At 42.3% G+C, this 1,153,433-nt stretch overlaps 1 long non-coding RNA gene and 1 pseudogene across 1 annotated transcript; one reads left to right on the top strand and one right to left on the bottom strand.

Moving 5' to 3' along the window:
* Positions 1-270,831: 270,831 nt before the first annotated feature.
* On the top strand, positions 270,832-877,062 carry LOC117345848. The gene is made up of 4 exons (XR_004536518.1): positions 270,832-271,007; positions 452,089-452,151; positions 777,019-777,066; positions 875,902-877,062. It is a non-coding gene; the product is annotated as an uncharacterized LOC117345848 (long non-coding RNA).
* On the bottom strand, positions 416,907-417,935 carry LOC117345847 (annotated as a pseudogene).
* Positions 877,063-1,153,433: the final 276,371 nt, after the last annotated feature.

The raw sequence follows: 1,153,433 nt of genomic DNA, 5'->3' as shown, positions 1-1,153,433 counted from the left end.
ACAATAACTTTGTTCAGATTTGCTCACCATTTACTTAGATGATCCCCCTCTAACACCATAAACACTTTCCCCTTTAAAAGCACTAAATCCACTATGGCTTCTTCCCATATGGGCTCTTTACCTACTACTAAAACAGTTATCCTTGTAGAAAAATTCAAAAGCTCCCTATGTCTAAAATGCCATGGGTCACCTCAGCAGGCTCCTGCACCCGGCCTGAGGTGTGTTTTTTTAAGGTGCCATATAGCCTGTCTAATTTCCCCAGTACAAACAAATCAAACCCTCAACTTTATTACAACTCCCATATACACAGACAGATACCAACAAATGTATTTTCCCTTAACACACACACCGCACACCCAGAAAACGCCATGAGAACACAATATGAATGCAATGAAACATCAAGAGCAGGTCCTCTCCAGCTAAGCCAATGAATCAGGACAGCTGAATCGTTACAGAAAAACACCAGGCATGGGAAGACCTAAGAGGCCCAGGAAGGCCACAGCACAAAAGGAGAATTATGATGATGGCCCCAATGAACACTCCAAACAAAATTTAAAGCCTTGATGCTGTGAAAATGATGAAGCCATGCAGCCGCTGAGCACACAGCTGTTGCAAAGACAGCCGACAGTGCTCCTCAGCTCCCAGCCACAGGAACACCAAATCCGCGAAGGCTAAGAAACCACAACTCTGTCCGGCTGTAAAAACAAACACCCAAATGCAGCGTCGGCACCTCCCAACTCCCTCCTTACCTCCGACACCAGAATGCAGCGTTGAGGTCTCCAAACTTTCCAGAAGTACCCAACCGTGCAGCAGATGGACCAGCCAGCCCCCAGCCCCACAAACTAAGGACCAACCACCTGACTTCTACCCCCAAACCAGCCTACTAAGAAACAACACAGCAAAATCATATCTCAACAGAAAGACCTCCCCGAGCCACACAACCCCAACCCCAATAGGTAAGTCCCTCTCTCACACACTGTACATTATCAAGCAAACACCTTTCACACACCATCTCCCTCACAGCCAACCCACTCTCTACCCATGGTCATGCAGACAACTCACCCAATGTCAGTCCAACACTAACTGCTGCTCCACACAGGAGACTGTTGTGCTGCCAGGCCACCAAACTTCCACAGAACAGCCCAAACTGCTGCTCTCCATTGCAGCTTCTACTCCCCCAGGCAACAAAATCTAGCAACCTGCCAAACAAAATAGCCTGCCCTGACTAACAACACAGACACAGAGAAGGTTAACAAGGTAAAAAAATCCCTTACTCAAAACAAACCAAACCTCCAAACATTTAAGTCCCAATGAAGAATAATAGTATGTTTAGGAAGAATTAATATACCCTGAAGAGAATATTTTTTTCCTGAAGAGAATAATCTACTCTTCCCCTTTCCTCACAGAATTCCCTCCAACCTGCCACAAACATCCAACCAGTCCTGTGACTGCTCCACCCCATCACCTCAAAAACCTCCCCAATCCTTTTGCTTTCTTACAAGCCCTGTCTATTAACTCTTTCTTTCCTCCTCTTGTAAACTTGTCAATCCTTATTCTACAGACCCTTGACATCACCTCATATATTCCCCTCACCCTCTGCCCACCCCCATTTCACCACACCACCATCCAATATTACCAGCAGGTGACCTCAGCTCAGCAAATGTTATATCACACCAGATGAATCTGATATTCTTTCTTAAGGACTGAGTGCACAAAAGTAAAGAAACCTACAATACAAAAATATAATGTGTGTCAATATGCAGTGTGGGCCTGATTCTATATAAGGCGCCTAAAAATTAGGCACCAACTAGTGTGGCACTAAGGGCTCCTTTTACTAAGCTGCGATAGCGTTTTTAGCGCACGCAGAATTTTAGCATGCGCTAAACCCACGCTATGCGGCTAGAACTAACGCTAGCTCAATGCTGGCGTTAGCGTCTAGTGCGCGGCAATTAGAAACATAGAAGATGACGGCAGATAAGGGCCATAGCCCATCAGGTCTGCCCACTCTACTGATCCACCCCCAAGTCTACTATCCAATTCTGCGCGCGCTAAGCACACGCTAAAACCGCTATCGCAGCTTAGTCAAAGGAGCCCTAAATGTGAACATAAGAACATAAGCAGTGCCTCCGCCGGGTCAGACCATAGGTCCATCCTGCCCAGCAGTCCGCTCTCGCGGCGGCCCAAACAGGTCACGACCTGTCTGAATAACCAGAAGGGGCCCCCTTGCCACCTTGGTTTCCCATTGAAGTCCTATCTTCCCATCGAAGTACTAATCCTCCGGTCTTGCACATTCACGACTTGGTTGGGTTTCCATACTTATTACCTGGTTAGTTTTCTATACTTGTATTACATCCCAGCACCTCTCTCAGTATCCCACGATCCCTTTATCCCTCAGGAATCCGTCCAATCCCTGTTTGAATCCCTGTACTGTACTCTGCCTGATCACTTCCTCCGGTAGCGCATTCCAAGTGTCCACGACCCTTTGGGTGAAAAAAAACTTCCTTGCATTTGTTTTGAACCTATCTCCCTTCAGTTTCTCCGAATGCCCCCTCGTACCTGTTGTCCCCTTCAGTCTGAAGAATCTGTCCCTATCCACCCTCTCTATGCCCCTCATGATCTTGAAGGTCTCTATCATATCTCCCCTGAGCCTCCTCTTTTCCAGAGAGAAGAGCCCCAGCCTATCCAACCTCTCGGCGTATGGGCAGTGTTCCAGCCCTCTTACCAGTTTTGTTGCTCTCCTTTGGACTCTCTCAAGTACCGCCATGTCCTTCTTGAGGTGTGGCGACCAATACTGAACGCAGTATTCCAGATGTGGACGCACCATCGCTCGATACAATGGCATGATGACTTCCCGCGTCCTGGTTGTTATGCCCCTCTTTATGATGCCCAGCATCCTGTTGGCTTTTTTCGAGGCTGCTGCGCACTGTGCAGATGGCTTCAGTGATGCATCCACCAGCACACCCAAGTCTGTGCTGGTGGATGCATCACTGAATGGATGCATCACTGAATGCTTCTATAAATGTTAGGCAAACTTTAAAGAATCATGCTTAGTGGGTTAGACATCCTAACTTTTAGGCATACCGTATTTATGCCAGGTTTTTCTTGGCCTAAAATCCCGCATCTATGTTGGGTGCTAACTGGTGCCTAAGTCAAAAATAGGTGCCTAAGTGCAAAACATGCCCACGATCTGCCTCCTAACCACATCTACTTTGTGGTAGATGTCATGGACTAGGTGTCTATCTCGAAGTGGGAGACACCTACCAAGTCAAAAATAGGTGCCTAAGTGCAAAACATGCCCACGATCTGCCTCCTAACCACATCTACTTTGTGGTAGATGTCATGGACTAGGTGTCTATCTCGAAGTGGGAGACACCTACCAAGTTAGGTATATAACATCCAATTGAATCCATTTATGTTAATTACGAGGTACTAATTGTCGACTATCGGTGCCAATTAAGTCTGTTAAACAAGCTAGGCACCTATATTGGTTAGGCATACAGATGTAGGCACCTAACCTTAGGTGGACTATATAGAATTGGCCTGTGTATGTGTGTGTGTGTGTGTCTGTCTAGTGGTTTAATATTTCAGTGGTAGTTCAATTCATAGCTGTGTGGGTAGTCTGTTTCCAACATTTTATACAGTTTTTTGTTGTTGTTGTTTAATATTTGGTCACTGAGCTTTGGGCATAGAGAGAATACAGTGCTTATATCCCCCTCATAGAAGGATGTTTTAATATAGTTCAAGGTACTTCACTGTGCCTAAGGACAAGATACTTTGAAAAAACCTTGACTTTGTGGTGTGTTTGAAACAAAATTGTTTTAAGAATATCAATCCTTGCCCCCTAAGAGTAAATCTCATGCTGATACATGAACACTTGGGGAGGTAATTAGTGATGCACATTAAGGCAATAATGTATGCTATATTGTTGCAACACAAGTTAATGTAAGTTATCATGGGAAACATAACAATGAGATGTAAAGCATGCAAAACACCTCATTATTATTTACAATGAATAACACAGTTTATGGCGAATATCTCAAGCTGTGCTGCCACAGTAAATATAGCATCAGCTCGAAGCTGGCATTATTTTTCCAGCCTTGAATTATTGGGCTGCCAGGGTGCCTTCCTAAAGGGGTTAGAATAACAGAATATTGGTGGATAGCTGGCCAAAAGGGACTTAGCTGACTGGGAACAGCTCTCAGTAGGCTAAATCCTTCTGAATATCAGGGGGATTATCCACACTTTCCCAACAGTGTGTGCATGAGTGATGGTTTGCACATTCGTACATAAATAGGAGTATGAATTGTGTCCCTGATTCTATAAATTGTACCTAAAGTTAGGCACCTACATCAACATGCCTAGCTGATGTAGGCTCTTAACTTAATTGATTAATAGGCTAAATGAGTGCCAATAATTGGCACATAACACCTCATAGTTAGTTAGGTGCCTTCGACTCATACTTGATGAATTACAGATCTAAAAAGAGATTGGTTTTGAACTAGTCCAGTAAGGTCCTCCAGTGTCATCCACATGGTTGTTTTCAACATGTCTAGCCATCTGATTGCAGGTCACCCTCTTCAGCTGATTCCTTCGATCTTCCCAAACATGATGTCCTTCGCCAATGATCTTTCTCTTCTTTCTTTTTTTTTGTAACTCTTAATATTAGCATTCGCACATCATCACCATCATTGATTACATTAAACATAACTCAACAACACCACTTAAACCAAATTTGTGGCATAATATTTGGCTACAGCTTTATTCAAATCAAAATTAACATGGAACAATAACATATTACAAACTCAATAATTCCAACACATAATGCGGCTATTCCTCCAATAACCCCTTTTGCTGAGCTATTCGGTAACGAAAGTAGCTCTTCCTTCTTCGCAACCCCATGCCCCTTTTTCCCATCGCATGACCCACGGTATCGTCAGGTCATACTCCTCCCAAACTCATGGCGGTATCGCCCATGAGTGATTCATTTCCATTTCCCCTTTTCATGTACATTAACTCTCCCCTCAGCCACATATCACAATAATTTTTCCATACTTCGTCCATCACCACCCCTCAAAACTGCGACCGCCCCACCCCTCCTTTCCCAACAGTCCTCACAGAAATCCCCACCCTATACACTTATCCTACTAGGGAGGGCGGGAGGGAATCACATTCACACACCCTCTTTCTAACCTACCACCCGCTTCCCTCACAACCTGATACACTATCCTCTCGCCAAGATCACCACACACTTTCCTCCAATCCTCGCTCTCCACATCCGACCAATCAACTCACTCCTCTCTATTCTCCGCACTAATCTCCTAACTACAAATTTTGACCCTATACTCCCCTGATCCCTCCTAATACTACCACAAAACCTACCTCTCTCTCTCCTCCTCCACCTCCCACCCCATCAATCCCTCTAACTCCCACTACCTGGTGACTGGCTCAGCTAATATTATGATCCCACCAGTCATAACCAGTGGGATCCTCTTATTCATTTTCAAAACTTACACAAAGTGCAAAGAAATTATACAATCAGAAAAAACATATAACAGCACTTATCTTTGAACAAATAATAAACAAAATATTTATCTCCCCTCCTCCCCTCTCACCCTCTCTGGATGTGCGTAAAGAGCATCCACAAGTTATACTGATTTATTAAGTTGACCAATCAGGGAATCCTTTCTGAATGGCCTGTTTCAACTGCAACCATTTATAGCCTTGAGACTTTGATATGCCAAATGATTGTTGCAATTGTAGTAAATTTACCATTTTCCCATTTGAAATCACATTATCTAAAGTAAGTATACTTGCCTGCAACCAATGTTTCCAGAGGATTTTAGACTCGCTGATTTGTATCTTGGAGTTTAACCATAGGGATTGGCACGTAGATTGCTGTATTGGAGTAGGAGTTAAGGTACTTATGTATTTTAATGTCTTCCAGAAGAATAATATTGTCCTTGTATATTCGAGGAAGCTTGATACTCAAAATATGGTTAAGATGTAATGGGTCCAAGAGATGACTTTCCAGTATCAACCAATCTGGTAGATTCTCCATGAGTTCAGGAAGGATCCAATACATACCCTGATGCAAAATAAAGGCTTTATGATACCTGTAAAAATTAGGAAAATTTACCCCTCCCGCCGACTGTGATTTTTGCAAAGATACTAAGGCTATTCTAGCAGTTTTACCCAGCCAAAGAAATTTTGTAAGAATCCCATTTAATTTCTTATAAAAGGAACTTTGAAAATAAACCGGTAACAAACCACAGGCAAAATCATCATTTTGATGGTTTGGACTGTGCTCCACCAAGAAAGATGTAATGGATTCCAATGCTCACACATTTCTTTGACTTTCAATAATAAGGATTTTTCATTTACTGTCATTGTGTCTTCCAGTGTTTTTTGAATCATTATACCCAAATATTTTATTCCCTCTTCCTTCCAAAGGAATGGGAATGGATCAAATAAACCTTTTACACTGTGTACATTCAATGGAAGAACCTCTGATTTACTCCAATTTATCTTATATCCAGAAAATTTTCCAAAATGATCGATCAATTCCAGTAAATGAAGGATGGTTGATTCAGGATTTTTCAAATGAAGCAAAATATCATCTGTATAAGCTGAAATTTTATAATCTCAACCTACATATGGATTTCCCTGTATCTCATTTGCCTGTTGTATAGCCAACAACAAAGGTTCCAAAATAATATGAAAAAGCAAAGGAGATAGGGGACATCCTTGTCTAACTCCGCTTCTCAGACAAAAACGCTCCGAGAATGCATTATTGATATATAATCTGGCACAAAGGGAACTATACAAAGTTTCAATCATCTGAATAAATCCGGACCCTATTCCAAACCAATCCATTGCTTGATACATAAATGTCTACTCTACACGATCAAAGGTCTTCTCTGCATCCAAAGAGACAGAGAAGGTCGGATCATCCATTGTTTTTGCTAAATTTAGCATATGAAGTGCCAATCAGGTATTATTTGTAGAATGTCTTTGAGCAACAAAACCCATTTGGTGCATTCCAATCATATAAGGGAGAGCCTTAGCTAACCTCAGAGCCAATAATTTAGCCAGAATTTTTCTATCCATATTAATTAAAGAAATAGGCCTGTAGTTTGAAACCAACATGAGATCTCTATTTGGCTTTGACAAAACTATTGTTAAAGCTTCTGCCATTGTACTGATATCTGTCCCTTCATCAGTTGTGATTGGTATAATTTATAAAGATGAGGTAACAATATAGTTTGAAAAGATTTGAAAAATAATCTTTCTCTTTTGACACAGTGTGACCAAAATAAGACAGTCATAACTTCATCATTTGGGCTTCGAGTGACATAGCCGGTTTGATCTCTTCCAGAATCTGTTTGTTAGTTCTTCTAGCGGTCCACGGAATAAAATCCTTCTCCAGCGCCAAAGCTCAAATGAGTCAATCTTCTTTCTGTCTTATTTTTGTAGTGTCCAGCTTTCGTATCCATAATTGACCACTGAGAAAATAAGCTCATGGAGAAATCTGATCTTCATTTGGAGTGCTATTTCCTTGCCTTTGAATACTTTTTCAAGAGCCCTCATTGAAGAGTGACCCAGTGCTATTCTGCAGAGTATTTCTTCCCTGTTAGTTGCTTCTTTGTTTTTGAAAGAGCCCAAAAGATTGAAATCCTTTACAACTTCTATTCTATTGCCTTCAAGCTAAAAATTTTCATCATTTTCTGTGTTCATGTTTTTCATCTTGTTTATGTTCAGTTGTAATCCCATGTTATGACTTTTGTCTTTGACATTTCTCAGTAGATACAGCATGTCTTCTTTGCTGCTGGTGATGAGTGTTGCATCATCTGCATAGTGCAGGTTGTTTATATTTCGGCCACCAACTTTGAAACCAACATTTTCTTTTTCCAAATTTTATTTTCTGAATATAGCTTTGCCATAAAGGTTGAACAGGTAAGGTGACCATATGCATCCTTACCTAAGGCCACGTTTTATTGGAAACCAATCATTGAAAGTTAGGCACCTAATTTCGTAGACACCTACCAGTTTAAGGTAGACGCCTAGTCCAAGGTGCCTATCACAAAGTAGGCATGGTTAATGGGCAGATGCCTGTTTTTGACTTAGGTACTGGTTGGCACCTAACTTAGGTGCAGGTATTTAGGCCAAGAGGACCCTGGCATAAATAGGATGTGCCTAAAGTTAGGATGTCTAGCAACACCTAAGCACACTTGCCTCCTCTTTTCTAACAGGTAGTGCGGGTTTTAGCGCCGGCAGCGGTGGTAACTGCTCTGACGCTCTTAGGAATTCTATGAGCGTCGGAGCAATTACCACCTCAGCTGGCGCTAAAATCCATGCTACACATTAGTAAAAGAGGGGGTTTAGTCAGCAATAAGCGTGAATCTATAAAGTACATCTAACTTATATAGAATCTGTCTTAGCAACGAACTAGTTGATGCCTAATTTGTAAGTACTATATATACATAGAACCGGGCCCTATGGGGGTAATTCTCAAAGGGTCACCTAAAGTCAGGCACTAGGATCGTTTTGAAAACTTTTGCAGTATCACTAATTAATCACCGTCAAATCTCCATCTCCTCTTTGTTATATATTCAGTTCCTCAGGTCTCATCATATTATGTTTAACTAGTCTTTAAGCCCGTTACATTAACGGGTGCTAGAATAGATGTGTCTGTCTGTCTGTGTTTCTTTATCTCTCTCTCCTTGGCCGCTGTCTGTATCGTTCTGTCTCCCCCTCCCCCCCGAGCAAAGCTGTCTGTTCCCAGCACACCTCCCCCCAAAGCAGCCCCCTTTCCCTATCTCTCCATGACCCCTTCTGTCTCCCCCCCAGCACACCCCTCCCCCCAAAGCAGCTCCCTTTTCCTCTCCCTGTCTCTCCATGGCCCCTTCTGTCTTTCCCCCCCCCCCCCCAGAGCAAAGCTTTTTGCCTCAAGCACACCCCTCCCCCCAAAGCAGCCCCCCCTTTTCCTCTCCCGCTGACTCTCTCTCTGGCCCCCTTTCTCTGTCTGTCTTTCTGGCCCTCTCCCTGCCCCTGTCTTTCTTTCTTTCTTTCTGTCTCCCTCCCTCCCTCCCACTCTGTCTGTCTGTCATTTTTCCCCATTTCCCTGTGCAGCAGCATTTCCATCCCACTTCCCTATGCAGCAGCAACAGCATTTCCCTCCTATCTCCCCCCCTTTCCTGTGCAGAAACAGTAGCAGCATTTTCCCCCATCCCCCTTTCCCTTCTCTTCCCTGCTCCATTCGGCCCCTCCCCCTTCTTTTACTGCCTTGTCCTGCTCGATCTGGCCTGCTCCTGACCCTCCCACCGCCGACAAACCTCGAGGCTCCAGCCGCGTAGGTAGCACTTTAAACACGCTGCTCTTCGGCCTTCTACCGCCGATTTCCTCTGCCGTGTCTGTCTCCGATGATGTCATCAGAGACGACGGCAGAGGAAATTGGCAGTAGAAGGGCGAAGCAGCGTGTTTATAATGCTGCCTACACCGCTGGAGCCGGGAGATTTGTGGAGGGCCGCTGGAGCCAGGTTTGGAGAGCACAGTCCGCGCCTTCAGCCCCCGCATGCGCCCTGAGGTTTAGAATGTTGCCATAGAAGCACACCTCAGGGCGCCACACCGCACGAATTTTTAAGAGCGCATGCGCCTCTAGCTTTTTATTATTATTGATTATGTTTGTTTACCTCAAATGTAAAAAACTGTACTTTTCTGTATGGATAATATAATTACTTTTTCAACAAAACATTACTTGCAGCTCTTATTATGTATAGATTATTAGAATAGTAGTGTAATGCATTTTAGCTCTCTGACATGGACTTTCATTATTTTGATTTTTCCTTTTATAGTTTCAGAAGTTTATCTTTTGAAGTGATATGTACCGAGTGTTATAAATACCACTGTGCCTCCTCTTACAAACTGAAATATATTTAACTTCTCCGGTTGGAGTTTTTTTTTAAATTAATTGAAGCTTGCAAAAGATTACACCTCCTGAATATTGCTAAACTAAGCTGTATAATTTATCTGCTGTATTTGTGCACTGTAATGAATGATATCATTAGAACAATATTTTAAATCTGTTAATTAGCAAATACTAATTGTTGAAGGTGTCTGCGTCACATTTCCTAATGAAAGTAAATGGATTCTAACGTTCTTTTTTAATATAAGATGATATAGTAGGAATTCATAATCTTGCACTTCATGCCTAAAAGTTAGGCTTTGTTGTACAGGTACTGCAATAATGACTACAACTACATTAACCTTTTCCTATCGTAATAAATTTTACGTTACGCTGGTTCCAATCGTAATTATCGCTACTGCCCGCTACATTTTCTGCATCAAAGTCCGAATCATTATCCAACTCAGACTCCGAACTACTTGGTAATAAATAGATGGGACAAATGATAGGCAGAAGGTGTACTGTAGGTCCCATGCCATGGGACATACGATGGCAACATTTTTGGAATGTCCCGTCATCCGGGACACACAATAGGAAAAGGTTAATTCCACAAAATATCCAGCCCATGATGGTAAAGCAGCATCTGAGTCACTCACAGTCGCTGATTCAGCTGAAACCAGATATGCAGTACTGGGGCATGTGCAGCTCCTGGCATTGAATAGCTGGATATCAGAAGTCACCCGGAAGTTAACTGGGTGCCAGTCAATATTCATACTGGTGCCCTGTTATCTTTGCTTGAAATAGACTCGACACGATGGTGTTTCAGCCCACAAGGGCCTGCCTCAGGAGTCTTGTTGTGAAATCGTGACAGTTAAGACGTGCAAATTCACAAAATCTTTCCAATCATCTTATAAAACACCACTCCTTTTGTAAACCGGTTTTTCGAGCAGCAGTTTCGGTTTAATTTCTACAGCCGCAGCACATTCCGGTTTACAAAGGAGTGGTGTTTCATAAAATGATTGGAATGATTTTGTGATTTTGCACATCTTAACTGTCATGATTTCACAACAAAACTCCTGAGGCAGGCCCTTGTGGGCCGAAACACCATCGTGTCGAGTCAATTACAATTAAAGAGACTGAGCACCTATTGGTCACCTTGGTTGTGTTGTTTGCTGTTCACTGGTGTGAAGGTAGTTTCTTCTGTTGGTTCTCAAGCAGCCCTGTTATCTTTAACACATAAGCTAGAACAACCTTTCAGCTGCCTTACTTTGCGTGGCCACTTAGATATTTATTTATTTTAAGCATTTATATATCACTTATAACCTAAATGGTTTACATTCAGGTACTCAAGCATATTTCACTATCTGTCCTGGTGGGCTCACTCTCTATTGAATGCACCTGGGGCAATGTGGGATTTAGAGACTTGCCCTGGGTCACAAGGAGCAGTGTGGCCTCAAGGTGCTGAGGCTGTAGCTCTAACCACTGCACCACACACTCTAAGTTTCGCATAATTTTTTATTTTTTTTGTGCTTGCACCCATGGCCATTTCATGCATCTACCACAGTTTCCAAAGAGGACTAGTTCCTTATAACTGTTTCAAGTCTTGTGTCTTGATTTTACTTCAAGAACTTCTTTTCTGCTGAAATATCTTTGCCTTTTGTCTCAAAATAACTTAAAAAATATCTGTAGACTATCAACATCAGATATTTTACTTGGAACTGCAAAGACTTTGTAGTTCCAAAACTTTTGTCTTTTTTTTTTTTTTTTTTTTCAGCACATTCAAACCAGCTGGGGAATGTGGAATAATGCTATTTCTTACTAAAAGTAAATTTGTCATTGTCATAGACATAGGAATAAACACAATAGAGCTTCTCTTCCAAATTTTCAGACATGAATAACAATTTTAGGATTTTTTTTTTTTTAATCTTTATGCAGTATCCTTTAAAAATGCTGACTTCTATTTACTGAATACTTTACTCTTTCTTGCTATTAAATATGGCTTAGCCTCGTGGAAAGGCCGTAGGGCCCCTTTTATCAAGCTGCACTAGAAGTTTTTAGCGTGAGCCGGTGCAGAAAATTCTCCGACGCTCATAGAATTCCTATGAGCACCAAAGCACTTACCTTGCCGCCTGTGCTAAAAACATTTGGCATTCTATTTCTATTTTTTTTAACTTATTTTTATTTTAAACCACCTTGAATTGTGCTGCAACTAAGGTGGCATACTAAGTTTAATAAATGATAAACGATAAGGAGAAAATTCGACAAAGGGCTCTAAGGTATGGATTCTGTAAATGGCGCCATTAAAAGGATCACAAAAAACGTCAATTCAACACGTATTGTAAATGTTGGTAGGTAGAAGGGATTCATTCATACCAAAACGGACAGAAAAAGACTGTAGACAAAATCATAAAACATAACGGAGAAAAATAAACCTCAATTGAGAGCAGCCGGGACTACACAAGTACCCTAAGCCGCTCTCATCATCACGGGTTTATAAAAAAACTCCATACAATTATAGATAACTTTCATACGTCAAAGTATTAGATTTTTTTCAAATTTTTTCAGTCTTTTATCGTTTTCTTCAAAATTCTTAATATAATTCAAGATATCACTTATTAAATCTGTCCAAAACACAAAGGAGAATTCATTCCCAAACACCTACAATGTGGCAATCAGCTCAGCTATAAGCATGTAAACTTTGTGAAGCTGCGTGACTTTTGAAAAACCGAAAAATCAAATATCACTTATCTGGCAATGTGAAACTTCATAGTCCCGACAGAAAAGGCTTTCTGTTTCGCCCGAAAACGGCTACTTCAGGGGATCCATATAATTCGGAATACTCCACGCTTCTTAACAAGACAAAATTACAGCTGGCTCCTCACAAAATGGACGAAGGACTGCGAGACGCGCCCGGCTCGTTCAAAAAGACGAAGGAGCCGGGCGTCATGATGTCATCACGGCAACGTGATGTCGGATAGGCTAAACACCAGAATGTCCAAAATGATAGGTCAATAGGCCAGAATAAGCATACATTCCAAAAGAACTTCATTTTCACAAAAAAGGCTGCCATTCATGTACTGTGTTCAAACCATAAGGTTCAATGGTATGTAACCGGTTTATCCACTGTTGTTCTTTTTGCCATAGCAAATTCCTTGTATCACCTCTTCGCAAAGAAGGAACCAGTTTTTCAATAACCCAACACTTCAAATGTTCAAATTTGAACATTTGAACATTTGAGAAATAATTACTTTATTTTCAATGGTGAGTTCTTTAAGCAACTTTCAGGCATTGCTATGGGTGCGTCATTTGCGCCTACCATAGCTAATTTATACATGGCTTGGTTCGAAGAATCATTTATTTACAAATTATCAGGATTTCAACATATATTGAAATGGTGGCGTTTTAGCACATGCGGCATTGTAGTGCACGCTAAGCGTGCGCTAAAATCGCTAGTGCACCTTAGAAAAAGGAGCCCTTAGATGCCTGCGACGTAGGCCAGCATTTTATTAGCCTATGTTGCCAGCGTCTAAGTTCTTTAGTGAATTGTGTCTAACAGCACCTACATCCTGCTCCATCCCTAACCATCCCCACTTAGATGTAAGGTACCATTAGGCATCCTCTTGTAGATGTGTTACCGGCACCTACACTGTAGATGCCTTCTGACACCTACTTTTTAAACAAAATTTTAATCAGTTTTAAACAACGCGGTCAATTTCCGCTCTCTGTAAAAGCTAATTAAAACAATTAAGTTAGGCACTCAACGTATGCACTCTTTATAGACAATGGACCTAAGTGTGTTCTAACTGCTATGGGCATCTTTACCAGTTAGCATGTGCTAACACATTTGCCTGTGCTAACGCACTGAGCATCCTTTGTTGAATTTCCTCCTAAATGGTGGAATTCTGTCTGCCTATCCTATAAATTTGAAATGTGTTTTAGCCATAGAGTTGAAAATTTCCTATACGACTTCCGTCAAATAGTGTGCCTTGAAGTCCTTTATTCTAAATGCTGATAATCCAATCTAAGTACTATTTTCTATCTTAGATTGTATGTGTGTATGGACCAATCTTTTCATAGTTAACTTGTTCTGTTTCTCAGCATGTTTCTCTTTTTGTATGCGTAACTTTAAATAAATTTTCAATAAAACAAAAAAAATCAAAGAAAAAAATGCTTCAGTTGCTTAACAAGATCACGTCTTTCAAGTGGGATCTGAACCAGGAGTATTGGCAGTCTAGTTTCATAGATGGCTCATCTCACTGCAGTCAGCATCTTTTGGCTCTCTAAACAGAACACAGACTGGCAATATTATTCTCGTAGCCCCAGTTTCCTGTGGCAGCTCAAGGACAAATTTGTCAGGCAGTTGGGAAATTCAGCAGAAGTTTATGAAATTCTCAGCAATTATGTGATGTGTGTAAAATGTTTGAAAATTGTGACATATTACATTGTTTACTTTTTAAAAAAGTAATTTCTAACATTTTTTTCCCATATCTTTATTCATTTTTAAAACCAACATCAAGTGCAACATATTATCAAACAATGTACAAAATAAACAGCACTTAATTCCATCAAATGATATAATAAATGCCTATCCCTTCCCCCCCACCACACCCTTTCATACAGTATAAAGACAATCAAGATCAAGACAAACAAAATTGCAATCAAATAATAAATTAAAGGCATATCCCTCCCCCCCCACCCATCCTGGACGTGTATAATCAAAGGGATAAAACTAATAATCAATCTTTATAAAATTTTGTCAATTAGGGAACCCCTTCTGAATGACCTGCTTCAACTGCAACCAATTTCTGACATTTCTGAATCAAGTTAAATTTTTGGCTATCTGTTGAGGGTAAAAAAGATTTAGGGGGCTCCTTTTACTAAGGTATGCTAGTGTTTTTAGCGCGTGCTGCAGATTAGTGCGCGCTGCCCCCCACACTATACGTAAAAACTAACACCAGCTCAATGGTGGCATTAGCGTCTAGTGCTCACGGCAATGCAGCACGCACTAAGCCCGCTAGTGCAGCTTAGTAAAAGGAGCCCTTAGGGGCCCTTTTACTAAGCTGTGGTAAGTTCTAGCATGTGCTTACCGTTACTTAAAAAGGTTTGCTGTGGTTGTACTAAGATGTTCTGTGGTAAAATCCCAATGTGAGCACGCAAACCATGCATTGAGATCCGCTGCTCTTAATCTACTCACTGTTCTATCTCTCAAAGATCTTTTCTATGCTCGAAACTTCATCTTCTCCATCACAGCCCCCCACCCTCTGGAACACAATCCCATCTTAACCTTCGATCGGAAAACTTACTCGACAAATTCAAAACCAAACTAAAACCCTTTTTATTTCAAGATGCATACCAAAATTCTGGATAATATCCTTTTTTCCAATTTGTAACTGTTAAAAACAACCGCTTTCAAAAAGCAACTCCCCCCTCCTCTCCTTTTCATTCTCTCCATTCCCCTTCCTGCCTACCTTTTATTTTTATTTTGACTTCGATGTAATTTTGAACCTTCCCCTCCCCCAGTGCCTACTGTACCAACTTTGTCCATATCTTTGCCTTTGTCTGGTTTTTATGTTCCCCTATTTTTTTTTTTCATTACCTAATTTTAAAACTCTAATTTTAACAATTGTAAACTGTCCAGATATCTGTTTGATGGTTGGTATATCAAACTGTAAATAAACTTGGAAAACTTGCGCTAAAAAATTCCTATATTTTTCTCAGAGGGGGGCTGTCTGGGGACATGTGAGCCCTAAGCACCTATAAAATGAGTGGCAGTAAGTACTCACACGTTAATATTTGTTAATAGCCATGCTTTAATGGCAACCTTAGGGTGTTAAGTCTGTTGACCAGCTAAGTCTGGCAACCAGATAGACCTGCCTAAAATGCATGTCTGTTTTTGGCTGTTATCCTTTAGCTGGTCAGAGGATAAATATCAGGTTTTCTGATGACCTCACGAGGTAGCCATGTTTTGTGTAGATGTAATTACAATGCTCACTCTAGTAGGCACCTTCTAGCACCAATTTTTTAAAATGAGTTTTTAATTTGTTTTTAATGATGCAGACAATTATCACACCAATTAAATCAAATTAAAATAATTAAGTTAGGTGATGATAGGGTGCCCACTGCTGCCTAACTTACGTATGTTGCCATTTACAGAATCTGCAATTATAGTCCACATCATGACTATAATGATTCAGACTATATATGAGGGGCATTCCAGAATTTATCTACCTGAGTAAGAAAGAAATTAGAAAGCATGTTAAAACAAGTCTATGCATGTTGTGACATGTCTAAAGGTTACTCATGCACAGTTGTGGCTCAGTGCGAGTCTAACATTCCAAGCGACAGGATGTCAGGAGAATCCTTCATGCAAAGCAAGTATGAAACTCCTAGATTTGGAACACCGTTCAGTGATAAAATTTCTCAGAAAAAAAGGGAAAAAGCCAAAGGAGATCCATGACTGCAGTTTATGGTGAATCTGCCCCATCATCCTACAAAGTAAAATTTTGGAGCAAGAAGTTTAAGTGGCTTAGAGAGTCCATTGAAGATGACTCTCACACTGGACGGCCTGTGAAAGCAACTTCCACAGAAATGTGCAAGAAAGTCGAGGATTTCATTTTGTCAGATAGGCAAATTAAGGTTTCCTGAATAGCTGAAGTAAATTAAATCTCAGCTGGCACAGTTTGGAAAATAATTCATGAAAAGTTAGGCATGTTCAAGGTTAATGCAAGATGGGTTCCAAGAACGCTGATGCCTTGTCAGAAGGCCACAAGGCTCCAGTGTTGTCAGGAGAACTTGGGGATGCTCCGTAAAGACCAAGTAAAGTTTTTTCGTTTGGTGACTGGAGATGAGACTTGGGTCTATCACAGAGATTCTGAGTCCAAAATGGAGTCAATGCAGTGGAAGCACAAGTCAACCCCCTCCTCCTAAAAGTTCAAGACAGAAAAAAATATACAAAGTTATAGCAACTGTCTTCTGGGATGATGAAGGACTTTTGATTCTGAAGTTCATGCCACTCAAGATAACCATAACCGGGGAGAGTTAAGCCAACATAATGATTGCTTTGTGGGAGTCAATCAAGGAGAAAAGAAGAGGAAAACTCACAACAGTCGTGCTGCTTCTTCACGACAATGCACCGATGCACATGTCATGACAATCACAGACTGCCATCTAAGAATGTGGGTTTCAGCAGCTGAACCATCGACCCTACAGTCCTGAACTGGCTCCCTCAGATTATTTCCTTTACCAAATTTTGAAGAAATCTTTTTGTGGACAGCGGTTTTCATGTGATGGAAGATGTCAAAGAAACTGTGACGTTCTGATCTGAAGGTCAAACAGAACAATTCTTTTGAAAGGGTTTAAAGTTGTTGCAGGAAAAGTGAATGAAGTATATGGAGCTATCAGGGGACTATATTGAAAAATAAAACAAAAACTTTTTGAAAACTCTTTTCTTTCCTACTGAAGTAAATAAATTATTAAACACCCCTTGTATGAAACCTATATTCACACAGAATTGAAGGATAAAATTCAGCAAAGTCTGAACTTTTAATTAACCATACAGTACAGCATAGTTAGCGTGTGATTCATGGACATTTAAATCCTAAGAGGAGCTCTTGTATGATGAAAATAACAAAATTTTAAAAATATATATTTCAGTTTATTTTAGTCTGTACTATCCTCTAGTTGTAGATAATCAGATTTTATTCTGGACAGCAATATAGGTACAGGTAGAAAAACCATACATATACACACACACACACACAAACATATGTACTCATACAATAGATACTGTCAGCAGAGAGGATGCCTAAAAACTGATGCCTAAAAACCAAAGCTGACACCTGCCATATGCACAAAAAAGCTGATTGACTGACTAACAGAGGCATTGATTTGTTGAGCTGTTTATCAGAACCGACAGAGTGATGACGGAGTGGTGAAAGAAAGCTGAGTCAGCATTGTCAATTTTTATTAGAAAATCCACTCACATTCGGAGCTGCGCTGCCATATTTCTGATTTTATTCTACAAGAACATTGAGTTTGAAAAGATCCTCCAAGCAGACAAATGCAGATTTTTTTTCATTGCAGGAAGGCAGAGATGTTGAAATGTTACTCTAGCATTCACTATCAATGCCATGAATTTTTTTTTTTTAAAGTGTCACAAAAGCCTTTGGCTCAACTATGTAGTATGTTGCTCCTAAAGCATTTTTATAATTTATCAGCTCATTAAAAAAAAAAAAAATCACTGTGGGGGCCACTAATAGCTGAATCTATTGCTACAATAGCATGTTAAAAATAAATAAAACAGAAACAAAAGAATATGGGCCCTTTTTCTAAGCAGCGCTAAAAAGTGGCTTGCCCTAACTCCAGTGCAGATCTTTCCCATGCATTAAGGCCACTTTTAATGCTTCCAGTAAGTGGCTGATTTTCCTATTACTGAAATAATGGTCATGCACTCATTTTCCCATTAATGCAATTACCTTGTGAATACTGACACCTACTCTAGTGGCCAAAATTGTGGAAACACCTGGCATTGTAGGCATTACGCTTAAAAAGAAATGGCAATAACATCATAATTGTATTTAATGCATACATTTTCAACTAATAGCAGAAACTCTATAATCACTTAACAAGTCCAGCAAACTATTTGGCACATTTCACAAAAATAATTCTGTTCATAAGCTACCCAAGCATATAATATCTATTTGTCCAGTTATCCGATGACTTCATCAGTCTCACTAGTAGCGTGTTTGATATCCCTAAACCTTGATTACAACCTCACATCTTCTTGGAATGCTGTCCACAAGTTTTTGGAGATCAATAGGTGTTATTATGTGGAACCAGGAGTTGATTATTGCTGCTATCATTTTTGTTGGACAGTCGCTTTGCCACTACTGCTCTCTTTAATCTGGCCCAGAGGCTCTCAATGGGGTTGAGATCTGGGCTGTTTCCTGGCCAGTCCAGCAACTCAACGTTATTCCATTTGAATCAGGTGAAGCATTTCTTGGCTGTGTGGCATGGGGTGTCATCCTGTTGATAAATGAATGGTGATGGCTGGCGGCAGAACCTTGGGCTGAAGGACCTCCTTTAAGTATCTGTAAGCATTTATCACTCCATCAAGCACCTGCAGTCAATCCTCATCTCTAGACATGCAGCCCCTCACCATCACACTCAGAGGATGTTTCATGGTGACAATGGTACACTCTGGCAAGCAGACCTAATATATTGGGGTCTAACATTATGATGCTTCTGGTTCCTAACTCAGTTTAAGCGCTGCTAGGCGGGAAGCCACTACTTGCCCTGTATTGGCAGCATGGAATATTGCTATACCTTGGGTATTGACCAGGTATTAGTGGCCTGGATTGGCCACCATGAGAATGGGCTACTGGGCTTGATGGACCATTTGTCTGACCCAGTAAGGCTATTCTTATGTTCTTATTCTACAAACTATATATATCTTGGCCCCTTGTCATACAGTATTAATCCAGCCAAAAGATCACATTCACAAGCCCAGTATATACTGGAATGTCCGGATTAAATAGTCTTGAATTATCTTAGATGTTTGAAAAGGACGCCTCAGCCCCACCACTCCACCGCAAAATAACAGCTCATATCGCGGGAAGCATAGTGTGGTGCCTCATCATTGGCTGTCACTTCCCATTTATTCGTCATTCAATATTATAAATCTATTTTTCTTTTAATTGGTTTTGTACTGGTTATATCAAAAATATTTATTAAATTATTATTTATCTTATCTGCATTATTAGCAAACTGGTTTAGTACTTATCTCAGTTAAGTTTAACTCAGCCAACCCTGGGGAGTCAGACCCGACATGTTTCGCACAAGAGTTGTGCTTTTTCAAGGGTCTCCCTAGAAAAGATACATAAAAAAGACGGAATGTAAGCGTACAATTGCCCATTACTTTCCATCCAACCATTCATGCTAACCTTACAATTAATATTTTTTGTCAAACACTCACCTAGGCCGCCGTCGTCATCCGACTCCAAAAAGTTTAAAGAGCATAAGATGGCGCCGGCGTCCTCAGAAACAGTTTAAATACTTCCCTCCTCCAAAGTTCACGCCCCCCAGCAGCCTATTGGTCGAACCATTAAGGAGTTCATGATGCTGAACCCCATTCGATCATGCTATTTAACCCTCTGGGCTCCACAGTATCCACCTTAAAGATGTATCTCTGCTCTTGTTCATTCAATTGTCAATTCAATTGAATGAACAAGAGCAGAGATACATCTTTAAGGTGGATACTGTGGAGCCCAGAGGGTTAAATAGCATGATCGAATGGGGTTCAGCATCATGAACTCCTTAATGGTTCGACCAATAGGCTGCTGGGGGGCGTGAACTTTGGAGGAGGGAAGTATTTAAACTGTTTCTGAGGACGCCGGCGCCATCTTATGCTCTTTAAACTTTTTGGAGTCGGATGACGACGGCGGCCTAGGTGAGTGTTTGACAAAAAATATTAATTGTAAGGTTAGCATGAATGGTTGGATGGAAAGTAATGGGCAATTGTACGCTTACATTCCGTCTTTTTTATGTATCTTTTCTAGGGAGACCCTTGAAAAAGCACAACTCTTGTGCGAAACATGTCGGGTCTGACTCCCCAGGGTTGGCTGAGTTAAACTTAACTGAGATAAGTACTAAACCAGTTTGCTAATAATGCAGATAAGATAAATAATAATTTAATAAATATTTTTGATATAACCAGTACAAAACCAATTAAAAGAAATATAGATTTATAATATTGAATGACGAATAAATGGGAAGTGACAGCCAATGATGAGGCACCACACTATGCTTCCCGCGATATGAGCTGTTATTTTGCGGTGGAGTGGTGGGGCTGAGGCGTCCTTTTCAAACATCTAAGATAATTCAAGACTATTTAATCCGGACATTCCAGTATATACTGGGCTTATTCTACAAACAGCACCTAACTTTGAATGACATGTGGTAGGTGCCATTTTCCTAGGCACCTACCAGGTTAAGCACCATTTATAGAATCAGGCCTTATGTATATTATTCTGTGCCAGAAATACAAATTCTAATAGAAATGTTCAGACCAGAAGTTAATTATTGATACCCATAGACAAGGGATAGTAGTGGAGGCTCTTTCCAGAAGAAAGGTATCCTTGCCAGATGGTCTCTGACAAGACCCTCCTCAGCCCTCAAACCCTTCATCTCTGCTGCTTTCCTGGCCTCAAAGCATAGTGCCTGTCAGTCCTCACACTCTGACAAGCCCTGCTATGCCCTTTTTTCCCAGTGGGCTTCCTACCAGTATAGGAGGGTAGGGCCTATGAGAAGATGTATTTTATTTATTTAAAATATTTATTATCTGCCTAAAGCCTAGGCAGTTTACAATCAATCATTCATAATCAATTGAACAAAATATTGGAGGACTTGGCCATGAGAAGAAAGGGGCACTGCTGGATTGACACTTGAGAGGACCGACAGACCCCCCACTCTAAATTTTATGTCTAGAGCTGCCAAAGCTACAGGCCTGGAGCCATTCAGCCAGTGCTCTGACTACAGGCTTGGATGTAGGCACGTCGGTTTTGGCAATTTCACATTCCACATTTCAATTTTATTTAATAAACTCCACATAACAAAATGTCTAAGCCGTTAACAAAGAAATAAAAGTAAATGTAAGAATAAAAGAGGAAACACACAAAAGTAGGCCTAGGTAATAATTGTATTTTATAATAAACAAGCAGGGAAAGGATAATTATTTACTTCTAAGACACAATAGGAGGGGCTGGAATGAAAAACTAGCAAGATTATGTGAGCATGCTGCACAAGGATGACATCAAGTCTGAGTGAATGGAATTAGTGAGTGAATGGAAACTGAATCAGTTGAGGGTTCCTTTTACTAAGATGGTCCAACAAATAGACTCAGTGCATTTTAAGATGGTACTTTCCCATGCACCCCGTTGTAGGGTTAACAGATGTTCACATTTCCCTGGACATGTCCTATGAGTGTCTAAACTGTTACCGCCGCGGCCAGCACTAAAAACGCTAGCGTGGCTTTATAAAGGAGGGGGGAAATTAGGGTATAAGTCCATTTCTACAAAATCCTTAAAATAGGCTTTTCTCTTTTTCACTTTTGCAGGTCCCATGCAATTTTATTTTTTTTTTTTACATTTGTGCCCCAAACCTGCAAAAAATTTAACTTGGGAGCACTTACCTCCTTATATTTAGGAGGTATTAAGTGCTCTTCTTTGATCCTTTTCTAATTCCACTATATCTTTTTTTGAGATATGGCGACTAGAACTGAATGTAATACTCAAGGTTAGGTTGCGCCATGGAATTATATAGAGGCATTATAATATTCTTGGTCTTTTCTGATAATTCCTAGCATCTTGTTTGCTTTTCTGGCCACCACCACACACTGGGCAGAAGATTTCAGCATAGTGTCTACAATGACATCTAGACCTTTTTCATGGGTGCTGACTCCTAAGGTAGATGCTAACATAAGGTGACTATTATTTGGATTATTATTCCCAATGTGCATCACTATGCATTTGTCTGCATTAAATTTCACCTGCCATCTGGATGCCTGGTCTTCCAATTTCCGAAGGTCTTCATGCAATTTTTCTCAGTGCGAATGTGCTTTTACAACTTTGAATACTTTTGTGTTATCTGCAAATTTAATTACCTCACTTGTCATTCCAATTTCCAGATCACTTATAAATATGATAAATAGCATCAGTCCCAGTACTGAGCCCTGTGGCACTCTGCTATTCACCCTTCTCCCTTGACAGAAATGACCTTAACCTTACCCTGTTTTCTGTCCAATAACCAATCCCTAATCCACAACAGAACATTGCCTGGGGTATTTACCATCCAGGCCAGGTGATTTATAACTGTTTAAGTTGTCAATTTTGCTCAGTACATCTTCCAAATTCACAGAGATTTATTTCAGTTCGTCCACATCATCAGTCCTGAAACCCATTTTTTGCATCTTCTCCCATAAAGACTAAACCAAAGAATTTGTTCAGTCTCACCACTATGGCCTTATCCTTCCAGAGTGTCTTTCTCGCTTCTTGAAGATCTCATGCCTTTCTGCTTCTTTAACTGTTGAAATTTGATCTGATATGCCTATATACTCGTATGATGATTTGGTGAATTGATATCTTTCATGAGAAGATGTTAATGTAGTTGTCCGGTTATGTCTGTGTTATATGTATGGAGATCATAGGGAACACAAGATATTATGTATGTAATATGCAAACCGCATAGTTGTATGTGGTATATAAATTTTTTTAATAAAAGAAAATAAAAATAGTGGGGCTACAGCAATAAAATATGAGATTCTAGGATGATGAAGGTAGGCAGGGTAACTCAAAGATATTGGTGGGCAGAATGAAGAAAATGGTCAGAGTTACATGAGATAACTAAGCTCTGCAGAAAAGAGAGCAAGCCAGCATGAAGGATCCAGTGGCTTAAAATGAGAAGCTCTAGTGCTGTCAATATTTGTCACTCAAGGGCAGATGCGCTAAGTTGACTGTACTTAAATGTAATCCTGGAAATGTGTGCCTCAACCATGAGTAGTCCAGAGATAACGGTCCTGATTAATCAGGCATGATGTGATCAGAAAACAACTTTAATTGCATCTTTTTGGGGTTGGCACTGGAGTTATTTGTCTTGGTTGAAATTTCTTCTTCCCTCGTCTTTGTTCTTTTCAACTGATTAATTACATTCGGTACTTAAAAATAATTCGCTGGTGTCTGCTTAAATGATCATGTTCAAAGGCATCTAGCTGTATGAATGATTAATGCTGTTGCATTGGCTTATTTGAAAATTGCCCCCTCACCAGTGAGGCTTATTTTGGGCTGCACTGAAATGAGGTACTGGAGCCCAGGGGCCAGGTTTAGAGCTGGCAAATGAACGCACAAACAGGAGTTTCATTCTGAGATTCTCGCGTATGCTTTCCCATATTTACATTGCATGTGTGGCTGATCTGCATTTTCAAAAGGAAAATGCATAGACTTTAATTTTTTTAAATAACCGTACAGGCATAACCTTCAATTCCACCCCTTCCCCCCCCCATACATTTAACTCTCCTGGATTCAGCTTAATTAATATTATTTGCCCCTGTACAACGCTATGAACAACCATAATGCGATACGTTATACTCTGGAGAGTGTGGCACAGTGGTTAAAGCTACAGCCTTAACATCCTGAGGTTTGGGTTTAAATTAGGGGTGGGCAAACTTTTTGACTCGTGGGCCACAATGGGTTTTTTAATTTGACAGAGGGGCCGGACCAAGAGCCACTTCCCGGGTGTCACTTCCTCTTCCAGCCGGTGGCCCGACACGTGCCTGCGTGTGTGCATCTTGCAGAGCTGCGGCCAGCCATGGGGGAGTTCCAAGTGCACTGGGTGCGCTCCTGCTTCGTGCCCTCAGGGGTCCACTGTCTGCATTATTTATTAAATTTCAAAATTATTTCCAAGCATAACGTTATTTCTTATCTGTATGCTGTGCCTATGACCCCACTATGATTTTCTTTCCGCCGCTGCTGCATCTATGGCTGCGACTGGTGTCCTTTGGGGCGGGAGGGAGGGAAACGCCGCTGTAAATACTTGGGCAGGCTTCTATGTATGTATGCTGCTGCAACGGTCCCATTCTGCCGCCGCTCGAGACGCCAATTGTGAATACCACACAATCAGGCCTCCAAGCGTACATCCACAGACCTCCCCCTCTGGCTGTCTACCCAGAACTGCCCTATGCTCCCTTCACTATGAACGCCAGTCTCACCCGGAGCACCACACACCGCAACAGAGCTGTCCTCACCACGCCATATAAGCCGGAACAGCCGTTTCGGACCAACCTCAGGTGAGCATATTGGGCAGTCAGGGTAACCAGGGCGCAAGTGGAAGAGCGCGGAAAAATAAGAAATGCCACAACGCTCCCATGGCGAAGACCGAACTGCAGCTTCTGCCTCAGCTCAGGTCGCCTCACCCTCACTCGTCCCGCCCCTTGTGCCTGCGTCCCTGTCCCTAATTGGCCCCTGAGCCAATTATATGGGATATAAGTGCTTTAAATAAATAAATGTACTTGATACTCTGCAGTTTATTTATTTATTCAATTTTCTATACCGTTCTCCCAGGTGAGCTCAGAACGGTTTACATGCACTTATTCAGGTACTCAAGCAGTTTTCCCTGTCTGTCGTGGCGGGCTCAAAATCTATCTAATGTACCTGGGGCAATTGAGGGGGATTGAGTGACTTTCGCAGAGTCACAAGGAGCAGCGTGGGCTTGAACCCACAACCTCAGGGTTGGGGCTGTTGCTTCACTCATTGCACCACACTCTCCCGAATCTGGGCAAAACTTTATAGAAATGACCCCTATCTGTATAGGGTCATGGTAGTTACAGTGCTTTTATGTGGCACATTACATTACATTATGTGGCATATTACAAATTATACAGAATACAGCAATAAAATTAATAAATAATTCCAAAAAATTTGATCATGTAACACCACTTCTCAAAGAGGCTCATTGGCTTCCTGTTAATTACAGAATCACTTATAAGTTATGTATAATTATCTTTAAAACTTTGATTAACAAAACCCCTGCTTTTTTATATAGATCGCTTATTCCATATTCTGCAAAGAGAATTTTACGATCTAGCGAACAAAATCTGCTAACGATCCCATCATTAAAAATTATTAATACAAGGAGACAATTTATTTTTTCTTGTACGGCACCGCAAACATGGAACGCCCTCCCTATTACTTTACGGGAGGAGAAAGACCTTGGAAAATTTAAAACTGAGTTAAAAACTTTCCTTTTTAAAGATGCCTTTTCTACATAATTTTATACTTCATGAATTATATTTATCTGATTAAACCTGTTTTAACTATATCCCTTTTGTCTTTTCCCTCAATGTTTCTTCTTTACTTTAAAATTGTATTTCATCCCTCCTTTCCTCTTGTTTAACAATGTTCAAATTTAGAGTATTTTAGTCATTATTTAAATTGTATGTATTGTAATGTATTGCATTGTTATTGTTCTTCGTTTTTACATTGTAAATTTTAAATGTACATCGCTTAGAATATCCGATTAAGCGATTTATCAAGTCCCATAATAAACTTGAAACTTGATAGACCATCTGATAGGGACTTCTACATGTAGCAGCTGTTGCCAGATGGATAAGACCCTTTAAATACCGACCTGTCATCTTTCATCTCTCCTTAGTTATCTCATAATTATCCAAGCAGAGTTGTACCTTTCCTAGAATTGTTCAAAACCTCACATAATCGCATTTTCTTGTACAGATTTTGTGTGAGACATAATTTAAGTTGCCACAGATAAATGTAGTGCTCCTAGTGTCCTACAATAGACAGGATTATTGTACGTCTCCGAGCAGACAAACTTATAATATTAGACCATAGATGTTCAACTTTACTGATGATATTTTTACAGGTTGGAAAAATGTTATTGCTTGTAAGATGGTTTTCTCTTTACTCAGCCACTTTGAATTATTGGGTCATCATAAACTCATGAAAATAAATGGCAGCTCTCTACTCATGATCATTGTTTATCCACTCTGGTTTTTATAAAGATAAATGTTGAGAATAGGCAGTGCACAACCTTTTGCAGATATGAGATTTATTATGCAGGTTCTCACCAAGAGCGCTGGAACAAAGTAAATGCATGATAGGAAAGCAATCAGCTCAAAATAAAGATTAATAAATGCAAGAAAGGTCACAAATTATTAGCATCATATTTCACATGCTTAGGATTGACTGGGCTTGTAAAAAGGCTATTTGTTGTTTTTTTTTTTTTTTTTAAACGCATTTCTATACCATGAAGCAAATGTAGAAAGGGAAGAAAAAAAATAAAAGCAAACATGGACGTGGCCTCATATTCAGTGCCACAAAGGAGGCACGCTTAGGGCTGGATTCTATAAATGGCGCTCAAAATTAGTCCCTGGGGAAAAAATGGCGCTAATTAATATTGTACAATTACTGTAATGGGGGGTGCATGTAAGTTGAACACGTGGGGGTAGGCACTTCTCCCCATGCATGCTCGGTTTCCGCGTATGTGTGGGGGCAAGAGCATTTCAGAGAATCAGGGTGGCAGTGGTGTAGTAAGGTGGGTGGGGCGAGGGGGGCGGTCCACGCATAGCATTAGTGACATCGACACGCTTACATTGATTACGTTCGTTTATGAGCCAGTACTCATTTACTGGTTTTAGTCCCCTGAAGAAGGCATTCCAGATAGCCGAAACTGAAACCCTAGTTGGGTCTTACATTCTGTGGTTCCATCAAGTCTACGTGCTAGGACTTTTTATGTTAATAAATGCACCCTTTGGTTGTTTTATGGCATCTCGTTTGCCTTTTTTGCAATCTCTTCTTGGCACCAAATCACGACCCTGCGCCTCCCGGTCAAAATATATTGATCCCCATGCAGCCCTCAAACCAACATACCAACCCCACCGCAACGCTGATCAGAACAAACCAATGCCCTGTACATTCAATCAAAACATTGAGTCCCTGCGTTCAAGAACCCAGCACACAAATGCCACCCTTCCTGTAAAACCCCACTCTATATAAGAATAGCCATACTGGGTCAGTCCAATGGTCCATCTAGCCCAGTATTCTGTTTCTAACAGAAGCCAATTAAGGTCACAAGTAACTGGTAAAAAAAAAAACCCTCAAATAGTAGCAACATTTCATACTACCGATCTCAGGGCAAGCAGTGGCTTTCCTCATGCCTATCTTAATAACAGACTATAGACTTTCCCTCCATAAACTGTTTATTGAATCGACAAAATACAAACAAACAAAGCAGATGATATAGCATTTGCAATATACAGAGCACGAAACAACGAACCACCAGAACAGGTGGGGACCTGCAGAGTCCAGGTTGGGTTCTTATACCCGGACTCGGCCACACCCCACCCTATAGAAAAAGCCCCCCACCCCCCCACCCCACCTCCACCCCTCCCCCACCCACCTGTCCCACCCCTAACCCACTTGCAACACGGGTACCACTGGCTTCCATAATCGGTTGAGTACTTGGCTTTTAATCAGAGGAGGTAAAGTATCCAAATAAGACGCCCAAACGGACAAGAAGATCTTATTACGATGTCAAGAAAACTGAGCTGACAGGAATTCCCAGACCACAAGAAGATGGAATTTATTGTGCCAATACCAAATGGTGGGTGGGGAGTTCTGAAGCCAATGATTTAGAATACATTTCTTACCCACTATATAGCCCTTGCATATAAGTTAAGAATCACCTGCAGAGAGCCCACCCAGATAACCCTTAGCCAAAAAGAGGATCCCCTCAACCTGTGAAGGAAGAGTATAGCCCACCAGGGTCTGCAAATAACAATGGACTTTCAGCCAAAAGGCAGCAATAACTGCACAAGACCAAACACCATGCGCTAGAGAATTATCAACCCGGTGGCATTTCAAACACGTAGAGGTAGAGGCACGCCCAAAGTGAAAGGCCTGCTTCTGGGAAATATAACCTTGATGAAGGACCTGCTACACCAACCAATGTTACCACATCCTCTGGCAATAAGTTCCAGAGCTTATCTGTTCATTGAGTGGAAAAAAAACAGTACCTCCTGTTTGTTTTAAAAGTATTTCCATGTACTATAACTTCATTGAGTCACCCCCCTAGCCTTTGTACTTTTTGAACGCATAAAAAATCAATTCACTTTTACTCATTCTACACTACTCAGGGTTTTGTAAACCTCAACTATGTCCCTCCTCCACCATTTCTTTTCCAAGCTGAAAAAACCTAACCTTGTCACAGTGGGGTACTTGAGTTCAGCTGGTGGTAAAATAGACTAGAGCAGGGGTGTCAAAGTCTCTTCTTGAGGGCTGCAATCCAGTCGGGTTTTCAGGATTTCCCTAATGAATTTGCATGAGATCTATTAGCATACGATGAAAGCATTGCATGCAAATAGATCTCTTGCATATTCATTGGAGAAATCCTGAAAACCTGATTGGATTGCGGCCCTTAAGGAGGGACATTGACACCCCTGGATTAGAGGACTCGCATTTCTCAAGGCTCAGACTAGAGTTATAGCCTTGGTATGGCAGTGAATGGATGTACTGCTGCTAATTACTTATCATTTCTATAGCACTGCTAGATGTACACAGTGCTGTACATTAAAACATTCAAGAGACAGTCCCTGCTCAATAGAGATTACAATCTAGCCAACAGACCAACAGGACAAGTAGGGGGTTAGGGAATTTCTCAGGCAGGCATTGGTGCTTTACAAGCGAGTGGGGCTAGGAATTAAAACCAACCTCAAAGAAAGTGGGCTTTCAGCCTGGATTTGAATACTGACAGGGATGGAACTTGACGTAATGACTCAGGCAGTTTGTTCCAGGCATGGTGCGGCAAGAGAGAAGGAACTTAGACTGGTGTTTGCAGTAGAGGATAAGGGTACATGAAGAAGGACACAGTGCTACTCAAAAGGGTCCAGAGAATAGGCGACCAAAATGGTTAAGAGGCTGGAGGAGTTACCGTACAGTAAGAGGTTAGAGAAACTGGGCCTCTTCTCCCTTGAAAGGAGGAGACCGAGAGGAGACATGATCGAAACGTTCAAGATAATGAAGGGAATAGACTTAGTAGATAAAGACAGGTTGTTCACCCTCTCCAAGTTAGAGAGAACGAGAGGGCACTCTCTAAAGTTAAAAGGGGATAGATTCCGTACAAACATAAGAAAGTTCTTCTTCAGCCAGAGAGTGGTGGAAAACTAGAACGCTCTTCCAGAGTATGTCATAGGGGAAAACACTCTCCAGGGATTCAAGACAAAGTTAGACAAGTTCCTGCTGAACCAGAACGTACGAGGCTAGTCTCAGTTAGGGCACTGGTCTTTGACCTAAGGGCCGCCACGTGAGTGGACTGCTGGGCTTGCTGGACCACTGGTCTGACCCAGCAGCGACAATTCTTATGTTCTTATAAAAGGGGCTTGCCCAATGAATGGAATTCATATGGGGGAGTGTAGGGAGAAATAAGAGAGGAGAGATACTGAGGAGTTGAGTCAATGAAGTGGCTTGAGGAGTGGGGTGATGTGAGCATAGCGACTCTGGACGTAGCAAAAAAAGGAGCCAGCATCCTATTGTGTACAGTGCGTTGTCCAGTGTAGATAACTGAGAATGTACCAAAAAAAAAAAAAAAAAAAGGCAGATATCAGAATCAATGGGCATGTGAAACCCAATGCCACCTTCCCTAGGGGGAGAGGCAGGAATTAACTTGAGTGCACACATGAAACTTCCTTTCAAGAATCAATAAAGACTGCAACCATATGTTATGTTATGGGAAAATGTTTATTTCCTTGGTAGAGCTAGCATTAATATTTTAGTGGGAGGGGTAGCAGAGCTGTCGAAGAACACACACCTTGATTGAACTCATGTTAATAGAAAAAACACTCATTCCCCCATGGACACCCCTTTGGAAATTAAACCCATACCACTTCTTATCTCATACAGATCAGTACAGAATGTATAGAGGTATACACCTGTATCATGTACTGGCGCATTTCTCTTCTCATCTGTGGCTCTCATATAAGGAGGAGGAGACGGAGGAGGAGTAACTGCAACTTGCTGGAGTCAATCGTGTTCGCTGTAAGAGAAAACTTGCTTCTTCATCACTCTAAGACTATAGTAGTTAGAGTGGTGACAAGCTGGCAGATTGGGGATGCGGAAGGAGCATTTATTTTGAGTTCGGTTTGTTTGGATGTCTTAAAAATGTTACTATTTGCAAAATCAATGTAATGCACATTACATGTACAAAGCATGCCTGTGAAAGCCTTTGGCAGTTAAAATGGGAAGCACTGACTATGTTTCTTCTACGCCAGGGTATCGCAATCTGGAGGCCGGCAAGGGGACTCTCCTCCACGCCGGTGCCTCTAATCCCCCCCCCCTCAGCGGCAAAGGTACAGGTTCAGGGTCTGGCCGGAGGGCTTCCTTGCATGCGCAGGCGGCAATGTGATGCGAGCAACATCATCGCATCGACGTCCGTGCACTTCCGGGGGCCTTCCGGCCACGGCACCGGGTTTAGTGTGCCCCGGTGCCAAAAAGTTTGCAGGACACTGCTCTAAGCTGTGTGAAACCCCTCCAACTGTATTCCTGTTAGTGGGATATGGTGCTTCAGTATTATGTTTTCAGTCATTAGAGGCAAGCAGCCCTTTGCTATTGAAAAATGTGATACTGAAACAGAAGTGCCCTTGGCAGGAATGTAGGTGGAGGCTTCTTGCATAGCTTAGAGTGAACATGAGCAACCATGGGGAAGGGGGTTGTAGAATGGGTCACCACAAGGACACCTTGGTATTTAATTATGAAATCTCTGCATATTTTTCCCCCTAACTTCAATCCATATATTTTGGAACAACGAAATATATTAGATACAGAAATAACTGGAACACCAGCTGCCAGTCAGATTTTAAAAGAGAAAGTCCACTTGTAGGCCAGAGCATATAAAGTATCCACAGGCAGTGTGGGGTGCGGGGGGGGGGAGCGGTCTGCCCCGGGTGCAGTCTTCCTAAGGACGTGGCACCCTTCCCCCACCCCCCCATCGCACCCCTTGCCTTCCCCTGTACCTTTTTTTACTTCCCCGGCCTGCCTGCGTTGGCATTGGCGCTCTCTGTAACGTCACTTCCAGGACCTGCGCCTAGGAACCGATGTCAAAGGGCGAGCTGACACCGATGTGGGCATGCTGTGCACGCCGGAGAAGTTATCAAGGTACGAGGAAAGGGAAGGGGGCGCACATGTGGCTGGAGGGTGGGGGAAAGAGGGTGGGGGGAGGGGTGCCACCCTCCAGGGCGCCACGCACCCTTCCTACGCCACTGTCCACAGGTCTACAGGCATTGTTGGGAAGCTTAACACTGGCCCTTTTGAGAGCAGTTTTCCTAATGACCACATTGAAGAAATTCTATGGGTATTCCCCCCCCCCCTAAACTTTATGCCAGTTTTAAAAGAAAATGCAAGCAAGCACTTTCACTTTGAAAATTGCCTAAGGAAAGATACCACACCTCCTTTTTTTCGGCGGCTTCCTTTATGCTACATTTGCTAAATGTACTACAGTTTGTGTGAAATAATCTTGCTAATAAACATTATTGGTGGTCCCTTTACCAAGCTGCGGTAAGCGCTAACACTGGTTTCGAGTTTCAAGTTTAATAAAGTTTTGATTTCAGCGCAAAATCTTAATTCAATGTGATTTACAAGTACTACTAAAACTGGGGTAAAAAAAGAAAAAAAAAACCCCACATTTTTCTGCAGCTTAAAAGGGCTTTCCATGGGGTGCGCTGAGATGTCCTGCAATAAAATGTCAATGTGTGCATGCTACTTTTGGGGTGTCAGGTCAAAAGCGCGCCAGGACAAAGGCGCGCAGACAATGAGTGCAGCACGGAGGCGCGCACCGAAGAAAATTACAGTTTTTAGGGGCTCTGACGGGGGGTTTTGTTGGGGATCCCCCCCACTTTACTTAATACAGATTGCGCCGCATTGTGGGGGCGTTGTGGAGGGTTTGGGGGGTTGTAACTCCCCACATTTTACTGAAAACTTCACTTTTTCCCTGTTTTAGGGAAAAAGTTAAGTTTCCAGTAAAATGTGGGGGATTACAACCCCCAAACCCCCCACAATGCCGCCGTGATCTGTATTAAGTAAAGTCGGGGGGCTACCCAACAAAAACCCCCGTCGGAGCCCCTAAAAACAGTAATTTTCTTCAGCGCGCGCCTCTGTCTTGCACTCAGTTGTCGGCGCGCGCCTTTGTGTTCCGTGATTATGTCTATGAACCACTTTTAGCCAAGGGGGTGTGTCTGGGGGGGGGGTGAGGAGAATGGGCATGCCACACAGTAACTCATTCAAAACTAACAGGAGGAAAATAATTTCAAAAGACAAACAGCGTGAAAAAATTCAAGAAAATAAACAAAAAACACGCTAGTGTTAAAAATCCTCTTAGAACTCCATATTCCTTATTCTTTAATCAGTGGGTAGATTGTGCTCAGAGACATGGAGGAAAAAGGGGACAGAAAGTCCCCCAAAAACCTCACCACCCAATCATTGCAAAACTTCCACCTTAACACACTTTTATATGTGCATGACTTGAAAGATTATATTATCAGCAGATATCGGAAGTTAAATGAAAGCTGAAGTACAAGCCAGACCAGAGACTGACACCCATTTTGGAAGACTTAAGAGTCTTTTGCTGTTACCATTTGGCTTCCTGAAGAAATTCAGAAACGTGGCACCTCGAGGCCAAAGAACTATACGCATAAGATAAGTGCTTCTTCGATAATATAATCTTTCAAGTCATGCACATATAAAAGTGTGTTAAGGTGGAAGTTTTGCAATGATTGGGTGGTGAGGTTTTTCGGGGACTCTCTGTCCCTTTTTTCCTCCATGTCTCTGAGCACAATCTATCCACTGATTAAAGTATATGGAATATGGAGTTCTAAGAGGATATTTAAGAAGTTACAGCAATTACACTAGCGTGTTTTACACAGTAACTCATTGTCATGTGAGCCTTTTCTTAGGTACTTTCTACGAACAACCTGGTAAACAATTCAAATTGAATCCGAGACCTCAAACACCCGAGGCATTACTAGCATAATTTATTGTGCCCTTGCTGGGGGGAGATGTTCAACATCGGTCTTGTCTTGAATATATTATTCAAGACAGGCAAAATTTATTTTTTTAGTCAATCTTAAGTGGTGAGCTGCTTAATTTAAGAGGAGCACTTATTTTTCAGCCTGACGGCGGCCCAGCCGTTTCACTGCTTTCGTCAGGGGCTATTACTCTTCAAAATGCCACCTCTGCCCTGCGATGGAAACATGAAGTGCATGAATAAATAATTAATTAAGGGCTCCGTTTACAAAGGCGTGCTAGCGGTTTTAGCGTGCGCTTAAATGCCCCGCGCGCTAGCCGCTACCGCCTCCTTTTAAGCAGGCGGTAATTTTTCAACTTGTGCATGCGCTAAAAACGCTAGCGCGCGCCTTAGTAAAAGGAGCCCTAAGTGAAAATCCCAAAATTTGTCCCATTACCAAGTGTTCCATGTGAGTGTTTTATATTTCAGTATTTTAGATTTTAATACTTGTGCTTTTAAGCTGTCAGTTAAAAGTCCCTATGGCTTAAATAGGACCTGTGGTAAATAAGGGTACGCAAAAAAGCAGGGACTGCTCTTTTGCATACCCTTGCAATTTGGGCACTGATTGACTTTCCTCTTTATTTGGTGGTAAATAACATATTGTAATGCAGTAGACCTTTTAGTAAATCCGGGCTATAATTTTGAAAATCCATAACAATGTGTTTTTGCAATCCCACTATAATTCTTTTCCAAAGAACATCTTTATTAAAATGCCCAAATTCTCCATATGGCGCCTTACATCAGTGTGTACAGTCGATTTGCATATATAGATTGTTTAACAAGCCTAATTGGTGCTGATAATTGGCAAAATTGTCACTAATTAAAACTTCCATGCATAGGCAGTGGAATGCTGTTTGGTTTGGGGTTGGGGTGGGGCTCAGAGGCTCCACCCTAGCCCCAGCGGAGCCCTACAGCGCAGCCTCTCCCCAACTCCTGACTCCTCCCCCCCCACCCACCCACTCAACTGCTCCCGGTGTTATATTTTTTAAATCTTCAGGTAGCTGCTGCACAGGATCAGTGAACTGGCCTGTCCCGGAAGTAGAATGAAGGGCTGTGGGGCAGGCCTGCTCATTGACGCTGTGCGGCAGCTGCCCAAACATAGAAACATACAGTAGAAACATAGAAACATGACGGTAGATAAAGTCCAAACGGCCCATCTAGACTGCCCATCTGCAACATCCACTATCTCCTACTCTCCCTGTTGGTTAAGGCTCTTTACACATGCATTGTGATGTCATAGAACTTTATAGTCATAGAAACATTGTAACATGATGGCAGATAAAGGCCAAATGCTGCCCATCCACAGTAATCATTATCTCTTTCTCTCTCCGAGAGATCCCACGTGCCTATCCCAGGCCCTCTTGAATTCAGACACAGTTTTTGTCTCCCCCACCTCTTCCAGGAGACTGTTCTATGCATCTACCTCCCTTTCCATTAAAAAAAAGTATTTCCTCAGATTACACCGGACCCTGATTGTTGGCGGTATATAAGAATAAAGTTATTATTATTATTATTATTATTAACTTCATCCTAACTCATTGCAGAGTTTCCTTTCAAATGAAAGAGACTCGACTCATGCGCATTTACATTACATAGGTATTCAAATGTCTCTATCATATCTCCCCTCTCCCGCCTTTCCTCCAAAAAGATCTTTAAGTCTGTTTCCATATGCCTTATCACGAAGATCACACACCAATTTAGCAGCCTTCCTCTGGACCAACTCCATCCTTATTATATCTTTTTGAAGGTACAGCCTCCAGAATTGTATACAATATTCTAAATGAGGTCTCACCAGAGTCTTATACTGAGACATCAATACCTGAAAGGCCCTGAATGCTCCGTGCTGCTCCCGACGCTCATAGAGTTCCTATGAGCGTCGGGAGCAGAGCAGAGAATTTAGCGTGGCTCCCTGCACTAATAACCGCTATCGCGGTTTAGTAAAACGGGGAAGGGGGGGGAGTTAATTATGTATAGGTTGAAGAATTTTCAAGTTGCCCATTTTTGAAGGTAAAACAAGGTTTTGTTTTTGTTTTTTGTAGAAATTACTTTGGCAATAGCCCTGGATATATGCCATGGTTGCTGAACAGTAGATCAACTACTGAGAAGAACACACTGACAACAATATAATGTTCAGTTTGGAAGAAAAAAAAAACAAAAAACAAAACTATTTATATTGTACCAGCAGATGTCAGTGTAATGTTTATGGTTAAACATTGCAAAATATATTGATTAATATGGAAAACAATATGCTTCAAAAGTTTATGTGCAAAAACATTTTTAAGATTCTTGCAGGAAACTATGTACATAGGAATTATTCATTGTCACAAGATGCAGTGGCTAAAAATAGCCACTGAACTGTTTCTTTTTTTTTTTTGGAAAATAGAGCGGTACAACATGTATAGCTGAAGTTCAGAAAAAAAAGTAAATCTGGTCTTAGAGTTGTAAATGTTTGTTTCTATGTTGACCTAAGGAAAGGGATTTTAAATTTTGAAGGCATGTCACAAAAAAAGGTAGCTTTAAAAACCATTTTTACACAGAAAGCTCTAATTTGGGCATGTAAATAGCAACTTAAAAATTAAAGTCATGCCTAAAAGTATATATGGTACAAGCCACTAGGCTCAGAGTTTGGGTGGAGTTCACTTATGTGTGATTTCTGTAGAATATGTGCTAGCAGTTTATAAAGATGCATAGACATAAAGGATTCAATTATATAAACAGCACTGAAAAATTGGCAGTGCCAAAAAATATGCTCCTAAGCACTATTATATAAATGGTGCTTAAAGTTAGATGCAGTTTATAGAACATCCTTCCCTCCCTCCTTTTTCTGGCATCTATCCCTCCTGCCTTCCTCTAATATCTTTTGTTCCCTGCCTCCTTCCCTTCTCTTGCATCCTTCTTTCCCTCTCTCCCTCCTCTGGCATCCCTCCTTCCCTTCCTCCTCTAGCATCCATCTATCTATCCTTCCCTCCCTCTCCCCTGCTCTGACATCCATCTTGCTCTAGCATTCATCCAATCCTCCCTCCCTCCCTTTTCTAGCATCTATCCCTCCTGCCTTCCTCTAATATCTTTTCTTCCCTGCCTCCCTCCCTTCTCTCGCATCCTTCCTTCCCTCTCTCCCTCCTCTGGCATCCCTCCTTCCCTTCCTCCTCTAGCATCCATCTATCTATCCCTTCCTCCCTCTCCCCTGCTCTGACATCCATCCTTCTTCAAGCATTCATCCATTCCGCCCTCCCTCCCGTTTCTAGCATCTATCCCTCCTGCCTTCCTCTAATATCTTTTCTTCCCTGCCTCCCTCCCTTCTCTCGCATCCTTCCTTCCCTCTCTCCCTCCTCTGGCATCCCTCCTTCCCTTCCTCCTCTAGCATCCATCTATCTATCCCTTCCTCCCTCCCTATCCCCTGCTCTGACATCCATCCTGCTCTAGCATTCATCCACTCCTCCCTCCCTCCATGCTCTGGCATCCATCCATCCTAGGGTTACCAGATGTCCGGATTTCCCCGGACAGGTCCTCCCATTGATAGCTTTTCAAAACCCAGCACTTTGTTCGGGTTTTGAAAAGCTTGGAACAATCAGGCAGGAGTGCATCCACGCATTTGCAGATGCCCTCCTGCCCGACAAGAGCAGGCAGCGGGGGGCGGGGCTAGTGCGGGACTGGACCTCATTCCGTTCACCCAACCAACATCTCTCTCTGTTCCTCCATGAGTCCAACTTTTTTTCCTCTCTTCTCCACCCCTATTGCTACATGTCTCCCTTTATCTCACTGTCCATCTGTCTTTCTCACATTCCCTCTCTTGCAGCAAAGGGAATGGGGAGAGAGAGAGAGAGAGAGAGAGATCCAGGTGCATCTCTCCCACTCCCTCTGCTGCCACATCCAACATTTCTCCCTCTCTCATCCCCTGGATCATGTGCAGAATTTTTCACCACTGCCCACCAGCCCCATGCCCATTTCTCCTTCTATCACCCCTCTCCAGCACCATGCCACATCTCTCTCTCCATAACTATGTCCAACATTCCTCCTTCTTGCATCCCCTTCAATCTGTCCCTCTGCTCCCTCTCCACCACCATATTCAACATTTCTCCCTCTCATCCTTCTATTCCCTGTGCATCTCTGCCTCACTGTCTCTATCTCTCTCTACCCAATTATCTTTTCTTCTTTTCCCCATGTGCACCATTTATTTCCCTCTCACTCACACACTCATGCCCAGCAATTCTCCCTTTCTATTCCCTCCCTCCTGTGTCCCAAGTTAGTGCCCCTTCCCTTCCTTCTGTGCCCCATGTTCATGCTCCCCCTCCCTTGTTTTCCAAAATTGTGCACCTCCCATGTCCCAATGTGCTCCTCCCCCCCCTTCCTCCCTTTGTCCCAGATCATGTCTCCTATTTCCCTTACTTGCTGGAGCTGCACTTGCTTCCTTCAGGGCCGGCTTTATATTCAATTAAATTGTACCATTTATAGAATTAGGCTGATATAGTAGTCATTGATAGGAAACACAAAAAAAATAGACATTCTGTTAAAAAATTGCCTTCAAAACGTGGTTCTTATTCAATAAAAAGGACACTTTTTTCTGTTTTATTTTTATTTATTAACCTTTATTTCTCGGGTTCTTAAAAAGTGATCTTGCCTGGAGAATATAAATCATCTAAAGGGAATATTGCAATTTCTATTAAAAGCACAAGGTTAGCCATTTCAGCCAAGTAGAAACAGCAGGGTTGTCCAGAAATTAAAATATGGCTAGCAAGGTGCTGCTGGTATAGCAATGGAGAACCTTATATGAGAATTATAAGATAACACTAATAATAATAATAATAATAGCTTTATTTATATCCCGCCATATCTTATAGTTCAGCGCGGTTTACATCAAGATAAACTGCATAATGTGCGGCGAGAATACATCAAAATACGTGGCGTGAAAATACATCGGCATACACAGAAATAGTCAAACCAGTAAAAATTTAAACAAATTTGTCAAATATATGAGTCTTCAGTGTGTGGTGCAGTGGTTAAAGCTACAGCCTCAGCACCCTGATGTTGTGGGTTCAAATCCCACACTGCTGCTTGTGACCCTGGGCAAGTCACTTAATCCCCCCCATTGCCCCAGGTACATTAGATAGATTGTGAGCTCACCAGGACAGACAGGGAAAATTCTTGAGTACCTGAATAAATTCATGTAAACCGTTCTGAGCTCCCTTGGGAGAAAGGTATAGAAAATTGAATATATAAATAAATAAATGTTTGGTATGGAATGAATTCTGAAGTAAGTCATTTAAGGCTTCGTTCCAGACACCTGCCTGAAAAGATAATGTTTTATCAAGATATCTTTTAAACTGGCATCCTTTAAAAAGTGGGATGTGAAAACAAATAATAATAATAATAACAGCTTATATACCGCAATACCGTGAAGTTCTATGCGGTTTACAGAAGATTAAGCAAAGGTAACAAATTGAATTGACTTTAAGAGGGGAGAAAGAAAGAGAATTACGGTAATAGGACAGGAAATTCATTGTTGAGGAGAGAGTGATCAAAAGGACAAGTTAATCGCTATAGAGGGGAGAGAGAAGAGAGGATCAGTTGTCTAGATGCTTTAGGAACAAGTGTGTTTTTAGACGTTTCCTAAATTCCCCATAAGTAGTGGGCGAAAGCAATTGTTCTAGGTCTTTACCCCATGATGCTGCTTGGTGTGAGAGAAGGTGTTCATGGTGTTTTTTCAGTTTACAACCTCTCACTGGGGGGGGGGGAAACGAAATTGGAATGTGAGCTTCTCTTGTGTCTGTTGGCTGAGAAGACAAAAAGGTCAGTTATGTATTTAGGGGCAAGTCCGTGTAGTGCTTTGAAGCAGAAGCAGGCAAATTTAAACTTTACGCGCGCCGCCATTGGCAGCCAATGCAGCTGCCGGTAGTAGGGTGTCATGTGGTCAAACTTCCTCAGCCCAAAGATCAGTCTGACTGCTGCATTTTGCATCAATTGTAAACGTTGGATATTCTTTTGGGAAATTGCTAAATAAGCGATGTTACAGTAGTCAAGTAGACTTAGTACGAGGGATTGGGCTAGGGTTCTGAATGCCGATGTATCGAAATAAGCTTTAATGGATCTGAGTTTCCAGAGAGTAAAGAATCCCTTTCTGATTAAGGAGTCTACGTGGTCTTTCATGGTTAGGCATTGATCCAAAGTTACACCTAGTATCTTAATGGTGGGATGGATAGGGTAACTAAGTTTATTGATACATAGTGGTGATTTGGTGTCAAGCGGATGTGTCGAAGCAACGAAGAAAGTTGCTTTTTCTGAATTAAGTTTGAGCCTAAAGTTTGTCATCCAGTTCTATGTGTAAAGCGAGTTTTGTCTAAAAGAACAAAATGTTTCATAAGGTCTTTATCTGCCGTCATCTACTATGTTATGTTACTATGTAAACAGGTGCAATAGCAAAAAGTGTTTTATAACACAAGCAACCAAATTTGAATACTATTCAGGCTTCAACTTGTAACCAATGTAATTTCTTATACTACAATGTAATATGTTCAAATTTCTTCAGCCCATAAATTAAACGTATGGCTATGTTTTGAATAATTCTCAATCTTTTAAATGCTAACATATACAAGGAAGGGTGAGCAACGTTTCTGGGCTTTTTGACAAATGGCTATCATGATAATCAGAGACCTGCCTTCCCATCCAGATGAAAAGTTGGGCATGTCCAAGGTTAGTGCAAAATAGATGTGAATCGCTTGTTCACTCTTTTCAAAAATACTAGGGCTAGAAGACATGTGATGAAGCTACTAAGTAGTAGATTTAATACAAACCAGAGAAAATATTTCTTCGCACAATGTGTCCTTAAACTCTGGAATTCATTGCCAGAGAATGTGGTGAAACAGTTAGCTTAGCGGGGTTTAAAAAAGGTTTATCTAATTTCCTAAATGAGAAGTCCAAAGGCCACCATTAAGATGGTTTGGGGAAAGCCACCACTTATTCATAGGAAAAGCTGCACAAAATCTGTTTTACTACTTGGGATGTAGCTACAGTAGGTACTTGGTACCTGTTTTGGCCACTGTTGGAAACAATACTGGGCTTGATGGACCTTTGGAAATTCTTATGTTCTTAAGTTAGTGGACAACTTTAACCCCTTTCAAAAGAATTGTTCTGTTTGACCTTCAAACCAGGACGTCACAGTTTCCTTGACATCATCATCACTTGAAAACTGCTGTCCACAAAAAGATTTCTTCAAAACTTGGTAAAGGAAATAATCCGAGGGAGCCAGTTCAGGACTGTAGGGTCGATGGTTCAGCTGCTGAAACCCACATTCTCAGATGGAAGCCTGTGATTGTCATGACATGTGCACCGGTGCATTGTCGTGAAGAAGCAGCACGACTGTGTGAGTTTTCCTCATCTTTTCTCCTTGATTGACTCCCACAAAGCAATCATTATGTTGGCTTAAAACTCCCTGGTTATGGTTGTCTTGAGTGGCATGAACTTCAAAAGCAAAAGTCCTTCATCATCCCAGAAGACAGTTGCCATAACTTTGCATATTTCTTCTGTCTTGAACTTTGGGGAGGGGGGGTTGACTTGTGCTTCCAATGCATTGACTCCATTTTGGACTCAGGATCTCTGTGATAGATCCAAGTCTCATCTCCAGTCACTAAACGATGAAAAAAAAAAATTATTTTGGTTTTCACAAAACATCTCCAAGTTCTCTTGACAGTATATGGTTTAGCTCCTAAATACATAACTGAGCTTTTCTCTTTTGCAACCAACAAACATAAGAGAAGCTCACACCTGAATTTTGTTTTTCCGCCGGTTAGAGGATGTATACTTAAAAATCATCATCAATATCTTTTTTCATATCAGGCAGCATTATGGGGCAAAGATCTAGAACAATTGTTTCTGTTTACTGATACTTATGGGGAATTTAGGAGACTTCTAAAAACATATCTGTTTTTGAAGTACTTAGCTGATTTGTAGAATTGTATCATGCAATAATCAGATCTTTTTAGGGTTTTTTAGTTATTTGCTTTTATCATTTTAGTTTTATTCAATTTGTTTTTTTAACTATTGTAAACCGTATAGAACTTTACAGCCTTGCGGTATATAAACTGTTATTATTATTATTAGTATTGGAGCCCATGGCTTCTGACATGGCGTCAGCTTCTTGGTCAATGATGATGATGTCAAGGAAACTGTGACGTCCTGGTTTGAAGGTCAAACAGAACAATTCTTTTGAAAGGGGTTAAAGTTGTCCACTAACTTAAGAACATAAGAATTTCCAAAGGTCCATCAAGCCCAGTATTGTTTCCAACAGTGGCCAAAACAGGTACCAAGTACCTACTGTAGCTACATCCCAAGTAGTAAAACAGATTTTGTGCAGCTTTTCCTATGAATAAGTGGTGGCTTTCCCCAAACCATCTTAATGGTGGCCTTTGGACTTCTCATTTAGGAAATTAGATAAACCTTTTTTAAACCCCGCTAAGCTAACTGTTTCACCACATTCTCTGGCAATGAATTCCAGAGTTTAAGGACACATTGTGCGAAGAAATATTTTCTCTGGTTTGTATTAAATCTACTACTTAGTAGCTTCATCACATGTCTTCTAGCCCTAGTATTTTTGAAAAGAGTGAACAAGTGATTCACATCTACCCTTTCCACTCCACACAATATTTTATAGACCTCTATCATATCACCTCTGAGCCGTCTCTTCTCCAAGCTGAAGAGACCTAGCCACTTTAGCCTTTCCTCATAGGGAAGTCATCCCATCCTTTTTTAGCATTTTTGTTGCCCTTCTCTGTAGCATTTCTAATTTTACTATATCTTTTTTGAGATATAGTGACAAGAACTACACACAGTATTTGAGGTGCAGCCATACCATAGAGCGATACAAGAGCATTATAACATTTTCATCTTTGTTATCTATTTCTTTCCTGATAATTCCTAATATTCCATTTGGTGTCTTAGCAGTCATCGCACATTGAGCTGAGGGTTTCAACATATTCTCAACAGTGACACCTAGGTCTTTTTCCTGGGCAGTGACTCCTAACACAGAACCCAGCATCATATAGCTATAGTTCGGGCTCCTCTTTCCCACATGCATCACTTTGCAGTTACTCACATTAAATGTCATCTTCCATTTTGATGCTCAGTCTTCCAGTCTCTTGCAATTTTTCAAACTCTTTTTGCGATTTAACAACTTTGTATCATCAGCATACTTAATTATCTCACAGAGTATTCACATCTCTAGATCATTGATAAATATGTTAAAAAGCAGCGGTCCCAGCACAGACCCCTGGGGAACCCCACTATTTATGACAAAATAAGCTGGAAAAATAAATGCTAGAATCAAATAGGCAGCACATAAATAGTTGTTCAAGGATTACAAGCCTCAGAACCTTATTTCCCCTCAGAACACCACTATTTCTCACAGAACCCTCTTTTTCCCCTGAGAACACCACTATTTCTCACAGAACCCCCTATTTCCCCTCAGAACACCACTATTTACTCTTCTCCATTGAAAATATTGGCCATTTAAACCCATAGTAACATAGTAACATAGTAGATGACGGCAGATAAAGACCCGAATGGCCCATCCTGTCTGCCCAACCTGATTCAATTTAAATTTTTTTTTTTTCTTCTTAGCTATTTCTGGGCAAGAATCCAAAGCTTTACCCGGTACTGTGCTTGGGTTCCAACTGCCGAAATCTCTGTTAAGACTTACTCCAGCCCATCTACACCCTCCCAGCCATTGAAGCCCTCCCCTGCCCATCCTCCACCAATCGGCCATACACAGACACAGACCGTGCAAGTCTGCCCAGTAACTGGCCTAGTTCAATATTTAATATTATTCATTCTGTTTTCTATCTTTCAATCAATTCTCAATCTATAAAAGGACATTACTTCCTATCCCATGACTTTCTAATTTCCTCAGAAGTCTTTGAAGAGGTACTTTGCCAAATGCCTTTTGAAAATCCAAACACATAATATCAACCGGTTCACCTTTTACCACATGTTCATCACCCCTTCAAAGAAATGCAGTAGATTGGTAAGACAAGATTTCCCTTGACTAAAATCATGCTGGATTTTTCTCATTAATCCATGGATTTTCTCATTAATCCATGCTTCATAATAGTCTACCATTTTTCCCGGCACCAATGTCAGACTTACTGGTCTATAATTTCCCGGATCACCTCTGGAACCTTTGTTAAAAATCAGCATCATGTTGGCCAACCTCCAGTCTTCTGGTACTATGCTGATTTTTTTTTTTTTAATTACAGATTACTAACAATAATTCTGCAAGTTCATTTTTCAATTCTATTAGCACTCTGGGATGTATACCATCCAGTCCAGTTGATTTGCTACTGTTCAATTTGTCAAATTGACCCATTACATCATCCAGTGTTACAGAGATTTATATGAGTTTCTCTGATTCATCAGAATTGATTACCATTTCTGGCACCGATAGCTCCCCCTCATCTTCCTCGGTGAAGACCAAGGCAAAGTTCATAATTTATTAAAACTTGATTAAGCGCTAATCATAAAATTTGAAGTGTTGTACTTTAAAATAACACATAAAATGGAGTACTAACACCAAATAACAAACAAGACCTAAAAAATACCAAACAAACTTCATTTAATCTCTCTGCTATGGCCTTGTCTTCCCTGTGAGCCGCTTTTATTCCTCTTTATCTCTTCCTGACTTCTTGCTTTTAATATACCTACAAAAGTTTTTACGGTGTGTTTTGCTTCCAGTGCAACCTTCTTTTCAAGATCTCTCCTCACATTCCTTATTAGGGGCTTGCATTTGATTTGACATTCCTTGTGTTGTTTACAATTATTTTCAGTCATATCTTTCTTCCACTTTCTGAAGGATTATCTTTTACTAAATAACATTAGGCACTATAACATAATTTATAAAGACTTACTGTAGGATGCACTCAAACCTCCTGGGGTAAGTCTGACATTTGCATGTGTAAACTACACACACAATAATTTTTTTTATTTTCTTTGGAAGAACATATTGGGGATAGAGAGTGGGTGTTTTTGCACTAACCAGGTAGCACAACTACATTACCAGGCCAGACTAACATAAAAGTGGGGAGAAATATAATAATTGAAAGGTTAGAGAGATATTAAGAGGGTGGAGGCATGTAAGGCATCGGGCGGGAGGGGGGACAGAGTACAGAACTTGGCAGGATAGGGAAGGAGGGAGGGAGGCTGGATGCAGAGCCTGGCAGAGCAGGGAGGGAGGGGAACAGGGTACAGGGCCTGGCAAGCTAGAATAGGACAAGGCAAGGCACTTAAATAGTAAAACCTACCCCCCCCCCCCACACACAGTTTATATTTGAGTCAACTTTTTTTCCTCCATGTCGGGAGAAAAATTACCGTGGTTTATTTATCTTCTAATTAATGCACATTGGTTACCCATATCTCATCAGCCGACTTATAAAAGTCTATTTCTAACATTCAAGTCTAGAATGACACAATCACCTGGATTTATTTATACCTCACACCATATACACTTACATGATCACTACGTTCAAACAATCAAAATCTATTAGCAAATCCATTACCATATCCTATAATATATGATACGACCCAATTTTCTCTGTTACTGCTCCATCATTATGGAACAGTATGACTATGTACCTTTGGGAAGATTCTTCTCTTACTAAATTTAAATCAAATTTTAAAACATTTTTATTTAAAGAGGCATTTGATCATTAATACCATCTATATGTTTCTATTATCTTATTAGATTTGAATATCCTTCCTACTGTTTCCCTCTTAATGTCTCCCTTTCATTTCAATTATTATATTTCTCTCTCATCCCCCCCCCCCGCCGACTCCTTCACACTTTTGTGTTAGTGTGGCCTTGTTATTATGATTACTTTTTAAATTATTATTATTTTATTTTAGCTTTGTAATTATGTACACTGCTTGGATATTCGATAAGCAGTATATTAAACTGCTTAGGTATTTGATAAGCGGTATATCAAATTTTTAATAAACTTGAAATTTGATGTTCAGGTTATAATATAAAATGTTTACAACTGTACGCCAAGTGCTACAATATATCATCCCATTCCAACTTATTTTAAGAAGGTTGTGACCATATACCATCCTGGGCAACCATTAAGATCAGAAAATGTTTCACTCTTGAAAAGTAATGTTCAACTAAGGTATACAGAAATTAGAACAGCTGCTTTTTATTATACAGGGGTTAAACTATGGCATGTCCTTTTGGGTCAGTTGAGGATGTGTGCTGATAGGGTAGGGTTTAATAGATCGTTAAAGACTCGATTTTTTGTAGCAGCATTTTTATGAGGTTTAAGAAGATCAGGAGGCAGAAGGCAATGTAGATACAGTTCAAAGAAAAGTGACCAAGATGGTAAAGAGGATGGAACTCCTCTCGTACGAGGAAAGATTAAAATGGTTAGGGCTCTTCAGCTTGGAAAAGAGATGGCTGAGGGGAGATATGATTGAAATCTACAAAATCCTGAGTGGAGGAGAATGGGTACAAGTGGATCAATTTTTCACTCCGTCAACAATTACAAAGACTAGGGGGACACTTGATGAAGTTAGAGGGAAATACTTTTAAAACCAATAGGAGGAAATTTTTTTTCAGTCAGAGAATAGTCAGGCTCTGAAAAGCATTGCCAGAGGATGTGGTAAAAGCGGATAGCGGTTTTAAGAAAGGTTTGGACAAGTTCCTGGAGGAAAAGTCCATATTCTGTTATTGAGAAAGACATGGGGGAAGCCACTGCTTGCCCTGTTTTGGTAGCATGGAATATTGCTACACCTTAGGTTTTGGCCAGGTACTAGTGACCTGGGTTGGCCACCGTGGGAACGGGCTACTGGGCTTGATGGACCATTGGTCTGACCCAGTAAGGCTATTCTTATGTTCTTGTTGCATTGTCTTATTTTATTATGTATGCTTTGATGGAAGCCACCTAGGTGCAAAAGGTGTATAAATCAATAAAGGAGTGATGAGGATTGGTAGCAAAGCAAAGCACTGAAGAAAGGATGGATGAGACAGGAAAAACGTAGTAAAGATTTTACAAAACCGTAGTGCGGTTTTTAGCGTCGGCCGCAGCGGTAATAGCTCGACGCTCGTAGAAATTCTCTGAGCATAAAAGCTGTTACCGCTGTAGCCGGTGCTAAAAAACGCGCTATGGTTTTGTAAAAGTGGGGAGGGGAGTAAGTTCTGGAGGGGTACTTGAATGGAACACAAAATGTAAAGCATAGGTTTGGAAATTTTTTGCATCCATGAGGTAAACTGTTAAAGTCTTCATATGAAATGAATTGCATGTGTACTATATACTATGAAATTTTGCAAACTCTTAAATCCTATCATTTATGATGTATATTCTTCTAGTAAGATAAATAATAGTTTCCAGGGTAACCCATCTGCCACCAACATATGAGGAAACAAGAAAAAAACCTCTAAATTAAAAATGCCTATTTTATTTGTTACATATTTAGGTCCCCCTTTACAAAGCTGCAGTAAAGTTTTCTACTGCGGGCCAGCGAGGTAAATGTTCCAACACTCATAGGAATTCTTTGAGCATCGGAGCATTTACCTCACCAGCTTATGGTAGAAACCCCTACCACAGCTTTGTAAAAATCAACAAGCATTAATTTCTTCTATTTTAGGACAATCATGCCACACTGGTTCAATAATTTACAAACAGGCTTATAGTACAGTGCTCATTTCACTTGCATTTTTCAATATTCTGTATTTAAAGCTAATATCAAATCAGTGTTGAATGTATTTCACTATAGAGGGTCATGGATTTGCTATACAGTGGTGCCTCACACAACGAACTTAATTCGTTCCAGGAGCAAGTTTGTTATGCGAAAAGTTCGTTATGTGAAACGCGTTTTCCCATAACAATACATGTTAAAAAAAATAATTCGTTCTGTAGCATAAAATATGCTAAGATGACATAAAAAAAGATAAATTTTTTGTTATTATTTTTATTTAGATACATCTAAAAACATAATTGTTTTTTAAAACAACACACATTTTTTAAATTTAAAGACAGACTAAGTAGAGTCTAATTTTACAGTGAGAGAGGGCAGAGTCTCAGCGGCAAAAACTGGGACTTAACTGTTCATTTTTTAAATGCCTGCATGGTTGAAAATGTTGTCCATTTCCTTGGGCAGATCATTCTGTCTATAATACTAGTTTATACTTATTACAAAATGGTCTTAATGGATAAGCTTTTTTTTTCCCTGTTTCTTTCAATATGTAAACAGAATGCCAATGGTGAGAGAGAACAAAGCTGTTATTTTTCTAGCATCGGGGAAGCGGCGAGAGTAGCTCCGCCCCCCCCAACGCATCAGCAGTAGGCGCCGGGCCCCTGCGAGCCGACGGTCCGCCACTGCACAGGGAGCCAGGCGGAGAGAGGGCAGTTAAGCGCAGTGCCTGCGCGGAAGGATGCAGCTCGGGCGACTTCGTTGTGTGAAACGAAGTTCGTTGTAGGAAGCAAGACATGAAGTTCGTTGTGCGCAGCGTTCGCTGTGCGAGGCACCACTGTACTAGTTTTCAAAACCAAAGCTGTTTTAATGTATTTTATGCAGGTACTTGTTCTGTCCCCAATAGACTCACAATTTAAGGTTTTCAACTTGGGGGCAATGGAAGGTTAAGGGCCCTGTAGCAGCAGAAGTGGGGTTTGGGTTTTGGGACCTGTTTTTTTTTACTGACTCAAAACAAAAACTCCCCGAGTCCTGTTACTTCACAGGATCGGGCATTCAGGAAAACAGTTTCTTGGGTTGATAAACAAAAGTCCCGAGATGGGCCTGGAGTTAGTACTTAAATGTAAATCAACACTTTCAATTGGTGACTACTATATTTGTAGGACAAAATAGTAATGAAGTTTTGCAGAAAAATATATATGTGAGACTAGTATCAACTCTAAATATGCTCAAAAAGAAGGAGAAAAGCCTCAGAAAGAGGTCCTCCCACCGCCACAAAGGTGGATATCAAGGTGGTTAGACGGTAACCTCACAGGCAAAACCTTCATTGATGTGAGTAATTTGAGCAAAAAACTTGTGCTTCACATATATAAGTTAATAGATAGAGGAAAAACCACTTATCTTAAACTGATCGGCACACCTGGTTTTTCCTCTATCTATTAACTTATATATGTGAAGCACAAGTTTTTTGCTCAAATTACTCACATCAATGAAGGTTTTGCCTGTGAGGTTACCGTCTAACCACCTTGATATCCACCTTTGTGGCGGTGGGAGGACCTCTTTCTGAGGCTTTTCTCCTTCTTTTTGAGCATATTTAGAGTTGATACTAGTCTCACATATATATTTTTCTGCAAAACTTCATTACTATTTTGTCCTACAAATATAGTAGTCACCAATTGAAAGTGTTGATTTACATACATTGGTTTTCAATATATCTGTGTTTTTATAGCTATTACCTGGAGTTAGTACTGCCACTCCCAAACACAGACTGCACAAGGTTTTCCTCAAAGCAGGTAGCGAGGTCTGGTCCTAGCCAGACCTCAGAACAGAGCTCACCCGTAGTTAGCACAAGAAATTTGCTTACCTCAATCAAGCAGAATGTCTGGAAATTGTAGTCAAGGAGAATGCTGAATGTGACCATACGCCCCGTTTTGAACGGGACTGTCCCGTTTTTAGATCTCCCCCGTCCTGTTGTTCCCACGCACAGCTTCGGGATGCCAAAATGTCCCTTTTTCAGAAAGAGCGTCCCGAAGCTGTGCATGGGGACAATGGGAGAGGCATTCGTGGAGCCTGTGCGCTCTCTCCCTGCTTCTCCAACGCTGACGCAGCAGCAGGGCGAGGCGAGAGTAGCGACTGCACAATGGGCGGCCCAGAAGCCTTCTCCCCAACATCAATTCTGACGTCGATGAGGAAGTTCCAGGCCAGCTAGGTAGTGATTGGCTGGCCCAGAACTTCCTCTCCAATATCAGAATTGACGTCGGGCGAAGGCTTCCGAGCCAGCCGTTGTGCAGTCGCTGCATTCGCCTCACCTGGCCCTGTTGTTGCGGCGGCAGCAGGGAAGTAGGGAGACATTGTCAGCTGTGGCGGTGGCATGGGGGAGGTAGGGAGAGAGAAAGGAAGAAAGAAAAAGTTATGGGAGTTTGGAAGCGGTGGCTCCGGGGGGTGGGGGCAGGGAGAGAGAAAGAAAGAAAGGATGCACAGTTAGAAGGAAGGGCAACCAGAAACTCACCAGACAACAAAGGTAGGAAATATGATTTTATTTTCAATTTAGTGATCAAAATGTGTCAGTTTTGAGAATTTATATCTGCTGTCTATATTTTGCACTATATTTGTCTATTTTTCGAAAGTTGCTACTGAGGTGATATTGCATATGTTAAAGTCATCTGTCTTGACCACTTTGAAAAAAAAAAAAAAACCTGAATATAAATGATAATTAACATTTTTTCTGCATACAGTGTGCTTTGTGTTTTTTTTTTTTAATTTTATGGTTACCATTATGAATTAATAAGATATTGACTTTCTGGTAGCTACTTCCCTGACTCCTCCTGCCTTTGTCACTTCCCCTTAAGGAGGAGCTACCTATGTTAAGGCGATTTTGACATTGTGAGGAAGTATCCAGCAGGGGGAGTGGTAGTGTTCTAAAGACTCCCTCACAGGTCCCTTGTACAAAGCCATGGAAGTGAGTCCCGTGCTGAAAATGTGAGACAGTTCATTCAATTCCTAAGGGTTTTGTCACATTTGCACGACGAGAAAGAACAAGCTCCGAGCCACACAGGGAGGAGCGATGACAAATCGGCCGAAGCCTTGGGGCCAATCGGCTGGGTGTAGGGGGGGAGGGGTAGGATAGATTAGGGGTGAGCAGAGGGGAGGTCGCCCCTCTCGATCCGGCATCACAAGAGGCGGACGTGGCTTCCCTCCCGCCCACCCTCTACTACTGTCGCAGCCAGACTGGAGAGGAGGGTAAGCACAGCATATGAGTCAACGACATACACCTTTACATTGCTTATGAAATGGGGCATGTCGCCTTGCTTGGACGGCAGGGAGGCCAGACCATGATCTTCACAGCAACGTACTTCTGATGAGAGGACACATCCTTGAACGGGATAGGTCCAGTGAGCAGGGGAAGCTGTTACGGCACCCCACATTCGGAGAGGATGGAGAGGCATATGCTGTGCACCTGATCATGTGGTGGTTATACCTGATTGGTTATTCTGCTCAGTTGATGACAGTAGGAAACAGAGGGTAGGGGTGAAGGGACACTACTCAGACTGGAGGAAAGTCACGAGTGGTGTCCCGCAGGGCTCAGTGCTCGGGCCACTGCTATTTAATATATTCATAAATGATCTAGAAACAGGAACAAAGAGTGAGATAATAAAATTTGCGGATGACACCAAACTATTTAGTGGAGCTCGGACAAAGGAAGACTGTGAAAAATTGCAAAGGGACTTGGACAAATTGGGAGAATGGGCAGAGAGATGGCAGATGAAGTTCAATGTAGAGAAATGTAAAGTATTGCATGTGGGAATCAGAAACCCGAGGCACAGCTATACAATGGGAGGGATGTTATTGAATGAGAGTACCCAAGAAAGGGACTTGGGGGTAATGGTGGACATGACAATGAAGCCGACGGCACAGTGCGCAGCGGCCGCCAAGAGAGCGAATAAAATGCTGGGGATAATCAAGAAGGGTATTACAACAAGAACGAAAGAAGTTATCCTGCCGCTGTTCCGGGCAATGGTGCGTCCGCATCTTGAGTACTGCGTCCAGTATTGGTCACCATACCTTAAGAAGGATATGGCATTACTCGAGAGAGTTCAGAGGAGAGCGACACGACTGATTAAGGGGATGGAAAGCCTTTCATACGCTGAGAGATTGGAGAAACTGGGTCTCTTTTCCCTGGAGAAGAGAAGACTTAGAGGGGATATGATAGAGACTTACAAGATCATGAAGGGCATAGAGAGAGTAGAGAGGGACAGATTCTTCAAACTTTCAGAACATAAAAAAACAAGAGGGCATTCGGAAAAGTTGAAAGGGGACAGATTCAAAACAAATGCTAGGAAGTTCTTCTTTACCCAACGTGTGGTGGACACCTGGAATGCGCTTCCAGAGGACGTTATAGGGCAGCGAACGGTACTGGGGTTTAAGAAAGGATTGGACAATTTCCTGCTGGAAAAGGGGATAGAGGGGTATAGATAAAAGATTACTGCACAGGTCCTGGACCTGATGGGCCGCCGCGTGAGCGGACTGCTGGGCGCGATGGACCTTAGGTCTGACCCAGCGGAGGCATTTCTTATGTTCTTATGTTCTTATGTGATGTAATAGTGCTGTTATGGCTGCGGCCTAATAAAATTCCACACTAGTTGAAAACGCTTGTGTATCGTCTTTGTTTTCAGGACAGAGGGATAGAGCACCAAGTGCTGAGTGCACGATTTGTCACTAACCCAGCTTTCTAAAATGGGTCCTAAGTGACTTGCCCAGAGTCAGAAGGAGCTGCAGTGGGAAATCAACCCAGTTCTTCTGATTCTCAGTTCAGCGCACTAACCATTAGGTTCTTCTTCACATCCCATCATGAATAAAGTAGTGTTGCTTCTGTGTTAAATTACCATAGGCTTGTTTACTAACACATGCTCACTTCAGGTTAAAAAAGCACTGCAGCGAGGCATGCTCAAGCGTCTCACAGTAGTTTTGGGGTTGGCACACGTTGGGTACAAGAGAATCTGAAAGGATATGTTATATGGACTGATACTTATTTACATATGTGTTGTATTGAGTAAATGATTTGAAACTCAACACTGTCATAGGTTGACGTGTATAGCTCCCTCCCCACTTTCTTTCATTTGTTGGTTTTTACCGTGAGATTGTTGGTTCTGCTTTTTGTGCCTAGGTTTATCCTAAGTGAAGAAATATTTTATTTTTCCTGTTTGTTTATTCTATCCTCTGACCATAAAGGATCTTCTGGGGTTGATATTCAAAAGGTTTTTGCTGAGCAGGAGAGGCCCCTTCTGGTCAGCCACTGATATTCAGTGGCTCTTAACCGGGTAGTATTGCTGAGTATGTATGATAACCATCAATTCCCTTATTAGCTAGATTAGGAGATAGCAGCTTGATGGAGCCAGTAATTAGTCAGTTAATGACAATATTTAGTCTAACTGACAAAGCAAGTGCATAACCCCCTTTTTTTTTTTTACAAAACTGAAGCACATTTGTTAGCATGGTTATGTAAAAAAGGGGGGGAAGAGTTAGTTCAGAAAAAAAAAAAAAGGCTGTCCAAACTTTATCTACTGAACTTCAGCTGGTGGCCAGTCAACTTCTGGATATTCACTGTCTGGAGACCTGCATGACTTGGCATTAGATATATGGGGTTAGTTCAGCGTGTTAGTGGTAGCAACTTCCAAGGGGGAGCTGAAAAGTTTCTCAGCCCAACCAACGAACTTAAATTCTGAGCATTATTTTACCACTGTAGCTGAAGTGCCAGTTTTCAATAACAAAATTCTATGTGTTGACATTGTTTCAGATCATTGATTGAACCATATCCACGTCATTCTCTTCTTGGTTGGGCTGAGAACTTTTCAGCACCCCCTCACAGCAATATTCCAGAGTTGAGATTGTGATGCCATAATGCCTCATTCCACCAATGCCTAAGAGCCAACCTCATCAGTGATGTCACAATGGCTTGATTGTTTTCATCTTGGCTCACATAAGAACATAAGAATAGCCATACTGGGTCAGACGAATGGTCCATCTAGCCCAGTCTCCTGTCTCCAACCGTGTGACCAATCCAGGTTACAAGTACCTGGCAGAATCCCAAAGAGTATAAGGGGGTTCTGAAAAGTTCTCAGCCCAACCAATCAACTTACAAAATTCTGAGTGTTATCTTGTCACTGTAGCTGAAAAGAATGTCATCTTATTTTGTTAGGTGCCAGTTTGCAGAAACAAAATTCTATGTTTTGACATTGTTTCAGATCATTGATTGAATCATATCCACGGCATTCTCTTCGTGGTTGGGCTGAGAACTTTTCAGCACCACCTTGTACAAGTCATTTACTGCTGCAAGCTCAATATTGCCTCTTTTTGATTATCCCATGCTTGTTTCAAGTTTTTTTTGTATTTTGATTACCTCACATAGTCCAAATCCAATGTGAATTACACAAGTTCCAAAATGATAAAAAAAAATAAAAAAAAACACATTATAAAACTAACAGACATAATATTCATTACCAATACAGTATTATATATAAGGGGGGAAGGGGTAAAAACAATAAACGTAAATACAATTTTTTAAAAAAATTAAAATTTAAAATAAAACCAGGGAAGGGTTAAGACACAAAAGGGAAGGGAACAAATACCCGCTTTATTCTATTAAATCGTCTACCTGAATCAATTGTAGAGTATGACCAACCTATTGGAAAGCGTCTTTGAATAGCTCTTTAGAAGACTTTTGAACTTACTAAGAGATTTTTCTTCTCTTATATTAAGTGGAAGTGAATTCCAGGTTTGTGGAGCTGCAACAGAGAAAATCATCTCTCTTTTAGAGTAGAATTCTGTCCCTGGTTTTACTCCAATCATCTCCCACAGAAGAGCATTCAAGGCATCTACTACCCTTTTTGTGAAAATGCATTTCCTGATGTTGCTTTTAAGTTGCCCGCTTTGTTGTGACAGTCTGATCTTTGTAGTTAGTTTGTACTTATTTATTTGTTGTTTTTAAGCCCATCCTTCCAAAAAAGCTCAGAATGGGTTAGAAAAACAGGTACTCAAACATTTCCCCTATCTGCTCACAGTCTGTCTAATCTACCTGGGGTAGTGGAGGATTAAGTGAGGCACCTATTTCGGAGGCGCCCGACTAGATAGGCGCCTATCTAAATTGAAGAACAAGCTCGATTAAGCTTTTTAATCAGCGCTGATTGAAACCTAGGCGCCTATCAAGAAAGCGCAATTCTGTAACAAGGCGCCTCTAAAAATTTAGGTGGCCTTCAAAAAAATAGGCACTATGCATGCTAGGTGTGGGCGTGGCTACGTGTTAGGCGCCTTCTTACAGAATCACTGCTCTTAAGCGTGCTTAAGTGCTCGCATGGGCGCCTAACTTATAGCTGTGCCTAGAGCTGGCCTATTTTCTGGGCGCCTCCAAAATAGGTGCCGTCCAGTATGATTCATTAAACAGCACCCAATTGTGCTTGAATCGCGCTGAACAGTGCCTAATTAGGAGCCTAACTTTTGGGCACTCCTTATAGAATTTGCCCTTAAGTGACTTGCCCAGGGTCACAAGGAACAGCACAGCATTTGAACCCAGAAACTCAGGGTGCTGAGGCTGTAGCTCTACCCCACCACAACACACTCTCCAGCCTAATGGGACTTTAGAACTTCTGAATATCTTATTGCCAATGTTGAACTTTCAGAAACAGTCATGTAATTTACTTGGGAATTACTATAGATTGACCATGAAGTGAAATAAAATTAAAAACTGCACCATTGTCTGACTTTTAATGAGCATTTTATAAAAGTTTGGTGAAGTGTAATGGAATGCAACCAAGAAAACCAAACATAAGAATAGTTTATGGAGTACATTAGAATGTCAGGTGCCAACTTAATTGTCTTTTGTAGACTATTTCTCTGCCCCTCAAGGCTCATTAGTTAGCTTTCTAATCATTTTGTGTAATAATGTGTCCTCTGTGTTTCCTTCTTGCTTCTAAGAATACATCTTCTTCAGTATTTACAACAGTAAATGTCCTTCAGCTGCAACCTTTAACTGTTTTTGAATGGATGCCAGGTTTGCTGTCTTCTGTATAAGATAGATTTCTTGGTATTAGACTAAAAAAAATTTGGACAAGGGCATATGATATGGCCTGTGATCCCATTGATTGATGTATGATTCATACCCTGTTTCTTTCTGTTTCAATTTGAATTTTGTATTCTAACATATATATATATATATATATATATATATATATATATATATATATATACAGTGGTACCTTGGATTACGAGCATAATCCGTTCCAGGAGCATGCTCGTAATCCAAAATGCTCGTATATCAAAGCAAGTTTCCCCATAGGAAGTAAGGGAAACTTGCTTTGATATGTTCCCACCCCCCACTTCCCCCCCCCCCGAGGCCAGCAGCGCTGCTCCCCCCCCCATGAGAACCGGCATTGCTCCCCCCCAAAGGCCCCCCCCCGCGAACCGACACCCTCCCCCCCGCGATCCTGCACCCCCCCTCCGCCATCGGGCACCCCTCCCCGCCCCCCGCCGCCACCGGCACCCCCCGCCACGACCTGAGATCCCCCAACCCACCCGAACCCTCTTCTTACTTCCAGTGTAGCCTCCGCATCGGCATCGGCACTGGCACCAGCATGTCCTGTGCGTTGGTGCCGGTGCCCGAAAATCTGCTTCCTGTGCCGGGCCTTGAGCATGCGCGCATGCTCAAGGCCTGAGAGTTCACGTTGAACGTGGGTGACCAGAGACTGGAATTTGGAGAAAGCTCTAGACTTCAGCAAGGCCTTAGACATCATTCTGAAAAAGTGAAATACAGACTTTCAAAGTAAACTCAAGAACCTGAAACACTACTCAGGACTCATGACATTCATTGTCTTAAGCTTTATGTGCCGCCTCCTCACTGGTTCAATCAAAATTTGCTACAATATAAACTTGCAACAATATTCAAAAATTGTGACAATGTAACTTCTAAAGCTGTTAGTAAGAAAAAAAAACAAAAACCAGCACTTAGCTTTGCTTTGTGGTCTTGAAAGCCGGGGAGAAAGCCAACATGTTTCGCTCCTCGCTTTTTCAAGGCTCATCTCCTGTAAGCATACAATAATTCAACAATTTAGATTCACATTTAACCATCAACATTAATCACAAACTTCAGTTGCTAGCTTCCAAATTACTAACCTTTTACTCGCCGGCATCCATCCTGACCACATTCTCATTCAAGGCGTTCTAAGTACTTCGATTTAAAAGCAGACGCAGAAGTCACTAGCCCCGTCATATTCAATAGAGACAGCAAACACCAGAGTCAAACTTCATTCTTAAAGCTGTAGCAAGGTTTATTTATGGTGTTAGACAGTTTGACCACATAACACCTTGGTTGAGGAAACTCCACTGGCTACCTGTATGCTCATGGATTATTTTCAAGACACTTGTACTTGTGTTCAAAGTCATTTATCATGGGATTCCCTATTATCTGTCACAGGTTATGGCAATCTACCCACCCTCTTAGAACTTTGAGATCTGAGGGTGCAATGCCACTGTCGGTGATGGTCTTCTCAAAAATGCAAGCAAGAGCAAAGTGGAAATGTCCAATCAGAATGGTGCACAAAAAAGTGTCTTTCAACTCATCTGATAAATCCAATGGTCTTTATTCATCCAAAACTATTCATACATCCAAAGCAACTCAATGCTCGACATGATCATGTTTCGGCCATCCGGCCTGCATCAGGAGTCTTAGGAGTCTTTGAGTAACAAATAGTCTAAAGTAAAACGATCATACCGTTGCTCCAAAATCTGTAACGCTGCAAAACAACTCAGCCTTTTTCTTTCACTGCATTCAGAATCTTGGAGAAAGTGAGACCAGAAGGCCTTGAGCATGCGCAAATGCTCAAGGCCCAGTCCAGCCCAGCACAGGCAAGAGGGAGGATCTCCGATGCACCGCCCAGCCCAGCCCAGAAGAGAATGACAAGGGGACACATTTTTCTCCGTCCCTACGGGAACTCATTGGCCCGTCCTATCCCGGCAAGTTCTTTTCCTATCCCTGCCCCATTCATGAAAACTCTGTCCTCACCTGCACAAGCCTCAAATACTTTAAAATCATAAGTGTTCTAGGCTTGTGCAGATAAGACAGAGCTTACAGGAATGGGGTAAAGATAGGGACCGCAGCAAAACTCATGGGGACAGGATGGAGAAATTGAGTTCCTGTGGGGACGGGGAAAACATTTGTCCCCGTGTCATTCTCTATACTGCGCCATTCTAGAAACCAAAATGTAGGAAAAGTGAGCCAAGTATAAAGATTTTAATAAACATAAACATATTTATTCAGTTTTCTATACTGTTCTCCCAAGTAGAGAATGACACGGGGACAAATTTTTCCCCATCCCCATGGGAACTCATTTTCCTGTCCCTTTCCTGTGAGTTCTTTTCCTGTCCCTGCCCCATTCCTGCAAGCTCCATCCTCAACTGCACAAGCCTCAAACACTTTAAAATCATAAGTAACAACATTCTAGAGCTCAGACTGTGATGTCATAATGCCTCATTCCACCAATGCCTAAACTCTGTCCTCTTCTGCACAAGCCTCAAACCCTTTAAAATCATAAGTAGCAACATTCTAGAACTCAGATTGTGATGTCATAATGCCTCATTCCACCAATGCCTAAGTTCTGTCCTCATCTGTACAAGCCTCAAACACTTTAAAATCATAAGTAACAGCATTCTAGAGCTCAGACTGTGATGTCATAATGCCTCATTCCACCAATGCCTAAGCTCCGTCCTCAACTGCACAAGCCTCAAACACTTTAAAATTATAAGTGTTCGAGGCTTGTGTGGTTAAGGCAGAGCTTACAGGAATGGGGCAGGGACAGGGACAGCAACAGTGACAAAATTTGTGGGGCCAGGACAGGGAAACTGAGTTCTTGTGGGGATGGGGGAAAAATTTGTCCCTATGTCATTCTCTAGTCCACATCTACATTTAGAAGGACTGAATGACCGTCTTCAGATAGGCCAGTTTACCTCGCTAAGTCTTCATTTTCCCAGGTAAATTGCTTTGAGAATTCTCTATAAAATGAGAAAAACTCTTGAATACCAGAACATCTGGTCTTTAGTTGGTCATGCTACCTTATAGAAATATGATGGCAGATAAAGGCCAAATGGCCCATCTAGTCTGCCCATCCACAGTAACCATTATCTCTTTCTCTCTCTCAGAGATTCCACGCTGTGTTTTGTTATAATTATTAATAAACTGAATTAGCTGAAAGCATAATCTGAAAACAGGAAGTAGCATGTGTAAGGATGATTCCAAGTTTGTCACCACTCTGTGTCTTAATATCATGAGCTGATTTTTTTTTCTCAGATTATTGATTTTTCTCATATATATTTGAGCAAAGGATGTACTTTTTAACTGATAACTAAGGAACTGTAAGTAAATACTTAAGCAAATAGTCAATAGCAGGAGGTTTACTGAAATAAAAAGTCCGAGAGCCTGTCTCGATGGACGGCTCTAACGCGGAGCTGGAAGGCCCGCGGGGCCGTCCGTCGGGCAGGCTTTAGGAAAAAGGGGGGGGGGTTAGGTAAAGAAGAAGGGTATGGGTAGAGGCTGTCCCGACGGGGGAAATTGGGATTGGTTGTTGTCGCGGCCGTCGGTGGGGGCGGGGGGTGGAGGGTTGTTTAAGAGGGTCTCGGAGGACCTTAACGGTTTCCGGTCCTCCGAGACAACTTTTGCACGGTGCATCGCGGCTTCTCGGGCTGCCACGTGGCGGCGGTTCGTGTCGGTCCCTCGGGGTACGCGGTCGTGGTTTCGGATCGGCGGCGCGTGGCGGGGGTAGCTACACCTCTAATACAAAAAAAAAAAAACAAAAAAAATATTAAACGAACTTCCGATGGCGCGTGTGCCCACCTCAGTTGCGGCGGATCCGGCTGAGTTGTCCCTGGTCGCCGGCGACTCATTTGATGAGGATGAGCGGGACCCGGTGAGTGCCTCTGCAGGGGAGTGTCGATCCTTGCCTCCCAGACGCTCGCGTTCGGCTGCCCGAACTGCGATAGCGCTGGAGGTCAGAGGAGAGACATTGATTAGGCGAGGTGGCGCGGGGTCGGCCCGCAGGGGCCGTGGGAGGCTGCAGGGAGGAAGGGGGAGGAGCCGCAGTGCTCTGCAGGCTGCTGATGGGCTGTCTGGGCTCTTCTCTGGTGCTGCTGCTAGGACAGTGAGGGAGTCGGCAGCGGGGGGCCTTTTAGTTGGTTTGCCTCAGGCGGGGGTGGCGAATGTGGGTGAGGGGTCGGGGTGTGGTAGCCGGGACAACGTGGCTCCTGCCTTGGAAGGGGGTGGAGTCCTAGAGGGCGGTCCATCGGGGGCCGGTGCCTTGCCCCCTACGTCGGGATTGGGTCACGGGATGCCGGGAAGCACGGCGAGCTGGTGGTCGTCGTGGCCACCTGGTCCTTGGGGGTCTCCCTGGGGTCCTAATCCCTGGGCCATGGTTCCTCCTCCTTACCACGGGGCTGTCCCGCCTCCTCCTTGGAGCTTGGGTCTTCCCGCTGGGAGTACCCCTCCCGGGGGTGACGGGTTGAGGGATCAGCGGGTGGGGGTCTGGCCCTCTGGGCTAACTTCTTCTTCTGCTGTGCAGGTTGCTGGCCCCTGTCTTGATTTTTTCCCCCAGGCTTCTGCTGCTGATCGGGAGTGCGTCGCTGGGACTTCTGCGTCAGGAGTGCCTGCCGAAGAATCGGATGCTGCACGACGACCTGGTATCGTGGAGCCAGATCGGGCGACACGTCGGAGTCCTGCTATGGTGGTAGCTGCGGAGGGCGCCACTCCTGGAGCGGCAGGTGGTGAAGGAAGACCGGCTGGAGAACAGAACACGGGTAACATGGCCTTAGCGGCTGGGGTTCTTGGTAAGGGTAGGCGAAAGAAGGGCAAGGGCAAGGGTAGGAAAGGTCGTAAGGGTAAGGATTCTTCTTCTTCATCTTCGTCTACTGTATCATCCTCTTCTTCTTCGACGTCCTCTTCCTCGTCTGATTCACCTCGGAGGGGGACGGGTGCGAGCTCAGTACGGGAGGGTGCTGATCGGGGGGCCCCGGCCCTTGTGGCGTTGTCGGAGCTGTGGGAGAAGGTTCCGCGGTCTCTTCGCCGCAAGATTAAGAAGCGTTCGTGTGTGGACGTTTTCCGGCTTTTGGAAGGCCGGGTACGAGGTCGGAAGAAAAAGAGTAAGAAGGAGGGGGGGAAGCCTAAAGGGAGTGTTGTGTCCCGTAATATTGTGAATTGGTCGCGCGCGTTTCTTCGGTTAGCCAGCGTTTGGGGCCGCGAGCGTCCTCAGGACTACGGCCTGTTGTTAGCTTACGCGGATTCCATTCTTGATGGTTATCAGAGGTTCGGGGGTTGGGCCTGGCTAAATTATGATGAAGCATTCCGCGACAAGATGGAAGAAAACAAACACATGTCCTGGGGTACTCAGGACATTAATCTTTGGCTCACCCATATGGCTAAACCTGGTGGGCCTGGCTTGAGTGCCGCGGGCAAGGCGGGGTTTCCGGTAGCTGGGGGTGGTCGTTCCTTTCGTCCCACGGGAGGCCCGGGGGCCGGGGGGGGTCCGGGTCTCTGCTGGCAGTTCAACAAATCCTCCTGTTCCTTTACGGACTGTCGCTTCCGGCATGCCTGCTCCGTATGTGGCCAGGGACACTCGGCTCTTAAGTGCCCCAAAAAAGGAGCTGGGCCCCCCCTTGCTCCACCCAAGTGAGGTCAGGGTGCAGGGGCTGCCCACTCCGGTCCGGGTGGGAGCCATGAGACCTTGGTTGGACCTTTACGGGGATAAACAGGCGGCTGAGGTGTTGGCGGGGGGATTTAGCGACGGTTTCGTTATTCCCTGTTCTCTTCCCTTGTCTAACGTGCAGGCTTCCAATGCTTTGTCGATTTCTATGTTGCGGGGGGAGGTTCAGCGTAAGTTGTGTGAGGAACTTGCTCTTGCGCGGGTTGCGGGTCCCTTTCAGGTCCGTCCATTCCCTGTGATGGTGTTGTCCCCTTTGGCAATTATTCCTAAGAAAGAACCTGGGAAATTTCGCCTGATACACAACTTGTCCAGGCCCGTGGGCCGTTCGGTGAATGACGGTATTCCTCGTGATCGCTGTTCGGTTCGCTACGCATCCTTCGACAGTGCTTTGCGTTTGGTGAGCATCGCGGGCAGCGGAGCTTTGCTGGCGAAGGTGGACATTGAGTCGGCCTTTCGGTTATTGCCAGTTCATCCATCCTCCTATCCGTTGCTGGGCTTTAGGTTTGAGGGTGCCTTTTATTTTGACCGCTGCCTGCCGATGGGTTGTTCCATCTCCTGCGCGTTTTTTGAGTTGTTCAGCTCCTTTCTACACTGGGTTACAGTTCGACGCGCGGGGAGAGACTCGGTGGTTCATTATCTAGATGATTTTCTGTTCGTTGGGGAAGCGAGCTCAGGTGATTGCGGTCTTTTGAAATTAACCTTCGAGTCGATGGCCGCCGAATTCGGAGTGCCGTTGTCTGCCGAAAAGTCGGAAGGGCCCACTACTTGCCTTACCTTCTTGGGGATCGAGATTGATACGGTTGCAATGGTGACTAGGCTGCCCCACGGTAAGGTGCAACAGTTGTTAACCTTGATTTCTTTGGTGCGGGGTACCCAAAAATCTACTCTGCGAGTCGTGCAGTCTTTGTTGGGGTCCCTTAACTTTGCCTGTCGGGTACTGCCTATGGGTAGGGCTTTTTCCCGTCGTTTAGCGGCGGCGACGTCAGGTGTTCGGGATCGTAGACACTTTGTTAGGATTTCAGCGGGGATTCGGGCGGATCTGCATATGTGGTCTCTCTTCTTGGCTCGTTTTAATGGATCGCTTCCCATTCAGTTCCCGGATATCTCCAGCGTGGATCTGGAGCTGCAGTCGGATGCGGCGGGGGGTGTAGGCTTCGGACTCTACTGTCAGGGGGACTGGTGCGCGGCTGCTTGGCCTGATAGTTGGCGGAAGGCTGGTTTAACTCGTAATGTGACCCTGTTAGAGCTGTTCCCCTTGTTAGTCGCCTGTGAGTTGTGGCCGGAGAAGTTGCGGAATCGGAGAGTGGTGTTCTGGTGTGACAACATGGGGGTGGTCGAAGTAGTGAATAGGCAGGCTGCAAAATGCTTACAGGTGAATAGAGTAATGCGGGAGCTGGTCTTGCGTTGTTTGCGCCTTAATCTATTTGTCCGGGCTCGCCATGTGCCCGGGGTTCAGAACAGACTTGCTGATACACTTTCTCGCTTTCAATTTTTGCAGTTTCGCCAGTTGGCGCCTTCAGCGAAGGAGGAGGGGTCGCCGATGCCGGAGCATTTATGGGGCTTGTTGGTGAATGGATCTGGAGCTTGTTGCAGCGATCGGTAGCGCCAGCCACTTGGATTCGATACAACCGGGGTTTTGTGACTGTTTGTCGATTTCTACGTACGCGGGGTTGGGTCCCTGGTCCTGTTTCGGAGGTCCTGCTAGCGGACTTCTTAGCGGGATCTCAACGGGAAGGTTGCTCCCGGAGTGCGGCAGCGGGTCACCTGGCGGGCTTTGCATACTTTTGCAGGGCCTTTGGGTGGTCCTGCCCATCTGCCGGGTTTTTGCCCCGTAGGATGTTGGCGGCCTGGGATCGCGTGGCTCCGCGGATGCCGGATACCCGGCTACCCATCACACACGCCTTATTGTCCCGTATCATAGCAGTATTGCCGGTGGTAGCAAGTTCTAGTTTTGAGGCTTGTCTGTTTCGGGTGGCCTTCTCCTTGGCTTTCTTTGGGGCGCTGCGGGTGGGCGAGTTGCTGGTACACCCGGCGGACGTCCTTGGATTGCGAGGTCTCTTGTTTAGTCAGGTTCGCTTGTCTGGAGATGCAGTGAGTTTGTTTATTGCCCGGTCTAAGTCGGATCAGCTGGGCAGGGGGCGCACTCTGGTCCTGCGCCGAGTGGTGGGCTGTGCTTCATGCCCGGTCCAGTCGCTAGAAGCCTACATGGCGATTCGACCTAGCTCCAACTTGGCTTTGTTACTGCACGCGGACGGTGCCCGTCTCACTCGATACCAGTTTCTGACGGTCTTGCGTCGGGTACTGGGACGGTGTGGTGTTGAACCGGCGCGCTTCGGCACCCACTCTTTTCGAATCGGAGCTGCCACTAGTGCTTTTGAGGCAGGTGTTCCCGATGGGGCCATTCAACGATTGGGCAGATGGGCTTCAGGGGCTTATCGTGGATACATCCGCCCGATTGCTGCCCCGCAAGTGAATGTTCAGTCCGATAGTTCAGGTTAACGGGCTCTCCTGGGCTTGGTTGGTTGGCAGGGGGTTTAGTTCTTGGGCGGGGGATAGAGTTCTAGGTATAGATGTTTGCTTCGTGATGTGTGGGCGGGTGCTCTGCTTGACTTCTTGTTACTGACCTTTTAAGTCTTAGGACGTGGACTTGACTGTTGAGTTTTGCTTTTCAGGTGCGGCGCGACGTGTCCTATCGGTGTGGATCGTTGGGCACTCCTTTGTCTATTGGGCCGGGGAGCGCACCGTGATTCGGCCCGGCGGGCAGCACCTGGGGCTCCATCATCGTGGAGTCTACGTCTCCTGGTGGGGTCAGCGCGGGATGCGTTGGCACCAGCTGCTCCCCCTACTGGAGGATCTGCGGCATCGTGCTCGGTGTCCCGATCTGTTGCTTTTCCATCTCGGAGGCAACGATGTGGACGCGCTTAGTGGGAAGCATTTGATAGATATGGTAATAGGTGATCTGGGGGTGGTTCAGGGTTGGTTCCCGAGTGCACGGCTTGTCTGGTCAGACATTATTCCGCGGCCGAAGCGGTTGGTGTCTAGACGGTGGACTCGGGGACTTACTAAAGTGAACAGGCAAATTGGTCGTTGGGTGGAAGCTCGGGGCGGGGTTCAGATTAGACACTCCTGGGTGGATGTTAGTTGTTCAGGTTTGTTCTTCCGGGATCAGGTACATCTTTCGGATATTGGGTGGGACCTCTTACTCGATGACTTTGCTACCTGCTGTGAGCGTGTGTTGGACTCTTGATTGCAGCTCTGTTTATTGGGGGAGCCTGTAACGGGTTACAGGCTTGTGGCGGTATCCCGAGCTACTGGCGGCTGGTCTCATCATGGAGATGAGCGGTGGGCCGGTTGGGAGCCGTGCCTGGTTGGTCTGATGATCTTGGACAATGGGGCATGTGGGGACATGCCACCCCTCGGACCCTTGCTTAGATGGCAGGGTCGGGGGCCATTTACATCTGTGCAGTAGCTCGGGATCTGGGTCGCAATGGTGATACCATTGTGAAGGTTAATAAAAAATGGTTATTTAAAGTTGTTTTGTAATGTTATTTATATTTAAATGTTATTTAAATATGTTAATTTACAATAAACAGGGCTGCGGCCAGGTTTTCTCCACGCAAGTTTACGTGTCTTCTTTGGGGATGTGTTTAAGGGTTTGATGGGTAGAATGATGTTAACAAGAAAGCGGGCCTTTCCAGCTTCCGCTGTTATAAAAAGTCCGAGAGCCTGTCTCGATGGACGGCTCTAACGCGGAGCTGGAAGGCCCGCGGGGCCGTCCGTCGGGCAGGCTTTAGGAAAAAGGGGGGGGGGGGTTAGGTAAAGAAGAAGGGTATGGGTAGAGGCTGTCCCGACGGGGGAAATTGGGATTGGTTGTTGTCGCGGCCGTCGGTGGGGGCGGGGGGTGGAGGGTTGTTTAAGAGGGTCTCGGAGGACCTTAACGGTTTCCGGTCCTCCGAGACAACTTTCCCGCCCTCCCGCCCGTTAGTTTCTGGGGTGGGAGTTTACTTTGGTTAGCGGTATCCCGAGCTACTGGCGGCTGGTCTCATCATGGAGATGAGCGGTGGGCCGGTTGGGAGCCGTGCCTGGTTGGTCTGATGATCTTGGACAATGGGGCATGTGGGGACATGCCACCCCTCGGACCCTTGCTTAGATGGCAGGGTCGGGGGCCATTTACATCTGTGCAGTAGCTCGGGATCTGGGTCGCAATGGTGATACCATTGTGAAGGTTAATAAAAAATGGTTATTTAAAGTTGTTTTGTAATGTTATTTATATTTAAATGTTATTTAAATATGTTAATTTACAATAAACAGGGCTGCGGCCAGGTTTTCTCCACGCAAGTTTACGTGTCTTCTTTGGGGATGTGTTTAAGGGTTTGATGGGTAGAATGATGTTAACAAGAAAGCGGGCCTTTCCAGCTTCCGCTGTTAATAGAAAGTTCTGCTTTGTAAATTAGTAAATAAGATTTAATTGGTAAATGGAGTAAAAACAATACAGAAGAAATGTATGTTATGAGCTTTAAGCGTCAGTGAATTAAGCTTACACAGCAGAAAGAGCTTTTTTTCATATATCTTCATCCCACACTACTAATAAGTTGCAAATTGGAAAACAAGAATTTTAACTTTATTAATGTTAACAGAATTTATCACAGAACCCTTTTAGCAAACAACAGCATGAAACCTCCCACACCCAATCTCTGAAACAGCCTATCTTCCGCAATTTAATGTGACAGCCAAGGCAGCATTTCAGGCAACAACAGATAGAGTGAGTGAAAATAAAAAAAAGCAGTAAAACCTCACGAGTAATGCACCCAAAAAGAGGAACGGGTGAGGTGTAATGAGGTCAGGAAAAGCCAGATGTTTTGAAAATACTCTTTATTGATGCACCCTGACATGGCATGAGCATACCGGTTTCCAAGCATCTGAATAGAAAAATCTATGGATTGACACATCAAATCCGGATGCGGGTGTCGGTGCCGAAACATGGCCATGTCGAGTTGCTTCAAGACTCTGGCTTTGCCTGTCCTCATTATACATCAGTTCTTTCTCTCTTTAATAACAGGTGAAGTTCCACCTTTACTCAGGTCCTAACCTTTTTTTTTTTTTCCAGCCAGTCCTAAAATATTCCCCTTCCCCTTTGCCAACCTGGTTTTCAGGATATCTACAATGAAAATGAATGAAAGAGATCTCTATGCACTCTGTCTTCGATTGTCTTGAGAAACACTGATAGGGTAAATTCAAAGTTACCGTGTTTCCCCCAAAATAAGACAGTGCCTTATATTAATTTGGGGTTCAAAAAATGCGTTAGGGCTTATTTGGGGGGATGTCTTATTTTTTTCATGCATAACAATCTCTCTTCCTCTCCTATACCCCAATTCTTCCATTTTCCTTTCTTTCCTCCCCCCCCCCCATGTGCAGTATCATTCCTCCCCTCTCACTCATCCCCTTGTGCAGCAGAACCCTACAAACCCTTCCACTATGAGACTGACATACCTTTGCTCTGAGGCCTCCTAAAGCAGCAGGGGTGGGGGTTGCTGAATCGACGAGTCCAATTTTTTCAGCAAATCAGGCAGCACTAGTGTCAGGGATGGAGTTAGGGAGTGTCAGGGACATTCGGTGGTGATGGTGATGGTGGTGGTGGTGGTGGTGGGGGGGTTCAGGATTCGATCTTAACTAGGGCTTATTTTCAGGATAGGTCTTATTTTCAGGGAAACAGGGTAGTCTACATTAAATTCTGCCTTCAACTTTTAACTTGTTTGGGGGTTTGTTTGTTTTTTACCTATGATGTTTAAATCTGATGATAAAACTATAAAATTATCTCTTTTCAAACAAATCAACTTGATTGGACATTATGCAAATGTGCCATTTTTCTTGCTGTTGGTATGTAAGAGAATCAGATCATCAAAGCATAACATGCTATAAGATTGAGAAAGGAATAGAGTAAATAATAGTACTGAAATATTACTTTTTGAAAAAGCGGCAAAGCTGAAATCCCATGTCTATTAAATCAGTAAGTTGGAGATAGTGAAACAGGCTAGTCAGCCAGCCTTTGTCTCCATTAAATGACAGACTACCTCCCTTCCTCAGTCATGGATGTAATGATTAGTCTCCATGTCTACCAAGTGTCTACTGACCCTATGCAATAGTTTGGGGTGAAAGATTGAGCTGCCATTCTGATGAGCTGAGAGAAGAAATCTGGGTTATTTGGCATTGTGTATGGCAGGGGTGTCCAATGTCGGTCCTCGAGGGCCGCAATCCAGTCGGGTTTTCAGGATTTCCCCAATGAATATGCATGAGATCTGTGTGCATGCACTGCTTTCAATGCATATTCATTGGGGAAATCCTGAAAACCCGACTGGATTGCGGCCCTCGAGGACCGACATTGGACACCCCTGGTGTATGGTATATAAATCCTAAATTGTGTGCCAAAAGGATGACTCTGACTAAATATTATTTTGAAAAGGAGCGTGTTGAGAAGAAGGTAAAGAATAAGTGACTATTTTTAGATAATCAGAAGGATTCTTCTAACTTTCACTGCTACAGAGGAGAGTGTGGTGCAGTGGTTAAAGCTACAGCCTCAGCACCCCGAGGTTGTGGGTTCAAACCCACGCTGCTCCTTGTGGCCCTGGGCAAGTCACTTAATCCCTCCATTGCCTCAAGTACATTAGATAGATTGTGAGCCTGCCAGGACAGACAGGGAAAAATGCTTGGGAACCTGAATAAATACATGTAAACTGTTCTGAACTTCCCTGGGAAAACGGTATAGAAAATTGAAATAAATAAAAACAGAAGAATTCTCTCCGCCAGAGAAAGTAAGGCTTATAACGTTGACACTTGCACTTCTTCCATTGCCCTCTTAACATTAATTCAACCACTCCATAATAACAAATCAGCAATTTAATTGTGGATATAACTATTTGACGACAGCTTTATTAAACAAATATATAATCTTACAACCATTTGAAATTACAATGCTACTTTGTACCTTCTTCCAGTGCAGTCTTTTGAGCCCCATACCCTGACAGATAGTTGATAATGACCTAGCTGTCTGCCCCAAATCCGTACTGTGCTTCACTGTCAAAATTAATCCAATCCTGCCCCCCCCCCCCCGTGAGACCTGTGGTGTCATCCATCCTCACCAATACTTGTGGCTGTATCGCACATAAGTATCTCACAGCCATAAAGTATTATATTAATACCACAAACATATTATTGGCCGCCTGGAAGAACCCCTTTTCTGCTCATAGCTACAACCCCCCCCAAAAAACCTTAAAAAAACCCCTTAGACCCCCCCTACAAAACACTGTTGTGGATCAGCACGCCACTCCAATCTCTCCCCCAAACCGCCATAAAAATCCAACCCCAAACAATGGGCGAGACTGGGCAGGCAAGCTTCCTTATCTTTTGCTTAAAATCTTTTTTATACCTTTCCCCTCCACACAAACCCCTGCCACCTAACCACCCTCTCCACCTCCCACCATCTGCATCTCCACACAGCCCGTAACTCCTGCCCTGCATTCACCCAATCACAAAACTTCTTCCATCAACCAATCCCCTTCTAACCTTTCCCAGCAACATCCACACACACTATCCCAACTATTCCAAGTCTCTAACTTAGCTACATCAATCAAAGCAACATTCCGTATCCCCTACCCAATCCCCAACTTGCCTCGATGAACCCCCCACCCCCACCATCTGATTGCTTGGAAGCAACTCAACCGATGTTATTGGCCCACTTCGTAGCCCGTGGGCCTCTATAAAACCTTAATGCTGCCTTCTCTTTAGCTGCCTTCTCTTATCTCTTATCTAATGCTGCCTTCTCTTATCTCAAGAAACATTATATGGATTGGGATGGTACGGATAAGTTTGAAAAGGGGGGACTTTTCTTGAAACAGCCGGAGGGCGAAACATGTCGAATTGACAGGTCCCTTCCCGATGATATTATGAGAAAAGACTAAATTAAGATAAGTCAATTAAGATAAGACAAGCTTTAAAACATATATAAGGATTAAGTTATTGAATTCAGCACGGAGCACTTTAAAAGGTTAAAAATCAAATAAAAAACATGAAAAAAGAATATAATGGGGCTAGTGAGGAAGCCATGGCCGCAGGTTTAATCAGTGACTATGGAAATGCCTGGTAACCAATGGCATATCTGAAGCCCTAAAAATAGTTTTAATAAGAAGTAAAAGGATAAAAAGGACATTGAAAGTTATAGTGGGGCCTTCTCTTTAGCTCTCATATATCACAGTCACATGACAGTACAAGAAAAAAAAAATGTAGATCTGGTGTAAGACTGACAACTGTAATATCTTTGGAACTGTCTTGCTAACTAGCTCTATGCTCTTGGGTACAAGGCAGTTGAAACAAATAACGCTCCGGCATCACTCTGAAATACAACATGGAATACAATGAAGAGTTCAACAAACTGACACATGAATATTCAATTAATCTTCAGCCTAGCAATAAAATCCTTAAGCTCCTCTGTGACATTTCTAGTCAGAAATCCATGAAAGGTATCTGTGTAGCTATTTAAAATAAATTTGTGTAACATAAGTCAAAAATATGTAAAATAGTCAATGGAAGATTTTTGTCAAATATGTTAAAACCAAAAGGGTGTATTTACTAAACCACATTACGTAATTAGAGCGGATGCTGGTGTGCGCCTTTAACACTGATCCAGGCTCATTGCTATCACACTCTAAAACCAACCAACACAGTTAAAATCCTATACTTTTTAGTGTAGGTTGGAGTTGAATTCATAGGTTAGGTGGATCCTGGGTGTTCATACATGGGGTTTGTCTTGGCCTATCCTGAAAGCACAAACCAAAGATAGTGGAACCACCACACACAACATATGTACTGTTGGGGAGAGTGTGGTACAGTGGTTAAGGCTACAACCTCAGCACCCTGAGGTTGTGGGTTCAAACACACACTGCTCCTTGTGACCCTGGGCAAGTCACATAATCCCCTCCTTGCCCCAGGTACATTAGATAGATCGTGAGCCTGCCAGGATAGAGAGAGAAAAATGCTTGAGTATTTGCATAAATTCATGTAAACCGTTCGGAGATCCCCTGGGAGAACAACATAGAAAATTAAATAAATGTAAATATTTTGTATTCTTTACTTCGATTTTATTTTCAAACCTTTTTTTTTTAATCAGATTATTATAAATTGTTACAAACAAGTAACAGAGATGTAAGGAAAAAGAAGGGGGGGTGGAACACCCCAAAATAATATACTAGCCCATGTTAACCCCCTTTTCTACAAATCCGCGCGGTAACGGCCCCAAAGCCCATAGAGATTTAAAGGGCTTCGGGGCTGTTGCCGTGTGGCAGCCGCCAGCACGGCTTCGTAGAAGAGGGGTTAAGGGTAACAATCAAGGAAGACAAAAATACAAGCAGAGCAGGCAAATTTTCTTTTCTATCCCTGTTTAAAACCTGATCTTTTCAAGAAGACATATTTAAACCTTTATTTCCGATAAAAGTTTCTAGGTGCACTGGATCTAAAAAAAACCCTTATGAATCTGTACCCCATGTCACCAGACATTTACATGGGATCTTAAGGAAAAAAAAGATCCACCTCCAGCCAAAACTTTGGAGGAGTCTTTGAAGTTGGAGAAGGCACCGTTTTGGACACTCAGGAACTGGTGACATCAGAGAGGGGTCCTGGTCTCTCTTTTTCTGAGCGCCTGTTCCATGGAGTTGGTGTAACACTGGAGGAGTCTTTGAAGTTGGAGCAAGACTAGCATTTTGTAAACATCTCAAACACTAGATCCTTGGCTCCATATCTATCATAGGTCAAAAAAAGTCCCAACATTACACATGACCACAAAGTACAAAGGCGTGCTTAAAATACAAAAACAGCAGTATTTTGATAGTGGATTTTTTCATCCCTTTTATTTATATTGTTTTTTGATGGTGGTTTCTATCCTGTGATCAAACACATAGAGGGGCATAAATGATAGTGTTGCCTGAGTCTGAGATTGGATGTGTTGTGCAAGACGTCCAGAAACTCAGTAGGAAAAATGTCAATTTTCAAAGCTGCCAAATGTCTATCTTTTATTATTGAAAATGAGCTAGGTATAAGTTTTGATCCTTAGGACATCTACCTTTTTTGTCCATTTTCAAAAATAAAAATGTCCACGTGAAAAACGCACCAAAGCAAGTTTTGTAGACTTCCCCCACCCAACTACCTTGTCTGATTATGGCAGAGGAATCCCCATCAACTGAGCTGGTTTCAGGGATTCCTTGTGGCTCAGCTAATGGGGATTCCCCCTGCCAGGATCACCTGAGCTGAGGAGCCCTACACCCCTTCCCCTGACATCCACAATATCCCGCTGACATCCCAGACCTCCCTGACATCACATGACATTTGCCACCCCCCTCCATATTCCCTCAATATTCTGGGACCACCCTCTCACATCCCTGGAAACCACCCCCCCTACCTTCAGATGAGAAAACAACAGGAGGGAAGTCTACTTCCTCTTGCCTACAGAGCCACGTGCTGCAAATGATGGTGCTTCTCTCTCCCATTGCATCTTGGGATGCAGTGGGAGGGGCCGAAGGTCCTGATTAAAATTTTGATTATGAGCCCCATAGCATGTTACCACACACTAACTTCCAGAGCTGCCAGTACCACAGTTGCACTTAAGGTCACCTTGAGAGGTGGTATTAAGTAAAACTAGAGTAATAGTAGCAGTTACTGGGGCCCCATAGGTAAAATGATAACATATCTGACCCTTATATAACAATGACTACAGATCCCCATCTCCTCCCATCCTTCAATCATATCATAAAGATCACCCATAATTCAGATGACTCTTCCTTCCCACCTCTTTCCCAAAGATTCCCAATACCTTGGGGTTTCCCTGGTATCTAGGGTACTAAAGGCAAGAACAATCCTCAATTGTTCTTGCTCTCTTGGTGCTGGACTCAAAATGATAACTGTGACCCCCCTAGCAATTGACACCCAGTGGTAGCACTGTGAAACTACTACTAGAGGTCATAGCTGCCATTTTTGAACCTGTCACCAGAGAGGGGAAGAATAACTGGGGATAGCTCCTGCCTTGGATCCAAGAGACTAGAGCAGGGGGGTCTCCAAAGTCCCTCCTCGAGGGCCGAATCCAGTCAGGTTTTCGGGATTTCCCCAATGAATATGCATTGAAAGCAATACATGCACACAGATCTCATGCATATTCATTGGGGAAATCCCAAAACCTGACTGGATTCGGCCCTCGAGGAGGGACTTTGGAGTCCCCTGGAATAGAGTGTCAGAGGTCAGTTTCCTTGTGGGAGGATCTTGATAATGTGGCGTGGGAAGGCTTAAGTGTTCTTTAGGGGTTTGGGGGAGAGTGGTGATGTTTTGCAAGGAGGTTCGGGTTTGGGGGAGTGTGGTGATTTTTTGCAAGGAGGATCAGGTAAGTTATCATTATGGGGCTGTGATACTGTATGTTTGGGCAGGTAGTGCCAATTTGCCCGTACTATCTGCTTACTACATGGTAAATGTCTGTGCTGGGTGGCATATTCTTTCCACACTCCCAGCATTTTTACCATACAGACTTCACACTTACCACACCTTAAGTTCTGCATAATAATACAATGGTTTGAAAAATATGATTTTGTTATTTGTAATACTAAGATTGCTGCTGTTTATAAGAGACGAATGTTATTAGCACAAAGATTCCGTGACAAAAGTTTTTCATTAAAAGAAAGGCACTGAAGATGCAATTCAGTATTTGGATCTGCAAATTACTGGAGATTAATAGATCTTCAGCAACCGCCACCGTTTATATGCCATTAGTATTCTCAGTGCCTCCATTCCTTCTCTCCCATAAGCAATAACAACATACAGCGGCAGTAGCAGCGAGTGACTTGATATAAGAAAGACAATGACTCATTTTCGATAGCTATCCTCCCAGAGGGAAACAGTGCCCTAAAAATATCACTTCCTTGCATGATAAATTTAGGAAAATCATTAGATGCTGCTCATTTTGATTCACCTAGAAACGTTGCAGGGCATTCTCCCAATGTCTTCAGATGCTTAAATGCACTGAAGCCACTGCACCAAGTCATATATCAGTTGTAACTGGATTTCTAATACAACACATACGCTGTCACACACTGAAAAAAAAAAAGTGTGGGTAAGGAGGATTGCCTTTGAAGAATTTTCTAGGATTCCCAAGAGACCTTCCAAGAGGCCACAGAAATAGTTCTTACTGACCTTCATCTAATACATAATGGGATATAGTTGAACGTTCACAGTGTTAATAATATGAAAAAGAGCTTTCTACCCATCATCCCATGTGGTAGATGACAAAACAATTGCTTATTTTATTTTGATCATTATGGTGTACTTTTTCAAAGACTTACACAATTGAGAAAGGTGTTCTCCTTATATGGAAAGATGTTCCTCTATTGATAATACTGCAAGTCTACCACAAGGGATTATTTGGGGATTTTGCTGTATGGCGCTAGATGTGGCAAGAGTGAAGGGAGACCACTTATTAGACTATCTGCCTGTGCAACACATAACTTTTAGTTACACCCATTCGGACCAGCTAAAACCAGGTCTAAATACCCACTCCTAAGTTGTACATGGATCGGGCATATTTTATAACAGTGCACATAACTTTTAGGAATGTCCATGATCTGCTGCTTGCTACACCCTCTTTTCAAATCTGCGCACTGCAACTGGCGTATATTTTTTATAGAACTGTGCATTCCGAGTTGTGTATGTAACTTTTAATTAGTGCCAATTAGCTTCAATTATAAGGTGTTAGTTGGAAATTATCAGCACCATTGAGGCCAATTAATCAATTAAGTTGGGCAAGCACATTGGCTATAGGCACGACTTTAGACACCATACTGTATACAGAATTTGAGGTTAAGTGAAAACATATTTTCTCCAGTTTGTTTTAAATTTTCTAGTTAATAGCTTCATTGTGTGCCCCCCCCCCCTAATGCTAGTAATTTTGGAAAGAATATATCTCACTCTATCAGATCTCTCCTGACCTATTTATTCTCCAAGCTGAAGAGCCTAAGCCAGTTTAGCCTTTCCTTTATCATTTCTGTCACCTTTCTCTGTAACTTTTATAATTCCGCTATGTTGGGTTTTTTTTGGATTCGGTGACCATAATTTCACACAGTATTTGAGGTGCAATCGCTTTCCTAATAATTCCTAACATTCTATTTGCTTTCTTAGCTGCTGATGCAGCACATTGAGCAGCTCCAATTGGCTCCACCCCTTGCATTCTATAACCAGCGCCTAAACTTAGGCTTTGATAGGCACCTTGCCTATACCTAAGTTAATTGAAAAATGCTGTCAGAAAGGGCAAAAAATGGCAGTGTTGAAGTGCCTACCTATGCCTAGATAAAAGGCGACTGGAATTGTGGCTAGGTAGCCGCTTTAGGCCGGGGATCGTCAAAGTAGGCATGGCCAACACCGGAAGTGGTGTTAGATGTGTGGGAAACGTTTTTTGCGTCCCATTTGAAAGAAGTCTGATCGGTCGGGATACACCTTGGGGCAGCAGACTTATGAAACGCTGGCCACCGTTGGTGTAACGATCAGCTGACGATAAGTGGAAAAGTTTTTCTTCTATCTTTTGTTTTTCAATAGTAAAGCACAGCACAAAGCTTTTATTTCATTGAAGGTTTTTTGGCAATGAGGTGACCACTCAACCACCTTTAGTAAACCACTTCGGTGGAGGTGGGAGGGCCCTTGTCTGAGGCTTTTTCCTTCATTTTCAGTTATTTAATAGCCTATGCTGTCCTTATATCATACTACAGGACATTACAGCATCAATTATTATTGAAAGTGTTTATTATTTTATTTATTTATTTTTTTCAGTTACAGAATAGCCCCATTTGTATGCCAAAATGCCTGGAGTTGAATGCTGACATTTATATTAACTTTCAGGTGGAATAAATACTGGCACCCAACTTCTGGAATGGAAATGGACTCTAATAGGCAAATTCTATATAGTGCACCTAAAGTTAGGCACCTATATTGATTCACCTAGCCAAAGTAGAAACCTAACTTAATTGTTTAATAGGCAATCAATGCTGATAATTGACAATTAGCACCTCATAATTAACATAAATTGCCCTTAATTGTATGTTAGGAGCCTAATTTGGTAGGCACCTACCACTTTGAGTTAGGCGACTAGCCCAAGGTACCTACCACAAAGTAGGCATGGTTATGGGACACCGTTTATAGAGTAGTGCTCTGTACCAATTTTTTCTGGCACTAAAATCCCAGCGCCATTTATAGAATGCCCTCCTTAGGGCAAAGTTGCATATACAAATTATAGACTAGTAATAATTATGCACATGCTAATATAATAATTAGCTGCACGACATGACACCGGGCTACATAATGGCCAAGCTTCCTCAGTACGTGCCAAACAGGAGGACCCTCCATTCTTAGGATGAAATACACCTCAAAATGCCCCCTGGCCATGCCCTTCAACTGCAAACCACCAAACGATGTTCCTAATCCCACTTCATACTGAGTCACTGGAATCGACTGCCCCCACAGATCAGATCCCTTGAAGGACTCCTCATCTTTAGGAAAACAGTAAAAACATACCTGTAAACCTAACGCCCCTGCCACAATTGTTGGATTACAAAGACATGTACATTGGTTTTAGATCTTCGGTATGTGTCAAGTTAGGATAAAAACTTGTATTGAAAAACCTTGCACTGTAACTATGGCAAATTGTACCTGTATACTGTATATTATGTATGTTAACTTGCAACCTGTTCCGAGCTCTTTGGGGAAAATGGGATAGAAAACTAGCATGTGACCATGCAACTGTGAGGGGGTTTGGGCCTTGGAGAGGCATAGGCGGGTCACGGGCATGCCTATCATTTATAAGCACATCTTGTAGACTACTAGCAGTAATGCACCTAATTACCTACAATCAAGTGCAATCATTTACATCAGCCATTGAGACAGTGCAAATACACACACCTAAAGTTAGGTGCATAACTATGGATACCCTTGTCTATTGTAGCAGCCTGATAGGAGAACATCAGTTCCGCATATTTCAATCTGTTATTACCCCTCACTGTCCAATTTTTTCAATGAATACATCAGATGTAATCCTGCATTATCAAATAAAGTAGACATCCCATATAAGTAACATTGCAATAGTACATTAGTATTATAGAATGGCAATTGTGCACATAGTTGCCAATATTGAATTAGTGCTTAGGGAGTGAAGCATCCCAGTGCCTAAATTTAGGTAGTCTACAGAGAATCATCCCCATGTGAAAAAAATAAAAAAAATGTCAAGGTATTTAAAAAGCAGCAATAATAGACATGTGAACTTTTCATTCTGCATTTTATCCTTTAAACCTGCACCTAGCAATGGCAAGCATTTGTGTATATTTATGCCATCCCCGAAGATTATGCATGCAAATATGATATGTGCAAATCCAAAACTCCATCTAACTCAGGTGTGTCAAAGTCCCTCCTCGAGGGCTGCAATCCTGTCGGGTTTTCAGATTTCCCCAATGAATATGCATGAGATCTATTTGCATGCACTGCTTTCATTGTATGCTAATAGACCTCATGCATATTCATTGGGGAAATCCTGAAAACCTGACTGGATTGCAGCCCTCGAGGAGGGATTTTGAGACCCCTGAACTCCTTCCTTAGTAATGCCTACTTTATTTCTCCCTATTATCCTATTGTTTTCATGTAAGTTATGTCTTATTACTAATAAGTATGTTAATTGTTCCCCATTTTAATTTTTAAAAAATTGTCAAATGCGTTAGAATTTATGATTAGCGTTTCATCAAATTTTAATAAACTTGAAACTCGAGTTTGTCACAACAAATTTTGAAGAATTCACTTTCTATTAAGCTGTACATTTTGAAAACCTTTCTAAAATTGCTCTCTAACCCCCCTCCCCCCACTTTTTTACAAAACCGTAGCATGTTTTTATAGCTCCAGCTGCAGGAGTAACACCTCCAATGCTCATAAGAATTCAGAGAGTGATGGAGCTCTTAATGCGCTAAAAACCATGCTACAGTTTTGTAAAAACAAGGGGTGGGGTAAATTTGTTTTCATACCATTGTAAATTATCTTTACTATAATAGACATAAGAGTGTCCGTAACAGATTAACAATTTGCTAGTTGTTGGCTTTTGAGAAATGAGAGGATTCAAATCATGGTTATGAGCTGATTGTAGGAAACTACAACTGTCTTTTGTATAGTATAGTTCAGGAACACTGCTAAGGGATGGAGAAGTAGTTTTGTCTATGCCAATGGTGCAATATAAATTGAAGTTTTAAGTTTCCTAGGGTTCTAGTGAGCAAGTCTTTATTTTGCTCAAAAGATATATTAGTGTGAGTATGATTGAATTTTTCCTACAATGTAGAAACAATAATAAATCAAGGTTTTATGATCCCTACAGGAAAAGGCATACTTCAGTTATGATGGATTATGTTAGAAAGTAAATTATATTGCACAAAAAAGATATTAGAGGATATGTTCTGGCATCAATGTATTGTTTTGGGGTTTGCTTGAGTGCAATATTGTATAGTGTTGTCGTAAAAATGCAATTCTATATTCTTAGCTCCATTATTCCCTTTTTTAAAAAATTTTAATTTCCTTTCGGCGAAGGAATAGAGATGGCATTTATTAATATGTTCAAATCTTCCAAAATTCAAGGCCACACTGAAATCCAACTAAAAGTCTAACACCCCCTTTTACAAAGCTATAGCAGTAGCTGCCACTGTGGTAACTGCCCGGAAATCCACAGGAATTTAAAGGGCTTTGGGGCTTTTGCATGGCATTGTAAAAAGGAGGGGGGAATAATTTTTCTATAATGCTGCTGATGTTCCATGTTAAAGTATTGGTATCCTGAAGGTAAATTGAAATGCCCCTGCAGTTTCTATATGTTGCAACTTTTGAAATGAACTTCAAAGGCTGTTGTATACCATTTTGGGGTGTTTAGAATCCAAATATTGTTGCATTAAAACTATGTATTAATGCATCAGGTATCCATGATGAACAATACAATATCCTGATAAAGCTAATCTAATCTAATCTTTGGTTTATATACCGGGTCATCTCCCAGTGGAACTCGACTCGGTGCACATATAATTAAGACTAGAGTACATAGCAGAAAACATAAGAGAAGGAAGAACTAATTAAAAACTAAAGTACATAAGAAAAGCATAAGAAAAATAACTATAATATTATAATTTCATTGAGGCTGTAGTTAGACCATTTAAAAATTGCGAGAACAACAAAGTTTTCAGGAATTTACAAAATAATTGCAGTTGGCCTAAAAGCCTAATGGAGTCAGGAAGTTCATTCCAGATCTCTACAAACTTGAAAACAAAAGATCAACTGATAAAAATATGGAGCTTTAACACGACAGAAGAATATGGCAGCATCATGGAAGTGAATACATTGGAGTCACTATGGTAAAGAAAAAACCTCAATTTCCAAACAGATTTTGAGTGAACAAGCTGACTGGCAAATAGGAACAGAGAAACATATAGCAGATAAAGGCCATTCACATTATCCATTATCTCTTCCTCTCCCCAAAGATCTCACATGTCTGTCTCACGTTTTCTTGAATTCAGACACAGCCTTTGTCTCACCGTCTCTACCAGGAGACGATTCTACACATCTACCACCTTTTCTATATATTTTTTAAAAAGTATTTCTTTAGATTACTCTTGAGCCTATCACCTCTTAACTTCATCACATGCTCTCTCTCATTCTGGAGCGTCCTTTCAACTGAAAGAACCTCACCTCATGTGCATTTATGCCACATAGGTATTTAAATGTTTCTATCATATCTCCAATCCCCCATCTTTCCTCCAAAAGTATACATATTGAGATCGTTAAGTTTGTCCCCATACTCCTTATATTGTAAACCACCGACCATTTTAGTGGCCTTCCGCTGAACCAACTCCATCGTGTATATATCTTTTTGAAGGTGAGATTTTTTCAATAAAAATGTACCTAAATCTAGATCTCTGCAGTACATCTTTCAATTCTATGAGATAAGAAAAACTGGTTGCAAACCAGGAATTACAAAATGTTTAAAAAAAACTCAGATACATAAAAGTGAAATTACAATTGCATTTTCCAATGCCTACATTTTATCCCACCAAAATTTTCCTAAATAAACAGGTCTTAAACTGATGTCTAAAATTTTTATAGTCCTCAATCTTTAATAATATGGGTAGGGTTATCATATGGCTCCAGAAAAAGGAAGACAGATTGAGACATCCAAGTTTTACTTCCATTGAAATATACTTCTCCTATATACTCCTATATTCTCCTCAATATACTTCTGCTAGTACTCTTCGCTATGACCAATCTGGTCTCTAGAATAAGCTCTGTTATTGTCTACTGTAACCTATTTGTTATCATGACTAGTCTGTTTTCAAACAATTGTGAATGTCTACTTGTAACCTGTTCTGAGCTTCTGGGAGAACGGGATAGAAATCGAAATAAATAAATAAATAAAGTAGGATGGATTATGGCATCTGGGTTTTACTTCCATTGCTTTCAATGGAAGTAAAGCCCAGATGTCTCAATCCATCCTCCTTTTTCTGGAGCCATATGGTAACCTTACGGGTTACCATATGGCTCCAGTTAGTATTATATAAGAACATAAGAACATTCTTATGTTCTTATATAATACTAACTGGATATCAGCTTATGGAATTGCTCCTTGAAAAGACATGCCTAACTGATCTCAGATAAACTCATCAACTAGACCATAGCGCTAAGTTCCTCATCAAAGCATGTATAGTAAATTAGATGATCTCGGTTGTTTATGTCTACTATAGTTGATTAGTGTAGCTCAGATGTTTATCTCTCCTATAGTTCATTAATATACCTTGACTGTTACTGTCTGATTCAGATAAACCATTCAGAAAATTGAAAAGGAAATAATTACATCAAAACAACTTCAAGAGACTTTAATTAAAGACAATGCCAACTTGAGAAGGAAAGTTGAAATGCTTGAGAATAATTCTCGTAGTAATAACTTAAGGCTAATTAACTTTCCAAAATTTGAAATGGTAAATCCAAGAGAAATGCTTAAGAGATATTTGATGGAAACTTTGGAAGTATCAGAAGAAATGTTACCACCATTCTCACGTGTTTATTATTTGCCTCTGAAAGTTTCTGTAAATCAACAAAAAGAATTGGGCCAACAAACTTTAAATGTTTCAGAATTATTGGAGACATCTGATAAAGACTTGGTATCACCAGCAACTTTGATTCTAACTGTGGCGCTTCTGTTAGATAAAACATGATTATTAAGACTTTACTTTAAAAATAGACAAAAAATTTTTCATGGTTGTAAAGTACAGATGTTCCCTGACCTTACAAGGGAGACACAGAAGCGTCGACGTGAATTTCTTTTTTTGAAACCTGGGGTTACTTCTCTGGGGGCAACTTTTTATTTGAGACATCCATGTAAATGTATATTGTGTTACCGTTCTGTTAAATATGTATTCTTTGAACCATCTCAATTGACAACTTTTGTAGCCATGTCTCGTCTGGATGGAGGATTATCTTGAACCCTAATATAATTAAGAACCCTCATTTTTCAGTGCTTCTGCTTTGAACATCTTGCAAAATAATTTCTGTAATTTTAATTTTTCGCTAATTTAAAATCTTGGATCCTTTAGGAGGACTTGAGCTTCAATAGTTAAATAATGTTTTCTTATTGGATGTTAAATTACCTTATGATTACTTGTTATTATGACTATTGCTTTCTGTACAAGTGCAAGGAGAATATTGTCCCCATAGAAAAGGAAAGAGACCTCTGTGGATTGAATAGCAGTGGCAAGTGAACTGATAAGATGATTGAAAAGGAGCAGAGACAAGAACAAGATAGATACCTGTGAGACTCCGTAAGGCAATAGATGCAACAAGGAAGATGAATGACTCATTAAGACTTGATGTATACGATCTGACAGAAAGGAAGCAAACCAAGAAAACACAGTGTCAGTTGGCCCAAGAGAGGAAAGACAGGAAATCATAAGTATGTGATCGACTAAGTTGAAGGCAGCAGACAAATCTAACTATGCAGTAAGATGCTTATCCAAGTATGTGTGAATCTCGCTGAGCAGGACTTCTAGAATAGTTTGAATACTATAATGTGCACAGAAACCAGATTGTCTAAGCTGTTTGGTAAACAGGCCATTTAGACAAAAATCTGAAGCTGAAACAGAGCAATTTAGAGAAAGAAATATAAGAACCCTGTAAAGCATAACCAAGAAGCAGATTAACGGAAGAGTAACATGAAGTAACAACAAAAGAATTGAAAATTATGTTTAAAAGAACCCCAAAACTGGAAGATTCCTGGCCCTGAGGGTGTGCCCAGCATTTGTCTCAAACAGTTAGCATCTCCTAGCAAACTGCAAAAATCAAGTTGATCAGACAGTCAGACTTAACACCAAGCTATTCTTTGTTATAGATGTCTATAGACTATACAATCATGTTGCTATCAATAACATTGTGGTAATGGAAAAGAAGGACGATGAGGGGAACATATTGAGTGCATTAAGTTTGCCATGAAAGTATAGCAAACCATAGTTCATCTGAAAGTATAAAGGTGGACAGGGCATCCAATGCATCAAGATTCAGTGAAGAATATTTCAGGGAGATTCCTTGTCATAAGAACATAAGAACAGCCTTACTGGGTCAGACCAATGGTCCATCAAGTCCAGTAGCCCATTCTCAAGGTGGCCAATCCAGGTCACTAGTACCTGGCCAAAACCCAAGGAATAGCAATGTTCCATGCTACCGATCAAGGGCAAGCAGTGGCTTCCCCCATGTCTTTCCCAATAACAGACTATGGACTTTTCCTCCAGGAATTTGTTTAAACCTTTCTTAAAACCAGCTATGCTATCCGCACTTACCACAACCTCTGGCAAATAATACACAGAGTACTATTAATTCTTTGGGCTTTGGATTTAGCCTTGATTCTAAAAATGCTAATAATCTACAGATAACATCACACTTAGGGCCTCTTCTATCAAAATGCGCTAGCGCGATGAGCCATACTGAATGGCCCATGCTGCTCCCGACACTCACAGAGTTACTATGCATGTCAGAAGCAGCTGTCTGCACTAAAAACTGCTAGCGCAGTTTGATAGAAGAGGCCCTTAGGGTCCCTTTTATTAAAGTGTGTTAAATTTTGGGTTTAACACTCTATAATGCAGGATTTTGCCCCAAATTTGCATGGCATTAAGAGCCAATTACAAGTGTCAATCATTGTGTGCTAACAATTTCTGGCTTTAATTGGCAACCATGCACATCTGGATAAGCACTGTTCTATAAAGATGCATGTGCAAATCTTTCATTGGAGGAACATGGGTGTCTCAAGGGAGTTCACTAAAGTTACATGCAGTATTACAGAATTTGGAGATTTGAGTCTAATTTATGTGTGAAGATTTACACCAGGTTTCAGTAGGTATAAATCCTATGTTATAATCATTTTGTATTTTAATTCCCTTTTTTTTCTTACTTGTAACTCGCTTAGAAGTCCTGATACACGATTGAATAAAATTTTAAATCAAACTTGAAACTTATGTGCTATTCTTTATAAAGCATCCAACTCAGAGTGCCATATATAGAATAGTGCTCAATACATATTTTTTGGAGCCCAAATTTGGGTGCATTTATTGAATCCTGTCCTAAATGCTTAAAGCCCTTTAAGAAGAGCACCAGATTCATCTGGTGTGATATAACATTGGCTGAGCTGAGGTCATCTGTTGGTAATAATAATTGGATGGGTGAGTCGGTTAAAGGGAGAAGTATATGGTGTGAGGGGAATATATTAGGTGATGACAAGGGTCCGTAGAATAAGGACTGACAAGTGTAGAATAGGAGGCAAAAAAGGGTTAATGGCTAGAGCTTGTAAAAAAGGGATTGGGGAGATTGTGAGGAGATGAGGGTGGAGCAGTGGCAGAACTGATTGGATGTTTTTGTTGGATTGGAGGGAGTTCTGTCAGGAAAGGGGAAGAGCAAGGTGGTCTCTTCAGGGAAAAATATCCCTCCCTCCAGTGGGTGGTGGTGTCTGTTTTTTGTCTGTGTTGGGGGTGGAGGTTGTTTTATGGTTTTATGTGGATTTGGAAGGGTATGGTTGAGCTTTTGAGTTGGGGAAGGCAGTTGCAGCTTTTGGAGGGACATGCAACAGGGTATTGACCTGGTTGAAGCTAGGAAATCAGCAGTTAATAAATAAATAAATGTATTGTTCATAGGTAACACCACGCCAAGGGGAAGCATGGCCTGTCATTTCCGTGGGTCATCTGTGGAGGATGTTATAGAGTTAAAGACTTAAGGGGAACTAGTTTCAACACCGAATAGCTCCCTGGGGGGGAGAGGGGGCGGGGATGAAATATGCATTGGGGGTTTGTTGGTTTTGGACACAGATTGTATTGTAAGTGGATATAATATGAAGATAGTTTCAGATTTATCAGGTTTCAGGTTTATTTAAAATTTGATAACATTGCCTATAAAACTTCTAAGCGATGTACATGATAAAATATAGTCATTATATTACAACTTAAAAACTAGACAGAGTTGGACGAGGACTAAATTGATACAAAAGGGACTGGGTAGAACTACATTAATTATAGGAAAGCAACATATATGAGACAGTACAATTAGGATTATAGGGGGAAATAGCCATAGCCTCATTTGACTTCAAATCTTAAGGTACTTATCTTTTAGAAAAAGTAGAGCATAGATCTTAAATCTTAAATTTAGACTTCAAAAGACTTTATACACTAAAGATTTCAGGAAACTCTTGAATTTATCCAGAGATGGCACACTTCTAAGGTGAGAAGGCATGGAATTCCATAGTTGTGGTTCATATACTGAGAATATCTCATTTCATCTTGTGCTAATAATTTTTAGAGAGGGTATTGTAAGTAAGTTTTGATCCACAGACCGTAAGGTTTTAAAAGGAAAGTACAGAATTAATAATTTATCGAGAAAATCTGGAAGGTTTGCCTGTTGAATTTTAAAACAAAGGAGTAGAATTTTATATGTTACGCAATATTGAATTGGCAGCCAGTGGGCATTTCATTGGAGCAACGTTACGTGGTCAAATTTTTTTGAATTTGTGATAATTTTAATAAAGGTATTCTGGATTAACTGCAATCATCTTACTTGTTTCTAAGTGATGTTTTTATATAATGAATTGCAGTAGTCCAATTTGGATATGATGAGAGAATGAATAAGGGTATTGAGTGCGGCCAGTTCTAAGACCTTTGCAATTGACCTGATCATTCGAAGTTTGTAAAAACAGTTTCTTACTACTGAACTGATTTGTTCATTATACGAAATTTTTTTTTATCTAAAATCATGCCGAGAATTTTAATGCTCGAGACCATTTGGAGAGGAGTATCATTAATTTGGACTGAAGATGATAAAGATATATCTTCCTTCCAGGGAAAGAAGATGATTTTACATTTTTCTATGTTTGAAGCCAGCATATTTTCCGTCAGCACATTGGTTGATTTTTTTCAATTTCTCATTTAGCTTGTGAATTTGATTAGGGTTGTATAGATCTACTTGATGTAATAGCTGGCTATCATCTGCGTATGCATAGGGTGCAAAGCCTATGGACTGACTTAAAGTGATTAATGGAGATAAAAAGATATTAAAATGCAGTGGTGATAATATTGATCTCTGGGGTATACTGAAACTAGCGGTGAACAGATTGGAAGCTGAATTATTGAAATTTACTATTGATGTTATCTAAACGTTATCTAAAACCCATAATTTCACCTTATTCTTATCTCCTAAAGACCTTCACTTCCCTTTGGTAACTCTTTACCCAATATATATTACCTTAAAAATTCTATGTCATTGCTTATTCTATTCCTTCAAATTTTGAATGTAATTTTGTTTTAGTTTGGATGTAATCCGCCTTGAACCACAAGGGAATGGCGGAATAGAAATCACTAATGTAATGTAATGTTCTTTCTGAAAAGTAGGATTGGAACCAGTTTAGGACCTGATCAGCTATTCCAATTGAGAATAATCTATTTAACAGTAGGTTATAATCAATCATATCAAAAGCTGCTGATAAGTTGAGGGAAATTAAAATCACTGACTTATGGTCTAAGTGATACAAGATTGTTGTAATAAGGCCTAAGAGAGAATGTTCTGTTGAGTGATGGGTTCTAAACCCTGTTTGGTTTGAATGAAGTGTATGAGCTTTTACTACAAAGTCTGAAATTTGATTGCATACTAATTTTTCAATAAATTTTGCTAAGAATGGTAAGTTGGTGATTGGTTGGTAGTTTGTTACATTATCTGGTGAGTTTTTATATTCCTTTATACTTGGTTTTATTGTTGTTAATAAAGCTGCAGTCAAATATTTATTCCAATAAAATTGTGTGGTGTGATTATTGGTTGTTAGGTGAAGTTTTCAGTAGCAGAAGACGGAGTGTGAATGCTAATGTTAATAAAAAAGGGCACCTTGGTTCGTAGATAATAAGAAGCTCTACAGCTTATATGACCAACAGTTAGCAAAACAATTCCATGTAGTCAAAAGTTTTTCAGATGATGTCTGGATGACTTTTGATCCAAAAGAATGTGCTAAAACAACCTTCCTTAGGAAAAGGAAAAAAAAAAACAAAAAACAAATAAGAAATATTATCTCTAACTGATTAGTTTAATATAAAGAGGCTTAAGCAGCAATCCAACATAAATTACTAAAGAAAAGATCAACAATAAATATTACAGGAGGTTAAAACTGATATTAAAAAGTGCTTTAACAGCAAGGAATAAGATACAAGCTCTCAATCAGCTTGAAATTCCTGTGCTCTTTGGAACTGTAGACTAACCACAAAAAAGTCTTGAAAAATTGGATGTATGAATAAATGAATAAGAAAGCTCCTCCATTATTACTAGGTAGTCTATAGGAATTAGAGTATGCTGAGATTGTTCATTTCAAGACCCAAAGAAGGAATAGGTCTTACAGAAATAAATTATACATACAGTAGCTACAATTCTAGACCTCCTTTCAGAGGCATACATGAGACCTACAAGAGACCTAAATATACAAAAAAAGTGATAAAGCATGAATTTAAAGTTCCAGAATTAGTCTCTTGTCCTTAACTTAGAAAAGCATTTTAGTAGAGAAAGGAAAAACAGAATTTGCAAAACAAGAGAATTTTTCTATATACGTATATATTTAGATCAATAAACAAACAAAAAAATACAAATATCCAATCTGCCCATTCACAGCATCCACTATCTCTTCCTCTCCCCAAGAGATCTCATATGTCTGTTCCATGTTTTTCTGAGCTCAAACACAGCCTTTGTCTCACCACCACTACCAGGAGACTATTCCATGCATCTACTACCTTTTCTATTTAAAAAAAAAAGTTCTTCTTTAGATTACTCTTGAACCTATCACCTCTTAACTTCATCCCATGCTTTCTCATTCTGGAGCCTCCTTTCAACTGAAAGATCCTCGCCTCATGTGCATTTTTGAGCAATTGACAGGAAGGGACTGGAGGAGTTGCCGTACAATGAGAGGCTAGAGAAACTGGGCCTCTTCTCCCTTGAAAAGAGGAGACTATGGCCCAGATTCTGTTGGCATCTTAAAAGTGGCCAGCCATCACGGGTCAATCATGTGATAGCTCTGGGTATAGAACTGTGCTCCTGGCAAAGGCCAGGCGTTTCCTGTCCTATATTTCTGGCACCTACCTATGATGTGAATTGTGCCTCCGTAGGTGCTTTAGGCCACCAAATGCTACTTCTATGCATTGACCACGCCTACAGTGGTGTTAGGTGGTCTAAAGCGCCTACAGAGGCACAATTTTGGTGCCACCTTTTTAGTCGCCAGTAGGCACCTTGAAACTCAGTTAAAAACGTTGTTTCAAAGACATTTTTGTACTGAGTTTGGGCACCTAGTGCCATTAATTTTTTTCTTTCCCCATAGCAAGGGTTTGATTGTGCCAAGTTCTGGTGGACTGTGCGTTCAGGACTAAGGGTTTCCTGTTGCTCCGAAAGGACGTAATTCCTCTTGTGTCTCATTGCACCAGCACTTTAATCCCCGCTCCTGATGAAGAAATCAAAATGGAGCTCTGTTGAGTGGTGATACATACTGTTGAGTGGTGACATGAACTTTTAACGGGACTCATTTAAGTACATTTTATTGATGGATACCGTTTTTCAATGAATTTTTTCATGTGAGCACATTGCATTTTCATGTTTTCAATGTAGATTTTGAAATATCATTTTTGGGAGTTTATAATGTCTTTACTCTCCCCCTTTTTCACTTGGCTTGAATGTTTGCATTGGACAACATGATGTATGTATGGAGCAGTTCTTTTTCAGACTTACAGTCTGGTGCTTGTCGTCTATGAGATACTGCCTGGGCCCAAATTTCACTCTTATACAGTGAGTTGTGCCAATACTGATGTCCATTATATTGATTTTTTTTTCTAGTATATAATGGAGTTCAAATGTTCTCACTAAAGGAAAAAGGGTGTTAGCCAATTACGTTTTGGACATTGTAAAAAAAAATGGTACCATTTAGAGAATCTGGGCCTATGTGACATGCGCTAAACACAGGGCAAATTGATTTTTTCTGTGTTATCTGTATTAGCAGATGATGGGACACCCAGTTAACCCAGTGACTTCACAGTTACCATTTTGACACAATGACATTTGTATCACTTTTTTAAAATTTTTTTAGAAGAGTCCCAGAGGGTTACTACAGGAACAATAAGTTAATCAAAACCCAATATAGGAACTTATTAAAGGAGTTGTGGGGGTAGGATGAATATTTATGCATGCATTTTATAGGCAATGACATTCAAGGATTTAAGACCATTATTTTGAAATTAGCTATTGGATAAAGCAGCCATAAATGTCTTCTCCAGTACGTTAATTAGGTTGTTTCTTAGTGTTCACTTTGGGAGATTGTTGTAATATTCATCCTGGTTGAATGTTGGAAGACTAACAGAGCCATCTGTTTGTGTATTTCAGCCAAGCTCACTGTCCAGGGAGATTCAGTAGCTTGAGATTACTTAAAAATCACTACATACTACTTCAAGATCATTGAATCCCTGTTTTAAGACAATTAAAGTACATCGGAATGTCTTGCTAGGTTGAACAAAAAAGATTTTATAGAGACCAAGGGGGGAAGTTATTATCATAGGCTACTATATGACATATTGTATTATTAAGTTAATAGTAGCCAGGTCTCATTGTATAAAAAAGAACCTAGGCTAAAATACAAAGCATGACATGACTTAATGCTAAATCACATGGATAACTCCACCCCCTCCTCCATTTTGTAAGGGACTTCCATGAATAAAAGGTGAAGCTCACTGGTAGAGCTGCTGCTTTTGCACCCATAGGTTGTGAGATCAAATCCAATTCTGCTCCTTGTGAGTCTGGGCAAGTCACTTAATATATATACTACTTATAGCCTAAGTGGCTTACACTCAAGTACTCAAGCATTTTTCCCTATCTGTCCCAATGGGCTCACATTCTACATAATGTACCTGGGGCATTGGGAGATTAAGTGACTTGCCCAGGGTCACAAGGAGCAGCAAGGGATTTGAACCCACTGTGCCACACACTCCCCCATATCCTGGTTGCCAAAGTGCACCTGGGAAGTGACGCCAGAGGAAGAGCAACAGGTTGGAGTTTCTGCTCGTGCTAGGAACAGTAAAGAGGTGCGAGGGAAGGGGTATGCGTGTGTGGCAGTAGGGGATGGGGAAGGAGCAGACGGGTGGGGGTGGGGGCCAGAGGAGGGCAGGGAAGGGTGCCACTGCCCCAGGCACCTCTCACCCTCGCTACACCACTGATGGCACCTAATGTTTCCTGCATGCAATTCAAAAGGGGGTGTGATTATTGAAGGGGGCCTGAGAGGGTCATGGGCATTCCCAAAAAGTTAGGTGCAGAAAAATGCAAAAGCTAATTTTAGGTGCTAGACATGCATAAATCCAGCAGTCAAAGTTAGGCCCAACCTGCATGCTATACTACTGTTTTATAAAGGTTAGGTAAATCTTCCTGATGTCTAATAGAGAATGACACAGTGACAAAATTCATCACCGTTCCCGTCCCCGCGGATAACCGCGGGAAATAATCCCATGTCATTTTCTAGTGTCTATTTCAACCTCGGTCCTTCTACACCAGCATTCTTCAAAGCAAAGCTTGCGGATCAGTGGTTGTGGCCATTCATACTCTGATTCTTATGTGAGCCAAGGATAATGAAGCCATTGTGACATCACTGATGTGATTGGCTCTTAGGCACTGGTGGAATGAGGCATTATGACATCACGATATCTGCTCTGGATACCAGAGACTGTCATTCTGTAGTGTCTATCTCAACCTCAGTCCTTCTACACCAGCATTCTTCAAAGCAAAGCTTATGGGTCAGTGGTTGTGGCCATTCATACTCTGATTCTTTCCTCTCTCCTTAAAGAATGACATGAAGATGGTTTCCTGTGGTTATCCGCGGGGACGGGAACGGTGATGAATTTTGTCACCGTGTCATTCTCTAATGTCTAACATTTGGTGCCATACTAGAATCCTGCCCACTTTGTTATATGACCTAAATATTATACCCTTTTTACAAAATCTTGCCTGATTTAGCTATAATGTTACAGCTCTTTTAGTCTCCTTAATGGTCGACTGGTTCATTGCACCAAATCAGTTTTTGATTTTGTTTGCTTGTTAAATACTGAAGGCATCTGTCAGGGGAGTAACCTCAAGGTTTTTTCATGTTAATGTATGACATTTTTCCTACTCATTTTTAGCAACCTTTATTCTGGTCTTCATGCCCAATATAGAAATATGGTGACACATAAAGCAATATGACTGCAATCTTAGTTATTTTCACAACAATAGGTTAGGAAACGTCTTAAAGTTAGGTTATTCCAGGGTTTAAGACCTTGAAAGGATGGTGACAAAAAAGATTTAAAATGAATAGAAATAATTGCATGAATGGTGGATTTTTTTTTTTTTTTGCTCTTCTGTAACAGAATAGTTAATAAAATAAGGTCAGTTTAGAAGGCGTGTAAGGCTTGTACAATATAAATGGTGATATTTAGGGACAAATTCTATATATGTTGTCTAAAAACTTGGATCGGAGGGAAAGAAAGGGGACAGATGCTGATTAAAGAGGGGTGGATGGAGAGAGAAAGGGCAGGCATTAGATGGTAGTGTGGCGGGTAGAGGGGGAGCCTATGCTGGATGGAAGTGCAGATGGGAGAGGTAAGGGAGCAAATGCAGGAAGGAAATGGGAGGAGAGAAAGAGGGGAGCAGACGATGGAAGTGGACAGAGAGAGGAGAAGGTACTAGATGGAAGGGGTAGAGAAAGAGGGCACATGATGGAAGGAGGGGATAAATAAAAGGAGGGCACATGATGGGGGAAAAGGATTGAGTTAGGGAAGTACTGGAGGGGGTGAGGGAAAGAGGTGGCGAGCTGTAGGAAGACAGTAAAAAAGGAAATTGATGAGAGGGTAGTAAGAACATAATCTAGATGGATGCAGAAAATAAATTGAAAAGGAAAATGAGGGAAGAAAGGGATTGCAGAAGAGAGGTGTGGGAGAGGGAAGGAGAGGAGAGAGATGCCAGACCAATGGGGTGAAAGGAGAGATGGAAGGGGGAGGCATAAAGTTTCTGGAAGGGGCATAGAAGGAGAGAAGATGCCATATAGGGGCAGAGAGATGGCAGACAGTGGATGGAAAGAAGAGAGTAACAAGAAAATGAGAAAAGCAGAAACCAGAGAAGACAAAGGTAGAACAAAAATTTTCTATTTATTTATTGCTTTAGGAGACATGTGTCACTGTTTCTGTGGTGTTGCATTGTATGCAGAGTCTAGCTTCTTGCTGGTTCAATTTAACCTTTGTCTATGTATTTCTATTTTATCCCCCCTTTTACAAAACTGTGGAGTGTTTTTTTGCGCCAGCCATGGTGGTAGCAGCTCTGATGCTCAGAATTCTATGAGCGTCAGAGCTGTTACCACCATGGCTAAAATCCACACTACAGTTTTGTAAAAGGGAGAGGGGTTAGTTTGTGATGACATATTCCATACTAGGCGAAGGTGTTTTCTGTGTTCTGTGTGTTCGAAAGATATGGTTTTCTGTTAGGATTGACGGTGTAGGATTGATCTGTGCTAGTGTGGCTTGTTTAGTTTTACAATGGGTGTATTGATGTTGTACTGCTCACTGCATATGTAAGATGCTGCCTTTTCCTAGGTACTCATGTGTGACGTGTGGCTTGTTACTAAAAATCATGTTTTTCATACAGATGGGGTAGTGGGGTGTCACAAAATGATGGGCCCCAGGTGCCATATATGCTAGGTATGCTACTGCCTCCACAGACAGTAATGGAACTTCGACTACGGAGGTGCCTACCTGCGCCTAAGGGTAAAATAGGTGTGGTTATCGCCTGAAAGGTGCCTCCGTAGCAGCAATTCTCATCACAGATAGGCTCCGGAAATGTAGGCCTCGAAAACCCTGGCCTACATTTCCGGCTGCAATTCTATAAATGCCACTGTCGTGTGACTGAAACGCCATCGGCACCACTTTTGTGGGCAGCTGTCAATCGCAGCGTCGTTTATAGAAACCGGGCCTTACTGCACAATATAGCCAATATCACTGTGGTTGAAAAGAAGTAGATATGGATTAAAGATGCTGCAATACTACTGCAGGAGGGGATATAATTGAAACATTCAAGATATTGAAGAGAATTGACTTAGTAGAGACAGAGAGATTGTTCACCCTCTCCAAGGTGAAGAGAACAAGAGAGCATTCGCTAAAGTTAGAAGGGAAAACATTCTGTACAAACGTAAGGAAGTTCTTTACCCAGAGAGTGGTGGAGGTCTGGAACGCTGTGGTATGTTATAAGGGAAAGCACCCTTCAGGGATTCAAGACAAGGTTGGATAAGTTCCTACTGGAACAGAACATACGCAAGTAAGGCTCAACTCAAATAGGGCACTGGTCTTTGAGCCAATCAGGAAACAGGGACTATAATTACCAGAAATACAATACACAGCTAGGCATAAACTGGCTATAGCAGACTCTCATGAGCCATAATACCTTTTCTGGATAGCAGCTACCTTACAAGTTGAAGGTCATAGCTTCAAGACTGTCTGGTACTTGATACCTATTAACACAGGAAAAATGCTGAAATTTAAGGACACTACAAGGAAACCAATTATTTCAAGGTGTATAATAAATTGTGGAAAATAAGGATCTGTACGGTCCATTCAAGTTTGCTCAACCAGATGGTCAAAGTTGTACCTGCCACTTAGTACATGTTACAATCCTCTATGCCCTATTTAAAGTCATTTCTGACTGATATGCAATGCTATTTGGCTAGGCAGGAATGGCTCCTGGCTGACCAAATAGTACATAGCTGACGTTCAGTGGAAGATAGCTGACTACTATCTTCTCCACTGAATATCCTGGTCTCCAGATTGGCTGGTGATTGGCTATGTCACATGATAATGTTGGTGACCAGGTACAGCCCCAGAATGGAATAACCGGGATTGCCACCTACTGTGGGTGGTAGATGGGTTGCCTACCACAGTTTCAATATCAAGCCCATTTAAATTTTTCTTCAATTCCATCCTCTTTATAAGGATCCTCTGGGTTTATCCCTTGCATTTTTGAATTCTTTCACTGCTTTTGTTCCCGCCACCCCCACTGAGATGGTATTCCAGGCATCCACCATCCTCTTCTTGAAAAAGTTTTTCCTGATGTTACTCCTAAGTCTAACATTCTACAACCTCCATTCATATCCTCTAGTTATACTGCTTCACGTTTCAAATTTACAGATATATCAGCAAATTGAGAACTACCTTAGGTTCCCTGTCTGTAAAAAAAAAAAGATTTGCATGTATGTTAATACCTTTAAAGTATTTAACCATCTCTACCATATCTTCTGTATCCTTCCTTTCAGGTCTTTTAAGTTTCTTGGTGCAAACTCCATACCATCCTTTTTTCTTTTTCTTTTTTACTTTCTCTGAACTGCTTCTCAATTTTTACGTACTTAGCCCCCCCCCCCTTTTTACAAAACCGTAATGTGGTTTCTAATGCCGTGGGATGGGTGGGAGGATGGAAGGATATGGCTAATAGGGTAAGGTTATTGAGGAAATCTATCTTTCTGTGTTTTATTAAATTATCATTAAGTGGGTGGGGAGGGGGAGGGGGAGAAATTGGTTGGTTATGGATAGTTGAAAGTTAAATGTGCTTATATTGATTTATTGTATATGATATATTTATGTATTGCACTATTGAAGATTGTAAAATCAATAATTTTTTTTTTTTTAAGAGCTGTTATCGCCATGGCTGGTGCTAAAAATCACGCTACGGTTTGTAAAAGGGGGGGGGTTAGCGAGATACAACATTGATAACTGAACATTAACCCCAGATGCTATTCATAGCACCCATAATTGGTATCAATATTTGGGCATTGAATCACGATGTGCTCCCATATTAGCTAATTAGACCCAAATTCTATAAACAGTGCTGCTAGTTAGGTGCCCTAACAGCGACGGTTTTAATCGGTTTAATTGCCTTTAATCGATGCAATAATTGATTGTGTCATTAAAAGCAATTAAAAAGTCATAAAAATAAGGCATCAGAACTGCAAATACGGAGGAATCTAATGATGCCTAAGGGTAAAATAGGCTTGGTTAACGTTGGACGTACCCTTAGGCATTGAAGGCGCCTCTGTAGTCATGATTCTCATCACAGGTAGGCACTGGAAAGGTAGGTCTTGAAAACCCTGGCTTACATTTCTGGCGCTTATCCGTGACATAGCGCCTTTGCGTGACTGACAGGTGATCGGTGCTGCTTATTGGGGCAGCTGCCAATCAGGGCACCATTTATAGAATCTGGGCCTTCATGCCAATAATTGGGAGCTAACTGGCATTAATCACCACCAATTTGGATTTGCACACACATCTTGCTACATGTTATTATATAAGTTTCTAAGTTTAATAAATGTTTGATATCCCACTTATTCAAAGTCAAAGAGGCTTACATATAAATCTAAAAATCTAAAATTCATGGGGGAGTTACAGACTGACAGACAAAATCAGAACAAAGTTTGACATGAGGTATAGAGGGGAGAAATACAATGGTTAATGAGAAAGATATGCTACCCAAAATTTGGGTGATAGTTTTTGAGTTAATGAGAAAGATAGTCAGATAGTCAAAAATGGGAGAGTACAATAGGGAAAGGATGCGATCTTCATTCTGCGAGGTAAAGTATCTAAATGTTTATAGATTGAAGGCGTCTCTGAACAGGAATCTTTTTAGATTGGCTTTAAAAGAACATACATAATGTTTACAAAGAACATACATAATGATAAAATAATACCTTAAAACAAAACACATTAACCTTGTCTGTTACTAAGGTGCGCTAACCGATTATTGCGTGCTAATCGAATTAGTGCGCACTAAACGCTAACACGTCCATAGACTACCATGCACGTGTTAGCATTTAGCGCACACTAAATCAATTAGCGCACCGTAGTAAGAGGGCCTAAATGTCACTGTGAAACCTCACAATTTAAATATAATTCTAATTTAACTAGTTTGGTGGCAAAAAGGCAGTTGCCAAAATATCAGAGTTTTGAGCATTCTTTTAAAAGACCATTCATTGGCACATAACTGCAAAAGGCCAGGTAAGCCATTTCACAACCACACTCCTGGCACAGCAATTGTAGAGGCCCTCATTTAGTCATAACGCGCCTTCGCCATCCGTTCCTGGGATATCAACATCGTATGCTCGGATATCAAAGTCCTGCCTGGAGAATAAATTTTCAAGGATTGCTTAAAATAACACAGTGCAGGAGCATGCAACGTTTGGCGGACTACACTTCTCCCTCCATATTCGCTGTGATAGGGGTTTAACAGAACCGCAAATACAGAAAAACTGTGAATAACTTTTTCATATGTTATTCGCTGTTTTCTATTAAAAAACATCGTGAATATAGTGAAACCGCAAACAGGGCCCCCATCAGGGCAGTACCACCAGTCCTGCATTCAGGGGCCCGGAGCTGACAAGGGGCCCGGGCTCCCCCAGGATCCTAGGCCACAGTCTAGAGGGAGGGGCGGACCGCCCCACGTGGACAGGAGAGAGCTGGACGGGGGACCCGCGGAATTCAATACATCTCAAGCCGCGAGGCTCGTCTTCTGTTCCTGCCTGCCCTGCCGCTCACATATAGCCGATCGCAAGTGTTCCCCGATGTCAGCGCTGACGTCGGAGGGAGGGCTTAAGCAAAGCCTGCCCTCCGACGTCAGCGCTGATGTCGGAGAATACTTCCGGTCGGCTATTTGTGCGCGGCAGGGCAGGCAGGAAACAAGACAAGCCTCGCGGCTTGAGCTTCGTTTTGCTGAGAAAGTTGCAAAGATGGGCTGGAAGGCAAACGCGGAACACAAAAGGGGGGAGGGAGTGCGTTTTGGACACAAGGCATGAACTTGGGAGAGAGGAAGGGAGGGAAAGAGACGCTGAGGTGGGGGATAGAATGGGTTTTTGGACACAGAAGGCATGGACTTGGGAGAGAAGGAGGGAGGGAAAGAGATGCTGAGGTGGGGGAGAGAATGGGTTTTTGGACACAGAAGGCATGGACTTGGGAGAGAGGAAGGGAGGGAAAGAGATGCTGAGGTGGGGGATAGAATGGGTTTTTGGACACAGAAGGCATGGACTTGGGAGAGAAGAAGGGAGGGAAAGAGATGCTGAGGTGGGGGAGAGAATGGGTTTTTGGACACAGAAGGCATGGACTTGGGAGAGAGGAAGGGAGGGAAAGAGATGCTGAGGTGGGGGAGGGAATGGGTTTTTGGACACAGAAGGCATGGACTTGGGAGAGAAGAAGGGAGGGAAAGAGATGCTGAGGTGGGGGAGGGAATGCATTTTTGGACACAGAAGGCATGAACTTGGGAGAGAGGAAGGGAGGGAAAGAGATGCTGAGGTGGGGGAGGGAATGCATTTTTGGACACAGAAGGCATGAACTTGGGAGAGAGGAAGGGAGGGAAAGAGATGGTTGTGTACACAGGGGAATAGAAGAAATGAGAATTTTTGGTCATAGGAAGGGAGTGAGGTACAGATAGTGGCATACTAGGGGGGGGGCGGTCCACCCCGCCCCTGGTTTACGTCCCAAGGGGGTGCACAGCTGGCCACCCTCCAGTGTTCTCCCTAGGCCACTTGAGTGCCACCGCCGCCATCGGGAACAGGCCGGCGCCAAGTTCTCCCTGCTTTTCCCTGTGGGGCCGGCCAACTCTCGCCACTCGCGTCAATTCTGACATCGGAGAGGATGTTCTGGGCCAGCCAATCGCTGCCTGGCTGGCCTAGAACGTCCTCTCCGACATTAGAATTGACGTCGGGTGGCGAGAGTTGGTCGGCCCCGCGGGGAAGAGAAGCAGGGCGAACTCGGCGCTGGCCTGTTCCCGATGGCGGCAGTGGCAGCCTATTCCCCAGTGGCGGTGGCAGCATTTTCCCAATGGTGGTGGCATAGGGGAGGGCAGGGAGAAAGAAAGAAAGGGGGGACAGGAAGCCAGAAAGAAAGAAAGGGGGCAGGGTGAAACAAAGAAAAATGGGGCACGGAAAGAGAGAGAGAGAAAGACAGACATACAGAACGAAAGAGGTGTGGAGAGAGAAAGAAGGGGGCAGGGTGAGAGAGAGAAAAACAGAGATACAGAAAGAAAGGGGGTATGGAGAGAGAGAAAAAGAAAGAAGGGGCAGGGTGAAACAAAAGAAAAAGTTTGGGGAGGGAATGAGGTCTGGAGGAGTGGAAGCATACAGGAGGCTGAAAGAAGGGAAGAAATATTGGATGCACAGTCAGAAGAATAAAGTGCAACCAGAGACTGATGAAATTACCAAAGGTAGGAAAAATGGTTTTATTTTCAATTTAGTGATCAAAATGTGTCTGCTTTGAGAATTTATATATGCTGTCTATATTTTGCACTATGGCTCCCTTTTACTAAACCGCAATAGCGTTTTTTAGTGCAGGGAGCCTATGAGCGTTGAGAGCAGCATGGGGCATTCAGCGCAGCTCCCTGCGCTAAAAACCGCTATCACATTTTAGTAAAAAGGGAGGGGAATATTTGTCTATTTTTGTATAGTTGTTACTGAGGTGACATTGCATAAAGTCATCTGCCTTGACCTCTTTGAAAACCCGTAGAATATAAATGATAATTAACATTTTCTCTGCGTACAGCGTGCTTTGTGTTTTTAAAATTTTATTGTTGGTAGATCATTTTGACTTGGCCACAAAGGTAAAGGGGAGGGAGGGAGGGGAACTGCTGAAAGACATCTAGTAATCCTTGAAGGCTTGACTGTGCAGGGAATTATTTTTGTAAAATCATATTTTGTTATGTGACTGGCATTATTTAGACTTTAATTTCTATGAATGAATAGAATGAAAATGATATAAATTACTTGCTTGTTTTTATGTGCGTGTGCTGAAGGAAAGTGGAGAGAGAGTGGGCTGAGGACACTGAAGGGAAATGGGGAAGAGAGAATGGGGAGAAGACGCTGATTTATAAATTGACAATTGTACAGAATATTGTTTCTTTTTTATATTCATCAATAGCTGCATGTTAATGATGGGCTCATATGCACTAATTTATCATCATAACATATACATCATCATTAACATGCAGCTGTGGATGTGTAAGGACAGGCTGAGGAGGATGGATGGGAAGGAAGGAAGGTGCACATATCAACATATCGTACATTTTTAACATGCATGATGCAGCTATAGGCAAGCAGAGGAGGATGGGATCATACAGATGTGTATGTTCAGATATGCGCTCAGATGTGTAGTTTTTTCTGATATATTTATTAAGCTTACAGTATTTATAAAAACACATTTAATACTTGTTACAAAAAATATTGTGCAATTGTGATCTACTTCTGGCCTACAAAGGTCAAAAGAAATCCTTAACTGAGATTTTACATTCAAAAGTGAATTATAGCTACTAGCACTATTATTTATTAGTTATTTATTATGCAGATGTTTGTTAGTTTGTTATTAGTTCAGTATTAGGCATATGTTAGTTTAGAATAGATAGGTATAGATTAGTTTAGGTTAGGTTAGGGCCCTGCTGAAAGAGTCTACCTTGACGTGGTTGCAGGCTTAAAAATCTTTTGGTCAAAGAGTGCGGCGACAGAGAAAAGTATGTGTGTATTCGGCCCATGGAAGAAGGGGGAGTCAGAGGGGGGGGAAGGGGTGCGTGGGGGGCCCAATAGGATTGCTCAGTAAGGGGCCCAGAAATTTCTGATGGCGGCCCTGACCGCGAATAACATGGTGGGAGACCTGGCCTGTTCCTGAAGGAGAGGCAAAACACGGTGAAGAAAGTGCTGGGAATCAGTGATTTTCTCTGTAAACGCTTGGAATCAGCGATTTCTCTATGCAAGCTGATGTAATTTGGGAGGAGGAGCCAGCAAGCTAAAAACCGTGAATAATCGAAACCACAAATGCTGAAACTGCGAATATGGAGGGAGAAGTGTATAGACAAAAGTTGGATCCTATACATTACTAGCAACCAATGCAGTTGTCATATTACTGGAGTTATATGTGTTTGGTCTCAGCACCCCGTCACCAATCAGCAGCAGGGTTTTGTGCCAACTGCAGCACCCTCACCCTCTGTCATTAACCCATGAAAGTGTACATGCTCAGTGGCATAGTAAAGGGCTGGGGTACATTCAGCCCTGGGCACCATGTTAGTGGGGGCACCAACACACGTCGTCCTCTCCGCCCCCGCCTCTTCCCACCCCTCCCCTCACCACGCGTGTGCCCCCCCCTTCCGCGCATAGGAAGTGATATCATTGGGAGAGCTGACGGGTTACAAGGAGCACGCTGAAGTTCTTGTTGCTCACAGCGGTGAACAACTAGAGGTATGGGGGAAGGGAAGGGGGTGTGCACATGGCAGGGGGAGTGGGGGCAATGAGGGTGGGGGAGGGGTGCCACCACCCCAGGCGCCTCTCACCCTTGCTACGCCACTGTACATGTTCCTGCAAAAGTGCTGGTATTCTATAAATGTATGTGTACAAGTGAACATAAGAACATAAGAGTTGCCATACTGGGACAGACCGAAGGTCCATTAAGCCCAGTATCCTATCCAACAGTGGCCAATGCAGGTCACTAGTACCTGATAAGTGATACAGGGGAGTGTGTGGTGCAGTGCTTAAAGCTACAACCTCAGCACCCTAAGGTTGTGGGTTCAAACCCACGCTGCTCTTTGTGGCTGTTATAAGGGAAATCACCCTTCAGAGATTCAAGACAAGGTTGGATAAGTTCCTATTGGAACAGAACATACACAAGTAAGGCTAGACTATAATAGGGCATTGGTCTTTGACCTAAGGGCCGCCGCATGAGTGGTCTGCTGGGCACGATGGACACTGGTCTTACCCAGCAGCGACAAATCTTATGTTCTTAAGTGACTTAATCCCCCCATTGCCCCAGGTACATTAGATGGATTGTGAGCCCACTGGGTCAAACAGGGGAAATGCTTGAGTACCTGTAAAGCGTTCTGGGCTCCCGGGGAGAACAGTATAGAAAATTGAATAAATAAATGCAGCAGATGTCCAGTTATAAAACTTTTCTTTTTGCATGTTCTTAACACAATGGTGAGCAGCTTCAAGTACGGCAATATGGACCATGAGAGAGTGTTGTGCGGCCTGCTGATATCTTGGTTCCCCCCCCCACACACACACATTCACACACATTCACACAGAGCAGTATCATTTATTGAGAACCTTTGATCTTATGAATGCCTCTATTGGCTGAATAACAAAATTATGCTTCATAGTAACATCATAAATGGAGGAAGATAAGTAGTGTTATATTCCATCTATCCACTAGGGGCAAAGTTGTAACTGTCATACAGCCAGGTTACACTCCTCAAAGTCCTGATAAAGTGTGAAGGCCATTTATGGTTTGCTTTGATTCTAAAGATGACAAAAGAGGCAACCTGTGATGCTCAATCTGTAAGACCCGACAAATCGACATGTACATGTTTTGACCGTAAGGCCTGCCTCAGGGGTCTTGTTTCCAATGACTTTCACGTTCACTTTGGGCGGCTGCGTGAGATAGTTGCCAGTATAGGGGTCCTTTTACTAAGGCGCGCTAGCCACTTTAGTGTGCGCAAAACGCTAATGCGTCCATTATACTCTATGGATGCGTTAGTGTGTAGCACGCACTAAAATGGCTAGCACGCCTTAGTAAAAGGACCCCATAGTGATCAGGCTTCTAACGGTGTCTTAATTACCATCTTTTTAGATAAGAGACATATGCGATAAATTGTACTCCATTGGAATCAAGACCCCTGAGGCAGGCCTTATGGCCAAAACACATACACGTCGGGTCTTAACAATGAACAAACAGATTGAGCATCAAAGGTCGCCTCTTTTGTCTTCTTTTGTTCTACCTTGAGGAGGTAGAATCTCCTGTATTCGTGTATTGCTTTGATTCTATCCTCTTTACTATACGTATAGGGATTCACTGTGTTTATTCCACACATTTTTTTAATTCTTTCACTGTTTTTGTATTCACTATCTCCACTGCGAGTATATTCCATTCAACCCCACACTCTCAATGGCACTGCATACAGTGTTCCCCCGCAAATTTGCGGTTCGTGGACTCATTCATTTGCGGTCTGCTCCGACCGCCTCTTCCTGTAGTAAAGTCAGGCTACACCAATCAGGAGCTGCATGTCAAAGCAGCTCCTGATTGGTGGAGCCCAACTTTACTAAAGGAAGAGGAGGTCGGAGCAGACTGCAAGTAATTTTCTTCACCAGCCGGCACACCATCTGCCCTCTCCTGCCTCTCCAGCTGCCCTCTCTTGCCTCCCCTGTCTTTTGACAGGCAAGAAAACACATTTGCAGTTTTTCAAAATTCGCGGGGGTTCCTGGAACAGAACCCCCATGAATTTTGGGGGAGTACTGTACCTTGATGTTACCCCCTAACTCTACCATCCTGCAACCTCAATTCATGTCCTCTACTTCTAACACTTCCCCTTCTCTTTAGAGTGCACATATTCAGGTCTTTGAGTCTCTTCTTATCTCATTGCATATCTTTTATCTCTCAAATGGCTCCATAAAAATATTATGACTTCAGATTTGCTTATCACTAATCTATCCTGAACAACTTCAAATCAGGGATAAGGCATATGATCAGAAGCAAACTGGCATTATATCAATGACATTATGCCAGAATCTGCACCTGTTATATTCATGCTCTCACAATATAATATTAGCAGGAATCTAGCAGAACAATTCCTACATAATGAATGCAAGGACTGGGATATCAGAACACAAAGCTTTGCTGTTTTACAGGTGTGTTCTTATTGTGACTGATCTGAAAGCAATTTAATTTTTACATTACTACAAAACTGTATTTCACTCAGCTGTTAAATTAAGCACTCAAAAGAGGAAAAACTGCCAAAAAAAATTATAAACAAGTGCATTACATCTGTTAAAAAAGCATTTCATGTAGCTTGCAGACCCTTTCTACATGGAGAGGCTCAAATGTCTTTTTATGTTAATCTGGCACTGAGAAACTACAGATGGGGGTTTGTCTTATGTACAGGTCGAATGGTACTTCCATGTCACGAGAACAATGTGTCAAATGCTCTATCCTAACGCATTTCATTGACCACAGACATCAAGTTTGCTGAGACAGCTTTGGTGTCAAGCTCCATGCAACTCTACTTGAGGCCGGGTTCATTAAGGACCCCTGATATCAAGCTGCAGTAGAGCGTTATAGCACAGGCTGGTGAGATAAATGTTCCGACGCTCATAGGAATTGAATGAGCGTCAGAGCATTTACCTCAGAAGCCCACGCTAAAATGTTCTACCGTAGCTTGATAAAAAGTGTGTGTGGGGGGGGGTTAAATTGCAATGGAAAGATGTGTATGAAACTAGTATGCAATAAATGATGCTCCTTGCTGAGGGTTTTTCATAGCATTATTAGCATGGATTTTGGGGCCTAAATTTAGGTGCCAGCATTTATGCATGCTGAAACCTGGTGTAATTATTGGTGCCTAAGTTTCAGGAGCCGGGTGCACAAATAATGCTCACCTTCTTTTGCGAATGCATAGCGCGGGTTTTAGCGCCGACAGCGGCGGCAACTGCTCTGACGCTCATTTTTGCGAATGCATAGCGCGGGTTTTAGCACCGACAGCGGCGGCAACTGCTCCGACGCTCATAGAAACACTATGAGCGTCGGAGCAGTTACCGCCGGTGGCGGCACTAAAACCCGCGCTCTGCGTTCGTAAAAGAGGGGGGGACCGTTCTAAAATGTTGTGCCGAATGTCTAGAAATGACCCTGACCCACCAGCACCCCTCCCGTGGCCTCACCCCTTTTAACCTGCATGCTGGAAAATTTAGGCTGCACACCATGATTCTATAAATGACGCCAAAAGTTAGGCGCCCAGATTAGCGCACCTAGCCATTCTAGGCACTACCCCTCTTTTACTAAGATGTGGTAGAGGCTTCTACTTTGGCTCAGTAGTGCTAAATGTTCCAACACTGCTCCAATACTCATAGAATTCCTATGAGCATCAGAGCAGCATCGAAGCATTGAGCGCCCCGTGCCACGCTAGAAACCTTTAAAATAAAAATAAAAACTCTGTGGAGATGGTGATGTTCAAGATGGAGCCTTTTTTAAAAAACATACAGTTTGATAATCCACATAAAATATATCTGGGACCCAGACCATTGGGAGCTTGTGGACCCAACACGGTCCATGTTTTGACAATGCTGTCTTCCTCAGGGGTCCCTAAAAGTCCTGATATAAAAGCACGTGGAAAACAATGCTGAGTCGTAACTCTGCACGGATAAAGATTCCTAAAAAGCAGCTTAGTAAAAGAGGAGGTTAATTATTTAAAAGGTTTAATCAGTGCCACTAAGTAAAAATTATTGACATACATTGCACTTAATTGGATGATAGGCATCTGATTTAGTAGGCACCTAACACTTTCGGCCTCTTTTACAAAGCCACGCTAGCGGCTGCCGCACGGCAACAGCCCCAAAACCCTTTAAATCTCTATGGACTTCAAGGCCGTTAGCGCAGCACAGTCGCTAGCGCAGCTTTGTAAAATAGGCCGTTTGTCCAAGGCACCTACCGGAAACCTAATCTAATCTAATCTTGGGTTTATATACCGGGTCATCTCCAAGTGGAGCTCGACTCGGTTCACATATAATTAAAACTAGAGTACATACCAGAAAACATAGGAGAAGGAAGAACTAATTAAAAACTAAAGTACATAAGAAAAGCATAAGAAAAATAACTATAAGAACATAAGAACATAAGAAGTTGCCTCCACTGGGTCAGACCGAGGTCCATCTCGCCCAGCAGTCCGCTCCCGCAGCGGCCCATCAGGTCTGCGACCTGTGAAGTGGTTTCTGACCACTACTATAACTTACCTCAAGTTCTATCTGTATCCCTCTATCCCCTTATCCTCCAGGAACCTATCCAAACCCTCCTTGAACCCCTGTACAGAGTTCTGGCCAATCACATTTTTCGGAAGCGCGTTCCATGTGTCCACCACCCTCTGGGTAAAAAAGAACTTCCTAGCATTTGTTCTAAACCTGTCCCCTTTCAATTTCTCCGAGTGACCCCTAGTGCTTGTGGCTCCCCACAGTTTGAAGAATCTGTCCTTATTCACTTTCTCTATGCCCTTAAGGATTTTGAAGGTTTCTATCATGTCCCCTCTAAGTCTTCTCTTCTCCAGGGAGAACAGTCCCAGCATTTTTAACCTGTCAGCGTATGAAAAATTTTCCATACCTTTTATCAATTTAGTCGCCCTCCTCTGCACTCCCTCGAGTATCGCCATGTCCTTCTTGAGGTACGGCGACCAGTATTGAACACAGTACTCTAGGTGCGGGCGCACCATTGCGCGATACAGCGGCATGATGACTTCCTTCGTCCGGGTTGTGATACCCTTTTTGATGATGCCCAGCATTCTGTTTGCTTTCTTTGAGGCTGTCGCACATTGCGCCGATGGTTTCAGTGATGTGTCGACCATCACCCCCAGGTCCCTTTCCAGGTCCCTTTCCAGGTTACTCATCCCTAGCAGTGTTCCCCCCATTTTGTAGCTGAACATCGGGTTCTTTTTCCCTACATGCATGACCTTGCATTTCTCTACGTTAAAACTCATTTGCCACTTTTTTGCCCAGTCTTCCAGTCTCGTTAGGTCCCTTTGCAGGTCTTCACAGTCTTCCGTGTTTCTAACTCTGCTGCAGAGTTTGGTGTCATCAGCAAATTTGATAACCTCACATTTTGTCCCTGCCTCCAGATCGTTAATAAATATGTTGAACAAGAGGTCCCAGCACCGACCCCTGTGGAACTCCGCTCGTGACCCATTGCCAGTCTGAGTATTGGCCTTTTACTCCAACCCTCTGTTTCCTGCCTGCCAACCAGTGTTTGATCCATCGGTAGATATCCCCTTGCACTCCGTGGTTCCACAGCTTTTTAAGTAGCCGTTCGTGAGGTACCTTGTTGAAGGCTTTTTGGAAGTCAAGGTAAATGATGTCTATGGATTCCCCTTTATCCATCTGGCTGTTTATTCCCTCAAAGAAGTACAGCAAGTTCGTGAGGCACGATCTTCCCTTGCAGAAGCCATGCTGGCTTGCCTTCAGTTGTCCATTGTTTTCTATGTGTTCGCAGATTGTGTCCTTAACCATCGCTTCCATCATCTTCCCTGGAACCATCTTCAAGCTCACAGGCCTGTAGTTTCCCGGGTCTCTCCTTGATCCCTTCTTAAAGATGGGCGTGACATTTGCTATTTTCCAGTCCTCTGGGATCTCCCCTGTTTTTAGGGAGAGGTTACATATTTGGCAAAGTGACTCTGCTATTTCGTTTCTCAGTTCTTTTAGTACCCTTGGGTGGATGCCGTCTGGGCCTGGTGATTTGTCGCTCTTTAGTCTGTCTATCTGTCTGAGGACATCCTCTTTGCTTACCTCTAGTTGTACCAGACTTTCATTGTGTTCTCCGTTTATAATCACCTCGGGTTCCGGAATATTGGATGTGTCCTCTCTGGTGAAGACTGACGAGAAGAATTTGTTTAACCTGTCAGCTATCTCTTTTTCCTCCTTTATCGCTCCCTTCCTGTCTCCGTCGTCCAGTGGTCCCACTTCCTCTCTGGCTGGTTGTTTCCCTTTCACATACCTGAAGAAGGGTTTGAACTTTCTTGCTTCTCCTGCCAGTCTTTCCTCATATTCTCTCTTTGCTTTCCTAACCTCTCGATGACATTCTTTCTGGTGTCTTTTGTGCTCTTCCTGGTTTTCCTTTGTTGGTTCCTTTTTCCATTTCTTGAAGGATGATTTCTTGTCGCTTATCGCCTTTTTAACTGCAGTTGTTATCCATGCTGGGTTTTTAGTTCGATTATTTTTGCACCCTTTCCTAAACCTTGGGACGCACAGGTCTTGTGCCTCGAGCACTGTGCCTTTAAGCAGTTTCCAGGCTTCCTTTATGGTCTTCACCTTCCCTGAGCTGTTGCTGAGCTTTTTTCCCACCATTTTCTTCATGTCCTTGTAGTTTCCTTTTCTGAAGTTGAGTGTTGTGGTTCTTTTCACCTTTGATGTTCCCATGTTTAATTTGTACTGGATCATGTTGTGATCGCTGTTCCCTAATGGTGCTAGCACCACCACTTCCTTTGCGGGTCCCTCTAGCCCGTTGAGGATTATGTCTAGAGTGGCATCCCCTCGCGTTGGTTCCGTGACCAGCTGCTCCATGAAACAGTCCCTTATCGCCTCTAGGAATTTCGTTTCTCTCATGCAATTTGAGTGTCCAATGTCCCAGTCTATTCCCGGGTAGTTGAAATCCCCCATAACCACCACCCTTCCACTTTTGCACATCTGCCTCAATTCAGCCTCCAGGTCCAGGTCGTTTGCTTCTGGCTGTCCTGGTGGGCGATAGTACAGACCCAATTTGATGTCAGCTCCTTCCCCTCCTGTCAGTTTAACCCATAGCGACTCCAGACTGTCTGCCCTTATTGTTGTTTCTGTTCTGGATGAAGGAATGGAGTCTTTTATATACAGTGCTATTCCTCCCCCCTTTTTGTGTGCCCTGTCCCTCCTGTAGAGTTTGTACCCTGGTAGGGCCACATCCCATTTGTTGTCCTCCGACCACCATGTCTCTGTGATTCCTATTATGTCTATGTCCTTATTTCCGGCTATAACTTCTAGCTCCCCCATTTTAGTCCTTAGGCTCCTAGCATTTGTATATAGGCAATTTAAGTCCCAGTTTGTTACCTTTTCTTTTGGATCTACTCTTGATTTGTTGCTCCTGCTGGCCTCCTCACGTGCTGCCTCCTGTGGTGTGTCTATCCCGTCCTGTGCCCGCTTCTTTGTTCTTTGATAGCCCTCTGGTTCCGGCTGTTTCCTCCTTGTCTTGCTCTTTAGCTCTAATTGCTCCTCGGGTCCCTGTGCTGCATCTTTGGGTTTTTGTCCATAAAGTGTCCATTCTGTCTCTAGTCCACTATTGCCAGTTCCTGTCTCAGTATCCTTGCTCGATACTGTGGTCCGATGTGTCGAGGTCAGATCGACTGTCGGCTTTCCCCTTGTTATCAGTTTAAAGTCATGTCTATGCAGGTCTGGAAGTTTCGTGCCAGCATCCTCGTCCCAGCCGTGCTCAAATGCAGTCCGTCTCTCCTGTAGAGCTTGTTTTTCCCCAGGAAGGTTGACCAGTTCCGTACAAAGAGGAAACCCTCCTCATCACACCATCGCCTCAGCCATCCATTTGTTGCTTGCAGCTCGGTCTGCCTCCTCGCGTCTGCCCTTGGTACTGGCAGGATCTCTGAAAAGGCTATCTTCCCTGTCCTCAGCTTCAGCTTCCTCCCCAGGATCTTAAACTGCTCAGTCAGTGTTGTCATGTTGAAATTTCTTCAGCTGACATCATTGGTTCCGATGTGGATTATCACTGCTGTTTCCTCTGTCTCAGCTCCCTCCATGATTCTCTCGATTCTGTCGGAGATGTCCTTTGTCCTCGCCCCTGGGAGACATGTCACTAGGCGGTCTGCTCTGCCTCCTGCTATGTGACTGTCCACCTCTCTTAGGATTGAGTCTCCCACCACGATAGCAGATTTTTCTCTCCTCAGCTTCCTTCTGGGTCTCAGGTCTGTGTCGATGATTGGGCCCTCCAATCCTTCCTTCTCCTGGTTGGTTCCTCCGCAAGGTTCCTCTCCCTCGGCTCCTGGTGGGTCCTGGGGGGTCCTGGTAGCTCCTGGCGGGTCCTGTCCTCCATCCGTTTGTTCCCTTCTGAAGAGCGGGTGATCCTGTGTCTCTACCATCCTGCAGGCCTCCTCGATGAATCTTTCGAGCTCTCTGACCTGTTCGTTGATGTGGTTTTCTCTGGTGGTGTCCTCGGTTGGTTCAAATTCCCTTGGTTCCTCTATGGAGCGGAGTCCCTCTAGCTCCTGTACTTTGATCTGCAGTCTCCCGACCTCCTTCTTTAGGCTAGCCAGTTCCTGACATCGACTGCATATGTAGGCCTGCCTCCCGGAAGGAAGGTAGTCATACATGTGACAATCAATGCAGTATACTGGAAAGCTTCGCTGGCCTTCTGCTGCCTCCATTATTCCTTCCTTGTGACTAAAGTTGGTGCACTGGAGTGGGTCCGACGTGTATCTGAAGTCCCTTTGGTGTGTAGGAGTGGTACTCGGCGTGCAGCTAGCTGAAAGAATAGATAGAGAAGAGAAGAATGAGAACAGAAGAAAAGTAATTTTTTTTTTTTTGAGTTAGAGTTAGAGTTAGAGTTTGCTGCTGGGCTGCCTGTGCTCCTGTCTCCTTCTCTAGGCTCCTTCGCAAAGGCGCTCTCGCTAAGGCGAGCGCCTTTGCCGTTCGCCTTCACTGCGTGCCGAACGGCCGCGAGCCGTTGGCTCCCTTGCTTTTAAGGGGTAGCCCGGGCTCCGAGACGACCTCCGAGGGAGGGACCAGGAGGGGGTGTGGGTGGGCGGAGCTTCCTCTCGCCGCTACCCAATCAGGTTTCTGCCCCTCCTCTCAGGCTTCCGCCCCTCCGCCTTACTGTCTCTCCGACTCTCCATTGTGAGGTTCAGTCAGGGGAGAAATCAGCCATGCAATCCAGAAATTAGGCATGGTTAGGGGAAGGGGGGGGGGAATCATGGGCGTGTTTTACATGTAGCCAACTGTTTTGGCATTAGACTCTAGTAGGTGCCTAACTTCGGAGCACTCATTTAGGCCAAGGAAACCCTGGCATTAATATGAAGCATCTAAGGTTAGGATGCCTATTGATGCCTAAGCCCGCTTTCATGCATTTTAAATCAATGATATATTATTGCATTTAAATATTATGATGCAGCTTGATTATTTATAGAGGGCAATTGTACAACGTATTGCTCAGTAGGTAAGATTAATTTGGAAAGATTTTGGGTTTTCAGTTAGTTTCATACATGTATTTTAATATGAGATTTTTATTGCACACTAAATTGATTTAATGCACACTAGCAGATTAAGGTGTGTTAATTCAGTTTGGGATCCTTTTACTAAAATGCGGTAGAAAGCGGATTTAGTATTCCCTTAGGTGTTTTTTGTTTTTTTTTTCAGTATGCAATGGTCATTTTTACTGCAGAAATTTCCCTGAAATGGAAATATGACCCCTTAGCAGTAGTCTTGTGAGACATCCACTGTTTGCATCGCTCCAGGCCACCCCTTAGACCCCACTGGATACCCCTTGGACCCCACCGGACACCCCCTAGATCACTATGGTTATTTCATGTAGCCACCGGGGGGGGGGAGTTGGGGGGCAGAGCTGGGGTGCATGAGGGGGTGGGCAGTTCATTGTGGGGTTCAGTCAGGGGGAAAATCAGCCATGCAATCCAGAAGCAGCAGGCTGCAGTTTTACGCAGCCCAGTTCTCCCAACTTAGGATGCCATATACACTCAAAGGATCAAACAGACAGAATAGAGTTTGGTAAATAAATTAAAAAGCTGGATGTATCATGAGTGACCACTATCAATGGTTATCAACTAATAGGCAGTACAGCCAGCTGTGTAATAGCTCCCATTAAGCCTTCTAGAGTCACTGCTAATTTTATATCTGTTTGAAATCAACAACAGAATTGCTCTGTTGAAATCCTACTTATCATCTACCTTGCAGTTCTGGTGCACTAAATTAATAACGAGAAAACCAGCAAAGGCGACCTGTGGTGCAGTTTTTCTTGTCTTTCTACCTTGGAAAGGTGGTATCTCCTCTTTTGTTGTGGCACTAAAATAATGTTCAGATTACTGGACCTGACTTTGGAACATGTAAAGCACATTGCAAGATAGGGATCATCTTGCCTACGACAATTTGCACAATTCAGTAGGGAGGCAATCATCACTCACGGCTTCACCGCTTTGTTGATCTCAGCTAGCATGCATAATTTAAAATTTTCTTTCCTCTCTTTCTGACTTCCCTCATTCCTCTTCTGTCATACTAGAGAGATTTAAATCCTTGAAATATGTTTGTTGGAAGTGAGTGTTCATAAGTCATTCTTGTAAAACCATAATACTATTTGAAGACTAACAGAAATTGGCTTTGGGTTGCCGCAGGTAAAAACCATCTGGCATCCTAATATTCAGTGTTAACAGTCTTTGAGGGTTTCCTTGCAACTGCCAGGCTTAAATCTCATCAGTAATTACTTTTTTTTTTTTTTTTTCATAACAACTGTGTTTAGAATTCAGGATCTCCTGTTTTTCACTCTCTTCATTTTCCTGAGGTTTAAAACGATCTATAAAAATATTACAATTGTCTCAGTACTTGCAGTCCCTCTTAAAGATACAAGATGTTTAATTTACTTCCTGAAATTTTTCTTAAATCCATAGGTTTACTGTGCTGAGAGAGACAAAAGCAATTAATTATTCCTGTAAGAGAGCTTTACATATAACATGCAGTGTCATAGAAAAAAATTAATTCAAAACTTTATTTGCAGAGCTGGTAAAAGGCATTGATTGGTAATCTAATGCAGAATCAACTGTCTATATGGGAAATTGACTAATACAGCATATTATATTTATATTTTAAGAAAAATCCATTTTACATCATGCAAAAACATATTTGATATAGGTAAAAAGAAATCTCTGCTATTCCACTTATTTTCAATAGCATTAGTGATGATATGTGGAAGTACACAAAGAGAGAATCAAATCTTGGTAAAAGCTATGGCCTACTCAGTGGAGTACCAAGAGGGGGGGGCGCGGTCCGCCCCGGGTACACACTCCAAGGGGGTGCACAGCCGGCCGGGTCCAAAACCTCCCGCACTGCTCTAAACGGCACCTCGGTGCGGTTGCCGTACTTACTCCAGAGCAGAGTCGGCAGCCGCACTGAAGTGCAGGAAGGTCCCGCGATGACTGCGTCTACTACCTCTGCTCTGGAAGAGGTAAGTGACGTCAGAGGGGGGGGGGGGGGGTTGGACCGGCAGCCGCAGTAATCATGGGACCTTGCCGCAACTCCCTGCATATGCCAGCCTACCCCCTCCGACGTCACTTACCTCTTCCAGAGCAAAGGCAGCAGAAGTAGTCATCGCAGGACATTGCTGATTTGGATGGAGAGAGAAAGGAGCATAGCAGGGTGGTTGAAGGAGAAAATGGGGTCAGGGTGGTATGGAAGGGTGGTGAAGGGAGAGAAAGGGGGTCAGGGTGGTATGGAAGGGTGTGGAGGGTAAGAAAGGAGATCAGGTTGGTATGGAAGCATGGTGGAGGGAGAGAAAGGGGGCAGATGCTGATGGAATTGGAAAGGGAAAGGGGAAAGAGACATAAGGGGAAAGGATACTGCATGGAATTGGGTTGAAGGGAAAGAAAGGGGGCAGATGCTGATGGAAGTGGGGGGAAGAGAGAGGAGAGAGTGAAATGCCAGACCATGGGGGTGTGGGAGAGGGAAGGAGAGGAGAGAGAAGCCAGATCATTGGAGGAGGGAAGGGAGACCAATGGGGATGAAGGGAGAGATGGAAGGGGAGGCATAAAGTTTCTGAAAGGGGAATAGAAGGAGAGAAGATGCCATATAGAAGGGGCAGAGAGAGGGTAGACAGTGGATGAAAGGAAGAGAGTGACAAGAAGATGAGGAAAGCAGAAACCAGAGAAGACAAGGTAGAAAAAAATTCTATTTTTTTATTTTTTTTACTTTAGGGGAGATGCATCACTGTTTCTGTGGTGTTGCATTGTATGCAGAGTCCAGCTTCTTGGTGCTTCAGTTTAACCTTTGTCTACGTATTTTTATTCTCCCCATTTACAAAACTGTAGAGCGTTTTTAAGCGTTGGCATCTGAGCTGTTACTACCGTGGCTAAAAACCACACTACAGTTTTGTTAAAGGGGGAGGGGTTAGTTTGTGATTACATACTAAGCGAAGGTGTTTTCTGTGTGTTCAAAAAGATATGGTTTTCTGTTAGGATTGACCGTGTAGGATTGATCTGTACTAGTCTGGATTGTTTTACAATGGGTGTTTTGATGTACTGCTTACTTCAGTATGTAAGATGCTGCCTTTTCCTAGGTACACTCTTGTGTGATGTGTGGATTGTTATTAAAAATCATGTTTTTCATACAGATGGGGGGGTGTCAAAATGATGGGCCCCGAGTGTCATATATGCTAGGTACACCACTGGGCCTACTTAAAACAAACATACAGCATAAATGAGTGTGACAGAGCGATGGGTTTTCCCTTTGCAGGGATTGTTTGGCACTGAGCAGCAGAGGGCGCTGAGCCATTAGAGAGAGGAAAAACAAACAAACCCCTACATGTCCCATTTTGCCCTGTGCTCAGTGCTGAGTCACAGGGGCAGGACTTGGAGAGGCCCAGGCTGGATTCACTTAGGGAGAGGTCCCAAAGGAAGAAGAGGTCAGGAACAGACAGCTGGTGTATAGATGCTTGGCTGAGATACACCAGAGTATTTGTCTATTTAGTGTGAGGCAAACTGTGAAGAAACAAAAAGTGTTTTGTTTCTGTTCCACTGTGAGGATTTGTGTATGTGTGTGTGTGTGCTGACCTCTCCCAGAAATCTAAGACAGCCTGCCACACCAGGTTGTCTGTTACAATGAGACTTGAAGAATCCCCCCCCACCCCACACATATATACCCAGGGTTACCGTATTTTTCTTCAGGAAACCCTAGACACATGACTCCGCCCTGATCTGCCTCCAGCCCAGCCCCATTCCGCGGTAAGCCCCATCCCCCACAATGCCTCCTTTCTTCTTCTGGACGAGCTTCAGCCGCGTCTGGAGAGCTTGGTGCCTGCGCGGATGTGTGTGACGTCAGCCACACATGCGGCTGGAGCTTGTCGGGGCTTTCTTAAACCCAGACAAATGTCATGTTTTGGAAAGTCCATCCGGGAGCCTGAACAGCCCTCTAAAAAGGTTTCCCCGGATGTCTGGTAACCCTCCCCCTCCCCCCTTTACTAAGCCATGGTAGAGGTTTCTGCTGTGGCCTGGAGCACTAAATGCTCTGACACTCATAGAATTCCTAGCAGCATCAGAGCAGCGTCGGAGCATTTAGTGCCCTGGTCTATGGTAGAAATCTCTACAGCAGCTTAGTAAAAGGGGAGAGGGGGGCAATTGGTTCAGAAAAAGGTTTAAATTGACTGTCTGCCTGAACAGCTGTCTAAAGCTTGGTGATTCCAGCTAGTTTCTTCCCATATATACAGGTAACACACTATGGGCTAGATTCACTAAGCCCACCGATTGTGGTACCGACCCGATTTCCCTCTGACCCGATTCACTAACCTTGGTGCCGATCAACCTCCGATTCGATCCGATCCGCGCATGCAAATGAGGGAAATTATATGCAAATGTAGGAAGGCAGCGATTCACTGAACATTTTCAGGCACACCGACTGGGCTGGCCGATCCAAAAACAAGCAACTGCTGAGGACCAGTTGCTTGTGCAAAAACCCTGCTCTCTGCTGACTCTCCTGCTCTTGCCGCCTCGCTCTCTGCCTCGACTCTCCTGCTTGTCGCCCTGCTGAAAAAAGCCTCTCGAAAATGCTGTCATTTGTGCTTATGCTGATTTTCTCACGTGATTTTGCTGGGGGGTTTTTTGACGGCCCGACTCTCCTGCTTTCAAGCCCCGACTCTCCTGCTCTGCCGCCCTTCCCTGCAGCGCAAGCCTATGGTTTTAACCCACGGGTTAAAACCACAGGCTGTCGAGTAAAAAAGTAAAAAAAATATCCCTCAGAAGAGCTTTATCGTCCAGCACAATGTCTACCAAGTTTTAAAGTACCCTTGCCAGCGAAAGTAAAAAAATAAAAAAGCAAACATGGACAGCAAACGCATGAGCAGACCATCTACAGGCAAAGAAGATGGTCTGCGCATGCGTCGGGATCGCTCTCCAGCAATCCGTGCAGTCTGTGGGGGAGGGGCCTCCGATCGCCCTCATTTGCATCGCCCCCATTTGTGAATCAGTCGGCCTGCCTCAGATTGCCCATGGATCGGGCAGGTTAGTGAATCTAGGCCTATGGGCCTAATTCTCAAAGTCATAAGTTAGGTGGTGGTAGGCACCCAACCGCTGCCTAACTTAATTGGTTTAATAGGGATAAATGGTGTAGTAATTGACTGCATCATTTAAAACCAATTTAAAAAGTATTTAAAAAAAAAAAATGTAGACACCTAGGGGTGACTACAAAGAATGCCGTCTAAGTCCCATCCGTAGAGACGTCTACCAGAACCTATGTCAAAAGTAAGCGTGGATTGCACTGCAAGTGGACGTAGGTGTCGGGTGCCTCTGTAGTTGTGATTTTTGTCACAGGTAGGCGTTGTAAATGTAGGCATGTAAAACCCTGGCCTTCATTTCCGATGCCTACTTTCGACGTGACTGCAATTCTGCAAATGGCACCATAGCATGATTGACACACAAACAGCACCGGTTTTGTAGGCTGCTACCAATAACGGCTCCATTTGCAGAATCCGGCCCTTTGTCTCTTCTTTGCAAAGTCTCAGGGGGAGCAATGGGAAGAAGGCTCATTAAGTAAATTTTTTTCTCACTATACCAATTACATATAACAAATTGTCATTCTGGTATAAGACACCTAGAGTCTATCAGGTTGATCAGCATCTAGCAGATCTGGCAGCCTCATAGTCTAAGGAATTGATCATATCAGCAACCATACAAGATCATTTTGACTAATTCCAACCTTTATATGAAATGATAAAAGATGCAAGCTGTATCTTTGGACAGATGATACATACCTCAGATGCCAATCTACCAAAGGCACGCTTTTGCAATTGTTTTGAAATGCCCTGTGTTGGGAATATGGAATAAGGTCTTTGTCATTTTGGAAAAGTCTTTACTAGTCCACCTTGAATGGGATTACTACTGAGGATGGAAAGAGTATTCCATGATCAAGGTTTCTCTAAGGTTAAGATTAAATTTATTTACACAGCAGTCATACTGGTTAAGACTTCCCAGGAGGATCTACCAATAATTGGCTGGATTCTATTCATGTTAACCTGCATAAATATTGTAATCTTGTTGAATTGATAGAAGCCTGTTCTTTTGCCCAAATAATAGATGAAGCCTTTGAAGGCAGGCATGACAGCTGAACGTAGGCAGGAGCCATCCATCCAGCCAACAAAACCAGGTTTGAGGGGGGTACAGGTGGAGTCTTGTTGGGTGTGAGGTTAGGGGGGACCTGGTGGGGGTGGAGGTTAACTTTCAGGGGGTAGGGGGTGTCAGCAGAAGGGACTGGGCATCTCTCCTGCTGGGGTACATTGGCAGGGGGTTTGCGGGGTGTCAGCAGGAGGAATTGAGCATCCCTCCTGCTGGGGAACATTGTGGGAGTGTTTAGGGGATCACAACAGGAGAGATTGGGTATCTCTCCTGCCAGCGATCATTTGGGGTGTCGTGGTGGCTTTGGGCAGGAGGGTACTGGGCATCCCTCCTGTCGTGATTGTTGCGGGGGTGGGGACAGTTCCACAGTTCTCTAACCGGCGCTTATGACAGATGCCGGTTAGAGAATCGTGTTTTTAGGCAAAGGACTGGGTCCCTCTCATGCCTAAAAGGTCTTGTTTTGGGCATTTGGGACTTGAGCAATTTTTTTTTGTTTTTTCAAGAACAGGGCTTGAAGGTAGATGTAGTGGCAGTCTTGGCAATTAAACTCCTGAACGTACAGGTAGGCCATTCTCAAAACCCCCATTTTGGATGTCTTTTTGAGAATGGACATTTCCCTGCTGCCTACTTTGTGCATGAGATCTATTAGTATACAATGAAAGCAGTGCATGCAAATAGATCTCATGCATATTCATTGGGGAAATCCTGAAAACCTGACTGGATTGCGGCCCTCCAAGAGGGACTTTGACACCCTTGGCCTAGGGCCTTAGGCCAAAAGGGTACTTAGACATTGTTTTTTTTATACCCTCCACTTATGCATTTAAAAAACACCTAAGATAAATATATTGCTAGAAAAGCATCAAACAATCAAGCCAGTAATTGTGCAAATAATTTGCTGCTATAGAATTATCAAGTCACCCTTGATTATACATTATAAATTCTCTGAGACAGATGGGTTTTCAACTTTCATCAAAGCGGCAGTTTGGTTTCGTAATTCAGAAGGTAAATTATTCCATATCAATGCAGCTTGATAAGCAAAGGATAACACAAACATATATTTTAAACCTTTTGCATTATAAAAGTGTAAAGTTAATTGATTTTTTGTTTGCACTATCTTAGAGGAAGGGGGGGAATAAAATCAAATGACACAAATATCATGGTGTCTGGCCATATGTAGGTCAATATTCAAAGTGATGTAACTGGCAGGAAACAACTCTTGGCTGGTTAAATCACCTGTTGAAGGCTAACTGCTCATTTTCAGTGGCACTTAACCGCTGAAAATAACCAGTTACACCAAACTGCAAACTAGTTATTTTAGGGGCTTTCCGGGGGCAAAGTCAGCACTTGGCTGGTTAAGTACTAATATTCAACATCAAACTAGACAGGTTAACTGTGTAAATAGAACTTCAGAAAAGAAGCAGGCCATGGCAATTTGTGAGGCCTGCCACAGAAGAGGGGGGAGGGCCCTCCAGATCAAGGGGAAGGGAAGAACAGAAAGTTAGTCAGTTGTGAAGAAAAGGGGTGAGGAGAAAGGAGAGTAGTGGGCCATTTAAAAAAAAAAAAAGTGGCCTCACCCGCTTCAGAATACCTCCCTCCCACCCTACTATGTACTGATCAATAACTCTCCATTTAATCCCATAGATTTCATGCTTCTTATCCATCCAGTATTGGAATAAATGGGCTTGAAGGTTTTGAGTATGTATAAGTGATTTATGTTCATTCAGTCTGAGTTTCACTGGTCTACTGGACCTCCCTATGTACAGCAAATTAAAGCGACATTGTATGATATATATATAACGTTGGAGCTAGAGCAGGTAGTCATTACAGAAGCATTATATTTTTTTCTTTGTAACTGGGTCACCCCATGTGGGACCTGTCATGGAATGTTGACACCATTGACAATGGCCACATACGTCATGTGATCCATTCCCATCCCTACTCTCATTCCTTTCAAATCTAAAAACAGACAAACATTCCCCTAATGTCCTACCCCTACGGTAAGACACTATTGGTAAATTGGTTAATACCGAGCATAATTACAATACATTCTAACGTTGCTTAATGATTTCAAAAAAAATCTACTGCCCAATGGGGAGAATGCGAGTATGCAAATCAATAACTCTTCCTGATCTCTTGAATGCTTTTCCTGAATCAGCAGGTCCCGCAGGGCAAACCTCATTCTCAAAAAAACAACTTTACTGCAATGCCATTAATTCAGAAACTGGAAAAAAAAAAAAATCTACCATTTTCTGGATGTGGTAGCAATGGCCTTAGCATGTGGGAAAGACCTGCTGAAGAGTACGCTAAGGCCACTTTCTACTACAGCTCTGTAAAAGGACACCATAACTTTTACAACAATCTACCTATAGAATATTACCAGGATCAAACAGGGATGGAACATAGGCCTGTGCAAACTTGTAATCACCTCAGTTAGCATAATCTCCAAAATATTCAGGGAGGATTTAGGAAACTAGAAAGGAGGGGAAGGAGGGCAATTAGAAAGGCTTGAGGAGGAAGGGAAGGGTGTTCTTTCAAAAATACATAGTTATGTGGGTGCTGACCCGATAATCAATGCCAGCACCCGCATAGCTAAGTGACTTAATTTGGGACAACTTTTGAGTGGCCCTAAATTAGGCTGCGCGGCTATGCGGGTGCCCGCTATGAATAGTGCTGGCACCTGCATAACCCTGGGCTCCTCCCCAGTGCCACCCCTTGTGCTGCCCCTATTCTGCTCACTTTTTATTTGGGTGATCTGTGAGGATATTCAGTGGCAGTCTCCGGTTAAGCTCTGCTAAATACCTCCTTTTAGGCACTGGGAAGTGATATAAGAGTGCAAGAGAGTTTCCTGCCCCCTTAACTTGCTTTGAATATCAGACCCTCTGTATCTGTCAATGGATATTAATTTGTGTCTGCGCATAGATGAGTTGTAAGGGTTTGGGGCATCAGTTTGTGTTTTGGACCCACTCTTTCTGAATCGGGGTGACCTAGCAATGGGTAACATCCCTTTCCAATACGTAGGAGACAACTCTGTGGAGCTTTCAGTGAATCTACCTACCCCATTGCTATTGAAGATACAATATTAATGTTTCACACCCAACAGTAAATGGGAGGGCTTTTGCACTGGTTAGAGCAGGGATCGGCAACCGGCAGCTTGCTCTTTCACTACGTGACCGCAGCTCTTCTTTTGCTTCAATGGGTTAATGGTAGCAATTCCTACAGCTCTAACCCGGAAGCCTCTCCTCTGCCGCATCACACCCTCTGTTAGAACTTCTTGTTTCTGCTCAGTTAGGACATGATAGAGGAGAGACTTCTGGTTTAGCGGCAGGTAGCTGTAGGAATCGCCACTGATTTGTTGAAGCTAGAAAGAGCATATTTGTGAGTGGGGTTGGGGGAGGGTAGAAGGAAATATGTTGCAGGAGAGATGAGAGTGGTGAGAGAGGGAGATATGGATATAACGGTGGAGGAAGAGATGGTGCATGGGGAGAGAGGTAGTAATTGACATGAAACAACCCTGTGCAGAAATACAGGGCTCCTTTTACGAAGCCGCAGTAGCGGCTTTAATGTGCGCGACTTTTAATCACGCGCTACCCCCGTGCTAGCTGAAAAACTACCGCCTGCTCAAGAGGAGGCGGTAGCGGCTAGTGCGGCCGGCGGTTTAGCGCACGCTATTACGCGCATTAAACCGCTACCTTGGCTTCGTAAAAGGATCCCACAGTGTCAAAAGCCTTATTAAATTGTTTTAATTTATTTTCTGTAAGTGCTTGAAGTTTTATTTTCATGTTAAATGCATATTGCATTAAAAATCGTAAATTTCAATAAAGATGATCGAACTTTAAAAAAAATAAAAAATCGTATCTTAAACCCCCCCCCCCTCCTTCTCTACCCATTGCAGCTCTTTGTAAATCTCGGGTCAAACATTTAGGATAAAAATGGCTCTGTGCTTTAAAAAAGGTTGCTGACCCCTGGCTTAGAGGGAAAGTTGCCGAAAGGTGAGATAGTTCAGGCTGTCCATGTTATAACTTCGTATCAATACAGTGACAGTTGTCAAGATTACCTAGTCATTTATCTCACAGTTCTGGCAGCAACCCTTTCTTAGGAATTACGAGATGCCATAAAACCTAGCGGGTTTTTTGTTGCAAAGTTTTGGCATTTTTACTTAGTCCACTTCAATAAACAATTGCTTGGCTGGATCGGTTCCATACATAGCAGGACGTTTTACTGTATGACCCCCTAGCTACACAGTATTTGCAGGGAAATTAAACCATTAAAAAAAAAATGTGATAGCATGAGGAATACAAAACATTAAAAAAAAAATCAATTTGTGTTGAAAATGACTAATGAATAGCAAGTAGTAGACATTATCATTTCTATAAAACAAAAGAACCAGGTAAGAGCAAGCAGATGAAATACAGTTAAGGCCAAAGTGTAGTTAGTAGCACAGCAGAAAGACCTTCGGAACTACTTTTTTTTTTAAACCCCACTGGAGAATTAGGAAGAGATGCTTACATAATGGAAACATTGTTATTTTACTATGCCTTTTCATGGTTTCCAAGGCAACATATCATGAATTGTTCATAGCAAGTGACTTTGTCATTGGTTTTATATACTCTAGGAATTGTTGTGCAGAGGTTATTTATAGAATTAGAGGGGGTGATTGTAAGTCTCCGTAGACATGCATTTTTCTATTTGGCTTAATTGTTCTGTAGGATAAAAGGTTAATATTCACATGAGAAAATGTCAATGTTGATATTCAGTCCTGGAGCACAGAGAGAAAAATGCTGATTGCATTCAACAAGAGAGGCAGCTGGTTGGTAATTTGTCACCGAAACAATTTTATTTCTGTTATATTTTATATACAGTAGATTTAAATTTCCTATGCAGAGCATGGCGATAGATAATTTGTCATTCTACAGTACTTCTTAGTAAATTTGCACATTTGGTGCATATTCCTGAATTTAATTTTTGTGACATATGGCATGCAGTTTTGTTTTGTTTTTTTTCATTTTCACCAAATCTCTCTTAAGTTTCAAATCTGTGTCCATGGTGTCTAGTAGAAACACATATTATAATCCACAGTAGTATACTACATAATAAATTAACCCCCTCTTTTATCGCGTGTTAAATATTAGCGCACACTAATCATGCACTAAACGCTAAAGCGTGCATGTTATCCTATGGACGTGTTAATGGTTAGCGCACACGTTGATTTAGCATATGCTAAATGTGCGCTAAAACGCTTAGCGCATCTAAGTAAAAGAGGCCTAAGTCAAGTATATATATGACTTAATTGTTATGTATACTATATAAGAAAAAAAAAAAAATATATATATATGTATATGATTTAATTCTTATGTAGTATACTATATATTTATGTTTACTGAGACATAATGAAGTGCATACAATCCATACAGAACAATTTATTACATGAGTTGCTAATAAGCTTTTTCTGCTTTGATCTGAAATAATTAAAAGGCTCAGGAAAGGAGCCTTTAACTCCTCCAGTAACAGCAAGAAAGGTTTACTAACACTATGGACTTCTATGATTTTGGAAATTGGCAACATGGTTATTGATACCCAGAGAGTTTGAAAATCAGTCTAGAACAGTGGTCTCAAACTCAAACCCTTTGCAGGGCCACATTTTGGATTTGTAGGTACTTGGAGGGCCTCAGAAAAAAAATACTGTATTTTTCGCTCCATAAGACCATAAAACACACCCTAGATTTAGAATAGCAAAACAAGAAAAAAAAACATTCTGAACCAAATTGTGCACCCAACCCCCATACTCCCTGCCAGGCTCTGCACCCTGTCTCCCCTCCCCGCCAGGCTCTGTACCCTGTCCCATTGTCCTGCCCTGTACCCTCTCCCCATCTGCTCCTTGCACAGACCTATCTTCCTTGCAGTTGCACTAATCCTCTCTTTCATCCCATCTTCAATCTTGTTACATCCTCTACACAACAGACACATCCTATCTCCTTACTATACCATCTTCGCCCCATCATTGAACTGACCTACCCCAGTTTTTGTGCCCCCACCTTTCATCTTCGTGCTGAGCCTGCCCCCTCCAGCATAGTGGAGCAACCACGAGCAGGCCCACGCAGCTGACTTATCACCCATGCGCTCCATGCCGTATGCTCATCCGGGCTCCATTTCCAACAGCCGCGCTCTTCCAGAAAGGGTATCACAATAAAAGAAGCCCTTTAATTTCCCTGGTATATGCAGTGTATGGGCCGGCAGGAGCGAAGATGACCCCTCACCTCCCGGTACTCTTTAATAACACCGCCCGCCCCATGGCCCTTCCTTTAAACACCCCCTGCCCCGTAGTACCTTTTTAAACACCCCTGAAGCCTGGTGGTCCAGCAGTGTATGAGCTGGCAGGAGCGCACCGTCTGCGCTGCTGTCTGGGCCCGCCCCGCTTTCTGAATAGCTGTAGTCAGTTCTCGCGAGTCTTCAAAAAGTTATATGTTTGAACTTCTGTAACTTTGTTTTTCATATAAAAGGGTAGGGTTTGGACTGTTGCATTGCAAATTGTTTTCTCTAACAGAATTCCTTAAAATATCTTTTTTTTGTTTGTTTCTGGTTACTTCTTTCCCCAGAGATGGTTGCAAATATGTATGGTATGGTTGTTTTCTGATGCTTTTCCCTATTGAGTTTATATTAATTTTCGGGGGGAGGGGGGAGGTGTATGCATTTTATATTAAATCTGCCATGAGGTTGAGCCTTGAGTATGGATGTGAGGTGCGTTATTAAAAAAAAAAAAAAAAAAAAAAGCATGGAGGGCAGCAATTTCAATAGCAGGACCTTGATTATAAAATGATTTGAATGGGTCACTGAGGTTGTGTCAAGATTTGAAGAGTTTTAAAAATTATTTGAAATCTCATTTCTTTGTTAAGGCTTTTTTTCTAAACTAGTAGCCCTCTGATGATGGGTTGTTTTTTGGGTTTTTTTTTAAATCTTTATTAAATTTCCAAACTACCATTGTGCAAACAAACAATTTCAATATGCATAATATTACACGAAATGCACATTAAACTTATAGGCATTAATGCACAACTATTTCCCTCCTCCCCCCAAATAATCATAAAAAGTACATGCCTACAGGAAACCATCCATATATTACCCTAATGAAATTCCAATGCAAAACCCTCCCCCCTCCCACCCATCCTGGATGTGTATGCTTAAGGGTCAATAAAATAAATTAAATTGTGCAAATGATTATTCTGTTAATAAGTCTATGGTTCTGTCTTTTTTCTTTGGATGTAAATTGTAATCTGTTTAGGGTGTTAAGCAGAATAGACATTTTTAAAATAAATTAATAGTGGTTGCATGTTGTAGTCCACTGTGGAGAATGGTGTTTAAATAAAATTTTGAATAAATAAATCACAAAACCTTAACTCCCCCTCTTACAAAACTGCAAAAGTAGTTTTTAGTGCAGGCTGGCACCCTGAATGATCTGTGCTGCTCCCAACACTCACACTTTATTTGCTAAACACTTTGAAAATTAATTTCCCAAAATTTAGTCTTATTTTTATGGTTTTTACTTGTTAAATTAATTATTGTAAACCGAGTCGAGCTTTCTTAGAATGATGACTCGGTATATAAAGGCAAGCCTTAGATTAGATAGAGTTCTTATGAGTGTCGGGAGAAGCACGCTGGCCTGCGGTTTTGTAAAAGGGGGTTAAAACCACAATAAGAAAACAAATAGGAAAGACAAGAAACCAATGACCAAACTGTAGAAAGACTTCTAAAGCAAGAAATTAGACTGTTTCAATCAGATAAGTAATTAATGGGCAGACAGGCCTCAAGAGGCCAGTTGTTCTAGGCACAAAAGACAATACAAGAAAAAGTATAGTTACCGGTACATATCATCTGGTCTTTCTAAAGAAGGGATCTGAATATCAGACACAATCTGAAGTACAAGATGACATGGCAAGCAACCAGGAACCAGAGACATGGATTTCCTGTAACCACAGTCGACAACAAAACGAGCAGCTGTATTTTGACTTAACTGGAGACAGTGAATATATTTAGATGGTAACCCAATCAAATAGGGATTACAAAAAAAAAAAAAGTCTAGTAGTAATTAATGTGTGCATTGCCGTGATAAAATCCACTTTTGCCAAAGGGGACAGAGCAGTAACAAGTGTATGAAGCCAGACTTGTAGACTTGCATGATCTGTGAGAGCATAGCTGTATCTCTGGATCCCAGTGTTAAAAAAAAATCTGATTTTCCACTGGTATAATTATCTCATCACAAAAGGAAATACAAAGTTATAATTATAAGTTAAACGTCTTTAGGCCCAAGTACCCTAGTCAAGCAGTTGGAGGATTTCAATCAGTCACTAACAATGAACGTTTGGGGAAAATTCTATAAGAAGCGCCTAAAGATAGGCGCCTAAATAAATAGGCACATAAAGTTAGGTACATAACTTACCCCCGTTTTACTAAGCCGCGGTAGAGGTTTCTACCGCAGCCCGGAGCATTAAGGGCTCCCTTTACAAAGGTGCGCTAGCGTTTTTAGCGCACGCACTGGATTAGTGTGCGCTACCCGAAAAACTACCGCCTGCTCAAGAAGAGGCGATAGCGGCTAGCGTGCACGGCATTTTAGTGCGCGTTATTCCGTGCGTTAAAGCCCTAACGCACCTTTGTAAAAGGAGCCCCAAATGCTCCAACGCACATAGAATTCTTATGAGCGTTGGGGCAGCATCTGAGCATTTAGCATCCTGGGCTGTGGGAGAAACCTCTTCCTCATCTTAGTAAAAGAGGGCCTTAATTAGCACATTGGCTTCAATTATGAGCTTTAACATAATAATAATAATATTTAAAAAAAAATGAATTGGATGCTTTTCTAAAAAATCTGCTGCTAGGCGTGATTGGATATTTAGAGCCGGACCATGTCCAGTTTGTATGGCTGGCTAACTCTTGTCAATTTAAGGGCCCCTTTTATCAACCTGCAGTACAGCTTTTTACCATGGGCCAGTGAGGTAAAAGTTCCGATGTTCAATCAATTCCTCTGAGCATTGGAACATATGCCTTGCCATCCCGTCGTAAAATGCTCCGCCACGGTCAGGCATTCATATTATGAATTTCATAACTTAACTGCTCTAGTTAAACCAGACAAAGACAGGACTTTGTTTTCTGTGGTTCTATTTGTCCAGTTAATTTATGCAGTTCAGTGATACATATTGACATTTAACTATATAAGTGCTGACTACCCTTTTGGATCATCCTCAAAATTTGCCAGCATTGAGTTTTGTGGTTAGTGCTAATAATCAGTGCCACTATTCCATTAAGGGGGGAGTCATCAATGGGTGCTAACTGATTTAGGGCTAGATTTACTAACCTCGTTTCTGTGCCCAATCCATGTAAGCCCGACCAATTCCCAAAAGAAAAAATTAAAATGAGGGTGATTGGAGGAACGCTCCCCTCAGACCGCATGGATCACTAGTGTACGATCCCGACACTTGTGCAGACCATCTGTAGATGGTCTGCGCATGCATCTAAGAGCCGCAACTTTTTAAAAAACTTTTACTAGCCCAGCGAGCCCGTGGCTTTAACCAGCTTTTAACCCGCGGGTTAAAACCACGGACTCGCAGTGCGGGGAAGGGCAGGAGAGTCGGGGCGGCAGGAGAGATTTGGGCCGAGAGCAGGGCAGTGAGTCGGGGCGGCAGGCAGGAGAGATTCGGGGCAAGAGCAGGGCGGCCAGAGCAGCAGATTGGGGCAGATAGGAGCAGGAGATCGGGGAAGAGATCCAGAGTCGGGGCAGTCGAGAGCAGGGTAAGATGAGGCAGCAAGTTGAGAGCGGGGCAGAGAGATATATTTTTGGTGGGGCAGAGAGATAAATATTTTTGGCGGGGCAGCAGAGGGCACGGCGTGCAGAGAGCAGGGCAGCAATGGAGCTGGAGAGTCGGAAAACAGTTTTCGACTGGTCCCCAGCAGTCGCTTCTTGTGTTGATCGGCCAGCCCACTCGGTTTGCAAGATTTCTTTAGTGAATCACGACCCTGCCTGCTTTGCATGCCGTTCCCCTCATTTGCATGCACGGATCGGAATCGGATCTGCAGAGAGGTAAGTGAATCGAGCCGGAGTAAAATCGGGTCGCAAAGGGGTCGCAAACCGATCGGTACACGATCGGTTTGCTTGGTGAATCTAGCCCTTAATGATTAGCATGCACTAAATGCTAAGATGCCCATTATATGCCTATGGGCATCTTAGCATTTAGGCCCAAATTCTGTAACCAGCGCCTATCTAAATTGAATATCAAGCCCAATTAAGCTTTTTAATCAGCACCGATTGAAACATAGGCGCCTAGGAAGAAAAACGTGATTCAGTAACAAGGCGCCTCTAAAAATTTAGGCGGCCTTTAAAAAAATAGGCGCTATGCATGTTAGGCGTGGGCGTGGCTATGTGTTAGGCGCCTTCTTACAGAATCACTGCTCTTAAGCGCTCAGCTAGGCGCCTAACTTTTAAGTGTGCCTAGAGCTGGCCTATTTAATGGGTGCCTCCAAAATAGGTTCCGCTCAGCGTGGTTCACTAAACAGCACCCAATTTTACTTGAATCACGCTGAACAGTGCCTATATAGGCGCCTAACTTTTGGGCGCGTCTTATAGAATTTGCCCTTTAGTGCCCCTTGATAAATCCCCCCCCCTTAAGTGCTGTTAAAGATGAGTGGATATCCCCACACAAACAATTTACATCCCCCTTTTAGAAAATTGTAGCATGGATTTTAGTGTCAGCCGCAGCGGTAACAGCTCCCATGCTCATAGAATTCCTATGAGCGTAGGAGCTGTTACAGCCACAGCCGGCACTAAAAAACACGCTATGGTTTTATAAAAGGTGGGCGGTGTTAATGGGGTAGGAGGCTCTCCTGTTGGGTTAAATTACATGAGGAATAAAACGCAGGAGAGTCAAATCCAGAAACACAAGATCGCAAGCCAAGTGGTGGAAATGTCCAAGACAGACTGGTGGACTCAGACGTATTTCACAAAGATCCTTTATCTCATCAAAAAAAGTAGCTGAATGACTCAACATGTACATGTTTTGGCCAAGATGGCCTGCCTCAGGAATCTTACAAATCACGTACAAATAGATTGGTCCACATAAAGGCATCCACTTAAAGCATCGACTATGCTCAAGCATCCAGTACGGAGCTTTCAATCATCTATGGCTTTGTACCCACGTCAAGGGAGTCTCCACATTTCATTTTTTTTTTTTTTTTTTTCAAATTATAAAAACCCCTCTCTTATGTATTTACCTTCTATTGTACGAGTATGTGAGTTTGACCAGACTGTTGATCTGTTGTATATTGGTTTTATGTTAAAGCCCAATTTTTAAATTGTACACCACCTAGAAACTTTGGGCCTGTTTTACAAAGCCGCGCTTGCGGCTGCTGCGCGGCAACAGCCCCAAATCCCTTTAAATCTCTATGGGCTTCGGAGGCCGTTAACCGCGCTGCAGCTGCTAGTGCGGCTTTGTAAAACATACCCTTTGTTTAGGCGGTATAACAAAAGTTTAAATAAACTTGGTGATCTTCAGAAGCATATACAGTAAAACCTTGGTTTACGAGCATAATTTGTTCTGAAAACATGCTTGTAATCCAAAACATTCGTATATCAAAGCAAATTTCCCCATAAGAAATAATGGAAACTCAGACAATTCGTTCCACAACCCAAAAACTTTAATACAAAATACTATACGTACTTGTATTTCAAGACCTCGCTCATTTATAACGGTCACTACACTCCTGCAGCGTCAGAGAGAGAACCATCAGCTCAGATGTGATGATGTGACGTGTGTATACTGTATGTACATTTCTCCCTCCATATTCACAGTTTCAGCATTCGCGGTTTCGATTATTCACGGTTTTTAGCTTGCTGGCTCCTCCCCCCAAATTACATCAGCTTGCATAGAGAAATCGCTGATTCCAAGTGTTTACAGAGAAAATTACTGATTCCCAGCACTTTCTTCACCGTGTTTTGCCTCTCCTTTAGGAACAGGCCAGGTCTCCTGCCATCTTATTCGCGGTTTCACTATATTCACGATGGTTTTTAATAGAAAACAGCGAATAGCATATGAAAAAGTTATTCACGGTTTTTCTGTATTTGCAGTTCTGTTAATCTTCTATCACAGCAAATACGAAGGGGGAAGTGTACTCGTATTGCAAGACTTTGCTCGTTTAGAACAGTCACTACACCCTTGCAGTGTCAGAGAGAGAAGAACCATCGGCTCAGTTGTGATGTGTGTATACTGTATGCACTTGTATTGCAAGACATTGCTTGTATATCAAGATAAAAATTTAATAAAATGTTTTGCTTGTCTTGCAAACCAAGTTACTTGCAATCCAAGGTTTTCCTATATACAGCTGGCAGCACTTGTACTCATAATTTTTGGCTATATGTCTCTCTTTAAAATCAGGTTGGATGTGGGGTAGGTCAGGTGCTGCATTTAAATCTATCTGTGAAGCTATGATATTTGGCTGCTATACACATAACTTGCACATTCATCTGTAAATGTAGAAATGACAAGAATACATTTATATAGATAAATTATCCATATAAAGTTATGCTGACGCTTTCAGCATTCATAGTGGATGGCAGCATCTGGCTGGAAATTTGCATGAAGAAGATTTGTTATCCCTATAACTTAATGCAGTTGGCACCCAGTGTAATGCTGTCCCCATCATTTCTGCATTTCTTGTAATTGAATTATTAGTTTTCCTTTTTTATTAAAATCAATGGGGCTAAAACTTCACAATAGGAACTTAAAGTGCAATAAACTTACCACATGAATTAACATGTACTAACTAACCAACTATATATAACATAACCAACTATATATATAACATCTAAATATTAGGCCATATATGAAACCTAAATATTAGGTCTGACAGTTTACATACATGCTCCGTTTGTTTTATTTTTATCACATTTGATCAGTAGTGTTGTGCCTTTTACTTTTTTATCTTTCTTTTTTCCATTATGCTTTACTGGTTTTTAGGGCTCCTTTTACTAAGGTGTGTTAGGGCCTTAACACGCGGAATAGCGTGCGCTAAATTGCCACACATGCCAGACCTTAACGCCAGCATTGAGCTGACGTTATAAAAGAAGCATACCGCGCGGTAATTTCGTGCGTGCACTAAAAAACGCTAGCGCACCCTAGTAAAAGGAGCCCTTAGTGTTTGTGCCTTCAAAATGTGTTCATATTGTATTTTTTTTATACACGGTTTCACCCTCCGGGTACTGTTGGTCAGTAACGCACACTATTAACATGTTCTAGTCCTTTTCTTGATGCCTTAGTTTTCTTTGGTTGGTCCATTATTTATTAAAGGTTTTTTTTAATATACTTACATCCTAGTATAGTATTTACCGTACTTCTTGTCATTTCAAATGTTTTTATGTTTTTTCATTGCTTTTAGTTAGTATTTTTTTTATTATGTATGTTTTAGGACTTCTGATGTAGGCTCAATCTCCGAAACACATCCTATGTTTGTTTAGCCTATATTGGTTGCCAATAAAGTGTGGTTCATTTGACGATCAGGCCCTCTGTGCTTCTTCTTTTGGACTCCTTTAGATATGTGTAGAGTGAACTTTTCTCTGATATTTGGATCTAAAAATTAGATGCCAATTAGTGTGGCACTACGCGTTGAACAAAGGAGAAGCTCAAAAAAGCCCGCCTTCTAACTCACGTGATAGCTCTGTGGAAGGCATAGAGGGAGGAAAAAGGTGGGGGTGAAAATCCCTCATTTGCAGCCCGCTCTTTCAAACAAAGGAACAGCATAGAACGAGAGGACTTCTTGTAAGATACCATTAACTTTATTTTTCTTTTTCCAGAGACAAGAGAAAAAATTAATTCAGAGAGACAAAGAAACAGAGAGACAGAACTGGAGTTTAGAAAAGCAAAGCTACCAGTTAATTTTTCAAACAAAGAGACGGAACAGCGAGGGAAACTTTTTTCCAATCAAGTCAGAGTAAAACAGACAGTTTTCTTTTTCACAGAGAGAAAGAGTTAGTTCAGAGACAAAGCTTAGACACACAGCAGGAAAATATATATTTTTTCTCTTCAAACTCAGTAACCTCTATTTTCTCAGCATTTTTAGTATAATTCAAACAAGCAAAAACTTGCCGGCTTTCTCACTTGCAACCTTTCTGGATTCTTAGCCCTATTAATTTGAGCCAGTTCCACAACTATGTCATTTTTTTCTCAGTTTTTTCCTTTCTTTTGTTCCTCTTTAACCTCATAAATATCCATTCCTACTTTAAATTTGTGTGCAATCACCCTGTTCATATCTTTATGATCAGGATATAACATACGCAAACACTTCAAAACAAACCCCAGGAGGTATTTACAAAACACACTGTAACAGGACAGCTGTAAACCCCGAGAGAAAAAGAAACAGAGAGAAAGAAAGAAAAATCTGGCCAGAGAGAGACAGCAGAAATAAAGTCATAAAGCATAATGAAGATACAATTTTTCTCTATACCCCCAAATCTTAACAAACTAAACATATAATACAATATCCCCAAACACTATGCCTATATACAAAGCATTAATTCCTATAATATAACTTAGCTTCAAAACAAAAGGGCCCCCCAGTCTGTTAAGCAAAGAACAGACATACCTTATGTTGCACTTCCAAAAGAAACCCAAAGGTTCAAAAAATGAAACCTAGAAATGCAAAGTACGCTCCAGTCCCATCTGGGTCGCCATTTGAGCAGAATAATTGCACAATTATTCTGCTCAGCGTGATCCTAAAAAAGTTAGGCACACTTTATAGAAACACCTTCCAGGGATTCAAGACAAGGTTGGACAAGTTCCTGCTGAACCAGAATGAACGCAGGTAGGGCTAGTCTCAGTTAAGGCGCTGGTCTTTGACTAGAGGTCCGCCGCTGGGCACGATGGACCACTGGTCTGACTCAGCAGCGGCAATTCTTATGTTCTTATGTTCTTCCTGTGGAAGCCCGTATAATTTTTAAATTGGGTTGAATTTATTATAAGGTTGCCTTCGGTCATGCCCCACTTTACTTAGATAGATTTTAACTAGCTTCTCAAAAGAATAATAGAAGATCTCATTCCCTTTTCGTATTTCCTTCCGTCAAGGGTTGTAAAAGTAAGAAATATCATGACCACACTCTCTCATTTCAGGCAGTTTTCTATGATAAGGATTTTCAATTTTTATTATTTACATCCTATTTGTATGTACATTTTAGAAAACAACTGAAAACATCTTTTTTTCAAAATATTTGGTTGACTAGATCTTATGGTTTCCTTTCTTAGTTATTATTTAACTTTTTGTAAACCTCATTGAACTGCAAGGTTATGCGGTCTACAAATTTGATTTTATGTTATGTTATGTTAAGGTGCAAAACAGGTTGAAAAGGTGACGGAGAAAGCTAGAAGGATTTTAGGGTGGATAAGGAGAGGTATGGCCAGTAGGAAAAATGAGGTATTGATGCCTCTTTATAAGACTTTGGTGAGACCTCATTTAGAATATTGTGTACAATTCTGGAGGCCGCACCTTCAATAAGATATAAAAAGGATGGAGTTGGTCCAGAGGAAAGCTACTAAAATGGTGCATAGTCTTCGTCATAAGGTGTATAGGGACAGACTTAAAGATCTCAATCTGTATACTTTGAAGGAAAGGCGGGAGAGGAGAGATATGATAGAGACATTTAAATACCTGCATGGTATAAATCCACATGAGTTGAGTCTCTTTCATGTGAAAGGAAGCTCTGGAATGAGAGGGCATAGAATGAAGTTAATTGGTGATAGGTTAAGGAGTAATCTAAGGAAATACTTTTGTACAGAAAGGGTGATAGATGTGTGGAACAGTCTCCCGGTAGAGGTGGTAGAGACAGAGACTGTGTCTGAATTCAAGAAAGCCTGGGGTAGGCATCTGGGATCTCTTAGAGAGAGTAAGAGATAATGGTTACTGCGGATGGGCAGACTGGATGGGCTATTTGGCCTTTATCTGCCATCATGTTTCTATGTTCATAAGCAATTGTTACCATGCTGTCATGACAACTAGCATGTGCTAATTCATATACTAACTGCATAACATATTATGGGCCAGAAAAGGGTAGGTAATGAGTGGAGAATGGGTATGCACTCTGCATTTGAAGGTGGTAAGTGCATCTGAACTTACTGTGATTATTCCTCACCTAAATATGTCCCAGGATATAGCTATTTGTTTTACTGAGATAGATTGCTTGTGTTACAGTATACTCGTATATTCTCATATCTAGTTTTAGTTGGGCAGAAAATGGTTATTGCTCATTCAAGCCCTTAATGGAGACAATTTTCAAATAGCCTTACATAGTTGCATAGTACTGTACATGGGGATTTGTAATATTCCTATTTATTTCACATTTATAAAAAAGGAAACAGTCATGTTTCCTTATACAAAGGAGCAGGCGGAAGATGTTTATGCAAGTAGAATAGATGGATAGTGTGCTTTCTATTTGTGTAGATGGCTGGGTAGGAAAAAAAAATAGCTCAGTTCAAATTGTAATTGAATGCATTATTTTCTTCCTCCAGTCTAAATATGCCTTCCCTATCTCTTGACTCTTAAGTGTAAATTCTATATACTGCACCTGAAAAATTGGTGCTGAAAAAGCACTATTCTATAAACCATATTCTTGATAATTGAACAATGGATGATTGAATTTATATTGAAACTTAACTTGGAAAAAAACAAATTTTTTCTATACATCCCCCAACCCAAAATTGCATTGAGACATAACTGACCATAAATACGAAAACCTATCCAATCCAACAGCCCATTGAGATTTCAGGTGTAATTCTGGATTAGAATTTGACTATGAAGAGCCAAGTGGATGCTCTAGCAAGGAAAGGTTTTCATACATTATGGAAACTGCGTACCATCAGATCATATTTTGATGTTTCATCATTCAGACTGTTGGTGCAATCTTTGATTATGAGTTGACTGGACTATTGTATTACTGTTCATTTGGCAGGCACACAAAAAAATCTGTGTAGATTACGCATTATTCAGAACTCAACAGTCCGACTCATTTTCAATTTGAAAATGTTGTATCATATTACTCCCTTTTTTTTTGCAAATTTCATTGGTTGCTGATAGAGGCCCACGTGAAGTTTAAGTTTGGCTGCATTTGTTCTAAAGTATCATCTGGTCTTACACTTAATTACCTTGTGGACTCATTCACATTTGCCAACATTAAAAATTCAAGATGCTCACCTGTACTATTTACTTCTTCATCTGTCAAAGGGTGTAAATTTAAAAGATATCATTATCGTCTTCAGTCTTATCAATCAGCATCTTGGGACAAGGACTTAAATCTTTTAAACACGACTTCCAGTACCTATCAACTATTTAGGAGACATTTGAAAAACTGCACCTAACCATTTATACCAACAAAAGCATGGATCAAATGCCAGTGCCTAAAGTTAAGCGTGGATACCTGTGTTCTATATTAGCGCAACTTTAATACCCTGATCCATCCATGACCCACCCATTTCCACACCCCCTTTTTTGACGTGCATGTAAAATTTAGGCACAATTTATATGCTAAATTTATTTTCATTATTCATAATTATTTCTAATTAGTGCCAATTGCTTGTTAAAATGCTAATTATTGATGCTAATTATCTTGTTATTCAAATAAATTGCATGCATAAATTAGGTACACACCTAAATATGCATGAACAATTTTCAGCACTCTTTTTGTAGGATGATGGACAGACTCACCATAAACTGCAGTCGTGCATTCATGGATCTCCTTTGGTTTTTTCCTTTCTTTTGTGAGAAAGTTTATCACTGAGCGGTGCTCCTAATCTAGCAGTTTCTTGCCTGATTTGCATGAGGACTCTCCTGACATCCCATCTCTTGGAATGTTAGACTTACACTGAGCCGCAACTGTGCCTGAGTAACCTTGAGATATGTCACAGCATGCACAGGCTTGTTCCAAAAACGCTTGTTACTCTCTTTCATACTCAAATAGATAAATTATTATTTAATGCCCTTTATATTTCACCTTCATCCATGTATTCATTTCATTATATAAATCAATCTTTTTCTCATTCTTATTTGTCTTATTCTAAATTTAGATGCATCAGGCTGGGCAGATGACCTTTAATTTGATTCAGAACGCATAGATGTCTATTTACTAGCCACTCTCATTTTATACCTGCAGTTAGATTCTTTGGAAATTCAACCTCATAAATCATAGCTCTATTCTACTTAAAATACTAATTATTAGTTTTACAGCTCTGAAATATGCCATGGCTTTCATGAAGGAAATAAATGGCATATAGCCATCCTCTTAAGAAGCTAATATAATTAGGGCCATATTCTATAAAGGATATGTTTATTAGGCACTGCTAATCGCCCTAATTGCAGATGCCTAGTGACACCTAAGTTTGGGATCCACACCATTTTATTTTTAATTGGCCTGGGGTCCTTTTACTAAAGTGTGCTAGCCGTTTTAGCACATGCTAAATGCTAACACATCCATTATAGTCTATAGAAGTGTTAGCTTCCAAGTTTCCAAGTTTATTTATAATTTGATAGACCGGCTAAAATGGCTAGCATGCCTTAGTAAAAGAACCCCTTAATTTGGCGGGGTAATTGATCATTCTGTTTTTCTACCATTCAAAAAAAAAAGATTGATTAAGCAATTTAAGAGTTTGGTACCGAACTCTTTTGATGCCTAGGGATGCCTAAGTGGAGGCACCCTCCCACGCCTAAGGACACCTAATGACATCTATTTGAAAAAGTAGGCATGGTTACGAGCGGAGATTAGATGTGGTTGAGTTAGGTGTCCGATACTGGCGCCGTCAAACTAGGCGAGTGAGAAGCTGGCCTAATGGAGCAGTGCTTATGTCTAGGATGCCTAGTCTACTTAGGCACCATTAGGTGTGATTCTATAAATGGCGCCTAGCTGATTGATTGACAACCACACTGAGTGGTGCCTACAATGCAGGTGTTGCTAGGTACCATTTATAGAATCCGGTCCTTACTGTAACTGTGAACTTTGTAATGGCACATAGCTCTGTGAACTAGAAAAAGCACCAAGGGCCTTGTAGATTGGGATAGCAGAGTTCACTTTATTAAATGACCTGTCACTGGCCGTGTTTCGGCAAAAACTGCCTGCATCAGGGATCCATACAACTTTAGTCAGATGGTCAAATGAGACAGTTTGTATGAACTGTCTAAACAATCCTGAAAAGCCTGTGGAGAGGAAAACATTATGTGAACTGACTTGCACTTCTCCTAAACTCCTACAGCATCCTCAAACAGGCTCGTGAGGATTGTTTTGAGAATTCACACAATCTAATTTGGCCATTTTACCTCAGTGGTAAAATGGGCCTTAGGGTGGGAATGACCTACATAAGGATGTGGTAAGGCCACTTTTTACCTCAGTTTAGTAAAGATGTCTTTAAGGAAGTTATATTTTATTCTTTCATATTAAAATTTAGCAGATTACCTGTTAAGTTTCATTACATAAGAACATAAGCAGTGCCTCTGCTGGGTCAGACCAGAGGTCCATCAAGCCCAGAAGTCCGCTCACGCGGCGGCCCATCAGGTCCAGAACCTGTATAGTAATCCTCTATCTATAATACCCTTCTATCCCCTTTTCCTTCAGGAAATCATCTAATCCCTTCTTGAACCCCAATACCGTACTCTTTCCTATTATACCTTCTGGAAGCGCATTCAAGGTGTCCCCCACCCTTTGGGTGAAGAAGAACTTCCTAGCATTGATTCTGAATCTGTCCCCTCTTAATTTTTCCGAATGCCCTCTCATTCTTGTAGTTTTCAAAAGTTTGAAGAATCTGTCGCTCTCCACTTTCTCTATGCCCTTCATGATCTTGTAAGTCTCTATCATTTCCTCTCTAAGTCTCTGCTTTTCCAGGGAAAAGAGCCCCAGTTTCTCTAATCTTTCAGCATATGAAAGGTTTTCCATACCTTTTATCAATCATGTTGCTCTTTTCTGGACCCTCTTGAGTATCATCATATCCTTCTTAAGGTACGGCAACCAATACTGGACGCAGAACTCCAGATGCAGGCGCACCATCTCCCGATACAACAGCAGAATAACTTCTTTCGTTCTGGTTATAATATCTTTCTTGATAATATCTAGCATTCTATTCGCCTTCTTTGAGGCCACTGCACACTGTGCTGACGGCTTAATTGTCTTGTCCACTATTACCCCCAAGTCCTTTTCTAGGGTACTTTCACCCATTACCAGCCCTCCCATCGTATAGCTGTACTTCGGGTTTCTGTTTCCTACATGCAAGACTTTACATTTCTCTACATTAAACTTTATCTGCCATCTCATCACCCACTCTCCTAGTTTGTTCAGGTCCCTTTGTAAGTCTTCGCAGTCCTCTATATTCCTAACTCGACTAAATAGTTTAGTGTCATCTGTGAATTTTATTACTTCGCACTTCATCCCTGTTTCTAGATCATTTATAAATACATTGAACAGCAGCGGTCCGAGTACCAACTCCTGCGGAACATCACTCGTGACCCTCCTCCAGTCAGAGTAGTGGCCCTTTACTCCTACCCTTTGCTTCCTACCTGCCAACCAATTTTTGATCCATCTATGTACGTCTCCTTCCACCCCCATGGTTCTTCAGTTTCCATAGTAGGCGTTCATGGGGTACCTTGTCAAAGGCTTTTTGGAAATCCAAGTATACGATGTCTATGGGGTCCCCTTTGTCCATTCGTTTGTTAATTCCTTCGAAGAAGTGCAATAAGTTCATTAGGCATGATCTTCCCTTGCAGAAGCCATGTTGGCTTGTTTTCATCAGTTTATTCCTTTCTAGATGCTCGTCGATGCTGTCTTTTATCAGCGCTTCCGCCATCTTCCCCGGAACCGAAATCAAACTTACCGGTCTGTAGTTCCCCGGGTCACCTCTCGATCCTTTTTTAAAGATGGGCGTAACATTAGCTGTCTTCCAATCCTCCGGGATCACACCTGTTTTCAGGGATAGATTACAAACCTGCTGTAGTAGTTCCGCTATTTCCTTCTTTAGTTCTTTCAATATCCTAGGGTGCTATAACCTTTTTATTTCAGGTTTTAATTTATGGACTCCACACTGCATTTTTAATTGTAGCTTGTTACTCATATTTGCTAACATATTAGCACATGCTAACTGTTAATGTGTGCTTTTAGTACCTAGGAACCATTTTATAAAATCAGGCATCATAAACTAATACACATTAACAGTAATAGCACATGCTAAATCAGTAGCATGCTTTATTCCCTAACCCCCTCCTTTACATGCTAGCATTTTTAGCACCGACCACCATGGTAACAGCTCTGAAACTCATAGTATTACTATAAGCGTCCAAGCTGTTACTGCCGCGGCCAGCGTTAAAAATGCTAGCGTGGCTTTGTAAAGGAGGGGGTAACAGTAAGACAGTAATCTGAGATGTGCTAAATTTGGTTAGTGTTATAAATTGTACATACTGGTCTTTAAACAGCCTAATAATGATAGAACCTTTATTCTCACATAGCTTTTTTCTCTCCAACTCTTTATAAACACAATATATTATTACCTCAATTAAATATTCATTGCCTTTTCCTAAAAAGGATGAAACACTGAGTTCAGCATGCTGAGAGTTGAACCTGTGAACCACAAGTTTACACAGATGTTACAAGCAGATGTCTTTGACATCAGAGCTGTCGCTTAGCATTATAAGTGTGCCTTAACCACTGAAAAATGGATAAGCTCATTGTACAGTCAAATATATAATTTCAGTCTTCACATTTCATAGTTGGAATTAGGGCAGATGTCTGAATTATTTAAATCGCTCCATATGAAACAATTTGCGCATGAGTTGAGTCTCTTTCATTTGAAAGGAAACTCTGCAAAGAGAGGGCAAAGGATGAAGTTAAGAGGTGATAGGCTCCGGAAATCTAAGGAAATACTTTTTTTTACAAAAAGGGTGGTAGATGCATGGAACAGTCTCCCAGACGAGGTGGTGGAGACAGAGACTGTGTCTGAATTCAAGAGGGCCTGGGATAGGCATGTGAGATCTCTTGGAGAGAGAAAGACATAATGGTTACTGCGGATGGGCAGACTAGATGGGCCATTTGGCCTTTATCTGCCATTATGTTTCTATGTTTCTATCTTTTGTCTCAAATGTAAAAGTAGCCTGGACTTCCCAATAAAACTTGGGATTTGATTCGGTCAGATTATTCATCATTTATGTCTGTTTGCTTTAAATCATCCAGCTATTATGAGGAAATTAGGCGAAGGGGCAGAAGGTTGCAGAGACATACCACAATGAAACCTAAGGCATTCTAGTTGGTATAAGTAAACACAATTAGATTTAAACTAAGATCAGAGATCGGAAACCATAAAATGCAACAAAATGAGAGACTTTGTAGAAAGACTACCAGAAAAGTGCAATTTACAATATCACCCATAGGACGTAAAATTTAGGGCACTAGTTACTAAACTGCAATAAAATAGCACATTTTACTGCAGTTTAATTTACTGTGTGAGACACTAACATGTGGTGTCTCACTTATACAAATTAGTGACTCACACTCTATATCGGTGTGTCTCAAACTTTTTTTTTTTTTAGCTACAGCTAAATGGAGCTAGAGAATGACACGGTGGCAGAATTCATCACTGTTCCCGTCCCCGCGGATAACCACGGAAAACTATCCCATGTCATTCTTTATTGTCTGTCTCAACCTCAGTCCTTCTACACCAGCATTCTTCAATGCAAGGCTTGAGGGTCAGTGGTTGTGGCCATTCATACTCTGATTCTTATGTGAGACAAGTATAGGATAATGAAGCCACTGTGACATCACTGATGAGGTTGTCTCGTAGGCATTGGTGGAATGAGGCTTTATGACATCACAGTCTCGTCTCTGGAATGTTGCTACTCTTTGGGTTTCTGGCAGGTACTTATGACTTGAATTGGCCACTGTTGGAAACTGGGCTTGATGGACCTTCGGTCTGTCCCAGTATGGCAACACTTATGCTCTTATGTTCTAACCATCCAGTGTCATTCTTTAGTGTCTCTCTCAACCTCAGTCCTTCTATACCAGCATTCTTCAACGCAAGGCTTGAGGGTCAGTGGTTGTGCCCATTCATGCTCTGATTCTTCCCTCTCTCCTTAAAGAATGACGTGGAGATGGTTTCCCGAAGTTATCCATGGGGACAGGAACGGTAATGAATTTTGTCACCATGTCATCCTCTAGATGGAGAAAATGTTTTTTGCGTCACTTTATAATTGAAATTATAAAATTGTATGGGTAATTGTAAAGTAGCTAGAATAGAATTGCTAATCAATGTGATGGATGTGCTTGTTTTTTAGTGCAAATTAAGTCAAAACACAACGCGATAGTCAATAAAAAAAACCAAACACGCATTTTCATCATCCACCATCTGCAATTATTCTCTTTTTTCAATTTAATTTCTGTCAGAGCTGAAAATCCAAGTTTGCAAAGATAAGAAGATCCAAACGGTAACAAAGCCTTGATTGCTTTGTTATTCAAGTTAGGATAACTACTGCATAAAAAATAAACTTGCTGTTAGTTTTCAAGGACACATCATGTCAAAGATTGATGCTTGTCTGGGTGATTGTATCCTTACACAAACAGATGCTCATAACATTGACAGACGCTTACGTACCCGACATACATGTCATGTATTCTAGTGCAGTGGTTCCCAACCCTGTCCTGGAGGACCACCAGCCAGTCAAGTTTTCAGGATAGCCCTAATGAATATCCATGGAGTAGATTTGCATGCCTTTCACCTCCATTATATACAAATCTCTCTCATGCATATTCATTAGGGTTATCCCCAAAATCCGACTGGCTGGTAGTCCTCCAGGACAGGGTTGGGAAACACTGTTCTAGTGTATACTTATAAAGGGAATTTTAAAATTAAAGTAAAATCCTGGAATCTCTTGCAGCACACCCATAATCTCTTTGGGACACACCACTGTGCCATAGCACACATTTTGAGAGGTACTGTTCAATATGGATAACACAATTTGGGATCAGCCTGATGAGCTGCATTATTCTGCTTTCCTGTATCATCAAACCAGCGACACTTGAACTATTTTTCCTGGGAGCTTTCTTAAAGGGTCTGGAATCTAATAGTTGCCATACAGATCACTATCTACAGTACACAGTCAAGATTCACCCTACCTCACACCATGTAATAGTCCTCCCCCCAACTGAAGACCCTTGATTCCTAATTAAGAACCTTTGAAGCCCTAAATCTTCTTCAAGAAGACACCTCCTAAAAACCTTTGCTCTGCTCTGAAGATGCCTTCAAGCTTACAGAACCTACTAGGGGGTTCCTTGGTTTCTAGTCATTAGAGTAATAACCATTCCCAGTCGTTCTGTCCTATTGGGCTTCAAATTCAAAATAACTCTGGTTTTGGGAGAAGCAACTGCTTGCCCTGGACCAGTGGCTTGGAATGCTGCTACTATTTGGATTTTTTTTTTTTTTGAAAATATTTTTATTGAAGGAACCAGTCACGAGAGGTACAATCAGCAACCAAGCCAAAAAAGGAATAACAGCATAGATACAATAATCAGGTATACAATACAGCTAGGCCAGAGATCAGGCAGTCAAACATAACCTTCTCATGAAAGTTCACAATTTTCATGTTTGAAACAAAACAACAGGAAAACAAACCTCCCTCCCTCCGCCCCAAATCCCCCCACCCCCCTCCCCTTGCCTCCCAAGGAACCGACCCAACTTAGAACGAGTCCCAGCACGCCACATAGGCCACTGATTGCCAGCTAGTGGCATCCTTCTTGCGTTGCCTCTCCCAGACCGCCATCTGGGACATACTAGCTCTCCATTGTTGAAACGTAGGGCACACACTACCCACCCAGTGCTGCAGAATTAGCTTCTTAACAAGCCCTAGGGCCACCAGCACAAAACGTTGCAAAGGCGCAGAAATACCAGCCTCAGTTAGGGGATCCGTGACACCAAGCAGCAGAGTCTTGTACGACCAGTCCAGAGAGCACCCCAAAACATCCTCCACCTCTTGAAGTGCACGTACCCACAGCGGTCCCACCAAAGAGCATTCCAAAAAATGATGCACTAGCGTCCCCTTGAGAGCAGGACACCGGGTACAAAAGGCATCAGGCCACAGGCCCATATTGTATCCAACGCAGCGGGTTACATACGCCCTATGCACGATCTTAAGATGAATTTCATGTAAAGCAACGTTAGGAGTCGCCCCCGCACCATCCGCAAAGCATTGTGACAACTCATCAACCGTAACCTCTTCACCCAACTCAGAGCTCCAGCCATCTGCCATTCGGGACAGAAAAACTTCAGCAGGCCTCCAATCTCTCCCCAGTTTGTACCAAGCCGATAGCGAGTTAAATTCAAGGGAGAGGGAAAGGAAAGCCCTATCCAGCGGGGAAAAGGTGGGTAACTCTCCGGACGGCAGCCGAAGCGAAGAACAATAGCTACGTAGTTGTAGATAGAACAGAACGGACCCTGCATTCCACGCCCAGTACTCCTGACATGCAAGAAAATCCGGCAGTCGCCCCGAACCCAGCTCCACAAGCTGGCCAACAAATCGGCACCCGGATCGACTAGCCCGCACAAAGAAGACATGTGCACCCGCAGGGAAAGCAGGATTAGCCACGAACTCCAAGAAAGGGGAGGGGCCCGACGAGCCCCCCACTTCTCTGCGCCACCAACCCCAAGCGGTCCGCAAAGGTCGCAACAAGGAAGCACAAGTGCCAGTCCCGGGTCTCAAGAGATTGAACACTGATACCGGGTCCGCCAACATGGACCAAAATCCCCGCGGGGCAAACTTAGTCTCACCCGTATAGAGTTCGTGCACCCAACGAAGCAAAGCCGCCACGTTATAGAGACGAAGATCCGGGAGATTTACCCCTCCCTGAGACCGCTCTCTAATAAGCTTTGGGTAACCAATTCGCGCCCGTTTAGAGCGCCATATGAAAGATGAAACAATGCCTTTATATTTCCTAATATCTCTACATGTGACCCACAGAGGCACCATCTGCAAAGGATAGAGCAACTTTGGCAAGAGGACCATCTTAAAAAGAGCAACACGACCGAGAAAAGAAATCGGAAAGTCCATCCACCGCTTGCAAAGCGCTCCAACCGCATCTAGTTTGTCTAGCACATTTTTTCTATATACCACCCGAGGGTCCGCATGCAAAAACACTCCCAGGTATTTAAGCGTGCCCCCAGACCATTTTAATGGGAAAGAAGGGTCATGATGAGCCACACAGTGCGAGTGGACCTCCAAAGCTTCCGACTTTTCAAAATTAATACTCAGACCGGAAAACATGCCAAATTGTTGGATAATCTGAATTAGTGCAGGCACTCCCGTAACAACATCCCCCAAAAATATAAGCATATCATCAGCAAACAAATTGATTTTAAATTCTTGCGTCCCCAGAAGTATACCCCGCAGTTTTGTAGAGTGCCTGATCTTAATCGCTAGGGGTTCAAGGGCCAATACGAACAGCATAGGAGAGAGCGGACATCCCTGACGCGTGCCTCGAGCTAGGGAAAAGGAGGAGGTGAGCGCCCCATTCACCAAGATCTGTGCAGTCGGCTGCTCATATAGTGAACGAACCCCGGCCAGAAAGCTCCCCATGATACCCATCTGTGGTAAAATCCAGAATAGATAATCCCAGAGAACTTTATCAAATGCCTTTTCCGCATCCAGGCTGACAATAAGGGCATTCTCCTGACCCTGGTGTCTCCGTAGCAGCGCCGGGTTCTGAAGCACAGATAGGGCTCGCAAAACATTAGCAGACGAATACCGCCCTGGGACAAACCCGGCCTGGTCCGGGTGAACCAGACCGGGCAAGACCTTGCCAAGTCGTGCAGCCATAATGGCCGCGAAGAGCTTAATATCTTGATTTAACAGGGATATAGGCTGATAGGACCCCAGCTGGTCTTCCGCCCTTCCAGGTTTCGGTAATACAACAATATGAGCATGAGTAAGCCGATGTGGAGACAAACCCCCCTCACACATGGCCTGACATAAAGCCTGAAAGGGACCAATAATCCTCTCTCCCAGCAATTTGTAGTATTCGGGGCCCAGGCCATCCGGGCCAGGAGCTTTCGCAAGCTTTAGAGCCCGTATAGCTCTCTGGATCTCAATGCCCTGCACTGGAGCGTTAAGTGCATCTCTCTGGTCCTGGGACAGCTCAGGAAGGGGAAGGCCTCGAAAAAACTCTGCTCTCTGCTCGGTGTCACAGCTCCCCCGATCATATAGAGCCTGATAAAACTGTACAAAGCTCTGTTGAATAGCCTCGGGCGAAGTTGCCTCAGAGCCATCAGGAGCCCAGATTTTAGGAATATGTTGCCTGCGGGCCCTGTGGGCAACCAAGGAGGCCAACAACTTCCCCGCCTTGTTGCCCCACCTATGCAAACGGTATTTGTACATCTGAATATCCCTTAGGGCCCTCTGCGCCAGCAAATCATTAATTTGACGTCGCAGCTTCATGTATTGACTCTTAAGGGCTATGGAACTCTTTCTATGCAGCTCCCCCCGCACCTGGCCCAGCTGACGGGACAGATCCAGCAGTGCCTTATCCTGTACCTTCCGCTTATGGGAGGTGTAAGCTATAATTTTACCCCTTAGAACAGCTTTACTAGCCTCCCAGTATACCACCTCGGAAACATCAGAAGAGGAGTTATCGGCTAGATAAGAATCCCATTGGTTTACCAAAAAAGTGCGGAAATCTTTATCCTCATACAAAGTGGGATTCATTCTCCAGCCCGACAAGGCCCTCTGGGGCGCCTGGTGATCAAGAAGCTCCATCCAGACCATGTGATGATCGGAAAGTACTCCATCCTCAATCATCACTCTCCGGACTCCGGACAAAAAGGGTGGGGCAACTAGCAAATAATCCAATCTACTGTGTGCTTTATGCACTGAGGAGTAAAAAGTAAAATCGGATTCGTCTGGGTGGAGCGTGCGCCAAAGGTCCACAAGGCCCAACTGCGAAGTAACAAAATTGATCCCCTTGTGTTCCCCTTGAGGTAAACGAGGCCTGGGAGGCTTACAGTCAATTAGGGGGTCAGCAGTAATATTGAAATCTCCACCGAGCACCAGTTGGTACTCGGAAAAGGGGGCAAGGGCAGCAACTAAAACAGAGAAAAAACGGTGAGAATACACATTAGGGGCATATATAGAGCAAAAAACATATTTCGTTCCCTGAAACACCCCTGCCCAGATTACATACCGGCCCTCAGGGTCCGAGATCAACTTGTGCATAGTACAAGTATGTTTCTTGTGGAAAAGCACAGCTACACCCCTCTGTCTGTTATTAAAGGACGCAAAGACAAGCTCACCCACCCAATCCCTGCGGAGCTTAGCATGCTCAGGCGCGTTGAGATGTGTCTCTTGAAGAAGCAAGACATCCACCTGTAATTTCCTACAGTACTGAAGTACCTTACTACGCTTAACAGGAGAGTGCAACCCATCTACATTAAAGCTAGCAATCTTAACCCCCGGCATAAGAACCAGATATATCCAAAATACACAAAAAAGACCAAAGATCATACGGGACGGCAGCACCAGCCTCCCAGCCGAGCCGGCGCTCCGTCCACTCAGACAAGAATTCAGACTGAGCCAGATTCCTAGGATGCAATCCATACCCCAAACTACCCACCAACTCAACTTTCAACGTCCTCAAACAAACCCCCCCCCAACAGACAAAATAACCCACCCCCCTCCCCTCCAGCAAACCCACCACCTCATCCCCCATCCACACTGGCGACCACACCCCCATGCCACCAACACCCACCACACTCAAACACAGATGCTCACACTCCCCCCGCACCCTCCCCCAACCCCCCCCCCCCACGCAACTCCCGCCACAAGTACCGTTCGCAGCCATAACCAAACCAACATAAGATAAAACAGTGGAGAATAGAGGACAGGAAAACATCCCAGCCCCTGGACATAAAGACCAAACACAGAGGGTCACAAAATAGTAAAAGAGATCCAAGACAGCCAGCCCCGCACAACAAAACAAGGCAGCTAGCTCTCCTGAGCAGGTCAAAGAGGGATTCAGAATATAGTTATCAGAAGTCCAATCCTGCTCAAAAGCCGGCTGAAAGGGGCAGGAGCATCCCCTCCCCAAGTATCTTGCCAGCAAACCGCCAATGGCCCCGCAGTTCGTATCCGGTGGCAGCGCAACTATATCCAAGCCAAGCAGCTCCATCCAAAGGGCAGCAAAGTAGTCCAAACAGGCAAGAATAGTCCTCGACCTAGATGAGTCCCCAAAGCAAAAGTCTCCTAATCCTCTGGCAAGGATGCCCCCTGAAGAACAAGCTCATTACTGAGCAGGGAGACTCTCAATGAAGCGCTTCAGCTCCTCTGCCTTAGATACCGTAAAGGTGCGGTTCTCATGGGTCAAGCGCACCTTAGCCGGGTAGAGAAAGGCAAATCGAATTCCTCTGGAAACCAGTTGAGAGCAGTAAGGCGTGAAGGTTCGTCTCAGCTCCGCCACTTTAGTAGAGAAATCCTGAAATATCAGTAGCTTAGCGCCCTCGTATAGCAGATGTCGCGCCCTCTTAAACAGATCAAGTAAGCGGGCCTTAACAGCATAGTTGTGGAAGCGGGCCAGCACAGCTCGAGGTCTGTTACTACCATCCGAGTCACGCCGGTGCCCCACACGATGAACACGCTCCACTACCACAGGTCCCTCAGCGTCCGGGAAGCCGAGCTCCTTGGGCAGCCAATGTTCAATCAAGTGCTTTAGCTCAGAATCTTGTACAGTCTCTGGTATTCCAATAAATCTAAGATTCTTTCTGCGAGCCCGGTTCTCCTGATCTTCCACTTTCTCCTCCAGCTGGGAAACCCGGGCTTCCAGAGAAGCAAGCCTGCCATCAGCTACGCCAGCCCTGTCTTCTTGAGCCGAAAGTCGCTCCTCTACTTGTTGCAGTTGAGCAGCCTGCCCCACCAGGGTATCTTTAAGGTCATCCATAGAGGCATGCAGCTTGGCCAGTTTTTCATCAAGCAGCTGCGAAAGGTGCCTCATGGAGACCTGCATCACCTCGTCCGGGGAGTGGGCCGTCACGGCGTCTGTTTGGGTCTCCGCCATCTTGCTCGCCGGGCTCCCAGAGGTCTTATTCGGCCGCGAAACCTTTGGCGGCATACTCCGCCGCTGGAGAATGCAAGTCTTGGTGGTGCTCAGCCCCCAGCCGGTTCCCTGCACTCAGCAACCACTGCACCTTCAAAGGTCTTACAAGGGCCTATCAGTGTTGCCACAATGGGTTCAGTATCCTATACTTGGCTCACATAAGAATCAGAGTATGAAGGGAGTAAGTTGAATACATGCAAGGGAGGCAGAGTGAATCTCAATCCAAAAGCTAAGGGGGCCCTTTTACTAAGTTTTGGTAGCACTACCATATGCTTATTGTAGCTTAACATGGTGTGCCGTGGGTTACACTCAGTTACCCTATAGCAGGGGTTGGCAATTTCAGTCCTTGAGAGCTGGAGCCAGGTCATGTTTTCAGGATATCCACAATGAGCATGTATGAGATGGATTTGCATGTACTGCCTCCTTGAGATGCAAATCTATCTCAGGCATATTTATTGTGGATATTCTGAAAACTGACCTGGCTCCGGCTCTTGAGGACCGGAATTGCCTACCCCTGCCCTATAGTAACTGCTAAATGTGAATGTGCTAACCATAAAAACTGGCCTTAGTGTTTAGAAAAAAAAACAAATATACAAGGGCATGCTAAGGCAACTTTGTACTGCAGCTTAGTAAAAGGACCTGCAAGTGTTACAGTCTGTTCTCATTATTTGCGGTATTATGGCTCCAGAAAATATCTACAAAGTGCAAAATCATGAATAATGAAATGCTGAGTCTATGGGAAAACAGAGGTTAGGTTCCAGCAGTACACGTTGTGCCTCAAAACTGCTGAAAGTGAGCATTGGATCCTTAAGGGGGAAACAGGGTTGGGTTTCTGCATGGGACAGCACTTGGAGCACCAGTAGACTCATGTAATTCACTCTTTGGATGCTTGGGGCAGGGGTTGGGGCATATTTGGAAGCAAATGCCAGACCGCAAAGTGAAAGTGGCCCAAAACCATCCCCAACTCCAGACAAAGGTCCAGGCAAAAAATAAAACAAAACTAAATAATAATCCAAACATCAAAAATTGACCCAAAATAGTGCAAATGATCAAAAACAATCAAATAAATAAGGGACCCAGGCAAACTAGACTAAACAGTACTCATGAGTTGTAAGAGTTACTTCTTATAAGAGTTAATACTCAGAGACAAGGAGACCATGTAGGACAAACCCACAACTAAGGTCTCACTATCCAATCACTGCAATAAACTTTTAAAATATTGATGTAGACACTTATATAAAAAATGATAGTAGGGTCCCACCATGGACCATGATTCACGAGCTGCTTCAGGGAACCCTACACTGGATTTTAAAAAACTGAAAAGTCCACTAAACACAAATGGAATTGAAGCCGCTTATAAACAGTTGTCGGAAGCAGTAAAGACTCCACTAGTCTCTGTAAGTTTGAAAAAACTCTTTCTTGATGCTAAGCAGATCCAATTCAAGAAAAGCATCATTGAGATAGTTTTTTTTCAAACTTAGGGCTCCTTTTATTAAGCTGCAAAAGCGTTTTTAGCGCGTGCAGAATTGCCGTGTGCGCTAAACCCATGCTACACAGCTAGAACTAATGCCAGCTCAATGCTGGCATTAGCGTCTAGCGCACGTGGCAATTTAGCGCGCGCTAAAACCGCTTAGAGACTAGTGGAGTCTTTACTGCTTCCAACAACTGTTTATGAGCAGCTTCAATCCCCATTGTGTTTAATGGACCTTTCACAGGTTTTGAAATCCAGTGTTGGGTTCCCTGAAGCAGCCCATGAATCATGGTCCATGTCAGGACCCTACTGTCGTTTTTGAGATAAGGGGCTCATAATCAAAAAAAAAAAAAAAGAAAGTCTAAAAAGTGGCCTAAATAGGTACTTAGACGATCAAAAAGCCTGATCGTCCAAGTACCCATAATCAAAGCTGGTTTTAGACGTATCTAAAACCAGCTTAGGCCTTTCGCCTGCCTCTAAACGCACAGAGAGAAATGAGGCGTTTTTAGAGGAGGGGAAAAGGCGGGCGGTGGGAGGGAGGTGGGTTGACCTACACCTAGGCGTACAACACGTATAACCAAAGATTTTGACAGGTTGCCTAGTCGGCACTTATACGTTTTGACTTAGACCAAGTAAAACAGGTATAAGACCAAAATAGGGGCCGCTGAGCTGATGGCGGCTGGCGTGATCAGTCCAACGGCCCAGCAACCTACCCACCCCCCCCACCGCAACCATCGTGGCAGGAGAGATGCCTCATCTCCCCTACCGCGATGCGATCACCCCTCTACCCGAACTGCTGCGACCCGTGGTAGGAGAGATCCCCAATCTCTCCTGCCGCAGGTTGTGGCAGTTCAGGTAGAGGAGTGATTGCATCATGGCAGGGGAGATGGTAATCTCTCCTGCCCCGATACATCACCCCCCCACACACACACTATTGGGGCAAGAGGGAGCCCAAGCCCTCCTGCCCTGGCGAACCGCGACCCCTCACTGCTGACATTGTGGCAAGAGGGAGCCCAAGCCCTCCTGCCCCGCGGCACCCCTGAACTCCGTGACACAATCAGGGCAAGAGGGAGCCTAAGCCCTCCTGCCCTGGCGAACCACGACCAGCCCACTAACATCGGGGCAAGAGGGAGCCCAAGCCCTCTTGCCCCATGATCCCCAACCCTCCCCCCCGCCGAGTACGATGGGGTCAGGAGGGAGCCCAAGCTCTCCTGGCCCGGCGATCTCCAACCCCCCTTCTCCCCCACACGATCCGGCCAGGAGGGGGCCCAAGCCCTCCTGGCTCGGTGACACCCTCTAACCCCCACCCCCCACTAAAATACAAGCAGGAGGGATCCCAGGCCCTCCTGCCCTCGATACAACCCCCCCACGACCCCCCCAAACTCCCAATCTCCCCCCCCCCGCTGACCCCACAACACCCCATCCCCCTTCCCCGTACCTTAAAATTGTTGGTCGGACGGACGGGTGCCAAGCCCGTCCGTCCGACAGGCCAGTCATCTCGATTGGCCCAGGCGGCTCAAACCCCGCCCACAGGGGGGGCTTGAGGCACCTGGGCCAACCGGAATCGGCCCAGTTGTCTTAGGCCCCTCCTGTGGGCGGGGCCTTAGGCACATGGGCCGGTTGGGGAGGGATTCTGTAACCGATGTTGTTTTTGACAGACACAAGTTACAGAATCCAGCTTTTAGGCGAAGGACTGGCTCCTCTTTCACCTAAAAGCTCTTGTTTTGGACGTTTGGGGCTTTGGCTTTTTTTAGGTTGATTATATGGTGTAAATTTAGACGTAGTGGTGGTCTGGGCGTTTAAACAGCTGAACGTAGCGGCAGGCCATTATAAAAAAAAACCTCCTTTTGGACGTTTTGTTTTTATAATGGACATTTTCCCTGCTTCTACTTTCAACATTTAAGACCTTAGGCCAAAAGGGGACTTAGACATTTTTTTTTGATTATGCCCCTCTAAGTGTCTATATCAACACTAGTGAAAAAAAAATTTGATACAAAAAGGACTGATTGAAAATTAAATTAGATAAGCAACATATATGACATTTTAAATGTTTATTGCAGTGATTGGATGGTGAGACCTTTGTTGTGGGTTTATCCTACATGGTCTCCTTGTCTTTGAGCATTAACTTTTATAAGAAGTAACTGTTACAACTCCTGAGGACTGTTTAGTCTAGTTTGGGTTACTTATTTCTGTGGCAATTCATTTTCCCAAATCTCATTAACAAGTGAGTTTGAACCTTACCCCTTGGTTTCTTTTGACTGAAGTCAGCAAAAACAGTCAAAGACATTTATCTCCCCAACTCTAGCCGAGTTTCTTGTTCACTTCTTCAGGAGTAGTATATTATGAAAGTTCTTGACAAAGGACAATCTCAGCACTGCACCAAACTCATAGAACGTAAAATGTGTAAATAGCATTACTAACGTAAACAAATCTAAAAACAATAAATTATTATCATGTGGAGACCCACCAAAGTGAACTCCAAATTCCGCTGTGGTTGAATCATGGGGATTGTTTTGGGACACTTTGAATTAAACGCATATTAACACTGGGAGATTATGCAGCGATTTCATGGATCAATGGACTTTGATTTGCATTCAAGTTTATACATATAACTAAGACACACCCCACCACCAAGGAGTCCTTCAGCTCGCACAAAGATAAGTGGCATCTTTATATATTAGGGTTAATTATTATCCTATGAGTTGTGGTTTTGAAGGTATAATGAGGATACTGAGGGACATGGTGGTGCTATGAAGGTTCTTCTTGCAACTAGTCTGTTGTCCACATGACTTGGTTGCAGGACCACTAATATGGTTAAGTCAACAAAGTGAAGTATTTATATAGTTAGATGAAACATTTTTTCTTTCTGCATTAATAGTTTAGTAATTGATATGAGTGCAAATTTTTATTTTATGTTTTCCCGTAAAATATAGAATTTGACAATGATCTTAAAGAAGCCAGATAGAAAAGTCAACAGCAAAAGCTAGCAGAATGCTTGGGTGCTGAGGTCTGGTCACTTTAGTTGTACAGAACATAAGAACATACTGGGACATACCAAAGGTCCATCAAGTCCAGGATCTTGTTTCACACAGTAGCCAACCAGGTCCCAAGTACCTATGGACTTCTCTTTTAGGAAATATCCAAACCTTTTTTAAACCCTGCTAAGCTAACTGATTTCACCACATTCTCCAGCAATGAATTCCAGAGCTTAATTACACATTATGTGAAAAAATATTTTCTTTGGTTTGTTTTAAATCTACTAGTAGCTTTATCACATGACCTCTAGTCCTAGTATTTTTGGAAAGAGTGAACAAGCGATTCACATCTACCCTTTCTTTTCCTTTCCACTCCACTCATTATTTTATATTTTATAGACTCTATCATATCTCCCCTGACCCATCTATTCTCCAACCTGAAGAGCTCTAGCTGCTTTAGCCTTTCCTCACAGGGAAGTCGTCCCATCCCTTTTATCTTTTTTGTTGCCCTTCTCTACACCTTTTCTAATTCCACTATGTCTTTTTTGAGATATGGTGACCAGAACTGCACACAGTATTTGAAGTGCAGTCATACCATAAAGTGATACAAGGGCATTAAACATTTTCATCTTTGTTTTCCATTCCTTTCCTGATAATTCCTAACATTATATTTGATTTTTTCTATAATGCCCTTCAAGTATTTAAAAGTGTGCATTCTATCTCCTCTAATGTATACAAAAGAATACAGAAGCCTTCTCCACTTCATGTTTAACCCGCTATCCACTGATCCAAAAAGAACAGGAACGATCTACAGTTGTCCCTACCTTACCTGTGCTGTGTTCTAAAATGTCTACTATATTCTGCATAGTGTTACATAGAAAGTGTTACATAGATAGCTTCTAGGTGTTTTATGCAGCTTTTGCGTTTCACTAGACTTTTTCCACTCTTGATTCAAATTTCAGTGACTGACAATATATATATATATATATATACTAGTCTTTAAGCCCGTTAGATTAACGGGTGCTAGAACATATGTGTTATGTGTGTGTGTCTGTCTTTTTTTCTCTCTCTCGCCTTAGCCGCTTTCTTTCTTTCTGCCTTTCTTTTTCCTTGGCTGTCCATCACCACCCCTTGCCTGCTCCCCCTGTCCATTTTCCCTTCCTTTTACCTCCACTGTGTCCACCACCACCCCTTCACTGCTCTCCTTATGCAGCAGCAGCCCTTCTCCCTTTGTTTTACCTCCCCCCTGTCCAGCAGCACCTCTTTCCTTCTCCCCCTGTCCAACATTAGTCCTCCGTTATTTTTTCTTCACCTCCCCTGTCCATCAGCATCTCTTTCCTTCTCCCCCTGTCCAGCAGTAGGCATCCCTTCCTTTTTTATCCTCCCTCCTCCTTCTTATCCCTATGATACTCTTACCTTGCTCTGCCCCTGATCAGAGGTTCCCGACAGCTGCCCAGTTGCACCCATTGGAAAAGTTCCCACTGCCGCATCCCGCACCCCTCCTGATGCGGCTCCCGCTGTCCTTTCTGTCTGTCTCTGTCCCTGGCCCCCTTTGCCTGTCTGTCTTTCTGTGTATCTCCCTGACCCTGTGTCTTTCTTCTTTCCTTTCTGTCTCCCTTCCTCCCTCTGTCTGTCTGTCCAAAGCAGCATTCCATCCCCCTCCCCCCACACCAGTTCCCTGTGCACCTGCCCCTGTGTCTTTCTTATTTTCTTTGTGTTTCCCTTCCTCTCTCTGTCTGTCCAAAGCAGCATTCCATCCCCCTCCATTTCCCTCCCCCCACACCAGTTCCCTGAGCACCTGCCCCTGTGTATTTCTTATTTTCTTTGTGTTTCCCTTCCTCTCTCTGTCTGTCTGTCCGTCCAAAGCAGCATTCCCTTCCCCTCCATTTCCCTCCCCCCCCCACCAGTTCCCTGTGCAGCAGCATTAGCGTTTCCTCTACCCGCCCCTGTCCCTTCCCCTTCCCCTTCCCGCGGGCCGGACTACAAAGGTGGTGATTCCAATTTTTTTTTTTTTTTTAATTCTTTATTAATTTTGAAATAAATACAAAGTGCAATAGAATATACAAACAAATGATACAATAAAACAGCACTTTTATCTCACAAAAATGATATAAGAATATTCCCCTTCCCCCTTCTCCCCCTCCCGCCCTCCCGGGATGTGTGTGAACTTCATTTTAGAAATTAAAGGCTTATACTAGTGATCATATTTTACAAATGTCGCCAATGTCATTAAATTTTTTATAATGTCCCATCTGTTCTAAATTCATTCACTCAAATCTATAAAATTGGCACAGGGTTTCCCACCAGAAGTTAAAATTCAGCCTATCCCAGTTTTTCCAATTTCTTTTTTTTTAATTCTTCATTTATTTTAAAGCCATGATTAAGTGCAGGATATAATACAATCATATAACTCTATAAAACCACTTAAAAACATTTACAATTATAATTTATGACAAATAGATATATCACACACTCCCAATTATATTCAAAAAATACACTCAAATTGAGAAATTGAAAAATACATTCCAACCCGCTCTCCCACCCACCCACCCACCCGTGATGTGTTTGACCAAAGGGCATAATCACTAATCACTCTTTGTTAATAGCTCCCAAATCTTAAGAAACTTCTTATAATGTTCCTGATGTATAGCCATACTTCGTTCCATCTTAAAAATATGGCATATAGACTCCCACCAAAAGGTATAGTTCAGTATATCCCAGTTTTTCCATTTCCTTAAAATAAGCTGAATAGCAACCCCTGTCATAATAAATAGAAGCTTATTATTGTGAGATGATATTTGGCTTTTAGCTCTCATCATAGTGCCAAATAGCACTGTGTCATATGTAAGTGCCAGTGGATTTTCCATTACTTTGTTTATCTTATTCCAAATGGATCTCCAAAATTGAAGTATAAAGGGACAATAAAATAATAAATGATCTAATGTCCCAGGTTCAAGATGACAGTGCCAACACCTATTAGACTTGGAACTATCTAATTTCTGTAACCGAACTGGGGTCCAAATTGCTCTATGTAACAAAAAAAACCCAAGTTTGTCTCATAGATGCAGACACCGTACATCTCATCCAGATTTGTGGCCATTGAGACGCAGTAATCTGATGCTTTATCTCAATGCTCCAAATGTCACGAAGACCAGTTTTTGGTTTCTTATTCAAAAATTCAGATATTAATTTATACCACTGAGCGGCCTGGTGACCCAGGAAATCCTCCTGGAAGCACAGGAACAACAAACTATACTGATTTTTAAGTTTTTTCTGATCAGAGAACCCCTCCTGAATGGCATGCTTCAACTGCATTCACCTATAACTTTGACATTTAGCAATACCAAATTTTTGTTGCAGTCGTGAAAACTCAAACAGCTTTCCGTCTGATACTACATCATCTAAAGTACGTATGCCCACCTTCATCCAGTACTTCCAGATGACCTTAAACCTGCCAATTTGAATCTTGGGGTACAACCAAAGGAACTGACAAGTGGATTTATGAATTGGAATATCTATTAGATTAGTAATAAATTTTAATGTCTTCCAAGTGTCCATTAAAATTCTATTGTCCTTATATAACCTAGGCATCTTGATACTCAAAACATGACACAATCTCAATGGAGATAGGAGTTGCCATTCCAACCTTAACCAGTCTGAAAGATTTTCCATGAGCTCAGGGAGGATCCAATACATACTCTGATGCATTATATAGGCTTGATGATACCTATAAAAATTTGAAAAATTTAACCCACCCTCCACAATTGGCTTTTGTAAGGATACTAAAGCAATTCTTGCCTTTTTCCCCAGCCAAATAAATTTTGTAAGAATACTATTTAATTTTTTGTAAAAAGACCCCTAAAACAACACAGGTAACATTCCCATTTGGTAAGAAACCACAAGCAAAATCATCATTTTCACCGTATGAACTCTCCCCCACCAAGACAGATGTAATGGGTTCCATTGTTCACGCACTTCTGTAACCTTTACCAATAAGGATTTTTCATTTACTTTCATCGTTTCTTCCAGCATTTTGTAAATCCAAATTCCTAAATATTTTATACCCTCTTCCTTCCAAAGAAAGGGAATAAATCAAACAATCCTTTTTGATAATGTATGTTAAGCGGAAGAATCTCTGATTTATCCAATTTATTTTATATCCTAAAAATTATCCAAATCTTTCAATCAAATCTAGTAAATGTGGAATGGTTGTTTCAGGATTCCTTAAATGAAGCAATATGTCATCTGCATAAGCAGAGACCTTGTATTCCCGACCTGCCTAAGGAATACCCTGGATCTCCTTTGCCTGTTGAATAGCTAATAAGAAGGGTTTCAAAACAATATCAAACAGCAAAGGAGATAACGGACATCCTTGTCTAACTCCCCTCTCCAGAAAGAAATGCTCCAAAAAAGTATTATTTATATATAATCTGGCAGAAGGGGAACTATACAAGGTTTGAATCATTTGTATAAATCCTGAACCAATACCAAGCCAATCCATTGCTTGATACATAAAGGTCCATTCCATCCGATCAAAGGCCTTCTCCACATCCAGGGATACTGAGAAGGCTGGATCATCCATGTCTTATGTTAAATTTAACAAGTGAAAAGCCAGCCTGGTGTTATTTAAAGAATGGCTTTGAGCAACGAACCCCATTTGGTGCATACCAATAATATAAGGGAGAGCCTTGGCCAAGCGCAAAGCCAATAACTTAGCCAAAAGTTTACCATCTACATTTATCAAAGAAATAGGCCTGTAATTTGAATCCAACATAGGATCTTTATTTGGCTTCGGCAAAACAATAGTTAGGGATTCTGCCATAGTACCTGTAATGTAATCTTTAGTCAGTTGAACCTGATATAAATGTAATAGATGAGGTAATAGGGTACTTTGAAATGATTTGTAAAACTCTACAGTGAAACCATCACCACCAGGAGTGAATCCAACTCTGAGGGACTTCAACGCTGTTTTTAATTCTTTCAATGATATATCAACACAATCATCATATAGGTTCATCATATATGCTCAGGAATTTTTGATCCCTTCATTAATTTTAAAAATTCTAAACCCTCTAGTTCTTTATTTGAATAAGACTCAAAAGAATACAAAGCTTTATAATATTTCAAAAATTGTTTTAAGATAATTCCAATTTGAGATTGAGTCTCCCCATTCTCATCTATGATAGCCACAATTTTTACTTTCCTTTTTTTAGCTTTAAGGTAATTAGCTAATATTCTTCCCGCTTTATTCGAGTTTCCATAATGCAGAGCTTGCTGAGAGAACAGCTCTTTCCTAGCCATTTGAGAGGAAAGCTCATTGTATTTATTATTTATCTTTTAAGAGGGCCTGATTGTGCCTCCAAATATTTAATATTTTGTTCCAAATTAGAAAATTCTTTATTCAATTGTTTTCTAATGTGTGCTGAATATGAGATTATTTGTCCTCTCATAGTACCTTTAAAAGCATCCTATAAGGTTTCTAAAGAGATTTCATCTGAGGCATTTAGATGAAAGTATTCAGCAATTTTTGATTGAAATTCCTCAATAAAGTTGGAATCTGCAAGCAATGTATTATCGAATCTCCAGGCATTAATTTGTTAATATTGAAAAATATCCACTTGTTAAAGAAAAATGAAAAGAAAGTACATTTAAATCCTAATATATTCCATTAAAGAAATAATATTTCTCCTATTATAGACCACAATACTGTATAATGACAATCAAAGGAGAAGTCTTAATAGGACAAGGTAATCCAATATTAGCAATATTAATAAAGTAAGGCTATAACACCACCAGCAGAATTTTTTCTATTTACCAAAACCCTGCAATATCCTCAAACCTCAAGCTATTTTCTTAAGGTCTATAAAAGCTTTCAACTCTTCAGGAATAAAGAATCACATATTTTAAACCTCTCCAAAATACCAAACATTTACAAGGGTAAAGGAGCCTAAAAGTGACTTCTAAATCCAGTGTTTCTTGTCTATAAGCTAGAAAAGCTTTTTGACGATCCTGTGTTACTTTTGCAACATCTGGATAAATCCAAATTTTTGGACCAAGAAAAAGAGATTTAGAATTATGAAAATAAATGTTCATGAAGTCATTCAAATCCTGTTCAAATACAAAAGAGGCAACTAAGGTAGCCCGTTGTGTAGTTTCATTAACTGATTGCTCCAAAATAGCTGACAAGTTTTTAAAATCCATTTCTTGCTGTTGTAAAAGCGACACTGTTCTTATTGTACTGGAAAATTAGTAGTTTCTTGGCTAGTCAAGAAAGTGAAAGGAAAGGGGGGAGGGGAATAGAGTACAGATCTCCTATTAGAATATATTTTTTTTCTCTATGTGCTGAATTTTAATTTGAAATATATTAATGTTCAGCTATCCCCTTAATATTCTTTGAAGGAAAAATAACAGAATGTTCTTGTTTGATTTAAATTGTGCAAAATAATCTGACTTGTTTTAAAATATGAAATACAGCACATAGAGATTTTGTCTGGCAAAATGTCATCAGTCTAATTGATTAATCTTGCAAAATTTGTTACATTTGCTGTTTTGAACACTTAGAACTGGTATGCATCAGCAGCCCCATATGCCTTTTTACATAACATACTGCTGCTTTTTGAAGAATTTGCATGAATCCGTTTTTCTGGTTTTTCATCCCATTACGACTGTGTTTCCAAATGATAAGAAAATACCAATACCTTAAAAATAAGTGAGCCCCCCCAAATAGAAATTATAAATATGAACAATTATTTCACAGAAATAAATTTTAATATACCCTACCTTTTACTAGGTCACAGAGAGGTTTCTACCATGGCCCGGAGCGCTAAATGCTCTGACGCTGCTCTGTCGGAACGGCGTCTGATTATTTGGCATTCTGAACTACAGTAGAAACCTCTATTGCAGCTTAGTAAAAGAGGGTCATAAATTGTAAATCTTACAAATCCACAACGGCTTCTTTTACTATGCTGCGCTAAAAAAAAAAAATGGCCTGCACTATTTTTAGTACATGAATTACCCACACGCTAAGGCCACTTTTATAGTGTGGCACAATTTGGCTTTCCCTATTGATGGCCACAAATTAATTTTAAAATTAACATAAGACCATTAGGGCTCTCAAACTAGTCCTGTGCTAATTAGTCAGCACGCAAATGCCCACATGCTAACCGATTAGTGTAGGTCAGGGGTAGGGAACTCCGGTCCTCGAGAGCCGTATTCCAGTCGGGTTTTCATGATTTCCCCAATAAATATGCTTTGAAAGCAGTGCATGCAAATAGATCTCATGCATATTCATTGGGGAAATCCTGAAAACCCGACTGGAATACGGCTCTCGAGGACCGGAGTTCCCTACCTCTGGTATAGGTCATGCCTACTCTCTACTTCTAAACACGTCCCCCGCACTAAAGAATAAAATGTATTCTTTAATGTGTGGGTGGCACATGCTGAGACTGCAATTAGCACGGCCTGCTAGCACCATTTTTAGGAAATGGTAAGCTTGTCGTACCACTGGGACTTTCACGCGTCTTATAAGCTGAAAGCTATGCTGTCGGTAGTTTCCTTACCAGCAGGACCTCCCAAGGTGGGCAGGTTTCAGCAGAGATGTCAGACTAAAGATGGACAGCAGCAGATGTGCAATGTTGGAGATGGAGGATGTGACAATGGTGCCCTCTATTTAGACTGGCCGCAATGTGTTTTTAGGGCCCTGTAAGTTGCCCTAAACGCTACAGCACGCACTGTTGCACATGTGTCACGGTTTGAGCACATTACACCAATCTTGAAGGATTTGCATTGGTTGCCCTTGAACGCTCGCATTGAATTTAAGATTCTATGCTTAATTTTGAAGCTGCTGCGCAGTGATGGCCCAGTGGCATTGCGCTCATTGCTGCATTTTTACCGGCCATCACAGAACTTATGTTCAGTGGACAAACTATGCCATGATGTGCCCCTCTGAGTACAGTGAGATTGGTATAACTATCTCATACATATTCATTGTGGATTTTATGAAAACTTGAAAACAAGACTATCTGTGTGTACCTTGAGGACAGTACTGAGAATATGTATTCTAAAATATGCAGAATTTTACATTTAGAGGCTTTTAAAATAGCGGGGTCAATACTGAAAACAGCTTAACTGGACAGGAGAAGCAGTGCCGTAGTAAGAGCTTTCACTCTGTATTTTATGATACCTAAAAGCAACGCATTAAAGAAATCAAGTTTTGTAATCACCAAACTCTGCACTACTTATTTAAATAAGGGATAAAGAGGAAATCCTGTACTCCTTGACAACAAATATGATACAGAACTGTTAATTTAATGGGAAAATGTCTTCATGAAGAGCGCAGTCTTTGATTTTTAGGCCTTTTAATCAATTCTTATTCATTTTTGCCTCAATAGCTTATAATAAAATTTCTAAAATGATAAAAAGGTGGAAAAGATTATAAGTCTTTGCAGTTACTAACAGGTGTGTCTCAGTACTATTGACACTGATAACCTTTCTCTGCAAATAATGGCAGACATGGAAAGGTTACTATATCTACTTTACACCTGAGCATTGCTTTATCTGGTGCTTGTCTGACATACACTCATCTTGAAATATCATTTTCTCAGAAGAGAGAAAACACATCCAGAGCAATGTTTTAGGGCAGTATCTTGCAAACTTTGCGAAGCAGCGGCACACTAAACGTGGTGGCCGCGGCTCGAGGCATCCGGAAGTGCGTGGTCATCGATGCAATGATGTCACGTGCATATATAATGTCATCACATCAACATCCGTACGTGTGCGAAGGCCCTCCAAATGGGGCCCTGAACCGCAAGTGGGGGGGGGTTCTAGAAGGGAAAAGGTGCTTAAAGGATGTGCCTCAAGCCGCGAGAAGCACGTCCTGTAGGCAATCAGCCAGTGCTGGCGCCTCTCCTCCTCCCTGGTGTCTCATGGCACACCTGGAATCTCGGGCAGTATACTAGTGTGCCACTGCACACAGCGGGTAATTTGATTCAGACAAAAAATATATATTTTCATTGAAATCTGGAAGATTCCTAAATTGTGATTACATAGCCACGGTAGAGATTCCTACACGGCAAATGAGATGAAGCCTATAGGAACTGAACGTGCTACATCACATTTCACAGATATATGTGAATAGAACAGTCTAGTATTCCTAGATTGATATACTGTATATCAAGAAGAGGGAGGACCTCAAACACCCAAGCGTCTTGCTGGGGTCATGAATATGTTACTGCTGGTCCACCAACTCCTCCCTACACTCAAAGGTGAATTTTTTTGTTTTAATGTAAGTCTTCAATCTACACCCAAAAAAAGAGGGTGGTTGATACAATTGCAAAATATTCAGAAAAGAAACACTTAGGGTTTCTTTTACAAAGGTGCGTTAGGGCCTTAACACGCGGAATAGTGCACGCTAAACCTTAACGCCAGCATTGAGCTGGCGTTAGTTCTAGAAGTGTAGCATGGGTTTAACACGTGCTAAAATCCTGAGTGCGCTAAAAACGCTAGCGCACTTTAGTAAAAGGAGCCCTTAGCGTAATACTCCCGAGGGAGAATCATCCATTTCACGTATTACTTCATCAGGGGTTAGTGTTTCTTGAACCTGATAAACAGGTATTGGTGAATTCAGTATAGTTTTTCTTTATTTCAAAAAACTATCCAATTTGGACAGATTGTGAATAAAGACTGTGGGTGTATACCGATCCACTCCTTGCAGTTTTTGTTTGCGATATCCATGAAATGCATATCTCCTTCTTCTTTTTTTTTTTTGCTGTTTGGAAGCTCCTTCCTGCTCAAACCATGCTGAGTTTGCCAGCTGCCAATATTCAGTGGCACTTAACAGGGCCATGCAGGCTCTGACCATCACAGCATTTTCCTGGTAGTGGCGGTGCTGTCTAGCATTGCAGCATTGGCACAATATTTAGTACCAGTGCCCACATACCTAACTGAGAAAGTTGTATTGTAAAAAAAAAAAAAAAAAAAAGGCATGCCTAGCTTTGCCTGGCTAGGAATGCAGGATTAGCACTGAATATCTAATCTAATATTTGTACGTCACGAAAACTTAAACTGACTCAAGGCGACCTGTAGTGGGAAAAGGGTGTCAAGGGGTATAGAGGGAGGGAAGGGGAAGGGGGAGAGAAGAGAAGAAAAGGAGAGGAAGGACCTGATTGTACTAAACAGTTTCCCGTCCTTTTGTCCTTTTCCCTGAATGTTCCTTTTCTTTCTATCAATTGTAGTTCTAACCCTTCTTCCCTTTCATTCCCATACGTTAATGTCTATGAAAATTTGTAATTTCCCCTGATTTGTCCTTGTTTATATTGTAAATTATTAGGTGTAGGGTCTTGGCATTTTTTGTACATCACCGGTATAAGAAATTTTAATTAAACTTGAAACTTGATTATTGCAATATTATAGATAAATACCTTTAGCAATCCCAAATACCTCCCCCCCCCCACCCCCGGATGTGTAAGGAATCTGTAAAAAGGGAGATACCTGACATTCGTTGCAATTCAACATATGCAGTCAATGGGCTACACACCTTATTGAATGTCATACTAGACCCTAAACACTCCGCATTCATTCTCTCATATTTATACAGTCAAACTTCGGTTTGCGAGTAACCCGGTTTGCGAGTGTTTTGCAAGACGAGCAAAACATTCTCGCAAAATGTGTCTCGCAAACCGAGTGTTGACTCGATTTGCGAGAACCCCCCGATAACCGGCATCACTCCCTCCCGCTCGCAAAGGGCCCCCTCCCGCTCAAATCGGCATACCCCCTCGCGAGAACAGGAACCCCCCGCCCGACCAACTTTAACTCATCCCCCCTTTGGCACCGGTACGCAGCCCACAAGTGCCAGTGCCGCTTGAAGATCTTCTTCCCAGTCTTTGCTGGCTTTGAGCATGCATCTGCGCATGCTCAAGCCCTTCTAATTCTCCCTCTCGCCGAGAATCACGGCGAGAGGGAGAATTAGAAGGGCTTGAGCATGCGCAGATGCATGCTCAAAGCTGGCAGAGACTGGGAAGAAGAAGATCTTCAAGCCGGTGCCAAAGGGGGGGTGAGTTAAAGTTGGTCGGGCAGGGGGTTCCTGTTCTCACGGGGGGGGGGGTGCCGATTCGAGCGGGGGGGGGGCCTTTGCGAGCGGGGGGGAGCGGTTCTCGTGCCGGTGCCAGACGGGGGTGGTGAGTTAAAGTTGGTCGGGCGGGGGGTGCCTGTTCTCACAGGAGGTGCCGGATCACGCGGGGGGGGGGGGGATTTTGCGAGCGGGGGGGAGCAGCACCCTGGCCTCGGGGGGGGGGTTCCATTATTTCCTATGGGGAAACTCGCTTTGATAAACGAGCATTTGGATTACGAGCATGCTCCTGGAACGAATTATGCTCGTAATCCAAGGCACCACTGTACGTGGAACAAATATTTGCCCACCAAAATGTGTAATTCAGTCTCTCGTAACTCTTTCAGTTACGTGTAATCATCTGGATGGCTACTCCGGTCATAATCAAGAAGAGCCGGCTTTTATATCTATCTAAAGAAGGCTTAATATGCAATATTGTACCACAAGTTATGGATTTGTAGGTTAACAGGATTGATGACTCAAGAATAATATTTATTTGTCCCCAAATTGACTTTCAGAAATTAAGGGCTCCTTTAATCAAGGCGTGCTACGGGGGTTAGCGCGTCAGATATTTCATCATGCGCTAACCCCCGCGGCAGCCTAAAATCCTAATGCCTCATCAATGGAGGTGTTAGGTACTAGCGCAGCAGGCGGTTTAACGCATGGCATTCTGCGCGTTAAACCGCTACCATGCCTTTGTAAAAGGACCCCTAAATATCATTGGACAATAATACAACAGATGATCCTTTTACTAAGGCGTGCTAGCCGTTTTAGCACACGCTAAATATTAGCACGTGCTAAACGCTAACGCGTCCATAGGATAAAATGGACACGTTAGCATTTAGCGCGTGCTAAAATGGCTAACACACCTTACTAAAAGGACCCCTACATTTGGATGCCATTTGCTTAATCTGGCCCTAATTCCTGCCAAGTGAAGGCAGGGGTGACGGGACTAAATCGCGCGAGACAACGGCGCACCCACAACTGAGCGCAGACAACTGAGCGCAAGGTTGACGGCGTGCCAAAGAAAAGCACTATTTTAAAGGGCTCCGACGGGGTGTGTGTGGGGGGAACCCCCCCCCACTTTACTTAACAGACATTGCGCTACCGTTGTGGGGGGGTTGGGGGGTTGTAACCCCCCACATTATACTTAAAACTGAACTTTTTCCCTAAAAAACAGGCAAAAAGTTCAGTTTCAAGTATAATGAGGGGGGTTACAATCCTCCAAGCCCCCCACAACGCCAGCGCGATGTCTGTTAAGTAAAATAGGGGGGTTCCCCACCAACACCCTCCATCGGAACCCTTTAAAATAGTGCTTTTCTTCGGTGCACCGTCAACCTTGCGCTCAGTTGTCGGCGCGCCGTTGTCTCGCGTGATTTTGTCTATGAACCGAAGGCAGGAGGGTATTGGATACCTAAATCGCGCTCTCAGTTCTGCCTAGTAAGTTGTTTTGACTAAGCTGGGCTCTATCAGAAATGATTAATTAGAAGCAGTGCAGCTGAACCTTACACGCTGCATATAACCTAATGTTCAAATTTATAGAGAACAAAATCCCAAACATTTTGTAGAGGTTTCAGGAACAGGGGAAAAGAAGACACTACAGAATCATTTTCCTTCATCTGGTCATGTTTCCCTGTGGATCAGTTAAAATTTTCGAGTCATATGTTTTCCCATGCCCATACTTTAAAATATGTCTGCTGTTTGATTTGATACACAGCAGCCACCCTTGCACTGAAATTATATAGCTTAGATCCGGTGAAGTATTCACAAACAGATGGGTAAGTATTCCTCAGCTGCAGAGCAATATCCAGATGGACTGGTCCAGGTGCCTTCACATCCTGCGGAGAACTGTTCAGACTGAATTAATAATTTGCAAAAGAAAAAGAGCAGTGGTTGGAAACCATCTCTTGGCCTGTTCTTGAGACTGCAAGAATAGCTATAATTGCAGTAAGTATGTAAGTATATTTTTATAACATTATTTTTAATTCAGTTTTAAATTGACTCTGATGAAATTAATGACCAGTGCCTGGCTCAGCCCATGAGTGTTCTATACTGGAAATTATTGTTTGCAATTGGTGATTATGTTCACAAGGCACAATTATTTAAGCACCGTGAACGAGCATGGTAATAGATTCGCCATTGAAACAGCAGTGGCGGCAGAAGCAGCAGCAGCAGCAGCCATGAAATGTGAGTGAATTTGCTGTTAACCTCAAAATGAATCCTACTGATTTGCAGGCTTCGGTCAGAATTTAATGGGATCTTTATCCAAAGCCGGTTAAATGGGTAAGAGTGCCTTTGCCCAGTTAACTGGACTTGAGCAGGCCCCGACAGCATTATGAAGCACCACTTTCCTGGATTATAACACTGAATATCCTCTCGAACCGATAAAGCCCAAATTGTCTATTGTGTGGGCGATCTGAAGGAAGAGTCAGGGTAGAGTTGACACTTTAGAAGTACTGATATTCAAATTCAGTCCTTAACCAGTTAAGTTAGCTGGTCACATAGGACCACATAAATAGCTGTCCTGACTTTGGCCAGTTTAAGTACTAAAGCCCTGATTCTATTTTTTTTTTAAACCCCTACAATTAGGTGCCTAACCCCTCTCTTTCACTAAGGTGCGCTAACCAATTAGCTCGTGTTAATTGAATTAGGGCACGCTAAATGCTAACGCATCCATAGACAGTAGCATTTAGCGCACGCTAAATCAACTAGTGTGCGCTAATCGGTTAGCATACCTTAGTAAAAGAGGGCCTAAATAACCTAACATAAGTTTTTATTTATATATCACATAAGCCTTGTGGTTCTACGTGGTTTACAAAAGAGGAAAAGCTAGCCAAAGCCAGTGAGCTACAACGTATAGGCACCTGACTTACCCCCTCTTTTACGAATGCAATAGTGTGGGTTTTAGCGCCAGCAGCGGCGGTAACTGCTCCGATGCTCATAGAAATTTTATGAGCGTTGGAGCAATTCTGCCGGCGTTAAAACCCACACTATGCGTTTGTAAAAGAGGGGATTCGTTTTTTGTTTTTTTTTTTTAAATAGCTTAATCAGCGCTGACAATTGAAAATGCCAATAAAAATAATATAAAGTTTTATGAGGCTGCCTGGACAGAACTTATACATTGTGACTTACATGATGTAAAACCAGATTCTGTACAGCACACCCGGTCTCAGAACTGCCTAAGCGGCTTCTAAAATGCGGACACAGGCATCCTATATAGAATCGCCTAACACCACGATTCTCTAACCGGCATCTATGTCATAAGCGCTGGTTAAAGAATCGTGTTGCTGCTGAGCTGATCAAGGCAAGGGAATTTCCCTGCCGTGATCAGTTTAGCGACCGCGGCAGGGCGCCCGTCCCCACCGTGAAGAATACCGGCAGGAGGGATGCCCAGTCCCTCTTGCCGCCATCCCCCCAAGAAATCCACCAGAATGCCTAGTTCCTCCTGCCAGAATCCCAAAAACCACTCACCCCACCCCCGAATGTTCATGGTAGGAGGAGTAACCAATTCCTCCTGCAGCCACCTTGCCAAGACATCTACTGGCAGGAGGGATGCCCAGTCCTTCCTGCCAGAACTCCCCACCCCCCTAAGGACCTCTTACATGCCCAAGTAGGCTTTTCTGTATCCAATTGGCATCAGTAATAGGCTGTTTCATCCATGCCCTTCCCTCTCCTTAGCAAACCCTGTATTTATATGGGAGTTGAGGAGATTCTGGAATGTGTCCACCCAGCAACATACCTCTGACTTACCCAAGATTCCTTGTTCTGGGTTTTACTTTTCACTGGCTATTGAGACTCCCCTCCTTCAAAGGGATTCCAATCCAGAATTTCCTCCTGCCTTCCTAAAACTCCAGAAGAAACCATCATGGCCATATGCCTGATGGGAGATGTAATCTCACCATAAGTGAAAGCTAGCCTATTCTATTCAATCAGAGATCTAGAACTCCCCCTTATAGTCTCTCTGAAACATGAGAAGTCCTGTACCAACCCTCCAGAAACACATTGCTCCCCTTTGTGGCCTCTTGCAAACATGACAGGCCCTGTGCGGGCCCTACAGAGACTCAGAGCTCCCTCCTTTGGCTTTTGTAAATGTGACAGGCCCCTATGCCTGTCACAGCTAAGCATGAATTCTATAACAGCAGACAGGAGTAGTGCAATATAAGAAAATTGGTGCCCTGGGGACCCTCTCGCAGCATAAAAATGTGGAAAAAGTAGTAGTGCCATTTTCAGGGTGCCAACAACAATCCCACTTCCTCCCCAGCAACAGAGAAAGAGGGAGATTGTTGGTGCAACAGCAAAGAACTATGCAAGCAGAAGGAAAGATGACCACCCATCTTATTGGTGTTGGCAGCTTGGACTTTGAATTTGGCAAACAGTCTTGCAAAATAGAAATCCTTAAATGTCCTAAGTCTAACACAATTCCAATAATAGCTAGCAGTGAACCACAATTTATATTACAAAAATAAATAATTATTTAATAATATATCATGGAAAAAAATGGAAGGACCTTACTGACATGAATGCCAGGAATGTACATAGCAAACATGAAGGTTTATTAATTTGCTCTACTTTTAATAATATATATTAAAGGAGCTATATACTGTAATTATCTTCATATTACCCAATCGCTCACAATAAGCTACAGTACTCATCAATATTACACTGCAGGTTCTATTGTACTGCAGTACTGCAGGGTTGAATTCCAAAATACCTTTGACCTCTAACACATGCTGTGGTCTATTCTACAGCTGTTGTCTGTGCAGCACAGCAGTGATAATAGAAACAATGAGGCTATTTAAAACTGTGCCTGGCTTCATGAAAAACTCCTCTCAGTATGTGTCTTTGATATTAAGGGCTTCCACAAAGGTTATGGTAAGATCGCATTCAATTCCTATCCATTGCCATTGTCTAGCAAAACCAAAATGATGATTTGCATGTTTAATTTATTTGGATTTATGTATTTTTTTTTTTAATCTTTTAACCTACGCCATCTACTATTATGGGCGGCTTACAACTAGTACACAGTTATTCAAAGTCAGACCCCCTACACGAAAATAAAGGTGGAACTCCCTTCCCAGGCAATTAAAACTAGAAAAGGACACCACAAAGTTCAAGAAAGGAATAAAGACGATACTCTTCACAGAACACTTTAGCAAATAAAGAAACAATTAGGGAAATAGCAACATGGAAGAAACAGCAGGCTACTACCCACGTGGACCATGAAAGGATGAACTTACAAATAATACAGAGAAAGATGAATATAGGTGTTACAATACATGAGTTAAATATATGTATATCTTACCTATATACAAGTATACCATCTATGCATATATACTTGTGGTATACTTGTATGCATGTAATTAAACATGCAAATCATCATTTTGGTTTTGCTAGACAATGGCAATTGATAGGAATTGAATGCGATCTTACCATAACCTTTGTGGAAGCCCTTAACACAAGTATACCATCTATGCATATATAGTATATATATGCATAGATAGTATACTTGTATATAGGTAAGATATACATATATTTAACTCATGTATTGTAACACCTTTACCGAAGCTCATGTATTGTAACACCTTTACTGAAGCTCATGCAAACCACTCTGAATTGACTCCCCAGTCATTAGTAGCAGCATAGAAGCTTGCAATAAACATAAAGGGCATGATATAATCATTACAGGATAAAAGCATAACATAAACACTTAAAGGCCCAGATATATTTTTTAAATGGTACATTGTTTTAGAAATGGCACTCTGAGTGGGGTGCTATTTTTTTTATATATAAATCTTTATTAATTTTCAGTTCGAGAACAGTGCATTAAAATAAACATACAATTAAATTCATAGACAGCACTTACTATCAATCAAAAAAATGCTACAAAATATTTTTCCCCCTCCCTTCCACCCTAATTCATGAACAAAAAACAAGGTGCATTAAATTATACAATTAATATCCTAAACAGGACTTGTATTCAATCAATGAATATTACAAAATACAATACCCCCCTCCCTCCCTCCCACCCTTCCTGGATATGCAAATAAAAAAGGAAAAATAAAGGCATAATCCAACTAATCAGAGTTAACAAAATTTGTCAATGGACCCCATGTTAATTTAAATAGTTTATTATGACACAATATTTCTGAATTCATTTTTTCATATTTATAACATAAACATAAAGTTTCCCACCAAAAGGTGAAAAAGTGTTCCAATTTTTACATAATAGCACATAGAATTTCCCCCTACGAGGTGCCTAAAGTTTGCCCCTAACTTACCCCCTCCCCCTTTTATGAAGCCACGTTAGACTTTATCACTGGCCATGGCATTATTAGCTCCAACACTCCTAGGAATTCGATGAGCATCGGAGCTAATACCACTACAGCTGATGATAAAAAAGCCTAATGTGGCTTCGTAAAAGGGGGGAAGGAGTGTCAATTAGTATATTGGCTTCAAATTAAAACCCTGGTCTACATTAAAGGGACCTAAGTTTTACATTAAGCGTGATTTTGTAATAGGTGCCCTTTTAGATGTCGTTTACAGAATTTCCCCCATAGTGTCGGGATTCATAGCCATCTTTTGACTAGAGGATTTATACCAACTGAAACCTGGTTTAAATCTTCATGCATAAATTATTTATTTATTTAATTAGACATAACACACACACACATACAATTTTATATATATATTTTTTTTAAAAAAATTGTTAGGTTTTTATTTATTTTTTTTAGATTATATGGAGCAGCATTTTATTTTATTTATATTCTTTATTTATTTTCCAACTATCAACAGTGCAATAAATAAGTAGTTGTACATATAATAATTCAGGAAATGCACATTCATCTTGCAGAAATACATAAGCAATCATTTTTACCCCTCCCACCTACCCAAATGACTAATCAAGAAAAACACAAATACATAGATTCCTTCAATAACCTTTCCCAAGTTAAATTAATGGTATATCCTCATCCCCCTCCCACCCCCCCTGGACATGCATACTCAAAGAGCTAAAATTAAAATCAATAGTCACTCCTTACAGAATTTTGTCAATGGCTCCCAGACATCCTTAAATTTCCTATAATGTCCCTTTTGTAGTACATTCATACATTCCAGTTTAAAAGTGTGGCATAAAGATTCCCATCAGAAATTATAATTTAACATTTTCCAGTTCTTCAAAATAAGTTGTATGGCAACTCCTCTCTTGATAAAGAGAAGTTTGTTGTTATGGGAAGTTATTGGGCTTTTAGTCATCAATACTGTGCCAAATAGCACCGCATCATATGTCAATTTCAATGGACGTCCAGTATTCTATTAATTTGACCACAAATGGATCGCCAAAATCCAAGTATCAAGGGACAAAAGAAGAGCGGATGATCCGTTGTCCCTAGTTTCAAGTTTTATTATTTTTAATATACCGACCATCAGCAAGTATCTAGCCGGTTTACAATGCTAAGATAAAATAAAGAATTAAAATAATGCTTATAAAAGGGGGAAAAGTGAACATTGAAGACGTTTGACAAAAACATACATGAGAGTGGGGGTTGAAGAAGAAAGGTGGGGGTAAAGTTACATTGTTAAAGAGAGGAAAAAAAAAACCTAGGATTGAAAAGAAAAGAAAGGAAGAGGGATGAAACATTAGGGATTGGGTCGCTTCTTAAAAGCGGTTGGCAGACTATATCGAGATATGTTAGGTTTTTATATACCACCTATCAAAGTTATCTTAACGGTTTACAATCAGGTACTCAAGCATCTTTAGTGAACACCTCTGCCCCGCCCATGCTCCTCCCATGGTTTGGCACTTTTCAGTTGCACGCTAAAAGATTTGCTCATCCGTTGTTATAGAATGGCACTTAACAAGATATGTGTGTAAACCCAAATTGTTGCCAATTAACTCTAATAATTGATTGTTAGCATGCAATTACTAGCCCTACCTAAATTTGTGTATCCAATTTTGAGCATCATATATAAGAATCTAGGGGGAAATGACAATAAAATTGCTTTTTTTTTCCAGTATTAGATCAAGGTAAGATACATTTGGGTACACTAGGGGCTCCTTTTTTGACGGTACGCTAGAGTTTTTAGCGCATGAACCGCGCGCTAGCCGAAAATCTACCGCCTGCTCAAAAGGAGGCGGTAGCGGCTAGCGTGCGTGGCAATTTAGCACGTTAAGGCTCTAATGCACCTTCATAAAAAGGAGTCCTAGGTATTTCCCTCTCCTGAAAGGGCTTACATTCTAAGCTTGTATTATACAGTAATTTTATAATCTTGTGTGTCCATTTATGAGCTTAGGGTAAATTCTGTATATGGTCCTTAAACAAATTAGTGCAAAAAAAACAACAAAAAACACCCCTATGCTTAGCCCTATTCTATAAATCATCTCCATGCTTTATAAGAACATAAGAATAGCCTTACTGGGTCAGACCAATGGTCCATCAAGCCCAGTAGCCTGTTCTCATGGTGGCCAATCCGGGTCACTAGTACCTAGCCAAAACCCAAGGAGCAACAACATTCCAGAATCTCAAAGAGTAACAAGATTCCGGAATCCCAAAGAGTAACAAGATTCTAGAATCTCAAGGAGTAACAACATTCCATGCTACCGATCCTGGGCAAGCAGTGGCTTCTCCTATGTCTGTCTCCATAGCAGACTGTGGACTTTTCCTCCAGGAAATTGTCCAAACCTTTCTTAAAACCAGCTACGCTATCCGCTCTTACCACAACCTCTGGCAATGTGTTCCAGAGCTTAACTATTCTGAGTGAAAAAATATTTCCTCCTATTGGTTTTAAAATTATTTCCCTGCAGTTTCATCGAGTGTCCCCGAATCTTTGTAATTTTTGATGGCGTGAAAAATCGATCCACTTGTACCCGTTCTACTCCACTCGGGATTTTGTAGACTTCAATCATATTTCCCTCAGCTGTCTCTTTTCCAAGATGAAGAGCCCTAACTTTTTTAGTCTGTCCTCATACGAGAGGAGTTCCATCCTCTTTATCATCTTGGTCGCTCTTCTTTGAACCAGGTGTACTGCCTGTCAAAGTGACTAACATTTAGGTGCAGCCATTTATGCCAATGAAAATGAGGCCTAAATGTCCGTACCTAAGTTGTGTGCAGATCAGGTGTATTCTATAACAGTGCACCCATGTGATTTTAACATAGGGGTAAAGGTTACCCCTCCTGATGAAGCCTGTATTGGTGAAAAAAGCTCACTGGTTCCTAATATCCCTTAGAATAACGTACACAATTTTGCTCTTAACATTTAAAACACTCAACACTAACCTTCCAGAGTTCCTGAACAGCGTCTTAATCCCACACAGTCCTACTAGAACACTTAGATCACACAGCCAACACCTCCTAACCAAGCCATCGATCCGTCTACTCAGCACAAGCCAAGCAACAATCTTCTCTGTCACAGCCCCCACATTCTGGAATGCAATGCCCACAGAATTACGGGAATGTGTAAGTACTTCCCTCCTTTTAGCTTAACCATGTTTTTATTTCTTGTTTATTTTTATATTCGATTTTATTGTTAACCGTTTGGATGCCTATATGATAAATGGTATATCAAAAATGAAGAAACTTTGAACATGAAGAAACAGTATTAGAACGTTTCAAAGGGAAATGAAAACCATTTTTATTCATAGATGCCTTTGACCTTTTTTTCATCCTCAACTCACAGACGGGATCACCCGCCCAATGTACTACCTTAAATGGCTTTCTATTCTATTTGATATGTATTTCCTACCCCTTATCCCTCTTGTTACAGTACATCTGTTTGTTATAGTCTCTGTTACCCAAATTTATAGTTTTAAACATGTAGATCGCTTAGAAGCTCAATAAGTGGTATATCAGATTTTAATAAAACCTGTAAACCTGTGAAACTCAGATCTGCATTAAGGGAAGATGTAACTAGTAATTTATAAATTTTGGGCCACAAGGGTGAATGTTTAAAAAGGATAAAGAAAGTTTTGGCTGGCAAGTGAATGTGCAAACAAATGACCACCTACCAGATAAGTGACATTATTATGTTTCTAATATTGGTGATGGTGGCACAGGAGCAAAAGAGTTGCAGTGATGGTTCTTGAATCTTCTTGCTGTGCAATGTGAGAGTTTTAAGGTGCTGAGCAATTGGTGGAAGATATTATGTTGATATTTAAAAATAATTTAATGAAAATTTCAAGAGACCTGGCTTACCCCCTGTTTTAGTGTTTAGCGCGCATTAATTGATTAGCGCATCTTAGTAAAACAGGGTTAAAAGGTATTTAATTAGCAATATTTATTGTTTAACAGTTTTTTGCCTGAATTACCCCTATAGTAGCCCTTCCTAATGGGTGGGAAGGAGAGCATATTAAAGCTGTTTAATGGTATTGAAGAGCCGTGTCAGGTATCTTAAATCTTGCCGCCGCTGCCTTACTCCTCCCCCTTCACTTCCCTACCATTGGCCTGGCTCAGCCTGCCTGACTCAGATTTCACTGTCCATCCTACACTGCCTTTCTCCCTTCCCTTCCAACCATGCCATTCCCCCCTTTATTTCCTTTTCCCTTCCTGCTTCTGCCTTGAGCTGCCCAGCATTCCCACCTCTGTTTGTGTTGGTCCTTGCAGATCCATACGGGCCTTGCCTTTTCTGCTACCATGTTTCCCCAAAAATAAGCCCTAGCATGATTTTTAAAGATGGCCTAGTTAAGGCCTAGTTAAGATTGACTCCCGAAGCCCCCCCCCCCCCCGAATGTCCCTGCCAACTCCATCCCTGACACTAGTGCTGCCTGATTCACCAAAAAAATTGACTCATTGATTCAGTGACCCCCCCACCCTGGTGAGACCTCACATACCTCTGCTCTGAGGCCTCCTAAAGCAGCAGCGGTGGCAGTGCTCTGAATGACATCATCAGTGATGCAGAAGAAGGAAGGCCCTGGCGGGGAAGACAGGGAAGCAGCCCATTCAGAGTGCTGCTGCCGCTGTAGATTTTGGAGGCCTCGAGCAGAGGTATGTAAATCTCACGGTGGGAGGGTCAGTGGGGTTCCTCAAAAGAGGATGGGTGAGAGGGGAGGAAAGATGCTGCAGTTGGGGGGGGGGAAGAAAGAGGAAGAATTGGGATGGAGGAGAGGAAGGGAGAGATGATTGTTGTATATGAAAAAAAAAAAGACATCCCCCGAAAATAAGCCCTAATGCATTTTTTGGATTCAAAATTAATATGACACTGTCTTATTTTGGGGGGGGGGGGAAACACGGTAGCAGCAGAATCTCAGAACAGAGTTTCCCATTTTCTAAATGTACCTCCAAATCGGAAGGCTGGAAGTTTCTAGTAATTAAGAGGAAACATTATCAGCATAGGCTATCGTTAAGATATGCTATTTAACGGGTAGAAACTGCCAAAGCGGGGATGGAACTGTACACATCAACAAGAGATAAAACCAATGAATAAATATTTATTAAGAACCAATAAAAAAGTCTCTGTTATATATTGAAGTACACTGTGTTGTAGACCCGATACAGTCCAAGTTTCGGCACTGATGCCTGCCTCAAGGGTGCACAAACGTCCAGTAGATGGCAGTCTTATAACCTCGGTGATTGCTTGTCACAGAAAAATCTGGTACAATGCTAGAGAAATGCTGAAAAAAAATACCTCCAGGAGTACATACAGCATTGTACCAGGTTATAAGACTGCCATCTACTGGACATTTGTTTTCCGTGGGTTTAATTTCCTTATTCTCTGTTTTGTAGTGTTCTATTTAATGGTAGCCCATGTTGACATCTATGCCCCTAGGTTTGACTCACTACTAGATCTCCACGCAACAGAGAGATGTTGATGAGTGAGGACTAATAGAAATATACTGCACAGAAAGCACAAAATAATAAATGTCTCTTGAACTTAAGGGATATCTGCTCCAATACAGAGATATTTGACTAACTCATTGGTAAACGCGGTCTATCAGGAAACTGCTCAGTAAATTAAATGAATGGAATCAGGCTACGGGAAAGTGTCATCCTGACTCTTAAATTATCTTGTCAAATGTATCCTAGAATGTGTAAAAAAATGAATTTGACAAGTGAACTAGGTAGATATGAGCTTAAATTCATAGAGCGGCTATATTCTGTCAGCTTGAAGGTCTCATTTCCATGCTGACTCTAATCACCAAAGGAACATTAAAAACCATCATCTCATTGTATATTACTATAAGCACATAAATATATGTCTCTTTAGACCAAGAGGCAGAGCCTGACAATCTTTAGTCCTTTATGGGTTTTACAACATGGCCTTTCTCATTTTCAGTTTCCAAAGTTTTGCAGGTATAAGAAACTCTCTCATAAAATAAACGTTCCTTCCCCTGATTTATTAAGCAATGTCTAATCCAAAGGTTTTAAAATTACGTTTTCCTCTTGTGTTGCTGAATACACATTAGAATATGACATATCTACAAGAACACAACACATATCGAATGAATATTTGAAAAAAAAGAATAAAGGTGGGGCTCCCTACCATATCATCCATGAATCGTAGTTCATTATCTTTCTGGAGCGACTCATTTGCTTCGACGACTGCTGATTATTATAAAGTGAATTTCTACTAATGCTAACTCGATGGCATTTTTTTTAATGTTGTTTGTACCTGCATGAAAACATTGTCATTGGGATTTTAGCTCCTTTTCAGAAAAGACTGTAGTATGTTGTCTGGGACTGATTTGCCATGCCAATAATTGGGGTTGGGCTGTCATTTGCAACAACATGGGGAAAGTCAATGACATATTCCATGTCATTAGTCGTTAACGAAGGAAAATGAAAATAAAAAAACTCAATTTTTTTTTTTTTGTTCCCCAAATTTAGCACTCTTTCCTGATAATGCACCCATACAAACCATTGTATATGCTCAAACTATGGCAAATGCATAAACTACTATGTATTGTATGTGCAATTATCACCTCTGTTATAAACTTTGTGAATCTCACTACCCAATCACGTAATTGCGCTGTCGCACAAATCTTATGCACTAACATAGGTTGGTTTAGAGATTAACAGGGGTCTCAAGCAGTGCTCCCTCTAAGCGGGCGGGTGTTGTGAGCAAACTTTTTTCGCTGTGAGCTAAAAATATCGGGCGCCAGCAAGTTATGAGCCAACTCGCCCGATTCTCCTCTCGCCGCCCTGCCATCTGCCGTACGCCGTGCGCTGTGACGAGAAACTTGTGCGCTGCGATGTAATATTTTGTGCGCCAGCGCACGCCAGCGCAGCTTAGCGGGAACACTGGTCTCAAGTGCTCACACCAGAAGCCTGAGTCATTTATCAAAGCCGCTGGCTGATACCGTGAGCTATCATCGGTCCCGTATCTTATCTCTATGCCTATGATTTGTGCATTTTAGATATATTAATATTGATTTATTTTCTTTATAAATTAATCCTAAAATCTATATTATTTAATGCTTCACCATTTCAAATACTTCAGAATTACTTAGCGTGGGGCGAAACAGAGATCTTCCGTAGAATAACAGGATTGACATAACGAAAATAAGTTGAGAAATCCTGAATTGCATGGAATGGGAACATAACAGCGAGAAAATGATATATAAAAAAAGCTAAGTAATTCTGAAGTATTTGAAATGGTGAAGCATTAAATAATATAGATTTTAGGATTAATTTATAAAGAAAATAAATCAATATTAATATATCTAAAATGCACAAATCATAGGCATAGAGATAAGATACGGGACCGATGATAGCTCACGGTATCAGCCAGCGGCTTTGATAAATGACTCAGGCTTCTGGTGTGAGCACTTGAGACCCCTGTTAATCTCTAAACCAACCTATGTTAGTGCATAAGATTTGTGCGACAGCGCAATTACGTGATTGGGTTGTATGTGCAATTAACATAACATTATACTGATAAACCGTATAACTGTAAGTTCAACACGGTTAACAAAAGATTAATAATAAAATAACATAGGACATGATAGGAATCATTCAGCTTAATTCACCAGATATTTTGAAAATAGATAAGTTTTCAGTTGAGTTCTAAAGTGTTTATAAGAACAAGCAACTAAAAATAGTTATGCGGGTGCTGGCCTGATATTCAGCCGGGCCTGCATAACTCTTTTATATGTCCTCTGCTGAATATCACCAAGGTCCACATACACCCGCATTTAGCCCTCAAAGTCCCAGCATGGAATATTGGGGGCTAATTTTGCCATCAGCAGTAAGGGTGTACAAAATAGCTGACCAACGCTGACTGAATATCAGGGTTACTTGCATCTCAGAACTAGGGTTACCTGATGTCCGGAAATACCTGGATATATTCTCTTTTTTAAAGGACTATCCGGGTGCCTGGAGGAATTTTTAAAACTCGTCAGTTTGTCCAGGTTTTGGAAGGCCCCGGGCTCAAGGCCGCATCTGGAGGGCCTCTGCGCGCATACTCAGATGTCAATGTGATGACATCACACGCATGTATGCGATGTCTTTGCGTGAATGTCTGCACATGTGTGGATACCCTCCAGAGGTGGAGCTGGGGGCAGAACAGGGCGTGGCTTGAGGCAGAACAGGTCGGGGCCGGGTGTCTTCTTTTTTAAAGTGGAATCTTGTAACTCTACTCAAAACTATTTGTCCAGTCATCTCTATCCCCTCAAATATTCCGTCTGGCAGATAAAGGTCTCCAAATACAGAAAAGTATTTATTTTTCTATTGTCCCCATGCCATCTCTCCTTACAACCTTACCTCCCAGTCTTCACAATTTTTATTAGCAGGAAGAAGCCAGTTTCTTTTCTGCTACTCATGGCATCAAATCCAATTTAAAACTGCTCACATTCTGATTTGCATGCATCATGAAATAATCTCTCTCCTTTTCATGTAGATTTGAAGATGTATGGATCCTTTTACCAAGACGTGTTAGCCGTTTTAGCGCGCAATAAATATTAGCTTGCTATCCCATTATATCCTATGGACACCTTAGCGCGTCTTAGCATTTAGCACGCGCTAAATCGGCTACCGCACCTTAGTAAAAGGACTACTTAGGGTTCCTTTTACAAAGGTGCGCTTGCGTTTTTAGCACACGCACCGGATTAGTGTGCGCTACCCGAAAAACTGCCACGCGCTCAAGAGGAGGTGGTAGCGGCTAGCGCGCACGGCATTTTAGCGCATGCTAAACACACGCTAAAACCGCTGGCATGCCTTTGTAAAAGGAGCCCTTAGTTTTTCGAGGGCTGAGCGATGTTAAGTGGGCGTTAGTTGAACCTAGATGCTCTTTTGAGGAAAATGACAGGCGAGAACTGCAGAGGCCTATCTAGGTTCCTCACCATAGCCAACCCTTTCACACTGAGCCAGTTTGCACATGAATATCACACATGCTGAACAGGGAAGAATTTGCATAGTTATTCTGGGCCAGATTTTATAAAAGTTAGGAGCTACTTGGTACCCTACTTGGGGATACCTAGCTGAGTTCCATGCAGAACTCAAAATTGAATAACGAGTTTAATTGACATAGCAATTGACCATGCCATTAGAAAGGTCATAAAAAAAATAAAAAAATGAAGAGTTCCAAGTGGAACTCGGAGCAGCACCTATCAACACCTAAGTGGAGGCACCTGCCAGTGCCTAATGATACCTACCTCAAAAACGGGCATGGTTAGGGGCAGAGAATAGGCATGTTTTGACTTAGGCATCATTAAGCATCTGTGTTAGATGCCTGCATATTAGGCCAGAAAAACCCTGTCCTAATATACATTACCCATGCTTTACATTAGGATGCTTAGTGATGCCTAAGTCAAGTCACACACAATTCTGTAAAAGGTGCCTAGCAGTTGATTGACAACCATGCTGAGCGGCACCTAGGAATTAGGTGCCATTTATAGAATCAGGCCCTCTGTCGTTAATGTGTCCATGGTAGCAATGCCAGGTTCTACTTCTCGTGATTTTCATACACTAAGGGCCAGATTCAGTCAATGGCCCTACATTTAGGCACCGTTGGGATCCGCCTTAAGCTAGTATTCTGTAAAGGGTGATCTGCACAGCATGATACAGCTTGGCAAGCTTCTCAAGCGCAACTTTGGGTGTAAGCACTTGCCGAAAGCTGATTAAAATGTTGGTGCCCAGTGGATGGCAGTTAGTCACACAGATGCAGGTATTCTGTAATGCTGTGACTAATGTCTGGGAATGCCCCTGACCCAACCTTGCCCCTCCCTTTGCCACACCCCCTTTGTGCACTATGCAATATAGGTTTGTATGTTATAGAATGGGGTGTAGGGTAGATCTGCATGTAGCTCCTAATTATTGCCAAGTAATTGCTTGTAAATTCCAATAATTAATTATTAGTGCTTCATTAACTAATTAGTTTAGTTAACGAAGCACTAATAATTAATTATTGGAGATCTGGGATTCACACCTAAATTTGGGTGACCAATATAGAATCCGGGGGTAGGTGTCAAAGCCTAATATAGTTCTGGCAGGTATTGTGTGCTACTGTACTAGTTTTTTGCATTAGGATTTATTTGCCACCCTTTGGAAAAGATCCAAGTATCTGTAAAGCAGTTTAAAGATAGAAATAAGCATGGTAGCTTAAAATCATAATATAACATAAATATAGATAGTGGAAATTAATACAATAACTTAAACCTTAATATCAACATAGTACTCACAGTCTGAGCACCATACATATGTTAATACAACAGCCTACATATTAATCAAGCATGCTGCAGCCTACACATTAATATCCTAGTTAGCGCATATGCCTTTTTACTCAATGAATGATATGTGGCAGAGCACAGTGTGATACCCTGATAGAACGCCATAATATAATGCAGAATGCTATAGAAATGTAACTTACTCTGCAGGGAATAATAATAATAATCATATGCTGTATACGTGGATGCATTAAACTTTCTAAGGTAATTTTTAAAGGACCTGTTAAAAGGTGCCAATGCTGGTACCACAGCACAACCTGTTTTTGTGCAAGTACTGTAGACGGCGTGCTGAATATTTCCTTCATCAGTCACTAGGATCTCTTAAACTATCCACATCTCTTCCCTAGCTCATACTTCATGTCTGCAATATCCTGCATAGCGTATGATCTGGAGAAAAGAGGCTACCCTGATTGCGGGGGGAGGGGGTGGTTGGATTTTTTTTTTTTTTAAAGATAGTGGCAAACCTTCCATACAGATAGACTTCTGCATGTTTCCCTTATTACACCTCAGGATAAAGGACCTCTTTTACTAAGGTGCGCTAACTGATTAGCACGACCCGCGATAAGCGAGGTTTCGCTATCACGGGTAGTGGCAGGTAAGCTCAGCATATGGGTAGAAGGCATACATCTTTACAGTGGTTAAGACATGGGGCACGTCGCCTTGCTTGGACGGCAGGGAGGCCAGGTCATGATCTTCACATCAACGTACCGCTGACGAGGGGACACCTCCTTGAACGGGAAGAGTCCGGTGAGCCGGGGAAGCTTGTACGGCGCCTCACATTGTGCGGGGATAGAGAGGCATATGCTGTGCGCCTGAGCATCGGTTGGTTATATGTTGCCTGGTGATGTACATTGCGTGTTATGCCATTTTCAGAAGTGCGGTTACAGTGTACAGTTCATCATAGTAACATAGTAGATGACGGCAGATAAAGACCCGAATGGTCCATCCAGTCTGCCCAACCTGATTCAATTTAAATTTTTATTTTTTTTTTTTCTTCTTAGCTATTTCTGGGCAAGAATCCAAAGCTTTACCCGGTACTATGCTTGGGTTCCAACTGCCGAAATCTCTGTTAAGACTTACTCCAGCCCATCTACACCCTCCCAGCCATTGAAGCCCTCCCCTGCCCATCCTCCACCAAACGGCCATACACAGACACAGACCGTGCAAGTCTGCCCAGTAACTGGCCTTAGTTCAATATTTAATCTTATTTTCTGATTCTAGATCCTCTATGTTCATCCCACGCTTCTTTGAGCTCAGTCACAGTTTTACTCTCCACCACCTCTCTCGGGAGCGCATTCCAGGCATCCACTACCCTCTCCGTAAAGTAGAATTTCCTAACATTGCCCCTGAATCTACCACCCCTCAACCTCAAATTATGTCCTCTGGTTTTACCATTTTCCTTTCTCTGGAAAAGATTTTGTTCTACGTTAATACCCTTCAAGTATTTGAACGTCTGAATCATATCTCCCCTTTCCTCTAGGGTATACATATTCAGGGCTTCCAGTCTCTCCTCATACGTCTTCTGGCGCAAGCCTCCTATCATTTTCGTCGCCCTCCTCTGGACCGCCTCAAGTCTTCTTACGTCTTTCACCAGATACGGTCTCCAAAACTGAACACAATACTCCAAGTTCACCGTTCATGCTTGATTATTATGTTCAGTTGATAACAGTTTGATGTAATTGTGCTGTTATGGCTGCGGCCAAATAAATTCCACACTAGTTGATAAATGCCTGAGTGTCATCATTGTGCCACGCGAGACCATGAGGGGTAAGAGCAAAGTGCTGAGTGCACGATTTGAGGATAAAGGACCTCTTTTACTAAGGTGCGCTAACTGATTAGCACACACTAATCGATTTAGCACACGTTAAATGCTCACGTGTATATGTAAGTCTATGGACACTTTAGCGTTTAGCACGCGCTAATCGGTTAGCGCACCTTAGTAAAAGAGGGGGATTGTCTGCCAGCATCCCATTAACTGTGGAATATGTGAAAGATTTGCACGGAGGGTCGTGGTGAATTGCCTTTGATGCAGGGAAGCTTTACACCCCTGACGCAGCAAGAGCGAAACGGAGATTTCCCCGTCGGGTGGGCTGATTTTTCACGAGGCCCGGGGTAGTGGCGTTTGTGAGTAAGCCTGATTGGAGACAGCTGGGACTTCGTGGACAGCTAAGGGGTCCTTTTATCAAGCCGCGCTAGCGGGTTAGCGCCTCGGACATTTCATCACGCGCTAACCCCCGCGGCCGGCTAAAAAACTAACGCCTGCTCAATGCAGGCATTAGCAGCTAGTGCGGCAGGCGGTTTAATGCACGGTATTACACGCGTTAAACCCCTAACGCAGCTTGATAAAAGGACCCCTAAGTTTTTCTATTTCCCATGCTCAAGTTGCGATAGTTCTGACTGTGCCTCTGGACTGCAAACTTTTTCCACACAATGTTTGTATGTGTTTGGCGTGTGAGGTGTTTTGGGGGGGGGGGGCTGCTACTGTGCCTCATTTTCTCACCACTGTTTTTGATACAATGAAGACATAAGTGGAGGTTTTTTTTAGCCATATGAAGCTTAACTGAGGCTTTTTTTCCACTTTTTTTCTGTGTTTTTTCATACTGTGGATGTATGTGTGATGTATGGGTGGCCTTGCAGTGTCCCATAAGACCCTTGAGTGTTCTATTTAGGGCGCATTTTGAGATAAATGGTGATAGTTTGTGTCCCTATCCTTAGTTTAGTTTGGGATAGTCCTTTTCCAACCCCTACTGTTAATCCTTCATCAAACATCTATTTGCTGTTTGTAATATTAATGATTGAAGGCAGAGCATGGGAATTACAAGCAGGATAAATTGGCATCATTTGTTGGTAGTATTATGGGCTTTAATTGTAGTTTGATGCAAAATTGCTATGTGTTACCATAATGCAGTTCTGTGAGGCTCAGACGAGTGTCGTCTCTAAACCCATGTTTGTGATGCCACCTGGTGGGAAACTGTTGCAGAAAGCAAACCCACATGTTGTCATTCTAGTTTTATTCTGATTAGAAGGAAAGGTATACCTTAACCAGCATTGTCCTCGGAGTGCAGTTTCACGCTTCTTTACTTCCCTGTGAGTTTCTAAGTTTCTTTAGATTCTAGCAGTATTACATATGGATTGACAACAGACTACTTTCTTACTCAAAACATTTGCTCGATATTATTGTTGTTGCAAGAAGAGCATAAAATCAATGATTTTACACAGTTTTCATTGCTGGGACTTCTGTGCAGTTATTTACTAAGCTCCAGAAAGCACTAAAGTGTGCTTATTCCAGGATAAACTGCAGTATCATGGGGTGTACTCAGGCATCCTGCAGTAGTTTTGTGTTTGGTGGGTGCTACCCATGTGCTGAAAAATAGAAAAAAAAAATTTTAAGCGCTGGGGGAGGAGAATAAGCATGCCTTGCACTAATCAGTTAACGAAGCTACACCACTGTAGGCTAATCAATTAGCACATGGTTAGAGCAGGAGTCCTTACTGCCTACATAATGACTAGTGGTAAGGACTCATATGCTAATGGTCATGCACTAATGCGGAAATTAGCATGTGGTTATTAATAAAGAAAATGGAATTTGGAGGTCATTTAACTGCCTCAGTGTGTGGGAAAGCACTACTCTGATGATAGCACTGGCCACTTTTTAGCATGTCTGTGAAAAAGAGATCTTAAATTAGGGCTTGGTAGCCAGAAAAGTTTTGTTTTGTGTTGTTTCTCGTGTCATTTATGAGAAATTTCTCCTTTTTTTTTTTTTTATAATTTTTTTTATTGAATTTTCAATTTATACCAAGCAAAAAAACTTGTACAGAAAGGAAATATACATAAGTCACAATAGCAGGAAGTATTATATAAGAAACTATTAAGTATATATTGTTCTAGTCCACAATCAAAGATCTAAGATTACAATAAGTGGTATCAAAGACAGGAAATCAAATAACCTAACACCTGTGAAATGAGGAACACCTATTAATAGAGAACTAATTACTAAAATTCTCTAGAGATTACTCTATATGCTTTGTCACCAGGAATGCAGTAAGATGAGAAGGCTTAAAGAACACATATTTTAAAGACTGATATCTCACTATACATTTACACAGATATCTCAAGAATAAAGTTCCACCAATCTGGGCAACCCCAGGTTTCAAAAGTAAAAACTGTTGTCTGCTTCTCTGGGTATCTTGAAAAACATCTGGGAAAATTTGAATCTTACAACCCAGAAACAACTTATGTCTATTTTTAAAGAGCATTTTCAAAATCCATGGGCTCCTTTTATCGAGGCGCGCTACGGGGGTTAGTGCGTCAGACATTTCATCACGCGCAAACCCCCCCGCGGCAGCCTAAAATCCTAACGCCTCGTCAGTGGAGGCGTTAGGTACTAGCGCGGCTGGTAGTGTAACGGAACGGTATTCCGCGCATTAAACCGCTACCGCGCTTTTGTAAAAGGACCCCCCCATGTCTTATCAAGGTTTCAAGGTTTTATTAAAATTTGATCTGATCGCTTATCCAATTTCTAAGCGAGTTTAACAATATAAAAAATAAAAAACAGAGCATGAACATAATAAAAATGCCATTACCAATACCATTCCCTAAATAACTTCCATATAAAGATAAGTTCTGTATGAACCTTTCCGGCCTTCAGAAGTGCCACCAAGTGTTCAATAACTTTCATAACACTTGGCTTTATGCACCCAATCGGCAGTGATCCCTACAACACAAGTCTAAGATTAATGGCTTATAGTATACTATCTCAATAAAATTCTGATGTTATCAAATGCTTACCTCAATTCCACCATAATTTCACGACGCGGCCACCCCAAAATGTGATCTAAAGATGGCTGCGGCGTGTTATTCAATCGATTAAATACTAACCAGCTGTGAACGGTGTCACTGAGCGATCACGTGATCGCCACAGTAGCGACGTCAGAGCCGGAGATAAGAAATGTTTAAAACTCCCCTTTAAGATGAAGATAAAAATAGCAAGTAACGCTAATAGTAAATAAATCATAAAGCCAGTAAATAGACCTAAAGGTAAAGATCTTCCCAGTGAACCCTCATAATAGAGACTGCCACTCAAGTTCAAGGTTGAGTCCATGGGGAATGACCGTATTGAGGTGGTAGATCCACCTCTGTTCAAGATAGTTTAATTTGGCTTCTATATTTCCCTCCACTAACTGCACTGACACAGTGTCAATAATCCTCCACCTAATCTGATCTGTTGTGTGTTTTTTTGAAACTCAGTGCTGAAAAAGTTTCCGTGGCAATACGAGATTTGTGCTCATTTAATCTCACTTGAACTGCCCGTTTAGTGCGACCCACATAAACTAACGAACAGGGGCACATGATAATATAAACTACCCAGCTTGATTTGCATGTGATATGGTCTCTCGCTATGATGGTTCGCCCCGTCTGAGGATCTTGCCAGGTACTACCCTCAATGGTTTTATCACACCATTGGCAGTGGGTGCATTTGGTATGATCTCCTTTGATAGTATTAGGCGTCTCCCTGGTACTTAACATTTGGCCAATGGTCCTGCCTTTAGTATAGGCGATCATAGGGTAGTCCTCCAATCCTCTTAACGCTGTCAATAGGGGCCAATGTTGTCTAATATATCCTATCACATGTTTTGCAGCATCCGAGTAAGGGAGAACACAAATCATTTTGGCTTGCTCTATCCCCAAAGAATTTTCTGCTCGAGCTTCTTGCAATAACAAATCTCGGTGTGCATACCGTGCCCGCAAATAGGCATGGCGAATAGATTTTTCAGGATAGCCTCGAGAGCGAAATCTGTGCTTGATATCATCAGCAGCTTTTTGAAAATCCATCAGGTTTGTACAAGCCCTCCTGGCTCTTAAAAACTGACTCACTGGGAGAAAGAGGACACATCCTTTTCCCAGAAGGGTGTGTATGCATGTGCAAGTTTGAGCAATACACTTCCCCCTCCGTATTCGCGGTTTCAGCAATCGAGACTTCGATTATTCGCAATTTTTAGCGTGCTGGCTCCTCCCCCCCAAATTACAGTACAGTATGAATTTTTCAAACACAATCCGTCCTCTGGCAGCTTCAGACCATCAACGTTTATTGACTTACCCACCCCTCTTTTACTAAGACACGCTAGCTGATTTAGCGTGCGCTAAATATTAGGGCGTGCTAAACACTAACCCATCCATAATGGACGTGTTAGCATGTAGCACACACTAAGTCAGCTAGCGAACCTTAGTTAAAGGACCCCTTACTGAGGACCTCTCATGCCTCCCTACACTCCTCCCCATGAGGAAAAGCTAATGCAACTTGTGCTCTTCAACTGTACTGTATGCTTGAAATAGACTTCCTAAGCTCCATCTCTGGCTGTATTCAGGCTGAAAGCCCATCTTTTTGAGGCTGCTTTTAACTCTCAACTCTTATTCACCTGCCTGGGACCCACATCTGTTAGAATCATTCCCACAAAAAAAATAATTTCCTAATCCTTTACTTGTCCTCTGTTGGGCAGATACTGTCTCATATGTTTTGTTTACAGTGCTGCATACATCTAGTCATATTATCAAGACAATATTGTTTCACATGTTTTTAAACATTTTTTAACGTATATATATGTATCTTCAGGAGTTCAGAAATGTCACTATTAGCCAAGTGTTTTCAATGGCTAAAGTATTCCTTTTGCACTGGCCTCGTCATCAGACCCGTTTTAATATATTTTTTAGTTTTTGTTTAAACAATTATAAAGTGTTATGTGCTTTGTGCTCATTTTATTTGTTTGAGAGAAGTTACAAGTTTGGGATGGTGCAATAAGCAAAACGGGGGGGAGGACGGGGGACTCTTCTTGATACAGCCTATCGGCGAAACACGTTGAAACAACAGGTCCCTTCCCGATACGAGCAACTTTAAAGATAAGATAAGTTTAACTTATAAATATAAATTAAATGAGCACAAAGCACTTTATAATTGTTTTTTAAAAAACTAAAAAATGTATTCAAACGGGCCAGTGCAAAAGGAATACTTTAGCCATTGAAAACACTTGGCTAATACTGACATTTCTGAAGATTTGAAGATACGTATATATACGTTAAAAATATTTTTTTAAATGTGAAACAATATTGGCTTGATAATATGACTCATGTATTATAGACAATATTAGAGAGTTTTGCTATATAAAGATACTGTGGTGGTATACATCTAGTAGCATAAATGATAAGTAGTAGTAGAGGTTGATGTAATATTAGCTGTTATTATACCCAAGGAGCAGTGAAACCCATAGAAAAAGAAACTACTTCCTCATGTTGCAGCACAGTATAATTTTTCTGCCTGTTCCCCACTAATAAATACAGCATTTCATTCTTACAATTGGTGGCAAAGATTCAGCTGTAGTCAAAAGATTATCTTGAAGAAATTTCCTAAACATATCCAATGGAGGTATAAAAGGAGAGTTAGGAAAATTCAAAATTCTTAAATTATTATTTCGTACTTGACTTTGCAAACTGTCCACTTTAAGGTTCATAGCTTCTTTATTTTTCATTAATACTACTTCCAAACAATTAAACTCTCCCATCTGTTGTTCCAGAGTTCCAACTACTAGCCCTGAAAATTAAGTTGCTGCTCATGCACAATCTCCTTGTTGATTGCCTTGTAAACTTTTCAAATTCAAATGTCAAATGAGCAGTTACGGAGGAAGCTAGAGATTTGATGGCCTCCCATGGAGCTTCTAATGTAACAGTCAGTGGCTTCTTCAACTCACCAAAAATAGCTTGAATTCTACAAGAGTAGACTCCCTCTACAACTCCAAGAGCCAAGGGGAGATCCCTCTCTCTCTGTCATTCCACTTCAGCCTTTGCTTGGTGGAGATCCATCAGCCCTCCTTGTTTGGTCTGAGACTCAGCAACTGATGCCAAGACTTCCCCAGGCGAAACCCCAGTGATCTCTGTGCTTCTAGGTCTTGGTTTGCTACTTTGTCTTTGAGGCTTAGAGACCTAATCCTCACTGAGATCTACAAGAACTTCCACCAGGAGGAGTTGTTCTGTTCGGAGGTGCCAGAGGTGGTGGTCTGAATCGGCCCGGGAGTGCAGCGCTCGCCTGACAGCCTGAGTTGGAGCGTCGGGAGCAGATCTCTACAGGCACTTGCGGAGGCGGCTGCCCTGACGTCACGCGGGTCCTTTCATCGCCCGTGAAAGGGACGCCGCGACTGCACTTCTTTGGAGGAGTTGTTCTGTTCGGAGGTGCCAGAGGTGGTGGTCTGAATCGGCCCGGGAGTGCAGCGCTCGCCTGACAGCCTGAGTTGGAGCGTCGGGAGCAGATCTCTACAGGCACTTGCGGAGGCGGCTGCCCTGACGTCACGCGGGTCCTTTCATCGCCCGTGAAAGGGACGCCGCGACTGCACTTCTTTGGAGGAGTTGTTCTGTTCGGAGGTGCCAGAGGTGGTGGTCTGAATCGGCCCGGGAGTGCAGCGCTCGCCTGACAGCCTGAGTTGGAGCGTCGGGAGCAGATCTCTACAGGCACTTGCGGAGGCGGCTGCCCTGACGTCACGCGGGTCCTTTCATCGCCCGTGAAAGGGACGCCGCGACTGCACTTCTTTGGAGGAGTTGTTCTGTTCGGAGGTGCCAGAGGTGGTGGTCTGAATCGGCCCGGGAGTGCAGCGCTCGCCTGACAGCCTGAGTTGGAGCGTCGGGAGCAGATCTCTACAGGCACTTGCGGAGGCGGCTGCCCTGACGTCACGCGGGTCCTTTCATCGCCCGTGAAAGGGACGCCGCGACTGCACTTCTTTGGAGGAGTTGTTCTGTTCGGAGGTGCCAGAGGTGGTGGTCTGAATCGGCCCGGGAGTGCAGCGCTCGCCTGACAGCCTGAGTTGGAGCGTCGGGAGCAGATCTCTACAGGCACTTGCGGAGGCGGCTGCCCTGACGTCACGCGGGTCCTTTCATCGCCCGTGAAAGGGACGCCGCGACTGCGGCGCGCGGCCGCAGGGCGCGGCCGCAGGGCGTGGCCAAAGGGGCGTGCCCTAAGGGGCCAGCCCCTTGGGAGCCCCTTGGAGACTCTGGGAGACTCTGGGAGACAAGGGAAGCAGCGCTAACTGTATGTATTTGTGAATAACTATGGGGAAAAGAAAGGGGAAACCAAAAGTATCAACACCTAATTTGCCTGGTCCCATAGAGAGACACCTTGTATCAACCAGTGCCTTGGGCCAAAGTCAGGGAGCTGACTCGCTATCAGGGGCCTCTTTTAGTCCCCCAGGAAGAACTCCACCGCCTCCACCAAATGTTCCAGTAGGTTTGGACCCTAATCTAGGTTCCAATTCTCAACCTGTAGGAGTACCTGTGCAACAGGGGTTGTCCTCATTAATTTATGGGGCCATACCTAAAGCCTTATCATTTCAGGATGAGGCTTTACTTGCAAGAGACTCCCAGGTAGAGCCACAGGAAGTTTCGCTTAAAGATCTTTGGCAAATAAATACTAGAGTGGAGGGGTTATTAAAGTCCGTGGTGACTCAAGATGTAAGATTCTCGCAGGAGGTAATTGATAAGTTGGAAAATGTTGATTCTAATTTAAAAATGATGGAAAAATGTATTAGAACAACTGAGTCTCATGTGGTTACATTGCAAGCAGTGACCTCAACAACTGTTAAAGATTCTCATATTACTCATATAAAATTTGAGAAAATGGAAAATTTACAAAGAGCAAAAAACCTACGGTTAGTTAATTTCCCAAGAACTCAATTATTATCCCCAGAAATATTGATTCGGAAATACTTTAAGGAAATATTGGGATTAACTGACGCAGAAAATTTGCTCATAACTAATTTGTATTACATCCCTCAGAGAAAGAAAATTCCCGTAGAAATGGGTGTAGATCAGTTGGAACAAATTGATTTTGATTTAACTGGTTTTTTGGAGGACTCTCAAGATAGAATTCAAACTAGATCTACCCTATTGATAACATGTGCAAGAGAAATTGATAAATCTTTAATAATGAAAGCTTATTTTCGGAATAAGCAAGTTAAATTTTGTGGTGATAATGTATTGATTTTTCCAGACGTGGCCCAAGCCACGCAATTGAGGAGAAAAGCTTTTTTAGCTTTGAAATCAAGAGTGTTGGATTTGGGAGCCACTTTTTATTTAAAATTTCCTTGTAAATGCTTAATTACATTCAAAGATATTGAATATGTCTATTGGGACTCAATTCAGTTGGAACAATTTTTACAACTTAATGAAGTTAGGTAGACATCACGTGAATTAATATTTGGAGTTTAAAATATTGAAGCACCATTAATGTTGATCCTTGACTAAGGATTATATTTATATTGATTGATTTCCTTAGATTATTAGGACACTGTCTCCCATTAATGTGGACTTGAGGAATTAGTGAGATGTTTAATGTTAGTAATAGTTATGATTTATTTGTGATTTTCCTTTCTTTAATATTATCTGTAAATGATAATGATGAAAACTTGATAAATTAAAAAAAAAAAAAAAAGAACTTCCACCAAACAGCAGAGGTTCCTCTGCACTAGTGAGGGAGTAGGACCCCCACTTGGAGGATGAGCTCAGGATCAATCTACCCTTTTGCTTCCCATTGGAAAGCTAGACACTGAGAAGGGCAAATAATAAGAGATCTGCTTAACAATTGCTTTTGATGCCATCTTGGGCCTCAGGGTTATACATGTTTCACACAAAAATAGCACCTGTTGTTGAGGATGGGTCGGTCTGTCTGGTTTATGTATGTACACATAAATCTATTTTGGTGCGCATGTGTGGCAGTGACATGACCTGCTAGCACAAGAACAGAAACACCAATGAGGTTCTCTTCCTCACTGCCAGACAAATTAGAATGGAGCTCCAGAAGTGCTAGAAAGCATTTCTATTTCAGCTAATAGAAGAGGCTAAAATGGATCACTGAAATAAATGAATAGAGGTGTGGTGAAGTTCCCAACCCACTGGCACAAGAGGCTAAAGCATCCGTAGCAATGCAAAAATGGAGAAGCCAGTGAGGTTTCCATCCCTACTGTCAAAAGAGACTGCGATCATCTGGCAGGTTAAGAATGGAAAAAAAAAAAATGAGAGAGGTTGTTAGTACAAGAGACAGAAGGAGTCCTGAAGCTGTAGAGATTGTGGTGGGATTTGAGGGGGAAGAATGAAGAGGACAGAGAAAGAGGGAGGTTGGCAGCACAGAGGAACGAAAGACAAGGGGGTGAGAGGATAGCAGGTAGGAACGGAAATGGAGGGTCTGACTCAAACCCCTACACTCTACTTACTTTTAAACAATTTTTATTGATGAAACAGCAAAGCAAGAGCTTACAAATCCACCAAAACGCAGCCAGTGCTCACTCACATTCCATGTTAGTGCTCATTTAGCTTCACCCTGCTGTCTTAAAGCTTCAGCACTCATTGCCTCCTCGACTACCCACTAATTTTTCTCAGCCCTCCCCCCCCCCATTTGTCAACCCCTATCCCCTCATTCATTCACTACATACACCCCTCGGTCAGGCATTCCCCTCACCCTCTCATCTCAACCATGCACTGCCCCAGCAAAACATGCCTTTTGTACAATGCAGAGCACTCGTTTGTCAGCATGTTTATTTCTGCTGGAATTTCTCTGTTTGCAATTTTTATCCTGGGAGTTTCATACTATGTGTAAATTGTGCTCTAAGCTGCTTGGCCTCAAGAGAGCTGATTAGACAATTAAGGAGACTAATATCACCAGCTGTGAAGAAACAGATGTGATGATGTTAGGCTGTGGCTGCTTCTTCCCATGTTCTCCAATCATTTTTCACTCTTTCTTTTTGCATGCAGTGTTAGGCAGATTTGCAGAAAATAAACTGGAGATAAAGCATATGGGAAATATCTTAATATATTGAGGAACCAATGTAGTAGCTATTTATCATTTATTGTATGGTAAAGCCCATTGTATCGTGATAGATGTCTCACCCTCTATGAGAGCCATTTATCAGTCTCTTAAAATGCTATAAATAGTGGGGCCAATAATCATTCTGCGGAGATCAGCACCGATACATGGATAGAAGCAGGCTGGAGCTGCTAACTGAGACCTGCCACAAAGGGGTGAGGGGGAGGGGGGACTCCGGGTCTTACGAAAGGCAGGGGAGGACTTGAGGAGAGAGAGACAATTAGGGGCAGGGGATAGGAAGGAAGGTGAGTAGTGGGAATATTTTAAATAAGTAGCCTCACCCAGCACAGCCATCTTACATACGAACATAAGAATAGCCTTACTGGATCAGACCAATGGTCCATCAAGCCCAGTAGCCCGTTCTCACGGTGGTCAATCCAGGTCACTAGTACCTGGTCATAACCCAAGGAGTAGCACCATTCCATTCAGAATCCTAAACAATAGCAAGATTCTGGAATCCCAAAGAGTAACAAAAGATTCCGGAACCCCAAACAATAGCAAATTCCATGCTACCGATCCAGAGCAAGCAGTGGCTTCCCCCATGTCTTTCTCAATAATAGACTATGGACTTTTCCTCCGGGAACTTGTCCAAACCTTTCTTAAAACCAGCTACGCTATCCGCTCTTACCACATCCTCTTCTTCTGGGTTCAAGCCCTGACCTTCCCCTTCACTGCTCAGTAGAGGGAAAGAAAAGGGTTGCACTAGTCAAGCTGAATATACAGTGATTTGGGGTCTGTGAGATAAGACAATGCATGCAAGGTACCTTTCAAGGCAAGCTGCCCAACAAATGAGGAGTTACAGTTGTTCACGAATGCCTCAGGTGGCACAGGTTTTGGCATCTACTTTCAATGTACCTGCTGCGCAGAGCACTGGCCCGCCCACTGGCATAGCTCAGGCATCACTAGGGCCATTACCTTTTTAGAGCTGTTCCCCATCCTGGTTGCTTTGGACCTATGGGCCCCACAGCTGGCTCACCATTACATACTATTTAGAACAGATAATATGGCTGTAGTGGAAGTAATTAACCAACTGTCTGCTAGAACACAGGGAGTTGTATCTCTCATGAGACAGTTGGTACTGATGTGTATGAATTTTAACATAACTTTCAGGGCGGTGCATATCCCCAGGATGCACAATAATATAGCTGATACTCTTTCTCATTTTAAAATGGAGGAGTTATGGCTGTGCCCGCCAGCGGTGCACAAATGTGGAATGCTCTTACCCTCAGAGCTCTGGTGGTTTGCCCCCCCCCTTCCCACACACACATTTGGCAATTGATCTTTGCATCGGTATCTGAGGTGAAGAAATACTACACAGGAATCGCCTCTTTCATGCAATTCTGAACGGATAGCCAGCTGACGGCATCTTCCTGATTTCAACCCAGTATACTGGCACAGTATCCACTTCATTTAAGGAATTGGGGAGCGTCCATCTCCACCGTGTAATCCTGTCTGCTGGGGATTGGTTTTGTTGCTAAGTCAATAGATGTAGAGAACCCTACCAATCAATTTGCCATATGCTAGATAGTAAAACTTTGGGTGATGGAGCGCCCCAGAATCCCGTATTCTAGAAGACCTATCACATTTATCATTTTAGTATCGCTCTTGCAAAACTTGCTGGGTGTATGCCACACCCCGTTTGTAAAACTGTTATTTAAGGCTACATATACCTTGGCCTTTTTTGTTGCATTTAGGTTTGATGAGCTGGTCCCACCTAACACTCAGCAAAACACTGATTTATTGCTGGACAACATAGACCTAAGGGTAGATAGTTTGCAAATAACTCTGCGTAGGTCTAAGACAGCCCAGGCCTCCAAGGGGGCAGGTGGTCACTATGGGATCACACTGAGCCTGTCGATAATGTAGAGGACTAGAAGTCCACTGTGTATATTTATTTATTCAATTTTCCATACTGCTCTCCCAGGGGAGCTCAGAACGATTTGCAAGAATTTATTGAGGTCCTCAAGCATAATTCCCTGTCTGTCCCGGTGGGCTTATAGTCTATCTAATGTATCTGAGGCAATGGGGGAGCAGGTGATCCATCCAGGGACAGAAGGAGCAGCGTAGGCCTGCACGCACAACCTCAGGATACCCAGGCTACAGTTCCAAACATGGTGCTGCATTCTCAAACATAATATGGTAACAGATAACATGTTAAACTTAGACAAGATGTCAAAACATAGCGAACAGCATGGTAAAACATGAAACGATGAGGCATAACATGGTGAGTACAGTTTGGCATTGCATTGGGTTGTATTGTATTGTATGATGAATGTGATGATGCTTGTATTATCAGACCCAAACCTTTCATCTAGCACAACATTCAAATGAATGATTATTTATATCCAATTGTTAGCCAGTTACCCTCCTGTTTGCTAGGCCTGATTGACTCATGACCTATTTATGACAGTATCTTGCTGCAGTACATTAGAACTTGTGAAGTTAGAGTAATAGTGAACAAGTAGAAGATGTCAGATGGCATCACATGATGTTGCTACACAGTAGAAAATTTCACTGCAGGTATTTTAATACTCATTGAGAGCCCATACGGATTATATATTGCTGTGTTGTATTAGGATGTCTTCCAACAAATGTGAGAATAAGTCGTGGCACTTCCTACAGATTGCCTCAGCTACTGTGCAGCAGATTGCTGGAGTTGTTTCTTCAGAAAGACAAGGTAGTAATTTAGTGTTCTCATCAAAGGAAATTGCAAAGCGGCTACAGTGGCTTATTCCAACTCAATCTAATGACAAACATTGAGGTCTGATGTGTATGATTTGCTCTTAGAATAGAGTTGATGAACTTCATACAGGTTAGCATTGTGTATAAATATAGCTGTGTTTTTCAGGAAAGATTTATCTTTCATATGATGACAATAGGGAAAAAGTTCTTGATGAGTATGGAAATGATTTTATAAAGGTTTTTCTAAGTCTAAAGGGAATGGGACTTGTGTATTGCCTTTTTGTGGTTATACATCCAAAGTGGTTTACATATATAAGAACATAAGAATTTCCGCTGCTGGGTCAGACCAGTGGTCCATCCTGCCCAGCAGTCCACCCCTGCAGCGGCCCTTAGGTCGAAGACCAGTGCCCTGAATCTGGCCTTACCTGCGTACGTTCTGGCTCAGCAGGAACTTGTCTAACTTTGTCTTGAATCCCTGGAGGGTGTTTTCCCCTATAACAGCCTCCAGAAGAGTGTTCCAGTTTCTACCACTCTCTGGGTGAAGAAGAACTTCCTTAAGTTTGTACGCAATCTATCCCCTTTTAACTTTAGTGAGTGGCCTCTCGTTCTCCCTACCTTGGAGAGGGTGAACAACCTGTCTTTATCTACTAAGTCTATTCCCTTCATTATCTTGAATGTTTCGACATGTCCCCTCTCAGTCTCCTCTTTTCAAGGGAGAAGAGGCCCAGTTTCTCTAATCTCTCTCTGTATGGCAATTCCTCCAGTCTCTTACCTATTTTCATCATTCTTCTCTGGACCCTTTTGAGTAGTACTATGTACTTCTTCATGCATGGCGACCAGTGCTGGATGCAGTATTCCAGGTGGGGCGTACCATGGCCCGGTACAGCGGCATGATAACCTTTTCCAATCTGTTCATGATTCATTCCTAGCATTCTGTTCGCTTTTTTCGCCACCGCGGCACATTGCACAGACGGCTTCATTGACTTGTCGACCAGTACTCCCAAGTCTCTTTCCTGGGGGTCATTTGTGTATAAGATTTTTCTTACCGACATGCATCACCTCACACTTATCCATGTTAAACCTCATTTGCCATGTCGCGGCCCATTTCTCGAGCGTGTTTATGTCACATTGCAGGTCTTCGCAATCCTTCTGCGTCCTCACCACTCTAAATAACTTTGTATCGTCTGCAAATTTAATCACCTCACTCGTTGTAACAATTTCCAGGTCATTTATAAATATGTTGAAGAGCATGGGTCTAAGCACCGAACCCTGCGGCACTTATTTCGTACTGGGGCAATGGAGGCTTAAGTTTATTGTTTATTGCTGTTTATTGTATGCTTCTATACTACTAACGACTGGTGAGTCAATTCAGAGCAGTTTAAATGAGCTTCTGTAAAGATGTTACAATGCAGTTTTGGTGGACTCGGTATGAATGATGTTTGTTTTATATTTACTACTTAGTAGTTTCATCGTATGTCCCCTAGTCCTAGCATTTTTGGAAAGAGTGCACAAGCGATTCACATCTACCCTTTCTACTCCACTCATTATTTTATAGACCTTTATCATATCACCCCTGAGCCGTCTCTTCTCCAAGCTTAAGAGCCCTAGCCACTTTAGTCTTTCCACATAGGAAAGTCGTCCCATCCCTTTTATCATTTTTGTCACCCTTCTCTGTACCTCTTCTAATTCCGCTATATCTTTTTTGAAATATGGTGACCAGAACCGCACAAAGTATTCGAGGTGCGGCTGTGGCATAGAGCAATACAAGGGCATTATAACATTTTCATCTTTGTTTTCCTTTCCTTTCCTGATAATTCCAAACATTTTATTTACTTTCTTAGCAGCCTCCGTATATTGAGCTGAGGGTTTCAACGTATCCTCAACAATGGCACCTAGAGATCCTTTCCCTAGGCATTGACTCTTAATACAGAAACCAGCATCACACAGCTATAGTTTGGGTTCCTCTTTCCCACATGCATCACTTTGCACTTGCTCACATTAAATGTCATCTGCCACTTTGATGCCCAGTCCTCCAGTCTCACAAGGTCCTCTTGTAATTTTTCAGAATCTTCTTGTGATTTAACAACTTTGTGTCATCAGCAAATTTAATTATCTCATTAATTATTCCCATCTCTAGATCGTTGTCAAGAAAACCACAAAGGTGTATGTATGTGTCAAGGATTGGGGGGTGGGAAGGGGAATTACAAGCCAAATCTACTGGTTAAAACTTCAAGGGAAAGTATTTTTTACTGGAATTTGCAGTTATAAAAACTAGAGGAAGCCTTACAAAAAATAGAAGCCCAGATGTAAGATTCATTTTGCTGGGAAGCTGCAAGAGGAAAGCACTGTTTAATATTGCAAGTAAAAGGTACTGTTTGCTATGGCTTTGCAGCTGTGGCAATTAAAAACAGCCTTCAAGAAACAAAGGCCTTGAAATTTGGGTCTGCATTGTTTAAGCTATAAATGGAAAAGAACATGTGTTGAAATTGCTAAGGAATTACAAAGCTAGAATTCTAGAGAAACCCCCCCCCCAAAAAAAAACAAAAACCCAAAACATAACAAAACACTGGACCTACAGGAAAATTAAGTTTGCTTGAAAGGATCCTATCATTACCCAATAATCTTAAGGTCTATAGTCTTCTCATGAAGGAACCTGTAGAGAGGAACTGCCTAAAAGAGTGGATAAACTCCAAAAGAGATGTTTCTCATACTCAGCTTAGCTGTTTCATGTACTTGAAAAGAGATGCTCCAAGTGGAGTTACTTTTTAAAAAGTCATTCATTTGTGTTTATTTAAAGCCCACTGTATTCTATGGGGTCTGAATACTAATGTGTGCTAACTTATTCTATACCATTTGTTTAGTGGGGCTAGGGCAGAATTGGGGGCAGGACTGGGGCATAACAGAGCGGGGATGGGTGGAACTGGGTGGGCAGGTCTAGGGGTCTGGATTTTCCAAAATGAAAATCTGGTAACCCTACGTTAGGCACCTAAATCGACACGCACATTAATCATCTAAATGAGCTTTATTTGGCCGATAGGGGCCTTCCTGATTCTATAAAAGGTAGGTGCCTATCGAATGGGGCCTAACGGTGCCTAATGCCTAAATGGACTTGATGGGGGTGGAGACAGAGATAGGTGTGATTCTGAAAAGAACTTAGGTGTCTGCAATGTAGGCCAGTAAAACCCTGGCCTACATTACCGGCGCCTAAGTTTTGTGAGGCTCAAATCTGTAAAGGGCATCCAAGCATGATTGACCTATGGCCAGCACCTTTTTTTTCAAAGAATCTGGCCCTAAGCCACCCGTTATATTTCTGTGGGCATCTTAGCAGTTAGTGAGTGCTAAATTAATTAGCATCCCTTGATGAATTCCCCCTTAGGTAATTATGATATCCGTGCAAGTGACCCAATTCTATAATTGTACACCCAATAGTGAACTTAACATTGGGTGCCACTTATAGAATTTGGAAGTTGACGGTTTGCCATATGCTTATTGCAGAAATACCACAAAGTTCCTTAATGTGATTCAGCACTAGGAATTGCCATTTAGACTGTAAGCTCTACTGAGCAGGGACCGTCTCTTAAATATGTTGTTGCACATTGCTGCGTATGCCTATCAGTGCTATAGAAATGTTAAATAGTAGTAGTTATAGTAGTAATAGTAGGTGGTAAACAATGTATTAAGGGCATAACATGGCTTAGTAAAACTGCCCCTAAGTCCTTGAGGTTTACCTAAAAGTCTGGTTTTCATTATATTCACAATAAATATGCATGAGATTTATGCAACCAATTTGCATACACATTTTTTTATTATGCGCAGGTCTATCTCATACATATTCTGTATGAAAACCTAACTGACTGGATGGTCCTTTAGGACCTAGATGAAAATCACTACACTATGGTTACTTTGCAAATTGTGGTCATCTTGGAAAAAAAAAAAAAAGACCGGATGACAGCTTTCAAGACAGCCTTGCTCTAAGGTATAAAATTATTTAAATTTGGACAGAAGCAAGCATTTTTAAATTCCTGAAATGACATCTTCTACTCTCCCCTAGTGTTATTAATGACATGCACTAACAGGTGGTCTATAAACATGGGCTTGGCTGCAGGAGATCAATAGGGGACCTAAGGATTTCAACTGAACTGCTTATGAATACCCCAATTCCCAATACTTTTCAACTGACTGCATTTTGTTTAACGATAATCTTTTATTTCAGTCCAGAGAGTATGATAAGCACAGCGTGACTTATGTTCTTGGCTGTCTTTCCCCTGGTCAACTGAGCCGCCCTCGCCAGCCCTTTCGTGATTACCTGCAAAACTTTTATACAACTCAGTTGGGAACTTTCTTCACGCTTTTGCTTCACGCTTATGCCTCTTCATCCCTCTTTCTAGTTACTCTGAAGGATCATCCACTGGAATCTCTAATCAGTCTGCACTTGTTCTCTTTACAGTGATCTTGATTTTATAATGCTGGTAGATTAGCATAGCTGAAAGAAAAAAGCAGATTTTTTTTAATTTTTTTTTTACTTTTCAAGCAATAAAACCAACTCTCGACTGAAAGATATGACAAGTAGCCACATTAAGAGAAGTAAGAAATTGTTCTATTTTTCAGTATGTTTTAAGCATTTATCCACATTTTTCAACATGAAAAATGGTTGAAACAGCTAAGTAGAACTAGAAAACATACACATTCTACCTAGGCTGCAGTTTGGGATCAGCTCAACCTATTTATGATGCGTGGATGTCCTAATTTATTTTGTCTAATACTTGTTTCTGAGTGTTTCATTAAAAATTACTCCCAGAATTCTCAATTAGGTGTTGACAAAACTCAGATCTAACTTGTTTATTATTGCCTTAGCTGTCACTCTAATGTTAAATAATTCTTCAAAATATATATTGGTATTGGCATAAATGCTCATCCATAACTTAGGCACAGATCGGGCATATTCTATGATAGTACTGTGAAAGATTCAGGGATTTCCCCTTATTGAAGCTGCATTTATACCCCTGGGCAGCAGGGGGCATTAGACAAATCTGTGGGAACTACTTGTCCCAGAATGGGCTGAGCTTTGCAGCTCAGTGCTGAAATCCATGAACTAATACAGCCCTGCTGAGTGAGAGGGGCAGGACTCAGAAGAGAGAAAAATATAAGCCTAGCTTAGAGTTATTCAGGAGAAGTCCCGAAGAAGGAGATTCCCCTGAGCAGAGGAAGCTCAGAGAAAGAACTTTTCCCAAGCTAATGGCAGAAAGGAGCCCTGGGAAAGAATGGAGTGAGAGAGAGAGAGAGAGAGAGAGAGACTGTCAAAGTGAGACAATTGGTGAGTAAGTGGCTATGGTAAGCCACCTTATGCTGAAAAAACTGTATTGAGAGGTGTTTGGAGTGTGACAAAGTCTGAATCCCTTAATAGTTGGACTTGGTAAAGTACATGAGAATAAGAGTTTGTTTTGATCTCCTGAGCTTGGGATGTTTTGTTGCCCCTTTTAAAGTGGTTTGTGTGAATGTGCACAGGGTTCCTGGAAAACCCGGACTGGACTCTGCCACAAGTCCGCATAATTTGTCAGAACACCCATAACCTGCCCATTTCCCTCCCATGGCCACACCCCATTTGCGATCCGTGCTTTAAAATTTACTTGCACAAACTAGATGTTGCTGCTTACTTTAGCTTGGGGGAGGGATTGTTGACATTGTCTGAGGGCCACAAGAATCTGGACCCTCGGAAGGGTTATGCCTTTTAGGCTTTCTTAAGTACATATATCTCTCATCCCCATAATCTAAATTTCTGAGGGTATAGAGATAGCGTTAGGGTAAGAGCTGCAGGAGGAAGTGGTTTTGCTATGAACATGTTTGTTGGCTTTCTATTCTTGATGAGACCAGCTTGTTTAATATGTTCACTACTATTTTCTGAATGGGTTCAAGTGTTTGATTTATCCTGGTTAAATACCTCCAATCAGAAATGCCTTCCTTTCCTCATTGGTGGTAGTGGGGATTTAGTGGTAGGGGGAGGGTTCTAGGGCAAGAAAAAATAACATGTAAAATGTATTTGTTGAACCTTTGAGTGGATGAAATTTGCTATGTTCTGAGCTATTTCTTTGTTCAGCAATAAGATTTGAACACAAAATTTACTTGCACCACTTTAAAGAATAAACTTAAAAAGTTGTGCATGCAAATCCTAATTAATGCCAATAATTGCTTGTTAGTGGCTAACTATGGGTACTGATTTCTCATTAAACAATTTAAGCTGCGTGCACAATTTGGCTGCCAACTTTGGTTTGGGAAGTGTGTGGTGCAGTGGTTAGAGCTACAGCCTCAGCACCCTGAGGTTGTGGGTTCAAATCCCATGTTGCTCCTTGTGACCCTGGGCAAGTCACTTAATCCCCCATTGCCCCAGTTACATTAGACAGAATGTGAGCCCGCCAGGACAAGTAGGGAATAAGAACATAAGAAATGCCTTCACCGGATCAGACCCTAGGTCCATCTTGTCCGGCGACCCGCGGAGGCCAAGCTAGGTGTTCCCTAATGGACACCTTGTTCACCCGTATCCCTCAATGTGATTTACAAGAAGGCGTGCATCCAACTTGCCCTTGAATCCCAGAATGGTGGTCTCTGCCACAACCTCCTCCGGGAGAGCATTCCAAGCGTCCACCACTCGCTGTGTGAAGCAGAACTTCCTGATATTAGTCCTGAGTCTGCCGCCCCTCAGTTTTAGTCCATGTCCTCTTGTTTGAGTCACTTTTGATAATGTGAATAACAAAGTTTCTTGCTCTATTTTGTCGAAACCTTTCAGTATTTTAAAAGTCTCTATCATATCACCTCGCAGCCTTCTCTTCGGGAGGGTGAACAATCCCAATTTTTCGAGGCGTTCTTTGTAGCTCAAATTCTCCACACCTTTTATTAGTTTTGTGGCTCGTCTCTGCACCCTCTCCAGCAGGGTTATATCCTTCTTTAGGTAGGGAGACCAGTGTTGGACACAGTATTCCAAGTGTGGTCTGACCATTGCTCTATAAAGTGGCATTATGACGTCCGCCAATCTAATGCTTGAGTATCTATAAGTGGTATATAAATACTAAAAATAAGTACAGTAAATAGAATCCAGGGGTTACTGTACATGTTTATGAGGCTAGCAGCAACAACAATTTATTATATCTATAGCGCTACCAGGCACACGCATTGCTTTACAATATACATGCAAGAGAAAGTCCCTGCTCGGAAGAGCTTACAATCTAATTATGAAATACAGAGGGGGCTAAAGGTGGTAGGGGACTATTAAGGGATTTTAGCAATATTATAGAGAAAGGAACAAGTCTGTTGGATATGAGAGGAGGAAGAGTAACGAGTCAAAGACGACCCCGAGGTTGCAAGCCGACGGGACAGGGAGGATGAGAGTGTTATCCACCGTTATAGAAAACGGGGGAAGGGGAGAGGCAGGTTTAGGAGTGAAGATAAGATAGTGCTGAGACGTGAGCCTCAGCTCTTAGGTATTCATGGACAGCATGGTTATGATCTCCGAGCTTTTATGGAAAATAGTGTCATCCAGTGTAACATACAGTACTGTAATTCTGCATTGATTGAGATGGTGTTTCAATTTTAGGGGTTTATTAGGTTGCTTTGCTGCACTGTAATGTCCTGTTATTTTTATTTCTTTATTTCTAAACATTTCTATTCTGCACTATCCCATGTTCTAGATGGCTTGAAGATTAAACTACATAGGGCTCTGTTAGGGATGCAGCCATGGAAAATGCACCGAAGCCCTTAGGAATTGAACGGGCTTCAGTGCATTTTCCACGGCAGCATCCACTACTGTGACTTTGTGAAAGGGGCCAATATTTATAATATAAATTTATTTGAGGGGGGGGGGACTTTTCAAGGCATTTATAAGCATAAAACATTTGTGGGGCCAGTTCTATACAGCTTGCCCAAATTTACTCACCATAATGTAGAGAGCTGAGCCTGATTTGTAAAATGGCATCTGGGTGCCCAGATTCCATTATAGAATATAGTGTCCATGCTTAACGTTTAGATACTATCACCTACTGTACTGTATACCATGTAAAAAATAAGCATTAAAGTGAATATATAAATGATGCTTTTTAGCATGTAATTTACATTATTTTCTAAGTTACCCAAGTTACACAAGCTTTACCCTTGAAATTGCTCCTTTGCTTGTTACAAGCTAATAGGTATTGGCTGTGTCTTCTAATTGCCCATTCCCAATCTTACATTGAGTTAAGAAAATCGATAAAAAAAACTATTTGTTTGGTAAATTTATGTGATGATTTCACATTATATTACATTGTACTGCATCATATTGTATTTCACTGTATTGTATTCCACTGAATTCTACTGTATTTTGTGTTTTCGCTGATATGTCTCAGTTCTCTTGCTGTGAACCGCCCGGAACTTCTGGTTGGGCGGTATATAAGAAATTAAATTATTATTATTATTATTATTATTTACTAAGCAGTGGCAAAAAGTGGCTTTAATGTGCCCTTACAAAAAGGACTCTGCCGCACACTAAAGCCATTTTTACCAAAGATGTACAATGGCTGATTTTCTATTTTTTTTTTTTTTTTTTTAATTTATTAATGGTCATGCATTAATGTTGCCAGTGACAATTTTTCTTTTTTTAAAAAAATCTTTATTGATTTTTAATCTAAAACAGTGTCATACAAATCAAACATTAGGTATTAATTACATACATTACACTACCAAGAGACCTTTGCCCTGATCCAGCCAGGAATGTGAGCTCCTCCCTCTGCAGTCCATTGGAGAGATCAATCTACCTGCTTTTAAATTTCAGCAACAGTGGGAAATCAACTGCTTTTTACACCTCAGCAGCAGTGGAACTATCCGCAACTACCAAGAGCCCACAGATTCAATCCAGCCAAGAGTTTGAGCTCCACCTCCCCCTGCAGTACACTAGGAAGATCAACTGTTTTTTACACCTAAGCAGCAACAGGACCAGCCACCACTACCGAGAGCCCTTTGCCCTGATCCAGCCAGACAAGTAAGCTCTTCCCCAGCATTCCGTTGGAAAAATCAATATGCTTGCTTTTAAATATCATCAGAAGTAGGAGATCAACTGCTTTTACACCTAAGCAGCACCAAGACCAGCCGCCACTATCGAGAGCCTTTGTCCCAATCCAGCCAGACGTGTGTGCTCTTCACCATACAATTTGTTGGAGAGATCAATCTGCCTGCTTTTAAATATCAGCAGCATTGGGAAAACAACTGCTTTTACACCTAAGCAGCAGCGGGTACATCCGCAACCACCAAGAGCCCACAGACCCGATCCTGCCAGGAGCGTGAACTCCTCCCCCTGCAGTCCATTGGAGAGATCAATCTGCCTGCTTTTAAATATCAGCAGCAGTGGAGATCAACTGCTTTTACATCTAAGCAGCAATGAGACCAGCCACAACCACCGAGAGCACTCAGACCCGATCCTACCAAGAGTGTGAACTCTTCCCCCCCCTGCAATCCGCTAAGAAGATCGACTGTCGGTTCCGGGCGGCTTTCCCGCAGAGGAGAGAATCCTGCATTCACCGTGGACCTCATCTGGGGCAGCCTCCTTGGAGCGGCTGGGGCACGGGCAGTGTGTCTGGGAGGGAATGCATGGATGGGAGAACATCGCAGGGGAGGAGACATAGGCATCCTGGGACTGTCGGCCAGAAGAAGCCCTTTCTGGATACGTCAATCGCTCCTCCTAAACTTACTTGCTCCACTTCATCACTGACGCTGACCCATTCTGCTTCTATTCCTTTCTCTCCTCTCTTCTACCTTCCAAAGTATTTAGATCAATGCTGTCTTTTTAAAATGTTTATTTTATTTTTATTTTTCCTCTAACTCTACTTTTCACTTCACTATTACCCTCCAGGTACTTTAGTTAGATTGTGAGCCTTCGGGACAGTAAGGGAATTTTCCAAGTACCTTTCTTATTTCTAATCTTAATGTATATTTTCTGTAAACCGCTTAGAACCTAACGGATGTAGCGGTATATAAGAAATAAATTACATTACATTACATAATATCTGTACAGGTAACATATATATAATATCATTCAAGATTTTCAGTTATCCTATATATAATAACATAATATATAGTATAAATGAAGACTAAAGTTACCCAAATGTCCCCATCCATTTCGTAGGTAGTAAGGGTTCGCAAGGTATTCCTGCCCTAACCAGTTAGTGTCTGGTTTTGTAGATGTATTAACCGGCTAGAGCAGGAATTCCAACTCTCTACTCGTGACTTTTCCATCAACCATCATTTTTAACACTTGTTTAGCATGTGACTATTTTAGTTACCGCAGGACACTTAAGCATGTCCAATGGTACTCCATTTTTACCTGTTATGCATGCATTAGTGCTTAACACAGCTTAATAAAAAGGTCCCTAGTGTGTGAGTCTAATGTCCATGTGAATAAGTGTTAGTTCTGACCTCAGTTTCATATGAGCAGATTTCCAGTATGGAGGTCATGTAGATAGTGTGTTTCTTTAAGATAAGCTCCCAGAAGGCCCTGTTGTAGCCCAGTGGGCTGAGCACCCCCCCCCCCCTTTCTTGGCTGCTTATTTTTGATGTAGAGATCCATATGGCCATAGGAAAGCATTGTTTCCAATTAAGTTTTCGTCTTTGAATCTGTTAGCCTTGAGTTTAATAGCTTTGAGTTTGCTAGCCGTTAAGAAAATTAGTGTTGCTAAACTTTGAATCTGCTAAGTTTGGAGCACAAAGAATATGTGAAATATTCTCCCAGTATCCCCTATCTCTGGGATGCACTGGTAAGAGTGTAGATTCTGTATAAGCAAAAATTCTTTGATCAACTGAACTGTAAGTTTAAGTTTTATTAAAGATGTTTGCTTAAGGAACACAAAGTTCAACCTAGTAATGTTTTAAGCTACAAATTCAATAAGCTCATCTGTCTGAGATCCAGCTGGGAGAAGCCAGTTAATCTTGTATTCTTTAATCGTAGCATACAAATGTTGCATACATTTAGGCCTGGATTCTAGTAATGGCATCCTAAAGTTAGGTGGCGGCAGGTATCCTACTGCCGGCTATCTAACCGATCGGGACGCACATTTTAAAAAATAAATTGATGTGGCAAATAGCACCTAAATTGAAGGTGCCGTTCATGCACCTATGGGAAGCATCTAGGCTAAGGTTGCCTGAGGCTGGCGTGGTCATGGTTTATGCCAGAATTGGCCTTAGGCATCCTTAGGTGATTCTAGGCACTTCCTTAGGCGCAAAACAGGCATCTTACATGTAGGTTTTTAGACGGGTGCTGATACTGGCACCATTTATAGAATCCAGGCCTTAGGTTTTAAGGTTAGATAATGAGTGGAATTGTGGGTACTTATCAAGGGTTTGGTTTTATTTTTTTTTTAAGTATTGCCTTGCATAAAATTCCAACCAGTGTAAAGGCTTTTGACACAATTGCACATAATTTGCTGGTGAGCATGCACATAAGAACATCAAGTCCATCAAGTCCAGTAGCCCAGAGGCAGAGTTTAAGCATAGCATAGTAGAGCACATAAGTATGAATGCAGATTAGTATATTTTATTATCTTTTCATGTACTGGAAAAAAAAATAGGCATGAACATTTGTTGCAGAGTAAATGTAACAACCACTGTTACTTCTAAGCAGAGCTGTAATCCTCCACTTACAGTTCTGCCAGTGGGTGGTGCTGTTTCACTATTACATTTTCAATAATGAGGGACAAGCATGCCCCACAGATTTCCAGGGAACCTGCCTGTCCATAGCAGTTGAAAGCACAATATTCAAACACCACCTCTCCCCGGCAGCAGTGTAGTTGGAGGACTCCTGCTCGGCGCAGAGCACAGGTGTCAAAGTCCCTCCTCGAGGGCCGCAATCCAGTTGGGTTTTCAGGATTTCCCCAATGAATATACATGAGATCTATTTGCGTGCACTGCTTTCATTGTATGCTAATAGATCTCATGCATATTCATTGGGGAAATCCTGAAAACCTGACTGGATTGCGGCCCTCGAGGAGGGACTTTGACACCCCTGGCTTAGAGGAAACAGTGGTAACAACCACAATATAGATACCACATGCAGACAAAAGGTGCCTGAAAATGTGCTTACACTAGACACTTCCTTATAAAATTGCCCTCGATATAATGAAGAAATAGCCCCTCTAAAATTATCTAGAGATAATGGGATGAAAATTAAGCACAAATATCCTGCATGCACATATGGTTTTCCAAGCTAGTAAGACACATTTCCTAGGAAATTTTCTTGTGGGATAATTTTAAAAGGAGAAAGTATGCACATAGATGTAAATATATGCCACTCAAACCAGGAAGCCTGTCTATAAATAATCAATTTATTTCTACAAAACATTGATGGTATGATTTGAAAATCCCCATGCTAGTATCAGTCAAATCATGAAAAATAACAAAAGCTAAATTTATAACAAAAAGTTGTTCTTCCAGATTTGTAAAGCTGTTCCAACCAGAAGACAAAGGTGTTTCAGAATAGGTTTGTCTGGAATGCTGTAGCAAATTCTTTGTGCCTTACTTGTGCATATGAATGTCAGGCCATTCCCCTCAAGAACCTTTTAATAGGAAATAACCAAGTAAGTCTATTAAAAGCATAATGAAAATCTCATTCAGTTTCCTGTCTGTCTGCTGTGCTGTAAGTGGTTTCTAATTTGCACAAGATTGGAATAGCATTGAAGAATTACAGTAACTAAGTGAAACACTCATTGGATTTTCAATTTTCTGATAGCATCCCTTGTAATTTCTTGTAATACGTTTGTAGTGGAGAACAATAGCATATGTTCCAGTCCCATCATGCTATATTATTTATGCATCAGCACTACACAGAAACTTGTTATGCCATCTATTATATCAGGAAGGTTAACTGTTTGTTGATTAAACATCTTTTGTGGTGATCTCTAGACTCTAGAGCAATGTGTCTCAAACTTTTTTTTTAAGCTCTGGCACACTGAATGGAGCAAATGTTTTTCACGGCACATTATAATTGATATTACAAAATTGCAAAACCAACCAACAAAAAAAATTAAATTGAGTTATTTATTTAAAGTTCTTTAAGCTATCTATGGGTAATTGTAACAATGGTGAAACTAAAGTAGATAGAATTGCTAATCAGTGCGATGGATGTGCTTGTTTTTCAGTGCAAATTAACTCAAAACGCAGCTTAATAGTCGACAAACAAACACGTTTCATCGTCCGCCATCTGCAGTCATTCTTTTATCAATTTAATTTTTGTCGGAGCTGAAAATCCAAGACCACAAAGATAAAATCTAAACATTAACAAAGCCTTGATTGCTTTGTTTCTTAAGATAGAAAAGCAACTGCATTAAAAAAACAAACAAACTAAAATTACTTTCCATTAGTTTTCAAGGACCAATCACGTCAAAGAATGATGCTTATCTGGGCGTTTGTGTCCTTATGCACAGATGCTCGTAACATTGACAGACTCTTGCGTATGCAACATACATGTCATCTATTCTAGTATATACTTATGAAAGGAATTTTTAAAAATAAAGTAAAATTCTGGAATCCTTGTAGCACATCCACAATCTTCTCGGGGCACGCCACCAAGCCCTGGCACGCAGTTTGAGACAGACTGCTCTAGAGTCTGTAATCTATAGGATAAACCAGGCATGTGCAACAGGTAGATCGTGATCTACCTGTAGATTGTGGAGGGGTCAGAGATAGATCACCAGTCACACTTGGCTCCATCTCTCCAGCAGTTCGCCCCGTCGTTAGGAGAGAGCTTGTTCCGGCAGGTCCTCTACCGAGTGCTTGCCGTCACTGCTGATCCTTTGGCTGTCTTTTTTTTTTTTTTCCATGCCTGCGGGAATCTTGCCTGCGGGTGTATTGGGGCACTTGTTGTTTTCATGCCAATAGTTTGTGAGTACCCCAGGGGGCCGCCGCCTCCCGTGTCCCATGATGATACGCCACAGGCCTGGTCTCCTGCCTCTCAGAATCGACCATTCCTTCCCCTGCCCCAACACCCCTTAGAAGTGTGTTATATACCGGACCATATCCATTTGCCCAGGCATTACCTAAATACACTTACCGTATTAGTTGTGTCACGTGCTGATCGTTGGTCGATTTATAGTTCACTTTCATTAAATGTTTTCGGGCAGACAACAAAGTGTCAAGAATTTGGTGATTTTGGTGGGCTTTTCCAATTTTGTTCTAACTTGCCTTCAAATTAGTTCAAACCACTGTGACTTTTATTTGCCTCTGTAATTTTATTTTGCCTAGCTTTTGTGTTGATTTTACACTGTGTGCAGAATTTATTAAATTGTGTGTGGTGGTATTTGAACTTGTTTGGCAGTATTTGATTTTATCTGGTTTGCTGGATAGGTGTTTGAGTTTTTTTGATGATTGTTTGGTGGTATTTTGTTTAACAGCTGATCACATCCAAGTAAATGACAGAAGGTTTATTAAAAATGGTTTTGGGGGGGGGGGGGGGAATCCTCCAACCTTATTGGGTTAAAATTTAATTTGAAACTTAATTTCCATGGTGGTATAACACTGGCACTTTTGGCCATAAAAAGTAGATCACGACCTGTTCAAAGTTGGACATGCCTGGAATAAACAGATAAACCTGCTATTAAAACCAAGTATCAAATTGTCATTCTACTGTACCTGAAAAAAGTGGGCACTGACCTCTGCTTTTTATTTGTGCTCTAGTGTGTGGGGGTATATGCCATCACTAATAAGAAGGAAGGGAAAAAAATAAACCTGACAGAGTTGGCACTTTGTGAATTAAGGACATTAAGGGTATCAGTGCGTGCCAATGCATAAATGGTGTTCTATAGTCACTCTTACCCAGTAAGAATACATTAGTAAGCATGGAGTGGAATGAAACACAGGTCAAGGCATCAGCTCTGACTCATGATCTGCTAGGTCGGCAGACAAGTCTGCCAACAATGTTTTCACAGTGGCATTGAGTCCAAGGACAAAGCTTGAGCTTCTCTCAGATCACCTGAGTGGCACATTGCCAGGGACAAAAGGGAAGACTGGATCATTCTTCTACAATGTTTCTATACCATTTGGCCTTGTTCCATTGTCTGTAGGATCTTGAGTGGTTTAGATAGGAAAGAATATTTGAAATATACATATTGTCAGAAAACACTGAAGTGGCAGGAAGCTGTGACTCTGGCTTAGTGTCTCTTTCTAATCTTTTCTGAAATCACACTTTTTTTTTTTTTTTTTGCACAGAAATGTGTGCATATTAGAGAATGACACAGGGACAAATTTTTCCCTGTCCCTGCAGGAACTCATTTTCCCGTTCCATCCCTGCAAGTTCTTTTCCTGTCCCTGCCCCATTCCTGAAAGCTCTGTCCTCATTTGCACAAACCTCAAACTCATTAAAATCATAAGTGTTTGAGGCTTGTGCGGTTAAGGCAGAGCTTACAGGGATGGGACGGTGGGACATTGAGTTCCTGCGGGGACGGGGACAAATTTGTCCCCGTGTCATTCTCTACAGCATATACATTTCTAAGCATGCACTTTTGGAGGTATGGAGTGGAAAATGCATATTTTTTTATAAACATAGAAGATGACGGCAGATAAGGGCCATAGCCCATCAGGTTTGCCCACTCTACTGACCCACCCCCAAGTCTACTGTCCTAGGGATCCCACTCCTGCTGACAGGTTCCCTTGGCTTAACCCTCTAAGGGATCCCACATGGGCATCCCATTTGCTCTTAAATTCTTGCACGCTGTTTGCCTCGATCACCTGCACCGGGAGCTCGTTCCAAGGATCAACCACTCTCTCGGTGAAGAAATATTTCCTGGTGTCGCCATGAAATTTCCCGCCCCTGAGTTTGAGCGGATGCCCTCTTGTGGCTGAGGGTCCTTTGAGAAAGAGAATCTCTTCTTCCATCTCGATACGGCCGGTAATATACTTAAACGTCTCGATCATGTCTCCTCTCTCCCTACGTTCCCCACGTGCTGGGCTGTATAAAGAGAGGCATAGTCAGTAGAAGGAAGAAGGTGTTGATGCCCCTGTACAGGACATTGGTGAGGCCCCACTTGGAGTATTGTGTTCAGTTTTGGAGACCGTATCTGGCGAAAGACGTAAGAAGACTTGAGGCGGTCCAGAGGAGGGCGACAAAAATGATAGGAGGCTTGCGCCAGAAGACGTATGAGGAGAGACTGGAAGACCTGAATATGTATACCCTAGAGGAAAGGAGAGACAGGGGAGATATGATTCAGACGTTCAAATACTTGAAGGGTATTAACGTAGAACAAAATCTTTTCCAGAGAAAGGAAAATGGTAAAACCAGAGGACATAATTTGAGGTTGAGGGGTGGTAGATTCAGGGGCAATGTTAGGAAATTCTACTTTACGGAGAGGGTAGTGGATGCCTGGAATGCGCTCCCGAGAGAGGTGGTGGAGAGTAAAACTGTGACTGAGTTCAAAGAAGCGTGGGATGAACACAGAAGATTTAGAATCAGAAAATAATATTAAATATTGAACTAGGCCAGTTACTGGGCAGACTTGCACGGTCTGTGTCTGTGTATGGCCGTTTGGTGGAGGATGGGCAGGGGAGGGCTTCAATGGCTGGGAGGGTGTAGATGGGCTGGAGTAAGTCTTAACAGAGATTTCAGCAGTTGGAACCCAAGCACAGTACCGGGTTAAGCTTTGGATTCTTGCCCAGAAATAGCTAAGAAGAAAAAATTAAAAAATTTAAATTGAATCAGGTTGGGCAGACTGGATGGACCATTCGGGTCTTTATCTGTCGTCATCTACTATGTTACTATGTTACTATGTTCCTCGAGTGAGTACAGCGTGCTTTTCAAACAGATAATAAAATAAAGGCATACATTGTAGAACCCTTTTACCACTTATTCAACTTATATAAAATGATCTCTTCTGTGTTAAGTATGGGATCAGTAATCAAAAGACTAAGGACCTGATTCTATAAATGGTGCCCAATCCTAGGTGTCCGGCGCTGTTATCAATCATCCGCTAGGAGCTGTTTATAGAGTCGTGCCTAGTAGTGCCTAAGCATGCATAGGGACCAGCAATGAATGTTGAATGTTTAGGTGCGCTGTCATTTAGACAAAACAACAAAATCCAAATAGCATCAAAAGGTTCCACAAAGGAAATGAAGCAGCAAAACAACAGAAAAATTATGGGACAGAAGATCGGATGTACCAGTTTGTAGTTTAATAAGTGTCCAAATAACTTAAAAACAATCCACAAAGGGTGTCTACGGTCACAAGTGACCCACAGGATAGAAACCAAATAATATATAAAATAAAAATGACCCACCACGGGCCGTGTTTCGGCAAAATAAAAATGCCTTCCTCAGGGGTCTTATAGGGTCCTTGGCTGTTAAGTATAAAAACATAAAAGTCATTGTAGTCTTGTGAGCTGTACTGCTTGTTTGTAGCCTCTAAACTACTTGGATTTTTTTGGTGACTTATGTTTTTATATTTAAGACGGCCAAGGAACCTATACGACCCCCCGAAGGAGATAGATCTTGCCATAGGTCAAAATGGAGATTGGAAATTTGTCAGACAGGGACTGGAAGTGAGGAGAGGTCAGCTCTGAACCTCAAGCAAGTACCTGGAAGTTAGGCTTTTGCTAGCACATAGTCAGTGTTAGCACCTGCATAGGTAAGTGGGCATAATCAAGATAGCCATATATGCGGTTCTACATGAGTAGTTAGTTCTCTAGACCAGTGGTCCCCAACCCTATCCTGGAGGACCACCAGGCCAATCGGGTTTTCAGGATAGCCCTAATGAGTATGCATAAAGAGATTTGCATATAATGGAAGTGACAGGCATGCAAATCCGCTCCATGCATATTCATTAGGGCTATCCTGAAAACCCGATTGGCCTGGTGATCCTCCAGGACAGGGTTGGGGACCACTGCTCTAGACACCAGCACTGAATATTGTCAGCACCTGCATAACATCTGGCTTCTGAATGTTCCGTTACTTTCCATTTTCAAAATAGGCAGATTGTGCCAGATTCTATAAATGGTGCCTATATCAGTAGGCACTTAGTTAAACGAGGCCTACCACTTGTCATTCGGTTAGATATCATTTATAGAATTGTGTCTAGCTGCACCTAACTCAACTTAAGCACCAGTAAGCTTAGGTGCCAGTATATTAGGCCAGTGTTTTCTTGGCCTAAAACACTGGCGCCTAACACAATCCATACACAAGCTCTGCTCCTAACCATGTCTACTTTTCAGGTAGATAGTTGCCTTGGCGTAGATGCTCGCCAAATTGGGCGCTTACCTGAATTTTTATAAATTGTTTTTTTTTTTTTTAATTTAATGCCATTGTTCAATTAACTTTCTATGTTGGCACTTCACCTTCAACAAACCACTTGGGAGAGCCAATAACTTCAATCCCTCCTATGAAGGAACAGATTTTAGTCGATCCTTCTATGGCTCTACTCTATGAATATTTCTGCCACTGGCATGGTCCTCAGATACACTACCTCGGGCTCCTATTAATTCATAGTTTCAAGTTTATTAGTTTTTAATATCCCGATCATAAAACAAATATCTGACCGGTTAACAATAAAATTTAAAATAGGATAGAAAGAACTAGTTATTGGTGTATTAGAAAGATTAGAGAAAACATATAAAACATGTACTGACAAACCTGACCGTGAGGATGAGTAGGGAGGAAGGGGAAAGTTACATAATATTAGAAGAAATGAGATAGAGGCTTTATGTGTGGCCTCCTCATCGGACCCACCTAGTGGTATAATAATTTAATTAACTTATTTCAAATGGTTATAAATAGTTTAAATAGGTTAATAATATAGCTTATCTTAGACGTGGTCTTCAAAGCTGGGACTACTTAGCCGACATGTTTCATTAAGGCCATATATCCCTGTAAAGAATAAATAATTAGCCACTTATCTTTGTAAAGGCTAACAAAAACCCCAAACTATCTTTACCCATGGTCCCGGGCCCCAACCGCCTGATAGCACCCAGGACCCGTCTTATTACCTTTACAGCTCTGTGCTACTCCATTCGACCACAATGTGTTAATATGACCGCCGCGTTCTACAAATACCCATCAGTTGGATACGACGCTGACAGCGTCTCCACTTTGGCGTCGCAGTTGGAGCCACGGGGTGGAATTTCAATCCCTAACGCTAGGAGTCACTTCTTCATTGTTAAGCTCGTTGCCAGTTCACTAGGGGGGCACATTCTTTACAGGGATATACGGCCTTGATGGAACGAGGTGGTGTATCTTAGGACCATGCCAGTGGCAGAAACATTCATAGAGTAGAGCCATAGAAGGATGGACTAAAATCTGTTTCTTCATAGGAAGGGTTGTTCAATTAACAGCATAGATTAAACCAGGGGTAGGGAACTCCGGTCCTCGAGAGCCGTATTTCAGTCGGGTTTTCAGGATTTCCCCAATGAATATGCATGAGATCTATTTACATGCACTGCTTTCAATGCATATTGGGGAAATCCTGAAAACCCGACTGGAATACGACTCTCGAGGACCGGAGTTAACCTACCTCTGGATTAAACCAATTAATTAAATTAGGTGCCCAGATCGGATAGGCGTGCCGATCTAGGCACCTAACAGCAAGCTCTTTTTATAGAATCGGGGCCTTTGGGTTATTATTCATCGGCGCTGTCCAGTTAAGACTATTTGAATCACAATGGGTGGACCCCTGAGCAAACCTTCAGGTTCCGAAGAGCAGTAAAAAAATCTTCTTCTTCATCTGAACTACCTCCAGCAAGCTGCTCCCCTTTACTCTCCTCTTCCGATGAATACGGTTATAATATCAGCAGGAAATACCTCCTGTGACTGCTATGAACATCTCTCTGCATCCTGTCATGTCCTACGCTACCCTAGCTGTCCTATGCAATGTACCATGAATAACTATATAACTATTTAACTGTAATGTACCATGAATGTCTAATATAACTGACTGTTATGTGTCTACTGTAATCTACTGTGAATGCACTTTTGTAACCTGTTCTGAGCTCATGGGAGGAAGGGATAGAATTCTATATAAATAAATATGCTGTCTGCATGCCTAATCTTTTTTATTTTAAAAAAATATGAATTTCCTTAATCACAAAGAGGAGTAAAGATTCCACCCCAGAGCTGTCCAATTCTATCATGTGTCAGATTAAACATGTGAATGAAAAGATAGAATTGTATTGCATAAGTTGTGCTAACGAAACAAAGTAATCAATCGGATATTTGATATTAATTGAGAGAAAAGAGAAGGTGTGGGCAGATATTTTTTTTTTTAACGACTGCCGTTTTCCCTTCCACCAGAACCTATACAGGGAATTCTTCAGTGGCCACTGACAACACTCCAAGGCCTGTTTGCTTCAAGGTGAAATCGGGAATACTGCCATAATTCAGAAGGCAGCTTCTGGCATCAGATGAAATTCAGATCAGCTTAAATTCAGGTCAGGATTTAGAGGTCCCTCTGGAGTGTTTATAGTTGTATCAGTAGTCCAGATATGTTAGTGGAAGAAATTACTCCCTGTGGCAGGTCATGAATCTAATTACCTTAAAACATTACTACAAGAGCCTGATTGAAAATTACAAAATAATGCATGCCATTTGTGTCTTTTTCTTTCAAATCATGTTTAATATATGAACAGCAGAATCTATACGAGTCAAAATGCTCGTAATTCAAGAAGTCATTATGTACTTACCTAACATAAAAAGTAGACCCCAGTGAAATTTGAGCATATCTAGTCAAAGAAGATACTGTAGTAATATCAGTGAATAACACATGGCCTTCAAAACTACTTGAGCCATGCTATGTAATAGAAATAATCTCTTAAAGTAAAGATCATGGGTTAGATATTCAGTTGGCAACAATGACCTTTTTTTTTTTAGCACCATCGGTATTATCCCTGGATATTCAATGTCAGGCCTTGTGCAGGCATTGGTGTTTAATATCCAGGTTTATGCAATTGGCAACCTCTCAGGTGGTTAAATATAATATTCAGCACTTCACCGTGTAAGTGGCACTGCAAAAAGGTAAGACTGAGTTTTATGCAGACCAATTTTACTTCTTAACATCCCTACTCAGTGGCTTAGCGAGAGGCGCTTCGCCCCACCCCTACACGCTCCTTCCTTACTCCCCTACTGCCGCGCATGCATGCCGCTTCCCTTCCTTGTACCTCTGTAACATTCGTGGCATGAGTAGCATTCCCCAACCTGCTCTCGTGCCTGCATGGGATCTCCCTCTGCTGTGACTTCCTAGGTGCAGGTCCTTGAAGTGACGTCGGAAGAAGAGCTGACCCAAACGTTACAGAAATACGGAGTGGAGAATGACACGGTGACAAAATTCATCACCGTTCCCGTGGATAACCGCGGGAAATAAACCCATGTCATTTTCTAGTGTCTCTACACCAACTTTATTCAAAGCAAAGCTTGCGGGTCAGTGGTTGTGGCTATTCATACTCTCATTCTTATGTGAGCCAAGGATAATGAAGCCATTGTGACATCACTGATGTGATTGGCTCTTAGGCACTGGTGGAATGAGGCAATATGACATCACAATATCTGCTCTGGATACCAGAGACTGTTATTCTGTATTGTCTATCTCAACTTCAATCCTTCTACACCAGCATTCTTCAAAGCAAAGCTTGCGGGTCAGTGGTTATGGCCATTCATACTCTGATTCTTCCCTCTTTCCTTAAAGAATAACATGAAGATGGGGACGGGAACGGTAATGAATTTTTTCACCGTGTCATTCTCTAATACAGAGGAAGGGAAGCGGCACGCGGGTTTGGGGGTGGAGAGAAGGACAAGTGCCACACCCCTACCAAGACAGTGTCCAGGGTGGACCTCCCTCTGGGCCCCTTACTGTGCCATTGCAACCACTTTTATCGAGCCATGCTGTCGAACAGCATGAGCTAAATGCCAAGCCACCCATTCAAATCCTATGGGCAGCTCAGCATTTAGCTCTCGCTGCTCGGCAGCACAGATTGATAAAAGGGGAGGGAGCGGGGTTAGCCAGTTAAATGGTAAATTTTATTTATTTACTTTAGGGCTTCTTTTACAAAGCCATGGTAGAGATTTCTACTGCGGGCTAGTGCGGTAAGTGCTCCAATGCTCATAGAAATTCTATGAGCGTTGGAACATTTACCTCAACAGCCTGTGGTAGAAACTTCTACCATGGCTTTGTAACAGCCAGCATTGGTCCTTTAGTCCATCCTCCCTCAAAAGCTCAGGGTGGATTACAAAATTTACATACATAAGACATACATCATAAACACATAAAAATCCTCATTAATTACAAGATAACCAAAACTCATCTTATAAATTATATCACTTCATATTCCACAGGAGCCATAGCCTCCCCCAAAATTGGCGGTTGATGGTTGGTTCCCACCCTCCCACCTTATCCCGATGTACTTTATATCTTCACACCTTATCCCGATGTTGTACTTTAGATTGTCAGCGAGCAGGCCTGTTCCGGAACCCTTCATTCTACTTGCAGGTCAGTCCTGCTCGTTTACGCTGCATGGTGGCTGCCCCGAAGATTTAAAGTACAATGCTGGGAAGAGGTAAGGGGTGGAGTCAGGAGCTGGTGACTGGCCGTGCCGCAGGATTCCGCTGGGGCTAGGGTGGAGCTCCCGGACCCTCCCAACCAAACAGCATTCCACTGCCTATGACATCAATACACATACAACAAAAATCCAGAATTCCAATACAGTAGTTAATAAGAATGTACCTATACTCATCACTCTATATAACATTCATGTAACCAAAATCAGAACATATGTGTATTTAATGCCTTCCGGAACAGTAATAATCCATCTAATGCTCTAATAAGAGGGAATGTGGTTATGAGCAGATTCCAGATGCAATGATCTTCCAGAGGGTATATGTAGACAGCTCTTATTTTGTGATCGCAGTGAGTGACTCAAGACATAAACTGGAAGTTTCTCCAGCATATACTCCAGAGCTATGCTTGTAAAGCTATTAAAAGCTAAAACCAATACTTTAAAAATACAGTGTTTCCTCACCAGGAAGCCAATGAACTGAAATCAACGCTGGTAAAGTATCGCCTGAAATACTCAAATTCTTTAACAAATGGACATCAGCTTTTGAAAGAAAGCTGCTATCATGTTTCTATGGAATGTCCCGACATATCCCTGTCCGTGCACCTTTTTCAGAAGTGCACAATTGAAGTTAGGCGTCATACTTTTATAGAACAGTGGGCAGCAAGATGCAGGTATAATTTTTTAAAATTGCCAATTAATATTAATAAAATGTAGCACCTGATTATTGATGTTTCTGAGCTACTACGACTTATTCCATAACGCTGCTGAATGTACACAGCACTGTACATGAAAACATTCAAGAGACAGTCCTTACTCAGTAGAGCTTACGATCTAATCAAGCAGATAAGCTGGACATGTAGAGTTTCTCAGGCATGGATGCCTTACAAGCGAGTGGGGATTAGGCGTTAAAAGCAACCTCAAAAAAAGTGGGCTTTTAACCTGAATTTGAAACTGTGCTCACAACATTGGGCGCAGAAACGCCAAAGTGGAGGGGTGGAGTTTTCTATGACACTCCTCTTCAAAAAGGAGCTATTATTAGGATTAGCCTAGCAGGGGTTGATTGTCTTTGTTTGGGGGGGAGGCCCAAAAGCTCCACCCTAGCCCCAACAGGATCCTGTGGCACAATGACTCTCCACCTACCTTCCCCGGTCACTATAATTTTAAATCTTCGAGCAACCGCCATGCAGTGTCAATGAGCAGGCCTTCATTCTATAGCAACATTACGCAGTGGCTGCTCACAGATTTAAAATTACAGTAGCTGGGAGGGGTTGGGGAGTAGAGCCATAACTGGCTCTTCTGAAGGCCAATTTTTGAAGAGGCCATGGCCGCTGTGGCCTTCCCCGTTCCGACGCCTATGTTTGCAGTCAAGCTAGAAAGCTTTCCAGCATAATTTCAAGGTTCAGTGTAATAATTGTATCTGATCGGAGATGTTCAGTTACAAGAATAAATCCCTGACCCCGTATGATTAGCAGATATATATTAACATGACATACTGTATATCTGCTAATCATACTAGCTCTATTAACATCAATCTTCTCCCTGTTGTGCGTGAGTCAAAAAGTGATATTTTAAACTTATTTTGTAAATAAGAATCCTGTGACATTACTTTCAAAACAAGAATTCACTATCAAAGAACTTCATAAATTAAATGGTAAAAGGCATTTTTAAGTTAAGGTCACATATGTACCTGAAAATCTAAAGTAGTAAAGCCAGCTTATCTCAGTTGCTCAGCTTGGTCCAACAGAATGCCCAAATTTCATCATACCTTCCTCCTGGAATCTCTCATGGCACACTCAGAATCTCTTTGGACATACCACTGTGCCGTGGCACACAGTTTGAGAGACACTGGGCTACTCCCATCAAACTAGTTCTAGTTGATCTAACCAATGTTCTCTCTCTTTCTCTATCCAGTAATACTTAATGAATGTGAATAAGTCAAGGGAAAAAAGTCTACTTTCCTTGTGCATCTATACCAGGGGTCTCAAAGTCCCTCCTTGAGGGCTGCAATCCAGTCAGGTTTTCAGGATTTCCCCAATGAATATGCATGAGATTTTTGTGCATGCACTGCTTTCAATGCATATTCATTGGGGAAATCCTGAAGACCCGACTGGATTGCAGCCCTCAAGGAGGGACTTTGAGATCCCTACTCTATACAGTACTCCCCCGGTCATTCGTGGTCGGCGATTCGCAGTCCTTGTCATTCATAGTATTTTCTGACTGTGAATGACCAGGCAGGAGAGAGCAACCGGAGTGCCTGCAAGTGAAGGAAATCGCTCGCGGTATGCTCCGACCGCCTCTTCCTGCACTAAAGTCAGGCCTCACCAATCAGGAACTGCTTTGACACACAGCTCCTGATTGGTGAGGCCCGACTTTAGTGCAGGAAGAGGCGGTCGGAACATACCACGAGCGATTTTCTTCACTCGCAGGCGCTCCGGCTGCCCTCTCCTGTCTCCCCCGCTGAAAACCGTATTCGTGGTTTTTCAAGATTTGCAGGGGTTCCTGGAATGGAACCCCTGCAAATATCGGGGGAGTACTGTACTTAGAAATCATGTTTAGCAATTCTCTCATCAATACTGAAAAAGCAATAACCTTTAAAGGAAATGCAACACGATCCAGTTATTAGATTGCTATAAATATCCAAGCAGTTGTAACGGCATGATTTTCAATATCCAGATATGAAATCCATATTTCCAACACAAATGGTAAAGTATGGGTATGTTTGTATTCTGGAGATGCTGTAGAATTTTCCACACCTTGCCACGGATAATTGTCCTTAATCCGTGGCGGATAACTAAAACCATGTAGTATAGGTAACATCCATCTTTTGACCTTCAAAAAGCAATATAAATCACATTTACAGAATAAACTGTAATTTTCTGTTGTGATTTGAACATTTTATTTAATGCTTTTACAGTGCTTATATATATTGGAAGATGGAAAAAAAGTCTAAAAAAAGTAAGCATTTGATATAAACTCTGTATTCTGTGACTTGTTTTCCTATCTGAAGTATTTAGAAAAATGTATGAAAAATAATGCTGACAAGTTTCAGATTAAGCCAGGGTTCAAACTTTCTAACAAGCATAACATTTATTCATGGGCTACCAACAGAAATTCAATTTTCATTCTGTTGGGCATAGTCTGATAAATTTTCCATCTCTACAGTAATGCGGTTGAACTGCTTTACTCTCATCATACTGGAGGCTAACTATAAGCGTTGATAGCATGCAAGATTAACAGTTCAGTTGATCCACAGGCATTCTTTGATAAGGGTATTTCCTTATAAATTTGACATTGCAGTAGAACAAGGACACAAGATAGACATTATGTTTAAAAGAAAGGGGACTAGTGACTTGACATCAGGTGGTAATAAAAGAGAAAATTGTTTTGTGAAAGTGCCAGGAACATCACATTAAGCAGAAGATCAATAACCTCACAAGTTTTTGTTGCCATTTTCTAAATGTTAGCAAATTCTAATAACCACGAGGGCAGTGGTGGAGCATTTAATAATAGAATGTGATAAATCTCTTTGGATACGTTTTTTTTTTTCCCAGATGGTAGTTTGTCCTTGTGATTCACATCTTTTTGTGTCAAGTTGTTTACCATATGGTCTGTTCACATTTTAACAAACTCCTGAATAAAGAAGCATAGGCCTGTTCATTGGGCTGACTGTATGGAAATGAGGGTCTTGGTCTGATTCGGACAAACAAGGGGTCTTCCAAACCAAGACTAAGAGGTAGGGCAAGAAGCCTGCCCCAGCCATCTTTTCTTTATCTCCTGATCTGCTGCTGAAGGTTCAAACTCGCCACTGATGGCCTTGCCTTATGCCACTGACATGCCCCAGGTCAGACATTAGGCAGCAAAACAAAGGGGAGAAGGCACTGCAGGGATGCTCCCAAAGCAAAGGTCTAGAGTGATCACCTCAATGTTTCCTCCTCCCCACCCTACCTCAAACAAAAAAAATAATTGCTTAAAGAATCCTGGAGAAAATATTGCTGAAAACAGTATGAAGCAAACCCCACTTTATACATTATGATCTTGATGGTAGATTACAATACTTCAAAGGAATTGGGAAACGTGCAAGGATCTACTAATATTTTTACAAAGACCATTTTCCTCAACATAGATTTGTGATTCAGGGCAGTTTTCGGTCCCAAAAAGCTGAAGGAGCACCAACAAGTATCTTCCCATGCGGGGGAAGAGTTAGGGCTGCTATTGCCCCCTGCAGCTAGACACCACCCTCATCCCTGATTTGCCATCACAACAGGAGCACTGATGTGAGACCTTCCTCCACAGGCCTGCACTCTAGCTTTGCCATGCTTCTTACCCTCTGATTTCCTCTGAGAAGGGGTGGAACACATAATGTGAGTAGCATGAATAAAACCAGGTAAGTATGGTGCCCCCAAAAGCCATCAACCCCCCTGCCATGGTTACCTGGCTATCATGTTCCCATTGACCTCCATCTAAATAATCTGTGTCTCTTGCGCATGCTCAAAGCCTAGTCCAGCCCGGCGCAGAAAGAAGGAGGATCTCTCTCGCACCGCACCGCCCAGCCCAGCCCAGCCCAACCCAACGAGGGAGGATCTTCGGGCACTGGCACATCCTGTGCATTGGTGCCGGTGCCCAATCGGGTAAGAGTTGTCTTTGAGGTGCTGGGGGGGATGTAGGATCGCGGGGGAGGGGTGGGTGACGCGAGCGGGGGGGATCCCGGTTCGCAGGGGGAATGCCGGATTCGAATGAAAAAAAAAACATGTGTACAACACGCTCACGCGTATAACGCGCATGGTTATGCACGGTTTGTAAAAATCGTGTATAACGCGCGCGTTATATGCGTGAAAATGCGGTACTCCACTTAGAAGTCTGAATAAGTGGAATAACAAATTTAAATACACATTGTTCTACATTGACAAATCCAGGTTGCAAGCACCTGGCAAAAATCCAGATAGTAGCACCATTCTATGCTACTGATCCCAGGGCAAGTATTGACTTCCCCCATCTATCTCAATAGCAGACTATGGAATTTTCCTGCAGGAACTTGTCCAAATCTCTTTTAAAATCAGCTACGTTTGCCACTCTTATCACATCATCTGGCAACACATTCCAGAGCTTAACTAGTCTCCGAGTGAAAAAATATTTCCTCTTATTGGTTTTTAAATTCCCTTGTAAGTTCATTGAGTGTCCCCTAGTCTTTATAATTTTTGATGGAGTAAAAAATTGATTCATTTGTACTCATTTTATACCACTCAGGATTTTGTACACTTAAATCATATCTCCCCTCAGCCATCTCTTTTCCAAGCTGGATATACCTAACCAGAACTGAACACAGTATTCAAGGTAAGGTCGCACCATGGAGCAATACAGAGGCATTACAATATTCTTACCCTCTCTTCTACGAAACTGCGCTAGTGGTTTCTAGCGCAGAGAGCCTCACTGAATGGCTCGCTCTGCTCCCGATGCTCATAGGAACTCTATGAGTGTCGGGAGCAGCGCGAGCCATCCAGTGCAGTTCCCCACACTAGAAACTGCTAGCGCAGTTTCATAGAAGAGGGGGTTAGTCTTATTTACCATCCCTTTTCTAAGAATTCCTAGCATCTTGTAGTAGTAATCAGCCATCTTCTATATCTGTAAGCTGGGTGAAATCTCTTCTGCACTGATTTCAAAATGATAAGATTTTTAATCCTGACACTTCAGTTAATAACCTTATTTAGATCAACCCAGTTTACCTCTACATTGGATCCCACTTAATAGTATTGGCAGATACCCTTTACTCCTATAACTCCTGAGATGTTACAGTTCATTGTACTGCCACTCGGACTTCTTGGAGCTCCGGATATTTAATTATTTATCTATTCATTCATTCCATTTGATATACCACATAAACCTTAGTTAGGCATCTAAGCAGATATGGCAGAATACCTCCTACAACCCCAGGGAAGTTATACAGAGGCTTTCTTTACTGATATTACAGTCTACAGTACTAACATGGAGACCTATTTAAAACCAATGCAAGCTGATTTATCAATTTTATGAAAAACTGGCTTGACTGCAAATCTGAAGAAAAGCTCCTTAGGAAATGGACAAGTTCGTCTCTCAAGTGTAAGGCTGACACTATTATGCATGTGCTGGTTCCCCAATCAAAAGACCAGCAAACAAATCAAAAAGTCAAAATTTTCTTGGAACTTTTCAGTCTTACTGATGCTTCAACCCAGATTCCACATGGAAGGGGGAACCATTAACCCACATATTGTAGAAGAATGTGCTAAAATAGGGTCCTTGGTCAATGGCATTGAAAGAAACCTTCTAATCGCCATAGAAGGTTCTTTGTTCAGAACTGGTTCTGATGAGCGCAGATTTCACTTGGATATTAAGGACTGAATTCAATATATTATGCCTAAAACAAAATCTGCACCAAACAATGCCTAAGTGCTATGCTATAAATGGCACCTAAAATTAGGTGTGGTTCATAGGATATCACTTATGCCTGGAAGCCATGCCTAACTATAGGCACTGCCATTTTCACCAATTGAAATATGGTGCAAATCCTCATGCTATTGGCACGAAATCAACAAGTGCCCCCAATACACCCGCAGGCAGAGAAAAAAAGGCAGTCAAAGGATCAGTAGCGGCGGCAAGCCCTCAGCAGATACCTGCCAGCATGAGCTCTCTCCTAGCGACGGGGCGAGTTGCTGGAGAGATGGAGCAAGTGGCGCTGGCGATCTACTGGTAGATCGTGATCTACCTGTTGGACATGCCTGCATTAGGGCTTCTTTCAGTAACCTAAAATTATAGGTCCTAAGTCTTGCCATTAGGTTTTGCCATTGCACAATAATAGGGACTGACTCCCAATCAGGAGCTATAAATACTGTCTCTAACAGCCCCTTCTCTGACTCACCTGTGAAGTGTAAGACATGACCCTGGTATTCTGTGTGATACACAGGCACTGGGCCAGCCATGCATCTGGCTTTGATCTGCTGTAGTACAAGATTTCACACATTATTTTTGGACAGAATCACTCGGTTGAATGGCTGTAAGTTTGGAGAAGATGTCCAAGAGTCCGTGCTCAAAAATGAGTTAAATATAAACCCCTCTTTTACAAAAGATACACTAAGGGGCTCATAATCTAAAGAGAAAAACGTCCAAAAACCGGACTAAGTCGGCACTAGGATGAACATTTCTCAAAAACGTCCAAGCGCCGATAATAAAACCGGGTTTTGGACGTATTTCTAAACGACCTAGGCCTTCGTAGTTCCGCTCAACGTCCAAAGCTAAACAGGGCATTTCGGGAGGCGTGTCGAGGGCGGGAGTTGAGTGGGACGTGGGCCGGCTTAGACTTAGTCATACAGCATGTATAACCGAAAGTTTAACAACAGAGCCTAGACGGAACTTGGACATTGTGACTTAGACCATGTAAAACATGGTCTAAGTCACAAAAATTCACCAGAAAAGCATTGCAAACATATAACACAGATCCCCACACACTACCCAAGTGATCACCAACCCCCCCACCCCCATAACAATTTTATTCAGAACTTTAAATTTCAGCCTCCAGACCATCATCACCTGGCATAGGAAAGCCTAGTCGTCCAGCCCAGAGGCAGCTTAAGTCATCTTGGGGGTGGGTTAGGGACCCATAGAGAGGAGGACCCATGCCCATAAGCCCCTGTAATCACTGCATTGATACTGAAACATGTGCACTGCCCTATACACCCCACAACCCTTTTTTACTGGCATGAGTGGCTCCTGCAGCCATCCGGGCTATTGGGGTGGTAGATAAGTGGGTCTAGGGGATTCTGGAGGTGGTTTTGGGGGCTCACCGTCACCTATAAGGGAGCTGTAGTGAGGAGAATCCATGGCACCCTTTTTGTGAAGTTCACAAAGTTCACTATTTAGGTGGCATGTCTGGGTGTGCAGTGCATCACTTTGCAGATCCCTCCCACGTCCAACAGGGCTTGTTCTAGGCGTTTTGGACTTGGACGGAATGTTGGATGGAAATGTGGTATAACGATAGATGATTTAGTGGTTTGGACAATCAGATCAGCAGGATGTATAATTAGATGATTTTCAAAAGTAAAAAAAAGTTGGACGTATCTTTCGAAAATGTGTCTTAGGCTTTTTTTAACTTTGGGCGACTTGCGATATGGACGTAAACGGACTTAGATGTCCCTTTCGATTATGCCCCTCCATGCGTTTTAGCGCATGCTAACTGATTTAACGCGCACTAATCGATTTAGCGCGTGCTAAACGCTAATGTGCCCAATATAGTCTATGGACATTTTAGCATTTAACTCACAATTAATTTGCGTGCGCTAAATCGGCTACCGCACCTTAGTAAAAGGACCTGTAAATAATGAAAACCTCAAAGCTCTACAAGGTGCATGTTTCAATTTTCATACAGCCTTTAAGTGGAGACACATTAATTTTGGAGTCATTCATCAGGAAGTATTATGTTTAATGAAGAAGCTTGTACTTTGTAAAGCACTAAGAGAAAACAGCAAAGTTGTCTGTCAAATGAATAATAATAATCAATACAATTTTTTTAGGTGTCTAATTTAGTTGGTGCTCTATAATGTCATCTCTAATGAGCTCCACTCCTATTATCTGTCTAACCATAACAGCTACCTGGAAACACAAAAACATCATCAATGTCAGTATCTAATAAATATGATCAATTAATGTCCAAATAATCATAGCAGATTATTATAAAGCATTCAAAATATGAAATTGATTTCCATGCTCAAAATCAGGATCTAGAAAGCAGCTGGCATTTTTAAGAAGTGCTAATTATACTCTGACAGAAAGGCTTCTGTAGCAGAGTGGACACAGATTCATCTAGGTGTTAATAAGCACATATGTTCTAATACCAATGAATCTGGGTATATGTGTTATATATATAATTTCCTTCAACAAAAGTGGAATTCTTGCTAGTTTTTCTGGTCCACACCAACTCTGACACCCCCAGATATATAAGCCAAGTGAAGCAGCATCTTAGAACTTAGAATGTTGCTGTCCAAGTCAGAATTTCACAGATGGATGCCCATTTCACATGCATTTTAGAACTGGATACAGTCTGTTCTAAAATTCATGTGAGATAGTTGTCCATATATTGGAAACGTTTGGCATAAACATCCATATACAAACTTAAATGTCTAAATTATGAATGGGGTAAAACAAGGAACATGAATGTCTACAGTATATGACAGCACTGGAATGTCCATATTATAAAATGATATTATTCAAAATCCCTCATCTGATATCAATCCTATAATGGATTTCAGTGTCTAACCCAGGAGTGGGCAACTCCGGTCCTCAAGGGCCGGAATCCAGTTGGGTTTTCAGGATTTCCCTAATGAATAGGCGTGAGATCTATTTGCATGCACTGCTTTCAATGCATATTCAATGGGGAAATCCTGAAAACCAGACTGGATTCCAGCCAGGACCGGAGTTGCCCACCCCTGGTCTAACTTCAGGTAATGCAAAATAACTTTGAGAATTTAAATAGCCAATTTCTTTATCAGTCCAAAGTATTTCAATTCATCATTTTCATTTTTTCCATACTATATTTTAAATCTTTTACTTGTTGCTCATTACTCCTCTTATTACTGAAGATCTCAAACAGGAACTCCCAACATGATATCATAAGAACATAAGCCGTGCCTCTGTTGGGTCAGACCTGAGGTCCATCATGCCCAGCAGTCCGCTCACGCGGCGGCCCATCAGGTCCAGGACCTGTATACTAGCCCTCTATCTATACCCTTCTATCCCCTTTTCCTTCAGAAAATTGTCCAATCCCTTCTTGAACTCCATTCCCGACTCCAGGAAGTACTTCTTCACCGAAAGAGTGGTGGATCATTGGAACAGACTCCCACTCCAGGTGATAGAGGCTAGCAACGTGACGGAGTTTAAGAGAAAATGGGATACTCATGTGGGATCGTTAAGGGAGTAAACTCAGGGGGGAGGGATACTTGGAATGGGCAGACTTGGTGGGCTATAGCCCTTTTCTGCCGCTTTTTTCTATGTTTCTATGTTTCTATGTCCTATCACTCCCTCTGAAAGCGCGTTCCAGGTGTCCACCACCCATTGGGTGAAGAAGAACTTCCTAGCATTGGTTCTGAATCTGTCCCCTTTTAATTTTTCGGAATGCCCTCTCGTTCTTGTAGTTGTCGAAAGTTTGAAGAATCTGTCCCTCTCCACTTTCTCTATGCCCTTTGTGATCTTATAAGTCTTTATCATATCCCCTCTAAGTCTCCGCTTCTCCAGTGAAAAAATCCCCAGTCTCTAATCTTTCAGCGTATGAAAGGTTTTCCATACCTTTTATCAAATGTGTCGCCTTCTTCTGAACCCTCTCGAGTATCGCCATATCCTTCTTTAGGTACGGCGACCAATATTGGATGCAGTACTCCAGATGCGGGCGCACCATCGCCCAATACAACGGCAGGATAACTTCTTTTGTTCTGCTTGTAATACCCTTCTTGATTATTCCTAGCATTCTATTTGCTTTCTTAGCAGCCACTGCGCATTGTGCCGATGGCTTCATTGTCATGTCCACTATTACCCCCAAGTCCCTTTCTTGGGAACTCTCACTTAATAACAGCCCTCCCATTGTTTAGCTGTACCTTGGGTTTCTGTTTCCTACGTGTAAGACTTTGCATTTCTCTACATTGAACTTCATCTGCCATCTCGTCGCCCACTCTCCTAGTTTGTTTAGGTCCCTTTGTAAATCTTTGCAGTCCTCTTTAGTCCTAGCCCCATTAAATGGTGTCATCTGCAAATTTTATTACTTTGCTCTTCGTCCCCCATTTCTAGATCATTTATAAATACATTGAATAGCAGTGGTCCAAGCACCGACTCCTGCGGAACACCACTCATGACCTTCCTTCAGTCGGAGTAGTAGCCCTTCACTCCTACCTTCTGCTTTCTGCCCGCCAACCAATTCATGATCCATCTGTGTACGTCTCCTTCCACCCCATGGTTCTTTTGTTTCTGAAGTAGGTGTTCATGGGGTACCTTGTCAAAGGCTTTTTGGAAGTCTAAGTATACAATGTCTATGGGGTCTCCTTTGTCCATCCGTCTAATTCCTTCGAAGAAGTGCAATAAGTTTGTCAGGCACGATCTTCCCTTGCAGAAGCCATGTTGGCTTGTTTTCATAAGTTTATGCCTCTCTAGATGCTCCTTGATGCTATCTTTTCAGTGCTTCCACCATTTCCCCGGGTCACCTATTGATCCCTTTTTAAAGATGGCGTAACATTGGCTATCTTCCAATCCTCCGGGATCACGCCTGTTTTCAGGGATAGATACCTGCTGTAGTAGTTCCGCTATTTCCTCCTTTAGTTCTTTCAATACTCTAGGGTGGATTCCGTCAGGGCCCGGCGATTTGTCAGATTTTAATTTTTCTATCTGCCTGTGTACGTCCTCAAGGCTTACTTCCATGGATGTTAATTTCTCTGCTTGGTCTCCTTTGAAGATTTGTTCAGGTTCCGGTATGTTGGATGTGTCTTCTTTTGTAAATACTGACGAAAAGAACACATTTAGTTTCTCCGTCATTCAGCGGTCCCACCTCCTCCCTAGCCGGTTGTTTCCCTTTAACATATCTGAAGAACGGTTTGAAATTTTGTGCTTCCCTGGCTAGCCTCTCTTCATATTCTTTTTGCTTTTCTAACCACGAGGTGACATTCTTTTTGATACTTCCTGTGTTCATTCCAGTTCTCCTCGGTTTTGCTCTTTTTCCATTTCTTGAATGAATTCTTCTTATCCCCTATCGCTTCCTTAACTTCTTTAGTTATCCACGCCGGGTCTTTTGTTCGGCTCTTTTTGCACCCTTTTCTGAATCTGGGGATATACCGATTTTGCGCCTAACTTACCGTGTCCTTGAATAAAGACCAGGCTTGCTCCACAGTCTGCCATTTCTTTGTGTTGTTTCTGAGTTTCTTCCTTACCATTACCCTCATTGCTTCATAGTTTCCTTTCTTGAAGTTAAAAGTTGTCGCTGTGGCTCTTTCCCTTTGGTATTCCTACTTCAACTTTGAACTTGATCATGTTATGATCGCTGTTTCCCAACGGTCCCACTACTTCCATGCCCTTTGCAGGTCCTCTTAGCCCATTAAGGATTAGATCCAGAGTGGCATTTCCTCTCGTCGGTTCTCTTGACAAGCTGATCCATGAAGCAGTCCTGTATAGTTTCCAGGAATCTGGTCTCCCTAGCGCATTTTGAGTTTCCAAGACTCCAGTCTATTCCGGGATAGTAGAAGTCTCCCTTTAATGATCGTGTTACCATTTTTGCATTCCTGTTTCATCTCGGCTTCCATTTCTTCATCGGTGGTTTTGTTTTGCCCAGGTGGAAGATAGTACAGGCCCATCTTTATCTCTGGCCCTTTCCTTCCCGATATTTTAACCCTTAGCGATTCCAATTTGTTGGTCGTCGCTGCTGTGTCCACTCTGGTCTAGTGTTTGCTTTCTTTTATGTATAGAGCTATTCCTCCTCCTTTCTGCCCTGACCTGTCCTTGCGATAGAGTTTGTACCCCGGCAGTGCTATGTCTCACTTGTTTTCCTCATTCTACCATGTTTCAGAGACCCCAATGATGTCTAGGTTATCAGTTTTGGCCATGACTTCTAGTTCCCCCATTTTGTTCCTTAGGCTCCTTGCATTAGTACCGTATTTTCTCGCATATAACGCGCGCGTTATACGTGGTTTTTACGTACCGCGCATACCCTTGTACGTTATATGCGTGAGCGCGTTGTACAAAAATTTTTTTACATAGTTCCCCCCGATGTCCGATTCACCCCCCCGCTCGCACCCCCACCCCGAAGGACCGCTCGCACGCACTCCCACCCGTACCCCCACCCTGAAGGACCGCTCGCACCCCCACAGCCTCCCGACCCCCCCCATCATGTAGAAGCTCCTACCGGTGTCCTGCTGCTTCCTCTTGGCGGTCCAGACACCCGACACGATCGGGGCAAGAGGGAACTCAAGCCCTCTTGCCCCAGCCAACCGCGGCACCCCCGACACGATCGGGGCAAGAGGGAGCTCAAGCCCTCTTGCCCCCCCCCCCGACTCCCCGACACGATCGGGGCAAAAGGGAGCCCAAGCCCTCTTGCCCCCAGGAGGGACCTAAGGCTCCCGGGTCTATTCTGATTGGCCCAGGTGCCTTAGGCCCCACCAGTAGGCGGAGCTTTGGTGAGGTATTTGACTGGTTCCAAGGATTCCTTACGACCCGCACCTATCAAGTACGCTTCAACTGCAACCTCTCTAAAACATGGAGAAACCCATCAGGTGTTCCACAGGGGTCTCCATTATCCCCACTACTCTTTAACGTCTATATATCATCACTAGGCATGCAGCTGGCCCAACGGGGTATAAAAGTATTCAGTTATGCGGATGACTTTACAATCATTATCCCGTTTAACACGTCACCCTCCGAAATCACCCCCACGGCAACAGAAGCGCTAAACCTGATGGAACAATGGACCACAGAATTCAAACTGAAGCTTAATTCAGATAAAACTAAATTCTTCATAGCCTCGCCACACCCACATATCACCACAACACCACTACGCATTAACAATCTTAACTACCCTATTCAACCTACAATGAAGGTTCTGGGGGTAATACTGGATCAAGGTCTAACTATGAAAGACCATGTGGACTCCCTAGTCAGAAAGGGGTTTTTTACTCGCTGGAAACTTAGGTCCATTAGAGCATACTTCGACGCTTCAGCATTCAGAATTCTGGTACAATCCCTAATACTAAGTCACCTTGATTATTGCAACATTACCCATCTGGCAATCACCCGGAAGCAAATGCAGAGACTACAACTGATACAAAATGCAGCAGTCAGGTTGATCTTCAGACTGAAGAAGTCCGATCATATAACCCCTTCCTACCGACTCCTGCACTGGCTGCCAATGGAGGCACATACGAAGTTCAAACTGGGATGTCTCTGCTTCAAGGTATTATCCGGTCTAGCCCCTAAATATATAACAAACCTCTTCTCATTCCCAACCAACAGACATGAGATAAGAGCACACCAGAAATTCGTTTCCCCACCAGCCATAGGATGCAAATATAAGAGACACCATCAACAACTTCTATCATACCAAGCAGCCTTATGGGGCAAAGACTTGGAAAAACTAATTACACACACAAACAATTATGGTGAATTTAGGAAACACCTAAAAACATACCTGTTCTCGAAATACCTAGGTGACGAATCAGGACAATAGCCCCCATCGCAATCCCTCCCCAAATTAGATCTTGTAAACTGTAATCCTCTAATCTCTAACTATGAATGTTCCTTTCAATTTATGGAATTTTTCTAATTCATTGTAAACCGCATGGAACTCCACGGTCCTGCAGTATATAAACTGTTGTTATTATTTTCATTGTTGCTACTATCAGATATTCACTGCTACACTCTGTAATTCGATGTCTGCACAGTTTCTCTTCATTGTAAACCGCCTAGAAGTCGCAAGATTGTTGGCGGTATATAAGAATAAAGTTATTATTATTAAAGTTATTATTATTCTAGAATCTTTCCAATTTTGTCCAAAATATCCTTTGTTCTCGCCCCTGGGAGGCAGGTCACCGGTCGATCCTCTCTCCCACCTGCTATGTGGCTGTCCACTTGCCTGAGGATTGAGTCTCCCACTAGGATTGCGGACTTCCCCTTCTTCAGTTTTCGCTCCGGTCGCAGGTCTATGTCCCCAGAGTGCTTCGCTGCTGCTTCTTCTATGTCCTCGGTGTGCTTAGCTGCTTCTTTTTCTGGGCATCGACTAGACCATTTCTCCCCTTCCTGCGGGATTCCTCTGTGGGTATCTTCCTTGGAGTCGTCGTCCACTTGCTCTCCCTTTCATGTTGTCGTGTCTTCATCTTTCCTCTGATGTTCGTGTCCTTCCACCCTCCTCCTGTAGGCCTCCTCAATGAATTCCTCGAGTTCAACACCTAAGTTAAGTCTAAAATGCCTTTTAAAATGGTACTTAAAAAGAAATTCCAGGCCACCTACTGATAACTAAAACTGGCACAAGAATCGTGCCTCTGGAGGCACCTACTGGCACCTAACCCCACTGTAGGTGTGGCCAACGCCAGAACTGATGTGGTGATTCACACCAGCTGGTGCTCATCACAGGTAGGCACTGAAAACGTAGGCCTTGAAAAAACAGGTCAATGTTTCTGGCTTCTGCCTTTGCCGGAGGCGCAGTTCTCTAAACAGCGCCACCATGTGATGGACACATAATCGACAGCCGCCATTTAAGAATATAAGAATTGCCGTTGCTGGATCAGACCAGCAGTTTGCTCACGCAATGGCCCTTAGGTCAAAGACCAGCACCCTAACTGAGACTAGCCTTACCTGCTTACGTTCTGGTTCAGCAGGAACTTGTCCAACTTTGTCTTGAATCCCTGGAGGGTGTTTTCCCCTATAATATACTCCGGAAGAGCGTTCAAGTTTTCTACCACTCTCTGGATGAAGAAGAACTTCCTTATGTTCGTACGGAATCTATCCCCTTTCAATTTTAGAGATTGCCCTCTCATTCTCTCTACCTTGGAGAGGGTGAACAACCTGTCTTTATCTACTAAGGCTATCCCCTTCAGTACCTTAAATGTTTCGATCATGCCCCCTCTCAAAAATATTAGGAAAAAAAAAAATCAATAATAATAATTAACACCCACAAACAAGAAAATTAACGCAATACGCTTTAAAATTTCTGTGGTAATTTTTGGGTATACCTAACCACTCATTTTAAGGCCTTAATAGCCTCTAGTAAAGAGGGACCCTAAATATTTAGCATAAATATATTTTTCTCTGTAAAATGCCTTTTGGTGGTTTAAAGTGGAAATAAGATTTTGCCCTTGGAAAAGGGACCCTTTATTTCTTTGTTAGTATTTCCATGTATTTTTTTCTCCAAAGCACAAGTTCCGTTTTATGCAATAAGACCTAGTTTCTTATAATTGAGATTAACAGTGAAATAACACATCTGTACAGTAGCCCCCATTAATAACTTCCTTGCTGTCATGTTTGTTGTTTAAATGCAGTACTGACCATGGAGGCTGAGTACTTTTATTGACCCATGTGATCTTTGAATATAAAGGGTAAAGGGCCATGGACTTGATATATTTCTGTGGTACAACCAATGCAAATACTTTCTCTGCCCCTACTGGACTCACAATCTGTTTCTTTATCAATGGAGAAGTAAGTGACTTGTCCAGGGGTCATAAGAAGACATGGTGGCAATTGAACCCAGTTCCTCAATAGGGTTACCAAATTTTGTCCTAAAAAAAAAAAGACACATGGTCCTGTCCATAGCCCTGCCCCGTTCCACCTCCCAATCCCAGTCCCACACAAACGCCATTTGTTCGGGGTAGATGCCCTCCAAACGCAGCCCCAAGCTCAGTGGTTTTCATAACCCGGACAAACTGTTCGGTTTTGAAAACCCATCTGGACAGTCCTCCTAAAAAAACAAACAAACAAAAAAAAAAATGTCCAGGTAAATCTGGACATCTGTTAACCCTACCCCAGGTTTCCAGTCCATTGCACTAACCATTAGGTTGCTCCTTCATATATGTCTCATGTTGGTTTAGTTTTCAGGATATCAACAATAAAAATATGAGAATTATGCATATGACAGAGGCAATGAATTTAAATACATCTCATGTCTATGAAAAGTATTTGTTGAAACAGTTTTCTTGTGGCACCGAGAATCAGAGTTGATTACCCATGATACTCAAAAAGGCCTTTTCAGGTTTCATGAATTTTAGCACGCTACTCATTGTGATGATAATCCCACCTTCTTTGCATGTTTTAAGATTTTATTTGAACAATACATTCAATCAATTCAGAAAGTGTTGGGCTTGGAAGCAAAAATAATGGACCATATGACTGAGTTACCTCCTGGTTAAATAAAAATGCAAATGCTTCGTTTCAGTTTCATTAAGCAGAAAGGCTGCATTCATCATTTTTATCATTCTATGTTCCCAACCAATATGAAGTCTAATAACCATGCCAAAAAGTTACAGAGTAAAGAAAATCATTAAGTGCTATGAAGCCAATAAATGATTATGACTACAGATAATGTTTCCTTATTCCTGAAATAAACGAATGCTAAAATCATCTTACTTCCTTTTTTCATCTCTGCACATTGGGCAGCAACTGTTTCAGTCTTGTTTTGATTGGCCACAATGGCTTCTGTCTCCTCCCAAAAAGTGCCTCCATTGCCTAGATCCCTTTGTATACGATTCTCCAGGTCAGTTTTGGTCATCCTCTTTTCTTGATCTACCAATCGGTGTCCATTTTAATGCCACTGTGGGATGACAGTGGTTTTGCATAGATAAAATGTGTCCTATCAACTGGACCCTGCATTCAGTAACAAGATCGTATTATTTTCTGGAGCTGCTTTTTCTCAATAACTCATCATTTGTGGTATGATCTGGGGTAAGTCATACCTAAGATGTTCTCAAGCATCAGTGGTGAAATATACACACAGTTTCTTTCCTATCTTGATTGCTGTAGTATGTTACAGGTGTTGCTATCTTACAATGCAGTTGGTAAGACAGTGGAGTGATAAAGGTGCAATTTTGTTTTGATACTGATAGATTTTGCTGACCAAATTGAATGCAAATGAAAACATGCTGCTGCCACCTTTCCAATCCTTCAATTCACATTTGCCTCATTGTCACCATTGTTTGACAATATACTGCCAAGACAGGAAAACCTTTCTACTTCTTCAACTGAATTATGCCCAATAATTATTTGTCTGTAGTTACTAGTTCTAACCGTATAATCTCGTCTTCTTTTCCTTTTTTTTTTACTGTTATCAATTCTACTTTTCCTACAGTCTTTTCTAATCTAACTGTTAAGAACTATTGACTCCCCCAACAAGGCTATATCATCAGCAAACTACAGATCTGTAAGTGGACCCTGTCACTGGATAGCAGTGTTTAATATGTTTGTTGTTCCAAGAGAAACAGGGAAATCAAGAGGATACCGTCTTGTCATAGCCCCGTTATGACATCATAGAAGTCTGCATTGACATCCTCTGTTTTAAAGTAACACTGGGATTCCCCTCATATACCCCCCACCTTTGCAAAGCCGCAGAAATTCTATGAACGACTACTTTGAAAAATTGCGAGCCATGGAATCGAGGGTGATGTACTCACGCGGATTAAAAACTGGCTGGTGGATAGGAAACGGAGTGTGGGGGTAAATGGATAATACTCAGACTGGAAAAGCGTCACGAGTGGAGTGCCGCAGGGTTCGGTGCTTGGACTCGTGCTCTTCAACATATTTATAAACGACCTGGAAATTGGTACGATGAGAGATTAAATTTGCAGACGATACAAAGTTATTCAGAGTAGTGAAGATGCAGGAGAATTGCGAGGACCTGAAACGTGACATAAACACACTCGAGAAATGGGCCGCGACATGACAAATGAGGTTTAACATGGATAAGTGTAAGGTGATGCATGTTGGTAACAAAAACCTTATACACGAATACAGGATGTCCGGTGCGGTACTTGGAGACACCCCCCAGGAAAGAGACTTAGGAGTACTGGTCAACAAGTCGATGAAGCCATCTGCGCAATGCGCGGCGGTGGCAATAAAGGCAAACAGAATGCTAGGAATGATTAAGAAGGGGATCACGAACAGATCGGAGAGGGTTATCATGCTGCTGTATCAGGCCATGGTACGCCCTCACCTGGAATATTACATCCAGCACTGGTCGCCTTATGTGAAGAAGGACACGGTACTACTCGAAAGGGTCCAAAGAAGAATGACTAAAATGGTTAAGGGGCTGGAGGAGTTGCTCTTCAGTGAGAGATTAGAGAAACTGGGCCTCTTCTCCTTTGAAAAGAGGAGACTGAGAGGGGACATGATCGAAACATTCAAGGTAATGAAGGGAATAGACTTAGTAGATAAAGACAGGTTGTTCACCCTCTCCAAGGTAAAGAGAACGAGAGGGCACTCTCTAAAGTTAAAAGAGGATAGATTCCGTACAGATGTAAGGAAGTTCTTCTTCACCCAAAGAGTGGCAGAAAACTGGACGCCCTTCCGGAGGCTGTTATAGGGGAAAATACCCTCCAGGGATTCAAGACAAAGTTAGACAAGTTCCTGCTGAACCAGAACTTATGCAGGGCACTGGTCTTTTGACCTTAGGGCTGCCACATGAGTGGACTGCTGGTCTGACCCAGCAGTGGCAATTCTTATGTTCTTACCCTATGTATTAATTCCTTTGGATACATCTTAGGAATTGCAGAAATTAAGGCTGTTGATCACTGTATGGTTCACTTATTCATATATTTAACATTAGCACATAGCCATTAATACATAAAAGGAAAACTGGCCATTTTACTGCTGCAGTAAAAAATGGCTTTGGAACACAGAAAAACTTGTACAAGGCCATGCTAAAGCCATTTTATACCACAATTTAGTGAAGGGCCACCTTAGGTACTTATATTTACGCATGTTCTACTTTTCTTGGCCGGCTGCTTCCTCCTTCCAAGGCTTCCTAAACTCCCAAGTCTAGACCTTTCCCCACATGCCAGGCTCATTAAAGATGCTCTTCATAGAGCTGCAGCTAATGAAAACCTTATTCCAGACAGACACAGAAAGTTCTGTTTGATGCATAATCCCCAGTGAGACAAAAAGGTGTGAGTTGGGGGAGGTTGCAGATAATCTTTCCGAGTGGAAAAAGTAAGTTTATCACCTCTGACCATTGCTCTTCATTTTAAAAGAGACTGAACTTTTTTTTTTTTTTTAAAGTTTACAAAAGACTACAAAGGACTGAAACGTTTGATATTGTGCTTCGTTTTCTCTGCAGTGCAACAATGTCTGTCAATTTGCAGGCAAGTCATGTAAAATAAAATGTATATGTAGAGTATTGGAATTGACATTTCTGCTTTCTGAGTATTTAAAGTTGATGAGAAGCATCGGTGATGGCATTTTTTTGTTTTATTATTTTATGGTTAAAGGTTCTAAAATATAAAATAGTGGTGTGTTGCTTTTTTTTTCCCCACAACACGGTCAACACAATATTTGTGTGTGTTCATTCTTTCTCCAATAACCACTAGTTTCATTTATCTTCTTTATCATTATTGTATTTTAAAGGATAGCATGAAATCTGTGGTAGTAGCTGGGTTGAAATAAAGATTGATTCCTGAAGTAGGAGAGAATGATGAGCGTTCCGCCGCAGTATTTGCTCTGTTCAATAGTGTTGCTCTGGATCCTCAATTTTTGTTTTCAAACGGTCACGCACATTGCAATGAGGAATGGGCTGAACCAATTCCAGATAAATCTGTATCCAGTCGAAATTGGAAGGGTTGGTGGGAGGTAATCACAATGTAGTCGGAGAAAGATACATCCAAAATCATTTTGTTCAGACTATTTTTGGGACTTAGCCAGAGTGCTAGGTGTGCAGCCAGAAATTTGTTGTGTCGTCATTTCCCCTTTCATTTCTGGGTATGCTTGCGTTTTCAGGGATTTGTCTTTCAGTTTGCCTTTATGGAAGCAATGGCCCATCAGGGCTAAATTCTTCACATGGTGCCCAAAAAAGTGATTCTAAAAAAAGTGCTATACTATAAGCCAGGGATCTCAAAGTCCCTCCTTGAGGGCCGCAATCCAGTCGGGTTTTCAGGATTTCCCCAATGAATAGGCATTGAAAGCAGTGCATGCACATAGATCCCATGCATATTCATTGGGGAAATCCTGAAAACCCGACTGGATTGCGGCCCTCAAGGAGGGACTTTGAGACTCCTGCTATAAGCTGTGCTTACACCCGGGAACCACGACTAGATTTAGGCACAGTCGGTTGCATCAAGGAAAATGTGGTGCAAATGCTGGTGTCTAAATTTAAAAGACACGAAGGCCCTCTTTTTACAAGGGTACGCTAAGCATTTTAGCGTGGATTTAGCGTGCGCAAAACCAACGCGTGCGCTAACTGCCAACGTGTCCATAGGATAACATGCACACGTTAGCATTTAGAGTATGTTTAGCGTATGCTAATATTTAGCGTATGATTCATCGGGAGCAGGACTATAAGTTCTTGCATAGAGCTTTCATTTCACCAGTGCGAGCCTTTCGAGCGGGTTTCGCTGACAGGGATACTTGCCCTAAGTGTGCCTCTCCTGGAGCCACGTTGGGGCATATGTTTTGGACCTGCTCCTGTATACAGCGGTTTTGGTCTCGGGTTTGGTCTTATCTCCGTTCGTTCCTGCCGAATTTGCCAGCTTGTTCTCCTTTGATTGCTCTTTTTTATGTACTGGATGGGATGGGATCTCTGCCCGGAGGGCACCGTTTGTTTGTCCAGAAAGCTTTCTTACTGGCCAAAAGGGCGATTTTAGTGTGCTGGCGGGAGCAGGCTATCCCAACGGTGGTACAATGGCAACGTTCACTCTTTGAATTGGCCTTGCTGGAGCGCCGGGCTGTGTCTGGTAGGGTTCCCCGTAGTTGGGATCGTTTCCAGGAGATTTGGAAGGCTTATTGGACGGCTTTGCCGCACCGTTCTAGGAGTTTACTGCTTAACTCATAGGATATGGGGGACTGCACCTCTTTCTTTCTATTCTATTCTGCTCTCTGGCGCTTGTTGCTTGTTTCCTCACTCACTCATACATACCTGTGTTTTTTCTGACATCTTTCTTCTTGTTGTGCCATCCACATGGGAGGGGGGACTGGGTGGGTAGGTTGGGTATCTTTGGGGTGATATTTGTAAAATCTTTTCTGAGCACTTCATTCTTTATGGCACTGTGTGACTGTTGTATTCTTAGTTGATGCCTTGTACTTAGGGTTTGCCATGGTGTATTATTGTTCTTTTGGCACGGCTGCCTTTTGTTGTGTTCTGTGTTTTTTCTTAATTTGTTCAAATTATTTAAAAAAAAAAAAAAAATAAAATAAATATTTAGCGTGCGCTAAAAAGCTTAGTGCACCTTTATAAAAGAGGGATTAACAGGAGAAGCTATAGTCTATAGGTCAAAACAGAGAGCCAACAGTAACACACTTACTCATGTAACAATGAAACAACAAATTTAAATATTAATAGTGAATAAGATGTGAACCTCAGTGTGACGGAAGAAACAATGAGGAGTGCGCTAGTATAACCACTCCAGCGCTTAACCATCAGAGCTGAATAAGAAGGAGATACAACTCGCTTCCAGCCGCACACCATCATAGGGGCACGTCGGCGTGCATAAATCAATCCATCGGTGATAATAATAAATACTTCCAAATCAATATGTTAAGAAAAAAATAAGTGTGGTTACTTCATTGAAACAGTGTGGCACTCTGTAAAGACCATGCTGCCTCAGCGTACGAATGATGAAAATAGCACTTAGCTTTATGTCTTCACGCAGTTTAGCTTGACATGAAACGAGGCTACATTCATTCTAGTAGACCTCGATATAAGGTTCGACCAGGCTTGATTTCAGGGATGCGATGCGCCCCTTCAGGAACCTGTCGCTAAACAGATGAGCTGGTAAAGGACTATATTTGAGACTATGGCCCTCTTTTACAAAGGTGCGCTAAGCGTTTTAGCGTGGATTTAGTGCTAACCGCTAATGCGTCCATAGGATAACATGCACACGTTAGCATTTAGTGCGCACTAAAAAGCTTAGTGTACGTTTGTAAAAGAGGGGGTATATTTATGAATAAAAATCTTGGAATTACATGTATGAATAAAGATTTTCTCATTGGTTGAATGGACATCTACCTTGGCTTTCATTGGACTGCACACTAAGGCGAGGCGCTCTTCTTTTCGCCTGCTGGTAAAGGATGCCATGAAAGCTGGGAGGAGGAGTCTAAATTTAGGCACGAATGCCTGTATTCTATAATTACATGTGTAACTGAAAATAAAGCCTTCGATCCACCCATGACCTGCCTATTTCTGTACCCTCTTTTTTTCACTTGCATGTAAAAATTGGGCACAAGTTATGTTTGACGTCCTCTCTTTGGGGCAAAGTGCTTTTGTTGCAGAGGGGAAGCTCTGCCTTTTGGCTATTCGGGCTTCTCCTGCCAGCTCTGCACATGTGTGAGAGTTGCTCTCACTTCAGTCAATCGGAATGCAGAGTCGGAAATTATGAGGAACTGCGTGAATCATTTGCATGCAAACATTTTAGTGCATCAACAGCTCTTTCTGAATCGGCCAACAAATCGCATCGATGCAGACCCCACACGGTCTTACCGATCCTCTTCGTGCACCTGGCCCATGGTCCCTAAGGACAAGTTTGAAAACTCCTGGTCTAGAAGATAAATCTAGTATGTGATAAAGGAACTTTTAACCATGTCAAGTCAGCGTGCTGTTTCTGTTTGACTAACGACTGGGATAGAGAAAGACATTCTATTTCCTCTTTTAACAGAGCCTGTGATAAGATTAGTAATGTCTTTCACAGTTTTTGCTTTGTCCTTCAGCCTCTCGGTATCCCTAGCCAGTGCCAGTACTGTCATTAAAACAGGGCCATTAAACATCATGCCCATATGACTAAAGGTGGGAAAACTGCCTGAGAATAGAATCGATAGAGATGAGCTCTCGATGCTCCTTCTCAGCAGTTCTGGGCATTTTCAACCCTATTGCAGCAGAATTATGCAGTTGTTTTTTTGGAATGGGTGGGCAGTTAAGCAAGCAGCATCTTGTTCCTCACTCGTCAATGCTCAGTTTAGCTCCGGGAAGAAAATAACTATACTTTTCTCAAACGCAGCTCACATCTCACTGGTGAAATTTCAGGACAGAAAATCTCCATGACAAACAAAAGCAAATAAATGCCAGTTCTAGCTAAAAAGTGAACATGTAAAAAAACGATAGCAAAAGCAAAGAAGGTGGAAATGACTAAAATCTGATGACTTGAAAAAGCGACAGAACAAAAATCTGTGGGCCAAAGAGAAAAAATAAATAAATAAAGCTGCATTCCTAAAATCATGAATATATTATACTCCTAAATGTGTGCCCAGTCTGCAGCTGAACTTATGAGCATAAAAATTGGCAGAGGGTTGTACTGTTATTGAATTGTGTTTTGGTGTGTATGTTATGTGATGGTGTATAGATGAGTAGGTCCTTTTTCTGTTTTTACTGCATTTTATTGTTTGTAATTTCAATTGATTTTGTATGTGTGTATTATTCCCTGCCTAGATTTGTAGATAGGCGGGTTATAAATAATTTTAAATAAATAAAAGTTTACAGCTGAAAATTATTCTTAATTAAATAATTTAAAAATGATCCGATTGATGTTTGGCTACTAGCATTGAATAATCAGCTTCCCCAGACATGTGCTAGCCAAGAAAAGTTATGTGGGTTGAAGCCAATACCAGCCGGGACCTGCATCAGGTGATTCACTATTCCCCCCCCCCCCCAATGGATTCTGTTCCTCCTCCTGCTCCTCCTAATAGAAAGCTCCCTTAGTGCTCACCCCCTCCTGAAGGTAAATGGGCAGAAGCTTCTGCCTGCCTGTTTAATTTGTTTTGAATATCTGGCCATATGCATATAAATTTAGGTCTGCCATTCATTTACCTAGATCTAAGGGCCTAATTTATGAGCCTAATGCTGAAAATAAGTGCTAAGCTCTAAACTTTTTTACTGGCCCATAATCCTCTCCTGTTGCCACTCACTTTGTATGTTTCTAAATATAGGCGTTTAGTGAAATGTTGAGTTAAAGTTTTGCACTCGGGCCTTCTTGCTACACATCAATGCATTGGTTTAAAGGCAAATAAACCTTAGTTACAGGACTATTTCTGTCCCCTGGAACTTTCTGCATGAGCTTATGGTCTTCCCTATTGGTTCTATGAACAGTGGCAGGGCTAACCTATAAGTTTTAGTGCAGTTCTTCCCTGCCACAAAATTCAGTTCAAGATCAGAGTACTGTATATACTCAGTGTAAGTCGATTCAAATATAAGTTGAGACCCCTATTTTCCCCCCAAAAGGAGGAAAAATGGTTGACTCAAATATAAGTCAGGTGACTTAATATTCAAGTACCTTGCCAGGATATGCATCCAGCACCCCCTCCCTCCCCAGTCAAGCTCTGCACCCTGCCCCCTCTCTGCCAGGCACTTTACACAGCCCCCTTACCTCCCAGACTCTCTACCCTATCCCCTTTCCCTGCCCTGTCCATCGTACCTATTCTGCCGCTAGAATCCCTGGTGTAGGGCTGTATTCCAATTTCCATAGTCTGGACTTTGGACTAGTTGAAGACACGATAGCAACATTTTAGAGCAAAAAACTAGTTGCATTACAGTAGTCTAGTTAAAATAGGCTTAGGGATAGCACTAGGATTCGGAAAGTCTCTGTTTCAAAGTATTTTCTGATGGATCTTAGCTTTCTCATCACAAGGAAAGATTGTTTTATTATTGATTGTACCTGGCTCTTCATGGACAGGTGGTTATACATTTCTACTAAGATTCAGGATTGTAGTTCTAGTGGAAAGTATGTGCCATCTACTGTAATCCTTGTGTGTAGCATGGGTCGGTTGAGGTTCCAAGCCAAAGGAAGTTGATTTTGTTCTTATTTAGTTTGAGGCGGTGGGTTGAGGACAAGTTTTCTATGATGTGGACACATTTTTTGAGAATAGTGAGGGTGTTGGCTAATGCAGCTATTACAGGTAACATGATCATTAAGTCACCTGCATAGGTAAAATGTTTTGTGTGAAATTTAGGTTGGTTCCCAAGGATTGCATTAGAAGGTTGAACACTGATGGTGAAAGTGAGGATCCTTGGGGGACCCCGCTGGGAGGCTGCCAGCAATCGGAAAGTTCACCATCTGTATGTACAGCTTAGTGCAGTGATATACTGCCTCCCAAAAAATTGTAAAAAATGAATGACTGGAATGTGCTGATAGGCAATTTACTGCAAAATGCTTTTATGGGTTTTACAGTAAACCTATTTTTCCAAGTTAAGCCCAGTTTAACCCAATTTAGTAAAAGCGTCCCTAAATTATTAAGCCTACTTCTAACAGCCAGACTTGTGATAACTTCATAGCAGAAACATGTGACATCCCCATCATTATTTGAATAGTGGCATTAGGCAAGAGAAGTTTAAGGGAATGTTGAACTTGTTCTCTTTTCCCCTTTCCCTTATACTGGACTTTCCCACTAAATTTGTCCTTTTTCTATTTCCTGAATATATGGTTATGTGCTAATTTTAGCATTATCGTGTGTCCATATTTTTAAAAAAAAAATTGCGGGAGCACTTACCATATGTATTTTCTGTGAGTGTTTGTAGATCTAAGATCCACCATTTTCACATGTTTATTGAGTTTATTACACTTAGGGGCACATAAACAAAAAACATAAATATCCAAAAAAATCCTAATTTAGCACTTGGGCTTCCTAATCGCCAGGACGTCCAAGCGCCGATAATCAAAATTGTTTTTCTTTATGTCTAGCAAGGTGTTCCAGCCTCTGTATGTTCAGAGCACAAGATGGGTATGGTAGAGGTGTGTTATGGGCGAGCTTTGGGTAGTCTCAAGGGTGGGTTAGACTTGGACATTTTACAGCGATAATCAAACATTATGCAAGACATCCTGGACAGAATTTATATGTTTGGAACTAAACCTGTTTTAGAAGGGTCTAAGTGCCTCAAAGATACTCAAACTGAGCAGATGACCACTGCACACTGGGGGGGGGGGTGTGGGGCTGTCTTACTGCACACAGTAAGACTGCCCCACACTTCCCCAATGTTCAGTGACCTCCTTCCAGCACACAAAAATGAGAAAAAAGGTATATACCTCTCTCTAAAACAGCAGTACATAGTAGAGCAGTACATAGGTGTCTTAAGTATCCTAGTGGGTGGGCTAGTGAACCATAGAGAGAAGGACCCAAGCCCATAAGCCATTCTAACCACTACATTTATGGTAGAAAATGTGAGGCCCCCCACAAACCCTACTCTACTGCCATAAAGGTGCAACCTGCAGTCATAAGGGCTATCGGGGTTGTAGACAAGTGGGTATAGTGGGTTTGGGTTGTTGTTGTTTTTTTTTTGTGGGGGGGGCTCACCATAAACTATAAGGAAGTTCTGGCGAGATTTATCTGGCACCCTCTTTGTGACATTCACAGCAGTGCCCTCTAAGTTGCCCCACTGCTCTGTTGCCATGTCTGGTTATCTAGTCCATTACAGCATTTGCCCTTCCCATGTCCAAATTGTCTTGTTCCAGGTGTTTGGGACTTGGACAAAATTTTGTTTGAAAATGTAGTATAAAGATAGATGTCCTGATGGTCTCAGCATCCTCATGGCCTGGATGTCCAGAGGATTTTAAATATATATATATATATTTCAAACAAAATTTTGTCCAAGTCCCAAACACCTGGAACAAGACAATATATATATATATTGTATCGTATCGTGGCCATCCCTTAGGGCATAGCAGGGACTGGCACACAACCACAAAATAACCCCGGCATGCTTCCTCAAACAGGAGGAAGTCCCTGTGGTGGAGAACTTACTTTGTGGCTAATGGACCAAATGGCACCACACAGGTAAGTATCAAAAGAATGAACTTAAATTTATTTGTCATCCAGTCAGGGCCAAAAGAATACAAGAAAAGCAAAAGTGTAAAAATAACAGTCACAATAACTGGCAGCCCAATAATGCTGCACTCATCAGCCTGATCTGACTAATACTCAAAAGTGTTCACCTTTTGTCCCAGGAAAGTCTTACTTCGTTGTGACAGCAATAGAACAAAACTCAATTCAAGCTTCAGTAGTCTTCAATGTAAACAGAAAAAAAACTCATCACATTGCAATGTTATAGATCTTCCCTTCTCCTTACGAGTGCAAGAGCAGAAGGTTGGCAGATTTGTCAAAGCGGCTCCTTGTCAGGACAAAGAGCAAAATTAACCCTCAAATCCCACCTCATAGATGTTTGGCAGATCCTGCCCTAACCTTCAGGATTTTTCAACTCTTAAGAAGGACACTGCTAGCGTTGCTTCACTGCAGCCAAGCCTCAGCTTGCAGCAGCTATCGTGGCTTAAAAAACCCAAAACCAAACAAAACCTTCCAAACAAGCAGAATAAATTACTAGCATACTTCCTTCTTCTAGCATAGACAGAAAATTCACTTTTTCAGCAGTGACTTCCTTAAAAACATAACAGCAGTTAAATTATTGTCCCAGCAGCCAAACAACCAAAACCTAAAAAGTCTAGAAAAAGAAAATTTTTCAAAAACAAGCTCACAATCCAATTAGCTTACTTCCATTGCTTCAGGAAGCACAAACTCTGGCAAAGCACTCCAGTCCATCTCCTCACGTTCCTGTTTTATCTGGGCTGCTTCTTCTCACTCTGGGCTCAGCATTTCCACATCAGCTGGCTCTTGAAGAGGTGGAGGCTCTTTCAGCATGAGAGCTTCCTTATACTGTCCTATCCTCTGAAACAGCCAGCTCTCTAAATGCTCAAGAGCTGTTGTGCCACGTCCAGTACTACGCGGGGGAAGGGCTTTCTGCAGCTGAGGCTGCCTTCTAACCTGTTTGGTCAGCAGTTTCAAAGATGGAGGTTTTAAAGGGACCAAACCAGTTTTCTCAGGGCTATGTACTAAGTCCTGCCTGAACTCAGCCTGAGCTTTATCATCCTGTTCCTGTACTGTAGGGACATAATGATCGGCCCTAACCAGTTTCACAGGTTGGTTTCTAGGGTTCCTGACTGGCACAAGACTGGAACGGGAGTTGGGCTTGTGAAAATATATATATATATATTTCTTAGACGTATGGTGGTTTGTCTTTCAAAAATAGCCATTTTCTTATTGCCAACTTTGGATGTCTAGCACCATACGACCAAATCGGACTTAGACATATGTTTTGAAAAATGTCCCCTTAGTTATCAGCATTTGTTGAGTGTTAATTGATTGCAATATTAGTGCATGACCATTGATGAAATAAATAGAAAATTGGGGTGAGGGTTATAGCCAAGGTAAAAATGACCTTGGCATGTGGAAATGACCCAAATAAGAGTATGCTAAGGCCATTTGTTCTACAGCTTGATAGAAGGACCCTTAAATTTACAAATTAGTGAAATGTTCCACAATACATTTGTATGCAATACTGTTTTATGATTTTTTTGTGTGTGGATTTTTTTTCCCTTTCCAAAAGTTTCTTGAAACCAAATTCTTGGCTATAAGGTGCACCCTGTTGAAAATGCAGGAAACCCTACATGTGCCTGAAACTCAAATCTGACCATTAGATGCCAAACGGTAACTTTCTTTGTGTTCGTGAGTTGCAGAGTGTAATGGCTTCAGGTCATAGCAGATGACACTGAGCAGGCAGAAATAACAACCTGTATATATTAGCACTGCTATTTGTACTATTCTAGCATTGCCAGCAGTGTTCCCTCTAAGGTGAGCGCATGAGCGATTGCTCACTATTTTCAGTGGCGTCGCTCATGCGCTTTCTCCTGTCGCTCACTCGAGGGCGAGGTGAGAGGAAGCGGTGGCGGCCTGTATTTTAAGGTTGAAATATGCAGTGGCGGCTCCTCTAAAGATCCCCGACTGCATCGGACTTCCGACGCAGGTGGGGATTCATGAGAGGAGCCGCTGCCATGTCTTCAGTGTCATACCGGGGGGGGGGGGGGGGGGGGGGCGGCGTCCGCCCTGGCTGTGCACCCGCCCTAAGGCTGCAATCGGAGAGGAAGTTCGGGCCAGCCAATCGCTGCCTGGCTGGGCGGAACTTCCTCTCTGACGGCAGAATTGACGTCGGGGGAAGCAAAGAGAGCTTGGGGCAGCCGCGGCAGTGGCTTTGGGGCCTGTTTCCCCCGATGGTTGCAGCGGTGGCTTTGGGGCCTGTTTCTCCCGATGGTTGCGGTGGTGGCTTTGGGGCCTGTTTCCCCCAATGGTGGCAGCAGTAGCTTTGTGGAGGGTAGGGAGAAAGCAAAGGGCAGGCAGGGAGACAGAAGAGAAACAGAAAAAAAGAAGGGGGCATCAAGAGAGAGAAAAAAAAGAAAGGGCAGGGAGAGGGGGAGGGAATAAGGTCTGGAGGAAAGGAAGCATACAGGCTGAAAGAAGGGAAGAAAGATTGGATGCACAATCAGGAGATGAAAGTGCAACCAGAGACTCATGAAATCACCAGACAAGGTAGGAAAAATGATTTTATTTTAAATTTAGTGATCAAAATGTGTCTGAATTTATATATGCTGTCTATATTTTGCACTATGGCCCCCTTTTACTAAACCGCAATAGTGTTTTTTAGTGCAGGGAGCATATGAGCGTCGAGAGCAGTGCTGGGCATTTAGCGCAGTTCCCTACGCTAAAAACTGCTATTGCAGTTTAATAAAAAGGGAGGGGGGTATATTTGTCTATTTTTGTATGGTTTTTACTGAGATGACAATGCATAGAGTGATCTGCCTTGACCTCTTTGAAAAAAACTCAGAATAGGAATGATAATTAACATTTTCTCAGCGTATAGTGTGCTTTGTGTTTTTTAATTTTATTGTTGGTAGATCATTTTGACTTGGTCATTTTAAAGTAGCTCGCAAGCCCAAAACGTTTGGGCACCCCTGAGCTAGAGCGTTGAAGCTGTGTATTTCTATTTTATCCCCCCTTTTACAAAACTGTGGAGCGTTTTTTAGCGCCAGCCGTGGTGGTAGCAGTGCTGATGCTCAGAATTCTATGAGCATCAGAGCTGTTACCACCGTGGCTAAAATCCACACTACAGTTTTGTAAAAGGGGGAGGGGTTAGTTTGTGATGACATATTCCATACTAGGCGAAGGTGTTTTCTGTGTTCTGTGTTTTCGAAAGACATGGTTTTCTGTTAGGATTGACGTTGTAGGATTGATCTGTGCTGGTCTGGCTTGTTTAGTTTTACAATGGATGTATTGATGTACTGCTCACTGCAATATGTAAGATGCTGCCTTTTCCTAGCTACTTATGTGTGACGTGTGGCTTGTTACTAAAAATCATGTTTTTCGTACAGATGGGGGGGGGGGTGCCAAAAAATGATGGGCCCTGGGTGTTACATATGCTAGGTACGCTACTGTATGTAAAGATACCAGAAAGCTCACGGGCACTCGTTTCAAGTTTATTGAGATTTTGATTTAAACGCAATATCAAATATTTTCAATGCGTATAACAAAAATAAATTTGGGGAAATAAATAAAACCATTTGAGCAATAAACATACAAACATATCCATAGATGATTAAAAATACATAAGGAGTACAAGGATAAACTACATTTGTTTAAAAATGCGTCCTCCGCGCCTGCTCATAAATTTGTGGAGAATGTAACTTGTCGCTCATGCATATTTTTTTTTGCACACACCTCATCAATCCTTAGAGGGAACATTGATTGCCAGCCTGTCATTTGCACCATCTTTCTGCATAATAGAATTTATTCAGGCAATTCCTGTTTAATGTTTGGTATAAATAGATTTTGCAGTGCTTTTATATCATGCTAAAAATATTTGACTTATATTTTCTCTACAAATTGGATATATTGATTTTTTTTTTTTCTTCAAGATTCTCAGCATGGTTCAAAGTTTTAGTAAATAAATTACGTTGGTACAGTGCCTTTTCTAAGTTCTTTGGTCCTGATGAACTCTGTTTTTGCTAAGGAATCACAAAGCAATGAGCTTTTTTAATGGAACTCTTGTGATTTAAGAATAGATTGAATGATGCTTCACAAAAAACTATTTATTTATTATTTTATTTATTTATTCAGTTTTCTATACCGTTCTCCCAGGGAGCTCAGAACGATTTACATGAATTTATTATGGTACTCATTTCCCTGTCGGTCCTGGTGGGCTCATAATCTATCTAATTTACCTGGGGCAATGGGGGGATTAAGTGACTTGCCCAGGGTGACAAGGAGCTGCTAAGGCTGTAGCTTTAACCACTGTGCCACACTTCCTCCCTGATCTTTTTAAGGTTTCTGATTTTGATCCAAAAACATTTTTGCTTCAACATCTAGAATGTAGTAATGTAGCTGTACCGAAATGCCCACTCTTTGCCCCCCGAGATATCCCCTTTGCACTATATATACTGTATATATAGCTCCTCTCCCTCAGTATCTCTACCTGTTTAATTGGTCTTCCAGGTGTGGCTGACCACCTAATTGGCTGAGGCCTTCTAGTGCTGGGAGTCTTGGAAGAAATAGACTGCTGACCTAGTACACTGAGGCATTTTTCTTTTCTCCACCCCCTTTCTGAGGGCTTTCTAATGTTGTGAATGATCCCTGAGGCTTTCTCTGTGGACTAGTAGCTTCTTTATGAAAGGAGGAATAGGTTTGAAGGGAAGACATTAATTTCTTCCTTGGCTGCTCTGCCTTGCATTGTCCTGTTTCGAATACCCTAGGGCTTGCCACCATCTTGCTAACCCTGGATATTTCTCCTGTGACAGGAACTATCTCCCTTAGAGTCTGCTTCAAGTTAGGGCTTTCTCTGTTTTCAGGATGCCTGTGTTTGTTCCACAATAAGCCATTTTAAGTTACGGCAAATGCACACTTTCATTTACCACAGCATTGTAAAAGGACCCCTTAGATTCCTACTTGTGGTTTATTTTCCATGGTAGTACAGGTTAGCTCCATTTTATTTTACTTGACAATACTTGTATCCGGAGAAGCTTTGTTAGTCGGAAGCTCGATGTCCTAATGCCTTTGTACAGAACCATGGTGAGGCCTCATCTGGAGTACTGCGAACAATTCTGGAGGCCACATTACCGTAAAGATGTGCTGAGAGTCGAGTCGGTACAGCGAATGGCCACCAGGATGGTCTCGGGACTCAAAGATCTATCATACGAAGAAAGGCTGAACGAATTGCGGCTATACTCTCTCGAAGAACGTAGGGAGAGAGGAGACATGATTGAGACGTTTAAGTATGTCACTGGTCATATCAAGGTAGAAGATGATATTTTCCTTCTTAGAGGTCCCTCGGCCACAAGAGGACACCCGCTGAAAATAAAGGGCGGGAAGTTTCATGGCGACACCAGGAAATACTTCTTCACCGAAAGAGTGGTTGACAGCTGGAATAAGCTCCCAGTACAGGTGATCGAGGCCAGCAGCGTGCCAGATTTTAAGAACAGATGGGATGCTCATGTCGGATCTCTAAGAGGGAAAAGGTCATCAGAGAGCGATTAACTAGGGGGGTGGGTCAATGGAGTGGGCAGACTCGATGGGCTTCAGCCTTTTTCTGCCGTCATTTTCTATGTTTCTATGTTACTTTGTAAAAACGCCATTATTACCTGCCATATTCCTGAGTAGTCTATTCTCATCTATCGTAGCATCTTTGTGGCTTTATACAGCATTAATGCACAAATGCCTAAAAAATAATTCAACCTCAATAAGATTTGCATAAGGTGGATATCATTGACTTAATTAAAATTCCCTTTTATATTGCAAAGATTAAAGACCTCTTAGTTTGGTGTGCTACTTGAGCAATAAATCTGTGCTAGATCTTCCATTCTAATCACTCAGGATTAGATCTTTCAGGGAAGCAATCTATTTAAGTATTTTAAATCTATTGATTCATAATAGAAAGACACAATTCAAACTTAGAAGTCACTGAATGAACTTTCCATTAAGTTTTGGAGACTACGGTCACAGCTCATTTGATCTTTATGAGCTAGAAAATGTGATGTAGACCGCAGTAGCAATCTAGTAAGGGAAATGATGCATTTAACCATATAGCAAAATAATAGAAGCAATTATATGAACATCGTTAATTTACACCCAGTCAATCTTGCAAGCATACATTTTTTTTTAAATATTCAGACTAGTTTGTTTTAAGGAAGGTTTATTTTGAGAGGGATCCAAGGAGAGAGTTTGTAGTATAATAGTAAATTAAAAAGTAATGATTTATTTTCATCTTTTTTTTTTTTCTAGATGCTAAGTATTTCCAAATTGTGCTGCCTGCCTTTTCCCTAGGTTTTGGGGTATTCAGCTTCCCTCCCTAGCCTTCCCCTAATACTTTCTTTTCCCGAGTCCAATCTTTCTCACTTCTTTTCTCACCATTCCTTCTCAACAATGCTTCTATGCCATTCATGGAACCCCCAAATCAAACGGGGGACAACGATTGACACAATGCCACGAGAGCAAAATGCCAACCGGTATAAAAAAATGGCTCCACGCAGTGTTTCAAATATTACCTTACGCATGCAACAACGTAACTTCACAAAGCGCTCGACAAAATCAATGTCAATTGTGAGACCGTAAGACCAATTTTGGGCAAAAGCCCGCTAGTCAACGGCTCAAATTCTCAATCATTGTACTTCCATTAGCAATTTTCTTATAAATACAAGAAAAATAAGCTCATAAACTAAACGCTTATCTGGCAAAACTCGTCTTCATGACAAAATGTTCAATTTTCTGGGTTCTGACAAGTTTTGCAATAATTGATGCTTCAGAGAACCCATCATAGAAACATCTTAGCCTTCAATTTAAAAATTGGAACGATCCCTTCAAACATACAAACTATGTGTGGGAAAACCAAACAATATCTCATAAATATCAAGGCATAAACATTAAAATAAAAGAAGTTTAGAAAGGATATAAACAAATGGAGAGTATATACTTCACATAAATTAACGGTTCAAAAGACACCCATTCATAGCAGCCTCTTATCCTCAGCTTTGATGTTCACTGTTAAACAATTCAGGTTGTTTCTTTTTGAAAATTATTTACCAGGTAAGTAAACAAGCGAGCTTTGAATGAGATATTTGGGGTGCTTTTTGATGCTATTATATAGATGTAGATGGTCTGCACATGCTTACAGAGCAGCAAACTTTTATTTTCTACTGTTTAAAAACTTTTCTTTTTCTTCATGAGCCCGTGGTTTTAACCCACTTTAAACCTGCGGGTTAAAACCATGGGCTCGCAATGTGGGGAAGGGCAGGAGAGTCAGGGCGGCAAGAGGAGGAGATTTGGGGTAGCAGGAGAGATTCGGGGCAGAGAGCAGGGCGGCGAGAGAAGAGTCGGGGCAGGAGAGCAGGAGAATCGAGGCAGAGAGCAGGAGATACAGTCAGAAAGCAGTGAACGACTGGTCCTCAGCAGTCGCTTCTTTTGTTGATCGGCCAGCCCAGTCGGTGTTCCAGATTTGTTTAGTGAATCGCTGCCTGCCTACATTTTAATGCCGTTCCCCCTCATTTGCATGCTCCCATTTGATTTATCTGCGGCATTCGATGTAGTACATCGCAACATTTTACTTTCAGATATAGGTCTCCATCAGATCTTCTGGATTGGTTCTCTAAATTTCTTTTGTCTCACTCTTATTCAGTGAATATTGAAGGTGATATCTCCAATTCCTGGCGGCTTCCTTGTGGGGTTCCTCAGGGCTCTCCACTTTCTCCAATTTTATTTAATCTCTATATGACTACACTGAATACTTTTTTTAAGCTGTCAGCTTGGGAATCGCTGTTCACCTATGCGGATTTCTTTATACTGATTGAAATCGATTCGGATATTACCAATTTAGTTTCCAAAGTAAATCATTGCATTTACAAACTTCAAGCTTGGGCTATTTCTGTCTGGATAAAGCTTAATACAATTAAAACTAAACTTCTGTGGTTAGGTCCAAAATTGGATTGTCTTCCTCCTACTGTAGCTTTGGAATCGGGGCCTCTTTGCAGATTGAGTTCTCATCTAAGATATTGGGAGTCCATTTTGATTCCTCTCTTACCTTTAATGACCAAATAAATTCCCTGGTCAAGAAATGCTTTTTTAGTTTACGAATGTTGAGGAAGGTTAGACATCTTTTTCATCATCGACATTTCTCTGTCTTGGTCCAATCAATCATATTATCTTGACTAGATTACTGTAACGCTATCTATCTTGGCATCATAAAGATCTGTCTCCAAAGATTACAATTAATCTAGAATACTGCTGCGAAGCTGATCTTTGGAAAAAGTAAATTTGACCATGAGTCTTCATTGGCTACCAGTTTATCTTAGAATTCAATTCAAATGTGCCTGCATCTCTTTCAAAATTTTATATGGCATTTTTATTCCCCCTCATTCCCTTATTATGGAATGCTTACAGATTTTTCTTTGCAAGAGGTATCCAGCCATTCAAACTCTCCCTTCCATCTAGAAAAGGAATTAAAGGAGTTAAGATCTTCAGTCAATCTCTGCTTTTTAAACTTTCTCAACTATGGAATGAACTCCCCTTAATTCTGAGGAGCCCCAGTTCTTTCCAATCTTTCCGCAAACTTCTAAAAACTTTTCTTTTTGCCAAACATTTTGAAAACTAATCTCTTTGAAACTTTTGCTATTACTTTCTTTAGTTTTTATTTAATCATTGTAAACTTTCTTTAGTTTTTGTTTAAACTATTTAATCATCGTAAACTTTCTTTAGCTTTTATCTAATTGTTGTAAACCGAGTCGAGCTTCCTTAGGTTGACGACCCAGTATATAAGCTTTAGTTTAGTTTAGTTTAGTTAGTGAATTGGGTCGGAGGAAAATCAGGTCGCAAAGGGGTCGGGACTTGATTGGTGGATTTAGTGAATCTAGTCCAATGTGTTTAAAGTTGTAAGTGCCACTCAGTACTGGCTACTACCACTGCTACTGATAAATGATGATATATACACTGCAGGATGTATATATAGCTTTACATAGATAAGACAGTGGTTGTAGTGGTGTAATAAGGGGGGGGGGGGAAGGAGGGTGGACCACCCCAAGCACTGTCTTGGTGGGGTGCCAGCATATCTCCTGTCCACCCACCCACCTCTTCAAATCTTTGCTGGCAGTGAACATTATTATAATAATAATAACTTTATTTGTGGACCGCAATACCTTACAGTTCAATGCAGTTTACAACAAGAAGAAAACTGAATAACACAGTGATAATACATCATGTTGCATTATCAAGATCACAAGTAGAGTATAATTTGTGAATATAATAACATTTGCAACCCATTATAGAAATTTATCAGACAAGTTTTCAATAGTTTCCTAATCTTTGCTGGCAGTGAGTAGTATCTCTTACCTGCTGCTCATGCCAGCCTCAGCTCTCCCTCTGATGTTATTTTCTGGTCATGGGACCAGGAAGTGACATCAGAGGGAGAACTGATACCGGCAGGCACCTCCTTCCCTCAGTACACCATCGAGTGGTAGGGTTTGTAATGCCATCCCATGCAGGTTTCTAACCCCTATCCTCTGTCTTCTTGAAGTAAGAAAATAAGTCATTAGGGGGCAAGTTACATGAGAGGTTTAAAATATAGCCTATAATCCTTAACCCTACTCCTCTTCCCTCCAACCCAGCCAGCTGATTAACCACTCCTCTTAACTGTATCCATGACATCCTGTTTGTCTTGGCTGTTTAGATTGTAAGCTCTTTCAAGCAGGGACTGTTTCTTCTTCTTCGTGACTCTGTGCAGCACTGCGTGCAACTGGTAGCGCTATAGAAATAAATACCTGTCGCGCCATTTTTGTGTTTCCAGGCACCACTTGCACATGTAGTGCCTATCTGTTTGCCTTTCCCTCCTTGAAGGGCTGTGTCTACAAGAGATACCTTGATAGAACACTGTCATTCCAAGCTGGCAAATGGAATAAATGTCTAACCACCCTCATTTCAAGTGCATCCTCCTACCAATCCTTCAGGAAATCAATTAAAACCTATCTCTTTGATAAATTTCTCTGACTCCTTCCTACAGTTAAGAGGATATCACTGAAATACCTGCTGTATCTCTGACATATTTCCGGTTATACCCAAACTCTCTTGGCTCACTAATGGGTGTCAGGTCAAAAGCGCGCCGGGACAAAGGTGCGCCCAGACAATTGAGCGCAGCGCGGAGGCGCGCGCCGCTCAAAATTACTGTTTTTAGGGCTCCGACGGGGGGCCCCACTTTACTTAATAGACATTGTGCCGCGCTGTGGGGGCGTTGTAGGGGGTTTGGGGGGTTGTAACTCCCCACATTTTAATGAAAACTTCACTTTTTCCCTGTTTTTAGGGAAAAAGTTAAGTTTACAGTAAAATGTGGAGGGTTACAACCCCCCAAACCCCCCATAACGCCGGCGCGATGTCTATTTAGTAAAGTGGGGGGTTCCCCAACAAAACCCCCCATTGGAGCCCCTAAAAGCTATAATTTTCTTCGGCGCGTGCCTCCATCTTGCGCTCAGTTGTCGGCGCGCGCCTTTGTCTTTCGTGCTGTTGTCTATGAACCCACTAATGTAATTGAAATTTGTTACCAATGTACTTGACAATATTTTCTGTAACATCGCTGTATATGTACAGTCTCTTCCTCTGTAAACCGCTCTGAACTGCAGGTATTGTTGTTATTATTATTATTAATAATATTAGTAGTAGTAATAATTCTAAAATAGCTAATTTAATTATTGCATCCAAATAGTACCAAATTCACTTCATTGACTGACTTCCTCTCATTTATTAATGTCCTCACATACTATTGTATATACTGTATTTTCAGTAGTACTTAAAATAAAAACTAAATACACTACCTGCTTTGATTACGCCCCTCTCAAGACTGATTGCTCTCTGGAGAGGTCCACAGATAGAAGCTGTAATTATCTGTGTTTGATCATTTAATAATCAGAGTACTTTACTATACAATAACAATGGTTGGAAAATCATTAAATGTTTTATCTGGTTGTATTTCAGAGCAGGTAATACCAATTTGTAGCTTTTTAACCACTGGATCGGCCTTGGAGTGGGTAATAGACTAACTCAGCAGCTCTCAATAGAATTTTCCACTTGGAGATTTGAAAATGTGTGTAATTAGAAACAAAGAAAATAACAGGAAAAAAAAAATATATATATATACGGCCTATCCAGTCTGCCCATCCAAACTAACAATCCAATCTCTACATCCCTTTCTTCTTCAGAAATCCTCGGTGCTTGATTTCTGATACTGACTTTGTTTCCACCAACCTAATTGGAGGTGTGCTCTGTCCATCTATCACTCAATCTCTAAATATGTATTTCTTTACATTACTCCTGAATCTTGTCCCTTTCACCATCATCACATGAACTTTAATTCCAGAGCCTCATTTCTATTGAAGAAAAAAAAAAAAGGCCTGAAATATATTTTGATATCTTGGAGATATTGAAATCTATGTTCCCTCTAAGCTGAGCATATGAATAATTGTTTATATATTCTAGGAGTATCGCTCACAAAAATACTTTCAAATCTGGAAATTTATTTTGTTTTTTAGAACTTGTTGCTCACACATACACAAAAAAATTAGAATTTGTCGCTCACGTAAAAAAATTTGCATACACCCAGCCAATCCTTAGAGGGAGCATTAATTGGAATGTGCCTATCATATCACTCCCTTTCCGTCCCTCCATATGTGCCCCCATATTTACGAGGAAGAATGTTGACTATTTTACCATTTATCCTTTGGATCACCTCTGGATTGTCTAATAGTGAGGTCTACAAACCTGCACATAGTATTCCTATTCAGGTCTCAACTGAGACTTACACAGAGACACTATCACCTCCTTATTCCTGCTGGTCATTCCTCTCCTTATGCCCTCATCAAAAGGGACGGGAGACCAGAAGATTGTTTGTCATTTCCAGGAATGTTTGTTTCATTTTTATGTTTGGCCATTTTGTCATGGGAACAAAGTCGTTAGGGCCTGATTCTTGAAAATGTGCATCCCAATGGCAGGCGGTGGTAGGCGTCCTGCTGCCTGACAGCCAATCAGGATGCAAGTTAAAAAAAACCCAAACAACTCTCCGAGGCTGGATGCCCACATTGTAGGCCTTTGGAGTATAGCTACAGAGACGCGCAGTGCATCAACATAGATGCATAGCGATGCTTAAGCACATCCAGGGTATGGTGTGGGCATGGGCTTAAGCATCGCTATGTGTCTACTTAGATGCAAGACAGATTCTTTAAATGCAGGCTTGAAAAATGCTAACCTACATTTCATCATCGGTCCCAAAATTTATATCTTATAAACTATACATTTTTTTAGTTTTTAATAGAATAGAATATTCATCTTCATCTCCATGGGTGGGGGCAGGCACTCCGACATAGAACTATATTTCGCACACACAGGGCTTTATCAAGGAAATCCCCTTGCAAAAATATATAACAATCTAAGCATCCTTTTTTATTAACACTTTTAAAGTAGTTTAAACACTTTTGAAATATGTCATATGTAAATAAGGAAATACTTTATAAATAGGCTAATTTATAAATAAAGCACCTTAAGCCAAACAACTCATGCTCCCCGTGTTCGCTCGTTTTTTTCAACTAGAAAACATGGCCGCGGCGTTCACTGCATATATTCTAAAACTAATCACATGATGACTTCATTCTTAACGCTCATACGTCCCCTGTGCAGGCCAATCGGCTTTGGCCTCTTCTATTCAAATCAATGTCATCCATTCAATTTCGGTGTTCAGACCCAATGGTTTAACTGTGTTAAGAGTATAAATCCATTTTTGTTCTCTAAAAGTCAAATTCTCATGATAATTACCTCCCTCCCATCCAACATGAATCTGATCTATGATCCTCCACCTTATATCTGTTATTTTATGTTTCTTCTCTCACCATTGTTGAACAAGGGGGGCCTCTAGAGCCCCCGTATTAATCCGAGATTTATGTTCTGTAAGCTGAATATTTATTTTCCGGCTTCTCCTGCCTATATAGATTAACTTGCAGGGACATTCAATCATGTAGGAGTACTACAACAAGAAGGTGTTCGAAGTCACCTGATATACCTTATTAGTGCCTAGATGTTCCCAGGTAGGTCCCGTTATAGTTTGATCGCACTATTGGCATTGTCCACAGCTTAAATGTTCACATATCACATTGACCGGGGGATATTTAATTTCAAAAGGATGGGTAGATAGTAGTTCACCCATCCCTCCTATATGAAGCAATAGGGTATGTTTGAAATTGAGTACCAAGTTGTAATACCGGCCAATGGTGTTTGATCATAGCAAAAAATGCTGTGCTTATATTTGTAAACAGAAGAACACACACTAAATTTTCTTCTTAGTTATCTATTATTTTTTCTTTCAGCAGTAAAGTTCTTTGGGCATACTAAGCCCGAAGATATGCTTTACGAACTGCCTTCTTTGGGTATCCTCTCTCTCATAAAAGCGATTACTCATTATTACTGCTTGCTTTTCAAACTCCTCCATGGTAGAACATAACCTATGAATTCTTAAAAACTGGCTAATAGGAATATTAAATTTAAGAAAATAAGGATGATGGCTAGAAAAATGTAAAAAGTTGTTTCGATCGGTCATTTTTTGGGGCTTGAAAATAATTCTAATTGCTGTGTTATGGATTAGTTGTAGTTTGCAGGTCAGTGTTCTGTTGATGCCTGTGTAGAGGGAGTTGCAGTAGTCAAGGTGTAACAAAATTAGCATTTGTACTAGTATGGTGCAGTATAGTTCTTGAAAGTATGGTCTTATGATTCTCAGCTGTCTCATGAAGAAGAAGGAATATTTTTCCAGATGCTAGTGATTTGAGGTACAAGAGAGAGTGTGACGTCCAGTATAACACCCAATACTTTGGAGGTTTCTTTTCTATATATTTTAGCTCTGGATGGCAGGACAATGCCATTGGGAGCTATTTATAGATGAGTGTAGAACCAGAGGATTTTGTTTTTGGTTGCATTTAGTTTGAGTTTGTTAATTTTGGCCCATGATTTTATCTTGTCAATGTTATCAGCGATTTTCTTTTAGATGTATCTGGTCATCTGCAATGGGAATGGGGAGGAGAATGTTGTACATGTAGGATAACAGGCATTCATTGTTGATGAATGTAATGTTACCGAGAGAGCTCATGAATAGATTGAACAGTATTGGGGAAAAGGGAGAAGCCCGGGGTACTCCGCAGAATGCTTTCTAGCTGCTGGAGAAGACTCTAACTTTCCATACAAGGTATTCTCTCTTTTCTTGTAAGTTGTTAAATCAGCTAAAGTAAGTGTGATTTCAATTTCAGTAAGTTTCATTAGGAGAAATCAGGGAATTATAGAATTGAAGGCTGTGGAGATATCAAATTGAAGGAGAGCTGCTTGTTGACTTGTGCTTAGTATCTGTTTAATTTTTGTGTTAAGAGGTAGCAGAAAGAGTTCAGTGCTGTGCTATGGTCAGAATCCAAACTGATAGGGATGTATGCTGGAGTAATGTTCCATGTAGGATGTGAGTTGCTTATACTCATGTTTCTAGGAGCTTGGTGAGCATAGGGATACCTACTATGGGTCTATAGTTTGAGTGGAAGGATAGATCAGTATTTTGTGATTTTGGTATGTGTGAGAGAGCTATTTTACCCATTTCAGCTGGAAGTTTGTGCTTTAGGTATTTGGTGATCCAGGTGATTACTCTAGGTGCAGTAGCTAGTAGGTATGGGGGCAGTTGTTGAGGGAGCTGTTGCAGGTGGATAATTTCTTTAGAAAACTCGCTATTTCACATGTTAGTAGAGTGAGGGGTGTTAATATCTGGTCCACTGGCAGTGGTCATCAGAGTTTTGGGGAATGGTGTGTGAAGGTTTTGAGGTGGAGGTATATTTTTTCAACTTCTGTTTGTACTGTTCTGATCTTGTTGAGGAAGAAGTCTACAGGGTCTTGGTCTGTTGGTTGGAACTTATATTCATAAATGCCCTTTTTCAGTGGTGCTGTAAAATTGCATACAAGGCACAATAATTTCTTGTTGTCAATGCTTTTATTTTCTATCTCTTGGGCATAATAGCTTTTCTTGGCCTCAGCAGTATTAAATTTTTATTTATTGATCACTGCCCTTCATATTATTTTGTGGTCAGGCATCTTACTTTTCTGCCATCGTCTTTCCAGTCTTCAGCAGGTTTGCTTTTCTTTTCTTAGTGTTTCTGTGAACCATGGGGAGGATTTATTACATTTTACATTGCAGTGGTGTAAGGGGGCAAGAGAGTCTAGGGTGTTTGAGTGATTTGTTCCAAATTTGACAACATTGCATTGGCCGAGTTGGTTGTGATAATGAGGCAGCAACTTTGTTCCAGAAAAGTGCAGGGTTTATTCTGTCTCTTACCTGTTTATTAGACTAAGAGGAGAGGTGCTGGTTGTATTTGAGTGGAGACATAGGATGAATGAAAAGAGATAATGGTCTGACCAGGGAACCACTTACTATTGGTGATGAGATAGTGTTGTGTGGAGGATATGAAGTTTTTAATGTGTTAGACCAGATGTTTTGAGATCTGTTTGAGTCTTCAAGCAGCATTTTGAAGTAGTGGACAACATTATTATCAGAGGCTTCAAGGAGAAGATTATTTCTCCGAGTATAAACAGTCTGGTTTATTGGAAGGCTAGACTAAAGATAATTTCTTGTAAGTGTGTATTATTGCTTGATTGGGGCCAGGAAGGTAATACATCAATAGGAGGCAGATGTTGTTCTTGGTAATATTAGGTTTTTCTTTGTGTTTGCATGTTATATATGTTATATATGTGCTCTGAAGTACATACAGAGGAATTGGATGGAAGTTATTTCTCATTTTGATTGAATGGTATATATCTTAAGTTTACATGGTTTCTGAAAGGGGGTTGTCTTAGATGTTTTTTGTTGGTATCACACTTGAAATTGAGGATGGGGATGGAATATTGGTGATTAGGGTAGTTATCCCATGGTGTGGTGGTAGAGCTTTGGGGTTTAGGTCCTTGTTCAGTGGTACACCATGGAGATATGGGTCTGTTGGTGATGTTGGTGATGGCTGTGGACTGGACTTCTATTAGGTTTACCAGGTATAGGAGAGGTAAGTTTAGTATGATTGGGAGATTCATTGTGGGTTCAATGGGTTTATTTCTCTGATATTACCTTGTATGATACCTTCTGATGGTGGTGAGGCAGGCTTTGCTAAAGAACCAGGATTTAGGTGGTAATGAACTACACTAAGAATTGTGCCTTTGTTTCCAATAGTACTTAATCTAGGTCACAATTACCTGGCAAAATCTCCAAAGAGTAAAACAATTGTTATGCATCTTATCTCAGGAATAAGCAGTAGATATGCTCAAATCCATCTTAATAAGGGTTTATCGACTTTTCTTTCAGAATTTGTCTAAACTAACTGCTTTTATCACATTTTTTGGCAATGAATTTCACAGTGTAATTATACATTGAGGGCCATATTCTATACATTCTTTCAACAATAGCAACAGACATAAGTAGGATGATTGATTATGGCATAATCATGCCGGTATTAATAATTCTGTATTGTAACACCACCAAAGAGCTCTGTGTATTTCAGTATAGCGCCCATATATTGAGCCACCTTATAGAAGCTCTTTAACTCTGCATGGTAACACTTTTACAGAAGCTAATGTAAACCTTTCTGAATTGACTCCCTAGTCATTAGCAGTGGTATAGAAGCTCTCAACAAACAAACATATTACATATACTCAGAGTAATTCACTAGATGATATAATAATAAACTAAGGTAAGTAAAAAAAAAAAAAAAATCTAAGCATTTTTATGCTAAAGAGATTTAAGAGTCAAATTGATTTAAGGAAAATTGATTATAGTATGAAGATATGACAAAGCTTATCACTATGAAAAGTGAATTGAGCATTAAGTGATATTGCTGAGGTCTTGTAAGAATATTTAAAATATTATTACTTTGTTTATATGGACTCGGAGTTTATTGTCTCAAAGTTCATTATTGCATCATATTCTATACATGGCATCCAACAAATTGGCACCAGCTAGAATGGCTATATATCTTATAGAATTATTGTAAGTACCAGTGCATGTCATAACTTTTAGACACACCCACTTAGGCAAAGGAAAATCAAACATAAATGCCCTCATCTAAGTTGTGCGCGGATTGGGCTTATTGCATAACAGTGCATATGAATTTTAGGAAAGACCACCATCCGCCCATGCTACTCCCTGACTATGTCCCTTTTCAGATTTGCACATTAGAACTGGTGCGTACCACTTTATAGAATATGCCTACCAAATTGTGCATGTAACTTCTAATTAGTGCCAATTAGGCTTGTTAATTAAGTAGTATGTGTAAATCAGCAGTGTACACCAATTTGCACACACAATACAGAAAGGTGACTGAACCTTTTCTGATTTGCTTCAAATTTACTACTTAGTAGTTGCAATGAATGCCCCAGAGTCCCGCTGTTTTTGGTAAAAGTAAACAAGTGATTTACGTCTACCAGTTCCATTTCACTTGTTGCCCCTTTCCAAGGATTTGCTTAGGATAATAACTACAGAGGGCTTCTTACTTCATATTTCAACGGCCATCATTTTCAGAGGGAGCAGTACTGCAATGTTTGTTGTAAATGAGAGATTTCAGAAGGGAATGGATGGCAGTAAAAAAGAAAAAATGAATGACAACCACAGTGCAAAATAACATCCAATTACATTTCGACCCCATCAGATGTTGACCTTCAAAATTAACACTGTAGTAACACAATATTATTAGCAATAAAAAGAATTTGCTTTGGCCTTTTTAAATTACCATAAAGCAATTGACTGAGACAGGATGATGTTAATATTTAAGAAGTAGGACACTGGATTCTATTATCTCACAACCTCTTTCACTATGCTTGCTCTCTAGTCATGTTATCTAATTATTGTGCTCAGATTGCATTAGAGTGTCAGCAATTTGTCTACCATTGGAAAAGTAATTGACATTTGGGTTATAGCTTTCTATTTTTGTGACTTGTTGACTGGGTCCAAAAGTCCTCCTCTGCAAAACCAATTAGTTAACTTTCTGCTAGAAGAAAGGAAGATATTCAGTCCTAATTTTCTCTATCTACAGGTAATTTCAGATTTAAATTTTGAGACTTATTAGTGGTTTTGTTTTTGGACTGGATAGTTGCTATGTGTGAAAATTGACAAGGTCATTGCAATAATTATAATGCAAATCTTAGCTGGGTAGGACCGTCTTTGTGATATAGACTGACCCCACAGTGTCGTTCATTATTTGGAGGATCATGTTATATATACCAGTGTTCTTCAACCTTTTTACAACTATGGACCGGCAGAAATAAAATAATTATTTTGTGGACCGGCATCGGTCCGCAGACCGGCGGTTGAAGAACACTGGGCAAAGTCGTGGGCCAGACCCTGTCCATCTCTTCCCAATCTCCACCCCAAACCCTGCCCCCATAGTCCTAATTGTAATACTATTTTTTCCATTCATTTTTCATACATGCACACAATATAATCTTATTAACAATGCATTAATCGCACCGTGGACCGGCAGTTGAAGAACACAGTTTTGGGCCTGATGCACATGCCGGCCCTGTGGACCAGCAGGAAATTTCTGTGGACTGGTACTGGTCCATGGACCGGTGGTTGAAGAACACTGATATACACTACATAAGGAATACAAAAATAAATAGAAAATGAATGAAAAGTAACAAAGTTAAATCATAAATTAGTGTAATATTTTTTGGGGGATGGATTTTTTGCCATAAACCAGGCTAGAGAGCTTGAGGGTAGTGGTTTACAATGTGAGCCACCATTTATTTTTCCAGATATTCAAAAGTAGTGTTCATGAGCTATATTTACAGACTTAGGTCCAAAATCTGTACATGATATCCTCAGTTGCATGCACAAGTTGGTGCACACAGCCGATTTGTGTGTGCAGCTTAATTGTTTAACAAGCCAATTTGCACTAACTGGCAATTAACTCTTAAATTGGCACTAATTGGCACTATATGCAGTGCTTTGAGTTGTGTATTCAAATTTGGTTGCACACCATTTGCATATGCAAATAAAGAACAAGCCAATTGGCATGGATAATTGGCTTCTTAACTAGCAATTATCAGCATTAATTGGATTTACATGAAATTTATGTTCATAAATTTAGGCACATCATTCGTGCTTACATTTTATATGTGGCGCCACAAAGGAATGCAGAATTGGGCATGTCATGGGTGGATTGGGGGGGTGCTACTCACATTTTTACAAAGCACAATTATAGAATAAGGGGCAACTGCACCTAACTTTAGGTGCTAGGATTTTCACAAGTGCTATTCTATAAACTGTGTCTAACTTTAGGCACCATTTATAAAATAGCACTTAAGCATTTTCTTTAGGCATTGATTTTTAAGTACAATATATAGAATTCAGTCCCAAATGTATTTTTAGATTACAGTGACTAGACATAGTAGGATGAAGCAAATCACTTTTCCCCCATATACTTCCACTAGGAAATGCAATGCCTTTATAAATAAATCATAAATAACAAAATCTCTTACATGACATGACTTTTTTAAGCACTGTTGAACAACCTAACATAGTAACATAGTAGATGACGGCAGATTAAAGACCCAAATGGTCCATCTAGTCTGCCTAACCTAATTCAATCTAAAAATTTGATTTTGTTTTTTTCTTCTTCTTCTTAGCTATTTCTGGGCAAGAATCCAAAGCTCTGCCCGGTTCATAGGTTCCAACTACTGAAGTCTCCGTCAAAGCTCACTCCAGTCCATCTACATCTTCCCAGCCATTGAAGCTCTCCCCAGCCCAACCTCTACCAAACGGACATATACAGACAGACTGTTCAAGTCTGCCCAGTACTGGCCTTAGTTCTTCAATATTTACTATTATTTTCTGATTCGAGATCCTGTGTTCATACCACGCTTTTTTGAACTCCGTCACCGTTTTCATCTCCCCCACCTCTCTCGGGAGCACATTCCAGGCATTCACCACCCTCTCCATAAAAAAGAATTTCCTTATATTGATCTTGAGTCTACCACTCCTCAACCTCAAATTATGCCCTCTGGTTTTACCATTTTCCTTTCTCTGGAAAAGATTTTGTTCTACGTTGATACCTTTCAAGTATTTGAACATCTGAATCGTATCTCCCCTGTCCCTCCTTACCTCTAAGGCAGGGATATCAAAGTCACTTCTTGAGGGCCACAATCCAGTCGGGTTTTCAGGATTTCCCCAATGAATATGCATGATATATATTAGCATACAATGAAAGCAGTGCATGCAAATAGATCTCATGCATATTCACTGTGGAAATCCTGAAAACCCGACTGGATTGCGGCCCTCGAGGAGGGACTTTGACACCCCTGCTCTAAGGTATACATATTCAGGGCTTCCAGTCTCTCCTCATACGTCGTTTGTCGCAAACCTCCTATCATTTTCGTCGCCCTCCTCTGGACCGCTTCAAGCCTTTTTGTGTCCTTTGCCAGATACGTTCTCCAAAACTGAACACAATACTCCAAGTGGGTCCTCACCAATGATCTGTACAGGGGCATCAACACCTTCGTTCTTATACTGGTTACACTTCTCTTTATACAGCCCAGCATCCTTCTGGCAGCAGCCACCGCTTTGTCGCACTGTTTTTTTGCCTTTAGATCTTCGGACACTATCGCCCTAAGGTCTCTCTCCCCATCCGTGCATCCTCTCACCTCCCAGCGTATGCGGCTCCTTCCAGTTATTAATCCCCAAATGTATTACTCTGCATTTCTTTGCATTGAATTTTAGTTGCCAGATATTAGACCATTCCTCTAACTTTTGTAGATCCTTTTTGATGTTTTCCACATGATCAGGTTCAATAGACTGCATGTTTGTAGCACAGAGGTGGAAACACTCTGGCCTATGGCTGACTCAAGCAACCACAAAGGAGACAGTCACCTCTGCACAAAAACAGCAAGACCCAAGAGAAGGAGCAGAGCGTGCCTGGTCTTCAAACCCTTCTTTATTGATAGTAATTTAAATCCGTATGCTAAGTAGTCTAAAACAGCCACACAGATATATGATGAATAATAGGCTCAAATCATGGACTTGACACGGACCGTGTTTCGGCTAAGGTGCTTGTATCAGGAGTCCCAAATGATAAAAAAAAACAACCCACAAACCAACAATGAAATCCAAGTTCAAGTAAGGCACCTTAGCCGAAACACGGTCCATGTCGAGTCCATGATTTGAGCCTATTATTCGTCACATGTCTGTGCGACTGTTTCAGGCTACTTTGCATATGGATTTTAATTGTTATCAATAAAGAGGGGTTTGAAGACCAGGCACACTCTTTGCCACCTCACGGATATATGGCTGACAACAACCTGGTGAAGGCTTATTTGTAGCTAGTGGTACCTTGAGGGATCACAGCCTATGACAACTATCACATAATTCTTTCAAATGGAAATGACATGTTTACACAACAAGCCAGGACTATATGTAAATACTACTTCTACTATCAATTATGTCTATAGTGCTACCAGGTGTGTGCAGCGCTGTACAGAATCACGAAGGAGACAATCCCTGCTTGAAAGGCAATAAGTAAATAAATAAATAGGAAGGACAGAAATAGCCACAGAGCTTGTTGTATTCAGCTTCTATAGGTACTTTCAATGAGAGGCCTCAGGGGTGTGGGTGGGAGAAGTGATCAAAAGTGAAATTATTTTCTAGGTTTTTTTCCCCCCAGTATTTTAAGTCAAGAAACACTCAGATATAAAATGCCAGTGTTATCACTATATCTGTGCTCCCCAGCCTTTTCCTTGAGGCATATTTGGCCAGTCAGTTTTTGAGGAGTATCACAATGAATATGCATAAACTAGATTTGCATACCATTTATCTCCTAGATATGCAAATATGTGTCATGAATTATTATCGTGCCATTCCTGAAAAACCAGCCTGCTAGATGTGTCTCCAGGAGAGGGTTGAGGAGCTATGTGTTATCTGACAAATAATTATGGGTGTATGCAAGAATATTGAGGACAGGGTTTAGAAGAATGTGAAGCCTCTTTATGCATAGAATATTGAAGAAAGGATTGGAATGTTCAGATCAGAATGTTCATAAAGCCCCAGATATACAGAAAACTGCAGAACATAGAGCCTTTTGTAAAATACACAGGACTCCAGCAAATACTTGTATATTTACTGTTGCAAGGAATGCATTGACATTATACAATTATAAAATAAAAAGAACAGCATCACTCAGCTGCTTCCAGGTATGTGTTGGTCTGCACAATCTCTCCCATAACAACTGATCTCTTAAACTGTTACCCACTAATCTCCAACTATGTAAGTTCCACTCAACTTGTAGCATCTTTCTAATCATTGTAAACCGCATAGAACTTCACGGTCCTATGGTATAGAAACTGTTATTATTATTATTATTTATTATATGTATAGTGGTTCTATCTTATGAACAATGCTTCATTGCATAAAATGGGGCCTGTGCTAAAATAGCATGACTTATGGTAAGCTAATATTGATAATTGCCCCATTAGATTTTTTTGTTTATACAATTTTTATACAAATTTTATACAAATTTTCATTTTGCTCTGTTTTTTTAAATTTAATTTTATACTATAATGTTCTAGTTTTTTGGAGGTTTATATTCAAAATGAATTCAGCATTTTCAATATGGCGTCTAAATCCGATTTTGGACATTTTGGGAAAAACATCCAAAAATCCAGTAGACAGACCCAGTGGCATGGTAAGGGTGACCGGTGCCCCTCCCCCTCCCCCCCACTGTGTGCGCACCCCCCTTCCCCATATCTTTTTAACTTCTCTGGTGTGAGCAGCATGCCCATGTCACATCCTTTGACATCGCTTCCTAGACGCAAGTCCCGGAAGTGACATCAGAGAGAGTGCCGATGTCAATGTAAGCAGCAACCTCATGCCAGGGAAGGCAAGGGGTGCACGCAGGGTGCGGAGAGGAGGACTGGGCACCCTCCTGCCGGCGATCTTCAGGAGGGGGTGGGGAGTGTTCCAGCAGGAGGGATTGGGCACCCTCCTGCAGGTGATCTTCAAGAGGGGTGGGGGGGTGTTCCAGCAGGAGGGATTTGGCATCCTTCTGCTGGCGATCTTCAAGGGGGATGGGGGGTATTCCGGGCAGGAGGGATTGGGCATCTCTCCTGCCGTATTCATTCGGGGAGGGAGGTGTAAGGAGACTGGGAACTGCAGCTGCGGCCGCTAAACTTATCACTACAGGGTGATCTCTTGCCACGATAAGCTTAGCGGCCACGTCTACTTAGCGGCCAAGTCTCCCTGGCCCAGGGAGATGAGTACAGCCGTCTAGGTTCGCCTAAGTCTACTTCCGGGACAAACCACGCCCATGCCTAGCCTTAGGTGGGCTTGCACGCCTCCCTATGCTCACAGATTTATACTCACAATTCAAAAATAGAAGCTTTGCCTAAATAAATATTTATTATATCAAAACAACATTATCAACACTTCACATACAATGTAATTAAATGGATCCACACTACACATGTAGACAAAACTATTAAATTACTAAAGCTTTCATAGCAATAGTAGAAAACCTGGAGTCTTTAAAGTCCTTCTCAACAGTACAGTACTTCATGATGACTTTCAACTCTTTTTGTTACTTATTACTCTCCTTAGATGAAAACTCCTGTCATGGATATAACAAGACAAAGTTGGTAAAATACCTTCTCTGTTTTTATCCAAACTGTGACCAGTCAGCCCAATGCAGCACCACCTTTCGCTATTCAAGTATCTTCAGGAGCTGTAACTGTATCAGGTTTTCAAATCTCAACCATCTATAACACAAACATTATATTACTATAGGATCCATTTTTAATGACATCTAATCCTTTAATCATCCTAATAGTATCGAAAATTATTTGAACATAAATACCTGACATCCTTTATATCATCATATATCAACAGCAGCACGGGTTCACAAGCCACCGCACCCTGTTGAAAGGAACCAACACCATATTAATCCTTCTCACTATAAGCCTGTTTTTAATGAGCCTTAGCCCCTCCCCCTACCGGGAAAGCCTTTCTAATCCAACCAGCTCCTGAAGACGCTTGAATAGCGAAAGGTGGTGCTGTGTTGGGCTGACTGGTCACAGTTTGGATAAAAACAGAGAAGGCATTTTATCAACTTTGTCTTGTTATATCCATGACAGTAGTTTTCAACTTAGGAGACCAAGAAGTAACAAACGCCTACTGTTGACTACAGTTGGGACACCATTTATAGAATCCTGGCCTTAGTGCATCTATCTTTTTAGGACCATTAAAAAAGAAAAAAAGTTCAAGGGAAAAATGCACAAAATCAAGTCCATTAGGATGTATGGAGGGCCACACAGACATCCCAGCAGAGCAGTGGAGCATCCTAGGGATCACTGCAGTGGGCTTCATATAAAAGATTCAAGGTACATATCTCACCATTACCCCCTTCCATTGTATGGTAAACCTTCTAAAACCCCACTGTAACTCTTATGCCTGCAGTTGTTACCTATATGTAAGTACCGTATTTTCACGCATATAACGCGCGCGTTATACGTGTTTTTACAAACCGTGCATAACCTTGCGCGGTATACGCGTGAGCGCGGTATATAAAATTTTTTTTACATAGTTCCCATCCCACCCGATGCCCGATTCATCATCCGGAAGGACCGCTCGCACCCCCACCGCTCGCACTACCACCCCGATGGACCGCTCGCACTCCCACCCGAAGAACCGCTCGCACCCCCACAGCCTCCCCCCCTCCCCCATGGAGAAGCTGTCTACCTTGTTTCCGGATTCCAGTGAGCCCAGCTGCTTCCTCTGCCGGCGGTCCTGCCCCTTCTCTGAGCCCTGCGCTACACTGCTTCCTCTTCCGGCGGTCCCGCCCTTTCTCTGATGCCCTTTCTCTGTATTGTTGCATCCGGTGTATTTTCTAAATTATGGCTAGTCAATCATTTTCTATGATCGTTTTATTGGTTGAGTGTTGCCAATAATTTTTAGTTTCAAGTTTCAGGTTTTATTTTGGTTTGATGAATCGCTTACTTAATTTACTAAGCAAAATACTACTTTAATAAAAAGTATAGGCATGCGATAAATATATTATTTAATTTTTAAAATAATATGTTAGACTGACAGACTTACAGACTAATAGATACATAGGGTAAAAAAAGGGCAGAACTACAATTCAATCTTTTAGAAAAAAGAAGAGAATATGAATGGAAAGAACAATAGGGAGGGGAGAGTGAAAATTGAGGAAAAGCTAAAATAAACTTTGAACATAAAGATTAAAAGCATCTTTAAAAAGAAAGCTCTTTAAGTTACTTTTAAAATGACTCAAATCATTTTCTTCGGTTCATAGACAAAACCGCCGAAAACTGAGCGCAAGACGGAAGTGCGCGCCAAAGAAAAAGAGTGTTTTTAGGGGCTCCGACGGGGGGTTTTGTTGGGGAACCCCCCCCCACTTTACTTAATACAGATTGCGGTGGCGTTGTGGGGGGGTTTGAGGGGATGTAACCGCCCTCATTATACTGGAAACTTAACTGTTTCAGTGTTTTTAGGGAAAAAGTGAAGTTACCACCCCCCAAACCACCCACAACGCCCCCACAACGCGGCGCGATCTGTATAAAGTAAAGTGTTCCCCCCCACACACCCCGTCAGAGCCCTTTAAAACAGTCATTTTCTTCAGCACGCGCCTCCGCATTGCGCTCAGTTGTCTGCGCGTGCCTTTGTCCCGGCACGCTTTTGACCTGACACCATTTTCCTCTCTTATATGTTGAGGCAAGGTATTCCATAGTTGCGGAGCCATTACTGAGAACATATCATGTCGACGAGTTCTAATAATTTTCAAGGAGGGGACTGCTATAAGTTTTTGATTAGTGGACCGAAGGGAACATGATGTATTGTGAGGGATAAGTAAATTATTAATGAATTGAGGTTCATTAGTAGACAAAGTTTTAAATATTAAAAGTAAGATTTTAAAAGTAATGCGGTGATTAACTGGGAGCCAGTGGGATTTGATCAGAAAGGGAGTGACATGATCATATTTTTTGCCATTAAGAATCAGTTTAACGGTAGTATTTTGGATTATCTGAAGACGCCTCTTCTTTTTGTGTAATATTTATTAATAAAGAATTACAATAATCAAGTTTAGCGATAATTAAAGAATGAATTTATATATTTAATGATTTTGGCTCTAGAAACTTAGAAATCGAGCGAATCATAGCCTTAAAAAGTAATTTTTATCTTCTGAGTGAAGGTAATAATTAATTATCCAAGTCAACACCAATTGCCACACTCTTGTATATAATAATTATAATAATACAAGAGTGTAGCAATTGATGTTGACTTGGACATTATAATAATACAAGAGTGTAGCAATTGATGTTGACTTGGCCAATAATTTTTAAACATTTGAGAACCAAAGGTTTTGATTAAATCCCAGTGTATTACTTGAGAAACATTGTGAAGTTTCTGTACAAGTTTGAGCAGTTTTACCACTAACTCTAATTACACGATTCATTGTTTTATTATGGCATTGCTAGTAAAATAGTAAATGTTGGTAGACTTGCAAGGTCTATCCAATCTGCCCAACAAGTTGTCCAGATTTGAACCTGGCACTGCATACGTTCCATTTCTTCACGATTAAACACTGGTATACTGGTTTTGGGACACAGAACACAGAAGTCTACCATGCACTGGTCCAACTAATGGAGTTGCTGTAAAAAGCCAACTTCAGCCCTTGATCTTGATCTGCTTTTTTGTAAATTAAGGGAGTCAAACTGGGCAGATGTCTGTCCGGCATTGGCCTACCTCCCAACCTCTGAAGCTGTCTTCAAAGCTCACTCCAGCTACGAGGTTGTTTAAGTTTTTTGTTTTAATTGGATTCCACCCTTTTTCTAAATAGCGATCATCTGTGTTGTATCACCCATTCTTGAATTCTGTCATGATTTCTGTCTTCAAGCCTCCCATGGGAAAGCATTCCAGACATCCACTACCCCTTCTGTGAAAAGTATTTCCTAGCATTGCTCCTAAGTCTCCCATCCAGCAACTCATGACTTTTAGTTCTATTGCTTCCCCATCTCTGAAAAAGATTAGTTTGCATATTAATATATTTAAAGTATTTAAATGTCTCTATCACATCCTTCCTAGCTGTCCTCTCCTCTAGGATGCTGAAGCACCTGCTTCCCTGTGCCACCATAGCAAGCCTTTTGAAGTAATGTGTTTTTTTTTTTTTTAATTAACAATTACACATATACCGTATTTGCCGGCGTATAAGACGACCCCCCAACTTTTAGTTAAAATATAGAGTTTTGTGTTATACTCGCCGTATAAGACGACCCCTTCTTCCGCACACCTTCTCTACCGCCCCGGGTGCAGCACAGCCGGCCAGGTTCCCTTACTTTTGTGGCACTTCCCCGACCGACCGACAACAGCCCCGGTCCGACAAACCTCCCTGCCCTTAACCGCGAATCTAAATTACCTTCTTACAGCTGCTGTAAGAAGGTATTTAGATTCGCGGCTACAGGGCAGGGAGGATTGTCGGACCCGGGCTGTTATCGGTCGGTCGGGGAAGTGCCACAAAAGTAAGGGAACCTGGCCGGCTGTGCTGCAACCGGGGCGGGGCGGCCGCCCCTCTCTCTTGGTAGCCACTCGAACCGCGAGGCTACTCTCCTTCTCCTTATCTGCCCTGCCTGCAGCACAGAGCCGAACGGAAGTCTTCCCGACGTCAGCGCTGACGTCGGAGGGAGGGAGGGCTTTGTTTAAGCTTTGTTTAAGCCCTCCCTCCCCTCCGACGTCAGCGCTGACGTCGGGAAGACTTCCGTTCGGCTCTGTGCTGCAAGCAGAGAAGGTAGTAAGGGCATGTAAAACAGTACCCGGCGTATAAGACGACCCCCGACTTTGGGGAGGATTTTAAGGTACTGAAAAGTCGTCTTATACGCCGGCAAATACGGTACTTTAAGATATTTTTATTTCATCAACAACTTCACACAAAGTTATATCCTTGGAGTATTCCAATCTGGAACTGTGCGATACACCCTCTAATGTCCCTACTCTTCCCACATTACTGCAGCCTCTGCTGTGGAGACAATGCAAAAGGGAGCAACTTTTTTTTTTTTTTTTTTGTATCCCTGCTCCCTTGTACCTTGGGAAGACACACCATCCACATGGCCCTCAGGATGGCCCTAGTTAGTACTAGGGGTTCAAGAAAGGATTGGACAATTTCCTGCTGGAAAAGGGGATAGAGGGGTATAGATAGAGGATTACTGCACAGGTCCTGGACTTGTTGGGCTGCCACATGAGCGGACTGCTGGGCACGATGGACCTCAGGTCTGACCCAGCAGAGGCATTGCTTATGTTCTTATATTAATGATTCAATCCATCTCTTCAGAGATATAGTAACTTCTACTAAACTGCCCTATTTGTGAAACTTGGGGGAAAGCTCTTCCATATTATGATTAGGGAAAGTAACTAGAATCTCTTGTGATTCAGGTAACTTGGAAAAGGGCAGGGAAATCATTATGAAGCAGAGTTTTCATTTCCTCTCTTAGTTGTTGTGAATCTTGTTAGAGTTATAAGGCCATAGAACTTGCATATTCTGTAAAATAACTGCAATTAATGCCACGAGATCTAGCAAAATGTAATAGGTGCAATGGTTGGATTGATCACACAACACTACTCGGTTCATTAATTTAATACGAGTCTTAATTTCCACTTGAAAATGAAGTGTTTACCATTCTATTAGCAAAGAAGCAGATATTTTCTGAGTATGCAATACCTAGATAAAAGGCAGTTCCTCTTCATTGCATTTCAAGGTTTAACAAATTAGTTACCTTACAAGGCACCAAAATATACATGAGTTGGGATGCAAAAAAAGTTATATTCACCGGTAGCCAGCAAATATACAAATTCATCTGTTTTAAAAAATTGTACACAAAACACTGGACCAGAAATCAAACTGAATTACTCAATACTGTCTGTATAGGGGAGAGTGTAGCGCAGTGGTTAAAACTACAGCCTCAGTATCCTGAAGTTGTGGGTTCAAACCCATACTGCTCTTTGTGACCCTGGGCAAGTCACTTAATCCCCCACCCCCACCCCATTGCCCCAGGCACATTAGATAGATTGTGAGCTCACTGGGACAGATAGAAAAAATGCTTGAAGTACATTACATTACATTACATTACATTAGTGATTTCTATTCCGCTTGTACCTTGCGGTTCTAAGCCTGAATAAAATTCATGTAAACCATTCTGAGCTCCCCTGTGAGAACAGTATAGAGAATTAAATAAATAAAATAAATTGCTCACAGTGTGGGTGGGTCTTAAAATTATCTGGACAGTGGTAATATTTAGCCATTGTTCAGATAACATATATATGTGTAGTGTGTAGTTTAGGCTGTGTGTAGTGTGTAGATGGGCTGTCATTAAGATCTACGTAATCCAATCTAATCTAGGATTTGTAAATTGCTCTATTGTATATCTATAAAGGATCAAGGCAATTTACAATGCCAAGAATTTGCGGGAGCCATTGAGGAAGCTGCTCAAATCGCGCACCTGCTCGTGCTTCTCAGGGCGGCCGAAGACACTCATGGGAGATTGTTAACAGCGGGGCAGGAATTTGGAAAGTTTGCTCCTGCCCGCTGCACCTCCACCGGGGATCAGCGATAGAGGTATGAGGCTAGGGCATGGAGGGGTCAGGGTGCAGAGCCTGGGAGGGAGGGAGGGGACAGAGTCTGATGGGGGAAGGAAGGAAGGGTGCTGGGTGCAGTGCCTGGCAGAAAGAGAGCTGGGTACAGAGCCGGGCAGGGTATTGAATATTAAGCCACCCGACTTATATTCGAGTCAACCATTTTTCCTCCTTTTTTTGGGGGGGGGAGAAAAGGGGGTCTCGACTTATAGTCGGATCGACTTATATTCATATATATACGGTATATATTTTTTAACAGGATTCAGACTTCCATACCCTAGCAACATCCACCATAAACATCCATTTAACACACTGACATGGCCTAATTTTGAACAGGCAAAAAACAAAGTATATGAAAATCTCTATAGCCCCATTATTTGAAAATGGCCATACAGATATCCATGTGAAGCAGATAGTCAGCCCAGTCGTTACCAAGAGATCCATGTACAAATCCCACTTTAATTCTTATATTTTAAATTGTGACCCCTCCAGGAACAGAAAAGGACTTACTGTACCTGAAAGAACACTTCAATAGACTTCAGGCTTGCAGCTGTCCTATATTTAGATACAGTAGCTAATATTCTATTTCTTGAGGACTCACAATTAAAAAAAAAAAACAAAAAACAAAGAGAGAGAGAGTTAAAGTGGGATTTGAACCTGGGTCCCCTGGAATAAAGTCCCCTGTACTTAGGGTTACCAGATTTTCCCTCTGGAAAATCAGGACCCTTAGACCCGCCCCCCCTAGGCATATGCTTATGTCCTCCCTGATGAGAGCAGGAAGCGGGGGGCGGGGCTGGGGTGGGATTGGAGGCAGGGATGGGGCAGGAGCAGGGCGGGATTGGGAGTGGGACCGGTGCGTGACATGGCGAGGATGAGTGGAACTGGGCGGTCCTGTGGGCGGGTCTAGGGGTCCGGGTTTTCCAGCCAGAAAATCTGGTAACCCTATACTCATACTTATGCATGTAAATAAATAAAATTAATATGGTCACTGTGCCAGCTAGATATTTACATTCCATTTTCTTTATTATTCCATGGTTTTTCACCTGATGTAAAATAATGTGTTAGCCTCATAACATTGTTTAATTAGAAAACTTACAGGACAATTTCCAGTCAAGGTTAATGGCTGGGAGAGAGGCGGGAAACAAAATAAGTTAGTTGGGAAGGGACACTGGTCAGACCACTGTGTGGACAAATACGTTTATTCACAATAAAATTCACACAAGTATCCAAAATGTGGCAGGCATGTAAAGTCCTTTGTAAAAGAACATATGCTGGACCCCAGAGAGAGGAGGGACCAGTGTAGGTGACCAGGAAAGTGCAGCAGGACCATGAGAAAATGGTGCTCGTGCCTCCACAATATTCCGCATTACCTGTTTCAGTAGAGTTCTTCAGCAGCAGATCCCCGCGACAGTTCAGACACTTCTGACAGGCAAAGCCTTTGATAGATTATGCCATACATTTCCCTTCTACGCATCAGTGCTATTTTGCACTGATCCCGCTTCAACCTGGGCTATTCCATGGAGTGCACTGCATGAGCCACTGAAAGACCAAGTTCATCTTAGGTCCACCAGGATATCATTTTAAACCCGTGTTCATATTTAAATTAAAAAACCCCAAGGGGCTCACAAATATGATTCATACCGTTATGCATAATAGGCATTTTCTGCTTGCATTCTAAACTCGTATCATGTTTTCCACTGTAGAAATAGCCTGCATTCCGGCACAAACCTTTTCAAGACATTTAATCGATCACTCACACTGCTAAAGGGTTGCCCAACAGCAAGAGCAAAATGTATAAATATTAATAATCTGTCAGCAACAATATTTTTTAAAAATTACATTTTTTTTTTTTAGACTTACTTAATTTAGGCCTTTTGTAAAGACGATTATTGAGGTGGGCCCATAGAGATTCAGAGAGCATCAGAGTGTTTGCCGCTAACATGCCTTTGTAAAAGGGATGGGGGGAAGAATAACTTCTAAGTTATACCTCTAGAGTTCTATGAGGTGACCAAATGAATATAATACAATGTCAGGGAAGGAGAAATGCAAGCAAATCTTATTTTAGTGCATACACTCAGGTCAATATTCAAAGCTCCTGAATGGTTAAATCATCTGTTCAGGGCTTACTGCTCATTTTCAGGGACACTTAACTGGTTGATGCCGATGAAAATGTCAAGTTAGCATCTAGCAGAAAACCATATTTGGGTGGCAGAGTTGGCAATTTTTCTAGTTAAGTGCCAATATTCAGCACTTAACTGGCCAGAATAGCTGAACAAATAGAACCACATAGCTAGGGTTGCCATATGGCTCCAAAAAAAGCAGGACGGATTGAAACATCTGAGTTCTCAATCTGTCTTCCTTATTTCCATTGAAAGCAATGGAAGTAAAACCCAGAAGTCTAAATCCATTCTCCTTTTTTCTGGAGCCATATGGTAGTCCTACCCTTAGCCAGTTAAGTGTTGAATATCACACTTAACTGGCTAAGCGTTAGCTGTCTCTGAGAGCCTGGAAATTCAGATGTCTCAACATGGCTTTGACATTGAATTTCTGGGCATAATGCCAGCAATAGTCAGCAAAACTCTGAACACTGCTGGCTGAAAATTGGCTCTACTGTTTTATTTTTCTTAAGTTTCAAAGTCCGGTTTCAAAGTCCATTTTACATGCAAGAATTGAAATGTGCACAGTTCCTCTTGCATTTTACAAAAGGCTCTATTAAACGAAGAGCCGTTTATAAAATGCCAGGAAGAATACTTGCAGAATAGTGATTTCTATTCCACAAGGTAATGGTGGAATAGAAATCACTAATGTAATGTATATCCAGTACGATCAGAAAATAATACAAGAGTACCCATACTGGGGCAAATTGATGGTCCAGCAAACCTCAGCATCCTGCTTTTAGCAGTGGCTAATCCAGGTAACAAGTACCTGGCAGAATCCCAAATGTTAGCAAGATTCTATGCAACCAATCCCAGGGCCAGCAGTGACTTTTCCCATTTCTTTGTTAATAGCAGACTATGGACTTTCTTCCTGGAGCTTGTCTAAACCTTTTTTCAAACCCGGTTATACTAACCACTTTTACCACATCCTCTGGTAATGAGTTCCAAAGCTTAACTATTCATTGAGTTAAAAAAAAAAATAGTTCCTCCTATTAATTTTAAAAGTATTACCATGTAACATCATTGAGCATCCCCTAGTGCATGGTATTTTTTAAAATTTATTCTTTGGAGGGAGTATGTCAGGTGTGGACATTCTAGCTAGCCAGCTTGTCATGATTAACACACACTTAACTGGTTATCCATAACACGGGATCCCTTAGGGCCAGATTCTATTAATGCTTACTTACATGCATGCTTACATTTTAGGCACCACTTGGCAAGGTTGTCAATCAGCTGCTAGGCACTACTTATAGGTACTTATAGAATCCTTCCTAATAGTACCTAGAGCATGCTTAAGAGTTGCTAGGCGCCAGTATACTTGGCCTAATTTACTGGCACCTAACTCAGATACCTACTACTATTGTTAGAACTTGAAGAATGGTCTGAAATTTGGCAGCTAAAATTTAATGCTAAGAAATGCAAGGTCATGGTCAAGGGAATGGTACAGTTTACGGGTGAAGAACTTATGTGCACGATGGAAGAGCGGGACTTGGGTGTGATTACATGTGATGATCTTAAGGTGGCCAAACAGGTTGAAAAGGTGATGGCGAAAGCTAGAAGTATGCTAGGTTGCATAGGGAGAGGTATGGCCAGTAGGATAAAGGAGGTATTGATGCCTCTGTATAAAACTCTGGTGAGACTTCATTTAGAATATTGTATACAATTCTGGAGGCCGCACCAGGATGGAGTCGGTCCAGAGGAAGGCTACTAAAATGGTGTGTGGTATTTGTAATAAGGTGTATGGGGATAGACTTAAAGATCTCAATCTGCATACTTTGGAGGAAAGGCAGGAGAGGGGAGATATGATAGAGACGTTTGAATACCTACGTAATATAAATGTGCATGAGTCGAGTCTCTTTCATTTGAAAGGAAACTCTGTAATGAGAGGGCATAGGATGAAGTTAAGAGGTGATAGGCTCTGGAGGAAATACTTTTTTACAGAAAGGGTGATAGATGCATGGAACAGTCTCCCGGAAGAGGTGGTGGAAACAGAGACTGTGTCTGAATTCAAGAGGGCCTGGGATAGGCACGTGGGATCTCTCAGAGATAGAAAGAGATAATGGTTACTGCGGATGGGCAGACTGGATGGGCCATTTATCCGATTTTTGCCGTCATGTTTCTATAGCACCACCAGACTTACGCAGCACTGTACAAAGTCACAAAGAAGACGAAAACAGTTTCTGCTCGAAAGAGCTTACAATCTAAACAGACAAGACAGACAAACAGGATGTCATGGATACAGTTAAGGGGAACAGTTAATCAGCTGGCTGGGTTGGTGTGCAGAGGAGTAGGGTTAAGGATTGAAGGCTATATCAAAAAAGTGGGTTTTCAGTCTGCTTTTAAACAAGGTACGGGAAGGGGCTTGGAGGACAAACTCATGTAATTTATTCCAGGAATAAGGATCAGCTAGATGAAAGGAATGAAGTCTGGGATTGGCAGTGGAGGAGAAAGGTACAGCTAAGAGCAGCTTATCTGAGGAACAGAGTTCTCTGGGAGGTGTATAAGGAGAGAGAAGAGGAGAGATATTGAGGGGCAGCAGAATGAACACAAGTGTAGGTCAGCAATAGGAGCTTGAACGGTATGCGATTGTGGATAGGGAGCCAGTGAAGTGATTTAAGGAGAGGGGTGACATGAGTGTAGCGAGGTTGGAAAAAAATGAGTCATGCAGCAGAGTTTTGCACAGATTGCAAGGGGAAAAGGCGATATCTAAGTCAACCATGCCTATTCTTTGCCCTTAACTACACCTACTTTTCAAGTAGGCATCATTAGTCATCTGAGGGCACCTTCACTTGGTTATTGCTAGGCAACCTGAGTTTAGCGCCAAACTCTTAATTGGATACTTTAATTTTTTTAATTATTATTATTGGCTGAAAACTGGCACAGTCAATTACCACACCAATTAAACCAATTAAAAAAAAAGTTGAGTGTGGATTATGAAGTTAGGCGTTGCTAGGCATCCTCGATTAGGGCACCCTATACAGAATCTGGCTTTTAGAGCTTCCCAAATAGGCCATTTTGGCACTATTTTGATGTTTTGAAAGTGTGTTGATATGTAATGGAGTGCTGAAAGATTACATTAGAAAACCCCTGACGCAGCCAGATTGTCAGAACGGAATTTCCCTGTCAAGCACATCAGCTGCACAGTAATCGGTGAACAATTGGAAGCACCAGAACATTTAGATGTAGCCACAAGGATCCAACAGTGTTATGTTCTGCAGCTGTGAGGCCCTGAAGCCTCGATAGTACAGCTAAGTCATTTATTTATTATTTCTTCACTCCCATATGTTACAGTCGCTGCAGAAGTCTGAACCTCTTTGTGACCCTGGTGTGAACAAGAGTAAGCCTTTATAGAATAAGGCGGTGATCTATTGAAGAGTGTTTTGAACACTGGAAAGAAGAGATCCATTGTAAGAAAATTAAGAATGAACTGTCTTTATAATCAGCTATGAACTATGTGGAATTTTTTTTGAAACCCATGAAGCACAACTGAGGTATTTTTTTCTCCACAATTGTTATTTTTCCATTTTTGTTTTTATTTGGCAGTTGGTTTCAGTGAGTTTTTGATGTTCTTCCCTATATGAGGGTCACAATTATGCTGAATAAATTACATAATGGGTTTCCAGTCTCCTCACAAAAGAGCCATAGCACATTTTGGATATTCATTTTATGGTATCATTTATGTGCTTCTCTTTTCTATGTCGTAAGCTCTTCCCCATCAATTTTCCTTAGGTTGCATGTGCTAATATGAACATTAGTGCACAACCTGAAAAAGAAACACTGGAAGTTGCTCTATATCCTAGGCACTCTGGAAATGGGCTTATCATGCAGGAATGTCAATATAAGAATAGCCTTAATGGGTCAGACCAACAGCCCATCAAGCCCAGTAGCCCGTTCTCACAGTGGCCAATCCAGGTCACCAGTACCTGGCAAAAACCCAAAGAGTAGCAACATTCCATGCTACCGATCCAGGGCAGGAAGTGGCTTTCCCCATGTCTTTCTTAAAACCAGCTAAGCTATCTGCTCTTACCACAACTTTTGGCAACGAATTCCGGAGCTTAACTATTTTCTGAGTGAAAAAAATTTCCTCCTATTGGTTTTAAAAGTATTTCCCTGTAGCTCCATCGAGTGTCCCCTAGTCTTTCTAAGTTTTGACGGAGTAAACAATCGATCCACTTGTATCCGTTCTACTCCTTTCAGGATTTTGTAGACTTCAATCATATCTCCCCTCAGCCAGCTCCTAACTCTTTTTGTGTTCCATCCCCTTTATCATCATGGTCACTCTTCTTTAAACCTTTTCTAGCACCACTATATATTTCTTGAGAGAAGGAGACCAGAATTGAAACACAATAATCCAGATGAGGTCAAACCATGGAGTGATACAGGGGCATTATAACATTCTTAGTCTTGTTAGCCATCCCTTTTTTAATAATTCCTAGCATCCTGTTTGCTTTCTTGGCCACCACCGCACATTGGGCGGAATGTTTCATTGTATTGTCTATGATGACACCCAGATCCTTTTCTTGAGCGCTAACCCCCAAGATGAACCCTAGCATTCGGTAACTGTGATTCAGGTTATTCTTCCCAATGTGCATCACTTTATATTTAACAACATTAAATTTAATTTGCCACTTGGATGTCCAGCCTTCCAATTTTCTAAGGTCTGCCTGCAATTTTCACAATCCACATGCATTTTAATAACTTTGAACAATTTAGTGTTATCTGCAAATTTAATCACCTTACTCGTCATTCCAAGTTCCAGATCATTTATAAAAAAGTTAAATAGCACCGGTCCCAGTACTGACCCCTGCGGCACTCCACTATTTACTGTCCTCCATTGAGAAAAATGACCATTTAACCCTACTCTCTGTTTGCTATCCAATAATCAATTCCTAATCCACAACTGAACTTTCCCACCTATCCCATGACTCTAATTTTCTCAGGAGCCTCTCATGAGGAACTTTATTGAAAGCTTTAGGTGTCATTTGTAGAATTGGGGCTTTAATGAATAAACATGTATCACTAGGACTTAGGCCCATGTACTTAAGCCTGGCTGGTATACTGGCTGGTATAATCGCGAGCACCTATCTTACAGCTATGAGTATTTTCATTGTTATGCTAGTATTCTATAAAGGAATGTAACCCCCTGATATTCAAAGATATCTATCCAGCCAGAAACAGCTGCTAACTGGTTAAATTTCATTTAACTGTTAACTGTGAATATTCAGTGTGTAATAACTGGCTATCTCTGCTGAATATTTGTGGTTAACAGCTAAAAGTTAAACCAACTATATTGCATGATGACGGACAATATTCGGCATTGATCGGCTAAGTTTAGCAAATTGGGTTGCCTAAATAGCAGTCCTATCTTTGCCCATAACCGGTTAACACTGAATATTGACTTAACTGGTTAAATTATAACCAGTCAAAAAAACCCAGATATTCAAATGCCAGTCACTATAAATGACTCGGCATTGAATATTTGACCTCATCTCCAACCGTGGCACCCCGATTCTCTAACTGGCGTTTATGTCACAGGCGCTGGTTAGAGAATTACGTTGCTGCTGAGCTGATCGCAGCAAGGGAATTTCCCTGCCGCAATCAGCTCAGTGGCAACTGCAGTGGCAGGAAACCCCTGAAACACCCCCCCCCCCCGGTGAAGTCAGGCGGCAGGAGGGATGCCCACTTCCTCCTGCCAGAACACCCTCACTGAAACACCCCCAACCCAGCAACTGACTGACCCCCCACCCATCCGGCGACAACCTTTCCTCCTGCCAATGCACCTGGCAATCCCCCTGAAGAGGAGACCACCACCCCCAATTCCCCCCTGTACCTTGTAAACAGAAGGTCCTGTAGCAAACATCACAGAACTGTGGGTTACTTTTTGGCCACTGATAGAAAGCATCCCCCAAGCAACCCCTGGCTGGAACCCCCCCCCCCCGAACTCCCCCACCCAACTGTGATAGGCAGAATGAATGCCTACTCCCTCCTGCCAGAACACCCCCTCTGGAATACACTGGGAGGGGCTTAAGATTCTAATTGGCCAAATACCTAAAGCCCCTCTCATGCACTGGAAAGGAAGCCTAAGACTCCAGTTGGCTCAGATGCCTAAGGCTCCTCAGGGCTTTAGGTTCCTCCCCAGTGCATCCCAGAATGCAATGGGAAGTGGAATGCCTGATATTTTCCAGTAGTGGGCCTGCCGGCTGGAGGGTGTATGCCTCCCTCCAGCTGGGCCTTGATAGTTATCTGTCTCCAAAATATTCTGCCTGGAAGATGTTTATCAACAACATTGAGTTATAAAGTGCTTTGAGCGAATGGTATAGAATAGTGGTCTCCAACCTTTAAAGAGCTGCAGTGTGACTACAAAAAAGATCTGAGGGCCATCAAAAGAATTCAAGTTTACATATACTACTAGTTTTGAACTCACTTGTTCAGACTGGGCATTAAAAATGAATACTAATATTGATTCTACAACACTTAAATGATATATTTTAAAAACTCTATTTTGGATTGTCGGCAAGTAGCAAATTCCATAAATGAGACATATGAATAACACACTTGAGAGATTGTTTGCAGTTACTATATCAAATGGACAAGATTGAAATTAACATATTTACAGGATTTGAAGAGCTTTTCAGGCAACTTTTTGAGGGCCACAATGGAGGACTTCAGCGGCCACACTTTGGAGATCACTGGTCTAGAAGTTATTAGCAAAATCTAGGCTTTATTAGGAATACTAATTCAAATTTGTCTTTCTTGATGTTAAATGATGTAAGGTAGAATGTCATCTTTGTTCTTTTTGTGCAAAAATGTTACAAGTGTTTGCACTAATGTGTTAAAAAGAAATGAGCAAGGTCACAGCATTATTATACTTTAATGAATGTATCTGACTCTAATTCCTTTTGTTGCTTATTGAGCTATTTCCCATAAGTTTCACACACGTGACCTCTAAGGATTAATTCAATAAGCATATTCTGTATCTGGATTTTACATTATTTTCAGAAGATATCAGTAATATTGTAAAATATCATTTTATTAGATAGCTGCATATTAAAAGTCAATGGTCTCCCTAAGGTTTGAAAGTAGAAACACTTTAACTTTCATAAATGAGAATGGTGGAATTTACTTTAGCTCAAGCTACATAGAAAATGAAAAGAATGGGAATTGCAATGCAATCTAATGTCACATAATTTACATAATTTAGGCATATAATCTAATGCCCTGTTCAGTCTTTTTTGTCTTGAATGAAATTGGTTTTCAAGCAATGTACAAGAATTCATAACTAGCAGTATTATAATGGATAACGCCAGAGAGTAATGGCACTTAGAAACCTGGAAAAAAAAAATAAACCGGGGGGGGGGGAGGCTGGCTGTTTTTCATGCAGGGCCTCAATGGCTGGAGGGGGTGGGGCGGAGAGAAAGGACCCCCCTCAGAACTCCAATTTCAGAGTAGATTCCCTTCACTCAGAATACTTGTGAGCCTGTTAGGCCCAAGAAAAAGAACACAACTTATGCATTATAAGAAGATAAGATTTGCCATATTGAGTCAGACCAAAGGTCCATCAAGCTCACTATTCTTTATATCAGTGGCCAAAAAGTAACATAAAGTTCTGTGATGTTAGCTATTGGAATGAGCTGTTTTCCAAAACAAATATTGTTTGCCAAAAAGAGAGCACACTATTTGCATATTACATTACATTACATTAATGATTCTATTCCGCCATTACCTTGCGGTTCAAGGCGGATTACATCCAAACTAAAACAAGAATTACATTTCAACTTTGAAGTAATAGATTAAATGATGAGATAAAATTTTAAGGGAGAATTATGGGTTTTAGATAATGTTTGGTAACTAGAAAAATTAGAGAGTACTAAGGGTTTATAGAGTGTTGGATGTTGGGTTAGGATTGTTGTGCTGGATAGGTTTAACGTGTTTTTTGAAGAGTATATATTTTAATTTCGTTCTTGAAGGTTTTGTAATCTGTGGATGAAGATAACAGAGTGGTGAGTTGTTTGTCCAACTTAGCTGCTTTGGAGGCTATTAGGTTGTCATAAAGCATATACAGTAGTACAAAATTCTCTTAAAGAGTACGTTATGATATTTATTCATTTTGATTTTTATCCCGTTCTCCCAGAAGCTCAGAACGGGTTACAAGCAGACATTTACAATCGTTTGAAAACAGACTAGTCATGACAACAAATAGGTTACAGTAGACAATAACACAGCTTATTCTAGAGACCAGACTGGTCATAGCGAAGAGTACTAGGAGAAGTATATTGAGGAGGCAGTTTTTAATGGCCCGATTGGCAGAAGAGGAAGGTCTTTACTGCTCTGCGGAAGGTCATTAGTGAGTCTAGCGATCTGATCTGTGTGGGTAGTCGGTTCCGTAGCAGAGGTAGGACATGGCTGAAGGATCTTTTGTACACCGTACTCATTTGGAGGGATCTCCCTGCAGAAATGCTGAATCTTTTTTCTGCTTTGGAGCGGAGGGGGCGGTTAGGGGTGTATAGGCATAGCTTGGATGCTATGTAGGCTGGGGGGTTTTGGTAGAATCTCTTGTGTGTCATGATCAGGGCTTTGAAGATGCATCACTTTTTGACTGGTAACCAGTGAGCTGCATAGAGCACTGGAGTAATGGGGTCATGGTAGCTGAGGTTGTATAGGAGTTGAATTGCTGAGTTTTGGACTTTTTAGAGGTGTTTTAGATCTATTGCAGCAATGCCATTGAATAGGGAGTTGCGGTAGTCTAGTCTAGAGTACATAGGCATATAGCAGTTGGGCTAAGTCTGTTTCTGGGAGATAGGGTTTGATCCTTCGCAGTTGGTGTAGGTAGCAAAAAGATGTGGAAACTACCTGCGAGACGTGGGCGGAGAGGGACATGTTTGGATCACATGCATGTCTAGTAGTTATGTAGGCGGGTTGATTCCCTATAGCAGAGGTAGGGAACTCTGGTCCTCGAGAGCCATATTCCAGTCGGGTTTTCAGGATTTCCCCAATGAATATGCATTGAAAGCAGCGCATGCAAATAGATCTCATGCATATTCATTGGGGAAATCCTGAAAACCCGACTGGAATACGACTCTCGAGGACCAGAGTTCCCTACCCCTGCCCTATAGAGTGTTTACAGTAAGGCACTAGGTTGGCATTTACAGTATACTCATGCCTAACTGTAGACAGTTAAACACATGAATGCAAGTATTCTATAACCCGCCTACATAACTACTAGACATGCATGTGATCCAAATATGTCCCTCCCAAGTCTACACCCCCTTGCAGGAGAGCACTCTGTATTTTGCGTAAACAATTTATAGAAAACCGACTAATGCAAACTGTGTACAACTCATTAGTGCTAAGTAGTGCCAGTTAAGACTAATCATAGCCAGTAATTAGCTGCTGACAATCAGTAGCTAATTAAGCTGCTAAGTCACATACACAACTTTGCAAGCTAAGTGTAAAATTTTGCATGCACATTTATACATTTAGGGGGTCAGTGCACACTGGGGTCCTTTTACTAAGGTGCACTAGCCATTTTAGTGCGTGCTAAACACTAACGTGTCCATTATAGTCTATGGACAAGTTGGCGTTTAGTGCGCGCTAAAACGGCTAGTGCGCCTTACTAAAAGGACCCTACTATTTCCCACTAGTGTGCTTATGCATACGCAAGGGTTCACTCATGTGTAATGGTAGTGCATGGGTACCATATAAGAAAAAAAAAAATTGGGGGGGAAATTCTATAGATGTTGCTCACAGTTCAGCACCAGTAAAATTTGGAACAAGATTCTATAAAGGGTGTGTCCCCTTTACAGAATAGCACATAGTGTCAGGTGAATAAAAAATCACCATATGTTTCCTCAATTACCCCCAAATCACCAGAGATTAGTTTTTCCTCCTCAGTCTGATTCCCTTATCCTTCTGCCTGTGATAGTGGCTCATTCCATCTCCTTCCTTCCCCTGCCCCTCCTTCCATAGTGACTAGCTATCTCCTCCTCTTTCATATTCCATTGTGCAATGGCTTCTGGGTTGTTTCCTCTTGCCGACAGGCGTGAGCAGCAGATGAATCCTCTTTCTGTCACAGGGCTGCCACAGGATGCATATCTTCTTGCCTTTGGGCTGCAGCTGACTCTTCCATCCGATGTGGCAAACAACCCAAATGACGAAGTACAAAGTTACATATTGATAAAAAAAAAAACTAACATAATAAATGTCCCCATAAATAGCATGAGAAGTGACAGATCATGAAAACCCTTGGGCTGCACACACCCATATTTTTCTACATGAAATTTACTTGCAATTAAGTTTGGTTCTGGGAGGGGGGATTATAAGAGCATAAGTTGCTATACTGAGACAGACCAAAGGTCCATCAAGCCCAGTATCCTGTTTCCAACAATAGCCAGCCCAGGTTGCAAGTACCTGGCAAGATCCCAAGGAGTAAAATAGATGTTATGCTGCTTAACCTAGGAATAAGCAGTGGATTTTCCCAAATACATCTTAATAATGGTTTATGGGCTTTTAGGAAATTATTCAAACCTTTTTAAACCCTGATAAGCTTACATTCTCAGGCAATGAATTCCAGAGTTTAAATACATATATTGAGTGAAGAAACACCAGTCTCTGTTTCTCCAGTTTGTTTTAAATCTACTATTTTGTAGCTTCATTACATGCCCCCTAGTCCTAGTATTTTTGGGAAGAGTAAGCAAGCAATTCCACACCACTCAGTATTTATAGACCTCTGCCATAGCTTCCCTGAGCCGTCTCTTCTGCAGGCTGAAGACCCCTAGCTACTTTAGCCCTTCCTCATAGGGAAATCATCCCATCCCCTTTATCATTTTATCACCCTTCTCTGTACTTTTTCTAATTCTGCTATATCTATTACCCAGCAAACCACCATCTTGTCCAGGCTAAGGATCCCTTTTTGATTGGTTAGTGATTGAGAAAGAAATTTCAAACAAAGCCGATGTGGATTAAAAACAAGCAAACAACAGTATTAGTAGGTAAGACCAAAGACATGTCATCTGTATCTCTGTTAAACAATTGGATGTATGTGGCTAAAGGGCAGAGGTATATGTTGAAAAGTACTGTACAGGAGAAGGGATAGAAGCCTGTGGAACACCACGCGCTAGGCAGTGAGGCCTGGAGGTCTTCGAGTGAAATGTCACAGTGATGGAATGGTCATGTTGTAAGGAAGCAAACCAACAAATTAACAGTGTCTGAAAGACAGGCCTGAGATAGATGGGCAAAAGTGAATGATTGACCAAATCAAATGTGGCCAAAAGATCAAGTGAGACAAAACACAGCAATATTGCCATTACCTAGGAGAGTGTAGTCCTTGGTACTGTGGAAGTGGCAGAAACCAGCCTGAAGAGTGGATGAGCTTTCAGCATGTGGAAAAATTTGTTCAAAAACAAATTTTTTTAAGAGTTTAGAAATAAGAGAGGTTTCACACTGGCTGATAATTATAGGGGATTCTAGCATTCAGAGATGGCTTTTTCAAGAGATGTTTGATAATGAAATAACAAATCTATTTCAGATCTGTTAAATGTAAGAAATAGTTTAATACTAATTTTTGTCATCGAAACCGGTGTGGACAATGCTGAGGTAAACACATAAGATTATATTAAAGTGGTAGGATTACTTGGCTGTCTTTCAATTGGCTTATTGAAAATAGCTAAATGATAATTACTTGTAGAATCTTCAGACTCCCCATAGCGTCTTGTCAATTACAGACTTGTGGGATTTTCACCCATAAATTACTTCTCTCTTTCCCCATGATTTTTCAAAAAAATCAATAACCAGTTCTTCCTTATGTCTTATCAAGCCCATGCATAATGGGGGGAAAAAATCTATAGGATAAATTGTGTTTAAAATTTGGTGAAAAAAATAAATGACACTAAATGGCATTCTATAATGAGTTTTCTGGGATCAGTGCCCTTTACGGAATAGCACATAGCACCAAGATTCATGCTCAACTTTGAGCATGAGGAGTTATAGCAACTGAAATCAGGTATAAATCCCAATCCTCAAGTTGGGCTCATAAGAACATAAGAATTGTCATACTGGAACAGCCCAAAGGTCCATCAAGCCCAGCATCCTGTTTCCAAAGGTAGCCAACCTAGGTCCCAAGTACCTAGCAAGAACCCAAGTAGTAGAAAGGATTTTATGCTGCTTACCTCGGTAATAAGCAATGGATTTCCCCAGGCCATCTCAATAATGGTCTATGGACTTCTCTTTTAGGAAATTATCCAAGCCTTTTTAAAATCCCACTAAGCTGATTTCACTACATTCTCCCAGCAGTTAATTCTGGAGTTTAATTGCACATTGTGTGAAGAAATATTTTCTCTGGTTTGTTTTAAATCTACTACCGTATTTTCACGTAGATAACGCGCACCCGTGTAAAACGCGCACACGGGTATAGTGTGCGGGAAACCAAAATATATGTTAAAAAAAAATTTTGTATACCGCACACACCCGTATACCGTGCATGCTGCCCCGACTCTCCCGTCGCCGCCGACTCTCCTTTCGCCCGCCCTGACTCTCCTCTGGCCACCCCGACTCTCGTTTCACCCGTCCCGACTCTCCTCTCCCCCTTGAAGTCCTGTCCCCACCCTGAAAGCCTGATGCCCCCCCCCCCCGACGTCCGATTCACCCCCCCACAGGACCGCTCGCATCCCCACCCCGAAGGACCGCTCACACGTACTCCCACCCGCACCCCCACCCTGAAGGACCGCTCGCACCCCGACAGCCTCCCGACCCCCCCATCATGTAGACGCTTCTACCGGTGTCCTGCTGCTTCCTCTTGGCGGTCCCGGCCCTTCTGTGAGCCCTGCGCCTGCGCTGCTTCCTCTTCCGGCGGTCCCGCCCTTTCGGGACCGCCGGAAGAGGAAGCAGAGCAGGCACAGAGCTCACAGAAGGGCCGGGACCGCCAAAAGGAAACAGCAGGACACCAGTAGGAGCGTCTGCATGATGGGGGGGGGTCGGGAGGCTGTCGGGGTGCGAGCGGTCCTTCAGGGTGGGGGTGCAGTTGGGAGTGCGTGCGAGCGGTCCTTCGGGGTGGGGGTGCGGGTGCGTGCGAGCGGTCCTTCGGGGTGGGGGTGCGAGCGGTCCTGCGGGAGGGGTGAATTGGACGTCGGGGGGGGGGGAACTATGTAAAAAAAATTTTGTACAACGCGCTCACGGTTTGTAAAATCGTGTATAACACGCGCGTTATATGCGTGAAAATACGGTACTTAGTAGCTTCATTGCATGCCCCCTAGTCTTAGTACTTTTGGAAAGAGTGAACAAGCGATTCACATCTACCCTTTCCACTCAGTATGTTATAGACCTTTATCATATCACCCCTGAGCCATCTCTTCTCCAAGCTGAAGAGCCCTAGCCGCTTTACTCTTTTCTCATAGGGAAGTCATCCCAAACCTTTTTTTCATTTTTGTTGCCCTTCTCTGAACTTTTTCTAATTCCGCTATATCTGTTTTGAGATATGGTGACCAGAACTGCACACAGTATTCAAGGTGCGGCTACACCATAGAGCAATAAAAGGGCATTATAACATTTTCATCTTTGTTTTCCATTCCTTTCCTGATAATTCCTAACATTCTAGTAAACTTGAAACAGAATGAATCATTTTTAACTTATAGAAACAGTTTTGGATACTGAGCTGATAAGATAATTTGTTGTCTAGAATTATGCCAAGTATTTTAATGGTTGTGTCCCTTTTAAGTGGAATATATTTTATGCCTATATATTTGTGTCTTTATATTTATTTTTTCATTACAGGGGAAGATCATGGCATGCTATCATTGAGCCACAGCCAATTTTATCTAATTTGTGATTAATATTTTGAATTTCTACTGAGTCAAGATTGAAAACGGGATGGATGATTTGTATGTCATTGGCATAGGCAAAAATTGTAAAGCCTATAGATTTTGCTAGCATGAGTAATGGCAATAGAAATAGATTGAATAGGAGCGGGGAGAGAATAGATCCTTGCGGTACCCCGTAACTATTGGTGAACGGTTTGGATGTCAAATTTTCAAGGATAACTTTGTATGAGCGGTTGGAGAAATATGACTTAAACTAGTCCAATGCAGTCCCTGATACCCCTGCTTCCTGAAGTATAGTTAGCAGTAGATTATGATCAAGAGAGAAAGAAAAATATGAGGAAATTCAAAAATATAAATGAAAACAAAGCTCATGACTAACATTTCTTTCATGCTTCCATCTTGGATCCCAAGCATTATACTTATGAATTATCATTCATTCATTAACGTGCATTAAAATATTCTAAGATAACAATTTTTTTTAAATGCTTGTATGTGACAAACAATTAAAAAAAAAAGCCCAAACAAACTGAAATTTTGCACTAAACAGATCCTTACTGTCTTCCTAGACATAGTATCACTACAGAAAACGAGCAGCTAAGGTAGAGAGAAAGAAAGGATGATGATGTTAAGGGTGCATCTAAGCAAGTAAATGTAGATTGGTGATAGAGGCTAAGGAAGGAGGATATCAAATTCTGAACCTGCCTAAAGCAGTAATATTATTTGTGTCAGTCTCTACTTCCAGGAAGATCAGCAGCTGCAGAATGGCATAGCTACAGGTGGGATAAGGCTATCCAAAATTGGTGCTCTCTTGGTGTAGTTGGTGGGGAAATCACAAGCCTTGGCAACTAAAGACCTCCTCCATGCCAGAACACTTACAACTCACGCAGCCGTCGTCCCCCATCCCCCCATGCATGTTCAGTTTTCATGCATGTGGGTATTCGTAAAACTGAGTATGCGCAGGGTCCACAGGGACCAATGATGATGGCAGCTTAGGGAAACTGCTGTGGGCTGCCAAGTTGGAAGTATTCTAGCTTGGAGGAGGTCTTTGGCTGGCGGAGCTTGGGAGTCCCCACCAACTCAGGAGTTTCTATTTTTACTTTTGAGAGGATGAAATTTTGTGCCCACCCACTTTTGGGTTCAGGCTCACACTTAAATCAGCCATCTGGCTACACCACTGATGTTTTGAACTCTAGTCTCAACCAGTGTTCCCTCTAAGCGGGCGGGTGTTGTGAGCAAACTTTTTTCACTGTGAGCTAAAAATATAGGGCGCCAGCAAGTTATGAGCCAAATAAATATGTTGCTTTCTACCACAGAACTTCCTTACGTTTGTATGGAATCTATCCCCTTTCAACTTTAGAGAGTGCCCTCTCGTTCTCCCTGCCTTAGCTACTAAGTCTATTCCCTTCAGTACCTTGAATGTTTCTATCATGTCCCCTCTCAATCTCCTCTGCTCAAGGGAGAAGAGGCCCAGTTTCTCTAATCTTTCGCTGTACGGCAACTCCTCCAGCCCCTTAACCATTTTAGTTGCTCTTCTCTGGATCCTTTCGAGTAGTACCGTGTCCTTCTTAAAGTACCAGTGCTGGACGCAGTACTCCAGGTGAGGGCGTACCATGGCCCGGTACAGCAGCATGATAACCTTCTCTGTCTCTTCAGTCCAGCATCTGCCCCTTCCATTCACTGTCTGTCTTTCCCTGCCATCTCTCCTCCTGCCCCCCCCCCACCCCCCAATTTGGTCTAGCATCCATCATCTTCCTTCTGTTCCCCTCATGGTCTGGCATCTCTATCCTTCCCTCCCCCCTGTGGTTTTTAGCATATCTCTCTTCTCATTTCCTCCACTCAGATCTGATCATTCTCTGCTCTCTCTTCCCTTTTCTTCTCTGGTCTTCCTTCTCTATTTTCTGCCTCCATCTAAATTAAATTCTTTCTTACTATTTAGTCCCATTTCCCTCTTTTCACTGTGTCTACACACAGCTTGTCACCCCTTTCCCTCACCCCTCCATTATCTTACTATTTTCTTCCCCCTTTATTTATCTCCTCCTTCCATCCAGTATGTGTTCTTTCCCCACTTCCATTCAGCATCTGCTCTCCCTTCTCAACTGACATCCATCTGCCTTCTGCTCTCTCTCCCTTCTTCTCACTTCCATCATCTGTCCCCTTCTCTCTCTCTCTCATCTCCTCCATTCCATCATCTGCCCCTTCTCTCTCTCTCTCTCTCTCTCTCCCCCCCCCAACTTCCATCATCTGCCCCCCTTCCCCTCACCTTTGTGGGTCACTTTCTTTCCCCTGAGGGTGGCTCATGTCACAGGGGAAGCTTTGGCCGAGCAGAACCGCTTGATTGACAGTGGAACTTACTTGATTGATGTCGATGCTGGGGCCCGTTGCCGTTTGAAGGAAAAAAACAAAGGTGGAAAAAAGGAACCTGTAAAGGCGAGAGGAAGGGAAACCTCCAGGACAGCTGCTTTTTGCCCTCCTTCAGCGGCCCAAGAGTTCAGACCAGCAGCGGCAGCTCTGTATGCTTTTAACTTCGGCACAGAGCTGCCCCTAATCAATAGTTTAGCGCGGTTTCATGAGGCAGCCTCGGGGCCTTTGATAGCCGGCCCGCTTCGATGATGCGATGTGGGCCGGCCTAGCAAAGGCTCCGAGGCTGCCTTATGAAACCGCGCTAAACTATTGATTAGGGGCAGCTCTGTGCCGAAGTTAAAAGCATACACAGCTGCCGCTGCTGGTCTGGAGGTGCGGAGACAAGGCAGGAGGCAAACGCGGTGGAAGGCAGGAGTCCCGGCGAAGGCAGGAGTCCCGGCACAGCGACTGCAACAGGAAGTTGCAAGTCAGTTGACGCCGGCCTTTCGTTGCGGCGGGGACCGAATCCTTCGCGGACCGGCAAGATTTTGTTTGCGGACCGGCGGTTGAAGAACTGTGCTCTACACTGTGTGCGCTGTGACGAGAAACTTGTGCGCTGCGAGGTAATATTTTGAGCGCCAGCGCACCCCAGCGCAGCTTAGCGGGAACGCTGCGAACTTCTCCGTGCTGTTGACAGCAGTGGTAGAAAATAATATTTAGAAGAAACTGAAGTTCCAGTTGGGTTGCAAGCTTTGTGGAATAACCCTTCCCAATATCAGAAAGCTCTAACGGCAAGTAGGATAGATATCGAATGTGTAAATTATATAAAACTTTTTCTAAATATTTAGAAAAAAAAAGGTTTTTATATCTCTACAGTTAGAATCTAGCCATTTGGGACGATTATGCTGCATGTCCTGAGCTCAAACAGATGTTTTATCATCTGTCGTACTGAATGTGAAGTAGGGTATCAAGAGTAAAATACCATACTGTTTGCTGTTCATTAAACTGTTGCACAGCTGCCACTTTGCTTGGCTTTATTGGATTGATTACCATTAGTGGTTTCTGTAAAGCTCTTTAACCCAATCTGATGGCGTGAAGAGCTGCACTGACAAAACACCAACTGATAAATCATCTGGAACTTAATATTCAGTGTGCTCCTCAATGAATTGAATAAGGCATAAATATATCACTTTGTCAATGGAACCTTGCATTTTGATTTAGGCATCCACAGTCTCCTCAAATTTTAGATAGTGGTGGAATGGGTAAAAATGTTTTCTCAGCGTCAAAATTCAGCTTTGTGAATATCACGCTGACTCCCCCATTATTCAAAGAAAAGGAGTTACAGAGAATCCCAAATTAAAGTAGAGACGCACATAAAAGGTTGAATCCTCAGATAATAAATCATGGAATAAACAGTATGGGGCTGATTCTATAAATGGAGCCTAAAGTTAGGCAACTCTAAGTCACTTAACTTAAGCCCCGTTTTATGAAGCCATGTTAGGCTTTTTTTATCGTCAGCCACGACAGTATTAGCTCCGATGCTCAAAGGAATTATATGAGCATCAAAGCTTTTACCTCTGCAGCTGTTGTTAAAAAACCTAATGTGGCTTCATAAACCGGGAGGGTGGGGGTGGGGGAGGGGGGTTAATTGACAAGATACCCTTAATAGCCTCAATAATTGGTAAAATATATATATATATATATATATATATATATATATATATATATATATATATATATAATAATAATTTGGCGATAGCCTATCCAATTCTAGAAAAGATAGGTGCCTATTGCATGGCGCTTAGTGGTGCCTAATGCCTAAGTGGGTTTTTCTATGGGCAGAACAAGACTTAGGTGCCATAAGCATGATTCTCTAAAAGGCACCTGAAATGTAGGCCTTTAAATCCTGGTATTAAAGTTTTGACATAAGCGCCGCTTAGCCACGATTCTTGATACGGTGCCTAAGTGTGATTGACATGTGTCAGGCTCCATTTTTCTAGGCACCTTTTATAGAATCATCTCCTGTATGTATAGCTAAGAGTATATATACACTTCCCCCTCCCCATTCGCGGTTTCTGCACTCGCGATTTCACATAATCGCGATTTTTTTCTGGGGAGGGGGAAAATTTAAAAAAACATATTTTTTTACCTCCCTGCCGCCTTCCCGGCCTTACCTGGTGGTCTAGCGGGCTTTCGGGGCAGGAGCGATCTTCCTTCGCTCCTGCCCCATGCAGATCGCCCTGAGGAAATGGCTGTAGGGAGTTCCCGTCGTAGTCTTGAGAGACTACGGGAACTCACAGCAGCCATTTCCTCATGACGATCTGCACAGGGCAGGAGATTAGGAAGATCACTCCTGCCCCGAAAGCTCTCTAGACCACCAGGTAAGGCCGGGAAGGCGGCAGGGAGGTGGGGGTGGATCGGAGCCGGATAATTGCGGTTTTTTGCCATTTGCGGTCTGGCTCTGCCCGTATCCCCCGCGAATAACGAGGGAGAAGTGTAAACACATGCACACAAACAGAGAAGATACAGAATAGCATATGTGCTCATGACTCAAATGGTAATGTCTTAATGAATCAGAAAAACAACAAAAATTGTAGCACAGGATCCATATACCAGTTGTAGTTTAATAAGCATCCCAAAAACATAAATGCAATCCACAAAGGATATATACAGTCACAAGTGACCCACGATAAAAAATAATATATAAAAATAAAATTACAAGTGATGCCAGCAATAGTGTGTGTGTATACTGCCTGATTGCAATCTTTTACCTACTTGGATTTTTTAGTGACTCTTATATTTTTATATTTCAGAGGCATCGGGGCAATTCTATAACTTAGGCAATCAGCAAGCATATACTGTAAATGCTAGCATGGCACCTAAGTGCTGTTCTTCAAATTCTCACTTTACCTACGTAGTACGCATTTGCAAAGGGAGTGTACACAGGGGAGGAGCATGAATGGGACAAAAGACTGGGTTCCCACTTACATATGTAAGTGGTCTTAATCAGTGGTCTCCAACGCAAGGCCTTTGAACCGCATGTACCTCCCAAAGTCCTCCATTGTGGCCCTCAAACAGTTGGCTGAAATGCTCTTCAAATCCTGTAAATGCAATGATTTCAGTCTTTCCCACGATATAGTAATTGCAGACAATCTCTTAAAAGTGTTAACTCAGGTGTTTTCATTTATGGAATTTGCTACTGCTGACAATCCAAACTAAAGTGAGATTTTAAAATATATCCATAAGTATTGTAGTGTCAATATTTGTATTATTCTTAATACCTCGTCATTTATATTCTATAATTTATGCAGATTACAAATTATTCAGGCACTCAAGCATTTTTCCCTAACTGTCCCAGTGGGCTCCCACTCTATCTAATCTACCTGGGTAATGGAGATTAAGTGACTTGCCCAGGGTCACAAGGAACAGTGCGGGATTTGAACCTACAACCTCAGGGTGCCAAGGCTGTAATTCTAACTAGTGCTGCCCGATTCAGGAAAAAAAAATCGATTCGATTCAGCCTATTGAATCAATTTTTCAATTCGATTTGATTTTTCCTGCTCAATTGGGTGGTTTTTTTTTTTTCAAATATCCTGGTGGGTTTATTTTATAATCACAAAAAAATAGTGTAAAATACCACTTATATAGAACAATACACAGCAGTATTGTTAGCCCATTACAATTTAAGGCTCACTATACGGCCTCAGAGATGGAGCCTACGCACAATAATTCAATCACAAGCTGAGATGATCCGCGTAGTTGTGATACTCCTGCTCCAATCATTGGCCAATCAATACTTTTTTTGTGCTTTTTTTATGCTTTTTTTTATCTTAGAGCTAATATAAACCCTTCACCAATCAATTCTGAAGATATAGTACTTTTTCAAAAAATCTTTAGCAAATACTGTGCATATTATTCAAATTTGAAAAACTAGACCACAGAACTTATCTTGTTATTTAGTAGTCTTCACTGTAGGAGTCTTATTTTAAAAACTCATTTAGTTCATGTCCGTCTGCCGACGTGGCCAGCGTTTCGCGGGAATTACATACATCCGCTGCGTCAGGGCCACCTGGACATCAACAATCACACGCACACTAGAAATAAATATAAAAGTTAAGACATTCACCCTCCAAAACCAGATAACACAAAATTTAAAAAATTTTAATACCACAACACTCACATCAGTACATTCGGTCACAGCTTTTCAAACAGTGTCAAGATGGCAGCAACGTCTTTTTATAGCCTATTCAACGTGGTGACGTAACAGTAACGTGACTATACGCTTCATTCATCAAAAAATGGCCACTAGTAAAAGTGTTGCCATTCAAAGGACCTATTAAGACCCTCAGGCCACAAAGTATCTAACCTATTAATCCAGCACTGTTCTCGTTGTGCAAGATAGCGCCTAAAATCTCCCCCTCTACTTCCCGGAACAACCACTTCCAAAATCAAAGCTTTCAAAGACCAAAACTCATGACCACTTTCTATACAATGTTTGGCCAGAGGTGCCCCAAGTACTTTGTTTTTGATATTACTTTTATGTTCAGTAAGCCTTGTAGTTAATTTCCTAGATGTCTGACCCACATAAATTAGATTGCAGGGACATTTTATGATATACACGACCCCACAGGTCTTGCAATCAGAAGTATGTCTCAGAATATATTCTCTCTTATCCTTAGGATTGCAAAACCTGTCAGTGCATACCATAAGGTTACACATTTGACATGCCCCACACTCTCTGTGTCCCAACTGTATTGCAGCATCACTCGATTTCCCACTAGATAACAAAGAGGGGCACAGAATCTCTTTCAGGTTCCGAGTTCGCCGGAAGGCTATTCTCAAATGGTGAGCTTTAAAAATCCCCGAGGTCTGCAAAATCCCCCAATGCCTCTTTAAAGAACGGACCATCTGGTGACATTGACTGGAATATGTCACCACACATGTCATATACTGTTCTCCTAATTTCTGGGGCTCAGATCTTTTAGGGGCAAACAAAGTATCCCTATGACTATAGCATGCTCTTTTATAGGATGCAGAAACAACCTTTAAAGGGTAACCCCGAGCCAAAAATTTTTGTTTAAGAACATCAGCCTGTTTTTTGAAGTCACTCATCGAGGAACAAATCCTCCGCATGCGTTAAAATTGTAAGTACGGTAAACTTTTTTTCAAAGAACTTGGGTGGACACTAGAATAGTGAATAGTTGAATTACAATCAGTAGGTTTTGTATATACTACTGTATGAAATTCACCATTCCTGATTTCCACAGATACATCCAGAAAGGAAATCTGGTAAGTACTAAAGGTGTGAGTAAACTGTACTTTAGGGTGGCAGGCATTCAAATATATGAAAAAATCTTCCAATTTCTCCTGACCCCCATTCCAGATCAAAAAAATATCATCAATGTATCTCGTCCAAAACGTAACATACTTGAAAAATGCACATCCATACACCCAATCGCACTCAAACTTGTCCATAAAAAGGTTGGCAATTGAAGGGGCCATAGTTATCCCCATCGCAATACCAGACTTCTGATGAAACAGGTGCTCTTCAAACATGAAAAAGCTGTCACACAAAACTATGTTTGCTAGGGAACAGATAAACTCAGTTGGAACTTTAGAATTCGATCTTTTCTCCAAAGTGTCATGAATTATTTGTAATTCTTCAACTTGGGGGATAATCGTATATAAAGAACAGACATCAATGGTTACCAGGAGAGAGTGGGGTTCAGGCTTAACAGCATCCAATTTTTTTAAAAACTGTGTTGTGTCTTGAATGAAAGCAGTAGTCTGACAAACGAATTGCTGAAGAAATTTGTCAATATATATGGATGAAGCTTCCAACAAGGCACCTCGATTGGAAACAATCGGCCTACCTGGAGGGGAACTCGAGGACTTATGAATCTTCGGAAGTAGATAAAAAATAGGAATCTTGAGATGACAAACATTCAGGAACCGAAATTCTCTCTTAGTCAGGTAACCTTCATCTAATGCCTTTTTAGTTAAGGAATTAATTTTTAATTGAAGATGTTCAGTAGGATCGAAAGAGAGAACATCATAGTCAGGACTAAACAGTTGTCTATGAGCCTCATTGATATATGACTCTTTACTTAACAACACTATTGACCCTCCTTTATCTGCTTTTCTTATAATAAGGTTTTCATCATCAGTCAAAGATCTAATGGCGTTTTTCTCAGCCTTACTGATATTATAATAAGTCCTCTCGTTATTATTTCTTGTGTTCTTTAAAATGTCCGCTTCAACCAACTTGTGAAATGCAGTAATTAATGGGTCTACCGGACCAGGCGGAACCCAGGTGGATTTAGGGGTAACAATAGAGTCTTTATCCAGCTGTCCATTCACTTCCTCACTAGAGAAGAACGCTTTAATCCTCAAAGTCCGGTAGAATTTCTCCAAGTCAATCCTATTTTGGAAAACATCCACAGGGGTAGTGGGTACAAAAGATAGACCTTTTGACAACAAACTGTATTAATCAGAGGTAATTTGATGCTGGGTTTATTTTATAGCCTCTTCACCCTCTCATTAGAGAGTATCTCTAATGTTCGAGTGGGTGCTCACCTGGGTAGTAGCGATCATCAAACGGTTTGGTTTGATATAACGGCTAAAGTGGAGAGCGGCCGCACGATACTTAAAGTCCTAGATTTCAAACGTACGGACTTTAATGCAATGGGAAAGTACCTGAAGAAAGAGCTGTTAGGATGGGAGGACATAAGAGAAGTGGAAAGACAGTGGTCTAAGCTGAAAGGAGCGATAAAAATGGCTACGGACCTTTATGTGAAGAAAATCAATAAAAACAAAAGAAAAAGGAAGCCGATATGGTTCTCCAACCTAGTGGCTGAGAAAATAAAGGCGAAAGAGTTGGCGTTCATGAAATATAAAAAAACCCAAGAAGAGGAGAGCAGAAAGGACTACAGGGTGAAACTGAAAGAAGCCAAGAGAGAGATATATTTGGCGAAGGCACAGGCGGAAGAACAAATGGCTAAAAATGTAAAAAAGGGAGATAAAATTTTTTTCAGATATATTAGTGAAAGGAGGAAGATAAAAAATGGAATTGCTAGGCTAAAAGATGCTGGGAACAAATATGTGGAGAGTGATGAGGAGAAAGCAAATGTGCTAAACAAATACTTCTGTTCTGTGTTCACAGAAGAAAATCCTGGAGAAGGACCGAGATTGTCCGGCAAAGTTACACGAGAAAATGGAGTAGATTCTGCGCCGTTCACGGAGGAGGGTGTTTATGAGCAACTTGAAAAACTGAAGGTGGACAAAGCGATGGGACCAGACGGGATCCATCCCAGGATACTAAGGGAACTCAGAGAGGTTCTGGCGAGTCCTATTAAAGACTTGTTCAACAAATCTCTGGAGACGGGAGTGATTCCTGGGGATTGGAGGAGAGCGGATGTGGTCCCTATTCATAAAAGTGGTCACAGGGATGAAGCAGGAAACTACAGGCCGGTGAGCCTCACTTCAGTTGTTGGAAAAATAATGGAAGTGTTGCTGAAAGAAAGGATAGTGTATTTCCTTGAATCTAATGGGTTACAGGATCCGAGGCAACATGGCTTTACAAAAGGTAAATCGTGCCAAACGAACCTGATTGAATTTTTTGATTGGGTGACCAGAGAGCTGGATCGAGGACATATGCTAGATGTAATTTATTTGGATTTCAGCAAAGCCTTTGATACAGTTCCTCATAGGAGGCTGTTGAACAAACTTGAAGGGCTAAAGTTAGGACCCAAAGTGGTGAACTGGGTCAGAAACTGGCTGTCGGACAGACGCCAGAGGGTGGTGGTTAATGGAAGTCGCTCGAAGGAAGGAAAGGTGACTAGTGGAGTCCCTCAGGGTTCGGTGCTGGGGCCAATCCTGTTCAATATGTATGTAAGTGACATTGCTGAAGGGTTAGAAGGAAAAGTGTGCCTTTTTGCAGATGATACCAAGATTTGTAACAGAGTAGACACCGAAGAGGGAGTGGAAAATATGAAAAAGGATCTGCAAAAGTTAGAGGAATGGTCTAATGCCTGGCAACTAAAATTCAATGCAAAGAAATGCAGAGTAATGCATTTGGGGATTAATAATAGGAAGGAACCGTATATGCTGGGAGGAGAGAAGCTGATATGCACGGACGGGGAGAGGGACCTCGGGGTGATAGTGTCCGAAGATCTAAAGGCGAAAAAACAGTGTGACAAGGCAGTGGCTGCTGCCAGAAGGATTCTGGGCTGTATAAAGAGAGGCGTAGTCAGTAGAAGAAAGAAGGTGTTGATGCCCCTGTACAGGTCATTGGTGAGGCCCCACTTGGAGTATTGTGTTCAGTTTTGGAGACCGTATCTGGCGAAAGACGTAAGAAGACTTGAGGCGGTCCAGAGGAGGGCGACGAAAATGATAGGAGGCTTGCACCAGAAGACATATGAGGAGAGACTGGAAGCCCTGAATATGTATACCCTAGAGGAAAGGAGAGACAGGGGAGATATGATTCAGACGTTCAAATACTTAAAGGGTATTAACGTAGAACAAAATCTTTTCCAGAGAAAGGAAAATGGTAAAACCAGAGGACATAATTTGAGGTTGAGGGGTGGTAGATTCAGGGGCAATGTTAGGAAATTCTACTTTACGGAGAGGGTGGTGGATGCCTGGAATGCGCTCCCGGGAGAGGTGGTGGAGAGTAAAACTGTGACTGAGTTCAAAGAAGCGTGGGATGAACACAGAAGATTTAGAATCAGAAAATAATATTAAAGATTGAACTAGGCCAGTTACTGGGCAGACTTGTACGGTCTGTGTCTGTGTATGGCCGTTTGGAGGAGGATGGGCAGGGGAGGGCTTCAATGGCTGGGAGGGTGTAGATGGGCTGGAGTAAGTCTTAACAGAGATTTCGGCAGTTGGAACCCAAGCACAGTACCGGGTAAAGCTTTGGATTCTCGCCCAGAAATAGCTAAGAAGAAAAAAAAAAAAAAAAAAAAAAAATTTTTAAATTGAATCAGGTTGGGCAGACTGGATGGACCATTCGGGTCTTTATCTGCCGTCATCTACTATGTTACTATGTTACCCACACTGGCGCTGTGGTATAAACAAAATAAACAAACAAAAAAGACTTTTCCTCTCTCTATTAAATCCTAGCTCATGTTCGTGATCTAACACCAGCTCTGGCAGGATACATATTTCAAATCTGACATATTGTAATCACAAAACAGAAAATAAATTAATTTTTTCTACCTTTTATTGTCTGTTCATTATTCAAATCATGTTGGTCCCAGATTCAGGTTGTCTTCTGATCAGGGTCTCCTTCGTTCTTTTTTTCTCTGTGCTAACCATCTATCTTCCAACTCTGTCCTCCCCTTCCATTTCCCTTCCCTCCCCCTGAGGTCTGGCATCTTTCCTTTTTTTATCATCTCCATTCCTGCAGCTGCAGCGATGGACCCCACCATCCCCAGATCCATCATCTCTCCTTTTCTCAACTACCCTTCATCCAGCATCTCTCCCTCCTTCCTCACCACCTTCCCCTTCCCCACCACCTTCCCCTTCCCCACAATCCAGCATCTCTCCCTCCTTCCTCACCACCTTCCCCTTCCCCACCACCTCCCCCTTCCCCACAATCCAGCATCTCTCCCTCCATCCCCACCACCCCAGGGTCCACCAGCTCTCCCTTTCTCTTCCCAACTACCCTCCTATCCAGTATCTCTATCCCCTACCCACCCCTCCACACCATCCCTTGTGTCCTTCTCTCCCTTAAATCTCATCTACCATCTTTCTCCCTCTCCTCTGTTTTTAGACCCATTATTTCTCCCCCCTCCATTCTGGTATAAGCACGTCTCTTTGAACCCCCCCCTTTCCTCCCTCCCTTAGTGTATTTGTACACCAGGGCTCCCCTCCCTCTGAAGGCCTGCACCCCCTCTGAAGGCTTGCAACCCCCCGAAATCCTGGTCCCCTCCCGGCCTCCTGCTCTTACCTTAAGATAATCGGCAGCCTGCAGAGAGGATCATGGTGCTGTAGATAACTTTGCAAGCTGCTGTCTTCCTCAGCACCACGTTTGCTCTACAGAGGTCCCACCCCTGACGTCAGGGGCAGGATCGCAGCAGAGCCAACATGGTGCCAAGGGTGATGGCAGCTTGCAAAGATTGCCACAGCACCGTGATCCTCTTTGCAGGCTGCTGATTATCTTTAGGTAAGAGCGGGGAGGCCAGGGGGGAAGCCGAAGGATGCTGCAAAGGGCTAAGGCAGCACTTCACGACTGACCCTCTCCCTCGCCCCCTAAAGCGGCAGAGGTAAGCCAGCAATATTCAGTGCTGCTGCTCCCGCTTTAGAGGGCGAGGGGGAAGGGTTGGTAACTGAATTGGCGAGGCCGATTTAAAAAAAACCCCAAATCAATTTGAATTGATTCACCTGATTCAAATCGGTGAATCGATTTGAATCAGAAATCTGGCAGCACTAATTCTAACCACTGTACCACACATTCCCAACCGTAGTATTTAACCGTTTAATAGCTTAAGATACTTAATACACCACCATTCAGCATTTGTCAGAGTGGTATACATTCACTAAATACACTTAAAACATTATAAAAATAGAACCCCATCATAATAAAAAAGACTCGTACAAAAATAAAAACAAAACATTAGCAAACATAAGTAGCCTGAACAAGCAGGTCAAGGTGGTTTACAAAATTAGTAGCTTGAAATCTTCTGGCCCTCAGAGCTTTCTTGTAGTTACATGAAAACATTTGGAAACCGTAAGGGCTCCTTTTACTTAGGTGTGCTAGCGTTTTTAGTGCGTGCTGCAGATTAGCACGCGTTGCACCCCCCTGCAATACACGTAAAAACGGTTCATGGAAGTTTCGCCCCCCACATTTCGCCCCCAGCAATTCGCCCCTCACATTTCGCCCCCGCACATTTCGCCCCCCGGATGTTTCGCCCCCACACATTTCGCCCCCGCACATTTCGCCCCCCGGATGTTTCGCCCCCACACATTTCGCCCCCGCACATTTCGCCCCTGATTATGTGTACTGCACATTTCGCATTGGGCTAGTTTAGCGCTGGCCACTGCGGTATTAGCTCCAACGCTCATAGGGGAGCCAGAGAGAGAGAGTCGGGGAGGCAGAGAGCAGGTTGTGGCGGAGAGCCGGGGTGCCAGAGAGAGAGTTGGGGGAGGCATAAAGTAGGTCACGGCGGAGATTAGGAGAGCCGGGGAGGCAGAGAGCAGGTCACGGCAGAGAGCCGGGGAGGCAGAGAGAGAGAGTCGCACCCACCCCGACTCTCCCTTGTTGAGCCGCGGCCTGCCAGAGCCCGCCGAGACGCTCCCTTGGTTCCTTGGAGGTTGATTTCAGGGCTGCAGGGCTGGCAGGACAGTCGGAAAGGGTCTCCCCCCCAAAAAGAGGAGTGGGAAGGGGGACACACCTGCAGTCCTGATGTTTCCTTTCGGCCCTGCACGTTGTCCGGGCTTTCCGTGCGCGGTGGTGGACCCCGCTTCGGCTCCCGATGTTTAAAAAAAAAAAAAGGGAGGGCGGAAAGGAGCGGTCCGCCCCGCACGGGCGTACCTTCTGCTTGGGAGCGTCGCGCTTTCCCTGCGCCCTGCTTCCCGGCTCTCTCCTCGTGTGGCTGGGGCAGGGTAAAGGGTGGGGGGGGCTGCTTGAGAGGAGTCGCCGCTGGAGAGGAGTCGCGGCGGTAGCCGCGCCGGCGTTTCTGAGCCGGCGACTCCTTCCTCCTAGGGCGCGGGTCGCGTTGGCGCTGCGACAGCGTTCCGGGCCGGCCTCTCCCTCCCCCCCCCCAGGCCACGGGCCGCAACTCCCTCCTCACATGCCGCGAGCCGCGTGGGGACACACCTGCAGTCCTGATGTTTCCTTTCGGCCCTGCACGTTGTCCGGGCTTTCCGTGCGCGGTGGTGGACCCCGCTTCGGCTCCCGATGTTTAAAAAAAAAAAAAGGGAGGGCGGAAAGGAGCGGTCCGCCCCGCACGGGCGTACCTTCTGCTTGGGAGCGTCGCGCTTTCCCTGCGCCCTGCTTCCCGGCTCTCTCCTCGTGTGGCTGGGGCAGGGTAAAGGGTGGGGGGGGGCTGCTTGAGAGGAGTCGCCGCTGGAGAGGAGTCGCGGCGGTAGCAGCGCCGGCGTTTCTGAGCCGGTGACTCCTTCCTCCTAGGGCGCGGGTCGCGTTGGCGCTGCGACAGCGTTCCGGGCCGGCCTCTCCCTCCCCCCCCCCCAGGCCACGGGCCGCAACTCCCTCCTCACATGCCGCGGGCCGCGTGGGGACTGGCGGCCCGGTGGGAAGGGAGACAAAGTTAGAGTGAGAGAGAGAGAACGGAGGAACGCTCAGGGGCGAAATGTGCGGGGGCGAAATGTGTGGGGGCAAAACATCCGGGGGGCGAAATGTGTGGGGGCGAAATGTGTGGGGGCGAAATGTGTCTGGGGGCGAAATGTGGGGGGCGAAATGTGAGGGGCGAATTGCTGGGGGCGAAATGTGGGGGGCGAACCTTCCGGATCCCCGTAAAAACTAATGCCAGCTCAATGGTGGCATTAGCGTCTAGCGCGCACTAAAACCGCTAGCGCACCTTGGTAAAAAGAGCCCTTAGTTATGCATACTTACTTCATCTTTATGGTGGACATAAGCAGAAGTGCCTATATTTTAGGTATGTTAATACCCAGTTATGTTAGAATCTAAGAACAGAAATAATCACCTACTTTCCTTTATTGAATGATCTCCTACTGCATACACTCCTGGTATCTAATTGGAGGCACCCAGTTATAGAATTACCCCCACTGAGCCTGCAAATATCTAATAGGCTATGGGGCTCATAATCAAAACTTAAACATGTCTAAAAACCCGCCCAAGTTGGCATTTGGATGACGTAAAAGACAAGTGCCAATAATCAAACTAAATTTCTGGATGTATCCAAGGACTTTTTAGGCCTCTGAAAGCCACTGTGTGCCCAGAGCTAAAAGGGGCGTATCTGGAGGAGTGGTTAGGGCGGGATGTGAGCTGACCCGGACTTAGTCATCCTGCAGGGATAATCAATAAAGTGATACTTTAGAGAGATTTATAGAACTTGTCAACGGAGAGCACGGATCTGGGGTAGAAGTGTGCACGCTGCTACAAGTAATGATCGCTAATGGCCTTCAACTCATTCAAACGCTCAGAATGGAGTAATGGAAGTCGCAATAGATGTACCCTTAGATCCCATTTGTTCTCCTTTCCTTCATTGAAAGGCTGTCTTTACAAGAGGTTTTTGGATAGAACTCTTTTTAAATTTTTTTTTTCAGGCTGGTAAAATGAACAGTTGGTTAAGTGAAACCATTTTGAAAACTTTTTCCTACTAATCCTTCAGAAAATCAGAAAAGACCTATCTTGTTGATAAATTTATATCTTCATAGTCATGCCACTGTATTTCTTATATAATTTGTAACTTCGCTGTTTGTCAGTTGTCTCTTTATTGTGAACCGCTTAGAACTGTTATGATATGGTGGTATACAAAAATTATTATTATTATTATTATTTCTTTGTCCTTCGAAAGCTTATAAAAAGCTAAAGTGGGACTTGAACCAGCAGCAACCTCTCTGTCTCAAGGAGATATTCTAATTATTAGGCTACTCCTTCGTATGAATGTCTCTGTGGCCATTTTATAATATGGATTCTCCTCTGCTGCCACAAAGAGATTTATGTCCCTGTTTGGACATTTCAGCTTGTAAAACGGATGTTCATGCTGGATAAACCCAGAATTTGGATATCCATTTCTGAGGTAGTTTAGAACAAGCTGTATTTCAGCAGATTATGTTCTAAAATTCATGAGTCCTGGACATCCTTATTCTCAATTAGACATCTTTCCTAAAATCCAACTCCACATAGTACATATTTTAAATTGAAATGTCTCTCAAACTTTTTTAGCTCCGGCACACTAAACGGAGCAAATGTTTTTCGCGGCCCATTATATTTGAAATTATAAAATTGCAAAACCAACAAAATATTTGAGAGTTGTTTATTTAAAGTTCTTTAAGCTATGTATGGATAATTGTAACAACGGTGAAACTGAAGTAGATAGAATAGAATTGCTAATCAATGCGATGGATGTGCTTGTTTTTGAGTGCAAATTAGCTCGCAGCTTGATAGTCGACAAGCAAACACGCATATCATCATCCGCCATCTCGGTCATTCTCTTTTTTTCGATTTAATTTCTATCAGACCTGAAAATCCAAGTTCACAAAGATAAGAAGATCTAAACGGTAACAAAGCCTTGGTTGCTTTGTTGCTCAAGTTAGGATAACTACCACTTAAAAAATAAAAATAAAATTACTTGCCGTTAGTTTTCAAGGACCAATCATGTCAAAGAATGATGCTTGGCTGGGCAGTTGTATCCTTACTACACAGATGCTAATAACAATGATAGACTCTTGCGTACACGGGTACATGCCATCTATTCTAGTGTATACTTATGAAGGGAATTTTTTAAAATAAAGTAAAATTCTGGAATCTCTTGTGGCACACCCATAATCTCTTTGAGGCACACCACTATGCTGTGGAACACAGTTTGAGAGACACTGTTCTTTATAATAGAAATAAATATCACAGGCTAATTCACTGTATATTCCTGTTAGGCCCCCTTTTATTAGTCTGCGCTAGCAGTTTTTAGCGCCGGGAGCCGCGCTGAATGCCTGAATTCTATGAGCATTGGGAGCAGAGCGGGGCATTCAGTGCTGTTCCCCGCGCTAAAAACTGCTATCAGAGTTTAATAAAAGGGGCCCTAGTTTTAGCATACCGTCTGCCCACTCTTACCTTCCAACTATCATTTTTAGCTGTCCAAGGTTCTCCACTACAAACTCCAGCATAGAGGTGTTGAAACTGGGGATGGGGGGGGGGGGGTTATTGAGAGGGATTAGATTAGAGAACACATTGGCTGTAGGTACTGCCCTAAAATGATAGCTGTAAAGAGCTGTCACTTTGAAATATGTTTACTCCTGTTTCTGCAAATTTTCGATGCATGATTGGGGCAGGCACCTTTTAAAACCAAAGCAGAAGTGGCTATATTTTAGAGTGACAGGTCTAATTTCCAAATGGATCCTCAGTGCTCTAAATGAAATTATTATTTTGGACAGTGACCTCAAAGCAACAGTTCAATATAGTCAGAAATAAAAAAGCCTGGAAGAAACTGCTTTATTTCAGTGCTATTTTTATGCTAGGCAGTATCAAATAGTACATTTTATGGTAGAAAGAAAATGTAACCTAATTCTTACTGTAATTCATGTACAGATTTATTATTTCTCTCTATATACATACAAAGTCCTTGATTCTATAAATGGCACCTAACTTCTAGGCACTGAGGAACGCATTTGTCAATAACAGGCATAAGAAATATTCTTGGTGCCTTGGCTTTTTTCACCTGTTCCTGGGGTTATTTAGGGTGCTGATTCAGAAAATTGCATTGGACAGACCACATGAGCTCTAGTTTCTTAGATATAGTTGAATTTCTTATTTATTTATTTTTTAACCATTATTTAAAAGATCTCTTCTGCAGAATCGCAATCTTACAACAAACTTTCTTTTTTGAATGGGAGATTTATGTATTTAAACTATCCACATTTTTTTTTTGTGTGTGTGTATAATGACCTTTGTTTCACAACTATTCATCTACTTCCTTTCCTATAATGCACAGTGGCCTAAAAATGTAAAGCTCAAATGACAAAATTGCCTTTGTTCTGTTATATTACATAATTATTTAGATCAGGGGTGTCCAACCTTTTGGCTTCGCTGGGCCGCATTGGCCGAAAAAAAATGTTTCTGGGGGCCGCACAAACATGCAAACGCTGCAGCAAGACAGAGGAGGGAGCTGGCAAGACGGTAAACACCCGGGGGCAGCAGAGGAAAACACTGCATCGCCCTCGACCGGGGCTGCACAAATTACTTCACTGGGCCGCATGCGGCCCTCGGGCCGCAGGTTGGACACCTAAATCAGACATCTAAATCAGATGTTGGACATCTAAATCAGATGGTAAACATGGTTTCCTTAGACTACATAAATTTGTATTTCCAAGGTTTCTCAACCTGATCTAACGGGTTTTTCAACTTTGTCTTCTGTTACCTGGTTTGTGTTTTTGCATACAAGTTAGCTAAAGCACCTGATTCCATAAATGGCACCTAGTTTAGGCATTGCTATGCACCCTAATCGTGGATGCCTATCGACACCTAACTTAAACTCACGTGCAACTAAATTGTTTTTTAATTGATTAAATAGCATGGTAATTGACCACCCCATTAAAAACTGTTTTAACATATATTTTTATTATCAATTAAGGTTGCGTGCGGATATCGAATCAATGCACCGATACCTAATGTGTCTACCTAAAACGTAGGTGTGGTTCAGGAAGTGGAGAATAGGCATGGCAAACTTAGGCCCTGTTTTACTAATCAGTTTAGTGCGTGCTAAATGCTAACATGTGCATGTTAGTCTATGGATGTGTTATCGTTTAGCGCATGCTAATTTGATTAGTGCGTGCTAATCAGTTAGCTCACCTTAGTAAAACAGGGGGTTAGGCATTGCTAGTCGTGTGCGTTAGGTGTCGGTAAATTAGGCCAGGTAAAACTTAGTCTAAAATACTGGTACCTACTTCAACAATGCCTAGCAATGCTTAAGGATGCCTAGGTGCCTCTAGGCATGATTCTAGCGGTTAATTGACAACCACATAGACTGGCATCTACAAGGTAGGTGCGGTTATATGCCATTTATGGAATCAGGCCCAAACTGTGTGCTACGTAGCTTAGTGCTGGTCATTCCAGTGCCTGACTTTAGGTGACCTATAAAGAATTACCCTGACAGCGCGCACAGTTTCCAAATTGGATAAATCGGTTTGCGGCACAGTGGTTAGAGCTATAGCCTCAGCACCCTGAGGTTGTGGGTTCAATTCCCATGCTGCTCCTTGTGACCCTGGGCAAATCACTGAATCCATATCCTATAACTTTCTCACTTTATGCTCAGAAATTAATTAAATTTCGCCACAAGTTCATTGGAAGTTTCATTCATGTCAAATCTTATTGAAATAGTAAATAATGAGGGGAGAGCCGCACTGGAAAGGGAAAAATAGTCTTCACCGGCTCCTAATCCCCCTCCTACCCACAGTCAGACACTTCAAATTTTTCAAAATTTTTCAAAAAATGTACCAAAGTGTGTCAAAACTACTTAGCTGTAGGTGGAGCAGTTAACATGATGTTTATAGTCTCTGTGTCTCTGCCAGTCCTCGCCGACGGATGTTAAGCTAGCTGCGTCAGGGCTCCGGACAACGTCTGCAAGAGAAGAAATAAGAAATAAAAAATAAAAGGGTCGCAGAGATCCTATCTGAATGCAAAAAACCTGACAATGATGTTATAGCTTACAGCAGCGTTCTGATTCACACGCTTGCTAGGACAGAGACCGCCCCAGGTGAAACTGCTGGCTCTTAAATCTTGTCTGACGTTATAACGTTATACGCATTCTCAGCTGGTAATCAAATGCAGAGCCTCGCTCTCAAGACCCTAAACGAGCGAGCCTCTGAGAAGTAAAAGCTCCTTGGAGTCACTCATGGTTAAAAAAATAGTTGCCACTCAATCTTCTGATTCAATCCATCTGGATCCTCTGTGTGTAAACGGAAGATCCATTCCTGTTCCCTTTTCTGTAACACCAGTCTTCTGTCTTCCCCTCTTGATATCGGTGGCACGTGATCAAGGAGTTATAGCTTGATGTGTCAAAATGTGTAACCAGTGGCTCCCCCATTGCCCCTGGTACATTAGATAGTGTGAGCCCACTGGGACAGGGAAAATGCTTGAGTACCTGAATGTAAACCACTTAGCTTATTAGTGGTATATAAATATAAAAAATAAATAAATTAGTGGTTGCCAACATTTTCCATGTAAAAGATTGCAGTGCGAATACAAGAAAGTTCTGATAGCCACCGAAAGATTTCAGGCTTAAACATTCTACAAATTTTGTAAACTACCTTATCGTTCTTGTTTAGAACACAAATTAAACATTAAAGAATTAATACTAAATATTGATTCTACAACACATCAACGATATATTTTAAAATCTCACTTTATTTTGGATTTGTCAGCAGTATTAATTTCCATAAATGAGAACCAGAGTAACACCCTTAAGAGATTGCAATGACTGTATCAAGAGGATAAGACTGAAATTAATGCATTTACAGGGTTTGAAGAGCGTTTCAACCAACTGTTTGAGGGCTGGAATGGAGGACTTTGGGTGCTGCATGCGTAACATAGTAAATGACGGCAGATAAAGACCCGAGCTGTCCATCCAATCTGCCCAACCATACATGCTCCATAAATTAATTATTTAGTTTAAATGGTCCTTTTTCTTAGATATTTCTGGGCCAGAAACCCTGAGCCTTGCCCATTAGTGTGCTTAAGTTCCATCTACTGGGGTCTCCATCAAAGCTCACTTCAACCCATCTTAACCATCCCAGCCATCGAAGCCCTCCCTAGCCCGTCTTCAACTGAATGTCCATATACAGGACACAGACCATGCAAGCCTGCCCAGTACAGGCCTTAGTTCCTTCAGTGTATACCCATTATTTTCCAATTAGAGATCCTCTGTGTTCATCCCACGCTTGTTTGAACTCTGTCACCGTTTTCTTCTCCACCACCTCCCTCGGGAGCGCATGCCATGCATCAACCACCCTCTCCGTAAAGAATTTCCTAACATTACTCTTGAATCTACTACTCCTCAACCTCAAATTTTGCCTTCTGGTTTTACCATTTTCCTTTCTCTGGAATAGAGTTTGGAAAACAAACCAAAAAAACCCATGAAATGTGTTATTTCTTCCTATTTGCATTTGTTTAGTAATAGCATGGAATGGCATAGAATGTCATTGGCATTTCCTGCGTCGTTACATTTGGCATCCCATCCCTATCTAAAGGTTGCCATTACTAATGTTCCAAAAGAGGCCAAATGCGTATAGTTTATCCATTAACTGTAAATGGTTCAAATTCAATAGCTCATCTCAACAGTACATTGCTGTACAGAGCATTGCAATTAGCAAGACAGCTTTTCATCTAGTAAACAAAGTATCCTTAGTTGTGGTAAAGGGGGGAAACATAGGGTAATTAGCTAGAATCTGCAGCTGTATAGTGGAAAGAGAAAATAGAATGATCAAGATCTGATATAATAACCCGTTACAGATGCAAATGAGCTCTGTAACAAATTTGGACAAAAAAAAACTTTGTTGTGTGGCCTACAGGAAAGATAACTGCATCTTACTGAGGAATACTTATTTATTTTGCAAAAAAAATAAAATAAACCAAAACACAACAGGTAAAGGCATTTGCATACTGATGCAATTCTAAGGTAACGTGCTGTTTTCTTTGATGCTGCATTGTAGCGTTCATCAATCAAGAAACATTTGCATGTGGCAGACTGTCACTTTGTAGCAGGCTTTGTCACTTGTGAAGAGGGACGTGCAAAGTGAGTCAATCATAAGGCTGAAATTTACCGGCGGCATATAATTTTTAGGTTTTTTTTGTGTGTGTGATTAGAGGGAAATACCTGTGGGTTGTAATTGGGCAGGGGAAGTGGAAGGGGAAGCTTTTCTTGGCTACCATTTACTGGTAATTATCAAGCTGTGTTACAGCTATGACACAAGTCATTTGCCCCTTAATGTATTAAAATGACTTACATAAATTTTGGTGTCATTATACAGTATTCATTACATCAAAAGCACAAAAAGACAGGAATCATATGCCCCACAATGCAAGCAGACACATAAGTAGAGTGGTGATGGCCAGATGCTTCCACTTGGGCTTTGAAAAGATGTAAATGTTTATTATTTAATCTCAATCAATCATCCCCACTCTACTTGTGTCCATTACATCACCACAAATGCATATAAACCAACCAATTAGTATGTAAATTCTATAATGTATGTTGAGTTACGTTAAAGGAAATTCAGAACTATTTGGATGATGATTTTCTGCTTACTCTGTTTTATGCATACATCAGTTCTCACGATGACTATTGCAACATTATTTATGCAGGTATTACTAGAATGAATTTGACATTATAACCTACAAACTCTGCAAAACACTGCAGCTGGTATTCTTTGCTGGGCAAAATATACACCCTTACTGAAACAACTCCAACAACTTCCAGTTGAATTCAGAATCAAATTCAAAATAGTGACAATGATTCAAAGTGTATGAGTACTGGCATATTCCTACTTCCCAGCATGTTGTCTTCATTCACTTAATGATAATCAGCTAGTACTCCTCAAACCCTTGTGAACAAAATGGGAATAGTCAGGAGCAGTGTTTTTCACTTTTTTGGCACCTGCACTCTGGAACACTTTGGAACTCATCTTTGATTAGAGAGATCACATATCACCTTTTGTTCATTCTTAAATACCTTTTCCTGCCTGTGGGAGTTGGAGTTCATTTCTGAGAAGCAGAGGCCACAATGAGTATGGATGATGTTTGTTCATTGGAACACACACACAAAAAAAGCACAAAGGGCCTTCAAGTTCCGAGTAATTCTACTTTAATGATGGACCCAACACAGGCCTTGTTTCGATTTCTTCACCTGGGTCTTGTAGCTCAGTAAAAGAGTTCAAAATACTGAAGTCACAGTGAAAACTTCACAGTGACTTCAGTATTCACAAAATACTGAAGTCACAGTGAAAACTTTACCCAAACTGGTGGAAAATAAACAAGCTCAGTCTAACAGTTAAGCTACAGGCATACATTCTGTGCAATTTGTGTTTCTTTGTGGTTTTTACTCTGAATCTCTTTTCTACATGATGTTTGTTTTAGAAAATGACACAGTGACAAAATTCATCACCGTTCCCGTCCCCGCGGATTACCGCAGGAAATAAACCCATGTCATTTTCTAGTGTCTATTTCATCCTCTGTCCTTCTACACCAGTATTATTCAAAGCAAAGCTTGCGGGTCAGTGGTTGTGGCCATTCATACTCTGATTCTTCCCTCTTTCCTTAAAGAATGACATGAAGATGGTTTCCCGCGGTTATCTGCGGGGACGGGAACGGTGATGAATTTTGTCACCGTGTCATTCTCTAGTTTGTTTATTACCATCTATGGAATGATTGAAGCTTTGAGTATTATCTTTATGGAGTTTGTTTCTTATTTTCTTTGTAATTACATGTAAACCACTTTGACTTGTTTGACCAATTAAGTGATATATCAAGATTTTAATAAAAGATAAATGATAAACTATAAACCTGACCCCTAGTGGTAGTACTGTGAGACTACCACCCTATCATTGCAGTTAGGCATGAGCATTTAAAAACTAAATGCAGATTTACATTGTAAACTGTAACAGTAATTGCACAATTGCTGTTATAGAATCCACACAGTGTGCAGCATCTCAATGTCCAACTTTAAGCGACTTATTGTGTGTTTTTTGGTTTGCTGATAATACATAGTTCATACTTTTTGGAAAGAGTGAATCCACTATTTTGTACATGTGTGATGGTTCCCACAAGCATATACTATTAGGGTGGCCCGGCTATAGGCTTTTGTATGTGGACTTGCTTAATTTCATATTTTTAGCTTACACAGCCTGTGCTTAGACTTCAAGGGACACTTTGCAATTTAGTATAGCTAGAACTAGCAGAAGACATAGGATACATAGATATATATTAGAATAGACCTTACACTAGGTTTCTGATCAAACAGGATTTCCTATTTCAGTCAGTAATGCAAGTGCAGACAGACACAAAAAATGAAAGATTTAACCCTTTCAGGACCAAGGGACATATTTGTCCCATAACTTTAAAATCCTATAAATTTTGATTGGGATAGTCTACAGTTCTAAATTTGATATGTACGGATTCCATATGATACTGCCTTTATGTAAACAAACTGGTTCCGACATTCATTCATTAGCGTCGTTGCCAGATTGACGAGAAGATTCACTTGCCACACTGTCCATAAGCCAGAAGTGTGATTTTTTTAAATAAAAATAATGATATTTCACAAAAAAAAATCAATTTTTTGGCATCTGCAAGCCCTTTTTACCATAAAAATGTCGTCAAAACCACAAAAATTGGCCTACGATCCTTATGGTCCTGAAAGGGTTAACCTGGATAACCACATTTTTAGGCTTGATACAAATGATATTAAGGCAATTATTCTTAAAATCCAGGCTTTAATATCCTAAAGGAGCTGCTATCTGAACAAATACTGAACTGTTCTCTGTTTTGTGCTATTTAAAATAGAAAAGAAAATGTTCTTTAGAATCATGAGAGGTACCCATTTTTCCTTTATAAAGCAATACTTCATACCGCAAACCTAATTCTATCAGTATGCTTTTTAAATTCCATTCACTGACCTCTTGGCCCAGTGCTTGCCCTCCCCAGAGCAGTGTTCTGATAGAATCAACATTGCAACCCTGGGCTTTTTTTTCTGAAAATAATGATTTGTCTGCAGTTCTTTCACTGTTTCAAATTATTTTTGCAGTCCCTCTTGAAAATGAGAACTTAGGTTTTCAATATGATTTTATAAATGAACTGACATTATGATTTTGGAGCACAGAAATCATTATGCTGAAGCTATCAAAAAAAAAAATATTCATACCCACATGCCTTTCGAGTTTCCATAAAAATATATTAATGATACCTTCCTTGTTCCAGTTTCTTAGTCATATGCTTTGCTCAGATTGTTCTATTGCATGATAATAACAATACATCTTTGTAGCTTTTCTTTCTTTTCTTACACTCCTATTAAAAAAACAACAACCATCTGTTAACTCTATCTATCTGACTGAAACACATGATTTTTCATTTGTTAATTATTTTTTTATTTTTATGTGTGCATTTTGTATTATTATTATTGTAGTTTTACCAGGTACAGATTTGTATATGCAATTTTTAGGTTATTTTCACACCTTCTGGATAATTTTCAGTCGTTTTTCTTCAGTTTGCTTCAACTTTTAAACGTGGAAATTGACTTTACATTTGCTATTTTTTAAGCTAACAGAAGTTAAATTGATTTTATACATTTCTTTTGCAAGCATAAAATGAATCCAATGAATGCTGTGAGGCTCAAAATAATTGAAAAAAAAACAACCATCTAAAAAGTGGCCTAAATGGGTACTTGGACAATCAAAAAGCCTGATCGTCCAAGTACCCATAATCAAAGCTGGTTTTAGACGTATCTAAAACCAGCTTAGGCCTTTCCCCTGCAGTAATCAGCCATCCCCCGCGACTCGATACGGGCAGGAGAAAGCCCAAGCACTCCTGCCCGGCAACACCCTCCCCCCCCCCGAAAACATTGGTGCAAGAGGGAGTCCAGCACCTCTTCTCCCTTCTAAAACCAGCTTAGGCCTTTCCCCTGCCTCTAAACGCATAGAGCGAAAAGAGGAGTTTTAGAGGAGGGGAAAGGGCGGGAGGTGGGCCGTCCTACACCTAGGCAAACAGCAGGTATAACCAAAAGTTTAGGCAGGTTGCCTAGTTGGCAACCAAGTCAAAACGGGTATAAGAGCCGATAAAGGGTCTGCTGAGTTTATGGCGGCTGGCGCGATCAGCTCAATGGGCCGGCAACCTACCCACCCCCCACCGCAACCAGCTGAAAAACAATTATATGCTCATTATAATGAGACATGCTAAACCTTTTATGTTATGTACTGAAATGCGAATAAAGCAGTGCAAAGCATCTATTCTTAAGATATGCATGTTGCTATTCAATAAGTGAAAAGGCATTTTAACAAAAGTCTTCTTACACTTGCTTCACATGTATTCATCTGTAATTGCATTTCTTTAGAAGAAAAGCCAAAGGTTGTTGGAAACGATGTTGATAAAAATGATGACTGTGGCTCTCTCTTGTCACAGCATTATGGTTTTTAACATTTTGAAAATGCATAAGTTTAATGGAGATAGGTGAATATTCAACCTTGTCAACCTCACATCTATCTGATTAGTCAATCATGGGTTTAGAATATAATAAAGTCAAACGATCTACAGTACTAGTACAAATGAAAGACATTAAAGGGGACCAAAGGTGACAGGCTGTACCGTACTAAATACCAAGTGTTGCTGATTCTCGCTGTTATAGCCTGCAGTACTTTTCTTCCAGAAAGAGGGAAGTACAATTATCTCTTTACGGGTCAATGATAGAATTTCACATTGAATACTGTGCACTGTTCTGGATGTCACATTTACCAAAATTGCTTGATGAGGTGGAAGAAATTTTAAAGGAGGGTTACCAAACTTGTACATGATCTGGATTTTAAGCCTCAAAAGAGAAGCTGAAAGAACCAAAGGCACGACTTCGAGAAGAAAGAAAAGAAAGGTGAGATATTTTTATAGGATTTTTCAGCAGATAGCTTTCCAAGCCAGATAAAGCCTTTTCTATAATCTGCTAAGGTCAGAAAAAGGATGTTCAAGTTTGGATATTCAGAATTTTGGGGGTACCCTAAAAAAGTTTTTTAAAATGCAAAGCCTTTTCTAAAATACATATAAGGATGTACGATACGCACATGTTTGTCACCACATACAGTGTGAACATCTGTTTTACAAAAAATGTGTGGATAGAAAAAGATACTTCAGATGAGAGAGAGCAGTAAAGGAAAAAGGAAAGAAAATGAAAGAGAGAAGAGAGGAGAAGAAAAGGATAACAGGAGTGTCTAAGAAGATGAGCGTACATAGGAATCTAAGAATGACCATGGAGATTTGTTGTATTTCAAGTTCATGCAGGTTCGGAATGTAACTCTCTTCTCATATGCGTAGGATTCAAATCTATGATACATACTCAGAGAGTTCCACCAAAAGTAGCGAAGGTGATTTCCAATTTTTTAGAATGTGCATGAGAGCAGTCACCAACATGGTATCAATGAGTTTAGGTGGACAATTTGATTGTGTGAAACATGGGTGTTGAGAGCGAAGGATTACATCTTTATCTTATATATCCCTTACATACATTTTTAATAATTGGAGCCTTTGCTCCTATACAGTTAAACATAGATTTATATATTTTATATACAGAAAGCTTTACTTTGTTTCTATGTACTTTAAATGATTCTTGTATCCTTTAAAATACTTAATAAAAATTAAATAAAAATTATTGAACTCAAAAAAAAAAGAAAAAGATACTTCACTCAGGACTCTTTTTACTAAGCTGCAGGGGGAAAAAAAAGTGGCCTTAATGTGCCTTTACATGGTTGTGGCTAGAAAATGGATGATTCTCCATTTTCTGACTTAATGGCCATGTGCTAATGTTGTTGTTAGCATGCAGTTATTAATACATTTTAGTGCATGAGCACTTACCAACACCTATAGTATTATGTAGGCAAGAAAGCTCATATTCTATAGATGGTGCCTTAGGTTGTGGGTTCAAATACCATGCTGTTCCTTGTGACCCTGGGCAAGTCACATAATCCCCCATTGCCTCAGGTACATTAGATGGAGTGTGAGCCCTCCAGAACAGATAAGGAAAAAATGCTTGAGTACTTGAATGTAAATCACTTCCAGGGGTAGGGAATTCCGGTCCTCGAGAGCTGTATTCCAGTTGGGTTTTCAGGATTTCCCCAATGAATATGCATTGAAAGCAATGCATGCAAATAAATCTCATGCATATTCATTGGGGAAATCCTGAAAACCCGATTGGAATATGGCTCTCGAGGACCAGAGTTCCCTACCTCGACTTAGGCCATAAGTGGTATATAAATATTTAAATAAATACAATTTAAAAAAATGTAGATGCCTACCAGTGCTTAAAAAAAAGGCACCTGTATCATGGCTACAGAAGAGATTTATGATACCTAATGCCACTGTAGGTGTGACTAATGCTAGATGTGGCGCAAGGTGTCATTAAGCACCTCTGTAGCCACGATTCACATGAAAGGTAGATGCCAGAAAAGTAGACCTTGAAAGCCCTGGCCTATATTTCCAGTGCATAACTTTCACAAAGCCACGATTCTACAAACAGCGCCAGAGCGTGATTGCCATGCGATCAGAGGCCCTTTTTTAGGCAGCTACTGATACCGGCACCTTTCAAGAGCAGATTGAAAAGATTCAAAACAACCTCAACATGTCTCCATCAACTCACAGCAGGGTCATTCCGAATCGTACGCTCAACCAACAAAACCCATCGGCAACCCTCGATTACTTCACCGAAGTCTTGCTGGCAGACTCGAAACAACACTGGATTCACTTTGTCCTACCACCTCAGCCTATGACCCGTGCCCACACTCCCTCCTATACTCAGTGAAAGTACCATTCATCAAATTGATCCTTCCCCTAATCAATGCCTCATTGTGCAAGGGAGAGGTACCAACATCCTGGAAAGCTGCAGTGGTCAAACCCCTGCTGAAGAAGCATTCCATGGACCCAGACACACCAAACAACTATAGGCCAGTCTCCAACCTCCCCTTTGCATCGAAGCGCCTATTAAAAAAAAAAAAAATAGTGCTACACTAAATAATTACATTCATCAAGAACCAGAATACCCTCTCCACACACCAATCTGGTTTTGAAAGCTATCACAGCACCGAAACAGTACAAAAGACCCATATATGGCAGCTTGACCCCTAGCATTAGTACCAGGAGACTACCATGAGGTGTCGCCAACACTATTTTGCACCTGGTGCTAGCAGGGGCAGAAAAATTGAGATTTGCTTCAGTCCCAGAATCCATAGACTGGGGGGTCCTACAAAGGATGGAGTGTCTTTGTGATAAAGGGGGTACTCTTCAGGGTGGAACTGTGTTCAGGGGGTCTTTAGGAAGGAAGGTATGTTTGGAGGAAGGTCTTTGAGAACGGGTTTTGCTTGAGGGGATAGGGGGTGCAAATTATTTGTCATGTGCTAGCCTCTTTAAGAGATGGCTAAGGCATATCAGGCCATGCTGGGCGGGAAAAATAACACTAGCTTTGAAATGGCTCACCACAAGCTGTATTATTTGATTTACATAATAATGGGTTGTTCTGCATCTATTTATTTATTTAGCCCATCCTCCAAGAGGAGTCCAGAACGGGTTACAATTTTACATACATAGTGGAAGGATAGCAACAAAGTTACAAATTCACAAATAGCAGATCTACTGTACAGAACAACCAATTGGAAGGATGAACGGCAACAGAGAGATAATTACTATGTACTACATGTAGGGCTGAATATATGTTTAGGGGGTTGAGCACAGTAGCAAGGTAGATGATAAGACAATATAAGTATAGCTGCTAGAAATACAATACATTTGTTGCATAGGACAAATACATTTGATATAAAGGACTATTTTAAGGCACTCTTGGTGATACATGTAGTAGGGAGTAGTGCTGCCCGATTCACGATTAGAATCGGTTCACCGATTCACTTCGGGTGAATCGATTCAAATTGATTTAAAATAAAAAAAAACCTCATCCTTTTGATTCGGTAACTGACCCTCCCCCCTCGCCCCCTAAAGCAGGAGCAGCAGCGCTGCCTCTTGCTGGCCAGCCGCTGTCGCACTTCCTTTAGAGGGTGAGGGGTGGGTGGGTCAGCCTGGAAGTGCTGGTGTCCGGCTTCCCCCTGGCCTCCTGCTGATGTCCAGCTTCCCGCACACCATTTACCTAATATCAGCAGCCTACAGAGAAGATCACCGGTAATAGCGATCTTTGCAAGCTGCCATAGGTCTTCGGAGCTGTTTCCTCTGCCGTGGTCCTGCCCTTCCTCTGACATCAGAGGCAGGATCGTGGCAGAGGAAACAGCTCAGGAGATCTATGACAGCTTGCAAAGATCGCTAGCACCGGCGATCTTCTCTGTAGGCTGCTGATATTAGGTAAATGGTGCGCGGGAGGCCAGGGGGAACACTCAGTCCTTTGGGGGGGGGGGGGTACAGGCCTTCAGGGGTGGGATACAGGCCTTCGGGGGGGACAGGTCTTCAGGGATGGTGACACAGGCCTTCAGGGGGGACAGGCAGGTCTTCAGGGGTGGGGTGCAGGCCTTCGGGGGGTGCACCTGCCTGTCTCCCCTTCAGGGCCTTTAGGGGTGGGATGCAGGGCTTCAGGGAGGGCATAGACCTTCAGGGAATGGGGGCACTGGTGTAGAAGTACACGTAGGGAGGGAGGGAAGAGGGGGTTCAAAGAGACATGCATATGCCGGACTTTGGGGGGGGGAAGAAATAATAGGTCTAAAAACAGAGGAGAGGTAGAGAGATGGTGGACAATGGGATTTAGGGAGGGAAGGAACAGAAAGGGAAAGAAGTTGGACACAAGGGATGGTGTGGAGGGGGGGATAGAGATACTGTATAAGAGGATAGTTGGGAAAAGAAAGGGAGATATGGTGGACCCTGGAGTGGTGGGGAAGAAGGGAGAGTTGCTGGATGAAAGGGTAGTTGAGAAAAGGTGGATATGTGGATGGAGACAAAAAAAGGAAAGTTGCTAGACCTCCAGGGAAGGGAAGGGAAACAGAAGGGGAGGACAGAGATAGAAGATGGATGGTTAGCACGAAGAAAGAAGGAGACCCTGGCAAGCAAGTTATCAGAAGACAACCAGAGCCAGGGACCAAGATTTGAATAATGACCAGACAACAAAAGGTAGAAAAAATAATTTTATTTTCTGTTTTGTGATTACAATATGTCAGATTTTAAACGTTTATCCTGCCAGAGCTGGTGTTAGACCGCAAACGGGAGCTAAGATTTAACTGAGAGAAAAAGTATTTTTTGTTTGTTTATTTTGTTTACACCACAGTGCCAGTGTGGTTAGGAGAAGGCAAAGGGGGTGAAGAGGCTATAAAATAAACCCACCAGGATGTTTGAAAAAAATACCCAATTGGGCAGGAAAATGGAATTGAATCAAAAATTTTTTTTCCTTAATCAGGCAGCACTAGTAGGGAGACAAGATATTGTGTAGTTCGGAGTCAGGTGCATGCATGGAGATTTAGTTACAGCTACAAGTCAAGTGGGAAGGCACATACAGCGAGGCAGTATAACTTTGCCAGGGTAGAATTAGAGGTTAGGGTGTCTTTAAAAGAGTCAGGTAAAAAGATGAGTCTTTACTGCTTTCCTGATCTGATGGTTGGCAGGATTGTGCTCCATATTGTCACAAGCCCAGCACTACAGCTAGCCTTGTTCCAGGTAAAAAGCCTAGAAACATAGCCCTGAAGCTGAAGAGAGCTAATCAGTGCAGCAGCTCTCCAACTAGCAGGGATCAGGACTCAGATTCTGGGGAGGATTCCCAAGAGCAGGAGCCCTGGGAGGATTTGGGACACCTATGGGGGTAGACACTCCTATAAGCCTAAACCAGTCACTGTTAAGACACAACCTAAGAAACAAGCACTGACTCCTTTAGGCACACACCAGTGAGATTAATTGCAGAGCAGGAGAAAGCCCAGGGCAAGCTGAAACCTGCCCATACCCCACATAGGCTGGGGTGTGGCTCTCAGAGGAAGGCAGTTGGAGCAGTGTAAGCCAGGGAGAGACAGGGCTGAGCAAGCAGAGGTTAGGCAAGATAATGAGGTTGAAATGAAAGATTGGGAGGAATCTTTGCCTGTAAACCAGCCAGACTGCCTGAGGCCAGAGGAAGCTATGGACATTGCACTGCAACCAGTGTGTGACCGGATGGATGTGAGTTAAATTTTCCTTTTATTTCTTGTAGCTGGAGAAGCTATCAACTGCACTGTGTTTTGGGAAAAAGAACTGTGTGTTTGCTGGCTGCTTTTTGGAATTTAAAAGGCAATTGAAGGGAAAAACTGCCGTGCCTAAAAAGGACTAATTTTGCTGTGTTTTGATTTGGGGAGATAATACAAAGCCTGCTACAATGTCTACATTGAAGCACTGTGAGCACTTGTCTGTGCTGTTTGTTGAACTTTTTATATATTACTTTTCCTGGTTTTAGTGTCACAAGCCACTCATTCCTGTGGCGGAGATTGTGAGGGCAGAATCCACAAAAGATCCACAGATTGGGATTGCGGGACCTAAAAGGCTATTACTTCAATGGATTTGGCAATTTTCCTCTTGCCCCAACTCCCCCTGAGTTGGTGGTGAGCCTGACTGTATTCAAACGGGCTTAGTGAGGTTCATGGCAGAGCGTTTGAGGACTAAATGAGCTGCTGTGAGCATATATGATTTGTGGTTTGAATTTTTTTTTTTTTTTTTTTTAGAAAAACCAGAAGGGTGTAGCAAGCCATATGCTGACCCGGCAGCCTGAGGAGCTGCATTGTAACCCCAGGAACAGCTGAACTGGCATAATCTTTTTGTTAGTTTAATGTTTTGCAAGTTGCTGAGTACTAAATAAAGGACCACTTTATCTTACCAGTGACTGAGTTGTGGCCTTATTGCTGTTTTGAACTTTGCCAGTCTAAATACTATCACCCAAGCAGGTCTTTCACCTTTTGAGGGCACGCCAAGGTCAGGAGTTGTGCTCAACCAGGGTGCCCGCCTTTGGACCCGGCACCGTCTGCGCGACAATATGCATGATTACGGCTGTGTTTCCCAAGTCAATCCTGGAGTAACCCCTTATGAATCAGTTTATTTTTAGGATATCCACGATGAATGTACATGAACTTGATTTGCATATACTAGTTCTATTGAATGCAGATCTCTTTTAGACATATTCATTATGGGTATCCTAAAAACCTGACTCATAAGGGGGTGCTCCAGGACTGACTTGGGGAAACTGTACTACGGTAACTTAACCCCCCCTTTTACAAAAGTGCAATAGCGGTTTTTAGCGCAGGCTGATGTGCTGAATGCTCTGTGCTGCTCCTAAGTGTCGGGAGCAGCTCAGAGCATTCAACACACTGGCCTGCGCAAAAAAACCCTATTGCGATTTTGTAAAAAGATGGGGGGGGTTAATGTGTGATATGATAATATAATATACATTGGCATGCATTAAGGAGAAACTAATGTGTGCTATTGCCACAACACACTTAAATAACTACTCTCCTATACTGAACAATGTTTTGTTTTTTTAATTGGTGCTTTCCTTACAGGTCTGCAGTACTGCGCACCTGTGTGCTTGCAGGAATATTTTCAAAACAAACAACTCTCCATGGGATATCTATGTGAAAGTTGAATACCAGCCAATACAATGGCTACCTCAGAATCTATAGATTTTGCACCCTTTGAATGTCTGCTGAATTGACCCTTCTCCACTTCTTTGCAGTGCTAGTAAAGGCATCCTCAGAGTGAAACAGGGTAGGAACCTTTAATCATAGACAAGGTAGGATTAATTCTTCAAGGACCTCTAGGCACACAAGTACACTGGGCCCCCTAGCCCCACCCACCCCCTAACTACACCCAAACCCCATTTATTTACCTGTTTTCTGAAAGTTAGTACAAAATGTATTAAGATTAGTCCAATAAAAGGATCACCATTTCTATTTCTAACCATTTATCAAAACAGCCACAACACTACTTTTATCCTAAAGCAATAAAATAAAAAAATAGATTTTTTTTTTTTTTCTACCTTAGTCATCCATCATCCTCTGTTCCCCTCATGGTCTGGCATCTCTCTTCTTCCATCTCTCCTTCCCTCCCCCCTGTGATTTTTAGCATCTTTCTCTTCTCATTTCCTCCACTCAGATCTGATATCTCTGTCTCTTTCCCCATTCTTTGGCATCTCTCTCCTCACCCTTCCCTTTCCTTGTCTTCCATCTCTATTTTCTGCCTCCTTCTAAATTAAATTCTTTCTTACTATTCAGTCCTCAGTTTTCCTCTTTTCATGTATCTACTCAGCTTGCCACCCCTCCACTATCTCACTAACTCTATCTTCTTCCCCCCATCCACCATATGCCCCCCATCCAGCATGTGGGAAAGCAACAGCAGTGGTGAGGAGGTGAGGTCCCATCACCTCCTCACCGCTGTTGCTGCTTTCCCATATGCGCCCAACACTGACGGCACAAGTTCTCCCCACTTCCATCATCTGCCCATTCACTCTCTCCACCCCAGGTAATTCCTTCGTGTTATCCTGCCCCCTTCCCCTCATCCAGCATATGCCCCCCATCCAGCATGTGGGAAAGCAGCAGTGGTGAGGAGGTGAGGGCCCGTCACCTCCTCACCACTGCTGCTGCTTTCCCATATGCATTTGATGCCAACGGCACAAGTTCTCCCCACTTCCATCATCTGTCCCCTTCTCCAGTCTGCACTTCCATCATCTGACTTGGCCCCGTCTCTCTCTCCCTTAAGTTCTCCCCACTTCCATCAAGGCTTGACAGGACTGCCTCAGCTTGATTGCTAATAAACTAGAGAAAAATTAACTAAAAAATGCCCGAACTCTCCACGGTGTGACTCTGATTATGATCTAAGGACTAAAAAGTAGAAGTAAAATACTGACTCTCAAACCCCTGCCAAGAGAGATCTAAAAGAGAAAAATAAAAAAATGAACTTGGGCTAAGTAAGAACCGATGTGAAACTACCCGCCTAAGAGAGCTGAGAACACAAAGCCTAAACTGCCAAAAATCAATATAATGTAAAGCAAACAAGCGAACCGAGAGAGTAGGCAAAGGTAGTAAATCTAAACAAAAAAATATCAAAGGAAAAAACCACCAGAAATAAAGAAGCCAAAAATGCTGAGCACGAAATAGCAGTGCTGAGTGCAATACTAAGGCAGTGAAAAAAACCCCTGGTAAAGTGAAAGTATAAGTAAAAAAGGTGGGAGTTGAGGTGGAGAATGCTCATTGGTCCAAAAATGTGTGCAACTTTGCTAGGGAAAGCAGAAAGAAAAAACCCTTTCTAGTGTGGCCAGGAGACTTTGATAGAACACTATAGGAGCTCGCGCTAACTAGATGGGCGGAAGTTCAGACCATGGGACCCCCTGGTTCTAGGGGGCCCAGGGCAGCTGCCCCCTTGACAATTTGGGGCCCTAGGCACGTGCCTCCTGGGCCTACCCTTTAATCTGGCCCTGCCCATAGAGGCTATGTTGTAGCTCATTGGTCAGTTTTACCTCTGTGCAGTGGCGTAGCGAGGGTGAGAGGTGCTTGGGGTGGTGATGCCCCTCCCCTGCCCTCTTCTCCATCCCCATTTCCACATGCTCCTTCCCTGTCCCCTCCTTCTGCATGCATGCCGCTTCCTTTCCCCTGTCCTTCTGTAACGTTTCTGGCATGAGCAGCAAGCCTTAAGCTGCTGTGGGGCCTGCGTCGGCTCTTCCTCTGATGTCACTTCCTAGGCAAGGATCCAGGTTTGCTGCTCATGCCAGGAACATTACAGAAGGACAGGGGAAAGGAAGCGGCATGCACATGGGGCAGTAGGGGGCGGGGAAGGAGCAGGTGGCAGAGAGGAGGATAGGTGCCTGTACCCTCACCAAGACGGTACCCAGGACGGACCGCTCCCCCTTCTTTGTAAATTTCTATTGTCCAACTGCTCCTGCCAAATTATGGGGTAACACTCTGACATTGGCCAATCGCTACCTCCTTTGTAAATTCCATTGTTAACCGCTTTGCCAAGTTATATTGTAGCTCACCGACTTTAGTCAGTCTTAACCTCTTTTGTAAACCATATAGCACCGAAAGACTTTTGCGATATATAAATAAAAATGTATGTTATGTTTATGTTAATTATCAACCAATGAACATAACTGGGTAGAATCATTTCAAGGTGATCCTCCTCCTATGATCTCATTTATCAAATCTAAATACCAAAGAAAAACCTCAGCTCACAGTTGGTTAAGTCAGAAAAACACAGAGAAATGAAAAGGTAAGACCTTGCAAATTAAGAAAAGCAAAACCGCCTTAACAATCAATAATCTATTCCAAAGGCATTTCTACAGTACATGTATAGCTCAGCCATTATTGTCAGAGCCAGCAAACCAGTCATCCATTAAAGTCAATATGTATCCAAGTCATAGAGAAGAGCATTCAACCATATAGCAAAAACGTTAATCTAAATCCTTGTCCATAATAGTTAAATTTAAATAAGATGTACCTTGAATAAATATCCAGTACTAGACTGAAGAGATCAGTTTCCATTTAAAAAACGAATAAATGAAAGCAACGTTTGCATTCTCCAGCAGTGTCGCAAGTAGCCTAAAACACACACGCATACAGAAATACCACTAGTTAATATCATGAACCCCCCCTGAGGCACAGACGTGCATACAGATACATACTATTATTAACAGGATCCGTGTGTACATGCTCAACAGTCCATTAGAACAATTCAACCCATGTAACCAAAAAAAAATTGAACGCCACAGCATATTACTCATAACCATTGCAGTTTGTTATGTCTTTGCAGGGAACAGAGCTCACAACTAGTTTTTAAATAAATTTGTGCATAAATAAACTGATCAGTACTAGGATTTCTCTCTCACGAATGCAACATCTTGCTTTAAGGAGTAAGCCATAAAAGCCGGCTTCTTTACTGCTGCCAGTGCAGTGAGACAACCCACTGTGTAAGCTTTGCCCCTGGCACTGTTCTTCAATCTACGTTTTGATAGCCATGAAGAATAAGCTGTTAGGGAGTTGCCTCTCCAGTCCCTGAAAGAGCAGGAGTGGAACATCATGCATGGAGCCCAATTTGCTGTGCCTAGTAAGCTCATCCAGTCTGTAAAAGCTGCTATTTTCCTCTGCCATTCATTCCAAAAGCTCACTTTTGAGCACAGATCAGAAAGGTTGTTTTATTGTCATCCATGCCTAAATGAGACTCAAAGCATCACTTGCTTTGTGCTCCTGCCATGACAAACCCTGCTTCCCTATTGCTGTAACTGAGGCTCACTTCTTCACCCACCACCATTACCTCCCTCCCCACTCCAAATGAACTAATCAGGCATCCTATTTCTGGGTGGGATGAAAATGGATGAGCAAAGAGTAGGTTGCAAGCAAAGTGACTGCTGAATCAAGCCCAATCTTGCTGTTTGATGGAGACAAATTTAGACCTCTGTCTGGCAATGACCACCATTTGCCCGCTCTCTAACTGGCCAAGTTAATGTCTTTGGGGTACCCGAGTGAGTGACTGACTGACCTTAACTAGGCCCTTTTGAGCCTGGTACTAGGGATGACCCCAAGCAGATCCCAGGTTGTGGCCCTCCCTCCTCCTAGAGTTGTTATAGGAAAATTTGGATTTAGCTCATTCCTTTTTCAAGAGTAGTTCAAGCCAAGTTAATCTCAGGTACAGCATGGCTCCTCAAAGAAAGGGATCAATATTTAGACAGTGGCTGGCATGCAGCATAACCATGTTATGTCCAGGCTCCAGCATTGAGTTTATGGGTTTGTGGAACGGCTATCCGACAGATGGGCAAACTATGGCCCGTGGGTTATATCCAGCCTGTTTAGTTTTTTAATCTGGCCCACCGACCATCCGAATCCCACTGACCGCGAGCCCTACATACCTCCTTCAAGAGCAACGTTTGGCCGGCAGCACTCTAAAAAGGGTGCATCGTGGCCTTCCCTCATCAGGGAATTCCCTCTGCCGCATCACTGATGTAATCAGTAACGCAGCACATGGAAGGCTCCGACGAGAGAAGGCCATGAATCAGCCTGTTAACAGTGCTGCCAGCCCGAAACTGCTCTGGAGGGAGGTATTTAGGGCTCGCGGTCAGCGGGGTTTGGATGGGAGGGAAGGATGGTGAGTCAGCGGGGGTTCGATTGCGCAGCGGGAGTGAGTGCTCAAGGGTTCTGCACAGGAATTCTATGAGCATCGGAGCTGTTACCACTGCAGTTGGCGCTAAAAACCTCACTACGGTTTTGTAAAAAAAAAAAAAAAAAAAGGGGGGGTGATTTTGTGGCTCTCAGTTTTGTTTAGTTTATTTGCTTACCATATTTCCCCATATATAGACTGCAGTCTATACATGGGTTTTACAAACCCTTGTATGGGGCGCAGCCTAGTTATATGGTGCGGCCTATATAAAAAAATTTTAATCATCCTCCCCCCACCCCTGGTACCTTTTTTTGGAGCCCCCTGGATAGCGGACGGCGAATCTCTAGCGGTGCAGGGCAGCCGCGATCTCTAAAGCATTCGGCCTGCTCCTGCACCGCTTGTTGAGTGACTGACAGTTCTCGCGAGTCTTGCGAGAGCTGATGTCGACCATTCAGCAGTCGGTGCAGGAGCAGGCCGGATGCTTAAAAAATCATGGCTGCCCTGCACCGCTGGAGACCCAGGGGGCTCCAAAAAAGGTACCTGGGGTGGGGGGAAGATTTTAAAAGGCAGGGAACGTACCGGAAGATAAGCCGCGGCAAATACCATGGGGTGGCTTATCTTCCGTTTTTTAAACATAGGCCGCCCTTTTCTGCGGCCTACACATGGGTGCGGCCTATGCAGAGGGGCGGCCTATATGCAGGGAAATACGGTATAATCCGCTTTTACCAAAGCGGTGTACAGTAAAAAAATATACACATTAAAATCAACAAACATGTACAAAATGTGCACAATCGTAACATACTCTGGATACTTCATATACCCCGTCCTTTAGAAAGCTGCACTAGCATTTTTAGCATCAGCCGCCACAGTAACAGCTCTGACACTCATAGAATTCCTTTGAGCGTCAGAGCTGTCACCGCAGCGGCCAGCACTGAAAACACCAGCACAGCTTTGTAAAGGAGGGGGGATAATAAAATAAGTACCGCTTCAATAGTTTTTTTGGACATAACATTCTCTTGCTTCCTAATTAAAAAATGGGAAGTTTATTTTGATTCTCGGGCCCTAAACAGGAAAAGAAGCGGCTCATAGAAGAAACTGCGTGAGACAATTGTGCGCTGACAAACCCGCCCAGACAATCGCGTGCAGGATGTCAGCGTGCTGCAGTTCAACACTATTTTAAAGCGCTCCAAGGGGGATGTATGGGGGGCACCCCCCCACACACACTTTAGTTAGAAATAGCGCTCCCGTTGGGAGTGTGTGGGGGGGGTGAGAAACCCCCCATTACAGAGAAAATAGCCTTTTTCCCTGTTTTTAGGGAAAATTACTGTTTTCTCTGTAATGGGAGAGGGGTTCCCCCCCCCCCCAATGGGAGCTCCAACATTTCTAAGTAAAGTGCTTTAAAATAATGTTGAACCGCAGCGCGCTGATGTCCTGCACGCGATTGTCTGGGCAGGTTTGTCTGCGCACGATAGGTTTGTGCGCTTTTGCCTGGACACCAAAAAAACACCAAACCTGATCTAACTGTAGTCGTAGCTCTTTCCTCGTTTGGTATTGCCAAATTATTTTGAGTAGCAGAATGCAAGTGGCAGCTTATTATTTTTTATCTATTTTTTTCAATGTTTGTGTAGCTTGTTCCCTATCCTGGATAAAGGTGGGTTATAAATGGCAATAAATTTAAAAAATCATATTCAGTACAAGCAACAGAACTGTTTGTTCCACGACAATGTATCAACTCTCCGATTCCCCAGTACAGGAAACTGAACCATAAGGTTGGGTGAGCCTCACTGGGGGCTCCTGTCTATCCTCCCCTTCCCCCCCCTCCAAAACAGAGACAGACACCAGGTTAACTTTCCGCTAAGGAGTTTATTTATTCTATGGCCGCAACATGATTAGAACACAATAACATTGACCATAATCATATTTATGTCCATAAATAACATGATTAATATGATAACATTGAAATAATAATAACTTGTAAACATACCGAACTTAAATTCAACTTAAGTTCTGCTAGCCTCGCCCTTGGGGGAGGGGTCTACCACCCTACCAAGCGGGGCCCAAACTGGGGGTCCATCAGCACTGCATATAAGTAGGCACCGCCGTTCAAGCGAATGCTCTACTCCCACTTGGCCCGTGCCGTCCAAGCATCCCGGGCCCCGTTGACTGTCCCCCCCCCCCTCATTGCCGTCCAAACGATTGGGGATAGCAAGGGTCCATCCTCTGCTTGCCCCTCCGTCCAAGAGGGATCTCTCATTCATGAAGGGGTAGGAGCCCTTACTTTAGAGCGTCCAATCCTATCCCCCTCCCAACTGTTCCCCCTCCCCGCTTGTGTTGGGTTCCCCCCCCATTTCTTAAGCCCTATCCTTGCCATCTGCGACTACCTTCCTTCCTCAAGTTTGGGTAAGGGTGGGCGGGAGTTTGCTTTCCCTGGCGCACTGCAAAAGGAATGGCTGCGCCGGGAGAGTCCTTTTGTAAAGTTTTGCTCCTCCCGCTGCCCCTCCCTCTACCTATCCCTGCCTGGCCCTCTCTTCCTATCTTGCCTCCGTCCCCCCCCCCCGGAACCCCCAACCTTATGCCTGCCCTCCAGCTAATCGCTCCCGGGCTTCTTCCCTGCAGACAATTCAGTTCTCAAACACACACATAACTTCACAACTCCTTATACACACGACACAGCACTAGTCTCCTGAGTAAAGCAAAGCTACCTAGACTTGCACACAAGTATGATATGATAATAATATTTTATATACAGCAGGACCGTGAAGTTCTATGCGGTTTACAATGATTAAAAATGCTACATATTGAGTAGAACTGGCAGGTTAAAACTAATAAATAGCGGTTCTAGAGAATGCTTTCTCTGACACTCCTTTATAAGGTAACTATGGATTCCTTTTATTAATAATAATAATAATAATAATAATAATAATAACTTTATTTTTTCTATACCGCCATAATCTTGCGACTTCTAGGCGGTTCACAGTGAAGAGAGCTGTACAATCAGCGAATTACAGCGTACAAATAGGGAAGATGTCACTGAGCAGTCAGTGATTACAGAGTACAAATTAGTACGAAGACGTATGAGGAGAGACTGGAAGCCCTGCATATGTATACCCTAGAGCAGGGGTCTGCAACCTTTAAGACATAAAGAGCCACTTGGACCCGTTTTCGAAAAGAAAAAAAAACTTGGAGCCGCAAAACCATTATAAAACAAATCTAACACTGCATATATTGTTTCTTATCTTAATGCTATATACAGGATCACTAAATTGAAAATAAAATCATTTTTCCTACCTTTGCTATTTGGTGATTTCATGAGTCTCTGGTTGCACTTTCTTCTTCTGACTGTGCATCCAATCTTTCTTCCTTTCTTTCAGCCTCCTGTATGTTTCCTCTCCTCCAGACCCCATTCTCTCCCCCAACTTTTTCTTTCTGTCTCCCTGTTCCCCCTTCTTTCTGTCTCCGTGCCCTCCCCCAAGCCACTCGGTTTGCTGCCACCGCAATCGGGGAACAGCCCCCAAGCCACCGCCGTCCCAAGCTTTCCCTGCAGAAGTGTTGCGCTGACCAGCATTCCGCTTCCTGACGTCAATTCTGACGTAGGAGAGGAAGTTCCGGGCCAACAAGGCATTTCTCCTCATTCCATCCAGCCTGAGCCCCATCTCTCCTTGATCCAGCATTTCCCTTCTGTGTCTGTCAGAATTACCATTCCACCTATTTTCCAGCATCACCTTTCTTTGTGTCCATCTCACCTATATCCCTATCTCACCACTTTTTCAGAATCTTCATTTGTCTCTATCCTTGTCTTTACCCCATATTCACCATTTGCCCTTTCAATGTCTTTATCCCCCCCCCCCACTTTTTCAGCATTACTTCTATGTCTCTATTTCACCTTCTCTTCATGTCCCCTCTGTATCTCTATCCTTATTCAGTAGGTCCTGCTTACCCTTTCTCTTCTTTGTGTCACTATCTCCATTTTCAGCTTTCCCCCCTTTTCCTTTGTTACTGCACCCTGTAGCTAGAATCTTTCCACCCTCCCTCCACTCCGGCCCAGCCCAGTATGAAAGATTTCCTTTTGTTTCCCTCCCCTCTCTCTTTCTCTCTCTCTTCTCCTCCCTCACCCACGAGTCTTGCATCTGGCCCTCTCCCTTCTACCTGCACCTGGCAACACCCCCCTGCTCCGCGGCTCTCTTCAGCAACTCGTCAGCAGCAGTGATCAAGACAAGCTGCCGACATCGAGGCCTTCCCTCTACGAGTCCCGCCTTTGTGGAAAAAGGAAGTTGAAACAAGCGGGACTCGCAGAGGGTAGGCCCCGATGTCAGAAGCTGCTGCTGAGTTGCCGAAGAGAGCCGCGGAGCAGGGGATGTGGCCGGAAGCAGGTAGAAGGGAGAGGGAGATAGGAAGGCTGTAGATCTCCGGAGCATGACACCGACCCCGGCCAGGATGATTTCTTTTTCAGGCACCTTACAAGTCCAGCGTCGCGGCGGGAAATAGCCATGCTGAGCAGTGAGCTCAGCACTACACAGATGAAAGCCTTGCTTGCTGATTGGTCCAGCGGCACGGCGCCGCCGGACCAATCAGCAAGCAAGGCTTTCATCTGTGTATGTGCTGAGCTCACTGCTCAGCATGGCTATTTCCCGCCGCGACGCTGGACTTGTAAGGTGCATGCCTGCGTGACACACTACCGGAGCCGCAGCAAAGGTGGAAAAGAGCCGCATGCGGCTCTGGAGCCGCAGGTTGCCGACCCCCGCCCTAGAGGAAAGGAGAGACAGGGGAGATATGATTCAGACGTTCAAATACTTGAAGGGTATTAATGTAGAACAAAATTTTTTCCAGAGAAAGGAAAATGGTAAAACCAGAGGACATAATTTGAGGTTGAGGGGTGGTAGATTCAGGGGCAATGTTAGGAAATTCTACTTTACGGAGAGGGTAGTGGATGCCTGGAATGCACTCCCGAGAGAGGTGGTGGAGAGTAAAACTGTGACTGAGTTCAAAGAAGCGTGGGATGAACACAGAAGATTTAGAATCAGAAAATAATATTAAATATTGAACTAGGCCAGTTACTGGGCAGACTTGCACGGTCTGTGTCTGTGTATGGCCGTTTGGTGGAGGATGGGCTGGGGAGGGCTTCAATGGTTGGGAGGGTATAGATGGGCTGGAGTAAGTCTTAACAGAGATTTCGGCAGTTGGAACCCAAGCATAGTACCGGGTAAAGCTTTGGATTCTCGCCCAGAAATAGCTAAGAAGAAAAAAAAATAAATAAATAAAATAAATTGAATCAGGTTGGGCAGACTGGATGGACCATTCGGGTCTTTATCTGCCGTCATCTACTATGTTACTATGTAATATTAACATGTTACAGTGAAGGGGGCTGGATAGCCAGCGAATTTCAGAATACAGATGGCGAGGAAGTCTCTGAACGTTCAGTGAATACGGAATCCAATTAGTGAGAATACGCAGTATCAACATGATGTGAATTAGCTTTAAAAAGGAGGGAGGTGTCTGACTAGGTAATAAACAGAGCGGTCTTAATTTCTTTCCGAAAAGCGCCGTAGGTCGACCTGGCTCTATCAATGAAGTTGCCTAGCCAGGATTGCTGTCTACCAGCTTGAAACTTAAAAGTTCTGTCCAGAAAAGTCCTGTATTTGCAATCAGTGATCTTCAGATAGGCAAAGAGGTTGCGATTTATGGTTGATATTGGGTGTTCGTGACCATTTAGGTGCATTGATGTTATAGTGATTTTGTCCTTTGGGCTTGCCAAGAAAATTTTTGTCTTTTCTGTGTTTAGTTTCAGTTTAAAATTGACAGTCCGTTGTTCAATTTCAGTCATGATATGGGAAATGTGTTTTAAAGTATCATTGGTCACATTGGTCACTGGAATTAGAATGGAGATGTCATCAGCATATATATAGTATTTTAGGTTTAGCTTTTGTAGTAGGTGACCTAAAGATGAGGTGTAGATATTAAACAAGGTGGGAGATAGAGGGGAACTCTGAGGTACACCCAAAGGGCTTTTCCAAGAATTAGAGCATTTCCCGTCGTAGACCACTCGATAAGATTGTTTGGTTAAAAAGCCCTGGAACCAGTTCCAAACTCTTCCCGAGAGACCCATTGCGTCTAGGCAATTCAGCATTATTTCATGATCCACTAGGTCAAATGCGCTGCTAAAATTAAGGCCCACTAGCCGTTTTAGCACGCACTAAACGCTAACGCGTCCATAGAATATAATGGACACAGCGTTTAGCGCACGCTAATATTTAGCGTGCGCTAAAATGGCTAGCACGCCTTAGTAAAAGGACCCCATATGACAACTTCTTTTGCAACAACATGTGACACTTTGAGTTAGGGCAGTTCTTTTTTTTATCCTGTTTCTCCTTTGCTGTTTTGTACTCGTCTGTACTACTTAATGTGATTTTGTATGTGATTTGTGTCTCCCGCTTTGATTTGTGGATAAGCAGGTTATAAATAGTTTTAAATAAATAAACATAATGCTGCCATATTAGGTTTCACACAGTCTTCCTCCTAGTCCTAGGGATAATGAACCAACACTGCAAAAGTTAAAGGAATGGTCTACTATCTGGCAACTAAAATTCAATGCAAAGAAATGTAGAGTTATGCATTTGGGGATTAGAAATTGGAAGGAACCTTATGTGCTGGGAGGTGAGAAGCTGATGTGCACGGATGGGGAGAGGGACCTTGGGGTTATAGGGCTAGATTCACTAAGCAAACTGATCGTATACCGATCGGTTTGCGACCCGATTTCTCTCCTACCCGATTCACTAACCTCTCCTCTGATCCAGTCCTGATCCGTGCATGCAAATGAGGGGATTCGGCACGCAAAACAGGAAAGACGCGATTCACTAAACTTATCGACTGGCTGTCCGAACCAAAAAACTAGTGACTGGTGAGGACCAGTCGCTTATGCTAAAACCCCAGATTCTCCTGCTCTGGCCGCCTTGCTCTTCTCTCTGCCCCGATTCTCCTGCCTGCCGCCCTGCTCTGCTTCTCTGCCCTCAGCCCCGATCTCCTGCCTGCCCCAATCTCCTGCTCTCCGACCTGACCTGCTGACTGCCACAATCTCCTGCCCTCAGCCCCAAATCTCTCCTGCCCTTCCCTGCAGTGCAAGCCCATGGTTTTAACCCGCAGGCTTAAGTGGGTTAAAATCGGGCTTGCAAAAAAAAAAAAAAAAAAAGGTTTCCTGCTGAGAGCATGTGCAGACCATCTACAGGCAAGGAAGATGGTCTGCGCATGCTCAAGGATCGCTCTCTAGCGATCCTTGTGGTGGGTGGGGGGCATGCCAACGATTGTCTCCATTTGCATGCAGACCATTTGGTTGATGATGGACTGGGGAGGGCTTTGATGGCTGGGATGGTTTAGATGGGCTGGATTGAGCTTTGACGGAGACTTCACCAGATGAAACCTAAGCACAGTACCGACCAGAGCTTTGGGTTCTGGCCCAGAAATAGCTAAGAAAAAGGAAAATTTAAATTAAATCAGTAATTTAAAGACAGTGTATGGTTGGGAAGACTGTATGGACCATTTCAGTATTTATCTGCCGTTATTTACTATGTTACGGCAATTACTTTAGAAACAAGAATAAGTTTAACTTTCCCTACCTTTTAGCTTCAGTACTTTTATTTTATTTTTTTTCAGCTAGGGTTTTCCAGCATAGATTGATTTCTTGTGACATTTGTTGATGATAACGTAATAGAACTCAGTATAAGGTTGTACTACAAATGATGGATAAGTAATGATAGGCACAATTGGAACACATTAATTTTGCCATCTGCATGTTCTAAGCCTGGCAACCTCCTGTCACAGGTAGAAATGCTGCATTTGACTCTGCCAAGGTTAAAATTGCTCAAGTCTGACAGACAGGGCTTAGGAAAAAGTAGAAATGCCGCCCACCACTGAGATTTCTACCCAGTCTAAACAGGCTAGCACACCTTCCTATTATTCCTTTTTGCAGAAACCCTGAGCAGAAGCTCTATAAACTAGTGCTGCCCGATTCACGATTCAAATCAGTTCACCGATTCACTTCGGGTGAATCTATTCAAATCGATTTAAAACAAAAAAAAAATTGGCCTCCCGATTCGGTATTTGACTCGCCCCCTCGCCTCCTAAAGAAGGAGTGGCAGCGCTACCTCTTGCTGGCCGGCCGCTGCCGCACCTGCTTTAGAAGGCGACAGGGAAGGTCACTTGGAAAGTGCTGGTGTCCGGCTTCCCCCCTGGCCTCCCGCTGGTATCCAGATTCCCCCCTGGCCTCCTTCGCACCATTTACCTAATATCGGCAACTGCAGAGAAGATCGCTGTTGCTAGCGATCTTTGCAAGCTGCCATAGGTCTTCGGAGCTGCTTCCTTTGCCATGGTCCCACCCCTCAGGCAGGATCGCGGCAGAGGAAACAGCTTCGAAGATCTATGGCAGCTTGCAAAGATCGCTAGCAACGGCGATCTTCTCTGTAGCTGCTGATATTAGGTAAATGGTGCACGGAGGCCAGGGGAAACATGCAGGCCTTATGGGGGGAGGGGGTGATACAGGCTTTCAGGGGGGGACAGGCAGGCCTTCAAAGGGGGGGATGTGCAGGCCTTTAGGGATGGTGGCGCAGGCCTTTAGGGATGGTGGCGCAGGCCTTAGGGGGAGTGCAGGCCTTTAAGGGGAGGTGCAGGCCTTCAGGGGGGAACAGACCTTCAGGGGAGGGGGCCCTGGTGTAGAAGTACATGGAGGGAGGGAGGGAAGGGAGGTTCAAAGAGACGTGCATATGCTGGACTTTGGGGGGGGAAGAAATAATGGGTATAAAAACAGAGAAAAGGGAGAGAGATAGTGGACAACGGGATTTAGGGAGGGAAGGAACAGAAAGGGAGAGAAGTTGGACACAAGGGATGGTGTGGAGGGGTGGATAGAGATACTGAATAGGAGGATAGTTGGGGGAAAAAAGGGAGATATGGTGGACCCTAGGGTGGTGGAGAAAGAGGGAGAGATGCTGGATGAAAGGGTAGTTGAGAAAAAGTGGGTCAGTGGATGACGATGAAAAAAAGGAAAGATGCCAGACCTCCGGGGACCAGGAGGGCTTGGGCTCCCTCCTGCCCCGATCTTGTCGGGGAGTTCGGGGGTGCTGCGGGGCAAGAGGGCTTGGGCTCCCTCTTGCCCCGATGTCGTCAGCGGGGAGGGGGGATTAGGTGGATTCTGTAACAGGTGTTGTTTTTGACAGACACAGGTTACAGAATCCAGCTCCTCCTTCTCCTAAAAGCCCTTGTTTTGGACGTTTGGGGCTTAGGCTTTTTTTCGGTTGATTATATGGTATAAGTTTAGACGTAGTGGTGGTCTGGGCGTTTAAACAGCTGAACGTAAAGGCAGGCTATTATCAAAAAAAACCTCCTTTTGGCCGTTTTTTTAAATAATGGACATTTTCCCTGCTTCTACTTTCAAGGTTTAAGGCCTTAGGCCAAAAAGTGACTTAGATGTTTTTTTTATTATGCCTCTCTTAGTATTTTGATAAGCGTTCAATCAAATTTACAATAATTTACAATAGGCGTCCAGGGCAGAGGCACCCCTCCCCTGCCCTTGTCTCCCCCCCCCTCCCCCCCCCGCCATACGCTTCCCTTCCTCTGTACCTCTAGTTGAAGTTGCTCGTGGCGGTGAAGAATGTGCTCCTCGAGACCCCATTGGTTGTCCCTCTGATGTCACACTCCCTGTGTGCGGCATCCAGAAGTGACATTAGCGGGAGAGCTGACGGGGTTGCAAGGAGCACGTTGTTGACTGCTGCAAACATCAATTTCAAAAAGAGGTGGGGGAGGAGGCACACGTGTGGAGGTGAGGAATGGGAAGAGGTATGGGGCGGGAGAGGAGGAGTGTTGCCAGTGCCCCCACCAACATTGCGCCGGGGGTGGACTGCCCCTCCCCCTTATTACGCCACTATCCTTAAGCCTAGGTTAGCAGAGAGGGAAAGGATGGGGGATGGTAGATCCTGAGTATAGCTGGGGAAAATACTGTGTCTGAAGATATGCTTGGAAGGAATCCATATAATGTGGAAAGTGCTTGTAAAGGTTGGTTCTAGGACACACAGTGTGATATTAGCCTGAATGAGAGAAGCCCCTGAGATATGCAGTAGGGGTTAGCTATATGTGTGACTCATGGTTAAGGTGAAACCCTGAGAGAGAAAGGGGCTATTGGGGGGGGGGAGGAGCATAAAACAGAGAAACCTATCCTTTTTTTTTTTTAAATGTACAAGCTACTCGTCGACTTACGACCTATTCAAGTTATGACTGTTCGACTTTACGACACGTTTACTACAGTTTCCCCCGCCAGTTAGCAGCCCCAGTCTCCCGCACTCCCAAGTCTCGCTACGCAGCAGTAATAATATAAAGAGGAGGAGGTACCACAACGAATGATCACCACAAAGGAATTGTGCTGTGCTTGACTTAGAAAGTAAGAAAATGTTGATAAAATATTACTTTAAGATGATTACAATATCATTACCCAGTCTAATACAGTATTCTTACCTTAGTCTAACATAGGCCAACTTACGACCTGTCAGTCGGAACCAATTACGGTTGTAAGTCGACGACTACCTGTACTTGATAAGGGGACTGGGGATGGGGGTGGGGACCAACTAATTAATAGAGAGGTACGTCACCCGGAACTCTGGCCAGGTTTTAAAGCGGATCACAATTTACATAGCCTAGAAAGGGCAAAGTGCTAAGAGGAGTTTTGCCAAGTATATTGGACTGTTCAGTGAAAACATGTAAAGACTATAGTAAGAGCCAAAAGTACTGAGTGACCTTGCTGCCCACCCAGAGGCTTGGGGGCCCCAGCCCAGAGCAGGGAGGTGTTGCATAAACTGAGATGATTCTGGCAGCCCCGTCTTAGAACATTTGCGCCATTCTGACAGATATTGGAGTTTTTGGGGGACCAAGAAAGTTTTTGTTTTCCTTTTGGGGACATGTGGCCCATTTAAAGACTTTTTGGAAACTGCTTGAAGCAGTGCCTGTATGCGGGCACCTATGAGAAGGGCAAGTTGTTGAAAATAAAACATATTTTCTTTGTTGGAATTGTGAAGTTGTGAGACTTAAAGATCAAGCACCACTGGCACTCCAGGGAGGCACAGGATCGAGTGCCTGTGGCAGGGTCCATCATTGCCTGTTAGCCTTCCATAGCCGCGCCACAATATCTATCTGTCTATGGGCTAGATCAGGGGTATGCAATTCCGGTCCTCGAGAGCCGGAGCCAGATCAGGTTTCAGGAAATCCACAATGAATATGTATGAGATGGATTTGCATGCACTGCCTCCTTGAGATGCAAATTATCTCATGCATATTTATTGTGCTTTCTGCCGCCCTGCTCTCTGCCCCGAACACGCTGCCTGTCTGCCTGTCCCGAACACGCTACCTGCCTGCCCCGAACACGCTACCTGCCTGCCCCGAACACGCTGTCTGCTTGCCTGCCTGCCTCGAACACGCTGCCTGCCTGCCTGCCTGCCCCGAACACGCTGTCTGCCTGCCTGCCTGCCTCGAACACGCTGCCTGCCTGCCTGCCTGCCTCGAACATGCTGCCTGCCTGCCTGTCTCGAAGACGCTGCCTGCCTGCCTCGAACAAGCTGCCTGCCTGCCTGCCTGCCTCGAACACGCTGCCTGCCTGCCTGCCTCGAACACGCTGCCTGCCTGCCTGCCTGCCCCGAACACGCTGCCTACCTGCCTGCCTCGAACACGCTGCCTGCCTGCCTGCCTGCCCCGAACACGCTGCCTGCCTGCCCCGAACACGCTGCCTGCCTGCCTGCCCCAAATACCCTGCTTGCCTGCCTGCCCCAAACACCCTGCCTGCCTGCCTGCCCTGAATATGCTGCCTGCCTGCCCCGAACATGCTGCCTGCTTGCCTCCATTCCCTGCACTGCAAGCCCGTGGTTTTAACCCATGGGCTTAAGGGGGTTAAAACCACGGGCTCCAATAAAACGATCACCTATTTAAAAAAAAAAAAAAAAAAAAAAATTTAAATCTATGCCAGCCCTGAGGTCCAGCGCATGCTATCGAGCGATCCGGGAAGGGAGATGGAGGCATTCCTCCGATCACCTCAATCTGCATATTGGGGCTTCGTGGATTCATCAGACCTGCCCGGATCGAGCCCAATCGGGCAAGTTCATGAATCTAGCCCTATCTATCTTTAGAGAGGGAGAGAGAGAGATATATTTCTTTCTTTATTTTGCATTCTTGGGAGGGTGTGTGTCAGATGCAGAGAATGGGTGTGGATATGCTAATGACCTAGCACACCGACATTATCACAGTATTAACTGGTTAGTGCATCTATAACACAAGAGCCTGTAGCACTCTTAAATGTAATGGTCTGATTTTATATATTTTGGAAACGCTTCCATAGCTTTTCAGTGATTTTGGTTACTCTGGCATGTTAGTTGGACCGAGCTTTGTTTTATCCCAGACCTGTCATCTGTGAACATATATGCCACAGTGACCCCTGATGCAGGCGTTTCTCAGATGCCGAAACACAGTGCTGTGTCGGGTCCACAACTTCTGCTTGTGTCCTTTTCTGAAATAAACAAGTTGGTCTTACATCAGTGATCTTCAGTGGAGTGTTCATTGTCCGTTCCCACTTCCTTTTGTACTGTTTTAAACCTGTGGGTTCTCTGTCCTGTTGGACTTTTTGGTATTTACTGATTCTATATATGACACCTAGAAAATTGGCACTGACTAGTATGGCACTAAGGGCTAGATTCACTAAGCCCACGGATCCGATCCTTATGGTATCGGATCTGATCCATGGCCGGGGAGCTGATTCATGAAGCGCCCTCATGCAAATGAGGGCAATCGGAATCGCGCCCGCAATTTACCGAACGGATCGCTGAATAGCGATCCCGACGCATGCGCAGACCATCTTCTTTGCCTGTAGATGGTCTGTGCATGCTTACAGAGCTGCAAACTTGTTAAAAGTAAAATAAAAGTTGTTTTTTTTAATTTAGTTTTTCTTCATGAGCCCATGGTTTTAACCCGCAGGTTAAAACCACAGGCTCGCACTGCAGGGAAGGGCAGTCGGGGCAGAGAGAAGGAGAATCGGGGCAGACAGTTTACTGAGCAGGGCGGCAGAGAGCAGGAGCATTGGGGCAGAGAGCAGGAGTTTACTGAGCAGGGTGGCAGTGAGCAGGAGCATCGGGGCAGAGAGCAGGAGTTTACTGAGCAGGGCAGCAGAGAGCAGGAGCATCGGGGCAGAGAGCAGGAGTTTGCTGAGCAGGGTGGCCGAGAGCAGGAGAATCGGAGCAGAGAGTTTACTAAGCAAGACGGCAGAGAGCAGGAGAATCGGGGCAGACAGTTTACTGAGCAGGGCGGCAGAGAGCAGGAGAATCGAGGCAGACAGTTGACTGAGCAGGGCGGCAGAGAGCAGGAGAATCGAGGCAGACAGTTTACTGAGCAGGGCGGCAGAGAGCAGGAGAATCGGAGCAGACAGTTTACTGAGCAGGGCGCCAGAGAGCAGGAGAATAGGGGCAGACTGTTTACTGAGCATGGCGGCAGAGAGCAGGAGCATCGGGGCAGAGAGCAGGAGTTTGCTGAGCAGGGTGGCCGAGAGCAGGAGAATCTGAGCAGAGAGTTTACTAAGCAAGGCGGCAGAGAGCAGGAGAATCGGGGCAGACAGTTTACTGAGCAGGGCGGCAGAGAGCAGGAGAATCGGGGCAGAGAGCAGGCAGTTTACTGAGCAGGAGAGGGCAGTCGGAAAGGACATGAGCGACTGGTCCCCAACAGTCGCTTTTTTGTTGATTGGCCAGCCCAGTCGGTGTTCCAGATTTTACATGCCGTTTCCCCTCATTTGCATGCGCAGATCAGATTGGAGGATGATCGGCATCAAGGTTAGTGAATTAAGTCGGGAATCAATCGGGTCGCAAAGTGGTCGGGACACGATCGGTGAATCTAACCCTAAGTGTGATTCTGTATAAGTTACATGTACCTTATAGAATCACTCTTAGTGCCAGTACATGTCATAACTGTTAGGCACACTCATTCTTTTCAGAATGCCCAAGATTCACCCATGATCTGCTCCTGGCTAAACCCCCTTTTCAGATTTACACCCTGGACATGATATACAACACTCTATGCAATACGCTTACTGAGGTGTGTAATTTCTAATTGATACACATTAGCGTGAATTAAGAGATTTTAATTGGTAATTATCTGACTTCTCCAATAGATTTGAAACATTCAATGGTTCTTGATCAGTGATCTTTTGTTGTTGAGTTTGATTTATATTAGGCAGGTAATACACTTGTGAGAATGGCGGTTAAGTTATAATAGTCTAGATGTGGCAATAATATGGCTTATGAAATGATCTAAAATAGCCCTTAATTGCCTAAGGGCCTCTTTTACGAAGCCATTTGGTGCGGGATGCTGAGGTAACGACCCCGAAGCCCATAGAGATTTGAAGGGCTTCAGGGTTGTTGTTGCGCGGCTTTTTAAAAGAGGGGGTAAGTCTCACCCCCCCTTCTTCTAGATCAGTAATTCAAGTAACAGACCCTTCTGTTTTGAAATCTGCCATCATTTTATGAGTGCAATAAATTCCAGTTTAGCAAATTCATTTCAAAGTAATAAGCTTGTTGGAATTGATTTTTTTTTTCCTTTGGACATCACATTGATGTACCACTTATAAATAATGCCATTTACTTGAATAATAACCTTTAAATGCAGAGGTTTATTAAAAATAAGGAATACACCAGAACCCTCATACATTTTTATACCCTGCAGTATTGAATTTTCAGACAAGGCCTCCTTCCATACAGCGTAGTGTTGTAGACTAGAACTATTTTAATTGACACAGATAACTATGAAACCCACAGATGGTATTGGTTATTTTCAAATCTGTTACAATTCTCCCTTTCCCTTTTAAAAGAAAAGGACCAAAATATACAAAATATAACTTGTGGAGGAGAAGAACTCCACCTCCTGCGTAATCTGTGACCTGTTTGTATTATAGTAACAGATGCAATTATCTGAGTAGAACCTAATATAGGGGTCCTTCTACCAAACTGTGTTAGGCAGTAATGTGCACCTAATGCAGCTAAAAATGGGCAGTGACATAGTAATGGGGTGGGAGTGGGCCATCCCAGGTGCTAATTTGGCAGGGGTGTCAGCATCTCTTCTCCCTGCACTCAGTACAGGGGGATAATTTAAATGCATTCTCCCCTCGTATCTCTTTTAGTTGTCATCAGCAGTGAGTAGGGTCTCCTTCCCGCTGCTTGCACCAGCCTCAGACCTCTCTCTGATGTCACTTCCTGTTTATAGGATCAGGAAGTGACATTAAAGGGCAGGCTCAGCAGGCATGAACAATGGGTAGGAGACCCTGCTCATTGCCAGTGACAGCTAGAAGAAATTCTCCACTTTGGTGGGGGGAGGGGGAAGGGGATGCCAGGTACCTCTACCCATTGTGCCAGCTTCCCTTGCTGCACCATTGACTATGGGATGTGCTCAGGCATCCTATGGTAACTCCGAAATGTGCATGAGCTAACCACAAGCTATAATATATTTCAATTTTTTTTTTTATAAGGGGGCTTGTCATGGGTACAGCGTTGGTGTTCCTTCTCTAACCAGTTAGCACATCTACAGTACATTACTGTGCACTAACTAGTTAGCCATTACCATCTATAAAATGGGTGGTCATTTTTAAAAATGGCCACATACTGATGGCACCATTAGCACATGGGTGTTAATACAAAATTGGCCATTTTATGGTTGCAGTAAAAATGGCCTTAGCATGTGAGAACGACCTATGTAAAAAGGACCCCTTAGTATATTATAGGATGATTTTCCAATTCATAATACTATTGTAGCATATTGGTATCTGTAAGTTGGGGGGAGGGAGTTATCAATTTGGGCTACTGTTAAAACTGGTCATTTTACCACAAGACCCCATTTTAAGTTTCAATTTTCAAGTTTATTAGGTTTTTATATACCGCCTATCAAGGTTATCTAAGCGGTTTTACAATCAGGTACTCAAGCATTTTCCCTATCTGTCCCGGTGGGCTCACAATCTATCTAACGTAAATTTTGTACTAAAGTAACCCAATTGTGATAACCTGACTTAACAGTAGCAAACGTTGATAACTTCCCCTGTAGTCTTCTGTGACCAGAGTTGTTAGTCAATCATAGTTGAATTATTAACAGAAATAATTGTCCTGTGTTCTAATATCTTTTCAATATTAAAATACAGACTACATAATAAGACTAATTAGCTGCTTAATCTAGGTTTTTAGCACATTTTTTCTTGAAACTAGCAAGGCTTATTTTCAAAAAAAGATAGATGTCCAAAAGACAGCATAAACCAGCACTTGGGACATCTTACTAGTCAAAATGTCCAAGTGGGCATTCTTGAAACAGACTTTCTAGATGTCTTTCTGGTTATTTTGCTTACAGTGTGTCTAAATCTTAAGGGGGTATGCTAGAGGTGTGTTTTGGATGGGCTTAGGACAGATGCTCGTCAGGCATAATCAAACCTTTAATAAAAGGTCCTGGTCTCAGACTTAGATTTAATTTTTAATTTAATTTAATTTAATTCTTATATACCGCTAATAACCGTGAGGTTTCTAAGCGGTTTACAAAAATGATGCATTACAAAGACACAATAGATAAAAATAAATAAGATAGGTACTTGGAAAAATTTCCCTAACTGTCCCAAAGGCTCACAATCTAACTAAAGTACCTGAAGAAACAATTTATGAAAAATAAAGATAAAAATATAAAGACAGAGGTAGAGATAGAGATAAATATGAATATTCCAACAAGTAATATATAAATAACTATTTTACATCTTACAATTGAAAATATTCTAACATCAGCGAATATCAGGATACAATTATGAAGAGGGAATTTTTAGCAGACAGGGAATGTGGATACCTAGTGTGAGGAAGAAATTCAGGATAAGGTGTTGAAGTTATGTTCGCGGGAGAGTGTCTGGCTAGGACAAGAATTTCTTAAACAAAGTGGTCTTTAGTTCTTTCTGAAAGATGCTGTAGGTCAACCTAGCGCAGGGGTGCCCAACACGTCGATCGCGATCGACAGGTCGCTCGCTCAGGCGACCCTAGTCGATCACAGAGCGGGTTCCCTTCTTCCCTTCTCTTTTTTCCCCTCCTGACTGGCCTGCTCCTGAATTCTGCTGCTGCCTCCGCTGCTCAACATTAAAAAAAAAACAAAAAACCGGCTTGGAGAATTTATGCTCTGGGGGCTAACGTGTGCTTGTACCGGCTTCCCTTCTCTTCCCTCTGAAACCGGAAGTTATGTCCGGGGGGGGGAGGGGAGAGAAGGGAAGCCGGCACGCACATGTTAGAGCCCCATTCGCGTGCTGTGGGAGACGGGTCAGTGAAGCTTGCGATTTGTTCTTCTTGCTGCCAGGTCCTGCCTACTTTCTGTTTCCTCAAAGGCAGGACCCCGCAGCATTTTTTCCCAAAAGGTCGATCTTGGGCCGATCAGCCTTCCTCTCCCCGAAGTCAATTCTGCCGTCGGAGAGGAAGTTCTGGCCAGCGGAACTTCCTCTACGACGGCAAAATTGACGTCGGGGAGAGGAATGCTGGTGGGCCCGAAGCAAGGAGAGCTTGGCCAGTGGCGGGCGGCTTTGGGGGCCTGTTATCCGATGGCAGCAGCAGTGGCAGTGGCTTGGGAGAGGGCAGGGAGGGAGAAAGAGGGCAGGCAGGGAGACAGAAGGAAATAAGAGAAATAGAAAAAAAGAAAGGGGGCATGAAGAGAGAAAGAAAGAGAGGGCAGGGAGAGAAGAAGAAAACGTTGGGGGGGAATGAGGTCAGGAGGAGAGGAAGCATACAGGCTAAAAGAAGGGAAGAAAGATTGGATGCACAGTCAGAAGAAGAAAGTGCAACCAGAGACTCATGAAATCACCAGAGAAGGTAGGAAAAATGATTTTATTTTAAATTTAGTGATCAAAATGTGTTTGAATTTATATCTGCTGTCTATATTTTACAATATGGTCCCCTTTTACTAAATCGCAATGGCGGTTTTTAGCGCAGGGAGCCTATGAGCGTCGAAAGCAGTGCTGGGCATTCAGCGCAGCTCCCTGCGCTAAAAACTGCTATCGTGGTTTAGTAAAAAGGAAGGGGGTGGGTATTTGTCTATTTTTGTATGGTTGTTACTCAGGTGACCTGCTTTGACCTCTGAAAAACCCCCGGAATAGAAATGATAATTAACAATTCTATGCGTACAGTGTGCGTTGTGTTTTTTTAAAATTTTATTGATGGTAGATCAATTTGACTTGGTCATTTTAAAAGTAGCTCGCAAGCCCAAAAAGTGTGGGCACCCCTGACCTAGCGGTATCGATGAGATAGCCTAGCCATGATTGCTGTCTACCAGCTTGAAACTTGAAAGTTCTGTCCAGGAAGGTTCGATATCTGCAGCCAACGATTTTCGGGTATGCAAACAGGTTGTTGTTTCTGGTAGATCTAATGGGGGAATAGAGTTCAAAATGAAGTAGGAGGTAATTAGGGGCCATTCCCCAGATTAATTTATAGCAAAAGCAGGAGAACTTGAATATAATTCTTTCTTCGAGTGGTAACCAGTGTAGTCGTTTGTAAAAGGGACTAATGTGATCACTTTTCTTTAGTCTGAATATTAAGCGGACGCCCGTGTTTTGAATAATTCGCAGTTTTCTTACGGTTTTTTTAGGTATCCCCAAGTAGATAATGTTACAATAGTCCAGGGTGGATAGAATCAGCGACTGAACCAGTAATCTGAAGGACAGAGGGTCGAAATATATTTTTATGGTTTTCAGTTTCCAAAGAGTGGAGAAGCATTTTTTAGTCACCGAGTTTATGTGATCGGTCATAGTTAATTTGATATCTAGAGTGACTCCTAATATTCTTATAGTTTTTAATATTGGGTGGTCATGACCATTTATTTGTATTGTTGTGGTGATTTTTTTCCTTTGGGCTAGCCAGGAAAATTTTTGTTTTTTCTGAGTTTAGTTTCAATTTAAAGTTTGTGGTCCATTGTTCAATTTCCGTCATAATGAAGGAGATGTGCTTGGATGTGGCATTCGTCACATTTGTTATTGGAATTAATATAGATTAATATATTAGATGTCCTATCGAAAATGCCCCTCCAAATTGTTAGGCGTTTAATAGACCAATTAGCCTACCCTGATGAATTAATGAGTGTGGAATAATTGGGACCTGTGGACTGAAGTTAACAAACAAGAATGTAGTTAGCTATAACCTTAGAGGTGTGGTCACTTTTTTTAAAAATTTATGTCATGCCATTAATATATGGTAGAGATAAGAATATAAAAATTGCCGCTGCTGGGTCAGACCAGTGGTCCATCGCGCCCAACAGTCCGCTCACGCGGCAGCTCCCAGGTCAAAGACCAGTGCCCTAACCGAGACCAGCCTCACCTGCGTACATTCCGATTCAGCAGGAACTTGTCTAGCCTTGTCTTGAATCCCTAGACGGTGTTTTCCCCTATAACAGACTCCGGAAGAACTCTCTGGGTGAAGAAGAACTTCCTAACATTTGTACGGAATCTATCCCCTTTTAACTTTAGAGAGTGTCCTCTCGTTCTCCCCACCTTGGAGAGGGTGAACAACCTGTCTCTATCTACTAAGTCTATTCCCTTCATTATCTTGAATGTCTCGATCATGTCCCCTCTGTCTCCTCTTTTTAAGGGAGAAGAGTTTCTCTAATCTCTCATTGTATGACAACTTCTCCAGACCCTTAACCATTTAGTCGCTCTTCTCTGGACCCTTTCAAATAGTACTGTTTTTCTTCATGTACGGCGACCAGTGCTGGACACAGTATTCCAGGTGAGGGCGTACCATGGCCCATTACAGCGGCATGATAACCTGTTCGTGATCCCTTTCTTAATCATTCCTAGCATTCAGTTCGCCCTTTTTGCCGCTGCCGCACATTGCTTGGACGGCTTCATTGACTTGTCGACTAGTACTCCCAAGTCTCTTTCCTGGGGGGGGGGGGGGGGGGTCTCTCCAAGTAACGCCCCGGACATCTTGTATTCGTGTGAGAGATTTTTTATTACCGACATGCATCACCTTACACTTATCCACATTGAACCTCATTTGCCATGTCCCTGCCCATTTCTCGAGGGTAGTTATGTTGCGTTGCAGATATTCGCAATCCCCCTGCGTCTTCACTACTCTGAATAACTTTGTATCGTCTGCAAATTTAATCACCTCACTCATCCTACCAATTTCTAGATAGTTTATGAATATGTTGAAGAGCACGGGTCCAAGCACCGAGCCCTACGGCACCCCGCTGGTGATGTTCTTCCAGTCCGAGTATTGTCCATTCACCCCCCACTCCCTGTTTCCTATCTGCCAGTCAGTATTTCACCCTCTATTCCATCTTTGCTCTACTTTAGTATCTTTTTATGAGTATAGAAAATACCCCAAAAAATTACTGTGGAGGGTTTGCACATATTGAGGGATAATTTTCTATAGATTGCCCACAGTTAAGCACTGGGATGATGTGTACTAAGCACAATGGCAATTATGTGTGGCTTGGAGGGGGACATGACCTCATATCAATCTTTGAACACTCTTATAAAGGTAGTTCCCATCAAGAGTCTGAAGAACTTAAAGTATTGGTGAAATTGACTCACTGAAAGTTTTGCTTTTGTTTATTATTGATATTACTGTTACCATTTTTCTAATTTTGACTTGTGATACCTGTCATATGGATTCTGTTTTTTTCCCCTCAAAATCAATAAGAAGAAACACTGGCTTTTGCAAATCTGTGGTAGAGGTTTCTACCTTGGGTCAGCATGGTAAATGCTCATAGAATTCCTATGAGCAACAAGCCCGCAGTAGAAACCTCTACCATGGCTTTGTAAAAGGTGCCCAACGTTTTAAAATATATATAAAAATATCTATAGGACTTGAAAGCAGCCAAACACTCCTCTGGTTCAGTGTTTACATAGGGCTCCTTTTATCAAGCAGCAGTAGAGCCTTTTATCTTGGGCCGGCGAGATAAATGCTCCGACGCTCATAGGAACTGAATGAGCGTTGGGGCATTTACCTCGCTGGCTCACAATAAAAGGCTCTACTGCTGCTTGATAAAAGGAGCCCATAATCTTATTCACATACTGTACTTCCCTATAATTTTTCCACCTCCAAATCTGATTGATTGTTTAGCTGCAATCAATCATCCGGTAAAGTTGGGCTTTCAATGAAGTATGAAGGCATAAGCAAACATCAAGAGCAGTATCCTTCTTGCTGATGAAGTAATTGAAATCATATGTGTTGTCAAATAAGGAAAATATTTGGCTATATAAGTAATTATCAAAGCTGGCTATCTAGAATGCAGGAACGTGCAACCTTTGCTTTTTGGATCCATTCCAAATCATCATCTCTTGAAGGAAAGCACTAACACAAGGACATATGGCTCTTTAGCTTAGAGAAGAGACAGCTCAGGGGAGATATGACAGAAGTTTATAAAATACTGAGTGGAATGGAATGGGTAGATGTGAATTGCTTGTTTACGCTTTCCAAAAATACTAGGGGGCTCCTTTTACAAAGGTGCATTAAGGCCTTAAAGTGCAGAATAGCGCGCGCGCTAGCCGCTACTGCCTCCTCTTGAGCAGGTGGTAGTTTTTCGGCTAGCGCGCGCTATAGCACTCGCTAATCTGGTGCGTGAGCTAAAAACACTAGCGCACCTTTGTAAAAGGAGCCCTAGGTCTAGGAAGCATGCGATGAAGCTACTAAGTAGTAGATTTAAAATAAACCAGAGAGAATATTTCTTCTCTCCATATGTAATTAAACTCAGAAATTTGTCACTACAGAATGTGGTTAAAGCTTAGCAGGGTTTAAAAAAGGTTTGGATAATTTCCTACAACAAAAGCCCATAAGCCATTACTAAGATAGGCTTAGGGGAATCCACTGCTTATTTCTAGGATAAGCAATAATAAAATATGTTTCACCCCTTGGGTTCTTGCCAGACACTTGTGACCTGGGTGGGCCACTGTTGGAAACAGAATACCTTCATGACCGTCGACTTATCCCACTATAGCAATTCTTATCTTCTTATGGAATATTAACCATGGGGGTGTGAGGATGTGCATGTGTTTGCACATGCTTTGTGAATAAGTAGGATTTTATTGATGTGGAAATGATGATATGGAATATTAACCATGGGGTGTGAAGGTGTGCATGTGTGTGCTTATGTTTGGGGAATATGATAATGATTTTATTGATATAGGAATGTTGCTTTTCCTGACATATTAGTTGTACATTTTGATTGTATGCATTACACATGATAATGGAAAAAATAAGTAAATAATTACTTCTTTTTTCTTAAATCTCTGAAGGCTTCAGAATTAGATTTCAAGTATAATTTACTCCTTGTCTCTGGTTTGGGCCACAAGATGTTTCAGTATTAGGTTGAGGTTTCAGTCCTATTTGTAGGAGTGTTTTACTTCTAGGGCTCCTTCCAAATGGACAGTGATAAACCTCACACCTATGTATTGGATCTCATTTTCTCAATTCTATTGCCCACTGTCGTACTTGCGCAAAGATATGTTCTGGAGTTCATAGATGTAATGCATATAGGTAACTTATCAAGGTATGACTGGAAAATGTGGTTTAGGAAGAAATTTAGTAACCAGGATGATGCATTTATTTATTTTAAAAATTTATCAATCATCTATTCAGTTTTACAAAAGTAACATTCACAGCATGGAACAAAGAAGACTTATACAAACATTTCATATTACAGGTCATTCCATGTAAACAGTGGGTTCACAGATCCTCACAATGCACTCATCCTAAAGCCAGCATTAAGCAAAGATATCTTTTATTAAAATGCTTCTACAAAAAGTGTAGTGTTAAACTTTTTTTTTTAACTTCTGAATATCAGATTAGGCTCTTTGCTTTCTAGAAGTTCTCTTATTCTCATAATGCATTTTTGAAAAGTCCATCAATAACTATCATATCGCACCCTCAGACCATAAAGTTCTGAGCGGTCGGTAAATCGCCATAATTTGCGATAGATACCAAGGAATCCTGTGGTAAATGACTTTGTAAAACCGAGGTTAATGTCTTGAAAATAATGCATGCTAAGGACCTGATTCTGTATAGCGTGACCAAAGCTGTGCATGCAAATCTGTGTGCATTTTAGATTTGTTTGCACAACTTAATTGTTTAACAAGCCAATAAGCACTGATAATTGGCAGTTCACAAGTAATATTTGGCACTAATTGGACTTTACGCGCATGACTTTCCAATTGTATTCTATAAAATGGTGTGCATAAATTCTAGTGCGTGGACCTCAAAAGTGGGTATGATCAAGAGCAGATCATGGGTGGGTTGTAGATGTTGCTAAAAGTTAGGCACACGTATAAAATACGCCTGATATGTGCCCAACTTAGGCACAGGTATTTAGACCTAGTTTTCACTGGCCTAAATGGGTGGGTCTAAATGTGCCACATCAGTGAGAAAGGCCTTATGTGGAAACTTTGAACTCAGCTGTCTGTCCCCTTGCACTTATAACAGGAAGCCAGTAGAGCAGGTGGTGTTGGCCTGTGTGTAGGGGTATCCCCCAAAAAACTATATGGAAAAAACCCCAAACAAAAAAAAAAAAACCCCAAAAACAAACCCTGTGCACATTCAAGTTTTTCCCATCAATTTGATTGTTTGATCAGAAAATATATATTTTTAAAAAAGCCCATTCTGGGGTTGCTCAAAGCCACTGATTACGTAAAGCTCCAATTTTTTTCTTAAAATTTGCTATTATTTTTGCTTAATGGAGCACATTTCTTGATATTATAGCTGTAACTTAGGTTTTCAAACTCAGCAATGATACATTGATAAAAAGACATTTTATGGGAAAAAATCTAGCAGAACCTTCAATATCTGTACTTTTTGTGGAAAATAACTGAAATTGCCATACTTCACTAATAGCTAAACACGTACACTTTGGGCTCCTTTTACAAAGGTGCGCTAAGCGTTTTAGCGTGCATGCTAACCACACGCTTAACGCTAACGCCTGCATGTTAGTCTATGGATGCGTTAGCGTTTAGTATACGCGTAGATTTAGAGGGGGTTTGGTGTAGCCATCTACCAATGATTTTCCCAAACACTCAAGCATCCAATGTCGTCATAAGATAAAGCCTACGATGCTGTTCAATTCCTTGCAACAGGGCTTCATGCTGCACTGGGTCTGTGGTGATGCCAGTGGCAAAGTCAGTTTAATACCTCGCTCAACTGTGTCGTTAACCACCTTCACTGCGTCGACAAACTGTTCAGCACTATGGAAGATTTTTTTTTTTAGAATCAGAGCACAACTGGTGAAATGAAATTACCCTTATCAATGTGACCTGGAATAGACCGCATCCGTTTTTCATTTCCATTCACATTTAATTGTTCTATAATCTGACATAAAGTGCATTATAAAAAGGAGCAGTAAATCATGGTCACCTAGAGTCTGAATTTTTGTTTCCTTACCCTAAACATGTTGCATTTCGTAGCACTCCTTGGAACGTCTCCTGCATCTTTGGATAGTTTCAACACTGGAAATCTATATTTCTGTAAGGTATATTAGAGATGCATGGTTTCCTGTTACATATAGCCAAATGTTTCTGCCAGAAGCCACTTTTGGCAGCAAGGACACTGAATTACTTGGCTTCAGCTAATTTGGAAGGGGAGTCTAAGGGTACTTCATCTATTCAAGGTGATTTAGTTGGTAATGTTATTGCTTCAAAAATGATTTATGTAGGTCTTCAGGGTCTCACCACTTTAACAAAAAAATCACTTGTATCTGTATTTTCAGCAGTTAACATTAAATTGATCCATTCTGTTACCTTCATATTTTTTTTCGGTTACTGCATCATTTCATACAGTCTAGCTCTTCCTTCATTTCCATCTCCTACGACCACAGGTCTTTTTATGGGTGACTGAACCTTGAGCTTCATTTTCTCATTTTTCTTCATGTGATATCCCGTGGTCTTTTTAAAGGTCTGGTGACGTTAACCGAGGGATATAATGCCAGGGTGGGTAAAAGCGAGCTGTGGCTGAAATATTTGTTTCCATTTCACATTGTAATTACTAATGACCAAAGAACCACAATGTAATTAGCTATTTTGCATGTCTCCTGTGAACATTCAGATCACACGCGTTCATGTTCTGAATGAGACTGCTACAGCTCTCCATTTGTCCATTGTATCAGTTCCCTCAAGATGGTAAAGGTAGGTGAAGCCAGCAAAGACAGGAATTAATTATTTTAAATGTTGGAAGAAACAGATACAGTTAAAGAAACCTTTCCATATCTATAGTCTGATGAATCGGCGTTCTTAGATGGAAGGTAGATTCCGTAGAAAGCATTTCTTCTGATGCTACCAGGTCATCACTGTCTAGAGTAGGGATCTCAAAGTCCTTCCTTGAGGGCCAGAATCCAGTCGGATTTTCAGGATTTCCCCAATGTATATGCATTGAAAGCAGTGCATGCACATAGATCTCATGCATATTCATTGGGGAAATCCTGAAAACCCGACTGGATTGCGGCCCTCAAGGAGGGACTTTGAGATCCCTGGTCTAGAGGCCTTTCTATGGGGTCCTTTTACTATACTGCAACAAAAAGTGGCCTTAGCATACCTTTATGGGGATCTTTTCCACATGCTAAACCCACATTTATCACAGTTGTACATAAAATAGCCAATTTTCTATTTTTGTATTTATGGCCATATACTAATGTTGGGTGGAGGAAGGAAGAAGGATAAAGGCCTCACTTTGTTGGTTCCTGTGTTTTTGTCTACTCACTTTGTCAGTTCATGTGCTAATATTGCCATTTAGCATATGACTATTTAAAAAAATGTACTGCATGAACACTTACTGTCAGCCATTTTGTAAGAGGAAGTTGCTCATGTGGTATTCCTGCATTAACCAGTTAGCTTACGGTAATGCAGAAGTGTTTAGCAGAGGAATGACCACTCAAAAAAAAAAAAATCATAATTTTTTTTAAATACATGGTTAGCACGTACATGTTTCAGCCTTACCACAGGACGCCTGAATGCATCCTACAAAACTTCATTTTTAGCTGTTATCCATGTGATAACACCTAATGTAGCTTAGTAAAAAGGCCCCTATATAAGCATGGAGTTTAGGTTATCTTTTCCTTGTGAATAAGAACTCAGAGAAGGAAGACAGATTTTCCTTTCCACATATGCTTTTCTCCTCTTTTTATTCAACCTTTGAGGTACATAATCGAAATGGAAATACATCTAAAAAAAACCATCTACATCTGCACTTAAACGACCTAAAGAACAGGTCAACCGAGTGCTGATAATTGAAATGGGTTTAGACATATCTGGAGGCATCTTAGGATTTTTGACTGCCACTGTGCGTCCAGAGTGAAAAGGGGCATTTTTTGAGGAGTGGTTAGGGTGGGATGTGGGCCAACCAAACTTAGTCATCCTGCAGCATTAATCGAAAGTTTGACAAGACTGCCTAGGCGGAACATTTACATTGTGACTTAAGTGATCTAAAAACAGGTATAAGTGCCCAGAAGATATCCAAAGTGACCATATAACCACTGCAGGGACAAAGTACAGACACCCCCCCCACACACTCCCCCAGTGATCACTGCCCCCCCCCCACACACACACATACACACACCCCGCCATAAAAATCGGAATAAAAACATACATACCTGCCTCCAGAACATCAGCACCTGGCAGAGGAAAGCCTAGTAGAGCTATACAGAGGTGGGTTAAGTAGTCTTGGGGGTGGGCTAGTGAACCATAGAGAGGAGGACCCAAACCCATAAGCCACTCTAACCACTGCATTCATGGTGGAAAAATGTGAGCCCACCAAAATCCACCCCAACCCTACTGTACTACCATATAGGTGGCACCTGCAGCCATAAGGGCTATTTGGGACATAGAAAGGTGAGTATAGTAGGTTTTAGGGGTGTTTTGGGGGATTCACTGTGACCTGCAAGGGAGTTGTGTTAAGATGTTTATGTGGCACCCTTTTTGTAAAGTTCACAGCTGTGCCCTGTAAGGTGCTCCACTACTCTGTTGCTCATCACTTTGCTGACCCCTCCCATGTCCAAAAGGTCTTATTCTAGGCATTTTTGGACCTGGGCAATTTTTTTGGATGAGAATGCGGTATAAAGATAGATGTACTAGTGGTCTGGATGATCAAACGACTGGACTTAAACGATTCTCGAAAAAAAAAAAAAAATTGGATATATTTTTCGAGAATGGACTTTAGACGCTGCACCCTAGGCCCCAAACGAACTTAGACTTTTTGTTTTTGTTTTATTATGCCACTCCACGTGTCTTTCTGAATGCCTTGACTTTCCTGTAAAATAAATTGCATTTGTTTTTTATTTTAAATTGGTTTTTGTATTATAAACTACATGGATATGCTTGACTTTGGAGGTGGAATAACAAGTTTTAAATAAACTGTAAACCCTATTCCATTCTTTGATCCCCCTTGTAGTTGTTTACTGAGAGTTAGAAAATGCTATCACTATTAACATGTTATCTACCACAGGGCCCATTTTATTAAATGGTTTGTGCAGTAGATAATATGTACTAATGGTATTAGCATGTGATGTAAGATAATAACTCTGTTAACAGTTTTCTCTGATGCAGAGTAAACGTCAAATACTACACAAAGCCATCAGGAACAAATAAAACAATTTAAGCTACATTAGATGCCAAATGCATGCCTAATGCAGTGACAATGGCATAAAATGGCATACATTAATTCTGCCATATATAAATGCGCTAAGCACAGGGTAATTATTATTGAGGGGGGGAGAGGAGGTATGCCAGGGGTGCACAATGGGTGCAGATGCGCTAATCTGCTAGCGCACTTGCATTACTGCTACACAAAATATTTAGCATATCTATAACATGGGAGCCTTTACTGCTAAATATGGCACAGTTAGTACTCCCACTGTAATGTTTTTCAATGGCTGCTCTCTAGAGCTAACATGAGCACAATGGCTATATATTCAACAAATTTATTTTTTAAATGTATATACAGTCGACTCCACTTAATTGCATGCTTCGGTTATCCACAGCCTACCACTATGGTCCCGTTTTTGTGTTTTTTTTACATTAAAGCCAATGGATGTAAACTCTGGAAAATTGCAATTCTGCTAAGCACACAATTCGCTTATGCGCACTGATGTTATAGGTCCCACCTCTATGCGTTCACTCCAGTTAAAAGCAATCACGTACTCACGTTGATGAGTCACGTGTTTCGGATCAGCAGTCTAGGCTTGGCCAGGTGTTAGAACTTTCGAAAATGTACTATGGCATCTCATGGAGATAAAACTTTGTCTTTGGCTGGACAAAAGTCATTGTCTCTGGCTGAACATGTCCACCACGCTGGACAAAAGTTATTATCTTTGGCTGAACGTGTCGATGTCTTAAAGAGACTTGACCAATGGGAGAGTCGGGTCTTTATTGCAAAACATTACAGTGTTCATCCTAGCCAGATTTCTTGGATTCACAAAAAAAAGCAAGCCAAATTGAAAGACTGGCAAAACAGCAATCCTACCAGGAAACGGAAAAGAATTGGGAAGGCTGGAGACGTTGAACAGGCATTGCTGCGATGGTTTGCTAAAGCTAGAAGTCGTCAACTGCCAATCAGTGGGCCTCTGCTGATGTAGAAAGCAGCAAAGCTATCCAAAGAACTGGGAGTAGAAGACTTCAAAGCAACAAACGGATGGCCTGAGAGGTGTAAAGGTCGTAACGGCATAAAATTTAAGAAGAAGCATGGCGAGAAACAAGACGCTGATGAGTTTGGTGCAGAAAGATGGGTCATGGAAGTGTTGCCTTCAGCCATTGGTGGATATGAACCATGCAACGTTTTCAACGCCAAGGAGAAAGGCCTGTACTGGCGTGCCATCCCTGATGAAACATTGGCTTTTAAATGCAGTGAAACTGTTCACTTCAAGGTGCCAAAGGAACGATTGACATTGCTGCTCAGTTGCAATATGGACGGTTGTGAAAAGTTTGAGCCACTGTGATTGGGAAGAATCGAAATCCTTGGTGCTTCAAAAACATTACCGTATTTTCACGCATATAAGGCGCGCGTTATACGCGCATACCCCTCGCGCGTTATACGCGTGAGCGCGGTATACAAAAGTTTTTCTACATAGTTCCCACCCCACCCGACGCCCGATTCACCCCCCCAGCAGGACCGCTCACACCCCCACCCCGAACGACCGCTCGCACGCGCTCCCACCCGCACCCGCATCCACGATCGGAGCAAGAGGGAGCCCAAGCCCTCTTGCCCGGCTGACTCCCCAACTCCCCGACAATATCGGGCCAGGAGGGAGCCCAAACCCTCCTGGCCACGGCGACCCCCTACCCCCACCCCGCACTACATTATGGGCAGGAGGGATCCCAGGCCCTCCTGCCCTCGACGCAAACCCCCCTCCCTCCAACGACCGCCCCCCCCAAGAACCCCCGACCGCCCCCCCAGCCGACCCGCGACCCCCCTGGCCGTCCCCCACGACACCCCCACCCCCCCTTCCCCGTATCTTTGGTAGTTGGCCGGACAGACGGGAGCCAAACCCGCCTGTCCGGCAGGCAGCCAACGACGGAATGAGGCCGGATTGGCCCATCCGTCCCAAAGCTCCGCCTACTGGTGGGGCCTAAGGCGCGTGGGCCAATCAGAATAGGCCCTGGAGCCTTAGGTCCCACCTGGGGGCGCGGCCTGAGGCACATGGGCCCAACCCGACCATGTGCCTCAGGCCGCGCCCCCAGGTGGGACCTAAGGCTCCAGGGCCTATTCTGATTGGCCCACGTGCCTTAGGCCCCACCAGTAGGCGGAGCTTTGGGACGGATGGGCTCCAGGGCCTATTCTGATTGGCCCACGCGCCTTAGGCCCCACCAGTAGGCGGAGCTTTGGGACGGATGGGCCCATGTGCCTCAGGCCGCGCCCCCAGGTGGGACCTAAGGCTCCAGGGCCTATTCTGATTGGCCCACGCGCCTTAGGCCCCACCAGTAGGCGGAGCTTTGGGACGGATGGGCCAATCCGGCCTCATTCCGTCGTTGGCTGCCTGCCGGACAGGCGGGTTTGGCTCCCGTCTGTCCGGCCAACTACCAAAGGTACGGGGAAGGGGGGTGGGGGTGACGTGGGGGTCGGCCAGGGGGGTCGCGGGTCGGCTGGGGGGCGGTCGGAGGTTCTTGGGGGGGGCGGTCGTTGGAGGGAGGGGGGTTTGCGTCGAGGGCAGGAGGGCCTGGGATCCCTCCTGCCCGTAATGTAGTGCGGGGTGGGGGTAGGGGGTCGCCGTGGCCAGGAGGGTTTGGGCTCCCTTCTGGCCCGATATTGTCGGGGAGTCGGCGGTCTTTCGGAGTGGGGGTGCGAGCGGTTCTGCGAGGGGGGGTGGTGAATCGAACGTCGGGGGGGGCATCAGGTTTTCAGGGTGGGGACAGGATTTCAAGGGGGAGAGGAGAGTCGGGGCGGGCGAAAGGAGAGTCGGGGTGGCCAGAGGAGAGTCGGGGCGGGTGAAAGGAGAGTTGGGCAGCATGCGCGGTATACGTGTGTGCGCGGTATATGAAAATTTCTGTACATAAAGTTGTGTTTTTCGCGCGCTATACCCGTGTGCGCGTTTTACACGGGTGCGTGTTATCTATGTGAAAATACGGTATATATTGAACAAGGTGGGAGATAGGGGGGATCCTTGTGGGACTCCCGAGGGGCTTTTCCAGGGTTCAGAGTAATTTCCTTCATGGACCACTTGATAAGATCATTTGGTTAGGAAACCTTGGAACCAGGTCCACACTCTTCCTGATATTCCCATTTCGTCGAGGCACCTAAGCATAGTTTCGTGGTCCACGAGATCGAAGGCACTGCTGAAGTCTAAATGTAGGATCAAGGCGCTGGAACCTTGATTGAAAAGGTCATATAGGTGGTTAAGGAGAGAGCCTAGGACTGTCTCGGTACTGAATCCTTTTCTGAATCCAGATTGGTGGTCATTTAGGAGAGAGTACTTATCTAAGTGATTTACTAATTCCAAGTTGACCAGCCCTTCCAGCATTTTGGTGAAAAAGGGGGTGCTCGCTATGGGTCTGTAGTTGGACGCCAGTGTGAGCGAGATCTTCTGGTCTTTGGGTATGGGTGTGATTAGGATGTGTCCCATATTTTCTAGGTAGGTTCCGTTTTTGAGAGAGTAAGTTGCCCAGTTAAATAGGTCCCTCTTAAATTCTGGTATTGCATCTTGCATGATCTTAGAAACATAGAAACATAGAAATAGACGGCAGATAAGGGCCCACGGCCCATCTAGTCTGCCCACCTTAATGTCCCTCCCCTACCTTTGCCCTGTGAATAGATCCCATGTGCCGATCCCATTTGGCCTTAAAATCAGGCACGCTGCTGGCCTCAATCACCTGTAGTGGAAGACTATTCCAGCGATCAACCACTCTTTCAGTGAAAAAGAATTTCCTGGTGTCACCTCGTAGTTTCCCGCCCCTGATTTTCAACGGATGCCCTCTTGTTGTCGTGGGACCCTTGAAAAAGAAGATATCTTCCTCCGCCTCGATGCGGCCCGTAAGATACTTGAACGTCTCGATCATGTCCCCCCTCTCTCTGCGCTCCTCGAGCGAGTATAGCTGTAATTTGTCAAGCCGTTTTTCGTATGGTAGATCCTTGAGTCCCGAGACCATCCGGGTGGCCATTCTTTGCACCGACTCCAGTCTCAGCACATCCTTGCGATAATGCGGCCTCCAGAATTGCACACAGTATTCCAGGTGGGGCCTCACCATGGATCTATACAATGGCATAATGACTTCCGCCTTACGACTGACGAAACCCCTTCGTATGCAGCCCATGATTTGTCTTGCCTTGGACGAAGCCTACTCCACTTGATTGGCAGACTTCATGTCCTCACTGACGATTACCCCCAAGTCTCGTTCTGCTACCGTTTTTGCTAGGATCTCGCCATTAAGGGTATAAGACTTGCATGGATTCTGGCTGCCCAGGTGCATAACTTTGCATTTTTTGGCATTGAAGTTGAGTTGCCATGTCCTAGACCATCGCTCCAGTAGGAGTAGACAGACATTCATCTAGTAGACAATTTGATTTGGAGTATTTGTTGAAGAGTGCAAGGAAGTTATTCCAATCTGGGGGCTCGAAGTGGTTCCAGCTCATATCGCCTTTGGATTCACTACTCTGCGTTTTGAGGTTGAATTCAAGATTGGGTGGAGGAGGGGGTATTGAGGCTCTGAGGTCGGTGATTTTTTTCCTAAAGTGGTTGGCTAGGGTGGAGACCTCTGGGATTTGATCGTGATGGTTCTGTAGTATCTGTGTGGTGTCTGTTATTTTGCTTACTAGTTTGAATAGTTCTCTACTGTTTGTATTGGTTGTTCCTATTTTCTGTGCATAACAGTTATAATGCTTTTCTTTGATCCGATTCTTGTAATTTTTCATTTTTTGTTTCCATTTAATTTTATCTTCCACTTTGTCTGTTTTTTGCCATACTCTTTCCAGTTTTCTGAGATCTTGTTTGAGGGCTAATAATTCGGCATCATACCATTCTTTTGATGCCCTTGTGTTCTTTTTGTATGATTGAACAGGAGCTATTTGATTTAGTGTGTCTTTTGTGAATTTGTCCCATCTAGTGGGGAAGTCTTGCTCTTCCTCTATTTTGGGGTGTAGTTCATAATGGGTCCAGAATTCTGTTGGATTGGTGATGTTTCTGCAGGTGACTGTTTTTTTCAAACTTTTGCCAACATAATTCAAAATTGAAAGTATTTTTATTAGTATTTGAGTAATAACAACTTAGTACCAGTATTGCTGCAAAGCAGAAAGTTAGTTTAGTGATAAGTAGGCAGTTGAAAACCAAGTTGATGTCGCATTTTAGGATAAAAACTAAGAAGTAAGAATGCCAAAGGCTAGAAGCAGTACTGAAATATGGCTACTAGGGAAGGGCACTGATGAACTGTCCAGTTCACATCTTCCAGCCAATAGGGATGTTCTTCGATTGATGATGTACTTACACACTGACAAATAGGCTGCTTTGAAAGAGGCAGCTCGTCTGGCCATGTTCTAGGTCTTGAAAATTTGGCAGTAAGCGAGAATACCATATCAGTGAATGGAATCGTGGATCTGCATATTGATGAAGCTAAAAAAGAACCGGAATGATACAACGAACGTGATCTGGTGAATCAAGAAGTCTTCAAAGAATGTCTCATCCATCTTTTTGATGTTGCTACCAGTGATGTATTAGTCACAATGAAAATCAAAGAAGACAGACAATTTCTAATCATGCAGAGGCAAGATATTTTATCATGAAGCATGACTGGCATTGACACTATACATGCAAAGAAGGAGCATTGAGAGTGAGAGAAGAAATATTTAGTAAGTTTGCAGACAAATTGAGGCAGAAAATGTCATTGTCAATAGTTCAAGTCAAAAATAATAGGAAGTGAGGAAAATGCTCTCAAAAATATACAGAAGTGAGAGGTCAAAGTCAATGACAAAAATATAACTAGAAACAAGACTTTTCAATATATAAATCAAATAATAAGGCTTGAATATAAATGTTGAAAATATAATGCAATTTTTCATATACACTCAGATTTGTGTAATCCAACCAAGAGCCGTAGCTCCTATAGTCGAACCCACCGTCCCATCACTGTGTAAGACTTTGATGTGAAAGATAGTAAATGAGGCTACATGCTCTACTGATTAATAACTTTTTCTCAATGGCAATGAGAAGAGAAAATAACCCCTCCACTTAGCTTTAAGGTGAATTATCAGGTCCCGACATGGGCCATGTTTCGAGGATCTGTTTCAAGGAACCCAAAGGAGAAATATTAGACTTCAAATGCCAGAGAAATGGGTGCTTGTGTGAATCGGACGACAACTTGTGTTCATAAGTTGAAACAATTAGAAGAGATCGTTTCAACTTATGAACACAAGTTGTCATCCGATTCACACAAGAACCCATTTCTCTGGCATTTGAAGTCTAATATTTCTCCTTTGGGTTCCTTGAAACAGACCCTCGAAACATGGCCCATGTCGGAACCTGATAATTCACTTTAAAGCTAAGTGGAGGGGTTATTTTCTCTTCTCATTGCCATTGAGAACAAAGTTATTAATCAGTAGAGCATGTAGCCTCATTTGCTATCTTTCACATCAAAGTCATACACAGTGATGGGACGGTGGGTTCGACTATAGGAGCTACGGCTCTTGGTTGGATTACACAAATCTGAGTGTATATGAAAAATTGCATTATATTTTCAACATTTATATTCAAGCCTTATTATTTGATTTATATATTGAGAAGTCTTGTTTCTAGTTATATTATTGTCAATAGTTCTACACAATCAACTTCTACTTCTCTCCCTCTGACTAGTGGATTATCTGATTCCAAGAATATTGCTGAAGTTGACTCTGACAATTGTTCAAATTCAGATGCTGATTTTGAAGTCAGCCAAACCCCTTGTTTGGTCAAAATGGGTCAAAAATGGCCAAAGGTGTACGTCCTTGCACATCTTGAAGGTGCCAGAGTGTTAAATTGACAGAAATGCAGTACTTGTCCCTGGCAATGGAGAAGAGCGGATACTTGGAGTTTCAAAAATTGGCCATGGAACTGGCAAATAGCAGGCTGGATGAGTGGAGTCTTTGGAGATGAGTCCAGGGACTGGTGTTTCATACTGCTGTGAGTAATACAGGCCTGAAGAATGGTGCATTACCTTCATTGAATCATCAGTAGGACAAGAGTTAGCATGGCTTGCCTGTTGACATCATATGATGGAATTGGCGCTTGGAAGCGTACTCATCCAACTGTTTGGAGTTAGTGAAAGACCAGATGTTGTGGTGTTCAAAATATTTCAGCAAAATTGGCCATACATAAACCAGGATTCATATGAGGTTGCTGCGGACAATATGTTTAATGCAGACACATCAGTCCTTCAGAGAAAAATAGCAATTTTCTACAAAATAGCCTTGAATTCATCACATTAAAGAGAAGACTTCAAGGAACTTATTGAGCTCTGTTTATTTTTTCTTGGTGGCTGCCCAGATTAAGATAAAGTGAAGCTACCATTTTTAGTACCTTCCACCATGTATACTGAAAGGCAAAGACCATCTACAGTATTAAGATATTACTGTTCCTGTAGCAGTTCTCTCTTATTGCCAAAGAAAAACAGGGTATCAAAGAACTGATTCTCTTTGTTAGCCTCATCTACATCCACTACTAGCATGAAGCACCTCTTCTTGTAAAGGCACCACTCAATGACTTGCTTCTGCTTTCAGAACTCCAGAAATATCCAAACAAGGCTGAGTCAACACATTCACCAACCATTTGTAGTACTTGTTAGAAATTTTGTCTGGTCTAGCCTTTTTTAATGACAGACTAAGCAATTAAACTACTTAGTTGAGATTAAACAAACCAGAGAAAATATTTCTTCAATGTGTAATTAAACTCTGGAATTTGTTGCTGGAGAATATGGTAGAATCGGTTAGCTTAGCAGGGTTTAAAAAAGGTTTGGCTGATTTCCTAAAATAAAAGTTCATAAGCTATTATTGAAATGGCTGGGGGAATTCCACAGTTTATTCCTAAGTTAAGCAGCATCAAACTGTTTTTACTCCTTGAGATCTTGCCAGGTATTTATGACCTGGATTAGCCACTGCTAGAAACAGGATATTTATTTATACTATAGTATCTATAGTATACATTGCTTATAGACTAAGTGGGTTACATTTAGGTACTCGAGTACTTTTATCTATCTGTCCTGGTAAAATACTGTGTACTAACTGCAGTGGACATCCATTCCCATTCTCCATCCATAAGCAGTATTTCCTGCCCTTTAACAAGCTGTGTAGTTACCATGTGATTTAATGTGTGCTGCCATTCTAGCATGGTAAAGGTTAATGTGCTCATGCACTAATAACACATACTAATTAATATGCTAACTACTTAGTAGATAATAATAATAATAGAAACTAATAATCCCTTGCCTCCCTCCCTACCCTTCCCCTCTCCCCATGCAACAATTATTGGATCTTTTTGTAATTGTCACTGGTTTATGCCATATAATTGTTAACCAATTCTCCGCACCTACATTGTTTAAATCGCTCTGAACTGTTTTTCGATATGCTGTAACCTCGATGTAACTTTGCTATAACTAAGCTGTAACTTCGCTGTAAATGTACAGTCTCTTATCCTGTAAACCGCTCTGAACTGTTTTGTGGTATTGCGGTATAAAAAAAATAAAGTTATTAGTTATTATTATTAGAGGATCCCAAGTTTAAATGAATGTGAAGAAATCATTCTGTAGAGAATATGCATTGCTCTCTGTTATTACAGCTCAATCAAGGAATGACGCAGAACTACTATGTTCACTAATGGTTTCCCTGGACTTCAAAGTTCCATAACTTCTAAAACTGTACTAGACTGATCATGCATGGATGGTGAATGAAAAGCTCGACCATAAGAATTGCCATACTGGGACAGACTGAAAGTCCATCAAGCCCAGTATCCTGTTTCTAACAGAGGCCAATCCATGTCCCAAGCACCTAGCTAGATCCGAAGTAGCAAAACAGATTCCATGCTGCTTGTCCTAGGAATAATCAGTAGATTTCCCCAAGCCATCTTGATAATGGCCTATGGACTTCTCTTCTAGGAAATTATCCAAACCTTTTTTAAACCCTGCTAAGATAACTGATTTCACAACATTCTCTGGCAATGAATTTCAGAGTTTAATTATGTTTATTCAAATTTGATATACTGCTGAACCTTACAGAGTTCTCAGAAGTTTACATATCTTTTACAGGTACTACAAGTATTTTCCCTATCTGTCCCGGTGGGCTCACAATCTATCTAATGTGCCTGGGGTAGTGGAGGATTAAGTGACTTGTCCGGGGTCACAGGAAGCAGTGCGGGGTTTTAATCTAACCACTGCACCACACTATCCTCCACAAATTTTGTGAAGAAATATTTTTTATGGTTTGTTTTAAATCTATGGAACCCCCCCCCCCCACACACACACACACCACCCGTATCTTCCGCTGCAAAATCGACAGGAGGGAAGCCCATAAAATTGAGGCGTTTATGACTTCCAGTAGCTGACCCTTCTCCAGAATAATTACAATTGACATCATTAGATGTTCACCCTCCACTCAGAATATGTATTTTGGATTGTGGACAACTATATGAACAGAATGTCTTCGTAGATAGCCCATCAATGCACTCATTAGGATATCTATATGATACAGCAGTTTCAAGTGCTACAGGAATTAAGGTAGAGATTTCTCCTTCCCTTCTCTTGGTGGATTCTGAGAGAAGGGGAAACACTGGCTTTAAGCCCTTACTTCCATGTACACTAAGGAATGAATTCTAGAAATGGCACTTAAAAATAGTTGCTGAAAAAAAATAGCGCTCAATGCTATTCTATAAATATCACTCAAAGTTAGACACTTTTTTTTAATAAAATAGAGTTCAGTGCCAAGAACCTTGCCTAACTTTATGCATGTTCATTTTCATCAACTGAAACACGGTATAAATCACTATACCTAAATTAGGAACACCCTGATCTGCATGAGACCCTCCCATTTCAGTACCCTCTTTTTGGACCCATGCATAAAATGTGGTTAAAACTAATTAGCACCAATAATTATTCATTAAGATCCAATTTATCAGTTCTAATTGGATCATTATTCATTGGGCACATGCCCAAATTTGTGTGTGCAATTTTAAGGTTTTTTTTTTTTTTAGAATTTGGGGGGTTTGCGTGGACTCCCAGCATCACTTCATTCCAACAGTTTCTCACTCACCAGCAAAAATGTCCAATGTCTACTCCAGTTGGCTACATATAAAAATGTAGAGTAAACTAAACATAAAATAAGAATGAAAAAGAAAGAGAGAACAAACTCAGCAAATCAGGAACCAAGGGGACATAGTGGAGATGGCTTGAAGAGAAGTCTCAAGCCAACTAAGTGTATACCAGGGGTCTCAAAGTCCCTCCTCGAGGGCCGCAATCCAGTTGGGTTTTCAGGATTTCTACAATGAATATGCATGAAATCTATGTGCATGCACTGCTTTCAATGCATATTCATTGGGGAAATCCTGAAAACCCGACTGGATTGCGGCCCTCAAGGAGGGACTTTGAGATCCCTGGTGTATACATACTTATTTCCGATTCAAACAACCTAACATGGCCATGTTTCAGTTGGGTGCTGAAACTTAGAAGAGGGACCTATGCCTGAAAAGATATGTGTTCTGTCTTCCCTTCCCCCAAGTTTTTTCCCATTGTTTGTCTTCTCCTCTTTCCCTCCCCTCCCTTTGTTTTACTGTCGCTTGCTCTCTCGTGAACTCTTCTCTCTTCCTTGTACCTAATTTTTATCCTACTTCCCTATTCATTCATTTATTTATTTTGCATAGGCTGGTAGCCAGCATACTGCTCACTGCATTGGATTTCTGTTGAAGTTTTCCCACCTTATCTCTGGGCACCTCAGAAACCTGTCAGTTATTTACAAGAACCTGGAAACATATGCCTGGGATAAGCAACTGAGAACTGGATGTAGTGTTCTGAGAACGTTTGGTGGAGAGAGGTCATGAGGGGCTGGGAAAACATTCTATGGATGGACTTTTAGAGGAACATTCATGGAGTCACATGAGATTTATTGAAAGGAATAGCAGGAGGCATGGTGTGGTGAGTGATTACGAGGTATGAATGCACGACGAAGAAGGAGGAGGTGAAGAAGAAAAGAGCACCAGAGGATGTCAAGCAAGGGATAATCAAGACCAAAATCTTTTATTGATGGGCCATGTTTTGGTGTCGTACATCTGAGTCGGGTCAATCCAATTGCTTTGTGGTCTTAAAACAACACAGCACATCTAATGAGAGCCAGAATCTCTTGATTCATCAGACAAATAAAGCACACAAAACATCAGCATTCTCTGAAACACGGTTCGTGTTGGGTTAATAAGTAAAAGATTTTGGACTCTTGACTATCCCTTGCTTGATGTCCCTTGGTGCTTTTTTCTTTCTTTTGTGTTGTGTGCTCTGATCCTCTCAACTGCACAATGAGACACACATGCTCACCTGACCTACAGAGAGAGACAAAGTTCTTCTGCTATGGTATATACAGTATAGATAGAAGGGTCAAATTAATTAAAGAAAAGAAAGAGGTAGCATGCAGGTAACATTTGTCAGTTGGGAGACTTCATTCATTTAAACCTTGCAAGTTTTATATTGACTAGCTCTGTAGTATTTAATCTATGCAGCTGATGAGTAAAGTAATTTTAATAATAATGAACTCTTTATGAGAATATAATAACACATCCATAGGAGCCTTGTTGTTTTATGACACAGGAGTTAATTATGTTAAACTACTTGTTAGAGACAGGGCAAAATTTAATGTTGTCCTTATTACTGATCTGCATTCAAATGACTGCAGTACAAATGTTAATCTGTTGCACTGTAAATCTTTTGTCTGTGCTCCATAGCTGGTGTTTGATAATGAGCCTGTATTCTAGGATACAGTATTAGTATTTTATTTTCTGGCAGACATCTGTATCCATTTATGTTCCAAAGTTATGTTCCTAAAATTGTGCCCTATTTTCTGCCAAACATAGGATCTTGTGTGGTCAATATTTATCTGGTGTTGATCAGTGGTTTTGCAGTGCTAGGCCATATTTGGGGACTGACTTTAAATATGTTGGTTTGGCCAACCAAGATGCGAGTCCTGGCTGATATTCAGCTGAATATTGGTCAGAACTACGTAAGGGTATCGGTCAAGTGCCCCCTCCCTCTTCCCCATAGTTTAGAAGCACTGAGTGTTGCTACTGTATTTTTAAAAGTGTTTCTTTGCAGAGGCTAGCCAGAAGACATTTTCTGGGTGGGCCCAGTGGTGGAATGGTTGGGCAAACATTTCCCTACCTACCCTCATTTGGCATCCTTTAAGAAGCAATTTAAAACATTTCTGTTTGTGAAAGCTTTTTATTGACTAGTGAAGTTCTATATTTTGATAACCTGTTTTTTGGAGATTTTTTTATTTGTTTTAAATCAGAGCGCTAATTTTAGCTATAATTAGAAGAGCTGAGAGAATTAGGTAGAAAGATGTTATAGTAGCATTGAGTATGTGTGTGTACATGAGTATGTATGCTTATGTTGTAAGTCGCTTAGGGGCTCCTTTTACTAAGCGTTTTAGCGCACGCACCGGATTAGCGCACGCTAGCTGAAAATCTACCGCCTGCTCGAAAGGAGGCGGTAGCAGCTAGCACGTGCTATTCCGCTCATTAATGCCCTAACGTGCCTTCATAAAAGGAGTCCTAGGCTTTAAGCGGTGAAGAAAATTTTAGAATAAATATTTATTTATTTAAAAATTTATATACTGCATAAAACTATGCGGTTATCATATTGATTAAACACATAATAACCTAATCGCCCTTTAGTCGCATGCTTATGAACAAACAATAGACAGACATCTTTTTTTTTTTTTTTTATTTATAAATTTTTTAAAATTTTAACAAGCATTACAATCTTGTACAGAAAAGTATGATCAAGAAAACATATCATTGATTATTCTCAAACTTGAATATAAATCAAAATTACATCAAGATTACATAAAAGGTAATAAATCCGACTTAATCATACACTAGTCCTCAACAATGGATCCAAGATTAAGGAATTAGGAGTAAATATAGTACAATAAGAAATTTAACCAAAACACGTCATCTGATGCTGAAAGAGAGCTTAATTAATTGATTAAGACACAGATGTTTCTCCTTTTTCTAGGCGCTTCATAGAGAGGAAAGCAGTCAGATGAGACGGTTCAAAGAAAATATATTTAAGGGAATTATATCTAATTACACACTTACAAGGATATCTAAGAAAAAATAATCCCCCCATCTGGGTCACACCAGGTTTTAACAATAAAAATTCCCTCCTTCTTTTCTGAGTTTCTCTTGAAACATCAGGATAAACTTGAATATGGAAGCCAAGGAAATCCCTGGATCTATTTTTGAAGAAAAGTTTAAGAATCCAATCTCTGTCCGGAGCCAAAGCTACAGTCAGTAAAAGAGTGGCTGAACTAGCCACCTCTCTATCAGATTGTTCCAATAAAGCTGTAACATCCAAAGGATTTTCCTGTGGTCTGCCATCACCATCTTTTTTTTGAGAGTCCTGATTTTTTCTATTAGGCAAATAGTACACTCTTGACAATGGTGGAAATGAACCCTCTGGAATTTTTAAATTTTCCAGAAAGTAACGTTTTATCATTTCTCCTGGAGGAATTGACGCAACCTTCGGAAAATTAATCAAACGCAAATTATTAAACCGACTATTGTTTTCAAGTACTTCCAATTTTCTTCTCATATTAAGGTTATCTTTCACAATCAAATCTTGGTTGCTCTTTAACATTTTTAAATCCTTCTTTTCTTCTTGAATCTCAGTTTTTATAAGTACAATGTCCTGTTTAATAATTTTAATTTCTTCTTTCTGAACTTGTAATTCTTTATCCAAATTCTTTATCTGAGGACTGAGAGAATTACCCAAACTAGAGACCAAATCCCATAAGGATTCCAATGTAACCTCAGGGGGTCGGATAGGGGCAAAGGAAAGTACCTGTGCAATATTAGTTAGTTCATCCGAGTGTTTTACCTCCCTTGAGCCTTGTTGACCCTCAGACATGGTTGTCCCGGTCGCTGGTTCTCTTACAAGGAGAAATTCCCCTTGTGCTGTTCCCTGTAGCAAGCCCTCCGCTTCGCTGGCCTCTCGAGAGTAAAACTCTGCCTCTTCAGACATGCTCTCCTCCCTCGGAGAGCTAGCTCCCAGCGGCAACGGCTGTAGGGGAGGCGTCCTGACGTCGGGGCTTAGCGTGACGTCCAGCCCGGGGGTATCCGCCGAAGCACTCCTCTCAGCCGGCGCTCCCATCGGGCGATTCCCCAAACGACTCGGCTCGCTTTGAAGACGTCGGAAAATGTCATCGACGGTAAGGACTGCGGGGCTCGAGCGCTGGGAGGCTCCACCAACGCTTCTACCCCTTCTCTTCGGCATTATTGCAGTAAGGAAAAAAGACACCCTCCAGCGTCTTTTCAGCAACAGATGGCGGCAGCCAATAAACAGACATCTTATCAATTAAACGTTCAGGAATAAAACTGTAAAAGGTGCAAGACCAGATATTCGTTAGCACTGTATCTTACAGGAAGAACAGAAGTAGCAACATTTTCATAGGAAAGCATTAACAAAAAGCTGTGTTTTCAACATTGTCTTGAAGTTGATCTTTCCAACACAAAATTGCAACATGCCAGGCAGAGAATTCCAAATCAATGTAGAAAATAGGTATCTTGGCTGGTAGAGATTTCCCAAGTCCCATCCGTTGACGACATCTTCCACCAGAACACCAAGTTGTCAGAATGCTGCGATAGTTGACAGCCATGTTCTCAGTTGCTGAGGCCAACATACTGTGAATGTTGCTGAGCATACTTGGGGTTTCGGCATCAGTGGCCTGGGTTTTTGGCATGCAGGGGCCCAAGGCAACTGCCCCTTTTGCCCACTGGAAAAAGCAACCCTATCACCAGCTGCTTTGGAAGGAGTAGCTTAGTGGTTAGTGCAGTGGCCTGAGAACCTGGGAAACTGGGTTCAATTTCCACTGTAGCTCCTTGTGACTCTGGGCAATTCACTTAACCCTCCATTGTCTCTGCTACAACAAGATGTAAACCACTTTGATTATAACCACAGAAAGGCAGTACAGTGGTACCTTGGATTACGAGCATAATCCGTTCCAGGAGCATGCTCGTAATCCAAAATGCTCGTGGCAACAGCAACGATTGGTTTCAGAATCCGGGGTCTGTACCTGTCGGGGATGGGTGCTGCAGCGCCGTCTCCTCCATCTGCCTCCTCCATCCATCATCGGAAGAAGAACCTCACAGTGCCGCTTCGGGGGGGGGTGGGATGCCAGCCGCTGGAGAACCTCGAAGTGCCTTCAGAGGGATGCCTCCTCCATCCACTGGCCAGCCCTCCACGTCGGATGCCCTTCGCATGCTGGAGAGCCCCCACCCGAGCCCACGCAGCCGAGCGCCGCCCCACCCGCACACCACGCATGACACACACAACGCCGATGATTGACACTGCATGACACATGCAACAGCTCGTCTTGCAAAACACTCGCAAACTGGGTTACTCGCAAACCGAGGTACCACTGTATATCAGATCCCATCCTTTTCCCTTTCCCCTGATGCTGGGAGGCCTCAGCCAAATATGGATGGTGCCAGGCTGTTTCAGGCCACCCATCACTATGCCCCCTGTTGTTGTTTTGTTTACACTAGCTGCTGCCAACATATAGAATGTGCTGCAAATATGCCTGTATTTTTTGCTGCATTATAAGTATTTTACAAAATACTGAAAATTGTCAATGCCCCGACTAGGATCTCCCTTGATGAACTATGCAAAATTGAGCTTATAACCTGTTAAGTCTCGCTGAACAAAGAACAAAACTTTATTATGAGTTACAGTAGCTCTAAAATTTCATTAGCCAACTTTAGTGCAAAATGAATTTGTTCTGCAGTGAAAATGAATCATAGAAGGTGAGCAGAAATTGATTTTTTATAACACCTTCCACTTGTTTTACTCTTAGTAGTGTTAACTACATTAGATTCTGAGAGTGTTTATGGGTATTATAAAGCATTTAAATCTTGATGTATTAAGGCACTTGAGTGGCTCTTAGGCATTTGGAAGGGAATTATATAAGGATTAGTCTTATCAATCTCCAGCTCTGGCACATTGTTAAGGAAAGGGCTGCTCCAGCCTCATCAAAACCACAAGCAGACTTCAGTAGCCAGCATTCGAAAAAGAAAACTACTGTAGCATAGACAAATTTAACAAAGCAAATATGTTTATATGAAATATTGATCACACATGTAAATGAACAGCAAAACAAAGTCATATCATATCTAGCAATGTTCTCATTTTAGGTGGGTTAATATAGACAAATGAATCAATGAAAAATAAATAATTTAATTTTGCAAAAGCACTCTCATTTCATTTTAGCCAAAGTGGCAAGCCTGAAGTTTTTCTTGTTGGTGTCTTTATTTTTTATGCTGTGTTATGTTGTCATTTATTGTGCACAAGGCAAATGCTTTTGGAAATACATGCTTTCAGTTTTACATGCATGAGATATGATCAACTGTTGCATGCCATTTCTAGAACTGACTTTAAAGAGTTTACAAGGGCAGCTTATATGGGGGGGAGGGGGGAACATATGCACACAACTAACAGAATATTATAAATTACTTGTGCCCCTCTAGCATTCAGACATCTACACAGAAGTCTGTTCTATGGATAGCCTAGATCTTAGATATACCAATATCAAGTTATATTAATATTCTATAATAGAACTTAGGCTCTGTTAAAGAAAAGGATGCAACCTTGCCCAGAATTGGCTTCTAAATGGAGCCCCCCCCCCCCCCAGTTATAGAATTGCCCTCATAGATGTTAAGGGGGAAATTCTATAACTCAGGCACCGGTAGCCGCCCTACCATGGCCTAAGTTAATCAACAAACACCATTAGAAATGACAAAAAAAAACTTTGGTTCAAGCGGTGACGGGACTAAATTGCACGAGACAACGGTGCGCCGACAACTGAGCGCAGACAACTGAGCGCAAGGTTGACGGCGTGCCAAAGAAAAGCACTATTTTAAAGGGCTCCGATGGGGGGTAAGGGGGGGAACCCCCTCACTTTACTTAACAGACATTGCGCTGGCGTTGTGGGGGGTTTGGGGGGGTTGTAACCCCCCCCCCACATTATACTTAAAACTGAACTTTTTCCCTAAAAACCAGGCAAAAAGTTTGGTTTCAAGTATCATGAGGGGGTTACAACCCCCCAAACCCCCCACAATGCCAGCGCGATGTCTGTTAAGTAAAATAGGGGGGTTCCCCACCAACACCCCCAGTCAGAACCCTTTAAAATAGTGCTTTTCTTCGGCACGCCGTCAACCTTGCGCTCAGTTGTCTGCGCTCAGTTGTCTGCGCGCCGTTGTCTCGCGCAATTTTGTCTATGAACCGGTTCAAGCACCTACTGGTACCTAAATAAAAGGTGCCAGAATTGCACCTACGTAGGCAATTTCTGGCACCTAATAGCACTATGGGCGATTCATGGCAAAGTTAGGCATCGGAAATGTAGGCCCAGAAAATCCTGGCACACATTTCTGGTGCCTATCTTGCCCAGAGGCGCAATTCTGTATACAGCACTGTTGGGTGATCGATACGCGATCGGTGGCCGCTTTTTAGGCGGTCGCCACTAGCGCCATATACAGAATCTTTCCAAAAGTCTACATTAGGACACCAACTATTCCCCCCTCCTCGATTCTATAAAGGTTGCCCAGAGTTGGGTGTCTACATCTGGGCATGATTCCAAGATATGCATGCAACTCAATTAGTTAACAAGCCAGTTCTTAGTGTGTGTTGGGATTAATTTGGATTTATGCATGCATGCTATTCTATAACCGGGTGCCTAAATCCCATAGAGTGCAACCCAAAAGGAGGCATGGCCATGGGAGCAGCATTGCTGGGGAAGGGCCATTTGCATACAGTGTTATCGAATAGCGCCATTTATGCGCCCAAATGCCATGAATTGGGTGCTAATATTTACATCAGGTTTCATCTGGCATAAATGTTAGTGCCAAATTTGGAGCAGAAGTCAGCACTACATGCAGGTCTATAAAAGACATTCAGCTCGGAGCACCCTTTATAGAATAGAGCTTAGTGTCAATTTTTTTCTCTGCCTATTTTTGAGTGCTATTTACTGAATTTCCAAGGTTTTTTTCCCAAGTATTTTGGCTATAGGTTCTCCTTATGGTGCCTTATGGTGGCTGTTGTATGAAGCAAAACAGGCACCTAGTTTTCTTGATAGTGCAGAAAACTAATGAATTTTAAGGTACAATCACTTACACCCATCCAATAGCATGTGTGCATGCTTGCAATCAGTGACATAGTAAAGGAGGGGGGAGGCAGACCACCATCTTGGTGAAGATGTCCTCCCTTTCCCTCCTCCATACTTCTTTAAAATCTTTGCCAGCATGAGCAACTACACTTTTCCCCTCCCTATTCGCGGTTTCGACACTTGCGGTTTCACATATTCGTGATTTTTTGGGGGGGAACCCCCCCATAGTTTAGGACGTTCCCGCCTCCCTCCAGCCTTCCTCCTGACATCCTGGCCTTACCTGGTGGTCTAGCGGGCTTTCGGGGCAGGAGCAATCTTCCTACGCTCCTGCCCCGTGTAGATCGCCAATAGGAAATGGCTGCTGTGAGCTCGAGAGACTACGGGAACTCACAGCAGTCATAAATCAGTGTATAAGTCTATAAATCAGTGTATAAGTCTATTAAACCAGTGTATAAGTAGTTACAGTAGTCTATTTGTTGAATCACTAATGAGCGCACAAGAATGTTCAGTGCTTCTGGGAACAGCAAAGAATATATACAGTAGATCTAATCAAATGTGATTTATAAAATTAATTCCTAACTACCCTTGAGATTTGTGAATGTTAATTTTGAATCTAGAATCACCCTCAGAATTGTAGTATTTGTTACAAATGTAATCAGTAAATTTCCCTGTTTTATCCAGTACATCTGAAACTAATTATATAGACTTTTTTTTAAATAGTATTAGCTTGAATCCAGACACATTTGTATTCCAATTCAAACAGCTGTATGCCCAGATTATATTACAAAGACTGGTTTGTTGTGGTCATTTTTTAATTTCTGAGTAGTTGGGGTAGTAGACCTAAAAATCAGTGCGAAAAAATATTATTTTATAACCCCTGCTTAAATTTTAGCATAGTTTATAGAATAGTGCTTTCACCCATGACATATGCCTAACCTTAGGCATGACCATTTGCATCAATGAAAAAATGATGCAAATACCCCACACCTAAAGTTAGGCATGGATGCACTTATTCTATAATTGCATAGTTATATCCAAGGAATGCACCCCCCCCCCCCCGATCCGCCCATGATCCACTCACGCCCTCTTTTTGATTCCTCTGTGAAATATAGGCATGACTTATATGGTATGGTGTGTGTATATATCTTTTAATATTAGAATTTAATTATGCAGGACTGCACACCAGCTATTCAATAACTGAAACCAAAATCTACTGTATTGTAGAGTTATGGCAGCATTGTAACTTTGGTCTAGAGGGGACTGGCTCCAAATAAGGATTCCCATAGCCATCACTACAGAAATCTTTTTAATTCTGCCATTACTCTGTATCTTGCCCTTAACTTAAAATGAATAAAACACACATTATACTGGAATGGAATTCTACTTTTTGCAAGATATCTGTTTGCTAATATATATTATCTTAAATGAGTAAATTATAGCACTATAGCTGCTTATTCTCATTCAGAAAGAATTAGTTTGGAGCTATATTGGTTACGCATCCCCACTTGTAAATTTATATGTACTACTATTCATTTTTATACAATAAATTACTTTGCTTGGCACATTGTAATGTAAAAATCATTGCCTGCTAGATAAAAACAAGAAATGAATACTCAAGTGCTAAATTGGTTTGAGAAAGCCAATTTGAAACTTTATAACACAGTATATATGTTTACATTCAAACATTTAGAGAAGCCGTCTATAATAATATCTGCTAAAGAACAAATTAATACCCCTAATATTTATACTCCAGGGTTGGTGTTGCTTTTAAAACACTGACCATGATGTTTAAATTTATATTCAGATGTTCAGTGCTGGGTCTGATCTGATTTGGAGTTTCCTGGTCAGGGGTTTGTGGTCCACCCCAGATGCGGTTTTCCCAAGGGCATAGTGGCACCACTCCTCCCCCCTCGCTCACCCGCCCTCCCACTTGCTCGCTTCCCAGCCCTCTCCTTGCTGCGCGTGCCCCATGTTTTCCCTTGTACCTTTTTAATGTTCTCATTGATGTCACTGACCCATGCTAGGAAATGACATCAAAGTGTGAGCCAACATCAACATGGACAGCATGCTGCTCACGCTGGAGAAGTTTAAAAAGTACAGGAAAAGGGAAGGGTGTGTGTGTGGCAAGGGGTTGGGGAAGAGGGCAGGGGAGGGGTGCCTCTGCCCCGGGCGCTGCTCACCCTTACTATGCCACTGTTCCTGGTTGTCAGTTAATACCTGCAAGGTTATGAAGTCCAAACATACGGAACCATCAATGCCTGATTGGTCCAGACGCTTAAGGCCCGCCCAGGCACCTGGGCTAATCAGGGATGGGCTGCAGAGGAGCGGGCCTGCTGGATGGACGGTGGGAAGACCCGGATGGCCAACATTTAACAGTTAGTGGTGGGGTCAAGGGGTGGGGTGGGGAGCAGTTATTGCAGGTGGGTCCGGGGTAGGTCCATGTGTGGTGGGGCTCTCCCGGCAGGAGGGGTTGGACACCCTCCTGCTAGCGATTGTAGTGGGGGGTGGGGGTTCTCCCGGCAGTAGGGGTTGGGCACCCTCTTGCCGGTGATTGTTGTGGGAGGTGGGGGCTCTCCTGACAGGAGGGGTCGGGCACCCTCCTGCCACCGTGATCTTGAGTGGGGGGCGACTGGCAGCTGTTATACTTATCGCGGTAGGGAGATCCCTTGTCATGATAAGTATAGCGTCCACAGTAACCCAGTTCTGTAACCAGCATCTATAACAGAATCGGGTTTATTGTAGGCAGGTGTAGGCCCGATTCAGTAACCGTCCCCATCCCGGGCGTCCTATACAGAATACTGGCCCATGTGGCTATAGCTTGCTGATATTTGTTTCAAAATGTGAGCTTTACTTTAAGAACATAAGGGTCTGATTGTTTATAAGTGATATATTTATTGTTACTGTGAATGAATATATTTTACACTCAAAGTAATTTTGAAAATGAATAAAGAATATATAAAAAAAAAAAAGAACATAAGGGTCTTTTTAGTAAGGCACGCTAACCGATTTAGTGTGCGCTAAAGATTAGCGTTCGCTAGAAGCTAAGGCACCCATTATATTCTATGGGTGCCTTAGCATTTAGTGCATGCTAATATTTAGCATGCGCTAAATCATTTAGCGTGCACTAAATCGGTTAGCACACCTTGGTAAAAGGACCCCATAATGATTTGAAGCTCCAAGTTAAAGTTACTTTGCAAAACCACTTATCTTTCAACTGCGGTTGAAAACTCCACTATTCCCCTTGACAGTGACTGAGCCGACGGAAACCCTTTTCACCAACTTGGCTTTTTCAAGGTCTGTGACGTTTGTCTTTCATTTTGGCGAGCTCAAATCGTGAATCCAAAATGTAAGTCACAAGTACTTGGCAAAAACCCAAATAGTAGCAGTATTCCATGCTACCATCTCATGTCTGTCTCAACAGCAGACTATGGACTTTTCCTCCAGGAACTTGTCCAAACCTTTTTTTAAAACCAGCTGCATTAACTGCTCTTACAACATCCTCTAGCAATGCGGTCCAGAGCTTAACTATTCTCTGAGTGAAAAAATAGTTCCTCCTATTGGTTTTAAAAGTTTTACTCTGTAATTTCATTGAGTGGCCGGTGTCAGGTCAAAAGCGCGCCGGGACAAAGGCGCGCCCAGACAATTGAGCGCAGCGCGTGCCGCCGCACCACTCTAAATTACTGTTTTTAGTGCTTTGACGGGGGGGCGTGGGGGGGAACCCCCCCACTTTACTTAATAGACATCGTGCCGCGTTGTGGGGGCATTGTGGGGGGTGTGGGGGGTTGTAACCCCCCACATTTTACTGTAAACTGAACTTTTTCCCTGTTTTTAGGGAAAAAGTTCAGTTTACAGTAAAATGTGGAGGGTTACAACCCCCCAAATCCCCCATAACGCCGGCACAATGTCTATTAAGTAAACTGGGGGGGTTCCCCAACAAAACCCCCCATCGGAGCACCTAAAAACTGTAATTTAGAGCAGTGCAGCGGCGTGCGCCTTTGTCTATGAACCGAGTGGCCCCTAGTCTTTGTAAATCTTGATGCAGTAATAAATCGATCCACTTGTACCCATTCTACGCCACTCAGGATTTTGTGGACTTCAATCATATTTCTCCTTAGCTGTCTCTTTTCCAAGCTGAAGAAAGAAGTGTGAGTAGAATGCTTCAAGGGCTGGTCCTGGAACTGATCCTGCTCAACATTTTCATGCTGAGTGATATCTCTGGGAAAATTTGCCTTTTGCAGATGACTTAAAGACCTGCCATAGAGTGTACACCCCAGAAGAGAGTAAGCAAAATAAGAAGTGATCTACAAGAAGTAGGGGACTGGTGGAATGACTAACAGTCTCTTTAATGTAAAGATATGCCAAATGGTGCATTTGAAATGTAAAAAAACCAAGGAAACTGTATGCAATAGGAAGGGAGAGGCTAGTGAGAAAGGACCAGGAAAGAGACATTGAAGTAGCAGTGTCTGAGAATCACAAAACAGTGAAGCAATGTGGTGGCCAAATCCAAAAGGATAATAGGAAAATAATGGATAGAGGCCTTACATAGGGTACTGTGTTCAGTTTTAGAGGTCATATCTTTCTAAGGACATAAAGGCCCCGATTCTGTACATGATACAATGAAGTTAGCACTCTCCCGCTGCCTAACTGACCAATCAAGAGGCATGTTTTTAAACAAAAATTGAAGGCACCGTCTCGTGCCTGCAGAGGTGCATAGGGACGCCTACAAATACCTAAGGCTGGTGGAAGCATAGTTTGCGACAGAAGTGTCATTAGGTGGCTGTAGACATTCCTATGCTCCTCCGTAGGTATGAGACTGGCACTTTAAATATAGACCTTTAATAGTGCTGGTGCATGATTGACACACAAATGGCGGCTGTTTCTTAGGTGGCCGCCAATACCGGTGCCTTATATAGAATCCAACCCAAAGGACTTGAGTTGAAAGTGACCAAAATGGTAAAATGTCTCCATTGGAAGACATATGAGAAGAGTCTTGAAGTCCTAAATATGCATACCCTAGACCTAAAGGAAAATAGGGACAGAGGGGATATGATGTAGACCAGTTGCCTCAAACTCAAACCCTTTGCAGGGCCGTATTTTGGATTTGTAGGTACTTGGAGAGTCTCAGAAAAAAATAGTTAATGTCTAATTAAAGAAATGACAATTTTGCATGAGGTAAAACTCTTTATAGTTTATAAATCTTTCCTCTTGGCTAAGTCTTAATAATAATGTTGCGATTTATAGCTAAAGAGACATGATCAAGAAACTGTTTTATTTTACTTTTGTGAGTAAGATAAACATACTGAGGGCCTCAAAATAGTACCTGGTGGGCTGCGAGTTTGAGACCACTGATGTAGATCTATAAATTCTTGGAAAGCAAGCTTTTCCAAATGAGAAATTCTAGAACTAGAGGACATACCCGTAATATAAAGCTATAGAGAGGAAGAATCCAAAACAACATTAGGGGTGAAAATGTGTATTACGCAGGAAAATTAACCAGCATTACCTAGCAGTTACAATTCCAACAACCTTTCCAGGCAGCTCAGTGAGCCAAACAAGTCTTTCTCTGCTTCCATTTCCTACGGTAATATGTATATGTTTCATTTAGAAGCTGTGGTAGAGGGTTCTACCATGGGCCAGTGAGGTAAATGCTCCAACGCTCATAGAATTCCTTTGAGCGTCAGAGCATTTCCCTTGCTGGCCCGCAGTAGAATCTTTTACCGCAGCATGATGACAAGAGACCCAATTCCCATAAGTATTTCTGTGTCTAAAAGGCATGATGACATTAATCTATTCTCTTGTAGAATGTGTATGCAAGAGTGTGGAAAACCCCATGCAGTGAAAAAGAAAGTGAATATGAAATAATGCATCTTAGTAGCAACAGTGTTTATTTATTGGGATTTATTTACTGCCTTTTTGAAGGAGTTCACTCAAGGCGGTGTACAGCAAGAATAAATCAAACATAAGCAATAGACAATTACATCAGTCAAAAAAAAAAAAAAGTTCCAACTGCCCAATTACAGTCTGGTGTTCTAATCAGGCCTCTGAAGAACAAAAAGTAATAAGACCTATGACTTGGTGCCCCTGGGTCAAGATTTTAAGATCTTGGACTTTATTAGGAGGCACAATGATCAGAATAGCTCTTTAGAAGACTTGAATGGCTCTTTAGAAATAATTTATGCTTAAATACTTACCTACTAATAAGGATGCTGCTGCAAAACTTAACTATTTTCATCAAGAGAAGCAAAACAAGTTTCTTACCCTTGTGGGAAAAAGTGAGGAATTTGAACATTGTGTTGCTTGGAGACAACTGTTTACTGATCAGCCATACAATCCTCTTCCTCTTGAGAGTTTACAGAGCCATTAAGCCTATCTAGTCTGCCAGCTTTCATTCCATGTGCAGTATCGTAAACTCAAAACGAACTCTGGCTTTCTTCTTTCATTGTTTTCGCAATTATAACTTAAACTACGGGTTGTTGGGTTTTTTTTTCTCCCTGTTCTTTACCTGATTTTGACTCTTACCTTCACTGGATGTCTACTTATTCACTTGAAGAAATATTTTGTTGTTAGTCCTGAGTTTACCTAACTAAAGCCTCGTATTAGGGGGTATTATATCAATGGTGCTCAAAATTTGAAACCAGAAAAATTGGTGTTAAGTACTATTCTATAAAGGCCTTGTGCCCTTTATAGAATCAGGCTTAATGGCCCACATTTCAGGCACCTATCGTGGCCCTAGGGAGACACCTAGGGCCACTTAAGCTCACCCAAGGCCACTTCTGGGTGAAACCTGTAGGTGGCTTGCCTCGGGGTTTTTTTTTTTTAAATAGAAAACATGCCTCATGATTGGCTGGTTAGACAGCAGTAGGATGTCTACCGCTGCCTGCAATTGGGACACCGTCTATAAAATTTGACCCTCTGGGTCTTTAGGCTGCTTCCTTCTGGGTCTTCTGATAGCTCCCGGTACAATTACTGGGGTCTCTGCAGTCATCACAATCCCTGCTGGTCCCTATGCCAGTCACTCATCGGTCCCCATCAATCTAGGAACTCAAACTCTTCTGGCTGCTTGTGGGGCCACTACCGGTCCTCTGATCCCTGGCCTTATAGATCTCCATGGGTCCTGGAAACTCTTCACTGGTCCCTCCATAGGTCATCAAGCTTGAGTACTCTCTGGTCACTCCAAGCTCTACAGGGCCCTCTGGATATTTCTTGCAGACCCACACCAAGTACCTCAGTCATCTTCTCCCAGACACACACCCTGAGGACACTCTGCTCCCAGTTGCTCAGTCATCTTTTCCTGGACACATGCCTAAGAACTCTCCCTGAGAACCTCTTTGTCATGCAAACTTGCTCTATCAGGCCCTCTGCTGGTTGTCAAGCTTGAGCCTTCTCTGGTCACTCCAAGCTCTACTGGACAAGCCAGTTTAAATTAGGCTTACTGAGGGTTAGGTTGAAGCCAGCATTCTTTCCCTCAAGGGTTGCCTATGCTCCCGAAGGAGCTCTTGCTCTTCGCTCTGGAACTGTCATTTTCAGCACCCTTTTCCACTCAGGGAGAGTGGACAGCTCATAGGTGCCTTTGCAGGATCTCACATGCAAATGAGCTCTTTCTCACTGCTAAGGCTTCCCTCTGTTGGCCAGAGACAGGAACTTCACCCTATCACATGCCCACATTGCAGTATTAGTACATATCAGAAAGAGTTTATTTAGAATTATTTTTCTCCATTAACATTGCTGTGATCTGGTTATTCTATAACAACACACATGATTGATTTGCTTGCTAATGGATTTGAGTGCCCAGTGTTATAAAATATTGCACAGAATGATGTGGACACAAAGTCCAATTACTTCCAATTAACTGCAACAATTGTCAACATCAATTTTTTGCAAGTTAATAAGTTGTTAGCTAATTAATTTGTATGTGTAGCTTCAGTCGGTGAGCAAAGTTGAAGGCACATTTTTCAGCGCCATATATAGAATTTGGTGGTTAATACACATTAAATGACCAATTGTTCATTATTTTATGGTAATACATGTTAGTTTAAGGTACTATGGGTTAAATAATAATAAGATGCAAAACACCTCTTTGTTATGTAGATTAAATAATATTGCTTCTGCTGAATTTAGCAAATTGTTTTCTTCTAGGATCAATATTACCAGTTCAAAGCTGCCAGGCATCATTTTAAAGGGGCAAGGGTTGTCAAATAAACGGAATCCAGGAGTTTGCCTTTCACCAACACTCTTCCCCCAGCAAAGACTGCCCTCTTTTAAAAAAAAAACCCCAAAAACAAACAAACAACAAAAAAACCTTCTGACCCCACTCATATCCCTCTTCTTGAAGACCAAGTACCCAAGTGAATAAGCCCTGAACCCTACCCAGTAGGCTCCCAATAGGTACATCTTCAATAAGAAATATTGATCTAGTGACTGTGAGGTAGGAGCAATACCCAGTTACCCCTGTCCCTGCTGACATTAGATTCAAAATGGCATCCACAACACATAGTAGTAGTTTTGCAATATTACCACTAGGGGTCATGGGTTTTATTTTGAACCTATTGATGGCAGGGACAGGAACGTGAGGGCTGCTCCTGCTCTGCAACTCCTAGATCACCATTGCATATTGAAGACGGACGTGAGGGGATGTATTGGGGGTGAGGGGTGGTTGGAGGAGTTACTGGGGGGAGGCAATATTACAAACCACATGTCTTTTCGAAAACATCAGCCCCTTTAAAATAGTGCTCAGCAATTGGGCTGCATGTTGTTCATTTTACATAATCATTTTCTTATTTTCTTATACATTACTTCTAGAAGACGTGTTATTATGGAACCCAAATATATTGAACACATATGATTTTGTAATGTAAGATATGTGGCAACTCAACTTCAAATATTTTCCATTGCTTGAATATCATATTGGAACAAGCTTACTGGGCAACTAAGATTATGAGTAGATCACTACAGCTTTAAGAAGATGTTGAAAACCAAGCTGTTTGTAGACACATACTTTTGATCTGTCTTTCCTAATGTTTGGTTGGGCATTTTTGTAACATATCTTTAAATACATTCCTGAAGAATTTGTAGGTCTTGTTTTCATATGTGTTGATATTATTTTGAAGAATGAGTTGTATTGTGTTTTTGTTTTTTAATATATGTATGTTTATTTGGAAACCACTGTGACTCCAGGCGGTATATTAAGTTTTTAAATAAATAAATTTTGCTGTTGAACATGAATTGAAGGGTGAAAATCATGCAATATTCCCTTAACATATTAGTGACTACCCCCTAAATGCTAAGGGAGAGAGAACCCAGGGGATCTACTTGGGGGTAGAGAGTCTTAGGAACAGAATCTGAGGATATATTGGTGTGGCAATAGGGTTATTCACTTGAGCACTTATGACTTCAGAGGGAGCTCTGGGGTTGGGAGATATCCATGTGGGTCTATTTGACAGCACAAGTTTCTTTACGAAAGGGACCTCAAGAGCATTAAACATGTATTATCAGCCCGGAACTCTTGGAGATCGGAATAACTCAACTTGAGAGGTTGCTTGCAAGTTGCTTTATTCCTTTCCCACAGGATTCACTAACCTGCAATATTGTGCTACCACTGGTTAATGATACCCATGGAAAACTAAACTGTGGTAAAAATTCCTTAGCTTTTAACAGAAAGATCTAGAAGTTTTGTTTCACTGAGCCACTTGCCCAGTTATATAACCCACCTGTGTCTTTATAGAATAACTGTTAAATGTAAGCAACTTTGGTCCAATTGCAAAAAGGACACCTAAGTGTGACTTGGACATTTCCCACTAGACATCCAAAGTTGGAAGCATGTAAACATCCATTTTCAAAAGCCAAACCACTAGATGCCCAAAAATATATATATATTTTTCAAAATCACCTGGTTGGATGTCTTGGCTGACTAGACATCCAACCCTTAGGACGCCTAACTGTATATCCCATTATCAACCATAGAAACATCCAAGTTGAAAACATCCAAATTCAGACCATTTGGATGTGGGAGTGGCCATCATTGTGATGGACTGGCCATACAGACATGCCAACAGAGCAGTGGGACACCTTAGAGGGCACTGCTGTGAACTTCACATAAAAGGTTCCAAAAGTACATTTCACCATAACCTGCTTATAAATTCACTGGGAAATGTCCAGTCAAATCTTTTGTAATCCGCCTTGAACTGCAAGGTATAGGCGGAAAAGAAATCTGTAATGTAAATGTAAATTTATGGTGAGTCCACCAAAACTCTCCCAAAACCTACTATACTTACCTGTCTACCACCACAGTAGCCCTTATAGCTGCAAGTGGCACCTATATGGCAATAGAGTAGGGTTTTTGTGACCTCACACTTTTCACCATAAATGTAGTGTTTAGAGTGGCTTATGGGCCTGGGTCCTCCTCACTATGGTTCACTAACACATGCACCAGGCTACTTAAGGCACCTGTTTGATGTTCTACTAGAATTTTCCATACTAGATGCTTCTGTTCTAGAGACAGGTATGTACTCTTTCATTTAGATTTTTGGAGGGTGGGAGGGGATCAGTGACCAGTGGGGTAGTGTGTGCGTGTGTGGGCTCATACCTTCATGTATCCAGTGGTCATCTGGTCAGTTTCAGTACCTTTGTGGTACTTGAATGCTTCTAAATCAGGTCTAGCAATTCCATCCATTGGAAAAGTTTTGATTATCACCGCAAGACATCCAAGTTAAGCACACTCAAAGCCTGCCCAAAATATGCCCATTTCACACCTCCCAACGTGCCCCCTGGAACTTTGGATGCACAGAGGGCAAAATGCTTCACTGGACATCCAGAAAACTGGTTTTGCAAATTGGCACTTGGACATCCCAGCGATTTAGGACATCCAAGTGCTGTCTTATGAAGGTTTTTGGATGTTTATTATTATTATTATTATGAGCTCCATAGTATCTGAGATAATATATTGGCGGGGTACTAGTGACCGTATTCTTAGGATGGTTTTCTTGGAATAGCAGTGGTGGTTTCTATCCCTTCACCATAATTTCCTTCTAAAGAGAGCAGGCAGATTGAACAAAGATTTATTTATTTAAATGTAATAGCAGTTCATTTATAAGGTATAGCATACAATATTTTCTCATCCGCGGTTAACATTTTACTGCAACATTTTTATTGCCTCTTCAGTTTGATGGCATGCAGCATCAGTATCGTCTTGTTCACTTCTGCAAGGTGTGTGTTATCTCAGTATAACATATTGCATATCTTAGTATTTCATACAGCTTCCTATGGCATGAAATTACCATGGGATTAATCAGCAACTGAGCTACATAAATCTATAAATTTCAGTGTACTTTCCAAGCAGCTGATAGATTAGAAAATTACTATTACTGTGTAATATCTGAAATCTAGTAACAGCGGGATCTGGACAGACCCAGCGGTCCCCCATCCTAACCACCCCCCCCATTCCAACACCATCCCTCACCCCCACTTCTATCCCAATCACTACACCGATTCATTGATGGAGTAAACAGCTGCAGCTCTGTTTATTAATCAACAATAACCATAACGGCATTAACATGTCATAGCATAAATTAACCTTGTATAACCAAAAGAGCTCCTCTCGAGCTACCCGGTATAATAGTACTCAATGGCCCCCGACCCTGCCACATCAGCAAGAGTCCGAGGGGTGGCATGTCCCACATGCTCCTTCAACCGGGTCACCTGACCCCCCAGACATGGCTCCCAGCCAACCCAGAGATCGGAAGAACCACCCTCCCGAGCTACCATCACCAGCCAAAAACTGAAGTACGTGCAGGTGGGTAGGTAAAGCCACCCTGGAGGACCTGGAAGGAGCTGGGTCCTCCAAGGTCCCAGCTTTAACACCTCGCCCCTGCATCCGCATTCCTCCCCACCATCAATCCGCACCAGCCCCTATGGTGGGAAAAGCACAGTTACTTACCGTAACAGGTGTTATCCAGGGACAGCAGGCAGATATTCTTAACGTATGGGTGACGTCACCGACGGAGCCCCGGTACGGACCTTTTTAACTAGAAAGTTCTAGTTGGCCGCACCGCGCATGCGCGAGTGCCTTCCCGCCCGACGGAGGAGTGCGTGGTCTCCAGTTAGGATAAGCCAGCTAAGAAGCCAACCCGGGGAGGTGGGTGGGTCGTAAGAATATCTGCCTGCTGTCCCTGGATAACACCTGTTACGGTAAGTAACTGTGCTTTATCCCAGGACAAGCAGGCAGCATATTCTTAACGTATGGGTGACCTCTAAGCTAACAGAGAGGGAGGAGGGATGGTTGGCCATTAGGAAAATAAATTTTGTAACACAGATTGACCAAAGTGTCCATCCCGTCTGGAGAAGGCATCCAGACAGTAGTGAGTAGTGAATGTGTGAACTGAAGACCAAGTGGCCGCCTTGCAGATTTCCTCAATAGGAGTGGAACGGAGGAAAGCCACAGAAGCAGCCATAGCTCTGACCCTGTGGGCCGTGACAGGTCCTTCCAGTGACAGGCCGGCCCGAGCATAACAGAACGCAATACAGGCAGCAAGCCAATTGGACAGCGTTCGTTTAGATACAGGGTGACCCAGACGATTAGGATCGAAGGTCAGAAAAAGTTGAGGAGAGGAGCGGTGAGCCCTGGTACGGTCAAGGTAGTACGCCAGGGCACGCTTACAATCCAGCGTGTGAAGAGCCTGTTCCCCAGGATGAGAATGGGGTTTAGGGAAGAAGACAGGCAGCACGATGGACTGGTTGAGGTGAAAGGCTGAAACCACCTTAGGAAGGAATTTAGGATGGGTACGCAGAACCACCTTGTCATGGTGAAAAACAGTGAACGGTGGATCGGCGACCAGTGCATGTAGCTCACTAACCCTCCTGGCAGAGGTGATGGCAATGAGGAAAAGCACCTTCCATGTGAGAAGTTTGAGCGAGGTAGTAGCCAGAGGCTCAAAAGGAGGTTTCATGAGGGCTGACAAAACCACATTGAGGTCCCAGACGACTGGGGGAGGCTGAAGAGGTGGTTTGATATTGAAGAGGCCTCTCATGAACCGGGAAACTAGAGGATGAGCCGTGAGGGGTTTTCCAAGGATAGGCTCATGAAACGCAGTGATGGCACTGAGGTGGACTCTGATTGAGGTCGACTTGAGGCCAGCGTCGGAGAGAGAGAGCAAATAGTCCAGTACAGTTTCCACCGCCAGAGAGGTGGGATTGTGATGATGAAGGAGACACCAAGCGGAGAACCGGGTCCACTTCTGATGGTAACATTGGAGTGTGGAGGGTTTCCTGGAGGCATCCAAAATGCGACGGACTGGCTGAGACAGGTTTTCTGGAGAGGTCAGCCCGAGAGAAACCAAGCTGTCAGGTGGAGGGAAGACAGATTGGGATGTAGCAGAGACTGATGTTGCTGCGTAAGCAGAGAAGGAAATACAGGAAGAGGAATGGGCTCCCTGGAGCTGAGTTGAAGCAGGAGGGAGAACCAATGTTGTCTGGGCCACCGAGGGGCGATGAGAATCATGGTGGCCCTGTCCTTGCGGAGCTTGAACAGGGTCCGCAACATCAGAGGAAGTGGAGGGAAGGCATAGAGGAACCGATCCGTCCAGTCGAGTAGGAATGCATCCGGGTCCAGACGATGTGGAGAGAAGAGTCTGGAGCAGAACTGGGGCAGCTGATGGTTGTGAGGAGCTGCAAAGAGGTCCACCTGTGGAGTGCCCCATCGAGCAAAGATGGAGTGGAGAGTGGGAGGATCCAGGGTCCACTCGTGAGGTTGAAGGATGCGGCTGAGCTGGTCGGCCAGGGAGTTCTGTTCGCCCTGGATATAGACCGCTTTGAGAAAAAGATTGTGGGCTGTGGCCCATGTCCAAATTCGGAGGGCCTCCTGACAAAGGAGACGAGATCCGGTGCCGCCTTGCTTGTTGATGTAGTACATGGCGACTTGGTTGTCCGTGCACAGGAGAAGAACCTGAGGATAGAGAAGGTGCTGGAAGGCCTTGAGAGCATAAAACATGGCTCTGAGTTCCAGGAAATTGATGTGATGTTGACGCTCCTGAGGGGTCCAGAGTCCCTGGGTGCGTAGATCCCCTATGTGAGCTCCCCATGCATAGGGGGAGGCATCTGTGGTGATGATCATGGAATGAGGGGGCGGATGAAGAAGGAGGCCCCTGGAAAGATTTGAGGAGTTCAACCACCATTGAAGAGAGTGCTGAAGAGACGATGTCACAGAGATGGGATGAGAAAGAGGATCCCTGGTCTGCGACCATTGGTTGGCGAGGGTCCATTGCGGTATCCTCAAATGGAGTCGCGCCAGAGGAACCACATGGACTGTCGAGGCCATGTGACCCAGAAGAATCATCATCTGGCGAGCAGGGATGGATGGTTGGAGGAGCACCTGTCGACAGAGGTGAAGCAGTGTCCGGTGCCGGTCGGTAGGAAGGAACGCTCTCATGGAGTTGGTATCGAGAAGTGCTCCGATGAACTGAAGGCGCTGCGTGGGAAGCAGATGCGACTTGGGATAATTGATCTCGAACCCCAAGAGATGGAGGAAAGAGATGGTGTGGTGAGTTGATTGCAGCACAAGTGGAGCGGTCGTTGCTTTCACCAACCAATCGTCCAAGTAGGGGAACACTTGTAGGTTGTGGGACCTGAGACAGGCCGCTACCACAATCAGGCACTTGGTGAACACCCTGGGAGAAGATGCGAGACCAAAGGGAAGCACTTTGTACTGATAGTGGTGATTGAGTATCTGGAATCGGAGGTAGCGACGTGAAGCCTGATGGATTGGGATGTGAGTGTAGGCCTCCTTGAGGTCCAGGGAACATAGCCAGTCGTGTTGAGACAGAAGAGGATAAAGTGTGGCAAGTGAGAGCATCCTGAACTTTTCCTTGACCAAACACTTGTTGAGGTTCCTGAGGTCGAGGATAGGACGAAGATCTCCTGTTTTCTTGGGTACCAAGAAGTAGCGGGAGTAGAATCCCTGACCTCTTTGGTCTGGTGGAACTTCTTCGATGGCATTGAGAAGGAGGAGGGATTGGACCTCCCTGAGGAGGAGAGGAGTTTGGGAGGAGTGAGAAGCAGACTCTACGGGAGGATGGTCTGGAGGAAGAGTCTGAAACCTTAGTGAGTATCCGTGACGGATGATGTTTAGAACCCACAGGTCTGATGTGATGGCCTCCCAGCGTCGTAGAAAGATGGTGAGGCGGCCCCCGATAGGTTGAGGCAGAGGCAGCGAGGGTTGGAGACTGGCTATGCCCTGGAGAAAGGAGTCAAAAGGGCTGAGGAGGCTTAGTTTGAGGGAGAGGCTTAGCTGTCTGGTGAGATTGCGAGCGAGCCTGAGAGTGTTGTTGTTGTTGTTGGCGAGGCCGACGAGATTGCTGTTGAGGAGGATTCAGCGGCCTAGCAGAAAAACGACGTTGGTAAGAAGACTGAGGTCTGTATGGTCGTGTCGGCGGAGTCTTCTTTTTAGGCTTAATGAGGGTGTCCCATCTGGTCTCATGAGCCGAAAGTTTTTGTGTGGTGGTATCTAGAGACTCCCCAAAAAGTTCATCACCAAGACAGGGCGCGTTGGCAAGGCGGTCTTGGTGGTTGACATCCAGGTCAGATACTCTCAGCCAGGCAAGGCGTCGCATAGCAATTGCCAGAGCAGAGGCACGGGAGGAGAGCTCGAAGGAGTCATAGATTGAGCGTACCATGAACTTCCTGAGCTGAAGGAGGGTGGAAATTTGTTGCTGAAACAAAGGGACCTTGCGTTCAGGGATGTACTTTTGCAGAGCAGAAAGTTGTTGTACCAGATATTTCATATAAAAAGAAAAATGAAATGAATAATTGTTGGCTCTGCTAGCCAGCATGGCATTCTGGTATAGGCGCTTTCCAAATTTATCCATTGTTTTACCCTCTCTGCCAGGAGGGGTGGAGGCATAGACACTGGAACCATGAGATTTCTTGAGAGTGGATTCTACTAGGAGGCTCTCATGTGGCAACTGGGGTTTATCAAATCCCGGGATAGGGATGACCCTGTATAAACTGTCCAGTTTCTTAGGGGCACCTGGAACAGTAAGGGGGTTCTCCAAGTTTTTATAAAACGTCTCCCGCAGAATATCATGGACGGGGAGTTTGAGAAATTCCTTGGGGGGTTGGTCGAAGTCCAAGGCTTCTAGAAAGGCCTGGGACTTCTTGGAGTCGGACTCGAGTGGGATGGAAAGAGCCCCAGACATCTCCCGAAGGAATTTTGTAAATGAGGACTGCTCGGGCTTGGAGGTGGATTCAGCCATGGAGGGTTCCTCATCAGTGGAAGAGGCATCCTCCTCGGTACCGAGGGGGGATTGCTCCCATAAGTCAGGGTCCCTGATGGCCGGCTCAGCATGGCGGGTTTTAGAAAGGGACTTGCCAGATCTCATGGATACGGTGCCGGGGGATGAAGACCGGTGCCGATCTCTGTCCCGGGAGGAGTGGTGTCGATCCCGGTCCCGAGACGATCGATGTCGATCTTGGGTTCGGGATGGGTCCTCCGCCGTGCAGGTCTGTAATGTAGGCTGTGCCGATAAGACCGGCATCGAAGTATTCATCGGTACCGAGGGGGTGGCCACTGGCGTAGTGGTGCGAGGCTCGGGCCGGACCGGTACCGGAAGGAGCGGTGCCAGCAGGGTTGGAAGCAGTTCCTGAAGCTGGTGCTCGAGTTGCTCCTGTAATTTAGTTTGGAGGATGGCCGAGATACGGTCCTCCAATGGGGGCACCGGTACCGTTTTACTTTTCTTCGGTACCATAGGTGCCGCTCTACGCTCCGGTGATGAGGAGGCCGATGAAGAGGCACTCACCGTTATCGGAGCGGAGCGCTTACGGGACTTGCGGGACGTCGGAAGGACCGGTGTCACCGCCGTGGCTGGAGGGCGCTCGAGGGAAGTGGAAGGCTTCTTAGCTGGCTTACCTGGCGCCATCGACCCCGCAGAAGGATCAGGTGGTGTCGATGTTGACGGTGCCGATTTCGGCGGTGCCGTCGACGTCGGGGTCGGATCCATAGCAGAACCGGTGCCGAAGAGGAGATTCTGCTGAATTTGTCTATTTTTAAGTGTGCGTTTTTGAAGAGTCGCGCAGCGGGTGCAGGTGTCAGCCCGATGTTCCGGACCCAAGCACTGTAGGCACCAGTTGTGTGGGTCCGAAAGGGAAATCGGGCGTGCACACCGCTGGCACTTCTTAAAACCCGGCTGAGGGGGCATGAAGGGGAATACGGCCTCAGCGAAATCAAAGCCGGAGGCTTGTATGATGGCAACAGGCCCCGCCGGGGCCTGTTGAAAAATAAAGGAAAAAATAAAGTTTTTTTTTTTTTTTTTTTTTTGTAGATTAGACAGAAAAGAAAAACCCGAAGGAAAAAAGCAGAAAAAATCAGAATAACGCGAGCGGGAAGGCAAAAAAGGAGTGTTCAACAGCCGTTGAATACCACATGCGTCTTCTTCGCTCCGCGGAAACGAAGAAACTGGAGACCACGCACTCCTCCGTCGGGCGGGAAGGCACTCGCGCATGCGCGGTGCGGCCAACTAGAACTTTCTAGTTAAAAAGGTCCGTACCGGGGCTCCGTCGGTGACGTCACCCATACGTTAAGAATATGCTGCCTGCTTGTCCTGGGATAAAAAACCCTACCCAATCCCTAACGTTTCCCCACCCTCTCCTAACTGCATGTCCGATGGGTGATATGTGGGCCTCCCATCCCCATATTATACTTCGTCCATCGAGACAATGCTCTCGGGCTACCCTATAAAGTCAGAAGGCTATCAAATAAGTACATTGTATATTAAGGAAGTAGAAATCTTCAGGGAACACAAACACAAAAATCCTTATTAATAAATAGGCCCCATTGAGAATAACAGTGATTGCATTATTAAGCTGCAATAAATCATGTTATTACTTTAACACTGTGGTCTCCAACTTTTTTCATGTAAAGGGCTGCAGTAAAAATGTGTAAATTCTGAGGGCCATCAAAAGGATTCAATCTTACACATACTGTACTACTAATTTTGTAAACCACTTTGACCTGCTTGTTCAGACTGGGTATTAAACATTAATACTAATATTGATTCTACAACATTTCAATGATATATTTTAGAAACTCTATATATGGATTGTCAACAGTAGCAAATTCTATAAAAGAGACACCTGAGAAACACACATAAGAGATTGCAGGTATTAAGATTATGTGCAGCCTTTAAAAAATTGTTAGACTTGTCTACTGTATTTGTGACAGCTTTTGTTACCTGATCGTTTTAAACTAGTAGATGACAGGTGAATTGAATATTAGATAATGGCTTTTTATTTTGTTGCTGATGTTTTGATAAATGTGTAGAGTTTGTTTATCTTTTTATGTATGCATAATTTGTTACTCGCTTAAGATAAAAGTGGGATGGAAAATTTTAAAAGAAATAAATTAAAAGAAATTATATCAAGTAGGCAAGATTGAAATTAACACATTTACAGGATTTGATGAGCAATTCTGCCAACCGTTTTAGGGCCAGAATGGAGAACTTTGCGGGCCATGCATTGAAGACCACTAGCTCAACACATTCCTAAAGAGCCCTACTTGTGTTGTTCCAAATTTTGCCCTCTTTCTACCTCTCAGAATGTCACCTCAGACCATAGATAAAAGCTCCCATGTTGTTGAATAACATAGGTTGCTTAAGGCCCTGAATGACATAAAAATGAATTCAGGTATAGCGGAACTAGCAACTGCACATTAAAACCGATAAGAACCATGGATAATAGAAACCACTTCAGCAACTGGCCTCAGATTTATTCTTTATGTCAACTATAATTATATTGCCCTTTGGGTAGAAACGTGTTGAATTCTGAAAGAGCAAGCATTCTAGCATTTATACAAGTAGTGATTTTGGACTATTCCCTTTACAGAGATGAACATAATATCAGTCCTCCTCTTTTAACTACAACTACTGTCACAGATGTTGTTAAACTGGAACACAAATACAGACTAGTTAGATGAAACAATTTTTAAGACTAAGGCCCTGACTCAAACATTATAATACAGAGGGAACAATTATATAACATCGATGCTAACATTTTGTGCGTGTTATACATGTAAATATCTAGATTACCAGGATACCAGAGTACTTGAAGAACAGGATTCCCCCTCTACACACTTCCAAAGTCACTAATGTCCTCCCAAGGAGTATCCCTCTCTGAATGACATCACATGATGTGAAACTTTCTCTGAAGTTGCCCACACACTCTGGAATGCACTCCCTGAAAGGCTTAGCTTAAAGCACCGGCTGCACATACTAGAGCAGGACATATATATCCACTCTTATCCTAGCTGAGATCATTTTCAACTTTCTTTAAATTAGTCCCATTATTTTCTTACTCTTGTTATTAAAAACTTGCTAAAAATACTTTTATAATGAATTCAAAGCGATGTACATTAAAATCATATAGAAACATGTAATTTAAACATAGATGTTGTAAAGGGAAGGGAAGAGGGTCGAACTACCATTTCATAGAGCAGGGGTGTCAAAGTCCCTCCTCGAGGGCCGCAATCCAGTCGGGTTTTCAGGATTTCCCCAATGAATATGCATGAGATCTATTTGCATGCACTGCTTTCATAGTATGCTAATAGATCTCATGCATATTCATTGGGGAAATCCTGAAAACCCGACTGGATTACGGCCCTCGAGGAGGGATTTTGACTCCCCTGTCATAGAGAAAAGAACAATTAAGGGAGAAAAACATTAAGGAAAGGGGTCCCTGTTGGATAGACATGCTTATTCATCAAGATCACAGCATGAATGGTAGGACAAAATAAATTCAGAGGTTTTATGTTAAGCTAATTCCCGAAAGCATCAACGAAAGGGAAGTTTTTTAGTGAACTTTTAAATCGTTCTAATATTGTTTCTTCCCGAAGGTGTATAGGTAGGTGATTCCATTGCTGGGGTACTGTGACCGAAAATATTTCATTTTGTCGTGCATTGTGAGACGATGTTGATTAGTTGATCTTAGGGTTCTTGATGAAGAATATGGAATAAGGAATCTATCCAGTAAAGCTGGTAATTTTGATTGTCTGATTTTGAATGTTAAGAGCTAATTTATAGGTAATTCTTTATTGGATTGGAAGCCAGTGCATTGTTTTTAGTAATGGAGTAATATGATCATGCTTTTACATCTAAATGCTCCATTTTTTGCTTATACACTATGCTGTCTATCAAAATGTTTGTGTTGACATTGTAATGTAGCCTACAATGGCATATTTTGCTTTGTTATTTGACTATTTTGACTGATGTAATTGTCTAGTACTTATGCTTGACTTATTCTTGCTACACACTGCCTTGAATGAATTCCTTCTAAAAGGTGGGAAAATAAATCCAAATAAATAGGTACTTTTGCTCACTAACCAGTTGGTCATGAATTTCCACAGTTAAACTGCTGCTTTACCCATAAATAAGGTTTCCTTATCTCCCTCTTTATGATTCTAATAGAGATAAGCTGTTATTTGCAATGACAAATTGAGAGGCATTTTCAATATGATATCTTAATCCGATTGTGGATGTTATGGGGAAAATGTCCAAAAATCCTGTGGAGAAAATGACCATTTTTAAAATAGGAAAATGCCTATACAGTGGAACCTTGGTTTACAAGCATAATTCGTTCCAGAAGCATGCTCGTAAACCAAATTACTCGTATATCAAAGCGAGTTTCCCCATAGGAAGTAAGGGAGATTCGCTTGATTTGTTCCACCTCCCGGCCACCAGTGCTGCTCCACCCCTACCCACCACATCCCCAAAAGAGCCCCCATCTCGGAGGCCACTGATGCACTTCTACATCCCCTCCGCGAACCAGCATCGCCCCACCTGCCCGCCCGCAAATGCCTCCCCCCATGAACCGGCATCCCCCGCATGCCCAAACTGAAGCCTCACCCCCAATCTGGCACCGGCACACAGCACCAACCCACAAGAGGTGCCGGTAGCACCAACCCACAAGAGGTGCCGGTTCCCAAAGATCCTGCCTCTTCCCAGATTGAGCGCATGCTCAAGGCCTTCTGACTCTTGTTCTCTCCAAGAATCTTGGAGAGAGGTGGGAGCCAGAAGGCCTTGAGCATCTGCAGATGCTCAAGGCCCAGTCCGGGAAGAGGCAGGATCTTCGGGCACTGGCACTGGCACCTCCTTGGGTTGGTGCTGCGTGCCGGTGCCAGATTGGGGGTAAGCCTTCAGTTTGGGCGGGCAGGGGATCCTTGTTCACGCGGGGGGGGGGAGCATTCACGAGGGGGGGCGATGCCAGTTTGTGGGGACGATGCCGGTTCGCGGGCGGGGGGACTTGCAAATCAAGTCAATGCTCATTTTGCGAGTCACGATTTGTGAAAATGTTTTGCTCATCTTGCAAAACACTCGCAAACCGCGTTACTCGCAAACCAAGGTTTGACTGTATTTTTGTTTTGAAAATGGCCATTTCCTAGATGTGTTTGCCCTCAGTGCATCTATCTTTTTAAAACATTAAAAAAAAAAAAATCATCTAAATGAAAAATCAACCTTCGGGACATAAGGGGATCTAGCATTCTTAGCAGACTAACCACACAGACATCTCAGCATAACAGTGTGCCACCCTAGGGGGCACTGCAATGAACATCACATAAAAGTTTCCAGGTACACATTTCACCATAACCCCATTACGTGAGCCCTTCAAAACACACCCTAAACCTATTGTATCCAACTGTATACCTCCTCAATAGACCTTATGCTTGCAGATGTCACTTATATGTCAATAGAATAGATTTTTGGTAGGTTTTGGAGGGGGCTCACACTTTTCGCCACAAGTGTACTAGTTAGAGTAGGATATGGGCCTGGTTCTCTTACTCTGCAGTCAACTGCACTGATCTCTAGGCTACTCCTCTATGCTAGTCATGTTTGTTGCTTTAATAGGACTGTCCATTACATCTGAAGCTGTCCCATCTTTGAGGAGTGGGAGTGGGTCCATTCTTGCATGGTTGACAACAGGAGGTAGATGGGGAGCTGTTCTGTTGTAGAGAGGTTCCGACGGGTGTACTACATGGATCTGCTCTTTTGGCAACTCTGTTTAACCTTTATCTTACGCCTTTCTGCAAGCTGTTGATGAGTCTAGGGCAGTGTTTCTCAACTTCTTCAAGCCAAGTACTCCCTAAGCCTAACAAATATCAACCGAGTATAAACACAATATAATCTTATTAATACATAATGTAACCACAAAATTAAAAAAAACCCATAAAGCACATTGTATGCAGAGAATGTTAATTATCATTTATATTTGGGGGTTTTCTACAAAGAGGTCAAGGCAGATGACTTTAAAATATGCAATGTTACCTCAGTAACATGTATAGAAAAAGAGACAAATATAGTGCAAAATATAGACAGCAGATATAAATTCTCAAAACCGACACATTTTGATCACTAAATTGAAAATAAAATCATTTTTCCTACCTTTGTTGTCTGGTGATTTCATGAGTCTCTGGTTGCACTTCCTTCTGACTGTGAATCCAATATTTCTTTCTGCCTCCTGCATGCTTCCTCTCCTCCAGGCCTCATTCCATTCTCCAACCAACATCTCTTTCTGTCCCTCCATGAGTCCAACTTTTCTTCATCTCTCCTCCACCCCTATTGGCAACAAGTCTCCCTCTCTCTCTCACTGTCCATCTGTCTTGAGAGATCCAGGCATCTCTTCCACCCCCTGTACAGCTATATCCAACATTTCTCCCTCTCTCATCCCCAAGATTATGTGCAGCATTTTTTCACCACTGCCCACCAGCCTTATGCCCATTTCTCCTTCTAACACTCCTCTCCAATACCATGCCACATCTCTCCCTCCATCACTATGTCCAACATTTCGCCCCCTTGCATCCCCTTCAATCTGTTCCTCTGGTCTTTTTCTACCACCATATCCAACACTTCTCTCTCTCATCCTTAAATTCCCCATGCCCCAAACCTCATCCCTCTCTCTCTCCATGCCCAATTTTTTGTTGTAAATTTCCCTACTTTTCACCACAAATAAACACATATATGCTGTTACACTATGCATATAATTTTATCTGCTCATAAACCAGATATTGAAAAGTTGAGAATTGTTGTATTTGCATAATGTTTTATTCATTTTCAATTAAAGTTGTAAGTGCACAATTTTTGGTGGGACACCAAAAGTGCATGTAACAGGCTCCTTCGGTCACTGTTTTTGAAGGATTCAAGGGATGTATATGCAAAGGTGGAGATCACACTCCTTGGCCTCTGTGGGTTCTAAGGAGTAGGGAGAGACTAGCTTCAGGATCCCATAGAGCTGGTATATTAGTGCCTAAGGGCTCCTTTTACTAAGCTGTGCTATCGGTTTTAGCTTGCTACAATGCCGCGCGCGCTAGACGCCAATGCCTCCATTGAGCTGGCGTTAGTTTTTCCGCCTAGCGAGGGGGTTAGCGTGTGCGCTAAAAACGCTACTGCAGCTTAGTAAAAGGAGCCCTAAGTGCCACAGATTTGTATGCAAATTATATATTCAGTAATTTACATGGGTAAGTTTTAGCATTGTCTATATGTACACTTTCCATTGAAAATGGTAACATTAAAAAATGTGAGGGATAAGAATTGCCATAACGGGACAGAGCAAAGGTCCATCAAGCCCAGCATCCTGTTTCCAACAGTGTCCAACCAAGGTCCCAAGTACTTAGATCTCGGGTAGTAAAACAGATTTTATGCTGCTTCTCCTAGGAATAAGCAGTTGATTTCCCCAAGCCGTCTCAATAATGACCTAAAGACTTCTCTTTTAGAAAACTATCCAAACCTTTTTTCATCTCACTGATTTCACCACATTCTCCGGGTACAAATTCCAGAGTTTAATTACACGTTGTGTGAAGAAATATTTTCTCCGGTTTGTTTTAAATCTACTGATTAGTAGCTTTATCGCATGCCCTCTAGTCCTAGTATTTTTGGGGAATGGAATGGAACAAGCTTCCCCTATATATTTGTGAACAGCAAAGTCTGTAGAATTTTAAACGCTTATTAAAGAGGCACCTTTTTTGTCATATGAAGAATGGAGCCTGATGCTTAATTTACAAGGTGTTTGTGGGGCGCTGGTCACCTAATTAATTTTATTGTTTGTATTTTGTATATGTATTGTGATATTTGTCGTGATGATGAATATGGATCTATTTATGGTGACCCTCCTTGGGAAAAGCAGGATAATCTGGTCAGTTTCACATCCTTTTTTGCCACTTGTAGTATTTGTTATTAAAACAGGTCTAGCCTAAAACATCCAAATTCTGCTCTGGATGCTTTCTGTAATGTTCCATTTTTGTAGAAAAAGTCCAAATCATAAGTCAACTTAATCTCACCCAAAACATGTGCCTAACCATACCCCAGTGGCGTACCAAGGGGGGGTGGGGGGAGAGGCCTGCCCCGGGTGCACGCTTCAAGGGGGTGCACATCCGGCCGGGTCCGGATGCTCCTGCGCTGCTCAAAACAGCACCTCAATGTGGCTTCCAACTCTGCTCTGAAATACGAGTCGGCAGCCGCGCTGAAGTGCAGCAAGGTTCCACAATGACTACTTCTGCAACCTCTGCTCCGGAAGAGGTAAGTGACCCCGGTGGGGGGGTTATGAACCGGTAGCCACAGTCATCGCGGGACCTTGCCGCAAATCTCTGTGTCTGCCGGCCCAGCCCCCCTCCGACATCACTTACCTCTTCCGGAGCAGAGGCAGCAGAAGTAGTCATCGCGGGACCTTGCTGATATCAATGGAGAGAGAAAGGAGCATAGCAAGGTGGTAGAAGGAGAAAAAGGGGGTCAGGGTGGCATGGAAGCGTGGTGAAGGGTGAGAAAGGGGGCAGATGCTGATGGAAGTGGGGGGAAGGGAGAGGAGAGAGTGAAATACCAGATCATGGGGTTATGGGAGAGGGAAGGAGAGGAGAGAGATACCAGACCATTGGAGGAGGGAAGGGAAGAAGATGGATGCCAGACCAATGGGGGTGAAGAGAGAGATGGAAGGGGAATAGAAGGAGAGAAGATGCCATATAGAAGGAGCAGAGAGAGGGTAGACAGTGGATGAAAGGAAGAGAGTGACAAGAAGATGAGGAAAGCAGAAACCAGGGAAGACAAGGTAGAAAAAAATTCTATTTATTTATTTATTTTTTTGCTTAAGGGGAAATGCATCACTGTTTCTGTGGTGTTGCATTGTATGCAGAGTCCAGCTTCTTGGTGCTTCAGTTTAACCTTTGTCTACATATTTTTATTCTATCTCTCCATTTACAAAACTGTAGAGCGTTTTTTAGTGTTGGCTGTTACCACCATGGCTAAAAACCACACTACACTTTTGTAAAAGGGGGAGGGGTTAGTATGTGATTACATACTAGGCGAAGGTGTGTTCTGTGTGTTCAAAAAGACATGGTTTTCTGTTAGGATTGACTGTGTAGGATTGATCTGTACTAGTCTGGCTTGTTTAGTTTTACAATGGGTTTATTGATGTACTGCTCACTGTCCTTGTGTGACGTGTGGATTGTTAATAAAAATCATACAGATGGGGGGTGTCAAAAAATGATGGGCCCCGGATGTCACCTATGCTAGGTATGCCACTGCCATACCCCTTTGAGATTTGGATACACTGCAGACAAAAAGCATAGAAAACTATCTGAAAAATGTACGATGTCTGCATCTATGACACAAACATGCTTGTTACATTGATCTTTTTGGACCCCTGTTCGTTTACAGAAATTGGATAGTTCTAAGTCTAATAGATGCTTGCAAGATCATCTTGATGTAGGGACACTGGATCATCTACTGTTTTATTGTCCCTTGATACTTAGAGGGGCATAATCAAAATGGATGTCTAAGTCCATTTATGTCCATCTCGCAAGTCATATAAAGTTAGAAAGAGCTTAAGACACATTTTCGAAAGATACGTCTAACTTTTTTTTCATTTCGAAAATCGTCTAATTATATGTCCTGCTGATCTGATCGTCCAAGCTACTAAATCGTTCATCTTTATACCACATTTTCGTCAAACTTTCTATCCAAGTCCAAAACGCCTAGAACAAGCCCTGTTGGACGTGGGAGGGGTCTGCAAAGTGATGGACTGCACACCCAGACATGTCACCTAAACAGTGGGGTACCTTACAGGGCACTGCTGTGAATTTAACAAAAAGGGTACCATGGCTTCTCCTCCCTACAACTCCCTTATAGGTTATGGTGAGCCCCCCAAACCACCTCCAGAATCCCCTAGACCCACTTTTCTACCACCCCAATAGCCCTTATGGCTGCAGGAGTCACTTATATGCCAGTACAAAAGGGTTTTGGGGGTGTATAGGGGAGTGAAAATGTTTCAATATCAATGCAGTGATTACAGGGGCTTATGGGCATGGGTCCTCCTCTCCATGGGTCCCTAACCCACCCCCAAGATGGTTTAAGACGCCTCTGTGCAGCATGACTAGGCTTTCCTATGCCAGGCGGCCAGGTGATGATGGTCAGGAGGCTAAATTTTAAAGTTGTGATTAAAATTTTTATGGGGGTGTGGGGGTCAGTGATCACTGGGATAGTGTGTGGGGGTCTGTTGTATGTGTTTGCAGTGCTTATCTGGTGACTTTAGGTGGTTTCGTTGATCCTGGGCTGTATAACTTTCGCTTATACATGTTGTGCAACTAAGTCTAAGTCGGCCCACGTCCCGCACAACTCCACCCTTGACACGCCTCCCGAAACGCCCCGTTTAGCTTTGGTCATTCAGCGGCACTATGAAGGCATAGGTCATTTAGAAATACGTCCAAAACCCGGTTTTATTATCGGCACTTAGACATTTTTGAGAAATGTTCATCCAAGTGCCAACTTAAGCCGGTTTTTGGACGTTTTTCTCTTTCGATTATGAGCCCCTTAGATTTTGGAGATCCATTTGGGGTCAAGTGAAGTATTTGAAAATCCTGCGGCATTGATGTGCTATTTGGCACGTTAATGAGGGCTAAAAGTCAAATATCTTCCCAAAATAATAAACTTTGCCATACAACTTATTTTAAGGAACTAGAAAAACTGGGATAAGTTAAATTATATTTTCTGGTGGGAATCACTATACCACACATTTAAAATGGAACGTATGATGGCCATACAATAGTGACATTATAGGAAATTTATGGATGTTTGGGAGCCATTGACAAAATTGCCCTTTGATCATACATATCCAGGGTGGATGGGGCGATACTTTTAATTTGAGTGCAATTGTTGGATATGTAGAAAGGGGGGGGGGGTGATATATGTATTTGTCATGAAATATAATTTGATAGAATTTAAGTGCTGTTAAAGTGTAAAATGTCTGTATATGTTGTACTTATTTTTGGCTTTAAAATGAATAAAGATTTAAAAAAATAAAATAAAAAATGTATTTTGAAAATGGCAATGTGGGTGTTTAAGCAACTTTTTGCCATTTTTAGATGGTTTTCTCTTTTGAAAATGAGCCCCCTTATGGGGTTTTTGGTGTTTTTTTTTTTCATTCAGCAATAACAGTGTGTGCTCTTCACAAATAGTGCATGCATGGTAAGCCATCATCTATGCCCTCTTTCCAAAGAATGCATGCTCTTAACAACTTGAATACCAATATGAAAATGAAGTCTAACCCAAAATAACACTGGTAAAAAATATACAGTACAGTAAAACCTGGTTTGTGAGCATAATTCGTTCCGGAAGCATGCTTGTAATCAAAGCAAATTTCCCCATAGGAAATAATGGAAACACTGACGATACGTTCCACAACCCAAGAACTTTAATACAAAATACTATACGTACTCGTATTGAAAGACCTCGCTCGTTTAGAACACTCACTACACTCTGCATTGTCAGAGAGAGAAGAACCATCGGCTCAGTTGTGATGTGACATGTGTGTATACTGTATGTGCTCAAATTGCAAGATCTCGCTTGTTTAGAACAGTCATTACACTCCTGCAGCATCAGAGAGAGAAAACTACCATTGGCTCAGTTGTGATGATGTGACGTGTGTATACTGTATGTACTTGTATTGCAAGGCTGCTTGTATATCAAGTTAAAATTTCTTGCAAACCAAGTTCTTGCAATCCAAGGTTTTACTATATGTATGCTAGAGTTTTTAGTGGAGACCGGTGATGTAAATTCTCCGACACTTGCGGAATTCCTATGAGCATCAGAGCATTTACCTCGCCAGCCTGCGCTAAAATCCTCTAGCGCTGATTAGTATAACCCAGTGTAAATGAAAATTTTTGTTCTGCCCATCCCTATTTTCTAACATTTAAGATGATGAAGAATTATTGTGGTAAATGTATTTTACAGTATAATCATAAAACATAATAAACATGTTTATCATAGATAAAAAGAAAATAATGTACCAATTTTTCTTTGTTGTTTTATTGTCCTGGCTTTAAAAATTGAGATATAGTATAGAGCCCAAGAGAGACTATTAAAACCAATTCAAATTCCATGGATGTACAAGCCACACATTCACCCCACTATAAAAAATGCTGGCTTGATTAAAAACAGTGATTTCTACAAAGAAACAACTAATTACATTGATGGCACACTAACAGAATATGTAACATGAGGAGAGATGCAACGATAAATCAAGCAAAGTAATTATATAAATTGAAACATCTTGTCGAAAAGTGGGATAACAGGTTGTCTTAAAAGTGTTATTTATTTCAGGCCAATTTAATATTGTAAGAGCAAACATTAAGAACAGGTGAAGAGCACCAAAATATTAATTATACAGTTTCATCTTTTGGTTTATTATAAATGTTCACTTATTGCTTTTCTTAATGGGATTGATGAAATAAGTTATAGGCTCACACACTGAATCATTCAGTCGCATTGGTAGTTCCAGGTGGTCTTGGCTGACATTAAGAAATACTGTACAGAGAAGCATAAGTGTATTTTCAGTACAAACATGCTTTATTAAACCTGTGGAATGTTTTGCAAACAGTTTCTTATTGCTGTAAAACCAAAATGTCTTAAATCATTTTTCGATAAGTATTCATTTGTACTGGAGCGAAAATTGAAAACAGACAAGAGTTTGGTAGCCTATTAAATGAAGAATGGGCCATGTCATTTGTCTGCAGCAGATGTAGAGATCTTCAGCTTCCTAAATAAAAAAAAAATAAAAATCTGAAAAGTGTTCAAATTGGGTTTACCAACTGATTCAGTCCTGGCTGTAACTCATTACGTGTAAGCTTGTAGATATGATTTTTTATGAGGAAACAGAATTACAAGTTTATAGATAAACTGGGGATAAATGCAGGACTTTTTTTTTTTAGACTGTACAAACTACAGTCAATTGACATCCTACAGTAATTTCATTACATTACCTGCTCTTCTCCTTCCATCTTAAAATTTGCCCTTCGCTCCTACCTCCTCAGTTTCCCAGACAGTATAAGGCAAACTATGGCTCACGGGCCATAATCAGCACGTTTAGTGTTTTAATCAGGCCCGCCGAATTACCTTTGTGGAGATGTTTTCTTTCCTTTCTACAGGCAGCCGGAGCCTTGAAGTCGTGTGTGGCTGCTGGAAAGTCCTCCTCTGATGCAAACAGAAACAGGAAGTTGTGTCAGAGGAGAGCTTTCTGGCAGATGCACGTGACTTCAAGGCTCGGGCTGTTTGCACAAAGAAAAGTAAACCGCCACGAAGGTAAAGGGGAGGGAGGGGAGGGGAGGGGAGGGGTGGAGGAGAGGAACAGACGCTGAAGGGAACTGGGGAAAAGAGAGAGGGGAGAAGATGCTGCTGAAGGGAACTGGGGAGAAGATGCTGCTGAAGGGAACTGGGGAAGAGAGAGAGGGGAGAAGATGCTTCTGAAGGGAACTGGGGAAGAGAGAGAGGGGATAAGATGCTTCTGAAGGGAAACGGGGAAGACAGAGATGCCAGACTATGGGGGGGGGGGGGAAACGGAGGGAAGAAGATGGGCTCCAGACCAATGGGGGTGGGGGTGGGTGGAGGGAGAGATGGAAAGGAGAGGCACAGTAACAGAGCATATGGAAGAGGCAGATAGAAGACAGATAGTGGATGGAAGGAACTGAATGAGAAGATGAGGAAAGCAGAAACCAGACAACAAAGGTAGAAAAATAATTTCTATTTATTTTCTTTTTTTGCTTTAGGATAAAGTAGTATATTAGTTATATAGATAAACATTTATAAACAAAGCCTTGCTAGCTCTTTCTCCTAGTTCAGCAGCCAGAACTTTGATTTATAAAATGACAATTGTACAGAATATTGTTTCTTTTTATACTTTAATAAAATAAGTTCAGTATAAAACTATTTGAGGCTTGTGTGGATAGGATCAGATGGTTTGTGGGGACAGGACAGGGACAGGGACTGAGCTTGCAGAGACGGGATGGGTCCGGCCCCTCTGTCAAATTTAAGAACCCATTGTGGCCCACGACTCAAAAAGTTTGTCCACCCTTGGTATAAGGCCCTTTTAGTAAGCTGTGCTAGTAAATGGGCCTAGCATGCCCTTATGTGGGTCTTTCCCATGTGCCAAACCCATTTCTAGTGTGACTAGAAAATAGTCTTTTATCCATTTGTTTCATCTCTGGCTGTGTACTAATGATATTGTTTGCATTTGGCTATTTGAAAAAATATTATCATGGAAGCCCTTACTGCCTCCTGTTTAGGATACAATAGGGATCCTGTGTTTAGTCTACATTAACCAGTTTGCTTAGCTCCAAATCATGACAGGACCTATCCACCTTGAGGTGGGACACTGTGTTGGCTAGCATATTGGTCCTGATTCTATTAATGACACCTGCCAATCAGTGCCTAGGTTGATGTGCCTACCAAGTTAAGTGCCAAACTTAAAATGTTCAGTTGACTTAATTAGTGTGGTAATTGAAAGTGTCATTAAAAACCAATTAAAAAGCAAAAAAAAGAAAGAAATTTGGATTAGCATTTAACTCAGTAGATGCCCCTCTGTCAAATTTAAGAACCCATTGTGGCCCACGACTCAAAAAGTTTGTCCACCCTTGTTATAAGGCCCTTATCCCAGGACAAGCAGGCATGATATTCTCACATGTGGGTGACGTCATCTACGGAGCCCCAGCGCGGACAGCTTTTCAAGCAAACTTGCTAGAAGTTTCAAGTTTGCACACTGCACCACGCATGTGCATGCCTTCTGCCCACTAGAGGGCGCATCCCACCTCGTGGTCCTCAGTTCAATTTTTTCCGCGGAGCCAGAAAGCCCTGTGGATCTGAGCTCCAGTGTTTTGCCTTCTAGCTGCCGCGTTTAGTTTGTTCTTTCATCGAATTAGTTCGCGGTGCTGCTTTCTTTTCTGTTCTTTTCTTTAAAAAAAAAAAAAAAAAAAAATATTTTGTTTTTCGTTGGGCTCCGGGGGCTCCTGGAAGCCGTGGCCGCGGGACGTCGGTCGTTCCCGTCCTTCTTCTTTTTCTTCGTTGATGTCCCGTCCTGTTACGGGATTCAAAAAGTGCAGCCGGTGTGAGAGGTTACTTTCCATCACTGACCCTCACCGGTGGTGCATTGTCTGTCTTGGGCCCGAACATCCGACAGCGTCGTGTGATCGCTGTGCAACTTTCCAAACCAGGGCCCTCCGTCGCCGTAAGGCCAGAATGGCTGAATTGTTCGCCGTCGACACGCCGCCTAAGGCCTCGACGTCGGCCTCGGCTTCGGCCCCGGCCTTGACCTCGGCCTCGGCGTCCTCGGGGGCCTCGGCTTCGCCTCGGCCCTCGTCTTCGAAGGCGTCGTCAGCGAAGCCAGCTTCGGGTAAGTCCTCTGTTCCATCCCCTTCAGCAAAGAAGCCATCCTCGACTCAGGCTAAGGCGGGTGGGTCGACCCCGGCCCCGCATCGGACCTCGACTTCGCACACCCCGAGGGAATACTCGAGACCGAGGTCGCCCTCCAGGGAGTGTGCCCCGGACTCGGAACTCCCCACCTTCGTGGGGATCCCGGCCTTCCAGGATCTCCTTCGAGCCCTGATCTCATCGGAGCTGTCGGGAGCCCTGGAAGTGTTGCAGCGTGCTGCGGTTCCGGCGGCCTCGACCTCGGCCGGGGCGCCTTCGGTCTCGGAGGCCCCGGCCTCGGCTCCCTCGACCTCGGGAGCCCCGGCCTCAGCGACCTCGGTCTCGGGTACTGTGGCCCCGTTCACCTCGGTCTCGGCCCCGCCCCTGACCTCGACCTCGGGGGAGCCTCCTGAGCGGAGTGTGAGGCCCAAAGAAAAGTTGCGCAGAGTGCGCCGTCTTTCCTCCTCTTCCTCCGGGTCTTCCCAGGACGCCTCGCCCTCGACGCGACCTCGGACGAGGCGCCGATCGAGGAAGTCTAAGCGGCCCCGAGGCTCGCCTCGGCGCGATCGTTCCTCGTCGTTCAGGGGCGAGGCGCTGCAGGTGTCGGAGTTGCGCCTCGACAACCCGAGGCTCCTCCGCTCACCTCGTGGGAAGTCTTCCCGTGCCGCCTCGCCGAGGAAATGGGAGAGTGTTCCACGGACCCCGGGGTCCTCGCCCAAGGGTTCTGCGAGGAGGATAATTTCCCCTTCCCCCTCGAGGGCCTTGGAGCGGGGATCCTGGGATTCGGGATCTGTTAGGGATCCTCGTTATTCTCATGAGGCCTCCCCCCTCTCCTCGGTGGGGCGGTCGAGAACCCCGTCTCCCCAGGCTAGGCCGTCCTCATTTTCATCCTTTGTTCAGGACATGGCCCGAGCCCTGGGGATTGACCTGATGGTAGGTTCTCAGTATTCCAAAGAATTTTTGGAGGAACAGGACCTTCCCACTCCTCCTAGAGAGGTGCCTAGACTCCCTCTCAACAGTGTCCTTCTGCAGACCTGGCTGAAGAACTTGTCAAACCCTCTTACAGTCACGTCTGTGCCTTCAAAAATGGAATCGAAGTATAGGACGATTCCCCCTAAAGGGTTCGATAAGGCGCAGCTCTCCCACCAGTCTCTTCTGGTGGAGTCTGCTCTTAAAAAATCACAGCCCTCACGGGTTTCTGCGGCGGTTCCACCCGGCAGGGAGGGGCGGACCCTGGACAAGTTTGGCCGTCGCCTCTATTCAAATTCCCTGATGGCCACCAGGGTTCTAAATTACGCCTTCACCTTTTCCTCCTATTTGCGTGGTATGGTGAAGGACCTTCCTCAATATCGAAACTCGTTACCGGACTCCCAAAGAGCAGGATTCGATAAGTTTATGTCCAACCTGTCTCAATTGCGGTTGTACCTATTCCATGCAGTGTACGACGCCTTTGAGCTGGTTTCGAGGGTGTCGGCCTTCGCGGTGGCCATGCGCCGCTTGGCCTGGCTTCGCACCCTCGACATGGACCCAAACCTGCAGGAACGTCTTGCAGACTTGCCTTGTGTGGGGTCCGAGTTATTTGACGAGTCATTGGATGCGGCGACCAAGCGGTTGTCGGAGCAGGAGCGCTCTTTAGCATCCCTGGTCCGCCCCAAACCTAGGCCCCCGCCGCAGAAACCTTTCCGGCCTCCACCGCGCCGATACCCTCAGAAGTCGACCCCGGCTTTCTCGAGACCGCCTCCGAGACGTCCGTCTCAGCGAGGCAGAGGGGGACAAACCCAAGCCCCGGCGCAGGGCCCTTCTAAGCCCGCGCCTTCCTTTTGACGGGCTGAGCGGACGGGGCGGGTTCCCCTCCGCACTTTCACAGGAACCCCTTCCTATCGGGGGGCGTCTTCGGTCCTTCCGGGAGGCATGGACCGGGATTACCTCAGACGCTTGGGTGCTCCGGATCGTCTCCGAGGGCTACTCGCTCAACTTTGTGTCCTCACCGCCGGACAGTCCCCCAAGTTTAGTCTCTTGCAAACGTTCGCAGCTACCGACCCTTCTGACCGAAGCCAAAGCCCTCTTGAAGCTTCGGGCGGTCGAGCCGGTCCCCAAGGACCAGTGGGGTACGGGGTTTTACTCCCGTTACTTTTTGGTCCCAAAAAAGACCGGGGACCTGCGCCCCATACTGGACCTCAGGAAGCTCAACAAATTCCTGGTCCGGGAGAAGTTTCGAATGCTATCTCTCCCGGTGTTGTATCCTCTCTTGGAGGAAGGGGACTGGATGTGCTCCCTCGACTTGAAGGAAGCATATACCCATGTTCCGGTGCACCCCGCCTGCCGAAGATTTTTACGATTCCAGGTGGGGGACCTCCACCTTCAGTACAGGGTACTGCCCTTCGGCCTGGCCGCATCCCCACGAGTATTCACGAAGTGCATGGTGGTGGTTGCGGCAGCCCTGAGGTCTCGTGGGCTCCATGTGTTCCCTTACCTGGACGATTGGCTCATCAAAGCCCCGACCAGGGAGGGGGTTATCTCAGCGACCCGACAGTCTATTGCCTTCCTGCAAACTCTCGGGTTCGAGATAAACTTTCCAAAGTCTCAGTTGAGGCCGGCTCAGTCTCTTCAATTCATAGGTGCGGTGCTGGACACGGTGCACCTGCGCTCCTACCTTCCGACCCAGCGGTTGGAAGCCTTGGTACGGATGGGCCGCCAGGTCTCTCAACTATCGATGGTGTCGGCCAAGCGCATGATGATGCTGCTCGGTCATATGGCCTCGACGGTACACGTCACGCCGTTTGCGAGGCTGCATCTGAGGATCCCTCAGTGGACCCTCGCGTCCCAGTGGCGTCAGGAGTGCGATCCGGTGTCTCGCCTCATTTCGGTGACTCCGCTTTTGCGGAAATCGCTGCGTTGGTGGACAGACTCTTCAAATCTGTCCATGGGGCTACTGTTTCGCACTCCTCCTTTTCGCAAGGTCCTGACCACGGACTCCTCGGAGTACGCGTGGGGAGCCCACCTTGACGGTCTTCGCACGCAGGGCCTGTGGTCGGCAGAAGACCGTCGGTGTCATATCAACGTGCTAGAGCTTCGGGCCATCTTCCTAGCACTTCGAGCCTTCGTTCACATATTGCAGGACCAGGTGGTCCTCGTCCGCACGGACAATCAGGTGGCAATGTACTATGTGAACAAGCAGGGGGGAACGGGGTCTTGGCCCCTCTGTTCCGAGGCTCTTCGCCTTTGGGAGTGGGCGGTCTCCCGGAACATCTTCCTCCGGGCGGTCTACATCCAAGGAGAACTGAATTGTCTGGCGGACAAACTCAGTCGACTTCTGCAACCGCACGAGTGGACTCTACACTCAGCAGTTCTGCGCGAGGTTTTCGCTCGCTGGGGAACGCCACAGGTGGATCTGTTTGCCTCTCCGGAGACACACAAACTACCACTGTATTGTTCTCGGATGTACTCGCGGGATCGTCTGGAGGCGGATGCCTTCCTTCTCGATTGGGAAGGGAGGTTCCTGTATGCATTCCCTCCTTTCCCTCTGATCATGCGAACGTTAGTACATCTAAAATCGTCCACGGCCACGATGATTCTCATAGCACCTCGGTGGCCGCGTCAGCACTGGTTCTCCCTGCTGCTTCAGCTCAGTGCCAGGGAGCCTCTTCTTCTGCCTGTCTTTCCTTCTCTGCTGTCTCAGAGTCAAGGATCCATGTTACATCCCAATCTGCAGTCATTGCACCTGACAGCTTGGTTTCTTGTTCCCTGACTCCTCCGGATCTGTCTCAATCGGTGAGGGAGGTGTTGGAAGCCTCCCGCAAGATCTCGACGAGGCTTTGCTATTCGCAGAAATGGACCAGGTTTTCCGCCTGGTGTTCGTCTTTTCACCTGGATCCGGTATCCTCGGTTTTGGACTATTTATTCCATTTGGCGCGCTCTGGCTTGAAAACCACTTCGGTGCGTGTTCATCTTAGTGCGATTTCTGCTTTCCACCAACATCTGGATGGACGCCCTCTGTCACTCCATCCCTTGGTGACACGCTTCATGAAAGGGTTACTCAGGGTTTGTCCCCCTCTTAAGCCTCCTTCTGTCGTGTGGAATTTGAATGTGGTTTTAGCTCAACTGATGAAACCCCCTTTTGAGCCACTCAACAAGTCCCTCTTGAAATTTCTGACTTGGAAGGTGGTGTTTCTGATTGCCCTCACCTCCGCTAGGCGGATTGGGGAGTTGCAAGCCTTGGTTGCGGACCCCCCTTTCACCGTCTTCCATCATGACAAGGTGGTTCTCCGCACCCATCCTAAGTTTGTCCCTAAGGTTGTTTCTGATTTCCACCTCAATCAGTCCATTGTCCTTCCTGTGTTCTTTCCTAAGCCCCACTCCCATCCTGGCGAGGCGGCGCTTCACACGCTTGACTGTAAGAGGGCGTTGGCGTATTACCTTCAACGCACCAGGTCTCATCGGAAGGTCCCTCAATTGTTTTTGTCCTTCGATCCCAATCGATTAGGGCATCCAGTTTCCAAGCGCACTCTGTCTAACTGGTTGGCTGCTTGCATTTCCTTTTGCTATGCTCAGGCTGGCCTTCCTCCCCCGGGTCGAGTCACGGGGCACAAGGTCCGAGCGATGGCAGCTTCGATAGCTTTCCTCCGATCCACTCCGATGGAGGACATATGTAAGGCTGCCACTTGGTCTTCGGTTCATACATTCACCTCTCATTACTGTCTGGACACTTTATCCAGGAGTGACGGCCGGTTTGGCCAGTCAGTTTTGCAAAATCTGTTTTCCTAAATTACCATCCTCCCACCTGCCCTTTTTTGGTTGGCTTGGAGGTCACCCACATGTGAGAATATCATGCCTGCTTGTCCTGGGATAAAGCACAGTTACTTACCGTAACAGGTGTTATCCAGGGACAGCAGGCATATATTCTCACAACCCGCCCGCCTCCCCGGGGATGGTTTCTATGCTAGTTATGGAACTGAGGACCACGAGGTGGGATGCGCCCTCTAGTGGGCAGAAGGCATGCACATGCGTGGTGCAGTGTGCAAACTTGAAACTTCTAGCAAGTTTGCTTGAAAAGCTGTCCGCGCTGGGGCTCCGTAGATGACGTCACCCACATGTGAGAATATATGCCTGCTGTCCCTGGATAACACCTGTTACGGTAAGTAACTGTGCTTTTTAGTAAGCTGTGCTAGTAAATGGGCCTAGCATGCCCTTATGTGTGTCTTTCCCATGTGCCAAACCCATTTCTAGTGTGACTAGAAAATAGTCTTTTATCCATTTGTTTCATCTCTGGCTGTGTACTAATGATATTGTTTGCATTTGGCTATTTGAAAAAATATTATCATGGAAGCCCTTACTGCCTCCTGTTTAGGATACAATAGGGATCCTGTGTTTAGTCTACATTAACCAGTTTGCTTAGCTCCAAATCATGACAGGACCTATCCACCTTGAGGTGGGACACTGTGTTGGCTAGCATATTGGTCCTGATTCTATTAATGACACCTGCCAATCAGTGCCTAGGTTGATGTGCCTACCAAGTTAAGTGCCAAACTTAAAATGTTCAGTTGACTTAATTAGTGTGGTAATTGAAAGTGTCATTAAAAACCAATTAAAAAGCAAAAAAAAGAAAGAAATTTGGATTAGCATTTAACTCAGTAGATGCCTACTCAAAAGGTGGGCATGATCTGACGCTCATTGGGATTTAATAGAAGTCGGAGCATTTGCTGCATGGCGGCTTCTATCGTAGCTGTGTAAAAGTGGTGATGGGGGGGGGAGGATTATGATGCCTACTGGTACCTAAGTCAAGATGAGCAGTGCTAGGTGCGATTCTAAAATTGGCACCAAAATTTGTTTGACATGCGGTAGGTACCTACTGAATTAGGCACCATTTATAGAATCGGGCTTATTGTGATTTTAGTCTCATAACAAGTCTTGACCTCCTTTGACCTGTAATGGATGATTTCCTATTTTATACCATATTTCTCTTACAGCATCCCCTTTCCTAAACTTACCTGTACAGTATACTTTGAATTCTTTGATTTATTCAATTTTCTATACCATTCTCCCAGGGGAGCTCAGAACACTATACATGAACTTATTCATATACTCAAGCATTATTCCCTCTCTGTCCCAGGGGGCTCATAATCTATGTAATATACCAGGGGCAACAGGGGGATTAAGTGACTTGCCCAGGGTCACAAGGAGCAGTGTGGGTTTGAACCCTCAACCTCAGGGTACGGAGGCCGCAGCTTTAACCAGTGCACCACTCTAGAAATCATAGTAGTATAGGACAATCAAGTCATTGTGACATCACTGATGAGGTTGGCTCTTAGGCATTGGTGGAATTAGGCATTCTGACATCACAATACCAACTCTGGTTATCAGAGGCTGAAACTTTTCACACTATTTATTCAATTTTCTATGCTGTTCTCCCAAGGGAGCTCAGAATGGTTTACATGACTTTATTTGGGTACTCAAGCATTTTTCCCGGTGGGCTCACAATCTATCTAATGTACCTGGTGCAATGGGGGGATTAAGGAGCAGTATGAGTTTGAACCCACCCCCTCAGGGTGCTGAGGCAATTGCATTTTTTCTATAGACCTTTTTTCCTTAGCTAAAGATAATCATTTCAGCAATCACCTATTAAAAATAATGTTTATCAACTCGGTGAAGCTGGATAGTGTTAGCCATTTTCCTAGAAGCCTTTCTCTTTCTCTCTAATCTCATATATTGGATCAGTCTGAGTTAAAAAGAGCTGTAGCTCCAAACACATTTGCAAGACAGCAGACCTGATGAAAGGAGCCTTTGAAAGCTAGTCCAAAATAAATGTGATATTAAAAGTTAATATTTTGAGTTATTCAGTATGCATATTATTCAGTGTCCAAATCTCTGCCGCCACCCAATCCTTCCGTGCCCCCCACACCACACTCGCACCCTCCCTTCCCACCCCTATACTTCTTTAAATCTTTGCCAGCACAAGCAGATTCTCCAGCCTGCTGTTCGCACTGGCGTCCTCTTTCCCTCTGACATCACTTCCTGGACCCGCAACCCAGAAGTGATTTCAGTGGGAGCCAGGCCAGCGCGAGCAGAAGGCTAGAGTAATTGTTCTCCCTGGCAAAGATTTTAAAGAAGTACAGGGGGTGGGAAAGGTTGGGCGTGAGCATGGCGTGGGGGGGGGGAGGCAGAGATTTGCCAGCATCCCCACCAAGACGGTGGCCAGGTTGGTCCGCCCCCTCCTTACTACACCACTGGTGGCATTCATGTGAGCTTGGAAAGATATTGTTCTAATTAAATAAAACAAACCACAAGCCTCAAAGCTGATTATGTCTTTCTCTGGGTCACCTGCGTATTAAATATGCCAGGAGACTGAAGACGATTATAGGATCCTTTTACTAAACTTAATAAGTACTACTGTACTAAACTTAAGTACTACACAGTAAGTACTACCATGAGAGATGCTGAGGCATCCCACAGTATTTTGGGAGCAGAGTGCACTTCCCATTTGCTAAAAAAAAAAAACAACTGATGGAAGAGCAGTCATTAGACAGATTCAAAGGTTTATTAAAAAGCTTTTTGTATAAATACGCATTCGACATATAGGATTTATATGAGGCTTTGCTTATAATTTCTTCTTGTCCTCATGTTTTTGACCTTTATTGTTATCTTTCCTATTCTAATTGTAGTTTCCCCCGCCTCACTCCTGTTTAATTAGTAGCTTACTAGTTATGATCGTCTGTCATTGTTATTAATAGTTTTGTCTGTATTCCCCATTTTAGATTGTACATCGCTTTGAATTTCTTGAAGTTGCGATACGATCAAAATTTTTTTACTAAATTTGAAACTTAATTGATTAGCACAGTTATATTACCGCACGGCAAACAATTAGAATGTAGTTAATGTGCGAGCCCTTACTGCCTGGAAAACAGGCTAATGGGGAAATTAGCATATGACCATTAATAGGAGTAATGGAAAACAGGGCCAGTGTACAGCAGCACTAAAAGTGACCTCAGTAAACAGGAAATATACACACTGGGGATAGTACTGACCTTTTTTTTTTTTTGTAGCACTGCTTAGTGCAGACATGTCAATCTCTGGCCCGCGGGGTACCGAATTTTGGCCGGCCAGCCAATTTCAAATTTTCCCCAAAGCTGGCCCGCTGGTACAAGCACCGTATAATTTGTAGGTTTGTGCCACATCATCTGTAGGTTCATTAGGACTGCAGAGGATCGCTGGTCGGCAGTAGCGATCCTATCAGGCTGCCGGAGCCTCAGCTGCATGTTCCCTCTGGCGCAGTTTTGCACCTCCTCTGACATACTGGACCGCAGGCAGGACTGCACCACAGGGAACGTGCAGCTGAGGCTACAGCGGCCTGCTAGGATCACTACTGCCGACCAGCGATCCTCTACAGGCCTGCTAGGATTGCTACTGCCGACCAGCGATCCTCTGCAGGCTATGTGAACCTACAGATGATGCGGCATGAACCTGCAGAGTTAGGTCCCAAGCAGACACACAAATATCTTCCACTGCCCTTCTGATCCCCAGTGCTGAGAAGCTCTCATATACACACACTGCTGCATGGGGCAAGCGGAAGAAGAAATGAGCCCAGCACTGCTCAATCCATCCCTCAGACTCCAGAAAACAAAAGGAAGAAGAAAGAAGGAGAGCTGGTGTTAGACAGCGAGCGTGAACTAGGACCTAAAAGAGAAAGGAAAAGTCTCTTTTTATTTATTTTGTTTACATCACAAAGCCGGCATGGAGTTGGAGAGGTTGTAACCCGGTACTATTAAGACTAAGGGGTTATTTTATTAAGGTGTGCATTTAGTGCGGTTAGTGTACCTTAATAAAAGGACCCCTAAGTAGCTAAAAAAAAAAAATTTGGCCTGCGACTTAGCCTTTTTTTTTAGATTTTGGCCCCTTATGCAATTGAGTTTGACACTCCTGGCTTAGTGCAAGAGGGTGCCGAAAAGTTCTCAGCCCAACCAAGAAGAGAATGATGTGGATTAGAGAATGACATGGTGAAAAAATTGGTCCCCGTCACCGCCCCGTCCCCATCTCACCATCACTTTTCTTTATTTACGTATAAAGGAAACATTCTTTAAAACTTTAAAACTTTAAAACTTAGTTAAATATTAGTTAATAACTATACAAAAACAAAACACGCAGAGAAAAAATTAATTAATATAAATTCTCAAAACTGACACATTTTGATCACTAAATTTAAAATAGTTATTTTTCATACAGTTTTTCAATCACTAATCTTCCACCACCCCTGGGGCTAGCAATGCAAAAACAAACACGACATGTACTTTAAATGCTTACAATGTTAGCCTATATGGTAATTAGACGCGGCCGCTGTACCTAATCGCGGCAAAGATCTCCCTGCCGTGATTAGCATAGTGACCGCGGCTACGGCTGCAAGTCTCCCCTCCCCCCAGCGATCACGGCAGGAGGGCACCCAACCCCTCCTGTAGACCCCCCCAACGGCCCTCCCGACAATCGCAGCAGAAGGGTACCCAACCCCTCCTGCCGGTCCTCCCAATGGCCTCCCCTAAGATCGCCAGCAGGAGGGTACCCAACCCCTCCTGCTGGACCCCCCCCCCCCCAACGAACCCTCCCACCCCGGAACCCCCTTAGTCTTACTTTCCAAGTTGGACCGGACGGCTCCTCACACGTATGGCCAGCAGGCTTGCCTCCGTCCAAATGAGGCGGGCCCGCCCCTACCCTGCCCAACCCACAGGATCCTAGGGCCTGATTGGTCTAGGCACCTAAAGCCACTCCCGCTATAGGAGGGGCCTTAGGTGCTTGGGCTAGGATCCTGTGGGTTAGGCAGGGGAGGGGAGGGGCGGACCCGCCTCATTTGGACGGAGGCAGGCCTGCTGGCCAGACGAGCGAGGAGCTGTCCGGTCCAACTTGGAAAGTAAGACTAAGGGGGTTCCGGGGTGGGAGGGTTCGTTGGGGGGGGGGGTCCAGCAGGAGGGGTTGGGTACCCTCCTGCCGGCGATCTTAGGGGAGGCCATTGGGAGGACCGGCAGGAGGGGTTGGGTACCCTTCTGCTGCGATTGGCAGGAAGGGTTGATCTGACAAATGAGGAGCACGGTGAAACACAGGTAAATAGCGGTTCCTAGAAGGGGGTACATTGGCCCGCGGGGACAAACCTGTTCACCGTTTCCGCGGTCGGTGAATGGCCTTGTCCCCGTCACCACAGCGACTGCTAGTTTTCTTCCCCGTTTTCGGCGGTGACCCGCGGCTTAAATGCGGTGGCCGCGGGTAAACCGTCACCGTGTCATTCTCTAATGTGGATGTCATTCAGTCAATGATCTGAAACAATGTCAAAAACATAGAGTTTTGTTTCTGCAAATTGGCACTTAATGAAATAAGATAACACTCTTTTTAGCTACAGTGGCAAAATAACACTCAGAATTTAGGAAGTTGGTTGGTTGGGCTGAGAACTTTTCAGCACCCCCTTGTAAAAGGGATTTCTGCTTTCAAGCAAATCGTGTAACTTTACATGAAATAGGTTTTTCCTAAACTAAAATATTTGCAAAATCTTTTCCACGAGAAACATCTCTATAACTTTCTCCCCCATATTCTGAAAATGAACAAATGAACGTGATGAAAGATCTAGTACCACTTTAATACTCCTTGAAGTTCCTTGTCAGAAGTAGTTTTATGTTACGTCTCTAAAAAGGTTATTTGTACCTTAACTTTATCACAGTCCAGGGATTTATTAAAAGAACTATAATTCTACAAACTAAGATTTGTTTAATCGGCAAAGCTGTGTTCTAAAATGAGATTTTAAAAGCCATTTTTCTTCTGGATATATTGTAACAATTTGGGCTCATGCCACTGCATTTTTATTTTGTTTCCAGCATAACGAAAGAAAGATATTGATCTCTTGTTTGGCAAGAAGAGGAGATTTTTTTTTTTTTTTTTTTCTAATTCTTACCACTAGGCTACATGTGAACAATACAGTGTCTTTTTCCAGATGCTGGCGACATACTTTTTCATTGCATTTTTATTTCTTTTAGAATACCAACTATAAATTGTTGGTGAAAGTCCCTAGAAATGTTTTCTTTCTCTTATTAATTACCTCTGAGAAAAAATGCTAGATTACTGCTTATCACCCCCATACCCTGCCTCATTGATATGTAAATCTGTCTTCAGCACATCCGCTGTGCCTGACCTGAGGACTAGTTTGAGAAACACTGCCATAGATAGCATGTTTGTGCGCTGTACTCTGGTTGCAGGCAAAAACACTATGGGGTGTCCAGTGGCTTAGTGAGGGTGAGAGGTACCCGGGGTGGTGGTGCCCCCCCCACCCCACCCCCACATCCACATGCTCCTTCCCTGCCCCCTCCTGCCACATGCACGCCTCCATAGACTTCAGCTAATTCAGAACGCCGCGGCTAAGCTTATTTTCGCAAAAGGCAAGTTCGATCACGTCTCCCCACTCCTCTCCAAGCTTCACTGGCTCCCAGTATACTCCAGAGTCCTCTTTAAATGTGCCTGCTTAGCCTTCAAGATCCTACATGGCGTCCTTCCTCCCGTTATCCCACTCTTTTGGAATTCCTCAAACCCACACTCCACCAGACCCTCCCAAAAACTGAAACTATCATTCCCCTCTATAAAAGGTATATCCCGCGCAGGAAAACTTTGAACATCCCTCCCCTTTAGAACCACAGAACTCTGGAACAATCTCTCATCCCCGCTCAGAAATTCAAGCTCCTTCAAATCCTTCCGCAAACACTTGAAAACTTGGCTCTTTTCAAAAATCTAATCGCCTCCCATTTTCTAGTATCCTGTCCCTCTCTATCTTCTTAGTCCCTCTCCTATATCCTTTCATTGTAGTTCCTTTCCTCTTAACTCTGTAAACCGTGCCGAGCTCTGCGCTTGCGGAGATGGCACGGTATACAAACCTAAAGTTTAGTTTAGTTTCCCTTCCCATGTATCTCTGCAACATTCCTGGTGTGAGCAACAACCCCCAAGCTGCTGTTGCACTAGCACTGGATTGTCTTCTGACGTCACTTCCTAGGTGTAGGCCCAGGATGTGATGTCGGAGGAAGAGGTGACGCCGGCGTGACAGCAGCTTGGGGATTGCTGCTCACGCCAGGAATGTTCCAGAGGCGATTCTGTAACCAGTGCCGGTGACATGGGTGCTGGTTAGAGAATCGGAAGGGAGGGGGGTGAGGCATATGTTCTTATAAGACAGACATGATTCTGTATAGGATGCCGATGTGCGATTCTCAGCCACTTCTTAGGTGGCCGCTGAGCCCATCCTATACGGAATCGGCCCCTTTCTGCATAATTTCTGGGTCGCTGATTGGATGACACCCCATTTTTTTCTGGGCTCTTTATTTTTCCTCAACTATCCTGTAAGTTGAACAAAAAAAAAAATACAACTAGCTTCTTCAATAGAAGAGCAAATACTTCTTAAGTACGTGTAGAGTCTTGATTGCTTGCTCGCCTGTCATTGGGTTATGAAGTACAAGTATAACTCAGCACTTCAAACTTCAACATGTTTATTCTGAAGTATGAAATCTAGTGCATTCCCTTTGTACACTTACATCAAAGACCCTGGAAATATAGGGCTCCTTTTACGATCTGGCAATATAGGTTTCTACTGTGGGCCGGCGAGCAGGGCAGGATTAATTCATCGAGGGCCCCTAGGCACCCAAGTACACTGGGTCCCCTGCCCTGCCCCACCATGTGCCCAGGCGGAAACAGGAAGCTGCGTCAAAGGGAAGTTTTGGGCAAGCAGCACTGCTTGCACAATTACAGTTCCTGTTGCCCTTCTTACCCGCGTTGCTTGCTGGTCTTACTTTCCGTCAATGGGGGTGGGGTGGGGCGGGGGGCGCGTTGATAATCGGGATGGGGCCCGCGTTGATGATCGATGTTGGAGGGGCCCATCGCCGTTTGGAAAAAACAATGTTGATGCCCTCCATCGGGTCTTCCTGACCATTTCAGGTCCTAGGCACGTGTCTGCTTGGCCTATTGGTTAATCCTGCCCTGCCGGTGAGGTAAATGCTCTGAAACTCATAGGAATTCTGTGAGCCTCAGAGCCTTTATTTCACCAGCCTGTTCTAGAAACCTCTACTGCCGTTTAGTAAAACCCAGTGACAATTAATTATCTTTTTAACAGATACTAAAATTTGACCTATTTCTTTCTTCATTTTCCCTTTGAACTGATAGCAAGCATTTCTAATTTAATTCATCTAACTGATGAGTGGATGTATACACCAGGGTTTGACAGATGGTGTGGGTGGGAGTTAGGTTGTGTATTGGTGAAACCAAAATCTGAGAAGAGTATAATTAGCTTGTCTCCCTCTTATATCTAGAGATTTAAAAAAAGCCCTAGGGAAAACGCATAAGTTCTTTCAAAATCTTACCCAACAGCTATCCCAGCAATATATAATATATAAATCGTACACCATCTAACTCAAAAACACGCTCAATATCCGCCCCTAACCATGCCTACTTTTAGGGCTCCTTTTACAAAGGCGCGCTAGCATGCCACGCGCGCTAACCGCTACCACCTCCTTTTAAGCAGGTGATAATTTTTGGGCTAGCATGCGCTAATCTTGTGCGTGCGCTAAAAACGCTAGCACACCTTAGTTAAAGGAGCCCTTAGTGTAGGTGCTTGGGACTAGGTGCCTACTTTTTTATAAAATCAAGTTTTTCAAGTTAGGTGCCTAACTTTCTTTTTTTTAATATATATATATATATTTATTAATTTTTCACTCTAAAAACAGTGCATAAAGGAATACATATCGGTAATTTGAAAAACCGCACTTACATCAATCAATAAATATATGAGGAACCATTTTCACCCCCTCCCACCCACCCTAATTCTGATGTATTCAATAAATCATACAACAGTACATACGTGTAATTAATAAACAAATCCAAATATAACATTCCCTCCCTCCCACCCACCCCCCTTCCCTGGATGTGCAAATCAAACTGGAAATAAGGGAATAAACTATTTAATTAAGATTGATAAAATTGGTCAATGAACCCCACGTCAGTTTAAACAACTTATTATTACCCATTAGTTCAGAATTCATTTTCTCTTATTTATAACACAAGCATAATGAATTCCACCAAAAAGTGATATTTAATCTGTCAAAATTCTTCCAATTTTTAGTGACCATTTTCATGGCTACCCCAGTCATTATACCAAGTAATCTGCTTTTATGTCTATCTAGTGGAGGTGTAGGAGATAACAATGTCCCGCAGATTACCGCTTCATATGACAGCGGAACCACAGTCTCCAGAATCAAATTAATATGTCCCCATATAGATTTCCAAAAGTTAAGTATCGAAGGACAATAGAACAACAGATGATCCAGTGTCCCTATTCTAGATAACAGTGCCTAACTTTCAATTAATCCCAATTAAATATAAGAATAGACTTACTGGGTCAGTGACCAGTTCTGGTTACAAATACCTGACAAAACCCCCAAAAGTTGCAAAATCCCATATAACCGATCCAGGGCAGAAATTGTCCAAACCTTTTTCTCTCTCTCTCTCTTGATTGTTTTATTAATTGTACACAGTGTCCAGATATCTCGCTCCCAGATTCAGAATCACTCACTGTTCATGCTGTAGGAACAGACTAAGGCATGGCTGGTGGGGGCTGCTCTGGTTTGCTTCTTTTCTGCTCAGAGATGGGAGTAGTGGGCAGGATTTCCTCCTTGGGCTCCACAATGCTGACATGGTCAGGCAAGGGCTTCTTGGGGCAAATCTTCTCACTGGGGTTCCAAGGTAGCATGATTTTCACTTTAATACCCAGCCCACCTTGTCTGAGGAGGACATGGCAGGCTGCAGTATCAACATAGTAGTTGACAGGGTCTCCACTGTGGATCATCAGTTCATCCACAAACTTCATGGATTTGGCTCTCTGGCCTCGGAGCTTGCCGGATACAACAACTTCACATCCCTTCGCACCGCTTTCCATAATGAAAGGGAGAACCCCATAGCAGGCTCGGCGCACTGCTAGACCCCCAAGAAGCTTGTAACGCAGGGACTCTGCCTGGGCAATGGCACAGAGTAGAGAATGACATGGTGACAAAATTCAACACCGTTCCCGTCCCTGCGGATAACCGCGGAAAATAATTCCATGTCATTTTCTAGTGTCTATTTCAATCTCAGTCCTTCTACACCAGCATCCTTCAAAGCAAAGCTTGCGGGTCAGTGGTTGTGCCCAATTATACTCTGATTCTTCCCTCTCTCCTTAAAGAATGACATGAAGATGGTTTCCCGCGGTTATCCGCGGGGACGGGAAAGGTGATGAATTTTGTCACCGTGTCATTCTCTAGCACAGAGGCCTCTTGTGGCCACCTTTTCAGCATAGAGCTCCACACTGCCCTCAAGAAATCCAAACCTCTTCTGAACCACAGCAGTTGGCTCACGGATACGGCGGTCCTTCTCACCTTCTGAGTCCTGATGACAAGGATGATGATTTCAGTCTTGGTTGGAGTAACTCTGACTTCAACTCCAAAATAACCATCTTCAGCCAGCTCACAAATCAGAAACTCATTCAATTCAGCTTTGAAGATGCCATCAGCAACAAACGTGCGCCATAACAGCTATTTCCTATGCCATCAGCGCTCACCTTCCTCTTCTTAGAGATATGCACTGCCATCTTGCTCTGTGCCGCCAAAGGCAAAAAGCTTTTCTTTTTTTTTAAACCCCAGATACGTTAACTATTCTTACCACATCCTCTGGTAATGCGTTCCACAGCTTTCGGTTTTCTGAGTGAAAATAATATTCCTCCTATTGGTTTTAAAAGTATCTTCCGGTAACTTCATTGAGTGTCCCCTTGTCTTTGTAGTTTTTGAAGCCAAAAATTAATTTACTTATACCCATTCTACACCACTCAGGATTTTGTAGACTTCAATACTATCTCCCCTCAGCCCAGTCTCAAATAAACAATCTGTAATTTTCAAGAATTATTGCAGTTCCATAGACCTACACTTAAGTAGATTTAATATAATAAGCTTAAATAGCGTAGGCAAAATATTGTTTAAATCGCTCAGTGTTGGCAGAAGTGATTAGAAGTAACACAGTTAATATAGTTTAAGTATTAGGTTTCCAGTATAATCAGACACAAAAAAAAGCGGCAGATGAAACAGAAGAAAGGCAAGTCTAATTCTGTGTTCACTACTACGATTTATCTCCTTGGAGTTAACACCGTAAAGCTGTGTGTAGCCCAAACAAGCGTAAATGAGCTCCGTGTTGGAGGTTTGTATTCTGAGCCTGTCAAACTGTGAATCTGTGTTATTACTGAATTTTTATCCTTGGAGTGCAGCCTGTAGTTCAGCCAGAATATTAAGTGCTGGGGCTCAAATGCATTGGTAAGAGATTTGCAGCAGCCAGCGGGTTCTTGTTACTGCCCTAAAAGCCTTTGAGCTCCCTCTTATTGATAAGAGGTCTTATTTCACAAGTGCCAGATTACTGGAGGGATGCTGCAGATGCTTGGAATGATGATGAAGATATTGTTACTCACTATTTGTTGTATTTCTTAGAATGCTCTCAGGGTTAAAGCCTCGTATTCATTTTAGAATTTATTTATGCATGTATATATCTGTGTAATTGAGTGGCAATGGAGTGTATTTTAGAGGTATGGGATTTGATATACTACCTTTCTGTGGTTACATTCAAAGCAGTTTATATATTATATACAGGAACTTATTTTGTACTTAGGGCAATGGAGGGTTAACTGCAGTGGCATAGCAAGGGCAGTTTGTGCCCAGGGCAGAGGTGCCTGGCATCGCTATACTATGTGCCCCACCATGATTTACCCTGTGCCATGTGTCCCCCTTCCCGGCACCCAACAGCCCCCCCTGATACTTTTTCAAATGTTCGCCAGCCATGACAGCCTCATCCTTCCCTTTGATGTCACTTCCTGGTCAGGAAGTGACATCAGAGAGCAGGATGAGGTTGGTACATGTGACGGGTAAGAGATACTGTTTGTGGCCAGCAAAGAATTGAAGAAATATGGGGGGAAGGGGAAGAGGAAGAAGTATCAGCGCCCCTGCCAAGGTGGTGCCTGGAGTGGTCTATCCCTCGCTCCCTTACTACGCTAGTGGTTAAGTGACTTGACCAGAGTGACAAGGAACTGCAGTGGCAATTCGACTCAGTTCCCCTGATTCTTAATCCACTGCACTAATCATTAGACTACTTTTCCACTCCTACCTCTCAGGGTGTTATTTACTAGTGGCTCCAAAGTAGTTTTAGAGTACTTCATACCCCTATGGATCTTCACTCTTACGGGTTCCCTTAATTTCTACAGTTCCTACAGCATCAATGGTCAAATTTGAGTGTTGTAAAAATTAAGTGCAAAGGTGGTTATGGCATGACAAAAATCCATTGGAAGCAAAGAATATTTGCATGGAATGGTTTTGTACTCACATTTCAGGTTCAATGGAACTTGTAGGATGATTCTTTTCTCTCCCCCCTACTCATTTTCATTTTCCCAACGATTTGAAATGACATGGGTTGTACCATTCACGTTTCCACTGTTGTTTCAAATGGATGCACATCCCTAACTGGAATAAGGAAAGCATTTCACAGTGCGGGTTGAGTTTAAAAACCAAGACCATACAGATCTACTTGAACTATGTTAATCTCACAAAAACACTGACTGCACCTTTGCTTCAGCACTGTGGCGAGTTCTGATAGATAGAAAACACATTTCCGAATCTCTATTAATCCTGAGTTATAAAATTGGTATATTACAGTTCATGGCTTCCTGATGCAGGCATATTCCCTCAGATTCTACATAGGTCATCCAAAATTGAATGCCCCAAACTTAGGTGCAGAGCCAAGATGTACATGTGAATGAATGAGCTAAATGGGTGCTAGCAATCAATTATCGATGTTAATTGGAGTTAATTGTCACTAATTTGGATTTACGTGCGCATCTGCCTGCATGCTATTCTGTAATGCAGCATGCCAAAAATTTCTCGAGCAGAACCCAAAAGGGGATGTGGCTATGGAAGAGGCATGGGTGGGTCAGGGGCATTTCTATATATTTAGGCAAGGTGTTATAGAATACCAGGGTTATGTGCCCAACTTGCACATTAGGATTTATGCCAGGTTTCAGCTGGCATAAATCCTGATGTCCAAGGTTGAACACAGGAACCTGCTCTAGAGCTATTTGGTAAAGGACACTAGGCTCGAAACAACTTTTATAGAATAGTGTAGAATTTTTTTACAGCACTTTAATTTGGGTGCCATTTACTGTATCTGGCCCATTATGCTGAAACACAGCTGTGTCAGGTCATTGTGAACAACGTTAAACATTTGTTGTCATATTGGGATTTATAATACAAGGGCAACTCAGACATTAAAGGCAATTGTTAAATTACATGATAACCAGAACAGAGCTAGCGAAATGCAACTCATACATTGCCTGTTGGATAGTTTGTCCATACACAGAGCAGCGCTCAGCCTTTAATTGTATGGCAGCCATGAGGTCAGAAACACAGATGCTCCATTGCAAGATTGCACCATCGAAGAACAATGTGCAGCAGTGCACTTTGGGCTGAGGGAGTGAAATCTGGAAATTCACCATCAGAGATTGACTCAGTATGGACATAGTACCATGAATCAACAAAAGGTTTATGAGTGGGTGAAAAGGTTTAAAGTGGGAAGAACAGGTGTAACTGATGATGGTCGTTTTGGTCGCTCATCAACGTGCACGCAAGAGCACATTAACAGGGTGGATGCCTTGATTAGAGACAGATAACAGTGTCTCAGTTGGCCGCAAGTTTGGATAACAGTTATGGATCTGCATTTGCCATAATGCATCATGGCTTGGGATACAGGAAAGTCTGTGCACAATGAGTTCCCAAATAGCTTACTGATCTGCACAAGCAACAGAGTGTGGAGGTTGTGACCCAGTTCCTGCGATGATATAAAGAAGATCAGAGTATTCTGGAGAGAATTTTCACCAGAGACAAGACATGGGTGCATCACCGTGACCCTGAGAGAAAAAGACAAAACAGAATAATAAATAATAACAATTTATTTATATACCTCAAAACCGTGAAGTTCTATGTGGTTTACATCATTTACAAATACATCGTTTAAAATACAATAGAATTGAAGAGAATTAGAAAGTTAAAACCAATGAGTAAAAAACCCTAAAAGATCTGATTATTGCATAATAAAATTTTTACAAATTAACTACCTAAATATTTCAAAAACAGATGTGTTTTTAAATGTTTTCTAAATTCCCCATGAATTTCGGTAAGCATCAGCAGTTGATCTAACTCTTTGCCCCATGCTGCTTTCTGGTATGAAAGATACTGATGACGTTTTTTAAGTTTACATCCTTTAACAGGTGGAGAAACAAAATTCAACTGTGAGCTTCTTTTATGTCTATTAGTTGTAAAAGAAAAAAGCTCATTTATATATTTGGGAGTTTGAATTTCACACGCGCCTCCACTGGTAACCAATGCAACGCCTGGTAAAGAGGTGTCACGTGGTCATATTTCTGTAACCCAAAAATCAGCTTGACCGCTCACCTGGCTTCGGGAACAACCCTAAAACTTTTCTGCAGAGGGAGCTGATACCTACGACGGGATCAACTGGAGGTGACTTTGCTTGTTGCCCCATGTCTCTCGCAGCAGCGGCAGTCCTTTTTCTGGCAGCCCATTGGGAAGGCACTGGAAGAGACGGACCCCTGACGTCATTGGGTCCATCTCTACTAACATCCTTAAATTGAAGCCGCTGCTGCGGTTCACTGGGAGCTGATACCTACGACGGGATCAACTGGAGGTGACTTTGCTTGTTGCCCCGTGTCTCTCGCAGCAGCGGCAGTGCTTTTTCTGGTGGCCCATCAGGCAGGCACTGGAAGAGACGGACCCCTGATGTCATTGGGTCCATCTCTATTAACATCCTTAAATTGAAGCTGCTGCTGCGGTTGCGGCCGCAGCCGCAAGGCGTGGCCGAAGGGGCTTGCCCAAAGGGGCACGTTCTGCCCCTTGGGAGCCCCTTTGGAGCAACGAGGAGCTGAGGATCAGGAATCTAAGGTTGTATTATTTTTATATTTCTTAAATTGCCAGGACATGAGGAAAAGGAAAATTAAGCCTAAGAGTTCAACACCAGCTGTATCTGGTCCTATGGACAGGCATTTGACATTATCAACAAATAATCCTCCACAAATACTACTTGATATGAATTCTCCTATATCGGGAGCTTCAATGAGTCCCTTCGAAAGGACTCCTCCCCTTCATCCAGTATCAAGTGATAGTAGGAATATAAAACCTATTATTTCCACTGAATATGTGGTATCCTCCACTCAGACAAATAAATTAGCTTTTACTGAAATACCTAAATCACTTGAATTTTCAGGTGTAGTGGAGGATCAACCACCATCAGTGGAAACACAAGATATTACCCTTAAAGACTTGTGGTTAGGTATTTCTAGAGTAGAAAGGTTTCTCAGAGTAATAGTGAAACAAACAGTGGATTTTTCAGTCTGTGTCTCATAAGTTTGAAAATGTGGATTCCAATTTAGGTTGTTTTTGATAAACTATTAAATGTGGTAGAAACTCAATGTAATACACTTCAAGCTGTCTCAGTATCAGCTGTTAAGGATGCTAAGGTGATACATTCCAAAATGGAATTAATGGAAAATATATATAGAGTGAGGAATCTCCGCTTGGTCAGCTTTCCAGTAACTCATTTATTATCTTCTGAAATTTTATTAAGGAAATTTTTTAAAGAAATATTGGGGTTGCCCAATGCGGAAAATTTCCCAATAAATAATTATTATTATGTTCCTCAAAGAAAAGTAGAACCCGCCCAGGAGGTGGACCATCTGGTTACAAATGAAATAAATTTGACAGAGTTTTTGGAAGATAGCCAGGATGTGATCCAGAGTAGGTCCATTCTGGTAATAACATGCATGAGTGAAATAGACAAAATGTTAATAATGAAACTTTACTTTAAAAATAGGTTGACAAAATTTTGTGGAGACTTGGTTAGAATTTTTCCAGATGTCTCCAGAGCTATGCAACTAAGAAGGAAAGAATTTCTGAAATTAAAAGGTAGAGTCTTAGCCCTAGAGGCATCTTTTTACCTAAAATTTCCATGTAAATGTCTTGTTAAGTTACAAGACATTGAATATGTGTTTTAGGATCCTATTCAATTGCAACAATTTTTAATAGCTCGAGAACAGAAATGAGTTAGTAATAAAGAGCTTTTAGTTCCACTACTGAGGAATAAGAGGATATAAGAATCCCTAAAAAGAGTAGGGAATGACTTAGGATTTGCGAGGGTGAATCAAGAACCACTTCCTTAGTTTTTTCTTTATAATTGTATATTTGGATTTGTATCATGTCTCCCCATTGTTGTGGGCTTGGAAAAGAATTCTGTATGAATAATTAAGTATTGCTGAAATTTGTGTAAGAACCTTTTTTTCTTGGTATCATCTGATATTGTAATTATTTAAACTTATAAATAAAAAAAACAAAAAAAAACAACTTTTCTGCAGGAATGCAGAAGCTAGTTGAACGTCTTGCATGGGAACTATGTGAAAAAATTATACGAGTGTCATTTCGTAAATAATGCACAGGTTGGCAACATTGGGGAGTGGATGATGCAATTGTAGTAAACCTTGTTTCACTTCAGTGCTTGAAGCAGCAGGCCGTGTGCTTAGGAGCTCTGAAGTATGCATAGTGTGGCTGTGACAAGTGTGGGAATTGGAGGCTGCAGGTGTCTCTGGTACTGTGTCGATGATCAGAGGTCATACATTAAGATTGAAATTCTGTGGCAAAAACCCGATATAAATCTACAGTGCATTATGTGAAGTTTGTGGTCAGTTAACAGTGGACCGTAGTACAGTTTCTCAGTGGGCAGCTCGTTTTTGGAGTGGTTGTGTGAGCATAGATGATGATGCAAGACCAGGAAGGCTGAAATCAACAACCGATGAATGATGTGTGAAACCCGTGGCTGATGTTCTTGAACAAGATCATTGTGCAATATGCAAGGAACTTTCTGAAACCACAGGGATTCCACTGACATCAGTATACCGAATTCTGACAAATGATTTAAAAAAGAGAAAAATTTCTATGTGATGGGTCTCCCATTTCTTGACACATCTGGATAAGCTTGGGAAGTTTCAATTGCAATTCAGCAGTTGGGAAATATGTCTAGAGTCGGGTAGACTTCTATACCTTGTTCCCTGAAAATGGCAAAGACAGATAAAAATCAAGGATATATAGGTTATATTACAACATATGCTATGAGTTTATCTTACGCAGACTGGATGGACCATGCAGATCTTTATCTTCCATCATCTACTATATTACTATGTAAGTGGGTATTTGCAGAATAGCACTTAGGAGGATTTTTAGCATTTATGCATGTAAGTTCTCTTAGGCTTCCGTGGCTGGCGTCATGATTGTTGCTGTTTTCTGGGTCTCACCACATCTGGGTAGGTAGAACTGACATTTCAGCAATCATGCTGTGGCTATCTTCAGGGTATGCTGTGAGGTTTGGTGACCAAGAAGAATCAAAGAGGTAATAGAGATAGCAAAGCACCTCAATAACTTCAATGGAGATAAAGGACGCTCCATAAACAAAACATGGCAACCACTCATCCAAAATAAAGGAAAGGACTGAGGCTAAGGACAATCACCTTCTCATCCATCTAAAAGTTTCCACACCCTTTTTTCTCTGTCAAAATTAAAAAAAATGTGACCATAGACTTCCCCGCCAGAATTTAAAATTAGGTCCAATGGCCATTCCTGTCAAAATTGAAATTTCCCTCCAGAATTTCAATTCTGTGACCAACAAACTTTCCTGCCACATTTCAATTTTGTGATCAACAAACTTTCCTGTCAAAATTCAAATTCATGACCAAAAGCACAAGTTGATGATGCAAACTTTCCAGTCGTTCAACACACAAGAAGCTCCTTTTATAAGACTTTCGAGAGTGGGATCTGTTTGTTTATGAAAAACTTTCTATATCGCGTAAAAGCCTGAAACTAAACTGAAACTAAATACAGAAAAGACAAAACTTTTCTTGGGAAGCCCAAAGGACAAAATTACCAGAACATTGCTACATCTAAATGGTTACGAATACCCAATTTCTAAATCTATAAAAATATTGGGAATCGCACTAGGCACACATCTAACTATGGTTGACCACAAGAATATAGTGGTGAAGAAGTGCTTTTGCGCACTGTGGAAATGAAGGACCATTAAAAATACTTTGACTCTACATCCTTTAGATTACTGGTGCAGTCTTTGGTTCGATCAATACTAGACTGCTGCAATATCGTTTATCTGGGTATCCCAAAGAAAACAGTATGAAAATTAAGAATAGTACAGAACACGGCAGTTCGCCTGATATTCAGATTGAAGAAAAGCGACCACATTAGCCCCTACTACAGACTGTTACACTGGTTGCCAATGGAGGCGCAAATAATGCTCAAGTTTGCTTGTATTTGTTTCAAGCAGGCCTGGGGACTTGCGCCTTCCTATCTTCTACCACATTTTGTACTACACAACCTCACACGGTCAACCAGAAACTGTAACATATTTGCATACCCAAGGATAACCGTCTGTAAATACAAATCCTTTTTGGACAGGTCTTTCATGTTTCAAGCAAGCAAACAGCAGTCCTGACTGGGTAACTACATCAATGGAGCCAGGCTGACCTACGACGCCTTTCGGAGAGTAATTAAAACTGTACTGTTTGACAGATTCATCTCCTAAACCAAAACCACACTAGGAGCTCCTTTTACAAAGGTGTGCTAGAGCCTTAATGCACGCAGTAGCGTGCGTTAAATTCCCGAGCACGCTAGTCATTACCGCCTCCTTTTTAGGTAGATTTTCGGCTACCGTGCACTATAGCACGTGTTAATTTTGTGTGTGCTCTAAAAACCCTAGCGTACCTTTGTAAAAGGAGGCCTAAATTTATATTTTCCTTCTGTCTATTTCTTGTGTAATATGTTGTACCTTCACTATTTTCATTCTGTAATTCACTGATTGTCCAGCCCTCTTCGATGTGAACCGCCTAGAAGTCATCTGACTATGGCGGTATAGAAGAATAAAGTTATTATTATTATTTTAAAAAAGGATCCGAGCGGTGTACAATATATAATACACATTCATCAAGAAAGGAACTCCATGTAAAAATTGGATAGGACAGAGTAAAAGCAAAAAAAATAAATAAATTTAACCTATAATATTAAGCAATCAAAATCTCCATAATAATAATTCTAATTCTAAAAGTAATTCTGCCAGAACAATCCTGCATAAGATTCCAACAATAGTTAGCCATCATGTGTGCATCCCATCTTCTTTGGTATCAGGCTTCCTTGTTCTTATATCTTGATGACTATCACCTTGCTCTTCGCTCAAGTCACCAAGGTTCTCTGAAAAGTGATCTAAGTCACTGTTCTTCAACCACCGGTCCGTGAACTGGTGCCGGTCCACAGAAATTTCCTGCCGGTCCACAGGGCCAGCATGTGCATCAGGCCCAAAACAGTGTTTTTCAACTGCTGGTCCACAGTGCGATCGATGCAGCGTTATCTTTGAGCCAACTCCCTCTACCTCACTGAGGGCAGTGCGCAAAGCCACGGGCAGTGGCTCCTTCGTGCATCCTGCGCCTGAACCGGAAGCCTTCTCTCTGACATTGCAACATCAGAGGGAAGGCTTCCAGATGAGGCATGGGACGCGCAAGGAGCCACTGCCCGCAGCTTTGTGCACTGTATCAGTGAGGAAGAGGGAGCCAGCCTGAAGATAACACTGGGGGCGGCATAAAATGGCCAGGCGGGAGAAGGCCAGAAGGTAAGGCATAGCATGGAGGGAGGGAGCCAACAAAGGTAGGGGGGGGAAGATTTTATTTTTGATTATTTTGATTTTATTTTTGATTATTTGTGATTATTAGTGATTGAATTATGTCAATTTTGAGAATTTACATCTGCTGTCAGTGTGCTTTGTGTAGTTTAATTTTGTGGTTAACCATTATGTGTTGTTAATAAGATTATATTGTGTATCTTTGAAAAATGAATGGAAAAAATAGTGTTACAATTAGTGGGGGCGGGATCTGGGGTGGAGATTGGGTAGAGATGGGCGGGGTCTGGCTCATGACTTAGACCAGTGTTCTTCAACTGCCGGTCCACAATATAATTCTTTTATTTCTGCCGGTCCATAGGTGTAAAAAGGTTGAAGAACTTTGATCTAAGTGACTGTGCAGATTACGGACTTTAACACTCATGTTACAGCCAAGGCTGTTGAAATGAAAGAGCATATCCTCTACTAATTGTATGTAGTTGCTGCCTTCTTGGGGCCCAAAGTTTGCATCATCAACTTGTGCTTTTGGTCATGAATTTGAATTTTGACAGGAAAGTTTGTTGATCACAAAATTGAAATGTGGCAGGAAAGTTTGTTGGTCACAGAATTGAAATTCTGGAGGGAAATTTCAATTTTGACAGGAATGGCCATTGGACCTAATTTTAAATTCTGGCTATGAAAAGTTCTCAGCCCAACCAACAAAAATGAGGCAGTCTCCATCGAGGGGTATACACTTAGGGGTCCTTTTACTAAGGTACGCTAACCAATTTAGCACACACAAACTGATTTAGTACGCATACACTGATTTATTGCATGTTAACAATTAGCGCGCGCTAAATGCTAATGTGCCCATTATATTCTATGGCTGCATTAGCATTTATCACGCTAATCATTAGTGCGTGCTAAATCAGTGTACGCACGCTAAATTAGTTTGCGTGAGCTAAATCGTTTAGCGAGCCTTAGTAAAAGAGGGGGGTTAGACCAGCGATTTTCCACTTTTTTGTTCCATCGGAAAAATGCGGAACAAAAAAAAAGTGGAAAATCACCGGACTAAGTGTATAGCCCTGAGAACTTTTTAGCACCCCTCATATACTATATGTAAAAATGTGTTTCTATTCATATCTGCCTAATTATTCCTATATTCCCCCCAAATATGTATTATCTAAACTGAATACAAAGTCAATTAGTGGCTCTAGCCTAATATCCCCAAGCTTTAGTTTTTCCATAAACCCCAGACATACTTGCACTCTTTGATATCTGCAGATCTCCTTGATTAATTGCTTTCTGGCACCTCACTGGGGAGCATATAACTTTCTGTATGCAATATAGATAAAATCATAAAAGTGGAGGCATGGTTTGAGTACTGAATGGCTATAAACGGGTTATCCTGCATTGCAGCTTTCCAAGATGAAACTGTAATGTCAGAGCAATACCGATACACGATTGGAGTTTCGCCGCAAGAGCTTGCCTTTGTAGTCTTAGATGTTTCAGAAGTAACGCCTTTGTATTAATATCTATCCTGTGCTTTAATATTTGGCATTCCATATTGCGTATGCTCTAGAGTACTAAAAATGGAAATATTGCAATATTTGAACAGCATGTTAATTTAACTACTCAGATATAAATAGGTATCTCAGGGCATAGTAATATGTCACCTGATAGCCGCTGGAGACGTAGGGAGGCATCTTATAAATCAGTGTTGACTGTCGGAATCCCAGGCCTAATAACTTGTAGCATAGAAATTGGCCATTTCACAGTTGGAATTAAACAGTTTCGAATCAGAAACTGAGTTTGTATGTTTACCTGAAATGTAACTGCACAATAAAAACTGGTATAAGAGAAGTGATTCAGATACTAGACATGTTAACCAAGAGAGCAATGACTTTGGATCCTCCAGAAATTGCTTAAATTCTGGATATTTCAGTTTTAAAAGTATAATTTTCATCTGGGCCCTTTCACCTTCATCCTATGCCCCTCATTCAAGAGCTTCCTTTCAGCTGAGATACTCACCTCCTGTGTTTTCATGCAATTGTGATATTTAAATATTGCTATCATATTTTCCTTCTCCTTCTGTTCTTCCAAAGTATACATCCGCTATAATAAAACCCTTAGCGCGCCTATGCACTTCAATCGCCATGGTGCCGTGCCTCTGCGGTGCCGTGTCCCCGCATGCGTAGTAGGAGCCAGTGGCAATTTGTGACGCTTGCACCGGTTTCCCCAGCGGCGGTGGTGGTTTGCGAGGCTTGCGGCGGTTTCCACATGTGAAAAAGGAGCCAGCTTAATAACGAGCCTGCGGGAAAGGGCGCTGCTGGGCAGATGGGAGGTAAAAGGAAGGGAGAGGGGCTGCTGTGGGACAGGGGGAGCAGGGAAGGGTTGCTGCTGGACAGGGGGTAGACACAGAAAGAAAGAGAGACAAGACAGCGGGCAGAAAGAGAGAAAGAAAGAAATGTCTAAGTCTACATCTATTCTAGCACTCGTTAATGTAACGGGCTAAAAAACTAGTATTGAAATATTTAAGTCTATTTTCATACATTTTTTGATGAAGATCCCTGATCATTTTAGTAGCTCACAGAAGAAAAAGATGACAAAGTATACAGGGAAAAAGGAAGGCCCTAGATCAACACTTAAAAATACTGGGACCACAATCTCCTCATCAAGATAACTGGATTCACTTATCTTTATCCCTGAGATTCAGCAGCTGGGAAAGTTTCAGGCCATCTGCCTACTCCTCCCAGGTTCCTCTCTGGTAGCTAAACAAGAATACCATAAAACATTTGGGGTTCAGCTGATGATACTTTGTACTCCATTCAGCTGCAGTGCAATGAACATGGCCACTTTACTAAGCATTCGTGGCCATACATTCACTGATTTAATTGTTAACATGAGGCACAGGGGCAGTGGCATATCATGGGTAAGTGATGCCCATCCCCCACCCTCTTCTCCGTCTCCTGCTCCTTCCCAACCCCCCTGTCTTGCACGCACAGCCCTTCACTTCCCCTGTAACTCTTTAATTTTCCTGGTGTGAGCAGCATCATGAACTTACTATCTATGTCATGTCTGCTCTCCCTCTGACATCACTTCCTAGGTACAGGACCTGGAAGTGATGTTGGAGAGAGCCGACCACCGATTCTGCTCATGCCGGGAAAATTAATGAGGTACGAGGGAAGGGAAGAGGTGCACGTGAGCAGCAGCAGGGGGCGAAAAGAAGCAGAGGGCGGAGAGGAGGACGTCCCCACCAAGACAGCACCTCCTCGTGACCTCTAGAAGTACACTCGTGGTTCTTTCAATACTACTAGCTAAGAAACTTAGATTTCTGTTCTAAATCCATAGGAATAATTGATGGTAAGTGCATCTGCATTTTCTGTCCCTGCAGTCATCGCTTGGTTAAGGTTTTTCGTCTAATATAACTGCATTGGCAAATGCTGCGATTGCTTACAACTAATTTTTACAGGCTTTGTAGTTACTGCATGGTAATTCGAGGACTTACCATGTGCTAAGTGTATGATTCTACAATTTAATAAAATGGTCTCTTTAGTACAGTGGTGCCTCACACAACGAACTTAATTGGTTCCAGGAGCAAGTTTGTTATGCGAAAAGTTCGTTATGTGAAACGCGTTTTCCCATAACAATACATGTTAAAAAAAATAATTCGTTCTGCAGCATAAAATATGTTAAGATGACATAAAAAAAGATAAATTTGTCAAAATGGTGGTCTTGCTGAGGCCAAACTCTTTGACGAGATCACACTGTTTTACCCCACATTCACTCCTTCTAATTATTTCCCGTTTCATTTCAACAGAAATCACCTTCCTGTTTTTTTTAGAAGCCATGATATATAAAAAATATTGAGTTTATCTTAAAAGGACGACTGTATACAGTGAGAGAGGGCAGTTAAGCGCAGTGACTAACGACTGCCTGCAGTGCCTGCGCGGAAGGATGCAATACATCGGCAGCTCGGGCGACTTCGTTGTGTGAAACGAAGTTCGTTGTGTGAAACGAAGTTCGTTGTGTGAAACGAAGTTCGTTGTGTGAAGTTCGTTGTGTGAAACGAAGTTCGTTGTGTGAATCAAGACATGAAGTTCGTTGTGTGCAGCGTTCGTTGTGTGAGGCGTTCGTTATGTGAGGCACCACTGTACTTAAAATCAGCTGCTTATTAGGGAAAAATGTTTAAAAGTAGAGCTTTACTGGGAGAATTTCCAAACTTAACTAATTAAAAACTATTTGAAATGGACCCAAATGCTTCTATATTTTATATACTTATCTTTATTTTCTTTCTTTCTTTTTTTTCTTGCATAGATGTGAGGGGACTAAGTTATATCTTCTTTACACTATACAGATCACTTTGGGTGCTCAGTCCTCCATGCCAGCCTTATGTGCAAAAATATTCTTTGCTGTCTGATCCTGGTTTATTTATTTACTTAGCACGACTCATATATCACACTTTCAATTCACCAACTTTGGTTGTCTAGTGACCCACCCGAGGTTACCTGAAGCACAGAAGCCCTGGCTTGTAGGAAAATGATTGATACGTGAAGCTTTCAAAACTTCCTATAGGTTGCTGTACGAAAACATTTTTTTTTTTGCTTACTGTGACAGCACATAACTTCTGTAAGCATTATTTCTTAAATACAGTATATGTGTGAGCATTGAACTACAAGCGAAAAAGAACACCGTCCCCAGCAGTGTAAATAAAATAATAATCAGTCCAAGTGCTCTATATCACACACGATATGTTTTCCTTTGCTGCCGTAGTCTGGTTTATACCTCTGTGTATTACTGGGACATTAATCTTGATAATAGAAATGGAAAGCTACATTTCATTGAAAAATGGTTTTGAAATAAAACACTGATGAATGAACAAAACTGTTACAAGTGTGTCTAATGCTCAGTAGTGCTGCATCTGTCATGCAATTTATCAGATTTGTAAAGCTGTGTCTTTCTGCAACATTTTAATCCAAGGAATTTTAATGTGTTTTTAAAATTTTTTTTTTTAAATAATCATTTAAAACACCTTGCATGTTCTAATTTGTGGGGTTTGCAGAGTATAATATGGGGTCTGTTTTCAAAGAATTATCATGAGGGATTATATCCAGTGTTTCTATCTGTTTGTAACATAAAATAACATAGAAACATGATGGCAGATGAAGGCCAAATGGCCCATCCAGTCTGCCCATCCGCAGTAACCATTCTCTCTTCCTCTCTCTAACAGATCCCAAGTGCCTATCCCAGGCTTTCTTGAATTCAAACATAGTCTCAGTCTCCACCACCTCTTCCGGGAGACTGTTCCATGCATCTACCACCCTTTCTGTAGAAAAGTATTTCCTTAGATTACTCCTGAGCCTATCACCTCTTAACTTCATACTACACCCTCTCATTCCAGAGCTTCCTTTCAAATGAAAGAGATTCAACTCATGTGCATTTACATCACATAGGTATTTAAACATCTCTATCATATCTCCCCTCTCCCGCCTTTCCGCCAAAGTATACACTGCCTTTCCTCCAAAGTATACAGATTGAGATTTTTAATTTTCTCACCATATGCCTTATGACAAAGACCACACACCATTTTAGTAGCCTTCCTCTGGACCGACTCCATCCTTTTTATATCTTTTTGAAGGTGCAGCCTCCAGAATTGTATACAATATTCTAAATGAGGTTGCACCAGAGTTTTATACAGGGGCATCAATACTTCCTTTTTCCAACTGGCAATACTTCTCCCTATGCACCTTGCATCCTTCAAGCTTTCACCGTCACTTTTTTATCTTGTTTGGCCACCTTAAGATCATCGCATAGAATCACACCCAAGTCCCGCTCTTCTACCATGCACTTAAGTTCTTCACCCCCTAAACCAGTGGTCTCAAACTCGTGGCCCCTGGATATGCGAAGGCAAGAGTCCGGCATACGCGACAGCTGCAGGAAGTTGCAAGTCAGCTGATGCCGGTGCCAGAGCCTCTCTTCATGCTCAGTGTGCAAGATCACGTACAAGACCACAGCTGCAAAATACAGGTTTTGCTGGACAGGGGAGAAGGGGAGGAAGGAAGGGAGAAGGGGTACTGCTGGACAAGGGAGAGGTAAAAGGAAGGGAGAAGAGGTGCTGCTGGACCTGGTAGAAAGAGAGGGAAAGGAAAGGTGCTACACAATGGAGGGGAGGGTGAGATGGTGCATGGGGAGAGAGCATGTTGGGCTGGGGGGTGGGAAGGAGAGATTTCACTGAGGGAAGAGGCAAGGACAGAGAGAGAAAGCATTCAGGAGGCAGGAAGTGTTGGACTCATGGAGAGGGCAAGATGGATGGGGAGGACAGAAAGGAGGGAAGGAGAAATGTTACACTGGGGAAGGGGGAGAGGTCAGAGAGTTAAAAGTTGGACTCATGGAGGGAGATACTGTTTGATTGAGGGAAGGAGGACCAGAGGAGAAGCATGCAGGAGGAAGAGAGAAAAAAATGTTGGACTGGTAGAATGGAGGGAGAAGTGGACTGGGAGGGGGGCCAGAAAGGAGGAAGGGTAGGGAGATGGACTGCAGGGGCAGAAAGGAGGAAGGGAAAGATAAATGATACACTGGGGGGAAGGAGGGAAGAAGAGAGATGTCAGACCATGAAAATAGGGAGGGAAGGAGAGAGAGAGATGGGATGGGAAGACATGGAAACATAGATTTTGAGAAGAAAGCAGAAAAATTGAATGTTAAGTTAATGTCAAAGATGGATGCAATAGGGGAGTTTTACCTTCTGAAAAAGCCCCTCCATGTCTCTGAGCTGATCTTTACATATGTATAACTTTATTTAGGTAATTTTTGGGGCAGTGCTCTGATATTATTATATACAAAGATGGATGCAAGGCAGAAAGTGAAGACGGAGAGAAAAACAGTCAATGGACAAGAAGGCCCTGGAAACATAGGGGTCCTTTTATCAAGCTGCGCTAGCGGGGCTAGCGCTTGGGACATTTCATCACGTGTTAACCCCCGTGGCTGGCTAAAAAACTAACGCCTGTTCAATGCAGGCGTCAGTGGCTAGCGCAGCAGGCAGTTTAATGCACGGTATTATGCACTTTAAACCCCTACTGCAGCTTGATAAAAGGACCCCATAGTTAAAAGCACAGAAAAATAAAGTCACCAGACAACAAAGGTAGGGGAAATGATTTTATTTTCACTATAGTGATTGAAGTGGGTCAGTTCTGAGAAAGGAAAGATGTCAAGCTGTAACTGTGAGTTCCGCAGAAAAAATAGGGTACTTGGAGGGCAGCAGAAAAAAATAGTTAATGTCCTATTAAAGAAATGACAATTTTGCATGAGGTAAAACTCCTGCGAAATTGTCATTTCTTTAATAAGACATTAACTATTTTTTCTGCAGCCCTCCAAGTACCTACAAATCTAAAATGTGGCCCTGCAAAGGGTTTGAGTTTGAGACCACTGCCCTAAACTGTACTGTTCCCTCAGGTTTAGCTGCCAAATTTCAGACCATTCTTCAAGGTTTGCCAGGTCTTTCTTCATGTTATTTACATCATCCTGAGTGACTACTCTATTGCAGATTTTGGTATCATTCGCAAAGAGGCAAATCTTACCTGACTGCCCTTCAGCAATATCGTTTACAAAAATGTTAAAAAGAACAGGCTCAAGAACAGAACCTTGAGGCGCACCACTGGTAGCATCCCTTTCCTCAGCACAATCTCCACTGATCACAGCCCTCTGTTGCCTTCCACTCAACCAATTCTTGACCCAGCCCGTCCCTTTGGGACCCATCCTGAGGGCACTCAGTTTGTTTATTAGACCTCTGTGTGGAACACTGTCAAAGGCTTTGCTAAAATCTAAATATACCACATCTAGTGCACTCCCTCTATCAAATTCTCTGGTCACCCAGTCAAATAAATTGATTAGATTTGTCTGACAAGACCTACCTCTAGTGAATCCATGTTGCCTCTGGTCCTGCAATCCTCAGGATTCCAGAAACTTCACCCTTCTCTGTTTTAAAAGTGTTTCCATTAATTTTCTTACTATAGAAGTCAGACTTACCGGCCTATAATTCCCTACTTCTTCCTTACTTCTACTTTAGTGGAGAGGGACCACATCCGCCCTTCTCCAGTCCTCTGTACCAGTCCTCTGTACCACTCCCAACTCTAGAGACTCATTGAAAAGGTCAGTGGAGCCAGCAGAACTTCCCTAAGATCCTTCAACACCCTCGGATGTACCCTATCTGGCCACATCACTTTGTGTACTTTTATTTGAGCTAACTCCTCACAAACACAACCCTCTGAAAATAGAATTGGGTCTACCACTTCTTCATTCCTATTCATGTTTGTGATCCCCTCCTGCTGCTTCGGCCGTCAACATAGAACAGAAATATTTATTAAGCAATTTAGTCTTTTCTTTATCAGCTTCTACATATTTCTCCCTTTCACCTTTGAGTCTCACAATGCCATTTTTGGACTTCTTCCTATCACTAATATATCTAAAAAATAGCTTGTCTCCCTATTTTACCATGTCGGCTATTTTTTCTTCCATTTGCATCTTTGTTTCCTGACGACATGACCAGCCTCTCTTAACTTTTCCAGATATTTTTGCCTGTCTTCCTCTTTCTGTGATCTTTTGTAGTTTATGAAAGCTAACCTCTTATTCCTTACCTTCTCAGCTACTACTTTTGAGAACGAAAGCGGTCTTCTTTCCTCTTACTTTTACTTACTTGCCTCACAAAAAGGTTTGGCACTCTTACAATTACTCATTTCAGTTTTGCCCACTGCATTTCCACTCCTTCCAAATATTCCCATTTCCTTGATGTAATCCTCCATCTGAACAAAGTTAGTTTTTTAAAAAAATCTAGAACCTTTGCTTTTAAATGAGTCCTCGCTATACCCATCTTAATATTAAATCTTACCATGTAGTGATCATTGGATGCTAATGATCACCCACACTGTAACATCAGAAAATCAGGTTTCAGCTTGGAATATCCTAGGGGTTTCTTGTAGCATCGTTATTTCTTTTCCGGTGTCTCTTAAGCTCTTACACAGTTTTTGTTTTTTCACTTATAATTTGAAAGACCAAGGGGATCTTAGTTCAGCTGATGCCATTTTTGAATGATATGCCATAGGGGCAGGAATGCTTACCCCCAAAGAGACCTAGAAACCACATAACATAACTTTATTTTTCTATACCGCCACAATCAAATGATTTCTAGGCGGTTTACACTGAAGAAAGCTGGACAATCAGCGAAATACAAATAGCAAAAGTACAACATATTTCTTAAGAATAGTCAGAGTAAAATTATTGTAATTAATATAATTTATATTTAGGAAATGAATCTATCTTGGGTAAACTGGAAGGCCACATATTGTGGTATGGAGTTAGGGTTAAAAATATTTGGAGAAAGTGATGGGGAAGCTGAAAGTGGATCTCTTTTTGAAGAGGTCTTTTGAGTGGGTAGGTGGGATGGGAGTTATATTTAAGGCAGGGGTGTCCAACCTGTGGCCCCGTGAAGTATTTTGTGCGGCCCCGGTCGAGGGCGATGCAGTGTTTTCCTCTGCTGCTCCTGGGTGTTTACTATCTTGCCGACTCCCTCCTCTGTCTTGCTGAAGTGTTTTCGCATTTGTGCGGCCCCAGAAAAAAATTTTCAGCCAATGCAGTCCAGGGAAGCCAAAAGGTTGGACACCCCTGATTTAAGGGATTTTAATCCCTTTAAGGATTGTGAGGGGAGAAACCCAGCATTGACAAGCATATTAGTCTGCTGATGTTTGTGGAAGAAAAGCTAACTGCAGCTCAGGAAGAATAGTTAATATTCCAAGCAGATCACAAAATATATATTAAAGCTATCACATGTGAACATTGAGGGCCTCTTTTACAAAGCCACGCTAGCGGCCGCCCTACGCTAACGGCCCTGATGCCCATAGAGATTTAAAGGGCTTCGGGGCTGTTGCCGTGCGGCTTTGTAAAAGAGGCAGCGAGTTTCTTTGAATGTATTTGCATACTGTAGATGGCAGGCAGAAGAAACCTGCAGAAATTGCATTTTCGGGAGAGTCATTTTGAAGAAGGATAATTTAGTATTAGAAGGTTATTACTTGGGGGTTTCCTGTCCCCGAAACAGCAATGGGGGGATGAGTCAGGAATCATTACCTCTCATAAACTAAGTCATGACAGGTACTTCACAAGCACAGGAACGGAGGAAATTAAGCAACTATTAAAATGGAAGCTGTTTACAAAAATATCTGCTTGTGTTAAGGTAATGAAGGATTTCATTTGAATTTCAGTGAAATTGTATTGAATGCTGGATGAGGAAGACAGGTCACTGAATTGTAAATATAACCCAATCATTCAAGGTCATAGGTTAGACTTAACCTGATTTGGTTTCAAAAATTGCTTCGGTGTACTGTACTGAGTCAGCCTATACTCCATGACATAGAGTTACCTTGTTACTGTATTAAAATGAGATCGCATATTATTTAATATGTAATTACAGTTCTAAAATGGGGGGAAAAGGGGAGGGAATTGAATATATTTGTTTTTAATGATAATATTTATTGTATATTAACTCTGTAAATTATGTTGTTTTTCTTGTTGTATTTGAAATGATTTTTTTTTTTCTTGTTTATATTTGAAATTTAATAAATATGATTTACATTAAAATGAGAGGACAGTTATTGTATTCTAGAAAGAGCAAGAGGAAATCTAGGAGCTAAATAAGCTAAGACCAAACTAAGACCTTAGGAAAACTGTGCAAAAGACAAGACCAGCCTAAGGCTATGTGACATCTGAGGTCAAACTTCTACCCCGCCCTATGAAGCCCATATTCTACAACTCTTCCTTTCTTTACTCCATAGATTTCCAGCATCTCCCTTTCCTTTTTTAGCCCCCTCCAAGTTACCCAGCATTTATCGCCTTTCTTTCCCCCACCCAAAGGGACCAATTCTACAAATGGCGCTTTAAGTTAGACAGCCTAAACTTAAGTGACCCACATCCTTCAAATCTACTTAACCCATTTCATTCAAAAGAATAACCACCTGCCTGCGCTTCTGTAGACATGATTCCCGTGAAAGGTAGGTACCAGAAATGTAGGCCTTCAAAACCCTGACCTACATTTCAGGTGCCTACCCTTTCCCGCAGGTCATGATTTTGAGAATGGCACCATCACACGATTGATAAGCGATCGGCAGTGCTTTTGTAGGCGGCTACCAAAAGCAGCACCATTTGAAGAATCTGGCCCAATGTGTCCAGCATATTCCATCTCTTTTCATCCCCCTGCCAACTCTGCTGCATCTGAGCCTGGAGCCACATGTTCATGCATGTGTGCATTCTCAAGACCTGGCCTTGTCAAAAGGAGGCAGGATGCTTCAGGCCTTGTGTACATAGATTCTCGAAGCCCAGCTGCTAATAGCAACTTTAAAAGGTTGCCTTTTTTCCTAATTTTGTTGGCTGTGCTCAGCACTGTGCTGCTTCTTTTCCTGAAGCCTGCTGCCCCTAGGCATATGCCTAGTCCACCTGGTGATAGGGTCATCTCTGAAAGCATGATATTCCAGTTGTCAGTCCATCTCCCTATGAACAAAGGGTTTTACATAGTTCATTATACATAATCCATCATTATTGGTTTAAACCAGTGGTCTCAAACTCAAATGCAGGGCCACATTTTGGATTTGTAGATAATTGGAGGGCCTCAAAAAAAATAGTTAATGTCTTATTAAAGAAATTACCATTTTACATGAGGTAAAACTCTTTATAGTTTATAAATCTTTCCTTTTGGCTAAGTCTTAATAATAATATTGTAATTTATAGCTAAAGAGACATATGATCAAGAAACTGTTTTATTTTGCTTTTGTGATTATGATAAACATACCGAGGGCCTCAAAATAGTACCTGGCGGGCCGCATGTGGCCCCCAGCCGTGAATTTGAGATCACTGGTTTAAACCAATTTTCAACAAAATATCAGATTTTTGTGAAGGTGAAAATCAGTTTAAAGCAGGGATGGAAAACCCTTTATACACATAGGGCTTCATGAATGTCAGTACTATCCATGTAGGCTGCAAAATTACACAATGTCAAAACCAGAAATGCACGGAGCTCCATAGACTTTCTTTGATAAATAAATAAAAATGGAATTAAAAAAAGATGAAAACAAAGTGCTAAAGTGGCTATTGTGAAAAAACTGTGGAAAATTCAGTGTTTAAAATCACCAAAACTCTTGCTAATGACTTGGCTTGGATGAATAATTCCCAGTATCTTGCAGGACACATAAAATTAAATGGCGGGAGTGTTTTTCTTCTCAATCTTTTTCCAGGTAAAGGTGCCAATGATAATATTGTAGACTCTTTTATGAAGCTATGTGGCCTGTGGAATCCTAACCTTGTTAAATATTGAGGCCTGATTTATTTAAATTGGATTATGTTCTGAGTGGTCACAGTCACAAAAATATAAGCAGACACATTGGGATTTAATGTACCGAAGGGAATATAAAAATAGCCATGCTGGGTCAGACCAATGGTCCATCTAGCTCAGTACCTTATTAGTTTTTCATATTTTCACAGTGGCCAATCCAGGTCACAAGTACCTGGCAAAAACCCATGTTTAGAGCTCTATCAGCCACTCAGCAGAAAGAAACATAGCTTGCTTTTTGAAAGTTTGCAACTTGATCCAATTAGCCAAAAGTTTGATATACCAAAACAACTTAGGCCAGATGGAAATCCTGACAATGTCATCCGCGCTTCCAAAGTTCCTCTGGGTGCTCCGAGACCCACTGTACACTATGTTCACTTTTTCAGAACTTCAGTTCATTTGCCTTGTTTTCTTCTGATGAAGTCAAGGCTTGGATTTATTGATCAGAGAAACATTTTCAGTCTAATTTATTACGACAGGGTATTACTTCTGGATAGAATTCTTCATTGTTAAAACAGGCTATCTGACATCATGCAGGAGCTACAATAATGCAGAACTACTGGTACACTTATTTTTTCTGAATGACCTGCTTTTCTAAAGGCTTTCCTTTTAGTACATATGAACTTCTCATTTTTGACAGACAGTGCAAATGAAAAGATATGGCCAGGCATAGGAAACTGGATTCCAAACGTGCCCCTTGGCTTTTTATTTGGAGTTAGGCACAACGAGACCCAATTAAATCTGACAGAGGCTCAGAGGCCACTGCATATGGCAGTATATCCATGCCAAGCAGTAATTGGGAGGATTAAACATAGAAACACGATGGCAGATAAAGGCCAAATGGCCCATATAGTCTGTCCATCCGCAGTAACCATTCTCTCTTTCTCTCTCTGAGAGATCCCATGTGCCTATCCCAGGCCCATTTGAATTCAGACACAGTCTCTGTCTCCACCATCTCTTCTGGGAGACTGTTCCATGCATCTACCACCCTTTCTGTCAAAAAAATATTTCCATAGATTGCTCCGAAGCCTATCACCTCTTAACTTAATCCTATGCCCTCTCATTGCAGAGTTTCCTTTCAAATGAAAGAGACTCGACTCATGCGCGTTTAATTATGTAGGTATTTAAACTTCTCTATCATATCTCCCCTCTCCCGCCTTTCCTCCAAAGTATACAGATTGAGATCTTTAAGTCTGTCACCATACGCCTTATGATGAAGACCACATACCATTTTAGTAGCCTTCCTCTGGACCAACTCCATTCTTTTTATATCTTTTTGAAGGTGCTGCCTCCAAAAAGATATAAAAAGGATTATATCTAATCAGTAAATATCCCATAGCCCAAACATTAGAGTTCACTAGTAAGTCTGTCAGGAAATTAAACCAAGGCCAAACAATAGGCCTCAAAACTGGGAATAGTATTATATTTCACATAACAATAGCAAACTCTTTTACTGCTACTTTGCCTCCCTCTAGAGCAGACATTTAAGTTGCAATAGCAGCTATGACTGTTTAATTATATTTTAAAGGTGAGATAAAACAAAAGGCAACAGCCCAAAGCCATTCTACTTGATTGTTTTATGAAGTGCAAAAAAAAAAAAATTAAAATCAACATTTGTGTGTTCCGTAGTGGTAGAAGAATAAAACCTTTCATAGCAGGTGATATCAGCAAATGGTACTGTAAGATGTGGAGGGGCATTTTTTATATGACGCCTAAATCTGAGTTTAGATATTTTGCAGAACACACAAAAAAATCCAGTAGCAAACATGACCATTTTCAAAATGGCTACCTTTATGTTTAAAAAAAATGACCATTTCTTTATTTATTCAATTTTCTATACCATTCTCCCAGGGAGCACAGAATGGTTTACATGAATTTATTCAGGTACTCGAGCATTTTTTCCTGTCTTTCCCGGCAGTCTCACAATCTATCTAATATACCTGATGTGTTTATGCACAGTGCATCTATTGTTTTGAATCATTTTTTTGGGGGGGAAAAAAGTCCAAAAGAAAATGGCACAAAACAAGCAATTGAGACGTAGGAGGGGCCATGTTTTTTGGCAGATTGGCCACAAAGACATCCCAGCAGAGCAGCTGGTCACCCTAGGGTGTACTTAAGTGACTTTCACATCAAAAATTCCAGGTATACATCTCGCTATAATTTCCTTATATTGTATGATTAGCCTTCCAAAACCTACTGGACCCAACTGTACATCACACCAATAGCTCTTATGCCTGCAGGTGTCACCTATATGCAGGTACAATGGGATTTGGGCTGATTTTGGAAGACTCAACTATTCCACCATAAGTGTAGTGGTTAAAATAGAATATGGGTCTGAGTCCCTACAATGTCCACTAGGCTACTCCATGACATTGGTTGCTGCTGTAGTAGGAGTGGCCATAACACCTGAAGCTATCGTACAGACAGGTATGCATTGTTTCATTGTGTGGATGGGTTGTGCCTTCATCCCTCCAGTGGTCATCTGGTAAGTTTAATCAGTGTTAAAATAGGTCTAGCCCCCCCAAAATTGTGCTCTGGGCATTTTATGAAATGTTCAATTATTGCAGAAAAATGTCCAAATCATAGGCCTGCCCTTGTCCAGTCCAAACCACACCTCCTACATGCCCCTATGGGATTTAGATGCACTGCAGATGAATAGCATACAAATCTGCCTACAAAACAGGTTTCAAAAATAGTGAATTGGAAGGGTCCTTTATGCCACTTTTCGAATGTTTTGTCTTTTTTGAAAATGAACTCATATTCTATTTATTTTAATAAAACTTTAGGACCTAGCATACTAAGTGACTGTACTTTGTGTTGGTAAAGATTTGCATCGTCTTCTTCTTGTATATACTGTAAATTTGGCATTAATAATTTTCCGCAATGCAAAATCAATCAATTATTGCAAACTGTTTTACAGTATACTGTATATTTATTGTAAACTGATTTAGTATACACCATGTTAAGTGGTATGTAAAGGTAACAAATCACATTACATCACAACAATTTAAAAATGGGAGTGACCAAGATAGTGGCATGACTTCGGTGAGCCGAATGTGGTGCAGTTACTCTCTGGCTAACTTGCTTGCTTGCATTTTTTTCTTCCTTAACGATGCTCCATATTAAGAAAAAGGGGAATGTGAAGGCTGTTTACTTGTCAGCCCAAACCTCTTCACCTGTGCAGCAAAGGATTGACTGGTATGCCATTGGGACAGCACTGTTTCAAGTTGAAAAAGTTAGCCCTGCTGCAGTTCAGAATGAGGGAATGTCAGTCTCCTTGGTGCATGAATCACCTTGCTGCCTCCAGAATCCTATCCATAACTATGTCCAGCAGTATCAGCAGCATTGGCTGAGCTGCAGATGTCGGAATCGTTGACATCAAAGACCTCAGGCAGAAATGATGCCTTGGTGGCATCATTTAGGAGAAGATTGAAGGAGAAACTATGATATCAGCTGTATCTCCCTTGGTGATTTTAAGAACATAAGAATAGCCTTACTGGGTCAGACCAATGGTCCTTCTAGCCCAGAAGCTCTTCAGAAATTAAATTCCACCATGGAATAATCTACTGATGAGGTAACCTCTTTGGTTTTAAAAGTTGAGGTAATGGCTGAGATAGTGAAAGGAATTGAAACAACTTTTCAATCCAGCTCCAACAAATTCAAGGATGATGATGGGTATTTATAGCCCACCAAATCCCCAAATACGTTTCAAGTTGGTTTACAAATCAAGAAATCATTAATCAGGAAATTGAACAAAATTAAACAGTTATATATCAAAAAGTAATAAAATAAAATAAAAACAACCACATATAAGATTCAAAATTTAAAAAATGAGAAAATAGTTTTAATATCTTACAAAACTGAAAATAATTTGAACACATCTGAATATTCACCAGTAATGTATTCCAACGTTTGACCAGCTGATATTTAAAAGACTTTCCATTTAAAGATACCTTCTTTACCCCCTTAAGACCAGAATATGGCAAAGCTGAATAATTGCAAGCATGCTTATGAATTCCTAACAATTGTACAGTAAATATAGGATCAGCTGGGCCAATTGCCTCCAAAATCTTAAAAGCTGAACAGCATAATTTTAAAACTATTCTTGCTCTAATAGGAAGCAAATAAAGAGCCTATAAACAGCGCCTAACTGATGATTGACGATCGCCTTTAAAAATGCTTAAAAATATCTAATTGAGTTGCTAAAGTTTACTTTATAATCTAAACTGCCTTTGAATAAGATTTTTATTTGCTTATTTCCTCAAGAACTGCCCTGGGGGGGGGGGGGGACTGTTGGGGGAAATCACTGTCAAGATGGTCAAATTGTCCTGAATATCTTTCTACATCTCTGGAAGAATCTACGGTATATCTGAAAGATCTCAAAGAGCTTGTATTTGAATAAGATTTAAATGTGGTTGTGAAGTTCTGCTTTTATGGATAGAGTGGTATATCCAGATGTCATTGAGGGCTAGATCACTAAGCAAATTGATCGTGTACCAATCGGTTTACGACCCCTTTGCATCCCAATTTCCCTCTGGCCCGATTCACTTACCTCTCTGCCGACCATCCTCCGATCCGCGCAAGCAAATAAGAGGAATGGCATGCAAAGTAGGCAGGGATGCGATTCACCAAAACCCTGCAACACCGACTGGGCTGGTTGATCACAAACAAGCGACTGCGGAGGACCAGTCGCTCAAGCCCTTTCCGACTGCCCTGCCTTCTGCCACCCTGCTCTCTGCTCCGAACTCCTGCTTTCAGCCCTTCTTCCTGCTTTCAGACTCTCCTGCCTGCCCCAAACTCTTGCAGCCCTGACTCTCCTGCTGCCCTGATCTCCTGCCTGCCCCGATTGCCTGCCTACCCTGACTCTCCCACCCTTCCCCGCAGTGCAAGCCCATGGTTTTAACCCGCGGGCTTAAAGCGGGTTAAAACCATGGGCTCCAAAAAAGTTTTTTAAAAAAATTATCTGCCGGGCCTGGAGGTCCCGCGTATGCACAGACCATCTACAGATGGTCTGCGCATGCGCTGGAATCACTGTAGAGCAATCCGGGCAGGCAGTTGGTGGTGTGATTCCAATCACCCTCATTTGCATGAGGGCGATTCGTGAATCATCCCCCAGAACACGGATTGGATCGGATCCCTCACAGATTGGATCCGATCCGTGCCCTTAGTGAATCTAGCTTTTCAGCGCGTGGAGGCAGCGAGGGTAGGCAGCGGCTGAGGAAGCAGGAGAGACAGAGGGAGAGGAAAAGCGATTTCTGGACAGAGGAGGAAGCAGGGGCTAGCGGCAGAGCAGAGCGGGTAGCGAGAGGTAGCTCCGCCCACCCGAACCGCGTCACAGCAGCGTCGGTGCCCGGACTCCCCCCCTTAAAAGGAGGGGGGCCAACGAAGCAAAGGCTTTTCAGTGCGTGGAGGCAGCGAGGGTAGGCAGCGGCTGAGGAAGCAGGAGAGACAGAGGGAGAGGAAAAGCGATTTCTGGACAGAGGAGGAAGCAGGGGCTAGCGGCAGAGCGGAGCGGGTAGCGAGAGATAGCTCCACCCACCCGCACCGCATCACAGTAGCGTCGGTGCCCGGACTCCCCCCCTTAAAAGGAGAAGGGCCAACGAAGCAAAGGCTTTTCAGTGCGTGGAGGCAGCGAGGGTAGGCAGCGGCTGAGGAAGCAGGAGAAACAGAGGGAGAGGAAAAGTGATTTCTGGACAGAGGAGGAAGCAGGGGCTAGCGGCAGAGCGGAGCGGGTAGCGAGAGGTAGCTCCGCCCACCCACACCGCGTCACAGCAGCGTCGGTGCCCGGACTCCCCCCCTTAAAAGGAGGGGGGCCAACGAAGCAAAGGCTTTTCAGCGCGTGGAGGCAGCGAGGGTAGGCAGCGGCTGAGGAAGCAGGAGAGACAGAGGGGGGAGGAAAAGCGATTTCTGGACAGAGGAGGAAGCAGGGGTTAGCGGCAGAGCGGAGCGGGTAGCGAGAGGTAGCTCCGCCCACCCGCACCGCGTCACAGCAGCGTCGGTGCCCGGACTCCCCCCTTAAAAGGAGGGGGGCCAACGAAGCAAAGGCTTTTCAGCGCGTGGAGGCAGCGAGGGTAGGCAGCGGCTGAGGAAGCAGGAGAGACAGAGGGAGAGGAAAAGCGATTTCTGGACAGAGGAGGAAGCAGGGGCTAGCGGCAGAGTGGAGCGGGTAGCGAGAGGTAGCTCCGCCCACCCGCACCGCGTCACAGCAGCGTCGGTGCCCGGACTCCCCCCCTTAAAAGGAGGGGGGCCAATGGCGCACAGACGTTCGGCGCGTGGCGAAGGCGAGCGGCAAAGGCGCTCGCCTTAGCGAGGGCGCCTTTGCGAAGGAGCCGAGAGAAGGAGCCAGGAGTCCAGGCTGCTCAGCAGCAAATTCAATACAATCTTCAATCTTCCTAAATTAAATTTAAAAAAAAAAAAAATATATATATATATATATATACCCTTTCTTCTATACTCATTATTTTTCTCTCTCTACTTCTCCACCTAGACACACGTCGGGCGCACTCCAGCGCACCAACTTTAATCACAGGGAAGGAATGATGGAGACAGCAGAAGGACAGCGAAGCTTTCCAGTATACTGCATTGATTGTCACATGTACGACTACCTCCCTTCCGGGAGGCAGGCCTACATATGCAGTCGATGTCAGGAACTGGCTAGCCTAAAAAAGGAGGTCGGGAGACTGCAGATTAAAGTACAGGAGCTAGAGGGACTCCACTCCTTAGAGGAACCAAGGGAATTTGAACTAGCTGAAGACACCACCAGAGAAAACCACATCAACGAACAGGTCAGAGAGCTCGAAAGATTCATCGAGGAGGCCTGCAGGATGGTAGAAACACAGGATCACTCGCTCTTCAGAAGGGAACAAACGGATGGAGGACAGGACCCGCCAGGAGCCACCAGGACCCACCAGGAGCCGAGGGAGAGGAACCTTGCGGAGGAACCAACCAGGAGAAGGAAGGATTGGAGGATCCAATCATCAACACAGACCTGAGACCCAGGAGGAAGCTGAGGAGAGGAAAATCTGCTATCGTGGTGGGAGACTCAATCCTGAGAGAGGTGGACAGTCACATAGCAGGAGGCAGAGCGGATCGCCTAGTGACATGTCTCCCAGGTGCGAGGACAAAGGACATCTCTGACAAAATTGAGAGAATCATGGAGGGCGCTGAGACAGAGGACACAGCAGTGATAATCCACGTCGGAACAAATGACGTCAGCAGAAGGAATTTCAACATGACTACATTGACCGAGCAGTTTAAGATCCTGGGGAGGAAGCTGAAACTGAGGACAGGGAAGATAGCCTTTTCAGAGATCCTGCCAGTACCAAGGGCAGATGCAAGGAGGCAGACCGAACTGCAAGAACAAATGGATGGCTGAGGCGATGGTGTGACGAGGAGGGTTTCCTCTTTGTACGGAACTGGTCAACCTTCCTGGGGAAAAACAAGCTCTACAGGAGAGACGGACTGCATTTGAGCACGGCTGGGACGAGGATGCTGGCACGTAACATCCAGACCTGCATTGACATGACTTTAAACTGATAACAAGGGGAAAGCCGATAGTCGATCTGACCTCGACACATCGGACCACAGTATAAAGCAACGATACTGAAACAGGAAATGGCGATAGTGGACTAGAGACAAAATGGACACTTTATGGACATAAACCCAAAGATGCAGCGCAGGGACCCGAGAGCCAACTAGAGCTAAAGAGCAAGACAAGGAGGAAACAGCCGGAATCAGAGGACTACCAAAGAAAGAATCGGGCAAAGGACGGGATAGACACACCACAGGAGGCGGCACGTGAGGAGACCAGCACGAGCAACAAATCAAGAGTAGATCCAAAAGAAAAGGTAACAAACTGGGACTTAAATTGCCTATATACAAATGCTAGGAGCCTAAGGACCAAAATGGGGGAGCTAGAAGTGATAGCCGGAAATAAAGACCTAGACATAATAGGAATCACAGAGACATGGTGGTCAGAGGTCAACAAATGGGATGTGGCCCTACCAGGGTACAAACTCTACAGGAAGGACAGGGCACATAAGAAGGGGGGAGGAATAGCACTGTATATAAAGGATTCCATTCCTTCATCCAGAACAGAAACAACAATAAGGGCGGACAGTCTGGAGTCATTATGGGTTAAGCTGACAGGAGGGGAAGGAGCTGACATCAAATTGGGACTGTACTATCGCCCACCAGGACAGCCAGAAGCAAACGACCTGGACCTGGAGGCCGAACTGAGGCAGGTGTGCAAAAGTGGAAGGGTGGTGGTTATGGGGGATTTCAACTATCCGGGAATAGACTGGGACATTGGACACTCAAATTGCACGAGAGAAACTAAATTCCTAGAGGCGGTAAGGGACTGTTTCATGGAGCAGCTGGTCACGGAACCAACGCGAGGGGATGCCACTCTAGACCTAATCCTCAACGGGCTAGAGGGACCCGCAAAGGAAGTGGTGGTACTGGCACCATTAGGGAACAGCGATCACAACATGATCCAGTACAAATTAAACATGGGAACATCAAAGATGAAAAGAACCACAACGACAGCACTCAACTTCAGAAAAGGAAACTACAAGGACATGAGGAAAATGGTATAAAAAAAGCTCAGCAACAGCTCAGGGAAGGTAAAGACCGTAAAGGAAGCCTGGACACTGCTTAAAGGCACAGTGCTCGAGGCACAAGACCTGTGCGTCCCAAGGTTTAGGAAAGGGTGCAAAAAAAATTGAACTAGAAACCCAGCATGGATAACTACTGCAGTTAAAAAGGCGATAAGCGACAAGAAATCATCCTTCAAGAAATGGAAAAAGGAACCAACAAAGGAAAACCAGGAAGAGCACAAAAGACACCAGAAAGAATGTCATCGAGAGGTCAGGAAAGCAAAGAGAGAATATGAGGAACGACTGGCAGGAGAAGCAAGAAACTTCAAACCCTTCTTCAGGTATGTGAAAGGGAAACAACCAGCCAGAGAGGAAGTAGGACCACTGGACGACGGAGACAGGAAAGGAGCGATAAAGGAGGAAAAAGAGATAGCTGACAGGTTAAACAATTTCTTCTCGTCAGTCTTCACCAGAGAGGACACATCCAATATCCCAGAACCCGAGGAGATTATAAACGGAGAACACGACGAAAGGCTGGTACAACTAGAGGTAAGCATAGAGGATGTCCTCAGACAGATATACAGACTAAAGAGCGACAAATCACCGGGCCCGGACGGCATCCACCCAAGGGTAATAAAAGAACTGAGAAACGAAATAGCAGAGACACTTCGCCAAATATGTAACCTCTACCTAAAAACTGGGGAGATCCCAGAGGACTGGAAAATAGCAAACGTCACGCCCATCTTTAAGAAGGGATCAAGGGGTGACCCGGGGAACTACAGGCCTGTGAGCTTGACCTCGGTTCCAGGAAAGATGATGGAAGCAATGGTAAAGGACACAATCTGCGAACACATAGAAAACAATGGACAACTGAAGGAGAGCCAGCATGGCTTCTCCAAGGGAAGGTCATGCCTCATGAATTTGCTGTACTTCTTTGAGGGAATAAACAGTCAAATGGATAAGGGGGAATCCATAGACATCATTTACCTTGACTTCCAAAAAGCCTTCGACAAGGTACCTCACGAACGGCTACTTAAAAAGCTGTGGAACCACGGGGTGCAAGGGGATATCTACCGATGGATCAAACACTGGTTGGCGGGCAGGAAACAAAAGGTTGGAGTAAACAAAATGGCGTTGGGTCACGAGCAGAGTTCCGCAGGGGTCGGTGCTGGGACCCCTACTGTTCAACATATTTATTAATGATCTGGAGACAGGGACTAAATGTGAGGTTATCAAATTTGCTGATGACACCAAACTCTGCAGCAGGGTTAGAAACACGGAAGACTGCGAAGACCTGCAAAGGGACCTAACGAGACTGGAAGACTGGGCAAAAAAGTGGCAAATGAGTTTTAACGTAGAGAAATGCAAGGTCATGCATGTAGGGAAAAAGAACCCGATGTTCAGCTACAAAATGGGGGGGAACACTGCTAGGGGTGAGTAACCTGGAAAGGGACCTGGGGGTGATGGTCGACACATCACTGAAACCATCGGTGCAATGTGCAACAGCCTCAAAGAAAGCTAACAGAATGCTGGGCATCATCAAAAAGGGTATCACAACCCGGACGAAGGAAGTCATCATGCCGCTGTACCGCGCAATGGTGCGACTGCACCTGGAGTACTGTGTTCAATACTGGTCACCGTACCTCAAGAAAGACATGGCGGTACTCGAGGGAGTGCAGAGGAGGGCGACTAAACTGATAAAAGGTATGGAAAATTTTTCATACGCCAACAGGTTAAAAATGCTGGGGCTGTTCTCCCTGGAGAAGAGGAGACTTAGAGGGGACATGATAGAAACCTTTAAAATCCTTAAGGGCATAGAGAAAGTGAATAAGGATAGATTCTTCAAACTGTGGGGAGCCACAAGCACTAGGGGTCACTCGGAGAAATTGAAAGGTGACAGGTTTAGAACAAATGCTAGGAAGTTCTTTTTTACACAGAGGGTGGTGAACACATGGAACGCGCTTCCGGAGGATGTGATAGGCCGGAACGCTGTACAGGGGTTCAAGGAGGGTTTGGATAGTTCCTGGAGGATAAAGGGATAGAGGGGTACAGATATAACTTGAGGTAGGTTATAGAAGTGGTCAGAAACCGCCGGGGGAGCGGATCGCTGGGCAAGATGGATCTCGGTCTGACCCAGTGGAGGCAACTTCTTATGTTCTTATGTTCTTAGCCCTAAGAACACTCAATAAAGAAGAAAGGCCATTTTGACTATGAGATCAGAGACTTTAAGCAAGGTTGGGCAAGGTTTGTGTTGGCTTACTTTTGTAAATGTTTGGTATGGTTTAGATGGTCTAAATATGTTTTCTTTTCTCCTGAGCAATTAAGAGCTTTCTTAGATTTGCAAGTCTGTGTATTAGGTATAATGGAATGGATAATTAGGTTTATGGTTAGGGTTTAAGCTCATGATTACGCCTTTTTTTTCTGGATTAATATTGTTTCCTAAAAGTAGGATTTCCTTGTCTTATTAATCACTACCTAATGTGCTGTTGGGATCTAAAACATAAGAACATAAGAGTTGCCTCCGCTGGGGCAGACCATAGGTCCATCTTGCCCCGCGGTCTGCACCCGCGGCGGCCCATCAGGCCTATTGCCTGAAAACAGTGTTCCCAGTGTATATTATTTTTCCTAGACTTTATTTTTCCTGTTTTATTATTATTATTTCCTCTCTATGTTTCTGTAGCAAGTAGGTGCTTGAATGCTGTATTTAAAATTGAAATAAAAATAACATTAAAAAGAAAAAAGAAATGAACTTATAAAAAGGCTTTGTGGGAATGTGTATTTTACCCTGAAAATAATGTAGCTACCACAAGACTTCAGCTAGGGGTCAGCCACCTGGGCAGGTGTGAGTGGGGATTGCTTGCGCCACACCAAACCCTGGATTCCTTGAGTTGAGTCCCGAGGTTTCCTGGGGATGGACAGATGAGAGCTCTGGTAAGGGTCTTGAACTATGGTAAAACTACCTTTAAAAGTTTTAGGTCAGCCTTAGGGCTGAGAAAGTAGTGCATCAGGCCCACTAGATCACCATCTTAAATAAATTTCACTAAAATTAGAACTATTCCATAGATATTTTCACAGGTTAGTAGCAGGGCCCAAAGAAATAGATGGTTTGACTACTTACATACCACAAGTAGTAGATGTGTGAAGAGACAGTTATGCTAAACATCATACAATGCTATTTATCCTTATTCCGCACAACGCCATTTTGTACGGCAATTCAAACAATCTTTTCATATACCTTTGGTACTATGTATTTTTAGTATTTATGTACCATTTTTAACCTAAGCAGTTTGAATTAAGGTACTCAAGTATTTCTTCCTTTCTATCCTGGTAGGCTTACAATCTGACTAGCGTACCTGGGGCAATGGAGTATTAAGTGACTTGCCCAGGGTCACAAGGAGCAGCCCTAACCACTAGGCTACTCCTCCTCTCCATTATCTGCACAATCTAACACAATAAAACAATGTAACACAATAAAACACATACACAATACAACATACACAATAATACACACACAATAATACATACACACATACACACACAATAAAACACAATCTAACACAATAAAATACATACACAATACATACATACATAATATACACACAAACACAATAATACACACATACACAATACCACATACATAATACACACACAAACACAATAATACACACATACACAATAAAACACAATCTAACACAATAAAACACATACACAATACACACAATAGTCTGCTGCTAAGAATCTGGTATAGCTAGCCCACACCTAGCTGTGACTTGCATTTCTGGTAATCAGATTCTTTGGAGCCAGACCTACTTTTACTTGATTGAATCTGTAATCTTGATTTTTTTCTATGATAAACTAAAAAAACTACAAGGGTCATAAATGTAGTAGAATAAAACAGAATTGTTGGTATTTGTGAAGAAATGAGGGGCAGGTCAAAAATTAGTTGAAACCAATGTCATTTCACCAAGAATTAAACTGGGTAGAATAGTTGGACTCTGTCTTTTAATATAAATATGTCTACTGTATTTGGTTTTTTTTAGGGAGCAACACAGAGATCATCTGAAAGTGATGCGCACAGTTCTCTTGAATGGAGCCTTTATTCAGTAAGTATTTATCTTCCAATTAGTTGGGTACTGACAGTGGAATGAATATTCAGAAAAGCAGCTTTTTCTGCCCCTTGTCTGTTGCAAATCTGGTAGCATTATCTGATCAGGATGATAATGTTGTGCAATCCATAATTAACTGAGGCAGACCATGCCACTGACTAGTTACATGAATCATCCTTTGTGCTCCTAAATGAAATGCATGTTCTACTGTGAGTTAAATTTTATATATTGGAGGCCTGCGATTTTTTTGTATCTTATATGAAGATGATTGGTGTATTACATAGGAAGAAGGAAAAGTATTTTAGTATAGATTAGTTATTAATTAATGCAATATTTTCACTTAATGCAGTCAATTTGTTTTCATTAAACATGTAAGATAAAGACCAAGGAAAACAAAAACTGTGGATACAGATGTTCTGGAGATAATTTATTAAACACTGACATTTAAAACCATGAAAATTCAATTAAAAAAGTACAATGATAAAAAATACACTGATAAAAATCCAACCAGACCCAAAGAAGACCAAGAAAATAAATTGCTTGTGATGCCAAAATTCACTCAGGAAAAATAATTTAAGATTTCTAAATTTTCCTAAATGCCCCGTCATCTTCCCAGTGGAGATGGCGAGAAAATACTTCCGAGAAGTCCTAGCCATCCCATTGGAAAATTTACCTCCAATTGTTAGGAGACCTCAAAGGCAGTCGACTCCTAAGGAAAAATCTAAAGACAATGTCGATTTTATGTAATGTAATGTAATTTATTTCTTATATACCGCTACATCCGTTAGGTTCTAAGCGGTTTACAGAAAATATCTTTATTTCTAGAAAGTTCTCTTGAGGTGGTTACAGATAGAACCACTCTTTTGTTGACTTTAGCCTTGGAAAGTGGTAGGGAATATGTTTTACGTCTCTATTTCCCTAATATAAATGACAAATTTTGGGGCTCAAATGTTAGTTTTTCCAGATTTAGCTCAGAAAACCCAGAGGCGTAGAAAGGAGTTCTTGCGGCTTAGAATCCTGGCCTTTGGGGCTACTTTTTAATTAAAATTTCCAGCAAAATGTTTTATTTCTTATCAAAATAAAAATTTCCTCTTTTTTGAGCCTAAACAGTTATTAGATTTTTTAGGACCAAAAGAAGGGTTTTGTTCTTAGTCCATTGATGAATGACCTGTCTATCAGCTGTAGGGTGGATAACCAGTGCCATTACTCTAATTTTGAATATTTTGTTCAGTTTATTGAAATGTATTTCCTTTCTTGAATCTAATATTTGTGGACTAAATAGCTGATTATATTTCTAATATACACTTTGGTGTATTTATATGTTAACTTTTTCTTTTTGTATATTCCGATCCTTTGTCAAGATTGTTATGCTTGATGAAAATGCAAAAGGGTATAAATTAAAAATAAATAAATAAAATTGCTTGTGTTGCCATTTTATTGGTCTAACAACACATTTGTGACTTGCTTTTAAAGAGTTGTGCTTCCATTATCAGAAATTTGCACCAGTATGTTGAAGGATATATAGCTCTGAAAAGCTAGTGGCAGCTGTATATGTTCATTAAAAAAGAATCACCTGCAGTGTTTGGCCATTACTTCTATCCTTCCAGCTACACTAATACAGCAAGAATACTATTTCTTAAAGGGTTATAGTCTAGGAAAGGCCTTTTAGAAAATTATCCTGTTGTATATATGAATATAAGTACATGAGGTGACAAAACCATGCACACGGGACGGGAACGGTGATGAATTTTGTCACCGTGTCATTCTCTACTTACCACCTACAAAATAGGGTCCCCTTTTATCAAGCTGTGTTAGGGGTTTTTTTTGTTGCGAGTCTCTGTGATAAAAGCTCCAACACTCTTAGGAATTCTATGAGCATTGAAGCTTTTACTGCAGTGCACTGTTATAACAAACCTTAATGCAGCTTGGATTAAAGGGCTCTAGGTGTCGAGCTGCAGTAAAGTGGTCTTAGCAAACGGGAAAGATCAAGGCCCAAATTCTGTAATCAGCGCCTAAAGTTAGGCACCTATTTCAGAGGTGCCCAGCACTGATTGAAACATAGGCACCTATCAAGAAAGTGCGATTCTGTAACAAGGCGCCTCTAAAAATTTAGGCGGCCTTCAAAAAAAAAGAGGCGCTAGGCATGTGAGGCGCGGGCGTGGCTACATGTTAGGTGCCTTGTTGCCAGAATCACTGCTCTTAAGCGCTCAGCTGGGCGCCTAACTTTTAGTTGTGCCTAGAGCTGGCCTATTTATTGGGCGCCTCCAAAATCGGTTCCGCTCAGTGTGATTCATTAAACAGCACCCAATTTTACTTGAATCGCGCTGAACGGTGCCTAACTTTTGAGCGCTTCTTGTAGAATTTGCCCTCAAGTCTCAAAGTTTTATTTAAAATTTGATGCGTGCGCTTATTAAATATTTCTAAGCGAATTACAATGCTAAATTAAGAGGACAATAATATACACGAACAAATTCAAACAGAGGTACAATACTAGACTGGTACAAGCTAGGGAAAGGGGAAGAACTACAATGGTTATACACATCTTCCTCGTTATTTGCGGGGGATAGGGGAAGAGCCGGACCGCGAATGGCAAAAAACTACGAATATCCGGCTCTGACCCACCACTGCTTCCTTTCCGCCTTCTCCCGGCATCCCGGCCTTACCTGGTGGTCTAGCGGGTTTTCGGGGCAGGAGCGATCTTCCTACGCTCCTGTCCCGTGCAGATCGCCAATAGGAAATGGCTGTGGGGAGTTTCCATCGTAGTCTCGAGACTGGCATAGAATTATGGCTGGCATACAATTGTGGCTGGCATAGAATTATGGAATGCCTTGCATGGTATCTTGTGCTCTGTATGGGGAGGATGAATTTTTTAAGAAAATGCTGAAAACTCAAATATTTGGCAATGCCTTCCTATGCTAAGGTTTATTCCAGTTGATAATCTCCTTTTTAGATTTTTTTTTGTTTGACAGCAATGTATGATTTAAAAATTGATTGTATTTCTGAATTGATTGAATTTGCGTTCTACCCCTGTTCATAACAGGAATGATTATGATGTTGTTTAGACATGTCTATGTTATATGTGGTAATCGCAGGGAAATAAGATTTTGAGCTCCTTTTACTAAGGTGCATTAGGGCCTTAATGCGCGGAATAGCGCATGCTAAATTGCTGCGCACACTAGACCTTAACGCCAACATTGAGCTGGTGTTATTCTAGAAGCGTACTGCACGGTTTAGCGCACGGTAATTTTGTGCATGCGCTAAAAAACACTAGCGCACCTTAATAAAAGGAGCCCTTTATGTATGTGGTATATAAATTTTTAAATAAATAAATAATAAATCGTACTGTTTCCTCTCTCAGGTAGATTGGTAGGGAGTTCCAAAGTTGGAGGGGGGTGGGGGTGGGGCTGTAACCGAGAAGATTTTGGTGCGCCTTATACTAAACTTTCAAGGAAGGAATGGATCTTAATCTTCTACACGGGGTGTAGGATATGAAGTCAATCAAGAAATACAGGGGACAGAGAAATGAAATGAGAACACAAGGTGTTGAGAAAAGTGTGGAATAACTTGCAAGTTTCATGACTCCACAGCATTCTCTTCTTGACTGAGCTGAGAACTTTTCAGCAGCTCCTCATAATGGGTCGTATTCAAGTTGTATTTACCTGAAGATATGGTTATAATCCATGCATTTTTATGATATGTTTATTGTGCAATCTTTTTTGACTTTGAATGTACTTTTATGTAAACTGCTTTGAACAAGTATTTTCTTACTGGTATAAGCAGTATAATAAATTTTTTAAAATAAAGATAATATACAAGATAATATACAAGTAGGTAAATTCTTTGAGCTCCTCCTAGAGGACAGGTTCAGTGATATTCAGATTGTATTACATTTTTTTCAAGCATGAATTTTTGCCAATTGCTATAGCATCATTTCACTGGCCAGAAATTCATATCCTCATAAAAAGCGATGGTTCTCAGCTTCCCAGTCGCACTGTAGCATTAATTTATGAGTTCTCAAAGCAATCTATGTGACACATCCAACCAATCGGGTTTTCAAGTTATCCAGAATGAATATGCATGAGATAACATTGCACGCATTAATTACCTCCATAGTATGCAAAACTATTTCAGCATTCTGAAAACCTGACTTACTAGATGTGTTCAACACCGGATACAGGTATCTATGCTCAGAGCTTTGTTAATTATCTTCAGTCAATATTTTAGACAACATAAGCTTTCTTTGTTCTTTTGTACCTTTCTTAGGGGTCCCATTACAAAGCTGTGATAAACACTAACACGTGCAACTTAAAATCAAATTTCAAGTTTTATTTAAAATTTGATTAATCACTTAATCGTACTTCAAAGCAATGAACATGGCTAAAAAGTTTTACAACGTTCAGGGGAAACAATATCTGAAACATAGGGCCTCTTCTATCAAACTGCGCTAGCAGTTTGTAGCGCGGTGAGCCGCGCTGAATGGCCCGCACTGCTCCCAATGCTCATAGAGTTCCTATGAGCATCGGGAGCAGCACGGGCCATTCAATGCGGCTCTCTGCCCATAGTCTCGACGTACAGGACTTTACAATACCAATGGGAAAAAGGATGAGAAATGCAATATTAGATAGGAAAGGAAATAAATAGGTGATAGAACAAAAGGAAAGGCTTAGAGAAGCAGAAAGAAAAAAGAAGAGAGTAATAATTAGAATGAAAGTGAGATCATAAGAATAATAAAAGAGAAAAAAAAAATATGGTTTTATGTACCATAAGGCACATTTAGTTTAGGTTTTATTTTTTAATGCTGGAGATGGGTTGGGCCGGAGAGTAGCTGAAGCTAGAACCTCAGCACCCTGAAGTTGTGGGTTCAAACCTATACTGTTCCTTATGACCCTGGGCAAGTCACTTAAGCCCAAATTCTGTAACCAGCGCCTAATGTTAGGCACCTATTTCGGAGGTGCCCAAATAGATAGGCGCCCATTTAAATTGATTAACAAGCTCAATTGTTTTTTTAATCAGCAATAATTGAAATGTAGGCGACTCCAGGAAGTTCTTCTTCACCGAAAGGGTGGTCGATCGTTGGAATGAACTTCCACTTCAGGTGATTCAGGCCAGCAGCGTGCCGGATTTTAAAAGGAAATGGGATACACATGTGGGATCTCTAGGGGGGGTAAAAATGTAGATGGGATACACATGTGGTATCTCTAAGGGGGTAAATTCAAGGGGGGTGGGGTTGTTAGATTGGGCAGACTTGATGGGCTATGGCCCTTTTCTGCCGTCATCTTCTATGTTTCTATCAAGAAAGAGCAATTCTGCAATGTCACCTCTAAAAATTTAGGTGGCCTTCAAACAAATAGGCACTATTCACATTAGGCGTGGGTGTGGCTACGTGTTAGGCGCCTTGTTGCAGAATCACTGCTCTTAAGCGTGCTTAAGCACTCACATAGGCGCTTAACTTGTGTCTAGAATTGGGGCCTATTTATTGGGTGTCTTCAAAATAAGTGCCATTCAGCGTGATTCATTAAACAGCATTGTTTTACTTGAATAGCGCTGAACAGTGCCTAATTCGGCACCTAACTTTTGGGCGCTTCTTATAGAATTTGCCCTTTAATGCCCCCCATTGCCCCCCATTGCCCCATGTACATTAGATAGATTGTGAGACCACTAGGACAGAGAGGGAAAAATGCTTGAATACCTGAATAAATTCATGTAAACCATTCTGAGCTTACCTGGGAGAATGGTATAGAAAATTGAATGAATATGTTAAAAGGTTAGTGTTGCTACATCACCGTGTGCTAAGTTTCAATTTATTTGACATACCGCAAATACAGCACAATAAAGGTCGCGCTAGTGGCTGCAGCATGGTAACGGCCCTGAAGGGGGATAAAGAAAGGGAAGGTTACAATGAAAACAAAAAAGCTGGGGAAGGGAAGGAGTTCAACAAAGGGGAAGGGAAGGAGTTCAACAAAAGGGAAGGGAAGGCACAGTGAAATTCTGCCCAAACAATTAATGATGTAAGCTAAGAAGTCGAGAAGAAAGGTTAGCATGTAAGCCACTTTACAAAATAGGTGGCAGTAGGGGCTGACATGCTACCGGTAATAGCAATGCACTAATGGGAAATTTAGCACATGGTCATTAATTTAAAAAAAAATAGAAAATTCAGCCATTGTATTCATGAAGGAAAAATGGCCTTAGCACGTGGAAATGACCCGAATAAGCACATAAGGCTTTTTTTTAACCGCAATTTGGTAATGTAAGGGCATTGTGAAAGAAACAGACAATGACTTTTAAAATATAAATATACATGAAGAAATGACAGGTGACTCAAAGTATTCCTCTGTGTAGCAACTGAATTTTTTCCTCCTTGTTTACAATTCCAGAATTCTTTCCTTAGACCCCCCTATAGATTTGAATGTTTGTTTGTTTTTTTCTTTGATCTGTTAAGCGTGTCGTCTCCCGTATAGTAACTGCTGTTGGAAGTATTTAACTGAGTAAGGAGAAACTGTGTCAGCTTCCAGGTCCTCAGTGTTTGCAGTCGGTGAGCAGGGCTTGGTATCTCAAAAAATGTCTATGTCAAGCTGCTTTTTGCATTTAGATTCTGAGTCGGGTAATTCAATGAGGCCATAAGATTTACTGCAAAGGACAGCAGAAATAGCTGTTTTCCTTGGGGACGCTGTTAAATGCATTCAGGTGTTCTAAACAAGTTGCCTGCGTTCTTCTTCCAGGGTCATGTGCCACAGTTTCCCTCATGGAACATTTATACCAGTGTCTTCCTGTTATAATTTTATTTATGTATTTTTTGCATCCTATAACAGTGATTGTCTTAGGAAAAATCAATTTGGGTGTCCCCTGAAAGAGAATCAGCTGTTCTACCTATAAGAGGAATATGAATCTGATGTAATTAATAATACAATATGTGAGATTATTAGAAAAATAGTCCCCCCCCTTTACAAAACCATAGGACATGAATTAAATAAAAAAATCTAAATAAATAAAAATGAAGAAATGATAGGATAATGAAGATAACTCAGTCTATGCTTTTATTTCATTTTAGCTCCTCAGCTCTTCACCACCTTATGTTCACTCAGGAGGTGCACACATTTTTATCGTTATTGCAACTGCGTGTCACTTTTCGTTGTACTGCACGTACCACGTCACGTATATCACATGTACGATATCCATCCCCATTCTTAAAAATGTTTCCGCTTTCATTCCCCTTTCACACATTTGCATAGGACCCCGGAAGAAGTTTTTTTGTGACCGAAACACGGACCGTGTCTCACATATTGTATTGTTGAGTCCATATCCCAATTTTTTTTACTGTGTTGCCGATGGTTTGCATCATGTATACTACAATTGGCTAATAAAGACTTTGGGCTCCTTTTACTAAGCTGCGATAGCAGTTTTAGCGTGCGTTGAATTGCCCTGCGCGCTAGACCTTAACGCCAGCATTGAGCTGGCGTTAGTTTTAACAGCAAAGCGCAGGTTTAGCGCTCGCTAAAATCCTGCATGCGCTAAAAACGCTATCGTAGCTTAGTAAAAGGAGCCCTTTATCAAGATCATCAGTTCCACAGTTGCTTTCCTTGTTTTTGAACTTCTGTATAACACCATCCTATCCAAATTCAAATTTCTTGCATAAATAAGATTTCTATTCTTAGGTGTTGTATATAAAATGCAAATTTAGAATTTTATATTAATAATAATAATAATTTTATTTCTTATATACCGCCAAAGCCAATTACAGGTATCGGGGATATTTCAAGGGTGCAAAAATTGATGTTTATTGGTAATTTCATGTCACAGAAAAATACCACTTCCGCTGGCATTCTTTTGCCTCTCCCGGGATGATCTTGCATACTTTACTTAGGTTTTGTGTCTGTTCTGTGTTGATTCCTAAGTAAAATCAATGTACTATAGGTAAACAATAAACAGTTTAATAAATAGTTCAGTAAATGATGTGCTCAAAATAAAGTGTGCATAAAATGGACTGAAACATAGAAACATAGAAGATGACGGCAGATAAGGGCCATAGCCCATCAGGTCTGCCCACTCTACTGACCCACCCCCAAGTCTACTATCCTAGGGATCCCACTCCTGGTGACAGGCTCCCTTGGCTTAACCCTCTAAGAGATCCCACATGGGCATCCCATTTGCTCTTAAATTCTTGCACGCTGTTTGCCTCGATCACCTGCACTGGGAGCTCGTTCCAAGGATCAACCACTCTCTCGGTGAAGAAATATTTCCTGCTATCGCCATGAAATTTCCCGCCCCTGAGTTTGAACGGATGCCCTCTTGTGGCTGAGGGTCCTTTGAGAAAGAGAATCTCTTCTTCCATCTCGATACAACTGGCAATATACTTAAATGTCTCGATCATGTCTCCTCTCTCCCTACGTTCCTCGAGTGAGTACAGCCGCAAATTTTTCAGCCTTTCCTCGTACGATAGATCCTTGAGCCCCGAGACCATCCTGGTGGCCATCCGTTGCACCGACTCTATTCTCAGCACATCTTTTCGGTAGTGTGGCCTCCAGAATTGCACACAGTATTCCAAATGAGGTCTCACCATGGTTCTGTATAATGGCATTATGACTTCAGGCTCCTTTATCAATCACTGCCCAGCAAGAGACCAACCGGCACCTAAAAAATATAAGTTAAATCCATTAAAGAAAGTGACATCATATCCTTAAAAAAAAACCAACAACAAATACACAACAAGTTTTACATCTTCCAATTTGTGTCCATTACCACAAACAAATTGATCCTGGAAGTGCCGGGGTCTAAGATGCTGAAATATGTCAGATTAAGGATTGCAATACGAAGCAGGTAGCAGACCAAATGCTTCAAATTTTAGTTCCCAGCATTGCCCTGTTTCACTTTGAAGTAAAGGCTGCTTTGTTTACCTCGTTGGAATAACTACAAGACAGCATTGTATCTTCCAAAACAGACAATATTCATTTATTGTTAGTATAAAAACTTAAAGTATTACAGCAGCAGAGACATATCAGAAAAATATATTGTCAGTTCAGAATATGCAATGGAGAGAAGAATTTGCACCCATATGCTTAGCAGGGGGCTAGCAGTTCCCCGTAGCATAAGTAAGTGAATCTCTCTGGCTTTACCTAGAATACACGTGTTTTTTATACAGAGCAATTCTTCCTTTGTTCCAAAAAAAGTTCATCCCCGAATTCTGGTTATGTAATTCCCTATTGGTACATAAAATAATGTATATCTAACTCCTCCTCTCAGTCCACGCCTCTCTCACCTCCACCCCCCTCTCCCAGCACGGGGGCCTTGCAGAAACAGAGAACTCTTGGTGAACTTTCTTTTTCCAGCGCTGAGATCACTCTATCACTTTGTAGATGCTAATTAGTGGTTTTACAATTCTGTGCATCTTTGGGATGGTGTCCTTGTATGCTGAAAGTTGGCAAAGGTGACCTTTCAACAATCCAACTGCTTGGTTCCCATAGCTTGGTTCAGAGACAGGGAGCAAATGTTTTGGTACCAAGTTCTTTCATCTCGCTACACCCACATCGTCCTGCAGGGATCCTTGCTCATTATAAAAGTTTTATGGCTTTCAGGGTGCCTGGCATATGAAGTCATACAGCACTGATAACAGTTCAGCAGAACCTTGGAGAAATATCCTCCCAGCAGGGAATGGAGACAAAAACGTTAGCATTGCAAAGGCTGCAGGTGTTTACAGTCAGCAAGGTACAGGCTGGGCCTGGCTATGGGAAAATATAGATTTGTAGTGTCCAGCATACACAAGTGAAAATATAGGTCTGTAGTGTCCAGCATACACAAGTGAGGCCAGTATGTCCAGTTGAATCATCTGTATGTCCAGGTTATCCATGTCAACTTAGTGCTTCATCAGGAGAAGATTAAATCTTTATATTGGGTAGGGAGACAACTCAATTAAGTGACACAAATATACATAGTTGATTCCATTAGGAAATGTATGATAGGTGTTTATTGGATAAACAGAAACATATGTATGCATCCATGCATATACTGTATGTGTAGGATACACATACATACAGACACACATATATACAGTATATATATAAAACCAGTAATAATAGAGTCCCTTCTATCTATTTTCCAACATGGCCTCTTCCAACAATGATAATGACCATCCTTCAGATTAGCAATCCAACATGAACTCTCATGCTCATCCCATTATCTGTCTCCACAGCCATTGGAGCCACCTGTAGATATCCTCCTAGCCCACATCTCTAGCCCACAGCAGTGATGATCATGGACTTTGATTCCCTCAATCCTACTCAGCTCTGCCACAATCTAATTTGAGAGAATGCTTCACCCCAGGTAATACATTTAACTGTAACACTGACTCCCACCACTTAAATATATCCTTCTACCTTAACCAGTACACTAAAAGGAACTCCCCCCTAGGGATTCCTTAAGAGTCATTGGGTGCCTCCCATGGACTTCTACCCCTCACTTCCCACCCCCTCCTCCAACCAGGAGCTCTGATACCAAAAGGTAATGCAAAAGGCATGCCATGTCCATCCCTATTTAAATATAATATTTGGAGTAGTCATATCGCAGAAAAGTTTTCAAAAATAAATGTTTTATTTAGGGAAAAAACCTGGCTATGGCAGTTAACAATTAACTCATAAATATTGGGAGATTTGTGGCTATGTATTCTTGATTTTTGTTTCAATTTGGAAAGCATGATTTGGACTGGTTTGATAGAATATTTTATTTTTTTAAGTTGCAAGTTTATTTGGAGGGGCAGTGAGCGATTCTGAGTTTTATATACTTGATTTTAAGTGGGTTAATTGTATTTTACGGGATGTCGATTCTCTTCATTGAAGTTAGGAGTATATTGTAATGTTATGTAAAAGAATCCCTTGTATTAATTTGCTGTTTGTTAGTCATTTAGGGTAATTGTAGAGGTAATGGATAAATATAAACACACAAAAATATTGATATCAACATTTGGCACCATTATTATGCAAAATAAATTTGGATACTAAGGGATGTATATTCATTAACTCACATTTAGGTCATTAGCTCACTTTAAAAAATTGATTTATGGATAATTAACTTACAAATTAACATGCATAAGATTAATTTTTGCATATTAAAAAGTTCTAATGCATGCCTGACCTTTTTTTTTTTTTTTTAAACACCTGAAATTAAAAAAAAAATAGAGAAAACATCTGAAAAATTAAAAAAATGAACCAAATAATTCTGGTCTGCAGACATCCATATTGTACCCAGTGTACATACATGAGGAATAGAAGTAGACTGAACACTGTAAATAAAAATCTACAAAAATGGAGCCCTATGATATTGTAGAAGTTACTTTGTCCTCTTTTTATCAAGCTGTGTTAGAGGGGTTTTTTGTTTTTTTTAAATTGCAGGCTGTGGTGGTAAAAGCTTAGCCACGATAAAAATCCCTAACACAGCTTAATAAAAGGGGGGCTTTATCAGACCAAATATTTAATAGTTACAGTATCAGGGGCATTTTCAAAACAGTAAGGCCCTCTTTTACTAAGGTGCGCTAAGCGTTTTAGCGTGTGTTTAGCGCACGCTAAATCAACGCGTGCACTAACCACTAACGCATCCATAGGATAACATGTGCGTGTTATCGTTTAGCATGCACTAATATATACACACTAAAAAGCATAGCGTACCTTAGGAAAAGAGGGGGTAAGGCATCCAAAAAGTGACATAAATTGTCACGTGGATGTTTTTCTTGCCAAAACATCCAAGTGCTGATTTTTGAAGCTGACTTTCTGGACGTCTAGCTAGGTCTCTTAACCGCTGTGCATTCAAAGTTTGAGGAGGCATGTTGAAGGCGCGATATGTGTGGGCTTTGGGCTGGCTTAGCACCTGGATGTCTTGCCGTGATAATCAAATATTTCCCAAAATCTCCAGGATGGAACTTAGATGTCCAAGTTTAGACCTGTTTTAAAAAGCATCTTAAGTGCCAAAAGATTCCTAAACTAACCAGATGACCACTGGATGGATTAAGTAATGACCCCACACTCTTCTCCAGTGATCACTGACTTCCTCCCACTCCACAGATCTGAATTAAACAGCACATACCTGCACCTGGTATAGGTTCCTAGAAGAGCAGCACACAGGTGTCTTTAGTAGACTGGTGTGTGGTCTAATGACCCATCAAGAGAAGGGTCCAGGGCCATAAGCTACTCTAACCACTACACTTATGGTGGAAAGTGTGAGTCCACCAAAAACCCATACTATACTGCCATGTAAGTGCCAACTGCAACCATAAAGGCTATTGGGGTGGTAGACAGGTGGCCATAGTAGGTTTGGAGGGAGTTTTGGAGGGCTCACCATATATTATAAGGGGGTAATGGTGAGATGTACATCTGACACCTTTTATGTGAAGTTTACAACAGTACCATTTAAGGTGCCCCACTGCTCTGTTGGAATGTCTGTGTGGCCAGTCCATTACAATTCTGGCTCCTCTTCCATCCAAATGGTTGAAAATGGCGAACAGCGTTAAGCATCCTAAGGTTGGACGTCCTGACAGCTAACACATATAGCAGTTTTGAAAAATGAACGTTTCCCCATCCCAACTTTCGGACAACTTGTGGGAAACGTAAGGAAGTTCTTCTTCACCCAGAGAGTGGTGGAGAGCTAGAACGCTCTTCCGGAGTCTGTTGTAGGGCAAAACACCCTCCAGGGATTCAAGACTAAGCTGGACAAGGTCCTGCTAAATTGTGACGTACGCAGGTGAGGCTGGACTCATTTAGAGCACTGGTCTTTGACCTGGGGGCCGCCGCGTGAACGGACTGCTGGGCAGGATGGACCACTGATCTGACCCAGCAGCGGCAATTCTTATATTCTTATGAAACGTCTAAATTTGGACTTGGGCGTCCTCTCGAAAACGATCCACCATATGATTTGTGCCATATGAGCCGCTGCTAGTCTAAATTACCTCACACTTGAATTATCGGAGAAAAGGCGCATTCTTTTCAATTATGATTGATGCTTCAACAAACAACAAACATTTATTTAAACTCAATAGCAGTAGACTTCTTTTATTCTTTTTACCATAGCGCTTGAAGAATGAGAGGCAATGGTTTCTTTTCAGAAATTTTCAAATAGATTAAATTCTTTATTAACATTTCTTATATTCTGCACAGTGGGGAAAAATCAATAGTGCAGTGACCTTGGCCCAAAGGGTAAAACGTATCATAAATTAGAGTCTTAAAAAAAAGAAATTGTATTATTAGTATGGATATATTGTAGCAGTGCAAACACTTGCTACTGATCAGCACACAGTTCCCTAATAACACAGTACACAGAGGAAATAAGAAATCGGTTGCTCATTTTTATTGATTCGGCTATAAGGTAAATCATTTTGAATGATAGAAAGCATTTTTCAACAAATGGGAGATGACTTGATGTAATGCAAATCTCTTTTTGAATATATTGTTTGAATTTGTCTAATTTTCTTTCAAAATGAATGGTTTCTTTGCAATTTTGCTAGTCTGTGTGTAGGTTCAGTATGCACCTGCCTGTAACTAAAATAAATGGAGTGAAATCAATTTGGTCTAGCTTTTTATTATCTAAAATATATATATTAAATGGTGCAATGATGCATCATCCTAGGTTATATAAAGTAGATGTACATTTCAGAAAGAGCATTGAAAGCAGGATTTACATGTGTAGGTCAGCATGTGTACAGATCCAATAGTATTTTTAGAATAGGGGCGCAGCGGGGATAGATATTTGTGGGAAGAAAATATTTAACTACTATTATTATTATTATTATTAATTATTTATAGTCACTACCAGACATACTCTGTGCTGTACAGAGTCACGAAGGAGACAGTCCCTGCTCAAAAGAGCTTACAATCTAAACATACAAACAGGACGCCAGGGTGGGGGTACAGTTAGGGGGGAATGGAATCTGATAGCCGGGGTGGTGAGCAGTGGACAGAGGGGAGCAGGGATATGGACTGAAGGCTAAATCAAAAAGGTGGGTTTTCCGTCTGCTTTTAAACAAGGCAAGGGAAGGGGCGTGGTGGGTGAACTCAGGTAGTTTATTCCAACCATACGGGGCAGCTAGATGAAAGGAATAAAGTCTGGAATTGGCAGTAGAGGAGAAGGGTACAGATAAAAGCAGTTTTTCTGAAGAACAGAGTTCTTGGGCAGGTGTGTAAGAAGATATAATAGAGGAGAGATACTGAGGGGCAGCAGAATGAAGACACTTGTAGGTTAGTAATAGGAGTTTGAACTGTATGCGGAGGCAAATAGGGAGCCAGTGGAGTGATTTGAGGAGAGGGTTAAGGTGAACGTAGCAAGGTTGGCATTAGATAAGTCATGCATCTGAATTTTGCACCGATTGCAGAGAGGAGAGGTGGCTCGGAGGGAGACCTGTCAGAAATAAATTGCAGTAGTCTAAGTGTGAGGTTACAAGAGTGTGGACAAGAGTCTGGGTAGTAGTCTCAGAGAGGAAGGGACAACTTTTGGCAATGTTGTAAAGCAAAAGTGTAAAAAACACTATGTGGAAATCAGGCTACATAAAGGTACAGGTCCACACTTATGCCGTAACGACCAAATTCTGTAAACAGTGTTGAAAGTTAGTCGCCAGTAGGTGTCTACGTCACACCTATCAGCACTGAACTTAATTGTTCCAATTGGCTTTAGTCAGTGTGATAATTGACTGCACCATTTAAAACTGATTACAACCACATTTAAAAAAAACGTAGGTGCCGGAATTGTGCCTATAGCATGGTAGCTAGCAGCGCATAAGGTCAAAGTAAGCATGGTTATGGGTGGAGATGACCTTAGGTATCACGAGGTGCTGCTAGATGCGATCCTATCCAAAAACTTAGGCATCAAAAATGTAGGCTTTTAAAACCCTGGCCTAGATCACCAGTGCCTATGGAGCTCATAATCAAAACTTAAACGTAATGTAATGTAATGTAATGTAATTTATTTCTTATATACCGCTACATCCGTTAGGTTCTAAGCGGTTTGAAGAAAATATACATTAAGATTATAAATGAGAAGTAAGAAGGTACTTAAAAAATTCCCTTACTGTCCCGAAGGCTCACAATCTAACTAAAGTACCTGGAAATTAATAAAGAAGAGAAAATAAAGATGGTTGAAAAAAGAAAAATTCTATGTGAACTTATAGGATGGAAATTAAACTGACAGTGAAGAACGTGTCTAAAATCCCACCCAAGTCAGCACTTGGACAACCTAAAAGACAGGTCGTCCAAGTGCCAATGAACAAACTGACTTTCTGGACGTATCCAGGGGCTTTTTAGACCTCTGAATGTCATTGTGCGTCCAGAGCTCAAAGGGGCATCTCTGGAGGAGTGGTTAGGCCAACCTAGACTTACTCCCTCTTTTACTAAGGTGCGCAAACCGATAAGCGCACGCTAAATGCTAATGCGTCCATAGAATAACATGCATGCGTTAACATTTAGCGTGCGCTAAATTGATAAGCGCGCCTTAGTAAAAGAGGGCCTTAGTTGTCCTGTAGGGATAATCAAATATTTCATGAGACTTTCTGAATGAAACTTATACCCTGTACATTGTGAGTTAGACGATGTAAAAGCGGGTATAAGTGCCAAAAAGGTATCCAAAGTGACCAGATAACCACTGCAGAGACAACGTAAAGACCCCCACACACTCCCTCAGTGATCACTGACTCCCTCACACTGCCATAAATTTCAGAATAAAAGCATACATACCTGTCTCCGAAACATCAGCATCTACTATAGAAAAGCCTAATAGAGCTGCATATAGGTGTCCTATGTAGCCCTGGGGGGGGGGGGGGGCTAGTGAACCATAGAGAAGAGGACCGAGAAGAGGACCCAGGCCCATAAGCCACTTTAACCCTACATACATAGTGGAAAACGTGAGCTCAGTAAAAAAAAATCCAAGCCCTACTGTACTGCCATATAGGTGCCACCTGCAGTCATAAGGGCTATTGAAGTTGTAGACTGGTGGGTATAGTGTGTTTTGAGGAGGTTCACCATATCCTATAAGGGAGTTCTGGTGAGACGTTTATGTGGCACCCTTTTCTGAAGTTCACAGCAGTGCCCTGTAAGGTGCCCCACTGCTCTGTTGCCATGTCTGGGTGGCCAGTCCATCACAATGCTGGCCCTCCCATGTCCAATTGTTTTTGTTCTGGACATGTACTGGCAGTCTGGATGATCAATGGCCTGGAAGTCCAGATAGATGATTTTCGGGGGGGGGGGGGGGGGGGATCTTGTATATTTTTTTTGAGATTAGACATTTTTTCACTGCCGACTTTGGCCATCTAGCGAAATATGTCTGAATCGGACTTAGATTTTTTTTTTTTTTAATTATGCCCCTCCTTGTCGTATGTAGCCATTATTCTTATAATGGCATCTAAGTGTGACTGAGAAATGGCTGACACTGATTTTCTAGGCACTGTCCAATTTAAGCACCATTTACAGAATCTGGGCCTGAAGGTACATATAAGTGATGGCTCATATTTCATATTCCCAGAATAGGAATCAGACCACTAGCCAGTAGGGTTTGGTAAGAGCTATCCTTTTATAGCATCTTACTGGCTACTTCCCCCATTCATATCTGCCTCTCCCCAGCAAAGTTCTCTGCCCCCCAATCACATCCCCCACCCTGATCCACATTCTACCTCCCTCCCCCCTGAAGAGGTACTCCCTGCTCATAACCCTCCATCAAAATCCCCCTTTTCCATCTTTCCTAAAGATGATCACATTACTCCCTTTAAGTCTGTCCCACTAACAAAGCCCCTTCCCAGACCAAATCTCACACTCTCCTCAAGCTTCCAGACCACTAGTTTATCCCCCAAACCTACCTAGATGTGGTCCCTGGTGCCCCGGTGTCAAAGATCAAAAGTGATATCTTTCCATTCCTGCTTCAACAGTGCTAGCTTCAAAATGGCACCATCGCCACTTAGTGGTAGTCTTATGATACTACTGCTAGGGACTATGAAAAACATGAAAAATGTACATTATGTTTCTCTTCTTTCTAACCAGAAAAAAAAAATCTGAATATGATAGTTTTTTCTAGTATGACAAAAAATCGAATAATTGCAAATGGAATATAATAAATCACCGCATAAACGTATTCCAAAAAAATCCCACTACCTTAGATGGATAAAAAGAGATAAGGTCAGCAAAAATAATTATTTTCAAGTAAATGGAGAAAAGACCTCAGTTTCTTCCATAGAAAATATCACCTGGAGGACCTCTATGTCAGCCGTATTCAACTTTAAAGCTGCATAGGAAAAAAACATCCTAGGTCGATAAAAACTCAATTTTATTCAAAAATCCTTAAATTTCTTATAATCAATTGTCCAAATGCAACACTTATCTCAATAATTTACTGTCCTCCAAGCATGGTCCGAATCCGAACAGTCCACACTCTTCTCCCAGTGCCGTTATAGTTTCCAAGCATGGGAGGAAACAATTCTCAGACTCCCTTACAAGAGAATCAGTGAAGCAGTAGCTCAAAGATACAATAGATCTCCTCTGATGCAGCGAATATAAGCGAAACAGGGCCTGTCAGGAGAAAATTTCTGCTGGTTCGCACAGGGCCAGCGAGATCTATGAATTAAATTTCCTGTCGGGCATCTCTTCCCCTTTCTCTTCCAGGGCCGGCGTTAAGATCAGCTGCGGTACTGCTACAAACGGCCGGCAAAAAGAAAGACAGAAGCTGTGGGACTTTTGCTCTTGCCTGCATCGCTATAGGCTCTACCGATCTTGATCCCGCCCCCTTCTGAAGTGACTTCCTGTTTTTGAGGGGCAGGATTGAGACCGGCAGAGCTTGTAGCGAATAGCAATTCAGGCAAGAGGAAAGGTCCCGCGGCTTCTGTCTTCATTCTAGCCGTCTGATTTAGCGGGACCATAATTGAAGGTAGGGTAGGTTTTTGTCTTTGTTTTTGCTGCCAAGTTTAGCAGGACCGGGGTCGAAGGCAGGGCTAATAGCAATCAAGTGCTGGAAGAGTGGATCGGGGGCAGCAGCCAAGGGAGGAAATAAGAGATGCTGGATTATGAGGAGAGGGAAAAATGTGATATAGGTGTTGTTGGAAGGGGATGGTAGACCCAGGAAGGGGGATTGGTGTGACAGAAGGAAGATGGTGGATCCCCTTGGGGGAGGATAGTTATTGGAACTAGGTGGGAATTGGAAGAATAGGGACACAAAAATAGATGCTAGACCTTGCAGGGGGCAGAGAGACATGGAAAATGCTGAACATGAGGATGGAGTATGAAGACAGAAGTCAGATATTGGACATGGGTAGAGGGAGTAGGGAGACAGAGGGGATATGCTGGACATGGTGAAGGGGGAATAGGGAGACAAGGAGAAGATGCTGAATAAGGAATGGAGGGAGTAGGGTGATGGAAGGTATCTGCTGGATTAAGATGGGGAAAAGAGGGGAGGCCCTGGGATGGGAAAAGATGGTGGGTTGACTGGATGGCTCAGCAACTGAAAGAAAAAAAGAACACAGGAAGATTCTGGACATGGAGGTTGTAGGGTGAAGGAAAACAGCAGACTTGACTGAGTAGGACTTGACAGAGTAGGTGGGAGATGCTGGACACAGGGTGGATGCAGTAAGAAGAAAAAGGAGGTTCTGGATATTGGAATAATAGGTAGAAAACAGGAAGGGACAGAAATGGCAGATAGATTGAAGACCTTGGAAAGAAATTTAAGAAAAGACAGAACAAAGCAGAACAAAATGGGCAGATAATAAAGGTAGAAAAAAATAATTTTATTTCTATTTTGACATTAGAATATATCAGATTTGAACTATATATCCTGCTAGAGACATAACTGGGGACTGCAAAGCCCAGGCAGTGCTTCTTTAGCTTCCAGCACTTCCCTAACACTATTCCTGTCATGTGTGACTGCAGTATTCTGTTAGCATGATATTTCTGTGTAGCATTCTGAAATAATTTGGCTTGTTCAGTTTTCTTGATAGTGGAGGGGATGTATGTGAAGGGGAGGGGAGGGGAAACAGGGGTTTTGTTGGTCCTTGCTCTGTATATTTGTATTTATAAAATGACAATTGTACAGAATATTGTTTCTTTTTATACTTTAATAAAATATGTTAAATATCAAATCATAACTGAGGCTTGTGCGGATGGGATCAGATGGTTTGCGGGGACCGAACTCGCGGAGACGGGGTGAAAATGTTTTTTTAAATTTCAGTCTTAGTAGTTTGCCGGTCCACAAAATAATTATTTTATTTCCGCCGGTCCATAGGTGTAAAAAGGTTGAAGAACACTGTTCTACAATACATTATCAATGCACACTGCTGTTTTAAAAAGATAGTAAAGTTATGCAAACACTGTCCTCTGGCTGTAAAAAAAAAAAAGTGTTTAAACTTGCATTCTGAAACCTTAGCCAGCAGTCCAGACAGAAGAGATTTAGATCTCAAGATGTGCAAATTAAATCCTGCTGAGCAGCCTTACCTAGGGCTGAGAGTTAGGAGATCATGCACTATGTCTAACCAGCCCTTCTTTTAACCACAGGAGGCTTGTTCTGTTCTGGTTTCAGTGTCCATGGGGTCTTCGCTGATCCACACAATTTTTATTCTTTTACATACTGCACTGATTCTATGAGGCAGTAATCTGCCATGTAAGAGAAGCGCTGGGACCACTTATTTAGTCCTTGCAGCCCCTTGCCAGTTTTCTGCCCTTTGGTTCACATTAGCTCTATGCAGATATCACTACACTTCCTTAAAATGGTATAGGAATATTGTTTAACGTGGCACTTGGCAGCCTCTGCTTGGAAGGCTATATACTCGTGTGGTGCCTCTGGAAGCTTTCGTCAGTCATTTTTTGATTAGATGACCCTGCAGCCCTTAGCAATTTGCTTGTTTTCACCTGTGGATGCTCCTAGAATTTGAATCTGAAAAGCATTTGGCCTACTACACAATTCCAGATCACCAGGAGCAATCTAAACCAGTTCTGGTTTTACTCCCTCTGAATCCTCCCACTGCATCCTGCAATGAATCTGTCAGGTAGATTTGTTTTTTTTAATAACATTAATTCAATCCTAGCCAGGTCAGAGCAGCAAATGGTTCTTGTGATTTTATTTCTGATGTATATTATACATGTTCCGTATATATGTGACTGAGGTGAACTGTTCTGCAGATCTGTTCTTTCTTAGTACATAATCCTATTTATTATGTGTTCCCAATAAAAGGTGTGTTGGTATCCTAGGACAGGGGCTTCCAAATCTGTTCAGAGGAAACCCCAAACAGTCAGGTTTTCAGGCTACCTGCAACACATATTCATGAGATTGATTTGCATACACTGCTTCCACTGCATGCAAATTTCTGACATGCATTTTCAGTGTAGACATCCTGAAAACGTGGGAACCGTTGCTCTAGGGCAGGGGTGTCAAAGTCAATCACACTAAGGGGCTGAAATCCAAAACACAGGCAAAGTCACGGGCCAGACTCCGCCCAATCTCCGCCCCCATAATAATACTAATTATAACACAATTTTTCCATTCATTTTTCATATATACACACAATATAATCTTATTAACACATAATGATAATGGTTAACCACAACATTAAACCACACAAAACACACTGTATGCTTCTCAACATTCATTCCTACCAGAACTTAGATAACCCCTATGCAAATACAGGGCCAAAAACTAAAAGTACTAATATATAAAAAATGAAACCCTAAGATTCAAGACTCCGCATGCAGTACAACCCCAGAGAAAAATAAACAAATGTATTTCTTCCTGAGCAGTGCAAAAGATAGCAGATTAAAACTTTCAAGATTGACACAATTCAATCACTAAATTGAAAATAAAATCATTCTCCCTACCTTTGTTGTCTCCCTCCCTCATTACTGCAGCTGTGCAGAATATTACTGGAGGCAGGAGAGATGCTCATGCTCCCCCTGTGCACCCCTGTGCACATTGTACCGCTTGGCCAGACCAGTAGGAAGGTGGAGCTGGAGGAGGAAGTTAGGAGGGGAGGTGGAAAACAAGAGGGCAAGCCTCCTCTCTTCAGCAGTAATTTACACTGCTGGTGTGGTGTCAACTTGCGCATGCCAGTAGCGCACCAGAAATTAATTTAACTGCGCCGGCCCCAGCGATGCTTCCCACGCGCACAAGCTGATGATCACCACAGCCCAAGAGTGCTATTGTTGCCGTTGGGTGAGGGCCCAAAACAGAAAGCGAGGCGACATCATGAAGCCCTGTTTACTCCCTGTAATGCTGGCCCTGAACCGTGGGCCGCATAGAACAGCCAGGCGGGCCTTGGGTTTGACACATGTGCTCTAGGGACTTGTGGAATATTTGTAATGCTACCTTTTTATAAGTTGCACGGCTGGTATCAGGAGCCTGGCTACTGGGGGTGTGTGGCTACTTTAGAGGCAGAGTTATGGACAGTCACTCTGTCCCCTTAGTGGCTGCGAGGTAGGTGTCTGAAATTTCAGGCCTACAAAATGCTGGCCTACATTCCACATGCTTAACAAAACTGTGGGCGTGATATTACTAAACGCGCCTAGCAGCTGATTGATCACCGCGTGCCTGCGTTCCTACAATGAACCAGGCCCCCTGGGGAACCCACGGAAATCCTCACACCCACAGTTGGGCATGAATTTCGGCGCTACGTACTGTTCTGTAAAGCAAGGCTGCCCAATTCCGGTCCTCGAGATCTACTGACAGGCCAGGTTTTCAGGATATCCACAATGAGCATGCACGAGAGAGATGGCAGGCAAATCTCTCTCATGCATATTCATTGTGAATATCCCGAAAACCTGACCTGCCAGTAGATCTCGAGGACTGGAATTGGGCAGCCCTGCTATAAAGGGTGCTGATTCTGCAATGTCCATTATAGAATAACGCTTCCTTTCGTGCCACATTTTGAGCGCCATTTACTGAATCCAGCCCTCTGTAACCTAGGTGCATATATCATATCAACCAGTGCTTTGTTCAAACTGCACTAAGATTCATTTATACGCGGAGAGACACGATCTTCTCTGTTACGGCACCTCAAACTTGGAACTCGCTTCCAATTTATATTAGGGAAGAAAAATCACTTAGTAAGTTCAAAGGTCTCTTAAAAAGCTGGCTCTTTAAGGACACTTTCAACTGAGCTGCTTGAATTCTATAAAACTCAAACATTCTAAAGTGGACTAAAATCCTCTAAATGAAAATTAAGTGGGCAACAATTCTCATCCTACTGTCTTATCCTCTATGTTCATTTTATTTTTTAAAAATAAATTGTAGTTAAACCTGTCTTCCTCTTGTATCCTGTAGTGTCATAGTTTTAAAAACTTGTGTGGGGTTTTTTTACTCTGTTTTTATTATTATTTGTAAATCGCACTGGAATATGATATTGCGATCAAATCAAATTTTTAAATAAACTTGAAACTTGATATGCCTCCAAACTACCCTCAACCCCCCCTTTTTTTACAAAACTGTAGCATGGATTTTAGCTTCGGCCATGGCGGTAACACATCTGACATTCATACAATTCTTAGGAGCGTCGGAGCTGTTACTCCTGCGACAGGCGCTTAAAACTGCACTACGGTTTTGTAAAAAAAAAAAAAAAAATGGGGGTATGTGTTAGGCAATTTTATAAGCAGCCTTTTACCAAAAAACAGCACAATTTATGTGTGAAAATTGTTCACAAAATTGTCCCCATAATAATAAAGGTTCGGAACACTTGCACTGACATAATACTAGCTCTGGACATTCCATCACATTTTATAATGTCAAGGGAACATCATTAATTAGATTTTTACTGAAGTAGCTGCTTCATACGCTCTCCAGTTATCTTTTCAAAGTTACTGTGACCCTCTAGCAATGAAAGTCACATTGAAAACTGGAAATCTTGTTTTTCTAGCTACTAGCTCCGTTCTTCTTCTTCTTTTTTTCCTTCAATTTACTTGTTAAGATCATTTTTCATACTTCAGACTCTGCTCCATAAATATAACTTATTAGGGTCAAGCTTTCTAACTCTATTTCAATCAATGGCTCATCAGTTGATATAAAAAAAGACCATAGGGTTGCTGTTTGGTGCTAACCTCTATATATTTTGGAAAAAGAATGTTATGAATCATTTGGAACAGAATAAAACAGGTAATATCATAATATCTCTATTGTATATTGCTCCATGGTATAACTCCACCTTGAATATTGTATGAAATTCGGGTAACTGAATCTTTAAAAAAAAAAAAAAAAGCCACTTTTAGCCCATAATTAAAGTAGGCTTGAGAAAATGCACTGTATATTTCTGAGATCAGTGGCATGAAATCTATTTACTTTTTTAGGATCCTGCCAGAGGACTTGGATTGGCCACTGTTACAAACAGGTCTGCTGCTCCTTACAGACTGCTGCTATGGCAGGGCTGTCTTACATGAGCAGAGAAGAAAGCCTCCACCCTAATCCCTTAATTTCAGGGAACCCGCCTACCTTCCATTGGCAAGCAAAACTCCAAAGAATTCCATAGTAAGTCCCCTTGAGTCAAAACTCGATGTCCCAACAAAAATCCAAAGATTGGAGCTAGACTTCATTACTTGGATTATCAGCACATTTTAGTTAGAGGGGCATAATCAAAACATACGTCTAAATCCAGTTTGTATGTAGGGTGCTAGATGTCCAAAGTCGTCAGGGCACAAATGCTCGAAAAATACATCAAAAGTATACTTTTTTTTGAAAATCGTCCAATTGTATGTCCAGGCGTTTAATCGTCTAGACCAGTGTTTTTCAATCTTTTTATACCTATGGACCAGTAGAAATAAAATAATTATTCTGTGGACCGGCATCGGTCCGTGGACCAGACCCCCTCCCATCTCTACCCCAGACCCCTCTCCCATAATAGTACTAATTGCACCTTGCATGTCCTGTGCCTCATCTGGAAGCCTTCCCTCTGACATTGCAACGTCAGAGAGAAGGCTTCCGGTTCAGGCGTAGGATGCCCGTTGGAGCCACTGCCCGTGGCTTTGTGTAATGAATCAGTTAGAAAGAGGGAACTGGCTCGAAGATAACACCGCATCGATTGCACCATGGACCGGCGGTTGAAGAACACTGTTTTGGGCCTGATGCACGTGCTGGCCCTGTGGACCGGCAGGAAATTTCTGTGGACCAGCACTGGTCCATGGACCGGTGGTTGAAGAACACTGGTCTAGACCACCACTATGTCTATCTTTATACCTCATTCTCATCCAAATATTTGTCCAAGTCCCAAACGCCCAGAACAAGACCTTTTGGACATGGGAGGGACTAGCAATGTGATGGACTGGCCACCCAGACATGGCAACAGAGCAGTGGGGCACCTTACAGGGTACTGCTGTGAACTTCACAAAAAGGGTGCCACATAAACATCTCACCAGAACTCCCATATAAATAATGTTGAGCCCCCAAAACACTCCCAAAACCTTCTCTGCCCACTTGTCTACAACCCCAATAGCCCTTATGACTGCAGGAAGCACCTATATGTCAGTACTATAGGGTTTGTTTTTTTTTGGGTGGGCACACATTTTCCACCATGAATGTAGTGGTTAGCGTGACTTATGGGCCTGGGTCCTCCTCTCTATTTTTCACTAGCCCACCCCTCAGGTTACTTAAGACACCTCTTTGCAACTCTACTGGGCTTTCCTATAGCAGATGCTGATGTTCCGGAGATAGGTTATGTATGCTTTTTTTCTGATTTTTATGGCGGTGTGAGGGGGTCAGTGATCACTGGGAGAGTATGTGGGGGTCTGTATTTTGTGTCTGCAATGGTTATCAGGGCACTTAGACCTGGTTTTAGATCACCTAAGTCACAACGTATAAGTTCAGTCTAGGCAGCCTCATAAAACTTTCAGTTATTCCTGCAGTACGACTTAAGTCTAGGACGGCCCACGTCCCGCCCAAATCCAGCCCTCACCACTCCTCAGGAAAACTCACAAGAAGCATGCTGCTTCTTAATGACAATGTGCTGATGCACATGTCACGACAATCACCGGCTGCCATTCGAGATTGTGGGTTTCAGCAGCTGAGTCATCCACCCTACAATCCTGATCTGGCTCCCTCAGATTATTTCCTGTTCTGAGTTTTGAAGACATCAAGGAAGCTGTGACGTCCTGGTTTGAAGGCCAAACATAATTCTTTTTAAAGGGGCTAAGGTCAATGCAGGAAAAGTAGATAAAGTGGATGGAGGTATCAGGGGACTATATTAAAAAGCAAAACAAAATTTTTTTGAAAACTCTTTTCTTTCCTGTTGAGGTAGATAAATTATTGTATGTCCCGCGTATGTACTTAATTCACTCATTCATGTGCTGCTCTGCTCATTTCAGTATCAATTGCATGTTGCTATGGCAGCCTGCTATAAACCAGTGAAATGTTGAGGCTTACTTTGAGTATTCAGAGGTTGATGCATGCCAAAACTGATTGCTGAGATACTGGTTGAATTTGGTTAATAATGCGCTAGGAATATACACCATCAATCATGTTATGTCAATATCACATCTAAAAGAATGAAAAACGTAGAACACATTAATATATACTGCTAGTAATTCTTAACACTGAATTTAAAAGTTCAAACTAAAATTAATGCTATATCAAATACAACCACTTTATAAGCAGTGACATGATCAAAAATTACTTTTTGTAAGTTATCTGTAGCCCTACAATATATTCAACCGAGTGAATTGGATGAGGAGAAAATTAAATATCTGTATGTACATTTTCAGGTAAACTGTAAGAGCTGTGAAAATAGGGATGCATGCTGAATTTTAAGAAATTAATTGCCATAAATAAGAATTATATGAATATGATATCAGTTTTCCTATTTGCAGAATGTTCCAGGAAAGTTTTATCATACTGTGACCAAGTTGGATTGTTGCTGTAGAAATAATTCAGTGACTGAATTGTTGTGTAGATAAATGTAAAGATTAAACACATACAAATATTCTTGTTCTTAAAAAGAAAAAAAGTTGCTCTGCTTAAACCGTGAGCCATTTACTTGAGACATACATTTTCTTTTCTGCTTTACTCTCTGTTCCATAAGGGTGATAACAAAGTCACTTGAAGGTCTTTTTGAGAAAGGAATTGAGGCATCCAAGTCAGAATGTGAACAGTTCCCCCTGTATTATTCAAAGACTCTGCCAAACACAGAGCTTCTTGTAAAATATGAGCATCAGAGCATGTATCTCGCCACCCCATGGTAAAAGACTCTACTGCAGGGATCTCAAAGTCCCTCCTCGAGGGCCGTAATCCAGTTGGGTTTTCAGGATTTCCCCAATGAATATGCATTGGAAGCAGTGCATGCACATAGATCTCATGCATATTAATTGGGGAAATCCTGAAAACCTGACTGGATTGCGGCCCTCAAGGAGGGACTTTGAGTCCCCTGCTCTACTGCTACTTGATAAGAGGAGCCCTGTGTTACTGTGTAAATCCATTAGCACAGTGTTTTTCAACCTTTTTTGGGCAAAGGCACACTTGTTTCATGAAAAAAATCACGAGGCACACCACCATTAGAAAAAGTTAAAAAATTTAACTGTGCCTATATTGACTATATATAAATATATAGGAATCAAATAAACACAAAGAAAGTATTTTATAATGCTGCCACCGCCACTGGGGAATAGGCTGCCACTGCCGCCATCGGGAACAGGCCGGCACCGAGTTCTCCCTGCTTCTCTTCCCCGCAGGGCCGACCAACTCTCGCCACCCGTCGTCAATTCTAACGTCGGAGAGGATGTTCTAGGCCAGCCAGGCAGCGATTGGCTGGCCCAGAACGTCCTCTCCGACGTCAGAATTGACGCGAGTGGCGAGAGTTGGCCGGCCCCACAGGGAAAAGCAGGGAGAACTTGGCGCCGGCCTGTTCCCGATGGCGGCGGTGGCACTCAAGTGGCTAAAGAGCCGCAGTTTGCCGGCCTAGGGACAACACTGGAGGGTGGCCAGCTGTGCACCCCCTTGGGACGTAAACCCGGGGTGGGGCAGACCGCCCCCCTCACCCTGGTATGCCACTATCTGTACCTCACTCCCTCCCTATGACCAAAAATTCTCCTTTCTTCTATTCCCCGTGTACACAACCATCTCTTTCCCTCCCTTCCTCTCTCCAAAGTCCATGCCTTCTGTGTCCAAACACTCATTCCCTCCCCCACCTCAGCATCTCTTTCCCTCCCTTCCTCTCTCCCAAGTCCATTTCTTCTGTGTCCAAAAACGCATTCCCTCCCCCACCTCAGCATCTCTTTCCCTCCCTTCCTCTCTCCCAAGTCCATGCCTTCTGTGTCCAAAAACCCATTCCCTCCCCCACCTCAGCATCTCTTTCCCTCCCTTCCTCTCTCCCAAGTCCATTTCTTCTGTGTCCAAAAACGCATTCCCTCCCCCACCTCAGCATCTCTTTCCCTCCCTTCCTCTCTCCCAAGTTCATGCCTTCTGTGTCCAAAAACCCATTCCCTCCCCCACCTCAGCATCTCTTTCCCTCCCTTCCTCTCTCCCAAGTCCATTTCTTCTGTGTCCAAAAACCCATTCCCTCCCCCACCTCAGCATCTCTTTCCCTCCCTTCCTCTCTCCCAAGTCCATTTCTTCTGTGTCCAAAAACGCATTCCCTCCCCCACCTCAGCATCTCTTTCCCTCCCTTCCTCTCTCCCAAGTCCATTTCTTCTGTGTCCAAAAACCCATTCCCTCCCCCACCTCAGCATCTCTTTCCCTCCCTTCCTCTCTCCCAAGTTCATGCCTTGTGTCCAAAACGCACTCCCTCCCCCCTTTTGTGTTCCGTGTTTGCCTCCCAGCCCATCTTTGCAACTTTCTCAGCAAAACGAAGCTCAAGCCGCGAGGCTTGTCTTCTGCTTCATGCCTGCCCTGCCGCGCACAAATAGCCGAACGGAAGTATTCTCCGACGTCAGCGCTGACGTCGGAGGGCAGGCTTTGCTTAAGCCCTCCCTCCGACGTCAGCGCTGACATCGGGGAACGCTTGCGATCGGCTATATGTTAGCTGCAGGGCAGGCAGGAACAGAAGACGAGCCTCGCGGCTGGAGATGTGTTGAACTCCGCAGGTCCCCCGTCCAGCTCTCTCCTGTCCACATGGGGCGGACCGCCCCTCTCCCTAGACTGGTGGTACTGCCCTGATGGCGGCCCTGACCGTACGGCACACCAGGCAACATCTCGCGGCACACTAGTGTGCCGCGGAACAGCGGTTGAAAAACACTGCATTAGCACATCCTAATACAAGAACCCCTTTACTAAAGTACATATGGGAAAAAAGGCCTATTGAAGACACATTATGGATTCCTTTTACACTTCTCCCTCCGGATTTGTGGTTTCAGCAATTGCGTTTTCGATTATTCACGGTTTTTAGCTTGCTGGCTCCTCCCTCCAAATTACATCAGTATGCATAGAGAAATCACTGATTCCAAGCATTTACAGAGAAAATAGCTGATTCCCAGCACTTTCTTCACCGTGTTTTGCCTCTCCTTCAGGAACAGGCCCAGTCTCCCACCATGTTATTTGCGGTTTCACCATATTCACTATGGTTTTTAATAGAAAACAGCGAATAACATATGAAAAAGTTATTTGCGTTTTTTCTGTATTTGCGGTTCTCTTAATCCTCTATCACAGCGAATACGGAGGGAGAAGTGTGCTAATGGATTTAGAGTATGCTAACAATTAGCATGGGCTGAATGCTAAAAAACTCCTACGGACTTCCTAGCATTTAGCGCACTAATCATTAGTGTACTCTAAAGGCTCCTTTTACTAAGGTGCACTAGCGTTTTTAGTGCCCGCAGTAAATTATCGCACGCTACACCGCGTGCTACACTTCTAGAACTAACGCCAGCTCAATGCTGGCTTTAAGGTCTAGTGCGCGCGGCAATGCAGCATGCGCTATTCCGCGCGTTAAAGCCCTAACGTGGCTTAGTAAAAGGGGCCCTAAATCTGTTAGCGCACCTTAGTAAAAGGAACCCTAATATTTTGGTGGTAGTTTGCCTCTTAGCATGTGCTAATCATGCTCAATTTATTATTTTTAAAAAATATTTTTGGGAAGGGGGCATGGCATGGACAGGGAATGGAAGTATTATCTAGCTAGCTTACTCTGAATAGCACGTGCTAACTGGATAATGTGGATTTAACATAGGAGCACTCAGGAGGTGGTAATTTACCTGCATAATTTTTTGTAGGTACCACTTACTAATGCAAATATTAGTTCACAACCTGTAAAATAAAAAATAAATAAGTAAAAGCTTTAAAACATAGGACAAAGGTAAATCTGGATTTAGCACATGGGAACGTCCCGTGTTAGCATGTGCTAGCCCCAAATTTTGGGCCTGAGCCCAAAGGGAGTGGGCATGAGAACTCTATCCTCTGACTGATATTTTTTGGTCTCTTCCCCTCCAGGCTATAAAGAAGGTCTCTTAGATACACTCCCCCAGCTTTCTGGTACCTTTTAAGTTCTTCAGTTCTTCACTCAAAGTAACAGTAGAGGGAAGGCTCAGGACTGGCAAGACCAATGGATATGAGTCACTGATTGCTAAAAGCTTAGTAAAAAGGCCCCTTAATGATTTGAAGCTAATTTTTTTTTAACCAGCCTTTGATACTTGCAGGCTTGCAGGTACTTTTTATCCAAGGACCTGCCAGTCAGTTGTTCAAGGGAATATCCCTGCAGAGTTTCCTCTTGACAAGCCAGGGTGGCCAGTGATGGAAGGGATTTTTTAACCCACATGTTTATAGGTGCAAAGTTTAGGTGTTTTTCTCCTGTAGGTCTGCCCTGGGATTTTCCTAAGCCTAAGCTCTTTTTTTTCCCCAATAGAGGGTGTAGGGGACATTTTTAGAATAAATAGCTTTTTACCTGCCAGAAATCCTTTTGGACATTGCCCGTTTAACAACTTGCCGTAATCAGTCTTATATAGCACTTCATGCAGGCATATAATTAAAGAATCACAATTTGGGCAGGCAACATGTTTGTCACCCTTGATTTATTACTGTTCTGTTTAACCTCCCCTGGAATCTTGGCTCTTCGTACAACCTTTTTTCTTTTATGCATTCATCACATGAATATATGTGTCAACAGACCAAGCGCTGAGAAGAAAATTTGCTCTTTAATATATGGATATACGATAGATATATGATGGTAGTATCATATGAATGCATAAAATCCAAACGATAACTGAAAAACAACCCTACTTCTCATAAACTCATCACAGGTAAAACACACTTTGGGCTCCTTTTACAAAGGTGCGTTAGGGCCTTAATGCGCAGAATAATAATAATAATACTTTTTTTATATCGAATAGCACACATTAAATTTCTGCGCACACTAGACCTTAACGCCAGCATTGAGCTGATGTTATTCTAGAAGCAAACCGCGCGTGGTAATTTCTTGCATGTGCTAAAAACGCTAGCGTACCTTTGTAATGTAATGTAATGTAATTTATTTCTTATATACCGCTACATCCGTTAGGTTCTAAGCGGTTTACAGAAAATATACATTAAGATTAGAAATAAGAAAGATACTTGAAAAATTCCCTTACTGTCCCGAAGGCTCACAATCTAACTAAAGTACCTGGAGGGTAATAGAGAAGTGAAAAGTAGAGTTAGAGGAAAAATAAAAATAAAATAAACATTTTAAAAAGACAGCATTGATCTAAATACTTTGGAAGGTAGAAGAAAGGAGAGAAAGGAATAGAAGCATGATGAAGTGATGAAGTGGAGCAAGTAAGTGTAGGAGGAGCGATTGACGTTTCCAGAAAGGGCTTCTTCAGGGAAGAGACTTGGCAGACAGTCCCAGGATGCCTATGTCTCCTCCCCTGCGATGTTCTCCCATCCATGCATTCCCTCCCAGACACACTGCCCGTGCCCCAGCCGCTCCAAGGAGGCTGCCCCAGATGAGGCCCACGGTGAATGCAGGATTCTCTCCTCTGCGGGAAAGCCACCTGGAGCCGACAGTCGATCTTCTTAGCGGATTGCAGGGGGGGAAGAGTTAACACTCTTGGTAGTATCGGGTCTGTGTGCTCTCGGTGGTTGTGGCTGGTCTTTGATTCCTTTTAATAGAAAGTGAATGTGGCTCTCCACATGTAATGACACACAACTCTTGTATAGGCTATGATTGCCCACCCGAAATCAAAAACAGGACTCGGAGAATAAAAACACAATAAGAATTTTCAGAGTAGGGATGGACCACAGGTCTTCCACACACGTGAGGACACTAAAGTCTGCCCTCTCGGAGCAGGCTGGCGGAGCTGCAGCATTTGGCTCCAGCCTTTCAGGAGCAGGGAAATTGAAGTGCCGGCCCGGGCTGGCCTTTCTCGACTAGGGACCTGGAATTAGAAACTGACTGAGGATGACAGGTTTATTTTTCATTTTCATTTTGCTTTATTTTTGTTGGGCTGGTTTAAATTTTGCTATTCTTTTCCAGCTTTTATTTTTAGGATTTTTCTTTGATATTGAAGTTTTCCCTTCTGTTGTGCCTTTTACACACCTATAGTATTGAATTTATTGTATTATGTTTTCCCTCTTCCTTCTCTTTTATAGGTAAATGTAAACAATTATTTCTTTCATAGGTACTATAGTTAGATTGTGAGCCCGTTGGGACAGAGAGGGAAATTCAAAGTACCTGATTAGATTTTTGGCCATTACTTAAGTCAATTTAATTGTTTTGTGAACCGCCTCAAATTCTTTGGGAAATTTAGCGGTATATAAGACACCACATTAAATGAAAAATTAAATTAAATTCCAATTCCAATTCTTTTATTGATGAACAATCCAATGGAAAGTATTTAGAAAGCCCCAGGACCTTGATGCCCTATTTATCTTCTCCACCAGCTTCATGCTTTGCATGGATGTGAAATTGTTGCCTCCCGAGAAAGATAACTACAGCCCTTGGAGAAACCCATGACTTACATCTTATGCAGTATTAATGGCATTCATGGTTCCTATTCCATGCCTCTTTGACACATCCATTTTATCACACCGTTATTAAAGAGGTCCGTACTTGCATGTGGTGATTTGGCTAATTCTCTCTTGGGTGCCAAATAAATGAACAAAAGAAAAGCCCACACAGCCATGCTTCAAGTTCCTTCTCAGTATACTGGAGTAACAGTAAGGACAGTTAACATAAGTACACCAAATGGTGCCTTTCTGGCCAAATATTTAGCATATAGTAACTCAAGCACTATGAGCCTGATTCTATAAATGGTGCCTAAATCAGTAGATGCATAGAGACAAGATGCTTACCCTGTTTCAGTCAAATTTAGTTGCTTTTTATAGAATTGTGCCTACCAGGCACCGGTAGAGCATCTATAACTTAGATGCCAGTATATTGGCTAATTTACCAGCACCTAAAACAGGCGCCTACCAACACCTAAGTCATTCCAAACCCAAACTCCTTTCCTAACCATGTCCACTTCTTGGATAGGAGCAGGCAGTCACTTTCCATGCAGAACTTAAACTAATTATTTTTAATTTGGCTTTTAATGGTGTTTTCAATTATCATGCCATTTATATCAATTAAAAATGTTAAGTTCCGCATGGAATTTGACTAGGCTCCATTTATAGAATCGGGGCCCATCTGCCTATTGCATTGATCTGGTTGCCCAATACAAAATGGATACAAACTTTGGTCTAGATCAGGTCCTCGAGAGCCACAGGCAGGCCAGGTTTTCAGGCTAAATATGCATGAGATAGTTTTGCATCTCAAGGAGGCAGTGCATGCAAATCCATTCATACATATTCATTATGGATATCCTGAAAACCCTGTGGCTCTCGAGGATCGAAATTGCCTATCCCTGGTCTAGATCTATACCATATCTATACAGAGTTAAATTGAAAACACAATAAGGGCCTGTTATTCTGATGAAGTATGAGGGGCCGCTGAAAAGTTTTCAGCCCAACCAAGAAGAGAATGATGTGAAGCCATGAAACTTACAAGTTATTCCACACTTTTCTTGACACTTTTTGTTTCATTTCATATCATGGCCTTGCAGCAGCAGCAGCAGCAGCAGCAGCAAATCTGCCATGAGTGAGAAAAAAAAAATCAAAACCCTGACATTACTGGGTAATATGGAGGGTGCATCTAGCCCTTGTTCTATATTCCCTTCTCATATTCCCCTAGGTCATCTCCAAGTTTCAAGTTTAATAGTTCTTTTGATTAATCGCTTAATCATACTTCTAAGCGATTAACAGTTTAAAATACATTCAATGGGAAACAATACAGTACAAACTTTAAATAATAACATTGGTTTAAGGATTAACACATCATACTCATAACACAAGGTAAAAAGGGGATGTGAAATACAATTCAATATAGAAAAGCAGAACAAAGGAAAAATACAAGAGGGAAACAAATGAAAGCATAATATAATACAGTAAAATCACTGGCCTAAGGATTATTAAATTAAACACCAAATCTCCCTAATCCTATCAGCCCAGTTCCTTTTATTTGTTCCTATCCCTCTATCATATATGGCATGCAAATCCTGTCCAGTAACTACAAATCTATTCATCCTCTATTTTTAATAAGGGGGATAACTATTATGATGTGGTAAAAATCAGGATTTTTCTGTACCTCAGTTTTCTGTGGTAGTCACTAACCAGTAGTATCTCAATACTGCAGATTAGTGATTTCTGTAATACATGAATAATGCCTCTTGGAATCACCTCACAATGTGCTATTCATACTTCCTGGGAACCTCGATCATTAAGTCATGGCCCAATGCTTCCATGGTGCATCTTAAAGGGGCCAGGCTTAAGTTTGCATTCTCTACCTCCAATGACCCTACAATATATTCCTTACCCTGGCAGAAACACCCCCCTCCCCCCTCCAGCGAAATTCTCACAAAGCTCCCATATCATATACCCTCAAAGGATCTACTTCCTATAGGCCTCCTCAGGCTTCTTCTTTATGACCCCCAAGTCTATCTTTAGAAATCCCTGGGGTCTAGTGGGGTTGAAGCAAGAGCTGCTCCTGGTCTGCTGTTGCCAAGTTCAAAATATCACTGGTAATCATTAGAGGTGGTACCATAAGACTACCACTAGAGCTAGCCGGTGCCATATTGAACTCAGCACCAGTAGCAACAGGAATTATTTTGAGATTGTTCCTTCCCCATACTCAGTAGACCTCTGGTATTTGTTAATGGTGGCCCAGCGAGACCTACAGGAGGGTTGGGAGCTTTGGAGGAGAGGAGATACTTTGAGGGAGCATATGATAAGAGAAGTCTTTTGGTGGATGTCTACTGGGGCTTCTTCAGTGGTAGAATACAAATTTATGCCTGTCCTATTAGAGAAGTCCACTACTGACAATGAATATTTTTGGTAGCACTAACTCTCAAAGCAAATAAACCACTGTGCAACCTTATAAAATTAACATATATTATTTTCTAATTATTAGATGGATCTTCAGTAGTGCATCCAATTGGTCACTTGACCACATTTGGTGGTTGTGCACTGAAATTGTCATTGATCCAGACAATGTAATTTTAATGTTTCATCAATCTTAGTTAATTATTCTTTTTATCATACTTTTAATATTTCTTAACACTTATCTGATTTAAAAGTTGTCGGCTGAGGACTTCTGTCTGACATGTTTCATTAATCCAGCTGTATCAAGGCTGTGCCTTTTTTTTGTGCCATCCCTCTGTCTTGGGCTGCAGCTTAGTAACCCCATGATTCCATCCAAAAAACTGATGGCTTTTAATTGGTATTGTTTTTCTAGGAACAACCCAGCTTACAGTGTTTCACCACAACCGTCATTATTTTATGTTCATATTTAATGAGGCATTTTGCATGCATTTGTGTATTTTGCATCTCATTAATAGCTATATTGCAGTAACTAAGATGTATTATGGTAATATACATGTTAAGGGGAGAATAATGTGAGTTATGTATTTTAATACACTGTGATAACCACCCCTCCTTCCTCAAATTTCTCTACCCTTCACTGGGGTAAATAGCTACTGCCCCTAACAAATCTTTGGCTACGTTAATGTGATGTTAGAGTGAGATAATGATTGTAACAAGATTATAAAGCTGATCTCAAGCTGACCATAAAGATTAATAAGGCAATGGTGCAAGCTAGAAGGATACTAGAGTGCATAGGGAGAGGTATGGTCCGTAGGAAAAAGGAGGTATTGATGCCGCTGAATAAGACTCTGGTGAGACCTCATTTAGAATATAAAAAAAGATAGTCCGTTAAGAGAAAGGCTACTAAAATGGCTGGTGGTCATCATCATAAGGCGTATGGGGACAGACATAAAGATCTCAATATGTATACTTTGGAGGAAAGGCAGGAGAAGGGAGATATGATAGAGATGTTTTAAGTAATTATGTGTCATAAATGCCCATGAGGTGAGTCTCTTTCATTTGAAAGGAAGCCCAGGAATGGGAAGGCATAGGATGAAGTTAGGGCTCCTTTTACTAAGGTGTGCTATCGGTTTTAGCGCACGCTAGACACTAACACCTCCATAGAGCTTGTGTTAGTATTTGTCATTTAGCGCTTGGTTTGCATGCGCTAAAAACGCTAGCGCACCTTAGTAAAAGGAACCCTTAGTGCAGGGGTGTCAAAGTCCCTCCTTGAGGGCCGCAATCCAGTTGAGTTTTCAGGATTTCCCCAATGAATATGCATGAGATTTATTAGCATATAATGAAAGCAGTGCATGCAAATAGATCTCATGCATATTCATTGGGGAAATCCTGAAAACCCGACTGGATTGCGGCCCTCGAGGAGGGATTTTGACACCCCTGCCTTAGTGTATCAATAAAAATAGTTTAGGGATTAACTAAAGAACCATTAAGATAAAGGAAGCAGACAGGTAAACCTACATTTTTTCGATCTGGATTTATTATTCACTCTTTCAAATCTGAGCTTAAGGCACATTATGACATCTTATGAAATTCTCACATGTCTATGCATCAGTTTTGAGCGATGTCTATAATGACAGGCATTTGTTAGTAAAGGCTCATAGTTTCAAATGGAAATTTCTATAGTCAATATGCAAAATTTTTGAACTTGGCCTGTGTGACAGATCTGTCACGTCTTTTCACATTACTGTAGTAACCTTACATCAATGTAGACTTCTTGTCATTTTTCATATAATGCTTGCAATTACTATATCAAACTGGAGTAGCTTTTAGGAAGGATGTGGTAAGAAAGATTCAAGTTCATCGACTCCAAGCATACAGAAATTCTTAGGCAGGTCGTGATCAATTTAAAATAATACTGAAATGAATATATAACATTTTTTTCATGAAAAGAATTGATGTTTTAGGCACTTACACAATGACTTTTGTTCAAAAAGAATTTAAAAGTACTTGGATCAATATTCAGAATTGTAGGTGAATGTTTTTGTTGGGTTTTGTAAAGTATCAACTCTGGCATTGATTTTAAAAAAAGTATATATTATGTGCTAGTCTGGATAGGAGGTAGTGCTGAATATGAGTGGAAAGTGCTCACTTGATGTAGGTACTGCTGATTAGAGAATGACACGGTGACAAAATTCATCACCGTTCCCGTCCCCGCGGATAACCGCGGGAAATAATCCCATGTCATTTCTAGTGTCTATTTCAACCTCTGTCCTTCTACATCAGCATTCTTCAAAGCAAAGCTTGCGGGTCAGAGGTTATGGCCATTCATACTCTGATTCTTATGTGAGCCAAGGATAATGAAGCCATTGTGACATCACTGATGTGATTGGCTCTTAGGCACTGGTGGAATGAGGCATTAAGACATCACAATATCTTCTCTGGATACCAAACTGTCATTCTGTAGTGTCTATCTCAACTTCAATCCTTCTACACCAGCATTCTTCAAAGCAAAGCTTGCGGGGCAGTGGTTGTGGCTATTCATACTCTGATTCTTCCCTCTCTCCTTAAAGAATGACATGAAGATGGTTTCCCGCGGTTATCCGCGGGAACGGGAACGGTGATGAATTTTGTCACCGTGTCATTCTCTACTGCTGATATTCAGCTGCTAAGTGGGTATTTTTATAAACAATTTTCAACATGAAACCATGCTTTATGCATGCATAAGGGGTTTCCAGAAGTGATGAGCAGGCTTCAAGGGGTTTCCAGAAGTAATGAGCAGGCTTCTTCCATAGACAGATTTCCCAAAGGGAATGTCTGGTTCAAGGAAACAGGATTTATTTATTTGATTATTTTTTTTTTTTTAGCCTGTCCTCCCAAAGGACAGAATTTGTTAACTGTCCCATCTAAACACTATGGGGCTCATAATCGAAACGGAAATATGTCTAAAATCCCGCCTAAATTGGCACTTGGGCGATCAAAAAGACAAGTCGTCCTAGTGCTGATAATCAAAATGGGTTTTAGATGTATCTAAAAACAGCTTAGGCCTATTCAGTGCTGCTGTACGCCCAGAGATGAAAGGGGCATATTAGGAGGAGTGGTTTGGGCAGGATGTGGACTGAGCTAGACTTAGTCGTACTGCAAGTATAACCCAAAGTTTATCAAGACTGCCTATTCGGAACTTGTACGTTGTGACTTAGGCGATGTAAAAACAGGTCTAAGTGCCCAGAAGGTATCCAAAGTGACCAGATAATCACTGTAGACATAAGCATAGACCCACACACACTGTCCCAGTGATCAGTGCCCCCTCCCCCCCAACACCATAAAAATCAGAATAAAAACGCACATACCTGCCTCCAGAACATCAGCACCTGGCATAGGAAAGCCTAATAGAGCAGCACAGAGGTGACTTAAATAGTCTGGGGCTATTGGGGTTATAGACAGGTGGGTCTAGTAGATTTTTGGGGGCTCAGCATGAACTATAAGGGAGTTCTGGTGAAATGTTTGTGGCACCCTTTTTGTGAAGTTTGCAGTAGTGCCCTGTAAGATGCCCCACTACTCTGTTGCCATGTCTGGGTGTTCAATCCATCACTTTGCTGGCCCCTCCCATGTCCAAAAGGTTTTATTCTAGGTGCTTTTAACTTGGACATATTTTTGGACGAGAACGGGGTATAAAGATAGACGACTTAGTGGTCTGGACGATCAAAAGGCTGGGCATATAATTAGACAGTTCTCAAAATATATATATACTAGTCTTTAAGCCCGTTACATTAACGGGTGCTAGAATAGATCTGTCTGTCTGTCTGTGTTTCTTTATCTCTCTCTCCTTGGCCGCTGTCTGTATCCTTCTGTCTCCCCCCCCCCCCCGAGCAAAGCTGTCTGCCCCAGGACACACCTCCCCCCCAAAGCAGCCCCCTTTCCCTCTCCCTAACTGTTCCTCCATGGCCCTTTTCTGTCTTCCCCCCCCCCCGAGCAAAGCTGTCTGTCCCCAGCACACCTCTCCCTATCTCTCATTGGCCCCTTCTGTCTTCCCCCAGCACACTCCTCCCCCCCAATGCAGCCCCCTTTTCCTCTCCCTGTCTCTCCATGGCCCCTTCTGTCTTCCCCCCCAGAGCAAAGCTGTCTGTCCCCAGCACACCTCCCCCCCCAAAGTAGCCCCCTTTCCCTCTCCCTATCTCTCCTTGGCCCCTTCTGTCTCCTCCCAGAGCAAAGCTGTCCCCAGCACACCCCTCCCCCCAAAGCAGCCCCCTTTCCCTCTCTCCCTGGCTCCCGGTATTGATCCCCTTCTTACCCTCCCCTCCATCCCGGCATCTTCTGGCCTGCTCCTCTTCAAAGCAGCCTGCGATCGTGGTAGCCGGCTTTAGCGAACCTCGCAGGCTGCTCTCCAACTCGGTAGCACATTCCCTCTGACGCGATCCCGTGCGTCAGAGGGAGCATGCTACTGAGGTTGGAGAGCGGCCTGCGAGGTTCTTTAAAGCCGGCCACGATCGCAGGCTGCTCTGAAGAGGATCAGTGGCGGCGGCGAGTGAGGTGACATGGCGAGGACGCGGGCAGGCAGCGAGTGAGAGGTAGCGGTGAGTGAGGACGGGCGGTGACGCGCTGAGGACAGGGAGAGAGCACAGTCGCGTGCCTTCAGCTCCCCGCATGCGCCGTGATGTTAGAATGTTGCCACAGAAGCACACCTCACGGCGCCACACCGCATGAATTTTCGAGAGCGCATGCGCGCTCTAGCATTTTATTATATATGATATATATATATATTTTGGACTTATTTTTTGAGAATGGACTTTAGACACTGTCGACTTTGGGTGACTAGCGACTTAGGCCCCAAACGGACTTAGACGTATTTTTTGATTATGCCCCTCCACGCGCTCCAACATCTTCTCAGTAACTGCACCCACACTCTGGAATTCCATACCAAACTATTTAAGAGAAAAGACAAATTTAAATTATTTCAAATCCAAACTAAAAACTTTTTTGTTCAGTGACGCCTTTGGGGCCTAACTGTCCTTTTAAGGACTGCTCAAAAAGTTCCCAGTACTCTTTTTCCCTTTCTCTTGTTTCTCCCTTTATTGTACTTTCCTTTCAAGATTGTAGTTCTTCCCCTTTTCCTTCCATTCCAGTTTGTCCAGAATTCATTTATATGTCCTACTAACCTCCCCTGTATCGTCTGTCTTTTTCTTTTCTTTTTTTTTTAACAATATTTTATTTAGTGTAACTTATGTAATGTTCTTTTTTAAAAACTAATGTACACCGCCTAGAAGCAAGACTAAGTGGTATATCAAACTTTTTAATAAACCTGGAGCTCAGAATGAGTTACAAATCAGGTATGCAAGCATTTTCCCTATCTGTCCTAGTGGGCTCACTGTCCATCTAAGGTACCTGGGTCACAAGGAGCAGCAAGGGTTTGAACCCACAACTTCAGGGTGCTGAGACTGTAGCTCAAACCCCTACATCACACTCCCCTCCTCTTCTACTTGAGGCATCCACTTTCCTTTGGGTTGAGCCCAAAGAACCAGAAAGCAAAAGATCATTAACAGAGGCACTAGTGCAGGGCTCTCATAGCAGGGGATATTCTCAACGTCCTGTATATCTATATATAGCTAGCCCTACACATGGAATGATCATTCTTTGTGGGTTTAGTGAGGAGTTGTGTTGGAGAGAGGATAGATGGTAAGATAGTGGAAAATAAAGAGATAGAGAGTGTGAGAGTGACAGATAGAGATACTGTGTGAAAGAGAGTGAGAGACAGAGAGTAAGAAAAGATGTGATAGAAAGAGTGACCTCCAGAATATGTGAGAGAGAGTGTGTGAGTGAGTGTGATAGGGGAAAGAAGGGATCCTAATTAATCCCCTTGGGAGTCAGAGTATCTAGTGGAGCTGTGCATTTGTTAGATGAAGCACCTGTTTGAATATCAGCAATGGAGCTCCCACCCCATCCCCACAGTGTCTCCCTGAGGATCTGGTGCTTAATCTGGAGCACCCTCCAGAGGTGAGTGTCAGCCAGTGGCTTCCATCATCTAAGCCCTAGACACAGGTGTTAAGCTTAATTGCCCTCTTAATCACTGCTCTAAAGCCTTGCTTGAAATGAGTAGTTACCTGACGCCTATTCCAGACTTGTATCTGCAAAATCCTTGACTATGCTAAGAATAGCATTGTGCTGACAACAAATTTCTTGCACAATGGAATTTATTTATTTTTTTTTTTTGGGGGGGGGGGGGGGTACCAGCATAAAATGAAGGCTACATTTGTAATTACCATTTACCTGAGCTAAATACACAGCACATTTATTGAAACTGGGAATTATTGACCTGCTTATTTTTATCTTCACCGTGTTCAGATAACATATTTGAGTATCTCATATTTTTATTATTCAAATAATTGTTGGATTGATCAGAGTTCTGAAGAAATGTTTGAAACAGAAAGTGTAGGGTTGGGAACCTTCTGCTGAACCTTCTATCTCCTTCCCCGAGGTTTGGAGGACCTCTGCACATGTGTGGACATTGACGCAAAGATGGAATAAATACTACCTGGGCACCTGAGCAATAATCTGCAAGTACCTTGCATAGAGTGATTTGCAAGAAAGTCGTATACAGGATAGACTAAAGGGGTATTCGATAAATGCATCGAAATTTAATCAATGGAAAAAAAATTGAAATGGAGTACAATTCTATAAATGATGCTCTGGATTTAGCGCCATCTATAGAATAGAACTTAGGCCATAGTTGGCGACTGCCTTAAAAGCGGCTGCCGATTGTGTGTCGATCATATTGCAGTGCTGGGTACAGAATCACATCTCAGGCAAAAGTAGGTGCCGGAAATGTAGGCCAGGGTTTTCCTGGCCTAGATTTTTGGCACCTACCTATAATATGAATTGCAGCTCTGGAGGTGCTTCAGGCCACCTAATGTCACATCCAGTGTTAGCCATGCCCACGGTGGCATTTGGCGGCCTAAAGCACCTCTGTAGGTGCAATTTGGCACCAATTTTTTAGCTGCCGGTAGGTGCCTTAAAACTTAGTTAAAAACACAATTTCAACAGCATTTTAACTAAGTTTGGGCACCTAACAGTGCCTAAAAAAATCTCTGCCAGTTTGGAAATCTAGGCCTTAGAGTTGATATTTTTATGCCAAAAGTTGGGTGCTGGTATTTACGCCTGCTGAAATATGGTGTAAATGCCAGCTCCAACTCTGAGCATTTTTTTGCACAGAAATGGGCTACTGTATAACCCTGTGTGGAACTTTTCAGAATGCCCCAACACTCCCCTAGCCATGTCCCTTTTTGCGTTGCATGCTAGGGGATTTAGGCATGCAGGAATAGAGATTAGGGCATGGACAAATTCAAATTATTGCCAATTAACTGTGGTAAATGATTGTTAACATTATTGCAAGTTAATTGCTTGTTATCCAATTAATTTTTACATTATCTTCACATTTATAGAACACACAAGAAGGGACTGAAACCCCACGGAAAGTTAAATACCAAAAAAAACAAGTGGGGAGTGGGATAGACTGTGTCAACCTGGGTTGGACACTCTTTATTTGTGCAAATCAACTTCAAACTATAATACAAATGAAAACACAATACATTTAAAATCACATACAAAGTCCAAATAAAAGTCCTTTGAGTAATGACCCAAAAGGCCCTGTATCCAAAGACTTGACACGGTCCGTGTTTCGGCCTCCAAAGGGGAGGCCTACCTCAGGGGTATAATATGTCAGTTTAAAAGAAATGCATTGTACATATGAACAGTGAGAAGGAATACTTAAAATATATATGTGAATCCATCATATCACTAACATCACAATACATATAAAACATGCATAAAGATACATCAAAATACATCTAGATTGACTTATTATACCCCCGAGGCAGGCCTCCCCTTTGGACGCCAAAACACGGACTATGTCGGGTCTGTGGATGCAGGACCTTTTGGGTCATTACTCACAGGACTTTTATTTGGATTTTTTATGTGATTTTAAATTTATTGTGTTTTCATATGTATTATCTTTTTGAAGTAGTTTGAAGTTGATTTGCACAAATAAAGAGTGTCCAACCTAGGTTGACGCAGTCTATCCCACTCCTCACACATTTTAGTGCACATTTTTCAGTGCAAAATATAAAATCTGGGGCTAATATGTATTGTTACTTATTTCTCTGCACATTTTCTACCATGTAGATGGTTACTGCCTTCCTTTATTTTGTACAGTACAATGTGCAGTTTTGAAACTTATATTGTGACATATGTATTGTAGAAATCAAATAAGAAAAAAAATAAGAGAAAAGAACCTTTAAAATATTTAAATTTTCAATTTCTTATGTAGTATCTGAAGGCAGTGTTAATAAATTATCTTGAAAGAAGTAATGCATTTTTTATTATTTCTGCGATGGAACAATGTGATTGGTTTGTAAAATCTGCTTTATCAAGTTCATTTGACGAAAAGGCCTGTATGATCTCAAAAATTACAATATCTGATTAACTCAATGCAAAGGTTCACAGTCTACAAAAGTTCTTGCCTTTGCAGCTATATGCACATTATTAGCTAGAACACGATAGTAGATTTTGGGTTATCCTCTACCTGATCAGGCCAAGGTAGGGTTACCAGATATCCAGGAAAACCCAGATATGTCACCTTTTTAGAGTACTGTCAAGGTGCCCGGAGGGATTTCCAGGATTTGGAAGTCCCCGAGCTTGGGGCCATGGCTGGAGACCCTCTGCGCATGTGTGAACATTGACACAATGATGTCAAATGCACGCGTGCATGTACATTACATCATTGCGTGAATGTCCGCACATGTGCAGAGATCCTCCAGACCTCGGGGAAGGAGACAGGAAGTTCAGCTGGGGGCGGGGCTGGGGGTGGAACACAGCGGAGCTGGTGGTGGAATGAGGTAGAGCTGGGGGTGGAATGGAGCGGGGCCAGATGTCCTTTTTTTGATTGTTTTAAGAGGAAATCTTGCAACCCTTGCTGCAAGCAAAATTTTCCCAGCTCTCAAAAAGCCCTACTCAAAAAGCTAATGTAAGTGGGTAACAGCATGACTGTTTGACACCTTTTGTCAATACAAACCAAACATCAGCTCTGTCTTCGTTACTTCATAAGACCCACAATCTTTCCTGCTCAATGAATAACAACTAGAGCCTTTTTTAGCTTATAGACCTCAGCGGTACCACCTGTATGTATATAAACTTTTTAAACATACAGAATTTGGGCACCCAAGGTCGTCATTGGTCTCAACATTTTAAATGCTTTAAATACTTTCAGTGCTTTAAATTATTTTATATTTTAGAAACAGAAACTCATCTTTATCTTTGCGGGTGGGGGTAGGCACTCCAACCTAGACCTATGTTTCGCCCAGAGGGCTTTATCAAGGAATTTCCCCTGCAAATAGATATACAAATAGATATAAATAGAGTTGTTAAACACCGATAAATAATCTTAATAAATATTTTAATCTATCCTCAGTTCTCAATCAGCATAGTTTTTAATAACACATACCTTAAATCAAACGACTCATGTTTCCCGCATTCATGGATTTAAAAGGAAACATGGCCGTGGTGTTAATGCAATAAATGCCCAAACCCTTGTAAGCGTGATGATGTCAATTTTAGCATGAACCACGCCCCCCTCTCTGATTTGGCGAATGGACAGATTCTTTTCTCTTAAATTAATGTCATCTATTCGATTTCAGCATTTAAACCCATCGGTGTAACAGAGTTTAAAGTGCAAATCCATTTTTGCTCCCTGAAATTTAATCTCTCTTTATGGTTCCCACCCTTCCACCCAGCATGAACCTGATCTATGATCCACCATTTCAGATCTGCAATTTTATGTATATTCTTCCGCCAATGTTGGACAAGGGGGGATTCCATATTACCCATGTTAATTCGGGATTTATGCTCCGTCAAACGGATGTAAATTTTCCGACTAGTCCTCCCACGTATAACAGCTGGCAAGGACATTGGATCATGTATATTACTAGAGTGCTCTGACAGGAGGTGTAAATCTTGCCCGTGCTTGGATGTTTCCATATTGGACCCACTATAGCTTGCTCACACCATTGACATTGCCCACAACTAGAATGAGTGCATATAACCTCATTCCTCAGCTGTTTAATCTCAAAACGATGGGTAGAAAGAATTTCCTTCATCGTCCTTCCTCTCTTTTACGATACAATAGGATCAACTTGAAATTCAGTACTCAGCTGTAATATTGGCCAATGTTATTTTATTACAGCAAAAAAAGCCACACTTATCATAGTGAATGGAGAAACAGCTATAAGACAGTCGTCCTGCGTTTCCACACTCCTTTCTTGTATCAGTAGAGATTGTTGAGCAAACTTGGCACACAAGTATGCCTTACAGGCTGCTTTTTTTGGGTACTCCCCTCTCATAGAACCGAACAATCAACTTCTTAGCCTGCATTTTGAACTCCTCCTGAGTAGAACACAACCTCCAAATTCTTAAAAATTGACTAATGGGAATATTAAATTTAAGAAAATAGGGATGATAACCACTGTTCCCTCTAAGCTGAGCAGGAGTCCTCCACCCACAGTCTCACCAATAGAGGGTGCTGTTTTACTGTCACATTTTTCAATTGTGAGGGACAGGCAAGTTCTGCAGGACTCCAGGGAACATACCTGTCCTTAGCGACTGAAAATATTCCACCCCCTAGTGGTAGCAATGCAGCTGGAGGACACCTGCTCAGCTTGTTATCATTGATAACTAGAAAAGTAAAGGAGATGATTCCTATCCACTTCTTTTCTATATAGTGTAGTTTGAGTATGTTGATTAGTGTCTCTAATTAGTAAAAGATCCCCCCCCCAAAAAAAAAAACACAACTTTTTTTATGATATGTCATAGTAAAAGATAAATGTTGGTCAAGGGTGTTTATTCATACTGAAAAGTCATTCAATTCGGATTCTGATCTGTCCCAAAAAATCAAAATATCATCAAGATATCTTTTCCAAAGAATAACGTGATGGAACCTAGGAGCTGAGTACACAAAATTTTGTTCAAATTTAGCTAGATATAGACTCACCACCGATGGGGCTAAAGTTGCCCCCATCGCTGGCCCCTGAATTTGTTTATAAAACTCCCCATCATACCAAAAAATAGTTCTGTCTAATTACCAGCTGGACCAACTCCGTTAACCACCCACTGTCAAAGCGACCCAAGTCTTTCTGTTCAAGAACCTCTTTAATAATACAAAGGGCAGATTCCTGAGGAATTTGGGTATACAGAGATGCTATATCTAAGGCAGCAAAGTAAGTAACCTTGCTAACATCTTTCATCCCTTCCAATATCCTTAGTAGATGTGCAGAGTCCTTCAAATAAGATGGTATTAGCTGTACTTCAGGTTTCAAAAAATAGTCTGTAAATTGAGACAAAGGCTCAAGCACAGATTGTGTGGTAAAAACAATGGGACGCCTCGGAGAGACTGTAAACGTTTATGAACCTTAGGTAACATATAAATTTTGGGAGTAGAAGGGTAGGATTCTTGAAGAAAATTAGCTTCCTGTTGTGTAATTAATTTTCTCAGCACTCCTTCATCTACTGCGTTCTTAACTTCCAATTTCAAATCCTCAACCGGATCCTTATTCAACTTCAAATATGCTTTCTCATCCGACAATTGCCGGTGAACCTCCATTTGGTAGGCATCTCTGCCTTGGATTGTAATGGCCCTACCTTTATCTGCTCTTACAATCACAATATTCAAATTGTTTTGAAGTTCTTTAAGTGCTAGAACTTGATTTTTAGTGAAATTATATTTTCTCTCTTGTGCATAATATTGTTCTTCTAACTTCCTCAAATCATTCAGCACTGAATCTCTAAATGTTGCCAAAAAAGGTTTAAAGACTCCTGTTGGACACCATTTAGAAGTCCTTTTCATAATAGAAGGATCCATACTAGGAGGATTTTCTTCAAAGAAAACTTTCAATTGGAGCTCTGTGTATGACTATTGTATTGAAATCTGTTTATAGTGTATTTTTAAAAATACTTCATAAAACCGCTTTGATAAGGCAGTATATCAAATTTTGAATAAACCTGAAACTTGTATATTATATCTGTGACTGGTTACACTGTTTTTGTGGAGTTTTTATTTCTGACGCATGATGTTAGCCTTTGCCCGTGCCCTTACATTACTTCGGTAATGGGAGGGTGCAGTTATATCTGAGTCTTTTTTCTCCACTTTTTTGATATAATCAGTGCACCTGTTTCAGATTATCCCGTTTGTTTGCTCTAAACATTTACTGTGCGATATAAGTCACATTTTATAAAACATAACTACTTGGCCTGCTTTGTTTTTCAGACAGTAAATTAAACAAGGCTCTGTAACAAAACAAAACAAAAAAAAGCTGGAACAACTGTTTAGACTGAATAAATTGCAGTTTAGAAAGAACAATGACCTACAATGCAACATTAAGGCTGCTTATTCTTCTGACACAGGTTTACAGTTTAATATGATAGAATAAAACCAGCTTGGAAATTAATAAAATCCTGATGGCTCTTGTAGGTCACCTTTTCCAAGTTTCTCTAGTTCATTAAAACTGTATTATGATGATACTTGGTTAAAATAAAATAGCCTTGATACAAAAGAAATTCAATTATTTTCTTGACAACCACATTAGTGTAATGGATAAGAAAATTAGAGTAATATTGCTGGAGTTTTTATTAGAAACTTGTTTTCAGTTTTCCAATCATTGTGCCTTGGATCTGCTCAGAAAAGAGAATGCTTCCTTGACAGTTTGGCAATTACTTCTCCCACTAGTCAGGTAAAAAAAAATAAAAAAATATATATATAAATAGAAGTGAAAAACTGATTCAATATATTTTCTATATTGTCAAATGGAGCAGTTTGGAGTCATTATTTATTAACAGTCATCTGCAGTAGACATCATATTCTAAAATGTGTGCACAGATACATTAGTCCATCCATTGAAGCTATTTTTATTAAGAAATGCATCAGACTATGAATTAGCTGCTTATTTTTTTCCTCTGGTGAACGGTAAGGAGATACTGGTGTCAGCATTTGCCATGTTGGCATTCTCTGCTTACTCTGCAAAGTTCTTGAAATCTTAGGTTACAGATCAACACAGTAATTATACCAGGTGAGTTATTTATGAATCAGTTCACAATTTTATATATCTCAGTTGCAGTATACCAGAATTATACTCGGATACTATAATGATAATGTCAGTTGAGGAAGCACTTCATTCATGATCAGGATCTCGGTGAGTTCTGCAAATATATTCTTCAATACCACTAGGGTAGGGGTCTCAAAGTCCCTTCTTGAGGGCCGCAATCCAGTCGGGTTTTCAGGATTTCCCCAATGAATATGCATGAGATCTATGTGCATGCACTGCTTTCATTGGGGAAATCCTGAAACCCCGACTGGATTATGGCCCTCAAGGAGGGACTTTGAGATCCCTGCTCTAGGGTAAGTGAGATAGTACGACTGTCCTAGTGCCCAAACATCATAAAAGCATGAAAACAAGTTCTTCTTCACCCAGAGAGTGGTGGAAAACTGGAATGCTCTTCCGGAGGCTGTTATAGGGGAAAACACCCTCCAGGGATTCAAGACAAAGTTAGACAAGTTCCTGCTGAACTGGAACATACGCAGGTAGGGCTGGTCTCAGTTAGGGCACTGGTCTTTGACCTAGGGGCCACCGCGGGAGCATAGTGCTGGGCACAATGGACCACTGGTCTGACCCAGCAGCGGCAATTCTTATGTTTGTAGTGTAACTAGTTAAATGTAGAAGACAGCAGATGGAGATGATGCAATATAACATTAGCTGAACCTAGTCACCTGCGTGGAGTAATTAGAGATTGAGGGAGGAGGGTAAGAAATGGATTAGTTTAGGTACTGAGGGTCAGGGGAGTAAGGATTGCAAATGGTTGGGAAGGAGGAGTTAAGGGGTTAAGGGAGATGTTGGGACATCAGCAGTTAATAAACAGTTAAATGTAACACTCGCAGGTGACACCGCTGTGAGGAGAGGCATAGACTAGCATTACAGTGGGTCATGTTTAGATAAGAACATAAGAATAGCCTTACTGGATCAGACCAATAATAATAATAATAACAACTTTATTTTTCTATACCGTCATAGTCAAAATGACTTCTAGGCGGTTCACATAGAAAGAAGGCTGGACAGTTAGTGAATTACAGAATGCATGAAGAAAGAAGTTACATAATGAATTGGAGAACATGGGGAAAGAGTACATGAGAGAAGAAAGATGTTACATCAATGGTCCATCAAGCCCAAGAGCCCATTCTCACAGTGGCTAATCCATGTCCCTAGTACCTTGACAAAACCCAAGGAGTAGCAACATTCCATGCTACCGATCCAGGGCAAGCGGGTAAATGTCTGCATGTGTTTTCGGATGGATCTGCCTTTTCTGCATGGTTTCAGCACCTGACATTTATTAGAGTGCTTTATATATGTATATTTATTTTTGTTTTTATATTTAGGCTGGCTATTGGAAGACAATGCTTGTGGTTGATTGAATTCACATCCTATATTATGTTTATCTCCTGAAAGGCTTTCAGAGCTTTTCATAGAACCTCATGAATTATCACATGGAAAAGGCATGACACAGAGGATAGTGCCATTTATTGAGGCATAAGCTTTGAAAGAAACAGTCCACTCAATTAGACGCGGGAAGTTGGATCAATGCATTTATTCTATTTCGGAAAGACATTTATTCATTACTAGACTTATAGCCCGTTACATTAACGGATTCTAGAATATATGTGTGTGTGTGTCTCTCTTTATTTCTTTCTCTCTCTCTCCTTAGCCGCTTTCTTTCTTTCTTTTTCCTTGGCTGTCCATCACCACCCCTTGCCTGCTCCCCCCTGTCCATTCTCCCTTCCTTTTACCTCCCCTGTGTCCACCACCACCCCTTCACTGCTCTCCTTATGCAGCAGCAGCTCTTCTCCCTTTGTTTTACCTCCCCCCTGTCCATCAGCACCTCTTTCCTTCTCCCCCTGTCCAGCAGTAGGTGTCCCTTCCTTTTTCTCCCACCCTCCTCCTTCTTATCCCTATGATACACTTACCTTGCTCTGCCCCTGATCAGAGGTTCCCGACAGTCGCCCAGTTGCACCCATTGGAAAAGTTCCTTCTGCTGCATCCCGCACCCCTCCTGACATGACTCCCGCTGTCTTTCTTTCTGTCTGTCTCTGTCCCTGGCCCCCTTTGTCTGTTTGTCTTTCTGTATATCTCCCTGCCCCTGTGTCTTTTTCTTCTTTTCTTTCTGTCTCCCTTCCTCCCTCTGTCTGTCTGTCCGAAGCAGCATTCCCTCCCCCTCCATTTCCCTTCCCCCACACCAGTTCCCTGTGCACCTGCCCCTGTGTCTTCTTTTCTTTCTCCCTTCCTCCCTCTGTCTGTCTGTCCAAAGCAGCATTCCCTCCCCCTCCATTTCCCTCCCCCCACACCAGTTCCCTGTGCACCTGCCCCTGTGTCTTTCTTCTTTTCTTTCTGTCTCCCTTCCTCCCTCTGTCTGTCTGTCCAAAGCAGCATTCCCTCACCCTTCCATTTCCCTCCCCCCACACCAGTTCCCTGTGCCTGCATTAGCGTTTCCTCTACCCCCTTTCCCTTCCCATAGTCGCGGGCCCGAGTCCTTTGCCGCCCCCCCCTTCCCTTCCCGCAGGCCCGACTACACATGGCGATTCAAGCAGCAAGTGCAGCAGTCTTCACATGCTGCTTCGGGTCCTTCTACTGCCCTGATTTACTCTGGCACGTCCGGAGCAAATCAGGGCAGTAGAAGGGCCCGAAGCAGCGTGTGAAGATTGCTGGACACGCTGCTTAAATCGCCAGTCGGGCCCGCAGTAAGGGAAGAGAGGGGGGGGGCGGCAAATGAGTCGGGTCCCGGGCAGCGGAAAGTTGCTGGGCTCCTCGGTGGGGGCGCTGAGTGGCCGCAATCCCTCTCCTCCCAGACACCCCCCCCCCTCCGCTGGAGGAACGGATATCGGCGGTTACAGCCGCTGGCTTCGGCGTCTTCTATCCACTGCGGCCAACCCTAGCGGAAAGAGGAAGTAATCATAGAGGGCGGGCCGCAGTGGACAGAAGACAGCAAAGCCAGCGTTCTCTTCATTTAAAAGTGGGTGAGCCGGCGAGAAGGAGGAGGTGGTGGTTTTGGCAGTGAGTGAGGGCGGGAGGGGGGAGTCGCCGGCTGTGCTGTGCTTTGCCGATCGCAGTGGCGCTGCTGTTGGTGTCAGAGCTCGCCGCCTTCTCCGACCTTCACCGGGCCCTTTGAAAGCAGTGCTAGGTGGAGAGTAGGGAGGCTGTTGTGAGGTAATAGGCGCGCATGCGCACTCGTGTGGCCACATCCCGACAGAAAAGGGATCAGGGAACACGCTTGTCGCGAGTGCGCATGCGCAGGCTAGCATTTTATTATATAGATTGCTCACTTAGATATATAATTACATTGTTGAAATTATATGGGACATCTTGGGGTAGGTCTTTCAGTGGTTCTCCTCCCACCTGTTGGACAGATCTTTCAGAGTTAAACTTTTAGCTTCTATCTCAATCCCTCATCAGCTTTGCTGTGGTGCCCCCTCCCCCTCCAGGAGTTGGTGCTGACCCCTTTATTATTACTAGATAATATATCAATGTTTTATAAATTATTTCTTAGTCTAGTTTCTTTACAGCAGTACATCTTAGGAATTCAGATATCCACCCTTATCAATAGATACAGGTGGTGGGATTCTTCATGATTCCAAGTATTATTTCCCAACTGTTTACTTATTTCAATTATTTTATATAAATATATAAATAATAGACTTAGCTTATTCAAAGTCCATTCCCCTTCCCGATGCGTTTCGCCGAACTTTCTCAAGGTCGGGGGAACTGGACATTACAGCATAGCTTCTCCTAGTATAACCACCATTTTTAGTGCGCTAAATGCTAACGTGTCCGTTATGTTCCACGGATGCATTAGCGTTTAGCGCATTCTAAAACAGCTGGCGTGCCTTAGTAAAAGGACCCCAAAATAAAAGATATAACTTATCTAGAGTTTAAAAAATAAATAAAAAGGGAGTTCGAATGAACCAACGTACACGAAACAGAAGGGGAAAGGTGTTTTTCAAGTTTGGGTACTTCTGTTATAAGGCGCTTTTCGGATTATTGCCCTCATATCTGACTTCCTATTTGAAATTCTCTTATTCAACAAAAGGTACTAGAAATCCAGGTAAGTTTATCTTCCCTACCCCAAAGGCCTGTCGTTATAAGACTTTTTTTGGACCGGACCAGGCAGGGAAGATGAACTCCTGGTTAAATCCGATGATTGTCCAGTCTTACTCTTACCTTACCTTTAGGAAAACATTAAAAACCCATTTATTTGACAAACAAGAATGCTGTTTTTTTAATATTATAATGAAATGTTTCGGTTCTTATTCTTTTTAATGCATGTTTTAATCTTTTAATTTTTTGCAATTATTTTATTATGTAATATTAGATTGATGTACGCAGCTTGTGTGTTTTGAAATTGTATCATGTGCTGAAATGTCTTAGCTTTTTTCCTGTTGTGAACCGCCCAGAACTACTGGTTGGGGAGTACCGTATTTTCACGTAGATAACGCGCACCCGTGTAAAACGTGCACACGGGTATAGCACGCGAAAAACACAAATTTATGTACATAAATTTTTATATACCGCACACACCCATATACCGCGCATGCTGCCCGACTCTCCTTTCGCCTGCCCCGACTCTCCTCTGGCAACCCCGACTCTCCTCTCCCCCTTGAAGTCCTGTCCCCACCCTGAAAGCCTGATGCCCCCCCAACGTCCGATTCACAACCCCCCCCCCACAGGACCGCTCGCACGCACCCGCACCCCCACCCCGAAGGACCGCTCGCATGCACTCCAACCCGCACCCCCACCCTGAAGGACAGCTCGCACCCCCACAGCCTCCCGACTCCCCCCATCATGTAGAAGCTCCTACCGGTGTCCTGCTGCTTCCTCTTGGCGGTCCCGACTCCCCGATACGATCGGGGCAAGAGGGAGCTCAAGTCCTCTTGCCCCAGCCAACCGCGGCACCCCCGACATGATCGGGGCAAGAGGGAGCTCAAGCCCTCTTGCCCCAGCCAACCGCGGCACCCCCGACACGATCGGGGCAAGAGGGAGCTCAAGCCCTCTTGCCCCCCCCCGACTCCCCGACACGATCGGGGCAAAAGGGAGCCCAAGCCCTCTTGCCCCGCCGACTCCACAACTCCCCGACAATATCGGGCCAGGAGGGAGCCCAAGTCCTCCTGGCCCTGGCGACCCCCCCCCCCCCGCTAGTTGTTCGGGCCAGGAGGGAGCCCAAACCCTCCTGGCCACGGCGACCCCCTACCCCCACCCCGCACTACATTACGGGCAGGAGGGATCCCAGGCCCTCCTGCCCTCGACGCAAACCCCCCTCCCCCCAACTACCGTCCCCCCCAAGAATCTCTTACCGCCCCCCCAACCGACCCGCGACCCCCCTGGCCGACCCCCACGACACCCCCACCCCCCTTCCCCGTACCTTTGTATAGTTGGCCGGACAGATGGAAGCCAAACCCGCCTGTCCGGCAGGCAGCCAACGACGGAATGAGGCCGGATTGGCCCATCCGTCCCAAAGCTCCGCCTACTGGTGGGGCCTAAGGCACCTGGGCCAATCAGAATAGGCCCGGGAGCCTTAGGTCCCTCCTGGGGGTTGGGCCTTGGGCACATGGTCGGGTTGGGCCCATGTGCCTCAGGCCCCGCCCATGTGCCTTGAGCTCCCTCTTGCCCCGATCGTGTCGGGGGTGCCGCGGTTGGCTGGGGCAAGAGGGCTTGAGCTCCCTCTTGCCCCGATCGTGTCGGGGGTGCCGCGGTTGGCTGGGGCAAGATGGCTTGAACTCCCTCTTGCCCCGATCGTGTCGGGTGTTGGGACCGCCAAGAGGAAGCAGCAGGACACCGGTAGGAGCTTCTAAATGATGGGGGGGGTCGGGAGGCTGTGGGGGTGCAAGCGGTCCTTCGGGGTGGGGGTGCGAGCGGTCCTGCGGGGGGGGGGTGAATCGGACGTCAGGGGGGGAACTATGTTAATAAAATTTTGTACAACGCGCTCACGCGTATAACGTGCAAGGGTATGCGCGGTACGTAAAAACCACGTATAACGCGCGCGTTATATGCGAGAAAATACGGTATATAAGAAAATAAATTATTATTATTACATTATGATAGGGCTCGCTTCAAAAGAAAAGTTTTTTTTTTTTTCAAAATACTTCAATCCACATGAGAACGATTGAAAGAGCGGAGGTTAGAGATGATAAGCATCTTTGTAAAGAAAAGAGAGATTGAATTTGGCAAAGACATTGCCGTAGCTCTAATTAATAGCTTGTATATACAGTGTTCCCCCTGTCATTCACAATCGGTGGTTCGTGGTCCCAGTCATTCGTGGTATTTTCCGACCGCGACCGCCTACCAGAAGAGGACAGCTGGAGAGGCAGGAAAGAGCAGCCTGTCATAGCAGCTCCTGATTGGTAAGGCCCGACTTTAGTGCAGGAAGAGGCGGTCGGAGCATATAGCGAGTGATTTCCTTCACTCACCGGTGCTCCGGCTGCTCTCTCCTGCCTCTCCAGCTGCCCTCTCCAGTCTCTACCATGAAGAACCGTATTCGCGGTTTTTAAAGATTCGCGGGGGTTCCTAGAACGTAACCCCCTTTAATTTTGGGGGAGTACTGTATAGTTTTCCCCAAATATTTCCTGTTAGCTTCTGTTTTCAGTTTAAGACACAATAATAAAGAGTTACTTTTCCTCCAGAGTTCTGCACTAAGGGCGTTTTGATGTATATTGTATTTTCATCCTGTGCACATCAATATGCTATTTTTCCTAAAATTCTTTCCTACTAATTATGTTCTTGTCAGCCTTATGCAAACATGCTGATGAGAAAATATTGCAATAAGATCTTATGGAACCCATGGAAACTTGCTGAATATTTCATGGAGCTTATTTATAATATGTAATGATAAAATGATGCATAATGCAAAAGCGTGTTATTGGATCAAGCTGTTTCTTATAGACCTAATGCAGTCTTCATTGGAAAAAAAAACAAAAAACCAAAAACACGCAAACACACACACAGGCATATTTTTTGTGGTAGATACTCATACGTGAACTATACATTCTCTGTACATTTTCCCATCAGCAGCTCTGTCTTTAGCTGGCCTGATAATTAACCATGTATTGTATAATTGTATGTGAATAAGGTGAAGGTGTTGGAATTTGATATACCACCTTTCTGTGGTTACAATCAAAGCAGCTTATGCATTATATGAAGTTTTGTTTTGTTTTTACGTGAAGCAATGGAAGGTGAAATGATTTGCCAGAGTCACAGAGAGCTGCCAATTGGGGGGTTGTGGGAGTGTCGGTGGTGCTAGGCAGGAGGGAGTGGGGTATCCCTTCTGCTGATCACAGATGTGGGTGGCTCAGCTGGCTCAGCTGATTGTGGCAGGGGTATTTTCCACCTGATCAGCTGAGCCAGCAGGACTCCCTGAAGTCTCAATTTCGGAGTGTCCTGCCGGCTAAGCTGATTGGGGATTCCTTTGCCGTGATCAGCTGATAACAAGGGATCCCTCAACCAAAGGTAGGCGGCTGAGCCACCTATCTTAACAATCAGGCAGGCGCGATTCTCTAACCAGTGCCTATGACATTGGCACTGGTTAAAGAATTGGGGGGGGGGAAGGTCTCTGTTCTTTAAGACAGACATGATACTATATAGGACCCCAGTATGCAGCCGCTTCTTAGGCGGTCCTATACAGAATTGGTCCCATAGTGCAAATCAATCACTGTTTAACGACTTGTGCCTAGCTGCGGCTAAATTAGACTTAGGTGTCGGTAAGTGTCAAAATGTTAGCTGTCCCCTATTTATGCCAGGGTTTTCTTGGCCTAAATCCCGGCACCTATATTAGATGCCTACAATGCCTAAGTCCAGTTTGGCACCTACACACAAAACACACCCATAATCTGCCCTCAACCACATCCACTTTCTGGTAGTTGCTTAGCTGAAAGTGGTAGGCACCTACCAAGTTAGGCACCTAGAATGCAATTAATTTTAATTTAAACCAATTAAACTTGTTTTTGCTGTTGATTAAGCTTTTAAAATAATTGTTAGATGCCAAATTGACTAGGTGTGCCGACTAGGCACCTAATTGTATGGATTTTGTATAGAATCTGGACCTTAATATCTTTGGCATTTGCACTCCCAATTCTGAAGTTAGAATTCAATAAACAAAATAACTGTATTCTCCCCCTGTAAAAATTTTGATTGGATGCTCTGAACAGAATTCTCACCTAATGAGCTTCAATCCACCACACATTCTCCTCCAACTCTAACCTTTCCTCCCCCCTTAGTCAAATTAAGACACATTCTCCTGCAAAACAGGGAATGCATCACCTAATAGCTGTTTTGGAGCAGATTTTTATACACCTACTTTCTCTAGGACAGGGCTGCCTAAGTCCGATCCTCGAGATCTACTGGCAGGCCAGGTTTTCACGATATCCACAATAAATATGCATGAGAGAGATTTGCCTGCACTGCCTTCTTGGTATGCAAATCTCTCTCATGCATGTTCATTGTGGATATCCTGAAAACTTGGCCTGCCAGTAGATCTCGAGGACTGGACTTGGTCAGCCCTGCTCTAGGGTAATTTAGGAATATATATGATGCTATGAGAAATAGAGTAAAGCCTCTGCTTTCAGGTTATGATTTCCGTATAGTGGTTCAAACTATAGTAATTCAAAAATTGGATTACTGTAATGCTCTTTTTTTTTTTAGGCATTTTGTCATCACGGCACAGGGCTTTGCAAATAATTCAAAATACGGCCGCACGTTTGATATGTGGTGGAAGCAGATTTGAACATATTACATCAAGTTTGCGATCATTCATTATAACACAATTGATGAGGCTTTAACAGCCAAATAGATCAGTGGTTCCCAACCCTGTCCTGGAGGACCACCAGCCAGTCAGGTTTATGGGATAGCCCTAATGAATAAGCAAGAGAGATTTGCATATAATAGAGGTGACAGCCATGCAAATCTGCCCCATGCATATTCATTAGGGCTATCCTGAAAATCTGACTGGCTGATGGTCCTCCAAGACAGGGTTGGTCTAGATCAGGGGTGTCTAACCTGTGGCCCCATGAAGTATTTTGTGTGGCCCCGGTCAAGGGCGATGCAGTGTTTTCCTCTGCTGCCCCCGGGCGTTCACCCTCTTGCCGGCTCCCTCATCTGTCTTGCCAATGTGGCTCAGGGAAGCCAAAAGGTTGGACACTCCTGGTCTAGATCATTAAGATCAGAGGGAGCGTTATGACTATCAACAGATGGATTAGCGAATGTATATTGTGGTAATTTGAGAACATCTATAATATCAGTTGAAGGTGCTTTATTAGGGGATAATTTAACAGGATAGCTGAGGTTGCTTTCAGATATTCAACAATTTAAGAAACTATTGAAAACTTTTTGTGGAGGCATTCTCTTGATTAACCTGGGATCTTAGGTCTAGCTGGATTAGAAACATTTTAAATAAATAAATAAGCATGCATGCCTATGTGCCTTATCTAAGTACCCGGTTATAAGGTTACTTACTCTTCATTGCTAAAGTGCTATTTAACTGTGCAAATGTTTTTGATTGAAAAATTGTCCTCAAAAAGACAGTCTGTTTTTGTAACAGAATGTGAGGTAAACAAATAGTGATTAAAATCTAATTCATCTATAAATTAGATAATATAGCATTTGGATATGAATGCCGCATAGTATGAGTTATTTCTCTCCGTGCCAATAGCCCTGTCTCATTATGCAGACCGTTTAACCTTTGTTATTATACTACATAGCTGTGTTAGGCTTATTTAAAAAGCAATTAAGGAACAGTTGGTATTTGTTGCAAAAAAAAAAAAAAAGTTTAAAAAAAATGTTGCTTTTATTTGGTTTTCTGAAAAGTAGAACAAAATGACTTTCCCACTGACTGCTTAATGGCATGCTACTGTTTAGCAGATATCAGAAGGGGGAAGCTTTCAGCTTAATTGACAGAGATACAAAGTAGTCCTCGTTAATGCAAAATAAACTGCATTTGGAGTTATTTAATAATATTTGGGGTCTTTTACTAAGGCGCGCTAAATATAAGCACACGCTAAATGCTAACGCGTCCGTAGAATATAATGGACGCATTAGCATTTAGGTTCAAGTTTCAAGTTTATTAGGATTTTATATACCGCCTATCAAGGTTATCTAAGCGGTTTTTACAATCAGGTACTCAAGCATTTTCCCTATCTGTCCCGGTGGGCTCACAATCTATCTAACGTACCTGGGGCTCTGGAGGATTAAGTGACTTGCCCAGGGTCACAAGGAGCAGCGTGGGATTTGAACCCACAACCCCAGGGTGCAGAGGCTGTAGCTTCAACCACCGCGCCACACACTCCTCAATTTAGCACATGCTAATGCTTGGCGTGCGCTCAGTCGGCTAGCGTTTCTTAGTAAAAGACCCCCCCCCCCCCACTGCTAATTTCTCAAACCCAAATCTTCTTTTTCTTCTTTAGGGAACAATTAGCAAATTGGTGAAGTTATCCTGTTTGCATGTTTTTTTCTCATCTTCACTTAGAGTGCCGTGTCTTTTACTTCAGAATTTAACTCGGCCATGTTAGCCGGTGCAACACGAGTTTAAAAAAAACCATTGTATTTTCCTTTCCGTCTGTGACTACAGCCCTGATTAAGTTGTTCATTACCACAATTTATTGGGTAATTAGTAGACTTGTTCACCCATAACAGTGTGTTCTACTGTATTCTTTCTACCTGTGGCTACTGGATAATTATTTTCAATATGCCTGCCGGTTAATGAAGACAGGGGAAGCTGTCACCATGCAATGTCTGCCCCTTTTATGGTTCCAGTGACCTCCCTGCCATCCTTCCCCCTGCTACGACTCCGTAATTGTTCAGTGCTTATTCTGGCTCAACACCGAGACGCTAACTAGCATGACCTTAGAAAATTGATGTCAACAATAATTGCAATATGCTCCAGATTGATGTTTGCTAAGGAATAAATGCAATGAGGCCTGCCATTTTATGGAAGAGCCTAACGGTGCCCTTTAGGTACGTCATTACTAGCATATTTTATCCAGTCCTGGTGGGGTTTCATTGAAAAATAAATTCTATCTTCCCCCATCAAAAAGAGAAATAGCCCTGGAGCATTGTAGAAACCTGATCTGTATGTCAAAACTGTAAAGGTGGATTGATAAAGGCACTGCAGTGACTAGGACTGCTTCAGAGAGTTGGGATGCATGAAACAATGGATATGAGTTTCACAGATGGAAACTTTAAAGATACGTATTTGAATAAATCGTTTTAGTTGTTTTGTTTTTATTTGGATTTAATTCGCACATTTTTTTTCAGTAGTAGTTCAAGGTGAATTACATTTAGATACAGTAGGGCTTAATCTAATTTTGTACCTGTTGCAAAGGAAGGTTAAGATATCCTGTGACCCTGGGCAAGTCACTTAACCCTTCACTGTCCCAGGTACATTGGACAGATTGTGAGCCTCCAGAACAGATAGGAAAAATTAGGGTTACCATATTTTGAAAAAGAAATCCCGGACACATAACTCCATCCCATTCTGCCTCTGGCTCAGCACTGTTCCATCCCCAGTCCCACCTCGTTATGCCTCTAGGCTCACCCCTGGCAAGCCTCCTCTCTTCTACAACCAGTTCCAACCGCGTCTGGAGTAGAGAGTTGCACGGGGACAGAAATCCCACCCATCCCCACCCGTCCCCGCCAGGATCCTCTCCGTCTCCACCCGTTCCCCACCAGGATATTCTCCGTCCCCACCCGTCCCCACCAGGATCCTCTCCGTCCCCACCCATTCCCGCAAGGAATTACCTCCATCCCCTCCCGTCCCCATAAAAAGCAGCAATTACTTCTGACAGGATCATAAATTCCACAGTTTTGTTTGTGTTTGCGCTGCTGTTTTCCTTGTGGAATCTCTTTGGTGGAACCCTTTTTTTGTTTTCTGTTCAGGTAATTAACTTATAAACCCCCTCTTTTACTAAGGCTGACATGTCCATTATATTATATGGACGAACCCTGCTTCCAAAGCCTTCCATCCCCGTGGGAGTCCCGTTGGCTAGAGGGGGGTCCCCGTGGGAGTCCCATGGGCCAGTGGGGGGTCCCTGTGGGAGTCCCGTGAGTTAGGGAGGATTCCCGCGATCCCCGTTCCCATGCAGACCTCTAGTCTGGAGTGCCTAGAGCATGCGTGGATGTGTGTGACATCATCCGCTCATGCTCAGAGGCACTCTAGATGCGGCTGGAACTGGCAGGGGCTTTCTAAAACTCGGACAAATGCCGGGTTTTGGAAAGTTTGTCCGGGAGCCCGGACAGTCCTCTAAAAAGAGATCATGTACGGGTTTTTCCGGACGTCTAGTAATCCTAGGAAAATTATTTGAAGTACCTGTATGTAAACCGTTTTGAGTGTGGTTGTAAAACTCCTTAAAGGCGGTATACAAATTCCAGTCCCCTTTCCATTTTATATGTGTGAATTTATGATTTTTTGCATTGGGAAGCCTGGAGTTGAATCTCCAATGGGCCAGACTTATTTGAACCATGCTCGATAATCTAGATTTTGATCTATCTTTCCAAATGAGGCTCAGGGATGCTTATATTGCATCCTATTTGAATTCAAGCACAGTTAGGCATCTAGGATTGGGCCATTAAGCATGAATTCTATAATGCTAATTAAGCATGTAATTACAGTTATAAAATACTAGTGTAAGGTTGCAGATATGTGTGTAATTTCCGCATGTCAATGGCTGTTCACACCTAAATGCTGGCAGTTACGCCCAAAACTAACAATGTTCTAAAAGGTTAACATGTTGCTGGACATGTCCATGACCTGCCCATGCCCCTACCTTGTCCACACCTCCTTGAATTTATGCATTAGAGAATGTAGGTACAAAGGGACGGATTCCATAACTGGTGCCATTGTCAGTGACTGCTTAAAAGCGGCCGCCCTTCGTGTGTCAATCACATGACGGCAACGGTTACAGAATTGTGCCATCAGTAAACTAAACCTTAAGTTTGTATACCGCATCATCTCCACAGAAGTAGAGCTCGGCACGGTTTATAGTAGTTGGTATAGAAAGAAACTACAATGAAAAGTAGAAGGGCTTAGAAAGAGAGGTTTAGAGGGAATTAGTAAATCGATGAGGGAGAGGTCATTGCATTTTGGAGAAGAGCCAAGTTTTCAGTAAAGGTAGGCGCCAAAAATGTAGACCAGGGTTTTCCAGGCCCCCATTTCTGACACCTTTGATGCGAATCATGTCTCCATAGGCACTTTAGGCCACCTAACGCTACTTCCATTAGCTACACCCACAGTGGAGTTAGGCAGCCTAAAGCGCCTATGTAGGCGTGATTCCAGTGTTGATCTTTTAGGTGCCAGTAGGTGCCTTGAAACTTAGGCCCTCTTTTACTAAGGTGCGCTAACCGGTTAGCGGCGCTAAATGCTAACACATCCATAGACTAACATTAGCGTACATGCGTACATTAGCTTTTAGCGCATGCTAATTTGATTAGCGTGTGCTAATTGTTAGCGTGCCTTAGTAAAAGAGGGCCTTACTCCCTCTTTTACTAATCAAATTAGCGCACACTAAACGCTAATGTGTCCATAGACTAACATGCACACTTTAGCGTTAGCGTTTAGCACGCGCTAAATCAATTAGTACACGCTAATCGGGTAGCGCACCTTAGTAAAAGAGGGGGGTTAGTTAAAAACATTATTTAAATGTTCTTGTTTGTTTTGTTTTTTTTTTAAACTGAGCTTGAGTGCCTACCAGCACCTAAAAAACTAGTGCTGTTTAGAGAATCCGGGCCAAAGTTATACATAGTACCCATTTATGCTGCTGTTTCTTCACCATTTAGTCATGGGACTTAGGGGACTTAATTGGTGCCTAATGTAAAGCGCATTCGTCTCTGCCCCAAACAGCTTACGATCTAGGAGGGGGTAATCTAGTGCTACTTTTCTGTGAATGCACCCTATTGTATTTTATCAAAGGAAAAGGGCTTAAGTACCCCTATTCTAAACAAATATACATTCACAGGTGTAAGCATAGTGACGAAGGCATGTAGGTTAACTCAACCTGCAATCCAAGGGGCAGAGCATGGGTAGAGTTGCAAAGTACATTTATCATTTGTAAAATGTGTACATATAGGACTGAATTCTATGCAATACCTAAAAAATTGGCACTGAAAAAATAATGCCTAACAGGCTCATAATCAAAAAGCACAGACATCCCAAAAAACATCCTAAATCGGCACTTGGAAGTCCTAATCACCAGGACGTCCAAGTACCAATAATCAAAACAGTCTTTCTGTATGTCTAGTGAGGTGTTCCAGCCTCTGTACATCCAGAGCATGAGATGGGCATGGTGGAGGCGTTGGGCGGTCTCAAGGGTAGGTTAGACATGGATGTCGTGCAGTGATAATCAAACATTTTGCAAGATGTCCTGGTCGGAACTTATACATTTGGAACTAGACCTGTTTTAGAAGGTAGAAATGATTAATAGTAGTAGTATGCCGTATGCCTGGAACAAAGGTGCTCAAACTGACCACTACATGCATCAAGGTAAGACACCTTTTACCACACAAAAAGGTAAGACCCCCCCTTCTACCGCACAAAAATAAGAACAAGATATATACCTGTCTCTAAAACAGCAGCATCTGATATGGGGAAGCCTAGTAGAGCTGTACAAAGGTGTATTAAGTAGCCTGGTAGGTGGGCCAATGAACCATAGAGAGGCCTATAAGCTACTCTAACCACTACATTTATGGTAGAATGTGTGAGCCCATCCAAACCCTACTATACTGCCATATACTGTAGGTGCCACCTGCAGCCATAAGTGCTATTCGGGTGGTACACAGGAGGATATAGTAGGCTTTCAGGGGTTTTGGAGGCTCACCCTAAATTATAAGGGGGTTATAGTGAAATATACAGTACAGCTGACACCCTTTATGTGAAGTTCACTGCTGTGCCCTCTAAGGTGTCCCATTGCTTTGTCGGTATGTCTGTGTGACCAGTCCATTACTATGCTGGCCCCACTCACATCTAAATGGTCAGGATTAGGACCATTTTCAACTTGGTTGTTTTTCTGATCAAAAATGGAGTATTAAGTTAGACATTCTGGCAGCCTAGACATCCAAGTAGATGATTTAAAAAAAATTGGATGTCCAGTAGTTTGGCATTCGAAAATTAATATTTTTAAACCTCCAACTTTGGACGTTTCACCTGGAAACGTCTAAGTTGGACTTAGACGTTTTTTTTGTTTTGTTTTATAAATGCCCCTCCACATATTATTCTATAAACGGCACTTAGTTAGTCACAGTTTATAGAATAGTGCTTTTATCTGAGAGCTGTGCTTAACTTTAAGCAAGGCTATTTTAAACCAACAGAAATGTGATGCAAATCCTCATGCCTAAAGTTAGGTGCAGATGCCCTTTAAGTTGGGATGCTTATATTATAAAGTTGCTTTTGATGTTGCCCCATTATATCTCGTTGAGAGATTCGTTATCATGGCACATGAGCAGAGTAGAAAATTTCATACCCCTTTTACGTTCCCTTCAATTAAGGGTTGTAAAAGTAAGAAACATCATGGGCATTGTCTTTCCTATCAAGCAGCTTATTACAATAAAGATTTTCATCCATTATTGATTAAATCCACATCTTATGAACATTACAGAAAACTTTTGAAGACTTTTTTCTTTTTTCCAAATTCTTGGTTAACTAAATTTCTGTACATCACATTATTCTTGTATTTTCCCATAGCATAATCTTTTGTTAACCGCATTAACTAAGGGTTATGCGGTCTAGAAATTCGCTATTATGTTATGTAATCAGTAATTATTTGCATAAATGTGAGGCATGCCCCTGATCTGCCCATGATCTCCCATTTTCGTGCCCTCTTTTTGGTGCCATGAATAAAATTTAGGCACAGATCCTGTGCCTATATTTACATGCATGATTTTAAATTAAATCCAGTTAATGCTGATAATTGTTTAAGATGCCAGTTATCATTGCTAATTGCATCATTATTCACGTAATTTGCATGTGTAAATTGGGCACTTGCCCAAATTGTGCATGCTCAGCTCAAAGCTCCATATATAGAATTTGAGAGATTGCTTATAATTGCAGTTATACTCAATCAGGTATAAATGGAATAGGTGCATTTTAGCCTTGAGATCTGCAAGTGTTATGAAGCTATTTTATAAAGATGCATGCATAGGTGCTTATAATAAATTGAATATGGCTAAAACTGAATTCATCTTTCCGCCTAGGCATATGATCACTGTACCCCTCTTTTAAAGTCTATTCCCTCTCTCTCATCATTTCAGCTTAAGATTCTTTGCTTGGCCCATAAGCACTTCATCAAGGAGCACCCCAACAAGATTTCTTTGCTCCCTGGATGCCAAACAATTGGTCATCCTCCCTTCCTTCCAGAGCCCATTATGAGGCCACCTGATATTCAGCATTTTTCTTTATTGCACAGAGGCTCTGGTATGCTCTAGCCCAAACTATTAGAAATCTCTCAACCCTGTCTAGCTTCAAGAAAACTTTAAAGACCTACTTCTTTAAGTAAGCCTTTAATTAATTAATTTTTCTATACCGTTCTTCTAGGGGTTTACATTAATTTATTCAGGTAATCAAGCATTTTTCCCTGTCTGTCCTGGTGGGCTCACAAACTAACTAATGGGCAATGAGGGGATTAAGTGACTTGCCCAGGGTCACAAAGAGGAGTATGGGTTTGAACCCACAACCTCAGGGTGCTAAAGCTATAACTTTAACCACTATGCTACATTCTCCCTTGGAGATGGCTTGTCAGGGCCTTGTGTACTATGTGCTGTTATTTCATATATATGGAGATTTTTTTTCCATCTGTTTGACCTTAGATTGTACTTTGAAATTGGAAGTAAAGCAAGTACCAAAAGAATAAATAAATAAGTTAGATATTTTATAAAGTGTGCATACATTTTTTGCACATAGCTGTGAGTGCTATATACAGTATAGAGAGATTTAGGGAAACAACTCCTACATCTTATGTTGGACCATCAAAGCTGGAAGAACATTCAAAAGGACAGATAACTTTATGGTCATATCATTTCATTGTGTGGTATCATAACAAGTCCAGATATTTACAGTCAATGCTTAGCACTTTTCACTTAATTTAACCTTTTTTTTAATAAAGTGTTCTTAACAGTTGTTCAATTGGCTTCATCTACAATTGGCTCCAGCTATGACCATCCACAAAAAGGATAGTCATAGCTGGAACAAATTATTACCAGCACATATCCAATTTTATCCATTGCTGTAGAAACACAACATTGGATTCTATGTAACTTTATAAAATAGGCACTTAAAAATTATTCCTAGAAATGCACAAATTCATACAAATGAACACACCAAAGGAGTGAATGCCACAGAGTGGAATGAAAGAATCAACTTGATTAAGGACCAGACATGGACCATGTTTTGGTGTATTGAGTGCGACATTCAATGCTTCCTGTAATATATAGATCTCACAAAGTCAATTATTCTTGAATTAAAAAACAAAACAAACAACCAACCCCCCCCCCCACACACACACACACACTCTTTTTGAGATAGCCAAGAAAACAAATGTACAGCTGTCCCAATGAAAGTGTGTATACTGTATATGTGTGCACCTCCCTTGCATCACTTAAAAATGAATCCCCAAGAATCCCCACATGGATCACATAAAAGTATGCATTTTTTTTTCTTGGTTTGCCCACTGTTTTTGAGGATGCTTAATCCCATACAATTTCATAATTTCCATTTCCCGTATGTGAGACATACTTTATATGTAGAAAATGCATCATGAAATTACCCCCAGGGGGTCAGTTGGGGGAATGAAGAAATTTGAACTTTGATTTCCCTAGTTTATAACCAACTATTTCAACTGCTAGGTGCTAGGGCACTCCTTTACCTGTCCTCATTTGAAACCAATTCTTTCAGTCTCCAGGCAGTGTAAGACAAATAAAGATGTGAATCTTTTCAAAGCACTGATGTTTACAGAACTTGCTCTTTCAGAGTCCTTCATCAGTAGGGGATTCAAGTGCCAGATAACAAGAATCTGTGTCCTAGTCCAGTGTAGGCACATGTTCTGTTTTCCGAAATGAAATAGTAGAAATCCATGAATTTAAATGTGTGTATCAATGTAGGATGAAAGCTTTTAATAGTATTGCTTGTCAGACATTTCTCATGTGGAGGCTTAGAATGCTATAAGTCTACATCTATTTGAAGAGGAAACATTTTCAATTAGTTTTCAAAGGCGAAAACTCCCTTCCTCAGGTCAGGACAGACTATATATACCGTGTATCAACAAGGGATCCAAGAGGAAAAAGAACAAGGAATTGGCGTAGCTCACTGTAGCGGTGAAGGAAGTGATCAGAGACAAGAAGTCTTCATTTAAGGAATGGAAAAGGTCAAAAACATACGAAAACTGGAAAAAGCACAAACAACATCAAAACAAGTGCCATAAAGCGGTAAGAGGGGCCAAAAGAGACTATGAGGAAAAAATAGCCAAGGAGGCAAAAAAGCTGTTTTTTATATATTAAGGGGAAATGACCCGCGAAGGAAGCGGTGGGGCCGTTGGATGACCATGGAATAAAGGGAGTGCTAAAGGAGGACAAAGCCATCGCTGACAAATTAAACACATTTTTTGCGTCTGTGTTTAACGAAGAGGATATATGCAACATACCGGAAGCCGACAGGCTATACGCAGGAAGCGAAGACAGGAAACTGACAGGGTCTAGTAGAAATATGCAAGCAGATTGATAGGCTTAAAATTGATAAATCCCCAGGACCGGATGGCATCCATCCGAGGGTAATCAAGGAACTGAAAGGGGCTATAGCTGAACTGCTCCAACTAATAGATAATCTGTCAATCAAATCGGGAAGGATTCTGGAAGACTGGAAAGTGGCGAATGCTACGCCAATCTTCAAGAAGGTTCGAGGGGAGAACCGGGAAACTACAGACCAGTGAGTCTGACCTCAGTACTGGGAAAGATGGTAGAGGCGCTGATAAAGGATTGCATCATTGATCACTTAGACGGCCACAATCTGATGAGGACCAGCCAGCATGGCTTCAGCAAAGGAAGATCTTGGTTGATGAACTTGCTGTACTTCTTCGAGGGAGTAAACAGGCAGATAGACAAGGGTGATCCAGTCAACATTTTATATCTGGATTTCCAGAAAGTGTTTGACAAGGTCCTGAATGAACGACTACTTTGAAAAATTGCGAGCCATGGAATTGAGGGTAAAATACTCACGTGGATTAAAAACTGGTTGGCAGATAGGAAACAGAAAGTGGCAGTAAATGGACAAAACTTGGACAGGAAAAGCATCACGAGTGGAGTGCCGCAGGGTTCGGTGCTTGGACCCGTGCTCTTTAAAATATTTATAAACGACCTGGAAATTGGTACGACGAGCGAAGTGATTAAATTTGCAGACGATACAAAGTTATTCAGAGTAGGAAGGACGCAGAAGGATTGCGAAGACCTGCAATGTGACATAAACATGCTCGAGAAATGGGCCGCTACATGGCAAATGAGGTTTAACATGGATAAGTGTAAGGTGATGCATGTCAGTAAGAAAAATCTTATACACAAATACAGGATATCTGGTGCAGTACTTGGAGAGATCTCCCAGGAAAGAGACTTGGGAGTACTGGTCGACAAGTCAATGAAGCTGTCTGAGCAATGCACAGTGGCAGCGAAAAGGGCAAACAGAATGCTAGGAATGATTAAGAAGGGAATCACGAACAGATCAGAGAAGGTTACCATGCTGCTGTACCGGGCCATGGAATATTGCGTCTAGGACTGGTTGCCGTATATGAAGAAGGACAATAGAGTAGATCTAAAGTGACTCAAATCTTGTGAGTCTTTGAGGTTTGAAGCGTTTCTCAGTCTCTTTGTTCCCACTTTTAGAATTATTCTCAGTGTTCTGGGCTTATTGGTAGGAGTATTTATTTCTAATTGAATTGACTAATTTTGCAAGACCATTATGATGTATGGGATGGAGTTTATTTAGATTTCGGTCTGGTGCTAGTCATCAATGAACTTCCACTCGGGGCTTAATTTGAATCGCAGAGTTGGCCTGAGCCCGTACTGAAAGTCCTTTTAATAATTTCAACTACCCTATTATTATTATTTCTCAGGCGTTGGGGTAATTCCAAAAGGGAGTTTAAAAGCTCTCACCAGCTCTCCAGCTCTCACCAGCTCACCAGCTCTCACCAAGCTCTTGTTTATTGGTATAGTTTTTATTTTTGGTGGATATTTTGGTTTTTTGAAGCCACATGTACTTTATAAATATATGCATCCTGCACAACTCTACCCACAGCAATGTAAGTATCATATGCACCTGTTTGGCAACACAGTTCTACAACAGCACTTTTCTGCATGCTAAACCTGGAAAAATGTTTTATAAAAGTATTACTTCAGTGCCTAGTCTGGATCATCTAAAGCCAAAACTTTTTAAAATTAAACTCGGTGCTTGATAACTCAGATATTATATTTTATAAATGAGAAGTGGCTGAAACCTAATGACAGATCTAATTGTGACCATGGTAGATCTTCCTTCATTAGTTTTTCATAAGTTATGTTTGGAGCTGAGTTTTTTTTAGCTCCTGAAATGAGAAAAGAGTTATGAAATCAAAACTTGCCTGGCTTAGACGGTGTTGTATCTGTGTGATGTCTAACAGACGGCACTCAGAATGAATGCAGCCAGCGGATAAACTCAGCACTTGATTCTGAAGCTCCTGAAGAATATGGAAAATAAATTCTACACATTATATTACTTAATGCAGCAGGATGAATGGCCTTTCCAGTCTGTTACAACATGGAGTGAATATGTATCCAAGTATTTTACTCTAATTCACAGACAGTTGTACGTTTATACTGTGTTTGCCATTATGAACACCAGATCTAGAGGTGCTTTCAAGTCAGAGTTGACTCCTATTTTTATTTATTTAAGAAAAAAATTATGTAGAACCACACACACACACACACATATTTTTCTCTGCATGATAGAGGAATGGTTTCCAATTGCCTTTTTGCTCCTGCCCAACAAAGGTGCACCTTAAAAATGGCCACCTCAATCTCCAGCAGCAATCTCACAATATTTTGAAGTACTGCAAGACTGCCACTAGAGATCATTGCAGCCATGTTAAAGGCCCTGCCATTACAAGGAGGAAGGCATCAATCATGCCTGTTCCTCAACTAGACCACCAGGAACCAGACAGTTAGGCCCAGGGGCTTATGGGAGGTGGGGAGGATTGCTGATATGGAAGGAAGGGAAGGAGGGGTTCTGAGGGTCTGGTGATATTCTGGTTCTGGGAAAGAGGGAGGGAAATTCAGAAAGGAGGGAGGGGTGATATTCCAAGGGTAGGAGGGAGGAAGTCCTGTTGAGATTCCAGGGCAAAAGAGAGAGAAGAAGAAAGAGTAGATTTAGAAATTGGTTAGATTCCCTTATACAAGTGCCAACCGATATTCAGCCAGAATCTGCATCAGTGTCTTAAGTGGATCCCAGCTAAATATTGGCCAGGAACCACAAAATTCCAGTGGCCACCTTTAGAAGAATTAACCCAGGATATTCAGTGCCAGGTCCTGGATATAGCCTGGCACTGGATACCCAAGGCTAATTTTACTCATGATGATGGTGAGGATTGGAAAAAAAAAAAAAAAAAAATGCTGGCCAATAAAGGTTGAATATCAATCAGGTTTTTGTTGTGGTGGTGGTTGTTTTTGTGTCTTGACTAGATAGTAACATCCAAATGGATCATAACTATTCATTATAGAAATAATTTTATAAGCCATTTCTGTGGGTAAAACATCAGTTTATGCATAGATATAAAATAGGTATTTTAGGAGGCTACATTTTGGGTCGATGCATATAAAATTTGTTGGTGCAACTTTCTGTGAGAACTTTTGGGAGGTAGGGAATTAATTTTATAATGGAACCGATATATATCTATTCCCTTCATAAAACAGGTATACTATATGCACTTATTTGCCGCATGGATTAGGCAGCCTGTTTATAAAATTATTCCCACTATTCTCTGTCTATTATTATATATATCTCACATGCATTGTTCAAATCATGATAATGATAACAATGTGAGACCTGCTGATTTGTAAAATATGTAAACATGTGATTAAGCAGATGTAAATATGCACGTGTTTACCATTAAAATGATGATAGAAGGGAAACCATATGCATCTTTTTTCTATATGTGCAGATGCAAGGCAATAGCCACTTATGTGGCCATTTCTAAAATTGACTTTATTATACTGAACTCTGCAATAGTTATGACTGACTGTGCCATATTTTGTTAGATAATTTCATGGAATGTCCGTTAATGCATGATGAAAAATGCTGATCCTTTAATATAAGAATCAGCAAAAATTTTCAGTTATGTACCACGGCATTCATTATATTTTGACAAGTAAGTGCATAGGGACATGACTCTGCTGTCTGTAATCTATCATGATAAAACCCTGGAAAGTACTATGAACAACTATTTCAATTGTATGGGTGACAGTGTGAAATAATGAGAAAAGGGCAGTGAACTATCAAGCTATAGATATAGAATTTATTACTTCAATAGATCATAAGAACATAAGAATTACCGCTGCTGGGTCAGACCAGTTGTCCATCGTGCCCAGCAGTCCACTCACGCGGTGGCCCTTGGGTCAAAGACCAGTGCCCTATTTGAGTCTAGCTTTACCTGCGTATGTTCTGTTCTAGCAGGAACTTATCCAACCTTTTCTTGAATCCCTGAAGGGTGCTTTCCCCTGGAACAGCATCCGGAAGAGAGTTCCAGATTTCTACCACTCTCTGGGTGAAGAAGAACTTCCTTACGTTTGTACAGAATCTATCCCCTTTTAACTTTAGCGAATGCCCTCTTGTTCTCTCCACCTTGGAGAGGGTGAACAGTCTTTCTTTCTCTACTAAGTCAATTCCCTTCAATATCTTGAATGTTTCGATCATGTCCCCTATGTCTCCTCTTTTCATGGGAGAAGAGGCCCAGATTCTCTAGCCTCTCATTGTACGGCAACTCCTCCAGTCCCTTAAGCATTTTATTTGTTCTTCTGTGGACCCTTTCAAGTAGTACTATGTCCTTTTTCATGTACAGCAATCAGCTAAGGATACTGTACTTTTATTGCTTAGTAGCATATATAGGGGGTTGTTGGAATCAAAGATTGCAAGTTGAGATCTTATTATTCTAATTCAGAATCACTGCTTCGGCGTCGGAGAAGAGGAGAGGGGCAGGCGAGGAGAGGGACAGGAGAGGAGCAGAGAAAGAGGTTTTCTTTTTTCTTTTTTTCAGCGGGCCAGCGCGAGGGGAGAGCCGACAGGCCAGCAGAGAGCCAGGGGCAGGCGAGAGGTAGCTCCGCCCACCCCCACCGCGTCAGCGGCTTCAGCCCAGACTCCCCCTTAAGAGGGGGTGATCCGCGGCAAGGGGCTCACTGCTTCGGCGTCGGAGAAGAGGAGAGGGGCAGGCGAGGAGAGGGACAGGAGAGGAGCAGAGAAAGAGGTTTTCTTTTTTCTTTTTTTTCAGCGGGCCAGCGCGAGGGGAGAGCCGACAGGCCAGCAGAGAGCCAGGGGCAGGCGAGAGGTAGCTCCGCCCACCCCCACCGCGTCAGCGGCTTCAGCCCAGACTCCCCCTTAAGAGGGGGCGAGCCAACGGCGCGCGGCCGTTCGGCGCGCGGCGAAGGCGAGCGGCAAAGGCGCTCGCCTTAGCGAGAGCGCCTTCGCGAAGGAGCCTTAAGAAGGAGCCCAGGCAGCCCAGCAGCAATATCTAATAATTATACCACAGGTACTTCCCCCCCTCTTCTCACTTCTCATTTCTCTTTCTCTTTCTACTCTTTCAGCTAGCTGCGCGCCGGGCACAATCCTTTCACACCTCGGGACATAGGAAAGAGAAAGGAGCAATGGAGGATGTGGGAACCCAGCAGAGCTACCCAGTATACTGCATCGGGTGCCATATGTATGACTACCTCCCCTCCGGGAGGCAGGCATACATATGCGGTCGATGCCAGGAACTGGACAGCCGAAACAGGAGGTCGGGAGACTGCAGGTTAGAGTCCAGGAGCTGGAGGGACTCTGCACCATGGAGGAGCAATGCTGGGAAACTGAAGACACCACCAGAGGGAGCCACATCGCGGAACAAGTTAGGGAGCTCGAGATGTTCATTGAGGAGGCCTGCAGGATGGTGGAGGCACGAGACCACCAACACACCAGGAGAGAACCGACAGTTGGACGACAGGAACTACCAGACACCATGGGAATAGGACCTTGCGGAGGACCTGGGCAGACAGAGGAGGAGGAGACCCATCAGAGCCAGGAGAATGGACTAGCGGACTGCGCAGAGGACACAGACCTGAGACCAGGGGCGGAGACACAGCTGAACCCAGACGACGGACGAATGGACTGCACATATGACACAGATCTGAGACCAGAGAGACAGTTAAAGAAGGGGAAATCAGCAATCGTGGTTGGAGACTCAATCCTGAGAGGAGTAGATAGTCACATATCCGGAGGGAGAATGGACCGACTGGTAACATGTCTCCCGGGGGCAAGAACAAAGGACGTCATCAACAATATCGAGAGGATCCTGGAGGGAGCCGAGACGGAGGAGACAGCAATAGTGATCCACATAGGAACAAACGACATCAGCAGGAGAAACTTCAACAGGACTACACTAACTGACCAGTTCAGGATCCTGGGGAGGAAACTGAGACTAAGGACAAGGAGGATAGCCTTCTCAGAGATCCTGCCAGTACCGAGAGCGGACACAAGGAGACAGAGCGAACTACAAGCAATTAACGCTTGGCTGAGGAGATGGTGCGATGAGGAGGGTTTCCACTTTGTTAGGAACTGGACTACTTTCCTGGGGAAGAACAAGCTCTACAGAAGAGATGGACTACACCTTAGCACAGCTGGGACGAGGATGCTGGCACGCAACGTCCAGAACGCCATAGACTTGGCTTTAAACTGAAGAGAAGGGGAAAGCCGATAGTCGAACTGACCTCGACACATCGGACATCAGTACCTGACAAGGATACTGACCTGGGACATTGGGAAGGAAAGCTTGGGACTGAGTGTGTATGTTTTGAAAAAGGACATCGGACATCAATACCTGATAAGGATACTGACCCGGGATATTGTAAGGGAGGACTTGGGACTGAGTGTGTATGTTTTGAAAAAGGACCTAAGGACGCATTGCAGGGACCGAGGGCACAAATGGAACTCGTAAGAGGCACCAACATGGAACAACAGGAGCCAGAGGAGCAAGGACCTTGTGAAATAGAGACCAGAACTGAGAGAAAATTACAAGAACAAGTGGTGCAAGGGAAACAGGCTGAGGACGTCACAGACACACAGCAGCAGGAGGAGGATGAAACTCGGGGGCTGGCAAACCATGAGGAGGACTGCAGGAGTACCAAAACACGAGGAGAACAAAAAGAGAGGGCAAAAAACTGGGTCTTAAACTGCCTGTACACAAATGCTAGGAGCCTGAGGGCCAAAATGGGAGAACTAGAAATCACTGCTAGCAAAAAGGACCTAGACATAATTGGAGTCACAGAAACATGGTGGACTGAGGAAAATCAATGGGATGTGGCCATACCAGGGTACAAACTATACAGGAGAGACAGGGCACATAAAAAGGGTGGAGGAATAGCGCTGTACGTAAAAGACTCCATACCCTCAACCAGGATGGAAACAACAGTTCAGGCGGATGGCTTGGAATCACTATGGGTTAAGCTACAGGGAGGAACTGGGGCAGACATTAAAATGGGTCTGTACTACCGCCCACCAGGACAACCTGAAGAAATCGACCAGGACCTGGAGGCAGAACTGAGGCAGGTATGCAGAAGCGGAAAGGTGATGGTGATGGGGGACTTCAACTATCCAGGGATAGACTGGAGTATTGGGCACTCAAACTGCGCAAGGGAGACCAAATTCCTAGAGGTCATGAGGGACTGCTTCATGGAGCAACTGGTCAAGGAACCAACACGGGGTGACGCCACTCTTGACCTAATCTTCAACGGACTAGAGGGGCCAGCAAAGGAGGGTGACAGTATTAGCCCCGCTAGGTAACAGTGATTCACAACACGATCCAGTGCAGGCTAGAAATTGGATCATCAAAGGGGAAAAGAACCACAACGACAGCACTCAACTTCAAAAAAGGAAATTATGATGCCATGAGGGAAATGGTGGGAAAAAAACTCAAGGTAACATAGGGAAGATGGATTCCGTAGAAAAAGCCTGGACCTTACTCAAGGGAACTGTGCACGAAGCGCAAAACCTGTGCATCCCCAAGTTCAGGAAAGGGTGCAAAAAAAACAGAACAAAAAACCCAGTGTGGATAACAAATGCAGTGAAGAAGGCGATAAGCGACAAGAAAGCATCGTTCAGAAAATGGAAAAAAGACAAAACAGAGGAGAACCAAAAAGTGCACAAAGAACACCAGAAGGAGTGTCACCGAGCGGTTAGAAAAGCAAAAAGAGAATATGAAGAGAGACTGGCAGAGGAAGCAACAAACTTCAAGTCTTTCTTCAGATATGTCAAGGGGAAGCAACCGGCAAGAGAAGAAGTGGGACCATTGGATGATGGAGACAGGAAGGGAGTGGTAAAGGAAGAGAAAGAAATAGCTGACAGGTTAATGAGTTCTTCACGTCAGTTTTCACGAGGGAAGATATAACTAACATCCCAGAACCTGAAGAGAGCGGAAAAGGAGACCAAGATGTAAAACTGGTCAATTTAGGGGTAAGCCAAGAAGATGTACTCAAGCAGATAGACAGACTAAAGAGCGACAAATCTCCAGGTCCGGACGGCATTCACCCAAGGGTACTCAAGGAACTAAAAAACGAAATAGCGGAGCCACTTCGACAAATATACAGCCTATCCTTAAAAACCGGAGAGATCCCGAAGGACTGGAAAATAGCAAATGTCACGCCCATCTTCAAGAAGGGCTCAAGGGGAGACCCAGGAAACTACAGGCCAGTGAGCCTGACCTCAGTCCCAGGAAAGATGATGGAGGCACTGATTAAGGACATCATCTGTGAACACATCGAAAACAATGAGCAGCTAAAACCGAGTCAGCATGGCTTCTGCAAGGGTAGGTCATGCCTCACAAACTTATTGCACTTCTTCGAGGGGGTAAACAGCCAGGTGGATAAAGGGGAATCTATAGATATCATTTACCTTGACTTCCAAAAAGCCTTCGACAAGGTACCACACGAAAGGCTGCTTAAGAAGATATGGAACCACGGGGTACAAGGGGTGATCCACCGATGGATCAAAAACTGGCTGGCGAACAGGGAACAGAGGGTTGGCGTAAAGGGCCATTACTCAGACTGGAAAGGGGTCACGAGCGGAGTTCCGCAGGGGTCGGTGCTGGGACCGCTCCTGTTCAATATCTACATAAACGACCTAGAGGCGGGAACCAAGTGTGAGGTTATTAAATTTGCAGATGACACCAAACTATACAGCAGGGCTCAAACCAGGGGAGACTGCGAAAATCTCCAAAAGGATCTAACGCAGCTGGAAAAGTGGGCCGAAAAATGGCAAATGAGCTTCAACATAGGGAAATTGCAAGGTCATGCACGTGGGGAAAAAAAGAACCCGATGTTCACATACAGAATGGGGGGAACACCGCTAGGGGTCAGTAACCTGGAAGAGAGACCTGGGAGTGATGGTAGACGCAACACTGAAGAACATCGGCGCAGTGCGCTACAGCCTCAAAGAAAGCTAACAGAATGTTGGGTATCATTAAGAAGGGTATTACGACCAGGACGAAGGAAGTCATCATGCCGCTGTATCGTGCAATGGTGCGGCCGCATCTGGAGTACTGTGTCCAGTACTGGTCGCCGTACCTCAAGAAGGACATGGCAGTACTTGAGGGAGTACAGAGAAGAGCAACCAAACTGATAAAGGGAATGGAAAATCTCCCATATACCGACAGGTTGAAGCAGTTGGGACTTTTCTCACTGGAAAAGCGGAGACTTAGAGGAGACATGATAGAAACCTTCAAGATCCTGAAGGGCATAGAAAAAGTAGACAGGGACAGATTTTTCAAATTAAGGACCACCACAGGTACAAGGGGGCACTCGGAGAAATTGAAAGGGGACAGGTTTAGAACAAACGCTAGGAAGTTCTTTTTCACTCAGAGGGTGGTGGATACATGGAACGTGCTTCCAGAGGCTGTTATAGACAAGAAAACATTAAATGGTTTCAAAGAAAGTTTGGATAGATTCCTAGAAGAAAAAGGGATTGAAGGGTATAGATAGATATAGACCACTACTCAGGCGATGGGCCTGATGGGCCGCCGCGGGAGCGGACCGCTGGGCAGGATGGACCTATGGTCTGCCTCAGCGGAGGCAACTTCTTATGTTCTTATGTTCTTATGTTCTTAACAAAGCACGGAGATGGAGAAACACGCAGTAAAGACAAAATTCAATGTGGTGCCAAAAAATGAGCACTTAGGTGCTGATTCTATAAAAAGGCGCCTAAATCGGTCAGTGCTTAGGGTTTTATTATAGAGGATGCCTGACAAGATGCATAAATTGACGACTTGGTTTAAAGATCGATGTTGATATAGAAGGTATAAGTCTAAACATGTATTAAAGGATGACCTCCTTCTGGACACCCTTAAAACACCTTCTATCAAGAAATGTTCTTGTACAGACCCTCAGAAATGCCACCACGTGTTCAATATCTTTTCATAACACCTGGATTTACACATTGAATCCTCACCGGGTCACTCCTAATATTATTCTTTATGTGTGTTTTTATATATAACTTCAACCTTCAGTGTATAAAGTTAATAAAGTTATAAAGTTAATAAAGCATAATTGCTACTGTACTTAACTTTCGGTGGTGGTGGTAAGGGACAAGTATACCGACATGTTTCACCCTTAGGGGGTTTGCTCAGGGCTACAGTCCCTTGGTTTTGTTCACACGCCGCTAGACCACCCGGAATGCTGCTATCAAGGTCTAGCGGCATGTGAACAAAACCAAGGGACTGTAGCCCTGAGCAAACCCCCTAAGGGTGAAACATGTCGGTATACTTGTCTCTTACCACCACCACCGAAAGTTAAGTACAGTAGCAATTATGCTTTATTAACTTTATAACTTTATTAACTTTATACACTGAAGGTTGAAGTTATATATAAAAACATACATAAAGAATAGTAAGTATTAGGAGTGACCCGGTGAGGATTCAATGTGTAAATCCAGGTGTTATGAAAAGATATTGAACACGTGGTGGCATTTCTGAGGGTCTGTACAAGAACATTTCTTGATAGAAGGTGTTTTAAGGGTGTCCAGAAGGAGGTCATCCTTTAGTACATGACAAGATGCATATGCAAATTCTAATTGTTGCCAAGTAGTACTGATAATTGATTTTAGCACTCAATTATCAGCACTAATTGGTTCATTATTTAATTAAATTGCAAGCAGAATTTGAGCATGTGTTCAAATTGCCATGTATAATTTTGAGTATCATATGTAGAAACCAAGGTTAGGTAGGTTATGAATGAATAATAGATAAATAAAATAAATGATATTGAGTAGGTAAATTCAACTATCCAAAGTGAAAGACTCACAACAGGGTACACTGAGTGATGCAATCTGATCTCTTCACTTTCATTTACTATATCACTACATAAGAGGCTTGTCATCTAACTCATGACAAATCTGAAGGTTTGTGGTATGAGTAAACACATTTTTAGTGGAATTCCACTGGAGAAAGCAATTGTAGAAGCAAAGTAGATCTGTTGAAATTCATTACAGAGTTATTTAGTTTTATGTACCTGCCTTGGATCTGTATTTGAGAAAAATCCAGCTAGTACCTCTGGATATCCTTACAGACAGATTTGACACTATCCATAGAGTGATGTGGTGGAGGATGGGCAGAGCCAGGAGGGTCCTGGAACTTACCTGGATAGTGGCATATTCAGTCCACTATCCAGTTAAACTATCCGGACAACGTACGAGGTGAAAAGGCTGTGCAAAATTAAATAGATAACTTATTCAGTTATCAGACAGAATGGCTCTGATTCTATAAAAAGTCCCTGCCGCTAGGCACTTAGATTGGCAAGCATAGCCGATCTAGGCACCTAAATTACCCCCTCCCCCTCCTTTTACAAAACCACGATAGCGTTTTTTAGCGCAAGCTAGCACACTAAATTCTCTGTGCTGCTCCCGATGCTCAAAGGAACTCTATGAGTGTCAGGAGCAGCACGGAGCATTCAGCACACTGGCCTACACTAAAAACCGCTATCGCAGTTTTCTAAAAGGGGGGAGGTAATTTTTTTAATTGTTTCAATCAATGCTGTTATTTGAACAGTACCATTAAAAACCAATTAAAAATGATTTAACAAAATTTAATTTTGGGTAGATACCTAACCTGGTAGCCACATGTAGGTGTCTACACAGAGGTACCTGCCTATACCTAACTGAAAAGTAGGTGTGGTTAAGGGTGGAGTTTGGACATGGAAAGAGTTAGGCGTCGGTATGTGTTTATGTTAGGTACCAGTATATTAGGCCAAGAAAACTTTGGCCTGATATACCAGTGCCTAAGTTAGAGATGCCTACTGGCAACCTAACTCAAGTTGGTCATTGCTAAGTGCGATTCTGTAGTACCTGAAGATTGGAGGGTGGCCAGTGTTATGCTGATTTTTAAAAAGGGTTCTGGGGCGATCCGGGAAATTACAGATCGGTAAGCCTGACTTCAGTGCCAGGCAAAATGGTGAAAACAATTATAAAAAAATTGTGGAACATGTAGAGAAACAGGATTTAATGAGACAGAGTCAGCTTGGGTTCAGCCGAGGGAGATCTTGCCTCACCAATTTGCTTGACTTCTTTGAAGGTGTGAATAAACATGTGGATAAAGGTGAGCAGGTTGATGTAGTATATCTAGATGTTCATAAAGCTTTTGACAAAGTTACTCATGAGAGGCTCCTGAGAAAATTAAAGAGTCATGGGATAGGAGGCAAAGTTCAGTTTTATATTAGGAATTTATTATCGGATAGAAAACAGAGGGTAGGGCTAAATGGTCATTTTTCTCAATGGAGGAGAGTAAACAGTGGGGTGCTGCAGGGATCTGTACTGGTACTTATCTTAACTGAGTGACTGGTAACATAGACCAGGGTTTTGAAGGCCTACATTTCTGGCACCCAGGTTCATCATACAATCACGCCTAAGGCCAACTCTGCCCCTAAACATGCCTACTTTGGTGTGAGGCATCGCTAAGTGCCGCTAGGCACCCGAGTGATAGCTGCCAGTCTCAGGAGGCACCTATTGATACTTAGAATTTTTAAAATTGTTTTCTAATCAACTTTTAATGGTGTGATCAATTATCATGCCACTTAAAGCTGATTAAAACAATTAAGTTAGACACCAGCAGGAGTGATCTAGGCATCTATCAGCTCCTTACTTCGGCTCCTTACTTTCAGCGACTTTTTTAAGAATCCAGCACATTTTGGGGGCATTCAGGTTTGGATGCCATTTACAGAATTGAGTCCTAATGGCTTAACACCCTTTAGTAAAAGGATCTGTTAGTCAGTAATAGCCAAAATAACACAGAGGCTGTAACACATCATAGACAAACAAAATTATTAATGCATAGATTTTCAGGAAGAATCTATTGCATTAGAAGCATTACAGACTGCACTAAGACTAAGGGGTTCATAATAATAATTTTAAGAAAACATCTACAAAGTGGCCTAAAAGAGTACTTGGACGATCAAGAAGCCTGATCATCCAAGTACCCATAACCAAAACTGGTTTTAGACGAAACTAAAACTAGCTTAGGCCTTTCCCCTGCCTCTAAACGCATAGAGTGAAAAGAGGTGTTTTAAAGGAGGGGAAAGGGCAGAAGGTGAACAAGATGAGCTCGCTGGGACTAGGAGAAACATTAACTGCATGGGTTAAAGACTGGCTCAGTGGTAGACTTCAAAGGGTAGTGGTAAACGGTACTCCCTCCGAAATGTTGGAGGTGCTTAGTGGAGTACCGCAGGGCTCGGTCCTGGGTCCAATCCTATTTAATATCTTCATACGAGATCTGCCTCAGGGACTTCAGGGTAAAATTGCATTATTTGCTGATGGTGCTAAATTATGCAATGAAGTGGGCGGAGATACTGTACCCGACAGTATAACACAGGACCTACTTTTACTGGAGAAATGGTCTGCTATTTGGCAGCTGAGCTTTAATGCCAAGAAGTGTAAAATTATGCACCTTGGTAGCGGAAACCCTTGCAGAACCAACACTCTGAACGGTGAGACCTTAACTAGAACTGTTACAGAATGGGACCTGGGAGCAATCATTAGTGAAGATATGAAGGCTGCCGATCAAGTGGAGAAAGCTTCATCCAAGGCTAGAGAAATGCTGGGCTGCATCCGGAGAAGTTTCGTCAGCCGAAAGCCCGAAGTGGTGATGCCACTTTACAGGTCCATTGTGAGACCACATCTGGAATACTGTGTTCAATTTTGGAGGCCACATTATCGAAAAGATGTGCTGAGAATGGAGTCAGTTCAGAGATTGGCCACTAGGATGGTCTCAGGACTCAAGGATCTCCCATATGAAGAACTTCTAGGTAGGCTGCAGCTATACTCTCTCGAGGAACGCTGAGAGAGGGGAGACATTGATAGAGACGTTCAAATATGTTACTGGCCGCATGGAGATGGATGAAGACATCTTTTTCCTTACAGGACCTACGGCGACAAGAGGGCATCCGCTAAAAATCAGGGGTGGGAGATTTCATGGGGACATTAGGAAGTATTTCTTCACCGAAAGGGTGGTTGATCATTGGAATAATCTTCCACTTCAGGTAGTAAAGGCCAGCAATGTGCTCGATTTTAAGAATAAATGGGATAAACATGTGGGGTCACTTCAAGGAAGTGCTTAGGGGGGTGGGTTATTTGAGTGGGCAGACTTGTTGGGCCGTCGGTCCTTTTCTGCCGTCATGCTTTATGTTTCTATGTAACCTAGACATAGTCGTACAGCAGGTACAACCAAAACATTTGATAGGTTGCCTAGTCGGCACTTATACGTTTTGACTTAGATCAAGTCAAAACAGGTATAAGTGCCGTAAAAGGGGCCACTGAGCTGATTGCGGCTGCCATGATGAGCTCAGTGGCTCCGGCAACCTTCCCACCCTCCATCGCAACCCAGCCCACAGGAGGCTTGGGACCCGTCCATCCGGCCAACTTTCGTAAGGCACTGTGGGGTGTTGGGGGGGGGTTTGCAGGGTGGGGGGTTGGTCTGTGGGATTTGGGAGGTCTGAGTGGGGGTTCGGGGGCAATCATTAGGGGGGGTGCAACGAGGGCAGGAGGGCCTGGGATCCCTCCTGCCCATATCTTGGGGTGGGGGGTAGGTTTTTTTTGCCGGGGTAGGAGGGCCTGGGATCCCTTTTGCCCCGATGTTGTCGGGGGGGTCGCGACTCGTCGGGGCAAGAGAGCTTGGGCTCTCTCCTCGGGGGGGGGGGGGGTGGTCACGGCTCGCCGTGGCAGGAGGTCTTGGGCTATCTTCTACCCTGATCATGTCGGGCAGGGTGATGGCTCTTCGGGCGGGAGGGCTTGGGCTCCCTCCTGCCCCGGTCGTGTTGGGGGGGTGAATCGCGGCAGGGGAGATGAACCATCTCTCCTGCCATGATCGTTGCGGGGGGGGGGGGGGGGGAGTGTGGAGTATTGGGTGTGGATTCTGTAACCGGTGTTCTTTTTGGCATACACCTGTTACAGAATCCAAGTTTTAGGGAAAGGACTGGCTCCTCCTTCGGCTTAAAGCTTTTGTGTTGGGCGTTTAGGAATTAGGCTTTTTTTGGGCTGATTATTATATTACATTACATTACATTACATTAGATTATATGTTGTTAGTATAGACGTTATGGTGGTCTGGGCATTTAAACAGCTGATCATAGAGGCAACCCTCTTTTTGGATGGTTTTTTTTTGAGAATGGACATTTTCCCTGCTTCTGCTTTCAGCGTTTAGGGCCTAGGCCAAAAGGGGACTTAGGCTTTTTTTTATTATGTCCCTCCATGGTTTTAAGAATGTTTCTGTCCTTCTGTCTAATGATTCATAATGAATCCAGATTTTCTATCTATTTAGCACTATAGCTTTCATTCCATTAAAAAAGACCTGTTTGTGATGATGTATAATATCTATAATAGCTATTAGCAGTGGTTGCAGTAATAAACTATTTGTTCAGATGAGAACAGTAGCAATGCTAATCTTATAAGATATGCAATTTAGGGAATCATGAGTGGTTTAAAACTCATAATATGGTATCCAACTTTGTTCTGCCCAGGGGGATAAAGTGAAATACTACATTTATACTTTTATCATATTGGAGCTAATTATTTTTACTCTTTATCATATTATGCTTTTTATTTCCTGTTATTATTTTCTTTATTTGCAAATCAATGTGATTTCAGTATGATAAAAGTATAAATGTGATTTCCAATTGTGACTTTGACCCTAAACCGTCCCAAAATATATTATAATTAATTTATTCTAGGAGGCCAGTAAGTCAGAATTGTGAAACTTACTTCAGATTTAAGCATGGCATCACAGATGTAACCTGAATGTAACAGAATGGTGGGCCTTCCTCTTGAATGCATCCTGGAATGCACCGGGGAGGAGCCTAAGGCCTTGATTAGCCAAGGCGTCTAAGGTCCCTCCCATAGGAGGGGCCTTAGGTGCCTGGGTCAACTGGAATCTTAGGCCTCCCTCACAGTGCATTCTGGGATATACTGGGAGTGGCCTAAGACTCTGATTGACCAGATCCCTTAGGCCATGGGAGTGGCCTAAGGGATTGGGACAATCAGAGTCTTAGGTCATTCCAAGTGCATTTCAAAAATGGGATTACTCTATATAACTGCGTGCATGTAGGTATTAATATAAGAACAATTGCTGACAGGATCACATGTAAAATTATAGGTGAACTTCAATTGGGTGATTCTGGAGACTTGGTAGCCTTTTTGATAAAGTGTGTTAATTAAAGTTTGCACTGTGGGGATGTTTCCAGCATCTTCCCATAGTTAGTGCACTGAACATTTCTTTACTGTTTAATAATAGAGGCTTTGCACCATAGGCATGATTTATGCGAGTACATGTTCTAAACATCATATTCAATAAAGAAGTGATATATATTCTATATTGTTTTCAGGTAAGGGGCTATTCAATTTCATTTTGAATTTAGTTCTATTTTTATAGTTTAATAATTTAATGCCTATAGATTCAGATGCAAGCCTCTAGCATCTACTCACAAGGCTCATGGGTATGATTGCTTGGAGAACCTCAATCTAAGCAATCACTCAAAAGCCAGATACCAAATTGACTGGATTTTTACTTCCTTTGTAAACTATATCAATTCTGTAAGTGCAGAGGCATTGTGACTGAAAATGGCTTAATTTGCTGTGCTTGACCATTAGTCTGAAAACTCATGCACATCCCTACTTTATAGAAACATGTCAGCAGACACAGCATCCACTATCTCCTCCTCTCTCTAAGAGTTCCCACAAGCCTGTCTCACGCTTTCTTGAATTCAGACACAATCTTTGTCTCCAACACCTCTACCGGGAGACTATTCCATGCATCTACCACCCTTTATGTGAAAAAGTATTTCCTTAAATTACTCCTGAGCCTATCATCTCTTAACTTCATCCCAAGCCCTCTCACTCTGAAGTTTCCTTTCAAATGAGACTGGCCTCAGTGCAAATTTGCCCACACAGGACAGGTGTAAAAATGTATCTGCCTTGGAGTAGGTATCATTTTTGTACTATTGGGGATGATTCTGAGAGATAATTTATTAAACATGTATATACAGTACTCCCCCGAAATTCATGGGGTTCCATTCCAGGAACACCTGTGAATTTCAAAAAACTACAAATGCAGTTTTGAGTAAGTCAAGAGGCAGGAGAGAGCAGCTGGGGTGCCGGCAGTGCACTAAATCATACTTGGTATGCTCCAACTGCCTCTTCTTGTTACTAAAGTCAGACTACACCAATCAGGAGCTGCTTTGACACACAGCTCCTGATTGGTGTAGCCTGACTTTAGTACAGGCAGAGGCGGTCGGAGCATTCCGCGAATTACTGAGTGAACCGTGAATTGGAACACTAATACCTATGAAACAAGCATACAGTATTAAAAAATAATAATACTATTAAAAAATCTATGAACTGGGTAGTAGTACTGCCTGTTACAGCTAGGAAGGTCTAGAAGAATAATACTTTGCTGTCTTTCATCTTCCCCTACCAGGAATCCAAGCAGTTCAAGCCCTTATTATAGCTATTTATTAAGATTAAGATGAAAAGCTGGAATATCAGTTAGTGCATCTCCTAAATATTCATTCCTATGATCATGTCATAACAAAGTATTTTAACAAAGTTTATGAGGCTCTTAGGATTATCCAAAAGCTTCCTTCTGAGACCTGGAAGCCCCCTTTTCAATATGCAAATGAGTCACCAGTGCTTTACTGGTTTTCTTTTCTTTATACACTAGTTCGCCAGTCCTCCAACACATCCATTCCTCTTCACCCATGGGTTGGGTAACTTTCATTACTTTCTACCTCCATGGGTTCTGGTTTCCCTTTATCCTCATCACTCACCATCAGCTCAGAGTGAATGGGTAAAATATAACTCTATCCAGTTGCATGAAAAGACCCAATTCTCTGAGATGGGTTGTTTATATGGAATATTGCCTCTATCCCATGTCTGTCTCGTTGAGGGAATTTCCCTTTCAGAATTAGATTTCTAGTTTATTTTGTATGCTTTCTTCTTTCTACCCTGTTTTCTCATCACAGCATATAGTAATACACCACCTAAGAGCTTTACTGCAAGCACCTGCTTAGTTTACATAGGGGCCCTTTTACCAAAACAGTTGTAAAAATGGAACTTAGCGTGCTCTTATGTAGGTCTTGTAGGAAGTAAGAGCCAGAATCTGTATAGGATGCGTACCCTCATCAAGGATGCCTACTGATGTCTAACTTCGGAATCCGCATTCGAGTTTTTAAAAATTGGCTTAATTGATGTGGTAATTAACCGCACCAGTTTTTAGCCAATCTAAATAAATAAATAAATAAATAACTTAAAATAACCAATTAAGAGTTCAGTGATGAACTATTAGGATGCCTAGCGATGCGTAGATAGAGGCTCCCTCTGATGCCTAACAGCGTCTACCTGAAAAGTAAGTGTGGTAGGGATAGAGAATAGGTATGGTTGACTTAGGCGTTACTAGGCATCTGGGTTAGGCACTGGCTAATTTGGCCAAGTAAAACCTGACAATATACTTCCACCTACCTCTAGGATGCCTAGCGATGCCTAAGCACACCTAGGTACCGCTAGGCAGGATTCTATAAGTGGTGCCTAGCAGTTAATTGACAATTGCGCTAAGCAGCACCTATGAGATAGGCATGCTTAGACGCTGTTCATAGAATCTGGCCCTAAGGGCTCATATGCTAAGCATGTACTAATTGGTTACCACACGGCAATGTAGCGGCACTAAATGGTTAGAACAGAACATGTCCATTCTCCATCCTGCTCACACTCCCACCCAGTGGTGTAGCAAGGCAGTGGCACCTTCCTGCGCCCTCCTCTCTGCTCCCCCACTCCTTCCATGCACCCATGCTGCTCTCGTGCCATCCCTTCCCACCCCCATACCTCTAAATCTTCTCCAGCATGAGCAGGTTCTCTGCCTGTTACTCGTGCTGGCTTTCCCTCTAATGCCACCTCCTTGCCCCATGACCTGGAAATGATTTCAGAGGGAGCCAGGCCTGCGCAAGCAACAGGCTAGAGCAGTTGTTCATGATGGCAAAGATTTTAAAGAGGTATGGGAGGCAGGGAAGGGAGGGCGTGGCATGGGGGTTGGGGGAGAAAGGTGACGGTGCCCCACCACACAAAAATATATTTAATCTTTTGCAATATAGGTAGCGTGCCCACATAGTGAAATTATCATGGGATGCCTCAGCACACTCGGCATTATGCCATTTTTTTTTTTTGCTGCAGTAAGCATGCATTAGTGCTTACTTCAGCTTTGTAAAAGGGTTCCTTTGTATGTATTTCAAGAGGGACATATACATTACATGTACACCTGGATTATTTGTGCATTAACACACCCAGCTTGATGGACTTTTGGTCTGCGGAAGTCGATTATTATATTATGAATGAATCTTAATATTAGAATTGCCTTATTCTGTCAGACCAAAGGTCCATCAAGATCAGTATCCTGTTTCCAACAGTGGACAATTCAAGTCACAAGTACTTGTCAGGATCGCAAAGAGAAACTGCATGATGATTTTGCCCGAGGATAAACAATATTGGACTATTCTTCCAAGAAGGTTGTCCAAATAATTTTTTTTAATACCCTTCTAGGCTAACTGCTTTTACAACAATTTATTAGTTCTATAGCACTAGCAGCCGCACACAGCACTATATATTAAATGCAAAAGACAGTCCCTGCCTGATAGAGCTTATAATTAAATTGTGACAGATGCATATGACACACGGATGAATCTATGTATGTTTCTCAGGTAGGGAATTAAAAGGGGAATGATGAGTCAGATAGGGGAGTGGGGGGGACTATGGAGGGAATGATGATTAGAAATGGGTGCTTTAGAAGTTGGTTGGATTAGGACCTAAACAAAGCAGTAAATTTCTGAACGTATAAAACCAATTATCAAGATGCAAAAAAATTGCTAAAAGAGGAAAAAAAAAATATTTAGATATAAATATGTATCTGGGGAAATGTTTTTAAGTGTGTTACCATTTCCTCTAAGCTCTTCAGAGTTATTTTCTTTGATATCAGTCTCTTTGGATTGGTTTTGCTTTTGTTCTTCTAAAGCAGGGGTAGGGAACTTCGGTCCTCGAGAGCCGTATTCCAGTCGGGTTTTCAGGATTTCCCCCAATGAATATGCTTTGAAAGCAGTGCATGCAAATAGATCTCATGCATATTCATTGGGGAAATCTTGAAAACCCGACTGGAATACGGCTCTCGAGGACCGGAGTCCCCTACCCCTGTTCTAAAGCATTACTAAATGAGCGCAAATTTTGTTTATTCATTGCCACTCAGGTTGAAGCCTGCTAGATCATTAATCTAAGTATCCAAGGTTAACCACACTTTATGGTAAAACATACTTTTATTGGGCAGGCTTCAAGGTTTTTGTGAGGTTTGTGCTTTATCTCATCTTTGACGTTTTAACAACACATCCTTTTTGAAATATGGCTGGACTGTAATTTTGGCTTTGCTTATTGCAATAATGATAATATAATGAAGCTTCATGATCAGCAACAGCTTAGTTTAAACTAAGCATAGGTGTTCTCAACCCCCTCTTCTCCCCCATTGCATGTGTGTCATTAAAAAAAAACTCTCAATTTTCTGTATCACGTGTGTACTCTTTCTGTAGCTTGTTATTGATCTGGTAGCATGTAGATTCACTATAGCATGTGTGTTCTTAATTTCCCCATAGCATAAGGCGCATAGTATCTGATTCTTATAATCATTAGAGTTTTTTCAGACATTCTGCAATAAGGTCCTAAGTTTCATTAATTGCTTTAGCTGTCTTGAGGGTTAATAAATCATAGGGATGTCATGGTTTTATAGATATTTGAAGCTGACAACATTGTTCTTGCAAAAGTGCTTTTTGGGAAAAAAAAAAAAAAAAAAAGAGATAGAGAGGCTGGCCTAAATTTAAAGATGATATATGAATGGTAGTATGAAGGCACCTGGGCCGACCAGAATCTTAGGCATCTCTCCCAGTGCATCCTGGGATACACTGGGAGTGGCCTAAGATTCCAGTTGGTCAGATCCCTTAGGACACCCCCCAGTGAGTTCCCACTGTATTCTTGTAAGATCACAGGAATTCATGGCAACTATTTTTGTTTATGACTCTGAACAGGGCAGGAGTGTAGGAAGATCACTCCTGCCCAGCTTCACCACTAGACCACCAGGTAAGGTGTGGAGAGATCCAGGAAGCAGGAGGGAGGCGGGGATGAGTCAGGGCTTAGAAACTCACGAATAACTGATATTGCAAATCTTAAACCCACAAATTTGGAGGGAGAAGTGCACTTGTATTAGCATGGAGTTTCGATATTTAACTTTTTGGCTATTTTGCCACATGTTTAAAGCATGTTGATGTTGGACAAGTCTGCTGTATAGCAGTCATCAGATCTCCATTCTTCTTGAAAAGTTTAAGTAAACAGTGTGGCTATGTACTCTGCTATTCTTATACATATCCCTCTTATAAAAGGGTGGTGTATGTTGTTTTTGTTATGTAAAGAGAAGATCATTTAATTGATCTGGACATAATGGAAGTCTTCAAAAACCAATTTACTAGCATTGTAACACACGTACTGCTTTCTCTGAGCTGCAACCACATATTATAGAATAGATAAATATTTAAAATGTGTTGCATGAAAAATTCTTCTTTACCATTTTAACTAAAGATTTGTAATTCAAATGTAAATTAAGATTCATTATTCATGAACCAGCCATTAAAATTTTATCCGTGGCTGTTTTGGTTATCAACAATTCACTACTAATGGGGTGTCTTGTTTTCACACTGAGGCAAATATAGTGATTATTTCTGTAGAGCAGGAAACATACTGTTCTCAGAAAGGCAGAGGAATTAAAATTTGAAATATGCATTGTGTCCTAATATATCTCTTAGTCTTAGAAATCTGATTTCCCAGTAAAGAATTGCAAAAAAACCAACAATCCACCGGGGGTAGGGGTGGGGGGGGGGGGGAACCACTATTGAAATTTACTCCAAATAGTGAACTGCAAAATTTAAAAAATACTTTTTGTTTTAGGAAGAGCTGATTTTAAACAGAAGTAGATGAACTGTACAAGCAGAAAAATTAGTAGAAAAATTGTAAGTGCTACAGAAAACCTGTTTACCAATGCAAACATCACACTTTTTCTAGAGCATTCCCTAAACAGGATGAAATATAGCAATCTTGTTCTTTGTTAGTATGTCATGTGATGTAAACCTATGGGAGACAATATTCAGCTTGTGACAGTAAGGGCTGGATTCTATAAACAGCACCAAGTTGCATCGCTCGGCGCAATGGTCAGTCAACCGCTAGATGCCGTTTATAGAATTCTAGCGGTACCTAGGCATGCTTAGGCGTTGCTAGGCATCCTTGATTAGTGTGCCTAGCAGCACTTAATGTAAGCATCCTATACAGAATATGGCCCTAAGGGCCTGGTGCCTAAATTGACACCTATATTAATTACCTAAATGAGCTTTAACAAGCTCATAATTAGAAAAAAAATTAAAAAAGGCTGATAGCGTGCCTACCTGATTCTATAAAAGGTAAGCACTTGTCACATGGTGCCTGGCAGTGCGTAATGCCTAAATGGGCGTGTTTGGGGGGGTGGAGACAGAAATAAGCGCTGTTAGGCGCAATTCTGAAAAGAACTTAGGCACCTGCAATGAAGGCCAGTAAAACCTTAGTCTACATTGCAGGCGCCTAAGTTTTGTGACGGGTGCCGTAAAGCGTGATTCTGTAAACGGTGCCCAAGTCTGACTCACACACAGCCAGCGCCTTTTTTTTTCACGATGCCTGCCGATTTAGGCACCGATTATAGCATCTGGCCCTAAGTGGCTTGTAAGCCATTCATAGCCACGGGCCGAACTCATCCCGGATGTTGAATGCCAGGGTGTGCGCACTTCTGGCATTTGAATATCTTGGAATATGGACTGGCTAGGAAGTTAACGACGTGCTGACCAATATTCAGACCATTGCTTGGTTAATTCAGAGCATACTAAGCTGTGATAAGTACTTTATGCAATGACCCAGAAATCTTTAAGTGCTGAACATAGCATCTCACCGGCCCCTCCGACGTTTCGCAGCATCTCTTCCCCGATCTCGCTGGAGGCCGTGCATATTCTTTCCTCAAGCTGTGACAGTTTATGGGGCTTATTCTTTTGCTGATGGCCTCAAGGTTCTCCAAATGATACCTGGAACGAAATAGAAAAAAAAAAAAAAGAGTGTAGTGACTTTTGGGATATCCTGTATATACCCTGTATATACACTGGAAGAAAAACCCCACTACTCTATAAGCCACACTTAAAGTTAGGCACAGTTTACAGAATAGAGCTTGTGCCTGGGAATTTAGGTGTAGCCATTTCCATCACTGAAAACATGGTGCAGATGCCCTTATTCCAAGTTTCCAAGTTGATTATATAATTTGATTAATCGCCTATTACAATTTCTAGGCGATGTACAGTTTTTAAATAATCAAATACAGGTAACAAATCAAACATACAAAAATCATGTCAAATTAAAATCACTAATAAGAACGTTCCTATACATAGTTTATCCTATACATATAATATCAAAACAAAGGGAAAATTATTAATGTATTACAATCAATATTTAGTTTAAATATGTTTAGGGAAAAAACAGTAGGAGGGGAAACAATATAGTTTGTCATAAAATATAAGATAAAAAGAGAAAGAATCTTTAAGTTTATTCACTAAAAGCATCTATAAAAAGAAAACTCTTAAGTTGGTCTTGAATTTCTCCAAATTCTTTTCCTCTCTAATAAATAATGGGAGGTCATTCCAAGACTGGGGAGCGGTTATTGAGAAAATAGTGTGACACCTCGTATTGATAACTTTTAACAAAGGAATGGCCAACAAGTGTTGGTCTTGTGATCTCAACTGTCTAGAGGTAATATAAGGAATTAGGACTCTAAAAATAAAAGCAGGGGTTTTAAATAATAATGATTTGAAAGTAAGCAAGCATAGTTTGAATAAAATACGGTGTGCAACTGGGAGCCAATGTGCCTTTTTAAGTACTGTAATGGAGAGACGTGATCAAATTTTTTGGCTTTATACATAATTTTAATAGAGGCGTTCTGGATAATTTGAAGACGTCTGATTTCTTTTTGTGGTAGACCTTTAAACAATGCGTTACAATAATCAATTTTGGAGATTACTAATGAATGAATTAAGATATTCAAAGATTTTGCGCATAAAAATTTTAGCCACTGAACGAATTTGGCGAAGTCTATAGAAAGTAGATTTGATCACATGGCTTATGTGATTGTGGTAAGATAATTTGTTATCAAATATTACTCCAAGAATCCTAATATTGTGTGCCATCTGCAATGGAATGCCTTTAATAGAGATGGGAGAAAGAAGTCTAGAGCAGTCCTTCCATGGAAAAAGCATAACGTTTGTTTTATTAATATTAAAGGCTAGTCTATTATTATCCAGCCAATGATGAATTTGATCCAACTTTCCGTTTATTGCCGCTATTTCTTGTAAATTATTGGGATCAATTGAATGTATCAGCTGTATATATATAATTATGCATGTAACTTAAAGGAACATTCCAGATCTACCCATGACCCACCTATTAACAAGGCCCTTATTAACCTATTATCAAGGCCCACATTTTGGACTCATGCATAAAATTTAGGCAGATATCTAACACCTAAATGTAAGTGATTGTTCCTACTTAGCACCAATAATTGCTTGTTAAATTAGAAATTGCCGGCGCTATTTAGCTTGTTATTCAATTACATTCTGCATGCAATTTGAAGATACAATTTTTAGTGCTTTTTATAAAATTAGGGCTTACCCCCAAATTCTGTATATGGTGCCATAAGCTGAACACACAAATTAGTGTGTACAACTGATTTGCATGCACATTATTGAATAAACATAATTGGTGCTGAATAATTCGCAAAGGCACTTCATAATTGATGCTAATTGGCATTAATTAGAAATTACGCACACATCTTAGTAGGTTCATTCTATAAAGTGGTGTGCACCAGTTCTAGTGAGCAAATTTCAAAAGGGGGCATGGCCAGGGGAAGGAGCATGGGCAGATCATGGGCATTTCTAAAAGTTAGGTGCACTGTTATAGAATAGGTCTGATCCTTACACAACTTAGGAGCAGGCATTTAAGCCTGGTTTTTTTTTTTCTTGACCTAAATGCCTACACCCGCTAAGCACAATTCTATATACAGCTGGAGCTTTTTATGAGCTCACATTAACATCGTACTGATCTGCACTGATATCTCTGGTGCCATATGTAGTATATTGTATAGCCCTAAGGCAGTGGCGTACCTAGGGGGGGGCGGGGGGGGCGGGCCGCCCCGGGTACCAGCCCTGAGGGGGTGTTCCCGGCCTTGCCGCTCAGTCCCCCCCCACGCCCGAAGGACCGCTCGCCCCACTGACCTTCCAGCACACCTATGAAGCAGCCCGCAGCAGGATCGCGACGTCAGCAATCCCTCAGCTGCTTGGGCGCTGCTTCCTGCGCCGCGGTCCCGTCCCTCCTCTGACGTCAGAGGAGGGGGCGGGACCGCGGCGCAGGAAGCAGCGCCCAAGCAGCTGAGGGATTGCTGACGTCGCGATCCTGCTGCGGGCTGCTTCATAGGTGTGCTGGAAGGGCAGTGGGGCGAGCGGTCCTTCGGGCGTGGGGGGGGCAGTAGCTTAAGGTAGCCCGGCGCAGGAAGCAGCTCCTAAGCAGCGCAAAGATAGCTGACGTCGCGATCCTGCTGCGGCTGCTTCATAGGTAGTGCGGGGAGGCCAGGGGGGCGAATGGTCCTTCGGGGTGGGTCGGCGGGGCATCAGGCCTTCAGGGTGGGGCGGGCGGGCGGGCAGGCAGACTTTCAAGGGGGAGGGGGGTGACAGGCAGGCAGGCAGGCCTTCAAGGGGGGGGTGCAGGTCTTCGGGGGGGGTGCAGACCTTCAAGGGGGTGCAGGCCTTCAAAGGGGGGACAGGCAGGCAGGCCTTCAAGGGGGGACAGGCCTACAAGGGGGGGGACAGGCCTACAAGGGGGTGCAGGCCTACAAGGGGGGGGACAGGCCTTCAAAGGGGGGACAGCCTTCAGGGGGGTGCATGCCTTCAGGGGGGGTGCCGACCTTCAAGGGGGTGCAGGCCTTCAAGGGGGGGGGACAGGCAGGCAGGCCTTCAAGTGGGGGGACAGGCCTTCGGGGGGGGGGGGTTGCAGACCTTCAAGGGGGTGCAGGCCTTCAAGGGGGGGGACAGGCAGGCAGGCCTTCAAGGGGGGGACAGGCCTACAGGGGGTGGGACAGGCCTTCAAGGGGGTGCAGGCCTTTGGGGGGGTGCCAACCTTCAAGGGGGGGGGCAGGCCTTCAAGGGGGGGGACAGGCCTTCAAGGGGGGACAAGCAGGCAGGCCTTCAAGGGGGGGACAGGCCTACAAGGGGGTGGGACAGGCCTTCAAGGGGGTGCAGGCCTTTGGGGGGGTGCCAACCTTCAAGGGGGGGACAGGCCTTCAAGGGGGGACAAGCAGGCAGGCCTTCAAGGGGGGGTCAGGCCTTCAAGGGGGGGACAGGCCTACAAGGGGGTGGGACAGGCAGACCTTTAAGGGGGGATAGGCCTTCAAGGGGGGACAAGCAGGCAGGCCTTCAAGGGGGGGGGTCAGGCCTTCAAGGGGGGGGGACAGGCCTTCGGGGGGGGCAGGCCTTCGGGGTGGGTGCAGGCCTTCGGGGTGGGTGCAGGCATTCGGGGTGGGTGCAGGCCTTCGGGATGGGTGCAGGCCTTCAGGGGGGGACAGGACCATTCGGGTGGGGGGTACAATCCTTCGGGGAGGGTGCAGGCCTTCAGGGGTGGGGTTTAGGCGTTCAGAGGGGGACAGACCTTCGGGTGGGAGGTAAAGTCCTTCGGGGGGTGCAGGTCTTCAGGGGTGGGGTGTAGCCCTTCTGAGGGGGGGACAGACCTTCGGGGGAGGGGGGGTCCTGGTGTAAAAGTACACAGAGGGAGAGAGGGAAGGGGGGGTTCAAAGATACGTGCATATGCCAGACTTTGGGGGTTAGAAATAATGGGTCTAAAAACAGAGGAGTGGGAGAGAGATGGTGCATAATGGGATTTAGGGAGGGAAGGAACAGAAAGGGAGAGAACTTGGAAACAGGGGATGGTGTGGAGGGGGGATAGAGATACGGGATAGGAGGATAGTTGGGAACAGAAAGGGAGAGATGGTGGATCCTGGGGTGGTGGGGAGTTGAGAAAAGGTGAATCTGTGGATGGAGACAAAAAAAAGGAAAGATGCCAGATCTCCGGGAGAGGGAAGGGAAACGGAAGGGGAGAACAGAGATGGCAGACGGATGGTTAGCACGGAGAAAGGAGACCCTGGCAAGCAAGACAACAAGAGCCTGGGACCAACAAGATTTGAATATTGATCAGAGAACAAAAGGTAGAAAAAATAATTTTATTTTCTGTTTTGTGATTACAATATGTTAGATTTGAAAAGTGTACATGAGACAGCTTGAAATGGGAACTTTTCTATTTTGTGAATGGCAAGGCTGAGTTCAGTTAAATATATGCTTTATAAGAAAATATAATAATGTGTTTTATAAAGTTTATAAGCATTGCTGGCATACTCGGTGAGGTGTTCCTAGTGTTTGTGGTGGTGGTAGCATGTCAGTGTGTTGAGAGGAAGAGGTAGTCTGGGAAATTCTGCTGAGCAAACTCTGGGCCCATTTCCACCCCCAGTTAGTCCACTCCACTCAACTGGTTCACACACTGAGTGGGTCTTTGGGTGTTATTTCTGGGTAGTTGTTTTAGAATCTCTTCCAGTGGTTTGTCAGTATCTCCTTCTGGTCCAAGGAAGGAAACTTTGTCAACCTTAGCATTGACCTTCAGAATATGTTTGTAACAGCGCTGCTTGTGTGGCATTAGGCTATGTAGTGATCGAAAGAAAAAAACAGACCTTTGCACATTTTTGCACTATATGGTGGGTGTATGAGGAGATTCATTTCCTGCACAGTTAAGTCCATGTGAAGTTACCTTGTGCTGTATTTGACATCTAGCAAGGTCTCTGTTTGGAAGGAAAGATCTAAGCTTAAAAATGAAGTGGCCAGAAGTTATGTTAAAAGTAGATAGCGTAGCTGGTTTTAAGAAAGGTTTGGACAAATTCCTGGAGGAAAAGTCCATTGTCTGTTATTAAGACATGGGGGAAGCGTCTGCTTGCCCTGGATTGGTGCACTCAGCAGCAACAAATACTAGTTTTGGCTGGCTCTTTCCCCGCATTTCTCCTCTCTTCCCCACGATTTAATATCCAGTTCAGGCAGTAAGTAAATGCATCGGCAGGGGGGGTCTGGTAAGTCTTGGGGGCTGGGGATGGAAGGTGAGAATTAGTTCTGTAGGCTATCAGAAATTTGCTTAATTATCTACTCACACAGAAAAGCAGTAAAGTCAATAGGTTCTCTGAGTGGGAACAACCTGTTTGATCTTGCACTCTTGTGATTGACCAATTGTTTATCACTGTTTAATTTATCACATTGATTAATTTGAGCACACCTGAGGTGTCCTATGATGGTGTGCACTGCAGGCAGAGGAGCCTTATTGTGTAAAGCACTGGAGAATTCTCTCCTCTCGCTTACCTCTCACGCTGAGGACACCCTGCTTCAGTATAATCATTTATATGATTTATCTTATAAACATTATTACGTGGTCTTTTCCTCAAGTGCTGAGACATCAGGTTGTTCCCACTTGGAGAACCTATTGACTTTTACTGCTTTTCTGTGTGTCTTTAACATTTTTGCTATTCAGTATACCTAAACTATTATTCAGTAGAAAAAATATGGTTTGTTCAATCAAATCCTGTGTGGACATTGGACTTCTATGAGTGAATGTTCTGCTTGATTGAACAAACTAAATTTTTTCTACTGAATAATAGTCTAGGTACAATGAAAGTAAATAGCAAAAATGTTTGAGTAGATAATTAAGGAAATCTTTTTCATATTGCTTGCTTATGGACTGGGAAAAAAGACTGTTCAAGCAAATGTCTCCAGAACTGCTTTAATGGAAAAATGTGATTTTTTTTTTTTAAGTACTTTGTGAAATTTATTGTTGTTGTGAAATTTATTGTTATACTTTGTTTAAACTTAAAAAGCGGTGTCATTAACAGTGAATCTAATCGAAAAATCGATTCAACAGGGTGAATCGAATCGAATGAAATATTTTTCTCTGAATCGGGCAGCACTATTGGCTACCATGAGAATGGGCTACTGGGCATGATGGACCATTGGTGTGACCCAGTTAGGCTATTCTTATGTTATGTTCTCATCTGTAGGGGCCTTTGTTTTCACTTCTTATTTTAATGTATTTTTTTCCTGGGAACTTATCAGTGTTTTTTTATAATGGGAACAAAAATGGAAGAGAATTAATGTGTGTGGAATGGGGGGGTAACTAATTTCTTCAGCTAAATAATTCAATCCACTTCAAACAGACATAGGAGAACTCACGCACCATTCACACACCCTCCAACCAAAAACGTCAAAAGAAAAAAACTGTTCGACAACCTCCTAGCCATTCAAGCTGCAACACTTGACCCCCAACTCTACAACCTATTGACCTCGACCACAAACTACAAAACCTTAAAAAAAGAAATAAAAACCCTTCTATTCAAAAAACACATAAAACCAAACTAACATAATCAGAACTGTCCCAAGCATCACCTGCAACTACTCCATATGTACTTCTGATGTCATGACAATTCCGACATAATTTATGTTATGTTATGTTTGGAATAATGGTTACATAAATGAGGTTCAATAAAAGAAAATTTTCACTGCCTGTTTCTATTCTGACCATTTATTCCATTTCATGGTTATTGCAAAAAAAAAAAAAAAAAAAAAATTTTCCATGAGGGGGGGGGGGGTGTCAAAAAATGATGGGCCCCGGGTGCCACATACCCTAGGTACGCCACTGCCCTAAGGGACTGATTTCATAAATGACACCTAAATTGGCTGGCATCTAGAAAAATGGTGCCAGCCCCATGCCAATCACAGGCACCATTTGCAGAATCATGACTAGTGGTGCCTGAAATGTAGGCCAGCGCCTAAATCACACTCCTCCCATAGAAACACCCACTTAGGCACCACTAAGTGCCAGGTGATAGGTACCTATCTTTATAGAATCAGATAGGCACCTATCACTCAATTAAATTTTTTTTTCCTAATTATTGAGGCTATTAAGGTTATTTTTCCAATTAACCCCCCTAAGTTGCAGTAGAGGTTTCTACGTGGCCCAGGGCACTAAATTCTCTACCATGGCTTAGTGAAAAAGGGGGATAAGTTAGGCAGCCTATATAGAATCAGCCTCTTAGTGCATATTTGAACTATCTTAAATATTTTTCAAAGATTTTAAATTATGCTTATGCAATGTTTTATGCTGTTTGATATTGATACATTAGTGGGAAAGTTTAGCAAAAATGAGAGTAAAATAATTTTCCTCCATTCCATTTACTGCAATATAATCCTTCCCAAGTTTATAAAAAGCAATGTGCATTCCTGCTCCCACATTCAGAGCCCTATCCCCAGCTAAAGTTTCATAAATCATGTTTTGTTTTGTTTTTCATATGTCATGGAAATCCTGTGTAGGAATGGATGATACCCAGGAGAAACATTGGTTCAAAATGACAGCCACGGCACTGAACTTCCAAAAAGGGAATTATGAAGGGATGAGACTCATGGTAGGGAAGAAGATTAAGAAGAGGATAAGCACTGTAAAAACGCTAGAGCAAGCTTGGTCCCTTTTTAAGGACACAGTCACCGAGGCGCAAAATCTATATATACCGCGTATCAACAAGAAATCCAAGAGGAAAAAGAACAAATAACCGGTGTGGCTCACTGTAGAGGTGAAGGAAGTGATCAGAGACAAGAAAACTTCATTTAAGGAATGGAAAAGGTCAAAAACGGATGAAAACTGGAACAAGCACAAACAACATCAACGCAGGTGCATAAGGCAGTAAAAGGAGGCCAAAAGAGACTACGAGGAAAAAATAGCTAAGGAGGCGAAGAACTTCAAGCTGTTCTTTCGATATATTAAGGGGAAATGACCAGCGAAGGAAGCGGTGGGACCGTTGGATGACCATGGAATAAAGGGAGCGCTAAAAAGAGGACAAAGCAATTGCGGACAAACTGAACACATTTTTTTGCGTCTGTATTTACCGAAGAATATGTACACAGCATACCGGAATCCATCAGACTATATGCTGGAAACGAAGACAGAAAGCTGACAGGATTGATGGTCATTCTAGAGGAGGTGTGTAGGCAGACTGATAGGCTTAAGAGCGATAAATCCCCAGGACCGGATGGTATCCATCCAAGGGTCATCAAGGAACTGAAAGGGACCATAGCTGAACTGCTTCAACTAATAGCCAATCTGTCAATCAAATTGGGAAAGATTCTGGAAGACTGGAAGGTGGTGAATGTTACGCCGATCTTCAAGAAAGGTTCGAGGGGTGATCTGAGAAACTACAGACCTGTGAGTCTGACCTCAATACCGGGAAAAATGGTAGAGTCACTGATAAAGGACATCATCATTGATCAACTTGACGGACACGGGCTGATGAGGACCAGTCAGCACGGTTTTAGCAAAGGCAGATTGTGTTTGACGAACTTGCTGCACTTCTTTAAGAGAGTAAACAGACAGATAGACAAGGGCGATCCGGTCGACATTGTATATCTGGATTTTCAGAAGGCGTTTGACAAGGTTCCACATGAACGACTAATTCGGAAAATTGCGAGCCATGGAATCGAGGGTGAAATACTCACGTGGATTAAAAACTGGCTGGAGCATAGGAAACAGAGAGTGGGGGTAAATGGACAATACTCGGACTGGAAGAGCGTCACCAGTGGGGTGCCTCAGGACTCGGTGCTTGGACCCGTGATCTTTAACATCTTTATAAACGATCTGGACATAGGTACGACGAGCGAGGTGATTACATTTTCAGACGATACAAAGTTTTTCAGAGTAGTGAAGACGCAGGAGGATTGCGAAGATCTGCAACGTGGCATAATCAGGCTCAAGGAATGGGCATCGACATGGCAGATGAGGTTCAACGTGGATAAGTGTAAAGTGATGCATGTCGGTAACAAAAATCTCATGCACAAATACAGGATGTCCGGGGCGGTACTTGGAGAGACTTCCCAGGAAAGGGATTTGGGAGTTCTGATCGACAAGTCGATGAAGCCGTCCATGCAATGTGCGGCGACAGCAAAAAGTGCAAACAGAATGCTAGGAATGATAAAGAAGGGGATCACAAACAGATCAGAGAAGGATATCATGCCGCTGTACCGGGCCATGGTGTGCTCTCACCTGGAGTACTGCATCCAGCACTGGTCGCCGTATATGAAGAAGGACACGGTACTACTCAAAAGGGTTCAGAGAAGAGCGACTAAGATGGTTAAGGGGTTGGAGGAGCTGCCGTACAGCGAAAGATTAGAGAAACTGGGCCTTTTCTCTCTCAAACAGATGAGATTGAGAGGGGACATGATCGAGACATTCAAGGTACTGAAGGGGATAGACTTAGTAGATAAGGACAGGTTGTTCACCCTCTCCAAGGTAGGGAGAACGAGAGGGCACTCTCTAAAGTTGAAAGGGGATAGATTCCGTACAAGCGTAAGGAAGTCCTTCTTCACCCAGAGAGTGATAGAAAGCTGGAACGCTCTTCCAGAGGCTGTTATAGGGATTCAAGACAAAGTTAGACAAGTTCCTGCTGAACAAGAACGTTTGCTGGTAGGGCTAGTCTCAGTTAGGGTGCTGGTCTTTGACCAGAGGGCCGCCGTGTGAGTGGACTGCTGGGCATGATGGACCACGGGTCTGACCCAGCAGCGGCAATTCTTATGTTCTTATGTATGGGACTCTTTGAGCCGTGGCAAGCAATCTGCATTTGTGCAAGAGGGACTTTAGCTGAATTGTGTTCTCTATCTATATGCAATACACATCTTTTCAAAATGTGTGCACCGTTTCCATTCAGCCTATGTGCAGAACGGACTGAATGCAAACACTCTTACAAACTGAACTGCTATTTATAAAAAGAGAATTTTTTTTTTCATTTTCATATCCTTCAGATTAAGTGGGAGCGTTATTGATTAGTGATCAATACTTGCAGTTCAGCTTTCAATGCAGTAAGAAATGTTTGGAGATGATGTCTTGTCAAACTATCTGACCAAAATATCAACAACATGAGAAAAAAAATTGAGCTAAATACTCAAAACGCTGTATAAATTAGAAATTGTTTTCTTAACACGTATTAGAAGCTATTAAGCTGGAAATCTAAATTTAAAGGTATTTCAATGTTGTCACACCTGTAAAATGTTGGATCTGAATGAGTTATTGTAGCATAGGATGGAAAAGATGAATACGTGTGTGTCCAATGAAATTATATTTGAAACGCTTACAGCATAATCAGATTTCATTCTGACAGTGATAGGTCTGTTTCACTTCACTTCCTGTGTCAAGTTTGAAAACATTGTCGGGGTAACGAGCAAAGATCATGCTTTTCCTGGATTTCACTACTTAAAAGAAACATGCAATTTAACTGCATGTTTTATTTATGGTTTGACTATACTTTGGCCCCCTTTTACTAAGCCATGGTAGAGGTTTCTACTGCGGCCCAGAGCACTAAATAATAATAATAATAACTTTATTCTTATATACCGCCAACAATCTTGCGACTTCTAGGCGGTTTACAATCAAGAGAAGTGGTTTACAATAAAGAGAAACTGTAAATACAATAAAGGGAAACTGTACATACAGCGAATTAACGGGTATAGCATTGTACATCTGGTAATTCCAACATTAATAATATTAACAACAGTTTGTGTGCTGCAAGACCAGGAAGTGCCATGCTGCTAACACAAAATATAGAAATATTCCATGAATTGAATGGTGTGTTCATGGTTAGTGATTAGGGTTGGGGTTTACAATTTACAGGGTCGTGTATGTGGTGGTATTATGAGGGGGGCTGATGTTCTGGTTCGCTACCTAGGTATTTCAAGAACAGGTAGGTTTTTAGGTGTTTCCTGAATTCGCCATAGTTGTTTGTGTGTGCAATTAGTTCTTCTAAGTCTTTACCCCATGTGGCTGCCTGGTAAGATAGCATTTGTTGATGGTATCTCTTATATTTACACCCTCTAGCCGGAGGGGAGATAAATTTCAGGTGTGTTTTTCTTTTATGTCTGTTGGTTGGGAATGAGAAGAGGTCTGTAATATATTTAGGGGCTAGACCGTTTAATACCTTGAAGCAGAGACATCCTAGCTTGAACTTCGTGCGTGCCTTCATCGGCAGCCAGTGTAGGAGTCTGTAGGAAGGGGTTATATGGTCGGACTTCTTCAGCCCGAGAATCATCCTGACTGCTGTGTTTTGTATCAGTTGTAGTCTTTGCATTTGCTTCTGGGGGATTGCCAGATGGGTGATGTTGCAGTAATCTAGGTGGCTTAGTATTAGGGATTGTACTAGGATTCTGAAGGCTGAAGTGTGGAAGTACGCCTTAATGGACCTAAGTTTCCAGAGAGTGAAAAACCCTCTTTTGATTAGGGAGTCTATATGGTCTTTCATGGTTAGTTCTTGGTCTAGTATTACTCCTAGAATTTTCATCGTTGGTTGAATAGGGTAGTTAAGATTGTTAATGTGTAGTGATTTTGTTGTGTTATGTACGTGTGGCGAGGCTATAAAGAATTTAGTTTTCTCTGCATTGAGCTTTAGTTTGAAATCTGTTTATGTTTAAATCCATTATGTTGAAATCCATTATGTTTAGCGCTTCAGTTGCTGTGGGGGTGACTTCGGAGGGCGAGGTAGTAAACGGGATAATGAGTGTGAAGTCGTCTGCATAACTAAATACTTTTACGCCTCGCTGTGTCAGCTGCGTACCCAGTGAAGCTATGTAGACGTTGAAGAGGAGTGGGGGTAGTGGGGACCCCTGTGGTACGCCTGATGGGTTTCTCCATATTTTGGAGAGGTTACAATTGAAGCGTACTTGATAGGTGCAGGTCGTAAGGAATCCTCAAAACCAGTCCATCACCTCGCCTCTGATGCCGATTGCGTCTAAGCATTGTAGTAATTTTTTGTGATCCACCAAGTCGAAGGCTGAGCTCATGTCGAATTGCATGACTAAAGCTTTGTGGCCCTTGCTGAATATGTTGCGTATGTAATCTAGGATCGCTGCAATCACCGTCTCCGTACTAAACAGCGGTCTGAAGCCTGACTGGGTTTCATGTAGCAATGAGAACTGATCCAGGTAGTTCATCAATTGGGTTTGTACCAAACCTTCCATTATTTTTACGAAAAATGGGATGGATGCTACTGGTCTATAGTTAGTTACTGATGTTAGGGGTAGTTTACGGTTTTTTGGAATTGGGGTGATTATGATGTGACCATTTTTTGATAGGAATTTTCCGTTTTTGAAATTATTAGACATGTGAGTCCATAGTGTTATTTTAAAGTCTAAAGGGGCTGCTTTCATTATGTTGGGAGGACAGGGGTCTAGGATGCAGTTTGATTTAGTGTATTTGTTATAGAGTTTTATGAAGTTATTCCATTCTAGGTCCTGAAAGGAGTTCCAAAACATGTCAGCTGGTGTTTCATTTTCGTGTATGTTGGCTATTTGCTGTTCATCTGTGTTGTTTGTTGGGCAGTTGTTCCTTAGGTTCACAATTTTTGAGTCGAAGTGTTGTGCTAGATCGTCTGCTGTTGGAAGTTTTTTGTCGTGCGGGGATTGACTGTGGCGTGTGGTGTCAAATAAATTTTTTACTAGATTGAACAATTCAGGAGTGTTAGTTCCTTTTGGACTTGTATTGGATATGTGTATTATGGATGAGTAGAATGTTTTCCTTTTTTCTTTTATCAGTTGTTTGTATTCCTTTATGTTTGATCTCCAATTGTTCCTGTCGGATATATCGTCTGATTTGTTCCAGATCCTTTCTAGTCGTCGTATTGATTGTTTCATTTTTAGTAATTCGGAGTCGAACCAGTTGTTATATTTATTTGAGCGGTTTGTTCTGTTTCGTTTAGGAGCTATTTTGTCTAAGATGGATGTGCATGTTTTTGACCAATGTTCCCAGAATTCACCCTCTTCGTTTGTTTCCTCGAGCGCTTCGTAGTGGGCCCAGTATTCCTCTGGGTTAATGTGGCCCCTTGTGAGATGTTCTTTTCTTGTCTTTGGGTGAGTTTTTTTTTCTTTTGGTTGGTTCCAGATTAAATTGAAGTAATAGGTGAAATGGTCGGACCAGATGTCGTGGATCCAGATGCCATTCGATATGGAAATAGCGGGGTTTAGGATTTCTTTAGAGGACATAGTTACCAAATCTAGCTGGTGACCTTTTTCATGGGTTTGTGTGGATGAAGGGGAATGAAGTTGAGTGAGGATAGGAAGTTTTTAAACTCTTTAGCATCAGGATTGTCCTCATTTTCTAAGTGTAGGTTTACGTCTCCTGCTATAATATTGTAAGACGGAGTGATTGAGTTATGTAGGATGAATTCATAGAGGTCTTCTCTGGCCTTTGACCAGCATTTTGGCGGTACATAAAATAGGATACAGGAGAGATATTCTTCTAGGTCTTTGTTGCTAATTTTGCATGCTAGTGTTTCCAGTTGGTTGGTTATCTTGGAATCTACTAATTTAAGTTCGAGTTCTTCCTTGTGAATGACTGCTAGTCCTCCCCCTCTACGGTCTTCACGATTTAACATGTGGATTTTGTAGTTATCTGGTATTAGGTCATTTAGTATTGGATCCTCTTCGGACAGTAACCATGTTTCCGTTAGAAAGGGAAGGGGGGAGGGGCTTATTATTATTTTTATTTTTTTTCAATGGAACAACTTTAGAGAAACAGGATCTAGCAAACTTTTCAAGGTGTGTAAACATAGGGGCCCTTTTACTAAAACTTTACATGTCCCTAATAGAATTTGACATATGCTGACATACCCTGTTCTGCTTATTGTGTATGTAAACTTGTGACCCGTTCTGAGCTCTTCTGGGAGGGCAGGATATAAATCCAAATAAATTTGCCAAACATTGCACATTCTAAGGACCACGCACTTAGTACACTCCAATGTGCATTAACTTGTGCTAAGATTTAGGGCTCCTTTTACAAAGGCAAGCCAGCGGTTTTAGCGCGCGCATAGTGCGTGCTAAAATACCATACGCGCTAGCCGCTCCCGCCTCCTCTTGAGAGGTGTTAGTTTTTCAGATAGCGCGTGCTAATCCGGTGTGTGCGCTAAAAACGCTAGCGCACCTTTGTAAAAGGAGCCCTTAATTTCCTAGAGCACTGATACAGAGGTAACCTTCTAAAGGCAATATTCAGAGCCATATCCCTGAATAAATTGACCTGGGTGAACATTCCCCTCTGTTCTCTTTCTTCAAAGTTCATCTACACTTCTGTGACATGCATTCTTTTTGTTTTAGATTAAAAAAAATATAATCTAGGATTTATGAGTCTCACTATGGCTGAATAGTTTCAAGGAATGGAATTCCTGTGGATGCAGTGTTTAGCTGGAGAAAATCATGGATACGCACTTTTATTGTTAAGTATATTTTGAATTCTTTATAGATGGATGTCCCATGACAGTATTACCTCAGGGATGCTACTAGGAGCCATGGTAGCCATTTGGATCCCTGGAGACTGACGGGACAAGAGTAGAGGTAGACTTAGGGTTACCAGAAGTCCAGAGATACCAGGATATGTCCTCTTTATAGAGGACATGTCCGGGCATCCGGACGGCTTTTCAAAACCCGGCACTTTGACCGGGTCTTGAAAAGCTTCCAGTTCGGGACCATGTCGGGAAGGCAACTCTGAGTAACCTATTCAGAATTCTGTGGTATCTTCACTGTCCTGCCATGCCATGTTTGTCATCACTTTGTATAAATACACTTTAATTTGTACGTAAACTTGTAACCCACTCTGAACTCTCCTGGTAGGATAGGGTATATAACCAACCCAAAAAAATAAATACATGCAGGGCAGATGCTTGACATGCTTTGTTGCAGAGGTTTTTTTCACTTTAAGTATGCTAGTTTAGCAACTAATGCACCAAAATTGCAAAAAGCTTACTACATTTCAGTAAATGAGCCCTTAATTTCTGCGAGATGGGGGTGGGTGGGTGATGGGCAGAGATTGGGCACTGACCACGTAGTGCAGTTAGTATGTGCGGTTACTTCTGCCATTAAGAGTGAGAGCATTCCTCCAGCGCAAGTGTTAAGTGCATCCAAGTTAATTGTCAGGCAACTGCAGGAGACATGCTGGACAGGCCCCCCAGTAGTTACAGCACAGTCTTTATACTTGCCAAGCATTAATTTTTGCTGTTGAACGTTAGCAATTATAGAAACTTAACACACTTTAGTAAACCAGTTCTTATGTTTTATGTACTACATGGGATAATGGAGGACCAGTGGCATTAGAGAATGACACGGGGAAAAAAAATATGTCCCCGTCACTGCCCTGTCACCGGACCACCGTCCCCTTCATTGCCCGGTCCCCGCAGCATCCACCCTTCCCTCTCGCCACCTCACCGCCCTTCAATGGCCCAAGAATCTCCCTCCCTCCCCCTTACCTTTGCGGTGTAAAGAAACTTAAGGGAGGGAAGGTGCGCGGTCACTGTTCGCGTATGCGGCCAAATCTAACTCCCTCCCTCCCCCTTACCGTCGCGGCGCTTTAGAAAAGAAACTGATGCCGGCGAAGCCTGCCTGTGCCGCCCTGCAGTCGCGTGTGTGTGGGCGGAAGCTTCTCCTCTGACAATTGTCATTTTATAAACACAAATAAAACAGTGTGTTAGGGGAGAGCAACTAAGGCAACTGCCCCCTGGTCAGAGAGAGAGCCCTAAGCCAGTTGGAAGCTAAAGAAGCATAGCCTGGACTTTGCGGTCCCCAGTTATGTCTAATACCAGCTCTAGCAGGATACATATTTCAAATCTGAAATATTCTAATCAGAAAATATAAAATAAATTATTATTTTTTTTCTTTTTGTTGTCTGGTAATTTTATTCTTCAAATCACATTGGTCTCAGGCTTTGGTTTTAGGCTCCTTCTGACTTCATCGTGGCATGGCTGAAGGTAAAATAGGCGCAAGAGGAATTGGGGAGCAGATACGGACACAATTTTTTTTTACCATAGGAGTAAGACTTTTTGCCGCTCCCGCGGGGCGGCAAAAGGTCTTGTCCTGATTCCCGCGGGGCGGTGAAAGGTCTTGTCCCCATTTCTGCGGTAAACCACTTGCAAATGTCTCCATTCCTGCGGATTTACTGCAGTGACCCGCGGTTTACTGTGGCAAACGGTCCCCATGTCATTCTCTAAGTGGCATAGCGAAGGTGAGAGGTGCCCCTTCCCTGCCCTCATCTCTGCCCTTTCCCCGCTTCCCCTATCCTACCAGCTGCGCCTGCCACCCCATACCTCTAGTTGTAGCTGTTGCTCACGGCAGTCAACAGCGTGCTCCTCGCGACCTCGTCGGCTCTCCCTCTGATGCCAATTCCTATGCACAGCACCCGGAAGTTATGTCAGCGAGAGAGCCGACGGGGTTGCGAAGAGCACCTTGTTGACTGCCATGAACAACTTCAACTAGAGGTGTGGGGGATGGGTAGAGGTGGAAAGGAGGAGGGATGCTGGCACCCCCACCAACATGGCGCCCAGGTCAGGCTGTCCCCCCTCACCCCTCCTTACTATGCCTCTGTGGAGGGCTTTTATTTCTCTTTGTTAATTTGCCACGACCTACACACATTAAAACATTTATTTTTAAACTAAATAGATAAGAATCTATCATATGTAGATGCCTCTGTTAATTAATTTATATAATTTAAAAAAAAAAAATCTGAGGCTTTAGATATTTTATTTAATTTATTTAATGGGAAAAGTGCTGAACCAAGCACACTACTGTGATTATGTTAGAGTTTTTATTTTATTGTTTTATAACTTTCCAAAAATTATAGTTAAGATTGCACAGCTCTGGATTCTCAGCAAAAATTTCACAATTAGCTTTTTTTTTTTTTTTTTTTTTTTTTTTTTCCATGGGCTGAAAGAAACTAATTACATTAATGCTTTGCTTTTCACTAGCAAAATGGTTTTGTTTTCACAGCAGCCATGCAATACACAGGGATGGTAAACTTTATGGAAATTATTATGGCACGCAAACAAATATTTATCAACCTTAATTACTTTTCCAGTAAAAAGTAAAGGCCCTTTTTACAAAGCCGTGGTAACAATTGTCCTGCTGTAAATGCACCGAAGCCCATAGGAATTGAATGAGCTATTTCAAGTTTAATATATACGTTAATGTACATTGGAGGTTTTTTGGCTAATGATTAAGATTACGAGGGTGCTGAAAAGTTCTCAGCCCAGCCAACCAACTTCCTAAATTCTGAGCGTTATTTTGCCACTGTAGCTGAAAAGAGTGTTGCCTTATTTCATTAAGTGCCAATGTGCAGAAACCAAATCCTATGCTTTGACATTGTTTCAGATCATTGATTGAACCATATCCACGTCATTCTCTTCTTGGTCGGGCTGAAAACTTTTCAGCACCCCCTCACAGCAATATTCCAGAGCTGAGATTGTGATGTCATAATGCCTCATTCCACCAATTCCTAAGAGCCAACTTCATCAGTGATGTCACAATGGCTTATATAAGCCATAAGCTTATATAACAACATAAGAATAGCCATACTGGGTCAGACCAATTGTCCATCTAGCCCAGTCTCCTGTCTCCAACCGTGTGACCAATCCGGGTCACAAGTACCTGGCAGAATCCCAAAGAGTATAAGGGGGTGCTGAAAAGTTCTTAGTCCGATCAAGGAGAGAATGATGCAGATATGGTTTAATCAACGATCTGAAATAATGTCAAAACATAGAATTTTGTTTCTGCAAATTGGCACTTACAGTGGCAAAATAACGCTCAGAGTTTAGGAAGTTTATTGCTTGGGCTGAGAACTTTTCAGCACCCCTTTGTAGTCTAGAAGAATGGCACCATGTTAATCCGGGTTTAATTCCAGGAGAAGTAAGTTGCTTATCAAAAACATCTCCACAGCAGAGTTTTTTTTTAAAAAAATTTCATACATTGTGAATCTGCATTACCCACAGTAATAGCTGGTTGGCCTCAGTGGCAGAGCGAGGGTGAGAGGTGGTGCTCCTCCCCGTCCTTTTCTCTGCTCCCACCTCTATCCGCTTGGTCTCGGCCCCTCCTGTCATGCGCCCCTTCCCTTCTCCCACACCTCTTTAACATTCCTGGCATGAGCAGCAACCCCAACCAGCGGCTCGTGCCAGCGTCAGCTCTTACTATGATGTCACTCCTTAGACATGGGTCCAGGAAGTGATATCAGAGGAAGAGCTTATGCATGCGCGAGCAGCAGGTTGGGGTAGCTGCTCGTGCCACAAAAGTTGAAGTGGGGGAAGGGAAGCAGCGCGCACATGTAGTAGTGGGGTGAGGCGGGGAAGGAGCGGGAGGGGGGGGGGCAGAAAGAAGGATGGGTGCTATGCCCCCACCAAGATGGTACCTGGGGTGTACAACCTCCCCCCCCCTACTATGCCACTGATTACTTTGCACACATTGCAAATGGACACAGCTGCACATAAACTATGGCCCTAGTAATGCATAGCTTCTTTGTTTCATTGTGCTGGCTCCCTGTGACCTTCCACATGAAATATAAGTTTTTATTGTTAGTTCACCTGTGTTTACATCATGAGTCCTCCTACTATTTGAAACCTAGACTGCAGCATTCTGTGTCTTCACAGACATTGTGCTCTACTGCAGCTTGTAAGCTGGCCATATCTGACTTTCATGTTTACTGCTTGGAGAGTACAAGAAAAAGTGTGTTTACCATTTCCAGCCCTCTGGAATGGGTTGCCGCTAGACATTCAGCGTGAGCAAAATGTAGCATCTTTTAAGCATCGACTGAAGCAGCACCTTTTGCAGGTGGCCTTTTCATGGCCTGTGCACTGACTGTGGTGTGGCTTTTGGGTTTTTCAGTTTGTTTTGCTATTTGTCCTCGTCCAGTTAAACCCCTATCTGAACCAGGTGAATCTATGTGTACTATATGCACTCTGTATGGGTAAACTTGTATTTTATAAGCACATATGTACTTGAAACTCTATCCTAGCTCCACCCAAACACTATCCTAGGAAACAGCTACACACTGGTTGAGGTGATTATTTTAAGAAATTCATATTTAGATGTTTATATTGTTGTTAGGTGCCATCAACTCATGTTCGAGTCCTAGCGTCTTGTTGAATTGTAGATCTAAAAAGAAATCGGTTTTGTGCTAGTCCAGAAAGGTCCTCCAGCATCATCCCCATGGTTGTTTTCAATGTGTCCAGCCATCTGATTGGAGGTCGCCCTCTTCGCCTAGTTCCTTCAATCTTCCCAAACATGATGTTCTTCTCTAGTGACCTCTCTCTTCTGATGGTGTGACCAAAATAAGACAGTTGTAACTTCATCATTTGGGCTTCAAGTGACATAGCCAGAAGTGACATAGCCGGTTTGATCTCTTCCAGACTCGATTTGTTAGGTCTTCTGGTTGTCCATGGCACACCTAAAATCTTTCTCCCGCACCGAAGCTCAATTGAATCAATCTCCTTTCTGTCTTGTTTACCTAGTATCCAGCTTTCACATCCGTGACTGACCACTGAGAAAATGAGTGCGTGGACAAGTCTGATCTTCATTTGGAGTGTTATCTCCTTGCCTTTGAATACTTTGTCAAGAGCCTTCATTGAAGAGCAACCTAGTGCTATTCTGCAGAGTATTTCCTCCTTGTTAGTTACTTCTTTGTTTACAAAAGAGCCCAGGAGATTCAACTCTTACTTGTATCGCCTTCAAGCTCAAAATCTTCATCATTTTCCGTGTTCATGTTCCGTATTTATATTGTGTACGTCTAAACCCCTAATTAAAAAAAAAAACCCAGGATGTTCATGTCCAAAACACAAATATGTATATATTGCAAGGGTGCATGGTTGATGCATTTTTAGCATGAAGGAATGCCTGTTTATGCCTCCTAATGTAAACAGTGGGGTTTATGCCTGCACCTGAGTTATGTCCGTTCTATATATAATTGATTCTTTTGTGCAGCACTCCATGGAGGGAGTAGGGGACATTGCATTGTCCCTTTAGTTTTCCAGTGTTTTGTTTCCGCTAATAGCAACCAATATCAGGCTTTGTAACAGTTTGAGATATAAATGTGTATGTTTCTACTATACACATGTATATTCTTGTATGCTGTCAAATACCAGTGTAACGGGAGAAAGGGAATAGAAAGCACAGGAAAAGAAGCCAAGCAAAAGGATCAAGGGAACAGGAGAGAAATGCCAATATACACATACAAGTACCAGAATGTTGCTGTGTTAACCCAGTTGTGTGTCTTTTTTTAAAAAATTTGTTCTAGTGATTATATGTCCTAATATGCTTTTTTTTTCCTATCCCTTTATGTTTGTATCCATTTTCATTCTTATGGAAACTGCCTAGACTTAATGATAGACGGGATATCAAATACTTAATAAACTTGAAACTTGATATTATAAAGTTTGACAATTCCAAAAGAGATAACTGCTTACTGCTGTTAATCTTTGCATAAATACTCTCATCCCTGCATATACTTTAGAAAAAGCTCCCCATCAGCAAATCCTTTTCTAAAATACTGGTAGAAGTTGACATGCCTGTCCTGGATGTCTCAATTCCAATATGACAAAAAAAACCAAACAAACCAAAACACCTCTACAACCAAAAGAGCTATGAAAAAGTTATTCCCAAATGAGATCAAATCGAACTTGCTGTAACAGTTCTCCAACCAAAAAGCTAAGTTATTAAGATAAAATATTATTGCTATTTTGACATGTACCATATGAAGTTATGTATAAATGCACAACAGGGTTTTTTATGACCAATGATTACAGTGATGTTTCAATCAATTGATCAGCCCTGGCTGTTTTGAAGCGACATAATAGTTGTTTGAGGTCTTTTCCCCTCTATGTATGAAATGATGTACAATCATGATATATACCAAAGCTTATGCAGACCATCTGAAGCCTGCATAACTGTTTTTGTTAAAAAAAAAAAAAAGAGAGACCCCCGAATCCCTGGTCCCTCTTTCCGTTCACCTCCCCCAATCCACATCAAAATCCTGCCCCCAGAACCTGCCACCCCACTCCCCAGTTGTCCAAGTATACCCCCAAGATATTGTGGAATCATTGGATGCAGGAGCACAGTCCCCCTTGCTTCCTCATCTTGTGGTGCCTTCTCAAAATGGCTGCCGCTACCTCTCTTGGCAGCTCATGGTACTTCCTGTACCACTGAATATTGACAACATTCATATAACCTGGGCTCCCCTCCTAGTGCCACCCATAGTGCCACCCCTGACCTGCCCACGTTTTAGTTGGGCAGTCTGTGAGAATATTCAGTGGTATTCTACGGTTAGGTGCATCTGAATACCACACTTTGGAAGTGGGAGGCGATTTAAGCGGGCAGGAGAGCTTCTTGCCTGCTTAAAACACTTTGAATATTGGCTCCTCTATTCAAGATTTTACTACAAGAATACAGAGATGATAAAAACAGGTCATGATTCTGAATAACTCTTTTTAAGAGCAGATCATGTAAAACAATAGGTTTTCATGGATAGTAGGCTAATTCACTGGTAAACTATTGCAGGTTGACACAGTAATGGGCTCCTGAGGGATTAAGCTATATTTTACTAAGCTAGTATAATTGAGGGCTTTGAAAAGATTTGACATATGTAAGTAATATTAGAAAACATTCTGTTCATAATTTTATACATTAGAAGAAATTATGATACTTATGCAGCTAGAGCTTAGTAATGTTTATGAAAATAACAAGTCATTTTGGCAAACACTGCACATTTCTAATGGGAACTAGAGCTGGTCATGATATCATCACACTCTATATGGTATTAGGCAACCAGAAACTCTACAGCGGTATCTTGGCATACTGATAAGCTTAGATTTTATGGTTTTGTTCAGGAGGAATGAAAAATGCACTCTCACAATTTGTTAAGCTAATTAAACCGAGTATAGAAAAACAAATAAAACTAAATACGTTTTGCTCACTAAGAAAAGCTGAATAATGTCTGTGTACCAGACTGCAAATTGTTATCCATTAAGTATTTATTTTCTACTGAACATTTTCGCCTCTTAATAGAAAACCTTTCCCTCTTTCCTTGTTTATTGAGAAATGCTTCAAAAATACATGTTCCAAGCAGTAACTCAACCAAACTTTTCTACTGATAAATCATTACTTTTTAATTCACCAAAATTTAGCCCAGATTTCTGCGAAAGATTTAAGTAGTCGAGTTAGCAAGCACCAAAAAAATGATCTTTTCTTTTATTGATAGAACCAATTACTCTTCATCGATAATTATGCCTCAAATGACATGCTACATCACATAAACCAATCAGAGCTCATCCCACGAGGATACGTTTGTAACAAATCATCCAGCATAGGCATTTGCACTGCATACAAACTCCTAACAAATATATCACAAATAAATCATGACCCACTGAATTTGTGTCAACTAGCAAGCTGTAGCTTTTATTCAAATTTTCATATATCATAAATCAAAATCTTTTAAGCAATTCTTGTACTGGGGAATTCTATAAATGACGCTTAAAGTTAGGCACTTAAATAAATAGGTGCCTAACTTACCCCGCCCCCTTTTACAAAACTGCACAAGAGGTTTTTAACATCAGTTGGCGTGCTGAATGCTCTGCGCTGTTCTGATGGTCATTGAGTTTGTCAGAGTAGCACAGAGCATTCAGTGCGCCAGCTGGCGCTAAAAACCTCTTGTGCGGTTTTGTAAAAGGGGGGGAGGGAGATTAATTAGTAAATTGACTAAAATAATGAGCTTTGACAAGCTCATAATTGAAAAATAAAATAAAATTTAATTGGGAGATAGGTGCCTCTCTTCTTAGGCACACTTCTACGAAAGATAGGCACCAATTGCATGGCGTCTATTGGTGTTAGCCAAAATGGGTGTGTTCAGGGGTGGAGAAAGACTTAGCTGCCACTAGGTGTGATTCTCTAAAGCAGTGGTTCCCAACCCTGCCCTGGAGGACCATCAGGCCAGTCAGATTTTCAGGATAGCCCTAATGAATATGCATGAGAGAGATCTGCATATAATGGAGGTGCCAGGCATGCAAATCTGCTCCACGCATATTCATTAGGGCTATCCTGAAAACCCGACTGGCCTGGTGGTCCTCCAGGACAGGGTTGGGAACCACTGCTCTAAAGCATTGAATCACAAGCTGTGGGTCGAGGCATACTAGTGTGCCGCGGTGAGAGTTGAAGTGTGTTGTGAGACGTTGCCTGCAGGATTTGCCTCTCATGGAGAGAGGCGCGTCCTTTAGATTTCCAGCACCTCTTCTCTCTGCGCCTCACCTGTTGATCCCCCGCTAATGCCGGCTGAAGATCCCGTCTGCAGGGTCTTGGCGCATGTGCAGATGTCGATGTGATGATGTTAAGCATGCGCTTGATGTCATCATGCCAACGCCTGTGCACTTCCTGGTGCCCACAAGCCGCGGCCACACGTTTAGTGTGTTGCGGCTGGAAATAGTTTACGAGACACTGGATAATGTAGGCCTTTAAAACCCTGGCTATTTTACAGGTTCCTAAGCTTTAAGTTAGGTGCGATTCTGTAATGGGTGCCTAAGGGCTTCTTTTACGAAGCCGTGTTAGCGATTTAACATGCGTAATAGCACACGCTAATTTGCCGGCCGCGCTAGCTGCTACCGCCTCCTCTTGAGCAGGCAGTAGTTTTTTGGCTAGCGTGAGGGTTCGCGTGCACTAAAAAGGTACGTGCGATAAAGCCGCTAACACGGCTTCGTAAAAGGAGCCCTAAGTATGACTATTAGGCCCCTAACCATAGGCACCTATCATTTTTAGGCACCAGTCGCATAATCTGGCCCTTAGTAAATAAATTCAGCATAACTTTTCCAATTTTTGCGCATAAATAATGAGCCCTAAACAGCCAGTCAGTGATGAACTAGCCAATTAAGTCTACTCAACAAGGAGCCCATGGTGCCATGGGGCACAAACTTGCAATCTACTCAAGGCAGTGATGAACTTGAGCTTCTTAAATTCCTACTTTTGCTAGGAATTCTATGAGCATTGGAGCATTTAGCTCACCAGCCTGCAGCAGAAACCTCTACCGCCGTTAGTTAGTTAAGTCAATATTCAGCGTAGGTTAGCTTAGTTTATAGTGGCCAAAGAGAGACCTGCTATTTATTCAGCCCAATTAGGTCACTAAACCTAAACAGCTCGCGCTTTAAATTTTGCGGGTAGCTGGCTATTCACTAGCCAGTAAGCGCTGATATTCAGCAGCCATCTCACGCTATATATTAGCGCTTAGCCAGCTAAGCACTATTTAACTGGCCAGGAATTGTTTTTTAATATGGACTCAGTGTCATAGTAAGGGGACGGGGCAAATTGCCCCAGGCACTGTCTTCACGGGAGGCATCAGAGCCTATCTTCTCCTCATGCCTCTTTAAATATTCTCTGGCGTGGGCAGCATCTTCCACTTGCTGCTCGTGCCAGCCTTGGCTCCCTTTTGACATCACTTCCTGGTCGTAGGATGTCAGAAGGGAGCTGAAGTTGGTGCGAGTAGCAAGTTGAAGATGCTGCCCACGCCAGTGAATGTTTCAAGAGGTACACAGGGGAGGGGGGGGCATTCAAGTGGCATCAAAGAGTGGGGGGGGGGGCATATGGCATGGCGATTCAGGACACCAGCACCCTGGGCACCAATCTCCCTCACTACGCCACTGTATTGACTGGTAAGCGTTTAATTGCATACATGATGACTCCGCCCCATTTTTCTAGTTGGCAGTTAATGCTGATATTTGGCAGTTCAATTTGGCAGTTAAGTGCTGCTGAATATCATCGGATAGCTCTGCACAAGTATTTAAGTAGTGAGGAGCCTCACCTGGCCAATCAAATCACGTTGAATATGGATCCCAACATATACGTCTGTGCGCTTTGATATTTCAGGTTCCCTGTTAGAAATTGCCATGTGCTTGCATACTTGTGCCCGTATATAGTCTGAACAATTCTTATAGCAGCTACTTGCATGTTTATAGCATTATTTTTATAAATAGATCTTAAAATTCTTCAAAGGCAATGTCTCCAAATGGGTTAGCTTTGTGCTCAGCAAGAAGAAAAAAAAACAGAAAAGCAAAACCTCTGCAGAGCAATCAATAAAACAAACAAAAGCATACTTTGCAAGGGATGTGCCATGTTATATTTAGCTATAGCTAGTATTTTCTTCAGGGATACTGTTTTGGGACACCATTTTTAGACTCCCGAAGCAGGCTTTTTAGCCAAAACACGATTTGTGCCAAGTCTGAATCCAACACGTTGAATAAAGCAGTGTTTTCCAAGATGGTCTTGGAGTTCCCCTTTGCCAATCAAGTTTTCAGGATACCCATAATGAATATTAATAAACTTGATTTACACACACTGCCTCCATTGTCTGCAAATCTTTTTCATGCACATTCGTTGGGGATGATCTGAAAACCTGACTGGCAAAAGGGTACTCCAGGACCAACTTGGGAAACGCTGGAATAAGGAGCTTTGTGATCACCACCGGTCTATTTTTTTGGTTTTGTCAACCTCACTGCTGTTTATTTCACTAGTTATGTGTACGCCATAACAGTAATGAACCTCATTACTGTATGTGGTAATGCGTGCTTGTAACAGCTTTAAGAATGCCAAAAGTAATGGCTTTACATTCAACCTCTCAATTGAGAAAAAGTAATTTTTACCACTTGCTTTGTGTGCTACTGATACATAGAGAGCTTTCTTTTTGCTTATGCACATTTCCTGTCTCTTAGTGAGACAGATTGTCTAATAGATTCCATGCATTCTGTGATTGAATAAATTTGTCAGGCAAACCCAATGTAGAACTAGTAGCCATAAGCAAAATGAGTCTGAAAATGTCATGAAACTCTCCGGTGGGTAATTTAAGAAGAATGTCAGAGAAATCGCTCATTACCAACAGTTATGCGGTGTACCTGCTTGTAAGTTAATCATTTGGTGTGAAGTTGGAAAAATGTCAAGGCCTACCAAAATATAAGATATCCAGTTGTTGTTGATGAATTAGTATCTGCTGAAAACTGAAGATGCAACATACTATTCCTGCAAACTATTAATGTAATTCTTGATAACTTTGATGTAATCCGCCTTAAACCGCAAGGCATTGGCGTAATAGAAATCACTAATGTAATGTAATGTAATACTGGTTGCATTAAATCAGAACTGCATTCAGAGCAAGTGGATTTCCACTGACCCAATATGAACCCCCAAGGAGCGCAGTTCAGTTCTGATAAATAAGCGCCATCTCCATAATTCTATAAAAAGCGCCAAAGATTGGTCACATACTCAAAGGCCCTGATTCTATAAAGGGTACCTAGCTACTTGGCGCTATTGACCACAATTATCAATCATCCGCTAGGTACTGTTTATAGAATCGTACTTAGCAGTGCCTAAGCGATCTTAGGTGCTGGTTGGCATTGAAACCTTAGGCACATTCCCATTTAGACCAAGGTTTCCTTGGCCTAAATAAGTGCACCTGAGTTAGGTGCCAACTGGTGCCTAAGGCAAACATGCCCCAAATCGACCCCTAACCATGCCTACTTACTGGTACTTACTGCCTCAAACTGATAGTCATCTACCGAGTTAGGCGCTTACCAGCTTATTCATTTTTAAATTGATTTTCATGGCATTTCAATTACCTGATTAAGCCAATTTTTTTTAAAAAATGTTAGGCATGCCAATCTAGGCATCTAATTTCAGGTGCCGTTTATAGAATCTGGGCCGAAGTGTATGCACAATTTAATTGAATAATAAGTTAATTAGTGCTGACAATTGACATTTAACTATTGGTGTTAATTAGAATCAATTAAGGGTTATGCGTGTAAATTTAGGCATAGGATCCACTCCTAAATTTTATGCACTAGTCAAGAAAGGGGGAAACAAAATGGGTGGGTCAGAGGCATATTGGGCATTGCTTTAAATTATGCACATAATTATAGAATTAGGGCCTCCATGCCTAAATTGAGGTACAAATGATTCTCTCTCAAATACACCTTACCAACAACTTCAACTCATAGAGATTAGAGCAAAATCATCAGAAGTGCCTCTCATGAGCCATCGATTCAAAAATAAATAAAAATGGTCTGAGCGTGTTGTTGATGGCCTTTGCCCATCATCTCTTCTCTCCTTATACCTCCCAGAGAATTCCCTTGCTCAGATAAGCTGCTTTTAGCTGTACCCTTCTCCTCCACTGCCAATTCCAGACTTCGTTCCTTTCATCTAGCTGCCCCCTATGCCTGGAATAAATTACCCGAGTTTGTCCATCAAGCCCTTCCCTTCCCATGTTTAAAAGCAGACTGAAAACCCACCTTTCTGATATAGCCTTCAATCCTTAACCCTACTCCTCTGCCCTCCAACCCAGCCCGCTGATTAACCATTCTCCTTAACTGTATCCATGACAACCTTTTGGTCTTTGGGAAGCAGAGCTGAGATTGTGATGCCATAATGCCTCATGCCACCAATAAGAGCCAACCTCATCAGTGATGTCACAATGGCTTGATTGTCCCTCTGCCCTCCAACCCAGCCAGCTGATTAACCGTTCCCCTTCACTGTATCCATGACATCCTGTTTGTCTGTCTTGGCTGTTTAGATTGTAAGCTTTTTCAAGCAGGGACTGTTTTCTTATTTGTGACTCTGTACAGCGCCGCATACGTCTGGTAGTTCTATATAAATAATTATTAATAATAATAACTTTATTCTTGTATACCGCCATACCCAGGGAGTTCTAGGCGGTTCACATCAATTAAACAAAGTTTAATAAGAAATTACAATAAACTAGAATTACAAGTAATGTAGATATTCAGGTGAGCATGAGGAGGGGAGTTTTCACAACAGATAAACAAAATTTAGCAAGAACTTACAATTGATCATAATTACAAGCAATGAGGTGGTTAAGGTGAGCATGAGAGGGGGGGATTGTACAGGTCATTGGAGGTAGTGAGATGGGGGGGAATCAAAAAAGGGGGGGGGAACGAGAGAGTTGGGTCGTTTGAGGGAGGGGTGAGAGAAGTGGAAGAGAGGTGATTAGGGATTTTGAGCGTGGAATAAATGAGTTTTGAGTATTTTTCGGAAATCCAGGTAGTATAATAGTAGTAGTAGTGTGAAGAGTTTCAGTCTTTGACAAGCAGTGCTAAGATTGTGATGTCATAATGCCTCATTCCACCAATACCTAATAGCCAACCTCATCAGTGATGTCACAATGGCTTGAATGTCTTGTACTCCCCTCTGCCCTCCAACCTAGCCAGCAGATTAACCGTTCCCCTTCACTGTATCCATGACATCCTGTTGGTCTGTCTTAGCTGTTTAGATTGTAAGCTCCTTCAAGCAGGGACTTTCTTCTTTGTGACTCTGTGCAGCGCTGCATACGTCTGATAGCACTATACAAATAAATAATAGTAGTTGTAGTAGTAGTATAATACCTACAGGACTTTTACTGCAACAACACAGTTGGAGACGGCTGAGCTGAGGTCAAATCTTCCATGAATAGAAACGGAGCACCGAGCTGCTGCTTTCAACTTTGAAAAAGTTCAGTGGTTTTGCGGTTTCCTTTTTCTGTGATGCCGCTCAAAAATAAAGTAGTTCCATCTCTAATAAATCTGAAATATGCACTGCATTTTGGGTGAAATACACTTTTTTTTTTCTTTTTTTATTCCTTAGCAGTGCGATAATGGGTGCTGACACCGCTGAGTGTGACAGCATCAAAAGAAAATTGTTTCTCTTCCTATTTTAGAAATTACAAAGTAAAGTTCAATTCATCATGGAGGTAATTTGGCTCCTCACCGCAGAACTTCAATAGAAGGGGAAGAGTTCACCCTCTTTCCCCTAAAAAAAAAAAAAAAAAGTCTTTGATCCTAAAAAAATAATAGCTGTGGACAACATTACACACATTTTATGTTCTACTGATTTCTTTTTCATCCATATTGCACATTTCATATGCTATGTTCTGACCTTGCCCTTTCACATACATTTGTAGAAAATTTCACTCAAAGCAGATCTCATTGCATCTGAAAAAGTTGTAGTGTTATTTGACGTTCTCAGTGTGACTCATTTTTGATTGATTACTAGGAAGCATATGATAAGTATTAAAAGCATCATAGCTATTCCGTTTCTCTTAACCATCTTTTTTATGTCCTATTCATTTCATTAAGAGCATAAGAATTGCCATGCTGGGACAGACCGAAGGTCCATCAAGCCCAGTATCCTGTTTCCAATAGTAGCCAACCAAGATACCAAGTACCTAGCTAGTTCCCAAGTGATAAAACAGATTTTATGCGGCTTATCCTAAGAATAAGCAATGGGTTTCCCCAAGCCGTCTCAATAGTGGCCTATGGACTTCCCTTTTAGGAACCCCACTCAACTAACTCATTTCACCACATTCTCTGATAAAAGGGGCCACCCGGTTTTAACTGGGTGGCTAATAACATTGGGCGAAGGCAAAGCCCACAAGAAAATTGGGAGGGGGGGGGTGGCAAGAAAAGACCAAGGTTAGGATAGAGACAGGAGAGAAGAAATTTGATTGGTGGGAGTGAGGAGATCGGGGATTGGCTAAAAGTGAGGGGAGGAAGAAAGAAAGGGATTGGGTGTTGAGTTTGGGAGGGTCAAAGTTAGTTTGTGAAGAAGAAGGTGGTGCGAGGGAGTCGGCGTTCCCCTCCCTCCCACCCAAGTTGGTAGGTGATGGGACAGGCGTACATGGTGGAGATGGGTGTGTGGGGAGGGTTTGGGGGGTGGGGGTCGCAGCTGGAAGAAGGGCCTAGAGGAGAGCATTTGATTACAAATGGTTTGAAAGTTAATATAAATGAGATGAATTTGAATTATGTCCTCGTGGGCGGCACCGCCACGAGTTGAGGTGGCTTGACGACACCGTGGGTCACCGGAGAATGTAAAGGAGAAGAGGGGGCGACTGGGGCTAGTTCGATACCGATTAGCACCAGGAATTGATTCAAAGAATTTTGAGAAATTGTTTGAGAATTGGTTGTATGTTAAAATGTTATAATCAATTGAGTATTGAAGATGATGTTAAATAAAGCTGCGGCCAATTTTTGCCAATAAAAGAGTGTATTGGAATTCTTTGAAAAGGGTGGGGAATATGTGATATATATGAGAAGTGTGGCTGAAGTACGAGTCCCCATGTTATGAATTCCAGAGTTTAATTACACATTGTGTGAAGAAATATTTTATCTGGTTTGATTTAAATCTAGGCATGCCTCCTAGTCCTAGTATTTTTGGAAAGAGTAAACAAGCGATTTGCATCTACCCTTTCAAGTTCAAGTTTCAAGTTTATTAAAAATTTGTTGTACACGCAATGTCAAGTACTTCAATGTGTATGAAAACATACCATATATACATACTAATAACTGCCAATACAAAAGCAGAGGGGGTGAACTACAATCTTTAAAGAAAATAAAGAAACTTTTAGGGCTCCTTTTATCAAGGTGCGCTACGGGGGTTAGCGCGTCGGACATTTCATCACGCGCTAACCCTGCAGCAAGCCAAAATACTAATGCCTCGTCAATGGAGGCATTAGAGACTAGCGTGGTAGGCGGTTTAACGCGCGGTATTCCGCACGTTAAACCCCTACCATGCCTTGATAAAAGAACCCCTTAGGGAAAAAACATCTGGAGGGTAAAGAGTAATCATAAAAGCATGGATAAGCCTGGAAGAGAAGGTAAAGAAGATTTTGACCTATACATAAGGTCTGATTAAAATTAGGTATTAGAGCATAAGCATTAATGATAGACGGATTATCCTATCTATGTCTCAAATGCATCCTTATACAAGAAACTTTTTAAAGAGCTTTTGAATTTTTCTAATGAGGATTCATCACGTAAGTAAATTGGTAAGTTGTTCCAGAGCTTTCCACTCCACTCAGCATTTTATAAACCTCAATCATATCACCCCTGAGCTGTCGCTTCTCCAAGATGAAGTGCCCTAGCCTTTCCTCATAAAGAAGTCATCCCTTCCTTTTATCGTTTTTGTCACCTTTCTTTATACCTTTTCTAATTCCGCTATATCTTTTTTGAGATACGGCGACCAGAATTGCACACAGTATTCAATGTATAGCTGTACTATAGAACAAAACAAGGGCATTATAACATTTTCATCTTTGTTTCTCATTCCTTTCCTTTTTTTTTATTAAATATTTTATTATTTAAAAAACACACACAAAAAAACCAACCTTAACAGTGCAATATACATATTGGCAACCAGAGAATAAAGCACAAAATGCACATTCAACTTATAAACATACTCATACAATATCTTTATCCCACCCATCCATCTAATAAATAATCCATAATCAATAAAAAATACATATTTGTACTTTCCAAATCCTAATCTTATATAATAACAAAGTATCTCCTCCCTCCTCCCACCCACCCTGAATAGAAGTAAACCAATTTACAATTATATTGCATTCATAAAAGATATCAGTGGTTCCCAAACCAATTTAAATATATGACCATGTCCTAATAAATCCGCATTCATTTTCTCATTCTTATATGTGGAACATAAATTTGCCCACCAAAAAGAGAAATTAAGACGATCATGATTTTTTCCATGATGTTATCATCTGCGTAGCAATACCGGTCATGACTAAAAAAAGACGCAAATGATCCAGCGTCCCTATGTCTAGATGACAGTGCCAGTATCTATTTGATTTTAAATTATCTAACTTTTGCAACTTAACAGGGGGTCCAAAAAGATCGGTGTAACAGGAAAAACCAAGTTTGTCTCATAGATGCTGACACTGTACGTTTCATCCTCCAAGTCCAAATTTGTGGCCATTGAGTCACAGAAATATACTACTTTATCTCGATGCTCCAAATGTCTCTAAGATTGTTTTATGGGTTTTTTTTTTAATTCAAGAATTCTGATATCAATTTATACCATCCGGCGGCCTGATCCCCTAAAAAATCTGTCTGGAAACATAGGATCTGTAAGCTATAATGAGTTTTTTTCCATTCCTTTCCCGATAATTCCTAACGTTCTATTTGCTTTCTTAGTCGCTGCTACACATTGTGCTGAGGGTTTCAATGTATTCTCAACAATACAATATCAATCACTAAAAATCATTGAACACTGTTGATTTATAGCAGGGCAAAAAGCTATCAAGGACGCACAAAGTATGTTAGAAACTGTCCCCACTTTTACTAAGCCTATGAGCATCGGAGCAGCATCGGAACATTTAGCATGACAGGCCACAGTGGAAACCTCTAACGCAGGGGTAGGGAACTCCATTCCTCGAGAGCCGTATTCCAGTCGGGTTTTCAGGATTTCTCCAATGAATATGCATTGAAAGCAGTGCATGCAAACAGTGGCGTACCTAGGGTATGTGGTACCCGGGGGCCCATCATTTTTTGACACCCCCCCCATGTAAAAAAATATTTTTTGTAATGACCATGAAACGGAATAAATGGTCAGAATAGAAACCGGCAGTGAAAATTTTCTTTTATTGAACCTCATATATGTAACCATTATTCCAAAACATACCATAACATAAATTATGTCTGAATTGTCATGACATCAGAAGTACATATGGAGTAGTTGCAGGTGATGCTTGGGACAGTTCTGATTGTGTTAGTTCGGTTTTATGTGTTTTTTGAATAGAAGGGTTTTTATTTCATTTTGAAGGTTTTGTAGTCTGTGGTCGAGGTCAATAGGTTGTAGAGTTGGGGGTCGAGTGTTGCAGCTCAAATGGCTAGAAGGTTGTCGAACAGTTTTTTTCTTTTGACGTTTTTGGTTGGAGGGTGTGTGAATGGTGCGTGAGTTCTCCTATGTCTGGTTGAGGTGAATTGAATTATTTAGCTGAAGAAATTAGTTACCCCCTCATTCCACACACATTAATTCTCTTCCATTTTTGTTCCCATTATAAAAAACACTGATAAGTTCCCAGAAAAAAAATACATTAAAATAAGAAGTGAAAACAAAGGCCCCTACAGATGAGAACATAACCTAAGAATAGCCTAACTGGGTCAGACCAATGGTCCATCATGCCCAGTAGCCCATTCGCCCATTTACATATATGAGGTAGCCAATTCAGATCACTAATACCTGGTCAAAACCCAAAGAGTAGCAACATTCCATGCTACCGATCCAGGGCAAGCAGACACATCCCCCATATCTTAATAACAGATTATGGACTTTTCCTCCAGGAATTTGTCCAAATCTTTCTTAAAACCAGCTATACTATCTGCTTTTACCATAACTTCTGGCCACTTCATTTTTAAGTTTAAATCTTTCCTTCCAAACAGAGACCTTGCTAGATGTCAAATACAAAAAAGTGCACAAAATATCGTGTCAATGAAACAAAACTTAACTTAGGTTAGCCACCATTTTCTTCGCTTAAAGTTCCTCAGAATGCCACACGATTTTAACGTATGGTAGCTGTCCTCATAGGAACCTTTATATTATGCGGTTTTTCATTCAATATATTATTTTATAGTTTTCTTTTTAATTTATAAAGTGCTTGTGCTTAATGCTATAATAGTAGCGAATGTAGCTTTTACTTAGCTTTTCTTAATAAACTGGGTCTGGCTCAATCCCCACCGACGCGTTTCATTTTTTCATCAGGGTCGGGGAAGGAGAACGCTGTAAAGAGCAAAATATCGTATTAGCTTAAAGTTTAAGAACCCAGCAATGTTAAAAATTTAAAAACGCCACAAAGCTTACCAGAGCAGTATACTATCTTAGCTGAATGCTAAATCCATAGTTTGTGAGCCAGATGTGAGAACACACCGGCAGAATGGGAGCTAATAATCTAAACTCCTGGATCATGTGACTCAAAACTGGCCAATACACATCGCACCCACAGCTCTTTAACTTGTATACCACAGATGTCTAACGACAAAGTCATTTGCTCGCTGTGAGCCAATCACTAGTTAGATTTAAGCCATGAGGATACATAGTGTTAAGCTTAAACATCCATCGCAATTCCTTAATGTTTAAATTGTGTTCATAGTTTCCTCCCTCCCACCCAACATGAACCGTATCAATAATACGCCATTTTAAATCAGTGATTTTATGTTTCATTAAGGACCAATGGCGGACCAAAGGAGCAGTCTCAACTCCAGTATTGACACGTGACTTGTGTTCATTAAGTCGAATGTGCATAGGCCGGCTGGTACGTCCTATATAGATTTTTGGACAAGGGCAAATGATCATATAAATCACATGATCAGTCTTACAGTTAGTTCTCGTTTTAGCTGTATAAACCTGGCCAATATAAGGGTGAGACCAAGTTTCCCCTACCAAGGCATACTCGCACCATTGACATTGGTCACATCTATAGTGTAATGACCAATGAGTTCCCCCAAATTTTTTGCTCTTTTAAACGCAAAAGTGGGCGGGCCATATTCATCCCCCATGATCAATCTGATAATATGCCAATGTTTAAGAACAATGTTCTTGATGTCATAAGCCAGGTGGGAGAATTGTTGAACACATACCAACAGGTTATCATCTTCAGGATTTTGTTTATATTGCAAGAGTAGATGTCTATGTGCATATTTAGCACGCGTGTATGCTCGTTGTATTACATGTTTCGGGTATCCTCGTTGTTGAAACCGCTTCTTCAATACCCGGGCTTGAATCTTATATTCAGTAGTAGAATGGCAAAGTCTCCTCAACCGTAAAAATTGACTATGGGGTAGACTGTTTTTAAGTTGTTGAGGGTGGAAACTGTGGTAACGGAGAAGACTATTACGGTCAGTGGGTTTGCGAAAAATTGTTGTCAATAGTAACCCATGTAATTTGAAAATGGTCATGTCTAAAAATGGTATCTCCTGATGGTTAATGGTAGCGGAGAATTGAATATTAGGATCTAAATGATTTAACCACTCAAGAAAGATGTTAAAAGTGTGAACATCAGAATTCCAGATGCAAAAAATATCATCTAGAAAGCGTCTCCAAACTGTGATGTTCTGAAACCAAGAGGAGGTATAGATGTGTTGTTCCTCCAACTGGGCCATATACAGTGTTGCAACAGAGGGAGCCATGGAGGCTCCCATGGCTATCCCATGGGTTTGTAAATAAAACTCCCCATTGCACCAAAAATAACTCTTGGTGAGCACCAGTGTTGCCAATTCCATCAAAAAGGCTGAATAAATCCGCTGACAAGTTTGGTTTACAAATATTTGATGAAGTAAATTTAATGCACCTGAAATAGGAATCATGGTGTATAATGCCTTGATGTCTAGCGTTATCAAGAGCCCATCAGTGTGAGACTGCGGAATGGAGTTCAAAATATTAATCATGTGAGTGCTATCCTTGACATGAGACCTAATGTTCAAAATCTCTTTTTGTAAAAATAAATCCAAAAATTTGGAAAGGGGTTCAAGCACAGAATGAGTCATTGAAACGATGGGACGTCCAGGAGGATGTGAAGTGGATTTATGAATTTTCGGTAAAAACCTTATTCGTGGAGTGTTGTGAAATGGAGGACAAAGAAAGGCAGCCTCTTTAGTTGTAATCATCTTTTTCTTTAAGGCTTGTGAAACAATACCGGATATATGGATCTTTAGATCAACCACAGGGTCATTCAGCAATTTTTTGTAGAACTGTATGTCATCTATGTGTTTGGCAACCTCTGCTAGGTAATCCGTACATGATTGCAGTACGATGGCACCACCCTTATCAGCACGAGAGATTACAATGTCCTGATTACTACGTAAATCTCTCAAAGCATGCCGTTGCCGTTTAGTGAGATTGTCTGGAGCAGAAATAGAATTTTCTTCTAATATTTCAACATCATGGAGCACTAAATCCATCCAAGTAGTCAGGTTTGGATGGAGAGGAAGGGGTGGATGCCATCCTGATTTACGTGCTATCAAAGATGAATCGATGGTAGGTTCTTTGTCCAAAAAATAATGCTGGGTGTGAAGTTTACGTAGAAATTTATAAAGAGCCAAACGGGTCTCAAAAGGGTCATATAACTTGGCTGGAACAAATCCTAAACCCAGTTCTAATAAAGATAGGCAATCAGGAGTAATTGTAATACCAGTTATATTGATTATGGCTGAAAGTTCTTCTGGGACCTGGTCTGAGGACCCTGGTAGCCTTGAGGATGAAATATTACCCTTTTTCCTCGATTGCCGCAATATTTTTGACGGCCCCGATTTCCTTGTGGGTAATAGTTTTTTGGACCCGAAATAGATCCAGAGCTATCACTTCCCGAGATAGAAGAGGAAGATCCCTGGTCATCTGGATAAGGCTGTTGAGGTCGAGACCCGTTGGTTGATTTAAACATCCATAGGTAGACTTTATTGGTGGAGTAGTCTCTTTCATCACGTTTGTATTTTTTTATCTTAGTTTTCTTCTGCAGACCCTTCAAAAGTCTGACCAAATCCTCGTTTCACTTGCATTATAAAGTACTGAGGATGCCATCTCTCTCCAATCTCAGGTCCTAAAGTCTAAGATAGTAGCGCAAACTAGTGCTGCCAGATTCAGGAAAAAAAAAATTTTGATTCGATTCAGCCTATTGAATTGGTTTATCGATTCGATTTTCCTGCCTAATTGGGTGATTTTCAAACATCCTGGTGGGTTTATTTTATAGCTTTTTCACCCCCCTTTGGCTTCTTCTAACCACACTGGCGCTGTGGTGTAAATAAAATAAAGAAACAAAAAGAACTTTTCCTCTCTCTGTTAAATCCTAGCTCACGTTTGCGGCCTAACACCAGCTCTGGCAGGATACACATTTCAAATCTGACATATTGTAATCACAAAACAGAAAATAAAATTAGTTTTTCTACCTTTTGTTGTCTGGTTATTTTTCAAATCTTGTTGGTCCAAGGCTCTGGTTGTCTTCTGATAACTTGCTTGCCAGGGTCTCCTTCTTTCTTCTTTCTCTCTGCTAACCATCCATCTGCCATCTCTGTCCTCCCCTTCTGCTTCCCTTCCCTCCCCCGGATATCTGGCATCTTTCCTTTTTTTCATCTCCCTCCACAAATCCACCTTTTCTTAACTACCCTTTCATCCAGCATCTCTCCCTCCTTCCCCACCACCCCAGGGTCCACCATCTCTCCCTTTCTTTTCCCAAATACCCTCCTAACCAGTATCTCTATCCCCCCCTCCACACCATCCCTTGTGTCCAACTTCTCTCCTTTTCTGTTCCTTCCCTCCCTAAAACCCATAGTCCATCATCTCTCTCCCTCTCCTCTATTTTCAGACCCATTATTTCTTCCCACCCAAAGTCCGGCATATGCACGTCTCTTTGAACCCCTCCCCTTTCCCTCCGTGTACTTTTACACCGGGGCCCCCCCTCCCCTGAAGGCCTATCCCCCCCCCCTTGTAGGCCTGTCCCCCCCTTGAAGGCCTGCCTGCCTGTTCCCCTTGAAGGCCTGCACCCCCCTTGAAGGCCTGCCTGCCTGTCCTCCTGAAGGCCTGTCTCCCATCCCCCCACAAGGCCTGCTGCCCCCCCCACCCAAAGGACCACTCGCCCCCACCACCACCATGACGGACTGCTCATCCCCCTCCCCCCGGCCTCCCCGCACCATTTACATTACATTACATTAGTGATTTCTATTCCGCCTTTACCTTGCGGTTCAAGGCGGATTACATAAGAATTGTTGTGAAGATAAGAGGTACATATTGTTAAGATATTAAGAAGTACTTAAGGAATAGGTTGAACATTTTCTAATTTGCTAAGGAATAGTAGGAATTGCAGGAGGTGTTCGGAACATGTTTGATTGTGTTATATTGGTTTTATGTATTTTTTGAGGAGTAGGGTTTTGTTTCTTTTTTGAAGGTTTTGTAGTCTGTGGTCGAAATGCCACTCAAGAGTCAAAGCACCTTCGCCACCTACTCTCACCACATGCTACTTAGTGTATATGTATTATTGTCATGTCTATATTGTAAATTATGTCATCTCTGTCCTGTTTCGATTATATTGTGGATGTATTTTGTAACCCGTTCTGGGCTCCTTTGGGAGGACAGGCTAAATAAATAAATGCATAAATAGTACAGAAACTCTCAGGCTGATCTCCTGAGACTTGAGAAACCAAGAGCAATGTAAGAGTTCCTGCACCACATGGATTCAAGCAGAGCAGGAAGCTTGTAGGGTGCACTAAGGACTGACTAGTTTGCAAAGGCAAGGGGCCTGGGGGATGTGTATAGACTAATTGTGAGAGAGTGGGCTAAAAGATGAAGGAAGGTCAGTGATTGGCTTGGTGGATGAGATGACTGGTTCACTGGAGTACAGGCTGCAAGTGGGCTGACTGCCTTACTAGGATACAGACTTGGGGGTGAGAGCTAGTTGTCTTGGACGGGACCGGCTGGCTTTCTGGCTGATTCGAGAGAAAAGATTGTGCTAAAAGAAACTCGACTTGTGGAAGGGTAAAGGGGGTGGAATTGGAGACTAGTCCTGACTATATATTTAAGAAAAGGACTCGCCTTAAGTACAGTGTTCAGATCCTGGACCGGTTCCTCGTTGAGGCGCAGGCGGCCAGCTCTGGACCAAGTAGTAGGGCCGCACTTTGCGCAGGCCGCCCTCCAGGGTAGCATTCCGTTTCGTGAAAGTGGGACTCTTCGAAGCTCACACCAAGGTGACGCTTCTTCGGTGGAGGCACATATCTCTCCCCGCGGCCCGTTTTCAATTTCCTCTGGCTCGAGACCCGCTGCTTCTTGCTTGGCCGAGCTGGCTCATGTGCGGCGCCTTCTTCGCTCTTCCGCTTCCCAGGCTCCTGCATACCCCCAGTATACGCTCCTGGACCACGATCACGGGCTCTCACTAACAGCATGGGTCGCGTTCAGTGTCAGGCTATCTGGGGAAACAGCCTGCACAAGATTGCGATACCAGCGATCTTTGCCTGCTTCGGCTGTTTCCTCTGCCGCGGTCCCGCCCCTCCTCTGACGTCAGGGGGCGAAACCGGACCGGGAGCACCCCCTCAGAGCTTACAGCCGGGGCGGACCGCCCCCCCTTAGTACGCCACTGCATGCAAATAGATCTCATGCATATTCATTGGGGAAATCCTGAAAACCCGACTGGAATACGGCTCATGAGGACCGGAGTTCCCTACCCCTGCTCTAATGCAGCTTGGCAAAAGAGGGCCTCTCTTTGGGCAAAAATTGTATATCTTATTGAATAACATAGATGCCTTTGGGAATCCCTGGGCCTGTCGTATCTAAGAACCCTTTCAAGTAAAAAAATAAATAAACCCCCTCAGGACGCAACATCATTTTTCTAATAAGCTTAAGGGGCATGAAATACCAATGAGAATTATGGATATTAGGCAATTATAGCAATAATGTGAATTCCAACCAAAGAAGAAAATTGAAAATACACAGAATGGGAGCATGAAGTGCCAGAATAAAGCAACAGAGAAATGAGAGCTGTATTGACTTCTTTGAAGAATAAAGAAGGGTACTGGGATAGATATACTTTTGAGCAGTTCTGTCACTTAAAGGCATATAGGTCCTCTCTACCTTGCCCTCAAGAATACAAACCTGCAATGTCATTTGCCTTTTAACATGACTTAAAGCTTAACTTAATTTGTGCTGTGAAATTTAAGAAGCCATGAGTTATAAGAATATAAAAACAAAAGTCACCTTGCTGGAACAAGCCCAGAATCCGGTTTCCAGCAGTGGTCAACTCAGTCACAAGTACCTGGCAAGATCCCAAGGAGTTAAACAGATTTTATGCTGCTTAATCTAGGAATAAGCAATGGTTTTACCCCAAGCCCATCTTAATAATGGCTTATGGACTTCTGTTTTAGGAAATTATTGAAACTTTTTTTGAACCCTGCTAAGCTAACTGATGCAAAACATGTGGAGTTATGCACTAATATTCAGTGACATTTTACTGGGTAGTGCTAATGAATACCAGCACTAACCACTAAACTGAAAACTGGCTATTTTGTGGGTGGTCCAGGAGTGGAGTCAACATTTATGTGGTTAAGCAGTTAGCTTAAGTTAGCTAGACAAATTTGACCGCATAAAACACAACTCTATTTTATTGCCCCAGAGCCACGGAAGTAAACTCGGTGTACACTATAATTATTTTACCATGTTTTATGGGCCCTAATACAATTTATGGTGTCACCACAAATCACGTTATGATCCCGTTACAGAGGGTCCCTTTTACTAAGATGTGCTAACAGATTTAGCACATATCAAATATCATACATCCCATTGAATACCAGTGGGCTATTTGATATTTAGCTCGTGCTAATCATTAGCACATGCTAAATCTAATAGCATTCCTTAGTAAAACATGCATGTTTTCCATGTCATTATTATGTATCTCACATCCTGATAATCACAAGCTGCTGGAATAATGCTGCATACCAGTCCCCTACAAATTTCATGTAAAAAGTGACTTTTCTCAATACCTTTTCAGAGCGGAATTAAATTAAAATCAGTTTTGCTAAGATTTCATTTAATGCTTCTGTTTCTGCAACATATTATCAATGCAAATTCAGTAATTTCTCTACTTTTAAATAATTATTAGAAAGTATAAAAATAAATTCGAATAATTATTTATAAGTAGAGAAGCTACTGAATTGACAGATGTGCTTTCCCAAGGCACCTCCAAGTTGAAATCTCTTAGATTTAATATGTCTTTGTGGGGACACTTTCATTAGTGCACATCATTCTGGTTTGGACAATTCCATTCTGTCTTTTGCTTATCATCATACAATACATGCTATTGCCTTTTAACACATATTAAGGGGCAAATAATGCATAATATAGTCACATCTTAATAATTACCCCCAATAGTGTACATTTAAGTTTTTAAGATATTCTAATAAACCAAATGCACCTTAACAAATACACATCCTTGATAGCAGTAGCAGGGAAGGGTTGGTAAATGGTAGAAATGAATCTGGGCAGGCTGAATAGGATGATTTAGCCTATTTCTCCTCTTGTATTTGCAGATAAATATATTATGAGTCAAGGGAATACAAAGTTAACAGAACGATAAGATGTGTATCAGAGTTTCCATAAAGTGCTTGAAATGTTCTAATATATTTCACCAGTAGACTAAAAAAAAAATCTGAAATATCCATCTAGACCAAAATCTACCTGCTTCAAAGTTGGCTTTGAACTGTTCACACATCCATACAAGTAAGACATTATCCTCCTAAGAAAACCAAATCAGCATAATAGGAGCCAGACTTTTGAAAATAAATCATATTTCTTTGTTTACTTTTTTTACACTATTTTTGTCTCACTAAGGTCCCCTTTTATCAAGCCGTGGTAGGGTTTTTTTATTGATGGCCGCTGTGGTAAAAGCTTCGATGCTCATAGAAATCCTATGAGTGTATGAGCTTTTACCATAGCGGCCAGTGATTAAAAAAACCCTAATGTGGCTTGATAAAAGGGGTCTAAATTAGACCCCCAAAGTATTTTCTCAGAGAGTCACACGACTTTGAAAATATTCAGATAAGAATCTTAGATGGCTTCACAGACATGACATCTGACACCATCAGAAAGGTAGATGGAAACATCCTCTATAATAAAATCCTAAGCATGCATGCGCACATAGGAGACCATGATACCTGACAGTGTGCTGTGTCCTTCCGTGGCCGTATTCTATTTGTGGCGTGCGGAGGCTTGAGGTGCGTGTGCCGACTTGCGATGTCTTACGGCACATGCAGCAATTTGAGCGGTGGTGGCGGTTTTACTCCTGCACTGCCGCTGCTGGGACCAACAAATGCACCAGCCGCAGGGCTTTCACTTTGGAGAAGGAGAAGGGGTATTACTGGACAGGGGGATCAGGTAAGGGGTGCTGTTGGACAGGGGGGAGGTAAAAGGAAGGGAGAAGGGCTGCTGCTGGACAGGGGGAGCAGGGAAGGGGTTCTGCTGGACAGGCACAGGGAAGAGGTGTTGCTGGATGGGGGGAGGTAAAAGGAAGAGAGAAGGCCTACTGCTAGACAGGGGGAGCAGGGAAGAGGTGCTGCTGGACAGTGGGGGAGGTAAAAGGAAGGGAGAAGGCTTACTGCTGGACATGGGGAGCAGGGAAGAGGTGCTGTTGGACAGGGGGGAGGTAAAAGGAAGGGAGAAGGGCTGCTGCTGGACAGGGGGAGCAGGGAAGGGGTTCTGCTGGACAGGCACAGGGAAGAGGTGTTGCTGGATGGGGGGAGGTAAAAGGAAGAGAGAAGGCCTACTGCTAGACAGGGGGAGCAGGGAAGAGGTGCTGCTGGACAGTGGGGGAGGTAAAAGGAAGGGAGAAGGCTTACTGCTGGACATGGGGAGCAGGGAAGAGGTGCTGCTGGACAGGGGAGAGGTAAAACAAAGGGAGAAGGGCAGCTGCTGGACAGGGGCAGCAGGGAAGGGGTGCTGCTGGACACGGAGGTAAAACAAAGGGAGAAGGGCTGATGCTGGACAGGTGGAGCAGTGAAGGGGTGCTGCTAGACAGGGGGGGAGGTAAAAGAAAGGGAGAAGGCTTACTGCTGGACATGGGGAGCAGGGAAGAGGTGCTGCTGGACACGGGGAACGTAAAAGGGAGAAGGGCTACTGCTGGACAGAAAGGAAGAAAGACAGACAGAAAGTGGCCAAGGAGAGAGAGAGAAAGGAAGACAGACACACATCTATTCTAGCATCCGTTAATGTAGCGGGCTTAAAGACTAGTGTTTATATAAGAACATAAGAATAGCTTTACTGAGTCAGACCAATGGTCCATCAAGCTCAGTAACCCGTTCTCACGGTGGCCAATCCAGGTCACTAGTACCTGGCCAAAACCCAAGGAGTAGCAACATTCCAGAATCTCAAAGAGTAACAAGATTCCAAAATCCCAAAGAGTAACAAGATTCTAGAATCTCAAGGAGTAGCAACATTTCATGCTACTGATCCAGGGCAAGCAGTAGCACACTTTTTAGCACTGCTGGGATAGTAACAGCTATGACACTCATAGGAATTCTATGAGCGTCAGAGCTGTTATCACCACGACCAGCTTAAAAAATGGTTCTGTTAAAAATTTAAAAAGGGGGGGGGATAAGTGAATAAGTTAAGGTAATGGAAGATAATAGAGTGTTTCAGATCCATCTATTTGTAAAAGACAAGGATTAGAAGAATCAAGATTCAAAAATTCTCCTGATATTGTTTATTCTAACCATTAGGGTACATTTCATACTTACTGTGATATTTAGAGAACAATGAAGGTGGCTGCAGATTTTCAAAAGGAGAATAGCATATTTTGCTACTGTGTTTAAAATCACATGTCTAAAGTGGCTCCTTTTACTAAAAACTGTGTGAAAATTTGTAAATGCCATGATTTAACATGGGAATATACATGCATGGGAAATTTTACATGGAACCCAGTGGGGGTAGAACAACATTTCTAACGCTGGTATCACATTAAGGTGGCAATTAGCTTGCAGTACCTTGCCACATTTAATGTGGGAGCATTTACGAGGGACTTCTGAAAAGTTCTCAGCCCACTCAAGTTGGGACTATCTCCATCGAGGGCTATACATTTGCCCCCTCTCCTACAGCCCATTTTACTGTTTTTCTTTAATAGATTCTCAACCAACTTAACATAGTTTTGGGCTTTGTGATTCATAGGAAGCCCCAAACCACCGCAATAAAGCAAGCTGCTTTCTTCTTCCTTGTTAGCTTCTTGGGAAATTCCCTACACTCCAGGATCTTCTTTATCTGTGATCTGATGAAGACACCAGCTTTGACTTTTGCCTCAGACAGATTAGGGAAGATGTCTTGAAGGTTCTTGAAGGCTGCTGTCTCCTTACTAGAGCTCTGACAAATTGTTTACCGTATTTTCACGCATATAACGTGCGCGTTATACACAATTTTACAAACCGTGCATAACCTTGCGCGTTATATGCGTGAGCGCGTTGTATAATTTTTTTTTTACATCGTTCCCCCCCCGACGTCCGATTCCCCCCGCAGGATCGCTCGCACCCCCACCCCGAAGGACCGCTCGCACGCACTCGCACCCGCACCCCCACCCTGAAGGACCGCTCGCATGCACTGCCACCCGCACCCGCACACCCACCCTGAAGGACCGCTCGCACCCTCACAGCCTCCCGACCCCCCCCCCCCCGTGCCCCCATCATGTAGAAGCTCCTACCGGTGTCCTGCTGCTTCCTCTTGGCAGTCCCGGCCCTTCTGTGAGCCCTGCGCCTGCGCTGCTTCCTCTTCCAGTGGTCCTGCCCTTTCTCTGACGTCAGAGTGAGGGTGAGGGTGCGGGTGCGGGTGGGAGTGTGTGCGAGCGGTCCTTTGGGGTGGGGGTTCGGGTGCGTGCGAGCGGTCCTTCGGGGTGGGGGTACAAACACTCCTTGGGGGGGGGTGAATCGGACGTCGGGGGGGGCATCAGGCTTTCAGGATGGGGACAGGACTTCAAGGGGGAGAGGAGAGTCGGGGCAGTCGAAAGGAGAGTCGGGCGGTGATGGGAGAGTCGGAGCAGCATGCGCGATATATGGGTGTGCGCGGTATACAAAATTTTTTTTACATATATTTAGGTTTCCCGCGCACTATACCCCTGTGCGCGTTTTACACGGGTGCGCGTTATCTACATGAAAATACAGTAATTAGATCCAATATCATATTCAGTGGTGTCATCAGCACGTTATGGGGTCCACCAGCGATTCCCATTTGATGCTGTTCCTCCCCACAGAGAACTTGGTCCACTGTGGCTGGTTCCACCTTTGGTAATATGCTTTTGTGTCCCTGCTGTCCCAAATCAGTGATACTTGGTAAAACAGCCTGGGAGACCTATTAGGAATGCCACCATTTTGAAGTCTCTGATGACTTACAAACCATAGTCATCATACTTCAAGGTGCATAGTAAGATATTGATGCTATTGTAATCCTCTTTGAGATGCACTGAGTGAGCCGGTATAAGAGATGGAGCAGTACGACTTTGATGCTCCTGGATGAGCTGTCAATAAAGTAACTCCACTCTTGGGTTTCAGGCAGTTCCAATTGCCTCAAACAGACTGGTCACATTATGGCAGAAGCAGAGCCCATCTTGATGGTTGCAGAAAGTGGAAAAAACTTAATGATACTTCCTCTGACCTGTGACTTGCACACTTTCATCCAAGTTCCACTGCTTGAGCCTAGATGTCGAAAGCTCAGCATTAGCCTTGATGATCAAATTGTTGAGGTCTTTACGGTTTGGATAGTATGGGTTTCTCTCATCAGCTGCACCACTGATATTGTAAACTAGATCTATGCCTCCCTGACTCTCTGAAGACAGCTATTCCCTTTCTGGAGGAGTGGATATGAAGAGATAAGGGCAATGTGGCACCAAAGCAATGGATTAAGGAATGTCTGGATATATGATTGCAGATGCTTGCATGTCAGTTCAGAAGGGTCCACCATGGAGAAGTAGCTGTTGCTTGAGTGGCCAGTGGGTTCCTGCTAAATTCTTGGGATACCATACTTCATGGCTCCCTTTTCCCCTCTGTATCATTCTGTAGAAGGACAAAATGAAATTGTGGTAATGAAAACAATAAATTTATTTCACCTATGACAGGGGTGTCGAACTCAATCACATAAGGGGCCAAAATCTAAAACTTTTATTAAGGTCCTTTTATTAAGGTACGCTAACTGATTTAGCACGCACAAAATGTGTACCTTAATAAAAGTACTAGTCTTAATAGAAGTATAGTGTTACAACCTTTCTAACCCCATGCCGGCTCTGTGATGTAAACAAAATAAATAAAAAAATACTATTCATCTCTCTTTTAGGTCCTAGTTCACACCTGCTGTCTAACACCAGCTCTGGCAGGATACACATTTCAAATCTGACATATTGTAATCACAAAGCAGAAAATAAAATTATTTTTTCTACCTTTTATTGTCTGGTCATTATTTAAATCATGTTGTGGTCCCAGGCTCTGGTTGTCTTCTGATATCTCACTTGCCAGGGTCTCCATTTCCCTTCCCTCCCCCGGAGGTCTGGCATCTCCCTTTTTCCTCATGGAAACATAGAAACATAGAACATGACGGCAGAAAAGGGCCACGGCCCATCTAGTCTGCATACACTAATGGCCCACCCCCTAACTACCTCCATGAAGAGATCCCACATGCCAATCCCATCTTTTCTTAAAATCTGGCACGCTGCTGGCCTCAATTACCTGTTGTGGAAGATTATTCCAGCGATCAACCACCCTTTCAGTGAAGAAATATTTTCTGGTGTCGCCATGAAATTTCTCACCCCTGATTTTCAATGGATGCCCTCTTGTTGCCGTGGGTCCTTTAAGGAAAAAGAGATCCTCTTCCACCTCGATACGGCCTGTGACATATTTGAACGTCTCAATCATGACTCTCCTCTCTCTGCGTTCCTCGAGTGAGTACAGCTGCAACTTACCCAGTCGTTCCTCATACGGGAGATACTTGAGACCTGAGACCATCCTGGTGGCCGTTCGCTGAACCGACTCAACTCTCCGCACATCTTTTTGATAATGTGGCCTCCGGAATTGTACACAGTACTCCAGATGGGGTCTCACCATGGATCTGTACAACGGCATTATGACCTTGGGCTTACAGCTGACAAAACTTCTACGGATACAGCCCATGATTTGTCTAGCCCTGGATGAAGCTTTCTCCACTTGATTAGCAGTCTTCATGTCTTCGCTAATGATCACCCCAAGTCACGTTCTGCTACAGTCCTTGCTAGGATCTCACCATTTAGGGTGTAAGTCCTGCATTTTTTGGCATTGAAACTTAGTTGCCAAGTCTTTGACCAATGCTCCAGCAGGAGTAGATCCTGCATCATACTGTCGGGCATTGAGCTTTTGTCGGGCACTGTGCTTTCATATGTTGTGCGGTTGCCTACTATGTTGCATAGTTTGTCGTCATCGGCGAATAATGTAATTTTACCTCGAAGCCCCTCAGCCAAGTCTCTTAACGAAGATGTTAAATAGGATCGGGCCCAAGACCAAGCCCTGCGGCACTCCGCTGATCACCTCCGTCGTATTGGAGAGGGTACCGTTTACCACTACCCTCTGAAGTCTACTTCTAAGCCAGTCCCTAACCCATGCAGTTAATGTTTCACCCAGTCCCATCGAACCCATCTTGCTCAATAACCTGTGGTGTGGGACGCTATCAAAAGCTTTGCTGAAGTCCAAGTACACGACGTCCAGGGACTCCCCTATATCCAGCTTTCTTGTTACCCAGTCAAAGAAGCTGATCAGATTTGATTGGCAGGACCTTCCCTTCGTAAAACCATGTTGATGGGGATCTCGTAGATTCTCCTCGTTCAGGATCATATCCAATTGGCATTTGATTAGTGTTTCCATAAGTTTACTCACTATCGATGTGAGACTCACCGGTCTATAATTCTCAGCCTCCATCCTGCATCCCTTTTTGTGAAGTGGAATGACGTTAGCCATTTTCCAATCCAACGGGACTCTTCCTGTACATAGGGAAAGATTGAAGAGCGCGGATAACGGTTCTGCCAGGACGTCACTCAACTCCCTGAGCACCCTGGGGTGTAGTTTGTCCGGTCCCATAGCTTTGTTCACCTTGAGCCTTGATAGCTCCTCGTAGACACTGCTGGACGTAAACTTGAAATTTCGAAACGGGTCTTCCGAGTTTTCCCTCGTTGGCAGCTGAGGGCCGGATCCCGGCACCTCGCAAGTGAAGACCGAGCAGAAGTATTCATTTAAAAGTTTGGCTTTGTCGGAGTCCAATTCTACATAGTTCCCGTCGGGTTTCCTAAGGCGTACTATCCCATCTGTGTTTCTCTTTCTGTCACTACTATACCGGAAGAAGGATTTATTGCCCTTCTTGATGTTCTTCGCAAGGTTCTCCTCCATTCGGAGTTTGGCCTCCCTGACTGTCGTTTTGACCACTTTTGACTTTGCCAGATAGTCTTCCTTGGATTCTCGCTTCCCTGATTGTTTGTAGAGGATGAATGCTCTTTTCTTCTTTATGAGGTCTGACATCTCCGCAGAGAACCACTGTGGTCTATTGTTTCTTCGCCGTTTACTTACTGATTTGACGTAGCGGTTGGTTGCTTCGTGTAAGGTTGATTTCAGAGTTGACCACATTACCTCTACATTATCTGTTTCGGCATGGTTTTGCAGTGCCCAGTGAACGAAATCTCCCATGCTTTCGAAGTTTGTGCCCTTAAAGTTGAGGACCTTGGTTGATGTGCTTGACTTAGTGAAACCTTTCCTGAGGTTGAACCATATCATGTTGTGGTCACTGGAGGCCAACGTATCGCCTACCGAGACCTCTGTGACACTTTCTCCGTTGGTGAGTATTAGGTCTAGTATCGCCCAATCCCTAGTGGGCTCTAATACCATTTGTCTGAGTCTCACTCCCTTTATAGAGGTTAATAGCTTCCTGCTGCTGGTCGTAGCGGAAAGATTGTTCCAATCAACATCAGGCATATTGAAGTCTCCTAACAATACTGTGTCTCCACGCAAAGTGATATTCTCAATGTCTTCGACTAATTCTATATCCATGTCCTCCTGTTGTCTTGGAGGTCTGTATACTACACCAAGATACAGGCATTTGTCCTTCCCCCTAGCCAAATTCACCCAGAGGGATTCCCCGGTGTGCTTGACATCTGCGATTTTGGTAACTTTGATGTCCTCTTTAGTGTACATTGCTACTCCTCCTCCCATTTTGCCCTCTCTGTCCCGCCGAAGTAAGTTGTATCCCGGTATAGCCATATCCCACCCATTGGAGTCCGTGAACCAAGTCTCGGATATCGCCACCACATCTAGGTTGGCGTTCCTCATTTCCGTCTCTAATTCCAGAATCTTATTGCCCAAACTGTGGGCATTAACATACATAGCCCTCCATACCTTATATTTGCTATGTCTCTGGGTAGATATTCCTGCTTGAGCTAATTGGACTCCTATAATACTGTTTGCAATGTGTGTACTTACCTCGGACTCAGAAATGGATTGGCAACTTACCTCGCCAAGTTGGTTACTTGCGCCAGCACGTGAGTGGGTACCCTCCCCCAACTTACCTAGTTTAAAGCCCTACGAAGTAGGCGAGCTAGTCGGTGTCCAAAGACGTTCTTTCCCCTTCTGGTCAGGTGAAGTCCGTCAGGTCCCTGTAGTCCTTGCAGCGCCTCTCCATGGTTCAGGAATCCAAAGTTCATTTCCCTGCACCATCCGTGCAGCCAGTCATTTGTTCTCGTCTCAGTTTTCTGCCCACAGAATTTTCCTGCCTATTTCCACGCTTCCCCTTCCTAACTCTGCTCTGGAAAGTTTCCCTGTGCAGGCCAGACACTGTTCCCTTCAGCAAGGATCGAAAGTTGGCTGTCAATCTGCGCTCACTGCAGGGTACAGGCCTGTACTCACTCATGTCAACTCACACCCGGTAGCGTGCGACCGCAACTCCCAGCAGCGGCTTCAACCCCTCACAATCACACACAAGCCCCATTGTCTTCTAACTCCTGTTCAAGCAGGTCATTTTTTGTAGCCTGGTGGGATGGCTCTGCAGAACATTCCAAAGACATTCTTAGGTGTCAGTGGTCTTTGGCCAAAAGCAATGGGCTTCATAAGGTTTCCTCAGTGGGACTGACCTCACTTGACCCTTAAACTTATTTCTTGAACATGCAAAACCACAAATATTGCTGCATCCTTTGGATTAAACCAACCTCAGGCATGTCCCAAGAAAACTGCAGATTATAGTATGGACACTGTGAAACAACACATGTTTTTACTCATGCACAGTGTGTGCAACTTTCGTTAAAAGAAAAAAAAAAAATCAAAAACCTCTTTCAACTGGGAAAACTCTTTGCATGAAAAAATGAAGTGAAAATTAATCTGTTAAAGATGGTGATAGAGATTTAAACTACTGATTATGGTAATGCCTAATGATTTTATAGCCTATGTAATAATCAGAAAAAAAAAATTCCAGAGCAGAATTTTCTTGGTACATAATACGTAAGCTTGATGTTCTTCTTTTTTTTTTTTTTTCCCCCTAGAGACCCTCAATTTCTTTATCCACCTAAACAAGAACCCGGCATAGAAGCATCATTGCAAATTGCTGACAACACAATCTCAGATTTTTCATGCTAATAATTTTTGCAGACTTTGCATTTTATTTTATTGTCGAGCTCAAGATGTTTGCTTTCATTTTAGAGCTCTGGATACTGCAATAAGTGGGTTAAAAGGGATGATTTATTAAAATGTAAAACCTTTGTTGTGTTAAAAATGCATCATTAGTTGGCTCTGAAGTTGAAGGAAGGCTGGGCTAGTTTTGCTAATTAATGTGACCTAACTGTTCAAGCCTCACAGCATTCCATAAACAGTTCATTCTCTCTCCAACAAAAGCTAAGGTACATCTGGAATCCAATCTAGCTTGTGTAAAATCGGTATGCAAACATTTTAGGAAGAAAGGGATTTTTTTCTGACAAATTTCCAAAGCAGACATACTCAAAAACCTGCCTTAAAATCTCCATAAGCTCTGTGCATTTCTTCTAGCCCTGACTTATCTCCATTAAATCGGTATATTGTTCTAACTAGAACCAAGCAGCAATGAAACTGGCTAAAGTCTGAATCGGACTGTTTCAGACTTATTTTCTAGTTTAAAACAGGTAGAGGCATCACAGAAAGGTCATCTGCTGTTTCACACATCCTCATTTGGTGCCTTATAGCATCAGGTTATAACTTGTGGCCCGCCAGGTACTATTTTGAGGCCCTCGGTATTATAAAGAATGATTCTTTATGAAAAACTTGTGCCTTATGTGTCCGGCGGTTGCGTTCTGGAATGTTGCCCGCCTCACTGCTATAACCTCACGCAAGCGTTTGCCTGCATCGGCACGCGATTGTGAGGTGGAGTGGAGCGGGCAATCGCGTACCGACGCAGGAAAGCGCTTGCGTGAGGTTGCAGCAGTGAGGTGGGACAGCGTTCCAGAACGTAAGGTAACCATTGGAGGCAGTGCAGCTTGTGCATGTGTCCGGTGCTGGAAGAGATGAGAGCTGAAGGCAGTTGCGGACGCAACCGCCGGACACTTAAGGCACAAGTTTTCCATAAAGAATCATTCTTTATAATACTGAGGGCCTCAAAATAGTTGGTCCAAAATCTTGTCTCTTGCAGTTTATATACTTTGATAGTTTTTCACTTTCTGCATGTTGCACTGCTTTCATCTGTGTATAGTTGAAATTATTAGAAGCAATTAAGGAAAGATTTATAAATCTTTCCTTAATTGCTTCTGATAATTTCAGTTTTCAGATAATCCACATTTTGGATTTGTAGGTACTTGGAGGGTCGCAGAAAAAAATCATTAATGTCTTATTAAAGAAATGCAAACTTTGCATGAGGTAAAGCTCATTATACTATAACGAGTTTTACCTCATGCAAAGTTTTCATTTCTTTAATAAAATATTAACAATTTTTTTTCTGCGGCCCTCCAAGTACCTGCAAATGCAAAATGTGGCCCTGCAAAGGGTTTGAGTTGGAGACTGCTGGGTTATAATTTTTACTAAACTGTCTTATTTCTTTTAATGCTGCTAGATGACTGTAGCTTTGACAGTTACCTTTTCTCCAAGCAAGTCCCCCCCCCACCACACACACCCTTTATTTGCCTTTCTAGTTTAGTCCACTTTAAAATTAATGTTTTAAAAATCTGATCTTATTTTTGTGTGTGTGTTGGTTTGTTTATTTTATTTTTGGCAGGGAAGCAATGAATAAGCTATCGTGTATTTATTTGTTCTTGTCTATAAACTGAACCAGATTATTGGGGGATTATATAGCAAGGCTCATCATCCTCAGCGCTGAAAACGGGAAAGAAAAAGACAGGGGAGGGCACAGAATTGCTTTCTCATCTTGTATCGATATATATAGAATAGCATATTCCAAAGTCATAAATACTGTCCCACGGACACTTTGAATAATGTAGAGACAGCGTAAGTAATTGGAAGTGCTTACGCTCTACCTTTAGACATTTCATCGCTCGTGAGTTAAAATTGGTTGTCAAACGTGGACTCCCGAGGACTGTGCAAGGTGCCCTATTCTGTCATGTGGTACATATTTAATGCTTGAAAGAACAAGGAAGGGACACGTGCAGCAGGGGGAGAAAGAGATGGTAGAACTAACACAGTGCTGGGTCATAGCACCAGCAAGTGCTGGGGAGGGTGGGGGGAGGTATAGTGGCACTGTGCTTTATCTATCAGTTTGAATCTATACATTCCTGACTTATATAATAAGCAGAATATGAGAGCTCCGGGTTCTATTTGCATCGACTCCTTTTCGTGTTCTTGCTTCAAGTGTGTGTAATTTCTTAACGTTGCTCTTTGTTGGGGGTAGAGGGTGAGCTGAGAGGGGGGGGGAAGGGAAGCTGAACCCTAGGTGCGTCGTGCACCTGATCTGAGCATCGTTAGGCAGGCTTAAAAAAAAAAAAAATACCCAGAATGGAGCAAACGCACAGCAAGCCCGACAGATGTCTGTAGTCATTTATATTGCCAGCACGTGGGTGCCGTTTGCTGTTTTCCGCTACTTCTCTTGTGTCCTCCTGGTGAGGAAACAGGAGGCACTTCGCAGCCGACAATGAAATCTTGGCAGCTAATTGCAGTCATGGGAGATGCCCTTCAGGTAAGGCAGAAGAAGGCTTTAAACAGTTTAAGGGAGACAGAGAAAGAGAGGGGGAGGGGAGATGCGAAAGAGCCTTGCAAATGAAAAGTACAGACATTTAGCCCATTGACAGGGATGCTGAGGTTTGAGGGGGGAGGGGAAGGTGGGGGGGGGGGGAATTGACATGTTTGGCTGCTGTTATTGTGTAAGCTGCCTTCAGTGCTGCTCTACATTAATGCAGAAAGGTTAGTGTTTGCATGGGGCTTTCTGCCTGTGTGATTAGAATATGGATGTCAGCCCCTGCCAGAATAGAAAATCCTGAGACATATTAGAAGCATGCTGACAGGTTCTCTGCACAAGAATGGTATATGGTACGTATACCTGTAGGGGCTCACTTTCCAACGGTTCTACTTCTGTTTATCTAAGTAGGTGTTTGTTTTCGAGAGACGAAATGATGTCCTGGATCTGTGTTTTATGCTTCTAATTATTGAGCAGCAAAATGATAAATGGTCCTTTTGCTGTACCTGACTGAAGGTTGCTTCACCGCCAGCTTCACAGGGCTGCTTAACTTTCTTTTGATGGGGCTATATTAGCATTTATATGAAATACTGTGGAAATCGCATTAGGAAAGATTTTTCTAAGATGTAATATGCCTTTTTATAGCAGCTTCACAAGGCTGATGACCTGCCTAGCAGGTTGTTAGAAGTTTAGCACGCCAGAGCACAGCTTATGTACAACCTATGTCCATGTCTTTACAAGGGTGCACCAGGTTCTGCTTTGCAACTTTGGACGCTGTGTTTGGCTATGTGTTCTGAGTCTCGATCCAGTATGTTTGGTAATTTGTGTGAATAATGACAGTTCACTTTTTTTTTTTTTTTTTTAATGCAAGTATAAAAATGATAGCTAGTGTTTGGGAAGGAAAAGGCTTTGTTGCTTACAAATGTATTCAGTACCAGCCACTTTTTTTTTAAGAAATCTGGACTGCAGGCATTGGTGTTGGCGGTAACCAGTTGGACTAGGAAAGGTAACATACAAATGTTGTTACCAGTATCATGACTATGAAATAGATTTTTTTTGGGGTGGGGCTAGAGTACACTGTGGTTCTTTTTTAAAAAAAAATTTTATAACTTAAAAAACTTTGAAAACCATAGTCTTTCTGCTTATCTGTTCAAAGTTCTTGAAACTTACAATAGCAGATGATTGTGGATGGCGTTCTCACTGGCACCCTCTCGCCCTCCAAAAAGGGCAGAGGTTTCAGGAGGTGAGAAAGAGAATTACCACAACCCTGCTCATTTCATATTCTAGTGGAAGAATCCGGTGCTGACACCTGAGTGCAGACAGCTCAAGTCTGAGCATTCCAAAAGCATTTAGAATTCTTTGCCCAGAAGGTGTTTCTAATATTGACGTATATCGTACTGCATTGACAATGTTTCTGTTACTATCCAGATGTATTTCTTATGCTAATATATTTAGAAATAAGGGAATGCTGCATTTTTGTACTGGAGTTTAACAAAAATTATGGCAATCCATTAGAAACACACATATTTTTCTTTGTTTTCATTATTCCTTACAAAAATGTCTTTTCTTCCTATACACAGTAATCTAACTTTGTGTGAACATGAATAATTATATGCCTTCATATATCCACCAATACCAATTAAATACAATACCTGAAAGGTCAATCAATGCTAGTAGACTGGTTCTCCCCCTCTCCCAGATTGTCCTATTACAAATCCACACACAAAAAAAACAGCTTACTTTTTTTATTTCACATTTTTTTAATGGAATAATTTGCTTCCTCTGATTCGGGCTGAACAATCATTTACCAAATTTCAGTCTCTCTAAAAAAAAAAATATATATATATATATATATATATTTTTTTTTTTTAATGGCTTTTAACTGTTCTTTTTAGTAAGTGATCAGAATTAGATGACACAATTGGATATTATGTTGGATTGGTGACTTGTATGAGTGTGAACTTTACTTTTACTTTTTGGTGTTCCTTTCGTTGTTTCTATGTATTTGTTGTAAGCCGCCATGACCTTCTGCACTGGCGGGGTATCAAATGAATATTAAACATGAACGTATTATGATCTTTGTATTTGCGCTCTTGGATTTCATTTTCTGAGTTAGTAAACAGTAGCTGAATTTTGCTTGTAGCTTTTCATGACAGAAGGCACACCTGTAGATATAATTATTTCTCTCTCTCACACACTCAATGCAACATTGTGTTGGTAGTTATAAAACTGATAAGCGCATCCAGTGTCTTAAGTGGTCTTAAACATACATATTGACTCTAATAATCCATATATGTAATATTTCTAAGGGCCATTTCTTTGGTTAAGTCCTTCCTTTGTGTGCTTAAACAAATAATTTAATTAATACACAGTGAAATGCAGTAAAGTCAATTTGCCATAAAAAATTAACGACATTGTATTCTCCAATAATCTATAGCCAGGACATAAAGGAAAGCTCAGGCTTATGCTGTGGCTAGCAAAGTGCTTGAACAGATACTTAGCTCATCTGTGTCTTATTGTTTAATAGGAACCTGTGAATGGTCATCTTCGCATGCTTGTAAATAATTGGTTGCTTCTATTCAAAAAAGGCAAAAATAGCTTTCTGTCAGCTCTTGCTAACAGAAAGTTATTTACAATTGGGCTGCCCTTAAAAAAAATGCCATGATGATTTTTTTCAAAGTTGTCATTTATGTTGATAAGGGGAAGGGAGTTTGCTGTATTTTCATTTTTCTTACCAGGTTTGGGAAGGATGATGCCCGGAGAATAAGATTTCCTTCCCAATGCTCATATATAACAAATGCGCATTTGAAGTGCAAGCATTGGAAAGAGGGTGGAAATGGTACATAGGACAATAGACTTGTAGAGCAAATAATTTCAAAGCATGTTTATATAACAGAATGCCAGGATTTGTGTCTGCTCTGTTTGCAAGTTCTGATAGGTCTTTCCCAAAAGTTCTCCAAAGAAGGACCTGAAGCAGAGACCCAGATAGATACAATGCTCTTTTATGATTCTGGTCCAATAGAAAATAGAGCAGGCTACATAGAACCCTGAATGGATGTATATATTTTTCTAATTATTTTTAAAATCAAAATCAGCATGCAAATATTTTTAATTATCAATTCCCCTTATCAACTCATTAAGGCTAGTTTCTGAAAGCAACATGTGTTCCATTTTGATATCTGATTAAGGAATGGGGACTTCTTGAACTACTCAAGGAAGCTGACATAACAATGCCCCTATTGGACAGAACTTAGAGCCAGATCTGATGCAAGCACTCATCATTTTGATTATTGTATTCGAAATGTTAGCACTAGCCTGAACTTAACTGCTACATCGACTACGGTAATTCATTGATAGGAAGGCTTTTTGTTGTGAACTGGCTTCTAGAGAGCTTTGAGAAAGGGTATAAACGTATGATCATGGCCATCTTGAAACCAATCCTGAAAAAGCCATTTTAAAAACATATGCAAGATATATGAGTAAAAAAAATAAATAAAATCAATGTATGAAAAGTAAAGGGTTCATAAAACTAGTTCTCTACAGAATCCTATTACTACCATACAATACCTTTAACATTTTAACTAGTCTGGGAATTTGATTGAATATTACTTACCAAAACTGAAATCTTGACCTCCTAAATGCTGCCATTGTATAAAGAGAGAGATGATAAAGGAGTCATTTGAAAAAGAAACCTTTACCAGAACACAAAGGGGTGCTGAAAAGTTCTCAGCCCAACAAACCTACTTCTTAAACTCTGAGCATTATTTTGGCAATTTGCAGAAACAAAATTCTATGTGTTTGTTTTTTGTTTCCCCCCCCCCCCCCCCCCAATGTTTCAGATCATTGAACCATATCCACATCATTCTCTTCTTGGTTGGACTGAACTTTCAGCACCCCCTCTTCTCAATGAAATAATAATGTAAAAACATATATATATATTATTACACATTTTCATTGCAATGTTTCAAAAAGTAGCATATACTGTATGTTTAAATAGCCTATTACCAATAGCATAGCTTTATAGAGGATATCTAAAGGGCATACTTATCAGTGTGGGTTACCATTAAGACATGCTATTTTATCACCAAGAGGGAGTGCTGAAAAGTTCTCAGCCCAACCAAGAAGAGAATGACATGGATATGGTTCAACCAATGATCTGAAACAATGTCAAAACATTTATTTTTGTTTCTGCAAACTGGCACTTAAGAACATAAGATAACATTCTTTTCAGCTACAGTGGAATTTAGGAAGTTGGTTGGTTGGGCTGAAAACTTTTCAGCACCCCATGTATTTTATTCTATATTAGCATAGGTCCCATTTTATGCAAGGAGACATGTAGGGCTCCTTTTACGAAGCCGCGTTAGCGGTTTAACGCGCGTAATAGCGCACGCCAAACTGCCGGCCGCACTAGATACTAACACCAGCATTGAGCTGGCGTTAGTTCTAGCCACGTGGTGCGGGTTTAGCACGCGCTAAAAAGCCACGTGCATTAAAACCACTAATGCGGCTTCGTAAAAGGAGCCCTTAGCAACTAATAACTACGTTTTTAAAAAAAAATAATAATAATTTATTTTCTGCTTATCCTGCAATTCTATGTGGATTACAAATTATTCAGCATTATTCCCTAATTGTCCTGGCAGGCTCCCTCCTGGGATAATGGGGATTAAGTGATTTGCCCAGGGTCACAAGGAGCGGGTGTGGGATTTGAACCCACAACCTCAGGGTGCCAAGGCTGTCGCTCTAACCACTGCACCGCACACTCCCCAATGAAATAACACATCTTCATGGAAACCCACATTGATAACTTTTTCCCTCAAGCTGTTGAAAATATTAGACAGCGGACTAAAATCAAAACAGTAGTTTAATGGTGTTGATGTCACATCTACAAGTGTTTACTTTTTGTAAATGTTTTCAATCCAAAGTGTCTAGGTAAAATTGTTGATACATTTCGTAGAGCAAAACAATTATAAATACCATAATTGTGCAGTATTCTGTACAGTATATATATATATATATATATAACAAGAAAAAACTGAAAGCTGTTTGTGATAACTGTATGCATATATTTTTAAGCCTAACAATAAAAATGCAATCAGAAGTTGTAAAATCACTAATATTTCCTTAGTGTGAATTCCTTCCTTTATTTCCATTGATTGCAACCTTGATTAATTTCTAGGTTGTCTGAGGACTTAAAGGTGAGATATTAAATAAGGTATTTATCTGCTTCCAGTGTCAGCGTGTAACATGTTACTACAGTAATTTTAAACCTGGTTAACTGGCAAGTTAACATATTGTGGGGTTTTGTTTTTTTTTTCTTTTTAATTTATCTCTTATCTTTAGTGCACTGCACTTCTGTTAAGAAGCTCAAAGGCAGTAATTGCAATAGGCCAAAATTCATAATCATTTTTTATGCCTTTCCATTAAGGTATTAGCAATGAAAACTGCCTTTAATAATACATTCATTTTTGTCTGGTCTTGACTTTGTACGCACCCAGTGCTTTTAGCATTGGTTTTAAAAGTGCATAATATTGTACATTCCAAGCAGATGTTCCCAAATGTCAAAAGTTAGAAAAAAAAAAAAAAAGAGCAAAACCTGTAAGCAACTAAAATAGAATCAATGCAGTATATTATTGCTATAATGTTTGCAGATAATAAATGTTCAGCTGTAGTACGATTGTGCAGTTCAAATTCTGCTGTTTGCTGCTTCAATTTAAGCAATAACTCATTGTGAGGAGCCTAAGAGTTGTTCTCCATTTGTTTTGCTTGTCTCTATTTCAGTTCGACTTCCAATGATCATTTAACGACTCCCAATGCCAAAATGCAAAACTGTCTTGTATTAGCTATAGGACCAAGGGCTCCTTTTACTAAGCGGCGTTAGGGCTCTGAACGTGTGGAATAGTGCACGCTACAATGTCACGCGCGTTAGACGCTGACGCCAGCATTGAGTTGGCGTAAGTTCTAGCCGCGTCGTGCGGGGTTAGCGTGCGCTAATCTGCTGTGCGCGCTAAAAACGCTAGCGCACCTTAGTAAAAGGAGCTCCAAGTTTTTGATTCGGCAAAATTGAATTTGGCGTCTAAACCATTAAAAGTGACAAAATGCCATTATTTTCTTTTTTACAGCCTGGACAAATGTCATTTTTTTCTCATCCTCTTAAACTTTCAAAGCCTCTGGTTATGTTCATGTACATTTCGTTTGGCTGGTTGTACAATTTAAATGGGAGCCCGAGACCTCGTGTCGAAGGGCAAAATATAACACGGGGCTGGTGGGCTTCCGTTTTGCTCTTCGGCCGGGGCGGTCGGGGGGGCGGAGGAATTCGCCCGGGGCTGATTGGCTTAGCTTAAGGCGAAAGCCAACTTTAAATTTGATAGGGTGCGCGGCGGGGGCGGTTCCGAGGCGAGGGGATTAAAGAGGGGGGCAGTGGAGGACTCAGCCGTTTGGGTCCTCCAGGGCGTTTTTTCCCTCCCACCCTCCCTTTGTTTTCTTGCTCTTGGGAGTAGTTCGGGGGCGGATCTCCCGAGCTATTCGGTCATTGGGCTCATCGGGTGATGAGCGGTGGGCCGGCGGGGTGCCGTGCCTGGGGGGTCAGGTGACCCGGATAAAGGGGCATGAGGGACATGCCACCCCTCTGACCCTTGTTGAGGTGGCAGGGTCGAGGGCACTGAAAGTTTGTTTTTTGGTAGCTCGGGAGGAGCTCTTTGATTTATGTTAATCACTGTTTGATGGAAAATATAATATGTTAATTATATTTTAATAAACTGAGCTGCGGCTAATTACCAAAAGTTGTTTTGCGTGTTATTGTTAAATAGGTAGAAGGTTTATCAGGGTAACATCGGTCGGGAGGGGGTGTGAGTCACATGGAGCAAAAAGGGCATCCAGATCCCGTTGTTAAAGTTCTTTAGGACAGTTTTTACATCTTGGCAGAATAGATTTATTCTTATTTTTTTTTTTTTTTTTTTCTAGCTATTTGCAATGTTTTCTGCTGGGGATTTTTTGGTAACATTGTCATATCATATCGTCATATAGAATGGGATATTTTATCAACCCCTTCACAGCACAGCCTTCAGCTGGGAATCCCACTTCTAAAGTGTATTTGTGGCACAGCCAAACAGGGAATTCTGAACAGTTTTCTGATACAGGCAAAACTTTGGTGATATTTATCACATTGTCCTCTCTCCAGCTTAATGAGCTTAGGTAACATATGCTTAATACATTTTGCAGTAATTTGCACGTCAGCATGCGAGAATCGTGAGTTATTTTTTTTTTTGTTTTGTAATATTTTCAGCAGGAGTGTGTCATGGGCGGGGTAATGGGGTTGGGAGCATTATCCAGCAGGAATGTTCTCATTAATAATAATAATAACAGCTTATATACCGCAATACTGTGAAGTTCTATGCGGTTTACAAAGATTAAGCAAAGGTACAAATTGATTGACTTTAAGAGGGGAGGAAGAAAGAGGGTTAATAGTGAGTGCTAACTGGATACTGCAGAGTTAACACGGGAGTACTTAGTTCCTCCTAAATAGGAGAGAGCAAGTACCGTATTTTCTCGCATATAACGCACGCGTTATACGTGATTTTTACAAACCGCGCATACCCTTGCGCGTTATACAAAATTTTTTTTACATAGTTTCCCCCCCCCCGATGCCCGATTCATCACCTGGAAGGAGCGCTCGCACTCTCACCCCGAAGGAGCGCTCGCACCCCCACCCGAAGAACCGCTCGCACCCCCACAGCCTCCCCCCTCCCCCATGGAGAAGCTGTCTACCTTGTTTCCGGATGCCAGCCCAGCTGCTTCCTCTGCCGGCGGTCCTGCCCCTTCTCAGAGCCCTGTGCTGCGCTGCTTCCTCTTCAGGCGGTCCCGTCCTTTCTCTGATGTCAGAGAAAGGGCGGGACCGCCGGAAGAAAAAGCAGCGCAGCAGGGCTCAGAGAAGGGGCGGGACCGCCGGCAGAGGAAACAGCTGGGCTCGCTGGCATCCAGAAACAAGGTAGACAGCTTCTCCATGGGGGAGGGGGGAGGCTGTGGGGGTGCGAGCGGTCCTGCGGGGGGGTGAATCGGACGTCGGGGGGTTATCAGGCTTTCAGGGTAGGGACAGGACTTCAAGGGGGAAAGGAGAGTCGGGGCGGGCGAAAGGAGAGTCGGGCAGCATGCGCGGTATACGGGTGTGCGCGGTATATAAAAATTTCTGTACATAAATTTGTGTTTTTCACGCGCTATACCCGTGTGCGCGTTTTACACGGGTGCGCGTTATCTATGTGAAAATACGGTACTCCCAAGTTAACTTTTCCAGGTAAATTGTGCTAAAGCAAACATTAATGTACAACCTAAAAAAAAAAATTGAAAAATGCTGCCACTTTAGAAATGGGCTTAGTGCACAAGAAGGTCCCGTGATAAAACATGCTAAGCTAATTTCCTAATGTGGTTTATTTTGTAAATGTTGTTGAAACTTATGCATGTAAATGTGGGTGCCTACCCAATTTGCATCTTCAGTTTAGGGAGTAGAGGGGTGACCTAGTGGTTAAAGCACCCTGAGTTTGTGAAGAGTGCTGCCCAATTCACTGATTCATTTTCCCCACAAATGGGACTCACTGTTTCAGTGGCCAACCCTGCACCCAGTGAGGCCTGTCATACCTCCAGGGCCTCTGAAAGCAGCAGCAGCAGTGATAATGGCTGGCGGGCAGATGCAGCGCTCTGAGCAGGCTACTTGTGGCCTGCCTTCTGGGACCTTCCCTCTGCCACGTCACTGATGGCACGGCAGAGGGAATCCCTGGTAGGCAGGCCGCGAATAGCCTGTTGTGAGCACTGCCTCTGCCTGCCAGTCATCGCCATTGCTGCTGCTGCTTAAGGAGGTCAGACGGTTGGTTTGTCAGAACTCACGGTGGGGGTGTGGGGGGGTCAGTCAGAAAGTGTCACATAGTGGGAGCATGGTGGGAGGAATGGAAATCTGCTGCACATGGGGAGAAAGATGAAGAATTGTTGGACATGGAGAAGAGGAGAGGAAGAGAGAGATGCGAAAAAAAAAAAGATAAAAAAGATTGAGGGGGAAATCCTGCATATGGTGGAAGGGAGGGAGACATGCATGAAGATGAGAGAGGGAGAAATGTCATAGGGTGGAGGGCAGGGAGAGATGGTGCATGGGGAGAGAGAAATAAATTTTGCACATGATAATGGAAGGAGAGGAAGGGGGAGATGCATGGAGGGGAATATAGAGGTCTGACCCAGGGCACAAAGCAGGAAAAGAGAGAAAGATGGTATACAGTGGGAAAGAAACATAAATATTGGATATGGCAATGGAAGGGCAGGTACAGAAATGGAAGATGGATGGTGAGCATGGAGAAAGAAGAAAACGTCAAATGGGCAGGAGACCCAGGTGAGCGAGTTAACAGCAGACAAACAGAAACCAGAGCCTGGGACCAACATGATTTGAATAATAAATTGACCAGACAACAAAAGTTAGAAAAAAATAATTATATTTTTTCTTTTGTGATTACAATATGTCAGATTTGAAATGTGTATCCTGCCAGAGCAGGTGTTAGCGAGCGTGAGCTAGGACCTAACAGAGAGAGGAAAATTATTTTCTGTTTATTTTGTTTACACCACAGCACAGGTGTGGGGTTGGAGAGGGCAAAGGGGGAGGGAGGTAGGTGAAGAGACTACAAAATAAACACACCAGGACGTTTTAAAAAAACACACGCCTGACTGGGCAAGAAAATTGAATCAAATCGATTCAGTAGGCTGAAGCAAATAAAAAAAAATTCCCCCTTAATTGGGAGTTCAGTCCAGGCCTACTCCTTGTGACTCTGGGTAAGTCACTTAGCACTCCATTGCCCCAGCTAAACAGATAAGGAAAATGCTTAAGAGTACACTTTTCCCTCCATATTCATGGTTTCAGCATTTGCGGTTTCGATTATTCACAGTTTTTAGCTTGCTGGCTCCTCCCCCCAAATTACATCAGCTGGCATAGAGAAACACCGATTCCAAGCATTTTCAGAGAAAATCGCTGATTCCCAGCACTTTGTTCACCGTGTTTTGCCTCTCCTTCAGGAACAGGCCAGGTCTCCCGCCATGTTATTCGCGGTTTCACCATATTCACGATGGTTTTTAATAGAAAACAGCAAATAACATATAAAAAAGTTATTCGCGGTTTTTCAGTATTTACGGTTCTGTTAATCCCCTATCACAGCGAATACAGAGGGAGAAGTGTACCCGATTACTATTCAGTGTATTGTAAACCGCTTTGGTTGAATCTCTTTATGAAAAGGTGGTTAATAAAATCCAAATAAATAAAATCATCAAGCCAATTAGCATCATTAATGGTGTGCCAACAATCAATAATTGGTGTTAATTGGCAACAAATTGAATATGCATGTATATCATGCTGGACACTATTCTACAAAGATGCGTGCATACATTTTTCTGTGTGCAACTGAAAAGGGGTGTGGCCATGGGAAGGTCAGGGGGCGTTCACTACAAATGCACGCAGTATTAGAGAATGTGGTTAGATTTGCGCCTAATTCAGGCATGAGGATTTACACCAGGGTTCAGCTGGGAGTAAATCCTCACACCTAAAACTAGGCACTGAGCCCAGCGTTAAAGCCCAAATTCTAAAAGCAGTGCTTAAAGTTAGGCGCCTATCTAAATTGAATAACAAGCTCAATGAAGCTTTGTAATCAGCATTGATTGAAACATAGGCGCCTATCAAGAAAGCGCGATTCTGTAACAAGGCACTTCTAAAAATGTAGGCGCCCTTCAAAAATAGGCGCCTATCTAGTTAGGCGTCGGTGTGGCCACATGTTAGGCACCTTGTTGCCTAATCGCTGCTCTTAAGCGTAGAGCTGGCCTATTTACTGGGCGCCTCTAAAATAGGTGCCACTCAGCGTGATTCACTAAACATCACCCAATTGTGCTTGAATCGTGCTGAATGGTGCCTAATTAGGCGCCTACCATTTAGGCGCTGATTATAGAATTTGGGCTTAAGTGCTATTCTATAAACTTGTCGTGACATTTATAGGATAATGCTTGTTTTTCAGCACCATTTACTGAATCTGGTCCAAAGTGCTGGGAAGAACGCGTCATCTACATGAAAATTTCATGCAATATCTAACAGAAAATGTAGCTTTGTCGTGTTAATATAAAGCGGTGCCTATTCTATTTTCCTGGTTTGAACCTAGATTCAGGAGATATGTTTATTAGAACTCTTTATACACCGCTTAAACTATAAATAAGATCAAAGCAGTTTGAAAAATAATCTAATAAAAGCAATGGAAGGAACTCCATTAAAAAACAGGAAAGAAAAGAAGAGCAAAGTCAAGCACATACATAATTAAAGTAAATAACATAATCCATGTACACTTCCCTATACATATATACTATACTATTTGATGTTATGCTTAGAGAATGACACGGGGGACAAAGTTTTCCCTTTCCCCGCAGGAACTCATTTTCCCCGTTCCCACAAGTTTTGTCACTGTTCCTGTCCCTGCCCCCATTCTTGTAAGCTCTGCCTTAACCACACAAGCCTCAAACACTTATGATTTTAAAGTGTTTGAGGCTTGTGCAGATGAGGACAGAGCTTAGGCATTGGTGGAATGAGGCATTATGACATCACAATCTAGAATGTTGCTACTTAGGATTTCAAAGTGTTTGAGGCTTGTGCGGATGAGGCTGGAGCTTGCAGGAAAGGGGCAGGGACAGGAAAATGAGTTCCCGCGGGTGTCCCCCATGTCATTCTCTAGTTATGCTATAAGGGCCTGATTAGAATGGCGCTTAGTATATGCCATATATAGAAACACCCTTAGGACCAGAGTGTGTCATAAATTTTATGCGCACTTATTTAGGCCAAAGAAAACCAGGCCTAAATACCTGTGACTAAGTTGTGTGTGGATCGGGCATATTCTATACAGTGCACTTAACTTTTAGGAATGCCCTTGATCCGCTTATACTCCTACCCTGGCCATGCCCACTTTTGAGATTCATGCACTAGAACCAATGCACACCACTTTATAGAATGAGCCTACCAAGTTGTGCACATAACTTCTAATTAATACCAATTGTCATCAATTATGAAGTATTCATTGCCAATTATCACTGCCAATTAGGTTTGTTAAACAATAAATTTATGTACACAAATCATTTGTGCACAATGATTTGCACACACAATTCAAGGTGCCGTATCCAGAATTCAGGCTGAATTTCAATTCCCTACCAATATATTTGAGCATTTTCGATAGGTGTTTATGCATTTTTCATCAACATATCAGACTCCTGATACAGATCTTGGGGCTGAAACATGAATCGTGCTGAGTCTGTGTAATAAACCTATCTTTGGAAATGGCATAGACTGTTGTTCACCTCTTTCTCATCTCCACTGTTTTTGTTTGCTCTTGGTGGTAATTGACTGTGCCTTTGAAGTTAATTGAATAATTAATGAAAACAAATTAAGTTAGACATGGAATTCCACTTGGCATCTGGTGACACTTACCTGGTAAGTTGGCATGGCTAGGGGTAGAGAATGGGTGTGGTTGACTTGCCAGTAAATTAGGCCTGGTAAAACCTGGCCTAATATACCAGTGTCTACCTCTAGGGTGCCTAAACACATCTAGCAGCTTCTAGGCGGGATTATATAATGATGCCTAACGGTTGATTGACAACCACACTGAGCAGAGCCTACAATCTAGGTGATGCTAGGTTCTGTTTATAAAATTAGGCCCTAAGGATTTCCAAGGTTGTGATAACAAAACACTTTTTAAATAAAAGACCCAATATGGGCTGTGTTTTGGCACAAACACCTCTGTCAGGGTTAAATTATTGAGATACACTCAGTCAATAAAACACTATCCAATTTGTTGAAACTGATGACTCAACAGTTTGTCTCATTAGCACTACGTCCCAAATGCCACCGCAGCAAACTGCTTCAGGGAACACCAAGAGAAAATAATTGAATACAAATTTATAGACTTTGCACAGTTTAGTAGAGGAGCCCCTTACAGCTACTCCTCACTTACCAACCTACCTGGTTAATGACTGCCCAGATTTAAGACCAGTTCTCCGACCAGTCAGTGGAAACAATAGCATGTTGTCCTAGCATTGAAGTGGGGCAGGAATAATCTTCCTACACCCCTGCCCTGTGAAAGCCATGATCATATATGACTGCTGCAAGTTCCCATGACAGTCTTGCGAGTTCCTACGGCAGCCATTTTTTGATTGTGGCTTTCACGAGGCAGGGGCGTAGGATGATCACTCCTGCCCTGCTTCACCTCTATATTACCAGGACTTTAAGGTAAGATTTGCAAGGGTCTGGGAGGTGGGAGGGGGACAGAACTTAAGACCTTCCTTACTTAATTACCAATTTGCTAAACAACTGAGTCGTAAGAATGGAGCTTAAGTGAAGAGTAGCTGTAGTTTAGACCTACTTAATAGCAAGCTAAATTAAATGTAGGGTGGTAATATACCAGCTTTTAAATGAATCCACTCACTACCACTGATGAATCTTGACTCCTGATTTATAACCTGGTTCACAAAAAAAAAGCAAATATCTAATCTGGACCATGAAGAAAGTGTCTCCTGAATCAGGAAAGTCCATGCACTTAATTTCATAGGTGTGATTTCCTGCTCTCACCCCATGAGAGACCTGGGTGGGCCATATATATCTATATCTGTATATAATTTATTTCTCACTTACGATTGTGACAGAATAATCTTGCCATAATATTAATCAGAGTCTTCTTTCAACCACAAGCTGCAAATCACTATCTGACCACTATTAATCATTTGGTAAGATTACAACAAAATCCAAATCAGTATTAGATGGCTGGCTGTGGGGGTAGGGGAAATTGGTAGATCACAATCTATAGATTGCAAGTTTCAAGTTACATTTTTCTGCATGACCAAAATAACTCTAAAAGCATCAGAGTGAGTGATATTTCAATCACCCCACCCCCAGACGTACTATAAGGCTTTCTGCTCAGCGAATTAGTTTCATGAGAATGGTTTGTAAATCACAGATGCCCACTGGATCCATTAATCACAAGATATAATCTGAGAATCACAGGGTAGGATTGGAAAAGGCCCGGATGAATTGTTTATCACTAATCTTGGAAGCTTTCCCTCTTAAAATGCAGGGGTCAGCCTACCAGAGGTTCCAACCAGAACAATAAACTATATTGATTTAAAAAAAAAAAAAAAAAAAAAAAAAAAATCAAAGTAGATTAGCTGTCAGGCTACTATGAAAAACATAAGAAAATGTTCTTCCCAGCTCCCTTTAAAGCAATTCTGAGCAACCATAAGCATGTTAGAGTTATAGGAAGAATGGCATAGGAAAATCCAAATTAATCAAAAGGTGCTTTAAAAATATTTGCATTATATATCCATATCAACAAGCATGTTCATGAAAATGACATTATAACAGGACTCGGGAGTTCTTAACCCAATTCTTCAGACATACCAAGCCAATCAGGTATGCATGAGCAGTGGCATAGTGAGGGGGAGAGGTGCCCGGGGTGGTGGAGCCCACAGCCCCGCCATTGTCTTCACCCCCAATTTTTCCCTGATTCCCCCTGCCGCATGCGTAACACCTGCCCTGATCACGGCAAGGGAATCTCACTGCCGCGATCGGTTTAACAGCCGCAGCAGGGAACCTGTCCCAACGCAAAGTCAGCCGGCAGGAGGAATGCCCAATCCCTTCTGGCCACAAACTCCAAAATAATCCTCAGTCCCTCCTGCCAGAACCTCTAAAGCCCCCACCTTCGAATGTCTGTGGCAGGAGTGCTCAATTCCTCTGGCCACCCCACCCTCACCCCCCTGAAGACATCCACCAGCAGGAGGGATGTCCATGGGGGTGGTCTAAGGGATCTGACCAATCAGAATCTTAGGCCACTCCCAATGCATCCCAGAATGCACTGGGAGAGAGGCCTAAGATTCCAGTTGGCCCAGGCACCTAAGGCACCTCCTATGGGCATCCTATGGGATGAACCTGGGCCAATCATGGCCTTAGGCCCCTCCTCGGTCCATCCCGTAATGCATCGGGAAGGGGAAGGCCTACCATTCAGTGTAGGTGGGACTGCCGGCTGAAGGGAGTAAGTATTCCTCTGGCCGGCCAACTAAAAAGGTACTTGTGGTGTCCGGGTGGGCTTGGGGGGGGGGGGAGTGGGGTGCCTGGGGATGTCTGGGGGGAGGGGGTCTGGCAGGAGGGACTGGGCATCCCTCCTGCTGGTGGATGTCTTGGGGGATGGTGGTAGGAGGAATTGGGCATCCCTCCTGCCAGGGATGTCTCTGGGAGTTTGGGTTCTAGAAGGAAGGACTGGTATGTCTTGGGGGTGGAGGTGTTTCTGGCAGGAGGGACTAGGCATCCCTCCTGCTGGTAGATGTCTTGGGGGGGGGTGGCACAAGGAATTGGGCATTCCTCTTGCAGAGGACATTTAGGGGTGGAGGGGTGACTTTGGGGGTTCCAGCAGGAGAGACTGGGCATCCCTTTTGCCGGTAGTCCTCGGGGGGGGGGGGGGGGGGGGAGTCTCTGCTGCGGCCGCTAAACTGATCACAGAAGGGAGATTCCCTTGCTGTGATCAGCTCAGCAGCAACCCGATTCTCTAACCGACATCTGTGACATGGATGCCAGTTATAGAATTGTGGTGTTAGGTGGGCCTAAGTATCTGTACATGACGACAGACACAATTCTATATAGGATGCACGTGTGCGATTCTCCAAAGCCGCTTAGGTGGCTTCTGAGCCCGGTTGTCCTAAACAGAATCCAGCCCTTTCTGTTTCCAACTAAATCATGGTTAAAAAAAAAAGATACAGTCCCATATAACTGAAAGTACTGAGGGGAAGTTATGTTTGTTTGGTTTTTCATATTTCTGCATTCTCTTTCTTAGAAGCTGACATACCACCATGCAGGTCTTTGTTCAATTTGCAAATATAAATTATCTGGGTAGCAAAACTTGCTCGTAACATTTTACTATGGTCCCTGTCAAAAAAAAAGATAATTATGCATTGAAATGTAACCCTTTTTTTGGTGGGGAGAGGGCACAGGCCTACAAAAATATTTTTACCTGCTGGTTTTGTTTTATTTTTTCTTAAAAATTTAAAATAAATGAGCTGCTTGCCATAATCTTGTATAGAAACGACTTTTTAACTAACATTTTTAAATAAACAAATACAATAAAACTGCCATTCCCAATTCAGTCCCCAGGGCACTCCTAGTCCCATTGAGTTTTCAAAATGTCCATAATGAATATACATTAGTTTCATTCGTATTCAACTGAGGAAATGTATCCCATCTACAATGCCACACTTGCTAAACGCTAATGCCTCCATAGAGCTTGCGTTAGGATTTTTCATTTAGCGTGTGGTTTGCGCACACTAATCTTAAGTGTGTGCTAAAAACGCTAGCGCACCTTAGTAAAAGGAGCCCTGTATTCATTGTGGTTATCCTGAAAACCCAACAGGAGTAAGTGTGCCCTGAGGACTGGGAATGGCTGCAGCAAAGGGTCATGGATATGATATACCACTTTTCTGTGGTACAACCAATATGGTTTACATATATTATATATACAGTAAAACCTTGGTTTGCAAGTGTTTTGCAAGACGAGCAAAACATTTTATTAAATTTTAACTTGATATACAAGCAACGTCATGCAATACAAGTACATACAGTATACACACTTCACATTATCACAACTGAGCCAATGGTTCTTCTCTCTCTGACCCTGCAAGAGTGTAATGACTGTTCTAAACACGCAAAGTCTTGCAATGCGAGTGCATACAGTATACACGCATCACATCATCACAACTGGTTCTTCTCTCTGATACTGCGGGAAAGTAGTGACGATTCTAAACGAGTGAGGTCTTGCATTCCAAGTACCTATAGTATTTTGTATTAAAGTTTTTGGGTTGTGAAACAAATCTTCTGAGTGTCCATTATTTCCTATGGGGAAATTTGCTTTGTATTACAAGCATGCTTCTGGAACGAATTATGTTCACAAACCAAGGTTTTACTGTATATATAGGTCTGAGCACTTTACAATATATTATTTATATAATTCGTGATTATATATATATCCGTGATTATATATAATCACGGATTATATAAATAATATATTGTAAAGTGCTCAGACCTATCAACCATAATATTCAGTGCAATCACCAAACTGTGGATATATTATATGCAGGAAAGTTCTCTGTCCCTAGTGAGCTCACAATTTAAGTTATTATTGTACCTGGGGAAATGGAGGGTCAGAGTCAGAAGGAGGTGCAGTGGGAAATGTGATGGATTTTTCTAAATGTTTGAGCCATATTAGGTTAGAGTCAGATTGTGAATCAGTCCACCCATTGTTAGGTAGAACTTTGGATCTAATTTTTGTGGACGCAGCTAATAGAAATGTCTTACTTTCTGTTGAAAGAATAGATGCTTTACCCCAGACAGATCATTTGTTTTTATTGTTCATTTGGAGTTGTTCTATTGATCTCAGAAAAAAAAAAAAAAAAAGAGGTATGCTGGTGATTGAAAGACATTCCCAGCTTGAGATAGGGGCTTTGGAAACTATCCTTAGAGATAAGTATCTTGAGTTTTCTGGTAAAACCTCTGATGAAGCAACTGAAATTTGGAATGAAGCCTTAGCAACTTCTTCAAATAGTATAGCTCCAAAGAAATCTGTAACTCTGTTTAGAAATAATTTTGCACCTTGGTACTGTATAACGATGATTTGAGAATGAGAAGACCAGTTTCCCGCTGGTGCCCGATCATCGATAATGTATCCTGGAAACAAATAAATTCTTATCAACATCCTATGTTATCTTTTCATCTATTCCGTCTTACACCTTGTAATTCATTGACCGCGCAATGTTCTCTTATCTACATCCGCTCTGAATTCCGCTGATTGTATAGTGTTACTTATTGTGAACCTTGTAATTCACTGACCCTGTAACTCACCTAGTACTATCACTGATTGTTCAATGTTCTCTCATCAACCTATACTCTGTAATGCACTGTCTGTACAGCTTTTCTTCATTGTGAACCGCCTAGAAGTTGCAAGATTATGGAGGTATAGAAGAATAAAGTTATTATTATTATTATTAGACGGGTAGTTAGGAAGGCAAAAAGGAGTAGTGTAGAATTCCTGTCAATTGAATTTGGATACTTATAAAGAACGTCAGCAATCTTATTGTTTTAAAGTTGTAGAGACAAAAAAAGATAATATAATTAGAGAATTGAGGAATCTCCGTCTCAGATTAAGACTGTGGCCAAATTAACTTCTCAGGAAATCTTAAATAAGAGCGTTAAGAGTTCAAAAAATAGAAAGCTGTGGTAAAAATAGCCATAGCATGCACAAAAGACCCATGCAAGGCCTATTTTTTTTTTTTTTAATGCAGCTTAGAAGTAAAGACCTCTTTATGCCAATCAACTAACAATTAAGATTAACTTTTAAGCTCTTAAATTAAGATGAGCTCTCAACTTGGTTTGAATACAGGATACAAATTTAGGACTCTAACTTAGGAACATGCAATTAGGAGCTCAGCTCTTTTGAATATTGTGTTCAATATGTTTCAAGAAAATCAAGGAGTTACCTCAATAGAGATGCCTCTGGTTGAATATTTTAAGCTGTAATCTTTGAGGAACAGTAGATAGCCTTTCTCATGCTCCCTGTTTTATTTTAGGAAAGGCAATTCAAAAGTCTAATAATTTTAGAAAGCAAAACAGACAATTACATTCAAAAAATTTCCATAAGAGGAAGGAAAGCACCTTCAAGACAAAGCCTCTGAGAAAAAGGTTTTATTGAACTGTCTTGTTCATCCACCTACAGGTGTAAGATGTAACTCACTTGTGTCTGGAGGCTGCTTTGTTACACTGATATAGTTGGCGACTGTTTATTTTAAGTTCTATCTTGTTAAAAATTCCTGGAAGAGAAACATTAGTATTCTGACTCATCATTGAAACATACTGAATGTCTTATTTTCCTATCTATTCTGACAGTACCATTGGGTAGTCATGGATAAAAATATATATATATATATATTATCTATTTCCTTTCTATCGCTCAATATTTCTTAAGTACCAAACACATGAATCAATGGGAGATAGATGGAATGATCTAGAGCAGGAACTTTATTTTTGTAAGTTTCTTTTATGTTTTCTTGTAGAGAAGGTAGCTTTGGGGAAACTATTGGAAAATGAAAAGCAGAACCTATCTTGGAATCAAGCCCTAATGCCTAGATTGTGTAATCTTTACAATGAGTATACACTAAGCAGCAAAGTATCTTTCAGCATAGACTGCTATCTAGCATAGACTGCCATCCAGATAGTATTTAGCTGACCTGGCCAGTTAAAAAAAATAACAAAAAACCTAGCACCAGAAACAGGCAGTACATCTAAACTGACAATATGTAATTGAACTCATGACCCCCTGGTTTATAAGACCAGTGTTCTAATCACTGACCTACCCGCTGATGTCTGAGCCCAGCTTCCACCACCTTGAAGGGCCCACAGCCAGACCAGTAGCTCCCATTTCACCCATACTCCATTTACCTCAAAGATCTTAGAAAAAGTAACCTGCAAAACTTTGTTGATAAACAAGGAACATTTTCTATCTACCAATCAGATTTTAGAAAATTCCACAGCATGAAAATGGTTCTAGTAGACATCAATGATGATTATTGGAAACTCATGGATGAAGGGAATGGCATGCTATTGTTTCTATTAGACCAGTATCTCACAAATTTTCTAGCCGGTGGCACACTAAATCCAGCGCTCTGGCCAGAAGGCACCCAGAGGTGTGCGGAGGCCCATCTGGCCATGACCCACTTTGGTGGAGAGATCCGAGAGGTGTGGGGAGAGGAGGAGAGACATCGGCCAGGAGGAGAGTCATCTGCACTGGCTGACTTCCTACAAAACATGCCTCTCGCAACAAGAGGCACATCCTATAGTCACTCAGCTGGCGTGGATAAATCTCCTCGCCAGTGTGTCGCAGCACGCCTGAAATCTCAGGAGGCACATTGGTGTGCTATGGCACACAGTTCGTGATACACTGTATTAGATCTTAGTGCCACATTTGACACCCTTGATCATCCACTCCTGCTACCCAGGCTTGCAGCCATTGGTATCTGTGATACTGTACTAAGCTGGTTCTCTTCCTTTTTAGACCAAAGATCCCAGAAGGTGCTGGTAAGAAACAATCTGAATCTAAACCCCTCAATTATGGCGTATCCCAAGGTGCCCTACTGTTGACATTACTCTTCAATGTGTATGTCAGACAAATAATTGACATTGCCTTGAAACACCAGATTCAAATTTACTCCTTCACCGATGGCACCAGCTTTATCTTCCACTAGGCTCAGACCGCCCAAACCAGATTTAAAAAACTACATTGCTGTCTGTCTGAAATTAAAGACTAGATGACCATTAACAAGCTACAGTTAAATGCCTCCCAAACTGAACTTATATAGATACATAGAGAAAACTATTTCTTGGGGGAATGCTACTCTGCTAGGCAAAGATCAGATACACAATCTAGTAATTCCACTTGACTCCAGCCTATGACTCGCAAACCAAGTCTCCCAAGCTGTATCAATCTCTTATTATTTTCGATAACTACAAAAAATATCAATGTGTTTCTCTGAGAAAGACTTTATCCAATTACTATATGCATTTGTCGTATCCCACATGGATTATTGCAATGTACCATATGTGGACTTGTTCTCAAAAAACTTACCATGACTACAGCATGTACATAATGGAGCAATTTGCCTGCTCAAAAATCTAGGCTACCATGACCCTATCTCCCCAGCACTAGGTGCTGTACATTGGCTGCTTCTAGGGAAACAATGGATCTTCAGAAGTTTAGTACTAGCCTTTAAAACATTTCACAACATGGTACCAGACTATATGTCAAATGAATTACCAGTCTATGTCCCATGCAGACCTCTACAATCATAGGAAGAGAAATGGCTGTGCATAACTCCACGTTGATCCCTCTATCTAGATTCTAGAGAGTGCTCGCAGATGAGTCTACACACACTACTTGCCATTGAGAATCTAACCCCACCCTCCATTAGATCTTTGGAAGGACTCCTGATCTTCAGAAAAGCTGTAAACATATCTCTACATTTTATTAGTTCTTAAATAATCTTGGACTTAAATCAGACCATGGATGACACTCTGCTGCTAGGGCTCTCTATTCCTATCTGTGAAGAATGTGCATCTGTATTAACCAGCTGCTGATGCTTATTGTATACAAAAAATGTGGATCTATACTAGCCTTCTGTTGTTGATACTGTGTATGTTATTTTGTAATACCAAATTTTCATTCTTATAAAGTCATAAAAAGCAACATACATACAAGGGGGGTGCTCAAAAGTTGTCAGCCCAACCAACCAACTTCCCAAATTCTGAGCATGATTTTTGCGGCTATTCTATATTTTGACATTGTTTCAGATCATTGATTGAATCATATCCACATCATTCTTTTCTGGGTTAGGCTGAACTTTTCAACACCACCTCCACATACTAAAGTCAGCAACGAATTAAGCAGAAGAGAAACAAACTTCCCAAAACAGTAAAGGAACAGAGGGTTATTTTCCTCTTCCTCGGGTAATTAGGTTGGCTGCTGGGGTTTGTGCTAGAGCCTTAATTTAACATAGAAACATGATGACAGATAAAGGTCAAATGGCCCATCCAGTCTGCCCATTTGCAGAAACCATATGTCTTCCTATCTCTAAGAGATTCCATGTGCCCACATTTTCTTGAATTCAGACACAGTTTCTGTATCTACCACTACTTCCGGGATTACTTCCTTAGATTACTTATGAGCCTATCACCTCTTAATTTCATCCTGTGCCCTCTCATTCCAGAGCTTCCTTTCAAATGAAAGAGACTCGACTCATACGCATTTATGCCACATAAGTATTTAAACATCTCTATCATATCTCCCCTCTCCTACCTTTCCTCCAAAGTATACATATTGAGATCTTTAAGTTTTTCCCCATATGCCTTATGACGAAGACAACGCACCATTTTAATAGCCTTCCTCTGGACCAAATCCATCCTTTTTATCTTTTTGAAGGTGCGGTCTCCAGAATTATACACGTTTTCGACCTGTTTGGCCACCTTAAGATCATCACATACAATCACACTGAAGTCTCACTCTTCTGTTGTGCACATATGTTTTTCACTCCCTAAACTGTTATTGAGAAAGACATAGGGGAAGCCACTACTTTCCCTGGATCGGTAGCATGGAATGTTGCTACTCCTTGGGTTTTGGCCAGGTACTAGGGACCTGGGTTGGCCAACATGAGAATGGGCTACTGGGCTTGATAGACCATTGGTCTAACCCATTAAGGCTATTCTTATGTTCTTATGTAAACCGTACCGTTGCCTCAGGTTTTTGCAGCCCAAATGCATAACCTTGCATTTCTTAGCATTAAATATTAGCTGCCAAATTTAAGACCATTCTTTAAACTTCACTAGGTCTTTCTTCATGTTATCGTATATTAATTTTCCTTATTTGAACAGAAGAATAGCCTTACTGGGTCAGACCAATGGCCCATCAAGCCCAGTAGCCCGTTCTCACGGTGGCCAATCCAGGTCATTAGTACCTGGCCAAAACCCAAGGAAAACAATATTCCATGCTACTGATCAAGGGCAAGCAGTGGCTTCCCCCATGTCTTTCTCAATAACAGACTATGGACTTTTCCTCCAGGAACTTGTCCAAATCTTTCTTAGAACCAGCTACACTATCCGCTGTTACCACATCCTCTGGCAACGTGTTACAGAGCTTACCTATTCTCTGAGTGAAAAAAAAAATGTCCTATTGGTTTTAAAAGTATTTCCCTGCAACTTCGAGTGTCCCCTAGTCTTTGTAATTTTTGACGGAGTGAAAAATCGATCCACTTGTACCCGTTCTAGTCCAGATGAGGTTGCACCATGGAGCGATATAGGAGCATAATAACACAAATTCTTATCATTTATGCTCACTCCCCTTTGCATTATTGTGGTCTAAAAATCTATATTAAAAGAGGGAGAGGGGGGCAAGTCTCACTGCTTAAAATGGGACCTGTATTAAAGTAGCACAATTAAGTGGTAAAATAGTAGATCTCACTGGTAGCTCACATTGATAACTACATCCCTTGGCATTAAAACTTATAGCAAAGACCTAGACCAACTGCTTTCGCCCACTACATACGGGGAATTCAGGAAACGCCTAAAAACATACCTGTTCCAGAAATACCTAAACAATTGACCCGCTCTCCCTCTCCCCTCCCTATTCCACCTGAACTTACAGCACTGTTATAAATATAATCTGTTATCTTCATCTTATCGTAACTTTACGTTGCTATTTATCCCCAACAGGTCCTGTCGGACATTACCTACTAAAATGTACATATTACATTTTCGCTCAGCAAATTGTATTTCTATACTATTGCCTCCTGAGGTCTCTGATCTCTGTATTTCCTCTGAATATCTACTTATTGTATTTCGCTGACTGTCCAGTACTCTTGATTGTAAACCGCCTAGAAGTCGCAAGATTGTGGCGGTATAGAAGAATAAAGTTATTATTATTATTATTATTATTATTAAATGTCAAGAGGGTTTTATTTTAGGGAAAAGTGGTGGCCATACAGTTTTGTTTTTTCACAAAACCCCATACTAACAGATATAATATTCACTATGAAATCAACTGTCTGCCATTTCTACCCTGTGATAAAAGATCATTTCACGTTCTTCACAGCGACTTGCTGAGAATTTGTTGAACACGTATACTTTTATCTTCTATACTTCAGGACATAGGGCACAGAAAGGTTCTCTCAGCTGGATTCCTCTAATCTCTGAATTTTTGTTTCCAGTTAAGCTTTAGGTCAAATTCGGTAGCTATAAATTGCTGACTCTGTTAGATACTGTAACTGTGAACTATGTGACATCTATTTATCCAACTTAAATGTTTGGTGTTTTTTCTATGCTTTGCTTCTATTTTTGAGCTGTAGTTATGTGAAATTTTCCTGGATGCAGCAAAAATGCAATACTTTATATGCAAGGCTGTTCCTTGTCTTGAAAAAGGTATCAAATCCTTCAGAGATATCGCATCCTGCAAAGACTCCAGCCAGAGCCTGCATTAAATATGTTTGGTTCCAGGGCAAAAATTAGAGAGGGTGATCCCAAATTCCACTGGAAATCCGTGCTTTCTTCAGCTGCAGGTAGGCTTCTGGTATAGGGGGCCCAGGGCAATACAAGCCCACATTTCAGCTGCCTGCAGAACCAAGGTTGGAAGAATTTGATATTACTCTTCTATGTGTAATCAATCTTTATGCTGCTGCTGCTGCATTACCATAAAACACAGGGCCAGAGGTCTTGCTTCAAAATAATTTACATCCATAGAAGTTTACCCATGGGGAGTTCAAAATTAAATTTCTACATTCATCTTCTCTTAAACATAAATATGCTGGTATTTTTGGTTCTTGACATCTAACCCTCCCTTTTACAAAATGGTAGCACATTTTTATTGCCGGTGGTACAGCTCCAACACTCATAGAATTCCTATGAGCATCAGAGCTGTTACCGCTACAACCAGCACTAAAAACCACACTATGGTTTTGTAAAAGGAAGGGGTGGAGGGTGTTAAAATTTGACACCCTTATAAACTTAATATTCCACCCCCTCCCCCTCTTAAACTAAGTTTTGTTAAGGATATGCATTTGTTTTGAAACAAAGGGCCAGATTCTATAAATGTCACCTAACTCAGAGTCGATCAAAACTCTGTGCCATTTGTAGAATAACATCTTGTAACCCCTAAATCAATTTAGTAACTAGTATATTCAGCCAGTGTTTTCTTGGCCTAATATATCAGCACCTAGCTCAATCCATTTCCAATATCTGCCTCCCAACATTGCCTTCTTTGTGTAGGCATCTCGGTACCAGTAGGCGCCTTGGTATTGATGCTTACTGCAAAGTGATAGGTTCCTACCAAGTTAGGCACCTACCTGTTATTTATTTTAAAAATTTCTATCCCACTTATCTACTAAGCGGGTAACAGTTGGCACATACATAATAAATAACAAACTTTACATATCCATTAATACATTATCAAATAAAAACACTTATTAAGAACCATCATCTTGTATCCAAATGACATAGCAGGATTCTAGTATCTACTGATTTCAGAACAGTCAAGTAAGAAAAGCTCTCACAAACAGGCAGGTCTATAGCAATTTTCTGAAGGATTTAAAGTCTATGCATAATCTTAATGTCCCTTTCATTGAGTTCCAAAGTCTTGGGACTGCTACTGATACAGCAGCCATACTGGGTTTTTTTGGAATGTACTTCCTGATTATTTTCCTCAATTATGGCCTCTTTTACAAAACCGCGCTAGCGGCTGCGCTAACAGCCCCAAAGCCCATAGAGATTTAAAGGGCTTCAGGGCTGTTGCCGCGCAGCAGCTGCTTGCGTGGCTTTGTAAAAGAGGCCGTAAATCTCATAGTTGATTCCAACTGTAAATTTATATTAAACTAGTATTTTAGCCCGTTACATTAACGGGTGCTAGAATATATGTCTGTCTGTTTGTCTTTATTTCCGTCTCTCTCTCTCTCTCTCTCTGTCCTGCTGTCTTTCTGTCTGTCTCTGTCCCTGGCCCCCTTTGTCTGTCTGTCTTTCTGTGTCTCTCCCTGTCCCTGTGTCTTTCTTCTTTTCTTTCTGTCTCCCTTCCTCCCCCCTGGTGGTAGAATATATATCTGTCTTTCTTTCTGTTTCTCTACATACCTCTGTCTTTTTCTTTCTGTCTCTCTTCCTCCCGCTGTCTTTCTTTCTGTCTCTCTCCCTCCCTGGCCCCCTTTGTCTGTCTGTCTTTCTGTCTCTCTCTCTGCCCCTGTCCCTGTGTCTTTCTTCCTATCTCCTTCCCTACTTCCCTGTCCAGCAGCCGTAGCATTCCCTCTCCCTCTATTTACCGCGAGAGGAGCCTGCACGGAACTAACAGCCCGAGTCCCCAGCAGTGTAACTTCCCGGCGGCTCCTCTCACGATCGCCGCCTTTTCCGACGCAGGAGCGGCTTGTGAGAGGAGCCGCTGCAGCGTCTTTGAGAAGTTGAAAAAAACTTTGGCCCGTCTCCATGCTCGGCCACAGTGGGCTACAGCTGCCGTGGCCTGCAGCCGCCGACAGCCGCCGCAGCCGACATCCGCCATGCCGTATTTTTTTTTTAGTTGAAAGATGCGGCGGTGGCTCCTCTCATGATCCCCACCTGCGTCAAAAGTCCGACGCAGGCGGGGATCGTGAGAGTAGCCACCGCTGCGTCTTTCAAAGAACCGTAAGCCGCGCATGCGCACTTCCTATGGGTTGCTACAGTTCACGGAAAACGGACCGACGCGATGGGAGTGCGCATGCGCGGCCTAGCGTTTTATTATATTAGATTATTTTTAAATCAGTTTTTAATGGCAGTTTCAGTTATCAGCACAAATTGAGCAAATTAATAAATAAATAAATAAGTTAGGTGCTTACATTGGTGGGCGCCCTGATCTAGACACCTACCGGTAGGTGTCTTTTATAGAATCAGGGCCAAAATGTCACAGAAAGCTTTGTTTTACTATCATTTCCAAACCAACGGGTAAGACAAAATGAAATGCGTTGTTTTGGCTGTTGTGTACAAGGTTTGTATCATAATTATGCAATATTTCTGAAATGGAGCAAAACAAAATAAACTGAACACCTGCTAAATGAAGGAATAAACAAAATGAAATATATGGCTGCAAAAACTAAGTATAAAGCACATGCATTGTAAAGCAACATGCACACCTTTGAGTGCATTGTGGGTAGCAGGTTTCAAATGAGCAATCTACCTATGTTAATCATTAATGTAGCCAGATGCCACTGGAAATTATCCTCAATATGTCTTATGAAATGCATCTACACTGACACCTGTATAATTTAATTCCTTGAGATGGGATCACTTAATTAAAAGTGTCATGCAAAACAATTTCAACTGGTCCAGTCTAGAATGCTGTTCTTTTATCAGAATTACTAAGAGGTAATTTGCAGTTGATTTTGATTGAGTGTAATGAGTTATTTGCTCATTGAAAAAATATATTTTTGAAATAACTGGAGATTTTAAGTGTCACTTACCATTATTATCTATCTATCTATCTAATATAATAAAACGGTAAGCCGCGCATGCGCACTTGCTATGCGTGCACCGGTTTTCCGTGAGCTGTAGCGACCCATAGGAAGTGCGCATGCGCGGCTTACGGTTCTGTTTTTCGGTCTGGCCTGCTCCCTGCTGTATTGCATTTTTTAGTTGAAAGACGCAGCGGTGCTACTCTCACGATCCCCGCCTGCGTCGGACTTCCGACGCAGGTGGGGATCATGAGAGGAGCCACCGCCGCGTCTTTCAACTAAAAAAAAAAATACGGCAAGGCGAGCAGGCCAGACCAGACCGAAGCTCAAGACCGCGGGAAGGGAAGGGAAGGGGGGGCCAACAAAGAAGAGGACTCCAGCCGCGAGGAGCCGAACGGAGCAGCCAGATTGCAGCAGGCCAGAACGCGGTGGGGGAAATGCTGCAACTGCTGCACAGGGACCTGGAGGGGAAGACAAATACCGCTGCTGCTGCACAGGGAAGTCGGGGGGGGAGGGGGAGGGAAATGCTAATGCAGGGAAGTGGGGTGGAAATACTACTGCACAGGGAAATGGAGGGAAAGAATGACAGACAGACACCAGGAGGGAGGGAGACAGACAGAAAGGAAGAAAGACACAGGGGCAGGGAGAGGGACAGAAAGACAGACAGAAAAAGGGAGCCAAGGAGAGAGAGACAGAAAGAAAGAAAGAAAGACAGACAGACATATATTCTAGCACCCGTTAATGTAACGGGCTTAAAGACTAGTATATATTATATATATATATATTTTTTTTTTTTTTAAATCAAGCAGAGCTTGACGAAGATCAGTCTGAAACTAGGAGCACATAATCAGCTTTAACCTTATATTACTTTACTATTAATTTTTTAGCTCTGTTTCTTACTCTATTTTATGTTTTTTCTTTAATTTACTTTTTACACAAACTTTCATTATATGTAAAATGCATAGAGGTTTTGCCAATGTGGAATATCAAGTGCTAAATAAACTTGGAAACTTAAACATTTGAAGAATTTGGCTGACCCTTGATGCAGGCATTATACGGTGAAACACGGCTTGTGTATGGCCATTAAAAGTAGCCCCTGCTCATCAAGCCTTTTGTGCTTTTATTTTGCTTGACTTGTTCTAACGTACTTTGACCCTCTCTGTGTTGCTCACTACATAAAAGTAACCCTCATAAACTTGTCTGAACAAATAAAATGTAAGACTCTTTTGTAAAGCTAGCAGAGTTGATGTGTTTTTAACTCATTGAAATGAATTCCATAAACTCTGTTTCTATATATGGCGGTCAAAGTTGTGCACCCAATTTGCACACATAATGTAATTAAATAATGACCCAATTAGTACCAATAATTAGTGCTAATTGATAATGATTTGGATTTACTCACAAATCTTGCTAGGCCCTATTTTATAAAGATGCGTTCAAATGAAAGGGGGCCTACCTACATTAGGGGAATGGGCAAGTCTGTGGTGTTCACTAAAGATGTGGGCACTAGAGATCAAATTTGGCCTTGGATGAATTTCTTGGAAAAAGCTGTAAATAAATCTTAATCGATGAAACAATAAATAAAGGTGTTATGTAGCAAGGTCAGAATTTTAACGTGGTTTTATTTTGAAGATGAAAATAAAGAGCATATACTTTAGATTTAAAAAAATTTGCTCATTTCATCCAGCGTTCTACGTGAGAGACTCCCTTCATCTCTCATGTAGAGTGCTGGATGAAATGAACACATTTTTAAAATCTACAGTATATGCACTTTTGAGCAGGCAGGTACATCTCAAAGATAGAATAGAATAGAAAGTTTGGAAATAAAATAAATCCTTGCAAAGTCCCTTTTTTTAAAAATGGGGCTACTTGTACAGATTTTATTCCTGCCCAAACTTGAAATCTCTGCATGATAGGGATCTTCATGTATAAACAGTAGCTTTCTGAAATTGGTATAGTCTTGTGTATGTAATATACATGCATAAATATGCCTTAAGTATACATGAATATATTTACAAAATAATAGGGGGTAGATATTCAGCCAGTGGTAGTCAGTAATTTTTTAGCCACAAGCGGCTTTATGTACGAATATTCAATGTCGGGTCTCGTCCAGATACCAGCATTTGAGTATCCGGGCATATTTGACTGCTTAATCTATGTGCAGTTAAGTGCAATTTGAGCACTTAGGGCTCCTTTTACGAAGGCGCGTTAGGGCCTTAAAGTGCAGAATAGTGCACGCTAAATTGCCACGCACGCTAGCCGCTACCGCCTCCTTTTGATCAGGTGCTATAGCGGGTGTTAATCCAGTGCGTGCGCTAAAACGCTTAATACACCTTCATAAAAGGAGCCCTTAATTGCATAAGGTGAATTGCATGAAGGTAGGATCAGGGCCAATATTCAGCCGGGCTGGCTTCCACAGTCAGTGCTGAACCTGGATATTCAATGCTGAGACATTTTAGCTGCTATAAACTTAGCCAACTAAGTCAATGTTAAGTTAATAGCAGCCAAAGACAAACCAGCTATTTGTGTGGTCCAATGTGGCCACTTAACATAGCTCACTAGCACTTTAAATTTCCCGGATAGCTAGCTTAGTTGCACAATATAGCTGGCTACTATTCAATAGCTGAATATTAGCATTTAGCCCGCTTAGTGTTATTTAACCAGCCGGTAACTATTCCTGGCTAGTTAAATAGCGCTGAATATTGAGTGGACTGTGTTTCATGCAGTCCTGTTGATGAGGTTACATTATGCAGTGAAGTTCTGAACATTGGCATTTAGCTGTATAAATACTGACTCCATCCTGGCCACTCACAATTAGCCGGTTTCACTACACAATCCAGTTCAGTGCTGCTAAATATGTCCTGGTTTGCTCTGGACAAGCTATTTAGATGGCCAGGAGCCTTTTCTGACCATTTAAATCACTTTGAATATTGACCCCCCCGGTATTCATATGTTAAAGGTGATATTATTCAAAGATACATATTAAACAAGGGGGTAAGGAAGACTCAGGCAGAGTTAGCATAGCAGAACTCTCTTTTACTTGGCAGATAAATGGATTTGCATCTTGAGGTGCCATGACATCTAGTGGTCAGTTTTAGAAAATATAAGCTCTTTGTTAAAGATTTCCTGGGAAATTTTATATTCTAATTGTTCTCTACAGCAGCACCAGTTATATCCTTAAATCCAATGTTTATTAACATTGTTACAATAAGGAATTCACATGGTTGGGAAAAAATGTAAATGATGAAATATTTGTTAGGATAGAGGCAGGAAGAGTCTGGAGAAGTCATTGGGATTTTTGGGATAGGGATTTGTACACCGTCTTTTTTGTAGTTTTTACACCCACACTCAAAGTGGTTTGCAAACAGGTACTCAAGCATTTTCCCGATCTTTGCTGGTGGGCTTACAATCTATCTAATGTACCTGGAGCAGTGGAGGATTAAGTGACTTGCCCAGGGTCACAAGGAGCAGTGCGGGGTTTTAACTCACAACCTCAGGGTGCTGAGGTTCTAGCACTAACCACTGCACCACACTCTCCTCCCAGGGAAGTCAGGCCCAGCTATGGAAAGATCAGCAGGAAAGTAAGAAAGGGTGGAAAAAAATTCACAGTGACACAATTTTCACTACGTCAATGGAAACCTAGTAACTGCTGGCAGAAGCAAAGAGGAGTCAAGGCCATGGTTGAGAACTATGCTAGTTTCAGAGAAGGATCAAAATATGCAGCAAAATGAGCAGAAGGAGAGAGAAGCTAACCCAATAACCCAATAAAGTACTGGAAGCATGAGGTGAAAAGTACAAGGTCCAGGAGAGTAAAGAAGGAACAGAGTGTAAGGGGAAGGGGTTAGAACAAAAGGAAAGGATGAGTGTAAGAGGGTAGGGGAAATTTAGATTTTGATGCTCACAGGCAAGACTGAAAAGCAGCTGTTAGGGAAGGAGGTAAGAGGTGTCAAAGATCCAAAGTAAGGTTACCAGATTTCCTCTTTAAAAAAAAAAAATAATGAGGACACTTGGCCCCGCTCCATTCTACCTCCAACTCCGCCCTGTTCTGCCTTCAGCTCTGCCCCCACATAAACTTTGTGTCTCCTTCCCCGAGCTCAGGACCATGTCTGGAGGATCTCCGCACATGCACAGATGTTGGCATGATGACATCACGTGCATGCATATGACATCATCAAGTCAATGTCCACGCATGCGCAGAAGCTCTCCAGATGCAGGCCCGAGCTCATGGCCTTCCAAAATCCAGAGAAACTGCTGGGTTTTGGAAATCCCTCTGGGCACCCGGATATTTCTCTAAAAGTGGATATGTCGGGGTTTTCCTGGACATCTGTAATCCTAACTCCAAGCTTTTAAGAGCCATAAGGAAGAAGTGTACCATAGTGGAACCCCCTTTGAAGCAGCTCAGGCAAATGGCCCAAGAATAGCCTCCTCTGTTGGCTTGGAATTTGGTGCTCTGTGTTTCTTTATACCTAAATCTGGAGGGGAGGAGAGGGAGGATTGAAGGGAGCGAGTGCAAGGAGGCGGGAAGGAGTATGTATTACTCTTATACATTAACAAAATTGTAAGTTTTATGTTGAATTGTACTTGCTGTACACCATCTTGGGTGAATCACTTCACAAAGGCAGTTAATAAATTATCACTTATATAGTGTGGAAAGACATACACAGTGCTGTACATTTTGACATTTATAGGTGGTCCCCTGCTCAGAAGAGCTCACAATCTAACTTGGACAGACAGACATGACATATAGGATTTGGGATGCAGAACCCAAGGTGAGAGGAGTTAGGAGTCGAAAGCACTTTCAAAGAGGTGGGCTTTTAACTGGGCCTTGAACACTGACAGAGACGGAGCCCGCCATATGGATTCGGGCAGCTTCTTCCAAGCATACAGCGCAGCAAGGTAGAAGTCTGGAGTTGGCAGTTGAATCAATCCAAATAAATAAATAAATAAAATAAATGTAATGAGAGAGTATAAGAGGGAGGTGGATGGAAGGAATAAGAGACGGTACAAGGAGATCCCTGTGGCTGGTGAGATTTTTGCCGAAGCATGGTGCCATTTTGGGTCTGTTATATGTGAGTTATATATCTGGCCATCTGTTGTTTCCTCCTTCATTTGGAAGTCCATTGTTTTCCCCATTTCTGGTTTCTGTGTTGCTTTCATGAGATTGGTATCTTTCCTAGCTGTGTTTTTAAGATTTCTGTTGGACTCATACCCAGATCATAAAGTCATCACTGGGCTCCTCCAATATGAGTCTTGACCTCACATATTGACTCCAGTTGATTTTCAAACAGCATTAACTTTAGATCTCTAACTTACTGTGATAAATCTGAACTATATGTAGCAGTAGTATACGCACTAATTATTAAAAGAACTGTCAAAATGTTCCAAGTACACAAATTAAAGACTTTGAACCTTTATTAAATTTTGCCTGTTAATTGAAAGTCAATTTAATTGCCTTTCCTTTGTTTATAATCTTATCTAATGTGTTCAGGATAGCATACGTCTCAATTAAGACTGTCAAATGGCAATCAAGTTTCCAGTATTAATTTAGGTTTGTGCATGGGAGCATTAATTGAATGTGCTGGGCTGTTGAAATAACTTTATGGAAGATGTTTGTTTTATATATGTTCTACAAGCATAATACTCATGTGTGATATAATACTTTGCAAAGTTAACATAATGAATGAGCTTGCCAAATGGATCTTCCAAATAAAAGCTATGACTTATCTGTTTTGTAGCAAGCTAACTGCAGTTACTTCTTCTCATTTCAATTAATGACATGCTTAAATGTTAATAGTTTTCCCCTTCCCTTTTTTTAACAGGGTGGGAGAGGAATTTATATAACAAGCTACCCGTGACCTGTCAAATGCACGCACGGCAATTGCGCCCTGTCAGTCGTGTCCCATCAATTGCGCCCCATCAAATGCTCATAATACAATAACAAACTATTAATCGGCACCGCAATAATTATAATAAGACAACTTGCTTAGTGCTGGTATTACTCAAGCTGCCATAAACATTCTTTTTTCTCACACCGAGGATCCTCAGAATACCACCCGATCAAGTAGATCAATAAGATCAATTAGATCAGTGTGACAGCACTCCTCACAAGTACCCCTTATCTTTGGAGTGTATTCTTAGTGTTCTCTTTTATATTTATAAGTTAATTTTATATTTTTTTACGAACAGTGGTACCTTGGAATCCGAACTTAATCCATTCCAGATCTCCGTTCTAGTTCTAAAACGTTAGAGTTCCAAGATGATTTTTCCCATTGAAAATAATAGAAACTGGATTAATCCGTTCCTTGGTCCCACAACAGCAAGATCAGACCTCCACCGGCAGAGACAGCAAGATCGGGACCCCCAGTGGCAGAGACAGCAAGATCGGGACCCCCCAGCGGCAGAGACAGCAAGATCAGGACCCCTCAGCGGCAGAGACAGCAAGATCGGGACCCCCCAGCGGCAGAGACAGCAAGATCGGGACCCCCACCGGCAGAGACAGCAAGATCGGGACTCCTAGCGGCAGAGACAGCAAGATCGGGACCCCCACCGGCAGAGACAGCAAGATCGGGACTCCTAGCGGCAAAGACAGCAAGATCGGGACCCCCACTGGCAGACACAGCAAGATTGGCAATGGCAGCTGCAAGTGATGCTCACCCCAAAGCTTCCCTCCCAGATGGAAACAGGAAGCTGCATCAGAGGGGAAGCTTTGGGCTGAACACCGCTTGCAGTTCAGATTCCAAAGTAGCGTTCGGATTCCAGGGCAAAAATTAAGAAAAAAAAAGTTTGGATTCCAAATTGTTCTAGATCTGGGGCATTCGGATTCCGAGGTACCACTGTATTTCATTATTTCAATCGTTTGAATATTATATATTATGTTTCCATATAACAAAGACTTAGCTTAGTCAGGATCACTGCACCAATCACCCTTAGACCCCAAGAACACTTACAAATGGCACTATTGTAATTATATGCTCTGGTTGTAAATTTTGGGCACGATATGCTCTGGTTGTAAACTTTGGGCACTTGAGATCAATAGTCTTCGTCTCTGAGAGTGAGCATTTTTTCTTTCTTTCTACTGTTGGCCTTTACTTTGTTTTTTGAGTTTTGACACTATTCATTGAATTTGACTGAGCCTATTGTAATTATTTACACATGCAAGTGGCCACTTTTGTGTTTAAGCAACCTCTTAAAACACTAGAGATATGTATTAATTTGAATCAATAAGGAAATGGTCAATGACCTTTCCCATGTTTTCAAATGAAAATAAAAGGGGAAAATGATATTTCCAGTTAATTATGTGTTTGAAGCTTGTGCAGATGAGGACGGAGCTTGCAGAATGGGGCAAGGGCAAGAAAAGAACTCCCGGAAATGGGACAGGAAAATGAGTTCCCGCAGGGACGGAGAAAAATTTGTCCCCGTGTCATTCTCTAGTTTCAGTCATGTTCAGGGTACAAAAAGGTGCTCAGATTTAGCAGCTGACCGTCGGAGAGATTAAGGCATTACCCTTCATGAATCCCCCAATGGTTATTGCCCCCTCCCTTTCCCCTGAAAGTGACACTGAAAACGAAAACTAGAGTCCCTGACAGCATCAGGTATTATAGACATTGCGATGAAAGCAGCAGGCAGGTCTGAAGGATAGTTTAGAGGTCAGTATAGTAGACTGTAAACCAGGGGACATAGGTTCAAAGGTATACCGACAAGTCTGTGCATGGCATTTGCGCCCCGACAAATGTGCCCTGATAGTTACGTGCAGGGACAAGTGCACGCACGATAATGGCGTCCCGTCATGACTGAATCTGCCATAAGTTGATATCTGGAAGGCCCTGATTTGCTCAGACTCCTCAGGGCCTTCCAAATAAACCTTACCCTAGCACTAGATAGTAAGTGAATATTGTAGGTGTAGTGTGTTTGTGGGGGGGAGGGGTGGTCCCTCCACCCCCTCAAAAAAGAGGGGAGGGGGGGTCCCTCCACCCCCTCAAAAAAGAGGGTTACTTTGTAACCCTCAAAAAGACAAAATAGTATCCACCGTCACCTCCCATTCAGTGCGCGCAATTGTCAGGGCACATTTGTCGAGATGCTATTGTGTGCATATTTGATGGGTCACCAGGTTCAAATCCTACTTCAATTCTTATTGGTTTTGAACCTTTAAATTGTGAGCCCTCCAGAAACAGAGAGATACACACTGTACCTAAATATTAAAGAGACTGGAAGCCTGAGGGCTATCGAGGTGGTGCACATTCAGGAGCAGTATAATTTATAGTTTATTAAAATTTGATTAAACGCTTAACATAAAATTTCAAAGCGTACATTAAAATCTAAAATAAACATAAACCGTACAAGTCAGACTAACTTGGGGAGTGGGGGAAGGGGAAAACAAAAGGATAGAAGGGGAAAAATTACAATTTAAAAAAAACCCCAAAAAATCAAAGGATCAAAACAAAAGGGAAGGATTGGGAAATATTTAAATTTTAAAAAGTGAAGATAAATTTAAAAAGGCATGGGATAAATCAGTCATAGGCATCTTTAAAAAGAAAGCATTTTAAGCTACTCTTAAATTTATCCAGACTTTGTTCTGCTCTTAAGTATAAAGGAAGTGAGTTCCAAATTGAAAGTGCCGTTACCGAAAAAATGTATGCACGGCGAGTGCCAATTATTTTTTGTGAAGGAACATTAAGGGCTCCTTTTGCAAAGGTGCCTTAGGGCTTTAACACGCGGAATAGCGTGCGCTGAATTTCTGTGCGCGCTACACCTTAACGCCAGCATTGAGCTGGCGTTAGTTCTAGAAGTGTAGCACGGATTTAGCGCGCGGTAATTTTTTTTCGTGCGCTAATTTCTTTAGCTCACCTTAGTAAAAGGAGCCCTTAATTTAACAGAATTGCGGTAGAATAAGAACCTGGATGCCTTGACTTAAAGTCCACTGCATTGCATAGGTTTGAAATAAGTTTTTAGGAGGGGAGGAGGCAGGGGCTGTATCTTACAGTGAACACGGACTTAATGTGGAACAGTTAACGTTATCTCAGAAAGTATAGCTAAGTGCATTGCTAGCTGACACAGGCTAATGACATTTTCTCTGTGCTAAGTGAATGCCAAAATGCTGTAAACATCTCCAACCCGTTAATGCAGAAGTTTTGTAGTTACTGTACAGTATGTTAATTTTGGCCATAGACAGATGTGAAAGCCAGGATTTATATATATATGACTGGGAGAGTTTAATGATTTTTTTTGTTTTGTTTTGTTTTAATTGCCTATTGAACTAGCTAAAATTATTTGTCCTAGCACTGAAACTTTAAGGAAACTAAATACTCAAGAATATGTCTAAGACAATGAGACGTACTGAGCTGATCTATCGTTACAGCCTTTATAGCCTGACAAATGGTTAATTATCTGTTGTGTAGTTATAATAAACCACGGATGATAGCAATATTAACAATTTCTATTTAAATATTCTTCCAGTGTAAAAAAAAAAAAATAAAAAAAAAGTGAGCAATATATTGGTATTAATTGGCTTTTATTTGAATTTTTGCTTCCTTGTGCCTATGCACTGTTTTATAAAGTTGCATATCAAAATTGTCTTGAACGCAACCCAAAAGGGAGCATGGCCATGGGAGGGGCATGGGCAGGTCAGGGACGATCCCATAATTTAGTCACAACATTATATTATTCCGGGTTTGCGCATTTGTGCCCCAGATTTAACTTGTAAGTTTGCATGCCCCCAAAGTCGGTTGTGGGAATTGACACTAAGGGGGAAATTCTATAAGAGGCACATAAAGTTAGGGGCCTAACTTAATTAGTAAATTGGCTTCGATAATGAGCTTTAACAAGCTCATAATTGAAAAAAAAATAAAATTTAATTGAGAGGTTGGCGCTTATCTTCTTAGGCGTGATTCTACAAAAGAGAGGCATCTAGCACATGGCACCTAGCAGTGCCTAACACCAAAGTAGGCATGTTTAGGGGTGGAGAAAGACTTAGGCACAGCTAGGTGCGATTCTCTAAAGGACTTAAGTGCCTAAAATGCCTGCCTTGAAAACTCTGGCCTATATTAACGACACCTAAGTTTTAAGTTAGGAGCCGCTAAGCACGATTCTGTAATGGGCACCTAAGTGTGACTGACATGCAATAGGGCCCAGATTCTCTAAATGATGCCATTGTTGGCAGCCGCCTTAAAAGCGGTTGCCAATCGCATGTCAATCACATGATGGTGCCATTTTGGGAATCACGCCTCTGGTAAAGGTAGGCACCAGAAATGTAGTCCTAACTTTGATATGAATCATGCCTCCAGAGGCGCCTACCGGCTCCTAATGCCACTTCTGGCGTTAGCCATGCCTACAATGGCGTTAGGCGAGGTAGGTGTCTTTGTAGGTGTGATTTCAGCGCCATTTGTTTAGATGCTTTAGAGGTATCTTTAAATTTTATTTAAGTACCGTTTGAAATAGCGTTTCCCTCTTAACTTAGGTGCCATTTATAGAATTCCCTCCTAGGCGCCAAACTTTAGGCGCCTATCTATTTTTGGTGCCAATTGCAGAATCTGGTCCTAAGTGCTATTCTATAAAGGGTACTTGATGCAGAGTGCCCTTTATAGAATGCAGTTTCAGGGCAGACCTTTTCAGCACCAAATGTCTGGGTGGCACCAGCTTATTGAATTGCTCTGATCGTCCTTAAGTTTTTTGGTAATCATACTGGGCAACTTGGCTATTAAAAAGGATGTTATCAGCATTTTAAAGCAGGTAACAGCAAGTCAGAGAGTTAATCATGGGTATGTCTGGACAGGACTCTCTTCAATACACCTCAACAGTCAGCAGCGCTCTGCTTTTGCGCCCAACGCTGAAACTTGGCAGATGTTTGGGGGTTTTTTTTGAATGCCTAAGAAGAGCTACTGCTGACTGTGGAGCTGTGTTGAAAAGTCCCAGTTGCATTCAGAGAGGCTTATAGGTGGTGGAGCTTGAGGATCCCCACCAGTTCAGGTATCTGAGTTGGGAGGTGGATGTGGAGATTACATGTACCCCTTCCCCCAGTTTGTCTAATGGCACATCTAAAATTTAAGGTCCGGCTATACTTCTGGGTTAAGTGTTGCTGAATATCCCCTCCTGGCCTGCTGATCAGTATTTAAGTGGATCAGAGACTCTCCTGCCTTCTTAAACACCTTTAAATATCTACCTAGTGGCATAGTAAAGGGAAAGTGGGGGTGGGGCAGACCGCCACAGGCACCGTTATGGTGGGAGGTGCGGCACATCTCTGCCCCGCCCCATGCCACACACATGCCCTCCCTTCCCCGCCCCCATACCTCTTTAAATCTTCACTAGCGCAAGCAACTATTCCAGCCTGTTGCTCGTGCCAGCCTGGATCCCTCTAAAATCACTTCCTGGTTTCAAGGCGAGGGAGTGATAGAGGAAAAGCCAACACCAGGAAGAGCAGCAGAATGGAGAAGCTGGGGAAGAGCAAACAAGAAAAGGACCTGGGAGTGCTGATAGACAGGACCCTGAAGCCGTCGACTCAGTGCGCAGCGGTGGCAAAGAAAGCAAACAGGATGTTAGGCATGATAAAGAAGGGAATCACAAGAAGAGCGAAGGAGGTCATAATGCCGCTTTATACAGCAATGGTCAGACCACACTTGGAATATTGTGTCCAACACTGGTCTCCAAACCTGAAGAGGATATAACACTGCTGGAGAGGGTGCAGAGGCGAGCGACGAAGCTAGTAAAAGGTATGGAGAACTTGAGCTACAATGATCGCCTCAGAAAACTGGGATTATTCACCCTCGAGAAGAGAAGACTGAGAGGGGATCTGATAGAGACTTTTAAAATGCTAAAAGGAATCAATAAAATGGAGCAAGCTCACTCGCCAGCAGGGGGAAAGGATGGTGAGCAAGTAACAACTTTATTCACATTGTCAAATATGACTCGGACAAGAGGACATGGACTGAAGCTGAGAGGGGACACGGCCAGGACAAATGTCAGAAAGTTCTGCTTCGCACAGTGAGTGGTGAACGCCTGGAACTCTTTCCCGGAAGAAGTGGTGGAGGAAACCACCATTCTAGGATTTAAGGAAAAATTGGACGCACATCTTCTTGCAGGACACATTGAGGGATACGAGTGAATAAGATATTCGCCGGGGTACGCCTGGCTGAGCCTCCGCGTGTGCGGATCACTGGACTAGATGGACCCCAGGTCTGATCCAGTGCAGGCATTTCTTATGTTCTTATGTTCATCCTGAAGATTTAAAGAGATGCGGGGGTGGGAAGGGAGGGCGTGAGTGTGGGGTGTAGGGCATGGAAGGAGCAGGGGGCAGAGAGGAGGGGGCAGGGGGCGCCACTGCCCTGTGTGCCACTGCATTTACCCTTCTATTTTTAATAAGTGTAAGTGAACTGTTTTCACTGTGGATGGATTGTGTGCTCTTTTCTTTAAAGGCATTTCCCGTGTGGACTATGATTCCAGCACACGGTCTTGTAATCTCCTACAGTGGGCATGATTCAACTCAAAAATCAATAGGCAAGAGGTATTTCAAGTTCTCATTATTGTAATGTGTCAACATCATTTCAGCGACCCCTGAGCCATATGTTGCCTGATTTGTTCACTGATATATTGTGCAATCTTGTAGGACAAGCTATAATTTCTCCTGGAATCAGAAACACAACATTTATGTTTTGTGGCCCTTGTTTCCAGCCATTAGGCCATCAGAGAGAATCAATACCCTAGCTTTTTGCTAATAGCAGAATGAAGTTGTCAAATAGCTAAATTACAAAACTACAAAGGATATTTGTAGTTTTTTATGTCCTTTGTTTAGCAGGTCTTATTTATTTATTCTGCTTTAGTATAATAGCTTTAAATGTCCGGTTCTATAGCAAAAAATCTTCTTCCACAAAGGAAAATACATTTTATTGTTTTAGGAGTCCTTTTACTAGGCTGTGATAAATGCTTGTGCACACCTGCATGCCATTATAAAATGAAACACGCCCAGGTATCTTGCAGGAAGTTTGAGATTTGTGTGCACAAAACATGCACTAAAAAAGAGAGACAGCCTTCAAAGTGGAATGATTAAAATAAACCTGATAGGTACAGTTAGAAGGGAAAGATCTAAACCACGATAATACATGTGAAAGTCCTATATCCTGTAAACTGCAATAAGCATCTCATAGTCGATTAAATTGATTACTGAGTTAGGCGCCTATCAGCTAATTCATTTTTAAATTTTTTTTTTTAATGGAGCTTTCAATTATCTGTGCCAATTTTTTTAAAAATCGTTAGGCACCTAGATTGGCTAGGCAGATAGCGAGTGGTAAGAGCAGTTAGCGTAGCTGGGTTTAAGAAAGGTTTGGACAATTTCCTGGAGGAAAAGTCCATAGTCTGTTATTGAGAAAGACATGGGGGAAGTTGCTGCTTGCCCTGGATCGGTAACATGGCATATTGCTACTCTTTGGGGTTCTAGAATCTTGCTTACTCTGAGATAATGGAATGTTGCTACTCTTTGGGGGTTCTAGAATCTTGCTTACTTTGAGATAATGGAATGTTGCTACTCTTTGGGGGTTCTAGAATCTTGCTTACTCTGAGATAATGGAATGTTGCTACTCTTTGGGTTATGGCCAGGTACTAGTGACCTGGATTGGCCACCGTGAGAACGGGCTACTGGGCTTGATGGCCTTAGTGCCTCCTAAACATGAGGTGATAAGTGTTCTCATATTAACTCTCTCTGCAGGTGTCTCATTCTGATGGTAACATTAATGCATGATCTGAAATTAAAAAAAAATAGAGGGAAAGCTCTCAAAAAGTGTCCTATTAAATCTGAGCTTTTGTGCATGGTGAAATCCTACTTTACAATGTGTTTAGCCCAGATTATAATGCAATTTAGTAAAAGGGCCCAGTAATTTTAACTGTACAACAAATTTTACTCAGTAGTTGTTGGTTTGTATACTATAACACTGTAATATGATGCATGGAACTGGGAATGTGGAAAGATTTACCTGTGGCATATAAGGCTGTATGTCTGAATCACAATGTTAATTGTATACTAAGCCAAAGAAAATAAAAGAAGACAGTGGAAAGTGGAAGGAAGCTTGGGTAAGTGGGATAGAGCAAGGATTGGTTGGCAGATGGGGAGCTAGACAGGTGATAGGGTGGGTGGTTAGGTAAATGGGTTGGGATAAAATCCAAAAGAAACCAGCTGCCCAATATTCAGCGCTATTTAGCCAGTCTAGGATGGCTCTTGGCCTGTTTGCAGATACATATAAAATATGATAAATATTTTTATTATTATAAAATAATTGTGAAATGGGTTTAACTGCACAGGAGGAGCCTTGCAGAACATAAGATTATCATATTGTGTATATCCCATTGTTCTTTATTATAAAAAAATTACAGTTTGCCCTTTAAACTTTAAATTCACCCATATTGTATGTGACTGAGTGTGATGATACTTTTTACGGTTGCGTTAGACTATTTTATCGCCGGCCATAGTGGTATAAGCTCCGAAGCACATAGAATTCTATGAGCATCGGAGCTAATACCACCACGGCCAACAATAAAAAAGACTATAGGGGCTTCGTAAAAGGGGGGGGGGGTAAATTAGCTAACCACCAATATTTAGCGGGAGATAGCCACCTATCTCCCACTGAATATCCAGGTCAGCAGCAAAGCTGGTCACCTGCTAAGTCACATGACCTAGCCTGTCAGCACCAATAATCATTGGCTGACTGGCTAAATATAGCAGCTAGATAGACCCCCACCTAAATAGCAAGTCTATCTTTGGCTACTATGACTTAGCTGATCAGCTGATGAATATCCAAATGCGGCTTAATATTTGCCCAAAATGCAATGCCGGTCCCTGGATGTGGCCCTGGCATTGAATTTCTGGATTTGGCCGCTGATCATGATTACTTTGGTCATTCGCATCCTTAAATATAAGTACTACCAATTAACTATTGAAGTCACAAGAGGGATCTTGGGGTGATAGTGTCTGAAGATCTAAAGGCGAAAAGACAGTGTGACAAGGCGGTGGCTGCTACCAGAAGGATGCTGGGCTGTATAAAGAGAGGCGTAGCCAGTAGAAGGAAGAAGGTGTTGATGCCCCTGTACAAGTCATTGGTGAGGCCCCACTTGGAGTATTGTGTTCAGTTTTGGAGACCGTATCTGGTGAAGGACGTAAAAAATCTTGAAGCAGTCCAGAGGAGGGCGACAAAAATGATAGGAGGATTGCGCCAGAAGACGTATGAGGAGAGACTGGAAGCCCTGAATATGTATACCCTAGAGGAAAGGAGAGACAGGGGAGATATGATTCAGACGTCCAAATACTTGAAGGGTATTAACGTAGAACAAAATCTTTTCCAGAGAAAGGAAAATGGTAAAACCAGAGGACATAATTTGAGGTTGAGGGATGGAAGATTCAAAGGCAATGTTAGGAAATTCTACTTTACGGAGAGGGTAGTGGATGCCTGGAATGTGCTCCCGAGAGAGGTGGTGGAGAGTAAAACTGTGACTGAGTTCAAAGAAGCGTGGAATGAACACAGAAGATTTAGAATCAGAAAATAATATTAAATATTGAACTAGGCCAGTTACTGGGCAGACTTGCACGGTCTGTGTCTGTGTATGGCCGTTTGGTGAAGGATGGGCAGGGGAGGGTTTCAATGGCTGGGAGGGTGTAGATGGGCTGGTGTATGTTTTAACGGATATTTCGGCAGTTGGAACCCAAGCACAGTACTGGGTAAAGCTTTGGATTCTTGCCCAGAAAGAGCTAAGAAGAAAAAATTTAAAAAATTTAAATTGAATCAGGTTGGGCAGACTGGATGGACATTCAGGTCTTTATCTGCCGTCATCTACTATTTCACTATGTTAACAATTTTTTAATTTGGTGACATAAATAAAATCAGTGGTTTAAAAAAATATGCTTTACTTGGGGCCCTTTTACTAAGCTGTGGTAAAAAATAAGAACATAAGAATTGGTATACTGGGAAAGACCGAAGGTCCATCAAGCCCAGTATCCTGTCTCCAGCAGTGGCCAACCCAGGTCCCAAGTATCTAGCTAGATCCCAAGTAGTAAAACAGATTTTATGTTGCTTAGAAAGTTGGTCCTTGATCTGGCAGCTGGGCTTCAATGCCAAGAAATGTAAGGTCATGCATCTCGGCAACGGAAATCCTTGCAGAACTTACACCCTGAATGGAGAAACTTTAGCCAAGACTACGGCAGAACGAGACTTAGGAGTAATCATCAGTGCTGACATGAAAGCATCCACTCAAGTGGAGAAGGCTTCATCTAAAGCACGACAAATGATAGGCTGTATCAAGAGAAGCTTCGTCAACAGGAAACCTGAAGTCATAATGCCACTGTACAGAGCCATGGTGAGACCGCATCTGGAATACTGTGTTCAATTCTGGAGGCCACATTACCGTAAGGATGTGCTCAGAGTTGAATCGGTTCAGCGGATGGCCACCAGGATGGTCTCGGGGCTAAAGGGTCTCCCGTACGAAGAAAGACTGAGCAAATTGCAGCTCTACACTCTCGAGGAGCGTAGGGAGAGGGGAGACATGATTGAGACATTTAAGTACATCACGGGACGGATAGAGGTGGAAGATGATATCTTTCTTCTCAGGGGACCCTCGACCACAAGAGGACATCCGCTCAAGCTCAGGGGAGGGAAGTTCCGTGGAGACACCAGGAAATACTTCTTCACGGAGAGAGTGATTGAGCATTGGAACGAGCTTCCAGTGCAGGTGGTCGAGGCACGCAGCATCTCAGACTTCAAGAACAAATGGGATACCTATGTGGGATCCCTACGAGGTCATGCCAAGGGATAGGGTCACTAGGACTGAATGAGCGGGTCAGTAGAGGGACATTATAATTACAATTATTCTTTAGGGGGTCAGTAGATTTAAGAGGGTGGGTAAATGGTGTGGGCAGACTTGATGGGCTATGGCCCTTATCTGCCGTCATCTTTCTATGTTTCTATGTTTCTATGTTTCTATCCTAGGAATAAGCAATGGATTTCCCTAAACTATCTCAATAATGGCCTCTGGACTTCCCTTTTGGGAAATTATCTAAATCCTTTTTTAAAGCTTGCTAAACTAATTGATTTCACCACATTCTCCGGCAACAAATTCCAGAGTTTAATTACACATTGTGTGAAGAAATGTTTTCTCCAGTTCGTTTTAAATCTACTACTTAGGCCCTCTTTTACAAAGGTGCGCTAAGCATTTTAGCGTGCGTTTAGCGCATGTTAAATCAACACGTGCACTAAATCAACGCATGCGCTAACCACTAATGCATCCATAGGATAACATGCACCCGTTACAGTTTAGCATGTGATTAGCGTGTTATAATATTTACTGCGCACTAAAATGCATAGCGCACCTTTGTAAAAGAGGGGGTTTGTAGCTTCATCACATGCCCTCTAGTCCTAGTATTTTTGGAAAGCGTAAACAAGCGAATCACATCTACCCTTTCTACTCCATTCAGTATTTTATAGACCTCTATCATATATCACCCCTGAGCTGTCTCTTCTCCAAGCTGAAGAGCCCTAGCTGCTTTAGCCTTTCCTCATAGGGAAGTTGTCCCATCCCTTTTAGCATTTTTGTTGCCCTTATCTATACCTTTTCTAATTCCACTATATCATTTTGAGATACGGTTACCAGAACTGCACACAGTATGTATGGCTGTATCATAGCACGATACAAGGGCATTATAACATTTTCATATTAATATGGGACTTTTCTCCATGCTAACCCCAAAGTAAATATTTAGCCAGTGGTGGTAAGCATTTTGATGACTGCCACTGACATTGTTCCTGGATATTCAATTTTGATCCACCTCCAAAATTTGATATTTAATATCCGGTTTATGTGGTGAGGCTAACACAAGGTTGATGAAGTAGATATTCAGAACTTAACCAGCCAAGGGTCGCCCCATAAAAATAAAATGGTGTTTTATGTGGTCCCATTTACGCAGTTACCCTGTCCAATAAAGGTCCCCTTTTATCAAGCTGCTAAAAGTTTTTTATCGCAGACCGCTGCGGTAAAAGTTCTGATGCTCATAAAATTCCTTTGAGCGTCGGAGCTTTTGCCGCAGCGGTCTGCAAAAAACAAAAACAAAAAACAACCCTTTGCAGCTTGATAAAAGGGGGCCTAAGTGTTGAATAAACAGAACAGAGCTGATGTCATTTTAAGTCCTTTCCTACTCTCAGCCCAGAGTTCTCATCACTTTTGGATTCTGGCAATGAAGCTAACCAGAGACTATGGGCTTCTTTTACTAAGCTGCATTAGGGCATTAACGCGTGTGGAATTGCTGCGCGCGCTAAACCTTAACACAAGCATTGAGTTGGCGTTAGTTCTAGCCGTGTGGCGCGCGGTAATATCCTGTGTTAAAAACGCTAGCGCACCCTAGTAAAAGGAGCCCTTTGTGACAGCTACCACAGTAACATGGAAAAAGTCAGGGCAATTACAGCGATTGATGAAATCCGCTGCTAGGTTAATTGCTAATATTCCCAAGATATCTCATATTATATCAGTCTTAAAACAATTACACTGGTTCCCATTACAACAAGTGCTTTCAACAGACCTCCAAGTTTTATATTGGTCTGCCCCATTGTGCTTTCAAAGTCTCTGGAAAATTTACCAACCTGGAAGAAGGTTGAGGTTCGAGGGATAAAAAAAGAGTGATAAAAAAGAGACATTTCACTATGGGGTCCTTTTATTAAGGCACGCTAGCCGTGCGCTAAACGCTAACGTGTCCATAGAATATAATGGACGCGTTAGTGTTTAGTGCTGCTCCCGACGTTCATAGGAACTCCATCCCCCTCGTCTATTAAACTGCACTAGCAGTTTGTAGTGTAGAGAGCTGCGCTGAATGGCCCACGCTGCTCCCGACACTCATAGGAACTCTCACCGCTCTAAAAACTGCTTTCGCAGTTTCGTAGAAGAGGGGCTATGAGCATCAGGAGCAGCGTGGGCCATTTGCCGCGGCTCACCGGGCTAAAAACTGCTATCGCAGTTTCGAAGAAGAGGGGGTATGTATGGACTGAATGACTTTCAAGAGACTGCTGAAAACCCAGCTATTCATTGATGCCTTCATGTAAAATACTATGGTAGGACATTGACGTTGATATGGTATCATTGTTATAAGAAGTTCATGAGAAATGCAAAGAAGCAGTGTTGATAATTCTAAATTGTATGTTGTTTGTTCTAGTAATATTTATGTTCTTATATAATGAAACAAAAAGGCCTTGGTCCTGTATTGAGCTCTCAAAGAACATACACTGGCTATAAATAAATAAGAATTAATAAACATGCCCCGGGGCAGAAAACTCATAGGTGACCAGCACCAGGTTTAAAAAACATTAATAAGTCCTGCCCCGTACATCGTTCGGTCTCCATAATGATAAATAATGTGAATTAGCACTCAATGAGAGGCCTTAAGAGCAAAATAGAGGGCCATAAAAATGGCTCAATAAAGCCCCGCTCCTTGAAGGAATAATTTCAAAGAATATATCAAAAGTGCTAAAGTGCAAAAAAATCTTAAAAGGATATAAGAAAAATAGTTCATTCAAAATTCTTATATAGGTCCCAACACAGAATAGTCACAAATCACAGTCCATTCATTAGACTTATCTGCATCCCAACAAATGATTGTCTCGACTCGACAGGGCTCTGTTTTGCAAACTTCTTCAGGAGCTGGTTCTTATGTAAACAACATAGACTTAGTCTAGAAATTTTTAAAATAAATCATAAAATAGAAAAAAAAAAAAATCATGCCTGAAGCCATAATCTACTGGTAGGGAATGAACTGAGTGGAATGAATTAAAAACTTGGAAAGTTGCTTGATACTCCAAGAACGATTGCATTTCTCTCTAGATCAATGGCAAAGTGAGAATGCAAGGTGACATTCTGACAGAGAAAATAGCTATGCATGTATATGAAGAGAGCACATTTTTGGATGGGTTACAAATAACTATCAATGATGAGAATTATGCCCAAAACCTGATTGCATTTTTATTATGTTTTAATAAATGAAACTGGAAAGAGTAAAGGAGCTGGCAAGTAAAAAGTAAGGCAATTGGAAATATTTACAGCAAGCAGAAATGAGAATGGCTTCTGCTGAGATGAAACGAATAAAAGCACGGGGTAGCATATTTTAATGCAGATTATGTTATGTTAGCTTTCATTCCAACTATGTTGTAAAATGTACTGTACAAGTATTTTATTTATTATATAGGATCAAAATGGTTGCTGTACACCAAGGGGTCTTTTTACTAAGCTGCAGTAAAACAAAGCCTTAGCAAGCTCTTACCCAGGTCTTTCTCGCACGCTAAGGCTATGTTTACTGAGGCCATAATAACCTTTTTTTCTATAAGAACATAAGAATTGCCACTGCTGGGTCAGACCAGTGGTCCATCGTGCCCAGCAGTCTGCTCACGCAGCAGCCCTCTGGTCAAAGACCAACGCCCTAACTGAGACTAGCCCTACCTGCGTACATTTTGGTTCAGCAGGAACTTGTCTAACTTGTCTTGAATCTCTGGAGGGTGTTTTCCCCGATGACAGACTCCGGAAGAGTGTTCCAGTTTTCTACTACTCTCTGGGTGAAGAAGAACTTCCTTATGTTCATACGGAATATATCCCTTTTCAATTTTAGAGAGTGCCCTCTCGTTCTCCTTGCCTTGGAGAGGGTGAACAACCAGTCCTTATCTACTAAGTCTATTCCCTTCAGTATCTTGAATGTTTCGATCATGTCCCCTCTCAATCTCCTCTGTTCGAGGGAGAAAAGGCCAGTTTCTCTAATCTTTCACTGTACGGCAACTCCTCCAGCCTCTTAACCATTTTAGTCACTCTTCTCTGGTCCTTTTCGAGTAGTAGCGTGTCCTTCTTCATGTACGGCGACCAGTGCTGGACGCAATACTCCAGGTGAGGGCGCACCATGGCCCGGTACAGCAGCTTGATAACCTTCTCCGATCTGTTCGTGATCCCCTTCTTTATCATTCCTAGCATTCTGTTCACCCTTTTTGCCGCCGCCGTGCATTGCGCGGACTGTTTCATCGACTTGTCGATCAGAACTCCCAAGTCTCTTTCCTGGGAGGTCTTTCCAAGTATCTCCCCGGACATCCTGTATTCGTGCATGAGATTTTTGTTACCAACATGCATCACTCTACATTTATCCACATTGAACCTCATTTGTCGATGCCCATTTCTCCAGCTTCATTATGTCATATTGCAGATCTTCACAATCCCCCTGTGTCTTCACTACTCTGGATAACTTCGTATCGTCCGCAAATTTGATCACCTCACTCGTCGTACCAATGTCCAGATCATTTATAAAGATGTTGAAGAGCACGGGTACAAGCACCGAGCCCTGCGGCACCCAACTGGTGACACTCTTCCAGTCCAAGTATTGTCCATTTACCCCCACTCTCTGTTTCCTATGCTCCAGCCAGTTTTTAATCTGTGTGAGTATTTCACCCTCGATTCCATGGCTCACAATTTTCCGAAGTAGACGTTCATGCAGAACCTTGTCGAACGCCTTCTGAAAATCCAGATATACATTGTCGACTGGGTCACCCTTGTCCATTTGCCTGTTTACTCCCTCGAAGAAGTGCAGCAAGTTTGTCAAACAAGATCTGCCTTTGCTGAAACTGTGCTGGCTGGTCCTCATCAGACCATGTCCGTCAAGGTGATCAATGATGCGGTCCTTTATCAGCGCCTCTACCATCTTTCCCGGTACCGAGGTCAGATTCACCGTTCTGTAGTTTCCCGGATCAACATTTCACGGACCAACGTTGCTATTAGTGTGCGGACATTTTTTTGAAAAATTACATCAGAAACACTGCAGTGGGCGTGGCTTTAGGTGTCTGGCCAATTGAAGTCTTAGGCCAATCCCAATGCATCCCAGAATGCACTGGAAAGGAGGCCAAAGACTCTGGTTGGCCCAGGTGCCTAAAGCCCCTCCTATACTCTGGAAGAAAGACGGGAGAGAGGTAATATGATAAAGACGTTTAAATAATTCCATGGTGTTAATATACAGGAGGAGAGGTTTTTTTTAAATGATTAAAAATTTTGGAAGGAGAGGGCATAGGATGAAGTTAAGAGGTGATAGATTTAGGAGTAATGTAAGAAAATACTTCTTTACAGAAGGGGCGATAGATATGTGAAATAGTCTCCCAGTAGAGATGGTGGAGATAAAGTATGTTTCTGAATTTAAGATAGTGTGGGACAAGCAAGTGGGATCTCTTGTGGAGAAGGAGAGATAGTGGATGGTGTGGAAGGGCAGACTGGATAGGCCATTTGGCCTTTATCTGCCATCATGTTTCTACCTTTTAATGTTGCTTTGTAGAACGACCCCTTAGGGTGAAAAATATAGGAAAAGCAAATTAATTCTAATCTTAACTCCAGTCCTCAGTCTTTATTATTATTATGAAGGGAAAAAATATTTTGCTGTCCAAGAATTTGTGGATGAAATTTATGGGAGAAGTTATGAACTTGAAATACCATTAATAGGGTTATTTTACTGTTAACCCCAGTTTTTAAGGACCCTTTTACTAAAGAGTATTTAAGCCCTTAACATGCAACTAGCACACTCAAACATGTTACTGCAAAAACATTAAGGGCTCCTTTTACTAAGGTGCGCTAGTGTTTTTAGAGCACGCGGCAACCCCGTGCTACGCACCAAGAACTAACGCCAGCTCAATGCTGGTGTTAGCGTCTAGCGTGCGCGGCAATGCAGCACGCGCTAAGTGCACACTAAAACCGCTAGCGCAGCTTAGTAAAAGGAGCCCTAAATCTTTTTTTTTTTTTTTTTTTACAGTATTTTGGCTGTTGCATCTGCTAACCCACATGCAATTGATTTTGTTAATATTTTTCAGAGGAGGCATGTCACGGGCCGAGATTGGGCATTCCTGCGTGTGCTAAGTGTATAACATAGAATTAACATGGATACTCTTAGGCCCTGATTCTATAAAAGATGCCTAAAGTTGATCTAGGCACCTAACTTACCCCTCCCCCTTTTTATGAAGCCGCGTTAGGCTTTTTTATCGCCGGCCACAGTGATATTAGCTCCGATGCTTATAGGAAATCTATGAGCGCCAGAGCTAATACCGCATGACTGGCGATAAAAAAGCCTAACGCGGCTTCATAAAAGGGGGTCTTAATTATTTAAAAAGCTTAATTGGTGCCAATAACAAGCAGCATAAATTAAAATTAATTGGGTGGTAGGTACCTAACTTGGAAGGTAAACGCCTAGCTTCAAGTGCCTACCAGGAAATATATGCGGTTAGGGGCAAATCTTGCGCGTGTTTTGCATGTACGCACCAGTGTTTTGCATTTACGTACCAGTATTTAGGCCAATAAAACCCAGAAATAAATAGGGGGCGCCTATGGCCGCTTTAGACACCGCTAAGCGCAATTCTATAAATGGCACCTAACTGAAGATTGACAGGCGCTATGCACTGCATTGCTCAGCACCTGTGTCTTAGGTGTCGTTTATAAAGTGGAGCCTTAGTGCCTCCTACATAGGAGGCGGTTAGTGCTTCCACATTAACTCTAGGCAGGTACTATGTGCTAATGACATTAGCATATGACCTGCAATAAAATATTTTAAAATATCCCCCAAACGTGCAATATTAAATCTGGGCTTGGTGCATGGTTAAATCCCACATTAAGCTCAGATTCTAGAGCATTTTAGTAAAAGGGCCCTTTAGTGATTAGATCTCATTTCATGAAATGAGACCTGTGATATAACAGCACTAATTAGGAGGGAATTCATCAAGCAGCATTAGGGCTTAATGCGCCTTTAACATGTATTTAGGGAATTAGTTCTCTAAATTCTAAGGCCTATTTGATATCTGTGGGCTTTTCATATTTAACAAGTGCTAATTTCCCTAACATTGTTAAGGTGCATTAAACCCTAATACTGCTTGATAAATTCCCCCCGAGTGGTAAAATACATCTGAATGGTAACCTATGTTGACAGAGTCTGAAATTTCCCCTGCATTACTATGGGAAATCAACCCCTCCCCCCCAAAAAAAAGACTCTTTTACTAAGCTTTATTAAGTGCTAATGTGTGCTTAATCTAGAACCTGCTACAATGGTCTGTGTTAGTTTTGCTATTTGCATGCACTATTTTTAAAATAATTTTTTTGAAGGGGGTGCATCAGGGGTAGAGAATGGGTGTGGAAGCACCATTCAGTTAGTGTGTTGATACTTTTACTAAGGTGCGCTAGCGTTTTTAGCGCGCACAAACCACAAACTAAATGAAAAATACTAACGTAAGCTCTATGGAGGCGTTAGCGTATAGCGCGTGCGGCATTGTAGCGTGCGCTAAAACCACTAGCACACCTTAGTAAAAGGAGCCCTAAGTGATTTGTGTATCCATAACGCAGGAACCCTTAGCACCTTCTAAATAGATGGTGATAAGTGGTTCTGCGACCCGGAAGTGATTTCAGAAGGAGACAGGCTGGAGTGAGCAGCAAGCTAACGTATGGAGGGTGTGGGAGGGTGCAAGCAGGAGGGTGTGGGAGGGTGCAATCATGAGGATGGGGTAGAGGTGCTGGTGCCCCCCAAGACAGTGCCTGGGGCAATCTGACCCCCCTCCTTACTTCTCCACTGGGTGCACAAAGCTATTTTACTAGCACAGCTTTGTAAAAAGGTCTTAACATGTCTAATTAATGGTTACTGCTTCCATATAATCCAAATAGATATCTCTGTACAAATATGTCCCATCCTCTCTCCAGAAAAAAAAAAAAAGCAGTGCCTACAATCATCTAACTCAGTCTTCATTTCATCACTTATTTACTGTATATGATACACCACAAGTGTCTTAACTTTAAAATTGTACTTAAAATTTTATCATTCTAGACTGGAAGACTAGACTTTTTTTTAACTTTAATTTTCAAAGCTAATACAAAGTGCCTTGAATTATATAAACATTAATAACAAAATAAGCACTTAAATTCCATTAATAACAATGCAAAAAAATAAATATCCCTCACCTCCCATCCAACAAATTAATCAGAAAATGAACCAGAAAAATATCCCCCCACCCACCCCGTCCTGGATATCTATAAAATAAGCTAAAGTTTAAACAAAGACAACTATGTTGAATTAACAAAGGATGTCAACGGGCCCCAAGCCAATTTAAATAATTTGCTATACCCTAATATATCTGCATTCATCTTTTCGTATTTGTAACCTTGTAGATTCACATCTTCTACCATAAGCAAGACACAGTTCATCAATTTGGAAGCAAGCGAGATATTATCATATATTGCACCTTTCTCATTAGTCATGATATCTCTGACCAGCCGCTGAGAATCAGAGAGACTTATCTGAAAAGTAACTAGAAAAGCACAATGTGCCCTGTTCAGAACAGCTTATCCTAGAGAAGAAAATTGTTTTATTACTTTTTAAATAAAGCATTACAGTCACATATAATATCAGTGCAAGTGAAGGGTGAGGAGAATCTACAAGAGAATCCTCGCTTTGTATGATGATTTTTCGTGAGGCCTCTGAATTGAAGCCAAGTATCAGAGAAGCACGGTAGAGTACTCCATTTCATTTGACTGGCCATTACTGATAGCCAACAAATGATAATGTAGCAATAGAAATGTAAAGAGAATATTGCCATTATCTTGGTCAGTCTGGCAGATAACTTGTCTTCCAAACTTTATATGAAAAAAAAAGAACCTTAAGAGAAGATGAGTTTATAACAGTGTCTCTAAAAACGTTTTTCATGGCACATTATAATTGAAATTATAAAATTGCAAAACCAACAACTAAGGCGCGAAAACCGATTTAGCACATGCTAAAGATTAGCGCATGCTAAATGCTATGGTGCCCATAGAATATAATGGGCGCCTTGGCATTTAGCGTGCGCTAAATCGCTTAGTGCGCCTTAGTAAAAGGACCCCTACATTTGAGAGTTATTTATTTAAAGTTCTTTAAGCTATGTATGGGTAATTATAACAACGGTGAAACTAAAGTAGATAGAATAGAATTGCTAATCAATGCAATGGATGTTCTTGTTTTTGAGTGCAAATTAACTCAAGATGCAACTCGATAGCTGACAAGCAAACACGCATTTCATCATCCGCCATCTGCAGTCATTTTCTTTTTTTCATCTAAATTTCGGTCGGAGCTGAAAATCCAAGTTTGCAAAGATAAGAATCCAAACAGTAAGAAAGCCTTGATTGAATTGTTGCTCAAGTTAGGATAATTACTGCATAAGAAATAGAATTACTTGCCATTAATTTTCAAGGACCAAACACATCAAAGAATGATGCTTGTCTAAGTGGTTGTATCTTTACTCACACAGATATTTATAACATTGACAGACTCTTGCGTACACAATTTTCCAAGTACCTTTCTTATTTCTAATCTTAATGTATATTTTCTGTAAACCGCTTAGAACCTAACGGATGTAGCGGTATATAAGAAATAAATTACATTACATTACATTACAACATGCATGTCTTCTAGACTAGTGTATACTTATGAAGGAAATTTTTAAAATTAAGGTAAAATTCTGGAATCTCTCATGGCACACTTGAAATCTCTTTGGGGCACACCATTGTGCTGGGGCACACAGTTTGAGAGACACTGGTTTATAATTTACTTTAGAGACATTTTTCAGCTCTTTTGGAAGAGATATGTCAGCAGTACCATGGTATTTCTCATTGGACATGAGTGTTCTGGGATCTACACTTGCTTGGGTTCATCACCAGAGATATTCTTCTGATTCCCTGGATGTCTTGGGCAATAGTTTAGCCTTGGGGACCTGGGGTTCCCCTTCAGAACTTCTGTACCCATTTACCTTTACTGGCAGGGATGCTGAAGGCCCTCCAGCCAAATAAATACATCACCACTACTCCCCTCCTCATCTCTCTGCTGCTTTCTTGCTGTAGAAGTCAGCAGCGAGTCTTCAGCTCTTGATACCAGGATCTCATGCCTGCGCTAGTTCCAGTCTCCAAAAAGGCCAGATAGCCAGGGGGTCAGAGAGTGATCACAGTGGAGGGTGTGGGGGAGAGTTTCCATTTTGGCTGAAAATGCACTGGCATTTTCAGCCCAAACTTGGCTGGCCTCCACATTTTTTGTGTGTATGTAGAGAGAGAGAGCGAGAGAGAGAGTTTTTAATAGATATGAGTTAATTTTTTTTGTAACTAATAATTTATTCATGATGCAAGAGCACCCTATAGAGGAAACAAACACGGCACACTTGTCTTAGGTACTAAATTGTCTCCGAGCTAGGTTGTTGTCTTGTAGCAGTAATATTTTATTCAGAGAATAAATAGCACATTCAAATCAACTTCTACTTCATTTAACATTGCAGCCACTGTGCATGTGAAGGACATGATGTTGCTAGAGGCATGAACAATGGCCACTATAGTGAAGAAATAATGTAATAAAAATTCATTTACAGTTGAATAGAGTGATTGTACATAATATTTCAAAATCCCTACTGTTGTTTTGTATCATTGACTCATTAGGTTATTAAGAATTGCAAGCAACAAACTGCAATAAATGACAGAGACTTAATTTGCATAACTAAAGTGCATTGTCCACGGAAGCAAAGCAACTTTTTTTACAATGACTAAAAGCCTAAAGTCATCTATTTATTGTATAACGTGCTTGGGGCTCAGAAATAGTATCTGACTATGGCTTGATTTCTTAGCACATAAAGGCATGCTAGTATAATACTCAAGCAGCTGTAGGAAGAGGTGTGCCAAGAGCCACAGAAGATTGGGAGGTAAGGATGGGTGGGTAAGAGGGAGGGAGTGCTGTAGAGAATGTGCAAATTATACCCCCCTTTTTACAAAATTGTAACACAGTTTTTAGCGCTGACCACAGCGGTAACAACTCCGACGCTTATAGGAATTCTATGAGTGTCAGAGCAGTTACCGCCGTGTTTGGCGCTAAAAACCATGCTATAGTTTTGTAAAATGTGGAGGAATTAGGTTATGTGCACAATTTTCAAAGAGAGCATACTCTACAAATAGAGACAGATTATATAAATGGTGCCTATGTTAGGCACCGCTAGTGAACGCCTAGCGACACTGAATGACCCCCCTTTTTTGAAGCCACGTTAGGCTTTTTTATTGCCAGCCATGCTCCTATGAGCGTCGGAGTTAATACCTCCGTAGCCATCGATTAAAAAAGCTTCATAAAAGGGGGCCTATAATCTGTGCAAAATCCAAATTGTATCAATTAGGTTAAATGGTGTGGCAATTGACCAAACAATTGAAGTTAATTGAAAATATATATTTTTTAAAATTAACTAATTAAAAGTTAAACATAGAATTCCACATAGCGCCTAGCGACGCCTAAGTCAAGGTGCACTCTGATGCCTAATGGATGCCTACCTGAAAGTAGGTGTGGTTAGGGACAGAGAATAGGAGTGGTAAATATAGGGGTAATCTCTAACTCATCTCTCTCCTCTTCACATATAGAAGAGACTGCCAAAATCTGTTGTTTCTTTCTCTATTGTATCGCTAAAATCAGACCCTTCCTTTCTGAGTGCACTGGTAAGACCCTCATCCATACCATCATCACCTGTCACCTAGACTACTACAACCTGCTTCTCCCTGGCCTTCCTCTAAACCAGTGTATCACAAACTGTGTGCCTCCTGAGATTTCAGTTGTGTCGCGGTACACTGGGGAAGAGGAGAGGTGCCGGTGACGGATGACTGTCTACAGGAAGAATGGCACGTCCTGTAAGCAATTTCCCGATGCTGGCACCTGTTCTCTCTGCTGGCCCTTCTCTCCAGTGCAGATCCTTCTCTCAGCTCAAGCCCCATTTGAAGGGCCTTTGCGCATGCGCTGATGTTGGCGTGCTGATGTCACGCATGTGCGTGATGTCATCACACCAACGCCACTGCACTTCTGGGTGTCTCAAGCCGGGGACACTAGGTATAGTGTTCCCTGGCTCGAAAAAGTTTTGCCAGACACTGCCCAAACCATCTCTTTCCCCTTCAATCTGTTCAGAACTCTGCTGAATTCCACCAGTGTTGCTGTGCCCACATTATCCCTCTCCTCAAGACACTTCATTGGCTCCCTATCCATTTCTGCATACAGCTCAAACTCCTTGTAATGACCTAACATAAGAACATAAGCAGTGCCTCTACTGGGTCAGACCCGAGGTCCATCGCGCCCAGCAGTCCGCTCACGCGGCGGCCCAACAGGTCCAGGACCTGTGCAGTAGCCCTCTATCTATACCCCTCTATCCCTTTTTCCAGCAGGAACTTGTCCAATCCTTTCTTGAACTCCAGTACCGTACTCTGTCCTATTACCGTATTTTCGCGGATATAACGCGCACCTGTGTAAAACGCGCACAGGGGTATAGCGCGCAGAAATCACGATGATATGTACCAAAACTTTTCTATACCGCGCTCAGGCATATAACGCGCATGATGCCCGACGCTCCTTTCGCCCGCCCTGACTTTCCGTGCGCTGTCCCGACTCTCCGTTCACCCCCCTGACTTCCGTGCACTGCCCTGACTTCCGTGCGCTGTCCCGACTCTCCGTTCACCCCCCCTGACTTTCCGTGCACTGTCCCCCCTTGAAGTCCTGTCCCCCTTGAAGGTCTGTCCCCATTCTGAAAGCCTGATGCCCCCCCCCCGACGTCCGATACATCCCCCCCCCCGGCAGGACCACTCGCACCCTCACCCCGAAGGACCGCCGACTCCCCAACAATATCGGGCCAGGAGGGAGCCCAAACCCTCCTGGCCACGGCGACCCCCTAACCCCACCCCGCACTACATTACGGGCAGGAGGGATCCCAGGCCCTCCTGCCCTCGACGCAAACCCCCTCCCCCCAACGACCGCCCCCCCCCAAGAACCTCCGCCCGTCCCCCAGCCGACCCGCGACCCCCCTGGCCGACCCCCACGACCCCCCCCACCCCCCTTCCGCGTACCTTTGGAAGTTGGCCGGACAGACGGGAGCCAAACCCGCCTGTCCGGCAGGCAGCCAACGAAGAAATGAGGCCGGATTGGCCCATCCGTCCTAAAGCTCCGCCTACTGGTGGGGCCTAAGGCGCGTGGGCCAATCAGAATAGGCCCTGGAGCCTTAGGTCCCACCTGGGGGCGCGGCCTGAGGCACATGGGCCAAACCCGACCATGTGTCTCAGGCCGCGCCCCCAGGTGGGACCTAAGGCTCCAGGGCCTATTCTGATTGGCCCACGCGCCTTAGGCCCCACCAGTAGGCGGAGCTTTAGGACGGATGGGCCAATCCGGCCTCATTTCTTCGTTGGCTGCCTGCCGGACAGGCGGGTTTGGCTCCCGTCTGTCCGGCCAACTTCCAAAGGTACGGGGAAGGGGGGTGGGGGGGTCGTGGGGGTCGGCCAGGGGGGTCGCGGGTCGGCTGGGGGGGCGGTCGGAGGTTCTTGGGGGCGGGCGGTCGTTGGAGGGAGGGGGGTTTGCGTCGAGGGCAGGAGGGCCTGGGATCCCTCCTGCCCGTAATGTAGTGCGGGGTGGGGTTAGGGGGTCGTCGTGGCCAGGAGGGTTTGGGCTCCCTTCTGGCCCAACTACACAAAGGTACGGGGAAGGCGGGTGGGGGTGTCGTGGGGGTCGGCCAGGGGGGTCGCGGGTCGGCTGGGGGACGGGCGGAGGTTCTTGGGGGGGGGGCGGTCGTTGGGGGGAGGGGGTTTGCGTCGAGGGCAGGAGGGCCTGGGATCCCTCCTGCCCGTAATGTAGTGCGGGGTGGGGGTAGGGGGTCGCCGTGGCCAGGAGGGTTTGGGCTCCCTCCTGGCCCGATATTGTCGGGAAGTCGGCGGTCCTTCGGGGTGGGGGTGCGAGTGGTCCTGCCGGGGGGGGGGGATGTATCGGACGTCGGGGAGTCGGCCGGGCAAGAGGGCTTGGGCTCCCTCTTGCTCCGATCGTGGATGCGGGTGCGGGTGGGAGCGCGTGCGAGCGGTCGTTCGGGGTGGGGGTGCGAGCGGTCCTGCTGGGGGGGTGAATCGGGCGTCGGGCGGGGTGGGAACTATGTTTAAAAACTTTTCTATACCGCGCTCAGGCATATAACGCGCGAGGGGTATGCGCGGTACGTAAAATCACGTATAACGCGCGCGTTATATCCGCGAAAATACGGTACATCTTCTGGAAGCGCATTCCAGGTGTCCACCACACGCTGGGTAAAGAAAAACTTCCTAGCATTCGTTTTGAATCTGTCTCCTTCCAACTTTTCCGAATGCCCTCTTGTTCTTTTATGTTTTGAAAGTTTGAAAAATCTGTCCCTCTCTACTCTCTCTATGTCCTTCATGATCTTGTAGGTCTCTATCATGTCTCCTCTGAGTCTCCGCTTTTCCAGGGAGAAGAGCCCCCAGTCTCTCCAATCTTTTAGTGTATGAAAGGTTTTCCATGCCCTTAATCATTCGTGTCGCTCTCCTCTGGACCTATAAATGTATTTGCTCCACAGCTGCTCAGTATCCCATCTCTCCCCACTCTTCCCCAGGCACTCTGCTAATTGACTAAGTCTATCTTATCCAAGTTTCCAAGTCTTAACCAGTGTTCAAATGTACCCCTCCCTGCCCCCAAGCAGAGGAAGACCAGCTAGTGGGGTTTGGGGATCCCTACAACCAAGGTATTTATTTGTAATGCTGGGGGTGGGGTGGAGAGGAAATGAATGGACCCACCTAGTCCACCCCTGGACCTGTTCCTGAATTGATTTCTTGCTGTGCTACTGGTCTGCTAACCTAATCATAGGCTATATTTCCTAAGTTATCATTTGTATATTGCTCCAACATTTTAATTCTAATGGGTACAAATGCTTAGCTCATCTTTATCTGAATATTGAGGGGTTGACTTAAGATGCATGTTGAGCCTATACTGTAAAGCAGCTTTTAGCATGTGCAAGAGGCTCTTACCAGACACCGTAAGCTTTATTACAAAAGCCCCAGCAGGACTTTAACAACTCTTGAATTTTACATGCAGATTCTTTGAATATTCTTATCCAAACAGATCAACATCAGATGGAGTGATAATGAAGATGTGTGTAGCACAGATTAATCTGTTTGCTGAAGTCTTAGCATTGGAAAACCTACCTGCTGTAAAGGCAGCCTGTAAAAAAAATAAAAATTTAAATTTAAAGGTCACTGCATATGAAAGCCTATTTGCCTATAATCCTGCCATACAGGAAGTCTCTTGTAATGCTGCCAATCAATTTGTCTTGGCTTTCCTCAGAGATGGGAAAGGAAAATCATTTATTTTGCCACTTTGGAGCCAATTTTGACTAGGCCATATTAACTGTAGAATCTGTGGATATTTTGTATCTTGCTGAGTTTTAGCTAATATTCAAAAGAAAACTAAATAAGAATTTGGGCTGTTGGATGATTAAAATTGTTAATCGTGTTTAATATCAAGATTAAAAACATTAATTTTGAGTTAACTGCACCTTTAACCAGTGGTGTAGTGAGGGCGAGGGGCACATGGGGCGATGGCACCCCTCTTCTGCCCTCATTTCTGCCCCCCACCTGCTCCTTCCTCAATTCCGCCTGTCATGTACACACACACACCCTATTCCCTTCCCCTATACCTCTAGTTGAAGTTGTTGCTTGCGGCCGTCAACAACATGCTCCTCACGACCCCGTCAGCTCTCCCTCTGACATCACTTCCTATGCTCGGCACCCGGAAATGACACAAGCGGGAAAGCCATCGGGGTCACGAAAAGCATATTGTTGATTGCTGTGAACAACTTCTTCAACTAGAGGTATGGAGGAAGGGAAGGGGGGCACACGCATGGAAGAGCAGAATGGGAAGAGGTGGGGGACGGAGAGGAGGGAGGGGTGTCCACCAACATGGATCGCCCCTCGCCTCCTCTTACTATGCCACTGCCTCTAACCCAGGAGTGGGCAACTCCGGTCCTCGAGGGCTGTAATCCAGTTGGTTTTCAGGATTTTCCCAATGAATATGCATGAGATCAATGCATATTCATTCATTGGGGAAATCCTGAAAATCCGACTGGATTCCGGCCCTCGAGGACCAGAGTTGCCCACCCCTGCTCTAACCTATCTCCTCCCCCCTCTCATCAGTTCAGCATCTCTCTCTCTCTTTGGGGATAGACTGGAACCTAGGCACCTCCGACTGCAGTAGGGAGACCAAGTTCCTGGATGGTGTAAGTGATTGCTTCCTGGAACAACTTGTCAAGGAAAATACAAGAGGAAATGCAATTCTGGACTTAATGCTAAATGGACTACGAGGACCGGTGCAAGGTGTAGAAGTAGAAGGGACGTTGGGAAGCAGTGATCACAATATAATCCGCTTCAACCTGGATACAGGGGCAAAACATCGATCCAGAATGACAGCCACAGCACTGAACTATTGAAATATCTTTGCAGATAACCTAGTATCAGTTTAATTGCTGACTGTGCTTTTATTTATTTAGATTTATTTAGATTTATATATGTGCTAATGGTTGCAGAATAATTGCACCTACAGTAACTCTGGAAAAAAACGCAGATGAACACAGTAGTGCCAAGCAGTGCAAGCGGATCTGAGTAAGACCATTAATCACTAACAATTATGAATGCTAAAGTGTGCCAAGCTAATAGCTGTACCACTCTACCTTTTCAAATTTTTATGAATACCTCTGTAATAATAATTTGGGTGCTTGTAGGTCTTTTCTTCCAAACCAAAAACCTACTTGCTTTATAGTTTGCATCATATATAAAAATAGCTTTTCCCGTTTTCTATATTTAGAGCCTCGGGGGTGGGGGGGGGGGGGCATTTTCGATAGGACGTCTAAGTCTGACTCAGGACATCCAGAGTTGGATGTACAAAAATAAAATCCATAATTGAATAGACATCCAGGGAAAACAGGACATTTCTAGATTCATGTTCCTAAACATTTCTAAGATTGCCATATAAAACCATCTAAAATCTGTTCTACTGGATGTCCAAGTGTTTTGATTTTCTGATCCCTAGAATGTCCAACTTAGACATCCTAAAAATTTGATCATATGACTAACTTAGATGGCCCATTAGCTGTATTAGAAAACGTCACAGATGATGTCAAAATGTCACCATAGTAGTAACAGGACATTCCCAACTTCCTGCACATCTAAAGCCCTGCACATGGAATGATGATTCTTTGTGGGTAGTGAGGAGTTTGTTGTTAGAGAGGAGAGAAAATAGAAAAATGAGACAGAGAGTACTAGTGAGACAGAGACAGAGGTAAGAGTGAGAGAGAGATACAGATAGTGATACAGAGCGTGAGAAAGGGTGTGGGTGAGCGAGAGAATTAAAGAGTGTGTGAGTAAGAGAATCAGAGAGTGAAGAATATGTATGTGATAGTGAAGAGAGTCCAATTACTCCCCATGAGAGATGGAAGCTCTTGTAGAACTGTACCTATTACAGGAGGTGCCTTTGAGTTCTATGAGTGGAGGCCACCCCGCAGTGTCTCCCTGAGGGCCTGTTGGATCATCAGGAGCACCTTCAAAAGGTATATATCAGCCAGTGCCCTCTACTAAGCCCTAGAAACAGGCAGCCTGTGCTCCTAAGGGTCTCAGGAGCTGTCAGGGGCTCACATAATACATATGGCCTCCTAATATATGGGGTCTCCAATGATGCCAGCTCCCACTAGCCTCCCCTCCCTGCAAGCAGTATGTCACTATCTGTAGGGGTACCAGATTTTCCCAAAGAAAATCTGGACCCATGACCACGCCCCCACGCCCACCCAGTTCAGTTTGTGTCAGGCCCCATTCCACCCCCCAGCCTCACCCCCAGATAGCATCCGCACATACGCGGATGCGATGAAATGATGTCATGCGTGCGTGCGCGTTACATCACCGCGTTGCAGCCGCGCATGCGCTTATGCCCCTTCCCGACGTGATTTTGACGGAAAGCTTTTCAAAACCAGGACAAAGTGCCTGGTTTTGAAAAGCCGTCTAGACCCCCGGACATGTCCTGGAAAAGGAGAACATGTCCGGGGAAATCCGGATGTCTGGTAACCCTAGCTATTTGTCTAAGTATGTATTCTTAACAGCATGTCTGAAAGTTTGCTGAATTATGCTAAGAAGTTTAATATTAAATAATTTAATCAAATGAGCCTCAGAGTCTGAAGCAGGATAAAACAGTCCCTGCTATTTGCAAACCGCTATAGTCAGCTATTTTGTGATCATGCGCTTATCATAGGCTCCTTGTGTGTGTGTGTGGGGGGGGGGGGACACATAGTAAGAAAAAATTCATAGGAACACCCTTTGAGAAAAATCTGCACTTCAAGAACCCCCACACCATAGAGCAAGTAAAGTCTTAAATCTTCATCAAGCACAAACAGCAAAACTGGAAGTAGTTCTATGATATACAGTTCTAGCACACTCCTCTAATTACTTAACTTACATGCAGATGTCTTACGCATTGTCCGCATTTCCACGCTGTCCTCAGGCTGTATGCATAATCCAATTTGTTACTATAGACGAGCGGTCAGCAATTTCATAACCTCCCAAGAGCCTTGTTTCATGGGAAATCTGCTGCTTCAGGAGAGGAAAATTATTTTGCACTTAACTACAACAAATGGCTCTAACAATGGTCCCGGGATTTAAACCTCACACACCCAGAATCAACCTATCAGAGCAGACATGTGTTTTGAAATCACATTTAAATCCCTTTAAAGAGACTGTATCATAGAATGTCTAGCCTTTTTCTTTCAGACTTACTGTTAAGAATACATACTTTATACTAATTTTGTTCAGCAGTGTTTCCCTGTGAATTTGTTAAGTATGCTATTTGTCTAAGACATATGTGGTGCATTGCACAGCATGTTACATTACATTACATTGGTGCCTTTTATTCCACCAATACCTTGCAGTTCTAGGCGGATTACAATAAGAGGAGATTATAGTTATATCCAGAAGATTAAAAGATAGCATTTTGGTTGGAACGTTTAGGGTCTGGAGATAGATTGAGGTAACCAGTTATATCATGAGCTTGTCTTGATAAATTTCTTGAATAACATGGTTTTGATTTCTCTTCTGAAGGTTTTGTAGTTTGGGGCTGAGATCAGTAAATCGGAGAGGTGGCTGTCTAGATATGCTGCTTGCATGGCGAGTAGCCCGTCATGCATTTTCTTTCGCTGTATGCCTTTAATTGGGGGATGAGTGAAGGGTGTCTGTATTCTCTTTGGTCTGGATGAGTTGTCCTGAATTAGACGATTAAGTAGGCTGGTTCATTGCCATTTAGGGCATTGTAATGAATGCAGTAGAATCTGAAAAGTATTTGTGCTTGTACTGGGAGCCAGTGAGTGTCTAGGTAGGCAGCGGTGATGTGGTTATACTTCTTTAGTGAGTAAATCAGTCTGAGAAGGGTGTCTGTGTATAAAGGCAAGAAGCCCCATTTTCCACCAACCTATAACTTGCAGATGCTTTGAGATACACAGGGATCTTGAGTCCTTGATGCACCAGTTTAGGCGGGTGCATAGGGAGAACCCAGGCCTCATCTAGCATCTGAGACAGTGCCTCAACTCAACATAAGTACCCCTAACACAGTAACCCTTGAACCACCCTGATACCCCATCATGTCCTAGATGTGATGTGCCTAACTCTTCTCTGTTTCTGTAACCCCCAGGACCTCAATCGATGAGATGCCATGGAGATGATCGAGGGAGCGGGAAGGCATATATCCATTAGTATCCATCAATTCCTAAGGATACATTATCCCACACACTCATATGTAGTTCTATGTTGCAGTTGAGGAAAAAAATTAACACAGTCACCACAAACATCAATACTGGGTATCAAACCACCAAACCTTAGCACTGTAACACTTTAGTCCAAACTACAATGACACATAATCAGCTGACAGAAGGGAGAGTGATGAAGGAGGGCACTCACTATATCCCTGACCCGTCAAACTGATATCCCCAAAAAAACTACACTCATTATATACTCCACAGTCAGCTCCACAGGTTGGGATGCTGCCTTGTAAGACATACCTGAAAGTCCAAAACCAGCAGCCCAGTACATAATCTTAGCACAGGACCTCCCCTAAAACAACTCTCTCTCTCTTCCCCCCTTTCTTTACCCTACAGAACACTACCTATATCCATATGTGCCCCTCCCCTCCAAAGATTCTTTCTCAGCAAGGTGCTACATTGCCAACCCATACCACTCAGCTGGCCAACAGTTAGCAAGACTCCTACACAAAGACAGGTACCCAAACATCACAACCCCTACTCTCGAACCACAACCATGTCATCTTCAAAGGGGGGAGGGTTCCACAGTTTAGGCAATGCTCAGGCAGTACCACAAGCTCCACTGGTGGGCTTCAGACAGCATCAGTTGCCTGTGTGAAATGGTTGTTGCCACCTCTTGCAGAAGCTTGTGGTACTATACAAAGGAACATAAGAATTGCTGCTGCTGGGTCAGACCAGTGGTCCATCGTGCCCAGCAGTCTGCTCCCATGGCAGCCCCTAGGTCAAAGACCAGTGCCCTAACTGAGACCAGCCCTACCTGTGTACGTTCTGGTTCATCAGGAACTTGTCTAACTTTGTCTTGAATGCCTGGAGGGTGTTTTCCCCTATAACAGCCTCCAGAAGAGCGTTCCAGTTTTCCACCACTCTCTGGGTGAAGAAGAACTTCAGAAGGAACCCTCTCGTTCTCCCTACCTTGGAGAGGGTAAACAACCTGTCTTTATCTACTAAGTCTATTCCCTTCAGTATCTTGAATGTTTCAATCATGTCCCCTCAGTCTCCTCTTTTCAAGGGAGAAGAAGCTCAGTTTCTCTAATCTCTCGCTGTACGGCAACTCCTCCGGCCCCTTAACCATTTTAGTTGCTCTTCTTTGGATCCTTTCAAGCAGTACCGTATCCTTCATCATGTACGGTGACCAGTGCTGGATGCAGTATTCCAGGTGAGCTCGTACCATGGCCCAGTATAGCAGCATGATAACCTTTTCCGATCTGTTTGTGATCCTCTTCTTAATCATTCTTAGCATCCTATTTGCCCTTTTTGCCGCCGCAGCACATTGCGTGGATGGCTTCATTGACCTGTCGACCAGCACTCCCAAGTCTCTTTCCTGGGGAGGTCCCCAGATATCCTGTATTCGTGTATAAGATTTTTATTACCGACATGCATCACCTTACACTTATCCACATTGAACCTCATTTGTCATGTTGCAGCCCATTTCTCAAGCATGTTTATCATGTTACAGATCTTCGCAATCCTCCCAGGTCTTCTCTACTCTGAATAACTTAGTATCATCTGCAAATTTAATCACCTCACTTGTCGTACCAATTTCTAGATTGTTTATAAATATGTTGAAGAGCACGGGTCCAAGCACCGAACCCTACAGCACTCCACTGATGACGCTTTTCCAGTCCGAGTATTGTCCATTTACCCCTACTCTCTGTTTCCTATCCACCAGCCAGTTTTTAATCCATGTGAGTATTTCACCCTCAATTCCATGGCTCACAATTTTTTGAAGTATCATTCAAGCGTAACCTTGTTGAACGCCTTCTGAAAATCCAGATATACAATGTCGACCAGGTCACCCTTGTCTATCTGCCTGTTTACTCCCTCGAAGAAGTACAGCAAGTTCGTCAAGCAAGATCTTCCTTTGCTGAAGCCGTGCTGGCTGGTTCTCATCAGCCATACTGGGTCAGACCAATGGTTCATCTAGCCCAGTATCCTGTTTACAGCAGTGGCCAATCCAGATCACAAGTTCCTGGCCCAACCCCAAATAGTAGCAACATTCCATGCTACTAATCCAGAAGATACAGTGGCTTCCTCTGTCTATCTCAATGGCAGACTATGGACTTTTCCTCCAGAAACTTGTCCAAACCTCTGGAAATGAGTTGCAGAACATAATTATAATTATTCTTTGAGTAAAATAAATATTTACTCCTATTTGTTTTAAAAGTATTCCCATGTAATTTCATTGAGTGTTCCCAGTTTTTTGTACTTTTGAAAATCAATTCATTCTTACCCATTCTACACCACTTATATATAAACTAGTGTTAAAGCCCGTTACGTTAACGGGTGCTAGAAAGCAGCCCCCTTTCCCTCTCGGCCTCCAGTTCCTCCCTGACTGTCTCTCCGTGGCCCCCCTTCTGTCTTCCTGCCCCCCCAAGCAAACTGTCTGCCTCGCAGCACACCCCTCCCCCAAAGCAGCCCCCTTTCCCTCCCATCCCGCGGTGTGGCCAGCTCCCTTAGTCCCTTGCCGCCCCCTTCCCGCGGTCCTGACAAACGTCCTTACTCCAGCAGGGGCCGCAGCACTCTAAACACACTGCTTCGTGGCCTTCTACTGGCCTGATTTGCTCTGCCATGTCGGGCAGAGCAAATCAGGGCAGTAGCAGGCCGCGAAGCAGCATGTTTAGAGTGCTGCGGCCCCTTCTGGAGTAAGGATGTTGGTCGGGACCGCGGGGCGGGAAGAGAAGAGGAGCGGCGGCAAGGGACTAAGGGAGCCGAAGGTAGGGTCGGATGGGAGGCTGAACGCGGGTTCGGGGAGAGGAGCGAAGACGCCGACGACGACCTTTAGTTCTGACCGAAGTTAGTTTTTAAGTTGTAAGCCGCGGCAGCAGCATCTCTCACGATCCCTGCCTGCGTTGGAAGCCTTCTCTGATGCAGGTGGGGCTCGTGAGAGGAGCCACTGCCGCGGCTTACAACTTAAAACTAACTTCGGTCAGAACATTACCTTGGGTTCTGCAATCGGGTCCTGTTTGGTCTGCCACTGCCTGGAGGAGCTGAAGAGCAGGGAGACCCGTGTACAGATTCTCTGCCGACCAGAGAGAGAGATTTGCACGCATGCGCACTCCTACTGGTGCCCTACAGCGCATGGAAAACAGAACACGCAGATGGAGTGCGCATGTGCGGCTAGCGTTTTATTATATTAGATTGTTGCAGGGCAGGTTTAATGAAGTATATGACATTCCCAATAAACAGAACCACCTCCTGGTATAAACAATGAGGCTTGGCTATTCTATAAGTTAATATGATCATCTGAAATCTTTGATGAACAAATCTTTTGAGTTTATAGGAACAAAGCTTTGGAATGATCGTCCAACTGCACTAAGAAAATTGTCTTATTATATCTTCAGAAAATTGTTAAAAAAATATTTTTAATGATTGTTAAATGGATAATTTTGTTTGAACACAACTTTTTTTTTTTTTTAGATGTTGTTATCCGCCTAGAACCTATTATGAGAATAGTGTGAAATATAAATAAATAAGAATAGCATAGAAATGTTGCTTAATCCTTTGAAAATGACCTAATTTGTCATTCAGTTTTCAGCATTTTTTTTTCCAGTATGAAGGAGGAATGGAGTTGGATAATACATTTTTATTATTACTTTCATATTAAAATACTATAGAATGAAATAGGTAAAAAAATATGTTTTTATGAAAAATATCATAGCCATTCATCTTTTATATAATATGTTTAACAGAATAAATGTGTACAGGGAAAATAACATTGACTTTTCCTTACATTTACAGACAATATTGGCTTATTTTATGACACATCTAATTTACTGTAGCCTTAGGACAGAGAAGGTTTTACCTTAACCTAATGCTCAAAGGATGCAAAATGTCAAACACATATGCTAACAACAAGATATATTAAAGTGTTATGACATTCTTGTCTTTTATATGACACAGTTGTTTAAGAATATGCTTGATTTATGGTGATACTATCACTGATATTAGTTTTAAAATGATGTGTCCTTGAAAATAGTCTGTATTGTAGGGTTTCTAGCAAGGAACAGCCATTCAGTGTAGAGAATGACACAGGGACACATTTTTCCCCATCCCTGCGGGAACTCATTTTCCCGTCCCATCCCGGCGAGTTCTTTTCCTGTCTCTGCCCCATTCCTGCAAGCCTCGTCCTCATCTGCACAAGCCTCAAACCCTTTAAAATCATAAGTAGTAACATTCTAGCTCAGATTGTGATGTCATAATGCCTCATTCCACCAATACCTAAGCTCTGTCCTTATCTGCACAAGCCTCAAACACTTTAAAATCATTATAATAATAATAATAATAACTTTATTTTTTCTATACCGCCATAATCTTGCGACTTCTAGGCGGTTTACAGTGAAAGAGAGCTGTACAGTCAGCGAATTACAATGTGAGAACAGGTAGGAAGTCACTGAGTAATCAGTGTTTACAGGTTACAAATAGGTTACAGTATAAACTTGAACATTTTACATCAAAGGGGCTGGATTGTCAGCGAATTTCAGAATACAGATGTTAAGGAAGATACTGAATAGTCAAGAGAAGAACAGAATACATTTGTGAAGAAGCGTAGTATCAGCATAAAGAGAGAAGTATTAGGATGGGGGGGGTTTGTCTGGCTGGGAAATAAATCTATTGAATAGGGCGGTCTTGATTTCTTTCCGAAAGGCGCCATAGGTCTGCCTGGCTTTGTCAGTGAAGTTGCCTAACCAGGTTTGCTGTCTGCCAGCTTGGAACTTGAAAGTTCTATCCAGGAAGGTTCTGTATTTGCAACCCATGACCTTGGGGTAGGCAAAGAGGTTGCGATTTCTGGTTGTCCTTATGGGGGTGTAAAGTTCGAAGTGAGGTAATAGGTAAATGGGGCCATTCCCCACACCAGTTTATAGCAAAAGCAGGAAAACTTGAATAAAATCCGTGCCTCGATTGGCAACCAGTGCAGCAATTTGTAGTAGGGACTAATGTGGTCACTTTTCTTTAGTCCGAATATTAGTCGGACGGCCGTGTTTTGCACTATTCTTAATTTTTTAAAGTTTTTTTGGATATACCCACATAGATGATATTGCAGTAGTCTAAGGTGGATAGGATCAGTGACTGTACCAGTAGTCTAAAAGATGGAGGGTCGAAATATTTTTTTATATTTTTATGGAGTCCGCATATGCGAGGCATGCTGTGGGAACAATTTCTTCCATCATTACTGCAAGCTTGACGTTTTTCCTCGCCCAGTGATTGTTTTCCATGTTGGGGGTAATGATTTGTGTTATACCAAAGGTGTGGATCTTAGGCGAATGAAGCGAGACTTGTCTGCCTCGTTTTATTTTCCAGGCACTCGTTTTGTATGGTCTTGCATCATTCCCCAGTTAGTTTGGCGAGATGCTCGTAAAGTAGAAGGTATTGAGCGTCTATGCAAACATGTTAATTCTGAAGTTTCCAGGTTTATGGGTATGCTGGGAGTTTTAGTTTTGTGCCATGATTTACTTATTGTTGACTGCCCTGAATTGTATAGGGCAGATGGAGTACATTTGTCTGACACTGGCCTTCATATCTTTTTGAGTTCAGTGTAGGATTTATTGGAGGCCTGTTGCCGTAGCTTGTGTGTGTATGGGGGAGGTGGGGGGTGCGGTGACTAGCTAAGTTGTCGCTGCACGTGGCAGAAAAAAATTATATGTTGGGGAAACAATTTTGGATCAGTGTGGCTATGTAACAGATTTGATGACTAATTTTGTTTAACTGCTCATGTGTGACACCGCCATGGGTGGTGACAGAACTCTGCGGCATCGAGAGTCTTGCCGAAAGGGAATTGGTAAATGGGGGAAAATTTTGGAAGAGGAGCTAGTTTGACACCAAGGAGCTCCAGAATTTTGTGACTAAGCTACACCGTATTGAAAATGTCGATAAGTTGATTTTATTGAGATTGGTGGTTAATAACAATAAATCTGCGGCCCATTTTTTGCCACTATAAGTGTGTGAGCGATGTGCGAATTCCAGTGTCATATTAATAATAGATCCTGCAAAATAAGTATAAGATTTATTTGTGGACTGCTTTATAGTGCCTAGGTAAGATAATGTTTTCACAGGATGTTATGCAATAGAAAATGGGCTTCAAGTCAATTACTATCCTTAGTGCCTAAGGACCTAACTAATGGCTTACTCCATAATGCTGGTTATGTAAATTAGTTTTTACAAACCAAGTCCTGAAGGTACATCTGATTACTCTGTTTTTTTCTTAGAACACCCAGAATGAATGTGATGACAGAAATTTGCATACACTGTGTCCCTGACACATGCAAATTCATCTCATACATATTCTCTATTGATCTCCCCCAAAAAACCAGTTAGGTGTACCTCCAGGACAAGGTTGGGAAACAGTGATATATGGTGAGACTGCGGCCTATAAAACTGAATTATGTATGTGATTTTTTTTTCGTTAATTTACCTTTTGGTTTTCTATTGGATTGTGGATATTTGAAGCAAATTTCTCACAACTGCCTAGACTTTTCTTTCATCTGTTCTGCTGTTGCTGGAGAGACAATATTTCAAAAGTTGTGAAACAAATCTCAGCTTAAAATATAGACTTTAACAAACCATTCCACAAACAATCAATAAAATACCTTAGGTCATCACTTCAAATAACAATTATTTTAAAAAATACATATATAAAGCCCCAGGTTTTATAGTGGTTTACTTTGGTTTGTTTTCAGTTGAGACTAATTGCTTTTATGGTAATGATGGCTGTTTTGTGGGGTCAAGAAATTCCTTCCCCGGCAATTCAAATATATTCATTGGGGCTGATATTCACAGAAATGTGAAATGATTACCGATAAATACCATATGGTCTATCAAGGGCTCCTTTTACTAAGGTGCACTAGGGCGGAATAGAGCGCGTTACACCTTAACGCCAGCATTGAGCTGGCATTAGTTCTAGAAGCGTAGCGTGCGGTTTAGCACACGGTACTTTCCTGTGTGTGCTAAAAATGCTAGCGCACCTTAGTAAAAGGAGCCTCAAGCATAAGAACATAAGAAATGCCTTCACCGGATCAGACCCTAGGTCCATCCAGTCTGGCGACCCGCACACACGGAGACCAATCCAGGTGTTCCTTGCTGAAGACCTTGTTTGCTCGTATCCCTCAATGTGTTTTGCAAGAAGGTGTGCATCCAACTTGCCCTTGAATCCCGGAATGGTGGTCTCCGACACCTTCTCCGGGAGAGCATTCTAAGCGTCCACCACTCGCTGTGTGAAACAGAACTTCCTGATATTTGTCCTGAGTCTGTTGCCCCTCAGTTTCAGTCCATGACCCCTTGTCTGAGTCACATTTGACAATGTGAATAACGATGTTTCTTGCTCTATTTTGTCGAATCCATTTAGTATTTTGAAAGTCTCTATCATATCCCCTCGCAGCCTTCTCTTCTCGAGGGTGAACAATCCCAGTTTTCCGAGGCGTTCTTTGTAGCTCAAATTCTCGATACCTTTTACTAGCTTCGTGGCTCACCTCTGCACCCTCTCCAGCAGGGTTATATCCTTCTTTAGGTAGGGAGACCAGTGCTGGATACAGTATTCCAAGTGTGGTCTGACCATTGCTCTGTAAAGCGGCATTATGAAGTCCGCTGATCTACTCGTGATTCCCTTCTTTATCAGCACATGACAACAAAATGATCTACAATATTAGAATTGACGAACTTCACCTGTCTATGACATTTGCTGGACACAGACAGGTGAAGAAGTCTGTCCAGATTTGGCCTTAGCTCCCCCATGCTGGATTTGGTGAATATTATTTCAGCCTTTTATGGGAAACAGACTTGAGAAGCTTGTATAATATCGGCCTTAGCTCCACCACGTTGGATTTGGCAAATCTCCTGTCAATCTTTTGCCATTTCTGAGACACAGACTGTAGACGTATGTCTGGCTTAGGCCTTAGCTAACACTACTCTTACCTAGCACCTCCTCAATTTCAAAAGAAGGTTTCAAAAGAAGGTTACATTCACCTTTGGCTCTGTTTTGTGACATGGGTTCCTCCAGACTCCTGAGGAAGATGTTTTAATTGAAACATGAACCATGGACCATGTTGGGTCCACACTCACTTTGAGCGTATGTGGCTTATTTACTGGTGTATGCCATTATACTTTGTTCTATTAACTGTTTCACGCAAATCTTTTCCACAGTCTTCCCCCTTTTGTGCTTGGTCTCACCATTTTGACTGCAGTCCTATTGGATTTTATTTTTGTTGCTGACCACACCTCAACAGCCATGTTGTGTTTCCATCCTCTTTCTATTTAGAACTCCCCTGTGTTCATCCCTTAAAAATAGCAAGCCACAATAGTAAAGCTTCTATGTAATAAGTGATGAGATAAATTTGGAGAAAAAATGTTTTGGTGAATCTAGAATGATCAGTCCTTATTTATAGTAGGTTTGAAGAATTCTAGTCAGAAAGAGACTGCCAGGTTCCAACGAAGAATTAACATTCTGGACCATTTAGAAAGAAATGGTCACAGTACAGGGAACCTGCGCAATGTTTGTCTTGGAATACATTTTGAAAGCCAGTGTATTTAAAATCTCCACACACAAAAGTCCTGAATGCAGGTTTTGTGTTGCCATCTGCAAACAACGGCAGCTTCGCTGCAATGCAAATGCATTCCTGGTTCTAATGTGTGAAAAGGTTGGTCATTAGCTACAGATAATTATGTTTCTTCTGCAATTGCATCTAGTCTAGACTGCCACATCTGCTCTGCTGAATTATGCTTCTCTTCCAGAAATCATTGGTATAATTATTTATGATTTATAATGGCAATGGTACCTCCTGAACCAAATCTTAACATTTGTAATGACTTCTTATTTTCTGCTTTGAGCAAACTACTTGTTTTCCCCATTGCCTCAGGACACTTAGCAGCTAACAAACTGGTCGTTAACTACTGATAATGATTAATTTGTCAGAAATTATTGCATAATGATGCCATATTCTCCAGTAATTAGATAAACCAGCATTAATTGCATATGTGTTAGTGTCAAAGGCATGGTGCCCTTTTTTTTTTTTTTTTTTCCAAAGACTCCTGTGGGCTTGCTAGAGAAATCAGATAGAATTCACTTTTTAAGAAAGAGATTAAAAGGGAATCGGAGAAAGCAGCAGCATGATTTCATTACGAAAGGAAATGGACAGGATCAGAGAGCTCAGAGCTGCTATTCCTACCTCCTCTCCCCCCCTTTCCCGGAAGAAGACAGTTGAGTAATCTGGCCATCTCATTACTTTTACAAAGTGAGGGTTCCTCACTCTGATCATGCATCAGGACAGATAAAGCAGTTTTACTTCAGATCTACAAACTCTCACTGTTCATGCTAACGGCAAAGTCTTACATTACCGCTCTAATTTAGTTTGCGGTTTATCCAGCGGGCGACCTTAAATGACAAGAAAATGTTTACGCCTGCTGTGGGGGGATTCAACCAGATTTGCCAGTCTCAATCTCTTTAATGCTTTTCACGTCTCTAAATTAACCCCTTTTATAAACCCACAATGGTGGTTTTTAGCGCAGAGTGGTGCGCTGAATGCTCTGCACTGCTCCCGACGCTCATGGAGTTCCTATGCGCCTCGGGAGCAGCACAGAGAATTCATCGCAACAGCCTGCGCTAAAAAAATGATGTCACGGTTTTGTACAAAGGGGGGGGGTTAATGAATTACCTTGTTATTTTTTTGTTTTGTTTTTTAATAAAGAAGCAGAAATAGGTAAATCCAAATATTAGTGTTGAAAATCCATTATGTTCTCAAAACATGGAACATGGGAAGACAGCTAAGACAACTTTGCAGTCGCCTAATTCAAAAAAAAATTCTAAGCCTTTTTCTTGATGCACTGAGTTCAAGAAGGAGGTAGTAAAAGAGTGATTTTATGAGTTGTGGGTTTTGTTTTTTTTTACAGGAAGAACAAGTGGGTGCATTCATTTGTGTGTTTTACTCAATGTGCACTAAATCAATTTAACTCACAGCAATGAGGAACGGAGGGAACTTAGACAAGATAGTAGCAAGAAAAGCACTCCGTTAAGTATAAGCCAAAAAGAGCCAATTAGAATGCACTAAATAGCGAAAGGCAAAGCCTCAGTTTATTTGAGAGGTGGACCCACACTCTTCCACCCTGACCTCATCGGCAAAAAGCTTTCGCAGGTGGTGCTTATAAAGAAGCAGTGAACAAAAAGCATAGCACTTAGGGAAAAATTGTGCTACAAAAGTTCCTGAATATCAGAATGATACACCGCACGAGATCAGGCCTAAGAAGCGGCTGCGAATTGCGTACCGGTGTCCTATGCAGAATTGTGTCTACCTGAAAGGACAGGTGCATTACCACCCCTCCCCCCCACACTGTTTCGCTAACCGGCACCGGTGAGAAAATCGTGTCTGATTAATAGCAAAGATAAGCAGAATTCTATGAACAGCGGAGCTTTTACCCTAGCAGCCGGTGATTAAAAAAAAAAAAAAAAAAAACACCTCTAACGCGGCTTGATAAAAGGGGGCCTAAAGCACTGAGGGACATATTCTAAATATGATACCTAAAACATCAGTGCCAAAAAGTTCTGTGCTTAGCATGATTCTATAAAATACCTCAGTTCATAGAATCACACTTACTGGGGAATTCTATAAAAGATGCCTATAGGGTAGGCACCTACCTTAATTGTTTAACAGGCACATAACTAGATGGCAGGTGCCTAGAATTTTCAGGGACAGGCCTAGTCTTAGGCACCTACCTCAAAATGGTATGGACCTAGCTGAATGTAGGCCTGGTTAAGAGTGGATTGTGGATGTGTTTATTCATGTAGGCACCTACAGTGGGCTTAGGTGCACTCATTTAGGCCAAGAAAATCCTGGAATAAATAGGGTGTGTCTAAAGAATGCATCGCTAGGTATGATTCTATAAAGTACACCTACTTTGGGATTGACATACACTAGGCATCTATATTGTAGGTGCCTACAATGTAGACAGTGCTGTAGTAAGGGTGGAGGATGGGGTGGAACGCTCCAGGTGCCATCTTGGTGGGGGCACCGGCACCTCTCCTCCTCTGCACCCTCCCCCGCTCCTTCTCACTCCTCCCCCTGCCACGTGAGTGCCTTCACTTCCTCATCAATGTGCTGCATGCACCGGTTTTGACGCTTCCCTCTGATGTTACTCCTGCATCCCGTAGCTAGGAAGTGAGATCAGAAGGGGGGAGGGGGGCAACGCTGGCATGGACAGCAAGTTAGAGATGCTGCTCGTGCTGGGGAGCTAAACAGGTATGGGGGAAGGGGAGCACTTGACAGGGGGTGGAGAAGAAAGTGAGGGGGGGCCCGCAACTGCCCCGGGTTCCTCCGCCTCCCCCCTCCCACGCTTCGCCACTGATTGTAGGTGTGCTTTATAGAATCCGAACTTTAGTGCTCATACGCATGACTAACATTCAGGCACACCCATTTAGGGCAATGAAAACCAGGTCTGTTCCTAAGCTGTGTGTGGATTGGGCGTATTCTATAATAGTGCCCCTATGACCTGCCCATGTACTTCCCCTGGCCACGCCCCTTTTGAGATTTGCACACTAGAATTTACAAACACCACCTTATAGAATACACTTAGAAAGTTGTGCGCATAACTTCCCAGTGGCAAATATTACTTGTTAATTGTCATTATTAAGCAAGTTGCCATTGTTAAGCAAGTTGCATGCACAAATCATCAAAGCACATAGATTTGCATGCTCAATTTTGGTAGAATTATATAGAATCAGGCCTTTAGTCACTAAATTATAGAATAGTGCCTATGTGCACATAGGTATCTAATGACCATTTGCCCTCATTTGGACTCCCATCCTCCATTTGAGCATCTAGAGTTAGGTGTCTAATTAGTGCCTAATTTGTGGTATACTATTTAGAATTAGGGGGAGAATATTGTCTGTGTGGACAATAACACTTGTTAAAGTCATTAAAGGCCAGTTAAAGAAGTTGAGTTCATTGGTCTCTATGCCATTGGAAATTTTCTTTAGAATATTTAAAATGAAGATGTAAGCTTAGATTCAAGCTTTCTCAGTCGGCACACTTATTTCATGCAGAGAATGCATTCTCCAGGAACAGTATAACTATTAGAGCTACATTACTAAGATACATGGAATAAAACTGTACTTATGTACCAAGTAATAATCTGAGAGTCTTGAGAGACTTGGCAGACAACCGCAAGTCTTTTAATGAGTTTATCAAGAAGTATTTTCCAAATTGGCTAATTCAGCTTTTTATGTTGTGTAAATTCCCTTCAGTGCCAGGGATATGTGTCATTTGGGGGTATTTCCATTGGACCATTACAATCAAATTCATGTGCATAAGTAGACAACGACGTTTTCCAACCTTTGTTTAAAATTATCTTATGTAACTACATTGAGGCTAGGTGGGATTGTGTTTACATGAGCAGTTGACCGTCTTTGTTTGCCTTAACTTATTTTTTCAGAAAATTATATGATTAGTTTTATCTTTCTTTATAAAATATTTGTATTTGTGGATAAAAGGGTACATCAGGGTAAGTTGGGTGGGTAGATCCCTCTCCCTGGGTGAACTCTGGTGTCTCAAGCCACCTCTGCCCAGTCAAGCAATCTGCTCCCCCCCTGCGGGCTTGCACTGGAGGGAAGGCAGCAGAGCCAGGGAGAGCAGAGAGGACATGTCAGGTAGGCATTCGGGGCAGGCAAGCCCAGGGGTACAGGACCGCGAGAACCAGGGCAGGCAGATCGGGGCATGCAGATCAGCGCTGCAGGAGGCGTTCAGGGCTGCAGGAGATTGGGGCTGATAGGGCAGAGAGCAGTGCTTCAATAGAACAGGAGAGTTGGAAGGACGTTTTCTATTGCTCCCCAGCAGTCGCTTCTTCCGTTGATTGGCCAGCCCTGCCAGATGTGAAATTTTGTGTAGTTGAATCGCGTTTCTCCTCATTTGCATGCACAGATTTGAAGCGGATCGCAAGAGAGGTAAGTGAATCAGGCCGGAGGGAAATTTGCTCGTTAAGGGGTCGCAAACCGATCAGTACACGATTGGTTTGCTTAGTGAATCTAGCCCATAGTCATCTGCAATTACTGCTGTTTATCACCAATTATTTGCAAATGTGGTGCCAATTAATTATGCTACATGCAAAGTTGGCCTTATTCTAAAACTGCATGCCCACGCATGTACCCAAGTTACATGAATGAGTGGGATCCCCACCTATGTCCTGTCCATGCTTCTTCCCTATGCATGCCCCCCCAACCACTTGCATACATATTGCATTATAACTAAGCTATGCTAAAAAAAAATGGTCTCAGTGCATCCTTATACAGCTGTTTCCCACTTGCTAAGTCAATTTCCTGTTGAAAATCCATACTTTGCATGTATTAGTGTAATTACTGAGCAATGGACTGGTTTGTTGCAATTAATAAATGTGGAAGAATCTTTCAAAGGCTTATAACATGATAGGTTAAATTCAACTAGGGACAACAAACAGGGATGGAAACGGTTTTGTTGAAACTACCAACTCAGTCATCCAAAAGCTGATTGTTGCTGCTTCCACTTTGATTCTATAATTCTTAAGCTTATGTTGTCAGCTTTAATACTTTAATTCTTGAGCTTCTCTTTTCTTAAAGGTGCAAAGCCCTAGCAACTATATTTTTCCTTCTGTTGAATGATTTTCTCATCAAGGTGTGTGGAGACTTCTATTGTCTTTTGCTGTAGCACTTCATGGATATTCTGTTCCGTACAAAAACATCAGTACAGAATAGCAATGGTTGCATACTTGACCAGCATTTACTCAGAGGGAAAGCGTGTCTTATATTTGTCTATCTCAGTGATTCCCAACCCTGTCCTGGAGGAACACCAGGCCATTCGGGTTTTCAGGCTAGCCCTAATGAATATGCATGAGAGAGATTTGCATATGATGGAAGTGATAGGCATGCAAATTTGCTCACTATAGCTTTAATTCCTGCTTAAAAAATAATAAAAGCCTGAGCTAGTTACAACAAGTATTTTCTTAAAAAAAAAATTATTTATTTATTAATTTTCAAATTTAAATATCAAGTATTATTCTTGTACAGAAATGATAGTACAAATAATTAAACAAACAACATTCAATAAAGTAAATAATATTTAACTATTTATGCTCAAGTTCTCGTTGGGAACCAAGATTCTCAGAAAGAGCGAAAAGAAAAATACATAACAATGGGCTCCTTTTACAAAGGTGCAGTAGCGTTTTTAGCGCACGCACCGGATTAGCGCGCGCTAAAGCCGAAAAACTACCGCCTGCTCAAGAGGAGGCGGTAGCAGCTGGCGCGCGCAGCATTTTAGCGCACGCTATTCCATGCATTAAGGGAACCCAATGTGTTAAAGAATGCTAAAAACTATAGCGCTGGGAACACGGTTCCATATTTAAATCAAAGTCTATAGGGCCCAAGGTTTTTCTCCCTCCAAATGAGATAGTGCCAAAAAAGTTGTCAATTGATTTGGTTAAAAAAAAAAACCCAAACATTTTCAAGGGTGTCAAAAATAAAAAGTAGCTCCAAAAGATATAGGTTACAAAAGAAGAAATTCATGGCGCAGTAGAAGCCTAAGAGAAGCCTTGCAATTTTGAAAATTGTCAACTTGTTTTTAAAAGAGCAAAGCAAAATAATCTTTTCCCATGTCGTGTGGAAATAATGTAGATCCTTGTTATCATTTCAGCAAACAATTCTATGGAAAAAGACCTTATTAACAAGCTATTCAATCTGTGAAGCCAATGTAAAAAGTCAGCCTAAATTATGCACCCATCAATCATAACCACACGGAAATATAACATTCTTGACGAGCTGGCATATAACTTACTTTTATTTGCTATTGACATAGATTGATGAGTTTCAGTGTTCTGCTCAGATACAAAGATGTTGTAATTAAACTGTGAGACCACAATTACATTAAAGCCTTTGACAGTTTTGACTGTGTGGATTAAGTTGTATTCAATTACCCCTTAAAGTGATCTTTTGCATAAAAGAGCTCTGAAAGACAAAGGCGTCAACATAAATACGGCGGGTTCCGAGGGGCTAATATCATTATCAGAATTGTATTCTGCAAATAGGGTTTGACTGCAACAAAATGCATGATGAATGTCTGTCAGTGCATTGCTTCATGCTTTATAATTAAACACTCATGCATAGTTACAGAATTAATAATAAAATAAAGTCTATAATTGGCCCACTAATTTTTCTGCAATTATTGTCATTGTTTTAAGATAGACACAAACGCCGAGGAACTGCTGTGGCCCGAGCCCCTATTTTCAATGCCCTTGATTACAGTGTTCATTTATAGTAATATTCTTGAAAACAATTTGCAGCCGTCCTTTCTCACGTACCCTAGGAGGCTGTGATTGTGCCAACACCATTTATTTTAAAAGAGTCTTTATTCTTTTCTATACATTTTTAATGTAGACCTTTATAGTGGGAGCTTAGCTTCTAAAGAGCGATTTTCAGAAGCTATTTGCCTCTCTAAATTAGCTGCTTGAAAATTACCCTGTCCTTACCTGCCTAAAAGTCCAAGTGGGGGATCGACAGAGAGTGCACTGTCAGGGAAGTAATATGAGTGGTGTTCAACAATTTATCTACCCGAGCATGAAAGAACGTAGCAAGCATGTTGAAACAAGTCTGCACATGTTGTGACATGTCTCAAGGTTACCCGTGCACAGTTGCGGCTCAGTGCGAGTTTAACATTCCAAGAGACAGGATGTCAGGAGAGTCCTCATGCGAATCGAGTAAGAAGCTGCTAGATTTGGAGCACCGTTCAGTGATAAAATTTCTCACAAAAGAAGGAAAAGAGAGTAAAATTTTGGAGTAGGCAGTTTAAGTGGGCCAAACACCTGGCTGATGTGGGATTGTTGGGGTCAGGCCAGGGTTGCCAAGTAATGCTTTTAATTAAGGTAGGCTAGTGACAGACACGGTAGTGATGGAGGGTTATAAAGGTTTTTCCTTATAAAAAAACTTTCTATAAAAATATGTGGTGTTATAGGAGTATACAAATACGCGTGCAGATAAGATAGTAAATACTTATACTGTACATGTGCTATACACACACATATGCACAAACACAGGGTTCGATTCTCACTGCAGCTCCTTGTGACCTAGGGCAAGTCACTTAACCCTCCATTGTCCAAGGTACAAAACTTAGATTGTGAGCACAGTAGGAACAGAGAAGATGCAATGTGTACAGCACTGCATACTTCTAATAGCATTATAGAGCAAGTCTGAACTCGCAACAAGGTCTACCCCCTAGAAGTGGGTTATTTGGCAGCTTTATAATTACCGGTAATCTATTGCTATTCTGCTTTCCAAATAGTAGAGATACAGTACACCCCTTTTCCTCTATATCATACAAAGAATCATACAAAGAACATTCGAAATTCTACAAATCTAAAATTAATCTCTCAAAAACAAAATATTATTCAGGTTTAATTCAGAAAGCCACCAATTCTTCTACTCTATATCGCATATTAAACTCAATCTCATATTCCAACAAACGAAAAAACCAAGATGGTTTACTCAATCTTACAGCCCAGGATCTTGCATCATATTTCACCGCCAAAATTGACAAGATCAGATCCACATTTAACATCAACTCACCTGTTAAACCTGACCAAGCATCAATCGAGGCTAGCTCACTCTCTTCAAAATGTTCCTGCTTCAAAATTCCAAATCTATTGGAAATTGAATCCGTCATAAAATCCATTAACATCAAAGGTTCCCAATCAGATTCAATTCCCCCTTTCCTTCTTAAACGCTTTTTCACTATTTTCGGCCCAGCAATTCTTACTCTAATTAGTGAAAGTCTAAAACAAGGCATCGTTCCCGTCGTTTGGAAACATTCACTCATTCACCCTATTATTAAAAATCCCAAAATCAACACTGAAGTTTCATCAAATTATAGACCCATAGCCAATATTCCTTTTTTATCAAAAATAACCGAGAAAGTCGTGTTCAACCAGATTTCAGACTTCATTGAAAAAACTAACATTCTTCACCCCAATCAAACAGGTTTTAGGCAACATCATTCCACAGAACATTCGTTAATAGGTATGACTACCACAATCCATTATTATTTAGACCATCATCAGTCAGTTCTTCTCATTTCATTAGATCTTTCGGCTGCCTTCGACACAATCGATCACAAATTATTATTAAACAGGCTTCAATCAATTGGTATTTCAGGCCAAGTTCTATCTTGGTTTCAATCTTACTTTTCTGATCGTTCTTCATCTGTCTCTTTTAATAACACAACCTCTGATACTTACAATACAACTTACGGTGTTCCTCAAGGTTCCATATTATCTCCACTTCTATTCAATATATTTATTGCTCCTCTGTTGACCTTATGTCAATCCATAGGCTTCAACGTATTTGCCTACGCTGATGACATTCAACTCTTACATCCCATTGACACCAATAATCCATCCGATTCATCATCAATTAATATAAAATTAGAGAAAATTCATAATTGGTTAAATGAAAATAGACTCGCATTAAATATTAATAAATCCAATGCATTACTCTTCCCTTGGAAGGAGAACTTCAAATTAAAGCTTCCAATTTCCATCAAGGGTCATCCACTACAAGAGGTATACAATATAAAAATACTGGGTGTTATCTTTGATCAAAAACTTACTTTTCATGACCATATTAGTAGTGTTATCAAGTCTTCATTTTTTAGACTCCGTCAAATCCGCTCTGTGTCACAATTTCTCAGTATCAAATCTCTTAACATTCTTATTCATTCTCTTGTTATTTCAAAAATTGACTATTGCAATGCTTTGCTTATAGGAACAGCACAAAAAGAAATTAAACGATTACAGATTATACAAAACACATCCATTAAACTTATTTGTAAAGCTAAAAAATTCGATCATGTAACACCTCTTCTTAAGCTCATTGGCTGCCAGTTGCCCATAGAATATTATACAAAATCGGTCTTCTTACTTTTAAATCTCTTTTCTTTAAAACTCCGGCTTTCATTCACAAATTATTAATCCCCTACTCTACCAACAGAACATTAAGATCTACAGATCAACATTTATTATCTATTCCGTCTTTAAAAATTATAAATACGCGCCGTCAGTTTATGTTCTCTGTCATTGCTCCCCAAACCTGGAATTCTTTCCCCAGCCATCTAAGGGAAGAAGCTAACGTCGATAAATTTAAAAGTAAATTGAAAACTTTTACCTTCAACGATGCATTCTTAAATTAATCACAACATGACCTTCAAAAAAAAAAGATTTTAGAAATCATTTTTTTTTTCTTTTATCCATCACCCTACCCTCCCTTATGTACTCTCCCTTCATGTCTTTCTATACTTTTATTATAATATAAACTCTCCCCACGAATTCCTTATGTTTCCAGTATTGTTGCATTTGTCTTAAGTCAAGATTGTTTTATTTATTGTAGTAATATTTTTAACAATCTAATTTTATTAATATGTACATCGCTTTGAATTCAGATAAAGCGATTAATCAAATTTTTTATTAAACTTGAAACTTGAAACTATATGTAGTTCTAATCAGGGCCGGATTAACTCTATATTGGGCCCTAAGCAAATATCTGTTTACGGGCTCCCCTATCAATGGTGGAGCAAGGGTGAAAGGCACCCAGGGCAGTGGCGTCTCTCCCCCGCCCTCTTCTCCACCACTCCTTCCCCACCCCCCTCCTGCCACACGCAAGCGCCCCCTTCCCTTCTCCCATCCCTCTTTAACATTCCCAGCATGAGCAGCAACCCTAACCTGCTGCTCGCACCAGTGTAAGCTCTTCCTCTGATATCATTTCCTAGGTGCAGGTCCAGGAAGTGATGTCAGAGAAAGAGCTGATGCTGACGTGAGCAGCAAGTTGGGGTTGCTGCTCGTGCCGGGAATGTTAAAGAGGGACGGGGATGCACGTGTGGTAAAGAGGGATGCACGTGTGGTAGTGGGGAGGGGGCAGAGAGGATGATGGGTACCAGCGCCTCCCACCAAGACAGCACCTGGGATGGACTGCCTCCGCGCCCCCTCCTTTCTACACCATTTTTTTCATTTCTTTGGCCTCTCATTAAAAAAAAAACCTTACGAAGATTTCGAACAATACAAAATGCGGCTATCCATTTGATATTCGGGCTAAAGAAATACGATCATGTGAGCCCTTATGATCAACGGCTTCATTGGTTAACATTTGAGGCAAGAGTTCTGTTTAAATTTGGATGTACCTGCTTTAAAGCATTGTTCGGATTAGCCAATCATTCACCACCCTTCCTGTGTAAAAGTATTTTCTGAAGTTACTTCTGAATCTATCCCTTTTCACCTTCATCCTACGCCCCCTCATTCCAGTTTCCTTTCGATTGAAAGAGACTCGCCTCATGTGCATTTATGCCACGTATAATACATAATTTAGCTAAAGAATAAATATCCCTGGACCCGGCATAGTTCTCCCAAATTTGGGCATGGATCCCAGATTTGTGTGCAAACTAATTAATCAATTATTGGAGTTAACAAGCGTTTAATTGGCTGTAATAAAGAAATATGCATAGATCTGCCCTACACCTTATCTATAACATAGCATGCAACTCCAAAGGGGACACGGCCATGGGAGGGCATGGGTGGGTCAGGAGCATTTCAAGAATTTTGGTGTAATGTTATTGAATTCTCTCATTTCAGTTCTTAACTACCATTAGAACTACCGCATAGAACTTCACGATATTGCGGTATATAAACTGTTATTATTATTAGTTGGGCATCAGCATTTTCATCAGCCTTTGACGGGTATAAATGCTTGTACCCAAAGTTGTAGGGAAAAAAAGTCCCAGTAGTGTCACTGAGAGACAGAGGGTGGGGGAGCAGCTTTGGAGCTAGCAAAAAACCAAGATAACTAAGGATTAATAATTAATGTGATATGAGGATCTCAGTGTGGATTGTGAAATCAAATCAAACGATAAATCATTCAATATTACAATCCGTGTGAGGGCACCCACCCAACACACCACACCATCATAGAAACCTCATTGTGTGATCATCAATAATAAAGTGTAAAAAGTGTAATAACACCAGTATTACTCAAAATAATAATAATAATGATAATAGCTCCAAAGCTGCCCCAACACAGTCAGCCAAACAGAGGAATTGCACAGAAATGAAAAAAAAAAAAATCACTTATCTCAACCGGGGCTCAGTGCGAGATATCTGAACTCCCAGAGTAGAACGGGGCAAACAAGCCCAACGGGAACTGCATGTGGCAAAAGAAAAGCTGCTTCAAATAAAGGGTACAACTGAGCTCCAGTTTCGGAAAAATCCTTCATCAGGAACCATTAAATTTGCAGGCATAAAAGCGCACAGCATCGGAACGCAGGGAGAAGCACCAAAGTTGAGCATAAATCCCCAAATTCTATGTGGTGCCTTATGTTGTGCATGCAAATTTGTGTGCACTGCTGATTTGCATGCTCAACTTAATAGTTTAATTAGCCTAGCCAACACTGATAATTGATAATTAATACCTCATAATTGACGCTAATTGTCACTAACAACTTGGTAGACACATTCTGTAAAGTGCTGCACACCAGTTCTAGCGTGCAAATCTGAAAAGGGGGCATGACTAGGGGAGGAGCAAGGGCAGATCTTAGACATTCCTAGAATTTATGCGCATTGTTATAGAATATACCCGATGCACATACAAGTTAGGTGCAGGGATTTTGGACTTGGCCTAACTAGGTGTGCCTAAAAGTTGTGATACACACTGGTGTTTACCGCGATTCAATAAGGTGCTTGTACCTTTTATAGAATTGTGCCAAGCGCTGTTTTATGTGGCGCTAATTTTTTTAGGCCCCCATATATAAAATAAGGTCTAAAATGCTCACTAAGCTAGTAAATTTGAAAAGGGTGCTTTGTGCACAGTGGCCTTTACAGAATGCTAGGTTAGTGCACTGCAGATCATCCCTGTGCCCAGTTTTGGGTGTTATTTATTGCATTCCCCCCTTAGAGTCGAATGGTGATTGAGTGATGGAACCCTGGACTGTGCTCAGTTTGAGGGTTATGTTATGTTAATCAGGTTTTCTATTCCGTCTTTACCTATTCAGTTTCTAGAATAGGATGATTCAGCACGGCCATTTCAGAGTGATACTTTCAGCACTGAACAGTTCATCACAGCCATTTCATCATGACCCTTTCAGCATGGGCTGTTTCATTTCTTAATATTAAGACAGCCTCTCAAAGTCAACCTTTTACCCCAGAAGTCTGCCCTCTGGACAACTTTCTGCTCCAATAAAAAGGGAAACCTTGTGATGCGCCTGATTTATCTGTGATGATGCCCCCTCCCCCCCCTTTCAAAACTTTGAAGTCACCAGATGATGCGGAAGCAGGAGAAGACCACAGGTGGATGAAGGGAAAAGAAAGAAGCACCGATAGGGGAGGGGGGCAGTTAGGTCCCGCTTTTTCAAACCTGTTGTGCCACAGGATTCTACTGGGGCCTAGGATGGAGCCCCTGGCGCCCCTCTACCCCCCCCAAACAAAGCAGCGTTGCGCTCCCTATGCCTGATATACTTTATATTGCTGGGAATTTTAAGTCAAAAAGATTTCTGTTGGACTATCTGTTGGAGGCATCCTGGAGTAAGTAAGCCATACCGCCGCCTAACTTAATTGGTTTAATTGGTGATAAAAGGTATGGTGATTGACTGCATTGTTTAAAACCAATTTAAAAAGTAATTTAAAAATGTAGGCACCTATAGGTGCCTACAAAGAATGCCATCCAAGTCCCATCTATAGAGGCGGCTACTAGCGCCTATGTCAAACATAGGTGTGGTTTGTGCCAGAAGTGGTGCTGGTTGACATCTCTGTAGACACAATTTTCTTCACAGGTAGGCCAGTAAAACCCTGGCCCACATTTCTGGCACCTACTTTTGACACAACTGTGTTTCTGCAAATGGCGCCATAGCGTGATTGACACGCAAACGATGACACTTTTGTAGGCAGCCACCCGGTAATGGTGCCGTTTGCAGAATCCGGTCCTGAGCTCTTTTATTACTTTGGGACCATGGCTCGTTTCTATCAAAGCCATGGAAAAGGTGTCGACACTCTGTAGCCCTGAATTCCCTGTCAAATAAAAGCCTCAACATTAATCCAAGATCCAGTAATTGCTCTTGGTTGTGAGTATTCAGTGACCTCCCTGTTCTCTGTCCCATCCCCCACCCATGTCTAAAACCAGTGTGAAACCTGCCAGCATTTCGCATCAGTGGTCATAATGGTTTAAACAAATCATTCTGCTGAATTTTTATCTGTTTGATTAAATTACCTAAACATGATTATTGTCGAACACCAGCTTTCCCGCTTTATAAATCAGCACCGATATCTCATGATTGTTTAAAGTCAGCATTTTGTGTCGCTCAAATAGGCAGACAAATTCATTTTTCTTCTTCTATTTTTGCACGTGCTTACAAGTTTGCAGAATTTCTTATCAGCTTTTAACACGTATATGGCTTGTACCAGATCCATAGATGGCAAATTAACATTTAGATTTGCAATAAGCATGCACAGTAGTACCGTATTTTCGCGGATATAACGCGCGCGTTATACGCGTTTTTACGTACCGCGCATACCCCTCGCGTGTTATATGCGTGAGCGCGGTATATAACTTTTTTTTTTCAATCCGATCGGCATCCCTCCTACGAACCGGTATCCTCCCCCCCCCCCGCTCACCCCTCCCCCGCGATCCTACATCCCCCCCCAGCACCGCAAAACATGCCTTACCCGATTGGGCACCGGCACCAGCACCAATGCACAGGATGTGCCAGTGCCCGAAGACCCTCCCTCGTTGGTTTGGGTTGGTTTGGGCTGGGCTGAGCTGGGCGGTGCGGTGCGGTGCAGGAGAGATCCTCCTTCTTCCTGCGCCGGGCTGGACTAGGCTTTGAGCATTTGCGCATGCTCAAAGCCTTCTGGTCTCGCTCTCTCCGAGATTTCGAGAGAGCGAGACCAGAAGGCTTTGAGCATGCGCAAATCAAAAGAATTCTAGGTGGTTTACACAAGAGAGAAAAACTGGACAATCAACGAAGTAAAATATTAAAATAAGAATACAGCATATTAACTAAAAAGACAGTAAAAATTTAAGTAAAAATGGTAAAATTATTATATTAAGAATAAAAACATCGAATTAAGAAATACATTTTTCAAATAATACTGTCTTAATTTCTTTTCGGAGGGCGCTATAAGATAACATGGCTCCACTAATATAGTTACCAAACCAGGACTGTTGTTTGCTTGCTTGAAATGCAAGCATCCTGTCTAAAAAAGAACTAACTTTACAGCCTAAAATCTTCGGGTATGCAAATAAGTTACAATTCCTGGTTACCCTCACGGGATTATATAGCATGAAACAAATTCACAGGTAGGTAAGGGCCAATCCCCAAACCAATTTAAAACAAAGACATGCAAATTTGAACATCATTCGTGCTTCCACTGGCAACCAGTGTAATAATCGATAATAGGGGCTGATATGATCGCTTTTCTTCAGCCCAAATATCACTACTTTCTTTGGTGCGCCCAAGTAAACAATATTACAGTAGTCCAATACAGATAGTGCCAATGCCTGCACCAGCAATCTAAAAGATAAAGGGTCAAAATATTTTTTGATGGACTTTAATTTCCATAGCGCGAAAAAGCACCTTTTCACCACCAAATTCGTATGTTTTACCAAAATTAGATGGGAGTCTGAAGTGACTCCTAATATGCTTGTAATATCAAAGCAAATTTCCCCATAAGAAATAACAGAAACTCAGATGATTTGTTCCACTACCCAAATACTATAATACAAAATACTGTACTGTATAAAGTAAAAATATACAGTAAAACAAATTAACCTGCACTTGCAAGACCTCGCTCGTTTAGAACAGCCACTATACTCCCGCAGCATCAGAGAGAGACGAACCATCGGCTCAGTTGTGATGACGTGACACGCGTATACTCTACGTACTTTACGAACTCGTAGTGCAAGACCTCGCTCTTTTAGGAGAGTCCGCAGCATCTGAGAGAGAAGGACCGTCGGCTCAGTTGTCATGCACGTATACTGCACGCACTCGTACTGCAAGACAACGCTCGTTTATCAAGTTAAAATTTAATAAAACGTTTTGCTCGCCATGCAAAACACTCGCACACCACATCACTCACAATCCAAGGTTTTACTGTATAGTTAAAAGCCTCATTACAATTCATTTTATTATGTTCTGGGGGTCTAACAAGATATTGTACAAAGTTACCTTTTGCACAAAACCCTATCTTGCATCAGGCACTCAGAAATCAGCAAGTTAGTAAAGATGAGAGCTGCTTCCCCTAGGCTGGAGCTTATTGTAAATGTTTGTTAAATCATATTAAACTAGTTTAATGTGCACTGACATGTTAACCAATTACTGCATGTTAACAAATATTAGCCCTTATTTTCTCAGAACTTCAAAGTGTTTTTCTATCTCTACTTCCTTAAAGTCCTTTTGCCCTTGTCCTCTCTTGAAGTGTCCTTCAGTATTCTGTACCTCTCCTCTTTCTTTCATGAGTCACAGTGATATTTTAATTAAATGAGGAAATAACTATGTTCCAGCATTCAACTGAAAGCACTTCTTTATAGCAGGGATAGGCAGCCTCAAGTCTTTGAGGGCCACACACCAGTTGGATTTCAGAATATTAGAAATGAATATGCAGTGGATATATTTTTATACAGTTGAGGGAATGTGCATGCAAACCTCTATATTCGTATGGAACATAATAAGAACAATTCTGCAACTGCATGCATGTAGTAAGACATACCATACACACGTAAGTGTTGAGATAATTGACACATAGATAAATGTATACATAAACGCTCGGATTCCATATATTATGCCTAAAATTGTGCACCAAGATTTGGCCACGCGCTCATAATTCGTTAATGAACCCTTAACTAGAAATAACCGAGTACATCTGACTGCACACTATTCTATAAGTTTTGGCGCTCTTTTCTAGTGCAAATCTGAGCAAGGGAGCAAGGTCAGGGGGGCATATCATAGGTGTTCCAAAAAGATGCACGTGGAATTACCGAATATGGCCTAAGTGAGCCTTACCTGGCCACCAGCATTTACACCTGGTTTCAGTAGGTGTAAGTTCAACACCCAAAAGTTAGAAGCGGGATCTGGGCGCTATTCTATATAAGACCACATCCTATGTTGCCTCTAAGCCAGTGGTCTCAAACTCGCAGCCCAGGGGCCACATGCGGCCCGCCAGGTCCTATTTTGAGGCCCTTGGTATGTTTATCATAATCACAAAAGTAAAATAAGAGTTTCTTGATCATATGTCTTTTAGCTATAAATTACAATATTATTATTAAGACTTAGCCAAAAGGAAAAATGTATAAACTATAAAGAGTTTTACCTCATGCAAAATTGTCATTTCTTTAATAATACTCATAGTATTATTATCTAGGTTTATTGGCTATATACTTAGTATTATTATCTAGGTTTATTGGCTATATACTTAGGGTTTTCTTTGTAGCTGTATTTCTTTAATAAGACATTAACTTTTTTTTCTGAGGCCCTCCAAGTACCTACAAATCCAAAATGTGGCCCTGCAAAGGGTTTGAGTTTGAGACCACTGCTCTAAGCTGAGCACATGAACAATTGCTCAGACATTCTAGGAGTGTCACAAATTTTACATGGTCACTCATAAAAATGCAGGATTCTCTATCCACGTTTTCAATAATCCACAGTTTATCATGACCTGAGCACCGAGTGCTCCCCCTGCATTCTACCCCAATGTACCCACAGAACTACCAGCGTACCTCCTTAAATCTTCTCTGGCAGCGAGCAGAATCTCCTGCCTTCTGCTCGCGCTAGCCTGAGCTCCCTCTTTCTGATGTCAGATTCAGGTCGCAGGACCAGGAAGTGACATAAGAGGGAGGGAGTTCAGACCAGCAGATATGGACTTTTCCTCCAGCTACACTATCTGCTCTTAACACATCCTCTGGCACGCATTCCAGAGCTTAACTATTCTCTTAGTGAAAAAAAAAAAAATTTCCTCCTTTTGGTTTTAAGAGTATTTCCCTGTAACTTTATCGAGTGTCCGCTAGTCTTTGTAATTTTTGAACGAGTGAAAAAATTGATCCACTTGTACCAATTCTACTCCACTCAGGATTTTGTAGACTTCAATGATATCTCTCCTCAGTCGTCTCTTTTCCAAGCTGAAGAGCCCTAACCGTTTTAGTCTTTCCTCATACGAGATGAGTTCCATCCCCTTTACAATATTGGCTGAAAATTGTTGGCGCCTAAGTTCCAACATTGTTATTGAATTCCTTCCATACTCATACCACTACATTATTCAGCATAAGATGCACATGTACATCTCATTTCCCCCTCTGCTCTACCCTGTCTATGTCCCCAGGAATAGATTGCATAAAAGTAGCCACTATGCATCTATTTTTTTACTTATGTATGCAGTACAAATTTGATAAAAGGCTTTTTTATGCATAAAATAGGCTTTGAAAAAACTTTATAAAAATTTCCCCAAACATTTATGCATTTTGCTTGAAAGTCGCCCCTACTGGACTGAATTATATATATTGCACCTAAAAAAAAAATGGTGCTCAAAAAACATGCCTAAATGCTATTCTATAAATAGTGCTTAAAGTTAGTCACTGTTTGTAGACTAGTTCTTAGGCCCGGGGACTGTGCCTAACTTTAGGCATGGCCATTTCTACTAATAAAAATGAGGTGCAAAACGTTCACCTAAAGTTAGGCACAAAAAGTTAGGCACAGATGCTCCTCATTCTATAATTATGCAAAGTAACTTTGAGGAACGCTTCACATTTCTGCACCCCCTTTTTGATGCCGATTGCAAATTTTAGCCACAGCTCGCACATCTAAGGGCTCCTTTTATGAAGCCACGCTAGTGTATTACACGCGTTAAACCGCCGGCCACGCGCCTCTTAAGCAGGCGGTAATTTTTGGTCAACGCGGGGGTTAGCACGTGATGAAACGTCGCGCGCGTTAACCCCGCTAGCGCGGCTTGATAAAAGGAGCCCTAAGTTTACACACACAAATTTAAATTAGAACCAGTAAACAATTAAGAAGACAACACTGCTAATCAGCTCATTATTTCAATTAAGTTAAACGTGCAAATTGGGCACACACCCAAATTTGCACATGCAACTTAAAGCACCATTTATAGAATATGAGGACTTAAGGCTAAAACAGGCTACTTAATGAGACCAAAAGATGATATAAGAGGTCCAAAACAGAGAACTTTATTATTTTTTTTACCATTCTAGCTGTTATTTTTGCTTGAAGATATAAGCACTCCAGAGAACTGTCTCTGCTTTCACTTGCATTAAAACAGCTTTCATGGCAGAGCAGTTTTTGTCCTCTTAAGTAAATATTTTCACTAGGTACTGCATAACTTAGCATGCCAAGACAATGGCATGTACATATACCATTGATGCTGTGTCCATAGCAACAGAGTTTTATTGTTCCTCTGAGTCTGCCGTGGAGCAAAGTGTTTATAGAGCACAGCTGTGAAACCTGGTGACCTTGGTTTGATTCACTGATCCTCTGCTCATAATTATAAGCATATCATGCATTCAGGTTTAGCTTATATGTTCATTATTTGCCTTCTCTAATGGAATAATATTTCAAAAAATGGTTAATTTTGTGTATATAAATAAAGAATACATCACTCCAGACTCTTCTAAAGGAGGAAAAGCCTCAGAGCATACTAGTGAGTGACTTCTCAAATATAAACTAAAAAAAACATAAGATCTAAGATGGCCGCGTCTCCCTGGGCAACTTGGGGAGGAAAAGAAAAGGAGCTCTCTGCCAGGTTCCTCCTTCCTTAGTGGCTGCTTCTCCATTTTGGCAAACTGTTTTGGAGCAGTTTTCCATTCCCGCTGGTTCAGCACCACTACCTGTTCTCTTGACAATGTGAGATCTTTTGTTGCCAGCCTAAGTAGCTTGAGTGGGGTTTTGCTCAGTCTCTCACAGGGGCCTGAACCACTACAGCCTAGAAACCCTATCAACACAGTTGTAAACAGAACTGAAGGATCTTTTATTTCTCTGATGATCCGGATGGAGAATCTATCAGTTGCTTCTTCCTCACCCCAGCTTTCCAGCGACTTAGTGGAAGGTGGATATCTTTTGCAGCCAATTTTGAGTGCCTCCCACAAGCAAGGGGAATGATGAAAGGACTTCTAATTTGGGTGTGTGTCAGCTGCGGAAGCCTGGAATAGTCACAATGGAGTCCTTAACCCCACTTTAGTATCTGTGGTAAAAGTTGTGGGAGAGTTAGCTAACTTAAAAGATAGGGTGGAAAACTAATCCCAAGAGCTGAGTCGAAAAGTATCCAAAATTAGTAATCTTGAGAATAAAATGGAAGAACTTCAAGAGCTAAATGCTAGATTGGTGAAAGTCAAGAGTTTCATATATATGAAAATGTAGGGTTACCATTTTTCAGGCCACAAAAATCCGAACACATAGCTCCACCCTGTTCCGACTCCTGCCCCACCCAGTTCTGACTTTGGTTCCACCCCATTCCACCCCAGCCCCTCTCAGTTCAGCCTCCTGTCCCACCCCCACAAATCTTCTTTCTTCTTCCCCGACAAGTTTTGGAGGGCCTGGAGCATGTGCGGATATGTGTGATGTCATCGCATGCTCAGATGCCCTCTAGATAAGGGGTCTCAAAGTCCCTCCTTGAGGGCCGCAGTCCAGTCGGGTTTTCAGGATTTCCCCAATGAATATGCATGAGATCTATGTGCATGCACTGCTTTCAATGCATGTTCATTGGGGAAATCCTGAAAACATGACTGGATTGCGGCCCTCAAGGAGGGACTTTGAGATCCCTGCTCTTGATGCAGCCAGAGCTCATCGGGGCTTTTCAAAACCTGGACAAACTGCCAGGTTGGGAATGTCCGTCTGGGATCCCAGACAGTCCTCTTAAAAAAAAAAGTATGTCCAGGTTTTCACAGATGTCTGATGACCCTAGGAAAATGGAATACTTGGAAAATCAAAGTCCCAAAAAAACTTCACAGTTTTTGAATTTTCTCAAGTTTCCATTGGTAACACCTGTTGATATATATGGATGAAATTCTGAATATCCCATCTGTATCTGTTTCATCAATAGTGAGGGCTCGGTATTTGAGCCTTCCAGTAAGTTCTGATTCAGTTTTTGTACGGGATAAAAAACAGTCTTTTAAATCTGACTGAATATTTGCAATCTTCATTAAAACTTGCAACTCAGTTGACTACCTTAATAACAACATTTGCTTTGGAATTGGACCGCACATTGGTTTTGAAATCTTATTTCCATGCAATGGATAAGATGTTTTTTTGGGGTCCAAAGTAAGAGTATGTCCAGATTTATCCAGGAAAACTCAGAAACAACCCCAAGAATACTTGGCCCTTCGGCAAAGGGTACTTGGTGCTGGGACTGAAATTTTTGTTGAGATTTCCTTGTACTTGTGTTATATTTTTTGAGAATAAGACGTTAATGTTTTTTGAACCCCATCAACTTGTACAGATTTCTTGTGCCTAGACAGGAAACTAGGATCCAAATAGCTGTTCTGCAGTCCACTGAAGTCGGCTTAGAGTATGCTATGAATAGTGATGAACATGCCTTGATAAATTTATTTTCTATTTCTTTATACATTTTGTGTAATCTTGGATTATATATTTATTTCCCTTTTGGTCATGCCATCTGTGAGATTGTGTTTAGTTAATTTAATAGTATTTCTATATGTCACAATAATATAATAGGTAATTGTGATTGTTATTTTGAAATTCTTAAAAAAAAAAAAATTATAAACAAAAAATCCTCCTTAATAGCTTAGAGGGGTATAATAAAAAATGTGCCTAACTCTGAGGTTGGACACTTTGGTCCGGATTCTGTATAGGATACCTGGGAAGGAATTGGGCCTAGGCCCACCCAAAATAAACCTGATTCTTTAACCTACGTCCATGTTACAGACGCCAGTTACAGAACCGGGTTACTGTAGATGCGGACGCTATACTTAATCGCAGCAAGGGATCTCCTTGATTAAGTATAGCAGCCACTTCTACTTACAATGTAAGCCAGCATCTCCTGCTCTACTACGGAGTAGGCCAGTATCTCCCGCTCTACTAGGGAGTAGGCCAGTATCTCCCGCTCTACTAGGGAGATTCGTAGGGCTGCCTAGCCTTAGGCGGCTTGCGGGCCTCACTAGGCTCCCGGAGGTGCCTTCAATATAGGTAGCCTGCCTGGGGAGCATTTTTTTTTTTTTTAACGTGCATCCCAATTGGCTTATTAGATAGCTTTAGGACGCCTACAGCTGCCTACAATCGGGACACAGTTTACAGAATCCGGGCCTTTGTGCAAGACGTCCACAAACCAGGCAGGATAAATGTCCATTTTCAAAACTGCCAAACGTCTATCTTTTATTTTTGAAAATGAGCTAGATATAAGTTTTGGTCTATAGGATGTCTACCATTTTTGCTCATTAAAAAAAATAAAAATATCAGCGTGAAAAACGTACAAGTTTTGAAAACGTATCCATCAGCTGAACTGGTTTTGAGGATTCCTGGTGGTTCAGCTGATGGAGATTCCCCTTGCCAGGATCAGCTGAGCTGTGGAGCCCTACACCCTTCCCCCTGACATCTCCCACATTCTTCCAACATCTCAGACCTCCCTCGACATACCGTGACATCTCCCTCCATCCCTCCAATATTCCTAAGCCCACTCACATCCCCAGAACACCTCTGCCCCCGTTCCTTTGGAAGAGCAAACAGCACTCTCTCCTGCCTACAGGGCTGCATGCTGCAAATGATGGGGCTTCTCCCTCCCATTGCTCACTCTTTCATAGTCAGTTAGAAATTTTGTCAACCAAGAACACTTCAGAACATGCCAAAATAAACAAACATTATCCAACCAAAACTTATGGTTCTAATGCTCAGCTCAAAGCAAATAAATCATTTTTTTCTCCTCCTTGCTGTTTTTTTAGCAGCCATGCTGCAGGGTTTAAACCAGGGGTGTCCAACAGGTTGAGTTTTCAGGATTTCCCAAATGAATATGCATGAGATATATTTGCATACAGTGGAAGCAGTGCATGCAAATAGATCTCATATAAATTCATTGGGGAAATCCTGAAAACCCAACTGGATTATGGCCCTCGAGGACCAACGTTGGATAACCCTTCATAAATCTAGTATCACTTTTAAATGGTATTTCCCTTGGAAACTATTCATATTCTGAATTGCTAAAAAAATATACATATTTAAGCATGTTTCTAATGTGACTAACTTACACCAACAATTTAAAATGTGTGTGGGCATGTATATACTTTCAACTACATAAAGAGATAATATGTCAAAATAATGAGTCAAGCTTTAGTAAAATTCTCATTGCAACATTTTAGGTGTTTACCTTTATGAGAATTATCAGCTGAATTTAGGGCTGCAATTCAATGAATAATAATATATATATATTTTTTTAATGCCAGGCCTAATCTAGACTTAAGAACATAAGAATAGCCTTACAAGGTCAGACAATGGTCCGTCAAGCCCAGTAGACCATTCTCACGGTGGCCAATCTAGGTCGCTAGTACCTGACCAAAACTCAAGGAGTAGCAATATTCCATGCTACCAATACAGGGCAAGCAGTGGTTTCCCCCATGTCTTTCTCAATAACAGACTATGGATTTTTCCTCCAGGAACTTGTCCAAACCTTTCTTAACACGCTATCTGCTCTTACCACATCCTCTGACAACCCATTCCAGAGCTTAACTATTCTCTGAGTGAAAATTTTTTTCCTCCTATTGGTTTTAAAAGTATTTCCCTATAACTTCATTGAGTGTCCCCTAATCTTAGTCATTTTTAATGGAGTGAAAAATTGATCCACTTGTACCCATTCTACTCCACTCAGGATTTTGTAGACTTCAATCATATCTCCCCTCAGCCGTCTCTTTTCCAAGCTGAAGAGCCGTAACCGTTTTAGTCTTTCCTCATACGAGAGGAGTTCCATCCCCTTTACCAACATTGAATAACCTAGTTATGGCTAGCCACTAGATCTTATTGGAGTACCAGTGGTATTCAACCCAGTAAGGTCAGGATCAAGATTTTTTTTCTATCACATTCATTGTTGGTTTAATCATGAATTGAACGTGAGTGTGAATGTTGGGTGGCTGGATGTACTGTTCAAGTCTTTATCGGTCGTCATCTGCTAAGTTAGCTGTGCTACCTATTTAAATGCCCAGATAAAGTTAGAAGAGACTTTTTACTATCTCAGCTTTATGCAGTTGCTTACCCTATTTTTGAACTGAATATCTCTATTAATTTGGCAAATCTCAGGGCCACCAAGGTAATAAGGATCAAATTCTTTAAATGGCACCTAAATCGGCAGCTGCCTACAAAAACTGTGCTTAAGCACCGTTTAAAGAATCAATGGCGCCTACCAAAACACTTAAGTGTCTGCAATGCAAGCCAGGGTTTTAATGGCCTACACTGCAGACGCCTTTGTTCTTTAGTAAATCGCACATACTATTTATTATTTTTATAGCGCTGGAAGGTGTACGCAGCGCTGTACATTTTAACATACAATAGACAGTCTCTGATCAGAAGAGCTTACAGTCTAATTTAGACAGGGCATTTCAGGGTTGGGAAGATTAAAGTTAGTATAGGTGTCCGACAGCAGTGAGTGTGAGTTAAGAGTTGAAAGCAGTTTTAAAAAAGTGGGCCTTTAGCTTGGATTTGAACACTGCCAGGGACGGAGCATGACGTATTGATTCAGGCAGCCTGTTCCAGGCATACGGTGCCGCAAGAAAGAAGGGATTGAATCTGGAGCTGGCAGTGGAAGAGAAGGGTACAGATAAGAGGGGCTTGCCCAACGAACAGAGATCATTGGGGGGGGAGCATAGGGGGAGATAAGTGAGGAGAGATATTGGGGAGCTTCAGAGCAAACGTATTTGTAAGTCAGCAAGAGGAATTTAAACTGTATTCGGAAATGGACAAGGAGCCAATGAAGTGACTTGAGAGGGGTAATGTGAGAATAGCGGCCCTTATGGAATATGAGTCGTGCAGCAGAATTTTGAACGGATTGAAGAGGCGAGAGACGGGTGCGCAGGAGGCCTGAGAGAACTACGTTGCAGTCTAAGCGCGAGGTGATGAGAGCGTGAACAAGGGTTTTGGTAGTGTGTTCAAAGAGAAGAGGATGGATTTTGATAATATTAGAGGAGGAAGCGACAGGATTTGGCGGTTTGTTGGATTTGAGCAGAGAAGGAGAGAGAGGAGTCAAAGAGCACCCCAAGGTTGCGAGATGACGAGACAGGGAGGAGGATAGTGTTATCCACAGAGATAGAGAATGGTGAGAAGGGAGAGGTGGGTTTAGGCAGAAAGATAAGGAGTTCGGTTTTAGCCATATTCAGTTTGAGCATATAATGGCACCTAAGTCCCACTCTGCCGCTAACTAATCCCACTTAGCCATAAGGCGCCATTAGGTGTCCTGCAATTCCAGCGCTTACACTGTAGGTGCCTCCTGGTGTCTCTTTTTTTAAATTGAGTTTTTAATTGGTTTTAAAACAGTTAAGTTAGGCAGTGGTAGGGCGCTATTTATAGAATAAGCCCTAACTGGATATTGCTGTGGTCATCGCACCAAATCTTTAGTGGCACTATCCAGTTAATTGCTGCTGAAAATCCAAGGATATACCACATGCCATGATTTAACTGGTTAAGGGGGGAATTCATCAATGGGCACTAACTGCTAAAGACACCCATTATATTCCTTTCCAAGTTTCCAAATTTATTCTGTACTTGATATTCCGTCTATCAACCACATCTACCAACCAGCTGAGAAAGACAGTGATTTACCAGAAAGATCTAACGAGAGCAAGAGAGCAATATATTCGCTAATCTGCCATGAAACAAACAAATAATGATAATTTTTTTTAAAAAAACATACAAATATACTATAAGACGTAGAGGATGTTCTAGAACAATCGTATTTACTTGCAGTCCTCAAAAGACTGCAAAAGATTCAGGTTTTCGGGATTTCCCTAGTAAATATTTATGAGAGATTTGCATACAGTATCATTAGTATGCATGCAAATATCCTGAAAATTGACCTGTGTGATCTTCAAGAACCATTAGTAAATACCACTACTCCAAAGCATAACAGAGGCCAAATTTAAGGTAAAAATAAATATTCATAGCACTTCATAGTACTAGTTTTGCTATGTGTCAAGACTGGAGCATAGGCATTTCTGCTCTGACCAGTTAGAGCATCTACATTACTGGTTAGCATACAGAAACATAGGCGTTAGACGCAGATTCTATGAATGCCTGAAATTAGGTGTCTAGATTGATGTGCCTAGCTGATCTAGGCACCTAACAATTTTTCATTAGCTTTATTTAATGAACAATAATGACTCATAATTGACACCTAATTCAGTAGGTACCAACAACTTTCAGGTAGGCACCTAGTTCAAGCCACCTACCAGAAAGTGGGCATGGTTAAAGACAGATCATGAGTGGATCTTGAGTGTGCTTTGGGTCTAGACACCTAAATTGGACATAGGTGATGGTATTTAGGCAAAAAAAAAATCAACCCTGGCATAAATAAGGAGCACCTATGATTTTGATGCCTACTGGCGCCTAAGTCCAATTTATGTGCTGCTAGGCATGATTCTATAAACAGCACCTAATTGAATATTGGCAAGAACTATGTACACACAACAAGGAGTCGTGAGGACAAGATGTCAGAAATTCAGCCAAGAGTTTTTGAGTTATTGTGACATATTCACCAATAAAGTAATTTTTTTTAACTATACACCCTTGGCTGAATTTCTGACATCTTGTCCTCACGACTCCTCGTTGTATGTTTTCATCCCGTCATTGAGGCCTGTCCTTGGCTTCTGATTCAGTGTCAAGAACTATGTACCACATTCCTTGGTGCCTAGGTTTTAGGAGCCATTTATAGAATTAAGGCCTAAGTGCCACACAGTAATTTTAAATAATGACTGTGTGATAATGGCAACCCAAACAAATGAAACTGTGGAAATCCAATGTTCTTGACGCTTCTTTTATTCAGTAAATCCTTTAAAATACAATGTCCACATTTGTCGCTGAAGGACCTAACATGGGCTTGGAAGAACATGAATGGCTTGACAAACCAAAATGAATGATGCCATGGAGGCACAAAATCTGAGCGCTGGAGAAGCAGTATGACTGAAAAAAAGCCATAGGAAAGTGAAACCAAAAATAGAGAACAAATTGGTGATGTCCTATTGGAGGGGAACAGACCATGTGATCCTCCTATTCACAATGAAGTGTCTTACCAAATCACAAAGGAGTATGTCCGATGTAAATAATAAACTATCTGGTACTGTCCTTAGGTTCCAACTACTAGAGTTGCCATTGAAGCTTACTCCAGCCTATCCAAACCATCTCCTTTGCAGAATTTCATGATAATGGCAACCTTTACTCATGACTATTAAAAGAAAAAAAAAATTAGAAAATCAGGATCTTTGTGGGGCCCTTTTATTAAGGCGCTCTAACCGGTTTAGCACACGCTAAAGATTAGTGCTCGCTAAATGTTAAGGCATCCATAGAATATAACGGATGCCTTAGCATTTAGCGCGAGCTAAATCAGTTAGCGTGCCTTAATAAAAGGACCCCTATGGCAGCAGTAAAAATGGCCTTAGCATGCAATAAAAATCCCCTTAAGGGAGCACTGAGACCTAAGAACTATTTTCAGTGCAGCTTACTAAAAGGATCCTTATTAATATGAGATTTGGATATAAAAATGGTTGTCAGTTTTCTGAGACTGTAGCTGTGAGCTTTGCAGAATATTTCTTGTGATTTTGCACAAGATCTGCAAACAGATTATACAGTGGCCATTCATATGTAAATGAACGACAAAACAGAGGAATGGAAAGATTATCATAATACATACTTGACTATGTTAGAATTTCATATTATTAATAGAGGACATTAATCAACTAACCCTTCTTAAGAAACCTTTTCCCTTTCTTGTGTCTTTTCTTTATATCCACTTGGAGACACCAAGAAAATCTGGAAATCAAACAGAAATAAATGCATTATTATTAAAATATCACAATTTGCATAGCCTACCAGATGTGTGTAGCGATTTACAGAGACATATAATGGACAGTTGCTCCTCCTTTGAGCTTGCAGCCTAGTCAAGATAGACAGGACACACAATGAAAAACAATTAAGAAAATGGTGTGGTTCATTGGAGGATTTTGATTATCATCAAATGTGATATGCAAGCTATAAATATTTAAGGAAAATTCTGGTTATGGATGCTGTCTCTGATTAGTCTATTGTTATTTTTCACAGTAAAGCATAAAATATGTATCCCAGTCTGTTTATAAATCAGGTAAATTTTAAAGGCTTGCGCTTCCTATCATGACATATCTATGGATTTGGGTTACACAGTGTTTTCATTGGTCTTCTAAGTGTAAAACAGTAGAAAGAAAATAATTTAGGAGGGATTTATCAAAGGGCAATATACACGTTAGCGCACATTATCATGTTAGCTCATGCAGTGGCGTATTAACGGGACCACCCTGAGTGCTATTGAACCATCCCTTCCCCGCTCCTCCTCCTACCTCTTTAAATCTTCACCAGCATGAGCAACTACACTGGCCTGCTGCTCATGCTGTCCTGGCTCCCTCTGAAATCACTTCTGGGTCATGGGGCCAGGAAGTGACATCAGAGGGGAAAAAAAAAGTTTCAGTTAGCGTTTATCCATATTCTGTTCTAAAAGTTCACCTATTCCCTGAAGAAAGGGTTGAAACAAATATTTTGTCGGAGAGGTGTTGCTGCTAAGCAAGCTAAGCACACGTTTTATGAATTAGAGTGTATTTAGTAGTTTTATTAATGAAATGAATAAGGCGTATATTTATACAAGAAAAATATCATAAGAAATTATAAAAAATTAATCACAAAGAAGAAAGGATAAATGAAATAGTATTTATACACTGATAAGGATAAATATATTTTTTAAAAAACCAATGGGACTAATGAGGAGTCCTGCCAGCTTGAGTCTTATGACCCAGCTGGCCTTCTGAAGACCCTGAGGTTACATACTAGCATATGTCTACATTTCATTAAAAACATTTTTTTTTTTTTTTGCACTTTGGTGATACTTAGAATATAATTTTTAGCAATTAGCATGAACTATCATGTGGTATAGTGTTAGTGTTACAGCCTCAGCACTCTGAAGTTGTGGGATCAAACCCTGTGCTGCTCCCTGTGACCCTGCGCAAGTCACTTAATCCTCCACTTCCCCAGGTACATTAGATAGATTGTGAGTCCACTGGGACAGATAGGGAAAATGCTTAAACTATAGTACCTGTATGTAAACCTCTTTAAGTGTGGATGTATAACTACAAAAAGGCAGTATACAAATTCCAATCCCTTTTCCCTAATGTGATAGTGCACGCTAATGCACTTATCACCCTTTGATGAATCCCCCCCTAAAGTTTCAAGTTTATTTAAAATTTGTTATCCCGCTTATCAAAATTCTAAGCAGCGTACAAAAGTAAAGTGGATAAAATATGGGTAATACTTACAAAGTTCGTTTTGGGATTAGACTGAACTTTATTTATGCCTGTTTGATTACCCTCCCGGGTAAGAACTTTGCATCTCATTAATCTATTTTTCGATTTTCTACTTTGGCTATTCCTACAGTTGGATGGGAGATTGGACAATTAACATACATCTGGTAGAGATTTTTATGACTGATGATGAACTGAGGGCTCACTCGTTGGTAGCTTTTGATGCTTGATGAGTTGCTCGATTTTTGTGAGGTTTTTTTCTCCACATTATTATTTTGTTATTATTAGTATGTACATTATTATTAGTATGCTGTTAATCTCCTTCCTTGGTAGAAGGAGATAACGTTGAGTGTGTTTAAGTGGTTAGATTTATTTCTTCCAGTGATTTTTGGTATAATACTTACATATCCCATTAACAGACGTACATTATCATATAAAAGGTTACAGGGTTGAAATACAATAATCGATAGGATAAATATGGTTGAAGAGGATAAGGACAAGTCAATTGTTCATCCTGGAGAATTAGACCTCACTGGGATGTTAGAATCTTCACGGATTGAGATTTCAGCGAGAGCCACTTTGTTAGTAACTTTTGTTTTCTTACAAGATAAAGAAGCTCTTCTCCGCCTCTATTATATAACTGAAAATGTTGAATTTTACAATCACAAAATTGCAATTTTTCCTGATGTTTCAAAGTGGACGCAGCTTAGACGGAAAAAATTTCTGACATTCCGTCAGTCAGTTTTGGCTTTGGGAGCTACCTTTCAACTTAGGTTTCCTTGTAAATGTTGTATTACCTATCAAACAAATAAGTATATTTTTTATGATCCAGAACAATTGCAATATTTTTTGGAAGGTAAGGCTGCCATTAAGGCTCCTGACCCCTCTGTAATTTCAACCACTTAGGACCTAATGTAATTAACCAAAGAACCCTGTACATTTGTGGCATATGCAAATATGACCGAGTTTAGTTTTCTTTAATTCAACTACCCTTGATTGTGTATGGTTTCACTCTCCTTTAATGTGGACTATAATCATTGTACTGGAATTTATGATTTGATAATAATTTCTTGAATGTATTTAGTTACATGTATCAAAGTACTTTTTGTGATCTTTGATGTGAAAATGAATAAAATAGATTTAAATATAATCGATAGGATAGAGAGACGTGAATGATAAACTAAATACAATAGAGAGAGAGAGATTTAATCTGTGTCGGTAAGAGTAAATGGGGGATTATAAATCGAATGCGTCTTTAAATAAAAAAAAGTTTTTACATTGAATTTGAATCGATCTAGAGAAGATTCCTCCTGAAAATGTGATGACATATATTTCCATAATTGGGGGGATAGTTATGCAGAAGATCAATGAATGGGAGGTATCATATATAATTTGCCTTAGTGAAGATGTTGATTATTTGATCATTATGTTCTGGATGAGTTATAATGGGTTTCCTGGTTATATCCTTTTGAACACTGGGCACTTAAATTTTTAGCCATACTGTATACGTCATTACAAAGAAAGGATATGCATTTTAAATTGGGTTGGGACTAGGGGTGGTTTGGGAATGGAACTAAAAGTTATTCAGAGTGCCACAATTGATTCTCTGTATCTAGATTATGTGTAAATTATTCCTGCTCTGTATTCAGATTGGAAGGCAAAATCTGTGAAGATGCTCATAACACTAAACAAATTGCATATGCATATAAAGATAAGCGAGTCACCTATTAAAGGGAAAGGGATTGGGATTTGATATATCACTTGGACAAGGGAAATTAAGTGGTTTACAGTCAGGTACTCAAGCTTTTTCCCTATTGGTCCTTGTACTGTATATAACGTACCTGAAGTAGTAGAGAATTGAGTGACTTGCCCAGGGTCACAAGGAGCAGCAGGGGGTTTGAACCCACAATGGCCGGCTGCTTTATCAATAAAAATTATTTTTTTTAAAAAAATTTGATACCCACCGAAGCTTACAACAGTTCTCAGCAGTTAACATTAAAAAATACATGGCAATAAAGAAAAGAACTCCATAATATACAAAAAAAGACCTACTCAACCATGGTGCCTGTACATCTTGTTAAGAACCCACTGTATAAAGAGTGTCTGTATACCTTATTAATAGAAATTATAATCTTGAGGAATATCTGAGTCAAAGGCTGACTGAAAAAAAGAAAGTTTTTAAAAAGAGTCTTAAAAGCTTTAAAACTCAGTTCAAGGCGAATATAACTTGAGAAGTTTATTCCATGATCTGGGTGCTAAATAAAATTTTTAAAAAAAAACCAAGCTTTGCATTGAGTGGATTCCCAGTTGATTTTATTGGCTGCTAGCAATATTAATCTATTGTCTTGAAGAGATCTAAGCACTCGTGATGCTATTTCAAAGCAATATGGCTATCTTTCTGACTATTAAGAGAAAAAGGACAGAGAGGTGCTTTGAGCTTTTCTCCTCATTTAATTGTCCTATCATTGAAATAACTGGAGAAAAAGGTTCAAGGTGACCCCTATTGATCACAGTTAGGCTTTCTTAGCTAAGAAGCCCTGCAAGCTTTCATTTAGTCACCCTGTATCTTTATAGCTCAAGTAGTTTAAGCTAGGAACCGGTATGCTAAGTAAGATCTGCATAAAAATATATTGTAGCATCTCAGCTCAGACAACTCCCATAACAAATACAGCCCTAGCATTTATTTTCATAGGGGCCTATTTAGTTAAGATTTTCTCCCATTCTCTTGTTATTTCTTTTTTATTCTCTCATTCTTTTGCTCTTTCTTTTTCATTCTTTTTTTCTTATTCTTTTGTTTTTTTCGATCTCTTGCTCTGTTGTTCCTTCTTTTTCAATCTTTTTTTCATTCTTTCATTCATTCTTTTATGTTCTCATTCTCTCATTCTTTTTCTCATTCTTTTGGGTTTTTTATTTCTTTATTTTGTGTTCTCTCATTCTTTTTTTTTCTTTTCAAGTCTTTCTCGTAATAGAATCTGTAGACACACACACACACAAAATATCTTTCACTTACATAAGAGCTCAAATTAGTTTCAACAGACTGAAGAAACAATATAAAAATTACTAGCTGATGCCCCGGCGTTGCACGGGTATTTAATTATAGCAATAATACTGTAAATGGATTCAAATAAAGATACTTTATAGTGGTGAATGAAATTATTGTTTTACAGCTTAATAAAAAGTACAATATTCAAATTATAATGTGAAATATTTGACAAAATGAATACAATACAACTAACGCAAAACGTGATTATAAACAACATTTTTAGTTTCACCTCCAGGAGCAAGAACATATAAATTCTTGTGTGAAGAGACCCCCAGAACATATCATCCCAGGTAGTGAGGGATCTGCATACCAAGTTTCGTTCAAATCGGTCAAGCCGTTTTTGATTTACTGTGAGAATGGCAGCTGTTTACATTTTTTCCATTGACATGAATGGGTGAAATCTGATGTTCTGTTTGTAGCTCCGCCCATGTGTGCAGGTGGGCCGCGAGACCCCGAGAACATATCACCCCAGGTAGTGAGGGATCTGCATACCAAGTTTCGTTCAAATCGGTCAAGCCGTTTTTGAATTACTGTGAGAATGGCAGCTTTTTACTTTTTTTCCATTGACATGAATGGGTGAAATCTGATGTTCTGTTTGTAGCTCCGCCCACATGTGCAGGTGGGCAACGAGACACCCAGAACATATCACCCCAGGTAGTGAGGGATCTGCATACCAAGTTTCGTTCAAATCGGTCAAGCCGTTTTTGATGTACTGTGAGAATGGCAGCTGTTTACATTTTTTTGAACATATAAATTCTTGGGTGAAGAGACCCCCAGAACATATCACCCCAGGTAGTGAGGGATCTGCATACCAAGTTTCGTTCAAATCGGTCAAGCCCTTTTTGATTTACTGTGAGAATGGCAGCTGTTTACATTTTTTCCAGTGACATGAATGGGTGAAATCTGATTTTCTGTTTGTAGCTCCGCCCACGTGTGCAGGTGGGCCGCGAGACCCCCAGAACATATCACCCCAGGTAGTGAGGGATCTGCATACCAAGTTTCGTTCAAATCGGTCAAGCCGTTTTTGATGTACTGTGAGAATGGCAGCTGTTTACATTTTTTTGAACATATAAATTTTTGGGTGCATAGACCCCCAGGACATATCACCCCAGGTAGTGAGGGATCTGCATACCAAGTTTCGTTCAAATCGGTCAAGCCAGTTTTGAATTACTGTGAGAATGGCAGCTTTTTACCTTTTTTCCATTGACATGAATGGGTGAAATCTGATTTTCTGTTTGTAGCTCCGCCCACATGTGCAGGTGGGCAACGAGACACCCAGAACATATCACCCCAGGTAGTGAGGGATCTGCATACCAAGTTTCGTTCAAATCGGTCAAGCCGTTTTTGATGTACTGTGAGAATGGCAGCTGTTTACATTTTTTTGAACATATAAATTTTTGGGTGCATAGACCCCCAGGACATATCACCCCAGGTAGTGAGGGATCTGCATACCAAGTTTCGTTCAAATCGGTCAAGCCAGTTTTGAATTACTGTGAGAATGGCAGCTTTTTACCTTTTTTCCATTGACATGAATGGGTGAAATCTGATTTTCTGTTTGTAGCTCCGCCCACATGTGCAGGTGGGCTGAGAGACCCCCAGAACATATCACCCCAGGTAGTTGGAATTACAGTGAGAATGGCAGCATTTTACATTTTTTCCATTGACATGAATGGGTGAAATCTGATTTTCTTTTTGTAGCTCCGCCCACATGTGCAGGTGGGCCGTGAGACCCCCAGAACATATCACCCCAGGTAGTGAGGGATCTGCATACAAAGTTTCGTTCAAATCGGTCAAGCCGTTTTTGCGTGATTGCGGCACATACACACACACATACATACACACACACATACATACCTCCGATTTTATATATATATATAGATTTTTGATGGAAAATAAGATTACCAGCTCTAGATTAAATTTTGATCATTCATTGGATACCTGAAAAAAATACAGTAAACTCCTTTTAAAAGAACAGCTAGGCTTTTTATTCAATTTTCAAATTCTTAATTAGAAACAGTGATGAAGTTTTCTCATATCAGACTTATCTCCACTGATCACACGTTCATACATTCGACGAGAGTCCACTGCCCTGACGCAGCTATACAGCAAAATGCCAGCTAGCTTTACGTTGGCAGGAACGGACCGCAGCAAAGAAAACAGAAGCTGAGAGATATAAGAACTCATAAAAACTCCCTGCCTAATTGAAGCTAAGTTTATTATCAGTTTTTTTGAGAGTTTTTTTGATATACATCATCTTAAAATTAGGCAGGAGGGGGAGAGGGCCGATGAGGTTAGTTCCCTATCTAGTGCTATTGTATAGTTAATCACTTGGAACGCACGGGGATCTGAGGCTTATCCTCTATAAAGAACTTTAAATGTGTGGTCAGTGGAGATAAGTCTGATATGAGAAAACTTCATCACTGTTTCTAATTAAGAATTTGAAAATTGAATAAAAGGGAGGTATTTTTGTGGATTTACGATTGATCTCTCTTTATCCTATATACATTGTTTTTGTTGTTTTGGATTAAGTGACTTTCCCAGGGTCACAAGGAGCAGCATGGGATTTGAACCCATAGTCTCAGGGTACCGAGGCTGTAGCTCTAACCACTGCGCCACACACTCCCCTTAGTGTGCTCAGAGAGGAAGTGACAAACTTTGCTGATGTTGTAGAGATAAAGGCGACAGCCTTTAGCAGTCTGTTAGATGTGAGTAGAAAATGAAATGTCGGAATCGAAGACTCCAAGGTTACCTTCCCCAAATGCAGGTAAAGGGAAGAGCATTGTGTAATTATGTATGCAATTGCATTACATTACAGTGGTGTCTTCTATTCCACCAATACCTTTCAGTTCTAGGCAGTTTACAAAAGGAACTAGCCTGGGCATTCCCAGAGAGATTACAAGGTTGATAGCTAGAATATGCATTGGGATCTGGGGAAGGGTTGATAAGGTTTAGTTAGATCATTTGACAAATTTCTTGAATAGCATAGTTTTTAATTCCTTCCTGAATGTTTTGTAGTTGGGTGTCATGGTCAGCAGATGGAGAGGTGGCAGTCTAGTCTCGCTGCTCTGGTGGCTAATAGTCCTTCATATATATTTTTTTGCTTTGTATGCCTTTGACTGGGGGGAGGGGGTAAAGTGTGTTTGTGTTTTTCCTGAGCCATCTCTTCTCTAAATTGAAGAGCCCTAGCTGCTTTAGCCTTTCCTCATAGGGAAGTTGTCCCATTCCTTTTTTTTTTTTTAATCTTTATTTTTATTAATTATCACATTACTCACAAGCAATACAACTTGTGTAAGAAATGCAGAATCATTATCCTCCACGTAAAAAAGAAAGAGAAAATAAATTCACTAATTAATCATAGAGGAGCTAATTCTTCCTCAGATCATCATTTGACATAGGAGGCAATCAAAATTACAGAGAGATATTATATTGAAATTATGGAAACTTAAGAAAAGGCTTCAAACATCTAATAGTATCCCCAAATTCAATTATTGGAGCTTGGATCTCCATCTCTTATTAGCCCCTTAAGGTCCATAAAGGATCTTAGATGATCAGGTGCATAAAAAACATACTTTAAGCCCAGATATTTAATTATGCACTTGCAGGGATAGGCTGTGTAAAAGTGGCACCCAACTTCTTCGTCTCTTCTCTCATCACCAGAAATGATTTACGCCTTTCTTGTGTTGGTTTTATAACTTCGTGGTATAGCCATATACGTTGTCCACAGAAAAGCGTATTCCTTTTTTTTGAAGAATAGTCTCATAAACGAATTTAGGTCTTGTTCAAATATAAAATTTACTACCAGTGTAGTTCTTCCTTCATATCAAAATAAGAGATTTCCAAAACTGCTGTTAAATTTTGTAAGTCCAGATCAGGAGGTACATTTTCAGGCGTTAGTAAATTTTGTTCCATTGGTATATCTTCCGAGCCAATATTCCTCTTTGTGGCTGGCAAATAATAAGCCTTGTTAATAGGCAGAATTTGTTCTAGTGGAAAAGATAAATTATCCAAGAAAAATATTTTAAATACTTCATTTGGTAGCAATGTTGGAATTTTAGGACAATTCAGTACCTGCAAATTAAGTCGGCGGTTAAAGTTTTCTATCATTTCTATTTTGCTCGATATAAAGGTTTGTTCTTTAACAATAGTAGATATAGAATTTTTAAGAGGAATAGTCTCAGAGTCAATTTTTTCTAAGCATTCTAAATATCTGATGCAGTCTGTTCCACCTTCTCCTCTATTCTCCTCATGGCCTCAAGAAGATTATTCAGGGTGCTCCCAGGGGTCTCAGCTGAGGGTTTGACTCCCTCAGCGTTCTTCTTCCCCTGTTCTCCAGACGAGATCACAGCTCTGCCTGAACCTTACTCCGAGGTCGCTCCCTCCTCCTCTCCAGAGAAATAGTCACTGCTCTGCCCGCCTGCTGGACAGAGCGGTGCAGAGATCATGGGCGGCGACAAAGAGATCTACAGCTCCAGTGGCTCAAGCTCCCTCACTCTGAGCCAACGCGGTAGTCAGCCACTCCTGGGAAAGTTGGGGATCAGTGGTGGGTCGCGGTTCCAAAAAAAATGCTGAAGCATTTGCTGTATCGGCGAGAAGGTAAGGGTCACAGGTTGCGACACCCTCATAACTCCCTTCCTCTTAGTATGAGTCATATTTTGAAAAAAATAGATTACTAGAATCCTGAGACAGCAAAACATAAAGGAAAGTAAAAAAGCCTGCAAGTCACCACACCTAGATGTCCGCCATCTTGAATTGCCTCCCATCCCATTCCTTTTATCATTTTCGTCTCCCTTCTCTGTATCTTTCCTAATTCCGCTTTATCTTTTTTAAGATACAGTGACCAGAACTGCACAGTTTGAAGATGACCTGGATTGGCCACCCGTGAGAACGGGCTACTGGGCTTGATGGTCTGACCCATTAAGGCTATTCTTATGTTCTTATCTATACTACAGAGCAATACAAGGGCATTATAAGATTCTCATCTTTATTTTCCATTCCTTTCCTGATAATTCCTAACATTCTATTTGCTTTCTTAGCCGCTGCTGCACATTGAGCTGAGGGTTTAAACGTATCCGCAACAATGACACCTAGATCCTTTTCCTGGGTAGTGACTTCTAACATAGAACCCAACATCATATAGCTATAGTATGGGTTCCTCTTTCATACATACATCACTTTGCACTTTCTCACATTAAACGTTATCTGCCATTTTGATGCTCATTCTCCCAAGGTCTTCTTGCAATTTTTCACAATCCTCAATCCTCTTCCTGTGACCCAACAATGAAGACTATGGCAGTCCAACTGCAGGTTCAGGAATGTCAATGTATTTAGAAGTTATCCTACTAATTTGTAGGCTTGATGGTTTATGTCTGAATTAAGATTAGTCACAATTGTATTCCTATAGACTAGAGGGTAAAACATTTTCAGAGTCACTTTTTACCCACAGAGATTGTTTTAAAAAAAATGCTCTCACTTTTACCACCTTTTCTCCTGGGTATGAGAGGTAAAAAGCAAGTATAAATATAGTCACAACGTTAAAGCATTCTGTATTTATTTGATACGATTCAGTTTTACATTTATTACTTGTTTGGTAGTTGATTTGTCTCATAATGGAGCTCCCACACAGAGTACTGATTCCCATATTGCTTTGAGAGAAGGCTCTTTTAAGTGCTGTGAGGTCAGCCTTCCACTCAGGCACCCATAGAATTAGAAGCAATAATACAAGAAAGGAAAACGAGAGAAAGGGAAAATAATTAAATATCTTTTACAAGCTTGATATCTGCTTCACATTTATACAGAAAATATCCTTTTATACCAGAATTTTTTTAGTAACCTTTAAAAGACCTTTGACAATGGGTCTGATAAACAGATATTATGCAATGGAATTTTGTATTATCTCACTATCCATTTACTTTACATCAACATTTTCTCCTTTCTATTGTTTTCATTTTATACTTCAAAGTTAAGTACATAAAACCTCTTTCAAATCTGAGGTCATATTGAGTTAGAATTGTTGTTATAGATATCAAATTAGAGAAAGTGCAGACTAAGATTCCTAAGAGGACCGGATACAATAATACCAGTGGTACTTGGTCGCAAACAAAATATTCACAAAGTTACTTTTGTGAAAGGCATAAGCAAAAATAAAAAATAAAAAAAATTTCTATTGATGAAATCATGAATGGACAAAGAACAAGAAACGATTAGTCAATACTAATCCATTTGCTTTTCAACATAGGCATTTCTTTTTTTTCTGCAGAGCTCTTGAATAGAGTTTTATAAATGTTGCTACCAATAGACAATAATGGAACAGAGAAATCAAAGAAAATATGAGTGTCTAAAATGAAAAGAAAAAGGGGACACTCGATGAAGTTACAGGGAAATACTTTTAAAACCAATAGGAGGAAAAACAAATTTCACGCAGAAAATAGTTAAGCTCTGGAATGGGTTGTCAGAGTTTGTGGTATGAGCAGTTAATGTAGCTGGTTTTAAGAAAGGTTTGGACAATTTCTTGGAGGAAAAATTCAGTCTTGTTATTAAAACATGTGGGAAGTTTTGGCCAGGTACTAGTGACCTGGATTGGTCACCATGAAGATGGGCTACTGGGCTTGATGGACCATTGGTCTGACCCAGTAAGGCTATTCTTATGTTCTTATGAACTTACCCTTGTTTCCCAGCAAATTGGCAGACTCCACAATCATATATAGATTAAGTAAAAATTCAAGGCCTCAACTTTATTGATGACCTTACAAAGGAAATAGGCCTAGGTACTTGAATCATTCAAGACCTGGTATGACAGTAGACCATCGATCTATGGGTATAGTAAATAAATTTGTGGTATATTATTGAAATTGTCAAATGTGATCAATTTCTATTTGCTGTCTAGATAAGCTTATCCTTAGGGTAGCTTTAGATCAGTGTCCTCAATTACCGTATTTTCACTCATATACCGCGCACCCGTGTAAAACGCGCACATGGGTATAGCGCGTGGGAAACTGTAATTTATGTAAATAAATTTTTATATACCACGCACACCCGTATACCGCGCATGCCGCCCCGACTCTCCCATCGCCGCCCGCCCCGACTCTCCTCTCCCCCTTGAAGTCCTGTCCCCACCCTGAAAGCCTGATGCCCCCCCCGACGTCCGATTCACCCCCCGCAGGACCGCTCGCACCCCCACCCCGAAGGACCGCTCGAACACGCACCCGCACCCCCACCCCGAAGGACCACTTGCACCCCCACAGCCTCCCCCCCCCATCATGTAGAAGCTGCCTACTGTCGTCCTGCTGCTTCCTCTGCCGGCGGTCCTGCCCCTTCTCTTAGCCCTGCGTCTACGCTGCTTCCTCTTCCGGCGGTCCCGCCCTTTCTCTGACATCAGGGGAACTATGTAAAAAAAAATGTGTACAACGCGCTCACGAATATAACGCGCATGGTTATACTCGGTTTGTAAAATTGTGTATAACGCCCGCGTTATATGTGTGAAAATACGGTAAGTCATGCTGTTTTGGCAGGTTAAAGGTTTGATTTGAAATGGGAGAGCTACTGAGTATGATCCAGCCAGGAGACAGATGAACTGCCTGACTGTATAAAATAGGGCAGGGGTAGGCAATTCCAGTCCTCGAGAGCCAGAGCCAGGTCAGGTTTTCAGGATATCCACAATGAATATGTATGAGATAGATTTGCATGCACTGCCTCCTTGAGATGCATGAGATAGATTTGAGGGCCACAAGCCACTCGGATTTTCAGGATTTCCCCAATGAATATGCATGAGATCTATGTGCATGCACTGCTTTCAATGCATATTCATTGGGGAATTCCTGAAAACACGACTGGAATGCGGCCCTCAAGGAGGGACTTTGAGATCACTGATTTATATATTATAGCCACCTTGGGATGAAGCAAAATACTACTGCTATTAATTCTTTCTAGAGTGCTACCAGATGTACACAACACTGTACAGAGTCACAAAGAGACAGTCTGTGCTTGAGTGAGTTTACATTCTTAACAATCAAGACAGACAAACAGGTTGAGGTTAGAAGGGATTGTTAAACTGCTGGCTAGTGTGGTGAGCAGAGGGAAGAGAGGAGTAGGGTTATGAGTCGAAAGCTGTCTCAAAAAGGTGGTCTTTTACTTTGTGGTCTGGAAAGTTGGAAAGTGTGAAGACTTCAGTAAAGAGGGAGAGAGACTGTGATGATGTTGTATTTTGCAGAAACGTCTGACAAGTCTCTGAGCTGAATTACTGGCTTTGAAACTGAACTGACTAGACAAGTTGATTTTTTTTATTTTTTTTTTTTGACATTGAACACCTTTTGGTTAAGCCTGAAATTGAACATTTCAATTTGAAGGTCTCTTCAGATTCCAAGCTGTATTCCCTAGCAAGATCAATGTCGATACCTAAAGGCATCAAGAGAGGGCTAAGGGAGCAGATTCAGAGATAAAAGCAACCCGAGGCACAATTAGAGGGCAAAGCACTGAGTGAACGATAAGGCAGAAAACAAGAGTGGCGTCAACACTGCAAGCCACTGCATGAAGGAGTGACAGATCATCAGGAATAAACAGGGCAGCAGCAGTTGGCAAAAGTGGCATGAACAGTGAACGCCTGGAGAAAATGTGGGTTATATGCTATCTTATAGAGCAGTGGTTTCCAACCCTTTCCTGGAGGACCACTAGGCCAATCGGGTTTTCAGGCTAACCCTAATGAATATGCATGGAGCATATTTGCATGCCTGTCACTTCCATTATATGCAAATCTCTCTCATGCATATTATTGTTCCAGGATGCCTTTGGACAATAACTGTCCTCTTAAGGACAAAACTCATAAATTTTATTACTTTTTACCGTAACCTATTGTATTTTCCTTTTTTGTTTCACTTTTCTTTTACAATTGTAGTTCTTCCCCTCCTCTCCTATTGTTTGAAGTTGGTCCATTTGTCTAATTACCTGTTTTATTAAGACACTTAGGGGTCCTTTTACAAAGGCGCGGTAGCGGTTTAAAGCGCGGAATACTGCGCGTTAAACCGCCTGCCGCGCTAGTACCTAACGCCTCCATTGACGAGGCGTTAGGATTTTAGGCTGCCGCGGGGGTTAGCACGTGATGAAATGTCAGACGCGCTAACCCCCGTAGCGCGCCTTGATATAAGGAGCCCTTAGGTTTTAGCTAGTATCCCCGATTGTTAATCTGTTTTTATGAAAAATTTTTATTGTACACCACTTAGAAATCTGATTAAGCGGCTTAAAAATTTTTTTTAATAAACTTGAAACTTGAAAAGTATGAAGAGACATGCTCAAATTTGTCAATCCCACATAGCAACTGAATTACTGAATTCTGCGCCCTCTGTATGGTTTGCAAACTGGAAGCCCTAAGAACACAACGTTACAGTAAGCAAGTCCTGCTGGTACCAGGGAATGAATCACTTGCTTGAAGTAATATTAGACAGGTACGGCTGAAGCTTGTAGTACCGTATTTTCTCGCATATAACGCGCGCGTTATACGTGGTTTTTACAAACCGCGCATACCCGTGTGCGCGTTTTACACGGGTGCGCGTTATCTATGTGAAAATACGGTATGTAGATTAAGCTTAAAAGACATCTGCGGATCTAATAGCACACTCAAATATTGCACTTTGTTAGAAAACTGCATTAATGAATTTAGTACAGAAATGCAAGCAGTAACTTCAGGATCAAAATCCCTAGAAGCAACTATGATCATAGTCTTTGCAACATTCAGCATTAACCTATTAGCAATCATCCAATTCCTGACGGTGTCTAGTATTTCAGTCATCCTCTGCACACTTAACATCACAGACCATTCTAATGGAAAAAAAAAAGGTATATCATCAGTTTATAGCCGATATGATAGACCTAATTGTTTCAACAATTTACATAAGGGAAGCAGGTACAGATTAAAACAGCACTGCAGATAATGTAGATCAGGGCTGCCCAAGTCCGATCCTCGATATCTACTGGCAGGCCAGGTTTTATGGATATCCGCAATGAACATGCATGAGAGAGATTTGCACACCAAGAAGGCAGTGCAGGCAAATCTCAGACACGGGCCAGATTCTCTAAAAGGTGCCGTAATCGGCGGCCGCCTGTAAAAGCAAATGGCAATGCCCAAAGTTAGGTGTGGCTCCTAGGCATAGGTGCCGTTTTACAAAACAAGTCTAACGTTAGATGCTGCATTATAGAATAGCAAAAAAACTGAAACAAAAACTGCAGGAAAATATGTAGGATGCAGGATGCAGGAATTTATTTAATAAAATCACATTTTTATAATGAGTACATAAGCTGCAATATTTATATCCAAAAGCTGGTCCTAATATTCGTGTGGACCTAACCCGACACAGTCCATGTTTCGAAAAACACTTCTTCAGCTTATGTACTCATTTTGTATATGATTTTTGTTGATTTTATTAAATAAATTCCTGCATCCTGTACATTTTCCTGCAGTTTTGTTTTTTGTTTTTTTTGCATTGCATCTTCACTGCAGTTTTTGTTGGTTCTTTTTGTCGTATTATTAGAATAGCACTCAGGTGGGGGTGGGGTTTGCACCAATTTTTTTAAGTAAAATACATATAATTCATTCTATAGTTTGTACTGATAGGGAAATTCTATAAACAGCGCCTAAACCTAGGCATCAGTAGGTGCCCTGCCGATACCTAAATTCATTGAAAAACCCCATCAGAAATGGCAAAAAATGGCAGTGTTAAAGTGTCTACCGATGCCTAAATAAAAGGTGGTTGACATTGCATCTATGTAGCTGCTTTAGGCAGTGCAATGCTAAAGTAGGCATGGCCAATGCTGGAAGTGGCATTGGGTGGGCTAAAGCGGCTACCTAGCTATGATTCACGACAAGATAGGTGGCTGAGATGTAGGTCCGGAAAACCATGGCCTACATTTCAGCCGCCTATCTATGCTGCCACGGGATCCTAAAGTCAGGCCGCATCAGCGATTAGCTAATCACAGCAAGGGAAATTATCCCTGATCAGCTGAGCCAGCAGTGCTCCCCAAAACCATGGCTTCAGGGAGTCCTGTCATCTCAGCTGATTGGTGTATGTGTGTGTGTGTGTGTGGGGGGGGGGGGAATACCCCTGCTACCATCAGCTGAGCAGCTGCGGTAGGTGATCCCCCAACTTTGGCAGGAGGGATGCCCACTCCCTCCTTCCAGAACCCCAAAAGCACCCCCAACCTCGATAGGCAGGAGGGATTCCCACTCCTTACTGCCTGCAGGCTTCCTTGAACCCATGACTTGCCAAACCGCTGAACCCCACCCACCCCAATACCCCCATAAACTCCAACCCCTCTAAACCCATGATCCTCCAATAACCAATAATACCAACCCCCCCATACCTTTTGTAGTAAGGCCGGCTGGAGGGATGCCTATACCCTTCAGCTGGCAAGCTTGCCTCTTCATAATGGTGTCCTTTACCTTCCTGATGCATCTGGCCTAATGGGAGTCCTTGGCCCCTCCCAGTTTATCCCAGGATGTACCGGAAATGGAGTCTAAGATCCTGATTGGCCCAGGTGCCTAAGGTCCCTTCTATGGGAGGTGCCTTAGGTGCCTGGGCCAATCAAGACATTAGATCCTTCCCTGGTGCATCCCAGGATGCACCGGGAAGGGGAAGGCCAACTATTGTGAAGAGGTGGGCCTGCTGATCGGAAGGTATAAGCATCAATCTAGCCAACCTTACTACAAAAGGTATGGAAGTGTCGTGGTAGGGGGTTGGTGCTTGGGGAGGTTGTCAGGGTGGGGGGTTCAGGAGTATCAGTAGTTGGGGTCATGGGTTCAGGGGGGCCTACAGGCAGGAGGTAGTGGGCATCCCTCCTATCGTGGTTGTGTGTGAGGGGGTGCTTTGTGGGTTCTGGCAGGAAGGAGTGGGCATTCTCCTGCTGATGTCAGGGGTCCCCTGCCACAGCCTCTCAGCTGATTCCTGCAGGAGTATTTCCCCCTATCAGCTGGCTGGCTCAGCTGATCGGGGATAACTTCCTCAGCTGCGATCAGTTTATGGCTGCTATGGCCTGAATTTAGGATCCCGTGACAGCATAGATGGGCAGCTGATATGTAGGCCAGGGTTTTCTGGGTCTACATTTCAGCCACCTATCTTGGCTGAATTTTGTCGTAATTCTGTAACTGGCACTGTCAAGTAATTGACACACAATCAGTGGCCACTTTTAAGTCAGTCACTGACATAGGCACCACTTACAGAATCCGGCCCCATGTGGCTTTGTGGAAATTCCCCCAGATGTTAAAATTTCTATTATTTATCCAAATAACCTCAAAATAGCAAGAAAGCTACATGTAATAATACAGTACTTCCCTGAAATTCAGGGGGGTTCCGTTCCAGGAACCCCCATGAATTTTGAAAAACTGCAAATGCAGTTTTGAGTATGTTCCGACCGCCTCTTCCTGTTACTAAAATCAGGCAGCACCAATCAGGAGCTGCTTTGACACGCAACTCCTGATTGGTGTAGCCTGACTTTAGTACAGGAAGATGCAGTTAGATCATTCCACAAATTAATGAGTCCGCGATTCGTGAGCTGTGAATTTGCGGGGGAACACTGTATTTTACATGCAGCTATCCAATTAATAATGCATAACTGGAAAGACACTTCCATTCTCAGTTATAATTCCTGGAGGAATACAGTATGTCTCACAGCTAAATATGAAAGAATACCTGCTAAAAGATTGAACTAGCTCCCACAAATGTTTACCTCGACCCTGAAGAAAAGTTACACTTTGAAACATGCATGTCGGGAGAGGTGAAAGAAGAACAGATCACCATTAAGTTATGTGACGTTCTTCTGGTAGATAGTGATAACATTAGAAATATGAAAAATTTACAAGCTAAAAAGATAAAATGATAAAATATACAAAAAAACACTTTAGATATACTACATTTTATAAAAAGCAACCGGTAGCGTGGTGCCCGGCTGCAGTCAGAAGGTCCATACAATTGGAAAGTGAATACAACTTGTAAGATTGAATATATTTGAGTATAATCGGATCTGCTGTTGGGGAAGATATTAACAAAGACTCAAAGTGATACAATTGTAATTAATATGGATAACACCTGACTTCGGTAATTGCCTTGTTCTTACTTCTGCACTACATACTCGTATACCTTTGTTTTACAATATATAACATAATAAGGAATATTGTACTTAAAAAGAAAGAACAAGCTCCGATCCCGTATAGGAAGGAGCGCGGCCAAATCGGCCGAAGCCGGAGCGAAAAGGATGGGAGGGGGGAGGGGGAAGGGAGGAGAAGGAAGGGCCAATCAACTAAGAAGCGGGGGGGGGGGGGTTAGGGGGATAGTGGTGAGCGGAAGGGAGGTCGCCCTTTCGAATCGGCGATCCCGGGAGATAGACGCGGCTTCCCTTCCTCCCACCCTCGACTGCTGACTGTTCCCCTCACCTGTGCAGGTAAACTTTCCTCTCCTGCGTCCTCTCTCCGACGGCTGCACACCTGTCAGTTTCCCCACCGGGACGCTGAGGCAGCTGCCAGATAGGTGAGTCCAGGCGGAGAAGGGGTTGGGCCGCTGCACACGCGGCCAGGGGGCACACTGCCCCGGAGCGCCGGTCGCGTGCATTCTGTGCCGCGAGCCGCTGGCCCCAATGCGGCCCGCGGAAGAAAGTATGAATATGTCCCTATCTTTTTATTTTTAATGCATTCTTGCTTTCTTTATTTTTAATATCATTGGAAAATATAGTGCTTAGATTGTATATTGGAAGGAAATGCAACGGTGGAATGCCGGTGTTCCTTTCCTTTGTGTATTTTTCAATTCTTGTCCAGTGTGAATAGATGTCACAAGATCCAGATGTCAAGCTGTGGAAAACGTTCTAAGCAGCAACACTACTCGTCTTGACATTCTGAAGAGGCAGCTGTGCAGGGGTCTTTGAGGTCACCTCTCTTTCTTACCCTGTGGTTAGACTGCTGATAAGCTGAACGGCCTGCTGTGCCTCCTTTCATTCTATTATAGTTTAACTTGCCTTGGATGCTTAGAAATGTATAGACTTTTATCTGTTTAAGAATAATGTCCTGTGAAAAAGAGAGCTGAACTATTAGAGGAAGAGGCTGATTCTCTGTGCCTGAGAGGTGGCATGAGCAGAATGGCCTTATTGATTATGATCACTAGGAGGAGGCGAGGGAGGAATACACAGAGGAATATTTAGTTTTGAGTAAGGTGTTGTACCAGCTGAGAATAAAGTGAAAAACAGTAAAATTGTATTTTATAATTTAAAATTTTATTGCCAATACAAGTCTACTAATCACTTGTAGCAGTGTCTCGCAAACGTTGCAAAGCCGCGGCACACTAAACTGGTGGCCGCAGCTCGGGGGGCATCTGGAAGCACTCGGACGTCAATGCGTGATGATGTGCGCACGTGCGAAGGCCCTCCAGATGGGGTGCTGGAACGGAAGAGGCGTGGAGAGGCACCGGGGACGAGGAGAGGGCGTGTCTTGTAGGCAGTCAGCCGGCGCCAGCACCTCTCCTCGTCCCTGGCATCTCGTGGCACATCTGGAATCTCGTGCGGCACACCGTTTGCAATACACTGACTTGTAGCAATGCCGTAAGCCCTGGGGTAGATGTCCAGCATTTTCTTTTAGCTACCATCAATGTTATGTCTCTATATTCAAAGCCAGGCCATAACATAAGAAGATAAGAATAGCCTTATTGGGTCAGACCAAGGGTCCATCAAGCCCAGTAGCCCGTTCTCATGGTAGTCAATCCCAGTCACTACTACCTGGCAAAAACCCAAAGAGTTTTAGCAAACTGGGTTCAAGGATATCTAACAATTATTCTAGAATATATTGTTTGGCAATATATGCCATTAAGCATTGTTTTCTATATTCTTTAATCAATCTATACATATTATCTCTTCATATTTTACTCTCAAATAGCCCTCATTAATAAACCCTCAAGGAGCTAAATAACTGGATTAGGAGGATGGTATATCATACAAGATGAACAGTTTTCAGTGCATAGGACCTCCCATAATATATGTTATCCCAAGTCTGCATTCTGTCCAATTCATATCAAATACATGTAATCATTTATACCATTACCTCCATTCCATCCTTATATTTTAAATTTTTGTATGTGTTTTATATATATATATATATATATATATATATAAATACAATGTGTGTCTGTGTTTTATATCTTGTTTGGATAAATATATATCAAACAGACTGGCCAATAAAACATATTAAAACTATCAATGTGTCCTAATCATACATGTACTTGATATACTTAGACCAGCAACACTTATCTTTCATGGTAATGTGCCAATCCAACGTTGGTTATATGAGTTTGAACTACCCAATGCTCCGTTTTTACATGAGCGTTTCAGTCACATGACCTTCATCGGGGGATGTACAATAGTTGCTGATTTTACTAAAAACTAAACAAACAACAAGAATTATATTAAAACCATGTAATCACCACCCACTTGTATTTAAACAAATGTTTTCTAACATGTAAAACCATTTACACTTTTTATTAATTGTCTTGGACATTTATCCTAAATGTAGATACGAAGACAAACACAAACTGCTATAGCACAGCTCAGCTTCTTTGCTTCCAGATATTATAGACTGTCTAAAACACAAGCAACTGTAACACAACTCAGCTTCTCCACTTACAAACATCGTGTGCTATCCAATGTGCAACAGCTGCAAAAAGTTTCCAGGTCAAAGGAAACTTATTCAACCCGCCATGATTTTATCTCCGCTCCTAAAGACGTCCATAATGACATAACAACGTCATTTCGACAACGGCAAGTGCCGATGTGATGACATAACAGTATCTTCCTCCCTATTCATGAATATAACTGGGCTTCGCACTTTCTCTATAGTGTCCCTTCTGCCAGCTGTGTGTCTCTAGGCATCCCAACCCACTCATGGTTTCTGTAGGACTTCTTCTCGCACCCAAAGACTTTATGTTGTTCTAAAATTATAGGGCCCTTTTACTTTGCTGTGCTCAAATAGCTGCACTAGAAAATCTCCAAAAATAAACTGCTATAGGAACTTCAAAAGGCACTAAATAAGCAGGAAGAGAGCTGTCATACAAGTTCCTAATAACTGTTAAGACTCCTGATGCAGGCCGTTTAGGCTGAAACACGAATGTCTCGCGTCTTTATTGGAACAATAAAACTCTTTAGAACTCAGAGGTCGCCTTCGCTGTGTTTTCTGTGATCATCAGTGACATCTAGCTGTCATGACTGCTGCTATCATGGCCACACTTGGCACCGCTTCAAGAGATACTTAAGAACCACGCTGAATGACCCACGCTGCTCCCGACGCTCATAGGAACTCTATGAACGTCGGGAGCAGCGCGGGCCATTCAGCGCGGCTCCTCACGCTAGAAACTTCTTGCGCAGTTTTGTAGAAGATCAAGAATGCATCTCACATTGATGATTTTGATTTAGGATCTCAGTGATAGCCTCGGATTTGTAAAGTCATTAGGCATCAGTAAGTGACACATGTTAGTCAGTAAATGGTAGTAATATTCCAGCAGTCGACTCACAAAATGCCAACCTAAAGCTTTCCCAACATTTTTCTGTTGGGAATGTCAGTCTAATACAGGGATAGGGAACTCCGGTCCTCGAGAGCCGTATTCCAGTTGGGTTTTCAGGATTTCCCCAATGAATATGCACTGAAAGCAGTGCATGCAAATAGATCTCATGCATATTCATTGGGGAAATCCTGAAAACCCGACTGGAATACGGCTCTTGAGGACCGGAGTTCCCTACCCTCGGTCTAATAGGATAAGCACTGGGTGCAGATATGTTGTCAGATCTGATGAATTTACTACACGGTCCTACCAACATTATTTTTGCTATATGGGCATTGCATTTGCTGAGTGATTTTCCTCACAGACCTGGCATCAGCTTCAGGTTCTTCGCAGCTCTCCTGCTGTGGGTTTTTAAAGCATATCATATGTTCGCCTGTCATCTTTGCTGGAGGATTTGTCGTTCTGAAACTAATTTGTAATGAAGATTTGCTTGGTGAAGGACAGTAAACCATAATGCGTGATGCCTAGGGAGACGTTTGTAATGCATGCGCCAGAAAACAATGCTATAATGCATGCAGTTAAATGCAAATTGCAGTGCTCTGCTATTAATGTTTTAATTTCGTGTTTTAGGAAACATATTTTTGCTACCACATTTTAGAACTCTGGCAGTGATGGCAAAAATGAGCTGAACACTATCAGTCATTATTTCTTCTCCTGAATGTAGATAGGAATGATGATGAGAAAATTAAACATCAGCTGTTGTCTAACTTAATTTGGAAATACATTTTGTGCCCGTGTCTGCCGGGACTTGCACAGATTTGTTGTACTACAACTTGGGTGTTATCTTAACCACATGCCATAACACTGCCTCCATTCAAAAAGAACAGGAAGCTCTTTATTTGCACCCTGAACATCTATTCTGTCCAGTTTATTTAGCTAATTTCCTTTCATAAATACTTTTCAAACCTGATCTTTTGCAGTTATTTAGCTGTGTATGCTCAGAGTGAGCAGGCTTTGGCCTGATTCAGGGTTAGAAATATCTGCAGATTTCTCCAAATGTGCTGGAAAAAGCCCAGTAGTTCTTTCTAACTGTTCCATTTCCCAATTAGAAACAACCAAAAACCAATCAAGAGGATTGATGTTCAGCAGGAGATAATTGGTTAGGCCTAACCAGTTATCTCCCTCTGGATGGTCCCTGAATTTCAAGCAGCCTGTAACCACATAGTGCTACTGAAAATCCAGTGAGACCAAACTTTCCGGCCAGCAGCACACTAAACCCAGTGCCCCGGCTGGAAGGCACCCGGAAGTGTGCGGTCGGCAACACGATGACGTCCGTGACCCACTTCGGTGGAGGGATCTGGGAGGCAGGGAGGTGCGGGGCGAGAAGAAGAGTCATCTGCGCCTGCTGACTGCCTACAGGACGTGCCTCTCGCAGCAAGAGGCACGTCCTGTAGGAAGTCAGTTAGCGTGGATGACTCTCGTCCTCGCCAATGTGTCGCGGAACACCTGAAATCTCAGGAGGCACACAGTTTGCCATGGGAGAATCAGGGTAGGGCCAAAGTATATCCTGCTAGCGGTGATATTTAGGCCACCAAGTGCGATTTCAGATGGTGATTTATATAACCACCATGGCATTGATCTGTTTATCTCATCAGGCTCTTGGGCTACAGTGCCATGATTTGCATCCTATCCCAGCTCACTTTAATTCCAGTCATTGCATCAACCATCCTTGTTAGGGATGTGTATTTGTTTGTATACAATCAGTTTGCTAACCTTCTTTAAAATAATTGTGGGGCCTCCTTTACAATGCTGTGGTAGCGAGTCTCGGTGCAACAAATGTGACACAGCCCATAGGAACTGAATGGGCTGCTTCGTATTTCTTACTTGGGAATCGCTGCTATGGCTTTGTAAAAGGGGCCCTTAATGCATGTAAAATTGTTTTAACAGATGTGAACCTATGAATTCAGAGGCATGTATAATTAACACAGTAAATGATGTCAGAAAAAGACCCTCAGGGCCTGATTCTCTATAGGAAGCCAATCTCGTTGGACGTCTAAGAAGCATAAGAATTGATGGCCTTCATAAGAACTAGAAGGCCTTGAGCATGCGCAGATGCTCAAGGCCCAGCACAAGGAAGAGGGAAGATCTTCAGGCACTGGCATGTCCTGTGTGTTGGTGCTGGTGCCGGTGCCAGATAGGTGTAAGAGAATGTGTTTGGGTGGGTGGGGGTTGCCAGATTGCGATGGGGGCGGGGGGGGCGATGCAAGTGGGGGGGGGGGGATGCCGGATCACGTGTGTGTGTGGAGCAGCGCTGGTGGCCTCGGAGGGGGGGGTAAGGTGGAGCAGTGCTTGTGGCCTCGGAGGGGGGGAGTAAGGTAGAGCAGCGCCGGTAGCCACGGGAAGGGGGGGAAGAGGTGGAATGAATCAAGCGAGTTTCCCTTACATCCTATGCAGAAACTCGCTTTGATATACGAGTAAATTGGTTTACGAACATGCTTTTGGAACAAATTATGCTCATAAACCAAGGTTCCAATGTATTTGAGTATATACGTAACTAGTGCTGCCTTTGCATGATGACTGGGACTGTCTGCTCTGTAAGGTGTAGGCACCCTGTTTTAAATCATTCCCATTTCTGCTTAGCCCACAAACTGTGCGTGCCTGCATTGCACAGCATTTCCAGTGAGCCCTTAGAATTTTTTTGTTTAAGAAATTAATCCTAGTTAAGGTTTTTTTGTATAGTTTAAGAGTTCAAAATTTTTTTAAAAAAAGCATGCTTGTTTTTTGAAATCTTTGGTTAAAAACTAATAATTGCATTGCATTTCTTAATTTATTATACTGTAGTAGCACATTAGCCTTTCAAACTGAGGGCGTTTACAGATTTTCAAACTGAGAAAAAACTTCAGAGATTTGATTTCATTGATCTAATCATTTTTAATTCTCTAGTTTTCTCATGGTTTTTAGTAATCAAGAAAAACTTAACAAATGATGGATAACACTCGTACTACAAAAATCGGAGCTATATTCAGTTTAGAATCTCAGGGGTGTCCAACCTGCTGCCCTATGAAGTATTTTGTGCGGCCCTGGTCAAGGGCGATGCAGTGTTTTCCTCTGCTGCCCCCGGATTTTTATCATCTTGCCAGCTCCCTCCTCTGTCTTGCTGCAGCGTTTGCACGGCCCCAGAAACTTTTTTTTTGGCCAATGCGGCCCAGGGAAGCCAAAAGGTTGGACACCCCTGGTTTAGATTGTCTAAGTTGAAGTACTTTCGGCTTTGTGTGAATGGCATTCTAAAACAACCTGTTGTGATACAGTAGAATCTCAGCTATCCGGCACCCATGATGATTGATGGATACCGGATAACTGTTTTTATGATTAATTGAGAGTGTGTTAGAAACCTTGTCTAACACACTCTCAACCTTGTCTAACAAACTTTAGCAGGTGGCAGGATCACATTAGAAGGACAGCATCACATCAGAAGCACATCAGAGGAAAGGTCCTGCCGGGGCTGGCCATGAGAAGTCTGTTTTGAGGCTGCCTCTTGCTGACCACTGGGTAAGGAAGAGAGAGAACGAGACAGAGGGGAAAGGAGGGTGTGAGGGAGTTCACGGCTCAGGACCGCCACCTGCTTCTGCCGCTAATGGACTTGAGGAAGGGAGGTGGACTTTGCAGCTCAGGACCACTACCTCGCTGGTGCTTTGAGATGGGAGGGAGGTGGTTCATAGTTGCTTCAGGGATTGGGGACTTGAGGGAGGGTGGGAGGATTTACGGCTCAGCTGGTGCTTCAGGTTGGGAGGGAGGTGGGGTTCTTCTGGGCTTGAGGGAGGGAAGGGAGTTTACGACTCAGGACCTCTGCCGCTGGTGCTCCAGGGAACTTTTTTTTCACCAGCAATTTTTTTTTTTTTTGCCATTTGGATGAGAGTCCCAGTTAACTGAAACTCTGCTGCAGGGCTGCCCAATTATGGTCCTCAAGATCTACCGGCAGGCCAGGTTTTCAGGAAATCCACAATGAACATGCATGAGAGAGATTTGCATACCAAGAAGGCAGTGCAGGCAAATCGCTCTCTATAGAGCTTGCAGGATTAGCGCACGCTAAAACTACTAGCACACCTTAGTAAAAGGAGCCCTAATTTTTCTAGTTGTATTTGAATATCTTTAAAAGAACTAAATTGTTATGAATCCCAAATATCCATTTGTTTATAGCACCATTATATTCTATGAGGCCAATATTCATTTAAAAAATCCCTTCCTTTTTTTGGGGGGTTGGCCAGTGTGAGGCTTACTGGGGTTCATGCCCATAATTTTTGGGAGTAGAGACTAAATACTTGCAACTGAAACAACAAGAATTCAATGGGCAAGGTGAATCCAATGATTTGTTTTCCTTTGGGCAACTAAAGGAAAGACAACCCCTATGAAGAGTTCATTGGATCAGAATTTGACCTCTAATCAAGGACATACCCCAGGCTGACCCAATCAGCTTTTCTGTGAACAGGGGGAGCGGGGTCTTTTTTATTTTATTTTTTTTTAAATGCTACTCATTGAATAACTATTCACTAAAAGTCTTTTTTACCCATGTAGCTCCTAAGAATCTTGAGTTCAATTCCCAGTAAAATAGACAGTCAGACAGAGCAGAGATACTTGGGAATTCAGAAGGTAAAATCAAACAAACCTATCCCTGTCTCACTTCTTCCTAATCCTATGGTAGATGATGTTGTCATGAAATCTGAGAGCAACATTATTTCTCAGATTTCAGGGTGAAAGAAGTTTATGTAGGATTCCTCGGAGCGGAGGTATGTCTGGTTTCACCGGGGTGGGGGTCGCTGAATTGATGAGTCCGATTGGGCAGCACTAGTGTCAGGGATGGAGTCGGGGAGTGTTGGGAACATTCGGGGGTCAATCTTAACTAGGGCTTATTTTTTGGGTTTCAAGTTTCAAGTTTATTCAATCTTTTGATGGATCGCCTCTAACAGTTTCTAAGCGATGTACATAATATAATACAAAGAAATAAGAAACTTAACAAAATAGCTATATTAACATAACATAAAAACATTTAAAACTTACTTGAGGGGAAAGGTAAAAAATAAAAGTTACAATTTCGGGTTTCGTAAGAATAAGGGGAAAGAACAAGAGGTAGGGTAAAAGAGGTAGTACAAGGTGGCTCAAGCACACTTCATAAGCAATAAAACCAAAACATAAGGTAGGGCTTATATTAAAAGAATCTTTAAAAATCATGCTAGGGCTTATTTTGGAGACAGGTCTTATTTTCAGGGAAACAGGGTAGTTCTGCTGCAGGTATCCTCTTTCTCTTTCTCTCACTCTCTTCTTGGAATATTGGATATGGTGTATGCAGAGAATTTAGGTTATTCGTACTAGTGCCGATGCTACTTTACACTCTCCTAGAACTTTTGAGTCTTTATTTCATTGTTTGTGTGGCTTCATCCTTTTCTCAGTGGGTTGGAGTTTTCATGACACTGATATTGTCCTTTGCCCTCCTTTTGGTGCTTTGGGGGTCTTCATGTCAGTTATGATGTCTTGTAGTGCTATTACTTCTCTGGCAGATGACAGCCAGCAAGTTTTTAAGCTAGTGCCATTGAAAATTCATGGAGAATCAACTGTTAAAATAATGTACAATTGTTTATCCCACTGACTTTGATGGAAATGAATGAAAAAATGATTTGAGACCCGAAAAAAAACTGAACTGGAAATGTTTCCTATGCACATTCCTAGATTGTCTTCTTTTACTTAGTAATATAGTAAATGTTGGCAGATAAAGACTTGAACAGTCCATCCAGTTTGCCCAACAGTCACACACATTATTAATTCATGATTAAATTATCTTTCACATTTATGGGACATAGACTGTGGAAGTCCACCTGGTACTGTCCTTAGGTTCCAACTGCAGGAGTTTCCATCGAAGCCCTATCCAGCCTATCCTAAACCGAAATGTCATATACAGGACACAAAGGCCTCAATTCTATAAAGGGTGCCTAAATCCTGCCTAATGGTGAGCGGGACTTAGGCGTCCAAACTAAGTGGTAATGAGCCATTTAAGGGTCTTAATGAGTGATAATTGGCACATGGATGTCCAAAGGATGTGGATGTCACTTTGTAGGTGCCTCTACAATTTCATGAATGCCCATTGGGAAAACTCACGTCTAATGGAATAGGCATGGGCGTGGAATAGGCATGGTCTGGGCAAGGCTTCAATATGGGCATCCTTCTATTCATTTGCATAACGCTGAGCGACCTAGGGCATCCATCTCATGCCTACATTGTAGACGAATGAAAACCAGGTCTACTTCTGAGCAAAGTTTGGGCTTCAGATAGATCTGAGTTCTATGGATAGAACTTAGGCACAGTTTGGACATCCTTAATGCAATCTGCTAAATAGCTCTCTGCATTTTTATTTTTTGCTTTATTAAGCTCAAAATACATTTAATAAGGCACCACATAAACAGGGCACATCAAAACAGATATATTGCATGCAAAACCTTCTATTTTTATGGACAAACAGCAATGTTATTTGCTAATTAGAGGAAAACATCCATTAACTGAAGCAGAGCATATGAAAAAAACACAGCTTTAGGTTTCTTGCTAAAAAGCTACCCTTTTTTCTGACTAAACAATGCTCGAATCAGCTCATTTTTGAAATCAAAGAAAGCACATGAAAAAAAAGAAAATAGACTGCATGCATAACTTCATTTGCAAAAGCTTAAAAACAGAAAAAAAAGATACAGACCTTAGCATGGCTTCTACTTCATTACAAATGGAGGTATCAGCTGCACAACCTCATTGTGAGATCATCAAGGTGCACCTGCAAGGTAGAATGCCACAATTAAAATACATGCTGAGATTTGAACCTATGACCCACTGGAAAATAGGAACAGAGCTTTTACCCATTGAGCCACAGCAGCTTCTACTAATGTCTTTCTTCCTCACGTCAATATGATAGATTAGGGATCTGCTAAGCTATGATCTTCTCAGGTATTTTCACCTTCACATGGCTAGGATCACTAAGCTCTCATTTTCTAGTTAGAGGTACTCTATGTTCATCCCACACTTTTTTGAATTCTGTCACTGTTTTCATTTCCACCACATCCTTCAGGAATCAACCACCCTTTCCATGATAAAAATTTCTTGTCATTATTCCTAAGCCCACCACCCTGCAACCTCCATCCATGTGCTCCAGTTTTACTGTTTTCCCTTCTCCGGAAAAGAGCAGTACTAAAATGTATGCACTGTTTAAATTGAATGCTCACACAATGATCTTCTAGATACAGGAAGATATAAACATTTATTCTTCCTCGTGAAAGATTCAGTGTTGTAGAAAGGCCTCAAGTTTCACTAAACGGTGTGACCCATGATCTGTCTCCTAAAGCCTCTCAGAATCTGTTTTATATCATTTAGAACCACCTTTATCTGCATCTTTTTCAATTAATTTAATCTTGTTTCTGTTATTTCTGCAGTATATATATTTTTTTCATTCCAGAGAGTCTCATTACATTTGCAAATGCATGAAATTAAATTCTGACAAGAAAATGTGAGTTGCTTATCAGTTAATTTAATTATGTTTCTACATTTGTCTGTTTTCAAGATGTGTCTAATGTTGTTGGCTCGGGTTTCTTACAAGAATATCAGGTAGAAATTGGTTTGTAAGTTTACATTAGCTGATAATGCAAATTGCTCGTTATGAGGAACATGTCAAGTAATTTCTGTGTCTAATTAAAAATGATATGATTCCTACAAAATTGTTGCAGCCATTTCTACAGTGTATTAAACAGATCATTGAGCTATTATAATGTTGTTTTGTTTGATATTACGGTAGCATTTTTTGCATTGCTTTCCATATTTGATTTCATAAAGTATCACATTATAGTTTTCAATCAATCAAAGGTTGAAGCATTGAACAAAACACATTTCAGACCTGCTACACACACATAATTTTATGATAAATTTTGCTATCTTTGGAACTCTATGAAAGGCACAGAATAAATTGGAACAAATCCTTACAAGTAGCCAGTTGTCTTTAGGGACTTTTTAAAAGAAATTTAGCAGGAGTGAACACAGTGACCTAAAGCTACTAGACTGTCACTTAATTAGAAAATGGCATTCCAATTAATATCAAATCCCTTTCATTTATATTGGACAGTTTATAATAAAGTGCAAATAGTCAGCTTATAACTGCTATTTAACTAACCATGTTTGCTTTTTCTAACAACTAAAATTTGAGGATCACATCTCTACTTAGGCCCTGGTCTTTTCAGGCTCAGCAAACTACTTTTTCCTAGTCTCATAACAGGAGGTAGCAGTCTGAAACGCCAAAGGGACAGATTCAGGAACATCAGAATAGATTTTTTTTTTTTTTAATGAAAAAGGATAGTAGATGCATAGAACAGTCTCTTAGCGCAGGTGATGGACACAAGAATTGTAATGAAATTCAAGAGAACCTGGAATGGGCACAGAGGATCCTTAGCTGTCAAGAAGTCAGGGAAGGGTCAAAAACTGAGCAGACTAGATTGGCTTTATAGTTCTTACCAGCTGTGTATTGTAAGGATTTGATTCCCCAAGTCTATGAAATCCTATTTCTTAACACAATTCAACTTTGTAGAGGCACTGGCTGATATTCAGCTGGCAGCATTTTTTTTTTTGTGGTTTTTTTTTTTTTAATGCTTACCTTCACCTGTAGCCCCGAATATTCAGTGCTGGGCCATGTCCAGACACAAGCACTGAGTATCCAGGATGAATTGAAAGGGCCCTGGCCACTGGAGCTTATGTCCATCCTAGCTGATGTTCAGTCAGGGCCTGAATAAGAATGTGTAGTAACTGTAGTATTGCGAGCTACCGTGAAAGGTCATAGAAGTCATTTTCTTTTTGAAGCCACAAGGGTTAGGAGTGAATGGGCTTCAATCCTGCCCCATCAACCCCCCACTGGATCACTAGGGAGATCAGATAAGGGGGATATCTGGACCATAGAGGGGTTAGGGGTTGAGGGGTGTTCCAAGGGGAAGGAGAATTCAGCTGTATTAAAGGCAAACATTAAGTCAGAATATGTTGAAAACCAGCACAATGACCTTTTATTGCGCAGGGGTGAAATTGTGGAACTCACTTATGGTGAAAAAGGCACATTTAGGAAATTGCTTAAAACACAATTACATCACAGAAACACTCTAACTCTGTATTATTAAATCAATTACAGAAGATCATATAAACCTCTCTGAATTGGCTCCCCAGTCATTACTAGTGGTATACAAGCTTTCAATAAACAAAAGATAAGTGCTTTTTTTCTGCTCTCTGGCTTTGTTGATATATTACAGAAAGATCCACATGAGATTTCACTGAAAGTTTTGTTGGATAAGACAAGTGGCAAAAAAAGAGGGGTTATTTTGTAGACCAATGATAGAGATATGACCTACATTTTTAAAATATGTTTACTTGTTTTCCTAGGTCTCTGAGGTAATATGTTAACAGTTAACATATTATGTTCAATTTTGTGCACTTGGCAATGATTTTGCTGATACTGTACTGTATACTATATTCTGTGCCAAATTTTTACTGTTTGTTTCTTGTTAGAAAAAAACCCTCCAATACCTTTATCTAGATTCCAAGAGAAAAGAAAGATCTACACAGGAATAGCGCAAAGAATGTGGCAGGTGACTTATCTAGAGCAGGGGTGGACAACATTGATCGTTGAAGGCCGCAATCCAGTTGGGTGTTCAGATTTCCTCAATGAATATGCCCGAGATCTGTTTGCATGCATTGCCTCCATTCTGTGCAAATAGATTTCATACATATTCTTTGGGAAATCCTCAAAACTCGACTGGGTTATGGTTCTTGATGATCATGGTTGCCCACCCCTGATCGAAAGGTACCCCGATATTGGGATGCAAAAGGAGAAAAAGAATAAGCAGCCCCCATCACGGCTTTATACAAGAGTTCAGAGGAGGAAAGGTGATATGAAGATTAAGGGCAGGACTTCAAGGATTTGGATGAGGCACCAAAAGGATCTTTGAAGAGTCTACGTATTCAGTAAAGGTCCAAAGAGAGCCCAAAGGTAGGGCAAGGGGTCCCAGAAGTGTATGGAAAGATCAAAAACCTGTATTCTGCTTTTGTATTTGTATGTTGTGAAGCTGTGACTGAAACTGTTATTGTATACCGTTATTTTTAAAGAGTTCTTTCTCAATACAGACTGTATCTGATGTGTCAGCTTGTCCTTCATAGTCTTCTTGAGCTATGAAGTGGCAGAACTTTCCCAACTGTAGATTCTGTACCTGGGTTTGGAGAAAATCCGATGGATTTAAGCTAACAGCGGTACCTGGAGTGACCCGCTTCCTGTTACACTTGACTCCGCCCCCCAGCATACCCCTTCCCAATCCCAAGAAGACAAATACACCTTAGTTGGTAAACACCTGGCCGCAGCCCTGTTTATTGAATAATAACATATTCTTAAAACACTTAACACAATTAAATATACATAAGTTAACAGCCACAATTAAAACATTAACAAATACCCCATAACAATGGTATCACCATTGTTACCTGATCCCGAGCTACCGTCAGAAGTAATTGGCCCCCGACCCCGCCATCTAAGCTAGGGTCTGAGGGGTGGCATGTCCCACACATGCCCCATTATCCAGAGTCAAGCGACCCACCAGGCACGGCTCCCAGCCGGCCCACCGCTCATCCCTTGATGAGCCCCAGTCGCCAGTAGCTCGGGATACCGCAACCCCAACCAACCTCACGCCCCCTGAAACTAAAGGGCGGGCGGGTGGGAAAGCTGTCTTGGAGGACCGAACCGTTTAGGTCCTCCGAGCACGTTTCCTTTTTAACCCCTCCCACCCACAATCCCCTTCGGCCGCGACAACCCGAAGCGAGGGGAAGAAGAGATCTCTCGACCACGGTCCGCCCCCCCCCCCTCCCCCAGCTTTCTCATTCCCTCTCCTATCCTGACTCCCTCTATCCTATCTAGCCCGACGGGCGACTCAGCGGGCCACCCAGCCCCGCGTTAGGGTCGCCCGTCGAGACAAGCTCTCGGGCTTACTTATTATATTCAAGTAAGCTTCAGGGCTAAAGAAGGTACTCAGGAGCGAGTCAAATTACATTCATAGCATACTGAGAATCGTGTGCCTCACATCTTACTGGTATTTCAGTTCTGATACTTCTTTTGAAAACGGATATTGTCAGAGGGACTCTTTAAAGAAACACTAAACTCCTTAATGTCCCGCATTTGAAAAATCCCGCAGTGCTCTTTTCTATTCTGATCAGTAAAGGGTTTTTGAATCTCTCCATGCTCTAAAGTACTACTCTTGAGATCTCATTATTTGCCTCTGCCGTTCCAGCCTCACATTGACCTAGCTAATTAAGAAATGCACTGACTATATTATTCTGTGTTTGATTTCTCTTATCATTTTTCTATGATAAAATGAAGGTTTCTGGAAAAAAAAAAATCAAGATGAGATCCCTGAGAGTTCTGGCACGGAGGATTAAAATGGAAAATAAAAGCAAATCATGTTCTATCAATTTACGTGCTCAGTTGATGGTAAAAGTGTGGGGATTAGGGTCCTTTAAATGGATCCATTTCAATCAAGTCCTTTGTTAATTTCTTGAAATTATGCATGACAAAGGGATTTGTTTGATTTTTGCTGGATCACTGGTGTGATCAATGTTACACTATAGAGAGAGGTCAAAAAATTGACCAAAGTTTGGAGAATGCTTTTTTTTTTTTTTTTTTTTTTTTTTTACTAACCCCCTCCCCCCTTTTACAAAATTGCAAAAATATTTTTTAGCGTTGACCGATGCGTTGCTGAACGCTCTGTGCTACTTCTGACACTCATAGGAACTCTACCCCTCTTTTATTAAGGCGTGCTAGCCGATTTAACACATGCTAAATAGCATGCGCTAAACACTAATGCATCCATAGAATATAATGAATACGTTAGCGTTTGCTAATATTTAACGCATGCTAAAAAGGCTAGCGTGCCTTAGTCAAAGGACCTGAGCATTGGGAGCAGCGCAGAGCATTCAGTGCGCCAGCTGGCACTAAAAAAACGCTTTTGCAGTTTCGTATAAAAAAAAGGGGGAGGGGGGTTATATGTAGTGTGATCTTCTAGCTCCAGGTCATGTATTTCTTTTTTATAGTTCATGTTATTAATCATCTTCATCCAATTTTGACTTTTTTTTTCTAATTATTGATTTATTTTCATTCATATCACACATCCAGTGTAATAACACTTAACAAGCATTGCAATTAATTTGGCCCCGATTCTATAAATGATGAATGATAAATGATGCTATTCTATAAACAGTGCTCAAAATTGGGTCCCAGTTACAAAACAGTGTTTGGCACTGGGATCTGTGACCAATTTTAGGCTTGAGGATTTATACCAAGTAAAACCTGGTGCAAATTCTTGCTCTTAGATTATGTGCTGATCTTCCTTATTCTACAAGAATGGACATAAATCCCAGGAACACTCTCGATCCACTTATGCCCCTCCCATGTTCATGTCCCTTTTTTGGGATTTGCGCGTAAATTTTATGTGCGGACCTCTGTGCCTAGAAATATTCCCCAAAATTGTACTTGATGCAAATTAGCCAACACTCATTTTGGTGCCTGAAATGTTAGACCTGTTTCTGGGTATATTTGACCTGCTGATTCCAAAACTGGCACCAGTTTTCTCCTATCAGCTCTAGTTATTGTGATATAGAACATGTGCATATACCACTCTTCACTCTGCTTGCCCATTAAAAAAATCAGGATATTTTAAAGTACTGTTTAATATATTTTAAGCATGAAGGAAACACATTAAAAATGAAAATAAAAGCGTACAACATGAAAATCTACTTACACTTCTCCCTCCCTATTCGCAGTTTTGACATTCACGGTTTTGATTATTCACAATTTTGGGGGGGCAGCCCGCATCGGAAAAAAAAAACAGCCCCGGGACTTGGATTGAGGCGAGGAGGGAGGCGATCGGAGGCGGAGGAGGCGAGCAGCCGCCCCAGGAGCACGGACCTTACCTGGTGGTCTAGTGGTGACGCGGGGCAGGAGCGATCTTCCTACACTCCTGCCCCGTGCAGGATCGTTCTGTGAGTTCCTGTGGTCTCACGAGACTACAATGGCTCAGCTCTGCACGGGGCAGGAGTATAGGAATATTGCTCCTGCCACGCGCCACCGCTAGACCATCAGGTAAGGTCCGTGAGTGGGTCAGAGCCGGCCCAAAAGTTATTCACAAATGTTCCCTATTCGCAGGCTGGCTCTGCCCCAATCCCCCGTGAATATTTTATTTTTATTTATTCAATTTTCTATACTGTTGTCTCAGGGGAGCTCAGAACGGTTTACATGCATTTATTCAGGTACTCAAGCAGTTTTTCCCCTGTCTGTCCCGGCAGGCTCACAATCTATCTAACGTACCTGGGGCAATGGGGGGATTAAGTGATTTGCCCAGGGTCACAAGGAACAGCGTGGGTTTGAACCCACAACCTCAGGGTGCTGAGGCTGTAGCTTAACCACTGCGCCACACTCTCCCCTTGTAGAATAGGGAGGGAGAAGTGTATTTCATACCAAAAGCACAAGTTTATGATACAAACTTTCCAGTCATTTGACACAGAAAAAGTTCCTTTTGTAAGACTTCCAAGAGTGGGCTCTGCCAGGACATTCCTGTATAAGATTCCACCAATGGTCTGACATCACATGTGGATCCCATCTTCCTTGCTATCTGTCTTCCATTGTTTTTATTTCTTTATTTATAATTTATCTTTTTGACAAACAGTAAAAAAAAATAAAAAAAATTAATACAATACCAGTTTTAACATCCTTTCAAGAAATTCAAAGATACACAAGGAAAACAAATATGCCGGTTTGTATAATTAGTCCACAATATAGAAGGCTACAGCTGTGAATTTAACTGAAATATTTCACTGAAAATTATAGAAAGGAAAATAAAGATGTGACTGGGTGACATAGTAACATAGTAACATAGTAGATGACGGCAGATAAAGACCCGAATGGTCCATCCAGTCTGCCCAACCTGATTCAATTTAAATTTTTTTTTTTTTTTTTCTTCTTAGCTATTTCTGGGCGAGAATCCAAAGCTTTACCCGGTACTATGCTTGGGTTCCAACTGCCGAAATCTCTGTTAAGACTTACTCCAGCCCATCTACACCCTCCCAGCCATTGAAGCCCTCCCCTGCCCATCCTCCACCAATCGGCCATACACAGACACAGACCGTGCAAGTCTGCCCAGTAACTGGCCTTAGTTCAATATTTAATATTATTTTCTGATTCTAAATCTTCTGTGTTCATCCCACGCTTCTTTGAACTCAGTCACAATTTTACTCTCCACCACTTGGGCTCAGAACTTAACTTCACTGAGCTAATATGGAAGTACAGGTCTCATGTAGTCACTACACTTTGCCAGAAATAAATTTTGACAACTGCTGAGGTTCAAAAAACACATATCTATTCCCTTGATAAACCATCACACATATGCAGGGTTATCTTAGAACGAAAGTTGCACCCAACTGCAGAGCCAGGGGACTTAAAATAAGAAACCGTTTCCTTGTCTTCTGGGTAGATCGTGCCACATCTGGATACATTCTCACTACTTTTGACATAAATGGAATATCTTTATATTTTAAAAAAAAGCTTAACATAAGAACATAAGCGTTGCCTCTGCCGGGTCAGACCAGGGGTCCATCGTGCCCAGCACTCCGCTCCAAGAAGTTCGATCATGTCTCTCCATTACTCCAAAAGGCACATTGGCTCCCAGTTGCACACCGAATCTTATATAAATTATCCTTACTCACTTTTAAATCGCTACTATACAAAACCCCAGCTTTTATTTACAAAGTTTTAATTCCATATACTTCTCCTAAAATTTTAAGATCCAATGAACAGCTTTTATTAGTCATTCCCACTCTTAAAACCATAAATACTCGAAGACAATACATTTTTACTGTTACGGCACCACAGACATGGAATTCACTTCCACTTTATTTAAGAGAGGAGAAGAATCTGGATAAATTCAAGAGCCAACTTAAGAGCTTTCTTTTTAAAGATGCTTTCAATATCTAATTGAAACGCTAATTGCTCTTTCTATCTGCTCTTTATTTTACCTTTTTATGTATTTTATTTCCAATAATTTTATGTTTTTCCCACTCCTTTTGCAATTTACCTTAATTGTTCTCTCTTTCCTATCATAAATTGTATTTCTTTCCCTTCTACCCCATTGTTTCCTTGTTATAGTTTTAATTACCTTGTTTTAATTTGTCTGTTTTTAATGATTTTTATATTGTTGTTTTTGTTTACCTCGTATTTTTTGTATATTTTAGAAATTTATGTTATTATTTGTACATCACTTAGTAATTGTGATAGGCGATTAATCAAATAACTAATAAACTTGAAACTTGAAACTCCTACAGGTCTGTGACCTGTAAGTGGTCCTTAACCTAAATTCTTTATTCCCTATTCATTTAGTGCCTGTATAGTTACCCTCTATCTGTACCCTTCAATCCCCTTCTCCTTAAGGAAGTCATCCAATCCCTTTATGAAGCCCAAAATTGTACTCTGCCCTATCACCTCCATTGGGAGCGCATTCCAAGTGTCCACCACCCTCTGAGTGAAGAAGAACTTCCTAGCATTCATTTTGAATCTGTCTCCTTTCAATTTTTCTGAATGCCCTCTTGTTTTTGTTGGCCCAGTTAGTCTGAAGAATCTGTCCTTCTCCACCTTCTCTATGCCTTTCATGATTTTATAAGTCTCTATCATGTCCCCTCTAAGTCTCCGCTTTTCTAGGGTAAAGAGCCCCAGACTCTCCAACCTTTCAGCATATGAAAGGTTTTCCATGCCTTTAATCATCCTTGTCGCTCTTCTCTGGACCCTCTCGAGTATCGCCATATCCTTCTTAAGGTAGGGCGACCAGTATTGGACACAGTACTCCAGATGTGGGCGCACCATCGCTCGATACAGTGGTAGAATAACCTCCTTCGTTCTGGTAGTGATACCCTTTTTGATTATGCCCAACATTCTGTTCGCTTTCTTTGAGACCGCTGCACATTGCGCCGCCGGCTTCATTGTTTTATCCACCAATACCCCCAAGTCTTTTTCTAGGCAGCCTTCCCCCTGTAGCCTCCCTCCCATTGTACATTGGGTTCCCCTTCCCCACATGCAAGACTTTACATTTCTCTATATTGAAGCTCATCTGCCATCTTTTTGCCCATTCACTCAGTTTGTTCATGTCTCCTTGTAATTCTTTGCATTCCTCAACAGTTCTGACTCTATTGGAGAGTTTTGTGTCGTCCGCAAATTTTATAACTTCGCACTTTGTTCCTGTTTCCAGGTCATTTATGAATATAGTGAACAGCAGCGGTCCCAACACTGACCCCTGTGGGACCCCACTTGTGACCCCTATCCAGTTCAAGTATTGCCCTTTTACTCCTACCCTCTGTTTCCTGTCCGCCAGCCAATTCCTGATCCTTCTGTGCACGTCTCCTACCACCCCATGTCTCCACAGTTTCCTCATGAGGTACCTTGTCGAAGGCTTTTTGGAAATCAAGATATACGATGTCTATGGGATCACCCTTTTCCTATCGTGTGTCCCGGATGACGGGACTTTCCAAAAATGACATAGACAGTGGATAAACAGTCTGTATGGACTAATAAAGAGCCAGGAACACAAAATATTTGAATTTACAGACTTGTGACTAATTTGCATTATGTTTACAATAGCTGTAAATGATAACGGTGAATAATACAAAACTTTGCTAAAATAATTACGATTGGAACCAGTGTAACGTAAAATTTATCACGATAGGAAAAGGTTAAGCATCCATTCCCTGTCTGAATCAATGGCAAATTGTACAAGCAGCGTACATTGTTTTTATATCTTGGATGTCAGAGCATTTACCGTGCTGTCCCATGTTGCCTTTTTTATTTATTTATTTTTTTTATTTTTGTAAAAGAGAGGGTTAGTTAGCTATTGGAACTTATTACCATTATGAAGGTATTATATACTGTTTCTATCGAGCTATATCTGTATGTATATTTTATTAATTGCACAAAATTTATTTATATATAATACTCTTGCCTTTGCTCCACTTTGAATACCTCACTTGTCATTTTTATAAATTCTTACTTATTGTGTCTTTGGGAATGGAAAATTCAGACTTAGGGCCTGTTTTACAAAGCCGCGCTGCCGTCTGCAGCACCGTAACGGCCCCGAAGCCCATAGAGATTTAAAGGGCTTCGGGGCCGTTGCCGCGTGACAGCCGCTAGTGCAGCTTTGTAAAACAAGCCCTTAAAGTGCCCATGGGTAATTGAATGCAGAATGGCCGTGCACAGAAACTTGAAGGATTGTGTGTGTGTGTTCAAAATTAATTTGCGTTCACACTTAGAATGCATAACATAGGAATTCACACTTTCATCTGACACTTGCCATAACAAATCAATAGACCACAAGAACATCTTAATGGCAAAGCTTAGCCGCAGCTTTATTAAATCTAACATTAATAAAGTTTTATTAACTCATTTAATAAAATAGGGGGTCGGTTGTATCTAGGCACCAAAACAACTGAGCTCTAAGCCAGTAACAGCAAATTTACGTTCTAAAGTTATTACAGAATGCTTGTGCAAATGGACATTAAGGCACCTAAATTAGTTACAACCAGTTACACCTGCTCTTTGTTAGCATAATATTCCTTGGCCATTTTTAAGTGAAAGGTATTGGAAAAGCTGCCCACAGCAGTGGCATAGACAGGTGTGCCAATCTGGGTAAGCATGAGACAAATGTGGGTGGCCACACATAATTTCCTTACCACCCCCCACGCATGACCACAAATTAAATAAATATCTGAGCTGGCAGGGATCCCCAAGCCCCACCACCTGAAAGGGTCCTTCTCTGGTGGCCCAGAATGCTCCTGTACTCTCACGTCAGACTGTGGAGTTCTCTATAAGCTGCTACCAAGCTGGACCTCCTCCCTCCTGCGCTTTCACAAAAACTAAGGGCTCCTTTTACGAAGGTGCGCTAACGGTTTTAACGCACGTACAAGATTAGCGCGTGCTAGCCAAAAAATTACCGCCTGCTTAAAAGGAAGCAGTAGCGGCTAGCGTGCGCTATTCCGCGCGTTAAGGCCCTAACGCACCTTCGTAAAAGGAGCCTTAAGTATGTGGGAGAGGGGGGCTGTGCTGGTGCTGCAGTGGCCTTTGGGACCAGGGCCCTTTCAGTCGGTGGGGCTTAGTGATTTCCAATGCTGACTTATGCTAATATTCTATAATGGAATCAAGGCTCATAGATATTTTTATAGAATCAGGGCACAGTGAGTGACATCAGCGCTCCCATGTTTTAAGTTGGGCGCCTAGATCGGCGTGCCTAGCCGATCTAGGGGACTAACTTAAACAATTAGCACCTTGTAATTGATGCAAATTGCGCTTAGTTGGATGGTAGGTGCCTCGTCCAAGGCACCTGCAAGAAAGTAGGCATGAACAGGGGGCAGATCGTGGGCAAGTTTTTCATATACACCTGCCAGAACACTTAGATCGCAAAATCAAAATCTTTTAGTAACAGCCTCAACTCAACAAATGATTTACGATCCGGCACGCTCCTCCATATGTTCAGTCACAGCCCCACAATTATGGACCTCCATGCCTTCCCACCTCGGAGAAGAATCATCTTTGGACAGATTTAAATCGAATCTGAAGACATTTCTATTCAAGGATGCGTTCGATTTATAAGTATCATGCTGTCTTCATCTTTTCATCCCAAATGGAAACTTCCCTCCCCTAGTGTTTAAAACAAGCTCCGATTCCGGATAGGGAGGAGCGCAGACAAATCGGTTGAAGCCTTGGGGCCAATCTATAAGGCGTGGGGGGGGGAGGAGGAAGGGGGAGCAAGATAGATTAGAGGTGAGCGGAAGGGAGATCGCCCCCTTTTGATCCGGTGATCACACGAGGCAGACGCGGTTTCCCTTCCGCCCACCTTCGACGGATGGCACACACAGTTTTTCTCCTCACCTCCAGAGCGATCCCGCGGAGCTGACCTGGCCAACATCCGGGTAGCTGCAGTGGGCCGCCCCGGCGTCCATGCACAGAGGCACACGCGGCATGAGTTGGAGAGACGCCAGAGTCCCTGGCAGCTATCGGGCAGCGTGTGGGTACGCCAGGGCCCGCTGAGAGACGCTGCTTCCAGCGCGGCCCGCAGAGTGAGTGCGGTGCAGCATCTTGTAGCCGGGAGGGAGTTCGGCCACTGCACACGCGGCCTGTTATGCTCTCTGGTGCGATCCCACGGAGCTGACCTAGTGTTATAACCTTAAATGTCTTCCTCTCCTATTCAGAAATGTAGTTCTCCCCTCTGACCTCTTGTAATCAAATGTATATGACTCGAGCATTGTTATGTCTGTCTGACATCCTGTAAATCTTAATGTTTGTTTGTCCTTTATAATTTTAGTATTGTAAACCGCCTAGGCGGTAGAACAAATTTTAATAAAAGTTGAATTTAGGCCATGAAAGCCCTGGCATAAAGAGGGTGCGCCTAAGGTTAGGATGCCAGTCAACGCCTAAACCCACTTTAGGCAGCCCTAATCAGGATTCTATAAAGTGTGCCTTTTAAGGAATCACGTGTAAGTGCCACACTGCTCTGCAACTAAGTTTTAGGCGCCATTTATAGAATCAGGGCCTTAGTGGCTAGTCCCAGCTCCTCTGCTTCTCTCCAGAATAATTACCGAGCCTGCAGCATGGGGTTGAGCAGCTGTCCTGCACCTTCTCTCCCTACAGCACGTGTTCTCTGTCTTTCAGCTCCAGTTCAGTTACAGTTTAACAGTGGCACATGAGACCAACAGTTCCAGAAGTGCTGGGAAGTAAAGCCTCCCTACATCTTTTCCCTGTTTTGCTGTCGTTTCTCCACAAACGCTTTGAATGAAAAGAAAGGGGCTTCCACCCATTAGATATGTTCTCCTCCATCATCACAACCCCCCCCCCTCCCCGGACCTCAGCTAAAGGGCCAAAAGTAGAGTGTTGTTTCTTTTGCTCCCTATGGCATCTAGCTACCCCACACCATGTAAGGAGCATGGGGCATCTCTTGAGGTGTAGTAGTAGTAGTAATAGTAGCAGTAATAGTCAGTAGCGTAGTAAAGGGGAGTCAGTCCGTCCCGGGCGCCCTCTGGGAGGGGGCGCCAGCTCTCATCTTCCTCTCCACCCCCTACTCCTTCATCGTACCTCCACTACCGTGTGCGCGCCCCATGTACCTCTTTAACATTCCCAGCATTGGCCCTTCCTCTGACCTTACTTCCTGAACCCGTGCCTAGGAAGTGACATCAGAGGAAGAGCTGATGCTGGTGCGAGCAGCAGGTTGGAGGTTGCTGCTCATGCTGGGGATGTTAAATAGGGATGGGGGAATGGCTTGGGCGCACGCAGGCAGCAGGAGGGGGCAGGGAAAGAGCAGATGGGTATGGGGTGGAGAAGAAGGCAGGGGAGGGGCACCCTTACCCCCAGGGCACCTCTCACCCTCAATAAGCCACTGGTAATTGTAGTATGCTCACTGCTGTCTATGGGTTAAGACTGCCCTTCTAAGAACTCATTTGGTGATGATCATCCACACCCTTTGTTCTATATAGTGCTTTGGTATACTCTAATTTGGACCAGGGTAAGTTCCTGACTCCACCTTAATTGCCAGGCAACTCCAGGAACCCTAGCTTTTCAGCTTGAAGAGAAGTCAGACCTTCAGGTAAGGACCATACCCAATATCAGTGAATGGTTCCTGATTCCCCTCTTCCTCGGGACATAGAGCGCCCATTACATAGAGAGCAAGCAGCCCTGGCTTTGTCACACATCTTTCTGGACTGCTACATGGTCTGTTATGGGGTTCCTATTCCCTGAACCTATTCTACATCGCCCTTCCAAATACCTTAATAAACCCAGACATAGAGCTGGCTTGGCTACCCTCAAGTATGCTGGAGAATACGTGAAAAGCTAAAGTCAATTACAAGTTGGAGCATTTTTTTTCCTTCTTTTTATTTTCATCTTGACCCTAGTCAATGTTGTCCTTATTCCCAAAATCCTGATCCAGTACCAAAAAAATAAATAAGTCCACATTGCTATCTTTCTCTACAACTGTTGTAGAAACTGGCTATCTAGTACAGGTGGGCAGCCAGAACATTTTCATGTTGTGTTGTTTCCCATGTTTTCAGGAATTTTCATTTAATTGGGTTTTTGTGGCTTTTTTTGTTGTTACAGGAGCATCTAAGAGGGGAAACACCCATTTTCAAACATGGCACCGCTAGACATCCAAACAGAACCTACAGCCTAAGTTAATCTGTTACTAAAACCATACATGTATCACCATTCCTAAAGCCCCAGTTGAGCTTCCTGGTACATTCACCACAGGATTCTGTCACTTTTTGGCATGCTTTTTAAAAATAAATAAATAAGAGGAATGGATTGAAACATCAGCAGATAAAATTAAGAAGTTATTGAAAATAGGGAAACAAATCATTCATAGTGAGGTGTTGTAAACAAGTTTTAGGGCCACTTCTATCAAACTGCGCTAGCAGTTTTTAGCGCAGAGAGCCACGCTGAATGGCCCGCACTGCTCCCGAAGCTCATAGGAAATCTATGAGCGTCTGGAGCAGCGCTATAAGCGTCGGGAGCAGCGCGGGTCATTCAGCGCGGCTCACTGCGCTATAAACTGCTAGTGCAGTTTGATAGAAGAGGCCCTTAGTCTATGGATAATGAAGTCTTCACCATTCCTATACCCCAAGTTCTGACAATCATGATTGAAAGGGAACAACCCTCCCCACACACACACACACACACAAAACTGCAAAAAAGCAATATATTAGTTCATTGATCTTTGCTTTCCAAAGAAATTAGTTACAGGTGGTGTGCAGCCACAAACTAAACTGTATATATTATGTAGTTTACATTGGTTAGAGAGTGACACCTACAGATATGCTTTTGTTACTGCAAGCCATTTCCATTCTGTTTTACAAAAATAAGTACCTGAACAAGTAATAAGGAATGTTTTTTTGTCTTTTGGCTTGTGCACTTGACTTTCAAGAATTAAACTCACTTCTTTTAGGTCAATGCAAAATAAGAACTAAACAAAAACATCCTTAGTTCTTTTAGCATTAACTTAATGAAGGGATTACTTCTCTCTCAAAAGCTAGTTACAAATATACAGTATGTGGTTGATTCATAACAATTATCAGTGGGAATTTGTTTGTAGACCTTTATTTTTAATAAGCTAGCATGAAATAGTGGGGAGATGGGGGAGTTAGGAATGAGAAAGGATTGGGTGGCTTTCTACTTATTTTCTGCCTTGAGTCGCTAACGCAAGTCCTGACCCAAGCTGCAGCTTGTGGAGATCCTGAGTCCCATCAGCTGAGAATGTCCTCCAAAGGAGGCCAGAACTAGAAAGTGACAAGGGGGACAAAATTGTCACCGTCCCCATGGGAACTGATTTTCCCATCCCATCCTGGCGAGTTCTTTTCCTGCCCCTGCCCCATCCCTGCAAGCTCTATCCTCATCTGCACAAGCCTCAAACACTTTAAAATCATAAGTATCCGAGACTTGTGCGGTTAAGGCAGAGCTTACAGGACTGGGACAGGGACAGAAACAGTGACAAAACTCATGGGGACGGGATGGGAAAATTGAGTTTCTGCAGGGACGGGGAAAATTTGTCCCCGTGTCTTTCTCTAGCCAGAACTCCCTTCTACCAAGCTTGCCTTTACCTCTCTTTTGCCAGATAGGGGTAAAGTTAATCATTCTGCAAACCAAATAATATTACTTGTTATTTCACATTTTGTACATCTAAAAGAAGAACCAATCGTATCCACCGTAACTAGTATTTATAACAGCACAGCTTTGGCATGATTACTTATCATAATCCACCACGCTCAGTCTAATGTTGTAAATGTGAAAATCAACTACGAGAATAAATAAATTAAATCTGACTTTTTCCTAGGAATGGTGGTGAACAGATAGAACTGGAATTATAGAAATATTAAAGTACTGTTTAATATACAGTGTTCCCCTGTGAATTTGTGGTTCACAGACTCACTAATTCCCGGTGTTCTCCGACCGCCTCTTTCTGTACTAAAGTCGAGCTACACCAATCAGGAGTTGCATGTCAAAGTAGCTCCTGATTGGTGTAGCCCAACTTTAGTATAGGAAGAGGCAGTCGGAGCATACAGCGAGTGATTTTCTTCACTCACTGGCACTCCAGCTTCCCTCTCCTGACTTTTGACAGGTGAAAAACCGTATTTGCGGTTTTTTGAAATTCACAGGAGTTCCTAGAACGGAGCCCCCGCAAATATCGGGGGAGTACTGTATATATAGAATGCAGGAGAACAAGATCAATGCAAGATGGCAGACTAGTACTCTCATCAGCAGAGTGTTTCATAGTTTCATAGTTTAAGTTTTGATTAAACGCTTATCCAAAAATACAAAGTGTACAAAGTATTTAAAAAATAGCTAGGGAACAAACAATTTTAAATTAATTATTAGGCATATATGAACTGATTATTAGTCATTCATGAACCAAACAAATGTACTTATGACTTGAGAACAATGGGAAAGAAGGGAAGAACTACAATTTTATAGAAAGAATATATAAAAGGAAAATACAATTGGAAAACGGAAAAAAGTTTAAAAACTACTAGAAATAAAACTTTTTATTTCATCAGCCCCCAATTATCGAATCATCTACCATCGGACATTAGACTAGAAGTAACCACACAGTCATTCAAGACTATACTGAAGACTTTCTATTTGGAGGGATCATTTGGGAAGGGCAGTTTGTCATCAGAAATCCCTCATATCTATTGAAGGAATGTGGTTCAGCGCAATTATTATTATTATTTTTTTTTTTTCTTATCTAGTGCTTTCTATGTATGCTTCCCTATCTCTAATGGAGTTCCTTTTATAATTTAATTGCATTTTACTGTAAACTGCTTAGGTCTGTAATATGCTGATGCGGTATAACAAATGCTAATAAAACATAAACATAACGCAAAATTTTGGTGGATTCCTGGAAAGGAATTATCATAACTGTCTTCAGTTTCATTGAGATATATGATTATACATAGATATTAAAACATGAATGGTCTGAAATTTGGCAGCTAAAATTTAATGCTAAGAAATGCAAGGTCATGCATTTGGGCTGGAAAAACCCGAGGGTATAGTACAATTTAGGGAGTGAAGAATTTATGCGCACGACAGAAGAGCGGGACTTGGATATGATTGTATGAGTTGATCTTAAGGTGGCGAAACAGGTTGAAAAGGTGACAGCGAAAGCTATAAGGATGCTAGGTTGCATAGTGAGAGGTATGGCTAGTAGGAAAAAGGAGGTATTAATGCCCCTGTATAAGACTTTGGTGAGGCCTCATTTAGAATATTGTGTATAATTCTGGAGGCCGCAACTTCAAAAATAAATAAAAAGGATGGAGTTGGTCCAGAGGAAGGCTACTAAAATTATATGTGGTCTTCATTATAAGGTGTATAGGGCAGACTTAAAGATCTTAATCTGTATACAGTACTTTGGAGGAAAGATGGGAGAGGGGAGATATGATAGAGATGTTTAAATACGTACATAATGTAAATGTGCATGAGTCGAATCTCTTTCATTTGAAAGGAAACTCTGCAATGAGAGGGCATAGGATGAAGTTAAGAGGTGATAGGCTCCGGAGTAATCTGAGGAAATGCTTTTTTATGGAAAGGGTGGTAGATGTTTGTAACAGTCTCCCAGAAGAGGTGGTGGAGACAGAAACTGTGTCTGAATTCAAAAGGGCCTGGGTTAGGCACGTGGGATCTCTCAGAGAGAAAGAGATAATGGTTATTGCAGATGGGCAGACTAGATGGGCCATTTGGCCTTTTTCTGCCATCATGTTTCTATGTTTCTATGGATTGGATTTATTACATTTGATATACCACTAGTACGCAAGTATTAAGCAGTTTGCAATACTATTACAATAGAAGTGGAGGTTACAAAACAAACAAACAAAAAAACCCAACTAAAATACATTAAGGATAGGAGTTACATGTTTACAAACCATCAGATGGTAGAAGAAAGGCAAAAGAGTCGATAGAGGGCATGAAAACGCAGATGATGAGAAAAGGGGCGTGGCTAATAAAATATGAGAATCGGAGTCGCAAAGATCGGTAAGAATTAGTCATTGTTGTATGCTAAACGCTCCTAAGTAGGCTATGGCAAGTAATCTCAAAGAATTCCATAGTGTTGGCGGAACAGAGCTGATTTCAGTTGTTTCCAGAAGGAAATGTAGGGGATTTCTTCAATGAATCCTTGACGTATGGAGTTCCATACCTCTCTTAAATAAACTTTCACTCAATATCGATAAATCCTGTGGACTCCTTCTTCCTATCAAAACATCCGAATCACTATTAGGAACAATCTCTATTAAATCTCTACCACTACAAATGGAAACTAAAATTAAACTACTCGGCGTTATCTTTGATAGAGAGCTTACTTTTCATGACCACATAAGTTCAGTCGTAAAAATTTGCTTCTTTAAACTACGCATTATTCGTTCACTCAGCTCTATTTTGGATACCGACTCAATCAATATTCTGATTCACTCCTTAGTTATCTCCCATTTAGACTATTGCAATTCTCTCTTTAATGGACTACCCCAAAAAGAACTACGACGATTACAACTTATACAAAACACGGCAATAAAACTTATCTACAAAAAAGGTAAATTCGAGCACGTCACTCCTCTTCTCAAAGAGGCTCATTGGCTCCCTATCACCCACCGCATTATCTACAAAATCATCCTACTCTCCTTTAAAATCAAACTCTCTCACCTGCCTTCATTTCTCGATAAACTTTTAATACCACAATGTTCCCCCCACACTCTAAGATCAACGGACCAAAAACTTCTCTTCATCCCATCCTTAAAAGAATCCTATTATACTCGGAAAACCAACTTTGCAATAACTGCACCCACATTATGGAACTCTCTTCCACAATATCTCCGCGACGAACAACAATTACCCAAATTTAAGACCAGCCTTAAAACTTTCTTATTTCAAGATGCCTTCGATAGGTCCTAATATTAATTTTCTTTTTTTTTTTTTTTCCTTTCTCTTCTGTTTTTTCTTTTCTTCTTGAACAAATATTTACCTCAACAATGCGTCCCTACCCTTCTCGTCTTATCCCTACCCCTCTTTCTCATTTCATCTAAATTATGTAACTTTTCCCTCCCTCCCCTTTTTATCCTCACTTTTTAGTTTGTCAGTCTACGTCATTTATGTTCACTTCATACATTTCTATGCACTTATTATCATTTCTTTCTATTTTTAAATTTTATTGTTAACCGGTCAGACATTTGTTTTATGATCGGGATATTAAAAACTAATAAACTTGGAAACTTGGAACTTGGACCCACATATGAAAAGGCTCTCTTTCTAGCTGATTGTAGTTTTATCTCTCTCAGGCCTGGGATTTCATGTTGAGATGATCTTAGGTTGATATCTGGCCAGTTTCTTGTACAGGTACTCTGGGAGATGAAGGTGCCAGGCTTTGAAGACTAGACAAAGCAGCTTAAATTCAATCCGTTTGGTTATCAACAGCCAATGTAATTCGAATAGTACTGGCGTAATATGGTCGTTCTGCGCATGCTTGTAAGAAGCCAAGCCACAGTGGTTTGGAATAGCTGTTAGAGGTAAATGTGCAATTTATGACATTTGCAGAGAGGACCTCAACCAGTGGCATGGCGAGGGAAGAAGATGCCCAGGGTGGTGGTGCCCCAGCCTTCCTCTATGCCCCCTGCTTCTTTCCTTTCCCCCCTTGTTGTGTGCATGCCTTCCATTTCCCTGTATCTCTTTAACTCGTGGCCGGTGTGAGCAGCATCTCCAATCTGCTGCTTGCGCTGGCCTTGGCTTTCCCTTTAATATCACTTCCTGGTCCCATGAGACTTCCTTCCATATACATAGTAACATAGTAGATGACGGCAGATAAAGACCTGAATGGTCCATCCAGTCTGCCCAACCTGATTCAATTTAATTTTTTTTTTTTTTCTTCTTAGCTATTTCTGGGTGAGAATCCAAAGCTTTACCTGGTACTGTGCTTGGGTTCCAACTGCCGAAATCTCTGTTAAGACTTACTCCAGCCCATCTACACCCTCCCAGCCATTGAAGCCCTCCCCTGCCCATCCTCCTCCAAACGGCCATGCACAGACACAGACCGTACAAGTCTGCCCAGTAACTGGCCTAGTTCAATCTTTAATATTATTTTCTGATTCTAAATCTTCTGTGTTCATCCCACGCTTCTTTGAACTCAGTCACAGTTTTACTCTCCACAACCTCTCTCGGGAGCGCATTCCGGGCATCCACCACCCTCTCCGTAAAGTAGAATTTCCTAACATTGCCCCTGAATCTACCACCCCTCAACCTCAAATTATGTCCTCTGGTTTTACCATTTTCCTTTCTCTGGAAAAGATTTTGTTCTACGTTAATACCCTTTAAGTATTTGAACGTCTGAATCATATCTCCCCTGTCTCTCCTTTCCTCTAGGGTATACATATTCAGGGCTTCCAGTCTCTCCTCATACGTCTTCTGGCGCAAGCCTCCTATCATTTTCGTCACCCTCCTCTGGACCGCCTCAAGTCTTCTTACGTCTTTCGCCAGATACGGTCTCCAAAACTGAACACAATACTCCAAGTGGGGCCTCACCAATGACCTGTACAGGGGCATCAACACCTTCTTCCTTCTACTGACTACGCCTTTCTTTATACAGCCCAGAATCCTTCTGGCAGCAGCCACTGCCTTGTCACACTGTTTTTTCGCCTTTAGATCTTCGGACACTATCACCCCAAGGTCCCTCTCCCCGTCCGTGCATATCAGCTTCTCTCCTCCCAGCATATACGGTTCCTTCCTATTATTAATCCCCAAATGCATTACTCTGCATTTCTTTGCATTGAATTTTAGTTGCCAGGCATTAGACCATTCCTCTAACTTTTGCAGATCCTTTTTCATATTTTCCACTCCCTCTTCGGTGTCTACTCTGTTACAAATCTTGGTATCATCTGCAAAAAGGCACACTTTTCCTTCTAACCCTTCAGCAATGTCACTTACATACATATTGAACAGGATTGGCCCCAGCACCGAACCCTGAGGGACTCCACTAGTCACCTTTCCTTCCTTCGAGCGACTTCCATTAACCACCACCCTCTGGCGTCTGTCCGACAGCCAGTTTCTGACCCAGTTCACCACTTTGGGTCCTAACTTCAGCCCTTCAAGTTTGTTCAACAGCCTCCTATGAGGAACTGAATCAAAGGCGTTGCTGAAATCCAAGTAAATTACATCTAGCATATGTCCTCGATCCAGCTCTCTGGTCACCCAATCAAAAAATTCAATCAGGTTCGTTTGGCACGATTTACCTTTTGTAAAGCCATGTTGCCTCGGATCCTGTAACCCATTAGATTCAAGGAAATACACTATCCTTTCTTTCAGAAACACTTCCATTATTTTTCCAACAACTGAAGTGAGGCTCACCGGCCTGTAGTTTCCTGCTTCATCCCTGTGACCACTTTTATGAATAGGGACCACATCCGCTCTCCTCCAATCCCCAGGAATCACTCCCGTCTCCAGAGATTTGTTGAACAAGTCTTTAATAGGACTCGCCAGAACCTCTCTGAGCTCCCTTAGTATCCTGGGATGGATCCTGTCTGGTCCCATCGCTTTGTCCACCTTCAGTTTTTCAAGTTGCTCATAAACACCCTCCTCTGTGAACGGCGCAGAATCTACTCCATTTTCTCGTGTAACTTTGCCAGACAATCTCGGTCCTTCTCCAGGATTTTCTTCTGTGAACACAGAACAGAAGTATTTGTTTAGCACATTTGCTTTCTCCTCATCACTCTCCACATATTTGTTCCCAGCATCTTTTAGCCTAGCAATTCCATTTTTTATCTTCCTCCTTTCACTAATATATCTGAAAAAATTTTTATCTCCCTTTTTTACATGTTTAGCCATTTGTTCTTCTGCCTGTGCCTTCGCCAAACGTATCTCTCTCTTGGCTTCTTTCAGTTTCACCCTGTAGTCCTTTCTGCTCTCCTCTTCTTGGTTTTTTTTTATATTTCATGAACGCCAACTCTTTCGCCTTTATTTTCTCAGCCACTAGATTGGAGAACCATATCGGCTTCCTTTTTCTCTTGTTTTTATTGATTTTCTTCACATAAAGGTCCGTAGCCATTTTTATCGCTCCTTTCAGCTTAGACCACTGTCTTTCCACTTCTCTTATGTCCTCCCATCCTAACAGCTCTTTCTTCAGGTACTTTCCCATTGCATTAAAGTCCGTACGTTATGATATTGTGATGAGGGGAATTGGGACAATGTTAGGAAATAAGAAAGGGGGTTGGGGAAATATTGGGGAATGGGGATTGGAACATTATCCAGAAAGATCAGGGGTGTCAACTGATGAATGAGATCAGGGATGTGGGGGTGGAATTGGATCTCAGGAAAATCAGATCAAGGGATTCCAGAGGTGAGATCAGGTCGGAGGATGTGGGTGTATAGGAAGGATCGCAACAGCGGCAGCTCTGTGCACATTTTATTTATTGTGAGTGGGACGACGCCACGTCGCCTGCAGTAACAGATAGCACAGCGCTGTGTAGCAGGCATTTAACCAGTGTGGTGGAGAAAGGGAAGATGCTGGGCATGCAATCTATGTTTACTACACAGAATCTGAACTTACTGTGCACTAGCTTTTGCAACTAAGGCCCTCTTTTACTAAGGTGCACTAACCGATTAGCGTATGCTAATCGAATTAGTGCGCGCTAAACGCTAATGCGTCCGTATGCAGTACTCCCCCGAAATTCACGGGGGTTCCATTCCAGAAACCCCTGGCAAATCCTGAAAAACCGCGAATACGTTTGATTGGTAAGGCCCGACTTTAGTGCAGGAAGAGGCAGTCAGAGCATACAGCGAGTGATTTCCTTCACTCGCCGCTGCTCCGGCTGCTCTATCCTGCCTCTCCAGCTGTCCTCTTCTGGTCGGCGGTCGCGGTCGGAAAATACCGCAAATGACTGGGACTGCGAACCGCTGACTGCGAATGACCGGGGGAACACTGTACTAATATGCACGCGTTAGCGTTTAGCGTGCGCTAATCGGTTAGCGCACCTTAGTAAAAGAGGGGGTAAAGCATCATAAGTGCAAAAGCTTAACACACTTTATTAAAAGGGCCCCTTAGGTGTTTTATGCAATTTAAATTTTAAATGCTTGTTTATGCTCATCTAAAACATGAATAAAGCCTTTTAAAATAAGCACGTACCTGCTTGCGTAATTGATCCACTGCTTTGATCGCGAGAGCACCCCATCAACTAATCGAGAGTTTATCCTGGACCATACACACACACAATTATTTCCCATCATAAAATACTCTAAAAAGGAGAAAAAAAAAAAAAAAAAAGAACATAGACCAGTAGATTTGAAGACCCTGTTTCAATTCTCCTATCTATCATTCTGTGGCCTTGAACACATAACAAAGGCCTGGATTCACAAACCAGCTCGATCGGGCCCGATCGGGGTCCAATGAATTCAGGAACGAAAAATATGCAGATGGGGGCGATTGGAGGAACACCCCCATCTGCCTGCGTGGATCGCTCTATAGCGATCCCCGCGCATGCCCACACATCCCCGCGTCTGCGCATGCCCGTTTGAGATGCGACTTATGATCAGCACTCCTGAGTTCCTCCAAAACCTGCCTTAATACATGTGGGGGGGCTGAGACTAAATTAAATAGAACTGACGTGCTTAGACCCTTTTGATCCTGGCATCTAACGTGAATTCCGTCCATACATGAAACTTTAAAGCAGATCTGCAGCTTTGCTGGGGAGAGGAGCGCACCTAGCCATTTGTCTCTATTGAAAAAAAAAAGGCTAGACTGCGAAAACGAACAGTCTGCAATTTAAAAGTTTTGATAAAGTGTGTGCCTGAAAAGACTTCCCGCGATGCGGTAGGAGAGCTTCATGGAAGGGCAGGAGAACAGCGATGCGGCAGGAGAGATTCGGGAAAGATCGAGGCAGAGCAGGACGGCATGAGGGCAAGCAGCAGGAGATAAGAAGCAAGGCAGAGCAGGGCAGCATTTGGGGCGAGCAGTAGAGAATGACACGGTGACAAAATTCATTACTGTTCCCGTTCCTGCGGATAACCACGGGAAATAATCCCATGTCATTTTCTAGTGTCTATTTCAACCTCAGTCCTTCTACACCAGCATTCTTCAAAGCAAAGCTTGCGGGTCTGTGGTTCTGGCCATTCATACTCTGATTCTTCCCTCTCTCCTTAAAGAATGACACGAAGATGGTTTCCCGCGGTTATCCGCGGGGACGGGAACGGTGATCAATTTTGTCACCGTGTCATTCTCTAGCAAGCAGAGAGCAGGGCTTCCAGTTGGAAAGACGTTTTCAACTGGTCCCCAGCAGTCGCTCCTTCAGTTGATCGGCCAGCCCAGTTGGATCGGAAATTTGGTGTTGTGAATCGCGTCCCAGCCTACTTTGCATGCGTTTTACCTCATTTGCATGCACGGATTCGAAGCGGATCGCAGGAGAGGTAAGTGAATCAGGCCGGATGGAAATTTGATAGTAAAGGGGTCGCAAACCGATCGGTACATGATCGGATTGCTTTGTGAATCTAGCCCAATAGTGCCTGAACTTAATCTTGCACTGTAAGAATCCTTGGCGCTAGAGGCAAGATAACTCATTAGATCCTTTTGAGTGCTGGTCATGGAGTGGTACTGATAACATTGGGGTCCTTTTACTAAGGTGCACTAACTGATTTAACGCATGCTAAAGATTAGCATGTGCTAAATGCTAAAACGGCCGTTATATTCTATGGGCATATATTCTATGGCCATTATATTCTATAGCATTTAGTGCACGCTAATTTGTAGCATGCACTAAATCAATTAGCACATGCTAAATTGCTTAGCACACCTTAGTAAAAGGATCCCATTGTTTTGAGCTCTGGTAAATCCTAACAATGATAACACTTATTCAAAAAAAGTTTTGCATTAGCGACTGGTCTAAGCTTTCTGGTTTCTGCCACATGCAAACCTGAATTAAACAATGGCAGCATGGGGAATCATTAAAGTAAATGTAGCTATTCTTTTCTTAGCACAGTAGCAAATTATTACCAAGGAATACAAGTATTATCAAGATTTAAAACAGTGTTATTTAAAAAGGGAAATGGTAAGAATGGGCCAAACACCTCAAACTAATTTAGAAATGTGATACAGACTTATCCTATGTATATTTTCTTTTCTAAATGCATTGCAAATAGAAGGTCAAATACATGGTCTCTCATTTGACCATGGCATTTATCATTAATTTAATTGATCCATTAGTGTTGATTCTGTTGAACTTTAAAGCATATTAAATATTTCCAAGACCTTTAAAGTACTAAAGGTATAAGGATCAAGTGCAATAGGCTTTATTTCCCTCTTATGGATAACCCAAATATCACTCAGTATTGCTCTGAGCCAGTATCTGATATTAATGTCATACTTCTTATCCATCTTAGGCGGTTAAATTCCACCAAGAATTCTTGAACTCTGCCTTGCTCTGCAAAGGTACAGTTGGTAATTTCAGAAGCCACATGAAAAAATCAAATGGCGATCCCTTGCTCCCCATCGCCTTCTCTCTCTCTACGTCTTCTCACCTGTCTCTTCTACAAATGCCTGCAATTTTATTGCGAATGTCAATTGTTGCCCGTTCTGAGCTCCCGGGAGAATGGGACAGAAATCTAAATAAATAAATGATCCTCAGAGCATTCTAGTAACTAGCAGATGGATAAGCCGTTAATAAGATGCGGGATGAAAGACTATTGTCATTAGTGATCAGGCTGAATCAGTCTTGAATTTGCCTCCATTCTGATGAGCGCGTTCTCAATTTATCCCTATGGATGTCTAAGCATACAGCACACAGTAAATCAGTTGGCACACCTCAGTAAAAGGATCTCGTAGGGCTCCTTTTACAAAGGTGCGCTAGTGTTTTTAGCGCACGCAAAAGATTAGCACGTGCTATAGTGCACGCTGGCCGAAAAACTACCGCCAGCTTAAAAGGAGGCGGTAGAGGCTAGCGCACGCAGCATTTTAGCGCGCGCTATTCCGCGCTTTAAGGCCCTAACGCACCTTTGCAAAAGGAGCCTTTAGTGACCCTTTTACTAAGGTGTGATGAAGTTTTGTGCTTATCTGTGTACCAGTCATTAGGGATATTCCTTTTTTTTTTTAAGTTCAATAAACAGCTCACAACAATGAAATTTGCTTACACATTCCTATCATGTTTCCAAGCAGTTATTGCACAAAAAGTACTTTTAACATGTGGTCAATGCAGTTACAAATAGCATGGGTGCACTTACCATCTACCGTGGTGAGATAGTTAGAGGGGCAGGTAGTGTCCAGTGATGTTATTCTGAGGCGTGGCCTAACTACGGCATGCTTGAAGTCATCAGGTACGGTTGCAGCGGAGAGTGATTGGTTGAGGATATGGCAGATAGAGGGGATGGCAGGAGGAGGTGAGATGGTGATCAGTAGACGGGTGGGGATGGGATCAGAGGTAGTGAGATTGGAGGAAGAAAGAAAATGTGCAGTTTCATCTTCATTGATTTCAGGAAGAAAAGGTGGCAGGAGTTGATGAAGGATTGTCAGGGTGGAGAGGAGGAGGAGATTTACCCCCTCTTTTACTAAGGTGCGCTAAGGTAGACTAACATGCATTTAACGCGCGCTAAATCGATTAGCGTGCCTTAGTAAAAGAGGGCCTTAGTCAAGAACTGGTTAATCTTGTGAATCTTGTTGTGGAAGTACTCAGCCATACTCTGGGGAGAAAGTGAAGGAGGAGTCAGTAGGTGCAGTGGTGTAATAAGAGAGGGCGGGGGAAGGGGAATTGTCCGCCCCTGGTGCCATGTTAGTGGAGGTTCTGACACCCTTCCTCCTCTCTGCCCCACTTCATCCCACTCCACCCCCTGCCGCACATGCACCCCTTCCCTTCCCCCGTACCTCTAGCAACAACAACTTCAACATGCTACGCATTGGAAGTGACATCAGAGAGAGAGCTGACGGGGTCATGAGGAGTATGTTGAAGTTCTTGTTGCTCATGGCAAACAACTAGAGGTATGGGGAAGAGAAGGGTGTGTGTGTGTGACAGGGGGGATTGGAGAAGGAACAGGGAGCAGAGACGAGGGCGAGGTGCCTTTCACCTTCACTATGCACCCAGCCCCTCCCTGTCAGGCTCTGCACCCAGCCCCCTTCCCTCTCCCCTGTCAGGCTCTGCACCCAGCCCCCATCCCTCCCCCTGTCAGGCTCTGCACCCAGCCCCCTTCCCTCCCCCTGTCAGACTCTGCACCCAGCCCCCATCCCTGCCCTGCCCTCCTACTTCGATGCTAACCCCGTGGGTGGCGGCAGCTGCGGGATGCGTTTTCTTTTGCTGCTCAGTGGCAAAGAACACGAGCGCGCTTTGGCACTCCTGCTCGGCGCTGAGTGGCTTGACTGGCTCCTGTGAATTATGTATGAAGTATGTATAAGTTTCTGTTGTGCGTTTGATGGGGGGTTGATTTAAAGGGGTTTGTAGATGGACAGAATCTTGCTTTGGGAATAACAAATCTAGGCTTTCTCGGTGGTTTAGAAAGACAGGATAATTTTTAGAATTGGGAGCAAGCAAGCAGAGCTGTAAGAGAGATCTAATGGTTAGCATGTGTCATGTGGCAACGTAGCTGCGCACATCAGTTAGCACAGAACACACCCACTCTCCATTCCCTGGACCCATTCCCAGTGCTAGAAAATATATCTAAACATTACTGCGGGTCACCTGAGCTACGTTCTCTCTAAGCAGAGCACACGAGCAATTGCTCTTACATTGTAGGAGCGTCACTCACAGATTTTACATTGTCGCTCTCAAAATCTGATTTTTTTAGAATTTGTTGCTCACATGAAAAAAATATTTGCACAAACCCAGCCAATCCTTAGCGGGAACATTGCACCTGAGCATTGCCCCATAGTAAGGCAATTTTAGCTGAGATAAGTATGCATTATTGCTTAGCAAAGCTTATTATTTTATTTTATTTATTCAATTTTCTATACCGTTCTCCCAGGGGAGCTCAGAACAGTTTACATGAGTTTATTCAGGTACTCAAGCATTTTCCCTGTCTGTCCCGGTGGGCTCACAATCTACCTAATGTACCTGGGGCAATGGGGGGATTAAGTGACTTGCCCAGGGTCACAAGGAGCAGCGTGGGTTCGAACCCACAACCCCAGGGTGCTGCGGCTGAAGCTTTAACCACTGCGCCACACACTCCCCTTAGTAGAAGGACCCCTATGTTTCTGCAACTGGCAACATGCCGAGGAGTCAAATTAAGTTTAGAACAAAGTAAGTATTTTGATTACATTTGGTAAGAACAAAAGTGTGCCTCCAAGTGAAGCAGGGCTAATGGGTACTGATTAATAAGAAATTGGTAGCACTTCACGAACTCTGATTTGTAAAAAAAAAATATATATATATATATATTTTTTGTTGACTTGGTTTAGCTCCTTTGGTATCTTAGAATTTTTTTTTGTATTATCAAACTTTGAGCTGTAACACACATTGGCTTCCTTGACTACCACTTCTATACTTTTTTTTAATTGCTCTGGAACTTTAGTGCATTCCTTGAATTTATGAAGTACATGAATCGATCTGAGCGTTTCCAAGCCAGAAGGACCACACGTTTTGTGATGGTGCAGCTGCTGTAACAGCTTGTTTAGAATTCTGTACCCTGAGGTAAATACAAGCAGAAACCGTGCAGCTGGCTCGGAATCAAGAAGCTTTTTTTCCATGATGGGGCTCGAACAATTATTTCTTCAATAATAGGAAATTCTATCTTCTCTGTTGGTTTTGAATTCATTCAATTTAGAAATCTGCCTCATGCAGGTTTCCGGGCCTCGCTGCATCTTGTCAGGTAGAAACCAATGTTTCAGCCTTCATGCTGTGGCTTTCTTAAGGGTATGCAGTTTGTCATTATATATAGTGAGTCCACTATATATAAAAATATCGGTTTGTACCTGACAAGATGCAGTGAGACCCGGAAATCTGCAACAAGCATGATGCCAGCTGCAGAAAACCTGAGAGAACACACAACACAGCTTCACGGGAAGAACATCTCAAAACTCACCATTCTATGAGAAACCAATGAACTTTCCTGCCAAAATTCAAATCCATGAACAGACCTCCATATCCTCAATTAGATCAGTGGACCCACTATACTCGTATATAAAGACAAACTGCAGACTTCATAGCATAACCTAAAGAAAGCCATAGCATGATGGCTGAAATGTTGGTTTCTACCTGACAAGATGCAGCGAGACCCGGAACCAACACTTAGAGAACAATTTAAAATCTATTCATTGACTGTCAAGCAAGTGGTTATTTTAGAAACTCTATCCTTGTTTTGCATGTCTGAAAATAGGTATTTAGATAGCCATATTGTGCATATGTTCAAATCCCAACTTTATAAAGCCAGAATATGGGCATTTAAAAGTACAGCATGTCCATATTGCAAGGGGGTGTGACCATGACTGTGAAAGGCTATAGAGGGCTTAAAATATGAAAGTCTAACTTCAATTGCCAAAGGGGAATGGAGGTCAATGTCCAAAAACATGGACATCCATATTTAGACCTGGCACTTGGCATGTCCAGGTTACAGAAAAGTGTTCCATTAGAGCAGTTCTCCTTTGGAGGGAGTAAGCAAAGGCACAGTAGGTACGTTTTCTGTCCATGAAAAAATGGCAACTTAAAAAAAAAAAAAAATTGCAAGCAACTACAATGGGATCTGCTCTGTAACTTCTGGTTCTGTGCTCTGGTTCTCAGCTAGCTGCTATAACAGGCTGTTCTTCCACATGGACATCTGGGTGGCCATTTTATAATATGGGTGGTCCTCTGGTGCCAGAAAGCTGTCCACATTCCTTGTCTACCGCCATTAGAGAATGACATGGTGACAAAATTCATCACCGTTCCCGTCCCCACGGATAACTGCAGGAAATAATCCCATGCCATTTTCTAGTGTCTATTTCAACCTCCTTCTACACCAGCATTCTTCAAAGCAAAGCTTGCGGGTCAGTGGTTGTGGCCATTCATACTCTGATTCTTATGTGAGCCAAGGATAATGAAGCCATTGTGACATCACTGATGTGATTGGCTCTTAGGCACTGGTGGAATGAGGCATTATGACATCACAATATCTGCTCTGGATACTAGAGACTGTCATTCTGTAGTGTCTGTTTCAACCTCAGTCCTTCTACACCAGCATTCTTCAAAGCAAAGCTTGCTGGTCAGTGGCTGTGCTTATGTGAGCCAAGGATAATGAAGCCATTGTGACATCACTGATGTGATTGGCTCTTAGGCACTGGTGGAATGAGGCATTATGACATCACAATATCTGCTCTGGATACCAGAGACTGTCATTCTGTAGTGTCTATCTCAACTTCAATCCTTCTACACCAGCATTCTTCAAAGCAAAGCTTGCGGGTCAGTGATTGTGGCCATTCATACTCTGATTCTTCCCTATCTCCTTACAGAATGACATGAAGATTGTTTACCGCGGTTTTTTGGTGCTTTGTTTTCTTGAAGGGCCATTTTCGGAGCATTCTGATACCTGTAGCTTTCTTTTGACTGTTGTTAAAAAAATATATATATATCTTTTTATTAGGTAGTGTTTTGGGTTTTGTTTGTTTTTATTGCTGCAAGAAAGCTGAATACTTTTGTTTTGGAACCAATAAAATATGGTCTTTATCAAACTGCATGAAGACTCTTGGTGTTAGGTGTTTTAAAGCATAACTCATAGGTCTCCTAGAATTCCTGTGTGACTCAGAAGCGGCACATAGGGAGAAAAATTCTGTCACGTGGTCCTCGGGAACCATTGTCCTAGAGGAGCTTGTGACAGGGAGGAGATGTGGGGAAGAAAATTAAGACTACAGGGATGGGAAGAGGGCAGGGGTGAAAACTGCGGGGATGGGGGTGTGAAAACTGCGCGGACGGGGGATGAAAAATGTTCTTTACTGCAAGGACAGGGAGGGGACAGGGATTAAAATATGGGGATGGGGATGAATTATTGTCTTTCTCTACAACTCAATCAATACCCTATATGGAACTCATAGGATACCCTAGGACACTGCAAGACCACACCCACTACACATTGCAGACACTCAATCACAAATGGACAAAAGAAAAAAAAGAGAAAAGTGGAGAAAAAGCCTCAGTTATGCTTCATATGGACAAAACACTCCACTTCATATAAATGCCCACTTGCACATGTGAACTACAAAAACATGGTGAAAAAAAGGCACTGTAGCAACCCATAGAGAACCATCATGTATCACAGCACACCAGGGTAAAAATTCTAACAGTGGTAATGTGAAAACACTAGCACATCAGCACAATAGTCACTAAATATTGCTTCATGAGCAGAACATAAAGCTTAGCTGCCACTGGTGTCCAGGCTCTCTCCAAAGCATTCACAGTCACTGCTCCAACACCCGGACCTGGCAGCCAGTTGACCCAACGGGAAAATCTCTGTTTCGCCTCGCTGCGTAAGGGGTTCCAATTCTACTCCATCACAAGCAACAAATCAGGACTCTCAGTGCAACCACACTCCAACTCCACAATTAAATCACTTCTGGCGCAGACAGATGCCATAGCCGAAAGCTAATAAGCTCTTCCAGGGCTCCGCCCCTTACTCCAGCACACCAATCAGCAAACACCACTAGCCAAAGAATGCAGCCCACTCAATCCGGGCATTTAGTCCCTGAGGATGAACCATTTGTAATGTATAAATCCACCGCTGTTCTTTCTGTCTTAACTGACGTCTCCAGTCCCAACGGACTGGATACGGGACATGTTCAATCATAGTGCAGCGTAGTGCTCCAAATTCATGCTGGGCCTCCAAACAATGCATCACTAGAGGCTCCTCCAACTGAGTATTCAAGCACGACCTGTGCTCTATCAATCGGGTCTTAAAGCGCTGGTATATCCCACGTGCAACTTGGGACAGGGGCACATAATGATATAAATCACCCCCTCCATTACGTAGTTGCACTGCGTAACTTGAATGACTGGCCAGTCCCAGGATGAATTCTATCATATGGGGACATAGAGAACACTGACCACAGCTCCTGTGGCCCGGTTCAACCACTGCACTCTGTTCAGACACCAGTGGTCTGAGCATATTCGGACTCAGAATGTCACAGAGGTTTCTATTACACCCATAAGAGAATAAAATCCGTAGGTGTTGAAGGCTCGGATGTACTCTTAAATATTAATATATAAAGACCATCCATATTTTTGGCCATATGAAGCATAACTGAGGCTTTTTCTCCACTTCTTTTCTCTTGTCCATTTGTGATTGAGTGTCTGCAGTGTGTAGTGGGTGTGGGTGTGGCCTTGCAGTGTCCTAGGGTATCCTATGAGTTCCATATAGGGTATTGATTGAGTTGTAGATAAAGAGTTTACTTACCCTTGTCCTGAGGTGAGTGTGTAGATGAATTATTGTCCCCACGTCACCCTAATGTATAGCGTTTCTGCATGCATCAACAGTGTGTGCATGTGTACCCTGTTGAGAACATGCGAGGCTGACTGAGTTTGGGATTATTTTAGCAATTTTCTCCCAAATGGAGTGGAATTTTAGGAAGGGTAGGAGTGTGTGGCGCAGGGGTTAGAGCTACAGCCTCAGCACCCTGCGGCTGTGGGTTCAAATCCTTCGCTGCTCTTTCTGATCCTGGGCAAGTCACTTAATCCCCTCATTGCCCCAGGTACACTAGATAGAGTTTGAGCCCACCAGGACAGATAGGGAAATATGATAAAGTACCCTAGGATATAAGTAATTAAATAAATAAATTAACTAAGAATATGGACATACATTTCTCTCATATTTTAGAACAGGATATATGTCAAGCATGAAAACACATTTATCAAATTGAACTGTCCAAACTATGGGCTCCTTTTAAGAAGGCGTGCTAGCGTTTTTAGCTCACGCGCACGATTAGCACGTGCTATAGCGTGCGCTAGCTGAAAAACTACCGCCTGCTTAAAAGTAGAGAATGACATGGTGACAAAATTCATCACCGTTCCCTGTTTTAACAGTTCATTCAGTGTTTTTCCTCAACTTTAGTTCAGGGCAAAAATACAAGAAACAAAACCACAAAACTCATGCACCTTTCCAAAAAAGTAAGTTTTGCAATAAACAGTCCTGGCTTTACTAATATCAGCACAAAGAAAATAACCCTACGGACACAACAGTTGCCAATAAGTCCTGTATGCAATACGATCTATAATTGGCTTAACTGATTCAATCCTCAGGGAGAGTGTTTGGCCTTGGGAAATGAAAACCTATTCTCAAAGAGGAAACGAGGGATTTGAGCTCAGGCAGCAACTCATAGGTGACCAGCACCAGACATAAGTCTAAATGAGAACTGCCTCATACATCATTTAGTCCTAAATGTGCAAACCATGCAAAAAAATAAGGTGCTGAATAGATCAGTGTCAAACAGTCACACCGGGGAAAGAATTAACCTGAACTGGATAGACTCCCAAGAATATGCCTTATTAATACACAATTGTAATATGAAGTTTCATATAAAGCGCAAACTGCTAAAAGTATTACAGACTAGTGAAATTGATAAAGAATATAATACAAAGAAACCCCTCAAGATGCCCTAATACATGAATAAGTAAAATCACATAAATAAGCTGTAAAGTTCATAAGAATATTTTAAAAAAATTCATAAGAACCGTGGAATAATTGCTGTAAACATAGAGTAATACATGAAGAGACCTTTAAATACTTGAATCATCCCCAAAATTCATAAGGACATATATAAATAGATAAATATTCAAAAACCCACATAAGATTACAGTGTAAATGGTGCTAAGAAAAATATGTAAAAGGTCAAAAAGTGAAAAAGTAAAAAGTCATATAAAACATTCATATTTCTTCCTACCAATTCATATATTCCTCATAATAGTTCATTACAATTCATCTTTCTACAAACAGTTCATAATGCCACTTCATGTGTGGGTCATTCTCATCAGGAACCGTAAAGCACAAAAAAGTACTTAGCCAAGGGAAGGGGGTAAAACATGGACCTTATGGACCTCACGGATCTAAAACGCATGTCCTTAAAAATTTGAGATCCGTCCAATGAAGTCGCTGACGGATCCTAATGCTTTTCCCTCCCTATGCTGAGACTAGTGGCAAAACTTTTGCCCTGAGATCCGTGCCACTTTTAGTCTTGGCATAGGGAGGGAAAAGCATTAGGATCCATCAGCGCTAAAATGTCATAGAGGTACTTTCCCCTAGCGTTGAACACTTACATAAAGACTCCCAGCATTTTCTCACCTTTGCCGACTCTTAGCGAAAGATACCGTACTGAAGGTGGGGAATTACTCCATTAGACTTGCACGAAATTTCGTGTTATCCTTGCTTAATATTGATGGCTGTGCACAGCTACGGGTGGTTGAGGTGTGAAGGACTATTAAATGTATATGGGGAGAGAGGCCTTATAGGGAGATTTTAAAACCCACGACCCAGCGACTTCATTGCACAGACCTCAGATTTTTAAGGACGTGCGGTTTTAGATCCGCGAGGTCCGTGAGGTCCGCGCTTTACCCCTTCCCCTTAGCCAATCCTGTTTCAAAAGGTGCTGCCACTCGAGGAGTCCTTAGTTTAATCCTTTATGAAAAAGGTTCTGCCACTCGACAGAGCTCCGTTTCGTCATCTTCATCAGGAGTGGAAGATACATAAATTAAATACAACAGAGAACTATTCAAATCTGTCGGCTCTAACTTCCAAAGCGTGGAGAAATTAAACAATCGCTGCGGGACAGCTTAAAGTTTGTAATGGCGTCTCAGGAGTTTAAGAACGGCCTGGAGAACCAGCGAGAACAGCGCACAGGATAACGCAATGACGTCAAAAAGACATACAAACGCTCCAAAATCTTGAAAGGAAGCGTCACAGCGAACACAAGTTAAATACATATGAAAAATAAAAAAAAAGGAGAAAAGGGAGAAAAAATATAATAAACGGGAAAGATCTGAAAAAGCCACCAGAAAATAAAAACTACCAAGGAAAAATTAGTTGGTAAAGCATCTGTCCACATTTTCATTGAGTCCCTTAGGAAAATAAGATAGGAGATAAAAAAATCCTAAACTTTTCTCGTCTGAGAAGGTAAGTGTTTATCACCATTAAAGGCTGAAGAAACTTGTTCCAAAATACACCATCTTAACTGAGAAAAATCATGTTGATAAGTAATATTGTGGGTGACCTTTGGAGCAGTCATTTTGCCTGTCTTCAGACAGCTACGGTGTTCAATTAACCTAGTCCTAATACTACAGGGTGGTACAACCCACATATATAAGATCACAAGGACAGGAAATCATATAAACCACAGACTTGGACTCGCATGTGGTATTAGATCTAAGTTGATAGATTTTCCTGGCTGCCTGAGAGAGAAATATCACACATAGAACATTTGCCACACAGAGCATGGCTTGGCTTGAAAATCAGAGGAAACTAGGTACTCAGAAAGATTCTTACCTCGAGTAAAGGCAATGCAAGGGTTTTCTTGAAATACTGAATGTAACTGTAAAATGTGCCAGTGAGACCTCAGCTATTTCTGAAGACTGAATGGAATGAGATAATACACAAATTTAATTGGTGGAAGTCTCTTTGCTAGTGCCAGTCAGCATTAGATCCCGATTCGCATGCCATGCTCTAAGGTAGGCTTTATTGATAACATTTCTGGGGTAACCTCTGGCCAAAAATCTATTTTGTAAGAGTTTAGCTTCTTGCTTGAATTCCTCATCAGAGGTGCAAATCCACCTAATACGTAAAAATTGTCCAATAGAAATAGCAGCCTTCAAACATCTTGGATGACAGCTCGAAAAGGACAAAAGATTATTCCTCTCAGTAGACTTGTGGTGTACTCTGGTAAGTAATTGCCCATTTTTCAAGATTACATTGGTATTCAAAAATGCAATAAGATGTTTAAGACTAGTCATGGTAAACCTTAAATATTGGGTAAGAGAATTGAGCCAGTTGACAAAATTTGAAAGTTGCTCATTGGAATCAGTCCAAACGAAGAAAATGCCATCTATAAAGCACATCCAGCCTAACACATGACATAATTGAGGGTTAGAATATAGAAAGTCATCTTCAAATTTAGACATAAAAAGGTTAGCTATACTTGGGGCAGCTGTAGTGCCTATTGCAACTCCTTGAGATTGTTGATAAAAGGAGCAATCAAACCTAAAATAATTCGTGATGAGAACCAAATGAGCCAGATTCATCAAAAAAAAAAAAAAGGTGGCCACTCTGCTTGGGGGGATCCCATTGGTGCAAAGTTCTTTGGACAATATTCAGGGCTTGCTTTTGGGGAATACTAGTATATAAGGCCACCACATCCAAGGTAACAAGCCAAACTTCAGAAGTAGGCAATTTTAAAGTTTTTGTAATTTGCAAAGAAAATCCGTGGTGTCCTTAATATAAGATCTAGCTGTTCCCACATAAAGTTGAAGAAAGTGATCCAAAAATTCTAATACTGTATTTTTAAGCGAAATAATGGGTCTACCAGGATGGAACCTGAGAGTCTTGTGAATTTTAGGCACTGTATAAAAAGCTGGAATTCTGGGATGCGAGATTTGAAGGCTTTCAGCCTTGGTAATCATCCCAGATGCCAGAGCTTCCTGAACCACCTTGCTTATCTCAAGCTGAAGTATTTTGGTGGGATCATCATTAAGGCAAATATAACTTTGAGGATCATTTAATTGGCACAAGAATAGGTTTTCATTTTCCAAGGCCAAACACTCTCCCTGAGGATTGAATCTATTAAGCCAATTATAGATTGTATTGCATACTGGCTTTACTAAACCGTTTATCTGCTTCAACTTTCCACTCAGGGTTTGTGTCTTGCAGCACAACCTGTCCCAGTTCTAGGGCACTGGTCATCAGTGCATCTTGTGCTGGCAGGAGGGTGTGCACTGTGTGTTGGAATTGTAATTCATAATAATCCATTTTTCCCACCACATGTTAGCACAGAGCTCTCACAGCTTAACATAGCCCAAAACCCCCACTCCAGCAGGTTAAAACAAACAGTCAGAAAATAAACTTTCAATGCTCTTCACAAATGCTTGCAAACAACTGACCTTTGATAGGGTTACCAGCAGTTAAAGAAAAGTCTTTTTACTCCAAAGAAAATCACAGTTTGTAACTGGTTCAAAGCACGGCATTACTTTTTGCTTGCCTTCAGTGTGCAGCACACTTCCATCTGCTGTTCCTGGCTTGGCAATTCTACATTAGGCTCCACTTCCATTAACTGGTCCACCTGGCTCTTTAGCTCTGTCACCACTTGTCCAGCTTCCTCAAGTTCCAAGGCAACCGGTTGCTCAGTGCCATTCTGAACCCTCAGCCCTGAGAGTTCCTTATACTTCTGGTCTCGTGCATTCCCCTCCTCTACCTGTTCTGCTTTCATGTTTAAGAAGTTACAGACATGCCCTACACCTCTTGGTGCTGGAGTTCCTCTATGTGTTTTATCACTTCCTCCCTGTGGACCCTTAGGCCTGGATTCTGTAAACTGCGTCCCGATTGTAGGCAGCTGTAGGCATCCTACAGCAGTCTAATCAGCCAATTGGGAGGTACATTTTCTAAAAAAAAATGCTCCTCAGGAAGGCCGCCTATATTGAAGGTGTCTCCAGGAGCCTAGAGAGGCCTGTAAGCCTGCCTAAGCTTGTCTAAGACTAGGCGGTAGCCTTAGGCGAACCTAGGCGGCCCTATGCATCTCTCTAGTAGAGCAGGAGACGCTTACAATGTAGGCCAGCAAAATGCGGCCCCTATACTTAATTGTGACAAGTGATCTTCCTGCCGCAATTAGTATAAGGGTCGTGGCTACGGCCACCAGTCTCTCCTCCCCCACCCCCTAAATGAACGAGGCAGGAGGATGCCAACCCCTGCTGCTGAAAGACCCCCACGATCGCCGGCAGGAAGATACTTAACCCTTTCTGCCGGTAGAACCCCAACCCCCCCCCCGACAATTGCGGAAGGAGGGTTCCCAATTCCTGCTGAAAGACCCCCATAATCACAGCAGGAGGGTTCCAAACCCCTCCTGCCAGTAGGCCCTGCCCCCTGAAGATCACCAGCAGGAGGGTGCCCAACCCTACCAATGACCTCCCCAACAAAATGCCCCAACCCCCCTCATTTGGACGGATGCGGGCCCACATCTCCCAAAACAACCCACAGGATTCTAGGGCCTGATTGGCCCAGGTGCGTAAGGCCCCTCCCGCCATAGGTGCCAGTTAGATATTTGCACCTGATCCCTTGCCATCAGCTGATCGAGGCTAGGAATCCCCTTGCCATGATCAGCTGAGTAGCTATGGCAGCAAACCTCCCCCCCCCACCCCGCAAACTTGGCCAGCAGCAGGGATGCCCACTCCCTCTTGCCGGAACCCCTTAACTCCCACCCATGAACTCGACTGGCAGGAGGGATGCCCCTGAATCCAACCCCCCCCCCCCAACACCACCAAGACTCAGGATCCCCACCCCGAATTCAAAACTCTACTCCTACCCACCCACCTCCAAAGGTACATTTCCTTGCCGTGATCAGCTCAGTGGCTGCCTCTATTTGAAATATAGGCCAGCATTTTGTTGGCCTACATTTCAGACATCTGCCACAGCTCTAGGGAGACACCTAGGGAAACATAAGCTCACTCAAGGCTACTTATGGGTGAAATCGCATCCACGCCTAGCCTTGGACAACCTTAAGTATCTCAATGCATCTCCCACAACCACAACAGACACCTACAGTATAGGTGGCCTACCTCCGGATATTTTTTTTTTTTTTAAAGAGCGTCCCGATTGGTTGCTAGGAAGCTGTAGGACACCCACTGCTGCCTACAATTGGGACACCCGTTTATACAATCAGCCCCTTTGTCCAGTAATTTTCCACCTTTTTTGGTTCTGTCGGAAAAATACAGAACTAAAAAAGTGGAAAATCGCTGGCCTAAGTGTATAGCCCTCGATGGAGACTGCCCCAGCTTTGTTGTTTGGCCTGATAAATTTTCAGCGGCCCCTGGTATATGCCCAGTTAGGTTTATATACACACTTGTTACCAGCACATACAGTTCTAAAATTACCTTCTAAATGCAATAGCACACTAAGTTTAGGAGACTAAAATGACCCTGCAGTTTCAGAACCAGAGAAAAGAACTACCAGTCATTGTCACTAAATTTTCAAATCCTGAAGTGGTTCAGATCGAACAGCACAGTTTCTTGAAAGGGAACAGCATCATTTTGAAAAGCTATTTGCTGCCCTCTGGTGACACCAAGAAATAGTGCAGATAGAGAATATATAGTTTTATTGTGGTAAAATAGCCAGTGATTTTCTTCTCTTTCTCGTTTTGTTTTATTTTTTTCCTCAAGACATTGATGCTGATATGATATATTTCACTATCAGTGTATGCAAACAAGACTGAAGTGCTACAGTTTGTTTTTTGAAAACAATATTCAAAAAGTATGTATACTGTAGAGGAAAGGAGGGACAGGGGAGATATGATTCAGATGTTCAAATACTTTAAGGGTATTAACGTAGAACAAAATCTTTTCCAGAGAAAGGAAAATGGTAAAACCAGAGGACATAATTTGAGGTTGAGGGGTGGTAGACTCAAGAGCTATGTAAGAAAATTCTTCTTTACGGAGAGGGTGGTGGATGCCTGGAATGCGCTCACGAGAAAGTTGATGGAGATGAAAACGGTGACAGAGTTCAAAAAAGCGTGGGATGAACACAGAGGCTCTAGAATCATAAAACAATAGTAAATATTGAAGAACTAAGGCCAGTACTGGGCAGACTTGCACGGTCTGTGTCTGTATATGGCCGTTTAGTGGAGGATGGGCTGGGGAGGGCTTCAATGGCTGGGAAGGTGTAGATGGACTGGAGTGAGCTTTGATGGAGACTTCAGTAGTTGGAATCTAAGCTTTGGATTCTTGCCCAGAAATAGCTAAGAAGAAGAAGAAAAAAAAAACCCCCAACAAAACAAATTTTTAGATTGAATCAGGTTGTGCAGACTAGATGGACCATTCGGGTCTTTATATGCTGTCATCTACTATGTTACTATGTAAAGTAAGATTACTCGGTGCCACCATTTGATTTTTAATTTAATATTGCAGGGCATAAATAAACAAATTGTATTTATCCAAAATCAGCAGGTAGTTTTTCTTTTTTGGATTGTAGATTGTTTGACTTTGATTATTGCCCCTGGAAGAATTACCCATACAGATTTTTATTTTTATTTTTTTAAGGCAGAAAATTTTTTCACAGACAAAAAAAGTGCACTGGCTTTCACAAAGCTGTGGTAGATGTTTCTACCAATGGGCTGGTGAAGTAAATGCTCCGACACTCATATAAATCCTATGAATATTGGAACATTTACCTTTATTGCAGCTTTGTAAAAGGAGCCCTTAGATCAGGGATGGGCCATTCCGGTCCTTGAGGGCCAGAATCCAGTCGGATTTTCAGGATTTCCTCAATGTATATGCATAAGATTTATTTGCATGCACTGCTTTCAATGCATATTCATTGGGGAAATCCTGAAAACCCAACTGGATTCCAGCTCTTGAGGACTGGAGTTGCCCACCCCCTTTTACAAAACCGTGCTAGCGTTTTTAGTGCTGGCCGCGGTGGTAACAGCTCCAACGCTCATAACATTCTATGAGCATCAGAGCTGTTACCGCTGCAGCCAGCACTAAAACTGGTAGCACGGTTTTGTAAAAAAAAAAAAAAAAAAAGGGGGGGTACATGAATATTCAAAATATTACCACAGGTCATTAATACATGAGCACCTACCACCACCTATTTTGTAGGCGGTAAAGGCTCATGCACCAATTACACACTAATTGTTAGTGCATGATGGTAATGTAGCTGCACATACATAATCTCTGCCCCCCAACCTCCCCCTGCACTAAAAAATAAAATCTAATTTTTAGTGCATGGTATGCATGTGCTGGTCACAAAATTATTGTGGGATGACTGAGCTCGACCCATGGTAAGGCTTTTTTTTGGCTACAATAAGCATGCATTAGTGCTTCCTGCAGCTTAGTTAAAGGACCCCATACTGTTTTGTCTTTCCAAATGCTCTTAACATCCTATTTTTTTTCTGACCCTCCTTCCTTCCTCCCTCCCCAAATAATAACAATTAGGGAAAGGTAAAATCACCATGTTTATATTACCCTATAAAGAAGGACCCTACCTAAGAGACAATTTGAAAACCTTTTATGTGAATAATATTTCTACTGTTTCAGGGTGGGGGGAGGTTGGTACTTGGACGTTATTGGTTAGAGAGTATAAGAACACAGTTCTCTGACGTACACATCTGCTTTGTTTCATTGCTTTTTGGGGGTGTGGGATGATTGGGGGTATTCCTTCTGTTTTGTATATTTTGCCATGTTAGTTTTGCTTGATGTTATTTCTGCTATTAAACCAGATTTATTCTAAAACCTTTAATGTGAATAAATAGGGATTTGTCTGTGGAAGTGACTTATCTTTAAACAGGAGAAACAATGGTGCTTAGGGTTTTAATGTGTATAAAACAGAATTTAGATGTTTATATTGCTTAGATGTCTAAGAGGGAAATTCATCAAGTGGTGTTAGGGCTTTGTTATGTTAATTGGCACTTAATGAGACTTAAACAGCCCGAATGCCACTTTTATAAAAAATAGCACAATATTTAATTTGCCTTATGTTAAGGAGTAATGAGATTCAAAATATGCAAATGCATGTTTTGTATCTCATTACTATGCAACTTGCTAATGCGACATAGGGCTTCTGAAGGATGATACCCCCAGCATTGCAAAGCCGTGGTTCAATGCTCCTAGCCTGCAGTTCTAGGTCTCCTCCCTGATCTAACACCCCCAATATACTAGTTTCCCCCCCCAGGCCCACCCACACCTCCTAATGAGTACCTGAATGTCATCGCTAGTGGTCCAAGGGAACTCTTCTGGGGGTCTGTTAAAGTGGTCTGGGATCTGGGGGTTCTTCAGCCAGCAGCAATTCCTAATTGCTCCAGGCCACTCTGGACACCATCCACAAAATTACACCCCAAGTGGCAGTCTTGCATGACTACCACTAGGGGTCATATTTCCATGTTTCCTTATATATGTCCTTAAAATGCTAAAAAATCTAAAATGTGCATATAGCAAGGGGATGAGGTCTGACTGGGACTGGGACCTCAGTTAAGCTTCATGGGTTTTAAGGGGAAAAAAACTCCACTCTCACTCTGAAAAAGCTCTCTCAAAAGAACACTGTTGTCAAGCTAAGTCCAATGACTTGTTGCAATATAGCAGTGCATAGTATTTCAAAGTGCCTTCCAATAGTTATATTTCGATGAAAATCCTAGGCAACTTGCACCAAGATACGCATTTAAAAAGGCACAGTTTAAGTCACCACTGCCCAATGAATATACCACCTTTTTGTTGCTTTTGGCATTTCAAAGCTTACATTCAAAGCGGTGGACACTGGAGGATTAAGTAACCTGCCCAGGATCACAAAGAGCAGCACAGGGATTTGATCTCACAACCTTTGGGTGCGGAGGCAGCAGCTCAACCAGTGACCACAGCCCATGTGATTTCAAAGCTATGCCACCAAAGGTTTTGACCGCTGATGACCCTTGGTGGCCGCTTAGTGACCCAATGCCCTCAGGCTGCTGACTCAGTGCTGCTTGTGAGGTGGCTTTCAGGCACTGACAGACCTTTACCATGGGTGTCAGCAAGCTGCAGTCCAGAGACACTGCAGGTTGGTGATTCCAGCACTAAATCAAGGTGTGGTAAAGGCCCATCTTATACCATAGTTAGATAGCTTCTCCCCTAAGTTGTTTAATAGTTAATTTGTGCTACTGTTGTTAGTTGAGGTTATTGTTTTTCATGTGCAGTGATGTATCTTGTGTAGTCAATAACATAGCATAACAAAATTTATTATATACTGCAGCTACCTCACAGTTCTGTGCGGTTAACAAAAATTAAAATACAAATATGCACGGTCTGAATGAACACAGTTAATTAATTAAAATATTTGCCAAATAGATCAGTCTTCATAAATGTTCTAAATGGCAGATAAGAAATAGAGATAGAAAGATATATACTAATTTATTTATCCCATAATGCTGCCTGATACGCTAAGATCCTACTAAAGAAGCGGTTTTGCACACATCCTTTCACAGAAGGAAAATCAGAGATCCAAAGATCACGTAGATGTTTTCTATTGGCAAATTTTAAATGATCCATAAGATAACTGGGTAATAACGCAACTGAGAGCCTTGAAACGGATACAGCTAAACTTAACCCCTCTTATACTAAGGTGCGCTAACGTGTCCATAGACTAACATGCACGCGTTAGCGTTTAGCACGCGCTAATCGGTTAGCGCACCTTAGTAAGAGAGGGCCTTAAAGATCACTCTTGCCTTTATGGGCAACCAGTGCAGCCTGTGATAATACTGCGTCAGTTTGTGGTAATGCTGCTTTATTTGACTTGATGTTGAAGCGCCATCGCTCTGAAGTACGATCACGTGGCATGACTACATTGAACAAAAACCTTACCAGTCACCTTGGGATGAATCTGCTTCTATTATATTCACTGTTTAGCAATGTCCTAGCAGCCGAGTGAGGTCATAAGAGTTTTAATATATAATGATAAAGGAGGAAAATACCTGCTTTTCTTTATTATTCAATTGCTTCATTTTTTCCCTTCGCTTTTTATACAAAGTTTCTGGGTATGTAACGTTTCTATAGGACTTCTAGCATTCTGTTCAGTTCCAATAAACATAGTAACATAGTAACATAGTAGATGACGGCAGATAAAGACCCGAATGGTCCATCCAGTCTGCCCAACCTGATTCAATTTAATTTTTTTTTTTTTTTCTTCTTAGCTATTTCTGGGCAAGAATCCAAAGCTTTACCCGGTACTGTGCTTGGGTTCCAACTGCCAAAATCTCTGTTAAGACTTACTCCAGCCCATCTACACCCTCCCAGCCATTGAAGCCCTCCCCAGCCCATCATCCACCAAACGGCCATACACAGACACAGACCGTGCAAGTCTGCCCAGTAACTGGCCTAGTTCAATCTTTAATATTATTTTCTGATTCTAAATCTTCTGTGTTCATCCCACGCTTCTTTGAACTCAGTCACAGTTTTAACATTAACATTGATTAACATTGAGGCCTAAAAAAATAAGATGACAAGGAGAGACCAAGTGTTCCGTCTCTTTTCCTAGTTGCAAATGGTTTTGTTCTCTTCTACTGAGACTATTACTATTTTGACCCTGTACTCAGTTTTTGCCCCTTTCCTGTTACAGAAATTGTGTGTGCTTCCTGTTAACCCTGATTTTTAAATTTCCTTTGTACTATATTTTTCCATAGTTACCTAAACCTACTTTTCCTTTGACCTTTGACTGTAAACCATACCATTAAAACCCCCCATGCAGTTCTATTACCTCTCTCATTTGTTCAGCATCACAGTAAGCCAGATCAATGGCTATCCTAAAATATCTTCCTTAATATTTTAGTCATCTTTGACTAAGGTCCTGTTTTATTTTTATGGATCATTCACGCTCTATGAAGTCATTAAAATTCATCTTCTACAACCCTATTTTTAACTTCCCTCCTGGGAATGACAATAAATTTTCACAAGAAGGGTTGGGGGGTTAAGGCATTGGTTTGGTTTATTTATAATCCGCCTTTTACAAGGCAAAGAACATCAACGCATTCATAAACAGACATAAATAACATTTCAATTATTTTACAAAAATAAAAATTGACAACACCAAATTACACAATCAGACTGACATATCAACATTAACATTGTCAAACAACCCTGCCATCCCAAAAGGATCAATTCAATGAGCAAACATGACAAAGCTGATGAACTCATACTGTGTATTTCATCCAACAGAACAAATGACATTTTAACAATTTCTTGAAAGCCTGCAAACTTTCTTGCTGCTTATTCCACTCATCTGGACCACTACATGAAAAAAACTTTTCTCTCACTGTCTGAGACTTAACTCCTGTCTAGACGGAATAGTCAAGTTCCGCTGTTTTGCCGAATGAAGCTTTTGCATCCCAGCAAACGGTGATATGCAATCCATCAAGTATTGTGGGACACACCCTTGCACACTTGAGTAAACCAACGGCAATAATCAATATATCTAATATAATAAAACGGTAAGCCGCACATGCGCACTTCCTATGCGTGCGTCCGTTTTCCGTGAGCTGTAGCTAGGAAGTACGCATGCGCGGCTTATGGTCTGGCCTCACGCGAGGCAAGACAAGTGCGCATGCACGCCCTTCCCTGCTCTCGAGGCGAAAGGCGGTGCAAAGGCAGTGCGGAGCGGCAGCTGCTGGGAGGAGGCCGCCGCGGCTTGAGGCGAAAGTTTTATGTCTACCGCTGGCGGCCGGCGAAACCCTAATGCTGACCGAGGCTGCCTAAAGGAACAAACGCAAACCGACGCCGGCTCTCCCGTTCGGAGCCTTCTCTTCCCCCCCCCCCACTCTGCCCTTATGACTTCCGCGTTCCCCGCTGCACCCCCCACAAGGAGGACCGAGCGCGGGTGTGGCGGGTGGGGAGCTGTACCACTGGCATCCGAGCAGGATATTTCAGAGAAGTACCAAACTGACGACTGTGGGCTAGGGAGAGGAAGAAGGAGGTAGAGAGAGATCTGCAAGGTAGAAGGAAGGGACTAGGTGAAGGGAACAAAATAGAGAGACTAGACTGGACAGACAGGGGAGGGCTGCAGGCAATGAAAAATGAAGTTTCAAGGATTTACATAAAGATGTACCATTCAGTGTCCCAGTGCTCCAGAGCAGGGGGGAACAGGAAGGGAGGCCTACTGCAGGACAGGGTAGGTAAAAGGAAGGGAGAATGGACAGGGGCAAGGGGTGGCGGTGGACAGCCAAGGAAAAAGAAAGACAGAAAGTGCAAAGGAGAGACAGAGAGAGAGAAAGAATTAAAGACAGACACACACACATATATTCTAGCACCCGTTAATGTAACAGGCTATAAGACTAGTTTATACTAATACTATACTAATTTATCTAAACTCAGTTTTTAACCAAAACAGCTTACAATAATACTCTGATATGCAGGGTCGGATTTTCCTATAGGCTAACTAGGCTTCAGCCTAGGGCCTCAAGATCAAGAGGGGCCTACATTCAAATTGTTAGCAAAATTAAAATTACACTATTCTAAAAACAGTGAAAACTAAAACACTGAATCGAAAATAAGGAGAAATTCTACGCTTTGGGATCGGAACAGGCTCCGGCCGCAACGGGGCGTTGACTTGGCTTCTCCCTTTCTTTTTCTCACCCTGGGAGGAGGATCGGGGAGGGAAAGACGTCAGTCCGGAAACAGCTGGGCATACCCCAGCCCCGCGGGGAGAGAGGCAAAATGTGGATCCGTTAGGACAGGGCGGCCCAGACTGGCATCGGGGGGTGAGGGGGGTTTCACTGGAAGGAGGGTGGGAGGCAGGCAGGCTGGCATCGGAGGGGGGTGGGGGTTTAATGGACTGCAGGCAGGCAGGATGGCATGGGGTGGTGTTCAATGGAAGGGGGATGGGAGGCAGGCGGGCATCAGAGGGGGGGTGAGGTGAGGAAGGACGCACTGGGGGCACTATGGACATAGGAAGGGGCAATGTTGTGTGCCATGTTTGATTAGTTATTGTTACAAGTACTATATATGGTGCTGAGAATAAATGTCCAGATAAGTGTTCTCGACTTTTTTTTATTTATTATCCTTGTCACATTTTTTATAAAGGTTAGTACCAATAACAACATGTTTCATTTAACATATTGATATATATCACAGTAATGATGTATTTTATTATCTCTCATGTAATTTACAAACTTAAAAATGGGAGGTGAAAGGGCCTCATAAGTGGAATAGCCTAGGGCCTCTTTTCATCTAAATCCGGCCCTGCTGATACGTGTTCATTTCTTTGAAGCTGGAACAACGCTCGCAAAATAGAGTTTTGCTCCACCTGCAGAGATTTTATTTTCTGCTTCAGGAAATTACATCAGACTCTGACATCTTGTCTAGCTTAATAAATGGAAGTTTCAAGATGGCCATCGCAGTTTTAATTCACAACCTTCTCACTGGTTGGCACCTACTATATTTGCCAGATTATGGCCCTTTTAATCAAGGAGAGGTAGAGCATTTTAGCGATGGGCCAGCGAGGTAAATGCTTTAATGCTCATAGGAATTCAATGAACGAGAGACTATTTACCACAGCAGCCTGCGCTAAAATGCTCTAGCACTGCTTGATAAAAGGGGCCCTGTGCTTCTTGATCACTTGGGGTCAATTCTATAAAGGTTAGCTGCCAAAATTGGGCACTAAGATACTGTTCTATAATGACTTAGTTTAATATGGTGACGGGATAATCACGCTCAAGACAGAAGCGCGCCGTCAAAAAAATTATTTTTAAGAGCTCCGACGGGGTTGTGGGGGGGAATCCCCCACTTTAATGCATAGTGTTCGTGCTGCTGTTGAGGGGGGGTATGGGGGGTGCAACCCCCCACATTATAGACAAAACTGAACTTTTCCTGAAAAAAATCGGAAACTGTTCCGTTTTCTCTATAATGTTGGGGCTTGCACCCCCCACATACCCCCAACAGCAGCGCAAACACTATGCATTAAAGTGGGGGGGGGGGGGGTTCTCCCCCACACCCCCCATCGGAGCTCTTAAAAAATAAGTTTTTCGGCGGCGCGCTTCTGTCTTGCGCTGGATTGTCGACGTGCTGGTGTCCTTTATGGTGTGCTAACCCAGTGTTTTTCAATCTTTTTCCACCTATGGACCGGCAGAAATAAAATAATTATTCTGTGGGCCGGAATCGGTCCGTGGACTGGTGGTTGAAGAACACTGGGCTAAGTCGTGGGCCAGACCCCGCCCATCTCTACCCAATCTCCACCCCAGATCCCGCCTCCATAATAGTACTAATTGCGCCTTGCACGTCCCATGCCTTATCTGGCAGCCTTCCCTCTGACGTTGCAACGTCAGAGAGAAGGTTTCCGGTTCAGGCGCACGATGCCTGTAGGAGCCACTGCCCGTGGCTTTGTGCACTGAATCAGTTAGGAAGAGGGAGCTGGCTCGAAGATAACGCCGCATCGATCGCACCATGGACCGGCGGTTGAAGAACACTGTTTTGGGCCTGATGCACGTGCTGGTCCTGTGGACCGGCAGGAAATTTCTGTGGACCGGCACTGGTTCGTGGACCAGTGGTTGAAGAACACTGTGCTAACCGATTTAGCTCCTGCTAACGATTATTGTGTGCTAAATGCTAAGACATGCATAGGAATGTAGTGGGAGTCTTAGCATTTAGTGTGCGCTAATCGTTAATTGACACTAATTGGCACTAATTAAAGTTACGCATACAACTTGCCTAGAGCCATTCTATAAAAAGTATGCAGCAGTTCTAGTGCACAAATTTGAAAATGATGCGCGATCATGGGCGGAGGCATGGGTGGATTGTGGGCATTCCTAAAAGTTATGTGCATTGTTATAGAATATGCCCGATCCGCACACAAATTAGACTCGAGCATTTAGACTTGGTTTTAGCTGGCCTTAATGGGTGTGTCTAAAAATACAGATGCTCAGCATGGATAGTACAGTATACGTGATTTGTGTAGAATCGTGTTAAGCGCCATTCTAGTTTGTGCCAATTTTTGAGATGCTATATAGTTTCCAAGTTTATTATATAATTTGATTAATCGCCTATTCCGAATTCTAGGCGATGTACAATTTCTTAAATAATCAAATAAGGGTAACGAATCAAACATACATAAATCATAAAAAATTAAAATAACGATTACAAACATTCCTATACAAGGTTTAAATCTATCAAATTAAGTAACTTTTACATACAATATCAACACAAAAGGGAAAATTATTAATGGATTACAATCAGTATTTAATTTAATATAGTTAAAGTAAAAACATTAGGAGGGGAAACAAATATAGTCTGTAATGAAATATAAGATAAAGAAAGACAAAGCAATTAAACGTATTCACTAAAAGCATCTTTAAAAAGGAAACTCTTAAGTTTGGTCTTAAATTTATCCACATTCTTTTCCTCTCTTATGAATAATGGGAGGTCATTCCAAGACTGGGGAGCGGTTATTGAAAAAATAGTGTGACGCCTTGTATTGATAACTTTTAATGAAGGAATGGCCAGTAAATGTTGGTCCTATGATCTCAACAGTCTTGAAGTAGAGTAAGGAATTAAGATTCTAAAAATAAAGGCAGGGGTTTTAAATAATAAAGATTTAAAAGTAAGCAAGATATAGAATCAGGCTCATCGGTCTAGATATGATGCCTAAAAATGAGTGGCTGAGTAACCTGTCATAGAAACATAGAAAACATAAAAGATGACGGCAGAAAAGGGCCATAGCCCATCAAGTCTGCCCACTCCATTAACCTTCCCCTAACAACCTCCTAAGGGGTCGCTCACAGGTGGTATCACCTCTATACTGCCCTCGTAAAGATCCGACGTGGGCATCCCATTTATTCTTAAAATCTTGTATGCTGCTGGCTGCGATCACCTGCTCTGGGAGTTTGTTCCAATGGTCTACCACTCTCTGTGAAGAAGTACTTCCTGGTATCCCCATGAAATTTCCCGCCCCTGATTCTCAGCGGATGTCCTCTTGTGGCTGACGGACCCTTGAAAGAGAAAATGTTGTCTTCCACCTCTTTGCGGCCAGTGATGTACGTAAATGTCTCAATCATGTCTCCCCTCTCCCTACGCTCTTCGAGAGAGTATAGCCGCAATCTGTGCAGCCTGTCCTCGTATGAGAAATCCTTAAGCCCCAAGATCATCCTGGTGGCCATGCGCTGAACCGACTCAACTCTCAGTACGTCCTTACAGTAGTGTGGCCTCCAGAATTGCACACAGTACTCCAGATGAGGTCTCACCATGGTTCTGTACAATGGCATTATGACCTCCGGCTTCCGGCTAACAAAGCTTCTACAGATACAACCCAGCATTTGTCTAGCCTTGGATGTAGCCTTTTCCACTTGGATGGCTGTTTTCATGTCTTTACTAATGACCACCCCTAAGTCCTGCTCTGCTGCCGTCCTAGCCAAGGTCTCGCCGTTCAGTGTGTATGTTCTGCAAGGATTATTGTTGCCAAGGTGCATGATCTTGCATTTTTTCGCGTTGAAGCCCAGCTGCCAGGTCGTGGACCAATGTTCCAGTAAAAGCAGGTCTTGCTTCATGCTGTCGGACAAATCATTCTTACTTACAGTGTTACATAGTTTGGCGTCGTCGGCAAACAATGCTATCTTACCTTGAAGCCCCTGGGTCAGGTCTCCTATGAATATATTGAAAAGGATCGGTCCCAGGACCGAACCCTGCGGCACTCCACTGGACACCCTCAACGTTTTGGAGAGGGCACCGTTAACCAACACTCTCTGAAGTCTACCAATTAGCCAGTCAGTGACCCATTGAGTTAATGTTGCACCTAATCCCATCGATTTCATTTTGTTCAATAATCTACGGTGGGGGACGCTGTCGAAAGCTTTACTGAAGTCCAAATACACGACGTCCAGGGACTCTCCCTGGTCCAGCTTTCTAGTTACCCAATCAAAGAAGCTGATAAGATTGGATTGGCATGACCTACCCTTGGTGAAACCGTGTTGGTGGGGGTTGCGTAGATTCTCCTCGTTCAGGATAGTGTCTAATTCACATTTGATTAGTGTTTCCATGAGCTTACTCACAATTGAAGTGAGACTCACCGGTCTGTAATTCTCAGCCTCTGCCCTGCAACCTTTTTTGTGCAGAGGAACGACATTAGCTGTTTTCCAGTCCAAAGGGACTTTTCCCGTACTCAGGGAGAGGTGGAAGAGTACGGCTAATGGTTCCGCTAGGACATCACACAGCTCTCTGAGCACCCTGGGGTGCAGATTGTCCGGTCCCATAGCCTTGTTCATCTTGAGTTTTGATAGCTCGCTGTAGACGTCACTGGGTGTAAACTTGTGGTTCAGGAACGGGTCTCCCGAGTTGTGCTTCTCCTGCAACTGTGGGCCGGACCCTGGCCCCTCGCAGGTGAAGACTGAGCAGAAGTACTCATTTAGTAGTTCGGCTTTATCTGTGTCTGACTTTGTATAACTTTCATCAGGTTTTCTGAGGCATACTATTCCATCCGTGTTTCTTTTTCTGTCACTAATATACCTGAAGAAAGATTTGTCCCCCTTTTTGATGTTCTTTGCTAAGTGTTCTTCTATTCGAAGCTTGCCTCTTTGACTGCCAGTTTGACAGCTGCTGACTTGGCCATATATTTTATTCTAGCCTCTTTTTCCCCCGAGCGTTTGTAGGATATGAATGCACACTTCTTGTCTTTGACTAGATCTGATATCTCTGTGGTGAACCATTGAGGTCTGTTGTTCCTTCTCCGTTTACTTACTGATCTTATGTAGTGGTTTGTTGCTGTGTGTAAGGTAGATTTCAAGGTTGACCACATATCCTCCACATCATTGGTCATCGCTTGGTGTTGCAGTGCTTGATGGACAAAATCTCCCATGCGTTTAAAGTCCGTGCCTCGAAAGTTGAGTACTTTTGTTGTCGTGCTTGATCTAGAGAAACCCTTTTTGAGGTTGAACCATATCATATTGTGGTCACTTGTTGCTAGCTTATCGCCTACCGAGACCTCCGAGACGCTTTCTCCATTGGTGAGCACCAGATCCAGTATCACTTGGGCCCTAGTAGGCTCCAGCACCAATTACTTGAGTCGTGCTCCCCTTATGGAGGAGAGCAGCCTTCTGCTGCCGCTGGTAGATGCTGAAAGTGCATTCCAATCTGCATCTGGCATATTGAAATCCCCTAGCAGTACTGTATCCCCCCCGTAAGGTGATATTCTCAATGTCATCGATTAATTCAGTGTCCTTGTCTTCCTGCTGTCTTGGAGGTCTGTATATTACACCAAGGTACAGCCATTTTTCGTTGCCTCTGGCCAGGTTAACCCAGAGGGATTCCCCGGTGTACTTGACATCTGTTATTCTCGTAGTTTTGATGCCCTCTCTGGTGTATAGTGCCACTCCTCCCCCTACCTTGCTCTCTCTGTCATGGCGAAGCAAGTTGTAACCCGGTATAGCCATATCCCACCCATGAGAGTCCGTGAACCAAGTCTCAGTAATTGCTACTACATCTAGGTCAGCAGTCGTTATTTCGGTCTCTAATTCCAGAATTTTATTGCCCAGACTGCGTGCATTAACATACATAGCCTTCCATACCCTGCGACTGCTAGGCTCCCGAGGGGAGTTTACCATCTGTCGGTCTTCAGTTAGGCACCATTTATAGAATCGTGTTCTAGTGGTGCCCATAATGGACTTAGGCACTGGAAGGTGCCTGAACTTTAGGTTCCCCCTGCTTAGGCCAAAGTTTTCTTGGCCTAAATACTGACACCTATGACCATTTTAGGATCCCGCTTGGAAAACACACCCAAGATACGCCTTTAACCACACCCACTTTCTGGTGGGCGCCTACCCAAAATCGGTAGACTCCTGCTGAGTTAGGGGCCTATCACCCAATTAATTTTAAGCTAATTATCAAGCTAATTAAGCTTGTTATTGGCACTGATTAAACCTAAGTTTAATAAATTTGGTACCTAGATTGGCTAGGTGAGCTGATCTAGGTGCCTAACTTCAGGCATCACTTATAAAATCTAGGCTTTAGTGCCCCCCTAAACAGGAAGCATTATTTTTTTTTTGTTTGTAGACAATGGCTTAGTAAAAGGGGCAGGGGGAGGACCACCCAGGCACCATCTTTACGGTGGTGCCGGCTGTGGCGCCTCTCATCTCCCTCCCCCCCCCCCCCCCCGCGCCAGCGTACCTCTTTAAATATTTACTTGTACAAATAGCATCTTCCACCTGCTGCTCGTGCCGGCCTCAGATCCCTTCCGACATCACTTCCTGGTACACAGGAACAGGGGCAAAGAGCAGGGGATGTACGGTGTGGCAATACCAGGCATTAACACCCTGGACGTCGACATCCCTAGCTACACCACTGTTTGTAGATATCATACACCAATGGCAACATTAATTCATGACCTTGGGGGGGGTTGGGGGGGGAGAGAAAATGTTTGTGAAAACTACCACATTGAATCTGGGCTTAGCGAACAGGAAAGTCGGATATGAAAATGTTAAGTCCACATTTACTTGAAGAACCCCTTAGTTTGTTAGCCCTCCAGAGATCAGGAAATACAGTGCCTATGTATGTAAAAATCCAAACTTATCTGCTATTAAGTGGAGCAGAGGAGTGGCCTAATGGTTAGTACGGTGGGCTACAAACCTGGGGAGCTGGGTTCAATTCCCACTGCAACCTCTTGGGACTCCAGGCAAGCCATCCAACCCTCCCTTGCCCTAGGCACAAAACATAACACTCCCCTTTTACTAAGCCACAATAAATGTTTCCACCATGACCTGGAGTGCTAAATGCTCTGGCCGCAGTAGAAACCTCTACCGCGGCTTATTAATAGAGGGCCTTAAATTGCGAGCCCAATAGGGACAGAAAAAAAAAAAAATACCTGTATGTAATATATGTAAACCACTTTGCTTGTACTCGCAGAATGGTGGTATATCAGATCATTAACACTTAAAATCTTTTCATTGCTGTCAACACCATCTCCTGACTATTCCCTCCCACCCAAAATTAGACTGGGCAACACTAGACTATTGCTGGGCTACTATTTGGGTGTTTGCTTGGTACTAGTGGCCTAGATTGATCGCTATGAGGATGGGCTACTGGGGTCGGTAGCATGGAACGTTGCTACTTTTTGTTTTTTTGCCAGGTAATGGTGATCTGGATTGACCACTGTGAGGACAGGCTACTGGGGTTGGTAGCATGGAATGTTGCTACTTTTGGGGGGTTTGCCAGGTGCTGGTGACCTGGATTGGCCACTGTGAAGATGGGCTACTGGACTAGATGGACCTTTGGTCTGACCCAGTAAGGCTATTTTTATGTTCCTACTTTAGAGCACTTGCCCCATCTCTGTGGAGTGATTTACCTGTATACATCAGACATAAAACTGCTTTCAAAAAAATGTAAAACAGTTGCTGGGCTAATTTTATGTCTGCCTCTGAATTTTGCAGGATTTTTAAAGTAAACATATCCCAATCCCAACCCAATATCCAACACTCTATTTACCCTTAGATCTCTCTAATACTCTTTTATCTATCAAACGTTATCTAAAACCCATAATTTCACCCTATTCTTATCTCCTAAAGACCTCCACTTCCCTTTGGTAACTCTTTACCCAACATATATTACCTTAAAAATTCTATGTCATCGCTTATTCTATTCCTTCAAATTTTGAATGTAATTTTTGTTTTAGTTTGGATGTAATCCGCCTTGAACCGCAAGGTAATGGCGGAATAGAAATCACTAATGTAATGTTATATACCGTAGTCACATAGAATCTTATCCCAACAAAAGGCCTGGACATATTGTTATCTAGTAATGTGTGTGGCTGTATTTTTTTCTGGGTAAAAATATAGTCTTATAGAAAATTCCAGTGTGTACTATACATGTAGCTCTAAAACCTGTCCCAGCCCACTTCCAGGAATACCTCCTTCTAAAGAGTGGAAGTACGTGGAAAATGGCATCACACACAGTGGCACAGTAAGGGAGTTGTGGACTGCCCCAGGCGCCGTCTTTATAGGGGCTTGGCACCCATCCTCCTCTCCTTCCCCGCCCCTCCACTGCCACACGCGTATGACTGCATCGGCTCTTCTCCTGACATCACTTCCTGGACACGCACCTGGGAAGTGATGTCAGAGGGAGAGCTCATGCAGGCATGACAGCAGGTTGGGAGTTGCTGTTTGTGCCGGGGATGTTACAGAGGTATGGGGAAAGGGAAGTGGTGGGGGGGGGGGGAGGCAGAGAGGGTGGCCCCTGGTGCCTCTGACCCTTGCTTCCCACTGATCACACATCTAATTTTACTCATACAGAAAAACAACAACAAAATAATACACTTCCACAGGAAAAGAGCTGTTCTGCCCAGAGAAATAGGTTTGGGAGCTTTTGTCCTTAAGCACAAACCACAAGCTGATTTAAAATATGGATGTGTCAGAACATAAACAAAAAGTGACCCAGTCAGGGCTGGCTCGGTCTATGGACCAGGGAGGGCCAGTGATATAGGTTGCCACAATCTCAGTCTGGTATCTCCTCCTCTCTCTTCCGTCCCCCACTGTGGGCAGGGGAGCGGAGAGGGAGAAATGCCCAACCGGGATTGAGATTTTGATGCACTTTATCACCAACCAAAAGGTGGGGGAGACTTGAGAGAAAGGGGGAACTACCAGAGTGCATGTGGTGGTGAGGGGTCATCAATGCAAAAGTTGGTTCAGGATGCCACAGTCTCTTGAGCCAGCTCTGGACCCAGTGGTACTAGAGTAGGGGCAAGGGGGGGGGGGAGGAAACCCCATTATAAAGTGCTCTCTGTTGTCAGTTACTTTTTAAAATAATCTGTCCTTGATCTCTGCTAACAATGTTTTATCTCTGATCAATGATTCATGTCCATTTCCCCCACCAGGATACTAAAGCAGAGTGCAGTAGCTGTGTAGAGAAAGAGGCCAGAAAAGTAAGTGATTTATTCCAATATCGCTTGTTTTTATTATGTTACTACTGGAATATATGTTAATTATTTATGCGCTGGATATGGTGGTTCCACAGCACTGTCTTAAGATCGTGCAAAGTGTTGAATACTCCTTCTTCTGATTGCAGACGTGCCAAGTCATTGGGAGGGTGCTGATGCTCTAACTCGGGGGAGGGGGGGCAACCTTTATACCTAGCAGAACGCAACCCTATGTAATGGTGGAATTGGACATGCACAGAGCTCCAAATACCTTACGTGATAAAGAAATAAGTAAACATTTAACTAAAACCATTAGGAACAAACTGCAAGACTGGTTATTCTGAAAATACGTGTGAACTGCAGTATTCAAAATGGCCGAAACTCTGGTTAATGATGTCTTCTGTTATACTTCCCACCGTCTCGTGGGCAGCTTAAAATTCAATTGCAGGCTGTGCTCAGCCCGTGAACTGCAGGTTGCCAGGCCTTTCCTAGTCTAAATATCTGAACGTTTGTGACGTTTTCTCTGATACCGTGTTTAAAATGGCGATCACAGCAAAAGCCTAAAGAAAAGAAGCAAACAATTACTTTTATTAGTTTGCGAAGTTTAATGCTATTTGAATGCATTCTGCATCAAACCAGTTGGATAAAGTCACTGAATTTCAGTGATGCGGCAGAGGGAAGGCTTCTGAGGTATGTAAGGCTCAAGGTGGGAGGGTCGATGGGGTTCTGGTGCACAAAGGGATGGGAAGGAGGGATTGGCATAACACCGGTACGGTGCTTTCTTGCTGAGGATGTGGTTCCTATCCTAGTCAGGACACTCATTTTCAGTATGCTTTGAAAGGCATGGGGTAGATGCCACTTTGCTATGCACCTACCGTCTTAGGCACTGTTTACAGAACCTGGTCCAAAGGGTCGCTTTTACAAAACCATGGTAGCAATTCCAGCATGGCAAATGTGACACAGTCCATTCAGTTCCTATGGGCTACATAGCATTTGTCCTATGAGGCTTGCAACAGGGATCCTTAGTTATAGAATGAGGGGGGTGGGTCTGTTATTTATAGTACATGACATAGTACATGAGGGCAGACAATTCTTACTGGTAGACAAAAACTGACCTATTTTGAACATGTGATGAGGGAAAATTCACTAAAAAAAGTAGGTGCTACTTGGAATGGTCAGTGGTACCCGCATAGATGTTTGATATGCAGGCTACAAATGTTTTAATTAGATAAATAAATAAAGTAAAAGGAAGCAGAGGAGACCAAAAGCTCATTGGCTGGATACTATCAAGAATGGCACAGGAATGAACATCAAGCAATTGAAAGAAGCCATGGAAAACAGGGAAGCATGGCGAGGACTGGCCTATAGAGCAGGGGTCCCCAACCCCTGGTCCGCGGTATGTAGCCATCTGACAGCCGGGCCATGAGAGATCCCCTTGCGCAACATCTATCCATCCCTCCTTCCCATCCCGCACAGCAGAACCCCGCCGACCCTCCCACCGCAAGGCTGACACATCTCAGTTGCAAACAGCAGCGGCGGCAGCACTGAACAGGCTGCTTCCCTGCCTTCTCCGCCGAGGTCTTCCCTCTGCTGCCGCATCACTGATGACATCATCATTGATGCGGCGGTACAGGAAAGGCTTCAGCTGGGAAGGCAGCGAAGCAGCCTGTTCAGTGCTTCCGCCGCTGCTGTTTGGAATTGAGGTATGTCGGCCTTGCGGTGGGAGGGTCGGCGGGGTTCTGCTGTGCGGGATGTGATGGGAGGGAGAGATGAAAAGATGCTGCACAGGGGGATGGGTTGGTGGGGTCATCGTGGTTCTGCTGCACGTGGGGGATGGGAGGGAGAGATGAAAAGATGCTGCACAGGGGGATGGGTTGGCGGGGTCATCGTGGTTCTGCTGCATGTGGGGGATGGGAGGGAGAGATGGAAAGGTGCTGTGCAGGGGGATGGATTGGTGGGGTTGTCAGGGTTCTTCTGCACAGAGGGATGGAATAGATGGAAAGATGCTGTGCGGGGGGATGGGTTGACGGGGTAATCGGGGTTCTGCAAGCTGCATTATGGTAATAATTTCTATTACGATATTATAACTTAATAATAATATAAATGTAATGTGTATTGTGTATAAAACTGCCCTATGAACCCGCCTCAAATCCTTTACCGATCCCTGGAAAAATTTGCTTCTATAAAAGCAGTCCTTAGTGTCAAAAAGGTTGGGGACCACCGCTATAGAGTATCCAAGGGTCGGATATGACTGAATGGACAGTAATAGTAGCAGTTTGAATAAAAAAAAATGATCCAGTACCACAAATATTTTAATACCCATCTTTATTCCTTGTGGTGCCATATCTTCTTTTAATATAAACAACCACAAAAAATGAAAAATTTTGAAAGCATGATCCATGCTTTATCCATTGTATTTGTGAGTGAATTTGAGACTTATGCGTTCCGCTATCTGGTACTGACTTTTAAGGCTGGGGAAACACTTCATTGTTAAAAGCACCAACTTTCAATATCCTTAGACAATTGCTAGATGTCAGCATATCACTAATGCAAACAGAAGTTGTATGTTACAGATTCCTGCATCTTCCCTTTCCTCTCTAGTAGTTTAATAGAACCGGTCTGTTAGTCTTTAGAGAGAAAATTGAACCCTGTGAGGAAAGAAATGGTCAGGCTTGCTGTCATTATTTTAGGCTCCCTACTACGGATGGGTGAATTTTCAAAATATCAGTTTGCTTGCATGAACCAGAATGTTACAGAACAAATGACATACCTGCCAGCTCTCTTATGCACCTTCTTATTTCTTGAAGTAATGCTTGATAAGGGTGCAGGGTTATTTCAGGACTTGGGAAGAGAAAGAAGTGGATGAAGAGTTAAAGATCTAGATGGGCAATTATGGAATATAGGGCTAATTGATGACATTATTATTATACGTAGCACATAACACAAACAAAGATTTGTCTGGTATCACTAGAAAATTTGAGCTTTATCAAAACATACATAAGAACAGCCTTACTGGGTCAGACTAGTGGTCCATCAAGCTCAGTTGCCCATTCTCACGGTGGTCAATCCATGTCACTAGTACCTGGCCAAAACCCAAGGAGTAGCAACATTCCATGCTACCAATACAGGGCAAGCAGTGGCTTCCTCCATGTCTTTCTTAATAACAGACTATTGACTTTTCCTCTAGGAACTTGTCCAAACCTCAAATATACGAGAAATCCCACTACAGGGAGCTGTCAAGAGAATGGAGGATAAGGGGGTCTCAGAAACCAACTTGGCTAAGGAATTACACCCAATACCAAGCTTCAATGGTTCATAGTTTCCATCACTGACCCTTTGACCTCCTTCTCCTCCTATTTTTATTAACTTCTTTCTAACTGATTTCTTAAATTTTTAGTATTTTTATTATCTGCTAGAAATTACTTATCTTAAAGGTGCAGAGTTGCCTACAAGCCCACGGGGACCCGTTTCGCCACTCACGTGGCTTTTTCAAGGGTTCTCAGGACGCTCTGCCAATTTAATTATGTATCCCGCCTAACTTAGGGCCAGTTTAGGGGGGTAAGGAACTTATTTACACGACAGAAGAGCGGGACTTGGGTGTGATTTCATGTGATGATCTTAAGGTGGCCAAACAGGTTGAAAAGGTGACGGCAAAAGCTAGAAGGATGCTAGGGTGCATAGGAAGAGGCATGGCCACTAGAAAAAAAGAGGTATTGATGCCCCTGTATAAGACTTTGGTGAGACCTCATTTAGAATATTGTGTACAATTCTGGAGGCTTCACCTTCAAAAAGATATAAAAAAGATGGAGTTGGTTCAGAGGAAAACTACCAAAATGGTGTGTGATCTTCTTGATAAGGTGTATGGGGATAGACTTAAAGATCACAATATGTATACTTTAGAGGAAAGGCGGGAGAGGTGAGATACAATGGAGATGTTTAAACACCTATGTGGCGTAAATGCGAATGAGTCAAATCTCTTTCATATGAAAGGAATCTCTAGAATGAGAGGGATAGGATGAAGTTAAGAGGTAATAGGCTCAGGAGTAATCTAAGGAAATACTGTTTTACAGAAAGGATGGTAGATGCATGAAACAGTCTTCCAGAAGAAGTGGTGGAGACAGAGACTGTCTGAATTCAAGAAGGCATGGGATAGGCACGTGGGATCTCTTAGAGAGGAAGAGATAATGGTTACTGTGGATGAGCAGACTGGATGGGCCGTTTGGCCTTTATCTGCCATCATGTTTCTATGTTTCAATCTTACTAAAGTTCTATGACATCACAATGCAGGTGTAAAGAGCCTTAGCCAATAGGGAGAGGAAGAGATAATGGTTACTGTGGATGAGCAGACTAGATGGGCCATTTGGCCTTTATCTGCCATCATGTTTCTATATTTCTATCAATTTTCTCCCTTTAGGAAACTCAAACGTTTGGTACATTTTAGTGGCGAGTGTAACACAGCAATATGCAGAGTAAGAAACTGAATGTCAGCCATAGTCTCCATACCTGAGAAGAAATGTCCACACATTATTTCCTTGATGAAGCCATATTGGGGAGGCCTTCGAGCTAAGCCTCACCTTAAGGAGAAAATGATGAGGCAAATATTGCCTGGTTCTATCAAATCCCTGTGCCCCAAAATCCAGCCCTGCCCAAAGCCACTGACTGACCACTCTCACACCTATTCCACACATACTGTAACCTATCCCTTTAGCACAAATTTATTCAACCCACCCCAAGAAGCGACAGGAAATTCCCACAGACACAATCAAATAAACAAAACAAAGTGGGAGGTTGAGATGTTCCAGTAGGGAGTTTTTATTGTCAGTAACATAAAAGCATTCAGCGACTCAATGCTGCATGCGTTTCAGTACTCAGGGTACTTTCCTCGACAGGCTTGAAACTTCTTGTTTAAGAATCAAATGGTTGTGTTTTAAAGGGTAACACCCAAAACAAAATTGGCAACAACTTTTTTCCTCCTGGTAAGAATGTACCAGAATGTAAGGCTCAAATAAATTTTAGAAAACATATAATAATAATAATAATAGGATGTTAGTATGAGCACAGCTCACTGTTTGGAGCGAGATTTAGCCCCGGGCAGGATCTCATAGGTGACAAGCACCAGACTAAGGGTCTAAATAAGACCTGCCCCGTACATCATTGTATCCAATATTTAAATTTATTAATGCAAAAATCCACAGGCCCTTGGTATAAATTCAAACCAGGTGAAAAATTTATAAATTCTTTATTCATTTTACATCTTACAACAAGTGTATCAGACAATATCATTTAAACTTAGATAATATCACTTGATTAACTTTCATATACAACTTAAGTTATAATATTTAAACCCACCCCCCATCCTCACTATTTAAAATTTAAATATTATACTTATATAAAAAAAAACTTCCTCCCAAGCCTCCCATATCCTCTACCCTAAATATTTAAAAACCTATTGAAATAACCCAAACATTATAGCATAGCAACAATGCCCATTAAATATTGGTGTACACAGCATTGTAGGGGCCTACAGCCAGACACGAGCACCTCACTGTCAGAGAGAGAGAGAGAGAGAGGGAGAAAACCCCCTAGTGCATATAACATAATAATAGCCATACATATATATATATAAAGGCCAAGGATTATACCCAGCAATATCGGGCGCCCCACAACCCACCAACAAGGCGTCAAATACCAATCTCAGAACTATATCAGGCCAACACATGTATACTGCGAAAATACAAAGAAAATGCTGTTGGTTGTGCAATGGCCTACCTTCAAAGTAGAGAACAAAATCAAGGCAGACAAGAGGGCCAGTGAGACGTCCAACTAGATTTGGCCAGACCACCAGAAGTTCCAAGATAGCATTGAGCGCTATAAAGCTCTTAAGGAAGTCTTATTGCCGTGTACCACACTGCTGGGTCTCAGCCTAAAACAGTAGAACTTCCCAAATACTCACACTGATTCAGGGATACCAATAGATCCAAAGAGTATTCCATTGGCCCTGTTTTCCTGGTCTTCAAATCAGGATTGGAATTACTGACATTTACTCTCCAGCTCGCAGAGTTGCCCCGTCTTGGCACCTGTGAGACCTTCCTGGCTAGACACATGGTCTTCTACTTGCTGAAGTCACTGTGTTTGCCACTCCAGGCTGTCTCGAATGTTATCTATGGAGACCTGAATATTAGACAACTTTGTCGTCAAGTACTGCAGGGAGATGTTTAGTTAGTTCCCATATGGCTTTCACTTGCAAGGTGATCATTGGGGGTGGTACAGACTCTGGAGCCACCATATTAGAGGTAAGCTGTCATTTCTCCTTTGCCAGTCTCAGTGTTTTTATCAGCATAACTTTCTACTCACTGTTAAAAAGACTTTGCAGGTGACACAGAACACAAGTCGGTGGTATAAGTAAGCTATAGCGTCATTGTAGACCCATCTCACATACAAATTGATGTGAGTATTGTAGAATATTGCTCTGTACGGGTCAGAGCTGAGGCCGTGAGCTACCATTCAGCCCTGCATCATCACGTGTCCCCCAAAACCTCTTAATTAGAAATTGCTACCAGGTTACTGCACACTAATGGATATCTTAGAATGTGAACTGCAAAACAATTTTTTGAATATGCCCCCTAACAGGTAATGCATTCAATTTGCACTTATCACAAGAAATGAATATGTGGTAACTGCAAAAGCTAATGCCCTTTAGTAAATGTAGAATTTTATCAAAGTAACACTCTGCTCATTAACCCTTTAATTGGCAGATGGTGAAATGGTTGCTTTACGTAACTTGGTGTTGAACGAGAGCAACAGTGCCAAGTAACAGGCATTTGGAGATGCAGATCTCCCATAAGAGCCGTAGAAACACATGTTGCTTCTGAGCAACAATGCCAAATAAAGAGTTAAGGTTCCCTTTGAAATGTTTGATATTCAATAGATTGTCTTTTCTCCCCTATTATATTAGGCCTTATTGAATTTTTTTTGTTACATGTCTTACAACTAATCTGCTAGATTGATTTTATGGTGCCAATAGAACTTTCTGAAATATTAAGAATACATTGGATTTACTTCAGTAAGAAACAGGTTGCTAACCATCCACTCTATCCTCTTGAGAATAGTCACTGAATAACATCCTGGCTACTGAGGTGTAAAAGGAACAGTATGTTGAACATTTCTTGATTCCAATCAGATAGCTGTTAAGTTGTAGGCTATAGCTGTAATACATTTCTGCATGAACTGATCCTTTGAAGACCTCTATTTCTCCTCCTTTGCTAAGCTCCAGATACATGATTTCGGAGGTACTGACACCATGACAGATGATTTCCTGGCAGTTTGTTTCTTTTAAATTAAATAAGGGATGTTATAAGATTTTCCAGTGAATGACTTGGTCAGATTTCTAAAACTGTTGTTTATCCAAGCGGTTCTTATTTTTTGGTAGCTTTTTGAATGCATGACTTTGAAACCATGGAAACAGTGCAACTATATTTATAACAATTGCTTTATAAGAAGCTCTTGTTACCTTCATATGTCAAATATTTAAATAAACCATGCTATATTCTTTAAAAAAATAATGATGATAATGATTATAATAATAAAAAAGTAATAAAAATTTAAATTATATATCCTTGGAAAAATGTATGCTAATATGATATAGGACTTCTTTAGAATTTAAAATACATCACTCCTTATACTCTACATATCTGAAGGGTCCTTTTACTAAGGTGTGATAATCTCCTTTTGCATGAAATCACTCCAATTTATGCTATGTTCCCATCACTTACAAACACTTTATAAAAGAGATTCCACCCTAATGCCTTGCACCTACATAAATGCCAGATCTATAGGCAATAAACTAATACTTCTAAATGAACTGATATCCACCGTTCTAGGATTTAAGGGTAAGCTAGATGTACATCTCCTTATGAGTGGCATAAAGTGATACAGTTAAGGGTAAACTAGATGCACATCTCCTTATGAGAAGCTTAGAGTGATATGGGGACTAAAACTATGCCAGGGTACACCTGGCGGAGCCTCCGCGTGCGCGGATCGCCGGACTTGATGGACCTAGGTTCTGATCCGGAGATGGCAATTCTTATGTTCTTATGTACAAACAACTTAAACATGGCCTTCTTCTTTGAAACCTGACTCAAAGATGCACCATGCCCAGAACTGCCCCATCTTTGTCCATCTGGATACAACATTCTCCATGTGCCCAGGCTGAGTAAACATGGAGATGGTATTGCACAAGAGTTTTTTCAAATCACACTAATAGATTCTTCAGTCCTAATCTAGAATATGTGCTGTACAAATTAGAAGTCAAATAGGCTACTTATCTCAGTAATGTGGGTATACTTCTGGTATACCGCCTCCCTGGACTATGGTCACAAAGCACCGCAAAACTACAAGAAATAATCTCAAACTTCTCCTGCCAATTTGAAAAAAAAAATAATTGCCTTGGAAGGCATGAATATCCATCTAGAAGCCCAGGACAATGCTAGCACCTTCAAATTCAAAAACTTCCTAGACTTAAAACCCTCAGGATCTATGTCTGAAAAGAGAATTCACTAGACTTTATGTTATTCAGCCCAACTCACCTTATCATGGATACCAACTGGAGTGCTGTCCTTCAACTTCACACTACACATAGCTAATGTATCCATTAAGGACATTAATACAAAATCTCTAATAAGAGAAAAGATGGACACAAACCAATAATGGACTCTAGCCTCTGAATCACTAAGCATGTCTTCAAACAACCACATTTCAATCCTCACAAACTGGTACAACACAATTGAACAAACCTCAATGCTGTAGCCCCCATGCACCTCTGCAATACAAAATCTACAAAATCCTCAGCATGGTTTGCCGAAAACCTAAAAGCTGAAAAGCAGGCCTTTCGAAGACTTGAGAGACAATGTCAAAAAAGAGACTCACTGGAACACAAGGTGGCGGCAAGAGTAGAGGCTCCACGGAAGTTTTTTTTATAGCCAATGATGTGGGAGGAGGAGATTTGAGCACAAGCTCTGCCTAGATAAACCTGAGGCTTTTTCTTCTGTTAAAAAGACATTACCCTTGGCTATTAGAGTGGAGCAGAATAATGTAGGACATAGTACAGTTTTGTTGTTCTGCAAGATCTTTAAGATTTGCAGAAAAATTGTGACTATTTCCTGCAGAACTTTATATGTGTCATTAACTACAAGTTTCCATTAGCTGGTGATGACATACTTCATTAAGAATATACTTCATTACAAAATCCAAGCTACAAAAGCATAATGATGTATGTTTTCTTAAGGCTGCATAGTTTAATGTCCCAATCTCCTTAATTAAGAAAGCATTCTGCACACAATTTTTGTTCTATTCTCAGAGGGTCACAAAGATCTTAACAAGGGGCATATTTTCTAAAGTGTGCAAACATATTAGCATACTTTAAATAGTTATGTTACCCACCCCCCTTATATCAAACTGTGCTGCTGAAAAATGCAAGCTAAATGCTGAACTGCCCATTCTATTTTTAAAAAAAATATATACCACTTACCGTATTTTCACGCATATAATGCGCGCGTTATACACGATTTTTACAAACCGTGCATAACCTTGCGCGTTATACGCGTGAGCGTGTTTTACAACGTTTTTTTACATAGTTCTCCCCCCCCCCCGATGTCCGATTCACCCCGCATGACCGCTCGCACCCCCCCGATGTCTGATTCCTCCCCCCCCGCAGGACCGCTCGCACCCCCACCCCAAAGGACCGCTCGCACCCCCACAGCCTACCCACTCCCCCCCCCCCATCATGGAGAAGCTCCTACCGTTCTCCTGCTGCTTCCTCTGCCGGCGGTCCCGGCCCTTCTGTGAGCCCTGCGTCTGCGCTGCTTCCTCTTCCGGCGGTCGCGCCCGGGGCGGGACCGCCGGAAGAGGAAGCAGCGCAGACGCAGGGCTCACAGAAGGGCCGGGACCGCCGGAAGAGGAAGCAGCGCAGACGCAGGGCTCACAGAAGGGCCGGGACCGCCGGAAGAGGAAGCAGCGCAGACGCAGGGCTCACAGAAGGGCCGGGACCGCTGGAAGAGGAAGCATTTCAGATGCAGGGCTCACAGAAGGGCCGGGACTGCCGGCAGAGGAAGCAGCAGGAGAACGGTAGGAGCTTCTCCGTGATGGGGGGGGAGGCTGTGGGAGTGCGAGCGGTCCTTCGGAGTGGGGGTGCGAGTGGTCCTGCGGGGGGGATGAATCGGATGTCGGGGGGGGGCATCAGGCTTTCAGGGTGGGGACAGGACTTCAAGGGCCAGAGGAGAGTCGGGGCGGCCAGAGGAGAGTCGGGGCGGGCCAGAAGAGAGTCGAGGCGGGCCAGAGGAGAGTCGGGGCGGCCAGAGGAGAGTCGGGGCGGGCGAAAGGAGAGTCGGGGCGGGTGAAAGGAGAGTCGGGGCGGCCAGAGGAGAGTCGGGAGCAGGCGAAAGGAGAGTCGGGCGGCGACGGGAGAGTCGGGGCGGCATGCGCGGTATACGGGTGTGCGCGGTATATAAAAATTTCTTTACATAAATTACAGTTTCCCGCGCGCTATACCCGTGTGCGCGTTGTACACGGGTGCGCGGTATATGAGTGAAAATACGGTATATATAGCCTAAGTGGTTTAACATTCAGGTACTCAAGCATTTTCCCCTAACTGGCAATGGGGGATTAAGTGACTTGTATCACCCAAAATCATATACAGGAATGAGAAAGAAGCAATCAATTTCTAATCCAATACCTTTCTCAAATTGTTTTTAAATTCTTAACATAGACACAGATTCATTGAAGAACATCTTCCTGCTCTTTTAAAGCACTTAGAACTATGCTAAGGGGAGAGCCTCAGATCCCCGTGTGTTGCTAGATTTTACAACAGCACTGGAAAGGGAATGAATCCTTACCGGCTCTTGATCCCCCTCCTGTCCCGCTGAGCTCAACTTCGCTTTTTCAATTTAACGTAATAATTTTATAACGTTGCAAAAAAAAAATAGAGCTACTTAGCTGCAGGGCAGGGTTCATGAATGGTTAGTCAAAGAATGTCACTGCATCCCCACCAGTCCACGCCGACGTTCAGCTAGCTGCCGTCTCGCCCCCAAGCTGCGTCAGGGCTTCGGACCAATGTTACGGTGTGCTGTGTTGCTCGCTCACTATGGCAGTCTCTGCCATAGTGAGTGAGTAACACAGCATAGTGAGTGCCATAGTGAATCTCTGCCATTGTGAGCGAGGCTGTAGCTTTAAATACTGCACCACACTCTGATAAACTTCCACTGTTTTGAATCTAGAATATATTAATGTTTACAAAACAGTTGATTAGTTTGAATATTTATGCAAATCTTTCCAGGGCTTATTTCTAATTGAATTCTATTGTGGAGATTTAATTACCTTGCTATTATCTTCAGGATCAGGAACTGGAATTACTTAGGCATTGCTAAGGCATATTTTGTTATGCTATTAACTGGATGTTATATTTTATTTCATGTTACAATTTGTGTTTTTAGTTATTTTAATGATTTTATGTTAGAATTTGTATATTGCTTGCAGTAACATTGTTAGGTAGCATATTAAATGGAAAAGAAAATGCATAAAAAAATAAATATCAGATATGCAATATTCATAACACAACTTGCAACATGGTTATAGGTGGGATGCACAAGAAACTGGCAATCAAAACTTGACAAAACATTCAAAAGACAACAAAATAGCCTGCTTAATGTTTTCCTGCATGGAGATTGACATCTTAAGAGGTTTTAACGGCAAATCTCGCATACATTGAATCACGGCAATGTCAGTTCTTATACCTCTGTCATAGTGCCATATAATTTTGAAATTTCACAATTCAGAGGATAGCAATTTTTCTAGCGTGTGAGTCCTTCTCACCACTAAATTCAACTGCATCCATCATTCATTCATTAATTTGCTAAAATGAAGCAGAGGTGGTAGCGGATAATAAATGTGTCAAAAATAATAATATGACCTTTCAGTAAAGTGGCAACACTTTTATTTTTCTTGAATATATCCAAAGAACACAGAGATTGGGCATTTGCTTTTCTTTTTTAATTATATTTCAAAGTGTCTGTAAATACTAAAAATAAATAAATAAATGATACACCACTACTCCTTTTACTAAGGTGCGCTAGCGTTTTTAGCGCACCTTAGTAAATTACCATGCGCTACGCTTCTAGAACTAATGCCAGCTTAATGCTGGCATTAAGGTCTAGCGCGCGTGGCAATGTAGCGTGCGATATTCCGCGCGTTAAAGCCATAGCACACTCTTGTAAAAGGAGCACTAAGAATAGCTGAGGTAATTTGCTGAGTCAGGAGACTAGGACTCAGAGAGAAAGGAAGTTAGAAGCCCTAGAGCAGGGGTGTCCAACCTTTTGGCTTCACTGGGCTGCATTGGCCGAAAAAAAGGTTTCAGGGGCCTCCAAGACACAGGAGGGAACTGGCAAGATGGTAAACACCCAGGGGCAGCAAAGGAAAACACTGCATCGCCCTCGACCGGGGCCACACAAAATACTTCACTGGGCCGCATACGGCCCTCGGGCCGCAGGTTGGACACCCCTGCCGTAGAGTGATGCAGGACAGGGAAGCTCCGGGCAAGAAGAAAGGATCCTCCCTGGATGTTCCACAGATACATGAGGGAGAAGGAAGCAGAGTGGCCTTTCAGGAGACACCTGCATCGGCCAGCTTTAAACAACAGAAGATTACTTTGGGTAGGAGAAGGTTTACCTGGAAACCCTCTCTCCCCCACCCTCCCCTTTTGCAAAAGCGTAGCGCGGATTTTAGTGCTGACCACGGCGGTAACAGCTCCAATGCTCATGGAGCTGTTACTGCCACAGCTGGCACTAAAAAAACACGCTATGCTTTTGTAAAAGGGGAGGGTCTATATATTAACACTTAAGGTCAGGCTAGAGCAGACATGGGCAGCTCCGGTCCTTGAGGGCTGGAATCCAATCGGGTTTTCAGGATTTCCCCAATGAATATGCATGAGATATTTTTGCATGCACTGCTTTCAATGCATATTCATTGGGGAAATCCTGAAAACCCGATTGGATTCCGTCCCTCGAGGACTAGAGTTTGGGCTAGAGGCAAGCTTGAGTGTGTTTAATGTGAAGCTTATTATGTATTAAAGTGTGGGACCATATCAGAGGCAGGTTACTGAAAACTGTGACTGTGCTTGACTTTATTAGAGCTACTGAGTGTGTGAGGGAACAGGTCTGGCAATTTCCCTTTGTCCACATAAATGAAATGCTTTGATTTTTATCTGCAACCTGTGTGCAGCTTTTTGTGAGCTCCTGCAACAAGCTATTAGTCCATGCTACCACACTAAATGTTAAAAAAAAAAAATGCTGGCTCAGAGTTCACAAAATATATATATTTGTACTGCTATATTTGGTAGCTTTATGGTTAGAGCCATAGGCAGTGAAATGCCATTTTGGAGGAGGGGGGCACTATAGATAATTGCATATTAGCAATAAAATTGAGGTATCATTCTTTACCAACTACAGCGTAATCAAGGGTGATGACATGGGGCCCTCTTAATAAAGCACAAAAAAATCTGGGCATAATGCATTTTAAAGCAGCGTTAAGCCCAGGTTTAACCCGGCATTTATGGGGTATTTAAAAAAAAAGTTTGAATGTAGGCTGTGCACTAATGTTAACATCAGTGGGAGCATTTACGTCCTGATTTTAGGCGGTGGTAGGTATTCTAGGGCAGCAAATCAGGATGCACATTTTTAGAAAAAAAATTTGTGAGGAAGAACGCCTGTGAGGAAGGTGTCTGTAGTGCATTTATGGAAATGTGAAGGGATGCTTAAGCATGTCCAAAGTAGAGCGTTGGCGTGGTTTAACCCGGAAGTGGTCTTAAGCATGCTTAAGCATCATGCATTTCTGTAGACATAAGACAGATGCCTTAAATGTAGGTCTGCAAAATGCCAAGATTGGCGGCCTGTAGAGAATCAGATCCTTAGGTCCTGATTCTTAAAATCAATGTCTTGCAAATTTTGTTAAGCCACAGCACTCTAAACATGGTGGCTGCGACTCGAGGGCATCCAGAAGTATGCAGACGTCGAAGTTATGATATCACATGCATGTGTGATATCAACACCTCAACATCTGTGTATGTGCGAAGGCCTTCCAGACGGGGCCTTGATCTACCAGTAGAGGGTGCTGGAAGGGAAGAGCCATGGAGAGGAGATGTGCTGGCGCTGGCTGACTGCCTACAGGATGTGCCTCTCACCGCAAGAGGGATGTCCTGTAAGCAGTCAGCCAGCACTGGTGCATCTCCTTCTCCCTGGCATCTCGCAACACACAGTATGCGATACACTGCTTTAAATATTATTTAACAGTGCTTGAATTTTAGGTGCTGGTCTGCATGGTTGTCATAGGCATCCTTTATAGAATCACACTTAGCAGTGCCTAAGCGGACTTAGGCATCACTAGGCGTGCTGGAGGGAGGCACCGATATTGACATCAGATAATGAATTTTATGACACAATCTTATTCTTGATTTTTGATAAATTTATAGAATCTGTTGTATCTGTGTATGTATCCTTTGTTACCCGCTTAGGATTTAAGCGGGATAGAAATTTTTTAAATAAATAAATATTAGGCCGATCGTCTGTCAATCATTTGAGGACGCCTGTTACAGATTCGCACCCATTCAGTCAAGATAAGCGGCTGAAATGTGCGCCCGGAAAACCCTGGCCTATATTTCAGCCACTTATCTTTGATGCTAGACCGCAGCAGCCAATCGGCGGTAGGGGAATTCCCCCCCCCCTCCCCATCAGCTGAGCATCAGGAGCTCCCAAAACCGCAATTCTGTAACTGGTGCCCAAGTCTGATTGTCTGTCAATCATTCTAGGATGCCAGTTACAGAACTGCGGCTTTGGGGAGTCCCTGTTACTCAGCTGATAGGGGAGGGGGATAATTCTGTGATTGGCTGTTGCAGTCTAGCGGCAAAGACAGATGGCTGAAATTTAGGCCAGGGTTTTCCATGCCTACATATCAGCTACCTGTCTTGGCATGATTCACGGCTGGGTAGCTGCTTTAGCCCACCTAACATCACTTCCGGCATTGGCCTATCTTTAGGCAAAGAAAAGTTTATCATAAATTGGTGACACCCACTGTAACTGTTAGGATACTGAACACTACCTAGGCACACTTAGGCAATATTATTCTATAATTGTCACCTAAGTTTTATAGCATTGGTGCCAATATCAGTGCCTAACTTTAGATGGACTTTATAGAATCAGGATCTAGGTGCTCTGAGTAAACTCTGCATTTTCTATAATGGCTGACAACATTTTGGGTTTTGTAATAGCCCCAAAACTGGCCCCGATTCGTCTTTATGCCCGGTTTCAGTGTTGGCCCAAAAGTGATTTTAATTTTCAGCCATGTTTTCAGTTTCGGCTGAAAATGGCCAAGTGCTTTTGGTGGATGCCGAGAATTGTGTTTTCAGTGGCTACCATGAAACTCTTTGCTGTTGGTCCTGCCACTCTCTCTGTTCTATCTAGACTTACCCTCCCCCCCTCTCCTATTAAACTGTGCTAGCAGTTTTTAGCTTAGAGCGCCACGCTGAATGGCCCGCGCTGCTCCCAACGCTCATAGGAACTCTATGAGCGTCAGGAGCAGCGTGGGCCATTCGGCGCAGCTCTTTTCGCTAAAAACTGCTAGCACAGTTTAATAGAAGAGGGGGTTAAATGAGTAATATGTCCCTTTATTTTTTTAAAAAATGTATAATTTGTTCTCACTGTCTTGACACCACCTGCAGACTCTTTGGAACACCCTATAACTCAATGTAAAAGGAAATCTTAGTGGGTTTGCAGCAAACTTTTCCCTTTCTAAATGCATCTTCCTGTGCTGCCCTTATTCCAGCTCCTATGTTCATGTTTATGAGTGCTTGATGAACCGCCTTTCACTACAAACAATCAAAGTGGTGTACAAAGAAAACCAATACAATAAAAAGGAATTCAAAATTACAGGTAATAATAGGAGAGAAGATTGAAAGACATCAGATACAAGGTAGGTACAGATTGAGTCTTCCCACTGTCCAAGGACCCATAAGGGGAATAGAGCAAGGGTGTCAAAGTCCCTCCTCGAGGGCCGCAATCCAGTTGGGTTTTCAGGATTTCCCTGATGAATATGCATGAGATCTATTTGCATGTACTGCTTTCATTGTATGCTAATAGATCTCATGCATATCCATTGGGGAAATTCCAAAAACCTGACTGGATTGCGGCCCTTGAGGAGGGACTTTGACACCCCTGGCATAGAGGTAAGGGCCAAGGAAAAAAAAAAATAGGCGTTCAAAGCAGTAAAGATTTGGGATAGGAAGGTTCAGCGCAAAGTTCAAGTGGGAGTAGGTTCCAAAGTGTGGGTGCTTGACAGAAAACAAAAAAAAAAGATAGAGTGTCTGGTGGCTTCAAGACAAGAACAGAAAACCAGGGGAAGAGAGAGATGATGGGGAGTAGTAGAATGGAGTGCATGGGAAGGCAGTATAGGGCGAAAAACAGTCCTGTGATGGGCGTGAATGATAAAACCTCTTTGAAAGTTGATATTGGACTGATTGTTTATGAGGTTTGGTGAAAGTGTTCCAACATAAGAAGGAGGGAAAAGTGGATATGCATTCAAGTCATCTCTCAAATTGAATCTTAAATATATGATCTAGAAGACATTTATAAATCTTTTGCCATCCAAAAAAATGTTTTTAAAAGTGTGAGCGGAGGGCTTTCATTGCTATATTGTGTGTGTTCATTAGACTGTGTCATAATGACATGAGATATTTATGAATGATTGATTTATAATAATGGTTTAACAAAATAAATGAAAAATTTGCATGTATGTATATTTTAGCTTCTTTTTTTGCGGTGAAGTATTGAATTAACTGAAGCTATTGAGGTTGTATGACTCTCCCATTATATTGTGGATTGTGGATTGTTTAAGCAATTAACATGGAGAGATAGGCAGGAAGACCAAAATACAGTACCATGTGCGCCAATGTCAAGATTATATGCTTAGAGGGGAGGGGTGGGAGGAGGTGACATGATTACAACAACGGACACGAGAGAGAATCCAGACAGCTGTATTTTGAATGGTGTGAAGATGTTTCACAGAGCTGATAGAACGTTAGAGATGATAATGATGTAATGGTCAAGGCGAGTTTCAACAAGAGAACAGATAAGACACGCACAGGCAGAGTCATCAATGTAGCTATGAAGAGAATGAAACAGACACATTGAATAGAAGCAGGATTTCACAACAGATGAGATATCTTATTCCCTTTCAACATTCAGCATACCCCTAGTATAGTAATCCACTACAGAGGTGATAGAGAGCTTGCCTATTACCTAAGGTAGCATAATTTTATTAATCTTGTGTTAGATTTCCAGACCTTACATATATATTTCTGCAAAAGCATATCTTGCTAGGTTTTAATGAGAGCCCAGTTGTATTTTTTTTTTTTTTTACTATATAAAGGAGTCCTTTTTCTAAGCTGCATTAGGTGCTAGCACAAACTAATGAAGGAAAAATGGCCTAAGGTGAGACATGCTAAAGAATTATGTGTTAGTTTTTTGCATGAAACAAAATAAAAATTGAATCTGAGTCCTGTTCTAGATATTTTTCTAATAGGCTTGGCAATAGTCCCTTCTAATTGAAAGTATTTTATGCCGATGATGTGGGCAGTGAAAGTAGAGCTTATATATGCTCACTAATGATCTGAGGCTTTTACTTTCGTCATAAAGTGACAGCTTGGCATGATAGTGGAGTGTTATATTAAAAAAATATTATGTAAACTTTCTTGTTTCCGGATTACTAACGGAACCTAACCTTAGAACCTAACGGATGTAGCGGTATATAAGAAATAAATTACATTACATTACATTACTAACTTTAGTGCATACCTTCATTTTGTACCCTCTACTTCTCCTGAGCCTCTCACTAGCAAGGTGCTGCATCGCTCTTTGCGAAAGGCTTGGCACAGGGTCTGTAAATTTCATTCTGTTACTCCTACAATTACTCCTTTTCTGCCTATTTGCTTCAATAGTAATTTTCTTCCTGGGGTTGATGGATTGAGTTTTGCTGGATGGGAAACAAGAGGCATTCATTATGCATTTCAGTTAGTGGGAGAATTTATGCATTATCGTTAGATGGGAGAATTAAGTCCTTCCTTCAGTTGCAGGAGGAATTTGATCTGCCGCCCACTGATTGGTTTGCATATATGCAAATTCAACATTACCTTAATTCTTTACCCTCTGGTTCCCTTACGGCTCCTTGCCAGGAATTACTGTCTATGGCCTTTACTATTGGTTCCCAACTCCCTGTTCCTCTTAAATCTCACGACGGGAACTCCCTACAGCCATTTCCTCATGGCGATCTGCACGGGGCAGGAGCGTAGGAAGATCGCTCCTGCCCTGAAAGCCCACTAGACCACCAGGTAAGGCTGGGAAGGTGGCAGGGAGGTAAAAAATATATATTTTTTTATTTTCCCCTCCCCAGAAAAAAATTGTGATTATGTGAAATTGCGAGTGCAGAAACCGCGAATGAGGAGGGGGAAGTGTAAATAATTTATTATGTTCAATATAAAAGATTCTAAATACTGTTGAAAAGAAATTTAAATAGAGTATTTATTAGAGTAGATCCGGTGAAGACATATGCACATCAAGCTTACTGTTATGAAAGTTGTTTGAACGTGGAGTGGTGCATCTGAGGATCTAGCTGACATTCCTTATCACTTGATTCTAAGTAGAACAAGTTTAATACTTTGTTAGTTTTTGTATGTGCACATGCTAACTATGCGGAGTGGGTATGCCTATGCTAACCAATTAGAGTGTCTACTATAATGCCTGAATAATGAGGAATTGCTTACTGCCTATAAAACAGATGGCAGTAGGGGCTGGATTCTCTAACTGGCGAGCAAGTTGATGGCTGCCTTAAAAGCGGCCGCCAATTGTCTGTCAATCATTTGAGAGCGCCTGTTACAGAATCGTGCCCATTCAGTCAAGATAAGCAGCTGAAATGTAGGCCCGGAAAACCCTGGCCTACATTTCAGCCACTTATCTTTGATGTTAGACCGCAGCAGCCGATCGCGGCAGGGGAATTCCCCCCCTCTCCTCATCAGCTGAGCATCAGGGGCTCCCCAAAGCCACAATTGTGTAACCGGTGCCCAAGTCAGATTGTCTGTCAATCATTCTAGGATGCCAGTTACAGAATTACCGTATTTTCACGCATATAACGCGCGCATACCCCTCGCGCGTTATATGCGTGAGCGCGGTATACAAAAGTTTTTAAACATAGTTCCCACCCCGCCCGACGCCCGATTCACCCCCCCAGCAGGACTGCTCGCACCCACACCCCGAACGACCGCTCGCACGCGCTCCCACCCGCACCCGCATCCACGATCGGAGCAAGAGGGAGCCCAAGCCCTCTTGCCCAGCCGACTCCCCGACGTCCGATACATCCCCCCCCGGCAGGACCACTCGCACCCCCACCCCGAAGGACCGCCGACTTCCCGACAATATCGGGCCAGAAGGGAGCCCAAACCCTCCTGGCCACGGCGACCCCCTAACCCCACCCCGCACTACATTACGGGCAGGAGAGATCCCAGGCCCTCCTGCCCTTGACGCAAACACCCCTCCCCCCAACGACCGCCCCCCCCAAGAACCTCCGACCGCCCCCCCAGCCGACCCGCGACCCCCCTGGCGACCCCCACGACCCCCCACGACCCCCCACCCCCCTTCCCCGTACCTTTGGTAGTTGGCCGGACAGACGGGAGCCAAACCCGCCTGTCCGGCAGGCAGCCAACGAAGGAATGAGGCCGGATTGGCCCATCCGTCCTAAAGCTCCGCCTACTGGTGGGGCCTAAGGCGCGTGGGCCAATCAGAATAGGCCCTGGAGCCTTAGGTCCCACCTGGGGGCGCGGCCTGAGGCACATGGGCCCAACCCGACCATGTGCCTCAGGCCGCGCCCCCAGGTGGGACCTAAGGCTCCAGGGCCTATTCTGATTGGCCCACGCGCCTTAGGCCCCACCAGTAGGCGGAGCTTTAGGACGGATGGGCCAATCCGGCCTCATTCCTTCGTTGGCTGCCTGCCGGACAGGCGGGTTTGGCTCCCGTCTGTCCGGCCAACTACCAAAGGTACGGGGAAGGGGGGTGAGGGGGTCGTGGGGGTCGGCCAGGGGGGTCGCGGGTCGGCTGGGGGGGCGGTCGGAGGTTCTTGGGGGGGGCGGGCGTTGGGGGGGGGGGGGGGGTTGCGTCGAGGGCAGGAGGGCCTGGGATCCCTCCTGCCCGTAATGTAGTGCGGGGTGGGGTTAGGGGGTCGCCATGGCCAGGAGGATTTGGGCTCCCTTCTGGCCCGATATTGTCGGGGAGTCGGCGGTCCTTCAGGGTGGGGGTGCGAGTGGTCCTGCCGGGGGGGGGGGCAGGGCAGGGCGGGTAAACGGAGAGTCGGGACAGCGCACGGAGAGTCGGGGAGGGCGAAAGGAGAGTCGGGGTGGCCAGAGGAGAGTCGGGGTGGGCGAAAGGAGAGTCGGGCGGTGATGGGGGAGTCGGGGCGACATGCGCGGTATACGTGTGTGCGCGGTATATAAAAGTTTCTGTACATAAAGTTGTGTTTTTCGCGCGCTATACCCGTGTGCGCGTTTTACACGGGTGCGCGTTATCTATGTGAAAATACGGTACAGCTTTGTGGAGTCCCTGTCACTCAGCTGATAGGGGAGGGGGTAATTCCGTGATTAGCTGCTGCGGTATAGCGGCAAAGATAGATGGTTGAAATGTAGGCCAAGGTTTTCCATGCCTACATTTCAGCTACCTGTCTTGGCATGATTCAAAGCTGGATAGCTGCTTTAGCCCGCCTAACACTACTTCCGGCATTGGCCAAGCCTACTTTGACATTCTGCAGCCTAAATTGGCTACCTAGCCACGATTCCAGTGATTATTTCAGCCACCTTTTATTTGGCATCGATAGATGGTTCAAACCTACCGTTTCTGACTGAATTTTTCAGTTATTTAGGTATTGGCAGGACTCCTACCGATGCCTAAATTTAGGCACTGGTTATAGAATTTCCTCCTAAGTGAAACCATGAAAAAAAATGGCTGCATGTTAAAAGATAAGATTAGAGCTTGGCCATCAATCAAATAAATAGAAAACTGGAGTTTTAAAAAGCTATGGTAAAAATAGCCTTGGCGTGCAGGAATGACCAGAGTAAGGGCACGCTAAGGCTATTTGTTATCACAGATTAATTAAAGAACCCCAAAGTTTTCCTTTAAAAACTAATATTAATTTATAAATTAGTTTATGAGAGACATTTAAAAGTTCTTCTATAGTGGGACTTTTGTGGAAGAGTGGCATCAACATTTGCAATGAATTAAATACCTTAAAACAATCATAGAAGAAATATATATTAAACCATGTTTTGCAACCTCTTCTCATTTACATCAAAGACGTCTTAAAAATTATTTCGCTGTCAAACCTGCTGAAAAAAAAAATTATACAATCCCTGGGTTCCTTGACCTTGATCAAGGAGGAGAAAATTTCAGCTGAACTGTGCAAAACTTCGGAGATGGCATAAATCAAATCTGGACAGCACATGCCTTCATATATAAAGTAGGACTTTTTCTTCGCCAGCCATGAAACAGAAGGGCAATAAAACTTACATCTGAAAAACAGAATGAATGAAGGTTTAACCCTTAGCTCTTCTTACCACCAAATCTTGCCATCACTGTGAATGTTATATTTTAACATACTGTACATAAAAAATGATCAGAAATATAGCAATATAAACAAGCACAGTAAAAACTGAATGTGGGTAAGATTCTAGATAATAAAGCAACTGCTGACTGCTTAATAGTTTTTTAGTTTTGTTTCAAAAGGGTATTACATAAATCCTAATGAATAGATAACCAGATGGATAAATAAATAATCACATAAGGTGGTGCACAGCAAAATAATCTATATACTAACGACTAGCATATATTAATAGTGTTAATCTAGTCTAAACTTCCATTTGTGAATCACACATACCTATACAGGCTCAAGGCGACAGATCAAGGAGGAAGGGGAAAGTAGTGGGGGAAGGGGCATGGAGAAGCAAGAGGAGGAACAAAGAAGTAGAGGGTGCTATACATAAACTAAAAAAGATTAATTGTGAAAGAGGTGAGTTTTCAGGTTTTTTTTCTAAATATGGTGTAGTTGGTCTCTTTCCTGATAGCTTATGGTACCTTACTTACCCTTACCCACAGTGGAGAAGATGCCAGGGCTTATGGCAGGGCAGCACTGTGCTTTTACTAGAAATCTAAGTAAGACACGGCAGCAGGTGGGTGTTGGGAAGGAGTAGATGCCGGGGAAGGGATGCGGCAGAGAGAGACGACCAGAAGGTACACTGTCCAGCAGCGAGATGCTGCTCTCATGCCTGCCTAGGTAAACTACTGCAGCCTTGGAAGAGATATTTGTAGCCAGCAATTTTTTGGAGGCCTTGGCCCTTATGCCCCCCCCCCATTCCGACACCTATGCTTTCAATTATTAGTGACATAAAAAAATTAAGTTAGGCACCTAACTCGGTAGTGCCCTGATCTAGGTGTCTACCAATAGGCATCATTTATAAATCCAGGCCCTAACTGCCCATACCTGCCAATAGACCCACCTTCCACTCCTCTGTTCCTTTGATCTCTCCCAGCACCTATCATGGTGGCTACTGGCTAGGCAGAAACTATTTCCATTTGCTGCAGTGGATCCCCATTTCAAAAGGTGTCGCTTGACTAATAGCTGTAGTGATCCGAAAATTGGTTCATCTATTATTTAAATAAAATAAAATGATCTATCCCCCTCTTTTACTAAGGTGCGCTAACCGATTACCACGCACTAATCGATTTAGCACGCGCTAAACACTAATGTGTGCATGTTAGTCTAAAGACGCGTTAGCGTTTAGCGAGTGCTAATTTGATTAGCGCACCTTAGTAAAAGAGGGCCTATATTTCTTAGAACTGTAACTTTGCATGCCACTTTGATTTGGTTTAGCTGTTTGTAAAATGCATTTTAGAACATTACCAAGATGCTGTTACCCTCAAACTTAGTAAATGAGAGCAAACACCTGAACGATTCATCCAGTCTACCCTGTAATTGCATGCATTACAATTTCATGATTAAATTAAAATGTCTTTTTTCTTTGTTATTTCTGGGCCATAAACCTTAGAAGTCCACCCGGTACTGTCCTTAGGTTTCAACTACTGGAGTTGCCATTGAAGCTCACTCCAGTATATTGAAACCATTTCCTTTGTGGGATTCAGACCATGAAAGTTTTCCCATTCATATTCTAATTAGAGATCCCCTTTGTTCATCCCATACTTTATTGAATTCCATCACCATTTTCATCTCCACCAACTTCCTCGGGAGGGCATTCCAGGCATCCACCACCCTCTCCATGAAAAAGAAAGAATTTCCTAACATTACTCTAAAAGTCTACCACCCCTAAACCTCAATTTATGTCCTCTAGCTTTTATCAATTTCCCTTTTCTGGAAAATATTTGGTTCTATATAACATTGGTACTCACAAATTCCATTCACCTCTTAAACTTCACTCCCTCCCAAAAACTTAATTCCACACTCTATCTTAGTGGCAAAACACTGGCTGCAGCTTTATTACATCAACATAACGTAACCATATTAACATATCTCAGTTTAATACAAATTGCTTTCATCACAACTACAGTAGGCAGTACCACACTAGCTGTCAACTAAACAGTCTTTGACTCTTATCACCCCACAACACACAACCTGTTGTACTGCAAGGCCATGCTTTATCTCATGGTGGTATCACACATGAGTCCCAACTTAACAATCACCAATGAACCCCAAATATCCTGTTGAATAATGTAATGTCCCTCTTCCTCTCCAACCTTTTCTTCTCCGCCCACTGTTACCGCTGAAAACCCCACCTACCACTCCCCACCCCACCCCAACAAGATGGTGGGACAGTGTTTTAACTCCGTTCCTCGCTGCCCTCACAAACCCTCAAAAACAACCCTTTCCATCTAATTCCCAGCACTTCTGTCTCCTCCCAACTCCTCCTCTTTTCACCTGCCTACCAATTTTTGCTCTCCTTCTCTTTCTTCATAGCTAACCCTCCAATACCTGTATCCTTCCTGGTTCCAATTGCACTAAACCCTTCCATTCCCATCTACTCTTTATCCATCTTTAGCATTAAGCATCCCATTCTAAATCCTTGCTACTACTCATAACTATTCCCCTGCCAACCCTACCCTTCCCCCTGCCAGCCAGGCTCATGAAATGCTCCACCAATGTTATCAGACCTCAGTTTAAACAGAGGTCTTCCTTAATATCTTAAAAATATTTAAATGTCTGTATCATATCAGCCCTGTCCCTCCTCTCTTCCAGAGCATACATTTTGATGTCTTCTAGTCTCTTCTTGTACATCTTTTGACACAAACCTCCTATCGTTTTTGTCACTTTCCTCTGCAGCACTACAAGTTTTCTTATATCCTTGGCCAGATACAGCCTCCAAAACTGAACACAATACTCCAAGTGGGGCCTCACCAATGACCTGCACAGGGGCATCAACACCTCCTTTCTTCTGCTAGTTACACCTCTATACAGCCTAGCATCCTACTGGCTACAGCCACCACTTTGTCACACTGTTTCGTCATCTTCAGATCCTCAGATACTATGATCCCAATGTCCCTCTACCCATCCCTCTACCCAACCCAATGTCGCCTCTTACCTCCCAGAACATACATTTCCCTCAGATTTGTACTCCCCAAATGCATCACTCTGTACTTCTTTGCTTTGAATTTTAGCTGCCAGATATTAGACCATTCTTCCAACTTTTGCAGATCCTTTTTCATGTTTACCACTCTCTCCTTAGTGTCCACTCTTTTACAAATCTTGGAATCATCCACAAAAAGACATACCTTTCCTTCTAACAAAAACATATTGAATAGAATTGGCCCTAGCACCGATCCATAAGGCACTTCACTACTCACCTTTCCTTCCTCCGAGCAAATTCCATTAACCACCACCCTCTGACATCTCTCAACCAGTTTCTAATCCAGTTCAATACCTTGGGTCCTAACTTCAGCCAGTCAAGCTGTTCAAGAGCCTCCTATGAGGCTTGACCATTGTAAGAGCAGAATTAGAGATCAGTATAAATGTAAAGTGAAGAAAGTCAGCATGTGTGCAAGATTTGAGCCAAAGGAGCTCGACACGGTGGGTACAGGAACATAAGTAGTGGATACTGGGAATAAGCCAAGGTTGAAGTTTGGTACACCTGACGGAGCGGGGAACAGGGAGAACAAGAGTGTCTAGAGCAGAGGAGAAAATAGAGATCTATGATGAGAAAGCCTTGTGGACAGATTTCGATAATATAGTGGAGGTGAAGAGAGGTGAAACAGTGATTGAGAGTATGGAAGGATTGAGGGCTTGAAGATTTTGAAACCTGTTGGTGATGACAGGGTGTTGCTTAGGAGGAGGGTGAGTAATTGTGAAGGTTATCAGATGATGATCAAAGATAGGGAGCAGTGAGGTAGAGACATTAGAGAGAGAGAGAGAGCAGTTGGAGAAGAAGACAAGATTAAGGCAGTGGCCATACTGTTGAGTGGGGGTAGTGCAGTATAGCTGAAGGTTAAGGCAAAAAACTTAGAGGCATAAGTGTCAGAGCCATTGTCAGTGTGAATGTTAAAAATCTCCAAATAGAAGGGAGAAGATGAATCAAGGAATCCAGAAAGCCAGGAGTCAAATTTGGTGAGAAAGGAGGAAGGGAACTTATCAGGTGGATGATAAATGACCACCATCCAGAGAGGTAGAGGAGTGAATAGGTGGGCAGAGTAGACTTCAAATAAGAAAATGCTGTGTGATTGAGGTGGAAGAAGAGGTTAAAATTTGTAGAAAGGAGAGAAAAGAAGTCCAACACCTCCATCTTGATCAGTAGGGTGTGGTGTATGGGAGAAGTGGTCCTCAGGGCAAATCCATGACTCAGAGCAAGCAGGTATAGGGAATGGGAGATAAAGAGGTCATGAATGAAGGGCAGTTTGTTGGAGGCAGAGTGAGCATTCCACAGGGCACATAAGAAAAGGAGAGAGGAAGACTGAAGAAGAGTAACAGGTATAAAGTTAGGGTGGTTACACATGTAGGGTAGCAAATGGCATGGAGGGCCAGGATTAGGATTAACATCCCTGGCAATGAGCAGAAGGAATAGGAGAGCATGTTGAAGCAAAGGAGAATAAGGATGGTAATGACAAAGACAGGAGTGCTCAGAGAGTAAGGAAATGAATGAAGGGAGAGAATGTTTGAGCTTGAGAGCAGAGAATAAGGTAGATGACAAGATGGCTGGTAAGGTGATAGGAAAAGGAGAAGGACAGTGATGACTTGTGGAGAGGAGAGGGATAGGGAGTGAGATCGGGGAGAGTGAGAATGAGAAGCAGAAAGTGAATTGGAGCCACAAGGAAAGGAATACAGAAAGGAACTAGAAATATACAAGAAGTGGGGTAGTGAGAATAGGGAGGTGCAGTCTGGAGGCGCATGAAGGAGCACATTAAGGAGCACTTGCTCCTTGTTCACACGCTGGCGACTTGCACCGCCCATAAGAGGGCTTAGATTAAATAAGTAGCAAAATTAGTGAGGTCATCTGCGTGCTTGCTTGGGAGGGGGATACATCTAGCCAGCCAGAAGCAGCGGGGAGTGGATCTAGGCAGACAGCAAGAGAGACGAGGGTTGGAGAGATAGGTTTACAGTCACTCCTTAGTGTTTGCTTGGGAGGGGCTGCAGCCAGCCAGCCAGAGGCAGTGGGGGAGGTTCTACAGACACCTGGCTCTGAGCCACATATTGAAGATCTCAGTATTTAGCACTCTTTCCTCTCCTTTTTCATATATAGGCAGTACTACCAAAAAAGCTACAGTCATTTGCAAAAGGTTTTAACCCCCAAAAGTTTTCTGTACAGCAAGTGGGGTACTGCTGGTTAGGTCATTTGTTCCCAAGTGGATTGCAACATCAGTTTTAGAATTCGTAGTTCTCTAATTCCACCGAGAAGAGACAGGAGATACAGAAACCTGTGCAGGTTGAAAGGAGATGCTACCATATGCATGAGAGAGAACTATTTTTCAGCAGAAGAATACTTCGAGAGCATTATATTAGCAACATCAGGGAAGTGGAATTAAATAAAAATTAAATGAAATGCCTGGAAGCAGAGTAATGATCCAGCTGTTCATTATCGCCTACCATTTTCAATCAAAGACAAAATCTCATTAAAAGTACATCTTTGATTAGGGAACAAATTTTAACTTCATAAAAGTTATATTACTTCATTCATAGCCAAATGAACTGTGGAAGTATAGTGGGTTACTTTAAAAAAAACAAAAAAAAACAATACCCCGATAATTAACGTTATATGCCTTTTGTTCTGAAATAACAGTTTAGATGAAAAAAAAAAAGAAACAACTTTTTCTTTTAATAGAATCCTTTGTTACCAGATCATTGAAAATGTCAGCACTGCTTTCTGTTTCTTTCTTGTGACCTTGGCAAATGGCAAGGTATATAATCACTTTTAGTTTTCTTCTTTAAATTGTGGTTTTCCTATAAAGGGTATACTTTTATTTATCCTCATGAGAAGACCTCAGTTCTAAAAGAGGAACCCTTTAAAATGAAATCAACATTATATAACATTTCAATTTGATGGTAATCATTTGCCCTATACAAAAAACAAAGCAACTATCCATCGGTTGGTTTTGGAAGATGCAAGACCCAGAAATCTGAAGCAATATGATTTTCTTCTTCTTTTTTTATATTTATTTATTTATTTATTTATTACTTTTAAATTTTTCCAAGAAACCTGTTTTACAGAATATTGAAAATAAGACAGATAAGATAATTTAAGCAAAACAAAATATCAGTTAGGCAATACAATTCTTAATCAATACTATTAATCCCATAATAATGGATCCATGAATTCGAAATTAAATCATATTATTAACAAGAAAAGCAAAACATCTGACTGCGGTAATAGGAGTTTCTATCTACTTTACAATATTGCTGCTGTTTCATTTACCCCTTCCAGGCGTTTCGTAGAAAGGAACCCTGTTAACTGAGAAGGGTCCATGAATACATATGTATTAGATCTATATTTAACAATACATTTACAGGGATATCATAATAGAAAAACACCTCCCAACATTGTTACCCATGGTTTAAGGAGCAAGAATTGTCATCTACGTTTTTGGGTATCTTTAGTCACGTCCGGGAACATCTGTATCTTTAGTCCCAAAAATTTTTTAGTCCCAAAAATTCTTTATATCTATTTTTGAAGAACATCTTTAGTAACCAATCTCTATCAGGCAGCAATATGATTTTCATGACAAGGGACAGCTATCACTTTCTGACCACTCCCTAATCAAGTTCCTCTAATATTTAAAGATGCTCTGAGAATAAGTCTGAGGAAGCTGAGATGTGATCAGGATATTGGAGGAGTAAGGTTTCCGAGTTTTTATGTCTATCACTTAGCCTGCATACCCAGACAAACCCCCTCTTTTACAAAGGTGCGCTATGCTCCTCATTATCTCTCTTTACTTATCTCCCACTATGAACCCCCCCCCCCCTTTGAGCTCCGCTCAGCTGGTAAATCCATCCTATCTGTGCCCTTCTCTTCAATTGCCAAATCCAGACTCCGTCCCTTCTGCCTTGCTGCACCATATGTTTGGAACAAGCTGCACAAATCCCTACAGCGGGCTCCATCTCAGGCAGTGTTCAAGGCCCAGTTAAAAGCCCACCTTGGGTTCTGCATCCCCAACCCTATATGCCATGTTGGTCTGTCCAAGTTAGATTGTAAGCTCTTCTGAGAAGGGACCATCTATAAATGTCAAAATGTACAGCGCTGTGCAAGTAGTAGTACCACACCAACGCCGACCAGCGTTTCGCTTTTGGAGCTGTCGCAAGGTGTGAAAAATAAAATCGACTAAAAATATGTGAGTGAAGAGTTGGGGTTTTTTTTTATGTTATTGATCACCCCTTATACTGCCTGCAATTTTTTTGAGAGACAGTGAGGTTCTGAGGCTTCCCCCCCTCACTTTCATCGTTAGTGACTGTTCTCAATGTTGTGGTAAATGCTAGCTTTTTCCCTAAGTAGCATTGTTGTTTTCAGTGTTTACCCATTTATTCTACTTAGTTTGAGTTTGTTTATAAAGTATGAGCAATGTCATTTACATGCATACTGTAAAGTTTGCTGGGACCTAGTCTTGATGAATTATGGACAAAGTCTACAACCTTGTATACTGGTTGTAATAAATGCTAATTTCTACATATTCTTGCAAAATTTATGCGAGAGCATTTACATCTGCTCTGGAACAGATGTAAATGTCAGTGCCTGCATTTGAGGCACAATTTCTGCCACTCATGCTAATATTTAATAAATTAATGTAAGGGTGTAGATATCAATGTGGGCTACTCTTTAGACACATTATTTTAACACTCACTCATATTAGTTTAGCAATGAGCAATTGTTCTATGCAACAAGAATTAGATACTAATAATTAGGTTTAACAGTAGAATAACATATCTTAACAGTAGCCTATGTTGATAATTTCTCCTCTTAAACACCTATGGAGCTTATTTTCAAAGCAGATGGAAGGCTCAACATGCCCAAATAAAAGTCCATGTGCTTAAAATATCAAAATCCCAATTCTGCAAAGGCAGAAAAGGGATGTCCAATACATCCAAATAGCAAGGGAGCATGTTTGCGGTTGTGTTTTGAGTGGGATTAGGGAGAGTCCAAACTCAGGGCACCAAACAGTGATTACTGAACAGGACAAAATGTCTAAGCTAGGGGTGCCCAATAAATCGATCATGATCGCCTGGTAGATCGGGAAGGCAAGGCGAGTCGATCGCGGAGCCGATCCCGGGCTCCGTGATACTCGTGTTGCCGTCCCAATCTACCCGGCCGATAAGCCTTCCTCTCCCCGACGTCCCCCACCACCCTCCCTCCAGAAGCGTCGGACTGATCAGCATTCCACTCCACGATGTCAATTCTGACATCAGAGAGGAAGTTCTGGGCCAGTCAATCGCTGCCTGGCTGGCTCGGAACTCCTCTCTGACGTCAGAATTGACGTCGGGAAGCAGAATGCTGGTCAGCGTGACGCTTCAACAGGGAGAGCTTGGGGCGGTGGTGGCGTGGGGGCCTGTTCCCCGCTGGCGGTGGCGGCAAACCTAGTGGCTTAGGGGAGGGCAGGGAGAAAGAAAGAAAGAAAGGGGGAAGGCAGGGAGATAGAAAGAAGGGGGGCAAGGAGACAAAGAAAGAAGGGAAACAGAAAGAAAAGGAGAACAGGGAGTCAGAAAGAAAGGGGGTACGGAGAGAAAGAGAAAGAAAGGGAAGCAGGGAGACAGAAAGAAAGAAGGGGGCATGGAGAAAGAAAGAAAAAGTTGGGGGAGAGAATGAGGTCTGGAGGAGAGGAAGCATAAAGGAGGCTGAAAGAAGGGAAGAAATATTGGATGCACAGTCAGAAGAAGAAAGTGTAACCAGAGACTCATGAAATCACCAGACAACAAAGGTAGGAAAAATGATTTTATTTTCAATTTAGTGATCAAAATGTGTCCGTTTTGAGAATTTATATCTGCTGTCTATAGTTTGCACTATGGCTCCCTTTTACTAAACCGAAATAGCGGTTTTTAGCGCAGGGAGCCTACGAGCGTCGAGAGCAGCGCAGGGCATTCAGTGCAGCTCCCTGCGCTAAAAACTGCTATTGCGGTTTAGTAAAATGGGAGGGGTATATTTGTCTATTTTTGTATGGTTGTTACTGAGGTGACATTGCATAGAGTCATCTGCCTTGAGCTCTTTGAAAAAACCCTGGAATATAAATGATAATTAACATTTCTCTGCATACAGTGTGCTTTGTGTTTTTGTAAAAATTCTATTGTTGGTAGATTATTTTGACTTGGTCATTTTAAAAGTAGCTCGCAAGCCCAAAAGTGTTAAAGTAGGGTTTGAACCTGGATCCCTTGCTTTAAAGTCCATTACACTAGCCAGTAGACTGTTCTGCAGGGCTCTCTGTATAGCCATTCTTATAAGTATGCTGCTAGACAGACGTTCTTGTCCCTGTTTTTTTGCCAATCATTTACTGTATATTCTAGTTTGTAAAATGGTTGTTCACAGTGGCTTAGTAAGAGAAGGGGAGGGCCACCATTTTCTCAGGGGACGCTGACACCTCTCCTCCTCACTGTACCCCCTCCTGACCCCCGCGTACCTCTTGAAGTGTTCTCTGGCGTGAGAAGCATCATTCACTTGCTACTTGTGCTGGCCTCATCTCCCTTCTGACCAATGGGGTAGTAAGAGAGGGATGGTCTGCCCTGGGCGCCATCATGTAGGGGCACGGCACCCATCCTCCTTTTCATCCCTGCTCCTTCCCTGCCCCCCACTTCTGCCTGCACACACCGCTTCCCTTTCCCTGTACCTCTGTAACATTTGTGGCGTGAGTATCAACCCCCAACCTGCTGTTGTGCCTGCGTTGGCTCTTTTTCTGACATCACTTCTTGGACCTGCACCTAGGAAGTGGTATCAGAAGGAGAGCCAAAGCAGGCACAACAGCAGGTTGGGGGGTTCCTTCCCGCACCATGAACATTATAGAGGTATGGGGGAACTGAAATTTGAAATCGGAGAACTATTGCAAAAACTTGCCAACCTGTCAATCAAAACAGGACAGATACCGGACGACTGGAAGATGGTGAATGTCATGCCAATATTTAAAATAGGATCGAGAGGAGTGCCAGGTAACTACAGACCTGTGAGTCTCACGTCTGTCCCTGGAAAGATGGTTGAGGCGCTGATCAAAGATAGCATAGTCCGGCACCTAGACACACATGACCTGATGAGAGCCAGTCAACATAGGTTCAGGAAAGGGAAATCATGTTTGATGAACCTACTTCAATTTTTTGAGACAGTAAACAGACAAATTGATAGTGGAGAACTGGTGGATATTGTATACTTGGACTTTCAGAAAGCTTTCTACAAGGTTCCACATGTAAGACTTCTCAGGAAATTACAAGGCCATGGAATAGAGGGAGATATACTAAGATGGATAGGCAAATGGCTAGAGAACAGAAAACAGAGAGTGGGCATAAATGGGGAGTTCTCAGAATGGGAAAAGTGACTAGCGGTATACCCTAGGGTTCGGTACTTGGACCCATCTTATTTAATATTTTCATAAATGACCTGGAAGAAGGAACATCCAGTGAAATCATCAAGTTTGCAGATGACACAAAGCTATGCCGGGCAATCAGATTGCAGAAGGACAGCGAGGAACTCCAGAGAGACATGAATCAATTGGAGAAGTGGGCAGATAAATGGCAGATGAATTTTAATGTGGAAAAATGCAAAGTGATGCATTTAGGCAGAAAAAATAAAGATCACAAGTATAGTATGTCAGTGTAACTCTGGGAAAGACCGAACAAGAAAAGGACCTGGGTGTACTGATAGATAGGACCCTGAAACCATCGGCGCAATGTGCGGCGGTGGCAAAAAAAGCAAATAGAATGCTAGGCATGATAAAGAAGGGAATTACGAGTAGATCAGATAAAGTTATAATACCGATCTACAGAGCCATGGTCAGACCGCACCTGGAATACTGCATTGGTCTCCATACCTAAAGAAGGATATAAAACTGCTAGAGAGGGTGCAGAGACGAGCAACAAAGCTAGTGAAAGGTATGGAGAACCTGGACTACGAGGAACGACTTAGGAGACTGGGGTTCTCCCTTGAGAAGAGGATACTGAGAGGGGATCTGATCGAGACTTTCAAAATACTGAAAGGATTCAACAAAATGGAGCAGGGAAAGCAGTTATTTACAATGTCCAATGTGACACGGACAAGAGGACATAGACTGAAGCTGAGGGGGGACACGTCCAGGATGAATATCAGGAAGTTCTGTTTCATGCAGCGAGTGGTGGACACCTGGAATGCTCTCCCAGAGGAAGTAATTGCAGAATCCACCGTTCTAGGATTTAAGGGTAAACTAGATGCACATCTCCTTAAGAGTGGCATAGAGTAATACGGGTAAGGGTAAATTAGATGCACATCTCCCTTGAGAAGCATACAGTGATATGGGGACTAAAACTATGCCAGGGTACACCTGACGGGGACTCTGCGTGTGCGGATCACTGGACTTGATGGACCCAAGGTCTGATCCGGAGATTGCAATTCTTATGTTCTTATACTCTTATGTGTGTGTGGCAGTGGGTGGGCGGGGAAGGAGCGTGTAGGGGTGGGCCAGAGAAGAGGGGAGGGGCACCATTGCCCCAAGCGCCTCTCCTCCTCGCTACGCTACTGCTTCTGACATCACTTCCTGGTCGCAGACATTACAGAGGTATGGGGAAGGGAAAACGGCCTGTGTGCTTGGCAGTGGGTGGGCGTGGAAGGCTCGTATAGGGGTGGGTGCAGAGAACAGTACAGGGGACATCCTGGTGATGTCAGAAAGGAGCCAAGGCCGGCATGAGCAGCAGGTGGAAGGTGTCAGATTTTAAGAGAAAATGGGATATTCTCATGGGATCAATAGGGGAGTAAAAGTCAGGGAGTGGGTCATTGGTATGGGCAGACTCGATGGGCTATAGCCCTTTTCTGCCGTCAATTTCTATGTTTCTATGTTTCTATGCTGCCCACACTGGCAAACATTTCAAGTGGTACATAGGGGAAGGGGGGCACACAAGTGGCAGGGAAGAGTGGGGGCACATGGCGCAGCAATTCTGTGGGCCACCGACCCAGTTGCCAACCTCCATCACTATGCCACTAGGTATTCATGTTGGATGTCCTCAGCACACGGACATTCATCTCATGCATTTTTGAACAGAATCCTGGCATATTTCCTGTTGGAAAATACATTTATTTATTTATTGGGATTTATCAACTGCCTTTTCATGGTGAGATTCACCCAAAGTGTTTTATTTTATTTATAATCCGCTTTTCCCAAAGCGGCTCACAAGTATAAACATACACAATAATAAGAAATATATAAAAAAATAATCACACAAAGAACCAGCGTTTACACCTAAAAAGCTATCTTAATTCCCATACAATACATTGAATAGTAAACAGGTACTCTTAAGTGAGATGGATATCCAATATGTATGTTTTGAGCTGGACACCTCTATTCTCATTTAAACGTCCTTTTAAAATTGTCCCTCCACATGTCTTTATAAAATAGCACTTAAGTGGCCTCTGGTGGCTTTGATTCTTTAGAGTCAGAACTTTTCTGAGAGGACTGTAAAAAGGCGAATGTTGTCCCTCTCCTGAAAAGCAGAAGTAAGAAGGAGATTGGGCACTACAGACCAGTTAGTCTAACCGCTGTGGTAAATGAGTTAATGAAAACACTCTAAACAGAGGCTGGCGATATCTCTGGAACCAATTTATCAAAGAAAAAAAAAAAATCACTGACTAGCACCAAATAGTATCCTCCTCATTGTAGATGTGGTTATAATTGATTTATTCATGTTGTCTTAATATATATTTTATTTAAAAAAATATAGGGCTCCTTTTACAAAGGTGCGTTAGAGCCTTAACGCGCGGAATAGCGTGCACGCAAGCCGCTACTGCCTCCTCTTGAGCAGGCGATAGTTTTTCGGCTAGCGCATGCTATAGCGTGCGCTAAAAATGCTAGCGCACCTTTGTAAAAGGAGCCCATAGTTGTAGAAACATCACCTGAACTTATGAAATGTTTTTATTTCTTTATTATTTTGGAAAGATTAGAACTGAAAGGTTAATTTGGCCATAAATAAGAGTTTGTGGGCTTATGGTGCTGTTTCATATTATATAGCCATAAGATGGCAGTAAAGGATAAAAAATATGCTCATAGGATATTTACTATATAACTGTAATTGGTGAAGGAATAAATAACTAGTTTATTTTGTATGGATTATACTTAGCAGTTATTGCAAGTATCTGGAAGGAGAAATAGCCTAATGGTTACAGCAGAAAGTTCAGAACCTCTATTTCTTCAGGTAAATGCTTAGGGAGAATTAATCAAGGGACACTAATCGATTTAGCGCTCACTAACCACATGGTACATGGGCTTGTCGCGCCACTGAGGTTTGCGCACATCTGAGAAGCTGAAAACTATGCCCTCGGTAGTTTGACTACCAGCAAGGTTGCCCAAGGCAGACAGATTTCAGCGGAGATGTTAGACAAACAATGTACCACCCATCTGGGAAGCAGCAGGTGGGCGGTGTTGGAGGCGAAGGATCGTGTTTGATGTGACAACAAATTTATACTACGCAGAAGTAAGGCCTGGCAATCTACTTCTGTATTTTGCCATGAAAACTTGATCATGTTCTTCAAGTAGCTAGGAGTCGAACACGAGTCAATGGCACCTACCTATCTAACCGCATTAGCGCTCACTAATGATTAGCATGCACTAAATGATAAGATGCCCTCAGCAGTGTAGTGTGGGAAGGAGATGCCTGGAACAGTGCTGCCTGGCATTGCTGTGTCAATAGCCCAAAGAGAAAAAGGAAAAATATTGCCTTAAAACATACAAGGAACAGGAAAAAAGGCAAGTAAGATGTCAAATCCAACAACAACAGAAGCTTTATTATATATGATAAGTACTACAAAGTCTCAATGAATGAAAGTCTGTCCCAACTAGGATCCCAGTTTCAGAAATCTGGAATGCCTTCAGGGGACTAATATATAAACTTGAGACACTGCAGAAGAGTCAAAAGTAAATTGTTGTGGCGTCTTCAAAAGCTTTGCCGAAACTGGGATCCTAGTTGGGGCAGACTTTGATTCATTGAGACTTTATAGTACTTATCATATATAATAAAGCTCCTGTGGTTGTTGGATGTGTCATTCGCCCCCACACTCTCCCACCCCATGTACCTCTTAGCAGGGGCGCCAGCAGCTCTTTTCCTTGCTACCACCTCTCCTCCTTGTCGCCCATCCATATCTTCAAATCTTCACCAGCAGTGAGCAACAAATTCTACCTGCTTTTCATGCCGATCTCAGCTCTCCCTCTGACATCACTTCCTGGCCCTGTGGCCAGGAAGTGACATCAGGTAGGAGCTGCTGCTCACTGCCAGTGAAGATGTGAAGAGATGGGTGGGTGGCAAGAAAGACAGGTGCCAGCACCCCCACCAAGACAACGCCTGGGGCAGTCTTCCCCCTTGCTATACCACTGGGCGCCCCTAGGAATATAATGGGCATCTTGGCATTTATAGTGCACTAATCATTAGCGTGCACTAGTGCAATTAGTACACGCTAAATCAGTTAGCACCCCTTGATGAATTCCCCCCTTATTCTAGTAAGTTATCTGGAGACAGAAAAATGCTTATTTTGAGCTATAATTTTTTTAAATGGCATGGACTAAATCCAAAATCCTTTACTTTAACTTGCTGTTGGCCCCCTTTTATCTCAATAGCTGTTAGACTCTAAGGGGTTAATTAAAAAAGAAAAAAGAAAAAAAAAAAAAAGATAGAGGTCCAAAAGACAGCATAAATGGACCCTTGTATGTCTTAATAGTCAAAATGACCAAGTAACCCTTTTCAAAACTGACTTTCTAGACCTTTCACTATAACTTGCTTATATTGTATGGTAAGCCCTCCAAACCCAACCCAAAACCTGCTATACCTACATAAAGGTGACACCTGCAGGTATAAGGTCTGTTGTACAGGTGGGTACAGTAATTTGGGGTGGATTTTGGAGGGATTACCATACAATATAAGCAGATTATAGTGAAATGTGCACCTGGAACTTTTTGATGTGATGTTCACTGCAGTACCCACTAGAGTGCCCCTCTGCTCTTCTGTGTTCAGCTGTCTGTGGTCACTGCTGGCTGCTTTAATGTCCCATTAGCTGGGTTTTTTTTTTTGCATTTATCATTTAGATGTCTTTGTATTTGAAAATGACAAAAAAGATAGACATACTAAAAGCCGTGATGTCTATATAGGTCATTAAAAAAGGCATCTTGTTGTTTTGAAAATCGGCATTTTCTCTACTGGATTTCTGGACATCTTTCCCAAAATATCCAAACTCTGACTTAGATGTTCCATTGAAAATGCCTCTCCACATAACATGTCGGCATTCCTTCTAAGGGTTAAAACCTCACCCATCCATTTTTCTCCTATTATATTTTGTGTCAGTTTTTAAACTGTTAAAAAAAAAAGTCTGCTATTAAAACTTGCTTTTGCTGTAATTTTCATTATATTTGTGTATTTCATTATGATGACTATAAGTAACAGACATGAATCATCCTTAATCAGAATGAACAAGAATTGTGATCCTACCTCTCATTGAAATGCTGTAATTATCTTAAATAATGGTTACATTATTTGCGTGATCATACTAATATACTTGTTTCTTTCAACTAGTTCCTTTATTTTTCTCACCACTCCCGTGTTATGATGGTATTGAACAGAAGATTTTTAGATTATCAGACAATTTGATTGACATCTCTTTAATATAGGGCCGTCACTCAGATTTATTTTGTGCGCTTCTGTTTCATATGGTGCTGGCTACTCACAATTAGAGATGGCGGAATGCCTTCACTGGAATCTAAAGCCATCTTTAAAAAAATTAGCAGTCCAGGAATCCCCATCGATTCTAACTTGTGAGCTACTGCCACACTGAACTTCCTGACATCTAAATTAAGGACTGGAACTTGTTCAAAAATGTAGTGATTAAGTTTATAACAAGAACTAGGAAAGTCAACCATGTGACCCCATTACTTAAGGAAGCACATTGATTGCCCCTCTCACGTGGAATCACCTTCAGAATCCTGACACTTGTTCACAGGATTCATTACATAGGTTTCAGGTTGTTCAGGTTTTTATTAAATTTGCTTAACTGCTTAAAGGGTACAAGCAGAGTACAATTCAAAATTAAGAGATAGACAAGAACGCCATATTAAGCAACACTAAAAACTTGTGTCTCTAAACAGTTCCCAGGTCCCCTGTTCACAGATACCCTGCCACTCAGAATAATCAATTAATAACAAAATCTGTAAAAAGCTTTCAAAAATAAATAAGCCTTTAACTGGGCTTTAAACATAGCCAATGAAGTGACACTATGCACCTTATCAGGCAAATCATTCTATAACATTGGGCCACCACTGACCACAAAGTATCTCTAAAAGTGAGGACCTAGCAGATGGATGTTACCTGCAGGAGTTGCTGGGATGAATGCAAGGATCTCCTTTTACAAACCCATAGTGTGGTTTTTTTTAGCACCGGCCACAGTGATAACAGCTCCTACGCTCATAGGAATTCAATGAGCGTCGGAGCTGTTACTGCAGCGGCCAACACTAAAAAACATGCTATGGTTTTGTAAAACGGGAGGGATAATGTTAGATATTGTGACAAAAAAAATATTGGAAGACTCCCTGTGTGGGAAAAAAATACAATCAAAATCAGGAAGTTTAACGCACGTTATTACGCGTGATAAAACCCCTACCGCAGCTTCATAAAAGGACCCCTTAGTCCACAATTTTATACTTATTTTTTTTCTTTATTTTTCTGATGGAACAAAAAAAGTGGACAATCACTAGACTATGTGCATAGCCCTCGATGGAGACTGCCCCAACTTTGTTGGGTTTTATGTCAGCTGCGGGTAGTACAACCATTCTGAATAAAGCAGAAAGCAGGAAAAAAACAACACCAGAAATATGCAACAACCAGAGTGGAATTGTCCAAAAGAGAATGATGTGCACTAAAAAAGTGTCCTTCAATCCGTCTGGGGAAATGACGATCTATAGGCGTTGGGCCAGCAGACAGCATTCGTTTTCCTTGTGGCATGACACTCTTCTTTGATTGATTTGTGGTCAGATTCATTCGAGTGTCAGTATACCTCATATATCATCAGTTGTGACTTTTAAGAATCCTGAGGCAGGCCTGTTGGCCGAAACATGCGCATGTCGAGTCAATTTGTCAATTTGATGTTTGAACAATAAAAATCGTCATTTCACCAGACGGATTGAAGGACACTTTTTTAGTGCACATCATTCTCTTTTGGACAATTCCATTCTGGTTGTTGCATAAAGTAGAAAGCAGGTCAGAGGAGTAGATTAGCGATTAGTGTAATGTAGCGAACCGAGGGACTCACTTCAATTTATTTAAAAAATCTGAGCCTTCCAGAAACGGAATAAAATACCTATGGTATCAAAATATAAAAGCCGCCTGGAAGTCTGAAAGCTATTGAAGTGGTGCACAATCAGGCAGAATAGGTATTTTTCAGGTCCTGGAGGGGATCACATTTACAACAACAACAAAAAAAGAATTATACTGGGGTATGAATTTATGTCTCTTGGTTTAGATTGCTTCAATTTTGCTACTAGGAAACACTTGTGCCCATAGACCAGATCATGACAGGAGTGTGAGCTCCACACCTCCTGCAGTCCGCTAGGAAGATCAACTGCTTTAACACCTAAGTAGCAGCAAGACCAGGTGCCTATAATAGGAGCCCTTGCCCCGATCCAACCAGGCATGTGAGCTCCTCCCCCTATATCCCGTTTAAGAGATCAATCTACCTGCTTTAAATATCAGCAACAGTAGAAAAACAACTGCTTTTACATACAAGCAGCAGCGAGACCTACCTCAACCACCAAGAGCCCACAGACCCGATCCTGCCAGGAGTGTGAACTCCTCCCCCTGCAGTCCATTGGAGAGATCAATCTGCCTGCTTTTAAATATCAGCAGCAGTGGAGATCAACTGCTTTTACACCTAAGCAGCAACGAGACCAGCCACAACCACCGAGAGCACACAGACCCGATCCTACCAAGAGTGTGAACTCTTCCCCCCATGCAATCCGCTAAGAAGATCGACTGTCGGCTCCGGGCGGCTTTCCCGCAGAGGAGAGAATCCTGCAGTCACTGTGGGTCTCATCTGGGGCAGCCTCCTTGGAGCGGCTGGGGCACGGGCAGTGTGTCTGGGAGGGAATGCATGGATGGGAGAACATCGCAGGGGAGGAGACATAGGCATCCTGGGACTGTCTGCCAAGTCTCTTCCCTGAAGAAGCCCTTTCTGGAAACGTCAATCGCTCCTCCTAAACTTACTTGCTCCACTTCATCACTGACGCTGAAACCGTGGATTGAAGACAAAGTTTTATTTTATTTTTCTTTCCAGCTTATGATTTATCTTTAATCTTATCTATTGTTTTGCCTTTTGTCTTTGTTTTGTTCTATTTCTATCATTTAAATTTCTCCAGAATTCTACTGTTCAACGGCTCCCCCTTCTGCTTCTATTCCTTTCTCTCCTCTCTTCTACCTTCCAAAGTATTTAGATCAATGCTGTCTTGTTAAAATGTTTATTTTATTTTTATTTTTCCTCTAACTCTACTTTTCACTTCTCTATTACCCTCCAGGTACTTTAGTTAGATTGTGAGCCTTCGGGACAGTAAGGGAATTTTTCAAGTACCTTTCTTATTTCTAATCTTAATGTATATTTTCTGTAAACCGCTTAGAACCTAACGGATGTAGCGGTATATAAGAAATAAATTACATTACATTACAAATTACATTGTGTGTGATAAGACTTTTAAGATCTTTTAGAAAGGTGCGCTAAGGGACTCATAATTAAAAAAAAAAAAAAAAGCCTAAAAAGTGGCCTAAATGGCTACTTGGACGATCAAAAAGCCTGATCGTCCAAGTACCCATAATCAAAGCTGGTTTTGGACGTATCTAAAACCAGCTTAGGCCTTTCCCCTGCCTCTAAACGCATAGAGCAAAAAGAGGCATTTTTTGAGGAGGGGAAAGGGCAGGCGGTGGGCCGAGGTGGGCCAACCTAGACCTAGGCATACAGCAGGTATAACCAAAACTTTAGGCAGGTTGCCTAGTCAGCACTTATACGTTTTGACTTAGACCAAGTCAAAACAGGTATAAGTGCTGAAAAAGGGGCCGCTGAGCTAATCGCTGCAGCTCAGCGGCCCCAGCAGCCTGGGATCCCTCCTTCTCGTATTTTAGTGAGGGGGGGGGTTAGAGGGTGTCACCAGACCAGGATGGCTTGGGCTCCCACCTGGCCGGATTGTGGGGGGGGGAGAGGGGTTGTAGATCGCCAGGCCAGGAGGGCTTAGGCTCCCTCCTGGCCCCATCACACTTGGCAGGGGGGAGGGGGATCGCCGGGCCAGGAGGATTTGGGCTCCCTCCTGGCCCCATTGGACTCAGCCGGGGGGGAGGGGGGTTGGGGATCATGGGGCAAGAGGCTTGGGCTCCCTCTTGCCCTGAACATAGTCGGGGGTTCGGGGTACTGCCGGGGCAAGAGTGCTTGGGCTCCCTCTTGCCCCAAACATAGCCGGGGGTTCGGGGTTCCACCGGGGCAAGAAGGCTTGGGCTCCCTCTTGCCCCGAACGTAGTCAGGGGTTCGGGGTGCCGCGAGCCAGGAGGGCTTGGGCTCCCTCCTGCCTGGATCATTGTAGGGGGGGGGGGGATTCTGTAATCGGTATTGTTTTTGACAGACACCGGTAACAGAATCTAGCTTTTAGGTGAAGGACTGGCTCCTCCTTTGCCTTAAAGCCCTTGTTTTGGGCGTTTGGGACTTAAGCTTTTTGTAGGTTGATTATATGGTGTAAGTTTAGACGTAGTGGTGGTCTGGGCATTTAAACAGCTGAATGTAGAGGCAGGCCTTTATCAAAAAAAACCTCCTATGGACATTTTATTTGATAATGGACATTTTCCCTGCTTCTACTTTCAATGTTTAAGGCCTTAGGCCAAATGGAGACTTAGACTTTTTTTTTTTAAATTATGCCCCTCCACGTGTTTTAGTGTGTGCTAATGATTAGCGCACGATAACATGTCCATAGATTAACAAGCACGCGTTAGCGTTTAGCGTGCATGCAGATTTAGTGCGCGCTAAAAGGCATGGCATGTTTGTAAAAGGACCCCTTTATGATTTTCCATCTGTAAAGAGATGTGTTACAAACAATTTCTTAGTAAAACTTTGGTATATTTGGCAGCTATGTGGGATAAACAAGTTAGTACTTAGATGATTTTTGCTTCCACTGCATTGACTTCATTTTGGACTCAGGGCTTCTGAGATAGACCCAAGTCACATTTCCAGTCACCAAATGATTAAAAAAATTCACTTGCTCTTCACAGAATATCTCCAAGTTCTCCTGACAGCACTGAAGCCTCGTGGCTTTCTGACATGGTGCCAGTATTCTTGGAATTCATCTTACATTAACCTTGGACATGCCCAATCCTTTATGATTTATTTTCCAAACTGTACCTGCCAAGATTTCTTCAGCTATTCAGGAAATCTTAATTTATCTGTCTGACAAAATTAAATCCTCAACTTTCTTGCACATTTCTTTGGAAGTTGCTTCCACAGGTCATCAAGTATGAGGGTCATCTTTAATGAACTCTCTACCCCCCTGCTTGCTCCAAAATTTTACTTTGTAGGATGATGGGGAAGACTCAACATAAACTGCAGTCATGCATTCATGGATCTCCTTTGGCTTTTCCCTAAATTTGTGAGAAATGTTATCACTCAGGGGAGACATGATAGAAACCTTCAAGATCATGAAGGGCATAGAAAAAGTGAATAGGGACAGATTTTTCAAACTAAGGGGAACCACAGGTACAAGGGGGCACTCGGAGAAATTGAAAGGGGAAAGGTTTAGAACAAACGCCAGGAAGTTCTTTTTCACCCAGAGGGTGGTGGATACATGGAACGCACTGCCGGAGGATGTGATAGGCAGAAGTACGCTACAGGGCTTCAAAGAAGGTCTGGACAGGTACCTGGAGGACAAAGGGATTGAGGGGTACAGATAGGAGTAGACGTAAGGTTATAGGGACAGGATTAGAGGTAAATTACAAAATTAGTCAGAGACCACAGTGGCCTGATGGGCCGCCGCGGGAGCAGACCGCTGGGCAGGATGGACCTCTGGTCTGCCCCAGCGGAGGCAACTTCTTATGTTCTTATGAATGGTGCTCCAAATCTAGCAGTTTCTTACTTGATTCATATGAGGACTCTCCTGACATCCTGTCTCTTGGAATGTTAGACTCACACTGAGCTGCAACTGTGCATGAGTAACCTTGATACATGTCACAATATGTACAGACTTGTTTCAACATGCTTGCAACTTTCTTTCACAATCAGATTGCTAAATTATTGAACGCCCCTCATATCATGCCGACACACAGTGAAAAGCTCTACTGCAGTTTAAGAAAAGGGGCCCTAATATAATAAAATGACTTGCACATACAGAAAGTTTGTTCAAGCTAGAGTTTTGGCCATTAGAAAAAAATAAAATATGGACTTGTGAATCTTTGAAACTATGGTTGCTTTTTGTTTGTCTCAGACAGGTGCCTATGAAATGACAAATAAACTGGAACACACTACACAGTCTTTAAGATATTATAACTGAAAACATCCTAGTACCAGTCGAGGCTGTGATGAGACCCTGTTGCTTGCCACTAGGCAGAAAGGTTTCATTAACCAACCCCTGTGATTTATTCTTTATGATGTTTTTTGACATTGGCACAAAATTTTTCATTTTTCATTACCCCAAGGAAAACGAAGGGAGGAAAGGAATAAAGGATCTTTCATTTGATATGCCATTATTTAAAAAGAAGAAGCTAGCTTTATGAAATGCTTTTTCTTTTTTTTTTCTCTCTCTCTCTCTCTCCCAGTGCAGTCATCATATGATTTAGAACTATAATCAGTCTGGTGCCGCAGTGCATAAGATCTGGAGTTCATTATATAAAATGGTTAACTCTATTATTGCTTTGCGCATCCTGTTATTTATTTATTTTAAAATTTTTAGCCACATATCCAACAATTTCTATGCAGCTTACAACATAACACGCATAGTAACAATAAGTAAATAAATAGTCAAGTATACATTCAAGATAAATCAACTAAAACAAATATAATAAGAAAATAAGAATAAAAATGATCTTGTTCCTCGTCTCTTCCTTATCTAATCAATTTGCAAAGCTGTGTTCAAATAAAGCCGTTTGTAGACCTTCTCTAAACTGCAGAAAGGTAGGACTCTGTCTTAATTCTAAGGGTAGGGCATTCCAGAACACTAGTCCTTGAATAGAAAGCATTGTTTTATGACAATTGCTACGCTTAACGAGGGTATGTCCAAGGACGTCCTGTCTGAAGAGCACAAAGTATGCGCTGGCTGATAAAACTGCAGAACAGAACGTAAAACAGATGGCGCGTTGCCCTGTAACAGTCTGGAAATTATGCATAAGACTTTCAATTTGATCCACACATGGATTGGTAGCCAGTGTAGAGCTCTAAGGATTGGAGTGATGTGATCAGGTTTCATGGCGTGAGCAATTAGACGCACAACAGCTTTCTGAGCCAGTTGCATAGGTTGCAAGACACACTGTGGTAATCCTAAGTTAAGTGAGTTACAGTAATCAAATAAAGGAGTTATAGACAACACAATAACCTCTAAAATTTTCATTTGATAAGCAATCCCTCAATCTACGTAGCAGTCGTAGTTTGAGAAACACACGAGAAATGACAGCTTAGATCTGTGATTTAAAGGATAATGATGAGTCTAATAACATCCTCAGGTACCTACATTGATGCAGTAGCCATGTAACCATGAGGGCAAGCAACTTCCCATATTAATGTGGAGGGGCATTTTCTTTGTTTTCATTTTTTCTTGCAAGTTTTAAACAATTTTTATACAGAGCAATAAAGAATGGAATACGGAGGAGTTAAATCAAAGAAGAAAACTATTAATCAATACAATTATCAATTTTCCATCTAGTCCACGTTTAGAGAGAATATTGCTTAAATTTTTAAAGGAAAATGTTTAAAATAAAATGAGGGGCATTTTCAATAGGACATCTAAGTCTGAGTTTAGACGTTTTGGGAAAGACGTCTATAAATCCAGTAGAGGAAATGTTATTTTTCAAAACTGCAAGACGTCTATCTTTCTTGTTTGAAAATAAATTATCTAGATGTTAGGGCCTTTAGTATGTTTATCTTTTTTTGGCCATCCTCAAAAATAAAGATGTCTGCCTGAAAAACGCACAAAAGCAAGTTTTTTCTGACATCCAAGCAGCCAGCATTCTTCGCAAACTGTCACAGACAGCTTAGCATTTCTGAGTACAGCAGAGGGGGCACTCTAAGGATTACTACAGTAAGGGCTCCTTTTACGAAGCTGCGTTAGTGGCTTTATCGCACGCAACTTTTCAGCACGCGCTAACCCCTGCGCTAGCCAAAAAACTACCGCCTGCTCAAGAGGAGGCGGTAGCAGCTAGCGCGGCCGGCAAATTAGCATGCGCTATTACGTGCGTTAAACCGCTAACGCGGCTTTGTAAAAGGAGCCCTAAATGTCATATTAAAACTACCAGGTACAGATGTCACTTTAACTTGCTTACATTGTACGTTGAGCCCTCCAAAACCCACCCAAAACTTATTGTACCCACCTATATACCACAACAATAGCCCTTGTGCCTGCAGGCATCATCTTTATGCAGGTACAGTAGGTTTTGGAGGGCTCATCATAAAATATAAGCAAGTTATAGTGACATCCGTACCTGGGACTTTTAATATGACATTCACTGCAGTAATCCGTAGAGTGCCCTTCTGCTCTGCTTGCCCATGTATGTGAGCCATATGAATCTGTCATACTGGCTGGACGTTACTGGGTAAGGTTCAAAAGATATTGCAGAAATACGTATACCATTTCAGAGCTTTAATATAATACTGTCATGCGATTGTGCACTACAGGGTGACTAAAGCAGTCAAGAATTATCAATGGTGGTTGATAAATATCTTGATAGATGCTATTTTTGGACTCAGGCTAAATTACCTAGTACTAATGTGCATCAGGCACTTGAGACCTCATTCATCAAAACTAATATTAAATTTTCCACCCTGAAAAAAATATATATATTTATGAGTAATAGGGTTTACAATGCATATCAGAGTCCATAAGGAGCTTTGATATTTTGCACATCAAAGCATTACTGGTTTCGAAACATAGAATGAGTTGAATTGTTTCATTTCCCCCCTCCCCCCCCCCCCCCCCCCCCCCCCCCCCCCCCCCGATATACAGTAAGATAGTATTAATTGCTTCATTAAAGGGAGAGAGGACACATTTTAGCCAACCAGCTAAGTGATTTGCTATGACAATTCTGCCATTGTGCATTCCCTTAATTTCAAATTAATCAAACATTCAATAAATCATTAGTGTAATTATATCTGGTCAGATATTCTTGCTAGCACATTAGTTCAGCTCAGCTCAGGCAGATCCCTTTGCTGGCTGTGTAGATGTGTATTCATCTATCTGACCCAGTTGATTGCGCACCTTTGCTCCTTAAGATAATGTGAGAAATGATGGGCAAGAAATCTTAATTATTTAAGACTCCAGAAGTTAGTTTGTTTCTGTCTTTCCTTGTCTCACAAGAATGCTCTAGCAACAACAGCAAACATAAAAAAAAAATAATATATATATATATGTATATATATCTGTATATGACTGGTTAATTTTGGAAGTTGTTTTTTAAAATATTTTTTATTCCTTTACCATGCCACTTTTGTGCAATAATCCCCAGATCACTATACAGTGTTTCCCCGGTCGTTCGCGGTATTTTCCGACCACGATCCGCCGACAAGTAGAGGGCAGTGGGAGAGGCAGGAGAGAGCAGCCGGAGCGCCAGCGAGTGCAGGAAATCACTCGCTGTATGCTCCGACCGCCTCTTCCTGCACTAAGTCGGGCCTTATCCAATCAGGAGCTGCTTTGACACGCAGCTCCTGATTGGTAAGGCCCGACTTAGTGCAGGAAGAGGCGGTCGGAGCATACAGCGAGTGATTTCCTGCACTTGCCGGCACTCTGGCTGCTCTCTCCTGCCTCTCCCGCTGCCCTGTCCAGTCTCCCCGATTGAAAAACCGCATTCGTGGTTTTTCCACGATTCGCGGGGGTTCCTGGAACGGAACCCCCGCAAATATCGGGGGAGTACTGTATATCTCTAGCTCAAATTATTAAAATAATGGCACTCCTTTACAAAGCCGCACTAGCGTTTTTGGCGCCGGTTGTGGCGGAAAGAACTTCGAACCTCATAGGAATTCTATGAGCATTGGAGTTCTTAACACCGCGGCCGGCACTAAAAACACTAGCGTGGTTTTGTAAAGGAGGGGGAATATGACATACGTTATACAAATGTAACAGAATGTATCTTAAAAGATGCTTTATTGAAAGCCAATAAATTGGTTCAACAAAAGTTATGTTTTAGGTCACTGTTAAAATTTTGCACAAATGCTAAGTTACTATAGTAGTCTCATGCAAATGAATGTCACTACTTTTTTGCATCTAAAAATGGATCATTTTATTAAACCACAGTAAAAATTGCAGTTATTCCAGCTTAATATTGGATTTTTACAATGTAGTGAAAATATAAGAGTCATTTTATTAAGGTGTGCTAAGCCCTAACTCCTACAGTAATTTCTGTTTGTGTGTGGTAATCGTACATAAGGAAATTATCTTTTGGAAGGGGTGTGCCATGAATGGATAGTGGGTTTGTCTGAAGTATTGTGCATTAATATTACTGCATGCTTTTTACCGGTCTTGCACGTTAATGAGAAAATTAGCTAAGGTCTGACAAAAAGTAAAAAAACAAACAAAAAACAATCCTTTTTAGGATGCAGCAAAAATGGACCTAGTGTATGGGAAAGTCCAGTGTAAGTATATATAAAGTCCATTTCTTAGCACCGCTTAGTAAAAGGGCCCCTTAATTGTGAATGTTCCCTAAATTTTTCAATGCATAAATTTATTTATAAGGACTCGTTATACTGCCTTTAGCTAACAGTGGTTTACAATCTATACAAAGCAGAAACAAGAACTCTGTTAGTATTCTCACCCACATCCCGGTACATACATATATTTTTTTTAAATCTTCCCTAATGTAGATGTGCTAACTTATTACCACAGGATTGGCAGAAGGGCTGCGAGGTAAAATAACATTATTCGCCGATGACGCCAAACTAAGCAATGTAGTGGGCAAAAGCACAACAGACGTAAATTCAATGTCCGACAACATGATGCACGACCTACTCCTACTAGAGCGCTGGTCTAGGTCCTGACAACTCAGCTTCAATGCCAAAAAATGCAAAGTCATGCACCTGGGCAGCCAAAATCCATGCAAGACTTACACCCTTAATGGCGTGATCCTAACAAGAACTGAAGCAGAACGAGAGTTAGGGGTGATCATCAGTGAGAACATGAAGACTGCCAATCAAGTGGAGCAAGCTTCATCCAAGGCAAAGCAAATCATAGGTTGCATACACAGGAGTTTCGTCACCCGTAAGCCTGAAGTCATTATGCCATTGTATAGATCTATGGTGAGGCCCCACCTGGAATACTGTGTGCAATTCTGGAGGCCACATTACTGTAAGGATGTGCTGAGACTGGAGTCGGTCCAGAGAATGGCCACCCGGATAGTCTCGGGACTCAAGGATCTCCCGTACGAGGAACGGCTGGATAAGTTGCAGCTGTACTCACTCGAGGAACGCAGAGAAAGGGGTGACATGATCGAGACATTCAAGTATCTCACGGGCCGCATCGAGGTGGAAGAAGATATCTTCTTTCTCAAGGGTCCCGCGGCAACAAGGGGGCATCCGTGGAAAATCAGGGGCGGGAAACTGCACGGGGACACCAGGAAATTATTTTTCACTGAAAGGGTGGTTGATCGCTGGAATAGTCTTCCACTTCAGGTTATTGAGGCCAGCAGCGTGCCTGATTTTAAGGCCAAATTGGATAGACACATGGGATCTATTCACAGAGAAAGGTAGGGTAGGGTCATTGGGGTGGACAGACTAGATGGGCCGTGGCCCTTATCTGCCGTCTATTTCTGTGTTTCTATGAATACTGCATGAAAATCTAATGATGCGGAAGTATGTACACATTGCTAGGTGATGGTGTGACTAAGAGGTGTATGTGGAGGGGAAGAGAGTCCATGCTTCATTCCCCTCTTCTTTAGGACAATTGCAAGGAGTTGGCAAGTAAAATGACTGCACTAAGGCCCATATTCTATCAACCATGCCTTAAGTTAGGTGCCTAACTTAAGTGCAAAATGCTGTTTAATAACAATTCAAAGTGATTGTTAAAAAAAAAAATGTAGGCGCCTAAGAAAACAGCGCCTCCATTGCAGCTACAGAGGTGTGCCACTTTGGGCATGGCTAACGCCGGAAGTGGCATAAGGCATCATAAAGCGCCTCCGTAGCTGCAATTCACATGAGAGATAGGTGCCGGAAAGGTAGGCCTTGAAAATCCTGGCCTACAATTCTGGCGACTACCTTTCACGAAGCTGTGATTCTATAAAGTGGTGCCACTGTGTAACTGACATGCGATTAGCGGCTGTTTCTTAGGCTGCTGCCGCCAACGGCACCATTTATAGAATCCAGGCCTAAGGGCCAAGTGCCGGTGAGACACCATACTGTTCTTTTTAGTCAGTCTGTGAGTGTATAATTGTCCAAAAACGAAGCAGATGAAAAAAAATTAACTTTTGCCCTAAGTGTTAGTCTAACATTTGCCCTTTAATACACCCTTTCTCCCCCCTCTTTCACTATCCCCATTCTCTCTGGTAATTGTTTCTTCCCTAGGGCACAGTTCAACTGAAACTGCCGTCTATACATACCATATTTTCACTCATACACCACGCACCCGTGTATAGCGCGCGGGAAACTGTAATTTATGTAAATAAATTTTTATATACCGTGCACACCCGTATACCGCGCATGCCGCCCGACTCTCCCATCGCCGCCCGACTCTCCTTTTGCCGCCCGACTCTCCTTTTGCCTCTGCCGGCGGTCCTGGCCCTTCTGTGAGCCCTACGTCTGTGCTGCTTCCTCTTCCGGCGGGACCGCCAGAAGAGGAAGCAGCACAGACGCAGGGCTCACAGAAGGGCCGGGACCGCCGGCAGAGGAAGCAGAAGGACAACAGTAGGAGCTTCTACATGATGGGGGAGGGGTCGGGAGGCTGTGGGGGTGCGAGCGGTCCTTCGGGGTGGGGGTGTGAGCGGTCCTGCGGGGGGGAGGGGTGAATCGGACGTCGGGGGGGGGGGGAACTATGTAAAATAAAAGTTGTAAAATGCGCTCACGTGTATAACGCGCAAGGTTATGCACGGTTTGTAAAAATCGTGTATAACGCGCGCATTATATGCGTGAAAATATGGTACTCACTGAGCCAGGGACTAGTTCAAGACTTGTTAGCTGATTTAGTGGTTAAAGCAGTATCATGAAGCATAGACCTAAGCAACTACATAATAGGAACTTTCTCACATATAGGAGGCATGCTAAAGGCAGAGCTGTTTTTGGTTTTTTTTTGGAGGGGGACCCTGGGTAGAGGGCTGCAATCAATAGGGGTCATCAAAAAGATCTACTTTGCCTCACTGTGGCCCCAAATGACAGGTTTCCATGCTAGAAACTGAACCTGGGAACAAAGATGCATTAACTCATTTTGTAGCAATCTAAGCAGACATCCTTTTAGTGGGAATAGGCATGAAGGAGCGGTAGAAATTCCATTTCTGTTGTGCTTGCATATAACCAAAAATGTAGATTCCTTCACTGTTTAAAATTGTTATTATTATTTTTTGCTTCTAATTTGAAATCAGAAGCCCTGCATAAAGTAATGTTTTATTGTATTGAGGACTGTTTTTATAGTAGAATTCAGGGCTGTGATTCAGGAAAAAAAAAGATTTAGGACCTGAACAAAATATTCCTTATAACGTGAAACAATCATTTTTCCTCTAGAGGGCAGCAAAAAAAATAAGATGACATTTAGGGATCCTTTTACTAAGCTGCATTAAGTTCTAATACAGCTACAAATGGAGTACGGAGGGTCACGCTCAGGTGTCCTGTGGTAATTTGAAATGTATGCACGCTAATCATGTGCTAAAAAAAAATGTTCCTTTTGAGGGGGGGGGTGTCCAACATGGAGAGTGGGTGTTCCTGCAACATTTAGCACATCTACATTACTGTGTACTGAATGGGTAGCACAGGGATACCACATGAGCCCTTAGGCCCAGATTCTATAAAAGACGCCTAAAGTTAGACACCTAGATCGGCGCACCTAGCTGAGAGTGACTTTGGATCGTCACCTAACTTTAGATGTACACATGGATTTATTGGTTAGAAAATGCTTCTCGATATTATGGAAACTCAGAACCTTCAGAAAATATTTTGGTGCCGTATCGTTCCGCTTATTGGTTCAATCTTCCATTTTAAGCATGCTTGACTATTGCAACATCATTTATTTGGGAATCTTCAAAAAAAACCTTCAAAGACTCCGAGTTATTCAAAATTCGACAGTTCGACTGATTTTTGGTTTTAAAAAATGGGAACACATAAGTCCCTATTATCAAAAACTTCACTGGCTGCCCCTGGAAGCAAGAGTTTCGTTCAAATTTTTCTGTCTTTGTATTTGGTCTCTCAGTTTAGTTTGGAAAGCTCTATTAGGCCCACACGTAGAATCCATATGTTCACCTATCCAACAATAAAGACAAGCCATTATAAAAGATTCCTGGACAGAACTCTCGCTTTCCAGGCAGGTAAATGGATTCCTCATCCTATTTTAGTTTTAGAAAATCAGTAAAAACAAAATTGTTCAATCGATTTGTAACCTAAAAGTTCTATAGTTTTTACTTCTATTCTGTATGCATGTATCTGACGACTCTATATTGTGACTATTTCTCTGATTGTCCAGCACCTCTTGTTGTAAACCGCTTCGAACTATTATGGCTTTGGCGGTATATAAGAATAAAATTATTATTATGATTATTATTATCTAGGTACCTAACTTAGGGCTCCTTTCACAAAGCCACAGTCAGGGGCGTAGTAAGGGGAAGTGGGGGGGAGGGTGGTCCACCCTGTTTACCATCTTGGTAGGGGCACTGGCACCTGTCCTCCTCTCCGCCCCCCCCTGCTCCTTCCCCACCCCCTACAACTATGCGCGCACATCCTTTCCTTTCTCCCATACCTCTTTAAAGTTCCCAGCACAAGCAGCAACCCCAAGCTGCTGCTTGTGCCAGTGGCTCTTCCTCTGATGTCACTTCCTGGACCCGTGCCTAGGAAGTGACATCAGATGACGAGCTGATACTGGCATGAGCAGTAGCTTGGGGTTGCTGCTCACACCAGGAACGTTAAAGAGGTATGTGGAAAGGGAGGGGGTGTGCGCGCCCGGCAGAAGAGAGTGGGAAAGGAGCAGATGGTGGGGGGACACCACCCTCGCTATGCCACTGGACACGGTAGAAGTTTCTACCATGGACTTGTGAGGTAAATGCTCTGACGCTCATGTGAATTCTATGAGCATCAGAGCATTTAACTCGCTGTCCCTCAGTCGAAACCTGTTCTGCAGCTTTGCAAAAGCCAGCATTAATTATTTTAAAAGCATAATTGGTGCCTATAACAAACAATTAACACTTAAACTAAAATAAATTGGTTGCTCGACACCTAGATTAAGGTATCTGCTAGAAAGCAGGCGTGGTTAAAGGTGGATTGTGGGCATGTTTTGCATGTAGTTACCAAAATTGGACTTAAGCACTGGTATTTAGGCCAAGAAAAACCCTGACACAGGCTCTCTGTTATCAAGCTGCGTTAGGGGTTTATAATCGCCGGCCGCTGTAGTAAAAGCTCCCATGCTCATAGGAATTCTGCGAGTGTCCAAACATTTACCACAGTTGCCAGCGATAAATAACCCTAACACAGCTTGATAAAAGATGGCCATAAAGTGGGTAAAGGTTTTGATGCCTACTGGCTCTTAAGTCCACTAGGCATCATTCTATAGATCAGGGGTCTCAAAGTCCCTCCTTGAGGGCCTCAATTCAGTCGGGTTTTCAGGATTTCCCCCATGAATATGCATTGAAAGCAATGCATTCACATAGATCTCATGCATATTCATTGGGGAAATCCTGAAAACCCGACTGGATTGCGGCCCTCAAGGAGGGACTTTGAGATCCCTGCTATAGATGGTGCCTAACTTAAGACTGACACACGTTATATGCTTATGTTTTATATGCCATTTATAGAATTGGGGCCCTCCTGCCTACAAAATGGGTGTCACATGTTTTTTTTTGTTTGTTTTGTTTTTAAATAGCAACATTAGCATGTGGAAGTTGATAAAAAAAAAAAAAACTAACCTAGAAATTAAACCATTTTATGGCTACTGTCAAAATGGCTTTAGTATGCAGGAAAGACCCACGTTAAGGGCATTTTAAGGCCATATTTAATACAACTTTTTAAAATGGACCCCTTATTTAGGGAAATGGCTGTAGATCCCAAGGCCTTGCCCTTAGTAGATTGCAATCATCAACCATAAGATAGACATGTATGATTCAACCCAAAATTAAGCTTTAAAAAAATTGAAATGAAATGCAAAAGCTGACAGAAACTGCTGGAGGCATTCTCTTGAATATATTAACAACTTTAACAGCTAAAGCACTGTAAAACTAGAGACTAACCCCCTCTTTTACAAAGGTGCGTCCACTAAACACACGCTAAATGCTAACACGTGCATGTTATTCTATGGACGCGTTAGCGGTTAGCGCATGCATTGATTTAGCGTGCATTAAATCTGCACTAAAACGCTTAAGGCTCCTTTTACGAAGGTGCACTAGCGTTCTTAACGCATGCACTGGATTAGAGCGTGCTATAGCGCGCGCTAGCTGAAAAACTACCGCCTGCTCAAGAGGAGGTGATAGTGGTTAGCACGCGCGGCATTTTAGAGTACGCTATTCCACGTGTTAAGGCCCTAACGCGCCTTCGTAAAAGGAGCCCGTAGCGCGCCTAAAAGTGGAGAATTATTTCTCTTGCCCGGACAGCTGCTGGAAAAAAAATGTTTTATTTTATCTTTTTTTTTTTTTTTAACCAAAGTCTGGGGACAGAACATTTTAAATGTTAATCTGAATTTCAGGTCATTACATTACATTGTTATTTGTTACCTTTTTTTTTTTTTTTTGGTTATTCTTTCTTTTTTTCTTAGTCACTATTTCAGGAAACTGCTGAGTTTGGCATAAACATGAACATTCAGTCACCCGGCAAAATTGTAGAGTCAGGATTTTTGTTTTAATCCCTTTAATTAGATGGTTGAATAGAGTTATTCAAAACATCCATTTTGTTTTCTGATTTATTGTGTTGAAACAGAAAACAAATTGACTGCTATAAATCAATGGAAAGGGTTTTGTTGGGTTTTTTTTTGGTCAAAGAGGTTTCTATAATTTCACAGAGTGCATTTTAAACATCAAGAACTTGGTGCGATATCCTGATTAATTAAAAAATCCCATTAGATTGAAATGTATCATAATGTTTTACCTCACAGAGTGTAATGATTTGTATGGATAGTGCTGTGTTGCTGTATTTATCAGCTGAAAAATGTCTAGCAGAGCTCAGAAATGACAAAACTGTTTGATTCTGTTAACATTTTCAAGACCGCATTGTTACTTTTTGACAAAGACAGTTTCAGAGCACATTAATGTACAATTTGAATTTGATGTGGTTTTGCATAATATCTAATGCTAATTAAATGAAAGCATTTTGGAGCTACAATTAATTTAATTATAATCTAATGATTATTCATTAAATTATACTTCTGAAGCTTATTTGCCTGCATTTACAGTACTTCACATTTGACAGTATCCACAAGTGAAACAATAAGAATATTTTCTTCATCTTAGATATTCCTTGCATTCTAGATGACTTGACAAAACAATAGTGTTCAATTGTGAACTGAAAGGTGCACTTAAAAAAAAATAAAAATAAAAATTAAATGTAAGTCATTGACCCCCTCCCCTTTTTACAAAACCGCACAAGCAGTTTTTAGTGCTGGCCGGCGTGCTGAATGCTCCATGCTGATCCCGATGCTCATAAGAATTCTATGAGCATCGGAGCAGCGCCAGCCGGTGCTAAAAACAGCTTTCACAGTTTTGTAAAAGGGGAGGTGAATTTTATCATGTTTTTATTCTACGGGCAATTCTATACTTGGGTGGCTAAACATAGGCACCTAGGACCTATAAATGGCGCCTAGATCGGTGAAACCTAGCAGTGCCTAACTGAGTTGTATGTTCCAAGAGAGCCACTCTACTCATATTACCCCTCTCCTAAAGTCACTTCATTGGCTTCCCATCCGTTTCCGAATACAATTCGAATTCCTATTACTGACCTACAAATGCACTCAGCTGCCCCTCACTATCTCTCTTCACTTATCTCCCCTTCTGATCTAGAGGTCTGTACGGGAATGGCGATCGTGGGAATCCTGCGAGTCCTCCGGGGGTCCCGCAGGAATCCCCCCTAACCCACGGGACCCCCCTCTGGCCCACGGGACTCCCACGGGGATGGAAGGCTTTGGAAGCAGGGTTCATCCATATAATATAATGGACACGTCAACTTTAGTAAAAGAGGGGGTTTATAAGTTAATTACCTGAACAGAAAACAAAAAAAGGTTCCACCAAAGAGATTCCACAAGGAAAACAGCAGCGCAAACACAAAAGAAACTGTGGAATTGATGATCCTGTCAGAAGTAATTGCTGCTTTTTATGGGGACGGGCGGGGATGGAGGTAATTCCTTGCGGGGACGGGTGGGGATGGAGAGGATCCTGGCGAGGATGGGTGGGGATGGGTGGGATTTCTGTCCCCATGTAACTCTCTACTCTGATCCCCCTGTGAGCTCCACTCAGCTGCTAAGTCCCTCCTATCTGTGCCCTTCCCTTCAACTGCCAACTCCAGACTCCGCACCTTCTACCTTGCTGCACCATATGTTTGGAACCAGCTGCCCGAATCCCTACGGCGGGCTCCGTCTCTGGAAGTGTGTAAGGCCCAGTTAAAAGCCCACCTCTTCGAGAGAGCTTTCGGCTCCTAACTCCTCTCACCTTGGGCTCTGCATCCCCAACCCTATATGTCCACGTCTGTCTGTCCAAGTTAGAGTGTAAGCTCTTCCGAGCAGGGACCATCTATAAATGTCAAAATGTACAGCACTCCGTATGCCTTTCAATGCTATATAAGTGATATGTAGTAGTAGTAGTAACTTAATGTGTCCTAATTGGCTTAAATAGCTTGATGATTGAAATTGCCATGAAAAGGCAATTTAAAAAAATGATTCATTTAAATTCTGTGCAGAAACTGGCATGGCACCTTCTGGCGGGGGTGGAGTTTGGGCATAGAATGGCTTAGGTGTTGGTAGGCATTTCTGTTAGGTATAGGTAAATTAGGCCAGGAAAACCTGGTCTAATATAATCATGCCTAATATTATCACACCTAAGTTGAGTTAGGAGCCACTAGGTGTGATTCTATAAATGGCGCCTAAGTTTGATTGACATGCCATAGGTGCCATTTCCTATCTTTGCTCACTAAGCCATGGTCAGTTAAGTCTTCACTGGCCATGTGCTAGCCATCATTGAAAACCTAGATATTTAACACAGGATCATCGGAAGTGGCCTGGCGTTCTATATTCAAATTATAATGCCAGTGGTGGATAGTGAAAAGTGCTGCCTGCTGTCGGCTGAATATTAGGCAGGAAGTGTGTGATGGTCATAGTTTGTTCAGATGATGCCTACCGCTTATGCGCATAGGTTATAAAATAGTATCTGTTAAGGGCCAGATTCCATCAATGACGTCTACATTTGTAGGTGTCTACATTGTAGGCATCTAGAAGTGTCAATCACGTATTAGGCCTCTCTAATGTAGGCCAGTTTACTATGCCTACGATATAGGCACAATTCTGTTAGAGAAGCCTACCAATGTCTAACTTTAAAAAAATTTCCCCCGATCTGCCCCTAAGCACACCTATATGGTGGTAGATGCCTGGGTATAGGTGCCTACCACTCAATTAACCTTTTTTTTTTGCCATTATGAGTTTGCTAATGATGTCATTAACTATAATTTTGAAATTGATTTTTATTGATGTAGATGCTAGTTGTAGAATTCTCCCCTAAGGGGTTGATTCTATAAAGGGCGCCTAAATCTAGGTGCAATTTAATTGGCAAAATACCCTTAATAGCCTAATGGTGAAAAAAAAAAAAGGAATTGCATGCCACTTAGGGGCAGATTCTGTAAGTGACGTCCAAATAAAATAGATAATAAGCCCAGTTGATGACTTTAACAAGCAATAATTGGAAGTTAGACATCCAAAGGCTGTGCTTTGATTGAGGAACATAGAGGTCGAAAGAGAAACTAGACAACTGTTGAAGGTACATGTTTGCTATTTATCCTAGAAAAATGACTGCTTGTAAATCAAGAGAAAATAAGCTTGGCTTTGGAATTGACATGCAGTTTGCTATCTGAGTGTGTGTGGTGCAGTGGCTAGAGCTACAGTCTTACCACCCTGATGGTGTTGGTTCAAATCCCCCACTGCTCCTTGTGACCCTGAGCAACCAGAACAGAAGAGAAATATAATAAAGAAGCCAAATACCACATAAGATATAAGTGGTATATAAATAAACACAATATAATAGTGGTGTCAACATTTTACTGCATACAATTTTAATGTAACAAAACCACATACAATCGCTGCTATAATGATATAACACTAACACACGATAAAGTTATAAAAGTTATTAGGACATCTATGTAACACCTGAAAGGTGATTCAGTAAAGGACGTCACATGCTTAGACTTGCTCAACACTGTTGAGTGCGATTATATTGTGTCTTTGCATCATAGAATCGCGCTCAGCATTCTGCTGCTGGACATTTAAACAACGCCTAACTGTTAGATGTCCTTTACTGAATCTGCCCCTTAATGGCGCCTTACAGAATCACAGCTAGCAGGGCCTATGTAAAAATGTAGGCACCTGAAATATAGGCGAGGGTTTCAAAGGCCTACATTACAGGCACCTAAGAAGTTGGATAAGCGACATTATCAAATTTTAATAAAAACTTGAAACTTTTGGAGCATCGCGCTTGATGCTTAAGTCACGCTCCACCCATAGAAACGCCCAATAGGGCATCAGGCACCACTAAGCACCACGCAATAGGCGCCTGTATTTTATAGAATTGGATAGGTGCCTATTCTAATCTGAATTTCTGAACTGAACTTATCCAGTACAGGTTCAAGGCCATTTACAAGTCAAGAAGACCCATGACGAAGCATAGGGAATAGCGGATATATCACATCAATGAGAATAACACAATGTTACAAGTAGATAGGGAAGCTGGGAGAAGGTAACACCACATAGAAGGGGGGAAAAACAATTGAGGACAATCTCAGAATTACAAATGGAGAAAGGGGAGTGTAAACATTGAGTCAGAAGAGGTAACGATCGCAGAGGGCTCTTAGCATCAAAGGCTGAGTCACTGAACAGTAAGGAATTTTTCAAACGAGAATGTTTTCAGCCTGTTCCTGAAGGTGAGGTAACTTGTTTCTGTCCTTATTGATGTGGGGAAGGTTGTTCCAGGTTCTTGTGACCGTAAAGGTGAATAGGGAATTGAATCTCCTTTTGTATTTCACTCCCTTGGATGATGGGAGGCGCAGTTGGTTCATGTTGCTGATTCTAGATGATGTGAAGGATGAATTGGAGAACAAGTGAATTATTTGATCAGGAGCACTGGTGTCAAGGGCACGATAGACAATGCAGGACAGTTTAAACAAAATTTGAGCATCTATGGAACGGTAGCAAAGTTGTCAGTAGTAGAGATGGGGGTCAAATCTCTTTAAAGTGGGGGGAGGGGGGTAAGTTAGCAAACTGTTTGTACCTAAAGTTAGTCACACAAGTGTAAACATAAGCTCATATTCTATAACAGCAATTGTAATATTTAATAATAATAATAATAATAATTTTATTTCTTATATACCGCTATACCCTAAGTTCGAAGCGGTTTACAATGAGGGTCGTGCCGAGAGAGAGTACAGTGTTAACAGCAGGAGACATGTGTTTACAACAAGATACATAGCGGTGGTATAAAATGTGGTGGTGTATAAAATGTATTTCTATCTATTAGCTTACCAATGATAGCTTGCATAAAAGCTATATTGATAAGACTAGTTCTAAAGTCATAATAGTTGCAAGCACTTGAGGTAACCTTTCCCCATAATAAGTTATACACCAGAATGGTTGTTAAAGATGTAATTGAGATATCAAATGTAAGGAGTAATCCATTCATACAAAGTCCATCAGCTATTGAGAAGGTGTTTTTTTTTTTTTTGTTTGTTTTTTTAATATTAACCAATTCCAAGAGAAATAAGCTTGTAATAGTTTAGCATTTGCTTTGTCTTAAACATGTTACTATGTTGATTTCATAAGTCAGCTGTGATTTTTGCACACAGATGTGCAAATGGCCAAATAGTTATGCTTGTCTTTATTGATTTGAAGAGAGAGTCCAAGTAACCTTTAATTTATATATCCTTTTATGTTTTATTAGACCTTGTTATATCGCTTCAGCATATGACAGATTCAAGCGGTTTACAATACAAATATTTTGTGAAAGCAACTCCATTAAAGATAGGAAAGTAAAGAGATAGGATACATATAGCATAATGGTTTTTTTAAAAAAAAGGTTTCTATACTGACCCAAATGTCCATTATCCATCACACTCCCCAAAAGTCATGCTGCTGAATCGAGTTCAATCAATAAATATGGGAAATAGCTTTTACCCACACTAACTTCTACTATGCTAATACATCAACTAGTGTGGTGAAAACCCCACACTAGCTGCCTAAAGCAGAAGTGGGTGGGATTTGGGTATGGGATGTCGATAATTCAGCCACAGGTGTAAAGTTCACTTGATTGGTAGTAGCAGCGCGAAGACTCTAAGAATTCCAGTCTTTATAGTACCACTACCAATAAAGTGAGCTTTGAACGTTACATCCGTGGCTGAATTATTGACATCTCATCCTCGCGACTCCTCTGTTGTGCGGTGCTTCCCTCATCGTTTTAATTCAATTTTCCAAAACAACTCAAAATCTAGATTTTGAGGATTTCTGTTCTCCATTTGCCAAGCCAGGAGGGGGCAGCAAATTCCTTTGAAATATATTTCCCATTTTCTATATGCGGATGTTTCCAGCACCTATATACTTTAGGTAAAAATGCACTGGCAAGTATTTGCAGTATACTAACTTGCTACTTTCTTCCAAAGAATATCTTTCAAATTCATTTTTAGAATAGTTGTAGAAAGATGAATATGATATTAAACACACATGTCTGACTTATAGCACATTAAAGAACTGAAAATTTGTCTCAACTAATGAAAGTATCAAACCTCTGAAATGTAGAAATATATTTAATTTGAAACTGGAGACAAAATGAGTCAGAATATCAGTACGATAATTTTATACGGTCCTCAAATATATATAGCCTTTCCCATAGATTTGTAGTCATAGTTTCCAGTCTTGTACATTGAACTGGGATACAAAACAAAATTTAGTAGTCCCATTTTTGAAGCCGCAGTAACGATTCTGCCACGGGAAATGCACTGAAGCCTATAGGAATTGAATGGGCTTCAGTGCTTTCACCATGGAGGAATCACTACCACAGCTTTGTAAAAAGAGCCCTAAGACAATTGGGGAGGGGAAGAAGGGGGAACATTTCTAACATTTTAAGTATATTTTTACATTGCATCCAATCTGCACCTCATTCACTGAAAATAAATGGACCCTCAAGAGAGCTAATGTTAAGAAACATCGGCTTTAGTAAAAAAAAAAAAAAAAATCTTGGATTTTAGTTCACAAAGATACTTTCCTCAATTGTACATACAAAATGCCTTCAATCCTTGTTTGGGTCAGATTTCCAAGGTCTTTTTTTTCATAGACACAGGATGGGAGTGGTGGGGCAAGGGGAGAGCTCTCAATGGCAAATTATTCCTTTAAAAAACCTGTACAATTTTTATTTTCCAGGCATGACAAATATGCATAGAATTAGGTTTTTTTTTTTTTTTTTTTTAATCACATAGTATATGCCCCCATACACTTCATTTCCTGGCTTAGATTTTTATTTTACATGGCATACCTTTCACTTGTCACAGTAGGATGAACAGGGGGAGGAATAGAAATTATTATTGACTGAGATAAAAATGACAAAGGGAATGAAGAAACATGATTCACAGTACGGATATATTTCTATTACAGCTCCAGATAAATCTGAGCAAAGAAACTTCAGTCTGAGAGAGACCTAAGTTAGTTTATGAAGTTGTAGAAAACAAAACCATAAACAAGAAGAAGAAAGGAATATAGATGCCAATTACTTTCAGGTTGCAAATCAACTTCTTGATTTGCAAGCTTTAACCCCAAAAAGCAGAGTAAATTAAGGAATGTACAGTCTTGTGCTTGGTTGCAGTTTTGGCAGTGTAAAGCCTTTGGGTAAAAGGCTAACATTTTTTAATATGAAACTTTTTTTCCAGTTGCTTCTTGTTTGTTTGTTTGTTTTTTACTTTTCAGCTTGGGTATATCTTAATTTCACCAGTGTAATTTGACATGTAGGACCTAAAGGGAAAACAGGTGGAAGATTCATTATAATTCAGTGTGGTTTATTTTATTTTTTTTACAAAGCCACGCTAGCGTTTTTAGCACCGGCTTCCATGGTAACAGCTCCGATGCTCATAGAATTCCTATGAGCATCCAAGCTGTTACCACTGCAGCCGGCGCTCAAAACACTAGCGCAGCTTTGTAAAGGAGGGGGTAAGTTTTGTGTTCATGTTTATTGGTATTTATAGACCACTGTTCGATTTACATAGCGGTATACATAGTACTAAACAAAACAAAAGGAGCTCCATTATCAATAGGAAAATAAAAATACAAAAGAATAATAAATTACAAAGTAAATTTCTAAAAAAAAATAAAAAAAATTATAAAACTTAAAATATGATTATAAAAACAGCAGATGCAAATCTCTCCCCCTACGTTCATACCAATATGATACTAAAATATCCCCTGATTGAGAAATGGAATTAAGGGTATGCCAATCCAAAAAGATGTCTTTTTAACAGACTTCTAAATTTAATATATGAGAGTTCACTATGTATTTCCAATGACAACAAATTCCATATTTTCAATTATTATATCAAGTACACAAAAGAAATAGTATAATTTAATCAGGGAGTATGTGGCACAGTGATTTGATCTACAGCCTTAGTACCCTGAGGTTATGGGTTCAAATCCCTTGCTGCTCCTTGTGACCCTGGGCAAGTCACTTAATCCCCTCATTGCCCCAGGTACACTAGATAGAGTTTGAGCCCACCGGGACAGATAGGGATATATGATAAAGTATCTGAATGTAAACCACTTAGGATATAAGTGTTTTACAAATAATTAAATAAATAAATAAAAAATAATAATACAAAGCCAGGAACTTCTGAAAGGAAAAAATTCAAACTACATTTCTCAAGTCCATTATTCTTGGATCCAAGATAACAAAAAGTGGATTTTCATATTAAAGACATTTAGGGCTCCTTTTACGAAGCCACGTTAGCGGCTTTTATCGCATGCACCTTTTTAGCACGCACTAACCCCCCCTCGCTAGCCGAAAAACTACCGCCTGCTCAAGAGGAGGCGGTAGCGGCTAGCGCGACTGGCAAATTAGCACGCGCTATTACACGCGTTAAACCGCTAACGTGGCTTCGTAAAAGGAGCCCTTAATTACAAAATCAAGGAAAGAAAAACACCTGACACCTGAGTTTATTAATCTTATCATTTGCTCTTCTCACAGTATTATTTCAGGTCAGGATGAACTTCCTGTATTGGCTTTAATTTATACATGTAAACATACAGTATACTATAAGTCAAAGCTAGCTAGCTTTGTTCCAGTACGGCACAGACAAACTGACATAGTGGTATGTAGTCCAATTAATCTTTATTTAGATACCCTTTTATGTTTTATTAGACCTTGTTATATCACATCTGCATATGACAGATCTAAGCAGTTTACAATATAAATATTTTATGAAAGCAACTCCATTAAAGATAGTAAAGAGATAGGATACATATAGCATAATGTTATAAGAGGTTAAAAAAAATAGGTTTCTATATTGACCCAAAAGTTAACTATCCATCACACTCGCCAAAAGTCATGCCGCTGAATTGAGTTCAGTCAAAAAAAATATGGGAAATAGCTTTTACCCACACTAACTTCTACTATGCTAATACAGCAACTAGTGTGGTGAAACCCCCACACTAGCTGCCTAAAGCAGAAGTGGGTGGGATTTGGGCATGGGATGTCAATAATTCAGCCATGGGTGTAAAGTCTTCGCAGCACTACTACCAATAAAGTGAGCTTTGAACATTACATCCATGGCTGAATTATTGGCATCTCATCCTCACGATTCCTCTGTTGTGTTGTGCTTCCCTCATCGTTGAGGCCTTTGTGGGTTCTCTCTCCAGTGAGATTTGGGTATAACATGGGCGAGTCAGAGGCATGACTAGCTGTGACAGCTGGCATGCAGGTCGGTACCATGTGCCAGATTTCAAAATTTCTGATAGTGTATCTGCAGTTACTGGCAATTTAAGAGGATAACCCCTAGTAGTAGTACCACAAGACTGCCACTAGGAGGCAGCTACTATTTTGGAAAAGTGTGCTGTTGACATGGGTGGCAGCGGAGGGGATTGTACCTCCCAGGACTGGGAGGAGGTCATGGAGATGATAGAGAAATTGGGGGCCTGTGTATGAGACTTTCTGTTTGGGGGTAGGGCTACTGTGTGAAGGCAGGGTTTTTTGTCAGAGAGTCAGGACATTAGATGGGCTAGCTTATATGATTCAGAGGATTGAGACCTTAAGTGGGGATAGCTTTATATGATCTGGTGTGTGGGGGGCTGAGGGGTGCCAGGGCCTGAAAGAGGACTATCATATGATTAGGGAGTTGTTGGGTCTAATGCAGTGGTCTCAAACTCAAACCCTTAGTGGGGCCACATTTTGGATTTGTAGGTACTTGGAGAGCTGCAGAAAAAATAGTTAATGTCTTATTAAAGAAACAACAACTTTGCATGAGGTAAAATTCTTTATAGTTTATAAATTTTTGCCTTATGCAAAATTCTCATTAACTATTTTTTCTGCGGCCCTCACATTTAAAATTTAATATCTTTCCTTTCTCAAAACTGACACATTTCAATCACTATATTGAAAATAAAATCATTTTCCCTATCTTTGTTGGCTGGTGACTTTATTTTTCTGTGCTTTTAACTATGTTTCCAGGGCCTTCTTGTCCTTTGACTGTTTTTCTCTCTGTCTTCACTTTCTGCCTTGCATCCATCTTTGGCATTAACTTAATATTCAATTTTTCTGCTTTCTTTTCAAAATCTACGTTTCTGTTTCTTACCTTCCCTTCTATCTCTCTCTTCTTCCATCCCTATTTCCATGATCTGACATCTCTTTCTATCCTTTCTCTCCCTCCCTCCTTCCTTCCTTCCTTTCCCCGGGTCTGGCATCTGTCTCCTTTCATCCCCCAACTTTTTATTTCTTTACACTGCCCCCTTTTTTTTCTCTTTCTCTCCATGCCCCCTTTCTTTCTATATGCCTGTCTTTCTCTTTCTCTCTGTGCCCCCTTTCTTTTTTTCTTTCTCCATGCCCACCCTTTCTTTCTCTCTCCATGCCCCTTTCTGTCTGTGTCCCGTCTCCCTTCTTTCTTTCTGTCTCCCTGTCCCCTCCCTTTCTTTCTTTATATCTCCCTGCCCTCCCCCAAGCCACCACCATTGGGGAACAGGCCGCCACCGCCGAGGTCTTAGCTCTCCCTGCTTATCTTCCCCAGCGCGGGCCAACCAATTCTCACCACCCGACGTCAATTCTAACATCGGAGAGGAAATTCCGGGGTTTGAACCGCCTGGGCCAATCAGGTTCTAAGGCCAGCCATTCAGAGATGGCTGGCCTGTCGGACGGACGGGCTTGGCACCTGTCCGTCCGACCAACATTTTGTAAGGTATGGGGAAGGGGGTGGAGGGGTTGCTGGTCGGCAGGGGGACTGATCGGGGGATCGGGGGGGCAGTCGTGGGGGGGTTTGCGTCGAGGGCAGAAGGGCCTGGGATCCCTCCTGCCCGCATTTTAGTGGGGGGTGGGGGTTAGAGGGTGTCATGGGCCTGGAGGGCTTGGGCTCCCTCCTGGCCAGATCAGGGGGGAGAGGGGGAGATCGCCGGGCCAGGAGGGCTTGGGCTCCCTCCTGGCCCCAACGTACTCGGCCCGGGGGGGTGGTTGGGTTCGCGGGGCAAGAGGGCTTGGGCTCCCTCTTGCCCTGAACGTAGTCGGGGAGTCTGGGTGCCACTGGGGCAAGAGGGCTTGTGCTCCCTCTTGCCCCTAATGTAGTCAGGGAGTCAGGGTGCCGCTGGGGCAAGAGGGCTTGGGTTTCCTCTTGCCCCGAACGTAGTCGGGGTGCCGCGGGCCAGGAGGGCTTGGGCTCCCTCCTGCCCTGATCGTTGTGAGGGGGGGGAAGGGTGGATCGCGGCAGGGGAGATGATCCATCTCTCCTGCCGCGATCATTGCTGTAGGGGGTAGGCAGATTGCTGGGGCCGCTGAGATGATCGCAGCAGCCACGATCAGATCAGGGCCCCTTTTCGGCACTTATACCTGTTTTGATTTGGTCTAAGTCAAAACGTATAAGTACCGACTAGGCAACCCGTCAAATGTTTTGGTAATACTTGTTGTACGCCTAGGTCTAGGTCGGCCCACCTCCCGCCCTTTCCCCTCCTCTAAAAACGCCTCTTTTCTCTCTGTGCGTTTAGAGGCAGGGGAAAGGCCTAAGCTGGTTTTAGATACGTCTAAAACCAGCTTTGATTATGGGTACTTGGACGATCAGGCTTTTTGATCATCCAAGTAGCCATTTAGGCCACTTTTTAGACCTTTTTTTTTTTTTTTAAATTATGAGCCCCTTAGTATGCACAAATTCTGTTAACATGTTCTAAGCCTTAGTAAAAGGGGCCCTTTATTTTCTGTTGAAATGTGCTGTAAGTGCAAACACTGCACTGCCACATGTATATTTTAGGATAATTGTACTATCCTCATGGTTCTATAAAATGTTAACACAAATTCTGGAAAAATTCTACCTAAACTGAAGTATAGACAAATTTTCAAGTTTTATTAAAAATTTGATATTCCGTTTATCAAGCTTCTAATCGGCATACATAAAATATATATAATAAAATATAAAATTAGGGATATATACTCGTAGACTAAGACACATAGACGTACTGGAACAAAAGGGAGAAAGTGGAAGAACTACATTTCATATAGGATAGAAAGCCAATTACGGAAAATATGCGAGGAGTGGACCTATCTGTAATAAAAGTTTGAGAATGATTTGTTTAAAGATTGAAGGCATCTTTAAATAAAAATGTTTTTAGTTTTGATTTGAATCGGTCTAATATCAATTTTTCATCTAATTCTGTGGGCATTGAGTTCCAGAGTGTAGAATACTTGAGTATGTGCATGAATTGTGACGCCACCTGTGTTCCACCCAAATTCCGCTCCTGAGCGTGCCTACTGTACAAGCACTTTGTCCGGGTTTTGCAAAGCTTTCCTTCATGTAGGAGGGCATCCGCTCATGCGCAGATTTTCTGCTCGATGAGAGAAGGCAATGGGGGGCGGAGCTGGGGTGGGATAAGAGGCAGGGCTTAGGGAGGGCTTGGGTGCGTGGCAGGGCGTGACAGGGCGGGGTTGGGTGGCTGGGTGTGCTTGGGGGGTGTGGTAGGGCAGAACTGGGTTGTGACAGGGCGGGGATAGGTGGCTGGGTGGGCTTGGGGGCGTGGCAGGGCAGAACTGGGGCATGACAGGGCGGGGATGAGTGGGCTGGGTGGGCCTGGGGGGCAGGTCTAGGGGTCCAGATTTTTCCAGACAGAAAATCTGGGAAACCTAGTTGTGACCTAATTTTATAACTGTCTATTTAGCCATGTAAAATATAATTTTCAGTACAAAAACGTTTTTTAAAATTCCCCCCCAATTTGGATTTGTTAGTCTGACACCTAAGTTTATTGTCATAGAATTAGAATGTTATTGATGAGAATTCATTCTGTTACACATAGTAACTGTAAACAATCTTTCAAATATTGTATATCAAGTACAAAAATACCAACAAAAAAGAAAATACTTTGTTTAAGAGTGGAATCAAACAAGATTCGTTCCCGAGATAATCAATCTCAAGTGTCTGCAGTCAGACCTCAGAACAAATCTTGAGGAAAAACTTCAAAGCAGACTATCATTGATCGTTTTTATCTCAATTTTTTGTCATAATTTTATCGAGTGCTATATATTTGTGTTTATTCACTTCAATTATAAACACAAATATATAGCACTCGATAAAATTATGACCAAAAATTGAGATAAAAACGATCAATGATAGTCTGCTTTGAAGTTTTTCCTCAAGATTTGTTCTGAGGTCTGACTGCAGACACTTGAGATTGATTATCTCGGGAACAAATCTTGTTTGATTCCACTCTTAAACAAAGTATTTTCTTTTTTGTTGGTATTTTTACACATAGTAACTGAAAGCCAGGATTGCGGCTTCTTGTGCAACAGAGGGCCAATTGTCAATGGATCTAAGGCCGAAAGTGGGTGGGAATGAATTCCCCCCTGCCTAACCCTCCCCCACTAGTAATCCAGCATGTTACACAGTCTGAAAAACCCTTCCCCAAATGATCCAGCATCTTCCAAATCTCTCACCCCCACCCCCGGTGTACCTTTTTAAAACTTTTACAACCTTATATTTTTTAGAAAAGGTACAGAGAAGGGTGACAAAAATGATAAAGGAGATGGATGGAATTAATTCCCTATACTGAAAGGCTAAAGCAGCTAGAGCTCTTCAACTTGGAGAAGAGAGAGTTCAGGGGAGATATGATAGAGGTCCATAAAATACTAGATGAAGTGGAACAGGAAAATGTGAATTGCTTGTTTACCCTTTCCAAAACTACTACAACTAGGGGACATAAAATGAAGCTACTGATTAGTAGATTTAAAACAAACTGGAGAAAAATATTTCTTCACTCAATGTATAATTAAATTATGAAAGCAGTTAGCTTAGCAGGGTTTAAAAAAAAAAAGGTTTTGATAATTTCCTAAAAGAAAATTCCATAAGTCATTAATAATAGGCAGCCCGAGAGCCCGTCTCAACGGTCAAACCTAACGGAGCTGGGAGGCCGGTGTGGTAGCCCGTCGGAGACACGGGGACGGTGGGGAGAGCAGGAGGCAGGAGATTGGCCAGCAGGTCTTTCCCGCCATCGGGAAGACCTGCCATTGGGTAGTCACGGCCGCGGAGGGAGAGGGGAGGGTTTATAAGCCGGGCTTGTGAGGACTAAGGGCGTACCTGGTCCTCCGAAGCGGCTTTCCCGCCCGCCCACCCATTGGTTTCATGGTAGGGGGAGTAGAGTTGGGATGATTTGGCGGTATCCAGAGCTACTGGCTGGGCTCATCAGGGGATGAGCGGTGGGCTGGCTGGGAGCCGTACCTGGTGGGTCAGGTGACCCGGGATAATGGGGCATGTGGGGGAAATGCCACCCCTCAGATCCTTGCTTTCATGGCGGGGTCGGGGGCCATAACTTGGTTTACAGTAGCTCGGGAATTTTGTTATAATGTAATATGCTGTTTATATGTTATTTAACAATCTGTTATTACCAATAAAAAGGGCTTCGGCTATTTTTTCACCATAATTAGTGCTGTGTTTTTGTGGGAGAGAATAGGGGTGGGGTGTGGGTTAGAAGGTATATAGGGAGCGGGCCTATCCAGTTTCCACTGTTAGATGGATTTGGGAAAATCCACTTATTCTTTGGATAAGCAGCATAAAATCTGATTTACTCCTTGTGATCTTGTCAGGAACTTGCGACCTGGGTTGGCCACTGTTAGAAACAGAATACTGGGCTTGATAGACTTTTGGTTGATTCCAGTATGGCAACACCTATGTTCTCAGTTTACAAAACCTAATTCACTGACTCTTCAAACATACAAACAAAAATCTTGTATTGTCATAACAGTAACTTCCTGATTTGGGCCCCTTTATATCACACACTAGCTGATGCCCCGGCGTTGCACGGGTATTTAATTATAGCAATAACACTGTAAATGGATTCAAATAAAGATACTTTATAGTGGTGAATGAAATTATTTTTTTACAGCTTAATAAAAAGTACAATATTCAAATTATAATGTGAAATATTTGACAAAATGAATACAATACAACTAACGCAAAACGTGATTATAAACAACATTTTTAGTTTCACCTCCTGGAGCAAGAACATATAAATTCTTGGGTGAACCCACCCTTGAGCAAGCAACATAGAGTTGTGGGCCGCGAGACCCCCAGAACATATCACCCCAGGTAGTGAGGGATCTGTATACCAAGTTTCGTTCAAATCGGTCAAGCCGTTTTTGAATTACTGTGAGAATGGCAGCTTTTTACATTTTTTCCATTGACATGAATGGGTGAAATCTGATTTTCTGTTTGTAGCTCCGCCCACGTGTGGAGGTGGGCCGCGAGACCCCCAGAACATATCACCCCAGGTAGTGAGGGATCTGCATACCAAGTTTCGTTCAAATCGGTCAAGCCGTTTTTGAATTACAGTGAGAATGGCAGCTTTTTACATTTTTTTCCATTGACATGAATGGGTGAAATCTGATTTTCTGTTTGTAGCTCCGCCCATGTGTACAGGTGGGCCGCGAGACCCCCAGAACATATCACCTTAGGTAGTGAGGGATCTGCATACCAAGTTTTGTTCAAATCGGTCAAGCCGTTTTTGAATTACAGTGAGAAAGGCAGCTTTTTACATTTTTTCCATTGACATGAATGGGTGAAATCTGATTTTCTGTTTGTAGCTCTGCCCACGTGTGCAGGTGGGCCGTGAGACCCCCAGAACATATCACCCCAGGTAGTGAGGGATCTGCATACCAAGTTTCATTCAAATCGGTCAAGCCGTTTTTGAATTACTGTGAGAATGGCAGCTTTTTACATTTTTTCCATTGACAAGAATGGGTGAAATCTGATTTTCTGTTTGTAGCTCCGCCCACGTGTGCAGGTGGGCCGCGAGACCCCCAGAACATATCACCCCAGGTAGTGAGGGATCTGCATACCAAGTTTCATTCAAATCGGTCAAGCCATTTTTGAATTACAGTGAGAATGGCAGCTTTTTACATTTTTTCCATTGACAAGAATGGGTGAAATCTGATTTTCTGTTTGTAGCTCCTCCCACGTGTGCAGGTGGGCCACGAGACCCCCAGAACATATCACCCCAGGTAGTGAGGGATCTGCATTCCAAGTTTCGTTCAAATCGGTCAAGCCGTTTTTGAATTACTGTGAGAATGGCAGCTTTTTACATTTTTTCCATTGACATGAATGGGTATAATCTGATTTTCTGTTTGTAGCTCCGCCCACGTGTGCTGGTGGGCCGCGAGACCCCCAGAACATATCATCCCAGGTAGTGAGGGATCTGCATACCAAGTTTCGTTCAAATCGGTCAAGCCGTTTTTGCGTGATCGCGGCACATACACACATACATACCTCCGATTTTATATATATAGATTGTAGTGCAGGCCGGCACGGTATATGCTTTGACGCTCATAGGAATTGAATGAGTGTTGGAGCATTTCCTACAGCGGCAGCACTACCACGGCTTGATAAAAGGGGAGCCTAGATTAGTATATCTTCATCACTTCTTTTACTCACATACACATTCATATCTAATATATTATTCATTAAGCAAGGGTCTAGTTTACATTTAATATACCATACATTTTGTTCTTACTCTGTAAAGAAATTTTGATTTCTTTGTATATAAATTTAATAATATTGATGTTCTATAACCATTCATTGTAGAAATTGCAGTTTGTACACCAGTATAGTCTACCGCTGTGCTGATAACCAGGTTTTAGAGTATGAATTGTTATCATTTTGATGTAGCAGAAGCAAGAATATAATTCAAAATGAACTGTTCATAGCAACGTCAAAAAGAAATATTTCTGCACAAAATTATCTCCAAATCCCTGTCACTTGCTTTTGGCCACAGTATGTGATGCTGACTATATTTTAACTAATCGTGCAGAATATTTTTGTAATAATTTAAGACAAGATTAGAAAATGCTACTAGAATAGTTTGCTATCCATCATGTATATTATATGGAATGATTTTCTTCAATTTATTGGTGCCTCTCATTCATCTTAGTTTTCATCTTAACAATCAGAAAAAGGTTGGAAAACATTTATGCAAAATTTTAAATAGTCTCAACGTTGGTTTTCACAACTATCCAACACAAAGGCAATTCAATAACAGTACACCTATACTTAAGGGGACCTTTTTCCAAATTGTGTTTTAAAACAATCAAACAAAAAACAGTAGCCTTAGCCCATCCTTAAAAAGTGACAGGTGTGCAGATCTGCCTCATGTATACACAGTGAGTGGTAGACTCAAGAGTAATGTTAGGAAATTCTGCTTTACGGAGAGGGTGGTTGATGTATGGAATGCGCTCCTGAGTGAGGTGATAGAGAAGAAAATGGTGACAGAGTTCAAACAAGCGTGGGATGAACACAGAGGATCTCTAATTGGAAAATAGTGGGTATACATTGAAGGAAGTAAGGCCAGTATTGGGCAGGCTTGCACGGTCTGTGTCCTGTGTATGGACATTCATTTGAGGACGGGCTAGGGAGGGCTTTGATGGCTGGGATGGTTAAGATGGGCTGGACTGAGCTTTGATGGAGACTCCAGTAGATGGAACCTAAGCACACTACCCGGTAGGACTCTGGGTTTCTGGCCCAGAAATATTTAAGAACAAGGACCATTTAAACTAAATAATTAATTTATGGAGCATGTATGGTTGAGCAGACTGAATGGTCCATTCAGACCTTTATCTGCCGACATTTACTATGTTACTATGTTAGGGATATGTATATCAAATAAGTGTTGAAAACCCCAGTTTTAGAAAGTGGGACTTATGCAATATGGGGATCATAATTGAAAGAGAAAAATGTCCAAAAACCGGCCTAAGTCAGCACTTGGACAAACATTTCCCAAATACGTCCAAGTGCCGATAGTAAAAACGGGTTTTGGACGTATTTCTAAACGACCTAGGTCTTCATAGTGCCGCTGAACAACCAAAGCTAAACGGGGTGGTTCAGCAGGAGTGTTGAGGGTTTGAGTTAGGCTGGATGTGAGCCGGCTTTGACTTAGTCATACAGCATGTATAACCAGTTATACAGCATAGCATAGACGGAACTTGGACGTTGTGACTTAGACCAAGTAAAACATGGTCTAAGCCACAAAAACCCACCTAAAGTCACCAGATAAGCACTACAAACACATAAAACAGACCCCCACACACTACCCCAGTGATCACCGACCCCCCCACCCCCATAAAAATATTTAATCACACCTTTAAAATTCAGGTTCCAGACCATCATCACCTGGCCGCCTGGCATAGGAAAGCCTAGTCGTCCAGCACAGAGGCAGCTTAAGTCGTCTTGGGGGTGGGTTAGGGACTAATGGAGAGGAAGACCCATGCCCATAAGCCCCTGTAATCACCGCATTGATACTTAAACATGTGCACTCCCCTATAGACCCCTCCCCTATACACCCCCAAACCCTTTTGTACTAGCATATAAGTGGCTCCTGCAGCCATAAGGGCTATTAGAGTGGTAGATAAGTGGGTCTAGGGGATTCTGGAGGTAGTTTGGGGGGCTCTTCATGACCTATAAGGGAGCTGTAGTGAGGTGAAGACAGGCACCCTTTTTGTGAAGTTCACAGCAGTGCCTGTAAGGTACCCCACTATTTAGGTGCCATGTCTGGGTGTTCAGTCCATCACTTTGCAGACCCCTCCCACGTCCAACAGGGCTTGTTGTAGGCGTTTTTGACTTGGACGAAAAGTTGGACAAAAATGTGGTATAAAGATGAACGATTTAGCGACTTGGACGATCAGATCGGCAGGACGTATAATTAGACGATTTTCGAAAGAAAAAAAAATTTGGACATATTTTTCGAAAATGTGTCCTAGGCTGTTTTTTACTTTGAACGACTTGCGAGTTAGACAAAAATGAACTTAGACGTCCCTTTCGATTATGCCCCTCCACGTGTATATGGCAAGGAGGCATGGATTCAGTTGGATAAAGGTGAAATTAAAAGTACATGTGTTTTCCCTATTTCATCAAGGAAATCCATGCCCATGATCTCTGTGACCAGACGTCAAGATGTATAGCTTCTCATAAGTAAGTAAAGGTTTTGTAAAAGTGCTTGATTTAAGAAATGTTCTACACAAAGGATTATAGGAGGTTGCCCCTTATTTCCCCAGTTTCATTTAATCCCCCAACCCCACCTCCCCAAATACTGATTGTTCTGAATGTTTTGGGACTCTTAGACATGTAGGTTCCACAGTAACACATGTCTAGGTTCTTAAATTCCTACTTAATACAGTCAAACCTTGATAGCGAGTAACGTGGCTTGCGAGTGTTTTGCAAGACAAGCAAATATTTTATTAATTTTTAACTCAATAAACGAGCATTGTCTTGCAGTACGAACAAGTATACGTGCGTCACATCATCAGAACCCACAGTTCAAACATGCACATCTTACGCTGAGCACAGCTGAATGTAATAAAAGTGTCACGCCCAATTTACCCACAGTTCAAGCATACACTGCATAAGCGCATCATACGCCAAGTGCGGCTGAACGTAAAAGCGTCACACCCAATTTACCCATAGCTCAAGTGCTCACAGCATATGTATTATCCCAGGACAAGCAGGCAGCATATTCTTGACTGATGGGTGACGGCACCGACGGAGCCCCGGTACGGACAATTTTAGAGTGATTGCACTCTAAGAACTTAGAAAGTTCTAGTTAGGCCGCACCGCGCGTGCGCGAGTGCCTTCCCGCCCGCCGAAGGCGCGCGGTCCCCAGTTTCTTAGTTTCCGCAGAGCTAAGAAGACGCGTGTTTCCAACGGCTGTTGGAAAATTTTTTCTCATTTTTCTCGCCTTCCCGCTCGCGCGTTATTTCTTGTCGTGAAGTGTTCACGTTCTTGTTTTCTTTCTTTTCTTAAAAAAAAAAAAAAAAAGTCAATTTTTTTTCGACTCTTTTCCGGTCGGCCCCGGCGGGGCCTGTTGGCACCATCGAAGCCTCGGGCTTCGATTTTGCTACGGCCGTATTTCCCTTCATGCCCCCTTCACCGGGTTTCAAGAAGTGTCAGCGGTGTGCACGTCCTATTTCCCTTTCCGACCCGCACAAGTGGTGCCTTCAGTGTCTGGGTCCAGACGATAGGGCTGAAATGTGCACCCGCTGCAGTTCTCTCCAAAAGAGAACTCTAAAGAATCGCCAAATCCAACAGCGGATTCTTTTCGGTGCCGCCATGGAAGTTCCTCCGACATCGACACTGACAACTTCCTCCAAATCGGCACCTGTGACTTCGACACCGCAAGATCCTTCCTCGGTGTCGCACCCTGTAGGTAAGCCGGCTAAGAAGCCATCCCCTACTGTCCTTGGCCCGCCAGTCGAACAAGCAGTGAGTCAAGTCCTGCAGACTGCACGCCGGCCCCGCAAACGCTCCGCTCCCATTGAAGTCACTGCCTCTTCATCGGCATCGACTTCCCCTGATCGTCGAACTGCACCACAGGTACTGAGCAAGAAAAAAGCGGTACCGGTGCCATCGGGTCCTTCTTTGGATGAGAGAATAGCATCCATCCTTCAGGCCCAGCTTAAGGAGCAATTACAACACTTGCTTCCGGCTCTACTAACTCCACACCTTCCAGTGTCGGTACCTACTGAGCCTTCGGTGCCGATTGTCGAACAGCCTATTCTGTCGGCATCGACATTATCGGCACTGCAAAAATCTGTCTCTATGCCTGTTCTCTCAGTGGAACCGAAGTCTCTTCGACGCACCGCTTACTCGACTTCTAAGCCGGTACCGTTCTCTGACACCCATACCGCTGTACAATCACCCGGTACGGTGTCCATGCGATCAGGTAAATCGGTGCGCAAGAATAAGCATACTGAACCTTCTACTCCCCTTTCTCAGGGCCGTCTTTCATCGGTACGGGACCCTGATTTGTGGGATGATTCTGACCCTCTCAGTACCGAGGCAGATTATTCCTCGGATGAGGATGATCCATCGGTGCAGGATCCTGCTAGTAAGTCAGAGCACTCATCCTTCACCAAGTTTCTTAAGGAGATGTCAGACACCCTTTCCATCCCTCTAGAGTCTGACTCTAAAAAATCCAAGGCATTTCTTGATGCTTTGGATTTTGACCAGCCTCCTAAAGAATTTTTAAAGTTGCCCCTCCATGACATCTTGAGGGAAACTTTTTACAAAAATTTAGAAACTCCTCTAACCATTCCAGGAGCCCCTAGGAAGCTGGAATCGCTTTATAAAGTAATTCCTATTCCAGGGTGTGACAAACCCCAGCTGCCCCATGAATCTTTGCTGGTGGAGTCAACCCTCAAAAAATCTGCAGGCAATAGTGTGTATGCCTCTGTCCCTCCTGGTAGAGAGGGCAAGGCCATGGATAAATTTGGCAAAAGGCTTTACCAAAATGCAATGTTGGCCAACCGTTCAGGTAATTATGCCTTTCACTTCTCTTTTTACCTGAAACATCTAATTCAACAAGTGGCCTCTTTTCAAAAGTATCTTCCTGACCGTAAACTTCCTGCATTTCAACAATGCACTTCCAGTCTCTTGCAACTCAGGAAGTTTATGGTCCGTTCCATCTATGATACTTTTGAACTCACATCCCGAGCCACGGCTATGTCTGTGGCGATGAGACGATTAGCCTGGCTTCGAGTATCAGACCTTGATGTGAATCACCAGGACCGCCTTGCCAATGCCCCCTGCCTGGGTGACGAGCTGTTTGGAGAGTCTATGGATACCACCACTCAAAAACTCTCTGCCCATGAGACGAGGTGGGATACCTTGTTGAAAAATAAGAAGAAGCCTCCTCCTCCTCGTCCTTTTAGACAGCAGCCTTCATATCAGAGGCGATTTTCTGCTCGGCCGGTTCAGCCTCATCCTCCTCAACCTCGGAGGCAACGGCAACAGCTTCAACAGGCTCGTCAGCAACAGCAGCCTGCCATCAAGCCTGTCACTCAGACGAAGCCGACACAGCCCTTTTGACTCCCTTCTCCAGGGCATTGCCAGTCTTCCTCCCTCCTGTCCTCTTCCACAGCCCATAGGAGGTCGACTAAACATTTTTTACTCTCGATGGGAAGTAATCACCACCGACCAGTGGGTGCTCTCGATCATAGCCCACGGCTACTCCCTCAATTTTCAGACTCCTCCGCCGTTAGGCCTGCCAAAAGAGTCTGCTTCCAACAAGTCTCAGTCCCTCCTTCTCGCTCAAGAGGTTCAATCCCTCCTTCTTCTCAATGCCATCAAAGAAGTTCCTCAAGATCAGCGAGGTCAGGGATTTTTACTCCAGGTACTTTCTAGTTCCCAAAAAGACCGGAGACCTCAGACCCATCTTAGATCTCAGAGATCTCAACAAATGTTTGGTCAAAGAGAGGTTCAAAATGCTCTCTCTTGCCACCCTCTACCCTCTTCTTACTCAGGGCGACTGGCTATGCTCCCTCGATCTCTAAGAGGCTTACACACATATTCCTATTCATCTGACGTCCAGGCAATATCTCCACTTTCTCATCAATCAACATCATTATCAGTACAAGGTGCTACCCTTCGGTCTGGCCTCCTCTCCCAGGGTGTTCACCAAGTGTCTGATTGTGGTAGCGGCCTATCTCCGCTCTCACAATTTTCCCTTATCTGGACGACTGGCTAATCAAGGCTCATTCACCTCAAGCGGTTCTACTTGCCACCAATCAGACCATTTACTTTCTTCGACTGTTGGGGTTCAAAATCAATCTACCCAAGTCACATCTCATTCCAACCCAACGACTTCAATTCATTGGAGCCATTCTGGACACTGTTCTGATGAGGGCGTTTCTTCCATCCAGCCTTCAGACCATCCTTCATCTCTGTCGGCAGGTGTTTCAACAGATTACAATCTCTGCGAATCACATGATGGTGCTCTTGGGGCACATGGCTTCCACAGTACATGTCACCCCTTCGCACGTCTCCACCTTCGTACTCCTCAATGGACCCTAGCGACTCAGTGGTCACAAGCGACGGATCCTTGCTCACAACACATATCTGTGACCTCGTCTCTTCGACAGTCGCTTCGTTGGTGATTGACATCTTCAAATCTATCCAGAGGTCTGCTGTTCCATCTACCTCCTCATCAACTAGTCATCACCACAAATTCCTCCCCCTATGCCTGGGGAGCTCACTTGAACGAGTTCCAAACTCAGGGGTTTTGGACTGCTCAGGATAAGAAACACCACATCAATTTCCTGGAACTCCGAGCAATGTTTTATGCCCTCAAGGCTTTTCAACATCTTTTCTTTCCTCAAGTACTTCTTATTTGCACAGACAATCAAGTTGCAATGTACTACATCAACAAACAGGGAGGGACGGGCTCTCGCCTGTTGTGTCAGGAAGCACAACAGATTTGGTCTTGGGCAACAGCTCGTCATTTATTCCTGAAGGCTGTCTACATTCAAGGGGAGCAGAATTCCTTGGCAGACAATCTCAGCAGAATTCTCCAACCTCACGAATGGACTCTCGACCCCTTGACTCTCCAGTCCATTTTCGCTCAATGGGGCACTCCTCAGGTGGACCTCTTTGCAGCTCCTCACAATCATCAGCTGCCCCTGTTTTGCTCCAGACTCTACTCTCCTCACTATCTGGCTCCCGATGCATTTCTTCTGGATTGGACCAATCTCTTCCTATATGCATTTCCTCCTCTACCGCTCATGCTGCAGACATTATTCAAGCTCAGGAGGGAACACGCCACCATGATTCTCATCGCTCCACGGTGGCCCAGGAAACATTGGTTCTCCCTTCTACTTCAACTCAGTTCCAGGGAACCTATAATTCTTCCACTGTTTCCTTCTCTGCTTTCTCAGCATCAGCAGACCCTACTGCATCCCAACCTACAGTCTCTGCACCTGACAGCTTGGTATCTCTCGGGCTGACTTCGGCTCACTCACTCCTTTCTCAGCCTGTCCGCTCTATCATTGATGCTTCCAGGAAACCGGCCACGCTCCAGTGTTATCAACAGAAGTGGTCTCGGTTTTCTTCCTGGTGCCTCTTACATCACCATAATCCCATGTCTTTAGCAGTGGGACTGGTGTTGGACTATCTTCTTTCCTTGTCTGACTCTGGTCTCAAATCTACTTCTATCAGAGTTCACCTTAGTGCTATAGCTGCTTTTCATGAGCCAATTCATGGAAAACCCCTCTCGGCTCATCCTTTAGTTTCTAGGTTCATGAGGGGACTTTTTAATGTGAAACCACCTCTCAAGCCCTCTCCTGTGGTCTGGGATCTCAATGTAGTTCTGTCTACTTTAATGAAACCTCCTTTCGAACCTTTGGCCACAGCACAGTTCAAATTTCTTACTTGGAAAGTGGTCCTCCTTATAGCTCTCACTTCTGCCAGGAGGGTCAGTGAGCTGCATGCACTAGTGGCCGATCCACCTTTCACTGTTTTTCACCATGATAAGGTGGTCCTCCGTACACATCCAAAGTTTCTCCCTAAGGTTGTATCTGACTTTCATCTTAATCAGTCCATTGTCCTACCTGTATTTTTTCCAAAGCCTCATTCTCATCCAGGTGAACAGGCTTTGCATACATTGGACTGTAAACGTGCTTTGGCTTACTATCTTGAACGCACCAAACCTCACAGATCATCTCCTCAACTGTTTTTGTCCTTTGATCCTAACAAGTTGGGTCATCCTGTATCTAAACGCACCCTATCCAATTGGCTTGCTGCTTGCATTTCATTCTGTTATGCTCAGTCGGGCCTGACACTGGAAGGTTCTGTCACGGGCCACAAGGTTAGAGCTATGGCAGCGTCTGTAGCTTTCCTCCGTTCCACTTCCATTGAGGAAATCTGCAAGGCTGCTACTTGGTCCTCAGTTCATACTTTCACATCTCACTATTGTCTGGATGCATTCTCCAGACGGGATGGACACTTCGGCCAATCTGTTTTGCAAAATTTGTTTTCCTAATGGCCAACCTTCCCTCCATCCCTCTTTTTGTTAGCTTGGAGGTCACCCATCAGTCAAGAATATGCTGCCTGCTTGTCCTGGGATAAAGCACAGTTACTTATCGTAACAGGTGTTATCCAGGGACAGCAGGCAGATATTCTTGCGTCCCTCCCACCTCCCCGGGTTGGCTTCTTAGCTGGCTTATCCTAACTGGGGACCACGCGCCTTCGTCGGGCGGGAAGGCACTCGCGCACGCGCGGTGTGGCCTAACTAGAACTTTCTAAGTTCTTAGAGTGCAATCACTCTAAAATTGTCCGTACCGGGGCTCCGTCGGTGCCGTCACCCATCAGTCAAGAATATCTGCCTGCTGTCCCTGGATAACACCTGCTACGGTAAGTAACTGTGCTTTTTGTCTTAAAGCTTTTGGGTTGTGGAACAAATCGTCTGCTTCCATTATTTCCTATGGGAAATTCACTTTGAAATACGAGTGCTTTGGTTTACAAGGATGCTTCTGGAACGAATTATGCTCACAAACCAAGGTTTTACTGTTGTCTCTAATGTTTTTGACATTTGACAGATATAAAATGGTTGCTCCTGTCATGTATAACTGGTGCATGCATTTGCAATCCTACAGGTATTTTAGAAAAGGCTTTATGTTGACAGATTATTTGCCAAAATATTGACAGAATTGGACATATCCAAATCTGGACTTCCAAATTCTGATTTTTACTGTCAAAAATGGAACTTTTTAGGTTTCAGGATGCCTTTCTAGCTTTGCTTTGGTTCAAACTCTGAAAGCCAGCCTGTGGCTCAAATGCAAATCTCTAACCTCCTGTTCCCATACCCTGCCAGCACAAGGCCAGCCAGAACACCTGTACCCTTAGAGCTGTATTATTAACCATCCAATGTAATAATCTTAAACAACTAAATTGAATATAACCTTTGTTGGTTCAGCCTCCTTTTAGTTAATGACTCGCTTTTACTCAGCAAAAATCTAATTCAGTGTTTGCTGCAGAATCATGATACAACTGCTGCACTAGCTGGTTTTCCCAAATAGATAAGAATGGATCATCTACTACATTGTAGGTGAGTATCATTTCTCACCATGACATGTTGTGACTCACCATGAATCAAGATTTCATAATACAATGAATCGTGGCTCAACTGCTAGACAATCCAACGTGGAACACAAAACAACAGCTAGACCAAATAAGGATGAATATGTTTATTGAAAATGTTCCCAGGAGCAGCGCCCAATGTGTTTCGCCTATGTAGCTTCTTCAGGGGCATATAACTAACTGAAGTTAAAAACTTCTGTGACACTCCCCCCTCCCCGGAAAATGCTTCTGCTGGTCACTAAATGTAGAGATCTAGAAAATCTAGAAGGAGGCATAGGAGGTCCCTTTTCCCCAGTTGGGGGGGGGGGGGAAGGTAACAAAAGGGAAGTTCAAAGTAAATTCAAGGCTTTTGGTCATCCTATTTCTCCTGCCAAAGCTCTAGCACCGAGAGAGACTCCTTTGGTTCCTGAGGAGAGGACTGACAATAAGAAATTGAAGTTGATTGAGAGAAGTCCAATAGCTTAGTTATCCTTACTCTCCTGCCAAGTCTCTGTAATCCAAAGGAGATCCATTTTGGGTTCCTGAGGAGAGGACTGAGAATAAGAAATTGAAGTTGATTGAAAGAAGTTCAATTGCTTAATTATCCTTACTCTCCTGCCAAGTCTCTGTAATCCAGAGGAGACCCATTTTGGGTTCCTGAGGGGAGGTCAGAGATGGAAAGAACATCTGATTAAGTGTTAAGAAACGTAAGGAAAGAAGTGAATTCAATTACCATGATCAAATCAGTGCTGTAGTGAAAAAATGTTTTTACCGTTTGCGATTAATTTGCACTCTTTGTAAAGTACTCAAACCTTCATCTGTCAACATTCTAATTCACTCTCTGGTGATCTCCTGTATTGACTATTGTAATGCCTTATACAAAGGGATGACACAGAAAGAAATCCGATGATTGCAGGTTATTCAAAATGCGTCTGTTACAATTATCTTCCAGGCAAGGAAATTCGACCATGTTTCACCTCTATTAATCAAAGCACATTGGCTCCCCATCGAACATAGAATCACTTATAAAATTATTCTACTTGCATTCAAAACTAGAACTAGTAATCAACTGGAATTTATAAATAGACTTCTTATATCCTATATCCCCCTCAGATCATTCTATTCTACTATGCAACATTTTCTCAATATCCCCCCTTTAAAAAATATTAACACCGTGCGCTTAAATATTTTTTCGGTTACTGCACCTTCCCTCTGGAACTCTATACCCAATTACATATGAGAGGAAACAAATTTAAACCAGTTTAACTTTAAATTAAAAACCTTCTTGTTTAAAGACGCCTTCGAGTAGTAACTTCTCTTTTAAAGATGCTTTTTAATCGCGACTGTCTTCCTAAGGACAATTCGACTTCACTTCTTTTGATCTTTCCCCCACCTCTTGTTCTTTCCTTCAGTGTCTCTTTCCTATAATATTGTAGTTCAACCCCTCTTTTCCTTTTGTACAAGTTTGTCTGTTTGGTTAATTATTCCCCCAAATACATTTATTAACTTGATTGTTTTTATTGATTAATGTATACTGCCTAGAAGTAGAGAATGACACGGGGAAAAAATCTGTCCCTGTCACTGCACCGTCCCCGGCCCACCATCCTCTGCACCGCCCCGTCACCGCCGTTCCCTTCACCGCCCCGTCACCGCCACCGCCATCCCTTTCACCGCCCCGTCACTGCCACTGCCATCCCATTCACCGCCCCGTCACCGTCCCCGTGTAGCACCCATCTTCTTCCCTCCGCTCCCCCATAGTCTGGCATCTGTCTTCTTCCCTTCCAGTGTCTTCTCCCCACTCTGCCTTCCATATTTCCTTTCAGGGTCTGTTCCTCTCTACCCTCTTTCAATGTCTGTTCTATTCCTTTCCACCACCACCCTTCCCTCCCTCCTTTACCATCTGTTCCTTTCTACCACCCTTCTTTCATATCTTCTATCAGTCCCCCCACCATCACTAGCAGTCTCTCTTCTCCCTTACCATGAGCAAATAGAACTTCTGAAAATTGAATTGCTGAGGCATTATTTCTAGTACGCCTTTTTTTCCAGATGGATAATGACATCAATTTTATAATTCTTACTGTCTGCTCTGATTTCATTCACAATTTGGTTTGTGTTTTGTACCTGAGGATTCCATGAGGCATTTAACCTTTTCCTGTCTCTTCTGTGATTTCAAGTTGATTCCTTCAATAATGGAGTCTCAAGGCAGTAGCAGTTTTCTATTTTGGGCTCTTTTGACATTGTTTAAGGGATTTCTTGTACATTTGGTGCTGGTCTTCTTTGATGAGGTCACTTCAGAATCTATTTCCAAGGAAGAAAAACTTTTTCCCTTTCACCCCCTCCTTCCTTGTGTGAGCCGGAACATGCGGTCCCCGCAAGCAAGTAATTTTATATCATTTTCATTCTATTCATTCATAGAAATTAAAGTCTAGATAATGCCAATCACATAACAAAACATGATTTTACAAAAATAATTCCCTGCACAGTCAAGCCTGCAAGGATTACTTGATGTCTTTCAGCAGCTCCCCTCCCTCCCTCCCCCTTACCTTTGTGGCCAAGTCAAAATGATCTATCAACAATAAAATTTTAAAAACACAAAGCACGCTGTACGCAGAGAAAATGTTAATTATCATTTATATTCCGCGGGTTTTCAAAGAGGTCAAGGCAGATGACTTTATGCAATGTCACCTCAGTAACAACTATACAAAAATAGACAAATATTCCCCCTCCCTTTTTACTAAACTGCGATAGCGGTTTTTAGCACAGGGAGCTGCGCTGAATGCCCCACGCTGCTCTTGACGCTCATAGGCTCCCTGCGCTAAAAACCGCTATTGCGTTTAGTAAAAGGGGGCCATAGTGCAAAATATAGACAGCAGATATAAATTCTCAAAACGGACACATTTTGATCACTAAGTTGAAAATAAAATAATTTTTCCTACCTTTTTGTCTGGTGATTTCATGAATCTCTGGTCCTTCATCTGATCCTTCTTCTTTCTTCTCCTGCCCCCCCTCTTTCTTTCTCTCTCCCCCTGGCTCCCCTCTTTATTTCTGCCTTTCTTTCTCTCTCCCCCTGGCCTCCCTCTTTATTTCTCTCTCCCCCTGGCCCTCCTCTTTCTTTCTGCCTTTCTTTCTCTCCCCCTTGACCCCCTCTTTATTTCTGCCTTTCTTTCTCTCTCCCTCTGACCCCCCTCTTTCTTTCTGCCTTTCTTTCTCTCCCTCTTGACCCCCCTCTTTATTTCTGCCTTTCTTTCTCTCTCCTTTTGGTCCCCCTCTTTCTTTCTGCCTTTCTTTCTCTCTCCCCCTGACCCCTCTTTATTTCTGCCTTTCTTTCTCTCTCCCCCTGGCCCCCCTCTTTATTTTTTCCTTTCTTTCTCTCTCCCCCTAGCCCCCACAAAGCCATCGTGCCAATTTCTCCACTTCAACAATTCTTTCCCTACCCTCACCCCCAAGCCAGCAGCCAATTTCTCCCTGTTCTTCCCCGATGTCCTGATGTCCTGAACTTCATCAGGCAGCAGCAGCATTCACAATTCACTGCTGTTGCCCGCTTCAGGCCTTCCTCTCTGTCGGGTCCTGTCTTCATGAAAACAGGAAGTAGGCAGGACCCGGCAGAGAACAAGGCCTGAAGCCGGCAACAGCAGTGAATTGTAAACGCTGCTGCTGCCCGAAGAAGGTAATGGAGCACCGAGGCAGACCGCTTCTCCCCCCTTCCAGCCAAACCCCCGCTGACCCTCCTATCTCCCCCCCATGAACCTTTCCGACCCTCCCAGCGAGAGCAGCAAACCTCCTTCGTGGCTTTCTCCTCCCTCTGCCGCGTCACTGATGATGTCATCAGTGATGCGGCAGAGGGAGGAGAAAGCCGACGCTACTGGAGGGAGGTTTGCTGCTTTCGCTGGGAGGGTCGGAAAGGTTCACTTGGGGGGGAGAGATAGGAGGGTCAGCGGGGGTTCGTCTGGGAGGGGGGAGAAGCGGTCTGCCTCGGTGCTCCAAGGCCTGGCGCCATTACCTTTTTCGCCCCTCCCGCCCCCCCCCCCTTGGTACGCTACTGCTCTCCAGCTCTCCTTAGTTTGCCGGTTTTCTTTTTCGGCGACCGGCATGCTTTCAAAGAGCCGCACACGCGCGGCTGCTCAAAGTTCAATCTTCTGCTCTGCTGCAACTTTCTGTTTCCGGTTGGGTCAGAGCAGAAGATTGAATACTGAGCAGCCGCGCGTGCGCGGCTCTTTTGAAAGCGTTCCGTCTGCCAAAAAAGAAAGCCGGCAAACTAAGGTGAGGTGGAGAGAGGAAGCTGGTTAAACGATCGATCCGACGTGTGGGTGGGCGCTGCGGGGACCGCACGATCCTTTATGCCTCACTGCTGTGAAAAGACCATTCACCGCTCCATGGGGCGGTGATGGCCTTGTCCCCGTCCCCGCAGAGGCTGCTAATTTTCATTCCCCGTTTTTGGCGGGTTACCTGCGGCTAAACGCAGTAGCCGCGGGTAAACCGCCACCGTGTCATTCTCTACCTAGAAGCCTGATTAGGAGGTATAATACATTTTTAAATAAACTTGAAACTTTATCTGTAATAGCCTGATTCAAATTTTCTGAAGGGTATTAACGTAGAACAAAATCTTTTCCAGAGAAAGGAAAATGGTAAAACCAGAGGACATAATTTGAGGTTGAGGGGTGGTAGATTCAGGGGCAATGTTAGGAAATTCTACTTTACGGAGAGGGTGGTGGATGCCTGGAATGCGCTCCCGAGAGAGGTGGTGGAGAGTAAAACTGTGACTGAGTTCAAAGAAGCGTGGGATGAACACAGAAGATTTAGAATCAGAAAATAATATTAAAGATTGAACTAGGCCAGTTACTGGGCAGACTTGTACGGTCTGCGTCTATGTATGGCCGTTTGGAGGAGGATGGGCAGGGGAGGGCTTCAATGGCTGGGAGGGTGTAGATGGGCTGGAGTAAGTCTTAACAGAGAATTTGGCAGTTGGAACCCAAGCACAGTACCAGGTAAAGCTTTGGATTCTCGCCAGAAATAGCTAAGAAGAAAAAAAAAAAAAAATTTAAATTGAATCAGGTTGGGCAGACTGGATGGACCATTCGGGTCTTTATCTGCCGTCATCTACTATATATCTAAAGAAGTTGTACATAGTTCTGCAGATAATTCAAGTTAAATAAAAAAGAGTTTGAGTTTGTTCAGTTACACCTTGTATTTCACTGTTCCTTCAGCATGAAAGCAGTGCCTGACCTGAGCGTGGTAACTGAGTCCCCATATTACATCTCATCCAGCCTACTGGAGTTATCCAGCCCTGGCCTACACCCAAGATCAGATAGAAGTGAGGACCTGATTCTTGAAATGCATGTTCCAATGGTAGGTGGCAGTAGGCATCCTACCGCCATCTGGCAGCCAATTGGGATTCACGTTTAAAATTTTTTTAAAAAAAACCTCTCCAAGGCAGGACATCCACATTGCAGGCTTCCGGAGTGCATCTACGGAGAAATGCAGCACATCTATGTACAGTAGATGTGTGGCGATGCTTAAACACGCCCAAGGCAGGGTATAGGCATGGCTTTGCCCGGAAGTGGCCCTGGGTGGGCTTAAGCATTGCTACAAGTCTACATGTATATAGTCTATACTGGCCTACATCTTAAATTTCAGTCTCAAAGTTTTTCCACTGTAAATTTTATGCCAAAAAAGAAAAAAAATACAAAACTATAAATCATTATTGTGCAAGATCATTTTATTCTATTTTTTAAATTTGGTCCTTGAAACCAGTTTCATGCCTAGTTAATGGTTAATGATCTTCTTCCAATGATTTTCCATTACATCAGACCATTAATTCTTAATTATAATAAATTTTTACACATATAAATCAATGCATGAAAATTTACTTTTTATAAAGGAGAAAAAAAAGATGATTTTTTTGTGTTGCCTGTGCTGGGCTTTGAGCATATGCGCATGATCAAAGCCTTCTGATCTCGCTCTCTCCGAGATTCTCAGATTCAGAATCTTGGAGAGAGCGAGATCAGAAGGCTTTGAGCATGCGCAAATGCTCAAAGCCCAGTTCAGCCCAGCACAGGCAACAGGGAGGTTCTCTTTTGACGCACCGCCCAGCCCAGAAGAAGGAGGATCTTCGGGCACCGGCACCGGTATGTCCAATGCGTTGGTGCTGGTGCCGGTGTCCAATTGGGGTAAGGGATTTTGTTTCGGTGCTTGGGGGAAAGTAGAATCGCGGAAGAGGGGGGCGACGTAAGCGTGGGGAAGGATGCCGGTTCGCAGAGGGGGATGCCGGATCGCGGGAGGAGGGGTATGGAGCAGCATCAGTTGCCTCAAGGGGGGTGAATGGAGCAGCGCCGGTAGCCTCAGGGGGGGGGGGGGAGTGTGACGAGGTGGAACGGATCAAAGCGAGTTTCCCTTACTTCCTATGGAGAAACTCGCTTTGATATACGAGCAATTTGGTTTTCGAGCATACTTCTGGAACGAATTATGCTCGTAAACCAAGGTTCCACTGTACTTTGAACAGGCTCTAAATACATCCATTTTTGTGACCAGAAGAGCAGAAGCAGCAGGAAACTGAACAATTCCTAATGTACAAGCTGGACATTTACACACATTGTATCCATACTGAATTTAGACTAGTTTGCAAAGAGATCCCAGTCACAATTATTAATAGTAATATTCATTTTGTTTCATTAGTACAATAATTAGGGCCAGATTCTACAACCAGCGCCAGTATTGGCCAGCACCTCTAAAATTGGCGCTGGTCACGTGTCAATCATGTACTGACGCTGGCTGCAGAATCACAGCCACATATTAAATAGAAGCCAGAAATGTAGGCCAGGGTTTTACTAGACTACATTTCTGGCACCTTCTTTACATGAGAATCATGTCCACAGGGGTTTCTACTGGCACCTACAGTCATTTCTGGTACAAGCCATGCCCACTTTGACCATAGACGCCAGTAGGTACCTCTGTGGACATGACATTGGCGGTCTCTTCTGTAGGTATTACAGTTTTAAATTAGTTTTTAATTGGTTTTAAATGATGTGCTCAATTGCTGTGTTATTTATCACCAATTAAATCAATTAAGTTAGGGGTGGTAGGACGCCTACAGCCACCTTTCAGCGTCTCTATAAGAATCAGGGCCTTAGTGACATTATTTCTGGCATTTGGCAGGGACATAATAACACCGTATTCTACCATAATAATAGCAAACAGAAGTTCCTAGCAACTTTAGAAATTGAATTCATGGAAAGTTAGTTCAAAATCTAGTTGAGTTTAGCCATTGATTCAATCGTTAAGGTATGTCCATAAGTCTAACTGAATAACCTTTAATCCTACATTACTAGTGCCTAAATTTTATGATAAGCGTCGTAAGGCACAATTCTATAAATGGTGCCTAAGCATGATTGAAACATGGCTGACACCTTTTTTCAAGGCGCCTGGCAATTTAGATATTGTTTATAGAATCTGGCCCAAAGTGCCTAATTATTTTTTTTTTTTTAAGTTCATGAAATTTTATTGGAAGATTGATACAACAAAGGAATACAAAAAAAGCCTAGGTACCCTAATAACATAACATAAGCGTTTATTTATGTTTAAATTATTTTTACTGAGCAAATCCAAAAGATACCAGTAACGGGTATAAAAAATGATGTGCCAAAAACCCCAAAATAAACAGACCTCAGTTTGCTTACAAGAAAAGGTTTTCTAGTTTGTACAGAACATCCCACCCACCCCTAATCCCCCCTTCCTCTTATTCCCCCTACAACACACACAAACAATTGCAGAAAAGTTCAGAATATGGCTCCTATTTCTAGGAGAAAAGGAAGTCCAAAATACACTCCAAGTGCATTGGAAACCTTTCAGTTCAAAGCAGTTCACAAACCCCCCCAAAAAAAATCTGAACAATCCAGTGAGTGACACATATCAATTGACATATCTTGACAGCGCATATCAATCTACAATAGATTTAGAATACAGATAAGTTTTTAATAGCTTTCTAAAATGCAAGTAAGATGATGAAGCCAACACCAAAGGTCGAAACTCAGAATCACAGCCGGCAGCCTGATAGGCAAGCTGCTGATCCAAATGTCTTTTATAAGGACAATCCTTTATAGAATGGAAAGCATTAAAAAACTATGAAGGTTTGCCCAAGAACTACCTGATGTAGTGAATAAAAACTGGTCGATACTAAACCATGCAAAACTTTATGGATCTTTTCCAGATAAGCCCCGCCAAAAAGTTAACCCCCCGCCACCCAAAAAAGATTATAAAAAAGAGGCGCGATCTATATAAAGTAAAGTGGGGAGTTCCCCCCCACGTCCCCCTGTCAGAGCCCTTAAAAAAATGGTCGACAGCTTATCCTATTTTTTATAATGTTAAGTTTCATATCCTCTTTTTTATAATCTTTTTTTGGGTGCTCTGATGGGGGGGGTCTGGGGGGGAACCCCCCCACTTTACTTTATACACATCGCGCCACGTTGTGGGGGCGTTGTGCTGAGAGCTTCACTGGTTAAGGTTGCGTGCGCTGGCAAAAGGTGGCGGGGCTTAACTTTCGGCGCGTGCACTTTTTCCATTAGTGGCGGGGCTTATCTGGAAAAGATCCAACTTTATTTAAAAAAATACAACCAAACTTAAATAGCTAAGTGTAATCTTTGGTATATGGTGCATGTGATGTTATTTTTTCAAATTAAAAATTAAGCACATGGCTGTATTCTAAATTATTGAACAACAGAACCATTGAAAGAACAACCTAAATTGTAGAGAACGTTTTTCTTAACTTTCTTAAACCAGATAATACTGACAGGAACGAGCCTCAGAAAACGGAGTAATTTTATCTCATACTGGAATTTCTTCCAAGAGAAGAAAAAAGTTTTTTCTAATCCTGATGACATCACAGGCTTGAACCCGTCCTACCTACCATTATTTAGACTATCAATTCAATTACTTAATTGCTTTATTAATAATTTATAAATTAATTAATTAATTATTAATATCTTATTTAATCTAGCCTAACTTTTAAACAATTCACCAAATGTTAATATTTCATTAAATTTTTAAAATCTCATAACGCTCACGATTCTCTATACTAAAAAGAACTACAGTTCAGTTGAACACTCAGGACCGGCAGCAGAGATTACTTCAACTTTTTAAAGTGCGTTCGTGCTGAATTTAGCTGAATAGTATCAAATGAAAACCGTTTACAGCACTGAGGCACTTTTTTGAAATACTTAAAGCACTAACGCACTTTAAAAAGTTTAAGTACTATCTGCTGCCGGTCCTTGGAAACTAGATTGGAAATATCCGGATCAATCTCAATCAGTATAAAGATATCAGCATAAGTAAATAACGTTTCCCAAGCTGACAGTTTAAAGGTGTTCAATGTGGTCATATAGAGATTGAATAAAATTTGGAGAGAGAAGGGAGCCTTGAGGAACCCCACAAGGAGACTGCCAGGAATTGGAGATATCGCCTTCAATATTCACTGAATAGGAACAATGCATAAGAAACCCATTCCCGACCATTCTCCTGAAAAATATTTTTAAAAAGTAAATAATAATAACAGCTTATATACCGCAATACCGTGAAGTTCTATGCGGTTTACAAAGATTAAGCAAAGGTACAAATTGATTGACTTTAAGAGGGGAGGAAGAAAGAGGGTTAATAGGACAGGAAATCCATTTTTGAGGAGAGAGTGATCAATAGAACAAGTTAATCGCTATAGAGGGGAGAGAGAAGAGAGGATCAGTTGTCTAGATACTTTAGGAACAGGTGTGTTTTCAGATGTTTCCTAAATCATCATGCACAGAGACAAATTACCACAAAACACTTTAACCCATTTTATGGTATGCTTTTTTTTTCTCATATTTAATGCACACGAGCACTAGCAAAAGGGTCCCTTAGCCAGCTCTTAATCCCTTTAATAGCATGATAACATCTCTACATATAATTTGTCCCATCATCTCCCAGTTGGTTCCTAAGAAGCTCCCAAATGGGCAACTGACTTTGTTTATCTCTTAGTTGGCAATCCACTGAAGAAGTCCCCCAACCCATCACCCCATACTCACCACAGCTGTTTACATTTTAATGTCAGCTGGTGATTTTTACAAGAAGAGGGGAGTCAGAATGAAGCTTGAAGAAGACAGATAAGTTAGAGGGGGCCATTCTTTGGCATATGGAATCAAATTATAGGACTCGTCACTACTCCAACAATCATTGGTAGCCCCTGGCTTTCCTTTCCCAATTGTCTATCTTTTAAGAGATCATATCAATAATATATTGTACCTGTTTTTCTATTGCTGGAGTTTTATTTCCAGAGACAGTCAATTTGGGTAAAATGAAACTCATTAATCTATGTCCATTATGTCAACCTGACGGTGTTTAAACAGCAAAATATAATGTATAATAATAGACAAAGTAATTGGATTTAAAAAAAAACAAACTTTTGCAAAATTTCACTGATCTACATCATGAAATTTGCTTTAATAAAATTCCACTCTGTTAAAATTGGAAGACAAACTATTCACATAAACTTATTAACATGCCTGTCTTCCAAAATTCCTCATTAGGTACGTCAAACAAGAAATGTTGCACTTGCCTACTTGGTTACACTAGAACTTCCCAGAAATATTTCCTAATTTGCCTGTTAAAATGTTATTTACAATGTTTTAAATGAACTCTACGTTAAGGAACAGGCATCTACCTATGCAAGTCAGAGACCTCATTCATGTTAAGTGACTTTTATTACCTGTCGGACATTTTAAAATAATACATTACAGCTTAGTGCATTTCTACCATTAGTTGCTGGAAATGCATTGTATAAAGAGATATAACCACAAAGTGGAAAATTCAACATCCAGGGAGTAGGAAAATAATCTTAATCTTGTTCAAAGAATGCACTTTGATGTATAAAATACCATTTACCACTTAATACTGAGAGAGGAAAAAAAATTGTCTGCTCAGGCAACTGAAATGGTGAGGCACAGCAAACAACCCATTATCATCAAGACAATATACAATTATTTAATATAGGAAAAAAATGCAGCTTTTAGATGCTTCTGAGCCTTTTTGGATCCTCAAGTCTAGCTAGTGTCTCATATTGATTTTGAATAATTTAAATGGCAATAAAATTAGGTTTCCATGACAGTCAATCAGAGGAATTTTATATTTAATGTTCATTTGAAGAAACACTGTGCCTTCTTACCTTCTGAATATCAAAGCCATTAAAGTAATTGCTGGTCATTAAGCTAAATTTCTTTGAATAATCAAGATGGTTAATCTAATTCATTCACCATTCAAAACAATGGGTTGGAAAGTTGGGGGTGCTCAGCAGAACTGAAAAACCTCAACTGATGGAATTTTAGCTGCGGTGTAACTACTAATACTTAAAAGAACATTGTCAGGACTAGATTTATGTTTAGAAACGGCTTTTTGAAGCGTTTGTTATTGGTATCTGAATAAGATTTCCAATTGGATTCAGATTTGCCCAACAAAGTTGATCCAGTGCTGGGTTTACTCACTGCATGCAGGGATTTGTGGTTCTGATTTCACCATTGCATTCCCTAAGGTGTAATTAACTTGCAAAAATGTGTTCTTAGTAGATCTAACTAGCAATATAATTGTTTAACTCATTGAGAGACCCATTTACAAAAATGCATTAAGCACATAACAAATGGTTAGCCTGTGGTAACAGGCTGCCAAACAAACATGTCAAGGGATTGTACAGTGGATTGCCTGTTAACACATTACATCTCTCCCTCCCTATTCACGGGGGTTAGGGGCAGAGCTGGCCCGTGAATAGGGAAACATTGCGAATAACTTTTAGCCGGCTCTGACCCACCCCTGTGCAGAGCCTTCTGAGTTCCCATGGTCTCACGAGACTACAACAGGAACTCCCTGTTGTAGTCTTGTGAGACCACTGGAACTCACAGCACGGCTCTGCAAGGGGCAGGAGTGTAGGAAGATCGCTCCTGCCCCGCATCACTGCTAGACCACCAGGTAAGGTCAATGCTCCGATCGCCCCCCCCCTCCGCCACCTCTGATCGCCTCCCTCTACCTCTGATCCCCCCCCGGCTTCCTCTGATCGCCTCCCTACGCCTCCGATCACCCCCCACTGCCTCTGATCGCCTCCCTCCAATTCCTGGGACCGTTTTTTTTTCAATGCCAATGAGTGATTCTCAGGGGGCTAAGGAGTAGCAATATCCCATGCTACCAATCCAGGGCAAGCAGTGGCTTCCCCCATGTCTTTCTCAATAACAGACTATGGACTTTTCCTCCAGGAACTTGTCCAAACCTTTCTTAAAACCAGCTACGCTATCCGCTCTTACCACATCCTCTGGCAACACGCTCCAGAGCTTAACTATTCTCTGAGTGAAAAAAAAAATTTCTCCTATTGGTTTTAAAAATTTTCCCTGTAACTTCATCGAGTGTCTCCTAGTCTTTGTAATTTTTAACGGAGTGAAAAATCGATCCACGTGTACCCGTTCTACTCCACTCAGAATTTTATAGACTTCAATCATATCTCCCATCAGCCATCTCTTTTCCAAGCTGAAGAGTCCTAACTGTTTTAGTCTTTCCTCATTTGAGAGGAGTTCCATGCCCTTTACCATCTTGGTCGTTCTTCTTTTAACCTTTTCTAGTGCCACTATATCTTTCTTGAGATAAGGAGACCAGAATTGAATGCAATACTCCAGATGAGGTCGCACCATGGAGCAATACAGGGGCATTATAACATTCTTAGTCTTGTTAACCATCCCTTTTTTAATAATTCCTACCATCCTGTTTGCTTTTTTGGCCGTCACCATACATTGGGCAGAAGGTTTCATCGTATTGTCTACGATGACACCCAGATCCTTTTCTTGGGCGCTAATCCCCAACGTGGACCCTAGCATCTGATAACTGTGATTCAGGTTATTCTTCCCAATGTGCATCACTTTGCATTTGTCTACATTAAATTTCATCTGCCATTTGGACGCCCAGTCTTCCAATTTCCTAAGGTCCGCCTGCAATTTTTCACAGTCCGCATGCGTTTTATCAACTTTAAACGGCTTAGTGTCATCTGCAAATTTAATCACCTTACTCGTCATTCCAGTTTCCAGATTATTTATAAATAAGTTAAATAGCACCGGTCCCAGTACAGACCCCTGCGACACTCCACTGTACTCTCCTCCATTGAGAAAAATGACCATTTAAGCCTACCCTCTGTTTTCTATCTGATAACCAATTCCTAATCCACAACTGAACTTTGCTACCTATCCCATGACACTTTAATTTTATCAGGAGCCTCTCGTGAGGAATTTTATCAAAAGCTTTCTGAAAATCTAGATACACTATATCAACCGGCTCACCTTTATCCACATGTTTATTCACACCTTCAAAGAAGTCAAACAAATTGGTGAGGCAAGATCTCCCTCGGCTGAACCCATGCTGACTTCATCTCATTAAATCATGTTTGTCTACGTGTTCCACAATTTTATTTTTTATAATTGTTTCCACCATTTTGCCATGACAACAAATAGGTTACAGTAGACAATAACAGAGCTTATTCTAGAGACCAAACTGGTCATAGCAAAGAGTACTAGGAGAATTATATTGAGGAGGCAGTTTTTAATGGCTCGATTGGCGGAAGAGGAAGGTCATTAATGAGTCTAGCGACCTGATCTGTGTGGGTAGTCGGTTCCATAGCTGAGGTAGGTATGACACCTAGATCCTTTTCCTGGGTGGTGACTTCTAACTTGGAACCCTGCATCATGCAGGTGCCATATTAAATCTGGACTTAGTTCATGATTACATCCTATCTTAAGTACAATGTGTTTAGTTCAGATTTTAGTGTACTTTAGTAAAAACGTCCCTAAATTAAGTTCTCCCTGATGGCCTGCTGATTTGAATTTAAGGTTCTACTGATGTAAAAATTAGACCATGTTTTAATAAATGTAATTCAACATACTTATCAATTAAGTATTGGTTTCCCAGCTGGAGTTGATGACTTACTGACCCAGTTTCAATTGGTTTATCTATGAATGATGCTAATTTTTCAAATTTCTACTGAATGTCAATCAAGTTTACTGTCCTGCTGCCTTAAAGTCTCATAGAAAAGTGTTTTACATTCCATTATCTTCAAAGCACAGTCTTTTTAATCTGCATATTTCTTGCAGGGTATGTAGACTTGTTTCTACTGGAGTACATTAGTATGGAAAAGTATTAAATGTATTGATTTATCATTTATAAAGCTGATGTGATGTATGGAAATGAAATTTGGATACTATCCAACTGTCCAATAACTTTGACATTATTGGATGAAACAAGATGATCTCATTCTAATTAATATGCTTCTTCCACGGGAGCAGCAAGAAGCGAAAACCAATGGATTGTAAGTTGGTATTCAGATTTATAAGGATGTTAAATATCTATTATTTGGTTTTTCAAGATGACAAATCACATTTTTTCAGTTTCCTTTTTATATGGAAAGTATGCTTTTGGTACAGATGATGGTACATATGAAAAATCAGTGGTCATATTTTTCTTTCTTGGAGAGATCATCAAAAATGCTTCCTCACGTCAAAATTAAAATATTCCAGTAGAAGAATGATATGCATACTAAGATATAGAACTAATCTAGTCTTCACTGGTATAGTTTTATTTTTTTTTAAAATATTATCACTCAACATTAAATGATGCCAACAGTCTGTGACATTCCATAGCTTACTAATCACATTGGGGATATGGAAAATACCATACATGATCTAAGTCTGTAGTTCCCAACCTTCCCTGAGGGACACTTTAGCAAGTCAGGCTCTCAGGATACCAAAAACAAGGAAAAAAAATTGCAGAGTGGAATGTACAAGGTGCAGGAATCTTTATTAACAGTCTATACAAAATTGTAATTAATAAAAATGACTCTCATATACACACCGCTATCCTCCTATGCACACACTCTGTTTGTAGTTGCATACTATGGGCCTGATTCTATAAATGGTGCCACTCCACATGGTTGTCAATCAACTGCACAGCACTATTTATAGAATCATGACTAGTGGCACATAAACGGAGTTTGTCATCACTAGGCATCCTAGAGGTAGGCACCAGTATACAAAGGGCCGCTGAAAAGTTCTCAGTCCAACCAACAAAGTAGGGGCAATCTCCATTGAGGGCTATACACTTAGGGCTCCTTTTACAAAGCTGCACTAGCGGTTTTAGCGCATGCTAAATTGCCGTGCAAGCTAGACGCTAACGACAACATTGAGCTGGCATTAGTTCTAGCTGCATAGTGCAGGTTTAGCGCACGATAAAATTCTGCGTGCGCTAAAAAACGCTATCGCAGCTTTGTAAAAGGAACCCTTAGTCCAGTGATTTTCCACTTTTTTTTTTGATCCATTGGTAAAATATGGAACAAAAAAATTGGAAAATTGCTGGACTAAGTGTGTAGCCCTCAATGGACACTGCCTCAACTTTGTTGGTTGGGCTGAGAACTTCTCATACGTATTAGGATTTAGTCAAGAAAAATCTTACCTCATCAATCTACTACATTTCTTTGAAAGGGTGAATGAACATGTGAATAAAGGTGAGCCAGTTGATATTGTATGACTGGATTTTCAAAAGGCATTTGGCAAAGTACCTTATGAAAGACTTCTGAAGAAATTAGAAAGTCATGGTACAAGAGGTAATGTCCTATTATGGATTAAAAACTGGTTGAAAGATAGAAAACAAAGAGTAGAGTTAAATGGTCAATATTCTCAATGGAGAAAAGTAAATAGTGGTGTTCCCCAGGGGTCTGTGTTGGGACCGCTTCTTTTTTAACATATTTATCAATGATCTAGAGATAGGAATAACTAGTGAGATCATTAAATATGCTGATGACACAAAATTGTTCAAAGTTGTTAAATCGCAAGAGGACTGTGAGTCTGGGCATCAAAATGAGAGATGACATTTAATGTGAGCAAGTGCAAAGTGGTACATGTGGGAAAGATGAACCCAAACTATAGCTACATGATGGCTGGGTTCCATGTTAGCAGTCACTGCCCAGGAAAAGGATCTAGGTGTCATCGTTAAGGATACATTGAAGCAGCTATGAAAACAAATAGAACGTTAGGAATTATCAGGAAAGAAATGAATAACAAAGATGAAAATGTTATCATGCCTTTGTATAGATTTATCATGCAGCTGAACCTTGAATACTCTATGCAGTTCTGTTTTCCGCATCTAAAAAAAGATATAGTGGGATTAGAAAAGGTATATAGAAGGATGACAAAACAGATAAAAAGGATGGGATGACTTCCCTATGTGGAAATGCTAAACTGATTAGGGCTCTTCAACCAGGATAAGAGATACTCAGATATGATAGTGGTCTATAAAATACTAAGGACTCCTTTTACGAAGCCGCGTTAGCTTTATCGCATGCACCTTTTTAGTGTGCGCTAACCCCCGTGCTAGCCGAAAAACTACCGCCTGCTCAAGAGGAGGCGGTAGCGGCTAGCGCGGCCGGCAAATTAGCGCGCGCTATTATGTGCGTTAAACTGCTAACGCGGCTTCGTAAAAGGAGCCCTAAGTGGAATTGAATGAGCAGATGGAATCGCTTGTTTATTCTTTCCAAAAATACTAGGACTAGGGGGCATGGGATGAAACTACTAAGTAGTAGATTTAACCAGAGAAAATATTTATTCACTCAGTGGGTAATTAAACTCTGGAATTTGTTGCTGGAGAATGTCGTGAAAGCAGTTTGCTTAGCATAGCTTAAAAAAAAAGTTTGGCTAATGTCCTAAAAGACAGTTCCGTAAGCCATCATTAAGATGGCTTGGGCATATCCACTACTTATTCCTAGGATAAGCAGGATAAACCTCTCCTTGGGATCTTGTCAGGTACTTGCAACCTGGGTTATACACTATTGGGAACAGGATACTGGACTTGATGGACCTTCGTTCTGTCCCAGTATGACAACTCTTGTGATTTTATGATGTGTTAACCAGCTAATTATCTCCCAATCCTTTCCTTTGGTTTTTTTTTTTTTTAAGAATTGTAATTTTTCCCCCTCTATCCTTTTTGCCTCACCTTCCCCCCCAAAGTAAGTCTGTTTTTGTACTATTTTTTTGTTTATTTTATTATTGATATTTATTGTACAATGCTTTGAAATGTTTTGTTAAGCCTTTTTTCAAATTTTAATAAACCATGAAACTAATGTATTACACTTGATGCTGGCTAATGCAGGATTAATAAAGGACCGTTTCCCATGTCCTGAATAGAAGGTGCTAAGTGCTTCCATGTTAACCAGGAGCAGGCACCACACATTAATCTGAAAGTTAATACATGATCTGCAATAAAATATAGTGGAAACACCCCTTCTTGATTCAGTGTTAGTTTTGGGCTTCTTATGAGTGTGGGCTCCTTTTACAAAGGTGCGTTAGGGCCTTAACGCACCAAATAGCGCACGCTAGCTGCTACCGCCTCCTCTTGAGCAGACGGTAGTTTTTTGGTTAGTGCGCGCTAATCCAGTGTGTGCGCTAAAAATGCTAGCGCACCTTTGTAAAAAGGAGCCCTATATTGCAGCTTGATTAAGCTTATAATTTGATACTTGTATTTATTGAAGGCCTCCATAATTCATCAAAAAACTTACAGGTGACTAAATTTATTTGTCCCCAGATTGACTTCCAAAATATTAATATAAATGGACAAAAATATAACAGATGGTCCAAAGTCCCTATATCTATATGACAATGCCAGAATCTATTTTATTTAATCGAACTGGGGTCCTGAAAATCCTGTGTAACAAAAATAACCATGTTTGTCTCATAGATGCTGACGCTGTACATTTCAATCTCCAAGTCCAAATTTGTGGCCAACGAGAAATGTCTTGATTTTCTGGCAGAAGTTTATGAAGCAGTAGGATGCTTTTGTGTCTTTTGGAAAAATGTTGGGATCCCATTTCCCCCCCCCCCCAGAACCAGTGTATAGATTAATGCTTAACCCACATTTTACAAAGTCATAATAGCGGCTGCCATGCGGCAAACGCTCCGATGCTCATTAAATCCGTGTGGGCATCAGAGCAATTACCATAGCAGGATCCGCTACCGCAGCTTTGTAAAAGGAGCCCATAATGGGAAGGGTAAAAAAGACTTGCCACAAGAAGCATTAAAATGTTTTGTGATAATTTGCCTGCTAACATGTGCTAGTTTCACTTTTTTTAAAATGCAATTTTTTTGAGAGGGGGTATGCCATGGGGGCAGGGAATGAGCATGGAAGTGTTATTGAGCTGGCATATTTACAAGACCGCTTACTAACTGGATAACAGAGTTAATACAGGAGCACCTAGTGCCTACTAAATAACCATTCTTGCTCTAATGTGTTTAAGGTAACTTGTGCTAATATGTCTATTAGTGCATGGCCTGAAAAGAAATAATTGTGAAGTGTTAGAACTGGGCTTAGCACATGGAAAAATTCTGCATTAAAATGCTAAGCCTATTTTCTTTTTAGTTCAAATCTGTTTATTGAAATTATAGGACAGTGAACAACAATACAGAAAAATAAAACAATACTTATACATACATGTTTAACTCTGCATCAATAATGATCGAGTACAGCATAGCTAATAAGAGGCATCATCTATAGAGAAACAGTTTCTAAGCTTAACATAGCTATACAATTAACACAGCTACAAGCAGGGTTGGATGTGCTATAGCATTCTCCTATTATGACTCAAGTAAAACAGAATATAATGCATTCGTAGTCAGTGTTATATCAATTGCCATCAGAGATAGGGTATAATAAAAGTACAGGTCAGCATTGTGCCATAATAGCGTCAAGTGAGAATATACAAGAAACTGGAATTTATAATAATATCTTATAGGTTATCATAGTTCATTAAATTTTCTAGTGGACTTCAGTTTTTCTGCAAATACTTTTTCGTATATAAAAGATATGCTTATATTTGGGTCTTTCCATGATGATAGTACATTTTTAATCCGTTCCAGGAACCCCCGGAATATTAAAAAATGTGAATACGGGATGACAAGGAGCTGGAGAATGCTCCTTGCCTGGTGCCGCTGCCCCGCACCCTGAGGCTCCCAGACACGGACTTGGAGCGCTTCAGCTTGATCCCGGCAGGCTGGATTCTGTCACTCCGGGCTGCCCTTCGGATCTGGAGCGCTCACCGGTCATCACTTACCCGCCGGTGCCCGAGAGCAACCCCCTGCAGGCCGCCCGCCTGCACGCGCTCTATGTGCAGCTACACGGGGAAAGCGCCCACCGGCTGGAGCCACACGAGCGGCCGCTGCAGATCCAGAACAACTACCTGCTGTAACTGGGCTTCAGGACCGCGGCCGGGTGCAGGAGGAGGGCATGGAGGCCTGATTTAGGTGGTTTTTTGCCTGGGGAGGCAGGATAGGGCAGCTGGAGCGTCGGCGAGTGAAGGAAATCACTCACAGTATGCTCCGACTGCCTCTTCCTGCACTAAAGTCAGGCTTCATCAATCGGGAGCTGCTGTGAGGCGCAGCTCCTGATTGGTGAAGCCCGACTTTAACACAGGAAGTCCCGGTCAAAGAATACTGTGAATGACTGGGACCGTGAACTGCAAATGACCAGGGGAACATTGTAAAAGGATACGGAGCAATTTAGCTTTATGATCTTCCATTGTTAATGTCGCTTCAGTCACGCACTGCCCTGTAATTAAAATTTTCAAGTTCAGCTGTTCTTTACTAAGCCTACATTTTAATGCATTTTAGTAAAAGGGATTCATAGTTAGGTTTTTTTTCTCTGCATTTCTGCCAGTTTTTGATTATTTTCTAACACTGTCATATTAACAACAACATAGAAGCACATTGGAATGCAAATGTAGTTTTTCGTATAGTATATATCCATGTGCCTATTATGTTTCTTCCAACCACTGCCTTCCCTTTTATTGTTTTATGTAGAAATAAATGGAAGAAAACTAGCTTTGTCATACATCTGATAAGCTGAGCATGTAACTCAGTCATCATGTAAGCTGCCATCTATTTCATCATGACTGATTAGAAATTTTCTAGGACTAAGATTTTTATGGCTGATATATATATATAGTTTTGTTTTTTTTTGCTATTTTTAATAAGTTCATTCTGGCCAAGCTATTTACTGGTCAGAATTCTTAATCACTTCAATTGCAGAGTATGAAATACATTTTGAAAAAAAAGAGCTTCTGAAATGTTTTGTTCTGTCCTGTTTTCTCGTGTCTTTTTCAGTTGTCTTTGCTTTCACATTTGATGGCTGAAGAGAATCAAATGTGTTCTTAAAACAGAATTTCCTATTACCTTGTATAGATAATAAATCATGATAAAATACTGTATAAGTATGGCTTAATAATCTACTAATTTTAATTGTGTTTCGAGACATACACAGAACAGAAATATATATATATAAGAAGGTCTCTGATGTATAGATTGTACTGTTTATGTTCAGTTATACTTTATAGGTTCTTAAGGGAAATTTATTTACTGATACATTCCAAAAGGTTTAAAAAAAAAAGTTGCAAAACTTTTTTTTTTTTTCTCTCTTGCCAAGGAACCAAGGCAATTCATCTTAGAAAACAGTGCAAATTTAATGCAAATTGAAAATTCATCTGTTTGAGAATTGAATATATGACAAGCAGGTAGCAATGGAAATCAGCTTCTGAAAGACTTGTAGTCCATTACTTTCAGAGAGAAAAATAGCAAGAGTAAATAGCTTGCAAATCACTGATGAAGAAAATCTAGGTTTTACGAGATTACCTTCCAACTTTCTTAAAACTTCTAAGACTAAAATGATCGGCCCATTTCTCATGTTGCGGTTAAGATACATAAAACTTTTGGCACCAATATTCAGACTGTGTAAGGCAGTGAACCCACATATTCAAAGCTAGGGCTTTATCCAGCCACCAGCATTGAATTTCTGGGTCCAGGTCAGCTGCTAAAGATTTAGCCAGCTAAGCCAATATTCATCAACTATCCGGCTAAGACATTGCAGCCAAAAACAGACCTGCTTTTGAGATAGGTCTATCTGACTGCCAGTGACCCAATGAATATTGATGGTGACCGGTTATGTCGAATGACATAGCCAGTCACTGGCCAATCCATTGACTGAGATATCCAGAGGGTAATTGGCAGCTATCTCTCACTGAATGGCTAACCAGCTTAGGGGCATTTAGCTAGCTGGGAGCCACTCCCAACTGGCCATATACTATTAATTATGAGGTGGTTTGAGTTTATTTATGGTAGTGGCATTCAACCAAGTCCTTGGAAAATCCCACCCCCATGGCTATTCTGCTTTCATAATAAATATACATAGGATGTATTTTCATGCACTATCTTCACTGTACGGAAATGTATCTCCTGCATAGAAACATAGAAACATAGAAACATAGAAAATGACGGCAGAAAAGGGCCATAGCCCATCAAGTCTGCCCACTCCAACAACCCTCCCCTAATCTACACTCTATCACTCGTCCCCAATCTGCCCTCCTCTATGCTACCCTCGTAGGGATCCGACGTGGGCATCCCATTTATTCTTAAAATCTTGTATGCTGCTGGCCATGATCACCTGCTCCGGGAGCTCGTTCCAATGGTCCACCACTCTTTCAGTGAAGAAGTACTTCCTGGTATCCCCATGAAATTTCCCCCCCCTGATTTTCAACGGATGTCCCCTTGTGGACGAGGGCCCTTTTAGAAGGAAAATGTTGTCTTCCACCTCTATTCGACCAGTGATGTACTTAAACGTCTCTATCATATCTCCCCTCTCCCTACGTTCCTCGAGAGAGTATAGCCGCAACTTGTGCAGCCTGTCTTCATACGAGACATCCTTGAGCCCCAGGATCATCCTGGTGGCCATTCGCTGAACCGACTCAACTCTCAGCACATCCTTACGGTAGTGCGGTCTCCAGAATTGCACACAGTATTCCAGATGAGGTCTCACCATGCTTCTGTACAGCGGCATAATGACCTCTGGCTTCCAGCTAACAAAGCCTCTACGGATACATCCCAGCATTTGTCTAGCCTTAGATGAAGCCTTCTCCACTTGATTGGCTGATTTCATGTCTCCACTAATGATTACCCCCAAATCCCGCTCTGCTGTAGTCCTGGACAAGGTTTCACCATTCAGTGTGTATGTCTTACACGGATTATTGTTACCAAGGTGCATGACCTTGCATTTTTTCGCATTAAAGCCCAGCTGCCAGGTTGTGGACCAATGTTCCAGTAAAAGCAGGTCCTGCCTCATGCTGTCGGACAAATCATTTTTACTTGCGGTGTCACTCACAGTGTTACATAATTTGGCATCGTCGGCGAATAATGCTATTTTACCTTGAAGCCCCTGAGTCATGTCTCCTATAAATATGTTGAAAAGGATCGGGCCCAAGACTGATCCCTGCGGCACTCCACTGGTCACCCTCGACGTTTCAGAGAGGGTACCGTTAACTAACACCCTCTGAAGTCTCCCGCTTAGCCAGTCGCCGACCCATGCAGTCAGTGTTTCACCCAATCCCATTGATTTCATCTTGCTCAGTAATCTACGGTGGGGGACGCTGTCAAAAGCTTTGCTGAAGTCCAAGTACACGACGTCTAGGGACTCTCCCAGGTCCAGCCTCCTAGTTACCCAGTCAAAGAAGCTGATAAGATTGGATTGGCATGACTTACCCTTGGTGAAACCGTGTTGGTGGGGGTTGCGTAGGTTCTCCTTATCAAGGATCGTGTCTAGTTTGTGTTTGACTAGTGTTTCCATGAGCTTACTCACAATCGAAGTGAGACTCACCGGTCTGTAATTTGCAGCTTCTGCCTTGCAACCCTTTTTGTGCAGAGGAACGACGTTAGCTGTTTTCCAGTCCAATGGGACTTTTCCCGTACTGAGAGAGAGATTGAAGAGTACGGCTAACGGTTCCGCCAGAACGTCACACAGCTCTCTGAGCACCCTTGGGGCAGATTGTCCGGTCCCATGGCTTTGTTCACCTTGAGTTTCGATAGTTCGTCGTAGACGTCACTGGGTGTAAACTCGTGGTTCTGAAATAGGTCTCTCGAGTTATGCTTCACCTTAAACTTTGGACCTGACCCTGGCGCCTCGCAGGTGAAGACTGAGCAGAAGTACTTATTTAGTAGTTCGGCTTTATCTGTGTTCGATTCTGCATATTTTCCGTCGGGTTTTCTGAGGCGTACTATTCCATCTGTGTTTCTTTTTCTATCACTAATATACCTGAAGAAAGATTTGTCCCCCTTTTTAATGTTATTCGCTAAGTTTTCTTCTACTCGGAGCTTGGCTTCTTTGACTGCCAGTTTGACTGCTGATGACTTAGTCATATATTTTATTTTAGCCTCTTTACCCTTCGTGCATTTGTAGTGAATGAATGCTCGTTTCTTGTCTTTAACGAGGTCAGATATATATATCTTACAGTCCAGACAAAATGAATGTGTCTGAAGATTAGGTTGAGATCTACTGAAATGTGTGCATTAGGGATGGGTAGCCAGAAAATGTTTGTTTCATGTAATTTCCCATGTGTCTAAGAATGTTCATTTTGGCCTGGATTTTCTATACAGTGCCAACATCAATGGTTGCCTAAAATGTGACCACCAATTGTGTGCCAATCACATGATGGCAGTGTATAGAGAATCACACTTCCGGGAAAGATAGGCACCAGAAATGTAAGCCAGGATTTTCTAGGCCTACATTTCCGGTGCCTATCTTTGCCCTGATGGAATGGAAGCATTGCTGAAAGAAAGAATAGTGAAATTCCTAGAACCAAATGGGTTACAGGATCCGAGGCAACATAGTTTTACTAAAGGTAAATCATACCAAATGAATTTGATTGAATTTTTTGATTGGGTGACCAGAGAATCGGATCAAAGGCATATGCTAGATGTAATTTACTTAGATTTCAGCAAAGCCTTTGGCACACTTCTTCATAGAAGGCTCTTGAACAAACTTAATGGGCTGAAGCTAGGACCCAAAGTGGTGAACTGGATTATAAACTGGTTAATGGACAGACACCAGAGGATGGTGGTTAATAGAATTTGCTTGGAGGAGGGAAAGGTGGAGTCCCTCAGGGATCGGTGCTGGGACCGATCCTGTTCAGTATGTTTGTGAGCGACATTGCCAAAGGGTTAGAAGGAAAAAGTTTGTCGTTTTGCGGATGATACCAAGCTTTGTAACAGAGAAGACACTGAGGAGGAAATGGAAAACATGAAAAAAGATCTGCAAAAGTTAGAGGAATGGTCTAATATTGGGCAACTAAAATTCAATGCAAAGAAGTAATGCATTTAAGAACATAAGAACTGCCATCTCTGGATCAGACCCATGGTCCATCGAGTCCGGTGATCCACACATGCGGAGGCCCAGTCAGGTATACACCTGATGTTGTTTTAGTCACCCATATCCCTCTATGCCTCTCGTAAGGAGATGTGCATCTAATTTGCCTTTGAATCCTAGCACAGTGGATTCCTTAATAACCTCCTTTGGGAGAGCATTCCAGGCGTCTACCACTCGCTGCGTGAAGCAGAACTTCCTGACATTTGTCCTGGACTTGTCCCCTTCTTAGCTTCAAACCATGTCCTCTTGTCCGTATCACATTGGACAATGTAAATAATTTATTTTCCCGCTCTATTTTATCGATGCCTTTCAGTATTTTGAACGTCTCGATCATGTCCCCTCGCAGCCTCCTCTTCTCAAGGGAGAACAGTCCCAGTTTCTTGAGTCGTTCCTCATATTCCAAGTTCTCCATACCTCTTATTAGCTTTGTTGCTCGTTTCTGCACCCTCTCCAGCAGTTTTATATCCTTCTTTAGGTTGGGAGACCAATGTTGGACACAGTATTCCAAGTGTGGTCTGACCATTGCTCTATAAAGCGGCATTATGACTTTCTTAGAACTACTCGTGATTAGAAATCAGATGGAGCCATACGTGCTGGGATGTGAGAGGCTGATATGCACGGGTGGGGAGAGGGACCTTGGGGTGATAGTGTCTGAAGATCTAAAGGCAAAGAAACAGTGTGACAAGGTGGTGGCTATTGTCAGAAGGATGCTAGGCTGTATAGAGGGAGGAATGACCAGTAGAAGAAAGAAGGTTTTGATGCCCCTGTACAGGCCAATGGTGAGGCCCCACTTGGAGTATTGTGTTCAATTTTGGAGACAGTATCTGGCGAAGGTCATAAAAAGACTTGAAGACTTGAGGAAGGCAACAAAAATGGTAGGAAGTTTGTGCCAGAAGATGTATGAGGAGAGACTGGAAGCCCTGAATATATAAGGAAAGGAGGGACGGGGAGATAATAATAATAATCTTTATTCTTTTTTTTTTTAATCTTTTAATTTTTATTGAATTTAACATACTTTACAAGTATAACTACTTGGTTTAGAAATACAGAATCATGTTCCAAAAGAAAAACATCATTAAACATTACAATATTTAAAATAAATAATATTATGAAACTTAACTCTTCCTTAGACCTCAATTAATAATCTTTATTCTTGTATACTGCCCAACCATGATATGATTCAGACATTCAAATACTTGAAAGGTAGTAACGTAGAATAAAATCTATTACAGAGAAAGGAAAATGGTAAAACCAGAGGGCATAATTTGAGATTGAGGGGTGTTAGATTCAAGAGTAATGTTATGAAATTCTTCTTTACGGAGAGGTTGGTTGATGTGTGGAATGCGCTCCCTAGGGAGGTGGTGGAGAAGAAAATGGTGACAGAGTTCAAACAAGCATGGGATGAACACAGAATTCAGTGGGGTGATTTGAGGACTCTGTGTTGGTATTTTAAGGCCTATTTTCACTAAACCTTCTGATCCTGTACCAATGATCGCAAAACTAGTTTTACTGGTTTTGCGATCGTTCCCTGACCCCAACCAAATTCACTAAATGGCCCACCGCCCACTTAATGATCTGATCCAACCCATGCAAATTAGTAAAAATCCGCTGAACAAGGAGGCCTGAGCTCGATCCAAGATGACCACAAGTGGCTGAATGTCGGAAAGCGTCTCTCGAGCGTTCGGTAGAATTGGATATTTTACCGTGCTGTATCTTCTCAGCTTGACTGAGTTTTTCCTCATTCCTAAAAGGAGAGGGAGAAGTACCGCTGGAGCCTTGCGGCGCTCTGAAAATCCCACTGCTATCACCATCGAGCAGCTCTTGAATTGCCTTCAGAGGGAGCCAACAACATCAGGAAATCGCCCGCTAGATTTGGCGGCACAGAGTGATGCCGCAAGAGGAATCCCTGGGCTAGAGGTCACGCTGAGACACTTCCCTCCCCCAACCACAGCGTACCAGCTCACCGCAGGAACCAGGCACATCCAATGAAATAGTGCCTGCAACCCGGGAGGCTTGTTCATCTGGGAGCTCTGAGACGGATACACCGAAAGACTTTTTGAGTCTTAAGAATGATAATGCGGCTGGAACATCGAAGAAGAGGGAGGCACAACAAGACCAGCAAACTACAAATTTGGGAGGTGAGATTGCTTCTTTTGTGGTTGAAAAACCCACTGAAATTACAATAGAGTCTCTCTGGGACTTAGTTATTAAACTAGGAAACTCCTTGAATCCACAAATTAAAGCAGTGGAAAAGAAAATCCACAAACAGGAACAAGAATTGAATGTATTACAATTGGAAATGACCTCAATTAAAACTAAGTCTGAAAAAAATGAAGCTGAAATAATAGGGGTCAAATAGGTACAAGAAGTTGTGGTTAAAGACTGTGTTAATATTAGACGAAAACTGGAAATGACTGAAAATGGCCATCGTGCCAATAACTTGAGGTTCTTAAATTTCCCTAGGGTTCCTTCTATGTCCCCCAGGGAAATGTTAAAAAAATATTTCCTGGAGATTTTTTTCAGTTTCAGAGGAACTAATTCCACCATTCACAAAAGTATTCTATTTACCTGCTAGAAATTTGGACCAGCAACTGACTAATGAAGGACAACAGGAACCACAATTAGATATGACCACTTTATTGGAAACTTCAATAAGAGAGTTGACTAAGCCAGAAACATTGTTGGTGACTGTTGTGTTGGCACTAGATAAGAAATGGATAATGAAGATGTTCTTTAAAAATAGAACTAAAGAGTTTCTGGGTCAGAAAATACAGATCTTTCCAGATGTTACCAAAGAGACTCAAAAACATAGAAGGCAGTTCCTGTTATTAAAATCTGGGGTAATCTCAGTGGGGGGGGGAGTTTTTCTTAGGTTCCCCTGTAAATGTATTGTTCACTATGGTTGATCCGACACACCTAACAAAGCTTGTAGCTTTGAAGCATCTTGAGAAAAAGTGGAATAACTGAAGTAACAACTGAGACACATGATTATTACCCCCTGCAACTTCAGTCACTTTGATTTTCCTTTAAATTGATTTCCTTAATTGTTAAATAGTCACTCTTTGAAGTCTTGGATTACAAATATAATTGTGGACTACTGATAGTTTAAATTGTAAGGGAAATATGTTTATATTTCTCCTATTTTGTTTTGTCTTTTTCTTCCTTTCTCTGTTATGTTCCTAAATAATAATCTTACTGTACAAGATGTTATGTTTGATAATATTATGTAAAATTGATAAATAATTATAATAATAAAAAAATCCATGCATAATAGCCAAGCGATTGATTCATTAACAATTGCTTGTCTATTTTGAATCAGATTTTACTGTTTTAAAAACCGACTGCTGCAGATCTGTCAGTAACTGTGTTACCGACAGGTCTGCCTGTCTTTTTTTTTTTTTCATTTTTTTTTCATGGCACAGATATTTTACATGTGTTATACACGCAAAATATCTGCTCCATAAAAAAAAATGAAAAGACAGGCAGACCTGTCAAGAAACTGCAGCCCCTCCATGACAAATGTGATACCACCCCCGTATCCCCTCAAGAAAAAGGCAGGAGGGATGCCCACTCCCTCATGCCATCGGCCGACTTCCTGAAAAAAAACAAAAAAACACCAAAACGGCAAATACCTCCCCCCACCCCTGAAATAATATGGCAGGAGGGATGCCCACTCCCTCCTGCCACCAACACGACCACATTCCCCCTCCCCATACCTCAAAATGTTGGGAGCAGGAGGGGTGCTCAGTCCCTCCTGCTTCGTAGTTCTGCTCTGCAATGTGGGCCTTAGACCCTGCCCTGGTACACCATATGATGCATGGGGAGGGGCCTAAGGCCCTGATTGGCTCAGGTGCTTTGGGCGCCTGAACCAATCAGGGACTTCCTTAAGGTTGAGCCTAAGGAAGTCCCTGATTGGCCAAAACAATGGCCTAACTTTGGGTGCCATTTACTGAATCTTAGTTCCTCCTATTTAGGAGATGTTAAGTGGCTCCATGTATAGTATGTGAGTATGTGGCAACTCTAGCACGTTAACTGCAGGGAGAGCTCCACACCCATTCTCCACCCATGCTCCACCTATTAATAATTCCTAACTAAAAGCTCCATTAATGCATGCTAATGGAGTTTTTACTGCAAAGACAGGTTAATGCAGGCCTGCACAACTTCGGCCTTCGCCAGGCCAGGTTTTCAGGATTTCCCCAATGAATATGCATGAGATCTTTTTGCATGCACTGCTTTAAGTGCATATTCATTGGGGAAATCCCGAAAACCCGACTGGATTCGGCCCTCGAGGACCGGAGTTGTGCAGGCCTGGGTTAATGCAACTTTAGGTTAGTTGTGACAGCAGGCTAAACCATTCATTAACAGCTAATGCAGTGTAAAGAAATGATTTGGCTGATTTCAAAGGGAATTAGGCATTTGCCACTAAGGGCTCCTTTTACGAAGCCGCGTTAGCGGCTTTAGCGCACATACCTTTTTAGCACGCGCTAACCCCCGCGCTAGCTGAAAAACTACCGCCTGCTCAAGAGGCGGCAGTAGCGGCTAGCACAGCCGGCAAATTAGCGCACACTATTACGTGCATGAAACCGCTAACACGGCTTTGTAAAAGGAGCCCTAAGTGGCTCCTTTATAGAAGTGTTCTCCACACTTAGGCCTCCCTTTGATCAAGCCTCATTAAGGTTTTTCTCGCTGGCCGCTGTGGTAAGAGCTCTGACACTGAAAGGAATTCTAGAAGCATCGGAGCTTTTACCACAGCAGCTGGCGATAAAAACACCTAACATGGCTTGGTAAAAGGGGGCCTTACATCGCATGATAGTCAAGTTTCAAGTTATTAGTGCTTGATAAATTGCTTATTAAATATCTAAGCGATGTACAATTCAAGTAAAATAGCAATACAAATACAATGACTTTAAATTAAAAAAAAACATACTGGGTTAACATACATGAGCCGTGAGGGTTAAGGGGGAAAGTTACAATATGTTTGTAGAAGAAAATAAACATTAAAGGTAAAAATAACTCAAGGAAGGGGAAGGAAAAAAGAAAGTTTGTGATTGCCACTGACATTATACTTGCACACCGTTTTTCTCATAGAGCAGACTCTCAGTTAACTGGCACACATGCGGATTGATAGATGCTGGATAAATGTAGTTTCTGGTTGCTTGAGAGTTACTATTAAAAATAGGCCTAATACTATACCCCCATAGTCTGTTATTGAGAAAGACATGGGGGAAGCCTCTGCTTGCTCTGGATCAATAGTAACCTATCTATGGTGTGATCAAGATTTTTTCAGGTTACTCAGAGGCATGAAACTCTACAAGGAAGGGATATAACCTCCAAAGAATGGAACAGAGTCAGTTTACATTTTTGACTAAAGCAATTTCTGACTTTCCCTAGTTTTTACTAGTATTACCCCCGTGATATCAGAAGGAAATATGCTCTGGATCAATAGCATGGAATGTTGCTACTCTTTGGGTTTTGGCCAGGTACTAGTGACCTGGATTGGCCACCGTGCGAATAGGCTACTGGGCTTGATGGACCATTGGTCTGACCCAGTAAGATTATTCGTATGTCCTTATGTAATGCCATGCCATAAATTGTTGGGGTTTTTTTTGGTTGTTTGAGAGTTCTGGCTAACTGAGAGTCTACTATATTATTTTTTTTTATATATTTATTCATCTGCAAATTGCTATGAGCTCCTGGATTTTGATATATCTTCTTTTATTTCCCTGTATTAATATTAGAAGGTGTTAAAAGCTCAGCTCTCATCTTTATTAGAATTTGTTGCCAGTTGCAGACTTGCATTGGCAAAGAAAATGTTTGAATGCAACTCAGTTCTCTTCTTTGCTGTTATGTGTGTGCTACATTTTTGAAGCTGTATTTATCTCTTCGTCAGCAGTTCATTCTATTTCACTTATTTATTTTGCTGTTCTGGAAAATGCTAACTTTGTTTGAAAAGAGAATGTCCACATGTATCTAATATTTGGCATTGAGCACCTGTCCATAGAAAACAAAATATCTTGTCATTCTTATGGTTTGCCTCATTTTAATAAAAGCTTTTGCTTTTAAATGTTGCCCTCATCATTCTGAGCTATTTAAATTAATGATTCCTTCTGGGCTGTCAAAAAGCTAAAATCGACTTTTTCAGACAATATTGCTAAATACTGCAGAATGTGCCCTTTCTTGGGTGGAAACACTGAATGGGCCAATTTATAGCTAGTTTGAAATTGCTAGCTGAGGTCAGGAAAGGAAAGTTCAATAATTGTCCATTTTTTTTGCAGGCGCATCAGTCTTGTTTAGCAGGCAGTGTGCAATTTTGAAACTTGTGGGCAGTGGATACTTGGAATGCTATCTGGACATATCGCTCTGATATATATTTACAAAGAAAACTTTTGAAAATTGAATTTGGCATATTTAGGGGGATTTTTACCAAACTATGGTAAAAATGTAGCCTTAGATCGCCGGTACATGTTTCTTTCTCTCACGCTAAGACCATTTTTTCTTCAGAGGTAAAATAGCCATATTTCTTATTTTTCAACTAATGGCCATGTACTAATTTTCCCAATGGTGTTTAGTCATTATGTTTCTTAAAATTTGATATTCCGCCATAGCATACAACTGTTCACAGCGGTTTACAATAAAATACAGCAGAGAAAAGGACTCCATCAATATATAGAAACAGACCTATCTAAAATTAAGAAGGGGATCATGAACTGATCGGAGAAGGTTATCATGCCGCTGTACCGGGCCATGGTACGCCCCCACTTGGAATACTGTGTCCAGCACTGGTCGCCATACATGAAGAAGGACAGAATACTACTTGAAAGGGTCCAGAGAACAGCAACAAAAATGATAAAGGGACTGGGGGAGTTGCCATACAACGAAAGTCTAGAGAAACTGGGACTCTTCTCCCTTGAGAAGAGAAGACTGAGAGGGGACATGACCAAAACATTCAAGATACTGAAGGGAATAGACTTAGTAGATAAAGACAGGTTGTTTACCCTCTCCAAGGTAGAGAGAACGAGAGGGCACTCTCTAAAGTTAAAAGGGGATAGATTCCGTACAAACATAAGGAAGTTCTTCTTCACCCAGAGAGTGGTAGAAAACTGGAATGCTCTTCCTGGAGGCTGTTATAGGGGAAAACACCCTTCAAGGATTCAAGACAAAGTTAGACAAGTTCCTGCTGAACTAGAACATACACAGGTAAGGCTAGTCTCAGTTAGGGCACCGGTCTTTGACCTGGGGGCTGCCGCGTGAGTGGACTGCTGGATACAATGGACCACTAGTCTGATCCAGCAGCAGCAATTCTTATGTTTACAAAAGCACAAAATAGGTTTCTAGTCCACCCAGCCCCACCCCATTCTGCAAAAGTTACGCCCCATTTTACCCCTGCCCTGCCCCCAGCCTTGCCCCCTCGACCTGTTGTCATCTATGATGCAGTCCCGAGATGGAAGCTTTTCAAACTCCGGACAAAAGTGTTGGGTTTTGAAAAGCTGTCCGGATGCCTGGACATGTCCTCTAAAAAGAGGACATGTCTGGGTAAATCTGGATGTCTACATATAGCCATTAAAAAAAGTTGTTATGGGAGCACTTACTGATACCAGCTGTCGTAAGCCGCTGTGCGCCGCCAGCCATTGTAAGTCGCCGTGCGTGCATCAAGCCGCCTCGTGCCGTAAATAGAATATGGCCACGGAGGGACACAGCACGATGTCAGGAAGCACGGCCTAAGAGGATTATTCTAGAGCAGGGGTCTCAAAGTTCCTCCTTGAGGGCCGCAATCCAGTCGGATTTTCAGGATTTCCCCAATGAATATGCATGAGATCTTTGTGCATGCACTGCTTTCAATGCATAGTCATTGGGAAAATCCTGAAAACCCAACTGGATTGCGGCCCTCAAGGAGGGACTTTGAAATCCCTGTTATAGAGGATATATATTCGTGCATTTACACCAGTCTTTAAGAATGGAGATGAAGAAACAGACAACGTTGGTAGTTGGTTAAAATCTTTATAGCAGAGGTCAGATAAAAAGTGCCTGACGCAGCCCTGTTTTGCTTCAGGGGTGGTATAATTACCTCAAGGTGTACTGATATATTTCAAAAAGGAGAGACCTGAGGTGTATCATTACATGTGCCCTTATAGGCCCAAATTCAGTAAGCTCACTGATCATGTCCCGACCAGTTGGTGAGCCTTCTCCGACCCCGACCCGATTCACTAACCTTCTGCCTGATCCGATCCACACATTCAAATGAAGGGAAATGGTATGCAAAGTAGGAAGGCAGCAATTCACTAAACAGAAGGAGGAGCACCGATTGGACTGGCCGATCCAAAAAGAAGCGACTACTGAGGATCAGTCGCTCATGTCCTTGCCGACTGTCCTGCTCTCTGCCGCCCTGAAATCCCAGCTCTGCAGCCCTGAAACTATCAAAATAAAACATCTCCCTTGTGCAAAAAGCGCCCTCCTCTCTACTCTTTGCCACGCTGCTCTCTGCCAGCCCATGGCTTCAACCCACGGTTTTAACCCATGGGTTTAAAGCGTGTTCTGTTCCATAGTCTGGCTGCAAAGCGAAAGTCCTCAAACAACAATAATTTGAGTTGTTGGGCAAGCAATTTTTAACTAGCAAAGCCCTGAAGATGTCCATCAAATAACTGCTAGCATATGAAATGCATTCCACTTGGCAACCTTCTCCCTGTAGCGCTGATTGGGTGGACATTATAGAGAGTGGGCAGGGCTTTCCCGGATCCCTACCTAAATGTGGAGCTGGGCTCGTGAAGTTGAAATGCTTCCTGCGCATGCATCTCAATTTCTCTACAATAATCAGTGGGATCGCTTGTGGGCAGGCGTCCGATCAGATCATTTGCATAGGGACTCTTTAGTGAATCGGTCGCCTGTGGAGTTAGTTACTTTTTTTACACCACCATTTGACATGTTGCTTGTGCTTAAATCCCCCTCCCCCTCCCCATTTACAAAACCTCAAAACTGTTTTTTAGCGCATCCTGGCATGCTGAATGCTCTGTGCTGTCCCCGACTCTCATAGGAACTCTGTGAGAATCAGGAGCAATGCAGAGCATTCAGCGCACCGGCCTGTGCTATAAAAACGCTTTTGCAGTTTTGTAAAATGGGGGGAAAGTTAGGCTTGTGAACTTCAACTTGCACCGTATTCTATAACGGCAATTTCATGCACAATTTCCATTATAGAATTTGCATTTGCAGCCTAATTCTATAACAGGTGCTAAAAATTGCATGCACAAATTTGCATGCACAATATAATTGGCTGATGATTCAATTAGCACTGCTAATTGAGACCTTAGCAATCAATTATCGGTGCTATTTGAAAATAATTCAAATTTATGTACTGTATATATATTTAGGCAAGAGATCCATATGTAAATGTGTGGCCATGGGAGGGTCATGGGTATATCAGGCGTGTTCCTGCAATTTACATACATGGTAATAGAAAAAGGGGGATCCATGTCAAATTTAGGGCTCCTTTTACTAAGCTGCGCTTGTGGTTTTAGCGCATGCACTGGACGCTAACACCTCTATTAAACTGGCGTTAGTTTTTCTGCGTAGCCGGGGGTTAGCGTGCTCTAATCTGCAGCGTGCGCGAAATACGCTACCGCAGCTTAGTAAAAGGAGCCCTTAGTTGTGAGTTCATGAATTGCAAGATGCTCTTATGATCGACAAGACTGTTTTACGCATGGTTCTTATTATTATTGCTATTAAAGTGGGGTTTGAAGACCAGGCTCACTCTGCTTTTTTTCTAATGGATGTGAGGATTTATACCCCATTTCATTTTATATAAATGGCCGCTCCTAAAGTTAGTGTATCTGGCTTATATAGAACGAAAAAAATTTTTTACAAGGAAGAGAATACCAATGGTTTATCCAAGGTGATAAGACTTAGATTGGGTGGTCATGTCGTGAAGAATCGGTACTAGAAAGGGATAGTAGCCCTGAGGAAACCCCCTCTACGGGTGAAACATGTTGGCTCATTAATCCCTTGATAACCACCAACCACCAGTTAAGCTAAGTATTTAATTCATATAAAACATTCTTTAAAACTATTTATTGTTTTAAAATAAATTAAATTAATTAAAAAATAAGAAATTGATATACACACCATATATTAACCCAATGACGATCAGGTGCGTAAAGCCAGAAGATATGATAATGTGATCTTCTGGTGGCGTCTCTGAGGGCTAAAAGACTGGCATTGAAACCTTTTTTGATACAAGGTATAAAGGGTGAACTAACCGCTCCTAAAGTTAGGCATGGTTCCCAGTGACAGGCGCTTTTCTATAAATAGCACCTACCTTTGAGTAAGAAAATCAAAAAGAACTATACTATATCTAAATAAGAAAATCAAACAATTAATATAGTATGGACCCCTATGATAGAATCACTGCAACACCCAAAAAGTGAAGAAAAAGAGACCTCAGAATAAATACCCCCACGTAATTCAGCACAAGAAATCGGGCTAATCGCTGGTGAGTCTATAACAGGTCAATTTTTCTTTTTTTTTTTTTTATTATATTGTGGTGGTTCAGAGGAGACCAATTGCCAGGACTCTTGAAATAGCCGTATGCGAAACAGGGCCGCTTTCGAGTCTGGCTGGTGAAGTTCTGCTCTTTGAATGAGTGTTTGTGTTTTTTTACTCCTTGAATCAACTTTAGTGCGCTTGGATTGATTTAGGGCTCCTTTTACTAAGGTGCGCTAGCGTTTTTAGCGCATGCTGAAGATTAGCACACGCAAATCCTGCACTAAATGAAAAATACTAATGCAAGCTCTATGGAGGCGTTAGCGTCTTGCGCGCGGGGCATTGTAGTGTGCACTAAGCGCAATCTAAAAACGCTAGCACACCTTAGTAAAAGGAACCTTTACTTTAGTCCTGAAGTGCTTCTGTGTTTAAGAAAATGATTCTGAAATTTGAAATGAATTTCTGTTTTGGACATATACAATCTGTGGAGGTTTTTGAGAGACCAATGACTGTGCTGGGCCTCAATTTGCATGACTTGTGCTGAATTATTATTGTGGTAGTGGGACAGTATTTATTCTGAGGTCTCTTTTTCTCCACTTTTTGGGTGTTGCAGTGATTCTATCATAGGGGTCCATACGTTATTAATTGTTTGATCTATCTTTGAGGGTTATTTATACAATAGCGGTAAGTGCTATTTTTACAGCACTTTTTTTTCCACTATTTCTAGAATCTAGTCCTTAGTGCCCATACATTTGCACCTAAATTTTGGTGCACTTTCTTGACTATGCCCCTTAATTTCTATGCATGGGTTGTTGCTGCTGTTAGGTGCCATTATCTCGTGCTCGAGTCCTAGCAACTTGATGAATTGCAGACCTAAAAAGAAATCGGTTTAGTGCTAGTCCAGAAAGGTCCTCTAGTGTCAACCCCATTGTTGTTTTTTAAAGTGTCCAGCTATCTGATTGCAGGACACCCTCTTCGCCTAGTTCATAGAAACATAAAAATAGACGGCAGATAAGGGCCACGGCCCATCTAGTCTACCCACCCCAATGACCCTCCCCTACCTTTCTCTGTGAATAGATCCCACGTGTCTATCCCATTTGGCCTTAAAATCAGGCACGCTGCTGGCCTCAATAACCTGAAGTGGAAGACTATTCCAGCAATCAACCACCCTTTCAGTGAAAAAGAATTTCCTGATGTCCCCGTGCAGTTTCCCGCCCCTGATTTTCCACGGATGCCCCCTTGTTGCCGCGGGACCCTTGAAAAAGAAGATATTTTCTTCCACCTCGATGCGGCCCATGAGATATTTGAATGTCTCGATCATGTCACCCCTCTCTCTGCGTTCCTCTGAGTTCCTTTGATCTTCCCAATCATGATGTCATAAGAACATAAGCAATGCCTCTGCTGGGTCAGACCTGAGGTCCATCGTGCCCAGCAGTCTGCTCACAGGTCCAGGACCTGTGCAGTAATCCTCTATCTATACCCCTCTATCCCCTTTTCCAGCAGGAAATTGTCCAATCCTTTCTTGAACCCCAGTACCGTACTCTGCCCTATTACGCTCTCTGAAAGCGCATTCCAGGTGTCCACCACACGTTGGGTAAAGAAGAACTTCCTAGCATTTGTTTTGAATCTGTCCCCTTTCAACTTTTCCGAATGTCCTCTTGTTCTTTTATTTTTTGAAAGTTTGAAGATTCTGTCCCTCTCTACTCTCTCTATGCCCTTCATGATCTTATAAGTCTCTATCATATCCCCTCTAAGTCTCCTCTTCTCCAGGGAAAAGAGACCCAGTTTCTCCAATCTCTCAGCGTATGAAAGGTTTTCCATCCCCTTTATCAGACGTGTCGCTCTCCTCTGAACCTTCTCGAGTAACGCCATATCCTTCTTAAGGTACGGTGACCAATATTGGACGCAGTACTCCAGATGCGGACGCACCATCACCTGATACAATGGCAGGATAACTTCTTTTGTTCTAGTTGTAATACCCTTCTTGATTATGCCTAGCATTCTGTTTGCCTTCTTAGTGGCCGCTGCGCACTGTGCCGTCGGCTTCATTGTCATATCCACCATTACCCCCAAGTCCCTTTCTTGGGTACTCTCATTTAATAACATCCCTCCCATCGTATAGTTGTACCTCAGGTTTCTGTTTCCCACATGTAATACTTTACATTTCTCAACGTTGAACTTCATCTGCCATCTCGTCGCCCATTCCCCTAGTTTGTTCAAGTCCCTTTGCAATTGTTCTCAGTCCTCTTTAGTCCAAGCTCCACTAAAAAGTTTGGTGTCGTCCTTCTTCAGTGATCTCTCTCTTCTGATAGTGTGACCAAAATAAGACAGTCGCAACTTCATCATTTGGGCTTCGAGTGACATAGCCAGTTTGATCTCTTCCAGAATTGATTGGTTAGGTCAGCAAACAAATTATACCTAACTTGCATAGAAGTGACAACATGGTTTGCCTCCTACATATACTGTATGTTCGATGGGATCATTTCAATCACCAACACTGCTGATTATACAAATAACAGTAAAACACATCATCTAACTAGTGGATATGGTCGCGGAAAATTAGACCCTGTATATTCAATAGAATAGTTTGCCTTCCAAAATTAGATGTTTGTTATTGGATACATAACACTAGATTCGAAGTTAAAACGTTATGCTTAAATTTCACTTGCTGAAAAGCAAACACAGTGTAAGGTTTCGTTTAAAGGGAAAAATCAGATTTTCCAATCCACTGAAGTTTATATACATGGTGAAAATAACTTTAATGATATAACTAATGTTTTCATGGGAAGTTAATAGCACACCTCCCCGAAGAAGACTTATTTAGAAGACTTTTATTTAATTATACATTTATTGAAAATATTTCTCAGTTACCAGAAAAAGCAATGCAAAGGAGCATAGGTTAAGATAATTCAGTAATATAAATCTTTTCAACAATATTTCTCATTACAGGAGATATTGATAAAATATATTTATGATCTTAATGAGGAGTTATTGAGAATCTCTAGAGATCATTAAGAGAAAGAACTTGTAAAGAGTTGTAAGTACAATGTGAGAATATAAAGGGGTTTTCCCAAAGGGAGAAATAATATCTGATATTTGTAAAAAAGAAAAGAAAAACACGTTTTATTAGAATAATTTATTTTCTTTCTCCTTTCAGGTCTGGTAGTTTCTTCTTTCTCTTTTTCTCCAGTTCAGTTGAAACCTAAAGTGTAGCTTTTATACCAAAAACTTTCATTCATAACCTACCTTGTGATTTCCCACCTTATTTTAATAGACAGACTATCACACTATTCCTAGTCTAATCATTACAACTGTGGCCTGGGCTAGGAGCCATATATCAGGGATTCTTCTGGAACACTGAATCATGAGATCATAAACTCAGCCACCGGATGTCACCCTTAAAAAAATGTCTAGAACTAGATGTCTTACTTCAGTGTCGGGTGGTCACCAGCCAAGCTAAACACCTATCAAATGGATCTCAAAATCCAAAGGATATAACTCCCAGGGTTCAAAAGCTCCTCTAGAGAGTTTCACAATATTATCACTGGTCCGGTCTGGAAAACAAAGCCAGAGAGAAAAAAAAACTCCTTCTAACAGGGAGAAAAGGTATCTGGCTCAAAAAACAGGCTCAATATAAATGCTTGAAAATTTAAGGCGTCACACAACACTAAAGATACTTTAAGTCTATGAGGTAAATCAAAGTTCCAAGGTGTGACAAAAACCCTTTTCTCCCTGTTAGGGGGAGTTTTTTCTCTCTGGCTTTGTTTTCCGGACCGGACCGGTGATGATATTGTGAAACTCTCTAGTGGAGCCTTTGAACCCTGGGAGTTATATCCTTTGGATTTTGAGGTCCATTTGATAGGTGTTTACCTTGGCTGGTGACCAACCGACACTGAAGTAATCCATCTAGTTCTAGAAATTTGTTACTAGGTAGTAAGAGTGTCTTCACCCTTAAAAATGACCATGATGCCTTTCCTCCTCATTTATTTACTTTGTTTTCTATTCCATCCTCCCCAAAGAGCTCAGAATGAGTTACACGCTAACATACATAATATACAGTTAGCCCCAATTACTTCCTAATCCCTCAACTCTTTCCCATTTTCTCCTCCACCCTAAAAGATCTCCAATTACCCTATCTATGCTACCTCAGGGAGGACTCCACTAATGTCATCTGCCCTCCATATTGCACAGAGGGATAGATAGATAGATGCCTTGAACATTAGCCTCAATCCATTTCAGATTCTGCATTCTAGCAAGTTAGCATATTACAATGATTTTTTTTTTATTGATTTACATGTATAAGTAGAGTCAAGAAAACCTAAATCACTGCAATTAAATGAATCTTTCCTCTTGTCAGTGTTTGTGACAGGTGTAACCCCCCCAACCTGATAAAGACCCTAGTGTCATATCCATTTATCACACTCTTCTTTTCTTCAATGGCTGATCAAAGAATGTTGACTTGTTATTGAACATAGTGGTTTACATTATGCCATTATAAATAAGAATAATTTTTCATCAAGGTATCACTTGTTTCATTCTGTAGTGAAAGCACAAAAAGGCACCAAATTTGCTGCTAAAGAAATGGCTAATGAATAGTGCACTGATCAGCATGAAAAAATAAAATTGCAATGCTAGTCTATCTAAATAAGGTGGGTTATGTCTGGAGCCCAGGTTTTGAAAACGGTGAGAGATTTGGTCTGCATGCCTAACTTTAACCACAAGAGCTTATGCCTTGATAAAAGCTAGTGCAGATGGTCATGCCTAAAGTATACATAAGTGATAGCATTCTATAACATACGCACACAGCTGTAAGACACACCCCTGATCTACCCATGTACATGCCCTCTTTGTAGTTGCTTACACTAGTATTTAGATGTCAAGGGACTCATAATCAGAAAATATAAACATTCAAAAAGCGTTCTAACTCGGCACTTGGACGCCTTAATCACCAGGACATCCAAGTGCTGATAATCAAAACCGCCTTTTTGGATGTCTAGCAAGGTGTCCCAGCCTCTGTGCATCCAGAGCTCGAGATGGGTATGGTGGAGGCATGTTATGGGTGAGCTTTTGGTGTTCATAAGGGTGGGTTAGACTTGGACATCATGCAGCAATAATCAAGATATCCTGGACAGAATTTAAATGTTCAGAGCTAGAAGCGCCTGTGTCACAAAGGTGTTCAAACTGATCAGATGATCATTTAATGTGTGAAGGTAAGATACCTCCACACTCCCCCAGTGCTCACTGACCCCCTTCTACCATACAAAAATGAGATCAAAAAGGTACATACATGGCTTTAGAACAGCAGCAGCTGGCATGGGAAAGCCTAGTAGAGCAGCACACAGGTGTCTGAAGTAGCCTTGTGGGTGGGTTAGTGAACCATAGAGAGGAGGACCCAGGCCCATTGGGCACTCTAATCACAACATTTATGGTATTAAGTATGAACCTATAAAAACCCACCCAAAACCTACTATACTGCCATATAGGTGCCACCTGCAGCCATAAGGGCTATTGGGGTAGTACACAGGTATAGTAGATTTTGGGAGAGTTAAGGGGATGCTCACCATAAACTATAAGAGGGTTATGGTGAGATATACATCTGACAGCCTTTATGTGAAATTCACAGCAGTGGCCTCTAAGGTGCTCCACTACTTTGTTGGGATGTCTATGTGGCCACTCCATTACTATGCTGGCTCCTCCCACGTCCAAGTGGTCTGGATTGGAACATTTTGAACATAGACATTTTGGGTTTTGAAAATAGCCAAAAAAGTTAGATGCCCTTAGGATCCAAGACGTCCAAATTGTTCATTCTTTAAAAAAAAAAAAAAAAAAATGAGGACGTGTAGCAGTTTCAAAAATGGATGTTTCCCTGCCCCGATATTTAGATGCACTATAAAAAATGTCCCTCTAAGTTTCTAGAATAGCACCTAAGAGCAGTTAAGCACATAACTACAAATTAGCGCCAATTAATGCCCCTTAAGAGGCATTATTGATACTGAAGGCTGGCACTGTGCTATAACTTGTGTGTCCAAATTTACATGCAATCAGAAAGGTGGGCACACAAATAGAACCCGGAGAAATATGCGTAATTTAAATATTATTTTTATTTATTATGTTTTATTTATAACCTTCCTAGAAACTAGGCGGGGGATAAAACAACACATAATTAACACCCCCCCCCCCCATTTTATGAAGTCACTTTCGGCTTTTTTATTTCCGGCCACAGCGGTAAAAGCTCCAATGCTCATAGAATTCCTGTGAGCATCAGAGCTAATACCACTGCGGCTGGTGATAAAAAGACTTCATGAAAGAGGGCCTAAAACACAAATTATATATCAGAATCACAAATTATATATAAAAACTAAACTAAACATAAAATCATAATAAAATGCTGTACTACTCAGTAAAACTACCCCCCTCCCCCCCCCCACACACACATATCTATGAGCATCGGAGCTATTACCACCACGACCGGTAATAAAAAAAAGCCTAATAAAGCTTTGTAAAAGTTGGGAGGAGGGGAGGTAAGTACAGCAACATCGTAGAAATAGTTCTAAGCATTTTTAGTCCATAAAAGCTTCAACAAACAAAAAAGTTTTCAATTTCCTCTTCAGTTTGGGTAGATTATTGTCAAGTGTTAAGACTGGTTCCAATAATATCAAAAATGTTTTTCTTCATTTCAGCATTGTTTATTAAATGTATTTATTATCAAAGTGTCTTCTTTGTATTCCCCAGATTGGTGTTTATTAATGTTGCTCTTTAATTACAATATGATGAACCATTTTAATTGCCAAAGCTTTATTAACCTAATATGATTTTAGCATGCTGAAATTAGATCTAGTGTTTCTAAATCACCTTTGCAGGAACTGTCAGAACTTGGTAACTAAGAAATCTCTCTTGAACATTGAGTTATCACACAGATGATATATACTTTTGCAACCTCAAATACATTTTAAATATGTTAAGATGTGGTGTGTTGAGAATTACACTAGGTTTATAATTCCTACCATGGTTAATGAGAATGGGACAACGTACCCCCTATGCAGTATGCTAAAAATTTGCCATAAGTACTGTCTGCTTTAAATAAATGAAGTTACAGGGAAATACTTTTTAAACCAATAGGAAGATATATATTTTTTTCACTTAGAGAATAGTTAAACTCGGGAACATGTTGCCAGAGGTTGTGGTAAGAGCAGATAGCGTAGCTGGTTTTAAGAAAGGTTTGGACAATTTACTGGAGGAAAAGTCCATAGCCTGTTATTGAGAAAGACTTGGGGGAAGCCACTGCTTGCCCTGGATAGGTAGCATGGAATGTTGCTACTCCTTGAGATTCTAGAATCTTGTTACTCTCTGGGATTCCGGAATCTTGTTACTCTGAGATTCTGGAATGTTGCTACTGCTTGGGTTTTGGCCAGTTACTAGGGACCTGGATTGGCCATCATGAGAACAGGCTACTGGGTTTCATGGAACATTGGTCTGACCCAATAAGGCTATTCTTATGTTGTAATCATCGATCCTGGTTTGGGCTAAATTGCCTTTGGAACTATGGCCTATCAGGGGTCTCAAAGTCCCTCCTCAAGGGCCGCAATCCAGTCGGGTTTTCAGGATTTCCCTAATGACTATGCATGAGCTCTATGTGCACGCACTGCTTTCAATGCATATTCATTGGGGAAATCCTGAAAACCCGACTGGATTGCGGCCCTCAAGGAAGGACTTTGAGATCCCTTGGACTTCAGTTAAGTATACAATTTGAATAGTAACTGTGCACACAGGTCTATATAAGTATTTAAAAGCATTAAATCTACATAGTATTTGTTTATATATGTAAGACTGTACAATTGAGCGGTTTGGTAGGAGGAGGTTTTTTTTAATGCCAATGAGGTATCTCAGTGTTTAAATAGCCTTTTCACATGTAAAAGTGTCAGCGACAGACTGAGGCTCTTTCCTCCTTCTAAAACAAACTGTTTCACCTGAGAGCAAGTAGAAAAGGAACAATTTTTGAAGGGGTGGACAGGAGTACATGTTGATTTTTGGTTTTGTTTTTTTGGTTTGTTGACCACAGTATTTGATTCCAGGGTTATTAGCTTCTTGACAGGAACATCACTTCTATGGTTTGGGAGATTAACCCTACTTCAGTTAATTGGGAAGGATATTTACTCCTTGACAAGAGCAGGGGGTGCTCAAGACACAACATCTTAAATACAGTAAACCTCCGCAAATTTGCGGTTCGCAAATCGCGGACTCAGTAATTTGTGGTATTTTCCGACCGCCTCTTCCTCGTACCAAAGCAGCTCCTGATTGGTGTAATCATGACTTTAGTACCAGGAAGAGGCAGTCGGAAAATGTGCCCGGCTTCATAAGTACAATTTAAGCATCCGCCGGCACCCCAGCTGCCCTCTCCTGCCTTCGATCAGCTGAAAACCCGTATTCGCGGTTTTTCAAAATTTGCGGGTGTTCCTGAAAAGGAACCCCCACGCATTTCGGGGGAATACTGTATGCCAAATGTACCCTGCTGTGTCTATCCTATTTCTAGTCTATTCTGGTTCCAAAAAAAAAAAACAAAACTTGAATATCTTCCACTTAAGTTTAAATGCACTGAATATTAGAGTAAGTATATAAATTTATATCAGTAGAGGTATCATAATTTAATTTACCGGTAATAAAATGACACTGAACAGACCATAAAGGTTTGCAGCTTTCACTTCACAATGAAATTATGTATTGATTACCTGGTACATTTATTTAATTTCCACACAACTCCTCTGAGAGTTGTTTAACAAAAATTAATCATGGGATATTCTGCTGATCTGACCAGAAAGGATGGATCAGCATATTCTAGATGGAAATGTGGCAAAACTATACAATGAATTAGGGACAGAGTAATAGGGAAATTCATCTTCTTCTTCTTTTTTTTTTTTTTTTTTGTTTAATCCCACTCTGGTTTTCCCTTGTATTGTGTTGTGAATGTCCATTGATACGGCAGGAACATTTGAACAATTACTGTAAAATGGATGTTGATAATTTATTTCTTCTTTCCTATGTCTTAGAATTTACGTGAGGAATACAGATAGCATGTGGTTCAAAGAAAAGCTACACTCTTCCTTACTGGTAATATTTAGTGCAAAAGACCAAGGTTTGATTCCCCGACTCAGTTCCTGCTCCTCAGGATGGCTGAGTTTGTTGAGGGGGAGCATTTCATAGCCTCGGGGAGAATGAGATTCCCAGCCATTATTCAAAGGTGACATTGACCTGGGGTGGATTGTAGGGAAAATATCAGCCACCAATCACTTTTTGCTGTAAAAGAAACCTAGAAGCATGTATACTAAATGGTATTAAGCAGTTATCTCATAAATTAGCACATGTTAGTTATTGGTGCATGAACACAGCAACTGTCTGTTACCATGCATGACTGAGAAAAAAATAATGAAAAATGCTTTAAATATTGCCACATTAGAAATGAGCTTAGTGCATGGGAAAATCTCACATTAACCCCCCCCCCTTTTTACTAAACCACCCAGCCCATTTGCCTAAGGCCCCGCCAACAGGAGGGTTCTAAGGCAACTGGGACAATTCCGGTTGTCCCAGGCACCTAAGGCCCCTCCTGTGGGCGGGGCCTTAGACGCCTGGCCCAATCAGGCCCTAAGGCCCGCCATTCGGGCGATGCCGGGCCTACTGGACAGATAGGCTTGGGACCTATCCATCAGGCCTACTTTTTCCCGGTACGGGGGGTGTGGGGGTTTGCGGGGCCGAGCAGGGGTTCGGGGGGCGGTCTGGGGGAGTCATCATGGGCAGGAGGGACTGATATCTCTCCTGCCCGTATCTTAGAGGGGGTGGGGGGTTTGGGCAGGAGGGGGTTGGGCTCCCTCCTGTCCGGATCGTATCGGGGGGGGGGAGGCTGCTTCGGGGGGGGAGGCTGCTTCGGGGGTGGTGCGATCAGGGGTGGTGGGTGGATCACAGCAGGAGAGATTGGCTATCTCTCCTTTCTCGATAGCGATCAGAAGTACTGCACTTCCCAGGATCGTTATCTCGGCAGAGAGATGAGACATCTCTCTTGACGCGATTGTTGCTGTGGGGAGGGAGGGGGGTGGATACTGTAACCAGTGTTCTTTTTGACAGGCATCGGTTACAGAATCCAGCTTTTAGTTGAAGGACTGGCCCCTCCTTTGCCTAAAAGGTCTGGTTATGGGCATTTGGGACTTAGACTTTTTTTTTGTTTGATAATGTGTTGCAAGTGTAGACATAGTGGTGGTATGGCCGTTTAAACTGCTGAACGTAGAGGTAGGCCATTCTAAAAAAAAAAAAACAAGAAAAAAAAAAACTTATTTTGGACGTGTTTTTTTGAGAATGAACATTTTCCTTGCTTCTACTTTCAACGTTTAGAGCTTTAGGCCAAAAGGGGACTTAGATGAGTTTTTTTTTATTATTATGCCCCTCCACGTCTTTTGTGGGTAAACTTTTTTGTTGGAATCTTTGACAAATAGTGAGGGGCATATTTGATAGAATTAAATCTTAACAGACGTAGCATAGCTTTGCATTCATTCTTATATTTTGCAAATATTTTCACAAGTTCAATGCAGATCACAAATACTCCCCCTTTACTAAGCTGTGGTAGAGGTTTCTACCATGGCCTGGAACACTAAATGCTCTGACGCTCATAGAACTGGAGCAGTGGTAGATCATTTAAAGGCAGATTCTGAATAGGATGCCGGTCTCAGCAGCCACCTAAGAAGCAGCTGAGAATCACATCTGCCCACATCTGCCTAACTGTCCCAATTCTCTAACTGTCACAGGCACCAGTTAGAGAATCACGCCTGATCCCTTGCCATCAGCAGATCACAGCAAGGGAATCCCCTTGCCTTGATCGGCTGTAGCAGGGAACACCCTTCATAAGTCCCGCCAAAATCGGCAGAAGGCTCGTCCACTCCCTCCTACCCTTGAATCACTGCCCCCTCCATTGAAAATCAGCAGGAGGGATGCCTAGTCCTTTCTGCCGCCACCCTCCGGGTACCCCTGCCACACACCCCACCCCAGAACGGCAAACACCGCATGAAACTGAAACCCCTGATACCCCCTATCCATTCCCCAATCCACCCCAAAGTCCCATAGGAGAAGCCTTAGACACCTGAGTCAATCAGAGTCTTAGGCCTCCTTCCCAGTGCTGATTGGCACAAATTAGAAGTTATGGGCACAACTGGGTTGGCACATTCTATAAAGTGGTATGTATCAGTTCTAGTGTACAAATATTAAAAGGGGATATGGCTAGGGAAGGAGCATAGGTAGACCATGAATGTTCCTGAAAGTTAAGTGAACTTTTATAGAATATGCCTAATCCATGCCTATCTTAAGCACAGGTACATAGGCCTGATTTTTCTTGGCCTAAATGAGTGCACCTAAATGTTAGTGATACAGCCTCTAAGCATGATTCTATATATGGTGTATGCCTTTTTTTTTTTTTTTTTTGGTAAATCTTTATTGACATTTCAAACTTTATAATGTATACAACTGAATCACGCTAAGCACCGGTCTGATTAGCGCCAATTTTTTAGGCGCTATATATATATAAAATCAGGCCCTAAGTCAGAAAAGGTGCATTAAAATATAGAAACATAGAAATAGACAGCAAATAAGGGCCACGGCCCAACCAGTCTGCCCACCTAATGATCCTCCCCTACCATTACCCTGTGAATAGATCCCACGTGTCGATCACATTTGGCCTTAAAATCAGGCACGCTGCTGGCCTCAATCACCTGAAGTGGAAGACTATTCCAGCGATCAACCACCCTTTCAGTGAAAAAGAATTTCCTGGTGTCACCGCGCAGTTTTCCGCCCCTGATTTTCCACGGATGCCCCCTTGTTGCCGTGGGACCCTTGAAAAAGAAGATATCTTCCTCCGCCTCAATGCGGCCCGTGAGATACTTGAACGTCTCGATCATGTCTCCCCTCTCTCTGCGCTCCTCGAGCGAGTATAGCTGTAGTTTATCTAGCCGTTCTTCATACGGGAGATCCTTAAGTCCCAAGACCATCCGGGTGGCCATTCTCTGGACCGACTCCAGTCTCAGCACATCCTTGCGATAATGCGGCCTCCAGAATTGCACACAGTATTCCAGGTGGGGCCTTACCATGGATCTATACAGTGGCATAATGACCTCAGGCTTACGGCTGACGAAACCCCTGTGTATGCAATCTATGATTTGTCTTGCCTTGGTTGAAGCTTGCTCTACTTGATTGGCAGCCTTCATGATCTCATCTAGAATAAGAACGGATAAGCAAGACCTGAAGTAGAGGTGGCCTTGAGTTAAGTGAAGCCTTTCTGGGAGCGCATTTCCAGAGTGTGGGTTCTTTTCTCAAAAAGGTTTGTTGGTCGGCATCATATTGCATGATATCCTTTGGAGATGTTGTGGATAGTGATATTCTTGGGAGGATCTTAGCAAAGATAAGTAGAGGGTGATTCAATTCTTCAAGTATTCATTCTGGCCCTCTCCTATAAGGGTCTTGAAAATCAGATAGAGAATTTTATGTTTAAGCATTTTTTTAATTAAATTTTCCATATAGTGCAAGAGCAAACAGTCAGAAAAGTAAAACAGATTCTCTTACATGTGCACAAACCAATCCTTACCCACCCCCCACCCCTCATATCTATAGGGTTTGAGTCCAGTAACATATCTTGCTATATACGGTCATCTTTATAAATTCAATAATCTACTCTGAGCCTGGGGCGTGAGGTCCATCCAAAAGTGCTCCCAAATCTGACAAAAATGACGCTCTCGGCCCTGATCAAGAGCACCAACCAGTCTCCGCTCTAGAGTGGCATGTACTATCATTAAGGTTCTCCATTGACTGTATGATGGTGGATCCTGGGACAACCAGTTAGTTAAAATAGCTTTTTTGCCCGTTAGTAACACCCTGGTCACAAAGGCTATCATCCCCTTTGGTTTCGGCGCTGTTATAGTATAATATCCAAATAACGCTCTTGGTGTAGGAACCCAGCGCCATCCCCAAAGAGAAGTTGTATAATTACCAAGGGAAATCCAAAAATGTTGAATGCGTGGACAAGTCCAAAGCATATGTCCTAAAGAAGCATGTGCTTGATCTCAGATATAGAATTTTAAATTTAGTGCTGTATTGTACTCCTAGCCAGTGAAGGTTTTGTTTTTTTTTCAAGCATGCTGTGAAATGATTACATCACTTATAACCTTCTATTGATCATATTGAAGTATTCTGAATCAACAAGCTGGTGCAAACACCTCATAGTCACACCAATGTGGAGTACATTACAGTAATCAAGCTTTGATGTAACTGACTTGCCTTCTTAATGTACAAAAAGAGACAGTGTAGTGATCATAGATGACAAGAAGCAGCCCCTGAAGGTTGCTTGGATTTAGAGGGTCATTGTAAGTATTGAGTCTAGCTGTTCCCCAAGGTTTCTGACCACATGTATTAGGGAGCTCAGTTTTACTTAGGTTCCAAAAAAGTTTGTTATGTATTTATTGCCCATTCTTGAATTGCTGTTAAACAGGTAGTCAGTGTATTTAGGACTGATGGATCCCTAAAAACAGTATATCAAGTCACTTAAATCCTCCATTGCCCCAGGTACATTAGATAGATTGTGAGCCCACTGGGACAGAGAGGGATAAATGTTTAAGTACCTGAATCTCCATTGAGAGGCAGTATGTAAAATAAATAAATAAATAAAATAAAATAATAACTTAAAATGTCTCCACCAGGATTTTGTGCACTATTAGAAATGTAGAATTCTGAGACTGAAGAACACAAATGTCTTTCCTTGTTTCTTTGTCAGTTAATCAGGAGGGCACTAGCTTGCCCTTTTCTTTACATAAACATATTATAATAATGGCAGGTTTTTATTGTCTTATGAAATGTATATCAGCCTTGTGTATGTTGTATTTTGTAAGCCACTTAGGCCCGGATTCTGTATAGGGCATCCAGTCTCAGAAGCCGCCTAAGCAGCTTTTGAGAATCTCACAAGGCTGGCCTATACAGAATCGCCCTAAGCCACCTAATCATCACGACTCTCTACCTGGTGCCCATGTTACAGGCGCCAGTTAGAGAATCACATTGCTGCGGCAACCCGTCACCCCCCCCCCTGTGAAGACTACCAGCAGGAGGGATGCCCAGTCCCTCCTGCCGGAGCCCCCCCCCCACCTAGACCCTCCAAAAGCCCACCTAGAACCCCCTACCTTATTAATATTGTCGGCTGGCTGGCCCACCTTCACTAGAATGGCAGGCCTACCACTTCCTGGTGGATAGTGGGATGCACTGGGGAGGAGTCTAAGGCCCTGATTAACCCAGGTGCTTAAGGCCCCTCGGCCAACCGGAATCTCAGGCCTCTCTCGCAGTGTAGGCTGCGATGCACTGGGAGCAGCCTAAGATTCTGATTGGCCAGATCCTTTTAGACCACCCCCATGGATACTTGTGAGGGTGAGGAAGTTCCGGCAGGAGGGACTAGTCATCCCTCTTGCCGATGATCTTTGGTTGGGTGGGGAGTTCTAGTAGTAGGGATTGGATATCCCTTCTGCCAACGATGTTTGCGGGTGGGTGGGGGGTATCCATCAGGAGGGACTGGACATCCCTCCTGCCGGCAATCTTTGCTGGGATGGGGGGGGGGTTCCGGCAGGAGGGATTGGGCATACCTCCTGCTAGTAGTCTTCACAGGTGGGGATGGGTTGCCGCAGCCACTAAATCTATTGCAGTACAGAGATCCCTTGCCGCGATAAGCACAGCGGCCATGTCTGCTTGAAATGTAGGCCATCATTTTGCTGTCTTCCCCATGTGCTTTCAGCGTCCTTCTCCCCCCTCTGTTTTACCCTGTTTTCCTCTCCACCCCATCTTTTCTTCCTTTCTCCCTTCCTGCCCCTTACCTTCATGGCGCTTTCTCCCCCCCCCGGCTCGGACAACAGGCCCGGTCCGATAAACCTCCCTGCCCTGTGGCAGGCAATGTCTAAACTGCCTTCTTACAGCAGCCGGAGTGTTGTAGTTGCATATGGCTGCCATAAAGGTCGTCTCAGCACACTGTATGCTGAGAAAATGTTAATTATCATTCCTATTCTGGGGTTTTTTCAAAGAGGTCAAGGCAGATGACTCTATGCACTGTCATCTCAGTAACAACCATACAAAAATAGACAAATACCCCCCCTCCCTTTTTACTAAAGCACAATAACAGTTTTTAGCGCAGGGAGCTACGCTGAATGCCCACGGCTGCTCTCGACGCTCATAGGCTCCCTGCGCTAAAAACCGGTTGGATACACGGGTTTCTTACGGCTAGATGAATCCGCCGTTATTTACTGCATCATGTTTAAAAGATAAGTGCCAGTTTAAGGACTGTTCATGATGTTCTATCTTTGCTATTTTGCACAGCCTATTTAAATCTTTATCTTTGCTATTTTGCACAGCCTATTTAAATTGATAAACTAGATTTGCACTAGCCACTTTAAGAAATGTTTGCACTTTAGGCTTTTTTGCACAGTAAAAGATCGAAAAAATTATATAAAAAAAACAACACTAGATAATACTAGATAAGTACTCCTCGAATATAATGAGATAACTAGTTTAGAGTGGTAGTATCTACAACAATTTTTTAGAATTTGAGTATTTAATATAACATAACAATCAAGAATGAAAGTTTTTTGATCTATGAAAGAAACCACATGCCACAATTCCCTTTTGGACAATAACAATATTATCCTGGGAGTGGCAACTCTGAGATCTTTTCCTTCATTTATTAATTAATTTATTACCATTAGAATCAATGGTTTGTTGTCTCCAGTAGATTAACCTTTTTTGTGGATCTTAGTAAAAGGGGCGCCATAGTGAAAAATATAGACAGCAGATATAAATTCAGACACATTTTGATCACTAAATTTAAAATAAAATCATTTTTTCTACCTTGTTGTCTGGTGATTTCATGAGACTCTGATTGCACTTTCTTCTTCTGACTGTGCATCCAATCTTTCTTCCCTTCTTTCAGCCTGTATGCTTCCAGACCTCATTCCCTCCTCCAACTTTTTCTTCCTCTCTCCCTGCCCTTTCTTTCTCCCTGCCTCCCTTTCTTTTTTTCTCTCTTCATGTCCCCTTTCTTTTTCTCTGTTTCCCTTCTTTCCTTCTGTCTCCCTGCCTGCCCCCTTTCTTTCTTTCTCCCTGCCCTCCCCCAAGCCATTGCCGCCGCCACTGGGGAACAGTCCCCCAAGTCACCGCCATCGGGTAACATGCCCCAAAGCCGCTGCTGCCCCAAGCTCTCCTTTCCTGCATGTTCCCTGCGTCGGGCCGACCAGCATTCCTCTCCCCGACGTCAATTCTGCCGTCGGAGAGGAAGTTCCACCCTGCTAGGCAGCGATTGGCTCACCCGAACTTCCTCTCCGACAACAGAATTGATGTCAGGGAGAGGCAGGCTGATCGGCCCGGTAGAATTTTCTGGACCTGGCCGGCTGTGCACCCCCCCCTAAGGCTGCATCCGGTGTGGACCTCCCCCCCCGCCCCTCCCCCCTTGGTACGCCACTGGCTAGATCTCACATTTCATGGGTTTCTTTGGGAAGAGGGGAGAAGAGATAGAAGGTGATAGTACAGGAGGTACCATATGGGCCTGAGAAAGCTGTCAATCCTAGTATGAGTTCTTCTCACTGCCCTACAAAATAGAAAATCTGGGGGAAGATGACTCAACAGAAAAAGAGGAATTTTCCTTTGCCCAGCACAGCGAAAAGCAAAATAAAAGAAAGGCAAAGCCGATGTCATAATGCAACACTAGGGATTTTATTGAAAGTTCCTATGGGAAGTCCCTTTTTTTTTTTTTTAGCTAGGATCCTGGTTTCAGCAGATCACTGCCTTCCTCAGGGGACATACCAAACTAAAATAAACATATTAAATAGGAACTTTCAATAAAATCCCTTGTGTAGTATTGTGACATTGGCTTTCCCTTTCTTTTGTTTCGGTTAGGAAGATGAGGCAGCTGCTTAGCTCACTGTGAACCCTCTCCAGTGCCATCCTACATGGTGACACGTATACTTAACGTGACCATTTATTTTTTTCATCCAAACGAGACATCTATTAATTGTCAGTCCCGCCCCCCAATCCCACCCTAGCCCCGTCCCACAAGACAATCCGCATGTCAGGGGTAGAGCTAAGGGGTCACAAGGAGCATGTTGTTGACCGCTGTGAGCAACAATTTAAACTAGAGGTTCAAGGAAGGGACGGGGGACTGGGGAAGGGGCGGGAGTGGAGGAGATGAAGGCGGGGGAGGGACGCCATCACCCCAGTCACCTCTCACACTCGCCAGTGCCGGAGTTGCATCTGGGGTTTCCCTTTCTGATCACCCACAAATATCAGTAGAAATTAAAACCCCAAAGAAATGAAAAATTAGCAAGTTCCAAAAAGCCTTCCAGGCATGGGCCATCTTGCCCAACTCAATATCTCTAGAAAGTTTGTTCTATCTCACTCTGTGCAGTTCCTGGTAGAGAGTTTGCACCTGCATACTCTACAAAAAAATATCTATCCCTGACTGCTCCCTTGGACACATATTTTCAAAAGAAAACCAAATAAGATTTTCCTTTTGAAAATGAGCTTGCAGTACTTTCAGGCCTGCATTTTACTCAGGGGAACTGAAAATAGCCTTCCTTATGCAACTCAGGAGGCCACATTTTCTTTATCTTTTGTACAGAAGTAGAGTACATATACAAATAGCCGTTACTGGTAAAAGGCACTGCACAGCTTCTTTCTCAAAACCTAATACTTAGTATTGCCAAGATTTACTGCCTGGAAGGACATTGTTGGACTTTTAGGATCAATACATTTTAATTCTGACAAAAAAAAGCATCAAAAATTCCATTATAATGTGTTTTTCTGAGGGATTGGGGGAAAACGGCTCTGAGGGTTCTATACTCAATATCTTTGACTGCAGTGTTGACAGTTTTTGAATTAGATCTGATTTTAAGATTGGGTTTTTTAATTATAAGATGAGAACATTTTGTATGATTCTTCAGTGTGTAGAAATGGGAAAAATGTTGAAATTCATTCTCTCTGCACCAGAGAAACTGAGGGCTCCTTTTACTAAGCTGCGCTAGTGGTTTTAGAGCGTGCGCTAGACGCTAACACTAACGCAGATTAGCGCGGGGGGCAGCACGCGCGCTAAAAACGCTACCGCAGCTTAGTAAAAGGAGCCCTGAGAATTTGCTCAGCAACAGTTATGACGTTACTCAGTTGCTCAATATGTTGATTGCTGAGAATGAAGAACGCAGATGTTTAGGGCCTCCATCTTATGTATTTTGTTCTAAAATAGAAATCAATCAATCAATCAATCAAATAAATAAATATTTGGAACCTCAACCACAGAAGCCAAAATCTGAATATTTAGTACTCATAGGCAAATAGTGAGTAGTCCCGAATATTCAAATAGAGAGGTGACTGCTTTGCTCCTTACCCCATAGAATTCTGGTTCTATCCAGATAGCACTAGTGGTAGTGTGTAATGATTTTTAGCAGTGACATCTGTTAGTGCAGCTGGAAATCAGTGGCTGGCTCTAGTCTGGATCCTGAAAACCAGATAACTTTATTTGAATATAGAGTCTATAATTTGTATCCTTATGATGGAAACATCCTAGCTGCCACCAACAACAGCATAGAGCAATATTATGTAGTCCATTTTCCAAATTCTTTCTCAGTAAAAAGTTATACTTTCTTATCCAGAGCTTTTTCTGTACTGGCATGTGGTTAGCACTAACAGCGTCTTCCAATGCCGCCACCCTCCCTTTCCTTTCCACTCTATTATTTTTTCATCACCTTTTCTTTTTATCATTTTTTTTCTCTATATTGTGTTCCCCTTCAGCCATCTACCTTGCAACCACCCTTTTTTTCTCTATTTTCCTTCATTGCTCCCTGCTACTCTGATTCCTTTCATAAATCCCTTGATCTCGCTCACCTTCCCTGAATCCCATTGACAGGCTAGCCTCAGGTTTGCTCGGTTTTGCTCTTTCCCATAGGTTCTTAGTTCAGTCCTGCTGCTTCTTTCTTGCTTAGGACTACTTCTGGTTTTAGTTCACTCCTTCTTCTCCTGGGTGGAAGCAGCTGCAAATTTATACTAACAGAATAGCAGAGCAACATAATAAAACAATAGCAGACAAGGGCTAAAATGGTCTATCCAGGTTCTCTACTTGTGATTATTTATTTTGGGTAGATGTATGTAAAGCTTCCCAGAGGCAATTCAGTAGTGACTGTCAGAGAATTTGGTGTGCCTTTCATGTAGGCTTGTGTAGTTAAACCAGGAATAGGCCGGCATAACTGTGGGCATAAGCATGTGTAACTTGCATATAATTTGGAACCTTGCTTATGTCCATCCTCTTGTTTCTTCCATGGGTATACCCCCCTTAGGATGCTTAAATGTGTAAGGCGTGAATATATGAAGGGGCGCTAACCGATTATGCTAATTGCATTAGCTCCCTCTAATGATTAGTGTGCATTAAATACTAAGGGCTCCTTTTACTAAGCTGAGCAAGCGGTTTTAGGGCACGCTTAGCAGGCACTGCATTGCTGCGTGCGCTAGACGCTAATGCCACCATAGCGCAGGGGCAGCGCACGCTAAAAATGTTAGCACACCTAAGATTCCCATAGGATTATAATGGGTATTTTAGCATTTAGCACAAACTTAAAAAGAAAATGTAGGACTGTCTACAGTAATTATAAAATTGCATCTTTACATAGCTCCCCACGTCCACTCGTATTTTGTAAAATGTTCACTGTCTTCAGCGGAGTCACTCGTATCTCTTGTGAGTAGAAAACCACTTCTTTCTAATGGATAGCAGTCTACAGTTTTAAGCCCTTACCATCAAAAATGTATATTTTGTGGTACAATATTTGAAAAGAAATTGCTTTTGAGCATGGCTTCCTTATACTGAATCTCTGCAAATTTCCTGTGCTACTGCTTCTCTGCCAGCATACTTCCCTCCCTCCCCCCCCCCCCTAATAAGAAATGCCTTTAAGCTGAGAAGGTGGAAGATTATTTCCCATTTATAGCAGTGAACACACATGACAAATAATGTCTGCCGCGGTGCTGGAATGGAACTCTGAAACGGAGATGGAGCACAGGATAAAGCTGCAACTGTTTAAACAGGGAGAAGAGGTCTTACTGCTATCTGATCTGCTCAATAAATCCAAGCTAAGTACACACCACGAAAATTGTAAGATATCTCATGGCTTCCGTGACATGGGCTTCCAGTTTCCTGAGGGCAAGTCGTCATATCTGTGCTATTAACTTCCAAGTACATTTCAGCCTGTCTGCGAATGAAGAAATGTGCAAAAAGGATGAATGATTGATAAGACAAGGTTCTCCCCAAGAAGAAACAGGCTGGTTGGAAGCTTTTTTTTTTTTTTTTTTTTTAATATCATATTTTATATACAACAGTGGGTCAGCTCAAGCTTTGAATATATCATGAGTGACCTTACTACAGAAGATATATTGATTGTTCAAACAGCTGGCCACCTGAATGATTTATTTATGCATCAATGTGGTTCTCTGCTACTCAGAAGGTGGGCTAAGACTGCCACGGCTTTACGGCTTGTCTGCGTTTTATACACAGCCTTTAACATTTGTTCTGTTTGCTTTTTAGACTTTAATTAAATCCTGAGAGATCAGGCTAATGAAACCATACTAACAGTTAAATGTTCTGTGTAGAAATGTTCTCATCTCTCCAAAGCATATGTTCTGTTAGTATTATAGCAACGAACTATAATATTATCACTCTCTTGTTATATTTACAAGACTTGCTCCCTGTTTTACTAAGGTGCGCTAAGCGTTTTAGCACGTGTTTAGCATTCGCTAAATCTAAGTGTGCGCCCTTAGACTAACATGCACACATTAGCGTTTAGCGTGTGGTTAACGCGTGCTGATAGTAAAAGGAGCCCTAGGTGGACTAAAATATTCCTGCGTTCCCTGGCGCCAGTGTTAAAAAAAAAAAAAAGGCTTATCTAGTAGGGGTGGCACTCCCAGCATTTTCATTTTGTTTCGTTTCCCATGTCATTTGCAACATTGCTCTTTTTGTTTTAGTTGGTCTTCATTTTTATTTCAGGGGTAATGCCATTAAGAGGGTGCATTTTCATTTTTTCCAGATTTGTTTCTTTCTAGTATTGTCTAATGGTTGGACCTGCCCCTGCTATCAGCTTTAGAATAAGATTGCCTTTTCTGGCCCTCCAGATTATTAAGTCTTTCAAAAACCATTTGTGTACCTATGCAAACAAATATGTAAATCTTTTAAAGGAGTAATTTGGGTAACCACCTGTTTTGAAGTAACCTTCCAACTCTCAAACTGCTTTTCCAGTGAATATTCAGATATAGGCAAAGACAACTTAAGGCAGTGGTCTCCAAGATGCATCCTCCGAAGTCCTCCATTGTGATCCTCAAAACAGCTAGCCAAAATGGTTCATAGTCATTCGCGTGCGGGACTCGGTGCGCTGACGTTGCAGTGCAGACAAATCGGCGCAAGACCCCAGCACGCTGCATAAAAGTTACTTTTAAAGAGCTCTGACGCAGGGTGTAAGTGGGGAACCCCCCCCCAGTTTACTTCATACTCTTCGTGCTGCCGTTGGGGGGGGGGGAGTTGGGGGTTGGAACCCTCCATTATAGAGTAAACTTAACTTTTTCCAAATTTTTTTAGGAAAAAGTTAAGTTTTCTCTATAATGGGGGGGATTGCACCCCCCATCCCCCCTCCACGGCAGTGCGAAGAGTATGAAGTAAAGTGGGAGGGGGTTCTCCCCCCACCCCCCATCGGAGCTCTTTAAAATAACTTTTTAGGCAGTGCGCTGGGGGTCTTGTGCCAAATTGTTTACGCTGCAGTGTCGGTGCGCCAAAGTCTCATGCACTTTTGTCCCGTCTCCAGCCGAAATGCTCTTCAGATCATGTAAATTTGTTTATTTCATTCTTGCCCACTTGATATAGGTCCTCTTTTACTAAGGTGCGCTAACTGATTAGCACGCGCTAAACGCTAACGCGTGCCTGTTAGTCTATGGATGTGTTAGTGTTTAGCTTGCGCTAATCGGTTAGCGCACCTTAGAAAAAGAGAGCCATAGTAACGGCAAACGATTTCTTAAGTGTGTTTCTCTGGCATCTCATTTATAAAATTTGCTTCTGTTGACAATCCAAAATAAGTGAGCTTTTAAAATATATCCTTGATCAAAATTAGTATTTATTTTTAATATTTAATGCCTAGCCTAAAGAAGCAGGTCAAGGTGGTTTACAAAATTAGTAGTATGTGTAAGCTTGAAATCTTTTTGTGGCCCTCAGAGCTTTCTCATATTCACACTGTGGCCCTGTCTTAAAGTGAATTTCAACTTTACTTCTTCCTTAGGCTCTGTAAAAGAATGGACATGTTTCCACTAGAAATATGTCTTTTTATGATACATATTCCCTCAGCGAGAGATTAGACTTCAACAATCTTCTTGGTATTCTTAGCAGATAAAAATATACAGTACAGTAGCATAATGGAAAATTCACAAGGAATTCACTTTCTCAGGCTGACAGTTTTGTAAAGCTGTGGACCTTGATGTTCTAATCTCATACATGTATTTTGAGAGCATTTGAAATTCATAACTGACAGAATGGATATATTTTTAACAAGGAAGAAGAAGATGACGGGAAACAAAAGTAAACTTCACATTTTACACCTTCTATTCAAACTTTCAGATTTCACTTTCACTTTTTTTTCTCCTGAGGTTGTTTCAAGCAGATCGTCTTTAGCTCCTTGGTCTTCATTCCCAGTACTCAAGGGCTACCAACATGTCAATTGTTCAGGATATTCAAATTTCTCATGCATATTCAAATTAGGTATATCCTGAAACCTGTATACTTTGGAGGAAAGGCGGAAGAGGGGAGCTATAATTGACAAATTGATGAAGCCGTCCGTGCAATGTGCAGCGGCGGTGAAAAGGGCGAACAGAATGCTAGGAATGATAAAGAAGGGGATCACGAACAGATCGGAGAAGGTTATCATGCCGCAGTACCGGGCCATGGTGCACCCTCACCTGGAGTACTGCGTCCAGCACTAGTCGCCATATATGAAGAAGGACACGATGCTACTCAAAAGGGTCCAGAGAAGAGCGATTAAAATGGTTAAGGGGCTGGAGGAGTTGCCGTACAGTGAGAGATTGGAGAAACTGGGCCTCTTCTCCCTTGAAAAGAAGAGACTGAGAGGGGACATGATCGAAACATTCAAAATACTGAAGGGAATAGACTTAGCAGATAAAGACAGATTGTTCACCCTCTCCAAGGTAGGGAGAACGAGAAGGCACTCTCTAAAGTTGAAAGGGGATAGATTCCGTACAAACATAAGGAAGTTCTTCTTCACCCAGAGAGTGGTAGAAAACTGGAACACTCTTCCGGAGTCTGTTATAGGGAAAAATACCCTCCAGGGATTCAAGACAAAGTTGGGAGACTTGCCCGGGGCTCACAGGGAGTGGTGCTGGGATTTAACCCACAGCCTGAGGGTGCTGAGGCAGCAGATCTAACCACTAGGCCACTCCTCCCCTCCCCTCTTGTCACTCATGATCTCCATGCCCTCTGCTTTCCTCTGACTCGTCCTCTTCTTTTTGCTGGCCTTGATAAGTTGATATATGAAGCAACAATTAAACATGAACATAAGCTATCCATTTAAAATCAGTGGATTCGATTTCTAGGGATCCTACTTTTACTTTTAATATTGCTGTGAAAATCTGGCTAATTTATCCATCAGAAATTGTGCAGCATTTGTGCAGCCGAAAATGGAACTTAGACTTTACTGTTTATCCCTCATATGGTGAAATGTGCAATAATTCTTCTATCCTTTGTGACCTCCTGGTGTTTGAGGTCGTGGGGCTTACAGAATGTAAAGATGAAGAAATGCCTTGTCACGGCAAGAAAGCATGCAGGGCATTGATCAGGTTGGAATTCATTTTTTTTTTTTTTTAAATTTCTGTAATGCTGCTAAGCCTGTGCTCTTCATGGGTTATATGCCAGCGAAAAGATGGAAGAGTACAGAAAGATGCTCAAGACACACAAACTTTTTTAAAATTTTTTTCTAAAACTGGGGAACACATATATAAATGATCAGTTTCTTGATATAAGCAGGACAGAGTAGATTTCAAAGGGTATAGAAGAGTCTGTTGCAAATATTTTTAGATGTTGCTTCCTTTTCACTAATATGTGCTTACTGCCGCTTAAAAATGGCGCTAGCAGGCTGCACCCAGAAGTCATGCACTAACTACATTTTTTCTCCCTTTTATAAAGCCGCGCTAGTGGCTGCCGCTATGGGGGTATGTTTGGGGGCAAAGAATAGGTATTCCCTGTTCTAATTGGTTAGTGCATGAGCAATGGTACATGCTGACCGATTAGCACAGGAGTCCTTACGGCCTACAAAATAAGGTCATGGTAAGAGCTCACATTTTAATGGCCACATGCTAATTTTGAAATTATCATGTGGCCATTAATATGAAAAGCCAAATTGTGGTCATTTTAGAGCCACACTAAAAAAGTAACCCCAGCAGATGGATAAACCCACAAGCTAAAAATAGTGCCGGCCATTTTATAGTGCAGCTTAGTAATAAAAGTGCCCGTAATCTGCTTTAGCTCTAGTACATCTCAGTGCTGGCATAGTGCGTTTAGTTTCTGAGGTAAAATTAGCAGTGTATCAAATTTAAATTAAATGTTCACAAAGGCTCAACTCCTCACGACTTAATTTTAGAAGCATATTAAATATCAGACTATCTTTGGCATATGTAACAAATGACTAATTCCTTGGAATTGAAAATTAAATAATTTTTAAATGTCCAATTTCTTGGTTTGAAGGAACCTTTAATGGGCCATTATGAATATAAATAGTTTTCCCTCTAGGCAGGAATTATAAAACATGACAAAAAGATCAAAAGCTTTCAGCTGTGCACTTGTCACTGCAAAGCAGGTGACGCTAGCCAAGTTGTAAGACTTAGGAGTATTAATGGGCACGTGAAAATAAGTATAATAGATATAACATAGTAAAAGTCAGGGCAAATTGCATATATGAACGAGTCCAGTAACAAATACACTATACAATAATGTTCTTATGTTGAATATATTAAGCAGGAAGTCATTGGTTCTCATAGGAAACTTCTATCCCCAATAAATCACATTGGATCCACCTGTCATAAATCATGTTTGGCAAATTTAGAATTACCCTGTGTAACTATTCTATTTAAAATATTGCACAATTTTCTGGGGATCGATATTGTAAACGCAGAGTTCAATGAAGTAGCAAAGTGGTGTGCTGCATTGCCTTCCGTTACACTGCCTTCGTTATAGTTTTCCTGATGGCAAAACCTTTTCTTTAGATCAAAGTGAGAGGCAAGTAATCAGGGGAGAAGGGCAAGTATTCAGAGCTGAAAAGATATTGATGATTGCTCCATCCTGCTGGTCAATCAACCTGTAGACCAACCGAATCGGTGGGCAAGAAGCCAGAGGTAAAGTATTGATTCTCTACCAGAAGGAGACACAGTGACATCAATCAATGGATTCAACGTCTACAGTATAGAAAAGATTTTCAAAGTGTTTAAGAAAAGATTGCAACAGAAATTATTGGCAGCACTGATGCTGGCTTCGGAAACCATGTTAGGAATTGCAAATCTTCCACAGTAAATATACATAACCGATCAACAGTTCAGCATTTGAGGGTTATTTTATCAGTTTATGTACATGTAAAGGCTATTTTATATGAAGAAAAGGGATTTTATTAAATTGCATGGATGCAAATATGTGTATAAAGGAGGCATATGGAAAGTGTTTGTAGGCATGAACATAAACATAGTCATACTGGGTCAAACCAAAGGTATCCTGTTTCTAACAGTAGCCAATCCAAGTCACAAATACCTGGCAAGATCTCAGAAAAGTAAAACAGATTTTATGCTGCCTATCCTAGAAATAAGCAGTGGATTTTCCCAAGTCTTTCTTAATAATGGTTTATGGACTTTTCATATAGGAAATCAGCCAAACATTTTAAAAACCCTGCTAAGCTAAGTGCTTTTATTACTTTCTCTGACGACAAATTTAATTACACATTGACTCCCTCTTTTACTAAGGTGTGCTAACTGATTAGCATGTGCTAAACGCTAATGCATCCAAAGGCAAACATGCACGCATGTAGCATTTAGCATGCGCTAATCGGTTAGCGCACCTTAGTAAAAGAGGGCCTGAGTTTAATTACATGTTGAGTGAAGAAATATATTTTCTGATTTGTTTTAAATTTACTACTTAGTGCAGGGGTGTCCAATGTCGGTCCTCGAGGGCCGCAGTCCAGTCGGATTTTCAGGATTTCCCCAATGAATATACATGAGGTCTATTTGCATGCACTGCTTTCATTGTATGCTAATAGATCTCATGCATATTCATTGGGGAAATCCTGAAAACCTGACTGGATTGCGGCCCTCGAGGACTGACATTGGACACCCCTGACTTAGTGGCTTCATTGCATGCCCTCTAGTACTTGTATTTTTGAAAAGAGTAAACAAATGATTCACATGTACATGTATATTGGTATTTCAGTATTTTGGGGATTGATTCAGGGAGCCTATTTTATAAAGCCGTATAAACATCTTGTATTGCCTTTATAAAATAAAGGTGCCTTTTTAAAAATTATGATAAAAGACCCTTTTACTAATCCTCTCAAAGCCCTAATTCTTAGCATGCTGAAAAAGTCTTAAGGAACCTTTTATTAAAGATTAGCTTATGTTCTCTGCCATAGGATCCATTTTATTCCAATGGGCCTTGCTGCAGATAACATAAGCAAATGTTTAGTAAAATACCCCTTTAGGGTCATATTCTATATATAATGCCTAAACAATTGGGGACTCATAATAATAAAAAAAGACAGATCGTCCAAGTACCGATAATCAAAGCTGGTTTTAGATGTATCTAAAACCAGCTTAGGCCTTTACCCTGCCTCTAAACGCCTAGAGTGAAAAGAGGCGTTTTTAGAGGAGGAGAAAGGGCGGGAGGTGGGCCGACCTAGATTAGTCATACAGCAAGTATAACCAAAACTTTAACAAGGTTGCCCAGTCAGAACTTATACATTTTGATTTAGACCAAGTCAAAACAGGTATAAGTTCCGTAAAGGGGCTGCTGAACTGACTGGGGCTGCCGTAATCAGCTCAGCAGCCCCAGCAACCTGCCCACCCCCCACCGCAATGATCGTGGCAGGAAAGATGCCTAATTTTACCTGCTGCGATCACGATCCCCCACGAACTGCTGCAAACTGTGGCAGGAGAGATGTCCAATCTCTCCTGCTGCAATCGCAATCCACCCCCCCCGAACCCCAACAATACCGGCAGGAGGGAGCCCAAGCCCTCCTGCTGAGGTGCAAGCCCGTGACCCCCCACCAAACAATACCGGCAGGAAGGAGCCCAACTTCTCCTGCTGAAGCACAAGCCCGTGAACAATACAGGCAGAAGGGAGCCCAACCCCTCCTGCCAGAAGGCAACCCCCCTCAAATACGCACCCCCCAGATCCCCCCCAATCGACCCCCCCCCAAACCCCTGATCGCTCCCGAACCCCAAAACTGCCCCTAACCCCAACACCCCCATGATACCCCCCTTAACTTACTTTAAGTTGGCCGGTCCCAAGCCCGTATGGCCGGCAGGCCCACCATCCTCCGAATGGCGGGCCTAGAGCCTGATTGGGCCAGGCGCATATTCACTGTGGCAGTCCTAAAAACCCAACTGACTAGCTGTGCTTCAAGGAGAGGATTGTGAAACTTCATTAGGTGACTCTTGACTCAATCTGAACCACTACTCTCCACCAATATCAGTGCATCTACATAAGGCTATCTCTTCCTCTTTATTTCTTTTATTGATCCTCAATTCCCCTCCAAAAACATGGGTCACACCTCTGACTGGCCAATGGCAGTAGCTGGTCTTTAATGACGACTGTATGTATGTGCACATCAGGAAGGGGAAGGGGGAGAGGCATGTAGCATACTTGATTTGCACAAGCGGCCATGCAGCTCAGTTGTCATTCAAACCCTCCTCTCACCCTCTGCAGTAGCATGATTAAGTCTAAAACAAAGAACTCCAACAAATCTGTAGTAAAAGGTGAACACCAAAAACAAGAAATAAACAAAACTGCAGAATGGAATGTACAAGGTACAGGAATCTTTATTTAAAAAGCATACAAAATTCCTCCTTCTTCTGGTCTGGGCTGGGTTGGACTGGCTTTGAGCATTTGCGCATGCTCAAAGCCTTCTGGTCTCGCTCTCTCCGAGATTGAGAGCGAGACCAGAAGGCTTTGAGCATGCGCAAATGCTCAAAGCCAGTCCAATCCAGCCCAGACCAGAAGAAGGAGGATCTCCGATGCACCGCCCAGCTGCGCCAGAAGAGGGAGGATCTTCGGGCACTGGCACTGGTGCCAAGTCGGGTAAAGAGTGTCATTGACTGCTCGGGAGGGGGGAAAGTAGGATCGCGGTGGAGGGGGGCAACGCGAGCGGGGGGATGCCGGTTTGCAGGGGGGGAGGGAAGCTGGATCGCGGGGAGGGATTTGGAATAGCATCGGATTCCTCAAGGGGGGGGGAGAATTGTGAAGCGCCGGTAGCCTCGTGGGGGGGGGGAAGAGGTGGAACCAATCAAAGCAGTTTCCCTTACTTCCTATGGGGAAACTTGCTTTGATATACAAGCAATTTGGTTTACGAGCATGCTTCTGGAACAAATTATGCTCGTAAACCAAGGTTCCACTGTATATTGTCTGCCCATATCACTGTTCCATTTTTACAAAGAAAGCTGAAATTTTAGCTTTCAGTTATATAATAATTTTTTTAATTTTAAAAAAATTTTCCATTAATTAATAGATATTTACTCATAAACGCTGGCTTTTACAAAGCTACAGTAGAGATTCCTACCGCAGACCGGTGAGGTAAATGTGCCGACGTTCATAGAATTCTTGTGAGCGTCGGAGCATTTACCTCGCCAGCCCACAGTAGAAACCTCTACCGTGGCTTTGTAAAAGGAGCCCAAAGATTTCCCGTTTCTAGAACCGTTGCTTTTCCTTCAAATTATCCTTTGTAAGTTTCATATTATTGTACGCCTACCTTTCTTCTGGAAACTGTACTTTGTATGAAGAAACATTTCTCTTGGAGATCGTTTGGCTATTTCCCACTTTATTGCTGAATGATGTAGATGATACAGTAATTCATATTACATTCACAGAGTTAATAGCTGGTCATTGTGTAGAAATTATTGGCAGTAATCTACCTTACCACAGGCATTATTGTTCCTATTATGTGAGAGAATATTCCGGCACTATAGAAATTGTGAAAAAAAAATATTACTATGTGTTTTATTTCATCACGCTGGAAAATGAGCTTGGCCAAGAGATCATCATGACATACAATTAAAATGAAGCCTTACTTCATAAAACTGAGCACCATTTATGAGAGTATACAAGCTCCAATACTTTTTAACCACATAATAAGCTTTATGGCATTGAATTTAAGGCTTTACAACATTTATTGAGAACTTTGTTTATTAGATTTTTGTGTATGTACGGAAATAGCTTAAATATTGATTTAGCACTTGGTCATCCTTTTAGTGTTGATTTATTTACTCTATGGATTTAGTTTGTTTGAGCTTAATAGTTTATTATCACAGTATCTGCCCAGGCTTTTGAATATTTCAGCTGCAAACTGTCCCTTATTTCCCAGTGGCTGTGAATTCTGCTCGCACGGAATGCAATATTTTTCTTATGCATGGCGGGAAAAATAATTCTAAATATGATTTATCTTGAGAAAATATGATTCCTCAAAATTTGGTTTAGATTTAAAAAAACTGGAAATAGATAACTTTTATTGCATCTTTATATGAAGTAAAAAGAGAGAAGGATGGATATTTTAATACTGAAGATAATAATAGGCTATCTTCAGATACAATCATGCTAGATTTCAAAGCTTAATTATGATGACCACCATTTGCATTCAAAAGTCCTTCATGCTTTTCTTTTAAATAATAATAATAATAATAATTTTATTCTTAAATACTGCCAAAGCCGTGGTAGTTCGAGGCGGTTTACAATAAAGAAGAGCTGGACAATCAGCGAATATAGGTACAATGTAAGATCATCAGAATATAGGTACAGAGGAAGCATAAAAATAGATCAGCCAGAAAAACAGCACTTGAAAACTTCCTTTTGCAATTGTTAATAAAGATAATTGAAAAAAAAAAAGAATATAGGTACAATCAGCGAATATAGGTACAATGTACAGGTACAATCAGTGAATATATGTACAATGTAAGATCATCAGAATACAGGAGAGCATGATACAGAGATGAGGCATGAGAGATCTTGGGAACAATTCGGTTAGAGAGAGGTAGGGCTTAAGAGGACTTGGTTACAAATTGGTTAAACAAGTTTTTACAAGTTTTCTGAAACTTAGGTAGGAAGAAGAGTGCGTAATAATGTTACCCAACCAATCGTTCAGTTGACCTGCTTGGAAGGCAAGTGTTCTGTTCAGGTATTTTTTGTAACGGCATGTCTTTAGTGTTGGGTGGTTGAATAGATGGACTCTGCGTGTGGGTCTGGATGGACATTTTAGGTTAAATGTATTTTTGACAGCATTCTTCTTGAACAAGTTTTATTTCTGTATCTGAATGTTCACATATCCAGTTCTCATGTGACATTTACCCCCCCCCCCCACACAAACACACTTCACAAAACTGCAATAGTGGTTTTTAGCACAGGCCGGCACGCTGAATGCTCTGCGCTGATCCTAATGCTCATAGGTACTCTATGAGCGTCAGGAGCAGCGCAGAGAATTTAGCGTGCCAGCCTGCATTAAAAAAAAAAAAACACTTCCACGGTTTTGTATAAGTGGGGGTAAGAAAGGGTCCTTTTGCTAAGCTGCAGTAAGCACTAATGCGTGCTTATCACAGGATAACCTCCACTACCACAGGACATACTCAGTAGTTTTTGGCATCTGGGTGTGCTTCCCACACGTTTGGGGGTGGAGATTGGGCAAGCGCGGCGCTAATCAGTGCAGCTACATTGCCACGTGCTAACCAAATTAGTGCCCTCACGTTATGGAACACCCTTCCGTCAGATCTTAGACAAGAAAAATTTGAAAAATTCAAATATAAACTAAAAACATTCCTTTTTAAAGATGCCTTCTCAGTTTGATTCCATTCACTTAGAGCCCTGACAGCTTCTATGCAGTTGGCAGTACCGAGCTAAAACGCTTATTTCGAAACGACCCCTATCCTAGTGTGTTAAAGCCCCTCTGTTTCTCCCCTCCCTTTTAAGATTTTATTTAATCATTGCACTCAAGGTCCTACCATTTTCCCTTTTAGTTTAAATCTATTTTATTAAGCAAGAGGAAAAACAATAGCAATAACAACCATGGTATGTATTTTCATCAAACAACCGCGGAGGACTGGACTCTTATGTCCTCCCCGGACCCACCTCACCCCCTCCCCCACAGCAAAGAATCCCCACCCCCCACCCTCCCCTCCCCAGCCCCCCACAGATACAGAAAACTCTCATGCAGGGACAACAAAGACTCATAAAGCAAAGATTCAGAGGAGGAGTCTATTCAAGACACAGCTACGACTCTCAGGAGTCAGAATGTTCAAATACAGAGTCCAAGTGTGAACAAAGTCTCTGCTCCAGCGTCGAGAAGAACTGGCCAAACGGGCCTCCCAACCCAGCAGTTCATGAAGGCGGTTCCTCCAATACCAGAAAGAAGGTGGTTCAGAAGATAGCCAGCAACACAAGATACATTTCTTCCCCAAAATAAAACATTTACTGAAGCCCATTTGTTTTTGTCGCCCCCTCCACTTTTTACTTTTAAGTTGATGTTTTATTTTAACACTATTCTGATAATTGTAAACCATGTAGGTATGTTTTTGATAAACGGTGTTATCAAGGATTAAATAAACTTGGAAACAAAGTAGGTGTAGTTAAGGGCTAATGGCCAAACGGAAAATGTGACCATTTTACAGCTTTGATCAAAGTTGCCTTAGCTCACCATAGCGCAGGCCTCTTTGTAGCCCAGCTTTGTAAAAGGGCCCCTTAGTCAGGCCTTTCTGCTACTGTTCAGAAGCACCGATGCCCACATTCTCGAACGGGCAATGCAAGTTAGGTGGTGGCAGCCAATCGAGTTGCACGGCCCTCTCAGAATAGAATGCAAATTTGCATCTGGAACTCTGCACGCCCTTTGTTGAATCTGGGGCATAAAGTCAGTACTCATTGCTAGATCCAAGCATTTGGCCACCGTCCAGATACCAGCGCTGAATATTCTGGATTTGTTTTGACCATGGTCACTAGCATTTGAGAAATGCTGACTGCCAAGGATGAATAGGGGGGACAGATTTTATTTCCGTGCTTTACAATATTTTAGTTGTCACAGAATAACCAGCTAAATCTGTTCCCAAGTCAGGGCTGCAATAACCCTAGCCTGTTAACATTCTCTAATGTAGAGGAACTTTAGAACAAAATCAGTTATTTCTTATCAAAGCATTTATGCTTCTCGAGGCTCAAAGAAAACACAGGAACACCAGAGATGATAGTAGATAAGGTTCTATTGGCTCAACAAATCTCTCCAGTTATTTACATTTCCAAGTCGGAGGAACTTCAGAGCTTGAAGAATATCACTCTCTCCTCAAGTGAATTAGGTTTGTTGTTGTTATGTATTTGTTTATTTTATTTTTATTTCTACCATTAAGAATAAATTAGCATATTTTAATAGGACATTTAAAGGCAAATTTTACCCCTCCTTTTAATAAGCCGCGTTAAATGATCCGACACTGCTCTGACGTTCATAGGAATTCTAGGAGCATCGGAGCAGCTTCGGGGCATTTAGGCCCTCTTTTACTAAGGTGCGCTAACCGATTAGCGCACGCTAAATGCTAACGCGTACACGTTAGTCTATGGAAGCGTTAGCATTTAGCGCGCGCTAATCGGTTATCACACCTTAGTAAAAGGGGGGGAGGGACAATACCACTGCAATAGAGAGCGACTTGAAGGCGGTTATACTGGAGCACCTTGAACAGCATGCAAAGGACCTTAAATTCGACCCATGTACCAATAGGCAGCCAATGAAGTTCTTGAAATATCAGAGTAAGATGATCGAATTTCAAAACATGTTTTTTTTTATTTTTAATTTTTGTATTGTAAACTGCTTAGATTTGCCTTCTGGTTTTGTATTTGTGGTATATTAAATAAATTGAACTTGAACTTGATACGCACATGTTTCGGCCAATATGGCCTGCCTCAGAAGCCTTTTCAGCACACAGGCGTCCATACAGCTCTTCTAGCTCCTGTAAGTCTGTCAGATTAGAAATGAACTGCATTCTGGACCCCTGTTCGTTTACAAAAATTAGATTGCTCTAAGTCGGATAGATGTTGGCATTGTCATCTTGAAGCAGGGACTTTAGATCATTTATTGTTCTATTGTCCATTTATTATAGCTTTCTGGAAATCAATTTGGGGCCAAATTAATAGTTTGTTAGAAAATTATGCGGCATTATCTATGAGGGCTAAGAGCCAAATATCTTCCAAAAATAATAAACTCTTACTTATTTAACAGGAGTCGCCATACAACAAATAACATGCAGTTGGAAAAATTGGAGTAGATTAAACTATAGCTTTTGGTGGAATTCAGTGTGTCATATTTATAAAATGGAAAGAACATTAGCTCTTTAGAAAGGAAATTTCAATAAATTTCAAGATGTGTAGGGGCCATTAACAAATTATTACAATGAATAAATATATTTTCCATGATTAGTACAAATGGAATAATGGGGAGGGGGGTAATTTTTTGAATTTTCACTAGATACTTTGAATGAAAGGAAAGTCTTTATTATATGATATAAGTGTTATGATATATTGAAGAGTTGGGAGGGACTGGGATAAAATATATTGAGTATGATTAATTATAGAATTTCAAGTGATATATTTAAGTTAAAATGATGGTACTTTTTGTTACACTTGATGTAAGTTATAAAAATGAATAAAGAATTTAAAAAAAGAAAGAAATGAACTGCATAGAAACCTGAGCACTACACTGACAGCTTCCTCCTCCCCCCTCTACCACCGTGTAAAGTGGTTTGTTTGCTTCTGATTGGATTGTGGAGGGTTTTTTTTTAGGTTTTTCTCACCAATCTAATCTAATAAGAACATAAGAATAGCCTTAATGGGTCATACCAATGGTCCATCAAGCCCAGTAGCCCGTTCTCACAATGACCAATCCAGGTCACCAGTACCTGGCCAAAACCCAAGGAGAAGCAATATTCCATGCTATCGATCCAGGGTAAGCAGTGGCTTCCCCCAAGTTTTTCTCAATAACAGACTATGGACTTTTCCTCCAGGAACTTGTCCAAACCTTTCTTAAAACCAGATATGCTATCCGCTCTTACCACATCCTCTGGCAATGCATTCCTGAGCTTAACTATTCTCTGAGTGAAAAAATTTTCCTCCTATTGGTTTTAAAAGTATTTCCCTGTAACTTCGAGTGTCCACTAGTCTTTGTAATTTTTGACGGAGTGAAAAATCAATCCACTTGTACCCGTTCTACTCCACTTAGGATTTTGTAGACTTCAATCATATTTCCCCCTCAGCCGTCTCTTTTCCAAGCTGAAGAGACCTAACCGTTTTAGTCTTTCTCATATGAGAGGCGTTCCATTCCCTTTACCATCTTGGTTGCTCTTCTTTGAATCTTTTCTAGTGCCACTATATCTTTCTTGCGATAAGGAGACCAGAATTGAACGCAATGCTCCAGATGAGGTAACACCATAGAGCGATACAGGGGCATTATTTTCTATTTGTGTGTCGCGCATATTTATGCAAACTCAAGGCAACTTACAGAGAAGAAGTAGGGAAAAAGAGCAGGGCAGTGGGAGGGGGAAGGGGGGTGAAAAGGGAGAGGAAGAGAAGGGAAAGAGACAATGGCAGGAAGGAGAAAAAAGAAAAAGAGAGTTAAGTTTAGATATCAAAGAGAAGAGTTTTCAGTTTCTTCCGCAATAATGTATATAGCTAGGTTCTGTTCTGATAGATTCTGCCAGGTCATTCCAGGTTTTCACTCCCCAGAAGGTTAGCATGGAGTGAAAGATATGCTTGTACTTTAGTTTTTTTATGGTTGGCAGATTTAATTGCTTTGGATTCTATGAGAGGAGCTGCTGAATTTCCATGAAGTATGTGATGGGATGATGCATGATATTTTTAATTTTATTTGCGATGGGATGGATAGCCAGTGTAGACTAGTGTATCAATAATGCAGGAGCCCTTATCTACAAAATAAGAGGTGGTAAGTTCTCCTTTAGTTATTTTTTTTTTTAAATGACCGAATACTAATGGCTACAAGAACACATAACTGTTAATGGAAAATAATTGAAAATGGAGGGTTTAACGGACAAGGTAAAAATGGCCTTAGCATATGGGAAAGACCCCCATAAGGACACACTATGGCCTGTTTTTTACCACAGCTTAGTAAAAGGACCCCTAAGTTTGTACCAGAAGCAATGGAAGATTAAGAACTTGCCCAGCGCCACAAGGTGTATCACTGGGATTTGTGTCCTGGTTTTTCTGGTTCTAGACCTGCTATTCTTACCACTAGCAGTGGACAAATAGCCTAATAGTTAGTGCAGTGCACTGAGAACTTGAGGAATTTGTGTTCTTGAGGCTATTGAAGAAAAGGACACATTAGCATTGCCCTGAAAAATCTGGGCCAGCGCACCTCAATTGCACATATATTTACTAGTACGGGAAAAGGTTAACTTTAATGCCTGTTACTGACATTTTCTGAGCATTAACGGCAAATCCGCAGTAACGTTTAGGAGTGAAAAGTGGTGCGGGTGGCATGAAGGAAGGCAAAGCTGTGACAATGCTTATTACTGGGCATTATTGCAGCTGCTGTTACTGGGAAAACAGTTAACTACACCCATGGAATTGTAATCCTATTTTCATGGTAACGGTGTGCCTTGTCATTAACGCTCATTATGGTAATGTTTGTTAATGACTGATGACCACCCCATTCACTTCTCTTCTTCCTGACATTAGCACAAAATTCTAAATTAGGTATGCAGTGCAAGATTTAGCATCTGTTCAGGATTATTTTACATATATTAACCATAGCAAAAAGCAAAAGGGAACTGCAGACGATGTACAAGATGCAGGCAATATTTATTTAAAAAAGAATTGCAGTGATATTACAACCTTATACCAACCTAGGGACCCAACACGGTCCGTGTTTCGGACAACACTCCTTCCTCAGGGGTCCTAATAGATATAAATGAAATTATACATATAAGTTTGGGACAATAATAACATTACATGTTAATGCAATGATGGTGCCATGTTAATCTCTGGATAAATAGTGCATAAATTGCAAAAAGTACTAGCAATAGGAACCAATAAAAGAACATATATAATAAAAATAATAAAAATATATGAAATATAACATAGTGAGAAAGTGTCTAACCAAAAGTTAAAAATGACGTTAAAAAGCACTAACATATAATAAAGAGTGACACAGTGACTTGGTGTGACAATGAAATCTGACCATATCTACACTCTCTTGATCGAAACTAGAAAAACTAAGTGAATTACACAGAAAAATATATTAACCATTTCATGGGTACCAGAACATTGAACATAAAAATTGTCGCTGCTGGGTCAGACCAGTGGTCCATCGTGCCCAGCAGTCCGCTTCCGCGGCGGCCCTTAGGTCAAAGACCAGTGCCCTAAAGGAGTCTAGCCTTACCTGCGTACGTTCTGGCTCAGCAGGAACTTGTCGGACTTTGTCTTGAATCCCTGGAGGGTGTTTTCCCCTATAACAGCCTCTAGAAGAGTGTTCCAGATTTCTACTACTCTTTGGGTGAAGAAGAACTTCCTTTGTACAGAATCTATCCCCTTTTAACTTTAGAGAGTGCCCTCTCGTTCTCCCTACCTTGGAGAGGGTGAACAACCTGTCTTTATCTACTAAGTCTATTCCCTTCATTATCTTGAATGTTTCGATTATGCTCCCTCTCAGTCTCCTCTTTTCAAGGCCCAGTTTCTCTAGTCTCTCACTGTACAGCAACTCCTCCAGCCTCTTAACCATTTTAGTCGCTCTTCTCTGGACCCTTTCGAGTAGTACCGTGTCCTTCTTCATGTACGGCGACCAGCAGGGCAGGATTAATTTGTCGAGGGCCCCTAGGCACACAAGTACACTAGGCCTCCCCTGCCCCACCATGTCCGGCCCCCATTTTCTTATTTACTTCTTTATTTCCACTCTATTTCTTTTATTTTAAAATTCGAAACAAAGATTACCATACCAGTGCCAGTGTACAGTTTTTCTTCTATGCAACCTCCAAACATCTCTGAACAAAACTCCCCTTCCTTCCTAGAGGAAGAGATTTTCAGCTGGCAGGGCTTTGGGAAGCACACCAATTTATATTTTGCATATGGGTAGGAGGCATGGGGCATGGCGGGAAGAAAATTTTGTGCACATCATTTTATTGGACTAATACATTTCTCACTTAGCTTTCAGAGATTAAAATATCTTTCTTCAGATTAGTAAACTATATTGCTGTTACAGTATCCCTGTCTTGACCTGAGGAAAGGAATTATGGTCTCCAAATTAGTAAAAAATGTATTAAAATTAGTTCAATAAAAGTATCATCTTATTTCCATTTTCTAATAATAATTTATCAATACAGCTACAATAATACCTTATCCTAAAGCAAAAATAAAACAAATATAAATTATTTTCTACCTTTGTTGTCTGGTTTCTGCTTTTCACATCTTCTCATCATTCTCTTCCTTCCATCCACTGTCTGACCTCTCTCTGTCTCTTCCATATGGCATCTGCTCTTTTTCTATGCCTCTTCCAGAAATCGTCTGCCTCTCCCATCTATGTCTCTCTCCCTACCCCCCTTCATTGGTGTGGCATCCATCTTCTTCCCTTCCCTCTTCCAATGGTATGGCATCTCTCTCCTCTCCTTCCCTTCCCTCTTCCACATCCTCATGGTCTGGCATTTCACTCTCTCCTCTCCCTTCCCCCCACTTCCATCAGCATCTGCCCCCTTTCTTTCCCTCCAACCCAATTGCATCCAGTATCCTTCCCCCTTAAGTCTCTCTTCCCTTTTATTTGCACACCAATTCCATCAGCATCTGCCCCCTTTCTCTCCCTCCACCACCCTTCCATACCATACCACTTGCCCCACCACCCTTCCATACCATCCTTCCCACACCCTTCCATACCACCCTGCCCCCTTTCTCTTCCATACCATTCTTCTTACAATCCTTCCATACCACCCTTCCCCCTTTCTCTCATTCCACCACCCTTCCATGCTCCTTTCTTTCTCCCCCTCCAAACATTGCAGCTGCCGTCTCTGCCGTCTGAGCTCCTTTGCAAAAGGCAGCCCGAAAGCAGAATTAGAACAGCTGAGCCCCCCCGCATCAATGGCAACAGGCCCCCCTACATCAATGGCAATGGGCTCCCCTCCCCGCATCAACGGCAACGGCCCCCCATGCATCAATGGCAATGGACCTCCCACCCACATCAACGGTAACGCGGCCGGATCTGTTACAGGAAGGACCCACGATGACTGTGTATGCTGGTCCATCCCTCTCCAACGTCACTTCTTCCAGAGCAAGTAAGTGACATTGGAGCGGGATGGACCAGCAGATGCAGTTATCATGGGACCTACCTATAACATAGCCAGCCACATTACCATCGATGGGGGGGGGCATTACTGTTGATGCCAGGAGGGGGGCCATTGCTGTTTAAAAAAAATGGCAAGGCGAGCCTTCTTCAGCAGGCCCCCCTCACAGTTTCAGGCCTTAGGCACGTGCCTATTGGGCTTATTAATTAATCCGGCCCTGGCGACCAGTGCTGGATGCAGTATTCCAGGTGAGGATGTACTATGGGCCGGTACAGTGGCATGATAACCTTCTCCGGTCTGTTTGTGATCCCCTTCTTAATATGTTGCAGAGCACGGGTCCAAGCACCGAACCCTGTGGCACTCCACTCGTGATGCTTTTCCAGTCTGAGTATTATCCATTTACCCACCCCCCCCTCTCTGTTTTGTTTGGGGGAACCCAGGGGCTAAACCCTAGGCCCCAGAGGAGTCCTATGTCCCAACCTTTTACCAGCTCCTGACTCCCCCACCCACCTCCTTCTGGCACTGTAGGAGCCTTACTGTTTTGTTTTTTTGCATCCAACTACTTTAGTTCAAATTACTTCATTTTCAAGGAAGGAGTTGCCTAGTGGTTAAAGTGACAGCCTCAGCACCCTGAGGTTGTGGGTTCAAATCCCACACTGCTCCTTGTGACCCTGGGCAAGTCACCTAGTCTCCCATTGCCCCAAGTACATTAGATAGATTGTGAACCCACTGGGACAGACATGGAAAAATGCTTGAGTGCCTGAATGTAAAACCACTTAGACAACCTCCATTGATAGGCAAACTTGGAAACTTAACCCCTCCCTCTTTTATCAAGCTGCGCTAGAGATTTTTAATGTGGGTTGGTGAGGTAAATGCTCTGATACTCATAATTCTATGAGCATCGGAACATTTATTGCGCTAACCTGTGCTAATAACCTCTTGCGCAGCTTGATAAAAGCCGTCTTTAGTAGAGCTTGGGGGTTGTTTTTTATCATCTGAGCTGCAGGTTTTTTTTTTTTAGAGAAACGGGAATATTGATATGGGAATATGCTAAACAGTTCAGCAGTGAACCTATATAGGACAGACTGTCCTAACTGAATCAAGAACGAAACAAAGTACTGTCGCCTTTCCATATTTTGTAAATTTATGATTCATTTTTCCCCACCCACCCCTTTTTACAAAAGTGTAGTGTGGTTTTTAGCACCAGCCATGGCGGTAACAGCTCCCATGCTCATAGAATTCCTATGAGCGTAGGCACTGTTACCATTGTGGCCGGCGCTAAAAGCCACACTCCGCTTTTGTATATGGGGGGGGGGAGTTAATTAAGAATTTGATAAAAATAATTTCTTCCCGGACTTATTGTCATATAATATTTGTGAAGGAAAAAGCAGTTATGAAAATATTATGGCTTTTAGGAATATTTATTTTTTGAAGAAGAAGAAAAGCCAGATATGACCCTGGAAATAATGTCATATGAAGAAATGAAAATGATAATGCAATTTAATAATGTGATTGTATTGCTCTGTTGGTTAACTAATGAAGCTTGGGATCAAATTCCAATGCAAACATAACTCAGTAGATTGCCAGCTAATGTTCCAGCCATCACAGCACTAAATCCAGGGCTGAAGTGATGTTAACAGCTGAAATTATTATTTCCCTCCTCTTTTTTTGGTAACATCAAGCAACGTTTCTAAAGTTACAGAATATCTATTCTATTTTTCAGGCAATGTTTTCAAAGCAAAAGTGAATGTTGTATGGAAATGTCATGTCCGTCTGTCTGTGACATAACATAAATGGGCAAATTATTGTCATATTGGGTGTGTTTTACAAAGCCGCACGGCAACAGCCCCAAAGCCCTTTAAATCTCTGTGGACTTCGAAGCCGTTACCGCGCTGCAGCCGCGAGTGCGGCTTTGTAAAACAGGCCCATTGTCTCCCTTGAATTATGTTTAGTATAGTAAGGGATCTTCAGACCACCACAGAGTAATTTAACGTCAAGTGGTTAAAATCCTCATAAATCCCAGCGATTTGTTAGCATGTCATTATTTCTGTTTCCTTTTTTTCCAATTTCCCTATATTTTTCTTTAAGATATTATCTTATCATAGTAATAGTACTTAGTTATGATACTTAGCTTTGTTATAGGCTCCTCCCCTTATCTGCCAACACGTTTCACAAGCCTTTTGCAAGGCAGGGTAGTGCGTAACATAGTTCAACTCATTATTCACTGTTTTGGCTTTGAAGCGGCAACAGTTTGTACGCCTAACTCCCGCTTAACTTTATGCGGAAGTTAGGCACCCTTAGGAGCCCTTTATAGAATCAGGGCCTAAACGCTAAGATGCCCATAGGAATATAATGGATGTTTTAGCATTTTGCACGTGCTAAATTGGTTAGTGCACCTTGATAAAAAAACCCCTTCATTTGGTATAAACGGACAACCCAGTCTAGTTTTGGTCCTATTTGACCTTACAATGTTCTAAATATTTAGATATAGATAACCTTAACATTGAAATTCCAAACTTTTATAATATAAAAAAAATGTTCATGCATATGTCACCTCTGCATACGTGTATGTGGTAGAACCTTTTTTCCTATTAAATGTTTTTTTCTTTGTTGAGTAGTGTTGTCCCTATTAAAGTTCTTGATCAAAGGAAAACTGAGCCATTTCTGCTGTGTTTGAGGTATACTGGACAAGAGAGGCTGTATAATCCTGTCTGTATGAATTAAAAAAAAATGATTAAAATGTGGAATAATCAAAATTAAAAAGTAGAAATAAAAGAACAGTGTTCCGAGTGACTTATTTCTGTCAACCATTCAATGTGCAACATAATGGGAATAATTTAGGGCTTCACATTGATTCATCGTAATAAATTATGTGGTCTAGTTTTGATGTTTGGCAGAAATTAAAAAAAGAGCTACACAGGATGCATGAGACATTGAAAATAAATATTTGTACTCCATGGTGGTAATTTTAGAAAAGATGTTTCCTGCATGTGTAGCCTCCCTAAAACCAGACATCTTCTTGTATGTGACTTTTTTTCAGAGTTTGAGCATAGCAGGAGTTAAATTATTTAAAAAGCTTAATCAGCACCTATAACAATCTAATCTAATCTAATCCTTAGGTTTATATACCGCATCTTCTCCACGTTCACAGAGCTCGGCACGGTTTACAGGAGATGTAGTAGGAAGGAACTACAATAAAGTGTTAGAGGTCGAAGAATGAAGAATGTTTAAAGGACTAGGGAAGCCAGATATGAAGAGATTTTGAGGACTTGGGATACCAAAGTTGGAGAGAGGCTTACATTTTTGAGAAAAGCCAGGTTTTCAGATGTTTGCGGAAAACTTGGAGAGAGCTCAAGTTCCGAAGAGAGGAGGTAAGGTTGTTCCAGAGCTCAGTGATTAGCAATTAGAGCCTCATAACTGACTTAAATTAAAATTAATTGGGTGCTAGGTGGCTAACTCAGGTAGGTGTCAAGTCGAAGGCACCTACCAGAAAGTAAGCATTGTTGGGGGTCGATCGTAGGCAGATCATGGGTGTGTTTTGCAAGTAGGTGCCTAAAATGGACTTAGGCGCCAGTATTTAAGCCAAGAAAACCCTAGCATAAAAAGAGGGCACCCAAGTCCACTTTAGGTGCAACTAGGTACAGTTCTATAAACGGTGCCTAACTTAAGATTGACATGCACTATGTGCCACATTCTTTGGGTCTATGACTTAAACACGGTTTATAGAATCAGGGCCTTACTGCCTATATCAGGGGTGTCCAATGTCGGTCCTCGAGGGCCGCAATCCAGTCGGGTTTTCAGGATTTCCCCAATGAATATGCATGAGATCTATTTGCATGCACTGCTTTCAATGCATATTCATTGGGGAAATCCTGAAAACCCGACTGGATTGCGGTCCTCGAGGACCGACATTGGACACCCCTGGCCTATATAATGGAAGCAGTAGGGTCTTACATGCCAATGGGAAGATTATTGCATAGTGCGCAGGAATAATCTCTCTAAGGATGCACTAAGGCCCCTTTTTACCATAGCCTTTATTAAATAGGCTAAAAATATTCACATATATGGCCTTCATACATAGGTAACCTCTTAAAAATTTATGTTCTACAAGAGACTGTTTGGAGGAGGTTAGGAATTTGCATAGACTGAACTGATTATATTGAATTTGACTTTAATTATATGATTGATGTTTACATTCTTTATTTAGCAGCAACATCAACCAATGCTACATTTCCTATTCAGGAGGACAGCTACTCAATCAGAACACCTTTCTGTAATTTGAATGTACCACAAAAATTATTTGCACAGGATTCAAACAACCATCATATCTTATCATAGAAGCATAAAAACCTTAAAATATGTTATTTAGTGCAAAGTGCTCAGACTCACAACCTCCGTGCTTTAATAGTGAAGATAAGCAGAGGCTGCCATCAGGACCATCATAGCACTCTTTCAGTCCCGTGCCGCTCCTTTTTAACATTAGCAAACTATTGTCATAAAAATCAACTTGGATGTAGGACAGCTTTTCAAGATCGTACTCCTATCTGTTTATATGAAACATGCAATCCCGTTCAATTTTTGTATCTGCAACCCATCGACTTGAATTTCAGTTGAGAGACAAAGGAAAATGCTCTAGTTACAGACTCTCTCTACTCTTCAACTCACTCCCTCGCCTCTCCCTCCCTTTTGGGCATCCATATATCTATCCATGCCAAGACCCTACCTCTGCTCATCCCTTGAGTTCTCCTTGTATTCCCTACTTCCTTTGTTCTCTAATCTGACCTTACAACGGTCCTTTGTTATTTGTATTCCTATGTTATTTGTAGTTGCATACTTACCTCTTATGTACGATCTCTCAGTTAACTCCTGTTAACCGCATCGAACTTCACGGTGTATAGTGGTATACAAATAAAAGGCTATGTTATGTATCTAAATACCACTGATATTTATCAGCGATACTCGGATAACTTCCAGTCAGTGGCGTACCTAGGGTATGTGGCACCCGGGGCCCATCATTTTTTGACACCCCCCCCCCCATGTAAAATTTTTTTTTTTTTTTTTTTGCAATAACCATGAAATGGAATAAATGGTCAGAATAGAAACAGGCAGTGAAAATTTTCTTTTATTGAACCTCATTTATGTAACCATTATTCCAAACATAACATAACATAAATTATGTCTGAATTGTCATGACATCAGAAGTACATATGGAGTAGTTGCAGGTGATGCTTGGGACAGTTCTGATTACGTTAGTTTGGTTTTATGTGTTTTTTGAATAGAAGGGTTTTTATTTCTTTTTTTAAGGTTTTGTAGTTTGTGGTCGAGGTCAATAGGTTGTAGAGTTGGGGGTCAAGTGTTGCAGCTCGAATGGCTAGGAGGTTGTCGAACAGTTTTTTTCTTTTGACGTTTTTGGTTGGAGGGTGTGTGAATGGTGCGTGAGTTCTCCTATGTCTGTTTGAAGTGGATTGAATTATTTAGCTGAAGAAATTAGTTACCCCCCCATTCCACACACATTAATTCTCTTCCATTTTTGTTCCCATTATAAAAAAACACTGATAAGTTCCCAGGAAAAAAATACATTAAAATAAGAAGTGAAAACAAAGGCCCCTACAGATGAGAACATAACATAAGAATAGCCTAACTGGGTCACACCAATGGTCCATCATGCCCAGTAGCCCATTCTCATGGTAGCCAATAGTGCTGCCCGATTCAGAGAAAAATATTTCATTCGATTCGATTCACCCTGTTGAATCAATTTTTCGATTATATTCACTGTTAATGACACCGCTTTTTAAGTTTAAACAAAGTATAACAATAAATTTCACAACAACAATAAATTTCACAAAGTACTTAAAAAAAAAAAATCACATTTTTCCATTAAAGCAGTTCTGGAGACATTTGCTTGAACAGTCTTTTTTCCCAGTCCATAAGCAAGCAATATGAAAAAGATTTCCTTAATTATCTACTCAAACATTTTTGCTATTTACTTTCATTGTACCTAGACTATTATTCAGTAGAAAAAATTTAGTTTGTTCAATCAAGCAGAACATTCACTCATAGAAGTCCAATGTCCACACAGGATTTGATTGAACAAACCAAATTTTTTCTACTGAATAATAGTTTAGGTATACTGAATAGCAAAAATGTTAAAGCCACACAGAAAAGCAGTAAAAGTCAATAGGTTCTCCAAGTGGGAACAACCTGATGTCTCAGCACTTGAGGAAAAGACCACGTAATAATGTTTATAAGATAAATCATATAAATGATTATACTGAAGCAGGGTGTCCTCAGCGTGAGAGGTAAGCGAGAGGAGAGAATTCTCCAGTGCTTTACACAATAAGGCTCCTCTGCCTGCAGTGCACACCATCATAGGACACCTCAGGTGTGCTCAAATTAATCAATGTGATAAATTAAACAGTGATAAACAATTGGTCAATCACAAGAGTGCAAGATCAAACAGGTTGTTCCCACTCAGAGAACCTATTGACTTTACTGCTTTTCTGTGTGAGTAGATAATTAAGCAAATTTCTGATAGCCTACAGAACTGATTCTCACCTTCCATCCCCAGCCCCCAAGACTTACCAGACCCCCCCTGCCGATGCATTTACTTACTGCCTGAACTGGATATTAAATCGTGGGGAAGACAGGAGAAATGCGGGGAAAGAGCCAGCCAAAACTAGTATTTGTTGCTGCTGAGTGCACCAATCCAGGGCAAGCAGACGCTTCCCCCATGTCTTAATAACAGACAATGGACTTTTCCTCCAGGAATTTGTCCAAACCTTTCTTAAAACCAGCTACGCTATCTACTTTTAACATAACTTCTGGCCACTTCATTTTTAAGCTTAGATCTTTCCTTCCAAACAGAGACCTTGCTAGATGTCAAATACAGCACAAGGTAACTTCACATGGACTTAACTGTGCAGGAAATGAATCTCCTCATACACCCACCATATAGTGCAAAAATGTGCAAAGGTCTGTTTTTTTCTTTCGATCACTACATAGCCTAATGCCACACAAGCAGCGCTGTTACAAACATATTCTGAAGGTCAATGCTAAGGTTGACAAAGTTTCCTTCCTTGGACCAGAAGGAGATACTGACAAACCACTGGAAGAGATTCTAAAACAACTACCCAGAAATAACACCCAAAGACCCACTCAGTGTGTGAACCAGTTGAGTGGAGTGGACTAACTGGGGGTGGAAATGGGCCCAGAGTTTGCTCAGCAGAATTTCCCAGACTACCTCTTCCTCTCAACACACTGACATGCTACCACCACCACCAACACTAGGAACACCTCACCGAGTATGCCAGCAATGCTTATAAACTTTATAAAACACATTATTATATTTTCTTATAAAGCATATATTTTAACTGAACTCAGCCTTGCCATTCACAAAAATAGAAAAGTTCCCATTTCAAGCTGTCTCATGTACACTTTTCAAATCTAACATATTGTAATCACAAAACAGAAAATAAAATTATTTTTTCTACCTTTTGTTCTCTGATCAATATTCAAATCTTGTTGGTCCCAGGCTCTTGTTGTCTTGCTTGCCAGGGTCTCCTTTCTCCGTGCTAACCATCCGTCTGCCATCTCTGTTCTCCCCTTCCGTTTCCCTTCCCTCTCCCGGAGATCTGGCATCTTTCCTTTTTTTTGTCTCCATCCACAGATTCACCTTTTCTCAACTCCCCACCACCCCAGGATCCACCATCTCTCCCTTTCTGTTCCCAACTATCCTCCTATCCAGTATCTCTATCCCCCCTCCACACCATCCCCTGTTTCCAAGTTCTCTCCCTTTCTGTTCCTTCCCTCCCTAAATCCCATTATGCACCATCTCTCTCCCACTCCTCTGTTTTTAGACCCATTATTTCTAACCCCCAAAGTCTGGCATATGCACGTATCTTTGAACCCCCCCTTCCCTCTCTCCCTCTGTGTACTTTTACACCAGGACCCCCCTTCCCCGAAGGTCTGTCCCCCCTCCGAAGGGCTACACCCCACCCCTGAAGACCTGCACCCCCCCGAAGGACTTTACCTCCCACCCGAAGGTCTGTCCCCCTCTGAAGGCCTAAACCCCACCCCTGAAGGCCTGCACCCTCCCCGAAGGATTGTACCCCCCACCCGAAGGTCTGTCCCCCCCTGAAGGCCTGCACCCATCCCGAAGGCCTGCACCCACCCCGAATGCCTGCACCCACCCCGAAGGCCTGCACCCACCCCGAAGGCCTGCCCCCCCCAAGGCCTGTCCCCCCCCTTGAAGGCCTGACCCCCCCTTGAAGGCCTGCCTGCTTGTCCCCCCTTGAAGGCCTATCCCCCCTTAAAGGTCTGCCTGTCCCCCCCCCTTGTAGGCCTGTCCCCCCTTAAAGGTCTGCCTGTCCCACCCCCTTGTAGGCCTGTCCCCCCCTTGAAGGCCTGACCCCCCCTTGAAGGCCTGTCCCCCCCTTGAAGGTTGGCACCCCCCCAAAGGCCTGCACCCCCTTGAAGGCCTGTCCCACCCCCTTGTAGGCCTGTCCCCCCCTTGAAGGCCTGCCTGCTTGTCCCCCCTTGAAGGCCTGTCCCCCCCCTTGAAGGCCTGCACCCCCCCTTGAAGGTTGGCACCCCCCCAAAGGCCTGCACCCCCTTGAAGGCCTGTCCCACCCCCTTGTAGGCCTGTCCCCCCCTTGAAGGCCTGCCTGCCTGTCCCCCCCTTGAAGGCCTGTCCCCTCCCTTGAAGGCCTGCACCCCCTTGAAGGTCTGCACCCCCCCCGAAGGCCTGCACCCCCCCGAAGGCCTGTCCCCCCACTTGAAGGCCTGCCTGCCTGTCCCCCCCCTTGAAGGCCTGCACCCCCTTGAAGGTCGGCACCCCCCCTGAAGGCATGCACCCCCCCTGAAGGCCTGTCCCCCCTTGAAGGCCTGTCCCCCCCCTTGTAGGCCTGCACCCCCTCGTAGGCCTGTCCCCCCCCCCTTGTAGGCCCGTCCCCCCCTTGAAGGCCTGCCTGCCTGTCCCCCCCTTGAAGGCCTGCACCCCCTTGAAGGTCTGCACCCCCCCCCCCGAAGACCTGCACCCCCCCTTGAAGGCCTGCCTGCCTGCCTGTCACCCCCCTCCCCCTTGAAAGTCTGCCTGCCCGCCCGCCCGCCCCACCCTGAAGGCCTGATGCCCCGACCCACCCCGAAGGACCATTCGCCCCCCTGGCCTCCCCGCACTACCTATGAAGCAGCCGCAGCAGGATCGCGACGTCAGCTATCTTTGCGCTGCTTAGGAGTTGCTTCCTGCGCCGCGGTCCCGCCCCCTCCTCTGACGTCAGAGGAGGGACGGGACCGCGGCGCAGGAAGCAGCGCCCAAGCAGCTGAGGGATTGCTGACGTCGCGATCCTGCTGCGGGCTGCTTCATAGGTGTGCTGGAAGGTCAGTGGGGCGAGCGGTCCTTCGGGCGTGGGGGGGGACTGAGCGGCAAGGCCGGGAACACCCCCTCAGGGCTGGTACCCGGGGCGGCCCGCCCCCCCCGCCCCCCCTAGGTACGCCACTGCTTCCAGTGGCCTCTTTATACCCCAGGGCCCAATGCTGAATATCTGGGTATAAATTTTAAATCAACACCAACCATGGTGATCAGCTTTGGGGGGGGGGGATACTTTTTTTTATTGATTTGTTAGTGCTTGAGTGACTGATTTGTGACCTGCTGAAATAAATTTATATTTTATTTTTATCTTAGTAGTGATTGGTCTAATTTTTTTTCTTTCCTTTTTTCCTTTTATTTTCGTTGATGTTGTTGTTGTTTTAAGAGACTGTAGCTCCATGATATATTGTACTTGAAGGAAATAGTTTTTAAGTTGTGGTCTGTTTACTTGAATCCACACCACTGGTTATTGCTCTCAGAGTGATAGCGCAAAGTTTCATTCAGCTTTATGACCCTTCAGCCTATTGAATAATGCCATTTCTGTTTAACACATAATCCTTGATAGTGCGTTTGTCAAGAAGTTCAGTCCAGAGGGTAAACCTATATACCAGAGGGGAAATTAAGTGCAGGATTTTCCAGAGTTTTGACCTCAATTAAAAAAAAAAAGAAATTGTACAGACTTATATGCCTCTTAAAATTTTACCTTGCCTGTAAACTCTTCCTTTTAATCAATATTTTTCATTGTTTCTTTTCTAAAAGATATAAAAGAATGTTGTGGGGGCATAAACAGATTAGTTAGTCTCTAGTGTTACCAGCAGGAAAAAAAAAAAAAAAAAATTGATATTATTGGAGTGCAAGTGTCTACTGCATTATGTATACCTTGGAGTTTTTTGAATATTTCTATTATATAACCTCTTTCTTGTTTTCACTGTACTACATATATTTTGATTTTTAAGTCTAATTTAACAGGGCTTATTATCCTCCCTCCCCTCCCCCCCCCCCCCGTTTTACAAAAGCGAGCTAGCATTTTTAGTGTCGGCTACGGCAGTAACAGCTCCGACGCTCATAGGAATTCTATGCGCATTGGCAATGTTACCGCCGCAGCTGATGCTAAAAACCCTAGCGCTTTTTGGTAAAAGGGGGGGCCATGTAAATTATATACCATCTTTTCTTTGGACAGCCTCAATTGTATATCTTTTAGAAGAATAGCTTCTTGAGTGAAAAGTGGTATTCTGGGTGTGCTCTCATTAATAAGACAGTGAGCATGTTGTCCTCACCTTAAATTGTATTGGGACAGAGTCTGGAACACCATCTCTTCTATATTGAAGATCCATGAACCCTTACACCTCAAAATCATTATTCTAGGACTAAAAGGACTGAAACACTCCCTATCTGAACGTAGCACACGCTTACTCAACATCTTACTATTCTTGGCCATTAAAAACATCTTGCATTGTTGGAAGGACCTATCAAAAGTTGAATATATGTTATGGTGGAAAACAGTTTACATAACCATCAAATTTGAAAGCACCATAGCAGGAAAACATAATGCTACTAATTCGTTTCTCAAAATATGGAGCCCTGTTCCATTGACACCACTACCCCCCTCTTCTACGAAACCGCGCTAGTGGTTTTTAGCGCAGAGAGCCACGCTGAATGGTCCGCGCTGCTCCTGATGCTCATTGAGTTCCTATGAGCATCAGGAGCAGCTCAGGCCATTCAGCGCGGCTCTCTGCGCTAAAAAACGCTAGGCGTTGGGGGTGGGGGGTGTAACCCCACACATTATACAGAAAACTTAACTTTTCCCCTAAAAAATTGGGAAAAGTTAAGTTTCTTCTATAATGGGGGGTTACAACCCCCCAAAACCACCCCAACGGCAGCGCAAACACTATTAAGTAAACTGGGGGGGTTCCCTCCTCAAACCCCCCCGTCAGAGCTCATTAAATCATGGCCTAATATATTTATGCCTAACATTACAATGCCTACCGACGGTGATGGGATAAAAGTGCGAAGGACCAAGCCGCGCCGACAATAGAGAGCAGACAATTGCATGCAAGACACCAGCACGCCGCTGTAAAAGTTTATTTTAAAGGGCTCCGATGGGGTGTGTGTGGGGGGATCCCCCCCATTTTACTTAATAGTGTTTGCGCTGCCATTGGGGGTGTGGGGGGGGTGTAACCCCCCACATTATACAGAAAACTTAACTTTTCCCCTAAAAAATTTGGAAAAAATTAAGCTTCCTCTATAATGGGGGGTTACAACCCCCCAAAACCTCCCTAACAGCAGCGCAAACACTATTAAGTAAACTGGGGGGCTTCCCCCCTCATACCCTCCGTCGGAGCTCTTTAAAATAAACTTTTACGGCAGCGCGCTTGAGTCTTACGCTCAATTGTCTGCTCTCTAATGTCGGCACAGCTTTGTCCCACGCGCTTATGACTGTGAACCCCTACCGACGCCTAACTTGATTTAGGCACCATGAAATATGATTCTACAAACAGTGGTTAACTTTGAATGACATGCAGTAGGTGTCATCTCCCTTTGCGCCTACTGAGTTAGCCACCATTTATAGAATCAGGTCAAACTCCGTCTCTTACCACCTTCTTTTTGGGTAGGCGCCTCGCTTTGGACACCTACATCGCGCCTACCAGGGAAGGCGCCTACTTGAAAATTAATTTTTTAAAAGATAGCTTTAAAATTGTTTTTAATGTGCTTGTCAATTAACAGCACCGACTGAACCAATTAAAAATTTAACCCCCTATTTTACTAAAATAGTGCGGGCCAACACATTAAATGCTCCAACGCCTATAGGGATTGAATGGACATCAGAGCATTTGCTTAGTAAAAGGGAACCTAAGTTCCCTAAGTTGACTAGTTGCACTGATCTAGGTGCCTAACGGTACTCGCTTTTTTTAAATAGAATCAAGACCTTAGCTCCCCCTATTTAGGAGTGTAAAGGGTCATGGATTTGATTTATCATCTTTCTGTGGTGCAACCAAAGTTGTCTACATATATTATCACTGTATAGAAGTTTTCTGTTATATATCAGAGAATGATCTAATTTATAGCTATAAAACGTATCCATCATTAATTTCAGTACATATTTCATCAGTAGATGGTGACTTGGAGGAGAAATGCAGTAAAATTCTGACTAATGAATTTATGACAGTGCCTGGAAACTGCAAAGATTTGCTGGGGGAAAAAATACAATACAAAAGCACTGTTAGAAAGAGTTTCTTGCCAATAAAATATTCAAGTTGACTTACTCATAATATTTATATGTAGTTCCTAAGCACAGATGTATTTGTTTTTCTATATTCATTAATCAATGATAGAAAGACATTTTGGTTCTAATGTTGCAAAGGCTGAATCAGCTTATACATAGCAGATGAACACATGGGAAACAAGAAAACACAAAAGCCTTGTAAGGCCACATTGGTTTCTGTAGCATTACCCACAATTATCCACACCCAATTCAATTCTATTTCATGGATATAGCATAAACTCCACCCACCCCCTCCCCCACACACGTTTCACAAAGCCACGCAAGAGGTTTTTAGTGCTAGACGGTGCACTGAATGCTTTGCGTTGTTCCGATGCTCATAGAACTCTATGACGGTTGGAGCAGCGCAGAGCATTCAGCGTGCCAGCCGGCGCTAAAAATCTCTTGTGCAGTTCTGTAAAAGGGGATGTAAAAGGGGAGGTTCATTATCTGTTACTATTCACAAAAGTCGTACTATTATTTCCAGGTATTTTATATTGAATTTTTTACTTAGCCATAAGAGTGTAGTGCAGTGGTTAGAGCTACAGCCTCTGGTTGTAGGTTAAAACCCCGCAGTGCTCCTTGTGACCCTGGGCATGTCACTTAATCCTCTACTGCCCCACCAGGACAGATAGGGAAAATACTTGAAGTATCTGTAAGCAAACCGCGTTGAGTGTGGTTGCAAAACCACAAAAGGCGATATACAGTTCAAGTCCATATCCCCATTAGGGCATAGTTGTAACAAAACTGTAAAAGGAAAGCCGCCGTCTACTGATAGGCATTGGGAAGGAAAAAGACAGGCTAATAATATGGAAGAAAGCATATATGTCAATATTTGGAAATGAGTGGAGTGTGAAACAAGATACAAATTACCCCTCCCTAGACACAATGAAGGAATGTGTTCAGTAATAAGGGTGCTCAACATCCATTGGAACCCATAGAGCTTATTCCTATGCAATTAAGCTCATTTCATTTTATTTAATCCTTTGGTATTTATTTTTAAGGGCTATATTTACTAAGGTGTGTTATCAATTATCTTGTTTTAACATGTTATTTTACTGTGAGTCTCAATGCAATGGGACATGGTTAATAGAGCCAAAAGAACAAAAAGATTGTGGAACAGAAGATCGGATATACCACTTTGTAGTTTAATAAGCGTCCAAATAACTTAAAAAACCCCAATAATTATAAAAATAATCCACAAAGGGTGTATACGGTCTCAAGTGACCCAATAATGTATAAAGTGACCCACAAGTGACCAAATAATGTATACAATGAAAATGACCCAACACGGGCCGTGTTTCGGCAAAATAAAAATGCCTTCCTCAGCCTATATTGTAGTCTGCTTGTTGGTAGCATCTTAACTATCTTAACTAATACTTTTTTCTTTTTTTTTGTGGACCCTATAAGACCCCTGAGGAAAACATGGCTCATATTGGGTCATTTTGATTGAATACATTTTTCGTTTTCTATCCTGTGGGTCACTTGTGACTGTAAACACCCTTTGTGGATTGTTTTTATATGATGATTATTTTAAAGTTATTTGGATCCATATTTGGGCATCATTTACTAAATTTTGCCCTAATTGCATAGAGGAATCGGATATCACCAGAGTGAATTGATATCTTAAATGACTAGTTCTGGGCAAGGGCCAAAAGTAAATACAGCACATATATCATTTTTACCATTACTAGAAAACAAAGGATCCAGTTTACAGACATTTTCTGAGCTTTAAAAAAGCATGACCAAAGTTGGCAGTCAATTAATGCATTTCCATATCAGGCTTAGCAGTCGGGACATTTTCACAGAGTCAATTCCCCCAGAGAAGTGACTATTTTATACTATAAACCCTTTCGCCCTCCTTTTACAAAGGTGCATTAGCCGTTTTAGCCAGCGCTAAATCTACGCACACGCTAAACGCTAGCATGCCCATTTTATGTCTATGAACGCATTAGCGTTTAGCGCACATTAAATCTACGCAAGCGCTAAAACGGCTAACACGCCTTTGTAAAAGGGGGCCTAGCTAGTATTCTTGATTATTCAAGTAAATTATTTATGGAGCCTGCAAATACTGTACAGTACTTGTCCTTATTCATACAGTATATTTCAATTGTCACCTTTCCCCAAGTTCTTTTTTTATATCTTTCGCATCTAAATAACTTTTCAGGCCATTAATTTGCCTGCAATTTTTTTTTCAGCTTTAAATTACATAATGAACTGAATTAACTCATAAATCATATGTGAAAGAAGAACCGCTGAGACCAACTGCTACTATGTATCTTAGTCAAGAATGTGAACGCAAATATCAAGTTGACAGACAATACAGTCGTCTTAGAAGATAAAACAGTAAGGGCCATAACTTTATTAAAAAGTTTGCCAAGCTAATAGTCACTTACCGTAAACACTTTAAAGAACCAATTGCAGAAGAAAATTCAACATTTATTAGAGCATAGTGGAAACAGCATAAATGAATACATACTGTTAATTAATTGAACTTCTATCACCGCCATAGCTTAATTGCATTTTTAAAACAATGTAATAGCCCTAGAAAAGAAGGCAAAATGTGATGTAACTCTGAATATATTATAATATGAACCAAACATATTTTCTAATTTAGGACTTATTCTTGAAATGAGGGGAGAAATGTGAAGCACTTATGATTGTGACTGTGGAAGGGAGTGAAGTGAAATATAGTTTCTTTCAAAGAAATGAGCATCATTAATCATTGGATGATCAAGGAAGCCTTAGGATAAGTCAGGTTATAATACAGTGGCATAGTCAGACCTGCCATTTTGGATAGGCACAGAGTAAACATGGGTGGGCCCTTCCAAAAGTCCTCTCCCCCAAAAAAACCCCACGTTTTGTCTTGTATCTCTGTCCCTCTCCTCTTCCCCTCGATTAGGCATCTGCTCCTCCTCTGCCCACATCCCGGCAACTGCCCCTCTTTCTGAACCTCTTTTCCATCCCTGCTCTACCTGAGAACCATTGGCAGCAGGAATGAGTCACAACCACAGCCTGTGCTGGCCCCATTAGCATCCCTCTGCTATGTCCTGCATCATTTTTTTTTTTTTTTAGTTCAAACAAGTTTGATTAAGCTTTTTCAACAACAACAACAGCAGCAGCAAAAGAAATGCATTGCCAGAAATGGCATAACATCAGTGACATGTATGGGTATTTCAACTACAAAATTAAATATCAAGAGTCCACTCTCTTCTGGAGACCGAGAGGTAACAAAAGCTCCAAGTACAAAATGCCAAGCAAGTAGAATAGGTGGAGAAAAAGGCGTCAGTTAAAGTCCAAAAGGACTAGGGAGTGCTAATATTCGAGTATGTATTCCAGTACAAGCCAAGTAAGCAAACCCGTAACAGTCACAGGCCATAAAAAACTCCACCTCTTATTTCAAAATAGTATTTTGCTTAGAGTATTTTTTCACCAATCCCAGGAAATGCAGAGGCTATTCATTCATATGAACAGGTCCCACACATAACATACGCAAGTACTAAGAGTTCAAAAAACACCACTTATCTCGTACTGTTGCATGTAACTTGAAGAGCAACTGATACAAAGTGAGATGGAGATAAAATTTGGACATACTGTGCAGAATTCCCAATCCTGCCCTCAACAATAGAAATACTGGAGGGTCATCTGTAGAAAGAGAAGGAATGGCTACAGGGTAGGAGGAACACAAACAATGCTTAAGTTGCAAAAATTGAAAACCTTGTGAGGGAGCCAACCCAAAATGTTGCTCCATCCAGCCAAAAGACCAAAAATGAGATCCTTCGGTCAGATCACCGACCTGTTGAATCCCACAATGCTTCCACAAAGCCCAACAGGTAACCTGTGACCCGACTGTAATATGTGTATTACCCATCAATGGCACCTGAAGAGTCTGATGTAGCTGGAGAGTCAAAGTTTTATCCAGAGCAGCAATGGCCTGAACAATAGCCTGCAATATGAGCCACGCACGCACTATTGGTAACCCAGACGCACCTGCAAGCTGTGGTAATGTGAAAGGGAGCACCAGTGACCTCTTGATTAGAAGCCAGATCAAATCCTGATCCGGAAATACTATAGAGAACCAATGGCAAGCATTCCTTAAGAGGGCTGTCAATTGGAATCTACGGAAATCTGGAAAACCAACTCCCCCTGAGATCGGGGTTGCTTTAGAATATGCATCGCAATGAGAGAGGGTATAGCCTGCCATAAAAATCTGCTAAGTGTCCCATACAAGGTCTTGAAAGTATTTGGGGGGAAAAGAGAGAGGCAACATTTGTAAGACATTTGTAAGAATCTGAAGTGTCATGATCATATGAATAGCTGCCAATCATCCCCACCATGTGAGCCACAATGGAGACCAGCTGGAACAGAGTTCCTTAACTTTATGTAAAAGTAAAGTTTCATTATGCCAGAGGGTATCCTCTAATGAAGGCTTAAATTGTATACCCAAGTACTTAATATCAGTAGGACACCAATGCAAGGAAAATGGGGTAATCATATATTTAGTGCAATATCTGTCTAGAGACATGATTTTTGTTTTATCCCTTCGGATCCTTCAAATCAACGGTGTTTGTGTTTCTGGAGTGTGGTTCATCAGTCCCTGAGGAAGGGGCTTTTCAGCCTTGAAACCGGGCTTGGTCGGACTTTTGCACAGACATCAGCATGAATATTGATTAACCAACTGACTGCTTGAGGAACGTGGTACCTGTATTATGGTAGAATGCATTGTTTTGACTAAAGGGGCAGCGTTTCCAGCTAAGTAATAATTTACTGCCTGTTGCACAAATTTTTCACGACAATTGTTTTTTTTTTTTTTCTGTTGGCTCACAGGTTGGAGGCAGAGAAACTCTGTTTCATTGTTTTTGTAGTGCTTAGTTTACTTTTATCACTTATTGCACTGATAAATACACGTATTAGCACACTCTCGGGGTTCCTATAATGGTGTGTGTCAGGGACCTTCTGGGTTTCTGCCTTCGGCTTTAAGAAGTCGAGCAGGTGCTTTGCCATCTGCTCTTTGGAGCTTGCTTCTTCATACTGAGGACCCCGTATTAAAAATTTCTAATAAAAATATTTGGATTTTATGGGTTTCTTCTGCCTTCAACCTTTGTCCCTTTAAGCAATTGTCTTGTATCTTTCGAAGTATTTTTGCGCTTAAATTGGGGCTATACTTTTGTGAGGTTATTAAGGGCTCCTTTTACAAAGGTGCGCTAAGCGTTTTAGCGCATGTTTAGCGCACGCTGAATCAACGCGTGCACTAACTGCTAATGCTTCCATAGGATAACATGCACGCATTAGCATGTAGCGCATGTTTAGCATGCAATAATATTTATCACGTGCTAAAAAGCATAGTGCACCTTTGTAAAAGAGGGGTAAAACTAGCATTTTTTGACAATGCAGAGTATCAGTTTTGACTGCCTAAACTTAACTGTTTCAGTGAGCCTCTAAAATAGCTGTCCTAATGTTTTTCAAGATAGCATTTCCAGTTAACTGTCTGGCCACCTGATTCAGTCAAGTCTGTTGAATAATGCTGTAGAGTAACTTCCTAGATAACTTATCTTCCCCCCCCCCCTTTTTTTTTTTTTTTTTTAAATAAGCCGCGTCGGAGCAGCATCTGAGCAGGTCGTGGCTTAGTAAAAGAGGCTTATCGAAAAACTTTGTTGTTATTATTATAAAGTCAAGAAAATCTGAAAACCTTCACTCCCAAAGTTTTCTATGAGTGCAGACAAAACTCTAATGTTTATAGCTTAACTTGCAGCGGTCCTAATCCTCATTAGTCCCCAAAACATTATTTCTAATTCATTTAAATTATTCTATTTTTTTAATTTGAAATAGTTTATTAGAAGTTACTTAGCTTTTCTTAATTCATTCCCCTTGCTTGCCGATGTGTTTTTGGGACACGTTTTTGGGACTAATGAGGATTAGGACCGCTGCGAGTTAAGGTACTCGAGCGGTGGTCTGAAGATCCCTATAAACATTAGAGTTTTGTCTGCACTCATAGAAAACTTTGGGAGTGAAGGTTTTCAGATTTTTTAGTAAAAGAAGGCCTTTGCCTATATACTGATCTGCTAAATATAGGCCCCAATTTGTTTTAGAGACCTGGTTATTAAGTTGCAAAAGTTCAGCATTAAAATCCATTTTCACTGTTTAATGTGTGTTCAAGCTGTATTTCTTTTGTACAATATCATCAATGCTTATGTGAATGATTTCACAAATGCAAAAAAAAAAGTAGACCCAAAGCAAGTTAAATCTTACAGAGCTGCTTTGCATGAAAATACATATAAAACACTTCATTAATATTAAAGTGGAATAATATGAACGGTGATAAAACTGCAATCCACATTAATCCTAGGAAAAATGTGGTAGCATCTCAAGAAGTATAGTTACCTTTCCTCAAGAGCATTGACAGACTAATATAACAGCTGATTCTCTAGAGGGGACTACTCCCTCTCCCTTTTTTAATGATCCTTGAATGAGCAAGAATGCACGGAGAACAAACACACACGATTGTACTTCAATGCTCCCTTCCCAAAGCAAATTCCTTTCTAGTTCCCCCTGCTCCTGTGGTGTAGCACCTTATCACTGATTCAATACATAAATAATGGTCCCCCCCCTCTTCCTAAAACATATTTTGAAGCCTCAGAGTGCCCTGCAGTCACTCCTGCCATGTTATAACCATCCAAGTTTGTCATTGCTGGTGATTATCTGTTTTAGGCTAAGGGGGATGTCGGTAAGTTAGATAAGGATACCGGCAACTCTTTAACCTCAATTAGATACATAACAGTAACCCTATAACTGGGACACCAGTGAATTTCATCACAGAAAAACCCAGATGCTAACTCTATCCATATAGCTAGTCAGCAGGGTAGGATTAATTCATCGAGGGCCCCTAGGCACACAAGTACACTGGATGTAGTCAGTTTGGAGTATATAAATTAGCATCCATGAAGTTTTATCTTCAATTTTGCAACTGGGGAAGGCAGGCAGAATAGGTCCATAGACTTTAAAGACTTAGGGCTCCTTTTATTAAGCTGCGATAGCATTTTTAGCGCGTGCATAATTTTAGCATGCACTAAACCCATGCTACGCGGCTAGAACTAACACCAGGTCAGTGCTGGTGTTAGCGTCTAGCGCGCGCTAAAACCGCAATCGCAGCTTAGTAATTTATATCACTTTTTTGACTTACAGCATTAAAAAAGTCATTAAAGTGACTCTAATCTTTGCTGGGAAATGTAGAAATCCATAGCTTACAGTAAACAAGGGAAAAATATAAAATTAATTAAAAGCATCACTGAAAACGTAGAAAACCTATACAGTGGTACCTCGGTTTATGAGTGCACCGGTTTGCGAGTGTTTTGCAAGACGAGCAAAACATTCTCAAAATCGGCGCCTCGGAAACCAAGCTTGGCTCGATTTACGAGCGTCCCCCCCCGCAATCCGGCACCCTCCCCCCACAATCTGGCACCCCCCCCACCCGGAACGCGATTGGGCACCCTCCCGACGCGATTGGGTACCCCCTCACCACTTCTTACCGTCATCTGGGCACAGCACCAACATGTCCTATGCATTGGTGCCGGTGCCTGAAGATCAGCCTCCTCTTCTGCTGGGCCTTGAGCATCTGCGCATGCTCAAGGCCTGTGAGTTCACGTTCTATCTCGGAGAGAACGTGCACTCGCAGGCCTTGAGCATGCGCAGATGCTCAAGGCCCAGCAGAAGAGGAAGCCGATCTTCGGGCACCGGCACCAACGCACAGGACATGCTGGTGCCGGTGCCCAGATGATGGTAAGAAGCGGGGGGGGGGGGGGGGTGCCCAATCACATTGGGGGGGATGCCGTATCGCAGCAGGGGTGAGGGTGCCGAATCGCAGGGGGGGCCTTCAGGGGAGCAGTGCCAGTTCTCCAGAGGGGGGAATGTATCAAAGCGAGTTTCCATTATTTCCTATGGGGAAACTCGCTTTGATAAACGAGCATTTTGGATTACGAGCATGCTCCTGGAACGGATTATGCTCGTAATCCAAGGTACCACTGTATCTGTCATTCACAGTAAATAATTTGCTATGAGTTTCTAGTGCTGTGTAATATGCTGTACAGACTTTAGGTAGTAGGTTATATTTTTTCTGTATAGAGATAAGAAAATAAATTTGATGTGATTGTAATCACAATTTTACTAATTGTGTTTTTACTAATCACATCAGAATATAGGTTAAAAATCGACAGTACTCAAAATATAGCCCAAAGGCCCGTTTAGGATTCCTGTGTTTTGACTTAACCTAGAGCAGCTATTTCATATTTACTGTATGTTAAAATAAAATGAATCCTAGAAGGATTTTCAAAAGGACTGAACTAACTTTAATAATATTTTAGGAACATCGTCACTGCACAGAATTTTATATATAGAAACACGTCTGTTATCCAGGATGCCTATGGCATGCTATAACCTATTTAGCTCTGTATGAGTGCAAATTATAATACAGTATCTGAGTTACAGATGAAAAGCCATTTCCATCCTGGTTTGAAGGCCCTCCTTCTGAGGAAAACTTCAATTGATATGGAAAGGTATTGCAAATAATTGCACTTTTAATTTTAATATGATGATTTTGTCTCCGTATTCCATAGATAAGCCCCTTTCCTTTCACCATTGGTAGCAGCTGCTGCCCAGCCTCTTCTCTGATAAGAGTGTCTTTCCTTGAACAGATTACATACTTGCTGCATATGTTCTTGCTCTGTATCTATAGCTGTACCTATTCACATCTGGATGTGCTTCCATTCAGTATCTGGAGGAACACCTGGACCATCTATTTCTTTCCATCCCTCCTAAGTATTATTATGGAGGGTCTATGAGAAGAATGCTACAGATCGACTGCAGTGCGCTGTCTGCGGGACTGAAAGCCTTACATTTAACAATCCACTTTGATAAGCAAGGCTAACACAAAGCACATTGTCCTGCTGCATGTGTATGTCACCAAAAGGATTTGGTTCTTTTGAATGCTGGTACCCATCGCTAACCCTTCCACTCTAACAAACATAGTTCCTAAAGGATAGTGAAAGCTACCTGTATATTACAATCTACTGATTTAATTTTATTGAGTAGTTATAGAACACTGCTGATGATTTAGGTTCTAGAATATTTAAAATTTAAAAAAGCCTTTTATGACAAGTTTTAAAGTTAAAGTTTTGCAAAAAAAAACCTTAAGTCTCATCTTCTTTCTCATAGGGCCTCTTCTATCAAACTGAACTAGCAGTTTGTAGCACGGTGAGCTGCGCTGAATGGCCCGCGCTGCTCCCGTCACTCATAGAGTTCCTATGAGCGTCGGGAGCAGCGCGAGCCATTCAGCGTGGTTTTCTGTGCTACAAACTGCTAGCGTAGTTTGATAGAAGAGGCCCATAGTATTCTTGTGCTTTGTTAAATGCATATGAACTGCCAAATCTACTCTAAATTATTAAAATGAGGAATAGACAAAAGATATGTTGTTATTATAGATGCTATTGCTGGGTATATTTCCAATAGAAGCAAGTACATGCTCATGAGTCATTTATGAGTTTTCAACATAGAGAAGGCACAACAAAATAATTGCTGGATGCATGCCAAGCCAAGGAATCACCTTACCATAATTGTATTTGGACTCTGACCTTGCCATGATCCTATGCTATCTGTACTTGTATCCTCACCAAGAGTTCTCCTCGTATTACCTTACCCAGTGTCATAGCAAGGGGGGGCAAGGGGCGGTCTGCCCTGGGTGCAAGTTGTTGGAGGCACTGGCACCCCTCCTCTCTCTGTTAAACTTGGAAAGAATGATAATGAAACTCTTGAAATGTTGCTTCTATCACCAAGATACTCGGCACAACTAATTGTTTCACCACTGCATGCTTACCGTAACACGTCTTCCACATCTGCCGTGACAAAACGTATGACGTTCTTCCCCTCACTCTGACCCAACATTGAAGACTACAGCATTCCAACTGCAGGTTCAGAAATGCTGTATGAACTTCACAAGAATCAGCACAGTGTTCCAATATCTACTTCTTGGAAAGAAAAATGAGGAATAGTCAAAAGATATGTCATTATTATCCTGGCACTTCTGGTATCAGAATTAGAATTTCTGTTTCTACCCCCCACCCCCTCCAAAACACACACATACACTTATGTAGGAGTTCTTCAATGGTACAAATCAGCATTTATTGGCATTTTCATAGATGCTGTTGCTGGGTACATTTTCAGTAGAAGCAAGTCTCATTCCAGTGGAGTCAGTATCATTACTTTTTAATCTGTCTGTATATCTGTCTATATATCTATCTAATCTATCGTGGCAGGGAAGCCCCGTCATGTCCACAAACCCTGCTACTAACTCTAGTTTAACCAGACCAGTACCTATGCCTAGAGAGAGGAGAGGAATAGGGTGGTAAAGCCTAGCAGACAGGTTTCTGGTCCTTCAGAAGGACAGCTGATAGGGACCAGGGCAGCAACAAAACCATGTTCCACAAAGGGACCCTATTATTCCTTCCCTAAGGCTACTGGTAAAGCTGTCTATAATTCCCCAGCAGTAGAAGAGAATAACCAAAGGGTTAATGAAAGGGGATGTGCCAGTAGAGCTGAGCTGCACCGGGATGTTCAGCAGCCCTGCGAAAACAGCACAAGCTGGATGGAACGTGTTAAAGAACAAAGAAACAAACAGAGAAGGTGACTGGTTGGTGCTTGATATCCTTTATTAGATAATATAACACTGACTCAACAGTTTTTAGTTTCATTTTCATAGAGGATAACAGATTTCATAGAGGATAACAGGTTCAGAATGTCCGCCCTGTAACTCACATTCCATTAGCCACTGAATATGAGTTACAGGGCGGACATTCTGAACCTTATTTTACATCAAACAACTAGACTTTTTGGCCAACAGGCGAACAAATAAAAGTCTTTTTCAAGACTAAAAGAGAAGTGTTACACATTTGTGTATCTTCTCGGTTCACAAAATCAGACTCACGAGGCAGGCCTTTTTAGGCCAAAACATTGTTATATTATCTAATAAAGGATATCAAGCACCAACCAGTCACCTTTTTTGTTGGTTTCTTTGCCTTCTACGATTCGGGAAGAAGGGATCTCCTGTTTTCTCTGACATGTTGAAGAGCCCCAGATACCAACTCCTCCTCTTAATTGCAGGAGTGTTGTATAGGAAGAACCCAGACAAAGGAGATACCAGGTTCCTAGAGAAAACTTTGCCTGGAGAGGAGAAGGTTTGCATAGAAATGATAGTAAAGCTGGCAGAAGTAAAGTGATTCACCCACAGGTAGAAGGTAGGGAGTTGGGAAGTGCTAAAGAGTATCCTATGGAGATAGAGCCAGTTTAGTAAGTGAATGAGGAAGAATCAGGTATGAAATATGATTTTGAACCAGAACAAGTTATGCTAGATGAAGAGATGTTTGAATGAACCAATAAAAGTTAGAAATGTATATGGAATGATCCTGTTAAGTAAGGGAAATATTTTTCTCCTTAAGAGAGAGGTTTGAATGAAAAGTGTGTCAAGCTTTGGGGGAGGGGGAGTATCTGTGTGTGAAACCCCAGTGCAGCTGAAGCAGGAAACTGTATGGGAATAGCTGAGTCTTTTGAGGGTGTTTTAAAAGCTCCCAAGTTGACCAAACCTTGAGTAAAAAACATCTGGGAACTACGGGAGGGAACAGGGTCAATGTGATCTTATTAAGGGTGGTTAGTGTTCCCCACATATCTGCCCCAGCTAAGGAGAGGCAAGGCAGTTGTATGTTAAAAATAAAGGCAACAGTTTGTTTGAGATGTGACCAGTGCTGTAGTGTGTCTAAAGAAACATTAGGGAAAATGTGCAAGGAGGAGCAGGGGCAGGAAGCAGTAGACTCAAGCCCAAGTTAAAGAAGGCTGCCTAGACTGACAAAGCAGCAGCAGTCCATAGTTTTTATGTTTTTATTTTGCTAAGCTAGAAAATACTGAACTGTTTGAATAGTAAATTAGTGCCTTGGATTGTCTAGTATCGTTGACCATGAGATTCTTGAATAAAGACCTGTGTTGATAGTACTTTACTTTGGTACATGGGACTATGTAACAAAAAAATAAACCTTTTGTGTTTGGAAAATGACTATGGCTCAGAAGCAGTTTGCATAGAGAATACTGTTACTTCCCTATTGGCACCACATGGAGCTGGACTTTGTGCATGTGAAGGGGATGGCCTTTGCCAGGCTGGTGGGCTCAGACCCCGTGTATATATATATATAGGGGGTTAGCATATTCTAATGTCCATTATTATGCACTAAGCTTTAGTAAAAGACCCTTAATAGCTGGAAAAAAAATATTAACACTTGCAGTACCAGCCACAAACGTGTATAGAATTTTATGTACTCAACAACATAAAGGTCTCTATTTTAAAAGCATTTTCACATGAAAATGGCAACATTTTCACATGTAGATCACGTACAAACTCCCAATGTTCCAAATGCCCCTAACCTAACCAGACCACCAATGCAAACATGTTCAATCTCCCCAATCCCTTCAACATTCAGCAATCCTTAGATCCCATATATTATCCTCTTAACTAAATCCTTATCCCACCACCACCATAACTACCCACACACCCTTTTACAGACTGCAAAAACAAAAGCTTGGTGGCTCAGGCAATGTTATCTGGCCCATGAGTAACTCCTTTATTTTTTCCTTTAGAAAATAGGGTAAACAGAGTGCACAGCGTGCCAAGCAGTCCATTAATGGTTTTGATCAAAACCTGAATGTGCAAATAGTTTCATATACTGGTTTTTGCTAAAATGCTAACTGCAAATCATATTAACTTTTGGCAGTGTGATGTGTCAGAAGAGTATGTGCATAAATTTTCTGCTGGTTTCACTTACATTTTGAGTCCATAAAGAAAAGTTAGATGCATAAAGTTTATGATATTTGTGTGCCTATCTACACAGCTAATACATCAGCTTTTAAGGGATATTGCCCAAGTAAATGCAGACTAAGATACTACCAGATTTGCAGAATGAGACCCTTGGATCAGAGCCTGGAGTACAATGGAAATACACTGTAAATATCATAATTTGTCAATAAAAATACAGAAAATAGCAAATCTACCTTGACATAGTCCACTACAAACGGAAAAGTTCTGCTCAAGACAAAGAGGAAATGCTGAAAAAAAAAAATGAAAAATCTAGAAAATACTTTGGAAACTTGCTTACAAATCAGTGAAGAAAATAGTCTGCTTCAAGGTGTTTTTTTTAAAAAAAGTTCTCTTAATAGAGCTGTTGAATTCTTAAATATTTTTCCTAGTCTAATTATCCTAATTTAAACTTTTGAAGTTCTCTCTTTTGAAAAGAGTTGCACATCTTAAACCCAATGCTGATTAAAATTTAAAACAATACATCTGCAGTAAAGATAACTACTAAGAAAATTAGGTATTTTTATAGTTGAAAGAGGATGGTTTAGATTTACCAGAGTTTAAATTATTCCAGCTCTCAGTTTTATTTAAACAAAATAATACCAATTGAAGGTTTGTAACACAACAGTTCAGGAATTAATGGGAGTGTGCTATCCTTATTCCTCCCTTCAATCCCCCCAACCCCACTCACAGCTAATATGCTCTCTCCCCATGTACCATCTCGCTTTCCCTCCAGCATTCAGCACCTTTCCTTTCCCTCCCCTTCAAGTCCAGCAGCACCTTTCCCTTCCCCTCCCTTCCAGGAGCACCTCTTCTCCCTTCCCTTTCCCTCCTTGTCCAGCAGTACCTCTCCTCTCCCTAGCGGCAGCTCACTGTGTGCTTTTAACTTCCCCACACAGCTGCCGCCAGTGTTAGTTTAGCTGCAGTTCCATCAAGCAGCCTCTGGGCCTTTGCTAGGCCATCCCCTCCTCCAACAAAAGAGGAAGTTGCATCAGAGGTGGGCTGGCCTAGCAAAGGCCCCGAGGCTGCTTGATGGAACTGTAGCTAAACTAACGCTAATTCTGCTATATGTTTCTGAAGATAAGGCAACCAGAAATGAACACAATACTCCAGGTGAAGTCATACCTTGGAGTGATACAGAGGAATTATAATATTCTTAGTTTTGTTAACCATCCCTTTTTTATAATAATTACTAAGCAGTACTAAGCATCTTGTTTGCTTTTTGGCTGCCACCACACATTGGGTGGTAGGTTTCAGCGTATTGTCTACAGTGACACCCAGATCTTTTTCTTGGACGCTAACCCCCAAGGTGGACCCTAGCATCTGGTAAATGCCCCCAAGGTGGACCCTAGAATCTGGTAAAAGCCACTTACTTTTTTTTATGTTTTTCTCTTTTGAAAATGAGCCCCCATACTGCTTTTGAAAACGCGAGTAAATAATACAAGGAACTTAAAAGACCAAAACAATTTGAGGTTACAATCATTTTTTTAATAGCCATAGATACTGACATTCTGTAAGTGTGCTATAATAGATATGAAGAAGAGAATAACAATTAATACTGGATGTAAGAAATAACTACGAGGTTATGGCAAAATGTTAAATAAATCGGAGGCACCACAGTTTGATGTTAAACTCCAAAATACTTAACTGGATGATACTTAGATGATTATAATGGTGACACCTTCATTAGAATTTCCTCTCATAAAAAATAAAATGGTATTTCTATTGTTGGTCATCCTGCCTTGGGGGATCAGCAACAGATTTTTTTTAAACTACCTTTGATAAATAGAATGTGTTTCATCTATTGAATGTATTGCATATCTATAGGGGAAAAGAAGATTACAGAGAATAAACCCAATATATTTCAGTGCAAATCTTTAATAAGTTTTAGAATACAGATTGATTCACGAACTGACTATAGTAAGACAGTGAGCAGTTTGACAGCCTGGCAGTATATTAAAGGGTTCCTGGTGGCATTAATGAATTGATGTTACTATTCAGTAATAAAGCTCTGTCAAATAGCACATTTATCAAGGATGGGAAGATGAAGCTTCAAAATAGATCAAACTAGGAAGGTTACTGGAAATAGCTTTAATTTTCAGCAGTGCTCTTTTGGAGCACAAACTAGAGTGGAACAATGAGGAACAGTTTTCCTAAAATGCAGTATATAAGAATATCAGAACCTAAGAGTTCCTTTTACTAAGGTGCGCTAGCGTTTTTAGCGCACGCAGGAGTTTAGAGTGCGCTAAACCCGCGCTACGCTTCTAGAACCAACGCCAGCTCAATGCTGGCATTAAGGTCTAGCGCGCGCTAGTCCGCGCGTTAAGGTCCTAACGCACCTTTGTAAAAGGAGCCCTAAGAGTTGCCATAGTGGAACAGACCAAAGAGCAATTTAGACCAGTATCCTGTTTCTAACAGTGGCCAGCCCAGGTTGCAAGTACCTGGCAAAATCCCAAAAAGTAAAACCGATCTTATGCTGCCTTATCCTAGGGATAAGTCAAAAACAAAACAGGAGGACACAAACTTCCAAATTTAAAAAACAGTCTTAATGTAAAAAAAATCCATCTTTTTTTCCTCCCTGCCGCCTTCCCGGCCTTACCTGGTGATCTAGAAAGCTTTCGGGGCAGGAGCAATCTTCCCACGCTCCTGCCCCGTGCAGATTGGCATGAGGAAATGGCTGCTGGGAGTTCCCGTAGTCTCTCAAGACTACGTCGGGAACTCCCTACAGCCATTTCCTTATGGCGATCTGCACGGGGCAGGAGCATAGGAAGATCGCTCCTGCCCCAAAAGCCCTCTAGACCACCAAGTAAGGCCGGGAAGGTGGCAGGGAGGTGGGGGTGGGTCAGAGCCAGATAATTGCGGTTTTTTGGCATTTGCGGTCCGGCTCTGTCCGTATCCCCCGCGAATGACGAGGGAGAAGTGTATAGTAAATTCAAATAAATTCTTATGAAGAAGATTTTTTTTCATACTATCATGTGTGGATAGGTTGTGCTCAGAGACATTAAGGAAAAAGAGGAACAAAGTCCCCAAAAAATCTCACTACCCAATCATTGCAAAACTTCCACTTCACAGGGATACAATACTGTGCTTAGGTATCAAAAACTTTTAAACAGCACTTATCTTATTGTGTAAAGTTGCTTGGCCTCGACGTACCATGTTTCATTGTTTCTTCAGGAAGCCAAAACGATACAGTCAAAAGACAAAATATCTTCTATAAAAGGGTATCAGTCTCTTTTAGAGCTTACAGTTCAGTGTATAACAGGATAAGCAGTGGATTTTCCCAAGTCCATCTTAATAATCTCTTATGGACAAACCATTTTTAAGCCCTGCTAAGCTAACTGCTTAAACTACATTCTCTGGTAATAAATTCCAGAATATAATTATACATTGAATGAAGCATAACATTTATTCTTATATTTCGATGTACCTTCAATAAGTTCAACATGGATCACATAATAATTAAAAAAAAAAATCAACAGTGGGCATACCAGCAAAATACTATCATTCAATCAATAAAAAAGCAAGACAATAAAAAATAAAAAAGCAATACAAAAATGTAGCAAACAAGAACATTTTCAAAAATTTCCTAACATGTTTATAATCATTTATAACTCTTAGCTGAGCTCCCAATAAATGCCACATTTTGGCAGCTTGAAAGGCAAAAGTGGAATTAAATAACCTCTTAGAGTAGGAAAATAAAAAGGAGAAACAGACCTAAACGTGTGAGCTCCTGTAGAAGGTGTAAAAGCTATGATGCAAAGTTGTACCTTAGTACAATACAAAGGCATTAAATCATTCCCATCGTTATTGTCCATTCCTATGCTAATAATTCTAACAATTCCTATTTACTTTCTTAGCCACCACTGCTTACTGATGTGGGGATTTCAATGTATCCTCAACAATGACACCTAATCCTTTTCCTGGGCGGTGACTTAACATGAAACCCTGCATCACATAGCTTTGGTTCCTCTTTCCCACAAGCATCACTTTGTACTTTTTCACATTAAACATCACCTGCCATTCAGTCTCGTAAGGTCCTCTCAGAATTTTTCACAATCCTCTTGTGGTTCAACAATTTTGAACATCTTTGTATCATCAGTAAATTGAATTCTCTCACTGGTTATTCCCATCCATAGCTCACTGACAAATATTTTAAAAAGCAGCAGTCAGAGCACAGACACCTAGGGAACCCCACTATTTGTTTCTGGGTAGCAATAAATGCACATTTGGTGATTTGACAAAATGGCGGTGTGTGAAGGGCAGCATTAGCGCATGGCCAGTAATACAAAAAAATAGGGTGGGGAGGAAAACATTCTTATGGCTTTGGTAAAAAATGGTCTTGGCATGTGGAAAAGACTCTTGTTAGGGCTTAAACAACATTTTTTGAGTGTTTTCTGTGAATATACTATTTGTTGTTGTCCTCAGCATATATGTTAACACAATAGCAATTAAATTATATAACCTAGCATTCTAATATAAAAATACCGACCTCTGATCCTGTACACTGAACATAACATAAGAACATAAGCCGTGCCCCTCTGCTGGGTCAGACCTGAGGTCCATCATGCCCAGCAGTCTGCGCACGCGGCGGCCCATCAGGTCCAGCACCTGTGTAGTAGCCCTCTATCTATACCCTACTATCCCCTTTTCCTTCAGAAAATTGTCCAATCCCTTCTTGAACTCCAATACCGTACCTTGTTCTATCACTCCCTCTGGAAACGCGTTCCAGGTGTCCACCACCCGTTGGGTGAAGAAGAACTTCCTAGCATTGGTTCTGAATCTGCCCCCTTTCAATTTTTACGAATGCCCTCTTGTTCTTGTAGTTGTCGAAAGTTTGAAAAATCTGTCCCTCTCCACTTTCTCTATGCCCTTCGTGATCTTGTAAGTCTCTATCATATCCCCTCTAAGTCTTCGCTTCTCCAGCGAAAAAAGCCCCAGTTTCTCCAATCTTTCAGTGTATGAAAGGTTTTCCATACCTTTTATCAAACGTGTTGCTCTCTTCTGAACCCTCTCGAGTATCGCACTGTCAAATGTAAACTTACGTATGTTCAGCATCCATAGAGGAGTCCCTCACCAGTGAGTGAAGAGAATAACTAACCTCTTCTTCTGCGAAACTGCGATGACAGTTTCTAGCGCAGGGAGCCGCGCTGAATGGCCCGCACTGCTCCCGACGCTCATAGAGTTCTTATGAGCGTCAGGATCTGCGCGGGCCATTCAGCGTGGATCTCTGTGCTAGAAACTGCTATCGCAGTTTTGTAGAAGAGGGGAGGGTGGTAAGACATTTTCCCATAAAACTCATCATATAAAAAAAGAAAAAGAAAAGTCTGATTCTAGTGTCATCTCAGTACCAACATAAACCCTCTCTAGTACCAGGTATATTATTAAGTAAAACAAAGCCCTGCGCAATTTATTCAGGACCAGAACTTACAAAGCAAGGAAACCGTCCAGGAAAAGGGCAGCATTACGCAGAATGGGTTCTAGAATATCGCACACCAACTGAGAAAAAGTACATTTGTTTCACACTATGCATACTCTGAATTGGGTTATAAGGTTGCATTCCTCTCGATGTGGTTTTTGGAGAGTGCATGATGCACATAGTGGCCAATATTCAAAACAATAGTGTAAGATATTGAGTTGCCTAATCTGTAACTATTAATGGCTTTCCATTTGCCCTAGCTAGATAGATTAAGATAGATCAATTCCAATGTTACCGGGATATGTAAGTATTTCTCCACGTGTCTACTTTTGGCTCACTTTCAATTCTTAATGTACTGTATTTCTCTGTTCAATCTAGTACATAGTGCCAATCAATTTTCTCCAGGGCTCTCTTGGCATGACACCAAGCCCATGAAGCTTCCAGTATGATTTCCTCCCTCACTACTGCTGATTCAGTAATGGTTTAGATTTTGATGTGCAGAATCTTCTGCTTAACTTACAAGACTCTCTTTCCAATGTAAGCTCGTTTTTCGACCGATTTCCAGAAAGCTTATTTCTACTCTAAATGTTATTTCTGTAATTATGGAGACATAGAGAAGTCCACGGACATAAGAAAGTTCAACTGAAGGTCAAGACTCAGCATGCAGTGGTCAGCATTTTTTTTTAAATGCTGGTCACCATGGGTTGAAACACTCTACTTATTTTAAATTACCATAGTTTGTCATGCCTCACCAATCAGCTGCTGGGTCAAACCAGTGGTCCATTGTGCCCAGCAGTCTGCTCACGCTGCGGCCCCCAGGTCAAAGATCAGTGCTCTAAATGAGTCCAGCCTCACCTGCGGTACGTTCCAGTTTAGCAGGAACTTGTCCAACTTTGTCTTGAATCCCTGGAGGGTGTTTTCCCCTAGAACAGACTCCAGAAGAGCGTTCCAGTCATCCCTAGAACTTTAGGGCTCACAAGATGGATGCAGGTGAATTTTTGTTATTTCTTTTTTTTTTTTTTTTTTTTTAATTTGATTTCACTGAGCAGTATTTCCAGTGGCATAAACTCCGACACTTCTCCTGTAGTAGATTCGGGAATGATGCTTGGCCACATTAAGAACAGTGTGTGGTTGCGAATGCTGTACCTTAGAGGGAACACTGGTAGGGACAGTGAATTACAAACAAAATTTTAATTTATTTTTACATAATCTGCCTATTTAATCTTCCTCCTCCTCCCCCCCTAACGATATCACCCAAACATTAACAGTTCCAATCAGACAACATCTGTTAGATGAAATAGAAAATAATATTGGAGTAATTACTGTTTTCAGTCTCAGGCGGTCAGCATTTTTTGGGCTACCAGTGGCAAGTCTGAATATTCAATTCTGGGCCATATCTAGGCACCAGCATTTAATATCTGACTATGTACTGTACAGTCAGCTACGATTAATGTGTTCAAGTGTGGATTTTCAGCTCTTAACCGCATAAGTTAAAATGGACAAATATAGGACTACGTTTTATGTGATTTTATTTATGTGATTGACTTATGCAGTTAAGTGCTGAATATATGCACTTAAACACATAAATGCCGGCTCCATCCCTAAGCCACCCACAAAAGCACTGACTATGAGTTTGATGATTAATTACAATATTCAGTGCCACTATTTGATTAAATGCCATTGAATATCAAAGGATGCCTGCACACGGTAACACGGTTTATGCAAAATTCAATATCGGGCGATTACAGGCTTTGCAGAATATTGCCATAAAACTATTACGGCACAAAAAGACATATGATCACGTGACTCCTCTTTATAGACATTAACACTGGCTGCCAATAGTTTATAGAATTCAGTTTAAAATATTAGTGCTTACTCATAATGTATTTCATGCTATGATTCCAGATTAACTGAATTCACTGACTATCCCTTACACTCCGATGCGTATGTTACGGTCACTGCAGGATAATAGGTTGGTACTTCCGGCTGTAAGTAAAACATGGTAGCACCTAATCTTTGGAATCATCTTCCAATGCATATTTCTACCAAAGAAAATATCAAGGCTTTTAAGACATTGCTAAAGACGCATTTATCGCTATTCTATGAACCACCACTGGAGTTAGACACAGTTTATAGAATCGCACGTAGCACCTGTCCTATGACTAACATTTAGATGCAGGCTTTTAAGCCAATGAAAATCAGGCCTAAATGCCTGTGCCTAAGTTGTGCATGGATCGGGGGTATTCTATAATAGTGCGCCTAACTTTTAGGAATGCCCATGACCTCTCCATGCTCCTCCTCTTGCCACGCCCCTTTTTGATACCCACACACTAGAATTTACATGCACCACTTTATAGAATATGCTTAGCAAGTTTTGCACATAAATTCTAATTCTGCCAAGAATTGCTTATTCAGAACTACACAGGAGGAAAATAACTTCAAAAATCAAACAGCGTGAAAAAAATTCAAGAAAATTAAAAAAAAAACACGCTAGTGTAATTGCTGTAACTTCTTAAAAATCCTCTTAGAACTCCATATTCCTTATTCTTGAATCAGTGGGTAGATTGTGCTCAGAGACATGGAGGAAAAAGGGGACAGAAAGTCCCCCAAAAACCTCACCACCCAATCATTGCCAAACTTCCACCTTAACACACTTTTATATGTGCATGACTTGAAAGATTATATTATCAGCAGATATCGGAAGTTAAGTGAAAGCTGATAATATAATCAGCAGATATCGGAAGTTAACTGAAAGCTGAAGTACAAGCCAGACCAGAGACTGACACCCATTTTGAAAGACTTAAGAGTTTGGCTTCCTGAAGAAATTTTGAAATGTGGCACGTCGAGGCCAAAGAATTATACATAAAAGATAAGTGTTTTTTTTCAATAATACAATCTTTCAAGTCATGCACATATAAAAGTGTGTTAAGGTGGAAGTTTTGCAATGATTGGGTGGTGAGCTATTTTGGGGACTTTCTGTCCCCTTTTTCCTCCATGTCTCTGAGCACAATCTATCCACTGATTAAAGTACAGTGGTGCCTCGCATAACGGACGCCTCGCACAGCGAACGCTGCGCACAACGAACTTTATGTCTTGATCCGTACAACGAACTTCGTTTCACACAACGAAGTCGCCCGAGCTGCATCCTTCCGCGCAGGCACTGCGCTTAACTGCCCTCTCTCCGCCTGGTTCCCTCTTGCCCCCCCGACTCCCCGACACGATCGGGGCAAAAAGGAGCCCAAGCCCTCTTGCCCCGCCGATTCCCCAACTCCCCACACAATATCGGGCCAGGAGGGAGCCCAAGTCCTCCTGGCCACGGCGACCCCCTAACCCCACCCTGCACTACATTACGGGCAGGAGGGATCCCAGGCCCTCCTGCCCTCGACGCAAACCCCCCCTCCCCCCAACGACCGCCCCCCCCCAAGAACCTCCGACCGCCCCCCCAGCCGACCCGCGACCCCCCTGGCCGACCCCCACGACACCCCCAACCCCCTTCCCCGTACCTTTCTGTAGTTGGCCGGACAGACGGGAGCCAAACCCGCCTGTCCGGCAGGCAGCCAACGACGGAATGAGGCCGGATTGGCCCATCCGTCCCAAAGCTCCGCCTACTGGTGGGGCCTAAGGCGCCTGGGCCAATCAGAATAGGCCCGGGAGCCTTAGGTCCCTCCTGGGGGCGGGGCCTGAGGCACATGGGCCCAACCCGACCATGTGCCTCAGGCCCTGCCCCCAGGAGGGACCTAAGGCTCCCGGGCCTATTCTGATTGGCCCAGGCGCCTTAGGCCCCACCAGTAGGCGGAGCTTTGGGACGGATGGGCCAATCCGGCCTCATTCCGTCGATGGCTGCCTGCCGGACAGGCGGGTTTGGCTCCCGTCTGTCCGGCCAACTACAGAAAGGTACGGGGAAGGGGGTTGGGGGTGTCGTGGGGGTCGGCCAGGGGGGTCGCGGGTCGGCTGGGGGGGCGGTCGGAGGTTCTTGGGGGGGGGCGGTCGTTGGGGGGAGGGGGGGTTTGCGTCGAGGGCAGGAGGGCCTGGGATCCCTCCTGCCCGTAATGTAGTGCAGGGTGGGGTTAGGGGGTCGCCGTGGCCAGGAGGACTTGGGCTCCCTCCTGGCCCGATATTGTCGGGGAGTTGGGGAATCGGCGGGGCAAGAGGGCTTGGGCTCCCTTTTGCCCCGATCGTGTCGGGGAGTCGGGGGGGCAAGAGGGCTTGAGCTCCCTTTTGCCCTGATTGTGTCGGGGAGTCGGGGGGGCAAGAGGGCTTGAGCTCCCTCTTGCCCCGATCGTGTCGGGGAGTCGGGGGGGCAAGAGGGCTTGAGCTCCCTCTTGCCCCGATCGTGTCGGGGGTGCCAGGGACCACACGGAGTCACCCACCGTACCACCCGATTCGGGTAAGCGCAGGTATCGGTGGGTGGCTTATTTGCGGGGGGGTGCCTTATTTTACATTTTTTTCTAAAAAGGGGGGGCTGTCTTATTTGATGGCCCTGCCTTATCATCGGGGAAACACGGTAGAAAAAAAAAAAAAAATGAACAGTTAAGTCCCAGTTTTTGCCGCTGAGACTCTGCCCTCTCACTGTAAAATTAGACTCTACTTAGTCTGTCTTTAAATTTAAAAAATGTGTGTTGTTTTAAAAAACAATTATGTTTTTAGATGTATCTAAATAAAAATAATAACCAAAAATTTATCTTTTTTTATGTCATCTTAGCATATTTTATGCTACAGAACGAATTATTTTTTTTAACATGTATTGTTATGGGAAAACGCGTTTCACATAACGAACTTTTCGCATAACAAACTTGCTCCTGGAACGAATTAAGTTCGTTGTGTGAGGCACCACTGTATAAGGAATATGGAGTTTCAAGAGGACTTTTAAGAAGTTGCAAGAATTGCTTATTAGCAGTTATCAGTGCTGATTGGTTTGAGAACCAATTAAGTTGTGCATGCAAATCAGCAATGTACACAGATTTGTGTGTGCCATTTTGGTCACAGTATTTAGAATCTGGGGAAATGAGTGTACACTCTTTCAGAGCACCAAGTACTAACAACATACCCAAAACATCCATCTGCTTATTTGTTTATATTACTAGAGGTTATGAATGAAATGCTAATTTCTTCCTTGGCTTTGTCGTTAAGTGATGTTTTTTGGCATTATGATATATCCAAAACTCTCAAGAATACTGAGAACTATAAAAGTTCAGTACTGGTAAGAAGAAAATGTAATATTTCAGGTAAATGCTCAGGAGAAATCATTAAAATGCCTCTTCTCTGTTCAATTTTTATTTAATTAAGGAAGGAGCATTAGTTGTTTTAAATGTTTTGAGAGCTTTTCCTACTTAGCTGATTCCACCGTTATGGATCTAACTACAGCATGAACAGCTGAAAAGTGGAATCAGGTGTATGGGGGAGGGGAGTGCTTTTACAAAGGTGCGCTAAGCATTTTAGCAATCAATGCGTGCGTTAACCGCTAACGTGTCCATAGGATAACATGTACACGTTAGCGCGCACTAAAAAGCATAACATACCTTTGTAAAAGAGGGGGTAAGTGCATGTTTGGATAGAAAAGGAAGGTGTAGTTAAGATTATTTCTGCATTCTAGGGAAAGTGGAAGGGATTTGATACACTGACCTTCTGTGGTTACAACCACAATGGCTTACATATTATGTACAGGTGCTTATTTTGTACCTGGGGCAGTAGAGAGTTAAATGACTTCCTCAGGGTAACAAGGAGCTACAGTGGGAACTGAACTCAGTTCCCCTAGTTCAGGGGTCTGCAACCTTTAAGACATAAAGAGCCACTTGGACCCGTTTTCGAAAATAAAAAAAAACTTGGAGCCGCAAAACCATTATAAAACAAATCTAACACTGCATATATTGTTTCTTATCTTAATGCTATATACAGGATCACTAAATTGAAAATAAAATCATTTTTCCTACCTTTGCTATTTGGTGATTTCATGAGTCTCTGGTTGCACTTTCTTCTTCTGACTGTGCATCCAATCTTTCTTCCTTTCTTTCAGCCTCCTGTATGTTTCCTCTCCTCCAGACCTCATTCTCTCCCCCCAACTTTTTCTTTCTGTCTCCCTGTTCCCCCTTCTTTCTGTCTCCGTGCCGTCCCCCAAGCCACTCGGTTTGCTGCCACCGCAATCGGGGAACAGCCCCCAAGCCACCGCCGTCCCAAGCTTTCCCTGCAGAAGTGTTGCGCTGACCAGCATTCCGCTCCCTGACGTCAATTCTGACGTAGGAGAGGAAGTTCCGGGCCAACAAGGCATTTCTCCTCATTCCATCCAGCCTGAGCCCCATCTCTCCTTGATCCAGCATTTCCCTTCTGTGTCTGTCAGAATTACCATTCCACCTATTTTCCAGCATCACCCTTCTTTGTGTCCATCTCACCTATATCCCTATCTCACCACTTTTTCAGAATCTTCATTTGTCTCTGTCCTTATCTTTACGCCATGTTCACCATTTGCCCTTTCAATGTCTTTATCTCCCACCACACACTTTTTCAGCATTACTTCTATGTCTCTATTTCACCTCCTCTTCATGTCCCCTCTGTATCTCTATCCTTATTCAGTAGGTCCTGCTTACCCTTTCTCTTCTTTGTGTCACTATCTCCATTTTCAGCTTTCCCCCCTTTTCCTTTGTTACTGCACCCTGTAGCTAGAATCTTTCCACCCTCCCTCCACTCCGGCCCAGCCCAGTATGAAATATTTCCTTTTGTTTCCCTCCCCTCTCTCTTTCTCTCTCTCTTCTGCTCCCTCACCCACGAGTCCTGCATCTGGCCCTCTCCCTTCTACCTGCACCTGGCAACACCCCCCTGCTCCGCGGCTCTCTTCAGCAACTCGTCAGCAGCAGTGATCAAGACAAGCTGCCGACATCGAGGCCTTCCCTCTACGAGTCCCGCCTTTGTGGAAAAAGGAAGTTGAAACAAGCGGGACTCGCAGAGGGTAGGCCCCGACGTCAGAAGCTGCTGCTGAGTTGCCGAAGAGAGCCGCGGAGCAGGGGATGTGGCCGGAAGCAGGTAGAAGGGAGAGGGAGATAGGAAGGCTGTAGATCTCCGGAGCATGACACCGACCCCGGCCAGGATGACTTCTTTTTCAGGCACCTTACAAGTCCAGCGTCGCGGGGGAAATAGCCATGCTGAGCAGTGAGCTCAGCACTACACAGATGAAAGCCTTGCTTGCTGATTGGTCCGGCGGGGCGGGGCCGCCGGACCAATCAGCAAGCAAGGCTTTCATCTGTGTATGTGCTGAGCTCACTGCTCAGCATGGCTATTTCCCGCCGCGACGCCGGACTTAAGCTGCATGCCTGCGTGACACACTACCGGAGCCGCAGCAAAGGTGGAAAAGAGCCGCATGCGGCTCTGGAGCCGCAGGTTGCCGACCCCCGCCCTAGTTAAACTAAACTAAACTAAACTAAAACTTAGCTTTAAATACCAGGTTATCAACCAGAGGAAGCTCGACTCTGTTAACAATAATTAATAAAGATATACTAAAAGAAAAACAACAAGAATTAGGCACCAATATTAGGCTACTCCTCCACATGTGTTACTGCCAGTGGTATGGGGGGAGGGCAGTCTGTCCTGGGCGCCGTCTTGGTGGAGGCAACCATTCTCCTCTCTGCTCCTTCCTCGCCACCCCCTTCCCTTGTCCCTCTTTAACATTGGCAGTGCGAGCAGCAAACTCCCACTCTGCTGCTCATGCCGGTGTTGGCTCTTCCTCTGACATCACTTCCTGGACCCATGCCTAGGAAGTGATGTTAGAGAAAGAGATGACGTGAGCAGCAGGTTAGGGATTCTGCTCGCGCCATTAATGTAAAAGAGGTATGGGGGAAGGGAAGGAGTATTTGTGCATGTGGCAGGAGGGGGCAGGGAAGGATTTGATGGGGTGGGGGGGTGGAGAAGAGGGCAGGGGAGGGGCACTACCACCCTGGGTGCCTCTCTATCACTTTGCCACAGATTACTGCATATCTATTATATATAGGATGTAATATCTTATATTACTATTTTAACATTTGCTTTTAATGTAATGTAATGTAATTTATTTCTTATATACCGCTACATCCGTTAGGTTCTAAGCGGTTTGAAGAAAATATACATTAAGATTATAAATGAGAAGTAAGAAGGTACTTAAAAAATGCCCTTACTGTCCTGAAGGCTCACAATCTAACTAAAGTACCTGGAAATTAATAAAGAAGAGAAAATAAAGATGGTTGAAAAAAGAAAAATTCTATGTGAATTTATAGGATGGAAATTAAACTGACAGTGAAGAACTGTATGAAAAATACATATGGAATTCAGTTAGAGAGGGTAGGTTACAATCTATTTATGGTATTTGTTTAATTGGAAGGTGTTAAGGTGGGTAATTAATGTATGTTGTAGAGTGTATTTATTTTTATTATGTGTGTTAAATTGACTGACCACTGGTACAAACAGGGCACTGGGCTTGATGGCTGGTTGTTCTAACCTATTATACCATATTAATCAATGTTGAAAACATGGAGCCTTCTGACCACAAATATCTTATTTCTCTTTGCTCCCAAATCTTATTTATGTGTTTATTTGAAGACAATTAGGGCCTGATTCTGTAATCGTGCATCCCGATTTTAGGCAGTAGGTGTCGTACCACCATCTGGCAGCCAATTGGGTTGCATGTTTTATAAAAAAACAACAACACAACATTGTAGGTTGCTGTCGCACATCTACAGAGATATGTAGGGGTGCTTACAGATGCCCAAGGCGTGGTGTGGGTGTGGTTTCCCCTGGATGTGGCCTTGGGCATTGGTAAGCTGCCCTACGCTTCTCCATAGGCTCAAGGCAGACACCCTAAATGCAGGCCTGCAAAATGCTGGCCTAAATTTAAGGCATCTGACAGAAAAACTAGCTGCAATTCTCCAAAGGACGCTAATGCATGATTGATAAGTAATCAGCGGCTGCTTTTTAGGTGGCCATCGAGATTGGTATCCTATACTATGCCCTTACTATGCTTCTTTTCACATCAAAAGCACAAAAAGCTAGAAGATAAAAAATAAAAAAGTATAAAGAATGAGAGAACATAAGGAAAGGAGAGGTAGGAGAAAAAATGAAAGAGTAGGGAGAAACAGGCAATTGTAGTACCTCTTTAAAATAACGGAAAGGGAACAAAAACCCTACGTAAAATCCAACAGAAAGAGAACAAATGGGGAGTTGGATAGAATGCGTCATCCTTGAGATAAACAATCTTTTACTTCTATAAATTTGAAATAAAATACATGTAGAAACGCATGAATAAAAAGCCCTCTAAACATAATGGGGCTCATAATCGAAAGAGAAAAACGGCCAAAAAATGGCCTAAGTTGGCACTTCGATGAACATTGTCAAAATACGTCCAAGTGCCGATAATAAAACCGGGATTTGGATGAATTTCTAAACGACCTAGGTCTTCAGAGTGCTGCTGAACAACCATAGCTAAACGGGGCTTGTCAGGAGGAGTGTCTAGGACGGGAGTTGGGCGGGACGTGGGATGGCATAGACTTAGTCGTACTGCACAGGATCGATGGTACTTGGACGTTGTGACTTAGACCATTTAAAACATAGTCTAAGTCACAAAAACCCACCTAAAGTCACCAGATAAGCACTGCAGACACAAACTACAGACCCCCCCCACACTACCCCAGTGATCACCAACCCCACCCCCCACCCCCATAAAAATATTGATCACACCTTTAAAATTCAGCCTCCAGACCATCATCACCTGGCAGCCTGGCATAGGAAAGCCTAGTCATGCTGCAGAGGCATCTTAAGCCATCTTGGGGGTGGGTTAGGGACCCATGGAGAGGAGGACCCATGCCCATAAGCCCCTGTAATCACTGCATTGATATTGAAACATGTGCACTCCCCTATACACCCCCAAAACCATTTTGTACTGGCATATAAGTGGCTCCTGCAGCCATAAGGGCTATTGGGGTGGTAGATAAGTGGGTCTAGGGGATTCTGGAGGTGGTTTTAGGGGCTCACCATGAGCTAAAAGGGAGCTGTAGTGCGATGATGACATGGCACCCTTTTTGTGACGTTCACAGCAGTGCCATGTAAGGTACCCCACTATTTAGGTGCCACGTCTGGGTGTTCAGTCCATCACTTTGCAGACCCCTCCCATGTACAACAGGGCTTGTTCTAGGCGTTTTTGACTTGGACGAAAAGTTGGACGAAAATGTAGTATAAAGATGGACGATTTAGCGGCTTGGAAGATCAGATCAGCAGGACATATAGTTAGACGATTTTCGAAACGAAAAAAAAATTTAGACATATTTTTCAAAAATGTGTCCTGCGCTGTTTTTTTTTACTTTGGACAACTTGCGACGTGGACAAAAATGGACTTAGACGTTCCTTTTGATTATGCCCCTCTATGTCCTTATTGTGAAAGGATCCAGTTGACAACCCAACACGGTCCGTGTTTTGGCCTCCAGGTGGAGGCCTGCCTCAGGGGTGTGTCACTCCAGTGCTGGGAATATAAACTTTAAGAATAAAACTTGTAAATGCAAGATCAACTATCTGGCACTTTGCCAAGGAAGAATGAGGTAAACTGATCAGAAACCTAGAATGAGTCGACAACAGTGTCTGAGGCCTTCAAGTTAATCAATTAGTTAGGCACCTTGAATAACTACTTTAAATTATTCTCATGAAATTGAATCAAGTAAGAGAATGTATTTGTTGGCTAGCTGATTGGCAACCTTATATGCACCTAGGTTGGTCCTACATGAAGAATGATCGCTGATCTAATATCTTTCAGCATTGCATGATTGTCTTCAAAAGTCATAGTATCTGATGACATAAAGGGTAATGATGGTAGATATTTTAAGGGGACAACAATGTTGAAAGCACACGAAGACGTGTTATTACAAACCTTTATCAGTGTGCCAAAAGACAAGGAAAATAAATTGGCAGGTTTAGCAACTAACAGCCTATGAAATGACCTCAAATTACTTGATGTTTGCTGGAATATAATCAAAAAGTGGTTGGGTTAGAAAAGCTGAGGAAAACCATATTAAATATCCAGTAGGTTAAACTGGTGCAAAAAACCAAAAACAAAAAAAGATGCAATGAACATCTTATGTTTATTAGATTCCTGATATGGGATGGGGATGTGATTGAATATACTGCCTATTAATATTTATTTTTAGAAAATAAAATGTAATATAGTATATAATTTCAATGGGTTCAAAGTACAGCACCTACTGATTATCTTTTCAGCCTTAGGAACATCACTGTGTATTATCCTGATATTGTCATAGTGACCAGTTTTGATTCCCAATTAGGAATGGGAGGAATCTTCCCCCACCCGCCACCCCAGTGGCATGCTGCTCAATAGCAGCTGTTTACCAAATCCTAAATGTTCTTGGTAGCAAGTGTGAATCTTGATATCAATCTTTATGACATAGGTATCTAGTCCCATTTTGCAATGGAGAAAAGAACAAAATCTTTTTCCAGAGAGAGGAAAATGGTAAAACAAGAGGGCATAATCCGAGGTTGAGGGGTGGTAGATTCAAGAGTAATGTTAGGAAATTCTTCTTTATGAAGAGGGTGGTTGATGCCTGGAATGCACTCCCGAGGGAGGTGGTGAAGAGGAAAACGGTGACAGAGTTCAAAAAAACATGGGATGAACACAGAGAATCTCTAATCAGAAAATAATGCTATATATTGAAGAACTAAGGCCAGTACTGGGCAAACTTGCACGGTCTTTGTCCCGTATATGACCATTCAACTGAGGATGGGCTGGGATGGTTTAGATGGGCTGGAGTGAGCTTTGACGGAGACTCCAGTAGATGGAACCTAGGCACAGTACCGGGCAGAGCTCTTGGTTTCTGGCCCAGAAATATCTAAGAAAAATAACAAATTAAATTAAATCATTAAATTACAAAGAATGTATGTTTGGGCAGACTGGATGGACCATTCAGGTCTTTCTTTATTTGCCGTCATTTACTATGTTACATGTCTATGAACTTGCCACACCCTTGTCCCAACCAAGACACACCAAGACCACACCCCCTGCTATTTGCACACACTTGGGTTTGATATATGACTATTCTGGCTTTGTAAAATGGGGATTGTACATTTATGCAAAATAAATATTAAAGCGCCAGAAAAGTGACCACCTTTGTCATTGTAGGTGCACACGTTCCATGCACATCCTTATAATAGGGTATATGGTTACACAATCTTATAAATGCCCTTTTCTGCATGTGAAACAAGCCTTACAATGCAGGAAAAAAAGCTGTATAAAATTACTCCCTATAGTATTGAAGAAGAATAAGTTCATTTGCTGCAACATGACTACACAGCGTTCTAATTTACAGCAAGAACATAAGAACTGCCTTCTCCGGATCAGACCTTCGGTCCATCAAGTCCGGCGATCCGCACACGCGGAGGCCCTGCCAGGTGTACACCTGGCTTAATTTATAGTCCACCATATCCTTATATGCCTCTCTTAAGGAGATATGCATCTAGTTTGCTCTTGAAGCCTAGGACGGTCGATTCCGTCATAATCTCCTCTGGGAGGGCATTCCAGGCGTCAACCACTCTCTGTGTGAAGCAGAACTTCCTGGCATTAGTCCTGAACCTGTCCCCCCTTAGCTTCATTACATGTCCTCTAGTCCGTGTCAAATTGGACAATGTAAATAATCTTCTCTGCTCTATCTTGTCGATTCCTTTCAGTATTTTGAAAGTCTCAATCATATCCCCTCGCAGTCTCCTTTTCTCAAGGGAGAACAATCCCAGTCTCTTAAGTCGTTCCTCATATTCCAAGTTCTCCTACCTTTTATTAGCTTTGTTGCTCGTCTCTGCACCCTCTCCAGCAGTTTTATATCCTTCTTTAGGTAGGGAGACCAATGTTGGACGCAGTATTCCAAGTGGGGTCTGACCATTGCCCTATAAAGCGGCATTCTAACTTTCTCCGATCTACTTAAAACATAGTAACATAATAGATGATGGCAGATAAAGACCAGAATGGTCCATCTAGTCTGCCCAACTAAAGAATGACACGGGGAAAAAATGTGTCCCCACATCCACTGTCCCCGCTCCGTCCCCACGACCATTATCTCCACCCTGTCTCCACGACTACTATCCCCATACCATCCATAGAAGCCTCAGTACTGCAACATTGAGCTTATTCCTTCCTTATAAATCAAAGTTCTGGCTGCTGAACTAGAGAAAGAGATGTTCAGCTGGCAGGGCTTTGTTTATAAATTTTTATCAACACAACTAATATACTACTTTATCCTAAAGCAAAATAAATAAATAAATAGAATTTTTTTTCTACCTTTGTTGTCTAGTTTCTGCTTTCCTCATCTTCTCATTCAATTCCTTTCATCCACTGTCTGTCTTCTCTCAGCGTCTTCCATTTGCTCTATTACTGTGCCCCCCCCCTTCACCCTCCCCAATTGGTCTGGCACCCATCTTCCTCCCTCCGCTGCCCCCATAGTCTAGCATATCTGCCTTTTTTCCTTCCAGCATCTTCTCCCCACTCTCTGTTCCCCATTTCCCTTCAGCGTCTTCTCCCCACTCTGTCTTCCCCAATTCCCTTCAGCGTCTTCTCTCCACTCTGTCATCCCTATTTCCCTTCAGCGTCTTCTCCCCACTCTGTCTTCCCCAATCCCCATTTCCCTTCAGTGTCTTCCTCCCACCACCACTACCTTCCCTCTTGCCACCTTACGCCCTTCAGTACCCCTCGCACAGCCTGATAATTTCCCTCCCTCCCCCTTACCTTCGCGGCACGTTAGTAAAGTAACTTGCTGAAGCCAGCCGAGCCTGCTTGCAGTCGCATGTGTGTGGTCAGAAGCTTTTCCTGTGACAAAACTGGAAGTTGTGTCAGAGGAGAAGCTTCCGCCCACACACGCGACTCAGCCGGCTTCAGCGAGTTACTTTATTAACGTGCCGTGAAGGTAAGGGGGAGAGAGGGAGATAGATTTGGTAGGTAGGAAGGAGGGAGGGGGCCACGCACAATCGTTGACCGCGCGCATTCCCTTCCTTAACTGCGGGGACAAGGCCATTCACCACTCCACGGGGCGGTGGATGGCCTTGTCCCCGTGCCCGCAGTGAGCACTTTTTTCCACCGTTTCGGCAGGTTACCCATGGGTAACAGCCACCATGTCATTCTCTGTGCCCAACCTGATTCAATCTAAAAATTTGTTTGCTTTCTTCTTCTTCTTAGCTATTTTTGGGCAAGAATCCAAAGCTCTGCCCGGTACTGTTCTTAGGTTCCAACTACTGAGGTCTCCGTCAAAGCTCACTCCAGTCCATCTACACCCTTCCAGCCATTAAAGCCCTCCCCATCCCATCCTCCACCATACGGCCATATACAGACACTGACCGTGCAAATCTGCCCAGTACTGGCCTTAGTTCTTCAATATTTATTATTATTTTCTGATTCTAGATCCTTTGTGTTCATCTCACGCTTTTTTTAACTCCGTCACTGTTTTCATCTCCACCACCTCTCTTAGGAGCGCATTCCAGGCATCTGCCACCCTCTCCGTAAAAAATAATTTCCTTACATTGCTCTTGAGTCTACCACCCCTCAACCTCAAATTATGTCCTCTAGTTTTACTATTTTTCTTTATCTGGAAAAGATTTTGTTCTACGTTAATACCTTTCACGTATTTGAACATCTGAATCATATCTCCCCTGTCCCTCCTTTCCTCTAAGGTATACATATTCAGGGATTCCATTCTCTCATTGTACGTCTTTTGTCACAAACCTCTTATCAGATGTCCCTGGATATCTCAAGTCAGAGTTTTGGATTCTGTAGTTTGTTAAAGCACAATCGTCAGGGTCCTAAATGGAAGGTAGACATCTTCCATAATAATTACTGTACTCTCTATTTCTGGTATTAAAGCAAAGTGAAGAGAGATCAATGCAAAATAACTATGGCTTTTACAGTAGTCTCATAAGTGAAAAATGGATACTGCATCTGGCATTTTGTTTAAAGGAATTCAATGAGCTATGACATTAGCTAGAAAAGGGAGTTGTTTTCTGACCTATAACCACCCTTATGGTCCAGTTGTTGTTTTTTTTTTAAAGAACCATTCCATCCTAATGTTCTCTCATTAGCAGAGCAAAAAAGCATGGTGTTTTTGTGGTTTTTTTTCAATCCCTGGAAAAATAGTTCTGGTTTTCAAGAAAGAAAGTGAGAAAGAATCAGCTTGACTCAGAATGAATATTTTCTTTTATGTGGTGTTATTTATTTGGATTTATTTAATTGTCTTTATGAAAAAAAAAAGAAATCACTCAAGGTGGTGTACTGCAGATACAACTTGAAATAAGATTTATCTGTTCAATTTTCAGCCAGTGGTGGTCAGTGGTTTTTTTATGCATTGACCATTGCTGGCTAAATTAGATTCAGATATTCAACATTGTGCTATGTCTGGACAACAGCATTGAATATTCATGTATCAGGGGTCAAGAGCTGGTCACTGGAACTCATGTGGATCCTGGTTGATATTCATCTGGGACTCATATAAAGGGGGGTGCTCTATGTTCATTCCCCCCCTTCCCGGTTTCAGCCCCCTCCCTGAAGAACAGCAGCACCTTTCTTCCCTCCTTCCCCCTCCACCTCTAGTAGATCTTCTGGACCACATTTCTAGTCCTTGGTGATGAAGGGGTCTTTGAATAATAGGCCTAGGCCTGCTCCAGTATCAAAATGGCTCCTGCTCCAAAAATCAGTTGACCACCAGGGAAGGGAAAGACAGTCCCCAAAGGAGGGCATTGAGGGTGGGGGGCCACCCGAGAAATTCATAGTTTGTTGAGGGTGGAGGAGGGGAAAGCACAGGCAGCTTCAGACTGGTACCTAAAAGTTATGTGGGTGCTGTCTGATATTCAGTACTGGCAACTGCATAGCTAACTGGGCACAGTTAGGACTGTTATTTAAGTGGTCCCATACAGTATGCCCAGCTAACTATGTGGGGCACTGATTCTGAATATTGAGTTCAATCCCTGCACTGTTCCTTGTGATCCTGGGCAAGTCACGTAACCCTCCATTACCCCAGGTACCATAATTAGATTGTGAGTCCGCCGAGACAGATAGGGAAACTGCTAGGTATAATCAAGAAGGGTATTACAACCAGGACAAAAGAAGCCATTCTGCCGTTGTATCGGGCGATGGTGCACCCGCATCTGGAATACTGCGTCCAATATTGGTCACCGTACATTAAAAAGGATATGGCGTTACTCGAGACAGGTGAGATCCCGGAAAACAGGCGAGATCCTGGAAGATTGGAAGATAGCCAACGTTACGCCCATCTTTAAAAAGGGATCAAGAGGTGAACCGGGAAACTACAGGCCGGTGAGCCTGACTTCGGTTCCAGGGAAAATGGCAGAAGCACTGATAAAAGAAAACATCGATCAACATTTTGAAAAACATGAACTTCTGATAACCAGCCAGCATGGTTTCTGCAAGGGAAGATCGTGCCTTACAAACTTATTGCACTTCTTCGAAGGAATCAACAAACGGATGGACAAAGGAGACCCCATAGACATCATATATCTAGATTTCCAAAAAGCCTTTGACAAGGTGCCCCATGAACGTCTACTCCGGAAATTGAAGAACCATGGGGTGGAAGGAGACGTACATAGATGGATCAGAAACTGGTTGGAGGGTAGAAAACAAAGGGTAGGAGTGAAGGGTCACTACTCCGACTGGAGGAGGGTCACGAGTGGTGTCCCGCAGGGCTCGGTGCTCGGGCCACTGCTATTTAATATCTTCATAAATGATCTAGAAACAGGGACAAAGTGCAAGATAATAAAATTTGCGGACGACACCAAACTATTTAATGGAGCTCAGACGACAGAGGACTGCGACGAATTGCAAAGGGACTTGAACAAACTAGAAGAATGGGCGGCAAAATGGCAGATGAAGTTCAACATTGAGAAATGTAAAGTATTACATGTGGGGAGCAGAAACTCGAGGTACAACTATACAATGGGAGGGATGTTATTGAATAAGAGTACCCAGGAAAGGGACTTGGGGGTAATGGTGGACATGACAATAAAGCCGTCGGCACAGTGTGCAGCGGCCGCTAAGAGAGCGAATAGAATGCTTGGTATAATCAAAAAGGGTATTATAGCCAGAACGAAAGAAGTTATCCTGCCGTTGTATGGGGCGATGGTGCACCCGCATTTGGAGTACTGCGTCCAATATTGGTCGCCGTACCTTAAGAAGGATATGGCGTTAGTCGAGAGGGTTCAGAGGAGAGTGACACGTCTGATAAAAGGTATGGAAAACCTGTCATATTCTGAGAGATTGGAGAAGCTGGGTCTCTTTTCCCTGGAGAAGAGGAGACTTAGAGGAGATATGATAGAAACTTATAAGATCATGAAGGGCATAGAGAGAGTAAAGAGGGACAGATTCTTCAAACTTTCTAATAACAAAAGAACAAGAGGGTATTCGGAAAAGCTGATAGGAGACAGATTCAAAACAAATGCTAGGAAGTTCTTCTTTACCCAACGTGTGGTGGACACCTGGAATGCGCTTCCAGAGGACGTAATAGGGCAGAGTACGGTACTGGGGTTCAAGAAAGGATTGGATAAATTCCTACTGGAAATGGGGATAGAGGGGTATAGATAGAAGATTACTACACAGGTCCGGGACCTGTTGAGCCACCGCGTGAGCGGACTGCTGGGCATGATGGACCTCGGGTCTGACCCAGCAGAGGCATTTCTTATGTTCTTATGTTCTTATGAGAGGGTTCAGAGGAGAGTGAAGCGCCTGATAAAAAGGATGGAAAACCTTTCATACGCTGAGAGATTGGAGAAACTGGGTTTCTTTTCCCCGGAGAAGAGGAGACTTAGAGGGGATATGTTAAAGACTTATAAGATCATGAGGGGCATAGAGAGAGTAGAGAGGGACAGATTCTTCAAATTTTCAAAAAATAAAAGAACAAGAGGGCATTCGGAAAAGTTGAAAGGGGACAGATTCAAAACAAATGCTAGGAAGTTTTTTACCCAGCGTGTGGTGGACACCTGGATTGTGCTTCCAGAGGACGTTATAAGGCATTGGGGTTTAAGAAAAAATTGGACAAATTCCTGCTGGAAAGGGGGATAGATGGGTATAAATAGAGGATCACTGTACAGGTCCTGGACCTGTTGGGCCGCTGCATGAGCGGGCTGCTGGGCACGATGGACCCCAGGTTTGACCCAGCAGAGGCATTGCTTATGTTCTTATGTTCCTGCTCACTATTCAATGTATTGAACAGCTTTGATATTTGTGGAGGTAAGGAGGTATATCAGAAAGATAACCATAACCCCATAACTCTTCTATCCCCTTTCAAAATGGCTGGTTCATGATGGTTTTCAGTTGAAGGACCTGGTTAAGTACCTATAAATATCAGTAGCTGGGCTTTTTTCTAGAGTGAAATGTTGTGAAATATTCCTTTTTGATTGAAATGGCTTTGTGAGATTTTATATTTGAAATTTTAGAAGAGGAAATGATGTAGTAGGATTATTTGTTGCAGTTTGTTTTGTTGTGAAGATTATGCAAAACATTCTGTGCCATTCAGGGAGCGGCACAGGGCTGGGCGGGAGCTCGAAAAGCTCACTCCAGCATGGAAGCCCAGGTGCCCCATTGTCTGCTGGCTGTGAGATCGGAAGGAGGGGCTCAGCGCAGGGCAGGAGCGTGGAAAGCTTGCTCATACTCATACACCGCTGGACCACCAGGGAAAAGGTACGTTGGAGGGGGTATAAAATTGTTAGTATCAGCTGGGATACCTGTCCTGTCCTGTCCTACTACTAGACAACTAGAGGGGGAAGAGGGTACAGGGAAGGAAGTTGGGACAGGGTGCAGAGCCTGGCAGGGAATGGGGCTGAGTTCAGAGCCTTGCAGGGCAGAGTACAGAACTTGGCAGGAAAGAGGGCTGAGTGCAGAGCCTGGCAGTGAGGGCGTGAGGGAGGGCACACTGGGTGCAGATCCTGGCAGGGCATGGCACTTGAATATTTATCCCCAGTCTTATATTCAAGTCAACCTTTTTTTTTTTCATTTTTGGGAGGAAAAATAGGATGTCGACTTATATTTGGATCAACATATATTCAAGTATATACGGTAATAACTTTCAAGCATTTAAATATATGCCACCAACACAACAGGAGAACCACCTCCATGGGGCAAAATCACCCAAACAGAGATGACCAAATCATACTGGTGCACTTTATTGTGTTCCCAGCATGAACAGCAACCCCAACCTGCTGCTCGCGCCAGCGTCAGCTCTTCCTATGACTTCACTTCCTAGGCGCGGTTCCAGGAAGTACAAAGAGACAACATTGGCACGAGCAGCAGGTTAGGGGTGCTCATCGTGCCAGGAATCTTAAAAAGGTACAGGGGAAGAGAAGGGATGTGTGCATGCGGTAGTGGGGATAGGGGGCGACGGAGAGGAGGACATGTGCCGGCGATCCTACCAAGACGGTGCCCAGGGCGCACTGCCCCACACCACCCCCTCTTACTACGCCACCATATATGTGTCCACCATTCAATACACTGGCAAACAAAATCAGTATACAGCAGCATTTAGTTCCAGTCTCTTCTCAAATGCTTTTTGGCGCAAGCACCATACCATATATAGGCCCATGAAATTTTATAAGAACCACCAAATGGCATTTTCTATGTTAGCCCTTCTGAATAGTAAATTACCCATTGTATCTGAATATAACTCTCCTTGAGCTACTCAGAAAAGTGTGAGGCAAATCAAATATCCCATTAGAACATGATAACAGTTAAGATATTCACTATTATTGCTTGGTATTCTTGTGTTAAGCAGTTAACATAGAAATTGACGGCAGAAAAGACTATAGCCCATCGAGTCTGCCCATACCAATGACCCACTCCCTGACTTTTACTCCCCTATAGATCCCACGTGAATATCCCATTTTCTCTTAAAATCTGACACGCTGTTGGCCTCAATCACCTGCTGAGGCAGCTCGTTCCAATGATCGACCACCCTTTCGGTGAAGAAGTACTTCCTAGCATCACCTTGAAATTTCCCTCCCCTGATTTTCAGCGAGTGTCCTCTGGTTACCGAGGGCCCTGTAAGACTGAAGATATCATCTTTCACCTCTATACGCCCCGTGATATACTTAAAGGTCTCAATCATGTCCCCCCTCTCTCTTCGCTCCTCCAGTGAGTACATCCACAGTTTTTTTAGCCTTTCTTCATACGTGAGATCCCTGAGCCCCAAGACCATCCTGGTAGCCATTCGCTGAACCGATTCAATTCTCAACACATCTTTCCGGTAGTGTGGTCTCCAGAACTGAACACAATACTCGAGATGAGGTCTCACCATGGATCTGTACAGTGGCATTATGACTTCATGTTTTCTGCTGACAAAACCCCTACGGATGCAGCCCATCATTTATCTTGCCCTGGACGAAGCCTTCTCCACCTGATTGGCAGCCTTCATATCATCGCTAATGATCACTCCTAAATCACGTTCTATCGTGGTCCTGGACAAGGTTTCACCATTTAGTGTGTAAGTTCTGTGTGGATTTTTTTTGCCTAGGTGCATTACTTTACATTTTTTAGCATTGAAGCCTAGCTGCCAAGTTGATGACCACTGTTCCAGCTGCCGTAGGTCCTGCGTCATAAAGTCAGGCACACTGCTTTTGCCTACTATGTTGCATAGTTTGGCGTCGTCGGCAAACAGTGATACTTTTCCTCTAAGCCCTTGGGTCAAATCTCCTATGAATAAATTGAATAGAATCGGCCCTAAGACAGAGCCCTGAGGTACTCCACTCGTCACAGCTGACGTTTTGGAGGGGGTACCGTTTACCATCACCCTTTGAAGCCTACCATCTAGCCAATCCTTTACCCATGTAGTGAATGTATCCCCTAATCCCATCAATTTTAGTTTGTTCAACAGCCTGCGGTGTGGGACGGGAATTACGCAGAATCAGATCCCGAAAAAGCAGAAATACTAAATAAATACTTCAGCTCGGTCTTCACCTGCGAGGCGCCAGGGTCCGGCCCTCAATTGAAACCACAGTCAAACACAAAAGACCCGTTTCGGAATTTTAAATTCACACCCAGCGAGGTTTACTTTGAGCTAACAAAACTCAAGGTGGACAAAGCCATGGGACCGGACAATCTGCACCCCAGAGTGCTTAGGGAGTTAGGTGATGTCCTGGCAGAACCGTTAGCCGTACTATTCAATCTCTCACTGAGTACAGGGACAGTCCCCTTGGACTGGAAAACAGCTAACGTCGTTCCTCTACACAAAAAGGGTTGCAAGACAGAGGCTGCAAATTACAGACCGGTGAGTCTGACATCAATAGTATGCAAAATCATGGAAACACTGATCAAACGCCAGTTGGACACGGTCTTGAACGAAGGGAATCTACGGGACCCCAATCAACATGGATTCACCAAGGGTAGGTCCTGCCAATCAAACCTCATCAGCTTCTTTGACTGGGTAACAAAAAGACTGGATGAAGGAGATTCACTGGACATAGTGTACCTGGACTTCAGTAAAGCTTTTGACAGCGTCCCACACCGCAGACTGTTAAACAAGATGAAATCAATGGGGTTGGGAGAGACTCTGACGGCATGGGTCAGAGATTGGCTGAGTGGCAGACGTCAGAGGGTGATGGTTAACGGTACTTTCTCTGGGACATCGGAGGTGACCAGCGGGGTGCCTCAGGGCTCGGTCTTGGGTCCGCTCCTCTTCAACATATTCATAGGAGATCTGACTCAAGGGCTTCAAGGTAAAGTAACATTATTCGCCGACGACGCCAAACTATGTAATATGGTAAGTGAGGACAATTTACAAGATAGTATGGCGCAGGACCTGCGCACATTGGAATGCTGGTCCTCAACCTGGCAGCTGGGCTTCAATGCTGGAAAATGTAAGGTCATGCACCTAGGTAACAGAAACCCGTGCAGAACTTATACCTTGAACGGGGAGACCTTGACCAGGACTTCAGCGGAACGAGATTTGGGAGTAATCATTAGTGCAGACATGAAATCTGCCAATCAGGTGGAGAAGGCTTCCTCAAAGGCAAGGCAGATGCTGGGTTGCATCCGTAGAAGTTTTGTCAGCAGAAAGCCTGCTGTCATTATGCCATTGTACAGGGCCATGGAGAGACCTCATCTGGAATACTGCGTGCAATTCTGGAAGCCACACTACCGCAAAGACGTGCAAAGGGTCGAGTCGGTCCAAAGAATGGCCACCAGAATGGTCTCAGGGCTTAAAGGTCTCCCGTACAAAGCAAGACTAGACAATTTGCAGCTCTACACTCTAGAGGAGCGCAGGGAGAGGGGAGACATGATTGAGACGTTTAAATACGTCACCGGACGTATAGAAGTGGAAGATGACATCTTCCTTCTTAGAGGCCCCTCAACCACAAGAGGGCACCCGCTCAAACTCAGGGGCGGAAAATTTCACGGCGACACCAGGAAGTATTTCTTCACGGAGCGAGTGATTGATCGGTGGAACGGGCTTCCAGTGCAGGTGATCGAGGCAAGCAGCGTGCCAGATTTTAAGAATAAATGGGACGCCCATGTGGGATCCCTAAGAGGGTCAGGGCAAAACACTAGCTAATCTTAAGGGGAGGGTCTATAGTGGGCAGACTTGATGGGCCTTGGCCCTTTTCTGCCGTCATCTTTCTATGTTTCTATGTTTCTATCAAAAACTTTGCTGAAGTCCAAATATATCACATCCAGGGACTCCCCGGCATTCAGATGACTGGTCACCCAGTCAAAGAAATCAATCAGATTAGATTGGCAGGACCTTCCCCTGGTAAATCCGTGTTGGTGTGGATCACGTAAATTTTCTTCATCTAGAATTTTGTCGAGTTTCTGTTTGATCAGTGATTCCATGAGTTTGCACACTATGGATGTAAGACTCACCGGTCTGTAATTTTCTGTCTCTGTTCTGCAGCCCTTTTTGTGGAGTGGAATTACGTTAGCTGTTTTCCAGTCTAGGGGTACTTTTCCCGTGCGCATGGAAAGATTGAAGAGCACGGATAGTGGTTCAGCCAGAACTTCCCTCAGCTCTCTGAATACCCTGGGGTGTAGATTGTCAGGTCCCATGGCTTTGTCTACTTTGAATCTTGAAAGTTCGTGGTAGACGCTACTGGGTGTAAACTCGTAATCATGAAACAGGTCATTTTGGCTGTCTCTTATCTGTAGTTGTGGACCAGCTCCCGGTGCTTCACAGGTGAATACTGAGCAGAAGTATTCGTTTAGCAGTTCTGCCTTGGTATTATCAGATTCTGCGTAGTTTCCGTCTGATTGCCTAAGGCGTACTATCCCATCTTTGTTTCTCTTCCTGTCGCTAATGTACCTGAAGAAGGATTTGTCCCCTTTTTTAATATTCCGTGATAGATCTTCCTCTGTTCAAAGTTTGGCTTCCCTGACTGCCTTTTTGACAGCCTTAGATCTGGCCAGATAGTCTTCTTTTGCCTCCTTTTTCCCAAGATGTTTGTAGGTGATAAATGCTTCTTTTTTCTTTTTAATGAGGTCCGAAATTTCCTTGCTGAACCATGTACACTTCCCCCTCCGTATTCGCGAATTCCGTATTTACGGATTCGCTTATTCGCAGTTTTAAATTTAAAAATTTATTTTCATTTTTTTGGGCTATTTTAAGCCCTGTAAGCCCCCCACACCCCCTTTAAGCCTTACCTGGTGGTCTAGTGGGTTTTTGGGGCAGGAGCGATCTTTCCACACTCCTGCCCCATGCAGATCACTCACAGGAAATGGCTCAAGAGACTACGGGAGCCATTTCCTGTGAGCGATCTTTATTCAAAAAAGGCTCCTTCATACAGTCCAAGTTGTTTTCAGTTTCTTCTTAAAATTTATTGTACGCCACTTTGATTAGTCTTTTTAACACTGAGGAAATAGTTTATAATGTTTTTAATTAATCAATTGATTCACATCTGGTACAATTAGAAGATAAATTTTAAAATATATATATTTTTCACTAGAGACAGAATAAGTTGCCGGTGAGGAAGGGACTTCTCACCTCGCCTAAGTTCTCTGTTTCCTATTTGATTTTAATTTGGGTAATCAGTCAGCAGCTCACCAATTGATTTATTCTCAACAGAACACATTGCAAATGGTTGTAGAGATTATTTAGTAATATTGTATTTTGTGGAAAATGGGTTACAATAATAATAATAAAAAAAAACCATGCAGCTTAGCAGAATCTATCATTTTGTCTGAACCATCTATCTCAGTCACAAAGTGATTATAATATGCATCACCATTAACCCCACTGGCTCGGTCACAGCAGAAAGTCTGACGTTGCACTTCTCGAACACTTTGCTACTGAAACATTGACAGATTCAATAAACTCCCTGAAATACAACATGCTGTTGCTCTGCTGTCTGTTGAACAGTCTCAGGGTTGCAACTAGCTTCTTTTTAATACGGGCAAAGATGCCAAGGGGAATTTTAATCAAAGAAGGCTTTTGAAATACAAAAACAGAAACTCTTTTGTGGTATTTCTAATAACCCCCCCCCCTTTTTTTTTTTTTTTTTACTAAGCCACAGTAGAGGTTTTTACTGCAGCCCGTAGCACTTAATGGTCTGACGCTGCTCCGACGCTCATAGGAATTCTATGAGCGTCAAAGTAGTGTTGGAGCATTTAGTACTCCAGGCCGCAGCAGAAACCTCTAGTGCTGCATAGTAAAAGGAGGGGGGTAATGATTTACTTTACCAATTGCTTGAATACTTGTTTTTAATTAGCTCACTAATATTAAAAAAAATTTTCAGTAAAGAAATGTCAGAACTGGTGTCATTTTTGTAGTATTGAACCTGTTTTAGAGTCTTCATAGATATTTCAGTTAGCTGTGAGGCATGGAGGGGACATTTTTGATAGGATGTCTAAGTCTCACTGAATATTTTGAGCAAAACATCCAAAAATAAGGTGGAGAAAATGTCTATTTTAAAATCGCAAGATGTCTTATCTTTTTTATATCCAAAAATGGCTTAGATAGACATTTGCAAAATGACCCAGTTAAATGTTTTGTCCAGCTAGATGTCTTTTTTCTTTTTTTTTCTTTTTTTTTTGCCATTACAGTGGTGCCTCACACAACGAACTTAATCCGTTCCAGGAGCAAGTTTGTTATGTGAAACGTTCGTTGTGTGAAACGCGTTTTCCCATAAGAATACATGTAAAACAAAATAATTCGTTCTGCAGCCCTGTTTTCCCATAAGAATACATGTAAAACAAAATAATTCGTTCTGCAGCCCTACATTTCCCTCCCTCCACCTCACCTTATATGCAGAGTTTGCCAGCTTTCTTTTTCACCCAGCCGCACGCTTTCAAAAAGCTGTGCACGCGCAGCTGCTGAAGTTGATCAATGTTCTCTCTCCTGCAACTTCCGGTTTCCGGTTGCGTCAGAGGAGAAGATTGAACAACAGAGCATGCGCGCATGTGCTGCTCTTTGAAAGTGTGTGGCTGGCCGAAAAAGAAAGCCGGAAAACTCGGCATCTAAGGTAAGGTGGAGGGAGATGATGGAACACTGCATTCAGACAGGAGGGTGCTGCTGTTCCCGGCTCACATTAGGAAGCGGCGAGAGTAGTTCCGCCCCCCCCCCCGGGCCCCTCGGGCGACTTCGTTGTGTGAAACGAAGTTCGTTATAGGGAGCAAGACAAAAAGTTCGTTATGCGCAGCGTTCGCTGTGCGAGGCGTCCGTTATGCGAGGCACCACTGTATACAAAAAAATAAATTAAAAAAAAAATCCAAATTTAAAACATCAAAAAACAAGCCACTGGCATGTAGGAGGACTCAGCATTTTTAATGGACTGGTCACACAGCCATGCCAGCAGAGCAATGGGGTACCCTGGGGGGACTGCTGTGAACTTCACATTAAGGGTGCCAGGTACACATCTCATCATAACCCTCACACATTATAAGGTGAGCCGTCAAAAGCTCCCCCAAAACTGTACCCACCTGTCTACTACTCAAATAGCCCTTATGCTTGTTGTATATGGCAGTACAGTGGGTTTTGGTGGTGGATTTTGGTGGGCTCATACTTTCTACCACCCTAGCTAGGGTAGCATAAGGGTCTGGGTCCCCTTCTCTACAGTACAGTATTGGAAGATAAGTTCCTATACTGGTCACAAAAGTCAATCTTACACCTACATTTTGAGAAATAAACACTTGCGTACTGCTACATTTAAAAGGGGGATTGTGGGTTAAAATATTCATATAATGGAAAGAATGAAAAAATCATTTATTTCAGTCTATATATGTATGAGAATGTTACAGTACATATTGTTTAATACATGTGAGATTTAGTAAATCTATTAATTATAATCAAGCCTCTAATTTAATTCCAAATAACATTGTTAGAGAATTATCTATCTGAGTTCCAATAAAGAGGTTATTACAAAATGGATAAATAAAATATTATTTTTTGCTAGCTACCAATGGCAAGTTTGAGTAAGTGAGAAAAATCATTAAATTATTTTATTTAAGGCATACTTTTTCCCATTTGCATTTGTTTATTAACTCATGATATGAAAACAAATAAATGTCTGTCAGATATTTTCTAATCTTCTTGCATTTATGTGCTATTTATAAAAACAATACAGAATCTAAAATGCTTGGCAGAAAAATGCAAAAGATTTTAACAATGCATGTACCTCTTGGAAGTATCATGACCTGGGTTGGAGAATGGTGGCAAAGCCACTAGGGCCCTTGGCAGGAAGGTCCCAAAAAGCAGATAAAAAACCAGGAGCCAGAAGGCTGAAGGGACAGTAGTTAAATGATAGGAATGGACAACCTAATAATGTTTGTTTAATTTTTCTTTCCTGTTTTACCCCCAGCCCCACCCCTTTTACAAAACCATGAAAGCCGTTTTTAGTACAGGCTGACACGCTGAATGCTCTGCACTGTACTAAAATATGCTTTTACAGTTTTGTAAAAGGGGGGTCATTCTCTCATGCAGCATTACTTGTTTTATTTTGTTTTGTCGACCTCTGTTTCCATTGGGGGGGGGGAAGGGGAACTGTTGTCAGTACTGTGCATTTATAATGTTCCCCCATGAATTTGCGAATCGCGGACTCGCTCATTCGCGGTCTGCTCCAACTGCTTCTTCCTGTAGTAATGTTGGGCTACACCAATCAGGAGCTGCATGTCAAAGCAGCTCCTGATTGGTGTAGCATGACTTTACTACAGGAAGAGGCGGTCAGAGCAGACTGCGAGTGATTTTCTTCACCCGCCGGCACTCCAGCTTCCCTCTTCTGCCCCCCCCCGCCCTTTTTCAAAATTTGCAGGAGTTCATGGAATGGAACCCCTGCAAATTTTTTGGGGGGTACTGTATAGTTTTGGAAAATGAGCCGTTTTTATACATACTGCACCCCTTTTGAATATAGGATTAAATTCTATATATGGCACCAGAAAATTCAGAGTGGAATAAAATAGGAAAGTTAAATAGGTGCTTAGTGCTATTCTATTAGCTGTGTCTAAAGTTAGACAGTGTTTATAGAATAAGCATAATGGCCGACCCCGTGACTAACCCCCTCTTTTACAAAGATGCGCTAAGCTTTTTAGCGCACGCTAAATGCTAACGTATGCATGTTATCCTATGGATGCGTTAGCGGTTAGCGCACGCATTGATTTAGCACGCGCTAAATCTGCACTAAAACGCTTAGCACACCTTTGTAAAAAAAAAAAAAAAATGGGGTAAATTTTAAGCCTGTTCATTTATGCCAACTTAAACCTGGTGGAAATGACCTTGCCTAAATTCTGCGCAGATTAGGTATATTCTATAACAGTACAAGCAATCAATAGCAGAGCCCACCTTTGCCCTTTGCCCTTTGAATTTATGTGCACCACTTTATAGAACATGCTTAGAATGGTGCAGGCAAATTCTAATTAGTGCTAATTGGTGTTGTTAGTGGCCAATTATCGGTGCCAATTGGCTTGTAAAACAATTAAGTTGTGTGCGCAATTTGGCCACTTGGGGAAAAGTTTTTTGTTTTTTTCTGTTTTAGGGGCTGGTTAGCTTTGCGGGTTTGTGATATGTTTAATGATGGTTTTTTTTAGATTTCAAGTTTATTATAAATTTGATTGATCACTTATTCAAAATTCTAAGCGATGAACACATCAGTAAAATTACAAAATTAAGGGGTAACAAAAAACAAACAGAGAACCAAACCTTACAAAGCATATTGAAGACTAACTTTACCAAACATAATAAAACACGAGGAAAGGATGGGAAAAGAAATACAAATTGATTGATAGAAGAGAAGACAATTATGGTAAAAAAACAATAGGAAGGGAAAGAACAATGAATCTCAGAGAGGTTATGGGATTGGAATGAAACTTCTGGTCAGGCTTTCTAATTACTAAATGCATCTTTAAAAAGAAAGCTTTTTAGCTTGCTCTTAAATTTATCCAAATTGTTTTCTTCCCTTAAGTAAATAGGGAGGGAATTCCATGTTTGAGGAGCTGTAACAGAGAAGATGAAATGCCGCCGTGTGTTAATAATTTTAAGTGAGGGAATAACTAGTAAATGTTGATCATTAGACCTCAGTAGTCTAGTTGAGGTATAGGGAGTCAATGATTTGTAAATGAAAGTCGGAGTTTTGTATAGCAAAGATTTGAAGGTAAACAGACTTAATTTATATGTTATATGGTGCGCGACTGGGAGCCAGTGCGCTTTTTTAAGAAGGGGAGTCACGTGATCAAATTTCTTAGCTTTCATTATAAGTTTGATTGATGCATTTTGGATGATCTGTAAACATCTGATTTCATTTTGGGCTGGTTGTTGTTTTTTTTGTATGTATTATCTGTTGCTATTATGTATGTTGCATTTGTTGCTCGCCCAGATCTATTGGCCACTCTTCCCCTTATTACATGGTGATCAGTATACCCCTTTCCCTTTCTGTCCTCCCAGGTGGCCAGCAACTCCCATTTTTCTCTCTGCCTTCCAGGTAGCCAGCATCTATTCTTCCTCTCCCTATCTCCTCTAAGTCCAATATATCCTCTTTCCCTCCTACAGCCTAGCATCCCTCCTCCTTTTTATTACTTCCCTCCTTGGGTCCAGTGTCATATCTCCCCTCTCCTAACCTAGTCCTCTGTCCAGTATCTCTCACTCTTCCCTTTACCCTTAAGACATCTTTATCACCATACATCTTCCTAGGATACTCCAAAAGTACTCATTATCCGTGCAGGGATCCTTTCAGTAGAAGCCTGTACTCAAGCATTGTCTGCCCTTCTACATATTTCTTGTTAAGGAGAGAGGAAAACCATAGCATAGGAATGTAGGCCTCTGTTGAAAAGTCTCACACCAATGATGAGTAACTTTGGAACAGTCCAGGAAAGTCATGGCAACAGTGGTGGTGACAAGAGAAAGGGAACATAGACATACTGAGTCAGACCAATGGTTCACTTAGCCCAGTATCCTGCTTCCAACAACGGCCAATTCAGGTCACAAGTACGTGGCAGAAGCCCAGATAGTAGCAACAATCCTTGCTATCAATCCATGGCAAGCAGTGGCTTCCCTTACATCTGTCTCAGTAGTACATTATGGACTTTTCCTCCAGGAAATTACTAAAACATCGTTTAAATCCAGCTACACCAACCACTGTTACCATATCCTCTAGCAATGAGTTCCAGAACTTAACTGTTCTTTGAATGGAAAAAAAAAAAATTCTTCCTAGGTGTTTTAAAGGTATTTCCATATAACTTAATTGAGTGTCCTTTGTAAGAGGGAGGAAGATGCTTGGCATGGTACTGGGGTAGGGAAGGAAAGATGGGATGATACTCTCCATCTACACTGCTGCCCCTTGAATGCTGCCACCTTAGACAGACACCTAGTCCAGAGAAAGGAAAGTGGTAAAATCAGAGGGCATAATTTGAGGTTGAGGGGTGATAGACTCAATAGTAATGTTAGGAAATTCTCCTTTACGGAGAGGGTGGTTTATGCCTGGAATGTGCTCCCAAGGGAAGGGGTGGAGAGGAAAACAGTGACAGAGGTTTTTTTAAAAAATAAGTGTGGGATGAATACAGAGGATCTCAAATCAGAAAATAATGGTATATATTGAAGAACTAAGGTCAGTATGGGCAGACTTGGCATGGTCTGTATCCGTATATGGCCTTCGGTTGAGGATGGGCTGCAGAGGGCTCTGACAGCTGGGATGGTTTATATGGGCTGGAGTGAGCTTTGACGGAGACTTCAGTAGATGGAACCTAAGCACAGTACGAGCCAGAGCTCTGAGTTTCTAGCTCAGAAATATCTAGGAAAAAGGACAATTTATATTAAATAAGTAATTTTACAGAGAGAGTACGGTTGTGCAGACTGGATGGACCATTCAGGTCTTTATTTGCCGTCATTTACTATGTTACTACCACTACTATTATTAATTATTGCTAGAGTGCTACCTGATGTGCACGGCGTCGAACAGAGTCACGAAGGAGACAGTCCCTGCTTGAAAGAGCTTACAATTTAAACAGACAAGACAGCCAAATAGGATGCCAGGGTGGGGGATACAGTTAGGGGCGATGGTTAATCTGCTGGTTAGAGTGTTAAGCAGTAGACAGTGGGCACTTAGTGGAAGGACTAGCCCTGCATTTAATGTTTATGTTTATTAAAAATTTTAACCGCACTTCAGTTTATCAACAGCACGGTGAACAAAATATATAAAAGCAAGAAACGAAAAGAACGCCATTTAAAATAGGCAAGCAAAGACAAGACAAAGCAAAAAATTAAAAATTAAATCCAAGTAATCTATAAATTTAAAAAAAACTAAAAACAAAACAATTTTTTTTGTTTAAATCTTGTTTAAATAGTTGCCAAAAAGAAACAGGACCCTAAGTCGCCAATCCTCTCATACAAATGCTAAACCCAAAAAGATCTGAATTTTACATAAGATAACGCAAAACAAATTAGGACTGGGAGGGAATTCCACAGGCAAGAAACTACTGCTGCTGCTGCAAAAAAAAAAAAAAATAATTGTTTCCTCCATTAGGTGGTGATGGCATAGAAGCACGTAGGCTAGGCGGACAACATTAAACTTCCACAAGCTCAGAAAAAGGAATTAAACCATATGTTTTCATTACTTGTTTTATTTTACAAGTGTCAGACTCATAGGTCATAACCAGTGCAGTTAAATTACAAAATTACTTTTAGTACCCTTTTCTTTTTTTTTTCTTTTTTTTATTGACTACAATTCAAGGTTGCTGCAAACATCCTAAATTTAACCCCCCCTCCCCCCCAAGCTCTTTGCCAACAACATTACCTTTTATTTTCAGTGTTGAAGTGGATAAGACACCCCTCAGGCAATATGTGAGCTTACTTTCCTTGATAGGAACTAACCAAGTGTAGCCAGTGTTCATGATTTCCTGTTTTCTTGTAAATTGAGAGAGGCGGGAGAAGCAGTCAGATGTAAATTTTGGCCTGTCAGCAGTTGGTTATTTTTTTTTTTTTCTTTTCTTTTCTTGGAGCTATAGTTCAGGCAGTGCCTATTTAGGTAATTAATTATGGAATGTTTGTAGCTCTTCCTTCCCCATTACCATTTAGCAGCCTGTCAGATACAGAGCTAATGAGCCTATCCTGTGGATTTTGATGTGCTTATTGTATTTTAAGCATTAGAATTCTATTTTCCTCAACATTGGCAGTCATGGACCATTCGCTCATGATTCCCCACACCCTGGCTGTCACAAAATGTGCACTATCACCAATTAATGTTGAAAGAATCCAGTTCTATTAATATTCAATAACAATTTAACAAAGACAAAATACAGAGCAACATTTTGTGGCAGACAGTCTGTAAAGCCCATCCAATTTGTCCATGGACACTTTCAACTGCAGTACCGCAAAGGCAGCCCTTTCTTTTTCTCATCACACTTTCACAACTTAGGAGCTTCTATGTAGAGAATGACAAGGGGACAAATTTTTCACCGTCCTCGCAGAAACTTGATTTTTTTGTCCTGTCCCTGCGGGTTCTATCCCTGCCCCATTCCTGCAAGTTCTATCTTAACTGTATAAACCTCGGACACTTATGATTGTAAAAGTGTTTGAGGTTTGTGCAGATGATACAGAGCTTGCAGGAATGGGGCAGGGACAAGAACAGAACTCGTCGGGAAAGGACAGGAAATTGAGTTCCTGTGGGGACTGGGAAAAAATTTATCCCTGTGTCGATCTCTATTTCTATGTTTATCTCATGCGTTCTTTTTTTCTGGATTGATGCATGTCGCTTTACTCTGTTATGTTATGTGTGTACTGGTTTGCTCAATAAAGAAATATTATATATAAAAAAAATTACAGTTTGTCCTTATTGACTTCCCGGGAAACTATTACTTTTTCCTACTACCTTTTCTGTGGTACAAAAATAATAGTGATGATGTTCATCGGTTTAACTTTTTTGAAGCCATGTATTACATTATCTTATGACAGAACTAAGATGAGTATGGAGGGAAATAAAAGTTGTGTTTTTTAACAGATTTTTTGAATTTTTTGGCTGATTTTCAGACATCTTTTCAAATTATTTTGAGAAACCAATGCTTGTAAAATGTGATTAATGCACATAGACATTTTTATTTCATATAATTCAACTTTACAGAGATCAATACAGAGATTTTAAGCATGTGCTAAATCAGCCTCCGTGAGCATTAAGGTCAGTTTGAATGAGTCTACTAGTTGTTCCATTCTTTCTCTCTATGAGACTGGAAAAATAAAGATCCTCCATCTTTTCAATAGGAGGACCAACATTATGGAATTGTGTTACCTTCCTCACTTACGGGCCCTAAATCGGTTAGTGCGCCTTAGTAAAAGGACCCCTTAGAGCTGAAAAGATTCAAATATCATTCAAAAAGAAACTGAAGTCCATGGGATTGGGCTTTGCTCTGTGGAAAACTTAAGGGTTGATTGTTAGTGGATTTATGGGTGGGTTTGGAGTGGGAGGGGGTAGCGGACAATATATTCTTGGGTGGGGAGATTGGTTGGATCTTTGGATGTTCCTAGGGAGGAGGGGGGTGGGGGGGCTGGAGGAGTTCTAAGGAGCACTATATTTAGTATTGTTTTCTTATGCAGTATGAGTAGGACTGTCCCATGTAGGGGATATGTATTGGGTTATGTATAGTTGATTGGACCTTGGGGGTTGTCTTTGTTTATTGTTTATTGAGTGATGGTCCTGTATATACTGCTTTGCTGTTAATTTTTATTTTAATAAAAATTTATTGATACAAAAAAAAAATGGAAGTCTTGTCTGTATCAGCAAGCCTTTCAGGAAGGGATATTGAGATACACTTTTCCCTCTGTATTTGCGATTTCAGCATTTGCGGTTTCGATTATTCACGGTTTTTAGCTTGCTGGCTCCTCCCCCCCAAATTACATTAGCTTTCAGAGAGGAATCGCTGATTCTAAGCGTTTACAGAGAAAATTGCTGATATACAGCACTTTCTTCGTGTTTTGCCTCTCCTTCAGAAGCAGGCCAAGTCTCCCACCATGTTATTCGTGGTTTCACCATATTCACAATGGTTTTTAATAGAAAACAGCAAATAACACATAAAAAAAGTTATTCGCGGTTTTTCAGTATTTGCGGTTCTGTTAATCCCATATCACAGCGAATACGGAGGAGACGTGTATATATGGGAAAATTAGTCTAATTATAATTTACATATGCAATGTACTTGTATATGTTTGCATGTACTTTATAGAATCCCTCCCAAAACATTTCTTTATTTATATTGAATAGTTTAATCTACTATACTTGGAGGGTAAAGCAAACATACACAAAATTGCAGAAAAACAAAACAAAACATGAAAAGACCAACAGCGAGACTAAGGGCTCCTTTTACTAAGGTGCGCTAGGGTTTTTAGCGTATGCTAACCCCGCGCTACACGAAAAATACTAACGTCAGCTTTATGGAGGCGTTAGCGTGTAGCGCGCACGCTAAAATCGCTAGTGCACCTTAGTAAAAGGAGCCCTAAAAATATTTAAAACTTAAATAATAATAAAAAAAATTCCTTTGTTTCTGAATATCCAAAGTGGGCATCCTATTTTATTACAAATATTAAAACAAACAGCAAGTTTCTCTCTAGTGTCACAGCTTACAAAAACACCCAGAGTACTTAAACACAAAGGGCTCCTTTTACAAAGGTTTTTAACGCATGCACCGGATAGGCGCGAGCTAGCTGCAAATCTACCGCCTGCTCAAAAGGAGGCGGTAGCGGCTAGCGCAAGCGGCAATTTAGCACACGCTATTCCGCGCGTTAAGGCCCTAGCGCGCCTTTGTAAAAGGAGCCCAAAGAATACACTTCTCAGTGGTACAAAAATACAGCAGCAATAGTCCTACTGCAGTACTCCTTCAACCGCTTCCTACGGGACTACTGCCGCTGAATTTTTGTACCGGTGAGAAGTGTATTCTTTGTGTTTAAGTATTCTGGGTGTTTTTGCAAGCTATTATACTAGGGGGAAACTTGTTGTTTGTGTTTCCTCTCTAGTTTTGCTTCTGACCTAGCCCTTGGATGAAACATGGCCACGTTAGGCACATGTTACGGTAAATTAAATTTATTTTTGTTTCATATACCCGTTTGGTCTGCTCTTTGTTCTACACTTGAGTCACCATAGAACATCTGCCCCTCTGATATTTTGTTGAATTTAGGACAACTGAGAAAACTCCCCCCAAAACAGCCCCTTAGCTCTGATCCCACTAATCCCCCCTCAATAAGTCCCCCCAGCTGACACAGAACCCCTCCCATGTATAGGTAGGCTCCCATGGGCCTACTAAATATCTGGTGGTTCAGTGTATGTATGGGGGGGTGTCATTGTGGGGCAGCAGAATGCCCCCCTTGCTCCTGCCCCTTCCCAGCACCTGCTAAAATGACTGCAGTGACCTTTCCCAGTACTGCGAGCTGCCTTGTGCTCCTGAGGGGCCTACCTACACATGGAGGGGTAGGGTGTCTGCCAAGGGGAGAGGTTCTGTGCCCGCTGCAGGGAGAGGGCATCATTTGGGGGGATACGGGATTCTGGGGCTTTAAAACAAAAAAAGAAATTAAAAAAAGGTTGTGCAGTCCCGACCTGATATTCAGCCAAGGACTCATAACATTTATGCAGGCCCCAGATGAATATCATCAGCTGGGCCTGCATAAACTCCGGGAGGCTAGGCCACCCACACTAATGCCCTAATATTGAGTGTCGGTGCACAGACATGGCCCAGCATTGAATAAGAGGACATAAGTAAGCTGGCAACAATCGGAATTTTTTAAAAAATTGCTGACTGTCGTTGGCTGAATATCGGGAGGGGGGGAGGAGGAGGATACAGTGTAGTTCCAAAGAGGGCATAACCATGGGAAGGCAATGGGCAGGTCAGAGACATTACAAAAGTTTAGTTTAGTTTAGTGATGTCAGTACTTTTCATCTTTGCATGCACAGATGCCCCCTCCTGATGCTATTTCTTTTCAAAACCCGGATAAAGTGCCGAATTTTGAAAAGCCGTCCGGACCCCCGGTCATGTCATCAAAAGGAGGGCATGTCTGGAAAATCCAGATGCCTAGTAACCCTAGTATAACCTAAATGAAGTTTCTGTACTTTAAAAACCTGCTGCCACCACCATCCATCAGCTCAGAGCAGCCAATAGTCTTTCATATTATTACATTACATTACATTAGTGATTTCTATTCCACCATTACTTTGTGGTTCAAGGCGGATTACAAATGAATTGTCAGGACATTGGAAGTGTGTTGAGAGTATTAGAAGTACATAAGGAGTACTTGCAGGTGATGCTTGGGTAGTTCTGACTGTGTTAGTTCGGTTTTATGTGTTTTTTTGAATAGAAGGGTTTTTATTTCTTTTTTGAAGGTTTTGTAGTCTGTGGTCGAGGTCAGTAGATTGTAGAGTTGGATGTCAAGTGTTGCAGTTTGAGTGGCTAGGAAGTTGTCGTATATTTTTTTTTTCGTTTGACGTTTTTGGTTGGAGGGTGTGTGAATGGTGCATGGGTTCTCCTATGTCTGGTTGAAGTGGATTAAATTAGTTGATTGTTCCAATAGGCTGTTTATTGCTTTAAATAGTAGGCAGTAAAATTTGAAGTGTACTCTCGCTTGTATTGGGAGCCAGTGTGAGTCATGATATGCCTCTGTGATGTGGCCAAATTTCTTCAGTGAGTAGACCAGTCTTAGGGCTGTGTTTTGTATTGTTTGTAGTTGTTTCATCATGGTTGCTGGGCAAGGGAGATATAGTATGTTGCAGTAGTCTATTAGACATAGGATTAGGGATTGTACCAAGAGTTGGAATTGTTTTCTGTCGAAGAATTTTTGAACTTGTCTTAGGTTTCTCATGACTGCGAATGATTTATCCCACTGATACTCCTAATTCCATCTCAAACTGCTTCCTACCTACCAACTCATCTACCGTGTTTCCCCGATGATAAGGCAGGGCCATCAAATAAGACAGCCCCCCTTATTAGAAAAAAATGTAAAATAAGGCACCCCCCCCCCCCGCAAATAAGCCACCCACCGATACCTGCGCTTACCCGAATCGGGTGGTACGGTGGGTGACTCCGTGTGGTCCCTCCGTCTACCGTATTTGCCTCCATGGCTGCGTGCCGCGCCTCGTCATGAAGTGAAGAGGAGGAAGTGACAGGACTGCAGCGCGCACACATGACTCCGCGCAAGGAAACACAGGCAGCTTCCCTCATCCCTCCCTAACGGAGACTGCAGGAGTTTGTTCATGGCCAGAACATCCAAAAGTGAGACACGCAGACAGGTTTCTTTTGCTGTGAGCAATACCACTTACTGTATATAAAGCCTGTTTAAAATGCATACGGTATATAAACAATGGTTTCACATTGTCAAGTCCCCTCTGATGCTGCACTACAGAATAATCTCTTTACTGTGTTTCCCTGATGGAGAACATTGGGGACATTAAATGGTACAATATATGGTATGATGGATAAAGCTGGCCATACACGGTACGATTTTTCGGCCGACCGATTCTTCAGCCGACCGTTTTCTTCCTCCAACGAACGCATTGCGAACGTACCTATCGCGAACGTAATAAAATTCTGTTTTTTTTCAACAATAACTGTGTACTGTAGTCTTCTTCATGGGTAAATAAGGCATCCCCCCGAAAATAAGCCCTAAAGCATATTTTGGCCTTCCAAAAAAAATAAGACAGTGTCTTACCATCGGGGAAACAGGGTAATCATCTAAAGGCAACTGTGAGCAGTGGTTAAAGCACCCTGAGGTTTTGGGTTCAAATCTGCACAATTCATTGTGTCCCTTGACAAGTCACCTAATTTCCCCATTGCCCCAGGCACATTAAATAGATTGTGAGACTGCCAGGTCAAACAGGGAAAAATACTTGAGTACCTGAATAAATTGATATAAACCATTCTGAGTTCCCTTGGGGGAACAGTATAGAAAACTGAATAAATAAGTAGCTGAGAACCATATTTCTATTACTGCTTATAGCAGGTGGTGGCCTAAAGCCATCTGATATCTGCTCTGCCGTTTTGATGTTTTTCTCAGCTGTTTTTATAATCGTGCTGCATAACATTTACAAAAATTTCATATTATACATTATATAACCATCGAGAGTACTAAAGGCAAGTGGTTGAATCTTGAAAAAGGCACTTAGGTGCCAAAACACTGGCCGTGTTGATGACATATTCCTGGTTGGTGGCTTCTCATCTTCACAGCTCTTGTGCTTGAATTAATATACTCACTTCACTTTCAAAGAAAGGGCCAATCTCCATTCAAAGCTAGAAGATGTAGTACTATGCCATGGGCTCCAGGTTGTCTAATTTTATCTAATCCACAATTTATTAATCACACAATACCAAAAAGGTTCAAAGCAATTTACATTCAAAGAGGCCATAAAATCTACGGGATAATACAAAATTAAAATATCATCGCAACATGAATATTACAAGAAGTCATATTAAAAAATTTCAAATTTTTATGAAACCTTAAGTCACTGATATCCGTCCTAATGTAAACAGGTAATAAAATACCACATAATGCAAATGAGAAAAAAAGCAAAACCAGATTATCTGAAGAGTCAGTCTGCAATGCCGGATCGGATTGAAAAAAAAGTTGTAAAACGCGGGTAAGCGAGCCGGGGGGGGGGGTGAGGATGCCGATTCGGAGTAGGTGGGAGGAGGTTTTAGCAATATATGATGAGCTATGCAAGCTGATTTAAACTTAGTTTGCCTCTCAACTGATAACCAATGAAGATTTTTATATGCTAATGAAATACTTTCATATTTTTTTTAGACCAAAAATTAATCCAACCACAGTATTCTGGAGTAACTGTAATTTTTTTAATCAGTTTTGATGTTAAATTGAAATATAAAGAATTACAGTAATCAAGTTGAACCAACAGTGCATCTGAACCAACAGTGCAAAATGATGTTCAAAAAAGCACAAAATCCTAAGTTTCCTCAAAATATATAAAATCTTCCTCCATAAATTAGAAATTTGATCTTCAAATTTTTATTTATTTACTTAAAAAATTCTTACTTCCTACATCCTGTAGTTCTGTGCGGGTTACAAAGTTACACATTCATAATTTAAAAATCTACTACCAAAATCTACTACCAAACAATACATAGACATAAAATCAACTTCATTTCAGGGCTTTAGTGCTAATAACATATTCATCAAACAAATATCGCACAAACAATTCTGTTTTTATCAATTTCCTAAAACTTAACAGTGTGGGAGCTTTCTTTACTTTGAGTGGCAGTGGCGTACCAAGGTGGGGTAGGACCGTCCCGGGTACATGCCCTAAGGGGTGTACAGCCGTCCGGGTCCAGAATATCCTGCCCTACTGTGCAACAGGACCTGCACCTCAGCGCGGCAGCCTTGAACCCCCTCCGACGTACTTGTTCTGGAGCAGAGTTGGCAGCCACGCTGAGGTGCAGGAAGGTCCTGCGATGACTGCGTCTGCCGGTTCTGCTCCGGAAGAAGTAAGTTACATCGTAGGGGGTGGACCCAGCAGACGCAGTCATCACAGGACCTTCCTGCACCTCAGTGCGGAGCAAGTACGTTGGAGTGGGGTGGACTGGCAGCCGGCAGCTACAGTCATCGTGGGACCTTGCAGCATGAAGGGAGAGAAGGGAGCAGGACTGCTGATATGGAAGAGTGGTGGAGGGAAAGAAAGGGGGGCAGAGTGGTATGGAAGGGTGGTACTGATGGAATTGGTGTGCAGGGAAAGGGGAGAGAGTCATAAGGGGGAAGGATACTGGATGGAATTAGATTGGAGGGAAAGGGGGCAAATGCTGATGGAAGTAGGGGGAAGGGAGAGACAAGGGGTAGATGCTAATTGAAGAGGGGTAGATGGAGAGAGAAAGGGCAGACATTGGATGGTAGAGGGGATGGTAGAGGGGGGAGCCTATGCTGGATGGAAGTGTGGATGGGAGAGATAAGAGAGCAGATGCTGGAAGTAAATGGGGAGGATAGAAAGAGGGGAGCAGATGCTGGATGGATGTGGACAGAGAGAGAAGGTACTAGATGGAAGGGATAGAGAAAGAGGGCACATGATGGAAGGAGGGGATAAATAAAAGGAGGGCACCTGGTGGGGGGGGGAAGGATTGAGTTAGTGAAATACTGGAGGAGGTAAGGGAAAGAGGTGCCAAGCTGTAGGTAGACAGTAAAAAAGGAAATTAATGACAGGGTAGTAAGAACGTAATCTAGACAGATGCAGAAAATAAATTGAAAAGGAAAATGAGGGGGAAAAGGGAAAGGGATTGCAGAGGAGAGGTGTGGGAGAGGGGAGGAGAGAGATAGCCAGACCAATGGGGGTGAAAGGAGAGATGGAAGGGGGAGGCATATAGTTTCTGGAAGGGGTATAGAAGGAGAGAATATGCCATATAGGGGCAGAGAGATGGCAGACAGTGGATGGAAGGAAGAGAGTATCAAGAAGATGAGGAAAGCAGAAACCAGAGAAGACAAAGGTAGAAAAAATTTATTTATTTATTTATTCATTGCTTTAGGAGACGTCTCACTATTTCTGTGGTGTTGCATTGTATGCAGAGTCTAGCTTCAGTTCAGTTTAACCTTTGTCTATGTATTTCTATTTTATCCCTCCCCCCCGTTACAAAACTGTGGAGTGTTTTTTAGCACCAGCCATGGAGGTAGCAGCTCTGATGCTCAGAATTCTATGAGCGTCAGAGCTGTTGCCACCATGGCTAAAAAACACACTACAGTTTTGTAAAAGGGGGAGGGGTTAGTTTGTGATTACATATTTCATACTTGGCAAAGGTGTGTTCTATGTGTTTGAAAGGCATGTTTTTTTGTTAGGATTGACTACAGGATTGATCTGTACTAGTCTGACTTGTTTAGTTTTACAATGGGTGTACTGATGTACTGCTCACTGCAGTATATAAGATGCTGCCTTTTCCTAGGTATACTCTTGTGTGACGTTTGGATTGTTACTAAAAATCATGTTTTTCATACAGATGGGGGGGGATGTCAAAAAATGATGGGCTCCGGGTGTCACATATGCTAGGTATGCCACTATTGAGCGGTAAGGCATTCCACAACAACACGCCTTGAGCTGCTAACAATGAGTGACGATGGCTCCCTAATCTCACCTATAAGAGGTCTAAAATAGTACCCAAAACTTTAGACATTGTATCTACTTACAGGGTAGTACCTGACTGTGGAGTAAAAAATGAAGGAACAAAGGATAGTGAATTGTGAAACCAAAGAACATTTGTCGTACTTGCATTCCATTTCAACTTATTAGTAGAAGCCCGATCTCTAATTCTATTCATGCAATCCAGCTGATATCTGCATTTCCTTTTCTTCACAACTAGGGATCCTCTGCGTATCCCGTGCTTTCTTGAATTCTTTTACCAATCAGTGTACCTACTGACCTTTCTATGAAGATATACTGTCGTTTTGTATGTCCAGTGACATTTACATTTAGAATACTGTTTTCTCTTGGAAAAGGTATGTTTTCTGTACCTTGTTTCTAGCTTTGGGTATTTGAATATCTCTATTATAACTTCCCGTCTCTCTTCTCCAGGGTATACATATTTTGGTCCTTAAGCCTCATCTATTTATTTTACAGCTGACTTTAATTATTTGGTTCAGTAATGTTCTATAATTATTCTAACATGGAAATCCCTCACAATCCAGGTCCTTCGACAAATGAAGCAATGCTATTGCATTTTCAGTAACTAATTTACAAGGTAATTTTGGAAGCTCATGCTTGCTTGTCAGTCTGAGATTTACTGTCCCAAATAAAAGGCCCTAACTTGGAGGCATGAATTAACAACTCATTAAAGGAGATTGTAGATTCAGTGTTTGCATTTGCTGTTTATCTACTCCTTCTACTCTTTTACTGAACATTTTCGACAAATTAAGAAAGATTTTCCTAGCCACACTGATCCTGGAGAAAACAGGAATTTTCTGAAAGTTTTAATTGCAAGTCCACGTACAATTGTCCCCCATCCGGTGGACATCATCAAGTTTTAACCATCATGAGGTTTAAACTGCTTGGTGACCTTGGTGCTGCATTAAATCCTCTTTTAATTCCCCTCTCCTGCAGAACTGCTCAGTCATCCAGTTCCAGTAGGGAGAGGTCTTAGCCAGTCCTGCTTTTGAACTTAAATCGCACTACAGTATGGTATTTGCAGAGGACTATTCTATCGATTAAATCAATGCTTCCTGTCTCACCCTGAATCCAGATAAGGCTATCGCAAAATGATGAGTGATCTGTGCCCTCCTGGACTAGGGCAACTTGTCAGCTCTATCTCATTAGTTCCTACACATACACTTAAAAGGGCATTTACATGTGTGTGTAATTAATGAATTTTGTGTATAACTGTTAGTGCACAATTTATAAAATTGTCCTTCACGTGTCTGCCCAGTTTGTTAAATGCAGGACAGAATCTGGCCATGCTCTACATGTACCACATGGGTTTTGCATCTACCACATCTTAACTTTTACAACTAAGGTCCAGTAAGTGAACAAACTTTATTCACTGGCCTTAAGAAAGATGTGGCCCCTTAGGTCACCCCTGAATACATCTACAGTACACTGGAAATAATAATATATGATTTTGACCACTGCAGTTATTGAAATGATTTAAAAGGGACAAAGGTAGAGGAAAGTGACTGTAGGCCCAGTTCAGCACTTTGTTATCAGTAGTAGGCACAGACTGGAGCAAGCTGCCTCTTTAAAACACACTTATTCTTAGCAACATATTGACCCTTTGAATATTGTAAGCATAGGCGTTGGAACGGGGGAGGCCAGAGAGGACATGGCCTTCTCAAAAATTGGCAGTCGTAGATTGGTGTCCGCCCTCCTACCCATTCCCTGACCTTTTTTGCTTTAAATCTACGGAGCATCCGCCACACAGCCTCAATGAGCAGGCCTGCCCTGAAACCCTTAATTCTATTCCTGGGGGCAGGTCTGCTCGTTGACACTGTGCAGTGGCTGCCACAAAGATTTAAAGTACCGTATTTTCACGCATATAACGCGCGGGTTATACACGATTTTACAAACCGTGCATAACCTTGCGCGTTATACGCGTGAGCGCGTTTTACAACTTTTTTTTCAATCCGATCGGCATCCCCCCTGCGAACCGGCATCCCCCCACCCCCTGCTCGCGTCACCCCCCCTCCCCCACGATCCTACATCCCCCCCAGCACCGCAAAACATCTCTTACCCGATTGGGCACCGGCATCAGCACCAATGCACAGGACGTGCCAGTGCCACTGCCTGAAGATCCTCCCTCGTTGGTTCGGGCTGGGCTGGGCTGGGCGGTGCGATGCAGGAGAGATCCTCCGAGAAGAGAGCGAGACCAGAAGGCTTTGAGCATGCGCAAATGCTCAAAGCCTAGTCCAGCCCGGCGCAGGAAGAAGGAGGATCTCTCCTGCACCGCACCGCCCAGCCCAGCCCAGCCCGAACCAACGAGGGAGGATCTTCGGGCACTGGCACTGGCATGTCCTGTGCATTGGTGCTGGTGCCGGTGCCCAATCGGGTAAGAGATGTTTGGTGCTGGGGGGATGTAGGATCGCGGGGGAGGGGGGTGACGCGAGCGGGGGGAGGGAGGATGCCGGTTCGCAGGGGGGATGCCAGATCGGATTGAAAAAAAAAAGTTGTAAAACGCGGGTAAGCGAGCTGGGGGGGAGGATGCCGATTCGGAGTAGGTGGGAGGAGGTTTTAGCATGCGCGGTATACGCGTGTGCGCGCTATATTAAATTTTTTTAACATAAATTTGTGCGCGTTTTACACGGGTGCGCGTTATCTACGTGAAAATACGGTACAACGTCAGGAGGAAGTAGGGAGTGGAGTTAGGAGGTGGTGATGGGTCGTGTCACAGAATTCTGCTCTGTCTAGGGTGGAGCTCCTGGGCCCCCCCAAACCAAACAGCGTTCCGCTGCATATAATCTGAAATACTCTTTTCTCAGTGAAGTATAGTTCAAATCTTGCTTCTGCTGTTGCTTGTGATCTTGGGCAAGTCACTTAACCCTCCATTTCCCCAGGTATTAAAAAGTTTTATGCCCTATGAAAAGGGGGAAATATCCAGGGGATAAAAATGAAACTCACCTTGAATAGAGTGTGGCGCAGTGGTTAGAGCTACAGCCTCAGCACCTTGAAGTTCTGGGTTCAAACCCTGTGCTGTTCCTGGGCAAGTCACTTAATTCTTTACTGCCCCACATACATTAGATATATTGTGAGCCCACTGGGACAGGTAGGGAAAGGCTTGAGCACCTTTGTGTAAACCACTTTGAGTGTGTTGGTGTAACTACAAAAAGGCAGTATGGAAGTCCCTATCCCTTACTACTGTAAAAAGAGTAAGAACAAAATCCAATCATTGGTGGTGTATATTTAACTAGTTAATTTTTTGCTGCATTATATAGGATTATTATGTATGCTGTTATGGGCAGGGTTTAAAAAAAATGAGATTGGAAGGGCCATATCAATACATAGAAATACATACAGTTGATATTCAAAACAGTTTAAATGGGCATGAGAGGCATCTGCTCACTTAAATTGTGCTCTGCAGGCTGGCCACAGATATTCAACAGCGCTTAATCGGGCAAATTTATGCTCTGACTGGCCATTTTTGAAGTGGGCTGGAGAAGTGTATTCCACAGGCAGTGTCATGGAGGAGCTGGCAATATACAGTGCCGGAGCCTACATAGCTAAGTGACCAAATAGGATTGCATGAACAGCAGTCCTAACTAGGGTTACCGTATCTAAAGCTGTAAAATCCCGGACACATGGCCTCACTCTGTTCCACCCCCCCAGCCCCAACCCATTTTACCCACAGCCCCACCCCATTCTGTCTCCAGCCCCACCCCCAGACAGCCTCGTCTCTTCTTTCCTGCTGAGTCTGGAGTGCCTTAGAGCATACACGGATGCATGTTATGTCTTCTGCACATGCTTAGAGGTCCTCCAGATGTGGCGGGGCTTTCCAAAACGCATCCAAACTGATGGGTTTTAGAAAGTCTGTCCAGGCATCCAGACAGCCTTCTAAAAAAAGGCCATGTCCGGGTTTTCCCAGACATCTGGTAACCCTAGTCTTAATTTTTGTCATTTAGATATGTGGGTACCAGCATTGAATATTGACCAACACCAACTTTACTTCTGAGTCCTTGTCTGAAGTATCCTGATCTCCCTTCTCTCCTACCCCCAAAACATCCAGCAACCATTTCACCCAAGATCTCCCTCCCACACCTAGAACATTTAGATCTCCACTCTAGGGTTTTTGTGGGCCTACCTACTACTACTACTGGTAGTCTAGTGAAAAATGGGCAGGGACAATGAACTTGCACTCCTGCCCATAGCTGCTTTCTCTTCAAAATGGATGCCACAGCATCTAGCATTAGCATCATAGTACTTCCTTATATGTGTGTGAATCCCATCCACATGCCACCCAGACTCCACCTGTAAAATACAAGCTATGTAAGGTATACACATATTTATAGAATAGCACTTAGAAACTGACCTTTCCGCAAAGGGAGGTCAGACACACAAACGGACGGCACTGTGGCACTTGGCTAGAGAAAGGGATTTTGAGGCAACAGGGAAGGGAGGCAGGTAGGAAAGAAGACTGGGTCACAGGTAAGTCTAATCAGGTTAGAACAGGGACAAGAAAATGGGAGGTAGTCAAGGGTATAGAGGGGGAGGGGAAGCTACAGTTAGGATTGAAGGGAAGTCTAAGAGGTGGGGGTCAAGGTGGGTGGCGACTAGGAGCATGAAGAAGGGGTGTTTGCCAGGGTTTGATCACCATTTTGCATGCAGCTCCAACTGCAGAATTTTGGCATTTACATGTGTGTGTACTTAATGAATTTTGTGTATAACTGTTAATGCACAATTTATAAAATTGTCCTTCATGCGTCTGCCCAGTTTGTTAAATGCAGGACAGAATCTGGGCATGCTCTACATGTACCACATGGGTTTTGCACCTACCACATCTTAACTTTTGCAACTAAGGTCCCGTAAATGCACAAACTTTATTCACTGGCCTTAAGAAAGATGTGGCCTCTTAGGACACTGGAAGTAATAATATATGCACTCAATATAAACAAATTTGATTACTGCAGTTATTGAAATGATTTATATGCACATGTTCCTTCAGTTTATTTGCAGTGACTCCAACTTCTACAGGATATGTCATTTAAACTTTTATATAACCCTAGATACTTGAATCATACTTTACCTTTTCTGAAGGAGTAGAATTCTACTGTTGACTTTTGACACTTTGGCCACTGAGCTCCGTCTTTACCTAGACCAGTGGTTCCCAACCCTGTCCTGGAGGACCACCAGGCCAATCGGGTTTTCAGGCTAGCCCTAATGAATATGCATGAGAGAGATTTGCATATAATGGAAGTGATAGGCATGCAAATTTGCTCCATGTATATTCATTAGGGCTATCCTGAAAACCCGATTGGCCTGGTTTTCCTGCAGGACAGGGTTGGGAACCACATACCTAGACCATTTATACACTTCTTAAGTCCCTATGCATACCCTTTAATATTCACAAGGAAGCTTTCTCTCCATTCTTTCTTTTAGGGCACTGAAGTTTGAATACTCACATTAGGCCTGTTTTTTCCTGTTTGGCTCTCACACTTTGGAATTCCATCCTAGCATACTTACATGAAGATTTAAACCTTGTAATTTGAACTCTATTCCTTTTGTTGCTGATCAGTTTTGGAGCGCATGAGGGCGTAGTAAGGGTAGAAGGCACCCGGGGCAGTGGTGCGACCTCCCCCCCCCCATGACCCCAACTCCCTCCTCTCCATGCCCCCGCTCCTTCCCACCTCTCACTCATACTTGCGCTCTCCCTGCAACCTCCCTTCCCCCACCTCTAAATCTTTGCCAGTGTTAGTGGATTTTCTCCAGCATGCTCCTCGCACCAGCTTTGGATTTCCCTCCGACATCACTTCCTGGTCCCTTGACCCAGAAGTGATTTAGAGGGGAACCAGGCTGGCATGAGCAACAGGCAGGAGAAGTTGCTCCACACTAGGGAAGCTCTACAGAGGTATGGAGTGGGAGTGGGTGGGAGGGATGGCACTCGTGTGGCTTGATATGGCAGGGCAGAGAGGTTCTGGTGCCATCAACATGGCACCCAGGGTGGTCCGCCCCCCCTCCCCCTTACTATGCCACTACATGAGGGGTTATTCCTTCTCTTTGTTGCTTCTGAACATTTCTTGATATCATGGATGCTTGTGCTATTTTTACTTCCTCTTTCTTAATGTGTCTGGTGATGTTTCTCTCTCTTTAAATTCAATATTTAAAAACAATAACACAAAACAAATCAGTATTTATACAGAAATATGCCAAGAACTATTGATATAACCATTTAAGCATTAATAACATTTATTACAAAAGTATTAAGGGCCCCTTTTATAAAATTGCAGTAGTGATGCTGCCATGGCAAATGCACCGAAGCCCATAGGAATTGCATTTACCATGGCAGCATTGCTACTGCAACTTTGCAAAAGGGGCCCTAAATGATAAACTTCTCATTCCCCAATGTTCTCCATGCACATTAAAAGATCAACTGATCAAAAACTCCTTTTCATTCCCTCCATAAAAGATTTTTACTATACTCGAAAAGTAAATTTCGCAGTAACTGCCCCAACCCTATGGAACGCCCTACCACAGCAACTCCGCGATGAACAACGTTTAGATAAATTTAAGACAGGCCTAAAAACTTTTCTATTCCGCGATGCATTCGCTAACACTTAGACTCCTCATCTTTCATCTTCTTACCAGCAACAAACCGCTTTGATAAAGCGAACCCACTCACGATGTCTTATCCTAACCCCACTATCCCCTTCTTCTTCTCAAATATGTAACTTTTCCCCTCCTCTCCCCTCTCCCTCACTCTCTAGTTTGTCTTGTAATTGTCATTCATGTTCACATAAATATTTTTAATATGCTAATTTAATCTTAATCTTCCTATCTTTTAAATTTATTGTCAACCGGCCAGATATTAATTTGATAGTCGGTATATTAAAACTAATAAAACTTGAAACTTGAAACTTAGTCCTCGAGAAAAAAGAAACCAAGATACACAATCTAGAGAAAGCTGGAACTAAAAGAAAATGGATTAGAATGTGATTCTAATTACTTCCAACCCCCTTTTCTCAACCTGGAACAGATGCTAGAAAAATATGAGAATTCAAAAAATAAAAAACAAAAAACCTACACAACTGTAGTGAATTAAAAACATTATATACTCGTCTAAAGTGTGTGTCCCATATATGGCAAAATGAATCAAGATAGGTTGTTCTGATGGCAATTTCAGTAATTAGATCAGGGCTGCCCAATTCCGGTCTTCGAGATCTACTGGCAGGCCAGGTTTTCAGGATATCCACAATGAATATGCATGAGAGAGATTTGTCTGCACTGCCTTCTCTCTCTCATGCATGTTCATTGTGGATGTCCTGAAAACTGGCCTACAAGTAGATCTTGAGGACCAGAATTGGGCAGCCCTGAATTATATCATGAGACCAGTGCCAAGTGGACTTCTATGGTATTTGTCCTGAAAATGGCAAAAAGAGATCAGATCAAGTGTACCTATTTTATGATCAAGTATGTCTTTTATACCACAGTCATTGTTGGTTTAATCATGAATTGCTAATAAGTGTGACTGTTAGGTAGACTGGATGGATTGTTTAGGTCTTTATATATAGCACTTTTCCTTCTAAGCTGAGCGGGAGTCCTCCAACTGCATTGCTGCCAGTGGGGGACGGTGCTTCATATTGTGTTTTCAATCTCTGGAAACAGGCAGGCTCCCTGGAGTCCTGCAGAGCTTGTCTGTCCCTCACTATTAAAAATGTGATAGTGAAACAGCACCACCCACTGCAGGCCTATTGGTGGAGGACTCCTGCTCAGTTTAGAGGGGACAGTGATCTATAGTCTTCAATATTATATTACTGTGTTGCTATGAAAGTATACCTCACATTTACAAGGAAAACACACCTGAAAATGAGCACCAGAGATATCACTTCTTGTCACATTTCCAAAAACATCTTTCTCATTTTTTGAGTACACCTGAAAACATCAAGGAAGATTTGTATCATCCTTCCTATAAAATTAAAGTGAAGCCTTCCCAGATACAATCATATAATTGTCTTAAAGAAATATAAATGATACAAGAAAAGCTACTTGGACTTCCTGGACCCCCCAATGAACTCCTCAACGCGCCGGACCACCAATGTGTAAGGTAGACACTAGAGAGGATTGGTGGCTGGGAGAGTCATATACTGGGGGAGGGGGGTTGGGTCTGGAGGGGGGCAATTTAGCAGTGCAGCACAGGAGCATCGAGCCACAGTTTTGTGTTGCCTGATGCTTCTGGGCCACAGCAATAATGCTGAATCCCACGGGGCATCGCGCTAACTGTGGGAGAACAGGACAGACATATTTGTTTACCCTATTTGTATTTGATTTTATCCTAAACTTAAACTTTATATGGTTTTCTTTATTGTTATGGAGTTCCTTTCCTTTTTAAATTAGTGATTGTAAACCGTTTTGATCTAGGTAATATTAAAAAAAAAACAGTTTATCAAAAAGCACACAGGGCTCCTTTTACTAAGCTGCGCGGAAAGGCACGTGCTACATTGCCGCAAGCACTAGACGTGGTTCTAGCCGCGTAGCGTGCGGTAATACCCTCCGTGCGCTAAAACCGCTAGTGCACCTTAGTAAAAGGAGCCCACAGTATATAAAAAAGCAAATAATAAACATTAAAGGGTGAACCTTTACCGCACCGTGATGAAACCCCTCCTTTGTGTTCAAAATTCTAAAATATTTATTAAAGAATAATTTGTAAAATAATGAATACACTTAAAAGTAACAAATGGATACTATGGGGGTCTCCCCACTCCTGTCCAAACTTCACTGGCTCCCAGTTCACTCCAGAGCCCTCTTTAAATGTGCCTGTTTAGCTTTCAAGATCCTACATGGCATCCTCCCTCCCGTTATCCCACTCTTCTGGAACTCCTCTAACCCTAATTCCACTAGATCCTCCCAAAAACTGAAACTATCATTCCCCTCTGCAAAAGGTATATCCCGCGTAGGAAAACTATGAACATCCCTCCCCTTTAGAACCACAGAACTCTGGAACAACCTCACATCCCGGCTCAGAATTTCAAGCTCCCTCCAATCCTTCCGCAAACACCTGAAAACTTGGCTCTTTTCAAAAATCTAACACCTCCCGCTCTTTGGTACCCTGTCCCTCTTTATCTTCCTAGCTCCTTTCCTATAACCCTTCATTGTAGCTCCTTTTCAACCTAACCCTGTAAACCGTGCCGAGCTCTACGCTTGTGGAGATGGCGCGGTATACAAACCTAAGGTTTTGTTTAGTTTTACTAAGGCGTGCTAGCCGATATAGCGTGCGCTAAATCGGCTAGCATGCCTTAGTAAAAGACCCCCTATATTTCTGCTCTGTTTTCTTTTCAGTTATTCATGGCTTGTGTATTTCTATCCTTTGAGATCAGCTTGTGACTGCACTGTCTCTCCAACAATGATGGTTAAGTCAAGGTGAAAAAGCAAGGCCATGCGTGTTAGTAGTTGTTACTATGGGAGAGAAAAAAAAAAAGGGCTTTTCAATATTTTAAATGTTTAGGAACATTATAAACTTAAAGATTCAATAAGACTGGTTACAGGTTTTAATATGCCTTACAACCCAAAAAATTTTATGTGGTGAGTAAACTTTGATTTGGAAATAATAAAATGAAACTTTTAACAACAACCTTGCTCTCTGAGCTGAAAAGAAATTGTAATTCTTCTCACAACAGAGTTATGTGATTTCCATTTTGGAGAAAGTTATAAAACTATCACAAGGGACAAAACATCAGTAAGTGGATGTGTCCATGTTTAATACAAGGCAGAATAAAAGTTCAGTGGATTATTCCTTTAAGAATTCTGCTGAAGCCAGATAAAGATGTCGTTATTCAAAGAATATTCTTCTTACCAAAATTATTTCTACTGGGACAAAAGCATGTGGGGACATTGGAAATATGTTTTAAATGAAACTCATTTTGCTGTCAATGTCTACATGAGTTCAGCACCACTGTCCTTCCTGTAATAACAATATCAGAATATTGTCTTGTTTTGTTTTTTACATGATCACACACTGTATAAAGGAAATTGCTGTAAAATATTGTTCTGAATTTAAAAAATGTAACAAGTATAACGAACTATAAGAACAGCCATACTGGGTCAGACCAATGGTCCATCAAGCCCAGTTTTCTGTTTCCAGCAATGTCCAAACCAGGTCACAGGTACTTGACAGAAACCCAAATACAGTAAACTCGCAGTTATCCGGGACTCATGGGGATTGGTAGATGCTGGACAACTGTAGTTTCTGGTTGCTTGAGAGTTACTATAAAATAGTTTTTTCTCCCTTCCCACCTCATTCCCCCACCCTCACTTGTAGGTCCAAAATCTTTTCCTCCCTTCCCACCCTCCTTTCTGAAACATAGAAACACTAGGGCTGATAAAGGCCAAATGTCCCATCCAGTCTGCCCATCTACATTAATCATTATCTCCTCCTTTCTCTAAGAGATCCTACATGCCTATCCTATACTTTCTTGGATTCATTCAGACACAGTCTCTGTCCCCACCACCTCTTCTGGAGACTGTTCCACACATCCACCGCCCTTTCTGTAAAATAAATAATTCCTTAGATTACTCCTGAGCCTATTACCTATTAACTTCGTCCTATGCCCTCTCATTCCAAGGCTTCCTTTCCAAATGAAAGAGACTCGACTCATGTGCATTTACACCACGTAGATATTTAAGTGTCTCTATCATATCTCCCCTTTTCCGCCTTTCCTCCAAAGTATAGATATTGAGATCTTTAAGCCTGTCTCCAAATGCCTTATGATGAAGAACATGTACCCTATATAGAGTAAAGTTTTTTTTTGGGGGGGGCTGGGTTGGTGAGTGCACATTTTCCACCATAAATTTAGTGGTTAGAGTGGCTTATGGGCCTGGGTCCTCCTCTTTATGGTTCACTAGCCCACCCCCTCAGGCTATTTAAGATACCTGTGTGCAGCTCTTCTAGGCTTTCCTATACCAGGTGCTGATGTTCTGGAGAAAGGTATGTACTTTTTTATTCTGATCTTTGTGGGATTGTGAGGAGGGGGTCAGTGAACACTGTTGCTTTGTCTCTGCAGTAGTTATCTGGTCACTTTGGATACCTTTTTGGCACTTATACCTATTTTTACATCGTCTAACTCACAACATATAAGCTTCATCCAGAATGTCTTGTTAAACTTTCAATTATCACCGCAGGATTGCTAAGTCTAGGTTTCCCCATGCCGCTCACATACTGCCCTAACCACTCCTCCAGATATGCCCCTTTCAGCTCTGGGTGCACAGCAGCATTCTGAGGCATGAAAAGTCCCGCAACATGTCCAGAAGGTCAGTTTGATTATTGACACTTGGACAACCTGTTTTATAGGTTGTCCAAGTGCCGACCTGAGCAGGTTTTTAGACATGTTTAAGTTTTGATTATGAGCCCCGTAGACCCTTAGTATGTCTATCCTTTTTTATCCTTGATAAAGCCCGATTAGGTCGAAACATAGTTTCTATGTCGGAGTGCCAACCCTCACCCTTGTAGATTGAGATGAGCATATTTCAATTAGAATATAAGTATGCTACCATTGATTGTGAGACCGATGATGATTGTTGGTGCCACCTTTCTGTATAGAGGAAAGTTTACTAAATACAGAAGGTACCGCCGAGGTGTATGAAATGCTTTCTTATATGCACAGAGAATTATCCATAGACACCATTCTATGAAAGTATTTGAGTGAAGGGTCTGTGGAAAAATCGATTGCTGAGTAGCCGACTTGTTTAGCCTTTTTTGGGCTATTTTCCAAATATAAAGACATCCAAATGAAAAACACAGAAAAACAAGTTATTGCAACGTTGAAGCAGTCAGCATTCTTAGCAAACTGGCCAGACAGCTGAGCACAGCAGAGCAGAGGAGCACTCTTAAGGGGTACTTCAGTGAACGTTACATTAAAAAGTCCCAGGTACCCATGTTACTATAACCTCCTTACATTGTATGGTGAGCCCTCCAAAATTCACTCAAAACTTGTTGTACCCACCTGTATAGTAGCCATTATGCCAGCAGGTGCCTTCTTTATGCAAGTATAGTAGGTTTTAGATGGGTTTTGGAGGGCTCACCATACAATATAAGCAGGTTATAGTGACGGGTACCCGGGACTTTTTATGTGATGTTCACTGCAGTACTGTTCTGCTCTGTGTGGACATCAGAACAGAAGCTGTAATACAGGCTGGAATGTACTGGGTTCTTTCTTTTTCACATCTTTGGGTGGTGGAAGGGGATCTGTGACCACTGGGGGAGTAAGAGGTGGCATGCCTTAATCGCTCTAGTGGTCAACTGGTCAGTTTGGGCACATTTTTGACGTATCCATTTTTAAAACAGGTCTAGCCCCAAACTTCTACCTGGTGCCCTGGACGTTTTGTTAAAAGTTTGATTATTTATTCCTGCAGAACATCCAAGTCCTAAGCCTGACCCAAAACACACCTCTAACATACCCACTTAAGATTTAGATGCACTGGAGACAAAACAACCAGGAAGCCAGTTTCAAAAATGCTCACTTGGACGTTTTGACTAAGACACTCAAGTGTTAGTTTATGCTGTCTTTTGGATGTCTGTCTTTTGAAAATGAGACCCATAGAAAATTTGCCCGTGCAACTTAATTATTTAACAAGCCAATTGGTAATGAAAAACTAATAATTGATGTCAATTCACACTAATTAGAAGTTATGCACACAGCTTGGTAGGCACATTTATTTATTTTAGGTATTTATATACTGCCTCTTATATATCTCTTCCTATATTTTAAGTTCTAGTTTTCCAAACCTTTTATCAGATGTGTTGCTCTCCTTTGAACTCTCTCGAGTATCGCCATATCCTTCTTACCTTAAGAAGGATATGGCGATACTTGAGAGAGTTCAGAGGAGAGCGACACGTCTGATAAAAGGTTTGGAAAACCTTTCATACGCTGAGAGATTGGAAAAACTGGGACTCTTTTCCCTGGAGAAGAGGAGACTTAGAGGGGATATGATAGAGACTTACAAGATCATGAAGGGCATAGAGAGAGTAGAGAGGGACAGAAAGAGAGAGAGAAAGGGAGACAGAGAGAAAGAGAGAGAGAGAGAAAGATTGGAGAAACTGGGACTCTTTTCCTTGGAGAAGAGGAGACTTAGAGGGGATATGATAGAGACTTACAAGATCATGAAGGGCATAGAGAAAGTAAAGAGGGATAGATTCTTCAAACTTTCGAAAAATAGGAGAACAAGAAGGCATTCGGAAAAGTCGAAAGGGGACAGATTCAAAACAAATGCTAAGAAGTTTTTCTTTACCCAATGTGTGGTTGACACCTGGAATACGCTTCCAGAGAGCGTAATAGGGCAGAGTACGGTACTTGGGTTCAAGAAAGGATTGGAAAATTTCCTTCTGGAAAAGGAGATAGAGGGGTATAGATATGCACAGATCCTGGACCTGTTGGGCCGCCGCATGAGCGGACTGCTGGGCACGATGGACCTCAGGTCTGACCCAGCGGAGGCATTGCTTATGTTCTTATGCCTATAAAGATTATCTAAGTGTTTTACAATCAGGTACTCAAGCATTTTCCTTTTTTGCCTGGTGGGCTCACAATCTATCTAAAGTATCTGCGGCAATGGAGGACTGAGTGACTTGCCCAGAGTCACAAGGAGCAGTGTGTGATTTGAACTCACAACCTCAGAGTGTTGAGGCTTTAGCTTTAACTGCCAGACCTCTCCTTCCTCTTTTTCTATAAACTGGTGCATATGACTTCAAGCGTGCAAACATCAAAAGGAGGCACGACCAAGGAAGCAGCATGAGAAGATTGTGGATGTTCCTAAAACGTTAGGTGGTGTAAATTCTCATACCCAAAGCTGGGCGTAGATCCAAGCATTTTTCAATAAATACAGTAAACACACGTCACATTATCACAACTGAGCCAATGGTTCTTCTTTCTCTGATGCTGCAGGAGTGTAGCGATTGTTATAAATGAGCGAGGTCTTGCAATACAAGTACATATAGTATTTTGTATTAAAGTTTTTGGGTTGTGGAACGAATTGTCTAAGTTTCCATTATTTCCTATGAGGAAATTCACTTTGATATATGAGTGCTTTGGATTACAAGCATGCTTCTGGAATGAATTATGCTCGCAAACCAAGGCTTTACTGTATCTGCAATACAAGTTGTATACAGTCAGTTTCTGGGTTAAGAACAAGTTACGTTTTTAAAACTGTTCTTACATTGGATTTATATGTAACTCAGAACTCAAACTCCAGCTAATCCAGAATACTGCAGCCAAGTTGATCTTTGCAAAATGCAAGTCTGACCATGTCTCCCCACTCCTAGCCAAACTTCACTGGCTCCCAATGATTTCCAGAATCCATTTCAAATGCTCCTGCCTGGCTTTTAAGATCATTCACGGCATCATTCCTCCCTTAATCCCACTATCTTATAACTCCTCGAGTCCTGACTCTACCAGACCCGCCCAAAGGTATAAACTCTCCTTCCCCTCTCTACACGGTATTTGCTACGCAGGCAAACTGGGAAAATCCCTTCTCTTCAGAATCACAGGTCTTTGGAACGACCTTACTAACCATGCAGAACCTGGGCTCTCTCCAATTATTCCACAAGCAACTGAAAACCTGGCTTTTCACTAAAATGTAATTCTATCCCCCCCCCCCATACTCTTCTCTTCTATATATAAGTTCATGTAAACCTTTTTTTTTCCTTCTCTTCCTATATTTTAAGTTCTTGTAAACCTTTTTTTTCCTTCTCTTCCTATATTTTAAGTTCTTGTAAACCGTGCCGAGCTCCATAACATCCGTGGAAATGATGTGGTATATAAACTTAAGGTTTAGTTTAGTTTAATTTGTAGATTTTAAGATTCTTGCTGCTTGCCTCTGCTCCCGCAGTGTTCCCGCTAAGGTACAGCATGCACAACCACACACTGTTCTTAATGTGGACATGCATCATTCCTGAATCTGCTACCGGAGATGTGTAGGAGTCTATGCCAATGGAAATACTGCTCAGTGAAATCAAATGAAGCTGCAACCGCATTCTTAAGTACGAGTTGTATTTAAGTTGGACATCTGTAACGCGGGGACTGCCTGTACTGTATATGCATGTTCTAACCATTTGCACAGGTATTTGTAGAATTATCCTCTTAGGGCCGGATAGATGAAAGAGTTTTACCTTTTTGTTTCTACAGAAAAAATGTTTAGTACATCTGGCCCTTGGAGAGTTGCTACCAGCACAACCGACAAACAGGTTCAATTAATCACAGCAGCCTGGAATAATTGCAGCGGCATGTAGACAGATAGATATTGTCCCTCTGTACAAAAAAAAATGTGAATAAGGAAGAGGCTAGCAATTACAAGTCAGTCAATTTGAGCCTGGAGGTAAGGAAATTAATGGAATTCATACTAATATGATAGATTGTGGAGTATCTTGTAACCAGTAGTTTACAGAATCTGAAACAGTCTGGATTTACCAAGAGAAGGACTTGCCTACAAACCTCAGAGATTTATATGAATTTATATCCAGAGAATTGTGTTATAGGCGAGTAGGAGGGGACAGCAAAGTGATGGACTGGCCACCCAGACATGGCAACAGAATAGTGGGACACCTTACAGGGCACTACTGTGAACTTCACAAAAAGTGTGCCACATAAACATCTCACCACAACTCCCTTGCAGGTCATGGTGAGCCCCCAAAACACACCCAATACCTTCTATACCTACCTGTCTACCATCCCAATAGCCCTTATGGCTGCAAGTGGCACCTATATGGCAGTACAATAGGGTTTTGGTTTTTTGGGGTGGACTCACATTTTTCACCATGAATGAAGGTTAGAGTGGCTTATGGGCCTGGCTCCTCTCTATGGTTCACTAGCCCACCCCCAAGACTACTTAAGCCACCTCTGTGCAGCTCTACTAGGCTTTCCTATGCTAGGTGCTGATGTTCTGGAGGCAGCTATGTAAATTTTTATTCCGATTTGTATGATGGGATGTGTGTGTGTGTGTGTGGGGGGGGGGGGGTGGTCAGTGTTCACTTGGGAAGTGTGTGTGGGTCTGAACTTTGTGCCAGATTCACCAACTTGTCCGATCGGGCCCGATCCAGGCAGGTCCGAGAAATTCAGCAAACTAAAATATGCAGTTGGGGGCGATCAGAGCAATGCCCTCATCTGCCGGCACGGATCGCTTTTCTGCGATCCCCACACAAGCACATGCGGAGCCACAATCTTTTTTTTTTTAACTTTAACTTTTATTATTAGTTTTTAGCCCTGTGAGCCCATGATTTTAACCCGCTTTAAACCCACAGGTTGAAACCACAAGCTCTCAGGGCGGGGAAAGGCAGGAGAGATTCAGGGGAGAAGGGCAGGAGAAAACTGATGCGGTGAGCAGGCAGGCAGGAGTATTGAGGAAGGGCAGTAGAGATTCGGGGAAGAAGGACAGGAGAAAACCGGGGCGGCAATGCAGTGATTCAGGGAGAGCAGGCAGGAGAGGGCAGCGAGCAGGGCAGAGAGTAAGGCTTACAGAGTCGGAAAGACGTTCTCAACTAGTCCCCAGCAGTCGCTTCTTCATTTGATCGGCCAGCCTAGTTGGATTCACAACACAAAATTTCACATCCAACTAGACTGGCCGATCAAATGAAGAAGCGGCTGCTGGGGACTAGTTGAGGACGTCTTTCCGACTCTGTAAGCCTTGATCTCTGCCCTGCTCGCTGCCCTCTCCTGCCTGCTCTCCCTGAATTGCTGCATTGCCGCCCCGGTTTTCTCCTGTCAAACTTGCCTACTTTGCATGCACGGATTTGAAGCGGATCGCAGGAGAGGTTAGTGAATGGGGCCTACGGGCAAAACTGGTCGCAAACCAATCGGTACACGATAGGCTTTCTTTGTGAATCTAACCCTTTGTGTCTACAGTAATTATCTGGTCACTTAGGATACCTTATGGGCACTTAAACCTGTTTTTAGATCGCCTAAGTCAAAATGTATAAGTTCCATCCAGGAAGTCTTGTCAAACTTTTGATTATAAGAACATAAGAACATAAGAAGTTGCCTCCGCTGAGGCAGACCAGAGGTCCATCTCGCCCAGCAGTCCGCTCCCGCGGCGGCCCTTCAGGCCTATTGACTGAGCAGTGGTCCCTGACTATTTCTATAACCTACCTCTACTCCTATCCCTATAACCTACCTCTACTCCTATCTGCACCACTCAATCCCTTTGTCCTCTAGGAACCTATCCAAACCTTTTTTGAAGCCCTGTAACGTGCTCCTGCCTACCACAGCCTCCGGAAGCGCGTTCCATGTATCCACCACCCTCTGGGAGAAAAATAACTTCCTAGCATTTGTTCTAAACCTGTCCCCTTTCAATTTCTCCGAGTGCCCCCTTGTACTTGTGGTTCCCCATAATTTGAAAAATCTGTCCCTGTCTACTTTTTCTATGCCCTTCAGGATCTTGAAGGTTTCTATCATGTCTCCTCTAAGTCTCCGCTTCTCCAGGGAGAACAGCCCCAACTTTTTTAGTCTGTCAATATATGAGAGATTTTCTCTACCCTTTATCAGCTTAGTTGCTCTTCTCTGGACTCCCTCAAGTACTGCCATGTCCTTCTTGAGGTATGGCGACCAGTACTGGACACAGTATTCCAGATGTGGGCGCACCATTGCACGATACAGTGGCAGGATGACTTCCTTCATCCTGGTCGTGATACCCTTTTTAATGATACCCAACATTTTGTTTGCTTTCCTTGAGGCTGTGGCGTACTGTGCCGATGCCTTCAATGTTGTGTCTACCATCACTCCCAGGTCTCTTTCAAGGTTACTTACCCCTATCAGTGATCCCCCCATTTTGTAAGTGAACATCGGGTTCTTTCTCCCTACATTCATGACCTTGCATTTCCCTATGTTGAAGCTCATTTGCCACTTTTTGGCCCACTCTTCCAGTGTCGTCAGATCCTTTTGGAGATCTTCGCAGTCTGCCGTGGTTTTAACCCTGCTGTATATTTTGGTGTTATCCTCACAATTTAATGACCTCACATTATCATTACAGTAAGTTGTATTAGTCCACATCCCACCTACCTCCCGCCCTAACCACTCCTCGAAAAATGCCCCTTCTTGCTCTGGACGCACAACGGCACTCAGATGCCACTAGATACGTGTCTAAACACCCATTTTGTTTATCGGCACTTGAACAACCTGTCTTTTAGACATATTTGTTTCAATTATGAACCTCTTAGAATTTATGGTTTGGCGGAATATGGTCAGTGTAATCCGTAAACACATAAGAATTATAACCATACAAAGGGCTACCTCAGGAGATATCTGGAAACCCAGTCCTTATTGGATCAGTTTATTCAGGCCTGACACAGTAGTACCAAGGTCATCATGCTCCTCCAGTTGAGTCATGAAGTTTGAGAATGTGCTGGGTTCCTGAGATACTTTGCTAGTTCTTTTTTCGTTTTGTATGCTGGTTTGGAAAGAAGCAGTGATTACTAGATGTTTAAATTACATTTATTTTGTTCTTTGTGGAAAATCTAATAAAAGAAATAAAATAAAAATCAATTGCACTGACTTTTGTCTGCTGGGACCATTTGCAATTGTTGCAGGCAAGAGGAATCAGAGAATAAGGGGGTTAAGGGGAATCCAAGCAGAGTTAAGAGAGAGGCTTATTTTTTTGCAGTAGGGTTGACCCAATGTTAAAACCAACATAAATATAATTGTGTTCAGTTTTCTTTTGTTTTTTAAATGAATTGAAACAAAGCAGGAACTAGTGTTGACATTTCCAAAGGAGACCAGGATTGAATTTAAAATTTTTGTATTATATTTAAAATTCTTCAGTCAATACTATAAATATAAACACACACAAGGGTTCTTTTACTAAGCTGCTTTAAACAACTAACATGGGTTTTCCAACATGGTGGACGTTAACGCGGATCAGTGCCAGTGTCTTCTACACTAAAAAAAACAGCCCTATGCTAGCTGCTTAAAGTGAAGTAAATGGATGTGACATGGGTGGGCAGAGAAGTGGCTAGCTGTGACAGTTGTCCGTCATGACTACCTTTAGCCAAATGCAGTTACCTCCACTTCAGGAAGAGGCAGTAAATGCAACTGTGCTACTGACAATCTGGTGACATCTGGCTCTATCATGAATTCATCTCTATCATTTTGATGATCCCCCATCCCCTTGATGCAAGTTTTTGATCACACAACCAAAACCATCCCATATTATACATGCTTCTCCGAGTAGTCTCCCAAACTTCCCCCCACTTGAGACCTTCAGGACCCCTCATCCATCTCCAGGATTACTAGAGGCAAGTTCTGATGGTCCAGGAGCAAAGAATAGGAAAAGTTCCACTCCACTTCTGCCCCACCCACTGTTGGGTTCAAAGTAGTAATACTGTAGTACTACCATTAGGGGTCAGCCTTCAATTTAAATAGAAAAGGTAGAATTATGTGGGAGGGGCTTGGTGGGAGGATCATACTTGCATTGGGGTGGTTGCAAGTTTTATTTGATATACCGTACTGGTAATAACATCTGTGTGGTTTACATATTAAAATAAAATAAAATTTTAAAATTATAACAGAAAATAAAAATATAAACTGTAATAGAATAGACAAGTAAAGAAAATAAAAAAGGAATTTAAAACTTTTTTGCTTGTGCTTGCTTATTCTCCAGCAAGTTTTCTCTGATTAGAAATGTGAGCATCTTAGCTGCTTTTTAAATCTTTCAAGAGTTGATTCAGTTCTGTTATAATTTGGAAGCACATTTCATAATTGTGGAGCAGTAACCAGAAAGATACGATCTCGGATGGACAAATATGTAATATGTGAAGGTACAGAAAGTAAATTGTGTTGTGCATATGAGATGGGGGGTGGGGGGAATTATGTAATTTTCTAAGTAAGAGGTAGATCCATTAACTCGAGTTTTAAAAACTAGAAGAAAGATCTTTTATGTTAATTGGTATTTCATAGGTAACCAATGTGTTGATTTTAATAACGATGTCATATGATCGAATTTCTTTTTCTCATGGGGAAAATACTTATTGCAATATTTTGTACTAATTGGAGATGATTTACATCTTTTTGTTTGGTCAAGGAATCAGAATGGAGAAATGATTGGGGCTGATCATTGGCACCTGGGAACAGGTGGTAGCACTGTGAGTTGCTCTTCTATGTAACATTAAACCATGGCCATTATATTACGGGCTAGATCAAGTAAACAGTGCTTAAAAATTGGTGACAAAAATTTGCCGCTCAATGCTAATTCTATAATGGTCAATCAAAGATGAGTGCACCATCTGAAACCAGGTGTAATTCCTAGTGCCAAATTTGAATTCTTGTCCCAGGTATTCTTAACATTGAAATTCAGACTTCAGCCATCCTCTTACATACATGCTACCACCCCTTTATCAAATAATACAACTACACTATTACAATTGGCAAAATATTGGCTGCAGCTTTATTTATCATCATTTAACTATAATATCATTAGAAACAACTTGTAAATACTACAAATACAAACAATTTTGTTTTCAATTTGGTGAAGCTATTTGGTGTCAAAACTAGCTCCGATATCCATATAATATTTCCTCTTATGACTTCTAGTGACTTACGGCCTCTTTTACAAAGCCGCGCTAGCGGCTGCGCTGTGCTAACGGCCTCGAAGCCCATAGAGATTTAAAAGGCTTCGGGGCAGTTGCCACGCATCAGCCGCTAGGGGGCTTTGTAAAAGAGGCCGTTAGTGTGTCATCATGCCACCTTAACTCGTGGCAGTGCCGCCCATGAGGACATATTTCAAATTACCCACATATCGCATGTCTTAAACTTCAATCCACCTCTGATAGAAAATGCTGTCATCTAGGCCACTCACTCCCAACTGCAACCGTCCCAAGCTCGACACCCCCCCCCCTAAAATCAGACCCCTAACCTCACTCTTCCCTATACCAACCTCCCCACCCACAGCCTCCAAATGGGGCGGGATGGAGGGGAATGCAAATCCCTCCCAAACCTGCATTGTCTTCCTACCTCCCACTTCTGTTGCCAACCTAACCCTTCCCCCTCCTCCAATCCTATCGGTTTTCCTTCTCTTATCCTGGCTTTAGCCTTGCCCAGTGTTATCAACCAACCAGTTTAAACTGGGTGGGACAAATTTTAGGAATGCTCATGAGCTGTCCATGCACACGTCCTTTTGGATTGTGCGCTATAGGATTTGGACACAATTAGTGTCAATTAGAATCAACTAATTACCCAACTTTGTTGGACACTCATCTTGGTCGGGAATATGTTATAAAGATAGACGTAATGGTAATGGCGGTCTGGGTGATTAAACGCCTGAACGTAGAAGTAGGCCATTCTTGAAAAAAGCCACATTTACCCCCTCCCCCCCCTCCCGCCCTCAGTGAAAGCATTTTTTAGTGCAGGCCAGTGCACTTGAATGCTCTGCGCTAATCTATTGGGTATATGCTTGGACCAACAGCATGGAGGGCCTATGTTATCAGTCCAAGCATGTAATATGGTATCCATGCATTATTGGGTACTTTATATGATAAATGCAGGGCAGATGCAAGGTATGCCTGCTGCATTTACTGTACAGCCTTTGCATTCACTGCACATTAATTTGTGCTCATCATGTAGTCAATACAAATCCTATCATAGAGTACTTTAAGTAAGAGTGCCTTAGTTGTACAAGAAACAGAAATGGTAAGTGGACTGTCGGATCTTTGTCAATTAAGTTAATGATCACCTTCTTTATTATTTTAATGAATATTCCTGGAAATTTGAAAAGTGCCTCTTGAACAAAAAATACTACATATTAATTTCCTCCATTTTTTTCACTTAGATAGAGAATGTCCCGTTCAGTATAGATCTAAGTTCTGCAATTTAAACAAAATAACTCAAGTTTCTTACATGCAAAGAGACTCAGACAAATAGTACCAGTCACCCATAATAAAGACAATCTTAATGGTCAGCAGCTATCTTTGCCCGGCAGCTTTCTGAATGGCTGCTGCGAGAACCGCAAGTTCCGTGAGAACTGGTGGCAGTGTTTCAGTGATCAGCGCAGGGCGGGGCAGGAGTTCCAAAAAGCTCACTCCTGCGTGTGCCAGCCTGGGTGCGTTGCTGGCTTCTGACCGCTGACATCGGCAGGAGGGGCTCAGTGCAGGATACACCGCTGGACCACCAGAGAAAAGGTACGCGGGGGAGGGGTAAAAAATAGTTAGTATGGCCTGGGATTGGAGATGGGGGAAATGCGTCGTAAAGTCGAACCGTCGTAAGTTGCATAGGTCGTAAGTCGACGAGGATCTGTATATCATTATTTGTAACATGTTTAACCCTATACAAAATTCTATGTAGCAATATGCTGCTTGTAACCCACCTAGAACTTTAATTAATGAGGATTTGGCGGGATTTAAGATTGCACATAACATAGCATTGGCAAAATAGTTTGTACCAAACGTAGCTGTGGCTCGTTAATTTCTCTAACTCCACAGTCTATGAAACTATGTATTTCTGCAGAGAAAAACTTCATCTAATGGACAAAATACAAAACACAAAAGCTTACAATATCATTCTGAAGAATTTATATTGTCATATAGTTCACAAGAATTAAATATTTATACTTGTTCACTAGGGTAATAAAACTGTATTCAATTATGTCACAGACACTACCAATGAGTGTTCAGAATGCTGTAACAACATTGCTTCTCATAAAATATACAGGAAAAACAATAACAGGAAAAAAATATTGTATGAGAATAGCCTCTGGCCCTAAGGAAATCTGTTTTAAAAAATACATAATTTGGAAGCCAGCACAACAGAAATGTATAGGTATGTATATTAATATAAAAATAGATATTATGAGATCTGGCTGTAAAGAAGAAGGCTCACAACATTTACTAGACAACAATTGGATATTTTTTTTTAAATGTAAACTTCTAACTAATGATATTTGCAAACTATTGAGTCAATATTCAGCCTCGATCAATGTTTTTCAAATACTGGTTACACAAACGCAGGCAAGTAGAGGTGGCCCAGACAAATTCCAGCACAAGGGTTTTATTTTTAAAAAGACCCGACGCAGAATTACGTTTTGGCGCAGAAGCGCCTGACTCGGAAGTCAACAATTCACAATAAAAAGGAACAGATGCTGCTTTTTTGCTGTGTGTGTAATAATCTTCACTCCTGTGGCTGATCATCTTTCTGTGAGCTAAATAGACACTATTTTCGATGCGTCTTGCTCTTGTTTCTGCAGTTCATCTTTATGAATATTGTATGCATCTATACCTGTTTACAGTGAATTGTTGATATCTGAGGCAGGCGCTTCTGATTCAAAATGCAGATCTGCGTCGGGTCTTTATTAAATAAAACCCTTATGCTGGAATTTTTCTGCTCTGCCTCTAGTGTTTTTCAGTGGTAATTATATGTGGAGGATTGTCTTCTTTTTTTTTTTTCTTTCTTTTATTATTATTATTATAAAACTTTTTTTATTGGCAAATGGAATAACATCTCACAAGCATAGAATACAGACAAGGATTAGAAACATTTCCAAAAAACAATCAAATGAGGACCCCCTCCCCCCAAAGAGGACTGGACTCTGATGTCCTCTTCAGGAAACAAAAAGGCCCAAACTCCCCCCAACTAGCCCAAACCCCCCCCGAGCCCCCCCAACCCCCTCCTCCCCCCACCCCCACAGAAAATGTCCCAGGTCAGATAGGTGGTGCAGAGTACAGTTGCAATCTATTCACAATTTGACTACGACTGCGTGGGGGCAAACAGTCCAAGTAAGGAGACCAAGTGCAGATAAAATCACGGCTCTTACGAGCAGAGGAACAAGCCAGCCGGGCCTCCCAACATACCAACTCATGTAATTTATTTCTCCAATACCAAATGGAGGGAGGCACGTCGGCCAGCCAATGGTTCAAGATACATTTTTTCCCCACAATATAACATTTGCTCAAAAATAATTTTTCAGCAGAAGAAAAAACAGAAAAACCAGAGAAGTGAGCAAACAACATGTGATAAACAGAAAGAGGGACAGGAACTCGCAGAAGGTCCTGCAGGAAAGAGGCCAATGCCCCCCAAAACCCCTGTATATCTTTCTTTTAAATGCTGGCAACCTTGGCTAAAATCACTCTGGGTATTCAGTGTTAGTATTTGGATACTGGCTTATGCTGACTATCTGATTAGTAGTAATGTTGAGATTGCAATTCAAATAGCTAATGGGTTAGGAAAGTCTTCCTGCTGTCCTGACTTTAGCCAGATAGCTATCTGGTTAGTAGTCTGAATATTGCCGCTAACAGGATAATTGATAATTCTGCCCTAACTCCAACTGCAGACCACCCCAACATTATCCAGAGGAAGCTGGATGGCATTATTTGGAGAGTCCCCCTGAATATCCTTGTACCAAGAAAAGTAGTTGTCAGTAGGGTTCATAGTCAGTTGCGCACGAGACACCAGCGCGCCGACAATCGAGCGCTGACAATTTGGCGCAAGAAAGAAGCATGCCACGGGAAAACTTAGTTTTAAAGAGCTCTGAAGCGGGGTGTGAGTGGGGAACCTCCCCCCCACTTTACTGCATAGTGTTTGTGCTGCTGTTGGGGGGAGTTGGGGGGTTGCAACCCTCCATTATAGAGAAAACAGAACTTTTTCTGATTTTTTTCTGGAAAAGTTCAGTTTTCTCTATAATGTGGGGGGTTGCACCCCCCACGCCCCCCCCCAAACGGCATCACGAACGGCAGTAAAGTGTGTGGGGGAGGTTCCCCACTCACACCCTGCTTCGGAACTCTTGAAAACTAAGTTTTCCTGTGGCACCCTTCTTTCTTACGCCAAATTGTTAGCGCTCGATTGTCGGCACGCTGGTGTCTCGTGCGCGATTGACTATGAACCCTACTGACACCCCCCCATCAGAGCTCTTCTAGGAGATGGGGTGCTCTTTTAGACAAGCTGTGCTCAGAGGATGTCTTCAAGTAGGAGGGGGAGCTATCCAAGTTCATCAGGATGTAGGTTGGTGGCCTGATAGTCCAGGGCAGGATGAATAATGCAGCATGCAAGACTGATCACATGCTGTGTTGTTCATAAAAACATAGAAACAGGATAGCAGATAAAGGCCAAATGGCCCATCCAGTCTGCCTATCCACAGCATACATTCAGTGGCGTATCTAGGGGAGGGCGGGGGGGAGGTCCGCCCCGGGTGCACGCCCCAAGGGGGTGCACAAGACAGAGCTGAACGGGGACGACGGGCGACCCACGGGGTTAAATACAACTCGAGCCGCGAGGCTCGTTTTCTGTTCTTACCTGCCCTGCCGCGCACACAGACCCGACCGGAAGTCTTCCCAGATGTCAGCGCTGACGTCGGAGGGCAGGCTTTGCTTAAGCCCTCCCTCCGACATCAGCGCTGACATCGGGAAAAACTTCCGGTCGGCTATGTGTGCGCGGCAGGGCAGGTAAGAACAGAAGACGAGCCTCGCGGCTCGAGTTCCACCCAAACCCGGAAATAAGGCAATACATGGGTTGTTGTTTTTTTTTTCCCCCAATCCTGCCCTCAACCGGTCAAGACTTTAGGATGTCCACAATGAATCGGTACAAGATAACTTTTGATTGCATGTATGTAGTTTTCTTATATTATATGCATATAACTTGTTGTTTTCAATGTTTTGCATTGTTTGTATTTTAATTGATTGTTGTGAACCGCCTAGAACTTTGTGGGTATGGCGGCATATAAAATTAAATTATTATTTATATGCAGATGATTTATATAGCTATTCATTTGGAGTATTGTGTTCAGTTTTGGAGACCGTATCTGGAGAAAGACGTAAGAAGACTTGAGGCGGTCCAGAGGAGGGCGACGAAAATGATAGGAGGCTTGCGCCAGAAGACGTATGAGGAGAGACTGGAAGCCCTGAATATGTATACCCTAGAGGAAAGGAGAGACAGGGGAGATATGATTCAGACGTTCAAATACTTAAAGGGTATTAACGTAGAACAAAATCTTTTCCAGAGAAAGGAAAATGGTAAAACCAGAGGACATAATTTGAGATTGAGGGGTGGTAGATTCAGGGGCAATGTTAGGAAATTCTACTTTACGGAGAGGATGGTGGATGCCTGGAATGCGCTCCCGAGAGAGGTGGTGGAGAGTAAAACTGTGACTGAGTTCAAAGAAGCGTGGGATGAACACAGAAGATTTAGAATCAGAAAATAATATTAAAGATTGAACTAGGCCAGTTACTGGGCAGACTTGTACGGTCTGTGTCTGTGCATGGCCGTTTGGAGGAGGATGGGCAGGGGAGGACTTCAATGGCTGGGAGGGTGTAGATGGGCTGGAGTAAGTCTTAACAGAGATTTCGGCAGTTGGAACCCAAGCACAGTACCGGGTAAAGCTTTGGATTCTCGCCCAGAAATAGCTAAGAAGAAAAAAAAATAATAATAATAATTTAAATTGAATCAGGTTGGGCAGACTGGATGGACCATTCGGGTCTTTATCTGCCGTCATCTACTATGTTACTATGTTACTATGTCATTGTGGATATCCCGGCTATAGAGAAACCCCCCCCCCCCATAGAGTTTAAGAAGCTCTGCCCTAGTGGGTTACAATAAAAACAAACGGGGGATAAATACAGCCCAGGCATTTCACAAACTGCCAGACCCAGGACGAGAGTTCAAGTCGTGCCCCCGGTCTCTGCCAGGGAGGGTGCAGGTCACGCCACCCCAGTGGAAGCTAAGGCTGCGCCCCAGATGAGGTGGCGCGACGGATGCTGGAGGAGGAGGAGGAGGGACGGTCCAGATGGCTGAGAAAGTTGCTAAGATGAGGACTAGGAGGCAAACGCGGAACACAAAAGGGGGGAGGGAGTGCATTTTTGGACACAAGGCACGAACTTGGGAGAGAGGATACAGGAAAGGAGGGAAAGAGGTGGGGGAGGGAGTGCGTTTTTGGACACAGAAGGCATGGACTTGGGAGAGAGGAAGGGAGGGAAAGAGATGCTGAGCTGGGGGAGGGAATGTGTTTTTGGACACAGAAGGCATGGACTTGGGAGAGAGGAAGGGAGGGAAAGAGATGGTTGTGTACACGGGGAATGCAAGAAAAGAGAATTTTTGGTCATAGGGAGGGAGTGAGGTACAGACAGTGGCATACCAAGATGGGGGGGCGGTCCACCCCGGGTTTATGCCCCAAGGGGGTGCACAGCTGGCCACCCTACAGTGTTCTCCCTAGGCCGGCAAACTGCGGCCACTTGAGTGCCACCACCGCCATCGGGAACAGGCCGGCGCCGAGTTCTCCCTGCTTTTCCCTTTGGGGCCGACCAACTCTAGCCGCCCGCGTCAATTCTGACGTCAGAGAGGACGTTCTGGGCCAGCCAGTCGCTGCCTGGCTGGCCCAGAACGTCCTCCCCGACGTTAGAATTGACATCGGGCGGTGAGAGTTGATCGGCCCCGCGGGGAAGAGAAGCAGAGCGAACTTGGTGCCGGCCTGTTCCCGATGGTGGCAGTGGCAACCTATTCCCCAGCGGCGGTGGCACCATTTTCCCAATGGTGGTGGCATGGGGGAGGGGAGAGCAGGGAGAAAGAAAGAAAGGGGGGAACAGGGAGTCGGAAAGAAAGAAAGGGGGCAGGGTGAAACAAAGAAAAATGGGGCACGGAGAGAGAGAGAGAGAGAAAGACAGACATACAGAAAAAAAGGGGGTATGGAGAGAGAGAAAAAGAAAGAAGGGGGCAGGGTGAAACAAAGAAAAATTTTGGGGAGGGAATGAGGTCTGGAGGAGAGGAAGCATACAGGAGGCTGAAAAAAGGGAAGAAATATTGGATGCACAGTCAGAAGAATAAAGTGCAACTAGAGACTGATGAAATTACCAAAGGTAGGAAGAATGATTTTATTTTCAATTTAGTGATCAAAATGTGTCCGTTTTGAGAATTTATATATGCTGTCTATATTTTGCACTATGGCTCCCTTTTACTAAACCGCAATAGCTGTTTTTAGCACAGGGAGCCTATGAGTGTCGAGAGCAGCGTGGGGCATTCAGTGCAGCTCCCTGCGCTAAAAACCACTATCGCGGTTTAGTAGAAAGGGAGGGGGTATATTTGTCTATTTTTGTATAGTTGTTACTGAGGTGACATTGCATAAAGTCATCTGCCTTGACCTCTTTGAAAACCCGCGGAATATAAATGATAATTAACATTTTCTCTGCGTACAGTGTGCTTTGTGTTTTTAAAATTTTATTGTTGGCAGATCATTTTGACTTGGCCACAAAGGTAAGTGGGAGGGAGGGGAGCTGCTGAAAGACATCTAGTAAACCTTGCTGGCTTGATTGTGCAGGGGATTATTTTTGTAAAATCATGTTTTGTTATGTGACTGACATTATTTAGACTTTAATTTCTATGAATGAATAGAATGAAAATGATATAAAATTACGTGCTTGTTTTATGTGCGTGCGCTGAAGGAAAGTGGAGAGAGAGTGGGCTGAAGACGCTGAAAGGAAATGGGGAAGAGAGAGTGGGGAGAAGACGCTGATTTATAAATTGACAATTGTACAGAACATTGTTTCTTTTTATACTTTAATATAATAAGTTCAATATAAAACAATTCAAGGCTTGTGTGGATGGATTCAGATGGTTTGCGGGGATGGGGACCGAGCTTATGGGGATTAGTTCAATAAAATGGTATTTTTTTATTTCTCATTATTTGTTTTATTTTTATTTGTTAATTTGTAAAGTGGTGATTGTTATGTATCAGTTTTTTCAAATTTACATCTACTGTCGTTATATTTTGCACTGTATTAGAGGACATGTGTTACAGTTTTTGTGGTGTTGCATTGTATCCAGGGTCTGGTTTCTTGGCGGTTCAGTTTAACTTTTGTCTACATATTTCTATTTTTAGTTTGTGATTATTCCATATTGGGCGAGGGTGTATCTCTGTTCTGTGTGTATGAAAAGAACATAGTTTTCAGTTGGCATTGACTACAGAATCAATTGACTGTGCGGGATCTGGCTTGTTTAGTTTTACAATGTATGTGTTGGTGTTCTAGTGCTCACTGCAGTGTTTAAGATGCTGCCTTTTCCTAGGTACACTCTTGTTGTGCGATATGTGGATTGTTACTAAAAATCATATTTTTCATATAGATGGGGGGGGTGTCAAAAAATGATGGGCCCCGGGTGTCACATACCCTAGGTACGCCACTGCATACATTATCTCCACCTCTCCCTAAGAGATCCTACATGTCTGTCCTGCACTTTCTTGAGTTTAGACACAAACGTCTCTACCACCTCTATCAGGAGCCTATTACACACATCTACCAGCCTTTCTATAAAAAAAGTATTGTGCGATTGTGTGTGTGTGGGGGTGCGTCGAGGGCAGGACGACCTGGGATCCCTACTGCCCGTATCTTAGTGGTGGTGGGGGGTAGGGGGTCTCAGCGGGGCAGGAGAGCTTGGGCTCTCTTCTGTCCCAATCTTGTCGGGGGGGGGTCACCAGGCAGGAGGACTTTGGCTCCCTCCTGCCCGATCCGATCGTGGGGGTCATTGGGGCAGGAGGGGTTGGGCTCCCTCCTGCCCCAATCGTGTCGGGCGGGTGGGGTTTTGGCAGGGCAGGAGGGCTTGGGCTCCCTCCTGCCTGATCCGATCAAGAGGGAGGGGTGGATCGCGGCAGGAGAGATGGCCATCTCTCCTGCTGCGATAGCAATCGCCCCTCCCCAAACCGTGGCACTTTGGGGTGAGGATCGCGGCAGGGCATCTCCCCTGCCGCGATCCTCACCCCAAAGTGCTGCAGTTTGGGGGGTGGGCGATCACCATCGCGGCAAGAGAGATGAGACATCTCTCCTGCTGCGATGGTTGCAGTGGGGTTGGGAAGGTTGCCTGGGCCGCTGAGCTCACACAGCAGCCACAATCAGCTCAGCGGCCCCTTTCTCGGCACTTATACCTGTTTTGACTTGATCTAAGTCAAAATGTATAAGTGCCAACTAGGCAACCTGCCTAAACTTTTGGTTATACCTGCTGTACGCCTATGTCTAGGTCAGCCCACATCCTGCCCACCTCTCACCCTTTTCGCTCTATGTGTTTAGAGGCATTGGAAAGGCCTAAGCTGGTTTTAGATACATCTAAAATCAGCTTTGTTTATGGGTACTTGGACGATCAGGCTTTTTTATCGTCCAATACCCATTTAGGCCACTTTTTAGATGTTTGTTGGTTTGTTTGTTTTTATATGAGCCCCATAGTGTTCATTTGATGTACTATTTGAATAAGCATAAATAAAAAAAAGTATTTTAAAAAAGTACATCCCAAATGAATTACTGGATCTTAATTCTTTTAATGAATTGTTGAAAGAGAAGCATGCATGAAAGATTCATTTTATGAATTACATTTGTGAGAGTTAGCATTCTTTATGGGATTTATGGATTTAATTTCTATATAAATGCTTTACATGCCTGATTTATAAAATTATAGATTGATGCCACATTATTGATGTGCCTGCTTCAGATTTATTACTTTATCTCATTTGCAAGGCCTGAAAATATATTCATAAATCAGGTATCTTATTCTTTCTAGATAAGTATTTTATTATTAAAAAAAAAAATAAAAATGCTTAAACAGGTTTATGAAAAACTATTACTTAAAAAACAGTCCATGAATGCATGACTTCACTATCTGTGTAGTCTGAAAGTTTACATGGATAATATGATGGGGAATATTTGCAGGGCTGGTGCAAAAATTTTGACCACCTTAGGTTTGACCACCTTAGGCAAACCTTCAGTCTTGAGCCATATTCAATAAATTTTCAGGCTCTTAGCCCAACCACCCCACCTAAAATTTAGGGGTCCTTTTATCAAGCCGCGCTAGTGGGGTTAGCGTGTCGGACATTTCATCACACGCTAACCCCCGCGGCCGGCTAAAAAACTAACGCCTACTCAATGCAGGCATTAGCGGCTAGCGCGGCAAGCGGTTTAACGCACGGTATTACGCGCATTAAACCCCTACCGCAGCTTGATAAAAGGACCCCTTAATTATATTAAACAACCATGATCATCCCACCATAATAATATAAAAATCCATACTCAAGACAAACACACATATGAGCATATATGTGGCTATCGCTAGGAAAACTTGACTAAAGCCGCAGATCCAAAACTTTGAGGATGGCCAACTTTCAAATCATAAGTCCAAATCAAAATTGGTTTTTAATTGGCATAGTCAATTACTGCACCAAATAAACCTATTAAAATGATTAAGTTAGGCGGTGGTACGGTGCCTACAGTCACCTAACAGTGCCATTTTGAGTACCATGATGGATGTCAGTACAATAAAAGAGGCTCCTTACTTCAGGAGAGCTCCAAGCAAAATGCGACAAGTACTATTAGTGGTGAGAACTGACCTGGACCCCTGAGAAAGGCTTGTTTCAGCTGAAACATGGACCATGTCGGGTCCATTGTCTTGGACAGGGTAAGCATCTTAATACAGTAGATGTATTGCATTTCATCAGATAATATTCAACGTTCTTAATAAAACAAGACTTCAAGAACATTGCACTCTACAGCCTTCTTTTTGTTTTGGTATTGCTTAAAATATTTAAGAAATCCTTTCCTATCATACAATGATGTTTAAAAGTAATGTGTAATAAATGCTGCATTGAAGAAAACATTAAATCATATAATATGAATGGGGTTAAATATAATAGAGTCTCTGAGCTTGAGGTAGTGGAATTGCTTTTGAAATATAAAGAGCTTTGGAAGCTAAAGTCTCATATATGGATCCCATAAGTGTCTTTTCTTCATAATCTCGTTATTAATGTTTTAAACTCTGTCCATTGAAAGGATACATAATGGATGTAAAGGCAGAATCCCACCTCCACACTATAAGCCTTCCTGATCTTAAATTGCAGCTTATGATTGAGGAAGTCATATTTTTCATATCTACAGTTCTAGGAGCTGAAATTAGACATAGATTTCCCCTGGATCAGTGATTCTTAAATTTGTCCTGGGGGCTTCCTAGCTAGTCGGGTTTTCATGATATACCTAATGAATATGCATCTGTAGCCTGACTTGTGATGAATCTTGAGTTCTTGCCGCAATGTATGTTTGGTTTACTGGTAGGTGAGAGTTATTATATAGGGTTGGGGATGAGAGCATATATAGTGAAAGGATTGTGATGGTTATGTATTTTAGAAGAAATGGAAGGGTTGGTGAGCCTCGCCATCTACAGCTCCTGAGGACGCCTACTGGCAAAACACAGACAATGTGAAATGCAGGTAATATGGGGTGCACCTGCGTTTCACGCTGTCATCGACACACTTTTGGATGATTCCATGCATACCTAAATTTTGTGGTGCATTTCTATTGGACCCCAGGAAAAGGTTCTTAACTGAAACACGGACCGTTTCGGGTCTGCACCACCAGTTTTTGCTTTATGTCATTTAGATTGATTTTGTATTGACTGTATCAATTTTATTTGTGAAGAATATTTGCTATTAAAACTTTTAATCAAGAACATCGTTTCCACAGTTTTTCTTTATTTTTGGTTTAGATGACTTGGCTAGGGTCACAAGGAGCCATAGTAGAAACTAAATTGTGTTCTGCTGATTTTCAGTCCATTAGACTTCTTCTCCACTTTAGATATGTTTGTCTTCAGCCATAAGCAGAGGCATCTTTAAGCTTCTGTTTATTTTTTATTAATTATTTAGGTTTATATTGTATGTATATTTATTTAGATTTATATTGTATGTTTGGACAGACTGGATGGGCCATTTGGGTCTTTATCTGCTGTCATTTACTATGTTACTATGTTTATGAAGAATGTGGATTATCCTAGTCAATGTCTTTCCTACAGAGCTGAATTTGCACCATTATCTTCTCAGAAGGTCCCAACTAGAAACTTCTTTCATCAAATCTCTAACAAAACATTTGCTGGGAGAGTTGGGACTGAATCATTCTTTCTTCCAGAGGTCCCTTATATTAAAAATCTGTAGCAGTAAGTTCATGTACTATACAAAAGTATAATCTCTCCTGAGGGATATTAGACAGGCCTTGATATATTGGGAAGTCTAACTTCCTATGATTGTACTTGCATTCAAAACAACACTCAAGATGATAAATATAGGAGTTTGCAGTATTTGACAGCATAGGTAACCAAAGCGATGGCATAGACTTCACAATGTCATTTACCACGTGTATCCCATTATTCAAGATGTCTAATCACTTTTCTCTTATATAGAATATTCTGCGATAGAATTACACTAAAGTTCAAAGTCTTCTGCCATCCATATTACAAACAGAAGATGAATCAATTAGTGCAATTCTGGAGTTCATAGAAACACATTTTAACATAAGTTCAGAGTAGAAATTCTTGATCACCGCAATGTCTGCCTGCTTTGCAGCCTGATCACTTGCAAGTCTTAATAGGGCAAAATATAAGCTAGAATAAGTCTTTTTAAAAAATTTCATATAAGGGTTCTGCACAGGTGCAATATTGAATTGCAACTTTTTATTCTAGTTGCTTTGCTTGCTTTAGAAGGACAATCTCTTATCCCAGGACAAGCAGGCAGGTAATCTCACAAGTGGGTGACGTCATCCGATGGAGCCTCGATGCGGACGCCTCACAAGCAGACTTGCTTGAAGAAACTCGAAGTTTCGAGTCGCCCGCACCGCGCATGCGCGAGTGCCTTCCCGCCCAGCGCAGGGCGCGTTTCCTCAGTTCTTACTTTTCCACGGAACCGAGAAGTCCGTCTTCGACTCTCTGCGTGAAGTATTTTCACTTGTACCTTCCTTCGACCGCAGTTTTGTTTCTTTTTGTCACGAATCGCTGTTTTTCTCTTTATTTATTTCTTTCTTTAAAAAAAAAAAAAAAATTATTCTGTCCGTTCGACCGGGCAGGCCTCGTGGCCGCAGCCCCGTGGCTTCGATCTTGCGGCGGCACTTTTTCGGCCTATGTCCCGGCCTACAACCGGTTTTAAAAAGTGTTCCAAGTGCCAGCGCACGATTTCCCTCATGGACCCTCATCGACTCTGTCTTCGGTGTCTTGGGCCTCAACATCTTCCGGAATCGTGCCGGCCTTTCTCAACACTTAAGTCTCGTGCTTTCAAGCGTCGTTGTATCCTGTGGGAGCAGCTCTTCAGCATGGAGCTTTCGACCTTGAAGGGTGCTTCGCCTTCGACCTCATCCGAAGCTCTTCCGGTTTCCACAGCTTCTACTCCGAGCCTCATCAAACCTGCCTCGTTTGTACCGGCTCTGTCTTTGACGCCTGCTGCGATGCCTTCCTCTGTCTCTTCAGGCCACATAGGTCAGCAGCCCATTCCCCCGGTGGTGCTTAAAGTGCCTAAGGCTTCTAAGTCCAAGCACTCTCACACTGCCTCGAGGGAACACGAGGCCCATGCAGGTGGTCCCGTTGGAGATGTGGATCCATCCTTGCCGGCTTCGTTCCAGACCTTGTTAGAGAAGAAATTCATTCAGCTCTTTACTACCATGGGGCAGAAGCTTCACTCACAAATCCAGCCTGGGCATACCGACGTCTCCCGTGAGGTCGAGCCGCCTCCTATGTCTCAGTCTTCTGCACACTCTTTGCAGGGAGCAGTCTTTCTGGCATCTAGGCATGGATAGCAAGGAGCAGATTCTTTGCCAATGCCTCCGTTGGAACCCTCACACTCGAAGCAAGGAGCAGAGTCTATGCGAGTGCATCAAGATTCCTCTTCTCAGCCTCCGCTGCTTCGTTCCACTGCCTCCAGCCCTATCCATTCTCTGGGGGCTTCGACTGGGGCACGTTCTCCTCGATCATCGAGGCCTGCTTCGAGACACACTTCGCATCACAGATCGAGGCATTCTTCGAAGCATTCATCCAGGCATGACTCGCCTCATCGAAAGCAGCCTTTTCTTCAGTTTTCTCGACCCTTCTGCTTCCGGAACTCGAAGACCCAGTGGGTTCCTTTTCTCCATCCAGATCTCCTTCTTCGCTGGACCTAGCTGCCTCGATGCCTCGAGTCCTTCTCGAGGCCAGGCTCTAGCAGATCAGCTGTCTTTTTCCTCTTTTCTGTGTCAGATGGCGGTTGACTTGGATATTCAACTTGATACTGGCTCGAAGTTCCCCAAGGAGTATCTCGAGACCATGCATCTCCCTCAACCTCCGGCTGAATCTCTCAAGCTTCCTCTCCATAAGCTTTTGGATCAGACCTTTGTCTGCTGTCTGGAAACTCCTTATTTCATTCCAGCTGTTCCAGGCAAATTGGATTCTAGATACAGGACAGTTCATCATAAGGGGTTTGACAATACTCAACTGTCTTATCAGTCCCTTCTAGTTGAATCTTCTTTGAAACGCTCTCACCCTTCTCAGGTGTATGCCACTGTTCCTCCGGGAAGAGAAGATAAAACGATGGACAGATTTGGTTGTCGCATCTACCAGAATTCAAACATGACCTCCAGAGTCCTCAACTATAATTTTCATTTCATCGCCTATTTTGAGTTCTTTCTGTCCATTCTTCCAAAGTTCATGCCTTACCTCTTTTTTTCTTCTATGCACTTTGAATTTCAAGAAGTCCTTGCATCCTTGTCACAACTACAGCTGCAACTTCTTCAGTCGTCCTATGATGCTTTTGAGCTGTCTGCTCGAGCTACTGCTTGCTCTGTGGCCATGCGACATCTGGCTTGGCTCCGTACTATCGACATGGATCCTAACCTGCAGGACCGGCTGGCTAATGTTCCATGTGCAGGCAATGACCTCTTTGACGAGTCTATAGAGGCAGCCACCAAGAAGCTCTCGGACCATGAGAAGTCTTTCGCTTCCATCCTCAGGCTGAAACCGAAGCCAGCTTCTCCTCGTCCTACATACCCTCCTCAAATTTATCAGAGGCGTTTCCCTCCAAAGCAGGCTCCTTCTACTCGTCAGCCTGTCAAGAGGCAGCATCCCCAAAAGCAGCAAAAGCCTCAGCCACCTGCTGTACCTAAGGCTCTTCAGCCTTTTTGACTGTCTAGAACGGAGCATAACTTCAGTCGTTCTGCCATTTCCCATTTTTCCCCCTCCCAGACCACCCTTCTTCTTCAGGAAGCTCAAGCTCTACTTCAGCTTCGAGCTATCGAGCCAGTTCCTCTGGCTCAGCAAAACAAGGGTTTTTACTCCCGGTACTTCCTTGTTCCGAAGAAGACAGGCGATCTGCAGCCTATTTTGGATCTCAGGGTGCTCAACAAATTCCTAGTCAGAGAAAAATTTTGCATGTTAACCCTGGCATCTCTTTATCCCCTCCTCGAGCAGAACGACTGGTTATTCTCTTTGGATCTCAAGGAGGCCTACACACACATTCCCATTCATCCAGCCTCCCGTCAGTACCTCAGATTTCGGGTGGGAAATCTACATTATCAATACAGAGTACTCCCTTTCGGCCTGGCCTCGTCTCCCAGAGTATTCACCAAGTTCCTGATAGTGGTGGCCGCAGCTCTCAGGAATCATGGTCTTCAGGTATTTCCATACCTCGATGACTGGCTCATCAAAGATTCCACGTCTCAAGGGGTCGTAGTGGCGACCCAGCGTACTATCTAGTTCCTGCAAAGTCTGGGTTTCAAAATCAACTTTTCAAAATCCCATCTACAGCCTTCTCAGACTCTTCAATTCATCGGAGCTGTTCTGGACACAGTCCAACTCAGAGCATTCCTACCTCAACAACGTCTGGAAGCTCTTCTACATATTTGTCATTCAGTGTCCTCTCGCCCATCCATCTCGGCGAGACACATGATGGTTCTTCTGGGTCACATGGCTTCCATAGTACACGTGACTCCTTTTGCCAGACTTCATCTTAGAATACCTCAGTGGACCCTGGCATCTCAATGGACGCAGGTTTCCGACCATCTGACTCGACACATCCAGGTCACTCCTGCTCTGACACAGTCTCTTCGCTGGTAGATGCTCTCTTCCAATCTATCCAGAGGCTTACTTTTTCACACACACCCTCATCAGAAAGTTCTCACAACAGATTCTTCAACTTACGCTTGGGGGGCTCATCTAGATGGTCTCCGTACTCAAGGCTATTGGACCCCTACGGATCGTCAGTGTCACATCAATCTGCTGGAACTCAGGGTGATTTTCAATGCTCTCAATGCTTTTCAGCATCTTCTTCACAACCGTGTAGTCCTCATTCGAACGGACAATCAGGTCGCCATGTATTAGGTCAACAAACAGGGAGGCATGGGATCTGCCTCTCTCTGTCAAGAAGCTCTGAAAGTTTGGGATTGGGCCATTCGCCACAACACCTTCCTCAAAGCTGTCTACATTCAGGGGGCGGACAATGCCTTAGCGAACAACTTAAGTCATCTTCTACAGCCCCACAAATGGACTCTCCATTCCATGCCCCTTCATCACATTTTCTCTCAGTGGGGGATGCCTCAGATAGATCTCTTTGCAGCCCCCCACAACTACAAACTGCCTCAGTTCTGCTCCAGGATGTACACTCCTCATCGCCTCGAGGCAGATGTTTTTCTTCAGGATTGGACGAATCTCTTTCTATATGCGTTTCCTCCATTTTCTCTAATTCAAAAGACGCTGGTCAAGCTGAAGACCGACCATGCCACCATGATTCTGGTTGCTCCTCGGTGGCCCAGATAACCCTGGTACTCCCTTCTACTTCAACTCAGCAGCTTCTTCCACTTTTTCCCTCTCTGCTTACACAGCATCAGGGATCTCTGCTTCATCCCAACCTACAGTCTCTACACCTGACAGCTTGGTTCCTCTCAACATAGCTCCTCTCCAGTTTTCTCAATCTGTGAGGGATGTTTTGGAAGCCTACTACTAGACAATGCTATCACCAAAAATGGACTAGATTTTCTACTTGGTGTTTTTCTCATCATAAGGAGCCTCAACATTTCTCCTTATCTTCAGTTTTGGACTATCTGTTGCACCTTTCTCAGTCTGGCCTCAAGTCTACATCGATACGAGTCCATCTTAGTGCAATTGCTGCTTTCCATCAGCCTATTGAAGGGAAACCTATCTCTGCTCATCCTGTGGTTTCCAGATTCATGAAAGGACTTTTCAATGTCAATCCTCCTCTCAAACTGCCTCCTGTGGTTTGGGACCTCAATATTGTTCTTACTCAGCTGATGAAACCTCCATTTGCACCAATGGACAAGGATCATCTAAAGTATCTCACTTGGAAAGTGGTGTTTCTCGTTGGCTTCACTTCTGCTCAACGAGTCAGTGAGCTCCAAGCGTTGGTTGCGGATCCACCTTTTACAGTGTTCCATCATGACAAGGTGGTTCTTCGCACTCATCCGAAATTCCTTCCTAAAGTGGTCTCCAAATTTCATCTCAACCAATCCATTGTTCTTCCAGTGTTTTTTCCAAAGCCTCATTCTCATCCTGGAGAAGTTGCTCTTCATACTCTGGAGTGTAAACGTGCTTTGGCTTTCTATTTGGAACGCATCAAACCACACAGAACTGCTCCTCAACTTTTTGTCTCCTTTGATCCAAACAAGTTGGGATATCCTATTTCTAAGTGTACCATCTCCAATTGGATGGCGGCTTGTATCTCTTTCTGCTATGCCCAGGCTGGATTACCCCTTCACAGTAAAGTCACAGCCCATAAGGTCAGAGCAATGGCAACCTCTATAGCTTTCCTCAGATCTACACCTATTGAGGAAATTTGTAGAGATGCTACTTGGTCCTCGGTCCATACCTTCACTTCTCACTATTGTCTGGATACTTTCTCCAGACGGGATGGACAGTTTGGCCAAACAGTATTGCAAAATTTATTCTCCTAAGTTGCCAACTCTCCCACCTTCCCACTGTAGTTAGCTTGGAGGTCACCCTCTTGTGAGAATACCTGCCTGCTTGTCCTGGGATAAAGCACAGTTACTTACCGTAACAGTTGTTATCCAGGGACAGCAGGCAGCTATTCTCACATCCCACCCACCTCCCCGGGTTGGCTTCTCTGCTGGCTATCTGAATTGAGGAGACGCGCCCTGCGCTGGGCGGGAAAGCACTCGCGCATGCGCGGTGCGGGCGTCTCAAAACTTTGAGTTTCTTCAAGCAAATCTGCTTGTGAGGCGTCCGCATCGAGGCTCCGTCGGATGACGTCACCCACTTGTGAGAATAGCTGCCTGCTGTCCCTGGATAACAACTGTTACGGTAAGTAACTGTGCTTTTTGTCTCCCATATGAGAGGCATCTCCACTACACTGAACTCACAAGAACACTGTGGCTTTCTACCCCAACTTTTTCAGAAAATCTGCAAAACTGCCATCTACCCCTTCTGTCTTTCCTGGTTTCATAACAAGTAATGCATCTGAATCAATAATGCTTAAAGTTTTTAAAAAAAAATGGAAGACATATTCTGTTATGCCTGGACATGACCTTTGGAAAACAATAGAGTTTGTTATTGATTTTCTATCCACAACTGCCTACTGCCATTAAGTGAATAAAGGAATATTGCATATACTGAAATGTTTGCAATATTTGACTGGATGGTAGTATTCTTCGATCATTTAAAGTAAGTTTTTTCAGAGAACTAAGAGAAGAAGAAAAAATGCTAGGATACTGACAAAATGGTGAACCAATCAGATGTGAAGAGGAGTTTCATCTGCCTGAACATGATTCTGTAGAGTCCGAGTCTGGGTCTGAGATACAAACAGAGTGGAATCGGACTGCAAACCATAAGACGTCTGTTTAACATCATGTTTCAAGCAATTAGCGTATGAATTATCATGCACTAAGGGCTGCCATAGATTCAGTAAAAGACGCTCAAAAAGAGCCACAAAAAAATCAGCGTTCAATTCTATCCTATAATGGGCACCGAAAGATGAGCACACAATTTAGACTAGCATTTGGCCTAATTCTATATATAGAAGTCAAAAAATCACTCAATAGGTGTAATAGTGAAATTAATACTTCTAGAATACACACTTAGAATTCAAAAATATTCTCAGAGACACGAAGGCAACAACATGGAGAAGCAGCCCCAAGTGTGCTCTGTCATAGGCAGCTGCCAAATCCCTAGACCACAGGTCCACCACGCGCTCCAGGTATGGAGCTGCAGGAGCGAACTTAAGGACTCTATACCACGTGGCCAACCTGTTCATCTGCGGGGATACCAACACCAATTGTGCATCCAGCTTACCCAGAATCCTTGTTATGGTGATGGCTGCTACCTCAATAAAAATTATTTAAAAAAAAAAAAGAAAAAGTTTTTATACTTTGAACAGTCACAAGCAATCACTTAGCTTGATCAAAGGTTCCGACGGGGCCCATTTCTGCATCAGGGAACCAAATGGAGTACTCAGCAAAGGACTGCGAAGATCTCCAAAAAGATCTGACAACACTGAATAAATGGGCCAAAAAGTGGCAAATGAGTTTCAACATAGGGAAATGCAAGGTCATGCATATAGGGGGAAAAAAAACGATGTTCACTTACAAAATGGGGGGATCAGCGCTAGGGGTGAGCGACCTTGAAAGAGACCTGGGAGTGATGGTAGACACAACATTGAAGGCGTCGGCACAGTGCGCCACAGCCTCAAGGAAAGCAAACAAAATGTTGGGTATCATTAAAAAGGGTATCACGACCAGGATGAAGGAAGTCATCCTGCCACTGTATCGTGCAATGGTGCGCCCGCATCTGGAATACTGTGTCCAGTACTGGTCGCCATACCTCAAGAAGGACATGGCAGTACTTGAGGGAGTCCAGAGAAGAGCAACTAAGCTGATAAAGGGTACAGAAAATCTCTCATATATTGACAGACTAAAAAAGTTGGGGCTGTTCTCCCTGGAAAAGCGGAGACTTAGAGGAGACATGATAGAAACCTTCAAGATCACGAAGGGCATAGAAAAAATAGACAGGGACAGATTTTTCAAATTATGGGGATCAACAAGTACAAGGGGGCACTCATAGAAATTGAAAGGGGAGAGGTTTAGAACAAATGCCAGGAAGTTCTTTTTCACACAGAGGGTGGTGGATACATGGAACGCGCTACCGGAGGATGTGATAAACAGGAGCACGCTACAGGGGTTCAAAGAAGCTTTGGATAGGTACTTGGAAGACAAAGGGATTGAGGGGTACAGATAAGAGTAGAGGTAGATTATAGGGATGGGATTAGAGGTAAGTTATAAAATTAATCTGGTATCACTGTTCAGGCACTAGGCCTGATGGGCCGCCACGGGAGCGGACCGCTGGGCAGGATGGACCTCTGGTCTGACTCAGCGGGGGCAACTTCTTATGTTCTTATGTTCTCAAAACGTGGTGGTGTCTCAAAAATTCAAGTTTCATTCATATATATGAGCCTCCTCCACTGAATAGTGCATAGCAAGAAGTGAACACAAATTCAAATTGGTGCCAATGAATAGCCAATTATTAGACAATTTAAATGGGCACACATCTTGAATCAGCGTCCAACCATTGGTTCCCAAGTTTGGGCACCGTATATCCTTGGCAATTCTCATTTGTTTGCCTAATGTTATGACCCTTATTCTGTAAGCGGCATCTGCCATGGCAGCACCTACAAAATGGGCTCCTGCTACATGCCAATCACTGCCAGGTGTTGCTTTCAGAATCATGACTCCCAAGGACCCTAGGCATTGGAAATGTAGGCCAGTTTTTTATAGGGTGTTCCGTGATTCGCAGCCAGTGGTGCATAGGGATGCTCATGTCTAGTGCCACCCCTAACCATGCCCGAGTCAGGGCTTCAATGTCACTATGCGCTGCAAGCCACCATGATCCTAGGCATTGGTCCCGTAGGCAGCTATTTTTTAAATGAGAATTTAATTGGGTTTTAATGGTATGATCAACTGTGCCATGTAAACCCAATTAAACCAATTAACACCCCCTCTTTTTTATTAAGCTGCGCTAGAGGGTTTTTTTAGCATGGGCCTGCACGGTAAATGCTACGATGTTCATAGAATTCCTATGAGCATTGGAGCATTTACCTTTCCGACACACGCTAAAACATCTAGCACAGCTTGATAAATTGGGGGAGAACGGTTAAGTTAGGCAGCAACAGGGTGGCTACTGCCACTTAACTTTTGGCAGCTGTTGTAGAATCTGGCCCTCAGTATCTAAAGTATGTTTGTATAAGACATGAGCACTTATGACACTTAAGACATGAGCGCTTATGACACTTAAGACATGAGCACTTATGTTAGCTCTATGGAAGGTATTATTGCTTGCATCTAAAGGCAGCAGTTATACACATAACTGACAGTATTCTAAAAGCGTAGCACATAAATGCTTGGCATACCCTAACCTATGCATGCCCTTCCCATATCCAAGCTGCTCCTACAGTTACGCAGTAACATTATAGAATCGTGCCCAAGTGCAGTTTGTGATATGCAGACTGTGCCTGCTAGGTCTGGCCCTAGGGTGAGACCTGTATCAAAAGCAGACAGTTCCCAACCTGCTCAGGTTAAACCCCAGTTTAGCATTTTGCCTGACTTTCCTGCTGTAACCAGTAGAGGGAGCCCTGGGGCTAGGCTGCAGTTTTCCCTGCCCCCACGCAATCCCAGAGGAGGGAACCGGATATCCTCTACACCTGAGGGTTTGGGGCATGGTTGCCAGCTCATAAACCAGAGGTCTGAACTTCTAGAGAGGCAGAGGGAGAAATTGAGTGAAGAGGGGCAGCTGCAAAGTTCAGGGCTGGGAGCTTTGCAAGGCTGTTCTTTGCCTGAATGTATGGAGATTACAGAGGCTGGAGCAGAGCTACCTTCTGACCCTTTTGAAGAATCCCAAGCCATGGAACTGGAGCCGGAGCCGGAGCCAATGACTGAGATACCTAATGGTGTTCAGCCCATGGAAATATGCTGGTCCAAGGCAAGTGTTTAAAACTCTTAAGTGGATTACAAATATCCGGGTTTTGCTGTTTGGACTATTTTTGAAACCGTGCCTTGTCAGTCTTGCTAAGTTTAAAGCAGGATAGGATTCTTTTGACAAGGGCTGTGCTGGACTTATCCTGTTGTGGATTAGTTTTTGCTTTTCTTTCTTTTTGAAGTTTGACTGTTTTGTAACTAAGGTGGTGGGGTTTGCCCCACATTCATGCGGTGGGATCGAGGGCCAAAACTTGGCAAATTATCACCACGTAGAGCACGCCACCCTGCCCAGCACTACTGCTGCTGGAGGAATCAGTGCTGGTGCACTGATACAAGCACAAGTCTTCCTGAGGAAAGTAAAGACTTGTGTTTGGACTATTTTTGGTTAGAGTGAAACCTTACTGACTGGAACTCTTGATTATATGAAGAATCCATTTTTGCTTAAAATATAAGGTTTCTTGTTTTGGGTTTAAAACCCTTTGAAGTTTTTGTTCACCAATAGGACTTTTAGGCTATGCCAAACCTTATGTTTTGGGACTTTATTATTTGCTGCTGAATCCTGACAGAGTTTATGTTAGGCTTATTTGAGGACTGGTTTAAGAACATAAGAGTGAAGCAACTGTTTTATTTTGTTCTGAAGAATAAATCCAGTCTAGGTTTTGATTTTCACCTTCCTAGTTTCTTTGTGTTTTTCACTAAACCAGACTTTCTTTTTCCTTGTGTTGCCCTCCGCGGCACACAAGAGTATTTCCTTGTCCCAGCGGCCCGGGACAGATTGCCCTGAGCCCGCTGGTGACAAGTTACATGATTGACTGCAAATTAGTTTCAATTCCAATTATTGCAGATTAAGTTTCAAGTTTATTAGTTTCTTGATATACAGTACTCCCCCGAAATTCACGGAGGTTCCATTCCAGGAACCCCCGCAAATTTTGAAAAACCGTGTTAGTGTTTTTTCACTTGTCAAAAGGCAGGGGAGGCAGGAGAGGGCAGCTGGAGCGCCGGCGGGTGAAGAAAATCACTTGTGATCTGCTCCGACCGCCTCTTCCTGTAGTAAAGTCGGGCTACACCAATCAAGAGCTGCTTTGACACGCAGCTCCTGATTGGTATAGCCAGTCTTCACTACAGGAAGTGGCGGTCGGAGCAGACCATGAGTTTGCAATTTGCGAACTGCAAATTTGCGGGCAATCAGACATATCTAAATGGTTTACAATAAAATTGCTAATATAAAAAGGTTAAAATTATTATATATTAAAAATTATTGCCTATTTAAGCAATCGACTTACATGTATAACTGCTGTTTTTCTACAACCTATGGGGCTCATTTTCAAAAAAGGTTAACATCCAAAAGACAGCATCAACCAGCACTTGGACGTCTTACTAGTCAAAACATCCAAGTGGGTAATCTCAAAACAGACTTTCCAGACATCTATCTGGTTGTTTTGTCTCCAGTGTGTCTAAATCTTAAAAGGGAGTGTTAGAGACTTGTTTTTTGGGGTGGGGGTGGGGGCTTAGGACTTGGATGCTCTGCAGGGATAATCAAACCTTTTTAAAAATATATACAGGGCTTTTTCTTTTTTTTTAGATGTTTGGAGCTAGACCTGTTTTAAAAGCGTTTAAATGCTAAAAAGGTGCCCAAACTGAACAGATGACCACCGGAGGGATTAAGGCATGACCCCCCCCTTATTCCCCCAGTGGTCACAGCCCCCTCTCACCACCCAAAGATGTTAAAAACAAACAGTACTTTCCAGCCTGTATGACAGATTCATATGACTTACATACATGGGCACAGCAGAGCAGGGGGCATTCTAAGGATTACTGCAGTGAATGTCACAGATGCCAGTATAACTTGCTTATATTGTATGGTGAGTTCTCCAAAACCTACTGTACCTACATAAAGATGACACCTGCAGGCATAAGGACTATTGTGGTGTACATATAGGACTGGTGGCTGCAGCCACTAAACATATCATGGCAGGGAGATCCCTTGCTGCGATAAGCTTAGCAGCCACGTATACTTACAATGTACGTATACTTACATTGTACGCATCTCCCAATGGCCTAGGGAGAGGCGTACCGCCATCTATGTTCGCCTAAGGCTAGTTCCGGAACAAACCACACCCATGCCTAGCCGTAGGCGAGCTTAGGAGGGCATGCAGGCCTCCCTAGGCTCCCAGAGGCGCCACCAATGTAGGCGGCCTGCCTCGGGAGCTTTTTTTTTTTTAAAGTGCATCCCGATTGGCTGGTTAGACAGCGGTAGGACGCCTACCGCTGCCTACAATCAGGATGCCATTTGCATAATCCGGGCCTAAGCATATATGTGAGATAAGGATGCAGCAGCAGAATTTGAACACTGATTCCTGGATCTTTCGCAGTACTTTCAAAACTTGACTTTTCCTCCACTCATTTCAAGCAAGTTTCATTAAGAATGGATGGAAACCCCGCTGTCATAGTCAATGAATAACTTTATTTTGCATGAAAAATGTCCTGCGTAGTATTCATCATTTGATGGTGTGATGGACATCCTTGGGAACTGTGGTATTAATGTGTTAATAACAAAGGCAGATATAGAAAGCATGCCCTTTGCCTCATGTGCATCCTATTAGATTTCCCTTTTCAAGGTGCCTACTATTTTGACAAATGCATACCTATGGGCTACTCCATCTAATGTGATATTTTATATATATATATATTTTTTTTTAATGTTGGTACCTTTTTGCACTGGGAGTTAGTGAGATGCATGGAAACGCCAAATGTCATCCATTACCTCAATGACATTTAGTCAGTCCAAATGGCTTCACAGTCTCTCAGTCACTGTTAACAGAGTTTCAAGAAATGACTTACAATTTAGGTATGTCTTTGGCAGCTGACAAGTTTGAGGGTCTTTCAGTATTAAATCTTTTATTGAAAGTTTTTTTTATAATAATTACAAACAGAAGAACATTATACTTTATATATGATACAAGCATAATCATAGGTACAACCTGGGAACAACAAGCACCCATGTATAATGACGAAAGGAGAACAATTATATGAAGCCATAAGTAGAAACTAATAATAAGTTTTTAAGGAGACCCAACAGAAAGTTTATAACACTGTTTATAAGTTTATAAATTACTGCATCTCAATGGCCACAAATCTGGACTTGGAGGATGAGATGTATGGTGTCTGCATCTATGAGACAAATGTGTTTTTTCTTGTTACATAGAACATGTTAGACTCCGGTTAGATTACAGAAATTAGATAGTTCCAAGTCTAATAAATGCTGGCACTGCCATCTTGAACCTGGGACATTGGATCATTTATTATATTATTGTCCCTTGATACTTCAATTTTGGAGATCCATTTGGGATCAGGTAAACAAAGTAATGGAAATCCAGTGGCACTAACATATTACACTGTGCTATTTGGAATATTAATGAAAGCTAAGAGCCAAATATCATCTCATAATAATAAACTTCTCTTTATTATGACAGGGGTTGCCATACAGTTTATTTTAAGGAATTGGAAAAACTGTAATAGATTGAACTATACCTTTTGGTGGGAGTCTCTCTGCCACGTTTTTAAAATGGAATGTATTATGGCTATAAAACAGGGACATTACAAAAAGTTTCTGAGGATTTGGGAACCTTTGACAAAATTTTGTAAAGAGTGATGATTGATTTTGCCCTTTGATCATGCACATCCAGGCTGGGAGGGGGGGAGTGGGTTAGAAAATATTTTTTAACTCTTTAATTTGAGTGTAATTTTTGAATATGAGCATGGGGGGTGATATATCTATTTGTCAGAGATTACAATTTGGTTGATTTTAAGTGCTTGTATAGTGTAATATGATTGTATAATATGTTGCACTTATGTATGGCTTAAAAATGAATAAAGATATTTTTTTTAAAAAAAGAAAGTTTATAACACAATCAACAGGAGATTATGAGTATGTAAAGTGAATGTTTGGTTATTATTGAAGCAGTTGGAACATATCGAACATTAGTCGAGAGAGGATACATTTGGTAAGGGAGACCATGTTTTTTTAGATTTAAATCTCTTGTTCGTAAGAGAGTGAGGTTTATATTCAAAGTTATGTATCATCTTTACAGTGGCCCATCAAAAGGTGGTATTTAACAATTGAACAGATTTGGAGTGTGATGAAATCATTTGAGGGTCTTGTTACAACTCTGAAATTCCTGGGTATAAAACTAGATTTGATAGAAGAACATAAGAACTGCCATATTGGGGCAGACTTCAAAGGTCCATCTAGCACAGTGGTCTCAAACTGGCGGCCCGGAGGCCACATGCGGCCCGCCAGGTACTATTTTGAGGCCCTCGCTATGTTTATCATAATCACAAAAGTAATTAAGAGTTTCTTGATCATATGTCTCTTTAGCTATAAATGACAATACTGTATTATTATTAAGACTTAGCCAAAAGGCAAGATTTATAAACTATAAAGAGCTTTACCTCATGCAAAATTGTCATTTCTTTAATGCAAGCAGTGTTTCACTTCCGGCTCACCACATATTAGCTTTCCCACGTATTCATCATTATAGGACCTCCATGAAGAAGACTTTTTGTCAAATCGCGGACCGTGTTGGGTCCTGCATCCCTAGCGGACTAGGTCCTTTAAGATTTTTATGTGGATCATTTTACTTTTATGTGGATGATTTTATTTTATGTGGATGATATTAGTGTAGCTTCGGAACTTTGACATTTTCAAATAAAGTCCATTTAGGAACATCGTCATTCCACAAAGTTTCTTTTGGTTTCTTCTGGATTTTCTTCTCTGTGGAGATTTTGGGGTCATTTTTTTGTTTTTTGCTTATTTCTTTAATAAGACATTAACTATTTTTTTCTGAAGCCCTTCAAGAACCTACAAATCTAAAATGTGGCCCTGCAAAGGGTTTGAGTTTGAGACCACTGATCTAGCACAACATCCTGCTTTCAATAATGACCAATCCAGGTCAGAAGTACCTGGTAGGATTTGGAAAAAATAAAAAACAGTTTCCATACTACTTTGTCAGAGGGATAAGCACTGACTTTCTCCAGTTATAGTGTAATAACATTTTATGAACATTTCTTGCAGGAATTTGTCCAATCTCTTTGAAACATAGCTATGGTCTGGCAATGAAGTCCAGAGCTTAACTATGCACTGAGTGAAAACGTTATTTTCTTCAATTTGTTTTAAAAGTATTACAAGCTTTCAAAACTTTGCATACGTTTGCAATTGGGTGCTTTACTGAGAATTTAACCCTTATTGATTTTTGCTTAGTAATGTCATGGCATGTTCCCTAGTTTTTTACTTCTTCAAACGTAAACAATGATTCACATTTACCTGTTGCACTCTATTCAAGATTTTATAGACCTCTATCATATCTCTCCTCTGGCATCTTCCCCCCCTAAAAAAAAAAAAAAAAAAATAGAGTCTCAGCCTCCCTAGCCTTTCTTCCTATGAGAATCATTCCATCTCCTTAATCATTTTGGTCACCCTTCTCTGTACCTTTTCTGATTCAGCTATATTTTTGGAGATGTGGTAGCCAGAATTGACCAAGGATCAATCCATGAGCATGATGTTATTTTCATTTTATTCTCTATTCTTTTTCTAATCATTTCAAATATTATTTTGCTCCTGACACACACTGAGAACATTTAGGGCTCCTTTTATAAAGCCGCGCTAGCGGGGTTAACGCGCGCGACTTTTCATCATGTGCTAACCCCTGCGCTGGCCTAAAAATGACCGCCTGCTCAAGAGGAGGCGGTAGCGGCTAGCGCGGCCGGCGGTTTAGTGCATGGTATTACGCACGTCAAACCACTAGCGCGCCTTTGTAAAAGGAGCCCTTAAACATAGTCTCCATAATGACACCTAGATTGTTTATGTTTATATTTATTAGACTCTTGATATCCTTTTCCTGGATGGTGACTTCTAATGTGGAAACTAGAATTATATGCCATAATTTGAGTTATGTTTCCCAATGTGCATCAATTTGCACTTATCCATGTTAACTCCGCGATTCTATATATCACACCCAAATTTCTGCACCCAACTTGATTAATTGGCTGAAAAACATGAATGACTGGGTGCTAGCAATTATGAGTGTCTCTAGTGGCATAGTAAAGGGGGTATGGGGGGAGGGGAGGGGCGGTCCGCTTGGAAGTAGTCTTCCTAAGGTGCGGCACCTCGCTCCTCTTCTCTGCACCTCGCTCCTCTCCTTATCGTGCATGCACCCCTTGCCTTCCTCCATACCTTTTTTGCTTCCGCAGCGCAAGGTTGCTGCCTGTGTCAGCATTGATGCTCTCTCTGATGTCATTTCCGAGACCCGCACCTAGGAAGTGATATCAAAAGATGAACCAACACCAACATGGAAGGGGGCATGAGCGTGGCAGAGGGATTGGCAAGAGGGCAGCCCCAGGGGCCACTCACCCTTACTATGCCACTGAGCGTCTCCTTAGATTTATATTTTCAATCTGCTTTTCCTCACTTTAAAGAGAAAAACTTCACATCCTCCCTTCAATGTCACACTCCTGCAAAGTCCTTTTGGTTAATTAGTTATTTCACTTTCATGTCAAATCACTTGATATTTTATAATTTTTAAAAATCATATTATCACATTATGGCACCTTCTTTGCTTTTCATTTAATCACTTTTCAACACATTTGACCACTATTGCAACAGATATTCCTTTTATTTATTCCATTTATTTGATGTTTTCTTTGAGGACTCATGAGGAAGCCTAGTGTCAAAACACAGTCCGTGTCGGGTCTTCCATACAACAATTGTATTATAAAATTGGATTCTTTGAGCCATTAATTACCTTTTCATTGGATTTCATGTCCAATCACATCTTCGTTGGATTTCCTGTATGATAATATTTTTGGGTCCTACATACAATAATTGCATTATTGAACTGGGCTATTTGAACATTCATTTACCCTTTTATTTGATCTTTTGTACAACCACATTCTTGTTGATGATTTTTTTCTTTCCTATATAGACTTCATGGTTTTTAATAAAATTTTATGTTTTTAAGTTTTCCTGTATTCATCCAGCTACTATTTTTGCTGATACCAGTTTTCTGCAGATGAAGCACTTACAACAAAATCTGCTCATTCTCCTGCCTTCATTGATAAACTGATCATACCATAATCTACTTCTAGATCACTACGTTTTACTAATCAATGCCTCCTTAGTGTTCCCTCACAGAGTGTCATTGTATAAGATACCACTCGTAGATCCATTTTCTCTGTTGTTGCTCCAACCCTATGGCATGCTCTGCCTATTCACCTCAGACAGCAAGATTCTTTTTCAAAATTCAGATCAGATTTAAAACCGTTTTTTCTATTTGAAGACGCTTACAGTTGTTAGGACTTAGCAGGACTTGGATTTGCAGTACTCTTTTTTTTGCTTTTTATCCCCTCATTTTGTACTCTTCCCTCCCCAGCTTTTCTTTCCATGGATTGTATTTCTCTTCCTCGTTCCCCCTTTTGTTTTTTTCTGTCAAAAGCCTTTCTGTATATTTAATATGTTCATGTGTACTGCTAAATTATTTTTAACCATTTTACTGTACACTGCCTAGATTTTTTTTTTTTTAAAGATAGGTTTTCTATCAATACCTAATAAACATGAAACTCAAGCCCAAGAGAAAGGCCCTTGATCAAGGGGAGAGAGCATCCCAGACTGATGCTTCTAGAGTAAAGATATTACTATAAAACTGAAATCAACAAAATTTTTTGTGGAATATAATTAATCAAGGCAGTAATATCATTGAGTGCAGCATGACATTTCATAGGTCTTAAATGAGATATTATTGTGTTTCACTAGATGCATATTTGAACCATAACAATAGATAACCAGTGTTTCTGCCATGTATCCGTCATTAAAACCCATTTGCATTTTAGAACAAAGGCATCTTCCTTACTCATTAAAAATACATTACAAGAAACATTGTGCTCTGGTATTGATTATATTATATATCTACTGGCTTTCCTTGTGTATCTATCCCCTTGGACTCTTCTGGAAATCTTAGCATAAACTTCATAGAAAGTTTTTTGTTGTTGGTTTTTTTTTTTTCTCCCTCTCAGGCTTGTGAGCCCTGTAAAGGAATGCAACAATATCAGCTTTCTTTCTTATTTTTTATTGCCTTCATAAATTATCTGTTCCTTTCTCTTGAATGTGTCATCATTTTCGCACAGCTTGGTTCAAATAACGAGACAAACATAAATTACCTGCAGGCAGAGATGATATACTGTTAGGTCCCAACTTTTGTTGAACTTTTTTAAAACATAGAATGGATATTACTGCCCTTTTATCCAGGTTAATGAATGCAAGTTTTGTGGAATAAAAGCAATTTTATAGGCTCCCCAGCCTTCCTGGGAAAATGGAGCAGTACTGAGTTATAAATGTCAAGAGGCATCATAGCATATTTACTATCACTAGGTTCTTCTACATAAATGCATTATTTAATCAAAAATCTTGTTGAAATGAGGCAATAAAAACTGCATGTATATTATGTAAAGTTTATGTAATTTATACCTTTCATGACATTTATGATCTAAAGCTATGACATTAGTATGATTTAGCTGATTTTTTAAAAAGAAATTTCTATCTGAATAATTTTAATTATAATCTTATTCCACCATTAGTTGACATCTTGCTTGACTGCTAAAGGCAAGGAATAATATAAATTGTTTTTGAGTCAGTAAAGAATATATACCTGTCTTCAGAGTTCACTAGCTAAAGAACATCTACTATTTTAGGGAAAGTCAATAGTTAGCTCTTAATGATATAGTAGGGTGATAACATGTTGCCACTGCTAATTTAACACAAGGCATCACTGCAGCTTTCATTTATATGAATAGTGTCACTGCATTGTCGACTTAATTGTAAATTGTGTTACTTTGATAAATAACAATCATCCTTACTGTATGTTGTGGTAGAAATAGAGCAAGCAATGCTGTTAACTTTATTCTGCAGTGATGGTCATGGTTTATTTTGGCTCAAGGTGTATCTCAAACATCTTTGCAAGTTTATTTTTAGTCATCCATTGAACATGGCTATGGTATGTGATGATATTATGATTACTGCTTTGAATCTGGAGGAGCTATTGGGCAGGGGGGGAGGGTGGGCAGGGACCACTCCTGATCCATCCACTAGAGCAGTGGTCCCCAATCCTGTCCTGGAGGACCACCAGCCAGTCAGGTTTTCAGGAGTGCAGATCTGCCCCATGCATATTCATTAGGGCATTCCTGAAAACAGGACTGGCTAATAGTCCTCCAGGACAGGGTTGGAGACCACTGCACTAGACTACCACAGAGATCAGTGGGTGAGTTCCAGGGGGTTTAGGGTGGGTGATTGTTGAGGGTTGGCTTCTGCTTAGGGGATGTTTTTCTTTATGATGGGGAGAGGGTGGGTTACAGGTTTTTTGACAAGTTTCTTAGCTATGCTACCTGCAGCCATGATGTGACTATCCTGACGGCTAGTGCGTATTAATGTCTCATACCTTAGCTGTTAGTACCAGACAGTAAGGTATGTGATAAGTACATTAATGGAAATGCTTTTAAAACAGAGAATAGTGAAGTTTCTGGAATCAATGGATTACAGGACCTGAGGCAACATGGGTCCAGTAGAGGCAGGTTATGCAGACAAATCTGAATAATTTTGTTGTCTGGGTGATCAGAGAGTTATATAGAGGGAGAATTCTAGATGTGGTATATTTAAGATTGTAGCAAATCCTTTGACACTGTTCCACACAGGTGTCTAATAAATACAGCACCCTCGATATGGGCCCCAAAGTGAGGGACTAGGTCAGGAACTAGTTGAGTAGAAGGTGACAGAGGGCAGTGGTAAATGGGGCTTGCCCTGAGGAAAGGGATGTTACTAGTGGTGTGCCACAAAGTTCAGTTCTTGGGCATATTATTTTTAACACTTTTGTGATATTGCTAAAGGGCTATCTGATAAGGTTTGTCTCTTTACGGATGATACCAGAATCTGCAATAGAGTAGATACCCCTGATGGTGTGGAAAACATGAGCAATGACATAGCAAAGCTTGAACAAAGGTCCAGAATTTGTCAGCTAAAATTTAATGCTAAGAAATGCAGGATAATACAGTTGAGCTGCAAAAACTCAAGGGAACAGTAAAGTTTAAGGGATGAAGAATTTTTGTATATTAAAGAGGAGTGGGACTTGGGCGTGAACATACAGTTTATGATTATTTTAAGGTGAAAAAAAACAAATAGGTAGAAAAGATGATGGTGAAAGCTAGAAGAATGCTTGGATGTATGGGAAAGGAATGGCCAGTAGGTAAAAGGAGGTAATGATGACCCTGTATAAGACTCCGCTGAGACCTCATTTAGATTATTGTGTACAATTCTAGAGACCATACCTTCAAAAATATATAGGATGGAATTGATCCTAAAGAAGGCTACTAAAATGATCAGCAGTCATCATCATGAAGGTATATGAGGACAGACTTAAATATCTCAATATCTCTACTAGGGAGGAAAGGCAGGATGGAGCAATATGATAGAGATATTAAATACCTATGTGGCATGAATGTACATGATGCAAGTTTCTTTCAGTTGAATGAAACCTCTGGAATGAGGGAGCATAAGATGAAGGTGAAAGGGGATAGACTAAGAAATAACCTCAGCAAATATTTTTTCATGGAAAGGGAAAGTGAATGAGTGGAATGGTCTCCAAGTGGAGATGCTGAAGATGAAAACTGTATCTTAATTCAAGGAAGCATGGGATAAATGCATTGGATCTCTAAGGGAGAGGAAGGGATAGTAGATGGCACAGATAGGTAGACAAGATAGGGCATATGATCTTTATCTGCCTTGATTTTACTATGTTTCTATGATCCTTCTGCACTGGTTTGTTTTAACGTATGCTTCTAGTTAGGGCATTTCCAGGACCAGCTTTACCAATTATGGGGCGCTGGGTGGTCCAGTTTTGGGGGCTCTAGTGGTCCAGTATATCCCCTGATCTCTAAACTTAAACCCTCCCCATCCCCCCCCCATACGCATACACTTTAAAATATATATTTCTTCATAGAAGGCTCTGGGCATTGACACAGATGGAGCAGAAGGGACAACCAGAAAAATCTGTATAATATAATGCTGTCCTGAAGAAACTCTCAGTATTACACAAGAGCGAAACGGAGATCTTCCATCAGGGGAAAGCCAGGCAATACATAATACCCGAGCTAAGTATTCTACAGCATTATTGAACATTAAGAACAATAAGTTGTTATAATAGCAATAAAATAAATTATAAAAATGCTCATATAGCGGGGAAAGACTCTGATTAATGATAGCCCGTATGTAGGCTAAGTAACCAAGATTAGTTCTGGTAATTGGCCACGGGCACTTGAGATTTGCAGTCTGTATCCTCGACATTACTAAGCAAGGATCTTCTTGATCTTAAGTTGGCCTTTGCTCAAGGGACTTTAGTAGATATACTAGTGATTAAATAGGATTTATTAGCAATTCACATAAGCCATCTACCACAGACCCTGGAGCCTACTGCCTTTCTGATGTATCTTCCTTCTTCCACAAGGATAGGAGGCACCATACAGCAGGAGAAGGCCTAAGCAAAATGCTGTCACTTTCTGAGCCCTCTCGGAAAAATACACATTTTAAAGCTGGGGAGGTTAATTCAGAGACTGGGGCACATGCTGGTTCAGGACCTCTAGGAGCACAGGGCCCTTTGCAGCTTCCCCTATCACCCCTGATTAAGGTCAGTCCTGGGTATGTCCATGTGAGTAGCTATTGTTTGTAAACAACCACAGCTACTTAACACAGCTTAGTTAACTTTTCCGTGTTTAAGTTAGTCTATATCAGTGGTCTCAAACTCAAACCCTTTGCAGGGCCACATTTTGGATTTGTAGGTACTTGGAGGGCCGCAGAAAAAATAGTTAATGTTTTATTTAAAAAATGACAATTTTGCATGAGGTAAAACTCCACTGTATCCTGTTAACACTTGACTCTCAGATATGTAATTCTTATAATTGAATCCTCTACCACACCATGTAAAGTACATGAATCACTATTATGTAATTTCTCTAGATAATCTGCTATGTAATTTCTCTAGATAATCTGTTATGTAATTTCTCTAGATAATCTTTGTTACGCAATTCTCTAGGTAATGTCCAGATCTCTTATAATTTGTAATCCGCCTAGAACCACAAGGCACAGGCGGAATAGAAATCACTAATGTAATGTAATAAATATTTCATTTTGGCCAAGTCTTAATAATAATATTGTAATTTATAGCTGAAGAGACATATGATCAAGAAACTGTTTTATTTTACTTTAGTGATTATGATAAAGATATCGAGGGCCTCAAAATAGTACCTGGCGGGCCGCATGTGGCCCCCGGGCTGTGAGTTTGAGACCACTGGTCTATATTGTATAGGCCCCAAATGGACTATGCAATATTTTCAGTCAGAATGTTTTTCCATTTGTACTGTCCAAAGACAATATAAATAAATCCTATTATTTAAACAATTATAACACCACACGAGGACCCAAAGCGATCTTTAAGTACTGCATTCTCATCTAACATCCTGAATTTTCATTTAAAAGATAATAGTGACCACCAAGGGAAATCACTTCTTGCTATATTATAACTTCTACTGATAGAAATGATAAAGTAGATATGAGATGGGTGCCATCAAGAATAAAATGTGTTTCTGGTCTAGCTAGCGGAATCTATGAATATTATCAGTGAAATTATTCATGAAAATGCAATTCTCAATGCAAAATATTTTCTCAGGGCAGATTATAGAAGGTAACCTGGAAAGGTGCTGTCCATTAATGGAATTTATAGCATTGATTGTAGATTTCCCACAAAAGAGAATAAATGATTTAGGATATTTTTATATCTATATCTAGCTTTAAATAAATAAATAGAAGGTTCAGGGGGTGTTTTTTTTTAATTATTTATGTTCATTTTACATTTTAGAACATGTTAAAATATAAAATGAAACATAAAATTAGGGGGGGTATTGTTTCATTTTGTTTTCAAAAGGCATGAATAGACATGGAACAACTTTGTGTAATTGCATTGTCCATTTTGTTTCAAAATGATTACATACAGCTACTGTGCTATATCTTCTCATAATATTTCAAAAGTAAAAAACCTGCTATGTTGATACGAAATAGCCTGTGATACTCTATGGAAACTGCATGATTCAGTTGTATATAATATTTGGAGAACATTTTGAAAGATTTTCACTTGATAATGTGTTGAGAAGGAGGCCCTATTCCCTTCTATGAAAACTAATAGAAACAAATTCCTGGAGATCCTCAATTAACTATTTCCTCTATTCCAAATATTATACTTCTTGTTGACCTGTCATTTATTAAATCACTAATTAAAGTGATAATTCATATTTTTGTATTTCACTTCATTTATGCTATGATTATCAGTGTTATACTGTAAAAGTAACTAAAATTGTCACTTTTACTCCTCAAGTAATAATTTCATTAATGTTTAATATTTGTACATAGTTGCATCTGATGCTTGCAATAAAAAAGGAAAAAAGTAGAAGCAGAAGCAAGATGTAAATGAAGACTGGTAAACCAAATGAGGCAGCAAAAACTGGACAAACACAAAAGAAGAATAAAGCTTCACAAGAAGCAGCAGCAAACAACACAGTTAAGATGACAATGGAACAATCACATCTAGAAGTTTTATTAGAATCCACAGAAATTCATAAAGACTCGACACGGGCCAGCGTTTCAGCTAGATTGCCTTCAACGGGAGTTGTTCCAAATTGTTAAATTGGAAGAGGAGTGTGATAAATTGCAGGAGGACCTTGTGAGTCTGGAAGACTCAACTTCAAAATGGCAGATGACGTTGAATGTGAGCAAGTGCAACGTGATGCATATGGGAGAGAGGAACCTGAACTGTAGTTCCATGACGCCGGGTTCTATGTTAGGAACTGCCCAGGAAAAGGATCTAGTTGACATTGTTGAGGATACAATGAAACCCTCAGCTCAATGTGCGGTGGTAGCTAAGAAAGCAATATAATGTTAGGGATTATCAGGAAAGGAATGGAAAACAAAGATGAAAATGTTACAATGCCTTTGGTATGACCACACCTTGATTAATGTGTGCAATTCTGGTTGCCATTTCTCAAGAAAGATATAGCAGAATTAGAAAACTTACAGAGAAAGCCATGAAAATGATAAAAGGGATGGGCGAACTTCCCTATGAGGAATGGTTAAAGTGGCTAGGAGTCTTCAGCTTGGAGAAGAAACAGCTCATGGGTGATATGCAGAGCTTTCCAAGTTATTACATATTTGATATACCATCTATCAAAGGTAACCTAGATGGTTTACAATATTAAAATTAAAAACAAAGAAAATAAAATGAAGAAAAAGAGAAGGAAGGCATTCACATTAAAATATCAAGGATGGATCAGACAAAGACAAATGGTACCATGGGTGAGGATAAGTAAGGTACATCGAGATAAAAAAAAATTTTAAAAGAGATAAAAAAAAGGGGTGGGAATAACAATAGTAAGGGGGAAGTGCTTCTTAAAAAGGGGTTTTGATTGTTACTCCAGCCTGGAGGTCTATAAAATAATGAGTGGAGTGAAAAGGGTAGATATAAATCACTTGTTTACGCTTTCCAAAAGTACTAGGACTAGGGAGCATGCGATGAAGCTACTAAGGGCTCCTTTTACTAAGCTGCGTTAGGGCATTAACGCACGGAATAGCACACGCTGAATTGCCATGCGTTAATGACCTTAATACCAGCATTGAGCTGGTGTTAGTTCTAGCTGTGTAGCACGCGATAATATCCTTCGTGTGCTAAAAACGCTAGCGCACCTTAGTAAAAGGAGCCCTAAGTAGTAGATTTAAAACAAACTGGAGAAAATATTTCTTCACACAATGTGTAATTAAACTCTGGAATAAGAGAATGTGATGAAATCAGTTAGCTTAGCAGGATTTAAAAAAGGTTTAGATAAATGCCTAAAAGGGAAGCCCATTGACCATTATTGAGATAGTTTGGGGAAATCCACTGCTTATTCTTAGGATAAGCAGCATCAAATCTGTTTTATTACTTGGGTCCAGTTAGGTACTTGGGACCTGGGTACTTGGAAACAGGATACTCGGCTTGAAGGACCTTCAATCTGTCCCAGTATGGCAATTCTTATGTTCTGAAGGATTCTCAATAACAATACTGATAGAAGTTTATACATTGGTAAATGCAGCTTCAAACCTGAAACATTCTCAATAAATATAGCGAAAGTAGTCACTAAATCATGCAAAGAGCTCCAAAACCTGGAAAAGGATTTCACTAATGGAAATCTCATGAAGCAAACAGTGAATCATCACATTTTAAAAATTGTTGTTCAGAAAATAAAACCCAGCCTACTATGAGAGCGGTAGAGCTGCCTGTGTTTGATGAAGTAATTACTGGAGTGGAATGAATTTATTCACTTTATATACTGCCTTTTCCCAAGGCGTTAAAGTGGTTTACAACTAAAAAGCAAAACTGATCTCTAGCTAAACAGAACAGCGATGTCAGGTCTGTTGGTCATCTCATGGAAAATTTTACATTAGGGTGACTCCACTGGATTGATAGCCTTTAAAGAGGAAGTCTTATTACATGATCTTAAGAAGATTAAGGCCCTCTTTTACTAAGGCGTGCTAAGCGTTTTAGCGCATGTTTAGCACATGCTAAATCAATGTGTGCGCTAACCGCCAATGTGTCCATAGGATAACATGCACACGTTGGTGTTTAGTGCATGTTTAGCGCATGCTAGAAAGCATAGCGCACCTTTGTAAAAGAAGGGGGTAAAAGTTTACACGCATCTGGTAGTCTTTCATCATCTGAAGTTTGCCATCAGATTAAAAAAAAAACAAACAAACAACTTGTTAGAGCAATAGAAAATGATTCCAACTTTGTGAAAGTCTTTGTAGTTTGAAGATGCAAATGATGAATTAGACAGCACTACTTCAAATGCAGATGATAATATCAATGATGATGATAAAACATTCATTACTATAAGGAAGGCAAGTTTTGCAAAGATTTCCTTGATCAATACTTTCGGACCCAGTCAGATGACATCAGGAGTATTGTAACCTGGCTTGATTTGAAGGAACTTTGTATTCAACTGAATACTCCACTTCTTGCCAGTGCAGTTGTGGAAAACCTTTTTAGCAGTGCTGGTTTATGGTTTAATGATTCAAAAGTGCATGTGCATGAGTGACAGCTCATTTTCAAAGTTTAGTTCTTCTGATAGCAAAGTGGATTGAATTGTACCTTTTGTAGCTGACTCTACCATTTTTTTTTTTTCTTCACCGATTGTATCACTGTTTGCTGATTGTTCCTATTTTCTCTGTTTGTACCATTTTCTTCCCTGGTACACATTTTCTCTGCCAGTCCAATCTCATCAGCTTCTTTGATTGGGTGACAGGAAAGCTGGACTCGGGAGAGTCTCTGGACATAGTATACTTGGATTTCAGTAAAGCTTTTGACAGTGTCCCACACCGTAGACTATTAAACAAGATGAAATCGATGGGGTTAGGTGAGAAACTAACTGGCGTGGGTCAACGATTGGCTGAGTGGGAGACTTCAGAAAGTGGTGGTCAATGGCACCCTCTCTGAGACATCGGAGGTGACTACCGGAGTGCCGCAAGGCTCAGTCCTGGGACCATCCCTTTTTAACATATTCATAAGGGACTTGACCCGAGGGCTTCAGGGTAAAGTAGCGCTGTTCACCGACGACGCCAAACTGTGTAATATAGTGGGTGGAAGCAATCCCACGGATGGTATGACGCAGGATCTGATCAAGTTGGAAAAATGGTCCACGACATGGCAGCTGGGCTTCAACGCTAAGAAGTGTAAGGTCATGCATCTCGGCAGCAGAAATCCATGCAGAACATACACCTTGAATGGAGAAACACTAGCTAGGACTTCAGAGGAACGGGACTTGGGAGTGATCATCAGTGCAGACATGAAGGCTGCCAAACAAGTGGAGAAGGCCTCATCCATGGCGAGGCAAATGATGGGATGTATCAATAGAAGCTTCGTCAGCCGCAAACCTGAAGTCATAATGCCACTGTATAGAACCATGGTGAGACCTCATCTAGAGTACTGTGTGCAATTCTGGAGGCCACATTACCGTAAAGATGTGCTTCGAGCTGAGTCGGTCCAACGAATGGCCACTAGGAAGGTCTCTGGACTCAAGGGTCTCTCATACGAGGAAAGACTGGGCAAATTGCAGCTGTACTCTCTAGAGGAGCGCAGGGAAAGGGGTGACATGATTGAGACTTTTAAGTACGTCACAGGTCGTGTCGAGGTAGAAAACGATATATTCCTTCCCAAGGGACCCTTAGTCACAAGGGGGCACCCGCTCAAACTCAGGGGAGGGAAACTTAGTGGTGACATCAGGAAGTATTTCTTCACAGAAAGAGTGGTAGATCACTGGAACAAACTTCCGACGCAGGTAATCAAGGCCACAAGCGTGCTCGACTTTAAGAATAAATGGGACATCCACGTGGGATCCCTACGTGGGTCGAGCAGCACTCAGACTTAATGGGGTGGGTCAGTAGAGTGGGCAGACTTGATGGGCTGTAGCCCTTTTCTGCCGTCACCTTTCTATGTTTCTATGTACCTTTGTACCATTTTCGCTGATTGTCCAGCCCTTCTTCGTTGTAAACCGCCTCAAACTACTATGGCTTTGGCGGTATATAAGAAATAAAATTATTATTATTATTATTATTATTAATAAAGTGATTGGGATTAAAAACCATTAACTGTAGTTTTATTCATTGTAGTCACAGTACTTTTAGGGCTCCTTTTACAAAGCCGCGCTAGTGGAGTTAATGCGCATGACTTTTCATCATGCGCTAACCCCCGCGCTGGCCAAAAACTACTGCCTGATCAAGAAGAGGCGGTAGTGGCTAGCGCGTCTGGCGGTTTACCATGCGCCATTAAGCATGTTAAACTGCTAGCGCGCCTTTGTAAAAGGAGGCCTTACTTTTACTCAAAAAGTATTGTATTAGGCAATAACTTTTTAACTTCCATTTAAGTAAATTTTCTTAGGGCTCCTTTTACAAAGGTGCGCTAGCGTTTTTAGCGCATGCACAAGATTAGCGCACGCTATAGCGCGCACTAGCTGAAAATTCACTGCCTGCTTAAAAGAAGGCGGTAGCGGCTAGTGTGCACGCTAAAACCGCTAGCGCATCTTTGTAAAAGGAGCCCTTAATGTGGCCTTCACTATACTTTTACATAAATATTAAAACATATTTAGTTTGACTTTTACTTAAGTTGATCTAGTACTTTGTGTAACACTTGGGACTATATTATATAGCATTATGCAGTATGACAATTATTATACAGTGCTCCCCCGGTTGTTCGCGGTTGGCGGTTTGCGTTCTCAGTCATTCGTGGTATTTTCCGACCGCGAACCGCCGACAAGGAGAGGGCAGCGGGAGAGGCAGAAGAGAGCAGCCGGAGTGCCGGTGAGTGCAGGAAATCACTCGCTGTATGCTCCGACTGCCTCTTCCTGCATTAAGTCGGGCCTTACCAATCAGGAGCTGCTTTGACATGACTGGAATGGAACCCCCATGAATATCGGGGGAGTACTGTACAGCATTATGTAGTAGGATAATTCTAAAACTTAGGTGTTCACATTTACCTATGAATACAAACACAACTGTTTAAAATACTAGCATGTGCTTGTATATGAACACTTAAGCATATATATGTCTGCATGCCATATGCTGTAAGAGCTATTCTGCAAATACCAGTTTAAATTACAAAGCACATATTTGCAAGGGAGTATTCCCAGGAGAGGAGCATGAGCAGGATATAGGATGAGCCTTACAAAACACTGTTAAGTAATACACATCCCTGATACACTTAGGAACTGACATTTATACTACTTCCCTGATAGATATAAGTATTACATACTAGAACCTACAATAGATGGCTGGGTTCTTTTATAATATAGGCTCCTACCACACACTCCAGGGGCACCTAAATGGACGTACTCAGTTAAAAAATTGCACTATGAGTATTTAGAAAAGTTTTGCAGGTAAATTGAGAACTTATGGAAATATGACCCCTAGTGGTAGTGCTGTGAAACTTCACTAGTGGCTGCCATCACCATTTTGGATGAGGGTTCTAAAAAGCATAGGAATGATTAGGGACCACTCCTATTCATACTACTAGGAACCAGGGATTTTATGAACTTTAGCCCGAGGGAGATTTCAGGAGAGCGGGGGGGGGGGGGGGCTTATGGGTTTCAAGACTTTGGGGTCTTCCATATAAGGATTCAGCAGTGGGGTATGTGTAATGTAATGTAATGTAATTTATTTCTTATATACCGCTACATCCGTTAGGTTCTAAGCGGTTTACAGAAAATATACATTAAGATTAGAAATAAGAAAGGTACTTGAAAAATTCCCTTACTGTCCCGAAGGCTCAGTGGAGGGGGTTCTGCTTGGTGAAGCACTATTTGGTGGGGGTCTTGATTTGGGGGGGCGCAAGAGGGAGATCATTTTGGTGGGGAAGGTACTCTGGCCATTATAAACTTGTTAGGGTGCTAGTCCTATTAAAATCTGGCCTGGGAACATCCCGCCATGATGATGTATTACTCCTGGGCTAATTGAATAGCACTGATTTTTCCATGCCAGTCAGAAGACTGCAGAACTGAGATACCACAGATTGGTGACTCCTGTCACAATTCATGATATGATAAAAGCCCACCTTTTGCTGCATCTTGATAACTACTCCTTTACATGCTGTTTTATGCATAAACATGAATAGAGTTTCTAAAATTCATTTTGATTTTCAGATTGTTCTCTATAAAAATTTTGGTTTTAAAGAAGTTATATAAATCAGAGGCAATATTGTTAGCATAAGTAATTTTAATGGCTTATTAAAAATGATTTTGAAGCACCCTGTATAACTGTATTGTGGTATTTTTTTTTGTATTTTAATGACATTTATCAAATTTCTGTTAAATGATTGTTCTGTGTATATTGTTCTGTGTATAATTGTTCTATTATTTGATTGTTCTGTGTATATTTTTCTGTGTAAGATTGTTCTGTGCATAATTGTTCTGTTATTTGATTGTTCTGTGTATATTTTTCTGTGTATGATTGTTCTGTGCATAATTGTTCTGTTATTTGATTGTTCTGTGTATATTTTAGTCCTATTACTATGTTTCAGTTTGCCATTTCCAAATTTACCTCACTGATTGATTATACAGTATTTATGTTTACATTTGCCCATGTTACTGTTGTTACGCTGTTAACAAAACTTTCATAAAGGCAGTTAATAAAACCCAATAAATAAATAAATATGCCCCTCCTTTACAAAGCCGCACTAACGTTTTTAGTGCCGGCCGCCGCGGTAACAGCTCCAATGCTCTCAGAATTCCTATGAGTATCAGGAGCTGTTAATGCGGTGGCCGGCGCTATAAAACGCTAGCATGGCTTTCTAAAGGAGGGGGTAAATAAATAACTAAATTTTGGGGGGAAGTTTAGGACAACTGGTCAAAATGATTGTTCAAGACTGCAGCTCACACAGCTGTTCATTGTCGAACGTGAATTTAGATTTGTTTTGCTTACACACATTTTTTTTTCTAATTATTTCAAGAAAAGGGTCAAAAACTGCAAAAACAAATGGATAATAGATGCGTAGAAGAGGGAACAAAGTTGAAATTACCGGCGTGTTATTTTGTGCGTATTCGAGGAAACTGAGGCCAAAAAAGATGGATGCAGAAGGAACAATTCTCAACGCGGCTTCTCTGATATTGACCGCTCCAGCTTTGTGAGCCAACATTATATTCAACGCTTTGTCATGTACATTAGGTGTTATAGTGCATGAAATGAATACACAGTCACATATCAGTAGCTGCAGTTCCAATCCATGATTGACAATACAGCCTCGAGCCAGCTAACACTTTTTTTTTCCTATGAAATATTTTCTGCATGGCCAGATCACAGCAGACAGCGGTGGAATTTATGTACTGGATGCAGCTGTCAGTGTTAGGATGGGACTAGGAAGTTACGCTGTTGGGCAAAAACTATATCTCAACAGAGATCATTTAAGGTGATGTACAAAAAAGAGCAGTGATGTGGGATGATCTTGCTACTGTGGCTTGTTCTTGGCTGGCCTCTAACATGTGGATGGTTTAAATGTAACATTTTGCACCTGCTAACATTCAAAGGGGAAAATAAAACCCTTTCTTATTTTCCATTTCAGAAAAGATTACACTTCCCCCCTCCCCATTCGCGGTTTCTGCACTCACGATTTCACATAATCATGATTTTTTTCTGGGGAAGGGGAAAATAAAAAAAAAACCCATATTTTTTTTACCTCCCTGCCACATTCCCGGCCTTACCTGGTGGTCTAGCGGGCTTTCGGGCAGGAGCGATCTTCCTACGCTCCTGCCCCGTGTAGATCGCCATGAGGAAATGGCTGTAGGGAGTTCCCGTCGTAGTCTCGAGAGACTACAGGAACTCACAGCAGCCATTTCCTCATGGCGATCTGCACGGGGCAGGAGCGTAGGAAGATCGCTCCTGCCCCGAAAGCCCTCTAGATCACCAGGTAAGGCCGGGAAGGCGGCAGGGAGGTGGGGGTGGGTCAGAGCCGGATAATCACGGTTTTTCGCCATTCGCGGTCCGGCTCTGCCCGTATCCCCCGCGAATAATGAGGGAGAAGTATACTCCTGGCCAGGGGCGTTGTCAGGTGTTGATGTGAGGGGGAGCAGATTTTTTCTAAAATAGGCATCAGTGGGAAGCTGAAGAGCTGATCTGCATAGACACCTTTGCAGTGGCACAGCCGAGGGTAAGAGGCATCTGGGGCGGTGCTGCCTCGCCCACCACTTCTTCCCTGTCCCACCCACCTGCCCACCTGCCATACTAGCACCCTCGCTTCCCACCCCCGTACCACTAACCCCCTCTTTTACTAAGGTGTGCTAATCAAATTAGCATGTGCTAAACGCTAACGCGTCCATAGACTAACATGTACACATTAGCATTTAGCGTGCACTAGTTAGCACACCTTAATAAGAGGGCCTAAATCTTCGCCTGAATAAGCAGCTTCTTTGTCCTGCTTCTTGTGCTGGTGTTTCCTCTGACATCACTTCCGTGCCCTGTGACTCGGAAGTAATTTCAAAGGGAGCCAGGCCAGCATGAGCAGCAGGCTAGAATAGTTGCTCGTGCTGGTGAAGATTTTTAAAGAGGTGCGTGGAGGGCAGGAAAGGGAGAGAATGATTGTGGCATGGAAGGGGAGAGGTGCCGGCACCTCCATCAAGATTGTGCCTGGGGTGGTCCGCCCCTCCCCCTTACTATACCACTAAATGGAGGAGTTGGGAGCAGAGTAAAAGAGTGAATGTGATATTGAATTGGGAGCAGCAAGTTGAAGGATTGTCATGGGGGATGGGGAGGGGAGGAGAAAGAATAAGTGATTGGGGTATTTCATGTGGAAGAAGACTATAGGAGCAGACAGAATTATGGGTAATGTGACCACTTATTTTTTCTTCAAAAGGGGACATGCACTAATTTTCAGTCCTGCCCCCAATCCCGCCCTAACCCCACCCTAACCTGCCCCCAATCTCACCCTAACCCCACCCCAAATTTCTTCCATTCATTTTTCATGTACACACAATATCTTATTAATTCATAATGGTAATCATAAAATTAAAAAAAAAAACAATCACAAAGCACACTGTATGCAGAGAAAATGTCAATTTTCATTTATATTTGTTTTATTTTTCAAAGAGGTCAAGGCAGATGACTTTGAAATATGCAATGTCACCTCAGTAACAACTATAGAAAAATAGACAAATATAGTGCAAAATATATACAGCAGATATAAATTCTCAAAACTGACACATTTTGATCACTAAATTGAAAATAAAATCATTTATCATAACTGTTTGGTGATTTCATGAGTCTTTGGTTGCACTTCCTCCTGACTGTGCACCCAATATTTCTTTCTTTCTTCATTCAGGCCCAACAATTGTTCCTTTCTATTTCCTCCCTCCTTCCTTCCTTCCTTCCTATGTCGCAAATTTGTGTCCCCTCCCCCACACTGCCTTCCAGCATTTGTCCCCCTTGTTGAATTGCTCCTTTGTCCCCAGCAGCACTCCCCGCATCACTATATCCAATCCCCCACCTTGCATCCCCTCTCTTCTTACTTGTGGACTCTTTGAACTGCTCCGACCTTGCTCCTTGGTCCAGCACTCCTGCATTGCACAGCACTCCTGGATGGCGGAGGACCCAGCACTCCTGGAAGGCATGGTATGGCCCGGCCCAAGCAGCTTCAAAACACTGCACATGGCTGATCCACATGCCGCTCTCCAACGAGAACTCTGACGTCGGAGAGAATGCTTCTGGGCCAGCCACTTACAAAGGAGAGTGCGACTCCAAGGGGCGGGGTAAGGTGGCGCAGCGAATCTAAGAGCCAGTGCAGGAACAGGAGCGGAGGTGAGAGGTGAGAGAGATCAGGGCAGGAACGCAAAAGGTGGCAGTGGATAAAGAAAGCCATATCCCCAGCTCTTCTAGAGTTCGGGACGAGACTGTCCCATTATTAGATCGCCCTCACCACTGAAAATGGGACATTTTGGCAACCCAAAGCGGTGCATGGGGACAACGGGACAGACGATCTAATAACGGGATGGTTCCATTCAAAACAGGACGTATAGTCACCTTAATTATGGGTTATGTTGGGATTCAGAGGGAGATGGAACTGCAGAGAGGGAACTGAGGAGGCTGGAGCTTATGAAAGGAAAGGGCAAAAAGGGATTTCAGGCCTCATGATGGGGAAATCCCTACGCAAAACATTACAAATAAATGCTGCAGAATTTTAAAATATTGTGCACAAAATTTACAAGGTTTTTTTTTTAATGTTAAGAATTTCACTAGGAGTAAATGATGCATTGCACACAATTAAAAAGCTCATTTACAAAAGAGAAAAATGTCCAAAAAGGGCATAAAGTTGCATGATAAAATGTCTAAATTGCCATTTTCAAAATATATTTTTAGATGTTTTTCTATGCTGCTGTTTGAGGGCATCTAAATCTCAAGGGAGCATGTTGGTTGCATGTTTTGGGTGGGATTAGGGAGGACTTATGATTTGGATGTATTTCTGCAAAAATGGAACAGTGCAGAAAGCGTACAGGGCAAAACTTGGACATTTGAGGCTAGATGAGTTTTAGTAATGAATAAGTACCAAAAAAGCGGCCAATCTGGCCAGATGGCCACTGAAGGCATGAAGGCATGGCCTCCTTAATCTCCCTGTGGTGACTGACTACAAATATAGTAGAAGATCTCATGCCCTGTTTACTTTTCCACCAGTACAGAGCTGTAAAAGCAAGAAATTTCTTGACCATACTCTAGCATTCCAAGCGGCTTCCCACGATAGAGAATTTTGATTGCTATAGCTTGGAGCTTGTTCTTATAAACATTTCAGAGCTCAGTTGAAAACTTATCTTTTTTTCAAAATACTTGGTCAAATAATTTTCCTGCCATCATTAAATTGTCTATTATTTGTAATCTTTTGTAAACCATATAGAACTTAAGAAGTACGATATGTTATGTGAATAAAACGTTTTTCTGATTTGAAAATAGACATTTTCTCTACTGGATTTTCAGACATTTTCCTTAAAACATCCGAAATTGATTTAGATGTCATATTGAAAATGCCCCTCCATATCAAATAAACTGTGCATTTTGCTACTGAAAATTGCCCCAAGTTTAAATGAACAGAGGCATTTCATGTGTGCTTTTATTTTGTCAACTGAAATTTGTCCCAATAAGGGCTGTACAGCAAGCTTCCAAAGTTTATTTAAAATTTGTTATTCCGCTTATCAAATTTCTAAGCAGAGTACATTTATATAAAATCAGGGATCATACATAAGCATTAGTTTAGACTGGCGTACGAAATGAAAAACAGAAGGGTAGGGTGGAGAACTCCATTTGTAATTAGAATAGCAAGACAATTAAGGCTAGTACAATAGGGAAGGGTCCTGTCTGGAGGAAACTCTAGCGATAGGGGTTTATAAATCAAAGGCATCTTTGAATAAGAAGGACTTCAACTTTGATTTAAAGTGGTCTAGTAGGGGCTCTTCTCTAATATGGATTGGGACAGAGTTCCAAAGTTGAGGGGCCTTTACTGAAAATAATAGAGGATCAAATTGTGTCATAGTTTATGCGGTGTAGTGAGGGAATTGATAGCAGATGTTGGGATGGCAATCGGAGTGATCTTGAGGCGTGCGTTAATCGAATTAGCGCACGCTAAACGCTAACGTGTCCATAGACTAACATGCGCGTGTTAGCGTGTAGCGCGCTAATCGGTTAGAGCACCTTAGTAAAAGAGGGCCTAAGAGGGGTATTTATCAATATGTGCTACTGTTAAGATGGGCTCTTTCCATAATAATAATGTACATGTTTTATAAATAAACACGTACATAAAATATCTACAGCTATAGCTATCTATATCTGTATCTATGTCTCTTAATATTTCAGTATAGATAGAAAAAAAAAAGATTTTCTGGGAAACTCTTGTAATGGTGTGATACAGATTGACATCTTTTTTAGCATTCAGTATATTGCATGGAAAAAAAAAAGTTTCAGGCTATTTTTAGACTACTAATACTCTTCAGGGAAGTGCTGGTATGCTCCAATGACAGTCTTAGAGAAGTTGAAAGCAGCTTTAGTACATAATGCCTATCAACTTGCTCAGGGTATGTGATAGTATAAGTTTTGCATTACTGCATAGTACATACCTTGTCATGCCTTATCACAGTCTTGACATGTTTTTCAGCCTAGGTAGACATTAAAATTCAAGTGCTTCACTTCATGCCAAAAACATCACAAGAACAGAAAATGGCAGAATGCAAATTTGTTGCTTATTTATTTATTGGGATTCACAGTACTAACCGCCTTTATCAAAAGATTCAGTCAGGGTGGTGTACAACAGGCATAGCTTGGTATTAACAATTTACAATGGACTAACAGCACAATACTAGTCAACCCTGGCTTTTACAAAGCTGTGGTAGAGGTTTCTGCCGCAGACGACAAGGTAGATACTTTGGCGCTCATAGAATTCATATGAGCATTGGGGCATTTACTTTGCCGGGCCATGGTAAAAACCTCTGCCGCGGCTTTGAATAAATGTCAGCATTCGGTAAAACACAGTTGAAAAAAAAAAAAAAGAGATAAACTTGGAGATAAGCAAATTATTGTACACTGTTCTGATTCCCCTAAGGGAAATATATCAAATTTTTAATAAATTAAACTAAATCCTAGTAATAGACTATTGGAGAGGATTTCAAGAAGGTCTGCGGGGCCTTTGGGGGAGGGGTGTTGATCATGGGCAGGGGTTCTTTTCTTGTTGGTGTAGGGCAGTGCCCCGCAAACGTTTTTACTCGGCACGGTAAACTCCGGGACGCGGCTAGAGGGCACCCAGAAATGCACATATGTTGACGTGATGACATCACTTGTATACGTGCCATCATCATTTGATATCTGCGCCCTCCTGATGGGGCCCTGAGCCACCAGTGGGGGTTGCTGGAGCAGGAGAGGCACCGGTGAGCAGAAGAGGACCTGGTGCTGACTGACTGCCTACAGGACGTGCCTCTTACTGTGAGGCACGTCCTGGTGCCTCTCCTCCTCACTGGAGTCTCACGGCATACCCGGAATCTCGCCATGCCATGGCATACAGTTTGTGATACACTGGTGTAAGGTTCAGTGTGGGGGGGGGTCTATCTTTTTTTTGGGGGGGAGAGTCAACCTTGTGTGAAGGGATTAGGGAAGCTGTTTGTGTTGGTAGGTGTTTTGGTAGAGGGCACTTCTTGTGTTGGGGGTGATCAGGAGGGGGTGATCTTATGTGGGGGTTTCAGAGGGGTGATGGAGGGCATAAAAACCATGGGCATTACTGAAAATTAGAACAGGGATGGGAGTAGCAGCAGCAATAATCTGGAAGTCATGTGATTGTTGGCTGATATTCTGTGCCAACACCCGTAGAGCTAATAACCAAAGTTAGAACCGCTTTTTGTGCGGTCATTTTTGGTCACTTACAGGTCCTTTTACTAAGGCGTGCTAACCGATTTAGCGCACGCTAAATGCTAACACGCCCATTATATTCTATGAACTGTCCAAAATTACTGTGATTTGGACCATTGACATACAGTAAATTAGAACATATTGTTCAATACATATAATGATCACTTTTTTATTGGGTCAATATGATGCTCGTCGAATGTACTCCATGTTCACAAATATTTCTCCTACTGATAATATGTATTCTGATTCTACTATGTATTACTTCATGTATGTTATTACATAATCATAATCATATGTATATATTACCATAACTTGTACAGTTAATTGGTAATATTAATAAAATTTATTATAAATAATTTTTTAAAAGAATATAATTTAATTGAACACTTTTTTGGAAAACCCGTGTTTGGCTATTTGATGCTGCTTATTTACCCATCTTCAAACAAAAATGAGGCTCCGGTTTAGTTTCTGGAAGATCAAGGGCTTCTTTTACTAAGGTGCGCTAGCGTTTTTAGCGCGCGCTGAAGATTAGCTCGTGCTAACCAAGTGCTAACCGAAAAATACTAACGCAAGCTCTATGGAGGCGTTAGCGTTTAGCGCGTGCGGCATTGTATCGCACTAAACGTGCGCTAAAACAGCGCACCTGAGTAAAAGGAGCCCCAAATGTTTTAAATCAGTTACTGGCTTCTTAAACCCGCCTCCTACGACAGGAGCTACGTTTGAGTGAATTGCTAATGGAAATAAGGTAAAAATTCTCAATATATTTGTAACGACATAAAAAAAGAGGAGGGGGAAGAAAGTTAACTCGTATGGAGAAGCTACAAAAGCAGAGCTGCAGCATTTTTTCCAGTAAGCTTGGCACTCTTTGCTGAGTTTTGCACTATACACCCATTAGCAGGCTGGTCAATGCATTGCTTTATGAGGTAATTATTTCAGTACACTCTATTCAAAATACACATTAGAACTTAACCTTCTGAATCCTGAAGCAGCATTTTTATCACCCAACATTAGAAAAGAGTCAGAGTCAGCTATTTTTTCCCCTTTTTATGATCTCGTATCATTAATAAAGCATTGTGCTAGTCGCTTTTCACAAGTCTCGGAGATAATTTGTGACACAAAAGGCACTAACTACAGTGTGTTAGAATTGCCTCTCGACGTGGGAAGCAACAGAATAGAAACAGGAAAAGTGTGCAAAAAAAAATACAAAGGGAAAGAGACCTAACAATCTTTTCCCTACCCCTTCCTGCCACACGCACAAAAAAAAAGATCTCAAAATGAACAGTGAACCAAAGCACAAACACAAGAAGTGGTGGTATTGGACAGGCATACGTCGAAATAGAAACTTAATATGGAATTTCTAATTAGGGTCATGTGCTAATGAACTCCCTCTTCATGTTCGTTTTATGTCGCTTCAGAAATTTTTGTATCATATGCTTAAAAATTTATGGGTGGAAACATTAATGAAAGTGAGGCGTGAATTGGAAATTGTGCTATTATGGAGATGAGTGTGGCTGGGTCTGGCTGATTTCTGAGGAGGTTTCCTTTTTATTACCTTTTTTTTTTTTTTTTTTTTTTGTATGTGAGCAAAGAAATAATACCAGTAAAATTAATGACTAGGCACATCTTTCTTTGCCTTGACATGGCCGGCCTTAATATATGTAAAGTTAGATTTTAATAAGATTTTGAATTAATTATAAGGAGAAGATTAATCACAATTGACAATCATTTCTCAAAGTGAAACTTTGTCACTGCAAGTAAAATACATAAGTCTTATAGCCCAGTAAAATAGTATATTCAGAGAGATCCATTACTGTTGGCTTGACCTTTGGATGAGCATCATTTTTAATGTGAAATTAATAGATTTTTATAGTACATTAAGCACATGTTTTATAAGTTATCTTTCTAACAGATAACTGATTTTATCTAGGCTCTACAATAGATTATAAACCAGGAAGTCAGTTTTAAAAATATTATTTCTCTGGGGAGTTAACTAGATTTGCTTTCAAAACCAAACACTCTCATCCGGACGCCACTCGCGTCTCAAAAGATCTTTGGATCTTTTGAGATGCGAGTGGCGTCCGGATGAGAGTGTGATCGGACTTGTTACACCCTGAGGCAGCTTGACAGTGAAACGCTGGCCACCGTTGGTGTACCGATCCTTAAAGGAGAAAGTTAAGTTATTATCTTCTTCTACTTCACTCAACTCTGAAAGCAATTTTCAAACACATTGCTAGGACCATCTAAACAGGAGGTTTTGTGCCAGTGAAGTGATCGCCCGAACACCGCTATTCCACCATTGTGGAGGTGGGCGGGCCCCTGTCTGAGGCTTTTTCCTCCGTCAAGATTGGTTTCTGCTTGTGTTTCATTACTGTTATACCTTTATTTATTCCATTTTGGTGAAAGTGTTTTTGTTATTAAGATCCCAAAGAGAAAACAGATTTTATGCTTCTTATCCTAGGCATATGCAGTGTATTTCCCCAAACCATCTTATTAATGGCTTAAGGACTTCAGTTTTAGGAAATTATCCAAACCCTTTTTAAACCCTGCTACGCCTAACCACTTTCACTACATTCTCTGGCAACAAATTCCAGTGAAGAAATATTTTTTTCTGGTTTGTTTTAAATCTACTACTTAGTAGTTTCATCACATGCCCCCTAGTCCTAGTAATTTTGGAAAGAGTAAACAAGTGATTCACATCTACTAGTTCCACTTTACTCAGTATTTTATAGATCTCTGTCATATCTCCCATGAGCTGTCTCTTCTCCAAGTCAAAGATCTTTAGCCGCTTTAGCTTTTCCTCACAGGGCAAGTTGTCTCATCCCTTATATCATTTTTGTCACCCTTCACAATACCTTTTCTAATTCCACTATATCTTTTTTGAGATGCAGGGATCAGAACTACACACAATTTTTGAGGTGCGGCTGCACCATAGAGTGATACAAAGGCATGTTAACATTTTCATCTTTGTTTTCCATCCATTTCCTGATAGTTCCTAACATTCTATTTGTTTCATTAGTTCCATCACACACTGAGTTGATGGCTTCAACGTATGCTCAACGATCACACCTAGATCCTTTTCCTGGGCAATAACTCCTAATGTGGAGCCCAGCATCACATAGTTATAGTTCAAGTTCATTTTTCCCACATGCATCACTTTGGACTTGCTCATATTATACATTGTTTGCCATTTTGTTAGGCACCTAGCCGATCTAGAAGCCTATCATAGGGCTCCGTTCACTAAACTAACGTAGAGCTTTTTACCGCGGGCCAATGAGGTAACTTCTCCAATGTTTGTTCAATTCCTATGAGTGTCAGAGCATTTACCTCACTGGCCCGCGGTAAGAAGCTCTATTGTGGTTTAGTAAAAGCCAGGGTTAATTATTTACTTTGTGCAGTTATAAAAATTCTTCATGGCATTGTGTCCTGTCTATTTATCCCAGTTAGTTTATCTTCCTTCTTATTGCCACTCTTTTCAACTCATTTCTACCACAAAAGAAAACATTCAGCTTTGCGGATATAAAATATTAAAACTTACTGCCTACTGTGATTCTCATAAAACAAGACTACTTAAAATTTTTTAAACAACTAAAACTTGTTTTTTTGTGTTTTTTTTTTTTTACTTAGATAGCAATTTATAGTTTATTATTAATATTCTGCCCTTAAACAAGGCAGATTACAACCAAGCACGCAATTAAAAAAGTAGACACTCAGTCCTTCTGTAGTGCATGACCTCTAGGACTTGGTCAGCTGTAACAAGCTCTCCAGCTCTTTTATTAAGGTGCACTAACCAATTTAGCTCGTGCTAAATGCTAAGACATTCATTATACTCATATGGATATCTTATCATTTAGCACGCGTGCTAAAATGTTTAGCGCACCTTAATAAAAGGACTCCTAGGTTAGAATTTTTTTTAAGGTTAGAATTTAGCTAGACAAGGGATAGGCAACTCTGGTCCTCGAGGGCCGGAATCCAGTCGGGTTTTCAGGATTTCCCTAATGAAAATGCATGAGATCTATTTGCATGCACTGCTTTTAATACATATTCATTGGGAAAATCCTGAAAACCCAACTGGATTCCGGCCCTCTAGGACCAGAGTTGCCCCCCCTGAGCTAGACTGTATTAGAATGAGAATGAAATTTCAAATTAATATTGCTGCATATATTCTTCTTTTGTTGTTGTTTTTTTAAATATCATTTTTATTAAATTTTTCTATTAATTGCTTATATATGGTATATAATATACCTCATCAAAAATCAACATAGTATAGTTGAGTGCTATGTGCTCATGCATAGTGATAGTTTCTCCAAAGGTAGCATGCTACCATATGGCTTTGGAAAATTGAAATGTTGAAAAAAACCTGAACCTTAAAGAACTGAGATGGATGTTCATGCTGAACTCCATGGCTCCGGAAGGATTAAATGAAACTTCAGATTGGTTAGCGCAGTTTGAAAATTGGAAGCAGGGGTGGACTGACTTGGTACAATGAGGCAGTACCCAAGGGCCCACAATAGTGAATACACTCTTATTTAATATTCATATAGTATAATTGCTTTGGATAGTTGATTAAGGGCCCATGACTCTTCCTGCCTGAGGGCCCAGATCTCTGTCAGTCCATCTCATTTGAAAGTAAATACAGTATCTATAAAATAGATATGCTTTATTCATTGAGTATTTGAACATAAGCGCTATCTTCTCTTAATATTACAGGTCTCCCTCCATATTTGTAGGTTCAGTACACGCAACTTCGATTATTCATGGTTTTCATCTCGCTCACTCCGCCCCTAGTGACATCATGCTGGGGTGCCAAGGAAAAAGTTCAGCGCTTTTTTCAGCGTGGTCGGGTTAATGCCAGCGTCGGAGACGTGTGTGTTTTGCTGAGGTACCGAGAGAAAAGTTCTGTGCTTTGCTTCAGCGTAGTCGGGCAAACGGCAGCATCTTGCAATAACTTGCTTCTTTTAAATCAATCTATGCTTGCGAATATGAAGGGAAGGTTTATTATTATTTGCGAATTGACAGTATTCCTGAGGGCTATACCCCCAAACCCTGTAAATATGAAAGCAAAATGTTATTCACAATTTTGGGGTATTTGTGGGCCGGCTTTGCCCCTAACCCCTGTGAATATGGAGGGAGAAGTGTATAATTTTTTTCCTGGTTCATATTTAACTCTATTCCTTTATAGTGTCATCTCATTTCCTGTCTGTCGTTGATGCATCTTCTGCTGCCAGAAACAGGAAAGGTAGCCAAATGACTTTAGGCCTGATTGAGCTGTCAATCTATGAACTGTCTGGCATAAATGTTGAGGATTTGTTTATTAAAATCTTTTTTTTATATGCCTGGAGGTTGGCCATAGTGGCTCTGGCTATCCAAACGTATTCCCAAATTAGGATGTGCCATATGGCAACAGACAATTAAACAAAGACAATTAAAAACTTTTCTAGGATGAACAGTAGATATAAAATGAGCCCTTTAGAAATAATCTAAGGCCTCCCAATGTTCTCTCATTAAAAGAAAAATAATCTTAAACTATAGAAAGAGTGTGATGTTCTTAACCCTCTTAATTTACCTAATTTAATTTATTTATTTAAAAGATTTATATCCCGCGTATCTGAAAATCTATGTCGGTAACAGAAAACATACAAAACATAGAACCCTACCATTAAAACCAACATAACACACATAAAACATTCTGAAAACAATCAGCTTACATATTTAAAAGAAAAAAAACAAAACTTGATATACAGTATAGTACATACGATACAATCCTTTCTTCACACATTAAACATGAATGTCTATTATAAATTTTGGAAATGCATTTTGAAAAAGATAAGCCTTCAAACACTTTCAAAATGGTGACTTCAGTTTCTTTAAAATCAGGGCTAATATCTCCCCATATCAGAATGTATTGCTTCCTTAATTCTTTTGAACACAACTAGCCTATCACTATCACTGAGAGCTCTAAATTGCATTATTAGGGCTTTAAATTAGGTCTTTACATTGCATTAGGGCTTTAAGTTGCACAATACTTGTACAGTTTACCTAAAGATTCAACAAATTGATTGCTCTACAACACTTATTTTCTCTTATTCTCTTGTTCACTTTTTTTGCTGGTCTTTAATTACTTGTAAACCGAGTCGAGCACCACTGGGAGATCACCCGGTATATAAATTGAAGACTAGACTAGATTAGATTAGATTATTTGCCCCTTAACAAAGTTTGTAAAGAGCACTAATACTGTTTGACTTAAATTTCTGTGGTGCTGTTTATATCACTGTGGATTAAGTAGTAATGAGATACAAAGCATCACTATTCCGATATGTTAAGGTGACTTGCAGCAATGTAGGGTGAAAAAATGATGGTAAAATAACCCCAGGATCACCAGAGGGACAGGGCAGGGTTCTCCTCTTAGCTGAAACTCCTCCTGCTCATCCTATCCTCCTCAAAGCCCAAACCCTCTTATTCCCCTACCCCCACTCAAAAGATAGCCCTCACTCCCTCTACCATTAGAACAGTGGTTGTCCACAGGGGGTCTTCGGGCAGGATCAATACCCAGTTACTCCTGCCCAGTCCAGTGCCAGCTGCAAAATGGTACCACTAGCAGCAGTATCATATGACTACTGCTGGGGGGGGGGGGGTCATATTTTCATATAAGGTTCTCTTATGAATGGGGGTGGGGGAATCGGGGCCTTGGAGTTTAGGGGACTTGACCTGAGAAGAGCTTCAGCCAGGGGAGGGGGCCTGGAAGCCAGGGGGAACTCTGCTCTGGCAGCCCAGGGATATCAGGCCATGACTTTATAGCCCAATACTCCTGGGCTATTGGAATAATGCCCTACGGGGGGAGAGGAGGGGGGGGGGAGAAACCCTTACTGGAATAATGCCACTTGGCTAGATAGTTTGCAAGCAGTGTCATTCCTTTCAAATTATATTCCTCAACCTGTGGGACTGAGCTACTGCCGTTTGCTGAATCCTGCAGGAAATCAAGATGTCGTAAAAGGCCTTTTATTGCATCTTGATATCTTCCCCTCTGAGTCCAGGATGATCATCAAATTGATGCTTCTTGAAATGACTATGTGACACCTGTTTTAACTGATAGCAATAGTTTTGAGATGGAAAAACATAATTTAAGAGTCCTCCTTAAATGCTAAATATCTGGTAAGACACCTTGTGCCACATGTACATAATTTCTTTATGGATGAAAAGTGAGAATTAGTTACCCTTGGCACATATACAGTATACGGAAATGTAGGCCCTCTTTTATCAAGCTGAGTTTTTATTGCCAGCCGCTGCGGTAATAGCTCCGACTATCATAGAATTCCTATGAGCATCGGAGCTTTACCACAGCGACCTGCGATAAAAAAAAACAAACTAATCCAGCTTGATAAAAGGGGAGGGGGGCTTAATTTGCTAATAGAAAGCATTAAAATGTATAATTATGTACACCACATGGCTGTGCAGCCTGAAAATGTTTGTTTCAAGCCTTTTTCCATGCTTTTCATGGGAATGTTCATTTTACTCAGTTTTATTATTTATTAGAACATTTATATACCGCATACAACTATGCGGTTTCCATATGACATACATAGAATCTTGTTTCCCTCCGATTATCACGTATAACATAGACATATCAAGACACCATCATTAATTATCCCTGTTATAATAGGGATAGAGCACAAATGTGATCAGTTCAGAAGTACAAACAAGCTTTAAATCATACTTCGATGTCAGAAAAAGTCTAGAAGATGATTATCAATTGAAATACATCTTAGCATTTTCTTAAAATCCATCCTCCCCATACAAAACTGCAGGATTCCAGACAAGGTATTCCATAGTTCTACGCCAGCCACAGATATCATTGATGCTCCGATCCTAGCATGCATAGTCGACATTCTACCCTCCAAATTTAATTTTATCCCATTTATATCTCTAAGCTCTCTTCTCGGTTTATAGATCACAAAGAATTCTTGTAAAATCTTTCGGGAGGCGTGATACAGTGTCTGATGTATAATTGCAACAATCTTAAACTGCACTCTTTGTTGCATAGGTAACCAGGGTGTCAGGTCAAAAGCGCGCCGGGACAAAGGCGCACCCAGACAATTGAGCGCAGCGCGGAGGCGCACGACGCTCAAAATTACTGTTTTTAAGGCTCCGATGGGGGTGTGTGGGGGGAACCCCCCCACTTTACTTAATAGACATCGTGCCGCATTGTGGGGGCGTTGTGGGGGGTTTGGGGGGTTGTAACCCCCCACATTTTACTGAAAACTTCACTTTTTCCCTGTTTTTAAGGAAAAAGTTGTTTACAGTAAAATGTGAAGGGTTACAACCCCCCAAACCCCCCATAACGCCGGCGCGATGTCTATTAAGTAAAGTGGGGGGGGTTCCCCAACAAAACCCCCCCGTCGGAGCCCCTAAAAACAGTAATTTTGAGCGGCGCGCACCTCCGCGCTGCGCTCAATTGTCCGGGCGCGCCTTTGTCTTTCGCACCTTTGTCTATGAACCGGTAACCAGTGTAGTTTCTTCATCACAGGAGTTATATGAGTACTCCTAAGAACCCCTGGGATTAATCTTGGAGCAGAGTTGATAAGCATTTGCAAAGCCCTCAACTGCCCTTTCACAACTCCTAGGTATAGTGAATTACAATAATCCACCCTACTCAGGATCAACGTCTGAACCATAGTATGGAAATTGTGTGTTGGAAATATTGGCTTCAATCTATAAAGCATTCAAAGTTGCATGCATCCCACCCTGATTATTTTTAATATTTGGTATTCCATTGTCAAACAGTTATCTAAGCAAACTCCCAGGACAGTCATCTCCTTTTTTACCAGCAGCTTTTTCTCTATAACCACCACATTTTTCAACTCAAAATTGTCTCTTTGACCTTTCACCACCATTGCCTCCGTTTTGTTAACATTCAATTTCAAATCATGTTCACTCATCCAACTTCCTTTATGAAGAGATTTACCCAAAGCAGTGTACACAGGTACAGTTTAACAAAAAATGTACACTTTTGTAAAAAGACCAAATATAAACATAAATACAATCAATAAGGTAAACTTGGAAACAGCCAATTGAAACTTAGGCCTTCTTTTACTAAGGTACACTAACCGATTAGCACTCGCTAAATGCTAACGCGTGCATGTTAGTCTATGGATGCGTTAACGTTTAGCGTGTGCTAATTCAATTAGCGCACCTTAGTAAAAGAGGGGGTTAGTAATTGGATTGGTATGAAATAGTATCAGAAATATACAAAAGTAGTAGGTTTGTTTTTTTTTTAACATTGATATCATCATGGGAGTTATGTCATTTAGAGTGTGAGAGTGTTCTTCTAAAATAGTGTGCATTATTCCCAATTAGTACAAACATGGAGGCAGACCAGACACACCAAGCAATATGGAAACCAGACACACCAAGCAATATGGAATTTACTATTCTTCAATAGGGCGGGGCTGGGAGGTCGGGGTTAGGTGGCCTACCTTGGCAGGGGATTCAGGGTGTCCTGCAGGAGGGACTGGGCATCCCTCCTGCCCTCCAATGCTTGCAGGAGGGGGTGGTCAGGAGTGTTCGGCAGGAAGGATTGGGCATCCCCCTTGCCATGCTCGTTGCAGGGGGATGGAATGGATGACAATTACATAATTCTCTAAATTGCACATATGACAGACGCTGGTTAGAGAATCATGGTTTTAGGCAAAGGACTGGTTCCTCCTACGCCTAATAGGTCTTGTTTTGGGCGTTTAGGACTTGGGTAGATTTTTTTGGGGGTGAATAGGGCTTAAAGATAGACATGATGGCAGTCTGGGCGATTAAATGCCTGAACATATAGGTAGGCCATTCTCGAAAAAAAACAAACACATTTTGGACTTTTTAATGAGAATGGACATTTCCCTGCTGCCAACTTTGGGCACCTAAGGCCTTAGGCCAAAAAGGGACTTAGACATTTTTTAAAAAAAATTTTGCCCTCTAAGACACCTATAGGAATATAATGGGAGTTTTAACATTTAGCGCCTACTAATCATTAGCATGACCTAACATGTTTAGCAAGCGCTAAATCGCTTAGTGCCCATTGATGAATTCCCCCCAAAGTTGGAGAGTTATGCCCTAACTTGATATATTTGAAAATTTACTAGAGCTGAGGCCCAAATTCTCTAAATGGCACCGATATATTAGTGGCCACCTAAAAAGTGACTGTTGATTGCATCAGTCACACAATGGTGCCGTGCTTGAGTCCTAGTGATGAATTGCATATCTAAAAAGAAATTGGATTTGTACTAGTCCAAAAAGGTCCTCCAGCGTCATCCCCATGGTTGTCTTCAACGTGTCCAGCCATCTGATTGCAGGTTGCCCTCTTCGCCTGGTTCCTTTGATCTTCCCAAACATGATGTCCTTCTCCAGTGATCTCTCTCTTCTGATGGTGTGACTAAAATAAGACAGTTGCAACTTCATCAATTGGGCTTCGAGTGACAGAGCTAATTTGATCTCTTCCAGAATCAATTAGAAAATTCTTCTGGTGGTCCACGGTATCCATAAAATCCTTCTGCAGCCCCAAAGCGCAAAAGAGTCAATCTTCTTTCTGTCTTGTTTCCTCCCTCCCTTTATCCCTCTTTCTTGGAATTCTTCAAATCCTAATACCACCAGATCCTCCCACAAATTAAAACTATCCTTCCCCTCGCTAAAAGGCATTTCCCACACAGGAAAGCTAGGGACCTCCCTCCACTTCAAAATCACTGAGCTCTGGAACAACCTTACCTCCCCTCTTCGGAACTTGAGCTCTCTCCAAGTTTTCCGCAAACATCTGAAAACCTGGCTTTTCTCAAAAAATGTAAGTCTCCCTCCAACTTAGGAATCAAGGAAACTCTTATATCTTGGCATCCCAAGTCCTCTAAATTTTCTTCACACTTCTACCTCTAACCTTCTGTTGTAGTTCCTTCCTATTTCTCCTACTGTAAACCGCGTCGAGCTCTACGAACGTGGAGATGATGCGGTATACAAACCTAAGGATTAGATTAGATTAGTTTAGTGGCCAGCTTTCACATCTGTAGCTGACCACTGAGAATATGAGTGAGTGGACAAGTCTGATCTTCATTTGGAGTGTTACCTCCTTGCCTTAACAATGAAATTAACAATGAAATTATAAACAAAAAAAAAGTGAAAAAGAAAGAATCTACCTAATTTCATTTGTTCCGATTGCCAACTGAGTTACCACAACTGTTTGAGGAAGTGCTGTTGCTTTAACAATATTATCTGTTATTCCCAGGCTGCCATGTACGGTTTCCAGTGGATCTCTGCTCATTAAAATGTTATATTGTTCTTAGCTATTACCTAATGTAAATATTGCAGTGCACATTAATGTTTCAGTGGTTTTCTGTTTCCTCTCTGTCTAAACAAAGTTGAACACACAGCTGACCAGATGTACTAATGAATCCACTTATTACCTACAACTCTCTTTCAATATTACATATATTGTTTCTTGGAAGCCACATTAGTGAATTGCAAACCATGCTATTGTGTTTAAAATGGATAAACAGATTTTGAAATTGATCCTAGGGTGCTCCTCGATAGTGCTGAAAGCTCAGTTTACAAGAAAATCTAATTTCTTTTCAGTTCGCTTGCTGTTCTTTATTTGCATTTTAGGTGCACATAGGAACTTCAGTAATTGCACTGCTTTAATAATCATTTTTATTTTTATTTTGATCCATGGCTGGCTAACTAGGCAATAATGAGCTCTGCCCAAATGGATACAGCTGCAAACCAAATGTATATTAAAAATTAAAATTAACATTATTAAAATATATTGGTAATGAAATCATGCAAGTGCAATTAGCATTCAGCAGAGCAAAGTAATTCTAAAGTGCCAGCTAACTTTAAAAGCAAAGTTTTGAAAAGTGCACAGAGGCAAGAGGGAAAGTGTGAATCTTAAAAAAAAAACAACCAAAAAAACAATTAATGGGAAATTTAACATATTCTTTTTTTACAGATATATCTAAAATATTTTTTAAATCAGTTAAATTCAAATTAAGATATAAAGAGAAAGTTTTCAAGTTTTATTACAAATTTCATATAATACATATACAATTTCTAAGTGATTTCCACAATAAAAATGGGGAAAAAAAGAACATATAAAAACAGACATCAGCTTTACTTATTTGAGGCTCAGGGAAGGAAGGGTTAGAACTACAAATTATTATAGTAAAGAGAGACAAGAAGGGCTAAAACAATAGGACATGGTGTTAAAAGCTGCCAGATTGAAGCCTGAGTTGCAAGTTGCAATATTGTGACTTGTGTGGCATGAAGATTGGTGACAGACAGAAAGTTGAGAGACAGTGAGCATTGTGGGCCTGATTCTATATATGGTGACTAACCCATTCCACCCCTTTTACTAAGCCGCGGTAGAGGTTTCTACCAAGGCCCAGAGCGCTAAATGCGCTGACACTGCTTTGACATTCATAGAATTCCCATGAGCATTGGAGCAGTGTCGGAACATTTAGGAGGAAATTCTTGAAGATATGCTAAAGGTTAGCCAGTAATAAGGCACCCTACCGCTGGATAAACAACCAGTCCGGAAGCATGTTTTCTAAAAAAAAAAAAAATGAAGTATCATGCTTACAGGAGCCCTTAGGGCCTGTGGGCCCCTTCTGTGGGCCGGTTGGGCCAATGTGCCTAAGGCCCCACCCACAGGAGGGGCCTAAGACATCTGGGCCAATTCCGGTTGGCCTAGGTGCCTCAAGCCCCACCTGTGGGTGGGGTTTGCGCTGCCTGGGCCAATCAGGCCCTAAGGCCAGCCATTCCCGTGATGGCTGGCCTGTCAGACGGACGGGCTTGGCACCCGTCCGTCCGATCAACTTTTTTTAAGGTATGGCGAAGAGGGGTGGGGTGGGGGTGGAGGGTCGTGGGGTCGTGGGGGGGAGGCCGTGGGGAGGTTTCATCGAGGGCAGGAGGGCCTGGGATCCCTCCTGCCCGTATTTTAGTGGGGGGTGGGGGTTAGAGGGTGTCACGGGCCAGGAGGGCTTGGGCTCCCTCCTGGCCGGATTGTGTGAGGGGGAGGGGGGAGGAAGATCACTGGGTAAGAGGACTTGGGCTCCCTCCTGGCCGGATCGTGTGTGTGGGGTGGTGGATTCTGCAACCGATGTTTTTGACAGACACTGGTTACAGAATCCAGCTTTTAGGCGAAGGACTGGCTCCTCCTTCGCCTAAAATCCCTTGTTTTGGGCGTTTGGGACTTAGGCTTTTTTTTAGGTTGATTAAATGGTATAAGTTTAGATGTAGTGGTGTTCTGGGCGCTTAAACAGCTGAACGTAGAGGCAGGCCATTATTTTTTTTAAAAAACCTCCTTTTGGACGTTTTTTTTTTTTTTTTTTTTGATAATGGACATTTTCCCTGCTTCTACTTTCAATGTTTAAGGCCTTAGGCCAAAAGGGGACTTAGACATATTTTTTGATTATGCCCCTCCACACTTTTACTAAAATACGACAATATTTGCAGCTATCATGGCAGAACATGAGACCTTACCATACTGTAGCTGTAACTACAACGTGGCAACCACTGTGAGTATTCTAAACATTTGTCTTTGCTGGTCCCACAATAAAGTTTGATTAACATACAATACTCGGGAGCACAGAAGCACTTAGGTCCAGATTCTATAAATGACATCTAATGTCAAGTGCCTAGATTGGTGTGCCTAGCCAATCTAGGGCACCTACCTTACGCCCATTTTACAAAGCTACTCTAATTGCTGCCATGTGGCAACAGCACTGAAGCCCATTAATTCCCAATGGGCTTCGGCGCAATCACCGTGGGCTGCTGAATTAATGGGCTTAGTAAAAGAGGGCCTTAATTATTTAAAAAGATTAACTGGCAGTTAATGACATGTTATTGACATTAATTGCACTTGATGGTAGGCGTCTACCCCTTTGAAGCAGACACCTAGCCCAAGGTACGTACTACAAAGTAGGTGTGGTTAGGGGTAGATCCTAGGCATGGTTTTAATAAAAGACGCCTGTTTTAGACTTAGACATCGATAGGTACCTACATTAAATTTGTTTTGACTGAGACTGCATTCCTATTTGCTCAAACCCTGATTAGTTCCCCCTTTTGGCTTTTAGCCCCTGACGCAGCCTAATTTTAGGTGAAACGTAGCCAGGTTGGGTAGGTCCGAATTTACTATTCTTCAGTAAACCCCCCGCCTAGCCCACCCAACCCCCCTAGCTGGAGGGAACCATCCAGCCTCCGGCCGGCAGGCCTGCCTTCACTAAAATGGTAGGCCTTCCCCTTCCCAGTGCCTAAAGCCCCTCCCATAGGGGGAAAGTTGCAGGGGATCACAGCAGGAGGGATTGAGCATCCCTCCTACTGTGGAAGGATGCAGGGGATCGTGGAAGGTGGGATTGGGCATCCTTCCTGCTGGGTGAATGTGCAGGTTCGGGCAGGAGGGATTAGACATCCCTCCTGCCGGCGGATTGTTGCTGGGGAGGGGGGAAATGGATTGCCTGGGCCGCTGAACTGATTGCGGTAGCCGTGATCAGCTCAGCAGCCCGATCCAGAACTTATACCTGTTTTGGCTTAATCTAAGTCAAAATGTATAAGTTCCATCCAGGCATCGCTGCTAGATGACTAAGGGCTCCTTTTACTAAGGTGCACTAACGTTTTTAGCGCACGCTGAAGATTAGCGCGTACAAACCCCGCGCTAAATGAAAAATACTAATGCAAGCTCTACAGAGGCATTAGCGCTAGCGCACCTTAGTAAAAGGAGCCCTAAGTCTAGGTTGGCCCACATCCCACCCACCTTCCACCCTAACCTCTCCTCCAAAAATGCCAATTTTTGCTCTGGGCACACAGAGGCAGTCAAAAGGCTTAAGCTGGTTTTAGGTTCATTTATCAGTACTTGGACAACCTGTCTTTTTGATCGTCCAAGTGCCGATATGGGCAGGTTATTACATGTATTTTCATTTCGATTATGTATCTCTTAGTGTTTAGCGTGAGATAATCATTAGCACATGCTAACGTGGCTATTTTGTGTGAAATCACTTAGCACCTGTTCATGAATTTACCCTTTAGCAGCATAAATGCTTTGAATATTGGGCCCTGGCTTTTTATGGGCATATGTGACTATAGACATACAAAAATAATTTAATTAAATTACAGTCATCAATAAAGAGAGTGCCCTCAGATTAAACTGGGGGCACCATAACATGGCCAAGCCGTGCACCTCCATATTAAGGCTTGGTTGAGAAAGAGGGGAGAATGGGGTAAAGAGGGGGTTAAGGGGGGGGACAAGTATTAATTAGAGGGTCCTGGAATGCTGGGTAGCAGGGTAAAAAAGAGGTTAGAGATGCCCCAATATAGCTGGCTCCCGGTTATGTACTAAGACCCAGATTCCCTATAGGGCACCTATATCGGTGGCCGATCACATGTCAATCACGCTACTGCGTCCTATAGAAAATTAGGGTTTTCCGGGCCTACATTTCTGGTGCTTATCTTTGTCATGAATCATACTTATGTAGGCGCTTTAGGCTACCTAATGCCACTTCTGGCATTAGCCTAGCTCATAGTGGTGTTCAGCAGCCTAAAGTGCCTTCGTAGGTGTGATTCTGGTGATGCATGTTATTTGGTGCCACAAGGAGCTTTAGCGGTGCTATTTTCTGCCATTTTAAATGGCGTTTGTTAAGTAAGTTAGGTGGCGGTAGAGCGCCTACCAGTGCCTAAACTTAGGCATCATTTCTAGAATTTCCCCCTAACTGTGAATATTCAGTGGTGTAAAATTATTATCTCCTTCTGAATATTCACAGATAGCCAGTTGCATGTGATTTAACTGGTCAGCAGCCATTGTCAACCAGTTGAATTGCTTTAAATAGCAGGACCTGTGTAGTGGCCTAGCGAGGGTGAGAGGCACCCCTCCCCTGCCCTCTTCTCTGCCCCCACCCACCTCCACATGCTTTTTCTCCATCCCCTCCCGCTGTGTGCATGCCGCTTCCTTTCCCCCATACCTATGTAACGTTCCTGATCCGAACAGCAACTTCCAAGGTGCTATCGTACCAGCGTTGGCTCTTCCTCTGATGTCACTTACTAGGCGTGGGTCCAGGAAGTGATAAACAGAGGAAGAGCTGACACCGGCACGATAGTAGGTTGGAGGTTGCTGTTCATGCCAGGAATGCTACGGAGGCATGTGGGAAGGGAAGCAGTGCGCATGCATGACAGTGGGGGGGGGGGGGGGCAGGGGGCGGAGAGGAGGATGAGTGACTGTGCTGTCACCAAGATGGAGCCCAGGGCGGATCACCCTCCAACGCTCCCCGTTACTATACTACTGGGCCAATGCATATCTAGGTTTAACAGAGGTTTCAACATGGTGCATATAGTACATCCACTGCTTATCCCAGTGATTAAGCAACAGAAGTTAAAGGGGACATGGATTTGTTATTCTACCTCTCTGTGGTACAATCAAAGTGGTATTATTACATTCAGGAACTGTACATTCTCTTTCCCTAGTGGACTCACAATCTAAGGGCTCCTTTTACTAAGGTGAGTTATGCCTTAACGCGTGGAATAGCGCGCGCTAAATTGCCATGCGCGCTAGACCTTAACGCCAGCATTGAGCTGGCATTATTCTAGAGGCTTACTGTGCGGTTTAGCGCACAGTAATTTTGTGCATGCGCTAAAAACGCTAGCACACTTTACTAACAGGAGCCCTAAATATTTGTATCGGGGCAATGGATAATAATGAATTAACTTGCCCAGAGTCACAAGGATTTGATTGCAGTGGGAATCAAATCCAGTTACCCATGTTCTCAGTCCAGGGCACTCATCAGTAGGCAACTATTTTTTGGAATCACGCTAAGTATTTTGCATATTTATAAACAACCTGGAAATTAGTACGACGAGTGAGGTGATTAAATTTGCAGACGATACAAAGCTTTTCAGAGTAGTGAAGACACAGGAGGATTGCGAAGACCTGCAACGTGACATAAACACCTCGAGAAATGGGCCGCGACATGGCAAATGAGGTTTAACGTGGATAAGTGTAATGTGATGCATGTCGGTAATAAGAATCTTATACACGACTACAGGATGTCCGGTGCAGTACTCGGAAAGACCCTCCCAGGAAAGAGACTTGGGAGTACTGGTCAACAAGTCATTGAAGCCATCCACGCAATGCACAGTGGCGGCAAAAAAGGGCAAACAGAATGCTAGGAATGATTAAGAAGGTGGATCACATACAGATTGGAGAAGGTTATCTTGCCGCTGTACCGGGCCATGGTATGCCCTCACCTGGAATACTGCGTCCAGCACTGGTCGCTGTACATGAAGAAGGACATGGTACTACTCGAAAGGGTCCAAAGAGCGACTAAAATGGTTAAGGGGCTGGAGGAATTGCCGTACAGTGAGAGATTAGAGAAACTGGGTCTCTTCTCCCTTGAAAAGAGGAGACTGAGAGGGGACATGATCGAAACATTCAAGCTAATGAAGGGAATAATAGACTTAGTAGATAAGGACAGGTTGTTCACCCTCTCCAAAGTAGAGCGAATGAGAGGGCACTCTCTAAAGTTAAAAGGGGATAGATTCCGTACAAACGTAAGAAAGTTCTTCTTCACCCAGAGAGTGGTGGAAAACTGGAACGCTCTTCCTGAGGCTGTTATAGGGGAAAACACCCTCCAGGGATTCAAGACAAAGTTAGACAAGTTCCTGCTGAATCAGAACATACGCAGGTAGGGCTGTCTTGATTAGGGCACTCGTCTTTAACCCTGGGGCCGCTGCGTGAGCGGACTGCTGGGCACAATGGACCACTGGTCTGACCCAGCAGCAGCAATTGTTATGTTTTTATGTTATGTTATATTATTGGAAACCATTAGAGACAGGATGCTGGACTCAAATAACCTTAAGCTTGACCCGGAATGGAACTTCTTCCAGTCTTATGTAAGTAGGCTGCCTCTGCTCTGCGTCTGTTCCTTTTCATAACAGTGCAATCTTGAGGCTTAAGAGAAATCAGACGGAAAATGGAACACACAAAAAAAGTATCTATATACAAGCACATAGGTGAACTTTGTTAGGGTTGAAACAAAAGCGGTAAAATAGAAACAGCAATATTTATTGATCTTGTTGTATGCAGAAACTCCATTTGCATTCCTTGTGCTAATCTGCAGTCGCAGGCTGTATGAGTCAAAAGTAAACTAATTATATAGTGGTCATTAGGCAGGTGCATCCAGTTAGATTTCATAGATCGATGCTGTATCTAAAATATGGAGAGAAAAAATAGTCAACAATTAGATGTACCTTACGAGTACAGAGAAACAATGTGATTATGTAATTGTTCACAACACCTAGTCAGCAGTTTTACTGATTTTTTTTTTTCTTTTTAATAAGATTAAAGCAGATGAAAAGGGAATGCTTACTTCAGCATTTAAGGAGGATGCAAGCAATTTTAAATTGTACTTTTATCCCTTGGGACCATGCAAACTATATTTTGAACAAACTGAAGTCTACTAAATAAGGAAAAATACTGTTCAATAAACTGTCTTGAGTAAGATGGAGGACAAACTCATATCAAGTTGATTTTGCTACCAGACCTCAAACAGCCGAGGCGCTGCTTGCAGGGGTGATGTGTTCATCATCGGTCTTGGTACGATCACATAGACATATTAATTATTTTGATTGTTCTTAAAGGCTCAAAAATGGTAATGTGCTTATGATTTAATAAAGGAAAGGCACTTATCTTTAAGCCTGACGTCTGCCCAACCGTTTCACTCAAGGCTTCATCAGGGGCTATGCCTCCTTAAATACTTGCACAATGACCAAATTTCTGGTGAAAAAAAAAAAACGTTAAATTCATTTTCCCAGTCAAAATAACAAGCACTCAAGTCAGCCTGTTTGAAAGACGACAAACAGGCTGATTTTTGTGCTTGTTATTTTGACTGGGAAAGTGAATTTGTGCAAGTATTTGAGGAGGCATAGCCCCTGATGAACCCTTTATAAGCACATTACCATTTTTGAGCCTGTAAGAACAATCAAAAGTATTAAAATCTATTGTATATGTGATCATACCAAGACTGATGATGAACATATCACCCCTGTAAGGGCCCAGAAAATTAATAAGTAGTGCCTCGGGTGTTTGAGGTCTGGTAACAACAAGAGAAAAATCCAACAAAATCTGCAGTAAAATCCACCAAAACAGGAAAAACCAAACAAAAACTGCAGACTGTGTACAAGATGCAGGCAATATTTATTGTACCAAAGTTAAAATGCAGTAATATAAAACCTTTTTACCAGCCAAGGGACCCAACACGGTCCGTGTTTCGGACAACACACTTTCGTCAGGGGTCCATGGTAAATAAGGTATAAAATGAACCGCAAAGAATAAAGGTAACAACAAGTGCCTGTATGATTCATTCAAAAAAGTCGCTGCCAAAAGTGAGACGTCTCAAAAATGAGGTCTGGTAGCAAAATCAACTTAATATGAATTTGAACAAATTGAAGTGCAATAAAAATAATGTAGAAGATTAAAAAAAACAACAACTATTTTATAAGAATTCCTTCAATTTTAGCATGTCTAATTATAAATCTTATGAGGTAGATTAAAACAAAACAAAACAAACAATCTAGTAACCCTGGAGCCCTTTTACTAAAGCAGCAGCAAAAGTAGCCTTAATGCAGCCTTTAAGCGGGTCGTTCCCATGTGATAAGACCATTTTTACCATAGCCAGAAAATGGCTGATTTTTCCCATTTTCTGAATTAGTGGCCATAAACTAAATTTACCATTAGCATGCAGCCATCAAGAAAACTTACCCCCCTCTTTTACTAAGGCGCACTAGCCGATTTAGCGTGCGCTAATTGCTAACGCGTCCATAGACTATAATGGGCGCGTTAGCATGTGCTAATATGTAGCATGCGCTAAATCGGCTAGCGTGCTTTAGTTACAAGACCCCCTTACTGTGTAAGACCCATCCACCACATTTTGTAGGTGGTAAGGGCCCCTGAGCTAACCCATTCCTAATCAATTAGTGCACAGAAATGCCTCAAGCACTAAGGGGAAAATTCTATGAGACGTCTAAAGATAGGCACCTAATATTAGGCGCCTAACTAACCCCCTCCCTTTTTTTTTAAAGCTGCAGTAGCAGCTGCCATGCAGCAAATACCCCGACACCCATTAAATCCCTATGGGCGTCGGACCAATTACTGCAGCAGCAGCCGCTACCCCAGCTTTGTAAAAGGAGTTCTTAAGTTGTAAATTAGCATCAATTATCAGCTTTAGTAAGTTCATAATTGAAAAATTAAAAATTAATTGGGTGATAGGCACCTATTGTAGGTGCAATTCTACAAAAGATAGGTGCCTAGCAGTGCCTAACTCCAAAGTAGGCGTGTTTATGGGCTTAAAAGGACTAAGTCGTCACTAGTTGTGATTCTCTAAATGACTTAGGTGCCTGTAATATAGGTCTTTAGAACCTTGGCCTACATTACAGATGCCCAAATTTTAAGGGCTCCTTTTATCAAGCAGCGTAGAGCAGGGCTGCCCAAGTCCGGTCCTCGAGATCTACTGGCAGGCCAGGTTTTCTGGATATCCACAATGAGCATACGTGAGAGAGATTTGCATACCAAGAAGGCAGTGCAGGCAAATCTCTCTCATGCATATTTATTGCGGATATCCAGAAAACCTGGCCTGCCAGTAGATCTCGAGGACCGGACTTGGGCAGCCCTGGCGTAGAGCCTTTTACCACAGAATGATGGGGTAAATGCTCCGAGGCTCATTCAATTCCTGTGAGCGTTGGAACATTTACCTCACTGGCCCATCTTGTCATTGCCCCTGACACAACTTTTATAGGCAAAACATGGCCAAATTGGACTTACTTTTTCTTTAATGCTGATCTGAGCATTACAGATCCCTGTCCCCCACTTTGATCCCATTCTCCCCTGGAAGCCCAGGGCTCCTAAAGAGAAGAATATTACAACTTCCAAGGTTGAACCCAAGTTGCATTTTTCATTTACCTTGGGAGTTACTAACCTGTGGTGCTGAGTTGGAGGTTAGTGACTGTCATATTAACTTGCAGTAAATGGTGATATTTTGCTACAGCTTAGAATCAGAATTTCTAATTATAGCTGAAGAGGAAGGTTTTCTAGTAATCTACCAAATATTATTGTTGTATTTCTGACTTTCTTTTATATATAAAATAATTTTTAAAAGTATTTATCAGTCTTGGGTTTTTTTTTTGTTGTTTTTTTTTTTACCACATCATTACTATCTGTGAAGCAGAAAAATTGAAAAATTGAAATATTCATAATATTTTTATTCTTGGTGACCCATAGGGGCCATAGGGGCCTTAAGTACTAGCACATGCTTATTGCAGCTTAACAAGGCTTAGGTCCCCTTTTATCAAGCTGTGTTAGGGTTTCTTATTGTCAGCAGCTGCGGTAAAAGCTCCAAGCATGTATGATGAAGAAGACCTTATAATAAGATGAGCTGCTTGATAGGATAGTAGTTTTGTCACGTAAACCTTTTTAGGTTTTTCTTGCAGGGAGGGGAAGGTGAAAATGGAGTTGGAGCGCAAAAGACAGGTGGGGGGGAGGGCGTGTAAACTCAAATTCTTCTGTCATGTAGTTTAGTAGGAGGTCATAAAGAACCTTGTACATGAAGCAACCCAGTTTGAATAGTGAGCAGGCTTCAATCGGGAGCCAGTGCAGTTGCTTTTAGTAAGGTATTATGTAATGTCAGTTTTCCTTAGGCTGAAGATAAGGCGCACAGCTGTGTGCTAAATTGTCTGGAGTCTGTTGAAGTGTTTCTTTGGCATGAGATGTATATGAGGTTGCAGTAGTCTAGCACAGTGGCTCTTAATCCTGTCCTGGAGGACCACCAGGCCAGTTGGGTTTTTGGGATAGCCCTAATGAATATGCATGAGAGACATTTGCATATAATGGAGGCGACAGGCATGCAAATCTGCTGTATGCATATTCATTAGGGCTATCCCCAAAACCCGACTGGCCTGGTGGTCCTTCAGGACAGGGTTGGGAACCACTGGTCTAGCATGCTGATGATCAGGGCTTGGCATAATATTTGGAAGGGAAGGGTGTCAAAGTAGGTACAAATTGATCGTAGTTTTCAGAATACTGCAAAGCCTTTGCGAAGCACAGCAGCAATTTGGCTATCCATGGTCAACTTTTGGTCTACATCAGCAATTTGGCTATCCATGGTCAACTTTTGGTCTACATCAGCAATTTAGCTATCCATGGTCATCTTTTGGTCTACAGTAGAGTCACTCCTAGGATTTTGATAGTGGACTGTAGAAGTAGGGTTATACTCCTGATCATGATGTTTTCCTCATTGAGGTTCAAGGAGCTTGCGAGAAAGAACTTGTTTTTTTCAGGGTTTAGTTTCAGTTTGAGTTTTGTCATCCAGTCTTCCATTCTTTGGATAATCCCTTCAATTTGTTTTCATTAAAGCTCATTATTGAAGGCAATTTACTGATTAAGGCCCTTTTTTACTAAGCTGCAGTAGAGGTTTCTACCGTGACCCAGAGCACTAAATGTTCTAACATTGCTCCAATACTCATAGAATTTCTATAAGCATCAGAACAGCGTTGGAACATCTAGCATTCCAGGCTGCAGTAGAAACCTCTACTTAGTGCCAATTTTTCACCACCGTATACAAAATTTAGTCCTAAGTGTGAAATGGTGCTTAACATGGTTTAGTAAAAGAGCCCCTATATTAGATCAGCCAAATAAGCAAACAAAAAAATTGAGAGACATATAATAACAGTTGTGCAATATTAAATACAATGAAAGCATTGAAAATAATGCCTTTTTTCTTTATAGAAAGCTCATAGTTTATAGATAGATCAATGTAGCAGATCTAAAGGAAAATATATGCAAATGATCTTAATTTAAATACAGGGAAACTCTGTTTAGTCCATCCATTTAAAAATTAATTACAAGTAAGGGCTCATTTTACGAAGGCGCAGTAGCGGTTTAATGTGCGTAATACCGCCATCCGCACTAGCCGCTACCGCCTCCTCTTGAGCAGGCGGTAGTTAGGCCAGCGCGGGGGTTAGTGCGTGATGAAAAGTTGTGCATGTTAAACCCGCTAGCGCAGCTTTGTAAAAGGAGCCCTAAGTCTCTGAGAACAATCATTGGGGGGGAGGATAACCATAGGTTCCAATTTTATGGCAATAGCCAAACATCTAATTGCTCTGTGTTGCTTTGACTATGTATCTCTGAAGCTCCTACACATTTGTTCATGCTGGATTCCAATATACCTTTTAATATTCTGGTTTTGCTTCTAAATTATACTTTTCTGGGATTTACACAATAAGTAAAATAAAGCATGAAAAGATGCTGGATATTATAGCTGCTAATAAGCTAATTGAGCTTTACTCTTCTTAGGGGTCCTTTTACTTAGCTGCACTTGCTGTAGTCTTAAATGGCTTTACCGTGGGAGGTCCTGCGGCAAGTCTGAGATTAGCAAGTGCAAACTGCATGCTAAAAATATGTTTCCATTTTTATGGCAGAGGGAGCATGTTGGCGGTAAAGAGTAGGTGTGCCAGCGCTAATCAATTAGTACACCGCATGCTAACTAATTAGTACATGATTAGTGCATGAGCCCTACCAAATAGGCGTCGGAAAACTCTCATACTCTAATGGCCGTGCACTAATGACAACATTAGCAACTGCCATTAATTTAAAAAAGAATGAGAAATTGGCCATTTTACTGTTGTGCTAGAAAGTGGCCTTGGCGCATGGGATAAAGGTGCACTGACAGCTTTTTTCCACATCTTTGTAAAAAGATCCCTTTATCTGGCAAAAAAAAATTGTCTGTCTCCTTTAATAACCTATGATACTGTTATTCTAGAGCTGAAAGAGTTAAAAAAAACAAAACAAAAACCCAACAACCCCCCAGAAACTTTAAACTCTGCCATTAATTTATTTGCTTGTGCCATATGTTCATCAAACCAGTGCCGTAAATTGTAGGGTAGTACTTGTAATGTCTATATAAATTAAGAATAAAATCAAAATCTTAACAATGAGAACATAAAAAATACCCATAGAAATGTGGTGTTCTGAAGACCAAAATCTGTCAATATGAAACCTAATGTGTTTTACTTATGTCTGTAGTTTAATGCTCTAACGGAAGGCACAAGAGTAGGGTTATCATATAGCTCCAGAAAAAGGAGAATGGATTGAGATATCTGGGTTTTACTTCCATTGCGTTCAATGTCTCAATCCATCCTCCTTTTTTCTGGAGACGAATGGTAACCCTACACAAGGGCATATGAACAGGCCTCAGCTTACTTGTTTAACTTCTGCTTGGTCCTTCTATCTCTTCACTCTGATTTATACATTTATAGCCCAATTCTATAAAGGGTGCCTAAAATTTAGGTGGCTAGTGTGGCACTTAAGCGTGATTCTATAAAAGCTAGGAACACTTTATAGAATCCACTTAGTGGCAACTAAACTAGGCTTAGGCATGAGGTGTCCTAACCTTAGGCTCACCCTATTTATGCAAGGGTTTTCTTGGCCTACATGAGGGCACCTAAGTCTAAAGGGTCTACATGAAAAACACACCCATGATCCGACCACTGACCACACCTACTTTCTGGTAAGTGCCTTGGACTAAGTGCCTATCATTCAATTAATATCAGTTACAAGGTTCTAATTGTTAATTAGCAGCACCAATTATGCTTTTTAATTAAGTTAAGCACCTAGATCAGCCTAACGCATGTGCATGGGCCTTAATGTATGTGCATTAGGTAATGTTTCTAGTATGAATTCAATTTATGTACAATATGTCTGACTTCAGACTAGAGCTATGTTCATAGTGTGTCGACTTGTCATAAATCTATCTTGGCGGAGCAGAACAACTTAGAAGTACTCTATCGCCACAGGCTTGCATGAGCACCTCATAGTGAACCAGAGTCTCCTATTCCCAGAAAACCATCCTGGGACTAAATTAATGTATCTTATATTGTATTGATTGTAGCTAATAAGTGCTTAAATGATTTGATGTGAGGCTGAGGGATTATGAGGGGAAGTGGGAAGAGGCAGCTTGGAAGAAATATGCGGTTTCATTATGGGATGAATTTCACCTTCCCACCTCCCCTTAGGAATTTAACAAAAAGTCCTAAGTGCACTTAGCTGTGCTTGACATCTGTTGAAATGATATCTGCTCGTGATGTGGGAATCATGGGAATTGTTCTTAGTGTATTGTCAGGTTCAGTGAGCTACAGGAAACTGCTTTCCTGTCTGTGAAATTAGACGAAAGAAAAGGCTACATTAGCACTTTTGGGTTAAGCTATAACGATTACGGCTTCTCTAATAGAATTCCATTCTGTGATTTAATGAAACTGGCTCCATTGTGGGTATGAAGTAAAATAAATCTGGAATTTGCCATTAACTCAAAGATAGTGAACTCTAAATGTGGTGTAAAATCCCAAACTGAGCTCTTGCTATCGCTGTTGGTAGAAGTTTTATGGATGCTGTTTGCCACAAACACCCCTGTTTAGATCTTCTTTATGAGACATGAATGAACTATTAGGAATCTTAAGATTCTTAGCTAAATAACAGATACTCCCATATTAAAAGGGGGTGAATGGGGAAATAAAAAACATGCTCTAACCAAATTTCAATGTAAAAAAGACCAATGGCCTCATGTCTGCTCGTGTTTCATTATGCCAGCACCTCAGAGGAAACGCACAATGATTAACGGGAAGTTCTATAAATGTGTGCCCGTGGGTAGGTGCCACATGTGTACGTTTTTCAGACGTCCGGATTTACCCAGACCTGACCTCCTTTTAGAAGACTGTACGGGTGTCCGCACATTTTTTTCTAACCTGTAAGCAGTTTGTCCAGGTTTTCAGCTTGGAGCTGTATCTGGGAGGCCCTCCGAGCATGTGCGGATGTGACAAGATGACATCACACACATGCGTGTGATATCATTGCATAGCATTTGTGCAAACTCAGAGACCCTCCCAGACACGGCCATGAGCTTAAGCGGAGGTTTGTGTGGGGGTGGGGCTGGGGCACAATGAGGCATTTTTAGGGATGGGGGGCCCACATGTTCGGGTTTTTACTTCATGAAATCTGGTAACCCTACATATGTGTGTGTGAATAGTGCCAGAGCGCTAATCTATTAGGTCATTCATAAGTGTCATTGTGTGCATCTGAGAGGGTGTACATGTGGTTGGAATTTGGGTGGTACCTGAATCTATTTCCCATTGACCCGCACACCGTATGGAATAATATATGATATAGCTTGCCATAATTATTTGCACCCATATATTTCAGCCATCAATCTATTATAAGTAGATGTGAATATATTTTGACATGTCAACGCCATTGGCACTAGAATTCTATAATGGAATCTAGGTGCCCAGATACTGTGTTAGCACAAATCATGCTGCATTGGGACACCCAAAATGTGGGTGTTGATTTAAAGAGTGGCTACCTTAATCTTTTTAGCTGGATATTATGGTCCGGCACATCTTTGAAAAAATACTCTGGTGATGCTTTTAGAGAACAATTTTCTAAAGTCATTTTTATGCCATGACGCCATAGTCATGTACAGGGGCGGAGTTTGCAAGTACAGACATACCAGCTGATATTCAGTGCTAGTTAACCGGACAGAAATGGCACTGACCTGTTAAATAGTGCTTAATCGGTTAAATGTGAATATTCAGCATGAGATAATTGGTTATCTCTGATGAATATTTGCGATGAGCAGCTAAAAGTTAACTGGCTATATTGTATAATAACTGCCAACTTTCAGTGCTGACCAGGCAAGTTTAGTGGCCAAATCAGGCCACATAAATAGTAGTCCTATCTTTGGCCTGTATAAATTTAACTGGCCAACGCTGAATATTGACCTAGCCAGTTAAGTTTACACCTTCAAAAAAAACAAACAAACCAAAACCCTGGATATTCAAGACTGGCCACTGGAAATGGCCTGGCACTCAGTGGTGTACTAAGGGGGGCAGGGGGTGTGGACAGCACTTCATCAGCACTTCATCGCCTCTCTGTCCGGTACCTCTTTAAATGTTTGCCAGCATGAGCAGCATCTTTCACTTGCTGTTTGTGCCATCCTCGGCTCCCATCTGATGTCACTTCCTGGATGCGGGACCAGGATGTGATATCAGAAGAGAGCTGAGGTCGGTGCAAGCAGCAAGTGGAAGATGTTATTCATGCCAGTAAACATGTCAAGAAGTATGCAGCAGGGGGGAGGGAGGTACTCAAGCGGCAGGGAAGAGAGGGAAGGGGTGCATGTCGCAGCGATGCCGGGCACCGACACACCAGGCACCAACATCCCATTGCTGGCACTGAATTTTCACAGTGTAAACCATGAGAGTTAACCTGTCTGCCTCCTGCAGTTTGAATATTGGCCCTTAGAATATAAAATACACAAATCTATGCATGTGTATGAATAAATAAGGCATAGGCATTACATCTGCTTGAGAACAGGTATAAATGTCCACACCTGCTAGGCAGGTATAATTTCTGCTGCTTGCACAATATTTTATAAGGATATATAGGTGCCTATGAGGTCCTTTCACCAAGCTGCAATAAGCATTAGCGTGTGTTTACCGCAACTTAAAAGGTTTTACCTTGGAGCACACTCAGGCATCCTGCGGTAAGTTCCAGGTTAATGTGCACACAATATTGTTACAGGGTTGCCCCTGTTCCTAGTGAGGAAGCCTTGCCAGAGAAGGGAAATAGGGTTAAAACCCTTGCAAGGATTCCTAAACCGGCTAGGGAGAGTCCCAAAGCATCCCCTAGGAACACTTATAAGCAAGCCTTCCAACACTGAAACCTCCTAAAGTCCTGCCTAAAGCGGGCTGATCTGGTTTAGCTTTACCTAACAAGCAGGCAAAATTGAGGAACTATGCGAATGAAGATTTGTGCTTTTTGCTACTACGCTCTCAGAGACCTGTGTTTTTCAAGCACATAAGTGTTCGAAACAACGTATACAGGTAAATGGTTTCTTTCATCGAGCAGTAGTTTTTAAATATATGTGCAAAAGTGAAATGGTGCAACAAGTTCTCTTAAAGTGCTGAATGCAATAAATAATTAATAAATAAGTGTTAAAACTTTCACACTTATCTTTTTTAGAAGAAACTTTAGAGGTGACTTGTGACCAAAAATTGTTGTAGCTGAATGGCTAAAACGCCCTACAGGACCCGTTTCACCACAAAATGGGCTTCTTCAGGGGTCTTGAGATTATTGGCTATAAATAAACAACAAATGATAAACAAAATTATTAAATATATATTCATATGGTTGTGCAAGCTATCATTCAAAGAATTATAAGGACGTACTCACTGTGTAACTTTGCTCATGTTAATACACGGAAAAATGGCGCTGGCAAATTTTAAACGCCGCGCATGCACATTTTATTCTACTGTTTGTGATGTCATTCTGACTACTGCGCATGTGCTGACCTAATGTCATCTAAGGATTTAGTGAAATAAAACTAACAATATAAGAAGATTTTTTGACGATTTAGAAAGAATAAAAAATCAGAAAAAAGAACATCAATCAATGTTAGAATTGAAACCCTTCGGTTTTAGCGTATTTAGTCTGAAAATCCATCGGGATTCTTTTTGATGCGAGAATGAGACTGAACTGGCAGGTAAGGGGGACAAATGTTTTCCCAGCATCATTCTCTACAAGGCTTATATGATACCAGTAAAATACTTTGGGTAGAGTTTGATGAAAGGTTTATATACTAATACCAAGATCTTAAATTGAATTTTCCAAACCACCAGAAGCCAATGAAGCTCTGCAAGCAATGGGAAGACATGCTCATTGTGAGAAATACCACCAATTACCCTTGTTGCTGCATTCTGAGCCACCTGCATTACCCTTTGGAAGCCCACACAGAAGGGCATTACAGTAATCTTTAACAAAGTGGACCACATTCACACTAAGCATTACAAACAGCCATAAGACACACTTTTTTTATTCAAATATATTTTATTGAGCTCAACAAAACCATCAAACAAGTAACAGATCAAATATAAGCAAGCTCAGCATTTTAGATAACAAAACCCGTCCCTACAGAAGGGCCCCCTATCCCAACACAACCCACCCCAAAATAAATAACCCCTCCCCAGGGTCCTCCTTCCAAGAACATCTCATCCAAACACATTTTTTAAGACAGATAGTTTTCTTCCATTTTCAAATAATTAAGATAAGGCATGACTTCACTCATATCATGTTGTATAACTCAGAACTATGTGCTCCTTTTACTAAGGTGTGTTAGGGCCTTACCACGCGGAATAGCGTGCGCTAAATTGCCACGCACGCTAGACCTTAACACCAGCACTGAGCTGGTGTTATTCTATAAGCGTACCGTGCGGTGTAGCGCATGGTAATTTTGTGCATGCGCTAAAAACGCTAGCGCAGCTTAGAGCCCTATGTCTTATCAATTTGGAATCGCTGCATGGCTATCCAGTGCCTAAAGCCATAAATAGGAACATAAATGTTGCTTTGTACGTAAGGGACTGACCTTAACGTTTATAGACAAATCTTGTTATTGTTTTTGATATAAAATCAGTTTACCTGTTATGTGCTCCTTACTCTTCTTAATTGTATTCGATCTTAATTTTGGAACCTAATAAAAATAAATTAGATGAGGCTGTGTGCATTACCCGTGTGACTATTCTACAATTAGCCATAGAACAGAGTAAGGTTAGTGGAACAAATAAAAAGCTACAGAAACTGCTTCCTTATTTTTAAAATTGACAGTATCAAACTTGCCCATTCTTTGGTTAACCTATAGCAGTTTTCAAGAATACAATAAAAAGTAAAATCATGCTAATATGTGGCATCATTGTGTTTTTCCTTGTTTTGGTTGAGTAGGTGAAAATATTGTTTTAAATTGTCTCTGGTAAGCAATCAACATTTAATAAATTAGATACTGAAGGTTAATTAGATTGTTAAAAGAATACTAATTACTATTTAACTACATGGTTTTTTTTAAAATTCTAATTAACTTGCAATAGCCTACAATAACCATCTCTAATAAGCATTTAATTAGCATTTGGGAAGTTAGTTCTTGAAAGTTCATTAAGACAGCAGTACTGGCAAATAATTTTTTTCTCACTGTTTAATTATTCAACAACTGTACAAATACATAACATTGGGACTCATATATCAGCCATTTGTAGGCATTCTATCACCTTTAATAAATACATATACCACACAATAAAGCTGGCAAAAAAAATTTTGGCCACAACTTTATTTAAACACTTTATAAAGACAATTTCTTTGAAAAACTTCGATAGTATAACCACTATCAACAAATTTTAACCATTTCAAACTTCACAATTTGGCAGAATGACTTCCCGGAGCCATTTGGTGCCGAAACTAGCTCCATTATCCATCTCAATTTTTCTCTTTATACCCTCCGGTGACCTAAGGTGTCGGCAAGCCACCGGCACTCACGGCGGTGTCGCCCACAAAGATATATTGTCATTTCCCATAGTGTATATCTTAAAATTTTCATCTGCCTCTATTAAATGCCCTCCTTTAGGCCATCCCCTGACCAGCTGCAACCACCTCCCCCCCCCTCTTTTTAGTCCACAAAAAAACACTCCCCACACCCAACTTAAGTCACTCCCACTATTCCCAACTGGGACGGGAGGGAATCAAATTTTCTTCCACATTTCTCCCTTCTTCCCTCAGCACTCAAACATCACTGCCCGCTAATTCTCCTCACTGCCTGAAACTTGATACTCCACCCCTACGTCAATCCCATTCCTTCCTTCACTCACCAATCAGAATTGTTCCCTCACTATTACTTCCTACTCCCCACCCCACCCCTTCCTTTCCTTTAATGGCTTCAATTCGCCCAATGTTATCAGTCCCACAGTTTAAGCTGCGAGGCTACTTTTATGTGAGATTTGGTCAAATGTAGCCCACAAGCACCGCAGACAGCTTTGATTTTCAAGATAAATTGTACACAATGAATATTTGAGATGTATAATTTGTGTACAGCACCTTTAGAGCTAGATTTGATACATAGTGCCCAAAGTTAGGTGATAGTATTCTGTAAAGGGTGCTCTGTGTGGAACAGTCTTTAGAGAATAAGGTTCAACTTTATTTAATATACTGCAAATAAATAAAATAAATCTAAGTGATTTATAAACAAATTATAATACCCCCCCCCCTTTTACAAAGCCACATTAGACTTTTTTATTGCCAGCCATGGAGGCATTAACTTTGATGTTCTTAGGAATTATTTGAGTGTCGGAGATAATACCACCACGGCTGGTGATAAAAAAGCCTAACATGGCTTTATAAGAAAAGGGAAGGGGGAATTAAGGAGAAAATGGAAAGAAGGGTAATAGATTAAGGAAAAAGAGAAACACAGGAGGAATGCTGGTTTATAATTCTGCTTACTATGGGATTGGGGGAAGGATGCAAAATTAACCCTAAAGATACAAAGGGAAGTAGGAGACACTGACAAACACAACACCCATTTAACACAGCCCAGGACTCTATAAAAAAGAGCTTAGTGTACATTGTGGCATAACTTAATTGTTTAAAAGGCTTAATTGGCACCAGTAATTGGCAATTAATTCATAACTGATAATTACACTTAATTGGTTGGCAGGCACCTAGTACGAGGCACCTACCAGAAAATAGTTGTGTTCAGGGGGGCAGATCATGGACATGTTTGTCATGCTTTGCACTTAGGCACACTCATTTGCACTTAGGCGCACTTGCACTTAGGGGCACTCATTTGCACTTTGGTGCACTTATTTGCAATTAGGCGCACTTAAGTGCATGCTTTGCACTTAGGCACACTCAAACCAATAAAACCCTGGCATAAATAGGGTGTGCATGAGATTAGGATTCCTACTGATGCCTAGGCACTACTAAGCAGGATTTTATAAGGTGCACCTAACTTTTATAGAATCACGCTTAATATTGCTATACTTGGCACCTAACTTTTAGGTGCCATATATAGCACAGTTACTTACCGTAACAGGTGCTATCCAGGGACAGCAGGCAGATATTCTTTACGCATGGGTGACGTCACCGACGGAGCCCTCGGTACGGACCTTTTTAACTAGAAGTTTCTAGTTGGCCGCACCGCGCGTGCGCGAGTGCCTTCCCGCCCGACGGAGGAGTGCGTGGTCCCCAGTTAGGATAAGCCAGCTAAGAAGCCAACCCGGGGAGGTGGGTGGGACGTAAGAATATCTGCCTGCTGTCCCTGGATAACACCTGTTACGGTAAGTAACTGTGCTTTATCCCAGGACAAGCAGGCAGCATATTCTTTACGCATGGGTGACCTCCAAGCTAACAAAGAGGGAGGAGGGATGGTTGGCCATTAGGAAAATAAATTCTGAAGTACAGATTGGCCGAAGTGCCCATCCCGTCTGGAGAAAGCATCCAGACAGTAGTGAGTAGTGAATGTGTGAACTGAGGACCAGGTGGCCGCCTTGCAGATTTCCTCAATCGGTGTGGAACGGAGGAAAGCAACAGAAGCGGCCATAGCTCTCACCCTGTGGGCAGTGACAGCACCGTCCAGTGACAGACCGGCCCGAGCATAACAGAACGCGATGCAAGCTGCAAGCCAGTTGGATAGCGTCCGTTTAGAGACCGGTCGACCCAGACGATTAGGGTCGAAGGTCAGGAAGAGCTGAGGGGACAAGCGGTGAGCCCTTGTACGATCCAGATAGTAAGCCAGGGCACGCTTGCAATCAAGAGTGTGCAATGCCTGTTCCCCAGGATGTGAATGAGGTTTCGGGAAAAAAACAGGCAACACAATAGACTGGTTGAGGTGAAAAGCCGAGACTACCTTGGGAAGGAACTTAGGATGGGTACGCAGAACCACCTTGTCATGGTGAAAAACAGTGAACGGTGGGTCTGCGACCAGTGCATGCAGCTCACTAACCCTCCTGGCAGAGGTGATGGCAATGAGGAAAAGTACCTTCCATGTCAGAAGTTTGAGCGAAGTTGAGGCAAGGGGCTCAAAAGGAGGCTTCATGAGGGCTGATAAAACCACATTCAGGTCCCAGACGACCGGAGGAGGCTTCAGAGGTGGTTTGACATTGAAGAGGCCCCTCATAAAGCGGGAAACCAGAGGATGAGCAGTGAGAGGTTTCCCTAGGATAGGCTCATGAAAGGCCGTGATGGCACTGAGATGGACTCTGATAGAGGTAGACTTGAGGCCCGCGTTGGACAGGGAGAGCAAGTAGTCCAGAACAGTCTCCACCGCTAAAGAGGTGGGGTTGTGATGATGACGGAGGCACCAAGAGGAGAACCTGGTCCACTTCTGATGGTAACATTGGAGTGTGGCCGGTTTCCTGGAGGCGTCCAAAATGAGACGTACAGGCTGAGACAGATTTCCTGGAGAGGTCAGCCCGAGAGAAACCAAGCTGTCAGGTGGAGCGAAGACAGATTGGGATGCAGTAGAGACTGACGCTGTTGCGTAAGTAGAGTAGGAAACACAGGAAGAGGGATGGGATCCCTGACGCTGAGCTGAAGCAGGAGAGGAAACCAGTGTTGGCGAGGCCACCGAGGAGCGATGAGAATCATGGTGGCCCTGTCCCTGCGGAGTTTGAATAAAGTCCGCAACATCAGAGGTAGTGGAGGAAAGGCATAGAGGAACCGATCCGTCCAGTCGAGCAGGAATGCATCCGGGGCCAGACGGTGAGGAGAGAAGAGTCTGGAGCAGAACTGGGGCAGCTGATAGTTGTGAGGAGCTGCAAAGAGGTCCACCTGCGGAGTGCCCCAGCAAGCAAAGATGGAGTGGAGCGTGGGAGGGTCCAAAGTCCACTCGTGAGGTTGAAGGATGCGGCTGAGATTGTCGGCCAGGGAGTTCTGTTCGCCCTGGATATAGACAGCCTTGAGGAAGAGACTGCGGGCCGTGGCCCAGGTCCAAATGCGGAGAGCCTCCTGACAAAGGAGGCGAGACCCGGTCCCGCCTTGTTTGTTTATGTAGTACATGGCGACTTGGTTGTCTGTGCATAGAAGAAGAACCTGAGGGCAGAGAAGGTGCTGGAAGGCCTTGAGAGCGTAGAACATAGCTCTCAGTTCGAGGAAATTGATGTGATGTCGACGCTCCTGTGGGGTCCAAAGACCTTGGGTGCGTAGATCTCCTAGGTGGGCTCCCCATGCATAAGGGGAGGCATCCGTGGTGATGATCATGGAATGAGGGGGCAGGTGAAAGAGAAGACCCCTGGAAAGATTTGAGGAGTTCAACCACCATTGTAGAGATCGCTGAAGAGACGATGTTACAGAGATGGGATGAGAAAGAAGATTCGAGGTCTGTGACCATTGGTTGGCTAGAGTCCATTGGGGTGTCCTGAGGTGGAGTCGTGCCAGGGGAAGCACATGCACCGTCGAGGCCATGTGGCCCAGGAGGACCATCATCTGTCTGGCAGAAATGGAGTGATGAAGGAGCACCTGACGACAAAGGTGGAGCAGAGTCCGTTGACGATCGGAGGGGAGGAACGCCCTCATCAGTGTGGTGTCGAGCACTGCTCCAATGAACTGAAGGCGCTGTGTGGGAAGCAGATGCGACTTGGGGTAGTTGATCTCGAACCCCAGAAGATGGAGGAGAGAGATGGTATGATGAGTGGCTTGTAGCACAAGTGGAGACGTAGGTGCTTTCACTAACCAATCGTCCAAGTAGGGGAACACCTGGAGGTTGTGAGATCTGAGGAAGGCCGCCACCACAATGAGGCATTTGGTGAACACCCTGGGTGAGGAAGCGAGGCCAAAAGGCAGCACTTTGTACTGATAATGTCGATGGTGCACCTGGAATCGCAGGTAGCGACATGAAGTTGGATGGATTGGAATGTGAGTGTAGGCCTCTTTGAGGTCCAGGGAACATAGCCAGTCGTGTTGAGAGAGAAGAGGGTAAAGCGTGGCCAGGGAGAGCATTCTGAATTTCTCCCTGACGAGACACTTGTTGAGGTCCCTGAGATCGAGAATGGGACGGAGGTCTCCTGTCTTCTTTGGAACTAGGAAGTAACGGGAGTAGAATCCCCGGCCTCTTTGTTCCGGAGGCACTTCTTCGATGGCATTGAGAAGAAGGAGGGATTGGACCTCCCTCAGGAGGAGGGGGGTTTGAGCTGAATGAGAAGCAGACTCTACGGGAGGATTGTCTGGTGGAAGAGTCTGGAAGTTGAGAGAGTAGCCGTGGCGGATGATGTTGAGGACCCACTGGTCCGATGTGATGACCTCCCAACGGCTGAGGAAAATGTGGAGCCTGCCTCCGATTGGCTGTGGAAGAGGCAATGAGGGTGGATGACTGGCTAAGCCCTGGAGAGAGGAGTCAAAAGGGCTGAGATGGTTTGGCAGGAGGAAGAGGCTTGGCAGGTTGATTTGACTGGGTACGAGCCTGGTTGTGCTGGTGCTGGCGTGCTCGCCTAGGTTGCTGCGAAGGTGGATTGAGCGGCCTAGCAGAAAACCTGCGCTGATATGAGGTCTGTGGTCTGTAAGGGCGAGCAGGTGGAGCCTTTTTCTTAGGCTTTATGAGAGTGTCCCATCTGGTCTCATGGGCTGAGAGTTTCTGCGTGGTGGTATCCAGGGACTCTCCGAATAACTCATCCCCAAGACATGGGGCGTTGGCAAGTCGGTCTTGATGGTTGACATCTAAATCAGAGACCCTGAGCCAGGCCAGGCGGCGCATAGCTACAGCGATGGCAGATGCACAGGAGGTGAGCTCAAAAGAGTCATAGATAGAGCGCACCATGAATTTTCTTAGTTGGAGCAGGCTGGAGATCTGCTGTTGAAAAAGAGGAACTTTGTGTTCTGGCAGGTACTTCTGCATGGCGGAGAGTTGCATGACCAGATGTTTCAGGTAGAATGAAAAATGGAATGAGTAGTTGTTAGCTCTGTTGGCAAGCATGGCATTCTGATAGAGTCGCTTGCCAAACTTGTCCATTGTTTTGCCCTCTCTGCCAGGAGGGGTGGAGGCATAAACACTAGAGCCCTGAGTCTTTTTTAAAGTGGACTCCACCAGGAGAGACTCATGAGGCAGTTGGGGTTTATCAAATCCTGGGATTGGTATAACCCTATAGAGGCTGTCCAGTTTACGGGGGGCCCCAGGGACAGTCAGCGGGTTCTCCCAATTTTTATAAAAAGTTTCCCGCAGGATATCATGCATGGGCAACTTTAGGAACTCTTTGGGAGGTTGATCGAAATCCAATGCCTCCAGGAAAGCTTGTGACTTCTTAGAGTCAGATTCCAGAGGCAAGGATAAGGCCCCCGACAACTCCCTGAGGAATTTAGAGAAGGAAGATTGTTCAGGTTTAGATGTGGTATCGGGGGCCGAAGGCTCTTCGTCCGACGACGATGCATCCTCCTCGGTACCGGGAGGGGATTCTTCCCATAGGTCCGGGTCTCTGACATCGGTGTGTGCGTGTCGAGAGACCGGAGTGGAAGGCTCGGTATGGTGAGTTTTAGACAAAGACTTGCCTGAGCGTACCGAGACGTTACCGGGGGATGAAGACCTGTGTCTGTCTCGGTCCCGGGAAGAACGGTGCCGGTCAGGGTCGCGGGAAGACCGGTGCCCTGCTCGGTCCCGAGGAGGATCGGTCGTCGTCAAGGCGATAGTCTCGGCATGGGTATGGAGATGTGGTGCCGAGAGAATAGGCATGGAGGAGTCCAGAGGTACCGATGGAGTGGATACCGGTTGGACGGTGCGGGGCTCGGGCCGGTCTGGTACCGAGAGCAGCGGTGCCAAGATAGAGGGTAAGAGCTGCTGAAGTTGCTGTTGGAGTTGTTCCTGCAACTTGTCCTGGAGGATGGCCGCAATGCGGTCATCCAGGGGAGGCACCGAAACCACTTTTTTCTTCTTTGGTTCCATGGGTGCCGCTCTACGCTCCGGCGATGAGGAGGCCGATGACGAGGCACTCACCGATATCGGAGCGGAGCGTTTTTTGGGGCGGTGTGGAGCCGAAAGGACTGGTGTCGCCACCGAGGTGGGAGGGCGCTCAAGGGTGGAAGGCTTCTTAGCCGGCTTACCTGGCGCCGGGGGCGCCGAAGTCGTTTCGGGCGGCGTCGAAGTGGTCGGTGCCGATTTCGACGGTGCCGCAGGTGAAGAGGTCGAATCCATAGTCGGGCCGGTGCCGAAAAGCAGATTTTGTTGGATTTGACGATTCTTCAAAGTGCGTTTCTTAAGAGTGGCACAGCGGGTGCAGGAGTCCGCCCGATGCTCTGGTCCCAAGCACTGTAAGCACCAATTGTGTGGGTCAGTGAGGGAGATCGGGCGTGCACACCGCTGGCACTTCTTAAAACCGGCCTGCGGGGGCATGAATGGGAAGACGGCCTCCGCAAAATCGAACCCCGAGGCCTGGATCGTGACAACAGGCCCCGCCGGGGCAGGAACGAAAAAATAAAGCAAAAAAGAAAAGTTTTTTTTTTTTTTTTTTTTTAAACAGAAAGAAAAAAGCACCCGAAGGTGAATAAAACGAAAAATTAACGCGAGCGGGAAGGCAAAAAGAGAATTTCAACGGAGTTGAAAAATACACGTCTTCTTCGCTCTGCGGAAACGAAGAAACTGGGGACCACGCACTCCTCCGTCGGGCGGGAAGGCACTCGCGCACGCGCGGTGCGGCCAACTAGAAACTTCTAGTTAAAAAGGTCCGTACCGAGGGCTCCGTCGGTGACGTCACCCATGCGTAAAGAATATGCTGCCTGCTTGTCCTGGGATAAAAAATCTACCTATTTGCACCTAATTTAGGCCCCTTTTTATCAAGCTGCGCCAGAGATATTTAGTGTGGGCCAGCAAGGTAAGTGCTCTGACATTCATAAGAATTCTAGAAGCGTCAGAACATATACCACGCTGGCCTACACTAAAAAGTTATAGCACAGCTTTATAAAAGGGGGGGGGAGATTACGCATGAGCCTTTAGTTCTGTCAAAGGCTAGTATAAATGCTGGCATCCAACTGATGGCAGATAGCACAGAAATGCATGAATTCTATAACATTGCACCAAAATTTTGGGAGCGCTCCTGATCCACCCATGCCCCTCCCATGGCCATGCCCCCTTTATAGTTTTATGCTATGATATTTAGGTGCTCATGTTATAGAATAGGGCATATGGTAGATTCATGCGCAGCTCATTATTGCCAATTCAGTGCTTGTTAACTCAAAATAATTGTTAGCACCTAATTGACTAATTAATTTTCTACTCAGATCTAGGAACCACACCCAAATTTGGGTGATCTATACAGAATCCAGTAGTTAATTTATGCAAATGTATTTCATGCATACTCATTGTAGAGTTCCTTTTTGTCACTCTCAAAAACTATATTGTGTCATGCTAAGCTATTTTAAAATGTTTACAATTTTTTTTTTTTCACATAACCTGCCTCAAAAACACATTTAATAATCATATGCCATTGACCCTGCAGTGGTTAACATATAGACAATTTTCAGTAGTTTATCTGCTTTCAAAATTTGTGTACATAATTATGGGCATCTTCTATTATTTGGCCTTCCCTTGTATCTGATATTGTCTCATAAACCAAATGCCACCCTTTTCCCCACAACAACCTTATAACTATAGTAATAATTCAATCAACTCAACTGACAGGCAAAAAAGGCCAGGTGAATGAGTTATATCCTATGAAATGACAAAAGAATAGAGAGGTCCACAATTCCTCAACCTTTTGTAGCTAACCCTAAAACAACCCAACCTATGTACTGTACACTGGCAAGAAAAATATTAATTGGATGGTTTGAAATCTCCCTTCCTTCACTTCAAGGGTTCTATGCACTCAGGCCAGGAACATTGCCAGAGAATGTGGTGAAATCAGTTAGTTTAGCAAGGTTTAAAAAAGGTTTGGGATAATTTCCTAAAAGAGAAGTCATAGACCATTATTGAGGACTTGGGGAAATCCACTCCTAGGATAAGAAGCATAAAATCTGTTTTACTACTTGGGATCTTGCTAGGTACTTGGGACCTGGATTGGCCAATGTTGGAAACAGGATGCTGGGCTTGATGGACCTTCAGTTTTGTATTTATTTATTTATACTCCGCCTTTCCCAAGGCAAGTCACAATAAAGTAAAAACACAGAATCACATACATTACAACAAATAGAGCATCAATAAAACACAGGGGTCCTTTTTACTAAGGCGTGCGAGCCGTTTTAGTGCACGCTAAATATTAGTGCGTGCTAAATGCTAACACGTCCATTATATTCTATGGGTGCGTTAGCGTTTAGTGCACACTAATATTTAGCGTGTGCTAAAATGGCTAGTGTGCCTTAGTAAAAGGACCCCGTAATAATGATAATGTAAAGCTTCCTAAAATTACAAAGAGGCTACCAGCGCCTCACATCAAAAAAACTATAGATCAAGTCCATATTTCATCTTACAGAAGAGGTGTTTCTTCAACATTTTCTTAAAACTGCTCAAACTTGTTTGCTGTCATAAATAGCCCAGAAGCTTATTCTACTCCCGAGGACCCACACACGAAAACATGCCCAGTATGGCAATTCATATGTTCTTCTCACATGTTATCTCAGTCATCCCTGGACCTTAGTCCAACTGTCCCCTTATTGTTCCTTTGCAAAAGGATTCTTAAATGTAGACAAACTGCCACTATTAAATCAATATTTGTCATCTTTTTACATGGACTTTATATCTACAAGAAAAAAAAAACAACTGAATCTAGTTGAAGTCCATTTGTCATATTGGGATCCTTTTACTAAGGCGCACTAACCGATTTAGTGTGCATTAATCGATTTAGCGTGCGCTAACGATTAGCATGCGCTAAATGCTAAGCCTCCCATTATATTATATGGGTGCCTTAGCATTTAGCGCATGCTAATCAGTAGCGTGCACTAAATGAATTAGCGTGCGCTAAATCAGTTAGCGCGCCTTAGTAAAAGGACCTGATTGTTTGCTAATTAGAAATACTTCTAAATTCTATGGAAAAAGGTTATCATACTGTGCTGGGGCCTTGCAAAGTGTTATTTGCCCTTTAATGTGACTTAAATGGCTGTAATGATATTTAGGTCACCATAGTAATGAGATGCAAATGCATGCAAAACAACTCATTACTATGTAAAAACCAAAAGGTTACTTGCAATATGCATATTAAGGACTAGATTTGGTAAATGACACTTAAAAATTGGCACAGAAAAAATATTATTCAATGCTAAAAAAAAAAAATCTATAATGGGCACTCAAAGATAATCACCCATTATAGCATTGGATGTTGTCGCAACCTGCGGGCTCCTGAAACACGCAGCGAGCTTGGGTCACAGCGACCGATACTATTCCTAGCGCGTTCCCTCCAACTAGGGAATCCTTCAGGTGCCCTAGGCATTAGCCTAGGGTGAAAACAGCAAGCAAAATAACCACAGTGAAAGCAGGCAAGGAATTCACACACACAGTAAAGTCAAAAATGCAGCTAGACTTTTTATTCCTGACCCTGGGTCAGGTTGCTCTGAGGTTCTTTGAAGACTGTAATATTTCCCAATACTGTAGTGCAAAAACCAAAACATGCAAAGTTGAGCCAACCTGGCCTCACTGGTTTCACAAACGTCAGAATGGCTCTTAATTTCAAAGTCAAAAGAAAAAGAAACACAAAGCCAAAATTATGGCTGGACTTCAGTCTTTATAACTCAGTCCTCATCACCAGTCTTAATGGGTAAAGGTAAGATCATCAATGTTCTCTTTCCTGGGAAAGAGCAGTAAAGCAAACTACACACATAGTTCTTGTAGCTTGGAGAATAAACTTTTCATAAGCTCAAAACGTAAACTGCTAAAGCTAGGGAACTCTGGCACTGGCTGACTGCAGCTAAGGAACTTATACAGATGGAGCTCTTCCGTTGCTGACGTTCCCTGCAGTAGCTTATCAGTAGGTAATGAGTCTCCAGCTGTGCAGAGAGGAGCATAAGGAAAAGGCTCCGTAGTTAAATGTTCAAGCAGTTTAAGGCAATAACAATGTAACAGCAGGCTTCAGAGGTTAGCATTGAAAGTTAGACAATTCTGCTGTACATAAAAATAAACTCAGTCCAAGACTTCACACCCCCAAAAAAACAACAGGTAAGAAAAAGTATCAAAACACTTCCCACCTTTCAGCTTGTGTCCATGACTTCCAACCTCTCACTAGGCACACTGGGCATACTAATATCCATAGGTCCCCAGCCCTCCAACTGCTTCTCAATCATGGGATCAGACTCCTCAGAAAGGTCCACCATCTCACACTCTTCTCCCAGCTCATTAGCATTCAGCTGGGGAGAGAAGTCATGCTGCCTCTCAGGATCACATTCCTAGCTTCTCTGCTCCTTCCCTTCCCTGGGTCTCAACTAGAGAGCTGCACGGGAACGGGGATGACGGGAATCCCGCGGGACCCGCGGGGATCCGCGGGTTCCCCCTTTGGGTCACGGGGATCCCGTGGGGACGCCCCCTAGGGTCGCGGGGATCCCGTGGGGACGCCTCCGAGGGTCGCGGGGTTCCTGCGGGGTTGGATCGCAGCGGGGTTGGTCGAGCCGCGAGGGTAGTCTCCTCCTCCTTACCTGCCCTGTCGCAGCACACATCCGACCGGAAATCTTCCCGATGTCAGCGCTGACGTCGGAGGGAGGGCTTAAGCAAAGCCCTCCCTTCCTCCGACGTCAGCGCTGACATCAGGAAGACTTCCGGTCGGCTGTATGCGGCAGGGCAGGTAGGAAGAAGGCAATGGCGTACGAAAGAGGGGGGAGGGGGCGGATCGCCCCGGAGAATGTGCACAGCCGGTCAGATCCCCCGATCGACCGACAACAGGCCCGGCCGACAAATCTCCCTGCCCTGTAGCCGCGAATCTAAATTACCTCTTACAGCAGCTTCACTACTCCAGCTGCTGTAAGAAGGTAATTTAGATTTGCGGCTACAGGACAGGGAGATTTGTCCGACCGGGCCTGTTCTGTTGTCGGTCCGGTGCAAAAGCGCCACAAAGGTGGAGGCAGGGAGGGAGGAAAGGTGGAGTGGAGAAGAAAAGACGCTTAAGAGGGGAGAAGGCCGCTGAAAGTACTGGGGAAGACAAAGGGGTGGAAAAGAACGCTGAAAGGACATGGGGTAAACGGGAGAAAGGGGGGGAAGGACCCTGAAAGCACTGGGGAAGACAAAGGGGTGGAGAATGCCACTGAAAGGACATGGGGAAGACAGAGGGGGGGAGAAGGCCGCTGAAAGGACATGGGGAAGGCAGAGAGGGGAGAAGGATGCTGCCTGACAGGACATGGGAAAGATGGTGGGGGAGAAGGACACTGATAGGAAATGGGGAAGAGGGAATGGGAAGAAGACGCTGGCAGGGAAGAAGACAGAGGTGCCAGACTATGGGGGGAGCGGAGGGAAAAAGATGGGTGCCAGACCAATTTGGGAGGGGGGAGAAAGGGAGAGGCACAGTAACAGAGCAAATGGAAGACACAGAGAGAAGAGAGGCAGTGGATGGAAGGAATTGAATGAGAACATGAAGAAAGCAGAAACCAGGCAATAAAGGTAGGAAAAAAATTATTATTTTTTTTTTTTGCTTAAGGATAAAGTAGTATATTAGTTGTGTTGATAAAAATTTATAAACATTAGAGGCTCTGGTAGAAACCCGTTTACAAAGTATGTATTCTTCCCAATTAATATTTCCAAATTAATAAAGTCTTTTTGCTTATTTTTAAATGGGTTTCTACCAGAGCCTTTAATTCAGTAGCATAATTAAATGAAATAACTATTTCTGTAGTTTATAGGGACAGGCGGGGACGTAGGGGATTCCTCGCGGGGACGGGTGGGGACGGAGGGGATTCCTCGCGGGGACGGGTGGGGACGGAGGGATTCCTCGCGGGGACGGGTGGGGACGGGTGGGAGTCCTCACGGGGACGGGTGGGGACGGGTGGGACTTTGGCGGGGACGGGTGGGGACGGGTGGGATTTCTGTCCCCGCGCAACTCTCTAGTCTCAACTGCCTCATTTTAACAGGCTCCAAATCACCCCTCCCTGCTCTGAAGAGGGGGAGAGAGAAAGCTCCCACTGCAGCTGTGATGGGTCATGTGACAGCTTCCTGCTGGTTCTCTGCCTTTCTGGGAGATGTAGTTTCCTGGCCCCTGAGGTCTTATGAAATCTAATAGCAGACTTGGGAGAGTAACCTGCAACTGGCCTGAACTCTCCCTGGCAGTCGCTGTCTGTCTCGTCAATATTGGTGTAAGGGGGGTCAGCACTATCACACTTCGCAGAGCCAATCTGGTCAGCTCTCCTGCATAGGGGCTTACTGCTCTTTCTAGTTACTCCTGTGACAAAGCTAGGAGGAGAGCTAGGTTTGTCACAATGTCAAAACTTATACCTACTGAAACGAAGTGTGATTATTGCCACACAATTTAATAATGCATCCAGAGTATTTTATAACATGACATGCAAATTTAAGGATGGTCATGATCCGCACATGTACATCTCAGTGTCACATCTCTTTTTGAGTTGAGTACCATGTGTGTGCAAATCTAAATTGGTACTGCTCAGTGCTGAGTAGCACCCAGTTGTTGACACTAATTGACCGGTGTGCCAATTTACTCCCCCCCCCCATCCTTTTATCAAGCTATGCTAAATGTTTTTAGCTTGGGCTGGTGAGGTAAATGCTCCAATTTTCATAGGAATTCTATGAGTGTCGGAGCATTTACTGTGCCAGCTCATGCTAAAAACCTCTAGTGCAGCTTGGTAAAAGGGGCCCTTAGTTTCATATACATCTTCGATTGGTGTCCAAATAGCAGTGATGAAATTTGGACATAATATATTGAATCTGGGGATAAAGGCAAAATTTCTTACCCCCTCAGAACAGAGGCAATAGAATATTCCCTTTCATCATTGGTTGTGAAATAGTCAAAAATTCTGTTCGCCTTTGAAGTCCATGAATGATTTGAGAAAAGTTGTGGTTTCATATTTAGTATCTCCATGCATTCGATACTTTGATTCAAGCAATAGTGGCAAAACCCACATCAGGAATATAAGTTTGGGTAATTGTAGATTTTGCACAAATAAACTCTTGGACTAGTTTAAACTCAGTTGAAGCAAATTCTGAAGTTCTAGGTTAAATTCCAAAAGGTAAAGATGAGTGTCCATAGAGCTTTTGCTTATCCAACAGGCAATACAAGGGGTAAGGGTCATGCATTTGATATACTGCCTTTCTGTAGTACAACCAGAGGCCCTGATTCTATAAAAAGATGTCTAAATTTAGGCGCCTAAATCAGCATGCTTAGATGATGCAAATGCCTAACTTAATTTTATTAATTAGCTCAATTGGCATCATTAATTGAAAGCACCATTAAAAAATTATCTGGTGGGTACCTACCACTTCCAGGTAGGCATCTGCTCTGAAACACCTACTAGAAAGTAGGCATGGTTTGGGGGCATATTTTGGGCATGATGTGACATAGGTGCACTCATTTAGGACAAGAAAATCCTGGCCTAAATAATAATAATGATAATGTTATTGTTCTATACCGCCATAGTCGAAAGACTTCTAGGCGGTTCACATTCGAAGAAGGCTGGACAATCCATTGAGTTACAGGATGCCAGAAGTTAGGGCTACATAATAAATAGGTAAAGGACAGTAAATTACATCGAGGTTGGTAGAGGGAAAGTATATCATTGTCAGTGGAGAGGCTTCTGTTTAGGAGATGAATTTGTCAAACAGAAATGTCAGCCTGGCTCTATTGATAAATGGGAGTATGCCTAAGATTTCAATGCCTACTGGCGCCTAAAACCTCCTAGGCACCGCTAGATGCAATTCTATAAATGGCATCTAGCAAATGATTGACAATCATGCTCAACAGTGCCTAGATGTTAGGTGCCATTTATAGAATCAGGGTCAAAGTGGTTTACATATTATGTGTAGATACTTTCTCTGTTCTTAGTGGACTCGCACTGTACGTTTCTATACCTGGGGCAATGGAAGGTTAAGTAAGAGTCACAGTAAACTGCAGCAGGAAATGGATGTGGTTTCTGATCCCACTGCTCTAACTCTTAAGCAACTCTTCCACATATACCATACCATATTGTTTCTTATAACCCCCCCCCCAAAAAAAAAAAATGTCAACTGGGAATCACCTGGAGTACTGCATCCTCACTTGGAAAACTGTGTCCAGCACTGGTCGCCGTACATGAAGAAGGACACGGTACTACTCGAAAGGGTCCAGAGAAGAGCAACAAAGATGGTTAAGGGGCTGGAGGAGTTGCCGAATAGTGAAAGATTAGAAAAACTGGGCCTTTTCTCCCTTGAACAGAGGAGATTGAGAGGGGACATGATCAAAATATTCAAGGTACTGAAGGGAATAGACTTAGTAGATAAGGACAGGTTGTTCACCCTTTCCAAGGTAGGGAGAACGAGAGGGCACTCTCTAAAATTGAAAGGGGATAGATTCCATACGAATGTAAGGAAGTTCTTCTTCACCCAGAGAGTAGTAGAAAACTGGTACGCTCTTACGGAGTCTGTCATAGGGGAATACACCCTCCAGGGATTCAAGGCAAAGTTAGACAAGTTCCTGCTGAACCAGAACGTACTCAGGTAGGACTAGTCTCAGTCTTTGACCAGAGGGTCGCTGCGTGAGCGGACTGCTGGGCATGATGGACCACTGGTCTGACCCAGCAGCGGCAATTCTTATGTTCTTATTGCAGCTTACATAAGATTAATAAGGTTAGTAACATAGACATTATGAATCATGGCAAGATGATAATGAAAACAGATGTGTTTTTAATACCTTCCTAAATTCAAGATAGGAGGATGTCTGGTATAAGCAGGTCAGGAGGCAGTTCCAAATTTTGGGGCCTTGAAACTCAAAGGTGGATTTGAAGAGTGATTTCCTCCGATTCATTGATCCTCAAATAAACAGCTTTGTGTGCTGTTACTACTTATGGGTGAAGTAGGGCAGAGGTTTTAGCTTGATCCTACTTGGTCTGCATGAAGGGCCACATCCTTTGGTCCCGATGATGCAGGCCTGCCTGACATGGAGCCCTTTTAAGGGCTGCTTAATCAGGCCTAGGAGGTAGTAGGTAGGGCCTCAGTTAAGTCCATATGTATTGTAAATGCCAAAATTTGCACACGGTTGTTTCTAAAAAATAAAATTGGCCATAATGTCTGTGCTTTCAATCTAGATGCAATTTTTGCAGAATTTCTGCTGATATGTTAGAAGTGCCTAAATATTGTTACAACCCCCCCCCCCACCCCATCAAAATAGATTTCTTCTTCCCCTGTTAAATTAGGCACCCTGATATAAAATTGTTTTCTGGATGTAATGAGTTCCGAAGAAGACAAAAATAAATGCACAAATACCTAATTTTACCAGAGTACAGTATAGCATATGATTTAGAAGTGCATTTCTGTATAATTAACTTACAATAACTAATGTGTTAAATGCCAATTAAATGTTCATTAGAAACACTTAATTAAAAATGTCACCTCCTGAGAAAGTCATTGCTTTAGTCTGCTAAGAGAATTGTTATGTTTCACCAAATTTGGTGCTTCATTTAATAAACCTAGGTGAAAAAGTTAATTAGACAAGGTTGGAGGTATGAAATGGGAAGAAAAGGGAGTGCGGTAGGAAACAATTTTCACTTCATATCATTTTTTTTTTTTTTGCTTGTGTTATGCTGTATCACCTTAAAAAGCACATGCTAATGTGTTACAGGCATGCTATTAATAAGTAGCATGTGATATCACTAAAACATGTGCTATCACTTAACAGTAGTTTAGACAAAATGAAAAAAGGCAAGAGAGATATCCTAATCAATCATCATGTAAGCTTTTTTGTTAAAAAAAAATCCCAACAAGGATCCAAGTTTCGGCATCAAAGATGCCTTCATCAGGGGACACTGATAAATGTAGAGGATGAAGCAATATGAAGAGGTTATAACGAGCCAACGGCTTGTAGTCTTTACCAAAACGCTGAGCAGTGAGTGGGGCTGTAATGTCACCTCTCTGAATTTTGCTGAGATGCTGAACTGTGCATGCTATGATGCTCCTGGTAGTGTGTCCGATATAAAGCAAGCTGCACGGGCATTTTATCACGTACACTTCTCCTTTTGTGTTGTAGTCAGTTCAACATATAATAAATGGGGGTGTACTACAGAAGACACCTTTTTTTTGTATATCTTTTCAGTCTAATACATACCAGTAATTTGAAAAACAGCACTTACATCAATCAATAAATATATGAGAAACCATTTTCACCCCCTCCCACCCACCCTAATTCCAATGTATTCAATAAATCATACAACAGTACATACATGTAATTAATAAACAAATCCAAATATAATATCCCTTCCACCCAACCCCCTTCCCTGGATGTGCAAATCAAATTGGTAACAGGGGAATAAAAAATTTAATTAAAATTAATAAAATTGGTCAGTGGACCCCATTTCAGTTTAAACAACTTATTATTACCCATTTGTTCAGAATTCATTTTCTCGTATTTATAACACAAACATAATGAATTCCACCAAAAAGTAAAATTTAATCTGTCAAAATTCTTCCAATTTTTAGTGACCATTTGCATGGCTACCCCAGTCATTATATCAAGTAATCTGCTTTTATGTCTCTCTAGTGGAGGTGTAGGAGATGACAATCTCCCACAGATTACCGCTTCATATGACCGCGGAACCGCAGTCTCCAGAATCAAATTAATATGTCCCCATATAGATTTCCAGAAGACATTTTAATGACATGAGAACACTATCTGCAACTGCTATGTCCTTGTTGTGAAGCAACTCGGCCATATCGAGTAATGTATTGGGAACGTGTGATCAGTTCCCACAGGCATATGCAAACCGAGGAGGTGTCAAAACAACCTCATGGATTTGCAAACATGCCAATATTTCTGGATAATGAGTGAATCGGGGGGACTACAAGTTCAATACTGGGTTTAGTGTGAGTGATTAAATCTACTATAGCAAATATGATGCAAAATCACTCACATATATTCAATGATATTTCTTAGGAGTCATATCAACTTATAAAGAAAACAGTGCTCAGAGACACGGAGGTGAAAACTATCACCTCACCACCCATTCATCGCATATTCAATATATTTAGTTGATAATGGAAAGTCTTTATGCTGCTTTCTGCCAACAGGTTATCACTCTCTCATGCAATCGTTACTCAGAAGTTGTTCAAAAAATATTCAAAAGGCAAACTTATCTTTAATGCCAGGTTTCTGGATAGCCTTCTTGATTTGGAATGTTCTATATGAGTAGAGCAGAACACACACCACCCCTGATGATTATATGGGGCTGATTCTCCCAGTAGCCAATCCCTTTGTGTGTACAAGGCTCTCATAAGCTTTCTTGATAACAGTATGTGGATAGCCTCTGTCCTCAAATCTCTGCCACATTTCCTGAGCACATGTCTTGTATTTAGCAACTGTAGTACACAATCCTCACAATCTCAAAAATTGGCCAACAGATAAATTGTCTCAAAGATGATGCAGGTGGCAACTGTGATACTGAAGTAAATTGTTTTGATCGGTATCTTTATAATGAATGGTTATGGAAAACAAATAACCATGCAGAGTGTTTTTAATGTCTAAAAAAAATATTGTGGTGGTACTCATAATAGGAGTGAATTGCAGATTGGGGTCACACTGATTTAGCCATTGAACAAAAACTAAAAATCCTTCTGCAGATTGCAGTCAGACCAGAAAAATATTGTCAATGAAACATTCCCATATATAAACTTTCATGAAGTGATCTGAGGGGTACAAAAATTTGTCTTCAAAGGCTGTGACATATAAACAGGTAATAGTAGGGGCCATCGTATAGTGCATGGTAAGCCATTCAAACCCCACCCAAAAACTACTGAATCCAACTGTATACCACATCAGTAGTCCTTATATGTTCAGGTGGTACCTATATGTGGGTACAGTGGAATTTAGGTGGGTTTTGGAAGGCTCACACTCTCCATCACAAATGTAGTAGTTAGTCAGATATGGGCCTGAGTCCCCATCTCTATGGTTGACTACACTGTCCTTGCTAGCTCTACTAGGACTGACCATAACTTGTGTCGCTTAGATTATTGTAACTCATTATACAAAGGAATACAAGTAAAAGACTTGAAAAGACTTCAATTGATTCAAAATACCACCATAAAACTTATAACAGGACACAAAAAATATGACCATATTACACCATTAGTTAAATCCGCACATTGGTTATCTACATCTTATTGTATCACTTACAAAATTCAAGTTTATCAAGTTTATTAAAATTTTTGATTAAACGCAAATCATGGTTTCTAAGCATTTTACAAATTATATTTCAAAAAAGGGAGACTTAATAGACAAATATCCACTTAACAACACTAGACCAACAAAAACATTAGGAAAGTTGGGAGAACTACAATTTAAAAGTAAAGAATACATAAAAGGTTGACCACAATAGGGAGGAGAGACAATCAGAATTATCGAGTAGCTCTGGCTACGATTGAAATCTATTTAAGGGTCATATGCATCATGATAAAGGTAAGTATCTGTCTTTCTGCCCTCCTCCCTGCATTCTTAGATCTCTTAATCAGAACTGACTAGTAGTCTCATCATTCAGAGAAATATTTTTAGGCCCCGAGCTACGAAATCTGCTTCCTAGCAATCTGAGACTCCAGACCTCACTCAATACTTTTAAGAAAGATCTGAAGACCTTTCAGTTCAGTGATGCATTCTCATGGGCAATTGAACTTATAACACAATGTAATACTAGACCCTCTTGAAGAGCAACTTGACCGCTCTCCCTACCTTATGCGTTTCTCTTCCCCTTTTTTTCTGTCACGTATTGGAGTTCTTCCCCATTCCTCTTTGGTGTATAATTCATTTTTATATTTTATTTTTATTATATTTGTTAAATGGTATTGTTTTATTGTATGTCATTTTAAATTTATTTCTAAGCCACTTAGTTACCCAGTGATTTGCAAGATATCAAGAAACAATGATCTTGAACTTATTATATAGACAGGTGTACACTGTTTCATTCAAATCTTTTGGGTGATGGGAGGCAGTCAGTGACCACTGGGAACATTTGGGGAGGGTCATCTTTACATCCCTCCATGGATGATCTGGTCATTTCTGGCACATTTTTTGTCCCTTATTTGTTATTAAAACGAATCTAGCCCCAAATGTCTAAATTGTACCATGGATGTTTTGTTTCATTATGGCAGAAAAACGTCCAAGTCATAAGCCCACCCTAGCCATGCCCAAAACACATTTCTTAAGATTTATATGAACTGCAAATGAACAGCATAGATATCCATCTACAATAGACGTTTTGAATATACAGAATTGGAAGGGTTTGGCGAGAGAAATGTTTGTCTGCCCCTTTATGCAATGTGTTGGGCATTTATCTTTTTTTGAAAATGAATCCCGTAGTATTTGACTAAACAAAGGTATATCCGTATAGAAATTACTTATAATGAAAAGTAATCCATTCAAAAATAATGTTTGCATTGTTCTCGAATACATGTGGCATTGAACATACAGCAGAAAAAAGAACGTGAAGTTTTATACTGAACCAATTACATTATATCAGGGCTAGGCTTCCACAGAGAAGGGAAGAATCAAATTATTTTCCATTATTTTTGTTCTTCAAAATAATCTGATTGCTTTTTCAGATAACTTTAAAAATATCCCTTTTGTAATCATTTTTGTAGACGTTACTCATTTATAATGCATTACCTGACAATAGCGCTGTATTATTTCTTGGAAAAAATATGTTGGGTTTTTTTTTCCTTATATTTAGGGCTTGTGTTACTAGGAGTTCATACTGTACATTTCTGAGGGCAATATTCAAAAGCATTTACATGTTTCATGCCAACGATGAACATATAAAATACTTTGATGGGTAGAGCAGTGAATTGTGCTCCCCAGAGCTGTTTGCTGGGCATGTATAATGTCTGTTCATCTACTTATCAAACTAAATTATTAAGGTGGGGTCTGGCTGTGGCTAAATGCTTGATAGCGGCTCATTGGAAGGATGTTCATGCGCCTACTTTGAATGAGTGGAGGTTACGATTACTCTCTATGGGGAAATTGGGGAGAGTGTGGCGCAGTGGTTAAAGCTGTAGCCTTATCACCCTGAGGATGTGGGTTCAAACCCATGCTGCTCCTTGTGACCCTGGGCAAGTCACTTAATCCTCCCATTGCCCCAGGTACATTAGATAGATTGTGAGCCCACCAGGACAGACAGAGAAAATGCTTGAGTAATTGAATAAATTTTTTTTTTAAGTCAATCGATTTTTATTAAAGAAAAGAAACACAATGTACAAAAAGAAAAACATAACAGTACAGGGCAGCACACATAACATTCCAAGAAGAATAATCAGGTACGACATGTTGGCTAAAACTCGAAGGCATGACTCAAACAAATATTATCCAGGACTCAGTGGCACCAGGTGTATACACTACTATATAAGGTACCTAGCAGAAGAACAGTTCAGGTCAGGTCAGGCGGTACAATCACAATAGGATATCAATGGAGCCCAGATATTTCGGAAGATTGTTTGAGAATCCCTGCACTCAGCCACTCTGGATTCGTACTTATAGGCAGAGAGAACCATAGCCCACCATTGAGAGGTAGACACTGGACGTGATTTCTTCCAGTTGAGTAATACAGTTTTAATGGCCAGTCCACATAGAATGTCAAACAAGGTCTCCATAGGACGAGGAAGAGGAGGCTCAAATACTGCGGAACGCAATATAACCATAGCATAAGTCAGTACTGCAGGAGTGGGGATAATATGGCTCACAATATCACCAACCTCCATCCAAAAACCAGAAACATAAGAACACTCAAAGAGCATATGTTGTAAAGTTCCAGTAGACGTAAAACATCTCCAACACTCACTGGAAGAAGTGGATACAGCTCGTTGTTGTTTAATTGGAGTCCAAAGTGATTTATGCAGAACAAAAAACAGAGATTGTCTAATAGAGGCCGAGTGCTGGGGTCTATTGCAGCGCCGCCAAACCTGAGTCCATTGACTCTCGGAAATAGATAGAGATAAATCCCTTTCCCACAGTCTTTGTACAGGAAGTAGTGTGAGCGGACCCGCAGTCCGGAAAACATTATATATCATATGAGGCTTATTACTCCAAGCTGACAGCAGAGGAATGATAGGGGATTCTCGATTACGATGAAGGCGTCGCAAGTCAGCCCCAAAAATAGCATATATGCTATGTCTAAGCTGTATATATCTATACGATTGAGTTGGGGGTAGTCCGTAGACGGACTGTAATTGTGAAAATGTCATCAAAGTGCCCAACCTCAATAAGTCACGTATAGACCATATCCCACAGGCAATCCATACAGACCAATAGATCATGCGGGAGCCCACAGTAATTTGAGGGTTCCCCCATACAGGAGAGTATAAAGATAAATATAAAGGATATTGCAGCTCCCGACCAAGATGCAGAAGTGCCTTCTGAGAACCAGAGAGGATCACCCACTTTTTGAAACATGGAGACCCAGAGGAAAAGCAAATCTTATCAAGAAGGTAGGGAGTCAGCAAGTCCCTCTCAAGCTTCCCCCAGTAAGGTAGTTCAGGACTTTCCGGGGGCAAAAACCATTTACTGACTCCTCGTAGCAACGCCGCTAAGGCATATATAGAGAAGTGAGGGAAATTCACTCCACCCAGGTGCCAGGGCTTTTTGAGGGTAGACAGTGCTATGCGAGATGGTTTCCCATTCCAGAGAAATCTTACCAGAATCTTATCCAGTTTTTTAAAAAAAAGAGGTGGAAAAGGAAGTGGAAGCATTTGTAATACGTATAGAATTTGGGGAGTCATCATCATGTGAGTGGATTCTAGTCGCCCCCACCAAGTCAAATGCAAGGGGGACCATTGAGAGCATAAAGTTTGAATTTTGGATAGTAAAAGCGTAACATTCAAGTCTAGCGTGTCCTGCCAGGAACTACAAAAACGGATGCCCAGGTATTTAATATCATGGGGACACCATGTAAGGCCAAAGGGAGATATCATCGCCTGAGTACAATACGAATTTAAAGGGAGTACCTCAGTTTTGTCCCAATTGATGGTATAGCCAGATAAAGCACCAAATTTCAACAGCAGGGTAAGCACAGCCAGCAAGATGGTTTCTGGATTGGAGACATAGAGAAGCACATCGTCCGCAAAAGCAGATAGATGCACCTCTCGGGGACCTACCATGATACCCTGAATTGCAGCAGAGTTATCTAGTCGCCGTAGCAAAGGTTCTAGGGCCAGATTGAACAGGAGGGGCGATAGGGGACACCCCTGACGAGTACCTCGAGATAGTAAAAAATAAGAGGAAAAATGTCCATCCACATTCAATCTGGCCCTAGGATTGGAATACAAAAGGCTCACCATATCTATGAAGACATCACCCAGCTGGAACCAATGTAAGGTGTAAAATAAATATCTCCATTCCACATAATCGAAAGCCTTTTCAGCATCAAGAGACATCACACATTGAGGAATGGAGACATTACGGGTGGCCTGTAATACATGACAGAATACTCTAGAGTTATCAGCCGTAAGACGTCCCTTGACAAAACCACACTGAGTGGGATGTATGAGTAATGGCAAAACCTTGGCGAGTCTATCTGCAAGAATCTTAGCAAAGATTTTACAATCATAGTTAAGTAGGGATATTGGTCTATAATTTTTGGGTAGCAATGGATCACGACCGGGTTTGGGAAATACCACAATATCTGCTTCAGCGAAAGTTCCCCCACTGGATCCCTTTTCCATGAAGTCAGTATAGAGCCGTAAAAGCAAAGGAATCATGGTATTTTGAAAGGTTTTATAAAAACCCAAGGGGAGACCATCACCTCCCGGAGCTTTACCAGTGCGGAGTCCACTAATGGCCATATTGCCATCAGAAGCAGACAAGGGTTGATTAAGCTCCGCAAACAGTTTAGGTGGATAAGAAGGAGGCAACAAATCCCTAAAGAATTCATCAAAGTCGCTCTCAGAGGGAGCAACCCCCGAGGTATATAATTTCTCGTAGAATGAACGAAATTGGTCAGCTAAGGCTACAGGATCAGTGATGAGTGAGCCCCCCCGGTTTAAGGGCAGTAATATGACGAGCTCTTTTCTTTTGTTTAAGATAGTTAGCTAGTAGGGTACCCGCCTTGTTTCGATGTTCATAATACAAAGCACCCTCATGGAGCAACAGTACACCAGCTTGTTCAGACAGGAAGGTATTATATTGAAATTTCAACTTACGAATTTGTATTAGATCTGAGGTCTCTGAGGATAGATGGTATCTGACCTCCAGGGATTTTATCTGAGCGTCTAAATCTAATAAGGATTTTTTACGTAATTTAGCTAGATGAGCCGAATAAGCTATAATTCTACCCCTCAAGTACGCCTTGTAGGCATCCCAGACAGTCTGATATGGTACAAGCGGCGTATCATTGTGTTGGAGATATTCCGCTGTCCACGTCTCCACTTGGGATATGAACTCTTGGTCCTTCAATAGAGCAATATTTAGGCGCCAGGAGGATGCTGTAGATGTGGAAGCTGAAAGATCATAATTAATAGAAATAGCTGAGTGATCCGAGAGAGGACAGGAAAGTATAGATGATGATTGTATAGAGCATATAAGTGATTTAGAGATCAAAAAATAATCCAGTCGCATAGCAGACGCGTGGGGCGCCGACCAGAAAGTATATTCCAAGTCCTTAGGATGAAATAGTCGCCAAACATCAGCAAGGTCATAGGACTGGATAAGATTAAGCAAGAGTGGATGTGTCATCGGTGGACGATAAGAAGATTGAGATTTACGATCTAAGTGTGAATCAAGAACCAAATTCCAATCTCCACCCACTATGATATTGTCAGTAGAAAGGGAAGTCATCTCTTTAGATATCTCATGAAAGAACTTTGGGTCTGCATTATTGGGTCCATATAGCGAGATGAATGTATATCTACTAGAGGCTATGTCAAGGGTGACCGAAACCCATCGACCCTGAGAATCATGGGAAGAACCCACTATAGTGTATTGAAGGTGTTTAGAAAGTAATATAGCTACCCCTCCCTTAGTGGAAATAGCTGGGGAGAAAAAGCAATGAGAGACCCAATCCCTCTTTAGTTTGGCTGATTCAGTGACATTCAACTTGGTTTCTTGTAAAAATACCACCTGCGCGGAGTGATGTTTACAATACAACAACATTTTTTTTCTCTTGATTTAAGCCTCTAATGTTCAAGGATAACACTTTACACATTCCCGCCATGGAAAATCATTATCAGAGTCAATAGTAATAGCAGGACAACACCAGTGCATAAACCTTCATGCCAAGTCAATATCATATGTGGAAGCTGCTGCCGTGAGCTAAACCCAAATAGAAAAACCCCATACATACACACAGTCACACTACCCTCCATCCCCCCAACACTCATAACAACTCCCTCCCACCCACAAGGCAAAGGCCTTGCAACCATCCCGCCCAACTGGCGACCCAAGGGCCTGTGGAGGGGAAGAGAGACACTCGACAGGAGGGCTATAAGTCAGCAGCCTCCCCTCCAACAGCCGCGTATATCAACATATTGGCAAATACAGTAAAATATAACAATAGAACCAGACACTCATAGCAAAATATAGAACAGTACAATAACCTCAGTCAACTTCAAATACTTCCCAGAATGGTCAGGAAGTGGAAATATAAAGATGATCAAGCATTGTCAGTAGATCAATCAAGTATCCATGCGATGCAGATCTTCTTGTTCCTTCAGGAAGCGGTCAACTTCGTCAGGATCTGTATAAGTTTTTGTTTTGTTTTGGTAAGTAATCTTGAATCGAGCCGGAGACAAAAGGCCGTAACGCGCCTCAATAGCTCTCAAACGAGGACGCATGGCCAGAAACTTGCGTCTCTTTTCTGCAGTAGCTTTCGTGTAATCCGCTGAAATGTAGACGGTTTGGCCCTGCCATTCGATTTTCTGCATGGTTTTCATTTTGTCCAAAATCAGGGCAACATGAGGAAAACGTAAGATTTTCATCACCACAGGTCTCGCCCGTTGGGATCCAGTCGGGGCTTTAAAAGGCACCCGGTGGGCCCTTTCTATCTCCAGGTCTCGGTCGAAGGTGAGAGACAGCACTTTAGGTAGCCAATCTTCGAAGAACTTACAGGCATTAGATCCCTCAATCCCCTCATGGAGGCCGTGCAGACGTAAATTATGGTGTCTGCCACAATTGCCCAGATCTTCCAGCTGCGCTTCCAGCGCATGCAGTGCTTTTCGATCCATGTGCTGATTCGTGGCGATCTCATCCACCCGCAGGCACTTCCATTCTAGCACTTGCATTTTCGCGTCCATGGTTGAAATTTTCTCCGTCAGATTCATTATTTCATGTTTGATATCTTTGATATCGTCTTTACTTTCGGACATCATGTTAGAAATGAATTGCAGCTGCTCCGATATCGTGGCCTCCGAGTCAACACGTGGCCTGTTCGTTTCTCCCTTAGTCGGCGTCGGGGGATCCTGTTTTGGTCGTTTCTCCGATATCGTGGCCTCCGAGTCAACACGTGGCCTGTTCGTTTCTCCCTTAGTCGGCGTCGGGGGATCCTGTTTTGGTCGTTTAGCACCGGAAGTACTAGCAAAGGCTGCCTCAATCTTACCCTGCTTGGGTTGAGGCATCGTTGCAGGTATTGATAGCGGAGATTTGAAGCAGATAAATGAGTGAAAAGTTCAAAATAACGGGGCTGTGGACGGGAGCTCGTGACTCAAGCCACCATATCGATCGGGCTCTCTAGCGCCCCCGAGTAATTGAATAAATTAATGTAAACCGTTCTGCACTCCCTTGGGAGAATGGTGCAAAGTGGAAGGGATATTATATGCAAAATGTAAGTCGGTGGACAGTTCTCTTTTCTCATCTAGACAGGGTATCAAATAGTCTAGATTAATACATTTGGGCACTTCTGCTTCTGGTTCCAGAGTGAGTCTCCTGGTTCAGTAACATCTCATTAAGGAATATACAGAGGGTGAGGGTGTTGTACTTATGTTATAATGGGATATTTAGGGATGGCTGTGGAATTAGCAGGCCATCTCTATTGTGGGGATATATATACTAACGAGAAGTTGTATTTATTATTGAGACCAATAGGGACCTTTTGGGGGGTCTTTTACTTGGATTAACTTTTTGGGAGGGTTGCCTGTTTCTCATAAGGTTTAGGGTATGTTGTACTTACTACAGATTTTATTTGTGAGCGATTTGCTGTATATTGAGTTTTGGTTTGATTTTATTTCATTCTGTGCATTGCATTTTGAAAACTTTAGTAAAAACTTTAAAAAAAACTTTAAAAATATGGATATTATTTAGATGTATAATCCATTTCATATCTAGAGTTATATGTAGAAAAAAGGGGTTGGTGTTTAGGGTCATGATTTAGGTGCTATAGTGTACTGTGTTTAGCATCAAATCTATAATGGCACTGCTTCTTGCAACTACTATCTGAAAACAGTGAGAATGACATCCAGAAGAATTAGGACTTTCTTTTACATGAGACCATCTTTATAGAGCTCCTTGCCTAATGCTCTCATTGAGTTAACTAGTTATCCTGGATAACACAAGGTTTAAAAACATAATGACCAATATTCAAAATGGTTAGTACCAAAGCCAGCTATCTTAGAAGCATTCTGGGGGTGGAGTCAGTACTTGGTCCCTTAAGTGCTGATATTCAGCACTTAAGAATCTAGGGTTAGTACATACATTGGACCACATAAATGTCTGTCCTATCTTTGACCCCCTTTTATCAAGCCATGTTAGGGTTTTATATCGCTGGCAGTTGCGGTAAAAACTCTGACACTTATAGAATTCATATGAGCATCAGAGATTTTACTGCAGCAGCCTGTGATAAAAAACCCCTAACGTGGCTTGATAAAAGGGGGCCTTTAAGTGATAACCTATGGCTGCTTAAGTGATGAATATCAACTTAAGTGGATATGTGTTAACGGGCTTAAAAATAATATAGGATACTGAATAATATTGGATAATATTGGATACTGAAAGCCGAAGCTTGCACAGGTCCTAGCTTTGAATATCTAGGAATAACTCTGTTGGCATTAAGCAAAGAACTCACCTCCCTACGGCTATATATTGATTCTTTGGATTTTTGAAAATTCTTTAAATGATTTCTAATTTGATTTTTATATTTTGCTTTATTTAATCATAATCTATATATTGTTTGATGGCTATTATTGTTATTGAAAGCCACTCTCATAAAACTTGAACATGCTAAACAGTATATCAAATGAATAAATCCAGTCCAATCCATTATAGAATTCTAGTTCAAACCTGCATTGGCAAACAAAACTTAGGCGCAACCTCTTATGTCAGGTCAATGGCAAGTGTAAATGATCAGTCCTGTGTGCCAGTGATGCATATAATTGTTAGTATTCTCTAAGTTATTCACCTCATGTATTTATGGTTTATTTTAAAAATGCACAACAAAGGAGTTGTGAGGATGAGATGCCAATAATTCAGCCACGGGTATAAAGTTCAAAGTTCAATAGGGGTGGTAAACTTGGGAGGAGTCTGGGTTGAACAAGGGTGAGCACACAGTTACATGCATAAATTATAGTGTACTAGAACTTACATGTGTGTTTTAGCCACTACTAATCCAACACTACTTTGGAATGCAATTTCAAAACTAGGACTGGTGAAAAAGTCTCCAGTCTGGAACTGGGTAATTAAATCTCTGACACACATTTTCTGTTCTCATATCTTTAAAACACAATAAACGTTTTTGAACTAAAAAAAAAAATCCCAGGTCATGTGGTGGAAGGAGTAGCCTAATGGTTAATGCAGTGGGCTTTGATACTTGCATTCTGGATTCAATTCCCACTACAGCTCCTTGTGACATTGGATAAGTCACTTAACTTCCATTACCCCAGCTACAAAACTCTGACTGTGAGCCCATTAGGCACTGCATATTTCTAGTAGCATTATAGAAATGATTAGCAGTAGTAGAGCTTCACCAACACATAAGTTTTGTGTGCATTAAACATCTAATAGAAGGTTACACTAGGGGACTTAGAATGGGTGCCCTCTTGCAAAATCACCCTCAAACTCCACAACTTCTTTCTTCAGAGTGCTTGGAACTCCCTCAGCTGTTAAAGCTGTTTTGGTGTTTTTTTTTAAATAGTTAGCAATAAGCTTTCACTTTTAATGTGAATTAGCTTCAAAAACTTAGCACAGTTCATTAGGCCCCTTTTATGTGACAAATGTCTTCAAGTGGATTTTAAATCAACTTTTTTTTTTTTAATGTGCCTTGTCTCCAGTCATGCATCCACTTCTACATTTGTCAGATCGGAGAAGGTTATCAAGCCGCTGTTCCGGGCCATGGTACGCCCCTACCTGGAATAGTGCATCCAGCACTGGTCGCCGTATATGAAGAAGGACACGGTACTACTCGAGAAGGTTCAGAGAAGAGCGACTAAAATGGTTAAGGGACTGGAGGAGTTGCCGTACAGTGAGAGATTAGAGAAACTGGGCTTCTTCTCCCTTGAAAAGAGGAGACTGAGAGGGGACATGATTGAAATGTTCAAGATAATGAAGGGAATAGACTTAGTAGATAAAGACAGGTTGTTCACCCTCTCCAAGGTAGAAAGAACGAGAGGACACTCTCTAAAGTTAAAAGGGGATAGATTCTGTACAAACGTAAGGAAGTTCTTCTTCACCCAGAGAGTGGTAGAAAACTGGAACGCTCTTCTGGAGGCTGTTATATGGGAAAGCACCCTGTAGGGATTCAAGACAAAGTTAGACAAGTTCCTGCTGAACCAGAACGTACGCAGGTAAGGCTAGTCTCAGTTAGGGCACTTGTCTTTTACCTAGGGGGCTGCCACATGAGCGGACTGCTGGGCACGATGGACCGCTGGTCTGACCCAGCAGTAGCAATTCTTATGTTCTTATTTTATTTCTGGTAGCATTATAGAAAAGATTATCAGTAGTAGAGCTTCACCAACACATGAGTATTGTGTGCATTAAACATCTAACAGAAGTTTACACTAGGGGACATGGAATGGATGCCCTCTTGCAAAATCACCCTCAAACTCCACAACTTCCTTCTTCAAAGTGCTAGGAACTCCCTCAGCTGTTAAAGCTGATTTTTTTTTTTTTTAAATAGTTAGCAATAAGCTTTCACTTTTAATGTGAATTAGCTTCAAAAACTTAGCACAGTTCATTAGGCCCCTTTTATGTGAGAAATGTCTTCAACTGGATTTTAAATCTTTTTTTTTTTTTTATGTGCCTCGTCTCAAATCATGCATCCACTTCTGCATTTGTCACTGGCTGCTCTACTCCCGGCTATTAATGCCACTTTCTGCTGACATCAGAGCTCGTGCAAAGCTTGAAAAGAGCCCTGCGAAATGCATTTTAGCAAGTCATGGGAGAGCATTATTTAAAAGACCCCCATCCTTTCCGTCTGAGGTTGCCTGTAGTTCATTTCATTTTTTTGTGCATTATATCTGGTTTTGTTTTTTTGAGAAGATATAATAGAAAAATGGAAATAGGAACAAACTTTTTGTTTTAATGAGTTAAAGGGCAAATTTAATCCTGACTCTGGAAGAGAGATAAAGTTAAATGGAAACAGTGAGATGGTAGAGCTACGATTGCCTATGCTTCTTTGCTACATCCTAAATAGTTCATTGTATAAGTTTACCCATTAGAAGTTGCTATTTGTCTTCTTTTATTAATGAGGACAGAAGTTGTGGGGGTGGAGACTCATTAATGCATATGTCAGGTGCCTCAGGGATTTTAATATGGAGTATTTTGTTGCTCTTGTATAATAGACAGGGCTGAGCATCATTTTAATTAACTAACAACACTGTAAAGCTTGAAAGTAGATCATTTTCCAGATGTATATTTATAGTATCTACATATGGCATAAATGGCAAGCTACCATCCATACATCAAATGGTTGTTCACGTACATCAGGGGTAGGGAACTCCAGTCCTCAAGAGCCGTATTCCAGTCGGGTTTTCAGGATTTTCCCAATGACTATGCATGAGATCTATTTGCATGCACCACTTTCAATGCATAGTCATTGGGGAAATCCTGAAAACCCGACTGGAATACGGCTCTCAAGGACCGGAGTTCCCTACCCCTGACGTCCATATTTCTACTGCATGCAAAACAACCCCTCCCCCACCTTTTACAAAAGCGTAGTGCGTTTTTTTAGCATCGGCCATGGCGGCAATGGCTCCGACGCTCTTAGAATTCCTATGAGCGTAGGAGCTGTTACCGCTGTGGCCGGCACTGAAAACCATACTACACTTTTGTAAAAGGGGGAGGGGGTGGGTAAGATAGTTGAGGAAATATTACAGTGGTTTTAATCACGCTGGCTGGTTTTAGGGTGGGGCGGCCACTCGTGTAGGTCTGCATTAAGGGCTACTGTGCATTAGTCCCTGAGCTAGCTGCTTAGCACAGCATAATAAACAAACCTTTATTTTATTTTAGGCACACTCATAAAGTGAATATGCACTAGCAAATATAAGTCCTTCCCACCGTCCTCTGTTTCTATAGATAACAGTCTCCTCCTTCCTGTCTCATCAGGTCATAAGAACATAAGAAGTGCCTCTGCTGGGTCAGACCAGAGGTCCATCGTGCCCAGTAGTCCGCTCACGCGGCAGCCCAACAGGTCCAGGACCTTTGTAGTAGTCCTCTATATATACCCTTCTATCCCCTTTTCTGACTGGAATACGGCTCTCAAGAACTGGAGTTCCCTACCCCTGATGTACGTGAACAACCATTTGATGTATGGACGCTAGCTTGCCATTTATGCCATATGTAGATACTATAAATATACATCTGGAACATGATCTACTTTCAAGCTTTACATTGTTGTTAGTTAATTAAAATGATGCTCAGCCCTGTCTATTATACATGAGCAACAAAATACTCGAGATGATATTTAACCCCAATGGTTGAGCTGCTGCTCTGCACCCAGAGGTTGTGAGATCAAATCCTGGTGCTGCTCCTCGTGACCCTGGGCAAATCACTTAGGCCCAAATTCTGTAACCAGCGCCTAAAGTTGGCACCTATTTCGGAGGTGCCCGACTAGATAGGCGCCTATCTAAATTGAAAGAACAAGCTCGATTAAGCTTTTTAATCAGCCCTGATTGAAACCTAGGCGCCTATCAAGAAAGCGCGATTCTGTAGCAAGGCGCCTCTAAAAATGTAGGCAGCCTTTAAAAAAAAATAGGCGCTATGCATGTTAGGCGTGGGCGTGGCTGTGTGTTGGGCGCCTTCTTACAGAATCGCTGCTCTTAAGTGTGCTTAAGCGCTTGCCTGGGCGCCTAACTTTTTGTTATGCCTAGAGCTGGCCTATTTTCTGGGCACCTCCAAAATAGGTGCCGCTCAGCATGATTCACTAAACAGCACCCAATTGTGCTTGAATCGTGCTGAACGGTGCCTTTATTGACGCCTAACTTTTGGCCACTTCTTATAGAATTTGCCCCTTAATCCTCTAGCGCCAAAGCCACAAAAAAAAAAAAAAAGCGGTATACAAGTCCTCTTTCCCTCTCTCTCCTTCTCCACTCAGATCTAACAAACCGCTAAAACCTGGCGCTAATTTATTCCATGCATAGAGGGCTGCAAGATGAAAGGAACAAAGTCTGGAATTGGCAGTGGAAAGAAGGGTACAACTAAGAGGAGCTTATCTGAGGATCACAGTACCCTGAAGTTGTTGGTTTGATCTCAGCGCTGCTCCTTGTAAGTCACTTAGCCCTCCATTCAGCGACATAGCGAAGATGAGAGGCACCTGCTGGCATCCCCCTACTCCTTCCCTGATCTCCCATGCTACAAGCACGGCCCCCCTTCCCTTCCCTGAGGAACAAGAACTTCAATGTGTTGCTCACGACCCCCATCGTCTCTCCTACTGATGACACTTCCTATATGCGGCACCCAGAAGTGACATCAGTGGGAGAGACAACGTGGTCATGAGGGGCAAGTTAAATTTATTGCTTGTGGCAGTGAACAACTAGAGGTACAAGGGAAGGGGGAGTGCGCGCGTGGTGAGGGGAGGAGTGGGAAAAGTCAGGGGCGGAGAGGGGTAGGGGTGCCAATGCCCCCATCAACATGGCACCCGAGGCAGACTGACCCCCCTCCATTGCCCCAGGTTTCATAGTTAGATTGTGAGCCCACTGGGACAGATAGGGAAAATACTCAGATTACCTGATCAGATTGTGAACCCTTGTGCTGGCTATGTTGATGGATGGAACAGTACTCCCCCAAAATTAACGGGGGTTCTGTTCCAGGAACCCCTATGAATTTTGAAAAACCGCAAATGCGGTTTTTCGCCTGTCAAAAGGCAGGGGAGGCAGGAAAGGGCAGCTGGAATGCCAGCAGGTGAAGAAAATCACTCGCGGTCTGTTCCAACCGCCTCTTCCTGTAGTAAAGTTAGGCTACACCAATCAGGAGCTGCTTTGACTTTACTACAGGAAGAGGCGTTCGGAGCAGACCCATGAATGGGTGAGTCCGCGATTCGCGAACCTTGAATTCACGTTGGAACACTGTATATCAAATAAGAAATAAACTTGGAAACTTTAGATCTGGGGCACCTTAAAATAACAGAAAGAGAGAAAGAAGCTGTATCCAAAATGACAAATTCTTGGGCAAAGCTGTAAAACACACAGATCAGTAACACATACAGCCATAAGAAGATATTGACTGTGGTCCAAGCTCATCAGAAGATTGATCAATCCAGCTGACTTGCATTAATTGTGAAATAGAGGGAATGATGCGATCAATGATAGGATTGAAAGTGCAGCGGTAATGATGCCACATCTAGCTAATCCAATAATGGAAAACCTGATGTATAGTGTATTGGAATTTCACTGTTCGGTTCCCTGTCACAATAAAGTATATCCTGCAATTATGGGAAAAAATTGAGCAGGCAGCAGTTGAGCCAGCCTAATCATCCAACACCATAGTAGCTCTTCTGATTAAACACTAAATAAGTGGCACTCCAGCATAGTAACTTGTCTACATTGCACAAAAATAACAAACCAAAAAAAAAAAAAAAACAACCCACCCCAGAATACAAGAAGCATTTGCATTCTAATAAAAGCAAACCATAACCAGTAAAGCTAATCTAAGATACCCATTTTCAGCCACAACAAAATCATACATACACACATTTATAAATTGACCTAGCTTGTTGACAACAAGAGAACCTTAATGCTAAATTGAGATGCAGATTTGTGTGCTAAAAAAATCAAATATATATTTAAGAAGCCCTAAGTGAATTAATATGAGGGAGTGCTGAAAAGTTCTCATCCTAACCTACCAACTTCCTGCTGAGCATTATTTTTGCGACTGTAGCCGAAAGGAGCATCATCTTATTTCACGGCTGACCTGAGATGATTGACATACTTGTAGCACCTCAACCCTGATGAAGTGGGTGAAACATAATTTCACATTGGGAGATAAGTCGCTCTAGATAAGCTAAAGGATAACATATTTATAAAGTATTTTGAATGCAAAGAAAAGAAAAATTAAAAATATGGAATCGATGACGATTGCAGCTGTGTGATGAACTATTGACCCACACAGCCTTCTGAAGATCCCCATTACACTAAACAAAATTTCTAAGGGATTCACTGATTGTGAGTTTTCATGTGTGAATATTCCTGTAACTAAGAGCTCCTTATACGAAGCCGCGTTAGCGGTTTAACGCGCATAATTGCACGCTAAACTGCCGGCTGCGCCAGACGCTAATGCCAGAATTGAGCTGGTGTTAGTTCTAGCTGTATAGCGTGGGTTTAGTGCGCGCTAAAAAGCTGCGTGTGCTAAAACCACTAACGCGGCTTCGTAAAAGGAGCCCTAAATCCATGGTTTTAATTGGGAAGACTTTACTATTTGGGGGTAATACAGAATCTCGTTTTCAATGAGCAAATGTTTTGGGTTTTTTTTCTGAACACATTGGGGGTTCAGGTCATGTGCAGTCACTATATTTGTTGATTATTGATTTCAGTTTATAGACTGCTTCCTTATACAAAGAAGCACACATTGATTTACATTCGCTCGTCTCCTATTCAATCTATGAGTATAACAGTCTCCCTAACAGAATATACAAATAATTCCTCCTAATACTATTCCTCCATTGAATAATATTTATTACTTACCAAATAAAAAGTTTCCTCTAAAAGAGGGGGGAAAAGATAACGGAGATGATAAACAGATTGACTTTGGAAATATCTCTGCTCTTTTGAAACAAACCTTGTCAGTAGATACAGAAAGAGCTGCTCTCTTAGTGTCTTTCATCTTTGAGCAAGATTTAAATATGATTTTGAAATTATATTTCAAAAACTATTTGGAGATCATAGACTTTGGATATATCCAGATGTTTCGAAAGTTATGCAAGACAGAAGAAAAGATTTACTTTTCCTACGTCAAGAGACTTAAACTGGCTACTTTTCTTCTAGCATACCCCTGTAAATGCCTGGTTAGGTATTTGGGAATAAAATATACTTTTTATTCTGCAGACCACTTGAGGGAGTTTCTAAAAGTTAAAAAGATCATTAAGGATTGATTAAGGAATGGACTTTTATTTTTTTGAAGACAGGTTAGTCCTTTGGTTATTAACATATCCTGGTGACACTGAGGTCTTTTCTCCATCATATTGGTATGAAAATCATATTGGTATGAGTATTTAGTCCCCGCATCGGTACTTTGCTATTAAATGCGTCTTGAGTAGTTAGTCTGAAATAATTTCACAGAATGTGGGGACTATCAAGTTCTGAGATTCTGGGAAAACAGTAAGGTGTTAGGTGTTTTCTTAAATAAAGGGGCGTTTCGGTAGCATGGATCTTGAAAACGATGAGTAATATTTTGTAGGTGATACGATATGAGATAGGGGACTAGAGTGCGGTAAAGGAGTAATATAGTCAATTATATTACTCCCTTACCGCATATTGGCCAGTACTTGGTTAATTTTTAGGTCAGTGCCTATATCAGAGTTTTTAAAAGTGGGAGTGGCTTATGTCCTAGCATCAAATATCTGGAGACAGCTAAACTGAAACCACAAATCTTCATTCCCTTTAACAGAGTTTTTTTTCCTAAAAAAATATATAGAGAGATACCAAATATGGTATGAAGCACTTGTCCAAAAGCATACACATGTAAATACATTGTTGTGCCTTTTCCAAATCAAAGCCAGGGCTGTTCATTTATGGCACAGCTAAAATTTTACTCCAACAGGTACTTTGCTTAAACGTTCAGAAGTAGAATATTATAGCCAAGCCAAACTCTCAGCTCATCCTTAAAACTTAATCTTATTCTTACAATTGTTCATAGACATCAGTGATACCGCCCTTATCGGTTCAAAATTTCATTGCCGACAGGGATTTAAGTATCTAATCATCATCGGTCTCACTCATTCATATGAAACTTAATAAACTTGACAGGCTCATTTGATTAATTAAGTTAAACCTTCATGAAATCAGCTTATATATATAATAGAAAAATCTCTCACTTTTCTTCAAATATATTTTATGGCAAGAAGCTTCACTTGAAAAAATTCAGTGAATCATATTCAAATTGGGGATCAGGCCATCAACATGACTCATGTTTCACAGAAGCTACTGTTTAAACATGTAATCCCCTAGATACAAAAAACATAGATAAATATTCTCATGAAAACACTTTCCAAAATAATACAATGGGGCTCATAATCGAAAGAGAAAAATGTCCAAAAACCGGCCTAAGTCGGCACTTGGACAATCATAAACGAAAGATGTCCAAGTGCTGATAATCAAATCAGGTTTTGGCCGTATTTCTAAACGACCCAGGCCTTCATAGTGTCGCTGAACGACCATAGATAAATAGGGTGTGTCAGGAGGAGTGTCGAGGGCGGGATTTGGGCGGGACGTGGGAAGGCTTAGACTTAGTCATAATGCATGTATAACTGAAAGTTATACAGCACAGGATCGACGGAACTTGGACGTTGTGACTTAGACTATTTAAAGCATGGTCTAAGTCACAAAAACCCACCTAAAGTCACCAGATAAGCACTGCAAACACATAATACAGACCCCCCATACTACCCCAGTGATCACCGACCACCCCACAACCCCATAAAAATCGTAATCACACCTTTAAAATTCAGCCTCCAGAACATCATCGCCTGGCATAGGAAAGCCTAGTCGTCCTGCTCAAAGGCGGCTTAAGTCATCTTGAGGGTGGGTTAGGGACCCATGGAGAGGAGGCCCCAACCCTTAAGCCCCTGTAATCACTGCATTGTTACTGAAACATGTGCACTCCCCTATACACCCCCAAAACCCTTTTGTACTGGCATATAAGTGGCTCCTGCAGCCATAAGGGCTATTAGGTTGATAGATAAGTGGGACTAGGGGATTCTGGACATGTTGTGGGGGGCTCATCATGACCTATAAGGGAGCTGTAGTGAGATGGTGATATGGCACCCTTATTGTGAAGTTCACAGCAGTGCCCTGTAAGGTACCCCACTATTTAGGTGCTACGTCTGGGTGTTCAGTCCATCACTTTGCAGACCTCCCATGTCCAACAGGGCTTGTTCTAGGTGTTTTTAACTTGGATAAAAATGTGGTATAAAGATGGACGATTTAGCGGCTTGGATAATTAAATCAGCAGGACGTATAGTTAGACGATTTTCAAAATGAAAAAAAAATTTGGACGTATTTTTCGAAAATGTGTCCTAAGCTGTTTTTTTACTTTGGACGACTTGCGACTTAGATGAAAACAGACTTAGACGTTCCTTTCGATTATGCCCCTCCACGTGCTTAATTTCACATTTATAAATACATCTTCTTAATGCTGATCACATCTTCATCCAATAGCTAAAATTTTATGCATTGTTATCTGGCATGCATAGTTTTAGTTGTGCTCCTATATGGGTTGACATTCCAATAACCAGATTAGGTAACTGTCTATCTGGATGCAGCAACCCTACCAGCACAAATTGGCCTTTTCCAGTGGATGTAGTGATCTCTTATGAGCTCTCTCATTTTATACATTAATACACTAGTTTATATGATATCTATTGAGGATGATCCTTTGGGTCCACGCCAAGTTTGGAGGGGGAACTGGTTAGAACGGGCTATCAAAAGGATAAATCTACCACTGCTTTCAAGGAAAGTAATTTTCAAACATCATAACTGTGAAAGGGAACATGTTACCCTAGCCCTACATGAAATATTTTATTATCCCAAAATGCAGAGCAATTAGTATTACAAAGCATTTTCTTAAGAATAAAAAACAAAATAAGTTCCAGAAAGGTATTGTTTCTATCTTGAATATGTCCCTTGGTGTGTAGATCTTTTTACATCAGTTTTAATCAGATAACAATTAGCCAGTATTCTGTATCATCCTCCCTAGTGATTTAAAACCAGACATAAAGACTCTCAATCTAAGACTGAGCTTCACACAAGTCAAGAGGGATAAATTCATTCAGTAAATTTTGCTTAATTCAGAGATGAGACACAGCAAAGGCATTAAGGGTGAATAAGCTATCTATTTGAAACGTGTAAGACACTATGAGAGGATATCTCTAAGTTTTTTGGGGTGAAAATAAAATATCTTGGATCAGATTCTATAAGAGGTGCCCAAAGTTAGGCTCATATCTTCAAAATTGGCACTCGGCACTTGTTGCCTCCCACCCTCTCAATACCTTGCAAGTATGACACAGACACGCTGTTCTTCGACAATATGTGGATTTATTAATGGCCGCAGCCGTAAATGCCCTACTACAACATCATCTAGAAACAGCAAATATCAACATACAAAACTTTCACCATGCACAATTTAGATACCAATGTATATCATCATATTCATTCACCTGAGCATTTTTTTATATATATATATATATATATATATATATATATATATATCCATATATATCATAGGCACAACATCATATTGCTGCATCTCAGTCCTTACACCCATCAACTGATCCGTGTCCTGCCCAGCATCTTTGGCTGGGCCACCGTTGTTCTCATGGGAGAGCCGTTCAAGCTGCCCCGCCTTCTCCCCATCCCATTCAAGGAGGGGCCCTCCACCTGTCGGTTGTTGAAGTCATGTCACATGGCCTCCCCGCCGTCCAAGCCGGGAGACAAGCACGCCTCTGAGTGCTTACCTCACTTGCTTCTGCAAGGTTATACGTCGCCACATCTTTTGCTATCAACAACTGTAACTTAGTGTTCTTCCTTATCTGTATGCTGTGCCTATGACCCCACTAGGATTCTTTCCGCCTACGGCTGCGACTGGTGTTCTATGGGGTGGGAGGGCGGGAACGCCGCAACACTCCCATGGCGAGGGCCGAACTGCGGCCTCCATTACAGTTCTGGTCACCTCCCTCTGCTCACCCTGCCCCCCATGCTTACGCCCCTGACCCTGATTGGCCTCCCCTTCCTGGCCCTATTTCTCTCTACCCCAATTTCCCCTCTACCCCCTCCATACCTCCCTTTCCCTTCCTCCCCTAGGGACGTCACACACATGCAATGGTGTTGCATGTGTGTGACGTCACGTGCATTGCATCCATGCATGTGCGAATGTCATCCCGACATTGCTCATTGCCAGCAGTTTTTCAAAACCTGGACAAAGTCTACTCCAGGTATGGGGAGCAGCAAGTTAAAAGGGGTGAGTCTGGAGTTGATAGAGGAGGATACAGATGGGTGTGATTTACCAGATGAGCAGAGTTCCTGGAGAAGGGTGTAGAGAGAAATTAAAGAGGAGAGATACTGAGGAGGGATTATGGATTAGGAGGGATAGATTAGAGAAGATATATATATATATATATATTTTTAATTCTTTATTCATTTTCAAATTTACAATAAGTGTAATAATATATCCAAACAAATTAACAATAAATATAACACTTAATAATCATCAATGGTACAAATAATATGCTCTTATCTCCCACCCTTTCTTATCATATAATCAATACCTTATACAATATGTAACAATAAATTTACCCTCCCCTCCCCCCTCACAATCAAACTTGTAAATTTAAGGGAAAAATAAAATAAAATGTCATCTAATCAGTACAATACTTTGTAAATGGCTCCCACACATCCTGAAATTTCCTGAAAAAACTGCGCTGTATTGCAATAAACCTTTCCATTTTATAAACATGACATAAGAGAAGATATTTTTTAATATAAGAATTACATTACATTAGTGACTTCTATTCAGCTCGTACCTTGCAGTTCTAGGCGGATTACAAAGAAGCTAACTGAACATTTCCAGAAGATTTGCCATTTAGGTAGCGATATACATGGTTGATACTTTGGAGAGAAAAAAATTAACAAGAGGGAGGAGAAAGGACAAGGGGAAGAGTTAAGATGTCTGGATATATTTTTTGAATAGCAGAGTTTTGATTCCTTTTTGAAATGATTTGAAGTATTGATAACACCATCCTAGGTGATAAACATCATAGCATTCATGAATGAGATATGCAATGGAACACTTTGCCAGAAATTGTGCTAAAGGCTGAATAAAGAAAAATGGGATTAATTGAGGGAAGGATGTGCTGGCGAATCACTTAGGAGGTTTGTTTTTCAGTTTACTAGAATGACAAACAATTATTTTAATAATTCTTCTTTAACTGCAGTAATTTTAATTCCTTCGTTTTGCTTGTTAAAATGCCATTTATCGGCACTAATTAGCTTGTTGTTCAATTAAATTGTGCACATAGGCCCTCTTTTTTAAATCCTTGTAGCTGAATGCCATGTGGGAAATGCTCTGAAGCCCCTTCAATTCCTATGGGCTCGGAGCATTTACTGTGCTGGCCTGTGCTGCCGGCTTTAGTAATAGAGCGGGGATAAATTGGGGTACACAACCAAAATTTCATGCACAATTTTTAGTGCGTTTTATAGAATTAGGAAGTCAATGTGCTAGATTCAATAAGCAAACTGATCATGTATCGATCGGTTTGCTACCCGATTTTACTCCGGCCCGATTCACATACCTCTCTGCCGATCCGATTCCGATCCACGCATGCAAATGAGGGGAATGGCATGCAAAGTAGGCAGGATCGTGATTCGCTAAACAAATTTTGCAAACCGACTGTGTTGGGCTGGCCGATCAACACAAGAAGTGACTGCTGGTGGCCAGTCACAAACGTCCTTTCTCACTCTCTAGCTCCACTGCCGCCCCGATCTCACTGCCTTTACTCTGCAGAAGCCCTGGGGCCGGGTTATGGGGGAGACCAGTGGCTGTTGGCCAAATTGCTTTTAGTTTAGTGATTGTTTAGCTCCTCTTGCCACCCTGCTCTCTGCCCCGACTCAGCGCCCTACTTTCTGCCCTGAATCCAAACTTCCCATGCTCTCTGCCCCTGATCTCTGCTGCCCCGACTCTCCTGCTCTCTGCCTCCTTCCCTGTAGTGCGAGCCCCCATGTTTAAAGCTTACAGTGCAGCCCCGCTTTAAACCTGCGGGCTCGCACTTCAGGGAAAGCAGCAGAGAGCAGGAGAGTCAGGGCCAGTGAGTAAAGAGGCTGCTGCTGCTGGGGATCGCCCTTCAAAGAGAACTGATGGTAGTTGAAGAGTTAGCAGGAGAGTTGGGGGGCCCCCCCAAAACAAAAACGAACACGTACGCATGTGCAGATCACCTACAGGGAAAGCAGGTGGTCTGCGCATGCGTCAGGATCACACAATAGCGATCCATGTCGGCGGATGGGGGCGTTCCTCCGATCGCCCCCATTAGAATATTATTGGTTGCAGAATCCATCGGACCTGCCCGGATTGGACACGGATCAGTCACGATCGGGCAGGTTAGTGAATCTAGCCAAATGACTTTGTTCACGAGATGACAGAATGCTCAAATGAAAACGAATCAAAAAGACATTTTTGGAATCAAAGTGGAAAATGACATGAAAGAAAAAATTTCTGGTTTCCCATCCCTACATTTTTAGTTTATTTTATTACAGGACATCAGTTTGTGTTAACTCTGAAAGTGATGGGGGTTTTCTTTTCCCCAAAAGTGTTCAATCAAGGTAACTTGGCATAGAGACCTGCTTACACAAATATATTAGTCCTGTATTTCCAAAATCAATCTTTTCATTCCATTGCATTGAGTTATCTTTTAAAGCTTTCAAAAAGCTCCTTGGTCGTTGGTTAGAATGGAACAAATTATATAGAAAGGTGATTGTTTATGTTGCTGTGTTAAATCTGTGTGCATTTTTTAGATATAAAAATTCCTGCAGTAATTTTCTAATTGCCAGTAATTTAATGCAGCCAGTACTAGGTTTGGTATTCTAATCAGAAAGCTGATGAGTAGACTGAATAAAGTCCTAAAATAATGAAAGCAGACAATTGCATGCAATTTTAATTATGATTTACACTCAAATTAGACAGTGCAAATAGGATTATGAAAAATCAGATGGTTTTAAACAGAAAGAACATCATCACTATTTCAGCCATGTGCCCGAGTCATATATACCAATCCTGGGAAAACTGAGGAATAAACCCCTGAGCATGCCACAGGGAAGACACATGTTAATAACAAGGAGTCTTTTACCAGAAGCAAAAAGAGAGAAAAAAATAACCCAATCATCAAAATTCCCTATGCACTATTGAAATTGAGGTTATAGCTGAAATTAGATATCCATAATTAGGAAGTGTGCTGTCATAAATGATACATCTGCATTTTGTTTCACAGTAACTCGCATGCGTGCGATTGGGACCAAATTCTATAAACATTGCCCAAGCTAAGTGAAAAACACCATTCAGATGATGTCTTGATTTTCAAAGTGCCTACTGGCACCTAAAAAAACAGCAATGGAATTGAACGTCCATAGGTGCTTTTTGACGCCAAACACCACTGTAGGTGTGGCTAATGCTGGAAGTGGTGTCCGGTGCCATAAAGCACCTCTGGAGGCACGATTCATGTCAAAGGTAGGCCCCAGAAACGTAGTAGAGGTCTGCACAGGGGATTGCAGGAATCCCACGGGGGTAACCTATGGGATTACCACGGGGACCCCCCTCTGGCCCAAGGGACTCCCACGGGGACCCCCCTCTAGCCAACGGGACTCCCATGGGGATGGAAGGCTTTGGAAGCAGGGTTCATCCATATAATATAATGGACACGTCAGCCTTAGTAAAAGAGGGGGTTTATAAGTTAATTACCTGAACAGAAAACAAAAAAAGGGTTCCACCACAGAGATTACACAAGGAAAACAGCAGCGCAAACACAAAAGAAACTGTGGAATTGACGATCCTGTTGGAAGTAATTGCTGCTTTTTATGGGGACAGGCGGGGATGGAGGTAATTCCTTGCGGGGATGGGTGGGGACGGAGAGGATCCTGACGGGGACAGGTGGGGGCGGAGAGGTTCCTGGCGGGGGACGGGTGGGGACAGAGAGGATCCTGGCGGGAACGGACGGGGATGGGTGGGATTTCTGTCCTCGCGCAACTCTCTAAAACATACCCTTGAAAACCCTGGCCTACATTTCCAGCACTTGCCTTTGCCGGAGGCATGATTCTCTACACAGTGCCATTGTATGATTAGCGCATTGGTGGTTGTTGGCAATGGCGCTGTATAGAGAATCCAGTCCTTGGTGCCTAATTTTAGCTAGCCTCTTATCAAATGAGTAAGTATATGTTTCAGATTTCACGAAACGTTGTTTTAAAGATTATACACAGGTTTTATCATTTAATTTACTGTTCATTAGTGTTGCTTGGGGCAGATATTGGTCGCCATACCTTAAGAAGGATATGGCGTTACTCGAGAGGGTTCAGAGGAGAGCGACACGACTGATAAAAGGGATGGAAAACCTTTCATACGCTGAGAGATTGGAGAAACTGGGTCTCTTTTCCCTGGAGAAGAGGAGACTTAGAGGGATATGATAGAGACTTACAAGATCATGAAGGGCATAGACAGAGTAGAGAGGGACAGATTCTTCAAACTTTCAAAAAATAAAAGAACAAGAGGGCATTTGGAAAAGTTGAAAGGGGACAGATTCAAAACGAATGCTAGGAAGTTCTTCTTTACCCAACGTGTGGTGGACACATGGAATGCGCTTCCAGAGGACGTAATAGGGGTTTAAGAAAGGACTGGAAAAGGGGATAGAGGGGTATAGATAGAGGATTACTGCACAGGTCCTGGACCTGTTGGGCTGCCGCATGAGCGGACTGCTGGGCATGATGGACCTCAGGTCTGACCCAGTGGAGGCATTGCTTATGTACTTATCTTAACTTACCTTAGCCTCTCTTGGTTTTCATCTATCTGAATTTAGCCCAAACTATTTTGCACAGGTAAATACATCAAATTATGCAAGTCTCTCTCTCTCTCTCTCTTCAGTACCCATTCTGCTTCTCTGAGTTTTAATGAGAGAGGGAAAACTTAATTTGACAGTAAAACTCAAGCAATCTACTTTTACATTATTTCAATTGAAATAAGGGCTATATTTCTTTCCTTATAGATTTCAAAACAACAGATGAATTGTGAAATAGAACAACTAAGGGTGAGTTGAAAGACAATTTTTATCTATCCTTGATTGTGCATGCAAAGAAAAACAAAGACATTTGTCAAGAGGTAGTCTTTCTGTTTCAACATTCAAATGCACCTTTAGTCTTCAAGCAATAAATATATTAATGTGCAACTGATTTACTGTTGATTATGTATAGAAATGTAATATGCCATATTTATTCTAAAGTACTATTCCTGCTGATATGGATTTTCATTGCTACATTTTGCATGAGATATATGTGCTAGCTTGCATTGTAATCTATAGCAATGTCCTTACAATGTCTCTGATTTCTCAAAGTGCTTTTTGAGGTCTTGCAAGTTGTTTTAAATCACAACTTTTTAGCTAAAGTAATGTATTTGGTTTTACAAATGGATTTTATTTTAATAGAACATCACAATTCTTTGATGGGACATCATCATTATCTCTTAACTGCATGCAAAAAGAAAATGTGTTAAGCATCATTTATGTACTTTTAAAATAGGTTGACTTTGTGTTGTATATATGCAAAGAATACTTTGGCATAATATATGTGGGGAGATCATATTTAGGGGCTAAATTGGAGGAGGGAAAATTGGTGGATGCTGGTCAAAGGTGTCAGTTTGCACTGCCGTGACCGAGAGCTTCTTTCGGTTTCAATTGGCACTGCAGCTTGTCTCTTTCTGCTTCTGTGGGTTCCTGCTTTCATCACAATCAACGATTACCAAGGCTGTGATGTTGCCAGCTTTCATTTGCAGCTACCTGAATTATTTTCACATTTTTAGTACCTGTCTGTCTAGCTCTACAACTGAAGTGAGAAGCCTCCATCCATGTGTTCTTGATGGCAGCTCGGTCCAGAACATAGAAACAGAATGCGATTAGGACAACCCCTATTTTGTCTACTCAATTTATTGAGAAAGGGACCTAAGCACATTACATTAGTGACTTCTATTCCGCCAGTACCTTGCAGTTCCAGGCGGATTACAAAAGAAGATAACTGGACATTTCCAGGAAAATTACAATTTAGGGTGCTGTTTACATGATTGAGTCTTTGAAGGGAAATTTACAAGAGAGAGGATGGACAAGGGGATGTGTTTTGATATCTAGATAAATTTTTTAAATAGCAGGGTTTTGATTTCTTTTTGAAATGATTTGAAGTTGGTCGTTGTTGTCAGCATGTTGGAGATGGGGTGATCAAGTTTTGCTGCTTGCGTCGCTAGTAGGTTGTCATACATCTTCTTGCACTGAGGACCTTTGAATGGGGGGTAGGTAAATGGGGTCTGAGTTCTCCTTTGTCTAGTTATATTGTTCCAATTTAGGTGATTGTTTAGATATGTGGGGGCAGTGCCATTTATTACTTTGAATAATAGACAGTAGAATTTGAATTGAATTTGCTCTTTTATAGGTAACCAGTGTGAGTCTAGGTAAGCAGTGGTGATGTGGTCATATTTGCTTAGTGAATAGATCAATCTGAGGGTTGTGCTTTGTACAGTCTGTAATTGTTTTATCAAGTTTGCGGGGCATGGTAGGAAGAGAATGTTGCAATAGTCCACTAGACCTAGGACTAGGGATTGGACTATGAGCCTATATTGCTCTTTGTTGAATAATTTTCTTATTTTTCATAGATTGTGCATGATTAAAAAAGCTTTCTGGGTAGTCTTGTTGATTTGGACCTGCATGGTGCAGCCTCTATCTATCATCACTTCTAGGAGTTTAAGAGCGGACTGTATAGGGTATTTGGTGGCATTTATTTCTAATTCTATAATGGATGGAGTTTTGGCCTTTTCAAGCAGTAGAAATTTTGTTTTGTCCGAATTCAGCTTCAATTTGTGGTCTATCATCCATTTTTCCACTGCTTCTAGTGTTGTTGGTTTTTTTTTCAGTTTTTCTGTTGAAGTGGGGGCTGGTGAGTCGAAGGGGAGGAGAATGGTGATGTTGTCTGCATAGCTAAATGATGTTACATCTAGGTTATCTAGAGTGGACCCAAGGGAGGATATAAAGAGATTGAAGAGCACTGGCGACAGTGGTGACCCTTGTGGTACTCCACAGGGGTTAGACCAGGGGTCTGATTTATGATCATTTGTCTTTACTCTGTATGTTCTTCATTTAAGGAATCCTTGGAACCAGGTGTATACCCTGCAAGAGATTCCTATGGCTTCTAGAATCTGTAGTAGTATGGTGTGGTCTACCAAGTCAAATACAGCAGAGAGATCAAGTTGAATTATCAACATCCTTCTGCCTTTGCTAAGGTGCTGTCGGGCTGTGTTTAGGAGAGTTATTAGTAGTGCCTCCGTGCTATGGTTGATTCTGAACCCTGATTGTGAGGGGTGAAGTAAGTTGTGGTCTTCCAGGTAGTTTGTGAGGTATTGTGCAACTAGTCCTTCTATTAATGTAACATATATTGGTATTGAAGCGATGGGTCTGTAGTTGGAGGGGATATCTACTGGGCCTTTATGGTCTTTCAAAATTGGAGTGATTATGATCTCGCCTAGGTCCTGTGGGAATTGACCTTCCGTGAGCATAGTTTGTACCCATTGCATGAGGCGAGCTCTAAATTTGTTATCAGATAAGTGGGACAGTTGTTCAGGACGCATGATGCTTGGCTGTATTTTTTATAAAGTCAGTTCATATCAGGCCATTATACTGATGGGAAGTTGGTCCAGGTCCTGTCTGCTGCAATGGCTTCTCCTGTTGCAGGATGTATTATTATATCATCGAGGTGGCTTGGTGTGTTGTTGAAGGTGGTCCTGATTGTAGTGATCTTGTTTTTGAAGTGGTCTGCTAGTTGGGTAGCTGTTGGTGGGTGGTTTCCTTGTGTGGCTAGGTATGGTTTGGTATCGGTGAGGTTTTTTACTAGTTTGAATAGTTTTTTTGGTGTCTTGGGCTTCCAAGCCTCCCAGTTTGGAATAGTATTTTTTTTCATTTTTCCTTGAGTTTGATCTTGTATTGTTTTATTTGGCTTCTCCATGCTACTTTAGTGTGTTTTTGGTTCTTTTTTTTTCCAGTCTCTTTCCAGTTGTCTGCATTGCCTTTTGAGTTGGAGAAGTTCGGTGTCGAACCATTTGTCAGATAATCTGCAGATTCTGTATTTCGATTTTACTGGTTAGCTCATTCAGGATTGTTTCGCTTAAGGTATGCCATTGGATTATGAATTCTATGGGGGTCTATGGAATCTATCGCGGAGTCTGCTTTGTTCCAGAATGTGGTGGGTTCGATTTTTTTTTTTTTTTTTTGTGGGCATTCTACAAGGGTGCTTCCGTTTAGGCATGAAGAGGACATGTGATACAAACCTATTCTATAATGGTACCTGGGCAACCAGATCCTATTTCTATAACCTGGCAGTGACAACCTGTGTGCAGCGAGAAACCGCAGAGCCACAGTCTGGTGTGCGCAGCTGGCCCTGCCCCCTCTGATGTCAACTTCCTGTTCCGGGGCAGAGGACCAGCCGAGCTGACAGCTATGTCCACCAGATAGCAGCTCTGCGACCGCTCCACATATACCCAGCCTAGAGAGGGGGTGCTCTGCCAGGAGGAGGGGGTGCTCCAGCCCGGGTTGCACCAGTCATAGACCTTGTGTAACCACGGGCACGTAAATACAATAGAGAGTAGAGGAGTGATTTAGCGGTTAGCGCAGTTGGCCAAGAACCCGTGGAACTGGGTTTGATTCCCATTGCAGTTTTTTGTGACTGTGGGCAAGTCACTAACCTTCCATTGCGCCAGATACAATACTTAGATTGTGAGCCAACTAGGAACAAAGAAAGTGCCTGCATATAATAATTGTATACGACTTTCATATATCTCAGAAAGGTGGTGTATCAAATCCCCATATCTTTACATGTGCTATTTTCACCAGTCTTTAAATTATGCATGTATCTGGGAGCGCCACCCATGCAATGATCATATACTATATACACTCTGCTCCATTTACACATTATCCCCACAGATTCTACTATATATATGATACTAATCTAAGATGCAAGTCCAACTAAATTGGCTACAAAGACAATTAGTGATGATAATTGGCTCTTAATTGGCACCAATTTGAACTTGCACGCACATCTTGCTATGCATTATAGCAATGTGCACCCAAATTCCATAGTGTACAACCCAAAGGGGGTGTGGCCATGGGAGGTGCATGGTCAGGTCAGAGATGTTATAGAATACCAGGGATGTGTGCCCAAATTGGATGCCAGGAATCACATCTGGTTCTAATAGGCACTAAAACCTGGTTGCTGAAATCAGCACTCCGTGCTAGTCTATAATGAGTTTCCTTTGAGTGCCTATTATAGAATAGTATTCTACTACTACTAATCCCTTATAAAGCGCTGAAAGGCGTACACAGCGCTTCACATTTTGACATTTATAGACAGTCCCTGCTTGGAAGAGCTTACAATCTAAATTGGACAGACAGGCATGACGTATAGAGAACACCAATCTATTTTGATGCCGATTTTGGTGCCACATTTACTGGTGCCTGTATAAGTTAGGCATGCCGTTACAGAATTACATTTTCAAATGCAAGTATACACTTCCTCACATAGATGATAGTATTCTAGTCACTTTTGTATGCAAGGAGTATTTGAATATGGTCATCTAGGTTATAGAATTGCCTTTATGTGGTTTAATGAATGATAGGTACATTAGAAATCACCATCTTGCAATAGTTGGGTCTGTCAACTCTCCATGGGAATGTGAATGTTACAATTTCAGTATCCCTATTCCAGCTAGGTTAAGGAGCAGAAGCAGAGACTGGAAATCAATCTCTGATCTCCCCTAGGATTGTGCGTAGTGTTGCCATTGAGACAGCAGGAATACATCTATTTTATTTTTATATAGCATTCGTGGATATAGCAGTGTCTGAGTCGGACAGACACTTCAGAAATAAAATGAATGTTCAAGACGGGTCATACAAGTATATTAAGAAAGGGAGCGTCTGCCCTTGAAAAGTTTGTTGTCAAGGTTGAGCTTGTACTTTTTGGTATTATTATTGCTTTCCGTTGTCTTTTTGTTTCAATATCCTTAGGTAGATATTCATCTTTGGAATTCTTTTTTTGGGTTTAAAACTCTACAGAGTTATCTTGTGCAGAATTCAATGCTTTAAATACTCATAAGCTCTATTTGCTTTTGATATGTGCATACTGTACACTGCTACTTAAATATTTATCTTGCATAAACCTTGCATTATCAAAACTAAAATCTGCCTTATAACGTGCTCACTAAACCGGTCCCATCAGCGGGAGAGATGCCCACTCTCTCCTGCCATCAAGCAGCACCCCCCACACCAACTCCCCTCCGGCAGTGGGAGAGATGCCCATTCCCTCCTGCTACCATGCAATTCCCCACCACCACCCCCATGCCTCTGACAACCCCTCACCCCCGCCCCTTACCTCGATTGCAATGGCCGGCCGGAGGGATGCCTATTCCCTCCAGCCAGCAGGCCTGCCTCATTAAAAATGGAAGGACTTCCCCTCCCCAATGTGGATGGGCCTAAGGCTGACTGGCCCAGGTTGTTTAAGGCCCCCTCTTATGGGAGGGGTCTTAGACATCTGGGCCAGAGCCGTAGGCTCATCCCCAGATTGGGGGGGGGGGGCTGCTTGACTTTGGTGGCGGGAGGGAGTGGGCATCCCTTCAGCCGATCTTTGATTTTTTTTTTTTTGTGCGCTTATTCTGAGCACATGTAAATTTAGCAAACCTTCACTACTCTCCACCAACCTCATTTACACTACTCTTCACCAACTACTCTACTTTCCACTACTCTACTCACTGTTCACTACTCACTACTCTACTCACTCACTACTCTACTCATTGTTCACTACTCACAACTACTTCAGTACTCTCCACCAACCTCAAGACTCACCTTTTTGAAATCGCTAAAATAACGGCTGCAACAGCGGTCAATCTTTTTTTACTACTACATTTTTGAGAATTTACATAGTAACATAGTAAAAGACGGCAGATAAAAACCTGAAACGACTGTAAAGTCTGGTATTGTCCTAGGTTCCAAATGCTGAAGTTGCCATCCAAGCTCACTCCTGCCTATCCAACCATCCCATTGTTTGCAGGACATCTACTGTAAAGTCTGGCCAGTAACATCCTCCTGTTCCATATTAGTGGAATTCATATTAATGCCCACCCCAGCCCATCCTACACCGAATCACCATATATGGGGCACAGACCATGCAGGTCTGTCCAATACCGGCCTTAGTTCTTTAATTTACATCCTTCATTTTCTAATTAGACATCCTCTATTTTTATCCCATGCTTTTTTGAATTCCATCACCGTTTTCCTCTCCACCACTTCTCTCAAGATAGCATTCCAGGCATCCACCACTCTCTCCGTGAAGAAGAATTTCCTAACATTGCTCCTATGTCTTCCTCCCTGTAACCTCAAATTATGCCCTCTAGTTTTACCATTTTTTTCTTCTCTTTCAAGCATTTAAACGTCTGTATCATATCTCCCCTGTCCCTCCTCTCCTCCAGAGTATATATATTTCGGTCTTCTATCCCTAAGTCCCCAATTTACAAAGCTGTTAAATAAAGATGCAGCCAATATTTTGCCAATTGTAATAGTGTAGTTGTATTATTTGATATGAGGGTAGTGGAATATATGTAAAAGGATGGCTGAAGTACGAGTCCCAACATTACCAAATGGACAATTTAGGAAAGCAAAATACAAAGGGAAAAAACCCCCCAAAAAAATCCCCATCAACAAGAGAAAACAACAACAGCAAAAAAACATTCTGTCCCAGTTGTCTGGATTATTATCTGGACAGTGGAGGCAATTTCTGCCATACCTGGATATTCATTGACAACTGGTGGTGAAAATTTCAACTTACAGAAATATTTCTGCTACCTTTTAAAGAAACCACTGAATGTGGAGTGATTGTATTGACCAGTATGCTTTTATTCTACAGTCTTAATTAATTTTCCCAGTAAAAACTTTAGAATTTTATTTTCATAATGATTGAAAAGCTTAATGTGGAAGATAATTTCATAGGGAATGGTCTACAAATATTATGGCTTGAGATCATAAAATAAGTTCAATTCAGCCATCTTGGAAAGGGGAAAATGAGTCATTATTCACTAGTGCAAAGAAGGTAACGAAAAATGGGTCTGAGCCATTAGATACCACTTCCTCTCAATAGAATGCTGAACCTCAGCCTACCCTGTACAGAATTTAAAATTTTCACTTCCAGGTGTATTCTGGTAAAAAGAAAGGGAACAGTTCTACTACTAGTCTAAGTTCAAAGAAAGAGTGTTTGTGTGTGTGTGTGTGGGGGGGGGGAATTCTATAAGTGGGTACCCAGATGCAATGTGCTGAGCCCTAATTCTATAAGGCATCTGAGTAACAAGATAATGAAAATGGCATCAACCCGCTTACATTTAGGTATGCCATTTATGCCATGTCAATTACTAGATATAAACACATGTTCCTAAATGCGGCACTTTAGCACAAAACTTACAGTGTTCTGTACAGCCGACTCCACTTAAGTGCACGTCGGTTAAGCGCATGCTTCAGTTATCTGTAGCCTACCACCATGGTCCCGTTTTTTTACATTAAAGTCAATGGACGTAAACTCCGGATAATTGCAATTCTGATAAGCACACAATCCGCTTATGCGTACTGATGTCATAGGTCCCACCTGTATTCTTTCACGTAACGTTCACTTCAGTTAAAAGCAATCACCTA

Source organism: Geotrypetes seraphini, chromosome 11, assembly GCF_902459505.1.
Source record: "Geotrypetes seraphini chromosome 11, aGeoSer1.1, whole genome shotgun sequence".
Lineage (NCBI taxonomy): Eukaryota > Metazoa > Chordata > Amphibia > Gymnophiona > Dermophiidae > Geotrypetes > Geotrypetes seraphini.
The sequence above is the reverse complement of the archived record's forward strand: the minus strand, read 5'-3'. Positions and strand labels throughout refer to the sequence as shown.